At 36.7% G+C, this 1,121,431-nt stretch overlaps 13 protein-coding genes and 1 long non-coding RNA gene across 23 annotated transcripts; 5 read left to right on the forward strand and 9 right to left on the reverse strand.

Moving 5' to 3' along the window:
* Window positions 1-293: 293 nt before the first annotated feature.
* LOC131431207 (B-cell receptor CD22) lies at window positions 294-230,930 on the forward strand. 3 transcript variants are annotated; one of them, XM_058596787.1, is made up of 14 exons: window positions 297-1,101; window positions 56,573-57,164; window positions 57,368-57,666; window positions 130,932-131,264; window positions 135,102-135,245; window positions 145,535-145,729; window positions 145,805-146,065; window positions 146,168-146,288; window positions 151,770-152,101; window positions 152,185-152,358; window positions 153,826-153,942; window positions 154,058-154,091; window positions 186,999-187,125; window positions 228,694-230,930. In XM_058596787.1, the coding sequence occupies exons 3-14, from the start codon at window positions 57,567-57,569 to the stop codon at window positions 230,134-230,136; spliced, it is 3,381 nt and encodes a 1,126-aa protein (XP_058452770.1). In that variant the 5' UTR covers window positions 297-1,101; window positions 56,573-57,164; window positions 57,368-57,566; the 3' UTR covers window positions 230,137-230,930. The 3 variants fall into 3 exon arrangements, with proteins under 3 accessions (XP_058452771.1, XP_058452770.1, XP_058452769.1); XM_058596788.1 differs by lacking the exon at window positions 228,694-230,930 and adding an exon at window positions 218,888-225,876 and having other exon boundaries at window positions 294-1,101; window positions 56,573-57,666; XM_058596786.1 differs by having other exon boundaries at window positions 56,573-57,666.
* A 7,169-nt stretch (window positions 230,931-238,099) lies between these two features.
* Window positions 238,100-240,523, reverse strand: LOC131430788 (acyl-coenzyme A thioesterase 9, mitochondrial-like). The gene is made up of 5 exons (XM_058595995.1): window positions 240,127-240,523; window positions 239,998-240,071; window positions 239,336-239,581; window positions 238,930-239,268; window positions 238,100-238,877 (listed from the first exon to the last, which is right to left on the reverse strand). The coding sequence occupies exons 1-5, from the start codon at window positions 240,270-240,272 to the stop codon at window positions 238,246-238,248; spliced, it is 1,437 nt and encodes a 478-aa protein (XP_058451978.1). The 5' UTR covers window positions 240,273-240,523; the 3' UTR covers window positions 238,100-238,245.
* Window positions 240,524-270,295: 29,772 nt separating this feature from the next.
* Window positions 270,296-281,678, forward strand: LOC131431997 (RNA exonuclease 1 homolog). The gene is made up of 8 exons (XM_058598007.1): window positions 270,296-270,580; window positions 270,639-271,867; window positions 271,925-272,204; window positions 272,263-272,710; window positions 272,772-272,849; window positions 280,346-280,936; window positions 281,004-281,263; window positions 281,332-281,678. Exons 1-8 carry the CDS (start codon window positions 270,481-270,483, stop codon window positions 281,409-281,411), a joined length of 3,066 nt encoding a protein of 1,021 aa, XP_058453990.1. The 5' UTR covers window positions 270,296-270,480; the 3' UTR covers window positions 281,412-281,678.
* LOC131432003 (uncharacterized) lies at window positions 281,666-294,481 on the reverse strand. Its single transcript, XM_058598014.1, has 5 exons — window positions 294,344-294,481; window positions 293,527-294,184; window positions 293,122-293,466; window positions 291,731-292,029; window positions 281,666-282,131 (listed from the first exon to the last, which is right to left on the reverse strand). Exons 1-5 carry the CDS (start codon window positions 294,420-294,422, stop codon window positions 281,965-281,967), a joined length of 1,548 nt encoding a protein of 515 aa, XP_058453997.1. The 5' UTR covers window positions 294,423-294,481; the 3' UTR covers window positions 281,666-281,964.
* Window positions 294,482-297,479: 2,998 nt separating this feature from the next.
* On the reverse strand, window positions 297,480-300,540 carry LOC131431999 (bromodomain-containing protein 8). Its single transcript, XM_058598010.1, has 2 exons — window positions 300,440-300,540; window positions 297,480-300,372 (listed from the first exon to the last, which is right to left on the reverse strand). Exon 2 carries the CDS (start codon window positions 300,363-300,365, stop codon window positions 297,540-297,542), a length of 2,826 nt encoding a protein of 941 aa, XP_058453993.1. The 5' UTR covers window positions 300,366-300,372; window positions 300,440-300,540; the 3' UTR covers window positions 297,480-297,539.
* Window positions 300,541-304,540: 4,000 nt separating this feature from the next.
* Window positions 304,541-306,157, reverse strand: LOC131432004 (uncharacterized). The gene is made up of 3 exons (XR_009229770.1): window positions 306,025-306,157; window positions 305,926-305,968; window positions 304,541-305,868 (listed from the first exon to the last, which is right to left on the reverse strand). It is a non-coding gene; the product is annotated as an uncharacterized LOC131432004 (long non-coding RNA).
* Window positions 306,158-309,520: 3,363 nt separating this feature from the next.
* LOC131431998 (transportin-3) lies at window positions 309,521-324,092 on the forward strand. 2 transcript variants are annotated; one of them, XM_058598008.1, is made up of 6 exons: window positions 309,521-310,088; window positions 310,202-311,281; window positions 311,346-311,512; window positions 322,133-322,189; window positions 322,288-323,643; window positions 323,706-324,092. In XM_058598008.1, exons 1-6 carry the CDS (start codon window positions 309,975-309,977, stop codon window positions 323,764-323,766), a joined length of 2,835 nt encoding a protein of 944 aa, XP_058453991.1. In that variant the 5' UTR covers window positions 309,521-309,974; the 3' UTR covers window positions 323,767-324,092. The 2 variants fall into 2 exon arrangements, with proteins under 2 accessions (XP_058453991.1, XP_058453992.1); XM_058598009.1 differs by lacking the exon at window positions 322,133-322,189.
* Window positions 324,093-339,625: 15,533 nt separating this feature from the next.
* On the forward strand, window positions 339,626-341,975 carry LOC131432000 (transcription termination factor 5, mitochondrial). The gene is made up of 4 exons (XM_058598011.1): window positions 339,626-339,834; window positions 339,891-340,863; window positions 340,923-341,147; window positions 341,204-341,975. Exons 1-4 carry the CDS (start codon window positions 339,714-339,716, stop codon window positions 341,481-341,483), a joined length of 1,599 nt encoding a protein of 532 aa, XP_058453994.1. The 5' UTR covers window positions 339,626-339,713; the 3' UTR covers window positions 341,484-341,975.
* Window positions 341,976-342,986: 1,011 nt separating this feature from the next.
* LOC131428791 (uncharacterized) lies at window positions 342,987-343,688 on the reverse strand. The gene has a single exon (XM_058592835.1). It carries the CDS (start codon window positions 343,686-343,688, stop codon window positions 342,987-342,989), a length of 702 nt encoding a protein of 233 aa, XP_058448818.1.
* Window positions 343,689-391,929: 48,241 nt separating this feature from the next.
* On the reverse strand, window positions 391,930-427,495 carry LOC131432001 (homeobox protein Hox-D3). 2 transcript variants are annotated; one of them, XM_058598013.1, is made up of 5 exons: window positions 426,897-427,495; window positions 426,509-426,821; window positions 418,268-418,403; window positions 417,797-418,206; window positions 391,930-395,060 (listed from the first exon to the last, which is right to left on the reverse strand). In XM_058598013.1, exons 1-5 carry the CDS (start codon window positions 427,201-427,203, stop codon window positions 394,832-394,834), a joined length of 1,395 nt encoding a protein of 464 aa, XP_058453996.1. In that variant the 5' UTR covers window positions 427,204-427,495; the 3' UTR covers window positions 391,930-394,831. The 2 variants fall into 2 exon arrangements, with proteins under 2 accessions (XP_058453996.1, XP_058453995.1); XM_058598012.1 differs by having other exon boundaries at window positions 426,509-427,495.
* Window positions 427,496-436,198: 8,703 nt separating this feature from the next.
* On the forward strand, window positions 436,199-501,899 carry LOC131430270 (uncharacterized). 3 transcript variants are annotated; one of them, XM_058595099.1, is made up of 5 exons: window positions 436,199-436,416; window positions 486,581-486,713; window positions 486,775-486,927; window positions 500,459-500,610; window positions 501,574-501,899. In XM_058595099.1, the coding sequence occupies exons 1-5, from the start codon at window positions 436,355-436,357 to the stop codon at window positions 501,818-501,820; spliced, it is 747 nt and encodes a 248-aa protein (XP_058451082.1). In that variant the 5' UTR covers window positions 436,199-436,354; the 3' UTR covers window positions 501,821-501,899. The 3 variants fall into 3 exon arrangements, with proteins under 3 accessions (XP_058451082.1, XP_058451083.1, XP_058451081.1); XM_058595100.1 differs by lacking the exon at window positions 436,199-436,416 and adding an exon at window positions 471,031-471,276; XM_058595098.1 differs by lacking the exon at window positions 436,199-436,416 and adding an exon at window positions 480,513-480,668.
* Window positions 501,900-512,262: 10,363 nt separating this feature from the next.
* On the reverse strand, window positions 512,263-955,534 carry LOC131431153 (protein eva-1). 4 transcript variants are annotated; one of them, XM_058596696.1, is made up of 11 exons: window positions 955,033-955,534; window positions 837,796-838,537; window positions 701,933-702,055; window positions 680,019-680,137; window positions 543,891-544,029; window positions 538,463-538,612; window positions 537,732-537,875; window positions 537,280-537,558; window positions 518,368-518,615; window positions 518,034-518,220; window positions 512,263-513,591 (listed from the first exon to the last, which is right to left on the reverse strand). In XM_058596696.1, the coding sequence occupies exons 2-11, from the start codon at window positions 837,974-837,976 to the stop codon at window positions 513,395-513,397; spliced, it is 1,767 nt and encodes a 588-aa protein (XP_058452679.1). In that variant the 5' UTR covers window positions 837,977-838,537; window positions 955,033-955,534; the 3' UTR covers window positions 512,263-513,394. The 4 variants fall into 4 exon arrangements, with proteins under 4 accessions (XP_058452679.1, XP_058452676.1, XP_058452677.1 ...); XM_058596693.1 differs by having other exon boundaries at window positions 954,580-955,534; XM_058596694.1 differs by having other exon boundaries at window positions 954,201-955,534.
* A 38,743-nt stretch (window positions 955,535-994,277) lies between these two features.
* On the reverse strand, window positions 994,278-999,544 carry LOC131428793 (uncharacterized). Its single transcript, XM_058592836.1, has 3 exons — window positions 995,415-999,544; window positions 994,430-995,255; window positions 994,278-994,382 (listed from the first exon to the last, which is right to left on the reverse strand). The coding sequence occupies exons 1-3, from the start codon at window positions 999,542-999,544 to the stop codon at window positions 994,278-994,280; spliced, it is 5,061 nt and encodes a 1,686-aa protein (XP_058448819.1).
* A 2,805-nt stretch (window positions 999,545-1,002,349) lies between these two features.
* Window positions 1,002,350-1,004,569, reverse strand: LOC131428794 (uncharacterized). Its single transcript, XM_058592837.1, has one exon. It carries the CDS (start codon window positions 1,004,567-1,004,569, stop codon window positions 1,002,350-1,002,352), a length of 2,220 nt encoding a protein of 739 aa, XP_058448820.1.
* Window positions 1,004,570-1,121,431: the final 116,862 nt, after the last annotated feature.

The raw sequence follows: 1,121,431 nt of genomic DNA on the forward strand, positions 1-1,121,431 counted from the left end.
CTCGCAGTGTGATTTCGTTACACATGCTTGCATTTTCTCGTTTTTTTTGTGAGTGGGAGTTCAAATCTCCCTCTCTTTTAGACTTATGCTACATCACGGTGGCTACCAGTTCATGTACCTACTTCACTTCCGCTGAGAGAACATTATGGGTATTGTTGAATTCCGTTGCTCTCGTGCTTTGGAGGGTTCGCATTCTTCGTGATGCATTGACAAATTTTCCTCCTTCTCATTCGTCTATCCGTTCCGCTTCGAACACCGTACAGTGGGCCAAATATGATGACTTGCTGGAACCGACGTTTCAGTTGACTTGTCGCGGTCGATGTAGGTGGACACGTTTTTAGAACCGAGCTGTATGCTATTCGGACTATCACATGAGTGTTGCTATTGTTGTGTTTGGTGATGAAATGGATGAGAGAAGGATTATCTTCCTGTGAGAGTTCTCGTAGAGTCTCAGTGGAGTGCCGCTTTCAGTTAAGGCTCGAGGAAAATCCGTGTGATCGCATTAGTTCAGAGCATTTCTGACACTGATAAATGATAAGTGTAATAAGAGTGAAGCAGTTTAAGTATCGATGTCAAATGTGCTACAATTAAATCGTTCATAAAACCATTCCGCAAACAAAGCATTTTGAATTTTAGGCTCTGTTGAGTTGGCAAAGCAAGAAAGCGTGTCGGATGTTGATTCATCGTTCGGTGTTTGTGAATTTGAAATTCATAGGTAATGAAGTGATAGATCCCATGCGATCATAGAGCAGTGATACATGAGATGCATTAAGTGTATGTACTACTGATAGTCCAAGTGCGTGGTGTCTCCATTGATTGTTATTGTTCATCCTGAAAATGCGAAGCAAGGCCAATTGGATATAATTAACACACCGAAAATTGCGAAAAGTGCGTTCTTCTACTTACTGGTGGATTCATAATTAGTGAGCGTGAAATTGTGCAAAAGCGCAGTGAAAATTAAAAGTTATTAAAACGGCCACAGCAAAGAAGAAAATTCGAACCAGTAGAAACGAAAAAAAACTCGAACCAGTTGGATTTACGAAAGGAGCATCGAATAAATCACTCTCAATGGCAGCGATTTCGATTGGATAAAAGAACGAAGTTAGTATAATTGTGTCGTTAGGTGAAAAAGGATACGGACAGGGAAAATAATTGTAATTAATGATAATAATTATTTGGAATTGTTTATTTTGTTGCTTTAAGCGCAGTTTGGAATTTTGAAATAGATGCTTATTACGCTGATGTTTTATGTTGTTGCGTTATATTTAAAAAACCTACTATGTATTAATGCGATTGAAATATTTAGAATTGAATTCACAATAATGCATAAAATATTAATCGCTACTTGACAGATAATTTTATTTTAGATTGTAATGAAATCTGTACATATTTTTTTGTAATAATTTGATATCAAAACGCGGAAAGTTTAACTCCATCCCATGAAATTTTCCTGGAATGCATTAATCGAATACTGAAATTTTTACTTAGGATTGAGTCCAATTTCTACTAAAAACGAAGATACAATAATTGTCTTTTAAAATAAAAGTGATTCTATCTAAATGTGATAGAAGTTCTTACTAATTACAATAAACAGTGTTATGTGTTTACTATTTATTAGATTGTAATTCAATATATCATTGATAATATTTTAGTTGAGTGTGGTGGCTTTTCGGCTCTATCATTTACATGATTAGGTCATTGCCATTTAAATCATCATTGATTTCTGCAATGCTATGATTGTTGTTGTAGGAAAAATTGTGAACCTACTTGTCATGCGAATGGAAGGGGAGTTTGTTGATTAACTTTTGTCTGAAACTCAGGTTTATATTTCTAATTTATAATACCTGAAAGTGCGATTATATAAATAATTTAAAATAGCCTTGATCAAATAAATTGGAATCTGAGAATCTGACTCCAACAAGTTTATGAGTAATTGAATACTCAACATAAAATTTCAAATTTATCCAACAAGAAGTTTGAATTCTGGTTGATATAAGACATAATTTTTACTAAGAAAATGTAAAAAAATGCTAATAGATAAAAATAGGCTTCGGTCGATAATACTGCTGAACTGCTGGTTGTATCGGTGTATGTGTGGAAATAAGAAACACTCTGATATTCCACAGATGAAATAGATTATACTTTTGAAAAAGTACACAATCTACCTTAAAGTGGTATAAGACTGCCGATGACTTGTAGCATGTGGTTTACTGATATCGGAAATAGTAAAGACTGTCCCAGAAAGTATGAACGCACTTTGATTCCGCTGTAAATAATTCACAAGTGTTAGATATTCAAATTTTATTCGATATACTGTGATAATATTAGATTACAACAACAGAATATTATTCTCAACATTTGCTACTTAGCCATTGTAGTCTAGCTGGCGCACCTTCTTGCGAACGTTCCTCATTAAATTCCGTACAGACTTCTTGGCGACAAGTTTTGACACTTTCTTCCAATCTTTTTCGAACTGTTGAATGGTTTCGGCTGCCGAGACATGTTTCCTATGATGTGCCTTCGTTAATGCCCAAAATTCCTCAATTGGTCGAAGTTGTGGGCAAGAAAACAACAGGATCCTTGTGATTTCGAATCATGGGTAGAAGTCGTTTTTGTAAACATTCTTTGATGTATATTTCACTGTTCATTGAAGCAGTGGTGATAAAGGGTTTCGAAATCTTACCGCAGCTACAAACTGCTTACCAGACCATAGCTTTCTTACCAATTTTTTCGACTTCAATCCATGTCTCGGACTGGTTTAAAACGTGCCCTTCTCGCATCGTATAATATTGTGGTCCGGGCAAGGATTTGTAATCGAGTTTCACATAGGTTTCGTCGTCCATAATTATGCAGTTCAAATTTCCAGCAAGAACCGTATTGTACAGCTTTCGAACCCTCGGCCTGATCGATGCTTCTTGCTTCGGACTACGTTTTGGTTGTTTCTGCTTCTTATAAGTTCGAAGATTCAAACGTTCTTTAACGCGGAGAACATTTGACTTCGAAGTGCCCACTTTTTTGGCCACATCCCGAACTGAATCCTCCTTCTTTTGCTCGAACGCCTTCAGTATACGTTTATCCAACTGAGGGTTAGCATGGCCTTTTTTTCGACCCGTTTTCGGTTTATTCTCAAAGGTGTTATCCTCACCGAACTTCCTGATTGCATTTCGCACGACTTTTTCACTTACTCCTTTCATTTTTGCTATCTTTCTCAGTGACAGTCCGCGTTCTGTGCACCATTAGTGCACAATTTTTCGACGTTGTTCTGCTGAAAGTCCACGCATTTCGAAACAAACTAATGAAAACGAATAAACAACTGCACAAGTGGTTAGAGAAGAGTGTAAACAACAGGACGCAGCCAAAAAAAATGGACAGATTCTGAACCATTGCGAAATGGCAGCGGTTTTTGGTTGCGTCCATGCTTTCTGGGACAGTCTTTATAAAATGTATTATTAAATTTAAATGGTTTGATCCATGAATCTAAATAATTTTTTTTTGTGGTAGCACAGTCATACATTTTATGTTACCAAACGCTTTAAGAAATTGTATGCATTGATTAAAATTTGAGAATTTGATAGTTATTTTTTATATGATTGACTTAAACTTCGACCCAATTTATAATTTGTCATATGGGAAATTATATGGATTCAACTGCACAGAAAATAAAATGAGTATAATTGCAATATAGAGAACGACTGTTTGCTGTCAGGTTCTAACCAAAAGCTAATATTACTATCGAAATGGTCCACAACCTTAGTCGATTGTTAGTGTGTAAAACAATTGTGTGGCTTTCGTTATAATGTTGCTGATAAAAAGAGTCATTTCAGATCGAATATGTGAAAACTAACTAGTGAAATCACAGTTTTTATCCGGCTGCCGAGATTTGGAGCTAGAACTTCTTGATTGTCAACCAGCGTCATCTGTTTTCATCCGCCTAGTTTTAAAATAAAACCGACAAAGGTTTTCATTGAATACATTGTTCATCCATCGTAGTGAATTTGAGATTTTATAGTTCTGTCTTCTTATATTAACGAAGGGTTTCGTAGTTTATATTTAGATTCAATGTTATTAACATTCCGTGAAAATGTTATTCTGTGTTTTTGGTTAGCGCAAGATTGTATCAAATATGTGGGAAAGAGTTTAGTTCGTGAATAGTGATGTGTTTTTAATAAAATCGTAACTTCGATAAAACAGTATTACCACGGAAAAAAACTTACTCATGCGCAATAAAAAAAGCCTTATACCATAGCTTTGATTTACTATACTATATCGCTATGAACAATAGAAGAAATTATGGTGAGTAAGTGAGAGAGTTACATTCAAAATGATATAGAAGATTGAATAATGAGATGTGTTAAAGATCTTCTCACATTTTCTCACTATCTTTTCCTAATTTTTATCGGTGTTCACATTTTTTGACACATTGTTCCGATTTTGATCCCACGCGTAGAAAATTCTCTGTTGCATTATCGAATGCAGAATTAGATTTCATATGTAAGCGTTTTCGTTTTCACAGAGTCGATCGCTTCAGATGTTCAAAATGATTATGCGGTTTTTGACACACATCGCAGTAAATTTGTGTGAAAACGTCATATGTGTAATATGCGATGATGGTTCCATGAAGTGTTTTAAGCCATTTTTTTCGAATTTGATCTATGCCACCTTATACGACATCTGGGGTGTTTAGGTAAAAGTGTGTATGTGTCGAATAATGGCTTAAATAAAAAGGTTTATGGTCTCATTTGTGGCTATTAATTTTATTACCGGATCTAACTTTTGGTTCCGGAATTATAGAGTGCAGAATTTTTTAAATTTTAGGCAGTCATTAATAATTGACGACTAATGCAATAAATATGAAAATCTTCTGAATTGGGCTCAATACTGTTCCAATTTTTTTGTTAATGGTCATATGAATTGACTTTGAAAATATTGGTCACAGTTTCATCCTTGAAATTACCGTAAATAGTGATCTAAAATTTCGAAATGGAACTTATTTCGTACAAGCTGAATAAAGCCCTGATTCACTTTTCGGTTTCGGTGTGATAGGGTGATGAGTTTGAAAAAAATTGCATAGGCCGTCGGTTCAAAGTACATTGCACTGTTTCAGTAGTTGTATTTTCGTTGTTATTTTTAATAGATTTGATTTATTTCATTTTATTTTGGGAAAAGTGAAAATCCGGTGGGGTAGAAAATTATATAATCTCTACATCTAGCAGGCATACAACATTCTCAACTCTTGTACTTTTGAATTTAGACGTTAATGGACAACAAATAAGTGACTAGAACACTCCTGTGAAAGCATTACGTGATAGATGGCTAATCGAAGTCATTACTCAAGTTATCGAATATACAGTTCATACCAGGTATGCCAATTAATAATGCAGGATTTTTTTCAAGAGATGTTTCAATCAGAGATTCGTTCACCGTCGAAAGTACTGTGTTATTTTTTTATGTAACATAACGTTGTATAAATCCATTGCTGCTTAGTCAATTATAAGTTAGTGTTATATAGAATAAGTGAAATGAACATGTATCAACTCTTGCCAAGTAAAGAGCATTTGCGGGGAATGTTGATTCCTTGATTGGTTTACAAATAAAAGTGCTGCTAAATCCTATCGAATTCTTGTTGAAACTAACGGGGAACATGCTTTATCGGTCGCGACTCAGCAAGTCAAGCGGTAAATGGTGAGCGAAATTTTGCATTAAACAAAGAGTTTTTCCGCACCAAATCGTGATGGGAGATGAGGAATGGATTTGTTTTGAGAATCCCAAGCACAGAAAATCACGGATCGACCCCGGCCAACCATCAACATCATTTGCTAAACGTAATCGCTTCGGAAAGAAAACAATGCGTTTGGAGGGATGGAAAAAGTGTCCAATTGAAACTGTGAATTAAGGGAAACTGTAAATACTGATCGCTGCTGACTTTAAACGATGAATTTGAATAAAGCATTTCTCGATAAAAAAACCCGAAAACTCCTTAAAACATGAGGAAGCCGTTTTGCGCACAGTAAAAACGGTAAAAATCTTAATTTCTTAACTCAGATGGTAACTTTTTCCCCACTTGCCATACTACCCAGACTTGGTCCTTCCGACTAGCATTTGTTTTTATCGTTTTAAATTCCATAATGACAAGTCTCAAGGATTTTGAGTCGTGTGAAGTAAATTAATGAATGAAAAATTGAAAAACATAACATTTTCAGATATTGAGATTACTTTTTACGTTTCATTATTGTTTTTGTCTTTCTAATATAGAAAGGTTATAAATTGCATGAAATCTGGACTAGTAAAATTTGAATCGGAGGGCTTAATGGCATGTACCGATATCAGTTCGTCGAGTTGAGCTATATCTGTGTGTACATGTGTTAAATAATTCCAGTCTCTCTTCTCACTGATGGCTGAACCGATTTGCACAAACTTGAGTTCAAATAACAGGTTTCGTAGTCCCATACGAGATTCATGAGTTGTTTTTTGGAATCTGTCTACCGGTTCTGGAACCACGAGGCCAAGAGTGTTCAGTATAATGTATTGCTATATAAGAAACAAATGCCGTGTATTTTTTCTAAATCGGGCTACAATCTATTCCAATTTGTAGGTCATGTTAGTGCTGGCCAAATGAACCGAACTCGTCTATACCCGTCCCAGGATACCGGTTCCTTAAGAACCGATTTTCTCAAACTCAGATTCATAAAAATTGTTCTATGGCTTCAAAGTCATAGGGAGATGAGTGTTGAAAATTTCAAACTTGTTTCAATCCACCTAGTAGTGTTATGATGCCTTTCTCATATAACTCAATAAGCTTTTTTTGAATATTGAACAAGAACAGGAAAGTATCATAACCTTTTCAATTTTTAACAGTTCTAGCCCAAGTTAATAGGCATTCTTCGTTTTGTGCATTTTTGCTTTAAAAGACGGTTTAAAATTTTAAGCGCACCTCACCCTGTTACCTTACCAATGCATAGGACGCTGGTCTTGAAAGACAGTTGTCGTATGTTCGAGCCCCGACCTGGAAGGATTCTTAGTGTCAGTAGGACCCATAGTACTAGCCATGAAATGATTCTGTACACTAAGAATCGGCTATGGATGGAACTATAGGCTTTGATATACCCTGTTGTTTCGGACCGGAAGTGAGACTCGACCATAGGTCAAAAGCAGTCTATTTTCATAGATATTAACTCTTTTATTAGAGTTTAAGTTGGTGAATATCGACTCAGCTGTTTCAGAGAAAATGAAAAGAGTTCCGTTTTTTGTTTTTTTCAACCACTATATTCTGTACTTTCGGAACCGGGAGCTGGAAACCGGTATAACGGTAAATCGGTTCGTTTGGCCAGCAATTAGCATAACCTATAAATTGAAGCCATTTTGACCCAAATTCTTACGATTTTTGCACTATCGCTCTATAAGACAGGTTGCAATTTTATAAACACTACCCTGTATTTCCGGAACCAGAAACCAGATCTGGATAAATTCATTCATCATCATATGAAAACATAATACTGTTCATTTAAAAATGAATTTGCGAAGATCCGTCTGTCCATTTCTGAGAATTTGGATTTCCGGTTTGGAGCACACAACCACTTACCCGGTACTTCCAGAATCAGGAACGATGATCCGGTATTCCCAAAACCTACGTATTCTATGGAACTATAGGGCCTTAAATTTGAATCTAATTTGAATGAAATCGGTTGAGCGGTGTCCGAGAAAATCGAGTACACTGTTTCATCATTTTTTTGCACATTCTATCACCTTACCCTCGGCAGCTTGGGATTGGAAAAAAATTGTAATTTCAATCGTTCGATTGCAAATGTGCGCTTTTTTCTATTTACAGTTTGTAAAAATAATCAATGCAAATGACTAGCAATTACTAGGTCCCAGGAATTTCAGTGCCACTGCATCGTGGTACAATAAATAAAGTGAAGTGTACCAGGAAATCGTTCTGCTAGTCTATCGTATTGAATAAAGCAAATTCATTTTGTCTACCTTAGGGCAGTTTTTGTGTTAGATTGTGCTGATCTCTCGCATTGCTATTTTATTGTAGAATTATTTGAACGGTATAAAGCACAACACCTTTAATTGAGGTACTACACCTTCAAGAAGATGTGGTCAGAGATGGCTTATACATTAGACTCTCTTCTAAACAAATTAAACTTGTAATTGAAAGTGAATCGAATATTTATTCATTATTGTAGATTGCAAGCTTTGCCCTAACAACGTTATCATTGATTTGATTTTTACTAAACTTTAGACTAAATGCAATTAAGCTGAAAAATATGCACAGTCTGCTTTGGTAGTTAAATATTCATCGCATGAAGTACCGAGCGGTTTCCAAGAAAGTAATTAAATTTGCCACATCACCGTGTGATAAATTTGCTTTTTGTTCTTTCCTCCTGAGACCAAGGCGTTGAGCCGAGATAGCAAAATATTGCATAGACGATACCACGCTTCTATGCTTGACAGCTATGGTAATCAATTACGTGAGCAAAATTCAATCAAACACTCCTGTCAGATGAAGATTGAAGGTGACAGATGGTGGTAACCACGAAAAACCACGCCGTAATGTCACTAGTCAACCAAAATCTATGTTGAGGATAAGTCGTAGTAGGTGTTTATATTATGTACAAATTGCAAAACAGAACTTTTTTCCAAGGTTGAAATTTAGATCGAATTATAGCGGTAGTAGCGAAATCGACTTGTGAATCTGATGTTTAGCAAGGAAACAACAGGAGTACTGGTGAAAAGCAATGACGAATGAATAGCAAATTTGTCAAAATTATAGTTATTCAGATCGAAGTTGAACGTAAGCCGAAACACCATAGGGGATACTATGTTGTCTTTATTGTAATGGGGGAGATAAAGCCATTAGATAGCCAACAGTCGTGAAGCATTGTACTTGAAAAAATAAAGAAAAAAACAAGTTTTCTCATTAAGGAAAAGTTTTGGCACGAGTAGAGAACAGTCTTTTGCGACTATATCGGTAATCGAAAAATAGTAACTGCAAAAGCGTAACACGTTTTGCTTGGAGGGAAAATAAGTACGGAATTAAATTAACCAACCACATGCTTCAGAGGAGCTGGCTCGCAAAAGTGGGAAAGTTTTCTGGGCAGAAAAACGACCGTTAAGTTTGCCATGAATGAATACCAGAAATAGACCACACCGGATGATCGTTCAATGTGAAGAAGAAGGACACTGCGAGAGAAATAAATAATATACTTTCTTTGAATGACATGAAGAACCTAGAACTACCTTGACGTTTGAAAATAAACTTTTTCCGCGTGCTTGGACTTGCATCATTAAACGAATATTCTTTTTTTATTCACACACATCTTAGAGATGTTTTTTGGCCATCGTAGTCGATTATTCAATACGTGCTAATTTTCCATAGCTCATTTTAATAATCTCTTCTTCCTACTGTACCAGAGTGAAAATTGCTCACGTTGAAACCGCACTCAATTACCGTAATCCGGTCTTTGAAGAGAAGATTCAGTCTTTGAAGAGATGGTATCATTAATCAAAATAATCTTTCCATTCCTTCGTTTTTCACGCCTGTCATGAAATTGCTAATATTTTCGTACTCAACCATTTACTTTTGGAACGGGAGAACATTATATCTCGATAACTGATCAGTAAATAATCTTCATGGAGAAATAATTGAAAACGAACTATATTACGAGGAGTAAAATGTCGGGATTTGATCTAATTGCGATTAGCAACATCTGCTCTATCTTTCTATGTAATTATTCTATTATTATTATTATTATTGCAACAACATTCAACTTAGTACTTAGTACACTTAGTGATGGGTCTTAACGTAGCTCGATTCTGGTAAAGTTTGGACTGAAGTTTTTAATTGTTTTTTTTTTGAAGCCTGTAAAAACCTTCAAAACAGCATTGTATGTTATATAATGCAGGTGAATATACTTGAACAAATATAAGGGCCTGAAAATATTCTAGATTTTATGAAGATTGAGGAAGGCTATTTAATTTCAAGATATTCTAGTTGCCGTAATCTGTATAATATTTATATATGGACCTTCTAAAATATGACCCTCTCCATCCTGAATACAGTCATTAGTTAAGTCAAGTTACCAATTACAGTAAAATAATAGAATTTCAAGAAGATTATTAACCAATAATGCGGAAACTGAGGATAATATTTTTTAGAATTTATTCTTTTAAGAACTTATCTCTTTTTTATATATTTGCCTTTCTCATACAGACAGAATATACAATTACTGTGAAAAACGACTTTGCAATCATTTTTCTATTCGATTCAGTTCATTGTCATCAGCAATTGTCTGTGTATGTGTGGATATGCATAAATAACGAAAATGTGCTCTCGATTTTCGATACGAACAGTTTTATAGTCTCATATTTTGGTTTTGGAGAAACGAGGTAAAATAAGCTAAAGACACAAAACCAAAACCTGTTTGAATCCATCTAATGGGGTAATGATCGCTTTCTCAAATCACTCATATTCTCATATATAATACTATGGCATTCTTAAAAATACTGTTTTTTGCTTCTTGGAAGAAAACAAAAAAGGTTGTTTAGACATCAACTTGCATAACCTTCGAATTGAAACAGTTCTAAGATTTGTTAAGCTATATCTGAGAAATCGAAGTAAGCTCCACTATTGCTGGGACTTCTGGATCCGGAGACCGATATAGTCTATATAGTATTTGTTTTATCGTCGTTCTATATGACAGTTTGAAATCTTAAATTTTATGCCAAATTTTCGGTACTTTTGCAACCGGTATAACTGAAGTGAAATGGTTTAGTCATCTGCTAGCAAAATTTCCGAGTTAGATAATTTTTCATAATTGCTGCTCGTTACATGATTTTTTCTTGAAAAACACTCTTGATAAAGAAAATTTTTGGTCATTCAAGCCTATGTTTGTGAAAATCGGTTAAACCATTTCCGAGGAAAGTGACTGAACAAAAATGTACTGGTTCAAATGGTATATAGTATGACACTCGGTTCAAAATTCGGCTTTTACAGTAATTTCATAACCTTTCTATATAAAAAAAAGGCAAACATACTCTTGAAACTGAAATTTTTACTTATATCTTTCCGTAGTTCCATAATCAGGAGTTGGATCGAGATGAAATTCAGGAATTCAGGAACTATGTATGTAACATTTTTGAGCGCTTATTTTTCTTGAAGATGGCTAAATCGAACGGCTGGGCAACGTTTTTTGGGGGGTTGCAAATCAATCCTTGAGATCTTTATTTTTGCTTATCAAGTCGATCCCTCCAGAGCTTGAGAATTGGAGCGCATAACAACAGGCAGCCGCGACTGCCGGCTGCTAAAGAGGGGTCAGCGAACAAGCGTCGGTTCGGGAGTTTTTCCGTTGTCGGGGAACTCTCCGTCGGTGTAGTCTAAATCCTCCGCCAGGGATTAAACAAGTAGATTGCGACGTAGCTCCGGTATGGATCGTCGAGGTGCCAGTTAACTGGAAGCCATCATCCAACCGAATCACCCAGGCATCCTGCCGATCGATCCGTTCACGGATATCGGAAGCGACGGGGAATTCTTCGCTGGTGTAGGCTAGAAGCCACAGCATCAAAGTAGAGTCGTCGGGGCGCCAGTGAACTGAACGCCACGCTCCAACCGGAATCACAGAATCGACATCGGCTTTCATTCGAGTGTCCCGTGTTGCAAAACACGAGATACGGTGTCGGGAGAAACTCTTTCGTCGGGGAGCTCTCTGTCGGCGTAGTCTAGATCCTTCGACGGGGGTTAGATGAGTATATGGCGACGTAACTCCGGTATGGATCGTCGGGGCGCCAGTGAAACGGAAGACATCCTCCAATCGAATCACTGGACCGACCCAGGCATCCTGCCGTTCGAACCGTTCACGGATTTCGGGAGCGTCGATCCCGGGGAAACTTCCATTGTCGGGGAACTTTTCCGTCGGTGTAGGCTAGATCCATCGTCGGGGATTAGCCGAGTAGTTCGTGATGTAAACCAGCCCTGGGTCGTCGAGGCGCCAGCGAACCGGAAGCTAAGCTCCAACCGGAATCGCCGGACCGACCTCGACATCCTCCTGGTCGATACCCTGTAGCGAAACGAGTGGCCCAAAATCGAGAGATAAATGGCCCAAAAGTAAGAGAGAACGACACAGACGTCCACGACGATGCATAAGTCCGGGAAGGGTGCTTTGAGCACCGATAGTCTTCCACCCTGAAGTAATACCTAAAGGTAGTTCCGGGGATGGAGGGTTGAAGATTCAAGGTGTTTTGGTGGGTAGTTCCAATTATACAGTGGTAGTCCTGTGGAGAGTCCCACACTCTCCCCACTGTGCGTAAATGCATTTCACCTTAAAAAAAAAGAGCTTAAAATGTAAAAACTTTAATTTTTTGCTCACTAAACTAACGATAGAAGTGGTTTATCAAATTATGTCTGTCTGAAAAGCAAGAGAAGTGTTTTGTATCGCGCGTGCGTTTTACCGCATCTTCCCCTAATAAGGATTATTTTTGTATTTAAACTCAATTTGAGTTCAGGTTAATGATAGTTAGTTTAGCGTTTTCTTTGTTGTGAACGTGTTTGCGAGTGTGAGAGAGGAATCGAGAGTAAAACATGTGCACTTAGCTTTTTCGGTGGTGAATGAATTGATACATACAGTATTCAATCAATCATATTTGAAACTAATATTCTTCATAGAATAATTTATACACTATACAGATAATTTGTTAGAGATGGATTTCAAAATCTTTAAAAAGAAGGATTTCAAAAGAGACGAAACAATTGTCATATAAGAGGCCAGAGCACTTATTGTATATAACCTTTCGTTTTCTAGTTGCACTTAAAGCCTGAGAGTTGTCGGTTACTTATAAGTTTTGATGGTTTTTACGGTTGCACAGATTTAAACAAAAGCATATATTATTTATGATAACTACAGCTAGTCAAAATTATCTAGACTTTGGCACGTCAGATTTATTATGAAAGCTACAGAAGTCGAAATATTCGATGAACAATTTGAGGTTGTCATTCCGAGCGCTGTGATTTGAAAGCATTCAGTCTTTACATTTAATACACATTACGAAAAAGGAACAGAATATTACTATACTGTTATATTTCAATGTCTCCCTGCGGAAGCCTATGGTTCATTGATGTACCAGACCGAATAGTACATGTACATGATGTACATAGACCGAAAATAGATGTAACATGCGCATAATTTATTCATTATTACGACTTAATTTGATTTCGTGATTACTTTTAGAATAAAGACGAATGAAGAATTGGATTACGCTTCTTTTCATGGAAACAGGGAAGTTGAATGATTTTTTTTAGCGATTGAATACTTTGCAACCATATTCCATACGATTTTCTTAAACATGCTAATCCGTATGGTGCGCGTGATGACATTTTTCTTTCCTCGTTTTCGTAGCTAAAATTATTTATTAGCTACTTATGCCTTCACTTATTCACATTGCGTGCCGCCGGAAATAACGACGAGGCAAACGGCCACCTATAAACAACGAGTCATCAGCTTTGGAAACTTTCAGTCAATCATCCGCAAGCGTTCTGGAACGAGAAATATTCGGTTGAGCTCAAAGCATTTTTGGCTCCGACATTTTTTCTGTTTCGATCGATCATTGCCGCCTTGACTATAGAAAATTAGTTTACGCTTATCATGCTATCAGGTGACAGGTGGAATTGTGATGTTAAATACATTCTTGTTAGAAAGTTCATGCCTAGCCGGAAAGGCACAAATAGAACTTGAGCATTCGATCAAATGTTTGTTTTTCTCTTTTGACATGTTTTTAGGCTTGAATGTTATACTTCAACCTTATAAAAACTACAGTTTTGTTCTGTGATATACCCTGCGAATGAATTCAGTACTTGCCTCCATATACGTATAGGGGAGAGTTGGCAGTCTAGGGCCGACGCAAACCTTGGGCAGCTCGTGTTTTATCGAAAGGTATTGAAGGAACATATTTGAATTTTTTATTGGAAGTAAAGTGAGCAATTTCAGTGATTTTCATACTTGATTATTTGATTACCACGAACGAAAAAAATATAACCTCAATTTTGCGACGGCCATGTAAATTTTTTTGGTTCAAAATTTTTACCGTGAGGTTGACATAATGAAGGCTTTTTCTTCAGTTTTGCAGAGAATGATGAAATTGACTATCAGAGAAAACGATTCAGCTGTAATATACAAGTTCTGTACTTTGAAATTCGAATGCAGAATTCTGTTTCGGAAATTCATCTTTACCACTGTGCAACAAAATTCAAGATGTGAATTTTAGATCTGGATTCTAGAATTTCTTCCCAAATTCAGTTTCAGAATTAGACACCTATATTCAGATTTGGAATTCATTTCCGGAGTCCAGGTAAAGAGTAAAGAATCTGCATGTTGGAGTTTAATTCGGATTTTCAGCTCTGGAATCTGGAATTCGTGTGGAAGAATATGCTTGTCATCAATAAGTTATATTTTATAATAGATGCACCGTTACAATTCTGGAAGCAAAAAAAGTCGCAAAAATCACACAATCAACTAATACGAACGATTATCGATGTACGGATGTATTAAAGAAGCATGTCAGTTTTATTCGTATTCACGTCCTACAGTTATGTCTGTGACATTACCTACCCGCCTTTTTACTTGCATGACATTATACATCATAATTTACGATACTACTTGTAATAAAAATATGAATTTATTAGCAGATACCAACCAAATTCTTTTTTTCTTTACAAGCAACAGTATTGTTCAGTTTTATCAATTGATTATAAATTCAATTATGATAGTTTTGACCTAAGGCACCCATCATGGAGCCAACAAATTTTCAAGTTCAATTTTTATGTATGAATTACCAAAGAATGGCCCAAGGCTGCCGACTCTCCCCTATTGAATCACACAATATAATAACACAATAATAAATATTGATTAAACCACTAATGACTATCGATTAATACGTTTTCCAAATCGGTGGTCTAAATTGATCGTTTCAAGAACAATGATTGAACTGTGAATTGTTAAATAGAGGCAGAGAAAGGTTTAACATTTTGAAAAGTAACATTATTTTGCCTACGAATGGGACATACGACATCTACTTATGATATTCAATTAATAAAAGCCGAGGTACCAAGAGCAACAGTCCAGTTATTGCACTTAATTTTTTATCTGGATTTTACTTTCAATAATACTTAAACCGGTTTTTCAAACTAATTTTCACTTATCCGATTTCTGCATTGCATTCATATAACAGTTGGTAAGGTTGATAAGCCTTGCTGCATTGGTTCTTTTCTAAGCCGGATGGATATGGTTCTGTTGTTTTGTTGCCTCATTATCAAATCGAGTAAATACTACCCTAATCAAACAGTTCCAGGAATTTATTCAGACAATTAAAAATAAAAGATTATTCATTAATATCGATATTGTTCCCTTCATCTGAAACACACTTATGCCAGCGCTTGATATAATCCTCCAAACATTTTTTATATTCTGTTTTCGGTATGGCTAGGTAGTTTTAACACCGGAGATGAAATTATGGAAAAATCGTAGATGGCTCTGATGGCCATACCGAAAACTGAATATAAAATGTCGAACAAAACAAATCGTTGTTAACTCTTCGTAGGTCGTCGCTGATGTTCCAAGAGCTGCCACCAGATGTTTCTTGGCGCTTTTGACCACAGTCTCCCCAATTCCTCTACGATGTGGCGATGATGGAGAGTTGAAAATGCATTTGATGCCATCCATTTGACAAAAACCTTCCAGATGAAAGTGTAGCAGACAGCTCCTGTGCTATTGTCTGACCAAATCTCATTTGGATTTCTACGTAGCCTTAGTGCTGCAATGAACACACTTGTAGACAAATCACTAGCTGCTTCTCTTTGATAAACTCACGAATACCGCCAAATAACCACACGAGGTACTGGTAAACTTCCCATCAATTGATTCACTGTTTTCCCTTCAATCTTATACAGCGAACACAACGCTTAACAATTCTAAGAACAATTGTGTCGTGGCCGACTATCCAATGTTGTTGATTCACTGTAGATGTTAGTAAATTTGTTCCTGAATACATGTCTCGGAGATGAAGATCTCGCAATAACGATTCCGTTACACGACTATCACGTGGAAGCATAATAGGGTGCTCAATATCATAGGAGTAAGGTGCCTGTTGCAGACGACTGCCTTCCAGCCAGTTCCATCCAGAAAAGGATGCAAACCAGCCAATGGTTTAAATGACACTTTCTGACAGTTCCGAATCAATCATAGTTCCCATTTAAATGATACGTATTGAGCTGCTTAAGCTAGCTTTATCTTGGCTTGATAGAATTCACTTGGTGTCAACAATGATTCTAAGATCGCTCCTTGAAGCGCCTGAATAAAGCGATTTACGTACGCCAACACGCGGACAATAAACGTGTAATTTGATACATTTTCTCCACATCTACTGCGAATGCAACCCGCTCTCGACCAAAATCGGAGAAAAACCGTGAAGAGATCTAGATTAACATTTGACCCTGCCATTACTCGATCGTTGAGGGATACACCATTGATGACGCGCGCGAAGCGTCAAAACGACCCTTAAATTGATAGTTATACTTCCGCTCTCAGTTTTGGGCCACAGGAGTTCCTAAGTCGTTGACTTGCCACGCTACCAGAAGAGCAAGAAAGGCATCCAAACCTAGGATAATGTCGATGGGACCAGGTTGATTGAAGTTTGGATCTGCCAAACACATCCGCATTTGAATCAGAATCGAGTAAGGCACGTGCATGCTGTAAGGATCCGTCACTTCTTTGTACACGGATAACTTTACTTTTAGCATTAATTCTCGTTTAGAATGTCCAACTTCTTAAATTCAAATTCAAAAACTTCTCGAACGTCGGATTCTCCATGTAAATAATTCGTTGCGCCCTCGGCGAACGTGTTTCTTTATCCATTTTGCCCAATAGCAGGTAGATAAACCACGGATCGCGAGTGTTGAACTCATTTCAAAGCGTGTTTAGTTGACGAAATACGTCTTCTTATGTCGTTTTTGCTTGAGAAAACTGATACTAATCCAGGGTAGTCGTCAAACAAACACTTTTCAATAAACTATGTTGATTTCGCACTTAGCAACGGGGGTTTGAGTAAAACTGATTTTAAAACCAGGTTCGAAACTGACTCGATTTTCAGTTCAACAACGTTGAAACTGGGTTCGACTTCTGACTTCAAACAAACGGTTTGACAGCAATTAGAATGGAAACTGGCATCAAGCGAAAACGACATTAGATTACTTTACCGTTTACCGAAAGTTCCTTTAACTGGCCAAGCCGGTCATGAATTTTGTCTGCTTCCGAGCATTCCCATTTCAACTGCATTAGCGATGCAATTCGTTGGGATACCAGCTTACCCATCGCGGTTTACTATTTTATCCGGTGTAAAAGGACCGTAAAGATATACTCGGAATTACCAACGCGGAACCACCGAAACTACAAACGGACAGCGGTATATAGGTATATATGGAAAAATCTATAGTATCACAAAACACGTTTTATTCCAATTGTATCTAAGTTAACTATTACGTGATTACATTTTTCTTTTAACTGTCAAATCCACGGTTAACAAGATCATGTAGTGCCAGAAGGATCGTAGCAATAGTCATGCGATTGTCATTCTATTGAGAATCAGATGCGAAGTATGTTCAAATTAGAAGGTCAAGTTCCACAACGGAATGTAGCACCAACACTTTGCATATTTTTAATCCAATCTGAATTATAACAAATACCACAATACATTCATATATAATCGTGTCATGGAACAGCAACAAATCATTTAGTTGACATATTGCCTACAATAAAGAATACAAGCGGAGAAAGGTACATTACCCATATTCATGTGCATGGCAAATAACCTTTTTATGGTCCACGTTGTACTTGGAAGGCAGCCAGTCAGAAAAAGCAAAAAAGAGGAAAAGTGAAAATCTCTCATCCTTATTTCCTGTCGTTTTCATTCATTTCCTATCAACATTTATATGATTTAACGCATCCCACTTTGCGTCACAGTCGCAGCGTTCGATATCTGTATAAAAGAAGTTTATATGCTGGTGTTTCCCGCTTGTCGTGTTGTATTTCTGTCTACCAAACCAGACAAGTGGGATTCGATACCAATTCGTTACTGTAACGCTACTGCATACGAAGAACAGTCAAACATTTTCATTACTTAAGTTTTACACTAAGTTGAAGTACTTAATAGGTAGAATAAAAAAACGTATTGTTTTGAAAAATCTTACGCAATCTTGATAGCTGAATTTATTTATTTATGAGAATAAACACTTGCAAAGCAAGGATAGATTTATTTGTCGTGACAAATGAAATCGTTCGGTAGAGCAGTCATTTGAAAAGTTTAATGTTAATAAGATCTTATTCCATTTGCTAATACTTTGTCAGGAAATTTGTGGAAACATATGAAATCATCTTTAGTATAGCATTCTTAATGGAAGTGAAACTGCCAAAAAAGTTCCATCTATTTCATTCTGATATTAGGTGGAAAATAAAAGTGTCAGATTAACAACAACTAAGCCTACTAACTTGATCAAAAAGTTCCCGTAATTTAATCAGAAAATTAAAAATACAAGATTATTCATCATAATCGATATTGCCTCTTCAAAGTACTCCCCACTTAAGCCATGCATCACACTTATACCAGCGCCAGATCCAATCCTCGAACCATTTTTTATATTCAGTTCTCGATATGGCCATCAGAGCCATCTGCGATTTTTCCATAATCTCATCTCGGATGCTGAAACACGTTCCACGGAGCGGTTTCATGAGTCGAGCGAATAAGAAAACGTCACAGAGAACCAAACCAGGTGAATTCGGTGGTTGCTGAATAGTATTCGTTTCGTTTTAGCCGAATGCTCACAGATAACGATGACATGAAATTCAGTTCTTTCGGAATCAGCTTTGCAGCGATACATCTGAGGCCCAAATCATTAACCAAAATGTCTTGTACGGATCCAAAAGCAATGTCCAACTCTTCTGCGGTGATTCCGGGAACTTTTTGATCAAGCTAGTATGTCAATTACGATGACAGTAAATTAATCGATCTAATGTCAGCTTGTAGAGATATACCAGATATAAGACTCCATAATGGAAATTACATCGGTTTTTACTTTCATGTGATAATGAAAAAGGCATTATTAAAACACTAGGCGAATTAATTTTTTTTAGTATTGTCCTCATCTGGTTCGTCAATCAACTCAAATTGGGTTTCGAGCTAGCGCTTTAGTTTCTGATCTACTCGATTATTTATCATATGTCTTCGGGAAATTTATTATACAAAGGGAGTACAAGTTAATTAGGTCCATTTTTTGGGGTCAAAAATGCAATTGTTTCTAATTAAAAATAATTTAAAGGCAAATCAACGTATCGTCCATCGTTATTTACTACTTTTTTCCCAACTCTCAGGCAATTTTCGAATTCCATCTCGAAAAAAAATGTCTCGTCTTTTGAGGTGATTCAAGTTTGAAGGCAATTTTCGGTTTCTGCGAGAGAAGTATCTGCGAAAGAAGTGACCTGTCAGATCGGGCTGCATCCGTCGGAACAACCAGTAATCAGAAGGAGCAATGTCAGGAGAGTCAGGCGGGTGCGGCAAAATGTCTCACTTTAGCATTTCCAAATATTTTTTCACGACCTTTGCGACATACGGATCTGGAATGTTTTATTAGCAGTTCCCCAAACTATTTTCTCTTTCAGTGCAGAAAATTTTGTCACGGCTCATTTCATTTCATCAACTAAAAATTTGATTTTAGAAAATCAGATTGAAAAATCGCAAAGTTGATAAAGCTTCATAGTGAGACTTAGAAGCTGTAATTAAAGGTGTTGAAGTGACAACCAAAGCACAGGCAAAAGGATTCGTCTGCGAAAAAAATTTCGCATTTATCGCACAAGTGTGCAAACAATCACACAATGTACGATGTTCGCAACACGAAAGATTCATCCTAATGAAATAGCAAGGTAATACCATCTGCGGACAAAAACAGGTTTTCGCGATGAATATCAAGTATCGCTATGACAGCACAGAAACATCACGAGAAAATATAATGGTAAAATTTGTTATTATATTGATCTTTATTTGCTATTCACATGTATCCTGAGGGTGGTCAATATGAACAACAATTTTTTCTCACATTCCAAATAGTGATTATAGCAACGTAATGCTGTTTTAATTCCAACTGATTGATACTGCATTATTTAGATTAAGTTCAATGAAACTATATATAGCATGAATTTTATTCATAAAAGTAACAATAGCGCAGCATTGTCACCATGTCTCGAACACACAGCAGGTGAAGCGTTTGAAATGGTGTACTGATAGCCTGCGCTCTTGTTACTTGTGCGTATGATATTCAAGCTTAATTATATAATATTTTTAAATCAGCTTTATAAGATGCTTTGTGATTGTTTTTTAATAATGTTATTATTTAGATTGCTGCTTCTAATGATGATATTACTTCACCACACGGTATCGCTAAGTAAATTTCGAGTACATTCACTTATCAACCACTACGCGCACTGAACATTTTCAGAAAGGTTCGGTTTTTGTTCATTGGCGAATTTATTCATCATGTATTCTGCAAAGGGTTGAGATATAATGACTATAAAAATTCATTTCCCAAATATGTTCTGTTCGAGAATCATATCAGATATATTCAATGTACGGACTTTTTTCTTAAATATCATCGAGCAGAAAGTTCGCTGGTGAATTTAGTGTGAGTGAGAATCGCATTTGCAAAAAATCAGTACTGAACTTTCCTGCAGTGAGTTTTCTGTTCGATGATTTTTTTGTCTGAAAATAACTTCTGGAAAATTTCAGTCGAGATTTTCGAAATTTTGATTTTTTCCCAACACTAACCATGTTAACTAGGTTTTCTGTCCAGTTGATTCAGCAACTTGGAGTAGTTGTAACTATTTTGTTACAAAAACAGTTGCAGTGTAATAATAATAAATCAACTTTTGAATTGGAAATTATATGTTGATATGAACCTAACTGCGCTGTAGCTATTACGTCACATTCAATGTTTAAATAGTAGAGCAATCGTAAACCGGCGGCACAATGCTACCATTCACGAAAACTTTGTTCGCAAATTGCACGTACGTATGAAAATAACTTCGTCTAGCTGATTGCCACAAGCCATAGAAGACGTTAGTTGAGATAACCCCATTATGTTGATTGTACCAGACAAACTAGGAATTTAATTCCATTTTAGGGATTTCTGATATTTGTTTTTATTTCAGAGCTTGTTTCCACATTCTACACAAGAAAATGTGCCTGTAAATATGCCGAATGATGTTGTTCTGTTGTAAAAAGGATCCAGACAATCCTAACATCATTCGTACATGTATTTATACAGGATGAACAGATTTTCTTATCCATCCAACCTAAAGATATGTGGTTTGAAAGCGAAGCATACCAGAACTGGGCAAATAGTTTATCCGATAGCCTTCACCATCTATAGGAAAATCGCTTCGAGAAACCCAGTTTCCCTATCAACTCAAAAGCAAAACAGTTTCAGTGGAGAAAAAACAAATAAACCCTAAGCACACCGGTTGAATGATATGACGACAGGAGTTCGTATGAATAGATCTTTGTTTTTTGATCCAGTAAACAATGTTCTGCAAACTTCAAAACAATCCCCTTGTTTATGTTGAAACACCCTTTTCCACTTGTTAGGCACGATTTCGATTAGTTTCTGATAGCGTAAAACTTAATTTATTTTTTAATTCATTTTACCCAGGCATTGACTTAGTTTAAAATGATACCACAAAACCGCATCAGCATCACAAGAACGAAATTGGAGCTCCTCACAAGAAGCAATCAATTAGTTCTCTACAACTGAAACACCCACGTATTTATCCAACAACCATGCTAAGCTGAATGATTTCAGCTCTGCTAGTATAGAGAAAAGACGTTGGTCTATTGAATCTGCTGCGGATATGTTCAAGATTCAATCATGAAGGATTTCTGGGGCCATTTTAGAATGTGATCTGGAAAAATGAGTTTGATGTACGGTGAAAACCAATGATACTATGTTGCTAATTTATTTCTATCTCGGAATATACCTCTCCATGTACGAATTAAGTATCGAATCTTTCATTCATATCCAATGTTGAATAACGAATAAGAGGAGATAAGATTAAAAAAATCAAGTATGTTGGTCCAGAATCTAAAAGGAGAGAGGTGTGCATGTTTTCTTTTTCATAACAAAATGCACTAAGTATTAAACTATATGGTCCGCATATAGTACGGTATCTATAAATTACATTCGATTGTAGTATCGGGGCAATTATTATGTTTATATTATCTTAATAGCTTGTCTTGTCTATCTACAAGTATACGAAAAATATACACAAACACATATATATATATATATATATATATATATATATATATATATATATATATATATATATATATATATATATATATATATATATATATATATATATATAATATATAATATAATCAAACAAATAATCGTTAGGGACTTACACATTCTCGATATCGGGTTCAAGAAACATTAATTTCTATTGAGCGCGTATGCAACGCTCCATAACTAACGCGAGATGAAGGAGTTCGTCTAGTGGGAAGGCCGTTTTCTAATGGTAACTTGGGATTATTTTTTGAAAAAACAGTTGAAACTGATTTCAAATTTCGTAGCTTTTTGAATACATTTAATAAATCCTTCGAAAATGTTTAAAGACATTGAAGATCATTTTCGAAGGTAAACTGGTAAACAGTAACCGGTATGAAAAAAAATGCGCTGCACAGCGCTGGTCTTACAAGCCAGTTGTCGTATGTTGGATCTCCAACCTGGAAGGATTCTTCCATGAATGATTTAGTAAGAATCAATTGCGATGCCGGTTGAATCAGAATGGTCAAATTTCACGAAAGGAATATAATTTTGAAACTATGCTTTGCCTGTTGGTGCTCCACAGCTGTCATGATTTTGAATATTCTGATTATATGAAATCAAGAAAACCATACCCCATTTCATTCTCGAAATTTGAGATTTTTTCACTGAACTTAAATAAAGAAAGAATCAAAATAACAAGTTTCTTTGTAAGTTTAAGAAAAAAATCAGTATTCCTCCATACTGCTATGGGAATAAGGGTGTTTTTTAAAAGCATGCTGATTTGACGTTTAAATGAAACAAATGCTTAATTATGAAATAAGTAAATTAATTTTATTTGATAGGTAATTTCTTGGCAACGCGGAGACCAATTCACCGGTGCATTTCTCGAAATAATGTTGTCGTTGAAATGTTCATTCTAAAAGTCAATAAGTTAAATAAGTTCAACGCGTTGTCCTTCCTCATTTTTAAAGAAATAAGGATCGATGATTCCATTAGCCCATAGATCGCACCAAACGGTACATTTTTCGCATCGGTAATTTTTGAACGGCGTGTGGATAATCTGTGCTCCAAATATGGCAATATGCGCCTCATCATTGAAGAGAATTTCGCGATATCAAATTTTAATTGAACACTGATTTTGAAAAAAAAATTCCACGATTTGAAAGCGTTGTTCTGGAGTTTAACTATTCATGATGGTTTGCCAATCAATACTGAGTATAGACGTCGCTTTACACTGTCAAAACAGAGTATAGTAAAACATCCGTTATAAAGATACTAAAAAAATTACCGATGCAATTTAAATTCACTCAGTATAACTCAAAGTTGTGTGCGCTAAAGATGCAGTTTGAAATTAAGCTGAAGCAATCAAATAAATTTCGAGATATCATGGCAGCAGTTTAAAAATTTCGGTTGTTTTGTTTGCTGTGAGAGAAACGTGCTTAAAGTATCATGCATATTTATAATAAACATTTCCTCACTATCGATCTGCTAAGCCTGGAATATAGAAGGAACATTTTCCCCACACCTTTCTAGTGTACTGTACTGTAGTGAAGTCTTTTCAAATACAGAATGCTAAATTCCGTTTTGGAAGAACACAGAGTTGGTTCGAGTTTTCTAACTTAAATGATAAAATATTATCTGAAACTAAATGGTTCGAGTTTTCTAACTTAAATGATAAAATATTATTTGAAACTAAATTCCTCCGTCACACGATTTTTTTTACTATTCATAATAAGAAAGCATTTTAGTGACGTGTCCTCGAAAAAAGATATTTGAAAAAGTATGTTAGATGAATTGCATTCGATTTCCATTCAAACATTAAACTTGTTCTCACAGCCAGCGTTTTGTCCCATATTTTCTGGCATCTGTGACAAACCGGTGCAAAACGAAAGAGTATGCTTTCTGCTCTACGTTCTCTAATATAACCGATTGCATTATCTAATATCGAAGCATCAGTGAAACCGGCATCCTTGTTCTACATCAGTGTTCTATACTCTGCTATACTCTGCTCAATCAGTATTCAATGCATGTACGACGGTCATAGAGTATAACAGGGAAGACATCATCCGAAAATATATCAGTCTTTTTTCTGAACTACACGTTTCACGTTGGGATAATACAGGGATCCTTCTCTTGTTGTCGCGTATGTTTCGATTCCGGATTAGGAAAACATAATGAGAAAATTTATTAAAATTAAATTTTGCAATTCGATTTTGCTTCCTATCTTTATATGAAAACAGCGTTCGGAAAAGCCCGTTCAAGTAGCTCTCACGGAATAGATACGTTTATTGGAAAACCTGATCCGAAATCTGATCCTTTTTCTGTAGACCCAGGCCTTCGTTTCGATATCGGCTCCATTCACTTTACGGGAACATGTTGTTTGTTGTTTGCAGAAAAAACATCGTGAAGTATACTAGAGCTAATTGAAACATCAAACAGCAGGATCTGAGATGAAGTGGGATATATAGCGTATATTTGATGTAATTTTAGCAAACCATTTGGTTTCGCACACTTGATATGTCCGAAACGAACTCGCGGCAAAAAATATTTGACGACGATTATTGACCGTTTGTTTGAATTGTGAATGCTGATGTTATGTGGGGAGATGCTTCTCTCTTAAACGTGTATTACAACCTCTAGTAGTACAACCTACAGAAACCGATTACAAATTGATGATTTATTCTAAATATTTAGATATAGAAAAAAAATTTCAAAATTGACAAATGGTTCACTAAAAAACGTCCTTCATTAATATTGCGTGTTGTACACCAACGTAATCGAAGGTACACATCAACGTTATGTGACGTATGACTACCTTGAATTATATCAATTATGCAAATATAGTTTATGCAAATCGTGTATGAATTTGGTACTCCAGAAGTTGAAGTGGGAATCGATCACAAAAGTTAAGAAAAATATAAACCCGAAATTGAAAATAAGAAGGATGGGATGAAACTGAAACCGACTTTCTGAAACCGTTCGATTTAAACGCGGTGTGAGATTTGTAGCATGAAATGCAAGAGCGTGTAATAGGGTGTATTCGATAAAAATGAAGCACTAAAAATCGTCGATAACTTTTGAACGGCATGAGTGAAAAGCCTGAAAATTTTAATAAGTCAGTTTCATAATGTATTGTTTCCGTCTGTCAAGTTTCAGAGTTCTTCATACAGTAGTTCTAGTAATGACAAAACAAGGAATTGTTCGTAAGAAAAATAAAATTCTTATCGACTGAGGACAGTATGTTTTGAAGTACTATTTTTTGTTTGAAATTAGAATCGGTGATTTTTTTTTTTTTGAAAAAAGCGAGTAGGTAATATCAAAGACATAACTAGAACCAATAGTGTTAATTTTGAGCCAAATAATGAGCCCACAAAATTCATCGGAACTTGGACCAATTGAAAAATTTTGAGAAAAACATTTCTGCGAACGGACAATAGATCGAGATCTATGAGCTTGCAGCGATCTTGGTAACTCGGAAGATTTAGGGGGTCTCTCCATGGTAGTTGGCGAAGCGCAAAACGAATAAATTTATGTTGAATATTTTCTATGCGTTGAATGTCGTTTTGATAGTAGGGTGACCAAACCACAGCTGCATATTCTAGTGTAGAACGGACCAAAGAACAATATAATGCTTTGAGGCAATATATGTTTTTGAAGTCTTTCGTCACACGGAAGACGAACCCTAACAGTTTCGAGGCTTTATTGATGGTATATTCAATGTGCTGTTTGTAATTCATTTTCGAATCCAAGATAACTCCCAAGTCTTTAATACACGATTCTCGTCTAAGAACAGTTTGTAAGATCGTGTAGTCGAATTCAATCATAGAATGTTTGCGAGTTAATGAAATAACAGAACATTTTGAAGCATTAACGGTCATTCGGTTTACTCTACACCAATTTGTAAAAATGTCCAGTTGTGACTGCAAGAATCTGGCGTCTTCGATGGTTTTGATAAGGTGAAAGAGTTTTAAATCATCAGCATACGATAACTTCATGCATTTTAGCAAAATGTTTAAATCGTTTAGGTAGAGTAGGAATATGAACGGTCCAAGATGACTGCCTTGAGGAGCTCCGGAACTGACCGTAAATGGAGACGTAGTGCAATCTCCTATTTTCACTGACATGTCGCGATCGGTTAAATATGAGCACAGCCAATTAAGAAAAGGTCCGTTGAATCCAAGTCTACTCAATTTCGAAATTGTGATCCGGTGATTGATCTTGTCGAAAGCAGCAGAGAAATCGGTATATATAGCATCTACTTGCAGTCGCGCTTGCAGGGATTTTATGATAAATGATGTGTAAGATACGAGATTTGTAGTAGTAGATCGTTTCGGCATAAAACCGTATTGACTTTCAGATATATAGTTTGAGCAATTATGTGTGATGAAGTCCAAGACGATTAGTTCGAATAATTTGGATACTGCGCATAACGCCGCTATTCCACGATAATTTGATATCTCGTTTTTACTGCCTTTCTTAAAGACGGGAAAAATGTATGATTTTTTCCATATGGCCGGAAAATGTCCTGCTTTCAAAGAATTATTAAACAGTATCGATAGTGGAATCGAAATACCATTTGAACATCTCTTAGTAATATAGATGGGATTCCATCAGGACCAGCACTGAATGATGACTTAAGCTTCGAGCACGCTTTGCTAACTTCAGTGGTCGTAATAATTGGATGAGAGCCGAAGGGAGTACGCAGAGGAACGTTACCGGTCGCTTCATGAATTTGATAATCAGTTAAAATTTCGTCCGAAAAAACACTGCTAAAATGCTTACGAAACAGATCACAGATTTCAGGAGATGTTGATGCTTGAACTCCATCAAGTGACATTTGAGTTGGAAAGCCCGTTTCTTTACGTTGTTCGTTGACGTAACTCCAGAAGCTTTTCGGGTTCGTTCTAAGACTTCTCTGGATCCGCTGTTGGTAGTTATGGTAGAGAGTCTTATTTAGACGTTTATAACGGTAGTTTAAACGCGAATAGTGCAATCTGAGATGTAGCGAAGGATATTTGGACAACTTCTTCAAGGCAGATCGCTTAGCACTTTTATATTTTTTCAAGGTGGAATTAGACCATGGTGGGTGGATTGCTTTACGAGGTGTCTTTTTTGGTACGAACTGATCCATGGCGTATAACACAACATGAGTCCAAGTTACTGCAGCTGAGTTGCATTCATTGGATAATATAGAGTTCCAATCTAAAGATGAGAAAAAATTACTCATAGCAGTGTAGTCTCCTTTTTTAAAGTTGTAGTATGTTGATTCAGCGATGTTCTTGAATCTGATAGGTGGTTGGTCACGGATATATATTCGAAGCGGTGGGTGATGCTTACAAATTTTAACAAGTGTTGCTGGAGCTTCCGTTAGTGTAATCGAGGCAGAAAGTTCTTGACTGACGAAGCAAAGATCCAGCAGGCGTCCATTGCTATTATAAACGTCATTTAATTGGACTAAACCGGCTGTGTTTAAAGCTCTAGAAGATAACGACGAGCTTGTAGAATCAGGGTACAAATATCTAGAGGAACAGCGGGTCCACTTGATACGAGGAATGTTGAAATCACCGATCACAATAATCCTATCGTTCAAGGATACTTGTGCCGTTATAAACGAGAGAGACTTTAAGTGTTGATCGATTAGAACAGAATCATTGACACGATCAGGCGGCAAGTACAGCACGCAGAGGTAAAGTGTGTAATTCTTGAAACTGATAGCAACCCAAATTTGCTCAACACAGTTGCAGTTCGGTATAAATAGCTGGCGTGATTTGAATTCTGACCGGCAGGCGACTAGGACTCCACCTCCAGTTTTTTTAACGCTGTTGTGTGAGTTTCTATCCTGTCGGAAAACTGTATACACATTACCAAAAATCTGTTTCGATAATGTTTGGTCATTGAGCCATGTTTCAGTGAATATATATAGATCGTAAACACAATCAGAGCAAGCAAGTTTATAGTCGATAAGAGAGCTATTAATCCCCCCTACGTTTTGGTAAAACATTATCAAATCAGGACTGTTTGATTTGGTCCGATTGTTCGATTTGAGCGATGTGACTGTCGAGTATGGTTGTTCAAATGGTACAGGTTGCTCGGACGGATTGATCGAGATGCTATTGTGGACAGGCTGTGCTTTTAAGAAATCGAGCTGGTTCTGTGAAAATTCTAAACGAGTGTGGACTGGTTTGACCGACGAATCTGCGGATAAGTTGGTTGCCAACTCTGCTGGTGCGAGGGGAACGAAGTATCCCACTTCCGAAAACGTTGAGTATTCCTCGGTGTGAGTGTCAATGGAGACTCTCGGTTGAGTGTCATTCGCTTGAATGAGTTCGATCTGCGCTCCAAAAAAGGAGTGATGTTGGTCAAAATGTCTATTCGTCATAAAATTTACAATGGATTAAGACAGGTTTTTCTCCAGTTTTTCAGAGAATAATGAAATTAAGCGTTAAAGAATATTATTTTAAATTTCATTACAATTCGAGTGCTGCAAAAAATATTTGATAAATAATTTTTAGAGCGCACAATCGGGTGCCTTTGGCCACTGTTCATGAATAGAGAAAAAAACGAAAATAAAATCAGCGCCGGCTCGGAAATGTTCCGTTTCGGACAAAAACGTAAAAAACGTCCTCGAAACCTAGAGAATCAGTAAAATAATAAATGAGTGTATTGCGTAGAGTGTAGAAACCAATTTCATCTCAAATGAAATTATTTTTTTATTATTACTTTCATGATGTATAATAATTTACGATATTACTTCTAGTAAATAAACGAGTTTTTGAGCAAATACGACCTTAATCATTTTTTTCTTTACAATGAATTCATTCAAACTGAATAGTTTGATCAATTGAAACAATTGTGAATTCAATTGTGATAGCTGTGACTCAAAACACCTGTCATGAAGGGTGTTTTGGGCGAAATGTCAACACATTTTCAAGTTTAATTTTTATGCATAAGTTATAAAAGAAACTTTAAAAAGAATTCCCAATGCAGGTATGGTGGTATACTAAACTGTCAGAATGTGTAATTTTTAGATACTTTCAGATTGAAGCTCAACTAGCCTTTCGAAGTTATTAATAACCAGGGGATTCAGTACCTCACATCTTATTAGCAGTCACGATGAAAACTCCCAAAAACGATATTTCAATGGAAGAACTCACGCCAGAACTTCAAGACTTATTGTATGTGTCTAATGCATACAGCCTAAAGCAATTCGCAAATAACGATACTGAATTCGCTCCAGTTTGATAATATGAGAGTTTGCAGCGGAGCGAAAGCAAACGCATCCATATTCCCCTGAAAGTATCGTTGTCTGATACAATCTTATTAGATCTTCCGGATGAGCACCCTACCAAGATTCTGTTATTGTTCGAAGAAAATTTACTCTTTGTTGGCATCTTGTTATCAGATACCTAATGTGTCCACCCCACGTGCATTTGGAATCAAACCACACCCCAAGGTATTTGAAAGTCAAAACCTGTTGGATCATTCTACCCATCATATGAAACTGAAGCTGGGCGGGATCATGCTTTCTTGAAAAGACGACCAGTTCTGTTTTCTCTGCAGAGAATTCGACACCCAGATGAGCAGCCCAAACGGACAAGTTATTTAAGGTACCTTTCAATGGCTTTTGCAGATCAATAGCTCTGGGTCCAGTAACTGAAACCACGTCTGTCTGAAAGAACATCAATGGAAACTGAATCAAATACTCCTTCAATGTCTAAAAATACAGATGCCATTTGTTGTTTTTGAGCGAACGCAATTTGGATGTCAGATGAAAGTAATGCAAGGCAATCATTCGTCCCTTTATTTCTACGGAAGCCAAACTGAGTATCTGACAACAAACCGTTCGTTCGAAGAATAATTTTTTCGAACAATTTTCTGATGCAGGACAACATTGCAATGGGTCTATATAAGTTGTGATTGGAAGCTGGTTTCCCCGACTTTTGAATGGCGATAACTTTCACTTGCATCCAGTCAGGTGGGACAATATTTTGCACAAGAAACTTGTTGAACAATTCCAACAAATGTCTTTTTGCAAGGTCGGGCAGATTCTTCACCAAGTTGAATTTAATTCTGTCCAACCCAGGAGCGTAATTGTTACAAGCCATGAGTGCTATGAAAAGTTCCATTATTGAAAAGAGGCTATCAATGGAACCATTATTTGGAGAAGACTCCCTAACAATGCCATGCGTTGGAACAGAATCTGGACAAACTTTCTTCGCAAAGTCAAATATCCATCGGTTCGAGTATTTCTTACTCTCATTTCCTACATTACGATTCCTCATTCGTCTGGCCGTATTCCAAAGAGTGCTCATTGAGGTTTCTCTTGACAAACCTTCGACAAAATGTCTCGAATAGCTACATTTCTTGGTCCGAAGTATGCTCTTGTAGTTGGTTTCTAAAGTCAAGAATTTTTCAAAATTCTGAGGAGTTCCTCCTCCTCGTTTTAAAAACGTCTTGAAAGCATTTTGTCCCACCAAGGGTTTGGAGGCCTTCTGTTAGACGATGGACCAAGAAATCGTTTGGTTTGATATTGTTCTGCGGCCTCCAGAATCGAACAAACGAAGAAGTCATATTCTTCAAGTGGGGGGAGCTCTTCCATTGAGTTCAAGGTACTTGAGATACTACTTTGGTATTTAATCCTGTCAACATTTTTTGTCAAATCATATGGAATATTAACTGAATTAGCAATGCCTTTGTTACTGCTAATTGAGATGATGATTGGTAAATGATCGTTACCGTGTAAATCAGGAAATACTTTCCAGGTGCAATCTAGTCGAATTGATGTCGAGCAAAGAGATAAATCTAATGCACTTGGACGTGCAGGTCTTGGGATCCGTGTTATGCTACCCATATTTAATACCGTCATGCTAAAATTGTCGAAAATATTATACATTAAGGATGAACTACTATTATTGTAAGCGGAACCTCACATCATTCCGTGGGAATTGATATCTCCTAAAATCAAACGTGGAGCAGGAAGGGCTTCGACAATTTCATTAAGCTGTCGCTGTCCAACTTGAGCTCTTAGAGGAATATTTACCAAAGCAATGCAAATGTCCTTTCCTTTAATGTTCTATACTAGAAATCGAAGGAATGTTTAATCTATCAAAGGAATAACATTTCTTAATTCCCAAAAGCACTCCACCATACGGAGAGTCTCTATCGAGACGTATAATGTTACAGTCATTGAAATTTAAGGCTATGTTTGATGTAAACCAAGCACAAAGCAAATACATCACATTTTTGACTATGCAACAAAACTTTAAATGCAGGCCCGTGTGCAGGGGGGGGTTTTGGGGGTTTTAACCCCCCCCATGAAGAATTTTTTTAAAATTAAGTTTCATGAACAATGGAGTACTTATTATAATAAAGTGCAAATAACTTGACAATTCATATTTTTTTATCAATTTTTTATCAATTTATAAACTGACATAATTTGAAACCCCTCCCCCCCCGCGCACGATCCTGTCAGAATTCGTTTTACATTTTTGGACACCCCCCTCTCCCCTTGAAACCCCCCCCCCCCCCCATGGATGATTCCTGCGCACGGGCCTGTTTAAATGAATCAAGTTTTGGCATGATGCTTCGACAATTCCACTGCAGGACAGAGATTGGATCAAAAAAGGTCTAGCTATTGGAAGGAATGCCATTATGATGGTCTTCAAAAATATTGAATACTGCGAAAAACTGTACGTTTTAGCATCTCTATAAAAGGAGAATTTTGTGTAATTCAGAAGTTTTATCCTAGTTTATGTGATATTGTTGTAAAAATTATTATAGCGTTCTCTTCACGGGAGAATACATATGCCGTTTTCAATTAATATGGAGATGACAATAAAATTAAATATGAAGCAATTTCAATTAATTCAAAAATATCCTAGGTATATTTTGAACACGGTGTATAATTTCGATAAGTTTGTGTTCATCTTTGAGTATTTGTTAATTATTATTTCTTCAAGCAAACGTTTCCCAATTGATCACGATTTGAGGTGCGGCATATAATTCCCAATAACTCGAGATAAAATGTAATCATAATGATAATTAAAATGAACATGAATGTTAATCGATAAATCAGTACAATCATGATGCCAATGCCATTCATGGTCTGCGTCAAGTATGGGAAAGTACAGATCTAAATTACTACAGTTAATTTTCTACGATGAGCTAAATCTTTGCATGAATCTGGTATTAGTTGCGTAATCTTGTTGTATGAAACTGTCAGCATTTTAATCTATGATTTATATTTAAATCTTGTAGAATAGCTCTTATGCATCTAGGAAAACTATATATTTTTGATCACGTGTTTCTAAGCCACACGCTGAGGAAAAACTACACACTACTCCTCGAAAAAAGCATACATGTTTGATGAAATGAAAATAGCGAAATATAAAATCTTTAGAAAAACAAATTGTCAATTAAACTAATCGAGTGTTTCTCCTCTCTCAATCGTGTATACTTTCTATTCTCCTGCTGGGTAATGATATGTGAGATTTTGTTGTGTCTCTAGTCAAATGTTATAAAAATAACGGGTGAGAAAAATCCTGCAGGATTCGGGAGAAATCCAGTTTTTTTCTCAATTTTTTCGTTTCTCGCATCATCGCCCTTAGAAGACGGTTTGACAGTTTTAACAACCATCACCTTGTAATTCACGAGTTCTGTATAAGACCATCCCTGGATTTGAATAAAATCAGAAACTTTATATTGTACGATAAGATCTTTCATTTAATTCTAAGTCTGTCGGTTTTGCCAACACTGAGGAAAGTAAATGCACGTAGTTTTGTTTTTTGCACATATCACCCTGAAATTTCGGAACCGGAAAACGGATTTGAATTTGACCTTATATTTGAATCCAAGAATGTGAAAATAGTTTCATCCATCTCTGAGTAAATTAAGCACATAAAAATGTTATATACACACAAAAACACATACACACATGTACACACATACACATGTGCACATATACACATTCAGACATTTGATGATCTAGGCGAACTGCGCTGTGCACAGCCGTTCAAAAATGGATTTTCACAGTAATCCCATATTTCTATATGAGAAATGCAAAACAGGTTTAGTATCCTTGAACAAACCCAAAAGAACTTGTTAAAGAACTCAAAACAGCTTTGGATTCTGTTCGAATAGTCAATGATCGTATTTGTTGAATATGTTTTGAATACTTTAACGAGTTCTTTTCGGTTTGTTATTACCCGCAAGTAACAATTTTCAATATGGCAGCTTATTTGTGACTAGTTTGAAACAACAAATTTTAGTAATTGTGACTAATATCTAACCACTTGTTTGCTTAAAAAAGCGCTGTTTTGACTAGTGACCAATGACATTGTAATCATTGAATTAATCTTGAATGATTTTCTATAAACAATAAAAGAACAGCATAATATTTGATATTACAAACTTTATAAGATGTAAAAATTTTACTACTGCCTACCAAAATTCAATTTTGATTAAGTGTTTTTTGATGCGCCTTCAACCAAAATCTGTTCATAAATATGAAGGACAAACTATTCAATTAGTATGATGAATTACTCAGTATTAATCCATGCACACTATTTTTTTATGTTATTATTTTAAATTCTTGAAGAATGATAATTCAAATATTGTACAATCCACATATTGCTTTTGTTCGTGTTCATGGTAGTGCATAGGAGAAATAATGGTTTCGCAACGACAAATAAACCTAATTTCAACTAGTAGCTAAAAGCATAGCTGTGATTGAAAATATGCTTGAATTAAGTAACGATAACGATAACGATAATAAATGATAAGTAGTTCGATATGACAACAAGTTTTCGTGCTTGGAAGCCTGAATAACTATTTGGTAACTAATTATATTATGAAGGAACATTACTGTTACCTTGTTCTGACTAGTGTAGCATACGAAACATATTCGTGCTATTGTTGCTAAATAGTTTGGACTTACTTGCGAAGTTTGGTAATGATGTTCTTCAGTTTGGATCTCATAAGTACATACAAATGGGTCCACCTTCTTTGAGTGATAAATATATTTATTCGATTTGTTTTTCATATTCAGCTTGTGTGAAATATCTGTTTCATAGTTTCCGTTTATGATAATTTTTCTCTTGATTTTTTTTCATTCAGACTGTTCTTTCAATATCAAATTTAATACTGAACCGTTTATTAATAAACCTTCTGTTCATCTGCGGTTCTTAAATTTATTCAAACCTCACATGCGATTTTTTCCAATACGCTATCGTTAGTTTATAGTGAGAAATTTCGATGTACTTTTCAACAGAGATAGAAACATATAATCAATTTTAGATGCTTCTATCGCGTTTTTGATTCGGATCGAACTGGCGTGGGAAAAAAAAAACATTTTGACTGGAGGAATAACTAGAAGAAAACCACTATTGGGTATCTGGCGTGGAAAACCCTCTGACAACCGTAATTGATAACATGAACTGCTGCGTTCCTATTTCTACAAACTCTGTTCAAATCACGTGGTCTTACTTAAATCATCAAGTGTAACTTGATGTAAGCTGAAAGCTAAAAAATAATAACAAGTCACGTCTTGCTGCTGGAAAATAAGGTGCAGCGTAAGATATGATGATGGGCTTTCTGTGAAAGTTACTGATTCACAATTGATCGATCTAGGGTTGCCATCAATTGTGCGCCAAATAAAATTGTAATACTATTTTACTTTCAAGAGATCATGTGTATACGCTTCTGAAAATTCTTGTTGTCGAGGGATTCAACTAGTAAAACCGGAAAGTTGTACCACCCTACTCTAGAATCGTTGCCGTTTATACAACCCACACCCGTTGTTGCAGAGGCCAATCGTGGGGTTGGGGAAATTGATTTTTCCGTTTTGTTTGCCCTTCTATCATCGCGGATTATTTCCTAAGGAACATTTCTCGACGTTGCAGACAAGGAAGATGCTTTGACGTGCCGTTTTTGCGATTTCCCGGCAACATGGAGTTAAACTTCTATTGATATTTTGTTGAAGAGAGTACTCCAGTACTAAGTGAGTACACTTGTAGTAAGCATTCTTTGTTTAGGTTACTATGGTGTCGTTTTTAACGGATTATCTCTTTCCTGTGAGAATTGAAGTTTGGAATTCTAAACGCAAATTCTTGACAATTAGATTTGATCGAATTTGGTATAGACATTGGCTCAAATTCCATTGTTTAGAATTCGAAATCAAATAACCCATTTGATAAGGTGTTACGGTTGATTAGAGTAATTGTTAACCTTATCAATAGAATGAACTAGATTCAATTGGATTTTATGGAGTCTTCTTGCCATTGAATCGAGCTCGTCCCGCATTAGGTGAGAAGAATAACTTAGTTTCGTTTATTAATTTAATGAAACGAAATCAAATAAAGCCAGCTTCAGGAGATAAATCTATCTTCATTACTGTTCGCAGACAAATATATTTTGTTGAGGTAAAATTAATTTAATTGTGCGTCATTAATCCCTTTTCGTAGGCTAGATATGCACGGAATTGACGTTTGACAAACAAATTACAATCTGTGTTCCATTACGCGGATTGAATCGTCACTCTTAGTATCGTAATAAATATTTCAATAAACCAACCGACAGCGAGGGGAGATTGTGATTGGGTTTTTGCACAAGCAGCTTATTGTGGCGAGGTTCTGTATTTCGGGATCTTAAATTGCAGCATTGATTGGAATGGCGCTGCGAAACGCAACGAAAATGTGTATATAAAAAGGATGTACCTCTGAACACAGCTGTGGAAACTGTGATCAGGCAGATAGAATTAATAACATGCAAAGTAGCTTATAATTTGAAGGGTTTTAATTCGATTATTGTTCAGTGCACCGTGACATGTTATTTTTTTCATTCTATGCAGCACCAAGTTCTAATTCTGCTTGAATTATTTAACACTAATATAGAAAGCAGAATTCGCTTGAAATTCGGATCTATAGATTTTGAAATTTCAAACTAAAATTAAATTATTATTATTTGACAGAGGATTTTTTTCCACATTTCCCTTTCTATATAGGCATGAAACATGGATTCATATGCTACGGAATTTGATAAATGTTAAAATAATGTGAAGTCATCGAAACAAAATTGTTTCAGTTTGTGAATATTGACAATTGAAAGCCGACAAAAATCAGTTCGGCTACATTTGTTTTTGATTTGCATATCTGTAAGTCCATCATCGATTTATCAGAAATCAACTAACTTAGATTTAATTGTCTGATTGTCCCATCGGCTATTGTTGATTTTTAGTAACAAACGATGAAGAATGTGTTTCTTCACTGTCATTGTCGATTTTGAACCAGGTGATAGATGACTATGCACCTCTCTTTTTTTTGTATAAAACATTCAACGTTTTTATCGATATCATTATCCAAATAGTTGAAGAAACCTTGCTCTTCTACTGCGTGGAGTCCAAGCTCAGCTAAATAAGAAGGGAATATGTAGAAGTGAAAATATTTTTCAACGGCATTTTCCAGAAACAAGAGTAATATATTGGTCCGAGACTTGAAAAGCGCTTCTATCTGAAAACCTAATCGAAAATCTTAAGTCCTGTGTTGAAGAAAACAAAGATAGCGATAGTATTAAAGTTGGTTTCCGATGATGCAACATTTTTGGTGTGAGGCGCTTTAAAGCGCTTTTTCTCCACCAGTGGTAGTGCGGTAGTGCAACAAAAATTGGATCGCCGACAATGTGGTAAAAAATTTTCGTCGTGTACTTCTGAAGTTGATTGAGAAGATGGTCAAGAAGAACTATGGAGATCAGGTGTATAAAGAGTATAATAATTGCAATTACTTAATATCATCAATAACAGAGGACAAGTGCTCGGTTTGAAGAAATTGTCTGGCAGCATTGGAAAAAATTGTCTGCCTATCGACTACACATAAAAAATAGTTGAAATTACGTCATGAATATGTAAATTTATTACTAAAAATGGTAACCAATACACGACCTAATAAAAAGATAGTGTCGTAATGTTTAGTAAGATCTTTAGTATAAACAAACATTTTTTTTTCATCATATAGTGTACGATGAACCGAGGCTGATTGGCCAAACTTAGCTTTCGTAATTTCTGTGTTCATTTTCGTTAGAATTTTATATAAACAATTCTCGCTGTCATGAAGATATAACTTTTGGGTACATAAGAGATTATTTTCAATCCCGAAGAATAATCAGGGAAAGAGTTACTAACAATAAAATGCAAAGGAAAAAGCGGCCTATCAACCCCAGGGCTGGGGTAGGTTGGCCGAGTTTGATTAAATATGTGAAACACGTAAAACGAATCAATGAAAAACGTTTACAAGCAAAAAAAAATTATTGGTAAACATTTTGTATTATATAGGATCGCTTTTTAATGTGGAACACATTTTTGTTTTCTATATAGGCGTGCAAACTAGAAACTCAAGAAAAATACACGTAAAAATGTGGTCAGGTTTTGAACAATTACAGCTCAGTCAATTTTATATAAATTATTAATGTTATGTCATCATTTGATTGGAAATATTTCTACGTATTGATTTGAATGTTCATAGACATGTATTTTTAATTGTGTATCATTGAAATGTTGATTAATAGCTAGCAGTGTCCTATTTTGTCTGCAAAAAGTCTCCGGCATACTGGATTTCCCTGCCATAGTCGACGGTTTTGAAGGAGTAAGCGATATATCAAAGGGAAAGCATTACTCTGATTGGTCAATCAATGCTAAAGCGCAGCTACTGGAAGCACGCGAATCTATAAATATAAGCAAAATTATAGCTAACGTTTCAGTCCAAAGAGTAGCATGCTAGGGGTAGGTTGTTGCTAGACAGCAAGACAAAAAGTGCCATAAAACGATTTGGAGCTTCAATTGGTATGCTCTGATCTTGTGTCATGCAAGTTCGGATGAAATTCCATGTTATGTCGTTTCACCTGAGAAATTGACAACTACCACAGGGTAAATTTGGAGTGCATAAGATTAATTTCCAATTTATATAGGATGAACTCGATCGATAATAAGAAACTCGCTTCAACCGAAATCGCAGAATGGTTGTAATGGTAGAGAAACGCTATAAAAATAACTGCTTGCATACAAGACTTGAACACAAGTTTGGCGAAGAGAAGCTTAAATATCGATATCCGTATCGCAAGCTTGAATATCGATATCCGTATCGTGTACAAACATATAATTGCATACATTTGGGCTATTGGATTAATTTTGTCGGCTACGACACAAATACAAATCACGACAAATAAAGTCTATATTCTGAGTTCGCGTGTTCGGTTTTGGTTCCTAATAAAGTTCAATCTAAGCAAACTCTTATGCATTTGCGAATTCAAAAGTGTGACGATTGATTGAACTGTTTGATTGTAGATCACTAGAAATTTTGGTTGCCTTGTTCCACATCAATGGCTCGAACAACCCCATGGGGCTGATCCTTGTAATTTTTTAGAGTTTTGTTTGGGTTCACACTGTAACAAATCCTTTTCAGAGGAATTTTTAATGCTAGATGTTTTGATGGCCTTATTAATAAATTATTGGAATCATAATTTTTTCCAACAATTTCCAACTTTAAATGATTCTAACTTCTTATTTCTATTTGTTAATCATTTTAATTTATTTTTATTTTATATCTCTCATGCATATTTTTCCTTATAACCATCAATATTAGCATAATATCCAATTTCTTTCAAAATAAGGTAAACATTTCACAAGCATCAAAGTGCACATTACTTTATGCTAAATATACAACTTAACCAACCTACCCCGCCAAACGTTCGGCCAACTTAACTACCAACCTACCCCAATGGATATTCTGGCGAACAATTATGTTTTTCAAAAACAAAAGAAAGATTACAGTTGACACCGTTATACCATTTTGTAGAGCTTTGAATATCCTTTTCAGCGCTACGACATACGCATACGCACTTCTATCGCATCCATCTAAACTGATATATTGTACTTGATGCTATGATGCTCCACAAAATTGTTATTTTCTTTAGCGAATTGAATTGATTCCACCTCTCTATAGAACTGGACGAAAATATTTTTTGTTGCAATGAAGTAAATGCACTCGTTTAAGATCAAGATGTATTTGCTCTTTAAGCAAACCTTCCAGTTTTCGTATCGAAGGTCAAATTTCGCATTGGCTCAAGTCAACAGTATTCTGCCGTAGTGTATGCGATGCCAATAATTTTTATTTATTTAGTTCGCTCATTTCGAAATCGTCCTATTGTCTATTGTCTACAATACTGCACTTTTTTCCTGACGTCACAGTTTTGTTTTATCGACTGACTTGGATGAGATGTGAAAGCGAAGTGAGGAAGTGGTTCAATGTCAATTGTAGAGATTTTGCTTTTTTTGCTTCGTTATCAATATGACGGTTTGCATATTTTTAACTCTTATCAACCTGTTACTCCAGAACAGGAATTCGAAACCGAACGTATTATTCATAGTCTTCCATTCATATTTGAAAAAATCAATTCGGCCATATGTGAGAAATCTAGGTTAGTTCCATTTCGGAGTGACTGTTTCCGGTGATAAATCCGAATTGTAAACAAAACTTCACACACCGGACCTCATTTCTAGATATAGAGTTTGTTTAGATTTGTTTTTAACTATTTATTTGAGTGAGCTGCGTCTACACTCGAACGAAAAAAAAAAACATTTATTAAAAGATTTTAAATTATTCAACAATTTGTAAGCTCGAAAGCAGTTTTAACATTCACATTGTTTTTTCGATAAGCTGAGGAAATGATGTTGAAAAAAATGTGTTCTCTTAACTGTTATTTCCTTTGAGAACTGATATTCAAGAATTCGTTTTTTGTTTTCGTATGATATTTACCCAAGAAAAGAAAATCTATGTTTTTTTAGCTCCCATTCATACAGCATTACATTCATACATTCATCATTCTGGTTTCTATTGATTTCTTCTATGAAGACTTAGGGGCTGTCCATAAAAGACGTCACGCTTTTTTTGACGATTTTTGACTCCCCATCCCCCCTTTGTCACAAATTGTCACAGAAGCAAAGACCCCCCACCCCTCCTATGTCACATGTCACGAATTCAAAATAAATATTATTCATCTCAATACATTATCAATATGTACAACAAACCATACAATTATGAGGGAAAAATCGATTTATTACATGTTGTCATTAGATTAAAAAATATCCCTAAAACTACAAAATCATCGGAATTATTTTATTAATATCAATTATATAAATTAATAAAAGTATTTGGTTGGAATTGATGAAACATTTAAATTATCTGTTTTATTCCTCTTAGGGGTACACAGATATATGATTATTTTAGGTAAAGAATAATATTTCCTTAGTGTAGCATACAGGGCTGAGAAAATAAAGACCAAAGCCTCATCAAAACGAGATCACTGCCGGAGAATCTTCGATCAAGAAACATCGATCAATATCGGAACTGATCTTCCGTCACACAATGGGTAGTGATTTTGAGCTAAAATGATTCTTGATTTATGTAAGTTCAATCATTGGATGATTCGATAAGTTTTGATGTTGGTGGAGGAAAATCACATATGATCAAGATAAAACATGACATGAAAGGATATGGTTTTCTCGGAAAGCGTTGATCTCCCGCTTTTTTTTTCAAATGGAGTACAATTGAATAAACTGCATCAGAATCAGATAAGAGAAATTCTTATGATATACTATTATCAATGCTATAAAATCAAATTACTGAAAAAATTGTCAGTGCATAACTTAAGTTAAACCGTTTGAAGGCATTTCATATTAGGCAAAATTTATTAATTTCGCTAATTTACTCGCTCCTCCGTGCACTTTTGCTGATCACAACAGAAATGATTTCCTGCATCACTCATTTCCGAATTTAAAAGAAGAAGCTTTTACATCAACAAATACACGTTTTCCTATAGAATGTACAGGGTCCGGCACTCGAAGTGTAACCAATTAAAAAGGCCATAAATTCAGTTTGGAAAATTACTTTTACTTAATTCAAAGTACAAAATGTGTAAAAATAATACAAAATTCAGAATCAATTCACTTCTGCTCGATATGACCACCTTTTGCCTTGACTTGATGACTTGAGAGAGCGAAGGAGTTGCTTCGTTTGGCCGAATGTGACTTGCAGGTATTTTGGTCCACTCGCGGAGAATAACTTTTTTCAGCGCCTCGAGACTGGTGTATCTTTTAATTCGGACTTTGCTCTCCAAAATGGCCCAAAAAGAATAATCCATTGGATTCGCATCTGGTGAATTCGAGAGCCATTGTGTGGACGTGATGAAGTTCGGAACGTTCTTTTTCAGCCATTCTTGGTTCACTCGAGCTTTGTGAGACGGTGCCGAGTCCTGCTGAAACGTCCATGGTCTGCCACCGAAATGTTTGTCTGCCCATGGCTTCAAAGCAAACTCCAGAATACTTTCCCGATAATATGTCGCATTTACCTTGACGCCAGGCTCGATGAAAACGATTGGAGAGCGCCCATCTGCGGTTACAGCGGCCCAAACCATTATCTGTTGCGGGTGCTGCCGCCTGGTGGCCAATCGATGACTCAAATTCTCGTATGAACGGTCGGTCAAGTAAACCCTATCGTTTTGAGAGTTTACGAATTGCTCAATTGGAAAAATTTTCTCGTCAGAAAATACAATGTTCGGAAATTGACCGCTTTCGGCCAAACGATGCAACTCCTTCGCTCTCTCAAGTCATCAAGTCAAGGCAAAAGGTGGTCATATCGAGCAAAAGTGAATTGATTCTGAATTTTGTATTATTTTTACACATTTTGTACTTTGAATTAAGTAAAAGTAATTTTCCAAACTGAATTTATGGCCTTTTTAATTGGTTACACTTCGAGTGCCGGACCCTGTAAACATTTATTGTGGAGATTTTTTCAGGAAATAGGGCAAAGCAGTAATATAATTAGGTATTTCAAAAATGCGCTCATTGAAAATATTGGACGTCATATTCCAAAAACCTCCCCCCCTCTCCCCTGTCACAAAAGGTCACGTTTTATGAAACACCCCCCTCCCCCTTGCGGCGTGACGTCTTTTATGGACAGCCCCTTATTCCAATTTCAAATTGCTTTACACTCACAGAACCTTATTATGGGATTGATAGAGTATCTTTTTTTACATGTTCGATCGGTTTTTCGTGAAACTTATACACTAATGTAGAATATTGGTTTCAGTCTAAAATAACAAGCAAGCAGTAATGCTTCAAATCTTAATTTTCTACACAATATATTACTGTTGGAAATGACGTTATTTAGTAACTGTTCTCTGATTAAAATAATAGAGTAGCATAGGAAATGGTAATACCGTTCCAACTTAGATTGAACATCTGGACAGCATGATAATCACCATTTTCGGATGCACACATTTCCATCATTCACTACACTGAGCTAAATTTCCTTTTGCACATTATATGATATTCTAATGATTTTGCACTATTAGCATTTCCAATCATAGTTACAAGATGTGTTCAACATCATGTCAAATATATGAGATAATCTTATGAAACATAAAACTCTTCTTAACGTTATTTTTACAGGATTTCCATATAACGAATGAAATTTCCAGTCTGAGTCAAATTTATTGGCGCGTCTTATAACCATTACTAGATATCCGCACAACATACATTGGAACAATTTATGAAGCGCATATTATATTCACTTCGAATTTATTTATATAGGTTCATATATACCACATGACTAGTTTTATAAAATTTATATATATATATATATATATATATATATATATATATATATATATATATATATATATATATATATATATATATATATATATATATATATATATATATATATATATATATATATATATATATATAACACTCAATATAGGTCATACGAATAGCAGATAATTGCCAACTACTACTTTTCTTTGAGGATTCAAGCTTTACTAGTATTCCATTCGGTAAGGGAGCACCTCATGATATTTGCGAAAGAGAAGTGAGATCCTGAGACTGAAAATAAAAAAAATGAATCTTACTAGACAGATAGAGTAATGAAATGTACCGGATATATATTTCATGGTCCGTTAACGCATATCCTTGAACGAAGTTGGATGAGCTGTCTTGTCAGCGATTTAAAATTACATTGAGATGCGAAACTTCCTGAAAAAAATGGTCTGGAGCAGTTGATGACTATCGAGGACACCACTATTCACGACTTTCATCGAATTTCCATATAAATTATATGGGATATTTTTTTAACTTTCATTATGATAACGTCCATTTAGATTTGACGTACACATTAAATAAAGATTATAAGTTTCCATATAATGTCTATGAATTATATTCTGCATATGATTCATATGACAAATCTAATGAATATAAATAAGATTTTCATTTCAGTGTAGGAAAGATGATAGATATTTTGTTGATGCTTCTCCTACTTTGAAGAAGGACAACGACTCGAAAGATTGTTCCGTAGGTATCACGAATTAGCTTATTTGTTCGGGTATGTGGCCTAGGATTCGTTCTCAGCAAGCAAAGCAACCAGGGAATAAACGTTTACGTTCTAACGAGTGAAAATTTAGAATTTAAGTAGTTTCAATACACAGTGCCGCTCACCGAAAATGTACAATGTAATAAAAGTATCACGATCATTTACGTCAGCAGAGTGTTCCACCGGCTTTAAATTTGGCACTGCATGACACTACAGTAATTATTATGAAAGTCATTCATGTTGAAATTGCATATAAGGACGGAAATTCATTTTCGCGAAATAATCGAATCATTTGGATCTGGGTAAACCAATTTAGCAATAGACGTTTTTATTAGAGGTATGTGCTTTGATGATCTACGAGCTGTTTTTGAAAAGCTAGCTAAAATTGAATACTAAATCATGAAAAACATACTATTGATTATAGTCCGCACCTACTACTACTAAAATTGGTATTGAATTCATTACACTTATGGCAGTTTCTAAAAGTACAGCAAACATAACAGTGTTTTAATAAAAAATAACAAATCTTCCAGCATTAATTTAACGTTTTCATGGCTGAAACATTCGCATACAGTATGCGGAGCACAGTTATTTGCCAAAATACAGTTGTGAAGTCGTAATGATGTGAATTTTAGAATATTCGGAACTTTTTTTTTGTGTTTTGCCTTCGAATCTTCAGCGCATTAGGAGTTTATGTTATACTGCTAGTGCCACCTCGGGCTTTAACTTAAACCGCTAAGCAGCCACAGAGTAAATGCTTTTTTCCGAATCACTTAATGTTTATATTGACGTCTCAAACGAGACGTACAAAATCTTTCCAAACATCGTCCTGAATCATTGATTCGTAACCCGTTTTCTGGAAGTTCCTTTCATGGCTTTAATTGTTATTATAAATCTGTTATATTTTCACAATTAAAATCTCAGCAAACAAGATCGCACCCCAAATGTAGAATATATTCTTCGTAATTGATAAAATAATAATAATAATAAGGCCCGTATCCAGGGTTTCGTTTCGGGAGAGGCCCAAAGATAAAAAAATTGTTTCTGAAGATTGCTGATGTACCTAATTCTGGGTACGTGACTGAGAATAATAGAAAATGAAAGGAACGTTGGTTGGTAAACGACTGGACAATGCGCAATTCAGGCCACAGTGTGGTTCTTAGCCTCTTGTCCAGTAACTCCTATCCCTACCTCCCCGCGGTGCCGGCTGGGGTACGAGCAACCATAGGAAAGATCGGGTAACCAACCCCGGTGGGACCTTGGTCGTATGCTGACAGGGAAGGGGGTCCACTTTAGAGGATGTCGGAGCGTCTGTACTCCATGTTAGGAGCGGCTTCAAACAGCGTCTGTTCTGGTATCCAGCGACTGAGTATGAAATGCTGCATCCCGTCCAGCTAAATCCAAGGTGGCAACCCCACCAACGGGATCGTCCTAGTGCTAGTTGGGACGTTAAACAGAGCAAGCACAATGATCCTCCGGCGAGACAGGGGGGCCTAATAAGCCGCCCGTAAAACATCTATTACGAATAATACAGGAGAGAATACGACACGGAACAATCGGCATAGACTCACGCGACGAAATAAGGACTACGATTGGAAACTTGGAACATGGAACTGCAAGTCGCTAGGTTTCGCAGGCTGCGACAGGATAATATACGACGAACTAAATCCTCGCAGCTTCGACGTCGTAGCGCTGCAGGAGCTTTGTTGGATGGGACAGAAGGTGTGGAAAAGGGGACATCTAGCGGCTACCTTCTACCAAAGCTGTGGCACAACGAACGAGCTGGGAACTGGCTTTATAGTGCTGGGCAAGATGCGTCAGCGAGTGATTGGGTGGCAGCCGATCAACGCTAGGATGTGTAAGTTGAGAATTAAAGGTCGTTTTTTTTTTTTTCAATTACAGCATCATCAACGTGCACTGCCCACATGAAGGGAGACCCGATGACGAGAAAGAAGCGTTCTACGTGCATCTGGAACAAGCCTATGACGGCTGCCCACGCAGAGACGTAAAAATTGTCATCGGTGACATGAATGTCCAGGTAGGAATGGAGGCAATGTATCGACCGGTAATCGGGCCGAACAGCCTGCATGCCGCATCGAATAACAACAGCCAACGGTGTGTCAACTTTGCGGCCTCCCGAGGAATGGTAGTCAGAAGCACCTTCTTTCCCCGCAAGGATATCCACAAAGCTACCTGGAGATCACCTGACCAACAGACCGAAAACCAAATCGACCACGTTTTGATCGACGGAAATTTTTTCTCGGATATCAACAATGTTCGCACCTACCGCAGTGCGAATATAGATTCGGACCACTACTTGGTTGCTGTATGCATGCGCTCAAAACTTTCGACGGTGGCTACCCAACGTCGAAACCGAACGTCGCGGTTTAACATCGCGCGGCTCCGGGATGCTGGAGTAGCCCAAGATTACGCGCAGCAGTTGGCACTGGCACTACCAACGGAAGAGCAGCTTGGTGCAGATACTCTTGAAGATGGCTGGAGAGACATCCGTTCTGCCATAGGTAGCACTGCATCAGCAACGCTAGGTACGGCGGCACCGAACGTAAGGAACGATTGGTTCGACGACGAATGTGAACAGTTAGTGGCCGAGAAGAATGCAGCTTGGGCGAGTAAGCTGCAACACCGGACGAGAGCAAACGAGGAGCGATACAGACAGGCGCGGAACAGACTAAACTCAGTATCCCGTAGAAAAAAGCGCCAACAGGAAGACCGAGATCGCGAAACGATGGAACAGCTGTTCCGTGCTAATGACACAAGGAAGTTCTACGAGAAGGTGAACCGTTCGCGCAGAGGCCATGTGCCACAGGCCGATATTTGCAAGGACACCAACGGGGATCTTCTCACGAACGACTGTGAGGTAATCGAGAGGTGGCGGCAGTATTTCGACGAGCACCTCAATGGTGATGTGGCGGAATACGAAAGTGGCGGCGCAGTAACGAACTTGGGAACGCGTGCGGAGGACGATAGACTGCCGTACTCAGACCTCCAAGAAGTGGAGGAGGTGGTAAGCCGGTTGAAAAATAAAAAGGCCGCTGTCGTTGACTAACTACCAAGCGAGCTACTAAAACACGGTGGTAATGCACTAGTGAAAGCACTGCACTGGGTCGTTACCAAGATCTGGGAGGACGAGATTTTACCGGAGGAATGGATGGAAGGAATCATGTGTCCTATCTACAAAAAGGGCGATAAGCTGGATTGCTGCAATTACCGCGCGATAACTCTGCTGAACGCCGCCTACAAGGTATTCTCCCAAATCTTATGACGTCGACTTTCACCGATTGCAAACGAATTCGTGGGACAATATCAGGCAGGATTTATGGGCAAACGCACTACCACGGACCAAGTGTTCGCCATCCGCCAGGTGTTGCAAAAGTGCCGCGAATACAATGTGCCCACACATCACTTATTCATCGATTTCAAATCAGCCTGCGACACAATCGAGCGAGAACAGCTATGGAAAATCATGCACGACTACGGATTCCCGGACAAACTGATACGATTGGTCAAGGCTACGATGAATCTAGTGATGTGCGTTGTTCGAGTATCGGGGATAAACTCGAGTCCCTTCGAAACTCGCAGAGGGCTACGGCATGGTGATGGCCTTTCGTGTCTGCTATTCAACATTGCTTTGGAGGGTGTGATAAGAAGAGCGATGATAGACACGAGTGGCACGATTTTCAGAAAGTCCGTCCAGCTACTTGGTTTCGCTGATGATATTGATATTATAGCACGCAACTTTGAGAAGATGGAAGATACGTACATCGGACTAAAAGCTGAGGCCAAGCGTATCGGACTAGACATCAATGTGTCAAAGACAAAATACATGAGAGGCAGGGGCTCGAGAGAAGATAACGTCAGCCACCCATTACGAGTTCTGATTGGTGGTGATGAAATCAAAATGATCGACGAGTGCGTGTACTTGAGCTCACTGGTGACTGCCAATAATGACACCAGCAGAGAAATTCAGAGACGCATATTGGCAGGAAATCGTGTTTACTTTGGACTGCGCAGGACGCTTCGATCGAGCAAAATTCGTCGTCGTACGAAGTTAACTATCTACAAAACGCTGATTAGACCGGTTATCCTCTACGGGCATGAGTCCTGGACAATGCTTGCGTGTTTTTGAACGGAAGGTGTTGCGAACCATCTTCGGCGGAGTGCGGATGGAAGACGGTACGTGGAGAAGGCGAATGAACCATGAACTGCACCAGTTGCTGGGAGGACCAACCCTCGTCCAAACGGCCAAGGTCGGGCGGTTACGGTGGGCCGGGTATGTTGTTAGAATGTCGGAGAACAACCCGGTTTAAATGATTCTCGATAATGATCCGACCGGTATAAGAAGAAGAGGCGCGCAGCGGGCAAGATGGATTGATCGAATTGAGGACGACCTGCGGACCCTTCGCAGCTACCGAGGCTGGCGGCGAACAGCCATGAATTGAGTTGAATGGAGACGCCTCCTGTATACAGCAGAGACCCGCGTGGTCTACGACTGAAAGAGTAAGAGTAACTAAAGGAACGTATAGAGTGATACAAGTGGAAATGCCATTCCTACTATTAACAATACAATAGAACAATGAGCGGACTGCTCTTCTCATATGCTGGGATTAATCTCCATAACAACAGCTTTCATTGCGACAGACTCACAAAATATAGCTAATGGATCAAGACTCTTCAAAAACTCCTCCTGAGTTTTATGTAGGAATGGTACAGGCAACTGAGCTAATCTATTGGAACCGTAAACTGATCAGACAAATTTCGATTTGTGATATCGTAGATTAAACAGTACTGTATTCTCTAATGATTTTCAAGGATGTGCTATTTCCACGAATGCTCTTCCTATCACTTCATATATCACTTTTATATCGCAGCTATTAAGTAAGATGTATATAACCATACACGAGTAAAGAAGAAGGCAAGTAAATATTCAATTTCAATCTATTCCGGTTCACCATAAATTAAGGAATAAACACAAAAAAGCTACTTTTCATGAACTGCAGTAGACCATGGCTCCATGCAGCACTGAACGTGACAGAGCACTAGCATAAACATTTGACTAAAGATGAGAAAAATGTTTGTCTGCTCATTCTACGGTGGCATTGAATTGTCCAGTGTGTAGGCTACTGTGGAAACTTGAAATTCCACTACAGCATATCCACTTCACAATGCCCCATTTTATGACCTGACACTACCACCCAGCCGGTCGCTTGCAGTGTGTTTCGCAAATAATCGTTTTATGTGGGACGTGAGGAGTCAAAATTTTCATTTTTATCTTGCATCCCTTACTGCTTCGCCGGGGTGCTTCGGGCTTTTTAGTTTAGCATATAGCACACATCGTGGCAGAGAAATATTCTATATAGAACACATAAAAATGACTTTGCCCAACCTAACAATGGTCTTAGCATAACATAACAGTTCTTGGTGCGGAAAAAGTGTCATTGTCTTCTACAGGAAGTCTAAATCGAACAGCTAGCGCCAGTAAGAAATGAATTTCGAGTCCTAGGAAGTCAAAGTTATCTTGAGAATGAAATGAATATCTACTTATGTTGAACTAGGGATGTGACCAGTATGTCTTGAGAGTGTTGTATATAGTGAAAACATTTTCATACTCATTTCTTTCATCGCTTCGTGAGTCATGGTTGTTCTTGAAACAGTACATGCATTTCATATTTACTGCACTTTTATGTTTTTTATTAGAAATGATGTAGAGTAACGCGGTTCCCAAAATAAACTGAATAAAACAGCATTTCGAAATGGACCAAACTTTATAATAGGAACGAAATAGAAAAAACCTGTTTTAATCCACCTAGTGGTGTAATGATGCCTTTCTCATATTACTCATAACATCAAAAATATTATTGCGGAATTCTCCAAAACAACTGTTCATTGAATAGAAGTAGGAAAGTTTGTTCTAACAAACACACACTACAAATACAAATACTGTTTACCCTGTAGTTCCAGAACCGGAAGTAGTATCTAGTATTCAGGAACTCCATATGAAACTGTAAGACTTTTCCTTTGAACATATAAGTTTGTGAACATCGATTTGGCCATCTTGAAGGGAAGTGAGTGAGATCCTTTTTGTAGTTTTTAATAATCATTTCCAATTCTTCCGAAACCGGATTCAGATGACCGGTATAGCTGAAGTTGTTTCGTTTGCCAGCAACAAATATGGCCTACAAATTGGAACAGTTTTGAACCTAGTTAAACCTAAACTTACTATATTATGCTTTATTTCGATAAAACCAATTAAACGAAACGAAACTGCGATTCTGTTACTTCTGCCTGTGTAAGTCAGGCTAAACAGCATGAATCAGCAGCATAAAACATGTAGTAGGATTTGTAGGATTATTATTATTATTGACATCACTACACAACCGGTACGGTATTAATGCACTACCGGCTGTGATAATTTCATATTTTTTAAAATAAATCTGAATTCATTGACATTCGTTTATTCTTTCGGTCGCACTTTTCATAGAATAGCTAAAATTTTAATCAATTGCAGCTCCGTCTTTTACCAATATTACACACTAGTAGTAAACATCTGTAACTGTTTCGATTTCTTCATAGCGTGTACGAAATAGAACAAAGCACGCATCGTTCGTTTTGTGTTTTCTTCTTCCACGTTACACAATATTGTATTGTCGTTATATATGGTGATTTGAAAACTTTGACACTCATAGCTGCGGAATCGTATGAAATTTCACAGTAGCTTTAAAGATAATATGAGCTCATTTGTGAAAAAATACTCATGAAATTGGTAATTTTCCACTAATCACGCTTTAGATCCGGAAGTCGAATCCGGATGAAATGTACTATAAATTTTTAGAATACTATAAGGCCTATCATTTGAATCTTAATTTGGGAAAATCGGTTGAACCGTTTCAGAGAAAAATGAGTGCACACTTTTTCTCTAATTTCCACATATTACTATATAACTCCGTAACCGGAAGATAGATCCAAACGAAATTCAACAGCAGGTTATGAGACTATTAGACCTTCAATCTTAGTTTGTGAAAATCGGTTCAGTCATCTCTGAAAAAAGTGAGTGCATATTTTTTCCATCCGATCGGGATGAAATTCAATAGCAGGCTATGGGACCATGAGACCTTTCATTTGAATCTTAGTTTGTGAAAATCGGTTCAGCCATCTCTGAGAGAAGTGAGTGCATATTTTTGTTACATACATTCATACATACACACACACACACACACACAGAGAGAGAGAGAGAGAGAGAGAGAGAGAGAGAGAAAGAGACACAGAGGCATTTACTCAGTTCGTCGAGCTGAGTCAAATGGTATATGACATTCGCCCCTCCGAGCCTCGGTTAAAAAGTCGGTTTTCACAGTGATTGCATAGCCTTTCTATATGAGAAAGGCAAAAAAATTTGATCATCAGATAATAATTACAAATATAAGTTTATGGGCTTTTATGATTAAGTTTTTCTGTCGAAAGGAAAAACTGTGTAATATAAACTTTTTCCATATTAGAATCTTAGAGTTTTCAAATCATCCTGAAATTGCAGCATTGCAGGTTTCCTCTCGTTTTTTTGGAAAACCCTCGAAATGCTATTCTCATAGCGTCAAAACGATAAACTTGTCAAGATCGTGGATCGTAATTTGTTTGTTCTCACGATATGTTGTTACGGGGAATAAAATTGCATGCAAATTAAATGCACCCCTTTTGCTTTCACAGAGACAATGGCTTTATGATTAGAAGTCATGCGAAAGCGACTACCGACTTTTCCTAGTGCAGTTACAACACACGATGTGCATGAGACTGAAAACAGCCGGCGAGAAAGGTACAAATTCGTAACAATTTTTATGATAGTATAATGACGTACCATTGGAAGGGTCCTTTCCTTTCCTTATCTCCAGAGGAGACCGGGGCAAATATGCCCACGTTCAGGAATATTGATTTTTCTTCCTCAAGGACAAAAATCCCATAATCATTTTTGTTGATCCTTATTCATTTCCAAGTTCAAACGAAAAAATTGTAGTATTGGCAATCTAGCCACTCCGAAAACACAGTGACATACGCATACCGTCTTGGATGGAATTTGATGGACGCTCATAAGTTCAAACAGAGTACTGGTTTGCGTCCTTGTGTCATAAGAATTAAAATATTCATTATTGGAGGAAGATGTTCATCCTACGAATGATGCTTAAATTATTTTCTATTCAGCATAGTCCAATAACCACGGAATCCAAGCAGCACGTTATGTTGCTCTGTCTTGTACTTTCATACTGGTCGAGCTACTTATCAAGAGTTTTTTATTACTAACATAATAACTATTGTCCTGCTGAAAAGGCACCTTTTTCTATGATGTGCAACAAGTCATATTAGTTACCATCTTAAACTTTGACACGTGTCGTACGTAGATGTAATACAGGATTGAGAGAAACTGAATATGCTACTATTTGAGTCACCCTCAAATATATATATGTTACACGAACTTGGAAAAATTCATTGTGAATCTTTTAGAAATGCTAACCAAAAACTCTGGATTTTAATACATATTCCGTTCTTGAATGAATGACAATCGTTCTACAAAAATCTACAACGGACCGGATTTTTCTTAAGAAACATATATTTGTAAACCTGAAATATTAAAATCCTTTGAATTAATGTATTCTAATGGTTATAATGGTTAATGGTTATTAGATAGTGTATTGAATAAAAATGGTGCCATACTATAGAATGATTAATGTTCTCTGAATAGCTTTAAACACAATTAAGTTGATTCAGGAAAAGGAAACTTTTTACATTTTGTTTGGTTATATTTTATCTTGCTTATAAAAATCGAACTATGATGCAGCATATTCACTTATCTTATCCAACCCTATATTTGTGATACGCACTGTATGTATAAATTTTGCTCAACCCATGTGTTGGAGTTACACTATCAACTTTTTGCAATATTCCTGGCGGAGCTCTGTTTCAATATCGTATGTTATGGTGTATTTCTGAAAGCTTTGCGATAATTTTCTTATTTCGTCGTATGTTGTGCTCACTCATCGTTTTTAGATTTAAGTCAATTTATTTAAAAGTGAGTGAAAATAATCTTTAGATACTTTACTAAGAACTTATGATGCAGACAAAATTATGCTGGTTATGCAGAAAAAAAATTCACTGCTTCGGAACAATACCAAATTTAGTATATAGTGTATTTACTATGTTATACTAGATACTTGCTGTTCAGTTGTACTGGTCTATTTATTATGTAATATTAAAAATAATTACCGATATTTACATATCCTTGTGAAGTATGGCATGGTTTAAACAATGATAACTCGACATTTGATTTCATCAAATTAATATTTTCAGTATGTAAATCATCAGTGTTTTTTGTGTATATTTTCCTGTTTATTTTTTTCCACAAGAGATTTAAAGCCGACTAAGACAGTCATTTGAATCTTGTCTTCCTGCTACTAAAATATAAAGCAACATTTTTGATACGTTGCACTATTCTAATTGTTACTTCGTTTCGGTCCGATAATGAGAATATTTTTGTAAAACTGTGAATATAAACAAAATACAAAAAAAAATCTTCGACCAAACTATTTGCGCTTCTTGTTTCTCTTACTTCAACCAGGGGCGGTAAGTTCCATGAAATATTGGGGGGGCACAAAAAATTATTACTACAGATCATTGAACTTTGCAATATATAAAGAATTTTTCTAAAAGAAACGGAGAGGTTAGAGCAAATAAAAAGCAACCAAGTAAAAATCACGAACATTTTCCCTACTATTCCAGTAATAACCAATATTCGAAAGTGGTAAAGTATAGCACAATTCACATTGTAGTATATTGGTTACAAAATTTTAGTAATTTAGTTAAGAAATATGAAGGATAACGGAGACCAACTACGGGGATAACAGAAAAAAGTATTATATCATAAGATATCTCTAGCAAATTTTCTAATATTTATTCCAGTTGTCAAAATATTGGGGGGCATGGCCCCTCCAATAAATCTTTTAGGGGGGCAAAAAGTGCCTTGCCCCTCCATAGTTGCCGCGCCTGACTTCAACTAACATAAAATATTTACGGAAGCCGGTCATTTCACCGAAAGTCGTTTCGTCGAACGCAATTTCGCCGAATAGGTCATTTCGCCGAAATGGTAATTTCGAATACATTATATTATTATGCCTCCTGTATAACTGATGTGGCGCAGTCACATAACCGAAGCCAAGATGTCTCGGCGGCATAAAGCCGCCAAGGCGACACCGGCTGAGTTAGCCGCCGACTTGCTGTCGGAAGCGGCGACCTCTTGCATACAAACCTGTAACCGCCTCGATTGCCCGGACTACTCAAAGCTAGGTTTTTGCTTTAGTTAGGCGCGAAGGAGCGGTATCGAGGTCGGACAGCACACGAATCAAATCGATGTGGTGAAGCCTCATTAGATATTTTTTCACTTAATAAACGGAAAATACGACATACATTTGCTTGGTAGATACACCTATACAATTGCTTTGATGCTCAGTGGCTAATAGTCAACAAGTTTCCTTGGGATCCCCGCTCTGAAGTTCATGAATCAATCTTTATTCAAGAGTACAAGAATCAATATTTATTCAAGAAGTACAATTGTAGGTCAACAAAACGGGCGTTAACGTATTATCATTCATTTGTTTTTATTTTAAATCAATTCCATTTATAATATTAAGACAATTGCAGGAATCGGCGAAATGGCTTTCGGCGAAATGACATTCGGCGAAATGACCCTTTCGGCGAAATGACCCTGATCTAATACTTACCTAGATTTATAGGTAATTAAAAAAGATGACCTTTTCCTTCGTTTGCAGAAGAGTTTTTCCTTCGTTCTTCGTTTGCAAAATTTTGAAGTAGTGACTCCGGAACTTCAATCACAATCACAATATTTGCGTATTTACTACGTAGGTATGTTAACCCTGGCTTCCCCTACAATTCGTTTGATGAACAACTATTGAATTTGTCAATTTACACAGAATTATTTTCAAGTTCTATGGCAATGACAGCTTCATGTCATGTTAATAGCCATATCTTGTGGATATTTAAGGTAGGTGGATATGAAGTACAGGTAAATTCATGCCTTCTTAATTTTTCGATAAACTACTTTAATTTTAAAGCCGAATTTCAAACGATTGAATAACTATTTTGAATGAAATTAAAGATAAACTTATCTCTTTCCGTTATTGTCAATATATGAGAAACACTATCTTTTTCATTCAAGGCAATCACTTGAATTGTTCAATTTTTGAGTACTTGAGAAAATGACGCAAAATTATAAACTATTACTCAGTTGCAAACCATACTTTGTTTTCCCAATCCAACCGTTGCATAAGTTTAATCAGTTTTTTGTGTATCGTTGATTATGTTTGTTGAAAGAATGGACAGGAGTACACATACTGTTATAATTATTCAATAAAAATTCAAATGAAGCTATTAATTATTCATACAGCATAGAAGTTGATTACATAAGGAAATAAGAAATGTAAATGTATTGTACCGGAAATTCATATTAGTGAATTCAAATACTATGAGATTATGAATTTTACATTCCCCACATAAGACCGAAGATATGTCCAATTATTGGGAAAGGTATAACGTGTCTTCCGGCCCATAGCGGTTGTTTTTCATTCAACACGTTATTCAAATCAGGAATTTGTTTTCGGTACCGATCCTGATAAACCGTTTCCATAGGTTTGAATAACTCGTATAAACCACACTACACCGGTACCACCAATCGAAAGAAGGTAGGTGAAAATGTGAAAGCAGCTATTATTTCTGCTTCGGATTCTCGCAATATATTCCTTTTTTATCTTCCAGACGATCGCTGCAGAAAGGATTTCCTCTCGAAACGTTTTTTCAATTTTGCATTCTGGATAGTTCAGTTGGTATGATGTTGGTTGGTGTTATAAGCAATTATATGTACTGAGTACTTGTCTCAATTGACTACGATTATTGGAATCAATTTGAATTATTATGAAGATAATTAAAAAATATTTTTCACTTTCTATAGGTTTACATTTAATAAATTTTGTATTTCTCAATAGTATTTTTGATTGTATGGAGCTTTTTAAAGAGTTTTGAGTCGATATCGTTAAGTAGAAAGGCTACCATTATCACGCGCATTTCTCTAGTAACGCGTTTCTTCCGAAAGGTGTAGTTTTTCATGAGCACAAAAATATAACCAATATATTTGGCACATTGTGCAAATAAATGATAACATGAAGGTGTAGTAATGATTGATTGAAGTAATAATGATAATAATTAGATTGAAAAACTATCATTGGCGTTGAACTCGATTGGAGTGCATTGAACTTTCAATTATTACCTCATCACTTTCGGTTCAAAATTCTACCAATCATCAACTAACCACTCCGGAATCCACAGTCGGATTGTGATAGAACTAAACAGAAATTAATGAGAAATCTATTATTGAACGATATTATGAGAAAGGCAAAAAGCAGATAATGATAATTTGCGGCCCCCCAAAAATACTTTGCAGTCCTCCAGGAATCTGCGGAGTATTGTTTGGGAGTATAAACTGTATACGACCTTTTTGGATAATAGAGGTTTCAGCTTTGTGATCATTCGTCTCTCGAACCAAAAGAAAATTCTGACTCTATAAGCAGGAATAAATTAAACAATTAAACGCATGTGTTCCGTATAAGAGGTAATAGCCTTACCCGCCACTCTATACTCGATTCCATGAACAACGAATGTATGCAAAAATATCAATCACTAATGTGAAATTACATGAAATCCTAATGAAGTTTTTATTTTTTATCGCTATTTTCAGATTACGTATTCATCAATTGCAATTGTCTACTGTTAGCGCCATAGTCGTATTGCTCAGATGATGTATTTATTCAGAGAATGGTCAAACGCTTCAACCTTTCCATTCGGTGCGAAATGAATGATCCTCAATAGAGTAATTATGAGCTGCTTATTGCCGCCATAAACAGACACTCGCATTCAGTGCAATACAGTTTTTCATGTCCTTTCATCGTGTTCCACGTAAACAGTCTACAGTCGTGAGCTACTGTAGCCCATATTTCAACGTTTGTGAATGAAAAAAGTGAAGTAAAAAATGGTTGTACCGCGCCCACCAACCACCCACCTTCCGTGTTAATATAATTATGACACAAAGATAAGGATAACTAAAAGCATTACAGTTGAAAACGTAGCCTAGTGCGCGATTAAAAAGAACTGAAAATTAGTAAAAGCGTGTGTTGAATAAAGTTCTTCGAATTAGTCAAATTATTCATTCGACAACTCGCTTCTAATTCATTTGGTGTCGATGAAATTTTCATGCAAACATCCGTGCCATTTATTATGCGGGTTGGCTTCAATGCGCTAATGTTCCGCAGCAGCATTACCCGTGGAGTAAAGTAAGCATTTCGGAGTATTCTATTCGCACTTTACCTAATTCCACCGGAAAACATAACATAAACAAAGTGCGAGAGTGAATACTGCATGCAAATTTACATTTGCGGCATCGAAAGCGTGTGCTCCCTCAACCACCCCATTTCGGACCACACAAATCGCATAAATACCCATACATTCTCCGATGGTTATAGTGTTTATGTTGCAGGAGAATTTATAGTGATATGGAGCATTGAAAAGAATGCATGTTACTAATTGAAATTATGATAACTAATTAAACATTAATGATGACGAGTGACATAAATTAGGGATTGTGCAGGTGGAGAAAAATTTTAAATTGACCTTAGTGGAATCGACACAACTGACACGAACCAGGATTTGTTGTTCCCATGCACCTCGCCATATAAATGTGTTGTCTAGCAAATTGTCAGTTATTAAGTCTATTTATGGATAAAATGGATTACATGAGACTGGTAGTACTCCTTCTAGCTGCAGTTTGTGTGAAAGGTGAGTATCTAACACTTTGTTTATTAACCTTATCAAATATTTACATAAAAACAACATGTTTAACTAAATTAAATTTCGATTTCTGATAAAATAGTACGAGAAAATTTTTATTTTTCTCAAATGTCTTTTTTTATCACCACTGAACTTCACTTTTTCAATAATATTGGTTTATTACTACCCCGGCTTTAACCAAGTTGCGGTCTTGCACCGGGTCCTGAACTCCACTATTCATTGCATCCCGTTATCAAATTTCCCCTAACTATATCTCGTCACAATAAAGTTACGAATTTTGAACTACTTTTTGCAGTTTTCATCAGTGTGTAAGTTATTTAGTTGAAAATAAAACTAAATAGAATTCCAACAAATTTAAGTTTGTGAATAAATTTCACTAACAGCTCCTTTCTTTTTAGAGAATATACCTAATTGAAGTATCTTCGAAATGCTTATTTTTCTAACATTGTGAAAAGATATGTTAAATTATTATTTCATGCAGCTTATCTGGGATCTGTTTCCAACCCCACATATAGAATCTGAAGTCCTTTCTGTTCCGCTGGAATGATTGATCACAAGATTACAGCCTTTTGAAATTACAAAAAAAAAAACAAATAGATAAATGAATAATATAAGATCGTTTATTCGGTACATGTCTGACTCATTTAATCAGTTTTATTTTTTATCAATAGTGGTAGTTTTGCCTTTCTCCATATAAAGGTATTAGAATTGCTGGAAAAACCGTCTATCGAACGGACCCTCGGAAATCCATAGTGTTATATACCAATCGTCTCAGCTCGACGAAATCGGAAAGTGTCTGTGTGTGTGTCTGTGTGTGTATGTGCACCTTTTAACGAATTTTGTTAACGCGCAATTTGCTCAGAGATGGCTTAACCGATTTCAACAAGCTTAGGCTCGTTTAAAAGTTTGTATTGGGCCATTGATCAAGTTCGAAGATCAAATGACTGCGACTTCTGATTCCGGAAATATGATGGTATAAGTGACGTAACCGACAAAACACGTTGTTTTTCACCGCTCTAATATATATAAAGGTGCGAATATGTTGGGATCCCCTCTAATTTCGTAAGGCGGTAGTGCTCAAAAGTTTGAGCTTTTCCAAAAAAAAGTCCCCATACAAAATTTGAGCTGAATCGGATATGGGTAAGGGGTGCTGCCCAACGGTTAAGTTTTGGAAATTTTCGATCTTGAAAAATCACCATGAAATTTCCGTAATTGAAAACGACTTTTTAGGACTTAGAAAAAAAGAAAATTTTGAAATCCGTCCCGAAAAGTCGATTTTTTTGAATTTTTTTTTCAAATCGACACTAAATCTCGACGTTTTATGCAATTCTAAGGCTTTTGGCAACAAAATTTTTTATTCGATTTCGGAAATTTCATGTACACCTCTCTATGGTGATTTTTCAAAATCTATGAAAATTCCACTAAGTGGACTAAGAAAAGTTTTTTAGATTAGCAGCACTCTTCTCATACAAATAGACAACGCAAATGCCAAGCGCTTGGTTGGAAAAATGATCCCGACTATGTGACGTAAACACATGCTTTTGTGAACTACTCGATTCAGTCTGAATCAATTGATGTCAAAAATTATCCCAAATTAGTGTCAAAAATTATTTTATAAAAAGATTAAAAAATTTTGCATGAGACTGTTTTGAAGAAAGAGAAAGGCACTGGTCCCTCCCGAAATCAATAACAGATATATAATGATTTAAAAGGTCTCAGACATGTGTTACAGAGACAAGACAGTAAACGTAAAGAAATGTAATACAGTAATAGTTCCAGTGGAGAAGTTTAAAGTGTCTGTTAAAAACACCCATAAAAGGCACACCGAGAATTAGGTACTTAAACAATCTTCAGTAGCATTTTTTTCTATCTTCGGGCCTCTCCCGAAACGAAATCCTAGGTACGGGCCTGGACTGAACCGATTTTCATGGACATAGATTCAAATCAAAGGTCTGGTAGATTCATACAAAATTCCTGAATTTTATTCGAATCCGACCTTCGGTTGCAGATTCACTGGGTGATATGTGTAAAATAAGTGCACTTACTTTTCGCAGAGACGGCTGAACCGATTTTCACAAACATAGATTCAAATGAAAGATATAATTGTTTCATTCAAAGTTCTTGAATTTTATTTTAATTGGATCCAATTCCCGGCAACGGAGTTACAGGGTGATTAGTGTTAAAAATCCCATTTTAAAATAACTTCCTCACTTTTTTCAGAACGTCAATTTAAAAACTTAAGTTCAAATGAAAGATCTCATGGTCCCATACAAAACTTTTAAATTTCATCCGGCGCGTTGAAATAAAAAAAAACGTTAAAGCGTTGAAATAAAAAAAACGTAAAAAAATCTAAACTGGCCTCAAAACTACTCCAATTGGTAACCATTATCAGTAAACATCAAATAAACCGATTTCGGCTATCTGAAAAATGGATCTGACTAACATTTCTCAGAGATGGCGTTACCAATTTGAACAAATTAAAGTTCAAATGAAAGGCCTCGTGGTCCCATACAAAACTCTTAAATTTCAACCGGATCCGACTTCCGGTTCCAGAATTATAGGGTAAAGTGTGTTGAAGATTTTGCACCCTAACTTGAAGTGGAGAAACAAAAAAAATCTAAATCAGCCTTCGAACTACTGAAGCCATTATCAGTAAACAAACAAACAAACCGGTTCCGGCTATCCTGGCTCCCGGTTTTCGTTTAACGATGGGAGATAATACTCATATATTCCAAAAAGATCTCACTTACTTTCTTCAGAGGTGACAGAACCGATATTCCCAATCTTAGGTTCAAATGAAAGATCTTATGCTCCTACCAAAAATTAAGCATATTTTTCAGACCCAACAAAAATTATCACCGTCGTTTAAAGTACGATGTAAAAACCGTATAAAAACATCAAAATTTGAATAAAAACTAGTAGAGTAGTTTGTCATGTTAGTGAATGGCCACACGAACCGACTTGAAATATGCCGCTTCTCGTACTTCGGTGCCGGGAGTACCTACAAAATAGTGGAACTCACTTCGTTTTCTCATGTATTAGAAAATGTTTTATCAAGATATTATTGTTGGAATTGGTCTAAAATTGTCTATCATAAATTGTAGTTCATTTGTCTTTTCTTACAGAAAAGAGAAAAAATATAATTTTACTATAATGCTCAAAACACAAAACTTTCTTCTGGCTACCACTCCTGAAACTTACGGAATCGGGCATTGGAAATCAATATGGCAATTGCCCAAACCAGGCGGGCGAAACTATAAACTTTTCCAAAATCAAGAAAGAATTTCAAGATGGAGTTGAATAATTAAATATACCTCAACTATTTGGAAATTTTAAGAAGGAATGGTCTAATACTTGTGAATCAATCATTTCCTGATGCCAATGTACATATGTTTTTCATTCTGATCATAAATTCAATTGAACTCATCATAAAGCTAGCTTCAAACGATATCACCGATCAACATACGGCAGCAAAGCATTCGAACCCTATTACCATTCTGCTTATTCATACAAGCTCGTAAGGATTAGCTTACATAATTAAGTTATCGTAGACGATAAGGAGATTTCAACATAATGTTCGTGTGAAAGTGAGTCTTTCTGTGGGACGGGACGTGAACAACCTCCGTCTTTCTCCCTCCATTGCAGCTCAGATTCCATGAATCTTTCACTACCCTGCTGTTCATCATCCTAACCAAGCTCTTCGATGGTGACCTATAAAGCCATCATTAGGAAGATAATTAGTTTTTGGTCCAGTGCAGTGATTTAATCAGCTTCCCTTTTCGGTTTACGCAGTATATCCTTTTATACTTGGGTACAGCCGGCAGTCCTGCCAGGAAATATCTACCAGGTTGAATGAAGGGGCTCATATGAGGTAAATCGTTTGATATAAACTTCCTTTTCAGTGGGAATTCATTATGAGAGTACATGAATGATGAAACGTGTAGCATTAAACGCCAGCAATAATATTATGAAATTGGTGTTTAGGGGGTCGTTGGTTATTCTAGTATGTGCTGTTAGAAATCATAAATAAGTCATAGTCAAATTTTAGTGTCATGCTGAAAAATTAAGCATAATGGAAATGTTGCACCTTTCCATATCAATCCCTTATAATTAAATGATGATTCATTGCTTTGAAAAAATTATACTTCAGAACGGATAAGTTTCATAGTCTGTATGTGGCAAATTTTTATGTCCCATTTAAAATTTTGATTATTTTAATCGAAGTTATCGACTAATTGCTGTTCTGGCATGGAGTGAAATATATGAAAAACGATACGTTCGCGAATTTTTTGACCGTGCAGAAACCTTTTAGTGCGATAATATCTAGTTGAAATATGGTAACACCTCTATACGTGCCCGAACTTATCTATAATCCTTCTAAAAAAATCTTGAAGAGTGGTTTGACAATTCTCGTACCTTCGACCAATTCATATCCAGGAATCAGTAAATTACACTCTGTATAAATTTAGTACATGGCCGTACCGAATTTGATCAAACTAGTAGCAAATGAAAGGTCTCTCCATCGCCCTGAACGCTATTGAATGTTTTTGAGATTCGATGTTTACTTTTTGAGTTATACGAAGTTTTATGTCAATTTTTTTGATAATATCTCTCCTAGATGTCCTTGTAAACAAAATATGTTTTTAGACTTAGATTTCACTTTCCAACAAGCTATATTTTGTTGAAATCCGTTCATTTTTAACGGAGATATCGATATTTTTGTGCAAGCGACTTTTTTTCTTTTCCAGCAGCAGGAGTTTTGAGCGCTGTATGATAAAGCGATGCTTGGGAACGAATTGAAACAAAGTTCCTGAATTACATTTAGATCCGACTTCTGGTTCCAGAACTACAAGATGATACGTGAAACTATCGAATCGTTTCTCAAAGCTCAATCGTTTTCTCTAAAAAAAACGCCAAATAGAATTTCATAAACAAAAATTCAAATTTAATTACTTATGGTCCCGACAAAATTGGTTATTTTATCCAACTTCCACTTCCGATTCGAGAATTACAAGGTGATGAGTTTTCAAAATTTAAATCGATATAGAAGATAACAACACCAAAAAGCTTCAAACTTGAACTTAAAACTATTGTAATTTATTCGTCAAGGTAATTTATGGTCATACGAACCGTTTTGGGTTATGCTGGTTTCTGAATACCGGCTCGGGAAGTACCGTAAGTAATGACGAAAAATTTTAAAATTGAACTTACTTGAACATCTCATGGAATGTTCAATCAATTGTCACACGTTTAGATTCAAATTCGATCTGATTTGCAGTTCCGACATTACAGGGTAATGAGTGAATAAGTTTGACTGCCGCTTAAAACGACATTATTTGTCATGAGTACTAAAACACCGAAGAATATTCATGCAAAAAACACATGCGGATTGATATAAAAGGTATCCATGTGGATTTAGCTCATTTTTGGTTACTTGTTGGAAAATTTTGTAATTTGAACTGCTAATGAGACCAGATTTATATCAGCACCTGCTACGAAAACTGCTTTTTGTAATAAACCTGTTACTACGAATAGTTAAAATATGTTCATGTTTGGATCAAACTTATAATTGTATTCATGAGCCCTTTCGAGCTACTTCACGAGAATATAGCAAAGGTTGAAATATTACTTCAATTATCGAACTTTAAGTCGAATCATTGGTGACAATCAATAATCAAATACTCTTTGGGAAATGGTGTGTTGCTAAATCGTTTGTTGAAATGTATTTGTTTACCACTTTCCGGTTTCACCAAACAAAAGTAAGCTTAGTGTGAGGGACGAATCGCGTGTTGTAATCTATTAAACTCAACTTGCCAGTCAAGAATGTGAGCGTGCTCGATAAAATAGAACGAATAAATCGCAGTGCTTTCTTGTTCCGCTGTTGTAGTAGGATGTAGGTAGGAAATTGCTTGTTTGATGTTTCCTGTGTTGAGTTCTGACAAGCTGCTTAGCGCAAGTTTGATAGTACACCTTTTGGAAAACTTTAATTTTCATTATTTGCTAGCTTTCCACATATTTGTATGCAATGAAGACCAATTTCGCAGTCTATTCATGTAAATAGGAATCAAGAAAACATTTAAGAGTCGGAACCTTCTCTAGTTGAACCTTTTACTAGGTAGATCACAAGCCAAATCGCTTATTAGGAAAGGCAATGTTCTGTATTTGATGGGATCAGCATGGTGTCATCTGGTACGATCTTCTAAAACCTGGTGAAACAGTGAACAATTGGCCGTTTGAACCGTGCTAGATGCCAGGCAATATAATACGATTTTTCTTGATGATAACGCACCACTACATCGCTCGCACTAAAACCACCAAAGATGAGACGCTTTTGCTCATGCAGCTTACTCATCAGACCTGGCGCCATCAGATTGCCACTTGTTTGCATCAACACCTCATTTCTTACGAAAAGACGAACAATTTTTTTGGCGTGGTATCTATAAATTGGGAAAAATGCCTAGCTAGCGATGATGGCTACTGTTAGGAATAAAACAATAACCAAATGTTTTTACAAAACAATCGTGTTTTTTACCAAAATGGTTGCTTCATATTTGCACACCAACGCCAAAGGTCTTCCAGATTCCGTATCTTCATGGCTTTCGACCGAAGTCAATAGCGGCAGGATAATTTTCCACTTGCAGAATCTCGCCTAAAATAAGGTGCATGCGTTCGGTTTCATTTTCCTGTCGACCAACACATTTTCATATGTTTTCGGGCATTGTACATCGGCGGGCCTGACGGTGCGGACTTCCTCGGCGTTGGATCTCCGGACACTATGAAACACATGAAACCATTTATTAAGTTTTAGTTGTTTGACGTAAAGCCGCCATAACTAAGTTCAGTTTTTGCAATGACTGGGAAACATATATTGGAGAAGCCAAATGGATGAAAAACTAACAGAAAAGATGATTTTTTGGAAAAAGATACGCTCAGAGACAGGACTCGAACCTGCGTTCTTATGCATTCCATGCATACGCGCTACCATTTCGCCACTCTGAATCTTGTTTTAGTCTCTCTAAAACGCCAGACAGACATAGTAGAACGTACATCGAACATGGTCTACACATCCTGGCCGTCACCCGACCGATACCTTACATCCAAACATCTTCTCTGTCCATCAAACACTAGTTTCTCGCTTTATACCTATTTCTCCGATCAAGCATTGAGTAGGAGAGTGTATTTATAATCGCTTGTCACCTTCTTTAATGGTGCCAGTCGCTTTTATTGTGACCCCTTTTTTTTGGCGAATTTCAAACGGAGGATCTACTCTGATAATTTCGTGTGCAATACAAAAGAGCATCTGATCACTAAGGCCATGCAAGAGGCCTAAAATCATTTTTGTAGAAAAGCTAACAAGCGTAGGATTGAAGGGGCAATTTACAATCTTAGGAAAACAGCTATTACCGAACGCAAATTATCCTGCCGCAGTTGTAAAGTGGAAATTCAAAAAAGAAATAATAGTTCATTTAGTTCATTTTTTTAAACCAAGTGAAGATCTGTCAAGCGGTAGCGTAGAAAACTGCTGTTGCGTTTTGCTGCATTGAGTGTTTATCTAAGCTAAGTAGAACCTTAGCTGGACTGTATGTTGTCATCGATTATAATTCTGTCTGATGCGTTTTTTTAACAGTTCCACAATACCTATTCTTTCCACCTGGCAATCATCATTGTTTTCTCTATCAGTAAGTTTCCAGATTTGATGAAATCATATATGTATGTCATTCTGTTCTTTAGTGCCTTAGTAATCACTTGTTTTTCATCCTCTCTTTCCTACTTGTGATGAACTCGTTTTTTGTTTACTTTTGCATTCCTGTATCGCCTTTAGCTATGTCGGATACCACAAACTAATGTTCGGTTTCACGCAACATTCTTCTCGATTTCAGCCTTTGGCATCCTTTCTCGAGTCACTCTTATTTTGATCGCAATTGTGCAGTTTTGATCATTACTCGCGCTACTGTAGGGGAGACCGGGGCTGGTTGGCCGAGTTTTGCTTTCGGAATTTCTGTACTGTTTTTGGTTAGACTTTTTGATAAACGGTTTGTTCTATCAAGAAGATTCACCTTTTGAACACATAGTTGATTTTTTTTATCACTTCTGAATAAAAATCAGGGAAATAATTGTTAACAATCAAACGCATAGAAAAAAGTCTCCTCCTTACTTCTTCTTAATTATTTTGGACTTAATTTCGGAAACATTAGTGATTTTTTTTCAGCTCTCGCGTCTATCTTTTCCTCCTCCAGCGTACGCTTACGTTTGGTTTCACTTTTCTTATCCTCCAATGCTGCTTTTATTTACATAGTTTTCATTATCATAAAATTTTGGAATCATATTTTTTATCAACAATTTCCAACTTTTAATTATTATAATGTCTTAGTTTTATTTGTTAATAAATTTAATTACTTATTTCTCATGCATGTTTTTCCTTATAATCATCAATGTTAGCATAATATCCAATTTCGTTCAAAAAAAGGAGAACATTTCACGAATATTCAAGTGCACATTGCTTTAAGCTAAAATTACAACTCGGCTAACCAACCCCGCACAAAACTCTACCGACGCATCCCAATGAATGTTTTTGACAACAATCACGATTGACAAAAATAAAAGCAAGATTATATTGAAAACCAATATGCCATTTTGCATACCCTTGCCAATTATACCACGTTTTTGGAAATCGGACGTAAATTGATCTTCTTATCAGTTTATACAAAAGAAATTTACTCTCCAGCACCGAAAAAAGAACAAATGATCTCCTGCACAAACGATAATACTATAACACCTGAAATTACGTCGGTACATGGATCCCAATAATATATAATATGATATATTAAAAAATAGACAAAGGAAATTTAACTATCTATTCAATAAGTATAATCAAAAATTTATTCTCAGCTTTTCAATATATATATTTATATATCTGATTATTTCCAGAAGAATCTAATGTTTTTAACCGTGGTTAATTTTTGCGTTTGTACTGAAAAGAAGGTTTATGAAATACCCCCTTTTTTAAACCCAAGCTTTTGTGTTAATTATTTCCTACAATAATAAAGTAATATCGTTTTTACACTCAATTATTTATTTATTATTTAACCAATTTTATCGAGTAAATGATCTACATTCGTGTATGCTTTTAAAGTAGAACGAATTATCACAGTCGATATGAGTTTCCTTGTTCTTCGCTTTCATCTTTAGAATTTGAATCTTTCAGTTACCTTACACGATTTATTTCCGTTTTGAAGAACAGACATATGCTAAAATCAACCCGGCGAGAAAGTTGGTTATGCTTCTCACACGAAAATTATGTGCCAGGAATAAAATGAACGTTATCTAAAACTTTCCTCCCTTGGTAGAGCGTAACGTGTTTGACGGTACGAGTGCTTTTCCACTTCGATCTTGCGCCATACCCTAGCGCACACTCCACTCAAGACTTTCACGATTGCATGATGGAGTCGTTAGAATGTCGTATACACCATAAAGTTCAACTTTGGCCGTGTTCTCACTTAAGGAGGAAAAGTTTTTCGCACCACACTGACTGCTCCTTCCAAATTCGGGTATCGGGCTCTGTGTTGAGATTGGTAGAATTACATTGGAATAAAAAAAATGGAAATTTGGCTAAAACTTTTGTGAGCGCCAAAGTATTCGTATTTAAGTGGTAATGAAAAATAATAGAACCCCAACCAAAAGCATTTCTAAGTATAAACTGTGCAAACGATTGCTTATGAATCATGGGAACGTAGAACGAAGTGTTCAAATTTGTTTTGAAAATCATTGATCCCGTTCTAAAATGTTACTGCAGTATATACGTTTAAAAGCTTATCATAAGTTTAACGTTTTTGGATTCAAATATGATTTGAACATTTGATTTTTCTTTTATATTTAAATATGATTCATAATATGTTATCACCCAACTGCAATTTTCTTTAATCAAAAAAAGACCAATTTATTGAAGAAAATATAGTGCGGTGTTTTTTTTTCTCCCACTGTGTCTTGATTACTAGAAATAGAATCAATCTACAACGGTAGGTACGTCTAAATTAGGTTTACATTTTTTGCTAGTAATATTTCGTTTCTGTTTCGCATCAGTGTCATGCTAGTTGCCTTTTCTTCGGCGACTAGTAAGGTTCTCTTTTCTACTGCTCCGATGGTTAACATCTGCCTCAAGCTCAAATTTAATTGAGTTCGGTGTATGATAATTACAAAACTTTTTTTCTGGTGGTAGAAGAACTCCTTCTTCTTGTAGAATTGTAGTATCATTTTTTACGTATACCTTCTGAGCTATCTACTGTTTTCTTCTTACACCACTACAGTTTCTGATTCTTTCTTTCCAACCGTCGTATAAGCAAGATTGCATACCAAAAAGTTAGTTATGCAAACGAGCTAATACAATGAGCAAGCGAGTTCGTACACCTAGTTTCAGTTGCCTGCCATCTAACTTTTGAAGCCTAGCAGGACGAATACTTTTGACTTGGTCAGAATCGTTTGTCGCTATAAATTGCTGATGACATGACCGTTCATGTCTTTTCTGACCCGGTGTCAGTGTCAAGCAGTGAGAGTGTCACTGCAGGGCGGAAGTGATCACGATAAAAAAGTATGTTTTCGGTATTAAAAGAAACACATTAATTCACCAGGCATGTTGATTTTAGAGCTATCGTCTCTAACAACTTACTTCTCTAAGCTGTGTGAGTTTATTCAATTGGTTGAATGAATATTGTATATTTCATACGAAACTGTGAAATTTCTATATTTATGTTACTCTTCTCTTCGTCTTCACACAAAGCACTGTGTTTATGATTACGGACGGATTCCAAATATGCCTCCGGTGTATTTGAAATTAATTTGATATATTGAGCTTATCACACAATTTGGATAAAACTTAGGTGAAATATGATCAAATATGTTGATAATTTTTAATATTTGTCAGTTTTTTTTATGAAATTTTTTTTGAAAGTTTTGGGGGGTAAATCGATTACTCCAACAGTTGGAACAATTTCCAAAACATTTTTGCTGTATTTTTTCCGTGTAACTCATTTACTTACTGACGATAGTTTGTTTTCACTCGCATGAGTGAGGATTGTGAATTCTTTACCGAAAAATGATTCAAGAGTAATCTCCTGATATGATTAGTAAAGTGCCAAAGTTTGACCAAATAATGTTCGAACTAGTCAGTAAATAACTGACATACCGAAATTGTTAGCCGGGATTTTGTACAGGGTCCTAGCTTTTAACGAAATTCGGCGAGACCCATCTCATATAATATCAGTTGTCAATTTTACATCGCACCCCGAAGCCATTTCGCGTGGAATTGAAAAATATACGAATTGTGTGAAAGGGAAAGATTCCGATATTTGACAAAAAATAGACAAAGGAGGTTCAACTACCTATCCAATAAGTAAAATCAAAAATTTATTTTCTATACATGCTATGTTTCATGGATTAAATTGCATAATGAATCCTTATAACGTGAAATTTCATAAATTCCTAACCATATTCTTTAGTGCTGCTACAATTTCTGTTGAAATTATATTAATATAATGTCAGTTTTGGCAAAATCAAATTATTCACTTCTACGTATAACAATTTCGATAAAACGAATACATGTTACATGATTGTTTAAAACAATTTAATGAAAATGTATATAATAAACTCTATGGCTTGTTGGATACTTATTATCGAGTGGAATTAAAGTCTCAAAATATATTTTTATTAATTAGACTTCGTATAACTCGAAAAGTAAACAATGGATCAAAAATCATAGCATACTGGTACAAAAAGGCCTTTCATTTGCAAATAGTCCGATCAAAATCGGCCCAGCCATATCTGAGATCTACGCCTCTTTGTTCTGTATATACATACATACATACATACATACATACAGGCACACACAGTCATTTGCTTAGTTCGTCGAACTGATTCGATTGGTATAAGAAAATCCGACTAGACTTCCAGTTACGGAATTACAGGGTGACATACACAACAAAAAATGAAAAAAAAAATGTCACTCACTTTTCTCAGAAATGGCGTGACCGATTTTCACAAAGTTAGATTCAAACGGAATGTCTTATAGTCCCATAGATCGCTACTGAATTTTATCTCGATCCGACTTCTGGTTGCGGAGTTACAAGGCTATATGTGTAAATCTATAAGGATTCAATTGTTTTGGAAATTTCTTAATCGGTTTTTACAAACTAAGATGCAAATGGAAGGTCTTGAAATTCTTTGAAAAGTCTCCGAAAATTGATCCAGATCCGACTTCCGGTTCCGGTATAACAGTGCGATCAGGCCCGTACCCAGGATTTCTTTTCGGGAGGGGCCCGAAGATTGAAAAATAATGTTACTGAAGTTCGCTGTCCCAAGGAGCAAACATTGTTCTAGTACTGAATTTATTAACTCTTCTCGCAACGATTATGCGATTGGAAAAGCGTACTTTTCTTGTATGATGTGCAACGAGTTTCTTGTTTCATATGTTTCACAACATGCTAAGTGGAAACCGGAATTGAAACTGCTCAAATGATCTTGTCGTACAGTCAGTTGAAAACCGGATGTGGAACTTAATCCAGTCAGGTTTTTGAGTTGGTTTCACAGGGGCTACCACGTTTGGCATAAAGTCATTTGGCATAATACCGTTTGGCATAACGCCGTTTGGCATAATGGTTATTTGGCATAGTGGTCATTTGGCATAATGGTCATTTGGCATAACAGTCATTTGGCATAGCAGAGGAACATGCTGCTTAATAGAAATTGTTCTAATTTAGTGCAAATTTGAAAGGTCTAATGCGGCTACGCCAAAAGACCATTATGCCTAACAACTGTTATGCCAAATAATCATTATGCCAAACAGCGTTATGCCAAACGGTATTATGCCAAATGACCTTATGCCAGTAATATGAATGAATTTAGCATCCCTTACAAAAACGTGTTGAATCAATTGTCTAACATATCTAACAAAAATAACCGATATGAAGCAATTGTGAAACATGCCAATTATAACAAATTTTAATTGCTACTTGGGTTATGTACCTAATTCTCGGCTTTTACGGCTGTTTTTAACATACACTTTAAACTTTTCCACTGGAACTGATATTGTATTGCATTTCATTACGTTTACTGTCTTGTTATTTCTGTAACACATGTCTGAGACATTCTAAATAATAAAATGTTGTTGATTTCGGGCCCCCCTCTGGGTACGTGACTGAGTGCGATTAGTGAAAATTTTCAATTTCGTGAGTATTTTTTCACAAGCGATGGCGGTGCACGTTTTTATAAAATTCACTGGTAAATTCAGTCGGCAGATCTTGTTAGTTATACCGTTTTCGTTTATTGATCAGAGCAGCCCGAGAGCTAACCCAGACTCACCCAAACGACTTTTGAGATGTTTGTTTTAGCAACCTGGGGTTGCACTAGATCGGACACCAATCGCGTAGTTTTGCTCTGAAAATTTTCTCAGATCGCACCACGACATCCATGCGAGTTTGTTTATTTTTTCATTTTTCTATGAGTTGTTGTTTAAACGCGTACCACGTGTTCGTTTTACTCGGAGTTAGAGTTTCCCGCGCACGGAGAACCCTTCGATCATAAAATTGCGATATCGCTGTTTTTGATTTTTGCGATAGTTGATTTTACTAATTTCTTTTTGATTCAACCAATATGGTTTTTGATTTGCATATATTCAAATAGTAATGTTGTTTTGAATGCTGTCAAATGCCGGAGACAGTTGAAAGCAAAACAATAATCGCAATGCGAAATCAACAACTGTTTTAGTTGAAATCTGTTCACGTCGCTTCAAAATGTCAATGAAAACAACATCGATGGTTAAAGCGTTTTGTGAAATTGTGTTCATTCGATTTGAGAAATTTATGATAACAAGTGTTTATCTAACAGCGGTGTTGTGATGAAGTTAACCTTGTTTAAGATGAAAAAGATTTGGTGACAAATTAGAAAATGTTAATGAATGATCATCTCGTAATCTTTCAGGTATGCGCAAAAATTTTATGCTTCAAATTCGATCATTGATTTACTTCCAGCAGACTGTTTTACTTCCAGCTGTTTGATACCGATGATGATGTTCATGCATTAGTAATAAAACGCTTTTTGACATAAATTTAATTTATAAAAGTAACAGGAGCGAAGCGTTTCAAACACACAGAACGTGCTGCGATTGAATGGCGCGTTTGAATTGCCGTCGTAATATTCTAATTCTCAGCGGTTGATGCACCCAAGTTCATATAAATTGACTAAAATTATCAGTGCATAACTTTAGTTCAACCGTTTGAAGACATCATCTTTCAATACTCATTTTAGGTAAATTTAATAATTTCGGGGCGCTTTTTGCTAATTAAAAACGTTTTTCTACATCAATCATTTCCGATCGAATCAGAGGTTTTTTTTAGAATTTAGATCTTTACTGATCTCGACTTGACATGATTATGATCATACAAAAATCAAAATCACTTAGAGATCAGATCAGTTCTGATTTCGTAATGATAATTTATTCCTTGGTTAAGATCACTTGAAATCAGCAGTGATCGGTAGTTTTCCCAGCCCTAATGATATTACATGTCAATATAAAATACTGTTTATATTTTTAACAACGATATTTATTTCATGAATCTCAACATACCGAACTTATTTCAAATAGATCATGATGTGTATCAGTAAGTATATTTTGATTATTTTCGCAAATCAATAACATTGTTCGAATTGATTCAACTATTTGCAATGTCCAAATAAAACCGATTTATTTTTCAACTAACAGAATTTTATTTCAATAACAACACCAGTTATTTCAACTAAAATATTTGTTGAAATTGAAAGGAAAGCTCACTAATTGACAGCACTTTTTTCAAACAGTGAAATTAGTTGTTTCAACCATCGTTTCTGCTAATCGAAAAACAAAAATGACAGTTTAGTTAAAACAACAATTGATTAGTTGTACCAAATTTTAACCAATCGAATTCAGAAAATCAACTAATATTCTGGTTGAAATGGGATCGCGGGTGGTTCCGTGCGTGTAGGCTCAAAAACGAAAACAGTATTAGTGAATATATAAATCTACTTTGGGACTACTAGTGCCCGGTTTCCGCTTCCGAATGCACCTCGATTTCTCAGCAATGGTTTAACCGATTTTCACAAATCATGATTCAAATTAAAGTTCTCAGTGTCTTTAAAGACACTGTGCAATTTCATTCAGATTCGACTTCCGGTTCCGAAATTATAGGGCAATGAGTATCAAAACTTTCAAACTGTCATACAACATGATGCAAAATCGGTGCACATAGGTAAAACGCACCCACCTAGCGTGCTTTGTTCAAGTTTGTATAGCGTGCAGGGTTGCCCTATTTAAATCTATATTAACTTGACATAACTGTTTACAAATTGAAAAGATGATGGTAGTTTACAGAACAGAATTTTTTTGATTTTATTCAAGTTTGAAAAAGAAAATCTTGATAGAATCTTCTAGTAATAAAAAACATAAGTAATATGAGAAAGGCATCATTACAACACTAGGTGGATTAAAAATGTTTTTTCTATGGACGCTACTACATAAACCACTAATAATAATAAGAATAGATTTATTATTTATACACAAAAAATTTCTCTTACTTATACGTCAAATTCTTCAAGGATGAGATGAAAATTGCTAATAATGAATTTTGAGGGAATATTGCAAACGGTTTTTATGAAAATAAGTTGCCAATTATAAATCACATTAAGAGGCTTAATACACTTCAGTAATAGGACCAAATGTCATCATAGACACATGGAGAGGCATGAGATAGGAACTTGTGAGCACTTAGTTATCTCACCTTTGTACATATCAATTTCTTTATGGAAAATGGTTAAACTGCATAAATTCCTGTATGTTGATCAATACCGACATCAAGATGCAGATCGATAGGAGAATAAAAAGAGAGCGAGATCGCTGAATACTGCAACTGCACACCAAAAAAAATTGAATTGTACAGGTGGCTTAATCCCTCATACAATGTAATTCATAAAGACCTAATTTGTCAAATGTCGAAAAATTTCATTTGTAATGACTTAATGTTACATTTACTTGAATTTTAATGATTGCGACTGAAACTTGCATTCTGCGAGCAGGTGCGACTGTATGAATTTAAATGCACCTTTTATCAGCCAAGCAAATGTGTGCTTCTTTGACTCAGTCGATTCTAGACGTACTTTGGGATCCAACGATTCTCAGTTCAAGTCGCGGCTGTCGCTAACAATATTTGTTTTTTTTATTTCAATGAATTTCATGTCATGGAATTTTAGACACAATATTAAATGTTGTTTCACGTAAATTTGTATGAACTGCAATGCTCCATATATGTGCATCTAATAAGATGTTTTTTCGAAGTGTGTGGAAACGCACGCATATCTGAGCCAAAAGATTAAATTTCAAAGTTTGATATTTCATTTTATTCAAACTGAATAATGCGTATTTCTCCACTTATTGAGCTTTCAACTGCGTCGGTCCTAATTAGGTCTTATAAACCTTAAATAATCAATAAAGTTAGTTCATACGAAGTAATGTGGATTCGGATAAACCAAACGTATTTTCTCATATTATATTAACATTATCGATTTTTTTTTTTAAAAAGAGTAATTCAAGAAATTGAACATTGATGCGAACGAAATGAAGCTTTGTAAAATATGCACTTGAGCATGTATGTCAACTATTGTTTTCGGGAATTTAAGGTGGGACTTTGTTCAATACTTAACGATTCAAAGCGGTTTGATACGCATTATATGATAATTTCATTCTTTTTGCGCTTTGATCCCGTTGGGTTCCGATAAAAGTTAATGTTGAAGGAAATATTTTTCAATTATTGTCCCCATTATATTGCTCAACCTATAATTATTATTACTAATAATTACAAATTCCAGCAGTTATTACAATTATTTGCCTTCAAACTCAAAGAAGTCGAAAAATACAATATGGTCGAAATATGTAGAAATAGTTGAAAGTTGAGAAATAACACGAATAATGAAAAATAGTTTTACCGAAAACAACATTTCAAAAAGCTCGAAGATATAAACATGTGAGGTTTTCCCTAAATATATATAAATAAAAATCGGAAAACAGTTTGTACAACGAAGAATTAAAGTGAATCGAAAATTTCTTGAAAGAAAAGACAAAAAGATTTCGCCTATTTTATTAATTTGGGATTCTTGTCAAGTTAAAAAAATTGTTAACACAAACAATGCCTACGTAATATTTTTTTAAATAATTTTGCTGAATTTCATCACTAAAAGAATGGTCCGATAAAAAGAAATTCATTTTCTTTTCCTTTCTCAAGTGTCAACAAATTTCTTCTTGTTGAACTTGACAGGAGTTCCAAATAAAGAAAATAGGCGAAATCTCTTTCAAGAAATTTTGTGAGCGGAGTTCAGCTGCCGAACATGTTGAGAAGAATAGACAGTTTTGTGTAGGATAAGACATTTAAAGATTTTCTGGGCATGGTTATAGCGTGATGTGTATGTTGATGTCTTCCACGCAGCCCTCCTGGGTTAGATTCTCAACCCCACTCATTGAATCAGAAGGTTTTTCTGGCCCGAAGAGATGATTGACTTTAAAATTTGAAACCCTTTAGAAACAAAAAAAAATCTTCTCTTACAGAAAATTGTGATAAATTTCTATTGAAACCGGAACTCGGCTTCTGATGTTGAGTTCTACAATAATTCTGCAACTGAAAGAAGTTACATTTCAGTTTCAGACAAAGAAGGCATCGATCAGAATACTCACTGGAGAAAAATTCACTACTAATCTTTTTCAAACGTGATACTCACTGAAACTGATCTCACACGGCAGAATACAGGATGAATAAATTCGTCGATAAGCAAAAACTGAACCTTTCTGAAATTGTTCATTGCCTGCAGGGTAGTTGATAACTGGATCAATAATGGTGATGAATTCGAAATTTATGAAGCAATTCCGTGGTGGCAGAGTAATATCATCAATGAGAGCAGCAAGTGCTGTGATTAATTATAGTTATAATGATAATAAAAACATTAATAAAAAAAACCAATCACAAAGCATGGCTACGCCAATTAAAACGCACCATTCAAATGCCGCTCATGTTACTTCTAGATATCAGATTCGTGCTTAGTAGCGTTTTTTAGGTTTAATCTGAATAATGAAGTGTGATCAACCAACTGGAATTAAAATAGCCTTTCGTCTTTATAGTCACTATTTGGAATATGGAAAAAAATGTTGTTGTTCTAATTAACCACCCAACGGGCAAATATCGCAAACATTATTTCTCAGTTGCAATTCAGCAGAGATTTTTTTATTGATGAAATATTATCTTAAACATTGCATGAATCTCTCCGGTGTCAAATTGAAGTGTTACGATTTTTTACGAGTGATAATGAAATGATCTTTCTATGATCATGATTTTCCCAAAACGCCTTGTATATTCTATACGTAGGGAAAGGTGTTCGGTTTCGGGCACCCCATCGTAACATTTGTGTAATAGTAGCACGTTCTTTTTGTGCCGAATACCGAAGCAAACAGACACTTGTACTTTTTGCTGCGTTCAAAACAAATTCTAATTGCGTGAAAGTCAACACAAAAGTTTTTTCTAACTTTTTTATAGTATCATAAATTGAAGAGCATCAATCGGAAAGGTGAATGGATTGAATATTTATAAGGTGGAATCGATCTATTTCGTGATTTAATACCGGATGCTATCAAAATTTTAGTTATGTCATTTTTGAAAATGGCTACCGATTTCGGTTACCGGCACCCCAAGGTGTTCGGTTAACGCACCCCATTTCTTTTCGACAAATCTTGAACAATGTTAGTGATAACAGATCGGCTGAAAAGTTCGTATCGTTTCTATGAGAGGGCGCCACTAGAATTAAATCCATACCATTTCCAGTTAGTACCAACCTTCAAAAGATACGTGTATAAATTTGACAGCTGTCTGATTATTAGTTTGTGAGATATTGCATTTTGAGTGAAGCTACTTTTGTTATTGTGAAAAAAATGGAAAAAAAGGAATTTCGTGTGTTGATGAAACACTACTTTTTGATGAAAAATAGTGCCACCGATACCAAAAATGGCTTGATGAGTGTTATCCAGACTCTGCACCGGGCGAAGAACAATTCGTAAGTGGTTTGCAAAATTTCGTACTGGTCATATGAGCACCGAAGACGATGAACGCAGTGGACGTCCAAAAGAGGCTGTTACCGATAAAAACGTGAAAAAAATCCACATATTGATTTTCCATGACCGTAAAGTGAAGTTGATCGAGATAGCTGACACCCTAAAGATATCAAAGGAACGTGTTGGACATATTATTCACGAATATTTGGATATGAGAAAGCTTTGTGCAAAATGGGTGCCGCGTGAGCTCACAATCGATCAAAAACTACAAAGAATTGATGATTCTGAGCAGTGTTTGGAGCTGTTATATTTAAATAAAACCGATTTTTTTCGTCGATATATAACAATGGACAAAACATGGCTCCATCACTTCACTCCGGAGTCCAATCGACAGTCAGCTGAGTGGACTGCACGCGATGAACCGAACCCAAAGCGTGGAAAGACTCAACAATCGGCCGGTAAGGTTATGGCGTCTGTATTTTGGGATTCGCATGGTATAATTTTCATCGACTACCTTGAAAAGGGAAAAACCATCAACAGTGACTATTATACAGCGTTATTAGAGCGTTTGAAGGACGAAATTTCAAAAAAACGGCCTCATTTGAAGAAGAAAAAAGTTTTGTTTCATCAAGACAATGCACCGTGTCAAAAGTCGATGAAAACCATGCTGAAATTGAACGAATTGGGCTTCGAATTGCTCCCTCATCCACCGTATTCTCCAGATTTGGCCCCCAGTGACTTTTTCCTGTTCTCAGACCTCAAGAGAATGCTCGCTGGTAAAAAATTTAGAAGCAATGAAGAGGTAATCGCTGAAACTGAGGCCTATTTTGAGGCAAAGGACACATCGTACTACAAAAATGGTATCGAAAAGTTGGAAGATCGCTATAATCGCTGTATCGCCTCTGATGGCAATTATGTTGAATAATAAAAACGAATTTTGGCAAAAAATGTGTGTTTCTATTAAACGATACTTTTCAGCCGAACTGTTATGCAGGCTGCTGTCGAGACAAAGCAAGCCAAAGTTTTGGCCAAACATCTAGGTGCTCATACAGCAGATGCTCCGGCTAAGAAAAAACGTGGAAGGCCAAATCAACACCAATGGCGCCACCATCCAAATCATCGACCAAGAGATCCAAGGTGAAGTCACCATCAGACAATAAAGACTTCCAACAAATTCTGTTTTTTCTTTGAATAACTCTACTTATATTTTTCCATTTTTAGTTAAATTTCTTGGGGTGCCGGTGACCGAACACCTTTTTTGAAATGGTCAAAATTTATCGCTAAATTGATAATAATTTTTTTTCCAATCAAATGAATCAACTTAGTTTCTTAATCAGTGGTTAGCTAGGGACTTTAATTTTAAATTGATGTATAGATGTCCGCATAATGTGCACTAAGTCAGAAGTTTTGAGCTTAATATAAAAGGGTGCCGGTAACCGAACACTCTCCCCTATCATGAAACATATAACTACATTCACTTTCATATACCTATCTGGAAATGAAAAACCATATTCACATCCTCATATTTCTAGTTTATTATTTTTTTTTTTGTTGCATGAGGTAGTCATCAATAAACCAATATATTTCAACTGTCCTCCAAACGCAATGATAAGTGTAAACGAAACGCTTTTTTCAAAGTAACATACAGTAAAACGTTGTATTTGTATTGGAAAGGAATAGAAAAAATACAACAGAAAATGTAATTCGAACGTTTATTCATTCCATTTTAACGTTATGATGAAGTGATGAAAATTTCTTCATACTAGGAATCACTTAATGCAAAATCGCTTTTTTTTAACATCAACAAAAGGTTTGACTAAAAGAAACTATTCCTATACTCAGAAATTAATTTGAAACATAATTGGGACGCGATATAATGCCGTAGTTGATATTTTGGGAAAAATAGTAGATTTAAAATGTACTTAAACATAAAGTACATAGGTATTTAATAACATTATTTATTTACCTCTAATAATTGATTTGGTCATTCCAAAAATGTTAAAAAATGCAAGCGAAAGAACCAAAACTGAACAAATGAAGCCCGCACAACAACAGCACGGGATGTAGCTTGAAATCCCAATTATCCTAGAGTGTGCTAGTCAGTATCATACTGGGAAATGGTTGCCTTTCCATAATTTAATAGGAAAGCTAATTTATAGACTTAGTCCCCAGAGCAACGTAGAAATTAACAACTAGATTTTACCTGACTAACAAGCACTGCTAAGAAGAGAAAACGAAAACGGAAAAGTAATTGGGGCATGCAAAAACAAACTTTCGTTTTTCCAGCGTTGTTATACAATTACTGTGATAGAGCAAATAAAAAGCTACACAGAACGGATCGAGAAGTTATACAAGTGTTTTCTAGTAAAACTGAGTAGTGCAAAAACATAAAGAAGCGAAAACTTGGTATCATTACTCATCAACGGTACGGAAAATGATCAAACTGTTTGTATTGCTCAGGATCTTTTTTAACTAGAAGCGATTTTTATGGTTTCTATATACACCATTCAGTCAAACAAGAAAATTAATTTTCGATGCTTGGTGCTGCATACAATTGATTTCACTGGACGTATTTATTGTTACTGGGAAATGTGAGAAAAGAAAATTTTTATCATAAGGATTACATGTTAGCTCGATGCGAGAGTACTGGCTCCTGCCATCAAATATTCATGATATCAACATCAGAATACGTTCGTTACGTAAACCTTTTATTGAGCATATTGCTTCGAAATCCCATAGTATTCGAAGTATTTTGAAGACGACTGAACCATGTCCGAAGATTGCTATCCGCTCGATTTTATCAAAGATTACTAAGCCGGTTTCGATAATCTAAGGCTTGTTTTAAACCCATTATCAGGTTATTGTTCACGTTCGGATGGCTCATAAAGAACATTTCCGGTTCCGGAGATACGGATAGAAAACTATATAATTTGAAAAATTTCATCACCCATTAATGACAATCTGGCGTAAAGGAAAGATAGCGAATGAGACAGCGAAAACATGTAAAAATTCGCAATAATGAATCGCCAAGAGGAAGGACTTGAGCCTCCAAGCTTATGTAAACTTGTACTATTTAAGTTGGTATGCTTTCTGGGATGCGTTCCCGCAAATTACAAAGAAGCTTGTAAGAACAGCCTATATGTGGTAAGGAGAAAGTCTGATGCCTTAAAACAAACCCACATTGAATCGTTAAGTTTATCAGAAACCCATAGTGTGATACACCAGTCGACTCAGCTCGACGAGATTGGAAAATGTCATAGAGAGACATTTTCCGATCTTGTGTGATTATTCTCTCCGCTCGATTTTCTTGAAGATGGCTGAGCCGATTTGATCAAACTTAGACTCGTTTGAAGTTCGAAGATCAATTGGTGATCTCTTCCGGTTCCGGAGACATAATGGTATAACCGATTTCTTAAAACTTAGGCTCTTTTGAAAGGTAGTTTTGTGGATTTGTTGTGAACCAAGTTCGAAAGCCAGTCGGCTGTTGCTTCCGTTTCCGGATATGTAGTTGTATGAGTGACGTAATCGTCAAAATGAATTTATTTTCTTTATGTTCAACTTTCTCGGAGATGGCGATTATAACAAGCTTAGACTCGTTTGTAAGCTACTCTTTGGTTGTGAATCAAGTTCTAAGATCAGTTTGCCGCTACTTCCGGTTCCGGAGCTATAATGGTATAAGTAACGTAACCGACAAAACGCATTATTTTCTCTCCGCTAAATTTTTTTTTATTGCTGAATCGAGCCAAAAACAACAAGCTTAGATTCGTTTGAAAGCTGCTATTGAATCATTGATCTAGTTCGGAGATGGGGTGTCTTAACTTATTTTATGTATTTGTTTGAAATTTTCGAAAACATAACATCCAGTAGAAAAATCATACTCATTTTGATAAAAATATATATGAAATATCTATATGAAAATCAAAAGTTGGAATTACGAACACGAGAAAAGTTGTTGCTATATTACTAGATGCCAGAGTTCGCTATATATGCATTGAAAATGTTTTTATGCTTGCCCGTAGAGTCTTGAATTTTTTTACCCTCTTGGGATAAAGGCTGTCTAGTAAAGAGAAATAACCATGAAACATAATGATTTCATGGTTTTCACATTCCAATTGATTACAGAACTGCACACTATGTCCCGATGGTTGAATCATGCAACTTTTATGCCCATAAAATTTTATTTCATGACATCTTCATGCTTATCTTTGCGACTGAGATTCGAATAATCAACCTGCTCGGGAAACATTGAAAAAAGAAAACAAGAACTCGCATGCTAATGGAATCAGAACAAAATGGTTCAGATGACATGCTGATGATGGCGGAAGGTTAATTTATTTTATAGTGTTTTTGATCTTCCATAAATGGAACAATAAGAAACCAAATTAAATCGTTGCATAGTCTTCCCGATGAACAGGCCATAACAGGTTTATATTAGAATTGTATCTCTTTTTGATGCTTGTTAGAAATTGTAGTTATCATAGCTACTAACAGACCAATCTCATATTAGAAGTAGTATGCAAATTTCTCGTTGATTGAGCTATGATTTATTACAGGTAGCATTATTCTCAATAGCTCATATGGAAGGACAAAGAATAAGGTAGCGAAAAAATGTAGGTGTTTCACATACACATACTCAGGTTGGCAGTACAATGCATAGGACGTTTATCTTACAAGCTACATCTTACATGTTAGAACCCCGATCAGGAAGGATTCTTAGTGTCCGTAGAGTCGTAGCACCAGCCATGCAATGATTCCATACGCTATGAATCGACTCCGAAGTCTGTTGAAACAGAAGGCCATATTCCACTAAAGGAATGTAATACCAAGCTTTGTGTGAAAAAGCAAATATTACAAACTCCACAGAAGAGCGATGGCTCATCAGACTCTACCATAGGTATCCCTAAGTTGGTGATTCAGGTTAGTATGTGGTCTAAGACTCGTACTAAGTAAGCGATGCGACCATGTAATAAGATTTATATTCTGTTATAACAATTAAAACAGACAAATGAAATGAAAACCAGAAGTTCCTTCAATATCATTTTACTCCTCCTATCTCCTTCTTCTAGCTAATTTTGATGTCGTATTAAATTGTATCACAAACGTTTCGAATATCTTTGGATAGACTGTCATTATAGGAGTCTAAATTTGTAACCAGCGTCAATCATAAAGGCTGTTCCAGAAAGTATGGACGCACTTTGATTTCGCTGTAAACAATTCTTGGCAACAAGTTTTGACCCTTTTTTTCAATCTTTTTCGAACTGTTAAATGGTTTCGGCTGTCGAGACATGTTTCCTAAGATGTGCCTTCGTTAATACCCAAAATTCCTCAATTGGTCGAAGTTGTGGGCAATTTGGTAGATTCATGTGACATTTTTGGTAGTATATCATTCTACCGTTGTTTTAAAAGATATTTTATTCAGGCCTATTTGCGTACAAGCTTTACGTAGTCGATTTAGCTGAGTTTTTAGATAATTTTTTTTGTATTGGATCTCGTTGTCACCCTTTTTCTAGGGGGAGAGGAGCTTCCATTTTCCTCCTGCGAGGATTGAGGGGCAGTTTGTTCGCGGTTCGTCTCGTCATTCATTGCCGCATCGGTGGTATTGTTGTTGATTTCGTTGCTAGTTGCTGTAGATGCGTCTTGTTGTACATTGTTTGCAGTTGCTGGTTGATTGGAGGGTAAGTTGTTAACTGCTGGTGTACTTTGTTCTATAGGGGATACGTTGGATGGTTTCGTTGAAGGGGATGCTTTACTATTGTTGGTGACTGTCACAGGTGTACTGGGGTTGCTTGGGGTTGGTGTGAAGGAAGCACCGTTGTCCTTTGGTGTGGTTATCTCATTGTCCGATTTATCACATGGCTTACCGTAGTGAACAGCTTTTTGGCAATATTGACATGTGGCCATCTGATTGTCATAGGTAACAAGTAATTTGAACGGGATTCTTGTATCCTGACCGAATGTCACATAAGAAGGTATAGGCCTTCTCAAGCGCATGCGAACAAACGTACGCCATTCAGAATACCGGAAAAAAATTCTTCCACTTTTCTTTTTCCATAGAGAGAATCTCTCCGTATTGGGACCTAGTTTTGTGAATATAAGGATCGATGACGCTTGAGGGAAGATCATGCACACGCACTTCTATAGCACTATCTTCCATATACGAGGTCTGTTCAAAAAGTTCCCGGAATTTTTTAATTGCGCGCGTCTGGAGAGTCCGGTGGTCAAAATTTTTTTTTATTGTGTTGGTACATATGTCCCTAATGTATGGTGAAATTTTCAGCTGTATTCATTGTTTACATTCTGTCTTGTAGCGGCTGGTGTAGACGTGTTTTTTTGAGCTCGGCGATTTTTGTTAGTTTAAACAATGGAAGAATTGAAGAATTTGTATTAAATTTTGCGTGAAAAATGAAATAAAGTGTAACCAAGTGTGCGAAATGTTACAGAGAGCCTACGGTGAGTCTGCTATGAAAAAAACAAGTGTTTACGAGTGGTATAAGCGTTTCCAAGATGGCCGCGAAGACGTTGAAGACGACGAACGCTCGGGTCGACCCAGCACGTCAATAATCGATGAAAATGTGGGAAAAGTGGAAAAAATGATTATGGATGATCGCCGAATCACTATTAGAGAAGTTGCTGATGAAGTTGGCATATCAGTTGGCTCATGCCATCATATTTTTTCAAATGTTTTGGGCATGAAACGAGTGGCAGCAAAATTCGTTCCAAAACTGCTGAATTTTGATCAAAAAACAAACGCATTACCATCGCTCAGGAGCTGTTAAACGACGTCAACGACGATCCAAATTTACTTGAAAGGGTCATAACTGGTGATGAAACATGGGTGTACGGTTATGATGTCGAAACAAAAGCACAATCGTCCACGTGGAAGCACCCAACGTCACCAAGACAAAAATCGCCGAGCTCAAAAAAACACGTCTACACCAGCCGCTACAAGACAGAATGTAAATAATGAATAAAGCTGAAAATTTCACCATACATTAGGGACATATGTACCAACACAATAAAAAAAAATTTGACCACCGGACTCTCCAGACGCGCGCAATTAAAAAATTCCGGGAACTTTTTGAACAGACCTCGTATACTGGAATGTTGTACTTGATATTTTCATGCTCTACATAGTGCACATTATTATTGTCTTTAGCGAATTGAATTGCGTCCAACTCTTTATAGAACTGGATATAAACAACATTATTGGTCTTATTGCTTTGAAGTAAATGCACACGTTTAATGTCAAGATGCATTTGCTCCTTAAGCAAACTTTCAAGTTCTCGTTTCGAAGGTAGAATTTTGCACTGTCTGAAGTCAACAACAATTGTATTCTTTCGTGTCGACGGTAGCTTTTGTTCGTTTGGTTCACTCATTTCGAGGACGTTCTATTGTTCACTACACAATACTGTACTTAGTTTTTTCTGTCCCGAACGTAAGCGGTTTTTTTTATCGACTGACTTGGATGAGATGAGAAAGCGAACTGATCATTCTACCGTTGATTTCGAGTAGTAACAAGAAGCAAGATCTGGCCAGAAGGCAACAGGATCCTTGTGGCTTCGAATCATGGGTAGAAGTCGTTTTTGTAAACATTCCTTGATGTGTATTTCGCTGTTCATTGAAACAGTGGTAATGAAGGGTCTCGAAATTATACCGCAGCTACAAATTGCTTGCCAGACCACAGCTTTCTTACCAAATTTTTCGACTTCAATCGATGTCTCGGACTGGTTTAACACTTGCCTTTCTCGCACCGTATAATATTGTGGTCCCGGCAAGGATTTTTGATCGAGTTTCACGTAGGTTTCGTCGTCCATGATTATGCAGTTCAAATTTCCAGAATCGTATTGTACAGCTTTCGAACCCTCGGCCTGATCGCTGCTTCTTGTTTCGGACTAGGTTTTGGTTGTTTCTGCTTCTTATAGGTTCGAAGATTGAAACGTTCTTTAGCACGAAGAACATTTGACTTCGAAGTGCCCACTTTTTTGGCCACATCTCGAACTGAAACCTCCTTCTTTTGCTCAAACGCCTTCAGTTTACGTTTATCCAACTGAGGGTTAGCAGGACCTTTTTTTCGACCCGTTTTCGGTTTATCCTCAAAGGTGTTATCCTCACCGAACTTCCTGATTGCATTTCGCACGGCTTTTTCACTTACTCCTTCCATTTTTGCTATCGTTCTCAGTGACAGTCCGCGTTCTGTGCACCATTTGTACACAATTTTTCGACGTTGTTCTGCTGAAAGTCCACGCATTTCTAAACAAACTAATGAAAACGAATAAACAACTGCACAAGTGGTTAGAGAAGAGTGTAAAAAAAAGGACGCAGCCATAAAAATTGACAGATTCTGAACCATTGCGAAATGGCAGCGGTTTTTGGTTGCGTCCATACTTTCTGGGACAGTCTTTATCGGTCCCGCTATCTATGAGAAAAGCTAGAGCACATATTTTCATTTTCTTGCACATTTTACCACTTAACTCCGGAACCGGAAGTCGGATCCAAATAATATCCAGGAATTTTGTATGGAACCATAAGACCTTTCATTTGAATCTAAGTTTGTGAAAATCGGTTCAGCCATCTCCGAGAAAAGTTAGTGCAAAAAACGTTACATACACACATACGCACATACACACACAGACATTTGGCGTACTAGACGAACTGAGTCGAATGGTATATGACAATCAGCCCTCCGCAGGTCCGTACCCAGGATTTCATTTCGGGAGGGGCCAAAGATTAAAAAATAATGCAACTGAAGTTTGCTTCTCAAGGAGCAAACATTGTTCTAGTACTGAATTTATTAACTCTTCTCGCAACGATTATGCGATTGGAAAACGCACTTTTCTTGAATGATGTGCAACAAGTTTCTTGTTTCATATGTTTCACAACAGTAATATATGCTAAGTGAAAACCGGAATTGATAATGCTCAAATGATCTTCTCGTACAGTCGGTTGAAAAACCGGATGTGGAACTTAGTCCATTCAGGTTTTTGAGTTGGTTTCACAAGCAGTAATATGAATGAATTTTACATCCCTTACAAAAACGTGTTGAATCAATTGTCTAACATATCTAACAAAAATTACCGATAAGCAATTGTGAAACATGCCAATTAATTGCTACTTGGCCATGTTTTAATTGCTACTTGGGTTATGTACCTAATTCTCGGCTTTTACAGCTATTTTTAACATACACTTTAAACTTTTCCACTGGAACTGATATTGTATTATATTTCATTACGTTTACTGTCTTTTTATTTCTGTAATACATGTCTGAGACATTCTAAGTAATAAAATGTTTTTGATTTCGAGAGGGGCCAGGGCCCCTCGGGCCCCCCTTCTGGGTACGTGACTGGCCCTCCGGGCCTCGGTTTAAAAGTCGGATTTCACAGTGATTGCATAACCTTTCTAGGTATGAGAAAGGTAAACATGATTTGAAAAAGCTAATATATATTTTCCATCGACAATTTATTATTTCTCATGCGAAATTATAAAAATATACAAACACTCTATTTTCAAATCATTTGAAACAAACAATAAAAGTGTGATAAACCGTTTAAAAATTAGCAAATTACAGATTATTTATGAAGTTAAGATTAGGTTAAGCGAGAACTAGTAGATTCCTTGGAAAAAGATGCAATAAGGTACGAAACGTCGGAAAAAGAAAAAAATTAAAGTATTTCACTATTTCACGCAACTGAAAGGCCATTACATGACCTAGAAATACTCAAAACAGCCGAAAATATTATTATTCTATTAAGAACGGCTAGTTTTAGAAGAACGGTCTGTACAAGAAAATTTATTGCTCTTAAGTTGTGAAATCGTATTCTAGTGTTGACTATTTCGATTATTTTTAATTAAGAACTTGAAGTTATTCAAAAGACTTCAAATGGTTTTAGCTATAACTGCTTCATTTTCGAAAATAAACTAAACAAATTTTTTTCATGTTGCTTTTAATATCAAATCAATAATAATCTAATTATTGCAAAAGCTATCAGAGATTAGTTTTTTTTAAATTTTATTCTTTCGGTTAGTTATTAAATTCTTTAATATGAATTCAACTTATGTTTTCAGTATATTTTTTAAAGAGACCAATTGATTCTTGATTAACTTAAACTTCTGGGCATAACTTTTGTACATTTGACAAGTTTTGAGTTACAAATCGAATACATTCCAGCAAAATAGACAGTTTGTCACACTGAAAATGTATACAAAGTTCTATCTAGATCAGAGTATGTGAAGTCTTGTATAATCTAAATGAATAATAGAAATTTTATTCTGAATACGTTTGAGTACTATAAAATGATTTGCCATCGCGTAAAACTATCAGTTATATGATCAATACTTAATTTTATAAATATACAATTTTTTCGGTGAGACTCGAACTGAATGAAATGTTTTACTAAACTTATCGTTCGAAATCAAAGGAGTTATTGAAATGTATGGGTAATCGAGTTTAAGGGGGGGGTAGAGTCTAAACGATAAAAAAATCATAATTTTTGCGAATTTTTTCCAGAATTTACGTTCAACAGAATAAATTCAAATGTTTTGCATGATAAAAAGCATCATTCGAACAACATTTTGTAATTTTTTCGTGAAAAAATATTGAGAAATAAGTCGGTGAAGAGGTATTTTCGAGTACGCTTCTTAAAAATCATGAAATAAATAAGAAATAAGTCGTTGAAGAGGTATTTTCGAGAACGCTTCTCAAAAATCATGATTTGCGGTGCCCACTGTATCTCAGCGCGGACTAATCAGAAGTGTACAAATGAACGCAGCATAGTTAGAGTAGAAGTTTTTCTAGACCCCAACGTTTCTGTTTGATTTTTTTTTAATTTTTTTTTGATTTTTGGTGGTTGTTCAAAGTGAAAACTACCATTTTGTAGCTGTAAAACCTCCCCAAAGTAACAAACGACGAAAAGGAAAACGTTGGGGTCTGGTTTTTTATATGTAGAAAGTGTGTGCAAAATTTGAAAAAAATTGGTGCAGTAGTTTTTAAATGACGATGGATGTTCTCTTTTACTCGCGCGCAAAAATTCAATAGAGTGACTCCGCCCATTCGAAAGTACACCAAACATCTTATTTTGTTTCGGATTATCATATTCTGAAGATTCATCGAAATCGGAGATGCACGGATACAAAAGTGTTCGGCAATTGGTGCAATTATCCCTATATAAATGTTTATAAATACTTTGATTCCTTGATTTATTTCAAGAGATATAGTGAGAAAACCAAACATTTTAACATGAAAATTTGAACAACGTAAATTGAACATCAAATCTCAAATATAAATAATATCAGGATTTATTTGCGACTAGTTTGATCCAAATCGGCCTAGTAATATCTAAGATCTCGACTCGATAGATATTTTCTCAGTTCGTTAAGTCGAGTGGTAAATGAAACTTTCAACCAAACTTTTATCCAAAAGCTTCAATCGTTCGTGGAATGACGATTTAAATTTTTGTTGTATCCGAGAAAATGCAGTAATTTTTGGTAGGACCATAAGACCTTTCATTTGACCATAAGATTGGGAATAACGGGTTTGAGTCCAGTTTACAACATTTTTAAAGGTTTTGGTTTCGTCAGTTTAAGTGATAGTGTACAATATTTAACACCGTACCCTATAACACCGGAACCGGAAGTCGGATCCGGATGAAATTCAGGAATTGTATTGTATGGCACCGTGAGACCTTTCATTTAAATCTAAGTTTGTAGTTTTGAAACCAGTTTTTTACGGTTTTTGTTTCGCCGGTTTAAGTGACGATGTACAATATTTAACACACTTTACCCTATAATTCCGGAACCGAAAGTCGGATCCGGATGAAATTCAGGAATTCCGAATGAGACCATGAGATCTTTCATTTGAATCTAAGTTCTGCCATCTCCGAGAAAACCTAGTAAGATTGTTTAACATATACACACACATACATTGCTCAGCTCGATGATCTGAGTCGAATGGTGTACGACACATGGCCTCTTTTTACTAGTCGGGTTTTCAAGTCATTCCATAACCTTTCTATATGAGAAAGGCAAAACATGTCACATCATAATTTGACCACTAGGAGCTGCGAAGCTAGATATGTAAAGCAACGAGAAATTGTTCGGAATTATATTCGGTTTTCATTAAATGGTTCTACATTAGACAAAATGGATATACATTAGACCATTTGGCATTAAAAATTCCTTACTCTTCACTATACGGGGACGGGTGTCAATTAAAAAGTTCAAAAATAGCTACGTAACCTTTTTCTGTCATAATTTTGAACGTTAATAACTCAGTCATTTGTTGATGGATTTAAATAATTTAACAACCAATCGATTCCGAAACTTTTAACTTAAACATGTCTGGCAATGTCGTTTCAGTATTTCAATAGAATACTATTGAAAAAAAAAGGTTAGAACCGACCTATGTTTTCATCCACAAATCCCAGTTGTCCAAAATGATGTCATTCTCTTGTTCGGCATAGAAGGCTTTACGACATGCATAAAAACACTGCATCGTTCTGCGCAGTATGAAGAGGAATCTATGAACATTTCTTTGCGTAGTAGGTGCTTGACTGTGGATGAAACAAGTAGCTCGTCCAGTGAGGTGATGACTGGATTGTATATGCGTTTGTTCGCTGGATTGTCGTTTTTGCATTGTGTGATGATGCATTCTTCTGCTGCCTGCGGCACACCGTGTTCGTTCGAGTATCTTATATATCATTCAGCTATTGAAGAACCGAATTAGCGTGGTTACCGGTTCTTTTGAAATATCCCATGTATTTAGCAAATTTTTGGTAGATTTTTTTCAATTCACTGGAGTTTGGACGAAAATAGGTAGTAAAACCTTACAAATAAGGATAACAACATGATTATTCATTTATTGTAATCAAACGTATGATTTAAAACGGTACTTTGGCAAAAAATTTCAGTTCACATACAGATTTGATTTAGATGGTAAAACATTAACAAATAGATTTATAAAATCAATTTCATTCATAAATTTATCAATTAATATCTAACTACAACCTCAAAAACTAAGAATTTCGCATGTTACGTTTTCGACATAAATATTAATCAAACCATGGAACGTGCGATCGGAGAAGAGTTGGTTGGATTCTTCAATAGATATTGATGTTCCGGTGACTAACAGGTTAGTTTTTCCACCAGGAATAAAACGCTTCAAAAGATTCGGAATAAAATTCTGAAAGTTATCTTAAAGTCAATTGTTTCTACAAGAGTTGGTTTGTAAAAGTCAGTTTACATGTAAAAAATCCTATGTAAACTATAAAATGGCGGTTTGAGTAGTTTCACCAATCAAACTTCAAACTTTGAGTAGTAGGTTCACCAATCAAATTCAAATTCTGCACAGTCCCCAAAGGATACCAAACGAAACACAAAATCCAAATGTCAAAATTTGGTTCAAGATGTTTTGTCGCAATGATCAGTTTCAGCCATAAAGGAATTGACAAACAATGATAATAATATATAAACAATAATTACTATAGAAACATATTTTTGAGAATAGTGCGAGCATGTTAATAATCACAAAATGTTTGCTTCGCACGAAAAACTGAACTAAAAATATTAGCATAAGTTTTTTTTTGTGTGATAGAACGATAATGGTTAAAAATAAAAATACAGTTTAGTATTTTTTACAGTAAAACGAATTTTGAATCCTATAAAAAATTACAGAAAAATTCGTTCTTCTAATACTCCAAATACGATTAAATATCACTGATCGAAAACCTGTTTATTCCAAGTATTCTGAACATACTTCATAAAATCAAGCGTCAGAAATTATACGAGCGGACTTCGAAAACTAATGCAGAGTTATACCTACCTCGATTATTTCTGGTAAAATCTTCTAAAGTATCAACATTTGGAATCATGCTGTATAGTAAAAACATCAGATATAGGTTATGAAGAATTTTGTTTCAGATCGCGTCGTTGGAAGTGAATAAAAAAATGTATACCGTGCAGAAAATCTGGATTATATTACACTGAATTGATAATCGAAAACTAGCAAGCTTTGGGCGCAATGAATGACTATAAACAGCACACACTTTCTTTCAGCCCAACGGCATCATCTAAATGTGTCCAACGAAGCGGATTGTACTATCATCCATCCGAGTCCGTAATAGGAAATCCACTGCGGAACACCATCACATCTGCAGATACGGCCATGAGCTCTGTTATCACAGCTTTCATAGCTCATAAAATTTTATTCCTTATCGCCATACATTTGCTGCTGTGTTTTGCTCTCGACTGTTCCCCCACACCAATCAGTATTTTTCTCTCTGTGGTCAGCATAAACAAAGTGCTTCAACGCTTCACTTCCACAGGAAGTTAGGAACCCTAGCTCAACCTCGACTATCCCCGGCGCTCCCATTACTGATGTCCGAACAAACCCGCGTCAAGGGACAGTTCCCTTCAGCTATCATACATGTAGATGGAACGACAACGAGCGTAGTTTATTTTTCCTGTTCTTCTGCTCGAAAAGGTAGCTCTACCTGTAGTAAGGTCTTTTCCTTTCCAACAGCGCAAAATTGTCGACATGGTAGAATTATTATTAGGCACCAGCCAAAACAGGTCGGGTTCCACGCGGCTGAAGACTCTTTGTGACACCATCGAGTTGAGAGCGTGGTAAATGGTGCTTCAGTTGGTTCCGTCTATTGAACACCGCTTAGTAGCATATAAAGCGGTAACATTTGATACACATTTTTGAAAAAAGCAATAAAAAAATCGTCACTCACGAGACTCACTTTTGGTAAGGCATCGATAAGATTTCTAATCGAATTTGAAAATTACGCTATGAGTTAAATTATTTTAAAGTTGTGTAGAAACTCGAAAATGTTCCTCTTCTCTCGAAAATAAATATAGTGTTCAATTATCAAAATAGTATGATATGGAATAGTCATAAAAAACGAAGATTAATTACAAAAGTTTTTTGTAAGTGTTTTCGATCGTTGCTTACTTTGTTCCAAGTCTTTCACGGTCCATAATATGGTTCTTCTACCTTTTTCCTTGTCCGAAGGGTTGTACATATTTCCTTGGTTTTATTGATCTTGGGAATAATATACTGTTTCGATTTTGGGAAACAAAAACATTGCGCAGCGGTATAAAACCATTTTTCGAAGCGGCTAAATTGGGAAGTGACATAAAATTTTAATGAAGATTATACCGATAACGATGCAGTCAGTTGCCCTAATCGAAGGACTCTTTAGCAAGGCAATCCATTCGAATTCAATACACGTACATGGTAAGAATGTCCCTATACGCGTTCATTCAAGTGTAGTTAGCAAGCAATTGTTTTCTCAGCAGACAAATTATTTATTTTTATTTTCCAGTCGTGTTCAGTACAGTTTGTACAAATAACAAATATTAAGGAAACGTAAAAAACTGGAGGTGGTGGAAGCGGATTATTATTATTCTTTAAATATATATATATATATATATATATATATATATATATATATATATATATATATATATATATATATATATATATATATATATATATATATATATATATATATATATTTATATATATATATATATATATATATATATATATATATATATATATATATATATATATATATATATATATATATATAAGAAAATACAACTGTGCAACAGTACATAATATGTGAAAGCAACGTCAGGATAATACATTTCGATGTGGGATTTGACTTTCTGTTTTATCATGTGGTTATGCGGTAGGTCTGCATGAATATTATTAGGTCGGTATAAAGCGAATTAGAAATATACAAACATGATGACAATAAAATGCGGAAGACTATCAAAAGTCTCGAAAAGTCAAATACGACCAAAAGGCTATCCGCATTAGGCCGATACGATCGATCCGAGCCCTCCTGCTCTGATTTTTTTACTTTGACTATGGCTCAGCTGCACATGCACACAGCTGCCTGTGCAGCTCAGCAATAGCCGAAGCAGAAAAAACGCCGGTGCCTGAGAGCTCAGATCGGTCGATTTGGTCTAATGCAGATAAAATGCATCTTCGAACGGCTCGAAATAGCTAATAAATTCAATGGCTATTCTGTAGATACGTAGGTTGTTACTTATGCATTAACCCTTGTCTGTCTGTCGTGGCTAATGTCGTTTTCGCTTGAGAAAACTGAAACTTACCCAGGGTAGTTTCATCAAACAAACACTTTTCACTAAACTGTGTTGACTTCGCGCAAGCAACGGGGGTTTGAACCAATCTGTTACAACAACCAGACTGACTCGATTTCCAGTTCAACAACGTTGAAACTAGGTTCGAAATTGACTTCAAACAAACAGTTTGACAGCAGTTAGAGTGAAAACTGGGGTAGCTTTAGCATCAAGCGACAACGACATAAGTGTTGCCCGGTGGATTTGACGTTTTCATCATAAAGTTTGACATTTTTAACCATTACCATTTTCAGAACATGCCGTCATTTGAGCGCTATTTGTCTTGTGTGTGTTAAAAATTCTTGTGTGAGTTAAAAATTTTACCCTAATAAAAAAAATGGAATTGAATCGTGAACATTTTCGTATAATGGTTTATTACGATTTTCTTCGTGGATTATCAAGACAGGAGTGATTCAATCAACTTAATTAGACTTTTGGCAGTGTGTAGCACCATCATATGAGTTTGTAAAAAAAACTGGTAGAACGAATTCAATCGTGGTTGTAGTTCGCTTCTCGATGAATTCAAAGAAGGTCTTCCAAAACCAGTCGTTTTGCCAGAACACATCGATGCTGTGAAAAATCTTATAATGTAAGATCGCCATGTGATGTGCCGTGAAATTGTACACAGAAATTCTTAAAAAAATAATCGTGGGGCTTCAAATTTGGTGTATAACATATAACCAGGTGACGAGCATGGATTAACTCATATGAGCAGTCGACTGTATGGGTGTTCCAAGAAGAATCAAATCCAACAAAAATTGTTCGCGCTCGAAGCACTTCAAAGAAAATGATGGTTTGCTTTTTCGTTATAAACGGACATATCACTACCGTTGCTTTAGAGTATCGTAAGACCGTCCCTTTGTAAGCCCGAAGTTTTTCGTGAAATAAGGAATACAAACGCAAGACGCCAAATCATTCTTCATCACGATAATGCAAGCTCTCACACATCGGTTCAAACAACCGAATATTTGTGCACCCAAAACGTCGAATTGGTGGGACATTCGCCTTATAGTCCTGACTTAGCACCTATCGATTTCTATTTGTTTCCTTCCGTAAAGAATAAACTGCGTAGAGGGCGATTCAATACCAGAACCTTACCTCAAGAAGAGTGGAAAAAATGTTATGAAAATTTAAAAATAAAACAATAAAACCATTTTCGAACAAATATAATAATGTTTTCATTTTTAGGCTAAATACATAAGTAACAACGTAACGAATCGTTGAAATATTGCGTTTCATCATACTTTGTAATGTCGAATGTTGAGACAAATTCGACATAACTGTTCAAAAGCGTCGAATTTGTTTTTGAATGCGAATGGTTGAACATAATGAAACAAAAAACGAACATAATTTCAGGTATTGATGAAGTCAAAACAAAAGTTGTTGGAGAATCAGTGACGAGAAAGATGTTAATAACAATAGTTAGTGAAATTCTGATAACACGAATGGTGCCTGATTCATGGGAAGTGTCGATGCTGAAGTAAAGATAGTAAACACGAAAGATGCCACGCTTTACTGTCCTGTCAGCATGTTACAACTGCAACAGAATATATTGGATGTTGTATTCCAAAAACAAAGCGATAAATCTTCTTTTGGAAATGGGAGTGTATTGCTAAGGTGGTAGATGAAAATCTGCTTTAATTAACCTAGTGGTGTAATGCTATCTTTTTCAAACACGTATACTTTAAATACTTTATCTTGTCAGTTGAATAAAAGAAAATGGAAGCTTTTTTGGGTATCAATACTTGACTAACTAGACCTACAAATTGAAACCCAATCTGAAAGATTTTTAATGTATTTTACATCGTCGCGTTAACTTAAAACAATCATCACTTTATAATTCCGGAATCGGAAGTTAAATCCGGATTCATTTCAGTAGCAACCTAAGTTAGTGGAAATTGACTATTCCATCTTTTAGCAAAATGAGTAAGTTCCATTTTAGAGTTTGTGACAGTAATCTCCGATGCTTCCGGAAACTGAAACCGGACACCGGTATAGCTAGATTTGATCGTCAACTGAAAAGAATGGTAATCGAATGCTTTATTATAATGAATAGGACTAAATAATTAATAAAATGAGGTTAATTAGTTGAACAGGTACAATTGATTTATTTATAAAAATGTATGGGTTTTCACTTTGAATTTGAAGATAATACAGAATTTCCAATATAAGGTTAAACACGGCACAGTCGAACAGTTATTTCACCAAAAGAACCGTGCTAGATACAAATTGAGCAAAAATACTATGCTGAAGAGTACTGCATTCAATGTTTTAATCATTCAGAGACAATTGTATTGAAAATTGCGTCTAATTTCGATTCCAAGCGTCATTTTATCGTGCTTCGTTCAAAACCCCTACGTTGGGATATGACAGAAAAATCGTATACACAAAAATATCGATATCTCCGTGAATAGTAGATAAATTCTTAATATCCATGGCTTGTTCGATTCGTATTAGGATAAGATATATTTAGTTTTCAATGTCAATTGTGACAGATATTGCCAAAAATCTGCAAATGTTGACATAATATTTTGTAATCATTAGATCCAAACACAAAAACACTTCTTAATCTACCTAGCTAGTGGTGTGATAATGCCTTGATAATCTTGTCATTCAAATAGTCCCAATAAAACATTTGTACGATTCTATCTTGGGTCATTAGTATTGTGAGCTTATCAAATAACCTAATAGTAGCGTCGAGTCTAAGTCATTCAAAATCGACTCTTTCATCTCCGAGAAATTTTGTTGCATTGAAAAACACTAGGATTTATCGGCTACGTAACATAAACACTTAAATTTTATTGCTGATTCTCGGCGAAATAATTACCGAGATTTGCACAGCCGAGTACTCAATTATTGCCGAACTTGTTAGCAGAAATTTTACTGTTAACTCGGCAAAAGTGATCGGGATCGAATCATGGATTATCGAGTCATCAGTAATCGAGTGTAGAAAGAATTTTGTTTTATTATTGCACGAAAAACTTATCACAAAAACCAAGTTTAGGGAATTAGTGTATTTTATTAATGCTCACTTTGTTTAAAAAATATGCAAATCCCGAAAAGGAATATAACAGATAAAAATATTTGTTTCTAGTGCTCGTCCTACCTTGAAATAAACAAATATTCAAAAAGTATATATAAAAAGAACATTTTGATCGAATTAGCTTTTCACGTAATAAAGAAGTCTCTTTCATTCGACCGATTTGTATATATTTTTCAGCTCCATGAGAAATGGCGACGTCCGGTGCTGTACAAAATCGATAGCTAACATTAGATGACTAGTGTGTCGTCGAATTTCAGTAAAAGCTAACATATTATGCCAAATTTTGGCAATAAAATGCGCTTTACCGAGATGTCAGAACTTAGCATTGACGAATTTCGGCAATGAGCATGTGAATTACTGAAAAATCAGTAAAATTTCGTGTTCCCGATCTAATTCGGCATTTCATTATTCCGAGCTCGAGAATCGGTTTTAAGTGTGTATAACATTACATCTCGCATTACGGCTGTGATATGCTTTAAAAGTGATGCAACCGACAAAATGCGTGGTGTTTTTTATCGCTCAATTTTTTCAGAGATGGCTAAACCGATTCCAACAAGCTTGAGCTCATTTGTTGAGCTATTGATCAAGTTCGAAGATCAAATGGCTTTTGGTTCCGAAGACATGATGGTATAAGTGCCGTAACCGACAAAACGTGTTGTTTTTACCGCGCAATTATCTGAGAGAAGGATGAACCTATTTCAACAAGCTTAGGATCGTTTGAAAGATACTACTAGGCCATTGATCAAGATTGGAGATCAATTGGCTGTGACTTCTGGTTCCGGAGATATGATGGTATAAGTGAAGTATTCGACAAAACGCGTTGTTTTCTTACCGCTCAATTTTTTTCGAAATGGTTGAACCGATTTCGACTAACTTTAGCTCCTTTGGAAGTAACTGTTGGGCAATTCATCAAATTCAAAGCTCAAATGGCTGTCATTTTTGGTTCCGGAGAAGAATTTAACTTGTTTAAAGGCAACTATTAGGTTATTTGATAAACTCACAATACTAATGGCCGATGATCTTATGAATGTTTTAATGAGACTATTTGAATGGCAAGAGACAAACATTATCGCACCATTAGGTGGATTAAAAAAGGTTTTTTACTATAAATTTGGACCGTGGAATAAGAATGGTGACACTATGTGAATAGAGTCAATGGGTTTTGAAATTTTGTTCCATTCTCTGTATGGCGTGCAGATTCATTTTGTTGGAAAGTTTTATTAACCATTTTTTCAAGTATTTCTGGCTGTTGTTTACGATTTACCCGTTGACTATTGTTCCAAAAAATTAAAACTAAGCGACGTATTGTCTTACTGTTGGGCGCATTACTGCCACGATAGTTTTGACGATATTCTCAAAGGGTTAGCATAACTCTCCGTTTATGTTCTATAGCAATACTATTTCGGAATGCATATCAATACTTGGTTAAAGTTTTCCTGGATCGTTTTTTATGTTATAAGTGAATCAGTGAAAATAGATTTAAACAAAATCCTTCATGTTTTGTGACAATGAAAAGTCTGCGTGTACTTTCTAAGGTGGGTCGGGGAGGGAGGTATTCCAAAATGTCTACGAGTGGGGATGGAGACGATGTCTTGTATACATATTTTAGACGCGATTTTTGAAAACATAAAAAAAAATCAATTTTGATATCTGACACAGTAGCTGATCACCTTGAATTCTTAAAATCTCCTTTTTTGCCTTTCTCATAGAGAAAGGCTATACAATCACTGAGAAAACCGACTTTTGAACCGAGACCCGGAGGGTCCGATGTCATATACCATTCGACTCAGCTCGACGAACTGAGCAAACGTCTGTGTGTGTATGTATGTATGTATGTGTGTATGTAACGTTTTTTGCACTAACTTTTCTCGGAGATGGCTGAACCGATTTTCACTAACTTAGATTCAAATAAAAGGTCTTATGGTCCCATAGATCGTCATTGAATTTTATCCCGATCCGACTTCCGGTTTCGGAATTACAGGGAGTTATTGATATGCACCAAAAACATGAAAATAACACAAACATAGATTCAAACGAAAGGTCTTATAGTCCCATAGATCGCTATTGAATTTTATCTTTATCCGACTTCCGGTTCCGGAATTACAAGGCAATATGTTCAAGTCTATGAGGAAATGCGCATTCAATTTTATCGTAAATTTCTCAACCGATTTCTACAAACTAAGATGCAAATGAAAGATCATAAGGTTCTTCAAAAAGTCCGGGAAAAGTTGATCCAGATCTGACTTCCGGTGCCAGTATTACTGTGAGATTAGTAAAAAATTTCAATTTCATGGCGAAACGAGGTGCACATTTTTATTAAATTTACTGGTAAATTCTACTAGTTGACAGATCTTATTAGTTGGTGGATATATAAATCTACTTTGGGACTACTAGTACCCAATTCCCGCTTCCAAACGCACCGGTAATAGTAAAGAAAAGCTCCAAAAACGGAACTCACATCAATTTCTCTGCAATGGTTAAATTGATTTTCACAAATCATGATTCAAATTAAAGCTCTCAGTGTCTTAAAAGATACTGCGCAATTTCATCCAGATCCGACTTCCAGTTCCGAAATTATAGGGCAATGAGTATCAAAACTTTCAAACTGTCATACAAAATGATGCAAAATCGGTACGCATCAATACGTGCTGGTACGGAAGAAGAAGAAAACGCGCCCGCCTAGCACACAACGTGCTTTGTTCAATCTTGTATAGCGTGCAGGGTTGCCACATGTTGGTAGTTTGTACCGAAAAAGGTATTTGAATTTATTCAAGTTTCAAAAAAGAAACTTGACAGAATCTTCTAGTGATGTTTTTGAAAATATAAGTAGAGGCATCATTATACCACTAGGTGGCTTAAAAATGGTTTTTGTGCTGAAAATAGATTGATGTTATGAAAAGTACGTAATCCACAAATAACTAATACCAATAAATTTGGTTACATTCGATCATTATTGATTCTTGGTTCAAGTCCTAGTTGCTATCCTTTTCTGATTTCTATTCTAATTTAATTTACCTCTTTGAATTTTGTATCTGCTTCTTGTGTTTCCGGAACTGGAAGGTAGGTCCCTAAAAAATTCAAAAGACCCATTTGTATATAAGCTTGTGAAATTCGATTCTTTCAGAATCGGAAAGCTGGGTCCAGTACAACCGAAAAAAACCTAATATCTTTCAATTGAATCTAAGTGATTTTGACCCTGTGACATTTTATTTAATCTAAGTTTGTAAAAACCGGTCCGGACATTACATGAGTGCTGCAAAAATAGAAATAATCACTGTAAATTAATAAACTCAGTCCTAATATAAAACTACTATTTTTTTTAAACAATTGGTTATTTCAAATTTAGTGTTTCAGATCAGAACTTAAAATTGAGGCCGGTAACACCTGCATACAATTATTTGAGAAGTATATATCTGATTCAATTCAGATTAGACTTCTATTAGAACAAAGAAACTTTAGCCAACGACAACCGGATAGCGCCGAATTTTACGAGTAAAGCACGCTCCTGAATCAGAGCCACGCAACCATAAAAAATAAGATAGGAATAATGAACAAATTAACGATCCGTGAAGCGTGAATAAGCAGCAAACGTGGATATGTGCTTGGTTATATATTTATTTTGGTAGCAGCTGTGCTTCTAACACACCATTTCGCAAACAAGGGCCCTCTATTTGTCAATGTATCATTACAACATATGAGCATGATGTATAAAAGTATTACACACCCAATTATTCCTGGCAAGAATATTATAAATTCGTAATACCTATGTCGTTAACCCTGCAAACTTCGAGGTAGCATTACCTACTGGATGGAACAACATAAACTGTACAGTTTAAGTCCTCGACAGTGCGGTGAAATTTCATTTTCAATCGAATAATACAAGATGAAAATGAAATTTATGGTCACGGACCGTCAGTCCTAGTAATTCATTTGACTTTTGCTGCCATTTTCAAGTGAAGCTCTCAGAATTCATTGTCAGTTGAATAATCGTATCTAGTCATTTGAAATTTTGCTTGCTCAGTTTCAAGTGCCAAGTATTCTATCTGTTTCATTGTGTTCGCTCTTGGTAGTAAGCAAATTCGAATGAATAGAATTATAAATGGAGTAAAGTATTAAAAATGAAAACTGAAGGAGGAAACAATTAATTTATGTGGATTCTGTAATAAATATTTCAGCTACCTGATTGGTCTTTTATCTACTATCTTGAACCAATTCGAATGTTTACATGAACCTCATTTGAAGGCCGCTCTCACACTATTGAAAGAGATATTTTGTTACTTCAAGAGATCAACTGACGGTGCCTCGATTGGAAGAGAAACGAGTGATGAACTGAATGCTGCTCGTTCAGGCCGTCAGCAAACGTTGTGTGTGTCAGAAAGTGAAGTTTACTGCAGTAGAGAAATCGTCAATGTGTTCTACATTCAGATAGTTAGTAGATGTTAGTCATTAATTTTTAATAGGGTGAAAAAGCATATCATGCATTGTATGCCGAGATTGAGATAAAAAATTAACTTGCGATTTAATCGTGATGGATGAAAAACAGATATAGAAAATACGCGGAACATAGTTTTCGAAACACGAAACAACAATGGTTTTATCAGAACAAAAAAGAAATTTGAAAAAAAGTGGAAAGAAAAAAGAAAACTTCACTAACTAGAACTGTAACGTCATTCGATCCAGAAACGTGACTATTGAAGCATATATTTATATGGTACTCCATATTGGTATTCATTGTTTCGGTTCTATTGTAACATAATTAGTTCCGTATATGGAGGAGCAATTTTTGCCATTCTCGTTCCACCAAGATCTAAAATCCCGACTTGTATACGAATTGTAGCACTTCGAAATGATTGCGAAACAGGAAACGGTGGTTTGTACATGGCAATGAGCACTCGAGAAGCACCAGCATACGTCAGGGAGTGATTTTCAGATGTTCAGTAGTGCGTGCCCGAAGCGGCATGTATGTTCAGCAGAGTGGGGAATGGAGACAAAAAAGACAAATATAAGCGATTATAATGCCCCATATTACTCTCGTTCACTAAGGCTCCAAATCCGTTGCGTAATTAATGTGCACAGTTCTATGTACGGTTGTATTTATTGCTAAATTACGCATTCTCGACATTTGCGATTTCGCTTGGCACGATATTCATCGATACATATTTCCGACATGCGAAGCATAGTGTTGTTATTGTTTTATTTATAAAAGCCGACTGAGTTTTGATTATTTGTCGAACATTCTATTAGTGCAATATCACGTTCTCAATTTTTGTATTAGAAATCGTTTTTTTTAGAATCAGAAACCGTAAAATATGCTGCTCTATTGTAAATTTATAAAACATTTAATTTCTTCCATGAGAGTAATTCCAGCAATGAGTAGCAAGTCATCAGATCTCAAATATTTCGATCCGATCTTCAGTATAGCAAACTACAATCGGAGAGATCAATTCAACTCAAGACGTTTAAACAGGGCAGATGTATTCTGCTTTCTTCAAATTTTGTATTGATAAAATCGTTATTTGTACAAAAATGGTGTCCAAGAAGAAGATGTAGGATATCAATTGGACACTTTAAAAATATTTTCTGAGAAAAAATATTGAATGTTATTTTAAGATCTAGAAAATTACATAAAAATAACATGAAGATACAACTAAAAAAGTTTGAAATTATTTGCAAAGCTTCAAGTCTTTGATAAAAACTTCCATTTAAACACCACAGTATGATTTTAAAGCTAAAGAGAAAAAAACTTATTTTTAGTGACCGTTGTCGTAATATTTAGATATGGTTAAGGATTTCGATAAATTAAGCCGATTGATTCCTCTTTACAAATAAAATCAATGGTGTTCAAATCACTATGGTTTTAAATCATGAAGTTCTGCAAATATTATAAAATGTTCTAGTTGTGACGTCTTCATTTAAAAAAAACGTTTATCATATTGACATCTAATAATGGTATTCATAACTAGTTTAAAATTAAAATACAGCAAGAAACATTAACGGTGTGTTTTCCTTATATTTTTATTTTTACGATTGAATTTCTGATTCTTGGATTAGCAGTCAACATTTTGCTCAATGTTTTAGAGTGACCATTTTACTTCTTCTTGGACAACATTTCTGCACAGTTGATAGTTTTAGAGTTACATGAATTTAATGAAAAACGGCATAACTCAACAAAACTAGATACCTCATGAATGGCTTTATCTACGAGCTTTACCACGCGGGTCTCTGCTGTATACAGGAGGCGTCTCCATTCAACTCGGTTCATGGCTGTTCGCCGCCAGCCTCGGTAGCTACTCTTCTTCTTATACCGGTCGGATCATTATAGAGAATCATTTTAACGGGGTTGTTCTCCGACATTCTAACATCATGCCCGGCCCACCGTAACCGCCCGACCTTCGCCAAAGGACGAGGGTTGGTCCTCCCAGCAACTGGTGCAGTTCATGGTTCGTTCGCCTTCTCCACGTACCGTCTTCCATCCGCACTCCGCCGAAGATGGCTCGCAACACCTTCCGTTCAAAAACACCTAGTGCGCGTTGATCCTCCGCAAGTATTGTCCAGGACTCATGCCCGTAGAGGATAACCGGTCTAATCAGCGTTTTGTAGATAGTTAACTTTGTATGACGGCGAATTTTGCTCGATCGAAGCGTCCTGCGCAGTCCAAAGTAAACACGATTTCCTGACAATATGCGTCTCTAAATTTCACTGCTGGTGTCATTATCGGCAGTCACCAGTGAGCCCAAGTACACGAACTCGTCGACCATTTCGATTTCATCACCACCAATCAGAACTCGTAATGGGTGGCTGACGTTACCTTCTCTCGAGCCCCTGCCTTTCATGTACTTTGTCTTTGACACATTGATGTCTAGTTCGATCCGCTTGGCCTCAGCTTTTAGTCCGATGTACGTATCTTCCATCTTCTCAAAGTTGCGTGCTATAATATCAATATCATCAGCGAAACCAAGTAGCTGGACGGACTTTCTGAAAATCGTGCCACTCGTGTCTATCCTCGCTCTTCTTATCACACCCTCCAAAGCAATGTTGAATAGCAGACACGAAAGGCCATCACCTTGCCGTAGCCCTCTGCGAGTTTCGAAGGGACTCGAGTTTATCCCCGATACTCGAACAACGCACATCACTCGATCCATCGTAGCCTTGACCAATCGTATCAGTTTATCCGGGAATCCGTAGTCGTGCATGATTTTCCATAGCTGTTCTCGATCGATTGTGTCGTAGGCTGATTTGAAATTGATGAATAAGTGATGTGTGGGCACATTGTATTCGCGGCACTTTTGCAACACCTGGTGGATGGCGAACACTTGGTCCGTGGTAGCGCATTCGCCCATACATCCTGCCTGATATTGTCCCACGAATTCGTTTGCAATCGGTGAAAGTCGACGGCATAAGATTTGGGAGAGTACCTTGTAGGCGGCGTTCAGCAGAGTTATCGCGCGGTAATTGCAGCAATCCAGCTTATCGCCCTTTTTGTAGATGGGACACACGATTCCTTCCATCCATTCCTCCGGTAAAATCTCGTCCTCCCAGACCTTGGTAACGACCCAGTGCAGTGCTTTCACTAGTGCATTACCACCGTGTTTTAGTAGCTCGCTTGGTAGTTGGTCAACGCCAGCGGCCTGATTATTTTTCAACCGGTTTACCACCTCCTCCACTTCTTGGTGGTCTGGGACCGGCAGTCTATCGTCCTAAGCACGCGTTTCCAAGTTCGTTACCGCGCCGCCACTTTCGTATTCCGCCACATCGCCATTGAGGTGCTCGTCGAAATACTGCCGCCACCACTCGATCACCTCACAGTCGTTCGTGAGAAGATCCCCGTTGGTGTCCTTGCACATATCGGCCTGTGGCACATGGCCTCTGCGCGAACGGTTCACCTTCTCGTAGAACTTCCTTGTTTCATTAGCACGGAACAGCTGTTCCATCGCTTCGCGATCTCGGTCTTCCTGTTGGCGCTTTTTTCTACGGGATACCAAGTTTAGTCTGTTCCGCGCCTGTCTGTATCGCTCCTCGTTTGCTTTCGTCCGGTGTTGCAGCTTACTCACCCAAGCTGCATTCTTCTCGGCCACTAACTGTTCACATTCGTCGTCGAACCAGTCGTTCCTTACGTTCGGAGCCGCCGTACCTACCGTTGCTGATGCAGTGCTACCTATGGCAGAACGGATGTCTCTCCAGTCATCTTCAAGAGTAGCTGCACCAAGCTGCTCTTCCGTTGGTAGTGCCACTGCAAACTGCTGCACGTAATCTTGGGCTACTCCAGCATCCCGGAGCCGCCCGATGTTGAACCGCGACGTTCGGTTTCGACGTTGGGTAGCCACCGTCGAAAGTTTTGAGCGCATGCATACAGCAACCAAGTAGTGGTCCGAATCTATATTCGCACTGCGGTAGGTGCGAACATTGTTGATGTCCGAGAAAATTTTTCCGTCGATCAAAACGTGGTCGATTTGGTTTTCGATCTATTGGTCAGCTGATCTCCAGGTAGCTTTGTGGATATCCTTGCGGGGAAAGAAGGTGCTTCTGACTACCATTCCTCGGGAGGCCGCAAAGTTAACACACCGTTGGCCGTTGTTATTCGATGCGGTATGTAGGCTGTTCGGCCCGATTACCGGTCGGTACATTGCCTTCCTTCCTACCTGGGCATTGCTCTGTTTAACGTCCCAACTAGCACTAGGACGATCCCGTTGGTGGGGTTGCCACCTTGGATTTAGCTAAACGGGATGCAGCATTTCATACTCAGCCGCTGGATACCAGAACAGAGGCTGTTTGAAGCCGCTCCTAACATGGAGTACAGACGCTCCGACATCCTCTAAAGAGGACCCCCTTCCCTGTACGACCAAGGTCCCACCGGGGTTGGTTATCCGATCTTTCCTATGGTTGCTCGTACCCCAACCGGCACCGTGGGGAGGTAGGGATAGGAGTTACTGGACAAGAGGCTAAGAACCACACTGGAGCCTGAATTACGCATTGTCCAGTCGTTTACCAACCAAATCCTTTTTAATCCCATTCTGGTATTTAATTGGCTATTTTTTGATCAAAAATTTGAAGTTTTGTGAAAGCATGTAAATGGCTTTAGCTGTTACTTTTCTTATTATCTTACAAAAATAAAAAGTTCCCAATTGATTGCCTATAACCTCCTCATGGACGAAAATTTTGAACATGTACATTTATTCAAAGCAGTTGTATTATTGGTTAAAAATTTTGTTATGCTTTTTCAACCGAGAATTGTTGAGAAGTTCACACGGCATTACAAGCTTATGTGGTAAAAAACATCGAAGTTTTAAACAGCTGACCAGAATTTTTTTTGCTTCTTGACATTAGTCCTTCAAAATAACCTCTATACTCTACACGGAAAGAAATGCGTTACTGATGTCATGATTATAAAATCATGAAGCCAATACTTTTTTTCTCATGAAACCATGAGCAAAAAATCTTTTCCCATGAAAATTAATCATGGTCTGAAAATGCGTTACTTGAGGAATGTATTTCTGTCAAAGCTCGTAACTCCAATTTTCTACCCGGATATCACTTTAAACCCTCTCCCTAAAATGATGTGACGGATTGCTTAATAGATTAAGGCAAAAAGCAGATATCGAAAAGCAAGAACTACTGAAAATGTTTATGTAAAGATAATGAACCGAAAATTTACATTATTAGAGACTAAACACGTTACATTTTGTATGAATATATCTGAATGTATTCTAACATATTTGATGTGACTGTTGTTAGAATAATATTCCGAGAGCTAGCGTAAACCGAAAAATGAATTCGAGTATGAATTTGAAATTTTTTTTTTCAACCACTGAAAAATTTGTTTCATAGATTGATTCACCTTAATATGTTAAATAAGACGATTTTGCAAATGATGTTTTGAAGAAAAAAAAAGCAAAATCATTCCGTGGTATTTGCAAGAATTCGACATAAAGTTTGGTTTTAAGAGGGTTGATTCACTCGTGTTTTTTCATGCAGTTCGTTTAAGTGATTAGATTCTGAAACAAAAAATCAAAACTGAAGCAATGAACGCAAGTGAACACGTTATTTAAAGCGTCGTCGTTTTTCAAAAACATAATATTTTAATTGTTAATGATTCTGATTAGAAGAAATTTGTCGTGCTTTTCACTGTTTGGCTCTTCAAACGTATATCATTTGAGACATTAATTAAAATCGCCCAAAAAATTCGTTCATCACACCATTCCATTTAATTCATATTTAAAATTTTCATATTTTAAAACATAACGCCTGAATTTATGTTGCAAAGATTACCATCGTAGCACAAACACGCCTTAAGTTATACCCATCAACGTCAAATGCGTTACGCTTAAATTTCAGCGATATCAGTCCAAATCGATCATGATCCGAGAACTTTTAATCATGGTGTATTATCATAACATGAAAATATACTCTTTTCCCCAAATCATGACTCGATTTGCTCATTTTTAGAATCGGAATTTCGCCCGTGTAGTGATCTAGTTCAATCAAAAATTTATCACACATTATTTGGATTAAACTTTCAGACGCTAGTATAAGTTCAAACTATTTCTGTAGACAATCATAACATTTTTGCTTTCTTTTGAAAATCCGCGATTATCACTTTCATGAATTGACTGTCCAAGATTTATTAGAATAACAAGGTACAATTGGCTAGTTTCTATATATTGGCATCTGAAATTAAATACTGTTAATACTAGTGAAGCACGAGTTAATCTATCTTGAGATCGAAAAGAGTCTCTCAGCTACAACCGGGCACCACTGTCGGCGGTTGGAAGGAAAAAAACACTGTTTTCGAAAGGCAGTTGTCGTCTGTACGATTACTTACCAGAAAAAATCCTGTTGTCAGTAAGATCAGTAGGTCTGTTGTCCTTTACACTACCGAATCAGTTGCGAAATCTGTTGAAACAAAAAATCAAGAAAATGTTATCATGGAAGATAGGGTAATTCGAGGAAAGATGGAACACATTTTTTTAATTCTTTATAAATTTGACCCTTTCAATTACTATGTGAAGCGATTCTAATATTGCACCATTTTTTCCATTTCCTCTAAGCAATAGGAAAAAATTGACGAACGAAAATACATAGGACATAATTGAAAAACACCTTAATATGGCAAATGAAATCGAAAAAAGTGTTCTATCTCTCCCGTTTTCACATAAAAAATAAAAGACTCGAAAAATATGAAAAAAATATTTCTAACCTGCAACATGCACTCACCTTTAAAAAAGGTCCACGATCTTATTCAAGAATTCAAACTGAATTCGAAGAAATCAGATGAAAAAAAAAAATTAGTGATGAACTTGAAACTTTCAGAGCGCGGTTTCTCATATGTGGTCAAGAATAACACGAATCTCAAGTTAGCCATTGACATGGAAGGTATTATATTTTAATCATTTAGGGGTTAGCCAAATTTTGTGCTAGGGCACATAACCGTTTTTATTATTTTTACGTTTCGTCTTTGACTCATCAGTGCAGAGCAGTTCAAATTGAACTGCTTAGTGCTAAACTCAGCAGTTCAATTTGAACCGCTAAGCAGACGTAAAGTTTCTGCTACTTACAGAACACTTTTTGTTTTGCAACGGAGTGCAATGTCTTTTCTGACGTGCCGAACGAAAACGTGTTTTCGACTATTTCTGGCCGATGCAGGTATGGTCATTTAGGGGTTAGCCAAATTTTGTGCTAGGGCACATAACCGTTTTTATTATTTTTACGTTTCGTCTTTGACTCATCAGTGCAGAGCAGTTCAAATTGAACTGCTTAGTGCTAAACTCAGCAGTTCAATTTGAACCGCTAAGCAGACGTAAAGTTTCTGCTACTTACAGAACACTTTTTGTTTTGCAACGGAGTGCAATGTCTTTTCTGACGTGCCGAACGAAAACGTGTTTTCGACTATTTCTGGCCGATGCAGGTATGGTCATTTAAGGGTTAGCCAAATTTTGTGCTAGGGCACATAACCGTTTTTATTATTTTTACGTTTCGTCTTTGACTCATCAGTGCAGAGCAGTTCAAATTGAACTGCTTAGTGCTAAACTCAGCAGTTCAATTTGAACCGCTAAGCAGACGTAAAGTTTCTGCTACTTACAGAACACTTTTTGTTTTGCAACGGAGTGCAATGTCTTTTCTGACGTGCCGAACGAAAACGTGTTTTCGACTATTTCTGGCCGATGCAGGTATGGTCATTTAGGGGTTAGCCAAATTTTGTGCTAGGGCACATAACCGTTTTTATTATTTTTACGTTTCGTCTTTGACTCATCAGTGCAGAGCAGTTCAAATTGAACTGCTTAGTGCTAAACTCAGCAGTTCAATTTGAACCGCTAAGCAGACGTAAAGTTTCTGCTACTTACAGAACACTTTTTGTTTTGCAACGGAGTGCAATGTCTTTTCTGACGTGCCGAACGAAAACGTGTTTTCGACTATTTCTGGCCGATGCAGGTATGGTCATTTAGGGGTTAGCCAAATTTTGTGCTAGGGCACATAACCGTTTTTATTATTTTTACGTTTCGTCTTTGACTCATCAGTGCAGAGCAGTTCAAATTGAACTGCTTAGTGCTAAACTCAGCAGTTCAATTTGAACCGCTAAGCAGACGTAAAGTTTCTGCTACTTACAGAACACTTTTTGTTTTGCAACGGAGTGCAATGTCTTTTCTGACGTGCCGAACGAAAACGTGTTTTCGACTATTTCTGGCCGATGCAGGTATGGTCATTTAGGGGTTAGCCAAATTTTGTGCTAGGGCACATAACCGTTTTTATTATTTTTACGTTTCGTCTTTGACTCATCAGTGCAGAGCAGTTCAAATTGAACTGCTTAGTGCTAAACTCAGCAGTTCAATTTGAACCGCTAAGCAGACGTAAAGTTTCTGCTACTTACAGAACACTTTTTGTTTTGCAACGGAGTGCAATGTCTTTTCTGACGTGCCGAACGAAAACGTGTTTTCGACTATTTCTGGCCGATGCAGGTATGGTCATTTAGGGGTTAGCCAAATTTTGTGCTAGGGCACATAACCGTTTTTATTATTTTTACGTTTCGTCTTTGACTCATCAGTGCAGAGCAGTTCAAATTGAACTGCTTAGTGCTAAACTCAGCAGTTCAATTTGAACCGCTAAGCAGACGTAAAGTTTCTGCTACTTACAGAACACTTTTTGTTTTGCAACGGAGTGCAATGTCTTTTCTGACGTGCCGAACGAAAACGTGTTTTCGACTATTTCTGGCCGATGCAGGTATGGTCATTTAGGGGTTAGCCAAATTTTGTGCTAGGGCACATAACCGTTTTTATTATTTTTACGTTTCGTCTTTGACTCATCAGTGCAGAGCAGTTCAAATTGAACTGCTTAGTGCTAAACTCAGCAGTTCAATTTGAACCGCTAAGCAGACGTAAAGTTTCTGCTACTTACAGAACACTTTTTGTTTTGCAACGGAGTGCAATGTCTTTTCTGACGTGCCGAATGAAAACGTGTTTTCGACTATTTCTGGCCGATGCAGGTATGGTCATTTAGGGGTTAGCCAAATTTTGTGCTAGGGCACATAACCGTTTTTATTATTTTTACGTTTCGTCTTTGACTCATCAGTGCAGAGCAGTTCAAATTGAACTGCTTAGTGCTAAACTCAGCAGTTCAATTTGAACCGCTAAGCAGACGTAAAGTTTCTGCTACTTACAGAACACTTTTTGTTTTGCAACGGAGTGCAATGTCTTTTCTGACGTGCCGAACGAAAACGTGTTTTCGACTATTTCTGGCCGATGCAGGTATGGTCATTTAGGGGTTAGCCAAATTTTGTGCTAGGGCACATAACCGTTTTTATTATTTTTACGTTTCGTCTTTGACTCATCAGTGCAGATGAGCACTAAGCAGTTCAATTTGAACTGCTCTGCACTGATGAGTCAAAGACGAAACGTAAAAATAATAAAAACGGTTATGTGCCCTAGCACAAAATTTGGCTAACCCCTAAATGACCATACCTGCATCGGCCAGAAATAGTCGAAAACACGTTTTCGTTCGGCACGTCAGAAAAGACATTGCACTCCGTTGCAAAACAAAAAGTGTTCTGTAAGTAGCAGAAACTTTACGTCTGCTTAGCGGTTCAAATTGAACTGCTGAGTTTAGCACTAAGCAGTTCAATTTGAACTGCTCTGCACTGATGAGTCAAAGACGAAACGTAAAAATAATAAAAACGGTTATGTGCCCTAGCACAAAATTTGGCTAACCCCTAAATGACCATACCTGCATCGGCCAGAAATAGTCGAAAACACGTTTTCGTTCGGCACGTCAGAAAAGACATTGCACTCCGTTGCAAAACAAAAAGTGTTCTGTAAGTAGCAGAAACTTTACGTCTGCTTAGCGGTTCAAATTGAACTGCTGAGTTTAGCACTAAGCAGTTCAATTTGAACTGCTCTGCACTGATGAGTCAAAGACGAAACGTAAAAATAATAAAAACGGTTATGTGCCCTAGCACAAAATTTGGCTAACCCCTAAATGACCATACCTGCATCGGCCAGAGATAGTCGAAAACACGTTTTCGTTCGGCACGTCAGAAAAGACATTGCACTCCGTTGCAAAACAAAAAGTGTTCTGTAAGTAGCAGAAACTTTACGTCTGCTTAGCGGTTCAAATTGAACTGCTGAGTTTAGCACTAAGCAGTTCAATTTGAACTGCTCTGCACTGATGAGTCAAAGACGAAACGTAAAAATAATAAAAACGGTTATGTGCCCTAGCACAAAATTTGGCTAACCCCTAAATGACCATACCTGCATCGGCCAGAAATAGTCGAAAACACGTTTTCGTTCGGCACGTCAGAAAAGACATTGCACTCCGTTGCAAAACAAAAAGTGTTCTGTAAGTAGCAGAAACTTTACGTCTGCTTAGCGGTTCAAATTGAACTGCTGAGTTTAGCACTAAGCAGTTCAATTTGAACTGCTCTGCACTGATGAGTCAAAGACGAATCGTAAAAATAATATATTTTGATGTTGTATGAATCAACACTCGCACATAAACATACACCACATTTGATAAGAAACTCCACGAGATGGTGTTCCATCTATCCCACTGTTCCATCTCTCCTCAAATTACCCTATATAATAACGTAACCGAATCTTCACAACAAAACTTTCTAATTGTTCTTTTTTTTTCTTATTACAGGTAAGCAGAAAGGATGGCAAACTTATCGATGTCATGAAGACGCAAGCACGGTTTTCTTTTAACGGTATACCGCCCCATCTGAATGTGTGTTTTTTTTCTCGCACCAAATCAGCTTCTGTCGGGTGATTCAACCAACAGTTTTTGAATTATTGCATGTACTCTGGAGTGAATATACCATAGAAAGATGCTGCTGCGTTTATCAACAAAATATTCCAGTGTGCGGGTGTAATTTGATTTTTTTTATTATTGATTTTGTTGTTGTATCAAAGTGATTATCGCTTTAGAACGATAGAAACCGGAGATTAATATAACAATGAAACCAAACTCTCGTGTGATAAAGTTGATGTGTTAATAAGACGTACTTGAAAGTATCTTATTTCGTTAGATGAGCGCTACCACGAAAATTCTATTGGATATGAGAGGATATGAGTTGTACCCGCAGTCAGGACACTTTTCGTAACCAATTTAGTTTAAAATTGAGGGACCAGTAGGGATCTATAATCTTCGTTATGTTAAATATTACGTTATCGATCAAATCCCACATTGTCGAAATTACAATTGTATAGCTTTAGAATGTCTGGTCTTGGCATTGGCTAATAATATCTTGAGTTTTGAGGGAGTTAGGTGACCTAACTCTCATATGCAGTTTTTCTTTCAAAACACTCAATGTGAGGAATATTTGGAACCACAACTTGGTGAACACATAGTTTGTCATCTGTTGGATGGTCACGCTGGTGTCTACTGTAGCGAAATGAGAATACAGCAGTATCGTTCTCTAGAGGGACTTCGCTGAAAATCTGTGTTACAGGAAATTAATTTTTGTTCCGGAAATCAGATTACTCATAAGGCATTTTGTTCGAATGATTTCCAGTCGAATCTAGTGATATCCAACTCAAAATGAAAACCTCAGTAGTTTAACTTGTGTTATTTTTACGGGTACCCGGTCGTTCGAGAATTATTGGCAAAGAATGAGCTGATGATATGATGCAGTGAACAAAATCTTTGAAGCAGAAGCAGATTAATCACTGTTTTATTTGAATAAAGCACAACGAATATGTATTCAAATATATCAGTTTTCGGCGAAACTTACAAGCATGCACTCAGATAAAAGCTTTTTTACTAGATTTTAATCTTAGAATGTCTAAAAATCTTTAGCATGTTTTCAAACATCAGTTCAGTACTATCTGCCTGGACACTGAGAACTCAACTATCATATAGCTACTATTAAGCGTGCTGGGTATTCTCTATACATGTCTGGATGGTGTATGGTGAGCTGGAATTGAAACATATTCTATCCTTTTTCACCCAATGCATTGAGGGGCTAGAGTCAGAAGGGTTCATCATTCTTCCTGGTGTGAGTGAATCTTTGCTGTTTTGACCTTCGATGGCAGATTGTTCAGAATCTCGCATAATGGCGCTTTTGTAAAATCTCTAAATCTTTTCGGGTGGGAGGTTTAAATGAGCATTTTTGAATCGGCGAATTCTTCAACATCCTTTCGAGGATACAGATCGATTTGATTATTTTTGTTTAGTGCTTACTTTTCACTAAACCAACTATAAAATTTCTTTCCATATTTCTGTTATTCGTACCTTCCCATCAGGAACATGACGAGAAAACATGCCAATGTACGAATCTCCGAAAAGCCAAAAGAACGTGCCAGTTGAGCCAAATAGTTCTGATGTTTTATTTGTCAAAAACCTCAAGTTTAAGAAAACGATAACAATTTCGACGATATTTTCTTCGGCACAATTACTTGGAAGTGTTACTGAATTTCTGTTCAATTAATGAATCCAAGACGAAACTTCAAGGAAAGGTGAAATAAATTCAGTCTCTTTTACAAAAGGTTAAATTTTTAAACAATTTTTCTCTTCGTTTTTTTTTCAAACTTGGTCAAACGTATTCAATGAATAAGAAAACAAAGAGAATCAAAGTTACGCAGTGATCGAGATGCTTAAAATTTCAATACATTATTTTAGCTCTTGGCATATTGAGATCAAAATATATGTAATCAACTTGTTTTTGAGCAATTACTCCATCGCGAGGAAGTCGAAAACGAAATAAAAACAGCATATCGTTATTCAGAAAACTTTGGCGTATTTCGTTGGTCATTTTTTACGAAAGAATAAACAAACAAAACAGGTTCAAACACGACGTGGATGTTTTCGAAAGGAAAAGTTTGTCTACATACATAGTATTTTTTTCGATGATGCCCTGCCATGTCCTGTACTTTTTGCTCGTAACTTGTTTTGCTTCAATTATTCCAATCACTCATACGTTCTGGATTGGTCAACACCCGAACTCATCTCTCGACGGAGAGAAAATCAGTTTGTACCAAAACTAGTGCTATAACTTTGGTGTAACCAATTTCCTTCCATTCGCTTATCCATTGCACTGCTTGTGACCCGAGACATGTGCTAAATGGAGATGTTCGAATACAGATGTTATGCTAATTAATTCATTTTGTGTGGCAAACTCGTTCCAGTGGTAGATCGTGCACCAAAATTAAATTCTCAACATTTTTACGAGATGTATTACCAGTGGAAGTAGAAGTGCAAAAGAGCTATGTATTTCTCCTATGGCAGTTATATGATTGTCGTGGTGAGAAGTAAAGCGTTTCCGTATGTACAGTAAACATAGTAGTTAGCGAAAAGTTTTTAATTGATTCCAAATGTAATTTTACAACTTTGGTATAGAGTTCAAATACATTCTTCACATTTTACGTTAAGCGATACTTTAGTTCCATTTGTACTAGACTGCGTATAAGGTAAATTTACTCGAAGAATATGGGATAGTAATATATTCCATTAGTTTGAATGTCAGAAGATTATACATAACTAAAATTTAACTAAATCAGTTAACTTTTTTAATTTCATTTCCTTTAATAAACTAAATTTCTTCACACTAGACTCATAAAAAGTTAATCTTTAGAAATCGTAAAATAAATCAAGTTAATAGTATCGACTATGGACATTTGCTTCATGTTCCATCAGAACCACAACTTCTATAGAGTGCCTGAAAAAGTAACCATTTAACATTGCATAGTACCTTGATGTTTTTAAAGCCAATATCTCTCACTGCTTTTAAATGATGCATAATAAAAAGATATAAAACTGAAATTCTCAACTAGAGAGTCTTTCTTCTGAGAGGGCTTGCAATTTACCTGTTCTGATAAATTACGATAATAAGTTTAAAGATACTGATGAGTTGTAGTTTTCTATGCTTCTGCCTTTCAAGTTCTCTTCCAAAGTCTGCATGCACGTATATCCTTCGTTAGTTTCATCAGCAATCCTAAGATAAGGAAGCCGTACATTTGTTACCATTACTATTATTCCAGCTTACCGAGGTATTGTGGGTTCTGTCATATCCAGGACGTTATGCTTTCTGCCGGTCTGGATGCCCAACCAAGGAACGGTAAACCCGCTGAGGAAAGGAAATTATATTTGGATTGCTTTATATTTGCATTTTCCGCTCTGGGATGAGGTTCTACAGTATTGCTACATGCGCTTGCTTGCTAGTAAGTGGAGAAGGTAATTCAGGCGCGCTATCATGGTAGATTGGATCTATAATCTCCACCAACATATCCAATGATGGTGCTGTTAAGATTCAGGAGAATTGAAATCCTATCTGTAGCATGTTCCTTTTATTGGATTGGGATACATTTCGAATCGATACGGGAAGCTTTGTGCATTGGGACGCTTTTCAATGTACTGAAACGCATCAAAACGGTAGTCATAAATCGACAGTCTATATTGATGCCATCAGGATTGTTTGCTCTTGATATTTTTTGCCGACATTGTATATATTGCAACAGAAGAGCAGGGGAATGTAATCACAAATCGAAATGAAGGTAGAGCAAAAATTCTTCGAAATAATCGGTATATAACGATTCGAGAGAGTTATCCTGAAACAAAACCTAGGGAATTTTACTGTTGCTAAAATATGCTGTTTGTTTCGAAACAGTTATTCGTATCTCTCCTACTGAGTGCCGGTGATGGATAGGTACTATCTGGTAGATGATAAAGATTAGCAGTATTTGTTACTGAACTAGGAAACAAAAGGAATTTATTTCTCAATTTTTTTGCTTTGCATTTACAGGATCGTATAAAGGACAGTCGGGTCCTATACATAGATTAGGAGAATCTTCACGTTCGATCGTTTTTTATTCAATGTGAAACACTACTATTTGTGGATGAAAATTTCCATTTATCCTATATTGTATAAAGTATCAAATTCTTGACAAAAGAGATTAATCTATTATATTTCATTTTCTAGATTAAGTACTCATACTGAGCTTTTCACAATTTTCAATAAGATCGCGAGTTTTCCAATGTCAATGTCCTTCACTCTGTAAGAATTCCTAGTGTCTGTCTGTTGAAACTGTATGTTTAGTTACGCATCGGAATAGGCAGTCATGGTTTTATTTTTATTTTACATTGTGAAAGAAAGTCATTGTGAGAGGTGTTTATTTTTCATGCTTAATTTCTAATTGAACGATTTCCAATAAAATCATGCCATTCTTCAAAAAATAAACTGATTTTAGTGAAACTTTCACGGATTGCAGATAATACAATAAACTTCCTAATTTTTTCCTATTTTATTATGAAATTTTTGAAAACAATTGAATTTTTTCAATGTTCTGGAAAATCGGGAAAAAAACATAATACAATAGAACATAGTAGAATCTAAATCATAGTACACACTTAGACAATTTCGCAGAATTCGGTAATTTTATTCACCGAATTTTCAACAGCTGAACGTTCGATAATCAGTTCAGTAATTAAATTGATTACCGATCGTTCTGAACTGTCAAACAACTACCGTAAACTGTAAACCAAATGGATCTAACTAATTGTTCGGTAATTTTTTGTTTGTTTGTTTTCCTTTGGCTAAAATTCTGGATTTTCGTATTTCATTAAACAATACAAATTCACAAAAACGAATGAAGAAAATCCAACTTATGGCTATGGTTTTATTACACGAAAAAATGGGTCAAATGTTCCGGCTGACCGGAGTTATGTGCGCCTTCCAAAACACTGCACAATCGAGTCCACCAGAAATTACCCTCGAACGATTCGTGTAGGCAGCAAGTAATACAAAAAAATTTTCTGCCTATAAGTAAACACAAACCTTTTAGTGGTTCTAATGTTTTAAAAACTTCAGCACCTGTACCTCAATCCATTCGATGAACTCTTCAAGATTTCTTTCGTTTGGTTAATAAATGAAACTTACTGAGAATTTTAATAACTGTTTTACAGTTAGTTTCACAACAATCAGTTTTGTTTATTTTTTGGGAGCAGGGAAAAGCCCGATGAAGATGAAATTTGGCAATCTCTCTCTCCAGCAGGCATAAAACCTCCTCATCTTTCGTATCAACAGATTACAATGATCCAAATACAATGAGGCCTAACACTAACAATAAAAACTAATAATTAAAACTAAACCTATAACCCTATATCTAGTTGATGACACCAAGCACTACAGGGCAGCAATAGTGTTCTTGCTTCAACTGGCGGAGATAGGTAAATGGATGAATAAGGTAGGTGGAGGGGGTGGAAAGTAAGCGTGGTCGAACAACGGGGTTAGAATCGGCATGTAGATCTAATTAGTGATCGAAAAGATGGTGGAAGACGGAGAGAAAGAAGGGGGTTAGAATCGGCAAGTAGATCTAATTAGTGATCGAAAAGATGGTGGAAGACGGAGAGAAAGATGGGGTTAGAATTGGCAGTTTTCACAGAAGTTCGGTTATTGGAAGATAATTTTTGCCATACGGATGGTTTGGTACCGTATGGTTTTTACCGTACTCGGCGACTATTCAGGTTTACCATATGAATTGTATATCTACTTATAAAATTCTGTAATGAAAATTTACGTAAAACTGATCGGTCATTTCTATAGATTACTGTAATTTTTCGTCAAAAATATTACCGAACAAAGGAATTAAATCTTAGTTTGTAGAATCTAAATTCGTTGGAGAAATCGGGGACTATAAAAACTTTTAATTTTTTTTGACTCACAGCATGGTTCTTCCATACGCGCCGGGTGAAGCGAAGCATGAATTTTTCCAATGCAGAAAAATTATTTAACAATAACTCTGAGAATAAAAATTTTCCGCTTTTCTTCTGGAAAGCCATATTAATTATCAAATAGAATCAAATTATCAACGTCATTTTTTTCTAATTTACCTAATTTGAAACTGTGGAATAGCTTATTATACCAGAATAATAAGCTTGATCATTATACTCAACATAAGTTTATATTTCACTAGATTATTAAACCAACATCCATCTATATTAGTCTGGTCAATCTAAATTATTTTTCCTCTCATCAGAAAACACGACACGCCATGCTGTCTTCCACTTCCAGTATCCACGGACACACCTAAGCAGATTTCTCGTATGAGTGAGATTAGGCTTTGGTTTGCCTTGCAGCTTCGTACATTTAATGTCCGGTGATTCGTTTAAGATTCGAGCAATACACTTTCTCATATAGACAAATTGTTCGTGTAGTTTAGATATTGGAGAGACTCTCTTCTTTAAACAACCATAGGATTCCTCGTTCTTCTTCCGGCAGTGGGTACCCTTTACTTTTGCTTTTGTATATGAAATTGATACTATATGGGGAAATACTTTTGAACCTGAGTTATATAATATGCTCTGTGTGATTAAATTTTTATTATTGCTATTATTATTATAATTGTAGCGGCTGGAAAAATTTACTACACATCACGAAGCATGGAAGTCTGACGCATGTCTATTCAATTAAACTTCAATCTATTGGGATGCATCTGAAAATCTTCTGCGCATCTGCAAGAATCGGTTTTCGTTTTCGTTACCGCATGTATGAAATTGCACGCAGTACACTGTGTGCTTCATTCGTAGAGGCGGTCTTGTGTTTTCCTCTTCCGTACCAGCGCATATACGTAACGGTGCGCTATATGTGAATGTTTGAAATTTTTGACACTTATAACCCTGTAATTTTGGAACCGAAAGTCGGATCGGGATGATATCCAGAAATTCCGTATGGAATCATAAGACCTTTTAATGGAAACTAATTTTGCGAAAATATATCTAGCCATCGCTGACTAAAGTGAGTTCAATTCCAGAGTTTGAGAACAATATTCCAGGTGTATCCAGAACCGGGGTTTGTTATAACCGGAGTCCATTTACCTAGCCGTTAACTGACAAGGCATAACGATTGGAATTGATTTGAGAACAATTCCAATCGTTATGCCTTGTTGTTACCGCTTTGTATAACTGTTTTGAATTTTCAACACTCTTCATCCTGTAATTCCGGAACCGAAAGTCGGATCCAGATAAAATTCGAGAGTTTGTATGAGACCATGAGACCTTTCATTTGAACTTACGTTGTTTAAAATCTGTCCCGTCATCTTTGAGGGAAGTAATTCGAAATTTAAATTTTTACACTAATCACCCTGTACTTCCGGAACTTTAAGAGCATTGTATGAGACAATTGTACTTTCCATTTGATTCTAAATTTGTGAAAACCGGTTCAGCCATCCCTTAGAAAAGTTAGTGCATTTATTTTCATTTTTCTTACGCATATATCCCTATACATCTTCTGAGACCTACATATTCGAGCATAAAAAAATGATTGTGTTATTTAAACACAAGTTAAATGCTTTTCGATACACACACAGTTTACACGTCTGCTTGAGAAGTGGAGTATGTTTGACTTAGATTTAATTTTTTTTTGTAAAATTCGATCATTTTACGAATTACGTTCTTCTGAATTGTGTCATATATACTTCAAAATTCACATATTTATAGACGGACATAAAAGAAGCGTCGCGATTCACTTGCATTCACGATTAAAAGCATGTAGCGATAAGTCATATCATTAGCTTCACAGTTAATCTAGCTGAAGCTCACATCGATACAGGCGCAATATCTATTTTACATGTTAGTAGATGTAATATTGTGTCACCACCAAAGAAATTACGGCATGCTTGAATTCACGTCAAGCGTAAATTTAATTTTTTCTAAGAGTGTATCCATAATTTACGGTTCCTGTGAATTTAATATTTTTCTGCTGTGTATGGTTCAACGCAGTTTGCATGTTTACATTCACTACAAGCGGTTTCAGATACATTACTATTCTACAAAAGTACCCGGATTAAAAACATGTTCAACTCTAAACGAATGTCTATGACTGTTCCAGCTTTCAGTATATTTTACATGTGCCTAATGCAAATTACTTAAAGTCACATTACGTGACGAAACTTCGAAATTAGATGGAAAGCACACAAAATAATATAGATTTTCTGTTCCGTGCAGGAAAGACAGAAATCTGTGTGCGTCAACACGCAAAAAAATAGTTACTTAGTCCAAGAAGCAAAATTTGAGTAACTAAGAAGTTACTTTATTTACGCACCTTTCAATAACTTTTTAAGCGTGTATTAAAAAATTGCTGTGTACCAAAACAACAATGTTTCGTTGATAAGCGTGGCGTATGAAAGCAGTCTGAAACACCGAATCGGCTACTGAATTAGTTGGATGGTAATGGCCGATCAAGGGATACACAATATCGGATTAGTGTATCGTTAATATAAACGAAACCAGTCATAGATCCGTCCCTACGTTGTAGATTCTAACGATGTAAAGAGGACGACTAACATAATGACTTCGTTCCAATAATGCGCAGTAATATTTGCTGTTGATCATATTTGATCGTGGTAGTACACAGGAAGTGTGTTATGACAATCCCAGAAAACCGATGGCACGACCTTTACGATGCTCCCTGTGCCACTTTGAAGCACGTATGCCGGTTTAAGATCATTGACTCATACTGTTCTTTGCCGTGTAACAGTGTCATATTTTCATCAAGAGTTACCCATTTACGATCATAGTCTTACGCATCAGCATTGTCAAACACGCTTCCGAAGTGGGCTCGCTTACGTGTTTTTGGAGAGCTTGCGCGTCGCTTAGCGGCAGGATATTTTTTCATCTCCAGAATCTCACTCCTTTGATGACGTATGCTATCAATACTAGTGCTTGTCGCATCTGCTAGCTCGATTATGATATGGATTTAATATTTCCTATTCCTTCTTCATCTCTGTGAATAACTTGATATTACATCATACCGATCATACCGTTGTGTGCGATACAGAGCATTGTACTATCAAGAATCAGAAGTCTTTTTTTAAATCTCCTAAAACGGTAATAACATACTTTCAAAAACAGGCCAAAAGACTCGGAACGGTTCATCAGCTTAATTGGTATACAATACAATCTATCATATTACAAACCAAATATTCAGTCGTCCGGAAAAAATATTTGGTATTAACTATCATTTAAAGTGAATCAATGCTAGAAATAGAAATTAGCTTTTTCAACTGAAAAAAAGTTACAGACGTATAGAAACATAAATACCTCGAATATAGCAACTGCATCCATTCAACATCGACAACACGACAAAGTTTTCCCATAAACGTTATCATTAATATTTTTCTCCATTCGGTTCCAATTTGAAAATTTTCCCCAAGGGGTGCCTTTTTCGCAATACATGTGTATCGGTACTCGAGCATCGGAAATCAGGAACAACTCAATGGAAGAAAAATACTGCCAGCAATCCTTCGAAGCGGAAAAATAAAACATATTTCCCAAATGGCCACGAGGATAAAACGAAAAATGCCAGACAGTCAGCGAACTGAATGTCGAAAGCGTCAGTAATGTGAGAGAAATCATCTGATTTATGATCATCGAAATGGTACATTGCCATTTCACGGTGGGATAAGTTCCGCGAAATGATTTTGCACCCGCAGGGTGTTTTACTTTTTTGTGAAAGTTGGATTTTGTTTTATTACGAAAACTTTACAGCAAGAATGAGTGTCTCAGATTATACATATTAGCTTAATCTTAAGCAGTTTTTTACCCTTTATCTATAGAAAGAATATAGAAATGCTGTAAAAACAGATCGGACCCTCGAAGATCTTAGTGTTAAATATTAATCGACTCAGCTTGACGATTCCGGAAACAAACGTATCTGTAAGGATTTGTAGGAATAAAAGCAGAGTATGTACAAAAACAATGTTTTGAAGAAATCTATAGTAGTTTATCAATCGAGTAAAACACCAACTAGAGGTGACATTATGCAATCGAATCGACTTATTTGTGTTAGTTTTTGGCTTTCAGTAGATTAAATAATTGATATTGAAAAAACTAAAGTGTTCTCCAAGGTTAATTAGTAACAATACACTATATGTTACATTATAGTCATTAGGTTAAACAAATTATGAAACCATGAGAAACGGAAATTTCAGAAAAAGAAAATTTGCATATTAAAGTTATTAAAGAAATGAACAAGCTTATGAATTACAGTCTGTTAGAAAAGAAAGGAGGAGGGGTTTCAGACAGTAAAAATAAGAATCCCAAAATTTTCTTTTCTTGCAATTCTCATATAGGAAGGCTATGCAATCACTGTGAAAACCGACTTTTTAACAAAGGCCCAGAGAGCCAAATGTCATATAACATTCGACTAAGCTCAACGAATTGAGGAAATGACTGTGTATGTCCGTCCATGTGTGTGTGTATGTATGTAACAAGAATTTGCACTCACTTTTTTTGGAGAGGGCTGAACCGATTTTCACAAACTAAGATTCAAATAAAAGGTCTCATTGTGCTATAGCCTGTTATTGAATTTCATCCCGATCCGACTTCTGGTTCCGGAGATACAAGATGATATGCTCCAGAAAAGGGAAAAAAATGCACTCACTTTTTCCCGAGATGGCTGAACCAAGATTCGAATGAAAGGTCTCATATTTTCCTAAAAATGTCCAGAGAATTTTATTTGGATACGACTTCCGGAACGTGAATAAGTGATAAGTGGATATAGAACTATCAATTTCATGAGTATTTTTTCACGAACGATTGTCAAAAGCAGATAAAAATCCCATAAAACTGTCTAATAAATTCTTCTAGTTTGCAGAGCTTGTTAGTTTGTAGGTATAAAAACTTAATTCGGCAATACTGGATTTCGTTTAATTGGTTTTAACAGAAATAGAGCATGAGGAAGTAAGTCGAGGTTTAACTAGGTTCAAAACTGTTCCAATTTGTAGGTCATAATTGTTGCTGGAAATCGAACCAACTTCGGCTACTCCGGTCATCTAAATCCGGTTTCGAAAGAATTGTAAATAGTGATAAAAAACTGCAAAAATCGATTTTCACAAACTTATAGGTTCAAAGGAAAAGTCTTACAATTTCATACGGAATTCTTAAATTGATATTTTGTTATTTAAGCGAGGAATGACCCGAAGCGACGAAATAGCTTCCGTTGTTGCGGGAAGGAGGAATATGTCCCGACGAAAATTCTGCCGCATATGAATAGGTCATCATGAAATAAAAACATGCATGAACGCTTGTTCACAATTTGAAGGATATAGGTGAAAATTTACGGGTTCCGTCTATGCGGTAACATTTTTGTCCATTTTTTTAAACAATGATATTCATTATAGATGAGCTAAGACAAACCGACGACCACCATCGAAAAATGTTCCCCGCAAAAATACATTTGTCAAGGTTTACTCGTTTTGTCCCAAATGACAGATTTTGAAACTTTGTTCCTCTTTAAAATCTGCTTAAGAGGTATCGTGGTCATATACAAAATGTTGGTCTTTCATACACAGCCTTGATCAGATTTTAACAATCAGAGGTATTTATACCCAATTAAGTTGATTACAACCAGACCCTGTCAGCTTGGAGCGAAATCAATCTTCAGTTCAGCAACGCCATCGCACGGCATCACATTCAACATATCCTGTCAATTGTATGGGTGCGCAGCCCTGCTATTTTGGCGCGCATGAATTTGACATTTCTCTCCCCTGCTTCTATGTATGAGATTCGATGCAGACTTGCTTGGTGGCGACATGCTCGTAAAAAATGATGTTGCCAATGATTTGTTCGGAAAATGTGAGAGCTGGATATCTTGTTAATATGATGTCTTTGTTACAACTAACTCATCTCGATACCCTTGGTAAGCTGTAAAGAAGACCTAATTACAATCGGTGGAAGGAAGCGTATAGGATGAAAGAAAAATATGTATGAACTTGTCAGGCAAACAAATAAAATGTGTCTAGGCCAAAATGAGATATTACCATAATGCGCGAAACATCTTGCAAATAAAATGAAATTTGAATTTTGAATAGATTATTTAGTAATTTATACATCAAAATTGAACTTGGAAATTCGTTGATATATAGCCCAAAGCACCCTCTATGGCGGGCACCCGATTGGGCGTTTTAAGATCTTTATTTATCAAACATTTTTTTCAACACTCGAAATGTAATGAAATCTTTAAAGTCATATTCTCTGATACTCAATAACATTATTCTCTGCATAACTGAAGAAAAATACATACATTCTGTCAATTTTATGATAAAACATCTTGCAACAGAAAATATACATTGTTGTCGCAAAAATGAGAATATTTATTTCTCGTTTAAAGTAATCAATTATTTTTGGCGAAATTTGGATGGAGGTCATTTGAATACGATATAACACGAGTGACCCAAGGCTGCCAACTCTCCACTACGCCTTAAAGAGACAACCCAGTTTTGTTTCAATTTATACTAAATCCATTTCTGGTACATTCAGAGCTTTAATTTTATCAGATTATAGAATATAAAGAGGAAAACTTCAAACTTTCTTGTAATTTTTGGAAAAAAAGCCGTGTCTAAAAAAACGATGAATAATAAAAAATAAAAACCAAGGCAGTACTATTTTCATGCTGCTCAAATCTGATCAAGGAAACATTCAATTCCAGATTAAATAGAATAATATCAGTTGACTCCACAAAATAACAAGCAAATTATAACAGCATTAGCTTCGTGACGTTCAGCTTTCCTGGAAAAAGAAAACATTTCCTTATTAATTCCAAAAGCCTCCCCCTTGATAGATGTTGAGGCCATCATCAGCATCAGCAAAAACAAATCGCTTATTATCATTACCACTGCGTTTATCTCCTCCTGAGTCATCATTCCATTAACGCATCTATATCTGTTTACTAACAACTTCATTGCGAAAATTAAATCTGACGGAAATCTTGCACAGCAAAAAAGATACTTCCTCCGATACGGAAAACGAAGGCATTTTTCTTTCCTTGATGATGTAGTCTTCTCACTGGAGATGTTTTCGCGTAAGAAGCACTTTGTCACGACCGAGTATAAATAGCTGTGAGTCTAGGGAGTAATGAAAAAATAGCAAGAACCCCTAGAAAAATGTGCCACGAGACCAAAGTGCTTTGGGTCTGTTTAATATCATCTCTCGGTCGTTTGACTACATGATATCAAATGCTACAGTACCGCAGGACTACGAGAATGCTACATTTTTTGTAATAGTTTATATGTTTGATCGCCGCCAATGGTCCAAAGGTATATAAAATATAAAAGACGATATTTGGGTGGGCAAATAAATTCTGCCCTCAAAGATAATTCGTATTGTTGTGCCATATTTGAATAAGCTCAGATTAAAGACAATTTTCGCACACTTTCAATTTTTTAACGAAAATATTGGCAGAACTAAATCAACCTCATCACATTGAAAAAAGACATGGAAGCAGTGTTTAAATTCGGGGAAGTGTTTCAATTTTCCTAGATGTCTGAAAGATGTATTGCTTGAAATAAAAAGATTTGAAATATTTTGTGTTATGCTTCGGAAATTTGCTACACTTTGAAGATATAGAATTCACTTCATTTCATGGACGCTTATTTAATTATTTTCATTGTTAAAGACCACAATATTCGATTTTACTTGAGAAAACTATATTAAACAACCATCTTCTTTGAAGTTCTACATCCTACAAGCAGTAGACGAAAAACCTATCTGTGCAGAATACGAGGGAAAATTACAGATCCCTAAATGGATGGAATTTGATGCACAAATCAATCTTTAAAGATGGCCAACGAAACAAAACTATTTCTCAATCACTGATTTTTAATATTAATATAAGTATCGAAATAAAAACAGGTACTTATGATACTGTGTAAAAAATTGAAGTTTACTACCAACAATGATTAACGTAACTCTGATTCGTAATAGTCATAGACGACTTTCATATTAGTTTTACGTTTCGTCTTTGACTCATCAGTGCAGAGCAGTTCAAATTGAACTGCTTAGTGCTAAACTCGGCAAAAAACACGTTTTCGTTCGGCACGTCAGAAAAGACATTGCACTCCGTTGCAAAACAAAAAGTGTTCTGTAAGTAGCAGAAACTTTACGTCTGCTTAGCGGTTCAAATTTAACTGCCGAGTTTAGCACTAAGCAGTTCAATTTGAACTGCTCTGCACTGATGAGTCAAAGACGAAACGTAAAACTAATAAAAACGGTTATGTGCCCTAGCACAAAATTTGACTAACCCCTAATTTTCATATGATATGAGCGTAATATTACTACTGACAGGGTTTTCATACACAAATTAACCCGTTTCTCTAATACAGATCAGCGAGTTATTTTTGGTATTCATTGTAACATTGTCTGGCACATATGTTTAAATTGCATGCGGATAGTAAAATTAATTTTTTTAGCACTAACCATCATGCGTTTCCTTCTAATAGAACTTCAATGGATACGCATGGTTGCTTGTTAGTTTTTTATAAGGTGAAATCCAACATTGTGATAGACCATCTTTTTTAATTAAAAAATATGCACAGTTTAAAGCGCCCATGAATTGTCTAGCAATACTCTCTTTCTGGCAGATCTTTCATACTTACTTGACTGTTACTTTGGTGAGATTTTTGCATTACAAATAGTTGTGTATGATTCAAAAAAGATTATATGACTGACTTTGGGCTTAAAAGCATACTGTTATTTACTCTTTTGCCACGTGTAGCAATCTGGCAGGTAACCAATAAAAATATTACAAGTAAAGGTCAGAGTTATTCTGCTAAGTATTGTAAAAATCAAATACAAGAAAAGAAATGAAAGATTGGCGGTTTATGCTTAATTTCTTAATTCATCCGAAGTAAATATTACACTGAAGTTTTATTACTAGCTTGTCCCTGGTTGTCGACTCAATGCATAGAAATATGGATCGGCTGCGAAGTCTACGGAAACAGAATATATTATTAAAAATAAAAATATGTATGAATATATTATTTTAAATAAAAACCGAAACAAGACAAAAAACATATTCAACGAAGCTTAACATAAAAATCCAAGAGGACGTAATTTGAAATACGTAAATTTGCAATTTACAAACTTTATTTCAATATGGAAATTTTTCCTTCAGTGCTATCGATTATGACTAGAATACATTTTACACGCTTCAACGCCTTTCGAATTGAAAGTAATTTAAATATAAAAAAGCCCATTATGACAGTTTCAGTTGTATAACCCATTGAATATAAATTATACTGAAAACAAAGAAGAGATCAGTCTAAATTATTGAAATTGAGATGTAACTTTTTCTCCTACCTACCATCGCTATAATCAATGATTCATTCTCTTCAAAATTGCTACCCGCACCCAGGCACTGATCTTCGTTCCGACCTTATCACTGTTGAATTAACCGAAAAGAAAATTTTCCTTCTTATGCATCACTGAACCGAGGAAAGCTATGGTTCGTCAAACAGTCTACAGGGAACTGGAGCACTGCCACAGTCACTTCCGTCCGATGAGTGTCTGCTTGACGGTTTCTAGCCATAATATTTCGTCATCACCTAACAAGTGGAAATATTTGCTTAACTTTAATTTAATCTCATTTTTCATTATTCGACCGAGGCGTTTTTATCGCTATTCTGATTGCCAGCAGGGAAATCCAAGAAAACGGCAGAAGTGCGATGTAGAAGAAATGTGAAGAATGACAATTTTGCTAACTGAAAGCATTATTGTGAAATCGTGAAGAAAAATAATATCAGCGTGAATTTTCAATTATCAGAAGCTCCGCTTTGAGCCTTCACGAAATTATGTTTGATCACTGGCGCACTCTGTCACTACACACTAAATTACTGTTACAGTTGATGATTCATTTTTTACTGACAAAATCACGCAAATTTTGAAGAACAATTGAAATTTAAAAATATATTTATTGTTCCAATCCTTAAGTTTGATACTGCGGTAGAAAAGGTTTTTTTAACTTCTCAATAATAATTTATAGTATTATCCGTTACCAGCCATTCCCATCGGATAATTCCTTTAGGGGGTGAACTCTATGGAACGGTAGAAAATGTGATCCATTTTCGTTAGTTTACTGTACAGAAATCGAAGGAGACCGAAAAATTCCCTTTAAACCATAGCTTTAGATGTACGTTTGAGGATAAGAAAAAGCATCAAAGCTTATGTGCTTCAAAGGCATGGCACAGTGCGAGTAAATTTAAAGAACAATATCTCCGAAACATTCAATGTACGACTTTGAATTTATATTCTCAGATATCGTCAATCGATAGAGTTTCCATAGAGATCATCCCCTCCCGGCCTTAAACCTTCAATAATTCAGTTACTGAAATCAACCTTCTTGAAAAAATTTTCCACCGAATTGTCCAGTGACATTGACTAATTTGGAAATCCTGATACTAATTAACGTTTTTTTAGTCCAGTAACTGTTCACAATATTTTCGTAAGATTGGCCGTAGCAGAATTGACCAATAACTCATTGACTAACCGTGCGAATAATTACTAAACACAGAAAGAAAAGTTTGATGTGCATGAATGTTACAGAAAGAGAAATGTCGCATTTAAAAATGGAAAAGTAAAACTTCATTATGCTTGGAGAGATTGATAGGGCAAACTAAATCGTTGCCACATCAGTAGATGAGATAAGCGAATATAAGGAACCTTGTATGTAAACACTCAGAAATTATCTATTAGTTACTAATTAGTACTACTTGTAAGCGATATCTAACTTACTCTTCAATTTAATTTTTATAACATTTCTTTCCTCGAGTAACTGGAGAATACTTTTGCTGGACACAAAAAGCTCTCGGTCGGTATAATGTAACATTTCATTAGATTTCACTTCAAGTTTGAAAATACTGAATAATTGATAAGTTCGAATAAAATGTTACTGACAAAATTCTGATTGATATAACACATCTTAGAAATAAACGGCTGGTTTTAATGTGGTGCATTCATATTTGAACCAAAACTGTCGAGATTCGCTAACGCTTGATTGGACAGAAACTAAGATAATAAAGTGTAGTGAACATTAGGACGCTTTAGAAATGAACAATTGCGACAAACAAAAGCAGCTTCTTTTGCCTTCGCAACAAAATTTAATCTACATCGATTTGAAGCGCTGTAAAATTAAAACCTATAGCAAACGAAATCGAAATATTGTTTGCAGAACAAATACACCTTAACGTGAAAGGTGTATTAAAGATACAAATGAACAAAACTTATAGCTAAGTCCTTACTCAGTTTACATGTAAACGGGATTGTTCAAATAGGGCAACCATTACCCCCTAGCAATTCAATTTAAACCGCTGAGCAGACGTAAAGTTTACACTACTTATATTGTCTCGAACGTAGGCCAGTGACAAATGTTTCGATGTCTCGAACGTAAACGAGTGATGACTGACTGGTCGCTGTAGAATGTGTTCATTTAAGGTTTTTTGAACGAACCGACTTTTAGTACATATTTTTTTCAGTTTCACCGCGTCTTCATTGCATCTGTTTAGAAGGCGACATGTTTTTCCGTAAACCGATTACTCTGTGAGCCAAAAACCTCAAATGCTCACATAATAAATCTCGACGTTTCATGAAATTCTAAGACGTTTGACGTCAAAAAAAATCGATTTCGGAAACCCCATGTACTCTCCCCTATGGTAATTTTTCAAGAAAATTTCCAAACCTTAACCGCCGGGTAGCACCCTTTACCTATGTCCTATTTAGATCAAATTTTGCATGGGGAATTTTTTTCGAAGTGCTTAAACTTTTGAACAATAGCGCTTAACGAAATTAGAGTTGGTCCCAAAATATTGGCACCCTTATATACATTAGAGCGATGAAAAACAACGTGTTTTGTCGGTTACGTCACTTATACCAACATATCTCCGGAACCAGAAGTCACAGCCATTTGATATTTGAACTTGATCAATGGCTCAATAGTAGCTTTAAAACAAGTCTTAGTTTGTTAAAATCGGTTCAGCCATCTCTGAGAAAATTGACGGTAAAAATATCTTCGAAAAATGCACACACATACACACACAGACATTTTCCGATCTCGTCGAACTGAGTCGAATGGTATATAACACTATGGATCTCCGAGGCTCCGTTCGAAAGTCGGTCTTTCCAGCAATTCTAATACCTTCCTATACTGCCCATACTTGCATATCAGTCCCATATGGAAAATTGGCATGTCGAGAAAAAGACGATTAAAATTTTATTTTCGGTTTTTTTATTTTATTGTGCTACCTAATGCTAAATCATGGTATTATTGCATGATATATCGGTAAAAACAATAACAGCAACAACGACGATGTAAAAATGTACGAAGATAGGATCTGTGGACCAATTACCCGTTAATTCCCGCAGAGCAGTTGTAAAAATGCGAGATGTAGTAAATGCATATTATTTTGATTTTATCACTGTACAATGGGTTATGATAAATTCAGCTCTTAGGATATTGTGCCGTGTCAAATACATGAATGAATAATAAACTAAACCCAAATTTTAAACAGTTCAATCAATCGTCATACTACTTTATTTCAAATGTGTACGAGAGTATCTTTAGATCGATCCTTATTAAGAACCGACATAGAACACGCGAGCCCAGAACATATACTCTGTTCGCCTTGATTTGTATATGTCTTGTATCCGACGAAATTGTATCAATAACCCAAATTTATACAATTATTTCTATGCGCTTACTAGTGTTACGAATTTCAATATTTAGACTTCTCTTCGCCAGGTTTGTGTACAAGTGCTGCAGTTATTTTTACGGCATAAAGTTCATGTTGTGAATCTGTAACATAATGATTTGTGGTCGCTCTATGGTTCTACCAATTGCGATTTCGGTTGAAGGGATATACTTTTGCTCATTATAAATCGAGTTCATCTTATTTAAATCAATAGAAATGTATCTTAAGCACTCATGATTTACCCTGGGGCAGAGGTTGGTTTCTCAGGCGAAAGTGACATGGCATTGATTTTCATCCAAACTCGCATGACCCTCACGCGCATGCGAATTAATCACAATTGATCAAAGTAAACCAGTTAGAGATTCAAATCGTTTTAAAGCGCTTTGTGTGAAACTTGCTGTCTATAAGCAACCTTCCTCTGGCATGTTTCGTGTGAGACTGAAGATTTATAAATAATTTCGCCAATATTTCTAGACTCGCGTGCTTCCACAGTTACGCTTTCGCATTGAATGACCAATCAGAGTGATGCTCCCCAGCTGATAAAACGCTTACTCCTTCAAAAGCATCGTCTTCGTTAGGGACGCATAGTGTCTTAGATTTTTAGCAGGACACTGCTCACTATTAATCGTAATATAAATAATATAATATAAAATAAATGCCTTGATGCATTCAAATCGATAAGTTGAAAAATTTCCAATCAAAAGATGAAATAATATTAGTAATATGATACCAAATTCTCTGAGCTGCAAGTGTCGAAACCTGATCACATTTGTACATGTATTTTTCCTTAAAATTTCAAATTGCACTCCTATATAAAACAGAGATGTGTTCTGCATAAAAAATGATAAGTTATAAAAAAAACTCTGAATATGCTTCGAATATCGAAACAATATCGAATATGAAAACAATATTCATAACATTAATAGGTGTTTCATTGCATTCACAAAAGTGTCAAAACAAACCTGTACATTTTCCAATGTTCCGAAATACTAACATATTAATGTTTCATTCTTTTCAGATTCCGAAAGTCTGCAGCGATTTGCTGAGCAGCCAAAATACAGTGAAGTCAATCCTGGCCAAGATGCTCTACTGGTGTGCAAAGTAATTGACAAACGGGGCGTATGCTCGTGGCAAAAAGACAACAAACCGGTAGGAATTTATCCGAAAAAGTATGAATGGGCGAGCCAGTACGGGATCGGCCAAACAACACATGTAGGCGGTGACTGTTCTCTGTGGGTTCGCGCCGCTCAGCTCGAATTCGACGATGGGCTGTGGGAGTGTCAGGTCACAGCTAGTGATTTCACGACACAAGATGCACTTACAAGTCAACCAGTGCGATTAGTGGTTAGAGGTAGGTACTTATAACTAGTGTGTAGTTACTTATTGAAATCCAAAACGGCTCTACTACCTATTCCGCGACTGTGATAAGAGAAACTTTCCACGACTAGTTAGCAATGAAACTAAGACAGGCAACGACACGGAGAACCCTCCGATCATAAAATTGCGATATCGCAGTTTTTGATTTTTGCGATAGTTAATTTAACTAATTTCTTTTTGATTCAACCAATATGGTTTTTGATTTGCATATATTCAAGTAGTTGAAAAATATGTTGTTTTGAATGCTGTCAAATGTCGGAGACAGTTGAAAGCAAAACAATAATCGCAATGCAAAATCAACAACTTTTTAGTTGAACTCTGTTCGCGCCGCTTCAAAATGTCAATAAAAACAATATCGATGGTTAAAGCGTTTGGTGAAATTGTGTTCATTCGATTTGAGAATTTTATGATAACAAGTGTTTATCCAACAGCGGTGTTGTGATAAAGTTAACCTTGTTTAAGATGAAAAAGATTTGGTGACAAATTAGAAAATCTCTATGAATAATCATCTCGTAATCTTTCAGGTATGCGCAAAATTTTATGCTTCAAATTCGATCATTATTTACTTCCAGCAGACTGTTTTACTTCCAGCTGTTTGATACCGATGATGATGTTCATGCATTAGCAATAAAACGCTTTTTGACATGAATTTAGTTTATAAAAGTAACAGGAGCGAAGGATTTCAAACACACAGAACGCGCTGGATGGAGCGTTTGAATTGCCGTCGCAAAATTTCAATTCCCAGCGGTTGATGCACCCAAGCTCTTATAAATTGACTAAAATTATCAGTGCATAACATTAACTAAAACAAATAAAACCGATTTATTTTTCAACTAACAGAATTTTGTTTCAATAACAACACCAGTTATTTCAACTAAAATATTTGTTGAAATTGAAAGGTATGTGTCCTCACTAATTGACAGCTTTTTTTTCAAGCATTTAAATTAGTTGTTTCAACCATCATTTCTGCTAATCGAAAAACAAAAGTGACAGTTTAGTTAAAACAACAATCGATTAGTTGTACCAAATTTTAACCAATCGAATTCAGAAAATCAACTAATATTCTGGTTGAAATGGGATCGCGGGTGGTTCCGTGGACTGCGATAGTAGTTTAATTTGTCATAGGATTATTATACCAAAGCTTCATAGGCGAAATTTTAATTCTGTTTTGAAAGACTCCGTAAACGATTCTTGATATACGAATGTGCAGCATAAATGCGATTCCATGAGTTATAACACCCAGTTCCGTGCCTTACTGTATGAACCAATGATCGATTTCCGCTTACCTTATCAATAAGATGTTTTAAAATTTGATTTGGTTTTATCAAAACTTTAAAAAATTATAATTCTGCGATAAATTTTGTTGGTGCAATAAAAACAACGCGTTCTGTCGGTTACGTCACTTATACCATGGTATCTCCGGAACCAGAAGAGACAGCTATTTGATCTTCGAACTTGATCCACAATGTAATAGTAGCTTCCAAACGAGGCTAGACTTGTTAAAATCGTTTCAGAAATCTCTGAGAAAATTGAGCGGTAAAAAACAACGCGTTTTGTCGGGTACGTCACTTATACCAGCATATCTCCTAAACCAGAAGTGTCAACCGTTTGATCTTCGAACTTGAACAATGGAGAAAATTGAGCGGTTAAAAAATCTCAAACATCATCATCTCATCATACATTTTACGATCTCGTCGAGCTGAATCGAATGGCATATAGCACTGTGTGTCTCCGGGCTCCCTTCGAAATCTGTTTTTTTCTGCAATCCTATTACCTTTCTATAGAGAATCCGGCGGAAAAAATATCCAAGAATAGATCTGTTGGGTTTCTGCTTCCATGTAGTAAAAGTAGACCATTGCAGGAGCGACTCTTTTTCTACTTTTGATTATCAAATTTTTTCAATGTTTTATATCCGAAGACTCTTAACTAAACTTCGTTCAATCAATAATTAATGTTTATTCTTAGTCTTTCGAAGAAATTTTTTCTTATCCACATGTTCCAGTTTGTTTCATCTCGAAAAATTATTTTTCTCATTTTATGTTATTTCTTGTCATTTAAAACGATTTGAATGATACAAATAATCCCTCGCGAAAGATCCATTTTACCATAATGTGAATCTGCCATACTCGTTTGTTGAATAAATAACAGAAAAATACTTGACATGTTTCACTACTGATAACAGGTAGTAAATTATAAGTTAGGTAATCTTTGAAACACAATTTTTCTCGGTAATTGGCAATCCAAAACAAATCATCCATCTGTGATATATAATATTAGTTTAGTTGAAATAGTAGATAATCCATACGCTCGTGAATCTTGTAAACCTTTGTCTAATAACCTATGAATCAGTTTTATCGCATAAATCATATTCACTCATTTCTACTGCTGTTTTCAATTATAAAATATGTTGGTAGTCTCTCAGTCAGTTTTAGAAAAAAAGTACTTTCAGTCCAGAACATACTAAATCGCGCCCGAATATTTTCTTTACTGAAATTTATACTAACAAACATCCTCCATTCGTAACACTTGTGAAGTGCGCAATAATACGGCCTCTAGTAACAAAAAAATGTAGGAATAGCATCCCTTCCTTTTCCCTACCCGATGTACAGTCGGACCTGACCTGCGCCGGTACTGATCATTCAACTCTGGGGTTACCAAAGAATGTATATTGAGAGAAGGTTTGCCCAGCCCTGGATCGATTACCTAGAAATTCTCTGTACCGATAGGTAACGGAGTGGAGGTTTGGTCGGTCAAGCTCAAGCTCCATTTCAAAGTTTTCTAACAATTAATAGAAATAGTTTAGATAAGAGTTATTGATCGGGATTTACACAGTTTCATTCAAATCGGAGTCGACCAACGATTTCTAGTATGTGCGACTCCGGAAATTGGTAGAAAATCATTAGATTTTACATAAGGGAATGCAGGGGAAAATGAGTACACTTATGATTAACGATTTTTTCACATATTGCAGAATTAAGTTTTATTATAAAAAAGATCGATAAATTAGTAATAAAAATTTCAATGAGAACCTAATGTCGATAATCTGTCAATATGTAAACAAAAATATTCAATTATCGTAGTTTTGCCCAAAGATGGGGGCCGTCCAAAATTACTTCAGGCTATTTTCTCAACAAAGTTCACACTGTCTATGGCAGATGACGTAGTGAATACGGGAGCTATCGACAATTCACTGCTTCACTCCGCTCCTCACTGTGATCCGCATTCCCCTATGTGAAATAAAATGTCTAGCTACCAATTTCCGGAATTACTCATAGTGGAAATCGTAGGTCGAAAATTTTACCATTGCGCAAATAATACCAGACAAATTAATATCATTTATCCAGTTCTTCCAAATGTTTCTCCCTAAATTAAAGCATAATTGCATCGATAACTGAATTAAAATTGGTTGTCTGACGAAAGTTTTCATTTGGTTCATCAACATCATGTATAATCTTCGATAAAACTCGTTTCGTTAATAATAAAAAGGTTGAATTCAACATTCATTTCCATTAGTACATTCAAGCAAATTAGAGTTTGTGTATGTATGAATAGGATACATACAAATATCATTAATAATTTTGGTCTGGATTTCGTTTGTATGCCATCATAAAGTATATTGATCTGTTGTTTCATCGTTATACAATTATTTTGAATTGCCGGCTTTCAACTTTATTGACAGCTGCACACAGAATTTCGATCCAATATTTACTGATTTGCATATATATCTACGTTTCCCAAAAATTCAGAATTCGGTGGATAAACCAATTCGCATTGCAGAAAAAACAAATTCTAACATCATTTTTATTTACAGTTCCACCACAACGACCCAGACTGGAGCATGAAGGTGTTCACGTTCCTCCAGGGCACAACGTTACCGTAGACTCCGGTGCAATGGCCACCGTTAAATGTGTCTCGCACTATGGAAATCCTCCAGCACAGCTGAAGTGGTTTTTAGGTAAGCATTTTATCCGATTAAATCTAGCACTCTTAACATCCGTATCCGAAATTTTCCTGCCTGCTTTTTCCCGGTGGATCCAAACAAATGTGAATATTTACAGGAGTGTCGAATAACGGGTATTCCATTGCACAACTATGTCTTTTTCTTTTTTTTATACGCTCTATCAGTTTCCTTTTTCCCTACCACGACGAACGTTTATACAGAGATTTTTCGAAGCTCAGGAGTTTTCCAAATTTGCCGCATCACGTAGAGTGTGTATTCGTAAATAAGCTTAAAACATAAATCGCTTGCGCCAAAAACTCACTCCAACTTTATTTAGCTAGACTCTGAGTTCGTTTCGGCAATATGCAAATTACACTTATGAAATAATGCACAAAAAGTTCGTTTGCGTTTCAGAACGAAAGAGCACACAATACATTAGTGTACTCTATATAACTTATACTCTCACTTGCACACCCACTCAATGCTGTCAGGTTCGAAGAAAGATGCAAAAACATAGCTGAATTTAATTTAAACCCACATATTTTCCAACATTTCATCAGACCTATCCACCAGCTTCCTTTTGCTCACATTCCATCGGAAGGATACTACAGAGGCTTTCTGTTTTACGAAATTCAGTCCAGATTGATGCTGTATGCGCTGTGTTTATCGCCCTATTGCTAGAAGAACTAGCAAAAAAAAAAACAAAATTAAATTTTCAGCAGCTACCAAAAAAATTATCTCAATCCGACACTGCCACCACTCAGCAGAATCAGATGCACTTAAATATAAAAAACATAACGAAAACCGCCGGATATAGGAGTGAGAAACATCAGCAGTTAAGTTCAGTGAAAAAGCAGTTTACCTCTTTGAAAGCCGATGCAATGCTGCCCAAAAGGGAAATAATATATAAAGGGAAATTTCGAAGGAAAAAGGCTACACTAGAGTATTCACCAAAAAATCCGTCGATGATACCCACTCTTAGAAAATTAAAATGCAAATTAATAAAACCTTCATAAAAATCTGTTTTAATCCACCTAGTGGTGTAATGATGCCTTTCTCATATATAATACTGTGGTATTCTATTCAAAATGTTTCTCTTCGATTTTTGAAAGAAACCAAGGGATTGTTTGCGCATTAACTATTATAACATAAAGAATGAAACAGTTCTCTGATCGGTTAGGCCATCCATTAGAAAACGAAGTGAGTTCACTATTATATGTACTTCTAGCACCGGAACCTGAGAACCGGTATAATCGAAGTCGGTTCGTACGGCCACCAACTAACATGACGTACAAACTCTGTACTAGATTTTATTCAATTTTGAATATTTTATACAATTTTGCCATCGCACTCTAAATGACATATTAAATGTTTGTTGTATCCGAAAATATGCAGTAATTTTTGGTAGGACCATAAGACCTTTCATTTGACCCTAAGATTGGGAATAACGGTTTTGATTCCATTTTACAACATTTTTTACGGTTTTTGTTCCGCCAGTTTAAGTGACAGTGTACAATATTTAACACCCTAACCTGAAACTCCGGAACCGGAAGTCGGATTCAGATGAATTTCAGGAATTCTGTATGGGACCGTTAGACATTTCATTTTAATCTAAGTTTGTGGAAATCGGTCAAACCATCGCTGAGAAAAGTGAGTGAGATCCATTTTGGTATATACAAGGTGAGATGAAAAAACTGCAACAAAGTAAAACGCCATAATTTTTTCATTTTTTTTTTAATTTTATTGAATGAAAGCAAAAAATGTCGGAAATAACATCAAATTTGAGAATCGGTTTAGATTTGTTCGAATTGGCCACCTTTGGCACGAACTATGGCCTTCAAACGGCCAATGAAACCATCACACGCTGCCCGAAAGTGGCTCTGCGGTATTTTGTCCCATTCTCGGCGAAGCGCTTGCTTGAGATGATCGACACTTTGGTATTTTTTAGTGCCAACCTTGCTTTCCAAAATACCCCAGGCACAATAGTCCAACGGATTGGCATCCGGAGATTTTGGTGGCCATTGTGCGGTGGAAATGAAGCGAGGAACCTCATTTCTTAACCATTCTTGGGTGGCGCGTGCTGAGTGCGATGGTGCTGAGTCCTGTTGGAATGTCCAAGGTCTGCGGCCGAAATGTTTGCGTGCCCAGGGCTTCAGAACTCCCTCCAAAATATTTTCGCGATAGATTTGCGCATTTATTTTGACCCCACGGTCGATGAATACGAGCGGCGAGCGACCATCGGCTGTTATGGCGGCCCACACCATCACCATGGCCGGCTTTTGAGTTCTGGTGGCCAACCGAAGTTGCAAATTTTCAGCTGACCTCTCTGGCAAGTAAACACAATCATTTTGTTTGTTTACAAACTGCTGGATAACGAATGGTTTCTCATCGGAGAAAACCAAATTCGGCAGTTCACCACTTTCGGCCAAGCGAAGCAACTCTTTAGCTTTTTCGAGTCTAACTTTTTTTTGCGCATCAGTAAGATCTTGCACTTTTTGGAACTTCAATGGCTTTAGTCCAAGCTCATTTTTCAATATTTGCCGAATGGCATATTGCGATATGTTCAGCTCACGAGCCATTTTTCGGCCACTGCGACGCGGATTTCGTTCAATTCGCTTCTTCACTTTTCGAACCATTTCTGCCGATGTTGCTGTTTTTTTTCGTCCACTTCCTTGACGTCGGGCTACGCTACCAGTATCACGGTAACGAGCGATGGTACGAGACACAAAAGATTTATTCACTTTTAAATGCTGGAGGGCTCTAACGATAGCCACTTGTGGTTTTCCAGCCAAATGCAAAGCAATCACACTATCACACTTGAATTCCATCACAAATAACTTTTTTTCTGAAAAATTCCCACCAAAATGCTTTTGTGCGCTTGTAAATAATATAATGAGCTGTCACTAGAATAAATCTGACAGCTGTGGGACGAGCGGTTTAGAAATGACAGCAGTCTGAAGTTGGTTGCAGTTTTTTCATCTCACCTTGTATAACCACTATTTCCGGTGCTTCCGGAACCTGATACCGGAAACCAGGGTAGCCGGAGTCGATTTGTTTAGTTGCTTACTGATAATGGCCTGTAACTTCGAAACCGGAAATCGGATCCGGATGAAATTCAGGAATTCCGTATGGATCATGAGACCTTTCATTCGAACCTAGTGAGATTATTTGACACACACACACAAATTGCTCAGCTCGATGAACTGAGTCGAATGGTATATGACACACCAATTTTTATTAGTCGGTTTTTCAAGTGATTGCATAACCTTCCTATGTGAAAAAGGCTAAAAGAACCTATGTAGTACACCTAACAGTGAGATTATCTTATATAGGTTTAGACAGTTTATTTTAGCAAACAATTTTACTGTTATTTAATTTCATTAATCTGCAGAAGCAATAAAATGAGCACAGATTCAAAGTAAATTGCTCATGGAATCTGTTCGATGGCTTGGGTACTAAAAAGCTTTGTTGAACACTTTTTTATTCATACCCATTTAGTTTTCCAAGTCATCACTATAGATACATTTTGACTCAGAATAGTACTAAACTTTCTTTTCTCTAACACTACTAGCTGACCAGTCGAGATTCGTTTCGCTCAAAATTTATTTGTTCAAAATTATGTTTTTGGACAGCAGAATTGTCAAACGATTAAGTGGTTAACATTTCCCTCAATTAATTTTCTGATTACTTATCCTACAATCCACGGAATTCGACACACATTCGCTTCAGCCCAAATAGAAATATCTCCAAAAATTAATATGAAGATGGGAAATACTTTTGTTAAGCATAAATTGACCAAATGCACAGTATGTCATCAATGCACTGAATATGGATCTCTTTCTAATGGCTTCGACATAATGGACGTTTTCTTTTCTAGACATGGTTCTTGCTTTCGGGAATCGATAAAATAGCTCACTAACCTGAATTTTGTATTGATAAACTTAAAACAATGTTGAAGAGTTTCTATCCTAGAGTTGTACAATCGGTAGAGTAGGATATAGTTATAATTTGTATTTAGACCAAGTAACCAAAAGTTCGTAAAAATGATTTAGCTTTGGCAGCATGCAAAGTACACTAAGGTTAAAAAATCCGTGTTAAACAAAACCGTGTTAATTGCGGAAACCGTGCAAAAAACGGGTGGAAAATTGGACGTAATCATTTCACCGTAGACCGCAGATTTGATTATTTGTTTTTTTTTTTGGTTTTGTTAAAATATAACTGTTACTTCAGAGCAAATTCCGGAGCTTAAAGTTTTATATGTTGCGATCTATAATAGAACCAAAATTGAAACAAACGTGTCCCCAGCCAGCCGTTCTAGTTTTATTTATTCGAACAATTCTACTGTCAAATTTAGAACTAGTATACACTGTCGTTCTATTTTTTGTATTTTTGAAACACTAGTAAAACGCTGCTGGGGCTGCTAGTTTTTCTTCTAACAATTTCCAGATTTAAATTAAAAAACTGACATAAATTATGAATCTACAACTCTAACACCCCTGAACATGCTCTCATAATAAAAACAGAAATCGAATAACCAGCCTGAAGTTACGAAAAGGGTCTAGTCAACTGATAAAACCTATTGGATGACAAGTTAAAATTAGAACACTTATACCGTTTTCGTTTATTGATCAAAGCAGCCCGAGAGTTAACCCTGAGTCGCCCAAACAACTTTTGAAATGTTTGTTTTAGCAGCCTGGGGTCGCTCTAGATCGGACTCCAATTGCGTAGATTCGCTCTGAAAATTTTCTCGGGTCGCACCATGACATCCATGCGAGCTTGTTTATTTTTTCTTTTTGATGTGGAACACATCTTTATTTTCTATATAGGGGTGCAAATTAGAAACTCAAGGAAAAATACACGTAGAAATGTGGTCAGGTTTTAAATACTCATAGCTCAGTATATTTTGTATCAATTATTAATATTATTTCATTATTTGATTGGAAATATTTCTACGATTCGATTTGAATGTATCAAGCCACGTATTTTTAATTATAAATGATTGAAATTTTGATTAGTAGCGAGCAGTGTCCTATTTTGTCTGCTAAAAATCTCCGGCATATTGGATTTCCCTGCCATAGACGACGGTTTTGAAGCAGTAAGCTATATATCAAAGGGAAAGCATCGCTCTGATTGGTCAATCGATGCAAAAGTGAAATTGTTGGAAGCACACAAATCTATAAATAGAAGCGAAATCATAGCTAACGTTTCAGTTCTACACGTAGCATGCTAGAGGTAGGTTGTTGCTGGACAGCAAGACAAAAAGTGCCATAAAACGAGTTGAAGCATTAATTGGTATGCTCTGATCTTGTGTCATGCAAACTCTTTGCAATGTCGTTTCGCCTGAGAAATTGACATCTACCCCAGGGTAAATTTTGAGTGCTTAAGATTTATTTCTAATTTTTTTAAGATGAACTCGATTGCTAATGAGAAAAAGTTTATCGCTTCAACCGAAATCACAGAATGGTAGAGAAACTTAACGCTATAAAAATAAATTCTTGCATACAAAACTTGAATACAAGCTTGGCGACGAGAAGCTTTAATATCAAAATCGTATCGCAGGTATGTACAAAGATATAATTGCATACATTTGGGATTTTTGTGTAATTTCGTCGGCTTTAAAACAAACAATGTTCGGTGTTGATTCCTTGTCAAGATCAATCTAGGCAGACTCTCGTGCAATTGCAGATTCAAAAGTGTGACGATTGATTGAACTGTTTGATTGTAGATCATTAGAAATTTTGGTTGCCTTGTTCCACATCACTGGCTCGAACAACCCCATGGGGCTGATCCTTGTAGTTTTTTTTTATGAGTTGTTGTTTAGGGCGCGTACCACATGTTCGTTTTACTCGGTGTCGGAGTCGCCCGCGTGTAGGTTCAAAAACGAAAACGGTATGAGGAGACGCGTCGTCTGGTAGGCAAATTAATCTAAATGGTTCATGCCTTTTGTATAATGAATTATGAGTTTTCAAAAGAACGATAATAGGTTGATACAACTTAGAACGTTCGACTAAAGAAGTGCTGGTAGCACCACCGATAAACACTTTCACCAAAGATAAACTCAAGATTACAATGTCCTATACGATTCATTACAAAATGTTGGATCAGTAATAGTGAACCAGTTGGTTCAGTAATAATGTAATTTTATTGACCCTCCGCTAATAAGCGTCGACTAGTTCCGACAAAATGCCATGGAAACAATGCAAGTTAGGAAGGAATCAAACATTTGTTTACATTCAGCTCATAATGATTTCTAGCCACAAGTGACTTTAATGCTTCATGGAATGAGGCAATAACAAACCAAATAAGTTCTAGGCAATGGTTCTAAGTAGTTTTTACTTTTTTATTATAATAATCATTGGATACAAGGCAAAATTGTTCAATACCGTTCATACTGTAATTTATTATTTTTCCAAACATAAACAATCATTGTCATAGCTACGACGCATCTAGCGATCAGACGCTTGTTGTTTTGCTTCAAAAGCAGAGATGTCAGGTAAAAATTTCAAATATCTTCAGACAGGGTTGTAAAAGTCTGTATATCCGAAAAAAATCTATAGTCAGCAAGTATCTCTTGTTGGCAGCAATTTTTGTATAAAGTATGATACGTTAAACTGACTGGACCGACAATTTCAAAAATCTGTAAATTTTGACGAAAGTCTGCAAAAAACTCGATTTCCAAAGTCTGCACAACTAAAAATGTCTGCAGCACTATGTGCGAAATCTGCAGATTTACAGACAAATCTGCAGATCTGGCATCTCTGTTCAAAAGACTGAAACTGACAGTGAAGCGAGCATCGCATTCAGGTTTGCTTTGATCTAACTAGCTCGCACGTGCGCCTCGACGCTTCGCGTGACGCTTTCACTCTGACAGCAGCCTAATAGTCATTTTTAACTAAACTGAGTGGGAAGACATGGATATTGAATGAAGATCTATGCACGCATCGACATAATTAAAGGGAAAGAATCCATAGAAATGAATACGGATCAAATTAGAAAAGGTATTGCTATGTGTCATGCTGAAGCCACTCATTTCATCGGTGCAGATCATAAAACTGCTAAGCCCTTGGCATCTTAGAGCTTAAGCAGTGTGCCTTAAACATTATATTCTTGAATAAAAAAAAAAAAAAACTGCTAGGACTATATCATTCTAAATGCTATAAAATCCTGTACTGCTCGATATGATGATGAGTTGGAGAGATTAGAAATTCGACTAGTTCTTCAACTCCTCGAAATTCTCGATGATATCAATGACGATACTGACAATATATCATACACCACAACTGAGCGAAGAAGACGTTGACGTGTAATTTACGACAGGGATTCAAAATCTGAAGACTGATTAATCATTTCATGGAACGAGAGTCAATACTCCCGTGAATTGTTGAATGAATAATTTTTGTTAACTTTCAAACTTTAAATTAAATCGTGTTCTTACAGACAACCTGTTCAATTATTTAAATTTTTCTCAAAAAAATGACAGAGTACTTTCTGAGCCCTCATCAAAAACCGTGCTAGTTGCGAAAACCGCGTAAATAAAAACCGTGGTAATTCCGGAATCCGTGTCAAAAAACGCGTGTATAAAAAAAACCGTGCCAAAACATAAACCGTGTAAAAAGAGACCTTAGTATATTCTGAAATGTCCGTTTTTAAGGAATTACTTATACTTGAATGTTCACCCGACGCAACCGAACAAACTGTGAAGCAGTTCCTTGTACAGCTTTTAAGCAGTGAGAAAGGTTTCTCAGTAATTTTCCTGAACGCTCAAGTTGCCAAAAAGTTCCACGCGTACTTTGGTGCTCTAATGAAGCGGATACTTTTCAGGTACTGTGGAACTTTTGGAAACGACGCTTCAAATTTAATTTGATATTGATCTTTCCAATTTCAACATTCTTCACAGAATATGTAATTTGCCACTTGCCACTTATCATGTGCGCTTAGTGCAATCTAAAACATTCGAAAGCAAAATGCAAGGAAACTCTCGTAGTTTGTCCCTAGCGCTTCTACAGCACCATGTTTTCATTGATTTATTCAGAAATTTTCTGGTTTGTTGAACTCACGCTCCCGTAAAACTGAAGAACGAATCGCTATATTTATTATATAAAATAAAAAATATTGACTTGCGAATTAAATATATTCGGAAATTACATTTGTTTGCTTCACAGCTAAAAAATATGTTTTACCTTTTTTTAGAAAAAACTACAAGGATCAGCCCCATGGGGTTGTTCGAGCCAGTGATGTGGAACAAGGCAACCAAAATTTCTAATGATCTACAATCAAACAGTTCAATCAATCGTCACACTTTTGAATCTGCAATTGCACGAGAGTCTGCCTAGATTGATCTTGACAAGGAATCAACACCGAACATTGTTTGTTTTAAAGCCGACGAAATTACACCAAAATCCCAAATGTATGCAATTATATCTTTGTACATACCTGCGATACGATTTTGATATTAAAGCTTCTCGTCGCCAAGCTTGTATTCAAGTTTTGTATGCAAGAATTTATTTTTATAGCGTTAAGTTTCTCTACCATTCTGTGATTTCGGTTGATGCGATAAACTTTTTCTCATTAGCAATCGAGTTCATCTTAAAAAAATTAGAAATAAATGTTAAGCACTCAAAATTTACCCTGGGGTAGATGTCAATTTCTCAGGCGAAAAGACATTGCAAAGAATTTCATCCGAGTTTGCATGACACAAGATCAGAGCATACCAATTAATGCTTCAACTCGTTTTATGGCACTTTTTGTCTTGCTGTCCAGGAACAACCTACCTCTAGCATGCTACGTGTAGAACTGAAACGTTAGCTATGATTTCGCTTCTATTTATAGATTTGTGTGCTTCCAACAACTTCACTTTTGCATCGATTGACCAATCAGAGCGATGCTTTCCCTTTGATATATCGCTTACTGCTTCAAAACCGTCGTCTATGGCAGGGAAATCCAATATGCCGGAGATTTTTAGCAGACAAAATAGGACACTGCTCGCTACTAATCAAAATTTCAATCATTTATAATTAAAAATACGTGGCTTGATACATTCAAGTCGAATCGTAGAAATATTTCCAATCAAATAATGAAATAATATTAATAATTGATACAAAATATACTGAGCTATGAGTATTTAAAACCTGACCACATTTCTACGAGAATTTTTCCTTGAGTTTCTAATTTGCACCCCTATATAGAAAATAAAGATGTGTTCCACATCAACAATAGCTATAGAATTCGCTCAAACTTGAGAAAAATTTTCCTTGGCCCGGAGGGGAGTGTCATATACAAATCGATTTAGCTCGACGAACTAAGCAAATGCTCGTGTGTATATGTGTTTGTGTGTTTTAATATGTGTTTTTTTTTCGGTTTTTAACGATATCGAACCAACTAAAAATTATGAGAGGAGAAAAAATATGAAATTATAGAGCCATAGTACTCAAGGAAGAGCGCGGATGTGAAGATCAAGTACAGAAAAGTGATATGTCTGAAAGTAATGATTTACTTCTGAGTCTCTGATATGTCAGAAAGCAATGATTTACTTTCTGACATATTAGAGACTCGGATGATTCGTATCGCTAAGATGCATAAGGCCTTCTGTACTAGTAATACTACATTAAACTCTTTGATAGTCTGGATATAACATAATTAAATATGCAGTCATGTTTAATGATAGAGTTTAGACTTTATGTGCTTTCTTTTCGTTTCTAGATTAACAGTAAAGTGGCCCAATGAAAACAACGATTAACATGAATCAAGTGCCCTTTCAATACTTATCATCGCGAAAGTGCCCTTTCAATACTTGAAACACGAAGCTCTCAGTGTGCTATGAATTCAAAATAATTAATGCTGTATTTTTTTTCATTTCAGTATCAATAACTTTGAAATGACTAAAAAAAACTAATCTTTGCACTTTCTGTACTCCAGTTTCCTGACATATAGCATCTCAGTAAAAAGCTCGCTTCGACGATGGTATTCCCAAAAGACTGCGAGCAGATAATGAAACAAATTAAGCTTCCTAGGAACTTTTAATGTGCCAATTCCCATTCACAGCTTACTCGAGCATTTTCTCATGAATCCATGCAACCCGTCCGAAAGTGTTTTACTTTTCGAGCAAATTTTCAGTTTCACTTAAAAAGATAGCGCAGAAGCTATCGAAAGGGAAATATCGATTTGGCTAAATATAAATTGCAGCTAATTGCACCTATGTCGTTATTTTCACATTTATCATGTTGTAGTTTTCTGAAATACATATGTACATCCAATACAAACTGGTAAATTCGACTGATCACCAAAATTCTATTTTTCGCTTTCAGGAGATCAAGAAATATCTCCACTTCATCCGCAAATTAATTCCACGGAACCGGATAACCCTAGGACGTGGTCAGCCGCGACTGTGGTACAAATTCCATCGAATAAGGATAGACATGGTGCTATTCTGAAGTGTCTCGCAATTCACGAGTCTTATGCAACCCGCTCGGTAGCTGTCGATGCCAGATTAGATGTTAAGTGTAAGTAAATTTTCTTCATTATGATGCCACTGGTTATTAAGTATCCAACTGCACATCAATTTCACTCTTCTACAGATGCTCCTACGATAAGACTGCTCGGGGCACCTCAGATCGATCTGGAGGAAGGAAAAAATTCACTCATCCTACGATGTTTGGCTGATGCCAACCCAACCGCCAGCATAGTGTGGCGTCGAGCGGGTCGCTCGGAAATCGCTAGTTTACAAGAATCGCTCCAACTACGACCTGTTGGTAGACGTGATGCCGGTTTATACACGTGTCAGGCACAAAATTCGGTGGGAACATCGGATACTCTTTCAGTTCAGTTAGATGTTAAATGTGCGTAATTCTAGTACAATCTTGCCTTGTTAATTAGCTATCTATTTGGTTACATATTCAAATTCATCGGACGTCTATCGTTTGAAATGAAATTATTTTCAGATGCTCCAAAGATATTATCCGCCGGTCCGGATCGTCTAACGACAGCACCACTTTTCAGTCCTGCCGCCTTTGAGTGTGTGGCGGAGGGAAATCCACCACCCACGTATAAGTGGGTACAAAGGTAAATTGTTCTCGTACTTCCTTTTCCACCTTTCAAAATCTCATCTACCTTGCTTTACTCAAAAGTCTATGGTTTCAGCTTCAGTCTATTGACTATTTAAGTCGAAGGTATTATTGTGTGGTACGTCCTACTTGGTAGCGGAAACAAATTTTCTTCCTCCTAAGCGGAACCAGTTTCTGTTAAATTGAAAAACAAATGAATCCTTCTGGAGAGCAAAAAAAACTGTTTCGCCAGACCATTCGAATAGCACCATTTGTGGTGGAATCTTTTTCCATGTCTCTGGCATCCACAGCTCTGAAACCGTCAACGGAAACACGAAAGCATTTGAATAGCTTTTGTAGCAAGTTTGAAAAAAAGTTGATTCTGAATAGCTTGAATGCGGGTGAACGCTGTGGCTTGTTTCTGTTTACATGCTTCATAATCCCACGGGCAGCAGAAGGACTTGTTAAATGGGTCGTCTCTTCGAAGCAATGCTTCTACGTCAGTGTGAATATACAGCTTGTTATTACACCCTGTGCTGTGTAATTGCATATATTCAGTCTTAGGAAGATCTTGGAGAAGAAGTGTCTGATTTCATGAGCTCCGGGTGTTATATTGCCGAACAGGGATTACAGTTGTTTTGGGTTTTTTCGTAAACATAGGATTCAAAATAATATTTCAGAGTCTTGACTGATTGATGGAACAAATTTGTAACTTAATATATTCCAGTGGTTATCATTTTACTTTTTGTATTATCGAGAACATACTATCGTTTAAATAAGCTCACTTCAACTTCATAAGTGTTAAACAGAAATCATACCTGCTGCAGTTATTTTACGGTTTTAAGGACTATCTTGTTTAATAATTAATGGATTCAAAACATTTTCCTGAAATGTCGATTCTGATAACTTGAAACTATTGTATAAAGTCCTTTAAAAGCAGTATTGTTCCTAAATTGATTTTTTCAAATATTTTCTATAAAGTTCAATTCTATTGTAAATTTCAATTCCATAGTGTAAATATTACACCAAAGTTTGTGTATTATCACTTCAATTTTTTTGTAACACCTCACATATATGTATTTCAGACACTTTCTTGAGTTGTACGGAATTCTGTTTTTTGTATTCAAGTGTACTAAAAGTATAAGTCTTGGACATATGTTAAATAATTTCTTCAACTATATTTTGTTTCAAATATAGTTAGTGGATGAATCATTCACATAATATATTTACAAATATTTGTGTTAAACATATTGAGACCGTTTATGGACCACGTAGATCAGAATTTGGCACTTTTTAGTATCCTCGTCGATTTCGTACACTTAAGTTTTTTTACATGGATTGGTTAGTAGATTTAAGTCTTGGATTGTAAAAAAACTGGAACTTAATTTTATGTGCATCAAGCGAGATGCACATTTACAAAAGAAACACACTAAATTTTTTTTATGGAGAGTGGTTCAATACGAAGAATAATATCTTCGAATAGGAAAAACTCCCATATTTGTGGTATTTTTTCCCTAATTATCATTTCTTCTATTCAATTCATTATTATTCCAGTTTCTCTCTCGCTAGGTACTGATAAAATAAGAACAAAAACAAAACAAGTAAATTGAATTGTTGTTTGAAATTAAAACTTCGTGATGGTCACTTTATTTAAAACATGTGGATTTGGAACGACGAACTATGCGTTTCAAAAACTTGTGTTAAGAAAAGAGTTAAAAGTCACCATAAACCCGCAAAGGCTGTAGCATGATTTCCTATTTATTCAAATTTACACATACCAAAGAAGTAGTACATCGGGTGTGTGGATTAGCCTTAGAAATGACGGTTAAAATTTAACTACAATAACGACCTATCAGATCTCCCTCTCTAAAGTATTTCAAGTTCGGGTTCTGCTGCTGAGATATACAAGCATCTATCATTCGTCATCTGTCTGATAAATCGTAAGGCTGAATAGCTGTCCATTGGTATAACAACAAATAAGCTACAATAATTGAAAAGAAAGTATTAGTCTTTTTTAGTTTTTTCGAAATAAATACTTTGGAGACTCAGGACTAGCTTCATAAATCATTACAAAATCTTTCCCACTCCTGAATGAGTTAACATTGTTCAAATCAAATAGTGCTAGTGATGACCCGTACTTATCACGTAGTAATTGTCGTTATTATTTTAGTCACAATTTTAAAATTTTCCGAAAATTTCGAAAAACGTGTACTGAAAAAATATCGGATGCATTTTTTTAAAATGCGTGATTTTCTGAACACTTTGAGAGAGTAAAAAATATGTTCCTCACAAATTAAAGAAAGACAATAATGCAATCGATTATTATTTACATATGTATTGTTCATTGCTCAAAAATCTTTATTTTAGCTCTGCACTGGAGTAGTGTAACAACGACTATATTCGCTCCAATTTGGGTGTAATCAAGGCATTCTTTTGATTGGTATCGGTTTTTGCTTTGAATTTGGAATTACTGACATGCTTCCAATATACCAGGAGTATATCATGTCACAATTAAACAATTAAATGTAAAAATAAATCGTTTTGGTATGTTGGTTCCAGAAAATGTAAATTTACTCGATTTTTTCTAATTTAGTAAAAGTAACGAGATATTTAGACATAAAATTCAAAGAATTCAGGCTTTTGTTTAATTACGCCGTTTGATTAGATAGATTAGGCCACTGTTGTTTCGAATTTTGATCAAAAATTTTTTTTTCCAAACTGCAAAGATCAGTAATGTCTTTTATTCGGCTACAATAAAAATAAGAAAATAATTTCACAAAAAAATGAAGACAAATATTTGTCGCTGTCGCCGTAAAACAACCCACATACCACCAGATAGTACATTCTGTATATGGTTGACGACAAATTACTTACCCTCGGAAGCTAACTCGCTACATTTGTTATTTACATTACACTCCAACGGTGGTTCGTTCTATCTTTAGAAAGCACATCTTGTAAATCATACAGGAGCAAGTTCTGCTGTGAGATACCGTAAACCTGCAACATCAACTAGCTTCTATGAAAAGCCAACCTCTCTAACAATATAAGTTAAACCACATGGAACATTTATTAACGCGCAATGTTAGTAGAAAGATAAACACTTTTAAATTGACAAGAGGGAAACATTTTCGTACCGTTTAGGATGTTTTGTAAAGGATGTGTAATCGAAAACAATATTAGTTAGCATGAAAATACGCTATTTTGCACAAAAAAATCGAAGTTTAAGTCATTAATTTTTTGGACACACAAAAAACTAATATGTTTATACTAAACAGTTTTTTTCCGAGAAATAATTAATATTAAGTACTCAAAACGACGGTCCGTTATGATACTTTAAAGTAAAGTTAGCAAGAAAATTATTTCGATTTGGGTTTGATGAAACCTCAAACTTCTACCAATACTACTCATCAATTTTCTTCATCTATGTCGCATCCTAAGTCACCTTTCGATTTGTCAATTACCTAATATTTCTCAATTTTCGGGTTTGAGGACAATTGGGTGGATTGATGTCATTTTTATAAAATCCACCTCGTTGTCTAGCTACAACTGAAGCACTACTTCACAGTAGTAAAGCTTGCCAAATCAGGTCGTACCGATTTCGGTTCATTTTAAGCTAAAATGTTCGGAAGTATACGCTTTTCAGGCACTCCAGGTTGTACATTTGTGAATCCATAGACTTGTTTTTCGCAAAAAAACTGTTTTTTTTTGTCCGCAGTTTCAATGCCATAAGTTTTTCTTGCAAATTGATCACCAAAAATGAATTTGAACTGGCAAGGGATCACTTAGACAAACAACTTTTTACCGGAAAGCTGCCCATAATTCATCTTCACATATCGAAGCTCTTATTCCGTTGATCAATGAGGGAGCATTCTTTACATTTCATAGGAATCTCATTGTACAACGTCTGGGCACATCTTTCTTTAATTCGCGTCTTCTATCAAATAGAACCTCTTTGTACAGTTAGCCAGTTAAACAATTTCTTAACCTGAACTCAAACTGTGTCCGATCGAATATAAAAGAATCTTCCTTCCAACCCCGAAGTCAACCCGTACCCGTTTTTTCCGTACCCGAACCTTGCCCGAATCTGTCAGGTTCATTTTTTGGGTCGGATATCGGGTTCAAATATCGGAAATTCCTGAAAAACTTTTTTTCTGAACCCGAATCCGACCCGTACCGTCGGGTTCGGGATATGTTTTGTTAAAAATTAAATTTAATTAAAAAGTAAGGGCTGTTTGCGTATATTTAATATCTAGAAATCGTAATACTTTAAATTTGTGCAAATCTGTACGTACACTGCTCTTGCAGTTGTTCCAGATGTTTAGATTTGGTAGTTTTTTGTCTATCTGTACATACAGTAAACAATGATCGCGATAATCGATGCTTCCACCAGCGGTGGTGGAATATAAACAAATTTTATGTGAAAACCTAATTGTGGTCGTTCACCGGGGCAGTGAGTAAGAAAAGGTAGACAAATTAAATTCGATTGATTGTTAAAGTTTACATATTTTCGTCAAAGACCCCGTTTTTTCTTAGTTACAGTTTTCATCCATTAAAATGAAATGAAGAAAATATTTGAAAATTGATTGAAAACTTTAAAAATGTAGTTTGCCGCATCAAACCTATACATACGATTAATCCAACATATAAACAAGTTGAGCTTAAAATCGTTCAACGAAGTAGAACAAATGAAATATACGCCAGAAATGGACTCACTTTCTTTTGATACGAAGTAAATTCATGAGGTGTTTTATGGAAACCGGATCATTCGATTCGAAAGTTTGTTTAAAACTCGACGCAATCGAGCGGTATTTGACAGTATGCTGTCCCGACTAATGAACGAACATAAGGATAATAAGTAAAATTAAATCGGAAATAAACCTTTATTTTGATGCCGCAGTATTTTCAATCTTCCAAATTCACAATTTCATGAGAACTGTAAGACTCGTGATTTTTTCATACTGTGCGATAACGAAATGAATTCAATCTGTCAATAGCAAGTGGATTCTATTCCCAGTGGTCATGTTTCTTGAATCGTACCAATATTTCTACAACAAATGTATTATTACAAGTCTATATCAAACCTTTCGAAATTAAATAATTTCACTTCGGTTGAGCTCACTTGTCGTGTACAATTGAATTGAACAAGTTTACTTAGAGGTAGCACATCGAATCAACACAGCTTCTCTCACCTCTAACTGCCATTAGGAAAAATCACCATCGTGGAATTTCATAACGAGCCAGTTGAAATCTACTTAAATACGATATTTCTACGCTACAGCGGTACACTAGCAACTTGAAAAGACTGCTAGATAATTATTTATTTAGGAACGAGTACAGCATATTTTAATTAAAATTCATTAACGCTTTTCAAGGCGCCTAAGGCGTTTGACCCGTTATGTTGTATGCTTCGTTCAGTAGTGACAGTTTTTTCATTACGCTTCACAATGTTCTACTTACGTTTTGTGTCGTTTTTACACGTATTCTACTTTCGTCCCGTCAGGATCTCAACACAGGGTAAACCATTCCTCGATAGGGGACGAGAATCAAGACTGGTAATAGATAATGTAACGTACGACTATCAGGGCGAGTACGAGTGCCGGGCAACTAACTTCATCAATGGACAGGAAAGAACGGCCACATCTGATCCGATAGCACTGCAAGTGGTAGGAGCGCCACAGGTTCTGCGGACGTCACCAACATCCACCGGACATTCCGTATCAGTACGGAAGGGAGATTCAGCAACACTTTCGCTGATTGTGTGTGCCGATCCCAGACCACGGCATGTTGCCTGGGAGTGGGGCTCACTGCGATTGGAAGCGGGATCTGGAATAGGTATGTGTTTTTTTTATCAACCCACACACTCATACGTGGTAGTAGAACAGAAGCGTTGTTTAATTAAACTCCTTTATTCAAAGGTCGCTATCGAGTGGACGACGTTACACAAGACAGCCGGGAAGACTGCTACCTTGCTACTTTGCACATCGACGACGCTGATCTGCAGGACCAACGGCCGTACTATTTGGTGGTTGAGAACGAGCGGGGCACTGACCGACATGCTATAAATCTCCGCGTTGAAGGGATGTTTTCGGGTGAGCATTCAAGAAGTTTTTTGAAAATTGTCGTTTTTGTGATAGCATTTGCAACTGCTAATTAACCGTTATATCATTCTTTTGATTGAATGATGTTTCTTCTGGATATGAGAAGTTTAAGAAGGAACGAATATAAATTTTTAAACATCAATGGCAGGTGAATTTTAGCATTGAATTATGTACACTTAAATTCAAGTTATTAAGTTATCTTACTCATCATGTTCAATCGGTAAATTTACACAATTAACATTGTGTTGCAGTATCTCGAAAATTTATTTATATGAGATATCAACCTTCGTATGTTTTTAAATTTTCACCAAAGTATTTCAAGTTCGGATTATTATAGTATAAATCTGTTGTCAACCAAATTGAAGATCTCAACTAACCTGAAAAAAATTATTAGTTCTTTTCCATCTGGTACAGTCTGTTAGACATAATCCGTCGAAGATAGAATATGTAATGTACTAAGACGCTTCGAGCAATGCCGGTTACAATTCTCTTGTCTTACCTCACCTAGCAAAAATAGTCCTGGGGTGTCCTTTATCAAGTATACGTCCCTGACTGCTCATCGGCAGCCACTCAAGGCACGGATACTTTGTTGATTACCCTCCACTGGATCGATTCACCTGGCTTGCTGCGCTCCTCTTTTCCTTGCCCCAACCTGATCAAATTCGAAAACCATTTTCACTGGACTATCGTCCGACATCCTAATGATATGCTCAGCCCATCGTAGCTGTCCGTAGGATGGGTGGTTCTACTAGCAGCTGTTGCAATTCGTGGTTCATACGCCATCTCCACATTTCATCTTCCGTATTATATAAACTTTTGTTTCTCAAATCTAACATTAATAGTTTATGTGACAAAACATTATAGTAATACGTACGTGTGTCCATCCAGATTTTTTTTATCACAAAGTTTTGAAGGTAGTCTATGAAAGCTGACAGCAAAAGCAAATTTCTTTAGACTGCATTGTTTCGGAGGGCAATTATTTACCACTCTTTATAAATAGAATAGAAGAACTTGCATTGAGTTCTACTTCTTCAGAAGAAATCGTGGTAATATTCTATATCATAAGTCATGAGCCTGTTCGACTCAGGCATCCTGTGGAATAACTTATTTCCTTTCAGTGGATTAAAATGAATCTCCTGTTATTCATTATGAATAAAATATACGTTAAACGAGCTATCGCTTTGGCCAACCAAAAAAGGTTCAGCTGTATTTTAATTTCGGCAAAACGCGATCCATAAACATATATCACGAGGGAAAAGGATTCCATCTAATTCAATAAAAAAAACTGAAAAATATTGTGCTCTACCATATACTCGCTATCACTTACATAGAAATGTGTACCTTTGCATATTTAAATCCCGCATTCCGGATGATCATCCTTCAACGCCACTAACGCAATGCTGAAAACTGGCCACAAACACCGAAATCCAAATGGAAAATACGCTTGGAAACGAGCAGTGGAGCCACTGGAGCTTAGTTACCTTCTCGGAATCGCCGGGGGATGCCTAGCTGCCTTCCTTATGTTCGTCTGTCTGTGTATTTACACGATACGAAGGAGAAAGTGTTGTTTCAGAAGTAAGTATCATTTAGCGAACCTTTCTCTACCACATTCTAAGACGTACGACGAAGCACTATTCAAATATTCACATTTTATGTAATACCAGTAACATCACCTTCCTTTATCTCACAGATCGACACAACTACAAAACCTCAGAAAAGGATAGGTAAGTGAAGATGTCCTTTATGCCTAGGGAGAATACGTGTAATATGCTAATGTGGCAGAGTTGATTTCATCCACAAACATTTGGTTCATTTGTTTGTTTCTTCCCTGAGTATGCTTGCAATTCATACTAGTCAGTGTATTGCTGAAACAACAATAATACGTTTGATATATGCAGGAGAAAACAGCACAACTTGCATCTTATCAATGCAGTTTCTTTTAACCCCTAAAAATTCCTTCTCTGATTTACAAATCAGGAAATGTTCCTTGTATCAACGTTTGCTTTACGTATTTCTCTTCGAATGAATAGGAAAAAGTGATATTAAGTTGATGAAACATACAGGCGGAAGCGGTATATGTTATATTATTATTTTCTTTTGCTCAATTCCCCGTTTCAAAATCTTGATGTTAAACTGTTGAGCATGTTCCAATACCGTTTTCAGTGCATGCTCAATATGATTATTGAACTTTATACTTTTCTGATTGCAGTATTTTTATATGAGCTAACCGCATAATTTAATTGTGACAATATTAATTTACTAAACAATTTACAATATCACAAATAGTGATCGAAATAGCCTCCTGTTTAGGTTCTGTACAATATAGTGGACAAAGTATCGGTGTACAATTGACGTAATACGTAATACCAATGTATGTCTCGGAGTTGGATTACTAAATAAAAACAATTGAAATATTCTGTTAATGTTACCTACGTCTTTTACTCATCAGTTCAAACCTTATTGACTTTACTTGAGCCTTGTCTTATTGCCGATTGTATTATGGCGCAATGGGTTCTTTGACGAACACAAATAGCAACTTCTGTGGTCCATTACAGGTAGTTTTTTTTATTTTATTTCATTTCACATTCAAAAACGCGCTTAATCCATCCAACAGTGAGATTACACTTTTTTTATCAACCGAATGTGTTTTTTTGCATGAATATCCCTCGGTATTTTTAGTTTTTATGAAATAATTTTAATTGCCGTTTTTTTAAGTGACAGTTTAAAATTACAATCACCCATTACCCTATAATTTCGGAGCTGCAAGTCGAATCGAAAAGAAAAATTTTATGAAACCATAGAATTAATCTAAACGTGTGACAATTGATTATGCATTCCATAAAATGTCGAAGTGAGTTCCCCTGCAGAATTTTTGGTCATCATTTACGGTACTTCTGGAACCGGTATTCAGGGATCATCATAACCCAAAACGATTCGTATGACCATGAATTAACATAACGAATAAATTGAAATAGTATTGAACTAAACTTTGAAGATTTTTTGGAATCCTCCTCTTCTATGACAGTTTAAATTTTGAACACACATCCAGCTGCTGCAAAATCGGAAGTCGGAATCAGAATAAATTCATCAATTTTGTATGGAAGCATAAGTCCTTTAGCTTGAATATTCGTTTATTAAATTCGGTGTTGCCTTCTTTGAGAAAACGATTGAGCCCCAGTATTCACGATACTTTCGAAACCGGAGTTCGGAAACCGGTGCAGCCGATGTCAGTTAAATTGACCCAAGGTATTGTGAATCATTCCATTGAAATTGACATACACTAAGGTCTCTTTTTACACGGTTTTTTCGCACGATTTTTTTTTATACACGGCTTTTTTTACACGGATTCCGGAATTAACACGGTTTTTATTTACGCGGTTTTCGCAATTAACACGGATTCTGATGAGAGTTTAAAATGCACTGTCATTTGCTTTTTGAGAAAAATTTAAAAAAAGGGAACAGGTTGTCTGTAAGAAAACGATTATAAGAGTTAATTCAAAGTTTGAAAGTTAACAAAAATCATTGCTCAGTTGTTGTGTATGATGTCAGCATCGTCATTGATATCATCGAGAATTTCATAGCGTTGAAGAACTAGTCGAATTTACTAATCTCTTCAACTCTTCATCATATCGTACAGTACAGTATTTTATACCCATTTGAATGATATAGCTCTAATAGTATTATGATATTGACACATTGTAATACCTTTTCTAATTTGATCCAAATTCATCAATATAAATTCTTCCCCTATGATTCGGTCGCTGCGTGCATAGATCTTCATCCAATACCCATGTCTTCCCACTCAGTTTAGTTGAGAATGACTGTTCAGATCGTTAGTGTTTACTACACATCGTACCTTCAGAATCGAAAAGAACTTATTCTCAAGCTTTTTTGTAGTGGAAGTGTTTATGGGTTCTAGTTGTACGTATTATCGTTCTTTTGATAACTAAATGCATTATACAGAAGGCATGAGCCATTTAGAATAATTTGCTTATCGTACAACGCGTTTCCTAAGTGTTCTAATTTTAATTTGTCATCCAATGCGTTTTATCAAGTATCACTGGGCCTTTCTCGTAACCTCTGGCTGTTTTTTAGATTTCCGTGTTTATTGTGAAACAACAGTTACATTTTCACAGTTATGTGCATCTTGTATAAATTTGAGGGTTAAAAAATAAGCTTTTTTCCCCTTCAAATTATCAAAAGTTACATTTTATCCAAAACAAAACAAACATATCATCAAATCTACGGTTTTTGTAATTATAACATCAAATTTTCCACGCGGTTTTTTTTTGCACGGTTTCCGCAATTAACGGTACTTAACCCCCGTGTAAAAAGAGACCTCATTGTATTTTACTAAGCACCCTGTATATCTGGAATCAGAAGTCGGACTTAATTAAGAAACAGAAAGTTTTTATGGGATTTTAAGACCTTTCATTTGAATCTTGGATGGAGGAAATCGGTTAAGCCATCTCCGAATCTGATCTCGAATAACTGATTTTAATGGTAGACGGGTGTAAGAAGTTATTTTCTTCCAGTGATTATTGCTGTAAGCAGTTTAAATGAAATGCTGTAAGCAGTTTCAATGAAATTGTTTTGAATTTGAAAATGCTGCCATCTTTCTAATACATATGCTATATTCGAACGATTATGATTCCAAAAAGGAACCATGCTAAAATCGAAACGAGAAAAAATGTCTTAAGAGAGAGAAATGCTGTACACAGTCTATTTGGTGCTTAGAAGCAATTTCATACAACAGTATTAAAAATCGTGTTTCACTTTGCTGCCAAGCAGCGCTTTACAACGTTAAGAACTCCTACTACTGGAATAGGAAAAAAAGTCGCTTACAAAAAAAAACGATATATCCGTTAAAAATGGACGGATTTCAACGAACTATGGCTTGTTGGATAGCCGTGTACCGTGCGGAATCTAAGTCGCGAAACATGTTTGTTTACAAGGACAATTGTGACAGACATTGTCAAAAAATAACTCAAAAAGTAAACGATGAGACTTTTCATTTGCGACTACTTTGATCAAAATCGGTCCAGTCAGACACACACACACGGACATTTGCTCATTTCGTCGATTTTGTATATGAGACTCGGCCTCGGAAATTTTTTCTAAAGTTTGATTCAAATCTATACTTTTATAATTATTAAAAGAGGTAAAAGAGATAAAAAGGTCAATGCATATTACATAACAGTGATTCTAAATTTAGAGGTGTGGACTGTTTATTATGGTAATTACTAATAAAGTCACGATTGTCGTTTAATGCGCCTAGACCTAGATTATCGTTTAATGTCGGTAGCGGTTTTAAATCGGATAGGAAATAACACCTGTCTTGGAGTAAAATGTCCAGTAAGCAAACAGGCCTGAATAGAAAGAATTCATCCAAGAACTGATGCACAAGAAGAAGTGACCAGACCAGAGCGAAAATGGCTACTTTTGCACGGCACCCCTCGCGATCTTGAAACAACCAAAATATTAGTTGTTTTTCAGAATTTGATTGGTTAAAATTTGGTACAATTAATCGATTGTTGTTTTTTTCTAACCTATCATTTTTGTTTTTCGATCAACAGAAACGATGGTTGAAATAACAAAATTTTTGGTTTTAAAATAAGATGCTATCAGTTAGTCAAGACAAACACTTTTCAATTTCAATAAAGATTTTAGTTACAACAACCGACCTTGTTTTTGATTTAACAATTATGTGAGTTGAAAAACAAATCGGTTTTAATAAAACAATATTACGATTAGTTATTTCAACTGATGCAAAAATATTGATTTTGAATGACAATAAAATATTCCTTATTGATATACGTTCTGATTTTTTAAATGAAAATTCGGTAAGAGATATAAATAATTACTCTCATTCTTGTTTACGTCCGTATCGGCAGTACGACGAACGGGTACTTTCGAACGAATACGAATAAGCCATTCTTGTTTTCACTCGAATGAATTTGAACGCGACTCGTTTGCCACAAAAAATTAAAATATCAGTAAACTTCTTTAAATAAATGCTAAGCCTTGATGAAATCAGTCCAATTCTTGTGATTAACCATATGCAAAACGCTAAAATGTATGGCAGTTTAACTTCAAACGATACGTGTATTCGAACATCATTCGTACGAACGGAAAGTCCCATTCGCGTTTACGGACGAATAGACGAAATGACGTGGTTTCGATTCGTCAGTTTTATGTTGCGAATCAATCGTTCGAACACATTGAAAAAAGTTTAACCGATTTCTAACAAATTTATTTTCGAGTCTAAAGGTGATTTGCAATCAAATCATAAATTTGTGTATTGCAGAAAACATTTAGAAAGCATAGCAGTATAGTAAAATGCTGTTTTTTTCTGGCGAGCCTTCGAATATATGCGCGGTTCCAAGTTTTTACGCATCAAATTTTACATCCATTAGGTACTGGAAAATACGCCATGGGCAAATATGCTTTATTTTATATTAAATGCATGATTTTACCAATGTAATAAATATGAAGACTATCGAAAACATGACAAAATTGCAAGAAAAATGCAACATATTTTTCGCAGATAATACTGATCGGACTGCTTTTTTTATTTTGCACGAAGTTTAATTTGAAAATTTCATTTACCGAGTTGAATAAAATTGGTCCTGAGTGTGATATTTATTTATTATGTAGCATTCGTCACTTCCTTGATGCTTGGAATCTTCCTAAAAACAACTACCTGCGCTGTCGATCCTTCTTTTGCACAGGAGTCGCGTACGTACACGTTCGAGTGAAAACAAGAATGGCTTGTTCGCATTCGTTCGAAAGCATGTGTTCGTCGTATGGTCGATACGGACGTAAGCAAGCATGATGATACAAAGTCAGCGAAAAAAAACAAGTCAAATAACAAATGATAGCAAAGATTTTTAATTACAACTAAAATCTGTATCAGAAATGATAGTTTAAAGTTGGATGGGCGTTGTTTTATGCATGTGCGATGTTTAAAATAGTGATTGATTCGAACGTAAACGGGAATACGAATTTGATATACTTTCGAACGTATCGCATACGGCCGTAAACAAGAATGAGGGTGAATATGTAATATTTAATATAAATAATATATTGTATTATGACGGTATAAATAAAAGTTAATGTTGTTGCTGCTTTATATTAAATGAATTATTCATTGAAACCATATTTATTTTTGTTTTTAATATACTGTCTTTTAGTAGTGCTGGTGTCAACGAAACTTTCTAATTGTGACCACTATATTACTTACGAACAAAAAGTCGAACCGAACGCACTGATTTTTATTTTTTGATCCATTACAACTTACAGTTTCAACAGATTATATGAATGAATATTAAACATTTTCAATTTAATCACTTGGTTCATACAATTTTGTACATGACTTGAAGATAACATGATGCTCATTCATTAACATGCATTTCACGATGGAGAATCAAGTTGATTTTAAGACCAAAATTCAAACGCATACAATTCACTGGGTTCTAGTTTTCGTTAAACACGTTTTGTTAATTGCGATATCTCTAACGGCTATCAGTTCTGTGCATAGCACAACTTTATATCAATCGTTTCTTTTTGTAACACCAGAGCAGTAAAGATGTAGATAATTTATCATCGCATTAATATTCTGACAACTAGTGTTATGATAAACATTAATTTACTATCATTCAAAAGTTACTCTTCACGAGTTTTACAAACGTATAATAAGCGGATTTCGTTTGCATGAAAAAGTTCAAGTAACCCGTTTGAATTTCAACTAAAGTATTGGTTGATTTTCCATTGCGATTTTTGTTTTGCTTTGTGCTGTTTTTGACATTAGACAGTATTAAAAACAACATATTTTTCAACTACTTCAATATGTGCAAATCAAATAGCAAGTTGGTTGAATCAACTAATTATTAGTTAAAACAACAACTGCAAACTGCAAAAATCAAAAATTGCGAGATCGTACTTTTTGGATTGGAGGGTTTTCCGTGTGGTCCTGTGCGAAAAGTAATTTTTTCACTCTGAATGTTATATACTGTTCGGAAGATACAACCTTCAGTTACAAAACGCATATGGGTTGAGGTAAAAAACCCCACTTATAAGGGCGCAATTTGTCTCGGAGTACACCAATCTCTAAATCTCAAGAAAGGAGGGGCGAAACTGAGTCACATTTTGACGTATGAAATAATCAGACATGACCAAATATCATGTGTAAATAATTTTTTTTGGCATTATTGACATCTTGCAACTGTTTCGTACATGAAAAATATCATTTTATCTTGAAGTTACTGATTTTGTTAAAGAAATATGCAAATTGATGAGAAAAAAATATTTTAAATAAATAGCAATTAATTTTGTTAGCTAAGACCAAAATTTAAATGAATAAAAAAACGTTTCACCCATGATCTGATTCACTGTCTGTAGGGGAAAGTATTATTAGGCGCCCCTGCTGGCCAAAACGCCTTTTTTAAGTATTCAAAACTTTTATAAACAGAAGTTTAATCACTAACACTATTTTTTCGTAAGATCTTTCTTCTATGCAAGTTTGGCAGTTGTCATTTGCTTAAAAATATGAAAAAACTGAAAATATCATTAGGCAGCTTTTCGATGTAAGGTTTTTCTTCGACTTAACAAGCATTTTAACCGTATAACGTATAAACGTCTAATTATCGGTTGCAACTTAGTAATTAACTTTTAGCAGTGCTGATGTCTCTATTTACAGTATAAAAATCCAGAGAAACAAAGCCATTTCTTTGATATACGAATTTTCGCATAACAGTCACTCTACGGGCATTATGGTTTCCAATTGTAATTAATTGATTATGCAATTGATTTCTGATGCAAAGAGTATCTTCTTTATCTGCTTTTCTTCTATATCTACATTTCAAGGGGCATATTGCATCATTGTTGTGGGGCATACCACTGATTTGCTGAGGGGCATATTATACGGTTGCCGGGGCATTATGCCTACGCCAAGCGAAAAAACTGAGAATGTGGTCGTTTTGTAAAATGTGTTTGTATCAATCAATTCTCATCACTTCTACCGAAATCATTGAAAATTTTGTTCCTACGGCGTATTGCAATGAAATACCTACATTCTTGAAGAAAATATGTCTGTACATTTAAAAATAACTCAATGTTTTCTTAAGGGGTCACATGGTTTTTGTATAATTACTGTTGGAGGTAAAATATTCAGCACGCCGATAGTTACAGTGGCACAAACCAATTCGAAGTCTGAAGGAAAAAGTCTCAACTATTTTAATTTTTTTTTTCAACATAATTGATAAAAATTTGCATACCGGCGATCTAATGCTTTGAAAACAATATGTAATGCCTCGTTCAAACAATTCGAGATAAAAATTTTCATGAATGTGCTACACCATGCATAACCATTACAGTATATGTTATAAATCTATGTCAAAATCTTACTCAATGCGGTTTAATATGTGAGGTAAATATCTACCAGGTGCTAATGTTTCATAAAATTGTATTGTAAAATTGCTTTTTCAATAATGTATGAGAACATTTTCGTGTTCCTGCGGGGGTGTTGATTGGTGCCTATTCTCAGTATTCCATGGAAAGAAAGTATAACTGTTAACATAAATGTTTCGTAGAGTTTTCCATATCTCATTTATGGCAAGGTAAAAATTTCCAAATCAGATATGCTCTTTTTGAGCAATTCTGTTATTATTCTTGTTCATAAATTATCTCCATTTCTCCATTCCAATCGCATTCTATTTATTTTATATCGTCGGATACTATCAGACAATCAAACGAAAGGCAAGCCAGCTCTAATCGAGCTGTGAACATATTAATATTTTTTGCAAATATTCAAATGCAATACAAGACAGGAAAAATGTGTTTTATAAAAATGTTGGTTTTTGGCCAAAAGCTGCCAATAAAAAATAACACAACACATACAATTTCCTTTTCAATCTGTTACATCCTTTGATTTTATAAGTAATAAAACGAGTTCTACTACAGTATCACCAGTTAGAGCTAACAAATCGGTACAATACCCAAACATATATAAGTTTGTAAAAATGTATTACACTTGACGAGAGAAGCCTGAACCATAAATTTACGACTCCGTAGAGTGTGGTGTGGCCATCCGCTGTACTTTCAGAGCTATAAATCATGTGCACGATATTGAAAATTGAAAATATCAGATGACAAATGGCACCCGAGAAAGGATACTTTTTTCTGTTTTCATCACACATGAACTATTACTTTTACAAATCCATTGATATGATTTCAGCCCTCACCGAGTGCTGGATCCGGCAATACGAGAACGAAGAAGGTGAATGGTAACAAGAATACTCGCCTTACGAAGTCATATATTCTCCTAAGGGTTTTATTGCTCAATTTTACTCAAGTTAGTATTAGACGTATGGTGTCACCTTTGAGAAAAATAAAATAACACATGATGACATATAAAACATGGTCAAGTAAAAAGGTAACCTGATTGCACAACAGATGCAATGGGTTCAGCCTTCGTTATTGTCTTCTGAAGTTTCTAAACTGGTATTCCTAAATGCATAAATTGAATAGATTTTAAACACTTTATACGGTGTATAAAAATTTGTTTCTTACCAGCAGCCCCTTTCCGCTTTCATAGTAAAATAATATGCAATCCAAGCGAACATCTTCCGTACACAGCGTCGTTTTTTTGTTTACCACCTCTTATGTGTTCAACACCCGCCGCCTGTCGATGCTCGCATTGGAGATGATACATTATTCAACGCGAGCCTAACGAAAGCTTTAATACAGTCCTGCTACTCCATATGCATATTCTAGTGAATCATGAATGTCTGAAAGCACTCTCGACTCGAAAAATTAGAGAAACGAGAAGGTTGAAGTCGTGGCAAACATATACACAAACTCGAATAAGAGCAGCTCGTTCGTGAATATGAATGCTGCCAGGATTCGCCGTCTCTCTGATTTAGAGACCATTCTCCAGAGTACAACTATACAGCATAATATTAAGCGGGCACAAAAACAGCCTTCATTTTTCGAGTACGCGGCTTCAGGATCCTTTACAAGAAAAAGTGGCGAAAGATGTACGTAGCGACGTGGTACTTGCTTGAACTTCAGTCAACACGTGTAAAGCCAACACGCATAACAAGGATCTCATTTTTATTTCAAATTTATTCATCGGCACGTGATCGGAAAAGTACACCTTCTGCTTTCTACTCGAAATCAATTTGCATTCGCAAACAACAAACAGAATGAGTTTTAGTTTTAATCTTAAAGCCGCTTGCGTACTTATGAAGTGGAAAGGTGAGATTTTCTGAGAATCACAATGCGTTCAAAATAAGAAGGGAGCATAATTTGGCAAAAATAAATTGCAAAAATTTTATGCATTCCAATTATGTTTTGATAATCGTAAACGGAAAGAAGTAGAACTTACTTGGTATTCTTATTCAAATTATTATCACATCAGCAAGTTGAAATTTGACTGAAATTAGTCGAACGGAACCGCAGATATTTGGATATCGGCTATAACTACCCAAAACATCAGTGTGTTGAATAATTTGATTGTTGGTGTTTTCGAAAATTAATTAAAACTATAGCTAACTGAACTAAAATTCTGCCAGTTTTAGCATAGATCTTGCATGTTTACTGAATGCAATTCACATTCCTTCAGTACCAGTGATTGATGCAGCAGGACAATGGTTGGAAGTAACTTCGTTAGTATGGTACTTTATTGACAGCTAATATGAGGGTTGCTCGAGATTATAATATATTATATTATATTATTATTAATATCATTTATTTTACCCCGGCTTTAACCTTTTTGTCGTTCACCGGGGATTATATTATATTATATTATATTGTGTTATATTATATTACATTATATCATTCTCTATTACATTGTATTATATCAATATAAAACATTTATTATGGGGACGTAATGGGAGGGAACGTCAGGGAATGATGTAATGAACACAATGATGTGATGAAAACTGCGAAAATGTTACCACAGAATCGGGACTCGAACCCGTAGCAAACTCCTCACCGGGGAAATTGTTTCACCAATAAAACTACCCTGCATATGAAAACACATGAAGAGAAAAACCAATTGACTGGACTAAACAAAGCATGCTTCGCTGTACTTAGCCACAACGGTATTCATTTACATATACAATGATAACGAGTCTATTTCTATCCTAATCGAATCAGTATCGTGCGGCAAAGTAGATGGATAGAAATAGACTCGTGATCATTGTATATGTTTCTGTTGAATTTGTTTCCGTCGATACGGGACTGTAAGTGAATACCGTGGTGGCTAAGTACAGCGAAGCATGCTTAGTTTCGTCCAGTCAATTGGACTTTCTCTTCATGTGTTTTCATATGTAGGGTAGTTTAATTGGTAAAACAATTTTCCCGGCTAGGAATTAGCTACGGGTTCGAGTCCAGTCTCTGCGGTAACATTTTCGCAGTTTTCATTACTGTGTTTCAATCAAAGTTCATGAAATCGTGACAATCGAATGAGCTATGCATATGAATCCCAGATTAAAGAATAATACAACGGTTCATTTTCAGAGTCTGTTATCTCAGAAAAATTTCCTTCCGATATAAAATTTGAATTGATTAGACGAGCAGTTTAGAAAAGAAATTCCATAAATTGGCAACAGAAAAATCAGTATCAACTTGTTCTCAATTGGTTGAACTTGGCACACGCCTTCAGTATGCCAAACTGTTTGTTTTTCACGGTCCGACAGGCCATTTCGACTCAAGACTGATTTTAAGAAAAATTTAGTATAGGTGTGTGCATCCTTCATAGATATTTCTCTCCGCTAAATTCTCTCGGAAATGGCAAACTCGATCGAAACGAACGGAGGCTCTTTCGAAAGCTACTATCGGTTTGTTAATCGATTTTAAAGATCAAATGGTGGATACTTGGTTTCGGAGATATAATGGAATAAGTTCTCTCTGCTCAATTTTTCAATACACCAAATTTTTGGAAGACTTATAACTGAAGCCAATATGACTCGGTGGTACAAAGCCGCCGAGGCGACGCCAGCTGGGTTGACCGGCCGTCGGAAGCCGCGGCCTTGCGCATTCAAACCTGTAACTGCATCGTTTTCCCGGTCTACTCAAAGCTCACGGATAGCACACGAACAAAAACAAAGTGGCGAAGCCACATTACATATTTTTTCATATGTACTCGATTAACGAAAAATACCGCAATCATTTGCCTGGTAGATACAAGAAGGAAATGTTTTGATAAGTTTTCTTGGGAATTCCATGAAACAATCTGAAAAAATATTCAAGATTTTTTAAATTAAACACAGAGAAATGAATTTATCCGTTGTTTTAAACGGACGTAAACGCTATCATCTTTCATTTGTCATTACCTTGAATCTAGAAATCAGCGAAATTGCCCTTTCGACGAAAAGACTTTCGGAGAAATAACATTCGACGAAATGATCTTTTTAGCGAAATGGCTTTCGGCTAAATAATCCTGATTCACTATTAGGATAGTTGATAGGAACACAATGCTCATGGTTGTTGGTTGTTCCGAAGATATGTAAAAACACTTTTAAAAAATCCTATGACTTTACATCTTATTAGATGCACATAAACAACACTTTAAAAAAATCCTGTGACTTTACATCTTATTAGATGCACATAAATGGAGCGTCGCAGCTCACGCAAATTTACGTGGAAGAACATTTAATATTGTGTCTAAAACTCCATGACATGAAATTTATTGAAATAAAAAAAATAGAATATGCTGATAGCAACCGCCGCGACTTGAACCAAGAATCATTGGATCGCACATACGTCTGTTAATCGACTGAGCCACAGAAGCATGCATCTGCTTGGCTGGTAAAAGGTGCATTTAAATTCATACAGTCGCACCTGCTAGCAGAACGCAAGTTACAGTCGAAACCAGTAAAATTAAAGTTCATCTAACATTAAGTCATTACAAATAAAATTTTCCGTCATTTTACAAATTAGGTCTTTATGAATTACATCGTATGACGGATTAAGTCACCTGTAACATTAAAATTTTTTTGAAGTGTAGTGTAAATGAAATAAAAAATTTAATGACACTATTTGATTAGCAAGAGAATGGAATTATCACATCACTAGGTGGATTGAAAGGAGGTTTTCAATTGAATTTTCATGGCTATGCTCGGAAAATCGTTCAAATTTTCTCGATGTTTTTTGCTAGAGTGCCACGTCGATTTCTTACAGTGCTTTCAAGGACACAGTTCTAGTACAATCAACAGTTTCCGAGCTGCAACTATTTTCAGAAAGTACATACCAAAATTAATGCATGTGAAATGAAAACTTGCAAAAGTATGTCGCGGTTAACATACATAACTTATATTAAATATTTTATTGAAAATCGTCGTATTTATCGGCGTAAATTCTCCACGATAAAATGTATTCAAGTTGATTTTCAATGTTTTCGTTTATTTTATTTTGTTAAACTGACATATTTTGTTTGAATTTACGAAATATACTAGTATAAGTGCATTGTACATTGCTGAATTGTTTAAATACTCATTCAAACCTAGTACTTTTTTATCATGCACTATCAAGGATAGAGGACCAATTACGAGCAACATGTTGAACAATTGGGAACTTCATTCGTTTTAGGAATTTCATTAGTGTCATTTAAACTCAAAAGGAAATATCCCCAAATGACAAAAAGATAGAATATTTAAATTTTTCAGACAGAAGTGTGTATCTCGTCTCGTTAGCATGGCGTTCCCGATCTCGTACAATGAAAAACGAAATCCCTAGTGTATTTTGAGGGGTAAAACGAAAATAACAAGAAAGAATTGTATCTATCATATTTTTTACAACAGTAAAATTTGTGCTATTTGAATTACAAAGGAATGTTGTTCTTATTCTTCAGTTGGTAGCCTTTGTCTTTTTTTTTCAACCATTAAATTGGTAACTTGGTTTGCATAATTTTCCTGTTACCATGAAAAAAACAAATTGCACTTTCATTGAATTGAAAGCTACCGCGTTTGACACCAATATTCCCTACCTACCACAGTAAAGTAACACTTCGCTTGCGATATGCAGCATGACAAAACGTCACAAGAAGCGAAACCGAAGCTGGTTTACCACGCGCATTCGTTACTCCTACACGGCCTCTTACAGACAACCCCTAGGACAATCTACATCGCGGCTGTCCTCAGCGGCCCGTTGTGGTGGATAAATCGCTTCTGGAAATGGAATAAATTTTTTCCTCCCAACACAGCACAAAATATTCGTTTCAATTCTACTGTTTTTTCACATTGTGTTTCATGAAATATATATGAACAGTGCATCCATGGGGTGGTAGCTGTTTTGGAGGCAATACGGAATAGTCGTTTGGTAAGGTAGAAACAGCCTAGAGCCGTTTATTTATACAACAAAATGCGATAAAGTAGCCTAAGTGGAATTTTATCACCCCTAAACAAGTTCATACATCGAAAAGTTTGTCGTAAAAGAATATTATATTTCTTTTGTAAGGTTGACAAAACACCTTTGAGTGCGTGTTGACACGGGTGCTAGGATTTAAGGAAAATGAACATATCACTTTGAAATTTGAGGCATTTACATAACTATTACTCCACTGAGAGGGGTGTAATGTAATGAGGAAAAGGGTCGCTTTGCATGAGGCCTACCTTGTTTAATCTTACGTATTCCTTCAATTGTACCATGCGATTAATTATTGAGATTAATTAATATATGTGAGTAGAACTAGATATGAAAACTGGATCCATCGAAAAGTTCAACACGAGTTTTCGATGAATACCAGAAGTACGAATTTGCGATCAACAGCAGATTGAATGGAACTTCAACCAACAGTCCTTAAACAATTTCTGTGGTCGTTCAGGCAACTAGAAGCCTAGGTTTCATTATGAGTTTACTGATTCATACTGCTTGCGAGCTCTTTATTATTCATTAGTTCAATCTATCCTAGAAGCCTCAGCACATATTTGGCGTCCTTACGCTAGCGTCTGGATTAGAGATAGGTAAAGCAGTTCTTCTCAAAGAACCGTTCAGTGATGTAGAGTTCTTTTAAAAGAACTAGTTCTTCAGCGCCGTTCGTTCGTTCTTTGCATAATTGGTGTGTTTGTTCGGCAAAAAATAAAAAAGGTCCCTCAAATTAAAATTAAGCTTTCCCGTCATGAAGCCGTTCTCGAAAACTGTATAGCGAGCAATAAAAAAAGGTCCTCCGACTGTAAACTGACAAACTACCGTTCTCGAAAAAAGAACTATTGTTCATTCATTCTTTCAAAAGAACTAGGTTCCAATTTCGACGGATCTCCAAACTTGTGTTCTTTTAAATAACACATCACCCAATAAGCCATGTAAATAAGTAAGAAAAACACTTTTGAACCAAAAAACGATTTTATTCATCAATATAATCTTCTTCAAGAACTTCTCGATGCCGTACTTGAAGAAGTTCTTAATTTGAATTCAATTTCTTACCGGCGAACCATATTTTTAGATCAGCGTAGTCGCTGGGGCCAGATCTGCACTATAAAGTGAATGAAGAAGCAACTCGTAGTGTAAATCGTTCAATTTAACCATCGTTGCCATCGACTTGTGAATTGTTGTATTGGCTTGGTGAAACAGTGGTTTTTCCTTCGACATATGAGATCGCATCTCCTTCATTTTCGCATTCAAACGGTCTTTTGATTATTTTTCCTTTCTCCTGATAGCGCATACCTTCCAAGCTGACTGTTGTGCCTTTGGATCCTTCGGACGTGGTTAACCGACTGTAGTGCGCTTAGGTGATGATCGTTTTGATTCCAAGGTGAAGTGATGGTTCCATGTTTGATCCATTGTCGTATTTCCACGCAAAATTCTGAATTATTACTTGTGAAAATGGCCAAATACTGCTCTAAATCATCAACAAATTGAGGTTTTGATCGACTTTGAAAAGAGCTTTCTCGTGGTCAAATGTTCATGCATAAACACACTGCTTTCTGTTATCTTTATGACCTCAGCTATCTCCCGCAACTTCAATTTAAGATTAGACATAACAAATTTGTGGACTTTGCTGTTTTATGGAGTAACCGCTTCAATTCTACGTTAATCTAAAAATAATACACACTTTTGAAGCACTAACACTTTTGAAGCCATTACTAAGCTTGTACAGTTTTGTTTTCATCAAGAAGCAATAATAAATTAAAACACGAAATTGTTTTGAATCCATTTGTTGTTTCGGCGCAAACAGAGCAGAAGATATTTCCAAATTTTTAATGTTTATTCGATGGTTGAAATGAAAAGGTATTAAAAATTTCCTGAAATATACTAATTCGTACATAATTCATTGAAGGGATTACATTCGTCTCACGTTTAGTTTTCTCCTGTCCGTTCACTTATCTTCAGTGGAATAACACACTATCCGAAATAGAGAACCTAACTGGTTTACCGCCGATATATATATATATATATATATATATATATATATATATATATATATATATATATATATATATATATATATATATATATATATATATATATATATATATATATATATATATATATATATATATATATGTATATATATATATATATATATATATATATATATATATATATAAATTTTTCAATGCAGTTTCAATACGGTTGAAACGTTTTGCCTAACTAATTATATTGAGGTTAATTCAGTGCAAATGTGTAATATGTAAAATGTAATCAATCATACCAATTTATCAATACTTGAAACGGCACCTAACTTGAGCCTATCTCAAATTCTTAACGTGCTTATAATTCCTGAGTTTTGATAACCATAACAAATAAATTTAATAATTAATACTGCCTTCCAACGAACCTCACAATCACAACTCACTTTTATTATATCCTGTTCATAAGAATGACACTTCTGATCACTTCCTTAGAATCATGTGAAAGATCCATAGGTTTTAGAGTGGAGGTTGTCTCAGTACGGTGCGTCGACCGAAGGTGCGTTAACACTCCTCCCCCGTATGCCGATTGCATCAATTCGGCTTACCTATAATTCGCGCCTAACGTCTAAAACAGCTATCTTAACTGCTGGTCGTTCATAAATACCACGCGCGGTCTGAACTGCCGCTGAGCGGATTTCTCCATCTTTGCTTTTATTTACAGCAATCACGCGCCCTTTGGGCCAGCAGTTTCGTGGCATGCTTTGGTCTACAATTACCACGATATCTCCTATGGATATTGGCTTAACGTCCTCAAACCATTTTGTTCTTCTAGAAATGTCTGGCAAGTAGTCCCGAATCCAACGCTTCCAAAATAAGTTTGCTTCTATTTGAGAAATACGCCAACATTGTTTTAAAGCTGAGAACCTGTCGTCCATTTGTGTCGCAGGTTTAAACCCGCTAGATGATCCCAAGAGGAAATGATTCGGAGTAAGAACCGGTGCTTCTGGGTCGTCTAAAGGTACGTGTGTAAGAGGTCTGGAATTTACCACATTTTCAATTTCAATCAGAAGATTACAAAGGACCTCGTCTGTTAGATTACGCTCTGGCTTAATACGTTCAAGGTTCATTTTAACTGTTTGTACCAATCGTTCCCACGATCCGCCCATGTGCGGTGAAGCGGGTGGAATGAAACACCATTCTGTTTGGGGACTAACAATTTCTCTCATTACTTTATCTTGGTCCAAGTTCTCAAGCATAGCCTTTAGCTCCTTGCTAGCTGCTTGAAAATTAGTGACGCGGTCACTGAAGATTTGAATTGGTACTCCTCGTCTTGCCATAAAATTTCTTAACGCCATCACACACGAATCGGCGTTTAAGGAATGTGCTACTTCTAAGTGTATCGCTCTTACTGTTAAACATGTTATAAGTACTCCCCAGCGCTTGCAACAACATGCATTGGGCCGAAGAAGTCTACTCCAACGAATGAAAAGGGTCTTGCGAAGGCTGCTAATCGAGCTGGGGGTAGGTCAGCCATCGGAGGGGCCGTCGGAATTGCATCGTGAATTTTGCATAGCTGGCATTGATTTCTTACTCTCCGATACACTACTCTTAGTTTAGGGATGTAAAATCGTTGCCTTACTTCGTTGACAAACGGTTTCGTGATTTCTATGATGATAGCGTTCATGATAATCTTGAACAATTAGAATAGTGATATGATGAAATTTTGGCAGAATGATAGGATTTCTCGCATCTGTAGTTGTGTATGCGCACAGTGTAGTTCTACCACGGCGCCTAATTAGGCCTTGTTCGTCTAGATAAGGGTTTTCACGATAAATTACACTTGAGTTTTTAATAACAAGCTTATCAGTTTTCTCTTTAGATAGGCGAACACGTCTTGCTGCACTAGCTTCAATAAATAAACTTCTGCTTGATTCAGCTCGCTCTTATTTAGAGGACCGGTTGCACGAAAGATTTTATTTTTGCATCGCATATTACTTATGAATTTCCACACCGTCGCTGTAACTCGAAGAAGATGCTTCCATCTGGAGAATTTTTTAACTTCAATAGCCGGTTGGATTTCGGTTGTATGAAAATAAATGTTCGAACGAAGCTCCTCATCTGTGGGTCGGATGTTTGGTGTTTCTGAAGGCTAATACTCCGGTACCTCCCAAAGAAATCTTGGAGCCGAAAACCACCGGCTGCTACCGTCCATGCTAGGCCTGTTTTGCCACTTTGTTGCCTCATCGGCTACATTTTCTTTAGAAGGAACCCATCGCCAGTTTTCTATGCTAGTGGTTTCGAGAACTTCGCTTACACGAAACGCGACGAACTGGGTATATCGTCTGTGATCCGACCGGATCCAGTATAACACATCTTTTGAATCAGTCCAAAATATGTGTTCGTCTATTTTCAACGAGAGTGCCTTGGTGATGGAATTTGACAACCTCGATCCATTTACTGCTGCTTGCAGCTTTAGTCGTGGTATTGAGGTGTACTTTAACGGCGCAACACGAGATTTGGCTCCAACTATCGAGCACTCAATATTATCCTGGGTTTGAAATCGGAGATAAAATACGCAAGCGTATCCGGTCTCACCAACGTCCACAAAGGTGTGAAGTTGAACGGTGTTTCCCAGGTTTATGGAGGTTACGAAACGATAACAGCGTGGAATTCGAAGATTCTGTACATTTGGAAGTACCGTAATCCATTGTTCCCACCTCTGATGAAACTTCTCAGGTATCACATCGTCCCATCCAATAGCCGAGCGCCAAATTTCTTGGAGAAGCACCTTTAGCAAGATCAGAATATTTGATATAAGACCCAACGGGTCGAAAATAGACATTAGCATACGTAGAACCTCTCTCTTCGTTGGTTTTCGTTTTCCTAGTAGCAACTCGTCGTTTTGTTCACTATAAAGTTTATAAGTAAATGTATCTGTGGTTGTGCACCACCACATGCCCAAGACTTTCTCAGTTGCCATTTCATTTCGGACGTTGAGACTTTTTTCCTTTTTAATGAGTCCATGCAGGGACTCCAAAACCGTAGGAGAATTGGATAGCCAGTTATGCATTTCAAATCCCGCCTGAGCATGCACGTGTCGAACATCATGTGCTAACTGAATAGCTTCCTCTACTGTTTCTACGCTCGCCAGCATATCGTCTACATAATGCTCAAAAATTATCGCATTCGCGGCTCTGGGAAACGTTCCTACATATTGCTTCGCGTTGTAATTTTTAACGTATTGTGCGCAACTCGGGGAACAGCTTGTGCCAAACGTCATAACCTGCATTACAAATACGCTGGGGTATACGTCGTTCGGTTTCTCCCGCCATAAAAATCTCTGACAATTCTGATCCTCTTTGGCGATAAGAACCTGGTGGAACATTTCACGGATGTCACCACAAATAGCTATACGATTTCCTCGGAACTTATACAAGACGGAGTTGAGAGATACTAATTGGTCTGGGCCTTTCAGAAGCAGCGAGTTTAGGGAAACACCATGTGATTTTGCTGCTGCATCCCACACTATTCTGACTTTCCCTGGTTTATTATGGTTAAAGACCGGAAATATCGGTAAATACCATAACCGACATGGTGTTTGTTGTAGCTCTTGTTTCGTGAGTTTTCGTATATAACCCTTCTGAAGGTAATCATTTATTTGTGCCCGCATTGTTTTCGCAAGATCGGGCTGCTTTCGCTACTTTGATTCTAGGCAGCGGAAACGTTCCATTGCCTGAGGTTTGTTATATGGTAAGCGTATATTGTCGTGTTTGAAAATGACAGAAGTAGCAACTCTTAAATGGCAGTCACTATTTTATGACTAATTGAAATGTCATTTCAATTTCATTGTCTTTTGAAAATTGGTACTTCACAAATATCATAAGGTTCTGACAATGATAGCGCCTGTGTGTCAGTCACACGACATATTGAGTGATGTATTACTTCGGCTGAAGGCCGGCGCCTTGCTGTTTCTGAATTAGGTATCAAAACGTAACGTGTAGCGGAAAATTGTAATATAGCTGTAATGTACTGATAATTATTCCCATGAATGAATTTCCGGCAATCACTACAAAATAGATAAAAATTTACTATCTATGTTTGTAATACAGTTTCTTTTTTAAGGCAGTTTCGCTCCAGAAGATTAAAGAAAACTGCTTGTTCAAGCGTTACAATAATGATCACCGTATTCCATTTCACACAGTCAATATCCACAGCGAAATACCATACGATGAACGGGAGTTACGATTTAACCCATCCGTATCAGGATATGGTTGGATTGGGACAATATATCTTTTTGATTTCTACCCAGATCCGATCCCGCATAGTACAACAATTTTTATTTTACCTAACTTGTGTTTGTTCCTTTGCCAGGGCTTTGATGAATGTGCCGAATTAAAGATAGATACAGAAATCTAAACAAATTTCCTGCCATATATTATTCCAGCAATTTTACACATATCGTCCTCTGTCCTAACTTTGCAGATGGGTCGGAATCTAGCAGACTGACATTGTTGGTGGCTATCTGGCAATGAGATATCTCGTTCGATGAGTGTTTACTGGAAAAGTTTTTCATCTGTGCGTCGTTGTTCAGCATACGACAAGTCAGGAGCAGGTCAATTCCGGGAGGGAAAATAAAATTCACACACGCAGCACCAACTTGCAGTGAATATGGTTTAAGTGGAATGAAATGTTTCCTTAATCGTCACCATAAATAATGCTGCCACTGATGTTGATGGAGGATGTTCCACACTCCAGCAGCGCTCAGCTGAGTCGTAACGAATGTCACTCGACAAACATAGCTCAACTAGTGGAAATACAAAACGCCTCGGAAGCTTAGAGTGGTGTCGCTCTCCTGAAAACAACACAAAAGTTTGTCGACAGTTATAAATATATTGTTGTAATAACTTTTACTATTATTTTTCAACGGAATTTTCATATGTTCTTTCGAACAGTAACCAATAGTTTGAATCACAAACAAACGAGTTTAAAGTGTGTTATGCACCTTAAACTATAAGATGCACATTTTCGTCTAAACTAATAGAATAAACTAACAGTTCGCTTTAACGGACGATAGAAACAAAGAACAATTAGACAATTTCGAGATGAGCAAATCCGGTGAACAAAGTGAAAGGGATTCAAGGTCATTTGTTATTGATTTCAAACAATGTCGCATTTGACCTTCGATACAAGACATAGAAATCTTGCTTGGGGAGCGGATGCACATTGACCTGAAGAGGAAGATTGAGATTCAACTAAACAAAAGTAGTAGTGCAAAATATATTCGATGCACTCTGAAACCAAGACAATTGAATGAATCGCTGGCAAAAACAGTAACAACAATATCCAATGTCGCGCATGAAAACGTGAAGTGCAACATTCGGGCATACGTGGAGGAATCTGCAATGAAGGCGCACGTGCATGATCTCCCTCCAGCAGTAGGACAAAAGTTTATCCGAAATGGCATATTTGAATACGGAGAGATTCTCCCCATATTGTCAGCAAATCTTTCTCCATGGCGAAGCTTATGAGAAAATGAACATGAAAACATCTCAAGAATCAGGTTGATTTTACGGCAATATATCTCTAGATTCAGGTTGAATAGAAAAAATTGTTTTCTCTAAATACAGTAAAATCGTTTATTAGAAGGACAGCAGAGTCTTCAATTTTTTCACAAATCACGATCGATGTTATTTCCAACATTAATCATGTACTAACCGATACTTTTGGATTGATTGAAATAAAATCAGTTGTTCATCTCCTAGATTTATCGAATGATGCGAGCTTGTTGCCTAGCGTCAGAAAAAAATCAAGTAAAAAAGTCATGTTATTTGTCTATGAACCGTAAAAATTTGCTTATGTTTGAGCCTGTTTTTTCACATGATACTGAACTAATGAATCATTTTTGCAATTTATAGAAGTATAGTTCAAATAGGTGATATTCGTTGTCTTCAGTCCTGTCATTGAGTTTTTTTTATATGACTTTGAGATGGAAGCAGTTCAGTGGCGTACCTAGGAAAATTTGAGCCTGGAGCAAAACTTGATTTGCCGCCCCAAACGTTAGTTTGGTTAGCCAAAAAAATTAAGTTCCATTAAGTCCATCTCTGAAGGGGCCGGTTTTCATCAGCAAGAAACAAGGTACCAAGGCTTACTACTGCTACTATTGCCTTTTTTCGAACTCAGTACCTTGAGTCAAAATACATAGAATATTAAAATTTCTCAAAATATCAACAATGTGAAAGCTCCGTACCAGTTCGTTTTACTGGAATTCCTTTCGCACACAAACCCTCTGGTTTGAGACTGTGTCATCTGGTTTAAGAAATTCATAAACAATTCCAGGAACTAGTACAAAAAAGACAATAATCCAGCGGGCTTCATTTCACAGCCACCAACACAATTACTGAAGTTTCCAGAAATAATAAACTGGATTTTCACAGCATTCAATATTTCTGAACCCCTGAAGACCCTCATAACGGCATACCTTCCAAATATAGAACTTTTTTAAGTCATGTTGTAAATCTGCATAATCAGCGAGTACGGTATAAATACAGCGTGAAGTGTATAATCAAATTACAATTATCGTACAATCGTATCGTAGGGTGGCTCAATTAATTTTCATTTCATTTGATTTACAGGGCTTGTAGGTAATAAGAGCTTAAAAAAATTTATTAACTCCAAATGGTTCAAAGCAGATGTAGTTACTATTTGTGTTAACAGGATTCCAGGATTATGGATGGAACAAATCTCCAAATAACCAGGAGAACGTGCAACTTATTTTCAATCAAAAACGATATTTGATTCAACGAATTAAATTTAGCCTGACACCTGGAAATTATGTGAATTTATACAGACCGATCACTTGATCACACGTTGTTATAAAGAATTTTTCTATTTCTTTTTAAATTTCAACGGAAAATCCGCATTATCAGCGAGTACGATATAAATATAGCATGAAGTGTATAAACAAATTCCAATTATCGTACCGTAACTTTCATGGAGACGCATGATTGATTCTTAATTTTCTTTAGAAATATTAAGCAAGAAATACATTTTCACAAAAAAATTTTAAAATATAGTAAATCTTTCTGACTTTGCATAAAATCTGCGATAAAGCGGTTGCTTCAAACATCAAATGAAATGAAAATCAATAGAACCACCATAGCTTCATTAATATGACGTTCAAAGGATTGAAATTTTGGGAAAATTGTCTCCAATTCAAACTTTTCAGAATATAGTATAGCGATATGAATTCCTTTTGGGGGCAGATTTCACATGCTTACAATTTGAGTTGGAGCCAGTTGGAAGGACTTTAATGTCAGAAGCATATTCTGGATATGTGTCTGGATTTCATTTACAATTTTCATCGTTTTACATATTTTTAGATTGCAATTATTTGCACTGAAGTGAATAAAATAGTCAGAATAAATATTAATTTTACCAAAGCATCTGTTAGAGTTTACAGCGTTTACAAAACTGCTAGGTAGACTTTCTGACAGATCGAAGAAAATGTAATTACCAAGCGCTTCATAATCAATTCAGTTATCAAACTAATAAACGAACGGTAATATTTGCCGAATTATGTAAAATTTTCCACATTAGTAAAATTGTTGCAACCATTTGTTGTACTGAGTCTAATGATATATAACACTATGGGTCTCCGAATTCATCCTCTAACTATAGAGAAAGACAAATACAAAGCATCTGGTTATGAACCTGAGAGACGTTAGCCTTAACTAACACTACTGACGAAATATCATAGTGTGTGTGAACGTTTTGACATACGGTTTGTTTACACAAAAGCATTCGTCTATATTGCAAAATCACTCGAAGTTCTTTGTTCGACAGTAAGTAGCGTTTCAAAATGCTTCCGACATCGGTTGACCCTGGGTCGGAAACCAGCATCTCAAATCCTAGCGGGATGCAGTACTTAAGATGATCAAGCAAAACTTGCATCTTTTCATCCGATATGTAATTAAAAACCTGTTTTAATCCACCTCAATCATACAATCATAGATAATACTGTGGAATTCTTCAAGATAATTTTCTTAGATTTTTGAAAGAATAACCGGAATCGGTTTGTTTGGCCGTCTACTCACAAAAACTATCAATTGGAGAAGATTTGAGATCGATTTAGAATTTTTTTTACGTTTTTTTGACCTTTTCAGTGGTGGTCTCTACCCTATATTTCCAGAACCGGAGGTCTGATCTGGATGAAATTCAGGAATTTAGTATGGGACCTGAAGAGCTTTCATTTGAATCTAAGCTTGTGAAAATCGGTATAGCCATCCCCGAAGAACGTTGGTGCACTTATTTTCACATTGTTTGCACATTTTACCCCATAGCTTCGGATGCCAGATCCAAATAAAATTCAAGAATTTAGTATGGGACCTAAGAGCTTTCATTTGAATCTAAGTTTTTTTTATAATAAAATTTTTAATCTGGCCTTTTTGCGTAAAAGCTTTACTTGGCCGATTGGCTTACATTTTTGTTACTTAACAATTTTTTTTGCCATTGGATCCCGTTGTCACCCTTTTTCTAGGGGGAGATGAGTTTCCATTCCCATCCAACGAGGATCGGGGGTCACTTTGTCCGCGGCTTATCTCACCATCCATTGCTTTATCGTCGGTGTTGTGTGTGATTTCCGTTTTCTTTTCGTTTTCCTTGTTGATCGTAGTCTTGGGCTCGTTGAGAGTTGCTGTAGATGCGCCTTGTTGTACATTGGTTGCAGTTGCTGGTTGGTTGGAGGTTAAGTTGTTAACTGCAGCTGGTGTACTTAGTTCTATAGGGGATACTGATGGTTTTGTTGAAGGGGCTGTTTCATTGTTGTTGGTGGCTGTCACAGGTGTACTGGGGTTGCTTGGGGTTGGTGTGAAGGAAGCACCATTGTCCTTTGGTGTGGTTGTCTCCTTGTCCAGTTTATCACATGGCTTACCGTAGTGAACAGCTTTTTGGCAATATTGACATGTGGCCATCTGATTGTCATAGGTAACAAGTGATTTGCACGGAATTCTTGTATCCTGATCGAAAGTCACATAAGAATGTATAGGCCTCTTCAAGCGCATGCGTAACAAACGCCATTTCTTTTTCGATAGAGAGAATCTCTCCGTATTGGGACATAGTTTTTCGAATATAAGAATCGGTGACGCTTGAGGGAAGATCATGCACACGCACTTCTATAGCACTATCTTCCATATATACTGTTATGTTGTACTTAATGTTCTCGTGCTCCACATAGTGCACATTGTTATTTTCTTTTGCGAATTGAATTGCATCCAACTCTTTATAAAACTGGGTGTAAACAACATTATTTGTCTTATTGCATTGAAGTAAATGCACACGTTTAATGTCAAGTTGCATTTGCTCCTTAAGCAAACTTTCAAGTTCTCGTATCGAAGTTCGAATTTTGCACTGCCTGAAGTCAACAACAATAGTATTCTTTCGTGTCGACGGTAGCTTTCTTCTTCTTCACTTCTGGTGGCATCAGCTCACTTGAGAGCGATTTAGCGATTTAGCTATATTGCCAGTTAGTTTTCGTTTATAGTCCAATGGACTTTCTTTTCATTGGACTACAAGTGAAACTCTCGCTATGTGACAACGTGGAGTCACCGAAGTATGGATGAAAATCCTTTCTTTCTCGCGAAATACTCGAATTTTCACCGCACTAACATGATACGACGTGTTCACTCGTTGAGGGTTTCACCGGAAGTCGGCGGTAGCTTTTGTTCGTTTGGTTCACTCATTTCGAGGTCGTTCTATTGTTCACTACACAAAACTGTACTTGGTTTCTTCCGTCCCGAACGTAAGCGCTTTTGTTATATCGACTGACTTGGATGAGATGTGAAAGCGAACTGTGAATCTAAGTTTGTGAAAATCGGTTCAGCCATCTCCTAGAAAAAAAAAATAGTGCAAAATAACGTTACACACACAGACATTTTGCGTACTCGATGAACTGAGTCGAATGGTATATGACACTCTGTTCAAAAGTCGGTTTGCATATCCTGTCTATATGAGAAAGGCAAAAAGATCAAAACATCATAGCTAATAAAAACCCCAAACAATAACTAGTTACAGGAAACCAATTCGAAACCGTTACAAAGAACTGTACGACAATTTTTTGACAAAATAAGACTGCGTAATTATGGATGATAAAACAAATGTTAAAGCAAACTGCAAGCAGTTTAAAATTTTTTTGATGATTTCGCGGCACCTATCGAAGGTTGTAATACTACCCCAATATCAAAATCAAACGATTTTCTGATTTTTTGAGTATGATAATGCCAACACTGGCTACAGGTACATTAACCAACAAGTTTACGTCAACTATTCATACAAAAGCACACAACTTCGGTTCAGGTTTGGACTGATTTGGCATCTTACCGTCGTGATAAAAACGCTCCGGAAACAATATCAGTATTGTTCCAAAAAAAAACTGCAATCTCTTTGTCCACTGGAAAGACATTGGGTTATCGTGAAACGAATTTTGTCCTATGGAAAGATATTGGGTTATTGTGAAACGAAATCTTAAGGAATCGAAAGAACAGGCAAATAATGAGAGAACTGTTGCGAAAAAGTGGGAAAAAGCTTCCAGACACGTTAATGAAAACACTGTGCAGAGTCTAATGAGTGAAATTAATCGTAAAGTTAGAGCATACGGGTATAACAAGGATAGTAATATTTCGAGATAAATGAGTTGTCGGAGTTGAACCTTTGTTGTAATGATTTACAAAGAGAGATAGGCACAGTGAATGAAACATCAATGAACTATCACATATACGGAAATAGGTGCATTTGATCTATCCAATTCCTAATATCTTCTCAATTTCAAAGCTCACCAACGCAATTACCAAGTAAAGCCCGAAAGCGAAATCTTCTCACTATTTTGATGAGAACGAAGAAAGTGTAAGATCAGTCCAACAATATGTGTGCATATATTAGCTTCATCGTAGACGATAGCAACGCTCGCAAACGATTTTTTTATGACTGGCGCTTTTTAGTGTTCCGAAGCGGAGGACAAAAAAGAAGGATTTTTATCATAAGTATCATCAACATCATCATCAACAGCTTCATCGGTGTCATCATACACTCGAAATGTAGTAGATAGAAGAAGGGAGTGAAAATAGAATAAACATCATAAGCATATGTAGGGTAACATGGTTTAATACGCGCGCTCGGCTAGAGGTCTGATAACGCGTCTGTATGGATACATAACACAATGATGTATCCGCAGAAATATGATTTTGGTTCACATATTCCGCTTACTCGATTGCAAAAAATCATCACTTACCCAGTATCCTCCCTTCACCATCGAGGCTGTATTGTCATATCGTTTGGGTATTTATTTTCATGGAAGTTGAATGGTGAAGTGTTACAGAAGTTACATCACCCTTGATGCTCACCACATTCTTGCTGGTCGCAACATAAAACGATCTGATTGATGTGATAATGTTTATATACTGTTTATTGTTCATTCACGGGAAATGAGCATGAGCATAAAGGTGTCATGGTTAGAACACGGCTTGTCATATTTATAACTAGGGTTTCCGGATGAAAAAGCATAAAGCTATTCGAAAAACATGCAATGTGGCTCCTAGATAACTGCAAAATAGTCAATTATTAGTCACAACATTTATTACGAATTTACTTTAATGTGAGAAATATAGAAAATCTCTTTATATTTACAACGATATATTAATATGAAAATTTATTTAACATTAAAAATTTTAACGCTCCTGCTCATCATTTGTTACGACTACTATTCGACGTTTGGGAAATTATTGTTAATCATAGAATTTTTTTATGGCGAATTTCAACTTCAGATCAAAGATGCCAGAGAAAACGCGACGCGATAACGACGCATCAAACTGTTTCACAGCTTTAGGTTGATGTCAGAGTGAACGCGGAACGCGAAGCGTCTAGTCGCGCGTGCAAGCTTGTAACATTTGATCAAAGGAAACATGTCACAGTGAACGCGATGCGATAACAGTGCATCACATCAAAACGCTTCGCCTCGCTTCGCAAATCGCGTTCACCCTGACAGTAACCTTAGAGAGCTGTCAGAGTGAGTGCGGAACGCGGAGCGAAGCGAATCGATTCAATGCGTTATACTGACAGGTTTGCTGTGATCTACTGTAACTAGCTCACACGCGCGTTTTGACGCTTTGCGTGACACTTGCACTCTGATAGTAACCTTGCTCTTTAGTTTTGCACGTAAATGACATAACCTCCCAAAATAATCTGGATGAACATCATTCGGCAGCAATCAGTGGTTTGTTACCATGTTAATTCTGTATCATTCCATTCTGTTCCATGTTATTCTCCCATCATACCATCATGTTCCTTGTCGTTCCTGTGAAAACAAACCACCGATAGCTGTCAAAGATTCATCGACAGTTCATTTGTGTCGTCATCGTTCAAAATCTCATTATGTTTTTTACCGTCACTGCTAACCTCAATCGGATGAACACATTTTGACAGTTCAGCAGTACTGGTTGTAAACAGAGATTTTTTTGTTTGTCTGTTGACAAATAGGATGAGACCATTCACAGTCCATATCGCCTAAATAGAGTTTTAAAACATTTGTTCACGATTGGATACGGTTTGTTTTTGAAATTTATTAAATAAAAGTGACTAGTTGCAAAGTGTAAAGATTATTGTTTAAGATGTGTTCTTTGATTTTTGTTTAAGCTTATTTGTAAACTGTGCCACTGAACTGTCAAGGATGAATGCTTGTTCATTTGTAACGTCACGATAAACAATCTAATTGCGTTGATGAACTCAAAAAATCCTCATGTTAATGTTACGTAAAAGTCACATAGATTCCAAATAACGCTTTGCTATCGGAGTTTACATGATTTTCTTAGCAACCAGCAAATCATGAATAAATATGGAATGATCCGTAGTTATTGCCATTATCACAAATTTTAGTGCTCGAATGCAAACTCAATATGCTGTCTATTTCAAAAACTAAAAGCAAAAAAATAGGACGAATCATTCTACGGCCGTTCTACGATATTTTTCGCAGATATTTGAAGATAAATGGTGGCTTATTATTCTACTAAACATTCATGATGAAGTCTAATCATGTTCTATTATGCTCTCAGTTACAATATTAGTACCAAGAAAACGTTTAATTTATATGCATGTGAACTTTTCATCGTTTTCACAAAATGATTTTCAATTCTTCACTACTGATTTGCATAACCAATCGGTATTGCGCGAGTTCAGCACATTAAAAATACGAAAGCAAAACACAACTCTAAGATTTCATCTAGAACAGTGTTGATATTATCAGTTGCTGATAGTGTTACAATATCATATCCAGTTCTAAATATTAAAACTACTGATAGTGTTCGAGCAGATTAACCATTCTGCGGTTAAGTATTAACGTTTTGTTTAATTTTTACTGTCGAGTAGTTGTTGTAATCGTTGTCAAAAATAACCCTACTCGAGTGCGTGGTTAATTTCTGATTTTTCGTAAAAAATCAGAAGTCATTTAAATTTATTTTAAAACAATATAACTTTTAGTGAAAGAAAATACCTTAATAAAAAGTTTTAATGAATCGTTCTACGGTACAACTGCTTCCCGTTGAATTCATTTCTTGATACAAACTAAAAATGATCTGAAAACTTAAGACAATTTTTGAAAATTATCTTATACATAGGCGAAAAGATGGGTAATTTGGTTTATTTTTTTTCACTATTTTAATTGAAATATTTATTGCGTATAAAAATTCGCACTTTCTTTAGTGACTAATAACCCGACTAAAAACTATTTTTATCTTAATTATTCGTTACGTTAAGTAATTATTCTGAACCATCGAAAAAAAAAATTTAGTGAAGTTGGGTACTTTTTAAAGTTTTATGAGAATGCCGTTTACAAATATTTATGAAGTCAATATTCTGTTAACAATTGATAGTTAGCAAATTATTTTATTTTATTTTTACAAGAAAAATACTGTTTTAACGGTATAAGGATGCCTTTCTCCTATAACTCATATTTTCATGAATAGTACTAATGGATTCTTGAAAAAAAACTATTATTTGAACATGAACAAGAACAAGAAAGTTTGTTTAAACATATACCAGCGCAGCCTTTCCAATTTCTAAAAAGTTTTGAGTCAAGTTTATAGGAGTTCGTCGTTTTCTTTTGTAGTTTAGCTCTACATGGCGGTATACATTTTAAACACGTCTCACCCTGAAGAAGTACCGTAAAACCGTTCATTGGAGTCTAAATTTGTGAAAATCGACTAAGCCGTCTCTGAGAAAATGGAGAGTTTCATTTTTGAACTTTTGACCACTATTTCCGGAACTTTCGGAACCGTTCGTTTGACAAGGAACTTACACAACCTACAAATTGAAACAATTTTGAGCCAAATTTAAAAGAATTTTTCTTTTTGCCTTTCTCATATAGAAAGGTTATGACAGGTTATGCAAAGGTTATGACAGTGAAACCGACTTTTGTATCAAGACCCGGAGGGCCGAGTGTCATACACCATTCGACTCAGTTTGTCGAGTACGCAAAATGTGTGTATGTATGTGCGTATGAGTGCATGTAAGCTTTTTGCACTAACTTTCCTCGGAAATGGCTGGACCGATTTACACAAACTTAGATTCAAATTAAAGGTCACGTATACATTTTCCATGCCATATCTGTTAATCTGTTCTCATTATAGCAGATATCAGGTATAGTTGTTTGTTCTAAATTCTTTCTAGTGTTTTCTTTGTAATAAAACCTGTTTTAATCTACCTAGTGGTGTAATACTACATTTCTTATATTATTCATTTTCTTCTATATAATACAGCAGAAATTACCCGAAATACTACAAGTTTGAATAGTTTTAATGATTTCTATTGCATAATACTTCTACATTGATATACTATATTTGAATTTTAGTTAGTGGAAATATATTCAATCATATGTGAGAAAGTGAAGTGATCTCCATTTTATCACATTTAATTACTTTTGTCGGTACTTCCGGAACCGAATGTCGGATATTGACATTATGACATTCGGTTCAACCGTGTATAATGTGAACTACATTTTTTTAGATTCTCTATGGCGATCCGAATTTGGGACTATAAATGGTTTATTTGGTTACAGACTCTCATGGTATGCAAACTAGAGAAATTCACTAGCCAAAATAAAGAGGTAGCTCATGAAAAAAAAATTCTTGAAACTGACATTTTTACACTAAGCACCCTATCTCCGAAACCAGGGGTTTGATCCGAATGAAAATAATGTAATATTCTAATGGCATCTTACGACCTTTCAGTAGAACCTAAGACAGTGAAAATCGGTTCAGCCATCTCCAAGAAAAGTGAGTTACATTTATTTCACTTTTTTGGTGCATATCACTCTGTAATTCCGGAACGGGAATTTGGATCCAAATGAAATTCAGGAACTTTGTATGGGACCATAAAACCTTTTATTTGAATCTGAGTTTGTGCAAATCGATTAAATCAACTCCGAGAAAAGTGAGTGACAATATTTATCACACGCACACGGAAAGACCGAAATCAGCATTTCGGCGATTTTTTTTTTGATTTTCTGATTTTAGCTAGTTATTTTTTGAGGCAACTAAAAAAATCTTACTTTTGCTAATTTAGATTTTTTAATTTTCATTCATTTGTTAAAACGGCTATTTTTTAGTTGAATTCACCAATTAAACGTGTCATTTCTTAGCTAAGGCACAATTCTGAATAAATACACTTTCCACTAAGAGTTTACATCATTTTTACATATCGGTTTAGAAATTGATATATGGATATATCGTAACACATGCGAAAAACATCAAAACAATTTGCAAGCAGTTTCAAGCAGTTCCATTTTAACTTTTTAATGGATTGTTTTGCTTTGACACTTCTCATGAGTTTTGGCTAGTAAACTTGTTAATAGAACCAATTTCATGTTGGTTTTCTATGTGCTGTCCTTCAGTAATGATGATGATAGATAAATAGAAACAAATTTTCTGATTTTAATAACAAAATGAGTTGTCAATGAGAATTTCGTGTTGGATTGAAATATTGCTAGTTTGTGTCCAGGATATGGATGGCAAAAAGTATTTTAGTATGCACATTCCACATTGATATACAGTTAAATCCAAGGGGAGGACGCTTAGAACAATGTGCCAATCACACATTAACACAATGCGTTGGTGCATTTGTCAATATTGGCACTTTCGTTTTCATACAGTTGCACAGTTGCGTCACACAAAGGGCTCAGTTTTGATAAGTAGCTGTTTCATGGAGCACAGCGTGGCACACTTAGACTCACGTGTTTTTTAGAGGCACAATATAGTTTGTGTTAAGCGACTCTCCCCTTGGTTAAATCAGTTTATTTGCAACGAATGAACGAAAACCAGATTGCAAAGTTATATTAATGAACACTCACAGAAATTATGATTTGGGAAAAATACATTGAGATTTGAGTTAACTGTTTTGTATTTGTTTTAAATGCTCAAGTTTAACGTCAGTGGTCAGAGCTATTGTGGTGTTTAAATCCTCCTGCTTTTAGTTAATGGAACGTCGTTAAAACAAAAGGAACGAAATGCATTTTTAAACCATTCCAACAATTATCCCTGTCTTAAAAATACATTGGCCTCGCTCATTTGCATTCATGTTGTATGAAATTGTTACCAATACGCTAGGTAACAATTAAGTATAACATTTTTCTCGATGTTGAAGAGTCTCATTGTAGCACACAAATATGTCATTAGTACACAATTCCATTAGCAAAATACTCCTCATTTCCGGTCATGAAACAGAGTGAAGCCTTAAACCTCAATTCTCCAGGCAAATTCAACAACGACAAACACATTGCTACTGCTTCGCGAGACATAGCACATCTCTGGGAATAATTAACATAAATACCTACATCGAATTGTAAAAGTTCTACCAGAGAAGTGCTCCAGTTATACATTTTTCGCACATAGGAAATCCATTTCCGTTGCTTTTGCTGTTCTCTCGTGCCGTACACTTTTGCGTCGAACGATCTTTGAAAGGGAAAGTTGTTTCGAGTGTGCCTTTTAGCGATTCTTTTAAAAATTCTGTCGCCAGCCACTGAGCGGAAGTCACATTCTCCCATAGCCTTTATACTGTTGGATCCAAGTTGTGTACTTATTTCGTCTCGACTTGCTATTAATGCTCAACATTGTAGTTTTCAATTGCAAAACTCTCATAAGCCCTACTCATAGACGGCTACTAGCCCAAGAAGAGAAAACTCAAGTGAAAATACATTAGAACGTTGTTGTTTATACTTTTTCTCTGTTCGTCTCATTGCAGTGAAAAGGCGGATCTAAAATCGCGATCCGATAGTACCAGTGTTCCACCGCTCGATTCCATCTATACGACCCCGACCGGTTTCCATCACCATCAAAACGGAACCCCAGGCTCACCGGAAGCTATGAAGGTACGAATGGCTGCTATGATATTACAACCACCAACAAGGGTTTAGCAGGCACCCACTAGTGAGACTGATTATACGGTAAAAGAACACTTAGCGGACTCCGGCAGTAACGGTAGTGCTAGTCCGAATAATTCTCCTCACTGCGATAAACCGGTTGCTCAATCCGACTCTACTGGTGCTCCCAGTCGACTCGGTTATACGGAACCAATCGTTAAGAGCGATAGCTATCAGTCTCAAGCGAAAACCATTGATAACGCTAATGAAACTAATGACGGTAACATTCGATTGTTCAAAGTAAGTGATTATAGTATGGAGAGATTTAATCGATTTCTTGGTAAGATAGATAAGAGCAATTTTTTAATTAAATCTAACTTTAAAAAATCTTACTCGTTAATATTGACAAGGTCAAATAGGGTGGGTCCGGGTGAACACCGTTCGACTGTTGCGTCTCCAAGTAAAGATTGTAACAATGATAGTAATAATAACGGATGCAATGCCATTGCGGAAGCGTCTATCAATATGGAAAGCGTGGGAAGGTTAAAGAAAGGAAATTTAATTAAGGCCAACTCCAGTAGTGGCATCTATCATCTGAATGGGAACCCACTCGAACCGCTCTCGGGACGGTCGGAAAAGAAACGGAAGCTGTCGGAGACACATGATTTGAATCCTTTCGGTGACACCGGAAAACAGTCCGATCTGCCTGCTGAGTACAAGCAAACGGAAGTGGAAGGAGAGAACGGAAGAGTGTCGGATGTGTTCAATAATTACAATAGCAAAAGTTTATCGTTATCACACCGTGGTGAAACTAGTAAAGATAACAACAATGATAGTGATGAATTTTGCCGGTCGGAAATATTTGATAACGACTCAATAGTTCCCGTGAGTCGAGCGGAGTTTGTTGTGAATGATCTGAGTAAGGGGACGGATAGCAACCAGACTCTGTCCAGGAAAATAGAAAACAATTATGAAAACATACATCGATACGGTAGTAACACTATAAGCCGATACTCCAAGAAACACACTCGAAGAAAATCCAATATCTCGTGCCAGAATCGTCGCCGGGAGAGCAATAACGGTCAAACGGGCCTATCGAACGAGGAGCACGGGATAGTGAGTACAAGTAGTAGCAACAGCAATGATGCAAGAAGTAAAAGTGCCATACCTACACGCTTTTTCAAACGCCAGGATTATGCTCAGCCAGAACTTGATTTCCCTTCGGATTACTCAGAGCCTAGCTGTGAAGTAAGGACAGTAAATAAGCGTGGACCGAAGCTAAGCACCGATTTGTTCCGCTTCCCGTTTGGTACTCGCAAGAAATCGGATAACATGCCTCAGTTGAAAAATATAAATCTTAATTATCCCAATAAAACTACCCACTTTGAAGAGCGAGCACAATCGCTAATACCACAGCCCCAGCTAGTGACGCTTTCACCGCAGTGGCAAAGAAATGAGCGAAAATATTTTACCAGAGCAAAATCACAAATCTTGAAGTTGGGTCAAAAGTGTAAGCTTCTTGGTGCTGGCACGAAGGACAAGCGAAACCACCACATCAGTTCCTATAATTTGGATGATTTAATAAAAGCCACGCATAAGTACGAAGAAAACGAAAAGTCCAGCCTCAGTAATAAAACTGTGTATAAGAGTTACAAGTCTGAACTGGATCTAACGAGAAACCTTACCTATCTGGACACATTCCTGAACGAAACATTTGACAACAATCAACAAGAGCAGCAATTACGTATTGGTCCAAGACCAATTCACTCCCGACACAGTCATAAGCGCGCTAAGTCATGTTCCAAAACTCTAGACCAGATGATGATGACGGCATCAACCACAACCGCACCATTGCTGATACCACAAACTAATAACACAAGAACGCAGAACCTCATCCTGCCGAATGGAGCATGGACTGGGCGAAAAGTAGTAAACAATGAAACGCTTAAAAATAACACCATCACTACCACTACCAGTAGAACTAATCAAACAAAATTAGCTAGTCTTATTAAAATGGAAAATGACTTCAGCTCTATCGTGAACGAGGACCTACTCAGTGATGCGCGTCCCACGGTTTGCGAAAAAAGTGGCAGGAGTAATACCACTTCGAGTTCGCTCAGCAGCAGTGACTATGCTTCCGTTTACAGTGCACCCTCATCTAGCGCCGGTGGCAATATTTCAAGTGGCAATAAAATGCAAAAATTGAAGTTGATTCGCACGCCAGAGGAAACGCTTCGGTGTTACCAGCAAGCTGCTGTCGAGTACTCTCCAAGACACCACTCGAAGGGCAGAATCAACAACAGAACCGAAGCAAACGAAGGCAATCAGAATCTGTTGTCACTAGACGATAGCAGTCACTTTTCGCTGCATGCCAATAATGGAATTCATCCAAATCAAAGATGCTTTTCGAAACATTCGCTTATCGCAGAGGGATCACACAACCAGGACCAACAAATCTCTCAGGGTGATTTTCATAATGCATCAACTCTAAAGCTGCCTCAAACGCACAGAGAAGAAGAATCATATAGCAAAAGTTTTTACACTGATTCATCACCTCGTCAGTTCGCACGAAAATCACGCATTCCAAAACAGCAAAACAATCAACGTCGGCTGCAACGTCATTATCAACAAAAGCATCACCATCAAAACCACCATAGGCAACCGACACTTGAGGCTGATTTAACATATCAAGCAGATTATCTGGAGCACTATCAAAACACAAGAGCTGCAGCGTTGGGTGGTTTCAACCCGGTTTTCAACAAAAGAGGAAACTTCGCTACAAACGATAGTAATTATGATTCCTCACTGGAATATTTCCCAAATCAATCATTTCATTACGGTAACGCACACCGTAACAGCGAAATTTTCCAAAACAATATCTCCGCTAATGATCAGGATACAGACGACGACACGAATGATGATGATGAAAACGAATTTAATGACGATGTGGACTCCGGTGCCCCTTTGAAAGATATCGATAATGACGATGACGCTGAAGATGATGATGATGATGATGATGATAATGATGAAGATGATGAGGAAGACGCCTACGGTAACGTTGATGATCCTAACGGTGGAAGCGGGGAAATTACGCAAGACGTCAGCGTCAACCACGATTTTAACGAGCTGGGAGTGGCGAGGAGTCGGGCACACAGCTTCACAAATGATTTCAATCACAAAGATTTACAGACAAGCTCCCGGCTGTTCAGCCGTACCACGGCTAAGCTCTCCCAGGCGGGCGGAAATGCTAATCCTACTTTCCTCGGAGGTTACGGCCCACATCGAGTAATCGTCTCTAAATCGCACAAACAGCGCGGTGAGCTTGTGCTTGAATACGAGTGTTAGCAGGACCGTGAACTTTTCCACCTATCTAGACTACAAACATATCGGTACGAATCGACGTTACTTGTTAATCCTGTGGTGCTACAAACATGGTACGTTCCTCGATGCTATTTTGTAGCATAATGCGTAGCAAAACCAAAACTTCCGAGACTACGAGACATGGAAGAAAATCGATTTTAACATGTATGATATAATGTGGTAACGACAATAACTAGCACTTAGGACTAAAGAAACAAATGAACGAAATAGTTTATAGCCCGTAGTTATTCCAAAGATACTGAATAAATTTAATCCTATCTATGATCAATGATTAATTAAGATTGATATGGTATGTGTATAGTATAGCCCGTAAAATAGTTATATTCCAAAGACAAAGAGTAAATGAATTTTAAAAGCGGTAAAAAAACTGTATGTTTGTAAATATGCTCGAAGGATTTATCTTTCCAAATTGAACTTTCCGAATGGTTGCTGTTGTTTATGATATGGATTTTATATCGTTACGATAAAGTTTTTAAAGTTTAATTAATTTCTTCAGCATGAACGCCCGCGGCACAATTCCAATCGACCGTTGTTGTGGTAGAGCAAAAGCTTGTTCGATAAAGCTTACACAGTCCAACATAATGAACAGATGCAGATTTTCTTTATCGTATACTTTGAATTCATACTGAGTGGAAATCCAGTAACAGTAAATTGTTTTGGTCCGTTCTAGAAACCTTAGGTTTTAGATAGTCCATTTTGGATTTGTTGGTACATACTTGTTTGTAAAGAATTTATTCAGTTGCAAACTAACCTCACTCACAAATACAACTCCTCAAACTCATACATTTGAAACTATTTCTATTCATTACAATCGAGAGAAAAAATAAACCTTCAAAAAACATCCTCGTTGAATGTAATTTTGAATTGTTTCCTTCAGATGCTTCAGCAAGCTAAATTGTTTTACTTGAGAATGTCTGAATTGGTCTGATTCTATTGGCTATTGCCACAAAAACTAATACATAAGATTTTAAGATCAAAATTCCATTACTTTGGAATTGAGCAATTGATTTAGATGTACCTCTTAATCGCACTCTAAAAATCATGCACAAATGATTTCCTCAGTTCGATTTTTGTTATTATGAAATGTGTCCCGATTACGGCTGGAACTGACCAAACCATTCTACAAGCTTGTTTATCAATATGGTATGATAGAGGCGCAAGTAAGTTGTATCCAGTATTATAATAATACGTTGTTAGCACAAAACTTCTACAGTTGAATGAACCGTAATTCTAGTATTCGTTAAGTTCATTGCTATGATATATCAATTAAAGCATTCTGCTCTACCACTAAGCAAAAAAAATGACACGTAGCTATCAATTAATTAGTACTTTTGGACGATCACAGCCGGAACTGAACGAGCATCAATCAGCTATTTGTAGCCAGGATTCCGAATTGTTTTCTGCTATCGAAAAAGTGCCACACGAAAACCATAAAAAATGATGACGAAAAGACCATTAATCAATCGACCATACCGCTTCACCACAGCCAATAAAACAACCCGAAAGGTGGCACGCGATATTTATCTTTACTGGTGAATGAAAGCTGAACCTAAATTGAAGGTGGTTAATTCCAAGTGGAAGTTTTTATGCTGCTTACTGAGCTCATCAACGAGAATCAGAACGGAAAAGGAATCGCATTGCAGGCGCACAAAAACATTCATGCACATCTTGGGCTGTAAAAAAATATCTGTGCAGTTGGAGCAGCAGTTTTCAGTACAGCAATTCACCAAGTCCGTCTGGAATAAATATACTTTTAGCTTCGAAATAGGTATACGATATCGTTTGAAAGATAACCGAGTTGTTATTCCAATTTTTCAACTAGCTGATTGACGTTTATTAAAGCTTACATACATCGACACCGAGATTGAATTGTAATTCTGTTGTATGTTAAGTTTTGACTATCACGTGTTTCAACTTCTCTCCAATATCTATAATCACTTACTTCAAACAGTCACCTATAGGATTTCACGACTTACGATTTGCTACTGTTCCAAAATTCATCTTAAGTATAGACAAACAGATTTCAAATTGGAACTAGTTCATTCGTGTCCTACAAGTATTGTATCAGGTTTTATTTAATTGTATTAGTACTAGTTTTGTTAATTTATTTAATTTATACTTTAGTATGGTTCATTTTAACAAGAGTTATTTTCAATCCCCCACATCACATCTTCACAGTGTTCATGAGATTCAAAGTCGATGTACACACCCGTTGATATTAGGAACTAATAGTCATCTCACTATCTGAATGTCAACCGTTTTACGCTAATCTTTGATAAGAACAAAAAAAACGCTTACTAACCCCTCCATCCATCCATCCACGTCTACTAACCAATTAAGCAATCTGTCACAACCGATTTATATAGTGTCGTACACCCATAAGAGTGCAATGCAATGCAATCATACTAATAAAGGAAAAGCAAACTGGTTTTCTTTTTGTGTGTTTTTTTTTTTTACTTTGTTATCATTTCCATCCTTCGTTTCCGGTTTTTTTTGTGCAACATTTTTTTCGATTCATTCTCACTTCGCTGCCGATTTATCCAATATCCACCACTGCATCACACATCACCCACTGTTTTCTTCTTGTTTTTTTTCCTGCAACGTTATGAGATCGATATATCTCACTCTCCCATCCTGCAACCCATTTATGTCACCCCGGATTATTTTTCTCCAAATCCCGTCTAGTTGGACTGGTTTCTTTTCTCGCATTTACGTTTTGTCTGAATTCACGTGTGTTGTGTCACCATTTTCACGTTTGTTCATTTTCGTACGAAAGTAGCGAGCGTATGCTGGCTGTGCAAATGAGAAGTATCATCTTGTGTTTGTGATTGTACTTCCGATCACCACCACCTTCTTTTTATTAATTTTCCTGCTTGCTACCCGAGCCCCACTTTTTTAATATTGGGAGGCCAAGTATTCACGCAGCAGATTGTTGTGATGAAACCAATCTGATAGTCAAGTCTAGTCTAGCTTTACTAGATATTTTCGGTTTTGTTTATGAAGTTAAAAACTTATTTGTATTGTATAGAAAAAAAAAGTTTTAGAAATCTATTTGTAAAATGACAAACTGTTAACGCAAAACAGAAAAGATTCATACAAACAAAACGAGATCTCACAGAGAAAGTTTCAACTCATGGCTTCGTATAACATAGTGTGTAACATGAAAATCGCAAATCCACGACACCAGCACAGTTTTTTTTAAATACTCAGTGAAATGTAAACTGTGTAAACTTTCTCTTTCTGCAGAAGACTACCACCATCGACATCGTTTTTTATTAAACACGATGCAGAATATGACCGCATGAACGTTGGTGCATAAAATTTTATGAATTACCGATACCAAGCGTCACCGAACGGCTATTAAATGTGGACCGCCTTTGCGTTTCAGTTATGAATCCGTCGAAACTCAATTTGCCGTCGTGAGTTATTCCATACTTTTTATTCCAAGACATAAAATGCGCTACCAAGCAAAGACATTTCTCGAATATCTTCAACGTTTTGAAACTGTGGGCTGCGGATGAACAAATTGACATACAATTGCGGCATACTGAATCTGTGTTTATTTATAAAGAACTAGGTTTTGGATACTCGATTGATAATTTTTATACTATAAATTTATTCTTGTTCTGCATATCAAACACCGAAGTCTGTTAACGACAACTGATTATTTAGGCTATGGTATGTTCATCCTTGATTAAATAAATTGAATGTTTATTGTCAGTATAAATTGCACTTATGCTTATTCAGATTTTCATTAGGACATTTATCTGAGCTTGTGTGTTCCGAATTCTTCATATAAGTTAAATAGTGCAAAATCACAACTAACTTATCTTAACAGTTTATAAAATTATATATTTACAACCTCTACTGTCATCAAATTCACCTTAATCTTCCAGCTTTTGTCAAGCAAAAATGATAAAACTCCTTTTTGTACTGCATGGCAGTTTACAGCTTGTGGAAAATTAACAGTTTTATATGAACCGCCAACTAGTTCATTAAATGTATGTGCATGTTGAAATTTGAATAGAGCTACAATTTGATTTAAGTCGTTCTGTAAAAGCTCTGCAGGTAGAGATTTCATAGGAGTGGAAGTTTTCGACAATACGTGCTTGATGTATATAGAATTGGTAGTTATAATTGTCCTTTTGTAATTTCTGGCGTCAACTTCACAAACGAATTTTCAGGATGTGTTGAAATATTTATTCAAAACAGAAATTAGAAAATTTAAATTGTTAAACTGAAAGGGAACTTAGCTGAATTTTTCAATTCTTTACCAATTGACAGAAAACATGGTACACATACATTAACATCGATCAACTGATCTAATACGAAACTATTCAATTGAGTTCGACGATCAATCAAAATTATTCTTCTTCTTCTGTTTATATAATTGTTGACAGTTTTACAATAACACAGAGTAAATCGGAATGCATTATATCAAATATTTGATTTATTTTTCAAATATATGATATTTTTCAAATTTATGTAATAAATAGTCTTTTCCGGATCTCCAAAGCCTCAAACGAGCTGAGCTTCAAAAATAATTCAAATAGAAAATTGAAAATTTCAAATATCAGCTACAATAAATTAACTAGTATAAAACCAGCATCCTACGTCAATTTTGCTTTCATATCTCTAACGTTGCTATCACCTAAATTTTTCCTGGAAAAACTTCTTTGCTTCGTTTTCGGCTTTTATAAAATTATTTTAAACTATAATGAGACTTCTCAATGAACTTCCGTTGCCACCATTTTCATTGAGAATACTAGTAGCGCTTCATCGTTAATCACCAATAAAAACCAGTTCAAGGGCAATGGGGTATGAGAATGTGGTGTAGGGCACATGGCTCACTGGTGTTTCTGAACCAAAACTTTGTAAGCATCAGAACAGTGATTCGCTATGACGACATACATACATATATACATTGCATGATGGGATATTTGACATTCATCTCACGGTAGAACACATGAACAATGAATTTTTGTTGCCAAATCTTCAAGATATGGATGAGGACGAAATTTGGGCTAAACAGGATGGTACCACTTATCATACTGCGCCCGAAACAATCGACTCATTGAAAAAAACATTTCTATGAAAACATTTTTTCGTGAAATTAACCGCTGAAGTCATTGTTTTTTTGTGGATAAACCAGCAACGATTGATACTTTGGAAACTAATATTCAACGTGTCATTGCTGAAATACGCCCTCAAATGCTTGAAAAAGTGGTCGAAAATGGGACCTTTGTGAAAAATAGTCGTTGCGGCTATATGCCCGAAATCATATTTAAATGTTAAATGCTAAGAAATTATCTACCAAATACAAAAAAATTAACCATTTCTATTTTTATTTTAAATCAGCAAGCTCTCAAAAAACACCCTTTATTTTTGAGTAGTAATTCTTGCTCAACAACCTGAGCTGACTTAAAGCATGATGTGATCAAAAACAGTAAGAAGGAAGGAATGTTAGCTCAACATTGGTTTCAATTGGTGACCGAGGATTTTTTTTTCACCATCCCAAGTATCCCAAAAAAGTGTAATACGGTGATGTTAGCAGTGTGGTGAAATGATAAGGATCCATCTGGACTGAAAATGAGGTCTAATTATACAAACATCTGCACGCGACCCAAAAGGAATTAAAAAATAATATAAATTCCGATTCACGACGAAGCCTTATTCTGCGATGTTTCCAATTATATATACGACGTAATATTTCCATTCAGAAATAATATGCATCATGTAAAGTTCAAATTCTCAGCGCGGAAGCCAATCGATTCTAAACCAATCGGGGATTCGACCGTACTTCAAAACGTGACGTCTAAGAAAAATATTCTACACAAATAATCTGCAAAAGTGAAAACGACAACTTATTCACAATAATTCATAAAATACCCGAACTATACTGATAGATTTCGAAAATTTTTATCTTTAAATATCGCAGTACAATATTTTGCCTGTCAATCTCTAGGCAGCTGGCTACTAAAAGAAAAATAGAGAGTTACTTTAAATGACGGTTACTTAATTTTTAAATGCCGATGATTCGAGCATCGTCAATAAGAAAAGAAAACGATAGCTTATTTAATCTAGTACGAAAATAACTATCGGTTTAGTTAAATGATTTGTGATCGATCAAATTTTTTTGAATTTTGAACTACCTTTCCTTGATTTCTTGACAAATTTAATAGCATCAATTTCTTGACAAATTTAATATTCGATTTCTTGACAAATTTAATAGCATCAACGTTGTTGTGATCGATTTTTTACACCTTTAATTAGTTGGACTCACTCAAAATCAAAAGTTCGGGAAATTTTTCTAGTTTTTGCAGCCGTAATGATAAACTAAGTACTTTTTCATGTTTGCAGAGAAGTTTTATTTCAAAAATAAATACGTACTTAACACTCATGATCATACATTGATATTTCGAGTTTATACTAAGATAAACGGATATTAAGGCCGTAGCACTCTCCCACTTTAAAATATGATGTACACTAATAGTTAGGGCTACAACAAGATCTCGGTTTCCTGCGGATTTAAATTTTCTGGTATCACACACGACAACAAACGAAAAGCACCACTGAAAGGAACGCCAATAATGAATACTTCAAACGAGTTCAGATGCAATAATAAATAAAAGAATAAGCTTTATTGCTTAACCATCGTCTATTTAACCCAGATTTTATTCCAGAAAAGCTTATGCTAGCAAACGTATTCATAGCAAATCAGACTGACACTACGAGCGGCCTTTGAGCAAAACGAGAAGGTCTTTACCCTCTACTGTTGAGAATTATCGCTTTCTTTTGACGCGAACTGTAGACTGCCAGATCGTTTAATCAAATGACTTTAAACTCCTTTCTGCACCAATTCTCACCTTGATCTTCTTGATTGCACATAGTACACATGCATTGAGTGCGAAACTTCACTTCTAACCAACGACTCCTCCCAAATTTTATACTGAACATGAGATTGACAGCTTTGTCTTCAGAAATTTACGTAATATGTTAAATTCTTTAAAATCTATGGAGTTTTATCAGTCATCTGATGTCAGTATGATGGTATACATGATACATTTGTCGCCCAGTACACTTTATTTAATGTCTACACTTTATAGTCATACACTCTCACTATAAATCAAACGGAAAAAATCCAATAGATTAGAGGTACTAAAATGACAGCATTGGTGAAATCTAAAAATACGAAACTAAATTAACTTAGTCACATCAAACAAACATTACTATCCACTAACTATCTTTTTTGTGAAGTTATATTTCTTTTTCCAACAGTTCCCATAGGCTAACTAAAAGTACGCATAAAAGGACCTGTAGTTCTTTATTCACTCATGGTTGCCTTATAGTAAGCAAAGAAAACTCTAGGCATTACATTCCCACTGGCAACTAGCCAGCGCCATATGCATTGAACCGCCAACCCGGAACTGTACTATTGTTAAAACTGCAACGTAACCGCATTAGATGGTTACATTTCTTCAGTTCGAACGAAATCTAGACCCTTCCCATCAATGCCCGTACAGTAGAAACGGACACGGAATAAGCGCATTTACTCAATTTGCCCGCATTTTCTAGATATCTTTGATAGCCCTGCCGCTTCGCCGTAGTCGCGACTTTGAAATTGCCCAATATATTTCGAATGGTCGAAATTCCATGCAATTCGGAGGATTCACCAGCTCGATCTTGTCGGCAGCACACCTCCCCAGATTCACCTTGAATTAAAAAATCGCCTTCTTTGCTAACTTGTCGGCAAACTCGAACTTGAATCTTCCCGGCACACCTCACTTCCAGTCGTGATGTAAACCTTTTAACCAGAAAGCTGCGTAAATTCGAATATGACGTCAGTTTCGTCATCGATCGAAGTGTAGCCAATGTGTTTCGACAAACACGGTCGTGCAAGGTTTGAGTCTTGCACGCTTTTCGGCCTCGAAATTCTGCTTGAAATAATGAAAATTATGTCATCAATACTAACAAAACTACCCACAGTTGAAGCATTTTGTTCATCGGCATTCCTTAACGATGTTGTACCGAGCCTGTCCATTCTTGACAGATTCAAATTTTTATTGCTTTTCGTGACAGATGTTTACTGTTACATATAAAATATTTGAAAATATAGAGAACAGACTCATTTAGAAAAACGAACAACCAACGACATCCTCGAACGAAGCACTACAGCTCTCTCCAATTTGTACTATTGCTGGATGAAAATATTATCTGCTGATTTTGAATCATACACATCCCAATATGTAAAACTTAAATCAGCAAGCACCTCCTTAAAACATACTTTCCCACTCTAGTCGCCGATCATTTTGCCAACCGTGTCCGTTCTCCGCACAGAGGCTAGCGAACGACAAAGCACGGAAGCATCGGTTGCCTTCTCTTATGGAGGAAAAGCCAACATCAGAGGATTCACTCCGTGAGCTTCTGCTAAGACCTGAATTTATGACATCGAGTGTCAGCATAAATAAAGTAAGATTATAACGCGAACGGATTCCCCTGCTACCAGACTTTTTCCAGCCGACATATATCCTTAGTCAGCTCGTGGTGGGTGTCCTTTATAAATGCTGTTTGGATTTAGCTGAACGGTTTCTCAATGAACAACAACCCGGTTAGTCGTCCAGGGGGCTGGGCTGTGAAAGCGCAGAGGGCTTTTCAATGTGTATAGGCTTTGTTCGCCCGGCGACCAGTCGAACCAGCATTACGCGTTCTTCAACGAAACCCCGTTGGCATTGTCTTACACGGCTGGTTGATGACCTCATCCTTCTTGCTCCATACTCTGGGCGTAAAGTGAATTAACTGTCTCCTGCATCAAAGACAGAAATCTCAAATAAATCACAACTTTGCGATCTAGAAATATTTTGCTCTGTCACTGTGAGAATACTAATGACTATATAGGAAAAAGTTTTACGTTCGACAAACTCTCAGGCATAGATAAACTTTTCGGTATAGATTAAACATCTAGCAACATTAGATATAGGAATCGATTGTTTGACACTTTTAAATTTGTACGAGTAGATTAAAAGTTTTACGCCCCCGAGAGCCTAATGATTTCATGATAATGTGGGTTTCTAATGAGAGAAATTGGAATCCCCATCCTTTTTCGGCAGCTGAACGGGTCTTACGGCTATAAAGGAGGATGAAATCAAGTGATTGTCTACGTAATCAGGTTTGTTTGACTGACTGACAAAATATTTTCTGATTCGTGATATTCAGTTTTATTACAATCGGTTGAAGTTTTTATTGATTAGTTATCAACCAAGCACAAACTTTCGTCAGAATATGAACGTTAATAAAAAAAAATCATGACAAAACCGTTACCATCGTTTGTGTACTTTTACACATCTGAAAGAAAGATTCTTATTTGGTTTTTCAATAAATTATGTGTTATTTCAACTTACACTACAGAACTAAAATCCATACATAATGATAATTAAACAGATATATTATGATTCCACACATTTCGGAAGCTATGCAGCTAAAAGAACCCAGTAATAGCGAAAAAGAAATATTCTTGCGCGGCAAATTGCGGCTAATGATAATCAGACCTAGTACAATGCGCTTTACTGCACATTAACTTTAATAATCATATTTCACTTTCATGAAGAGTATGTTGGCACTCAGCAAAAAAAGTGTCATTAAATAGTTTGATTATTAGCACATCGTTGAATAAGGATGATATTTTAGTTTGAAACATTGGTAGTGAATATTTCAACACGTTCGTTTGAAACCTTTATTATCAAATTTATGAAATAAATATTTTTGATTTTCAGAACTAACGTCTTCAAAAACTTAAAAATTTAAAACTAAGTATTTTAAAAACTTTGGTTTATGAACTCATGAGTGCATGATTAAACCAGTCAGATTTGGCACTTATGCAACTTCTAGAAGGAGATCCAGAAAATCAGTAAAGTTTTTATGGTTTTGATATTTCCCCGGTTACCATAGAAACCGTCCTCGTTTTATATCATCGAAATTGACACAAACGCCTATTATTACAATGGAAAACTGGTGACCACACATTTGTTTTCACATGACAATGAGCATACCTACGATCATGTACACATCATGCCGTCCTTGAATCCTGTCCTTCATCGGAGCATTTTGTTCCCTTTTAATAATATCTCCTTGTTCGATTACGTTACCCTTATTATTAATTCACTCCTTCACTCGATGTTGCATATTAGGTCCCACGGCTCTTCTGTATTTCATTTCGATTTCGGTAATGTTTCCTGCTGATGACGATAATTTAGAAGTAACGAACATGAATGAGTGAATTTATTTTGGTTTCGTTTTTGTATAGTGCGGCATCAAAACTGTTTCTTTGGTATTGAAAGCATTTTCCTTTAAACATGTATTTGATTTATGAATTGAAGCTGCTACCCATACTCTGTTACTGTTAGACTACTGAGTGGATTTTATTGATAGTAAAATATATAAATTTCTATATAACACATTGTATTCATTGTAAAAAGTTTTGCTACCAAATGGGGTTGATTTTACAGAAATTTGATATTTTATACAAAACTGAACGAATGAATGGTAGTCTTTATTTAGTATAATGGTATAAAAATTTATATATAGTTGAATCATTCAAGACTGTGAACATTAAAAGTAAACTGCATTAGAATGGCCTCTGTTTTATTTGTGAACTGTTGTCCTATTTATTTCTTATTTCAACATATTCGGCTGAATGGATACTTTCACTTTTATTCTGGATATGGCGCATCGATTGTTGATTATTGAAAAAAATAATAAATAGTTGTACAAACTTAATTTGGTTATGTTCTGTTCAGATTTTAGTTGATTCATTTCCTAAGGATTGTCGAGTTTGAATGGGCGTTACTTAGATTGGAATTTTGGCAATATTTTACTGAATTGTTTAATATTAGTGGGCATTGAGTTGTGTGATTTTTATGAGTTACCTTTGAAATATTTGCAATTTTATTTTTTATTTTTCATTGTAAGCCATTTTTCGTTTTTCTTGATGAACGCTATTACGGTTCGATGATTGGACTGAATAATGATGACTATTTCACTAAAAAGGATATGATAAACATGTTGTATGTGTGTTGTTGACTGCACTATTTTGCACATGATATTTTTTTTCTTTTTATTCAAAGCCGTGGTTTCACAGAATGATGAAGAATCGAAACAATGTATGGGTTTTATAACCTTTTCTGTTATAGTGTATGTATTTAGTAATTGAACTTTTTCCACCATTTTCAGTCGCATATTGTTGAAGAGCATTACAGTTATGCTTCCGTTCAAAACGGAAATCTTTAGTAACCCATTAATGGCATCTGCGTCAAATTCTTGCAATTCGCTAATGAAAACACGATAGATTCTAATATATTGTTTTTAAATTATAATTACTTACGCTAAAAATATTGTATTGAAACAACAATTTTGTATTACTCTACGTTCAAGGAATGAGTGTGTTTTCTCAGCAAATATATGATTAGGTATATTTTCTGCATTCTTGCACAAAAATCCCATTTCCAGACTCGTTTTACATACAAACATGTGAAGAAGCGTACCACTCCCGATCTACTGGAATGCCTAGCTCAAAGTTTGCTGCCCGCAAAAAGAAAAAGTCACTGACATTAATTTCGTTTATATTTTGTTTGAGTATATATTCATAACATTGTTGTTTTTTATGCACAAAACTGCATTTGTACGGGCTTTTCTACACGACACCTCAAGTTGGCTTTCGCACGTTTTTACATTTTTAACTGCTATCCATTTCAGTGAATTGTAGATGCTCACCGCGGAACCTCGGCGGGCACACGAAATGAACATAAAGCTTAATCTTTGTTTATCCTTTACGAAAATCGCCGTCCACATAAAAAATGGAGAATGTGCGACCATGCACGTATTATTTTATAGCTCAATTCTTATATTACTAAAAAATTCGAAAATGCTTTTGAAAATAACTTTTATAATTGTTCTTGCATTCCTATGATCTGTCATTAGACTCATAAAACCTTTTCCTGCACCAGTACTAAAATCTTTTTTTCTTTTACATGGTATTAAATAAACTTTTTTCACTTCAGAATGCACTTTTGTACCCTATATATCTCATTAAACTGCAAAAATTTGTTACATTTTATCATTCCTAATCTTTCCAACTGTGTATACGAAACATCCGGGGTGCCTAATTTCAAATACAATAATAAACTTAAAAGATTGAAAGCAAATGCGTCGGAAAATAAAGGTTATTGATATAAAAAGAATCATCAATTGTCTCAGTTGACGGTAATATGGTGAGTTTAAGTGGTTAAATACAACAAATGGGTGAAAGTTACCGATCATCAGCTTTTCATAAATTGCTAGTGAACACAATACCCTAATTGATTTAATATTTTCAGTAAGTTGCGTCTCTAACATTTAATTATCACACAAGTTATAACAACATGCAATCATAAAAACAACATTCATTTATAATATCCTCGGTAACTCCTTAACAACAACAACAAAAATCATTTACTGGCGTAAATTTTTTTCCAAGATGTCGCGAGCGCACCAAGGGTAAAGTGAGACATGTTCACATGTGGACACGTAAAATACTTCTATTTTATCTTATGGCAAACGAAAGATAATATTTTTATCCAAGCAATATTTAGCACAATTTAGACGAAAAAGTTCAGTTCATTATCAAAATTACATTAAACAATTTAAACACATCTAACTATTTAAAAACCAACTACCAAAAACTAAACTAATATTAAAAATTTATTCAAGGTATGACTCAGGCCATTCATCAGCAATTCTGATAGTTTCACTGACCTTATCATTTTATAATTCTTTTTTCTCTCATAGTGCTTTTGACCATATCTATATTCTCTTATTCTATTTCCATGATTAGCATGTGATGTCAATCACGAGTGTTTGGTTGTCATTTTTTGCATAATTATATATTGATAAAACAAAAAAGTTAGATATATTAAAAATCAAATTATCGAATGGATTAGTGCTATTCCGAAATATTAAATATGAGCAGTCCCTGAAGCAGCTTTCAACTTATACTGTAACAATACATCCCAATTTACTGAGCGTATTGTCAATTGAACGACGTAGGATTGATCACTGTTTTTTTTTACAATATCTCATATTCGCCCAAAACAGCGCCTCGTATCCTTTGGACTTCACATAGAATAGGAGGAACTCTTCCAGCCATTCATCATTGTAAAGTATGTGCACATCTAGTTCGGAAGATTGCCGACCTTCGATACAATGTTAAAGTTGTTTAATTAATAGCACTTTTGAGCCGCTTCATCATAAAGGCAATAATGATTTTCAACCACAATTGCGTATAGCCTTCCAAACTTCAAAAGCTTTTTGACCTTGCAATGAAACAAAAATTATAAAAAATTAACCACACACTCAAATTTTACCAGCAATTTGTTGTACTGCTTACACGTATTTCTATTTGGTCTTCTGTTACTCGTTCCTGTTTGGGATATTTATTACTTTGAACGACCTATACCCTATCGCTCTCTTTACTTTTTAAACGAGAGAATATTCACCTTTTTAAACGAGAGAATATTCACCTTTCGAGTCACATCTCGGATGGAAAGGTTTGGGATTCACTTAATAAGCTGAAGAACATCTTTCCACTGAGACTTGAAGTTGATTAAGATATAAGGTTTCAGTTCTAATAGTCATCTCTTTAGTTGAGACACCACGTTACTTTGTGAATTACTCGACTAGATTGAAGAATTGTGATGTATCGGATAAAATATCTGCGCTTCGATCCTCAGAAGCTATGTCATAAAAAATTTGTTTGACAAATGTGCAATACTGCCGCTATAGTGACGCGATAGTTCTAACTAAACTAACGCATCTAACAGAGATGACAAATCTCATTATAACTACGTAGTTCAAATAAAATTTTGCAAATCATTTTAAACACGAGGCATATTGAAAAGGTATTTCAACAAATTATTACACGTTTAAGCTTGAGCATATCTTTCCCTACACTACAAGTGCAGCAATTTCTGGTGTCGTTTTCAATTTGCAGTCATTTGCCTATCAGTGCGTACAATAAACAATGTTCACGATAACCGTTGCTCCCTCCAACTGAGAAGATTACTAAGTAATAAGGTTTTTGTGTAAAAATCTTCGGCTGCTTGTGAGAGTTTATGGAATTACTGAGCTGGAAGCCTAGACAATAGTGTCCGAATCGAGATTCAAAAGAAAATTTAAAAATTTATGTGGGTAACTTTTTTGACACCATCGTACAGTTCCGCTCTTGTACTCAGTGATGATGTCCTTTTCTTACTTAAAAAAAAGTAAAGCTTTGAGAACGATAGAAAACTTTGACTACGCTGTTAAAAACTGATTCAACTCGAAAGCGTGGAGCTTATTTGCAAAGCAGCTTGTGCAGTGGTACAAACAATGCCTCGAAGAGAACGGCAATTACGTTATAAAGTGAAGTAGATTTGCTAATCAAACCTATTTTAAATGATTGAAATTTTTCTAATGAAACAACCGGCCCTTACTCTTCGAATAGGCCTCGAGCTTCCCGTGTTGTAGCACTACATTTTTTTCTGTTTTGGTACAACCGCATAATATTTCCAGTTAACAAAGGAGTTCAAAACATTCATTACAATTCATGCTAATTATAACCCCTACTGATGTAGGCGTAATACGGTGACTCAAAGTTACTATAATCATCCAACCGTTATCGCTCAAGTTGTTATTAAATTAAATTTAATCGAGCGGAATATGTCACTGAACCCATTTGAATTATATTGGAAATACTGCCACGCTACTAACTGGTTCCTATTACGGTGGACATGGAATAGATGTGGGTGTAGCGAGACTAAACCGATGCGAGATACATAATTTCCGCTCCAATAAGTACATAAATTGCTATTGATCGAGGTGACAACCGCAAGTACGCAAAGTATATCCCTTCGAATGATAACATGTAGCAGAATCGACAATAAAAATTATTTGTTCACATCTCCTAACAAGATATAACAATTACAATATAAGCGGTGCTTCGAATTTCATTCAAAATAACAACCTAATATGCGAAGTTCACAGAAAAGAAAATTTCCTCCCGTCTTATTCTGTCACGATGTTATAAGGTCAATTGGTTGCGAGAGCGAGGAATGCCTTAAATTGAGTTGTCAACACAGAGAAAAGACTCAGTGAGCCACGAAAGGAGCACGACATTTCCAGTGCTCGGTAAGCAGAGCTTCACTTTTCATTCCATATCAGCCCGCAATGGCTCTACCCACACCACCACGAGGGTGGTAATAATAACTGTTATTCGAGAACCCATTCAAGCAATCATTCTAATAGCAGCATTGTTTTTATTATACGACTATATAAAACATTGGGTACTTGATACTTTACACAATTTTTTTTTCTTACAGCTCCTTTGTGCCACCCTGAGTGTACTTCTGATTTGGTTACACTGATGGCGTGTAAATACATACGTGTACACAAAATATAAATATCACATTTATGTTGCTCACTCGCATTTTATTTTCCGATTTACGTGATTTCTATAGTACCCACATGACTTCTATAGCACTGTCAGTATAGCAATTGAAATTCGCTCCGTTCAATAAAAATAACATGTCAGGGAGATCAGCTTCGTCTGCTGGTTCGTATATTTGGTCAGTGTAATACGAAATACCTATTTTCTACGTTTCAAGAATAGTAATGCGCGATGGTAAGGCATGATAACTGGGATATATGAAAAAGTTTTTTGTCGGTAGATCATTACATTGGTTCTGCAATCCATTTCTCACGTTATGCAAGCTTAAATATTGTGCTAGAAACAGTTCGATGTCTTGAACAAAGAATTCAGTAGTGACATGTGCAAAACTGACTGTCACTGAGAAGTCATGATTGTTAACCGATCATTTATACACGCAGAGAAAAATAGTGGTAAAATAAACAAATTTCGGCTAATTCTAACAATTTTGTTGGTGATATTGTTACAATAACAATTCTGGTTTGATTGTTTGATTGTTTGATCAACCAATGAGTTTTTTTTAAACAATCAACATTTATATGGAACAACCATTTTTTTGTTTGAAACAAACATATTTTTATGAATCTGTGATATCTTGATTTGAAACAACTATTTTCGTCTTTATCTATAGAAAGGTAATATAATTACTGGAGAAACCGACTTTTCATCGGAAGCTTCAGAAACCCATAGAGTTATACATCATTCGACTCATCTCGACGAGATCTCAAAATAATTCTATATTCTTTACACGATTCTTTAATCGTTTTAACGACTACTCCGAATATGCAATTGACACGATCGTTACCACATTATTGAAAATTGAACCGTCTGTACACATTATCTTTATTTTATTGTGGAAACCAAGAAAAACCAGGAAAATTGCTTTTAGAATATTTATGGATATAATTTGATTATAATAAATATTTTCAAAAAAAAAATCGAAATGACGGACATACTAAGAATCTTCTAAGCCGGATTAGGAAAAAAAGGATTTACAATCATAACAAAACATGTACTATTCGATGCTTTTTATTTCATTTAAATAAAATCATCATTTTCTCTAGCCGGAAGGAATATAGCCCCTGAGGTAGAAAAAATAAAATTTGTTAGGTGCAACAATACCGTAGATTATACCAATTAAAAAACTTTTAATTTCAGAGACGAACCAGCCACCGGCTGAAAGTCTCTTTAATAAAGAAAACTAACTAACTAACTAACTTTTAATTTTTCCATGATGAGTACGAATTTTATGACACTTCATATTTACTTTATTTATATATACTTAATTTGTTCTGATTCGAATTCACTACTTATCTAAATTTCAACATGCTACAAGGCATTTCTAGAAACTTGAACCGATAATATTCATGCAGATTCGTATGCAAATCCGCTAGGATCATTCGTCAACGAATATTTTAATGACCTATCAAAAAATATCGAGCAATTTCGTAGTTCATTTTTATACATTTTCTTTGTTGAATGCCTTTATTCTTTGTTGAATGCCTTTATTCGACAGGTTGTCCAAAAGTTGGATAACACATTGCCTACAAGCTTCCATGGCATGCCTTTCCGTGTGACTATGATAGCATCTAATCAACAGAAACCGTACCGACTGGGTCGAATCGTCTTTAGCGTCAGTAACAGAATGAGAGAGAGTACCAGGTGTACCAGTTCATAATACGGGTTTTTTTTTCAAGAGATGTCTCTGCAAACAGGGAGTAGTTCACCGTCGAGACTATTGCGTCATTTTTGGATGTAATATCATGTTCCAAAAAACCATTGCTGTTTTTTGAACTGTAAGTTAGTGTCATATACCTTTAGAGAAGCAAACATTCCTGCCAAGTAAAAAGTTATTGCGGGAAGTGTTGATTCATTACTTTGTTTAGATAACTAGATGTGCTTGATCCCACCGAAATTATGTTGAAGCAATCAAGATACATGCTCTGTCGGTCACGACTTGTGAAGAATAATTTAAAATTAAACAAATCATAAGTGGGGAATCGAGTATGAAAGACAAAAAACCCACTGGCGAACCCAAAAAAATGACGATACCGTATGGCTGAAATAGTTGAACAAAGACAACATCCCAAATTGAAAACGCATGATGGAGAAGTGAAACGTGGTCAAATTTTAGAATGTGGGAAAATGGGTTCCTTATGAGAAGAATAATAGACAGCGGGAAATGTGAAAAATACTAAGCAAAATTACGTTTTCTGGACATGAAACAAGACGTTTTCAGCTCCGAATCGGAACGGGAGAAGAGAAATGGATTAAATTTGAAAGACTCGAAATCAGTTCACTTCGAGAAAAAAGCGATGCAATGCAATTAATAGAATAAAAGAAAATAACTTACGCTACGAGCTTCTCAAACTTCCTCTGGTTTGACTATAAATACTAATCGCTACCGGCAGCAAATAATGAACTGAGCCTCGCATTGCTCGAAGAATGCTTCACAAGACATGACATGAAAGTCATTTTGCAGCACAACGACGCCCTTACACACATAACAAAACCGGTCAAAAACATGATTTCTGAATTGGCCACTCCCGCCATACTCTTCAGACTTGTTCCCTTCCGACTATCATCTGTTTGCATCTATATCTCACGCACTTCCTAAGCAGCGCTTAACTAGTTATGGATATATGTAGAGAAGCCATCACGACTGGATCGCTTCGGAGTATGAACAGTTCTTCCGACGTAACATTCGAGAGTTGGGGGAAGAATGGAAAAATGCTTTTAAAGGCAACTAGTCTGCATAAAGTAAGCCTATTACTCACTATCATCATGTGTTTCTATTAATCCCGCGTTACTCACTAACACACTTGGTATTTATTCAATCCAATTATTAAAATTAATATTTGTATAATTTTGCCAGAAGGCTGCAATAAGAAAAATGTGGTGTATGTTCTATTTTCCAAGTCATTTGAGAGATTCAAATAATTTTCGATAAATTCTGTTTGCAACATTCAGTGTTTTTTTATCTAGATAGTTAACATGTTATGTAGGCGTACGTAATAGTGAAAACATTTTGTCAAAAACTCAATACTTACTTCTCATTAATTGCGCCCCTTAAAAGACGGTTCAAATGTTTAATAAGATTTCACTGAACATTTTCATGAATTGTTGAATTTACAGGAACTATTTGAAGTAAGTTTTACTATTCTTCGGTATATATTTCACCATATTTGACAAGTGTGCTAACATACCGTATATGCTGTATTTTTATTTACAACACTCAATTCTGTTTCCAAAATGTTTTGTTTTTTGCAAAACAACATAATTCAATGTTTTTCCTTCCTCATATTGAAGAGCTATGCAATCACAATAAAAATTTATTTTGGATCCGAGGGCCGGAGGGTCAAGTGTCATATACCATTCGACTCAATTCGCCGAAATGCGGATCCAAATTTCAGTTTAGGAATTATGGTGTAATATGAGTACAAATGACTAAAATGTAACTCAATTCTATTTATCTGATTGAAGGCTTCATTATTTATTCGAAAGCTATTGGATTATATCTGGGTCTGACTTCCTGTTCCGGAAATACAGAGAGATTAATACAAAAACAGCGATATTGAGAACGTGTTTTTTAACGTAACGATGTGAAAAGCAGCATATTTCTTTAAATGCATCAGTAAATTATTCTAGTTTGCACGGCTTGATAGTTGGTGTCCCAAAAAATCACTTCCGCTAAACCTGATAAAAAAACCTGATTTCCAAACCTGAAAGTACCGGAAGTAGAAAAATGGTTAAATCGATTTTCACAAACTGAATTTGAAATAAAATGTAGTGTGTCCATAGCCTGTAATTGGCTTTTATCCTGGTCCGACTTTCGATTTCGAAGTCACAGTATTTTCAATGTATTATTTATTGCAATATGAGTTAAATTTAAATTGTTAATATTTATGTTAGATGCTCAGTCACAAGTGGTGATTATATGATTCCGTTATTACCATGATGAACTTTTATACTAACTTACTAACTAATACAGACAGCGTATGGATTCCATTGAAGATTGCATCGATTTGCTATTATGTGACATCTAATTTGCTATTATGTGACATCTAATGGTCCTATATTTGTGAGTCTGTGTAATTTGTACTAAATCAAGGAGTACACTTCAAAATCATTCTCAGAATTTTATTCTAAATCATCTGAAGAGTTTCCTTCCTGAAGGAACAACAACTTGACCAAATTGGTACTACATAAAGCATGGCTGGTCTGAAAATTTGTTTATAAATAGATAATTTGTTCTTTTGACAGAGCTTAGAATTTCTGTTTATAAGAGGATATAAACATTTAATATATTTATTACACTTTGCCTTGATTCCTTCAATGTGATCCTTGAAAGTGAGTTTTTTGTCTAACTTAATCAGACCATGTCAATTCTAAGCCTTTCAATTCGATAACGTGGTTATTATTTGGTTAAAGAAATGAAGCTCTGGGTATATGAGAAAAGATAATTAATTGCTTTTTTTGCTGCATTTGGTGCAATGTTCCATTTTGACAGATAGTCACTGAAAATATTTGAGCTTCTTTGTAGGCGACTACAGATCACTTGTAGATTTCTACCTGTGGCTAGCAGTTATTACAATTGACGACGAAAAAGTATACGAAATATTTAAAAGCTCCGGAGACCCATAGTGTTGTATACCATTCAACTAAGCTCAACGAGATCGGAAATCGGATGTATGTGTATTTGTATAAAAAAATGAGCCCAAATTCGTGTTAGAATTAATCCTAATAAAAAAAAGTTTGAATGAGACTGTATGAATGGCATTATCACATCACTAGGTGGATTAGGAATAGATTTTTGAACAAAGTACCAGGCGAATTTGGTAATTGAATTATATTCTATTATAATTGAAAACTCTCGAAAAATACTTGTCAGCCATTAGACAGTGATACAGTATGAATTTCAACCGACGCGTACAAACTATTATGCACGTGCTCAGTACTATTTAATCGGTGTGCCTTCTGGAACGGAGGTTCAATACAGAAGCGTCGATCTTATAAGACAATTGTATGTTTGAGCCACGACCTGGAAGGATTCTAAGTGTCAGTCGGATCGTCGGATCGAATCGGCTGCGAGGTCGTGAGAGAGTAGCTTAATTGGCAGAGCATCTACACGGTAAGGATCTATCAGTTTTTCATGATCTTTTTCTCGTTGGCAGTGATGGAAAATAAAATTTTTTATTCAAGACAGTTGGAAATTGAGCCAAAAATATTTCACATTAGTCATTCATCTCTCATTTTATCGAAACCATAAGATACAGTGGGTTCTGCTATTTATGTTCAAAGCTTTCGATCAAAGCAAACAAAGATAAACATTTGTGCATTCGCTTTCAATTTTTGTATCTCTGTAACATAATCATATATCATATGTCGTTTTTTGATACAGCAAAGGACACCCCAGGAATATAGCTGTTAGGTTCCATGTCGTTTTCGCCTTAGAAAACTGAAACATTTTTCACGAAACAGTGTTGGGTTCGCACTTAGCAACGGGGGTTTGATCAAACCTGATATGAAAGCCAGGTTCGAAACTGACTCGATTTTATGTACGCTATGAATCGGCTACGAAGTTTGTTAAATCCAAGACTTTGTAATCTATTTTTGTCGGAATTTTCTTATAAAACTATGTGACATCACATCTGATGATATCTGTTTGTGCAACATTTTTCTACTAAATCAGGGAGGACGCTTCAAGATCTTTTTCAGAATTTAATTCTGAATCCTCCAATTTCTTCGCAGAGTTCGATATAATAAACAATCGAATAACTATTACTAAACTCTACAGACTACAGTCTTCGGTCGCGCTCCATTAGATTGGATGCCTTCATAACTGCACAACACCTTCATTTCAGCTATCTGCTCAGAAGTACCTCAAGGATGTCATTTAGGACCGTATGTATTTCTACCCAACCTCAATGATTTAAATTTAGAGAAAATGGAAAGTAGAAACTAAAATTTACTAATGACTTCAAACCATATCATCTGACAAAATAATCAGAAGATTCATCATTCGTTGGGTCGTTTCAGCAATAGAAATAGCAGGATGCTACTAAACACCCTATTTTTATTTTAATAACTATTTATTGGAATATGAGTTAAAATTAAATTATTAGGGTTTACATTGGGTGTTCAGCCACAAGTGGTGACTTTTCAGCCCTATTATATATATGATTTGGTTGTTACCATGAGGACATCATTTGCTTCCGCAATTCTGAGATTTTTGTGTAGGGAAAATTCTAAACCTACTTGTATTGTGTAATGGGGAAAAGGAACTTATATACTAACTTACTAACTAATACAGAGAGCGAATCGATTCAATTGAAGATTGCATCGATTTTTGTCGGAATTTGCTTATAATATTATGTGACATTACATCTAATGGTTCTATATTTGTGAGTCTGTGTAACTCATTTGTACTAAACCAGGGAGGACGCTTCAAAATCATTTTCAGAATTTTATTCTGAATCCTTTGAAGCGTTTTCTTCCTGGTGTAACAACAGCTTGACCAAATTGGTACCGCATAAAGCATGGCTGGTCTGAAAATTTGTTTATAAATTAACAATTTGTTTTTTAGACAGAGCTTAGAATTTCTGTTTATAAGAGGATATAAACATTTAATATATTTATTACACTTTGCCTGGATTCCTTCAATGTGATCCTTGAAAGTGAGTTTTTTGTCATACGTTAAACCTAAGTATTTAGCTTGATCAGCCCATGTCAATTCCAAGCCATTCAATTTGAGAATGTGATTATTGTTTGGTTTAAGGAAAGAAGCTCTTGGCTTATTAGGAAAGATAATCAATTGCGTTTTTGCTGCATTTGGTTTAATTTTCCATTGTGACAGATAATCACTGAAAATATTTAAACTTCTTTGTAGGCGAATGCAGATCACTCTTATATTTCTACCTGTGGCTAGCAGACTTGTGTCGTCACAGAATAGCGATTTCTGACAACCAACGGGTAGATTTGGAAGATCAGAAGTGAAAATATTATACAAGATTGGAGCTACGCTCGAACCCTGCGGAACACCGGCTTGTACGGGTAGCAATTACAATTCTGATAGTTAACCTGAAGAGTACGATCAATTAAATAATTTTGAATCATTTTGATCAAATAAATAGGAAATTGGAAATCAGACATTTTTGCTATTAAACCTTTGTGCAAACACTGTCCAATGCTTTTTCTATGTCTAGAAGAGCAACTCCAGTGGATAACCCAGAAGATTTATTTGCTTTTATCATGTTCGTTACTCTGACAAGTTGATGAGTAGTTGAATGTTCATGACGAAATCCAAACTGCTCTGGTAAAAAATTGAATTCTCATTTATATGAGACACCATTCTCAACAAGATAATTTTTTCAAAAAGTTTACTGATAGAAGAAAGTAAGCTAATTGGACGATAACTTGATGTTTCTGCTGGGTTTTTATCAGGTTTGAGGATAGGAATTACTTTAGCGTTTTCCATCTTTTTGGGAAGTAAGCTAATGAAAAACACTCGTTGAAAATTTTAACCAGGAGTCTCAAGGCAACATCGGGAAGATTTTTAATAAGAATATTAAAAATTCCATCATTACCAGGAGCCTTCATGTTTTTAAGTTTCCTAACAATTGATTTAATTTCATCAAAATTCGTCTCAATAATGTCATCTTATGATAACACTTGGGTTGAAATATGCTCATATCTCAGTGAGACTTCATTTTCAATAGGACTCACAACGTTCAAATTAAAATTGTGGACACTCTCGAACTGCTGAGCAAGTTTTTGAGCTTTTTCGCCATTTGTAAGAAGTATTTGATTTCCTTCCTTGAGAGCAGGATTTGGTTTCTGAGGTTTCTTAAGAACCTTAGAAAGTTTCCAGAAAGGTTTAGAATATGGTTTAATTTGTTCAACTTCTTTAGCGAAATTTTCATTTCGCAAAGGAGTAAATCTATGTTTAATTTCCTTTTGTGAATCCTTAACTATGATTTTCATAGCAGGATCACGAGAACGTTGATATTGTCGTCGACGAACATTCTTCAACCGAATGAGCAGTTGAAGATTGTTATCGATGATATGAGAATTTAGCCTTATATTCCTTTATATCCTTTTCTAGAAAAACACTCCATAACTAACAGTTCGGCTGAAAAGTTCGTATCGTTTAATAGAAACACACATTTTTTGCCAAAATTCGTTTTTATTATTCAACATAATTGCCATCAGAGGCGATACAGCGATTATAGCGATCTTCCAACTTTTCGATACCATTTTTGTAGTACGATTTGTCCTTTGCCTCAAAATAGGCCTCAGTTTCAGCGATTACCTCTTCATTGCTTCTAAATTTTTTACCAGCGAGCATTCTCTTGAGGTCTGAGAACAGGAAAAAGTTACTGGGGGCCAAATCTGGAGAATACGGTGGATGAGGGAGCAATTCGAAGCCCAATTCGTTCAATTCCAGCATGGTTTTCATCGACTTTTGACACGGTGCATTGTCTTGATGAAACAAAACTTTTTTCTTCTTCAAATGAGGCCGTTTTTTGAAATTTCGTCCTTCAAACGTTCTAATAACGCTATATAATAGTCACTGTTGATGGTTTTTCCCTTTTCAAGGTAGTCGATGAAAATTATACCATGCGAATCCCAAAATACAGACGCCATAACCTTACCGGCCGATTGTTGAGTCTTTCCACGATTTGGGTTCGGTTCATCGCGTGCAGTCCACTTAGCTGACTGTCGATTGGACTCCGGAGTGAAGTGATGGAGCCATGTTTCGTCCATTGTTATATATCGACGAAAAAATCGTTTTTATTTCAATATAACAGCTCCAAAAACTGCTCAGAATCATCAATTCGTTGTTGTTTTTGATCGATTGTGAGCTCACGCGGCACCCATTTTGCACAAAGCTTTCTCATATCCAATTATTCGTGAATAATATGCCCCACACGATCCTTTGATATCTTTAGGGTGTCAGCTATCTCGATCAACTTCACTTTACGGTCATTGAAAATCATTTTGTGGATTTTTTTCACGTTTTCATCGGTAACAGCCTCTTTTGGACGTCCACTGCGTTCATCGTCTTCGGTGCTCATATGACCAGTACGAAATATTGCAAACCACTTACGAATGGTTGCTTCGCCCGGTGCAGAGTCTGGATAACACTCATCAAGCCATTTTTTGGTATCGGCGGCACTTTTTTTCATCAAAAAGTAGTGTTTCATCAACACACGAAATTCCTTTTTTTCCATTTTTTTCACAATAACAAAAGTAGCTTCACTCAAAATGCAATATCTCACAAACTAATAATCAGACAGCTGTCAAATTTATACACGTATCTTTTGAAGGTTGGTGCTAACTGAAAATGGTATGGATTTAATTCTAGTGGCGCCCTCTCATAGAAAAGATACGAACTTTTCAGCCGATCTGTTAAATAGGGCTACAATCTTTCGCAAAATTATAATGTCGTTTGCACAATTTCAGAGACTTTTAAGCTCTTAGGCATTATCTTTGGGAGTTCACTAGAAGTCCTGTTAACATACACTGCAAGAAGATTCTTGATTATGCGTTAGTTCGATCAACGCTCGAATCCGTAGCTATTGTTTGGTCACGATCATGTATGATGCCGATCGTGTCAAAACTGTTCAACGTAAATTTATTCAACGTAAATTGGATCACTCCATGGTAGATTAAAGAGTGCAACTCAATCTACCCTGGAGTGATCCATTTAATCCAATCTCGTATCGACTGCAACTATAGTGTGACAATTTTGATATTCATCAACACTGTTTTGAATTCAATTTTTACGTATTCTTCTGGACAGAAACAACTACGGATGTAATGAAGCCTTCTTAAGTATGGGTCGTGCATTTAAGTTGTTTTCATGGCTATGGTTTTCATATTTCTCGAATTGCGATAAAGCGAATATTTACCTATTTAGTTATAGAATTAGTTATAATTTGTAAAACAAACTTTTAATGCAGCTGGCGGTGTAATGATGCCTTTTTACAATACTAAAATTTAAAAAAGATCATAAAAGATCTTTGAAACATTCGCCCTTATTCTGAATAACGTCGCATCGATTTTACGATCGTATTTCATTTGTATTCCTAATAACGCTAGTAAAATCAAAGGTAGCTAGGATTCGATAGAACCACATTCGATAGAAAAATCAATACGTCGTTATTCAGAATAAGGGTGATTATGTTGCATAAAAGTACTACATTTGAATTTAGGTGAGTGAAAATTTATTCAGTCATATGTGAGAAAGTGATGTGAGTTCCATTTTATCACATATGACTACTATTGTCGGTGCTTCTGGAACCGAAAGCTAGATAGTGACATAGTGACATTCAGTTCATTCAACCATATATGCTAGTATGACCTACAAATTTTTTTACGATTCGCTATGACGATTTGAATTTTGATTAAAATGTACCAGTAATCGGACTTGGATAAAATTCACCAAATCATTCATGGGACTATCAATGGGATAATCTACGAGGAAATTGAAAGAAATTATTTTCACATTATTAAATTTATTAAGTTCCTTAGAATTTTAAGAATTTTCAAGAAGAAGTCCAAACATTGTACCTAAACCGAAAAAGACTTCGAAAACTAGTTTTTTTTCAAATAAAATTTTATTTGGCTCATTTGCTTTAGCTTAACGTAGCAGATTGTCTTGTTGTTATAAGAGAATAAATGATGCCGTATAAGGGGCGGCTAACTCCCCTAGAGTTGCAATAATCTTCCTTTAGAAAATACTAAGAGCGCGTTGATTCTCTACCAACATAGGCGTACTTCTCTAATCCGTAGTGATTTTCTGAGTACTGAAAAACGCTTATATATATTTTTGGATTTTGGCTAGAGCCACTTGCTCTCATGTTATTTGTCGTCGATGCAGTTATAGTCAGTACAATTCGCCTCGCTTCGATTTTAGTACGGCGTATGTTTTATCATCATCTCAAAGTTACGTATCACAGTATCAACTTCGTCTATCAATATTCTTGATAGGTTGTGTAGTGTTGCTTCTCTAAACTTCTTCCTCTCATGTGTTTTGGCAGTCATAACCAGTCCGATCTGCCTAGCTTCGATTTTTAGTCCGATGTATGTTTCCATGACCATCTCAAAGTTATGTGCACCAATATCAACATTGTCCAAAATCCAAATTCTCGATGGCATGCATAGTAGCCCTTATTACCGTTCTCACTTTCACATTCACTTCACTCACATGTCACTTCACTTGATTTTCCCTATTACCAGTATCACGCATAGTGAAGCGATCACTGTAGTGGAAAAAACTAATTTTTTCGACAAAATGTTGGTGGCGTGATGTTCATAATGACATCAAGTTCATCGAAGTAATTACTTTTGTCTCTGAATCGGCTTCCGTAATAAGGACTTAAATTTACTTCACTCCAAATTTCACCGTGAAGTGATACCGATAATAAGGGTCGCAATCACTTCACATGGTTTTCACTGTGTAGTGATACCGGTAATAAGGGCCAGTATTTCTGTTCTAGAACCTCTTCCTCCCATTCTTTTTGACTTTGACGCTGTCATAGTCTGTCTGAAAATCGTACTATTCGTGTTAGTCTTCACTCTTCATAAATTAAAAATTAACTGCCTACCTACCAAGTATCTACCAAAAATTCAAAATAAAGCCTAAAAATGATTCCAAGCTCACATAAAATTTAATTAATACATAAACAAAAATAATAATTTATTAATACCATACTAAAACATTTCAGCGTGTAAACTGTTGTGAGTTATTCCAAATGTATAAAAGACAAAATATTTTTTGTTACTCAATGAAATATACACAAATACAAATACATTCAACTGAACCAATATCCTGTTAACACCTTTTGATGATTTACATTAACGATTACGATGTGATAAATCAAAAAAGGAAAATAAAATTTCTTTAGTTTACACAAACTGTGACAATCATGTGATAAAACGAATGCATATATTATCGAAAATACACTATCAAAATAAAAACCATTAAATAACAACTGGAAACGACTGAAAAAATACGAATCGAGCTGCGAAAACAAGAGAAGTATACACAGAAAAAAATATTTTGTTAATTTACATCTATTTTCATGCACATATTTGGAGCAGGTAATTAAACATAAAATTACTTTACAATTCTGTACGTTTCAATACAATTTAATCGCAAAACAAGCGTTAATTGAAAGATACAGTTATATTCATTGAAAATTCTATGCAATTCAATTTAGTTTTGCATCGATAAAGGTTTTCAATCAAAATTTCGATTCAACCCATGTCTATTCCATGTTACTTAGATTTACATCTCGTGTAAATTTCATTATTTTTTTCTGTGTAGTTCTCCGGAATATGAATATTACTCTTCATATAGTAGGAGTAAAACAGAAAATCATCATGAATCCGTGGCACCCTTGGGTTTGTAGCGTATACAAATAATCAAGCGCATATCATTTTTTCCGTCCTTTTTCTCTTCTTTAATGATATAGAAAAATCTTTGTAAACAATATCCATTCGCATTCGCTATAGAATTAAGTTTGCATGTTGCTACAAAAAATAAACATTCAATGATTTTTATACAATACTTCTACAATTCGACTGGTATTAAATAAATAGACACAACCCCCTTTCCATTTGTAGTTTAAAATTTTCTTCTTTTGCACTTGATTGAATTTTTGTTTCATTCATCTCCTTATCAAGGTAATATATTTTCTATGAAGGAAATTTTTGTTGCAGTAAAATTTTTAAAACTCTTGTTTTTGTTGAGTAAACAATTTAAGTCATACAAGTAATTAAACTAACGTATTAAAGAAACGTGAATTTCAAAGACCTGTTTCTGTCATTTGCAACAGACTACGTAATATTTTACAGTCTTTTTTATGCTTTTTTATTCCATTACTATAGACGATGCCTGTTCTTCGGACATTTGGCAATCATGTAGCCTAGCGGGAACGAAACCTGCCGGTCACTGGTGGCTATAGTAGCAGTGATTATAACCATCACGATATTTACTATTATCATCATGAACACGACCATCACTTTCAACACAATCTTGATAACGAACACAAACATCCACACAACCACTATGCAACTTATCACTATTCTACTAAAACTGGAAACTCCAATCAGTCCAAAAAGTCCAAGATCAAGCACGAGATTAGAAATGAGTACGAATCTGCACAGTATAACTACAATAACGACAAATCTAACCATAAGAACAGGAAATTGAGTTGTGAACTATCGTCGGCCGAAATGCAAAACGTGCAAAATTATGATATAAAAAAGCATAACAAAAGCAAATCACAGTCACAAATGCTGCTACTGCAAACATCTATCCCACCACCATTACCGAAATCCGAATCCGTTTCCTCTCATGTGTCCTCTCCGACCTCAACCATTCGTAAGCTTCGTGATCCTTCGCCGCCTCCTTTACCACCACTGCTAACCACAGCGAATGTAAATAAATCACAACAAGCACAGCAGCAACATGCTAAAAAACACGGTCAGAAACAGCAGCAGCAGAAACTTCAGCCACCATTAAATAACACCGCTTTCAGTAGTAACAGCAATAGCAGCAATAAAAAGAGTTAGCTTCAAAACAAGCACCACCAGTAAGGTCGTGTGGTAGGGAAAACTTGTCTAGGCGAAAAAAAACCGGCGAGCAAAAAAAGTTCAAACAATTCAACACTGCACACAGATTTAGCTCACAGAAACCGAAACAACAGAACAAAAATATTTCACAACCCGTGTAACTGTAGAAATTAAAAGTGTCAAAAGTGTGTATAAAAATTATATTCGCACCACTTTCTCCATTTGAACACTGTACACCAAGGAAAAATGGAAACAGCACAAATGAAAACACACTCATGAGTCAACAGTAAACTCAAATACCCACCACAACACACAGTCGCATTCGGGTGGCTCGGGTGAATCCTACCAGGAAAGTGCAACCGGGTGAACAGATTTTATGCACTTTGATTTTATTTCAGACTAATTTGCTTAACCTCTAAAATAAACACATTACCAGCAATGTTTTTCACCACACCAATTCCGCCTAGCCCAGTACTGCTCAGAGTGGAATTTGTAATTCTAAAACATACCCCCACACATTGAATTGCGGTGAGCTTCTAGCACCATTCTGTCCTTTCCTATTCAGCACACTTTTGCGAAATATAAACTGTGTACGTAATTATTTCTAAATGAAAACAAACAACTTCTAACGACCGTATTCTGAAATCTAAGAGTGTTTAATCACTAACGTTGATCGAATCAATCAACTTTGCTACTGTAATGTAAAGGAATAAGGAGGCAGTTTCAAGATGAGGTTCAATTCTACGCCTAGATCGATTTGACTAAACTTTATTTAAATCGTTTACATACAAAAAAAAATTCACATTTTGAGTAATACAAACTCCTTAATGGTTTCTCATTGATCAAGATTAATAGAGCTTTAGACATCAAAAAATATCTTTCATGAGCTTGACAAAGATATCGAGTGAAAACGGGTATCCAGGTAAAAATTTATAACATGAGATAATATCACTTTTGACGTAGGACAAAGCTTGTGTTTTCTATATAGGAGTGCAGATAGAAAACACAGCCTATAAAACATTACTAACTCTTAGTAGGTTTTGAACACCTACTGCTCAGCCAATGTTGGACAGATTTTGGGTTTCATTTCACTTTTTGGAAATATTTCTACGCATCGATGAACGTAGATAAAAATTTGTAAAATGTATACAAAAAATATGCATTGTCATTGTTTTGTTTTTACTCTTTAATGTGTGTGTGTAACTACAGTAGTATTGAATCGATTTACATTCTATGCGGTTCGCACAAGAAGCGATCAGTTACATCGGAATTCACCTAATTTTTGTAGATTTTGATGTTTTCACCAACTTCAACAAACCAAACGGTCCTTCCCAAGCATCCAAAATTCTCAGAGTTCTCAGCGTAGAAACAAACAGACACTAACTGCTGCCAGAATATTCAAAACAAAAATAACAATGGTTTAGACAATAGTTGTGTAGTCAACAGTTCGAGCATGTCATCGGCATCTTAGAGCTAAGGCAGTGTGCTATGTTGAATATATAGTTTTAAAAAAAACAGTTCGAGCAATCCCATAGCGCTGTCCCATGTAATTTTGTGTAACGAATTTTCACATTCTATCTTCGTGAATGATTCCACGAAATCAAAAGTATAATAAACTGCTTATCAATTGAAGTAATATTTTCTCCAGATTAGACAAAACAGTTCGCTGTAAAGGCTTGTTATTAACTCAACAATTCTACCTAAAGAAAATTTTTCGGATAGTTCTTTCATTAATTTGGATTTTCTTTTTTTCAGCGGAAACAATTCAAAATAGTTGGCTTTCATTCTAGTTTATGAAAGTCGTTCTATCTTTTTTCTTTCGAATTAATCTACATTCTTCGTAGTTTAAAAAACCGTGAAAAATCTCACATGAAAATATATCTTTGTTAAAATCGATTGCACTTAAAATAATTTTTTTTGTGATTCATTTATAGAGGTTCAAACCGCTTGGTCATTTGCCTCTTGAGTCTGAAAAGTTTTCTAACTCTAAGTGCGGAATTGGAAAATGATCCCAGACGGGCTGTTTTAGAAAATAATTATTGCAACGTGGATTTTTTACCGAAAAAAATAATTTGCGAAATAGTTCACAGCCTAAGTCACATTCAAACTATTAGATTAGTTTTTGTGAACAATTTCATGCTCACCGCGAATAATCCCTCAGACTCACTAGAGCTTAAATTGTAATAATCACGATTCCAGAAGAACATCCCTCGCACATGATTTAAATGGGCATACAGCTGTTACTGAATTGTCAGTGAGTTCTGCAATTTTCAAATAACATTTTACTCCATCCAACTGCAACAAATGATATTTTCGTTTCATGATTATTCACCAATCTTCAAGTATTTCAATAAACGATCAAAGTTTATATAAAGAAAATTATTTTTCAATATATGAACATGGAAAATTTTGTTGCAAATAATTTACTCGCCCAATTGAATCTATCGTCTCTCATTTAGATCATATAGAAAATATATGAAGATTGAGCTTGATCAGTTAAAATATAATTCTGCGCCAGCGGTTAACAGTTTGTATCGGATTTATTAGAGGGAAACTGACTTTTTACAAACGAAATCGTCTTGAGGCCTCCCTATAAAAATCAGTCAACTCGTAATTTTCATACTTTTTTACGTTTCCTCTTTGACTCCTCAATGTGTAGCAGTTTATGTTCAACTGCTATCGCGACTTGGTGGTTTAACATAAACGTCTAGGCAGACGTAAAGTTAATGCTATTTTCAAAACACTTTTTGCTTTTACACAGACACTGACGTCTCAAACGAAACAAGTTTCGGCTAGGGGACGGGTATAGCATGATGAGTAAGTCGATGCCTTTCACGCTACCCACCTGGGTTCGATTCCCAACCCCGCACATAGGGTTAGGAAGGTTTTTCTGGCTCGAAAAGGCGAAAGACCTGAAGGTTAAAACCTCTATAATCGAATAAAGGAAAAGTTTCGGCTAGCTAGCCGTACAGATTGTGTTCATTGACGAAGAAACACATTTAGCTTTTAGTTCGCTGTTTCCGGTATGTGGCAGAATGGCAACAGTATACTTCCAAGGGTTAAATGAAACAATGATTTATTGTTCAATATAGGGTCAGAACTCATAAAATCGTCCAGAAAAAATGACTGTTTATATTTGCGGTTCAAGTGTGATCATTAAAATGTCTTTTCAGAAGAAACAATGAAATAAAATTATAACAGTTATTATGCCATAATTAATTTGAAATATTTAAACAAATTTGAATGAAACTTTCACAGTTACGAAAAAAATTCATATTTATTTCTTTCAATTCTTGAAAACAATTAACATTTGAAACATCGTGAAAAAATATCAGTTTATTCTTGTAGAAAATCATTTTAATGATCAAATAAAATCGAATTATACACACATGAACAAAAACTATACATATTTATTTTTCTGATCGATTAACGAATTCTGATCTTATTTCTAGCACCACTGGCTTAGTACGAGAGTTGTTACTTATGAATTTAGCCTAAAATGAAAACAGTATTATATTTGATCGAAAATACCATTTATACCGAAAAAACAAGCTACTATTTTCTTTGAAGTGCTTCTAGCGCTAACAACTTTTGTTGGATTTGGTTCTTCTTGGAACATTTTCCAATACAGTCGACTGTTGTTTGGTTTCGAGCTCAAATGAGTAAATCCATGTTTCGTCATCTGTGTAGATGTTATACATCATGCATTGAAGCACCATGATTTATTTTTGCCTTTCTCTATAGAAAGGTATTAGAATTGCTGGAAAAACCGACTTTCGAACGGAGCCTCGGAGACCCATAGTGTTATATACCATTCGACTCAGTTCGAAGAAATCGGAAAATGTCTGTGTGTGTGTGTTTTGTGTGTGTATGAGTGTATGTGTGTGCAATTTTCGAAGATATTTGAACGCGCTCAATTTTTTTAGAGATGGCTGAACCGATTTTAACAAACTTATGCTCGTTTAAAAGCTACTGTCGGGCCATTGATCAAGTTCAAAGATCAAATGGCTGTGACTTTTGGTTCCGGAGATATGATTGTATAAGTGAGTCAGCAAATCGCATAGGATGGTGCTACACTGCAAAAAGTCGAACTAAACGATTGAAGCACTCTTGTCTATTAATCCACGATGAAAATCGTAATGAATCATTGCACGAAAATGTTCACGATTCAATTCCTTTTTTTTTGCTGAGGTAAAATTTCCAACTCACTGTAAACAGAACAAATAGCTCTCAAATGACAGATTGTTCTGAAAATTGTATTGGGTAAAAATGTTAAACTTTATGATCGAAACGTCAAATCCACCGAGCAACACTTAGTGTTGCCAAGGCTAAATACATAAGTAACAACCTACGTATTTTTTTGTAAATACGATCTACATGGATGTAAAACAATCAAGTCATATTTGCATTCTTTTTTGCATTGCATTAAAAATGAATATAGAACTTATAGATGGCTTTCACCGAACTTTTGATCAGTTTTCGTTTAATATCACACGTTTAGAAGTGTTTCAATCGTTATATTTGGAAAATTTCTATTATAGACAAAAAAACTTTCTTATCGTTCAGGAGCAAAGTGTACCATTTTGTAGAATTTAGGCAAACACTCGAATAATTGGCAGAAGTCAGGGCCTAGGAGAAAATTCGGTTACCGGGATACAAAAGCCCGCAAACCTCTAGTTTCCTTAAATAAAACTTCAAACTTTGTTGCAAATTTGTGGGCATGGAAATATCATCGACTCGTGAGATTTTTAAATACATTAACTTAACAAAACAATTCACATGCAAAATTTACTTAAATTTTGAGTACCAAATGCTATCTTAACTTAACAAAATATATTTCTGCATGTTGGTTATATAGATTCGTTCACATGCTGCTCTATTCTTAGTATTGATAATGTCATTCCTACTAACTTTTTGTTGTAATTATACGTTACCTTTTTCATAATTTGTCTGTTTAGGTAATGTGGCACTGATCCCAAGAAAACCTAATCCTTTGAGCGGGGATTAAATATCATACCAAGTGACAGGTCACCATCGAAATTATAGCCGCCCACCACGCCAGTATCGCTCAGTCAATTGATTGTTGACCAAAACACCTAAATAAGACGGAGCGAAACTTTTTAGGGGAAACGTCGGTGCTACAATTCGGAACGAATCTAATTAAAAGATAAAATCTATTGAAGCTCACTCGGAACTTATGAAGCGGAACTCCCTGCGTCAGCATACCCTTTGCTAAACCACAAACTTCAGAGTCGTTTCCTTTGTTGGCCTAAAACTCAGATTCTAGCGACTCATTTTCTTCGACGCTCTACTGTGTGAATGATTTTAAGCCTCAAATTTTCGTTCACATTATCGTCAACTTTGATGATATTTTTTAATTGTTTTACCAGTGGGTGGTGTAGCAATTATGCGAAAATTAGTTAAAAATACGATAACGTGCATTGAACAAATGACCGAACAAATACCCCGTTTAAATTCGAAGACAATAACGGGTTTAGAATTGGGCTGAGGTTTAAAATATTGTTTCAGATCATTAGTTCCGAAACAGGTCAAGAATTTTGAATTTTTTCAAAGTTGGTGAATAATTGCGTTAGAATCTGTTAAATTAACGGTAATTAAGATTTGCTCTGGTACGCAGCAGCAGTCGAACTTTTTAAAACCATTTCTACAACATGCATTTTATTAAACATGAAATAAATAGAAAAATCTTTCATGTGAAAACTAGAAAATCAAATTTAATGCCATCATATTTCACTATCGCGGATCGGAATCGTTTTAATTGCATCATATATAATAGAACAATCCGGCTCTGTTTGTATGGCTCGACTTAACCGTTTTGGATAAATGTTATTATATGCAAGCCAAACAAAATAAACAATTCGAAACATATGTTTCTATATACATTCAATCTTTTTTAGAAGTACATACCTTCCAAATCCCTTGATATTTATACTTATATGACTAGCTTCCGTGACATTAACCAAGGAGATCAAGTCAGTGCAGTGCTTTTGAAAATTTGCTCTACGGAAATTGATTTCGATATCGTAGGTAGACTAGACAATTCAATTTCACCGAAACACCCCGAGGATAGAAAAACAGATTTCTTCTGGGAAACGGGACAGATCGACAGAGAAAAATACAGTTTAATAGTATCGTTTACGGTGCATGGGTGACATCACTTGTGCTTGGAACTGATGAGGGACGTCTATCGGTACCGTTTTCTTCTACAGAAGATAGATAGGAAGAGCAAAGGTGAATTACTTTGTGTACAACCGTGTGTGTCTGATTTTGACCAAAGGGTGCCACAATATTGCATCGCCAGCTTTTCCTCCTTCCGATGTTTGCCATAGGGAGCGATTTTTTTTCTCCAAAATATGTGAAGCCACATGGTCACCGATCGAATAATGTCAGAAAACATTGATAGAAGGAAATCTGAGAAAATTGATCGAATACAGGTTGATATGAAGTCCAATATCGGTGGCGTTTTGTTCGATATAACGGAATGGAAGTCATATTTTTGGGTGTGAATCAAAAGTTTCACGCTGGCATGTAGAGAACGTTCTGTGTTAGATAAAGTGTGACCTTTAAGTCGTGATAGTAAATTCTACATTCAACTAATTTTTGTCTTACTTTTGTTCAGTCACAAAAATGCAATTTCCGTTATTTAAATTCTGAATGAGTGAAATGTTACACCGAGCAACATGGACTACACACATACGGAAAACTGTTCGTTGTGTTTATCCTTCATATTTACTAACAGCATATGCACCACATTCAGGGCGTGTAGCGTAAATACAATGTTCGCTTCAACTACTCAACCTGTAATTAAACAAACAGTGGAAATCTGTCAGTCCAAAATAAACATAAATATGCCATACGATTCGTCATACATAGTTTTTACTACACGCTAATATTCTTCGATGGAGAAGTTGGATACCACATCGATACAGTAATCTAGCACGTTTTGTTTTTCGTAAGAAAGAAAATCAAAATGTGCATTAGAGTATTTATAATACTGTATTCATAATTCATTCTAATATGTCAATGCTAGGTGACAGTTGATTAACGTATCAGAACGTAATTGACGTCGTTTCTAACACACACAAAAGCATATCATCGAGCAGTTTACATTGTGTACAGTTTACAAAAGCGTATCATCGAACAGTTTACAATATGGTTCAAAATTAGAATAAAACTAATTTTGAGTAAATTGTCTTGTAAATACACTAAATAATACTTGTAAACGTTACACTTTAAACTAGTTGTTTCCAAAATTTATTCAATTCTAACCCATCCAACCTAACCCAAGTCATACACAAAAGAAAGTGTTGCATTATTTTCGAGTACAGTCATTATGGAGACTTGAATATGAACATACAGTTCAACCGTCCCACGACAAAAGGGCCTAATTGCAAATGACAGTTTCTCTTTGTTTACTTCTTCTTTCAAGATTTACCGAACTGATTTTATTTTTGACGCTTTACTCTTCGTAAAACTCTCAAGTTAAACTACAAGCTTTCGATTTGTATGGGAAACTTTAGAGAATTTGCAATAATGGCTCCGTAATAATCAAAAGAGAAAGTAAACAAAGAGAGGCTCTTATTTGCAGCTCTTTTGTCGTGGGACTATCGAGTTTATATGATTACCATCGTTTTATCAACCACTCTATGCTCGTTCGTTCTTTCTCAAAATATTGGTATGGGTGTAAGTGATCAAAAAGTTCACATCGTTTTCTTGGAGATATCAGCATAGTATTTTAATGAATCTCAAATGAAAGGTTTAAATTTTCCATTGGCTATAATTTAATCTGGACCTGCATTCCTGTTCCGGAGTTGATAAGTTTGTTCGACTACAAAACTCCAAACCAAAATAAAAACAAAACGTGCAAAGCTTGTTCTCAAATTTATTTAACTTTTCAACTGACTTATTCTTAGCGCACAGTTTTTGAAGAAAATATTGCGAAAGATCTACTGAATGGATTTTTTTTTTGTTCTGATGATACACGTTTGGCACCTAAAACGATTGTAGGACTTGTTAATTGATGGTCATACGAACCGACCTCGTTTATACCAGTTCCTGAAGCGCCTACAATAGTGGAACTTACTTCGTTTTCTCAGAGGTGATCTGAGCACTTTTTCATTTTGTAGGTAGTTGTAGTTGAATCACAACCGGATAGTTTCACGGGTAGATGTAAACAGCAAACAAGGATCAAAATAATACAAAAATTCCATCATATCTTGTCTTGATGTTTCTGTGCTGTCATAGTGATACTTGATATTTTCTTGATATTTTATGGAAAGAATCAAGAAATTATACAACATGTGTTTAGTATCAAAATTTGTTAATATGTACATCTTATTGTGTTATTGATGGGGTATTCAAATTTAATTAAGTACAATTGATCCAGTAGTTCTTATTTCAAATAAAATATAATTGAATCAACTACATCAGAATTAGTTAAGAGAAATGTTTATGATATTGTACTATTCTGAATGGTAGAATATCAAATAATTGAAAAACTCGTATTCTATAATTATTTTGTATTTGACAGAATTTGATATTTTGTTGCTAATTTCTTATGATTTTTGATACTTTAACTTTTATTACAAACTAAACAATGTTCATGTCTACTATTGAGATGTTTGGTTTTAATAATAAAATTTGTTATTAGTTTGCAAATCACTTCTAACCGCAGGTTATACATATTCAGGAATTGCGATAAGACGATACAGAAATCATATTAAACAACCGGTGATAAAATAAAATAAATACACCAATGTATATTTAGATTTGGTTTCATTTAGACTGTACGGTTCTAGATTCAATTTTTCAGATTTTTTGTTTTTCTATCATTACAATGCAGGCTTCAGTAAGTGTTGTTATGTTGCAAAGGTGTGTTGTAGCTATTGTGAAAACTTTTACGCAAATTTAGGCTTTTGTAAAAATATAAAATCTTTGTTAAATATTCAATTCATTTCTACAATTATCTATTGCTTACTTAAGAACAAACAATATTTTCATTTGCATTTACTAATTATTCTATTTTATCGTTTTTGTATGAATATTTGCTTTCTTTTCTTTCCTGTGCCTTTGGTCCCAAAACTGTAAAATACGTGCAGTCAACAATAGCGTCCAACACCTTCACCACACGAAACAATCAACTTTATTTGGGTGAAAATGTAAATACAACCAGCAATGCTGATCTGGTATTGGGTGCGTTGAGACATCAACGGGACTTGTTCAGTGGTTCACTGGGGATACCCGATGTCACAACACGTGTAGGAAGTGTAATACATGCATTCGAATCCTTGGCACGGGACAGGCAAACACTAGAAAGAAACGGCTGCGATAAGCCGTACGATTCTTCGGTAGGTCCGCGCTACCGCTCTCACAGAGCGAACATCAAACGAGTTAATGATAACCGACATAAAATTATGTTGCCCACTCCTAAGATTTCCCCATCCTCGACTGATTCCTTGACCTTAGTACAGAAACCTTATCCTAGATCAAGCTCCTTAAGTAATATCATCAGTAGTGAAAACGGCAGTAAACACAACAATGGCAGTAGCAGCAATAATCTACATACTAATAACAATAATTTAGGGCAGTATTTTCTTGAGTCAAATAACCATAATAATCATAACCAGACGATACCAAGAGCAACTCACCAGTCGAATGCTGGCTCCGGAATCCATTATAATCTGACTAACGATAATGAATCAAGCAATTTCGATTCGCTGAATCTGGACGATGATTACCGTAAAAGCTCTTTTGGCAAGCAATCAAAACTCCAGCCAACCACCGCTACAATTGGGACGCTTAGTCGTAATCAACATTTAAATGATGCAACCACTGGCACAGCCAATAGTACCCCTACCACCATTCATAGTTCTTGTCATGCGGTAACAGAAGGCAACCACAGTAGAAACAATCCGAACGTATTTTTTACCACGATGGCATCGCTACCGCAGTCTCCCGTTACGGCACAGCAGATTCCGGAAAAGGATACACCGTCATCGATGACAACGGGAAAAGCATCAGCGACGTCGCCACAAACGTCGGCTACAATGATGCGCTATTACAACCACGATAACAAGAATAATAGTAGCATTCGACGCTCCGCCACTAACTTCGATGGTAATTGCAGGAATGATAATAACTACAGCGGCGATAACAACACCACTCATGACAAATTTCTTCGTGGTAGCACTGTCAGTCAATCATTCATCAAAAATGTGAAGAACATGCGAAGAAAATCATCCTCCTACGATATACAAAGTGCCAATGCAGGATTGGCAGGGAGAGGAGGAACCACAAATTCTACTTCGGTCGGATTCAAGCAACGTGGTGGAGCGTTAATGACGACAGCTGCTAGACACCTTTACAAACGAACACCGAAAGGTCCTGGCTCCGATAATGACACTGATGAATTAACCACCCACAACGCCCACATCCCGACTACTACTAGTAAGCCACGGGAATCTGCTAACGTCGATAGCAACCGTAGCTCAGGTAAGCGGAAAATGTTTCATCCTAAAACATTAGATAGGGCGGAAATTTGATGATTCAGTAAGAACTTAGACATTAGTGTAGTATTCTAGAGATGTAGGAAAATACCGCGAAAGTACTCGAATTACTTATTATGCATTTTGTCGTTTGCTCTTCGATTGCAACTTGTACAAACGAAAACGCTTGAATTGAGTTGTAATGCTCAATCGGCAGTTATCTTTAGACGAACGAAACCCATGTGTCATAAAATAAATAAAAAAGCGAAAAGTAATTACGTAAATGTTTAACGATTATACTTATAATGAATAGTACGTACAAACTAAATGTATTTCTCATTTTGCAGAATCCATATTAAACTTGTTTTGTTATAGGTACAATCAATGCACTAGCTAAACGTGTTTAATCTTTAGCCCCTTTCAAATAAACTAGTTGATGTCGATCGAGTCTTGCAAAAACTGCAAGACATATAAGAGATATAAAATCAAACACAAAAGTACTTCCATGCTGTCATCAAAAAGACTTCATCATATACAAAAACAACCTCTTTTATGTTTGACCGTTCTTGCCAACTATATAATTAGCTATGAATGATACTGTTGTAGATAACATTTACAAATGGGGTCGTATTTTAAGAAGCTGCAGTCAAATGCAAGATGAGAGTTAATGATAAAACTGAAAGAATACTATTTTATAAAACACTGTTAAATATACCGCCAAATGCATGTACAATGATCATTTAAACTGAAACGCAAATTTTACGTACATTCGCCACGAATGGAGTTTTGAAATGTAAAAAAGCAAAACACTAACAATCAAAATAAAATAAATGAATTGATTTAAATCAAAATGTTCTTTTAATGACAGAAGATAACTCAAACTGTGTTATGGTAAGTACCTTTTTATAATATTCAGCTCTTGATTGAATAATAAGTTTACAAACATTGATTCAATCTGATGACAAGATATAAAAATTCAAAATTATATTTGTTTGTGTTACCACTTATAACCAACACGAGTTAAGAAGAATTCCCATACAGCGAATGATTTTAAAAAGTTATTTATTTAATCGAGATTGCATTTTGTGAAAAAGCTAAACGTTTAAAAAATCGGCTATCACAGCTTTGAGTAATCGGTTAGAAATTAGAAAAAAATACTTGCTCTGTTCATAGAAACATTCGTAAGAGTTCATGAGATAGCTAGGATCAAATCGCACATTATAATTTGATCTTAGTGGAATGAAATCTCCAGTGTTTTTGGAAATATCGGTATTGTCATATTTTTTTGGATGTATGTACGCAGTCACGTACCCAGGGGGGGGACCCGAGGGGCCCTGGCCCCTCCCGAAATCAAAAACAGATATATAATTATTTAGATGGACTCAATGTTACACATGTAACAACAACACAGTAAACGTAAAGAAATGTAATACAATAACAGTTCCAGTGAAAAAGTGTCTGTTAAAACTCCCGTAAAAGGCACACCGAGAATTAGGTACATCAGCAATCTTCAGTAACATTTTTTTTTTATCTTTGGGCCCCTCCCGAAACGAAATCCTGGGTACGGGCCTGTATGTACGATATAGTATCCTTCCGTTTGATTGCACATATAAGTTTAATATAGGGAAATGTCCAAGTTTTCGTCATTTTACAATGAGCGTTTCCTTTCATAACATTCATGAACTTTATGATCTGTATATGAGTTTCCTGGTTCCACACATTCCATACCAGGCGAACTAGGCTACATTCCCAACTAACCAAAAGTTCGGATAAAAGGGACTGATTTGGCTTAAGCAGCTTTCAAAGTTTATCAATAGCATCCTAAGCAGCCCATTCCACACTTGAAAGTTCACGCGACGCAACAGAACGAACTTCTGAGCTGCTTCTGGAATACATTCGTTCAGCTTCTACGCAGCGAGAAAGTTCACACGGAACTTGCTCTGTACTTCGAACTGTCAAATATTACTACGTGTTTTCTTAAGCAGCTAGAAAGTTCACGCGGAACTTGTTATGTACATACTTTCAAGTTCTCAAAAGTTCCACGTGTACTTTTAAGCAGCAAGAAAGTGGATATTTTAAGTAATTGTGGAACTTATGGTTGCTTGGGTCACCTGTTGGGACCAAGAAAGAAACACATGCGTACGGCACAAGATAGATTTTGATTTCCGTGTTAACAATTTTGCAAGTAAAATCCCAACATATGCCTATTTGTCTAATAAAATAATGAAATTATATCACACCTTTACTGCTGTTTGGTCAAACCTCCTTCTGTGAGATGTCAATAGGACTCACAAACTAGAAGAGTTGTCGACTTTGATCTTATTCACCGTTTGCAGGAAGTATTTGAGTTCCTTTTTCGAGCGTTTTAAACCAACCGAGAGTACATCATGAGGAACTCGTACTTTCTGATTATTTTTCTGATTACTCTACAAGTATTTAGAATCCTATTAGGAAAAAATAGATCGATATATTGTGCATTTTAACAGCTATCATTTGATTTATTTACTTACCAACGCATTGAAATCGTAAACCAACGCATTGAAATCGTAAACATGCAACAAGAGCTCGCTGCCTCTCAATGGATGAACCGTGAGAGAATTTGTCTACATTTGTTCGCTTCACCTGATACTCTGAGTATTTCATGGCCCTTACCAAATAGATACAGTTTTGCAATGATCGGTACTGTGTGGAATTTACCAAGAGAGAATCGCAAGTTGACAATTATCGCAGAAGATCGAATCGATGATTCGACTTGATGGTTCTCATACTAGGTTACAGTATTTCAAAACTCTTGTGTGGAGTATACACAGATATTTTCATAGATACAACTAATACAAAGGTTATATGCACATCAGGCGCGTATACAGGGGGGTGTTTTAGGGGTTCAAACCCCCTCCGAAACTCAAAAAAGTATGATATTATGTAAACTCTTTTTTTCAAATAAGTAAAAAATAAAATGAATAATTTTCAACAAACAACTCCACAATAAAAAAATTTCAAATAATTATATAAAAAGTTCCATTTGTATGGAAATTGATCAACATGTTCTGAAACACCCCCCGAAATTTTTTTCTGGGTACGCGCCTGATGCACATAGTTGGAATAAGCGGCAATAGTAAATGAACCGCGAAACAAGAATGAGCGACCGTTTATTACTTCAAAGCGAATCCCCACAGCAGCGTGCTAACTCGTGATGCTCAGACGGGTCATCGAGAGAAATTAGCTCTCGCACTGGTGTCTATGTTAAATGAACCCTGCTGGTTTTTTGTTGCTGAGATGAAATCCGTCTCTCTTTGATAGCATTGGTTGAATCGTGTGAAGAGTTGGAAGAGAGCGTTCTTTGATACGATAAAAGCTATCCTTGGCCACTATGCCGCTTATAATTTTCCCACCGAACTGAGATTTCCATTTTCACTTCCGGAAGGAGTGAAGAAAGCTCTGTACAAAATGCTTTGAAATTGCAAGAATAGATTGTTGGTTTATGCTTTTCTTATATGCATATGTTATAATGAATATTTCCTATTTATACATCGAAATGCCTGAAAAGTACTTTAATCCTCAATTAGAGGGCCTATTACAATAATATTTTTTGAACATGGGATATTTGTTTAAAGTTTGAATTGAAGAATATTAAAAAAAACCTGTTTTAATCCACCTAGTGGTGTAATGATGCCATTCTCATATCAATCATATATAACACTGTAAAAAAATAATTTTCTTCGATTCTTAAAAGAATAACCGAAATCGGTTTGTTTGACCGTTTACTGATAAAAACTATCAATTGGAAAACATTTGAGGTCGATTTAAAAATTTTTTGAGGTTTTTCCCCATTTTTAGTGATGGTACACAATTTCTAACCCACTTCACCCTATATTTCCGGATCCGGAAGTCGGATCCGGTTGAAATTCAGGAATTACGTATGGGACCACAGGACCTTTCATTTGAACCTTTGTGAAAATCGGTCGCGCCATCTATGAGAAAAGTTAAAACATATATTTTCTTTTTTTTGCGCATTTTACCCCATAACTCCCGAACTGGAAGTCGGATCTAAATAATATTCAGGAATTTTTTATGGGACTTTAAGACCTTTCATTTGAATCTAATTTTGTAAAAATCGGTTCACCCATCTCTGAGAAAAGTTAGTGCACTTATTTTCACAATTTTTTGCACATTTTACCCCATAATTCCGGAACCGAAAGTCGGTTCCAAATGATATTCAGGAATTTTGTATGGGACCAGAAGACCTTTCATTTGAATCTAAGTTTGTGAAAATCGGCTCAGCCATCTCCGAGAAAAGTTTGTGCAAAATAACGTTACATACACACATAACAGTTCGGCTGAAAAGTTCGTATCGTTTAATAGAAACACACATTTTTTGCCAAAATTTGTTTTTATTATTCAACATAATTGCCATCAGAGGCGATACAGCGATTATAGCGATCTTCCAACTTTTCGATACCATTTTTGTAGTACGATTTGTCCTTTGCCTCAAAATAGGCCTCAGTTTCAGCGATTACCTCTTCATTGCTTCTAAATTTTTTACCAGCGAGCATTCTCTTGAGGTCTGAGAACAGGAAAAAGTCACTGGGGGCCAAATCTGGAGAATACGGTGGATGAGGGAGCAATTCGAAGCCCAATTCGTTCAATTTCAGCATGGTTTTCATCGACTTGTGACACGGTGCATTGTCTTGATGAAACAAAACTTTTTTCTTCAAATGAGGCCGTTTTTTTTAATGTCGTCCTTCGAACGCTCTAATAACGCTATATAATAGTCACTCTTGATGGTTTTTCCCTTTTCAAGGTAGTCGATGAAAATTATACCATGCGAATCCCAAAATACAGACGCCATAACCTTACCGACCGATTGTTGAGTCTTTCCACGCTTTGGGTTCGGTTCATCGCGTGCAGTCCACTCAGCTGACTGTCGATTGGATTCTGGAGTGAAGTGATGGAGCCATGTTCCGTCCATTGTTATATATCGACGAAAAAAATCGGTTTTATTTCGATATAACAGCTCCAAACACTGCTCAGAATCATCAATTCGTTGTTGTTTTTGATCGATTGTGAGCTCACGCGGCACCCATTTTGCACAAAGCTTTCTCATATCCAAATATTCGTGAATAATATGTCCAACACGTTCCTTTGATATCTTTAGGGTGTCAGCTATCTCGATCAACTTCACTTTACGGTCATTGAAAATCATGTTGTGGATTTTTTTCACGTTTTCATCGGTAACAGCCTCTTTTGGACATCCACTGCGTTCATCGTCTTCGGTGCTCATATGACCAGTACGAAATTTTGCAAACCACTTACGAATTGTTGCTTCGCCCGGTGCAGAGTCTGGATAACACACATCAAGCCATTTTTTGGTATCGGCGGCACTTTTTTTCATCAAAAAGTAGTGTTTCATCAACACACGAAATTCCTTTTTTTCCATTTTTTCACAATAACAAAAGTAGCTTCACTCAAAATGCAATATCTCACAAACTAATAATCAGACAGCTGTCAAATTTATACACGTAGGTAGGTACGAAGGTTGAAGGTTGGTACTAACCTAGGACAGGATCAGACAACTGGCTTCTTTTTCCAGAAAAAATATTTTTCTTCTTATTCCGGTTGCTCCCTGCTGTAAATAATAAATGCCTCGCGATCACTGTTGCCAGTAGAGATAATTGTTCATTCTGAAAACTTTCTCTCCTTATAACATGTAATTATTTATCATTTGAAAACACTTAGACAAATGTTATATCGGTCAAAAATATAGCTCTGGATTCATTTTGATCAGATGTTTGTTTTGAAGAAAACGTTTAGTTGAAACAGCTTAATAAAATTTTTCTAAAACACTCAATTTTGAGTAATTGATTTTTGCAGCTTTATTAACTAAAGTATTCAACATATTCTATTTGAGAAAAATAATAACATACAGAAGTATCCAAAGATTGGGTGCTATTCTCAACCAACATAATCAATATTCTCGTCCATATCACACTTCGTGATTTCAGGCTTTCTCTTTGTATCATCCAGTGATTGTTAAATGTACTCGTATACTTTCCGCATTGACAGAATTTAAAAACAAATTGAACTTAAATCCTATTGAAATCAATAATTTTGAAAAGATGACCCGAAAAATAAAATATCCAATATCAAGCTACATTTTTACCGACGATACTGACAACACTTTTTCTACCACCCTGCAGTAATCTTGATTTCAACAACTTGTACTTGTATATGTCAGTTTCAACCAATCACGAGCAGGTCCGAAATTGGTCCTAAAAGTGGATTAACAATTGTCAGATCCTGTCCTAGGTACTAACTGAAAATGGTATGGATTTAATTCTAGTTACGCCCTCTCATAGAAACGATACGAACTTTTCAGCCGATCTGTTACGCACATACACACACACACATACATACACACAGACATTTTGCGTACTCGACGAACTGAGTCTAATGGTATATGACAATCGGCCCTCCGGGCCTCGGTTCAAAAGTCGGGAATTCTTATCTCGAAGAACCGGGAAATTGAAATCGGCAATTCACTTGCCACCCTGCACAATGTGCCGTACCTAACAGCTATAGTCCTGGGGTGTCCTTTGCTGTATCAAGCATACGTCTTCACATAACTCGGACCATGGTTGCTCATCGCCTGCCACTCAAGGCACGGATGCTTCGTAAATCGCCCTCCACTTGGTCGATTCACCTTGTTCACTGCGCTCCTTTTTTTCTTATCCCAGTCGGATTAGATTCAAGAACCATTTTTACTAGGCTGTCGTCCGACATCCTTATGACATGCCCAGCGCATTGTAGACGTCCGATTTTAGCTGTCCGTAAGATGAGCAATTCTCCTAGCAGCTGTTGCAATTCGTGATTCATACGCCGTCTCCACATTCCGTTTTCCATCTGCACTCCGCCATAGATGGTACTCAACACCTTTCTTTCGAAAATAATAAGGGCGCCGCGTTGGTCCTCTGCTAACATAGTCCTGGTCTCGTGGCCACAGAAAACAACTGGCCTAAAGAGCGTTTTGTAGATGGTCTAAAGAGCGTTTTGTGCGGTGCATACTTTTCTCGACCGAAGGATTATGGACAATAGACACAACCTTATGTTATTTCCAGAGCAACATCTTTTTATTGGTTTCCTCTTAAAGATTCTCAAGATAAATTGAGGGAAGGATGTTGGCGATGATTTGTTCGGGATATGTGAGAGCTGGATATATATTTAATATGATGTCTTTGACTCAAGTCAAGCAATATCAAGCAAAGCGTAGGTCTCATATAGAAAAGTTGTGTAATCACTATAAAAACCGATTCGACTTAATCGAGTAAAAAAAAAGTCACAACGATTGATTTGCCACCCCCTCTCAAAACTAGATACTAGGTCTTGTGTTCTACACAAAATTCATAAAATTCTTCCGGATCCGACTTTCGGTTCCAGAATTATCGGATAAAACATTTGCAGTTTTCTCGGAAATCGCTCAGCTGTTTTTTTTTTTAAATTAGTTCCATTTTAAAGGTTGTCCCATAAAGAAAATCTGAATTTTTCCGGATTCGATTGATTACAGGATGAAGATTGTTTAATTTTTTAACGTTATATATAGCGGTAATGCAAAACAAGAGAAAAAAACAAAACTAGACTCAAATCAATTCCAATCGATAGATCTTATCAGTTGAGACCCAAACGAACCGTCTTTGGGTTCACCCAAATGATGTTCCCTAACTCCAACCAAGTTTTGAATGAAAGATTTATTGATTCCGTACGAAATTCCTTTATTTCGTCACATGAGCACGAGTTTTCAATCATGTTGAAGAAAGCAGAATCCCGGTGTATGAGCCAATTCACCATTTCCATTAGTCAAGTCACTACACGTACCATACATCATTTACGACGTGAAAAATGCGTCTGACAACCACATAATATGTTGATGCTTTTCAACCGCCGCCTTTGTGGAAGACGATATATTTATATATAAAAAAATCCAAGAACTATTCATAGAGTTGTTTCTTTCATATAAATTGACATATTTTGTTAATACTTTTATTATATTGTTATTTAAATTTCAACAACCAAAAAAATGGATCACAAAACATTTACCTGTAGTTCACAACTTGAATAATTTACCCCGATTAGTTTGCAACTAATATCAATTTGTTAAATGTATAATAAATTCTATAGTTTGCTCTTATCACTTTGTCTGGTGGTTGCATCATGTGGTTGATCGATTCCCATACAATAACGAAACTTTCGACGTCCATCTAAATAATACATTGCTTCGTGATAAGTCTTTGGCATTATGCTAGGCAGTCTCTCGGTGACCGAATAGGTGTAATAGAACGAATTAGTTGTTGTTTGCTGACCCGTTACTGCATCGTAAACATCTGCTAGCACAATGATTTCCATGTAGTGAAGATCGGTATAGATCACATGCGCTTGCATATTTAACATCGAAGAAACGTCAACCGGATGATGAAAACTAATATCCGAAACGTGTTCTAATTTGGGTCGTCGTTTCGCAAAATTGTACGCCAAAGCCCAGCTAAGTTCAAGTGCGTTTCGCATGAGAAATCCTCCAAAAACCTTGTTATGTGCGTTGCGATCTTCCGGATGGGAAAACACAATATTAGACATCGTTGCATCTTCCATCCACACATATCCCGGTGGAAGAATGCGTTTATTAAATGCACGACTTTTCGTATCAATAGATTTGACAAAGAGATCATGTACTAAGCCTTGTTCAAAATCGTTCGGTTCAGTTTTAAGTAGGTCTTCTTTTTGTAATTGAATTCTCCTCCTTTTGCGAGCTGAAACAAAGTATTTGAAACTTAATGTACTTAAATTAAAAGATGTTCTCACTTTCGCCTCCATTGAAGATAGTTTGCTCTTCTTCATTTGCCGGAGTTAATGGATTGATCAATGCTGCTTTAGTATTAGTCGCATCCCTAGCTGCCATCAAGAATAGTGCTCTAGTAAGTTTCTGCCATTTTCCATGCAACTTTTGTTCCATCCACACAACTACTTCCACCGAGGTCTTTCCAACCCAACTTACATGACCAGACAATCGGATATCAGCATCATGCGTCGGAACCAAATCGGTGAAGTCAACCTTGTCAACTAAAACAGTGACAAAGGTGTATGGAGTAGCGACCCCCTCGGGAAGGTCTGGTAGCAGTAAATGCTTGTGCACAACCCATACTACATTCAATAGAAAATAAGCAAGTTAGTTTAATGTGCCAATATAGAAATGAAGCATTTTGCTTACCTGCGAACATGTCCATATCCTCCATTAGACGACCCAAACGAACGTTGCCCATAAATCCAACATACTTATCCTTGAGTATTTTGTCGCTTGTTAAAGGAATAATTGCTGATGTGAAAGAATCTTGCATTGACCTCGCCGGTAGTTGTTCAATAGATGTTGGTGCGTATTTAGACAAATGCTCTCGAGTACTGACGAATGGCATGTATCCGACCTCGATACCTAGTTTTTCTATGATTACTTGTTTAACTGCGCAAAATATCAACCATAAAAATTTATTGTAGAATGAAATCAAGAATACATCTCAAAATACATTTGATATGCAATGCTAATGCTGCCCACTGACAATAACATGATTTTTTCTACTAGTAATTAGAATGCTTATAACCTGTATCCTATAACGAACAGCTGTCGTCACTCTGGTTTTTAGACACTATACTAGTAATGATAAAGCTTTTTTTATTTTATAATTTGCACGATTAAGATATAAATTATAAGACGAAACTCAGAGGAAATGATTTTTGTTGATTTATCTGAACAAACTCGCAATTTTCGAATAAAAAATATGAATTTGACTGAAAAGCTACGAGCAGTACATATCGGCATTAAAGCATGACAGTGAATCAGTAGTTAACGTATTTCGTTCTGTTTTTATATTGTGATACCTTGATTCATTGTTCCAGCGGTGCACTCAAAATTTTGGGAACCAGATAGATAGCTAATGGCTGACATTCTGGAGCTGCAAACAAATAAAATGTTCAATTTTTAAACCTACTCAAAAAATTCTTACTAACCTTTGCCCAGTTGATAAGATCCCACTAATATCAATTCCTTCGAGTACACTACGACCTCGACTTGCATTAGTCATGCCTTCACTAAAATGTAATGGTTTCATGGACCTAGTAGCAAAGGCACAAGTTTGTCTCACCAAAGAAAACATTTTCTTGAAACTGCAATTTAGTTTCGGGGTGTAACCAAATACTTTTTAACGGGTATAACAGAAATTATCTAGGGTTCAGTTATTGTTTTGTACAAAACTTGTTGAGCCTATTAGTGCAATAAATTTTCAACATATATATCATTTCGTTAGTAATACGTCGATCTAGCTATATCTAGAGAAAAATATCAAACAACTTTTTCGCAACTTTCTCACTTTGAACTTAGCAGCTGGTTTTCGAATGAATGAAATAAAATGACGTAAGCTATCTTTTTTATGTCATTTCCAACCCAGTGAAAAATTCTTCAAAGGCAGATCATTACCCTCTCAGCAGGCCGTTCAATTTTGTTGGTCTTTGAACGCTTGTTGAACGACATATTGCACGAAATATTCGTTCAATTTGCTGGAACGGTTTGTTGTTGCTTTTTCTCTTGCAAATCAAGTGTTACCTCTACATAGAAAGAAAATTTGTTGTTATTCTACGTGAAGTAGAAGTATTGTGCAGGTATGTATTGTTAGTTTAAAAAACTTTCTGCAGTAAAACTAGTCCAACAGGGCTCCAACTCCTTATATTAAAAATGGCTCAACAATGGACCTCTGTCTGCCGGGTTTGTTGAACGAAAAAAACAGCATTCGGTTCAACGGTCTGTTTCAAAATCGGCAAACGAAGGTCCTGTGTTGGCCTCCCGTTGAACGATTGATTAGACTTTCATTGGACCAATGATTCAACGTATTGGACCAATGAAGGACCACCGTTGAACGCTTTTTACTAAGTGGGCAACGACACTTCTGGCAGCCCGACTATTCTGGCAGCTCACTTACAACCACAAATGCGAATAAGATTGCCCACTTAGAAAAAAACGTTCAACGGTGGTCCTTCATTGGTCCAATACGTTGGATCATTGGTCCAATGAAAGTCCAATCAATCGTTCAACGGGAGGCCAACACGGGACCTTCGTTTGCCGATTTTGAAACAGACCGTTGAACCGAATGCCATTTTTTTCGTTCAACAAACCCGGCAGACAGAGGTCCATTGTTGAGCCATTTTTAACATGAGGAGTTGGAGCCCCGTTGGACTAGTTTTACTGCAGAATTTCTGAAGTTTTCTCCACTTATTTGTTTAAACTAACAATACATACCTACACAATACTTCTACTTCACGTAGAATAACAACAAATTTTCTTTCTATGTAAAGGTAACACTTAATTTTCACACTATTTTTGCAAGAGAAAAAACAACAACAAACCGTTCCAGCAAATTGAACGAATATTTCGTGCAATATGTCGTTCAACAAACCAACAAAATTGAACGGCCTGCTGAGAGGGTGTTTTGTTTCCATCAGGAAACGTCTGCATTAAACACTATTCAGACGATCAATCGATTTCGGTCGACGTCAAGATTAATTTAATAATTTTTTGGCCGAGTATTACTAACGCGCCGTCAAAATCTTCCGTGAACTTGACGTTGTGTCCCATAATTTGAATCGAGGTTTCTATGCGCGGTGAAAAATCAACGACGACCTAGAGATGTCGTAATATCGATCGATTAATCGAGTAATCGATCAATAACCCAGATAATCGAGTAATATTTAATCGATTAGCTTAAAAATAATATTCGATTATTCAGCTAATCGAATAATTTAAAAAATCCCATAATAATAATCGAATGAATAATCGAGTAATCGATTAATAACCCAGATAATCGAATAAATTTCAATCGATTAGTTTCAAAATTATACTCAATTATTAAATAATAGAGTAATTCGAAATTTCCGACATCCCTACGACGACCCTAGTGAAAAATTGGTGGCCAATATATTTCGTGATGAAAACAAGACAATATGTCAGAGCGGTTCACACGTGACATCAGACGATTTATTTATTATTTCACCGGCATAGAACGGTTACGAAAAAACAACATTAATTGTAACAGACCCTGTCAACTTGGACCGAAATCAATATACTGTTCAGCAACGCCATCGCACGGCAACACATTCAACATGTCATCACAGACTAACAGACATGACAGTATGAGTAAATTCTTATACAAATAATTTTTCGTGATGCACTAGTTCCACCTATATTGTACTGCGCGAACTATTTACTATCGGTACACCCCTTGTATTATGTAAAAGATTTTTTACTAGTTGGTTTCCCCTCGTTTGTCAACACCGATCAGCTGCTTGCAGGGATGCCTGATTTCATCATAGGATTTGAAAATGAATCGTCACAATAAATTATTGGATTACGTTGATAATATATTTAACTTTTTTAGCGTTTTTAATCATTTATTTTTCGCAACGTCGTTTATTTATTTATTTATTTATTTATTTATTGTAAAATAAACAGACACGATGTGGTCCTAATGATTAATTCTAATACTATGTGTCGTGAATTTTTTCTGCCATCTTAAATACGCCACACAGATGAACACGTCCGTTCACCTCAAAATTCTTCATGTGAATGACGCATGCTTTGCTTTTTCTTTTGGATCAAAGCTATTTTCTGTTGCCTAGTGTTATGTAACGCCTCTTCGAATGTCTCCACCTTTATTTATTACAATGTTCGAAAAGTTACACCTTATTCGATAACATGTATTTAGTGTGTATTGATCGAAAAGTCGATCAATACAAAACATAAAACCATCAATAAACAGAGGCAGGTCCTCTTTTAGTGTTCAACCTTCATCAAGTTAATTTCGTTGTGATATTATCCGAAACTCCAGTTAGGGACAGTTAAGTCAGCTAGGACAGTGAACTTATAAAAAGTAAGAACTTTTCAAGTGGCGACGAGGAACATCGTAGAACCGGCGTGATTGAAACCGAGGAATCCAAATTCGCAGTAGGACATTTCCGGCTGAGGTTTTTTGGCGTGGTTTCTTCTGGGCAGACTTCGGATACAGGTTCTTGAAAACTGTGAGTACGGTGGCAACGGCACATTTTTTTTGATGCGCCATTTTTGGAAGCGAAATTGCCTCCATTTGTTTTTTTGTACAAAAGTGATTATTCTTTTGAATCTAATAAACTAACACAAAGGGTTCATTGTTCTATTAAAAAAAAATACAAAAAGCTATTGTTTTCTCAGTTTTCTAATTCATTTGTTTGTTTAAATCTTTTCATGCTGGAGTTTTCATCGATCGGAAAGAATTAAAGGAAACGCTTATTCGACCGTCCATTCCTATACGGGTACATGCTATAAAAAAAAATCGGAAAGTTAAAAGAATCGACGAATAAAACGAGAATTTATATTGAGGAAAAAGAAACTGCATTACGTTTCGAATCAATCGGTGAGTTTTTTTTGTTCTTTTTTTTATTACAAGAAAAATTATATAATTTCAATTTGGGCTCATGAGATTTTTTTTCTATTATTTTATTTCTTGCCCAATATCATCATTATTATATAAAAAAAACTACGTTAAACGATCCGAAATAGTGTGTATATAAATTATTTTAGAAGTGCAAATAACATTTAAGCGAATCGACTGTTTTTTTAAATAATAGAGTGCATTGAAGGTTTGTAGGTTAATTAGTTAATGAAGAATTTATTTTAATTCTGTTCTCATTTTTGTGCTTTTTTATATTCGTGAATGAACATTTTCTTTTGGGTGTTGTGATATATTTTTGAATAATTTTATTTGATTTTCGCTTCAATTTTATTTTCGAAAAGATGGCTCAATCATTTGCTTCAACATTGGAGCCTTTTAGGAAAGGCACATCGTTCACCCATTGGGTGGAACGATTAGATTTCGTTTTCATGGCTAATAAAATTCCAGAAGCTGAACGTAAGGCCCATTTTGTTACTTTGGTGGGACCGTACGTTTACTCAGAACTCAAACTTTTATTTCCGGCTGGTAGTTTAACGGATGTACCGCTAAATACTATGATAGAAAGACTTAAAATGAGATTAGATAAAACTGCCTCTGGCGTTTGCCAACGTATTTCTTTTAATCAGCGTATTCAAAACGTTGATGAATCAGCGGAAGATTTTCTGCTTGCACTTAAACTGCAGGCTGAACTGTGTGCTTACGGTGCGTTTAAGGATACGGCAATACGAGATCGTTTGCTGGCTGGTTTGAAAGACGTTATGCTTAAGCAGAGAATTCTAAGCGAAGCTGATCAAACCCTTGAGTCTGCGGAAAAAATTATACAGACTTGGGAAGCGGCGAAAAACAATGTTAAAACTTTATCATCTGAACCATTTTCTATTCATAATGTCGTTTCTATGGCTTCAAATGGAAATACAATGGGGAAAGCTATGGGTAAACTGGCAGCGGCATATAATGCTGCCAATAATCCAATTCCTCAGAAACAAAATAGCAGATTACCAGTAAAAGATAGACTAGGGTTTAGGCCATATGGAAATCCTCGATATCAAAAGCATTTTGGATATAATAGATATCAACAGAAAAATACTTGGAAACCAAATAGCAATTTTAAACCGGCAGACTTTCGAGAGAGCTTTGAAACTAGAATTTGCGATTTTTGTGGGGTAAAAGGACATTTGAAGAAACGATGCTTTAGGTTGAAAAATATGAAGAAAGAGGCCGTTAAGCTGGTGGAACAAATGAAACCCGGAACGTCAGGTACGAGCACGCAGAATATTTCAGAATTGATGAACCGTATGAGGACTGAGGAGTCTGACAACGATGATTCAGACGAAGGTAATTTGGAATGCATGAATGTGACATCGATTAACAAAATAAATGAACCATGTTTGGTAAAGGTGAAAGTTGAGAATAAACAACTGGAAATGGAGGTTGACTGTGGTTCCTCCGTTTCTGTAATTAGTAAAACACAGTATTTTTCTCTTTTTCATAAACCTCTACAAAAATCCTCTAAACAATTGATTGTTGTCAATGGCGCGAAGCTGATAATAGCTGGAGAGGTTAAAGTCAAAGTTGACTTTAGGGAAAAACATGAGAATTTGAAACTATTAGTACTAAATTGCAAAAATTGTTTCATTCCTCTTTTTGGCAGACCATGGTTGGATGCCTTCATTCCAAACTGGAGAACATTTTTCTCAAATTTTTCAAAAATTAATAATCTTTCTGAAATTAGCAGTGACACAATTGTCTCTGAAATAAAACAAAAGTTTGGAAATTTATTTAAAAAAGATTTTTCTTTACCAATTCATGGTTATGAAGCTGATTTGGAGCTGAAATCAGATATACCAATTTTTAAAAAAGCATATGACGTTCCCTATCGTTTAAGGGATAAAGTTTTAGAGTATTTAAATAAGCTGGAGAGAGAGAAAGTAATTACTCCTATCCAAACCAGTCAATGGGCTTCTCCAGTGGTAGTGGTAGCAAAGAAAAATAATGAAATCAGACTTGTAATAGATTGCAAGGTATCTGTTAATAAAGTTATAATTCCAAATACTTACCCATTGCCTACAGCTCAAGATTTATTTGCTGGTTTAGCAGGTTGTAAGGTTTTTTGCGCATTAGATTTAGAAGGCGCATATACCCAGTTATCACTCTCTAAGAAATCAAGAAAATTCATGGTAATAAATACTATAAAGGGTTTATTTTCTTACAATAGACTGCCACAAGGGGCATCATCTAGTGCGTCCATCTTCCAGCAAGTAATGGACCAAGTATTAAAGGGTTTAGAATATGTTTTTTGTTATTTGGACGATGTGCTTATTGCAGGAGATAGTGTGGAAGATTGCAAACAAAAACTTTTCGTTGTTTTAAAAAGACTTGCTGATGCTAATATTAAAGTTAATTTTGAAAAGTGTAAATTTTTTGTTACAGAGCTTCAATATCTAGGCCATATAATAAGTAAAGACGGGTTAATGCCTTGTCCGGAAAAGATTACTACTATACAGAAGGCTAAAATTCCAAAGAATGTTACAGAATTAAAGTCCTTTTTAGGACTTATAAATTATTATAATAAATTTATTCCACATCTGTCTTCAAAGCTGTACCATTTATACAATCTTTTGAAGAATAATGTTAAATATATTTGGGATAGTAATTGTGACAAAGCTTTTGAGGAAAGTAAACAGTCTTTGTTAAAGGCTAATATTTTGGAGTTTTATGACCCTTTGAAGCCCATAGCAGTAGTTTCTGATGCTTCAGGGTATGGTTTAGGAGGAGTAATTGCTCATATTATTGACGAAGTTGAGAAACCGATTTGTTTCACTTCATTTTCTTTAAATTCAGCACAAAAGAACTATCCAATTTTACATTTAGAAGCTTTAGCTTTGGTGTCCACAATTAAAAAGTTTCATAAATACCTTTATGGGAAATTTTTTTATGTTTATACTGATCATAAGCCTTTAGTAGGAATATTTAGGAAGGAAGGTAAACATTCAATTTATGTTACTAGATTACAGAGATACATTTTAGAACTTTCCATTTATAACTTTGAAATTAAATATAGACCCTCTGCCCAAATGGGAAACGCGGATTTTTGCTCCAGATTCCCTTTAGAGCAATTGGTTCCAAGTGATTATGATAAAGAAATTATCAAAAGTATTAATTTTGGGCAAGAATTGCCAATTGATCATAGCAAGATTGCTTCTCAGACAAAGAACGATAAATTTCTGCAACAAATTATTGATTATATGAAACGTGGTTGGCCAAAACGAATTGACAAGCGCTTTGCAAACATATTTTCAAATCAGCATGATTTAGAATTGTTTGACGAGTGCTTACTTTATCAAGACAGGGTAATGGTGCCACAATCGCTGCAAAGCGAGCTTTTAAAACTATTACATGCTAACCACGGGGGTGTAGTTAAAATGAAGCAACTTGCAAGACGATTTATTTATTGGGTTGGTATAAATGGAGACATTGAAAAGTTTGTCTCAAATTGTGATGCATGCAACGGCATGGCGATAATACCAAAACAAAAGATACAATCCAAATGGATTCCTACAACTAGACCTTTTAGTCGTATACACATAGATTTCTTTCATTTTCAACATCACACCTTTCTACTTTTGGTGGATAGTTTCTCAAAGTGGGTGGAAATTGAGTGGATGAAGAGAGGCACAGATACAGGCCAGGTTTTGAAAAAGATAGTAGCATATTTTGCTCGCTATGGATTGCCTGATGTTTTAGTTTCAGACGGTGGTCCTCCATTCAACTCAGCAGTCTTTACACATTTTCTTGAAAAGCAAGGTATTAAAGTATTTAAAAGTCCTCCATATAATCCTGCAAGCAATGGCCAAGCGGAGAGACTGGTAAGGACGGTTAAAGAGGTTTTGAAAAAGTTTCTGCTTGAACCAGATATAAGTGAGTTGGATCTGGAAGACCAGATAAATTTATTTCTATTTAACTTTCGTAACTGCATGACTAGTGATGGGCGATTCCCATCAGAGAAAATTTTCTCTTTCACGCCTAAAACTCTAATTGATCTAATCCATCCGAGAAAAACATATAAACATTTTTTAACAACACTAACATCGCATGTACCACAGGGAAAACCAAATGATGTGGTTATTTTAAAGGACAATTTTGCTATTAATGTAGCAAGTCCTTTAGATAATCTGATGGCTGGAGATGAGGTGGGGTACAAAAACCACAATCCCCATAATCATGCACGCTGGATTAAGGCAACATTTTTAAGACAAGTTTCTAAAACTATTTCACAGGTGGAAATTGGAAACGTCAAGGTCACCGCACATCGAAGTCAACTTAGGGTGGTTAATTCGAACTTAATGGCTCGGCCGAATCTTCATTTTCCTGTTACTGTGGCAGGATCGGCGACAACAAGAAATGACGTGGACGAAGAAGACTTTCGAGGTTTTTCTGATGAAGAATTAAAGAAAACTCGAAAAAGGAAACAGTGTGAAATTTCATCTTCGCCAATTAGGCGATCGAAAAGATTAAGGATACAAAAAAAAGATAATGATTATGTATATAGCTTATTAACTGAATTAAACAGAATTGATTAATGTCAATTCTTTTCGATTTGTATTATGTTGAAATCCTTAGGAGGAAGAGCTGTTATGTAACGCCTCTTCGAATGTCTCCACCTTTATTTATTACAATGTTCGAAAAGTTACACCTTATTCGATAACATGTATTTAGTGTGTATTGATCGAAAAGTCGATCAATACAAAACATAAAACCATCAATAAACAGAGGCAGGTCCTCTTTTAGTGTTCAACCTTCATCAAGTTAATTTCGTTGTGATATTATCCGAAACTCCAGTTAGGGACAGTTAAGTCAGCTAGGACAGTGAACTTATAAAAAGTAAGAACTTTTCACCTAGTTTGTTTATTGTTACTATGGATAAGAGTTTGTAAGTGCTTACTCATACCAAATAAAAATCGATTTTTTTTTTTTAAATCGCGAATGATCTTTTCTCTTTCATTTACACACAAGTTCTCACTTTCGCCCTTTGATTAGGAAAGAGAGAATCATATTCGTCAAGTTTCATATACCATTTCTGAAGGGCCAACACTAAACTGTTATACAACGAAAGTTGTTATCCCGAAATGTCAAAACTGCATGTCAGTTATAAAAAGCAATGAAGAAAAACAAGGTAAGTTTTGTATGAATTAAGAATGTTTTAATTGTTTTATAATTACAGGTTTATTCTACTACATTCGCCTACATCTCTACTCTAATCATAAATATAGTAAACAAATTTGCTATCAAATCTGGCAGGTTTTCTAACTTGTGAATGGTCTCGAAGTAATCTTTCTGACGATGGCTTTCTATGAGTTGGTGAAATTTGTACTGTTGACTTTGACTCGGGGTTTTGGTCAATTTTACTTGAAATGATGTTTTGATCTGAAATTACCGGGTTATCGAGATGACATTCTGTTGGTGCTAACCTCACATCTTGAAGATTCCGGGTATATTGCACACCGCTTCGACTGAGAACGACCACTTTTGCTCCATTTCTAACCAGTACTTTAAAACGTTCCTTTGAAAATGTTGGATCCATTTTTGTTTTCCTTGGCTGAGCTAAAAGAACAGTGTCGCCAATTTGAATTAGTGATTCTTTAGCTCCTCTAGTTTCATCCGAATGTTTTTTACTGATGAGTTTTGCTTCGGAATCCTTTTCATGCACATCTTCACGATCCGGTGATGATGGTTTCCATAAACTGACAAAAGTTCCTCGGAACTTCCACCCTACCATGAGCTCAAAGGGTGTTATACCAAGACGAGAATGGGGAATTAAATTATTGTGGTGGTGTACGTATTGCTGCAATGAATGCCTCCAGTTTATGCCATCAAGTTTGGAAGCCGCTAGTGCTTTAATGATTCCCTGATTCTGTCTCTCTACTGCTCCATTTGACTGAGGCCATAACGGTAATGACTTACGAACCTTAACGCCTTTATTCTGCCAGTACTCAATAAAGGTGTTACCTTGGAATGGTGGCCCGTTGTCACTTTGCAAAATCAGAGGACAACCCCACATTTTGAAAATTTCGCATAGGGCTTCATTTGTGCTTTCGGCATCCTTACTTTTCATTTCAACTACAGAAAGGAATCGCGAATGGGTATCCACCAGAACAAGAAATTCTCCTGATCCGCAGCCCGGAACAGAGAGGAAATCGACTTGCAGTATTTGCCATGGACCATCTGGAATTTCTCTTGATGAGAGTGGTAGCGGAGGATTTTTACGAGATAATAGTGCACAAGTTTCGCAGCTTTTCACAAATTTCTCAGTATCAACCGACATACCAGGCCACCAGAAGAATTCTCTCATAATTCTTTTCATTGAAGCTTCGCCTATGTGACCAACATGCGCAGCTTTCAATGCTTTCATGCGGAGTGAGTTTGGTAAAATGGTGCGATCTCCTTTGAACAACAAATGATTGAAAGTATGGATGGTATTTTTCTGTGTTTCATATTTACGGAGATTCCGTGGCCATTTGTTGGAGACTAAAGCTTCAATTATTGATTTATGATCTTTATCCTGTTCTGAGGCTGCTTCGATCTCATCCCAGGTAATGTTCATGGAACCGGCATCTAATGAGTATAAGAAATTACCATTGTTGTCTTCCTCGAATGGTTCCGCATTTTGAGATTTGTGAATCAACCGTGATAGAATATCTGCTATGTTTTCTTTTCCTTTTACAACTTTCATGACAAAATCATATGGTTGAAGCCGAAGAGCCCATGATTCCGCTCGTGTAACGGCTCGTTTGCCGAACCGGTGGGTTGTACCGAAAATAAATTTATTTGCTTCAGCGTCTGTTCGCACAGTGAAGGTTCTACCGAGTAGATAAAAAGTGAAACGCTCTATTCCCCATACGACAGCCAGAGCTTCTTTCTGTGTTTGGGGATATTTCTGTTCCGTGGGAGTGAGTGCTTTGGAAGCACATGATATTAAACGTGGCATATTGTCAGTATTATACTGCACAAGAACAGCACCCAATCCAATTGGACTTGCATCAACATATAACTCAGTCACATCTGTTGGACTGTAATATCCAAGAGTTTGTATGTTCTTTAATGCGTTATCTTGTAAGAAGTTGAACTCTTTTTGTTCCTTATTCGTCCAGTAGAACTTATCGGAATTTCCGAGAGCTCGAAGTTGTTTTGTCAAATCTGCTCTGTGTTGGATGAATCTGTCAGCAAAGGTAACTAAACCCAGAAAACTCTTTACTTCTGCGCATGACGTTGGTGTTCTAAAACTTCTTATGGCACTTCTCTTTTCATCAGTTACACTCCATCCTGTTGGGGTCAATGTGAAACCGACAAATTTTACCTTTTGGCTACCGAAGATGCATTTATCGTTATTCAATTTTACATTATGTTGTTTGAGACAACTTAACACAGCGGCTAGATTTTCATCATGTTTTTCCTTAGTTTCGCCAAAAACGAGGATATCATCAAGATAGTTGACTACTCCAGAGCAATTCCCTAAGATAATTCGCTGCATCACTTCTTGGAATATATCGGGTGCATTACACAATCCAAAGGGTAATCGTACGCATCTGAATACTCCAAATTCTGTATAAAAATTCGTAAGGTGCCGTGATTCTTCATCTAGCACAATGTGGAAAAATGCGTTGGTAAGATCAATTGTAGAAAACCATGTAGTGCCGTTTAACTTTTTTTTTTTTTTCATAAATACGTTTATTTCATAGGCAATATACATAAGTTTTTCTCCGCCGTGGCATCCACAATACATAGTAGTTTAAACCTAATACATTTCGAATATCATATTAGTATGTTGGTACTCATTAGTTAATCTAAACACTGTTTTTATCAAGCGAGTTGCTATTTTAAATTACATTAAATAAAATACATTTATTTTGTACATGATCTTATAACTATTTCAGGATTGTTTGTATCAGTTCACCACTTATATTCAATATCCTATAGTTGGCTATTGGTTGAACTCATGGAAGAGAAAACAGTCTAACATAAAATAAAATTTAAATTGGAACTCCAATGGATTTAATGAAATGATAAAGAAGTTTCATGTATGGAAGGTCACGACAAGCAAGAATGTCGCGAACTGGGACATTGGATAGTCTACCTTGGGTACGCAAGGAATTTATTAGTTGAGATCTGACATCACGAAACTCCACGCATGTCCAAACAACATGGTCAATATCGCGGTAACCTTCGCCGCAAGCACAATGATTAGTCTCGGAAAGTCCAATTCGAAGGAGATGTGCATCTAACGTGTAGTGATTGGACATGAGTCTGGACATCACACGAATGAAATCTCTACTCACATCCAGTCCCCTGAACCATGCCTTTGTCGATATTTTAGGAATAATTGAGTGCATCCACCGACCCAGATCATCTTTATCCCAAGAAGCTTGCCAGCTGGCAAGTGTTCTTTGGCGAGACGCGCTATAGAATTCGTTGAAAGCAATCGGTCTCTCATAAATTTCACCCTCAATAGCACCATGTTTGGCTAAAATATCGGCTCTTTCATTGCCTGGAATGGAGCAATGAGCCGGAACCCAAACTATTGTGATTAGATAATTATTATTCAATATGTCGTTCAGACACTGTTTTATTTTACCCAAGAAAAACGGTTCATTTTTGCCAGCAGCGTTTGAGCGAATGGCTTCAATTGCACTCAGACTATCTGTGAAGAGGAAATAATGGTTTGGAGATAATGTGACGATTACATTCAAGCTATAATGAACTGCTGCTAACTCTGCTATATAAACAGATGCAGGTTCTTGAAGCTTGAATGAGGCCGAAACATTATTGTTGAACATACCAAACCCTGTCGCTTCTTCCATTCGCGATCCGTCCGTGTAAAACATTTTCTCAGAGTTAATATGCCTGAACTTACTTGAAAATATTTTTGGGATTTCCATAGAGCGTAGGTGGTCCGGGATTCCACGCACTTCGCGCTGCATGGATGTGTCGAAAAATAAAGTTGAGTCAGGTACATTTAGGAGGCTGACACGGATAGGAATATATCTTGAAGGGTTGATTTCCTGTGACATATGGTTAAAATATACTGTCATGAATTTTGTTTGAGATCGAAGCTCGACTAGTCGTTCGAAATTATTAATTACCATGGGATTCAGCACATCACATCTTATTAGCAGGCGTGATGAAAGCTCCCAAAATCGATCTTTTAATGGAAGAACTCCCGCCAGAACTTCAAGACTCATTGTATGTGTCGAATGCATGCAGCCTAAAGCAATTCGCAAACAACGGTACTGAATTCGCTCAAGTTTGATAATATGAGAATTTGCAGCGGAACGAAAACAAACGCATCCATATTCCATCACTGAAAGTATCGTTGTCTGATACAATTTTATTAGATCTTGCGGATGAGCACCCCACCAAGACCCTGTTATTGTTCGAAGAAAATTTACTCTTTGTTGGCATTTCGTTATCAGATACCTAATGTGTCCTCCCCACGTGCATTTGGAATCAAACCACACCCCGAGGTATTTGAAAGTCAAAACCTGTTCGATTATTCTTCCCATCATATGAAGCTGAAGTTGCGCGGGATCATGCTTTTTTGAAAAGACGACCAGCTCTGTTTTCTCCGCAGAGAATTCGATACCAAGATGAACAGCCCAAACGGACAATTTATCTAAGGTATCTTGCAATGGTTTTTGCAGATCAATAGCTTTGGATCCAGTAACTGAAACCACGCCATCATCTGCCAATTGTCTTAGTGTACATGGGGTTACTAGACAGCTGTCAATGTCATTCACGTAAAAATTATAGAGGAGCGGACTGAGGCATGAGCCTTGCGGGAGACCCATGTAGCTAATTCTGATTGTTGCCAAATCGCCATGTGAAAAATGCATGCGTTTCTCTGACAAAAGGTTGTGCAAATAATTATTTATAACCGCTGGGAGTCCATGTTGGTGGAGCTTGTCTGAAAGAACATCAATGGAAACTGAATCAAATGCTCCTTTAATGTCTAAAAATACAGATGCCATTTGTTGCTTTTGAGCGAAGGCAATTTGGATGTCAGACGAAAGTAATGCAAGGCAATCATTCGTCCCTTTATTTCTACGGAAGCCAAACTGAGTATCTGACAACAAACCGTTCGTCTCGACCCAAGTGTCGAGACGTCGTAGAATAATTTTTTCGAACAATTTTCTGATGCAGGACAACATCGCAATGGGTCTATATGAGTTGTGATTGGAAGCTGGTTTCCCCGGCTTTTGAATGGCGATAACTTTCACTTGTCTCCAGTCAGGTGGAACAATATTTTGCTCAAGAAACTTGTTGAACAATTCCAACAAACGTCTTTTTGCGAGGTCGGGCAGATTCTTCACCAAGTTGAATTTAATTCTGTCCAATCCAGGAGCGTTATTGTTACAAGACATGAGTGCTATGGAAAATTCCATCATTGAAAAGGGGCTATCAATGGAATCATCATTTGAAGAAGACTCCCTAACAATGCTATGCGTAGGAATGGAATCTGGACAAACTTTCCTCGCAAAATCAAATATCCATCGATTCGAGTACTCCTCACTCTCATTTCCTACGTTACGATTCCTCATTCGTCTGGCCGTATTCCAAAGAGTGCTCATTGAGGTTTCTCTTGACAAACCTTCCACAAAATGTCTCCAATAGCTGCATTTCTTAACCCGAAGTATGTTCTTGTACTTGGTTTCTAAAACCAAGAATTTTTCAAAATTCTGAGGAGTTCCTCCTCCTCGTTTTAAAAACGTCTTGAAAGCATTTTGTTTCGCGTGTTTAGCATCTGAGCACTCTTTGTCCCACCAAGGATTTGGAGGTCTTCTGTTAGACGATGGACCAAGAAATCGTTTGGTTTGGGCTTGTTCTGCGGCCTCCAGAATCGAACAAACGAGGAAGTCATATTCTTCAAGTGGGGGAAGCTCTTCCATTGAAGTTAAGACACTTGAAATATTACTTTGGTATTTAATCCAGTCAATATTTTTTGTCAAATCATATGGAATATTAACTGAATTAGCAATGCCTTTGTTACTGCTAATTGAGATGATGATTGGTAAATGATCGCTACCATGTAAATCAGGAAATACTTTCCAGGTGCAATCTAGTCGAATTGAAGTCGAACAAAGAGATAAATCTAATGCACTTGGACGTGCAGGAGGTCTTGGGATCCGTGTCATGCTATCCATATTTAGTACCGTCATGCTAAAATTGTCGCAAATATTATATATTAGAGATGATCTGCTATCATTGTAAACGGAACCCCACATCATTCCGTGCGAATTGAAATCTCCTAAAATCAAACGTGGAGCAGGAAGGGCTTCGACAATTTCATTAAGCTGTCGTTGTCCAACTTGAGCTCTTGGAGGAATATATACCGAAGCAATGCAAATGTCCTTTCCTTTAATGTTTATTTGACAAGCAACAACTTCTATACTAGAAGTCGAAGGAATGTTTAATCTATAAAAGGAATAACATTTCTTAATTCCTAAAAGCACTCCACCATACGGGGAGTCTCTGTCGAGACGTATAATGTTAAAGTCATTAAAATTTAAGGCTATGTTTGATGTAAGCCATGTTTCGCACAAAGCAAATACATCACATTTTTGACTATGCAACAAAACTTTAAATGAATCAAGTTTTGGCATGATGCTTCGACAATTCCACTGCAGGACAGTGATTGAATCATTTGCGGCGGATGATAAATTATCCATCAAATGATACAAAACCTGAAAGAGCTGGCCATTGAGCTGATAACTGTTTCAAAAAAGTTCTAGCTATTGGAAGGAATGCTGTTATGATGGTCTTTAGAGGTTCAGAAATATTGAATGCAGCGAAAATCCATTCTACAATTTCCGAAAATTTCAGTAATCCTGTTGGTGAATGTGAAATGGAGCCCACTGGATTATTGTCTTTTCTTGAGCTAGTTCCTGGATTGGTTTGTGAATTTGACAAACCAGGAGGCACAGTTTTTGGTTTTAAATTTGGCTTTTTAGCTTTAACACGGGGATCTTTTTTTGAAGGTATAATTTTAGGTGTCTTTTTTGGTATTTTGTGGTTTGTTAATCTCCTCTTAACAGACCCTTGAGGAGTGACAAACGAGGTATCTTCACTATTTCCGTCAGAGTCAGATTCCTCTGGCTCCGCAAGATTTGAAAAACCGTTTTCGGTTTCCAAAGGGGAGACATGTATGACCGTTTTGAGCATTTCTGCATATGTGCGCTTAGACCGTGCTTTTAAAGAAAGCTTCATTTTGTCTTTACGCAGCTTAAATGCAGCGCACACTGAAAGATCATCATGAGGGCTTTCCCCACAATAAACACATTTTTCAACATCTTTATCGCAAAGATTATCCTTATGAGGCCCTTGACATTTGATACATTTGGACTTATTACTACAGTAAGTAGCTGTATGTCCGAAATTTTTACAGTTCGTGCAATTCATAACATGCGGTACGAAAAGCCGAACAGGAAGACGAATTTTATCGATATAGACATGGCTAGGCAATGCAGATCCGGCAAATGTTACGCGAAACGAATCTGAGGGACGATAAGACTTTTTTCCATCGACAATAGATGCTGAGTACAATTGTTTGCACTCGAGTATCTTAACTCCCTCAAGCATGGAGTTTTTAAAACGGCCAACTCCATTTTTAAGTAAATCATCTGCTGTCAGACTTGCTTCAGTCACAACACCGTCAATTTCTACCTCCTTCGATGGAATGTAAACTCGATATTCAATAGCAAATAATTTACAGGTTACAATATCGTTTGCCTGTTTCAAGTCGTTAACTACAACTCGAATTTTATCTCTATTAACCTTACAGATTTCTTTAACTTCAGAGAAATGTGATGTCAAATCCTTTGTAATTTGCATCAAGTTTAAAATCTTTTCTTTTTTTCGAAGATAGACTATCCATGGCCCAGTGGTACCCTGTGGATAATGTTTAGCCCTCGGAGTATTTAAACTTTTACTAGTATCCGGAATCGGATTCGGATGATCTTCCATGAGATCATCCATTACATTAAATTTTTTTTTGTAAATTAATAATACCAAAATAAAAACTTATGTTTAGTAAAATTTCAGATATAAGAAATAAAAAATAAATTAAATTAAATCTACCTTGTAGCTGATGTCTCTGTTCCTTTATCGTGAAGAACGACGTGAAGCTCTTCCAACGATTTCCAATTGGCAGTCTTTTGCTGTTTCCAATTGGCAGTCTTCTGTCGTTTACTGCTATCTCAGTTGCTCTGCCGTCGTTGTGAACACCACTGCACTTGCTGTACCTGACCCCAGGTACAGTGCTTTTGCTCTTGGTGGCGATCAAATGCGATGCTTGCAGTGTAGCACCTCGCGATATATGCCGTCTCTTTTGATCCTACGCAGCGTACAAATTCTGGTACCTGGTAGATCAGCACTGGGTTGCTTTAGCACCTCTGTGCCTTTGCACCCCTTCGTCTTTGCACCTTTATGCGATGGCACCTCTGTGACTCGTCACTTCTATGCTCTCGCACCTCTGTGTCTCTACACCTCTGTGCGTATGAACGGGATGGCCTTCGTTGCTAGCTTTCCAGTCGGGAAACGCCCCGAATATTGCGTTTGCTATGGGCAGTTTAACTACCTGAAGCTTAGAATTGTCTCGGTAGCAGCCGTTAACTCACGAGCCAGTACAATCGAAACACAACCTCTTCGCTTGAATGGTTTTTACTGAATGTGCCGTTTAACTTTGCCAATATAGATTCGAGTGTTGGCATAGCAAATGGAGCTCTATTTACATACTGATTTGGACCTCTTAGATCGATAACGAGACGAATGTCTTGTTTCCCTTTTGGAATCGCTAGCATGGATGAGCAAAATGATAAATTCATACCATCACGAATGGGTTCAATTATATCCGATTTGATCAACTCTTCGAGTCTTTTCTTCACCAAAGGCTTGATTGCTTCAGGAATGTTTGAAAATATGTTTCTGCATGGAAATTTGGACGTATCGTAACTGATTTTAACTGGTGGTATGTTGAACTTCGGGAATGGCTCTCTAACTTCAATTGACGAAATAGTTTTACTTTGAATACTATTCGTATTTGAATGAGAAGTTCGCAATTGGATGGGGACGCCGACTCCTACCATTAATACGCTATACCTTACGGCTGTTGATCTACCTAATAAAGAACGATTGGCATTTTTGATAACATAAAATTTTTCAAGATGTTGCGGACGATCATAAGAGATATACAGATGTGCTTCAAACGTTGCGAGTACTTTCAATTCGTCCTTCGAAGCGTACGCTTTAAGGGGTATATCTGAGCCTTCTCTGATGTTGTACAGACTATTTCTGTACCTGTTATCATTTTTCAGTGTCCAGTAAATACTTTCAATTAGAGTATTCACCTGTGCTCCGGAGTCGACAAGAAATTCGCATGACATTCCAGCTACAGTAGCGATTATTGTGCATTCCGCATTGGGTTCTACAGTACATATGATATATTGATCTTGATTGTATTTATGCCATTGGGATTTCTTTACCTATTAAATAAATTTATGCTGATCATAAGTGTTTGTTTTTATTGAAGTACTTCTACAATACAAACGCCCTTTGAAACAAGGCCTACATAATTCTATTGAATCATACAAAAAAGTTGATTATTTCGATTTCAAATATTATCTACTGTACTCAGATATTGTAACAGAATATTAATTTTCAAATTGATCACTCACTTGATCCTCTGATCTTGAAATTTCTTCTTTTTCCTCGGTCATCTCGTTTTTGGACATTTTCGGTTCAACTTCCGAAATCTCTTTGACTGCCACGCGCTTTGAATTTCCTGGAATTGACGCTTGACAGGCTCTCTGAATGTGGCCCAATCGACCGCATTTCCGACATACAAGATTTGCTGCTCCACAATCCGAAGGTAAATGAAAGAAGCTGAAGCATCTCCAACATCTGCTGGATTGATGATGGTCGTTCAAATCTTTTGCCTTTCTTTCGTATGTTTCAATGTTATTCGCACGCCATCCCGTAGATTGGCCAAATCGCTGATTGTTACTTGACCTGGTTTGAGAGTAGGGAAGATATCGATTTCTAGTCTTCGTAGTAAAATTTGATCTAGACGACCACTGCTTCGTGTGTCCGGTTCTTACTGCTGCTACCATTGCTGATTGTGATGTTGATTCACGTTGTCCATACTTTACCGCGAAGAAGTCTTCATTCATACGTATGGCCTGGATTTCACGAACTTTGTTCACTAGATCTGTATACGTTCCGTTTCGGCTAACCATTTTCAGAGCCGCAACTCTCACCTCTTTACATTTAGCATGTTCCGCAATCGTCTTCACTATTTCTTCAAATTCTTTGGTTTTATCGAAATCACAGAGCTGTGCCGTATCACCAACTCTGGTAATGAAAGCTAAATCGGATTCTTCAGGTTTTTGTTCCATTAAAGCCAGTTTGCGTCGTTGGAACATGACGTCCGAGCCGGATCCAAAGTATAGTTTAAGCCGATATAAAGCATTTGAAAAGGGACTGGTGTTCACATCAGGAGTCTCAGCAGTAGACCTTGTATTTTTAAAAATAGAGAGTAGACGAGGACCTGCCTTTATCTTGAATACCGTAAATTTAGTTAATTCGTCCTCGATTCCAGCTAGAGACATACAATCGATGAGTAAATCCCTCCACATCTCGAATGTGCGACGATGTATTTCATCATCACTGTCTATCGGTTTACATTCCGGTATTGCAATTGAAGATATTGAAAGTTGATTTACAGAAGATAAGAATCGCGATTCCTCCACGCTTCCAAATGATTTTTCATGACGAGTGCTTGATGCGCTAGCTGCACCTTCAAACTCGACGTTATATTCTTCGACGTCATCCTCAGATGTAAATATCTTGTTTGTATTTATCTCCTTGGAGGGGTTCATGACTGCTATTTCAGCTTGCAGTTTTCTCAGTTGTTCTGCCATTTTGACGTTTTCTTCTTTCTCGATTTCCAATTGTTTTTCAAGGGTTTTTACTTTAGTTGCTCTAAGACCTCTTTTTGTTATTTTTGTTTCCGCTTTTTTGGACATAACGTTTCTGTAACATGAAAATATACAATAAACACGTCAGTACAACGTCAATAAATCTTTTTTTTTTTTTTTTTTTTTTTTTTTTTTTTTTTTTTTTTTTTGTGACCTATCGCACGAAAAATTCCGTGACCTGCCGCACGAAAAATTATGTGACCTGTCGCACTAAATATCGCTAATAAATTTTCCGTGACCTGTCGCACGAAAACTTCTGTGACCTGTCGCACAAAATATTTGAAAACTTTTGCTTATGTGAAACCCAAATGTTTCTTTGAGTATTTTAACAATAAGTTTGACCTGTCGCAAACTTATAAATTTTTTTTTTTTTTCAAGTGTAAGAAAATCAGGTTTATTACCGTAAGGATTTTTAACTCACATTCGCCTAATAAACGATTTTCAATAATTTCAAATTTGTTTTAACTTACGCCATGGGAGCAGATATTGCGCCATTGTCGTGAATTTTTTCTGCCATCTTAAATACGCCACACAGATGAACACGTCCGTTCACCTCAAAATTCTTCATGTGAATGACGCATGCTTTGCTTTTTCTTTTGGATCAAAGCTATTTTCTGTTGCCTAGTTTGTTTATTGTTACTATGGATAAGAGTTTGTAAGTGCTTACTCATACCAAATAAAAATCGATTTTTTTTTTTAAATCGCGAATGATCTTTTCTCTTTCATTTACACACAAGTTCTCACTTTCGCCCTTTGATTAGGGAAGAGAGAATCATATTCGTCAAGTTTCATATACCACATCTGAAGGGCCAACACTAAACTGTTATACAACGAAAGTTGTTATCCCGAAATGTCAAAACTGCATGTCAGTTATAAAAAGCAATGAAGAAAAACAAGGTAAGTTTTGTATGAATTAAGAATGTTTTAATTGTTTTATAATTACAGGTTTATTCTACTACACTATGTAAGAATTTGGTCCTTGTTTTATGCCGTGAAAGATTGAAGTCGAACTCAGATGACACTCGATTGAATGACCGTTGTAAGCCGATAATCGCACCGTTTATCCCGTAGTTAGTGCGGCGTAAAGGAAGTCGAAGAAAAGCGTTATTGCGGAGAGCTCGAGGACGAACATTGATGTTGATTTCACGGAGCAAAGTGGGGCAGTCGATTCTATCAGTCAAAGCGTCTGCTATCATTAAAGCACGCGATAGCTCCCGTCTTACTTGCAGTGTGTCTAGACCGATTAGCAATCCGCGACTTTCATAGCTCGGTAGTTGATGAGGATTGGTCCAAGGTAAACGGCGAAGAGCGAATCGAACGAATCTACGTTGAATCGACTCGATTCTATTAACGCCATTGAGGTAGTGAGGGTTCCAAACAGCTGAACAATATTCCAGAGTAGAGCGAACGAGTGAACAGTATAGGGATTTCAAGCAGTAAACATCCGTAAAATGCTTAGCCATTCTCATCACGAATCCAAGGCAGCGAAAAGCTTTAGCCACAATGTAGTTGGTGTGTTGCCTGAATGTTAACTGCTCGTCAAGAAAAACGCCGAGGTCCTTGATGCACGTCGATCTACCAATCATGAATCGCTCAATAAAGTATTCGAATTTCAAAGGCTCTTTTTTTCTCGTAAACGTTATGATCGAACATTTTTCTGGATTAACGGTCATGTGATTCAATTTGCACCAATCCGAAAAGATTGCCAATTGTCGCTGAAGAAACGTCGCATCCTCTAAGGTGCGAATAGCACGGTAGATCTTGAGGTCATCTGCAAAAGATATGCGCGGTCCTTCCAGAGAAAAATTAACGTCGTTAAAGTAAAGCAAGAAGATCAAAGGGCCGAGATGGCTCCCCTGCGGAATTCCAGATGTTGCAACAAATTCTTCCGAAGTACAATCATCAATTTTAACCACAAGATGACGATTCCTGAGATATGATTGTATCCATCGAAGGACGTTTGTACCAAAACCAAGTCGATCCAGTTTTGCTATTGTGATGTCATGGTTAATTTTATCGAAGGCGAGGGAAAGATCGGTATAGATTACGTCCGTCTGAAAACCATTTGACATGGCGTTGGTCACGTAAGATGTAAAGGATAATAGATTGGTGGTTGTGGAGCGCTTAGGCATAAACCCATGTTGGGAATCATCGATATACTGCTTGCAATTATTGAAAATTGGAGTCAGTATTACTTTTTCGAACAGCTTGGGGATAGCGCTTATACAAGTTATACCACGGTAGTTGTTTATATCTCTTTTGTCTCCTTTCTTGTAGACCGGAAACATGAATGAAGCTTTCCATAAGTTGGGGAATACTCCCGTAGCTAGTGACATATTAAATAAACGGCAAAGGGGGGCAATTAACCCGGTTGAACATTTCTTTAAGATGACTGCTGGTATGGCGTCTGGGCCTGCAGAGGTGGAAGCCTTCATACCAACGATTGCCGTTCGTATCGATTCCTCGTCTATATCGATCGAGTGCAAAGCATAATTGGATACAGGAACATTATTCGCGGCGCGTGCTATTTCCTGCGGAGATAGAAAATCGCAAGAGAAAACACTTGCGAACCTTTCCGAGAACAGCTGGCAAATTTCTTGAGTAGACGAACCAATACGATCTCCGAATTGCATTTGTGATGGCAAACCGAATTCTTTCCTTTGCTCATTAACATGCTTCCAGAAAGCTCTCGGGTTAGATTTCATTGTACGTTGTATATTATTTAAATAACGTGCATTGCAACGCTTCGCGGTTTTTTTGTATATCTGATTTATCTTCACATAACGATTTCGCAGAACATATCCACCATGTTTGGAATATTGTTTCAGAGCAGCTCTTTTGGAAGTTTTCAAATGTCTTAATTCGACAGTTTGCCACGGCGGATTCCGAGAATTTCGTCTGGACCGTTTTGGTACGAAGTAATCAATCGCATACATCAAAACATTACAAAAGGTCTGAACAGCGGCGTTGACATCATCGTTGTCAAGAATTTCATTCCAGTCGATGTTCGATAGGAAGTCAGTCATGCTAGTATAGTCGGCTCTTTTAAAATTATAGCTGATGATGGCAAGTGCGTCACAGTTGCTGGACAAACGTTTAGTCTCGAGAATAATATGCAGCGGAGGATGATGTCGAACAGATTTGACAAGAGGAAATGTTGCAGCACTGATCCTGGGTGCGACGTCAGATTTGCTGGAAAGGTAGAGGTCGAGCATTCGGCCGTTCTCATTAACGACATTATTTAACTGTCGTAACAAATTAAGATTGTACCCGTCGAGCAGAGTGGTAATCCCAATATGGAATGTTGATAATACGGGGTCAGCAAACGAAAATCCATCGGCAGTGGCACACCAATGTAAGCCGGGAAAGTTGAAATCACCGACAATCATGATTTCGTCAATGGGCAGCGCTTGAGCAGAAGTCGTTCATCTATTTTTATTGTATTTTTTATTGTGTTGGTAATTTTCACCCGAAATTAAGTGGCGGCAGACCAGAAGCAAGTAAATATAGTAACAAAACGGGTTCCATTTTGTATTGCGTTGGAGGATGAGAAGTAGGCACAATTATGTTTATAATTTTGGCAATTTATATTAAATCTGTATCCTGCATGAAATTCGCATGGACGTATACAAATCAATACATTACAGGTAATTCTGTGTGAATGGCAACTGTGTTGGTAAATGAAAAAAATAAACACAGTCCAGATGACAGACAGGATGTTTTTGGTAGGGTAACGTGGCGACATCATGACATATGCGAGTACTGTCCCAACTAAAGAAATATTCGAAATGACCGTTGAAATGATTGAAGAATCTAATTTGAGTGTCCTTTCTGTTAGTCTGTGATGTCATGTCATGTGCGCAGTGCTGCTGTTTTGGCGCGCACGAATTTGACATTTCTTTCCCCATCTTCTATGTACGAGATTCGATGCAAACTCGCCTGAGGGCGCCATGCTCGCAAAAAAGGATGTTGACAAAGATTTGTTCGGAAAATGTGAGAGCTGGATATCTTGTTAATATGATGTCTTTGATTGTAAGCAATTCATATGAAAGGACACTACGTCAAGTTCACGGAACATTTTAACGTCGGATGCGTGAGTAATATTCGGCTAAAAAATATTAAAATAATCTTGACGTCGACAGAAGTTGATTGATCGTCTGAATCGTGTTTAATGCAGGTGTTTCCTGATGAAAACGAACCAATCTCATTTCAGCTGTTTTTCAAAGAAAGGCGAATCTAACATTGACAGCAAATGAAGAAAAACATCGATGAATGTTTCGACTTTGGTTTCGAATCGTATTTAGAAATTATAGTGTATTCTCAGATCAATTTATGATTAGTCGATGAATTGTTAGTTTATCTTCAAAAGGCATGCGAATTTCACCACTTTACTTATATATCCACTGAATAAATCAATATATAAAGAGTTTCGCCCTTTTCGATTTGTTTACTTTTATGTTTCCTGTGTGAAGTATACAGATACGCCCTTGCGCATTATTCGTGAAATTGACTGGTTTTTGCGACTTAGACAAATCTGCGGGTAATTTTATTGTCTCATTTACTATTTCCATCGGTAAAAGGTTTGGAAACCATCTTGAATAAAAAAAAAAGTTTCACTCTTCCTTACTAACAATTGAAGAATCGCATTGTTTGTTTGCATGGAACACGGAGGGCGAAACTTACGTAAACAAATGGAATGGCAGTTTCGCCTATTATAGTTCTTTGTATTACTAAGATTGAGATTTTTGCAAAATCTGAATTTTTAGGAGAAATTGTAGGATTTTCAAGCATTCATTGTTAGGAGAGAGTTCTCATTAACGACATTATTTAACTGTCGTAACAAATTAAGATTGTACCCGTCGAGCAGAGTGGTAATCCCAATATGGAATGTTGATAATACGGGGTCAGCAAACGAAAATCCATCGGCAGTGGCACACCAATGTAAGCCGGGAAAGTTGAAATCACCGACAATCATGATTTCGTCAATGGGCAGCGCTTGAGCAGAAGTCGTTCATCTATTTTTATTGTATTTTTTATTGTGTTGGTAATTTTCACCCGAAATTAAGTGGCGGCAGACCAGAAGCAAGTAAATATAGTAACAAAACGGGTTCCATTTTGTATTGCGTTGGAGGATGAGAAGTAGGCACAATTATGTTTATAATTTTGGCAATTTATATTAAATCTGTATCCTGCATGAAATTCGCATGGACGTATACAAATCAATACATTACAGGTAATTCTGTGTGAATGGCAACTGTGTTGGTAAATGAAAAAAATAAACACAGTCCAGATGACAGACAGGATGTTTTTGGTAGGGTAACGTGGCGACATCATGACATATGCGAGTACTGTCCCAACTAAAGAAATATTCGAAATGACCGTTGAAATGATTGAAGAATCTAATTTGAGTGTCCTTTCTGTTAGTCTGTGATGTCATGTCATATGCGCAGTGCTGCTGTTTTGGCGCGCACGAATTTGACATTTCTTTCCCCATCTTCTATGTACGAGATTCGATGCAAACTCGCCTGAGGGCGCCATGCTCGCAAAAAAGGATGTTGACAAAGATTTGTTCGGAAAATGTGAGAGCTGGATATCTTGTTAATATGATGTCTTTGATTGTAAGCAATTCATATGAAAGGACACTACGTCAAGTTCACGGAACATTTTAACGTCGGATGCGTGAGTAATATTCGGCTAAAAAATATTAAAATAATCTTGACGTCGACAGAAGTTGATTGATCGTCTGAATCGTGTTTAATGCAGGTGTTTCCTGATGAAAACGAACCAATCTCATTTCAGCTGTTTTTCAAAGAAAGGCGAATCTAACATTGACAGCAAATGAAGAAAAACATCGATGAATGTTTCGACTTTGGTTTCGAATCGTATTTAGAAATTATAGTATATTCTCAGATCAATTTATGATTAGTCGATGAATTGTTAGTTTATCTTCAAAAGGCATGCGAATTTCACCACTTTACTTATATATCCACTGAATAAATCAATATATAAAGAGTTTCGCCCTTTTCGATTTGTTTACTTTTATGTTTCCTGTGTGAAGTATACAGATACGCCCTTGCGCATTATTCGTGAAATTGACTGGTTTTTGCGACTTAGACAAATCTGCGGGTAATTTTATCGTCTCATTTACTATTTCCATCGGTAAAAGGTTTGGAAACCATCTTGAATAAAAAAAAAAGTTTCACTCTTCCTTACTAACAATTGAAGAATCGCATTGTTTGTTTGCATGGAACACGGAGGGCGAAACTTACGTAAACAAATGGAATGGCAGTTTCGCCTATTATAGTTCTTTGTATTACTAAGATTGAGATTTTTGCAAAATCTGAATTTTTAGGAGAAATTGTAGGATTTTCAAGCATTCATTGTTAGAAGAGATAAATACGATTTGTTTACTTTTGTAAGATTCGTCCTTTGAAAAACAGCTGATTTGCATTTGTGGTTGTAAGCGAGCTGTTAGAAAAGTCAATACTTCAACGATAATAGCCATAGTGAATTCATGTCCGATGGTTCAGCAGATGTTTTTTCATAATTATTTTAATCACTTCCCAGTTTTTGTTACTACAGCATATCATAAAATAACCTCATTATATATCGCAAATCATATCATCTGTGTACAATACTTTGTAATTGAACAAAATCCGTATTTATCGTACATACCAAAACAAATGAAGTTAACATAACACAAAAATTCTTATATCATTCGAATTATAATAGTTGGCATTTTTAGGCTATTCGCAACGCTGTGTTGGATAAATCACTCATTTTTCTTTGTTTTGAAAACGGCCAATAAGCCATCCATTCACTTCGAAGAGTAATTTCGAATGATTCGGCACTCGCTAAGAGTAAGTCATAATAGTAAACGGCAGAGAAAAGTTTTCTCTTTTGTCTGGTGTTAAATTTAATACCGACGACACGACCAGACACTCCGAAGAAAAATCAGTATTAAAAGTGTCTGTTAACAATTCACCTTCAGTTACCATAAATTGAGCAACCCCTCCCAAGTAACAATTCGAATGCCTTATGGTTTTGATTATAATTTATAGGAGTTTTGTAATTGATTTTTCAATCACTACCTGTTTTATGATAACTATAATAAGTGTCTCTTTTGAAAAGTAATATCATAGTTTTTAAAGCTTCTTTAAAACCCTTTACCTAGACTTACAACTTGGCTGAAAATAAAACAATTTGCACTAGAATAAAACCATTCAAACGCTCTTAATATTGCTTTCAAACATTTTCTTTAAAACATTATTGTCAGTTAAATTCTTTCATAAATCTAGTCTTGTGTGTGTGCGTGTTCATTGGATGACAGTTTCACTCAGAGCAAATTTGAGGGTTCTAAAGTACATTTATGACATATTTGTTGTGGCCTATTTGATTTATTGCATCTTACGTTAAGTGTAATTTGCATTAAAGGAAATTTCATGGCCGCCATTATGATGTTTCTTGCCGTAGCTTTTATTGACATCAAATGAACTTCGAAATGCAAAAAAGAAGGAAATATGATGGACTTTCATGATTCATTTCCAGGACGTATGCACAAGTTTTAACGCCACGAAATAGTTTTATACAAAAATGACGATGAATCACAGAAAATAATGTTATTAAATTATGGAGACTTTCGCAAAAACCGCATTTATTTCAAGGCGATTAGTTATAATTCATATTTTTATCCATACATTCACGATAAAAATAAAAGCGCATGAAATTTCTACGTTCGGAAAAAGCCTCAAACTCGTAAATAAAATCTAATAAATTCTTACTGATTCCATTCAAAGCAGACATGACAAACACATAGTCAAGAAAAATATGATCAAAACGACAGTTTGTTCATAGCGGAATTCATTCCATCCGAATAAATTTAATGTTGATCGTTAAGCTGGTTTCAAAATTTTCTTGAATTTGGAGTTTTAACGCAGGTTTATGCTGATTCTTCACTTTGCTTTATAAACCTTATGAAGAATGGTCCACTTAGCAGGAACATGCTCTTATAAAGGTTTTCAGTAGGCTTTCGTGGAGTTTAAAGTTTTAATGCAAGATTTATTATGTAGCATTGAAGACAGCTACAAGTATTTATTAATATTAAAAATGTTACTTGGGCTTGGTTATGATAAAAATAATCTTCTGGAGCAACACTGCTCTGGTTGCTACGAGCTTGTTACCAAGGCTCTTCAAAAGTTCAAATAAACATAAACAACTTAAACAAGTAACCAGAAGATTTTTTTCAATTTTCATTCAAATTCAACCGACTACTTCCTCTATTGCGGAAGATTCAAATTCAATAGGGATCGTCATGCAGTCGGATAACTCAACAAATTAGCAGTTTCGATTCCATCGGTGACTATAGTGATATTCCATTAACGGATCTTTCGGGGACGTGCGTTACATCCAGAAACCCAGAATCCGGCACTTCAATTACCCAAAAGTAAAAGCTTCAAACATCAAAATTATTCAAACGTATAATTTCTTTTTAAAACGACGTCAACATTTCAAATGGGACTAAAAACAATTGACAGATTCTCTTTGTTTACTTTCTCTTTCGACTATATCTGCGTTATTATACAAACGTTCGTTACATATCTGGTAGTGTTGGAAACATGGGGATATTGTCTTTCATTCTACACGAATACTTTGTAGGTACATGTGAAAATTAAGGAGATATTCACAAAAGAGAAAGTAAACAAAGAGAAACTCTCATTGGTTTATGTGCCCTTATGAAATGTTGACATCGATATATTCACTCTGATTTCTGATTCGATCAAAATACTGGCTCGTGGTGAATGTATGTATTAGAAGAATTCCACATTTCATGAAACATCATGAGCAGATCGATATTTACACAATCTTCTCATTTTATTGGTTTACATACAGATAAAACCGTGTTTTTTCTCACAAATTGTATTCTACAAATTTATACGAAATTTATTTGTTTTTATTACCGAAACCGGTAGCCACTGTGAAGGTAACTGTTATTCGAAAACAACAGTTTAGTCTTGGTTGCCAGTTACATATATTTTTCGAACGACTTCATTTTGACATTACGAGTTACTGAGGGGTAATTAAATTTGTGATATAGTTTTAATAGACGAGTGGCAGGTCGTGTCGTCGTTAGTACTCTATCATTCATAGCTCGCTAGAAATTTTTTTCGAAAGTGGAAGTTGACAGGTGGCTTATTGGTGTTCTAAAAAAAGCGTGATATGTTCTAAAATGATAGGCTGTGTTTATAATTTAAAACTGTCAAAAATAAAACTCAGGCTCGATGATCTCAACACGAAGATTTAAATTCAGTCCTACATTTGTCTGTTAATGTATTGGAGCTATATCAACTAACTATTATGTTTCAAAACAGAAACAAGCAAACAAAATAAATAATTTTGAAAACGATATAAATTTTTGTCACGAACTTCTAGACAAAATTTCTTGATGATAGTGACTTTTAAATAATACTGTATTATTTAGTGCAAAACACTTCCTGCTTATATTGAAAATTTCTGATATGTCATTTGACGTCTTGACATTACGCCAATCAGATCATGCTACACACACACGTAAGAAATTTAAAACAGTGTTCTATTCGTGTTTCAACGTTTCATTAATTTGAAACATTCGAACAGTTTAAAATCTGTTTCAAATTTTTCTCGAAAAATAGAACTATATCTCAGCATTGCGATTGATATGGTTTAGTCGTAGATCTAAAATAGATCAATCCATACGTAATTAAACAGCGTTGTGAACAACCTTAATTATGCGGATTACTTTATTCATTCTCGAAACAAATAGAACAGATCAAGCCTTTTTTTAGAACGGCCAATAAGCCTTCCATCAACATTCACTTTGAAAAGTAATTACGAATGACTCGGAACTCGCTGAGAGAAAGTCATAATAGTAAACGGCAGAACAAAGTTTTCTCTTTCGTATGGTGTTAAATTTAATACTCTATCTTTCATAGTTCGCTTGCAATTTCTTGCGAAAGTAAAAGTTGACAGGTGACTTATTGGCCGTTCTAAAAAAAACGCGTGATCCCACCCAGTGAAATTTGTCAACCCGTATAAGTCCGATCATCGGCCCGATTGAGCACGATATGGGGCCAATCGTAGCGCTTCGATCGGCCCGTCATCGGACAATTCTGCACCATTTGCATCAACCACGTCGACCTAACAAAACTTTATGTTTACCTTATGTATCGCTAGAGAAACAGAGCGAAGGAATATCAAACAAGGCATTTTCGAGCCGACGTCTCCCCGATTGTGTGAGAGAGTGTTTAACATTATTTTGTTTTGATCATAGAGGCTTTAACCTTAAAGTCATTCGCATCTTAGGGCCAGAAAGACTCTGGCCCTATGTTCGGGGTTGGAAATCCAACCCTGACATATCCCATCTCCTGAGTATCAGACATCCGCTCTCTGCTTTGGTATATCTTCACTTATTTGTTCTACCGATACACTATGTAAGCTCGAAACGCAATCAAAAGCTTTCTTGCACGATGCGTCCGATGTTCGGATTTACTGGGATATATTTTTTCTTCTTCGAAATGAACTTATCTTTTTATTCAATATTTTTTCGTTAGCGTGTAACAAACATTGAGTGTTCCAGGTCTCTGAAAATTGTATTTGATAATGCTTTGCGAGTCGCAAAGCTGTCAATCTTCGGCGGTTTTTCGGGTTCGGACTCTTTCCAACAGCTTTCATCCGGAGCATCTGTCATTACATCAAAAATCAACTTTCTTTCCTCTACAAACGATCAAATTCACTTAGTAGAATCAGTATGTAAATAAATTAAAAAAATCATAGGCATTGTGATCTGTAGTGGCTTTTTTTTGTTAGTTTTATATTGATATGACAAAATGCTTCCCGCGGCCGGATTGTTTCGCTCGGTTAATTGTCCTTTCTTCGAAAAGGATCTATGCACCAGACCTTACTGTCACTTCAGGCATATAAAACCAGGTAAATAGTGTTATGGTCATGTTTGATATATTTTTTGACGTTCCAGCTCTTATTCCAGAAATACCAGCAACTGCAACGTACAGTGCAACACCTAAAAGCATATTGAACAAAACCAATTCTAACTTAGCTACAGTTTCTGATGGACCACTCAAGAAAAAGCCAAAACTTGAATACATCCCAATGCCTACAATAATAGCCCCTAAATACATACCTAGTGTGAAATTAACAACTAGCTGTACAGAGCAAAAATTAGGCGATTCTGCACTGGTCGAGGAAAAGAATTCCAAAGACACTAATATAGAGAATGAATACTATAAGTCTCCGGAAGAAACAACAGCAATCAAAGAGGAAAAGGTGATAACCTGTAATGGACATGATGATAAAAATCTAAAGAACTCTGAAGATATTTGCCCGAAGACAAAAATTGGAATTGATAAATCAGAAAAAACGGTAGTAATTAATGAGGTTACAAAATCATCAGATTACAGTAAAAAAGAAAAAGAAATTTCCTCACGGAAATCTAGTAGCAGCCGAAGCTCGCATAAGAGTAGTAAAGAAGTTAAAGATCATCGAAATAATAGCAATAGTAGCAAGGAGTTGGACCGGAAGAAGACATCAAGTTCAACAAGCGAACGAAAACATTCATCGTCCTCACACAAAGAAGACAGGCATAGAACAAAATGCGAAAAGAGAAGAGATTACTCGAAAGATCGAATAAAATCTAAGCCAAAGGAAGATTCACATAGTAAGGAGAAAATTTCTGTAAAAGAAAAAGATCGCAGCAAATCAACGGACAAAGATCGTCATCGATCATCTCACAGCTCTAGCAAAAATTCTTCAAAAAGTATTAGTAGTTCTAAGAGTTCATCATCATCATCATCATTATCATTATCTAAAAAGAATGATCACAGTAAACTACAACAAATTGCGGTTCAATCGTGTTCGTTCAAACCAAAGGTGGAATTGGCAGAAGAAATTTACAGGGAACTACTCGATAATCCACCTAGCGATATAGACATCGAAAGCGACGAAGACGAAGTTATGAAGCAATGCAAACTGATTTTCGAAGAATATGACGCCTCTTCATCTTTGGAGCCGCCGACTCGAGAAAAGTCGGACACAAAAGATGACGGTAATTCAACGGAACTAATTGACATGTTTGCCGACAAGTACTATGACGAAAATCGTAAGAAACGTGTCGCACATGAAAATGTTACAGCATCTAAACCGGTTAACAAAGCGCCACCTCCAACCAAAAAAACCAATCATGTACAAAATGCGATGAGGGTATGTTAATGACACCGTACGGTTTATCAAAAATGCGAAAATATTTTGTTTTTACAGTCTGTTTATCACCGACAAGAAATTGTACGCAAACAACAGGAAGAACTGGCTGCCAAAAGACGTCTGGAGGAAGAATCCAAGAAACGCATTGAAGAGGAAACGCTCAAAGCGATGAATAAAGCAGTCACACCCAGGCTGAGTAATGGATCTCCGCGATCACCAGTTCTTAGCCCCACTTCGGTAAATGTTTCCCCAGCCGTGGAAAAATCGCCAGTTTCTCCAATTAGTGCTAGTAGTTTTTACAACAAGTCTCCCGATACGATCATATCTACTCCCAGAAGTATAACTTACTAAATTTGTTATATTACAAATTGTCACTATTTTTCAAATGATTGTAGGTCGATTCACTCCTCCCGCGAATGTATTAGCTTTTCAAAAAGCAAAGGAAAGAATTGAACATCTGAAGAAAATGAGAGCAGTGAATACTCCAGCTCAAACAGCACCCAAAGGAACAGCACGAATGGCCCATATGGGTACTGCTTCAGCTGAAGCTTCTTCGTCCAGTCCAACTACTCCTGCCACACCATCAAAGCCAGCACCGCCAGTGTTGGAGCCAGAGTCTACTAAAATTTCGTACAATATTCGAATGCAATTTTACAATCTAATGATAAAGCAATGTCTTTGCATCTATGCAACGTGTGAAGACGCATGGGATCGAGCACAAACTGAGGAATTGGCGGTGTTTAAAAAGTGCAACACTGCTGTTATTTATAAAAGTAGTGCGCTACTAACGATCAATAAATTGCGGAAGGAAGCTGGCGATGCAGGAAACGTTTCAGCAAATAAGTTCGTCCTTTTTTCATTGTATAATGATACTTTGGCATTCAATTTCTGTTTTGTTTTGTAGGAACAAAACTATTTCCCATGATGTCATCTTGGCTGGAAAAATGGGTCAGAACATTTCATGGAGTGTCAATAAAAAACTGTAAGTCGACGAAATAGCATTCATATATGTCTGAAACAAAATGAGATTCTCGATCATTGCCACGTTATCTTCCTGCTCCTTCTTACTGTAATATTCTTCATTTCGTAGATATCCAATTCAATGTTTACATCCGTTTCAAGTTCTCCTATACTCACTTTACCGCTTTTCATCATCCGATACTAAGCCACACAGCTCACACATTCTCCTCATCATACTCGAACTCATTGTAGTTAACAAGTAACTGGTAACTTGTTACACCACCAGGGCACCATCGTCTCAACATCGTAGTGTCAAGCAATCAGCAGATGAGCGCTGAGTGCGCATCAAATATTAGAGACGATTTGTGAGTTGTGATCTTATGTGTTTGTGCATCAACTCATTGAATCAGATTTTTATGACACTGTCTCGCTTGTATTCCCCATCCACCAGAGTTGCCATGGGCGGTCAACGTTCGAATCGATGCCATTTCAATCGAATTCTCAACACATGTTCTCGTATGCTGCACATCGCATTCGGTTCAGTAGCCAGTTGTGTTTAGCTCGAGACATGAACTTCAATCGTTCATGGTATACATCACGCTATGCTTCGACTTTTGTTTTCGTACAATAATGCTCGCGCTCATTTTGAGTACCAGCTAAAAAAACCGAAAATCTGCGTTGTGTTGGCAGCTCTGTGATTTAAACATACATTCACCGGCGTAGCTCAGTACGGTGATGCCAAACTCAGTACTCACTTTTTAAAACTTAAGTCGATCCTACCGTTGAATAAATTTGTTATTATCAAATTGCGTGTTATGTTATTCACCCCGATTCTGCAATCCGACGGATTTGTGATACGAACGAATCTACACTTTCGTTCGAGTTCGAATGTTGCATTCTTTATTCCGTTCGACTTGTATGATTCGTTCGGGAACACTTGAAATTTCGAACACTAACTATCAAAGCTGTCAACACTACTTACACGTTTTATATTATTTATATTATTCATATCTTAGTAAACGAAACCGTCACAATTGTATAAACAAATTAGAACGGTTCTAAACCGAACAGAAGTAATACGTACGCAAGTCGATCGAGTAATGTTCGAAAATTTAACAACTCGAACGAATGATATTCGAGTTCATACTCAACTCGAACGGAATGCAGAATGGAAATTGCATATTCGATCGGAATATTTCGAATCGATCGACGTACAGAATAGGGGTGATTATCAAAGCGTTCCCGACCACGGCAATCGGCAATCGGCGAAGGGGTTCTAAACAGCCGAGCAAAATTCGAGAGTTGAACGAACAAGCGAGCAGTAAAGCGATTTTAAACAGTGTACGTCTGTAAAATGCTTAGTCATTCTCATTAAGAATCCTAAGCTACGGGAGGCTTTAGCTACATTTTTTTCGGTATTTTCACGATATCAAACTAACTAGAGATTATAAGAGGAGAAAGAATATGAAATCATAGAGCCATAGTACTCAAGGAAGAGCAAGGATGTGAAGAATAAAGTGCGGAAAAGTGAGACGTGACAAGGGTCATTTAAGTAAGCAGAAGGCTTCTCGTATCTAAACTTTTACCTTCTACCAGAGGACTCGAACTTAGGCATCTTAAAGATACGAGTCATCCGAGTCTCTGATATGTCAGAAAGTAAAGGCAAAGGTCGTTTGCCATTTACTGTCCGAACCGGCAAAAGTAAAGTTACGAGAAGTTGTCACATTCTGCCCATGACGGTTTCTCACACAATGTGTTTCATTGTGTTGATATTTTCTCATCTCTATACAGTTAGTTATAACACCGGAATGGAAGATTTGTCCGAAACTATTGCTTGAGTGCCTGGAGTTGTAGCGTATGGCTATGCGTCCCAGGGTGCAAGCGGCGCACAATGTAACTGATGTGATGCTTGAATGTAAGTTGTTCATCGAGCTGGACGCCAAGATCCTTAGCGCTAGTCGATCTTCCAATCAAGGATCCATCCAGCAAGTATTCGACATGCAATGGAATTTTTTTCTCGGTTAACTTTACACCAATCTGCGAAGATTACCAATTGTCGCTGCGAAAGGCTGCGTCTTCTAAGTTGCGGATGATGTGATAGATCTTGACATCATTAGCAAACGATAAGCGAAGAGTGAGGACCTTCCAAAGCAAAATTGACATCATTGAAGTACAGTAAAAATATTAACGGTCCGAGATGGGAATTCCCTGTGGTATTCCGGATGATGCGAGGAATTCTCCGGAAGTATGATCGTCAAACGACGATTCCTAAGATATGACTGTAACCAATGAAGAATGTTCGAACTGAATCCAATCTGTCCAATTTAGCAACCGTGATGTCGTGGTTGATTATATCAAAAGCGGAAGAAAGATCTGTATAGATAACGTCCGTTTATAAACCGTTAGACATTGCATCAATCACATAAGACAAAAACGATAGTAAGTTTGTGATTGTTGAGCGGTTAGGCATGAACCCGTGTTGAGTATCGACAATATATTGCTTGCAGTGATAGAAAATTGGTGTCATTATAACCTTTTCGAACAGTTTTGGTATAGCGCTGAGGGAAGTAATACCGCGGTAGTTGTTTATATCCTTTTTATCACCTTTCTTGTGGACTGTGAACATAAAGAAAGCTTTTCATAAATTGGGGAAAACTTCTGTAGCGAGAGAGCACTTTTTAAGAGTATTACGTCAGGACTGGAGAAGTTGAGGTTTTCAATATTGATGCAGTTCAATGAGTTATTAGACAGGGGAACATTAAGTTCTGCGGCTGCAATTTGCTGCTGAATCAAGATTTCATTTGAAAAAACCCTAGAGAACTTTTCCGCAAACATCCTCCTGTGTGTACGAACCAGTACGATCTCCAAAGTCCTTTGACGAGGGTAACCCGAATTCTTTCCTCTGCTCATTCACATTTTTTCCAGAAATACCTTGGATTTGATTTCAGTTTTCGTTGTACATTGTTCAAGTAGTTGACGGTTTTCTTGTACAGCTGATTTATCTGCACGTTGTAATTACGCAGGAACAATCCTCCATGTTTAGAGTTCCTCTTTAGAGCGGCTCTTTTGATCGTTTTCAAATGTCTCACTTCTGCGGTCAGCCATGGTGGATGCCGGGTCTGCCGACTCGATCGTTTCGATACAAAGTAGTCGATTGCGTAGCTCATAACATTAGAGAATGTTTGCACAGCATCATTGATATCATCGTTGTCGAGAACTTCATCCCAGTCGATTTGCGTCAAGAACTCAATCATATTAGTGTAGTCGGTTCTACTAAAATTATAGCAGATGCTGTCCGTTGGAATGCAGGCGTTCTGTAAGCGATTCGAATCGAGCACAATATGTAATGGAGGATGATGGCGAACAGAATTCACCAGAGGGAACGGTGAAGCGCTAATCTTTGGTGCAACATCTTCTCTACTTGAAAAACAAAGATCCAACATCCGGTTATTTTCATTCACGACAGGATTTGACTGTCGAAGAAGGTTGAGGTTGTAGCCGTCGAGCGTGGTTGTAATTTCAATGTGGAAAGTGGAGAGCACCGGATCAGGAAAGAAGAAGCCACCGGAACCTGTCTGCCATTTTATGCTGGGAAAGTTGAAATCTCTCACAACCAACACTTCATCTACGGGTAGTACATGAGGGAAAGAAATTTCTTGCAACGACTGTATGTGCATCGATTAGAGGCAGATCCCGGCATCGGTCTGGAGGGAGATATATCACACAAAGATAGAGGGAAAAATTGACCAGTTTCAAACGCACCCAAACCTGCTCGCCGCATTTACCAGATGTGGTTTCGATCAATTGCGCCTTCAAACGACGATGCACTGCGATAAGCACCCCGCCTCCGATAGTTTTTGAGTTATTTAGGGGGCTGCGATCGGTACGGAAGACTTGGATCCAAAACCTTGAACGGATAGCGTACAATCGCTGAGCCACGTCTCCGAGAGATCGATTATGTCGAAGCAACCATCCGAGCAAGCCAGAAAATAGTCGTTGATGTGCATGTTCATGCTTCCAACGTTCTGGTAGTACAAATGCAGCGGTTGACTAGATTGATCGTGCGAACTGCAAACGGAAAGTGAATCAACGCCTGAATCGTTTGAAGCTGAATTGTACTTGCCGTTTGGGATAGTTTAGAAGACCGCTTTCACGCTCCCTTTCACAGGGCCGGGACGACTGGTGACCGCTGGCTGCAATAGCTCGACTGTGGGGAACGTGTCAGGGGATTCCATGGTGCATACATCTGTGCATCCCGGTATCCGATCCAAAACGAGAGGAGGACATCTATAAGTGCGAGAGAGATCAGCACTTGGAAAGGACGGAATATGCATATACTTGCCGAGATGTGACATTTGGAAGACTTTCTCACCACACCCACGCACAGGACCAGGACGACTGGAGAACGCTGGCTGCTGTAGCACGACTGTGGCGGGGGATTCGAGAGATTCAAAAATATCAACTTCAGTGCGTCCCGATGTGGTTTCATTGTGCACTCATAACGTTTGCCAGGGCGGTGTTCTCATTAAACGGAGCGGGCTGTCGTTCGTGAGAAGATCCCCGTTGGTGTCCTTGCACATATCGGCCTGTGGCATATGGCCTCTGCGCGAACGGTTCACCTTCTCGTAGAACTTCCTTGTGTCATTAGCACGGAACAGCTGTTCCATCGCTTCGCGATCTCGGTCTTCTTAATGGCGCTTTTTTCTACGGGATACCGAGCTTAGTCTGTTCCGCGCCTGTCTGTACCGCTCCTCGTTTGCTCTCGTCCGGTGTTGCAGCTTGCTCGCCCAAGCTGCATTCTTCTCGGCCACTAACTGTTCACATTCGTCGTCGAACCAGTCGTTCCTTACGTTCGGAGCCGCCGTACCTAGCGTTGCTGATGCAGTGCTACCTATGGCAGAACGGATGTTTCTCCAGCCATCTTCAAGAGTAGCTGAACCAAACTGCTCTTCCGTTGGTAGTGCCACTGCCAACTGCTGCGCGTAATCTTGGGCTACTCCAGCATCCCGGAGCCGCGCGATGTTAAACTGCGACGCTCGGTTTCGACGTTAAGTAGCCACCGTCGAAAGTTTTGAGCGCATGCATACAGAAACCAAGTAGTGGTCCGAACCTATATTCGCACTGCGGTAGGTGCGAACATTGTTGATGTCCGTCGATCAAAACGTGGTCGATTTGGTTTTCGGTCTGTTGGTCAGGTGATCTTCAGGTAGCTTTGTGGATATCCTTGTGGGGAAAGAAAGTGCTTCTGACTACCATTCCTCGGGAGGCCGCAAAGTTGACACACCGTTGGCCGTTGTTATTCGATGCGGCATGCAGGCTGTTCGGCCCGATTACCGGTCGGTACATTGCCTCCCTTACTACCTGGGCATTCATGTCACCGATGACAATTTTTACGTCTCTGCTTGGGCAGCCATCATAGGCTTGTTCCAGCTGCACGAAGAACGCTTCTTTCTCGTCATCGGGTCTCCCTTCATGTCGGCAGTGCACGTTGATGATGCTGTAATTGAAAAAAACGGCCTTTAATTCTCAACTTACACATTCTAGCGTTGATCGGCTGTCACCCAATCACTCGCTGACGCATCCTGCCCAGCACTATAAAGCCAGTTCCCAGCTCGTTCGTTGTACCACATTTTTGGTAGAAGGTAGTCGCTCGATGTCCGCTTTTCCACACCTTCTGTCCCATCCAACAAAGCTCCTGCAGCGCGACGACGTCGAAGCTGCGAGGATTTAGTACGTCGTATATTATCCTGTCGCAAATCCTCCAAAAATGCCGTGAATACCGGGTCCCGACGCATCATCTGTTCATCGACTTCAAAGCCGCATACGACACGGTAGACCGTGTAGAGCTATGGAAAATTATGGACGAGAACGGCTTCCCAGGGAAGCTGACAAGACTGACTAAGGCTACGATGGATGGTGTACAGTGTTGTGTCAAGATTGCGGGCGGTTTCTCGGAACCGTTCGAATCACGTAGGGGATTAAGACAAGGTGATGGGTTGTCCTGCCTGCTGTTCAACATCGCACTTGAAGGAGTTATGCGAAGAGCGCGGCTCAACATGCGGGGCACGATTTTCACGAAGTCCGGACAATTCGTGTGCTTCGCTGATGGCGTGGATATAATCGGTAGAAACAAGGAGACGGTAGCAGATCTGTATACCCGACTAAAGCGCGAAGCGGCACGAGTAGGACTGAGGATAAACGTGTCTAAGACAAAGTACATGCTGGCTGGCGGAACTGAAAGCGATAGGCAACGTCTGGGCAGCAGTATTACGATCGACGGCGACGAGTTCGAGGTGGTTGACGAGTTCATCTATCTTGGCTCACTGGTGACTGCGGACAACGACACCAGCCGGGAGATCAGAAGGCGCATTATATCCGAAAGTCGTGCCTACTATGGACTCCACAAAACATTGAGATCCAGGAAACTTCACCCCCGCACGAAGTGCACCATGTACAAATCACTGATAAGACCGGTGGTTCTCTACGGGCACGAAACGTGGACAATGCTCGAGGGGGACCTGCAAGCACTCGAAGTCTTCGAAAGGAGGGTGCTGAGAACGATCTTCGGTGGGGTGCAGGAGAATGGAATGTGGAGGAGAAGAATGAACCATGATCTAGCGCAACTCTACGGTGAGCCAAGTATCCGGAAAGTAGCCCAGGCTGGAAGGGTACGGTGGGCGGGACATGTCGTGAGAATGCCGGACAACAGCCCCACCAAGTTGGTGTTCACCTCTAATCCGGCAGGTACAAGACAAAGGCACAGCGTGCACGGTGGCTGGACCAAGTGGAGCGAAACCTGGATAGTATCGGGCGCCGACGTGGTTGGAGGCAAGCAGCCATGGATCGAGTTACATGGAGAAGAATTGTTGATCAGATAAAATCTTAAAAGATGTAATATCAGAAATATATATATTATCCTGTCGCAGCCTGCGAAACCTAGCGAATTGCAGTTCCATGTTCCAAGTTTCCAATCGTAGTCCTTATTTCGTCGCGTGGGTATATGCCGATTGTTCCGGGTCGTATTCTCTCCTGTATTATTCGTAAAAGATGTTTTACATGCCGCCCGTCTCACCGGAGGATCATCGTGCTTGCTCTGTTTAACGTCCAAACTAGCACTAGGACGATCCCGTTGGTGGGGTTGCCACCTTGGATTTAGCTGGAAGGGATGCAGCATTTCATACTCAGCCGCTGGATACCAGAACAGACGCTGTTTGAAGCCGCTCCTAACATGGAGTACAGACGCTCCGACATCCTCTAAAGAGAACCCCCTTCACTGTCATCATACGACCAAGGTCCCACCGGGGTTGGTTACCCGATCTTTCCTATGGTTGCTCGTACCCCAGCCGGCACCGCGGGCAGGTAGGGATAGGAGTTACTGGGCAAGAGGCTAAGAGCCACACTGGGGTCTGAATTACGCATTGTCCAGTCGTTTACCAACCATATAGATTTCTATTTACATTTAAAACCTTATCCTAAGTACGTACGGTAATGTTTCTTATGCCTTTTCGACGTTTTCAGGAAAACGGAAGTGAAATCTACCTATAATATCGATACGGCTCCCTCTACGGTAGTGTACAAAATGATATACGAATGTATTCTGACGGAGGAACAGCTCCAAACGAACGGATTTCCTCGTGCGACCGACATTCTCGGTAAAGCTAAAATGTATACTCCGAAACCATCTCGGCCTCCCGACGAAACCGAAAGGTATTGTTCTCGGTGCTCGAAGGTGTACAATATGGACTCATACGACGAACCGGCTGTCGACTCCTGCAACTATCACAATAAGAGTACATGCTATCGGCGCGGCTTCGCGGACAATATGCATAGCTGTTGCCAGCAACCGGCTGGATCACCCGGGTGTATGTACGCTAATTATCACGTTACCAGCTACTTAGATTATGACAATCTCACCGGGTTCGTGAAGACAATGGATCCACCCGAAGGGTATGTCCCCTCCAAAAAAGATATTTTTGCGCTGGATTGTGAGATGTGTTATACTACCGTTGGCCTAGAGTTAACTCGTGTGACCGTAGTTGATATTAACGAAAAAACTGTTTACGATACTTTGGTGAAGCCGGCGAATAAAGTAGTTGATTACAACACCAGGTAAGTAGCAATTGCTTCGGCAACTTAAATTTTTACGCAAGCTCTTACTTCTCGTTAATTTGTACAGGTTCTCCGGAATAACAGAACAGATGCTTAACGACACCACCACGAACCTACACAACGTGCAGGCCGTTCTTTTGTCAATGTTCAATTCAGAATCTATTCTCGTTGGTCACAGTTTGGAGAGTGACTTCAAGGCACTGAAATTGATTCATGACGTCGTGGTTGATACATCAGTATTGTATCCTCACAAAATGGGACCACCGAAAAAACGAGCTTTAAAAACACTTTGCATCGAAAATCTGAAGAAAATTATTCAGGAAAATGGTAAGCCAAATTCGATATGTTCACTTACTAAAAAAAATTTCTTTTAAAACACCCATACCATTTTGCAGATGCGGGACACGACAGCGCTGAAGATTCGGTTGTGTGTATTCAACTGATCAAACATTATTTAAGGAATCGCATTCTATGATTACAGCATTGGTGCACGTTAATAATTTAAAAAATCAAACTACTATAAGGATATACTTACCTTATGTTACTATAATCATTTATTATTTATTTATTATTTTCATTACATCGTTCACACAACTTTACGCTAGATAATTCATAGTGATTTTTTTATGTTCGAAAAACGTTTTTTTATTCACCGGAACAAATATTTTAAGCTGGACTCGAGAAAACTAGTTGACCTTTGTAATGCACATTATTTAATACAACAGAAATATCTTAAAACGTATTTTACTCCTAGTTATTTGTACTTGGCATACCCTGTCCTGCGTAAGATCTACAAAACTACCTTCATTCTTTTTTTTTGGTTTGTTTTATTGATTAATACATCGATGGTTCATAAGAGCACTCAACTGAACAATGAATTGCTCTATCTATCTCATAAGACATGAAACAATTTTGCGTAGAACGGCAGTACCCGAATTGATGAAACGAAGAAAATTTCGACAATCCAAATCTGGAAAGTATTTCTATGCGTGTGAGATCCGCCTAAGATGAATTGGTTAGACTATTGTTTAGAAAACCATCACTAAATTTTGCAGTAGTCTCAATGGTGATGTTGTGCAAACGTTTCGTTTCCTTGGACAGTGGTATCGTCGCAAGCACTTCGACAGCGAAAGGTCACAATGGCATAAGCGTGTTGCGCATGAATTAGGACCACCCCATTCTCCATGATCTATGGCTGAAAACAGAAAGAAGTTTTTGTATGCATTTTGACACCGGTCATATCAGTAATAATATTGTGTTATGGACAATACAACGATTTGAAAACCAAACGAACAAATGCCACTACGATAAACGCCTTCTTAATCCATTTTTTTTTCATTTGGGTAACTAATGTTTCAGATTAACTCGAGTGATTCACTAAAAATGTTCTCCAACACATGCGTCGCTTATTCGATAACTTTTCAGAATGAAAAAAAATTAGTAATTACGTTAGAGGTTACGTAACTTATTTCTTTATGCAAGAGCCTTGGTATTACATTCATTATGTGGATTTTGACGTTCTAAATTCAACAGATTTCGCGGCCGATACATAGCGTACAGAACTATTGCATGGCTGGTACTACGATCCTACTGACACTAATGTTGTTTTCGCATGAGAAAACTGAAACTGACCCAGGGTACAAACACTTTTCACGAAACATGTTAAGCAACGGGGTTTGAGCAAACCTGATATGCTCGAAACTAGCTTCAAACAAACGGTTTGACAGCAGTTAGGGTGGAAACTGGGTTAGGTTTGGCATCAAGCGAAAACGACATAAGAATACTTCCAGGTCGGGGCTCGAACATACGACAACTCGCTTGTAAAACCAGCGCCCAACGCATTGAGCCGCCAACCCCGGCACTTAGGGTAAAGTGTTATAATATGTCCTCCTTAAGTAAACATTGAGATATTTGTAAATGTACTGATATATTTTCTTCAAGAATGTATGTATTTCTTTGAACTATGTCTGAGGAACATAGTTTTCAATGATTTCGGTAGAAGTGATGAGAATTGATTGATTCAAACACATTTTCCAAAACGACCACATTCTCAGTATTTTCGCTTGTCGTGGGCATAATGCCCAAGCAACGGTATAATATGCCTCACAACAAATCAGTGGTATGCCCCACAACAATGATGCAATATGCCCCTTGAAATGTCAGTATAGAAGAAAAGAAGATAAAGAAGATATTCTTTGCATCAGAAATCAATTGCATAATTGGTTAATTACAATTGGAAACCTACATTATTTATCCTCCCAACGTTACTTGTTTAAATAACCGTTAGAAATCTTTAAAACAATATTTTAACTCGAAGCATACTGTTGAATCGAAGGTGGGGCATAATGTCCGTAGAGTGACTGTTATGAGAAAATTCGTATATCAAAGAAATGGCTTTGTTTTTCTACATTTATCTACTGTACTACATTAGCACTGCTAAAAATGAATTACTAAGCAGCAATCGAATTACATCGAAAAGCTGCCGAATTATATTCTCAGATTTTTCATATTTTCCTGCAAACGATAACTGCAAAACTTGCAAGCAGAAAGATCGTAGGAAAAGATACTGTTAGTGATAAAACTTTTGTGTAGAAAAGTCTTGAATACTTAAAAAAGGAAGGGAGGCGTTTTGGCCAGCAGGGGACTCTTTATAACACTTTCCCCTACAGTTTTTCCATTATAAAGTCACTTATTCCATTCGGAATTGAAAGTGTCCGCTATATGTCAATGAAATGAAAGTAGATTCAAAATGAGCCTAAGATATTCGAAATCGATCGTCATATGTCGTCAATAAGAATTGTCTGTTACATCACTTCTGCGCTTATACCTCCGAAACCGGAACCGGAACCGGAACCGTCTGCCATTTCCCTTCGAATTTGACCAATAGCAATACCATCGTTATTGACTTTAAACCGGTTCGTTTTCGACCTTTTGTGAAAGAAACTTAAACCACAGAGAACAGATATCTAAGCTAGTACAAACTTTTTTTTCTTAAATCTGTGTAAAGAGCATTTGCTGCAACCGAAGAAAACGAATAGTGTTGTAAACATTCAGTTCATATGCACTTTACGATAGCGGTAATGTAATTAAAATTTAAAAAAAATGAAAAGATCATTGCTCAATTGTATTATTGACATCAAATTAGCAATTAATGTAATGTTTAGCAATTAGTGTAATGTTTCATTTTTTTTCAGGTGCATGTCATTGCTAAATTGTAGTGTTTCAACCCGTTAATTGAAAGATACAGTTTTATTAATTGAAAATGCAATGCAATCCAATTTAGTTTTGCCACAGAGAAAAGACATCCAAGCTAGTACAAACTGTGTAAAGCATACAAGTGAAAATCCGTTAAAAATCACCATTGCGTACGACTTACACACTTGTCCCGGGATGTCGGTTCAATGCATAGGACGCTGGTCTTACAAGCCAGCTGTCGTATGTTCGAGCCCCGACCTGGAAGGATTCTTAGTGTCAGTAGGATCCATAGGTACTAGCCATGCAATGATTCTGTGCGCTAAGAATCGGTTGCGAAGTCTGTTGAAACAGAAAGGCCAAATTCCATGGAAGGAATGTAATGCCAAGACTTTGCTTTGCTTTTGTACGACTTTGCACGCATTAATTATCATTGTATGGAAGCTTGAACGCAAGATCCCATAAGCGACTGCTGGGTTGCTCGAAGCGCCTCTATAGGAGAATTGCTACTTGTTGATTGCTTTTTAAAACAACCGTTAAATTTCTTACTCACATTGAAATCTCTACATTGAAGTCTGTTCTCTGTGGTTTTGCATCGATGATGGTTTTCAACCAAACTTTCTATTCATCACATATTATCATGTTACTATTGATTTTCATGTCGTTTAAATTTCATTATTTCTTACTGTTCATGTGATGTGTGATTGATGGGACATTGAAGAGAATGGCAACAAGAGCTAGCTTGGCTGAACGTCCAATAACAAATGCGAAAGCTTTATACGACTGCACTTCTAAAAGGTATCAAGATAATTTCACAGCAATCTCGTTTTGCTACATGTCACAAGAGGAATATGACGTTGGTGCTGTTGAATGGAAAGATATTTATCATCAAACAAAAATGTTTAATAGTACACAAAAATATCATTGCTTCACTCCAATAACAGAAAAAAGGAAATAATTTTAAACAGACACAGAAATGAACTATCATATTATATTTGAGTCTGCGTAATCTTAAAGGTTACTTAAAGTTTAAAATAGACTAGCGTCAATAAGAATTGTCTGTTACATCACTTCTGCGCTTATACCTCCGAAACCGGAACCGGAACCGTCTGCCATTTCCCTTCGAATTTGACCAATAGCAATACCATCGTTATTGACTTTAAACCGGTTCGTTTTCGACCTTTTGTGAAAGAAACTTAAACCACAGAGAACAGATATCTAAGCTAGTACAAACTTTTTTTTCTTAAATCTGTGTAAAGAGCATTTGCTGCAACCGAAGAAAACGAATAGTGTTGTAAACATTCAGTTCATATGCACTTTACGATAGCGGTAATGTAATTAAAATTTAAAAAAAAATGAAAAGATCATTGCTCAATTGTATTATTGACATCAAATTAGCAATTAATGTAATGTTTAGCAATTAGTGTAATGTTTCATTTTTTTTCAGGTGCATGTCATTGCTAAATTGTAGTGTTTCAACCCGTTAATTGAAAGATACAGTTTTATTAATTGAAAATGCAATGCAATCCAATTTAGTTTTGCCACAGAGAAAAGACATCCAAGCTAGTACAAACTGTGTAAAGCATACAAGTGAAAATCCGTTAAAAATCACCATTGCGTACGACTTACACACTTGTCCCGGGATGTCGGTTCAATGCATAGGACGCTGGTCTTACAAGCCAGCTGTCGTATGTTCGAGCCCCGACCTGGAAGGATTCTTAGTGTCAGTAGGATCCATAGGTACTAGCCATGCAATGATTCTGTGCGCTAAGAATCGGCTGCGAAGTCTGTTGAAACAGAAAGGCCAAATTCCATGGAAGGAATGTAATGCCAAGACTTTGCTTTGCTTTTGTACGACTTTGCACGCATTAATTATCATTGTATGGAAGCTTGAACGCAAGATCCCATAAGCGACTGCTGGGTTGCTCGAAGCGCCTCTATAGGAGAATTGCTACTTGTTGATTGCTTTTTAAAACAACCGTTAAATTTCTTACTCACATTGAAATCTCTACATTGAAGTCTGTTCTCTGTGGTTTTGCATCGATGATGGTTTTCAACCAAACTTTCTATTCATCACATATTATCATGTTACTATTGATTTTCATGTCGTTTAAATTTCATTATTTCTTACTGTTCATGTGATGTGTGATTGATGGGACATTGAAGAGAATGGCAACAAGAGCTAGCTTGGCTGAACGTCCAATAACAAATGCGAAAGCTTTATACGACTGCACTTCTAAAAGGTATCAAGATAATTTCACAGCAATCTCGTTTTGCTACATGTCACAAGAGGAATATGACGTTGGTGCTGTTGAATGGAAAGATATTTATCATCAAACAAAAATGTTTAATAGTACACAAAAATATCATTGCCTTACTCCAATAACAGAAAAAAGGAAATTATTTTAAACAGACACAGAAATGAACTATCATATTATATTTGAGTCTGCGTAATCTTAAAGGTTACTTAAAGTTTAAAATAGACTATATAATTACGAGATAATCAAAATATGAAAATATATAACAGTAATAAGTATTGGCCGATGGGAAATAATGAAGTTGATTTGTAAAACGACAACTGTCTTATTATTTTTTGCAATTATATCTTCAATATTGTACATTGCAACTTGAATACATTTCGCCTTATTATTAATTATGAAAATCCGCACCTAATTTATGAAAAATGTGTATTCATACAAGCCAGTGATACTTTTTTCAATTTTGTTTTCAACATATCTCGAAAACAACTGCTCCCATTGTATTGATGTCAAAAAAATATTACTTAAAATTTTGTAAGGATTCCAAAAATAAAACAAATTTGACAATGAAGAACCCTAACTAATTTATAAAAACGTACTTGATTCACCTAGCAGTGAGATTAGTGTGACGAATAAATTGGAATAGTTTTGAGCCCAACTTTGAAGATTTTTTAGTATCGCCATAACGGTTTGAATTTTAACAACTTATCACTCTGTAATTTCAATTGGAAGTCGGAATCGGAAAATTCACCAATTTTGTATGGGACCATAAGTTTATTTTAATTGTAATTATTGTTTATTAAATTCGTTTTGGCCTTCTTTAAGCTTCTCTTCTCCCGCTACATTCGGAAACAAAATTTGGAAATCGGAGATCGACGAACTTCTTAGAGTGGTATAAGGATGTAAAAAGTTGTGTTCTTCCAGCTATTATTGTTGCAAGCAGTTTAAATCAATATAAATATGAAATTGTTTTGAATTTGAAAATACTTTCTAATACATATGTCATGTTCGAATGATTGTGTTGCCAAAAACGAACCGTGCTAAAATAGAAACCTCATAAAAAAGGGTGCTGTGTATAGCCTTTTAGGTCTTAAGAAACAATTGCATAAAACCGTGTTTCACTCTGCTCCGAAACATTGCTTTATCATAAAGCGCGTAAAACTCCAACTTCTCCCTCGCTTACACACAAAAATCGATATCTCAGTTGAAAATGGACGGATTTCAACAATCTATGGCTTGTTAAATAGCTATTACCGTGCGGAATCTAAGTCTAAAAACATATTATGTAAGGTCATTTGTGTAGAACTTCGTATAACTCAAAAAGTAAACATCCGATCTCAAAACCTTTCATTTGCGACTAGTTTGATAAAAATCGGTCCAGTCATCTCTGAGATCTCGACCTCTTTGTTGATAACATACACACACATACGGACATTTGCTCAGTTCGTCTAGTTGAATCGATTGGCATATGACACTCGGCCTTTTTTCTAATGTTTGAGCTAATTCTACACACTTACATTTTATTGGTGAATCACGGCGAAAAAATTATCACGAAAGCCAAATTTGGGGCATGAGTGTATTTTATTAATGCCACTTCAATTAAAAAAAATCAAATCCCGAAAAGATAAAAAAAATCAAAATCTGTACAAAATCGATAGGTGACATTGGATGACAAGTATCGTGCCGAATTTCAGTGAAAGCTAACACACTGTTCGGAATCTCGGCAAACGGATTTGTTTATTTCGGTATATTTGTTGTTTACGGACAAGTTCAGCAACATATTATACCAAACTTCAGCAATAAAGTGCACTTTACCGAGATATCAGAACTTTACAATAACGAATTTCGGCAATGAGCATGTGAATTACTGAGCAATCAGTAAAATGTCGTGTTGCCGATCTAATTCGGTATTTCATTATACCGAGCTCGAGAATCGGTTTTAAGTGTGTATAGGGGAAGGTGTTCAGTTGCCGGCAGTGTTCGGTTTCCGGCACCCCACCGTAACTTTTGATAGAAAGCAGATAGCGTCAATCCGACAAATGTCATATGTGTGTAATAGCAGCACGTTCTTTTTGTGCCGAATTGCGAAGCAAACAGTCACTTTCACTTTTTGCTGCGTTCAAAAAAACTTTTAATTACGTGAATATCAACACAAAAGTTTTTTCTGACTTTTTTTAGAGTATCATGAATTGAAGAGCATCAATCGGAAATGTGAGTGGATTGAATATTTATGAGGTGAAATAGATCTATTTCGTGATTTGATACCGGGTGCTATAAAAATTTTCGCAACCAGATTTTTTTGTAATTTTCAAAATGCCTACCAATTTCGGTTACCGGCGCCCCAAGATGTTCGGATACCGCCACCCCATTCTTTTCGACAAATCGTGACAAATTGTCAGTGATATGCAGACTGCTGTCGAGACAAACATCTAGCTGCTCATACAGCAGATGCTCCGGCTAAGGAAAAATGTTGAAGACCGGCCAAATTAATTCCAAAGGCGCCGCCATCCAAATATTCGACCAAGAGAGCCAAGGCGAAGTCACAATCAGACAATGAAGACTTTTGTCAAAAACGCCTCCAAAAAGAATAAATTCTGTTTTTTCTTTGAATAGCTGCAGTCTTTCTTTATATTTTTTTCCATTTTTAGCGAAATTTCTTGGGGTGCCGGTAACCGAACACCTTTTTTTAAAATGGCCAAAATTTATCGCTTTACTAAATTGAGAACAATTTTTTTTTCAATCTATTGAATCGACTTAGTTTCTTAATCAGTTGTTAACCAGGGACTTTAGCTTTCCATTTATGTATAGATGTCCGCATAATGTGCACTAAGTTAGAAGTTATGAGCTAAAAAGAAAAGGGTGCCGGTAACCGAACACTCTCCCTTACCAATTTTTAATATTTATAAAAAAAGGTAAAAAGGCGTATTGTCATGAAATATCCAGTTTTTTCATTGAACTTGGAGAATAGTATTTCATTGCTCAAACACATTTATTCCTATCATAACATCGTTATTGAAAAAATGTTAAATGTTTTTTTTTTGGGAAACTTTTTTATCGATCATCAGAAGATTTTCTTTTCAGTGCATCCTTTTTGTCTTTCTCAAATAGAAAGGGTATACAATCACTGCAAAAACCGACTTTTGAACCGAGGCCCGGAGGGCCGAATGTCATATACCATTCGACTCAGCTCGACGAACTGAGCAAAAGTCTGTGTGTGTGTGTGTGTGTGTGTGTGTGTGTGACAAATATTGTCACTCACTTTTCTCGGTGATGGCTTAACCGATTTTCACAAACTTAGATTCAAATCAAAGGTCTTATAGCCCCATACAAAGTTCCTGAATTTCATTTGGATCCAACTACCGGTTCCGAAGCTATAGGGTGATATGTACAAAAATTGTGAAAAAAAATGTCACTCACTTTTCTCCGAGAGGGCTGAACCGATTTTCACAAACTTAGATTCAAATGAAAGGTCTCATGGTCCCATACAAAGTTCCTGAATTTCATTAGCATCCGACTTCCGGTTCCGGAATTACAGGGTGATATGCACCAAAAAGGGGGAAATAATGCATTAAAAATGTGAAAAAAATGTCACTCACTTTTCTCGGACATGGCTTAACCGATTTTCACAAACTTAGATTCAAATGAAAGGTCTCATAGCCCCATACAAAGTTCCTGAATTTCATTAGAATCCGACTTCTGGTTCCGGAGCTACAGGATGATATGTACAAAAATTGTGAAAATAATGTCACTCACTTTTCTCGGAGATGGCTAAACAGATTTTCACAAACTTAAAATGAAAATGAAAGGTCTCATGGTCCCATACAAAGTTCCCGAATTTCATTAGCATCCGACTTCCGGTTCCAGAATTACAGGGTGATATGAACCAAAAAGGTGGAAATAATGCATTAAAAATGTCACTCACTTTTCTCGGAGATGGCTGAACCGATTTTCACAAACTTAGATTCAAATGAAAGGTCTCATAGCTTCATACAAAGTTCCTGAATTTCATTTGGATCCGATTTCCGGTTCCGGAGCTACAGGGTGATATATACAAAAATTGTGAAAAAATGTCACTCACTTTTCTCGGAGATGGCTGAACCATTTACAAACTTAGATTCAAATGAAAGGCCCTACGGTCCCATACAAAGTTCCTGAATTCTATTTGGATCCGACTTCCGGTTCCGGAATTACAGGGTGATATGCACCAAAAATGTGAAAATAATGTCAATCTTTTAACTCGGAGATGGCTGAACCGATTTTCACAAACTTAGATTCAAATGAAAGCTCACATTGTCCCATACATAGTTCCTAAATTTCATTTGAATCCGACTTCCGGTTCCGGAATTACAGGGTGACCGATTTTCACAATCTTAGATTTAAATGAAAGGTCTCATAGTTGCATACAAAATTCCTGAATATGATTTGGATCCGACTTTCGCTTCCGGAATTGCAGGGTGATATGCACCAAAAATGGGAAAATAATGCATTAAAAATGTGAAAATAATGCATTAAAAATGTGAAAATAACGTCAGTAACCTTATTGCTTATAACTATAAACCGATTTTCTCAAACTCAGATTTAAATGAAAGGTCTCACGGTCCTATACGAAGTTCCTGAATATCATTTAGATCCAAATTCTGATTCCGGAAATACAGAGTGATATGCATAAAAAAATGTGAAAGTAAAACATCGAAAATGTGAAAATAATGTCACTCACATTACTCTGGGATGGTTAAACCGATTTTAACAAACTTAGATTCAAATTAAAGGTCTTATGGTCCCATACAAAGTTCCGAAATATCATGCGGTTCCGACTACCGGTTCCGTAATTACAGGGTGATATATACAAGAAATGTGAAAATAATGTCACTCGTTTTTTAGATTAGCATCACTGTTCTCATACAAATAGGCAACGCAAATGTCAAGCACTAGTTTGGAAAAATGATGCTGACTGTGTGACATAAACACTGAAGCATGCTTTTGTGAACTACACGCATTTGTTGTAGAACCTATAGATTTTGAGTTATAATTGTTTGAAAAAATAAGGATTGAATCACATACGCCACTTTTTTAGTTCTTGAGTGATGCTAATCTCTAAACCAGCGAAAAATACTTTATTTGCCATATCGATTACACACGAACAGTTTCATGCAAATCGAAAGGGGTCGTGCCAGAATTTTGCCATTTGTGGACGATTTGGCGTAGAATTGCTCAATTGGAACATATCGAAAATTTCTCTAGTAATCGATGAATGAATTCTGGTACAGCTTAAAATAATACAAAAACTGATATATACATTGCCCCTTTTCGGCTCATATTTACTTAACTTTTAATTGTAACTTACCACACAGCGGTCGTCCACGATAACATTTCCACAGATATGGTACAAAATATTCCAAGAACATAGGACAATTTGCCCTAGAATAACAGTAGTCATGCATTTTGCAACATTTGTCAATACCATCCAGGGCTTTTCCTGATCCAAGAAATCCGCAGAAACATCCGTAGCCTTTGTAGATGATTGGATCACATCCCGTGGAACATTTAATCATCGAATAGAGATTGTACACACCGCGCTTCGAGCGCCCATCTCTAGTTCTAACGAAATCAATAGCTTTTCGTTCTGTTTTATCCGTTTCATTGCTGGAAAAGACCGGAAAAGATCATAATAAAATTTATTTAAATCGACATTATCGAGTAACCTTATTGTTTATAACTAGCGAAATCGAAGACTTAAACGTCTCAAAGCGACGAACCCAGCTCTCAACTAAATCATAATTTCAATTTTGCTACCTTTTCCAACTACTTACTACCTGTGCAGATAACAATGTGATTGCATAACTCAGTTAATGTTGTACAATTGAACATTAAAAGTAATTTTACTTTCTATTGTCGAGAGTGACAAAACTAGGGCAGTAGATAAATGGGTAAGCATTGGGTTAAATTTTTTCTCAGCTGTCCGTTTGCAGATTTCAAACAGGTTTGTGCGGCAAGTCCGTGGAAGACTACCCCCTTCAAAAACGCTGAATGGTACCGGGAGGGTTGTCTATGAAGACACAAATACTATACTTGCCTACCGTCTCGTCGGAAACAGAGAGAGGTTGGGTACTCGAGATTGAACTGTGAATTGCAGCTACATGATCATTAATGAACGGCACCGGTGTATGTTTGCATAGGCTCGCCGCGGTAAATTTTTAAGCATTTTTACGCACGTTTGTTAAGCTTGCTCATTCTATTTATACTCTCTGTCACGCTGACTCGGTTATGCAACACTAAGGAGCGGAAGTTTATATTTTAATCTCTTCTGTCCTGTTGTGCCTCGCTGCTTTCCACAAGTACTTCGCTGGCACAGTTTGCTTAGAAGTTTACACGCAGAGGTCGTTGATATTGGATTGCGATTTGTAACCCAATTATGAAGGTGGTCAAACCGGTAGGATTACATACACGGAACGAGTAAGTTTTATCTGGCAAAGACGTAATTATGGATGTACGCAATGAAAAGTAAGGGTAAATGTTGCGGTTAAGACATTTAGAGAAAGGTGCCATTATAACTATAGTAATTATAACACTGCTGCATATTGAGCGGTATGGGTTTCACTACTTAGATTAGGGAATATAAGATGTTAATGAGTATCATAAGGCTACAGACACTAATCATTAAAATAACGTGCGATCGATCGTTAATTCTGACTTTGAACCTATTAGGTTGAAGAAGAAGAATGAAAGATAATTCACCTCCAACGCCATTTAGTTGAGTGCCCAAAAGGATCATTAGCCCGCGCTATAAATACGTCCTCGTCGCGATGAGCATCACGACTGTTGGTTACTGGCCATCGTGGGGCTTTTCCTGTACTGGTTCTCGTACGGTTTAAAATGTCCTCCAATTTTTGTTCAATATCCTGGGTAAGAAGAAGCGCAGGATTCTTATGCCGCTGAGGCACAGTTGAGCTGCTTGTGTTATTGCTGGAACTAATTGTGATTACTGATTTGGTGACAGTAGGTTCTTTGAGAAATCGGACAGGATTAAAACTTGCTTGGATACTAACGAAGGGGTCAGAAGAAACAGGTTTGGTTTTTGGTCTTGAAAGATAAAAATAAACATGATATATGATTGATAATTATTTGATTTGAAATTGGAACCTTTCTAAAACAGGATGTTCGAAAAGGTGTCCTGTTACATCTCTTAAACCACCACTCCATCCCTCAAGACCAAGATCGCTCCAGCTCACGGTTTGTGTATTCACATAAGTATATGGGGTGAATAACGTAGTATGTTTAAATGTTGCACCGTGCACTGAGTGTTTGTGTTTCAAAATTTGTCGTTTCAATTCCTCTTCAAGGTCTTCGTTGAGATCATCCATGAACTTGATAAAATTACGCTCTGTTCGGATATTTTCTTCCACTATCTCTGACATGTTATTATCCGTATCAGAGTTATCATCTGTTTCTGTGAATGCTCTAATCTCTTGTTCTGTATGTTCGTTATTATTTTCACTATATACATTCAGGGTATGGTTCAAACTTCGTTTGAATTTGTTTATTGCTGTCACGTTTGGGAATTCAGCCTCCAAAAAATCACTTTTTTGATAGATAAGTTTCTTGATTGTTTTCTTATCTCCACTGGGAAGTAGAAACACATATGTTGGGTTTGCATTTTCTACGTTGAATAGTGATAATATATAATTATCAAGTCTATTGTTCTCATTAGTCATGTTAAGTATCTTTCTTATTTGATTTTTCATTTTTAGTATCTCTGCATTGTGCAATTGCGAAAATGAACTGACGTGTTTTTGAATATCTGTGAAAAAAAAAACAATTTTAAATCACAAGTCGCAACACAATTCTAGATATGTTTACGTTCACAATTGATTGCCTTTTAGTTTCATTATTAGAAAATTGATGAAAGTTTCTTTTAAAAAAAAACAATCAAAGGCAAAGAAGCAACGAATAAACCTACCATAACTGCAAACATGCACAAGCAGATGCAGTATAAATTGAATCCGATTGAATTTTCTGATTCGCCCTTCTATTAACATAATTCACTCCGATCTAGATTAATGCAAAACTTGTTCAAACAATTACTTTTAAAGTGAATGAAATATTCAACAGCCGTCCAAGCTGCTTAAGTTCAAAAATAATTTTAATACTTCAACGATCACACGGACCCTAACAGAAACAAATAATCACCCGTAATCTTCAATTGATGTAGATAAACTGAATAGCGTTCGTTGTATGCTGCGCGGAAATCAAAGAAATTGAATCCTGAACCATCTCTCCGTGAGCTCAAATCTCTCTCTCTCTATCTCTCTCTTGTGTTTTCCTCATTTTCCTGTAAGGTGATCAGTACCAGTTCATAAAGTTACCGTCAACGAACATGTGAAACGAAGATCAATTCCCACAGCTCAAAAGAAACTCCGAAGAGGTGGAGAGGCAATTTTCTCAAAGAACCCCGGACGGGTGGTAATAAACTTGAGCTTTAAAAATATTGCACAATTCAAGTGATGGTTGAAGTACAGTGAAAGGTAATTTCGCTTCAAACTCAAATCACCAATAATTTGAGTGTCAAGGCATTAGTGCTATAACAAGGTTTTGCAAGCGGTCAATGCAACGTGATATTCGATCGATTATTGCAAGGCAGTAAACAATTAGGTGTTTATTTTGCTTATTTCAGTGTAGAACCACTTGACTGTTGTAAGAAACAAGACTGCTGCAAGTTCATAACATTGCAGGACAGAAATGGAAACAAATGATAACTTCCGGATCAAATAATGTTGCAAGGTTCAATGTTTTTAGGTTTCGCAATATTGACCCTTTCGATTCACTTGCACATAAATTTTTAACAATCGTGGTCTGCCGGAATCCAGTTTATTGCTGATAAAAAAAGTTTTGAATTCCAGTAATTGCATGAATCATGATATAAATATATAATATGTGCAATATTCCCATTTTCGATACTTGCAAATGGCAGACGAATGATTCTTAGTATCAATAGCATCGTAGCACTAGTCATGAAAAGGTTCTATACGATAAGAATACGCTGCGAAGTCTATCGAAACAAATTGGTCAATTGTTTTTGTCTTTTTCTATAGAAAGGCAGTAGAATCGCTGCAGAAACCGATTTTTGTTCGGAGCTCCGGAGATCCCTATTGAATTTGATTCACTTTTTTTTTTGAATTTTTGGTATAACCGATTTGTTCAAACTCAAGCTCGTTTGAAAGCTACTATTAGTTTGTGAATCTTATTTGAAGATGAATTTTCTGTCACTTCCGGCTACGGCTATAATGGTAAAGGTGATGTAATCGAGAAAACACAACCAATTTTACCAAGCTTAGTTTGAAAGCTACTACTAGGTTATGAATCACGTTCGAAGATCAAATCGCTGGCACTTCCGGTTCCAGAAATATAATGGTATAAGTGATGTAACCGACAAAACGCGTTTTTTCTATCCGTTCTTTTTTGCAGAAAGTAACCAATGATCAAGTTCAAATGTATTATTGCTGATACTCTTGGTTTCGAGAATGCTTTCCGAATATGCGACGTAAGCATTGAGTCACGGTTTTCCAAGCTAACCTAAACAATCTGAATTAATTTATGGTAAAAATCAACCCAAATTCGTGTCAGAAATTATCTAAATGAAAAAAATATGTTTTTATGAGACTGGCAAGAGAAAAGCATTATCACACCACTAGATGGATTGAGAAGAGGTTTTTTTAAAAAAAATTAAAATCTTCTATAAAGGGGGTTTCCATAACATCCCCCCCTCCCATGGAATTTCCATGAACAATAGAGTACTTATTATATAAAAGTGCAAATAACTCGACAATTCATACTTTGTTCTCAGAATTTGTTTTACAATGTCAATATTATGTATGACGCACTTTTCTTTTGCGCCTTCCCCACATTTTAAAGCCACCCCCCTCTCGCCTGCTTTGAATTCAACGTTGGTTCCGGAATTTTATGGTGATTTACACCAAATAATGAAAAAGTTACTATCACATTTCTCCGATATGGCTGTATAAGTATTTGACTTTCATCACTTCCATAATGCTTTAAGACTGTACCTCAATCATCTATCCTGATAGGTAAAATCAGCGCTAGTTTTTTTGTCTTTATATCATTTGATAGTTCCTAAGATATAGTTTTAAGTGTTTCTGTTTAATTGATCATTGCAATTTGTTGCTGCAAGAGATGAGGAGGTTTTATGCCTGTTGGAGAGAAAGTTTAAATCTAATTCGCTCTAGCGGGCTGTTCCCTGCTTCATAATAAACAAAATAAACAAATGAACAAGCAAAATGGCAAACCGATTTTCACATTTTCTGTTTCAAATGAAAATTCGTATAGTCTTATAGCCTGCATAGTCGTTTTGAATATGATTTGGATTCTACTTCAGATTTCGAAATTATGAGGTGATTGAAATTTACAAAATGAAGAAGAAATAAGTGCACTCAAATTTCTCAGACTGCAGAATCGATTCTATTCTATTTCATATGTAAAACATTGTGATGTGAATCGATTTTCTCACAAAACGCTAAACTGAGTTTCTCAAATCTAGATTCAAATGAAAGGTCTTATAGTCTTATGGCCTGCTATTGATTTTTTCCCGAATCTCGGCTTTTCGGTTCCGGAGTAACGGGGTAAAATATACAAACAATGCACTCGATTTTCTCAGAGACCGCTGAATCGATACCTCATATATGAAGGAACTGATTTTGAAAAATCTAGATATAAACGAAGATCTAGATATAAAGACGTAGTTGATTAGACAGTATACGATTGTTAATAGTTCGACTTAATAATTATTGTATAAACACATCCCTTTCAAAATAAAAACATCATAACAACCACAACAGGATTTCAAGATTGAAATTTCGTTAGATGGAAAAATGCGGTAGAAAGATGACTAAACTTGTGAATATAATAAAAAACAAAAACTGCTAATCCACAGATGTCGAAGACGAAATGTAAAAACAAATTAAATTAGCTATGTAAAAAATTCCATTCAGTTGAGGCAATTGAAATTCCTTTTTTCCCGCCATGGGGGCCAGATGTCAACTAATAAAATTCGATTTCGGATGAAATAAATTACTTCAACATGCAATGGTTATCGTATATTTTATACACTACAATCTTATGAAAAATGCAAATCAGCTTTCTCAAGTGCGATTGGTCGACGTTGAACTTCTTGTCGTTCCTTTCCGAGAAGTTCGCTTGTTTGCACTTCCGCTGCGATTATCAGGTTCTTTTTCTCGCAATTGCTTACTTGCCTCCATAGTTGCGTCAATTAAAGCAACAGCTTCTTTTAAAAGAACGCGAGCTGCAGTCGGGGAACAGATTTCAACACGATTCAACATTATTGCGTTGGTACAGACTAGCATAATATCTCGTTGATATTCAGCTGTTGTTCGTATATTGCCATTTTCAATATTCTTCTTAATTTTGGAGAGATCCATTGGTTTGTAAATTAGATCGGTTATTTGTTCCTCTAGTAGGGGTTTCAGAAAAGCCGACGCATATCGTAATGATGAAATTTTAGAGTGTATCGAAAGGATAGCTTTTTTCCAAACTCTGTAGTCGCGATCTTCACTAGAAGCCGGAGAACTAGGAATAGAGTCCATTACCGGAGTTGATGAGTAACTACGTTTCATTTTATCGTTAATGTCGTCTTCGAGCAAAATGAATGGACTTTCCGATCGGTCGCGATCGCGTAATTTACGCAGCGTGCGACCTTCGGATTCCTCACTTCTTGAAGTATTGAGTTGATCATCTTTAGTTTTAAAAAAATCTTCCACTGGTCTGCGTCGTGAGTAATCTCGCTTTGTTTTGGAAATTTTCATTTCAATCAAGGAATCATCATCCGTATCGGTGATAGCAATCACAGGCTCTTCTTGCTTTTTTGGACAACAATCTTTTTGTTCATCGGGTTCATCCAGATGTTCTTGGGCATCCATGAATACATCTTCCTCTGGAACGTGTTTTTCTTCTTTTGATTTTTGAATCGAAAGTGGAACGATTGGCTCTTCATCATCTTTGAAGTCATATTCCGCAGCTAGTTTTTCTAGAGCTTCTTTTTTAGCCCTAGCGGCTTCTTCTTCGTCGGAGAGTGTTGTACGTACTTCTTGTGTCGTGGTTTCCTGTGCTGAAGGACCAGATTTATCATCGCTTAAAGTTGATTCAGAACCCTCCTCTTTCACATCCATCGATTCTTCCGACTTAACTTCAGGTGTTTTTCTGTCCAATGAGAACGAGTCCGAAGATACTGCAGCTTTATCTTCACAATCTTCTAATTCTGGTTTTGAAATATTTGAACCCTCATCAACATTAGTCACGTTTGATAATTCGACATCAGTTTTAGTATCTGACTCCTTTGTGTTCTCTTTATTCTCGGAAATAGAATGATCGTTAGTAGAAAAAACATGACTACCTTCATCTGCTACGATCGGTTCACTTTCTTTTGTTTCGGAGTGCGATTCATTCTGCTCTGTATTTTTATTAGACTGTTTGGGTTCACTTTCCTGAGTATCGTCTACCTTATCTGACATATCATCAGCAGATTTTGAGAACTCTTCTTGTGTGTTTGCACTTGATGCTTCACAAATCATAACAGAAGAGGGTTCAGCCACTGCTGCTTTCAAACAGGTATCTTCCACGATCTCAGGAGAAATTGACTCGTTTTTTGGAAGAGTTGCGTCAATTTTTGGTTCTTCTACAAAACTTGTAGCATTCACTGCTTCCAAAATAGTTAAATCTTTTCCTTTTGTCGACTCAACTTCATCATCCATTATGGAATCAACGACGTTGTCAAGTATTTCGTCCTCGAGTATCATACCATTATTCTCGTTGAGAATTTCATCCAATTCTTCTGGCATGAGTTCCTGAAAAACGGCCATCAAATCTTTAGCTGGATCGACATTATCTGAGTCAATTTCCATATCCTCGGTCTTTTCGGTCGCTTGATCATCTTGTGGCAAAATTTTGGACGAATCCTTCGATGAAGATGGTGCTTCCGATTTGATTTCAATATTTTTGGAATCCAGAAGCAGTGTAATATTAGAATCGATTTGACTTAAGGAAGATTCTTGAATGTTTAACTTATCTTCTGTTGTATGCCTGGAAAGAGGACTACTTTCCGACGATTGACTTGATACCGTTGCTGCCGCCGGGAATAGATTTCTGCCTTGAATATTTACGACTGTAGGAGAATTTCCTGTGAGTAAATTCGTAATTGTAGGTGAAGATACAGATCTAGGAGTTTGTAACAAGTGATTATTTGATGAATTAGTAGTGGGGCTTTTAAGTAAAGATGTTAGCAAAGGTGATGTCCCTGTTTTGGTTGAACTTTGACTATCTTCATCTATTTCATCCTTTAATTTGATACTAGATCCGGAGCCCTTATTTGCATTGGGTGAACTTGGAAACATTGGCCTCCATTGCCGCTCTAGTTCAAGCTTTTTCTCCTCACGTTCTTTTAACCATTGTGCATGCAGAATCTGTTCCTTTTCCTTCTGGACCTTATCTGTTTCTATTTGCTTCCACATTTCGCGCAATTTTTTTTCATCAGTTACTCCGCTTTGAATCAAAATAATATCTTCTTTAACCTTAGTGTACTGCTGTGCTTCGTCCTGAATAATCTTCTTCAGTTCAATAATTCGTTCCTGAGTTAGTTTTCTAAGAATCGATTCTCCTGGGGTTTCTACTGCTGTTACACCATCTCGTTCAGAAGCTGTTCGTTTTTTTCTCTTCGGCGTCTCCACATTCTCCAAGAGTTTACCGTACTGAGCAGCACAAGATTTTTGTGAAAACCAATCACCTGGCCGGTTTCCACCGCAAAGCATCTTTAGCGATCTGCTAACGGACATCCAATTCTGATCTCCGCTGCAAGCCACGGCAGAAGCCAGGCAAAGTTTTTCTTTTGTTGACCATTTGTCCAGAGGAACGCGCTTCAACTGAAGCCGTTCCTGGATTGAAGATACATTATTCATAGTTAGACTGGTTAGGGGAACAAATTTGATTAACATTCCTGTTACATGTTATTGCTACATGCTATAATATTTACCATTACTTCTACCAATTTCGGTAGGTATAATTTTTTCCGTAGAACCACAAACATTTATAACCAGAGATGCCAGGTAAACATTTCTAATATCTACAGGCAGGGTTGCAAATGTCTTTGAATACAATAAAATGTCTGCGGGATCTCAGTTCTCTATGCAGTATGACACAGAAAAGTCTGTAAAATTTGAAAAATGTCTGCGATAAACTCGATTTCAAAAAATCTGCAACACTAAAAGTCTTCAGCACTTCAGAAGAAATTTGCAAATTTGTAGTTAAATCTGCAGACCTGGCATCTCTGTTTATGACAGTTTCTTAATTTTTTACACCTTACACGCTTAGAAAAAGTTACTCAGAGTTTGAGTACTAGTTACTCATTTTCAAATGATACATGGAAACGTCAAAAATTGAGTAGTTACCATCAATAATAATGAGTAACTCTTACTCTACATTTGAGTTTAACGCAAAAAGTCGTTTTTATGTCACTATTCGCAAGATCAGTCTAAAAGTTGTAATAACCATTTGTTGCAACAGGTTCTATTTTTTGTTAGTGATATCGCGTATTTCAAGAGTGAGTCGCTTAACACAAACGGTGTTGTGTCTGCAGAAACCATAATTTTTAGACTGTCCTCTTGGTTGTGCCTTGGTGGTATATGTGGAATAAAATTTCATTCAGAATTTAACTTATTACTCTTTTTGGCACATGGGCAAATAAAGCATTACTCAGTAAATGAGTAGATTTTACTCAAAAATCGTTTCCAGTGGAAGAACTCAAATTTGAGTAACTAAGGAGTAACTCTAAATTAGAGTTGTTCCACTTTTTCTATAGATGAGTGGGATCTTACTCATTTTTGAGTAACTATTTTTAAGCGTGTACACGCTTAGAAAAAGTTACTCAAAGTTTGAGTACTAGTTACTCATTTTCAAATGATACATGGAAACGTCAAAAATTGAGTAGTTATCATCAATGATATTGAGTAACTCCTACTCTAAATTTGAGTTTAACGCAATAACTCGTTTTTTTTGTTACTATTCGCAAGATCAACCACCACTTGATATAGTATTGAGTTCAATTACTTAATATTTTAATACAATACACTCAGAAAAGGAGCATTTTTTTTGCAAATTTGGTATATGTGAAATAAAATTTCATTCAAAATTTGAGTGATAGTTACTCTATTTTTGGTACATGTACAAATCAAGTATTGCTCAGTAAATGAGTAGATTTTACCCAAATATCGTTTCCAGTGGAAGAACTCAAATTTGAGTAACTTCGGAGTTACTCTAAATAAGAGTTGTTCCACTTTTTCTGTAGATGAGTGAGATCTTACTCATTTTTGAGTAATTATTTTTAAGCGTGTTTTTCGCCAAGACGCCATACACGGAAAATAAAAACTACCTATTATTTGAGTTCTTTTTACTTAATTTTGAGTTCTTTTGAATCTTTTCTTCCGTTCGCTCTTTCCATTGTTGTCAAAATACAAAGAGCAAAACCACCCAACAGCGAGAGTTTCGTTCAATAAGCCAAAATTAAGTAAACCGTACCAACTTGAAATTGAGTCAATACGACTCAACTGTAGAGTAAATATAACTTACCATTGAGTAGATATAGCTAATCTTTAAGTATTTTTTTCACGTGCTTTGGGGCTGTCCATAAAAGACGTCACGCTTTTTTTTAGCAATTTTTGACTCCCCACCCCCCTTTTGTCACAAATTGTCACAACTGCAAAGACCCTCCAACCCCCCTATGTCACATGTCACAAATTTAAAATAAATAAAATTCATCTTAATACATACTCAATACAATTTGTTCTATGATTCTTTATTTAATTATTTTTCCTCCCAAGGACCATCCATATTCTCTGTAATTGAAATAATTGGCATAGAACCAGCTTCTTCTTCAGTTTCATTTTCTTCAGACGGTAGATGTATCCCAGTCAAATCCAAATCATCCGCTTCGAGCCAATCCACATGATTACCTTCTAGGATGGCCATCATTTCTCGTTGTCGTCTCGCTGCTATCCTGATAGGGCGAATTTTCAGTTTTTTATACGTCGATTTGTTATCTTTGTGTACAGCCCGATGCTTTTGAAGCATTACTTTCGAAGCATGGTACATGTGGCATGTTTTGCAGATTCTGGCTTTTAAATCTGTCTGCACTGACGAACAAAATGCATCATATGGAATATGGAAAGGATCAACAGAGGTAGGGAACATATTTTTTAAATTGAGGCTTCTCGTTATAAAAAGCGACGGGAATTTAGCAGTTGAACTGCTGCTTAATTCGTTTGGTGAAGAAATTTTCAATCCGTGTTCAGTTAGTTCAATTGGAATAGGAGGGGGTAGAAATCTTTCCGGTAAAATGTTAAAAATTGAACTTCGGGGGTTCCGAGCAACAATTTGGATTATCACATTTTACGATCTGAATGAAAACTGGCTGGTTCTAATATGTTTCTGTGCCCATTTTAAATCTTTCTGGAGAATATCTTCTGCGTTAATTTCCGATGTTTCAGGATTTATGTATTTTGCCACAGTCGGATGTTTGTCAATTACGAGTGAACTCCATATTTCAGCCAAAGTTTCTCCACAGTGCATGAAATTCTTTTTTTCCAGTTCCAAGTCAATTGTTTTACCTCTGGAGTCCAGAATGAGGCCAGCGAGCTCCCGGCTTAGGGGTGCCATTCTTCTCTCGACTCGGTTGAAAGCACTCCTACCAGGTGCGTTGGTAGCGATAAATATTGCATCCAGATTGTATTTCAAAAAATGATGCACTCCAATGTTTATGACTCTTTGGTACCGAGGATTCTCGTCCGGTCCACCGTCTACAGTGACAATAAAAATTGGTTTCACATCATTTTGAAACTTGGTGATGTCATTAAATTGTTCTAAACCGATAATGGTTTCCAAATCCAGAGCATGAGAATATGCCGTTGATGAGGAGTGTTTTCCAGATCTGATGGCAATGAATGTTGGGCCTGTATAACCAACAGCACTTCTTTCCCCGAAAGCATTTTTCATTATTTTAATGCCTGCGTATACGGATGGAATTAACTTGTGTTTTTCAGCAACCACCCAATCGTGGTCGGACAATGAAATTTTGTATTGCACATGCATAACTATTGGGGACTGAGAATTTGCAGCAGTCAATCCAAGCGGAACACGTGACTTATCATCTTGACTCAAAAAACAAACTTCATTTGGTCCAAGAATTGAGGTTATTTCTTCGAGATGCTGTATAGTTGCCGTGCAAAACTGCCCATCAACGTGAAAGGAATGAAGATCGTTCTGAGCTTTGACGAGTTTGACGGGAACGGTGGATACATGCCTTTTACCGACGACATGACCAGACACTTCGAAGAAAAATCGGAATAAAAAGTATTCGTAAGAGATTTACCGCCAGTTACCACAAATACAGTGACCCCTTGATAGAGATACAAATAATCTTCTTGAGCAACACTGTTTAAGTTGCTACGAACTCGTTACCAAGGAACATTGGGAGCTATAAACAAATAAACTGAAAATTTGATCTGCGTTCGGAAATTGCTTTGCTTGGAGTAAGTTGAAAATATGTTTTATTTTTCCGATTAGGGCTTATTATTTTTTAACCTAGCATATCACTGCATAAGTGAAAATAAACGAAAATTGCAGATAACATTACCAATAGTTCTTGGAAGCTTCCAGCTCCTTCAACTCTGGTAAGATACCTTACAGCTATTATTCCTTTTAATGACTTTTGATACGAGTATCCATTTCCAGGTTCGGAACATTTCAGATATGCTGGTACTCGAATCATTATGACCACAGCTTAAGTTACAATTCGCTTATTATCCGAAGAAATGAAATTTGAACAAAAATTCTCGTATTCTAAAAATTTGCATAGTTCCTATTGCACAATGATCGTGGCCAAAAATTGAATCGTAGGAGTGACGCAACTGAAAAAACGCGTTTTTTCTGTCTGTTCTGTTTTTAGATTTCTTGAAATCGGTCAGCAGAGTAAATTTTAAAATAAAGATCAAAGATTTCAATAAAAAACTAGCTTAATAAATGCTTCGGAAGGAATATATGTAATTTTTTTTCTTATGTATTAGTTTACTGAATGATGGTAATAAAAATTTAGCGAAGAGTCACCCTGAAAGGACTTCCGCAAAAGCACTAATGTGGATCTTTTTGAAAGCGCTCAAAGTACAAAAAGTATAAAACAAGTAAATCAAATTTGTATCACCTAGTAGTTTTCAATAGTCAAGATCACTCCTAAAAATAAACCATAATTCGCAATATCTATACGAAACACTTTAATGCCAAAATGAGCTTTCAGTTGTTCCTCAAAATCTACGATTAGTTGAGTTTCATACTTCTTCAGAGTCAGCTAAGTATCTTTCGGAGATAGATATTATTTATAAACTCAAACCCAACTGTGCGTGACAAAGTTTTGTTTTTCTGAGTATGACATTTACTTGTTTTTTTTTTCATGCATTTCACTGCATAGAATCAAATGCACTTGAATCAAACGTTTATATTTCTCCATATGAACAAATTTCAAAAAGCAAAAAAATTTCAGACCACATGTTTCTTGTTTACATTGATAAATGGAACCGAATGCGTAACCAAGGTTATGGTAACTGTTTTTCGACAAACAACATTTTATCGACTTGGGTCGCCAGTTTCGAACATTTTTCAAAAGATATCATTTTGACATTTCGAGTTACTGAGGGGTAGTTAAATCGTTACTATCGTGTTCAATAGTTCAGGTTGTTCATCTTCCAACCTTGGTCTCCCACGACTATGCCGCAATTTCCATTTTTTTTTAATTTCCGGATTCTTATCAATAAGTTCAGCCATGAATTTCCTTTTTATTGCACGAGATTTTATCTTGCGTTGTTGATCATTGATTTTGGTTCTCAACTTTTTTTCCAAGGCTTCCAGCACACGTTTTTTTCCTTCAGATTTTTTTCTTGTTCTTCGCTAAGTTGCCCACGGTTTTTCCTTTTCATTAGCCCAATCAAATCCGTTTTCAGAAGATCAATTTCAGCTTTCAATTTTTCTTGGGCAAACGCTCTCAGAGGTTTTCGCTCAAGATTATGGGAAGTTGAAGTTTCTTTTTGCACCGAAGATTGTTTCAACGCGCAAGCTAACTTTGGTTCTTCTGATATTATATTAGATGATGTTGGCTCTGAGGTTGTTGATTGTGTAGAAGATATTGATTGTGAAGAAGATGTTGACTGTGACCAAAACTGTAATAAGGTCCCCCTTTTTCTTAAAGCCAAAGATTCGTTTTCGTGGATCAGCTGAGTAACCTTCGCTTGTAGATCTTTGTCCTTCTTGATCAGATTCCATTGTTCGATTGTTTTCTTTTGTAAATTAGCTTTCTTTGCACCAGGAAAAGCATTGATGTAAGATTTGAAAAGATCGGTGTACAGAGTATGTTTGTTCATTCTACAATAAAAAATATCATTTAAAAATGATTTCTCCACCAGCTATTTTAAAATAAACCCGTGGTTATATCTTTGCGACGTGTGAGCTAAAATTTGACCACCTGCAAGAAATTCGATTGTTATTTAATATTGACTATATACTTTCATAGAAATAGACCTGCGATGGCGCACTTTAAGGATCCAAACGAACCGGCAAATTTGAGAACCAAGCGAGCATGACTCTGTTTTGTGTATGCAAACGAATGGGCACTATTACTTTGTGTCCTTTCGATATATCAATATTTTTCTGGTTGCCGGTCTGTTACCAGAGATGCCAGGTAAAAATTTCAAATATCTGCAGACAAGGTTTGTAAATTTGAATAAAAAATCTGCAGTCAGCAAGTATGTCTTGCTGGCAGCAATTTCGCTATAAAGTATGACAAGCAAAAATGACTTGGCAAGCAAAAAAATTTGTAAATTTGGACGAAAGTCTGCGAGAAACTCGATTTTCGAAAGTCTGCACAGCAAAAAATGTCTGCAGCACTATATCCGAAATCTGCAGATTTACAGACAAATCTGCAGATCAGGCATCTCTGTCTGTTACTATGATGTACTATAGTATTGACTAATTCAATGAGCATTTTCACAACGAGATGGCGCTATGGTGAGAAATTTGTTATCTTTTGGAAATTTAATATTGCGTAATATTTTTAGGTATTTCAAAAATGTGCTGCGCTTGGACGTCACATTCCAACAACCTGTCCCCCTTTCCACTGTCACAAAAGGTCACGTTTTAGGGAACACCCCCCTCCCCCTTGCGGCGTGACGTCTTTTATGGACAGCCCCTTTACGGAAACTACCTAGAGCCACTTTACCAAAAAATAGGTTATTGAACGGAACCCCCAAATTGGGTGGAATGTACTTAAAATTAGGTTGTTTTGCGGTTCCGTGTACGACTTCACACTACACTCTTAGCAGCCGCAACCTAATTTTGGGTCGAAATATATCCAAAATATCCAAATGTATGAATAAGTGTAAGATTGTCCAAAGTATCGTCATGGCAACTTTGGCTATGCTCGCTATATATTTTTTACGATCAATTCTCGGTTGATTTTTCATTAGGGCGTATAAGTAAGTGACAGTTTCTCTTTAATCACTCTCTCTTTCGATTATTGTGATGTGATTAAAAAGATTTTTTTTGATATCACTGTTCTGTTTGAAAGTCGAAAGATTCGGGTATCATATCATGCAAAGAGTTGAGTGATAAACGTGGAAACCGCTTGGTAATTAATAGAAGAGAAAGTAAACAAAAAAAAACTTGTCACTTGCTTATACGCCCTTTTGAAAAATTAACCGAGAATTTAGAGTTTGAGTAGATAACGATTGAATTACTTAACAGTAGAGTGCCTATATAACCAGAGTGACGACAGCTGTTCTCTTGGAATGACAACGTTGTTTCAAACGAGTAAACGTCAAAGTCAAAGTCAAAGTCAACAGCTACCGAAACTACTAACATTTCGGAGTAAATATTCTGAATTATTGCTAACATTACACACAAGAAAACGTTGGTTAATCTAAGATTATCGTTGGTAAATTTGAGAAACTTTTATTTAGAAAGTGTTTCTGCATTGAGTATAAAACGCTATTCTTTTCAATTGAGATCATGTTTTTGTTAGAATAATAGTGTACGCATAATAATACAAAAGCTATCTGCATTTGTTGTAAATAGTAGACGCAGTAACAGGTAGCAGGTTTTTCTTTCAAAATAAAAACAAAATACTTATAGTACAAATGATAAATGTATTTACAGTTTTATTTTATTTGAACATATATATATATATATATATATATATATATATATATATATATATATATATATATATATATATATATATATATATATATATATATATATATATATATATATATATATATATATATATATATCTACCGATATATCTAATAATAGAAGTTAATCGAAATGAAACCTAGAATGCATTTAGTCACTTTTGCTTTAAAGTACACTGTGCCGATTCAGTGTTGCTTGGTTGTTCAAAAGTATTATCGCTGTTATTTCAATAGTTTATACTCTTATACCATGTTCACATCAGCGCTGATATCACTTGATATACCGAGATGATATGCATATCATGTCGAAGTGTTCACATATGATCGAAATGATATCGTTTGACAATCAAGTTGTCATATTGAATGTTCCCATTAGGCGTAAGATAAATAATATTGCCTTTTTCTTAATTGAAGTCTCGCATTTATTGGTCTCCGAACGCCAATATTCGTTGATAAAATCAAAATTATAATGATTGTTTATTTTCACTCTCAAAGTGACGTTCATAAATAGTGCGTTCCGTGTTGCTAGTTACGATTTTTGACAACTCGACATGATCATGCTAAAATGGTGATAAGCGTTGATATCAAATTGTATGGGATATCAAGTGGTATCGTAAATGATATCATCGGATATCAAGTATCACTTGATATCAGCGCTAACCCGCATAGCGTTTTGGCTACCTGTGCAGCCATGGCCACAAGACGGCTACCAAAATTGATTCTGTGACGGTCCAATTTGACAAAACAAAGTCGCCTGTATCTAATTTAGCTAAGCGTTTTCATCTTCTGACCTTCGCTGAAAATGTCAAAGATTTCAGTGTGGAAAAATTCTGGTGGATACGGTTGTATCGTTTGAGTTGTATATCTGGCAGCGGTGAGGCCGACGACACGACCTGCCACTCGTCCATCAAAACTGTATCGTAAATTTAACTACCCCTCAGTAACTGGTAATGTCAAAATGAAGTCATTTGAAAAATGTTTGAAATTGGCAACCCAGACCGAAAACTGTTGTTTTTCGAATAACAGTTACCGCAACCTTGGTTACTGCTAATTCGAAGACTTAATTAGATTGTAAATAAGAAAATTTTTGAGACGATCCCTCTTTGCTGCTTACCAGAAGGCCAAATATTCTAAGAAATGAAAGCCAGCAATCCAAAATTTAGAAGAGAAATTCTCTGGCGAAAAATTTCGTTTGTAACTTCGATTACGGTAAAACTAAATTACCAAAACCCTACACACTCGTAAATTTGGTGTGAAAGTATATTTATTTCCAAAATCACAAAAAATTCTGTGACTGAATTTGTATGTGTTCTGAAAAATCAGATAATCAAGCGAATTTTCTAGAGAGTCTAGAGATCTTCCAATTAGTGATTGTGATTTCTTTGTGTAGAAAACCGAATCGCATTTGCTACATTTGATTATATCGTCCACTCACGAAAGAATGGTTTAAAGCTACAAGGGAATTGACGTTCTTTAAATAACGCTTAATAAACTCTGTAAATATTTGCTTTATAGATCAATTCTGAAGAATTCCTTATTAATCATAACAGTATAAAAAGGAAAAGTTTTCTCTTTCTCGATTTATACTCTATTTGCAATGGATCGTCCGCAGTTCCTCCTCAAAGTAAATGTTTTACAGATGGTTTAGGTAAAAATCTCCAAACTATTTTGATATTATTGTGTGTACTTTTCGGGCTTCGTGTACATCACTCAATCCGGCCCCTCGTTCTGAATATGGCCACATGGGAAATAATGGCGATTGACACTTTGCTGTCGCCGATCGGTGTTTTTCGGCATATAAAATCGACCAATAATCGATGAAACTGTGCGAGGCCTTGCCGTTTTCTCATCGATTGCTAGAGAAACTTTCGAAACTTCTACGGCGCGTTGACGTTCTCGCAAAATATTAATTTAGGAAAATATTTGATCAAATTCGGCATTATTCATACATATTAAACGTTACGAATGTGGTAAACAAGTGAGGGAAACACAAAAACGTGATTTTATGTATTTTTGTATGGGATATGAGGTAAAAACCAGTGCGAAAAAGTGTTTGCAATAAGGATATTCTACGACTTTGTAAGGGATAGAGCAGTGTAAAACGGAAGAACGGCAAAAGCATAGAAAAAATATTCAAAGTACCGTTTGCTTCTGATCTAGGTACGTGAATTTGCAGATTGTATATTTTCGCTTTACAATAAGTAAAAAGCAAAACAGCATCCGTGGAACGAACAAGTGATAGAATTTATACTTGTTCGTATGTGAATAAATATATTCGTAATGGAACAGCCAACAGCGGAAGCAGTTCTTCAGGGTGTCTACACACTGTACAACAATCCAAACAAGCTTGAGAAGGAAAAGGCTTCCAAGTGGCTTGAGGCGTTCCAAAAATCGGTCAGTATTTTTTTAAGCACTATACTTTGAATAACGTAATTTATCCTAGATTTTAACGTTTCACCATCCATCCATAGAATAAATTTTCGTTAAGAAAAATTCTCATTTTACAGATCCATTCGTGGGAAATAGCGGATCAATTGTTGCAGCAAAAATATGACCTCAATTCATGCACTTTTGCAGCGCAGACGATGCGAAATAAAATACAGAACAGCTTCCATGAACTGCCTGAATCCGCACACGACTCACTGCGGCAGAGTTTGCTAGAGCACATCAGTCATATTACACTCGAAACAAAACCGGTAATAGTTACTCAGTTATCGCTTGCATTAGCTGATTTAGCCCTACTGATGTCCTCCTGGCGCAAACCTGTTGTCACGCTTCTGGAACGTTTCTCTAATAATCCAAATATGATGTACGCGGTTATTGAATTATTAACTTTAATTCCGGAAGAGATCAACTCTCGGTATCTCCGGCTTGGTGCAAATCGCAGGAAAGATATTCTAACGGAACTGGAAACCGATTCCAATCTAGTCGGCGAGTATTTGCTGATGTGTTTGATGAACTGCAATGATAATGAAGTGTTGCAGGCCAAAATATTGAAGTGTTTTACATCTTGGTTGCATATAAATGCCTTCAACGTATCTCAGCTAGGAGATAACATGATAGTAGCATATTCATTTCAAGTTCTTAGCAATATCCATACGAAACCGGAAATACACGATGCTGCCACCGATTGTCTGTGTGCATTATTACAATGTTTAGAAACGAATAACAACGGCAGTGGAATGGATGTAAATTTGTTCAATGGAATACTGAGCCTGGAGGAAGCGTACAATATGTCGGTTGCCCAAGAGGATTTGGATCGATCCATAAATTTGTGTCGATTGTTCACAGTGTTGGTGGAAAGTAATCTCACTAAAATGGTAGCTGGTTCGGAAGCAACATCACCACATTACTCCATCAAATCCCTGGAACTGGTACTCAACTGCGTAGGTCATTATGATTTTGAGGTTGCTGAAATTACATTCAACATGTGGTACCGACTGAGCGAAGATTTGTACCAGAGGAATAATGAAGCACTGACGGCGCACTTCAAGCCATATGTGGAACGTTTAATCGCTGCACTGTACAAACATTGTCAAATGGAAGCCGATCATGAAGGATTGATAGAAGAAGGGGATACTTTCAAGGTTGTGCACCGATCGTTGTTGAATGGCATTGATAGGTCAAGTAAAAACTATGCATTGTTTCTAGGATTTTCGCTTCAAAGTATCGGAAATTATCAAGGATGTCATCTTCATTGTTAGCTCGATCAGCTGCTTCAAGCAAATGTTCGTCATACTGCAGAGCCCGAATGTGACATGGGAATCCAGCGAGGCAGCTCTCTTCATCATGGAGAATGTGGCGCGTAACATACTACCGTAAGTGTTTAATATTTTTTTACTCCTGCGGTGGTCGTAAATGTAGGATGAAATGGGAAGGTTTCGCTTGCTCGCGATATTTGCTACCTCGGTTCATTACTAACATAGAAACGACAACACTTGCAGTTGCCTGTGAATGAGTCTTCCTACATTTATGACTGCTCTGCTGTTCCATACATACTAAGTTGAACTAACTGTTTAGCGATGCATCAAAACAAAGTGTGAAATGATTGTTTCAAAAAGTTTGTTTTTCACAAAACTCGTGTAAGCCGTAGAAAGATATTTCATCCGATTTCTTAAAACGAGGGTTTCCCAAACATTACAATAGATTCTACATGCAAATGACAACTTATCTTTGTTTAACTTCTATTTCGAATACTACATTACCATCGAAAAGCTTGAGCTTCAATCATTTTCATAATAAAAAGACTAAAATTATCACGTTTTCCCAGCGAACGATCGGGGTATATATAAATCGACATAAATTGATCTGTTACTGAAAATTACAAGATTGGGTAAAACTAAAGAAAGAAAACAATTGTCATTTGCAGAGAGATTGTTTTGTAACGTTTGTTGAGGTTCCGTCACGTTATTCAAAAACATGTAAAAACGAGTGAGAATTGACTACCATGCTATTATTTGCTATGATATCTGTATAAATATATAAGACATCCCATAGAATATGGGACAATTATGTGCAGAACGGTAGTGCTAGGGGAACAAACAAACGATGAGAGGGCAGGTAGAACAGGTTGAACGTTTGAGACAAGGATGGCGATGCATAAGAAAGATACGAAAAAAACACGCATTAACTGGATTGTCTCAACACACACATAATAAGGATACATTTTCGACTTGACAATACTCGGCTACTAAAGCGAATCGGAAACATGGAGTACAGAGTAACGGCTGAGATGTTCCACAAAAAAATATTTAGCGATGAATGAGAGATATTCTAGTTTGTTATGGACCGCCAGATCCATGCCTCGTACGTTGTTGCATTCGATAAAAAAAACTTTGAATGCAAGAATGCCAAATGTGTTTCATTTGTCTTTTTATTTTATGCCAAATGGCACACAAATTTATGCCAAACGAATTTATTCCAATCCAATTTCGGCCAAATTACGTACACCCGTTTTATCCGATTTTTGTATTAAAAAATACACAAACGTGCTTTCGAAACTAAATTGCACTCATCCGATTTTTTGCATTCGGCTGTTCAATGACGTTGAAATATATCGAATTCTTATTTTTGACATTTGCCCAGTGGTTTATGTTGAACCACGAAATGGCACTGGAAGCTCGATATAAATTGTTAGTGCATCGATTAGTCAAAGGCAGACCGTAAAAAAAACAACTCAAAATATATGTTGTAGGCTTTCGACGATGTTTGTACCGCAGAAATCAGAAGGTAATGCGGTTTAAAAAAGAACCGTAAACGTTTTTCAATTCTCAACGAAAAGAATCAATCAACAGATTGAATTTGAAAAGAAACAATACTCAAAATTTAATTTGAAGTAGCGTTTTTTTCAATGTGACATACATTCTGCATCTACTGAAAGTTGTCTCACGTTCTGTACGAATGGCACTTGAAGCTAGTTACAATTTGTTTGGCTTTTTCGTGAAGAAAGGCTATGCGATCAGTTTAGAAAACGACCTCGGAATCTGCAAAAGCAGCGATCGCGCATCCAAAGAGAGTTTTTCCAACATTCGCCAAAATCCAGAACAAGTTAATGTCTCGTCCAATATCTTCAGAAATGATTTGTTCAATTTTGCAGTTTTCAGTTGAAGGTAATATCGCACAAAGCATGAGAACAACGGTAACAAATGAACCAAAACTCACTTCTGAGCTGTGCACTTCAACACGACACCTAAAACAGTTCGATTTCTGTCGGAACCGTGACCAACGCAGCGGCTTCCAAACGTTTGTAAAATTGGATAAATAAAGCTTAAACTAAAAGCAAAATGCCACGTTTTAGGATTTACCGAAAACGAAAATTAAAATTCATTACCAAGTTACAAGGGTTATGAAAATAAAAATTTTGTTGTCTTGAAAAATCGTAGAGAATTTAATAAATTTGAAGTAAAATGTTATGTTCTAAAAAATTGCCGCCCATGTGCCAGAGAATCAAATGCTGTAGAACAATTTGTTTAGCGTGTAAAGAATATTCGAAGAAAATAATTTTAATTTCTTCAGGCATTGATTTCCTGACTTAGAAGATATTGCTTTCTCAAGAAATACTAATTGTACAAACTTTTATTTTGTCTTTTTGACTTTCTCATATAGAAAGTCACAATAAATACATAGTCACTCAATCACATCACACTCATTTCGTTGAGTGCGCAAAATGTCTGTGTGTATGTAACAGAAATGGCTGGACCGATTTTTACATACCTAATTTCCAATGAAAGGTTTTTTTGATCCAATAGGTTGCTATTGAATTTTACCTGGATCGAACTTACGCTTCGGGAGTAACGGGGTAAAATGTGCAAAAAAAAGAAAAAAAAGTTCGTTCGATTTTGTCAGAGAGCCTTATAGTCCAAGTCTGTTATTGAATTTCGGACACGAATTTGGGCTGATTTTCGACATAAATTTGTGCAGATTGATAATTTTGTCGGTTACTTAACTTATATCATTATATCTCAGGAACCAGAAAGAAAAGCCAAGTGATCTGCGAACTTGATTCGCAACCCAAGACTAGTTTTTAAAAGCACATAAGTTTTGTAGAAAACGGTTCAGCAAATTGAGATGAAAGATGCATGCACAAACATACACAAACTTTTTTGCACAAACAGACATTTTCCGATCTCGTCTAGTTGAGTCGAATGGTATGTAACACTACAAACCACCGGAGCTTCGATCAAAAGTCGATTTCTCCTGCAATTATATTATATTTCTATATTATATTTCTATAGATAAAGGCGAAAAATTGTCATAAGAGATAGGGCTTATTCGCACATTACGTATGCTCGTGTGGGAAGCAGTGTTGTAAAACTTCATTCAATTCAAATGAAATCGAACGTGTGCACATACTGACGAACACTCTACTGCAATAAACTTCACATTCTAACACCCGCTGTCGCACCTAGTGGGCATCACTCCGTCCTTCATTCGTATCTCTTTCTACCGAAGCTCAGATTCACCACAGCCATTTTATCTCTTGAAGTAACAAAATATCTCTTACAATTCAATGAGAGAGCGATCTTCAAGTGAGGTTCTTGTAAACATTCGAACAAGATAATGGATGAAATGTAAACCATCATGTCTGGTTATAATAAAAAATCAATTACAAAGTAAACATAATATAAAATATCAATTACAAAGTAAACATAAATTAATTGTTTCCTCTTTCAGTTTCCTTTCTAATATTTCGAAACACATCTCAATATATCTCAAACAGTCGAAACTATCGGTTTTAACTTGCTGATGATAATTGAAAACTCAAATGAGAACCGCTACCCTCTGATTATAGTTATGGTTGGAGAAAGTTTTGTGTTGTCGAGTTGATGTTTATGCCTATTCATTCGCACTTGCTCACTACCCACACTGAAGACAAGGAAGACAATGAAACAGGTAGATTACTTGACACTACAAATACTGTTATTCAATTGACGATGAATTCTGGTAGCTTCGACAACAAAAGTAAAATGAATGAGAAAAAATATGCTGGCTATAAAATACATTTTCAGCAAAAAATATTCGATTGGAATGAAATTTTACCGCACTGGTAGGGAGCATCATCGCGCCTTGAAGTTAATTTTTTTCTCTGAGAATTTTCGAACCTTTTTGAAAACGGGAGGAAAATCAGACAATTTTCCTACCGTTTTGAGACGGTTCAAAAATATCTTGAAGACGCTCAAATTTTGTCTTACTTTTCAGTCATTATTTTATTTTCCGGCTAAAAACATCAGTTTGTTTATTAGTTGTACTTCGCGGGCATGTTGTTTAGCAAAAAAAGTTTCTAACGAAAGGGTGATATTTTTGCTGGTATCTTTTTGGCAACACTGCTTTTGACATATCACGCGTGAATCGTGTCTGGTGTCATTGTCAAACTTGTTCAGTGTGGCCTATGATTTAATCATGAGTCGTCGTTTGGTCTATAATTTAATCATGAATTAGCACTGACAAAGTTGGAGGAAGATCAACTTTTTTTATCGAAAAATTGTGTTCCGCGACGAAGCTGGTTGAATGGATACGTCAACAAGTAGAATTGCCGCATCTGGAGCTACCAATGCATCCCATAAAAGTCACTGTTCGGTGTGGATTATGGGTCGGTGGCATTATTCGTGAAATACCGGCCGATATGTTGGAGAGAGTGTGCCAAAATTGGACATTGCACATGGGCCATCTAAAGCGGAACCGCGGTCAACATTTGCATTAAATCATATTCTAACATTAAATTATATTGATCGTTCTATCGATTCCTGTACAGATTTAGTTCGTTTTCTCGGAGTTTTAGTATTTTTTTTGAAAATTAAATCTTATACCTCTTCAAAAAGTTACCCTTTATTAAGTACTTTTTACCCTATAGAAGGTCTGCGTGTAGGAAGTTAATTTTAGATAAAATCTGGTTTGCTTATTTTGAAGTAAAGCGTGAATATCTCTCACTGAATATAAAAAAAATAAAAACTACGCAAGCGATTTAAACATAAGAAATTATAATATCACTTAACTCGAATGTCGATATTTTTTGTCATCGCTTCAAATTGTCGATTTCAAGTTGATATCAACATTATCGATAAGTTTCCCATCCCTAGAATTACTTGCATTACTTACCTGAAATTTAAGTTGAATACTTACCTGATTTGTATACCCTGAATCTTTACCTAAAACTTATAGGTGTCATTGTAGATTACGATTAGGCATCCTTCCGTGGTGAAAAACAGGGTTGCCATATTTATATCCAAGGATGGCCTTTATCGTATCAAAGAACGCTCACTAGCAACTCTTCACACGATTCAATCAGTGCCATCAAAGAGAGACGGATATCATCGCAGCAACAAAAACCCGGCATGACTCATTTAACATAGAATAAACACCAGTGCGAGGGCGAATTTTTCTCGATGACATTTCTGAGAATCAAAGGTTAGCACGCTGCTGTAGGGATCCTCATTGAAGCAACCAACGGTCGCTTATTCTCGTTTCGCGATCCGATTCTATACAGGCAGTTGATAATTGGGATAGAATGATTTTACTATTGCCGCTTATTCTAACTATGTGCATATAACCTTTGTATAAGTTATGTCTATGAAAATGTATGTGAATGCTCCACAAAAGGGTTTTGAAATATTGCAACCTAGCATGAAAAACGTCAAGTCAAATCATCGATTTGATTTTCTGCGATGATGGTCAATTTGCGCTTCTCTCTTGGTAAATTCCACACAGCGCCGATCATTATCAGACTGTAAATTTGTTTAAGGGCCGCAAAATACTCAGAATATGAAGTGGAGCGAAGAAATGTAGAAAAATTCTCTCACGATTCATGCATTGAGAGACACGAGTTCTTGTAGCCTCTTCTACCGGATTGAAAATGTTGTATACAATATAGTAAAGATCGAGCAGCTTCTGTCAAATTATCGGCTATCACCAACACTGTTTATATCATTATTTTTCAGGAGAAAAATTTGTACATCTGTATCGAGGGATAAAAAATCTGCATTGAAAATATATGAAAACGATAAGAAATCGAAGCACTACGAATCCTCGTTTGGATTTTATGATGCTGTAGTTGAAAAAACGTTGCAAGTGATTTTTGCGTTGAATTGACGAAAAACATTCAAAATCCAATCTGAATATGACAATTTGTTTTGTTTATTTTCACTTTCGTTTATTAGGCATAATGTAACGTTATGATCGAGGTCATTACCTTTCCATCTTATCAGAAGAAATTTTTGAAAGTATAAGGAACTACGCTATATTATTTTTGTTGCAAGTGAACATAGAAAAATCGTCATTGTCATCAAATTGTAAAAATTGTGTGAAATAATTTCTTATTAATTTTTATCTCAATCATTATTCAAGTTTTAATTTACGCTTTCAAAAATCTGTATTTCCGGCCAAAAATTTAAAATCACTATATAAAGAATCTTGGTCACACATTTATGTCCAAAACCTGTAAAATACATATTAATCTGTATATGTAGCAACCCTGATGATACCTGTGAAGTAAGAATGAGAAAACAATGATAATGTTAGAAACAATTATACTTATCTTAATATAGTACCACAAAAAAGATATACAAGCTTATACATGAACTATGTGTAAATTTTGCTCATTCAACGTGGCGAATAATTTCAGATGCCACCAAGATTGACGCGGGGTGCCATCACTTTTTGGGTGCCGCTTTCACTTGAGTAGGGATTTCGTAATGACGATCGATTAATCGAATAATCGATTAATAACCCAGATAATAGAGTAATATTTAATCAATTAATTTGAAACTACACTGATAAAAATCGACACCTTGGACCCTTCGGACCCTTGTTTTACACTTAAATTCGCCGCATTTGTCTCGGCACTTTAATTGTAAGTGTAAGTCTCTTCAAATCTTATTCATATGAAATCACATTAATTTCTATTGGTAATACACATAAATTACACCCACCAAACAGCAGATAAATTCCAAATATTTAACATTTAATATTCAATCCGCTTGACACTTACATTTGAATTGTCATATTCAGCAATCCATGATGCCGTTAGCTGAAAACACAAACATTTTATGAGTCATGCAAATAAAAATATAAAAATTTCTGGTAATTCGTTTATTTTCTCCTTCAAGTATCAACTTCGTTTATTTTCTCCTTCAAGTATCAACTGATAGTTTACGTATTTATGCATGATGAAGAGAAGAAGATAAACAAAAAGAATCCGTCACTTTCTGGTACGCTGTTCCAAAAAGCTACCGATAATTTAATGAATATACTTATTATGTAGACTTTCTAAGATATGTGATAGAAAACCAGATTCAATCGCTTCCATGAAGATTCTTGCAACCATTTTAATTGAAACTTTTTTATGATATGCTTGACATTTAGCATTGCAATTTTCGGGGAATATAAGGATTATTGAGAAAACGTATATACATCAATACAGCGACACATTGATCTATGTCATAAAGCTATACACTTTAGTCCTTTGTTCGAAGCATTCGATAACAACATGTCCACACTTGAAATTAAAATGTGCTTAGTTATGATTGAGCCATTTGACGACACACTTAACATTCATGCTTTTGAAGCACAATTGAATCGTACTTGATATTTTAGTGAATCTAGAACTTCAAATGTATTTAGAGAAATTCATTTTCAAAAAGTGTCGATTTTTAGCAGTGTATAATATTGGATTAAAAAACTAATCGAACAATTTGGAAAATTCAATAACAGTAATCGAACAATTCATCGAGTAATCAAAATAGTTTGAAAATTATACTCGATTATTGAATAATCGGTAGCAGTTTATCCATTAACTACTGTACTTACCTTACCTAACAGCTATAGGCCTGGGGTGTCCTTTGCTGTATCAAGAATACGTCTCCACATAATTCGGTCCATGGCTGCTCGTCGCCAGCCACTCAAGGCACGGATGCTTCTGAGATCCCCCTCCACTTGATCGATCCACCTCGCTCGCTGCGCTCCTCTTCTTCTTGTACCAGTCGGATTAGATTGAAGAACCATTTTCACTGGGCTGTCGTCCGACATCCTTATGACATGCCCAGCCCATCGTAGACGTCCGATTTTAGCTGTCCGTACGATGGGTGGTTTCCTAGCAGCTGTTGCAATTCGTGATTCATACGCCGTCTCCACGTTCCGTCTTCCATCTGCACTCCGCCATAGATGGTCCTCAGTATCTTTCTTTGGAAAACACTGAGGGCGCGTTGATCCTCTGCCAGCGTAGTCCAGGTCTCGTGGCCATAGAGAACAACTGTCTAATGAGCCTTTTGTAGATGGTCAATTTCGTGCGGTTGCGTACTTTTCTCGATCGGAGGGTTTTTCTGAATCCAAAGTACGTACGATTCCCTGCCAAAATACGTCTATGAATTTCTCTGCTGGTGTCATTATCGGCGGTCACCAGTGAACCCAAATACACGAACTCGTCAACCACCTCGATATCGTCACCGTCTATCAATATTCGTGGTGGGAGGCGTAGTGTTTCTTCTATAGAGCCTCTTCCTCTCATGTATGTTGTTTTCGACGCATTTATGGCCAGTCCGATACGCCTAGCTTCAGCTTTCAGTCCGATGTAGGTTTCCATCATCTTCTCAAGGTTACGTGTCACAATATCAATATCGTCAGCGAAGCCAAAAAGTTGTACGGACTTTCGGAAGATCGTACCACTCGTGTCGATCCTCGCTATTCGAATCACACCTTCCAAGGCAACATTGAACAAAATACAAGAAAGTCCATCACCTTGACGTAGCCCTCTCCGAGATTCGAAGGGACTCAAGAACGTCCCAGATACTCGGACGTAGCACATCATTCTATCCATCGTTGCTTTGACCAATCGCGTCAGTTTATCCGGAAAACCGTATTCGTGCATGATCTGCCATAGCTGTTCTCGATCGATTGTGTCGTATGCCGCTTTGAAGTCAATGAATAGGTGATGCGTGGGTACGTTGTATTCACGACACTTCTGGAGTACTTGTCTTATCGCGAATAAGTGATCCGTAGTGGCGCGGGCTCCAGTAAATCCCGCTTGGTACAGCCCTACGAATTCCTTAGCTATTGGTGACAGACGACGGCAAAGGATTTGGGAGAGTACCTTGTAGGCGGCGTTCAGCAAAGTGATTGCGCGGTAATTGCAACAGTTTAGCTTATCGCCCTTTTTGTAGACGGGACATACCACCCCATCCATCCATTCCTGCGGTAGAATCTCCTCCTCCCAAATCCTAGAAATCATCCAGTGCAGCGCTCTAGCCAGTGTCTCTCCTCCATGTTTGAGCAGCTCGCCTGGCAACTGGTCATTGCCCGCGGCTTTGTTGTTCCTCAGCTTGCCGATCTCCTCACTTATCTCCGACAGATCAGGGGATGGGAATCTGTTTTCGGCTGAGCGTGCACCCAGATTGATTCCTGTACCGTTCTCTGTATCTTGTGCTTCGCCATTCAGATGCTCGTCATAGTACTGTTTCCACCTGTCGATCACCTCACGTTCGTTCGTGAGAAGGTTACCACTGGTATCTTTGCACATTTCGGCCTGTGGTGTGTAGCCTCTACGTGAGCGGTTCACCTTCTCATAGAACTTCCGTCAACTACTGTGGTTATGTTAAATGCGCAGGTAACTTTATACATGCATTTTAGGAGCATTTACGCGCCCCCTTTTTTCACTAGATGGCGTTGTTGGTGGCACGGGTTGCTCAACCACATTACTATTACACTGTAGAATCTAAATTACTTTATTTATGATGCCACTTAGCATTAAATTGGCTTGACACTTTAAATGTAATTGTCAGACAACTGCATATAAACAAAATAAAATACTTAAATTTTAGCTGAGTTTACACTTAATTATCATGTAGAATACTTCTACATATTAAATGCATGAACACTTGTTAAAAAATTTATCATTTGAATATAAAAGTTGAAATAATTTACTAAACATAGTTTATTGCATTGAAGTTATATTGATTTAATTTAAAATTTTTGATATTGCAAAACTATGACTATCACCATCATTGCCAGACACAAATCCCCTGAATGGATTGAGCGATTTATTTTGGCCTTCCACAATTCCATAACCTGAAAACACTATTTGAATCATGCAAATTAGAATGAAAAAATATCTCGTGACTTTTTCAAAAGACTGCTTTAGCAAGTGACAGTTTTTCTTTGTTTATTTTATTAAATAAGTTGATTATCAAATCCCCAATCGCACTTCAGCGCGCAATACCACGGTCTGAATCAGTAAAGATGTGGTTTAACTGCTTATGTGTTCTACCACTTCCACTGGTTCTGTGTGTTATATATGAAAGAAAATATTCGGTGAATTACGGATCTGCCTTCTACAGAAGAAATCACCTTGAACGATTGTTTGGCGGTCTAACTCGAGCCTTGTTATAACAATATAATCCTTATGAAACTCTTTCAACTTGCATCCACTTATTTTTCTGTAATTGTTTTCTACTATCCTCAATACCTCTCCTGTTCAATTAGTGTGTTATAATAAAAAATGTTATCCAAAACTCGATAATTAAGTTTACTAGATCTTGCTCCAACATTGATGTAATTGCGTTGGGCAGCGAAAGCTTATATTGCTCGAATTGACAAATTTCGAACTTTCGCGGATGCGATAGGATATGTACCATTTGTCTCCATAGATTTTTCGTATATTGTACAGAATGCATATATCCTCCATTAAAACAGTTAGTTCGTAGATTTAGTTGTGTGTATGAGAGAAAGCTAGCACTGGGCCGTCAATTGAGTTATAGTTTTTGATCCGCGACAATCATGCAAGTCCCGTTCATTGCCTGTCATCAACACGGTGTAGAAAAAAAAAAATAAACGGCGAATAGCTAGCAGAATGATATTTTTGAACAAGCCTCCAGTGCTGGCTTTCTCAGTTTCTCATGTGTGTTTTTTATAACATTCTGCAACTTCGCTGTTTTCGTTTCGAAACTTTCTAGAGAAATAATGCAATTGGGAGAGCGCGACATACCAACGTCCAGATTCAACCAGCTCTGGTGATTAGTCCATACGTGGCCACACGACATCCGTTCGGCGTGTGCCTTATGCGTAACGTTTTCTTTTTCTTTCCTTTTTCCGCTTTTTTTCATTGCAGTGAGGAGAGCGAGGTTGTTCCGAAAGTCGTCGAAGCAATTTTAAACTTGCCGGAGAACTGCCACATCGCAATTCGGTACACGTCGATAAACATCCTGGGCGAGCTTTGTGATTGGATCGACTCAAACCCGGAGACTCTACAGCCGATTCTGAACTTCCTGTTATGTGCCCTACAGCAAAAGAATGGACTAGCGACCGCAGCCGCAAACTCTTTACAGTCGATATGTTCTGCCTGCAAGAAGCATATGCTTGGACACATAACTGGTTTAATGGAAATTGCACGGTGCTTGGATGGATTTGAAATACAAACCGAATCTGCGATCGGTTTGCTCAAAGGAATATCCATTATTATTGGTCGATTACCACCAGCACAACTTACACCAGCTATGCAGGAACTGTGTAGCTTCCAAGTGCAGGCCTTAAGCCAGTTGACGAGTGTCGAGGATGACGGACTCGGTGTGAAGAAAGACCGACATGATCCTGTCTTTTGGGTTGATCGTTTGGCGTCGATCTACCGACACGTGAATCCAACTGTAGATGATAATGAGGTGAACCCTTGTGTATTTGTTATCGTTAACAACTGGAGCGTACTATCGCGAGCAATGGAATGCTTCAAAGATGACCCAAAAATTATGGAGCGAATAGTTCGTTGCATTCGTTACGCCATTCGATGCGTTGGCAAACAAGCAATGCCAATCCTTGAACCCCTGGTAAAACAAATAATTACCATCTACTCAGGCCACAACCACAGCTGTTTGCTCTATCTGGGAAGCATTTTAGTGGATGAGTTTGCCTGCGAAACTAGCTGTGTTCAAGGTTTGCTGAATATGCTGCAAGCGTTCATCCAGCCGACTTTCCAAGTACTGCAGGTAGAAAACGGACTGAAAAATCACCCCGACATGGTAGATGACTTCTTTCGACTCGTAGCCCGGTTTATTCAACGGTCTCCGTTTCAACTTCTTCAAAGCCCGCTCGTTACACCTATCATCCAATGCGGTTTACTAGCATGTACTCTGGATCACAGGGACGCCAATCTATCGGTGATGCGATTCTTTTGTAGTTTGCTTAGCTACGGTCGTCACGATCGTGCCGATGAATTACGATCCATTGTTCATAGCATTTTACTACAGCACGGTGAATCGCTAATCATGAATTTGCTGTACGCTTCGGTGTTTTGTCTACATTCGTACATGCTTTCTGATGTTGCTGACGTGTTCGTCGAGATCAAGCAGCTCAACCCTCAGCAGTTAGAGGGCTATGTTCGAAAAGCGGTCGATGCGCTTCCTAATAAGAACAGTGGCGGATGCGTGACAGTAACCCACGACCAGATGATAGAATTTGTTGAAAGTATCGTCAAGTAAGTGAAACTGTTACAATTGCTGTTAGTTTTAGAAATAACCCATATATCAATCCCTGCAGGTCCGAGACGCCGAGAGCTGTGACTCAGGCTTTACAAGAATTCGCGCGGTTATATCGATAAGTAAAATGTATGGCATGCCGAAACAACCGTTTCGAGTGTATGGAGCGAACCGGATGCGAGCGTAATTGACATTTAAAGTCATTTCATTGTGTACATAATTTAGAACTAAAACAAGTGTAATTGTATTCCTTCTTAATGTAGGAAAAATTGGTTTAGTCTATCTTAAGAATAAATGCATTGTCTGACGAGTAGAGAAGAGGCGGTTGAAAAAAAAACGCAACTCTGAAAACAGCGAGAGTGATCATTTTAGGAAAAAGTCTATAATATTGAAAATTACAAGACTAAAATTGTAGTACGATATTGAAATAAATTTGACAATTAATGAATTATTTCAGTCATTTCGCTAGTTTAAAGTGATTGTTGGAAATGTATACGAAATCATTTCCACGGAAGTTTTCTCAGGACACTCGGTTCTTTTTTATTGATGACAAATGAATTAGGCAACATTCTAAATTATCTTTGAATTTTCCTTAATAGAAAAAGTTTGTTCAAGTGAAATAGTATCCCCACTGCACAACGAACGCGTGGCATTGAATGTTTTACGCTATACCCGACGGGTATTGGTCAGGTTCAAGTACAGAAGAAGATATGTTTGTCGGGTACTAGTGCCATTTTTTCATTTTCATTGTGTGCGGGTCGGGTTAAAAAATTTGGTAGGATTTCGCTTTTCTTCGGTTGTTGAAAATATCAATTCTATACGGATCCTTACGGGTGTACGTTATTTGGCCGAATTTTGTTTGGCATAAATTTGTTTGGCATAACTTTTGTTTGGCATAATGTCGTTTGGCATAAAATAAAAAAGATATACTGTTTCATTTGGCATAACTTCAATTGTGCATATTTTCTTTTGATTCGTTTTATTCTGGGAGTAATTTAAAAGGTGTAAATACATAACGGCCTGATAACACTTGGATTATAGGTTTTCCGATTAGTGTTCCGGTTAGCGATCGGACGAGTCGGACTCGTTGTGGTCTAAAACTAGAATATAAATTGTGCGGTTTTCTAATGGGAGACCAAGGGATAGCTCAAAGCTTTAAATAGACCGGGCAAATGAGTGGATTACAGGTTTGTGTGCGAGGGCCGCCGCTTCCGACAATTGAAATTATGCTAAATGAAATTTATGCCAAATGAAATTTATGCCAAACAACAATTATGCCAAATGAAACATGTCTTTTTATATTATGCCAAAAGACATTATGCCAAACAAATTATGCCTATCAAAAGTTATGCCAAACAAAATTCGGCCAAATAACGTACACCCGTTATTTCGTGCTGTAGTGGCTTGGCGGTGCGACGCTTCGAGATACCATCGGTAGTCAAAACCACTAAAGTCCATGTGACTACACACTAAGTCTGTTGATCATCTCGCGAATTAGTTTAACTTTTAGCTAAAATTTGACAGTCAACGGACTAAGATTTGATTCCGTTGTTCGGTAATTTTATCGACAAAAACTTACGGTAATCATTGTAACCGATGTTTCGGTACATGAATAAAATACCGCAAGTAGTTTTCATTTGACAAAAACTATCAAATTTTTATTGGATAATCAGTTTGATAATATTACAATTTAAACAGTAAATCTGAACAGTCGCCGAGTACGGTAAAAATCATACTGTCCGTACGGTAAAATTGTCTTTCAATTACCGAGCGGCTAGCAAAAAATTGGATATCACAAATTGCTTGTTTCTTCAGTACCCTTTATCGCACTTCCCCGCACATTATCGATCAGAATATCATCACTACGATAAGGAAATTAAGATTTTATTCGATTTGAAATGTTCGAATGTTTGTTTACCATACTCTGAGCGCTCTGATTGCCCACCAAATGCCCCAGTTGTTGGCTACGATAGCACTTGCTGGAGTGCCCGTCACTGCTAACCTCAATCGGATGAACAAATTTTGACATTTAAGCGGTACTGTTTGTAAACAGACTTATTAGGTTTTTTTTATCGTGACGACACAAATGAACAAGTAGCTTAAACAAAAATCGAAGAGCATATCTAAAACAATCATTTTTACACTTTGCAACTAGTCACTTTTATTTAATAAATATCAAAAACGAACCGTATTCAATCGTGAACAATTAGGTTTTTTACCGTCACTGCTAACCTCAATCGGATGAACACTTTTTGACAGTCCAGCAGTACTGTTTGTAAACAGAAATTTCTTTTGTTTGTTTATTGACAAATTGGATCAGACCATTTACGGTCCGTATCGCCTAAATAAAGTTTTAAAACATTTGTTCACGATTGAATACGGTTCGTTTTTGATATTTATTAAATAAAAGTGACTAGTTGCAAAGTGTAAAAATGATTGTTTTAGATGTGCTCTTCGATTTTTGTTTAAGCTTGTTTGTAAACAGTACCGCTGAACTGTCAAGGATGAATACTTGTTCATTTGTGTCGTCACGATAAAAAACCTAATTAGGTTTTGCACGATGACGACATAAATGAATTGCCGATGAATCAAGTTCATCTTTGACAGTTGCCGTGTACTTGTTTTGTTTTGCGACTGCGAGTTAAAAATTGAAAAAATGACGAAAAAGTGTCTGTTGAAAACGTATTCCACAGTGAAAATAACTAAAAAGATTGCCCTGTATGTGTTTCCAGCATCTAGGAGCGATATATGTATGAATCTGTTGAGTGTGAGGCGACTTGCAATTTTTACATTCGACCGATGAACTTCTGATGAATTTTTAAACTGTAAACAAGTACACGTCGACTGTCAAAAAAAGTTCATTCTGTTCATTTTTGTGAGGTTATGTCATGTTCGTGCAAAACCTAATTAGATTTTTTCGGATTTTTTATCGTGACGTCGCAAATGAACAAAAATTCATCCTTGACAGTTCAGCGGTACTGTTTACAAACGAGCTTAAACAAAATCGAGGAACATATCTCAAACAATCATCTTTACACTCCACAACTAGTCACTTTTATTTAATGAATCTTTGAAACGAGCCGTATCGAATCGTTAACAAATGTTTTTAAACTATACGAAATTTTAATCGATGGAGACTTCAATTTTCCAGGAATCAAATGGCAAGGAACTTCCGGTGGTTTCTTTTTCGCTGATCCGACGCTTTCAACATTCCATGTTGGCATTACGAACTTGCTCGACGGTTATAGTGTCAACTTACTTCGCCAATCGAATCCTGTTGCAAACGAAAACGACCGAATTCTAGATCTATGCTTCTCGAGCAGAGCAGATGTTGCACCTATAATTAGTGCCTCGCCGTTTCCTTTGGTCAAATCTGTTCGACATCACCCGTCACTTCATATTTTTTTTTCTTCATAAATACGTTTATTTCTTAAGGCAATTTACATAAGTTTTTCTTCGCCGTATCATCACTTTTACATAGAATTCTTAACCTATTAAAATACTAATATAGTAACAGCGATTTGAGTTTAATAAAACATATTCCTCTTATTTTTTAAATATATTAGCTATTTCGTTATTTATTATTAAATCTACTTAAGAACATTATTTGAACCAAGCGATTTACTACTATAAATTATAAGATAAGCTTAAATTTTTATACATTTTGTTGTTGATTTCGTAACCTATTTTGAGTTTGTTTGTATCAGCACATCATTTTTATTAAAATTTTGCTATTAGATGAACTAATGGACGCAGTAGGAGTCAGAACTAACCCTCAAAAGGGTCAATTATTAAATTGAAACTTCAATTTTCTTTATGAAATGATAAAGAAGTTTCATGTAAGAAAGGTCACGACAAGCAAGAATGTCTCGAACTGGGACATTGGATAGTCTACCTTGGGTACGCAAGGAATTTATTAGTTGAGATCTGACATCACGATACTCCACGCATGTCCAAACGACATGATCAATATCGCGATAGCCTTTGCCACAAGCACAATGATTAGTTTCGGAAAGTCCAATTCGAAGGAGATGTGCATCTAACGTGTAGTGATTGGACATGAGTCTGGACATCAAACGAATGAAGTCCCTACTCACATCCAGCCCCTTGAACCATGCCTTTGTCGAAATTTTAGGAATAATTGAGTGCATCCACCGACCCAGATCATCTTTATCCCAAGAAGCTTGCCAGCTGGCAAGTGTTCTTTGGCGAGTCGCGCTATAAAATTCGTTGAAAGCAATCGGTCTCTCATAAATTTCACCCTCAATAGCACCACGTTTGGCTAAATTATCGGCTCTTTCATTGCCTGGAATGGAGCAATGAGCCGGGACCCAGACTATAGTGATTAGATAATTATTATTCAATATGTCGTTCAGACACTGTTTTATTTTACCCAAGAAAAACGGTTCATTTTTGCCAGCAGTGATTGAGCGAATGGCTTCAATTGCACTCAGACTATCTGTGAAGAGGAAATAATGGTTTGGTTGTTTGTTGCCAAATCGCCATGTGAAAAATGCATGCGTTTCTCTGACAAAAGGTTGTGCAAATAATTATTTATAACCGCTGGGAGTCCATGTTGGTGGAGCTTGTCTGAAAGAACATCAATGGAAACTGAATCAAATGCTCCTTTAATGTCTAAAAATACAGATGCCATTTGTTGCTTTTGAGCGAAGGCAATTTGGATGTCAGACGAAAGTAATGCAAGGCAATCATTCGTCCCTTTATTTCTACGGAAGCCAAACTGAGTATCTGACAACAAACCGTTCGTCTCGACCCAAGTGTCGAGACGTCGTAGAATAATTTTTTCGAACAATTTTCTGATGCAGGACAACATCGCAATGGGTCTATATGAGTTGTGATTGGAAGCTGGTTTCCCCGGCTTTTGAATGGCGATAACTTTCACTTGTCTCCAGTCAGGTGGAACCATATTTTGCTCAAGAAACTTGTTGAACAATTCCAACAAACGTCTTTTTGCGAGGTCGGGCAGATTCTTCACCAAATTGAATTTAATTCTGTCCAACCCAGGAGCGTTATTGTTACAAGACATGAGTTCTATGGAAAATTCCATCATTGAAAAGGGGCTATCAATGGAATCATCATTTGAAGAAGACTCCCTAATAATGCTATGCGTAGGAACGGAATCTGGACAAACTTTCCTCGCAAAATCAAATATCCATCGATTCGAGTACTCTTCACTCTCATTTCCTACGTTACGATTCCTCATTCGTCTGGCCGTATTCCAAAGAGTGCTCATTGAGGTTTCTCTTGACAAACCTTCGACAAAATGTCTCCAATAGCTACATTTCTTTGCCCGAAGTATGCTCTTGTACTTGGTTTCTAAAGTCAAGAAATTTTCAAAATTCTGAGGAGTTCCTCCTCCTCGTTTTAAAAACGTCTTGAAAGCATTTTGTTTCGCGTGCTTAGCATCTGAGCACTCTTTGTCCCACCAAGGGTTTGGAGGCCTTCTGTTAGACGATGGACCAAGAAATCGTTTGGTTTGGGCTTGTTCTGCGGCCTCCAGAATCGAACAAACGAGAAAGTCATATTCTTCAAGTGGGGTGAGCTCTTCCATTGAATTTAAGACACTTGAGATATTACTTTGGTATTTAATCCAGTCAATATTTTTTGTCAAATCATATGGAATATTACCTGAATTAGCAATACATTTGTTACTGCTAATTGAGATGATGATTGGTAAATGATCGCTACCGTGTAAATCAGGAAATACTTTCCAGGTGCAATCTAATCGAATTGAAGTCGAGCAAAGAGATAAATCTAATGCACTTGGACGTGCCGGAGGTCTTGGAATCCGAGTCATGCTACCCATATTCAATACTGTCATGTTGAAATTGTCGCAAATATTATATATTAAAGATGATCTGCTATCATTGTAAACGGAACCCCACATCATTCCGTGCGAATTGAAATCTCCTAAAATCAAACGTTGAGCAGGAAGGGCTTCAACCATTTCATTAAGCTGTCGTTGTCCAACTTGAGCTCTTGGAGGAATATATACCGAAGCAATGCAAATGTCCTTTCCTTTCATGTTTATTTGACAAGCAACAACTTCTATACTAGAAGTCGAAGGAATGTTTAATCTATAAAAGGAATAACATTTCTTAATTCCAAAAAGCACTCCACCATACGGAGAGTCTCTATCGAGACGTATAATGTTAAAGTCATTAAAATTTAAAGCTATATTTGATGTAAGCCATGTTTCGCACAAAGCAAATACATCACATTTTTGACTATGCAACAAAACTTTGAATGAATCAAGTTTTGGCATGATGCTTCGACAATTCCACTGCAGGACAGTGATTGTATCATTTGCGGCGGGTGATAAATTATCCATCAAAAGATACAAAACCTGAGACAATTGGCCATTGAGCTGATAACTGCTTCAAAAAGGTTCTAGCTATTGGAAGGAATGCCATTATGAGGGTCTTTAAGGGTTCAGTTATATTGAATGCTGAGAAAATCCATTCAACAATTTCCGAAAACTTCAGTAATCCTGTTGGTGGCTGTGAAATGGAGCCCACTGGATTATTGTCTTTTCTTGTGCTAGTTCCTGGATTGGTTTGTGAATTTGACAAACCAGGAGGCACAGTTTTTGGTTTTAAATTTGGCTTTTTAGATTTAACACGGGGATCTTTTTTTGAAGGTGTAATTTTAGGAGTCTTTTTTGGTATTTTGTGGTTTGTTAATCTCCTCTTAACAGACCCTTGAGGAGTGACAAACGAGGTATCTTCACTATTTCCGTCAGAGTCAGATTCCTCTGGTTCCGCCAGATTTGAAAAACCGTTTTCGGATTCCAAAGGTGGGACATAAATGATAGTTTTGAGCATTTCCGCATATGTGCGCTTAGACCGTGCTTTTAAAGAAAGTTTCATTTTGTCCTTACGCAATTTAAATGCAGCGCATACTGAAAGATCATCATGAGGACTTTCTCCACAATAAACACATTTTTCAATATCTTTATCGCAAAGATTATCCTTATGAGGCCCTTGACATTTTGTACATTTCGACTTATTACTACAGTAAGTAGCTGTGTGGCCAAATTTTTTGCAGTTCGTGCAATTCATAACATTTGGTATGAAAAGCCGAACAGGAAGGCGAACTCTATCGATGTGGACATGGCTAGGCAAGGCAGATCCAGCGAATGTAACTCGATACGAATCTGAAGGTCGATAAGTTTTGTTTCCTTCTTCGAAAGATGCTGAGTACAATTGCTTGCACTCAAGTATCCTTACTCCCTCAAGCATAGAGTTTTTAAAACGTCCAACTCCATGCTCAAGCAACTCTTTAACCGAAAGACCCGCTTCGGTGATAACACCGTCTATTTCAACGTCTTTCGAAGGGATATTCGCGATATTCGCGGGTAAATAATTCACAAACAACAATCTCATTAGCCTGCTTCAAGGAATCGACTACAACGCGGATCTTGTCTTTATGGACTCTTACTATCTCTTTGGTAGCGGGAAATCGTGATGTCAATTCTTTAGATATATTAAATAAATTTAATGCCTTCATTTTACGCCGAAAATATACTATCCATGGGCCCGCAGAAGTTTCATTGTAAAACTTCGTTCTCTGCGAGTTAGGAACCGTTAAATTTTCGCCTGGTGGCAGAGATGGATCTCCTGGATTCTCATCCATTAGATCATCCATTACATATATATGTTTAAATTGATCTCAACTGAATGATATAAACGAGAATATACTTTAAAGTGGAATAAAATAAAGTTAGAGATCTACCTGTGAGTCGCTTTCTGCTTTCCACAGGTACTCGGCATGAAGCTCGCTCCAACTATTTTAAATTTGCTGTCTTCTATCTCCGTTGCTCTGCCGTCGTGATCTTCGCTGAGCTTGGTCTGTACGCTGCCTGTACCTGGCCTTAGATACAGCGTTGTAGCTCTTGTTGACGATGAGTTGTGATGCTTCTTGTGTAGCACCACACGATAATGCTTCTTTCTGTCCACCGCAACCGGTACTGTACACCATACGAACTGATACCTGGTGGTTGTCTCTGTGGCTTTGCGCTGATGCGCCCTAGCACCTCTGTGCCTTAGCACCTCTATGCCTTAGCACCTCTGTGCCGTTACACCCCTTCGTCTCCGCACCTCTGTGTCTGAGCACTTCTATGCGTTCGCACCTCTGTGTCTCTTCACCTCTGTGCGTATGAATGGGATGGCCTTCTTCGATTGCTTCCAAGTCGGGAACGCCCCGAATATTGGCTGTACACCAGCTTTTGCTGCGTTTGCAATAGGCGCAGGCGGGTTTTGTTTACCTGCAGCTAAAGTTGCCTTGACTCGGTGATAGCCGTTAACTCACAAGCCAGTAACACAACCTGTCTGCTTGAACGCTTTTTACTGAATGAGTCACTTCATATTGTGCTCAACTCTAATCTTCTACCAGATGGCTACAACACGACCGACATCATCAGCTATAATTTTAATAAAGCTGACTACACATTAAATTGACGACTTTCTTATACATATTGACTGGGAGGAAATTCTCGACAATGATGATGTCAACGCTGCTGTACAAACCGACCGTCCCACGACAAAAGGGCCTAACTGCAAATGAGAGCCTCTCTTTGTTTACTTTCTCTTTTGATTATTACGGAGCCATTATTGCAAATTCTTCAAAGTTTCTAATATGAATCAAAAGCTTGTAGTTTTACCTTGAAAGTTTTGCGAAGAGTAGAGCGTCAAATATAAAATCAGTTCGGTAAATCGCGAAAGAAAAAGTAAACAAAGAGAAACTGTCATTTGCAGTTAGGCACTTTTGTCGTGGGACGGTCGAAACGTTCTCTGACGTCATGAGCTACGCGATTGACTTTTTTGTACCAAAACGATCCAAACGGCTGTCCCTGCCTCCACCATGGCAGACCACCGTAGTGAGACAACTGAAAACGACTAAAAGAGCCGCCCTAAAACGGTATTCAAAACATGGAGGATACGCACTGCGTAATCAATATGTGCAGATCAATCAATTATAAAGGGTGATTTTTTAAGAGCTTGAGAACTTTTTTAAACAATAAAACGCATAAAATTTGCAAAATCTCATCGGTTCTTTATTTTAAACGTTAGATTGGTACATGACATTTACTTTTTGAAGATAATTTCATTTAAATGTTGACCGCGGCTGCGTCTTAGGTGGTCCATTCGGAAAGTCCAATTTTGGGCAACTTTTTCGAGCATTTCGACCGGAATAGCCCGAATTTCTTCGGAAATGTTGTCTTCCAAAGCTGGAATAGTTACTGGCTTATTTCTGTAGACTTTAGACTTGACGTAGCCCCACAAAAAATAGTCTAAAGGCGTCAAATCGCATGATCTTGGTGGCCAACTTACCGGTCCATTTCTTGAGATGAATTGTTCTTCGAAGTTTTCCCTCAAAATGGCCATAGAATCGCGAGCTGTGTGGCATGTAGCGCCATCTTGTTGAAACCACATGTCAACCAAGTTCAGTTCTTCCATTTTTGGCAACAAAAAGTTTGTTAGCATCGAACGATAGCGATCGCCATTCACTGTAACGTTGCGTCCAACAGCATCTTTGAAAAAATACGGTCCAATGATTCCACCAGCGTACAAACCACACCAAACAGTGCATTTTTCGGGATGCATGGGCAGTTCTTGAACGGCTTCTGGTTGCTCTTCACTCCAAATGCGGCAATTTTGCTTATTTACGTAGCCATTCAACCAGAAATGAGCCTCATCGCTGAACAAAATTTGTCGATAAAAAAGCGGATTTTCCGAATGGACCACCTAACACGCAGCCGCGGTCAACATTTAAATGAAATTATCTTCAAAAAGTAAATGTCATGTACCAATCTAACGTTTAAAATAAAGAACCGATGAGATTTTGCAAATTTTATGCGTTTTATTGTTTAAAAAAGTTCTCAAGCTCTTAAAAAATCACCCTTTACAAGAAAACTGTCAAGCGTTGTCATGTCAACTACTTGAAAAATGTACAACGGAAATTGAAATCCAATCCGAGGTCTTTTTGGAAACACGTGAACGAGCAAAGGAAGGAGTCTGAGTTACCTTATATAATGAAGTTTGGAGAGTTTACTGGTTCGTGTAAGCGGGAAATCTGCCAGTTTTTTTTCGGAAAAATTTTCTCGTGCCTTTACAAACGAAACCTTAAGCCCGCAACAAATTACACTCGCCGCACTTAACGTTCCGGAATCTAATAATTCTTTAAATCTCATTCATATTGACGAGGATTCGATTCGGACGGCAATCGCTTGCATGAAGTCGTCTACCTCCTCTGGCCCTGACGGCTTACCGGCAGTTATATTGAAAAATTGCTCGACTGGTGTAATTGCTCCCCTTCGTCGACTATGTCGGATGTCACTCTCTAAAGAAGTTTATAAAAAAGGTGTATAAAAAAGGTGACAAAAAAGACGTGAACAATTACCGTGGCATCACATCGCTTAGTGCAGTTCCTAAACTGTTTGAAAAGGTTATTCTGGCACCGATTTTCAACCACTGCAAGGAATATATTGTTGACACTCACCATGGTTTTATGCCTAAGCGCTCCACAACCACCAACCTATTGTCGTTCATTTGCTACGTGACTGATGGTATGTCAAAAGGTTTACAAACAGACACTATTTACATCGATCTCTCTTCTGCCTTTGATATAAAAAAACACAATATAACAATTGCTAAATTGGAAAGACTTGGATTCAGCTTTAAGGCCATCGTCCAAGTACCATGCGCGCGGGTGGTTTTAGGAAATTTTCGATGGCAATTTCGAAAAATTTGACAAAACCAAAAACATACAGACCTTTGAAGTACTGTTATCTATCTACAGGGTGAAAATGACTGGAAAATTCGGAGGATTTTACGAGTCTTATCAAAAATAGCGCTGAAAAAATGAGCTTTTTTTGTAATTTTTCACAATTACTTGAAAAAATAATTCGAAGGAATGACATTTTTTTTTCAAAAAAAACCTCATGCTGGCAACAAGGATCACATTCGAAAACATTTTTGGAAAACCTTTTCACGCTTTTCATGGAAAATCAACGAATTTCATATAACCGATTTCGTGGAAATTTTTGAAATTCGTGGATTTTCTAAGAAAAGCGTGAAAAGGTTTTCCAAAAATGTGTCCGAATGTAATCTGTGTATCCATAATAAAGTTTATTTGAAAAAAAAAGTTCATGTCATCGCTTTATTTTTCCAGATAATTGTGAAAAATCACAAAAACACTCATTTTTCAGAGCTATTTTTGATAAGACTCGGAAAATCCTCCGAATTTTCCAGCCATTTTCACCCTGTAGATTGATAAATGTATTTCAAAGGTCTGTATGTTTTTGGTTTTGGCAAATTTTTCAAAATTTCCATCGAAAATTTCCTAAAACCACCCGCGCGCATGGTACTTGGACGATGGCCTTAACATCCTTCGATGGCTGCAGTTATATCTTATAGATCGTCGTTTAGCAGTGAAAATCAGCGATCACGTTTCCAATGAGTTTATCGTTTCGTTTGGAATTCCGCACACACTTAATTTCGTTCGGTAAAGCTTGCCTATTTTGAGTTTTGAACAGCCGAACTACCGAATATTTCCATTCTACTGGTATATCAGCACAAATGAACATTTGTTGACAGCAGTACCTCAAGGTACCGCAGTTATAAAACGTGAATTTTACCGATAAAATCACCTACCGAGATTTGAACAGCTGAGGTCGGTAATCCAATTTAAGTGTGCAGGGTAGCCATCTCGGGCCTTTTATATTTTTACTGTATTTCAACGACGTCAACTGTACTCTAGAGGGCCCTCGTCTATCGTTTGCCGATGACGTTAAGATCTACTATTACATTCGAAGCTTAGTAGATGCAGGTTTTCTGCAACGACAGTTGTTGAGCTTCGCCGAGTGGTGTAAAGTAAACCGCATGAAATTGAATCCTGACAAATGCTCGACCATCACGTTCTCGAAGAAGAAAGAGCCATTTCATTTTGATTACTTTCTGGAAGGATCTCCGATAGTCAGAACGACGTGTGTTAAAGACCTTGGTGTCTTTCTCGATGAGCAACTGACATTCAAGCAACACATCAGCTATATCGTTTCTAAAGCTTCACGAAACTTAGGATTTGTAATGAGGATGGCTAAACATTTTACAGACGTGTACTGTTTAAAATCTCTCGGAGCTCATAGAATCGAATCGATACAACGCAGATTCATTCGCTTCGCTCTACGGCGCTTACCGTGGAACAATCCTCACACACTTAAATTGGATTACCGTCTTCAGCTGTTCAAATCTCGGTAGGTGCTTTTATCGGTAAAATTCACGTTTTATAACTACGGTACCTTGAGGTACTGCTGTCAACAAATGTTCATTTGTGCTGATATATCAGTAGAATGGAAATATTCGGTAGTTCGGCTGTTCAAAACTCGTCAAAAGAGGCAAGATTTACCGAACGAAATTAAGTGTGTGCACACTTAAATTGGATTACCCACCTCAGCTGTTCAAATCTCGGTAGGTGATTTTATCGGTAAAATTCACGTTTTATAACTGCGGTACCTTGAGGTACTGCTGTCAATAAATGTTCATTTGTGCTGATATATCAGTAGAATGGAAATATTCGGTAGTTCGGCTGTTCAAAACTCGTCCAAAGAGGCAAGATTTACCGAACGAAATTAAGTGTGTGCACACTTAAATTGGATTACCGACCTCAGCTGTTCAAATCTCGATGTTTTGACCGATAGGATTGACTGCCCTGCTTTGCTCCGCGAAATTAATATCAACGTCCGACCCCGGGCTCTTCGCAACAGCGCATTTCTTCGACTTCCTTTACGACGAACTAACTACGGTGCTAACAATGCTATTATCACAGACTAACAGACATGACAGTATGAGTAATTTCTTATAAAAATAATTTTTCGTGATGCACTAGTTCCACCTATATTGTACTGCGCGAACTATTTACTATCTGTACACCCCTTGTGTTATGTAAAAGTTTTTTTTTACTAGTTGGTTTCCCCTCGTTTGTCAACACCGATCAGCTGCTTGCAGGGTTGCCTGATTTCATCAAAATATTTGAAAATAAATCGTCACAATAAATTATTGGATTATGTTGATAATATATTTAACTTTTTCGCGATGTTAGAAGGTAACCATTTATTTGACTCAACGTTGTTCATCTAGACTATTTTTTATTGTGTTGGTAGTTTTCACCCGAAATTAAGTGGCGGCAGACCAGAAGCAAGTAAATATTGTAACAAAGCGGGTTCGATTTTGTATTGCGTTGGAGGATGAGAAGTAGGCAAAATTATGTATATAGTTTGGGCAATATGCATTAAATCTGTATCCTGCATGAAATTCACATGGACGTATACAAATCAAAACATTACAGGTAATTCTGTATGAATGGCAACTCTGTTGGTAAATGAAAAAAATAAACACAGTCTAGATGACAGACAGGATGTTTTTGATAGGGTTACGTGGCGCCATCATGACACATGTGAGTACTGTCCCAAATAAAGGAATATTCAAAATGACCGTTAAAATGATTGAAGAATCTAATTTGAGTGTCCTGTCTGTTAGTCTGTGCTATTATTGGCTTGCAGAGATCATTCAACCGCGTTTCATCAGGATTCGACTTCATTATATCACGCAGTAGGATACTTGGAATTTTTTTTATATATTACTAGAAATTATCATTAGGATTATATTGTGTCTGTTGATTATCACCCTCATTCTTGTTTACGGCCGTATGCAATACGTTCGAAAGTATATAAAATTCGTATTCCCGTTTACGTTCGAATCAATCACTATTTTAAACATCGCACATGCATAAAAACAACGCCCATCCAACTTTAAACTATCAGTTCTGATACAGATTTTAGTTGTAATTAAAAATCTTTGCTATCATTTGTTATTTGACTTGTTTTTTTCGCTGACTTTGTATCATCATGCTTGCTTACGTCCGTATCGACCATACGACGAACACATGCTTTCGAACGAATGCGAACAAGCCATTCTTGTTTTCATTCGAACGTGTCCGAACGCGACTCCTGTGCAAAAGAAGGATCGGCAGCGCAGGTAGTTTTTTTAGGAAGATTCCAAGCATGAAGGAAGTGACGAATGCTACATAATAAATAAATATCGTACTCAGGACCAATTTTATTTAACTCGGTAAATGAAATGTTCAAATTAAACTTCGTGCAAAGTAAAAAAAGCAGTCCGATCAGTATTATCTGCGAAAAATATGTTGCATTTTTCTTGCAATTTTGTCATGTTTTCGATAGTCTTCATATTTATTACATTGGTAAAATCATGCATTTAATATAAAATAAAGCATATTTGCCCATGGCGTATTTTCCAGTACCTAATGAATGTAAAATTTGATGCGTAAAAACTTGGAACCGCGCATATATTCGAAGGCTCGCCAGAAAAAAAACAGCATTTTACTATACTGCTATGCTTTTTAAATGTTTTCTGCCATACACAAATTTATGATTTGATTGCAAACCACCTTTAGACTCGAAAATAAATTTGTTAGTAATCGGTTAAACTTTTTTCAATGTGTTCGAACGATTGATTCGCAACATAAAACTGACGAATCGAAACCACGACATTTCGTCTATTCGTCCGTATAAGAAGAATGGGACTTTCCGTTCGTACGAATGATGTTCGAATACACGTATCGTTTGAAGTTAAACTGCCATACATTTTAGCGTTTTGCATATGGTTAATCACAAGAATTGGACTGATTCCATCAAGGCTTAGCATTTATTTGAAGAAGTTTACTGATATTTGATGGCAAACGAGTCGCGTTCAAATTCATTCGAGTGAAAACAAGAATGGCTTATTCGTATTCGTTCGAAAGTACACGTTCGTCGTACTGCCGATACGGACGTAAACAAGAATGAGGATGAATACCTAAATAAATAAATAAATAAATAAATAAATAAATAAATAACTCTATTTAGGCGATATGGATCGTGAACGGTCTCATCCGTTTGTCAACAGACAAAAAAAAGTCTGTTTACAAACAGTACCGCTGAACTGTCAAAACGGGTTCATCCGATTGAGGTTAGCATGACAATAAAAAACCTTTTTACCCTCACTGCTTACCTCAATCGAATGAACACATTTTGACAGTCCAGCAGTACTGTTTGTAAACAGAGATTTTTTTGTTTGTCTGTTAACAATTTGGATGAGACCATTTACGGTCCATATCACCTAAATACACACACTTAATTTCGTTCGGTAAATCTTGCCTCTTTTGACGAGTTTTGAACAGCCGAACTACCGAATATTTCCATTCTACTGGTATATCAGCACAAATGAACATTTGTTGACAGGTACCGCAGTTATAAAACGTGAATTTTACCGATAAAATCACCTACCGAGATTTGAACAGCTGAGGTCGGTAATCCAATTTAAGTGTGCAGAGTTTTAAAACATTTGTTTACGATTGGATACGGTTTGTTTTTGAGATTTATTAAATAAAAGTGACTAGTTGCACAGTGTAAAGATGGTTGTTTAAGACGTGTTCTTCGATTTTTGTTGTTTAAGCTTGTTTGTAAACAGTACCACTGAACTGTCAAGGATGAATGCTTGTTCATTTGTGACGTCATGATAAAAAATCTAATGTCAAGCAAAGTGTTCACTGCGGAAGTTTTTTTTTGTTGCTTCGTTCGTTCGAGGATTCGCATTTCACAATACAAGCCCTGCACCGGGCTGAACCGCTGTCTAAACGAAGAAACGAAGAATATAAAATTGCAGACGAATGATGCTTTATCGTTTAATTTGAACACCATGACGGCGAAGAAATCGTTTCTCTCTCGAAGTGAATGTTTACAGATTGTTTATTTGCCGTTATTATACAAAATCGTGTTAATTCATATATTTCTAATTCTGAATAGCAACAGTGGATATGGTACAAATGGTACAAATATGGTACCGCTGTGATTAAATCACATAACCGGGGATTCCCTCTCTACCAACATGTGTTTTTGACATATTCTATATTTGTTTATATTATATTGTATACTGTCTACAGCTCATTGCATTGCCGAAGAAAGTGAAAATAATATTTCGCTGTAATCAGGATGTTCATCCTTAAGAATATATTCAAATTTAGAATCTTTAATTCCAACAAACGTTTCTTCTGTTCAAAGGAGAGTTTTTCCAGCATTAGTCAAGTTGCGAAATATTTATCTCCTCTTTTAGGTAAGATTGGAATGTCTTCGGTTTATACTCCTAGATCATTTATTTCTCATTTTCAGGAATGAATGAAAGCACAATCTATAAACATTTAGTAAAAAACGATATACCAGTCAATTTAGAGCCCATGGATATTAAAAGAAAAATATGGTACTTTAGATATCTGAATGCTTCGAATGAGGACATTCTTGATCATCTTGGTTTACTTAAGCAGCATTTGAGTACGCTTGAGAACAGGGCTACGATTTTGAGGGAATGTGGCTTCGTTGAGGCACTAAATCTGCTAACAGTTTCCAAATATTTAACTATCGTTCGACGGCGCATTAAGGATTTAAAACTTCAACGATGGCTTTCGCAAGACTTAAACATGTACGATCAGCTTAAAACCCAGTTTGATTTCGATATCCGACCAAATGTTAAAAACTGTGATGATCTATGCTTGCAATTTATAAGAGAAGCTTTTTTAAATGAATATCTCCGAAGACATATGAAGTTAACAGAGAATGAGGTTAAAAAGCTGTGGAAATGCTATTCAAAAATTAAACATAGGAGTTTTGGCCATACGCAGCGAATCCTCGATGTATTGCAACATGAGTATAATTTCAAAAGAGACAAAATAATTGCAAATTTATATTTGCTGTATGCTGATCCAGAGAATTTGCTTCGATATCTTGAAATTATTCCGTCAATTGCTGGATTAGACATAAGAGATGTAATTATTAAACGACCAAAACTAGCCATGATACAGTGTGAGAACGTACGAACAGTTTTGGAGCTTCTTCGCCAACACCAGATTAATGAAACTGAGATACTGAATTATTCTATGATTCTTACATTTTCTCCAGATACAGTAAAAACCAGACTTGGTTTACTATCTGAGGTTAAGGAATTTAATGTTCTTTCTAGTCACCCCAGATTCCTTAAGTTAATAACTTACCAACCGAAGGCAGTTATACGGTTAGATTTCCTACGCCAGTTGAATGTTCGCTGTGCCTCGTTGAGTGTGCTCTCTGGAAGCTCTCAAAATTTTGAAAAGTGTGTTAAGTAGAAAGGTTGGAAATTTGAAAGTACAAAACATGATTGCATTTTTGCAGGTACGTCCGTGACGGCTGTGATAAACTTAACAGTAAAGATGTTTGTCATTATCTAAATAAAATTTTTGACCGACAAGATAATGAAGCGATTAAAGAGTTAAAACGTCATCCAAACTGGTATCATGTTCCGACAGTTCAGATGGAAGATACATTTGAGTTTTTGAAGTCCGAAGGTTTCACATCAGTGAATATTTTTGAAAACATACAAATTTTGTTGTATCCAAAGTAAGCATTAAAAAGAGTGTAATGGTGTGAATAATGATGAACTATTTGAATTTTAGGTTACAAATTGAACGAAGACTACAAAAGTTGTATGATTGCAAAATGCAGAAAGAGCCGCACGAAGACTTTGGGTTGGAATTATCAAATGTGGCGCCAGAAAAAATTTTGTCCTTGTGTTTGTATCTAATCGAATTGGACTTTCATTTCACTGGCGATGGAATTTGGCCGGAAGAAATTCAGCAGAGTGATGCTACGACAAATCATTTTTTACCAATGCCAGAATCGTTGAGCAAGCAGTACAAATTTGGAATGAAACCAGCTAGATCGGGTAGCAGTTAATTGTACTGTAAACACAAAATCGTATATCCGAAAGATGTTGAGGATAGAAGTAACTCAAACCAAAAGTCTTCTCTGATAATTAGCACAGGTTTTTGTCAGTATCAAACAAAAAAAAACATTGAAATAAACTGACGAATAACCATCAGATGAAAAACTTCGAATAAGCTGTCAACTCTGTGACAGCTTTTTCGAAGTTTTTCATCTTATGACTATGGTGGAATTAAACCCGTAACTTTAGTTACATTCAATTAAATAGAAAAAAAAAACTAAAAACAGAGCGACCGCGGCGACTTGAACTAAGAATTATTGGATCACAAAAAGTACGTCCATTAATCGACTTAGCCACAAAAGCTCACATTTGCTTGGCTGATAAATGGTACATATTTATTTATACAATCGCACTTGCTAGCCAAAGGCAAATTACAGTCGGAACCAATAAAATTAATCCAGTCGGAACCAATAAATTCTAATCCAACATAAAGTCATTACAAATGGGATTTTTCAATCATTTGACAAATTAGGTTCACAGTAAAATTCACATTTTTTGTGTAGGGTGGTGAGTCTTGTCCACTTCAAACGACCTTCATTACTTCTCAGTTCACATTATGTATTTACAGTGTGTTTCAACGCACCAAAAGCCTTAAGCTATTAGAATTCTTTTTCCGCATTACTAAAAAATCGATTTTGTAACCAGCCCGGTGGCAAGGATAGGGCGCTCCAGCAAGTGCTATCGTAGCCAACATCTGGGGCATTTGGTGGGCTATTAGAGCACTCAGAGTATGGTAAACAAACATTCGAGCATTTCAAATCGAGTAAAATCTTAATTTTCTTATCATAGTGATGATATTCTGATCGACAATTTGCGGGGAAGTGCGGTAAAGGGTACTGAATAAACAAGTAGTTTGTAATATCCAATTTTTGTTAGCGATTCTTCTTCTTTGTTTTGGCTTTTGCAGAATGATGCTGACCACAGTTACATGACGTCATAGCAGGGGCTGGTTGTTACACATGGACCAATAAATCCCTCGACTGATAAATAGATGGTGCTGCTAACAAAATTACCGTATTGTTTCTCAAAAGATATTTCATGACATTCTGATCCCCTGGCGAATGATCAAAAGTCTAAAACCGGAGTAAAATAAATGATAATAATAATATTGACATTCTGATGTTTGGTTCAGGAGTTACAGTGATTCAAGTGATTTGAATATTTTCAAAATAATGGATTAGAAACCATTTCATGTGTTGATTTATCATAATTAAAAAAAAACTATTCTTAATCCACTTAATGGTGTGATAATGCCTTCCTCTTGTCTTGTGGACACAGTCTTCATGAATCATTTTTGTTGCAGAGTAAAAACATACAACTGGTTAGATGGATTGACTAATGAATATTGAAAATTTTATTTGAATCAACAACCTACGTTGCTAGGCGTTGCTAACGCTACACAATACATTCGTTGGTTAGATATTGAATGACTACTTCGATTACAACACTCCTCCCTAAGCAACGAATCCAATTAACTTTATATTCTCTTTTAACTTCTGATTAACCAGAGCTTTTGTGAACCCATCTGCAGGTTGCTGTTTTGTGTTCACGTATCCCAGCTCGACTACTCCCTGATCTAGGACATCTCGAACGAAGTGATACTTGATATCTAGATGCTTTGTCCGTGGATTATAACCTTGGTTCTGCGCGATACAGATTGCTGATTGATTATCACATCGAATGGGAATCTTTTGCACACCGAAAATCTGTGACTGGAACTGATGCCACCAAAGTGCTTCCTTTACTGTTCGGGACAGAGCGATGTATTCTGCTTCGCACGAAGACAATGCAACTGTTGGTTGCCTTTTGACGTTCCATGATACAGCTCCTCCCATGAACGTGAAAACGTATCCTGTAGTGGATTTTCTAGAGTCCGGTTCTCCTCCCCAATCAGCATCTGTAAAACCGACTAGATACGTGCAATTCTCCTTTGAATATGTTAGGCGATTTGAATGTGTTCCTCGCAGATAGCGTATGATACGCTTGACCGCTGTCCAGTGATTACGTCCAGTATTCGCGTTGAATTTGCTGACTTGATTAACAGCGAAACTTATATCGGGACGCGTTGCCTGCGCCAGATAGGTGAGACAGCCTACTGCCTCCTGGTAGGGAATCTGCTTCATTTCGCGTATTTCTTCCTGTGTCGTCGGAGACATTGATTTATCCAACTTGACACTCGCTTCTGCTGGCGTGGATACTGGGTTGCAGTTTACCATATTGAACCGTTGCAAAATGCTGTCGATGTAGTGCTCCTGATCCACCCATGCTTCACTGACAGCGCCAGTAGGTAACGAATGGTGGAATAACGCACCATGGGGGAATAAACCTCATCGGAATCGATGCCAGGTCGCTGTGAGCACCCTTTGACGACCAGACGCGCCTTGTACCGCTCAATGTCACCAGATGGTCCTCGCTTTGTCTTGAAGACCCATTTGTTACGAATAACTTTCCTATCGCTTGGCAGACTAGTCAGCTCCCATGTTCCGTTTTCCTCCAGAGCAGCGATTTCCTCACGCATGGCCGCAATCCACTTTTCGCGATCCGGGCCGTTTGAGGGTCATCGAGTGACGTCTTAGAACACATCGGTATAGACTGGGGGGAAACAACGTCACCAGAAAACGAACTATAGGTAACGTAATCGGAATACTTGCCTGGAATTCGGCGCTCCCGGTCGCTGTGCCTAAACCCTTGCTGCTCTACAGCTGGTCTAACAAGTTGCGAGGGGAGCGCAGGCTCGTTGTCGGCATCCAGAAACTCAGAATCACTTGAATTGCTGCTGGATGTTGCTAAATCTTCAGTTCCATTGTTGTAGATATCATAGTTGATATCCGGTTCCTCAAGTGAACGTTGTGTTAAGCTCGGTTCATCAACTGAATACAACTCCATGAAGTGTATCTGCTGCTGACTTTCGTTCATTTCGATTACATCTTGTGGTTCTCCCTCTTGAACAATGATCACGTCGCGACTAATCAGGATATCACGCTTGATTGGATCATACAATCGGTATCCCTTGCTTGATTCAGCATATCCCACGAAAACTGTTTTCTGGGATTTTGTGTCGAACTTCTTTCTTCTTTCCTTAGGAATGTGAACATATGCTGTCGAACCAAAAATCCTCAAATGATGTAAATCGGGTTTTCTACCGGTCCAAGATTCTTCCGGTGTTGTCATGATTGATTTCGTCGGGCTTCTATTAACAAGGTACGCCGCTGTTGAAACCGCCTCGGCCCAAAATTTCTTTGGTAAGCGCGAATCATTCAGCATACTTCTGGCTTTCTCGATGAGTGTCCTGTTCATCCTTTCCGCTACTCCGTTTTGCTGAGGGGTGTACGGACAAGTCTTTTCGTGACGCACTCCATCTTTTATCATGCTTGTTCTGAAGGTTCTGTTGACGTACTCGGTTCCGTTGTCCGTTCTCAAAGCCTTTAGCTTTCTTCCTGTTTGGCGCTCAGTCATGGACTTGAAACTTTCGTATGTTTCAAAAGCTTGTTTCTTATGTTCCAGGAAATAGACAAAAACCTTTCGACTTGCATCGTCGATGAACGTCATTATATAACGACTGCCACCGAGAGAAGAAACTTCGATGGGTCCAACCAGATCCGAGTGGACTAAATCCAGTAGCCCTTCGGCACGCGATACACTGGAAGGAAATGGATCACGTACTTGCTTACTCTCAATGCAAACGATGCACTCTGGTGTGACGTCATTTGCCATTTTGAAACCTTCTGCCATCGTCACTAGTTTCTTCATACTTTGACGATTGAGATGTCCGAGTCGTCTATGCCAAATGCTAGTACTCGGTGTCAGTAGCGCTTCCTCAATCCTTTGGTTAAGCATATACAGGCCGCCTACCTGTTTACCAGATGCAATCACGTTGCCATCACTCTCTCGAACTTCACATCCCTCTGCATTAAAATACACAGTCAACCTCTTTTGACAAATTTCACTGATCGACAGTAGATTGGTAGCTAGTTCCGGAATCTGCAGCACTTCCTTCACTTCGATGGGTCCTTCTTTGAGATCAAGCTTGACCAGTCCCTTCGCGATTGACATCATACTACCGTTGTTTGCTGTTGCCACCGGATGCGCCATGTGCTGTTGCATAACAAACCTGTTGCCACTACGAGACATGTGGCATGTGGCACCAGAATCGAAATACCACTCCTTACCGCTTACCTTGCCTATCGCAAAAACACTGCACATAGCTTTGCTAGACGTTTTTGGTGGGATTAGGTTTTTCTTCTCCGGACACTTTGCTTCAAAATGCCCATGCTTTTTGCAGTTGTGGCATTTGTCATCTTTCTTTGCCGCATTACTTTTGCCTCCACGCCGCTTAGCATTTTGATTGGAATAAAACACTCCGTTTCCACCAGCAATTTTTGGTTCTTTTTGCAGCTTTACGTCTTGTAATATCTTGGCTTTCACCGCGTCCGATGTCAACGCAGTGCCCGATGCCTCGAGTCCCATTATCATGGGTTCATAATGTTCCGGAAGTCCCATTAGTAACAACGCAGCTAGCCATGAGTCGTCGACCTTGAAACCGATTCCCGCAAGTTTGTGTGCTGTAGACATCAGTTCATCAACGTACGCTTCTACGCTGCCGCATTCGTCCAAACGAATCGACGTTAGCTTTCTCAGCAATCCAATTTTTCGTGTTAGACCGTTGTCCTGAAAAGCATTCCGCAGTTTTTCCCAGGCTTCTTTGGCGTCTTTTGCGTCCTGGACGAGACTGTAATTAGTCGTCTCCAGACTCAAACAGATGGTGGCCATCGCTCGCAAACTCGTTTCTTCGTCGATTTCTTGACCTTCAGTCACCGACACAGCGTTCCAGGATCCCTCACGAATGAGCGTCATCTTCATGGCGAACGCCCACGTGGCGTAATTTTCTCGACCCTTGAGCTTCTCAATCAGCGGTAAAGCGACTCCGCTGAAACGACCGTTTCCTGCTACTGGTACTCCAGCACCGGCTGCATTGCCATCTCCTCCTCCGTTGTACATCGTAAAATGATTATTCTTGGATTAATCTTCTTTCTTCTAGTACTGGATCCATAACCTGTTGCAGAGTAAAAACATACAACTGGTTAGATGGATTGACTAATGAATATTGAAAATTTTATTTGAATCAACAACCTACGTTGCTAGGCGTTGCTAACGCTACACAATACATTCGTTGGTTAGATATTGAATGACTACTTCGATTACAACAATTTTTACCTTTTTAGTTAGGATAATTTCTGGAATGAATTCCCTCCCATTGCAAACATCATCACATACAATCAATTAGCGTTTCAATTTGATAAAGATATGCGTTACAGCTTTTAGCTTCATAATTGAATTAAATGAATAAGATATGGAACGACTTGTTGATTGCATTACGCTCCAACATCCGGGGTTTGAGAGGCCGGTAGGGCTTAACTGAGCTCTTTTTTTTGTTTTATTTTCATACTACCGGCCCTTATTACCAGTGCGAAGTGAAAATTGAGTAGAGTAAACGTATCCCAATTGGGTTTCACACGATGACAATAAATGAGTCCACATTTGACGTTTATTGGTGGTTTGTGTACCATGGAATACTGTTGAATGAAATAGAATATTGTAGAATAGAATAAAATAATAATGACCGAACCAATGAGCAAACCTCTGATAGCTGTCAAACGATGTTTATCCAGTTTATATTGTGAGGATGTGTCGTTTGGGACCTTATGGGTGAGATGATGTTTGAATGAAATGTAAGAGGAAGTGTATGCAAGAACGGTAATAAAGGCCACCGTTTCAGTTCAGGACTAACGATCGACCAATAGAAGAGATAGAAATAGGGTAACGGTATTCCCATTTTTTTCTCAAATCCATTAGTCATTTCATGTACGAAAACCATTAGTTAGAGTGAGATCTGTTATTTCTGTTTGATAGATTAACTTCAAAAGTAACATGAAATTTGGAGCATTTTGCGTCGCTAAAACCATTGTAACCATGTATTAAACCATCATTCGTAACCGAATGTTCGAAGTGAGCACACGCGTTTTTTTAACAATCGACATCGGTAAGACGAAGGTGCCTATCACAGCAGAGGCTGTAGTATAGGCATTAAATAAAAGTGATAAAAAGTAGCATCCCCGCAAGTGAGTTCTGTCTGTGCACCGGTTTTGTATCGGTATCGACAGTAGACGCTATTGTGCTATCCTCGGGCAGCAGTTATTTCTATTGTTTGCTACCCGCATCGCAGCAGCCAAATCCTGAGTCAAGGTCACGCTGAAGCACAACGAAGGAGTGAAGGAGCAACTCACCTAACAGCTTACCGTGACATACTGTTAAGTATTTTCTCAAACTTTTTCTTTCAACTTTTACTATTCATATATTTTCTTTTCATTTTATTTCTTTCTTTCTCATTTCAAGTGCGGGAGACTTCTTTACTCCCGCACTTTAAATATGAATATTGATGACAGTGGGGGTGTCTCGGAGGAGGGCGAAGCTGAACGAATGAACGAAGAACATTTAGAGGCTGAGTTTGCTTCCGAGATGCCATCTACCCCTCCTATACCATCTCCCCCTTCGATACCATCTCCCTCTCCAATGCCATCTCCCTCTCCGATGCCTCCATCTCCCTCTAAGATATTGCCTGCTCGCCAAAAAGTTTACCAAGACGATGGCTCGGGGGGTCCGTGGGTGGTATACTTCCGGCCCAAATTAAAGTCTCTCAGAGTTTTAAATATTGCTCGGGACCTGGAAAAACATTTCTCGGCAATAAAAACAATAGATAAGGTTTCGCCAAACAAGTTACGCGTTGTTGTGTCCGACCTGAAGCAAGCAAACGAGATTGCTACCAGCGAGTTGTTCACGAAGGAGTACCGCGTGTACGTCCCGTCTCATGTGGTGGAGATCGACGGTGTGGTCCGTGACGAAAGTCTGACAATCGAAGATCTGATGAAGGACGGGGTAGGCCGTTTCAAAAACCCCGACCTTCAACCAGTGAAAATTTTGGAGTGCAAGCAATTGCACTCCAAATCGATAGATGGTAAATTTTACCAATCGGACTCATTTCGCGTGACTTTTGCCGGATCTGCACTTCCAAATTATTTGGTAGTGAGTGGAGTTCGTCTACCTGTTCGGCTGTATGTACCGCGGGTAATGCATTGTACAAGCTGCAAACAGCTAGGTCATACGGCAACCTATTGTTGCAACAAACTGCGATGCGGCAAATGCGGAGAGGCCCATGAGGACGATCTCTGCAGAAGAGCAGTGGAAAAGTGTTGCTACTGCGGGGAGAATCCTCATGATCTTTCGGTGTGCCCTACGTACATACAGCGTGCGGAGAAATTGAAGCGATCCGTGAAAGAACGTTCCAAACGTTCTTATGCGGAAATCTTAAAAAGAACCACTCCATCGACCCCTGAGAACCCGTTTGCAATCTTGCCAGTTGAAGAGGATACCTCTGACGACCCAGGCGAAGGACCTTCCTACACACAGGTTGAAGGAAGCAGGAAAAGACAAAATCTGGCTTCTCCCAAGCTTCCTCGTAAAGGCCTCAGACTGTCCTCTTCGTCACAAAAGAACCAAACGGAAACAAAAAGTGCTGACTCAAAACCGAAGCAAACACCTCCTGGGTTCAAAAAACTTAGGGATGATAAGGAGTACCCAGCACTTCCTGGGGCATCAAAAAACCCGAATGACCCCAAAGCACAACCAGAAAATCCAACAAACGCTGGATTATTGAAATTTTCTGATATCGTGGACTGGATATTAACAGCCTTCAATATTACTGATCCTCTGAAAAGCTTCCTAACTGCTCTACTGCCAACAGTAAGGACATTTTTAAAACAGTTGACTGAACAATGGCCCCTCCTTGCAGCGATCGTATCTTTTGATGGATAATTTACCACTGAGAATCGAAGATATGATCATTGTGCTTCAGTGGAATTGCAGAAGTATCATCCCAAAACTTGATTCTTTCAAACACTTAATACATACTCATAATTGCGATGTATTCTCCTTGAGTGAAACTTGGCTTACTTCTAACATCAACCTCGACTTCCATAATTTTAACATAATCCGCCTGGACCGAGAAGACTCTTATGGAGGGGTACTTTTAGGGATTAAAAAGTGCTATTCATTTTATCGTATTAACCTCCCCTCGACACCGGGAATTGAAGTTGTTGCTTGCCAAATTAATATTAAAGGCAAAGATCTATGTATAGCTTCTATCTACATTCCTCCCAGAGTCTCGATAGGGCATCGTCGGCTTGCAGACATCATAGAACTTCTTCCTTCACCGCGGCTGGTTTTAGGGGACTTTAACTCGCATGGTACAGGATGGGGCTGCTTATATGATGATAATCGTTCTTCGTTAATCCAAGATCTGTGTGACAACTTCAATTTGACAATTCTAAACACGGGAGAAATGACACGGAACCCTAGACCGCCAGCACAACCAAGTGCGCTGGATTTATCCCTTTGCTCGACTTCGCTACAGTTAGATTGCAAGTGGAAGGTAATCTGTGATCCTCACGGTAGCGATCACTTGCCGATCATAGTTTCTATCACCAACCGTGGAAGACCATCGGAAACAATCAATGTTTCGTACGATTTCACACGAAACATTGATTGGGAACGTTACGCGAGCTCGATGTCTGAGAAACTAGAAACATCACAGGAGCTTCCTCCGGAGGAAGAGTATACATTTTTGGCTGGCTTGATTCTTGACACCGCAATTCAAGCTCAGACGAAACGAGTACCTAGCGCGCAAACTAGTATGCGTTCTCCCAACCCATGGTGGGACAAAGAGTGCTCAGAGCTGAAAACGAAAAAAGCTTCAGCCTTCATCTCGTTTAGAAGGAACGGAACTCCAGATAATTATCGGAAATACGCGGCGTTAGAATTTCAAATGAAAAGTCTGATTAAAGCTAAGAAACGCGGTTACTGGCGAAGGTTTGTTGACGGATTAACGAGAGAAACAGCAATGAGCACTCTTTGGAATACGGCCCGTCGCATGCGCAATCGAAATCACGCGAACGAAAGCGAGGAATATTCTAACCGCTGGATATTTGATTTCGCTAAGAAAGTATGTCCTGATTCTGTTCCGGAACAGAAGATATCCCGCGTCGCGACATTGAATACAAACGAAACACCGTTTTCGATGGTAGAGTTCTCACTTGCGCTCTTGTCGTGTAACAATAGAGCCCCGGGGTTAGACAGAATTAAATTCAACTTGTTGAAAAATCTGCCCGACTCTGCCAAAAGGCGCTTGTTGAATTTATTCAACAAGTTCCTCGAGGGTAATATTGTCCCACACGAATGGAGAGAAGTGAGAGTTATTACTATTCAAAAACCTGGAAAACCAGCCTCCGATCACAATTCGTATCGGCCGATTGCTATGCTTTCCTGTATTCGGAAATTGTTGGAGAAAATGATTCTCTTCCGTCTAGACAATTGGGTCGAAACAAATGGATTGCTTTCAGGTACACAATTTGGGTTCCGCAGGGGCAAAGGAACGAACGATTGTCTAGCGTTGCTCTCAACAGAAATTCAAATGGCATTTGCTCGTAAAGAACAAATGGCATCAGTTTTCCTCGACATCAAGGGGGCATTCGATTCAGTTTCCATTAACGTTCTATCTGAGAAGTTGCATCAGCATGGTCTTTCACCAGTTTTGAACAACTTTTTATATAATCTATTGTCCGAGAAACACATGCATTTTGAGCATGGTGATTTGACGACAAAGCGATTCAGTTACATGGGTCTTCCTCAGGGCTCATGCTTAAGCCCCCTTTTATACAACTTTTACGTAAATAACATTGATGAATGTATCAACACATCTTGCACGCTAAGACAACTTGCCGACGACAGTGTTGTGTCTATTATAGGACCCAAAGCTGCCGATCTCCAAGGACCATTGCAAGATACCCTCGACAACTTGTCGACATGGGCTTTTCAAATGGGTATCGAGTTCTCTACGGAGAAAACTGAGCTGGTTGTATTTTCAAGGAAGCGAGAACCTGCGCAACTACAGCTTCAACTAGGGGGTGAAACCATAGCTCAGGTTTTCACATTTAAATATCTCGGGGTCTGGTTCGATTCCAAAGGTACCTGGGGATGTCACATTAGGTATTTGAAACGAAAATGCCTACAGAGAATCAATTTCCTTCGTACAATAACCGGAACTTGGTGGGGCTCTCACCCAGGAGACCTGATCAGGTTATACAAAACGACGATATTGTCAGTAATGGAATATGGATGTTTCTGTTTCCGCTCCGCTACGAATATTCATTTCATTAAACTGGAAAGAATTCAGTATCGTTGTTTACGTATTGCCTTGGGTTGCATGCAATCAACCCATACGATGAGTCTTGAAGTGCTGGCGGGCGTCTTACCGTTGAAAAACAGGTTCTGGGATCTCTCATATCGACTGCTAATCCGATGCGACATTTTGAATCCGATGGTGATAGAAAACTTTGAAAAGCTCGTCGAGCTTAATTCACAAACCCGTTTTATGTCCTTGTATTTTGACTACATGGCTCAGAATATAAATCCTTCTTCGTTTGTTCCCAATCGTGTTCATTTTGTGGATACTTCTAATTCTACTGTGCTTTTCGACACATCCATGAAAGAAGAAATTTGTGGAATCCCGGATCCTGTACGCCCTCAAGAGATCCCAAAAATTTTTAATAATAAATTTAAAGAAGTCGACTGTAATAAAATGTTTTACACTGACGGATCATATCTAGACGGGTCCACTGGCTTCGGTATATTCAATGTAAATTTCACCGCTTCCTATAAACTCAGTGATCCAGCTTCAGTTTACGTCGCAGAACTAGCTGCAATTCAGTATACCCTTGAGATCATTGACACTCTGCCCACAGATCACTACTTCATTGTATCGGACAGTCTCAGTTCCATTGAGGCTCTCCGTTCAGTGAAGCCTGGAAAGCACTCACCGTATTTCCTGGGGAAAATACGGGAACAATTGAGTGCTTTATCTGCAAAATCATACCAGATTACCTTGGTTTGGGTCCCCTCACATTGTTCCATACGGGGCAATGAGAGGGCGGACTCGTTAGCCAAGGTGGGCGCACTAGAAGGTGATATCTATGAAAGACCAATCTGCTTCAATGAATTTTTCAGTTGCTGTCGTCAGAAAACTCTAGCTAGCTGGCAGAATACATGGAATAGTGGAACTCTGGGACGATGGTTACACTCAATAATCCCACAGGTATCGACGAAAGCTTGGTTCCGGGGGTTAGACGTGAGCCGAGACTTTATTCGTGTAATGTCAAGGCTCATGTCTAATCATTATATGTTCAGCGCGCATCTCCGTCGTGTGGGGCTCGCTGAGAGTGGTGTCTGCGTTTGCGGTGAGGGTTATCATGACATCGAACATGTTGTTTGGACATGTGTCGAGTATTGTGATGCCAGGTCCCAACTCATAGGTTCCCTTCGGGCCCGAGGTATACCACCCTTCGTACCAGTCCGCGACGTCTTGGCAACTCGAAATCTTCCTTATATGACTCTCATCTATAACTTCTTGAAAACTATCAATGCTCAAATTTAGTGCTCTCCCTATCTCTTTCTCGTCTACAGCTCTACCGCACTCTTCTTTACGTTGCTGGAAGTATGGCCTGTGTAAACGATGCTTCGGAGCATGCACCTGCCTTGAACTGACTGAGTTGCTGGAAGCTACCCAAAAACGTCACATCAACGTCAGAACACACCAACGAAGCATCCCAATCCAGAATAATCTCTTCATTGCTACAAGCTGAAAAACATGAAGATTCATCGAACGCAAAATGTGTCTAAAAGATGTATGCCACAAACCAATGATGTATTCAAATTTCAATTCAATACTGTGTAGGTCCCACCCTCCCTATGTCCCCTTACTAACTGGGGAGTATGCCGCCCCGTAATACGGCATCCCTTTCTCTCTCCCTAACAACAAGACAATCGGCCACGTTAAGCTAAAGCAAATGAGCCTAATAAAAATTTTATTTGAAAAAAAAAAAATGTATTAAACCATATCCTTTTATGCGCTATTGCTTCTTAGAGACGAGGCACAGACTTTGCATTTGATGTTATCGCTTCATTTATTGAAAGTCGAGTAATCGGTAAAATAACATGGTGACTACTAATGAGATGACTATTGGCACACTAATTTTAGTTAGAATCTATTAGAATAGAAATAGTAACTCAATGTTGTGATGCTTGCTTGAGGAATACATGTAGGTATGTATGCATGTGTGTATACGTGTGTGCCTGTGTGTATGCATGTGTTTTTGTGTGTACAATATACATTATACCGTTCCCTCGGGTGCGTTGTATCAAATTGGTCGTGATACATTTCGATTGTGAGTCAGTGTACACCAGATGTTCAAAAGTGCCTGAGTGGATGGTAATACTGTCAAGGATCAACCAAAGATAACGCATGTCCTCAGTTCTTATCCGTCAAACAATGATGAGCGGCTCTACAAAGATCAAAGAAACACTAATCCTTTTTTTTTGGAAACGGATGACTGGATGAGGAACAAGAAAGTCACGAACTAACGCACTAAAAACAACAGGAACAAGAAATACGAAAAAGCTAAAAGAATTAGAAAGGAATATTGGTAAGAACATAAACACCACTGCATACAATTAACTTTTACATTTAAGGAAACAACAAAATATGCCAGCAAAAGTACGGAGTGGAAAAATGACAACAAGAAACACTTACGAATCACAGCTGAATAGAACCACTGGAAATAAGGTAAAACAGAATATAAACTATGACCAAAGGTAAGAAAACCAACATGAATAAATAATAGAAACTGTTGGGTAAGAATATAATTTCCTCATATTGAAAGCGGCGTTTATATGGCGCGCATGCGCCAATTCGGCCTGATACAAATTAACGGGTAGGGCAATACATTTTGGACAGACCGCCGTGAAACGGCCCACCCGCTGGCTGAGCCACCAGTCCGAGACAAGAACCTTTTCAGGAGAATACGTACTAAACAACTACCGCAGCGCCACCTACTCGTGAAAAATAAAAGCTGGGAATTCCCCCACCAGCTCAGGGAGGTATTCACCAAAAAATTAATCAAATATCTTCTTCGAAGCGCCATCTACCGTCAAAATAAAAAAGCTGGGAACTCCCCCACCAGAAAAAAAAGGATGAGCAATACGTTGGACAATTTCGAAAGTAGGAAAAAAAACAATTGCAAGCGTGTACATATATGTTGAAATCCGCAATATGTGAATCATATATCGATTTGTTTAAGAATTATGCTATGTCGAATAAGCGTATTAAATAGAAAATATTACTGTTCGGAAAAATCACTTTCAGCCTAAATTATCCACGACTAACCAATCAATTGTCCGCCAACGGTATCAATGAGTTATTATGACACTAATAGTAAGCATGAAAACTTCATACGGAATTCAACACGATATTTGAAAAGAAACAACAGATCGAAAGCATGTGTTCCGGATTAAAAATATTCAAATACTTGAAACGTGAAAAACATTCAGACCAAATCAAAACATTGCGATATGGGTCAGACGAGAAATATTTTATAATCGAACAAAAATTTGAAAACTGAAAAAAAAAATTTTCCAAAATTAAAAAGAATCCTTCGGCGATATCATTTTCTCGTTCAGCATACTTTGAACTACATTCTGGCCAAATTTGAGTATTGGGAAATGGATCCGACGGCAGATATTTGGTAATCAATACGAAATCAATAATTCGTCAAGGAAAACTTGAAAACTTTGATCGAAATTTATTTTCCAAAACTAAAAAACGCTCTCTGGGCGATATGATTTTCTCGTTCAGCATACTTTGAACTACATTCTGGCCGAATTTGAGTATTGGGAAATGGGTTCGACGGCAGATATTTGGTAATCAATACGAAATCAATATCTCATCAAGGAAAACTTGAAAACTTTGATCGAAATTTATTTTCTAAAACTAAAAAACGCTCTCTGGGCGATATGATTTTCTCGTTCAGCATACTTTGAACTACATTCTGGTTAAATTTGAGTATTGGGAAATGGGTCCGACGGCAGATATTCGATTATCAATACGAAATCAATAATTTATCAAGGAAAACTTGAAAACTTTGATCGAAATTTATTTTCCAAAACTAAAAAACGCTCTCTGGACGATATGATTTTCTCGTTCAGCATACTTTGAACTACATTCTGGCCAAATTTGAGTATTGGAAAATGGGTCCGACGGCAGATATTCGATTATCAATACGAAATCAATAATTCGTCAAGGAAAACTTGAAAACTTTGATCGAAATTTATTTTCCAAAACTAAAAAACGCTCTCTGGGCGATATGATTTTCTCGTTCAGCATACTTTGAACTACATTCTGGTCGAATTTGAGTATTGGGAAATGGGTCCGACGGCAGATATTCGATTATCAATACGAAATCAATAATTTATCAAGGAAAACTTGAAAACTTTGATCGAAATTTATTTTCCAAAACTAAAAAACGCTCTCTGGGCGATATGATTTTCTCGTTCAGCATACTTTGAACTACATTCTGGCCGAATTTGAGTATTGGGAAATGGGTTCGACGGCAGATATTTGGTAATCAATACGAAATCAATATCTCATCAAGGAAAACTTGAAAACTTTGATCGAAATTTATTTTCCAAAACTAAAAAACGCTCTCTGGGCGATATGATTTTCTTGTTCAGCATACTTTGAACTACATTCTGGCCAAATTTGAGTATTGGGAAATGGGTCCGACGGCAGATATTCGATTATCAATACGAAATCAATAATTTATCAAGGAAAACTTGAAAACTTTGATCGAAATTTATTTTCCAAAACTAAAAAACGCTGTCTGGACGATATGATTTTCTCGTTCAGCATACTTTGAACTACATTCTGGCCAAATTTGAGTATTGGGAAATGGGTCCGACGGCAGATATTTGATTATCAATACGAAATCAATAATTTATCAAGGAAAACTTGAAAACTTTGATCGAAATTTATTTTCCAAAACTAAAAAACGCTCTCTGGGCGATATGATTTTCTCGTTCAGCATACTTTGAACTACATTCTGGCCAAATTTGAGTATTGGGAAATGGGTCCGACGGCAGATATTTGGTAATCAATGCGAAATGAATAATTCGTCAAGGAAAACTTGAAAACTTTGATCGAAATTTATTTTCCAAAACTAAAAAACGCTCTCTGGGCGATATGATTTTCTCGTTCAGCATACTTTGAACTACATTCTGGCCGAATTTGAGTATTGGGAAATGGGTCCGACGGCAGATATTTGGTAATCAATACGAAATCAATAATTCGTCAAGAAAAACTTGAAAACTTTGATCGAAATTTATTTTCCAAAACTAAAAAACGCTCTCTGGGCGATATGATTTTCTTGTTCAGCATACTTTGAACTACATTCTGGCCAAATTTGAGTATTGGGAAATGGGTCCGACGGCAGATATTCGATTATCAATACGAAATCAATAATTTATCAAGGAAAACTTGAAAACTTTGATCGAAATTTATTTTCCAAAACTAAAAAACGCTCTCTGGGCGATATGATTTTCTCGTTCAGCATACTTTGAACTACATTCTGGCCGAATTTGAGTATAGGGAAATGGGTCCGACGGCAGATATTTGGTAATCAATACGAAATCAATAATTCGTCAAGGAAAACTTGAAAACTTTGATCGAAATTTATTTTCTAAAACTAAAAAACGCTCTCTGGGCGATATGATTTTCTCGTTCAGCATACTTTGAACTACATTCTGGCCGAATTTGAGTATTGGGAAATGGGTCCGACGGCAGATATTCGATTATCAATAAAACAATCAATATAACATAATATCAATCTTCTGAAACGCCATCTACTCGTGATTTTATGCACTTCAGTACAATTCCCCCACCAGTTAAAGATTGAAAAGTTTTGCTCAAATTTATTTTCCAAAACTAAAAAACGCTCTCTAGCCGATATGATTTTCTCGTTCAGCATACTTTGAACTACATTCTGGCCAAATTTGAGTATTGGGAAATGGGTCCGACGGCAGATATTCGATTATCAATACGAAATCAATAATTTATCAAGGAAAACTTGAAAACTTTGATCGAAATTTATTTTCCAAAACTAAAAAACGCTCTCTGGGCGATATGATTTTCTCGTTCAGCATACTTTGAACTACATTCTGGCCGAATTTGAGTATTGGGAAATGGGTTCGACGGCAGATATTTGGTAATCAATACGAAATCAATATCTCATCAAGGAAAACTTGAAAACTTTGATCGAAATTTATTTTCCGAAACTAAAAAACGCTCTCTGGACGATATGATTCTCTCGTTCAGCATACTTTGAACTACATTCTGGCCAAATTTGAGTATTGGGAAATGGGTCCGACGGCAGATATTTGATTATCAATACGAAATCAATAATTTATCAAGGAAAACTTGAAAACTTTGATCGAAATTTATTTTCCAAAACTAAAAAACGCTCTCTCGGCGATATGATTTTCTCGTTCAGCATACTTTGAACTACATTCTGGCCGAATTTGAGTATTGGGAAATGGGTCCGACGGCAGATATTTGGTAATCAATACGAAATCAATAATTCGTCAAGGAAAACTTGAAAACTTTGATCGAAATTTATTTTCCAAAACTAAAAAACGCTCTCTGGGCGATATGATTTTCTTGTTCAGCATACTTTGAACTACATTCTGGCCAAATTTGAGTATTGGGAAATGGGTCCGACGGCAGATATTCGATTATCAATACGAAATCAATAATTTATCAAGGAAAACTTGAAAACTTTGATCGAAATTTATTTTCCAAAACTAAAAAACGCTCTCTGGACGATATGATTTTCTCGTTCAGCATACTTTGAACTACATTCTGGCCAAATTTGAGTATTGGAAAATGGGCCCGACGGCAGATATTCGATTATCAATACGAAATCAATAATTTATCAAGGAAAACTTGAAAACTTTGATCGAAATTTATTTTCCAAAACTAAAAAACGCTCTCTGGGCGATATGATTTTCTCGTTCAGCATACTTTGAACTACATTCTGGCCGAATTTGAGTATTGGGAAATGGGTTCGACGGCAGATATTTGGTAATCAATACGAAATCAATATCTCATCAAGGAAAACTTGAAAACTTTGATCGAAATTTATTTTCCAAAACTAAAAAACGCTCTCTGGGCTATATGATTTTCTTGTTCAGCATACTTTGAACTACATTCTGGCCAAATTTGAGTATTGGGAAATGGGTCCGACGGCAGATATTCGATTATCAATACGAAATCAATAATTTATCAAGGAAAACTTGAAAACTTTGATCGAAATTTATTTTCCAAAACTAAAAAACGCTCTCTGGACGATATGATTTTCTCGTTCAGCATACTTTGAACTACATTCTGGCCGAATTTGAGTATTGGGAAATGGGTTCGACGGCAGATATTTGGTAATCAATACGAAATCAATATCTCATCAAGGAAAACTTGAAAACTTTGATCGAAATTTATTTTCCAAAACTAAAAAACGCTCTCTGGGCGATATGATTTTCTCGTTCAGCATACTTTGAACTACATTCTGGCCAAATTTGAGTACTGGGAAATGGGTCCGACGGCAGATATTTGATTATCAATACGAAATCAATAATTTATCAAGGAAAACTTGAAAACTTTGATCGAAATTTATTTTCCAAAACTAAAAAACGCTCTCTGGGCGATATGATTTTCTCGTTCAGCATACTTTGAACTACATTCTGGCCGAATTTGAGTATTGGGAAATGGGTTCGACGGCAGATATTTGGTAATCAATACGAAATCAATATCTCATCAAGGAAAACTTGAAAACTTTGATCGAAATTTATTTTCCAAAACTTAAAAACGCTCTCTGGGCGATATGATTTTCTCGTTCAGCATACTTTGAACTACATTCTGGCCAAATTTGAGTATTGGGAAATGGGTCCGACGGCAGATATTTGATTATCAATACGAAATCAATAATTTATCAAGGAAAACTTGAAAACTTTGATCGAAATTTATTTTCCAAAACTAAAAAACGCTCTCTGGGCGATATGATTTTCTCGTTCAGCATACTTTGAACTACATTCTGGCCGAATTTGAGTATTGGGAAATGGGTTCGACGGCAGATATTTGGTAATCAATACGAAATCAATATCTCATCAAGGAAAACTTGAAAACTTTGATCGAAATTTATTTTCCAAAACTAAAAAACGCTCTCTGGGCGATATGATTTTCTTGTTCAGCATACTTTGAACTACATTCTGGCCAAATTTGAGTATTGGGAAATGGGTCCGACGGCAGATATTCGATTATCAATACGAAATCAATAATTTATCAAGGAAAACTTGAAAACTTTGATCGAAATTTATTTTCCAAAACTAAAAAACGCTCTCTGGACGATATGATTTTCTCGTTCAGCATACTTTGAACTACATTCTGGCCAAATTTGAATATTGGGAAATGGGTCCGACGGCAGATATTTGATTATCAATACGAAATCAATAATTTATCAAGGAAAACTTGAAAACTTTGATCGAAATTTATTTTCCAAAACTAAAAAACGCTCTCTGGGCGATATGATTTTCTCGTTCAGCATACTTTGAACTACATTCTGGCCGAATTTGAGTATTGGGAAATGGGTTCGACGGCAGATATTTGGTAATCAATACGAAATCAATAATTCGTCAAGGAAAACTTGAAAACTTTGATCGAAATTTATTTTCCAAAACTAAAAAACGCTCTCTGGGCGATATGATTTTCTCGTTCAGCATACTTTGAACTACATTCTGGCCGAATTTGAGTATTGGGAAATGGGTTCGACGGCAGATATTTGGTAATCAATACGAAATCAATATCTCATCAAGGAAAACTTGAAAACTTTGATCGAAATTTATTTTCTAAAACTAAAAAACGCTCTCTGGGCGATATGATTTTCTCGTTCAGCATACTTTGAACTACATTCTGGCCAAATTTGAGTATTGGGAAATGGGTCCGACGGCAGATATTCGATTATCAATACGAAATCAATAATTTATCAAGGAAAACTTGAAAACTTTGATCGAAATTTATTTTCCAAAACTAAAAAACGCTCTCTGGGCGATATGATTTTCTCGTTCAGCATACTTTGAACTACATTCTGGCCGAATTTGAGTATTGGGAAATGGGTTCGACGGCAGATATTTGGTAATCAATACGAAATCAATATCTCATCAAGGAAAACTTGAAAACTTTGATCGAAATTTATTTTCTAAAACTAAAAAACGCTCTCTGGGCGATATGATTTTCTCGTTCAGCATACTTTGAACTACATTCTGGCCAAATTTGAGTATTGGGAAATGGGTCCGACGGCAGATATTCGATTATCAATACGAAATCAATAATTTATCAAGGAAAACTTGAAAACTTTGATCGAAATTTATTTTCCAAAACTAAAAAACGCTCTCTGGGCGATATGATTTTCTCGTTCAGCATACTTTGAACTACATTCTGGCCGAATTTGAGTATTGGGAAATGGGTTCGACGGCAGATATTTGGTAATCAATACGAAATCAATATCTCATCAAGGAAAACTTGAAAACTTTGATCGAAATTTATTTTCTAAAACTAAAAAACGCTCTCTGGGCGATATGATTTTCTCGTTCAGCATACTTTGAACTACATTCTGGCCAAATTTGAGTATTGGGAAATGGGTCCGACGGCAGATATTCGATTATCAATACGAAATCAATAATTTATCAAGGAAAACCTGAAAACTTTGATCGAAATTTATTTTCCAAAACTAAAAAACGCTCTCTGGGCGATATGATTTTCTCGTTCAGCATACTTTGAACTACATTCTGGCCGAATTTGAGTATTGGGAAATGGGTTCGACGGCAGATATTTGGTAATCAATACGAAATCAATATCTCATCAAGGAAAACTTGAAAACTTTGATCGAAATTTATTTTCCAAAACTAAAAAACGCTCTCTGGGCGATATGATTTTCTCGTTCAGCATACTTTGAACTACATTCTGGCCAAATTTGAGTATTGGGAAATGGATCCGACGGCAGATATTTGATTATCAATACGAAATCAATAATTTATCAAGGAAAACTTGAAAACTTTGATCGAAATTTATTTTCCAAAACTAAAAAACGCTCTCTGGGCGATATGATTTTCTCGTTCAGCATACTTTGAACTACATTCTGGCCGAATTTGAGTATTGGGAAATGGGTTCGACGGCAGATATTTGGTAATCAATACGAAATCAATATCTCATCAAGGAAAACTTGAAAACTTTGATCGAAATTTATTTTCCAAAACTAAAAAACGCTCTCTGGGCGATATGATTTTCTTGTTCAGCATACTTTGAACTACATTCTGGCCAAATTTGAGTATTGGGAAATGGGTCCGACGGCAGATATTCGATTATCAATACGAAATCAATAATTTATCAAGGAAAACTTGAAAACTTTGATCGAAATTTATTTTCCAAAACTAAAAAACGCTCTCTGGACGATATGATTTTCTCGTTCAGCATACTTTGAACTACATTCTGGCCAAATTTGAATATTGGGAAATGGGTCCGACGGCAGATATTTGATTATCAATACGAAATCAATAATTTATCAAGGAAAACTTGAAAACTTTGATCGAAATTTATTTTCCAAAACTAAAAAACGCTCTCTGGGCGATATGATTTTCTCGTTCAGCATACTTTGAACTACATTCTGGCCGAATTTGAGTATTGGGAAATGGGTTCGACGGCAGATATTTGGTAATCAATACGAAATCAATAATTCGTCAAGGAAAACTTGAAAACTTTGATCGAAATTTATTTTCCAAAACTAAAAAACGCTCTCTGGGCGATATGATTTTCTCGTTCAGCATACTTTGAACTACATTCTGGCCGAATTTGAGTATTGGGAAATGGGTTCGACGGCAGATATTTGGTAATCAATACGAAATCAATATCTCATCAAGGAAAACTTGAAAACTTTGATCGAAATTTATTTTCTAAAACTAAAAAACGCTCTCTGGGCGATATGATTTTCTCGTTCAGCATACTTTGAACTACATTCTGGCCAAATTTGAGTATTGGGAAATGGGTCCGACGGCAGATATTCGATTATCAATACGAAATCAATAATTTATCAAGGAAAACTTGAAAACTTTGATCGAAATTTATTTTCCAAAACTAAAAAACGCTCTCTGGGCGATATGATTTTCTCGTTCAGCATACTTTGAACTACATTCTGGCCGAATTTGAGTATTGGGAAATGGGTTCGACGGCAGATATTTGGTAATCAATACGAAATCAATATCTCATCAAGGAAAACTTGAAAACTTTGATCGAAATTTATTTTCTAAAACTAAAAAACGCTCTCTGGGCGATATGATTTTCTCGTTCAGCATACTTTGAACTACATTCTGGCCAAATTTGAGTATTGGGAAATGGGTCCGACGGCAGATATTCGATTATCAATACGAAATCAATAATTTATCAAGGAAAACTTGAAAACTTTGATCGAAATTTATTTTCCAAAACTAAAAAACGCTCTCTGGGCGATATGATTTTCTCGTTCAGCATACTTTGAACTACATTCTGGCCGAATTTGAGTATTGGGAAATGGGTTCGACGGCAGATATTTGGTAATCAATACGAAATCAATATCTCATCAAGGAAAACTTGAAAACTTTGATCGAAATTTATTTTCTAAAACTAAAAAACGCTCTCTGGGCGATATGATTTTCTCGTTCAGCATACTTTGAACTACATTCTGGCCGAATTTGAGTATTGGGAAATGGGTCCGACGGCAGATATTCGATTATCAATAAAACAATCAATATAACATAATATCAATCTTCTGAAACGCCATCTACTCGTGATTTTATGCACTTCAGTACAATTCCCCCACCAGTTAAAGATTGAAAAGTTTTGCTCAAATTTATTTTCCAAAACTAAAAAACGCTCTCTAGCCGATATGATTTTCTCGTTCAGCATACTTTGAACTACATTCTGGCCAAATTTGAGTATTGGGAAATGGGTCCGACGGCAGATATTCGATTATCAATACGAAATCAATAATTTATCAAGGAAAACTTGAAAACTTTGATCGAAATTTATTTTCCAAAACTAAAAAACGCTCTCTGGGCGATATGATTTTCTCGTTCAGCATACTTTGAACTACATTCTGGCCAAATTTGAGTATTGGGAAATGGGTCCGACGGCAGATATTTGATTATCAATACGAAATCAATAATTTATCAAGGAAAACTTGAAAACTTTGATCGAAATTTATTTTCCAAAACTAAAAAACGCTCTCTGGACGATATGATTTTCTCGTTCAGCATACTTTGAACTACATTCTGGCCAAATTTGAATATTGGGAAATGGGTCCGACGGCAGATATTTGATTATCAATACGAAATCAATAATTTATCAAGGAAAACTTGAAAACTTTGATCGAAATTTATTTTCCAAAACTAAAAAACGCTCTCTGGGCGATATGATTTTCTCGTTCAGCATACTTTGAACTACATTCTGGCCGAATTTGAGTATTGGGAAATGGGTTCGACGGCAGATATTTGGTAATCAATACGAAATCAATAATTCGTCAAGGAAAACTTGAAAACTTTGATCGAAATTTATTTTCCAAAACTAAAAAACGCTCTCTGGGCGATATGATTTTCTCGTTCAGCATACTTTGAACTACATTCTGGCCGAATTTGAGTATTGGGAAATGGGTTCGACGGCAGATATTTGGTAATCAATACGAAATCAATATCTCATCAAGGAAAACTTGAAAACTTTGATCGAAATTTATTTTCTAAAACTAAAAAACGCTCTCTGGGCGATATGATTTTCTCGTTCAGCATACTTTGAACTACATTCTGGCCAAATTTGAGTATTGGGAAATGGGTCCGACGGCAGATATTCGATTATCAATACGAAATCAATAATTTATCAAGGAAAACTTGAAAACTTTGATCGAAATTTATTTTCCAAAACTAAAAAACGCTCTCTGGGCGATATGATTTTCTCGTTCAGCATACTTTGAACTACATTCTGGCCGAATTTGAGTATTGGGAAATGGGTTCGACGGCAGATATTTGGTAATCAATACGAAATCAATATCTCATCAAGGAAAACTTGAAAACTTTGATCGAAATTTATTTTCTAAAACTAAAAAACGCTCTCTGGGCGATATGATTTTCTCGTTCAGCATACTTTGAACTACATTCTGGCCAAATTTGAGTATTGGGAAATGGGTCCGACGGCAGATATTCGATTATCAATACGAAATCAATAATTTATCAAGGAAAACTTGAAAACTTTGATCGAAATTTATTTTCCAAAACTAAAAAACGCTCTCTGGGCGATATGATTTTCTCGTTCAGCATACTTTGAACTACATTCTGGCCGAATTTGAGTATTGGGAAATGGGTTCGACGGCAGATATTTGGTAATCAATACGAAATCAATATCTCATCAAGGAAAACTTGAAAACTTTGATCGAAATTTATTTTCCAAAACTAAAAAACGCTCTCTGGGCGATATGATTTTCTTGTTCAGCATACTTTGAACTACATTCTGGCCAAATTTGAGTATTGGGAAATGGGTCCGACGGCAGATATTCGATTATCAATACGAAATCAATAATTTATCAAGGAAAACTTGAAAACTTTGATCGAAATTTATTTTCCAAAACTAAAAAACGCTCTCTGGACGATATGATTTTCTCGTTCAGCATACTTTGAACTACATTCTGGCCAAATTTGAATATTGGGAAATGGGTCCGACGGCAGATATTTGATTATCAATACGAAATCAATAATTTATCAAGGAAAACTTGAAAACTTTGATCGAAATTTATTTTCCAAAACTAAAAAACGCTCTCTGGGCGATATGATTTTCTCGTTCAGCATACTTTGAACTACATTCTGGCCGAATTTGAGTATTGGGAAATGGGTTCGACGGCAGATATTTGGTAATCAATACGAAATCAATAATTCGTCAAGGAAAACTTGAAAACTTTGATCGAAATTTATTTTCCAAAACTAAAAAACGCTCTCTGGGCGATATGATTTTCTCGTTCAGCATACTTTGAACTACATTCTGGCCGAATTTGAGTATTGGGAAATGGGTTCGACGGCAGATATTTGGTAATCAATACGAAATCAATATCTCATCAAGGAAAACTTGAAAACTTTGATCGAAATTTATTTTCTAAAACTAAAAAACGCTCTCTGGGCGATATGATTTTCTCGTTCAGCATACTTTGAACTACATTCTGGCCAAATTTGAGTATTGGGAAATGGGTCCGACGGCAGATATTCGATTATCAATACGAAATCAATAATTTATCAAGGAAAACTTGAAAACTTTGATCGAAATTTATTTTCCAAAACTAAAAAACGCTCTCTGGGCGATATGATTTTCTCGTTCAGCATACTTTGAACTACATTCTGGCCGAATTTGAGTATTGGGAAATGGGTTCGACGGCAGATATTTGGTAATCAATACGAAATCAATATCTCATCAAGGAAAACTTGAAAACTTTGATCGAAATTTATTTTCTAAAACTAAAAAACGCTCTCTGGGCGATATGATTTTCTCGTTCAGCATACTTTGAACTACATTCTGGCCAAATTTGAGTATTGGGAAATGGGTCCGACGGCAGATATTCGATTATCAATACGAAATCAATAATTTATCAAGGAAAACTTGAAAACTTTGATCGAAATTTATTTTCCAAAACTAAAAAACGCTCTCTGGGCGATATGATTTTCTCGTTCAGCATACTTTGAACTACATTCTGGCCGAATTTGAGTATTGGGAAATGGGTTCGACGGCAGATATTTGGTAATCAATACGAAATCAATATCTCATCAAGGAAAACTTGAAAACTTTGATCGAAATTTATTTTCTAAAACTAAAAAACGCTCTCTGGGCGATATGATTTTCTCGTTCAGCATACTTTGAACTACATTCTGGCCGAATTTGAGTATTGGGAAATGGGTCCGACGGCAGATATTCGATTATCAATAAAACAATCAATATAACATAATATCAATCTTCTGAAACGCCATCTACTCGTGATTTTATGCACTTCAGTACAATTCCCCCACCAGTTAAAGACCTGTTGGATCATTCTTCCCATCATATGAAGCTGAAGCTGCGCGGTATCATGCTTTCTTGAAAAGACGACCAGCTCTGTTTTCTCTGCAGAGAATTCGATACCCAGATGAACAGCCCAAACGGACAAGTTATCTAAGGTATCTTGCAATGGTTTTTGCAGATCAATAGCTTTGGGTCCAGTAACTGAAACTACGCCATCATCTGCCAATTGTTTTAGTGTACATGGGGTTACTAGACAGCTGTCAATGTCAATCACGTAAAAATTATAAAGGAGCGGACTGAGGCATGAGCCTTGCGGTAGACCCTTGTAGCTTATTCTGAATGTTGCCAAATCGCCATGTGAAAAATGCATGCGTTTCTCTGACAAAAGGTTGTGCAAATAATTATTTATAACCGGTGGAAGTCCATGTTGGTGGAGCTTGTCTGAAAGAACATCAATGGAAACTGAATCAAATGCTCCTTTAATGTCTAAAAATACAGATGCCATTTGTTGCTTTTGAGCGAAGGCAATTTGGATGTCAGACGAAAGTAATGCAAGGCAATCATTCGTCCCTTTATTTCTACGGAAGCCAAACTGAGTATCTGACAACAAACCGTTCGTCTCGACCCAAGTGTCGAGACGTCGTAGAATAATTTTTTCGAACAATTTTCTGATGCAGGACAACATCGCAATGGGTCTATATGAGTTGTGATTGGAAGCTGGTTTCCCCGGCTTTTGAATGGCGATAACTTTCACTTGCCTCCAGTCAGGTGGAACAATATTTTGCTCAAGAAACTTGTTAAACAATTCCAACAAACGTCTTTTTGCGAGGTCGGGCAGATTCTTCACCAAGTTGAATTTAATTCTGTCCAACCCAGGAGCGTTATTGTTACAAGACATGAGTGCTATGTAAAAATCCATCATTGAAAAGGGGCTATCAATGGACCCATTATTTGGAAAAGATTCTCTTATAATGCTATGCGTAGGAACAGAATCTGGACAAACTTTCCTCGCAAAATCAAATATCCATCGGTTCGAGTATTCCTCACTCTCATTTCCTACGTTACGATTCCTCATTCGTCTGGCCGTATTCCAAAGAGTGCTCATTGAGGTTTCTCTTGACAAACCTTCGACAAAATGTCTCCAATAGCTACATTTCTTGGCCCGAAGTATGCTCTTGTACTTGGTTTCTAAAGTCAAGAAATTTTCTAAATTCTGAGGAGTTCCTCCTTCTCGTTTTAAAAACGTCTTGAAAGCATTTTGTTTCGCGTGCTTAGCATCTGAGCACTCTTTGTCCCACCAAGGGTTTGGAGGCCTTCTGTTAGACGATGGACCAAGAAATCGTTAGGTTTGGGCTTGTTCTGCGGCCTCCAGAATCGAACAAACGAGGAAGTCATATTCTTCAAGTGGGGGGAGCTCTTTCATTGATGTTAAGACACTTGAAATATTACTTTGGTATTTAATCCAGTCAATATTTTTTGTCAAATCATATGGAATATTAACTGAATTAGCAATGCCTTTGTTACTGCTAATTGAGATGATGATTGGTAAATGATCGCTACCGTGTAAATCAGGAAATACTTTCCAGGTGCAATCTAGTCGAATTGAAGTCGAACAAAGAGATAAATCTAATGCACTTGAACGTGCAGGAGGTCTTGGGATCCGTGTCATGCTACCCATATTTAGTACTGTCATGCTGAAATTGTCGCAAATATTATATATTAGAGATGATCTGCTATCATTGTAAACGGAACCCCACATCATTCCGTGCGAATTGAAATCTCCTAAAATCAAACGTGGAGCAGGAAGGGCTCCGAAAATTTTAGTAATCCTGTTGGTGAATGTGAAATGGAGCCCACTGGATTATTGTCTTTTCTTGAGCTAGTTCCTGGATTGGTTTGTGAATTTGACAAACCAGGAGGCACAGTTTTTGGTTTTAAATTTGGCTTTTTAGCTTTAACACGGGGATCTTTTTTTGAAGGTGTAATTTTAGGTGTCTTTTTTGGTATTTTATGGTTTGGTAATCTCCTCTTAACAGACCCTTGAGGAGTGACAAACAAGGTATCTTCACTATTTCCGTCAGAGTCAGATTCCTCTGGCTCCGCAAGATTTGAAAAACCGTTTTTCGGTTTCCAAAGGGGAGACATGTATGACCGTTTTGAGCATTTCTGCATATGTGCGCTTAGACCGTGCTTTTAAAGAAAGCTTCATTTTGTCTTTACGCAGCTTGAACGCAGCGCACACTGAAAGATCATCATGAGGACTTTCCCCACAATAAACACATTTTTCAAAATCTTTATCGCAAAGATTATCCTTATGAGGCCCTTGACATTTGATACATTTGGACTTATTACTACAGTAAGTAGCTGTATGTCCGAATTTTTTACAGTTCGTGCAATTCATAACATGCGGTACGAAAAGCCGAACAGGAAGACGAATTTTATCGATATTGACATGGCTAGGCAACGCAGATCCGGCAAATATTACTCGAAACGAATCTGAGGAACGATAGGACTTTTTTCCATCGACAATAGATACTGAGTACAATTGCTTGCACTCGAGTATCTCAACTCCCTCAAGCATGGAGTTTTTGAAACGACCATCTCCATTTTTAAGTAAATCATCGGCTGTCAGACTTGCTTCAGTCACAACACCGTCAATTTCCACCTCCTTCGATGGAATGTAAATTCTATATTCAACAGCAAATAATTTACAGGTTACAATATCGTTTGCCTGTTTCAAGTCGTTAACAACAACTCGAATTTTATATCTATTAACCTTACAGATTTCTTTAACTTCAGAGAAATGTGATGTCAAATCTTTTGTAATCTGGTTTCTTTTAGTTTTTTGAAATTCTGATCATTGTTTAACTTTCAACTGTTTTCATTTGTTAAATATCTCAAAATAACACAAATTGTTATACATATCAACTGTTGATATACTTGTGTTATGATTTAGTTATGTGCATCTGAGATCGGGTGTGCATTGAACCGCCAACCCGGGTATCATTACAACACTAGGTGGATTAAAACAGGTTTTCCATTCAATGTAACATGTTTTCCAAATCCATCTGAATTCGAATTCAACTCGTAGCTCTCCAACACGAACGCCTTAGAGGGTTATTTTCACGCTTCAAATCTCGTTATTACTTTTTAAAATCGTTAAATTACTTATACAAATTGAAATCTCTATTTGGATGTCTGTTCTCTGTGGGGTCAGTTTTATTCGTATTCACGGCATCCAGGTATGTCTCTGACATTACCCACACACTAAGATTTAATTCCTTTGTTCGGTAATATTTTGGACGAGAAATTTCGGTAATCTATAGAAATGGCCGATATTTCGGTACATGAGTTTTCTTTTACAATAATTATGCCAACTTTTACCGAACGATCAGTCTTACGTATATTTTCATTACAGAATTTTGTAAATAGATATACAATTCATACGGTAAATCTGAATAGTCGCCGAGTACGCTAAAAACCATACTGTCCGTATGGTAAAATTATCTTCCAATGACCGAACTTCTGTGAAAACTGATTGTCATGAAACTAACTGTCAAACAGTTTTTAGTAAGTGTTTTTTTTATTAACCAAATGAAAAAAATCTTGAAGAATTCATCAAATGGATTGAGGCACAGGTGCAAAAGTTTTTAAAACAATAGAACCACAGAAAGCTTTTTGTTTACTTATAGGCAGAAAATAATTTTGTATCACTTGTCCACTTGCTGCCTACACAAATCGTTCGAAGGTAATTTCTGGTGGAGTCGACGGATTGTGCAGTGTTTTGGAAGGCGCTCATAATTCCGGTCAGCCGGAACATTTGACCTCTTTCTTGTGGAATAAAACCATAGCCACAACAGGTTGGAATTTTCTTCATTCGTTTTTGTGAATTTGTGCTGTTTTTTTTAAATCCGAAAATCCAGAATTTTAACCAAAGGAAAACAAACAAACAAATAATTATTGAACAATCAGTTAGATCCAATTGGTTTACAGTTTACGGTAGTTGTTTGATAGTTCAGCAATTACCGAACGATCGGTAATCAATTTAATTATTAAATAGCTGTTGAAAATTCGGTAAAAAATTACCGAATTCTGCGAAATTTTCTAAGTGTGCACCCGCGTTTTTTTGTCAATCGTCTAATTTACAAACTTTTGAAATTGTGTTGGGCTTTTTGATTGTTCCTTCGTCATCTTTCTTTAAATTTAACGCGCATTGCAGGATTTCCAGTAAAACTCGACCGCTTAAGATTAATTTCTATTTAAAATAAGGGAACTCGATTAATAATGAGACGAAGTTTATCGCTTCAACCGAAATCGCAGCATAGTAGTATCATAGAGCATAGAGCATAGTAGTATCGAATCGCTGTTACATATTCACAAGAAAAGCCGCTATAAAAATAACTACATGCATGCAAAACTGGAACAACAACCTAGAGTGCCTATACTCAGTGACGACAGCTGTTCGTTTGGAATGACAGCTTCCAGTTCCAAACGAGCAAACCACCTGTCAATCACAATGTAAAGCTAACGAAACTGCCAACATTTCGGATGAAATTTGTTGAAAACATTACGGATGAGAAGTCTTCACTCTGGTTATAGGCACTCTACAACAAGCTTGACGAAGAGAAGCTCAAAAATCGAAATATGTTACAGTAGTAACCACATAGATATAATTGCAAATATTTGGGCTAATGAATTAATTTCATCGGATACAAGGCAAACACAAATCAAGGCAAACAAAGTCTATTTTCTGAGTTCGCGTGATCGATGTTGACTCCTAATAAGGATTGATCTTGGAGACTCTCGTGCAATTGCGCATCCAAGAGCATGATGATTGATTGAACTGTTGCCTTGTTCCACATCAATGGTTCGAACAACCCTATGGGACTCATCCTTGTAGTTTATTTAACAATTTTAAAGATATTTTAAAAATCCCGAGATTTTAGGAAGCTTTCAATAATTAATTAACAATATTATTTATAAAAACTACCAGAATGATAATTAATTTCCTAATCGTATCCGTTTCTTTGAATAAAATAAAACTTGGGCAGTTCTTCGGTATCATGTAGATTATTTTTCGAATAATCGAATAATTCTTGGAATCGATAATTATGAATGCGGTTTTTTCGGATCAATCGATTAGCTCAAAAAAAGAATCGATTAATTAGACGGAAATTTTCGAAAAAGACTTTAACATCCGGTTTGTCTACTGACAAGGAGCGTTACAAAACGCATTATTAATGAACATGATATGCGTTGTACACATAGGAAAAACTACACGTAGAGAAATGGAGTTAGTAGGTTTATGATTTGGTTCACACACTAAGAATATTTCGCAGAATTCGGTAATTTTTTACCGAATTTTCAAAAGCAACGTTCGTCAATCTGTTCGGTAATTAAATTGATTACCGATCGTTCGATAATTGCTGAAGTGTCAAACAACTACCGTAACAAACCGTTTGTTAGTTTGCCTTTGGTTGAAATTGTGGATCTTCGGATTTAAAATAAATAACACGAATTCACAAAAACGAAGGACGAAAATTCCAACCTATTGTGGCTATGGTTTTATTCCACGAAAAAAAGGGTCAAATGTTTCGGATGACCGGAATTATGAGCGCCTTCCAAAACACTGCACAATCCGCCGAGTCCACCAGAAATTACCCTCGAACGAGCAAGTGGATAAGTGATACAAAATTATTGTCTGCCTATAAGTAAACAAAAAGCTTTCGGTGTTTCTAATGTTTTAAAATCTTTAACACATGTACCTCAATCCGTTCGATGAACTCTACAAGATTTTTTTCGTTTGGTTAATAAAAAGACACTTACTGGAAATTTTAATAACACTCACTGGAAATTTTAATAACTGTAAAATTTTGTATAATTATTGTAAAATAAAACTCATGTACCGAAATATCGGTCACTTCTATAGATTACCGAAATTTCTCGTCAAATATATGACGAAACAAAGAAATTAAACCTTAGAGCAAATTCAGCAGCTAGAAGTTCTATATGGAAGATCTATAATAGAGCAGAAACTGGAAAAAACGTATACCCAGCAAGCCGTTCTAGTTTTATTTATTCGACCAGTTCTTCTGTCTAATATAAAACTGGTCTACGATGCCGTTCTATTTTTTGTATATTTGAAACAGGAGTAAAACACTGCTGAGGCTGCCAGTTTTTCTAGTTATAAAATTCAGATTTAAATTTTGTAACTGACATAAATTATGCATCTAGAACTAGAACACTACTGAATATGCCCTTAGTGTGTATGTTCATTTCAAGCCGAGTGGGACGATACTAAAAAACTGCACTTCGCTTCGATTAGGCTTTTTTACACTGCATACGATCATGCACACTTTCCTTCTCTTTGCTATAAATAGTAACGGTTGAATATGGATCGAACGTCTTTTCTTGGGTTTTTGCTGGTTAAAAACATAACCATGGAGATATGATGTATCGTGATTAGGTTTTGCACGAACATAACATAACCTCACAAAAATGAACTAAATGAATCAATTTTGACAGCTATCAGTGGTTTGTTTATGTGTTCATTACGTTCATTCTAATTTGAATACGTGTGATAGATATGTAAACAAACCACTGATAGCTGTCAAAAGGTGAACTTGATTCATCGGCAGTTCATTGGTAGTTCATCCGAGTGGTCATCGTGCAAAACCTAATAAGCAATGAAACCAGAAAGTTGCAAATGTCACATGAACAGAATGAATTTTTTTTGACAGTCGATGTGTACTTGTTTACAGTTTAAAAGTTCATCGTTCGAATGTAAAAATTGTAAGTCGCCTCACACTCAACAGATTCATACATATATCGCTCCTTGATGCTGGAAACACATACAAGGCAATCATTTTAGTTATTTTCACTGTGGAATACATTTTTAACAGGCACGTTTTCGTCATTTTTTTCAATTTTTAACTTGCAGCCGCAAAACAAAACAAGTACACGGCAACTGTCAAAGATGAACTTAATTCATCGGCAGTTCATTTGTGTCGTCATCGTGCAAAACCTAATGTCGTTCTTCCCCCAAAAAATTCATTGCAAGCTAACAATCTTCACGGGGCTAGTAAGTGATGAAGATTATATATTCAGTTTTTGCTAACAGACTGTAGACTGGTTCTCCGAACGCGAACCGCTGTTAATGATGACTTTATGCCAGGAAAACTATTGCATATCACTTATTCAATTCTAACTTGACGAATAGAGGGTAAGAATTCTTAGTTATACTTGAATATTATAAACAGAAATAACAGGAGCGAAGCAATTCGCTATGGCGATCTGGTGATCTCACCAAATATTGCAAACAAACAAACGCTTCGTTTGCTAGCTGTTAGAGAGAAACTAGCTCCTGCAGTCTTGTTACTTGTGTAAATCAAATTCCTGCTGAATAGCGTTTAATTGGGTTTAATCGTAGTAGTGCATGTTAGTTATTCAACCAGTAGGATAAAAAATAAGTCTTTTTCATTGTGTATTGCTATGAGCTGTGAGAGCTGTGAGAAACACATGCATCCATTACAGCAAATCCTTTATTCTAATAGACGCTTTAGCGGTGGCAGTGCACACACATTGAATTCTGTATAAACAAATGTGAATCGCGTTCGGGCTTCGAAGAAATATACGACAGTTAAGAGCCAGTCATCAGTCGGCTAGCGAAAACTGAATATTTAATCTTCATCTCTTTCTTGCACCGTGAAGCTAATTTGCTTGCTGTGAATTATGGGGGTAGAGCTTCTCTCTTACCGAGAGAAGAAGGAAAACCAGTAGTAGGGGTGAATATTGTTCGCTCTCTTATATTCTCGTGCATGGACAGCCAATTCAATAAAGCAACAAGGCTCATGCTTCCTCAAAAGCCACATGATTCATAAAGCAGGTATATTCATGAATATCATACGACGTGAAGCATGTATACTCATCTTTACTGCTTCATTCATCCAAACCCTGATGTAAACAAAAACAAGAGATTCTAACTTAAAACGAAACCACTGAGTGTAGTTGGCTCGGTGGCAGGTATTAAATTTATTATTTCAGAGAGTTTTGAGTCATTTTGGCCTATTTTTTAATTTAATTTGTATCTATTCTTTAATGAACTGGGACAATTTCGTCGCTGCCACAGAGAGGAAGGCTCTAATCATTTCATATTCGCAGCTAGAAAGTTGTATTGTCGGGTGGTACTGAAAGATTTGCCTATGGGTACACTTACAGCGCGCAACTGTGTTTGGAGAGGATATATTCCAACGAACTTGGAACTCAAAATAATGCTAAAAAAATAAAAAATAAAATTATTTTATGCAACTATCGTAAACAATGTTTTATATTGAAAAAAGTTTACTTGTAGTTAAAGGACATACAAACGAAAATAAAAATAACATGATATTGAAAAAATCGTGTATCTTTTTCTGACAAAATCAGAATGAAAATGATTAATTAATAGCAAAAGTTATTAACGCATGAAATAAAAATATGTATATTTTGAAAATAATTCAAGAATATCTTAAATTATTTATTAACACTAGCGTCTTTGAGAAGTCGAAAATGTTTTTCACTGCAATTTATTCTTAATTTCGTTTGTATAATATGACAAGATCATTGTATAATTGAGAAAATGTAAATATATTTTCTACATACATACGGTAATCACGGTATACGATCAAAACCTACGTAGTAATTATTAATTGTATAATAACAAAAACAGTGGAAGTAATCATCTTAAAACCGCTTTAGTTTCCGTGCAAAATGTCGCGTTTTCTCACTCTGGCTATATATAAAAATAATCTTCCACATTGAACCCGAGAGTCGTATATCTTCTACAAGCTCGATCAGGTTTGGTAACCGTGGAACTGTAGGATAATGACTTGTTAAACTCCTCTATTTGTAGGCGAAAGAATGTTAACTGCAAATAGAAAAATTAAATTTAATAATAAAATAATAATAATAAAAAGCACTCAGCTTTATCATAATTTGCATCGATCATTATTCAAATTATTTACTTGCTCTCCGGAATTCACTAAATAACCGGAAAAGACACAAAAATTCAAGTCGGTGGAATTATTCCACAACTATTTCAAACTGTTTGCTTATTTATTCTGGTGCTCCTTGGTAACTATAGTTCATAGCAACTTAAACAGTGTTGCTCGAATAGTTAGTTTTTGTCTCACTCACGAACTCTTTTTATTCCGATTTTTCTTCGAAGTGTCTGGTCGTGTCGTCGGATGCTCGCTCTTTCACTTCGACCGAATCAACGATTGTGAATTTTACAATTCAAGGATTCGAATCTAGGTTGAAAAAAATACAGACAAAACGAGATATATAAATATATTCCATCTTCATGCTCCCAGCTGACGGACCTAAAACACAGCAGAGACGCCGAAACGCAAAGCAGAGAGAAAAGGAAAACCGGGAAGTACCACTCGGGAGAAAAGCAAGAACGCGTCCGATAGGTTTCGAATTCACTTTATTGTGTAACATGAGATTGGAAAAGGAACAAAAGCAGTGTTGGCAATGTCTTTGATTATTCTCTACGCTTAATACTCCGCAGGGTTGATTCATCGTACTCGACCTATCACTACACTCCTCCTGGTCGAGTGCTGAATCTACTCATTATTTCAAACCAATATAGTTCAAAAACTTACGCATTTTGGCTGGTCCGACGGGCTTCGTTAGTGCGTCAGCGATCATTTCCTCAGTTGTACAATATACAAGTTTCAGGATATCTACTTCACAAAGATCTCGTACAAAATGTCGTTTGGTGTCGATGTGCTTTACTCGACCAGAAGTTCTCTCTGCTGTGGCGAAGCTGATGCAACCTTGATTATCCTCAAAAAGCGTCGTCGGATCACATTGTTGAAATCCTAATTCGTCCAAGAGACGCCTCAACCATATAGCTTCTTGACAGGACAAAGTCAGCGCGTTGTACTCTGCTTCTAAAGATGATAGAGCTACTGAACTTTGCGCTTTGCTTACCCAGCTAACTGGACCATCACCGTAGAAAAAGATGTAACCGGTAGTAGAACGCCTAGTCTGCTGATCACCTGCCCAGTCTGAATCGGTATAACCAACTAGCGAACAGTTATCTTTCGATCCATACCGCAGCTTCCAATCCTTTGTTGCATTCAAATACTGTAAAATACGTTTCGCAGCGGACCAGTCTGACATGTTCGGTTGACTAACTTTTCTTCCAAGGAGCCCAACACTTAGCGATATGTCTGGTCTTGCGTTGACGGCTAGATACAGTAGTCCTCCAACTAAACTCCTGAACAAAGATGGATCATCAAACGGCTGACTATCAGAATTATCCAAAGTATAACCCGAATCCATTGGAGTCCTCACAGGTCTTGAATTTTTCATATTAAACTTTCGAATTAAACTATAAATATACGGAGTCAACCGCAGCGTATAGTAACCATTTTCATTATCTATGTCATAGCCAAGAAAATGTTTAACGGAACCGAGCGCTGTCATTCCAAACTTCTGGTATAATTTTTCGAAAACTTTGTCGATCTCCTCCTCATTAACGCATCCGATGATTAAGTCATCAACATATACAAGTAAATAAATAGCGATTCCTCCATGACGTACATATAGGCAAGCATCTGCTTGGCAAGGATTAAATTTTAATTCAATAAGTGCTGTATGTAAAACTTTGTGCCAGCATCTCGCGGATTGACGTAATCCATAAATACTCTTCCGAACTCTACACACAAAGCCTTCTTTGTCATTATCTGTGAATCCAGGGGGCTGGTTCATGTATAACTCTTCCTCGATTGTGCCGTTGAGATACGCAGTTTTCACGTCATACTGCTTCAATTTTAACTTTTCTCGACTGGCTATTGCTAACAACACACGTAATGTTGTTTGCCGCGTTACTGGAGCGAACACTTCCGTAAAGTCAATTCCAGGCTTCTGAGTGTACCCTTGGGCCACAATGCGTGCTTTGTGCTTAACTACCTTACCTGTATCGTCACGCTTTATTTTATATACCCATTTAGTTCCTATAACTTTCTTTCCGACAGGTATTGGCACAAGCTCCCACGTTTTATTTACTGCATGAGCCTTCATCTCTTCGATCATTGCTTGCTTCCACTCAGGAATCATTAATGCTTCCCGATAGTCCCAAGGTTCTTCGTCACAAGTAACTTGACCCACCACAAAGTCATCGTATCTCTGTGGCAATACTCCACGTGTATGTCGAGCTCTACTGTTCACTTCGTTTTCCGCATTTACCTCGATGGAATTATCATCAAAACCGTAGAAGTCACCTTCAATCGAATCGTTCGCATCGTCATATACAGATCGCTCCTCGTCACACATTACACTTTGATCAAAACTACGTTGAATAATTAAATCTTCGCCAGGCTCCAGTGACGGGTTATCCTGTATTTCGCCTTTCTCCTCCTTTTGCTCTGAGCCATTACCTAGCTCCAGAAATCTCGCGTCGCGACTGATGACAATCCGATTTGTAGCACGATCCAGAAAACGGAAACCTTTGTGCTGGCTGGAATATCCAACAAACACAAGCTTCGTTGCCTTTGCGTCCAATTTCTTACGTTTGACATTAGGAATATGAACATACGCCTCACAACCGAATATTTTCAAATCTGTCAAATCCGGCGCTGTACCTGTCCACAGCTCAAAAGGAGTTTTATCAATTGACCTTGATGGCATACGATTTTGGACGTAGTTGGCTGTCAGGATCGCTTCACCCCAGTAACATTTCGGAAGCTTAGCATCTAACAGCATACAATTGGCCATCTCCTGCAGCGACCTGTTTTTACGCTCTGCTATCCCATTTTGCTGCGGGGAATAAGGAGTGGAAAAATTGGATACCTTCGTCCCTATAAAATTGCTGCAAATTTTCTCCTGTGAACTCCCCTCCTCCATCGGATCTGATTACCTTTGGTTTCCTCCCAAATACGTTTTCAGTCCATCGGACGTATTCTTTAATTTTCTGCTCCGCTTCATTTTTCGTTTTCAGAAGAAACACCGAGCAAAAACGTGTGTAATCGTCGATGAGAGTGATTAGATATCTATTACCACTCGGAGTAGCATTCTCCATTGGACCGCATAAATCCGAATGTATGAGATCCATGGGTTTCTTTGATTTGCGTTCAGTTACAGGAAGGAATGGCTTACGTGCTAATTTACCTTTAAAACAGCATTCGCATATTATACGTTCTCCGCAATCCTTCACTTCCAGACCCTTAACTAGCTTTTTCGACTGCATTTCATTAACCACATTCATGTTCCGATGTCCGAATCGTCGATGCCATGTATGCTGACATCTTTCTGTGTGGTTGGCACTTAATACCATCATAATCTGCTCAGCCGTTTTCAGTCTATACTGGCATCCGATTAATTCGCCTACAGCAACAACACTGTTCGCACTTTTGATCTCGCAGCTCTTCTCACAGAACACTACCGTAAATCCCTTTGCTGCAAGCTTTCGCACAGAAATTAACCCTCCTTCCAATTCGGGAACAAACAGAACATTTTCCAGTGTGATTGCCATACGCTGGCCATTGGCATTTACACCCATAACAATTCCGCTTCCGCATCCAGATGACTTTGTTTTTGACCCGTTCGCTAAAGTTATTTCAACTTCAACATCACGCTTGAAATTACCGAAGAAATTCCGATCGCTTGTCATGTGACAAGTGCACCCGCTGTCAATCATCCAACCTCCTGCAATTGAGTTTCCAGCCACGAAACACACTGCACCACAAGCCGTGTCGTCGGTTGCCACCGGAATAGCTTTGGATTGCTGTACTTGCTTAGCCTGTGGTCTCGAAGTCTGCTGTTCATCCGAGACAGTCAAATTCTCTATGCTTCTAGCATCAAGAAACTTTCGGCAGTTTCTTTTGAAATGTCCAGGGCGCTTGCAAAAGAAACACTTCTTTGGTTCATTCTTTTCATTCACTTCAGCTTTATGCACTTTTTCTTCCTTACCCACGCCAACACCACGCTTCAAGCATTCATCGCGCAGCCTTGCCACGACTAAATCCATCGTAAGATCGTCTGGAGCGCGATTCTCCAACGAGGTAACAAAACTGCTGAAGGATGATGGTAAACTGCGCAGTAGCATAATAACTCTCAGTTGCTCACTTAATTCGACACCCGCGTTATCAAGCCGGTCGAACAAATTTTCGACTTCTTCAAGATGTTTTTCGACTTCACCACATTCGCTCAAATTGATAGCACACAGTTGCTGCAAAAGCAATGCCTGTGTACCGACAGTGGCCTTTTCGTGATAGCTTTTCAGATTTCGCCACATATCACGCGCAGTTTCAGCCTTTTTTACGAAACGAAGTTTACTGTCGTCGATGAACAAAGCAATTGTAGCACGAGCTTTGGTGTCACTTTTCTTCCACAACGCGAAGCCTGCGTCATTTTCTTCCGGCTTTATTTGTTCAATAACTAACCCACAGCTCTTCGCGTTCCAATAAAGATTTCATGCGAAACCGCCATGACACATAATTTCCACTGCTGAGCTTGGGGAACTGTACCTTCAATGAATCCGCCATTTTGTTTATTCCGAGCCGAAGATTTTTCGTCAAAAGAACACCGGTGATGCCTTTCGGAATACAGACCTTTTCCGGCCGAAACAAAACTCTAATTCCTCGTAACTGGGCCCATAACCTGACGGACCTAAAACACAGCAGAGACGCCGAAACGCAAAGCAGAGAGAAAAGGAAAACCGGGAAGTACCACTCGGGAGAAAAGCAAGAACGCGTCCGATAGGTTTCGAATTCACTTTATTGTGTAACATGAGATTGGAAAAGGAACAAAAGCAGTGTTGGCAATGTCTTTGATTATTCTCTACGCTTCATACTCCGCAGGGTTGATTCATCGTACTCGACCTATCACTACACCAGCTACTAAGAAACCAAAATTTCAATATTGTTTAACCCTAATTTCATTTTACCAATCAGCTGACGAATCCATGTTGACACTCAGTGAATGTCAAGACCAGTAGCAGGAACTTTTTAAGAGATCATATGTTCTTTGACTTTCTTTTACACGGTTAGAAACGCTTTCAAACGGATTGATCTAGATGTTTGGATCGATGTAGTTTTTTTCGCTTTCCATTGACTTTTTGTATTTTATTTGAAAAAAAAAACAGATCTGTCGTCGCCCTCGTTTCAAGCTAGAATATGAATGTTTTGAACCAACTTCTCCTTTAAATATCAACAATGATCTCTGTTTGATTTCAATGTTGGTCACGCTCATCCGACGACAAATTCCCAGCACCCGATCTGTCGGAGATAAGTGAGGAGATCGCAAGCTGAGGAACAACAAAGCTGCGGGCGATGACCAGTTGCCAGACGGGCTGCACAAACATGGAGGAGAGGCACTGGATGATTTCTAAGATTTGGGAGGAGGAGATTTTACCGCAGGAATGGATGGAAGAAATGGTATGTCCCGTCTACAAAAAGGGTGATAAGCTAAAAACAAATCCTATTCGCGATAAGACAAGTACTCCAGAAGTGTCGTGAATGCAACGTACCCGGCACTTATTCATTGACTTCAAAGCGGCATACGACACAATCGATCGAGAACAGCTATGGCAGATAATGCACGAATACGGGTTTCCGGATAAACTGACGCGATTGGTCAAAGCAAAGTCCGAGTATCTGGGGCTACGGCAAGGTAATAGACTCTCTTGTATCTTGTTCAATATTGCCTTGGAAGGTGTGATTCTTAGAGCGAGGATCGAAACGAGTGGAACGATCTTTCGAAAGTCCGTACAACTTTTTGGCGTATCGAACTGGGCATAAATGCGTCAAAGACAAAATACATGAGAGGAAGAGGTTCTAGAAAAGATACACTACACCTCCCACCACGAATATTGATAGACGGTGACGATATCGAAAACCCTTCGATCGAGAAAGGTACGCCACCGCACGAAATTGACCATCTACAAAACGCTCATTAGACCGGTTGTTCTCTATGGCCACGAGACCTCGAATATGTTGGCAGAGTGTGTTTCGAAAGAAAGGTACTGAGGATCATCTACGAAGGAGTGCGGATGGAAGTCGGACGACAGCCCAGTGAAAATGGTTCTTGAATCAAATCCGACTGGTACAAGAAGAAGAGGAGCGCAGCGAGCAAGGTGGTTCGATCAAGTGGAGGGTGATCTCAGAAATATCCGTGCCTTGAGTGGCTGGCGACGAGCAGCCATGGACCGAGTTATGTGGAAATGTATTCTTGATACAGCAAAGGACACCCCAGGACTATAGCTGTTAGGTAAAGTAAGGTTATTACATGTCAAGCAAAGTTGAATTGATATTACCGATGATGTTCATGTTGATTTAATCCTGCTAGATTTTTATGTCAAGAAAAAAAATGGTGGGAGGGAAATGTCTGCGACATAACTGGATGACGTGAATACGAATAAAACAGACATGCTTTTTTGCCATTCTCATATAGAAAGGTTATGCAATCACTGTGAAAACCGAGGCCCGGAGGGCCGAGTGTCATATACCATTCGACTCAGTTCGTCGAGCACGAAAAATGTCTGCGTGTGTAACGTTTTTTTGCACTAACTTTCCTCGGAGATGGCTGAACCGATTTTCACAAACTTAGATTTAAATGAAAGGTCTTGTGTTCAAATTTGGCCAGAATGTAGTTCAAAGTATGCTGAACGAGAAAATCATATCGCCCAGAGAGCGTTTTTTAGTTTTGGAAAATAAATTTCGATCAAAGTTTTCAAGTTTTCCTTGACGAATTATTGATTTCGTATTGATTACCAAATATCTGCCGTCGGACCCATTTCCCAATACTCAAATTCGGCCAGAATGTAGTTCAAAGTATGCTGAATGAGAAAATCATATCGCCCAGAGAGCGTTTTTTAGTTTTGGAAAATAAATTTCGATCAAAGTTTTCAAGTTTTCCTTGATAAATTATTGATTTCGTATTGATAATCGAATATCTGCCGTCGGACCCATTTCCCAATACTCAAATTTGGCCAGAATGTAGTTCAAAGTATGCTGAACGAGAAAATCATATCGCCCAGAGAGCGTTTTTTAGTTTTAGAAAATAAATTTCGATCAAAGTTTTCAAGTTTTCCTTGATGAGATATTGATTTCGTATTGATTACCAAATATCTGCCGTCGAACCCATTTCCCAATACTCAAATTCGGCCAGAATGTAGTTCAAAGTATGCTGAACGAGAAAATCATATCGCCCAGAGAGCGTTTTTTAGTTTTGGAAAATAAATTTCGATCAAAGTTTTCAAGTTTTCCTTGATAAATTATTGATTTCGTATTGATAATCGAATATCTGCCGTCGGACCCATTTCCCAATACTCAAATTTGGCCAGAATGTAGTTCAAAGTATGCTGAACGAGAAAATCATATCGGCTAGAGAGCGTTTTTTAGTTTTGGAAAATAAATTTGAGCAAAACTTTTCAATCTTTAACTGGTGGGGGAATTGTACTGAAGTGCATAAAATCACGAGTAGATGGCGTTTCAGAAGATTGATATTATGTTATATTGATTGTTTTATTGATAATCGAATATCTGCCGTCGGACCCATTTCCCAATACTCAAATTCGGCCAGAATGTAGTTCAAAGTATGCTGAACGAGAAAATCATATCGCCCAGAGAGCGTTTTTTAGTTTTGGAAAATAAATTTCGATCAAAGTTTTCAAGTTTTCCTTGACGAATTATTGATTTCGTATTGATTACCAAATATCTGCCGTCGGACCCATTTCCCAATACTCAAATTCGGCCAGAATGTAGTTCAAAGTATGCTGAACGAGAAAATCATATCGCCCAGAGAGCGTTTTTTAGTTTTGGAAAATAAATTTCGATCAAAGTTTTCAAGTTTTCCTTGATAAATTATTGATTTCGTATTGATAATCGAATATCTGCCGTCGGACCCATTTCCCAATACTCAAATTTGGCCAGAATGTAGTTCAAAGTATGCTGAACAAGAAAATCATATCGCCCAGAGAGCGTTTTTTAGTTTTGGAAAATAAATTTCGATCAAAGTTTTCAAGTTTTCCTTGACGAATTATTGATTTCGTATTGATTACCAAATATCTGCCGTCGGACCCATTTCCCAATACTCAAATTCGGCCAGAATGTAGTTCAAAGTATGCTGAACGAGAAAATCATATCGCCCAGAGAGCGTTTTTTAGTTTTGGAAAATAAATTTCGATCAAAGTTTTCAAGTTTTCCTTGATAAATTATTGATTTCGTATTGATAATCGAATATCTGCCGTCGGACCCATTTCCCAATACTCAAATTTGGCCAGAATGTAGTTCAAAGTATGCTGAACGAGAAAATCATATCGTCCAGAGAGCGTTTTTTAGTTTTAGAAAATAAATTTCGATCAAAGTTTTCAAGTTTTCCTTGATGAGATATTGATTTCGTATTGATTACCAAATATCTGCCGTCGGACCCATTTCCCAATACTCAAATTTGGCCAGAATGTAGTTCAAAGTATGCTGAACGAGAAAATCATATCGGCTAGAGAGCGTTTTTTAGTTTTGGAAAATAAATTTGAGCAAAACTTTTCAATCTTTAGCTGGTGGGGGAATTGTACTGAAGTGCATAAAATCACGAGTAGATGGCGTTTCAGAAGATTGATATTATGTTATATTGATTGTTTTATTGATAATCGAATATCTGCCGTCGGACCCATTTCCCAATACTCAAATTCGGCCAGAATGTAGTTCAAAGTATGCTGAACGAGAAAATCATATCGCCCAGAGAGCGTTTTTTAGTTTTAGAAAATAAATTTCGATCAAAGTTTTCAAGTTTTCCTTGATGAGATATTGATTTCGTATTGATTACCAAATATCTGCCGTCGAACCCATTTCCCAATACTCAAATTCGGCCAGAATGTAGTTCAAAGTATGCTGAACGAGAAAATCATATCGCCCAGAGAGCGTTTTTTAGTTTTGGAAAATAAATTTCGATCAAAGTTTTCAAGTTTTCCTTGATAAATTATTGATTTCGTATTGATAATCGAATATCTGCCGTCGGACCCATTTCCCAATACTCAAATTTGGCCAGAATGTAGTTCAAAGTATGCTGAACGAGAAAATCATATCGCCCAGAGAGCGTTTTTTAGTTTTAGAAAATAAATTTCGATCAAAGTTTTCAAGTTTTCCTTGATGAGATATTGATTTCGTATTGATTACCAAATATCTGCCGTCGAACCCATTTCCCAATACTCAAATTCGGCCAGAATGTAGTTCAAAGTATGCTGAACGAGAAAATCATATCGCCCAGAGAGCGTTTTTTAGTTTTGGAAAATAAATTTCGATCAAAGTTTTCAAGTTTTCCTTGATAAATTATTGATTTCGTATTGATAATCGAATATCTGCCGTCGGACCCATTTCCCAATACTCAAATTTGGCCAGAATGTAGTTCAAAGTATGCTGAACGAGAAAATCATATCGGCTAGAGAGCGTTTTTTAGTTTTGGAAAATAAATTTGAGCAAAACTTTTCAATCTTTAACTGGTGGGGGAATTGTACTGAAGTGCATAAAATCACGAGTAGATGGCGTTTCAGAAGATTGATATTATGTTATATTGATTGTTTTATTGATAATCGAATATCTGCCGTCGGACCCATTTCCCAATACTCAAATTCGGCCAGAATGTAGTTCAAAGTATGCTGAACGAGAAAATCATATCGCCCAGAGAGCGTTTTTTAGTTTTGGAAAATAAATTTCGATCAAAGTTTTCAAGTTTTCCTTGACGAATTATTGATTTCGTATTGATTACCAAATATTTGCCGTCGGACCCATTTCCCAATACTCAAATTCGGCCAGAATGTAGTTCAAAGTATGCTGAACGAGAAAATCATATCGCCCAGAGAGCGTTTTTTAGTTTTGGAAAATAAATTTCGATCAAAGTTTTCAAGTTTTCCTTGATAAATTATTGATTTCGTATTGATAATCGAATATCTGCCGTCGGACCCATTTCCCAATACTCAAATTTGGCCAGAATGTAGTTCAGAGTATGCTGAACGAGAAAATCATATCGCCCAGAGAGCGTTTTTTAGTTTTAGGAAATAAATTTCGATCAAAGTTTTCAAGTTTTCCTTGATGAGATATTGATTTCGTATTGATTACCAAATATCTGCCGTCGAACCCATTTCCCAATACTCAAATTCGGCCAGAATGTAGTTCAACGTATGCTGAACGAGAAAATCATATCGCCCAGAGAGCGTTTTTTAGTTTTGGAAAATAAATTTCGATCAAAGTTTTCAAGTTTTCCTTGATAAATTATTGATTTCGTATTGATAATCGAATATCTGCCGTCGGACCCATTTCCCAATACTCAAATTTGGCCAGAATGTAGTTCAAAGTATGCTGAACGAGAAAATCATATCGTCCAGAGAGCGTTTTTTAGTTTTAGAAAATAAATTTCGATCAAAGTTTTCAAGTTTTCCTTGATGAGATATTGATTTCGTATTGATTACCAAATATCTGCCGTCGGACCCATTTCCCAATACTCAAATTTGGCCAGAATGTAGTTCAAAGTATGCTGAACGAGAAAATCATATCGGCTAGAGAGCGTTTTTTAGTTTTGGAAAATAAATTTGAGCAAAACTTTTCAATCTTTAGCTGGTGGGGGAATTGTACTGAAGTGCATAAAATCACGAGTAGATGGCGTTTCAGAAGATTAATATTATGTTATATTGATTGTTTTATTGATAATCGAATATCTGCCGTCGGACCCATTTCCCAATACTCAAATTCGGCCAGAATGTAGTTCAAAGTATGCTGAACGAGAAAATCATATCGCCCAAAGAGCGTTTTTTAGTTTTGGAAAATAAATTTCGATCAAAGTTTTCAAGTTTTCCTTGATAAATTATTGATTTCGTATTGATAATCGAATATCTGCCGTCGGACCCATTTCCCAATACTCAAATTTGGCCAGAATGTAGTTCAAAGTATGCTGAACGAGAAAATCATATCGCCCAGAGAGCGTTTTTTAGTTTTAGAAAATAAATTTCGATCAAAGTTTTCAAGTTTTCCTTGATGAGATATTGATTTCGTATTGATTACCAAATATCTGCCGTCGAACCCATTTCCCAATACTCAAATTCGGCCAGAATGTAGTTCAAAGTATGCTGAACGAGAAAATCATATCGCCCAGAGAGCGTTTTTTAGTTTTGGAAAATAAATTTCGATCAAAGTTTTCAAGTTTTCCTTGATAAATTATTGATTTCGTATTGATAATCGAATATCTGCCGTCGGACCCATTTCCCAATACTCAAATTTGGCCAGAATGTAGTTCAAAGTATGCTGAACGAGAAAATCATATCGTCCAGAGAGCGTTTTTTAGTTTTAGAAAATAAATTTCGATCAAAGTTTTCAAGTTTTCCTTGATGAGATATTGATTTCGTATTGATTACCAAATATCTGCCGTCGAACCCATTTCCCAATACTCAAATTCGGCCAGAATGTAGTTCAAAGTATGCTGAACGAGAAAATCATATCGTCCAGAGAGCGTTTTTTAGTTTTGGAAAATAAATTTCGATCAAAGTTTTCAAGTTTTCCTTGATAAATTATTGATTTCGTATTGATAATCGAATATCTGCCGTCGGACCCATTTCCCAATACTCAAATTTGGCCAGAATGTAGTTCAAAGTATGCTGAACGAGAAAATCATATCGCCCAGAGAGCGTTTTTTAGTTTTAGAAAATAAATTTCGATCAAAGTTTTCAAGTTTTTCTTGATGAGATATTGATTTCGTATTGATTACCAAATATCTGCCGTCGGACCCATTTCCCAATACTCAAATTTGGCCAGAATGTAGTTCAAAGTATGCTGAACGAGAAAATGATATCGCCCAGAGAGCGTTTTTTAGTTTTGGAAAATAAATTTCGATCAAAGTTTTCAAGTTTTCCTTGATAAATTATTGATTTCGTATTGATAATCGAATATCTGCCGTCGGACCCATTTCCCAATACTCAAATTCGGCCAGAATGTAGTTCAAAGTATGCTGAACGAGAAAATCATATCGCCCAGAGAGCGTTTTTTAGTTTTGGAAAATAAATTTCGATCAAAGTTTTCAAGTTTTCCTTGATAAATTATTGATTTCGTATTGATTACCAAATATCTGCCGTCGGACCCATTTCCCAATACTCAAATTTGGCCAGAATGTAGTTCAAAGTATGCTGAACGAGAAAATCATATCGCCCAGAGAGCGTTTTTTAGTTTTAGAAAATAAATTTCGATCAAAGTTTTCAAGTTTTCCTTGATGAGATATTGATTTCGTATTGATTACCAAATATCTGCCGTCGAACCCATTCCCCAATACTCAAATTCGGCCAGAATGTAGTTCAAAGTATGCTGAACGAGAAAATCATATCGCCCAGAGAGCGTTTTTTAGTTTTGGAAAATAAATTTCGATCAAAGTTTTCAAGTTTTCCTTGACGAATTATTGATTTCGTTTTGATTACCAAATATCTGCCGTCGGACCCATTTCCCAATACTCAAATTTGGCCAGAATGTAGTTCAAAGTATGCTGAACGAGAAAATGATATCGCCGAAGGATTCTTTTTAATTTTGGAAAATTTTTTTTTTCAGTTTTCAAATTTTTGTTCGATTATAAAATATTTCTCGTCTGACCCATATCGCAATGTTTTGATTTGGTCTGAATGTTTTTCACGTTTCAAGTATTTGAATATTTTTAATCCGGAACACATGCTTTCGATCTGTTGTTTCTTTTCAAATATCGTGTTGAATTCCGTATGAAGTTTTCATGCTTACTATTAGTGTCATAATAACTCATTGATACCGTTGGCGGACAATTGATTGGTTAGTCGTGGATAATTTAGGCTGAAAGTGATTTTTCCGAACAGTAATATTTTCTATTTAATACGCTTATTCGACATAGCATAATTCTTAAACAAATCGATATATGATTCACATATTGCGGATTTCAACATATATGTGCAATTGTTTTTTTTTCCTACTTTCGAAATTGTCCAACGTATTGCTCATCCTTTTTTTTTTCTGGTGGGGGAGTTCCCAGCTTTTTTATTTTGACGGTAGATGGCGCTTCGAAGAAGATATTTGATTAATTTTTTGGTGAATACCTCCCTGAGCTGGTGGGGGAATTCCCAGCTTTTATTTTTCACGAGTAGGTGGCGCTGCGGTAGTTGTTTAGTACGTATTCTCCTGAAAAGGTTCTTGTCTCGGACTGGTGGCTCAGCCAGCGGGTGGGCCGTTTCACGGCGGTTTTGGACAGGGCTGTAAAGCTGATTGGAACCCTTTCCTCATCAAATTGTAAGATAAGGAAACTATAAGGATAATTTCTGGAATGAACTCGGGCCTTTTTTGGATATAAATTCATTTAGATTGATTTGGGTAGCTTACAAAAACATGCTTCAGGGCTTACGTCACATATTCGGCAACATTCCTCAAACCAGAACTGTCAGCAATAATACATTTGAACGTGATCATAGGTCACTTTCTGGAAGAATTTCGCGGATAAAAAACAAAATGATTTGTCGATTGCGTCACTTGTGCGATTATTTCTCTGAAACTAACACCCTTATTCTGAATAACGACGTATCGTTTTTTCGATCGAATTTCACTCGTATTGCTAATAACGCTAGCAAAATCAAAGGTAGCTAGGATTCGAACCATATTCGATAGAAAAACCAATACGTCGTTATTCAGAATCAGGGCGTAAGTTTAAGCCATATGATCTTTAAGTTTAAGCCATATTTTATTTCTCGATCCACAACACGAGCCTAAAATTAATGAAATCGGCGCATTCATATTCGAGAAAATTGAGTGGTAATGCGTTTTGTCGTTTACGTCACTTATACCATTTTATCCTCGGATTCAGGAGTGATAACCATAACTCGATAACTTGATAACACGATCAATAACCCAATAATAGCTTTCAAACAAATCTAACCTTGTTGAAATTGGTTCAGCTATCTCCGAGAAAATTGAGTGGTTAAATCGGGCGTTTTGTCGAATACTGCCCATACTCGTATATCAGTCCCATATCGATTTTCGCCAATATTGAATTAGCTTGCGGAATGCAATTTATCCTCAATATACTCTCAGAAATTGCAATAAAAGTTGAGGGTTTGTTCAATAAAATGTGTAAAAAATATCAACTCTTGTCTGTCCCATATGAAAATTACCAACTGATAATTAGCAGGATTAATTCAGTGCAAATTTCAATAATTTCATTTGTTGCAATATTGGAATAGCAAAGGTGTATTACCGATACTTCATGTAATAATACCATGATTCAGCGTTAGGTAGCACAAAAAATCAAAAAACTCGATAATAAAATTTTAAATGTCTTTTTCTCGACATGCCGATTTTCCATATGGGACTTATATGCAAGTATGGGCAGAATACGTCACTAATAGTACTATTTCTGCTGAATTAGAAGTTTTAGCCATTAGGTCTTCGAACTTGATCAATGACTCAATAGTAGCTTTCAAATGAGCCTAAGCTTGTTGAATTCGGTTTCGTCATCTCCGAGGAAATTGAGTGGCTGGAGAACCATGATCGATCATGATTAAAATGACCCAGTAGTAGCTTTCAAACGAGCCTAAGCTCAATAAAATCGGTTCAGCAATCTCCGAGAAAATTGGCTTTCAAATGAGCCAAAGCTTGTTGAAATCGGTTAAGCATTCTACGAGAAAATTGAACGGAGACATAACACATCCCTCTCAACAGGCCGTTCAATTTTGTTGGTTTGTGAGCGCTTGTTGAACGACATATTGCACGAAATATTCGTTCAATTTGCTGGAACGGTTTGTTGTTGTTTTTTCTCTTGCAAAAATAGTGTGAAAATTAAGTGTTACCTTTACATAGAAAGAAAATTTGTTGTTATTCTACGTAAAGTAGAAGTATTGTGCAGGTATGTATTGTTAGTTTAAACAAATAAGTGGAAAAAACTTCAGAAATTCTGCAGTAAAACTAGTCCAACGGGGCTCCAACTCCTCATGTTAAAAATGGCTCAACAATGGACCTCTGTCGGCCGGGTTTGTTGAACGAAAAAAATTGCATTCGGTTCAACGGTCTGTTTCAAAATCGGCAAACAAAGGTCCCGTGTTGGCCTCCCGTTGAGCGATTGATTGGACTTTCATTGGACCAATGATCCAACGTATTGGACCCATGAAGGACCACCGTTGAACGTTTTTTTCTAAGTGGGATGCGTTTCAGCTTGTTGAAATCGGTTCTGCCATTTGCGACCAAAATGAGCGGAGAGAAAAAATGGTGTTTTGTCAGTTACGTCACTTACACCATTATATCTCCGGAACCGGAACTATCAGCTACTTTATTCTCGAATTTGATCCACAGTTCAATAGTGGCTTTCAAATGAACCAAAGCTTGATGAAATCGGTTTAGCCATTTCCGAGAAAATGGAGTGTATATACAAAAAGTGCGGTTTGTCGATTACGTCACTACTACGATCATAACTCCGGAACCGCAAGTTTCAGCCACTTGAATTTTTAAATTGACTGGAGTGTTTCTTCACTGAAACAAAATCTCGGTTGATTTTTCAATAGGGCGTATAAGCAAGTGACAGTTTCTCTTTAATCACTCTCTCTTTCGATTATTGTGGTGTGATTAAAAAGATTTTCTTTCACTATTCTGTTTGAAAGTCGAAAGTTTCGGGTATCATTTCATGCAAAGAGTTTGGTGATAAACGTGAAACCCGTTTGGTAATTAATAGAAGAGAAAGTAAACAAAGAGAAACTGTCACTTGTTTATACGCGCTTTTGAAAAATTAACCGAGAAATGCTTAATCTTATGTCGTTTTTGTTTTTAGCGCTGCACCGGTGTAGTGTAGCACTGTCTATATTCGCTCCAATTTGAGTGTAATCAAGGCATCCTTTTCTGCCCTACACCGATGTAGTGCAACCGTTAAAAACCGAAAATGCTATTAGCGTGCTGGAATATGCTGCTGTTGTGTGTTCGCCTTGTTACCAAAACAATATTTGTTAGTTGAATGATTGTTATCCGTTGATGCAAAAGATGAGGGAGATTTTTGTCGGTTTGACAGCAATTATATCCCGATGGCTTGTCTCTGCTAGGAAATAATATGACAACTTATGTAAATACAATAAATTGCTAATCAATGGAACGACGCAATAAAACGCACTAAATCTTCTAACTGGTCTCTAAGCCTTTTCAATTTGTATGTACTGTAAGTTGATGTTCAAACATTCTTTCTTGTATTCTTTCAGGAGTCAAGAACAAGCATTTTGATGAATACGCTATTAAGAAAAGTATCATTACACCACTTACTAAAACGTAGTTATTCATTGGAATAAATAATTCTTAATAACAGCCATGATCATTTATTAAACTTTATTTTGTAAATCTTAGGAGTAATATTTTTCTTGCTAACATAATTTCACAATTCACTAATACCATTCATACTCTATGCTTTACAGAATGTGTGTAAATATATTATAAGTTTTTTGTAACGACAAAAGTTTATCATTTGTCCTTTACCACACCACAAGCTCCGCTTGTGATTTGTACTTTGCTGCCTACTTCAATATATATATGTTCCTTAATCTGCTGCTGTATTTGCATATGTAGGTATGTTCAGCAATATCAGTTCAGTACAACCAAATCAGTATAGCGTACACGCACGGAGCAAATGTGATTCCTTATGTTTGATATTCTGCTCGCGGGATGATACCAGTGGGAAAATGTCTGTTATCTGAGTTAAAATCTGGCTTATACTACATTTCTTATTGGTACATGCGCGTATGTAGGAATAGATACTATATGGTAATATGTACAGGCATTAGGAAGGAAGTTTCCTCAGCACTCCCATATACAGCAGCGACAAATAGTATATCTTTATGATTTTCGGCATTTTACAAGTGATTGGCACACACTATTCGTAAATGTCTCCACAGTTGAAATAGAGAGAATCTTCGCACTGCACAAGATTTCGTTTCCCTTCGCACTCCTACAGCGTGGGCACGTGAGTTAGAGGGACGGAAAAGTACAGGCGATGTAAGGCACTGGCGGAGAATGCACTTCAGCGATACATCCAAGGCTCTAGGAGAACGCAATCTAACTATTTACATTGGACTAAATTGAATCATTCCTGGCGCTGTAATTTTCACTGCACAAGAAGTAAATTAAACTGTACTAACAACGTTAAATAAACTTAAACTTAATATATATTTTAACAGCTTGCATTCGTTTCAGTGCAGCTATAAATTATCCTATTAGGCAAGAAATTTATCTCCTGTTTTCTTTGGTAAGACATTTGGATTTTGTTGTTTCTGGTCACCTGACCTATGAAACTTATAGAGTGTTCGCAAGCTTACGGAAAAAAATTATACAAACAATTGCATTTATCCTTTACAACATAAATATCAAATGAGCAGGCTAAATGTTTTTAAGTGAATTAACAAAAAGTCTACAAAAGAATATAAATTTTCGTCTCCATAACTTTCTGAACTCGAAAATCATTCCGTACTATTTTTCAATAAGTTCACGGCATTTACTTGAGCTTGTGTGTATGTTAGAAAAAATATTTCCCCGAGATGGCTGGATCGATCTTCACAAAATTAGATTTCGATAAAAGGCGTAATAGATCAACAGGAAATTGTTATTTTAATTTTTATTACAATCCAAAGCGTGCAGACGACTAGAAGTTGGAAATAAAATAGATCTTATTATACATTCTAAAGTTCACTGTGACAAAAATTAAACAAAACAGATTTGCTTCGATTAGTAGGTTTATGATATTGAATAATGTCTTCCAAATTTTTTTTAATATGAACTGAGTTTGAATTTTAGAGCCCAGTTTTAAATTCCAAAGTGAACGGATTTAAATGTTTTGCATTTTCTTCTGTTATTCAGCTATCCACTGCCTAGTAACATAAGTTGACTCGAGCGAATGTAAAAATGATTTCGATTATTATTTTCCTTTTATACGTTCATGTAAATGCGTGTTTTCATTAGTGATCGGTGTTTACTAGCGGGTAAATTCAATACTAAACAAATAAATGATGCCTAACTGAAAAAAAACAGAGCGATATTTCCTCTTTACTTCATCCACCCACATAATCTGACTGGCCGAAGACGGTGGGGGTTAAGTTCTGGTGTACGAGTGAATCATCACTGATGTTATTTCGTTCCACGACAACGCAGCCTTAGGGTAGTCTGAAAAGTAATAAATTTACGCCATGTGTGCTTTCGTCGAACTACTTCGTAATGTTTTGTGTGCGGACAATGTGAATGTTGTGCACTTCTTGGAAGTAGGATGCTGTGCCAACTGGACAATTGAGACAATTTTCCTCGACCAGATCCACCCGAATTTTGGCATACTTACAAACAGCACAACAAGATATGCTTGATTGATTTGGGAAAATGAAATTGCTCTGTAGGTATTCAACAGATACACATAACACAAGCGTAGTACGAAATAAAGCTTCAAGAGTTACCCACTGGCGTGGAAAATTTTACAATCGCATGCTTATCCTTTAGGTTCCATGTTCACCTTTTTCCAACCCAGTTTAATTTTGCTTCAGCCTTATAAAAGCAACGATGGTTGCCGTAAGAAACGCAATCTCGTCGTTGTTTTGAATCGTTTTCACGCCTTGAAATTATTTCTCTGGGCGTATATTGAAGATTTGTTAATGATCTCATAGATTAACAAATTAAACTCAGATAGCCTTGACTTACAGTCTATTCAACAAATTCTGTAGCCGATCATTGCCTAACGAGATTCGTATGGTTCTGCTGACATAAAAATATACCAAAAACATTCTAAGTTCTCTTAACTATACCATTCGCTACCTGCATCTTTTACACCTTGAAAGATTAAGGAAGTTAATTGAATGATGCTCTATTTATGTCCTAAATTTGATGCTATAAACATTCATTCAAGAGCCCCTAATTGTCAAATTTTGCAGACGGTCCCATTTCAGTTTTCTTTCCATTGTGATCGACATTACTTATAGCGTTCGGAATTATAATAATTGCGTAGAAGTATCGTTGAAATCCATAGAACAAACTTTGACTGTACAGTAGTGATAAATAATTGTTGGTTTTGGAGCATTAATCTGTCGAAATGGATTTTATTCTACTTTTGACTTTCTGCTCGATACAACTCTTCCGAGTTTTGATGATTAATGTGCATATCGTTTCTATTTTTCTGGTTCGATCCGATTTTTGGTGAATTTTATTTGTACGAGAATCATTCGTTTTAGCGCAAAAAAGGAGGTAGCACATAACTGTGACTAACGCCGTCCTCAGATTTTACGATTCCAAGTGATTCCGATTCATCACCTGGTTGGCACGTGGTAGGTGCACCATAGTGGGACTGTTTTAACGTAGGATCCTCCAAATGGCAGTTGTTAGTGTACTTCGGATCGTCGATGATATTGACGGCGTGTATATACTTGCTGTCGTCCATATATTTTCCGTTCGTGACACTGAAAAAGGGAACAAAACGTATAACCACTCAGTCAGTATATGTACTATATATTTATCATTGTAGAAGAAATAAAAAAGTGTTCAAAATAAATAGGATTAATTTTAGGTTTTTTTTTGTAGCGTGCATTCCATAATTCTACCATTGCTCATATTATTTTTATCAACATTTGTGGCTAGAAGTGTATTAGAGGACGGAATACACATTAAAACAATCTTTATAACTAACCAACCCGAACTGACGGGTTTACATCTCATCCAAGTCAGTCGATAAAACAAAACCGCTTACGTTGGGGACAGAAGAAACCAAGTACAGTATTGTGTAGTGAACAATAGACCTCGAAAATGAGTGAACCAAACGAACAAAAGCTACCGCCGGTACGAAAGAATACAATTATTGTTGACTTCAGACAGTGCAAAATTCGACCTTCGATACGAGAACTTGAAGGTTTGCTTAAGGAGCAAATGCATCTTGACATTAAACGTGTGCATTTACTTCAATGCAATAAGACAATAATGTTGTTTATATCCAGTTCTATGAAGAGTTGGATGCAATTCAATTCGCTAAAGACAATAATAATGTGCACTATGTGGAGCATGAAAATATCAAGTACAACATTCCGGTATATATGGAAGATAGTGCTATAGAAGTGCGTGTGCATGATCTTCCCTCATGCGTCCCCGATCCTTATATTCGCGCAACTATGTCCCAATACGGAGAGATTCTCTCTATCGAAAAAGAAAAGTGGAAGATTTTTTTCCCCGGTATTCTAAATGGCGTACGTTTGTTACGCATGCGCTTGAGGAAGCCTATACCTTCTTATGTGACATTCGGTCAGGATACAAGAATACCGTGCAAATCACTTGTTACCTATGACAATCAGATGGCCACATGTCAATATTGCCAAAAAGCTGTTCACTACGGTAAGCCATGTGATAAACCGAACAAGGAGACAACTATATCAAAGGACAACGGTGCTTCCTTCACATCAACCCCAAGCAACCCCAGTACAGCTGTGACAGTCACCAACAACAGGGAAGTATCCCCTTCAACGAAACCATCCAACGTAACCCCTATAGAACAAAGTACACCAGCTGCAGTTAACAGCTTACCATCCAACCAACCAGCAACTGCAAACAATGTACAACAAGGCGTATCTACAGCAACTAGCAACGAAATCAACAACAATACCACGGCAATGGATGACGAGACGAACCACGAACAAACTGCCCCTCAATCCTCGCAGGAGGAAAATGGAAGCTCCTCTCCCCCTAGAAAAAGGATGACAGCGAGATCCAATACAAAAAAAATTATCTAAAAATTCAGCTAAATCGGCCACATAAAGCTTGTACGCAAATAGGCCTGAATAAAATATCTTTTAAATAAAAAAAACTAACCAGTCATTAAGATATGTTTGATAAATAACTTGAATTGTCAGTTTTATTGCAAATAAAGGGTGTCGCTAGTCTTACAAATCAGTTGCTCGATTCTCGACTCGGAAAGGTTAACAATGTTAACGGGTTCGTTGCGCTTGTCAAGAAATTGTTACTCGTAATAGAATCAGTTTCACCATTCATTAGTTAAAGTGAGATATTCTAGACCTGATCGAAGAATTGATGCATTCGCTCGGTATTATCATATAACTATTACAGAAGTATTTCACATTGTGGCATGCTTATCGTGGTATATTCTCAGGGTCGAAGCTAATGTATTGGATCCGAGTTCATCTTAATACGTTTATTGTACGAAGAGTAACCAACAACATAATGTCGTGACCACCGCTAGAGCATAACGGCTCATTATCGAAGCATGTCTGAAAAATCATGAAACTTTTGCGAATCAGAGTTACAGGTTCAAAGCCCTGATAAAGGTGGATGGTTGTGATGACTCTGACCATGATAATCATGTGAAGAGCAAGCGAACCACATTTCTATATACAACGCATATCAGCGGATGCACAAGCTGAACAGTACTTTTTACAGTATTTAGCTAGACAAGCAGTTCAAGAGAATAAACTCCTCTGGAGATGTAATCAGCTTGTGGAATCCTATCCATGAAGCTGTGACCAACACAACGCGGAAAGTGATAAGTACTGATCAACAACGAAGACGAAACGACTGGCTCGATGATAAGTTCCAGAGAATAACAGACACGAAGAATGACAACACAAACCGAATCCTCAATAGCGGTACTGGGTGACAAGAGCAGAAAAGATGCGAATTCACCGGTTACACAAGGAAAATATTACAGCTGAAACGCAAGAAATCATGAATCATAATTATATACGGAGAAACTATACCGCGGGCAGAGGAGTGTGACACAGTTTTGTTTCCGGTATTCGTCATGTGCAATGAATGACCGAGAGAGAGGAATCAGCTGATCAATACAACGCAGTGGTACGTGAACGGTAAACGTAAAGAATAGGTGAACGTAAAAAATGACGGACAAACAGTGAAATCATTAACTATAGAGGAAGTTACAAAAGGAGTAAGGATGCGGGTAAGGACGACATCCTGGTCGAGCATATCAAGCACGGAAATTAGCAGCATTACCAGTTGATCAACCGAGTACTTCTCATTATTCGCATTAATTTGATAGTCCCACGACAAAAGGGCCTAATTGCTTATGAGAGCCTCTCTACTTTTACTTTCTCTTTGCATTATTATGGAGTCATTACTGCAATTTCTTGAAAGATTCCTTTATATATCGAAAGTTTGTGGTTTTAACTCGAAAGTTTTGCGAAGAGTAAGGCGTCATATCTAAAATCATGAAAGAAAAAGTAAACAAAGAGAGACAGTCATTTGCAGTTAGGCCCTTTTGTCGTGGAACTATCAAATTAATGCAATGCACTTTTGAGCTTGTTGTTCTACATTGCACTCGATGGTGTGATTAGAAGATTTGGCTTTAGGGACGACATTGAACTTATTGGAATCTATCACTGTCTAGTGGAGGAAGCTTTCATGCTTCTCAAAAGGAAACAGGTTCGATAACAAATTCTGCCAAAATAAAGTACATGATTGCTGGTATTGATAGAGGGAGGTCATATGTTTACTTTTAGATACTTGGGTTTACTTTGAGATAATTGGTACAACCACGTTTCCCGCGAAGTACGAAGATGTGTAGCGGATGCGACTAGAGTTTTTTCACGCTCTCAGCCTCAGGTCTCGCAACTTGCAAACAATATGTGCGCTGCATGAAACATTGATTCTTGAAATGACATGGAATGGGAAATCTTCAGCGGCGGAAAATAAAAAAATCAAGAGTTATACAAAGTATATAGAGGCATGAATATCATTAAGCTTATCAGACTTCAGTGGACTGGTCATGTAGTGCGAATGTCGGAGGAAGAATTTGCGAAATTAATATCAAGCAGGGAACCAGGTTCAGGTTGGTAACTTCGTTAAAGGCCACTGGAGAAGTATCGCTCAAGACCGACGACATGTCTACGACCCTGACGAGGAGCTACGCTGTAGCCATCAAGATATCGAGGCAGTTAATGTTGTGCATCGACTAACGAGATGATGATTGGTATACAGGGTGCGTCAGCTGGATGTATCCTGTTGCAACATTGAACAACTCCGCTATTTTTCAGTCGATTTTCACAAATGAATAAGTTTTTCGATATTCTATACCATTTATTTTAAATAAGATTAAGAATACAACATCGAATAAATAACCACCCCCATTTGATACATACAATGAAGCTCTTTTGCGGATATTTTGCAAAACATTGAACAGCATTTTGAGATTTATCGCTGCTATTTCAGCTTATATATTAGCTTTAAATTCGTTAAATGTTCTTTGGCTTGCTGGAATGATCTTTACTATGGTCATAAAAAGAAAAAAATAGAAATAAGCCAAAACTAAATAAAATGGAAATTAAATACGGGGCAAAATAAACGACAGTAATAATAAGACACTTTTTTTTATTCAATAATATAATATAATATTAAGGCACACTGCTTAAGCTCTAAGATGCCAAGGGTATTTACTAATCTTAATTATCGTCTAACTTAAAACTAGAGTAGTATCATTATGTAATATAGTATCTGGCGATCGGTAGTGGCCGGTGAATTGAATTTAGGATGAGATGATTCCAGATGGCGATGGTAATTTTCTATGTTGGCCGCATTCTTCGGTCCGTGAGGGTCCGCGGGAAACACCCCCAGGCTACGAAGGCCCGGCGGGTGGCCCGCATGCTGGTCATTGACTGGAGCGGTCTTCCGGTGATGGTGATGTTACGGAAGAGAATGAAAAAAAGAAGTAAATATTGTGGGAAACGGGGTAAAAAAGGGGTGTGGGAACAAAATGTTTGAAAACGACAGAGATCTAATTAGTTGCCATCGAGATGGTGAAAAAACAGGGAAAGGGGAACGAAAAAGTTAGTGACAAAAAAAAAAGATCTTGTTAATTCCAATGAAGATGGTGAACAGGGACGGGGATCGAGAGAATCGGGCGGATGTTAGTGTCGAACCTGTAGGTGGAGATTATATTTTCTGAGCGAGGAATAACACATTACACTTGTATATCAATGTGTTTAAGGTACTGGTATATGAGAAGCATATATGAACTATCCCGACTCGCCAACACATCCCGAACCGGCACCTCAGGCGGTCTACCTCGGGCCCTGAGGGATTCCAGTAGCTTCGACCTGGCGTCACGATACTCTACGCACGACCACACGACATGCTCGATGTCCTGATAACCGTCGCCACAGGTGCAGAGCCCGTTCTCCACGATCCCGATACGCCGGAGATGTGCGTTGAATGTATAGTGATTTGACATGAGCCGTGACATAACGCGAATGAAATCACGACTCATGTTCATCCCCTTGAACCAAGGTTTCGTCGATACCTTAGGGATAATGGAGTGTAGCCATCGTCCCAGTTCGTCATTGCTCCATGAAGTTTGCCAACTTTCGAGAGTTTTCTGACGAGAAATACTGAAAAATTCATTGAAGCAGATTGGTCTTTCATAAATATCACCTTCCAATGCGCCCACTTTAGCCAATAAGTCTGCCTTTTCATTGCCCGGAATGGAACAATGCGAAGGGACCCAGACTAACGATATTAAATAAGACCGTTCAGATAAAGTTCTCAAATGTTCCCGTATTTTCACCAGGAAATATGGGGGATACTTTCCTGGCTTCATTGCCCGGAGAGCTTCTATTGAACTTAGACTATCCGTGACAATGAAGTAATGGTCTTTGGGCATGGTTTCAATGATCTCGAGGGTGTACTGAATAGCAGCTAATTCTGCGACGTAAACTGAAGCCGGATCACTGAGTTTGTAAGAAGCGGTGATGTTTTGATTGAAGATGCCGAAGCCTGTGGACTCGTTGATGTTTGATCCGTCAGTGTAAAACACCTTTTCACAGTTGACTGTTCTAAATTTATTATAAAAAATATTTGGGGCCACTTGAGGGCGCACGTGATCCGGAATTCCACGAATTTCTTCTCTCATGGATGTGTCGAAAAACACAGTAGAATCAGAAGTATCCAAGAAATGAGCACGGTTGGAAACAAACGAAGAAGGATTAATATTCTGAGCCATGTAATCAAAATACAAGGACATAAAACGGGTTTGAGAGTTAAGCTCAACTAACCTTTCGAAGTTTTCAATCACCAGAGGATTCAAAATGTCGCATCGAATGAGCAAACGATATGAGAGATCCCAGAACCGGTTTTTCAGTGGAAAAACGCCCGCCAGCACTTCGAGGCTCATCGTATGAGTCGATTGCATGCAACCCAAGGCAATACGCAAACAACGATACTGAATTCTTTCCAGCTTGATGAAATGAGTGTTCGCCACTGATCGGAAGCAGAAGCATCCATATTCCATAACGGACAATATCGTTGTTTGGTACAACCTGATCAGGTCTCCTGGGTGGGCACCCCACCATGATCCGGTTATTGTACGAAGAAAGTTGATTCTCTGCTGGCATTTTTGTTTCAGATACCTAATGTGACATCCCCAGGTGCCTTTGGAGTCGAACCAGGCCCCGAGATATTTAAACGTGTAGGCCTGAGCTATGGTTTCACCCCCTAGTTGAAGCTGTAATTGTGCTGGTTCTCGCTTCCTCGAAAATACAACCAGCTCAGTTTTCTCCGTAGAGAACTCGATACCCATTTGAAGAGCCCATGATGATAAGTTGGCAAGAGTATCTTGTAACGGCCCTTGCAGATCGGCAGCTTTGGGTCCTATAATAGACACAACGCTGTCATCGGCAAGTTGTCTTAGCGTGCAAGATGTGTTGATACATTTATCGATGTCGTTTACGTAAAAATTGTATAAAAGGGGGCTTAAGCATGAGCCCTGAGGAAGACCCATGTAGCTGAATCGTATTGTCGACAAATCACCATGCGCAAAGTACATGTGTTTCTCAGACAATAGATTATGTAAAAAGTTGTTCAAAACTGGCGAAAGACCATGCTGATGCAACTTCTCAGATAGGATATTTATAGAAACTGAGTCAAAAGCCCCCTTAATGTCTAGGAAAACTGACGCCATTTGTTCTTTACGAGCAAATGCCATTTGAATTTCTGTTGAGAGCAACGCAAGACAATCGTTCGTTCCTTTGCCCCTGCGGAAACCAAATTGTGTATCTGAAAGTAAACCATTAGTTTCGACCCAATTGTCTAGACGAAACAGAATCATTTTTTCGAACAATTTCCGGATACAGGAAAGCATAGCAATCGGCCGATACGAATTGTGATCGGAGGCTGGTTTCCCTGGTTTTTGAATGGCGATAACTCTGACTTGTCTCCAGTCGTGTGGGACAATATTACCCGTGAGGAACTTGTTGAATAAATTCAGCAAGCGCCTTTTGGCGGGGTCAGGCAGATTTTTCAACAAGTTGAATTTTATTCTGTCTAATCCCGGGGCTTTATTGTTACATGACAAAAGTGCAAGTGAAAGCTCTACCATCGAAAACGGTGATTCGTTTGAATTTGGTGTCGCGGCGCGGGTGATCTTCTGTTCCGGAACAGAGTCTGGGCATACTTTTTTAGCGAAATCGAATATCCAGCGGTTGAAGTATTCCTCGCTTTCATTCGTGGTGTTATGATTGCGCATTCGTCGGGCTGTGTTCCAAAGAGTGCTCATAGATGTTTCTTTCGTTAAGCCGTCTATAAACCGACGCCAGTAACCGCGTTTCTTGGCTCTAATCAAGTTCTTAGTTTTAACGTCTAACGCCGCGTAATTCCGGTAATTATCAGGTGTTCCATTTTTTCTAAATACTTTATACGCGGAGGCTCTCTCCGCGTTTAAATTTGTGCACTCTTTGTCCCACCACGGGTTGGGAGGACGGATGTTAGTTTTTGCGCCGGGTACACGTTTCGTCTGAGCTTGAATCGCAGTATCGAGAATCAAGCCAGCCAAAAACGTGTACTCTTCCTCCGGAGGAAGTTGTTGAGTTCTTTCAAGTTTCTCAGATATCGAGGTCGCATAGCTATTCCAATCAATATTTCGTGTGAGGTCATACGAAACATTGATTGTCTTCGATGGTTTTAAGCCGCTGGTGATTGATATTACGATCGGTAGATGATCACTACCGTGGGGATCAGGAATTACCTCCCACGTGCAATCCAACCGTAGCGATGTCGAGCAAAGGGATAAATCCAGCGCACTTGGTCTTGCTGGTGGTGCAGGAATCCGTGTCATTTCTCCCGTATTCAATATTGTCATATTGAAGTTGTCACAAATATCATGGATCATAGCTGATCTGTTATCGTCATGAAGACAACCCCATCCCGTACCGTGTGAGTTAAAGTCTCCTAAAACCAACGTTGGTGCGGGAAGGAGTTCTATGATATCACTGAGCCGCTGATGCCCAACCGAGGCTCTAGGGGGAATGTAGATGGAAGCAATACAAAGGTCCTTACCTTTGATTGTAACATGACATGCGACAACTTCAATACCTGGTATCGAGGGGAGGTTAATTCGATAAAAAGAATAGCACTTTTTGATCCCTAAAAGTACTCCTCCATAGGGATCATCTCGATCCAGGCGAATAATGTTAAAATCGTGGAAGTTTAAGGATATTTCAGAAGTTAGCCAAGTTTCGCACAATGCAAATGCGTCACATTTCAGATTATTTACTAGAAATTTAAAAGAATCTATTTTTGGGATGATACTTCTGCAATTCCACTGTAAAACAGTGATTAGATCCGTGACCTCGGTGGATGATTTAGCCATCGAAGGATACAATCGCTGAGAGAAGGGGCCAATTTGCAGTCAACTGCTTCAAATATGTTTTTACTGTTGGCATGAAAGCAATTAAAATGCTTCTAAGAGGGTCTGAAATATTGAAAGTTGTAAAAATCCAGTCCACAACATCAGAGAACTTGATAAGTCCAGCACCTAGTTGGTTCTCTGGTAGATTTTCTGGGACGGTTGGGGATTTTGTAGTCCCGGGAAGTCGTGGGAATTCCATCTCGGAATTGAGTTTTCCGAGACCAGGAGCTTTTTGCTTCGGTGTTGTGTCCCGATTCCCGTTAGCTGTAACTTTTCGAAGCCCTTCGGAAGACACCTTCGAACCCTTACTAGGTAGCTTATGAGAGGATTTATTTATTCTTTTCCTACAGCTATGAGGGACCGCCGAAGATGGACCTTCCAAAGGGTCGTCAGAATCGCTCTCGTCAGTTGACAAGCAGGCATATGGGTTCGTTGTCTGTTTAGGAGGGGTGGCACTTTTAAGCATCTCTGCGAAAGAACGCTTGGAGTGCTCCTTTAGGGAACGCTTCATTCGATCACCTCGCAGTTTGTAAGCGGGACAATCGTAGAGGTCATGCGGACCCTCCTTACAGTAGAGACACTTTTCAGCATCCTTACCGCAAGAGCCGTCCGCATGAGCTTCCCCACAGTTAGCACAACGTGGCTTATTGCTGCAATGGGTAGCTGTATGCCCCAGTTGCTTGCAATTAGTACAGTTCATTACTCGGGGTACGAATAGGCGAACAGGCAAACGAACCCGGTCCAAGAGGATGTAGTTGGGCAAAGCAGAACCGGCGAAGGTCACACGATAAGAGTCTGATTGGGGATAGGACTTTGTTCCATCCCCCGCGATCGATACTGAATGCAATCGCTTGCAATCCAGTATCTTGACATTCTTAAGTGAGGGGTCTTTAAAACAACCCGCCCCGTACTTAAGAACGTCCTCGCAAGTCAAACTCGAATCGGTGACCACACCGTCGATTTCTACTTCGCGAGCTGGCACGTAGACGCGGTACTCCCGCGTAAAAGGATCATTTTGAACGAGCTCATTAGCCTGTTTTGAACTGGTAAACAGGACCCTGAGCTTGTCTGGACGTATCTTATCAAAACTTTTTATAGTATTGTATCGCGAGGACAGGTCCCGCGATATTTTTAAAATATTTAATTTTTTTTCTTTCGATTTGGTCCGGAAATAGACCGCATAAGGACCGGCCGGTAGTGCGAGCCCATCCGGATAGCTCTTTATGCGAGACTTTTTATAGTCAAGGGAAGTCTCCATTTGATCATCGGGAACGGGGGGGTCAGAATTTAGACTAGACATGTTGCGGAGCTACCTCCGCACAGAAATAAGTGAATCGGGGAGAAATAGAACAGTCGAATGCAGGAAGGAAAAAAAACTAAATAATGATACTTAACTTAAATCCAACGGGGGCCACCAAGGTCTAGCCCTCGTCGATCGGCGTATCGCCGCTGCGATGGTGTGCAAAAAAACCTCTGAGAGGAAAAAGCACACTCTTTTTTAATCCGCACAGTGATATCACGTACACCGCTGGGCCTGTTTTGATCGATCGAACAATCACCGGCTAACGGTACTGTTTCGATCGTCCGCTCACAACAATACACTGCTTCAGTATATAATGTGCATAAAACCTCTCACAGGAAAAAGCACTATTGTCTATTACACAATAGCGATCTAGTTTTGATCGTCCGGTCACTTTATCACACACGGCACTGGTTTTCAACGCTTTCGCAGTAAACACAAAGAACGTCCGTTCACTCGGAAGGTTGAAACGGCAATGAATAAGACACTTAATTGTAATGGATGACTGGAAAGAAGAAGTGCGCGAGCTTACCATAGTTGGGCAAGATAATGCAAATGAGAAAGATATCCTGCCGCTAGATCTCGCACATACTTGTTTAGGATTATAAAGACGCAAGTAAGTGCACTTCGAGTACATGTCTGGCTGGATTCCTTATTATACGCCAGAGAAATAAATGATTACCCGACAATGGACTGAAGTCGTCGCGGCACGACTACCTGGAAAGATCATGATGCTGGTTTTCTGGGATTGTCATAGGATACTTTTGTAATACTAAAGTAATTAAAGACGTAAAGTGAAATCGCTATGAAAAGGCCTTACATAAAGTATAAGAGCATCGCTACCATAGTTAAAATCCACGGTTAGTTTTCCAATTACTTGGCTAACAACTTGTTCACCTGATTTGGCCTCCTCGAACTGTTATCTGTTCCCAAATCTGAAATTTTAGACCTTAAGTAAGTTTGAATGGCCATCAACTAATATGACCTACAAATTTAGACGATGCTTTCCGTTCTCCACGAATCGAAGTAAGGGAGTCTTGTGGATTGGACATTTCCAGTGGCGTCTCGTCCTCATGTGCACCTCGTGCACCGCACAACTGGTAAAATTGAAGGAATTAACTGCATCTCCATAATTTTCATAAAAAAATCCCATCCAAAAGTTTATCGTTATTTCAATGTATTGCATAACACAAGCAAATATCCATTTCTCAATTTTTAGTTTTCACTTACAACGAACTGTTATGTCTGATATCATACCACATAATCAGTGCACAACCCGAAAATTTTGTCACCAGACGCCACTGGACATTTCTTCAGTAACATTATTTTTTCATCTGATGGCCCCTCCCGAAACGAAATACTGGGTACGAGCCTGCTACTGACACTAACAATCCTTCCAGGTCGAGGCGAACATACGACAACGTTTAACATATCTGTCAACATCTGCTGACAAATGGACTAACGTGATTGTTGTATACTGCATCGTTATTAAAAATGTATATACGATTCTACCAAGGTCCGCATTGGTAGCGTTTTGAAAGCCAGATATTACATTTATGAGTCTTGATCTGGAAGAATTATTTTTGTCAGTGGGATCGTAGAACTATTCTTCAAGCTGACTATCAAATCTGAAGTCGAATTGTAACAGAAGGTTAAATTCCGCATCGCAATATAGTACAATGACTTTTTATCGGTTTCTATGACTAACAATGTATGAATTATCTAGTCTAATTAAGGCCTGAGGACAAATTGTCGCATGTAATTTTTGAAATAACCTCATGGCTCGCTCACTTTCCCCCGATTTCCTGCTCTATACTTTCTCGCATATTTGCATGTTGACTCTCGAAATTACCGGCTTGTGCTGGCTCTTACTAATAAACTGGCGGATCTACTGAAACTGACTTACCTCCAAAAAAGTCTTTATTTTCACTGCAGCTCTGGTCTTAGTCGTATCCAAACAAAACTATTTAGACTTTGTCACGGTAGAATTATAACGCAAGTCTTTGTTGTTGAGATATTCTATGAACAAGTTTGAAAACTTCACAGAATAATTTCAACTAATTTTCAAAGACATTATCAGGAGAACTTTTCGATATTCAAATATAGTAATAGTAAAATAGTAATCTACTGTCATGCATGGTGTCCTCAACCGTTAATACGATAGTTCAGTATTAAAACATGTCTTTCAAGTGTCTTATCCATAAATTTTTCCAAATGTATCTAGTTCATATGATTAGCATGTTAACTGATCGTATTTCCAAACAATCATATGTGCATGAGTACAAAAAAGAGAAAAGTTTCGAAACCAGTCTCTATTTTTTTTTTTTTTTTTTTTTTTTTTATAACTATTTATTGGAATATGAGTTAAAATTAAATTATTAAGATTTAAATTGGGTGTTCAGCCACAAGTGGTGACTTTTACTAACTTACTAACTAATACAGAGAGCGAATCGATTCAATTGAAGATTGCATCGATTTTTGTCGGAATTTGCTTATAATATTATGTGACATTACATCTAATGGTTCTATATTTGTGAGTCTGTGTAACTCATTTGTACTAAACCAGGGAGGACGCTTCAGAATCATTTTCAGAATTTTATTCTGAATCCTTTGAAGCGTTTTCTTCCTGGTGGAACAACAGCTTGACCAAATTGGTACCGCATAAAGCATGGCTGGTCTGAAAATTTGTTTATAAATTAACAATTTGTTTTTTAGACAGAGCTTAGAATTTCTGTTTATAAGAGGATATAAACATTTAATATATTTATTACACTTTGCCTGGATTCCTTCAATGTGATCCTTGAAAGTGAGTTTTTTGTCATACGTTAAACCTAAGTATTTAGCTTGATCAGACCATGTCAATTCCAAGCCATTCAATTTGAGAATGTGATTATTGTTTGGTTTAAAAAAAGAAGCTCTTGGCTTGTGAGGAAAGATAATTAATTGCGTTTTTGCTGCATTTGGTTTAATTTTCCATTTTGACAGATAATCACTGAAAATATTTAAACTTCTTTGTAGGCGACTGCAGATCACTCTTAGATTTCTACCTGTGGCTAACAGACTTGTGTCGTCACAGAATAGCGATTTCTGACAACCAACGGGTAGATTTGGAAGATCAGAAGTGAAAATATTATACAAGATTGGAGCTACACTCGAACCCTGCGGAACACCGGCTCGTACGGGTAGCAATTCAGATTTACAATTCTGATAGCTAACCTGAAGAGTACGATCAGTTAAATAATTTTGAATCATTTTGATCAAATAAATAGGAAACTGGAAATCAGACATTTTTGCTATTAAACCTTTGTGCCAAACACTGTCGAATGCTTTTTCTATGTCTAGAAGAGCAACTCCAGTGGATAACCCAGAAGATTTATTTGATTTTATCATGTTCGTTACTCTGACAAGTTGATGAGTAGTTGAATGTTCATGACGAAATCCAAACTGCTCTGGTAAAAAAATTGAATTCTCATTTATATGAGTCATCATTCTTAACAAGATAATTTTTTCAAAAAGTTTACTGATAGAAGAAAGTAAGCTAATTGGGCGATAACTTGATGTTTCTGCTGGGTTTTTATCAGGTTTTAGGATAGGAATTACTTTAGCGTTTTTCCATCTTTTTGGGAAGTAAGCTAATGAAAAACACTTGTTGAAAATTTTAACCAGGAGTCTCAAGGCAACATCGGGAAGATTTTTAATAAGAATATTAAAAATTCCATCATTACCAGGAGCCTTCATGTTTTTAAGTTTTCTAATAATTGATTTAATTTCATCAAAATTCGTCTCAATAATGTCATCGTGTGATAACACTTGAGTTGAAATATGATCATATTTCAGTGAGACTTCATTTTCAATAGGACTCACAACGTTCAAATTAAAATTGTGGACACTCTCGAACTGCTGAGCAAGTTTTTGAGCTTTTTCGCCATTTGTAAGAAGTATTTGATTTCCTTCCTTGAGAGCAGGAATAGGTTTCTGAGGTTTCTTAAGAACCTTAGAAAGTTTCCAGAAAGGTTTAGAATATGGTTTAATTTGTTCAACTTCTTTAGCGAAATTTTCATTTCGCAAAAGAGTAAATCTATGTTTAATTTCTTTTTGTAAATCCTTAACTATGTTTTTCATAGCAGGATCACGAGAACGTTGATATTGTCGTCGACGAACATTCTTCAACCGAATGAGCAGTTGAAGATTGTCATCGATGATAGGAGAATTTAATTTAGTTTGAGCTTTGGGAACTGAAAGATTTCTAGCTTCGATAATATAATGATTCAAATTATCAATTGCTGTGTCGATATCCGCAGAATTTTCTAAAATAGTTTCATGATCCACATGATTTTCAATGTGAGATCTGTAATCCAACCAATTTGCTCTATGATAGTTGAAAATAGAACTAATTGGATTAATTATAGCTTCGTTGGAAAGTCTGAATGTTACAGGAAGATGATCTGAGTCAAAATCAGCATGAGTAATCGGTTCACTACAAATGTGACTTTGATCTGTTAGAACCAGATCAATTGTAGACGGGTTTTTCACGGAAGAGAAACAAGTAGGATTACTGGGATGAAGAACTGTAAAGTAACCAGCTGAGAGTTGATTATGAAGTATTTTACCATTACTGTTATTTTGCCTACAATTCCACTGGACATGCTTAGCATTTAAGTCCCCTATTACGAAAAATTTCGATCGATATCTTGTAAGTTTTTGCAAATCGCCTTTAAAGAAATTTAATTGTTCGCCGGTGCATTGGAATGGCAAATATGCTCCAGCGATGAAATAAATTCCATGAATGGTTTCAACTTCGATTCCCAAGCTTTCAATAACTTTAGTATTGAAAGAAGGTAAAATTCGATGTTTAATTTGCCGTTGGACAAAAATGGCAACTCCACCACCAATTCCAGTAAACCTGTCAAATCGATGAACCACATAATGTGGATTACTTTTCAATTTTACATTTGGTTTAAGAAAAGTTTCTGTCACAATGGCAATATGAATTTTGTGATCTTTGAGAAAATTATAAAATTCATCTTCACTCGATTTCAAAGATCGAGCATTCCAATTTAAAATATTCAAATAATTATTTAACATCACTGTTAAATTTTAAATTCATTATAATATTATTTGCAAATTTCCATCCGATTTGAAATGCTTCAAAAAGTGATGAAGTCGAATTCATTTGGATGATCATTTGAAAAAGTTGATCTTGTAGGTAGATCATTTTATTTTCAGTTATATCGCCTAAATCGACTTCATTTAAAGAAGCGAATGGCATTGAAGGAATATTTGTAGGTAGACTGCCATTAGAAGAAGATGATTTGGCCGGTCTACCTATTAATAAATTGTTTTCGTTAGAAGAAGAACTGCAAGGCGGTCCTGTGTTTTGATTATTTACATTAGAAGAAATAGGAGATAGATTTCTACCTAATATACCAGCATAACTGACATTAGAAGAAGATGATGACGAGGTCGATCTACCTGTCAATAAATTGTTTTCGTTAGAAGACGAATTGGCAGGTGCCTTAGAAGAATTTTCAGGTATGTTCTGTAAATTTAAGGTCGTTGATTTGACTTGTTGTCTAAGCGAACGAGCGTTTAAAATTTTTTCCCTGACAGGACATTTCAAATAATTGGATTTATGATTTCCATTGCAATTTGAACATGAAAATTTATCAGTGGTTTCATTCATTGGACAAGCGTCTTTCGAATGCGATTTACCACAATTCAAACACCGTATATCCATATGACAATTTTTGGTTCCATGACCGAAGCCTTGGCAACGAGCCAGTCTCTATTAATTCTCCCCGACTGAATCGATCCACTCTCCCTGTCGTGCCTTATTCCACATAGGTAAGGAAAGACAAAACTTTTTGGTATCAGGAAACTAACATGAACAGTTATTGAAAAAGTGAGTGTATCGATTATCTCCGTACAACGCTGCGAAATTGACAACAAACTGAACGGGAACAATTTGTAAACGACTAACTTTTTGCAGAACTAAAAACTTTATGTGTTCAGTCGTCTGGTGAAGGTTAACTGCGTGTTCTGCTGCTACAAAAACTTCAATGTAGGTAGAAGTTGGTGTATTTACATCTACACGTTGATGGTGTCCTAGAATATCCTTTGTCATAACGGCTTTTGTGTTGTTTTCCGTGGTGCAAAATGTATGGAGAAGATTGATGGCTCTGGCCGCGAAGAAGATAGCTAAGTTTCACTAGAGATTAGTTGAAAATAAACGGCCCATTTAGAGTTCTCAAGTTTTGGGTGGAACAGTTCAACTTTATCTTTTGATACATGTCCCATCTGTTTACCAGTGTTTCTATAAACTTTGATGTGAATATCAATTTGTAGTTAACAACATGGATAACAAAGTTTGCATTTCCATCCGACGGTTAGGTTCTATAGAGCTTCTAACATAAATATAGATTATGAAATAGGATCAGAACTTGTGAAATCGCTCAGCAAAATATTACTATTTTAATGTTATGTTCAAGTTTGTATAATTCGGTTTAATTTCTTCATTAAAATGACTTTTCTGAAGAAACAATAGAAAAAAAAAATCTGAAAGTTATTGTTAAATGAAACTTTTTGTCATTTTTTCAACGAAATCGTGCCATTGTTTGAAAAATAAACATATCTAAATGAATTTTAATTATAAACATATTTTCGAATTTTGATTTGCATAGGTTTAATTGGTTGAACATTGTGTTGTTTTGAATGCTGTCAAGTACCGGAGACAGAAGAAAGCAAAATAAAAATTATTATGAAAAATCAACTATTTATTTATGTCGGTTTCGCCTGAAGCCAACACTAACCCAGTTCCCACTCCAACTGCTGTCAAATCCATACATTTGACAGCAGTTGGGGCCGAAACTGGGTTGGGTTTTACTTCAAGCAAAAACGCCAATAGTAGGAATCGATAGTACCACCAAAGATAGACTCAAGATAAAGTGGTCTGCGATTTCTTATGTATCATTTGAATAGGACCTCTCGATGAGCTCGGTTCACTGTCAGTTTCATTTATTCAAAGCAAAACAACAAGCGTCTGATCGCTAGATTCGTCGTAACTATGACAATGATTGTTTATGTTTGAAACAATATCAAGTTACAATCTGAACGATATCGAGCAATTTTGGTTCATAACCAGTAATTGTTAAAGTAAGAAAGAAAAAACTACTTAGAACTATTGCTTAGAATTTATTTAGTTTGTTATTGCCTCATCCCACGAAGCATTATGGTCAATTGAAGCAAGGAATCATTATGTGCTGAATGTAAACATATGTTTGCTTCCTTCCTAACTTTAATTGTTTCCTTGGCATTTTGCCGTAGCTAGTCGACGCTTATTAACGAATGGTCGATAAAATTACATTATTACTGAGCCGACTGGTTCACGATTATTGACCCAACATTTTTCAATGGATCGTTTAGGACATTGTATTCTTGAGTTTTTCTTTGGTCCCACGACAGAATGGCCTAACTTCAAATGAGAGCCTTTCTTTGTTTACTTTCTCTTTTGATTACTACGGAGCCATTACTGTAATTTCTTGAAAGTTTTCAATATAAATCGAAAGTTTGTGGTTTTAGCTATAGACATATCTGAATGTATAATACGATTGGATATTTATTTTTTTTATTTAAAAACTAGAAGAACGAGGTTTAAAATTCTCTTGAACACAAGAAAACATATTTTAAAGAACACTAATATTATAGTAAGATCATAGTATGTGCACATCTCGAACCTCAACTTGTGTGACTTAAAGCCAAACAGCCATGTCAAATTTCAGCCATTAGTTATGTTTTGACAGCAGATTTTTGTTAACGTGTTTTAAATACGATTTTAGTTTTCCCATAAACAAATTTTTGGAAAGGTAGCACGGCGGCGGAAACCAAAAAAGAGTTTGATTTATATTATGAAGCTAATGCTTCTTCAGATTACATCGTGCGGATGGAGTCTGCAGCGACAGAAACAAGTAAAAAACATGTTTCGACATTTTCTAATCCCACCTACTAATTTTGTTTATGCAAGTGTGAAAGATGAATAAATTGTGATATATTTGTAACATCGAGTGTGTGATAAGCATTTTGTTCGAAATACTTATCATAATTTTTCACACGAGTTATTTTTATTGATTCACTTAATAATCTGCTTCTCAGAAGGTATTTGTTAATACCATGTATAACGTGCCACTTGATTCAGTTTGTTCTGATTACTGATTCATATGCAGCTAAAAGCATATTTTAACTAAGCGAATTTTATAAATGGAAACTCCAGAAAAACTATTTGATTGCAATATTCGTTACAATGAATTGACATTCATGCTGATCAATTCAAGAGAAAGAGCTCATAGGAACGTGAAAGGGAAAAATATTATGAAATACGGGAAATACGTTGTAAACAAGATTGTAGAAGCTTATCACAGTCAGGATTCATGGATCAAAGTTTTCCCGGGAGGACAGTTAATTTTTTTTCATGGAAAATAGGAGTGTTGGATGCTATAAATATCGATGTGTAGCTGATATAGTAGCGCAGCTTCTTTGAGCGATTTATTTGGACTCATATGCCGATAATATTTTATATTTTTAAATAACAAATTTCCAAACAAAGAAAAATCCCTAAATATATTGAACAAGGCATATCCTTATATTACCTATGATTGAAGTAATCGCTCGGTAACCACAGACAACCTATCAATAAACTAGACGTAATAATAAATAGGCGTTGACGAATTTAAACTTTGAAGAAATTAAAGCAATTTAGCATCGGTTTTTCTTGATGTCATATTTTTAAATTTGTTTCGCACGGTGTAATGTGTTAGCAGTGAACGTGAGGATGGTTTTCGTTTCGCTATTCCGAACCATAACATAGGGTAGTATTGAAACTGTACAGTAGAAGGGGGTAATATCGTGCAGGGGGCAATATCGAGAACTAGCGTTTTTGACTCAATAAATTAAATGATTTACTAGCTGGGACGACAAAAGTGTTTTTCTATAGCCTCAAAAAATAGTTTGTCTCGCAGGAAAATATACCAGGTAAGTATTTCCCGAAGTAGAATTTCCTGCAGAAGAAAAATGTTGTTTTCTGAAAACAAATCGGTTCTCACGGAACTGTCGAAGCTAACCTAAAAATGCCCGTTGGGGTAATGTCTTGCACTATTCAGAGTAAAGTAAATTGAATATACTGACATTTAGGTCTAGTTTTTAATACAAGAGGCCTTAAAGTTTGATTTTTCGAGAAAATTCTATGTATTTTTGTTTTATTTATTGTTTTTGATTTGAGTGATCACTTCAGAATCACTTAAATCAACTCAAAATAATACGGATTTTTTTTGGCAACCGGCCTTATGTCACGGCCCCATTAACATGGGGTCAAGTTTCGTTATTTCATATATCATCTAATAAATTACTTACTTAATCTAATAAAGCATAAATATATCATCTAATAAATGACTTACTCATGAAACACACTAATATAACTAGGTTTATGGAAAAGCGTCTTGAGAGTGGAGACAAATGAACGAGTATTTGCAGGATTCTATGTTTTTCTCAAGGTCTCTCGATTGCCAATGTAAAGGGATTTTGGAGGAGTCGTGTGATAAACTACGCCAACCTGACAGGCCCCTGTAGTTATGCTACTGATATGTTTTCCTCAGTAAAGCACAGTATCAACTTTGATGGACATGACTTTGTCAGTTAGTGGACCGCATACTTCGTTTTACCTCTTTTCAATCTCTCAAGTGTTTGCATAAGCTTTTCAATTTCTCAAGTTTTTGCATAAGGGACATTGATGATGTGTATTGCCTGAAGACATTTTTTATAGATTCAGTAAACAGTATTTTGGACAACCCTTCATAGCGTTCACATCAATCAAGTAGAACGAACAGTTTCATCCGATTTGCACTAAAAAAACTTCTAAGGTAAAATCGTTGTCTATTGACTGGCTACGAAGATTGCTTCGCTCGCTACGTTACAAAAGAGACCAATATTTCTTCAACGACTCTTTGTTTTCAAATGGCATCGATTGCGCCATGCTTTTGAAGAAGCTTCATGTTAATATTTCTTAAAAATAATTGCGAAGAATGAACTTTTTTGGACTTCTACATCGTCTATTTGGGATCGACTTCCAACCCCGCACATAGGGTTAATAAATTTTCCTGACCCGAATGACCATAGCTCCTCAACATCTATGTACGCAATTTAAATATGATCCTTGTATTTGTAAATTTGAGAACTTGTCTTTTCGAAAACAGTCTTTTGTAGTTCATTTGAAGGACACATTGAAAATCAACGCTCATACATTATTCAACGTCTGCACTACTAGTACTAACAGTTGTAATTTGAATAAAGACTATTGTTGTGTTCGGTATATTCGAGAAAAAAATCGCGCACCTTCACCCTTAACGGACTCTTCGGTAACAGGTAAGAAAGAGGATTTCAATAATTCAACAGCAACTTTTATTTTTCAGCGATGTGCTTTCTTCGACAATTTTCTTTAGCGGGTAATTCGGTGGGTAAGTATGGTAATTATAAACAACTATACTAGAGAAAAATGTAACAATTTCTTTTGGGTTTAATTTTTTATGACATAGATAAAATTGAAGCAATTATGAGTAAAACTAGTTTAGAGTGTATTGTTTACATGTGCAAAATTTCGGTACAATCTGTCTAATGATTATTGAGATAGATTCCAAGCAAGAAGTGCTTCGATAAAGAATTATGGGCGTGGTCGTGGACAATCCGAGTCAGTCCCACAGGCGTATCGTGGAATAGTTAGGAATCGACGATTCGACCGTATCCTGTGTGATAAAATCATTCAAGGAGACCCGGGCGATCCATCTGCGAACTGGTAGCGGAACAAGAGCGAAGCACTGGAACTGGAATCCCATGAACGCAATGACGATAAAGTATTACTTCAAGCGCATTTCGAACCTTTCTGCGGCCAAGAACGTTAGGTCTTCCGTTTGGTTCGTTTAGCAGACAATGAAACGGTCCGAACTCCATGTCTTCAAGTAAAGAAAGATGCCTAACTGATTCGATAAACAGAATACGGTGACCAAACCTTTTGTCAAGAAGCTGTATCACGAAAGGTTGGTGCATCGTAATGGACGACGAGACGTACATTGAAGCAAAACCCAAGCAGATCCCCAGCTATTTTATTCTTTCCTTTTCATCAGGAAAATGATGAAAAGTCATGCCAAGGCACAAATCTCCAAACATTCAGGGAAATGCATAACGCTTTGGTTAGAATATGATCGAAAGAATGAGATGATTTTGGTAATTTGTTTTACAGGTAATGTTTTAAGTCGACTGCCTATTGAAATGTCTTGTCAGGTAAACCCGATATAAATGACTCTGTCAACGAAATTTTCTGTTTGAATAATTATATTCAGTTTCGAATAGCAATAACACAATTTCAGATAGTAGCAGAGTATCGACAAACAATAAGGCTTGCTCGCGACAAAATCTGGACATCCTCAAATACGTATATCTCTGGAAGCACTTCATCAACGCGTGAACTATTTCGCAGACTGATGAACGTATGTCTGTTTTGTTGTGTAAAATTATGTTTTGGTGACTTTGGAAGACTTTAAGCAGCTTCCTGGAATGTCTTTTTATCTGCCATACAACGGCGTAGAGGAGTATTTCAAGACGAACAAAACCTCAGCCATGACGCTCACTCACTATTCTGGCTATTTTGAAGAGAAAGCTCTCTCAATATAAACAACAGACTACAACTATAGAGAAATTTCGAAAATTTCGGACAAAAGCAGCTGAGGTTGTAGATAGGTCTGAACACATCCTAATGGGTGTAGTAAACTCATGAGTTCGTAGTTTATCCACGCAGCCTAATTTAATGACTTTTATTAGTTTTTAGATGACTAATAATGCATAATCAAATGAATGAAAAGTGCATGTTGCATTGAACTAACAGCAAATTTGTTCTATTCGAAATATAACCTCCAAATGCATGCGTCATTCCGAAAAAAAATCATGTTGATTTTAATTGTCTCTTGTTAAATCATGTGAACAATTTTGGCCCTACCCACTTTTTTTCGTTTATGACCTCAACCGGGTATTCTACTGATTTCAAGTTGACAATACAATTAATCACGTATGTGGAATGTTTTTTTATTGTGATATTCCAGGAAAACTTCGAACTGCTTTCTCCAGGCTCCTCCATTCTGTTAATGGGGAGCACCATATGGGTTTTTTTGCAGCTTCCAGTACCCTTATCAAGCTGTGATTAATCATTATTGGTTTATTGTAACCACCGGAAAAGGCCTGGGTGTATAAATCGAACGACCCTTTTTCGGCATGATTGATTTATCACGTATCGCACCGATGAAGACCTTTTTTCGTGCTGGAATATGACAAATTACTTACAATTGAACTTACCTTCTGTTGATTGTATCGAAAATGTCATCCATCGAAAAAAAAGATACTATCGATTGTGTGAAGTGGGCCCTAACAATGTTTATCGAGAAGCTAGCTAAGGTTTCCAGACACTGGGGCTTGGATGAAATACGGTCAGTCCCTCTGTGTATGCGTGTTTTTAATTTCAACGTTGGTTGGACAAAGCATAAAATGGTCAAAAAGTGAAAAATTCGCACAGAAAGTTCAACACAAAAGAGAAAATCGAATTGTGCACCATATTGTTCAGCGTTCTCGAAAGGAAACAGTTCCGAACGGATGCTGTATAAAGGGGTTACACAGGACGTTACACAAATAGCGCTTAGCACCACCGTTGGCGGCTATGTTGGGGGCAAAAAACTCGTTTACCATTGGTCGTGGTATGTTTGAGTTAGAGCCTCTCGCGGCCATACGGAAAGTGCAAATGAAAAAGCTTCAATTGTTTCAAATTTATTATCTCGAAGCCATTTTGGGACAGGTTCAGATTTAATGCGATTTCGTTCTTATATAACTGACTCTGTGGTTGTATTTCGAGCAAGTGTTGGCTTCCGGTCAGACAGTGACACGAATCAGTACTACTGAGGGAACTTTATGGTCTCTCATGGCAAATGAAATCAAGTAGCATTAGAAGAGCTGTAGCTTGTCCGAACCAAATGGTTCAAATGGTTACTCTAATTTTGCGTGAATAATCTTTGATATCCATACAATGTCTATATAGCTGAAAATATCGACTGCTCTACAGATTGTGCGGGCTGTATTCAGAATGATTGAATTTCTATGAAAGAACAAGAGGAGCTTACCCATCAGAAACAGTACAGTGCGTATCGAATTTATCATCCAACGATGCATAGTGTTCCGTTTTGTGGTGTGATTCCTCTGGATCAGCTCCCGGTCTAGACGGGCTACCGTAATCGAAATGTTGCCTCACTGGAAATAATTGACTTTCGTGCACGTAAGTACCATACTGGGTGGTGAAGGAGCCATAAGGACTAGCAGCAGGAGACAATAGATTGAAATGGGGGCTCAACTCGTATGGAGTTTGGTAAGTGGGCCAACTTTCTACACTGCCTGGTGGAGTGACGGTTGTTGTCTGTGGATACTGCGTGAACGTTGTGCCAATCGGGCCGTTCATTGGTGTTGATGGACTATTATTGCCCATATAGGCTGACTTTCTAGGAGGTTCGCGCTTTCTCCATTTGGCACGACGGTTCTATGCAGGATAAATTCGAGTATTAATTGAAATGTTTGTTGTACACTTTCGCACAACTTACCTGAAACCATACTTGCACACGAGATTCACTTAAGTTCAGTTTGAGAGCCAGCTCTTCACGCGCGAATACATCAGGATAGGGTGCTCGCTCGAAGGCCCTTTCCAGTTCCTCCAACTGATATGCGGTGAAAGTGGTCCTGAAAATGAATGATCCTAAATTAATTAAGATGCTTCTTCGTTATAAAATCACTAGATGTCGTAACGTACTCTTGCTAGAAAACAATTATGAATGTAATTTTTGGTCGGTGTACATTAATAACATTTCTATGCATACCAGGACAAACGGGATTTTCCCAATTTAGATACTTGAACAATGCCGATGATATACCTTGTTCTCCGTATTGTGCTTTTATTGCCACTTCTTTCGAAGATGGCAACATTGGGAAAACTCTGACGCACGGTGGAGTGATTTTCAATTCTATTCTAATCGCATTTTCTAGAAGATGGACAAATATCTTCTGGAAGGACAAATTGTTCGCTCTATTCCTATAGGTTCATGGAATGTACGTTACAGATGCTGTCGTTGCATCGAGATCCATATCCATCGCATGGAAGGAATGCTGTTCTATTTATTTTATCAGTGTCCTTTATGTACTGTTGGTTATAGCAACGTTTACTGGAGATATGTTTATACTGCTCTGATACAAATGAATACAAATGACTTGTTCTTGATATTGTCAGCTTTTCCACTGAGGGAAGATGCACGCTGCTTGTTCATTCTCAATGGCAGATTTGTTGTTTGTTACGGAATTCGTACACATGTTTACTTGTTCGGTAGTACCAACAGTTTCGTTTAGTTTCTGGTACAGTATGAAATTTTGATTGGCCAACAAGTTTCGTTGCAATCCAGTATGTTGCTTCTTTTGCCATCGTTCTAGGAATGTTCAAAATATTCAATATTCGGTTCATATTTTCGGCGAAGTTTCTCACTTACACGCCCCAAGTCTAGCATACAGCAAATATATTAACGTGGGACACAAAGTGATACTTCTGCATATGTTTTATTTTTGGAAAAGTTATGTTTGGTTGATATTAACATACTATTACCAAATCCGTTTTTTCTAGGATATTCAGCTTGTGCTTGGGGAAGGATTACAATTGCTGAATTGGGAACAATAATCTGTTTGCTCAGAACAGAGTTCATTTGCAACATTGTATAGTATGCTGGCGGTTAAAAAACGATAATTACAAATGTACAATTGCGATATCCTTATGTACAGTAAGTAAAGCAAAGTCCTGGCATTATAATACTTTTGTGAAACTTTTTTTTTCAATAATATAATTTTTAAGGCACACTGCTTAAGTTCTACGATGCCAAGGGCTTTTTTGTGAAACTTGACCTCTCTGTTTCAACCGACTTCGCAGCCGATCGTTTGCGTACAGAATCATTGCATGGCTAGTACTACCACCAGTGATGCCATTTTTATCTGAGGTTAAATCTGTAGATTTGGCTTCAATTTTATTCATACTCGTATATGGACATGAAGATGTGCATTTTTATGTATATTTATATGAAAATATAAATCTGCATTAAACGATAAAGGCAGGCTCACAAAACTAAGTGAATAGAGTTGTTAATATTTTTAAAATGGACATTAAAAGAAATCAATGAAAATTATGTTTAATTTTTTATTAATATTCCGTGGATACCTGGAACAATAGCTCGAAATCTCGAGATTCCTAAAGAAATAAATCCGTAGATTTTAGGATACTCATTAGTAGATCCATAGAGTAGACAGAAGTCCGTACGAATAAATACGTAGGGTTGGCATCGCTGACTACCACCCTACTGACATTAAGAATCAATCCAGGTATAGGTTCGAACATATAGGGATGCCATTTACACGCAAAAGCCAGCGATCGCAAAACAACAAAAATGTTAGTTGTTTTTCTGAATGTGATTGGTTAAAATTTGGTACAACTAATCGATTGGCAAACAGGATTCGTTGAAATGACAATTGGCGAGATAGTTATCGACGAAACGGCTTCTGGCGAAATGACTCTGATATTTCGGAAATGTCCATAAATTCATATTTGAATGAAAGGACAAATAATTCCATAGCCGATTCGAACTTACAGTTACGGAATTACAGGCTGTGTAAACAATGAAAATACTGCTGTTTAATTTTCAGAAACTCGTTTTTTTTCAAATTTTTCGTCGACTTTTACAAGTTTTAAGTTTAGACGAAAAGTATTATAAATCCATTTTCGATTCTAGAATTAGTGCTAAATTGCTAAGAATTTAATTATCACATATAAGAAGTTATTAGTGATAATAATACAAAACCGGCGAACGGTTCAAATAGGTAAAGCCGGGGCAAACTGGCTACTGCATCGTTGCAAAATGGCAAAGTTTGCAAAATCATAGTTTAAAATACTCATTTTGTTTGTTTTGGTTTTTCAGATTTTAAGCTCCTGAGATAGTTATCTAACGATTTTGGTATAAAGTTTATATCATTATCAAAATAATGGCTGTATTGGTTTCACAAATTTAGTCCTAATCTTGATTAACAATGCAGATAGGAAATTGAAAATTAAACAACGCATTGTGTTTCATCACATTCAGAGAAGTTATATTGGTAAAACAAGTAAAGTTACGGTTTCATGCCCCGCCTTTGAGATATTTCATTCGTGAGTTTCTAAATATGAAATTTCATTAATCAGTATTTTTCAATCTGCTTTTCGCTGAGTACTGATAAACATTTGAATTACCACAAGTTTTAGGTAACATTTTCAAATAGAGGAGACTTATTTTTATTTGACGGAAAGTTTTATCAACAAATAAGTTAATCAACAAAAACCTGAATACTTTGAACTTCGTATCTAAATATCTCTAAAATGGCTACTTTAGAAGAAACATCACTATGAGCAAAGTTAAGAGATTTTTTCAAACTATTATTTAAAAAGCTCTAACAGGTGTGAAAAACAAAAAAAATGAAACATGGAATCTTAGTATTATCCGAATTCAATGAACGTTTCGAAAAGAAACAAGTGGAATTAATATGGGAGTAGAAAAAAATCAATGATTTCCCTCACTGTTATATTTATGAATCAACGTTCTAGTACGTTGAAAAATAACTGATACAATTATTTGTTTTTGACTTCATAACCTTAAAAAGAATACCAATAATCTCATTTCAGTTTAATATTAGTATATTGTTGATTAAAGATTTGAAAAATATCTGGAAAATGTAAAATTGAGTAAAGTTATCTGAAACGAACTCAGATTTCTACTCATAGATATGCATCTAGATGGTACGGTAGTTTTTTTATTAGGTTTCCAGAACTAATTGTGCCTAGTAAACGAGTTCTTAGCGAGTTTTAACGTGGTCAGAATGTGTTTGAATTATGAACCCGATAGTATTTTGAGTAGAGAAATTTAGAAACAAGCAATTATTAAAATAAATGTAAAATACTCTTGTCGAAAATTGAATTTAATTTTTATAAATTTCAATGTTTACTATTAGAATTGATGAAGAATATTGCTTTAGTCAACTCAGTTCATTACTAGATTCGATGATACTGTTTAAGGAAAAAGTTCTATCCAATCTGGAGTATTTTAACCAGTGCCCCAAAATTTCGTATCATTTAATTGAAACCAAATATGGTACACACAGCCGAACAGTCGACTGTGCTAACCTTCACATTCAATCAATACAAACGCCACTCACAGTCGTACTGGATGGATAGCACTCCACTCTTCAATCGTTGTACTGTCAATTGAAACTCAGTTGAACCATCGACAGTTGCTGCCGTGTAAAACCAAATATCTCTTTCAATTGACTGGGATCGCGCATATCAAACGCCTATGAACATTTCAATTGGGTTTAGATAGTAGATGAACAGTAAATCAGTCTTGAGAGCTGAAATATAAGTCACAAAATGTAATCAAATTTATTGTTTCAATCTTAGTTATAAATACTTCGAAACTACTAAAATTATTGGTTTACATTTGCTGGAGATAATTGGAAACTCAAATGCGAACTCAAGAGTTGATGTTCAGGCCTATTCATTCGTACTTGCTCACTACCGACGACTGTGACAATGAAACAAATAGATTCATTGGCACTAGAAAGGGAGCAAGCAAAACTTCAAATGACTAAACATGATTATTGAATTGACGATGAATCCAACGAGTCTCATTTGTATATGACAACAAATGTCAAATGAATGAGTTGGAATATACTGAAAGAGAAAGGCCATTTCATCATTTTCATCGAATAATTTGTTTAATTCAAAGTATAGGCCATTGTTAGTTATACATTTTCCAATCTTCCTGGATACAATCGCTAAACAAATACGCTTCTTTTGATTTGAAAGAGGAATTGATTCATTTTTTGACTTTTTCGGGCGTAATTTCGTGTCCCATCGACGTCGATGAGTAAGCTGCATACGATAGCACTTCCCATTTGATTTGATTTATTTGTTTTTGAGCAGATTTTCAAGTGTGAAACGGAACAGTTCCATGAACGAGTATCACTTTTCGAAATATAATGTCGTATCTTGGTCGTTTTAATTGATTCGTTCGGATCGAATAGAGCTCATAAAAGTTAACACCACGCTAATTTTACCAAATGCAGAGCATTGTCCTTTTGCAGAATCGATTTGGTTTTTTCCGACTGTGTTGACCATGATTTTTTTCGTGGTAACTCATGATTTTTTTCGCTCAGAGTTTTCAAAATACATCCACTTTTTATCTTCAATCACAATCACAATCCGATGCAATATGAGTTCCTATTATTCTTATTTTCACATCTTATGAACTTTTTCCATTGCTGCGAAAATTGCTGTTTTTGACACATTCAATGCCTCAGCCCAGAATTTTTGAGTTTGTTTGTCATCTTCGTCCAATAATCTCTGTAATTCGAATTTTTCATTTTTCACGGTTTTTGTTTATCGTTACTCCAATCATAATCACAAGTTTTGAAGCGTTGAAAACATTTCGGGCATATTGCTTCCGATAGAACGTGAGGACCAAAAGCCTTGAAACACAAAATCCACATTGTCCTTGCTTGCTCGTTATTTGGCACAAAGTTTGTTATTTTCTGACTCAAAAAAAGCGGATGGATTATTGTCACAGACATAACTGGAGCACGTGAATACGAATAAAACTGACATGCTTTTTTCAAACTTCCGAATATCTATAATCGTTCGTGTAAGTTGATTTTGTGAGATCTAATGCTTCGGTTTCGGGATTGTAACGGTGCATCCTAACAATTAAACAACAATGTTATGGCAGTTATTTGCAGAATTTATCCGATGTTTACAACTGTTGAATTTATTTCAACCTAAATTCTGGACCAGGACTGAATTGTGGAATCAAGAATCAAACTTGAAATATGGGACAGACTCAGAATTCTGGCTCGGAATCCAGGTCAAGAGTTCAGTGCATGAATTTAGTTCCAGAATTATGAAACTACTTTCAGAATCCAGAAGTTCTAGAACTGAATTCTGAACTTGAATCGCGAGTTTTATTAAAAGCTGAATTCAGTGTCAAAATCTAGTTTCAGAATCCAGATTCCGAAATTAGTTCCAACATACAGGATCTGATTTCTAGAAATGAATTCTAAAAATTTATTCAGGAATTAAGTTCTGAAACACAGCTAGTGAATTTTGGTTTAGAAGTCAGTTAAAAAAATCAGGTTCGTAGTTTGGATCTTACATCCACAATCCAGATCTAAAATTTATATCCTGAATTATGTACCAGAATTCTAAAGTTGAAAACCTAAATCACAATTCATGATTCAATTTCGAACATAAATCAAGGAAACAAATCTACTTCCCAAATCTAGTCAAGAATTCAGTTCCTGAATCCGGAATAAGGATTCAGTGCCAGAGCAGAGTCATAGTTTCAATTTCTGAGCCTGTAATCTGTAAATTCTGAAACAAAGTTCTTTAGGTGAAATTAAGCTTAGAATTCAGGTAGAATAGAAACTGGGTTCTGAATTCAGTTCCAAAACTCCGTTTTCGGATTTTGTTCCCGAATCTAATACAACATTCAGTTCCTGAATCCAGATTAAGAATTCAGAAGCTTATTGTGACTACTGATAATCTGTTGTTGAAAGACAACTACTTGATGCTACTGGTTGAAAGACAATGAACACGATGTCCGGAAAACGAATAAGAGCGCGACGTAAGCGTTTGAGGCTTCACACCACGCAAAAAGTTTGTTTTTTGCTGCTGTTGGTGGAAGTTCCGTCTAACACACAAGAAGAAATAATCGATTTTCGACCATGGTTTACCTTTTATACTCGTACAGTTGAACATCGGACCTGATATGTGCTTGATTACCTCAAAAACGTCGTACGAGAAAGGCAAGCAAGTAAGATGAGTTTTTACAATGACTGAGTGGAAACATATAAATGGAGAAGCCAAATGAATGAGACCCTCACAGAAAAGATTATTTTTTGAAAAAAAATACGCTCAGAGACAGGACTTGTACCTGTGTTCTTTTGCAATTCGTGCATACGCGTTACCATTTCGCCACCCTAAGCCTTGTGATAGACACAGCTCTAAAACACGACTAGGCATGATAGAACATACATCGAACATGGTCGAGGTACGTTCTATCATGCCTAGTCGTGTACCTCTTAGAAAAAACGCTCAACGGTGGTCCTTCGTTGGTCCAATACATTGGATCGTTGGTACAAAGAACGTCCAATCAATCGTTCAACGGGAGGCCAACACGGGACCTTCGTTTGCCGTTTTTAAAACAGACCGTTGAACATTTTCACACTGTTTTTCCAATAGAAAAAACAACAACAAACCGTTCCAGCAAACTGAACGATTATTTCGTGCAGTATGTCGTTCAACAAACGCTCAACGACTAACAAAATATAATCGCTTGCTGAGTGGGATTTTAGAGCTGTATCTATCACAAGCCTTAGGGTGGCGAAATGGTAGCGCGTATGCACGGAATGTATAAGAACGCAGGTTCGTGTCCTGTCCCTGAGAGTATCTTTTCCCGAAAAATCATCTTTTCTGTGAGTTTCTCATTCATTTGGCTTCGCCAAAATATGTTTCCACTCAGTCATTACAAAAGCTGTACTTAGTTGTGGCAACTTTACGTCAAACCAGCTAAAATTAATAAATCGTTCAAAGCAAGATGAGTTCTCCTCGTTGCTTCCAATTTAAGAAAACTTAGTTTTTGAGTTTTTTATGGTTATCTCAAACTGTTGAAAATTTAATCATAAACTGCTGATCATATTTCTGATGACATGGAGAAAGAATTGACCTATCAGTTCATTACATTTTGCTTCCACAGGTGCAAATAAAAAGTTTAATGTTACTAAGAAGTCAGTTATCGTTTCATATCTTCCATATCATTACAATTACAGTAATTTTTTTCGTATTACAAGTATGTGTTATTCAATACCCCGTGAACATGAATAAAATGTGCAAGTGAAGAATTGCTGTTGTTATGGATTCCACAAGAATGACTGAAATCTGCAGCAAATGTTTAAAAATGCCCTGTATTATATTGGTCTCAGAAGACAAAAATTTACACTATTTTGTTAAGTTACTGCACACTAATTGCTTGCTTCAATTGTAGTATTAAAACAGGAGTGATATCACTCACCTATAAAAGATCACATATTTCAATTCAAATAGGTAATTTTAGAATTCTTTTGTAGTCTACAACGGGTCTGGGCAGTAGCGTACCGAGAAAATTTGGCTCCCGGGACAAAATAAGATTTGCCGCCCCCATCGTTGGTTTAGTGAAAAAAAAAACTCAACTCCATCTCCGGAAAAATGACTTGGAAAATATAAAGGTCCCAAGGATTGGTTTGCCGCCCCCCTAAAAACGTTACGCCCGGGGCGAGTACCCTCCTTTAGCTAAACTTAGTTGAAACGGGTAGAAATGACTCGCAAATCAATGGCAAACTTTATTATTAAAACCAAATGTTTCAATGGTAAAACTTTACATTTGTTCGAAATTTTAGTAAAAAAATCAAATTTATTAACTAAATCGCAACAGAATTTTAAACTCTGTCATCGTAATATAAAATCAAGAACAAAATATTTATAGCAAATTCAAAGCAAGCCTTTAATGACTAAATATAGTTTATAAAACTAAATATAGTTTATAAAACAAAGCTCTGAAATCACATTTCAGAAGAAAACTTGAGTTTTGTTCAATAAACGACATAGAATCATCAATCAAGTCGATAGAATTATTGCGATGATATGTATTCAAAAGTAATTGAAACATGCACACAATATAGGATGATAAGGATTTTACCTTGTTTTTTTCTTTTTTATCCCATTGGGGTCTCCTTTTTTCTTGTCATTTTTCTTATTTGAGCTCGATTGACTGTCACTTCCGTTACCGTTTGCAATCGGTGTAGTTGTGGTAGGAGTTGACGATCCGGAAGCACTGTGCACTTCGTCGCCTTTTCGCTTGCTGGGATCGTTCAAACCATTTAGCGCGGAAGAATTCATCGGAGGTGGTTGCTGGAAAATCGTCATGGTGGTTTCATACTCCAGTTTGCCATTCCCATAGTCTTGCGCTTTCGACGGTGGTGAATACTCGACGCGGCCATTTGCATTGTAATCTAGGGTTTTAACAAATTCTATTTTATTCAGATTACTATTGGCATTGAGCAGCGGGGTGTAGTATTCGAGCTTACAGTTAATGTACTCCATTTTGTTGGAATTTGGTGAGTACTGCTGGTCAACTTTTCCATTCGGATGGTAATCAACTTTATTCAGATTGGTGTAATCAATATTTTTATAGCTGGGCGATCCAGCAGCTAGTATGCTATTCACTTCAGGTAACCGTTGTGTGCAAGAGTCAGGTGACGATTGATTGATACCTAACACCACTTGTATGTTGTGGCCACTGGGCCCACTTGCATGTATTGCTTTGGTGCTAAGCGGACTGAGGGAGTCGTTGAATTCACTGAATATTTGATCATCAAAAGCAGTTGATTCCATTTTCCTTACTTTTTCATTAAAACCAATCAACTTTAATTAAATTTCAATTAACTCTAATTTTAATTGTATCACTTTGGCAAATCACTGCTGCATTTTCACTAAGTCAATAAATAACACTGTAATTAATAGAGGCACACTGATTTATCTTAATAGACGGCGCAAGCGCTTCGGAACTCGCGATACATTCATTGCTGCAAAGACGACAGTGAATTCGGTTCGAATATTAACAATTTACACCGTCGATCAACCGAGCGAACTCAATCCGAAAGCGCAACGCGATATCTGGGCAAATGCAAAATTATCAATGAATTAAGCGTAGTCCTTGATCAGCTTTTTATACTCAATTAAAATCAATAAAACGACTCCTCCCATGCGACCAATCCGTGCAGCCATTTTCAGACCCCCAATGGCCAATGTAGCAGCAGGGGCGGAGCTATGCGGTGTAGTGTGAATGCGCTGTGTTTGATGCTTTCCCATGTCTCATTTGGCTGCGTGTTGGTATGATGGTTGCATTACTCATCACATCCATCTTCCCGCTTAGCGCAATCAGAGGAATACCCGCACAGTCCCGTCTCTTTACGACGTTGAGTCGTACGGTTTTAAGCAAGGGACTTGGTGCGGTTAGGATAAACTGTTGTGAAGTCGAAACAACAGCAGTTCACATAAGGGTCACGTGCATAAGTCGATCGTGCGCAAAGCGTGGAGGTGCTCGTTGATTTCGGCAACCCTCTTGCTGTGCGTTAAACGAAGTCGTTCATATGTCGGTACCGTGTACTTTATGGTATTCGAAATTTGTGCATGATGTGGGATTCGAGAATGATTTTCCGCATCATACGGGTCAAAGTTGATGTATCATATATTCTATTTGGACGTTCGACCGAGTTGTTGTTGGATGTTTTCATCTTCCCATCAAGCAGCATTCGCTAGAGCGAGAAGAGAATTTTATTTCTTTGCTTGTATAAGAAAGGTTAAGTAGTTTACAAATTTCGGTTTCAGGACTTATTTTATGACAAAGGCATTACTCTTTGCTTCAGTAGAGCTATGACATAAATCATATAGTGGTCCTGTAGGTTGCGAATTGGAGATAGTTCTCTGAGAATATCATAAAATTGAATATTTACAATATTTATTTAATTTCAAAAAAGATCACGTTACTTCTCTGATACAGAAACGAAAACTGACGTATCCCGACAATTGCTGTACCTGTTATTTGATTTTAATTGCCGCATAATGTCTACTATTTCGATTTTGTTTGTTTTTTTTTAAATAGTGAAAAGCTAATATGTTATTTTGCGTGAACATGAAACATGAAAAATAAAAATGTTCGCTTTGGATTACACATAATTTCACAATCGCTCGAAAACAGACTTGTGTCGATTGGTGCAAAGAAATGCTGGAAAAAATTATTCGTGGTGCTTCAAATTTGGTGTATAGCATCTACTCAGGTGACGAAACATAAGCTCGAAATTGTACTGTATGGGTGTTCCAAGAAGAGCCAAATCCAACAAAAGTTGTTCGTGCTCAAAGTAATTCAAAGAAAATGGTCGCTTGTTTTTTTTCTGTATAAAAGGACTTATCGCTACTGTTGCTTTAAAGGATCGTAAGACCGTCAATTCTGATTGATATTGGTACCTTCAGTTTGCCAGAAGTTTTTCGAGAAATTAGGAAAACAAACGCAAGACTCAAAATCATTCTTCATCACGATAATGCAAATTCTTACACATCGTCTCAAATAACAGAAACCATTTTCGATCAAATATAATACTGCTTTCATTTTTAGGCTAAATACACTCGCTTCAAATTGTTATTCACAATGATGGCAAGCTCACTTCAGCTATACCAGTTCTCGGTTTCCGGTTCTGAAAGCACCAGAAGTAGAGATCAAACACACCACAATGGAACTCACAAAGATTCCTCTGTGATTGCAGCACTAACATTCACAAAGTTAAATTCAAATGAAGGATCTTGTTAACGCGACCTCCAGTGGAAATGATCTCTAAAACCTATTTTAATCCAGCTAGTGGTGTAATGATGCCTTTCTCATGTATAATATTGTGGTATTCTATTCAAAAATTTTCTCTTCGATTTTTGAAAGATCCCAAGGGATTTATTGTGCATTAGCTAGTATAACATACAGAATGAAACAGTGACGTACAAACTCTACTAGTTTTTATTCACATTTTGAAGATTTTATAATCGCACTCTAAACGACGATTTAAATATTTGTTGTATCCGAAAATATGCAGTAGTTTTTGGTAGGACCATAAGACCTTTCATTTGACCCTAAGATTGGGAATAACGGTTTTGAGTCCAGTGTACAACATTTTTTACGTTTTTTGTTCCGCTGGTTCAAGTGACGGTGTACAATTTTGAACACACTTTACCCTATAACTCCGGAGCCGGAAGTTGGATCCGGTTGAAATTCAGGAATTCCTTATGGGACCGGAACACCTTACATTTGAATCTAAGTTTGTAAAAATCGGTTAAACCATCGCTGAGGAAAGTGAGTGATATCCATTTTGGTATATATGACCACTATTTCCGGTGCTTCTGGAACCGGATACCGGGAACCAGAATAGCCGGAATCGGTTTGTTTAGTTGCCTACTGATAATGACTATCGATTTGCGTAGTTTTGATACCAGTTTAAGAAGTTTTTACGTTTGTTTCGCCGGTTTAAGTGACGGTGTACAATATTGAACACACTTTACCCTATAACTCCGGAACCGGAAGTTGGATCTAGATAAAATTCAGGAATTCCGTATGGGACCATGAGACCTTTCATTTGAATCTAAGATTGTGGAAATCGGTCAAACCATCACTGAGAAGGTTGGTAAACGACTGGACAATGCGCAACTCAGGCCCCAATGTGGTTCTTAGCCTCTTGTCCAGTAACTCCTATCCCTACCTCCCCGCGGTGCCGGCTGGGGTACGAGCAACCATAGGAAAGATCGGGTAAAAAACCCCGGTGGGACCTTGGTCGTATGCTGACAGGGAAGGGGGGGGGGGGGGGGGCTTGCCTTCTCTTTAAAGAGAGCGAGCCTACCCGAGCGTCTGTTCCCCATGTTGGGGCGGCTCGAAACAGCGTCTGTTCTCCATGTTAGGAGCGGCTGATTACCGTCCTTGTGTCAGTGTGGGACTCTAAACAGTGCTGACACGATGGTCCTCCGGCGAGACAGGAGGTTGGTGCAGGCCTAACAAGCCGCCCGGAAAACATATGTTACGAACGATCAAGAAGGAAATAGGACTCGGAATAATCGGCAAAGACCTACGCAACGAACAAAGGACTACGATTGGAAGCTTGGCACATGGAACTGCAAATCGCTTGGCTTCCCAGGATACGACCGAATGCTGCATGATGAGCTTCAAATCCGCGGCTTCGATGTCGTAGCACTGCAGGAACTTTGTTGGACGGGACAGAAGGTGTGGAAAAGTGGGCATCGAGCGGCTACCTTCTACCAGAGCTGTGGCACAACCAACGTTCTAGGACCGGAATTCGTAGTGTTGGGCAAGATGCGCCAGCGCGTGATTGGGTGGCAGCCAATCAGTGATAGAATGTGCGTATTGAAGATCAAGGGCCGTTTCTTCAATTACAGCATCATCAACGTGCACTGCCCACATGAGACGAGACCCGATGACGAGAAGGAAGCATTCTACGCGCAGCTGGAACGAACCTACGACAGCTGTCCACGGCGGGATGTAAAACTCGTCATCGGCGACATGAATGCTCAGGTAGGCCGGGAGGCAATATACAGGCCCGTGATCGGGCTGGAAAGCCTGCACGCGGTAACAAACGACAACGGTCAACGATGCGTAAACTTTGCAGCCTCCCGAGGAAGGGTAGTTCGAAGCACCTTCTTCCCCCGCAAAGATATCCACAAAGCCACCTGAAGATCACCTGATCAACATACGGAAAATCAAATCTACCACGTTCTCATCGACGGGCGATTTTTCTCCGACGTCATCATTGTCCGCACTTACCGCAGTGCCAACATTGATTCTGACCACTACCTTGTCGCGGTTTGTATGCGCTCAAAACTATCGACGGTGCACAATACTCGTCGCACAGGAACGCCGGGACTCAATCTCAAGCAGCTACGTAGCATTCGTACTGCAGAGAAATACGCGCAACAACTGGAGTTAGTGCTACCAACGGAAGAGCAGCTTGGCGCAGCGACTCTTGAAGATGGCTGGAGGAACATAAGGTCCGCCGTGAGTAGCACTGCTGCAACCGTTCTAGGTACGACGTTATTGAATCGAGGAAAGGATTGGTTTGACGCCGAATTCCAGCAGTTGGTCGAAGAGAAGAATGCAGCAAAGGCGATGATGCTGCAACACCGCACGAGGGCGAACGAGGAACGATACAGACAGAACACTGTTTTCCGGAGGAAAAAGCGCCACCAGGAAGACCAAGATCGCGAAGCGATGGAACAGCTGTACCGCGCAAATGATACACGGAAGTTCTATGAAAAGGTAAAGCCTACACGCCACAGGCCGAAATGTGCAGAGATACCAGTGGTAACCTTCTCACGAACGAACGTGAGGTGATCGACAGGTGGAAGCAGAACTATGACGAGCAACTGAATGGCGAAGCACAAGATACAGAGAACGGTACAGGAATCAATCTGGGTGCACGCTCAGCCGACGACAGATTCCCAGCCCCTTATCTGTCGGAGATAATTGAGGAGATTGGCAAGCTGAGGAACAACAAAGCCGCGGGCAATGACCAGTTGCCAGGCGAGCTGCTCAAACATGGAGGAGAGGCACTGGTTAGGGCGCTGCTTTGGATGATTTCTAAGATTTGGGAGGAGGAGATTCTACCTCTGGAATAGATGGATGGGGTGGTATGCCCCGTCTACAAAAAGGGCGATAAGCTAGACTGTTGCAATTACCGCACAATCACATTGCTGAACGCCGCCTACAAGGTACTCTCCCAAATCCTTTGCCATCGTCTATTACCAATAGCTAAGGAATTCGTAGGGCCGTACCAAGCGGAATTTACTGGAGCTCGCGTCACTACGGATCACATATTCGCGATAAGACAATTACTCCAGAAGTGTCGTGAATACAACGTACCCACGCATCACCTATTCATTGACTTCAAAGCGGCATACGACACAATCGATCGAGATCAGCTATGGCAGATCATGCACGAATATGGTTTTCCGGATAAACTGACGCGATTGGTCAAAGCAACGATGGATAGATTGATGTGCTACGTCCGAGTATCTGAACGCTCTCGAGTGATTTGAATAGCGAGGATCGACACGAGTGGCACGATCTTCCGAAAGTCCGTACAACTTTTTGGATTCGCTGACGATATTGATATTGTGACACGTAACCTTGAGAAGATGACGGAAACCTACATAGGAATAAAGCTGAAGCTAGGCGTATCAGACTGGCCATAAATGCGTCGAAAACAAAATACATGAGAGAAGAAACACCACGCCTCCCACCACGAATATTGATAGACGGTGACGATATCGAGGTGGTTGACGAGTTCGTGTATTTGGGCTCACTGGTGACCGCCGATAACACCAGCAGAGAAATTCATAGACGTATTTTGGCAGGGAATCGTACGTACTTTGGACTCAGAAAAAATCCTCCGATCGAGAAAAGTACGCCACCGCACGAAATTGACCATATACAAAACGTTAATTTGATCGGTTGTTCTGTATGGCCACGAGACCTGGACTATGTTGGCAGAGGACCAACGCGCCCTCAGTGTTTTCGAAAGAAAGGTACTGAGGACCATCTATGGCGGAGTGCAGATGGAAGACGGAACGTGGAGACGGCGTATGAATCACGAATTGCAACAACTGCTAGGAGAACCACCTATCGTACGGACAGCTAAAATCGGACGTCTAAGATGGGCTGGGCATGTCATAAGGATGTCGGGCGACAGCCCAGTGAAAATGGTTCTTGAATCTAATCCGACTGGTACAAGAAGAAGAGGAGCGCAGCGAGCGAGGTGGATCGATCAAGTGGAGGGTGATCTCAGAAGCATCCGTGCATTGAGTGGCTGGCGACGAGCGGCCATCGACCGAGTTCTGTGGAGACGTATGCTTGATACAGCAAAGGACACCCCAGGGCTATAGCTGTTAGGTCAGGTCGGTCATCACTGAGAAAATTGCGTGAGATCCATTTTGGTATATATGACCACTATTTTCGGTGTTTCTGGAACCGGATACCGGGAACCAGGATAGCCGGAATCGGTTTGTTTAGTTGCCTACTGATAATGACTATCGATTTGTGTAGTTTTGAGACCAGTTTAGGAATTTTTTTACGTATTTTGTTTCGCCGGGTTAAGTGACGGTGTACAATTTTGAACACACTTTACCCTATAACTCCGGAACCGGAAGTCGGATCCGGATGAAATTCAGGAATTCCCTATGGGATCTGGAGACCTTTCATTTGAATCTAAGTTTGTCAAAATCGGTTCAGTCATCTCTGAGAAAACCTGGTGAGATTATTTGACACATATACACACACACACACACACATAGTCCTCGTATGTTCGAGCCCCGACCTGGAAGGATTCTTAGTGTCAGTAGGATCCATAGTACTAGCCATACAATGATTCTGTACACTAAGAATCGGCTGCGAAGTCTGTTGAAACAGAAAGGCCAAATTCCACAAAAGGACTGTGATGCCAGGACTTTGCTTGACTTTGCTACACACACACACACACATACACACATACATTGCTCAGCTCGATGAACTGAGTCGAATGGAATGTTTTTACTAGTCGGTTTTTCAAGTGATTGCATAACCTTTCTGTATGAGAAAGGCAAAAATGTAAAGGCTTGATATTACATTATTTTTGTGGCATTTTAAAGACTTCGTATCCGACTCATAGCGTACAGAACCATTGCATGAATAGTGGCTACTATCGTATTCATACTAAAAATCTTTCCAGGTCGGGACTCTAATATACGACAACTGGTTTTTAAGCCCAGTGTCTTATGCATTGAACCACCAACTCAAAACGACTGATCTCTAAACTATTCCAATTTTGAACTTATTTAAGATGTCTTAATAATAAGCACGCTATGAGAAAAGCATTATCTCTTCAAGAGGTTTTATTTATTCGTTTAATTGACATTATTTCAATTCATACAGAGCCGGATTAAGGTTTTACATTTCATGTAACCAAATCAATAAAATTTGTTTTGCTGGATCTTTTTTTTCAGAAACGTTTGCTGTGTACAAAATTTTTACTCACTGCAGCTTCATTTTTTTTACACCTTTAGAACAAATTGGCTCAGATGGCATGCTCCTCTAATTATCTAGAGAAATGGGACTTTCTCATATAGAAAGGATATGCAATCACAGTGAAAACCGTGGAAGTCTGAGTATCGTTTACTATTCGAATCAGTTCTGTCTGTGTATGTATATGCCTGAAATATGTAATTGATTTTCTCAGAGATGGCGGAACCGATTAGAAACTTAGATTCATATAAAAGGACTAAATTTTCAATACAATGCATTTGAATATTATTCGGATCGGACTACCGGTCCCGGAATTACATGCGACTACCGGCTCCGGAATTATATGCCAAATTTTCTCAAAGATGGATACGACATCCGGTTCCGGAATTACAGGGTGTTCGATTCCAAGAGCATGTTTCTATACACAGCGATGTAGAAACGAATTAGATCCTTTGAACAAGCTATACAATTTTATACATTTTTTACATAGCCAAACGAGCAGACTTCGGTTATACTTGTTCCGAGTTTACGATTCCGAAAGTATTGGTAATTAAGGTCAAAAACTCAAAATGGAACTTATTTCACTTTCTCAGAGATGACTGAACCGAACTTATTTTCAAATGGAAAGAATGCTATTGATTCTCATCTGGATCCAACATCCCTAAAATTTCAAACCGATTTTTGCAAATGAGAAATTTCTGCTAGTTTTGGCCCGAACATGCATTCTTGTTTTTGATGTGGAACACATCTTTATTTTCTAAAGGGTGATTTTATTGCTGGTATCTTTTTGTCATCACTGGTTTTGACAGATCACGCGGGTCGTGTGTCATTATCAAACTTGTTCAGTTTGGTCTATAATTTATCATCAACCGTCGTCTGGTCTATGATTTAATCATGAATGGGTGCTGGTAAAGTTGGAGGTATAATATATGTCACTTGTCCTTGGTTGAAAAGTCGATTCTCACCGTGATCGCATAGCTTTTCTATATGAGAAAGGCAAAATGGTAGCGGTAAGGTACATAGATGGATTGAGCTGACTATCACCAAAAGAGTCAAAAACTCACAATTAGTTGCTCAGAAAATATATGGAACCATTTCATTCGATATGTTTCGATTGAAGCTTTTTTTCTTATGTGGAAAATTTCGGTAATATAGCTATTTAACTGCCACTGTTTCCGAAACCAGACCTGCAAATCATAAATTCCATAATAAACCTGTTCGGCTCTTATTCGCACTAGTGAACATCATTTATTCTAATGCTAAACATGTGAAATTGAGAGGTAAATGTAAACGCACATAAATTGTGAATTTAATTTTCCGTAACGCTTTATTTAAATGCTATAAACTAAGGCCTTATGTCTCTATCTAGCTACCACTGCCGACGGATAGGCATCGACATGAAGCCACTATATCACATGCTCGCAAACAACCAGCGAGATAAACAATTTTTCGGAGTAACAGGAAAATTGCCTCCGAGACCAGTGTGATCCCCACAAAAATCAATAACAAAGCAATAAAAGTCCTTTTGTATTTATTTCCTTCAGTGGCAGTGGTTTTGTCCTATATCCTTCCTGAGTGTTCACATGTATCGCGGGCCCAGCGAGAGATTGCGACCATATCCGTTTTCATTATTGCTAAATCGCGAGGCATTTACTGAGCTTCTCTTCTCTGCAGTCTGAACGATACCCGTATAAAGTATGTTGTTCGTGGGAAGATTTGAGAATCACTGATGGTGGTAGAATCTGAGTTTAGGATTAGCTATCGTGATACGATTTCACTGGTGGTGGTAGATTGGAAAGGGCAGTAAAGACTAGTTTATTTTATTCGTTGATTCGAATGATTGTACTAGCGAAATTATTCTTGATCCATATACCATAATTGGCAGTATTTTATTCATAGATTCGGACATTACGCAAGTATGTGGTTTTTAAAATTGTTTTCATGGACTTATTTTACATATGTATAAAAAATCAGAGTTTACCTACATTTATCTACAAGAAGCTGTAAGTAATGAATTATTCCTATATTGATATAAATATTTTTTTATATTATTTCCAAGTGAAACCACTACAGCAGAGTTGTTATCGCTTTAGCTTTTTGAATTGATTAAGGAGAAGAGATGAAAATGGGTTCGGTTACTTTGGCTTTTTCCTAATTGAATGTTTTTGATGTTTGGGATTTCGAAACTGGCGTATCAGCGGAATTGATATTTCCACAACTATTAATATGGTTAGCATCAGTTTTACTGCTGATTGTAAGATCAAAATGTCAACAATGTTCGCTATGAGCAAAGATTTAGACAAAAAAAAAATTGTTATAATTTCAAATTGAAGATGACTACTATTGAGGATGACTCAGATTAGATTCAGTTCGTGTAATTGACGAGAACCGATAAGCAAAAAGAACAAACCTAGATTATTGTAATAATTTGTATGTTATTGAATGCGGTACGGTAATTAAAGAAAACCCAATTTATGATATTTCAGACAAATGTTCAATGACGCGGTGATTATTAGCAGTCTAGAGAAAATTTTAAGAATTTTGAGACCAGTTTTGCTGGTTTTATTTCTGTAATGAGTTGCTTTCAAAAACTGTATTCGTCGAAACGAAATTTTAAAACTTATCATCTTGTAATTTCGAAACTGTATTATACATATGAAATCTTCCATTTGAAACTAAGCTTGTGAAGATCGGCTAGGTGGTTGAAGATTCGAAAGCTCATTTTTTCAACGCACGTGGATTAGAATTGATTGTATTATGAGTTCCTTTCCGGTTAAAATTTCACACAGAGAACCTCTTCTAAAAATTCTAGTGGCTCGATTGACAGCTACTATTGGTTTGAGTTGAGTTCTAAGTTCAAATGGTTTCGGGCATATAATGGTATAAGTGACATAACCGATAAAGCTATTTTTCTCACCGCTCAATTTTCTCGGTGATGGCTAAGCCGATTTTAACAAGTTTAGGCTCGTTTGAACGCTACGATTGGTTCAATCATCGAGTTCGAAGACGCAACTGGCAAACCGCATTTCATGTTGTATCGGAAATGGTTCAACAAACTTCGATAAACTAAGGCTTATCTGAAAACTAATAGGTGGTTTGGAAGCGTTATGGTGAACATTCCTGGTTCGGGAGAAGTAATCTTATATATGACGTAATCGACAAATGATAGTTTTTTTAACGAGCTACTATTTGGTTTATTGATAGGTACAAAGTGTTCATAGCGAAAAGTTTTTGTTTCGCAGGACTGCGGCCGTTGTAGCGTTTACGATCATTTGTAGTACGGCGACGAGCATGTGAATTGCGAAACACAACATACAGAGAATGATACAAGAATCAATTTGGATGCACGATCTGCGGACAACAGATTTCTAGCACCTAATCTATCGGACATAAGTGAGCAGATCGATGAACAAAAAAGCCACAAAGCGAGAGGCTCTGGTTAAAGCTGCGTTGGATGGTTCCTAAGATTTTAATGGAGGAGAGTTTTTCGTCGTAATGGATTTCGTTTTTGATGTGTCATTATAATCGTTTGAAATTTTCAATAGCACGTGAGATATCTCAATCCATATGAAAAAAAAATTTCTTACTAATCCACCTAGTGGTGTGATAATATCTTTCTTTTGTCATTCAAACAATCTCATTGGAAAATATTTTTCGTTGGATAATTTATGACACGAATTTGGGCTGATTTTGAAATCAATTTCTTTCAGTGTCCCGATTAGTTCATAAAAGCTTATAAATTATTAGTATCCACTCATCAAGCGTGGACAATATCTATATAATTTCTTCGAAAATTCACGAGAAATGGTAAAATATTGCTCACTTATAACCGAGGGTTTTTATACATAATCAAAACAAAATGGAACAACTAGATAATAAACAGCGGTGGGACAGTTTTCTTCAACTGTAAACCTAATCTACTCCAATTACTCCTTTTTGGGAACTAGTGGATATCGGTTGAAACTAAGTAGTACAAGCGGAAAAAATATTGTAAATTCAGGGTAATCCCATCCCACCAACAAATATCTATTATAAATTGATCGACCAAACTGACCGTCTTAAAAAAACCTGTTTTAATCCACCTAGTGGTGTAATGATGCCTTTCTCATGTACATATAATATTGTGGTATTCTATTCAAAAATTCTCTCTTCGATTTTTGAAATAAACCAAGTGATTGTTTATGCATAACATACAGAATAAAACAGTGCTTTGATTGCGTAAGCCATCCTTAAGAGAACGAAATGGGTTCACTATTATATGCACTTCCGGCACCACAACCCGAGAACCGGTATAATCGAAGTCGGTTCGTACGGCCACCAACTAACATGACACACAAACTCTTCTAGTACGCACCCTATACCTCCGGATTCGGAAGTCGGAAGTCCGGATGAAATTCAGGAACTTTCATTTGAATATAAGTTTGTGGGAATCGGTCAAACCATCGCTGAGAAAAGTTAGTGAGATCCATTTTGATATATATGACCACTATTTCTGGTACTTCCGGAACCGGATACCGGGAACCAGGATTGCCGGAATCGGTTTGTTTAGTTGCCTACTGATAATGACTATCGATTTGTGTAGTTTTGAGACCAGTTTAGAAAAATTTTCACGTTTTTTGTTTCGCCGGTTTAAGTGACGGTGTACAATATTGAACACACTTTACCCTATAATTCCGGAACCGGAAGTCGGATCCGGATGAAATTCAGGAATTCCGTATGGGACCACGAGACCTTTCATTTGAATCCTAGTTTGTCAAAATCGGTTCAGCCATCTCCGAGAAAACCTAGTGAGATTATTTGACACATACACACACACATACATACATACACACACACAGACATTGCTCAGCTCGATGAACTGAGTCGAATGGTATATGACACTTGGCCCTCCGGGCCAAATTTCACTAGTCGGTTTTTCAAGTGATTGCATAACCTTTCTATATGAGAAAGGCAAAAACATGCACGAGTGTGTCTTCCTCATATTAATCAATTAACAATCTATTTATTTATTTATTTATTCGTCAAACATATGTAGACTACACATAATAATTCATAATGATTACTTATATACTAGGCATTATGTCTAAGGTTAAGTGTAGTTTTAGCTGATTTTTTACTTACTGAATTCAATTATATCACAATTTTGAATGTAACAACGTAGCATTCGGTTAATTGGAAGAATTTTTCGCATAATTTGTTCTATAGGACTTTTCCGCAAATTACATTTACGATTTCTTAAGTAACGGATAGGTGCATAAAAATTGATTTGTAAAAGTAATGTTGCGGATTGAATACTTTTACATGTTTAACTAAGTAAGAGATGTCATTAACATACAAATTAAAAAGGAGAGGGCCTAGGTGGGAACCTTGTGGAACACCACAAGTGACATGGATTGGTACAAAAAATTTATTTCGAAAGCGAACAATTTACTTTCGATTCGAGAGGTTTAATTTGAGCCATTTTGGAAAGTTTTTATCCACACCATTTTGTTGAAGTCTTAATACTAGCAACGGTATGTCAATGCGGTCAAATGCTTTACTGAAATAAACGTAAAATGTTTCATCATAACGCCGTCACAAATTCAAGTAAATTAGATGCAGTTGAGTGGCCTGTGAAAAAGCCATGTTGACTATTTGTTATAAGATTTTTTACTTGCTGAAAAAAAAATCATTTACTTTTTTTTCGAATAATTTGGGAATACACATACTCATGGCTTATAACCAAACATAGTTAGTGCCTGTTTTACTAGCAAATAAAACGTGTCGTAAGCATATTGAACTCAACCACTGAAAATATCCCGTATTTCTATGTTCCGGTTTTGAACGATACGCTTTGTGCGATCATTTTTTCAATTCATATGTTTGAAATTTTGATCACCTTATTTTGGCACTGAATTTCACCATATTGTTCAATGGTACCAAACATTTTTGAAAACTTAAATCTTGAGTTATTTGTGGATATCTCATATTACAGAAAATATTATCACAAATAGCTGAAAATATTTTTAATACAACGAGAGACATTCACTTATACCTTTATATCTTCGAAACCGAAAGTGATAGCCAATTGATATTTGAACTCCAATCACAACCCAATAGTAGGTTGAAAACGTGTTCAAGTTTGTAGAAATTTCCAAAAGGTCGTCAAATGGTGAGATAACTAAGTCCTCACAAGTTCCTATATCATGCCTCCCCGAGCGTCTATGATGACATTTGGTCAATAGAACGGCGTCGACTGGGTGCTATCGCCTTCTGCGTTAGTAGCAGAATGAGAGGGTGCGAAATGGCTTGTAGTTTGAAGCCCATCCTAAAGTGCAATATTTATCATAGTATATTGCAACATGTGGTTCTGTTGTTTGTTGCATTATTTGTTATATATTGAATTGAATTATGTTACATCGTATTATATATTGTTGTTATTATTATTATTATCATTATTATTGTTATTATTATTAATATTATTATTATTTTAATTATTATTATTATTATTGTTATTATCACTATTATTATAATTATTATTATTAATAAAAAAGAAATATTATATTTCCTGCAGTACTGCCACGAAAGAAGAGCATAACTTACACAGCGACATCAGCTGTTATACATTGTATCATAGCATATTATTTCATATATCATCTTCTGTTATGTTATATTATATTATATTATATTATATTATATTATATTATATTATATTGTATTATATTATATTATATTATATTATATTATAGGTATATGTATTGTGTTATACTGTATTATGTTATAGTGTATTGTTATATTATATTGTGCTATATTATATTTTTTGTATTATGTTATAACACAGAGCAGAGGTGGAAATAAGCCCATTTTGGGCATGAAAACGTGAATCAATATTTCCGATTGTGAATCAAAAAACCGAACACCGTGAATTAAAAAATTGGGTAACAAAATTAAAATTACGATTATGTTTTAAATTGTGGGAAATTAAATTGAAGGCCTTTGAAAATTCTAAGTAAAACCAAAATCTTATCAAAATCATTCGTTTCAAACTTCATTAAAATATATACAATAAATATGTGAAATGAAAAGATAATACTGACTATTTTTATTTACTGTGAATCAAAAAGTTTGCTTATTTCCACCCCTGTCACAGAGAACAGATATCCAACAGACATTCATTTGTATGCTTTACACAGCCTTTTAAATATGTTTGTACTAGCTTGGATGTCTTTTCTTTGTAGTTATATTATATTATATCATGTTATATTGAATTATATTATATTATATTGTATTGTAAGATACTGTATTGCATTATAGTATGCTATATTGTGTTATATTGTGTTGTATTATATTATATTGTATTATGCTCAAGAATATCGACAACGGGGAGGGGCAGGGAGTGCATCAGGGTATCTTACAAGTGAATGACTGGATGATGGAGTGGATTGTCAACCTGAGTTACGTGGGAGAAGCTTTGTGTTTTTCCCTGAAGATCTGAAATGAGTAAGCCGCACCCTTCTAACAAACAAGCCATCAGGCGGGTTTAAGCTGGTACAGCGAAATTCTTTATTATATGGCCTGAGGTTCTTGCTGGAAGGCGCAGGGTCCTCAAAACCCATTTTGGCCTTCTTAACAGCAATTATATGAAAGCTATTTGATAATCAAATTCGGATCTACTGTAAGTCTACCCGCAAACTACAGAAAATCGAAAATTGAAAAATTAAGAATTGAAAATGTACTCAAAAATTGGGTGGATCGGATTGGTTACTGCCAAGCCGGTCGTGGGGGTCATTAGAAGGAAATTTTCAAATAATTTTTTTTTTTATTATTGCATTGTTAAATTTCAATAGTTAAAAAATAATATCAATATTGGGTCACGCCCAAAATACTACCAACATTGGAGTCACGCCCAAAGTGAAATTTTTAATATCGACAAACCGGCAATCACATTCTTGTTTTTTAAAATGACTTAAAACATAAATTGTCAAATTCTACTTGACAACACAGAAAATCGCCATCTTGGATATGAAAAAAGCTCAAAACAATAATTTTTGCTAATACTAATATTGTAAGAATTTGCAATAATCTCGATAAAGCGGAAGTCGCCATTTTGGGTTTAATAATGACTTGAAAAATCAACCTAAAGCAAAGTCTTGGCATTACATTCCTTTTGTGGACTTTGGCCTTCCTGTTTCAACAGACTTCGCAGCCGATTTATAGCGTACAGGATCATTGCATGGCTAGTACTACGATCCTACTGACACTAAAAATCCTTCCAGGTTGGGACTAACATACGACCACTGGCTTGTAAGACCAGCGCCCTATGCATTGAATCGCTAACCCGGGTCAAACATCAACCATACTCTTAAAATCTACGTTTATGCACATTTTTAGTTACCACATGGTAAACTCTTTAATGAATTTCGAAAAACCGAAGTTGATTGGATGTAAAGAATACTTCAAATAATACTCATTGATATCCCCTCATCAAATTAGTTGACGTTCGCTTATAGACACGTTCGAGGATCAGTCAACTCAATCCAATTTATTAAAAGTACTCATTATGAATATACTTATCCTTGTTTGAGTTAAATGTTTTCGAACGTACTGGTCATATGTTCGAGCCCCGACCTGGAAGGATTCATAGTGTCAGTAGGATCGTAGTACTATCCATGCAATGATTCTGTATGCTAAGAATCGGCTGCGAAGTCGGCCAAATTCCACAAAAGAAATGTAATGCCAAGACTTTACTTTACTTCACATACCCATTCTCAAAGTTATTTTACGTTTCGTCTTTGACTCATCAGTGCTTATGTTGAACTGCTAACGCGACCTGGTGGCTTAACACAAACCGCTAGGCAGACGTACTTGATAGCAAACTGCTAGGCAGTGTACACCCACACAAACAAGCACGGGGTATAGATGATGAAAAATTCATCATTTTTGCGAAATTTTTTCAGAATTATCGTTCAACAAAACAAATTCGAATGTTTTGCATGATAAAAAGCATCATTCGAACAACATTTTGTAATTTTTTCGTGAAAAAATATTGCGAAATAAGTCGGTGAAGAGGTATTTTTGAGGACGCTTCGAGCTTCTTGAAAATCATGATTTGCGAGGTCCAATGTATCTCAGCACAGACTAATCAGAAGTGAACAAATCAAAGCAGCATATCATAGTTAGAGTAGAAGTTTTTTTAGACCCGAACGTTTCTGTTTGATTTTTTTAATTTTTTTTAATTTTGGGTGGTTCAAAGTGAAAATTACGATTTTTCACAAAAATAATCGCCATTTTGTAGCTATAAAACCTTCCCAAAGTAACAAACAACGGAAAGGAAAACGTTGGGGTCTGTTTTTTTATATGTAGAAAGTGTGCGCAAAATTTAAAAAAAATTGGTGCAGTTGTTTTCAATGACGATGGACACGGACTGCTTTCGAGAAGAACGGGCTTGAAGTTTTTTGTCTATAAACTCAATGGATCAATTTATTATGCAAGGGAGCCCGTAGGGTCTAACATTTTCAAAAAATCATATTTGTTCTTTTATAATTTGTAATAATGAAACATTTCAAAATTGTTTTGTCAAGTTTTTAAGTCAATCGAAGCAGAAATCTTCGGCCTGTTGTTCTTACTTCTTCTCAGGATAAGATAAGCAAAGACAAAGGCCCATATCTTGCTAAGTTTTGTTCCGATAGGCTTGAAAATTTCACAGAATGTTTTACTATAAGAAAATACAAAGACCCTACCCTACGCGCCCCTTAAGTTCAATGTTTCCGAATCGATTGGTTGTTAAATTATATTAATCCATCAACAAATTAAAAGCGTAATAAGCGTTAAATATCTCATTTGAAAAGTGAAAACAATCTTAAAACCAAAATGTCAGCCCTTTGTCTTCCCTTCCCGTATGAATGAAGCATTCTAACGCGCACCAAAACTATTTATATATTTGGGACATTTAGCCTTCTCATTCAGCAATAAATCATTTTCGATGCTTCGTTACAAGCTAGCTAATCTGATTTAGCAAAATTCAATATTAATTATCTATTACCACTATGCATATAACCGCAGTTCAGGAACAGGTGCGCCATATATGTATGTGATAATTACTTCATTTGTAATCATCTAACACATTGCTGTGGTTTTGGTAGGATCTGCACGCATTATCTATCCGTTATTATAGGGAAGCTTTGCAACTTTGTTTATCTACCTACGTTTTTGAGCATACGGATCATTGAAATTTAGTTAATATGATAAATGTTGTGCCCAGATACTATACCACGCTCGTATAAGAGAATGATAAAAATTAATGATGGAGAAGGTTTTATATACATCAGGTTTGTTAAAAAGTTGCATAGTTCATTGTTTCATTCCGTAAACGAAGTAATCTTGAAAATCGTTTCGGAGCCCACTTGTGTGTACGTTCTGTTGGAGATTACAACACTCGATTAGACTAATGATTTGCGTAATTCAATCCTTTTGCACATCATCAGCCCTTTCAGCCGGACGTCACGTCACACCATGCTAACAAGTCGGGTTTGGTTTGGTTTGGGTCTGGAAAGTGAACCCGGAGATCGAAGCTAATTTGTTAATCATTTACTAGAGACTTACCCTCTTTGGCTGTATCCTGCTGTTCGATGGAGAAAACAGAGAGTGCGAAATATTTATCTGATTTACTCGAAGTGTTTTATCTTGCTTTGGCAATCTTTTAGCCCTACAATTTATCGTTCGATTTTCTATAACATCGAAGGTTCATTTTGGCTTACAAAGAACCCTCACCCATTTTCTGGTGGCTAAATAAAATAAGATATGTGTAGGTTATGGAATCGATCGTGTTCGACAGGGTTTGATGTTACTTTCTTGAAATAGCATACAATCTATTTGGAAGAAACACACTGCTGGTAGCTACCAACATACGTCATACTACATACTATGCGTTGCTTGTTCGATGTACGTACGGGTGATGAGTACCGATAGGCTGAACATCAAGAGACTCATGCTCAATAGCGAAGGAAGGATATCGAATTTACAAACATAAATTATTTTCACTGTACCAGCATGAGTCTAATAAGAGAATTATGTTTGAAATTGCATTCACTTGAAAATCGATTCAATCACGCTAAAGCTATATGTTGTAGGTCAACCACAGCTTTATTCCAGACATTTAGATACAATTGTTTTGTGCGTGTTTGAGAACGGATATAGGAATGAGAATATATCTCTGCATATTAGTCATAAGACCCAAGTGGTGTAGATTTATAATCGAATTGCCAGTTTTGTTTACCATTTGATTGTTTTGCAGGCATAGAACTTAACATTGTGGGATATTTATATTGTTTGTTGCAAGTTTAACGTAGTCTACCTCAGGAAATCGTCATCGTTCAGGTTTACTGTTTATCTAAATTGAAAGATGTATTTCCAATAAATAATAGTGAAATTTCGGAAACTTATTCTATTTTAAAAGTGCATCTATATTACATTCCTGTTGAGGACTTTCACAATTTTATTTTAAAAGACTTCGTAGTAGATTTTCATCGTAGATTTCATTATGCATTTTACCGATCTTGGACACATCATAAGAAATGTCAAATATTTCTTTTGATAAAGATCAAAACTAGTGGTCGAAAAATGGGGCGAAATAAAACATTTCTCATTTAAGTGGTTCTGGCTATTATTCGAAAATATTGCTTTATTTGTGGTCTCCTAATTCGACGCTGGATGAGCGAGTCGTCTGGGGTGGCGGTGGATTCAACGAAATGACACATTCGGCAAAACGGTTTCGTTGAAATGACTCAGACGTGTACATGGATGAATGTGTTTTTAAATTTCGTGATCATGGTTTTCCTTCAACCGATGTTCGAATAGCTTTGTTACTGTACGGAGAGATTATTTGAATCGATAAGGCGTTTTATGGTTTTCACATGGGCTTGAGAATATTAATTTCTTCTTGTGTAATTTTCGATCAGAATTCAAAGCACCCATTCAAATTGCAGGTTATCAACCTTTCAACCTTTCAAAAAAAAAACGTTCACAACCAAACACAATGGAACTTCTACACCAACCTCAATAGAAAGCTTTATAAAATCTTTCAACAAATAGGTCATCGACTACAAACAAAGTACAATTGTTACAGCTAAGAACGACACAGACACTCAGAAAATAATAAAGACGAAATTAATAATATGAGACCCTACTTCCGCCATCAAAGGCAAAAGCCACTCGTTAGATAAAAACCTGAATATATGAGTTCCGTTTGTGTTCATACTGTGCACTATGGTCCGAAACGGGAAATTAGCGTGACAAAAATATTTTCATTATTAAATATTAGTTTTTTGTAGTTGGTGTGTTCACAAAAGTTGTTTGTAATCAAATGGCGCTCCTTTAGATGAAAAATGTTACTAGGGTGGTCCTCATTTGGATTGAAATCTAAAATCTAACTTTCTTGATTGAACTCAAAAATGACTTTTTTGTAAAATAAAGTTGTAGGAAATTTTATTTTGAGCAACTTTGCTGAAAAAAGCACCTCTCTAGCTTTTCATTTGATCGATCAATTTTCCCGAATAAAAGTAAGGTGGCTCCTGAAAAATCACTTTTTTTGTTCTAACTTTTTTGTGAAATGTTCTACGGAACTCCATCGCTCTCTCAAGTCATCAAGTCAAGGCAAAAGGTGGTCATATCGAGCAAAAGTGAATTGATTCTGAATTTTGTATTATTTTTACACATTTTGTACTTTGAACTAAGTAAAAGTAATTTTCCAAACTGAATTTATGGCCTTTTTAATTGGTTACACTTCGAGTGCCGGACCCTGTAGAGAGAAGTTCTGCTTTAATAATGCACGTAAACTACAGCTCTTTCATTTACGGAATTCGTTTTCAGGATCACTCGATTGTGTCTTCTCTAATTTATTAATTTCATATGCAATAAATACCATTGAAATGTATCTGAACGTTTATTCCAAAGATTTCTTTGCATAGCTATGCTCACGTATCAAGCGTATCCACGTGTAACATAGGTATCTCTCTATCGCGATAAAACCATCGATCACTTAACAAATGAAAATCAAACATTGCTTCTGCTTTTCAAGTATTCTTAGCTTGAAATTGTTATCCCTCTGCAAGGCAAACAGTTAGTAAAGGCATTCTGTACATGCATGATATCTTTTAATGTCCTGCTACTGTATGCATTGCTTTGCAGGCCCATTTAGCACCATGCGATAAGTGGCTGGATATGCGCCAGCATATCAAATGCATTTAGGTGCGCTCCCTTTATGCATTGCAACTTTGGAGGGGAGTATCCCTTCGTTTGCTCGAGGTGTTTCGTCAGATAGCTGACTGTTTAGCAGGGTCATATGTTATACCTGTATGATGACTTCTGTTATGCCACGGCAAATATGTAGAAATTCATGTAATAATGGACTGGCAGGATAACAAGTGGTAGATATTAGTTAAGGGGGATCTGTGATAGCTCTGAACCTGCATAGTTGTAATAGCAGCATCAGCACTGCATAAGGGTGTTTATTATTATAGTAATGATGCGTGGATGGTTTTGAATCAATGGGAGAATTTTTTGATTTTCACCAATTTGTTATCGTTTTTCGAGACAATTAGATTTAATAATAGCAAACTTCAAGGACAAGAATTGAACAATAGTTAATAGTTAATAGTGTCTAGCTGTAAATAGAAGTCTTTGGTCGTATTGCCGGTTTCCTTATTCTATGCGTTAGAGTGTTCGCACATGAGTGATTTGTAAGGTAAGGCATTCTCTGAAATGATAAGAGATTTACTGTCAATTATTTTATGGGATAGTAGATGAACCATCGTAATATTCGTTTTTAAGGTCACTTTTCATAGCGTTGTTTGACATTAAGTGTAATATTTTTACATCCTTACATACCAGTTGCGACTATTGAATGTAGCGCCTCTAAAGGGATTAATTTTTCATCTCATTTTAGAATAATTTTTTGTTGTCTCAGTTTTTACCTTTTCGTAGGTATTGGTAATTGTCTTCGTCGGAACATATTATCCCAAGGTATTATAATTGGTATTTGTTAAGCTTTTATGCAGAGAACCCCTAAGTACAGATTAAGTGATTTAGCAGTTGTTTCTTATGCTGCCTGTTTTACCTGAACATACTGATTCGACTAATATATCTGTTGATGTTATAGAAATTTGTTAGTTGAAGGCATTGTTCTTTTCGAATGTTATAAATTTTTAGGATTGATGACTGAAAAACAGGATTCAATCGTTTTATTGTCTAAAAAGAAAGCTCGCGATAGAAAGAATCGTAGTATTTTCTGTTTGCTTAAGCTTGCCAAAACCGTTCCCCTATTCAGGACCTCCTTGAGTTCATATCAATGTCATACTTAAAGAGCAGAAAATAATAAGACTATTCTGAAACGTTGCTCACCGACGAGCATTCGATGTGATAATTTGAGTCCGAACATAAAACGAACCAAACGGGAGAATGAAATGCAGTATTCAGGCAGCACAATGGTGGGGGTTCATAAGCGACGAATTATAATATTTCACAATTTATACATCATTATTTGTGAGCTCGTCACCATAAAAAACACACAGAATACATAATGATATGAACGCCGTCTGTTGCCTTTTCCTTCACTTGCCGAACAATACTCATGGCATTTCAAGTCCTCTTTTATGGTCGCGCATGTTATTTTCTGGTCGACGGTCGGCTCTGATCTGTAGATGTGGCTCGTACAAAATGTCAACGTTGCCCCTGTCAGAGCAGCGGACGGCCTATTAAATAATTAAAGCCAATTGAAATCAATTGAAGAGTCCCACAGTGAACGCTGTATGTGTTATTCGTTGTCATCTGACGGTTGTATGATTTTGAAATATGGTACCACTTGTTTGTTTAGCTAAACACGGAAACTAGCTGCAGAAATCCTAAAAATCTTCCATACGTGAGCTTGGTAAGAGAGACATACTGTTAAAACTATGATGAATATGGATACAAAATATTGGTGGGTTTTATTTACTGAAAGTATGATGATCGTTCCCTAATTGATAATTTAGACGAAAATCGAAGCTAAAATCTTGTAGTAATAGTGTCCTCTGCATTGATTCATTCGATAAATTCCAGTAATCTTTTTGGTTGGTATTCAACTACTATTCAATCCATTAATAATAATAAGATATTTTGGTTACTATGTTGACTTTGATTTTCCATACGATAATAAAACGAAAAAATTTTGACAAGAGCCGTGCTCCAATTTCATTAAGGTTCATTAAGACTTTACTATTACTGTGATGCAAATCTTTTGTGTATTGATTTATTATCAAACGAGTTCTTCCAAAAATTAAATGGATGGAAATGTGCACACGCCTTCAGTATGGCAAACAATTTCAGTTATTTTTTTTAAGTAGGGCGAAACTTACATTAACAGGAGGTAGAGGAAAATGCCGATGAATGTTTTGAATGTGGCTTCAATTCTTATTAAGAAATTATCGTATATTTTTTTTATCAATAATTGTTGCATCGAAAAATTGTGCATTATACTTTATAACGAACTGATTTTATCACGTCCTCTCGTTCCCTTTTTTCTCTAATTGATCATCTCATTTACTATTCCCAGTAATGAAAAGTTCGTAAAGAATCAGAAAATGAAATTGGTACGCTCTCTTCCTCTAACTAATTAACAGAACATAAAATCCCGATCAAAGGGTGACGCATTCGCTTCGAATTTATGCATTACATTAACAGAAACATTGAGTAATCCTCAAAATAACATAATGACCCTACTAATAAAATGACTATTGGTACAGTCACCCTATAACATAAATATTCATAGGGGTCACTTACTGCTTATTTGCTCGTCGTTAGAGATTCGATGTGTTCTATAGGGTAAAGTGAGGAGAGATGCCTAACTTTTCTTCAAATTAAGATTAAATGAACAGGAAGTAATGAACCGGTAATATGAATATGTGAATATTATTGCAATATATTTTTTCGGAGGAAAATCAATGATTATAATAATCAACTATTAACAACAAAAATAGTTTTTGCCTCTCTTTTATAGGAAAGTTATGCAATCACTGTGAAAACTGACTTTTGAGCCGAGGCCAGGAGGGCCGAGTGTTATATACCATTCGGCTTAGTTCATCGCGTACACAAAATGTCTGTGTATATATGTGTGTATGAAACGTTTTTTTGCACTAAATTTTCTCGGAGATGTCTGGATAGATTTTGACAAACTGAGTTTTAAATGAAAGTTTATTAGGTCCCATACTAAATTCCTGATTCTGACTTTCGGTTCCGGAATTATGGGGTGAATTGTGCAAAAAATGAAAATATATGTATGAAATGAATGGTTTTATAATCCTTTACAAATTGTTGAGATTCATCTGGATCCGATTTTTGGTAAAGTATGTCAAAAGTTGTATACCTTCACTTAGAGCGACGAAAGAAAAAACCATTTTTTTCTAAACTGGCCTCAAGACTATTTCAATCGGTCAGTAGATGGTCAAACAAATCGATTCCGGCTATCCTGGTTCCCGGTTTCCAATTCCGGAGGCACCGGAAGCAGTGATCTTTTTTTCCCAAATGGATCTTACTTGCTTTTTTTAGCGATGGTTTGACCGATTTCCACAAAATGGGTTCAAATAAAAGGTCCTGTGGTTCCATACGGAATTTTTGAATTTCATTCGGATCCGATATTTCTAAATCGGTTTCAAAACTACTCCAATTGATAGTTTTCATCAGCATACGACCAAACAAACCGGTTTAGGTTATTCTTTCAAGAATCGCCTTTTAAGAGACGCCGCTCAATTTCAATTTACGATAGAAAAAAAGCTTTGCCTCTGACTGCAAAAATATTTTCGATAACGTTGTATCTCTCACGATTTTTTTTATAAGTTATGTCATTATTTTATGAATGAAATACCATCTTTAACCCGGCTCGAAATAGATATTCCGATCACTGCAACGGAATTAACAATCATTCTCATTTTTTGTTTACGTCCGTATCGACCATACGACGAATGGATACTTTCGAACGAATACGAATAAACCATTCTTGCCTTTACTCGAATGCATTCGAACGCGACTCGTTTGCCAAAAAATATTCAAATATCAGTAAACTGCTCCAAATAAATGTTAAGCCATGATGAAATCACTCCAATTTTTGTGGTTAATCATATGCAAAACGCTAGAATATATGCCAGCTTAGTTTCGAACGATACGTGTATTCGAACATCAATCGTACGAACGAAAAGTTCCATTTTCGTTTAGAGACGAATAGACGAAATGTCGTGGTTCGGATTTGTCAGTTTAATGTTGCGAATCAACCGTTCGAATACATTGAAAACAGTTTAACCGAGTTCCAACAAATTTCTTTTCGAATGTAAAGGTGATTTGCAATCAAATGATAAATTTGTTTTTTGAATAAAACATTTAGAAAGCATAGCAGTCATAGTAAAATTCTTGTTTTTTATTTCTAAACGTGCTTTATTTTATACTAAATGCATTAAATTCTATTTTTAAACGTGATTTATTTTATATGAAATGCATGGTTTTACCAATGTAATAAAATATTGAAAACACGACAAAATTACAGGAAAAATGCAAGATATTTTTTGCAGATACTACTGATTTTACAGCTATTTTCAATGCTTTGTTTTACTTTACCCGAAGTATAATTTTAAAATTTTATTCATCGACTTGAAAAAAAAATTGATCTCGAGTACGATATTATTATTAGTAATATTGGGCTTGAGTACGATGTTTATTTATAACACAGGATCAGTGTCATACAGTCATACAGTGTCTAGCTGTCTATGTTCAGTGGATAATGATTGATCAACTCGTAGTGTGAAAGCAGATCGTTGCAATAAAACAATTGTTTTTCTACAACAGGAGGTGGGACAAAGTTTTGATTCCAGTTCAACCAAACTTTTCGTGTTCCTTTTGGGTCTCATAAGAACTATGAAAAATTTTAGCTCGATCGGTGAAATTATGTTTTTGCGCCCGAGGTTTTAAGTTTGTATGGAATTTAGCATGGGTAAATTGAATTTTACAAAAAAATCGGTTTTACATTGCATTTGACTTTTTTTGTGCAATTAGCACAAAACCAGTACCCATGCGGTATCACAAACCCCTAAGTAACCATTGCATTTAAGATATTGATAAAAATCTGTTATTTTTCAAAAATCATTTACTTTTTTCTTTGTATTTTCTTATAATAATACAATTTAAGAATACCGTGTGAAATGTTCAAGCCTTTCGAAACAAAACTGTGGAAGTTATGAACATTTATCTTTGCTTATGTTATATTTCGAAGAGGCAAGATCTCGGCTCACAGGCCCACGATTTTTGCATCGACTGACTTAAAAACTCGACAAAACATTCTTATTATAACGAAAAACAAATAAAAAATATGATATTTTCAAAGTGTTAAACCCTACGGGCCCCCTAGAAAAATAAATTGTTTCTTTCGATTTTATATACAATAAACTTTAAACGCGTTTTTCTCGAAAGCAGGTTTTGAAAGTCCGTGTCCATAGTCATTCGAACTTACTTGACCATTTTTTTAAATTTTGCACACACTTTCTACATGTAAAATACCAGACTCCAACATTTTCCGTACCTTGGGGAGGTTTTACAGGTAAAAATCTTTTGGAAGATACTATTAAATCATTGATCAAGTTTAAAGATTAAATGGTTGACACTTCCGGTTTCGGAGATATCATGAAACAAGTGAAGTAAACGATAAATTCTACTTTTTTGTTTACCGCTCAATTTCTTCGGAGATGGCAGAACCAATTTGACAGGCTTGTGCTCGTTTGAACGCTACTGTTGGGTCATTGACCAAGCTCGAAAATCAAATGGTTATCACTTCTAGTTTCGGCAATATAACGGTATAAGTGATGCAACAGACCTGGGCCGGTGAAAGAGGTGGGTACGGTAGTACTACTTACCCGAAAATTCCAAAGGTTGGTAATTACCCACCTGCAGTTTCAAGCGAAAAACAATGGTAATATTTGTATTGTTTATACAAATAAGAATATGTTTATTGTAACTCGAAATAATAAATGAAATCAAAATTATAGAATGCTAGTACTCAAGGTAGAGTCGAGATTTGAAGATATACAACAGTAAAGTGAGACGTAACAAGGTTCATTTGAGCAAGCAGAAGTCGTTTAGTAACCTAACATTCACCGTCTAGTAGAGGAGTCAAGCTTAAGCGTCTCATCAATGCAAATGAAATCGTACTCAACCATTTTTAACTGATTTTCGATATAATTATACATATTGCTTGGAAATGCATTGATATTGATATTATATAGATATAGAAACTTCAATTAATAACGAACCATGTCTAATTTTCTCTGTTTTCCAAACCGTTGTCGTTGTTTCCGCTAACAGATACGACAGATTCGTATACACAAGTTCACGGTTTCCAGAAGATTTCTGCTCTTCAATAAGCGCGCTCATTTAAGAAAATCACTCACACTAATCAAGATTCAGTATCGAATCGACTTGCACTCTGTGCGGTTCGATATTACCGTATTATTATTAAAAGTCCAGGAACTAACTAGGAAAACCGTAATTCATGTGCAAAGATTTTTTTATCCATCAACATTATCTTTAAATGCAAACTTTTAGATACCTTACTTATTGGATGAATTGCCATGGCCTCAAAATAGGATTCAGTTGCGACGATGACTCTCTCATTCGCGCCAATAATTTTTCTCGAGAGTATCTTTTTCAGATCAGAAATGGAGCAGTAGTTGCTGGAGGTTCGGTTATTGAGAATATGGTGGGTGAGGAAACAGATCTAATTCGTCCAAATTGGCCATTGTTTTCATTGACTTGTGACACGGTGAATTGTCTTGGTTAAAGATATTTTTGCTTTTTCATATGAGGCTGTTTATTCGATTTTGCTCTTCAAATGCATCAGTAATTCAATATTATAATCACTTTTGATGGTACTTTTCTTTTTAAAATAGTCGATGTTAATTATACTCGAGCATCGAAGAACTGACGCCATGATTGTCCCAGGTACCTGTTGCTGATGACTTTCTCCGCCTGAATGCGGATATGACCCCGCCGAAAAATGTTGGATCCATGTTTCGATCATTGTTTCATGCCAACGCAAGAAATCTTTTCTATTGCGACTAAACAGTGCCGAACAGCTCTCTGGAACGTTGATGCGTTGTTGCTTTTATTCTATTGTGAGCGAACATGACACCCATTTGAAAAAGTCCATTTTTATGCCCAGATTTTTACGTAAGATCGAAAAAGCATATTCTGTTGATGTGATAACCATCTCAGCACACCTAATCTCACGAGCTTTGATTTTGCGTTCATTACGATTATCAAAACTTGCCAAATTTTCTCCGGATGACAGAAATCTTTGTTTTCAATGGATCCGAGTACGAGTAACACTTCTCAACTCATTGCTGAGTGCTGGACTTTCCGTTTAAGAAGAAATATTTTATCAATACAAGGACTTCGTTATTTCCATGTTTTCGTAAATTAAAAAATAACGTAACTAACGTAAAAGTAACTTATATATCGGTAGGCTTAGTGTTTGTGGAACGATTGACGTAAAAATTTAACACATGTCATCTGAAGGTTGCTACTTTCGAAAAATAAGGTTTGTTTGACATCACAAATGTCATCTTTGGGTCAGTCCCGGGACTCTGAACAATGTGTTATGCATATCAGCGGCTGGGCTGGACTGTTTATGGATTTGTTTCGTGCGCCGCTCGATACGCACGAGACACATTTTGATCGAAAATCACCTGGTCGACCTGGAAGGATTCTTATGGCGTTTTTCATTGAAAAACACTGGTGGTCAGAGTTGCCAGTTTATTTTTTCAAAAATCTGTCTATGATTCAAAAATTTATCTGGATTTGTCTGGATCTACACATATATAGATATAAAAGAAAATTTTGATCGGGCTTCATATTCAGCGAGCAAACAAAAGGTTTCACCACCTATCGTATAAAGGCCAAAACACGTAAAGAACTGGGAAATCGGACAAAATCTGGGAAAATCTGGTAAAAGATCTGGTTAGTTAGAGTGTCCGACGAATCGAGAAAAATCTGGTGAGAACGCCAATAGGTATGTAATACCAAGGCATTACTTTTCGATTATGAAGTACTGAATGAATGAGCTCAGCACCTTCCATCAGTGATTTTGAAACTAGTTATGTAGTCCTACGTCAACAGCTCAAACAACTACTCAGTAGTTTTATGTCGTATGGGCAATTTTGTTTCAAAACAAAATACCAAAAGCGCTCCAGATTTTGAATTTTTGCGTCTCATGCAAAGTTCTACCGAAACAAAATTTTAATAAATTAATACTTCGAAATGGTGGGTCGTTCCCTCCGGTACGAAAAATTACCCACCTGGGCTTAACATGTTTCACCGGCCCTGCAACCGACAAAACGTGTCGTTATCAACAAAACGAATTATAGCTCAATTTTCTCGGACGTGGATGAACCGTTTTTAGTAATTTTAGGTTAGTTCTATCATTATCACACTACAAGGTGGATTAGGATTAGAATTTTTTCATACTATGTCTGCTCATAGATTTTACGAATACAGATATTTTACAAAGCGCAAAAATTATCGCATTCTCTCATTTCATACTATTGCAGAAAGTGAAGTAAATACCCAGTCGTGAAATGTGAAGCAGTTGTCTGACTTTTTGACAACCTGACAGACAAGCAGATCGAGCAAATAGTATTGATCAGTCGTAAATACTGCATTTCTAACTTTATTCGCTTCTTTTTGTAATATGCTTGAATTTATGCAACTGCCTGAGCTCATTCACATTGCATGCGAAAACAGCTACAGAATTTTCCACCCGAGGAAACGATTTATTATTTCTTCTGTTTCTGGCGTAAATTTTCCTTGAGAATATGAGAACGTGATACAAATAAATGATTCCTCTCTATTACGTACTCTGCTGCAACTTTCACCCTCGATTGCTTCCCACCGGGGACGAAGTCGGATACGATCTGTTTGCTGTCAGTCCCGCACGTTTGACTTGCGGGTTTTTGTTGTTGGTTACTGTGCAATGCGCTGCACGAACAAAGTGCCTTCGTCGTGAGTTTTACTCGAACAGGAAGTGCAAAAGTTCTCGGAAATGGTAATTTACGTGTGCGATGAAGTGTGTAGTTTTGTATCTTCACGAAAAAAGCGACAACAAGCCTCTCAATTGTCGGAATGTTAAATTTCTTAAACTTTTCGTGTGTCAGCAAGAAACAATTCATTCCTTCATTTCCGGTAATGAGTATTGGGATGTTTCGATAGAGCACGATGTAGTTTCTTTGGCTGCTAACCAATTTAGCATTATGTCGGAAATCTTAGATCTTATATGAAGAACTGTTTATAAAGTATAAAAGAATGGAAGGTAGAAGAGCGAACTTATTGGTCGAAATTTTTTAATTTAAAATTTAGCCTGACACAACAAGCTTAAATGCTCACTGTTATGGGCTCTCCGAATATTCGTCATATTGTTCATTTTAGATATTTTTTAGGTTATCTGTGAATTCAAGGAATTTATTACTCATTGAGTATTTCATTTTGTGTAAAAAAAACGACACGAAACTCGTATCTTCTGGATTAAAGAAGTGACGTTATGTTCAAATGAAATATAGTGAAACTAGTAAACGATTATTGAATTTCATCTAATTTCATTACCACCACTTGTTAGTATATTTTAGGAATTTTATTTTGGTTACTGAGAAACAGTTGCTTGCGATGATAAGTTGCTTGATCCTAGCGAGCCTGCTTGAGCCATTTTTTTCTGATTCCTAATGGCTAGGCCAACAGTTTTGGATGTACACTAAAGTGCTACTCTGGGAAATGGAAACTTAATTTTATGTGAGCCACTCTACTGTTTCCCGTTAATAAATATGTCTACTGATATTTTTACTAGGTTTCATTGTTACCCTTTTCATTAATATTCAGCGATGATTTAGGGGCTGATGGTGTTTCGCTCGCATCTTTGTCTATTTTTCGTCGTTGTGGTTGTTGTTTCAGCATCTGTTGTTGTAATACTCGATTTTTAAATCGATGTTAGTTGTAGCTGGTTCGCTTTGTTTAACTTTAGTTTTACAGTCGAATTATTTTTTTCGTTTGTTGTGTTTGTCAAGTGTTACATATATAGTGGAAGTTTATGCGTCTGATTAGAGGTTTAAATTGAACTGCTAGGCGAAGATGGCAGTTCAATTTGAACTATTTTAAACAATGATGAGCCGATTGCGAATCATGAAGAAATCGAAACGAAACATGTAGTTATTGTACAAACCAAAGAACGCCTAAATGTAAAATGTTCTCACTAATTCAAGACTCTTTGAAAAATTGCCACAAGTAGCAAATAAAACAGGTTGAAATTATAAGATATTTGACAATAGCTGGAGCAATTGTATTGGATATCTCAAAAAAAAAATTTCAATCATTAAAAAAACAATTGTGAGACTTGTTGCTGTTAAGTTTCCCACTAGTACCGCAAAAGTTAACGTAGAAAGCTTTTGAAACATCTAAAACAATTTTGCAGCCAATCTCAAACTTTACCATGGGGCATTTGCAACAATACACATAATCAATTACAAATGAAGTAACTGTAACAATTGTGCAACTTATCAAAAACCTATTTTTTAGTTTCATTATGATAAGTTTCAAATGGGTTTTTTATTTGTTTCTCACGCAATGTATGCCAAAATGGATTCAATTCTTTTTTAGATTGACGCTCTCCTCAAGAAAAAATTATAAGCCAGGCATAGAATATAGGGTCCGCCATGTAATTTTTTTCTTTAAACATGCAATAAAACACAAACGGTTCATCCGATTTCAAAATTTATTTTTTCATATTGAAGTACAATCCTTCCGGTCAAATCACAGCTACAAGGCGGCCAAACGACATCCAAATTTCGATTGATAATTCGACCTTCGAAGACTGTGCGCAGAAGATCGATCGTAGTGTTGGCTGTGTGGCACGGAGTGCCGTATTGTTGGAACCAAATAGTGTCCAAGTCTCTTCAAGTAACGGGAAGAATCGATCGCTATGGCGTGGTAGCGCTTGCCATTATCCGTGGCGGCGGCTCCTGCCTCATTTTTTGAAGAAAAACGGCCCAATGATGCCTCCAGACCAAATCCGCACCAAACCGTCACTTTGCTTATTAACATACCCGCCGAGATGAAAATGTGTCTCATCCGAGAAGATGATTTTTTTGGCACACATTCCGCAGCATTACCATGATTTTCAATGTAAAACTGCACTATTTTCACGCGTTCCTCAAGCACATACAAAACCATTTTCGTTCAGCGGAAGGATTAAACTAAGTTTCTGTCAAATCAGAGGTGACATTCAAATTACCATTGTCGAAATAACCGCTAGTTAAAAAAAAGTTAGATGGCGGACCCTGTATTACTGTATTTACTGTAGAAAATAATGTCATTTAAGTTGAATGACGAATTTTGTTCTAAAAAACTAAAGGGTTGTGTAGGAGACACGACTGATCATGATGACATTAAAAATGTAATTATCAAACTCTCTCATCAACAGATACAAATTTGGAATATAGGCAAACAACTGTAAAACAATGCCAAGGATTCTAAATTTAATCATCGTCAAGTGCATTCCGGAAGTATTTGTTATGATATTCATAACAAAAGTTTTTTTGGGAACTTCGGCTTCCGTTCGTAAATAGAGATTTCTGTTCGCGGCAAGCGCCACCGGTGATTTATTTGCTATGTTTAATTCTTGTTATTGGGTAACGTTTAATAATGGTCGTGACTGAAGTCCACAACAGAAACACCGGTAAGGATATATGAAAATTTCCAACACCTCCGCCTATCTACGAATTTTTGCGTTTGGGTTTATTTCTTTAGAAAACTACAGATAATTTAAATAGAGAATTATTCAATTTTGATCATATATTGCCTTTCTCATATTTGAATTCAAAATTACAAAAAAATATTGGTCCCGGGTTTTCCTTATCATAAATCTACAATCTAATTCAATTAGATTGTAGATTTATGATAAGGTTGTTACGGTCGCGCGGATTTCGCGTTTTTCGCGAATTTCGCGATTTTCGCGGATTTGGCGCGGTTTCTGCTAAGGTTTTGATGCTATGGCGCGGATTTCGCGCGAATTTAAAAAACTTAAAAATCCACATTTGTGAAATATTTGTTCGAATAATAAAAGTTCTTTGCAAATTTTTTAAGCTTGTGAGTTTCATGAAACCCTAAAAAGTTGAAGATGGGCGATCGTTTCAGCAATTGGTCGAGCTGGACAAATTGGTGAATTTTCACCTTGATAAAGCCAAAATCTACTAGAAGGCGGTTCTAGTAAATGTTTTCTTTAGTGGACAAAATTTGGATTTTATGCTCTTCGATTTCGAGTGGTACAAATTTCTATTTCAACAGGAATTACAAAAACGTTTCGATATATGTGATTGCGTTTCCCTATTCCAATGCAGAAATAGAAAGAATATTTTCGCACTCAAAGATATTGATGTCTGATGGAAGATATCGTCTCAGTGAAAACACATTCAATAATGCAAATAACGTAATAAATGGAATGCTATTCTTCAATAATATGGTTACCAATTTTGTGTAGGATCGCATTCTTAAAGCAAAATTTGCATGACAGGCTTACGAAGCGAAGTTGGACAAGAAACGAAACGAAGAAGTTCTGAGATTCCATCCGTGGTGATAGGAAATTGTTCTAATAGTTTGTTAGTTCCTCTATCCAACATTTTCAATTGTTCTATGCGTTCTGGAATTTTTCCTGAAATATGGAAGAAATCCTATGTGAACAAGGGTATAGTATCCAACTACCGTGTAATAGCTGCTTTGTGCGCTGTATCGAAGCTGTTTGAAATTATAGTTCTGGATTTTATAACACATAGTTGCTCTGACTACATCTCTTAGACTCAGCATGGATTCATGCCAAAGCCTTCAACTTCCCCAAATTTAATAACCTACACTTCCATAATCATACGTTCTTTACAAGCACGTTTACAAGTAGATTCTAACAGATCGGCTGAAAAGATCGTATCGTTTCTATGAGAGGGCGCCACTAGAATTAAATCCATACCATTTTCAGTTAGTACCAACCTTCAAAAGATACGTGTATAAATTTGACAGCTGTCTGATTATTAGTTTGTGAGATATTGCATTTTGAGTGAAGCTACTTTTGTTATTGTGAAAAAAATGGAAAAAAAGGAATTTCGTGTGTTGATGAAACACTACCTTTTGATGAAAAAAAGTGCCGCCGATACCAAAAAAAGGCTTGATGAGTGTTATCCAGACTCTGCACCGGACGAAGCAACAATTCGTAAGTGGTTTGCGAAATTTCGTACTGGTCATATGAGCACCGACGACGATGAACGCAGTGGACGTCCAAAAGAGGCTGTTACCGATGAAAACGTGAAAAAAATCCACAAAATGATTTTCAATGACCGTAAAGTAAAGAGATAGCTGACACCCTAAAGATATCAAAGGAACGTGTTGGACATATTATTCACGAATATTTGGATATGAGAAAGCTTTGTGCAAAATGGGTGCCGCGTGAGCTCACAATCGATCAAAAACAACAACGAATTGATGATTCTGAGCAGTGTTTGGAGCTGTTATATCGAAATAAAACCGATTTTTTTCGTCAATATATAACAATGGACGAAACATGGCTCCATCACTTCACTCCGGAGTCCAATCGACAGTCAGCTGAGTGTACTGCACTTGATGAACCGAACCCAAAGCGTGGAAAGACTCAACAATCGGCCGGTAAGGTTATGGCGTCTGTATTTTGGGATTCGCATGGTATAATTTTCATCGACTACCTAGAAAAGGGAAAAACCATCAACAGTGACTATTATATAGCGTTATTAGAGCGTTTGAAGGACGAAATTTCGAAAAAAAACGGCCTCATTTGAAGAAGAAAAAAGTTTTGTTTCATCAAGACAATGTACCGTGTCACAAGTCGATGAAAACCATGCTGAAATTGAACGAATTGGGCTTCGAATTGCTCCCTCATCCACCGTATTATCCAGATTTGGCCCCCAGTGATTTTTTCCTGTTCTCAGACCTCAAGAGAATGCTCGCTGTTAAAAAATTTAGAAGCAATGAAGAGGTAATCGCTGAAACTGAGGCCTATTTTGAGGCAAAGGACAAATCGTACTACAAAAATGGTATCGAAAAGTTGGAAGATCGCTATAATCGCTGTATCGCCTCTGATGGCAATTATGTTGAATAATAAAAACGAATTTTGGCAAAAAAATGTGTGTTTCTATTAAACGATACGAACTTTTCAGCCGAACTGTTATATACACCGATTTTACTGCTGCGTTCGACAAAATTAATCATCACGATCTTCAAATTAAGTAGACTGGGATTAAACGGACCATTTTTAAATTGCCTTCGATCATATCTAATTGGTTATGAAATGATAGTGAAAATAGGAGACTGTACCGCCTCACCATTTGCTGTTACATCTGGAGTTCCTCAAGGAAGTCACCTTGGACCGTTTATAATTTTATTGTATATCAACGATCTAATTTTTCGATCCAGTGTATGAAGCCATCGCTCGCCGATGACTTTCATATTTCATATTTCAAAATGGGTTTAAATGCCACTCAATTCTCCGTCATCTCTTTAAGTAGCAAAAAGTCTGTATTCAAGTTCGACTATAATATTCCACAAACTGTTCTCGAACGAATCGTCTGTTAAGGACCTGGGTGTTCTTCTGGAATGCCAAGTTAAATTTTAAAGAGCACATAGAGCTAAGATATTAGGATTTATTTTCCGCGTTATTAAAAAATTCTCTGATGTAGATTGCTTGTAAGCTCTGTATTGCGCATCAGTTCGCTCAACGCTCGAATAAGCTGCTGTTATCTGGTCACCTTATTACCAAAACGAAATCCAACGCATTGAAGCGATTCAACGCTAATTTCTCCGATTCGCTCTCCGACGTCTTCCATGGAGATATCCTTTAAACTTATCATGTTACCATGACCGCTGCAAACTGATTGGTCTCGAATTATTATCTGTCCGTCGCGATGTTTGTAAGGTTAGTTTTGTGGCAGACATACTTCAGTCACAGATCGATTGCTCCGAGCAATTGCAATTGTTACAATTTGACATTCGACGTCGTAATCTTCGATTCTATTTTTTTCTTCGAATTCCCTATGTTAGAACTTATTTTGGATATAACAAGCCCATTGCTAGCATGTGCCGCATATTTAACAAATGTTTCAATACTTTCGGCTTTCATTTATCACGTAATGTTATCAAGAAATCTTTTCTTATGTTACTGTCTCATTAGATTTAGCTACTATAGAAGCACTATGTTTAAGGAAATGTATCATTTGAATGATTTTAATCTATTTATACAAAGGATGAGGAGGTTTTATGCCTGCTGGAGAACAAGTTTGACAGAAACTAACTCCATTGGACATTCAGAGTAAACTCTGACAACAGGAGAAGGCGCTATTATGATTGAAACTGAAAATAAAAAGAGTAAATCAGATCATCTTTATGTGGTCTACCTTGTAATTCTTCTTACTAAAAAGGAAATGCTTATCGAGCAAGAAAATGTTGAAGCAAAAAAAAGTCTTCGCTGAAATCTGAACTTTTTTCAAAATCGCAATTGTAAGCATTTTTATTTTTACTGTAACATTTTCCGTACATCAGAGAATATTAATTAACTAAGAACATCCATCTTTTTGGAGAATAAAAATGAAATCGTTTTCATGGAGTTTCTCAAAGTGTCGTGTTATATGCAGACTTATTTATTGTGTTTATATAAAAAAATTTATGCAGATTTTCAAATTATATTTAAGTGAGTTTTCAAGTTCTGCGCAAAGTATCACCTGCATTAAAATAGTGGTGTAATGCTTCGCTCAAATATCGCGCGTTTCAGTTTCCAACTTCGCGCGGATTTCGCGCGATTTAGTTTTTGGCTTCGCGCGGATTTCGCGCGTTTTTATTTTGAAATTTTTTGTAACAACCCTGTAATTGACATCAATGTCTACTTTTTGATAAACTGCATTTATCCCTTAGAAATAAATAGTACATGACGAATCATTTTCTTATACTGTATTTTCCGGGCATATTTCGATTCAATACAGATTGACATCAGGAAAAACTGGAGTCACTGAAGCTGTACGATATTCGAAATACAAAGCGATATTTATGCTTCTCTGATTGGTTTGAACGAACGAAATAACGAGTCGTTTCATTCTGTCTTTTAATAGCAAAACTAACGGTGGGTAATGTCAGAAACAATAGTGCAGAGTCCAAGTGGATACACAATGGTTTGTATACAGTATTGCCTACTACCACATGCTAATGGACCTGGAAGATTCAGATTATTTGCAACCTTATAGTTTAAAACTTAAGGGTGGTCTAATGTGAAATTTTTGTACATCGAATCGCCGGGTGCCGCCATCTTGATTTTTAAAATACACACTTAGAAATATTTTCATCTTAATAGATGTGATGTGAAGTGAAGCCACCATCAGTTCAAGGACTTGCCAGTGGATGCGGGTAGACTTACAGTAGCCCCGATATGACTCATCCATTCACCTTCTTACTATAGCTGTTACCGAAAAGCGAACAAAAAGGGTTGGGCGGATACGTAAGTAGAGTCACTTACTCGTATTCCGCGGGAATAAAAGATGCTCTTCCAACCATAATATCCAGTGCATGGATGAAGCATATCGCTATACATGCTTGAACCCGCCTGATGGTTTGTTTGAGAAGGGCGCGTCAGACTCATTTCAAACCTTCAGAAGGAAACAAGTTTCCTTCAAGTGACTTGGGCTGGCTATCCACAATCCCTCGTCCAGTCATCAATTCGTCCGATGCCCTGATGCTCCCTCCCCTTTACGCCCCCGTGCAAAATGTTTTATATTGATAAATACAATGAAACATAGTGTAATGAAATTAATATAACATAAAATGATATAATAGATTACAAAATAATATAATACAATGTCATACAATATAATATAATATATTATAAAACATGATATAAAATAACAGTTAATGTAGAGAGTCAGTTATGCTCTTCTATCTTCGCAATACTGCAGGAAGTAGAATATTTCTCTTCTAATAAAAATAATAATATCCACATCCATAAAAATAATATATGTTATTATTATTGATGACAAATTAATAATAATAACAATCAATATAATAATGAAAATAACAATAAAAAACAATATAATATAGTACAATGAATTATATAATAAATATTAGAATAAATAAAATGATATGTTGCGATATGCTATGATATTATATTACCTCAATTTATATGTCATTTCTCATCTTCTCATTCTGCCATCAACGCATTCCCTCGACCAATTGTCACCACAGACACACGTGTAGGCATGAAACAGGAACCAGTGAGGACCAAGCTCACCTTGTGACGACCTTGATATTTAGTTGAAAGTTACTTTAAAAATGATAACTTATAAGGAAAACAAATTTATATTTTGCGCAGAGATACGTAGTACTACTCATAATAAACCCTACAATATAATATAATATAATACAACATAATGCGATACAATATAACATAATATAATAGAAATATAATATAACATAATATAATAAAATATAATATAATATAATACAATATAATATGATATAATGCAATGCAGTATAATACCATACAACATAGTATATAATAACATAAAATAGTGTAAGACGATAATATATGAAATAATATGCTATGATACAATATAACAGGTAATGTCGCAGTGTAAGTTACGCTCTTCTAATAATAATAATAATAATAATAATAATAATAATAATAATAATAATAATAATAATAATAATAATAATAATAATAATAATAATAATAATAATAATAATAATAATAATAATAATAATAATAATAATAATAATAATAATAATAATAATAATAATATTAATAATAATAATAATAATAATACATGATGTAATAAACAACACAATTATATGTTGTAATATACTATGATAAACACTGCACTTTAGGATGGGCTTCAACCTACAAGCCATTTCGCACCCTCTCATTCTGCTACTAACGCAGAAGGCGATAGCACCCAGTCGACGCCGTTCTATTGACCAAATGTCTTAATAGATGCTCATAAAAGGAGCGTCGCAATTCATTTACATTCACAATTCAAAGCATGTACAGAAAAGTTATATCATTAACCTCACAGTTAACTCAGCTGAAGTTTACATCGGTACATACGCAAAATCTTTTTTACGTGTTAGTAGATATTATGTCATCACCGAAGATATTACGGTATGCTTGAAGCGTAAATTACATAAGTAAATTTTATAAGAGTGTAACTTGAATATCAATTTTCAAATCCTCCTTGACAACCCAGAATGTCGCCATCTTAGATTTGAAAATAATTCAAATCATTACTTTTACATCAATTCGTCATACCCGCTCCAAAAGTAATAATATTGTAAGAATTTGCAATAACCCCGAAAAAGTGGATGTCGTGTGGGTTTAATAGAAACTTGAAACATCAATGTTTGAAACCTTCTCGTTAAACCCATTCCAAAATACCCATATGTAGAGATTTGAAATAGTATCGATAACAATAATCATCAAGCTAGTTAACGTGCTCTGATTGACACGTTCAAACTTCAGTCAATTCATTCCAATTTAATATAAGTATTTATTATGAATAGCAAATACTTTTGCTATGCTCGTTTGAGTTAAATGTTTTCAAATCTACTGGTTGTTAAATTTTCGACGATCAGTCTTAAGGTTACCGCAATTCTAAACGCTTCTAACTAGATGATTTGAGATGGATTTACATTATTTTTCGATGAACATTAGATAATGTCATAAGGGCAAATAACAGTTTCTCTTTATTTACTTTCTCTTTCAATTATTACAAAACAATTCTGTATTTTTCGATAGTTTTTTTTCTATGCAGATTGAAATGTGATAGTATCAGTTATTACCTATTCTCTGCAAATAGTTAGAGAGATGCATTGTTAAGAAGCCTCCATATGCCGACCGAAGCAGAACTGTCACTGAACAAAATTCAAAAGCCAAGTGCTAAAAACTAAACTCTGATTCTTTCGGAAGAAAAAGTCTGGCAAAATCTGGTACCAACTATGTTAACAAATAAAAGTTCCATTTGCTTCTTCACATCTCGTCTTCGACTACCTTGCATGATTTATCAGTTGTAGCACTATCACAAAAAACATCCACACTCATTCGATGCGCTTCAGCTGCACTTTTCTTCCAATTAAAACAGAAAACTAACACAACGATTGCTCATAATTAACACAGTGGAAAGCAAAGATTTTTTTAAAAACTTGAAGCAATTAATGACAGATGTCTAACCTCTTGAAACTATCGTATTCAGCTGTTACTGTGCAATATTCATAACAGCCAGGGATATTTTTTGAAAACGGACCGAACTAATTTGTACTCCCAATAGCTAGTAAATTCTTCTAGCATGCAGGTCTTATTAGCTTATAACCAAACATACTAACCGTGACTGAACTTTAATTCGAACAATTGTCTTACCCAAGTAGCAAATATAGCTTATTGAAATTTCTAAATGTTCTACAATTGTTTTAGAATTGTTATTTATGTTAGATATGTTCAGAAAGATTTTTAAATATATTAAAAACTGTTTTGCAAATTATCACTGTCAAGTTTCATAATACTAACGAAAAAATCACTGTAGAACAACTTTAAGTACATCTAAAACAATTGTGCAGCAAATCACCAACTTGTTCATGTTTCACTAGCAGTTACAGAAGTTCTGTAAAAATTTTCACATCGTCATGTAAAACGGGAGTAACTATAATAATTGTGCAACTTTTCAAAAAAATTCCAACCGGCTGTCATAGTTGTATCGATCACAATATACATGGAAATTACTGTAAATCTCTTGTAGACGAAAAATTACCGAAATGATGCTCAGGAAGGCAAAAAATGATAAGACGAATTGAGAACCTTGCTGTATAATGTATTTTTTCTGCTGAATCCGCATAGTTTCGGTTGCCTCGTGAATTTTTAGGTCAGTGTGTGTAGTTTTTTTCAGTTTCAGAAAAACAATGATATAAAATTCAGAACTTGCAAAAAAGTTGTGCAAGATTTATCTGTTTGAAAGGAACACAAAACTTGTAGACAGGTATTATCATGAAAGTTTCAAAAATACAGCATCACAGTAACAAAGAAAACAAAAACCAATCAGATACTTTGTATTCGGTTTGCATCTCGCGATAAAAATAGCAGACCTGACATCACTTTTTTAAGATATTGAATGAAAAGTTAAATTCATCATAGTTACTCTCATAGTTTTTTTGCCGCTTGAGTAACTTGTTCTTGCAACTCTAGCACATGGCTTACAAAAATAACTGCATTGTTGTTTTATTCAACTACACACCAAAAAATTCTGAATAATACAGGCGACTTAATTCCTCATACGATGTAATTCATAAAGACCGAATTTGTCAAATGACGGAAAATTTCATTTGTAATGACTTAATGTTAGATGAGCTTGAATTTTACTGGTATCGACTGTAACTTGCGTTCTGCTAACAGGTGCGACTGTATGAATTTAAATGCACCTTTTACCAGCCAAGCAGATGCATGCATGTGTGACTCAGTCGATTAACATTATGTCGATTTAGCTCAGTCGATTAACGATTAACGTACTTGCGATCCAATGATTCTCGGTTCAAGTCGCGGCGGTTGCTATCAGTATTCTTTTTTTATTTCACCGAATTTCATGTCATGGAATTTTAGACACAATATTAAATGTTCTTGCACGTGAATTTGCGTGAACTGTGACGCTCCATTTATGTGCATCTTATAAGATGTAAAATCACAGGGATTTTTTTAAGTGTGTGGAAGATTTAAACTCATAAAAAACAAAACCTACACACTTAAAAAATGTTGCATCTTTTTAGATGCACATAAAAGGAGCGTCCCGATTCACCTACATTCACAATACAAAGCATGTAAAGATAAGTCATATCATTAACTTCACAATTAATTTAACTGAATTTTACATCGATTCAGACGCAAAATTTATATTTACATGTTAGTAGATGTAATATTGTGTCATCACCGAAGATATTACGGCATACTTGAGTTTACGTCAAGCGTAAATTTCATTTTTTCTAAGAGTGTATAGCATTTCTTTCCGAAATATTAACATGTTAATGTTGCCTGTTATTTAGATAATATAAGTCATTACATTGCGTGAACCATTTTCTATTGCACTCACTGTTACCATCGCTGCCACATTGGTAATTATTTAAGAAAAATTTATTTCGAGACTTTTCTGGTTCAATAAAACATTAGTTTGATCAAAATCGTCAGAAAATTCTAAGAATGTTTGAATATATGTATTTTGAACACCATTCCGATGATTCTTATTAGAAATAACAGATTGTTATTTTTACAGAAATTGCTGTACAATCATCATAACACGTTAATTCAAAGGCGATTGAAAATTTCGGGCTTACGAATACATGTTTCATCATAAACATGCAGGTCGTTGTCGATGTTTCATTTACAAAAACACAATAGATTAATTATACAATATAAAGCATTATCATTTTTCATGTGCTCATGCGTTTTCGGTGCCGATGGACTCGAGTTTCGGTGTTGGTTTTGCTTTTCTTTACTGCGTGTTCGAAATCGAACACCGCACGCTGTGTGCATCGTTCGTGTGCGGCGTTATGTTTTCTGCGTACCTGTTTTTCTTCGTTACTTTATATGACGGTTTGAAAGGTTTGACACTAATTGCCCTGTAATTACGAATTCGAACGAAATTGAACAGTAGCTTTCGAGACAACGAGAGCTTTATTTTAAATCATGCTGAGAAATCGAATTGAGTTCATCTTTTGGAGTTTCTCTTTACTACTTTCGGTGCTTCCGGAAAAGGAAACGGGGTCCCAGTAGCGTCGAATTAAGTTTATATATCTATCAACTAATAAGTGCAAGTGCAATAATACTAATAAGTGCAAACTAGAAGCCAGTTTCATGAGATTTGCATCTGTTTTTGCCATCGCTTGTAACAAAAATACTCATGAAATTGAAAATTTTTCGCCCATCGTACTGTAGCTCCAGAACAGGAAGTCGGATCTGGTTCAAATGTTCTATTTTTTTAAGATCGTTAAGCACTTTCATCCGAATCTTAGTTTGTAGGAATAGGTTAAACCATATCCGAGAAATCTGAGTGCACATTTTTTCATTAATTTGCACATTTTACCCTGTAACTCTGGAACCGGAAGTCGGATCCAATTCAAATTCAATAATAGGCTATGGGACTATAAGACTTTTCATTTGAATATAAGTGTGAAAATTGGTTCAGCAATCTCCGAGAAAAGTGAGTGCTTATTTTTACACGCACGCACACATATATTTGCTCAGTTCGTTGAGCTGAGTCGAATGGTATATGATGTTGAGCTGAATCGAATGGTACATGACCTCGGTTCAACAGTTCGTTTTCACCGTGATTGCATAACCTTCCTATATGAGAAAAGGAAAATGCGAAAAGATCAATAAAATTACTATCATGTAGCGCTAAATGAAACCTTCACCTCTTCCGATGGAGGATCGCTTGCAATAAGTATCCGTTACGTCATAAATCATAGTCAAGTAATTGTTGGTCTGCTTCTCGTTCGACTTCGGTTTCGAAAATTCTACGTTAGTACGAATACTGGATCGATAGATATGTTGTTCTGCTTTAGCTTGATGCTTCACAATTTAAGACTTCCATAATTAATGTGTGGATCGAAGAGCAATCTGTAAACTTACGAACATTGATCAAAATACCACCGTTCTGTTATATACCTGTTGTCTAGTAGTTCTTTGTAAGTACTAGTGCTAACGCATTAGATTTTTTTTATTATTTGTGGCATTGAATGCTCGAGAAATAGGAATAACGAACTGTTGCGGCTCAAAATTTTTGCACGTTGCAGAATAACTTCGAAAACCCTATTTTGAATATTTAAATTTATTTTATCACGTTTTATATTATAGTCATAGATTATATATATAACTTGGAAGACTTCAACGTACTTCAAAACTCAGAAGGAAATGATTTCGTTTCTGTCGAATTTCTTTACAAGTGACCTGTATTTCCGAACGCAATAATATCTATGGTGCACCTGTTGATTCATAATTATTTCAATATAGCCCAAAACGTAAAATCTGAAGGCTTGAAAGCGTCCGCGATTTATTAACTTCAACACGACACAATGCATAACGGATCCACAGTTTGTTAAACAATCAAAGCGGAACACCGTTTAGTCCTATATTGCTCTTGTGTGCTTTTGGAAGTAGGATTAATGGAGAGATGACGTTAGAGCACACTGTTCGTATGAAGATGACGATGATGATTGATGGAAAGTCAGTTGAGTTGTTTGTCTGACTATGACTGACATTGCTGTGTGGAGCTAACTCAATGATGCTATACGAGAACGAATGCAGGCTTCTGCTCCATCTGTGCTATTACGAATTACGAACCATTGCGCTGGTGATGCTTGTCGGTTTGCGTGATTCAGCCATAGTACGGTTTTCCGCCCATCCATTTTCCTTGTGTGGAGTATGAAAAATAAACGGCAGACGGTGTAGGGGAGAAGCATGCTAATAGTTTTTTTTATGTGCCAGCATAGTCTATTCATCTTGGCAACTGATACCTACTGGTGGTGCAAGTGATGGTGGTGATTTGTGTTGTTCCTTCTATTCTTCTCTTCGAAGCTCCGTGGGACGAACGGGATCTAGGATGTGGAAATGTGGTCAGCATAATTGATGTGTGTCTCCCAAGGAAACTGACAAATAATTTGCCAGGGATCTGCGAATAACTTTGTTATTGGTTTAACAACATATCTTTGCTGTGTAGTTGGTCGCCCTATGTTTCAGTTCATACTAGGTACAGGCACTGATTCCCTTTCGCATCTCATTCTAAGTGTAACACAACAGACAGACTTAATGTGAGCACTTGAGTGTGTGTGCCGTTGTATGTCAAGATATGCGGGATTTTAATTGAACCTAACGAATCTTAATTGAGTATTGTTGTAGTGGTGCATGTTTCTCAAGCAGATACATAAAAAATCAGTCATGCATGTTCTCTAGCCAATCTCTGTTCACTTTTGTGGCTCATATTCTTCCATGTAATTATTTTTTAGTAAATGTCTTATATTTATTAATAGAATGCTAGTTCCATCATACCTGACAAAATCTCAGATAGAAACTGTCTTTAATTCAAAGTTTTGTGAAATTGGGTTTGTGTGGGCGATAAATGTCTTGTTTGTAGTGGGCCATTAAAAAATTAAACCAACTTACACTGAAAAATTTTGCTTCGAATTTTTTGTTCTGGGGTCGACAAAACAAAAAGAATTTTTTTTAAAATACCGTATAGTTATGGTTTATAGTATGAAATTAGGACTATATAAATGATGCAATGATAGTAATAGTATTGATGGGAACAGTTAGGAACATTAATTACACATACGATTACACATTCCTTGTGGTCTACTTTTGATTGACGACAAATAAATAAATAAAAAATGTTTGAGTTTAGTTACAACTCGGAACAATCAAATCGAGACCGTGGTTTCTCAACGAACGAATACCTAGTCAAGATCGCTCCCGATAGCTGGTAAGGTTGTACCGAAGCCTCCTAGGAAGACTACGACGGATGAAGCGAACAAATTCATGCTGAATAGCTACGTTGTTGTCCTCCAATGTGTGTTGTAAGCACCCATCAGCGGATTAAATGTTATATTTTGTTCATTTTGAAAGAACTAAGTGCTCACAAGTTCTTTTTTATGATATACTAAGAGTTTATAGTGGCATTTGCCAATAAAACGACATCGACTGAATACTATCCACGTTGCTAGAAAAATGAATGTGTGCGAAAAGATTTGCATACTTGGAATCGGGAAATCGATGAAGGGTCCTTTGCCATTAGTACGGTTTACCGATCAGGTGTTTCGGTATATTCAATACGAACCGCCAAGTTCAATTTTAACCGCTAAACGGATAATTCAGTATTCAAATACCACTTTGAGCTATTATCAGCAAGTCTATTAGTGAAATATAATAGGATTGATGCATAAAGAAAAGAACTCAGGCGGGCTGCGTGAAAGGTATTGACTTAACTATTAAGCTATACCCGTCCCCTTTATGAATAAGTTGTTAGTCCTGAAGATCCTACTTAGAATTAATGTTGATATGAGAGCAAATAAATAAAAGGTCATCATAATTCATAGATTTCGATCAGACTAAAACTTTGTACAAGTTTTAAGTAATGCAAACCATTTGTTTTGCACGAAATCGAATTCTATTGAAGACTGGTTATTAAATAAAAATACAGGATGTTTTTGTTGGACTGCACTTTTTACGAATGGATATAACTCAATAACTAATTATACACGGAGAGAAATCCGTTAATGCTGTCATGATTAGAAAATCATGAAGCCAACCATTTCAACTTCTCATGAAACTATGAGCAATAAGTCTTTTCCCATGAAAATTAATCATGGTTCGGAAATGTGTTACTTGAAGAATGTATTTCTTTCAAAACTCGTAACTCCAATTTTCTACCTGAGCAATTCCAGAAATGCTTAACAGATCATCAGACTCGACCTTCTACGATTTGGATGAAACTTTGCACTTGGCTTCAGTATGGCAAACCATAAGTTTTGAACCGATGGAGAGGTCAATCCGACTCACGACTGATTTTTAAAAAGGGCGTATGTATTTTTGCATATCACGAAAATTGCCTTTTTCAAATCGTTGTAACTCGGAAACCGTTAATTGTACAAAAATGGCGTCCAGAAAGAAGTTGTAGGGAATCGATTGGGCACTCTTAAAAAATAAACACTGAAAAAAAATTCAGTACATGTACATGTAATAATTGTAGATATAGCAATCAAATAAACAATTCATGTGTAACACATCATTCAAATTTCGAATATATCTGTAAATTGTTTTAGCTGTAACTTCTTCATTCATATTCATTCATATAGCATCATAATCTGTATTGATTCACCTAAATACTTTAAATAAGACGATTTTGCAAAACGATGTTTTGAAAAAGTAAAACGAAATATCAATTCGCGGCATTTGCAAGAATTCGACATAGTGTTTCTTTTTAGGAGTTTTGATTCACACATGTGTTTTCATGCAGTTCGATTAAGTGTTGAAATTCTGAAACAGAAAACTGGAGCAATTAACGCAAGTAAACACGTTATTTTAGGCGTCGTCGTTTGTCATAAACATAATATTTTAATTGGTAATGATTAGTTAAAAACGCATACAAAATACGTTCATCGCAATATTCCATTTAATTCATATTTGAAATCTTCGTTTTAAAACATAACGCCTGAATTTATGTTGCAAAGATTACTTTCGTAGCAGAAACACGCCTAAAGTTATACCCAACAACGTCAAGTGCGTTATGTTTAAATTTCAGCTAAATCAGTTCAAATGGATAACATGAAAATATACTCTATTCTCCCGGAACTCCAAAGGAACTCGAGAGCATTAATTTATCAAAAAAAAAAACCGTTGGATTCCTGTGCGTTAGAAACACCCAACAACGAACTTTTAATCATGGTGTATTATCATAACATAAAAATATACTCTATTATCCCGGAACTCCAAAGGAACTCGAGAGCGTTAATTTATCAAAAAAAACCGTTGGATTCCTGTGCGTTAGAAACAATTTTTTTTACATTGTTTTTTTAGAGCCAACGCTAATAAAGACTGTCCCACAAAGTATGGACGCACTTTGATTTCGCTGTAAATAATTCACAAGTGTTAGATATTCAAATTTTATTCGATATACTGATAATATTAGACTACAACAACAGAATATTATTCTCAACATTTGCTACTTAGCCATTGTAGACTAGCTGGCGCTCCTTCTTGCGAACGTTCCTCATTCCGTACAGACTTCTTGGCGACATGGTTTGACACTTTTTTCTAATCTTATTCAAACTGTTGAATGGTTTCGGCTGCCGAGACATGTTTCCTAAGATGTGCCTTCGTTTATGCTCAAAATTCCTCAATTGGTCGAAGTTGTGGGCAATTTGGCGGGTTCATTTCTTTTGAGACGAAAGTGACATTTTTGGTAGTATACCATTCTACCGTTGATTTCAAGTAGTGGCAAGAAGCAAGATCTGGCCAGAAGACAACAGGATACTTGTGGCTTCGAATCATATGTAGAAGTCGTTTTTGTAACGCAGCTACAAATTGCTTGCCAGACCATAACTGTGGTCCCGGAAAGGATTTGTAATCGAGTTTCACGTAGGTTTCGTCATCCATGATTATGCAGTTCAAATTTCCAGCAAGAATCGTATTGTAGCTTTCGAACACTCGGCCTGATCGATGCTTCTTGTTTCGTTTTGGTTGTTTCTACTTCTTATAGGATCGAAGATTCAAACGTTCTTTAGCACGAAGAACATTTGACTTCGAAGTGCCCACTTTTTTGGCTACATCCCGACCTGAAACCTCCTTCTTTTGTTCGAACGCCTTCAGTTATCCAACTGACCTTTTTTCCCACCCGTTTTCGGTTTATCTTCAAAGGTGTTTTCCTCACAGAACTTGTTGATTGCATTTCGCACGGCTTTTTCACTTACTCCTTCCATTTTTGCTATCTTTCTCAGTGACAGTCCGCGTTCTGTGCACCATTTGTACACAATTCTTCGACGTTGTTCTTCTGAAAGTCCACGCATTTCGTAACAAACTAATGAAAACGAATAAACAACTGCACAAGTGATTAAATGTTCTTCCACGTAAATTTGCGTGAGCTGCGACGCTCCATTTATGTGCATCTAATAAGATGTAAAATCACAGGGTTTTTTTTAAGTGTGTAGAGAAGAGTGTAAACAACAGGACGCAGTCAAAAAAATTGACAGATTCTGAACCATTGCGAAATGGCAGCGGTTTTTGGTTGGGTCCATACTTTCTGGGACAGTCTTTATTCTAAACTGAATAAAATATAATATATCGTCTAATGAATAGTATATACGTACAATTGTCTTATGTGAATGAAATTGTTTCAATGATTCAAACACTAGCAGCTTCCAGTCATCGATTTCACAATAATTGCTTACTAACGTGGGAAGTGTAGTGTAACTTGAGCTCTGAAGATCTCTAAAGGCATACCCAACTAATTTGGAATCCACCAGAATCCCATTTCATTGAAAGCCAGACCACAAGCGTTGTGCGATCTGCATAAAATATTCACACAACAAAAGAATTCAGAAAATTTCAGGTGTTTACCATGCCTTGGAAAGGGAAAATTAAAGCTAATTCTATAACGACAAATCTTCATGAGGTACCATCCTTTGAGTTTCTCGCCTCCCTGCTCAATTTCGGTACAGATCTTTGTGGGGAATATATTTTCTCTTCCTCTCTTCAAGGTATAATCCAAAATTACTGACATAGATAGCTGAGAACACAGGAAATCGAACCTACTGGTCGTTGAAACAAGCCGTAACAGGAACATGCGTTCATATTGCTAATGACAATTAGTAGTGAAGTTTTTGATGATAACACTTTAGTTTACTGTACTGAAACGGACACTGTGGAACGATTTTCAGTTGTGATATTTTGCCTTCTCCAAGCTTTAGTATTGCATTTTATAGCAAGAAGAGAGAACTCAGATCGGATTATTTTGTGTCTAGTGAAATAAAGATGGAAGAAGTGTGTCCTGCTTGCTGGCTTCGATACTGTAACGACCATGTTGGCCTCGGTAGCAGTAACAGTAGCTGAGTGTAGAATTTAATATAGGTAAACTGATAAAAATGATAATAAATTTACGTTCTAATCTTTATTAATGGCGCGAGTTTTTCGTTTCGGTGTTATTTCACTGAACAGTTTTATACTTGCAATGTAAGTTCGCTTTTTTTCCGTTCTGCATCACCAATCTCATAAGTTTCACTTTCATTGGGTTTGGAACGTCCTCTCGCATCCTTGTCTGGTATAAATACTGGCACTGCTTCGTATTGTGGATGTGCATGATCGGAGTGCGAATCACGTGGAAACTATTACTATTTTATCAGGTCCAGAACAGCAAAAATTTCTGCTATGTTTCAAGGAACATTAATAACCGATGGATGACGATTAAATTTAGTGTTGTAACTGTAGCATGAGCTAGACACGAGACTTGTAATTTACTGCAGAGCAACATTTGGAATAGTTTCATGATTCTATCATTCTTATGCAACACTCTGAGACTCAAACGTGTTCGTTGCTTGGCTAAACTATTTTCCTAAATCCACGCGGTGCGATATCTAGAAACGAAAACTTTTATGTATTCGAAAGTGATGGATCTATTTAAATCAGGGCTTCCGATACTCTGTATTCTAAGAAACAAATTCCTTAACAAGAATTAGATTTCATCAGATGGCTAACCAGGATGACTGTAATATGAAAAATAAGAAAAATAGCTATGCGTGGTTGTGAAATGGCGATTTCAAGAGTCAATCGAGAATCAGGAAATTTAACGAATACTAAAAAAAGTTGAAAAATTAAAAGTCATAATACTTCATTCTAATGCGGAATGTAACCTTCTTTTAACAGACTTCACAGGTAATTCATTAGTGCACTAAGTAATTGCATGGCTAGAGATACGACACAAACTCTTTTTTTAAAGTGAGAGTTCCGACAAGTAATTCTTTCGGTATTCAATTCGACCAAAAAGTGAATGAGCAACAGTAGCATCACTCAACTATAGAGTGGAATTTGCCTTATATACCAGAGCTAAGATCGATTCAGATGTAATGGTCGATTGCGACGAACAATAGGACGATATTTTCGGTAAGTTCTGTTGGAGGCCAAACTTGCTGCGAAACTAACTCACATTACGTGATTTTTTTCTTATACAAGACCATGCGTTGCCTCATAAAAGTTTAATTGTCATGGGTAAAATCAGCGTTCTGAGATTCTAATTGCTTCTTCATACACATTATGTTGATGTCGATTATTTCATTTCGGATTTGCATACTTCATTGAAAGAAACTATCAAAATGCTGTGCGGGATTAATTTCTGGCATTCAGAAGGGCCAAATTGTGAACTTCTCTACGATATTAAACACTGTTCGGAATATTTTTCATGAACGAATTTCGCACAACGAAAAGTGCATGAAGCTAATCCAATTATTCTAGATTTGCACTAAACTGATGATTTTTACCTTCGATTTGCGAAGAAAGTAATCTTAATAGTTCTTTAGATAACATTTAGAGCAATTAGAATTGTTGATCTTGTAGATTGTTTCCCATCGTTGTCCACTTTTCGTTTTTTTTGCTCCAATGCAAACGACCAGAAGCTGGATGATGCAATCACTTTGCTATTGACTGAAGCACCAGTTGAATAATACCGAGTGTTGTTCCACTTGCTTAACGAAGATCCGTTCATAGATTATCATAAACTGAAGCTAGCAAACGTGCAACAGGATCTATTTATAGATTCGGTTGATTTTAATGAAAGAATTAGGAAAAAGTTATTAAGAAAACAAATCTGGAGTAATTTCGTTACACTTTCGTGTTGTGAAATTTTGATAGTGCACCCGGTGATTACACCGAAACCTCCATTTACGAACTAAACGGAGGTTCGTAAAAAGTAAAAGTAAAAAGTTCGTAAAAAAAGTTTACGGTATTTGGGATTTGGTTCGTAAAAAAAGTTTACGTTATTTGGAATTTATTTCATAAAAAAAGTTTTGTGTAATGAATGTGGAAACTGCCCATCATATGGCTATTTTCGAAACGGATGTGAAGAGTAAGGCAAGAAAATGAAGTTTGTGCTCGTTTCAATATCCAAGATGGCGGCTTCCGGTTTGTTGATATTGCTTACAACTTCTAACAATATGGGTATTTTCGGAACGGGATTGATGAGCAGATGTCAGAAAACGATATTTAAGGTAATTCTGAAATTCAAGATGGCGACTTCCGGACTTTTGATATACCTTGAAAACCCTTACAATATGAGTATTTCCGGAACGGGATTGATGAGTAGATGTCGGACAACGATGTTTGAGGTGGTTCTGCAATTCAAGATTTGATATTCCTTGAAAACCCTTACAGTATGGGTATTTTCGAAAAGGAATTGATGTGATGCCATATAAACGATGTTTGCGATCGTTCTAAATCTAAGATGATCACTTTCGCTCTATTGATACTTAAAAATTGAAAATACTCACAATATGGATATTTTCAGAACAGATTCGGGTGTAGGTACCAAAAAAGAAAGATGTTTGTGATCGTTTTGAAATCTAATTCTTTCCGAAAATACCCACATTGTAAGGGTTTTCAAGGAATATAACAAAACCGGAAGTCGTCATCTTGAATTGCAGAACCACCTCAAACATCGTTTTCCGGAATATGCTCTTTAAACCCGTTCCAAAAATACCCATATTGTAGTAGTTTCCATGGAATATAAATGAGCCGGAAATCACTTTCGATGTATGCCAAACCCTCTTTTTACGAAGTAGGTTCGTTATTTGGGATTTGGTTCGTAAAAAAAGATTACGTTATTTGGGATTTTGTTCGTAAAAAGAGTTACGTAAAAAGAGGTAACGTATAAAAAGTGTTCGTAAACTGAGGTTTGGGTGTATAGTAAAGAAAGACGTAGTCCTACGTCAAAATAAGCCGGGTTTTCTCTCAGCAAATGAGATGAGTTCTTTTTTGAAGATTTTTACAAGTAGTTCCGGTACTTCCGGAACCGAGAACCCGGTATAACCGGGTTCAGTTAATTTGACCAGCAACAAACATAATCAACAAATTGAAACAGTTTGAACCAAAGTTGGATTTTTTTTCGACTTTTGCCCCGTCGCTTTTAATGACAGTTTAAAATTTTAAGCTTACTTCACCCTATATTTCTTTTATCGGATGAAATTCAATAGCAGTATGAGACATAGGTCCGAGTTGTAGTAAGTTTTTAGGGTTATTAAATAGCCAGGCCTACAAGTTCGAACAGTTTTAAATTTGATTCGAAAATTTCGTACTTTTTTATGTCGTTAACTATATGAAGGTTAGACATTGCGGTTAGTTTGTTTTGGTTGGACACTCATCACCCTTTCATTTGAAAATAAGTTTGTAAATATCGGCCGAGCCAGTGCTGAGAAAAGTGAATTCATTCAATTTTATAGTTTGTGACCACTATTTCCGATGCTAAGCCGGGGACTGGTATAGCCGGAATGGATACGTTTGGCTGACAAGGCCTATCGATTGGAACTGATTTGAGCTCCTGGTAACCATATTTTTGTGTGTTTTGCATCACTGTTCGTTATAACTGCTTGAAATGTTCAACACTCTTTATTCTGTACTTCTGTAATCGAACGACGGATCCAGATGATAATTAGAAGTTTTGTATAGGACCATAAGACCTTTCATTTGATTCTAAGTAAAAATGGATCACGCCATCTCTGAAAAAAGTGAGTAATTTGAAATTGGAGTTTCTATACTAATTACTCTGTAATTCCGGGAACGGAAATCGGATCAAGATTAAATTCAGGAATCTTCTACGGAACCAAAGGACCTTCCATTTGAATCTAATTTTGTGAAAGTCGGTTCAGCCAGCTCTATGAAAAGTTAGTACACATGTTTTAATTTTGTGCACATTTAACCCCATAACTAGATGTCAGATCCAAACAATGTTCAGGGATTTCGTATACACAGACATTTTGCGTACTCGATGAACTGAAAAAAAGGGTGAAAGGTCGGTTTTCATAGTATGTGAGGAAGGCAAAACAATATTTAATTTTAAAGAACAAAAGAAGATGATAGCCCTTTTTATTATCGTCCGTTAAATTCAGATTTTTTGTCTGCATAAAAAATATATTCCTATTATTTTTTTACAAGAGGCGTAGTTTACTTTATTGTACTACGTAACCAATGTTACTAATAATGTGCAATTATATTCAATCCATTTCGTAGCCTTTGTTGCTAGAGCATTACAGTGTTATTGAAATATCGATTAGTAAAATATCATTTGTTTTTGCCACAGGTGTCTCCGAATATCATTAATCAATTTTTTGTTTATTTCAATGGTGGTTCTCGTGTATTGCATCTTTTTCTTATCTCGGTATTCCTGGGTATTAACAGCTTATCAAGTGATAGCTCTATTCTGTTTATTGATCTTCTATAAATACGAGTGAGCGGCGTTGCTACCGTTCCAAACAATTTTTGTTGTGCTCTGCGTTGAATGGAAAAACTCTGCGAAATGAAGTTGTTCAGTGCGCTATTGTTGGTGATTATGAGCGTTTTGGCTTTGGCCGATAGCCCACCCGAGAGTGAAAATAGTGCCAATATATTGTGAGTTGTTGTACGACTATTTTATCTTTTTCCAGAAAAAAGTTTATCGCCTGCGTACGCTGTGTGAAGATAATAATCGTGACTTGCATTCGACAGCGATAAAATTTGATAAGGGATATATGTTGTTCTCTTATTTTAGAAGAGTCGGAGTTACACAGTGTTATGTACTGTTTGGCAAGTTTATTCCGAAGAATTTCGTTGTGCAAATAGTTTGAATCAACTTATGCGATCTATATACTCAATTTTTCAAAATTCAATCAATTGCGTACAAACTAACAAAATGTCAGTTTTGCATATATGGTGTTATTTCTAACGCTGCTTGTCAATGAGTGATGTAAAATCTTCTATGAAAAGTATAAATTTTCAGGACAAATTTTCATTTAGGACAACCTATCTGTTAACCATAGATAATGAAATGTGTGTAGATTATCATAGTTCACGTGTTTCTGTATGCCATTTCGTGTTCAAAGCATAACCATTTTGTTCCGAAACCAGCCAATAAAAATATCTTTAAACGAAGGCTGCTGAGCGTCTATTTCAAAGACAAACATTTTTTGGTAGCATAACATTGTACTACACATTTATGTATAAAAGTTCAATTTATTGATTTGCATTTAATAGAAGCGGTAGTCGTTAAAGCTGTATTTTTATCGCACTCGAAGTCCTATTCTATAGCTAAATCGATTTGAGTTTTTAAAAACCTAATCGATTTGAATATTTTCCAATGATATAGTTTCTAACCGGAAGAATTGTGGAGTAAATGACAGCTTCCGGCTCAGGGGCAAAAAAACTAAATTTTCTCATAGACCATTCAAACGATTTTCATAAGCTTATGTTCAAATGAATGGTCTTACAATCCCATACAATCGAATTTTATTCAAATACAACTTTCGGCTCCGGGATTACTATCACTTTTATTTCACGGAAACGGCTAAAACGATTTTTACTAACTCAAATTTGAATGAATAGATTTATGGTCCTATAAGTTGATGTAGAATTTTGTCCGGATCTATTTTCTGTCTTGTCTTGCTTTGCCTAACAGCTATAGTCCTGGGGTGCCCTTTGCTGTATTAAGAATACGTCTCTACATAACTCAGTCCATGGCTGCTCGTCGCCAGCCACTCAAGACACGGATACTTCGGAGATCACCCTCCACTTGATCGATCCACCTTGCTCGCTGCGCTCCTCTTCGAATTGGATTCAAGTACCTTTTTCATTGGGCTGTCGTCCGACATCCTTATGACATGCCTAGCCCCTCGTAGACGTCCGATTTTAGTTGTCCGTATTATGGGAGGTTCTCCTAGCAGCTGTTGCAATTCGTGACTCATACACCGTCTCCACTTTCCGTCTTCCATCTGCACTCCGCCATAGATGTTCCTCAGTATCTTTCTTTCGAAAACACTGAGGGCGCGTTGGTCTTCTGCCAACATAGTCCTGGTCCCGTGGCCATAGAGAATAACCGGTCTAATGAGCGTTTTGTAGATGGTCAATTTCGTGCGGTGGTTTTTCTGAGTACAAAGTACGCACGATTTCCTGCTAAAATACGTCTCTGAATTTCTTTGCTGGTGTCATTATCGGCGGTCACCACACGGATATAAATCTATTGCCGGTACCATGATTTTTTAATCATGAAATCATGAACCATGTCTTCTTATGAAGATTAATGAGCAAAATGATTGATATTATGAAATGTACATCAACTCATGGAAACATAACACTTTTCATAAAAAATATTTTTCTTTATTTTTTAGCCCGTTACTCCCGGACCGAAGGTCCGATCCGAGTAAAATTTAATAGCAACCAATGGAACCTAGAGACCTCTCATTTGAATATAAGTTTGTGGAAATCGGTTCAGCCATCTACGAGAAAATCGAGAATGACTCTAAGGTTAAAACCTCTATAATTGAAACATAAAAAAACTGAAAAGGTTATGCTGGTTTACGTGCAAAAAATTTTTTTTGTTCTTATTCAAGATGCAAAGCCAATTTTTTGAAAAATCTTCTAGTATTATTTATGAGAATATGAGTTATATGAGAAAGGAATCATTGCATCACTAGGTGGACTAAGAAAAGCAAAGTTTTGGCATTACACTCCTTTTGTGGAATTTTACCTTTCTGTTTCAACAGATTTTGGAATTAAAAAAAAAAACAGTGATGTTTTAGGTATTTCCGGGAAGGTTGATAATTTTTTTTCTGGCTCCGTCAATATGGTAGTTAATGGGTTGAAATTTCAGGGCAATTGTCTCCAGTTCATGCTCTTTCAAATACGGTATGACAATATGAATTTTTTTTGGGGCTGATTTCACATGGCTATAACTTTTCCTGTGAAGTGGTTGACAACCAAGACATTAAAAGAGGACCAATACTGTCAATTTAATGACCGACTAGGTAGTGCCTTTCCTATTTTGTGTAGGGATCCTTTTAATATAGCTGAATAAAAGCTCCTCCAGCATCAATGCTGTCAAGATTTATTGAAAAGAGTGGTCAATTTTTTCATATGTTGGATTAGATTTATAGCTTTTTTCGCATTGATACATGCTTTGTTGGTGTATAGTGTCTTTGTAGTAAAGTGTATCAGGAATCAGAACTAACTGTCCCAATTATATTGTGTGACAGACTTTTCAGTGCATGAAGTTTTGATATAGGTACAACATTTTTTGTTCACCTATTCCAAACAATTGAGTCTATCATCCAATGCAAAACCAATCACACACACGCTAAGATAAGAGCAGAAAGAATCAACTGATAATACAACTGCTTCTTTTCACTTTTTGCAATCCGTCTAGATAATCTCTCCAGAATCAAATAACACTAGCTTGTTTATTTCTGTCACTTGACTACCGATTGTTTCATATGTGCTTTTGCTGAGTAGAAGTAGACCGTCTGTAGTTGTGCTTCGTGAAAGACTTGAGTAGAATTACACAAAGAACTAGCAAAACGATGCTAAATATAATGATCAGAATTTCAAAAAACTTAAATAAATTAGTCATTTATTAAAAAATCATTCAACTGATTTATTACATTGTTATAAATTTCTGCTTTCGGACTTCTGTAGATATAATAAATTCAATAATAATTGTGATGTAAACGTCTTAAAATCTGTTACGATTTTGTTCCCGCTAGGGTCTTTTTTGTTATTTTAGCAGCTTACTAGCCAAAAATATTTCAAAATTTGTTACATTATATTTCTGAAATAAATTACTTCAGTTGTTATAATTCTGTTATTACCATCTGATCGGGAAGGCTGTGCTATCGAGAAAGGGGAGCATTGCTAGACCGATACTAGTTGTTTCAAGAGACCGCGGATATCAATGAGTCACCATGAGTTTCATGAGAGAGAACTTGGAATGGTAGAGATAGGATATGATTCGTATATTTCTCTAAGTAAACAAAACGATCTCTCAGAAAATGCGACTCACGAAACAATTTTCTTCCGGAATTTAAAACCCACCTTTAAAGCTAGCTGCCGAAGAGATCTGTCGTCTGCTTAATATTTAAATTACAGTGTTTGGTTTTGACGTAGGGTATCTGTAGCTCCATTTATCTCAATTGTCGAACGATTTTTTCTGCGGTATTGCTTCTTAGAACAGAGGCGTAGATATTCTAGGGTAATGACGGGTGAGACGCTACGTTGGTATAGATGCCGCACCTTCGAGATCTCTTATATCGGTTCGATGCTTTGGAGGCGTGTATGTAAAAGTGTGTATTTCGTTTAGACAAAAGAAAACGTGTGTAATAGCTGCTGATTTCTATCAGTCAAACAATACAATTGGTATAGATGGCGCAAAACAATTTCCTTATTTTTCTTCATTTTACGGTTCATTGAAATTTATTTTTGTTTATTGAATGATTTTGTTTGCATTTGTGTTGAAACACAACAACGAATGATCATCGTTTTGTAAAAAAATATCAAACATCAGTTAAATAAACTGAAAAAAGGAAAAAGCCTTTTTTTCAACGTCTTCTATACGTGCGGCGTCTCACCCTGAGGTCTGATATCATTACACCAGCTGCTTGGAAATATTTCTACGCATCGTGGGTTTTTCGAGAAATGAGTTTTTGAAGTTCCACGTTCACAAAAAAGAGCCTTTTTCCAACAGCCTATATTTAAAAATCTAATAAAGATACCAAAATTCATCCTAGACATGAAATGTGCGTCTTTTCCTTAGCCTTCAAATAAGTAATTCCAAAAACAAACAAACAAATTTATTGAATGAAAAAGTTAAAAATAATAAACATATTAAATAAATGCAGGCTTGGGCCCATTTTTTTCTTTCTTTAGTTAAAAGAAGTAGCCTTAGAGGTTTGACTCTATTCTGACAAAGTTTTAGAGTGGAGAGATAAATATTTTCGGAGCAATGAATTTTTCAGCCACGACCCGCACGTGTGGAGCGTACCGAAGTGCGACTCGCTCGGATAGTTTTCCATTTCTCAACATTCCGACTATCAAGCTTCAAAAACAGCCGGAATGGTATTTTCAAATGGTTGTATTTTCTTTGGTGCTGAACCGGTTTTGATAATTTTGGAATCAATAGATTTTTTGGAATGTGTATATTAATGTAGAGTAATACTGATTTGTATTTGATAAATCTGCGGATTTATTTTATACGCCGTTTGCCTGAGACGAGGGGCAATGGTTCTCAATGTGTGTTTTCGCATTTAGGAAATGTTTCTCTTCAAAACAAGAAAAATTTACAAGCAGTAAGTGTAATGCAATAAAAAATCTTGGGTTGAGTTAGGATATTCAAAACCTGACCACTAATTGTTCGGTGTTACTTTTAGTATTTTTAAATTGCGCCCGCATATAGGAAACAAAAGTAGCTCGCTTAAATAAATATAAGTTTATAAGGAACACAAAAATCTGCTGCCTAAATATTTCAAAGAAATTTTGGCCGTAGTTTCGACAATAGTCGTGTAGTCAACAGTTTGAAGAACCCTAAAAGGCTGTCCCTTTTTGTTTTCATTATAATATTCTTCAAAACTGTTTACTTAAGTTTTATTATTATTATTATTATTATTATTATTATTATTATTATTATTATTATTATTATTATTATTATTATTATTATTATTATTATTATTATTATTATTATTAATATTATTATTATTATTATTATTATTATTATTATTATTATTATTATTATTATTATTATTATTATTATTATTATTATTATTATTATTATTCTTAAAAGTTGAAGGATCCTACTAAAGATTGAAAATTGATTTTGTGTTAAAAAGTAAAATCTGTTCATAGTGATTATATTATTATATTATATTATATATAAAAAAAATACTAATCCGGGTGAGATGCCACACCTGTTTTTTATGTTATTTAATGAATGTTCGATATTCTTACACAAAAATAGTATCATTTATTTATGTGTTTTAACTCAAAGGCAAACATAATCACCAAGCAAACCCAACATAAATTTCCATGTACACGAAGGAAGAGATTGTTTATGAATTAATGTTTGCTTTATAGTTTTCTTTCAAAATTAATACACTAATAATCGTAATCTGAAGAAAAATAAAAAAAAGCATCTTTTTTATGTATATTATTTTTTCACTTTAGTAGCTTTATAATACATCATTGGATAGCTTATAGTAGGTAGGTGCGGTGTCACACCATGAAATTTTTGCAGCATCTATACCGATTGTTGGGGATAGACACCGCACCACCCCCCGTCAGTTCTTAGGAACATAACAAATAAACTTTCCAGAGCCTTCATACAATGCAAAAAATGCGCGGATTCGTAAGAATTACAACAACACCGGGAAAAATCCATTGTCAAGACCAGCACTAGAAATTTGACGGCCTTCGCAACATGATTGAGAGTGGGAGAAATAGTAAAAGGGGCGCTGACTGGAACGCCTTCTTCCGTTTTTAAGTATTCACCTTCTGAATATTTTCAGGTCCCGCAACACCTTACCAATGTCTGCCAATATGAATAACTATGTTGATATTATAATGATTCAAGTTGGACCATGGTTGAATGAAAACTATATACCAATCGATTTACCAGATGTAGTTGAAGGGTTCGAGCACGTAAGATGTTCCGATAATCGAAATATCGTATTGATAGTAACAACTGTATCATGCATACCAGACACCGATTATAATCACCTATCACGGCGAGCTGGAGCTTACCAATGGGCTGTTCCATAACATTCAGAGCGTAGTTCGCAATGGACCTGCAACAATGCACTACGACGGAAAATTGCTTCGAGTTGTTGTTGGAGCGACGCTACGACAACTTGCTGTAAGTAAACAACATTTGTAATGAATAATAACAAATCATATTGGTAATTAACAATTCAATGATTGTTCTGTAGAACCACTCGATGCTTTGCGATATTCTTACTAAACCGTGTAAAATTTGCTCGTGGTTTGTTATATTTAAGAAACATTCGTACACGATGCTGGTGTTTCGTCATTCAGATGCTATTTATTGGCTATTGTCTCTTGTGAGCAGTGTGCATGAATGAAGCTGTAATTTAAGAAATGGAACTTTATTCTCATTCCGTCATTGTCCGCCATTTTGCTACATTTGACATATCCTGTCTAGCGCTATGAAATGCGTTTCTAGAATACTGGTACACCGAAACCATCATTTACGAACTAAACGGAGGTTCGTAAATGGAGGTAGTTCGTAAAAAAAGTTTACGTTATTTGGGATATGGTTCGTAAAAAAAGTTTACGTTATTTGGGATATGGTTCGTAAAAAAAGTTTACGTTATTTGGAATTTACTTCGTAAAAAAAGTTTCGTGTAATGAATGTGGAAACCCTCAATCACATGGCCATTTTCGGAACGGATGTGATAAGTGGGTGCAAGAAAATGATGTTTGAGGTCGGTTCAAAATCCAAGATGGCGACTTCCGGTTTATCGATATTCCTTAAACCTTCTTTACAATGTGGGTATTTTCGAACCGGAATTGATGAGTAGTTGACGGAAAACGATGTTTGAAATGGTTTGTAAATCCAAGATGGCGACTTCCGGTTTGACGATATTCCTTAAAAACCCTTACAATGCACAGTGGTTCAAAAGCGCAATTTCACGCTCTTAATTGATAACTCATAGGTTCGTGGTTTTTGAGGTACAGTATCTTCAGCAAAGTTGCTCAGAATGATAGACGCCATCTTTTGGAAAATTTTATTTATGTGATCAATCCCCCTAAAAGTGAGATAAACATTTTATTTTAGCTCAGAGCCAACATAGGGGCTAAGTTACTTCGACAAAGTTGTGCAGAAAGTTATTTCAAACAAGTTTGCTGAAGGTACTATTCCCGTAACTTGAGTGTAATTCAAGATATAAATTATTTTCTGAAAAGGGTGCCTAAAAACCAGTTTTTGTAAGAAAACATATATATTTTCAATTTATTTGAGTTTTTCATGTTATAAAGTTTTCCATCTTTAAAAACTACACAACTTTCTAGAACATGCTATGCTGTTATCATTTCAGTTTAATGAAATAGAGCAATTTTTCATGTTTTTTTAAATAAAATTCTAACTTGTCTATAATCAAGAGGCGCAGGAAGGTGCAGATGAGACTACTCACATATTAAACTACTTCAAAAGAGCTTTCATACCGTGGTTGAATTACTCATCTGCGATCGTCTGCAGGCTAGATGTGTTCTTTTCAAATATCCTTGTCCTTGACATTTTCAATGATAAGGTTCATTGTATTTCAGATCAGATTTCAGTATATATTCGTTACCATGGAAACTCTTACAATAAAAGGTTTTTATGGACATCGAAGTCTACAAATTGAAAAGTTCAGTAATAATTACAGACGGTTTTTGAAAGTAACTGTCCGACGTTTTTTAAAAGTGAGATAAGAAGCCACGACTTTGAAAAAAGGCAACTATCATGTCGAATTACGCTATGTCATATTTTGGTAAGTTTTTTCTATAGAAAAGCTCTGTGGATAAATATCTTCTATTCATCAATTAAAGTGGAGATCGATAAACGCTTGCTATATTGTACTGTTCATAATGATTAAGAAGTTTCTTTTATACAGATGTCGTGAGTATTATACACGCGAACAATCCAGATCACTTACGAATCGGGATCCCATGAATTGGTAATTAGTTTCATTGGATCCTTTGGTTACAAATATTCGTGGATTGCCAAAACTGGCCAAGAAGAATCTGTCGAACGATGCTAAGAGTCTTTTAGCTGGTTAAGAACATTGCCAGCTATCATAAAATAAAAACAAATAACTAAAAAATGAGTTTTGATCATACTTTTCTCTACCAGAAGATGACATAACTTAATTCGATTTGATGATGACTTTTTTAAAAGTCGTGACAAAACAGTCACTAAACTATTCAATTTATAGACTTCAATGTGCACAAAAAAATAATATTTTGTGGCAAGTACCATAGTAATGAATATATACTGAAATCTGATCTGAAATACAATGAACCTAATCATTGCAAATGTCAAGGACAAGGATACTTGAAAAGAACATATCTCGCCTGCAGACGATCGCAGACAAGTAACTCAACCACGGCATGAAAGCTCTTTTGAAGTAGTTTAATATGTGAGTAGTCTCATCTGCACCTTCCTGCGCCTTTTGATAATAGACAAGTTAGAATTTTATTTAAAAAAAAAACATGAAAAATTGCTCTATTTCATTAAACTGAAATGATAACAGCATAGTATGTTCTAGAAAGTTGTGTAGTTTTTAAAGATGAAAAACTTTGTATATCATGAAAAACTCATATAAATTGAAAATATATATGTTTTCTTACAAAAACTGGTTTTTGGACACCCTTTTCAGAAAATAATTTATATCTTGAATTACACTCAAGTTACGGGAATAGTACCTTCAGCAAACTTGTTTGAAATAACTTTCTGCACAACTTTGTCGAAGTAACTTAGCCCCTATGTTGGCTCTGAGCTAAAATAAAATGTTTATCTCACTTTTAGGGGGATTGATCACATAAATAAAATTTGCCAAAAGATGGCGTCTATCATTTTGAGCAACTTTGCTGAAGATACTGTACCTCAAAAACCACGAACCTATGAGTTATCAATTAAGAGCGTGAAATTGCGCTTTTGAACCACTGTGCAATGTGGGTATTTGTGGAACGGGATTGATGAGTAGATGACGGAAAACGATGTTTGAAGTAGTTTGTAAATCCAAGATGGCAACTTCCGGTTTGTCGATATTCCTTAAAACCCTTACAATGTGGGTATTTTCGAGCCGGAATTGATGAGTAGATGACGGAAAACGATGTTTGAAGTGGTTCGGAAATCCAAGATGGTGACTTCCGGTTTGTCGATATTCCTTAAAAACCTTTACAATGTGGGTATTTTCAGAACGGGATTGATGAGTAGATGACGAAAAACGATGTTGGAAGTTTTTCGGAAATCTAAGATGGCATCTTCCGGTTCTATGATATTGCCTAAAAACATTTACAATATGAGTATTTTCGGGACGGGTTTGATGAGTATATACCGGCAAATTATGTTTGAAAGCGCTTCAAAAATCAAAATGGTGAGTTCAGTTTTATCGGTATTCTTTGACGATATTACGGTCAAGCACTTATGCAACTTGTTGCGCGCCAAACATCAAACGTAGATCTAGCAAGCATTGGCGACTTTTTAAGTGGAAAATTCCATTGTCCATACAAGACAACTTCATGGATTTTCCCCACTTTTCCAGCAAGTTTTCCAAATTTTTTTGATGTACGAACCCGGTGGGGGTAAAAACTAATCAAACAAAAAAAGAATCATGTAAATCCGTCCATCCGTTCTTACGTGATGCGATTACAAAGAATGATCTCTGCTTTTATATATATATATATATATATATATATATATATATATATATATATATATATATATATATATATATATATATATATATATATATATATATATATATATATATATATATATATATATATATATATATATATATATATATATATATATATATATATATATATATATATATATATATATATATATATATATATATATATATATATATATATATATATATATATATATACTAGCTGGCCCGTTGAACTTCGTCTCGCCTGAAATTATTTTTTTAAATTTGTGTTTTCGGACAGCAGAGTTGTCAAACATTAATGTTTCTTTCCATTATTTTACTGATTACTTGGCTTACAATAAACTAATTACGACAAATTCATATCCAACATCATGAATTATTGTGGATATGTTCAATGCTTTTGTTACGCAAAAACTAAACAAATGCACCAATTGCCATCTCATCCTTCGAGTCAGTGTATTGAACAGAGATTGTATATCTCTCTCAAACTAAAGATTTGACATGTGGGATGATGGATTTGATTGAATCATATCTGACTGGTCGTAGTATGACCGTGAAAATTGGCGACTGCGTTACTCCATCATTCATCGTGAGCTCTGGCATTCCTCATCTGGAAGCCATCTAGGACTATTCATATTTCTGCTATATCTAAAAGATCTAAATTTCGCATGCAATGCATGAAGCTATCATTCGCCTACGATTTCAAACTGTTTCATCTCATCAAATATCTGAAAGACTCAAACTTCTTGCAGTCACAGTTGGATGTATTTTTTAACTGGTGCAACGTCAACAGAATGGTTATAAACGCCTTCAAATGTTTCGTTATCTCCTTCTCTCGTAAACGAACCACGATCATGTATGATTACACTATTTCGCAAGCTGTACTAAAACGGAAGACATCAATTAAAGATCTAGGAGTGTTATTGGATTCAAAACTTAGTTTCAAAGATCACATAGAATCTCTAAAGCATTAAAGATGCTAGGATTCATCTTTCGCATCTCAAAAAATTTCAATAACATATACTGCCTGAAATCGTTATATTGCGCTCTAGTTCGTTCTACACTGGAGTATGTGCTGTTGTTGTTTGGGCACCATATTACCAAACTGATAAGCTGCGCATTGAAACTGTTCAGCGCAAGTTCATTCGTTTTGCTTTGCGTCGCCTGCCCTGGAGAGATCCATTTAATCTTCCAAGCTACGAAAGCTCGTTGTAGGCTCATACACTTCGATTTGCTTTCTGTCCGCCGTGATACACAAAAAGCTGTTTTCGTCGCGGACCACATCCAATGTCGAATTGATAGTGCAGATCTCCTACAACAGCTAAGTTTTGACATTCTTCGGCGTAATTTGCGGTTTAATCCCTTTCTCAGAATTCCTCGTGCTAGAACTAACTATGGCTTCAATGAACCGTTTTCGAGTATGTGCCGCGTATACGCAATACTTGCTCTGATGAATTTGATTTCAATTTATCTCGTAACACCATTAAAACCCGTTATCTCCGAATCTTTTCCCGCTAGTTTTATTTACATAAGTTAGACGGTATGAATAGTTGTTAGTTAGCTTTGTAGTTTAAATAAGGGTAACTAAAGATTTCGTTATGTATCATTTGGTCAAATGTTATCTGTTGATACAAAAGATGAGAAGGTTTTATGCCGGCTGGAGAAGGAGAACCAAAATCTCAGCTCCAGCAGGCTTTTCCCTTGCTCCTAAATAAACAAATAAACAAATCCATCTGTTAAGGATGAAAAAGAGATGACCAAGATAAATACTTTAAATTGACCCCACAATACTTTCCAAAAGCAGCCCTCGGGGATGGTTGTTTGTCATTGAATGTTAAGACTTATTTGTACTGAAGACGTTTAAAAATTTAATAGCAAATCCTTAGGGATTATCGAAAGTAATAAACTAATTTTGAACGGTTGTCCATAACTTGCTTCACCGCTAGTGATAGTGATTTAGTCGTGTTTGATGAATGTTCGTAGCAGGATAATGACAGGATCAATTTTCGATTAACGAATTAGCGATAAAATGAAAAATACTTGGACATTCGAAAGTTCAAATTACCCTTTTATTAAATACTAGCTGACCCGTCGAACTTCGTCTCGCCTGAGAGTTGTCAAACGTTGATGTTTTTTTCCATTATTTTACTGTTTACTTGGCTTACAATAAACGAATTACAAAAAATTCATATCCAACACATTAACTTCGTCCCGAAGAAGAATTATCATCAAGAATTATTGTGGATATGTTCAATGCTTTTGTTACGCAAAAACTAAACAAATGCACCGATTGCCATCTCATCCTCCGAGTCAGTGTATTGAACAGAGATTGTAGATCTCTCTCAAACTAAAGATTTGACATGTGGGATGATGGATGGGATTGAATCATATCTAACTGGTCGTAGTATGACCGTGAGAATTGGCGACTGCGTTACTCTATCATTCATCGTGAGCTCTGGCTTTCCTCAGGGAAGCCATCTAGGACCATTCATATTTCTGCTATATCTAAATGATCTGAATTTCGCATTGCAATGCATGAAGCTATCATTCGCCGACGATTTCAAGCTGTTCAATCTCATCAAATATCTGAAAGACTCAAACTTCTTGCAGTCACAGTTGGATGTATTTTCTAATTGGTGCAACGTCAACAGAATGGTTATTAACGCCTTCAAATGCTTCGTTATCTCCTTCTCTCGTAAACGAACCACGATCATGTATGATTACACTATTTCGCAAGCTGTACTAAAACGGGAGACATCAATTAAGGATCTAGGAGTGTTATTGGATTCAAAACTTAGTTTCAAAGATTACATAGAATATACCCTCTCTAAAGCATTAAAGATGCTAGGATTCATCTTTCGCATCTCAAAAAATTTCAACAACATAAATCTTTACATTGCGCTCCAGTTCGCGAGTATGTTGTTGTTGTTTGGGCACCATATTATCAAACAGATAAGCTACGCATTAAAACTGTTCAGTGCAAGTTCATTCGTTTTGCTTTGCGTCGCCTGTCCTGGAGAGATCCATTGAATCTTCCGCGCTACGAAAATTGTTTTGCTATCTGTCCGCCGAGATACACAAAAAGCTGTTTTTGTCTCGGACCTCATCCAATCTCGAATTGATAGTGCAGATCTCCTACAACAGCTAAGTTTTGACATTCTTCGGCGTAATTCGTGGTTTAATTCCTTTCTCAGAATTCCTCGTGCTAGAACTAACTATGGCTTCATTGAGCCGTTTTCGAGTATATGTCGTATAGTATAGTATAGTTCAATACTTGCTATGATGGATTTAATTTTAATTTATCTCGTAACGCCATTAAAACCCGTTTTCTCCAAATCTTTTCCCGCTAGTTTTATTAGGATAATTAGTCAATATGAATAGTTGTTAGTTAGCTTTGTAGTTTAAATAAGGGTAATTAAAGATTTCTTTATGTATCATTTGGTCAAATATTATCTGTTGATACAAAAGATGAGAAAGTTTTATGCCTGCTGTAGAAGGAGAACCAAAAACTCAGCTCCAGCAGGCTTTTCCCTTGCTCCTAAATCAACAAATAAACAAATTAACAGATGGATGAAAAAGAGATGACCAAGATAAATACTTTAAATTGACCCCACAAATTTCCAAAAGCAGCCTTCGGGGATTGTTGTTTGTCATTGAATGTTAAGACTTATTTGTACTGAAGACATTTAAAAATTTAATAGCAAATCCTTAGGGAATCGAAAGTAATAAACTAATTTTGAACGGTTGTCCATAACCTGCTTCACGCTAGTGAAGTCGTGTTTGATGAATGTTCGTAGCAGGATAATGACAGGATCAATTTTCGATTAACGAATTAGCGATAAAATGAGAAATACTTGGACATTCGAAAGTTCAAATTACCCTTTTATTAAATATTGTGACCATTAACTTTGACATGAACGCTGGATTCGTTCAAGAATTGTATCAAAAGGCCTTTCATTCGTCGAGTCACCACATCGGTTTGCTTAGTATTCAGTCCTGAGAATCAATATTCTGTTCTAGCGGAGTGAACATGAGGAGTGATTATACCAGTATTCTTCTTATCGTTGTATAATGTATAATGTATAAAACAGAAGATCTCACAACTAATGGTTCTTACATGCCACGATTTCTCCTTCAGATATGATATTCACGATTCGCATATGGTAATTCGTTAAGTAATCCAAAGTTCGGAAAATGAAATGATTTATCTTAAGCAGCTTACAAATGTCATGAATACCATCCGTTTTGAAGGAAACCACTCTTGAAAACTCACCCGAATCGGCTGAAAAAACTTTCATCTGAAAATATTTTCATCTGAACTCATTATTTCAACAGCAGAATCCTATCATTAATACGTAAAAAAATCGTTACATAATTTGATTTGTTCAACTCACGCCCACGATTGCCAACATAATTCATCTGACTACATCTACTGTAAATGACATTAGAACTTGTGCTTCTGTTTACGCTATAGCTAAAACAGTCATTTGGCAAGTAATGATTTTGATACCCTATTAAGCACGTGTTTCCAAATGACGAATCAATCATGCATGTAAAATCTCCACGCAAATCTACTCGTTGCGCGCCAAACGATTTTCCAAAGATCTAGTATTCATTTCTTCAACGGCGAAATACTGAGCATCTCCTTGCGCGCCAAACATTAATTGTAGATCTAGCAATCATTGGCAACTTTTTCAGTGGAAAATTCCATTGTCCATACAAAACAACTTTATTGGTTTTTCCCACTTTTCCGGTAAGTTTTCCTAATTTTTTTGATGTACGAACCCGGTGGGGGTAAAAACTGATCAAACAAAAAAAAAGCATCTCAATCCGTCCATCCGTTCTTACGTGATGCGATTACAAAGAATGATCTCTGCATCTTTATATATATAGATTGTGTCCATTAACTTTGACATGAACGCTGGATTCGTTCAAGAATTGTATCAAAAGGTCTCTCATTCGTCGAGCCACCACATCGTTTTTCTTAGTATTCAGTCCTGAGAATCAATATTCTGTTCTAGCGGAGTGAACATGAGGAGTGATTATACCAGTATTCTTCTTATCGTTAAAGCCAATGTATAAAACAGCAGATCTCACAACTAATGGTTCTTACATGCCACGATTTCTCCTTCAGATATGATATTCACGATTCCCATATAGTAATGCGTCAAATAATCCGGAAGTTCGGAAAATGAAATGATTTGACTTAAGCAGCTTACAAATGTCATGAATACCATCCGTTTTGAAGTAAACCACTCTTGAAAACTCACCCGAATCGGCTGAACAAACTTCAGCATGCTAAATGCAAGGAACATATATTTTCATCTGAACTCATTATTTCAACAGCAGAATCCTATCATTGATACGTAAAAAAATCGTTACATACTTTTATTTGTTCAACTCACGCCCACGATGGCCAACATAATCGTCATCTAACTACATCTACTGGTAAATGACATTAGAACTTGTGCTTCTGTTTACGGTATAGCTAAAACAGTAATTTGGCAAGTAATGATTTTGATACCCACGATAAGCACGTGTTTCCAAATGACGAATCAATCATGCATGTAAAATCTCCACCCAAATCTACTCGTTGCGCGCCAAAAGATTCTTTCAACGATCTAGTATTCCTTTCTTCGACGGCCAAACACTTATGCAACTCGTTATGCGCCAAACACCTATCAATGATCTAGCAATCATTTGCGACTTTTTCAGTGGAAAATTCCATTGTCCATACAAAATAACTTTATTGGTTTTTCCCACTTTTCCGGTAAGTTTTCCTAATTTTTTTGATGTACGAACCCGGTGGGGGTAAAAACTGATCAAACAAAAAAAAAAAAGCATCTCAATCCGTCCATCCGTTCTTACGTGATGCGATTACAAAGAATGATCTCTGCATTTTTATATATATAAATATATAAATATATAAATATATAGATATACTAGCTGACCCATCGAACTTCGTCTCGCCCGTTTTTTTTAATTTATGTTTTCGGACAGTAGAATTGTCAAACGTTATGCTGTTAATGTATATTTCCATTATTTTACTGATCACTTGGCTGCGATGAATTCATAAAAAAATTGTGAATATGTTAAAAGCTTTTGTTACGCAAAAATAAAGCGAATGCACCGCGAATCATCTTTTGAGTCAGTGCATCGAATAGCGATTGTTGATCTCTCTCAGACTATGGTTTCGACATATGGAATAAAAAGTGAAGCAAAAATAACTGAGATGACTACTTTAAATTGATTAGAACAAATTTACAAAAGCTGCCCTCGCGACTTGTAGTTCGTCACTTCTCGCTAGTCTGGTGATATTATTTAATCGTGTTTGATGAATGTTCGTAGCGTGACAATCACAGGAAAAAATTTCCATTAACAATTTAGCGATAAAACTTTATTTTTACTTTTAATGTATGACTTCTGGTCAGTCAGTAACTATTTAGTAAATTTTTTGGTGTGGGGGAGTGCGGTGGGCAAAAAAAAATAAAAATTTTAACATATCAGAGACTCGGATGTTTCGCATCGCTAAGTTCGACTCCTCTGGTAGACGGTAAAAGTTTAGATGCGAGAAATCTTCTTCTTACTTAAATGAACCTTGTTATGTCGAATTTTCCGCACTTTATCTTCAAATCCTTACTCCTCCTTGAGTACTATGGTTAGTTTGATATTGTTAAAAAATCGAATGATAAAATGAGTAATTCTTGGACATTCGAAAGTTCAAGTTACCATTCTTTTAAATATTTTATCCATTAACTTTTACATGAACACTGCATTCGTTTAATAGTTTTATATAGTCATCTCATTAGTCAACACCACATAATTTTGTTTAGTACCCCACCTACAATTAATGAATGGTGGAGTTCGGCATTGAGAATCTATATCAGAAAGTTTTATATGAAAATAATGTGCAGTTCTTCTGTTATAGAGGAGTGAAGCTGAGGAGTGATTGTACCAGTATGCAGCTTATCGTTCGAGTCAATGCATAAAATCTCACAACTAATGGTTTTCAATCCATCAGAATTTACCCGACGCGAACGAACTTCAGCATGCTAAATTCAAAGCAAACCTCTATGATTGATCTCATTATTTAAACAGCAGCATCTTATCATTGATTCGTACGAAAATCGTTCTATTTATAAGGTGATTTGTTTAACTCACGCCTACGATGGCCAACAATAAACAACTAACTGATTACATTGCACACAATGCATCTTCTGGTAAACAGTATCAGAACTTTTGATCATGTTCACGGTATAGCTAGAACACTCATATGCGTTCCATCATTGAATCATTTGGCAATCAATAATGTTGATACCCAATTAAGCACGTGGCTCGAAATGACGAACCACATGAATTCACACAAAACAACTCGTTGCGCGCCAAATCATTCTTTCAACGATCTAGTATTCCTTTCTTCGACGGCCAAACACTTATGCAACTCGTTATGCGCTGATCTAGCAATCATTGGCGACTTTTTCAGTGGAAAATTCCATTGTCCATACAAAATAACTTTATTGGTTTTTCCCACTTTTCCGGTAAGTTTTCCTAATTTTTTTGATGTACGAACCCGGTGGGGGTAAAAACTGATCAAACAAAAAAAAAGCATCTCAATCCGTCCATCCGTTCTTACGTGATGCGATTACAAAGAATGATCTCTGCATTTTTATATATATAGATAGATATATAGATGTAGATATATATATATATATATATATATATATATATATATATATATATATATATATATATATATATATATATATATATATATATATATATATATATATATATATATATATATATATATATATATATATAGCACAATATAACACTTATACTTATAATATAATATAATATAATATAAAATAATATAATATAATATAATATAATATAATATAATACAATATAATATGATATAATGCAATGCAGTATAATACCATACAACATAACAAAATATAGTATAATAAGATAATATATGAAATAATATGCTATGATACAATCTATAACAGTTGCTTTCGCAGTGTAAGTTATGCTCTTCTTTCGTCGCAGTTTTGAAGGAAATATAATATTTCTTTTTTAATAATAATAATAATAATAATAATAATAATAATAATAATAATAATAATAATAATAATAATAATAATAATAATAATAATAATAACAACAACAATATATAATACAATGTAATATAATTCAATTCAATATATAACAAATAATGCAACAAACAACTTGTTGCAATATACTATGATATAGCACTTTAGGATGGGCTTCAAACTACAATCCATTTCGCACCCTCTCATTCTGCTACTAACGCAGAAGGCGATAGCACCCAGTCGACGCCGTTCTATTGACCAAATGTCATCATAGACGCTCGGGGAGGCATGAGATAGGAACTTGTGAGGACTTAGTTATCTCACCATTTGACGATCAGTTCGAGGTCTCGGAAATAGTGGTCAAAAATAACGTCTCATAGACTGCTATTGACTTTTGTTCGGATGCGACTTTCGGTTTCGGAATAACAGAGTGAAGTGTTTTTAAAAAAAAATGTAAAAGAAAACGAACAATTCCTATATACGTAACTCAAAACATTTTGTAAATTGGAACGGATATACTTGTGTATGCTCATAAAATTTTATATTCTTATTCAAGATTCAATTAAGAGCGTTTTAAAGAATCCATTAGCAATATTTATGAAAATATGAATTATATGAGAAAAGCATCATTACACCACTAGGTGGATTAAACAGGTTTTTTTGCAATATTTTCATTTTCAACTTGTATTAAAATCATCAATCGATGCTGATTTGATGAGTATCGTTTTAAAATAATTTACAAGCGTTTGGAAAATGGTAAACAATCCGTTCCGTGATATTTTATGAGATGTTTAAATATAAAAACCGAAGATCGTTTTAACAAGTGTATACATACAAGTAGAGTTATTAAAATTAAATATTGCTAAAGCTGCGCTAGTCAATCAAAATCTGAGTACTTTAAATATCCCAACATTTTTCTGTGCTCATTTTTCGCAGGGATGTTCGAGTTCCACAAACTCAAATTCAAATCAAAGGGTTTATACATACAAAGTTCCTAAATTCCATTCGAATCCGACTTCCGGTACCGGAATTTCTGGATAATATGCGCAACAAAAATAGGAATCAAATATAAATTCAAATAAGCTAACTATCGTTTTCCTTTATCATTATCGTAGACGAATTTCGCGCTAAATCGTATTCGCAGTTGGTTATATATAATTTAAATAAATAAGTTATATATTTTATTCGTTTTGAGGTCGGTTACACATGAGCTTTCAGATTGCGAACGTAGGGTGCAAATAATGAGTTCTTATTATCTACCAAGATAAATCCTGACAATTTCATCACCCCACTAACACCACTCCTTTCCTGTAGCACTTGTGGTGATGCAGAGAATTTTTCTGTCATTAGTAGCAACAAGTATTGAACTAACATTCCTCCCCTTGCTACAGTGACATGCATTGGCGATGAATTCGATAAACCCAGTTTCCACCCCAACAGCTGTTAAACCGTTTGTTTGAAGCTAGTTTCGAACCTAGTTTTAACGTTGATAAACTGAGTCAGTTTCGAACCTGGTTTTTTATATCAGGTTTCGTGGAAAGTGTTTATTTGATGAAACTACCCTGTGTCAGTTTCAGTTTTCTCAAGCGTAAACGACATAAGTCAGTTAATGTTGCACGTTGAGCAATATGTAATTTCAACTGATTTCTGATCAATTACGGGAAACTCATGGGCGGTCAACTGAGCTAAGCTGATATTGACAACATGAATAAAACTATTTAGTAGTCAAATGTTTTGACATAACACTATTTTGGTACATACAACATACAAATACAAAAATACGATGATAATGATTTAACAGTAGCAACCAATAGGTGTTTCTAAACGGTTTCGTGTAAACTTGATCTTGTTGGTTTAACCATCCTATTATTTTTGATTATGCTTTCAGTTCACATACGACTACTCAGCTCACATCATGGATCTAGGACCAACCGGTTGGGTCGACGTGGATGTAGCAACGACAACTTTCCAGTCTGAGTTTATTATCAATCTCGACAATTTCTTCATATATTTAGGAGATTTCAGGTTGACGGACATGGGGTAAGTGTGTTTTTGACGTCGATTTATTTATTTCATGGTAAATAAATTTTTTACCGACCTTCAAGAAGTGTATGTCTCCAATAAATTGATCGTAGCGGACAGGTTTTTTATCATATTACGAAAATTACAATGAGAGTGGATGATATCCCTAAATTGTTTCGTCTAGAGTTACCTTTAAGGTTTTATATAATGTGAAAGCGTAACATCCACCATGCTGCATATTTTCCATAGAGAAAGCTTCAAACCTAAAACACATTCCAGTCGAAGAAAAGTTTATTTCCCTTGCCCTCTGGTTATTCAATGCAACACTTTGCCAACCGTGATGGCGAAACAGCGTATGTATAGAAGAAAAATTTGTATTTTTTTTTTCAAAGGAATGAATAATTTTCACATATGTTGAATATATTTTTGAGATACATTTTCAAAAGCGATAACTATTTTCACGGTCGGTTTTGACTTCAGCAGCCGGACTTATATTCGGCTTGGGCCGGTCTATCGACTTTTCATTCCGTAGGGACATGATTTCAATCTTGTATAGCTATAAATGTGTACAATAAAAATGAACTACACTAAATGCTTAGCTAACAGCATCAAAGATAAAGTTATTTGAGAAAATCGAGGCTGGGACGAGAAAATGTTATGACAAAAGTTTTCTTCGTTCGCTTGTCTGATAATTTTCACTTTCAACTGAACACGAGCTGGCGGTACGAATGATATCTCATATCACTTTATTAGAGCGCCAGAGTGAAGTGTTGAGAGATAGGATATGGCAGTTTTTTTTATTTCCTTCGCTTTTTTCCTGATTCATTTCCCACGTAGCTCTCCGGCTTCCGGAGCAAGAAAGAAAAGCGCGGATAGGGCACACAAAAAGGCAGACCCCTCCATCAGAAGTGTGGATTTTCTTCATTTTTTATAATCTAAACAATTTTATTTTCATTCTACTTTTTTCATTTTCCCCTACAGTTCGTTAAACATCCGTTTCCGTGGCAACGTATTGGTGGACTGGTTGACCAACATATTTGTCAGTATCATCACAACTGTTTTCAACAACACCATCAGAAATGTGGTTTCAAACACGATGCGCGAGTTTATTCAGGCTACTCTGGACGAGATGAATGCCCGTATCCAGGCCCAGGGGCGTGTTATGAATGAGCAAGATATGTTTCAGTTCGCTCAGCAATTGAAGTTTGTGCTCCAGGGTTCCGCTTGAAGGATGCTGTTAATAGGCAGCGATAGTTGGTTGCAACTTGAAATTAATTTTCGAAAATATTAAAAATTGTTCAAAATCAGGTGATGGTCATTATTCCAGGAATCGTCGTTCTTCCAGATTATGTTTTGAGTGTTGTTTTCAATGCTTTTTGCTCGTAAAATAAATTGTTTGATCCAAAAAATGGTACATTGAAGCCCAATATAACAAATGATTGTATTAGCAATCATTGAGGTTGAAGCAGTCTCCCTAGAAGGATTTCAGGACAATATAAAGTATAATTTTTAATGTTACTTTCGCTCTTTATTCAAAGATCTATTCTGGATATGGTCAATACGAATAACTGTACAATGGGACGCCTCGCCCTCTGTGAGTGATAAGTTTTTGATCGAATATCTTTTATTGTACCTAACCCAAACAACAAAATTTTTTCTCCGTGTTATCGAAAACATGATCAGGAATTTGTGATTCTATTTTCAACAGTGTGAGAATAACTCCAAAACTAAGTTTTCTAAAATATTTGGAAACAGTGAGTTTCTTCTAGTGCGTTAGACAGAGCTGAACGTCGTTATGAGGTATTTCCACAAACATCAGTAACAACAAACCTTTTGCATGGTGTAGAAACCTCAAACGCTCAGGTCGCAGCTTTCATTCACATTTCGGACGTCGTGGCCAGCAGTCGCCTTCAACTAGCAGCAGTAGAGAACTGATTTTTTTAAATAAATTCTAAAAATAAATTCAGAACCTGGATTCTGGTCCATTTGAATTTTGAACTTAATTTCATATTTCGAATTTCGTTCCAGATTATAGGTTCAGAATCAAAACCTATGACTCTGGAACTTAGTCCTAATTTTAGTATTAGAACTGGCTTCTTGACTAGATTTTGGAACTGAATTTAGTTCCTTAATTTATGTTCAGGATTTCAGAATTCTGATTTAGGATTTCAGTCTCAGAATTCATGAATAAAATTCAGGATATGATCTGGCATTAGAATCTAAATATTAGATCTGAATTCCGAACTTGAATTTTAGAACTCACTTCAAAACCAGAATTTCAGTTCCTGAATTCCTGAATTCAGTATCAGATTTTATTTCTTAAATTCTACATTTAGTAGGGGTTTGTGGGTTTGTGCAAAAAGCACATATTTTGTTCCAGTTTCTTCGCCTTCGACTCACCAGTGCCTAAAGCAGTTCAAATTGAACTGCCATTTCCGTCTAGCAGTTGATTTAAACCGCTAAGCAGCTGCTAGGCGGAGATGGAAGTTCAATTTGAACTGCTTTAAGCACTGATGAGCCGAAGGCGAAACGTGAAGAAATTGAAGCAAAACATGTGCTTTTTGCACAAACCAACAAACCCCTAAATGATTTCACATTCAGCGACGGCCAGTATTAAGCCGTCACTTGTTTACAAAAGGTTGCACAAGTTGTGCAAACTTTGCGTCTGTTAAGCGGTTTAAATTGAACTGCTAGGAGGAGATGGCAGTTCAATTTGAACTGCTTTAAGTATTAATGTGCCAAAAGCGAAACGCGAAGAAGCAAAGTCTTGGCATTACATTCCTTTTGTGGAATTTGGCCTTTCTATTTCAACAGACTTCGCAGCCAATTCTTAGTGTACAAAATCATTGCATGGCTAGTACTATGGATCCTACTGACACTAAGAACCCTTCCAGGTCGGGGCTCGAACATATGAAACGCGAAGAAATTGATCCTAAATTCAGTGTCAGTATTCATTTCCAGAATTCAGAACCTACATGCAGAAATTAATTTCGAAACAGGGAATCAGGAGCTAGATTTTGGAACTGAATTCAGTTTCTTTTTTAAAGTTCGGAATTCAAGTTTAGAATTCAGCTCTAGACTGCTATTCGGAACTAGGATTCTGAAAACGAGTTCAATTTCTAATTCTAGAGCTAAATTTATGACCTGATTTATTGGTCTAGATTTCGAAACTAGATTTTGCCACTGAATTCTGAGACTTAGAATTGAGTTCTTGAATTCATTTCTAAAAGTTAGTCCTGGCCCAAAATTTTAGTCCTGATGTAGATAAAGCAGCCATGGACCGAGTTATGTGGAGACGTATGCTTGAAACGGGAGCGGGTCATTTCGCCGAATGCCATTTCGCCGAAAGTCGTTTCGCCGAATAGGTCATTTCGCCAAAAGGGTCATTTCGCCAAAAGGGACATTTCGCCGAAAAGGACATTTCACCGAATACATCATATATTTTTTTGTGTGCCACTATGCCTCCTGTAGAACTGTGACGCAGCCACATAACCGCATAAAGCCGCCGAGGTGACGCCGGCTGACTTGGCCGCCGACCCGCCGTCGGAAGCGGCGGCCTCTTGCATAACAGATCGGCTGAAAAGTTCGTATCGTTTCTATGAGAGGGAGCCATTAGAATTAAATCCATACCATTTTCAGTTAGTACCAACCTTCAAAAGATACGTGTATAAATTTGACAGCTGTCTGATTATTAGTTTGTGAGATATTGCATTTTGAGTGAAGCTAGTTTTGTTATTGTGAAATAAATGGAAAAAAGGTATTTCGTGTGTTGATGAAACACTACTTTTTGATGAAAAAGTGCCGCCGATACCAAAAAATGGCTTGATGAGTGTTATCCAGACTCTGCACCGGGCGAAGCAACAATTCGTAAGTGGTTTGCAAAATTTCGTACTGGTCATATGAGCACCGAAGACGATGAACGCAGTGGACGTCCAAAAGAGGCTGTTACCGATGAAAACGTGAAAAAAATCCACAAAATGATTTTCAATGACCGTAAAGTGAAGTTGATCGAGATAGCTGACACCCTAAAGATATCAAAGGATCGTGTGGGGCATATTATTCACGAATAATTGGATATGAGAAAGCTTTGTGCAAAATGGGTGCCGCGTGAGCTCACAATCGATCAAAAACAACAACGAATTGATGATTCTGAGCAGTGTTTGGAGCTGTTATATCGAAATAAAACCGATTTTTTTCGTCGATATATTACAATGGACGAAACATGGCTCCATCACTTCACTCCGGAGTCCAATCGACAGTCAGCTGAGTGGACTGCACGCGATGAACCGAACCCAAAGCGTGGAAAGACTCAACAATCGGCCGGTAAGGTTATGGCGTCTGAATTTTGGGATTCGCATGGTATAATTTTCATCGACTGCCTTGAAAAGTGAAAAACCATCAACAGCGACTATTATATAGCGTTATTAGAGCGTTTGAAGGACGAAATTTAAAAAAAAACGGCCTCATTTGAAGAAGAAAAAAGTTTTGTTTCATCAAGACAATGCACCGTGTCACAAGTCGATGAAAACCATGCTGAAATTGAACGAATTGGGCTTCGAATTGCTCCCTCATCCACCGTATTCTCCAGATTTGGCCCCCAGTGACTTTTTCCTGTTCTCAGACCTCAAGAGAATGCTCGCTGGTAAAAAATTTAGAAGCAATGAAGAGGCAATCGCTGAAACTGAGGCCTATTTTGAGGCAAAGGACAAATCGTACTACAAAAATGGTATCGAAAAGTTGGAAGATCGCTATAATCGCTGTATCGCCTCTGATGGCAATTATGTTGAATAATAAAAACGAATTTTGGCAAAAAAATGTGTGTTTCTATTAAACGATACGAACTTTTCAGCCGAACTGTTACAAACCTGTAACCGCCTCGTTTGCCCGGTCTACTAAAAGCTAGGTTTCTTTGCTTAAGTTAGGTCCGAACGAGCGGTAGCGAGGTCGGATAGCACACGAATCAAATCGATGTGACGAAGCCGCATTAGATATTTTTTCACTTAATGAACGGAAAATACCACATACATTTGCTTGGTAGATAGACCTATGCAATTGCTTAGTGGTTAATCGTCAACAAGTTTCCTTGGGAACTGCGTTCTGAGGTTCACGAATCAATTTCATTGGTGTTTATTTTAAATCAATTCCAATTATAATATTAAGACAATTGCAAGAATCGGTGAAATGACCTTTTTGGCAAAATGGGTTTCGGCGAAATGACCCTTTAGGCGAAATGACTTTCGGTGAAACGGCTTTCGGCGAAATGATAATTAAAATATGCTCAAATGATTATGCGAACTTTACCTCTACTGAGTATCTAAATCAACAAATGAAGTTGAGTTGTACGGTATAATATCAGACTTTTAAAAGACTCGATCGAAAAACCACGCGTCTCCATCAAATTATCATCAGATGGAGATGCATGGTATTTAGTTCTGAAATCAAATCATGAAAACTAAATACCATGCGTTTTTATCTACAACCTGAGTTCAGGGCTTGAGTTTTAACATAATTACTAGTGATGAAAAAATTTCAGTCCTAATATTATTTACACACGCCCGCACGCCTGTCTCAATTTAGCTAGCAATAATGCAGTGAAACAGTTCGTTTGCACGCATTAGTGAGCATGTTGCCAGAGGAAGGTTGTATTTCATAAAGAAGGACCAGTGGAGGGAAAATAACTAATAAGTAATTTTTCAAGCGAAATCTAAAAAGCTATCAGTTTAAGGGCAAACTGCTCGTCGACGTTCTGTAGCACATGGTATAAATAGCCATTCAAATAGCGTTTGAAGTTTGATTTTTCTACATTGCAGTTATGTTTTTAGTTCGATTATAGCTATAAAACAATACAATTTTCCGAAACTGTTTAATAGAGAGGTCTTGAGGAAATAGTAAGAAACTGAAAATATTGAGTTTAGAAGAACATATTGTTTGTACAGAAGATCGACAATGCGATTAATATGTTCTTTTTTGGTTTTCGGGACTTGCTGCAGGCGCTTCGACATGATTTTCATCTAGTTTTAAAGTATTTCTTAGGACTGCTAATAGCTGATGTGATACAGAACGTCGTCGAACAGTTTGCCCTAAAACTGATACCTGAAATGTTTTTTTTTTTGGATTTTGCTTGGTTTTTTTTCTGTAAGAATATTTTAGAGCTTTCACTAAATATAGCAAAAATATGTGATTAAAGTGACTTGCATTGATTTGAATACAATAAATGTTAGAAAAATTGCTTATCAGTTCCGAATATTAAAAACTAAATAGTCGTCAATCCATTAGTTCTAATTCATGTTTCCTCACTGGTTCTTTCCGTCCGCTGGTATATCGATTCACTAGTGCATTCTCTACATTATTGCAGACCCTGTCAGCTTAGAGCGAAATCAATCTTCAGTTCAACAACGCCATCGCATGGCATCACATTCAACATATCATGTCAATTGTATGGGTGCGCAGCCCTGCTATTTTGGCGCGCACGAATTTGAAATTTCTCTCCCCTACTTCTATGTATGAGATTCGATGCGGACTCACCTGAGGGCGACATGCTCGCAAAAAAGGATGTTGCCAATGATTTGTTCGAGAAATGTCAGAGCTGTATGATTTCTGAACTAAATACCATGCGTCTCAATCTGATGATGATTTGATGGAGACACATGTTTTTTTTATTGATTTTTAAAAGTCTGATATTATACCCGTCCACATTTTTCAAAAATCTGAAAATAATTCAGCGTAATGTACTCATAAATTGTTTATTTTTGATGTAAAATCTAAAATGGTACCAAAATTGTAAGTGCAAATAAAAAAAGTTCGAAAATTTTGAATATTTTTTTTTAAAAATGAAATATATTTTGAAAAACTCTGAAAAAAAATCGGAAAGGTTTCCCATAATGCCTAAAATAATTCTTTTTTTGGCTAAAGAGGTTTTTAAACAATTGAAATGAAAATGAAAATGAAAATCAGAAGAACCACCCTAACACCACAAATATTATAGCTGAAGGGTTACAATTTTAGGAAAATCATTTCCAACATAAACCATTTCAAACAGCTTATATCAATTTAATTTCTGTTTGGGACAGTTTTTATATGCATACCCACTTGAACCCTTTCAGCCGATTTTCACAAACTGCGTGGGCTTCGTGATGACATCGTGTTACGGCGTTTTTCATTGAAAAACACTGGTGGCGTGGACTGCTTGGGTTCTGCACTTTCGAGCTTGGGTTCGTCAGAATGTTTCATTTCTACGCGAAAGTGTAAAACCAGAGCAATCCACGCCACCAGTGTTCTCAATGAAAAAACGGCAATAATTGATATAGTTAATAGGGTTCAATTTTGGGTAAAACATCATTTTGTGCAATTGAGTATTTTTGCACTGTAAAAAAAAACAATAATGGATTTAAGGGTTAATCTGACCTGCGGTAATCATCTCTGATGATTTAAAAACAGTGAAATCCTTTAAACGAATCATTCAATTTTTATAGTGCAATCTACCAACATGTTTAAACATTTTTTTCGGGAATACTGGACCTCGGTTTCCGGTTCAGAAAGTACCAGAAATAGGGCTATTGTACCAAAAGTCATCTCAATAACAGAGTCGTCATATTATTTCGCCGATTATTCGACTCTCAATCAACGTATTGTTATAAATCGGATACAATATCTTTGCTTCGGTTTTTTAGCGATACTGCAGAAAAAAATAATTCGAAAATTGAGCAATACTTTCAATTTTGTCAATACTGCTGTTATATTGACGTGAAAACTCGGAGCGAATGCACCTATTTTCATCTTAGTCTTGAAGTCAACCTATCGAACAGAGACAGGAAGGGATATCCTCAAACCAAATACAAGAATTTTACAATATTACTATTATTCAGTTCTTCTATTCATTTTGTACATAGTTCGAATCAGCTAGATGAAGTATTGTCATCATGTAAATGGTTTTGTTCTGTAACAAACAATGAACAATTTCTCAATAGTTGAAAATAAATTCTAAGAGCGTTTTGGTTATTAATTGAATGACTAAATTGACCGGCCTAAACAACATACCATGTTCTGAATTAATACACTGAGGATGAATGCAAATAGCATTCGAAATACTGGTATCTGTCTGTCACTATTACATTAGTATTATAACGATATAGTCAAAAATTCTTCATAGTGGATACAGGAATTTTTTTTTTCAAAAACCGTTTAGTTTCATTCCAATAACCGCTAAAACTTCAAACATTTCGAAATATGTGTACCTGAATAGATTTTATGAGCCAGTAAACCGATAATTTGACATCAAAACGATAATTTGAAATTGCGTATCTGGTAAATGAGTTAATGTTGTGTATCTATATTTTAGTTGTGCTCGAAACTCATGGTAATAAACATTGGAAAAATAATTAAATTTACTCAAATTGTGAATCAATGGTGGTATGAAGTACCCACAACTTGAATGGAAAATGTGATAGAAAACAACAATCGATTGCTAGGGCTGTGTTATATATTACAACATAGGGTAACGGTAACACGTTTCGTCAAATGATATTTTTAAGAAAGACAAGGTCATCGTCCAAGCACCATGCGCACCGTATCATTGAATTAGAACCGTTGCGAAATAATTTGTATTTCATTTAGTGCTTTTAAATCGTAAAAATACAACGAAAACGGTTATATTAAATTCGTTGATTTTCCATGAAAAGCGTGGAAAGCTTTTCTATAAAAGTGTTTGTATGTAATTCTTGCAGCCAGAAAAAGGTTTATTCGAAAACAAATTATCATATCATCGCAATATTTTTCCAAATAATTGTTAAAGATCACAAAAACACTCATTTTCCAGAGCTATTTTTGATAACACTCGAAAAATCCTCCGAATGTTTCAGCCATGTTTTCCCTGCAGATAGATAAAAGTTTTTCAAAAGTCTGTATGTTTTTGTTTTTATTTTCAAAATTTCCAAAATTTCCATCGAAAATTTCCTAAAACCACCCACGCGCATGGTACTTGGCACAAAAATTTTTTATGTGAAATGAACTGTATTACCCAGCAATAAAGAACTTCCAGTTACTGATAGTGTTTAGAAAGAATTTTATCCACGCTTCGTAGCCACTGCTATCACTGTAGGTATCTGATGCGGTATATCAGTTTTACTGTGTATGTATCTCGATAGGCATAGGCATGTAACCAAAACCCGTATATGACCGTGTGTGCAAGATTGCATGCAAACCATTTGTTCAGCATAATGCCTATAAGTCGGGCGTAATGAACGCTACTGTCCGTAGCTGGAAATGTTTTGTTTTTGTCGTTTTGTCGTTCATGGATAAAAGATTATTGCGGACAATTACATAAATTCATGTTTGAATAAGACAGACAAGCTGGCAAAAATCAAGATATAACTGGTCAAACTTTGAATTTTCTACAATTTTTTACTCAATTGATGGCCAATTCTATTCTAAGATATGTTGAATATATGCAGAATGAATGAAATCTGGATCAACGAATTTGAAATCCATGTTTGTTGTGAATTAGATTCAATCCTATCATTCAGACGACAGTCTGATTTGTGATGCATTTTCTGATAATATCTTTGAAAGGCGAGAGATGAAAAATAACTTTGGTTTATACACCTCTGATACATTAGAATGATGATTTGATTATCTTTTCAAAAGGAATAAAAGTGAATGTTGTATTAATAGTTGTATATTTGTATTAATAGTTGTATATTTCGAAATGGAGTGAAACAAATGACAGATTTTTTTTGAAATTTTATCTTTGTATTCGTATCAAATTATGCATAAGCGTTAATCAAAAAAATAAAAAAAAATTCCTGTTTCGAGATATTTGAATTTTAAGTGTTTTAAAGTAAAAATCAAACAAAATTTTTTTTTCAACGGTACTTAATTATTCTACATAGTCCTTATAATTACCTAAAATATTGCAGAAGACACCAAATCGATCAGACCCAACGTTTCTAAAACATATATCATAGAAAATTTTCAAGGAATTTTTGCTTAGTCCCTTCTCAAAAGTAAGGCTAGAGTAAAAATGGCAAACTTCTGATGCATATTGTCTCTTTTAATCATAAAGAATGCGTATGCAAAATTTGACCCAAATAAAAAAATTCAAGAAAAAATCGACCTTCGATTTCGTATGGAATTGTTCAATGGTCGTAATTTTTAAAAATGTAGTAGAAATTGTACATGTTTAGCAACCTCTGAAAAATTCCTCTAAAGTGAACAATTGCTATTTTAAATGTCACTACATTCACTATTAAAAAGATAGTTACCAACGAAACAGATTTATTTGCCATCGTATGGTTTTCACATAATCATACGAAATGTCTGAAGAAAGAATGAAAGGTTCAGGAGAACTAGTTTTTCGGTAGAACTATCATGTTCTGGACGGTTTTTTTTTAAATGAACTGTTTTGCCTTTCTCTACTATGAAGCGTCTTTTGCCATTCATAAGCAAGCATAAAAGATCAACTTTCCTTTGTTCTGGTCTAGCATCTTGCCACTATGCTCGAAACGTGTTATAGTGGCGCCGAGCCAACGGAGTCAATTTTGTGCCAACAGTAATGAGCTTAAAAAATTCACCGGATCTTCGCCCAGGAAGGTGCGGGCTTTCGGAATGGGGGTCGAAATTGAACATTACAAATTAGTAGTTATGAATTCTCTTGAAAATTTAATAAAATTCTAGTATCGATTTCTTTTGGTGAATAAATATAGAGGTGTTAATTTTATCGAATACAACCTTTGCCGAATCTACAAATTATTCTCGTACGCATAGATACAGCTACTTGATTTTGTAGAGTTGTACAAATTGTACAAAACGGAAATCAGCGCTTGTACGTATGGAACATGTATGGGCGTGGTAAAACCACCCCGGTGACACGATTGTCATCTTTGGATAGATCCAAAAATTTACAGATGATTCGAATAATCCAGATTCTAATGCTTAAGTTACTTATTCGGTAAAACTTTTCGGAACCGAAAGAATCAACAATAAATCATTTGAACTTCCAAAACCCCTTAGCAGGTTTCAAAAGAGTCCCAGTATGTCGCAATTAGTTGAGCCATCTTCGAGAAAGTCGTGATGATCGTGATGATTTATACTTGATCCGCAGTCGGATTATCCGAAACCGGATTTATCTGACATTTGAAGATTGTTGACATTAGTTCAGCCCCCTCATATCTATGTATGCATGTCTACTTTTCTACAGCATATTTATTCGAAGATATAATGGTGTAAATAACCAATTATTTTTTCGTTCTATTTCCTCGAAATTTTTTCATTCTCTATTTTCTCGATATTTTTTATTTCTATTGACAGAACCGATTTAGACAATTTCAGGCTACTAAGATATTGACCCGTTCGAAGATAAAAATGGCGTCTCAGCTGTCTCATCGTAATAAATTCAAAATCATTGTTATACTATTTATATATTTCTAATTCTTACATATTATGAAATTTATTTCAAAACATACATTTTTAAATGATTTTATACCAAACATGTACGTCTTTTTGTGATGGGAAAATGTATGCATTTATTTTTTATTCATTTCGCAATCAACAATTAACCGTTTCTGCTGTAGAACTACAAATACAAATATTGTAGAACTACAAATCACTGCTACATACTTACCTAACAAAACTTTTTCCTTAAAACATTTAAAATAGAATAAATCAAAACACCAGTTCTAATAAACCATTTTATTAAAATACGTTATTCATATCGTGCTAGATATAAACGACCTGTACGATCACTAAAACAAAAAAATAAATAAATAAATTGCTCATCTGTACAATTAACTTATACTCTGTCGCGAAACATACGCTTATTAATTTCAACGCATGTTTTCCTAACTTTTTTTCTTCTAAATCTACCGATTTCGATTGACTTTTTACACACAAAAAAAATCTGTCGACTTGGTCTGTACACTAAAGATTGCTTCATTCTTATGTCTAGTATATTCAAATCCATACGAATTCACTAAGTGTCAATTTATTCCCAGTCAATAAACAATGCTCACATGTCTTCAGAGTACAACCAATGGAAGTTTGTGAAAAAACTCCATTTCATCAGTTACTGTCACGTAGTACCCTGATTTCCAATATTAAACTATAACAGTAGTAAAACGACAATAAAACACGATTTTATTACGTGTGTGCGTAGCGGATTAATACCGTTCGCCTCGGTCTATAAAAATAACTTACTGTGGTGTGCCACCAACTTGCCCAAAGAACCTACGTTCCTTTAATACCTATCGCATTATTGCACTGGACTTACTTTATCATCAATGTCGAGATTTCACAACGTGTTTAATTTCACTATTAACATATTTCCTCTTTATTCCCAGCTTAATCCCGATTTCTTCAGGACTGTCTATGTGATTCTCATAAAAGTATTGACTACAACAATTTGAGAAACGCTCGTTTAAATAAATTGAATTGTTCTTTCGGGATATAAGTTTCAAATTTTCAGATTCAATTTTAGAGTCCTGCCAGCTCCTTGGAATCTTGATTCATTTGTCATGTCGTCACCTGTCCACGTACCCTGATGACAAACTAACTACTCTCGTGCTCCGTTCGAAACATACTACAAATACACAAGATCTTTATCACTTTGGTAGTTTAGCAGTGTGGTTTGTTTTCGCAGCAGGATGATGTTGCAATTCTAGAAACAGTATGTTCGATTGGGTGGACACATCACGATGGTGTCTTCGGCTTCACTTATGGTTGGCTCTTTATTCTTCAGTATAGACTGCGGCTGTGGTGGGCCAGGGTGCGCTTGCTTGTACTGGGCGGACGACTGACCGATAGCCGGATGTCATCCGTAGTAGAACTGTGTATTCGCTGCCCCTCGGCTGATGCTGCGCGGTGTGTTTCCATCTAAATCATTGGATGGACGCCTCAGGGTCTGAGAGTGGCCTATCACCGAACCGGCACCTCCCAGAAACACTGGCGGTGGCTGTTGATGATGTCGGGGAAGGGTGCTCATCGCTGCCATTGGTGTACGGATACCTCCTGGAAAAAAAGATCGCGTCTTTTAACTGCTGTTTATAATCATTTTTATTTATTTTCCAAATAGTGAATATGAATTTTCATATTGCATAACGTTTTATCACATTAAGGTAATGTTTTTGACTCGCTTCATTTCGTAACTAATTCTGAGTAAGTATATATAGCAGTTTTCGTATGTTAATAATGAAGGAAAATGCACAATTTACTTGCACTTGATGTGATTTACTTGCAGTCTTATCGCTTGGCAAAAGTTATATTTGAATGCTGTCAATAAGCTTATCGACCCAGTGTTCTAAAATGAAACCACAAAGGACTATAAATTTATTTCATATGATATTGCATGCACGAATCTTCACAGTAAATAATAATTGATCTGTGTGTAATGGGAACCACACATCTGAGACCCAGGTGGTTCTCCTGTACTGTATTGTAGGATTATTGTCATTGTCGCCCACGAATATAACGAAGTGCGATTTATCATAATATGTGAAAATTATTGAGTGTGGGACTAAATTCAATATTATTTAACTGGTCCTCATCAGAGAAAAAAGCGCTTAGATCTTTTAACAACGATTGTGGCTTATTGACCGATCGACTTTGTGCACCATTCGCATCGAAATGGTGACAATAATTTTTTTCCATATCCAGCAGCATCATGAATATGAAAGAAATCCAATAATTAGGCTCATTTAAGAATCCAAAGATGCTTCCAAACAATTGTTTGATATTTTCTTGCATGAAAATACAAGCCTCAGTACGTTATTCGCACTGTGTGCAGTTCTGCGACCTGGCAATATTTTAATTCTCTTTTGCTTTGACTTTTTAAAATGTTGGTCGTCAAAATAACTGACTGCTCATAAGTTCCTATCTCATGCCTCCCCGTGTGTCTATGATGATATTTGGTCAATCGAACGGCGTCGACTGGGTGCTACCGCCTTCTGTGTTAGTAGCATAATGAGAGAGTGCGAATTGGTTTGTTGGTAATAATTCTTTTGAAACGCGAAAATTATTGGAAATCTTTCAAATAGGTCAAATATGTCTCCTTGACGTCCTGATACTGAAGTGTTTTCAAACCCTTAATGCGACTGTAAATTGTCAATTTGTTTTCATGAAAACCGTTTGCAGCATTCCTAGTACATTCTAGTAAATTAGGATTTTGCATATCATCCTTGTATAATTTGACGGGTAGAATTTTGAATTTTTCCAGAACCAGGCTTTTCGAAAAAAAAGATGAGAATTTTAATGGGTGAGTGTAATAACAATTGCAGGTATAACAAAACAATTCTATTTAAGTGCAATATCATCATTCTTAAATTGGCTTTTCGGTTCATATGTGACGTCACATGACGTCATTTTATAAATTTCAATTTGTTTTTAACCTATCATTAGTAATTTTTTCTATCAAATTTTATGTACTCATATTGTTGGCAGTTGGATTAATTGCGGCTGGTAAAACGACTATCCTGTATAAACTAAAGCTTGGCGAAGTCGTGACAACTATTCCTACGATCTGTTTCAATGTGGAAACAGTGGAGTATAAGAATATTTGCTTTTTCGTCTGTGATGTCGGCGGTCAGGATAATATTCGACCTTTGTGGCCCTCCTGTTTTCATAGGGCGAATTATTTCTCACACACTATTTGCGTATAAACATTAACTATCGTATTAACTAATTAAAATTATCATGTCGGCTCCTTTGAGACCGTTTATTTTTTAATTTTCTACATTTTTCTACTAACAAATATCCTTTTCCCGTGACTCTTGTGGAGTGCGCAGTAGTATAGACGGGCTATAGTAACAAAAAGTGTTGTACTAACATACCTTCCTATCCCTAAGCGGACCTACAACCGGACCTGGTCGGCGCCGGTAAGATCATTGAACTCTGTGGTTATCAGAAGTTGCACATTGATGGTTGATTTGTCATTCCCAGGTTTGAGCGGTTTCCCGGATAAACTGACGCGATTGGTCAAAGCAACGATGGATAGAGTGATGTGCTACGTCCGAGTATCTGGGACGCTCTCGAGTCCCTTCGAATCTCGGAGAGGGCTACGGCAAGGTGATGGACTCTCTTGTATCTTGTTCAATATTACCTTGGAAGGTGTGATTCGAAGAGCGAGAATCGACACGAGTGGTCCTTACAATTTTTTGGTTTCGCTGACGATATTGATATTGTGACACGTAACCTGGAGAAGATGACGGAAACCTACATCGGATTGAAAGCTGAAGCTAGGCGTATCGGACTGGCCATAAATGCGTCAAAAACTAAATACTTGAGAGGAAGAGACTCTAAAGAAGAAACACTACGCCTCCCACCACGAATATTGATAGACGGTGACGATATCGAGGTGGTTGACGAGTTTGTGTATTTGGGCTCACTGGTGACCACCGACAATGACACCAGTACTGAGTCGTACTTTGGCAGGGAATCGTGCGTAATTTGGGCTCAGAAAACCCCTTCGATCGAGAAAAGTACGCCACCGCACGAAATTGACCATCTACAAAACGCTCATTAGACCGGTTGTTCTCTATGGCCACGACACCTTGACTATGTTGGCAGAGGAGTGGCGGAGTGCAGATGGAAGACGGAACGTGGAGACGGCGTATGAATCACGAATTGCAACAGCTGCTAGGAGAACCACCCATCGTACGGACAGCTAAAATCGGACGTCTACGATGGGCTGGGCATGTCATAAGGATGTCGGACGACAGCCCAGTGAAAATGGTTCTTGAATCTAATTCGACTGGTACAAAAAGAAGAGGAGCGCAGCGAGCAAGGTGGATCGATCAAGTGGAGGGTGATCTCAGAAGCGTCCGTGCCTTGAATGGCTGGCGACGAGCAGCCATGGACCGAGTTATGTGGAGACGTATTCTTGATACAGTAAAGGACACCCCAGGCCTATAGCTGTTAGGTAAGGTATATAAAGATAACACCAAATTTCCACACTATTTTTGTAGGAGTAAAACAACAACAAACCGTTCCTGCAAACTGAACGATTATTTGTTGCGGTATGCCCAGGACCGCCAAGAGAAAATTCGGGCCCAGGGTGACTGAAATATTACAGGCCCTTGTACATGAGAATTTAAAACATTGTGAGAATAGGAATATCGTAGTAAGAGACTTTTAAATACATTATTTTAACAAAATAATTCTCAAGTAGAATTTGTTTCGATTTTTGATATTTCGTTTTGTTATGAAGAATGAAAAAAAAACAATTTTGAATCTTCGAATTTCCGGCCCCCCGGAAAATATAATCGCTTGCTGAGTGGGGATAAGCAGAAGAAGTCGGTCGATTGACGAGACGGCACATGAAGAAGCCCACGAAGTTTGATTGCGTGGTACAGTATGTGATACTTTTACTTTAAAAAGCTTCCAAGATAAGAATTTCATATGAAAACTGAAATACGAAAGTTGACAGAGTTTTCTAAACACATCAAGCTGTCGACGTTCGCACAGAAATATCTCATGTGTAACAGAGCAATTGTTTTCGTGGTTTGATATATCAACCTCGACCGAGATCATCGACCAGGAAATTTATGTGCAGGAGGTTCGAAAAATTCGTCTGCTGCCTTTCCACTATATTTTTTTTTGTCCTGTTTGTGCCGAATTTGGACTTCTGCTATTACGGAAAAGGACAAGAAGTTACATGCTATGAACAACGTTCAGGTGATATCTCAGGTCATAAAAACTTCCAACACGCCAGTGCTCAGCCCAACAGAAAAACATCGGGCCACATGACATGATTTTTAAATAAAAATGTTATCGATTTACATACATTCTTGTTCGACCAATTTTCGATCGTAACAGCCTTTGTCTAACTTGCTGATGTCGCGAGAGTAACAAACTGAACTGTGGGCTTTCGCGATTGTCGACAGAAAGATCAACCAGCCAAAGTGATCTCCAGTATGGAAACAAAGTTAATCAAGTGGTAAATTCTTGTGAACATTGGGAGATTTTTGATAGTCGAATACGTTGTCGGCCTCACATTCGATGGATATGCAAAACCAAGTAGGATAAAATGCGGCTGAAATCAAGAAAGTCTAATTCTAATTTGTCAAAATAATTTTTGAATATCATTGGTTAATTTTACTGAATATAAGCGAGTCAAAAACTATAGAACTTGGCAAAGTCAAACTATAGAACTTGGCAAAGTGCTTTAGAAATTTATATTTTTCCATAACTACATTCCTCCTCGGTAATGCTCATTTACACGATCAGATTATTTTAAACAGAAAAACAGTCTGTGATGTGTTTTATCGGACAATCGGGCGATGCGTTGCATCAACGGTGGACAAAATTAACGTTGACCTTCATTTAACGGTACGTACAGAACCGGATAACCGAATATAGGGCGAATTACAATATTCAGCTGTAACGTTTTTTTTACTGCACATCAAATCAAATCATCAATGAAATTGTTTCGACACTGCTTGCATCTGCGGACTCACCTATACTCTGGCCAAGTTGGGAAGGAATGATGTTGATTGGCCCACTCAGGTAGCTGGCTGGCGGTGCCGTGTTCATCACCGTGCTCATCGAGCATGGCGGCACCAGCATTGTGGTTGAGGTATGTGATATATTAGATGGTCCCAGATTTCCGTACGGTCCTGGCGAGGGTGTATATGCCCCGTAGCTCTGTGAATGGAAATTACTTTAAAACAGGATATCCGGCAGACGCTTCGCGTTGAAGGAAAACGCTAGGTGGATGGGCTATTGGTACATTCGATATTCATATATGCATTGCATACTCGATAATCAATGTGAACGGAGGCTATTACTTACATCACTCCGGGAAACGCTCGGGACGGGCAGCGGAGTTTGCAAATCGATATCCGCATCTATTTCCGATATATCGTCAGTAAAGCCATTTGGGAGCGTCGTTTCACCTGTGTTTGATGTCTGGAATTTATCGTTCTCCTTCACTGTTCTGCGCTTCCGCAGCGCCATGCGACCGATTACTATTGACAAGCAGAGAAGGATTGCGGCTGCTACCGCAACTATAAGGTAGATGTAGAATTTTTCTTGGTGCTCTGTAACGGAAGAAGAAAAGAGTTTATTTCAGCATTTCATTTTTCAAATCAGGGTGCGGTTGAGTTTCCTAACAGACAGGTCAAAGAACGTTATTTTGCAGCTGCTGTTGCCATTCCGTTTGCATTTGGCATCGGTAGAGTGACTGAGAAAGGAGCTTAACATTGCCATAAGCACGTGAAGTTCATAAACTTTTGAGATTTCTGCAGCTGTTCATATTACTTACTTTCCTTTCATAGCCCAACTATTTGGAAACATTACGTAAAGTTCCAGGTAAAGTTCAACCACTTCAGTGATGGAGCAGGAGAAGCATGGCTAAGATGAATGTTGTGAGAACGATGGCTATCTGCTTGGGTTGCATGTTAAAATTTTTGGCAGCTCTATGATATATGATGTTTAACTGACTTATGGTGAGATCTTTGTAATTATGCATGTTCAAAATTTTCAGATCGCATGAAGATTATCTACAGAATTCAAAATTGAGACTCAATATTCTTCTTGCAGGAGTAATATATCCTCCTTGGGTACTAAACAAAAAATGCATTCAAATTTTTTTTGCTAAACTCAATGCCGATATTTTTAGGTCGGTGCACTTGGTTTTGAGATTTTCCAACTTTTTGATCCCATCCTAAAAAAATCTCCTTAGCGGTGTCGATGATATACACATGAGAGCTGAATTCGGCTTTGATGGCTAATCTTTGGAGGCTTGAAAAACGATAATTGTCCAACGGAACCAAATTGAGCGAAAAGTTGAATGAGGAAACAACTGGAGCAAAAAGTTTTGGCATTAAAAATGCCTTACTCTTCACTATACGGGGCCGGGGGTCAATTAAAAGTTTCAAAAATAGTTGCGTAACCTTTTTGCGTCATAATTTTGAACGTTAATAACTCAGTCATTTGTTGATGGATGATATAATATAACAACCAATCGATTCGGAAACTTTCAACTTAAACATGTATGGCAACGTCGTTTCAGTATTTCAATAGCATACTACTGAAAAAATGGTTAGAATTGACCTATGTTTTCATCCACCAATCCCAGCTGACCAAATTGACGTCATTTTCTTGTTCGGCATAGGAGGCTTTGCGTCATGCATAAAAACACCGCATCATTCTGCGTAGTTCGAAGAGGAATCTATAAATATATGCTGCAAATCATTTCTTGATTTCAGTTGATGCTTGACTATGAATGAAACAAGTAGCTCGTCCAGTGAGGTGATGACTAGATTGTACTGCTCGTTGGATTGTCGCTTTTGCTAACTCACTGTACGAGGCGAAAATAAGCGCGTAACCTTTTTCTGTCATAATTTTGAACGCTTAGAACTCAGTCATTTGTTGATGAATTTATATAATTTAACTACCAATCGATTCGAAAACATTTAACTTAAACTTATGCGGTAACGTAATTTAAGTATTTCAATTGCATTGGATTATATTGACCTATTAGGTGTACAACTTTGCTTCCGCCGTTTTTTTTCCAAAATTTAAAGCTTTATTGCGAAAAAGTGCTTACAGATGTATTATTCAAAGTATTGTCCGTTGCTAGCGATAACTTTCTCTCATCTTTCCGGCAATTTTCGGATCCCGGCTCGAAAAAAGAAGTCCTTTTTTGACGCTATCCATGAAGCAATCCATTTTTCCAACTCTTCGAAAGATTGAAAATGTTGATCTGCCAGGCCGTGTGCCATCGAACGGAATAGGTTCTTTGAATCTTTGAAGGTTTTTTCTCTTCCACCATCATGTTTGTCTTCGACATCGAAATCACCATTTTTAAAACGTTGAAACCATTCCCGATACGTTCTTTTACTCAGAGCAGCATCACCGTAAGTTTCTGAAAGCATTCGATGCGCTTCAGTTGCTTTTTTTCGAATTGTAACAGAAAAGTAAAACTTCCCGCAAATGGCGAGAATTGGGCACATAAACAGACATTTTCGAGCGTGAATAATACGAAAACAAGAACAACTGTCACTGAAACGGCGATGACAATTCGTTAGGCACTGTACACACTCACTTTAAAGGCATTATCATCTATGTATTTTAACCAACCTCAGCCGGTACAGCCACCTATCGGAAAACGGCGGAAGCAAAGTTGTACACCTGATATGTTTTCACGAGCCAATGACAGTCTCAGTAAATGATGTCAAACTCTCGTCCGATTTGCGCAGTATGAACTATAGCACAAAAGGGAATCTATAAATATATGCCCGAATACATTTCTGCTTTAGTTTACCCATGGCTTATCTTGATTCTCCGGTAACTAGCAGGCCAACTTAGATTTATCGGTGATAGATTTTTCGAACCTAATTTGAAGCGCTTGTATCTCTGTGATTTATTAATAAATTTTCCTCATTTAACTTGATTCGAAACAGTTTAGAAATGTTTTATTTTTGTTAACGGATAGTTTGCATACTGAAATCTCCATTTACATACGAACAACACGGTGGCGCGCAAATAACTTCATTATAAAGTTGTGTTATGATGATAATCATAGATAATTCTTTTGATTAAATGTGGCTAAATACAAAGAACTATCTCTTAGTATAATCCCTCAGACCCTATTATTAAAGAAAAACAATAATCGTGTAACCTAATTGAAGTATAAAGCATAATATTTTGGTCGATTCTTGCTTCCAAGAATCTTCCAGACTAACTGTGAAACTGAGTATCGATTTGCTGTTGTCCCATCAGGAATAAAACGCTTCAAAAGATTCGGAACTTAGTACAAATAAGTTTCACGGACTCACATATATAGAATTATCAGATGCAATGAAATACAGTATTAGAGATAAACTCAAGACAAGCTGATCTGCGATTTTACATGTATCATTTAAATTCTTACTAAACTCGGGTTACCGCCAATTTTAGTTAAATTATCATTTACATCAAATCAACAAGTGTCTTATCACTACATTCGTTGTAACAATGACAATGCTCGTTCATGTAATAATAAAATGAAGTTACAATATGAACAAAATTAAGGAATTTGGTTGCGTATGCATTGGTTGCTTAATATGTAAAAGTGAAAATCAATTAAAGTAACAACATATGTTCTGCGGACTGTGTCACATATTTGCTCCCTTGTATTGCTGCCATTCCATTTTCAGACACTTTCCGAAAATTATCGACGCTTATTATTATTAAAATTACACTATCACTGAGTTTATTGGTTGACGGTTATTCAAATTTTTCACATTCACATTTTTCGATCAAAATATTTGAAATCTTCTCTAATCTCTGTTTATAAAATGATAAAGTTTGTACGTTCTCTGCCTTGAAAATTATGATGATATAAAATCGTTTCATTTGTTCAGATTTATATCTTGAGGTTGTTCGTATCGAAAATTGATCTTTTAAGTAACTTTGAAATCATCATAATTGACTTTCATTTAAAGGATATTTTCCAAAAATTTTCAAATGCAAAAATTTGTTGAAGGCATCAAAATAGAGTAGAATCAATTGTTCTGAAAGAATCTAATTATCATTTTGATCATTCGCCGAAAATGTAAACACCAAAAGTAGAGCAAGTTTTTAATTTGTGATTTTTAGTGCATCCATCATCATCTTTATTTTTGTATTTATTATGGGTACCTTAGAATTATTTCATTTTTAATGTAATCGTGATCGGTCGTGTCTTGCATACAACCCTCTAATTTTTCTTTCGTTTTTGATTTTTTAATACTTAAAACGACCAAAATAACAGTAAATTGAGTAATCGAAGATTGCGATCATCACAACATCAAAATGAGTTCTCTATTTGATTTCACACTCTACTCGGGAAGAAAGCGTGATGAGTTTTCCTCAAAGTTCCCTAAAGTTTGAGAAAACCTAGTTTTTGAGTTATTTATGGTTATCTCACGCGTTTGAAAATGTAATCACAAATTGCTGATCTTATTTCTGATGGTATGTAGAAAGGATTATTTTGCTATGTTTAGTACAACTCGAGATATTCACGATAAAGTTCTACCCATTTTTTCATAGGTCGAATTTTGAAAAGGCACGCCATAGTAGAGTAAGACGTATTCTCGTAAAAAAACTAAATAAAATCAAAATTCCAATTCACATGGATTCGCTCTCTTGATAGATTTTATAGCAAATCATGATTTATTGTTAGTATTCTGGCATATTTTTTAAATTGTTTATACTATTTCGCAATTCTTCATCAAATTCAGATCTACAAGATGTTCTGTGTTCACCCTAAAAAATTGAACAGTGCAGAATTGGATTGCACGTTAGCTTCCGTTACTTTAGATGCACAGGATGTAGTTCAGTCCATGTTTTGAAATTGAAGAGTGACTAGACTTACTTTTGATAAATGCAGCAATTTCAGTCCACATGGCCGTGACTGTTGTCGCACGTACGTCGTTATTTTTCGAATCTTCATCACTGTCAGCTGTAGGATGGTGAATGTCAGTGTAACCAATTGCGGTATCATTGTGTTTCAGCAGTTCGTTCACTGCTGTAGTTGTAATAGTTTTTCTCGGTAGAAAACTTTGTTCTGGTTTTTCTTTTCGGGTCAAGCCAATGGGGGTATAATTTCTGACCGGGGAGTTTTCTCGTCGATAAACGGGGTCTGGAAGTAAATAATTCTCTGTCTGTATCATTCTTTGCTTTGAAAAGTACGACACGGGGAAGCAGAGAAGCACAATGGCAAGCGACAGTTTTCTTATGCAATGGAAAACGTGCGGGAAATACTGCTCGCGGTGATATTTACCCTTGTCATCCCACGCTTGCTAAGCGGCGGTTGCGTTTTCCATGGTTTGCCAAATAATGATGTTGCACAATTTTGGCCACTGAAGCAGTAGCGTGCTCAGAAAGCCGATGGAATTTATTGCGTTGTTCTTTGCAATTTCATAAGTGGAAAAGTTTATGCAGGAAAGTTATCCGTTGTGGAAGTTGTGCGAAGTAATTGATCGTGCCTTGGGTGAGAAATCTGGAAGATGTGCTGTGCTGTGAGAGATAATAATTGTATGTGCAGATTCGGAGGTTTAATTTGGATACCGAAACAAGTTTTTAACATGCGTTTTTCGTCATGGTTTCACATTGTTGAAAACTGATTGGGAAAGAATCTTTCGCAGATAAAGTTAGTATATAAAATGTGAACTAACAGTCACATTGTTTCTATTATGTTTAGATACTTAGGCCCTTGTTAACAACATTAAATTATTACTGCCTTGGTCTAAGGGGCTGTTTAGGACAGAAGTGTTCTAGTTCTAGATACCTAATAACACGGGCTACTTCAGCAACGTTTTAGTCTTGATTACATTTGTTCCAGTTTCAGTTCAATTATCCATATTTAATGTAAAATTTGCAGCTGCTGAATTTGTTCTAATGCGTAAAATGAAATGGTAATATGAAAAATTAGTACACTAGAATCTAATTTTCGCTTGACTAAAATGCACGAATCTAGCAATTTTATACACCACCTTCAGTGGCGAAATTGAGAAATCAAATTAACGCAACCCATCCTTTCGAAACCAAATAGATAATTAAATGAAGTTCGCTTGGTGAATCTTTTAGACTACGTGGAGATGGGACTAATTAATATTCCTGCTGTTTTTGTTTTTATGAAAATAAACATTTCTCTTATATTTCACCATGTTTCCCTAATGAACATGAAACATTGTGGTGAGAATTTTAAGGCTGTCTACTTAAAAGTAAATCAGAGCGATTCTCGCTGGCGCATCTATAAAAGCACACAAGACAGACTCGTGTTGTTCTTTTTCATATAAACATATTCCAAGCTATTTCAACATGTAGTTAATGTGTAAATTCAATAAATGCTAGTGTCATTTCTTTTACACTCAACTAAGATACGTCTTTGCAATGAATGTAACATGTTTACCAAAAAATTGTGTTTAGCAAATGTTTTACATGTATTTAACACATCTTCCTCAAGTAGAAATTCGTATGCGGCGTTTGAAATATTGTGACTCATTTGATATCTATATGCAAAACAAAGAGATATTCATGCGACATTCATATAGAATCAGGCATCATAGGCATTTCTTATCATTTTAAAGTTAATGTCAAATAACGTCATTTGGCATACGAAAGAAAAAAGTGCCTAAACAACTGGAAAATCCGGAGAAGGTACAACGCTAACTATCGAACGGTGCGGAACCTTCTTGCTAAAGAAAAATACAAGTCGTACATAGCCAGTAAACATCCAAACCGTAAACATGAAGCAGAATCCCGTGACCCAAAAGCGTGCAAAGCTTTTGTACGATCGTGTTTTGACGAAATACAAGAGCTGCACTTTGATCGATGACTAATGCCGTTTTCGTTTATTCATCAGAGCAGCCCGAGAGCTGACCCAGAATCGCCCAAACAACTTTTGATATGTTTGTTTTAGCATCCTGGGGTCGCTCAAGATAGGACTCCAATCACTTAGTTTCGCTCTGAAAATTTTCTCGGGTCGCACCACGCATCCATGCGAGTTTGTTTATTTTTTCTTTTTTTTTATGAGTTGTTGTGTAGAGCGCGTACCACGTGTTCGTTTTACTCGGAGTCAGAGTCGCCCGCGTGTAGGTTCAAAAACGAAAACTGTATAAACAATTCGATTTTAAGCAGCTTCATGTTCAAAAGTTAAACATCGCGGCTGGGCGTGGGAATGTGCGGGTTTGCGACAAATTCTCAAAAATGGCCATGGCTTGGCAAGCTATTTGCAGTTGCAGCCTGAAAACGGATATCATATCCTCGACGACGACATCCAAAGTTTAAATCGAAACATGCCTAAAAAAGCGTGTATTGTCGTCAATCCGCAAGCGTAGCAGCAAAGTCAACGTTTGGTACGATTTGGCCAACTGCCACTACTCCAAGGTGGTTGTGAAGTAGTATCCTGCCAACCAAAAAATAGTTTCATTGGTTGAGTGTCTTAGTTGAATACTTTATCAAACAAAGATTTAATTCTACTAGTTGTTTCTCGTAATCTAGACTGTACTTGAATGATAAAAACAATTAAAAAATTATTTCTGGAAATTCGTTTCAACTCGAATCTTTTTGAAACTCTCGGGGAATAAATAAACATTATCAGCCATTTTTGCAAAGTTGATTTACTCAACCTCCTCTCTTAAATTAATGTCGATCTTCTTTTTCCGGAACATTCAGGCGAAACTTGCGATGAAATTACAATGTATTTTTGCTGAACCAACTTCCTGCCACGGTATTTGGATTAAACGGATAGAAGAAGTGTAGTAAGGTGCACACACATACACAGTTTTCTCATACCACTGGAAACTCATACATTACTGAACATAGTTCCGATGTTGATGTTACGCAGCTCCGTTTATCGAAGCAAGAGTAATTTAGAAAAACCTGTTTTAATCCACCTAGTGGTGCAATGATACCTTTCCCATGTACATATAATATTTTGGTATTCTATTCAAAATTTTTCTCTTCGATTTTGAAAGAGATTGTTTGTGCATAACATACAGAATAAAACAGTGTTTTGATTGCGTAAGTCATCCCTAAGAAAACGAAGTGGGTTCACTATTATATGCACTTCCGGCACCGGAACCCGAGAACCGGTATAATCAAAGTCCGTACGGCCACCAACTGACATGACACACAAACTCTACTAGTACGCACTCTAAATTACGATTTAAATGTTTGTTGCATCCGAAAATATTTTAAGTAACGGTGTACAATATTGAACACACTTTACCCTATAACAATGAAAAACGGCATAAGTTTGTGGAAATCGGTCAAACCATCGCTGAAAAAGTGAGTGAGATCCATTTTGGTATATATGACCACTACAATACAACACACACAATATTAAACACACTTTACCCTGTAACTCCGGAATCGGAAGTCGGATCCGGATAAAATTCAGGAATTCCGTATGGGACCACGAGACCTTTCATTTGAATCTAAGTCAAAATCGGTTCAGCCATCTCCGAGAAAACCTAGTGAGATTATTTGACACATACACACACACACGCACACACGCACACACACACACACACACACACACACACACACACACACACACACACACACAGACACATTGCTCAGCTCGACGAACTGAGTCGAATGGATTATGACACTTGGCCCTCCGGGCCAATTTTCACTAGTCGGTTTTTCAAGTGATTACATAACCTTTCTATATGAGAAAGGCAAAAACCTGTTTTAATCCACCTAGTGTTGTAATGGTGCCTTTCTTATTATGACATTAACATATCTCGAGAAATCGATTCATATTCCACATTGGAGATTTTAACTAACTGTTTCCGGAACCAGAATCCAGAGACTGTCACAGTTACAGTAATTTTTTCGGCCTTCAAACAGCCAGACCTACGTGTTGAAATAGTTTTAAAATATGTTTCGAAAGTTTTGTACTGTTTTGTTTCGTCAGTTATATGACGGTGAGATTTTTTGCCTTTTTTTTTTCGCATTCAATAGAATATAAAGTATTCATTCTAATCGTAGATCGGTTCAGCCACAGTGAGTTTGTTTGGTTATATACTAATAAAACCTGCACGCTAGTAAAATTTACTGGCTCGTCTCAAGGAATTTGTTACATTTTCAATGCCCACTAACAATAAAATCAATTAAAACTTCCATTATGAATATTGATTAATAACCTTTGTTTTCATTCCAGTTGGTTGGCTTATTTCTCATGCTACTTTTGTATATGAAATTAGAACTGAAAAGGATATTATTTTGTTTTATCAGCTGCATGGAAAATGCTTTGTGATCCACGATATTACTGCACTACCGGCTGTACTTCGTGAAGCATGCTATTTCGATTCATGTCTTTTCAAATAAACTTCAATGCATTGAAATTCTCGTAATGTGGCTATGATATATCACAACCTCAGTACCGTGTTCAATCACTCACCGGTAACAGACACTCGTACTTGCACCTGCACGTATGGTTTCTTCTACATGGTTTAAAATTTGTGATAATGTGTGCTCGGTGCTGAAGGACTCGGATGTGTTTTCAAAAAAAAATTCTGTAACGGTTTTCGTTTTATCGCATGCACGAAATCAATCGCCGCAGGCTGTGTGTTCCGTTCGTTGAGGCGGTGTTGTGTTTTCTTCTTTCGTACCAGCGCTTGTGCGTACCGGCGCGCTTTATATGACGGTTTAAAATTTTTGACACTCATCTCCGTGACAAATTCAGAAATTACGTATGTAATCAAAAGACCTTTCAATTGAACATGAGTTCATGGAAATCGGTCCAGCCATCTCTAAGAAAAGTGAGGTAATAATTTGGAATTGAATTTTTTTTTACACTAGTCACCCTGTAACTCCGAAACCGGTAATCGGACCAAAATGAAATTCAGGAGCTTGCTATGGAGTCTCGGATCAGCTATATCCAAGAAAAGATATATGTTCCTATTTTTTTGTACATAGGGTTATAACTCCAGAACCTTTTATTTGAATTTAATGCCGTTTTTCATTGAAAAATACTGGAGGCGTGGATTGCTCTGGTTTTGCACTTTCGAGTAGAAATGCAACATTCTGACGGTGTTTCATTGCGATTTCTGCTCGAAAGTGCAAAACCAGAGCAAAGCCAGTGTTTTTCAATGAAAAACGCCATAAGTTTGTGAAAATCGTTGCAGTCGTCCACGAGAAAAGTCTTTACTTACACACATACGTATAGATATTTTGCGTACTTGACGAACTGAGTCGAATGGTATATAACACTCCGCATCGGTTCCAAAGTCATTTTTCACAGTGATTGTTTAACTTTTCTTTATGAGAAAACTCAAATTAATTCAAGAATGGAAATCGCACACAACGACGAATATATCACTGAATTGAATACAGGAAAGTCTTAACAAAAAATCAGCGTAGCTGTGAAGTTCCTAATTAAGAATGAAAGGAAGTGTGGTACTATTGATGTTGATAAGATGATATCATTTTTACCCAGAAATATTGAGAAGCGCAATATTATCGGTTATGTGGGATACAAATGAGATTACGGTCATGCGGCTAATTACTTAAGATGATATGCTCATCCAGATATTTAAAACAATGCAGTGAATTATTTTTGAAACACTGAATTGTTCTAGAAATTGCGCATACTGAACATGTATTCAACTATGTCCTGAACGTGAATAATTATTGCCTTACTGATCTTTTGCAGCTAGTTATCTATTAGGAGTCTTAGTTCTTGCTAAGCGTTTTTTTTTTAAAGTGAAACATCGAGAAATATCAAAATATCTCTCCCGTTCAATACAATGAACGAGCGCTTTTCAAATAAGATTTGTGTAAACATTCGAATTGATTCAAAGTAATTGATGAATGGTAAACCAGTCATGGTAACTGGAATATCAATTACAGAATAAATATAAAAAATGGTCTCCTATTTCAGTTTTCATTTTCAACACTTTGGAACACATCTCAATTCATTTCAAAATGTCGAAAATTATCGGTTTAATTTTGCTGGTGATAATCGAAAGCTCAAATTAGAGACGCCACCCTTTTTTATAATTCTGGCCAGAGAGAATTTTGGTTCTCAAGCAGGCGAAACGTCAAATGACTAGTAGGATAATTTCGGGTTCGGGCTCAGAAAAAAAAGTTTGTTGGGATCGGCTCGGGTACGGGTGACGATTTCTTTATTTTTGACGGGTACGGTTCGGGTTCGGGTTTCGAATATTCGAATCCGGAGTGTTAGAATTTGTTTCGGGTACGGGTGAAGATTCTTATTTTTTTTCTGGTACGGGTTTGCAATAAAAACTATTCTCGGGTAACATTTTTTTTCCATCGGGAACGGGCCGTGTTCGGGTTTTACAAAAAGTCTTACCCCAACATCTCTAATGACTAGGTACGATTATTCAACTGACGAGGAATTCTGGAAGCTTTATTTAAGTATCGCAACAAAATTTAATTGAATGAAAAATGAAAACGTGAATAGCCACAAATTTCATTTTTATCAAATAATATTCGATTCATTTTCATCAAATAATATTCGTTTGAAAATGAAATTTTACAGCACTGGAGTCTGTAAATATAATTGCATGCAAGCAAAAATTGTACACAAAGTAATCGAGTTTCGAAATTCCGATCATTTGGATGACGCTATAAATATGATTGCATATATTTCGGTACCTGGTATAATTTCGACGAATACAAGATTGAAGTACGATTGAAACGGTTCGTCACTGTCAAAATTAGTGACGGAAGGAGACGGGCCGTCTGAATCATATTTAAGGCGAACGGAGTAAAATTTGTTGATTCATGCTTCTGATGTTCTTCGACTTTTCACTAACTGATAGTTATGTACTGTAAATATGATTTATTTTACATTAATAATGAGTATCAGGATGACTGATTGAACTGAAAAAGAAAGTAGCGATCGTTCAAAATTTTGGTTGTTTGGTTCCATTTGGAAGCCAGCCCCATTTATGTAAAAAGCCATAGGGCCATAGAGAGTTTTTGACCATTACTTCCTTCCAGAGTCGGATATAGAGTCTGTATGACCGAAGTGAGTTTGTTTGGCTCTCATCTAACAAGATCTGTAAGCTAAAATAATTTTACTACTATCCCGATCAACAAGGGAGAACAAAATTGTATCTGGGATTGTTTCGTTTTTTCTATCTAAATTAGTCATAATTTTGGCCTAGTTAATAGTTAAAATAACAAAAATTATAACTCAATTTAACACCTACGTTAGGTAACAAAATTGTAACAAACCTTGATATGCAAATATCAATATTTTATCTAAATTTGTTACAAATTTAGTATGACTTTTCGGCTGTTATTACCCATGTTTTGGGGGGAAAGATTTTACCGTGCAAATATAAAAATAGATTTCGCGGACCAAGATGAAATTGCATACCTTCAGGCGATTCGATTTGCCATAAAGAAGTAATGCACAGCTAAGCGACTGGTTCCGAACCGGGAAATTTTGAGTTGCCAACATACGCTACGATTGCATCGGGGCATGAGAACCAACTGAGGTTGCACGGATATATTGGCATCACATAATAACTAGTGTAAGTCCATATTGTTACAAAAATAATCTATCGCTCTCCACCTCTCTCGTCGTTTTCTTCCAACCGGCATATGAATGACAAAGGGAACTATGAGCAAGCTTTTTTTTGGTACTGAAGAATAGTTGTAAATGAACGGAAATGACTAAATTCTGTGAAACAAAACTACCTTATAGAATCTGAGAAAATAATTTAATGAATGATAGTTTTTCAGTTTTTTCTTCTTTGTACCAAGAGGGTCGACTTTCAAATAACATTCGAATCTGTACGTGTATGTTTGTGGATTGGCGTGTATATTTGATTAAAATGTGCACTTAATTTTCTCGGCGATAGCTGAATCGATTATCGTAAATTTAGATAAGAATATAAATTCGTTTGAAAAACAGTGAACATCAGAAGTGTATATAACATCGATTCGAATAGCAAGTTTTTATGATTGATGATCAACCAATTGCCTATTAGTCACATCAGTTTGCGATATCCGCAACCAGAAGCCCCGCAAAAAGCAAAGTCTTGGCATTACATTCCTTTGGTGGAATTTGGCCTTTCTGTTTCAACAGACTTCGCAGCCGATTCTTATTGTACAGAATCATTGCATGGCTAGTACTATGGATCCTACTGACACTAAGAATCCTTCCAGGTCGGGACTCGAACATACGACAACTGGCTTGTAAGACCAGCGTCATATGCATTGAACCGCCAACCCGGGACGACGCCCCGCAAGTAATGTTCAAAAACCATCAAAATTGAACTTTCATTCCAGTTTGATTCTTTGATATCTACCTAGATTAACTCGCAGAAAAATGATTCAAATGGAAAGTCTCATGATGCGGGTCGGTTGCTTTAAACTCTACATTGCAAATATCGAATCCCAGCTCAAGGTTCCGGATTGGAAGTAATTACAATACTACGATATAAGAATATCCTAAATTCATCATGTTTGGATAGATTGAACTTTTCAAATCGAAGGTATTATGGTGCGATAAATCGTTTTTGTCTGATTCATGAACGTAAAAATGTTCATGCAATGATATAGATGACAATGGGCAAAATGCGATATCGGCAATTTGTAGATCTTATTAATTGATGACCTAACCAACTCATTTCGATTTTACTGATTTTTGATCCAAAAATTGTGAAAGTGATTCGATATTACTTTAGTTTGTGTTAGGCCATGATGATATCATCAGGGCCACCAGTGAACATTTTTCAAAGTAATATTAACAAAGTTGTTTATTTAGAACTACGTAAAAAATCATCAGATCAACATAGTATAAAGTACAGCAAGAACTAAAGATAAATCGATAAGAATTTTTTTAGGATTTTTTTTCTCTATTTCCAGTAAATCCGGGGTCCGGTAAAACTGAAGACGTTATTTTCAAACAGCAACTAAAAGATCTATAAATCGAAAAAGTATTGAGCTTAGTTTAGATTTTGGTTTTCGTTTTTTGCAGTGTCACTTTTGAAGAAGTTTTGAAATTTTTAATACTTATCACTCTGTGTTTTCGGAAACAAAAATCGTTCACCGATAAAATTGAAAAATTCAAGCATTCATTTGACTCCAAGCTTGTGAAAATCATATCCGAGAAAACATTGCAGAATTCAATGAACTGAGTCGAATGCTATATCACTTTTTACAATATTTATTCGTCGAGTTTTAAAGCTTTTGCCTTTCCTTTTTTTTGTTCGTAAGAGAAAAATGGCAGAATCATATTGAAAAATATTTATTTTCAATTTTAAATCTATATTTGAAAAAAAAATTTTGCACAATTTAAGTAGGAATTACTTAGGAACGTTCTCTATTTTAATCAACTATCAAATTATTGTTTTCAAAAGCATCTTCAGGTCTGTGAAGATTGGAGCATAGCATTTTTCGGGTTGAAAGTCAAAAACATGATCGACAAAAGTGTTTGAACTCTTTTTTTTCTCAATTCTCTAGCACAGTTTTACCTGAAACATAACTGCCTTCAATATATACTTTTTTCTTTTGATTTGGAATCATATTTATAGTATAAGGAGATATAAATATTATTATTATTATTATATTCATTTTACTCCAAGCTTGTCAAAATCATCTTTTAGGAAACATTGCGGATTCAATGAACTGAGTCGAATGCTATATAACTATTTCCAAAATTTATTAGTCGAATTTTAAAGCTTTTGCCTTACCTTTTTTTGTTCATAAGAGAAAAAGCGCAAAATCATCTTGAAAAATATTTATTTTTAATTTAAAATTTTTATTTGAATATAAACTTTACACAATTTAAATAGAAATTGCTTAGGAACGTTCTCAAGTTTAAAATTTAGGCTGTCATTTCAAATTCAAACATCAAGTTATTGTTTTCAAAAGCATCTTCAGGTATGTGAAATTAGAAAAAAAATTTGTTACTGCTCTTTATTGAAGCATAGCATTTTTCGGGTTGAAAGTCAAAAATATGATCGACAAAAGTGTTTGAACTTTTTTTTTCAATTCTCTAGTATAGTTTTAGCAGAAATATAACGGCTTTTAATATAATATCTGGACTTGCTATAATATTAATAAAATCTGAATGTTTGCTTCCGATTTGGAATCAAATTTATAACATATTGAGATATAAATATTAAGATCACATATAATTTTGATAGAATCCTGTTATGCTCTGTTGATCGGGATTTCTGTGGAATTCACTTCTTAAAACCGTTATAGAAATACACCCTTGAATTTAAATTTGTCATATTCCTCAACCTGTAATATCGAAACTGGAATTGCGAAATCAGAGCCAACTGAAATTCAGCCACAAGATTTTTCACTTGAATATGTCTCTATATGTCTTAATAGATGCCTAAATAACGATACGGATTCTCATTCAAGGGTCGAGGAACAGCATTTTGAAAAATCGTTCAGTAATATGCATGCTTGTGAGGTGGATATCAATACCAACCCCTAGTTACTGTTTAACCATCAGCATTATTTATTTTTGTTTTTCGACTACTTGATTTCATACTTACTTACTTTAAAATTTATGATTCGCTTTATATGAATTGTGAAATTCTAATCTAATATTTCATCAGTATACAACGAAAAATGAGTAAAGAAACCGCTGAACGAAACAGCAGAAATGAAAATTTTAGAAAAAATTCTAAGAGACGGGACTTTAATCCGAAACTTACTTTTATTTGGATGAATTATTTGTTAATTGATCCCCCCAAAATGTGATGAAACACAACATAGAAACCAATCCAATTGCACAGAATTATAGACATATTCAGATTTTTCTTGGTGCATGGTTCAATTTACAGTCTCACCCCTGCATCACTTTAAATTGTGAAGTTTCAGAGAAGGTGTGATTGTACACTAAGCAAATTTAGAACATCGTAGCATTCACAGTGTCCGGGTTAGCCGTTTAGAGTACAAGGCGCTCGATGTAATGAGTTATAATAAGTCGGATGATACAGTAATGGTATGCATGATCAATTTTTCTAATTGTCTTGTATGTGACGATGCGAAATTGATACGAAATCTTCAATACTATTTGAATTTGTTGGCTTTGGTTGGTGGTGGTCAAACAAAGCCGCTTCGGCTGTATAGGTTTCCGAAATTCGATTTCGGATATATCGGAATTAATTGCGTTGCGTTGCGTTGTGATCATGGCGAATTGCATACTGATATCATCATGACTTCTGCTGCTGGACAAATAAGAGTTGCAGATGAAATAGTATTGTGAATTGATACCGTTCCAACTCAAACAGGACATTTCAACAGCATGATAGCCAGCACAACCGGTCGCCATCATCTCCATCGTTCACAGGGAAGGATAGAGGATAATGAGGAGAGGAAATGTTGATGCTTTACATACTTTCCGGAAGGACGACGGCTCATCACTTATTTCATAGATGTCGCGGAGATTGGCGATTTGGAGATTTGTGTAGATATGAGGTCTAGGGTTCGCTTTTAGCGATACGCTCCTGGTTTGAGTTGGAATCAAGAATGAAAAGTTGGTGTTCATCATTAAATGCACACATAGAAGATCTTTAATGATGTGGACGTTTTATAAACCAGTCACAATACGAACCACATGAAATACTAACTAAAATTCACTATCGCTTAGCACAAACTTACAGTCATAAAGATTACATTTTTTAATTTTCCTTAAAATGACAAAAAGCCAATTGTGAAAAAATTTGACGGTAGCGAGAATTTTTCATGTCCGGAGCTGATGCCTACTACGATCGTTCCGATTCCGATGTGTCAAATATGTGAAAACCTTACGAAAATACCGGAATTCAGGTGCGAAAGACCAGTTTCACTGTTTTGTTGTACAATTTTTGAAGATAGGGTGGACGTTCCTCAAACGGAAAACGCAGATATGTTAAGGTCAATAATAAATTAATTGCGTTAACTTGGCTGTGAGTGCCTCATTACAACGGTCGGTTCACCATGACTTCCTAGCACAGATTGTAAAGTGGAACGAAATTCATACGGAAAATTAAATTCACGTATCACAGCGAACACCGGAAGTCAACACTATCTACGTTGACCCACCGGAAAACGTGCGTTCTTCATCTCTAGCGTAGCTGTCGGTGCGAGCTTGAGAATTTGTGCACAACAACAGATGCCACCGGAAATGCTGGATTTCGCACAGCAGAGTGCAGCAGACACATTCAAACTCCTGACCAGGGATATATTTGGGATGTTGAATCAAATTTATGTCATAGTTATTGTGATAAGCTGTACAATATGCATACAGACATAGGCTCGATTGCTCAACGGGTCAGCTATTTTGCGGGCATATGAAAGACGAAATAGTTCCATAAACTAGCTTTCATGAAACTTCCTTACAATACGATTCTTATTTGGCTGAAAGCCAGCCAGAAAAGCGATCGGAACTCATGGCACGATGAAACGAGCTTGGTAATCCACCGAGCGTTCCTGCGAGCAATATGAATTAGATTCGCGTGTCTGTTGGTATGCCGCAGTGCATGTTCCCCGATTTTTCATCCGTTGTAGTGGCGGTGTCGTGCATCGTAAGGGAAATTAAAATTCGTCGTTAATCTTTTAAACATGTGCTTGTTCTACAAAACGATATGATTTGCGATTGAAGTAAATTAAACCAGTTTAAATGATTTTTTTCAGTTTTTTGAGTTATTTGTTATTGTTATAATGTTATTTTCACACTTTTCGTGCATAATATATTGTAATTCCAGAACCGGAAGTTGAATCCAAATGAAATTCAGTGACTTTGTATCTTTCATTTTTTAAAATTATTATTATGTAATTCCGATTTAATGTAATTATTGTAACAAAAGATATCCATCATAACACAATATTACGTGCGATTTGAAAATTTTGATATGAATATAGACACAACTTATGCAAAGGTTATATGCACATAGCTAGAATAAGCGGCAATAGTAAAATGATTCTATCGCAATTATCAACTGCCTGTATAGAATCGGATCACGAAACGAGAATAAGCGACCGTTTGTTGCTTCAGAGAGGATCCCCACAGCAGCGTGCTAACCTTCGATTCTCAGAAATGTCATCGAGAGGAATTCGCTCTCGCACTGGTGTCGATTCTATGTTAAATGAGCCATGCCGGGTTTTTGTTGTTGCGATGATTTCCGTTTCTCTTTGATGGCACTGATTCAATCGTGTGAAGAGTTGCCAGTGAACGTTATTTGAGACGATAAAAGCCATCCTTGATTGAAACACTTCAATGTTGTTGCAATATACGTTCAAGTTGAAAAATTTCGAATCTATTGGTAGTTATATTATATACAACCTTCTACAGATCACTGAGCTACGAGCTTTCAAAATACGAGAAAGGCAAACACGCGTCATGAGTTTTCCACTTTGATACTCGTTGATACCAATCATTTCAGAAATGTTTAATTTTGAATTATTTGAGATGTCATACAATTGAAAATTGTGTCATAAAACTCTGATCATATTTCTCATGGCATGTAGCAAAAATTATGTTGATGCGTACAACAAGATATATTCATGATCAAAAACTTTTCAGTTTTTCTTTGAAAAATAAAAGAATTTAAGATGTATTATTTTTGTATAGACAATCTGTTTACACGAAAAACAAGGAGTTTTAATGTCTGCTCTAGATAGGAGAAATACCCAGGAAGAATTCTTAGTGACAGTAGGTTCGTAGCACCAGCCATGTAATGGTTCTGAACTCTATGAATCGGCTGTGAAGTCCACATTAGGAATGTAGTACCAAGGTTTTGCTTTTTAAATAGAGTTCAAACCATCGGTAAACGTGACCTCCTTAGACCTCCGCCTTTCACGCAGTCTACTTTGGTTTGATTTCCAATCCCACACAAAGTGTCAAAAAGTTTTTCTAACCCAAGAGGCTAATGACATAAGGTTAAAACCTAATCTAAATAAAAACAAGTCTCCTTATTCTGATTTGTTTCCATCAGTAGAATAACGTTAATAATAGTTGGTTGAAAATATATAGGATGATAAATAATATCGAATATCGCTTGTTTTTAATGGCTAATCTGTGCATACTCAAACGATATTGTCGAGTGGCGAGATTTTTTTTAGTTCTGCATACGCAAGTAAGAGGATGAAGTATATGGCTCGGTGGTTTCTCTTCTGGTCAAAAAGATGAGTGCAGAAGTAAAATTGTACGCTAAGGTTAAAGTCAGTTACTATTCATACAGTAAAGCAATTTCAGCATAGATGCTGGCCGGCGGATAATTGATTCAGATAAATTTTACTCACCCTCGAAAGAGAACTCATCGTCCTCCACCAAATCTTGTATCGAGCGCGGTGGCACCGGTGGAGTACTACTTGTGGCCACATAGCCTGGAATATCTAGCACTCGATTATTGGATGGTCCACCTTGTAGCTTCGGTGCCGGACCGGGTGGAATAGCGTCCGATTCACGGAAAAATTGGTCCTCATCGTACAGGTCGTCGTGATCTTGCTCCAAGTCACTCTGTAGCGGTTCATCTGGTTCCGGTGCAGCTTCAAAACGATCCTTGAGCACTTTCCGGGGTACTGCTCCATACGAGCAGAGAGGCCAAATGATGTGTACCAAAATAGAAGTAAACGGTATAATGGAAAAATAATTTAGTTTAAACTTGTGCGATAATCGTGCTTTGGTGATATAGTGGAAAATCATAGCAAAGATTAAAATAGCTCAGCGGAAATATAATTAACATGATACTAACCACATGTGTAAACAACTTTTAAATACATCCTCGAGTCAGGACGACACGGTTTGCCGAAAGTTGTGCTGTCTGCTGACAGCGTGCATTTTCTCCTGCCGTGGCATTTTTGCATAACAGTCTCGGTGGCATAAGATGCAAGACATGCTGAAATAACAGACGCCCGTCAGTTCATAAACTCATTAAAATGTATTGCATGATAGGTCGGTATGTGATGTGATGTGCACGGGCATTGAGCTGAGAGCTTTTCCACGAACAGTGCGTGGTGGAAAACGGTAGCTCCGGTCTCAGCACAATCATGCGTCGTCGTGACTAAAGTGCCATCGTCGATGGTTTGCCAAGGATCGGTTCGAGCCAGAAATTTACACCTCTAATTGATTCTGTTATCTGTTATACAAGCGACAAATTGGATAAATGGCGGTCGGTTACATTTGAATAAACGAACACTCTTCAATTATGAATATCACCAACTCAATAAAGCGATGAGAAGAGTAGTAAACTCTTAGCTGGCATAATTTACAGTTTGTTTAATGAAGTGAGGGTTGAAATCCGCGGCTCGGAAACTCGTATGCGTATATTCAATATGCATTCAATTATTATTGAAAAGCAATGTTAGATCAATTGTTTGTGTTATTACATTTTTATCAAAGAGCTACGCAATGTTTTACGGTTAATATATTTTTAATCAAATACCAATTTGTAGCCGAAGAAATAACAAGGCAAATTATACTTACTCTCTTCTTTCACTCCTTGAGGCTGTGAGCATTGTAAGCTTTCGTACTCGGTGCGCCCGTAGCTAGCACTGTAGATGGCTATCCTCGAATAAGGGTTGCAAATTAATTGTATTACATCGTTTTCACAGGCTATTTTGCTTCTGAACTCATCTGAAATTGGAACGAAGGCAAAAATAGACATGTTTGAATTTAGATTGGACGTCATGGAAGCGGCCCTTGGATATGGATTTCGTTTCACGAACTGGTTGGCATCGGATTGCACGATTGTAAATATGAAACTGCGAAGGCAAAAGCACTTTTTTTAATAACTTTGTATAATTGAAGGTAGGTTCTAGGTCAAAATAAAAAAAAGCATTAGGTAAGAGAATTTCGACACGAAAATTGGAATACTTGCTTGAAACATTAGCTGTTATTTGGGAATGGAAAATCTAACATCAATCATATCTAATAGAAAAATCATTCTAGTGCAAGAGCTAGCTGATTTGTCTGCTTTTATCAAAAGAGTTATTACAACAAATTAGTTAATTCGAATATTCATTACTAAATCGTTAAAACTCTCATTCATTTTGCTATAATATTTGAGATTAATGATATTGGTTTTATTATGGCTATAGGTATAGTAAGTAAATTTTCTTCTTCTTCCATGAACAATTTTGGAAACTAGAGGTTGAAAAACGTCAAGCATATACAGAGATGATATTGTAAAAAGGATTGCTATCGAGCAGGATTCCAGCATTCATTAATAGGACACATTACCGACGTTCAACATTTCAACGTTTTTCAAAAAAGGGCGAAGCCAACATTAACAACAAATTGAGAAAAACATCGATGAATATTTCAATTAATATTTACAAATAATCGTATATTCTCAGATCAATGTTTGATATGTCGATGAACAATTTTTTCCATTTTCCTCCTACATTTACTGAATAAATCAATATGAAAAGAGTTTCGTCCTTTTTCTATTTGTTTACTTGTATGCGTCCTGTGTGAATAATAAAGTTACGCCCTCCAGCATTTTTCGTGAAATTTTCCGGTCTCCACGACTAGGACAAATCTACAAGTAATTTTATCGTCTCATTTACTATTTCCAGTAGTAAAAATTTCGGAAACCATCTAAAATAATGAAAATAAATAGTTTCGCCCTACCTTTCTAGCAAATGAAGTATCGCCCTGTATCTTGGCATGGAACATGGAGGGCGAAACTTATGTAAACAAATAGAATGACAGTTTCACTCTTTATAGTTCTTTGAGTTTTAAGATTGAGATTTTTGTATTTGTGTAGAATTCGCATTTTTAGACAAAATTGTAGGATTTTGAAATATGTATTCGTAGGAAAGAGAAACTCGGTTTGTTTACTTTTCAAAGATTCGCTCTTCTTTGAAAAAGAGCTGAAATGGGAGAGCTCAGCTTCCAATTTAGACTCGATACACATATTTTGGTCTTGTTCATGCAGAAAGAATTTTCTATTACTGTAAAGACTGACTTTTGAATCGAGGCCCGTAGGGCAGATTGCCATATACCACTAGAATTAGTTCGTCGAGATCGCTAAATGTCTGTGTATACGTGAGTATGTGTTCATCTCTGACTAAAATATGCACTTGATTCCTCGGAAATTCCTCGGTTATCCCAATTATTGATGAAAAATCGTACTTTCTCATTGAAGTCATTAAATACATTGATATGTGCCCGAAGTTGCAAAAATATGCACTCAAATTTCTCAGAGATATCTGAACCGGTTTTGATGAACTTAGTTTAAAATGTCAATTTTTTCACGATCCCACATAGTTTTGTAAGTTGATAGACAAAATTTTTTTTGCGGTTCTGCCGGTTCCCCGTTCCCCGTTCCCCGTTCCGAAAACAGTGGTCAAAACCTCCAAAACAGATCCCACCACTTTTCCACAGAGATGTCAGAACCAGTTTTGAATACGACTTACTTTACTATGGGACGCCTTTTCAAAATACACCCTCTGAGAGAGTGATAAGTCTTTGATCGCGAATATCTCTTGTTGTATTTAACGCATCAACATAATTCTTTCTCCATATAATCGGAAATATGGTCAGTAATTTATGATAAAATTTTCAGTAGTAAGAGACAACCACTAATAATTCAAAATTGAAGTTTTCGAAAATGGTTGGTTTGAACTAGCATTGAGGTAAAATTCAGTACCAAAGTAGGGCGCGCAAAATTTTTAACCGCACGAATTGAAAGAATCATCGCACACACTTTATTATTTTCTGTGGTTGAGTGCAGTAGGCTTATGACATTTTTTTCTTATAAAAGATATTTTTATTCAGGCCTATTTGCGTACAAGCTTTACGTGGCCGATTGAGCTGAGTTTTCAGCTAATTTTTTTTTGTATTGGATCTCGTTATCACCCTTTTTCTAGGGGGAGAGGAGCTTCCATTTCCCTCTTGCGAGGATTGAGGTGCAGTTTGTTTGTGGTTCGTCTCGTTATCCATTGCCGTGGTATTGTTGTTGATTTCGTTGCTAGTTGCTGTAGATGCGCCTTGTTGTACATTGTTTGCAGTTGCTGGTTTGGTTGGATGCAGCTGTTGTATTTTGTTCTACAGGGGTTACGTTGGATGGTTTCGTTGAAGAGGATACTTCACTGTTGTTGGTGACTGTCACAGGATTACTGGGGTTGCTTGGGGTTGGTGTGAAGGAAGCACCGTTGTCCTTTGGTGTGGTTGTCTCCTTGTCCAGTTTATCACATGGCTTACCTTAATGAACAGTTTTTTGGCAATATTGACATGTGGCCATCTGATTGTCATAGGTAACAAGTGATTTGCACGGGATTCATGTATCCTGACCGAAAGTTACATAAGAAGGTATAGGCCTTTTCAAGCGCATGCGTAACAAACGTACGCCATTTAGAATACCGGGGAAAAAGTTCTTCCACTTTTCCTTTTTGATAAAGAGAATCTCTCCGTATTGGGACATAGTTTTACGAATATAAGGATCTATGACGCTTGAGGGAAGATCATGCACACGCACTTCTATAGCACTATCTTCCATACATACTGGAATGTTGTACTTAATGTTCTCGTGCTCCACATAGTGCACATTGTTATTGTATTTTGCGAATTGAATTGCATCCAACTCTTTATAAAACTAGATGTAAAAAACATTATTTGTCTTATTGCATTGAAGTAAATGCACACGTTTAAAGTCAAGATGCATTTGCTCCTTAAGCAAACCTTCAAGTTCTTGTATCGAAGGTCGAATTTTGCACTGCCTGAAGACAACAATAATTGTTATCTTTCGTACTGGCGGTAGCTTTTGCTCGTTTGGTTCACTTATTTTCGAGGTGGTTCTATTGTTCACCACACAATACTGTACTTGGTTTCTTTCGTCCCGAACGTAAGCGGTTTTGTTTTATCGACTGACTTGGATGAGATGTGAAAGCGAACTGAGGCTTATGACATGTTTTGTTCGTTAGTAGAACACTAGCTATGTTTGCTTATAAACCATGAGTAATTTTTAATTGGCCGTCCACTCAAATATCTAGTTTATGAAGTGAATATAATCAGTATATAAGTGAATAACGTTTAACTATTTTTTTTTCGAATTTTTGAAGGAATTATAAGTACTTTTTGTCCACGCTTGGTGAGTGGATATCAATTTATATTTTATAATTCTGAAATTCGGTTTGTGGGTATTCTTTAAAATCGCTATACAATTTGTATTTTCTAGACGGGGTTGACAATTATATTATTGAAATAAATGTCATATTATTCCTTAAATTTTAGAAATCCAAGACGACTAAAAACGATTTGTGGTAAATTTTTCAGTTTATGAATGAATATGAACATTGCATTTTTGATTTAATTGGTCTTGTCCCCTACACAATCTTGTAATTTATAGCTTTCGTAGGTTCCCCTTATAAATGTACTCGTATTCACGTCATCTAGTTATTTCTCTGACATTTCCACCCCGCTTTTTTAAAACTTGATACTAAGAAAAAATCATGTGAATGTACACATCGGTAGATACACGTAAAAGGAAAAAAGCGAACTAAAATGTTTATTCTCACTTCCGATTTGCATATTTCAACAGATGAGTAGTTCTAATAGTTCTTTTGTGGACAAGTATAGCCCTTAAAAGAGTTGATGTGTAGAGTTCTCACTATCGTTATTTACTTTTCGGTGTGCTTCGAAATGATGCACTTGCTATATTTGCTGCTCAGTCAACTGCGCAGGCTAGAATGAACGGAAGGAATATATCAAATGGTAACCTTTTAAATCTTAGTAGATAAGACAGAAATGAAATGTCGCTTACTACCTCAAAACCGTTGTCCTACGTTCGAGATAGGCAAACATGAGTCATGAGAGTTTCTCTTTTATTCGCACTGATACCTTTCATTACATAATAAATTCTGATAGCGATCGCCGCGACTTGATCTGAGAATTATTGGATCATAAAGTACGTCCGTTAATCGACTGAGCCACAGAAGCACACATATACTTGACTGGTAAATGTGGCATATAAATTCTTACAGTCGCACTAGCTAGCCGAATGCAAGCAACAGTCGAAACCATTAATTCATGCAAATCCAACATGAAGTCATAACAAATGAAATTTTCAGTCATTTGTCAAATTAGGTCTTTATGAATTGCATCGTATGAGGAATTAGGTCACCCGTGAAATTCAAACTTCTGTGTGTGTGGCCTCTTTTACGTTTTAGTGGGCCTGGGAGCAAAATTGATTTGTCGTGCCCACACTGCGGTTCTGGTGTGGAGACGTTTCAATGACCCGTATAATCGGGCAAAAATGAACGATATTAATAAAGATAATATTTATCTCATAACGCGATCGGTACAATTTATTGGATTTATACTTGCTCCGCGAATAACGAATAAAACCGGAGCACATGTTTTCCCTTCTCCTACTTCCAAGTATATTTCGCCAGCATATTTCCACGCACAGTGTACAATGATCTACATCCTTTTTTAAATACTTAGCCGCCGCAAAAACTACTACAATCATTGTTTAAAGAGCTTGTTGTTAGCGAATTGATATAAAACCTGGAAAAATGAATTTTTCCATTTCTTACCAGATAAACTTGTTCTTAACGACTTCCTACAATAGATTCGGAATGGGAGTGATTAGATCTGTTTTTCTTTGATGTTATTGAATACATGCCGATGAATTGTAATCGATATTCATGTTCAGGGTAACTTTTCGCATTCCTTGTAGTTCATGCATTTTTATGCAGCAACAGTAGAAGTTTTTTTCGTGACATTCCAACTTACTATTAAAACTCGGTCAATTTCCCTGGACACGAAAGAAATAAAAGTAGAAAGACAGTCCAGCAGCCAGCAGTATAATTTAAGTGTTATTGTCGATTTCGTCTCCCATTTATGGATTCAAGTGCAGTGAGCCAAACCGAAACCGAACGGAACTGAAAAGCGTATTCTTACTTACATGGTCTACACTTATAAGCTACTTCCACGAACTTCCTGTGGCCCGGGCAGGGATCGCCACCGAAAGTTTTTGGCGAGGCAAGAAATTTGCAGTGCCTTTTCTTTTGGCAAGCTTCCACAACCGTCTGCAACAGAGAATACTGAAATGAGAGTAAAAGAAAAGGGACGTTTTCAGATAAAAGTGCTAATACTCGGCTATATCACTGTCACATTTGGATTGCTGTAAACACACCGAGAGCCGTTGAAAAGCATGCTTAGCTTATTAAGCAAACGAGTCGCTAGTCAGTAGAATTGGTGATTGGTGGTTATAATCAGTATTAGCAGACAGCTGGCTGTAAGGTTGGTTACCTTCGGATGAGTGTCCCGCCAGTAAAATTTACAACCATTTTTATTCTTAGAATTTTAATTAGATCCCTCCATCAACCAGTGAGTTCTGCCGTACAAACGAGAAGATTAAGGCTATTCTGCTTTCATTCTAGTACTAAATTATACAGTCTTCTGTTGAATGAGAACCACAATAAATCAAAGCAAAATAAAGTTTTCCAGATTTCCTACCAACGTTGAGGAACCATCATTTCGACGAATCGTTTCGCCAAACTTGTTAAGATGGCAGTTTTTAACCATGAAAATACATACCAATAACCGCTGCTTTGTGCAAGGTTGAAGCAACGCTAAGTTCCAATTAATATACATAGCTCTTTAATTTATATCTTCAAGGGTTTAATTTATTGAACTTATTATGATGGTTCAACACTGACATCATCGCGCGAAAATCGAATATCACTGCCTATAACATTTACAACTGAGTGTCTTTCTTGGTTTAAGAGCAAATGAATAAGCGTTAACGGCCAAAGGATTAGTTTTGTTCCGATTAGGATCAATAGCAATCAATCTATAGTCTGCAATTAACGAGCATAAGCAGGAGTGTTCGTAAAATCAGTTTAGAGTTAATGATTTCTCATAAAAATGATAAATAGCTGAAAAGTGGTGCATAAAATTTTGAGTGTGATTCAGACGCTAAATACACTTTCATTCATCGACGGAACCGGCCTAGAACCGGTGAAACACGGTTCATGATGATCATAAGAATTTCAATGAATACGTGATTGTTCGAAATTCCGTTTTACAAATAGTTATTCCAATGTTTGAAATTGTTTATTTTATTTTGTTTTTTATTTTATTATTATTGTTTGATTCCCACTGACTGTAGTCTACATGAAATATTACCTTATATTATAACGATGAACTATTTTTAATATTATGAATCGGCAAGATGGTTCTCCGGATGGTGCGGATAAGGTCCAAAGGTAGTACGATGGAAGCGAGGTACGAGCAAGGATCCATGACGCAGAGATCTGGATGGCACTCGGATGCATAACGATGACAATAGATTAGGGCTGTCGACTTCTCCATTCAAAAGCTTTGCAACAAATCCAGGCTGTTGGATACAACGACGTCGTAGAAGAGTTTCCGCTTGCAGCGAGCATCATACGGTGGTAGATTTAACGGGTCACGCCAAGGAAGGTACCGCAATGCAAATCTGATGAACTTGCGCTGCACGTTTTCGATCCTCAGGCTCCAAGTCGATTGATTAGGATGCTAAACAATTGAAGCATTCTCCAGTATTTGCCGGTCGGTTCAGGCATGTTCGAGAAAATTAGCGTATTGGAAAAACTGCGATTTGTCGGTTACGTAACATACAAGATTACACCTTCGAAAATGTTCACCATAACCCTTAAGAATTCGATCCATGATTAAATAGTAACTTTTGAATAGGCCAAACTTTATCGAAATCTGTTGCGCGATTTGCTCGTTATGTCACATATATTGTTTTAAATCCGGATCGTTAAGTGTCGTCGATTTGTCCAGAAATCATATGGAGAAAGGCAAAACGAACCAATGTCTCCTCGAGTCGTAACTATAATTTTTTTTTGTCCGAAGAGCTACGTTATCAGTTGAAATTGCATAAAAAGATAACCAGATAACTCCTGAATTCACTGAACTGTATCGGCGCTGGCCAGTCTCCCGTACGTAGATTGTTTTAGGGATAGGAGTAGTTTGTTAATCCAACACTAGTTACTAGCGACCGAACATATAACTGCGCACTTCACAAGTATCACGGGAGAAATTTATTTGTTAGTATAACTTTAGATTCAAGGCGATCGAATACATCATAAAACTCATGCTCGAGTGAAGTATTCCATAAATATACGATATGAAAATACTGGAAATTTTACTTCGGTAAAAAAGGTGTTAAATTCAAGTAAAAGGTGTTGTTTCACGGAACTAGATTTTCCAAATGAAATCGACTTCTACCGTAAAAGTGAGTGAATATGAATTATGTCAACCGATTGATTCATATTGATGACACAATGAAATCATCCGAAGGCGACAGATGAGGTAAATGTAGTAATTATTCTGCATATTAAATCAAATCTTTTAGAGAGGTCTAGGTTAACTAGGTTAACAGTTTTTGGGCGTACTTCGATAATTTAATATTTCCATGAAAAAGTAGGTTGATTGGTTATTTTGGTTAATCTGGGCATGTTATTGAGCTTGAGCTTGAGTGAATAGGATTTAGACAATATAGTTGATTCATTCTACTGGCATATTCCATAAATTATAAAAGTCATTTTAAGTCACTAAATAAAGGTCCACAGATATCGTAGTTTAAGTTATGCAGAGTGATCAAGTAGCTCGATCAAATTTACAAGATAGATGAATCCACTGAAAGCTCCGGTTTTCAGTGAATAATGTTGTTATTGTTGATATTGATAACATATTCAACAGCGATTGGATGAGCAACGTGGATGTCATTCCATACAAATAGTTATGAAGTAGCCGTAAAAATTGGAGAGCTATCATCAGAAGAAAAATTAATACCGTTTTCGTTTATTGATCAGAGCAGCTCGAGAGCTGACCCAGAGTCGCCAAAACAACTTTTGATTAGTTTGTTTCAGCAACTTGGAGTCGCTCTAGATCGGACTTCAGTCGCGTAGTTTCGCTCTGAAAATTTTCTCGGGTCGCACCACGAATCCATGCGAGTTTGTTTATTTTTTCTTTTTTATATGAGTTGTTGTTTAGGGCGCGTACCACGTGTTCGTTTTACTCGGAGTCAGAGTCACCCGTGTGTAGGTTCTAAAACGAAAACGGTATAAGTAAAGAGAATTCGCCGTCTATCAATTTTACAAATATCATTCTGTAAAATACTATTCAAATCAAATCCAATAAATAAATATCAAACAATATATATGAAATAAAACCTAGAAAACCTGTTCTATTCCTGTCATCCTAGTCTGATTATATGATTATTTAATCCTAGTCTGCTTGAAAAAAAATTGAATTTTTCAAGTTCCAGAAAAGCGACAACGGCGGATTCCGACGCCTGAGGCACCTCTAAAAAAGTATACATGAAAAAAAAACACTCGACTTCGGAAATCTCAAAGCTTTCCAAGTCTAAGATAGATTTAAAAAAAAAATTCGAATCTGGCAAGCAACAACAACTTTTTCCTAATTCTCTGAGTTATGCGGCTTCATTTAATGCGAATTTCTGAATTTATGCACATAAACATGACTTGAGAGAATCCAGTTCAGTTTAACATGGCTATTAACAGTCATCAAACGGAATCTGTCAGCAGGTGTTGAAGTATTGATTAGGGAGCCTTTATGTAGAGGGTAACCAATTATGTAGAGGGTAACATTGAAAAAGAATAATACTAAGTCGATTTGAATACTTAGCTTTTATGCTCATAGTCAAGTCCGTTTGAGCTCCGAGAGTCTTTCTTGTAGTAAAATCTCCCAAAGGAAAATAACGTATTCTTCACTACACTAGCTAAACAAATTGAGAGACACGCATTGGAATAAACCGTTTAGGATGTTGTTCAATTAATAGAAAAACTAGTTTTCAATAAAAAAAAACTTGGCACCAAAATTTTTGACATCCGACTTTGGCAAGGCCTACTCCTCTCCTTCTTTGGTTAATTGGGGCATTTTATTTATGAAAAACTATCTTTTGATCGATGTACTGAACAGATTTGAAAAATTTTAAAAAATCTGATAACTGATAGCATTAAAAGTGAAATTCCTGCTATTGTCACCCAGTGAATGTCAGGACTCTGTCTTGGCTAAGGTTTTTTTTTGCCGGGACCCAGTCTTGGAAAGTTTTTAACGTCTGATTCCGCATGGTCTCTAGGTTGGTTCTGTTTGGAGACAGCTAATTGATACTATTAATCTTCGAGATAACTTTACCCTCCTAATGTTTTCGTGGTCTTATGATTTTAGAAATATGAAAAGGTGTTTCGAACTATCTATGATATAGTGAATCAGGAATTTGCAACAGCTGCTTGATACAGCTAAGAACGTAACTGGATTTATTTATTCAATAAATTTCATAAATGATAACCCTCATGAAAAAATTAAATGCAAATCCATTAATTATTATTATCCACATCAGTGCAACTCGGGACGGCATTTTTCAACAACCGCAACCGGATATTTTATGGTAAGAAATATTTATGATCCAGACAACGGTGCCCTCAATGTGATAGCCTTAACAACAGTGGTAGAACTTACAGTCTTGCTATATCATGAGGTTGAACTGATTGATGGTTTTTATATGAAAATCAAGCAGACATAGCGAGAGGTTATGGTTTTTATGTGCTTCTATGAACTTGACAAATCTGCATTCCTTTTCATGTTCTCAGCATTAGTGTGATCTACTTCTTACACTGTGTTCTTTTTGACTTATGTACTTGTTGAATTTATAAACGATTAAACAAATTGCTTTGAAGCTCTAAGTTCTCACCTAGGACAGTGAAATTTTACTATCGAACGTAATGCGATTGGAATGTTGAGAAATAAAAGTAGTTTGGAAGTAAACTGGTACATCACTCGTGCGCCGTTAGCCCGCCTCTATTGTTTGTAATTGAACATTTTTGTCCGTGGGACAGCCAAATTTTGCACGGATCAAGACTGCTGCCACTATTTCAAGGTGGTTCTGGAGTGGTATGTTGGCAACAAGATGGATTTTGTCGCCAAACTTCAATAAATTCTCCGAATTGCCCGTAATTTCGATCAATCGAAAAATACTGGGCAATTTCACGAACTTAACTTTGACCAGACCCTGTCAGCTTGGAGCGATCTCAATCTTCAGTTCAGCAACGCCATCGCACGGCATCACATTCAACATATCATGTCAATTGTATGGGTGCGCAGTGCTGCTGTTTTGGCGCGCACGAATTTGACATTTCTCTTCCCTACTTCTAAGTACAAGATTCGATGCGAACTCGCCTGAGGGCACCATGTTCGCAAAAAAGGATGTTGCCAATGATTTGTTCGGGAAATGTGAGAGCTGGATATCTTGTTAATATGATGTCTTTGCTTTGACGAAGCAGCGGAGCAATGAAGAATATATGGTAAATTCGGGAAAATTGAAGAAATGCGCTGATTTCATCAAAAGGAAGGATCGAGAATTCGATTCGATTTGAATAAATGTAACAATCTAATGGTGTTGCTTTAAGTTTTAATAAAAGTTCTTTATATCGACCATCAATGGAAAAAAAGACTTGGTATTAACATTTCTGTAGTGGAATTTGACCTTCAGTTTCAACAGACTTCGCCGCCGATTCAGAGTGTACAGAACCATTGCAAGGCTGGTGCTACGATTCTACTGACCTTACGAATCCTTCCAGATCGGGGCTCGAACATACGAAAACATAGCTCCCCCCTCATCAATGGACTATCATTGTATAATTGGTAATCACTTTTTTGACTTTTCAATAAAATATAATAAGAACCGTTTGATTTTTTGAAGAGCAGCAATGCTCTAATCAATACGCTATTTTTTTAAATAACATGTAAACCGCAATTAACCGTAGATGATACGCGATGCAACGACGTAACGCCAATTAAGTCAAAACTTATCCCCAGTTATTTGCATTACAGATTGTTCGCCGCATGACGCTTCTCCGCAAATTTTAAGTCTATGAACCATGACATAAGTTACCCAGTCCATTAGGTTGTTTGTATTTATCGTCTTATATGGAACACACCAGGTTGTATCTTTAGGTGTTTTGTTTGCTGAGTCCATACAATATTTTGTCACCCAACCTGGCAAACCCGGCACCAAGCACACAGAGCAACCTCGAATGTGCTGGTCTGAGCATGACTACTTCAGTGCTAGTAGCGTACGGTGCATGTATGGGAAGGGAATGTTTGTTTTTCAATTAGCTTTTCTTGGCTAATTTCGACCGAAAGACTTTGAGGTATAGTTTTCCCCACAGTTCGGTTGTCTAAATTGCTTGTTGCATGTGCTGGGATGAAAAGTAGGTAGGTAAGACGATGTTGCTTGTGTTGATGAGATTGCACAAGTTTTTGCTGAATCTTATTTGTTCTATTAAACTAGCTACTAGGCGTCAATAAAACGTTGCAAAAGCAGTTTCCAATACATACACAAAATCGCATTAAAGAAATGTTTACAAAATAAACTAAATCAACTATCAGTTTAAATTTCAGAAATACGCTACCTTTCGGCAACCAAAATCGATTCAATTTGCTTCCCGTCAGCGCAATAACCACGACCCAATTACTAACGTGAAGATCATACCCGACATGACCGAATCGCCTTTTTGCTGCGGTGTCTTTTTAATTGGAATTAATCCCTTTATCGCACATAGCAAACGCAGTAAATATGACCGACACGAAACTTTGCTGTAGTGGGGCTCAAAACTTGAAAAATTATTATGCAAATACCAGCGATTAAATCTTATTCATCGCCATTATCGCTGACCAACAGTTTTCGCTTAACCAACCAGCGTACCACCTACGTGAGGTAGTGGAAATAAATTGCACCGTAGACAGCCGAGACTGGTGGAGAATAAATGAAGGGGAGAAAATGAAATCTTCCTCGAATATTATTTATGGTGATTGTTTACTTCCCCAATTTTCGAGTCCCGACTGTTTTAACACCAAAATGTTCAAGTATCTAAAGCTCTGTAAATTTAGTGTCAGCACTAATGGGAAAACGATGCATTGTGTTACTTTGAAAAAAAAGTATCCCTGGTGTAGTTTCAGGGCCGCACGGTTTTTGCTGCTCCGTCACCAGAAGCATGAGAAGCACCGCAATGCCTGACATTGTTTCTGCAGGATTATCTGAGCTATTGTTTACCCTGCTAAAATAACTTTCTATTGTGTTTGCCTAATGGATAGAATCAGATTGATTAAATTTCGCGATTATCTGGCTGGTGGTGCTTCAGATTATGTTTGTGTGTTCACCTTCAGGACCGAAAACTGTTTTGCTCGCTTCGAATCAGTTGTAAGCAAGTGTTGTACTATTTATTCAAGTGTTTGGAAGCCGTTGGTAATCTTGTTCGTAAATAGCATCTGCTCTCGTGTTTTGATTATTGTAGCAAAAATATCTCTTTTGTGAATCCAATCGTATTAAATGACCTATAGAATATGTTTCCTGTTTTAGGGGCATTGATGCAAAACATTCTTGGAGGTTTCCTTTTTATTGCTAAAATTGTCACTTTTGCATAATTTCAAAATAACTGAAGGAACACAGTAAGGCGTGGAACCAAATAGATCAATGAAAACCCGGATCATAATTATATTAACAAGTGAAACTAGAAAACTAAGCCGGATGCAAAATAATAGCCTTCCAAGCCAAGTTGAATTATTTTCCATTTACTGCTTGATCACATTAAATAACAGATTTTAGTTTTCAACACATATCTTTCTGTAATTATGGAATCGGAGGTTCGATTTCCATGAAATTTTGGATTAGTTTTGAGTGTATCGTCGCTCTAAAAGACGGTTGGAAATCGGATAAATTCTGGGGTCACGACCAAACCATCTCTGACAGAACGAATTGAGTTCCATTGTAAAGCTGTTGACCACTTTTTTCGGAACCGGTGCGACCAGAAACTTACATCCCCTACAAACCGGACTAGTTTCAAGTAGAATTTCAAATATCTTTTACGTGTTTTGCAACATCGCTCTAAACGACGAGTTATCAACATTCATGACTCAGTATTTCCTTGTCCGGAAGACGGGTCTAGATAAATTTCTGACATTTTTTTGGAACTCTAAACACATAACGCAAAGTGCAATTAAGTGTGAGTGCTCCCCTTAAGAAAATATTGAGATATTTAAAAAAGTATGAACATATTTTCTTAGAAAATGTACGTATTTCATTGCAATATGACTGAGGAACATAATTTTTAATGATTCATTTTTCTAAACAACCATATTCTCAGCTTTTTCGTTTGCCTTAGATATAATGTCCTCATTGCATAGACAAGTGGGGGCCTATTTTCTCAGTATGGGCGATTTATACTACTTTACCCTAGACTTTAAAGGAGAAATTCCTTGTAATACTGGAACTGGAATTGAATTAATTTGGTATGGAATCGAAAGACCATTCATTAGAACCATTTGATAAATCAGTCCAGCTCTCTCTGAGAATTGTGAGTGACATTATTTTACGCTTGCACACTTTCACACATACACATGAAAATGTGAATCAAGATTTCCGATTGTGAATCGAAAAACCGAACACCGTGAATTAAAAAATTGGGTAACAAAACTAAAATTGTGTTTATGTTTTGAATTTTGGGAAAAAAAATTGAAGATCTCTTAAATTCTAAGTAAAGCCATTTGTGCCTTATGATAAAAAAAGAACCGGAATTTTCATTTTAAAATTCCCGCGCTTGTCCAATCGGTAAAGTTTTATTCTCTCAACGTTGGCAACACTTTTATACACATTCTGTCAAATTTTGACGCATATCGCACGATTAGTTTTTGTTTGGCGTCTATACAAAGAAGTTGAAAAATTTTCGTGTGGCGATTTTTACAATGGATGAAAATTTAGAACAACGTGCGTGCATCAAATTTTGTGTTGCAAATGGATTTAAGTGTTCCGAAACGTTGAAAATGTTAGAAAAGGCCTTTGGTGAATCGTGGCTAGGAAAAACACAGGCATACGAGTGGTATAAACGCTTCAAAGGTGGTCGTACAAGCTTGGATCATGATGAGATCCCTGGCCGCCCAATAAGATCTGTTACTGAAGAAAACATTGAATCGGCGAAGCAAATCGTGTTGCAAAATCGTTCTGTACCGATTAGAGAGATTGCTGTGTTGTTGGGCATCTCTTATGGATCAGACGAACACATTTTAAATGATGTTTTGGGTTTGAAACGCGTCGCTTCTCGGCTGGTGCCAAAAAATCTGAATTTCATTCAAAAACAGCGTCGTTTTCATGTGACCTAAGAGATGATTTCCAACGCAGATAGTGACCCCACATTCATCGAAAGCATCATAACTGGTGATGAGGTGTGGATCTATGAATATGACGTCGAAACCGCACAACAATCGACCGAATGGCGCTTCGAAGGCGAGCCGTTGTTCTAAATTTTCATCCATTATAAAAATCGCCACACGAAAATTTTTCAACTTCTTTCTATAGACGCCAAACAAAAACTAATCGTACGATATGCGTCAAAATTTGACAGAATGTGTATAAATGTGTTGCCAACGTTGAGAAAATAAAAGTTTACCGATTGGACAAGCGCGGAAATTTTAAAATGAAAATTCGTGTTCTTTTTTTATCATAAGGTATGTTATTGAATTAATGGAGCGAAAAATTCTATAAAAACCTGTTTTAATCCTCCTAGTGGTGTAATGATGCCTTTCTCATATCAATCATACTATCATATATAATACTGTGGTAATCTTCAAAATAATTTTTTTCGATTCCTAAAAAAAATAACCGAAATCGGTATGTTTGACCGTCTACTGATAAAAACTATTAATTGGAGAAGATTTGAGGTCGATTTAGAAAACTTTTTACGGTTTTTCGCCCTGTTCAGTGATGGTGTACAATTTTTAACACACTTTACCCTATATTTACGAATCCGGAAATCGGATCCAGATGAAATTCAGGAATTACGTATGGGACCACAGGACCTTTCATCTATGAGAAAAGCTAGAAAACATATTTTCATTTTTTTGCACATTTTACCCCATAACTCCGGAACCAGAGGTCGGATCCAAACAATATTCAGGAATTTTGTATGGGACTACAAGACCTTTCATTTAAACCCAAGTTTGTGAAAATCGGTTCAGCCATCTCTGAGAAAAGATAGTGCACTTATTTTCACATTTTTTGCGCTTTTTACTCCATAATTCCGGAACTGGAAGTCGGATTCAAATAATATTAAGGAATTTTGTATAGGACCACAAGACCTCTCATTTGAATCGAAGTCTGTAAAAATCGGTTCAGCCATCTCTGAGAAAAGTTAGTCCAAAAAACGTGCTTAATCCACCTAGCCATATTCGAACGATTATCCACCTAGTCATATTTGAACGATTATGTTGCCAAAAACGAACCGTGCTAAAATCGGTCCGAGGCAAAATATCTTGCTGTACACAGTCTTTTGGGTACTTAGAAACAAATGTATGTAACAGTATGAAAAAAACGTGTTTTATGTTGCTCCCAAGCATTTCTTTGCCAGACAGCGCTCAAAACTTCTACTGCTGGAATAGGGGAAAAAGTCGCTTACACAGAAATTTCGATATCTCCGTTAAAAATGGATGGATTTTAACAATCTATGGCTTGTTGGATAGGTATTACCGTGCGGAATCTAAGTCTGAAAATATATTCTGTTTTCAAGGTCAATTGTGACATAAAATTTCGTTTAACTCAAAAAGTAAACATCCGATCTCAAAACCATTCAATAGCGTTCTGGGTGACGAGGAAACCTTTCATTTGCGACTAGTTTGATCAAAATCGGTCAAGCCATCTCTGAGATCTCGACCTCTTAGTTGACAACACACATACAGACACACACATACACACACACACGGACATTTGCTCAGTTCGTCGAGCTGAATCGATTGGTATATGACATTCGGCCCTCCGGGCCTCGGAAAATATTTCTAAAGTTTGAGCGAATTCTAACTGACATGCAACGTTACATACACACATACGCACATACACACACATACACACACAGGCATTTTGCGTACTCGACGAACTGAGTCGAATGGAATATGACACTCGGTCCTCCGGGCCTCGGTTCAAAAGTCGGTTTTCACAGTGATTGCATAATCTTTCTATATGAGAAAGGCAAAACTTACTCGAACCACCAGCAATGAGATGATACCTATTTTTAGCGCTCCACATGTTTTCTAAACAGCCTTTTGGTGTAATTTGGAATAGGGGGCAAAGTCGCTTACACAAAAATATCGATATCTCTGTTTAAAATGGGCTGATTTCAACAAACTATGGCTCGATGGATAGCTATTATCGTGTAGTATTTAATTTTCAAAATATAACACATGGATCAATAAGTCCCGAGACTAAAGCAGAGATGGCGCTCGTAGTAAACCAGTAACCACGTCTTTCTAGAGTACTAACCTTTGCTTGAAACGGGTCAAAATTTAAAGTCGATCCGACCAGAAACAGCTGAGTTATCGAGGTAGGAGTAAAGTCGTTTTGTAGTTTGTTTAAAAATGTAAAAAATCGAGTTTCGTGTTTTGATAAAACATTGTTTTTTAATGGGTAAAAACACCGTGCAAGCAAAACAATGGATTGAAAAATCTTATCCGGACTCTTGTCCATCAAAAGCAACGATTTGTCGGTGGTTCGCCGAGTTTAAACGTGGTCGTACTGACACAAATGACGCGGAACGCTCGGGTAGACCTGTGGGAGCCGTTACACCGGAAAATGTGAGTGAAGTGACAAAAATTGTAATAAAAAATAATAAAGTGATGCTCCGTGAGATTGCTGAGATGACACAGATATCATATGGAAGTGTATTTACTATCCTTCATGAAAAATTGAGCATGAAAAAGGTTTTTTCCAAGTGGGTGCCGCGATTGCTTTCGATGGAACAAAGGTCATCGCTGAAACTGAAGCTTATTTTGAAGCGAAAGATAATTTTTTTTATAAACATGGTATTGAAAAATTGGAAAAACGTTGGAACCATTGTATCACCCTAAAAGGTGATTATGTTGATGAATAAAAACAAAATTTTGCAAAAAAATATGTTGTTTCTATTGTTAGTCTCGGGACTTATTGATCCATGTGTTATTTTGTTTAAAAGGCCAAAGGTGACAGATATTGTCAAAAAACTGTAAACTATTCCATAAAAGTTTGTATAACTCGGAAAGTAATCATAAAATCTAAAAACAAAAAAAATAGCGTAAATACTTCTTGGAAGATCTCTCATTTTCATTTCGGATCCAGAGGTAGCGGCAAAAAGTTCTGAAACAGAACGCATACAGATTTACCTGAGATGCCTAGGTCGATTTTCACAAATGATAGAATGAATTCAAATGAAAGGTATCATCCGAATCCGGCTTCTGGTTCCAGATTTAATAGAATTTTTAAGTGCTAAAGATCTCAATCAGTTATACACGTTTATGTTCCTACATTGATTTCTATTAGAGTTGAAGAAGCACTCGTCATTTTTTGTAGAGTTGTTAGGTTGATGAGGGCACAGCGATTCTCGCAACGTGGCAATTGAAGACTATTCACCCAAGGCCAACAAAACATAACCCGAAATTGTAACTCCGTATTCAACAAATACTAGTGCGTACTAGTGCAATGAAATATTTCTTAAGACAATAATCATCGTTAAAACTTGTGCAGAGACAGGTAGAGCTCGCTATTAAAATGATGCTTACAGACAGAAGTTTTCCAACTGGTAGTATAATTATTATTGGTGACTGTGCCCGAGATCAGATTATTGTATTACATTTCTTAACGTCCATTTATAGATCAGAGCAATCCACAAGATTTGATGATGATGTGATAGATTTTGGTAGGTGGTCCGTAATTTCTCCTATACTCCTATTCGTGGAGTACGAAAAACATCTTCTAGATTTGTAGGTCATATTAGTTGATGATCATACAAACTTACTTTGGCTATACTGGTTTCGGTTTCAGGTGTCGGAAAAAAATGGTCTAAAATTCCAACTCACATAAATTTCTCACAGCTGATTTACGATTTGGGAACAGAGAATAGTTCGAGGCAGTCGTATCGACTTCAGTCCATTGTCGGGTAACCGTTCATTGCTCTGGTGTGAATCCAGCCCAACATGTATTTGAAGTGCGCTTTGCATTCGTCGTTTTAGTCCTAAATAAGTATGTGCGGGATACAGCGGTAGGATATCTATCTCGTTTGCAGAATCTTTCCGGTCAAGCAGTACAATTTTATGTATCATTATTATTGTCGTTTATTTTGCTACGGTTTTAATCTCCATTTTATGCAGTTTTGACATTGTCTCAAAAACCATTATCTCACGGTGTTATCTGCAGGATTAACAGCTCCATAATGTTAATCAAACTTTTTTTGTGTTATGTCTAATCTGTAAACTATGGATTTCATAGCAGGATCGTTATCGATGATAAGAGAATTATATTTAGTTTGATCTTCGGGGACTTATAAATTTCCATAATTAATTTTTTCATGATTAAAGTGTGATCTGTATTCAAATTAGTTTTGTGATAGTTGACTTCATTAGACATTCTGAAAGTTACAGAAGGATGATCTGAGTCAAAGTCAGCATGAGTAGTCGGTTCACTACAAATGTGATTTTGATCTGTTACAATCAGATCAATTGTAGTCGGGTTTCTCGAGGAAGAGAAACAAGTTGGACTATTTGGAGATAAAACTGAAAAATAACCAGCAGAGATTTGATGATGAAGTATTTTACCATTCCGGTTATATTGCTTTGCACACGATCCACTAAACATATTATGTATTTAGGTACGATATTACAAAAAAAAATTAGATCGATATCTCGTGAGTTTTTACAAATTTCCTAAGAAAAAATTTATTTGTTCACCAGCGCATTTGAATGGCCAATAAACTCCAGCGATAAAATAAATTTCATGAACGGTTCGATTCCCAAGCTTTCGATAACTTTGGTATTCAAGAAAAGGAAAATTCGATGTTTGATTTGCCGTTGGACAAAAATGGCAACTCCGTCAGCCATTCCAGTAAATCTGTCAAATTGATGAACCACGTAATGTGGCTTGCTTTTCAATTGGACATTTGGTTTAAAAATGTTTATGTCTAAATAACAATACGAATTTTGTGAAGTTTGAGAAAATTATAAAATTCATCTTCACTCGATTCTAAAGAACGAGCATTCCAATTTACTATATTTAAATAACTATTTAAGGTGTAATGTAGCGAAGTGCGGGCGTCGCGTTATCTAAAAACTAGACAGAATTTCGAATAACAAAAAACACTTAAGCTTTCACAATTAAATTGATCACAACTAAGAACTCTTAGAATTTAGAAATTTTGCTTTGCCGAATCGTAATTGGTTTTTGAAATGTATAAACGGTTACTGTTTCGTTCCACGGGTATGATTTTAGAACTGAAAAATAATGTTTGAAGCAAAATTTCACAAAGAATCTGAAAAGGCTACTCAAAATTATAAAACTTTAGTCGAAATAACAGAAATTTGAAAAAGTTTCAAATGAATTTCATAAACTTTTCATAATTTTCTATATTGCTTGCGCGTTGCTGTTTCGTATGGTAGTGATGTGAAAAATGCACGCTGGGTTTGGTAGCGTTATTACGTGAGCAAAAATTTCAGTTACACAAATGATACAAATTTATGCATTAGGTTTTGCATTGAAATAACTACGAGTTGAATGCTATAAAAAGGTTTTATAAACAGCCATTCATTTTCTAAAGTTACTGATGTTTACAATGCTAGTAATGCCCAACTCTGTTTAGCTCAATGTATCGATGTTGCTTTGTTGTGTAATATCATACAATAGATATTACTTCAGATTCTAGCAACACCAAAAATTTAACCTAGGCTAGATATTGAATGAAATGAATACGAGCCAAGTATTATTGTTTATTTAGAACACTGAAACATAGAACATTCACATAACCTGGTTCCAGAATCACAATTTAAAAATATATACGTTAATGAAAAATAATTTATCTGGTCATTTTCGTTGACTAGTGATTGTCCAGTAATTTCTTAATTCAACAGTTTTCAATCGATAATGAAATTTGACCTCTCTCATGCGGTGAATTACTATTTGGTACTGGTAAATGAACGGAAAATTTTTGAATTTTTTCTTGCTTTCAAACGTTTTTTAGAAGGGTAATATATGCTTACTACTGAACTTAGGCATATACATGGTTAGTATGTTAGTCAGTATATACATTTGACTTCATGTTAGTCAATTACTAATGGTTCATTGGTCTAGTGTAAATTATTGTCAATGACTATACAAATTGAATTACTATATATTCGAATTGTGTAATATTCACAAATCCATTACGGAGTTTCTTTTACAATCCAACAAAACGTGGGGTTAGCCCACTGCGATCAATGACTGAAAATATTTCTGGTTTCAATGTGTAGGTTTTACCTGTTTTGCTCAAACGGTTTAAATTTTGCGCGCATTTTTTGGAGCTACATTTCACCTTAACGTCATTGTTGAAATTTAAATTCATAATAATATTATTTGCGAATTGCCACCTAACCTGCAATTCTTCGAAAATGAAGCCAAATTCATTATGCGGTCTTTATTTTGTTGTTCAATATTGTGTTCAAACGTGTATTACGAAGATCTGGCTGGGAAACGAAAGTATCGTCAACAATTTCCATATGCTGCGAGGCTTTGCGGATGAACTCGATATTATTGGTGTTGACCTTAGAGCTGTGGAAACACTTTTTGTACCTTTTAATAGGAAAAATGGAAGAACGACGATAAACTTTTCTAAAATTTTGTACATAGTGACTAACAGAGAACGATTCAATCCATAGTTTTGAACTGAGATTGAAATCATTGGTATACGGTGTGAGGTTGTCGATCATTTCATGTATCTTTTAACATAACTGGCAAGCGATAATGACGTTTGTCGTGAGATGAATGTTGCGTTGCGAGATGCGTTTGCGGTTGCTTATATGACTCTTTACAAACTACGTAATGGCGAATTGCGCAGACGCATGAAACACAATTTGTACCTAGTATACAAATTTACTGACATTGGAAGGTATGACTGATTTCAATGATTGATTCAGTGTAGAAGATGGGAGATGGCGTCTCAAAAAATAACTCGGGCAGACTTCGGGTATGGATATGTGAGACTAAAGAATGGGTAAGGATTCAGTTTCGTAAGAACTATCTCGAGAAAAATTTCGTTTTGTGTAAACTATACAAAATATTGTTTTGACATATTAGGCTGTATTGAGTTTAAATATTACGTAGTTGAATTTGAAATTGTAAATACTAGCTACAATCTGTATTCGTTATAAGTGCCAAGCTACCAAGTTAGGCTCCGTACGGTATCCTCAGATATGCCCGCGGTAAAAATTTTCCATCTTCTCTTGAAACCATCGGTACCATTTGCTCCGAAGAGTTTTTGCCTAACTAGAACTCAGTATTATCCCAGTACAGGTTTTCATGGTGACAAGCGGCCAAATCAATCCAAACATAGCTAGAGAGCCGTGGCTGCTGATGAATGGTAGCAATCGTCTTTGCAGAAATTTTTTCTCGTACACATCCTTATTGATAGTGCCAGTTGGGCACCTTTTTTAAGTTTATACGCCTTCTGTCCCCATCTCACTTTTTGTACGTAAGATTTTGACTTTGCGAGCCACATTTTGCACAGAATCCAAAGTCAAGCGTTGTCAAATGATTTTCAAGATCGCGTGTCGATAAATTCAGTTTTTACTACCGTTCGTATAAAATGCATTTGCGCACCTCCACTTCAATGCCATTTTATTGAATGTAACAATAATGTGTAAATGTTATACCACGAAATAAAGTGCGCGAGTTTCAGTTTTCATTACATGATACGCTTCAGCGAACCGGGTAATAATTCGAAATCTACACTGAAAGAAAAGTGTCCGAATTTTTTCGTGGACAGGCTTTAGAAGCGGAATTTTCAAAGTTATTTGATACAACAGGTTAATGGCATATAAATATTCATTCCCGAATAAATGGAACGAATTGTCGTCAACATGACTTATTGTCTGATCAAAATTCAGATCTGAACTCAGTCCAATAGTCAATACCATAACTACTGGGCATGTTTGGGTAAATGATGAATTGCGACTGCACAAGTGGTGCAGGATATACAGCTAAATTTAATCAACACCACTCGACAGCACTTCCCTGGTCACCAAAGCGTTCTTCATCAGAACGTGCATATTCTGCCGAACTTGTTCACATTGCGTCAAGTGAGATTGCCAATCGAATCCCAAATCAACGTACGCTGGTCTAAGCCGGAATAGGGAACAACAACGAATTTAGCATTCAAATTAGCTGGAATCAATTTGAAAAAGCGCCAACGTGCTGCTTTTTTAGCGTAGAGCGTAGGGAGAAAACGCTACACCATCAGCCAAAAATTGATGAAACGTGAAATGGATAGACAAGGAAAATGCTCCCTAGGCTTGCATGGTTCTGCAGAGATACGCAATTGTTTGTACTAACAATCGGTGAGAAAATTGTACTGTAGGTACTACACCAAGGACAAAAAAATCAAATTATCTCCACTTCACTGCGAGTATAAATTTCGTGAAAAACGAAATTTTAACTCTTGGTTAGTTCTCAGCATTTCATACTAAATAACCTTGTAATTATCCACAGGTTGGTATTGTTAAACTTGCTTCTGTACAAAAATGTAGGATCGACTATTCAACGGCAGAAAAAAGGGGCTCTCGGTGCACTTGTTTTCTGCCCGAATTACGCACTGTTCGATGTGATTTTACTCCGGTATTCTGTTGTTTGCCCTAGTGCTTCTTGGTTGAAGTCTTCGTTATATGATAGACAACATTCGTGGTAAAAATTCTAATTTCGTATTCATCAAAGTGAAAGCTCCATGCATTTTGCCTCTTACACCCGGTATTAGCAAGTTGTTTTTTTTTGCGAATGGTACGTGTTAGAAAAGATTGGGCATTCTGGGGGTCTCTTCTCACAAGAAAAACACCTCTGAACACGATCCTACAGGCTAAGCGCAGATCTCATGTGCAGCAGGAATCAACATACGGGCACGTGATTGCTTCAACGTGGAACAAGTTTCCATATGCTTTGTTGGTCTAAATACAAGGCATTTCGTTTTTCCTCCTGCTACAATCGTTCTTAATCAATTCGATATAGAGGAAAGGGAAAATGTGCGTGAGAAAGAGTCAGAAAGAGATAGGGAGAGAAAGATTGTGTTGGAAAGATTACTGTTTTATTTATCTTTCTCTCGAGCAGAATATTCTATTTCGAATAACTTTTGACGTACACAGAAGAAAATATGTTTAAATTTTTTATTGTTGAGTATTATTATTTTGTATCGTTTGTTTGATCTCGGTGTTAACCGGCGTTTTTCGTCGGGAAGTGTTTTATTTCATACATACTTTTGGAGTAATGTAAAAAAATTTCACTTTTTGCAATTCCAATATATCAATTGTTTCAGTTCCAAAAATTGAGATATCCATGTTTTATTATATTTATACACCGATATCGATTTCAATCAAATCCTTGACTTAAATTTTCCTAAAACCATGAATTCTTATATCACTGTTCTTTCAGAGTAATTATGCAGCTCATATTTTAATATTTAATCTATTTTTTTTATGAATAACTTTTTCACAACATTTCACGCATCAAAAATCTAATGCACATGAAAAGTTCGATATGTTCTTCCTAGTATTGACTTTTTCTAGTTTCTGCAGGCGATCCTTAGCAATACCAGAACTCCATAGCGGAATCAATTCACATGAGCTTACAAACAAGTTTAAATTAACTGGATGGCAGAAGTCCAACAGAAGCAGTTCTGGAAACGGAAGAAATTGAATAGCACCCGGCAGGGATGTTGTACCTGCGTGTGAGTCAGAGTTTGTAAAAGTTGTATCTTTTCACAAATGATGAAAAAAAAGTTGTAACAATTTCAAACACAAAGCTAAAATTTTTACCTTCACTAGCTGACTTGTGTTTTTACGTTGTCGTAAATATATTTGGTTCCGAAATTTTAAGCTTTTGTGGTTCTATTGAAAATAACTTCGTTACAGAAAGTGAGCTTCAAGCTGCTTTTATTTTTAATGAAGCAGAAGTCGAAACCAAATAGCAATAGGTAAAAAATTGGTAAGATTGAGGAAGCATTTTACTCTATTTTGCGTTTCTAAGTTTTATATGCTTAAATTGTTTGCAACTAGAAACAAGAATATCGTCCGACGAGACTGTGCCAAGAAGTGATAACAAGAGTCTGAAAAAATGATGATGTTTTTTTTCTTTTAGTTCCTAATTATTAAAGTTCATTCTCGTGTAACGTTAAATTAAAAAACGTCCATTATTAAGGCATACAAACGACCCGAACTAAACGGTAGCAGCTGCAGGTGGAATTCTATCATGACTGTTCCTGTAAGGATGCATCCATATCGTTTCAAATATTCCTAAACAAATAACCAAATGGCTGTATTTACCTTACCAACACCAGCGTTACCCCCCAGCTAGAGCTAGAGCAGAGACAGGCTGGCTAAGCTCAGCTCATCTTCTAGATTCCCGGGTATCGGCACATAGCGATTGCGAAACGATATTCGATTTCGCAACTGTACACAGATTGTTATGGCTGCTATTGCACAGATGTGAATGAGCGCCTTTGTCGTTCCGGCGCTCTGCCTGTCAGAGAAATTTGAAAGGCAAATAAAATGATAAGGATAAGACCACCCATGCAAAAACAGAGCCATCCATGCAAGAAGGTGGCTGCTGGTTGCTACTTTGTACTTCAATAGTATCTATATACGGATTTTCGGTAGCAGCTTCGAATTGAAGCATTCAGCAATTTATTTATTTCTTTGTACGAACCGAACATCTGAAAGAAAGAGAGCAGCGCTGAGATGTAAATTAAACATGTTGGGTGTTGGTCCTTTGGGTGGATAGAAAGATTGGTAAATAGTTTGAAAATGTTCATTTACTAGCCATCTGGTGCTGTCTGACCATGACTCGTTCAGCATCTCAGCCGAATAAATATGCCCTGAAAGCAAACCTTTGATCAATTCATTTTGACGCATAGCACCAAATTGGATTACTGCTCTTTTTAAGAATTTAACCACTATGTGAGGGAAGTAATTTCGAATATAAGTAGAGGTGATAAAACGGTGTATCAGTGCGTGACCAATAGAGTGACTGCACTTTAGGCGAGCAAGCTTTACGAGATGTATTTTGTCATGAATCATCTTATGAGAATATCCTTATTTACGAATAAGTTGTTTCTGATCAACAGTGTGAAAACGAAGTACCGACTTTGCAAACATTTTTTCTTCATATTCACTTTTCGATTGTCCACAAAAATGGAATGAACTTTTGAGACGGCTTTCGGAAAAACAACTTTTTTTTGACAAGAGCATGATGTTTCATCGATATTTGCTCGGCTACGTTTAAATTCAGCATGTCAGTCAATAATGGTTAATTTGATTGTAGCAGAACCTACGCAATTAACGCAATTAATTATCACACTAATGATCCGAATGTCATGCAATATTGCCAGATGATATCTGAAGGGTATCTCCACTAAACATTAGAGTGATTTCATACTAGTGACGCCTTCTGTTTCTCAGATCGGAGGTTTATTGACCATTGCGTTAATAATTACAAAATGCACATCATAATTATAATAGTGCCTCTAATCTGTATAAAACAATTTTTTCAATAAGATCATTTTCAACACAAAGATTTCTTTTTGCCATTCTCATATAGAAAGGCTATACAATCACTGCAAAAACCGACTTTTAAACCGAGGCTCGGAGGACCGAATGTCACATACCATTCGACTCAGCTCGAAAAGCTAAGCAAATGTCTGTACTTACTCTTATTCTTTCAGTCGTAGACCACGCGGGTCTCTGCTGTATACAGGAGGCGTCTCCATTCAACTCGGTTCATGGCTGTTCACCGCCAGCCTCGGTAGCTGCGAAGGGTCCGCAGGTTGTCCTTAATTTGATCGATCCATCTTGCCCGCTTCGCGCCTCTTCTTCTTATACCGATCGGATCATTATCGAGAATCATTTTAACCGGGTTGTTCTCCGACATTCTAACAACATACCCGGCATTCTAACAGTAACCGCCCGACCTTGGCCGTTTGCACGAGGGTTGGTCCTCCCAGCAACTGGTGCAGTTCATGGTTCATTCGTCTTCTCCACGTACCATCTTCCATCCGCACTCCGCCGAAGATGGTTCGCAACACCTTCCGTTCAAAAACACCTAGTGCGCGTTGATCCTCCGCAAGCATTGTCCATTGGACTCGTGCCCGTAGAGGATAACCGGTCTAATCAGCGTTTTGTAGATAGTTAACTTCGTATGACGGCGAATTTTGCTCGATCGAAGCGTCCTGCGCAGTCCAAAGTAAGCACGATTTCCTGACAATATGCATCTCAGAATTTCTCTGCTGATGTCATTATCGGCAGTCACCAGTGAGCCCAAGTACACGAACTCGTCGACCATTTCGATTTCATCACCACCAATCAGAACTCGTAATGGGTGGCTGACGTTATCTTCTCTCGAGCCCCTGCCTTTCATGTACTTTGTCTTTGACACATTGATGTCTAGTCCGATCCGCTTGGCCTCAGCTTTTAGTCCGATGTACGTATCTTCCATCTTCTCAAAGTTGCATGCTATTGTGTCAATATCATCAGCGAAACCAAGTAGCTGGACGGAGTTTCTGAAAATCGTGCCACTCGTGTCTATCCTCGCTCTTCTTAGCACACCCTCCAAAACAATTTTGAATAGCAGATACGAAAGGCCATCACCATGCCGTAGCCCTCTGCGAGTTTCGAAGGGACTCGAGTTTATCCCCGATACTCGAACAACACACAGCACTCGATCCATCGTAGCCTTGACCAATCGTATCAGTTTGTCCGGGAATCCGTAGTCGTGCATGATTTTCCATAGCTGTTCTCGATCGATTGTGTCGTAGGCTGATTTGAAATCGATGAATAAGTGATGTGTGGGCACATTGTATTCGCGGCACTTTTGCAACACCTGGCGGATGGCGAACACTTGGTCCGTGGTAGCGCGTTCGCCCATAAATCCTGCCTGATATTGTCCCACGAATTCGTTTGCAATCGGTGAAAGTCGACGGCATAAGATTTGGAAGAGTACCTTGTAGGCGGCGTTCAGCAGTTGTCGCGCGGTAATTGCAGCAATCCAGCTTATCGCCCTTTTTGTAGATGGGACACACGATTCCTTCCATCTATTCCTGCGCTAAAATCTCGTCCTCCCAAATCTTGCTAACGACCCAGTTCAGTGCTTTCACTAGTGCATTACCACCGTGTTTTAGTAGCTCGCTTGGTAGTTAGCACCCTTATTTTTTTTAGCGCTTTATTATTTTTCAACCGGCTTACCACCTCCTCCACTTCTTGGAGGTCTGGAACCGGCAGTCTATCGTCCTCCGCACGCGTTCCCAAGTTCGTTACTGCGCCGCCACTTTCGCATTCCGCCACATCGCCATTGAGGTGCTCGTCGAAATACTGCCGCCACCTCTCGATCACCTCACAGTCGTTCGTGAGAAGATCCCCATTGGTATCCTTGCACATATCGGCCTGTGGCACATGGCCTCTGCGCGAACGGTTCACCTTCTCGTAGAACTTCCTTGTGTCATTAGCACGGAACAGCTGTTCCATCGCTTCGCGATCTCAGTCTTCCTGTTGGCGCTTTTTTCTACGAGATGCCGAGTTTAGTCTGTTCCACGCCTGTCTGTCCTGGTTTGCTCTCGTCCGGTGTTGCAGCTTGCTCACCCAAGCAGCATTCTTCTCGGCCACTAACTGTTCACATTCGTCGTCGAACCAGTCGTTCCTTACGTTCGTAGCCGCCGTACCTAGCGTTGCTGATGCTGTTGTACCTATGGCAGAACGGATGTCTCTCCAGTAGGGATGGTACTCGGAAGGCAAAGTATCGATACCTAGGGTATCAGGATACCAAAATTTTGGGTATCGATACAAGGTATCAAAAGGCAATAAAGTATCGATACCTGTAAGTATCAATTGATATTTGCGCAGTAATCATTTCGGAATAAAATAACATTGTCGACTGTGGCGTTATTTTATGATGTACAGAAAGGTTTTTTCCATAAATTTGTTGTATCACCAGTATATGTATAATTCTTGCCACATAGATTGCACTTCGCCTTTCGTGACTTTTGGTCCACGTCAAAAAATTTCCGCAAGCCACTTTGTGTTGGAGCCATGATGATTTCACATTTCACTTATTTTCTCAAAAATTTTCATGACGTAACCCTTATGTCAATACACGGATACAACACTAAAAGCCAATTCCTATTGAACAATTAGGGGTTTTGTTGGTTTGTGACAGCACATATTTGGTTTCTTTTGCTTCGGCTCATCAGTTCTAAGCTTGCGGTTTAAATTCAACTATTAGCGCAATATGATAGTTCAATTTGAATTGCGTTAAGCACTGATGAGCCGAAGGCAAAACGCGAAGAAATAGAAACAATCACTATTGCTATTACGATGGGATCAGGGGCGGACGGTACGGAAGCGCCAGACTCGCGCATGTATTGGTATGATGTTAACTAGCCGTCGTTGAAATTCGGACTCGACAATCTCGCGTCTTCCCACAGGCGCACTGAGAGAGAGTGCAATGTGTGTGAAAAATAGGAATGATTGCATTCTCTGAGAGTATGGCCTTTATGTGCGTATTTTGTTGATGGTTTTCGCTCATCTCACTCTCTTTCAGTGCACTTGTGGGAGGAAGATTGTCGAGAATGAATTTAAACGACGGCTAGTCCAAGTCAGACCAATCCATGCACGAGCCTGGCGCTTCGTCGAATCCGTAGAAAAAAAAGGGGTGATCGATGCCTTTCACGCAGCCCAGCAGGGTTTGATTCCTAACCCCGCACATAGCCTTAGAAAGTTTTTGTGGCCCGAAGAGGCGAATGACCTTAAAGTTAAAGCCTCTATAATTCAAACAAAAAAAATCCGTCGTAATGGGAATTGACTTGTATCCGTTGCGATACTGTAAGTATCGAGACCAAAAGTATCGATACTAACGGTATCGCACTGATGCGATATCGATACCAAAAATACCCGATTCTTGAAAGAAAGTATCGGACATCCCTACTCTCTAGCCATTTTCAAGAGTAGCTGCACCAAGCTGCTCTTCTGTTGGTAGTGCCACTGCCCACTGCTGCGCGTAATCTTGGGCTACTCCAGCATCCCGGAGCCGCGCGATGTTAAACCGCGACGTTCGGTTTCGACGTTGGGTAGCCACCGTCGAAAGTTTTGAGCGCATGCATACAGCAACCAAGTAGTGGTCCGAATCTATATTCGCACTGCTTCTGACTACCATTCCTCGGGAGGCCGCAAAGTTGACACACCGTTGGCCGTTGTTATTCGATGCGGCATGCAGGTTGTTCGGCCCGATTACCGGTCGGTACATTGCCTTCCTTCCTACCTGGGCATTTATGTCACCGATGACAATTTTTATGTCTCTGCGTGGGCAGCCGTCATAGGCTTGTTCCAGCTGCACGTAGAACGCTTCTTTCTCGTCATCGGGTCTCCCTTCATGTGGGCAGTGCACGTTGATGATGTTGTAATTGAAAAAACGGCCTTTAATTCTCAATTTACACATCCTAGCATTGATCGGCTGCCACCCAATCACTCGCTGACGCATCTTGCCCAGCACTATAAAGCCAGTTCTCAGCTCGTTCGTTGTGCCACAGCTTTGGTAGAAGGTAGCCGCTCGATGTCCGCTTTTCCACACCTTCTGTCCCATCCAACAAAGCTTCTGCAGCGCGACGACCTGTTGCAGCCTGCGAAATCTAGCGACTTGCAGTTCCATGTTCCAAGTTTCCAATCGTAGTTCTTATTTCGTCGCGTGGGTCTATGCCGACTGTTCCGGGTCGTATTCTCTCCTGTATTGTTTGTAATTAATGTGTTATGTACGGCTTATTAGGCCTACGCCAACACCCTGTCTCGCCGGAGGATCATCGTGCTTGCTCTGTTTAACGTCCCAAATAGCACTAGGACAATCCCTTTGGTGAGGTTGCCACCTTGGATTTAGCTGGACGGGATGCAGCATTTCATACTCAGCCGCTGGATACCAGAACAGACGCTGTTTGAAGCCGCTCCTAACATGGAGTACAGACGCTCCGACATCCTCTAAAAAGGACCCCCTTCCCTGTCAGCATACGACCAAGGTCCCACCGGGATTGGTTACCCGATCTTTCCTATGGTTGCTCGTACCCCAGACGGCACCGCGGGGAGGTAGGGATAGGAGTTACTGGACATAAGGCTAAGAGCCACACTGGGCCCTAAATTACGCATTGTCCAGTCGTTTACCAACCAAACTCTGTGTGTGACAAATATTGTCACCCACTTTTCTCGGAGATGGCCTTATCGATTTTCATAAACTTAGATTCAAATTAAAGGTGTCATAGTCCCAAACAAATTTTTTGAATATCATTTTAATCCGATTTCCGCTTCCCGAATTACAGGGTGATATGTACCAAAAATGTAAAAATAATCCATTAAAAATGTGAAGATAATGTCACTCACTTTTCTCGGAGAGGGATAAACCGATTTTCACAAATTTAGATTCAAATGAAAGGTCTTATGGTCCCATACAAAGTTCCTGAATATCACTTAGATCCAAATTCTGGTTCCGGAATTACAGGATGGTATGCACCAAAAATGTGAAATTATTATCACTTAATTTCGTCGAAAATGGTTTAACCGAGTTTCACAAACTTAGATTCAAATTAAAGGTTCGAAACAATATTCCGGAATTTCATATGTATCCAATTTGATAGGGTGATATGCACCAATAATATGGAAATAGTGCATTCAAAATGAGAATATAATGTCACTCACTTTTCTCGGAGATGGAAGTTCTTAAGGTGCCATAAGAATATCCCAATTTTCATTCGGATAAAACCCCTGGATCCGGAGATAGAGTGCTCAGTATGAAAACGTCAATTTCAGGAATACTTTGTTCATAAGCTACCTAGAACCTACCTATTTGGCTTGTGATTTTCTCTGGTTTGCAGACCATGAGGCTCTGTAACCAAATAAACCATTGATAGTCCCATGAATGATTTGCTGAATTTATCCAAGTCCGACTACCGGTACAATTTTTTTCCAACATTCAAATCGTTATAGAGAATCGTAAAAAATGTGTAAAAAAAATGCTCATATTAGTGCATGCTTGAATGAACCGAATGTCACTATGCCGATATCCAGCTTTCGGTTCCGGGAGTACCGGCAATAATAATCAAATATGATAAAATGGAGCTCACTTCACTTTCTCACTTATTATTGAATAGATTTTCACTAACTTAAATTCAAATGTAGTGCATCAATGTAGTAGTATTATGAAACAGAAATCTTCAAAACAATTTTCTACACTTTCAAATTGTAGTATTTTGGGGAATTTCTGCTGTAATATACAGGAGAAAATGAAAATGAGAAAGGCATCATTACACCACTATGTGGATTAAAACAGGTTTTGTATGTGTAAGATTACCAAAAATATGAAAAGTGGTATTTTTCAAGTGAATGCAATTCATGGATTGAGAATATTAGTTTCAGCATTGGCTACATAATTCAAATCTTTCGTTATTATTTTTTAAATAAAAAAAAAAGATATGATTATTATCGGTACTCATTAAGCGTTCAAAGGAAATTCTTTGCTTGGGTAGAAGTTCAGCCTCGCATTTGTTCCAATAACTTCACATTGCGCCTTTGAATATGCGATTGATCTGTGACTGTTGTTCTACGAGTTTAACCATTTTTCAAGAAGCCGATATTGTTCAAGTATGTTTGTCTGTGGTCTCATTACTAGAAGATTTTACTGCCGAAACACTGTACGCTAGAGTCCCATTGACTTCACTTTGGAGCTGGTTGAGTCGAGTCCATATGTATGCAAGGGTCTGTGAGCAGCCATTTATATGCATGAAATATGTAGCAAAGCTCAATAAAAACGTACGGCATTACCACTCAATGTCGTAAAACGTACATCTCTCTTGTAGCAGCCAACTACATATTTGCGCATAATGAAAATGAAAAGTTCTGAATGGGAAAACGTGCCTGTGTTGTCCGGCGAGAGATTGTACACATTTGTGCATTGGTCTTGTTAGCACTAGCTTGGGGTTAGCAGATAAAATGGAGACCAACACTAGAGAAATGGATTTACCAGCTAACAATGGTTGGTTTCTTTTGTTGGATTTTGCAAAAAAGCCTATCACCCTCCATGAGCCAAATATATGAGAACGGGCTGATGGAAGGATAGCAGAAGACATTATCGTGTCACTGGTAAATGGTACAGAAGTAGCCGATGGCATGTGTACACACAGTTGGTCTGTTTGACTGCCAACTACAAATCAGATTTGTATATGATTTTTACGTATACAGTATACTGTGAAGCTACATGAATCTATGAGTTCAAATCAAATATGTTCTATTTATCTGATAGATGTTTCTCTAGAATCAAGTCTTAAGTTATTCCAAAGTTGCGCAAAAATTGTGCAGCGGTTGTTGTGTAGAAAGATTACAACAATTGTGTAGATGTGGCTTCGTTATGAGATATCGTAGTAATAGATGTCCTTGGGATCTTAAAGCTAACTTCATTGTGCCTTAATAAACATATCCTTGAAAAACAAAATCCTTGTAATATATGTTTAAATATTTTCCATTCCTGCTGAAGTATATAGTCAATAGTTCATGTATCATAGTTCACAGGTTTTCGAGTAGTTTCATTGTTTCCTGCGGTTGCGTCCGAAAATAACGTGTTCCGAAGAGATTTCGGTCCGTTGTTGGTAAAATTATATAACGTATTAATAGGTAATATTCCAAATTAGTAATTTACTATTAAGAAGGTCATTTCGTGATTATCACATTTTCGAGCTTGAATGATGTTCCAGTTCAAGAGCCTCAACTGTGAAATCCATTCTTAGCTAAGGTCTTCTTGAAGTCAAAGTCATTAAATTTCGAATAAATATTTTTTAACATTTTAAGTAGAGTATACTGTGTGTCATTTATCATACTATACCGGTCCCTAGTCATTATTGATTTTCTCCCTCCGGTTTATAAGAATACTCCTGTTTTTATGAAACTCTGTCCATGAAATCATTCAAAATTATCCAAGCCAATCATGTTCAAGTCTGAAAAAATGAAATTTCAAATTCTGTGTTTGCATAATTCGGATCATCCACCAGATATTTGGTATACAGGGGAGCCTGTAAAAACGACTGTTACCTGATTTCAAGCTACACTATTGTTTTGTTATGTTTGGCATCTTACCATTACAGAAAAACGCCATGGAGTGGCATACTACGAACAATACCCAGGTAGTGCTTAAAAACATGAGCCTTCCTAATATGCGATTTCCTTCCCCATATAGAAAATACCTGTTTTATTCTAGTGGTCTAATGATTTTCTCTTCACGCGAAATTAGAAAGCACCTTTTTGTAGTTTAATTCAACAACATTTTGGAACAAAACAACTAGCCGCAAATAATCGAATGGTATAGCCATATACGTATGCTACAACCGTCTTCCTGGTTCCCGGGTTCCGGTTCCGGAAGCTTCGGAAATAGTGGTCATATGTTCAAACATGAATCTCACTCACTTTTCTCAGCGATGGTTTGACAATGGATTTCCACAAACTGATGGATTTCCACAAACTTAGATTCAAATAAAAGGTCTCGTGGTCCTTTTTTGGATCCGACTTCCGGTTCCGGAGTTATAGGCAGAGATGTCTATCTCCTCTGTGTGACGAAGAGCAAGCAAAATTTCTCCCCTCGCACTGACAACTTCAACGAGAGCTCTTCTCTTTCACATTTATACACCACTGTTGTGTGAAGTGTGCACGCATCATGAGTGCGTTTGTTTATTTCCTTTTACCTCTTCCACTGAATCGCACCAAAGTGCTAGAGCATTAGCTAATAAATTCTCTGAGGTGGATGCAGATACTTTCACAGAGGTGTACACGCCGGTGAGCACTCTGCTGTATGGTTTTCGTAGATGAAGCGTGGACACGCAAAATCAGCAAAATAAAACAATTTATCGTAAAATTTTCGGTTTTCCTTGCAAATTTTTCATAGCTAGGCCAGATCTACTCTCTATTAATTGAAGTTCACAGAAGTGTTCGCTCACCATCACGCGCCAGTGGTCACTTGGGTGTATTTAGACGAGAGCGCGTGTGAGCGATTCATGCGAAGAGAATGTGTTTCACTCGCGCCAGCTGCTTTAACCACAAGCACACACTCAAATGCTGTATATTCGACACTGAGAAGAAGTGCGCTTTCCTCTTTGTGCGGTGCTTCGTTTTTTTCATCCTCGGTGTAGCAAAAATCTGACTCTAGCGTGTATCACTCTGGTGAAATGCCATCTCTGGTTATAGGTTGAATTGAGTTAAATATTGTGCATCATCACTTGAAGCAGCGAACCAAAAACAGCAAAAAAAATTCTAAACTGGACTCAAAACTACACCAACCGGTAGCTATTATCAGTAAGCAGTCAAACAAACCGTTTCCGGCTAACCTGGTTCCCGGTTTTCGATTAACGACTGGAGATAATTCTTATATGCCCAAAAAAAGGTTCTTTCTCACTTTTTCAGAGATTGTAGAACCGATATTCTCAATCTTAGGGTCACATGTTAGGTTCCTACCAAAAATTACTGCATATTTTCGGAAACAACAAAAATTTACACCGTACTTTAAAGTACAATGTCAAAATTGTACAAAATTTGAATAAAAACTGGTAGAGTTTGTACGTCATGTTAGTTGATGGTCTTACAAACCGACATCGATTATATCAGTTCTCGGGTTCCGGTGCCGGACGTATCTACAATGATGGTACTCAACAATGATGGCACAAGTCTTCAAATAACTAGGGGAACGTGCCACTTGAGCCAATTAGTTCTGATACTTCGTTTTCGTGCGTTTCATTCTGTATGCCATACTAGTGAACAAACAATCCCTTGGTTCTTTTCAAAAATCGATGAGAGACATTTGAATAGAATATCACAGTATTATATATGAGAATATGTTTGATATGAGAAAGGCATCATTACACCACTAGATGGATTAAAACAAATTTTTACAAGAGAAAGGTACCCCCGTCAAACATTACTTCTGGATGGAAGGCCATTGCTGCAGGGCAAATATATCTAGGTGTGCTTACTTCCCAGAAGGAATTAGCGCTTTAAACTGTAGGCTAACTAAAGACTCTTGTGAAAGGTCTAACTGCGACATCGGATGATATTGAACTTATGTGCAAATGAAATTATCCTCAGTCTCATACTACAGATATGTGGCTGACGCAGATATTATAGACAACAGTTTGAAAAATGTAGTTTGGAAATTGCTTGTTCAATTTTGAAGTTTCACTGAATCCGCCCAAACGCTTAGAATCAAACTATATTCAAAAACTATTTTATCAAGTCGACCTTTAAATTTTCCCCATTTTCACCAATCAAACATCAAAATAGATTTGGCCAAAAATTTCATCTTCCGTGTATGATTGTTCATTATCTACCAACCATGAACCTAATATATTAATATTAACAATTTTCCAAGCTAACAACCATCCAAGAACATCATTAATCTATTGCAACATTACTATGCTGAACATGAAAACAATTCCCATGTATTATCTTACGTTTCGCCTCAATCTTCATAGCATCAGCGTCATCTATACCAACATCATTCTCTAAAATTCCCTTCCGATCCATAGTAAACATCAATAGATTAACGATCCATAGTAAACATCAATAGATGGAACTTACACACCATCCAAACTCTAGAATGAGATTATACCACCGTAAGAAGCGTCAGCAACCTTATATGCCCTAGGTACCCTTCATAATAAAGTAAAAGATTCTGTATTTATAATGTGTCAACATAACGTACCATGTATCAACTGCGAAAATGATTAAATCGGTATGACCAAGAACGCTTCTAAAATCAGGCAGAGCATAAATTAAACTTGAACGTATCCTACAAGAAGAGACCATACATACAGATCAGATCTCAACTCTCGCAGCACATACGACACTAATAGAGCAGTGTATTGATTACGAACCAAGATTCAAAATAGATAAGACCACAGTAGTGGACCGTACGTTCCGTTAATCAGCTATCTCATATTTAGAAATATGTATATTATATTATATCCATAATATCATCAACCAAACAGGCGTAAATTGGCTTAGTTTGATATACGCAGAAATATTAATAATTAAAAATTATTCTGTCCGAAAGATTTTCAAGAAACCGTAACTCTCTTACATACATGGTTGTATTCAAGATGAGCCATTTCACTAAGCACTAGAGAAAGGCAATCCGTTCGCGAACAGTTCAAGTTCTTCTGGAAGAATGAATTAACAATGGTTCTTTGTTGAAGAACGATAGTTCTCTAATCATTTCAAAAGAAATAAAAGTGATTAAATTTTATAAAACAGTGTATTAATAACAGTATACTTTGAAATGATCATAATTTTTGTAAACGTAGTAGAAATAGAATGGATTTAGCGACCTCTGAGAAAGGTTCCACCACTTCACCATCGAATTGTCGTCCCCTCGGACCATAGCTAATATTTCTTTGTTTCAATGTTTTTAAACTATTCAAATGTGCTGTTATTTTTATAGTTTACTCGATAGTATACATCTGTCAATAATTGTCATCTTTTGCATTAGCTATTATTAGAAGCTGATAATCTGTTTCAGAAAGTTCATTTAAATTTTTTTTGTTTCAATTGATGTTATGTCTAACATTTAAACACTGTCAACGAATTCTATAGCGCGACTCGCCAAAGAACACTTGCCAGCTGGCAATCTTCTTGGGATAAAGATGACCTGGGTCGGTGGATGCACTCAATTATTCCTAAAATATCGACAAAAGCATGGTTCAGGGGACTGGATGTGAGTAGGGATTTCATTCGTATGATGTCCAAACTCATGTCCAATCACTACACGTTAGACGCACATCTCCTTCGAATTGGGCTCTCCGAGACTAATCATTGTGCTTGTGGCGAAGGTTATCGGGATATTGATCATGTCGTTTGGACATGCGTGGAGTATCGTGATGTCAGATCTCAACTAATAAATTCTTTGCGTATTCAAGGTAGACTATCCAGTGTCCCAGTTCGAGACATTCTTGCTTACCGTGACCTTCCATACATGCAACTTCTTTTAACATTTCATAAAGATAATTGGAGTTTCAATTTAATAAAGGACCCTTTTAAGACTTAGTTCTGATTCCAGCTGCGACCATGAGTTCAACCAATAGCTAAATTAGAATAGAAATTATGTAATGATACAAACAAACTCGAAATACTTTATGAAATTATCAACAAAATGTCTGAAAATAACAGCTTATTCTATAATTTATAGAAGTTAATCGTTTGGTTCAAATAATATTTCCGAGTAGATTTCATAATTAATGGCGAATTACCTAAGATGATATTTAAGTAATAAGAGGAATATGTTTCAATAAATTTAAATCGGTGTGACTATTTTAGAATTATATTAGGATAAGAATTTAATGTAAAAGTGATGCTACGGCGAAGAAAAACTTATGTAAACTGCCTTATGAAATAAACGTATTTATGAAAAAAAAAACATTTAAACACCATTTTTTTGAAGAAGACTCAAGACAGTGACGTCGAAGTGTAAGCTGTATGAACTAAATCATTTGTTTTAATCCACTGTTGACAGAAAACCCGCTAAAAACGGAAAGTTTACCTTTCTTCATAATGTATAATATGTTTGAAAACTCACTCAGAATATTTCATTGAAACATGTATTTGCTCCAAAAGTAATGGTATTCAATATTTTTGCTATAGAACAACTACTCCACTATTCATCTCATATAGGAAAACCATTAGTTTGAGTGAGATATGCGATCTCTGTTCAATACATTGACTCTTAGGATAAGATGAAAATAGGTGCAATCGCAACGAACTTTTGCGTCTTTCATTTCGACAGAAGTATTACCCATTCTTTTTTTTTTTTTGTTTTAATTATAGAGGCTTTAACATCTTAGGTCATTCGCCTCTTCGGACCAGAAAATCTTTCTGACCCTATGTGCGGGGTTGGGAATCGAACCCAGGCGGGCTGCGTGAAAGGCATCGACTATCCCATCACGCTATACCCGTCCTCATATTACCCATTCCTCTCTTCATTTTTCCTGTGATATTGCTTCTTAGAAACGAAGCAAATATGCATCCACCGTTTACAACTCAATCCATTAATTGTAAGCCGTGTAGTAAGCAAAATAATATGCTGACTCAAATTGTTATAAAATTATGCCTTTGACATCATGAATCGAATGTTTAATAAATACACTGAGAGTGTATTTTAAATATTTGTTGAAAAAATATGCTTCATTGCCATAATTCTACAAGCAACAACGTAAAAATGAAAAACGGAAAGGTTGGATGTTCATACAAATAGCGCTTATATCAATGTTGTATTCTTGTTTCACAAGTTTATATTTATAGGTACATCTGAGGAACTGCTTGTCAGGTCATAGATTCAGACTCAGATGTCTGGCCAATATCATGCTTAGTTCCGTTTTATAGGGGATGTTGGGCTGGTATTTTACACCACTTATAATGCGTCGATTTTACTTGAGTTTTTTGCCCAAAACTCAACAAATATCGTTCCGCAACCTTCGCATTCGCCTGATTTGGCTCCGTATGACTTCTGACTGTTCTTTAAACTCAAAAGGCCATGTCGGGAACGGGTTTCGAGTCGAATGAAGAGGTAAGAACCAAATCGAAGAAGGTGCTGTAGGCCATATCGAAGGAGGACTATTTGGAACACTTCGAGAACTGGAAAAGTATAAGTGTTTTTTGTCAGAAGGGGATGGAATTGATTTAAAAGAATAAATAAATATTTGTCATTTTAAACCAAGTTTCTATTTTTTTCAGACACAGTAGTGTAATAGTCGGTTTTCGAGCATCGTGAAGATTGAGCTTGTAAATCAGTTTGTTCGGCTCATATAAAGTTTTATTCGGAATAATGTGAACAATATAAGCGATTTTGTTCATATAAATATTGAATAGTATAATATCATAACTTCATATAATTCCACATGTAACTTTATTTCGTTCTTCCTCTCGATAACTTCACTCCCTTATGAAGACAAGATAAACATAACGAACTTGTTACTTTCACAACGCTCAAAGCTATCGCATCGGTTTCATATAAATCAGGTGTTAGTGTTCTGTAAAACAGAAGTGTTGCTTTTTGCAGGATGTACGTACATTTTGAACAAACATTCTAAAGTACTGCCTGGTGCAGGGTTTGCCTACACAGCTTACACAAAGCTATCGAGTTTTGCAATCATAGGGAGAAATCAGAGGAAATAGGATTGCAAGGTATTTCCATTTCACCTTATTCGAGATTGGCTAGAAAACCTTTCAATCGTATCACCCTGCTCTTTTCTATTGAATATGCCTTACATCGCAACGTGGTAATCCGTTCGTCGGAGCAAAGACATGTTCGTGCGATTACTTGATATGCGGCAGCATAGACTGAATATTATCTGCAGTTATTCTAAGCTGACGAGTGTCATATTGGATGCCGTGTTTTGGATATAACTAAAGTTTATGTATGGTAGCTTGAATATGATTCTGAAGGAAATATCACAGATGCTATACATTCAGCGTATCAATGAGGATTTGGTTTCTCCGTTGGTGCAATCGAAAGTAGCATTGTAGTTTTTTATGTTATGATTCTTTATGTCAAATTCTGCAAGAAATTACTAGGTTCATAAAACAGTTAGTTTTTTTATTCAATATGAAATCTTTTCCGATTCACTCGTAATGATTCATCATAGATCAAATATGCATTAGTATTATACGGATTAGCTCTAAAAAAATCGAATTTACCAATTCATTGACTGACTTCGTTCGGTCAATAATTTCATACGATCCGAAGTTTATCCTCACTAGAGTTTCAATATATCCGACTTCAACCGAACATTATACATATCGTCTGGCAAACGAACGAAAATGGTAGATCATTGAGAATAATTTTGAATAATCCATCTCTTGCCAACAGGAGGATAAATATTCGATTTGCTTTATCGTTATACATTCAACTGGATGCAAAGTGAAATCATAGATAGAAAGACTTAATACTTTTTTCTATCAAAAGCATGATTGTAAAAAAAAATCAGCGAGCACGCATTATATATGAATTCAAATCCAGAAAAAGATTTTCAAGTAGGCATTGTGAAATGCGCCATGTCAAAAAAATGGTTTGTTCACCGTTCCGTCTGTTTGTCTGAGGTATTACAACCGCAGTTACTTCAATACACCGGTCGTTTGGCTAGCTAGCATATGCTAAGCTGGGGATTTGCACTCTGAACAAATTTTACCCTTTGAAGCCGATTCCAAATCTCAAGCCAGTGAAGTAGAAAAATAGGCCAGGCAGTATCTCCCTTTTGATGTGTTTCTCATTACAGTGCCAGAAGAATTTTCCAACAATTAAAATTTTGATCGCATTAGGGAACCGATTAAAAATAAAGTCAAATTGCTTCGATAATCAGGTTTGGATATGGGTCTAAATGTAATCTCGTTTAACCGCTCGAACGTGATGAAATATGATGTTTATTCTATTCAGCAGTATGCTGTTTTTAGGTAATACTTATTTTAATCTACCTAGTGGTATGATGATGCGTTTCTCATATTATTCACTATCTTCTATAAATAACAGCGGGATTTCTTATGACCATTGGAACAGTTTTGAGCCAACTTAGAAGGTTTTTCTCACTAATTTTCTATGACGGTTTGAAATTTTAAAATCTTATCATCTTCTGATTTTAGAACCGTACTTGGATAAAACTCAGTATATTTAATGTTGGATTATTAGTCCGTATAGATTTTGATTCGATCACGAGGCAACATTAATTATTCTAAATTGCGTCTGTGTGTTTAGCAACCTTGTTGAGTCGATTTATTTCTCTTTCCTTTTTCCGAACGCTACCGTGAAACTAAAGCGGATAAAACGAAGAACGCATTGAAACTGACATTGTTTCACAGAAAAATATAAGACTTTGTTATCGCGACAACACATCTAAACTAAATGATCTAGACTTCATCAGGCTAAACTCATGATTTCAGGCTTAAAAGTCGAGATATTCGATGAACAAGTAGAGGTATACCATTCTTAGCGTTGCAGTTTGAAGACTGATAAGGAGTACAATGTACGTTCTAAACGTACTACCCTCATTCCATAAGACCATCCAGTTTAATATGAAATATTATAGTTTTTAATGTGGAACACATTTTTATTTTCTATATAGTCGTGCAAATTAGAAACTCAAGAAAAACACACGTAGAAATGTGGTCAGGTTTTGAACAATTACAGCTCAGTCAATTTTGTATCAATTATTAATATTATGTCACCATTTGATTGGAAATATTTCTACGTATTGATTTGAATGTTCATACCCATGTATTTTTAATTGTACCTTTTTGAAATGTTGAATAATGGCTAGCAGTGTCCTATTTCGTCTGCATAAAATCTCCGGCATACCGGATTTCCCTGCCATAGACGATGCTTTTGAAGGAGTGAGCGATATATCAAAGGGAAAGCATCGCTCTGATTGGTCAACCGTTGCAAAAGCGAAGCTGTTGGAAGCACGCGAATCTATAAATAGAAGCGAAGTTATAGCTAACGTTTCATTCTGTGCTGTACTTTTTGTGAGTTCAGACGTATTCAAAGTTGTTATAAGTTAGAAAACTTTTGGTTTGTCGCGTTTAACGCAGTCGTCGTGTTCTTTCCCCATAATGGGTAAATCGCGTAACAGATCCGGTGAGGATCTGGATCCTGCTAAAAAGCCGAAGAAAAACGAACAAAAAACAGCAGCTGATCAGCTACTGCGCAATAACAAATTCGCCAGCTTACCAGTTGACGCTGATGACTCTACCGAGGAAGCAATTGAAAAGAAAGAGAAAATGCCTCCCTTTTACTTAAGGGGCTTTCCGCCAACGTTAAGGACGGACTTAAACACGCTTATTAATCTTGGCCTAAAAGCAACTATTCGTCTTTGCACCGATGGATACAAAATTTCAGTTCCTGCGCTGAATCATTACAGGGCAGTTGAAAATTACCTTCAACAAGTCCATGCTGAATACTTTACGCATGACATCGCATCAAGCAAGCCATTTAAAGTGGTAATACGTGGACTTCCAGAAATGCTCGAGGAGGAGCTGAAGAAGGCGCTGACAGCAGCTAATCTTAAACCCATTGCCGTTTACAAAATGAAGCGGCACGATACGAAAACGAAATATCGGGACCAGTTGTATCTAGTGCATCTAGAAAGAGGCTCCACCTCAATGAAGGACTTGAAAAATATCCGATACTTGTTAAATATCGTTATTGAATGGGATCGTTACAAACCAGCCCACAGAGAGGTAACACAGTGTGCTAACTGTCTTTTCTACGGGCATGGTGCAAAAAACTGCCACATGGAGAGTCGCTGTGCTAAATGTGGAGAGAATCATACATCGAATAGTTGCATTGACGAATCGGATACATCATTATCCTGTATAAATTGTGGAGGAGATCACCCGTCAACGAGTCGGTCTTGTCCCAAACGAGCCCAATTCATTGAATTTCGCAAAAAAGTTAACCAGCCAAAGCAACAGCAGAAAAAGAAACAACTACAATTGGACCTAAACTCTTTAACCGGATTCCCACATCTTCCTGGGCAACAAGATACCACTTCAAACACTTCTCCACCTGGCTTCTGGGGAAGCAGACCCGGCAATGGGCAACATCATCCAGGATGTACTACAAGTGGACCACCAACTGATGGTCTGTCGCAAGTTATCAATCAACTGACATCTCTGGTAACTGAGATGCAAAAAATGTTAATGCAAATGATGCAATTTTTTATGAAATTTAATGTTCACGCTCAACATCCTTAATTGGAACACCAACTCCGTGGTGAAGAAAAAGCTGGAACTCATCGATTTCCTGCTGACCAACTCAATAGATATTGCATTTCTCTCAGAAACACATCTGAAGCCAAACGTGAACTTCGGACTGCCGCATCATTCCGTCATTAGACTAGATCGAATCAGCAATCGAAAGGGTGGTGGCGTTGCCATTGTCATCAAGAGAGGGTTGGCATATAAGTTGTTGCCTGACTTTCGCCTTTCATTAATCGAAGCCGTTGGAATTGAGCTCTCCTCACCTGATGGTCCCATCATCTTAATCGCAGTGTACTGTCCAGTTCAATGCAAAGAATCGGATGCCAGTGTTACTAAGTTCAAGAACGACATCCACAAGCTTACTCGTTGGACTGGCAAATTTGTACTAGTAGGTGATCTAAACGCTCGTCATTCGTTGTGGGGAAATTCCAAGTGCAACAAAAACGGATCAATACTAGCAGACGACCTTCAGACAGGACACTATGTGCTTCTCCACCCAGAATCGCCCACATTTTTCTCGTCAGCTGGTGTCGGGTCAACCATCGACATCACTTTAACCAACATCGCGGACTGCTGTACCACACCTCGTACAACGACGGAATTATCATCTGATCATCTGCCGGTGGTGTTCGAACTCAACCACATAAGTAGTCAACGAGAACAACATTGTCGACGAAATTATCATCGAGCTGATTGGACTCAGCTGAAGCAGTACGTCGAGAACCTGGTGATAGAACATCCTCTCACGACGACGGAAGAAATTGATAACGTGCTACAGGCTCTTACTGACAGCATTAGCGAAGCAGAACGGCGATTCATACCATCAACTCCGATCACAAGTAAGTTCACCAATATAGATGACGAAACCAAGGGCATTATTTCCCTCCGAAACTGTATCAGGCGACAGTTCCAGCGTACAGGAAACATGGCTAGAAAAGTACTTTTCAAAAAATTAAACAAAATCATAGCCACTCGTGTAGAAAAATTAAAAAATAGACAGTTCTCCAAAGATTGGAAAAATTTACCGAACCACTCTAGGCCCTTCTGGCGATTAACAAAAATACTAAAAACTAAACCCAAACCAATTCCACCTCTTAAAATTGATAATCAAGTTCTAATAACCGCATATGAAAAAGCAAATTCCATTTTAAATCATTTCATGGCATCACATAAATTAGGGCAAGATATTGCTAGTCCGATGGAAGCTTCTGTGTTTGATAGCGTGTATCAGTTAAGCAACGAGATCTGTGTCCTACCAGAGGATAAAAAAATAACGGTTGATGAGCTTGTTCATGCTATCAAAAACACAAAGAATATGAAGGCATCGGGTTTTGATGGTATCTTCAATATAGTTCTGAAAAATATGGGACCAAAAGTACACTCACAGCTGGTGAATGTTTTCAATCGTTGTTTGCAACTTGGCTACTTTCCTACGCACTGGAAAATATCCAAAGTGGTTCCGATTCATAAACATGGCAAGGCCCCCACGAGTCCATCAAGCTACCGTCCGATCAGTTTACTTTCTTCAATAAGTAAGCTGTTCGAAAAACTTATATACACCAGAATACTGGCGCATTCTGATCGGAATGATATCATTCCAAAAGAGCAGTTCGGGTTTCGACGTGGACATTCAACCGTAGATCAACTGAAGCGGGTTGCAAACTCGATCTACCATGCAAAATCGGTCTCAAAAACAACTGTTATGGCACTTCTCGATGTTGAGAAAGCGTTCGATAACGTTTGGCATGACGGCCTGGTCCACAAACTATTGCAATTTCGTTTTCCAATTTTTCTGGTCAAAATCATCTCGCACTATCTGGATGGTTGAACCGCACAAGTGTCAGTAAATAACAGTCTCTCTGAGCCATATGACGTGACTGCTGGTGTTCCTCAGGGGAGCATTTTGGGTCCAATCTTATATAATATATATACATCCGATATTCCGACACTTCCTGGTGGAGGTAAATTATCGTTCTTCGCTGATGATACTGCGATCAGCTATACTGACCGAGTAACAAAAACTTTAGTGTCGAAACTGCAAACAGGTGTAGATGCATTTATTAAGTATCTTGCAGACTGGAAAATATGTGTGAATGAAAGTAAAACGCAGATCATCACCTTTCCGTACCGCAACTCGGGCCGCTTGAAACCGACTTCAAAGCTAAAAGTAAAAGACACCGAGATTGATTGGTCAGATGTAGCCTGTTATCTAGGGCTTATCTTCGATAGCAAACTACTCTTCCGGAGCCATGTGGAAGACAGAATTGCAAAAGGCATAGTGATGCTAAAACGTCTCTACCCGGTAATAAATCGTCGGTCAAAAGCATCTACCGTTAATAAGTTGGCTGTCTACAAACAGATAGTTGCGCCTATGTTGGAGTATGGCGAGAATGTGCTGTAACACATCGCAAAAAGATACAAGTTTTGCAGAATCGATTTCTTAAAATGATCCTGAATGTACCACCATACACACGCACAACAGTTGTCCATTGGATGGCAAATATCGACTTTATTGAAAACAGACTTGCTCTCTATGCTAATAAACATCGAGCAAAATCTTTACTATCAGAACATGCTGTAATTAGAAATCTATACCCATAATTTTGTAAATAGTAGGTTAAGGTGTATATAGTAGGATAAGTTGTTTATTTTTTTAGAGTAGGTTAAGGCTAAAAATAACAAACAATTACATTGTTAAACAAATATTATTGCGAATAGCAGAGCAAAATGAAATAACTAAAAAGTAATAAGACATACATCAAAGATTGAAAAGCGAAAGCTGTACCACTTACATTGTTAAATTATTGTAAACCAAAAATAAATGCAAATAAAATTCAAATGTAACAACAACAACAACAAGCTAACATGCCATAAAATAATTTGAAACTTTAATTGGTATGATCTGATCTTGTGTCATGCAAGTTCGGATGAAACTCCATGTTATGCCGTTTCGCCTGAGAAATTGACAACTACCGCAGGGTAAATTTTGAGTGCATAAGATTAACTTACATTTTATGTAAGATGAACTCGATTGATAAAGAGAAAAAGTTTATCGCTTCAACCGAAATCGCAGAATGGTAGTAATGGTAGAGAATCGCTATAAAAATAACTGCTTGCTTACAAAACTTGAACACAAGCTTGGCGAAAAGAAGCTTAAATATCGATATCCGAATCGCAATCATGTACAAAGATATAATTGCATACATTTGGGCTATTGATGTAATTTAGTCGGCTACAAAACAAATACGAATCACGACAAATAGAGTCTATATTCTGGGTTCGCGTGTTCGGTTTTAGTTCCTAATAAAGATCAATCTAAGCAGCCTCTCGTGCAATTGCGAATTCAAGTGTGACGATTGATTGAATTATTTGATTTTAGATCATTAGAAATTTTGGTTGCCTTGTTCCACATCAACGGCTCGAACAACCCCATGGGGCTGATCCTTGTAGTTTTATTTGTGGCTTTCTCAGTCTAATGCATGAGGCAGACGATGTATTCGTTAAATTGCCCGACGTTTCGGCCGTTTTTGATGGCCTTTTTCAAGGGAAACTACAATCAGTGTAAATTTATTACGGTGGAAATTTTGTACAATAAATAAGGATATACATAGTGTATGTGAACTCACTTTAGTCTTTTCGTCGTTGTCGGTGTCGTTTATTGCCAACGATAGGATGTTTGGTCAACATATATTGTGCTGGACGGTAATTAGTGGATTTATTGTAAAATGATCACTTTGGTTTCTCAGCACTACGGTCTCACACTCGAACTGTACGCAATTGCCGCTAACGGGTTGTTTAAAGATGGTTGATTTCTAGCTGCTGTGGGTGCAATATACGGTGAGAGTACCGAAGTACTTTTGTTCGTTTTTGTTTTGGTTCTATTTCGTCGATTTCTGCTGGTTTTGATGGTGTGTAGTATACCAGCGTATGTGGTGTTGAGACCATTCACATCTGTACGATGATTGACGGTGTTCGCTGTGTTGGTGATATGGCACATTTTAATATTTCACTACATATATTTATCACTGTTTCTAATGTATATGTAAACGATATATACGCAGCGCCCAGCGCTGGTGCTGGCTAACGGTACCACACGCAGTGCTTTTTTACACAGCTCACAATCGACCTTGAGGGCGGATTAACTCGAATTATCACTCGACCGCACTGATGCAGACAATAGAATACGGAATGACCTTGAAAACGGAATAAACGATTCACCACACTATTGGAGAAACACGAATTTGCGTCCGATCGGCCCGATAGTTACGGTGGAACTGATAATTTTCATTGTTTAATACACATCACCCAGTAATCCCGGAATTGGAAATAGCACCCGGATGAAATTCAGGATCCTTTATGGAACTGCTAGAGCTTCCATTTGTTTTAAGTTCGTGAAAATTGGTTCAGGAATCAGAATTAATTGCCTCAAGTGGCATGTGTCTCTGGTTATTTGAAGATTGATGACTTGCCAAGATTTCTCATTATTTTCACATTTTACCCCTTAATTCCGGAACCAGAAGTCGGATCTAAACAAAATTCAGGAATTTTGTATAAGACATTTTATTTGAATCTAAGTTTGTGAAAATCTGCCATCTAATAGAAAGGTTAGTGCAACCAACGTAACATACACACACGCACATACACACACAGACATTTTGCGTACTCGACGAGCTGAGTCGAGTGGTATATGGAACTCGGCGTTCCGGGCCTCGGTTTAAAAATCTTATTTTTACAATAGATCTAACACATATTTAATACATTCTTATGATTTGAGTCATATGCGAATTTACGTCACCGGTAAATTTCATTATACTTTTGCTGTGTATTTTTGGCATACAATGCTTCAATTCACTTTTTGCATCCAAACATACTCAAACGGGTTTATCAAACTAACACTTATACAATTGTAACATTTATCTACTCACATGAATTACTATATTAGGCATGTTAGTTTGGGCGTTGAAAAAGCTTTCAATAAAAATAATCATATTTGGTAGTTTCAGGTAGATATTCAAGGTTACAGGTTATGGCTATCAAGTCATATCGATTTTACTGTGAATTAATGGGCTGATCAGTTCGAAGAGATGAATTTTTTAAAACATCACTCCAGTATCGGAGTTGGTTGAACCAATTCCCACCATACGTTCGTACATAATGCTTTTAAGTTTCATCCGGATCCTACTTCCAGTTCCAAAGCCACAGGACGATATGAACAAATATTGCAAAAAATACCAGGTCAAAAACTTCAAAACGGAGCTCATTTCATTTAAACAGTTCTTAGTTTCAAATGAGAGATCTTATGGCTCTATTGCCTACTACTGTTGAATTTCATCCGGATCCGACTTCCGGTTCTGGAACTACAGGGTGAGGTGAGTTCAAAATTTCAAACCTTCATTTAGAGCGACGATTAACGGATCGGGAGAAATTCTTCTAAATTTGATCATTTGAAACTGTTTCAATTTATAAGATATATGATATGATATCTTGTTTTTATTCAAGAATGAATGTAAAGTTTTTAGAGAAATGCTATAGAAAAATTTATGAGACTATGTGTAACATGAGAAAGGAATCATCACAACTTTCAACTTTCGTCGTAGATCTGCTCCAATCTTGAATCGATTACCTGCTCCAAATAAACAAATAAACACTGAACAGAAAAACCAGTTTTTTGTTATTAGGAAAAGTTTAGAAGCCATGGCAAAGCAAAAATCTCCAAAAACCAGGGGAAAATATAAAAACATATCACCGCCAGAGCAACTATGAAAGATTTAGTCGAAATTCCCTGTAGCACGCTCATATAAGGCGTTTGTACAAATGATTACCACTAATAACAGGTATATGAAATTAAATCAATATTGAATTTGTAGAGCTCAGTTCAGATAATATCGAGATTGAAGCTGTATCCTGTTTGACGATTAATTAATTTTCAAGTATGTATGTCTGATCCTTGGACTGAATCGATTTATTGATCTATCTCAATTGAACTGTTTGCTCTTTCGATTCTATCAACAAAATTTCAACCTACCAATAAACTACTTGCCTCTCATGAACCTAAGCGGATGTAAAGGTTATTAGACGCAAATAGTTCTCTGGGTGAATAGGGATCTTCGTTTCATACTGTTATTGCCCATTAAACGGTTTTTTTTAGCTAATATGTTTTTATATGAAATCCAAGTAAACATTTTTCAAATGTTATACGGTGACCTGTTTGATATTCTATGACGCTTAATCGTGTCACTCTCATCACGAATAATAAAATTAGTAGTCATTGATTAATGCATTAGAATTTGTGTATCAAATTATGATAAGCCTATCGGGGTTAAAATATAACCTAAAAATATAACTGTATACCGAAGGCGTGTATCATCTCAAAGTTTCCGAGCACAATTTTCAAAATGTGTTACGCTCGATATGTGTAAAAGGCACACAGCATCAACCCTGTGGTGAAGTTATATTTCCCTCATTTACATTAGCGGGATGGGTGCGAAGGTGTGGAATCGTGTCGACCATCCGTTTTCGCCTTACGTGCTGATACCGAACCCGTGAGAACTGTTGAATAGCAAGAGTGGAGTATGCTATAAACTTATTAATTGAATTGAGGTTGCCGCTGTGGTACATTATTAATATTTTATAGTTCATTTGATATGCCTCTGAGTGCACTCAAAACGACATGGGTTTAGTATCTGACCGTAATTCGACGAAACTGTTGATGATTTATTTCTGGTTCGTTTACACGAGTTTTGCTAGGCCAATGAAACCAAATAGAACTTTCACAGGTGTACGAAGTGAGAGTTGCGGTTGATCATGCAAATCCAGATACGAATATATCGTCTCGATTTATGACGGGTTCACCAATATATTTTGAGTGAAGTAATGAAAGTAAACAAACTGCGGCGGTAGGAAAAACAAACAGCTCATTTGGGAAGTAAATGTTTGTGATATAAATTAGCTGGAACAGAGTGGAGCGTATCACCGAAAATGAAAAGTGGTAACTATCGACACCATCTCAATAATATAATTCATTTTTGTTACTTTACACTGCAAAGAGTAGAAATAAAATTCTTTTCGTCGATTCCATTGCATCATATAAGTTTCTGCAGTTTGTTCCAATGGTATATTATAAATATGTGTGACACATGCAGGAAACGTTCGATGCTACGATGTTTACAACCAATTCTTCTTCTTGCAAAATTGATGTTATAACGAATTTCATATCCCACACATAACTTTGAGAGCTTTCTAGTATATACGCTTGTCACATGTGAGAGTATACAAACTTAATGTTTGAATAAGTTTATCGAAGTTTACAGTATCCAGCTATAAAAAAAATTGTGGACAGAACTCGAAAAATGATCTTTTGTGAATAACTTTTTATGATGGATGGGTAAAAATGGCGTTAAAATCTGTCAAGTGGTTATTAAAAGGGCTCTCAATCAAGAAGTGCTTCAATGAAACATTTTGTGCGTGATTGGCCAGTCCCACAGATGGATCGTGAAACAGTTGGGATTCGATGATTCGACCGTGTCCCGTGTAGTAAAATTATCCAATGAGACAGAGACCAATCCGCGACTTGCTGGCAGCCAGGCCCGTAACCAGAATTTCGTTTCGGGAGTACTTTTTACGGGTTTTTGACAGACACTTGAAACTTTTCCACTGGAACTGTTATTGTATTACATTTATTTACATTTACTGTCTTGTTATTTCAATATTTATTTACATTTACTGTCTTGTTATTTATGTCTGAGACCTTCTAAATATGATATAATATCAAATGAATTCTAAAAAGTTATATATTTGTTTTTGGGTCGTCAAATGGTGAGATAACTAAGTCCTCACAAGTCCCTATCTCATGCCTCCCCGAGCGTCTATGATGACATTTGGTCAATAGAACGGCGTCGACTGGGTGCTATCGCCTTCTGCGTTAGTAGCAGAATGAGAGGGTGCGAAATGGCTTGTAGGTTGAAGCCCATCCTAAAGTGCAGTGTTTATCATAGTATATTACAACATATAATTGTGTTGTTTATTACATCATGTATTATTATTATTATTTTTATTAGAAGAGCGTAACTTACACTGCGATATTACCTGTTATATTGTATCATAGCATATTATTTCATATATTATCGTCTTACACTATTTTATGTTATTATATACTATGTTGTATGGTATTATACTGCATTGCATTATATCATATTATATTGTATTATATTGTATTATATTTTATTATATTATATTATATTATATTATAGGGTTTATTATTAGTAGTACTACGTACCTCTGCGCAAAATATAAATTTGTTTTCCTTATAAGTTATCATTTTTAAAGTAACTTTCAACTAAATGTCAAGGTCGTCACAAGCTGAGCTTCATGCCTACACGTGTGTCTGTGGTGACAAATGGTCGATTGAATGCGTTGATGGCAGAATGAGAGGATGAGAAATGACATATAAATTCAAGTAATATAATATCATAGCATATCGCAACATATCATTTTATTTATTATATTATTTATTATATAATTCATTGTACTATATTATATTGTTTTTTATTGTTATTTTCATTATTATATTTATCGTTATTATTATTAATTTGTCATCAATAATAATAACATATATTATTTTTATAGATGTGGATATTATTATTATTATTAGAAGAGAAATATTCTACTTCCTGCAGTATTGCCAAGATAAGAGCATAACTTACACTACATTAACTGTTATTTTATATCATTGTATTATATTATATTAAATTAAAATATATTATATTATGTTATGTTATATTATATTATTTTGTAATCTATTATATCATTTTATGTTATATTAATTTCATTACACTATGTTTCATTGTATTTATCAATATAAAACATTTTGCACGGAGGCGTAAAGGGGAGGGAGCATCAGGGCATCGGACGAATTGATGACTGGACGAGGGATTGTGGATAGCCAGCCCAAGTCACTTGAAGGAAACTTGTTTCCTTCTGAAGGTTTGAAATGAGTCTGACGCGCCCTTCTCAAACAAACCATCAGGCGGGTTCAAGCATGTATAGCGATATGCTTCATCCATGCACTGGATATTATGGTTGGAAGAGCATCTTTTATTCCCGCGGAATACGAGTAAGTGACTCTACTTACGTATCCGCCCAACCCTTTTTGTTCGCTTTTCGGTAACAGCTATAGTAAGAAGATGAGTGGATGAGTCATATCGGGGCTACTGTAAGTCTACCCGCATCCACTGGCAAGTCCTTGAACTGATGGTGGCTTCACTTCACATCACATCACACACATCACAAAAGTTATATATTTGTTTTTGGTTTCGGGAGGGGCCTGGGCCCCTTGCCCCCCCCTCTGGTACGTGACTGCTGACAGCGGAACCAAAGTGAAAACATGTAGCTCAGTGAACGCAAGGAAGATGAGGTATTACTTTCAGCACAATCCAAACCTTTTGATTCGGGACGAGGCCAAAAAGGTCAACTCATCCGCCTGGTTCATCCAGCAGGCAAGGAAGTTGGACGGATTTCATGTCTTCAAGGTAATGAAGGGGTCTAACCGAACCAATAAACAAAATACAATGGCCAAATCCCCATTTACCCTAGGTGAAGATGTTCAAAAAACCTGTTTTCATCCACCTAGTGGTGTTATGATGCCTTTTTCGTATAACTCATGTTCTCATTAATATTGCTGAGGATTTCTTAAAAAAACTTTCCTTTGAATATTGAATGTTTTCAATTTTTAACAGTTTTGATTGAAGTTAGTATGGATTCTTTTATTCTCTGAATGACGGTTTAAAATTTGAAACACATCTCACCCTGTTGCTCCGGAACCGGAAGTCAGATCCGAACAGAAATCAAAAGCAGTCTATTTTTATAAACAGTTGACGTAAATTCAAGCATGTCATAATTTCTTAAGTGATTACATATTTTAACATGTAGAAATAACAGTAACTAGCATAACCTATGAATTGAAACAATTTTGAGCCAAATTCCGAAAAAAAATCGTTTCTAGCATTATTGCTTTGTATGACAGGTTTAAATTTCATACTCACTATAATAATCATATATCATAATAAAATGTCACATTAACTCATGGAAACATAATACTTTTAATTAAAATTTGAGTTTTTCAAAGATCGGTCTAGCCTTTTCTGAGAAATTGGATTTCAGTTGTGGAGCACATAAACTCCTCCCGGAACTTTCGGAACCAGGAATAATTATCCGGTATACGAAAAATCGACGCATTTGGTCATAAACTAACCATACCTGTTTAATTGAAGAATTATAAGGCTATTTAAACGAATTTGGCTCGATTTTTCCGTGTCGTGTATGAAAACACGCTTCGGAAAATGAAATTTTTATACTTATTAGCCTGTAATTTCGGAAGCATAAGTCGTATCCCGATCAAATTTGGAAGAGTTATATAAGATTGTAAGATCTTTCATTTGAATTGTAGTTTATGAAAATCGGATGAGCGGTCTCTAAGAAGTTCGAGCTAACTTTTTTAATTAATTTAACACCTTTTACCTGTAACTTCGGAACCTGAAGTCGTAGCTGTTTGAAATTCAGTAGCAAGCTATGGGACTATAAGGCCTTTAATTTGAATCTGAAATGGGACTATAAGGCCTTTAATTTGGATTTGAATTTCTTTACAAAATAAATTGAAAAAAAAAATAAATTGAAAAAAAATATCTTAGGACTTATGAGAATCCTTTTTGATTTTTTTTACAATTTTTCAAAATGTATTTAGTGTGAAAAAAAATGTTCAAAATTTTCCAAATTTTTTTATTCGCACTTACAATAATGGTACAACTTTAGGTTTTACATAAAAAATAAATCAATTATGAGTACAATACGCTGTATTTATTTTCAGATTTTTAAAAAATGTGCACAGGTATAAAATCAGGCTAAAAAAAATCAATCGAAAAACCATGCGTCTCCATCAAATTATCATCCGATGGAGACGCACGGTATTTATTTCTAAGATCATATATCACATGTCCTTAGAACTAAATTCGTTTCCATCTACAATTTGAGTTTAGGGCTTAGGAATAAATTTCTTTCCTAAAGTTATTTAAACACGCCCGTACGTCTGTCTCGATTTAGTTAGTAATGATATGGAAAACAGTTCGTTTGAACGCATTAGTGAACATGTTGCCAGAAACGATTGTATTTCATAAGGAGTGAGAGAAACATGAATCAGAACTAATGAATAGACAAATATTCAGGTTTTACTATACGGTTCAAAGCTTTTATTTATTAACTGATGTCGTTTTACATTTATATCCAAACCCAATAAATCAACAAACACGCTGTAGTCAATATTAATCTCACTTTTTTGCTATATTGAGTAAACATTCTAAGGTGTTAGGTTTAGGGAAAACTCTGTTCGTCGACGTGCTGTATCATGTGGTATGAAAAGCCAATTCGAAATTTCGAGTATAGCGAAAAAAACAATGCGATTTTCCGAAACTGTTTAATAATGGGGTCCTCTTCAGGAAATAGCAAAAAACTGAAAATATTGAGTTTAGAAGAACATGTTTTTATAGAAAATCGACGGTGCGAATTAATACGTTCTTTTTGGGTCTTCGGGACTTGCTGCAGGCGCTTCGACATAATGGGCCGTATGAATAAAAGTTCGAACATGTAGTTAACGCTACCTTCAAATTTGAGCATTTTATGCATGCCGAATTGGCTAAGAAATTAGCATGTACGAAACAAGCAACGTACTTACTGCTGCAGAAATGCCACTTTGTTTAATTTTTATATTTTACTTTATCAGCAAACACACGAGTAGCAACCTTTAGAGCTACCTACCGAAAAATTGTAGTAAACACTACAGTTTGTAGCATGTTCGAAAGTTGTTGTATAGTAAGGTCTCTGCTCTTGACTCTATTTCAATGTGCGCCTTCAGTGGCTTAATCCGTTAGATTTTAATTGTCTTGATTGCTCTTCAGGCAACTTGGCTATTCATACCATGTGATACAGAACGTCGACGAACAGTTTGCCCTAAAACTGATTGCTGAAGAGTTTTTTTTTATTTTGTTTGGTTTTATATTCTTGTTGACATCGCATATGGTCATGATGTCTGGTGAATACTTTTGTCTGCAAACGAACTATATTTTCAATATTCTTTAGAGTGTGTAAATAACATAAGGAATTAAATTCTTTTATCATTTTCAATTACGTCAATACTCGAGCCCTGAATTTGAGTTGTAGATGAAAACGCGTGGTATTTAGTTCTGAAGGTGACTGGTGTACGATTTTAGAACTGAATACCTGAATACCTGAATGCCTCCTCATTTGACGCATGATTTTTCGATTGATTTACTTTTTTTTAAGTATGATATTATACCCGTCCACATTTTTTAAAAATCTTAAAAAATACAGTGTAATGTACTCATAAATGATTTATTATTGATGTAAAATCTAGAGGTACCGAAATTGTGAGAATAAAAAAATTTGGAAAATTTTGAACATTTTATTTCACATGAAATACATTTTGAAAAATTCTGAAAAAAATCAGAAAGGTTGCCCATAACTCCTAAAATATTCCTGATTTCTTTCATATTTTTTTGTAAAGAGATTTTTGAAAAATTTATATAAAAATCAGAAGAACCACCCTAACTTCACAAATATGGCAGTTAAAGGGTAAAAATTATTTCTGTTTGGGGGCAGTTTTTATATAAAAACCCAGCTACACCCTTTGTGAAAATTGGTCTAGCTATCTCAGAGAATATTTAGGGCACATTTTTGTTGCATACACACGCATAGATGAACGCATACACAAACATTTTGCATACTCGACGAACTGAGTCGGATGGTATATGACTCTCGGCTCTCCTAGCCTTGATTCAAAAATCGGTTTTCATTGTGATCGCTCGCTGAACCTTTCGGTATGAGATAGGCATAACCGAACTTGCAAAAACATAGCTAATATGTGTTCATTTATTTCCTGACAGTTTCACAAATATCCAAATTACAAAAATTTTTAGGGGTCATTTTTGTCTGTTGCATTTTTTTATGTGCAGTCTTTATGTGGGCAAGGGATCAACACGCCCTTGTATTTCAATTTTAACGACTTTGTTTTTATTTTTCATCACTATTACCGAGGGGAAAGATAAATTGCTAAAATACGAAAATTTGCGAAAAAGAATCGTTTGAGGTAGGACTGGAGCTCGCAAGCTTCTCCTGATAGCGATTTTTATTTTTAACCTTGTGGTAACTCGCCTCTCGGGTCAGAAAAACTTCATTTCAATCATTTATGACAGAGTTCTTGAGGAAGGTACAAAACAGAAACATATAAATATTGACAAGTGACGCAAAACTCATAAAACATAATTTAATTTGTCAAATGACTGAATTTTATATCAGAACTAGCTGACCCGCCGAGCTTCGTCTCGTTCACAAATTATTTGTTCGAATTTATGTTTTCGGACAGCAGAATTGTCAAACGACTAAGCGGTTAACGTTTCTCTTCATTATTTTTCTATTTACTTAACCTACAATCAACGGAATTCGACACACATTCGCTTTAGCTCAAAACGAAATATCACCAAAAATAATGTGAAAATGTAAAATACTTCTGTTAAGCAAATTTGAGCAAATGCACAGATTGTCATCTCATCCTTTGAGTCAATGCACTGAACAGAGATCCCTCTCTAATGGCTTTGACATAAAGGATATAAGGTGCCACGTTTTCTTAATCGATAAAAAAACTCACTAACCAGAATTTCGTATTGATAAACTTAACACAATAATGAAGAGTTTCTATTCCAGAGTTGTTCATTCGGTTGAGTAGGATATGCTTACAATTTGTATTTAACCCAAGTAACCAAATGCTCGTATAAACAGATTTGGCTTAAAGGTAGGGGTGACCATTTTTGAAAAATCATTTATTATTTTCTTTGCATTTTCTCATAGTAAAACATTTCAAGAATATTCTGTGAAATTTTTAAGCCTATCGGAACAAAACTCAGCAAGTTATGGGCCTTTATCTTTGCTTATCTCATACTGCGAAGAAGTAAGAGTTCGGCACACAGACCCATGATTTCTGCTTCGATTGACCTAAAAACTTGACAAAACAATCTTGAAATGTTTCATTATTACAAATTATAAAAGAAAAATTATGAATTTTTGAAAATGTTAGACCTTGAGTAATTTATTTTTTCCATTGATTTTATAGACAAAAAACTTTAAACGCGTTTTTCTCGGAAGCAGGTTTTGAAAATCCGTGTCCATCGTCATTCAAAAACTACTGAAACAATCTTTTTCTAATTTTATACACATTTTCTACATATAAAAACCTGTTTTAATCCACCTAGTGGTGTAATGATGCCTTTCTCATGTACATATAATATTGTGGTATTCTATTCAAAAATTTTCTCTTCGATTTTTGAAAGAAACCAAGGTATTGTTTATGCATACATACAGAATAAAACAGTGCTTTGATTGCGTAAGCCATCCTTAAGAGAACGAAATGGGTTCACTATTATATGCACTTCCGGCACCGGAACCCGAGAACCGGTATAATCGAAGTCGGTTCGTACGGCCACCAACTAACATGACACACAAACGCTTCTAATACGCACCCTATAACTCCGGATTCGGAAGTCGGATCTGGATGAAATTCAGGAATTCCGAATGGGACCACTAGACCTTTCATTTGAATCTAAGCTTGTGGAAATCGGTCAAACCATCGCTGAGAAAAGTGAGTGAGATCCATTTTGGTACATATGACCACTATTTCTGGTACTTCCGGAACCGGATACCGGGAACCAGGATAGCCGAAATCGGTTTGTTTAGTTGCCTACTGATAATTACTATCGATTTGTGTAGTTTTGAGACCAGTTTAGAAAAATTTTCACGTTTTTTGCTTCGCCGGTTTAAGTGACGGTGTACAATATTGAACACACTTTACCCTATAATTCCGGAACCGGAAGTCGGATCCGGATGAAATTCAGGAATTCCGTATGGGACCGGAAGACCTTTTATTTGAATCTAAGTTTGTGGAAATCGGTCAAACCATCGCTGAGAAAAGTGAGTGAGATCCATTTTGGTACATATGACCACTATTTCTGGTACTTCCGAAACCGGATACCGGGAACCAGGATAGCCGGAATCGGTTTGTTTAGTTGCCTACTGCTAATGACTATCGATTTGTGTAGTTTTGAGACCAGCTTAGAAAAAAATTCACGTTTTTTGCTTCGCCGGTTTAAGTGACGGTGTACATTATTGAACACACTTTACCCTATAATTCCGGAACCGGAAGTCGGATCCGGATGAAATTCAGGAATTCCGTATGGGACCACTAGACCTTTCATTTGAATCTAAGCTTGTGGAAATCGGTCAAACCATCGCTGAGAAAAGTGAGTGAGATACATTTTGGTACATATGACCACTATTTCTGGTACTTCCGGAACCGGATACCGGAAACCAGGATAGCCGGAATCGGTTTGTTCAGTTGCCTACTGATAATGACTAACGATTTGTGTAGTTTTGAGACCAGCTTAGAAAAAATTTCACGTTTTTTGCTTCGCCGGCTTAAGTGACGGTGTACAATATTGAACACACTTTACCCTATAATTCCGGGACCGGAAGTCGGATCCGGATGAAATTCAGGAATTCCGTATGGGACCGGAAGACCTTTCATTTGAATTTAAGTTTGTGGAATTCGGTCAAGCCATCGCTGAGAAAAGTGAGTGAGATCCATTTTGGTACATATGACCACTATTTCTGGTACATCCGGAACCGGATACCGGAAACCAGGATAGCCGGAATCGGTTTGTTTAGTTGCCTACTGATAATGACTATCGATTTGTGTAGTTTTGAGACCAGCTTAGAAAAAATTTCACGTTTTTTGCTTCGCCGGTTTAAGTGACGGTGTACAATATTGAACACACTTTACCCTATAATTCCGGAACCGGAAGTCGGATCCGGATGAAATTCAGGTATTCCGTATGGGACCGGAAGACCTTTCATTTGAATTTAAGTTTGTGGAAATCGGTCAAGCCATCGCTGAGAAAAGTGAGTGAGATCCATTTTGGTTCATATGACCACTATTTCTGGTACTTCCGGAACCGGATACCGGAAACCAGGATAGCCGGAATCGGTTTGTTCAGTTGCCTACTGATAATGACTAACGATTTGTGTAGTTTTGAGACCAGCTTAGAAAAAATTTCACGTTTTTTGCTTCGCCGGCTTAAGTGACGGTGTACAATATTGAGTACACTTTACCCTATAATTCCGGGACCGGAAGTCGGATCCGGATGAAATTCAGGAATTCCGTATGGGACCGGAAGACCTTTCATTTGAATTTAAGTTTGTGGAATTCGTTCAAGCCATCGCTGAGAAAAGTGAGTGAGATCCATTTTGGTACATATGACCACTATTTCTGGTACTTCCGGAACCGGATACCGGAAACCAGGATAGCCGGAATCGGTTTGTTTAGTTGCCTACTGATAATGACTATCGATTTGTGTAGTTTTGAGACCAGCTTAGAAAAAAATTCACGTTTTTTGCTTCGCCGGTTTAAGTGACGGTGTGCAATATTGAACACACTTTACCCTATAATTCTGGAACCGGAAGTCGGATCTGGATGAAATTCAGGAATTCCGTATGGGACCACCAGACCTTTCATTTGAATCCTAGGCTGTCAAAATCGGTTCAGCCATCTCCGAGAAAACCTAGTGAGATTATTTGACACATACACACACACACACATACACACACACACACACACACACACACACACACACACACACACACACACACATACATACAGACATTGCTCAGCTCGATGAACTGAGTCGAATGGTATATGACACTTGGCCCTCCGGGCCAATTTTCACTAGTTGGTTTTTCAAGTGATTGCATAACCTTTCTATATGAGAAAGGCAAAAACCTGATCACAACGTTTTCCTTTTCGTTGTTTGTTACTTTGGGGAGGTTTTACAGCTACAAAATGGCGGATTTCTCCGTAAAAAATCGTACTTTTCTCTTATTTGTCATAACTGGATGTCGTGAATACGAAAAAAGGCGGGTGGGTAATGTCAAGGACATAACTGGATGTCGTGAATACGAAAAACTGGCACGCTCCCATCATTTTTCCGAATATCAGTTAGTTGATTAATTGTATGAATTGTGCAAGCTTTCCCCTTTTTCACTAATAGAGTTTGAAGCGATGCACCTACATTAAAGTACAGATTAATTACATTAAACAATTACTTATCTACAACTATATATTCCAAACTTGAAATAATTCCTTTTTAATTTGCTAATATAGGAGGCTAGATACGACAAATTTGTAGTTTATTTTTATTGAAGCTATGAAGTTGCAAGATATCTGATTCTTCTCGAAATTTCAGTACGAGACAATGTCACTGGCATGGTCTAAAATGTATAGACGAATGCAAGAGGCATTTTAATAATAATAATGATAGTAATAATAATAATGATAATAATAATAATAATAGTAATAATAATAGTAATAATAATAATAATAATATTGATTAATCTGTACATATAAGTATGTATAAATAAAATACAGATTAATCTGTATATATGACAACCCTGTTTTGCATGGCATATTTTCACACGACCCCATACTAGTATGAAGATGTGTGCAACATCATCACTTTCACTTTCGCATTGCCGTTCGTAATTGAATGTGTTAGTGACGGTACAAATTATTTTGTTTTCCATCTTGATGAATCTTTTGGTAGGGAATATTGAAAGTGTAATTAACTCCTCATGATTATCTGTGGCACTAAAAAGTGCCTTGAATTGTCACAATCAACAAGATCTGCATTTAGATCTGAGATGGTTCTCGTATGTGTCTTGTTTCGGAAACAGTTGCTTAGAAAATGGTAGGAAAGCGACAAAATTCAACTAGTTTTTTTTAAGATAATCTTTAGCACTGACAAGTGCTTTGAATTGTCTGAAAAGTGCTTTGACTGGGCCTTGTTGGACTTTTTGGCTGCCTTTCTACCGGTTTTCGGTGCCATCGTGCTGATGGTGTCTCGTACGTTCAGAGTAGCTGCTTTAACTTAAATGACGCTATTTTTCACATCACATTTCATTTTATACCTGGCAGCGGTGTACGGACAGCCCCTTTGTCAAAATTCCTTTTCCTGTTCGCAGAACGGAAAACAGTGAGACGACAGGTCCTCGATGTTGCTCTCGTGCTTCTTGTATCGGGAACAGATGCTCAGCAAATGGTAGGAAAAATGAACCACACAACTTTTATATGGATGCTCTTGTATAGATGCAGACATCTCGCGTTCTGATTGGCTGGTGCTGTCATGGGTTAAATCAAACAGGTTTTTCAATAAAAATTTAATTTTGAACTATTTGAGATTATGTCAAAAAACTGAAAATTTTATCATAAAATTGTGATCATATTTACGATGGCATGTCGCAAGAATTATGTTGATTCATTAGATACAACAGGAGATATTCACGATCAAAAACTTATCACTCTCTCAGAGGGTAAATTTTGAAAAGGCGCCCCATAGTAAAGTAAGTCGTATTCACGACAAAATTACAAAATGTTGTTCGAATGATATTTTTTATCATGCAAAACATTTGAATTTTTTTTGTTGCACGATAATTCTGAAAAAAAAATTATTTAGACCCCCTTAAGCAAGCAAACAAAGCTTTCTGAATAGTCCGTTTTTAAGGAATTAATCATACTTGAATGTTCACCCGACGCAACAGATAAACCTTTGAAGCAGTTCCTTGTACAGCTTGTACTTGCTCTGAATGTTCAAGTTGCCATAAAGTGCTACGCGTACTTTAAGGCTCTAATTTAGTGAATACTTTTCAGGTACTGTGGAATTTTTGGTTGCTTAGAGAGACTACGCTAAAAGTTTTATTTGATATTATACCAATTTGAACATTATTCACAGAATATGAAATATAAAATGGCATTCTCAGTCCACCATGGTAATCATGAACTTGAACTCTTGAACATTCATATCTAATTCCCTTTTATTTTGTGCGCTTAGTCTAATCTAAATCATTAGAGAGAAAAACGCAAGGAAAATTTCTTAGTGTAACCTTAGCGCTTCTACAGCTCAATCTTTTCATTGATTCATTCAAAAAATTTCTGATTAGTTAAACTCGCGCCCGTGATGACCAATGAACTGGTAAATGACAACAGACCATTTTCTCCTGCCTATAGCGGTTTTCTAGAACAGTCATATGTATTGCGTCATTGAGGCATTTGGCAAGCAACAATTTCGATACCCAATTAAGCACGTGGCTCGAAACGAAGAACCACATGAATCAAGTGTGCGTGTGAAATATCCACATAACACAACTCTTGACGCCCCAAACAATTTTTCCAACGATCTTTTTCTTCGACGGCCCTACACTTATGCAACTCATTATACGCCAAACACCTACCGATGATCTAGGAATCATTGGCGACTTTTTCAGTGGCAAATTTCATTGTCCATACAAAACTTTATGGTTTTTCCCACTTTTCCTGCAAGATTTCCTAAATTTTTTTATGTACGAACCCGGTTGGGGTGAAAACTGATCAAACAAAAAAAGAATCATGTAAATCCGTCCATCCGTTCTCACGTGATGCGATTACAAAGAATGACCTCTGCATTTTTATATACATAGATAGATGTATTGAACATGTATTAAATCAACTGTGATATAATGAGTCATTTTGGATGCTGTCATAGGTTGGTCTCAGAAGACATAAATTTACACATATTTTTCTAAGTGTGTAAGATTAGATAGAACAATAGAAAATATAAAATAATTTGATATTTACGTTACAGAGATTTTAATTGATCCCTTGCAGTATGACATATTCCTTTCTTTTCGATAAGAGTACTACTTTAAAACGGTCCACGGGTAAACGTTAGAAATTATTCAACATAATAGATTAACGGTACTTAATTCTTGACGGCTGAAATGTTCATCAAAAAATGCACTTAAACTTACGGTTTCCTCTTTCAACCTGCATTCTAAGAAGGCGAAATTATTGAATTACAATTGCTGGGGATAATTAGAAACTCCAGTGGAAGCTGTCACTCACTGCTTATTATTCCGCCGGATTGATTTCCAGTAATCGAGTTAATATTCATGCCATTTTATTTGAACTGGATTGCTGCCAATAATGAATATAATGAAGTAGAAAGCATTTGAAAGTGAGCATTATTTATATATATGTAGGTGCGAATTCAAAATAAGGAGAATAAAATCGAACAAGTAATGGTTAGGTATTGAGATTCCTATTGTTAGGAAATATTTCTACGCACCGAGTCGAGTAGATGAAACTATTTATTATAAAACTTAAATTATATAACAATGCCTAATTTTCTCAGCTTTTCAAGCCATTATCACGGTTTCCTCTAACAAAGAAGACAGTTTTGTATACATACCTAATGATAAAAAAACCGGAATTTTCGTTTTAAAATTCCCGCACTTGTCCAATCGGTAAACTTTTATTCTCTCAACGTTAGCAACACTTTTATACACATTCTGTCAAATTTTGACGCATATCGTACGATTAGTTTTTGTTTGGCATCTGTACAAAGAAGTTGAAAAATTTTCGTGTGGCGATTTTTATAATGGATGAAAATTCAGAACAACGGCTCGCCTTCGGAGCGCCATTCGGTCGATTGTTGTGCGGTTTCGACGTCATATTCATAGATCCTCATCCCGTTGTTCTAAATTTTCATCCATTATAAAAATCGCCACACGAAAATTTTTCAACTTCTTTGTATAGACGCCAAACAAAAACTAATCGTACGATATGCGTCAAAATTTGACAGAATGTGTATAAAAGTGTTGCCAAAGTTGAGAGAATAAAAGTTTACCGATTGGACAAGCGCGGGAATTTTAAAATGAAAATTCCGGTTCTTTTTTGATCATAAGGTAAGTTTACGGTTTTCAAAACTCGACCGGTCGACCTTTTGTGGATTCATTTTATGCGTCGTTCGCTTCCGCTATTCAATATGTTTGTTCGCGTTTAAACCTGTTTCTTCACAGGATGCTCTCGATCATAGAATGCTGGTGTAACGATCTTTTTCAGGGCCTCAAAACTAATTTTTGAAAACAATATTTCGCATAGATACAAATAAGTTTATGTGAAACATGAAAAACTGCTACCTAAATATTCAAGATAAATAGAGCAGTTATTTGGACAATAGTTGTGTAGTCCTTCGTCAACAGTTCTAACAACCCCATAGAGCTGGGCTTTATAGTTTTCATTCGAAAATGAATTTCTTCCGCACTGGTGTTAGTGTTTTGGGAACAGACGTAAATGTTCGATTCATGCTTTTAATTTCACTGTTTATCCATCCGGTGAAATCGGATGTTTTCGCTTATAATCAAAAGATTGAACTTTCGGAATGTGACACTAAGTTTGCTTTCTTTTCGAATTAGCCGACGGTTCAGCAGGGCAGTTTTCCCAATGATGTTTCATGGGGTTATCGTATTTTCTCTATCTACCAATGCCAGTCATTGGTAATCATTTATACAGCAATCATGTGATTTCCATTTTTTATCCCATTTTATTGTCTGTCACTTTTACCTTTCCCCCCATCGCTGTTTTCATGATAAGCCTTTTTCCTATCGTCAACGGATATATTTTGTGCTGAGCTCATTTCTATGCCACGGTAAAAAAAATGTTGACGCATTGGTGGAAAAACTTGCACGGTCATGATTTCTCTTGGTATCCATAGGCCAGATACGGAAACCGAATCCCGTTTTTACTCTCATTCATATTGGCTGTTGGCATTGTAACGGTGGTTGGCGCTCAGGAACAAACAGGATTGATTCATGAATAAAATATACACGAGCATATAGTTCTGTTAGTTACAATTCAGCATCGGTACGTGCGTCTTGTCGTAGGGGCCAACTATTCAGAAGGTAACTGAAAATGGGGCGGTACGGAGCACTGGTAAGAAGGTCACTTGCGAAGGAAAAAATAGGGTGTTCTGGTAGCTTTTGTAGCTGATGTATGTTCCCGCAGGAGACATTCAACTTCTATAAGAACCACTTTTCCAACCTCCAGATGAAATGGAGAAGTGGAGGATATTGTGAAATTCGCATTTTTAGCTAGCATGTAACTTAAAACACCACCGGAAAAAAAAACTTTTCGCCCGGGTCGGACAGATCCAAGTGGATGCTTAAACGGGAAGTGTATTCCAAAGAAAGTGGTGTTTTTGGATAGTGATAACTTTTGATAAATGACAAACTATCCAGTAGAGGTCAAGGATATGTGGTACTTCTCAGGTTTTCTACACTTTCAGAAAAGAATAATGGGTTCCTGATTGTTTGTAGAGAGTGGTTGCGTGAAATGAACAACAAAATGCATGTTTGTGTTGAGACCGTAATGGGTTGAACTTCAGTTGTTAGTTTTTTAAGAGACAAATTCACAGGTGACACATTTGATCGAGTTCATAAAAACGTATCTCATCAAATGGATTTAACACGAATGACTCAAATCTGTGGCAAACATACCCACCAATTAACACAGCTACATAAAATGGAATGCTTCAAATCGTAAAAATATATTAAAATTCATGAATCTTTCGTCACTTCAATTGATTGATGTGTCATTTTTTATGCTCGAATATGTTGGTCTCAGAAGACGTGAATGTAATGACGTGTGTGGGTTCTAATTATTGAAATTAGAAACCTGGCAAAGGCTGAATTGACATTAATTTCAAAATGATTGAGATCTAATCATCCCCAGATCACTTTAATTTTAGAGTGTACGTAAATATTCCCTTAGCAGTAAAACGAAAAACGATTGAATGTTCTCGTGTTGGAAATGGTGACGATGTTTTTCTCGCATGTGCTAAATTCTTTCTACTCTCGTTTTTTCCTGTTATAACCAGCTTTCCGAACTGTCACATGTTGGGAAGTAAATGTTCGTACGTTACATGGTATACGCACAAAAAGTAGGTATTTAAATAATTCCTTCGTCAGAATGACATGTTGACAATAAGAAAAAAAAATTAAATTTTGTGACTGGTAGAACACAGTGTATGTTAGAAATGCAATAGAGATTAACTTTGACACCGTTAAACATTCCGGTGAGTCTAATCAAATATCTTCTGATGATTCACGAAGTGGTATAGTATTGATAAGATCATACAATAAGAATATGAATGAATTTAAAACCGAATGCTAACATACCTCGATAGTCAATAATAACAACATAACGTTATTTAACAAAAAAAAAAAAGAATCTCTTCCATGCTCATTAGGACTAGTGTTGTACATCTTACACGTGCACAATCCCAATCAGCAGGTATAATATAAACATAATTGGTTCTCCAAGCATTCAACCGAAAAATGCCATACCTTGCCTTTTAGGATCAACAGAACCCTTCGTATGCATACGAATCAAATTCACCGTAGAATCAGTTTGGCAAAAAAAAAGTTTCAAGCACATCCAATGTACGTTGCTTTACTACACTCACGAATAGAAATTCTGAAGAGTACTTCAAAAAGAGTTTTCCATTGCATGAGTTGTTGTTGCCCACTTTTAACTAATGAATTTCGTTCGACAAGCAACCGGCGGAAAGACTGAGTAGATTCCACATGAACAGTTTAAATTCGTTTTAACTACACGTGGAATCAATATTATCAATGAATTTAGGTTTAGTGAAAGCGTTGTGATGAGATTTTGTTCAAAGTTCTGTGGAACCATACCCGAGCAGAGTGTGAGATCAAATTGAAAACTCATTTTGATGTTGTGATGTTCGCATTTATCGAATACTCAATTTGCTGCTGTTTCGGTCGTTTTAAGTGGCAAAACATCAAAATCGAAAGCAAAAAGATATCCCGATGATAGCAAAAAGAAAACTATTTTTGCTAACAGCGAAAGCAAACTGAAATCTAAATAAGATATAGATTTTTTCTTGTTGATAGCAAAACTAGTTTTCAATTTGAAGTTATTATCACACAACGAAAACTAAACTGGAATGCATAATCAGTTATTGATTTGCTTTAAAAAGACATTACTGAAAACAAACACGTCGCGAGCATAAGCTAAAAATAGATTGGGCAAAAGACCCGGGATAGTATACCTTTAGGCGATATTTCTAGCAACAATAAAAAAAGCGTCAAAAGCACCAACACCTCCCACAGAGAGAGACTTGGGTTTCGAACCTAGGTGATTTGGATTCCGAACTCTCTGCGAATGCTATGGACTGTGACGTTAAGCTGTGAGTAGATGGAGAATTTTCGATCATATGACAAGCAGTGTTGATTCACAAAGCTGTATACAGGTAGTTTTAGCCGACGCACACTCGTTTCGTCGCATCCGTCCCGCAACCATCGTGAATGGAAGTGCGGCTATTTGATAGGTATGAAAATGTGCTCTTTGTCTTTCTCGTATCCAGAAACTGTAGCATATAAACATCATAACATCAAATTGAGTTATTTATTTGATCTCACTCTACTCGAGTATGTAATCACTTTGAAATACGAATTTCTAGGCTCAGGAGAGCGAGCGCTTTAGAGTGAAGTCTTTTACAGCAAAGGCTTACTGGAAACGTGAATTAGGAATCTGACAATAAGCAATCTCAGATCATATGCTATTTCGATTCCAAAAAAATATCTTACTTATTTCGACTAATTGGGACAATTAACGAGTATCTCACTTCTGCTCACAGACAGCATCACACTGATTCAGCAAATTTTTAATTCTTGTGTAGACTTAAATTCGGGATCATTCGATGAAGATTAATTTCGGAGCGAACATTAAGCAATTTATTTGCTTGCTTCAGATAAAATGGGTTAAACATAGATAAATCATGGAAATCTGATTATTTGAAAAATAGGGTTTTCGAATTAGTTCTCTAAGCTATATCTCTGAAACATGATGATTTATAACGTCGTTGATTGGAGTTAATAAAATTCTTTGATTTGGTGGCGCTAATATGCAGTCAAATATTCAAACTGTTTGGAGATGTTTTTAAAGGGTTGGGACAAAAAGATGGGATGGGGGGAGGGGGGGGGGGTTTGTGTGGTTATGAAAAAAATCACATAACTTGACGAGAATCGACACGTTTTGAAGATCATAGAAACATTTTGCATACCTTAGAATTGACGAGGGGTGAATGCAGCAAGTGCCTTCGAAAAGGGGGGTGTAATGTTTTCAATGTTATAACCAATGTTGCTCGAATATCAAAAATACAACGAATGTCTATGATCATCGTTCGCTTTCCTTCGCCTTTGTTCGATAATCGTTCTTGTATTCGGACTTGTCCGTATATTCGGGCGCGAACGAAGCCGACGCTGCTTCGTTACTTGCACGAATATCTATTCCTTGCAGTTGTTATTCGCATTGGACATACCCCCGAATGACTACACGCGAATATCGAACGAATATTCATACAGCGATCATCGCCAAACCTAATTCGCGATGATCGTTCGTGCTGTCTTTGAAACATGCAAATTAAGATGTTTCCCCCGCACTATTACCATAGTCTTATGTGTATGTGATGAACCATATTCCAGCATTATCCCATTACTGCTATCCAACGAGATAAGATGAATTTATTAGATGAAGAATGCTTTGCGAAGAATGGAAACCAACGATCTTCGCCGTGACGCTATTCGAACCAATTCGAAAAATAAAATAAATGAACGAATGACAAACGAATGTATAAAACGAACATGCACGATGTATACCAGCAGCGAAGAATGGATTAGTATATTCGGGTTCTCTACGATTATTGCTTATTCCTTTTGCACCCTTCTCTCTTTCGAGCAGTGAATAGTTCAACGTTGTTCGAGACTGGCATATTCGAAGGCAGTATAATCACAGCAAGGATGCGTGAATGAATTAGTTACACGAAGAATATTTGCAACATTGGTTATAACTCCGAAACTACTGAACGGATTGCTATCTAATTTAGCACAGATACTTCTTGCTCTTCAGAGATGGTCATAAGTGTATTTTTATGGGGAAGGAGGCCTAGCTAGGTTTTTTAACAGGAGATTAAACTCGAACATGCTACACGGATAGACCGAATTCAGCATTTTGGCGAAAAAATTAGTTGATTTTCTGATTTTAGTTAGTTATTTTTTGAGACAACTAAAAAAATCTTACTTTTGCTAATTTAGATTTTCTATTTCTGATTCCCTTAATAATAATAAAATATTTGTTGAAATGGCTATTTTTTTAGTTGAATTCACCAATTCAACGTGCTGTCATTTCTTAGCTAAGGCACACTTCATTTCCATTCAACTAATTTTTTAGTTGAATTAGAGAATTAAAACGTTGTTTTCAACCAACATAAATGGTTGAATTGGCTTCTGCAATTTGCAGCTATGTGGCGCACTGTCATCGAAAAAAACGTTAACACCGTAATGACTACTAGCCACTAGATGGCACACTACTACCGAAAAATATTTCAGTCGCGGTAGTCTTTTCTATATTGGCAGGTATAAATACGATGTTGTATTGGAGAAAAAGACATAAGCGAAACATAGACTACTTTTTGAAAATTTTTCTTCTAAATCGCTGCTTTCTTCATTCGACTTCGCGAAATCGACTCTCTCACTGAAAACTTTGAGCACTCGAAAAACAAAAACCGAATACAAGTAATACACCGGACGGCGTAGCCCGGAAGGTTGGAAGATTCAAAAAACATCATTTGACATATACAATTAGAGTGCAACATTCGAAACTCACTTCACTGTTCCGCGTAAAAACATTATTTCGCACAATCGCTTCAAATGCGCCCAAATTCTGAATAAATACACTTTCCAATAAGAGTTTACGTCATTTTTACAAATCGAATCAGAAATTTATATATGGATATATCGAAACATATGCGAAAAACATCAAAACAATTTGCAAGCAGTTTCAGCAAGACTGTCCTTTTTGGCTTTTTAATGGATTGTTTTGCTTTGACACTTCTCATGGGTTTTTGGCCAATAAACTTGTTAATTAAACCAATTTCATTTTTGTGTTCTTTGTGCTGTCCTTCAGTAATGATAGTGATAGATAAATAGAAACAAATTTTCTGATTTTAATAACAAATTAGTTGTCAATGAGAATTTCGTGTTGGATTGAAATATTGCTGGTTTTTGTCCAGGATATTCGCCAACTAAACAAATTCTCTAGAAGTAAGAGTTTTTTCCAGCAAAGTAAATTCTCAATTTTAACTAATTTCATAGTTATTTTGGAAATTTTGTTGTTAAAATCAACTAATTCAAAAACAGTAATACGAATGAGGCACAGAGCTAATTTCGGTCGTTCCGTGTAAGTATAAATTGTATATGTGATCGAACATAACTCCAAAACAACTCAATTGATTATTAACTTTCTTGGCACATGTAATTCTTGCTCTTCATAGGTTCTTATAGGAGATATTTTAATGAGGAGGGGGGTGGGAGAGGTGGTGGTTGCAGTATGTGTTTGCTAACAGGGGGAATTTGAGGCAAAATGTTTCGAGTTTTACGAAATCGAAATTTCTCGACAGACACAGATATTTATTACAACTAAAAGATGATCGTAAGAATATTTATACGCGTGAAAAGATAGCAAGTGTCTATTGAAGAAGCTCTCAGTTCAATTGTTTGTAAATATCGGAATAATTCCATAACAACTCAGTAAATTATCACCAAACTTGGCAGAGGTACTTTTTGCAATTCAGAGGTGGTAATAAAATTATTTTTTCTTGTCGAGATCAGATATTCATTGCACAGGTGAATAAAAGGTTGGAGTTTGTAGCAAGTGCCTCTAAAAAGAGGTTTATTGTTAAATTTATCTTATTTGACGACAAACGAGGGAAGCCGGAGGATATAGACTAGGCGAAAAGAGTCTGGAAAATCAATTTTCATCCCCCCTCTCTTTTTTTTTTTGACGAGCACAGATACTTTTTACACTACTCAGAGGGCAGAGAGCTGTTGCAAGTTCACTAACAAAAGAGAAGTTTAATGTAAAATTCATTGGACGAGAAACGATACTTCTTGATTAATACAGATACTACCTTCACATCAAAATAGATTAAAGGGTTATTTCAAGGAAGGAGTGTAGCAAGTGCACCAAACATGGGAAGTATAAAGTGAATTGATCGCGTTTTATGAAAAAATGATACTTCTTGACCAGTACTGCATATTTCTAGCAACTAAGTGAGGATCACAAAAATGTTCACAAGAGGCAGGGAGAATAAATATTCTTAACCAAGGGAGGTAAAATTGATCTGAATTGACGAAGAAATCATACAATAATGTGCATTTTTTTCATGTACATTGAGAAAACTGTCGAACCGAGTTGATGAAAATAAGTTTACGATAACATTTGAATTAACTGAAACGTTATTCTATAGAACGAAAGTGTTATCTAACGTAGTTATGAACAGCCTTTCGTTACCAAATAATTATTATCACAGTCTTGAGCGATTACGTGGAAATAGGTTGTGTTTCACTACGCTCTGAGTATTTCAATGGTCAGAACAATTCCAAAAATTGTGTTTTGCGGCCTTGTATTTACGAAACATTTCCGAGCAACGCCGGGTAATTCAGCTAGTATGATATAAAGAAGAGCGTATTATTCAAAAAACTTGTTAGTTGATGCACGAAAAAACAATCACTTTGGCAATACCGATACTCGAATTCCGAACCACAGACAATAACGGTCAAAACATCAACCGAAAATAATAGTCAGAACATTTAACATCTTTTTTTTAACTAAACACGAAAACTGTTAGAGAATCTGATATTTAACTTATCCCACCAGAAGGAAATCGTTGACGTCAAATGTATTTTTGATATCAAGTTCCTGAAGAAGGTCTTTCTGTGGCTGACGATTAGCGAGATGAGAATGCCCAAGCCGCTATTCGTCCTCGAAAGAGAATGAGGGCTTTTGGCCGGATCTGGTGAAGGCTCAGTATGCCAGGAGATCGCTAACTTCAGATAAACGTGGCACCAATGATCACCAACCTATCCAATATAGAGGATTATTGGTGTAAAAGCAGCAAAATTTTTGACAAAAATCTTTTCCTTAATCACGGTTATGGTTCCGGACAACTCCCACAGGAAGCATTTTTGTAAAACGCAACATGGAATTAAAGGAATAATTGTTCCTTTAAAATTTATTTTTGCATTTCTGTATCGCCTAATGGAATTAGTCCTATCTTGATGCAGTTATTAAGTTGTTGGTTTTGAATAATCATTTTTGGAGTTTCCCAAAATATTTGCCTCCCAAGTTTTTTTTTTCTAAAAGTAACAGCAAAATGATAACATAATTAGATATCAATTGAAAAATTGATGAGCTGAGATCAAATTAAGTTTTCAATGTGATGTTGCTATCATAATAAGATTTCGATTTGCTCTCGTTTTGATGTTTGACTTTGCTCGGGTATACAACTGTTAAATTAAGGACCTTGCCATTTCATGCTTAACAAATAAGAAGTTGTAAACTAGTCATATTAGAGGTTAGTATTCACGTTCAATTGTATACCCAAGATTTTAATGCAATAATCATGAAATAATAAAATCATAATAAAATGAAAGATCTTAATTCGCGATGATTGCGTAAAAATTTTTTTTTGCATTATGAAGGAAATCAAAAACAAATTCAACATGCTTCAAGGGATTGGACATTGTGAAATGAACATTAATGAATTGTTTAGTTTCAAAGAATCTTAATTAGATCGTGGACATCCAAGAATTATCTGGAAAGCAAATATTGTATATAATCACTTTTATATTGACTATTGAGTGTGGTATGTACTCGTAGTACTATTCACAGAGAATTGGCATACTGTGATAAGACCTGTAGAAGAACTTGCATATCCAAAACCTCCTCGTAGAAGGCCTTAAGGTCTACCAACGTAAACGGTGATCCATCCAAGATCTACTTGAAGCTCAGGCTTCAAGATCTACCAGTGTAACAAAGTGCATTAACGACCTTATCGTTCTCGGTCTATATTCGTGATGTCACATGCGATCAACAGGACAATTGTGATTGCTCTAGGCCATCCAAAAACTAGCCGGAGCTCTACTATGGAGAGCTTTGATAAATTATACATAAACTGCTGAATGTTCGTGTAGATATTAAGACCTGTTTTCACTGAAGTTCTTGGACGACAGGGAATGTTCCGAGAAAAGGTCAAAATACACAAGTAAACAGTATGTAGCTATACGACTATGAGCAGCATTGAAAAACTACATATAGACTGCTGAATGCTCGAGTAAATCTTAAGACCTGTTTTCACCGAAGTTCTGTGAACCTACCTGGAACAACTTTCAAATGGACAAGAACCAATGTGTAGTTCTAAAAGTTTGAACCACCAACAAAAAATGCATTAGCCGTTGTAGTTCTTGCTGTGACACAGTGTAGTACCTAAGGACATTACTCCAAGTAGTTCTTGGATATTGGAACATTTCTTAAGGATTTCCATAGTCTCATAACATACTCAGAGGGTTGAGGGCTAAAGCATCAGACGTCGTAGGGATGTTCATGTTATTTGAAAAACCTTTTTTTACGCGAAAAATTTGAAATAACGCGATGTTTTATTTTTATTTTTAGTAGTTATTTTGCGGATTACTCAACTTTGAATCAACGAACTGTGATAAAATTAAAATCATTACGGTTCTAAGAAGCAGTACCGCAGAAAAAAATAGTTTGACAATTCTGTGATTCTGCAGTTATAGCCAAGCGAAAACTCGAAGCGAATGCACCGACTTTCATATTACCGTAATAGTCAATGGTTATAAACAACATTATTGGTCTTATTGCATTGAAGTAAATGCACACGTTTAATGTCAAGATGCATTTGCTCCTTAAGCAAACCTTCAAGTTCTCGTATCGAAGGTCGAATTTTGCACTGTCTGAAGTCAACAATAATTGTATTCTTTCGTACCGGCGGTAGCTTTTGTTCGTTTGGTTCACTCATTTTCACTACACAACACTGTACTTGGTTTCTTCTGTCCCCAACGTAAGCGGTTTTGTTTTATCGACTGACTTGGATGAGATGTGAAACAAAACTCAACTTTATCTTGATACGGCTTCCAATTCCTGAATAATAAGATTTTAAGGGTTTGATTTTAAGGGTTTGAAAACACCGATTCGAAAAACGAAAAAAATCTTCCAAATTGGGCTCAACACTGTTTATAAATTGAAAATGTTATTCTAATTTATACCTAAATGAGCATTCTTGATTTCATTAAAGATTTAATAAAAAGTTTTTTAAAGAATCCTTTAGTAATATTTATCATCACAACACTATGTGGATTAATGTAGGTGGATGGGTTTCTGTAGATTGAAGAGAGATTTCTTTACATTTATGAGAGTTTTTAGTGTACAGAACCATTGCATGGCTAGTACTATATAACTCTACCGATTTTCCAAGTCGGGAATCGAACATGCAACCCTCAAGATCAAAGGGGGAGGGGGGTTGGGTTTCTGTAATACCGTTTTCGTTTATTGATCAGAGCAGTCCGAAAGCTGACCCATAGTCGCCCAAACAACTTTTGAGATGTTTGCTTTAGCAATCTGGGGCCGCTCAAGATCGGACTCCAATCGAGTGGTTTCGCTCTGAATAACATATTTTCTCGGGTCGCTCCACGACATCCATGCGAGCTTGTTTATTTTTTCTTTTTTTATGAGTTGTTGTTTAGGGCGCGTATCACGTGTTCGTTTTACTCGGAGTCACGGGAAAAATTTCGATTCTAGAAATGAGAAAAACGAATCATGATTTGGGGAAAAGAGTATGTTTTCATGTTATGATAATACACCATGATTAAAAGTTCTCGGATCATGATCCATTTGGACTGATTTCGCTGAAATTTAAGCGTAACACATTTGACGTTGATGGGTATAACTTCAGGCGTGTTTCTGCTACGATGGTAATCTTTGTAACATAAATTCAGGCGTTATGTTTCAAAATATGAAAATTTTAAATATGAATTAAATGGAATGGTATGATGAACGAATTTTTTGGGCGATTTTAATAATTGTCTCAAATGATATACGTTTGAAGAGCCAAACAGTGCAAAGCACGACAAATTTTTTCTAATCAGAATCATTAACATTTAAAATATTATGTTTTTGAAAAACGACGACGCCTAAAATAACATGTCCAATTGCGTTCATTGCTTTAGTTTTGATTTTTTGTTTCAGAATTTAATCACTCAAACGAACTGCAAGAAAAAAACACGAGTGAATCAACCCTCTTAAAAACAAACTCTATGTCGAATTCTTGCAAATACCGCGGAATGACTTGCTTTTTTCCTCGAAACATCATTTGCAAAATCGTCTTATTTAAAATATTTAGGTGAATCAATACAGCTTGTGTTGTTACATCTATGAAACAAATTTTTCAAAGTGGTTGAAAAATATTTTTTTTCTTATTTTCGTTAGATGGTTCCAAATTCATAGTCGAATTTATTTTTCGGTTTACGCTAGCTCTCGGAATATTATTCTAACAACAGTCACATAAAATATGTTAGAATACATTCAGATATATTCATACAAAATGTAACGAGTTTAGTCTCTAATAATGTAAATTTTCGGTTCATTAGCTTTATGTAAACATTTTCAGTACTTCTTACTTTTCGATGTCTGCTTTTTGCCTTAATCTATTAAGCAGTCCGTCACATCATTTGAGGCAGAGGGTTTAAAGTGATATCCGGGTAGAAAATTGGAGTTACGAACTTTGACAGAAATGAATTCCTCAAGTAACGCATTTTCGGACCATGATTAATTTTCATGGGAGAAGACTTTTTGCTCATGGTTTCATGAGAAAAAAAAGGCGGGTGGGTAATGTCAGAGACATAACTGGAAGTCGTGAATACGAAAACAACTGATATGTTCCTTAACACTTCCGAATATCAATTAGTTTATCAATTGTATGAATTATGCAGCATTCCCCTTTCCCACATTTTTCGCAAAAACAAAGAAGACTTCACTTGATCTCGATTACTGTGAATTTCACACAGCGAAAAGTGCACAAATCTAACCAAACTGTTCTAGATTTGCACTAAACTGAGGATATTTACCTTCGATTTGCTAAGAAATCCTAATAGTTCATTAGAAAACTTTTAGAACCATTAGAACGGCTGGTTTTGTGTGATGCTCTCCACCGTTGTCCCCTTTTCGTTGTTTTTTCACCAATGAAAACGACTAGCAGTAGTAACGTAATCGCTCTTGTCGGAAGCGAAACTAGCTTTGCAAACGACACACAATACATCTGCTTGCCGTGGCGATAGAATCCAAACTGATCCAATTTTTGTTAAGAGGTTTCTTTATATGTGATTTCGTTTGTAGCTTTTTCACTAATGGGTGGTCCTAACGGCTAGAAAAATAGCCGCATACAGAATTTTAATGTCGATTATTTAATTTAGGATTTGCATTTCATTGAAAGAAACTATCAGGATGCTGTACGGGATTCATTCCTACCTTTCAGAAGGACCAAATTGTGGAACTCACTACGATATTAAACACTGTTCGGAACATTTTTCTCGAACGATTTGTTGTACAGCAGCAGATATTTTGTTCTCTTCCTCAGAACGCGTTCTGATTGGCTGGTGTTGACATGGGTCAAATGAGACAGGTTTTTTCATTAGTGTACTATTGAAATACTTCAATGCTTTTGCTATACACGTTTAAGTTGAAAAATTTTGATTCTATTGGTAGTTAGATTTGTAACAGTTGCACACTATTGAAGTATTTAATATTTGATTGTTTACTTATTTATTAATTTATTCATTCATACGTAGGTAAAGTATTTATTTATTTATTTATTTATTTATGTATCAACTGCTGTATTTATTTTGTTGAATTGAATTTTTTCAATATAAATTCAATTCTGTCAAAACTCAATAACAAACATCCACATAGAGTAGACCGTAGTTATTGATGCAAATGAGATCCACATGTCAATTACCCATCAATATATTTCAATCCGCCTGCATTTATACTTTGTAACGGGTCGTCCTTCAGTCTAACCATTGGTAGCCAAAGATCACGCTCTCTTCTTTTAAGCCGAGTGAGATTGCCGAACATAGTCGAAGAACAGAATCCTTTAAGTTAGTTTGAAGGAAAGAGAAAGATATAATGCTGACTTGGGCTAGAACGAACTAAATAGTTAGATGACCCAAGATTCCGAGTAATCCCGAAGAATTCTCGGGAAATGACGTACTTCCGCTTACGTTGAGATTCTCTTCCCTAATCTGAGGATTACAGGGCTCAATCACTTTGTCCTAGTTCGTTGAGTAGAGTGGTAGTGACGCGATTTTGCTCCGTTTATTAAAAAGTGTTCAAAGGTAATAGTGATGTGGTTTTTCTTTTCAGTTGGCTATAAATTTCTATTTTTTTACATAGCCAGAAAATAAAGTGTGTGAGTTTATCGTGTGCGGAATAGATTTGTGTGCTGATAGAAAGATAAGGTAAAAATGTGCTTAAATTAAAGACCCGCTTTATGCTAACGATCCGTTCGAACAACCACGTTTGTTCCATCCAATTTCTCAGGTTATCATCCGTACGAAAGCACGCTCACTGGACACCGTTCGCTGACTGCGTCACTCGCCACATCCTGGAGGACAAATTTGCCCGACGCGCGATTTTCCGTCGGAAGGGAGTCGATCCGCTACCACATCGCTCCATTGGAAGTAATCTTCCGGTGGCCTAAGGAAGTCCACGTGTCGGTGAAACACCGATCATTCTACCGGCAGAAATACCAGCAGCATCAAAAAGCCCTCTTCAGCTGGTTAGATTCGGGCGAAGTGCTCCGCAGAAATTCCAGTATCACCCTCCATCAGTCACTGAATCGGTGAGTCCGTTCCGTTTTACCTATTTGATCAAGTAGACGTCCATAAATACCGAAACCGATATAAATCGATAACCGCTAGATTGATTTTCGGACCCCGCTTATAGACGGGCGCGTCCATGAAGTGATCACGTTACGATCCATGTGCACATGTGACTGCGTTCTCGGAAGCACCCTCCGGAACGCACACAAATAATAACACCCGGGTGTACAAGCTTTTGCCATTCATCGCTTGCCGCTCCTGAAGATGTCAACGTAACCTGTGGTTGGGTCGAACAATGAGAAAAAAAGCACACTAACGAACTAGTAGATAGGGAGAGAAAGAAAACGCACACAATAGAAAGCTAGGCCTAGGAATTAGCATGCAGAAATATATTATGCTTACCGTGAAATCATGTCCAATTTACTAAATACATTACAATCTATGCTTAAAGTTAAATAAATGTTTTTTGCTAGTGTAGCTAGATAGAGTTTTTAGTTGACTGAAATGTTTCCACGTCACTTCGGTTATGTTGAGTCCGCTATCTTTACCACATGGTAAATTTGAATCAGTTAGGAATAATCTCTTCCACTTTAGTAGCGGTATCTGGTGACCAACATTGACCCTGCCTATGATGAGCTTTTAGGCATGGAGAGTTTCTACCGGGTGGTTTGGAAGGTGAACTTTGAGTCTTGATGAGTTTGGTTATTTAGGGTCTTGGAACCTGTTCTGGGACAAGGTCAGTGTGCCTAGCTGGACCGATCCGGATTCTTCTTGAAGGATTCTGTTATTTGACTTGCGTTAGTGCAGTCTCATCCGGGCAATCTACGACATGGCGGTAGTCTCCGAAAGGAGTGGCGCTAAAACTACGCGCTTTTAAAAGATCGGTCCGCTCCGGCTACATTTTGGCGCCCAACTGCAAGTACGAACCTGATGTTTGGGAAACTTCTAAGCTATATTTGAACAAACTAGTTCTTTGGATTTCTTTTTCATAATTTTTGTATGGCCGAACCATAAACTTTGGTGGATTTCGATAGTATGTATTCTGGCATTTATATAGTTAATTCTTAATTTAAGTTCGATGATTCTATGAAACCAAATAATGTTCTTGAAGATACAATTCCGTTTTCTAGTTTAACATTTGAGACGAACAATTGTCATGTGGATTTAGAATTTAGGTCTTCTCTGGATGTGAGTTAAATTTTTGTGCAACTTTCGTTAAATATAATGAATTTCAACGTGGAAAGTTGAAACCATGCTAAATTGAGTAACGCTTCTAATTTTTGGGAAAATGTTCGGATATTTTTGAGGAAACTGTGATTGTTTTTGTGATGTCTGGTGAATATATGGCATATTCGATTGAGTGATTGGATATAAAGCAAATTTACTTGATTCAAGTACATTTAAAAAAAATACGCTTACTAAATATATTTACGTCTTCATATATTTACAAATTATTATTATAATTATTCATATACACTTATTTATTATATACATATTTATTACTAAATTTCACATACATTTATTTATTATATACATATACACTTACATATTTACTTATTTATTTATATTTTTCATTCAATTTATTTACATTATATATTTATTATTCATCTATCGCACTACATTACAAAATTGCTTAACTATTCCTATGGGGTGTGCCTAAAAACAAAATATTTAATCAAATATATTAATATATACATTAAAAATGACTTCGAGATTTCCTTACGCGTCACATTTGCTGAATGAGGAAGTTGATTACGAACTGAAGCTAAGAAACTACGTTGAAGATTTAAAAAAAGAGTTAGATGCTAAACAGAGATTACTTCGAAGACTTTTTCATAAAGATGCCAAAGAAAACCGTAATTACCGTTCAATGTATTCAATTGAGCAAGAGTTTGATCTAGTCTCGTCACGAGTAAACACTATCGCAACTGCCTTGCAAAAAGGGTCGGATGCAAGACTTATATCACGTCTGAAACACTACTACATGCGAGTAGAACGGTGCGTAGGAACGGATGACAGAGCTTTACAGATGAGAGAGTCGTTATTAGAGTTTATTCGGGAGTTATTAAGTTCACATTTACCCAAGGGTCCATTATCGGTAGATCAGATAGAGGAATTGGAAACTTCCGGACAAAGCGAAGCAGAAGGATTTGAATCCGAGAGAAAAACACCAACTACGGGAAATCCGGGGCAAACGGAACCAACCGAGGTGATAACGCAAACTTCTAGTAAAAGCCCATTCCGTCAGATCATTCGCGATGGTCTAGGAGCGATTAAGAAAAATTTTATAGGACAAGATAGGGCAGCGCAGGAAAGCGCAGACGATGGTCCCACTAAAGATGAACTCAAACTAAAAATTCAAGAATTAGAACAAACGATTCGGGAAATGAAGGTTGCATTTGAAATAGTAGCACTTCGTGATTCCAGACAGGAACAAGAAAGACCAGCGATGGCAACATCAATTCAAAATCAGCGAAATCAAAATCTATTACAAGGTAACGTGCAACGACAAGAAGAGCAACAATTAAGAAGCAGTGAGAACCAATCAAACCAACTAATTCGGGGGTCATTTGCTCGAATACGAGGCGAACTCCCCACCTGGAACAATTTTAGACAGCAAAGCATGTTTCAACCGTATGGCAATAGACTACAGGGAAATTCTCAGATGAATCACCAGTTTGGTAGACAACCGGCCAGCTTATTTCGTGCATCCGAAGTAAGCAGTGACGACGATGTTTTTAATGAAAGTCGATCATCTGGACAACAGCGTAGAAGGCAAAATAATCGAATGCAGTACGATCGCAGAATCGAGAAGTGGAATCTCTTCTTTTCAGGTGATTCTAGGTCAACGACTCTAGAAGATTTTATTTACAAAGTTAAAGTGCTTGCTAGTATGAATGGGATATCGCAAGACAATCTTCTGGGCCACATTCATCTTATGCTACGAGGTGAAGCGGCGAATTGGTTTTTCACCTATTATGACGCAGAATGGAATTGGGATATTTTCGAAACCAGTATTCGTTACCGCTTTGGTAATCCAAATCAAGACCAAGGTAATCGTCAAAGGATATACGAACGAAAGCAGCAGAAAGGAGAAACTTTCATCGCCTTCGTCACAGAAGTTGAAAGGCTTAACAAATTATTAACAAAACCGTTATCCAGCCGTAGAAAATTCGAAATTGTTTGGGAACATATGCGGCAGCATTACCGCTCGAAACTGGCGTGTTTTACGGTATCTAGCCTTGAGGAATTAATACAGGTGAACTATAAAATCGATGCAAGCGATCCGTCGTTGCACCCTATCGGTATAAGACAGTCGGTGAACCAAATCGAACTGGATTCTCAGGAGGGTGAAACAGATGAAGAAGTGAACGCGCTTGGCAGACAGCATTTCCGGGAACGACTTCCACAAAGAAACCAGGAAAAAGTAGCAGAAAGAACGCAGACTGAAAATCGTCAGGAGACCGTCAGACTTCCACTATGTTGGAATTGTCGCAACCATGGACACTTTTGGAGAGAATGCAAACAACCAAAAACGATGTTTTGCTACGTCTGTGGGAATCCAGGGAAAATATCATCAAACTGCGATAACCACCCTAGGAAACCTTCAGTTTCAAAGTCGGAAAACTAACACCAGGGTGCGGAGAGGGGAAGTCCGACACTCGGTTCAAAACAAAAGTTCCCACTCAACCTTTCATAGACCCCTTCCAAAATTTGAACGAAATTCGAATTCAAACCAATGAATGTCCACATATTAATGTTTCGGTTTTTGATGCAGTAATAGAAGCCCTACTGGATTCCGGAGCCAGTGTTAGTGTAACCAATTCTAAGGAAATAATTGAGCGTTACGGACTTAAAATTCTTCCCTCACCAGTACGCATTTGCACAGCAGATCACACTCAGTACTCGTGTGTTGGCTATGCTAACATACCGATTACATTTAGAAACGTAACGAAAGTAATTGCTGTAGTTATAGTTCCAGAGATAAGCAGAAGTTTGATTCTAGGAATCGATTTCTGGAATGCTTTTGGTATTAAACCTATGATAAAGGGAGCGACCGGATTTGAGGAGGTTGCGGAAATCTATATGCGATCACAAACAGAAAACGAACAGGAGGTTTATCATTTTTTTGTTCATCCGATCGATTCGTTTCCAGTAATTGGTCAAATAACCCCGGATGACACATTGGACATACCAAGATTAGAATTGCCTGAGAAATCTGAGGTGACACCCGAAACGATCGAGACAGAACATGAGCTTTCGACCGAAGAACGACGGCAGCTGATCGAAGTAATTCATTCCTTTCCTTGCACGACTGATAACGTTTTAGGGCGAACAACATTGTTGCAACACGAAATCATTCTACGCGAAGATGCTAAACCAAAACGACAGCCAATTTACAGGTGTTCACCATCAATTCAAGCGGAAATGAACCGTGAGATAGAGCGCTACAAGAAAATCGACGCCATTGAGGAATGCTCAAGTGAATGGGCCAACCCTCTAGTTCCAGTTCGCAAGTCGAATGGCAAACTTAGAGTGTGCTTGGACTCCCGTCGAATAAACGCTCTGACAAAGAAAGATTCCTATCCAATGAGGGACATGAAAGGAATTTTTCACCGCCTTGAAAGTGCGAAATATTTTTCTGTAATCGACCTGAAGGATGCATACTTTCAAATACCCCTGAAAGAAGAATGCAGGGACTACACAGCCTTCAGGACATCAGAAGGACTATTTAGGTTCAAGGTGTGTCCATTTGGTCTCACCAATGCCCCGTTTACTATGTGTAGACTGATGGATAAAGTGATAGGCTTCGATTTAGAACCCAACGTTTTTGTCTATTTAGACGACATCGTTGTGGCTACGAAAACCTTGACGGAACATGTTAAGTTGTTGAGAATTGTGGCGGAGCGGCTAAAGAAAGCCAACTTAACGATCTCGCTAGACAAGTCACGTTTTTGTAGGAAACAAGTCAACTATTTGGGTTACCTTCTTACGAATGAAGGAGTAGCAATAGACAATTCACGGATTGAGCCAATCTTGAACTACTGCAGGCCTAAGAGCGTGAAGGATGTTCGTCGCTTACTCGGCTTGGCAGGATTCTATCAAAGATTCATTGGAAAATATAGCAGCATAGTCGCACCAATTTCGGATCTTTTAAAAAAAGGACAGAAGAAATTCCAATGGACTGAAGCAGCAGAGGAAGGATTCCAAGAATTGAAAGCTGCTTTGGTGTCAGCACCAATACTCGCCAACCCTAACTTCAACCAACCATTTAGCATCGAATCAGACGCCTCTGACAACGCCGTAGGAGCAGCCCTAACTCAGGAAATCGATGGCGAAACTCGTATTATTGCGTACTTTAGTCGAAAGCTTAGCAGTACACAGAAAAGGTATGCCAGCGTCGAAAAAGAATGTTTGGGAGTATTGTTGGCTATTGAACACTTCCGACATTTTGTCGAGGGCACTAAGTTCAAAGTTATCACAGACGCACGTAGCCTTCTGTGGCTATTCACGATTGGAGTTGACTCAGGAAACTCGAAACTATTGAGATGGGCTCTAAAAATACAGTCATATGACATCGAACTCGAATATCGAAAAGGAAAACAAAACATCACTGCAGACTGCCTTTCCCGCTCAATTGAAACTATTCTGACATCACCAGTCGACCCTGAATACCAGGATCTAATCGAACAAATCACCAAAGATCCTCAGGGCTTTGCCGATTTTAGAGTGATAGATGGCCAAATCTATAAGTATATTAAAAATACAACCAAGCTCGAAGATACTAGATTCTGTTGGAAACGTTACCCACCTAGAACCGAACGCAGGAATATCATCCGAGCAATTCACGAAAAAGCTCATTTGGGCTTTGAAAAAACTTTAAATGCAGCTAGGGAACGATTTTTTTGGCCTTTGATGAGCTCTGAAATCAAGAAGTTTTGTCAGGAATGCTTAACTTGTCAGACAAGTAAAGCATCAAACGTAAACAACACGGCTCCTTTAAAAGTTCAGAAGAAATTAGCTGAATATCCATGGCAATTTCTTACAATGGATTATGTTGGCCCTTTACCAATATCAGGAAAAGGAAGAAACACGTGTCTGCTTGTGATCACAGATGTATTCAGCAAGTTTGTGCTGGTTCAACCTTTCAGGCAAGCCACCGCTGATTCCCTTGTACCGTTTATTGAAAATATGGTATTCCAACTTTTCGGTGTACCAGAAGTTATTCTCACCGACAACGGAACACAATTCGTGTCGAAACTCTTCCGTGACCTACTGGCGAAATACAGCGTTACGCATTGGAAAACTCCCAGTTACCACCCACAGATAAATGACTCGGAACGAGTGAATCGTGTGTTGACCACCGCCATCCGTGCGACTATAAAAAAAGACCACAAGGAATGGGCTAACAATGTGCAAATGATCGCTAATGCTATCCGCAATTCGGTTCATGAGGCTACAAAGCACACGCCGTACTTCGTGATGTTTGGAAGAAACATGGTATCCGACGGAAGAGAGTATCGCTATCTGCGTGATACAGCAGAGAAGGGAAACCTCAGCAATCCGGAGAAGGAAAGATTGTACTCGGAAATTCGCGAAAATTTAAAAAAAGCTTTCGAAAAGCACTCGAAACACTATAACCTGCGTTCAAACTCTAATTGTCCTAAGTATACCATAGGGGAAAGAGTATTGAAAAGAAACACTGAGCTATCAGATAAAGGGAAAGGTTATTGTGCAAAACTTGCCCCGAAATACGTGCCGGTATTGATTAAGCGAGTTATAGGAGACCACTGTTACGAATTGGAAGATGGGAATGGGAAACGACTCGGAGTATTCAACTGTAAATACCTTAAAAAACTTCATCTGCCGAATTCCTGACAGTAATAAACTTTTCATTCAGCTATGTAACCTTCAATAAGGCAACGAAGCATCTAAAAATGCACAAAAATCCTATTTAGGAAAACACTATTCTCGCATCGAGTCATGAAAATGAATTTCTTTCAGCTATGTAACCTTCAATAAGGCAACGAAGCATCTAAAAATGCACAAAAATCCTATTTAGGAAAACACTATTCTCGCATCGAGTCATGAAAATGAATTTCATTCAGCTATGTAACCTTCAATAAGGCAACAAAGCATCTAAAAATGCACAAAAATCCGATTGAGGAAAACACAATTCTCGCATCGAGTCATGAAAATGAATTTTTTTTAGCTATGGCCCCTCTTTGAGGCAACCAAGTATCTAAGGATACGTAAAAATCTATCCCGACACTATATAATCTCCTCAAATTATCGAGTAGAGCCGTCCTACAACAGCGGTATAATTACTGGTGACGAATTCCAATGAGTAGGAAACATATATGTCTAAAATAGAAAATTTTTGGAATGAAAAACCGATAAAAAAAAACCGGCTTCCGAGAGATCAACCATAGCGTAGAAGAAAAAAATACATAGAACCAATATAGTAATTAAATACCTGTTACTACTGAGAATTATTCCTAATGTCAGTAACACTTACAAATATAACATATACTTATAATTTTCTTGAACCGGACATCGTTGACATAATCAATGGAGTTCTATCCGTAGCCAAGTTTCGTATCGTTCCAACTTTCATATCGACATTCTTTTCCGTTAATAGTAATTGTCTTATCCGTTAATAATAGTTTTCTTATCCGTTAGTTAATAGTAATGTTTCTTTTCCGTTAATAGTAGTTCCGTTATCCTTCAATAGTAGCTCGGTTATCCGTTAATAGTAGTAAAATTCCATCCTTGAAAAGTTTCGATTTGATGAATAACTTCAGAAAAATTCTCCATCAAATTTCTAATGAACAATAACGTAAATATTGAACAATTGCAATTCAACTTCCGTCAATAATGGATATATGTTGAAAATTCGGGCTCTGATCCATGATGGTTTAATCTTACGCCAAATTGAAAATCCCACGCCGCGATACCATGAAAAGAAAAACAAAGCATTCAGTTTTTAAAAAAGGAAATACAAAAAGAATACTCCCCCCGTAATACATCTCGGAGAAAAGTTACAGTCACCATGATCCGCTGAAAATATATCAATTTCGCGACAAGAGTGAAATTAAATAGTACGGACACGTTGAAGATTAGTTTTCACTTTGACAGTTCAACCCACTGCGATTGCTCAGGCGACGAGTTGACTCTTCCGGTAGGTTTAGTGTAAAGCTTTATAGATTGGGTTGAGTAAGAAATATTTCGGAAATATTTCGTGTATCTTATTGAATTTCTAGTGATCATTTTGAAAATGGTGTAGAAATTCAATGAAGAATTTTAAGTTTTAGTTACGTTTCGTGAAAGAGGTGGACGAATTACCTTTAGTATAGCTTTGGGAGGTGCCAAATCTTCACGAAACAGTTCTTTGCGGTAAATTCAGAGGAGAATTCTGTGCTCAACGTAATGATTGGGGTTGTTTTCAAATCTGAATAAGCCAGTTTGTCGGGAAATAAGTCAGTGATGAGTAATGTAGTATTTTCATCGAATTTAGAATGAATTCGACAGAAAGTACATTTTAATAAGGTATGTGTTGGGAAGCTTATAGAATTGGGAAGAGTCATGCGTAACCGGCAGTCAGTGAGGAAGAACTGATCACAATGTTAATAGTCACCAGTTATTCAGAAATATTAGAATTTCCCCTAGTTTTTTTGTTGTGCTATGTTCCTCAATCAAGTTATATTTTTTTTATAAGAGATAGTTTGATTAATTGGAAGTATTAGAACATTTGTTGAAGACCAGAGTCTCACGACGTTGAAGGTCAGTGACAGACATGATCTGTAATGGAACATGATCTGGAAATAGAGGTGGAGTTGACTCCCGAGTTAACGATGAACACATATGACTCCGAATAGTTCGATATACTTTCATAGAATCGAATTATTATCCTTATAGTAAAATTAATATTTTGTAAATGAAAAAAAAACATATTCGTAAGATATTTTCTTACGAAAATTTAGTTGAATCAATTCAACTAAATTTTCGTAACTTTAGCATGGAGTGATGTAACAGTTGCACACTATTGAAGTATTTAATATTTGATTGTTTACTTATTTATTAATTTATTCATTCATACGTAGGTAAAGTATTTATTTATTTATTTATTTATTTATGTATCAACTGCTGTATTTATTTTGTTGAATTGAATTTTTTCAATATAAATTCAATTCTGTCAAAACTCAATAACAAACATCCACATAGAGTAGACCGTAGTTATTGATGCAAATGAGATCCACATGTCAATTACCCATCAATATATTTCAATCCGCCTGCATTTATACTTTGTAACGGGTCGTCCTTCAGTCTAACCATTGGTAGCCAAAGATCACGCTCTCTTCTTTTAAGCCGAGTGAGATTGCCGAACATAGTCGAAGAACAGAATCCTTTAAGTTAGTTTGAAGGAAAGAGAAAGATATAATGCTGACTTGGGCTAGAACGAACTAAATAGTTAGATGACCCAAGATTCCGAGTAATCCCGAAGAATTCTCGGGAAATGACGTACTTCCGCTTACGTTGAGATTCTCTTCCCTAATCTGAGGATTACAGGGCTCAATCACTTTGTCCTAGTTCGTTGAGTAGAGTGGTAGTGACGCGATTTTGCTCCGTTTATTAAAAAGTGTTCAAAGGTAATAGTGATGTGGTTTTTCTTTTCAGTTGGCTATAAATTTCTATTTTTTTACATAGCCAGAAAATAAAGTGTGTGAGTTTATCGTGTGCGGAATAGATTTGTGTGCTGATAGAAAGATAAGGTAAAAATGTGCTTAAATTAAAGACCCGCTTTATGCTAACGATCCGTTCGAACAACCACGTTTGTTCCATCCAATTTCTCAGGTTATCATCCGTACGAAAGCACGCTCACTGGACACCGTTCGCTGACTGCGTCACTCGCCACATCCTGGAGGACAAATTTGCCCGACGCGCGATTTTCCGTCGGAAGGGAGTCGATCCGCTACCACATCGCTCCATTGGAAGTAATCTTCCGGTGGCCTAAGGAAGTCCACGTGTCGGTGAAACACCGATCATTCTACCGGCAGAAATACCAGCAGCATCAAAAAGCCCTCTTCAGCTGGTTAGATTCGGGCGAAGTGCTCCGCAGAAATTCCAGTATCACCCTCCATCAGTCACTGAATCGGTGAGTCCGTTCCGTTTTACCTATTTGATCAAGTAGACGTCCATAAATACCGAAACCGATATAAATCGATAACCGCTAGATTGATTTTCGGACCCCGCTTATAGACGGGCGCGTCCATGAAGTGATCACGTTACGATCCATGTGCACATGTGACTGCGTTCTCGGAAGCACCCTCCGGAACGCACACAAATAATAACACCCGGGTGTACAAGCTTTTGCCATTCATCGCTTGCCGCTCCTGAAGATGTCAACGTAACCTGTGGTTGGGTCGAACAATGAGAAAAAAAGCACACTAACGAACTAGTAGATAGGGAGAGAAAGAAAACGCACACAATAGAAAGCTAGGCCTAGGAATTAGCATGCAGAAATATATTATGCTTACCGTGAAATCATGTCCAATTTACTAAATACATTACAATCTATGCTTAAAGTTAAATAAATGTTTTTTGCTAGTGTAGCTAGATAGAGTTTTTAGTTGACTGAAATGTTTCCACGTCACTTCGGTTATGTTGAGTCCGCTATCTTTACCACATGGTAAATTTGAATCAGTTAGGAATAATCTCTTCCACTTTAGTAGCGGTATCTGGTGACCAACATTGACCCTGCCTATGATGAGCTTTTAGGCATGGAGAGTTTCTACCGGGTGGTTTGGAAGGTGAACTTTGAGTCTTGATGAGTTTGGTTATTTAGGGTCTTGGAACCTGTTCTGGGACAAGGTCAGTGTGCCTAGCTGGACCGATCCGGATTCTTCTTGAAGGATTCTGTTATTTGACTTGCGTTAGTGCAGTCTCATCCGGGCAATCTACGACATGGCGGTAGTCTCCGAAAGGAGTGGCGCTAAAACTACGCGCTTTTAAAAGATCGGTCCGCTCCGGCTACAGATTATATAAATCCTTTCACAGATCACTGAGCTATGAGCTTTAAAAATACGAGAAAGCAAACGCGCCTTATGAATTATCTTCTTTGATAGTCGTTTATACCAAACATTTCAGAATAGTTTAATTTTGAACTTTTTGAGATTATGTCACACAACTGAAAATTTTATCATAAAATTGTGATCATATTTCCGATGGTATGTAGCAAAAATTATGTTGATTCGTTAGATACAACAAGAGATATTCACGATCAAAAACTTATCACTCTCTCAGAGGGTAAATTTTGAAAAGGCACCCCATAGTAAAGTAAGTCGTATTCACGACAAAAATTATTGGCTTCATGATTTTATAATCATGACATCAGTAACGGATTTCTTTCCGTGTAGGTTCAAAAACGAAAACGGTATAAGTCATCACAGAGTCTGGTTGTTGAAGTGGTAACACATCTTACTAGAGATTGGGAGAACGCAAGCTCGGGACCTGCTCAAAGGCATGATTTTTTATACGTTTTACGTAGTCTATGTATATTGAAGAAGTTATTCGGTCTCTAGCCTCTAATGTTTTTGATGAAAATTGACTATATTTTATACAGTATAGTAATGTCATTGTAAAATCATATGATTTAAAATTTTTATTCTTGAGAAAATTTCTTAAAATAATTGATTCATCAGTACGATCACGGTAGTATTTAATTTTGAACCATTCTCGCATTCTTGTAATACAGAACAGTATTTTACTCAATTCAATAATTGATATTGTGACCCGCAACTTTGAGATTATGATGGAAAGTGGAGAAATATTAGTATTCGGTGTGTTTTAGCAGACAATCGGGCGTACTTTGAATTCTGGAAAACCCTTCGATCGAGAAAAGTACACCACCTTATGAAATTGATAATCTACAAAATTTGACCGGTTGTTATCTTTAGCCAAGCGACCTGGACTATGTTGACAGAGGATCATCACGTTCTCAGTGTTTTCGAGAGGAACCATCCATGACGAAGTGCAGATGAAAGTCGGCGTCGTGGAAATGGCGTATGAACCATTTGAACCGTGAGTTGAAATAACTACTTGGGGAACTACCTATCTTACGATTAGCAGTGATTTGAGTAATATTTGTGCCCTGAGTGATTGGTAAATAATACTAAACAGAAATATATAATGAATTATATATTTGTTCAACTTGATCATGCATTATACAATAACTTCTATAACTTTTAATAGTATAACAAAAAGAATCAGCTAAAACAATTTCCAAAATCAACATGATATAAAACTATAACTGAAAAAATTCACAGAAAACGCAAGTTTGGAAAACTTGAACTTGTTTCTAAAGCCTATTTTACGAAAGCTATACAATCACGCAATAAAAAAAAATACACAAAGACCGCATAACTTCAAAAATCTGTATTAAGGGGGGTAGAGTATAACACTTTTGAAGAATCATTTATTTTTTTCTTTATATTTTCTTATAGTAAAACATTTCAAGAATATTCTGTGAAATTTTCAAGAATATCGGAACGAAACTCTGCAAGTTATGGGCTTTTATCTTTGCTTATCTCATACTGCGAAGAAGTAAGAGCTCGGTACATAGGCCCAAGACTTCTGCTTCGATTAACTTAAAAACTTGACGAAACAATCTTGAAATGTTGCATTACAACAAATTATAAAATAAAAAATATGATTTTTTGAAAATATTTGACCCTACGGGCTCCCTTGAGTAATAAATTGTTTCCATTGATTTTATAAACAAAACACTTTAAACGCTTTTTGCTCGAAAGCAGGTTTTGAAAGTCCGTGTCCATCGTCATTCAAAAACTACTGCACCAATTTTGTTCAAATTTTGCACACACTTTCTACATATAAAAAACCAGACCCCAACGTTTTGCTTTTTGTTGTTTGTTACTTTGAGGTAGTTTCACAGCTTCAAAATCGCGGATTTTTTAGTTAAAACCGTAGTTTTCACTTTGAACAACCACCAAAAATAAAAAAAATAAAAAAAAAATAAACAAAAACGTTCTGGTCTAGAAAAACTTCTTCTCTAACTATACTACTTTGATTTATTCACTTCTGATTAGCCTGCACTGAGATACAGTTGACACCGCAAATCATGATTTTTTAGAAGCGTCTTCAAAAATACCTCTTCACCGACTTGTTTCTCAATATTTTTCCACGAAAAAATTACAAAATGTTGTTCGAAGGATGCTTTTTGTCATGCGAAACATTTGAATTTATTTTGTTAAACGATAATTCTGAAAATAAATCGCAAAAATTATGATCTTTTTTATCCATTTAGACCCTCCAGCCTCCCCCCCTCCTAAACAACGTGTAGTAGTCGCACCGTAACAGATATCCGCTCAAAAATTACTTCAGACTTTGGGGTTGCTTATGTTCTTGTTACGCCGTAACACTAAATAAAAACTGTTTTGGAGATTTTTTACTATTTATTAATAATGTTTGACGCAAAATGCGAGAATCTGTTTTTCAGTGATCACATGTTAGTAAAGTAATTTGTTGATAAAAGTTCTTTCCGAAAGTGCACTGCCTGTTTGCTTTAACAAACTGCTTCGCCGTTTTGGTTGGAAAAGTAAGTAGGATAAAATTGCTTGTTCATGCTTCAATTACATTTTCAGACACGATAATCGCTACTCAAAAGCAAAGCAGGCATTTTAAGCTTGTTAAGCTTCATGAGTATGTCTGGTACCATCGGAGAGCGAATGCATTTTTCTATAAAGAATATGAGGATATCTATATCATGGCTTCCATTTAGCAAATGAACGTGGCACGGATCAGTCAAATGTATGTGAGCTTTTAGTTTTTCACCTCCCGGTTCTCGAAGTGCATCAGTACAGCAACTAACACTTATGCTGGCACTAGAGGCTACAGGAGACAGCCCGGTAGTTTTTTCGTACGAAGCGAATGCAAAGTGAAACATGTGTACAAAATGTGCCACTTAAATGAACCACTCGGTAGAATAACGCAAGTACATCACGTTCTCATGAATAGGTGATGTGTGCGAAATCTGTCTGGATTTTTTCCAGCGGCGGAGAATATGTCAAAGAAAAAATCGTCAACAAAGGATTTTTCACCCAGGGCATGGTTATGCACAGGCGGCAACCAAATGCTAGGAAAATGTTTTGATTTCTCATCCGCGCGTCGAGGGAGTTACTACGTCTACGCCGCAGGGAGTGATGAGGAGTGTTTTCCACAACGTTTAAAGGTAAAACAGAAAAAAAATTTATTCCATTCAAACAGAAATGTTTGGCGCTATAGATTGTGAAAGTGGAGCAATTGTTTCAAGTGGTGGAAATACTCTGGTAAATTCACCCCTGTATTCCCCTTTTTATGCAGCTAAACGAGTTGTTCACTCGGAACTCAGGTGCCGACAGATGATGATGATCGTGATGATGAGATGCAGACTGCAGCAGCTATCCATCTAAAGGAGCATTCTAATTGCAATGGGCCGTTGCATATTTTCGCAATTGTAGCCCGTGGAGAAATGCTTGATGCAGTAGAATAATGACCGGTAGCATTGAAGCGTCAGGTAGCGAATAACTCCAAAGCGCCAGGTGGAATTTATGTCAAGTACCTCTAAAGTAATGAAAACACCACAGGCATGACACTTCTCTTAATGTAAAGAGAGAAAATATGTGGAAAGGTGACTAAAACTATAAATAAAACACCATTGCATTTTAAATGCACCCTACTGTTTTGTTTACTGTTCTTCTTCTGAGAAAAATGTCAATACGAATACAACCGAATAACATCATTAATCAAACTTTTATAGACGTGCATATTCATCTAATACGCATAGTAACAAAGTACGAGTGCTCTTGTCTCAGTATCTAATGAAACACCATCAGTGCCTTTTTTACTTCCGTTATGATGATGGTCTCAACGTTTTCTTGGATCAGTGCGAACTGTCTTCAGTTTTTATTCGCTATGGTACATGATTTTCTCAGTGTTTCTACTTGCGTACATAAGATTTTCCTAACTCCAATTAATAAACTTATGCACAGACCGGAAGAATCATCATGGTGACAAATGAACGCACCGCTGACATACGCGTTAGGGGAATATAACCTTTTGAAACACTGGCAATGTGCATTTATGGGTCATGACTTGTCACGTACGAAATCTTATGCTGGTTACCAGGATTCAACACTTCATGACAAACATCAATTCTATGTGCTTTAAATTGACTTTATTTATTGCCTGCTTGACTGTTTTCCGATACAATCAACAGTGGTGCAAAAATAGTAGGTGTTTATTAAATATAACAGTTACTATGATTACTCACTTTTAATACATTGATTGTTTCCATCTTTTCACGCACACACACACACACACACGTATATGTATATGTATATATATATATATATATATATATATATATATATATATATATATATATATATATATATATATATATATATATATATATATATATATATATATATATATATATATATATATATATATATATATATATATATATATATATATATATATATATATATATATATATATATATATATATATATATATATATATATATATATATATATATATATATATATATATATATATTTTTTTTTTTTTTTTTAACTTTTTTTTTATTTACGACTTCTGGTCAGTCAGTAATTTTTACTTTTTTTTTCGGTTTTTTAACGATATCAAACTAACTAGAGATTATAAGAGGAGAAAGAATATGAAATTATAGAGCCATAGTACTCAAGGAAGAGCAAGGATGTGAAGAATAAAGTGCGGAAAAGTGAGACGTGACAAGGGTCATTTAAGTAAGCAGAAGGCTTGTCGTATCTAAACTTTTATTTTCTACCAGAGGAGTCGAACTTAGGCATCTTAGCGATACGAGTCATCCGAGTCATCCGAGTCTCTGATATGTCAAAGAGTAAAGGCAAAGGTCGTTTGCCATTTACTGTCCGAACCGGCAAAAGTAAAGTTACGAGAAGTTGTCACATTCTGCCCACGACGGTTTCTCACACAATGTGTTTCATTGTGTTGATATTTTCTCATCTCTATACAGTTAGTTATAACACCGGAATGGAAGATTTGTCCGAAACTATTGCTTGAGTGCCTGGAGTTGTAGCGTATGGCTATGCGTCCCAGGGTGCAAGCGGCGCACGGACAGCGCTCCATTCATCGCTGTGTGTGATGGAATCCCATCAAATTTTTACTTCAAATACTTCCTAGTTTCAAGTAAGCAGAAGAAGAATTGGTTAGTTAAAATCTTAGTATTTAGTTGCAAATCCATTATTTTTCAGCTCAACCTCGCAACGTTTTTGCATGGAATCCACAAGCTAACATGTAAAAAGCGTTTGGAAGTGCATTAAGGCAGCATTACTTCATCCAGGATGTCCAGGTACTATTTCTGTGACGTAATAGACTTTATTCAAAACAGAGAATCAACACCCCAAACCCGCTAGACCATAAGAAAACACATTAGATTATCAAGACATCCAGCGCAGTTCGCATTAACATCTCATCCAAGTCAGTCGATAAAACAAAACCGCCTACGCTCGGCTACCGCCGACACGAAAGAATACAATTGTTGTTGACTTCAGGCAGTGCAAAATTCTCCCTTCGATACGAGAACTTGAAGGTTTGCTTAAGGAGCCAATGCATCTTGACATTAAACGTGTGCATTTACTTCAATGCAATAAGACCAATGATGTTGTTTATATCCAGTTCTATAAAGAGTTGGATGCAATTCAATTCGCTAAAGACAATAATAATGTGCACTATGTAGAGCATGAAAATATCAAGTACAACATTCCAGTATATATAGAAGATAGTGCTATAGAAGTGCGTGTGCATGATCTTCCCTCATCGATCCTTATATTCGCAAAACTAGGTCCCAATACGGAGAGATTTTCTCTATTGAATAAGAAAAGTGGAAGAACTTTTTCCCCGGTATTCTGAATGGCGTACGTTTGTTACGCATGCGTTTGAAAAGGCCTATACCTTCTTATGTGATTTTCGGTCAGGATACAAGAATCCCGTGCAAATCACGTTACATATGACAATCAAATGGCCACATGTCAATATTCCAAAAAGTTGTTCACTACGGTAAGCCATGTGATAAACCGGACAAGGAGACAACTATACCAAAGGACAACGGTGCTTCCTTCACATCAACCCCCAGCAACCCCAGTACACCTGTGACAGTCACCAACAACAGTGAAGCATCCCCTTCAACGAAACCATCCAACGTAGCCCCTATAGAACAAAGTACACCAGCAAACGAAATCCACAACAATACCACCGATGCGGCAATGAATGACGAGACGAACCGCGAACAAACTGCCCCTTAATCCTCGCAGGAGAAAAATGGAAGCTCCTCTCCCCCTAGAAAAAGGGTGACAATGAGATCCAATACAAAAAAAATATATATATATCTAAAAACTCAGCTAAATCGGCCACGTAAAGCTTGTACGCAAATAGACCTGAATAAAATATCTTTTAAATAAATAAAAAGTCATCCAGCTCTCACATTTTACGACCAAATCGTAAGCGATCCCTCAGGGTCCATACAAGTAGATGAGCGACATACCAATATAGCAGCACCCACACAATTGGCATCATATGTTCAATGTGATGCCGTGCGATGGCGTAGCTGAACTGAAGACTGATTTTACTCTTAGCTGACAGGGTCTGCCATAATACAACCACCATCGTGCATTTTTTCGTGTATTGTGAGGTGTACTCGCTATTTCTAGGACGTCTTATGAAATGTATAATACCTGGTCTGAATGAATTGACTTTTGTAAATTCAGATTCTGGCAGTCCCTAGCATTAAGCTTTTGTTTTCTTTCTCGTGTTTTTGATTTTTGCGACATTTCCGTGCGTTGGTGATCATATTAATAGTTTCTGCAATTCCTTCAAAAGTTTTATTTTCATTTCTTAGTTTTTTTCCTTTCTCATATAGAAAGGTTATGCAATCATTTTGAAAACCGACTTTTGAACCGAGTTTCATATAACACATGGATCAATAAGTCCCGAGACTAACAATGAAAACAACATTTTTTTTGCAAAATTTTTTTTATTCATCAACATAATCACATCGACTCGTTGCTGTTTTTGTTCCATCGAAAGCAATCGCGGCACCCACTTGGAAAAAACCTTTTTCATGCTCAATTTTTCATGAAGGATAGTAAATACACTTCCATATGATATCTGTGTTATCTCAGCAATCTCACGGAGCTTCACTTTACGATCTTTCATTATAATTTTTGTCACTTCACTCACATTTTCCGGTGTAACGGCTTCCACAGGTCTAGCGTTCCGCGTCATTTGTGTCGGTACGACCACGTTTGAACTCGGCGAACCACCGACAAATCGTTGCTTTTGATGGACAAGAGTCCGGATAACATTTTTCAATCCATTGTTTCGCTTCCACGGTGTTTTTACCCATTAAAAAACAATGTTTTATCAAAACACGAAACTCGGTTTTTTCCATTTTTTAAACAAACTACAAAACGACTCCAACCTCGATAACTCAGCTGTTTCTGGTAGGATCGACTTAAAATTTTGACCCGTTTCAAGCAAAGGTTAGTACTCTAGAAAGACGTGGTTACTGGTTTACTACGAGCGCCATCTCTGCTTTAGTCTCGGGACTTATTGATCCATGTGTTATTATCATTCGACTCAGTTCATCGATTACGCAAAATGTCTGTGTGTGTGTGTGTGTGTGTGTGTGTGTGTGTGTGTGTGTGTGTGTGTGTGTGTGTGTGTGTGTGTGTGTGTGTGTGTGTGTGTGTGTGTGTGTGTGTGTGTGTGTGTGTGTGTGTGTGTGTGTGTGTGTGTGTGTGTGTGTGTGTGTGTGTGTGTGTGTGTGTGTGTGTTTGTGGGCGTATGTGTGTGTGGGCGTATGTGTGTGTGCGTGAGCGTGTGTGTATGTAACGTTTTTTGCACAAACTTAGATTCAAATGAAAGGTCTTGTGGTCCCATACAAAATTCCTGAATATTATTTGGATCCGGCTCCGGAATTATGAGGTAAAATGTGCGAAAAATTGTGAAAATAAGTGCACTAACTTGTCTCGGTTCAGCCGATTTTCACAAACTTAGGTTTAAATGAAAGGTCCTGTGATCCCATACGTAACTCCTGAATTTCATCCGGATCCGAAAATATTGGCTAAACTGTATTACAATTTTTTTACCATCATTGAAAGGGGTGAAAACCGTAGAAAGTTTTCTAAATCGATCTCAAATCTTAATTGATAGTTTTTATCAGTACACGGTCAAACAAACTGATTTCGGTTATTCTTTTAAGAATCGAAGAAAATTATTTTGAAGAGTACCACAGTATTATATATGATAGTATGATTTATATTAGAAAGGCATCATTACACCACTAGATGGATTAAAACAGGTTTTATAAGATGGCTTTCAACTGAGTCAGAATATTTAGTCAATCCAATTGTCTGCTTACAAAACAAAACTTTACACCCTTTCATAAAAAATATGTTTAGCAGATACTTGCTTCTTCCCACAGACAGTCGTGATTCAATTGACAACTTTCATAAACAACAACAAAAGTATGTGAAATTTCAGATTTACCTATTGTTTTTTTTCCACTGGGATACTCACCTTCACGAGTTATACTATTTCTCGCACTCGAACTAACCCGAATTTTGACATCTAGTACTGTGCCACACGTTACCGATTGAGCGAGTAATCTGATTTGGTGTTTGAATACGTGAATGTAAGTATAATATGATGGTGTGTGGGATGGATAAATTTTAGATGAATGCTTATACATATTAATATTTCCACCACTGTATACTGGGCAAATAAGATTTTAAGAGAATTCATTTTAGGATTCTGGTAACGAATAATCACTCGTTAAGCCTACAAACCCCGTAAAACTTGCATAACAACTAGTGTGATAAATCATTTCCAGGGTAATCATTAGAGAAATTATTCCACCATCCAATTGATTGCAAGAAAATTTTGTACTTGTATATTTGCTTTCCAAAATTTTTTTCAAAGGTTAAATATATGAACGATTGATATTTCGTTTTGTTGTGCTACAATTACTTTCAGAAAATCGTAAAACAACACAGAAAAAAAATGAAACCTACGCGACATGTATATCGATAGTGCTATGAAATAGACGAAATAGTACTAGTTGAAACGAAAATCTGATTTAAAATGATGAATGACGTAAAATAACATTGAGATTTATTTAGTTTTTCATTGAACAAGACTGTATATATCATTCAGTAATAGCCGTTCAACCGAGAAGGTTGTGTATAGAAGCGTACAGTTCAATAACGCTGGTTAGTTTACACGCGTTAAATACGACAACGGTTGAACTACAGGTAGAGACCTGTTGGCAGCAGCCGTTAAAACGTAAAATCGTGCTGCATAAGAGAGCCCTAGTGCTGGGCCAAGCTGGTGAAGGAAACAACAAAGGGCGTTTCCCAAGCTCTACCCAGGCCACAATATACAGCCACAAGTGCTGAGCAGGAGAGTGCAAAGGCACATTGAAGAAGAAGAGTGCAAAGGCACACAGAAGCAGGAGAGTGCAAAAGCACACCGGTGCGAAGGCACTTCGGTGCAGAAGCATATCGGTGCGGAGCACAAGGAAGAAGGAGACAAGACAACTCGGTCTTTCCACTGCCATACAACACGCAGGTATACACCGGTGACCTGCGCTGGTTACAGCTGGCGAAGACAAAAGTAAATCGGAGATCGAGTGGTGCTGGATGTCAGGTAGCAGTAGCATCACATCCAACAATCAGCAACCAACAAGAACATCTAGAGCAACGAGGATCTACACGGCAGTGCAACGGAGATAGACAACAATTTAAAGGTAGAAGTTTTTTCTTTTCCTTTTAATTGAGTACTGTGTAGTGTTGGTTTCATTTTTTATTTTAAAGTTTGATTAAAAATTTTAATGTGATGGATGAATCCATGGACGTAAATCCTAGCATGAATCCTATACCCCCACGAACGAAAAAATATCAGGAGGGCTCTTCTGGGCCTTGGATAGTCTTTTTTAGACGTATATCAAAGCCATTAAACATTTACCAAATTTCTAAAGGTTTGACATCACGATTCTCTTCAATCAAAGAGATCATAAAAGTAAATAACGATAAAATTCGTGTTGTGGTAAATAATTTGAAACACGCGAATGATATTGTCTCTTCGGAACATTTCAATAAAGAGTATAAAGTTTACATACCCACAAAGATGTCGAAATTGACGGTGTTGTTACCGAAGCGAGTCTTTCGGTAGATGATTTACTCAAGCATGGTGTTGGTCGTTTCAAGAACTCTATGCTTGAGGGTGTGAAAATACTGGAGTGCAAACAACTGTACTCAGTAGTTTATGAAGAGGGAAAAAAAGTTTATCGCCCATCAGACTCGTTTCGAGTGACATTTGCCGGATCTGCGTTGCCGTCCCATGTCTATGTCGATAAAATTCGCCTCCCTGTTCGGCTTTTTGTTCCAAATGTAATGAATTGTACGAACTGCAAAAAATTCGGACACACAGCTACTTACTGTAGCAATAAACCAAAATGTATTAAGTGTGAAGGACCTCATAAAGATAATGATTGCAACAAGGAAATTGAAAAATGTATTTATTGTGGGGAAAGTCCTCATGAGGATATTTCATTATGCACTGCATTTAAAGTGCACAAAGACAAAATTAAGCTTTCTTTAAAAGCACGGTCTAAGCGCACATATGCAGAAATGCTTAAAACGGTCATTGATGTCCCCCCTTTGGAAACCGAAAACGGGTTTTCAAATCTAGAGGAACCAGAGGACTCTGACTCTGACGAAAATAGTGAAGGTAATTCGTTTATCACTACCCAAGGGTCAGTTAAGAGAAAGAAGTCTTCTTCCAAATTACCAAAAAAGACACCTAAAGTTTCATCTTCAAAAAAAGATCCCCGTGTTAAACAAAAAAAGTCAAAACCAAAGACTGTGCCTCCTGGTTTGTCAAATTCACAAACCAATCCAGGATCTAGCACAGAAAAAGGTAATAATCCTGTGGGCTCCATTTCACAGCCACCAACAGGATTACTGAAGTTTTCGGAAATTGTTGAATGGATTTTCTCAGCATTCAATATATCTGAACCCTTAAAGACCCTCATAATGGCATTCCTTCCAATAGCTAGAAATTTTTTGAAGCAGTTATCAGCTCAATGGCCAATTGTCTCAGGTTTTGTATCTTTTGATGGATAATTTATCACCCGCCGCAAATGATACAATCACTGTCCTGCAGTGGAATTGTCGAATCATCATGCCAAAACTTGATTCATTTAAAATTTTATTGCATAGTCAAAAATGTGATGTATTTGCTTTATGCGAAACATGGCTTACTTCAAACATAGCTTTAAATTTTAATGATTTTAACATTATACGTCTCGATAGAGACTCTCCGTATGGTGGAGTGCTTTTGGGAATTAAGAAATGCTGTTCCTTTTATAGATTAAACATCCCTTCAACTTCTAGTATAGAAGTTGTTGCTTGCCAAATAAACATTAAAGGCAAAGATATTTGCATAGCTTCGGTTTATATTCCTCCAAAAGCACAAGTTGGACAGCGACAGCTTAATGAAATGGTTGAAGCCCTTCCTGCTCCACGATTGATTCTGGGGGATTTAAATTCGCACGGAATGATGTGCGGTTCCGTTTACAATGATAGCAGATCATCTTTAATAGAAAACATTTGTGACAATTTTAGCATGACGGTATTAAATATGGGTAGCATGACACGGATCCCAAGACCTCCTGCACGCCCAAGTGCATTAGATCTATCTCTTTGCTCAACATCAATTCGACTAGATTGCACCTGGAAAATACTGCCTGATTTACACGGTAGCGATCATTTACCAATCATCATCTCAATTAGCTGTAACAAATGTATTGCTAATTCAGCTAGTATTCCATATGATTTGACAAAAAATATCGACTGGATTAAATACCAAAGTAGAATCTTTAGTATTTTGAATTCAATGGAAGAGCTCCCTCCACTTGAAGAATATGACTTCCTCATTTGTTCGATTCTGGAGGCAGCAGAACAATCCCAAACTAAACGCTTTCCTGGGCCAACGACTAACAGAAGGCCTCCCAACCCCTGGTGGGACAAAGAGTGCTCAGAGGCTAAACTCGCAAAACAAAATGCTTGCAAGACGTTTCTAAAACGGGGAGGAGGAACTCCTCAGGATTTTGAAAAACTTATGGTTTTAGAAACCAAGTACAAGAGCATACTTCGAGCCAAAAAATGTAGCTATTGGAGACATTTTGTCGAAGGTTTGTCAAGAGAAACCACAATGAGCACTCTTTGGAATACGGCCAGACGAATGAGGAATCGTAACGTGGGCAATGAGAGTGATGAATACTCGAACCGATGGATATTTGACTTTGCTAGGAAAGTTTGCCCAGATTCTGTTCCTACGCAAAGCATTATACGGGAATCTCCTCCAAATAATGGTTTTATTAATAACCCATTTTCAATGATGGAATTTTCTATAGCACTCTTGTCTTGTAACAATAACGCCCCTGGGTTGGACAGAATTAAATTCAACTTGGTGAAGAATCTGCCCGACCTCGCAAAAAGACGTTTGTTGGAATTGTTCAACAAGTTTCTTGAGCAAAATATTGTTCCGCCTGACTGGAGACAAGTGAAAGTTATCGCCATTCAAAAGCCGGGGAAACCAGCTTCCAATCACAACTCATATAGACCCATTGCGATGTTGTCATGCATCAGAAAATTGTTCGAAAAAATTATTCTACGACGTCTCGACACTTGGGTCGAGACGAACGGTTTGTTGTCAGATACTCAGTTTGGCTTCCGTAGAAATAAAGGGACGAATGATTGCCTTGCATTACTTTCGTCTGACATCCAAATTGCCTTCGCTCAAAAGCAACAAATGGCATCTGTATTTTTAGACATTAAAGGAGCATTTGATTCAGTTTCCATTGATGTTCTTTCAGACAAGCTCCACCAACATGGACTTCCAGCGGTTATAAATAATTATTTGCACAACCTTTTGTCAGAGAAGTGCATGTATTTTTCACATGGCGATTTGGCAACATTCAGAATTAGCTACATGGGTCTCCCGCAAGGCTCATGCCTCAGTCCGCTCCTCTATAATTTTTACGTGAATGACATTGACAGCTGTCTAGTAACCCCATGTACACTAAGGCAATTGGCAGATGATGGCGTGGTTTCAGTTACTGGGCCCAAAGCTATTGATCTGCATAAACCATTGCAAGATACCTTAGATAACTTGTCCGTTTGGGCTGTTCATCTTGGTATCGAATTCTCTGCGGAGAAAACAGAGTTAGTCGTCTTTTCAAGAAAGCATGATCCCGCGCAGCTTCAGCTCCATATGATGGGAAGAATGATCCAACAGGTTTTAACTTTTAAATACCTCGGGGTGTGGTTCGATTCCAAATGCACGTGGGGAGGACACATTAGGTATCTGATAACGAAATGCCAACAAAGAGTAAATTTTCTTCGAACAATAACAGGATCTTGGTGGGGTTCTCATCCGCAAGATCTAATAAAATTGTATCAAACAACGATACTTTCAGTGATGGAATATGGATGCGTTTGTTTTCGTTCCGCTGCAAACTCTCATTTTATCAAACTTGAGCGAATTCAGTACCGTTGTTTGCGAATTGCCTTAGGCTGCATGCACTCGACACATACAATGAGTCTTGAAGTTCTCGCGGGAGTTCTTCCATTAAAAGATCGATTTTGGGAGCATTCATCACGCCTGCTAATAAGATGTGAGGTGCTGAATCCCACGGTAATTAATAATTTCGAACGACTAGTCGAGCTTCGATCTCAAACAAAATTTATGACAGTATATTTTAACCATATGTCACAGGAAATCAACCCTTCAAGATATATTCCTATCCGTGTCAGCATCCTAAGTGCCCCTGACTCAACTTTATTTTTCGATACATCCATGCAGCGTGAAGTGCGTGGAATCCCGGATCATCTACGCTCGACGGAAATCCCAAAAATATTTTCAAGTAAGTTCAGGCATATTGACTCTGAGAAAATGTTTTACACGGACGGATCGCGAATTGAAGAAGCGACAGGGTTTGGTATGTTCAACAATAATGTTTCGGCCTCATTTAGGCTTCAAGAACCTGCATCTGTTTATATAGCAGAGCTAGCAGCAGTTCATTATAGTTTGAGTGTAATCGTCACATTATCTCCAAACCATTATTTCCTCTTCACAGATAGTCTGAGTGCAATTGAAGCCATTCGCTCAATCGCTGCTGGCAAAAATGAACCGTTTTTCTTGGGTAAAATAAAACAGTGTCTGAACGACATATTGAATAATAATTATCTAATCACTATAGTCTGGGTCCCGGCTCATTGCTCCATTCCAGGCAATGAAAGAGCCGATAATTTAGCCAAACGTGGTGCTATTGAGGGTGAAATTTATGAGCGACCGATTGCTTTCAACGAATTCTATAGTTCGTCTCGCCAAAGAACACTTGCCAGCTGGCAAGCATCTTGGGATAGAGATGATCTGGGTCGGTGGATGCACTCAATTATTCCGAAAATATCGACAAAGGCATGGTTCAGGGGACTGGATGTGAGTAGGGATTTCATTCGTGTGATGTCCAGACTCATGTCCAATCACTACACGTTAGATGCACATCTCCTTCGAATTGGGCTCTCCGAGACTAATCATTGTGCTTGCGGAGAAGGTTATCGGGATATTGATCATGTCGTTTGGACATGCGTGGAGTATCGTGATGTCAGATCTCAACTAATAAATTCTTTGCGTACCCAAGGTAAACTATCCAATATCCCAGTTCGAGACATTCTTGCTTGTCGTGACCTTTCATACATGAAACTTATTTATCATTTCATAAAGAAAATTGGAGTTTCAATTTAATAAAGGCCCCTTTTAAGACTTAGTTCTGATCCCAGCTGCGTCCATGAGTTCAACCAATAAAAATCATGTAATGATACAAACAAACTCGAAACAGTTTATGAAATTATCAACAAAATGTCTGAAAATAACAGCTTATTTTATAATTTATAGAAGTTAATCGTTTGGTTCAAATAATATTTCCGAGTAGATTTCATAATTAATGACGAGTTACCTAAGATGATATTTAAGCTATAAGAGAATATGTTTTAATAAATTCAAAACGTTGTGACTATGTTAGAATTAAATTAGGATAAGAATATTATGTAAAAGTGATGCTACGGCGAAGAAAAACTTATGTAAACTGCCTTAAGAAATAAACGTATTTATGGGAAAAAAAAGACTGTATATTTACAAACTGCTTAGTTTTGTAATGTAACTTTCCATTCAATTACATGCTCGAAATATGTCCATGAAATGTAAATTCACAACATATTTTTATCTGCACTGATAAAAATATTTTGTGAATTTACATCTATTTTCATGCACATATTTGGAGCAGGCATTTGAACATAAAGTTACTTTACAATTATGTACGTTTCAATATAATTTAATCGCAAAACTAAGCGTTGAATGAAAGATACACTTCTATTCATTGAAAATTCAATGCAATCCTGTTTAGTTTTGCATCGATGGTGCTTGTCAATTAAACTTTCGATTCAACCAATGTTTATTCCATATTACTAATGATTTACATGTCGTGTAAATTGCATTATTTCTTTCTCTGTGTGTACAGCAATTAGAAGTGCCGCCATCCATTCATATATTCAATGCCGTCTCGCCCCATGTGCACCTCGTGCACTGCACAACCGGCCGAATTCAGGGAATGAACTGCGTCTTCAACCCCATCCAAATTCAATTATTTTTTTGGAATCTTTGTTTATTCAATGAAAGCAGGTTGAATCGCACCGAAATTGCGTGTATTTAAACGCATCTCATATACACCAGACAAAAATTTCAAATATCAGTTGTCGCTATGTTAGTGTCTTTTCCGTGCACATGAGTTACTGCACAGATTCAAGAAGAGAAAGAATTACTCAGCTCAGCTCTGAGATTTGTTTGTGTTATAAAAATTCCATCCAAAAGTATATCGTTATCTCATTGCATTGAAAAACTCAAGCGAATCTCCATTCCTCAATCTTTATTTTTCACTTACAACGAACTGTTACATCTGCTATCATACCACATGAACAGTGCACAACTAGTCAATTTTGTCACGAGACGCCACTACATATATTTAATCTTTTGCCTTCTGTCTTTCTATATTAAAAACCTTTTCTTAATCCACCTAGTGAAAATGCCTTTCTCCTGTCATTCAAATAGTTCTATTAAAACATTTTTTTCGTTAGGATAATTTCTGACACGAATTTGAGCCCTCTTTTTACCTATCGCTCTCTGCTTATGACATGGTAGTGTTTATAGAAAACAGTTGTTAGGCTTAGCAATGCAAATATGTGTTAGGCGTCTTAGGAATATATGCTAATATATGTCAAACGTGAGCAGCATCACTCTTCTGCTTGGAACAGAATGATTCGAATATTTTGGGAAAAAAGTCATATCAATTGCATTCAGCACTCCCCCGGTGATGGACCTCTGTAGTTAAAGCCGTGGTTAAATAAGTGGAATATAATAATATTATTAGCCTACGAAATTTTAGAATAAACTAAAATTGAAGTATAAACTGAAACTGTGTCCACATATGATACGTATATGTTTAATGCATTTTATTCGTTTGTAGTGAAAATAAAAGGGAACCGAAAAAAAGTGTTGGATTGAAATATATTCCAGTTACTGGCGCAGCTTGCAAGCTTGCGCTCAGAAAATAACATTTTTACCAGATTTGAATTTGAAAATGTCAAAGTGTCTACTGCATTTTTCCAAGCATCATTACAGTATTCTGGTCAGAGCTCTGTCTGGACATTGCCAACTCAATTATCACATTGCTACTATTCAGCGTGCTTAGTATTGTTCGTGTGATTTGTGTGAATGCGATTACAGTACTCCATATCATCTGATATGTAACTGTCCCGCATTGACGCAACTACGTATTCGGTTTTTTGGTTCTCCATACATGGTTGAGTCTGTGTATGCGGAGCTAAAATTAAAGGATATTCTATCGTTTCACACTCAATGTGGTAACGAGCTATAGTCAGAAGGGTTCATCGTTCTTCCTGGAGTGAATGAATCCTTTCTGTATTGACTTCGGTAAATCGGTTTTAGCAGATTGTTTGGCATCCTTAATGGGGTGCCGAATTTACTTCGGCTCATACATACTGCGAATCGTTCTGCATGCTTCCAGGACTGCAGAATGGTGTCGCTTTTGTAAAATCTTTAAATCCTCTCGGGGGTTGGAGGTTTTGTTAACTGCATTTTTGCACCTGCAGATCGTTCAGCATTCTTTCGCGGATGCAGAACAATTTGTTTCTTTATGTTTTGTGCTGTTTTTTCTACTTCATCCATTTCACAATCCCCTTCCATGTTCCTTTTATCCTTCCCTTTTCATTAGGAAATTGATGAGAAGCTACGGCAAGGCACAAATCTTTAAATAACTAGGGGAACGTACCACTTGAGCAAATTTGTTATTATTCCTGATTCCTGATACCTCTCATCCTTTCTATTCAAAGACTGCTATGCTACCTTTTATAGCAAGTCAGTCATTCTTGGTCTGTTGGCTTTGATGATTCTATGAAAGCACGTCGATTGGCATAAGTTGAACATAATCAAATAATCACAAAAAATCATCAATTGAAGTATGTAAATCGAAAAACTACAGGGGGTTGATTTAATGAATCCATCTTTTGTCTATGGTACAGTGATAGGACAGACTTTCACAAATAATATGAAATTCAAATATATTCTAAAACATGACGTTGGGCTATGCATTTTGCCTGCAGGTGAATTGTAGAATCAACAAAACTTGAACTATCATTTACACTACTTGAATTCTTGATGCAAACAGTGGAAGTCGTGGAATTCCACGGATGGAGATTTACACGTTTTTGAAACGTGTAGTATAGTGAAGTCTCATCATTTGAAAGAAATACTAACCAGCATCATATGGGGTTTGTTTAATAAAAAACTTTGGTTGGGTGGATTGCCGATTGTGGACTCCCGAACAGAAGTGCATTTTTAGATAGTGTTTCATTTCCATTTTTACTCGAAAGGGTAAAACCGGAGCAATTTACCATTTTTACTCGAAAGGGTAAACACGTCACCAGTGCGTGATATATAAAGTATGTATACTGATATGGGCCTTCTGTTATTCCTCTAAATAAAAAATAAATAAAGTGCTATTCTTAATTTGAGTAAAAAGTTGATAATAATATGAGTTTAAAAGCAGAACGGTTCAACACAAAATGCCATCCATCATACGAGACAATATCATTTCGCTTCCCGACGATCCGTGGCAAGTAGATGGCGAAATAATCTTACCGCGAATAAGGGTACACGCACGGGATAACTTCAATTTCTTCATAGCTGGTGCGATATCCATCAGTAGATACCCGCGATTCGCGATTCACGGGACGGGCTACCAACAGGGCGTATTTTCACGTTGTTTGCAATATATAGCGCTCCCAATTCTGACTGTATCTGCCTACGCGCACATGGCACCGTTATGAAATTTTGGAAAACGTCTCATGAAAAAGCTTTTCACATTTACCACCGACAGCCAACTTTGTAACGATCGTCGAAGCTTAATTTAAAGGATTAAGTGATGCAGAGTGCATGTGCTGCTCAGACGGTGCATGTTTTACTGGCGAAACTTTAGTTTGCCCCGGAGCTTCCGATACGTAGTCTTAGTTCAAGTGCAGCAGCTGCGCTCAACTCGTTGCTTCTTTTCCAACAAACCGTCGGAAGTCGGCATTGCAAGAAGTGATAATTCAACTGATGCTCGTGCTAGAATAGAGTTTGGGACCTGTGCGAGGATATTTATAACCGCTTTCTTCTAATTGCACAGTCAGAATGTTACGTGAAGCGTTGTAATGAATTCGAGGCAGACAGTTCCGAAACCTTTCATCATTTGCGACTGTTATCTTTTTTTGGCATGAGTGGTAATAGTGAACCATCATAAGTATAATGAATTGCAAAAAAGGGTTCTTTCTGTGGGTTTAGGTACTAGGACTAAATCAGGTATGAAGTCATATGCAATAAATTTTTATGAAGTAAAACACAATTTACACAACCATAAAGTGAAGGATGAGAAAAATAAATAACTGATTGATGAGATCTGTTTGGCAGGACGGTTGCTTGTTTTTTTTTTCCTAGAATGGTAACATTCGTTCTTCTAGAGAGCCATTTTTAATATGTCTAAATGTACTAGAAAATATTATGAAATTGCTTCAGCGATTTTATTGTTTGTTTATTGTTTATCGTCTTCGACTAAAAAAATATCGCACAGACTAAATCTAATTCTAAATTAACTCTACTCCTATTCGTCTTTTGAAAGTGTCCTTACTAATATTAAAATCAAAGTGGTTGTAAACGCTATTGAAAGGTCGACAGCAAACATCTATTGGATTGTTTTGTCCATACTGCGTTCGATGAGCCACAGGTCGGAAAAATTCAGTTCTCCTCAGTGATCTACCAGGAACGTTGATATCTAATTCGGCCAAAAGCACAGGGCAGTCCATGTTGTGCGATATCAAATCGAATATAAAATGTCACTGCAAGTATATTCGCCTATTTCGTAGAGTGGGAAGATTGATGAGAGCGCAGCGATGATCATAGGGAGGAAGTTTTAAAGGAGGAAGATGCCGAAGGGCAAATCTGATGAAGCTTTTTTGTACTCGTTCGATACGATCTATGTGGATAGAGTGGTACGGCGACCACACAGTACCTCCATATTCGAGAATGCTACGAACCAGAGAGATGTACAGTGACTTCAGACAATAGATATCCGATATGCCTTTGCTGTCATGGTTGAGTAGTGTTCTGTGAATCGAAGTTTACTGTCGAGAATAATACCAAGATCCTTGACCGATGTTACTCTTTTTATAGGGACAGCGTTCATAGTATATTCGAACACAATTGGAGATCGTACTCGTGCGAAAGTAATGATGCTAGATTCTCCAATATTCACTCTCATACCGTTTTGATGGCACCATGTTAGGATTCTCTCGATATTCATCTGCAGAGCACAACAGTCCACCAGAGTTGTTATGATGCGATAAACCTTTAAATCATCCACATATACGACTTTACAAGATGTAAGTCTGTCACAGAGGTCGTTGATGAAAAGTACAAACAGTAGAGGCCCGAGATGACTTCCTTGAGGAACTCCAGATGTAATCTTGAAGCTTACTGAACACGAAGAACCAAGCCTTACAGATGAACTACGATTTGAAAGGTATGAAAAGATCCAGTTGGTTAACCAATCGGGGAAGCCAATTCTTTTCAGTTTCTCTACTGCATGTTGATGTGGAACACAGTCGAAAGTCTTTGGAAAGTCTTTGAAAAGTCTACATATACTGTATCGTTCTGCTGACGTTTTTCAAGTTTGCTAATAAGCGAAGACACATAGCTCATCAGGTTTGTTGTAGTAGAGCGATTTCTGACGAAACCGTGTTGATCCAAAGATATTATGTGTTTTACTGCAGGGTAGAGAATGTTCAACAGCATGCTTTCAAAAACTTTTGGAAGACAGTTCAGAATAGAAATTCCTCGGTAATTCATTACATTATGCACGTTTCCGGATTTGTGAATTGGTATAATTAAAGCCTTCTTCCACGATTCAAGGAAAATATTCTCAATAAGCGAACGATTGAATAGTATAGACACCGCTGAAGCCAAAGATGACGAACATTGTTTGACAAATGTTGGCTGAATTTTATCCGGTCCGGCTCCCTTTGTACTATCGACAGAACAAAGATGTTCGTTGGTAAACTGAAGTTGTAAGTAGGCAAACTACTCAGGTACTGTTCCGACAAAGGTGATGAGTTATTACTTAGCACACTTTGAAAGAAAGACGCGAATAGATTTGCTGACTCCTCGGATGATGAAGAATGATTTTATCACTGAATAGCATATTTCACTTAGCATAATGTTTATCCATCCATCGTTTTTTGAAATTTTGTTGTTTTTCATGTTGTGTTATTCGTTCAGTTTTTGTGGTTGGGCTATTTTCTGTTTACGTGGTGAAAATATTCTCATTATAGGTCCTAACGTTCATTAATTCTTCACGGCTTAACATGGAATACATTGAGAATGTTGATAAAAATTGAGCTTGAAAAAATGGAACATGATCACTAGAAATTAACTTGAATTTGGCGGACTTTTTCAGTGGGGCTGGAAATACGAAGCTTTTAAAATGTTTCTCATTTTCCGTAATAAAGAAGTAATCAATAATCCAAATTTGTGTATCGTTACGATCGATCTACAAATTTCACCGGATCTGTCATACCAATATATGTACAAACAGCACGCTCAGTCAAAGCCGAAGAGCCACATCAACCGAGTGCGGATAGGCCTTTAGGTGCAATTTATGCGAGAGTCGTGTTTTGTTGTGGGAAATACTCGGAGGGTTTATTCTCATGTATAGGGGCCCGTAATATTGCAATCCCCCTTGCCCGTATTATTTCTCGGCGGGTCTTCTTGTCAACCTTGTTTTCCCGGTACTACCAAAAGGAATATTCCGACGAATCTGAGAATCTTTATTATATATCATGCTGTCTATTACGATGCATTTCGGCTGCACCAACCAGTAGTGCTACAGCTTTCTGGAAATAGACTTGGTCATTGTGTTCTTTTTATCGGTTCAGTTATGCGCCTTCCGTTAGAAGAGTTTGCCACGTACCAAATCAGAAGGATCGAACTATGATGTATTGTCGTTGCAGCACTAACCTGCAAATCACTGGACAGTCCAGCGCAGCGAAGATTCTGAGCGACGTCAGTTGAACTGTCATTTTCTATTCATCAATTTATTTGTGTTTTATTCATTTATTTGAAAGCAAAAAAAAGCCCGCTGGAGCTGAGATTTTTCGCTCTACTTCTCCACCAGGCATAAAACCTCCACGTCTTTTGTATCAACAGATTACATTTGTCCAAATTATATTACACCAAATCTTAAATTATCCTTATTTGAACTAAAAAGCTAACTAGCAACTATTCATATCGACTAATTGTCTTGATAAAACTAGCGGGAAAAGATTAGGAGAAAACGGTGTTTAATGGTGTTGCGAGATAAAATGAAATCAAGATCATCAGAGCAAATATTGAATACGCGACACATACTGGAAAACAGTTCATTGAATCCATAGTTAGTTCTAGCACGAGGACTACTGAGAAAGGAATTAAATCGCCAATTTGGCGATATTGGCGATATTGGCGGTGGTTATGAACGGCGGTGACTGAGTAGCGGATTTTCGGGTTCGTTCGTGTCTGAAACGAGCGGAACTATAGGATTCAAAGAAGATTGAATCAGTACTGGAATGTCAACTCTCGGAATCTTATCAGATTGCGTTAACGATGGTCTACTAGTGCTGCTGGTACGCAGCCGTTTGCTGTTCTTCTCGAGTATCGATTCGAAGAGATTTGTGAGATCGAGATGATGTCGTCCTGTTTTTTTTTCAAAAAAGCGTGTATCATCGTTGACAGAATGCTTGGCTAAATCCCAATCCACAACGGTGGTTGCAGCTGGTCCTAGCACAAGTTGTAGAATACATGCGACAGAAAAGTTACACGGTATCCGTCAAAGAGCCACTCAACTTAAGAGCTGAGGTGGTTCACTGGAGAATCAATTGTATGGTTGCAACGGTGGACGTTTACATGTGTAAATCGTAGAGAAATGTTGGCGCACTTAAAACACTACGATTTGTCGGTTGAGTCATATATACGATGACATATCCAGAGCTAGGAATGTTTGACATAATTTTCCAAACTTGATCAGAGACCAGCTTTGAAATAAGCCTTAGTTTATCGAAATTCGTTGATTATCTTCAAAAATTTTGATCCTGTGAGAAAAGTGCAGTTAATAGATTACTAATCCGTGCCTCGTCGGATACGTCACTTATATCATCATATCTTCGGAGCCTGAAACCACATCTATTTTAAGTTCAAACTTGTTCAATGGCCCAATAGTAGCTTTCAAAGGAGGTAAGTTTGTTGAAATCGGTTCAGCCCTCTTCGAGAAAATTGAGCGGTTTTTCGTTGAAAGGTACACGTACATACACACATACAAACATTTTCCGATCTCGTCGAGCTGAGTCGAATGGTATATAACACTATGGGTCTTCGAGGCTCCGTTCGAAAGTCGGTTTTCTAGTATAGTATGGCATGGGAAATAGAAAGTTAAAAAACGTATTTTTCGTTCAAGTATTTGTGGATGGATGGTATGAATATTAAAAATTTCTCTAACTTTGAAAATTCGATTATCATTATTTTTATAATTTATTTATGAAAAAAATTCAACTTGGATGGACAATTTTTTTTTCGTTTCTAAATTATGCTTTCTGGTTCTTACGCGTTATTAGTTTTTTGTTAATCATTTCTTTGGACTATAATTTTTTCATCAATCCACATGTCTGATTTGATGATGCTAGGGCCTTACCCAGGCCCTTATAAACATTTCTGGAGCTCAAAGATTTTATTTTGCTCACAAGCTTAGCTCTACTTTTATTTGATTTGAAACGAAAATGCGGTTGGATGGCTTCTTTTTGAATACATTAAATCATGTGATATGAAATTCAAAGCAGCTGGAATGAATATAGCCCATACACATCCATAGAATAATGCGTTTACTCCAATTAAGTAAACAACTGTTAGTAGCGGAACGAACCTATGTATTCCTATCAGGTCTTTCAGATTGTTCGACATATTATCTCGTGTGTAAATTTAGTTATTTATGTGCATTTAGAATTGTGATCAGTTAGAAAAAGTGAAAATGATACATGACATGAATAAAATCATGCCAGATATGCAATGACTGAATATTATATGAGCAGAATTGTGTTTGTCCTAACGTTTGCATTGAAACAATTGAATTTTTTCGGAGGTTGTTAAAAAAATGAACACAGATAATTGCTTTTGTTAAATATCTATTGTTGAGCGACTGGGGAATGTTGTAAACAGTTTTTGGTGGTCTTTTTCAAGGAAAACATTAATTTATCTATTTGGGTAATGTTAGCAAAAAATAGAACGTAGGAGAACTCACTTTATATGTACGACAGACCTTCTCAGTTTTCGCGTTAAAGTAGATCTTACACTTCGGGTTGGCCTAAAAATTCTCGATACACAGTTCGAAAAGTTCTTGTGATTTTACATCTTATCAGATGCACATAAATGGAGCGTAATATTTCACACAAATTTATATTCAAGAATATGTAAAATGTGTGATTTGAAAATTACATGGCTTTAAAACGAAAGGAAAAAAAAATCAAAAGATTGACATCAACAACGCGACTTGAACCGAAAAACATTAGATCACAAAGCACACCGGTTAGACGACTGAGTCACAGAAGCACATATCTGCTTGGCTGGTAAATTGTGCATATAAATTCATACAGTCACACTTGCTAACCGCAAATTACATTCGGAGCCAGTAAATTTCTTTACGAATGGAATATGTGTGTTGAGAAGTTCAGTAGTTATGAATTGTATCGTTTGAAGAATTATTTCATATGTAAAATTCATAATTTCTTTCTCTGTAAGACGCAGCTGGGGTACGTTGGGCGGGCTCGCCGACTTTTTTTTGTTTTTCATGGCCCTCCACACTCCCCCGCACCAAAAATCTCACTCAATCGGAGCTTCCTGGTCACGGACACATACATACCTCAGCTCAGAAAAAAAAGTTCAATCAGAAAGGATAAACAAAAAATCGCGACGTTGACAGCTGAGGTATTTACATTTAACGATTATATACTAACAAAGAAGGAAACATACTATTTACAATATGAGAGAGCACCCAGTGGAATGTAAGATTCCTTTTAAGGGGCTCTTAATAAAATTAATCAATTAACTAAATTCTTAAAAGCAAAATCTAAAAAATTATCTTTCGGAGAAGGAAAAAAAACCCTCTTGAGCTGACTGTGCCACCAGTTCTCGCTCAAGAGGGCACAAAAACCTCCTCTTCTTTCAATATCATAATTATTGGCTAAAACTTGAAATGAATAAAATGAGTTTGTGAATGGTGTTATGAATGAGTGGATGAATAAATGAGTGGATGAGTAGATGCGTAGATGAATGGATAGAAGAATGGAACGAGTGAGTGAGTTAAAAAATGAAAGCTTGAATAATTGAATAAGTGAACGAGTTAATGAAACTGAAGTTGACTATTGTATGTTTGATAGAAGCATGCAAACAGTTAATACAGCATGACATCGCTACACGTAAACACGATATAACGAACGCTAATTAATCTAACCCACCACAGATACTCATACCAAAAAGCTCACTTGAGTACCAGATCGATATTTAGCCATTTCATCACCTCCAACGATCGCTTCGAGTAGTGGGCCGACACTACTTCGTTCATCACCACCGCCTCGTTGCAATTCGCTGGGAAAATCTAGTTGACCATTTTATTCAGCCGATGCCGCTGCTTCATTGTCTGCAGCTCTGAAACCAGTGGACGCGACTTCCGCTTCCTGGCATGTAGGTCAGCCAAACGCACTCAACGATGCAGTCACTTTTCCCTCGGTCGTCCTCTTCAACTTTTTTCAGAGCTTCTTGACGCTCGGCCGTCCGGAACTGGGCTTTCTTTCGATGCTCTGATTGTTGTCTAATAGTGCCAAAATGTTATAGATGCCGGAACGGGCGTATTCGACGTCCAAAAAGTGCCGAACTATGTCCGTTTTCGACGCGGAGGGGTGCCGTTCTTTGAACGAGCGCACTTCTGAACGGAGTTACATCACTGTTTTTGCCATCACGGTGTTAGAACTATCAAATTTTTTCTTCTGACTCATGGGTTACTATGATTGATGCTGCATGGGTAATTTCGTCAGTGCGGGTGAAGGTAAACCCATGAAAAATCGATGAGTTTTGTCCATTTTTTAAATGCAGACGTTAATTTGGAATTCTGCTAAATTGTTGAAACATCAATATATACATTATCTTCCAAGTAAATTTGAAACCATTGTCAAATTTTTTGATCCTGTGTTAAGGTCGTTTCAATATGTACCAACTGGCAAATCGAACAAAAGCCAAGCGGAAGTCTTTCTTCAACTATTTCTGAATATAGCGAAATCTCCAAAATCAAAAGTGTCTGTCATGATCTATTTACACTTAATCCGTGATCACATTGCAATTCCCAAGCCCTTTAAAAGAATGCTTAAGTCGGTTGAATCATCATCGAGCAAATTGCTCGGATAGCAAAAAATGCGCTTTGTCAGTTACGTCATTTTACGATTATTTCTCTGAAATGTGAAATGATCGCAATAAAATCTTTCGATTTCGTTGATTCGAGTGGAATGGTATAATATTTTTCTATGTATTAAAAAACGTTTTGAATCCACCGAATTGGAAAAAGGGAAATTAAAATCGAAAACCAGACACCGGAAATTGAATACAGGAAATCGAAATTTTGCAACTAGTGTAGCCGACATGAGTTTATAAGACCATTAGTTAATAAGGTCTACAAATTGCAGTAGCTTTGGATCCAAAAACGATGATTTTCTTTAAAGTTCTTCATCGTTACTTTAAATGACAGTGTTGAATTTGAGCTCTCGTCACCCTGTATATCCGGTAGAAATCTATGCTTCTATAAGACTTTCAACTTAAATTTAAATTTATAAGAATCGGTTAAGCAATCTTTGAGAGATCGATGTGGGTTTCATTTTAAAATTTCAAACTTTGTTTTCAGTGATTCCGGAACCGGAACCGAGGTATGGTATAACCGAAGTGATTTTGTGTATGGGGCATTCCACGCAAAATCAGCCACCCAAATTTTTTTTCTTCGGTAACGAACTCGAAAATATTCGACACGTATTTTTTTATTTCAATATGGTACGTAGAATTTTCGAGATATGATATTTTGAAATTTCGCGTTTTTCAAAAATAGCCTATTTTCAACAGTCTATACTGTAGAATCTAATAAAAATACAAAAATTCGCCCGAGAATGAATATAATGAAAAAAGTTCATAAATAATGAACAAATAAAAAAAAATTCAAACTTGGGCCTATCTTTTTTTCTTTTTTGTTGTTGAATAAAGAAACCTTAGGGGTTTAACTCAATCTTGGTAAAGTTTCAGAGTGGAAGTACTTTCGAAGCAGTGAATTTTTCAATTACGACCCGCACGCGCGGAGCGTACCGCAGCGCAATTCGCTCGGATACGGGCTAAACTAGTTGAAACATGTCGCGCCACAGATCGAATCCTAACTTTGTCAGTTTATTGTTAGCAACGTTTCAGACAGAAAACGAGTAAAATTGGGACAAAGGATTTACGTGTGTAATAAAATAATGTTGACATAAAGTTTTTGCACAGTTGTAATTTAGTTCTGGTTTACAAAAACTCAATACTTCAAACGTGTCCTGGAAAGAGAAAACTTTCATTTTTAATTCCTTGTCTCCGTGCGGCTCAACATAGTGAAATGATTGATGTTTTACATTTTTCGAAACGATTTCTAAGAAATTTCACTGTTTTTACATAATCTTCCGAACATTTGTATATGACTGAAATATTGGGTAGAGAAGATGCTTTCCTAGTCCATTCGTACAATTCATTCGCGGTCGAAATTTGACAATCATTGAACATTTGTAAACTTGCGCGATTTTTGAATTGCTGAGAAGCGCCGTCAGAAAAATAGATGCACTTGCCTATATGTGGATAGTATTGTGAAAAATATTGATTAAGCTTCGAGAAAAACATACACAGCTATTGCGTCATGTTACTTGCAATCAGAAATAATTACTGTTTTATGATCGATTTTGCTGTTCATTTTATAATAGAAAACAATGGGGAAAAAAGTCGCTTGGTCGTTGTTCCAATGAAAGCCAGTTATGGCGTTTCGAATAACGAAGGCGTAATTTTCCGCAAAATCGCAAATTATTACACATTCGTCACTCTTCAATTTTTTTTTCACATTTAAAAATATGAAGTTTGTTTTCGAGCAATGAGCCATAATCGAAGCAGAAAAAAGGTCAACGCCGGAGAGCTCGGATCGGTCGGATCGGTATAATGCGGCTAGCCTTTTAAGTCCGTATCCAAAAAAAATCATATCTCGAAAATTCCACGTACCATATTGAAATACAAAAAAAACGTGTCGAATATTTTCGAGTTCTTTACCGAAAAAAAAAGTTAGAAAAAAAATTTTTGGGTGGCTGATTTTGCGTGGAATGCCCTGTATACATTAACCAAGACTTGTAAACTAGAAGATTTTTCTTTTCATATTCGTTTGGTTAAACTGTTAATTCCATCTCGCCATGAAGCGCTAAGCAGATGTGAAGTTAATGCTACTTGCAGAGCACTTATAATTGTCTTACCTGGCGTGCCGAACGAAAACATGTAACGACTTTCTGGTAACGTAAAAGAATTTGTTTTTGTAAAGTTCTATATTCTTCTGGGACATTATCTGACTGAATGAGAAATCGAAACAATGGTAGCATCCGCTGTCAAGCCGTTATCAATCCGTATTAAATGAATAACAAGTAGCTTCTCAAAGTTCATACCAAATACGGACTAACATAGATATTTCTGTTATGTAGAATCGCACGGTTCACGTCAACCATGGTTTTCCCTGTCCTGATTCGATTAGCACGAAAGCTCAACTGCATTATCAACCATTAATTCCATGGGGCACGTCCGTTGGCATCGGTCCAGCCTAGCACTTCAGTACAATCATAGTTTACCGTACCTAATCCCTTCGCTCTAACTATGAAGAGAATAAAGGTTATTGATTATTGATTACGTTTCACTAATGGGCAGTGTAGGCACAACGGCGATTTCGCTCATCAGGAATCAGTTTTTGACAAATGTGGATGGAAATAGGAGTATAGAAAAGGATGTTCCCTAAACCACAACCACAGATGATTAGATGATTAGGCGCTATTTCGTGCACAATAGCGTTGTAGAATGGAATAACGCTTATAAAAGCTCGATTAGATGGGAAAGATAATACATTCGGGTTGCACAAAACAAGGTGAATTCGATCAATATAATAACCACTTCTTGGGGGTGGCTTTGGGTGCGGCGGCAACCGCGTAGTAATTCCGATTTAACGAGGGTAGTCAATATATAATCAAAAGTAAGGAAAAAATGAAAACTAAGCTTAAATGCGTGGAAATAGTCTATGATCTGCAGTATGGTATCTTGAAGATGTCAGCTATCTCAAGCTTTTTTGATTTATGGTATTCGAAAATAATTTTGTACACTTATTTTTACGGTGTATGAGTGTGAATGAGTGTGTACAGTGCCTAACGAATTGACATCGCCGTTTCAGTGACAGTTGTTCTTGTTTTCGTATTATTCACGCTCGAAAATGTCTGTTCCTGTGCTCAATTCTCGCCATTTGCGGGAAGTTTTACTTTTCTGTTACAATTCGAAAAAAAAATGCAACTGGAGCGCATCGAATGCTTTCGAAAAATTAAGGTGATGCTGCTCTGAATAAAAGAACGTGTCGGGAGTGGTTTCAACGTTTTATAAATGGTGATTTCGATGTCGAAGACAAACATGATGGTGGAAAAGGAAAACCTTCAAAGATGAATAACAATTTGCCCGCCTGGGCTCGATTCCCAACCCCGCACATAGGGTCAGAAAGTTTTTCTGGCCCGAAGAGGCGAATGACAATAATGTTAAAGCCTCTATAATTGAAACAAAAAAAAAAAAAAAAAATAACAATTTACTACGAGCTCTTAAAACCGGGGGAAAACAACACAGGAGATCGCTACCGAACGCAACTGATGCGCCTTAGTCGCGCGCTAAAAGAAAAGCGGCTACAGTATCAAGAGCGACATGGCAAAGTCATCCTCCAACACGACATGCTCGGCCTCACGTCGCAAAAGTGGTCAAAAAGTACCTGAAACCGCTGAAATGGGAAGTCTTGCCCCACCCGCCGTATTCCCCAGATGTCGCCCCTTCTGACTTCCACCTATTCCGTTCGATGGCACACGGCCTGGCAGATCAACATTTTCAATCCTTCGAAGAGTTGGAAAAATGGATTGCTTCATGTACAGCGTCAAAAAATGACTCCTTTTTTCGAGCCGGTATCCAAAAATTTCCGGGAAGATGGGAGAAAGTTGTCGCTAGCGACGGACAGTACTTTGAATAATACATCTGTAAGCACTTTTTCGCAATAAAGCTTTAAATTTTGGAAAAAGAACGGCGGAAGCAAAGTTGTACACATAACACAAACAACTTTTTCATGCTTAATGTGTCAAGCAAACAATTAAAAAAATTCATCTATTTTACTACGATCTAGCGAAGCTCATCAAAAGACTGAATATATGAATAGCGGACCAAATATCTACTAATAGTACTGATTTCACTCTCTTCATCTAAAGTATTACATCCAAGTGCTATAATGGTTCCTCTCAAAGCTCAATATTACAAAGAAAACCTATTTTATTCCAAGTAGTGGTGCGAAAGTGCCTTACCCGTTAGCAATTCAAGAGAAATCGATGGAAGTTTCATATTGAAGACTTTGACTATTTTATTTTCAGATCCGGAACTTGGAGACCGTCAAAGCCATAGTAGGTTTTGACGTGAGTACATCTTGCTTCAGCATGAGGCTACATTTCACAATGTATCTAATGTACCAACATAAGCAGTAAGTGCATCTGAAGCACTTCATTTAGGTGGTTTAGGGATCAGGCTTAGAGCTCTGTTCCAGTTCCAGTATCAAACATTCAGTTCCTGAATATAGTTTCAGACTCAGAACTTAGTTCCATATACAGTTCAAATGGAAAAGGAATATAGAATGGCTGTCCTCGACCCTATAGTAGAATGCACACCACTCTCATTCAGTAATTATTTTTACTTCCATTGTTGTATATATCGTCGTACAAAATGTTTGCTTTATTTTCTCGGCAGTCCATGACTTAGGCAGTTCAGTTGAGAGTTGAAATTGATCAATTCTTGTCGTACCTTCACTGGAAAAATTCTTTGAACTGCTTAACTATTTCATACTCCTTTGTTTAGAGCAAATATACGTACATACTGTAATGCTGTTTATTATCTCGTGATATTTCTCCATAATATATTTAACAGAACTAATTTTTGTTCTGTCAATTGTGGCCACGACAATACTTGAGATTGATTTATTTAAAATATCAATATTAACTTTTTCGATATATTCTGGAGCGCTTGAGTTCGTTGAATTTGTTTCCGTAGATATAGAACTGTAAAGTGAATACCGTGGTGACCAAGTACAGCGAAGCATGCTTGGTTGCGTCTAATCAATTAGACTTTCTCTTCATGTATTTCCCCAGTTAGTAGTTAGCTACGGGTTCGAGCCCCGTCTCTGCGTAACATTTTCGTGGTTTTCGTTACATAATTGCATTCACATGTCAAATTTCCAATCTGTTCTTCCCGTTAGATACTGATCATATTTAAAACTAGCTCAAGACAGTTGCACGTCTTAACAAAGACTAAAACACAAATCGTTAGTTCAACTAATTTGGCAATATAACTTTCCGTGAAATTTCGGCAAACTTATGATGCAAATTGTCAGCGGTGCATTTTGCGGTGGAAAAATTCACTTGCACCGTGATTCTGGTTTCTCTTGCTCATGTGAGCTTGGTGCCGATGGACTCGCTTGTGTTTCCAATACCTTCGGTGTCGGTTTTTATTTGGTTTACAGCGTGTAAAAATCACACCGCTCGATTCATTGGTTTTTGAGATTTCGTGCTTATAGCAAATGACCACAGAAGAAAAACCGTTTTGGGCAGGGCCGTACAATCTACAATTTTCGCATATGACGATACAATTTTTTTTACAAATACTACCTACTACACAGAAAGAAATAATGAAATTTAAACGACAATCGAGAATCGAGATTTTTATTGAAAACCTTCGTCGATGCAAAACTAAATTGGATTGCATTGAATTTTCAATGAATATAACTGTATCTTTCAATTAACGCTTAGTTTGCAATTAAATTCTATTGAAACCTACAGAATTGTAAAGTAAATTTATGTTTAATTACCTGCTCTAAATATGTGCATGAAAATAGATGTAAATTCACAAAATATTTTTATCTGTGTATGTACTGTTTGATGCTTCTAAACTCATCGCAAAAAAAATAATCTTTGCATCTCCTAGATTCAACGAAAGATATATGCATCTTTTCTCACGCAGGAATGTATGTTACTCCTTAAACGGTACACCAAAGAACAAGCAATGTAATACGAATTCACCCAATTGATGTTTTTGGTAACGGTAAACAAATGCATCATTCCAGTAAGATGCCGAGACAGTACAGCCAATATAGGGGAAGATGGCATAATGCACCTTTTGCTTTTCTCAAGAGTTACCAATTTTTTTCACTGAAATTTTAATGAAACTAAAAGTCCGCCATAACAACAAATTACTACATATGAAACATTGGTAGCGATGGTTCAATCATATATGAAAAAATTATAAAAACCAATTACGTCTCTGTTATAAGTAATTTTTTTGTGTTAACTCCATAGTAATTTTCTAAAGTGAGGAAGACGATTTTAATTATGTAACCAGTTAACTTCTTTGCCAATCATTCGGTTTTCTAAAATTAGTTCTAATACAGACGATGTATTTGCAATTTTATCGAAAAATCGTAAAATTTATCGTCTCATATTTTTGGGGGGCAAAATGGCCCGAATTGTGTGAGGCAAAATGCTCAGGTAGTCGCTTACAAAAATTATCCATAAGTTATCAATTTAATGAATAATAGTGAACAATCTTCCACCTGGCAAATATTTCGTCAACGAAAAGTCTAAAGCTTTCTTTAAATAAGAAGAAGAAGATTTATGAGGGTGCATATTGTCCCGTGGTTGTCATGAGCTTTAATCCGTTATGTTGATGAATGTTTACCCGTTGTTTGAGATCATCCTGTCTTTATGTTCAGATAATCGCACTTCGCGTAATTTAAATTGTATACTTTTCATGTTTTCCACGATCGGGCGTCATGCCCCGCATATATTTCAATAGAAAATTTTTAAGGGTTTTGGAAAAAAAGATATTCCATGTATTTTTCAATGCATTCAGCGAGTATTTGTACGTAATTTTGAGAAATAATGATTACGGAAGATAGTCTTCTGTGTTACTCCTATAGTTAAGGTATAGCTACATTTCCTTAGGAGGTGCGTTTTACCCCATCTACCCCTATCTACCCCATCTATCTAAGTTCAGATTATTTTTTTAGTAACATACCACATGATCGATCATGTCATGCTTCTCGGATTACTCAAAATCTCTGTGTAGCGTTTCGATGTGTGATTCGACCTTCTACCTAATCGTTCAATTCAATTTTCAATCGTTATCGAACTACAACTGGTTTCTAAGACCAGAACATTATTTCCTGAACCATCGACCCAGTTCTATACTTGTTGTTGACGCAGTCAACACAGCTCTACTGTACGGTAATATGTGGATACCGGCTGCCCATAAGCGCGCCGATCTATAACTCATTATATCTATAGATGATAAGAGATAAGTAGGGGAAGAAGAGTAAAATAAGAAGAATTTATAAAACTCATATCAGATCTGATCTCGTCGAATTCATTAGATCTATCGAAACAGGGAAATATTGTTGAATTGTTGTAGGTGAAATTTAAGAAGAACTAAAACTGTAAGTGAAATTAATTATATACCACAATCACACTGAAATATTAAACGTTAAATAAAATTTGCAGCTAAAAAGCGATTCAAAGCTAAATGAGCAGTTCTTTTACTCAACATCAACAGAGCGATTTCCAACAAACTTTTTAGAGTTTTACTCTATAACGACCACGTCAACATCTGGTCCTCTAAAGTCCGTTGAAGCAAAAATTACCGAACATCTTCTGTGTGATCAGATTTATGTGATATACGAGAACAAAGGTTATATAACCTCGTCATGTCGTTACCAGTGCAGTACAATTGCCCGCAGTGTAAAGAGCCTGATCAGGCGGATAATATGGTGGCCTGTGATAAATGCGATGCCTGGCATCATTTCAGATGTGCTGGTGTGAATGACTCAATAGCAGATCGGTCGTGGCGGTGTATCAATTGTCGCTTGAGGACGTCATCAGTTCCTTCTAATTCGTCTCGAAAGTCAATGTCCCAAGCACAAGCAGAACTACATCTCAAAAAATTGGACGAGGAAAGAGCAATGCAAGCTAAACATCTTTCCGAGGAGTTTGCTCTCAAACAAGCCAAGTTGGCGCAACAAGAAGAAGCGTTAAAATTACAAATGGCATTGGACCAGCGATATATGGAACAACGATATGCAGTTTTACAAGCGACGCTAGAAGAAAATGATGGAAAGAGTCGGTCAACGTGCAGTCAGCAAAGCAGTAGAAGTAAGGTCAATGATTGGATGGAAAAGCAGCAAGAACAAATAACGGGTGCGAAATCGGAAACAAACAATTTTCCCGTCGACACTAGTTCGTTCGCTGCAATCCAAATAAGTTCATCTAAAACCACTAGCGCTGCTGCTGAACAAAAGTCTGTACCCGTCAGTTCCACTTCTACTAGTATCTTTGACTTTGCTACTTCCCGCTTGGTGTATACGGGAACCATACCCAAAAGACCATTTGCGAGTATTCCAGATGCTCTTCCTGTAATACCATCACCTATTGTAACGCCCAGGATTATCCTCTATCGGTGCCACCCGTTCTACAATAATAAGTCAACCTGTCTTTTCAACGGGACAAGGGTTACGAGGATGTGAGATGTATCCAGTTTCTGCCGACAATGCTGTTTGGAATGTGCTACCTATTACCTGTACTGCAGCCACTAACCCTTCTACAAGTCAAGCAGCTCCGTTCGTGCCAGAACGTACTTATATTGTACCGACATCGTGTTCATCTGGTAATGTTAAAACGGGTGTAACGTCTCTGTTAGCTTCAAATACAGAAGGTAATTATAGTGTCCATCAAAGCTCAGGAGGTAAGACATTAGAAAAAATCCTCGATCAAATAAACAATAGAATAGGAGAGTTAATGATAGAAAATAGGTCAATGAGAGTGCCCAATACAAATATGTTTCCCCCACGCTTACGACCTGTAACTTCTCAAAACTCATCGATAAATCCTACTAGTAGAAATGAATTTAGATGGTCTCATAGTACACCTCACGTTAACCATAATCGAATGCATACTCCCCATTTGGGACAGACTCAAATGCAAATTTCGTCTCCAATATTGCCTGAAAATGATCGTAACATGCATAATTCAGCAATTAGCTCATCTATTGGTGTATTTGTGCCATCACAGCAACAATTAGCTGCTCGGCAAGTAGTCTCTAAGGAGTTACCAGTTTTTTCGGGTAATCCACTGGAGTGGCCATTATTCGTGAGCAGCTATGAGAACTCGACAGCTTTATGTGGGTTTTCGGATGCGGAAAACATGATGCGATTGCAACGCTCATTGAGAGGTAATGCACTAGAAGCGGTGCGCAGTAATTTGTTGATGCCGAATGCAGTGGCACGCGTATTGAGTACTCTGAGGATGCTGTATGGCAGACCAGAATTGGTAGTTAACGCTTTGCTAGAGAAAGTTCGGTCCACCCCTCCTCCAAAAGCGGAAAGATTAGAAACTCTCATTGCATACGGACTCGTTGTACAGAATCTGTGTAGTCAATTGATTGCATCTGGACAAATTGCTCATCTCGGCAACCCGTGTCTTTTGCAAGAACTTGTTGAAAAATTACCGGCCAATATCAAGATGGATTGGGCGCGGTATAAGCGAAAAGTATCGTTTCCTGATCTTACCACGTTCGAGGAATATATGATGTCAGTAATCGAAGAGGCAAGCGAGGTGTCACTGTTCACCGAGACAGATCGAGGCAAGGAAACAAAAAGAGCATTCATTCGAGATAAGGCGTTTGTGAACGCACATGGTATCGATGAAACTGCTAAAGAAAAAAATGTTCAAAATAGAAAAGTTCAAGACCAAACAAAAGGTAAATGTTGTCCAATTTGTCAATTGTTTGGACACAAAGTGAAAGATTGCTCTAAATTCAAATCACTGAATTTACTTGAACGTTGGAAGTCAGTGGAAGATCAGCAATTATGTCGCCGTTGTCTTGTTTGTCACGGAAAATGGCCTTGTCATACTTCAAACCCGTGTGGTGTGAACGGCTGTGACGCTTGTCATCATGAATTGCTTCATCCTGGAAAGACTACAGTAGTGAATAAATCAAGAGAAATAATTCATCCGGCGGGAAAGTTGAATTCTGCTACAGCTACATCCGGTGTGCTTGGTACACATCGACAGATGGCAGATTCAATATTATTTCGCGTGATTCCAGTGACGCTGTATGGACCAAAATCATCACTCAAAACATTTGCCTTTCTCGACGACGGCTCGTCGTTGACTCTAATGGATAAAGGTATCGCAAAAGAACTTGGATTATCTGGAGAAGCAAGCTCATTGTGTTTAAACTGGACTGGCGATATATCCCGCACTGAGCCGAACTCGGAACGTTTATCAGTAGAAATATCTGGAGCTAACAGTCAAACCAGATATTCTATGTCTAACGTTCGAACGGTAGAGGGACTGAAACTACCAACTCAAAGTCTCATGTATGAAGATCTGGTTCAAAACTATCCTTATCTTAGAGGTCTTCCAATAAATAGCTACCGAAATGCCAACCCTCGCATTCTTATTGGAGTGGAACATTCAAAACTCAGTTTAACTCTGAAGAAACGGGAAGGACGTACAAATGAGCCTGTAGCAACACGATGCCGTCTAGGATGGACAATACACGGAAGACTAGGAGATGATACTCATAGCAGTTTATTCCATCACAACCATATATGTGACTGTAATACAGACCGCGAACTTCATGGTATGGTTGAACGATTTTTTTCAACGGAAGCAGTTCCACCAGTGGGACCCGTAATTGAGACTGAAGACGACAAAAGAGCTCGTCGAATTCTCGTTGAAACCACAGTACGTGTTGATGGTGGCTTTGAAACAGGTTTACTATGGAAATACGACCACATAGAATTTCCCAGAAGTTATTCGATGGCCGAGCAACGATTAAAATGTCTGGAACGTCGAATGAAAGCCGATCCAGAATTACCTGAAAATCTCGTTCAACAAATTCGTGACTATCAACGCAAGGGCTACGCTCACAAAGCGTCGGAAAAGGAACTTTCTTTAGCAGACCCCAGACGAGTTTGGTATCTCCCCCTTGGTATTGTGATCAACCCAAAGAAACCAAACAAAGTACGGGTAGTTTGGGACGCTGCAGCCAAAGTTAATGGCATCTCGCTGAATACGATGCTTTTAAAGGGTCCCGATCTGCTAACATCACTTCCAGCCGTTCTGAGCCGTTACCGACAGCGACAGATAGCCATCAGTGCTGACATCAAAGAGATGTTTCACCAACTTCGAATTCGAGAGAGCGATAAGCATTCCCAGCGATTTCTATGGCGCGAAAATCCGTTGCAAATTCCTGAGGTGTTCATTATGGACCGAGCCACCTTTGGGTCTAGCTGTTCTCCAAGTTCGTCTCAGTACATCAAGAATTTGAACGCCGAAGAGTACTCTACAGAATTTCCGGAGGCAGCAGAAGCTATAATCAACAACCACTATGTGGACGACTATCGAGATAGTCGTGATACCGAAGATGAAGCGATTCGTATTGCTCGGGAAGTGAAATTTGTTCATTCCAAAGGTGGGTTTGAAATCCGAAACTGGCTTTCAAACTCAGACAACGTCATCGCACAACTCGGAGAAACAACATGTGGTAACATGAAGCGGTTTTTATTTGACAAATCGGTCGACGAATCTGGAGAACGTATTCTCGGCATGATCTGGTTGCCGAACGAAGATGTTTTCACATTTCCAATTTTGTTTAGTGATACTCTGAACGTATTACTATCTAATTCGATCACACCAACCAAACGACAACTTTTAAAAATTGTTATGAGCATCTTCGATCCAATGGGTTTCTTGGCGACGTTTTTAATTCATGGAAAATTGATCATCCAGGAGTTATGGAGAGCTGGCGTAGAGTGGGACCAAGCTATACCTGATCGAAGTTTGCCTTTCTGGAACCGATGGGTGTCCCAATTTTCGCAGTTACCCCGAATTCGTATTCCCCGTTGCTACTTTCCAAATTATGATTCAGAAAGTTACGGAAATCTGCAGATGCACGCCTTTGTAGATGCCAGCGAGGCAGCTTATGCTTCCGCCGTCTACTTCCGTATTGAAGACCGTGGCGCTGTACGGTGCGCTCTTGTTGCAGCAAAATCGAAGGTAGCTCCTTTGAAGCCACAGACGATTCCCCGCCTAGAACTGCAGGCTGCAACTCTTGGATGTCGTTTGGCTGTTACTGTTGAAAACAATCACACTCTACAGATTACTCGTCGTTTTTTCTGGAGTGACTCTACCACTGTTCTATCCTGGATTAGATGTATAGACCCTAGAAGGTATACACCTTTCGTAACCTTCAGAGTTAGTGATATTTTGTCACAATCGAATGTTGCTGATTGGAAATGGGTACCGACAGCGGAAAACGTAGCAGATGAAGCTACAAAATGGGGAAAAGGACCTAACTTAAGCTCAAACAGTCGTTGGTTTGTTGGACCAGAGTTTCTCTACAAACCAGAGACTCAGTGGCCAATACAAGGATCACATGCACCCGACACATCTGAAGAGCTTCGTTCGAGATACGTTTCTCATCACGTGGAGAAAAGGCCGGTTGTTGATATTCGCCGATTTTCCAAATGGGAGCGCCTGTTACGAAGTTTAGCATATGTTCATAGATTTCTGGATAGCTGTCAACGAAAGCGTCGAGGTGAAATGGGCGACAATAGTGATATATTGCTTTCCGAGCAAATTCAGAAAGCTGAAACGAGTCTATGGCGTCTGGCTCAAAATGAGACCTTTCTTAATGAAATTGTCGTGCTCACCAACAATAGTAAACTTCCACCGAAGTTGCAAAAAAGGTTGGATAACACAAGCTCCCTACGGAAGCTGAGTCCATTTTTGGATGAATCAGGGGTGATTCGAATGGAAGGACGTATTGTCGAGGCTCACTATGTTCCATATGAGGTTAAATTTCCGGTAATTCTTCCGAAGGATCATACTGTTACGTTATTACTGCTAGATTGGTACCATCGAAAATACGGTCATGGTTACGGAGAAACAATTGTCAATGAAGTCAAGCAAAGGTTTTACATACCTCGACTTCGCTCAACAGTACGAAGTATTGGTAAAAAATGCTCATGGTGCAAAATTTATCGTGCATCTCCTGGTGTTCCTCGAATGGCTCCGTTGCCAGCAGCGAGACTGGCAGCCTACGTAAAACCATTTACTTATGTGGGACTGGATTATTTTGGACCTATTCTCATTCGGGCTGGTCGGACAAACCAAAAACGATGGGTTGCTCTTTTCACCTGTCTAACTGTTAGGGCAATTCATTTAGAGGTGGCTCACAGTTTGACGACGGAAGCTTGCAAATTAGCAGTTCGACGATTCATCGCACGCAGAGGTTCGCCATTGGAAATCTATTCTGACATGGGAACCAATTTCGTAGGTGCAAGTAAGGATTTACAAAACGAAGTGAAACAAATAGTTACTGGTGTGGCATCTACCTTCACGAATACGAACACTCGTTGGCTATTTAACCCTCCCGTTTCTCCTCATATGGGAGGAGCGTGGGAAAGGATGGTTCGTGCTGTTAAGATGGCGCTTTTTGCTGTTCCAATGGACAGAAAACCCACCGATGAGTCGCTAATCACGTTGCTGGCGGAAGCCGAATTCATTGTAAACTCTCGTCCTTTAACATTCGTACCACTGGAGGCCGCGGAAAAGGAAGCTTTGACGCCAAACCACTTTTTGCTGCTGAGCTCTAATGGAATCTCTGTTCCTTCGATTCTCCCGATTGACGACAAACTAGCTTTGCGTAACAATTGGAGCCACGTACAACATATGACGGATGTATTTTGGAAGCGTTGGATACGAGAGTACCTGCCAGTCATAACCCGACGAACGAAGTGGTTCGATGAAACAAGACCGGTCAAGGAGGGTGAGTTGGTGATTGTAGTGGACGACAATGTACGTAATGGATGGCTAAGAGGGCGTGTGGTTAAAGTTTTGTGCGGACCGGATGGACGTGTAAGAATGGCGGATGTGCAGACTTCTACTGGCGTACTTCGTCGACCAGTAGTCAAATTGGCAGTGTTGGACGTGCTTGGAGTTAGTAAGACTAGTGCACACTAGCCTCACGGGTAGGGGTATGTTGACGCAGTCAACACAGCTCTACTGTACGGTAATATGTGGATACCGGCTGCCCATAAGCGCGCCGATCTATAACTCATTATATCTATAGATGATAAGAGATAAGTAGGGGAAGAAGAGTAAAATAAGAAGAATTTATAAAACTCATATCAGATCTGATCTCGTCGAATTCATTAGATCTATCGAAACAGGGAAATATTGTTGAATTGTTGTAGGTGAAATTTAAGAAGAACTAAAACTGTAAGTGAAATTAATTATATACCACAATCACACTGAAATATTAAACGTTAAATAAAATTTGCAGCTAAAAAGCGATTCAAAGCTAAATGAGCAGTTCTTTTACTCAACATCAACAGAGCGATTTCCAACACTTGTCTTTCGAAACTGATTCTTTATTGATTCATTTCCGTTTTTGTTGTTCTACCCGTAAATACCAAAGACATAATCATACGTTATAACGTGTTCGAATTCAATCGCCAACTCGCTCTCTCTATTTATCAGTTCTTGCAGTGCACTGGTAAAACTTAATTTGAAATCAACCATTTCTCAAGCATCACTAGAAAACTCGTTTATGATTTACGTCTTAATCAAGAAGAACATGACGTTTGCCCAAGACGATTCTCCTAACAACCTCTAACAAGACATTCTCAACAAATAGAAAATCTCTCGGATCAACGAGACGCGCTGCACTTCTGCCGACCATCGCAAGCAATTTTCTTCTGTATGTATAAGCCTAAGATGACAAAGTTTGCCGTGCAGCTTTTACGGACGTTCCGTAACGTTTCCAATAGTTTACCAACGGATTACGACGATAATATCATCTGTCGTGTCTTCCAGCGTAATAACAGGATTATAAATAGCCAACCCATTTCCGTTTCCTTTCTAAATGTAGGTGTGCACCGCCCGGTTCTGGCAGCATCAACTGTTGGGAAGTTGGTGGCACCATTTGTGGTTAACATATACAGCACGAGTCTGTGAATAAATGTGCTTATTCTTGTGGTCAGACCGATTTCCCGTCGTGACCGGATCGGCGGTTATAAGTTTGATGTAACCAGGAAAGGGTTATTTGTATTTCCTTAATGTCTATTGACAGAGATTCAGGAGGGCGCTCTGCTCACTGAATATTGTTGGATCATTCACTAACTCAACTAACAGCCCGTAATGGAAACACATTTAACAATTAGGAAAACGTGTGGCTTCCCCCACCTATGTTACTTTTGCTTGAAAATCTGGTTAGGAAACTAGTATGATCCTGACAATGTTGAACAAATATGTGCGATGGAACATAATTTGATACTCATAGCATTGCGGTGATAAAAGTTTTTTAAGGGTAGATTTCACTGTTGTCTAATTTGAAATTGATTCAGTTTCAGGGATAAAAATCAAATCGTAATTCGATGAGATTATTGATTTTGACCTTAAAGACGAAAAAGCAGTGTTAATAATTGAAGAATGATTTTGTTCGATTCTCATGAAATCCGAAATGTTTCACAAGATTTTGAGATTGAAACATTGTGTTTTATGTTTAAAATCGGAAGTAGTTGAAGAAGGCTTTCTCTCCAATTTTATCGTGTACATTATGTCCTTTTGGAAAAAAAAAACAAATCGTCATTCCACTAACCGCTCAGTAATTTTTTTTCAAATCATATTGTTTTTAAAATAGTTAGCGGTGTCCTAACATATTGCTAACTAAAAAAAAGGGAACTATAATTTCGGTTTTAATTTTTAAAGCACTGTAAGCATACCGTTCAAACTTTGCGTCCAGTGTGAAGTTCGCTACTTCAATTAATTCTTTCATTGAATGTGAATGAATTTCGTTTGTTGGTGAGCGTAATTAAAGAGCACTTGAATGTTTGGTTTAATTTGGGTAATGAAAACCGACCGAATAGTCGAAAGTATTATTTAAAAAAAATTAAAAGAATGCATTCTCCGACCGAGTACATCGACAGCAATCGAACTCATTTGTATTTACACCGTTATGCGGAACTGAAGCTGCATCCAATACACAAAGGAAAGCAAAAATGCTTCCATTCTCTGAAAGCATGATTATGATTAATGACATTATGATCGAAGCGACGAATATGAACAATTGAAGTACTCCTATGAGCATTAATCACGTTTCGCGATACACGAAGCTGTCAAATCGAAATCCATTTGCATCAAAAAATTGAAATGAAAATATGCATTCATGTGCATGCTGATATTGTGCATTTACATACCATTTGAATAAAATTAGTATTCGATTGTAGACCATTTCGTAGAGTACGGACTACTGAAAAAATGCATTTGCAACATAAATTCGCGAAATAAAAACATTTCAGCAGTGTAATGCGATTTAATTGCACATTGTTTACTACTACTACTACTATTTAACAAAATAGCACGAAACAGAATTGTTGCTCGTTAGATCCAATTTCGCACTATTATTACGGTATTGGCGTTCGTCATCTAAATCTCAGTATTGAGCTCGCTCAATCGTGGACATTGATAGTAATCACATCAACAGGAAATGAGGGCTGATATATAGCGTCGTTTAGTACAATGGAAGGATTGAAATTTTTGCATAAAAGAGTTATGCTAAGGGTAATTAGATGGAATGCGTATCTGTCGAAAAAAGGTGGGTGGGTAATGTCAGAGACATAACTGGATGTCGTGAATACGAAAACAACTGACATGTTCTTTAACACTTCCGAATATCAGTTAGTTGATCAATTGTATGAATTATGCAAGCATTCCCCTTCTCCACATTTTTCGCAAAAAACAAAGAAGGCTTCACTTGATCTAACCAAACTGTTCTAGATTTGCACTAAACTAAGGGTATTTCCTTTCGATTTGCGAACAACAAATCCTAATAGTTCTTTAGAAAACTTTTAGAGCCATTAGAACGGCTGATTTTGTGTAATGCTCTCCATCGTTGTTTTGCAAATGACTGGCAGCTGTGACGTAATCGCTCTCATCGGAGACGAAACTAGCTTTGCAAACGACACAAAATACATCTGCTCGCAGTGGCGATAGAATCCAAACTGATCCAATTTTTGTTGAGAGGCTTGTTTTTACCTGATTTCGTTTGTAGCTTTTTCACTAATAGGCGGTCCTAACGGCTATAAAAATAGCAGCATATAGAATTTTATTTCGATATTTCATTTCGCATTTGCATTTCATTGAAAGAAACTATCCGGATGCTGTACGGGATTCATTCCTGCCTTTCAGAAGGACCAAGTTGTGGAACTCTCTACGATATTAAACACTGTTCGGAACATTTTCTCGAACGATTTGTTGTACAGCAGCAGATATTTTGTTCTCTTTCTCAGAACACGTTCTGATTGGCTGGTGTTGACATGGGTCAAATTAGACAGGTTTTTTAATAGTGTACTATTGAAATACTTCAATGCTTTTTCTTTACACGCTTAAGTTGAAAAATTTCGATTCTATTGGTAGTTAGATTATATAAATCCTTTCACAAATCACTTAGCTATAAGCTTTTAAAATACGAGAAAGGCAAACGCGCCTTATGAATTATCCTCTTTGATACTCGTTTATACCAAACATTTCAGAAAAGTTTAATTTTGAAATATTTGAGATTATGTCACACAAATTTTGAATATTTTATCATAAAATTGTGATCATATTTTCGATGGTATGTAGCAAAAATTATGTTTATTCGTTAGATACAACAAGAGATATTCACGATCAAAAACTTATCACTCTCTCAGAGGGTAAATTTTGAAAAGGCACCCCATAGTAAAGTAAGTTGTATTTACGACAAAAAAGAAAGAAAAGTAATCGAAATAAATTGAAAGATTTTTCGGAATTTAGCTGTATGAATTAATGGTAAATCATTTGTTATATAACACGAAAATGGAAAGTTCTTCGAAGAAAGTGTGGTGCATTTCCGTTTGACTTTGGAATTGATACTAAAGGATATAAATTTTCAGTGTTAATGGTTTTCGTTCTTCGCATTTTTTTGTGTTCAGGAAATCATTTCAGTGTAATAATAAGTCAGAGTAGGCTGGACCGATTTTTATTGTGTTGTGTTGAGTAAACATGGTAAATACATCAATGGTGCCTTTCATTCATCAATTATTACATAACCTCGTCTGTTGCAGTTTTACTGTTCTGAGATAGTGGTGGATCAAGTCAAGTAAGTCGGGATTATTATTGACTAAAAACTGAATTGTTCTGTCAATATTGACTTAAGAGGTCAATGTAGACGAGCTTTTGAAAAGTCATAAAAATTCAAACCCCGATGCATTTATTGGATCTGTTGGACAACTATTTTTCATACAAATTTTAGCATGTGGAGTGATGGTAAAAAAAGAGATACGACAAGTTTCCAATCAAAGTCAAATCATCTTCAAATAATGCTCCTAATAAATGCTTTCGCAGGTTTCATTAAATTTGTTTTTGAGGCCAAAGAATGCCATGCCAAGGAACACATCTCTAATATTATGGATTCTGAAAAGCTTTTCTGAATATACAGGCAAGTTTCTTTTGAACTCTTGCGCTAAAAGTTGCCTTATCAGAATAAATTGTTTTTGACCAATCGAGATCATTATGCTCCTGCACCCAAATATATCCAAAATTGTTAGACTTGGGTGCAGGATATGTTATATCTCGTAAAGGTTTTGAACTTGTGGAATGGTAGAAATTGCAGGTTTCTACTTTATTTATTTATTTTTTATTTATTTATTTATTTATTTGTATTTATTTATTTATTTATATGTTCATTAAGTCCATCAGCATAATGTTTCTGAGTTCAAATAGATTTATGTCATTCTCAGATAAGCGTCAAACCACTATTTCTTAAAATCAATCACTCACAATTATATAATGCCTACACAAAGTTTAAAAATTAGTACAAACAACTTATAACAAATTTAATTATAACAAAATATCTATAGACAAATTGTTGCAGATCGCTTGATTTTTTCAACGAAGCGGCGGGAAGGCTCTCCGAACTCAAACAACTCTTCGGCATTCAGTAATTGGCTCGTTGTATCCGAATACATTCCTATGGAATCTGTACTGAATCAGGTTTGTGTTACGCAGTGATCCATACGGTACTCGAAAATTAAGGTCATAAAGCAGTTCAGGAGCATCAATCCTTCCGTTGATCAACTTAGCGATTATCAACGCCTGTTTAGTTTTTCTACGTCGCTGTAACGAGTCGAATCCCAACAATTGGCATCTATCTGAATATAGTAAATTTGTCAAATAGATCTCTCCAAAGTGAATTTCGTAATGTCATACGAACAAATAGTTTCTGCACTCGTTCAATTCTAATGCTCCACGATACTTGATGCGGACTCCAGATTACCGACGCGTTTTCGAGAATTGGGCGGACATACAAAGCCTTTAAGCAATGCGGGTCTTTAAAGTTCCCTACAATTTCAGTTATGAAACCGTGACGTGTAGCTTTCGAAACGATCTGTGACCTGACACCCGGTGAACGACCGCAACTAGATTAAAGGCGGGTATAAATAAATGATATAAAAAAAATGTGACCGATGAACATCGAACGTCAGTTTAGCATCCAAGACTACACACTTGATCCACTCTAGAGATAATTGTACCATCAATGTTATAGTCAAGTATGACTGGAGATGATATTCGATGGAATGTAATAGCCTGACACTTGGCTACATTTATGATGAGTTTTTTTTTCGGCACCAATCGATGAACAATGTAACACATGAATTGTAGTGACCGGCAATCATATACACTACGAACAACGAGATACAGTTTTAGATCATCTGTGTAGAATAAGTTACATCCAGCTCTCAAAAGTAACGTCACATCGTTGAAGAATAATGTGAATTACAAGGGTCCTCAATTACTACCTTGTGAGACACCTGATTTATTCGAAAACTTGGATGATGTGCTCTGATCTATTTTCACACGTAATTTCCTATCGGAAAGATATGAGTCCAACCAAGATATAAGGTGCAACGGCGAGATAATTGGCAAAGATCTATTTTATCAAAAGCAGCTTTGAGATCGGTTTAGATAACCATTTGTGTTCTAGCTTCCATACTTGTTATGCACTGGGATGTAAAGGCCAACAAATTCGTTGTGAGTGATCTCCCAAACATAAAACCATACTGATCGAATGAAATACAATGCTTTGAGCGATCGAGAATAGCACCGCTTACAATTGTCTATAGCGACGTGAAACAACGGCTGGTATACCATCCGGACCAGGAGAAAAGGAGCGTTCAAGTTTTTTTGCAGCTTGCTCAACCATGTTTGGTGTAACGGTAAAAAAATCCAAATCGATCAAATCGATAGGTACATTTGAAGCTGCTTCATTCGCATCAAATGTCGAAGTAGAACAACTCGAGAAAACACCGGCAAAGAAACTCGCGAATAGTTCACATGATTCAGGAATTGAAGCAGAAACCGCATTGTCCAAAAATACGTTTGAGGAGATTGCAGAACATTTTCTTTTTGAAATTACGAATCGCTAGAAACTACTAGTGAATTCCTCGGAGATTTGTCTGCACTTTAAGTACTTACGATCTATACAATATCACATTCAATGTGCGGTATGCGTTTACAGATTGAAACATTTTAATCGTATTTGCCAAGCATCGTTTCAGAACACTTTGAAGATTCGAACAACGATCAGTTAAAAAGGCTATTGAGTCGAAGCCGCCCGATCATAAGGTCAAAATATATTGAGATATTTCTAATATAATTATTAAAACCCCACCATCTTTCGATATTTTATAATATCGCTCTTCATCAGGCATGAAACCTTCTCATAATTTAAATTAACAGATTACCTTAATTCATCAGACGCATACGGATATAATACTGCCGGTTAGATCTAACCCAAAAACCAACCTAGTACTTAAAAATGAAAAAGGGAGCTTAGAAATAAACTGTCTTGCGAGACAAGTAAAAATTAAGCAGGGAAATTGTACCAATAGTCATCTCATTAGTCGATTCAGCATATTATTTTGCTTATCAGGGGGAATTTTGACAAAGTTTATGAGGCTAGCTACAGTTGAAGGTGAACTTTCGTTTTGAAACACCATCGAACTTTACCATGCGTTTTGTAGAAGTAGTATATTAAAGTTTCGTAATTTTTTATAGTGCTCTCTCTTGCATTTCAATAACGTACTATGCGCTATGAGTTGGAAAGAAAAACGATTTCTCTTGGTAAAGCGGGTTAGGGCAAAGCGAGGTATTGCACAGCGCTCAGTGACATGTAATGTAAGTTTGGCCGAATGGGTGCAAAATCAATATCTATGCGCAGAACAGAATTTAATTTACTTATATTCATTGTAATTCATTTTTTTATTTATTTTTCGACAAAAAATGTATTCAAAAGTTAATTTTCCTTTAAAAGATAAAGGCTTCTTCATTAGACTGGGACAAAGTAGGATAAAAAACTTGTAGTAGGTGATGTTAGAGATATAACCGCGAGATTGAAGTTGGATGACACTTTAAAAATGCACATTTATTTTGGTACATTGTTCTACTAATAAATTATCCATTTCAAGTAAAATCTCATTCTATCTTTGTAACATGCTTTGGATTCAGAAAAGAACCGAAGGATACCCTTTCTCAAACTTTCAACACAGTTTACAATTATTTCCACGAGACAACAAATCGATTGCCTCTCGCTTGGCGAACGGCAAGTAAAGTCTTGGCATTACATTCCTTTCGTGGAATTTGGCCTTTCTGTTTCAACAGACTTCGCAGCCGATTCTTAGTGTACAGAATCATTGCATGGCTAGTACTATGGATCCTGCTGACACTAAGAATCCTTACAGGTCGGGGCTCGAACATACGACAGCTGGCTTGTAAGACCAGCGTCCTATGCATTGAACCGACAACCTGGGACTTTGGCGAACGGCGCACATAGTAAATCTGCCACATGTTTGTGGCTTGTTGCCTACAGCGTTTACGTTCTACACCGAGTCGTGCCACCCATGAAGTTGGACGTCGTATGGATTAGTGACGACACTCATTCTGATTGAAAATCGATTTTATGAAATCAACTTAATGTATTTGAGGAAATCCAATTAGCTCTTTGCTTGATTCTATGTAGAGACACTGAAAATGGTATGGAACTAAATGTTTGAAGCGAAACCAGCTCTGCGGACGGAGTGAACAATGAACATTCAAAATTAAAAAGATAACAACGTATAGAATTTTAAAGTTGACTACTTCATGCAGGATTATCATTTTTCGGGTCGATCAAATGTATTTTTTCTGTTACTCGCATGCAAACGACCAGTAGCTAAATGATGTAATCTCAAAATTCATTTCAGGCTTTCAGAAGGTATTATTTGCTACGATATTGATATGCCATATGCTGACTTTACTTGCATTCATTTGGTGCGAATCTCGTACAGCGAAAAGTGCACAACCTATCAAATTATTCTAGATTTGCACTAAACTGAGCACCTTTGATTTGCGAAGAAAGCAATCTTAATAGTTCTTTAGTTAGCATTTAGAGCCATTAGAATGGCTGATTTTGTCTGATGTTCCCCATCGTTGTCCACTTTTCGTTTTCTTTTCCTCCAATGCAAACGACCAGAAGTTGGATGTTGCAATCACTTTCGTTTGAAGCGAAACTCACACTGCGAATGTCCGACAGCAGATATGCTTACAGAAGAACTATTTGTTGTTTTTTTACGTTTAGGCTGAATGAACGGAAACTCTTATTCGCCATTGACTGGAGCTCCAGTTGAATAACGCCGGGTGTAGTTCCACTGTCTTGGCGTAGATGGCAGCCTGCGCACTCGATGTGTCCTCGTTCATGGATTATCATATACTGAAGCTAGCAAACGAGCAACAGGGTTTAATTATAAAGGGTGATTTTTTAAGAGCTTGAGAACTTTTTTAAACAATAAAACGCATAAAATTTGCAAAATCTCATCGGTTCTTTATTTTAAACGTTAGATTGGTACATGACATTTACTTTTTGAAGATAATTTCATTTAAATGTTGACCGCGGCTGCGTCTTAGGTGGTCCATTCGGAAAATCCGCTTTTTTATCGACAAATTTTGTTCAGCGATGAGGCTCATTTCTGGTTGAATGGCTACGTAAATAAGCAAAATTGCCGCATTTGGAGTGAAGAGCAACCAGAAGCCGTTCAAGAACTGCCCATGCATCCCGAAAAATGCACTGTTTGGTGTGGTTTGTACGCTGGTGGAATCATTGGACCGTATTTTTTCAAAGATGCTGTTGGACGCAACGTTACAGTGAATGGCGATCGCTATCGTTCGATGCTAACAAACTTTTTGTTGCCAAAAATGGAAGAACTGAACTTGGTAGACATGTGGTTTCAACAAGATGGCGCTACATGCCACACAGCTCGCGATTCTATGGCCATTTTGAGGGAAAACTTCGGAGAACAATTCATCTCAAGAAATGGACCGGTAAGTTGGCCACCAAGATCATGCGATTTGACGCCTTTAGACTATTTTTTGTGGGGCTACGTCAAGTCTAAAGTCTACAGAAATAAGCCAGTAACTATTCCAGCTTTGGAAGACAACATTTCCGAAGAAATTCGGGCTATTCCGGCCGAAATGCTCGAAAAAGTTGCCCAAAATTGGACTTTCCGAATGGACCACCTAAGACGCAGCCGCGGTCAACATTTAAATGAAATTATCTTCAAAAAGTAAATGTCATGTACCAATCTAACGTTTAAAATAAAGAACCGATGAGATTTTGCAAATTTTATGCGTTTTATTGTTTAAAAAAGTTCTCAAGCTCTTAAAAAATCACCCTTTAGATTCGGTTGATTTTAATGGTTCGTGTTTGGACCTATTTTTTCACTATTTATACAATGTTTTCGAAATAAACGTGGTATCAACAACAATTTTACATCTTTCCGATTTATTTTGTGAAACAGTTAGAGAACCCCCAACCAGGAAAAAGTTGTGAAGAAAACAAGTCTTGAGAACAATTTTGTGTTGTGACATTTTGAAAATGTTATAGTGGATCGAAAGTTCGATGCGATTGCACCTATTTTCATTTTATCATTTGAGCCAATGTACTTTATGATCAAAAAAGAACCTCCTCCTGCGGCAATACATGCATGCCAACGCTTGATCCAATTTTCCATACAAGTTTTATAGGCCGCCGAAGGTATGGCCTTTAGTTCACGCAGCGAATTCTCTTTTATGGTCTCTATGGTCTCAAAACGCGTTCCCCGCAATGGCAATTTGAGTCTGGGGAAGAAGAAAAAGTCACACGGGGCCATATCTAGAGAGTACGGTGCTTGGTTGATGATATTGGTTGAGTTTTTGGCCAAAAACTGCGACACAACCAACGCTGTGTGAGCCGGCGCATTATTGTGGTGGTGGTCCAGCCGAGAAGCGACGCGTTTCAAACCTAAAACATCAGTTTAAATTTGTGCGGCTGATCCACAAGAGATGCCCAACAACACAATGGGTACAGAATGATTTTGCAACACGATTTGCTTCGCCGATTCAATGTTTTCTTCAGTAACAGATGTTGTTGGGCGGCCAGGGATCTCATCATGATCCAAGCTTGTACGACCACCTTTGAAGCGTTTGTACCACTCGTATGCCTGTGTTTTTCCTAGACACTATTCACCAAAGGCCTTTCTAACATTTTCAACGTTTCGGAACACTTAAATCCATTTGCAACACAAAATTTGATGCACGCACGTTGTTCTAAATTTTCATCCATTATAAAAAGCGCCACACGAAAATTTTTCAACTTCTTTGTATAGACGCCAAACAAAAACTAATCGTACGATATGTGTCAAAATTTGACAGACATTCTGTGTTGCCAACGTTGAGAAAATAAAAGTTTACCGTTTGGACAAGCGCGGGAATTTTAAAAGGAAAATTCCGGTTTCATCATAAGGTATTGAACATAGGTGGCATATTTCACTCTAACTAAAGATTTTCCTATATGAGATGAATGGTGGAGCTGAGATGATTAATGAAACAGTGGCCACATGTTGTACAAATGATTATAATTTCGGCTTGAAAAACTACAGCCCAAACGGTAAACAAATTGTAATATTTCACGGTAAATTTGTGATATTGTAAATTTTCCAAAATTCGGTTTTAAGTGAAAAACCATGTTTTGGTAAATTTTGGATAAATCGCTTCAGATAACAAATTTACTAATCCTTCAATAAACGTTTACTACACACTGATTATACAGCTTATTGAAAGCCGGTAATTTTTTACTAATAACAGTAAAAAAATGTTGGTTTCAGATCGTTTTCTACACATTCAAAACCAATTACCGAGCTCAGTATACCCCAGTAACCAATAATCACATACTAATGTCGCATTATGATAGCAAATATTCGCTAATTGGCATTTCAATCGCTTTTGAGACCGAATTAAAGCAAACTTTAGCAAAATATGCGGCTGTTCATAGATTATGCTTATTTATGGCCAGTGTGCTTTCTGAAAGCTGAATACGGATTGGTTTACAACAGATGAGCTTTCAGATTGCAGATATAGAGCTAAAAGCATTTTCGGTGCTCATAAAAGGCTATTTTAATGTTATTATTAGTGCTTACTGGTTACCTGGGTAGTAAAATGTCCAACCCGAATGAACACTCATTTTTATCTTATTTTTTGTAAATCGACAAGTCTTACTTCGAGATTCATCTACAAGAATCAGACATATCGATAAAGTACACCTTTTTACCGGAATCTGACGTAATATTCTTCCGATCGCAATAGTAATTACCAAATACACCGCTACATCCTCTTGTTGAACTGAAACAGGTATTATTATCCACTACTTTTATTGCAAAGAAAATATGTTGACATGCTCGGAACGTTTACTATCTGCACTGCATAATAACTCTTCGTTGACCGTTTGTTGCGGAAAATCCTCAAACGGAAACTTAGTACAGTAAGGCTAGTACAGTTAATAAATAATAGATGGTGACTTTTGCAGTAGCTTCATAATTATTACAAATTACAATTTATAGCACCAATCTTTAATTGCCTTTAGCCTCTTAGTAATGCGAAATGGTTCTTCAGTTTGCGTTTATAATTTTCTCCATTTCGCTCGTCCACCGCTTCTCACGGTTTGGTGTAAATAAAAAACTCTTGGCGCTTCTACTGTTGCGTCCTGTAGACCATGGATAGAGATATTGTTGCGGTTTTCCCCCTATTTGTTGTTAATTTTGCATGAGCTTGATGATGGGGCAAGAGCGAAGATGTTCACTTACCTGTAAGGCGTTGGGCCAGGTACAGCTTTCGGGAGCTTTTATCTCTATCTCCGTACCGGGAAGACTGATCTCGATGCTATCATCCGTGCTTGGCGGGCATAAATTCTGCTCATTTGCATCTGTAAATAATTAAAAAAAAATAACGGATGCTAATCATAAATCGCATAATTTATTACGTTCTGTTGGATAAAGCTAATTCGAGAAACTTGACTTAGATCTATCCACACTTTTGTAGGGAATGAACTCTTTTTTATCTTAGAAAGGTCGCCAATCAATTTATTACAATTTATTATTTATTGTTGAGTGCAATTGGATAATTTTTCGTTTGAGCCTTGTTGAACGTGCTCAATTTCGACCAAAGCAATTAGCATCGCCAAAGATAACGATAATACGAATTGTTCAACTAAGTGTTTTAAAATTGGAAATGACTATCTTACAGTTCGTATAGATGGAAAAAGTTTATCATATTTTCTTCGCAAATCGAATTTCACGAAGTTCAGAACGGTATTTCCCTATTTGAATTTGATTTCTTTCTTTGTAGCATTGGAAGTTCTACCATTGCTAGTAACCAGTACCAAAACCAATCGTACAGTTGCTAATTAACCGATTCATTCATTAGTCTCTTCCGGTACCGAGCGTACACTTTGATATCACGATAAATTTTGTGTTTTCATGCGTTTTAATTGCATTTCGCTGAAATATGGTCGAATTGATTTTGTTTTTTATCGACGATTTCATGTGCGGTTGTATGGTTGCAGATTTTTTTTCGATTTCAGTCTCCGCAAAAAATAAAGCTCTTGTGTCGTTGCGATGGCAAAAAGAGTTGCTTGTACTTCTCAAAAGTACGAAAGAAGAAAGCTGGCGTAATAAAATAATTAAATAAACGGAACAATTATAAATTTTCTCCTCGTGTTGTCTGGCTTCCGCCCGTCGATCATTGACACTTTCGCAAGTCGCGTTGAGTTAATCGGTTCTTGTGGAGTGAATAAAATTTATTTCATTTTTCTTAGTACAGTGAGGTCTCGTATAGTGCGAATTCCTCTGACGCAGCGTTCCTTGTTGTCGGATTCCTCGTTTTGATTGATTGAGGCTGTGAACGATTATCTCGCTTCTGTCATCAGATAGCTTCATTGAATCTTTAGCAAGCTTATCGTAGTTACTTAGGCTCACAATTCAGATCCATTTGGCAGGCAATAGATTGAGCACTGCTCTGCCAGGGGTACTTCGACAAGAGTATGGACTAATTTATTTGCCTACAATAGATAAAATTTTCTAAGGATAGGGTCTAACACTTTTGAAAAATAATTTTTTTGCTTTGTATTTTCTTATGATAAAACATTTCAAAAACATTCTGTGAAATTTTCAAGCCTATCGGAAGAAAACTTAGCAAGTTATGGCCTTTATATTTGCTTATCTCATACTGCGAAGAAGTAAGAGCTCGGCGCACAGGCCCAATCCCTAGAGCATAGACAAAAAAACTTTAAACGCGTTTTCTAGAAAGCAGGGTTTGAAAGTCCGTGTCCATCGTCATTCGAAAACTTCTGACCCATTTTTTTTCAGATTTTGCGCACATGTAAAATACCAGAGCCCAGCGTTTACTTTTTTGTTGTTTGTTTCGTTGGGGAGGTTTTACAGCATTAAAATGGCAGATTGTTTTTTGTGAAAAATCGTAGTTTGGACTTTAAACAACCATAAAAAAATAAAACAGAAAATTTTATTTGAATTGTACCAACATTCGATTTGACAATTGTGGTATTTATTTATATACGAATTTGCGATTAAACTTCGTAAGACGATATTGAAATTAAGTTTAAAAAATAAGATGACCACTCTCGGTTTTCTCGATTTTTTTTAAAAACACAAAAAAATATATTTTCAAAACAAGTTTGAAAACTGAACTGCAAGAAACCATGTTTCCGATGTCGTTTAATGATATTAATGATCAAAGATGGGTGATTTCCAATTTTTTATTATTCGTTAAAATCTAAAAGCTAAAATACTCAGTTTTTAAATTTAACGAATAATAAAAAAATGGAAATCACCCATCTTTGACCACAAATATAGCTTTTTGACTTCGGAAAACAATATTTCGAGTGGTTCCAAAATCCAAGTGGAGTATTTTTGGGTTACTGATATTTTTTTTAAAACTCGTAGATATTGAGCATCTTCGAAACGGGGCTCCATAAGATAAGTTTAAAGTCGCATCAAAATCCGAGATAACGAATTTCTGTTTCTTTGGTTTGAGATCCTACTTTGGAAACGGACTAGAAAAAAGATGCTGGAAAACGTTATTCAAAATTCTTTTGATTGGAAGTCATCGTCTTGGAATTTAAAACGACCTCAAGGATATACTGGTCACACCCGTTCTTAAGATATCCATGCAGTATTTAAATTTAGTAAAATATTTTAAAGTATACCGATAATCCGAATGTTGCATCTTGGATTTAAAATATCTTTCAACATCGGCTTCCAGTATTTATTTTCAACTACCAGAAGTCGCTATCATGGTCCGACATTGAAACGGATTCAAACGTCATTTTTTCAAACTTTCCTGAGAAATCTGTTTCGAAAATTTTCGTTTTGGTCCAAAGAAGGCTTCATTGTGTATTTCTGACGTAATTGACTTGGTGGATATCCGCATTCTCATTTCTTTCAACCTGAGTGGTAAATCTCCATGCGACATCGGAATGTTTGATCATGCTGTGGATTGATTGCCCTAAATTAAATTAAATGTGTGCCTAATCAGTTAAAAGGGACACGCATATGAAAATATAATACTATGTGTAGATGTGGGATCAAACGAACCACAGATGGGTGAATGTAAGTTACATAAGTGATAATCTGTAATAAGCTTCATAATTTTTCGCGATATCTTTATGGTATGTTAATTGCAAATTGTTTGTTATATGTCACTAAAAATATGCATTTATAATAGCATTTTTGTTATTCAGCAATGAATGAAGGTATGTTGCTTCTCCTTTGATGTATAGCACGGTATTTTGTGATTTAATGAAATTCACTGCTGTTTATAGCCATTCTAATTAAAATTCTTCCTGATGGTGTAATACATGTTACACTTATTATTGTATGAATTCATTTTATTGTAATGCATATACCTTATGAAACTAAACTTATTTACTAGTTGTTTCAGATCTATCAATCTAGATAATTTCTGTATGTTAGATGCAAAATCTTAGTGATGGCTGAATTGAATACTAATGAATCATTGTTGTTGCAGTATCAATTAATTTCCATGATATATTGTGTCATCTAATCTCCTCACATATGTATTTAAGAATGTTCTTTACGCAATTGAAAAATATTATTTTGCCTCTCATGCCTTTGCATAGGTATATGCAAACACTTGAAAAATCGACTAGTAAGTGCCGTCTTCCATTCGACTCAGTTTGTCAAGCTGATCAATGTATGTGTGTAATGGATATGTCAAAAAATCTCATTAGGTTTTGTCGAAGATTGCTGAATCAAATGCAAGGTTCTGAATTTCATCTGGATCCGACTTCCGGCTCAGAAATTATAGGGTAAAGATTTCTGATTCCTGGAGTACCAGAAATATTGATTGAAAGGTCTTATATGGGACTTACCTCAATTTTTTCAGATGGTTCGTCCGATTTTCGCCAACTTGGATGCAAATTAAATAAACAGGTTTTAATGCACCTAGCACCATAATTATATGATGTTTTTTTCATATCAATCATATTCTCATATATAATACTGTGATAAGATAAATTTGTTCGATTCTTGAAGGAACCAAAAGCATTGTGCATCAACTATTATAACCCACATAAGTTCTCAGGTCGATTAAGCCATCCATGAGAAAACTAAGTGAGATCCAATATTGAAGGTACTTTCGGGATCGGAACCCATTATCATCGAAGTCAATTTGTAAGGCCATCAACTAGCATGGCGTACAAACTCTACTAATTTTTATTCAAATTTTAAAGATTTTATACAATTTTGGTATTGTGCTTTAAACGACGGTTTAAATTTATAAGTGAATGAGATCCATGTTAGAACACATGACCACCGGGAACCAATCCTAAATTAATTTGTTTGGTCGTCTACTGACAATGACTACCGATTGGAGTAGTTTTGAGACCAGCTTAAAAAGTTTCAAGCCATCGTTGAGAAGCGTGAGTGAGATCCATTTTGGAATATACGACCACTATTTCGGTTCGCTGGTTTTCTACTGATAATGACTACCGATTGAAGTAGTTTGGAAGCCACCTTAGACATATTTTACGATTTTTGTTCCGCCGCTTCAAGAGACGGTACAAAAAAACTTTACAATATAATTGCGGAACCGGAAGTCGAATCCGGATGAAATTCAGGAATTTCGTATGGAACCACAAGATTTGAGTTTGCCAAATCGGGTCAGCCATCTCCGAGAAAACCTAGTGAGATTATTTGGCACAAACACAAACACGCACAGACATTGCTTAGCTCGATGAATTGAGTCTACTGGAATATTGCACTTTGAAAAACAAAGCCTTGGTATTAAATTTGTTTGGTGGAGTTTGACCTTCTGTTTCAATAGACTTTGCAGCCGATTCATAGTGTATAGATCTTATTGCATGTCTGGTGCTATGATCCTTCTGACACTAAGCGATCCAGGCCGCCAACCCGGGCAGAATTTTACTAGTCTATTTTTACGTGATTGCCTTACCTTTCTATAGAATACCGCTGACAGAAATGTGATTTCCGTACAATGATTTCTGTACAACTAATTTATGGCAGATATAATCAATGTCTTTCTTAGCTATTAAACTATTTGTGTGTTCATTAGATGACAGTATCACTCATATCAAATTTAATGGTTTTAATGTACATTTTTGACACGTTTGTTATGAGATACAGGATTACTTAAGTGTAATTAGCATTAGGGAAAGTTAGATGTTCATAATTTTGATGTTCTACCGTAACATTCACTGATAAAAATGTTTAACAAATATAAATATAAAATGGAGGAAACATGAAAGGCTTTTAGAACTAATTTTCGGAACACGAGAACTATTTTTTATGAAACGAAACTTGATTTCACTAAATTTTGTTTGTAAATCATGCCGACTTTTGCCAATTCCGCATAAGTTTCAAGGTGTTCAGTCATAATACATTTTTTGCAAAAAATCATCTTTTCTGTTAGTCTTCTTGAATTTTTAATCATTCCGAAATAGAATTGACATTGATACATTGATGCTTCATTTTGCTTCCTAAATCTTATGAAAAATGGTCTACTAGACTGGAATATAATCTCACAATGGTTTTATAAATTATTTTATTTTATTATTATTTTATGGTTTATGAAAACTACTACAAGAATTTCCCTAATTGAACATGTAACTTGGTACGTGTTCTGCTTCAATTTACCCACACTGAAAGACATGATTCGCTGTTCTCTATTCATACCCAAAATAAGACTCTTTCTAAACAATTTAAAAACAAGTTTTATTTCTATCCAACTGCATTCAATCTGATGATATAATACAAGATCATTAGAATATTTAGAGTTTCCAAAAATGAATATAGGGGTACAAATGTGATAAATGGAATTTCGATTGATCATCAACAAACATTGGATATTTATCGTTTATTATTACCACATGTGCATTCCAAATATGAATCATAATATTTTTAAATCCATTTCAACAATAAATTTACTTGTGTTTGAATAGAAAACAATTGCTCAATAGTGCGGATTTTTATGAACAAATATGAATATATAATTTTCCTTATTTGTATTTCAAAACTGCACCAAATTTATGAACATTTCTTGGTTTGACTGCTTTTTGAAATTATGCTACATCATAAGTTTAATGCTGCTTGTTAGCATTTATAGAGATTTTTCTTTTTCAAAATAAAACGATGGCTGATGCTAGTATATGATGCTTAGGAAAATGAAATATTGTTTCATGTGTTCACCATCGCTATCCAATGGCGCTGATAGCAGTAAACAGTGATGTGATTTTGCACAGTACAACGATAAATGACCGTAGTACGGATATCACCGTTGTATCATGATGCTCGCGTGATACCACCGTGATTCAGGGTGACAGACATGTGATTTCATGGTGTACAGTGATTTAGAAATCACATGTCTGTCATAAGCATAACAAAGTCAAAAAATATTCCATGCTAAACATTGGTTATGGCAATGAAAGATATTTAAGCCAAACGTGGTACTATTGAGAGTGAAATTTATGAGAGACCGATTGCTTTCAAGCAAAGCCTTGGTATTACATTCCTGTAGTGGAATTTGACCTTCTGTTTCAACAGACTTCGCAGCCGATTCGGAGTGTACAGAACCAGTGCATGGCTGGTGCTACTATTCTACTGACACTACGAATCCTTCCAGGTCGGGGCTCGAACCTTTCATTGCTTTCAACGAATTCTATAGCTATAGGCAAAAAAATTCATTTTGCGGCGAGAAAGGAAATTTTTAGTTTCAAGATTTTAATGTGGAACACATTTTTGTTTTCTATATAGGGGTGCAAATTGGAAACTCAAGAATACACGTAGAAATGTGGTCAGGTTTTGAACAATTACAGCTCAGTCAATTTTGCATCAATTATTAATATTATTTCACCATTTGATTGGAAATTTTTCTACGTATTGATTTGAATGTTCATAGCCAATTGTATATCATTGAAATGTTGATTAATAGCTAGCAGTGTCCTATTTAGTCTGCAAAAAATCTCCGGCGTACCGGATTTATCTGCCATAGTCGTCGGTTTTGAAGGAGTAAGCGATATATCAAAGGGAAAGCATCGCTCTGATAGGACAATGGATGCAAAAGCGAAACTGTTGGAAGCACGCGAAGCTATAAATTATAGCTAAAGTTTCAGTCGTACGCGTAGCATGCTAGAGGTTGGTTTGCTAGACAGCAAGACAAAAAGTGCTATAAAACGATTTGAAGCTTTAATTGGACTGCTCTGATCTTGTGTCATGCAAGATTTGAATAAATCCCATGTTTTGTCGTTTCGCCTGAGAAATTGACAACTACCCCAGGATAAATTTTGAGTGCTTAAGATTAATTTCTAATTTATATAAGATGAACAAGATTGATAATGAGAAAAAGTTTATCGTTTCAACCGAAATCGCAGAATGGTAGTAATGGTAGAGAAACGCTATAAAAATAAATGCTTACATACAAAACTTGAACACAAGCTTGGCGAAGAGAAGCTTAATTATCGATATCCGATATCATGTACAAACATATAATTGCATACATTTGGGCTATTGATGTAGTTTCGTCGGCTATAAAACAATTACAAATCACGACAAAGAGAGTCTACATTCTAGGTACGCGTGTTCGGTGTTGGTTCCTTATAAAGATCAATCTAAACATACTCTCGTGCATTTGCGGATTCAAAAGTGTGACGATTAATTGAAAATGTTGATCATTAGAAATTTTGGTTGCCTTGTTCCACATCAATGGCTCGAACAACGCCATGGAGCTGATCCTTGTAGTTTTTTATTATTAACTTGACAGGATGTAAGTTTTTTTCTTCGGTTTTGCAGAAAATAATGACATTGAATATCAGAAAATATGATTTTATAGATTTCATTAAAATTCGAATGTTGCAAAAAATGTTTCGTAAATTAAATTGTGCCTTGGGCCACAAAGCAGTAGGCCTCAGATCAGTGGGTAGTAGTTTTTAACATACTTCACCCTATAATTCCGAAACTGGAAGTCGGATCTGGATGTAATTCAAGAATTTCGTGTGGGACCATTTATTTGACACATACAAACACAGACATTGTTCAGCTTGATGAACTGAATCGAATTACATGTGACACTTGGCCTTCAAGGACAATTTTTACTAGTTGATTTTTCAAGTAATTACATATACATATGAGAAAGACCAAAAGAGAAAGAATCTGTAACGGTCCTGAAATGTGCTGTAAGAAATCGACAATATCTAGACAATCAGTTAAAAAATCACTAAGTAAATGAATTGTATCAAGTTTAGAAATCAGTTTCGTTTCATATAATTTTTTCTTTCATTTTTACTTGCATAATATTATGCATCATAATTCACTATATTACTTCCAGTAAAAATATAAATATGTTAGCAAGTAGCGCCTTAATCATATTTGGCTTTACAAGGAACAGAATTTTTCAACCTTGTCAAATTTTACAACTTTACATACAATTACAGAGTTTGATTTAAAATTTCTAAAATACTTTTCATTTACAGGTATAAAAAAAGGTCAAGTAAGAAATAGCCCAAAGCTATCGACTCTCTCAAATTTTGAGCCTTAAGATTGCACCCAAAATTCAGAAATAAGGTTTACTTCATTGTTTTTGTGAAATGTATGTAAACGTATAATCATCATCTAATCTTCAAGGAATGCACTAAAATTTTATCTTCTAAGCGATTGGTACAATGTTGAAAGATAAATGTCCATCTCAATTCATGATCTTTCCAAATCATTAGTTGTCTTGGCTCTTAAAAAGATGAACAATGCATTCATTCAGATATTAAATTATAGTTGTTTTTATTTCGTCATCCTTTTTTCAGTTCATAATATTTATTTTTTTCCCCTAATCTTGTTATCGACAAATATATTACGTCAAGTATTTACTTCAAATCGGAGAATAATACTCAGAGATATTACATTCCTATCTAATATTCTATTTAGGTATGTCAAAGACCAGCGCCGTATGCATTGAACCGCCAACCCGGGTCAATAGTTACTATATATCTCACCATACCGAACTTTTTAAAGAAATCATAGCATATATCAATAAGTATATTTTAATTATCATCGCAAATCAGTAAGATTTCTTGAATAGATTCAATTAATTGGAATATCTGAAAAAATTTCAATCGATTTGTTTTTCAACTAACAGAATTTTGTTTCAATGCCAACGCCGAACAGAACTGATTTAGGTTAATGATTAACAGTAAAGTTATTTAACATAACGTCAATATATTGAAAAAACTTAACGGTGATCATCTTCGTTCCGGAGAGGCATCAAAAGTTTTTGCGATTTGATAACGTTAAAATGTTTCGCGTTTCCTCTTCTAATTTTCGAGTTTTTGTAGAGTTCAGTTTTGTGATACGCAATGATCATTATTTCATTTCCTTTGGTCGCATATTTTGCAACTCTCAGGATATTTGTAATAAAGTAGAAAATGAATCCATTTCAATCATCTTCTCATTTTCGAACACAAAATAGTCGGCCCATCGTATTCTTTTTCAAGTGACTCATGATGTGACAATATTCTTATTCCAGTCTTCTAAATCAGTGTTCGTCGTCCTCGTCGCCCTGGATATGGCAACGGTCGATAGCAACGTCAATTACGTTATGTTGTAGACGGTATTTTGAAGTATTTTGTTGCTATCCGTTTGGTTGGATTCAACATTAAATTTAATCTTTCTTCATTTATTCCTAGTCAAAACTGAGGGATGAGAGCGTTGTTTTGCTTTTGTAGTAAATTTAGCGATGGTTAAAAGGACATAGGAAACGAATGTGCTTCTTGTTTTAATAATTTAAATGAAAATTCTGTTTTAATCCACCTAGTGGTATAATGAAGCCTTTCTCATATATCTCATATTCCTGAAATGAATTATTTCAAGCTATCAACTTACAATGAATCACAAAAGAAGAATTATATGTTTTATTCAAAACATTTCGTTCATTTTCACATCGTCCAGTATAGAAAAACGGTCTTTAAAATACAATTTCTACACATTTCCACTGAAATTCCGGAATTGAAAGTCTGATCTTGATCAAGTTCAAGAACGTTCTGAGTTCGTAAGATTTTTCATTTGAATTTAAGTTTGTGAAAATCGGTCTGCCACCTCTGAGAAAATTGAGTTCATATGCTTGTCACACGATCATCATTTGACCTTCAGATAGCATTTTAGTGTTCGTGCTCCGTGATTATCATTTCATCGAGTAACCCCATCTAAATGCAATGTTTGCATCAAATGTATTCAAACATTTCAGAGATCTTTTCAATAATACAGATTGTAAACAATCGTATCTAAACCTTCAGTCTATAAAATCAGCCAATTATGTCCTTTGAATATAATATGACATACAACGCATCGAAAAATCATTCGTAGTGCCGTCTACCTCTAAAAAACTCGTAACTTCGGAAATTAAAATAAAAAATCGCACAAAAAACCTCGTAAAAAAGGTCTCAGTGTATGAATAGTGAGATTATTTACAACTTAAGAAGTAGTCTTACTCATAGTCTGTTCAATTACTGTGAGATGAGATAACAATAAGTTATATGAAATGGCCTTGAAGCTTTATAAAATATACTTCTACAAACCAAACTGTAATCTAATTTACGAACTTAATAATTATGTTTCGTTTGGAATGAGCTAGAAATACAAACAAAATTGCACGACACAATTTTGTTGGCCAAATACCTTAGGCATACAGAAAAGCGTGAGATAGGAACTTGTGAGCTGATATTATTATCAATACAATAATTTGTAATCACAGCATGTATGTGAATATTATTGACAGTTTTTGGCAACTGAGATTTCATATACATCGCGAAGCATCATGTTTCTGACAGTTCGTGCTCGCATCTCACTCGACACAGTCGAAAATCGTTTACAGTCGAAACAACAGAAACAAAGACAAAACAGTGCAGTGAACAATAGAGTGTACGAAATGGGCAAATACGATTTAACAAAGCCTGACACTTGGCCTACAAGACCAAATTCAATTTGTATAGATTTCAAGCGTTGCAAAGTTAGACCAGCAGCAAATGAAAACGAATTACTTAAAAAACGAATGCATCTAGACGCTAATAATGTAAGTGAGATTCAATTCAACAAGGCGTCTAACTGTGTGTACATTATGTTTAAATGTGAAAGCGATGCAATTGCATTCGCTTCGGTTAACAACGAGGTGCACAGCGTTGAATGTGACAACATTAAATACAAAATCCCTGTGCACATGGTGGACAATGTCATAGAAATATGCGTACATGACCTTCCCCCGCAGGCCAACGATAAGTTCGTTCGGGAGAATATGTCGCAGTACGGTGAAATCCTTTCCATCGAAAGGGAAGTATGGCGGAATATTTTCCCCGGCATCCGGAATGGCATGCGATTGGTACGTATGCAACTGCGTAAGGCAATTCCATCTTACATCATTTGTGGTCAAGGTGGAACACATCCGTGTAAAACGCTGATTACCTATGAAAATCAGCTGGTTACATGTTAGTTTTGTGAACAACCTCCACACTACGGTAAACCTTGCACTGAAAGTGCGAAAAGGACATCTTCAACCAAAGACAAGGTCAACCGTTCAACAATGAAAACTAGTGAGCGTAGTACTCCTGTTTCACCATCAAACCAACCAGCAACTGCAACCAATGTGCAACAAGGCGCATCTACAGCAACCAGCAACGAGCTCAAGTACTCATGACGCAGGACCGTGATCAGCCTAATCAAACACCGGTAACAGACATTTAGCGGTCTGATTTGTATTCAACACGATAGGGAATACGTGCTCATATGTGGTTGGTGCCGATAAATTCGGTTATATTTTGAAAATATTGCATGGTTTTTATTTTTGTTCACCCGTACACGTTATACGAAATTGAACAAAGCACACTGTGTGCTTCGTTCGCAAAGGTGGTGGTTTTTTATTTTTTCGTACCAGTACGTACCTATGTGATGATATTTTGTATGATGGTTTGAAAGTTTTGACACTCATCGCCCTATTATTTTGAAACCAAAAGTCGAATCTGGATGAAATTTCACACTATCTTTTGTGTTATGAAAAATCGTACCTCGTTTCGCCATTACTTGTGAAACAATTTCATGAACTTGAAAAATTGAATTTCTGAGAAAATTGAATGCGCTGTTCCTCATAATTTTGTACATATTTCCTTGCAGTTCCGGAACTGGAAGTCGGAGGAAAAAGAAATTCAACATCAGACTAATGAACCATAAGACTTTTCGTTTGAAGTTAAGTTTGTGAAAATCGGTTCAGCCATCTTTGAGAAAATCGAGTGACGTTATTTGTCACATACACACATACATACATACATACACAATTTGTGATCTCGACGAGTTGAGTCGAATGATATGCGATACTCGGTTGAAAAACCGGTTTTCACAGCGATTGCATAGCCTTTCTATATAAGAAAAGCAGAAAGGTATGAGTAGTCAATACAAATTCAAAATTGCACTGTAGAGAAAAGCTCTCAACGTCCATAAGCTCATATTCTTATTGAGGAAGCCTAACCGAAAGTTAAATTAACGTTTTACCCTAAATTCGTTTTCTTAAAAGAATTTTTTTTTCAGCTTAACAAGAACCCAAATCACAACGGCAAAAGAACTGAATCCGGCTTCTGATTCAATTTATTCTACTTAGTACTAGGGCTCTTAGAATATAGTAATATGATTTTCCAGGTTTATCGAAATCGCTTCCGTGACGAAATTTACGACCGCTTTGGTTTTTTGTTTGATCCTTCGCGATTAGTTGGAGCATTTTCAAGGTAGGTATTTCCCTTTTTTGCAGCAGAGAAACGAGCAGCTACAGATTATCTTGTAATTAGAAGCTTTTGAAAAAAAATTTTACCACAAATTGATTCATTTGAGTCTTTGATTGTAAGCTAGGGTTGAAGTTGTGAAGTTTTAATGTAGTCTATCTGGAATCATTTTAGGTAAAAACTTGTGTTTTCGACCGAAAAATCGTAGTATGAAAGAAGTCGACACATCATGACGCATGAAATCAAAAGTGGCTAGACATCAAAGACTCTGGTTGGTTCCGATTAAGTGGAGCATGTTGAAGTAGAAACATCTTGTCGTTTCCTTCACAAAGTGAATACAAGCAGATCTAGGGAAAGTGCAGCATACGCTTTGAGCGTAAGTCAACCCTTTTGTTCAAATTGTAAACAGTCTCCAGGAAACTTTTTCGAATTATGTTTACTGTCAGCCATTTATAACGTAGATATTACCTAATAAATTGAGAAAATGATCTAATATTGTAATTTATCTTCCTTATTTAAACGTTAAAAACATCATTTTTCTATCAAGAAGGAAATGTGTCTTCATTGTATGATACTGAATTGTCGTTACCTTTGTTATTTACAAACTGTTACATGTTTTCAAATTCAGTATAAACTGAATGATAAAAAACGTGTTTAATCCACCTAGCAGTGAGATGATACCTATTTTTATCAATCCGCATGTGTTTTTTGCATGAATATTCTTCGGTGTTTAAGTTTTCATGACATTATTTTAATGACCCTCGTTTTAAGCGACAATTTGAGATTTTAATCACTCATTACTCTGTAATGTCGAAACTGCAAATCGGATCGAATTTGAATCTAGAAGTGTGATAATCGATTAAACATGCCATGATATGTAAGTTCCACTCTAGAGTTTACGGTAATTTAAGGTACTTCCAGAGCCGGTATTCAGGAACCAGCATAACCCAAACCGATTCGTATGGCCATATGACGAATAAATTACAACAGTTTTGAGTTCAACTTTGAAGCTTTTCGGGATTGTCATCTTCTATATCGGTTTGAAATTTAAAAATTCATCATCATGTAATTCGAGAACCGGAAGTCATAATTGGATAAAATAATTAATTTTTGTATATAAGTTTGTTTTAATTAAAATTTTTGTTTCTGAAATTTGATTAGGCTTTTTTTGAGAAAACGATTGAGCTTTGAGAAACGATTTTATACTGGAACCGGAATTCTAAAAGCGGTATGGCCGAAGTCAGATAAATTCACCTGAGTAGCTGTACATTTTACATTTGATTCAAAACATTTGAAAATCAGTTAAGACATCTTTGAGAGATCATAGCACGAATTAAATTTTTAGGTGCCTTCTGATCGACAACTGAATACCACTAAAACTGAAAAAAGTTAATTTTTTTATCGACTATCCAAATCTGCTAACCCGATAAACCTGATTAAATTATGTGGAATAGACATTTTTATACAATCCCCGAAACCGGAAGTTGGATCTGACTGAAAAGCAAGATGTTTTATAGAACTTTGAAACTTTTCATTTGAATCTTAGATGATTCTTAGAATTCATTTGCATCTTAGATCGGTTCAGCCATCTTCAAGAAAAATGAGTTACACAATTTTGATTTCGTTTCACATATCATCCTGTAGTTCCGAAACCAGAGGTCGGAACCAAACATAATGCAGGAACTTTGTTTGGGAGCATACGACTTTTCGTATGAATCTGAATTTGTAGGAAAGAAATTTTCCGAGAAAATTAATTGAAGTTATTTGTCACACACGCATTTGCTGATCTCGACGAACTGATTCGAATGGTATATGGATGTTATGTTGTTCCAGCATTTATTGCTGTAAGTAGTTTAAAACAAAATAATTAAAAACAAATTCTGCCATCATCTGGTTTATATATGTCATATTCGAACGATTATGTTGCCAAAAACGAGCCGTGCCAAAATCGGTCCGAGGCTAAATGTCATGAAAAAGAATGCTGTACACAATCCTTTTGGTTCTTAGAAACAATTGTATGTAACAGTATAAAAAATCGTGTTTTCCGTTGCTCCCAAGCATTTCTTTGTCATACAGCGCTCAAAACTCCTACTGCTGGAATAGGGGGAAAAGTCGCTTACCGAAAAATTTCGATATCTCCGTTAAAAATGGACGGATTTTAACAATCTATGGCTTGTTGGATAGGTATTACCGTGCGGAATCTAAGTCTAAGGTCTAAGGTCAATTGTGACAGATACTGTCAAAAAACTGAAAATTTTGACATAAAACTTTGTATAACTCAAAAAGTAAACATCCGATCTCAAAACCATTCAATAGCGTTTTGGGTGACGGGGAGACCTTTCATTTGCGACTAGTTTGATGAAAATCGGTCCAGCCATCTCTGAGATCTCGACCTCTTAGTTGACAACACACATACGGACACACACACATACACACACACACACACACAGACATTTGCTCAGTTCGTCGAGCTGAATCGATTGGTATATGTCATTCGGCCCTCCGGGCCTCGGAAAATTTTTCGAAAGTTTGAGCGAATTCTATACCTATTTTTTATATATATAAAAATAGGTAAAACAGAAAAAACAGTTACCTTTGGTTCCAGAAATGTTGCCGTGAACGCTGAAGCTTGCATGCACGCTTCTGTGAACTATTCGAATAGGTCTTAATTAATTAGTGTCAAAATGAGCCCAATTTCATGTCAGGAATTATATTAATAAAAAAAAAAGAAAAATATTTTAATGGGACTTTTTCGATGAAAAAGAATGGCATTATCACACCATTAGATAGATTAAGAATAGGTTTCTCTAATATTCCAATTGAATTCGCGTATGATTCAAACGACATGGAAACAAAGTTAAAATCTTCTACACTTATGATTGAAAGATTGCGACGAATAATCGAAACTGTTTATAAATAGAAATAAGAGATTAGAATCAATGAAGTTTGGAAATCGTTGATAAAAAATTGTTCAAATATTTTAGAAATCATTATCCGTCGAAACTTTTAACATTTAGAGGTTCCTAAACTATCAAAAGTAAAGATTGTTTATTACTTATCTGTATAATACAAAATGTTGTAATTATATTTGATGTTTTTTTATATATTCAAGCAAACTTGGCCAACATACCCCAGCCCATTTATTTTTTAATAACGGTTTTATGATTTTCTTCCATAAATAAAAAAAAGTCGCACATACACTCAAGGATTTTGTCTTCATGACAGCATTTTAGCGAACAAGAATTTTACACGAAGATATGCGAACTTCAGAGATTGTGGAAACTGCGAGAGTTTATAATATTTCTTAGTTTAAGAACTAGGTGAATTTCCAAAATCCAACCATCAATCAGAACTTTCAGATAGAATCATCATAGGATGCATAATTTTGAAATTTGTGGTAGTCTTAGATCAGTGAAAGTTGAAAAAAGGGAATGTCATTCAAATTCTTTAAATGAATTACATAAAATGCATCGTTAATATTCCGGTGTGCAATTAGAAAAACGAAAGTGTCAGTCATTAAAAGGAGAAGAAATCTGCACCATCGCGAAGCGACATTGGAAATGTTATTGCTGATATATAGCTGATAGTGATAGAAATAGTTGATGGAGATCAACGTCAAAAACTGCCAGTTTTATGCAACGTTCTTTGCTCTCATCTCGTCAGAAAATCGGGCGCTAATACGTCGTACTAACAAAAGCGCGCAGCAAACAATGCTGATTAATTATCGTTCCAATCCCTCGTCTTATGCGACAACTGTCAAGAAAATTTAAACGAAGATTATTTCAACGACTTCAATTATTGGGGAAACTTTCTCAGATGAAAACGTAATCAAATCTGACGAAAATCCGACTAGTAGGGGATGGTGTCCTGTTAAAAGCACGTTTTTGTTTTTTGCTCATAATTTTCGATTAAGTACACATTATGTGGAAATTTATATAGCAATGGAAAGATCATTTTTGGTAATTTAAAAAGGGGTTCGGTTATCGGTACCACAAGAAAATCTATGGAAAATGGAGAAATTTAAGTAAAACCAGCCATGATTGAAAGAAAATAAAACGATTATTCATTTTGGAGGCTTTTTGGTCAAAAGTCTTGATTGTTTGATGGTTAGCTTCGCTTTAGCTCTGTTGGCCGATGATTTGGATGGTGACGCCGTTGATCGGTCTTCCACGCTTTTTCTTAATCGGAGCTTTTCCTTCATGAGCAGACAGATGTTTCACCAAAGTTGCCAGATAGTATTATTAAAGACTGTCCCAGAAAGTATGGACGCACTTTGTTTTCGCTGTAAATAATTCACAAGTGTTAGATATTCAAATTTTATTAGATGTACTGATAATATTAGACTACAACAACAGAGTATTATTCTCAACGTTTGCTACCTAGCCATTGTAGACTAGCTGGCGCACCTTTTTGCGAACGTTCCTCATTAAATTCCGTACAGACTTCTTAGCGACTAGTTTTTACACTTTTTTCCAATCTTTTTCGAACTGTTGAATGTTTAGGCTGCCGAGACATGTTTCCTAAGATGTGCCTTCGTTAATGCCCATAATTTCTCAATTGGTCGAAGTTGTGGGCAATTTGGTGGGTTGATGTCTTTTGGGACGGAAGTGACTTTTTTGGTAGTATACCATTCTACCGTTGATTTCGAGTAGTGGCATGAAGCAAGATCTCGCCAGAAGACAACAGGATCCTCGTGGCTTCGAATCATGGGTAGAAGTCGTTTTTGTAAACATTCCTTGATGTATATTTCGCTGTTCATTGAAGCAGTGGTGATGAAGGATTTCTAAATCTTACCGCAGCTACAAATTGCTTGCCAGACCATAGCTTTCTTACCAAATTTTTCAACTTGAATCGATGTCTCGGACTGGTTTAACGCTTGCCCTTCTCGCACCGTATAATATTTTGGTCCCGGCAAGGATTTGTAATCGATTTTCACGTAGGTTTCGTCATCCATAATTATGCAGTTCAAATTTCCAGCAAGAATCGTATTGTACAGCTTTCGAACCCTCGGCCTGATCGATGCTTCTTGTTTCGGACTACGTTTTGGTTGTTTCTGCTTCTTATAGGTTCGAAGATACGCTCTTTAGCAGGAAGAACATTTGACTTCGAAGTGCCCACATTTTTGACTACATCCTGAACTGAAACCTCCTTCTTTTGCTCGAACGCCTTCAGTATACGTTTATCAAACTGTGGGTTAGCAGGACCTTTTTTAGACCCGTTTTCGGTTTATCCTCAAAGGTGTTATCCTCACCGAACTTCCTGATTGCATTTCGCACGGCTTTTCCACTTACTCCTTCCATTTTCGCTACCTTTCTCAGTGACAGTCCGTGTTCTGTGCACCATTTGTACACAATTCTTCGACGTTGTTCTGCTGAAAGTCCATGCATGTTGAAACAAATTAATGAAAACGAATAAACAACTGCACAAGTAGTTAGAGAACAGTGTAAACAACAGGACGCAGCCATGGGACAGTCTTTAAAAAAAGGAATCTGCAGCCTAACTATGAAATCTGCTAATTTACAGATTTATCTCTGAATTTTCGAACCGAACACTTTGGGGTGCCGGTAACCGAATTCTGTAGACATTTTGAAAGTGATGAAAAAAAACTTTGGTTGCGAAAATTTTGATAGCATCTGGTATAATCACGAAATGGACTGAATTTACTCTATAAATTTACAAATTTTCGATTTGTGTACTTCAATTTGTAGCACTATCTTTCGTGTTGATATTAGTACCATTATAATTATTTCGACCGCAGCAAAATGTAGACGTGTCAGTTTGTTTTGGTATTCGGCACAAAAATAACGGGCTGCTATTACACACACATGACATTTGTCGGAATTACGTTATTGGCTTTTTGTCAAAAGTTATGGTGCGGGGCTGGCAACCGAACACTGTCCCCTAGAGCAGGGGTTCCCAAAGTGGTCGATATAGTCCTTTTTGCGGGGGTCGTCGTAAACGAAAACTGACTATAGGGGTCGACGAGGTCTAGAAATCGATCCCATATTGTTTGATATAAGTTGTTATTTGGAATATTTACGCTAAAAAAGCTGTATTTATTTGACCATTCGCAGAAGTAAAGTAAGGTAAATATTTCACATCAATATTAAAAAAGCAAAAAATTGAATTTTCAAAGGAATTTGTTGAAGCGGGTTTGAGGCCTAAGTTAATTTTAGTAAATGGATCCATGGCCCGAAATAGTTTGGGAGCTCCTGCCCTAGATTTTCGACCATTTGTGTTCTGATATTCCTTCCTTTAAGTTTTCGTTGTCCTTGATTGATAGCACATAATCACCTAAGGCTTCGTCTGATGATGTTAGTGTCGGGCTCGTCGCTTTGAGAGGTGTTATGAAAAATTATGTATACCATAGCAGAATTGGCCAAAGAATTGCTTTCTCTTTTGAAACTGTTAAGTGGCACGTATGATATTCCGTTGCATTCTCTGACCTTCTTTTTCATCGTCTATACTACGCAGTTTAATGCTAACATACAATCCAATCACATAGCCAGTGTGATGATCAGTGTCACTCTCTGAGGATGCATCGACTTCTTCATGATAACGTGCGGGTTTTCCGTCCCCCAGATGCGACAATTTTGCTTGTTAACATACCCGCCGAGATGAAAATGTGCCTCATCCGAGAAGATGATTTTTTGGCACACATTACCATGATTTTCAATGTAAAACTACACTATTTTTTATTTTTTAGCACATTAAGGTTACTAATGTCGAAATAATCTCTAGTTAAAAAAAGTTAGATGGCGGACCCTGTACATCACTATTGCAAAAACATAAGAGCTGATATTCGGAAAACTGAATTCAGTTCATTTGATAATTTGGAGGAATTGCGGAGCCACCAAAATTGCTTTGAAAAGATTTCATATCAAACATTCTTCTCTTCATTCTTACTGCTTTTTTTAAGGAAAAGTTGACTAACAGCTTTTCGTTCAAAAGGTATTTAATTAGATCCTTGTTGCATAGTCTTAGCATTTGAGATCGTGAACGAAAAGTAATTAATAATTTAAAAAATCATGTCAAATAAAAAAATACCGTCCTTGTGTTGCTACTTCGTTTTAAACTTGAACCAAGTTACCAGGTGTGACAATGCGGGATTATTTTCAAGAGATGTCAAGATGAGATTAGCTCACCATCGAAACTATTATGCCATTTTTTGATGAACCTCATGTTTCTTAAAGCCGTTACTTTTTTGATAGTTGTACGTTAGTGGCTTATGAATTTAGTGAAGAGAACATGTTAGGAATTCTTGCCGAGTTAAGAGCATTAGCGGAAAGTATTGTTTCATTACTTTTTTAAGAAAAAAGCAGCCTTATTCCCATTGAATTCTTGTCAAAGCATACTGTTTGCGCACATTACGTTTGTGGTTTGTCGGAATTATATGCACGAGGAAAATCTGATTCGCGGTGCAACATGAACACACAAATATTTGTACTTAACTCAAATGATTTATTCTGTTCAGTATTATTAGAACTGGAATGATGACAATTACTAGGAATTGTCTATCTTGACTAACGTTCACATTTTAACTAGCTGTAGTACTGAGTTGACTGACTCTAGATTCTAGACCGTCGACTGACTAGTTTACTTTCTGAAGAAGAACCCTCCTGAGGCCACTGATGATTTAATTTATTATATAGGTTGCCTACATTTTTATATGAACACAATTTAACTGTACAGGAAGAGACCGTCATCTGTAATACCTAACTTAGTATGTGTAGAACGCAGTAATGAAAAGTACACTTAGTTCCGTAACGTTAGCTGCCTGTCGTTATCTCTAATTCTGTCTATCATTATTACTAATCGGTTTCTGTTGTGTGTACAGTAAAGCTTACTTAAACTGTCTTCTGAGACTTACCTACTTTGACGTAAACACATACAATCGTTGGTTTAAACGATTTAACAGTGGAGGTTTCAACCACAGGTCAACCTAAACAAAATTTGAAGATGCCGAATCGCAAGGATTGTTAAACGAAGACAATACCGAAACCCAAAAACAAACGACAGAGGTTAAACGTTAGTCGCCAAGCCATTCCAGATTGTCCACACATAATGGAGAAGATTCAGAAGTTGAGTTCCTCATGAGCAAACTGAAAAACGCAAAACTTTGCTTTCTCGGCATGAAGCAAAGAGATTTGCACCGGATCCTGACGGGGGATGAGAAATGGACTTATTTCGAGAAACCCAAGCGCAGAAAAACATGCGTCGCTTTTCGACATAAACTTCGAACCCTATATTGCTTGGGAAAGAATACGATGCTGTGCATTTGGTGGGATCAAAAGGTTGTATTGTACCACAAGCTTCTCAAACCAGGGGAAACTGTAAATACTAATCGTTACAGGACGCAAAAAACCAACGAAATACTTCACGAGATATGAGAAAATCATTTTGCAGCACGACAACGCCTCCGAGCACACAGTGAAATCGACCCAAAATGTAATTTTTTCAACTCAAAAAGGAACTTCTGTTCCAGATACCATACTCTCTAGACTTGGCTCTTCCGACTATCATTGTCGATGACTCACACACTTGCAGAGCAGCACTTCAATAGGTTTTAAGTGGAATATGACTTCACGACTGGATCGCTTTCAAAGATGAACAGTTCTTTCGACGCAGTACTCGAAAGTTGGTGGAACGATGAAAAAAAGCATGCTATCCATGATAACGTGCGGGTTTTCCGTCCCCCAGATGCGACAATTTTGCTTGTTAACATACCCGCCGAGATGAAAATGTACCTCATCCGAGAAGATGATTTTTTGGCACACATTACCATGATTTTTAATGTACAACTGCACTATTTTCACGCGTTTCTCAAGTGTACACACAACCATTTTCGTTCAGCGGAAGGATAAAACTAAGTTTCTGTCAAATCAGAAGTGACATTAAGGTTACCAATGTCGAAATAACCGCTAGTTAAAAAACCTGTTTTAATACTTTGAATAAAGTATATTGAACTTAATATTTGCAATCAACGTGTGTTTCCATTCATACAAAATGAATTGTTCCCATAGAACTTGGTGAATAAACTATTTAGACAACTAAATAAATGAACTACAACGGACGGGTTAAAAATTTTTCACCGCTCTCCTCATGTCGTAAAACTGTCTGTTCTGTTCATGTCATTGAAGTACAGAGTATATTTATATATGTTATCAACATGGTGCTCATTTTTTATGACAGTTTTTATATGGAAACTCCATAGTCAAGATTCGTGCGAATTGATATTTATCTTTGTTTTGGTTCATAAGCTCACGGTCGTTGAGCATTTTATCTGAAACTAAATATTTTCATCAAAAAACCACAGACCACCAAGCTGAAGTTCCCTTGCATGATTCTGACAGTATCCCATGTCAGTATCGTGTTGCCTTCATGGGAGATGTTCGTAAGTGTGAAAAATTTCTTTCAACATACCTCCACTTTGTCCGTACTGTGCTACCTCTATCGATATGCTAGTACCTCGGGGACAGCTCAATGTGACCAGCTCACGATCACACCCGGCTCGTTGATATGTTCGTAGTGTGCCTGATAACAGTGCTGAAACGAGAAATAAAATAAAGAAACCTTTTAGTACATTATATTTTGTGACACTTTGGGCGCGATGATGAAATATAAATTCAATTTCTTTGTCACACTAGCGTGTGGATAGTATTCTCGACTAACAAGCCGGTATCAGAAACAAAATCACAAATCTCGATGAAAGCCAAGTGAGAGTGGAATGTCGTGGAAACGGAAAAGTGCAACTGAGATTTTTGTAATAAATCTCTATTTCACATTATCACATAATTTATTACTATCACACGATGTCGTGGAACGCCTATGGTGTATGCAATATTTATTGCTCCCGTTCATCATATTCTCCCAGCATCGCATCGCTTGCACAATTAGATGAACAAATTAGAGGAATAAAGATTTATGCTACGCGACCAACGGCGACTCTTGTTATGCAGACGCAACGGAGCTTTCTTTCCAGTCGACGTCCTGCTACATTGCTATCATCTCTTTTCACACGCAACATCGCATTTTGTGAAAAGCTTCGGCGTCCATGGGGCTCTTGTAGCTACTCATCTTGCCTACTGGGAATCAAATAACAACTAATTGATTTTGCTTTTCTCGCTGCATAGAAAATTACATGGAAAGCCTCAACAATTTTAATTATGGAATATCTTGTTCATGCGATTGCTTCATTCCAAATCGAGTTACGATTACTTGTACGGAATGAATTTATTAGCAAAATGATAAACATAGAAAACTTGTAGCATTTGCATGGTTCTCCAACCAAGAATATTTTACTTGGGATCATCATTGGTTTCAGCCTCGGAGAGCAACGTGCGCTAAAGGGCTTTCATGCGGAGTAATTGCTCCTAACGAAGGAACGTATACGATGTAGAGGAAACTTTTGTACTATGAAACCTTTTGCGCACGAAATAAGAATTGTTCCGACTTGAAAACCTACGGTAAAGGTATAGCAGCTTTAAATGCTGGGCCTGGGAAGTAATACGAATTCAAACAATTCTTTCATCACAAATTTATAATTATTATATATAATTTATTTTAACCCGACTACAACCTAATTGTGGTTCATCTAATTTGTTTTGTATGTAGAGTGCAATAATCAAGAATCTTAAAAGTTCGAAAAGGTTGTTTTCACAGCTTTCATCCAAATACTACATTTTGATTCGTCGCAGTTTTTTTTCATCGTATTGTTTCCATATTCAGAAAACAAAATGCCAAAGTCAAAGGAAACGAAGGATATTAAAAGTCCTATCCAAACCAGAGAATCCCTATGTGCATTTTAGCACAGTTTCTTCATGTGTCAACACCTTATGATGAAGATTTATTTCGTTTGTATGACGTTCCGGAACACTTGATGACGGAAGAAAATTAAGTTGCTTGACTTTTTTTTCCAAAAGTAGAAAAAGTGCTCAACGGCATACAAAAACATTAATTATAGACGTAATCCATGCGGTTGTGATTCTACCACATAGAAAATCTTCCGCTCTTCTGGCGAACGTGAAAGCCTCCACATAAAGTACCAGAAGGACGCTGTGATTCGTAAACTAGATTCATCATTGTCGGCAAAACCATTTTCGTATAGCCCTAGGCCACAGAATTATTGGCAAAGCAAATAGTATTGATTGTTGCTCGAGAGCTACAAATAACGTTATTGCACTGAATCGGCTCACGGCTTATGTTGATTTATCGAAGAAGCTTTTGTCAAGTCATTCGACCCAAGCGAACAATGTGTATAGGGAAAGCCTTTCACCCGCAAACTGTTGCATTACCAATCGATTTATTTCGGATCAGACGTCACACTAAGGATGAGATTTGTCACGCAGATGTGAGCGAATTGACGCACAAACATGGAAGTCGGGGCTTTTACTTGGGGAGGAAATTCATGTGGGATCACGTGGAGCAACGTGGTGATACGAAATAAGCCTACGGTCCTATCGTTTTTATACACTGATTTAGCACCGACTACGACCAGCTAAACAAGGATGTATTCAGTCTCTCTTCTTCGTGCATTATACAGAAGCGCTACTTGCTTCTTTTTTACTAGTTATTATAATCAAATTACTGATATTTCTTGTAGCCTTCGTTCATAGTGGCGTGTGTAATTTGTTAAGTCTCGTTCACACTATACACTACGCTGGAGTTATACCAATCGATCCAGCTCGACGAACTGAGCAAATGTCCGTGTGTTTATGTGTGGTGTAATAAAGAGATCGAGAGCTCAGGAATGACTGGACTGATTTTGATCAAACTAGACGCAAATGAAAGGTTTCCTCGTCAGCCAGATCGCTATCAACTGTTGTTTAATTTTCGAGTTGTATGTCCGAATTTTTTGACAATATATGTCACAATTGACCTTGTAAACAAAATACGTTTCAGTATTTAGTATGAACTATCCAATAAGGCATCTATTGCTGAAATCCGTTCTTTTCTAACAGCGATATCGATATTTTTGTGTAACGAACTGTTCTCCCTGTTCCAGTAGTAAGCGTTTTGAGCGCTGCATGGTAAAGTGATGTTTGGGTGCAAAGACGAACATGATTTTTGCATCGTTTCGATTTTAGCACGGTTCGTTTTTGGCAACATAATCGTTCAAATATGGCATATGCAATAGGAAGATGGCAGTATTTTCGAATTCAAAATAATTTCATATTTATATTGATTTGAGCTGCTCCCAGCAATAATTGCTGAAAGAACATAACTGCTCACACCCATATACCATTCGAACACGATAGTCCAGATCAACAGATGTGTGTATGTGCGACAAATAATTTTACTCTATGGTGACAAATAATTTTACTCTATGGTTTTATGCACTCATACAAGATTGAAGGATTTCATTTGGATCCGACTTCTGGTTCTGGCGATATAGGATAATATGTATAAAACATGCAAATTATGGCACTCATTTTTCTCGTAGGCTGTATCGCATTCTTCCTTCTACGATTCGGATGAAAGGTCTTAACATCTCATAGAAACTTCCTGTTTTCGGATCAGATTCGACTTCCAGTTTCGGAGAGACAGGGTAATTAGTGCAAAAATGTCAATTTCAATCAAATTAAACGGGCTTGCAGATTTTTATAGTCGATAACCAAATAAACTTAGTTCAGTTATACGGTTATTTCAGTTTCGATTCCGGAAGGTACCCACAATTTTATGGGGCGCACCACAATTTAAATTTTATTATTATTATTATAAATTTTGTTTTTGCCGGAAATTCAGTAAAGGTTATTTCGAATAGGCAGTAAACTTTTTGATGACGATTTCGGTAATAACTTACGTTTGACAAATTTGAGATTGCCGAGACTCAGCAATTTTATTTTCTGCTGAGTTTAGTGCTTGGAAAACGAATGAACTGAAGAAAAATAAGCATCATTCATTCACTTCATGGGTCATGAACATAAATACACCAACAATTAAGTTTTGCACGATGAAGACACAAATGAACTGTCGATTAATAAAATTCATTTTTGATAGTTGCCGTTTGTTTGTTTTGTTTTGCGACTGCAAAATATAAATTGAAAAATGACTAGAAAGTGTCTGTTAAAAACGTGTTCCACAGTGAAAAGAACTCAAAAAGATTGCTCTGTATGCGTTTCCAGCATCTAGAAGCGATATTTGTATAAATATGTGAGGCGACATGCAATTTTTCAATTCAAACGATGAACTGATGAACTTTTAAACTGTAAACAAATACACGGCGGCTGTCAAAAAAAGTTCATTTTGTGAAGTTATTAGGTTTTGCACGAACATGACATAACCTCAAAAAATGAACTTTTTTTGACAGTCGACGTGTATTTGTTTACAGTTTAAATGTTCATCAGAGGTTCATCATTTAAATTTAAAAATTTCAAATCGCCTCACACTAAACAGATTTATACAAATATCGCTTCTTGATGCTGTAAACGCATACAGGGTAATCGTTAGTTCTTTTCACTTTGGAACACGTTTTTAACAGGTACTTTCTCGTCAATTTTCAATTTTTAATTCGCAGTCGCAAAACAAAACAAGTACACGGCAACTGTCAAAGATGAACTTGATTCATCGGCAGTTCATTTGTGTCGTCATCATGCAAAACCTAATGTCATTTTCGTAGAAAACCTAATTGAACCATTAGATTTTCTATCGTGACGTCAGAAATGAACAAGAATTCATCCTTCACAATTCAGTGGTACTGTTTACAAACAAGTTTAAACAAAATCGAGGAATACATCTCAAACAATCATCTTTATACTTCACAACTAGCCACTTTTATTCAATAAATCTCTGAAACGAATCGTTAACAAATGTTTTGAAACTCTATTTAGGCGATATGGACCGTAAATGGTTCCATCCAATTTGTCAACATACAAACAAAAAAGCTGAACTGTCAAAATGTGTTCATCCGATTGAGGTTAGCAGTGACGGTAAAAAACCTAATTCGTCAGACACTTCTAAGCAGACGGAGTTGAGTCACATTGGTATGTATTAGTGAATCAAAGCTTTTCTGTACTTGGAAGGTAAGTGTATAGAAGTATTATTCGTTACTCATTCTCTTGGGCGAAGCAACGAGAAAGTATTTTTGGTTCTTCATCGTTGGCTGTGTATACACGAATCTCTTCATGTGGTTACTAGTTCAACGAGTGAGCAGTGGAATCGTTTAGCACAAATGAAGCTTTCTTCTTCTTCTTCTTCTTTAATATGTTTGGCTATTACTTGCTGCTAAGACCTCTTGATGAATAGCATGAGTGTATGCAATATCGCTAGCGATGGTTAAAGCTTTCACACCTATACTGTATAGTGACAATATTTATGCTCCCGGTGTGTATTCTGGTCTACCAGCATAATATTATTAGTTCCTATCAGCGCCCCTACAGTGTTCATCGTTTGAACGATGTGCAAGTAGCTACATCAGTTCGCATTTACATATGCACTATGTTGGAGCTTTGAAAAGGTACGCCATCGAGGTTACCTTGTCTTAGTAATGAAATTAAAGTTCTGATTGAATCAACTAAGGCATAGCAACTAGTTTTAAGTACAGCAGACAAACGGGTGGATGACAGGTTTGCTTGCGAGAGACCGTCGCTCCCAATTCCGCCGCTGAAATATTTGATAGATATGCGAAAAAACATTTACAAAAATGTAACCGCCTCGTTTAGTTAGAAACCAGTGAAAACAAGATTTAGACAGCACACGCAATGAAGCAAACCGTATTGCGCAATATTATCAATCAAGCTTATCATCTTCTAAAATGAGAGAAATATGCTCCAGGGCAGTGCCCATTCATAATGAAACTTTCCTCATTCACTTAAAGGAACATAAGCTCTGACTGACTCAAAAAAATGAATCATAGCTACAAACAAACCTGAAATAGTTATAAGATCATGTACAAAATAAATGTATTTTATAAATTCATAATGATAATGATAATTTATAAATTCATAATGATAAAAACAGTGTTTAGATTAACTAATGAATACCAACATATTAATATGATATTCGAAATGTATTAGGTTTAGAGTACTATGTATTGTGGATGCCACAGCGAAGAAAAACTTACGTATATTGCCTATGAAATAAACGTATTTATGAAAAAAGGGCACGCTCGTCGGCAAGTATGTATGGAATGGTTCGTTCTCCAATCTGTTTGCTCGTGTATATTTTCAGCATCGAAGCCGGTAACTCAGTCTGTTGGTATGAGTGCTGTAGCTGCGCTGAACGGTTTTGTTGCAAGTCCCTCGTATGATGAATGAATGGTGAAAGCACTGGCCGAGATGATTACCGAGCACTCGGCGGTGCGAATCTCGGCAAAAAATATGTATACTTCTAATGAAGATAATAGATATTGACAAAAACTATACTCATGAAGTGCCATGCGATAGAAACATAGGTGTACGTATTTTTAACAAAGGCTATAGCAGGATAAGCATGTGAAATCTGCCCCCAAAGGGAATTCATATTGTTATACCACATTCGAAAGGTCATAGGCTGGAAACAATTTTCTCATAGTTTCAACCCTTTAACTGCCATATTGACGGAGATAGGGTGGTTCTATTGATTTTTATTTTATTTGATTTTTGAAGAAACTGCTCCTCCGAAAAATTTGAAAAAAATCAGGTATGTTTAAGGTATTATGGGGATGCTTTACAATTTTTTTCAAAAATTTTGAATATGTATTTCTTTCATTAAAAAATACTAGAAAATTTTGAAACATATTTTTTCTCTCTTCCAATTTTTGCACCACCCTGGATTTTTTAGTGATAAATAAAGAATTGTTGGATGTGTTAAAGTGGTATGTTTTCATATTTTTTGAAAATGTGGACGACCAAAGTATTTATTTTTTTCTAAAAAATAAATAACAGTCGACCATGCGTTCCCATCAAATTCTGAGAGAAGGAAACGCATGGTGCTTTATCTTAGCAGTTTCTAGTAGTAGTCGACCATGCGTTCCCATAAAGTTCTCTTAAAAGGGAAACGCATGGTGCTTTGTTCTAGTAGTTTATGATGCAACTCAACCGCAGGGCTTAGAAATCAAAGTAACGAAAAGAAGGAAATGAGTATCAACCTTTGCATAATACATACACGATCATTCTTCGGGTACAACCTAGAAAGCTACAAAGCAAGAACTTACTGGTATGTGGTTTATATATGAATGGTAGTAATATATGAACGTTGCGAGTATCACACATATGCAGTTCGGTTACGGCAGTCAAGAACTAGAGCGAGTGACTGTATACAATTCGATGATTCGATAGTATTTCATGAAATGGTCAAATCGTTTTGCACTGTTGGGTCTCGTACAACGCGGTTTTCTTTTTGCCAGCTCTGTACATTTCACTAAATACATAGCGAGTTGAAACATCAGTGAATTTAATTTTTTCTTTTTTTATATTGGTGTCAAACAAAAGTGGCCACTGATGAAGGTTGGAATCGATTTCTTAGAATTTTTTTTTTCCATAAATACGTTTATTTCTTAAGGCAGTTTACATAAGTTTTTCTTCGCCGTAGCATCACTTTTACATAATATTCTTATCCTAATTTAATTCTAACATAGTCACAACGTTTTGAATTTATTAAAACATATTCTCTTATAGCTTAAATATCATCTTAGGTAACTCGTCATTAATTATGAAATCTACTCGGAAATATTATTTGAACCAAACGATTAACTTCTATAAATTATAAAAAAAAGCTGTTATTTTCAGACATTTTGTTGATAATTTCATAAACTGTTTCGAGTTTGTTTGTATCATTACATAATTTTTATTCTAATTTAGCTATTGGTTGAACTCATGGACGCAGCTGGGATCAGAACTAAGTCTTAAAAGGGGCCTTTATTAAATTGAAACTCCAATTTTCTTTATGAAATGATAAATAAGTTTCATGTATGAAAGGTCACGACAAGCAAGAATGTCTCGAACTGGGATATTGGATAGTCTACCTTGGGTACGCAAAGAATTTATTAGTTGAGATCTGACATCACGATACTCCACGCATGTCCAAACGACATGATCAATATCCCGATAACCTTCTCCGCAAGCACAATGATTAGTCTCGGAGAGCCCAATTCGAAAGAGATGTGCATCTAACGTGTAGTGATTGGACATGAGTCTGGACATCACACGAATGAAATCCCTACTCACATCCAGTCCCCTGAACCATGCCTTTGTCGATATTTTCGGAATAATTGAGTGCATCCACCGACCCAGATCATCTCCATCCCAAGATGCTTGCCAGCTGGCAAGTGTTCTTTGGCGAGACGAGCTATAGAATTCGTTGAAAGCAATCGGTCGCTCATAAATTTCACCCTCAATAGCACCACGTTTGGCTAAAATATCGGCTCTTTCATTGCCAGGAATGGAGCAATGAGCCGGGACCCAGACTATAGTGATTAGATAATTATTGTTCAATATGTCGTTCAGGCACTGTTTTATTTTGCCCAGGAAAAACGGTTCATTTTTGCCAGCAGCGTTTGAGCGAATGGCTTCAATTGCACTCAGACTATCTGTGAAGAGGAAATAATGGTTTGGAGATAATGTGACGATTACACTCAAACTATAATGAACTGCTGCTAGCTCTGCTATATAAACAGATGCAGGTTCTTGAAGCCTAAATGAGGCCGAAACATTATTGTTGAACATACCAAACCCTGTCGCTTCTTCAATTCGCGATCCGTCCGTGTAAAACATTTTCTCAGAGTCAATATGCCTGAACTTACTTGAAAATATTTTTGGGATTTCCGTCGAGCGTAGATGATCCGGGATTCCATGCACTTCACGCTGCATGGATGTATCGAAAAATAAAGTTGAGTCAGGGGCACTTAGGATGCTGACACGGATAGGAATATATCTTGAAGGGTTGATTTCCTGTGACATATGGTTAAAATATACTGTCATAAATTTTGTTTGAGATCGAAGCTCGACTAGTCGTTCGAAATTATTAATTACCATGGGATTCAGCACCTCACATCTTATTAGCAGGCGTGATGAAAGATCCCAAAATCGATCTTTTAATGGAAGAACTCCCGCCAGAACTTCAAGACTCATTGTATGTGTCGAATGCATGCAGCCTAAGGCAATTCGCAAACAACGGTACTGAATTCGCTCAAGTTTGATAATATGGCATTTCGTTATCAGATACCTAATGTGTCCTCCCCACGTGCATTTGGAATCGAACCACACCCCGAGGTATTTAAAAGTTAAAACCTGTTGGATCATTCTTCCCATCATATGGAGCTGAAGCTGCGCGGGATCATGCTTTCTTGAAAAGACGACTAACTCTGTTTTCTCCGCAGAGAATTCGATACCAAGATGAACAGCCCAAACGGACAAGTTATCTAAGGTATCTTGCAATGGTTTATGCAGATCAATAGCTTTGGGCCCAGTAACTGAAACCACGCCATCATCTGCCAATTGTCTTAGTGTACATGGGGTTACTAGACAGCTGTCAATGTCATTCACGTAAAAATTATAGAGGAGCGGACTGAGGCATGAGCCTTGCGGGAGACCCATGTAGCTAATTCTGAATGTTGCCAAATCGCCATGTGAAAAATGCATGCGTTTCTCTGACAAAAGGTTGTGCAAATAATTATTTATAACCGCTGGGAGTCCATGTTGGTGGAGCTTGTCTGAAAGAACATCAATGGAAACTGAATCAAATGCTCCTTTAATGTCTAAAAATACAGATGCCATTTGTTGCTTTTGAGCGAAGGCAATTTGGATGTCAGACGAAAGTAATGCAAGGCAATCATTCGTCCCTTTATTTCTACGGAAGCCAAACTGAGTATCTGACAACAAACCGTTCGTCTCGACCCAAGTGTCGAGACGTCGTAGAATAATTTTTTCGAACAATTTTCTGATGCAGGACAACATCGCAATGGGTCTATATGAGTTGTGATTGGAAGCTGGTTTCCCCGGCTTTTGAATGGCGATAACTATCACTTGTCTCCAGTCAGGTGGAACAATATTTTGCTCAAAAAACTTGTTGAACAATTCCAACAAACGTCTTTTTGCGAGGTCGGGCAGATTCTTCACCAAGTTGAATTTAATTCTGTCCAACCCAGGGGCGTTATTGTTACAAGACAAGAGTGCTATAGAAAATTCCATCATTGAAAATGGGTTATTAATAAAACCATTATTTGGAGGAGATTCCCGTATAATGCTCTGCGTAGGAACAGAATCTGGGCAAACTTTCCTAGCAAAGTCAAATATCCATCGGTTCGAGTATTCATCACTCTCATTGCCCACGTTACGATTCCTCATTCGTCTGGCCGTATTCCAAAGAGTGCTCATTGAGGTTTCTCTTGACAAACCTTCGACAAAATGTCTCCAATAGCTACATTTTTTGGCTCGAAGTATGCTCTTGTACTTGGTTTCTAAAACCATAAGTTTTTCAAAATTCTGAGGAGTTCCTCCTCCCCGTTTTAGAAACGTCTTGCAAGCATTTTGTTTTGCGAGTTTAGCCTCTGAGCACTCTTTGTCCCACCAGGGGTTGGGAGGCCTTCTGCTAGTCGTTGGCCCAGGAAAGCGTTTAGTTTGGGATTGTTCTGCGGCCTCCAGAATCGAACAAACGAGGAAGTCATATTCTTCAAGTGGAGGGAGCTCTTCCATTGAATTCAAAATACTAGAGATACTACTTTGGTATTTAATCCAGTCGATATTTTTTGTCAAATCATATGGAATACTAGCTGAAGTAGCAATGCAATTGCTATTGCTAATTGAGATGATGATTGGTAAATGATCGCTACCGTGTAAATCAGGCAATATTTTCCAGGTGCAATCTAGTCGAATTGATGTTGAGCAAAGAGATAGATTTAATGCACTTGGGCGTGCAGGAGGTCTTGGGATCCGTGTCATGCTACCCATATTTAATACCGTCATGCTAAAATTGTCACAAATGTTTTGTATTAAAGATGATCTGCTATCATTGTAAACGGAACCCCACATCATTCCGTGCGAATTTAAATCCCCCAGAATCAATCGTGGAGCAGGAAGGGCTTCAACCATTTCATTAAGCTGTCGCTGTCCAACTTGTGCTTTTGGAGGAATATAAACCGAAGCTATGCAAATATCTTTGCCTTTAATGTTTATTTGGCAAGCAACAACTTCTATACTAGAAGTTGAAGGGATGTTTAATCTATAAAAGGAACAGCATTTCTTAATTCCCAAAAGCACTCCACCATACGGAGAGTCTCTATCGAGACGTATAATGTTAAAATCATTAAAATTTAAAGCTATGTTTGAAGTAAGCCATGTTTCGCATAAAGCAAATACATCACATTTTTGACTATGCAATAAAATTTTAAATGATTCAAGTTTTGGCATGATGCTTCGACAATTCCACTGCAGGACAGTGATTGTATCATTTGCGGCGGGTGATAAATTATCCATCAAAAGATACAAAACCTGAGACAATTGGCCATTGAGCTGATAACTGCTTCAAAAAATTTCTAGCTATTGGAAGGAATGCCATTATGAGGGTCTTTAAGGGTTCAGATATATTGAATGCTGAGAAAATCCATTCAACAATTTCCGAAAACTTCAGTAATCCTGTTGGTGGCTGTGAAATGGAGCCCACAGGATTATTACCTTTTTCTGTGCTAGATCCTGGATTGGTTTGTGAATTTGACAAACCAGGAGGCACAGTCTTTGGTTTTGACTTTTTTTGTTTAACACGGGGATCTTTTTTTGAAGATGAAACTTTAGGTGTCTTTTTTGGTAATTTGGAAGAAGACTTCTTTCTCTTAACTGACCCTTGGGTAGTGATAAACGAATTACCTTCACTATTTTCGTCAGAGTCAGAGTCCTCTGGTTCCTCTAGATTTGAAAACCCGTTTTCGGTTTCCAAAGGGGGGACATCAATGACCGTTTTAAGCATTTCTGCATATGTGCGCTTAGACCGTGCTTTTAAAGAAAGCTTAATTTTGTCTTTGTGCACTTTAAATGCAGTGCATACTGAAATATCCTCATGAGGACTTTCCCCACAATAAATACATTTTTCAATTTCCTTGTTGCAATAATTATCTTTATGAGGTCCTTCACACTTAATACATTTTGGTTTATTGCTACAGTAAGTAGCTGTGTGTCCGAATTTTTTGCAGTTCGTACAATTCATTACATTTGGAACAAAAAGCCGAACAGGGAGGCGAATTTTATCGACATAGACATGGGACGGCAACGCAGATCCGGCAAATGTCACTCGAAACGAGTCTGATGGGCGATAAACTTTTTTTCCCTCTTCATAAACTACTGAGTACAGTTGTTTGCACTCCAGTATTTTCACACCCTCAAGCATAGAGTTCTTGAAACGACCAACACCATGCTTGAGTAAATCATCTACCGAAAGACTCGCTTCGGTAACAACACCGTCAATTTCGACATCTTTGTGGGTATGTAAACTTTATACTCTTTATTGAAATGTTCCGAAGAGACAATATCATTCGCGTGTTTCAAATTATTTACCACAACACGAATTTTATCGTTATTTACTTTTATGATCTCTTTGATTGAAGAGAATCGTGATGTCAAACCTTTAGAAATTTGGTAAATGTTTAATGGCTTTGATATACGTCTAAAAAAGACTATCCAAGGCCCAGAAGAGCCCTCCTGATATTTTTTCGTTCGTGGGGGTATAGGATTCATGCTAGGATTTACGTCCATGGATTCATCCATCACATTAAAATTTTTAATCAAACTTTAAAGTAAAAAATGAAACCAACACTACACAGTACTCAATCAAAAGGAAAAGAAAAAACTTCTACCTTGAAATTGTTGTCTATCTCCGTTGCACTGCCGTGTAGATCCTCGTTGCTCTAGATGTTCTTGTTGGATGCTGATTGTTGGATGTGATGCTACTGCTACCTGTCATCCAGCACCACTCGATTTCCGATTTACTTTTGTCTTCGCCAGCTGCAACCAGCGCAGGTCACCGGTTTATACCTGCGTGTTGTATGGCAGTGGAAAGACCGAGTTGTCTTGTCTCCTTCTTCCTTGTGCTCCGCACCGATATGCTTCTTCACCGAAGTGCCTTCGCACCGGTGTGCCTTTGCACTCTCCTGCTTCTGTGTGCCTTTGCACTCTTCTTCTTCAATGTGCCTTTGCACTCTCCTGCTCAGCACTTGTGGCTGTATATTGTGGCCTGGGTAGAGCTTGGGAAACGCCCTTTGTTGTTTCCTTCACCAGCTTGGCCCAGCACTAGGGCTCTCTTATGCAGCACGATTTTACGTTTTAACGGCTGCTGCCAACAGGTCTCTACCTGTAGTTCAACCGTTGTCGTATTTAACGCGTGTAAACTAACCAGCGTTATTAAACTGTACGCTTCTATACACAACCTTCTCGGTTGAACGGCTATTACTGAATGTTGATATCTCTTAGAATTGTTTTTCCATAAATACGTTTATTTCTTAAGGCAACTTACATAAGTTGTTCTTCGCCGTAGCATCACTTTTACATAGAATTCTTATCCTAATATAATACTAATATAGTCACATCAATTTGAGTTTAATAAAGCATATTCTTCTTATGTTTTAAATATCATATTATTTAAACCAAACGATGAACTGCTATAAATTTTAAAATAAGCTGAAATTTTTATACATTTTGTGGTTGATTTCATAACCCACTTGGAGTTTTTTTTTATCAGCACATCATTTTTAATAAAATTTTGCTATTGGATGAACTAATGGACGCAGTAGGAGTCAGAGCTAAGACTCAAAAGGGTCAATTATTAAATTGAAACTTCAATTGTCTTTATGAAATGATTAAGAAGTTTCATGTAAGAAAGGTCACGAAAAAATTTCTGTAAATTATTGACTGTAGTTTTCATTTAAATAGGAAATGGGATAAAAATGTTATAAAAATACATTGCTGTTTCAATGCACACATTTTCTCTCTGATTCTTTTCGTTTATTCTATAGAATTATCATCGTCACTTGGTAGCTGTTCTGATTTAAGCATTTCTGACAATATTTTCGCCGGTCTTACAATTCTGGATAAAAACCGAGCATAAGGAAAAGTAATGAATAATCGCGGCCTCGTGTGAACAGCAACCAACAGTTCTATTGCCAATAACTCATTTACAGCAACGGCGCTGGATTCCCAAATATCCAGTCGAATTTGTAGTGTACTCGATATAGTACTTGTAAGCTTTTAAAAATGAGACTTATTACCGGCCCGAATAGCTTTTTTGTGATCTGTGTGTCTCAATTGGGTCATCTCGTGATAAAGCTTTAAATCCAAAATTACTTGGCAGAACATCCTTTTCAAAAGCTTCTATTCTAGAGCTACGATATTCCGATACTTGTTGCTCTCGTTCTCGGATTGATAATATTATCTTATTAGAACTTACCGTTCGCAATTTGAACAAAATTATTAAACCTGTAAAAACCTGGAAGCGTTCCTCTGAAAGTGAAAATCACTTACTGAGTTCATTATGTATTCTCAGATATTTTCTGGAAAATATGGAGCTTTCAACACAATATACCCAAAAATTAAAGAGATCGATTCAGCGAATCAAGTTTTTAATAGACATGGTCGATAAATGCTTGATTTGAAATTATGCAAAGGTTATAACTCAAAAACGAAAAATAACGCATCACTATTTTTTTTATATCTGTTGTTGTTTCAAATTTTAGAAGAAATATAAAAATATATAGCGCTATCAGTCTACAAACCATGAAAACCATCATGAAGATATTCGACGTTTTCAAACACAAAATTCCAACTTTATCTTTATCACACATTTTTCCAGAAAACTATAGACATCCCTCGATAACATATCTTCATGATAACTTTTGACGCTGTAATGAAATCTTCATTCTTTCTTTCACTATTCTTTCATTACATCCATCAGCAACACATAAAAAACTTACACCCGCTCTAGTTCTTGACTGCCGTAACCGAACTGCATATGTGTGATACTCGCGACGTTCATATATTACTACCATTCATATATGAATCACATAACAGTAAGTTCTTGCTTTGTAGCTTTCTAGGTTGTACCCGAAGTATGATCGTGTATGTATTATGCAAAGGTTGAAACTCATTTCCTCCTTTTCGTTACTTTGATTTCTAAGCCCTGCGCTTGAGTTGCATAAACTACTAGAAAATAGCACCATGCGTTTCCTTCTCTCAGAATTTGATGGGGACGCATGGTCGACTGTTATTAATTTTTTAGAAAAAAATCAAATTTTTTGGTCGCCCACATTTTTAAAAAATATGGAAACATACCACTTTAACATGTCCAAAAATTCTTTATTTATCACTAAAAAATCCAGGGTGGTGCAAAAATTGGAAGAGGGAAAAAAATATGTTTCAAAATTTTCTAGTATATTTTAATGAAAGAAATACATCTTCAAAAATTTTGAAAAAAAATGTGAAGCATCCCCATAACGCCTTAAATAGCCTGATTTTTTTCAAATTTTTCGGAGAAGCAGTTTCTTCAAAAATCAAATAAAATAAAAATCAATAGAACCACCCTAGCTCCGTCAATATGGCAGTTAAAGGGTTGAAACTATGAGAAAATTGTTTCCAGCCTATGACCTTTCGAATGTGGTATAACAATATGAATTCCCTTTGGGGGCAGATTTTACATACTTATCCTGCTATAGCCTTTATTTTCATTTGGCACTATATTGTTGTAATTTTTAACCCCCTAAATAGCTTTATTTGATTCGTAAGGCTTTTTTATTTGACCTGTTTTTTCGACAATTCAACGTTTGTGTATGTTTTGGAGTTTGAACTAAAAGTTTGCGGTTACAACACAGACTAACAGACAGGACACTCGAATTGATTTCTTTAATGATTTTAACGATCATTTCGAATATTACTTTAGTTGGGACAGTACTCGCATATGTCATGATGACGTCAAGTTACCCTATCAAAAACAATCCGTCTGTCATCTAGACTGTGTTTATTTATCTTATTTACCAACAGAGTTTTCATACAGGATACAGATTTAATACATAATTTCAGAACTAAATACAGAATTGTGCCTACTTATCGTCCTCTAACGCAATACAAAATCAAACCCATGTTCTGTTACGATATTTACTAGCTTTCGGGTGAAAACTACCAACACTATCAAAAAATAGCCTAGATGACAAGCTCATTTGACATGAACTTTTCAAACATTCCGTGCGAAAAACTAACTGAAAAATATAAATATTGCAGCTATGTAAATATCACAAACCAATAATCGGTTTCACGTATTTGAGAAGTAATAACTGCTGAACAACTGAACAATAAATTGTTGCCTTCAAACATTGCTAAAAACGTTAAATATATTATCAACGTAATCCCATAATTTATTGCGACGATTCATTTTCAAATATTCTACAAAGCCTGATGCAAAAAAAACTTTTACATAACACAAGGGGTGAACCGATAGAAATAGTTCGCGCAGTTCAATATAGTGGAAAATTTATTTTTTGAAGAATTCACTCATAGTGTCATGTTTGTTAGCCTGTGGCCTGTACAAGGTAAGGCACTAGCACTAGTGAAAAATAATATGGATATCGCATCTACGAAAATACCCACAAAACTTTTCATCTTGGAGTTTACCTCGCACAACCTCATAATAAACTAGATATAAAAAAGATCTCTTGAATACTCCGATAACGAAAAAGCATAATCGACTTTAAAGTAATGATAAATGAAATGAATAACTTCGAATGCTCAGAGCATCATCCGCATGAAAAGTCCTGAAACATAATGGGTGCAATTCCACCTTGCGGAAGACCGAAGCTGTTTGCAAAAACATTATTTACCCTTCAACACTAAATCTTTGAAAGGTACAACGAGTGGCTAGCCGAAGTCGAACAAGGCTGCTTTCTTGATTGACTGGCCGCAGTGTTTTGTTCATACAACTGTAAACCAGACCTTTTTACCTAAGTCTGATAATTAATTATGAATTTTTATCCATCCTTTCTTCTTGTTGTTGTTCTACCAAAACCAACAACTTAGGCTATAATCCCATTTGAAAGCATTTCGTTTTAAATTTTCATTTCACTGCTCACCATGTTTGTTTGGGTTTTTTTTATGTTGAGAAGTAAAACACTGAAACCCCACATAGTAAAAAAACTTTTTTTCGTGGTACATAAATCTGGTGTTTGCACGAAAAGTCGAATTCAGCTTGAGCTTTTCTTTTTGATACTTTGGAGGTGGATATGAAAAAAATGAAATAATGCGATGTTAGTTTAAAACAGATACCTAACAGAGCGATGAGACCTTTTTTGAATCACCGAAACAAATCTTTATTCATTTTTGCATGTCAGTTTTTCGGAGAATTTTAGGTTACATTATATGTTTTCTGCTTACACATGTATTTCAAGCACATTGTACTCAAGCATTCGGATAGAAGTAATAAAAATAGTAGCCACGATCTGAATATTGAACAGATTCTACTCTTTTGATGAACGTTCCTTTCAAGAAATCGTTTATCCTAAAATAATTTAGAAATGTTCACATAATTCTTTCCATAATTTTTGGAAAGTGCAAAGCTTAACATTTTTCGGCAAATGACAGTTCAATTTAAATATATAAATATATAAATTTTCGAAAACTAAGCAAACAGCTAGAACGGGTAAATATGTTATCCGGAAACTTACAGGCTGGTAGGCCGAACTCTATACATGCAGACTCAGTTTGTCAAAGCCTATCTTGATAACCTAATATAATAGGTCACATTACATTTCAGGCTTGTATTGACATTTATTTCGATCGATGTACAGTTTCGGAATTAAAATTCTAAGCAACATTATTTATAACTAACGTTCGTATATTTTTTTGACGAAAAACAGTACACAAATAAATAATGAACAAACCATTATGAAGAGAAGAGAAGGAGACAAATCTCTTTATTTTTTGCTTGTAAGAAGACTGAGGAGAAAAAGGCTACTTTTGATTTCATCCTAAAATTACTAGTTATTTAGGGATTTTTGCTCAGCGGTTTATGTTGAACCGTTAGGTGGCGTTAGCAGTTCAACATAAACTGCTGACGCACTGATGAGCCGAAGGCAAATGGTAAAAAAATGGAAAAAAAGTTAAAATGACTGATTTTATTAACGAAATATAAAAAATTATCAGAAAATAAATTGTAAAATAAAATGGGATTGCCTTTGAGTTAAGACCAAAATTTAAGTGAATAAAAAACGTTTCACTCATAATCCAATTTACTGTCTGGCTCAGGGAAAGAATTCACGCTTGTGAAAATGCTATCGCTTGAGTGTTAAATCCGGGTGTGGGAGCATCCAATGCAAGCTTTGTAGCGCTGATTATTGCGTAAATTTTTCTAGTAAACTCAGCATCTGTCCCAATCATTCGATGATTCGGAATCTCCGCTCTTTTTTTGTGTTGTCGATCCTTAATTTGTTGTTTTTCGTTTACACTTTATATAACAGTGATGTAAATGTGTGAAAGAGAAGAGCTCTCGTTGTCAGTGCGAAGGGAGAAATTACACTTGCTCTTCGTCATACAAAAATATACTGTGCTCGTCAGAAAGTACCATTTTTCGTAGAATCCGATCGATTTTACCTTAAACTATTCATGTTTGGGGCACTCCCTCTCCCATAAATTAACTTTTAATCTCCTTTGATGTGAAAGTAGTAATGCAGAAGTCATTAAGTATTCACTATTTTTCACCTGGAGCTGTTAGCGGAATATATTCAACAGTTGTACTATTTATGTACCATTTAATTTCACTATTTCACTGTCACGTTATTACACTTTCACAAAGTCACTATACTTTAATGAAGCAAACCAAACGTTACAATACAGATACGCGTATTTCGGAATGTTATTTACATCCTTCTTCAGTGTATCGGTTTTATAAGTTTGTTTGAAAGAATGCTGTAATGCTGCTCCTTTTATACGAAATGTCTTATTGTCAACGGGTAAAAACGGAAAGAAACAGGTAGTAAAACCAGGTAGGAAGGTAGTTTGATTGTCAGCGGAGGGCAACAAATTGAAGAAGTGGGATATTAAGAGATTAAGTATTACCTAAATCTATTTGTATCTTATGTTTAGGTAATAACTTGAATAGCCAGGAGGGCTTATTTCCTTGGTCACGATTTAATAAAGAAATGGAGTTATTTTTGAAGATTTCTAAACTTTCGGCTGTGTCTAATTTCCATGGGTTGGAAATTTGTCTTATGATTTTTATGTCGTTGGTAGTGAGTTCATGATCTTCAGAAAAGGCATGTTCAGCTACTTTTGACTTGAAATGATGTGGTAGTCCTTTCTCTAATTCTTTAGATGCTTTCGCTATTTCAGCGACTTGCTCTTTGAAACGGATGTCTAGAGTTCTCTTTGTTAAGTATTGTTTTTCGTGTTTCTTAGTGATCTTAGCTACTGGAATAAATGACTAAATCGGAGACTCAAAATTTTCGCCCCACCCCTTTGTTTCGATTTAGCGAGATCATAACATAATTAACTAAAAACAGTCATCAAACATGATTTGTTCCAGGGAATATATTCTACAACCCAAAAACTACTTTTTACTTTTGTTGAAAAAATCGCCACTTTCGCACTCACCGACTAATTCTGCTCAAATGAAAAAAATAAACATAAGCCAATTTTAGCTAATGCTCGGACCCAAGAATAAAGGGCTTGGCCGACGGGATGTGACATTTTGTGTTCGTTTAGTACATTTTAATGGGAAAATATAGCACAAGTTGAAATACAGCACATTTAAGGGGAAAAAACCCTTCTTAATCCACCTAGTGGTGTGATAATGCCTTTCTCTTCTTTCATAACAGTCTCATGAAAATATGTTTCATACTTTTATTAAATAAATTTAGATACTAGTTTTGACACCAATTGATTCAGATTGATTCGAGTAGTTCACAAAAGCATGGTTCAGTGTTTATGTCACACAGTCAGCATCATTTTTCCAAACTAGTGCTTGACATTTGCGTTGCCTATTTGTATGAGAACAGTGATGCTAATCTAAAAAAAGCCTTCTTAGTCCACTTAGTGGAATTTTCATATATCTTGAAAAATCACCATAGGGGGGAGTACATGAAATTTTCGAAATCGAAAAAAAATTTTTGATGCCAAAAGGCTTAGAATTGCATGAAACGTCGAGATTTAGTGTCATCTCGAAAAAATTTTTTTGTGAAAAAGTCGACTTTTTGGGACTTAGAAAAAATATGAAAATTTTTCTAAGTCCCAGAAAGTTGATTTTTTCAAAAAAATTTTTTTCTAGATGACACTAAATTTCGATGTTTTATGCAGTTTTAAGAGTTTTGGCATCAAACAAAATTTTCGATTTTGGAAATTTCATGTATTTCCCCCTATGGTGCTTTTTCAAGATCGAAAATTGTCAAACCTTTACCACCGGGCAGCACTCCTTAAGCATGTCCGATTTAGGTCAAATTTTGCATGAAGACTTTTTTCGAGGTGCTTAAACTTTTTAGCACTAGAACTTAACGAAAATAGAGGTGATCCCATAATTTTGGCACCCTTATATATATAAGAGCGGTAAAAATCAACGTGTTTTGTCGGTTACGTCACTTATACAATCATATATCTGGAACCAAAAATTACAACCATTTGATCTTCGAACTTGATCAATGGCCCAACAGTAGCTTTCAAACGAGCCCAAGTTTGTTAAAATCGGATCAGCCATCTCTGAGAAAATTGAGCGCGTTCAATTCCAACGCTTTTTGTCGGTTACGTCACTTATACAATCATATCTCCGGAACCAAAAATCACAACCATTTGATCTTCGAACTTGATCAATGGTTCGATAGTAGCTTTCAAACGAGCCCAAGATTGTTAAAATCGGTTCAGCCATCTCTGAGAAAATTGAGCGCGTTCAAATACAACGCTTTTTGTCGGTTACGTCACTTATACAATCATATCTCCGAAACCAAAAGTCACAGCCATTTGATCTTCGAACTTGATCAATGGCCCGACAGTAGCTTTCAAACGAGCCCATGTTTGTTCAAATCGGCTCAGCCATCTCTGAGAAAATTGAGCGCGTTCAAATAGCTTCGAAAAGTGCACACACATACACACACATACATACACACACACACACAGACATTTTCCGATCTCGACGAACTGAGTCGAATGGTATATAACACTATGGGTCTCCGAGGCTCCGTTCGAAAGTCGGTTTTTCCAGCAATTCTAATACCTTTCTATAGAGAAAGGCAAAACAGGTTCGAAGTTATTGGTCATCACTTGGTTATGACTTATAGGGACTTATTCCGCTAAAATATTAAGAGTAGAAAACTGTTGAAATTTTACAAAAATTTCATTTTATTGTGTCTAAAACAATTTTTATCGTAGTCTCCTAGTCAAAAAAAAAGTTTCTGTGAGGTTTTAGGTAGGCGAATTCAAATTGCTTTACGGGTATTTGAAAACCAAATCAAAATTTCAACCTTTGCATTACGACCAAAACGAAACGCGAGTTTAGGATTTATTGCGTTGATCCCGACCTCAATTGAACGGCAAGAGTCTTTGATTGATCCTCCACGTGACATAACTGCCTATTGTATTCTGTACATGTCCTTGAACAGAACGTTGCGATGTGTGTAAAATTCGAACAGAGAAATTATTACCCTGCGATGGCGCTCCAGGCAGGATAAGCAGCTGCGTCGCTGATAAATCATTGACAACCATGACGAATCGGAAGCACGCTGTAAATTATGCGCTCCATTTTCCCATTTCCTCAACCGTTTATTCAACGGCAGTACCGAAAAGCGAACATGAAACTTTCGGTAGGGATCTGATTTCAAAATGGGAAAAAGAATATTTCAATAAAAATTGTTTTGAGATGGAAAAATGTTGCCGCGAAGACAGGGACCGTTCGCGAACCGAGATTTGTGATAAAACTCCAAGAATAAAAAACCCATTTTCCAATGATTTTGTATTCTTTATTCTTGTGATACAGCCGGCGTTCTTTTCGTCGATTCATTTTTCATGAATTTATAGTTACGACAGCGTCGTTGTACCACATCTATACTCCTTTGTCTTTTGCCAGACGATACTGACGATGGCGCGGTGGCGTCGATTCTAAAGGAGCACCTACATTCTATCGTCACTGTTAACTATGCATGGAAAAAGATGAAGGCCCTCTTTAGCATGAAGTGTGTTCCCGTTCACTCAACGTGGACTTTGTATAACGAACCAATGCTAGCAAGAAAAGTAAGGATAAACCCTCCGTCTGCTGGGGAACATGCTCTCATAGCAAAAGCCATCAGACATCGTGTCGCTGCTTATGGCCATATAATCGTGATTTTGCAAATTATTTCTAATGTCTTTCGAAAGCTTTCTCGTAGACACTGCACAGGTTCTACAAAAGACATTATGTATGCTTTCATACCACCATGGAAGATATTTTCGGTTATCCTTTTTGTTTCTCTGTTTACATGAGGGAATAGGAATGGCATCGAAATACAATTTGTATAATTAAGTTCAAACTGTTCGGTGAAAAACGACCGAGGGCGGTTATGGAAATCGACCCCATAGGGTCAAAAAGCACAACTTGAAGATGGGATGGTAAAATAAGCACTAGAGTTGACTTTGCTGATTGGTTGGAAAGATCAAAGCTTTCGTAATTGATTGGATGTAGAGGGGTCGCAGTGATGGTATAAGATTATGGTAATGTGTTTTGTTTTGGGTTTGCATTTATGATTCATAGATTTATAGTTACTGGTCTACACAAATTTGTGAAGCATAGTATCACACCGTACGGTAATGTGTAGTGAAATATCCGAAAAAGTAAACTCAATATTGGCCTATCACTTTTGCACCCAGATTTGGTTTTCACTGAAGAACGGATGTCACATTCATGAGTGGTCGGTCGTCATGAATAGTTTAACAACTGTTAAAACTATTCATGAATGTCGGATCCATGAATAGTTTTAATGAACAGAAAGTTGAGTGTATCTGATTTTTAAGGATCAACTATGTTATTCATCAGTGTTGAATTCAATGCAGTGGCGAGTTCGTGAACTTTGCGGTTCACGTGTTTTAGAAGAGCTTTTATGTGTACTCTCAGTTTCAAAATTTGTCCATATTTAACTGTATACAATCGAATTTTACATTTCTTTAAACCAAACTTAATGAAAAATTCTTGACATCATCGCTCTTAAACACAAAGTAAAATCTTGTTATTTCATTCCTTTTGTGGAATCTCACCTTTCCAACATACTTCGCAGCCGATTCATAGCGAACAAAATCACTACATGACTAGTACAACGATCTTACTGACACAGTAAGAATCCTTCCAGGTCGGGGCTCGAACATACGACAACTAGATTGTAAGACCATCGCCCTATGCATTGAACCACCAACCTTGGCAACACACTACCCTTTAATTCCGGAACCGGAGGTCTGGTCCAGATGATAATCAATAGCAGATAATCTTTGAAATCGTAGGATCGTTTATTTTAATCTAAGTCTGTGACAAACTGAAGGAACACAGGATTTAATTTCGGGAGAGACCAACTGATAAAAAATAAAACACTGACGTATCTAGTCCTAGGCGCGCCTTTAGTATTTGTTTCTCGGAGGCGCCAGTGCAGATTCAAAAGTACAAATAAATTGGAAAGAATTTCGTAACGCTGAAAGGGTCATTTTGATGAAAGGGTTTCGCCAAAAGAGTAATTTCTCGTTAATCACATATCTTTAAGACCTTCTTAATGTCCAAAATCCTCAATGCATGCAATAATCCGGTTTATTTTGAAATCATCTGCACACAGTATTTCAAATGACGAAAATTCACTGCATGATCATTCACGAAGAACATGAGATGATGTGAGCCGAAATGGCTCCTTTGTATCGACTCGTGAAGAATAGAAAAAGTCCTTTTAACTATTTCAATTTGCAGACAAAATTTATGACCTTAAGATATTTATTATGTTTATTTACCTGATATTTTTGTAATCCTAACTTTAAATACTGCGTGACCATACAAACGTAGCGGTCAAGAACTCTAAAAAACAATTTTTCGGGTTTCAGTCGCTCCAATATTACTTGCTAGAGATGTTATTTTGCTTTTTTACCCCTTTACCTATTAGTATTAGGTCACCAATGTACCAACGTAATTTCAGGTATTTTCGTGTTACCGTTTGTGCAGCAGAACGTTTGTTCTTTTTTCGGCGCTGATGAGTAAATTTCAGTTTTTGGAAAAAAAATGTATAACGCAGATCAATTAAAATCCGATTTCCAAAAACGTGGTATCATTGAAAAGGGTATTCAAAACTTTGCAAAATAACATATCGATTTCTAGTATGACCTTACTTTCATTCTTGTTAATCGCGATTGTTCTCGAAAACTTTTTTTGTGGTATGTTGGCCGAGTTGTAATTTTAGCTTAGAGTGATGTGCACTGGAATACTCGTGAAATGTTAGCCTTTTTTGAACGGAATTTGATATTATGCCAATATTGATGATTATAAGGAAAAACATACGTGAGATATGAATAATGTAAAAAATTAAGTTCAAATATAAGGAAAAGTAAATGAACAAATATAAATCATTGAAGGATGGAAATTGTCGATAAAAAAGATGATTCCAGTAATCTATGAATAATACTATATCCAAATTTTTAGCATTTAGAGTTCCTGACAGGATTTGTAGCAGATTGACCCAGCCCCGAGCACAACTCGTTCATTAGTATAGAATCTACTGCAAATGTAGGAAATTCTGAAGACGTCAGACCTCCCCCAAGGCGAGTGTGCGAACTATTTCGGAAGAACGGCAAGGTCGTTAATCGAAGATTGATGCTAATTTTGACCGATTCACCAATAAAAGCAGCATGGGAGGAGGAGAAAAATGAAACCAAACGTAAGCGAACGTTGAAGGAATCAAAGATAGAAGTGAGAGCTGAAAAAAGTTGACTAATGCTGCCGAAACTAAGTCCAAAATAATAACGACTAAAAAGTGAGGAGGGGTGTTTTTTTACGTACAGACTTCGCAACTGATTCATATGTCGTTTTCGCTTGAGAAAACTGAAACTTTCATCAAACAAACACTTTTCACGAAACTGTGTTGGTTTCGCACTTAGCAAAGGGGATTTGAGCAAACCTGATATAGAAATCAGGTTCGAAACTGACTCGATTTTCAGTTCAACAGCGTTGAAACTAACCCCGGTCTCCCTTAATCCCATAAAATTTACATGCTAATTCATGTGATATCAAGTGATTACTTCTAAATGTACGTCATGCTTTAATTTACATCATGTGTAATTTTCAATTTTTGTCTCTATAGAAAGGTAATAAAATTGCTCTATAGAAAGGTAATGGAATTGCTGGAAAAAACACCTTTTGATAAGCGCTCCGGAGACCACTAGTGTTATATATCATTCGACTTAGCACGACGAAATCAGGAAATGTCTCGCTTGAACGCTATTATTGGGTATTGATCAAGTTCGAAGATGAAACGGCTATCACTTTTGGAAATATAATGGTTTAAGTGGCGTAAGCAACAAAATTCACTTTTTTATTATCGTTCGATTCTATCAGAGAATGATGGACCGATTTCAACAAGCTCGTTTAAGAGAAATCTTGAGTTGTGAATCAAGTTCGAAGATCGCTGTCACCTCCGGCTCCTGAGATATTTGTTTCTCCGCTCAATTTTCTCAAAGAAGACTGAGCCGATCATAAGGACTGTAGCGAAAATAAGCTATCCACATACATTTGTGTTGTACGCATGTAGTTGTGATGGTTTTTTATGCTCAGATCGCAGCATGCTGTGCGTTTTGCTGTCAGCTTTCGACTCTTTACTTGAAATTCTGCGTTTTCAAAATGTCGCGTATTGAAAAGGAAGTGGAAATTAAAGTTCTGGACACATGGCTAAGTGAGAAGGGTATTACTATGCGAAAATTTGCGAACCGGTTTGGAATTCACCATGCCAGTGTTATAAACATAATTAATAAGTTTGGGGAACATTATTCTTAGGATGAGCTACCAGGAAGAGGCAGAAAACCCAGTTCTTCCAACCCGAAACTGGACCAGAAAGTGGTATCTCTAATCATGAAGAACAAATCAATGTCAATACGTGATTTTGCCAAAACAGCAGGAACGAGTGTCGAAATAATCGTATCAAGCGGCGAAATCGCCTAAAGACCTACAAGAAGCAGAAAATCTCGGAACAAAGTGTAAAACAGAAGAAGCAAGCAGCATCAAGGGCCCGGAAATTGTATTCGCGTCTTTTGCAGGATGCATGCGTTTTGATGGACGATGAGACTTATGTAAAAGAGGACTCAAAAATCCTTCCAGGTCCACAGTACTTTACTGTCGTCGTTGGGGAGGATGTGATGCGGACAGGTCGATTCAAGTGGAGAAACTCGGTCGAAAGGTACTGGTATGGCAAGCAATATGTTCCTGTGGTTTGAAGTTAACAATTTTTTACACTACCGGAACTATAAATGCAGAAATCTATCGATCTGAGTGTTTCCAGAAGAGATTGCTGCCTTTATATAAGAAGCATAGCATAGAAGCAAATTGGCCTCAGCTTCGACCCATCGAACGTTACTGGGCAATCGTGAAGAAGGTCTTCAAGAAGACTGGTTAGGCGGCTGGGAACATGCAGGAGTTCAAAAATAATTTGGGCTCAAGCGTCCAAAAAATGCGATGCAACACTTGTTCGGAACTTGATGAAGAGCGTTCGACTAAAAGCTCGAAAACTCGTGAAGAAATAACTTAAATTTCATCCGGTTTTCTTTATGCTCAAGTTTAACCTCGTACAATAAAGAAACAATTTTTAGTTTGAATAAAATATCGTTTTTGCCTTTCTCTATAGAAAGGTATTAGAATTGCTGGAAAAACCGGCTTTCGAACGGAGCCTCGGAGACCCATAATGTTATATACCATTCGACTCAGTTCGACGAAATCGGAAAATGTCTGTGTGTGTATGTGTGTGTGTGTGTTTTTTTTTACAAGGTGAAATACCTTATGTACTTTCCCAGCTCACGCGCTCAGTAGTTGTCAAGCTACCGCTATTGTGAACCAGCGAGTGGGACTGGCTGAACCTTACCCACTAAAACACCTTGGACATCTTGCCTTGATGTGTGTGTGTGTGTGTGTGTGTGTGTATGAGTGTGTGTATGTGTGTGCACTTTTCGAAGATATTATAACGCGCTCAATTTTCTCAGAGATAGCTGAACCGATTTTAACAAACTTGGACTCGTTTGAAAGCTACTGTCGGGCCATTGATCAAGTTCGAAAATCAAATAGCTGTGACTTTTGGTTTCGGAGATATGATTGTATAAGTGACATAACCGACAAATAGCGTTGTATTTGAACGCGCTCAATTTTCTCAGAGATAGCTGAACCGATTTTAACAAACTTGGACTCGTTTGAAAGCTACTGCCGGGCCATTGATCAAGTTCAAAGATCAAATGGCTGTGACTTTTGGTTCCTGAGATATGATTGTATAAGTGACGTAACCGACAAAAACCGTTGTATTTGAAAGCGCTTTTTTTTCTCAGAGATGGCTGAACCGATTTTAACAAACTTGGACTCGTTTGAAAGCTACTGTCGTGCCATTGATCAAGTTCGAAGATCAAATAGCTGTGACTTTTGGTTTCAGAGATATGATTGTATAAGTGACGTAACCGACAAATAGCGTTGTATTTGAACGCGCTCAATTTTCTCAGAGATAGCTGAACCGATTTTAACAAACTTGGACTCGTTTGAAAGCTACTATCGAACCATTGATCAAGTTCGAAGATCAAATGGTTGTGATTTTTGGTTCCGGAGATATGATTGTATAAGTGACGTAACCGACAAAAAGCGTTGGAATTGAACGCGCTCAATTTTCTCAGAGATGGCTGAACCGATTTTAACAAACTTGGACTCGTTTGAAAGCTACTATCGGGCCATTGATCAAGTTCGAAGATCAAATGGCTGTGACTTTTGGTTCCTGAGATATGATTGTATAAGTGACGTAACCGACAAAAAGCGTTGTATTTGAAAGCGCTCTTTTTTCTCAGAGATGGCTGAACCGATTTTAACAAACTTGGACTCGTTTGAAAGGTACTGTCAGGCCATTGATCAAGTTCGAAGATCAAATGACTGTGACTTTTGGTACCAGATATATGATGGTATATGTGACGTAACCGACAAAACACGTTGATTTTTACCGCTCTTATGTATATAAGGGTGCCAAAATTTTGGGATCACCTCTATTTTCGTTAAGCTCTAGTACTCAAAAGTTTAAGCTACTTTAAAAATGCCTTCATGCAAAATTTGAGCTTAATCGGGCATGCGTAAGGGGTGCTGCCCGGTGTTAAAGGTTTGACAATTTTCGATCTTGAAAAAGCACCATAGGGGGGAGTACATAAAATTTCCAAAATCGAAAATAAACTCTTCCAAAACTCTTAAAACTGCATAAAACAAATTTAGTGTCATCTAAAAAAAAAAAAATTTTTTTGAAAAAATCAACTTTCTGGGAATTTTGATAGTCGCAAAAAGACGATTTTAAAAAAAAAAAATTTTTTCCAGATGACACTAAATCTCGACGTTTCATGTAATTCTAAGCCTTTTGGCATCAAAATTTTTTTTCGATTTCGAAAATTTCATGTACTCCCCCCTATGGTGATTTTTCAAGATATATGAAAATTCCACTAAGTGGACTGAGAAGGCTTTTGTTTATTTTAGATTAGCATCACTGTTCTCATACAAATAGGCAACGCGAATGTCAAGCACTAGTTTGGAAAAATTATGCTGACTGTGTGACATAAACACTGAAGCATGCTTTTGTGAACTACTTGAATCAATCTGAATCAATTGGTGTCAAAATTAGTATCTGAAATTATATAATAAAAGTATGAAATATATTTTCATGAGACTGTTATGAAAGACTAGAAAGGCATTATCACACCACTACGTGGATTAAGTAGGGGTTTTATCATAATTTAAAGGAAAATTTGTGGATAGCTTATTTTCGATACACTCCTTAACAAGGTCCGTTTGAAAGCTACTTTTGGGATGTACATCAAGTTTAAAAAGCAAGTGACATAACCGACGAGTGTATGAAATTTATTAACTTCAATCTATATCCATGAAAATACAGTTGAAATATGCAGCAAGTATTGCATCGTCTGGCTCTGATCGATGCTTCTTGTTTCGGGCTGTGTTTACTTATTATAGATTAGAAAATTCAAAGTACCAACATTTTTGCCCACATTTCACACAGGAACCTATTTTTTTCTTCTCAAACGCTTTTAGTTTACGTGCACCCAAACAAGGATTAGCAAAGGTTTTTTGATCCGATTTCGTTTTATCCTCAAAGTTGTAATCTTATAAAAACTTGAGAAAAGGGTAAACAACAGGAAACAGCATTACAAAATGACTGATTCTGAATTATGGCAAACGACAGCAGAATTCAACCACGCTCATACTTTCTGTGACAAAAAAAATCCACTATATATATATATATATATATATATATATATATATATATATATATATATATATATATATATATATATATATATATATATATATATATATATATATATATATATATATGAATGTGTGGAATTGTGAACTGTTGGACCAAGATGATTAGTTTAAAACAAAACTTTGAAGCAATTGAGTGCAAGTCGAAGAATTGTTTCTAATCGTCTGTGAGATACGTCAAATTTTCTATGTTTGGTAGAAATGGATCGTACAGTATGTGGAACTCCGCTCCATCAGAATCAACAATAAAACGTAGGTTTGCTGACTTTAAACGTGATCGTAGAGACACCGATGATGCAGAACGCAGTGGACGTTCAAATGAGGTAGTAACACCAGAGAACATAAAAAAAATCCACAATCCACGTTTTGAGTGATCGAAAAGTGAAGTAGTGTTATCTAACTGACATCGTAAGGATATTAAAAGAAAGTGTTGGCTTTATATTGCATGAGCATTTGACTATGAGAAAGCTCTGTTCAAAGTGAGTGCCGCGTTTGCTCACTGTTGACTAAAAACAAGAACGTGTTGGTGATTCTGAGCAGTGTTTGGCCATGTTTAAACCAGAGGTGGAAATAAGCCCATTTTGCGCAGGAAAATGTGAATCAAGATTTCCGATTGTGAATAAAAAAACCGTATATTATACAGAGTAGCAGCAGACCTTATACATACGCGCTCTTTTTATTGCGAGACATTTTTTTCTTATTCTCAGAAGACAACCATGCGCAGGCGAGAGCATTAGCTGCTCTCACAAAAACTCGTTCGCGCCGTTGGATGTACAACGCTTCGTTCGTTCTCAGCGTTCCGGGTGCTCCATTCGCATGAGAACAGGTGTAGCAACTTGTGCTAATTAACTCTCCGACAAGTCTCCGATCACAATGTAGTATTCATAAAATTTTGTAACAACATGAAACCCTACATTTTTTTGGCAATTGTGTTTTCTTAGACTTGTTCAATTACTTTCCTTGGCGTACGGCACAATTGTTAATAATTAAGTTTTCAAAAGCTGGAAAAAATATCTGTAACCATTCAATCACTCTTAAGATTTTTATCTACTTCTTGAAAATCTTGATACGATCTTGGTCAACACCACCTTAAAATTTATTTAAAATTGTTTGCGTGGTACATAAAAATCATTCGAATATGATCTAGAATTAAATATAGTAATCACTTTTAAACTTAAAAATATCGACAATTGAAGTAATTTTTGATACTTTTCTGAATTTTGATTCCGAAAAATATTTTAATAGGCATATATTATTGAACTGTGATATTTCCCAATAAAGATAACTACTGATCTAATTTTTTTAAGATCAGTTGATCAGTGATCTAATCTGTGGTGACTTTGAGCTACTATTATAACTGATTCCTGTAAAATCAAAGAACTGGACGATTCGATCAGCTTTGAGCATTTTGGAAGAAAATCACATATGAGCAAAATCAGACATGAGTGCCGATTGATTTAAATCTAAAATCGTTTATCCCAATGAGGGGCGTGAAAATTAGTGACAACAGTAATCCTACAGTAATTTTTAACTAAGAATAACGCGTGTCAATCCGACTTTTAAAATCGTGGAAAATTGTGAATTTTGCATCTTTGGGAAGTTTAGTGATGAATGCTAAGGAATAGTAAAGGAGTTTGTTCATCAATGATTTTTGTCAATTTATATGCATGAGGGTGCTCAAATTGGGCAAAATAGTTAATTTGTAACTTTCAGGAATGCTTGTTTAACAGTCTTTATCGACAGAGTTGGGAAAAATGCCGGTTTCGTTACGACACGGTTTACGAAGTTTCAACACATGTTCCTCTTTGATACAAACCGTATTCTATTTCGCAACCTGTTGTTTAATTGCAATTAAATAATACTATATGAAATGAAATGAATGCTAGATGAAAGTTTTATGAAAATAATCAGATTGGATCGTAATCCAATTGATAATGTTAATATTACAGCTTTCGCTGCGCAATATCTACACGCAATGCAAAACTAGTAAAAAAATATACCTCATTAAATAGTGATTATAGCGACAAAAGACTTTGTTCTATTTCCAACTGGTTGATGCTGATGATGATGTTCATGCACTATCTAGATTAAACCCAATATAACGCTATTTGACATGAATTTGATTTAAAGAGGTAACTGGAGCGCAGCATTTGACGCAGCGTTTCAATGGTGCGTTTGAATTGGTGTAGTCAAATCCTGCACTCCTGTTACTTCTGTGTATGATATTCAAGCTAAATAGGATAATATTAATCAAATCCATAGCACGCTTTGATATGTTTTTATTATAGTTATAATTATTATTTATCGCATCATGTATGTTAATATTATTAGCTGTTTTTTTAATGATATTATTCCACCACGATGGTATTGCTGAATAAATTTCAAATACATCACGAAACATGGAATTTCGATGCGACCGATAAAATAAACTCACTTAGCGAGCCTAAAATTATTGATATCGGATAATCCATATCCGAGAAAATTGAGCGGTAATCAGTTTTGACGTTAACGTCACTTATACCAGTACATCACAGGAACTGTAAGTGACAGCCATTTGAACTTCAAACCTGTTTAATAAACACAGAGTACCATTAAAACGAACCGAACTTTGTTGAAATGTTGATTCCGAATCAGACAGTAATACTGATAACGATGAGGACATTTATAAATTCTAAGTAATATCAAAATTTATCTTATCAAAAATCATTCGTTGCAGAATTCATTATAATATGTACAATAAATATGTGATATGAAATAATAATACTAATTATTTTTATTTACTGTGAATAAAAAACTTTTCTTATTTCCACCCCTGGTTTGAACGTAACAACCCGGAATTTTTGCGTGATATGTGACAATAGATGAAACATGGATTCATCATTTCACTCCGGAATCAAAACGATCGTCATCTGAGTGGACAACAACTGGTGAACCTCGTCCAAAGCGCCCGAAAGCACAACAATCGTCTGTAAAGATTATGGCCGGTATGTGCGTGGTGTATTGATTATCGACTATCTTGCGAAAGGAAATACCATTAACAATGAAAATTTAATAGCGTTATTGGAGCTGAAGGCTGAATTGTTATCGTTTGAAGGCTGAATTACAAAAAATTTGTCATATGCGGTCGGCAAAGAAAAAAAATTGTTTCGTGAAGACAACGCATCGTGTCACGTCAATCAAAACAATGCAAAACTACATGAATTGCACTTCGGATTGCTCCCACATTTACCGTATTCGCCAAATTTGGCCTCTAACGACTACTGGCTGTTCGCAGATATGAGAAAAATGCTCGCCGGTAGGAAATTTCGCACGAATGAAGAGGTTATCGCTGAAACTAAGGCCTATTTTGAGGCAAAAGATAAATCGTTCTGAAAAAGTGGTATAGAAATGTTAAAGCGACGCTGGAATAATTGCGCTGTTCTGGTTGGAGATTATGTTGAGGAATAAAGTTCATGATCTTTTTGTTAGGCCCGTGACTGACGTAGCTCCTCTCGATACTGTTCACTGTTCGATCGCACAAACGGATGGATTTGGCGTTAAGATCAGTATATTATATTACCCAGCTCAATCAGTTGTCATAATAGCTTATTATTAAAGTGCAACATTCGACATACACAAACACTAGGTTTTACGGAAAAAATTTAGATAACATCGAACACACGATCCTAGAACATATATTTTGTTCGCTTTGAAATGTGGAAATTATATCAATAGCTCGAATGCATGCGATTAATATCAAAAACGTGCTGCGTGATACGTTCGAAGTTCTCAACTCAGTTTCTACCCCATTTGGTATGTTTATTAGTTATGACCTCGTTCAATGACCACTTGTTTGCAAACATGAGATCCGAATGTCACATTTGCATGTCTGATAAGTGAAAACTCATTGATAATTCACTTTGAACAAATTATAATTCATTTTCGTTATAACTTATGCTGATCACAGTATTGAAATCAAGTCTCAGTTAGAAGGTACCAAAGTGCCAGTGCAGAATAATTGTATTTTTATGCATTACCGGAGGACGCCTTCTTATGTCATCGTTAACACTACCTGTCCAAGCCAAAATACCCTCACTTGTATTCTGCACGGAATGCTGTACATCTTTGCTGATAAGGCAACCACTTTCAACATGTGTTATATAACTCCCAGTTCACTTCCGGTACGTAGTTGGCAGCGTACATCGCTGCTGTGGCAGTAAGGCCGTAATCCAATGAAAATGAAGTGTTGAAGCAAAGTGAAAAATGCAATTGTAAAATCCAATAGTATTGCAACCATGGAGCGCACTCGAGAGAAGCGAGGATTAGATGGGATGAAAGGAATCTCATCGCAGTCTTCCTTTGTCGTGTGCCGTTGTCTGAACATTATTATGCAGTTTGAAGCTTCTCCAGTCGCTTCGTTATCATGTATGCGTTTTGTGCATACGGAATGCTGAAGAAGTTACCACAATGGAATCTTCTAGGGAATTAGTCTTGAACCGAATCAGAATTGGTTAAATTTAATCCACAGAAAGTTTGCTAGTACACAGCACATTTGCTCTGTGAATTACTTTGATTGTTATTTTCTTGGTAAAAGATAATGACAATTGTGTAGTAAAATACACTGTCGGTTCAATTTTGATTTGTAAAATTAAGATAAAGTATAAAGAAAGTTTCCATTTTGCCACACAGGTTTGATTGAACCTTTTAATGATAAAACCCTTCAGTTTGATTACTTTTTTCATCTCTCAGCAGCAATTGTTGAATTTTCAAAGGTTATGATGAAAATTGGTACATTCGTTTCACTTCAGCTCATCGCTTATGCGCTAAAAAGCTATAACAATGCGTACCTAAAGCGGCACGTAATTAAAGCGATACAATAGTTCGAAGCGAATATTCCGATTGTCATCTTATTTTTTTAGCCAATTCACTCTAATCAGGCACGTATACAGAGGGGTGTTTAAGAATCTCTCCGAAACTCCAAAAATTATATTATTAAAAATCTTCTTTTTAAAGATTTAAGTCATTTAAAAATTAGTAATTTTCAACAAACAACTTTAAAAAATATTCGAATGATGATATGCATATTTTCATTTTTATATAAATTGATCAACATGTTCTGAAACACCTCCAGAAAAAAAATTCTGGGTACGCGCCTAACTCTAATTAACGTTACAGTGTATATATGAAGCTGCAGTTTTATGTAATACATAACGCAGCAGTTAAGATGATTAGGGACACGGTTACAATTGATAGGAGACACGATATTTTGAATGAGTGTTATTTTTAATTTATTGTAATTCAAAATAACAAAAGTAAAAAGCTTTGAATGCAAAAATCGGACAAATGCATTTACTCAAAAACAACTTACTATGTTTTACCGGTATTTGCTTCCGATGCATGTTTTTGTGCCCGATTCCATGTATCTACTTTTGCACACAATGTTTTTGTACGGTTGTTTTGTGTATTCAAACAACCTCAGACGGGTTTGCCAGACTAAGTTGCAATTATCTGATTTTTTCCAATAATACATCGAAAATGCAATGAACGCCAATGAACTTCGTGTGCTTTCCTTCGGTTTTGCTCGATAGTAGCTCTGGTATTCGGACTTGTATGCATATTTGGGTGTAAATTAAGCCTCGCCCGAAGTTCGTAATGTCTTCGAAGAGAATCATGCAGAAATTATAAACAATATTCAAAGCATTAATGACATTTTCGTCTGTATTATCACCATGATTTTATGTGTGTGTTGAACTATATATTACCACTCTTTCCTATTGCTACGAATGAGATTTAATGAATCTTTAGAAGAAGAATGCTTTGCAAAGAATGGAATCCAATGATCATCGCTGTAACGATGTTGCAATCGATTCGAACAGTAGCGAAAATAAACGAATGACGAACGAATGTATTAAACGAACATAGACGGTGTACAACAGGAACTAAGAATGTTTTCGTGGGTTCAGGTTTTCCATTAGTATTGTTTATTCATTTTCACCGTTCGAACTTCTGTGCTTAAACAGTTCATAACAGTTATAAGAGAAAGGCGTGAAAAATACATTTATCAAGCATTTGATACGATTTTATCACAATTTGTAATAATAGTAAAGAATTAACACCAGTAACTTGACAGGATTCACCGAAATCCCCTGTGTTGCCTTTCTCATATGGAAAGGTTATGCAATTATTTCAGAGTTACGGATTAAAATGTGGAAAAAAATGAAAATATGTTTGCTAATTTTTCTCAGAGATTACGTGGCCGATTTTTACAAACTCAGATCCCAATCCTAGGTCTTATGGTCCCATAAAAAACTTTTGAATTTCATTTGGATCCGACTTCCGGTTCCGGAATAATAGGATCAAAATGAGTATAAACTTTTATACCATCACTTGGAGGGACGAAACAAAAAACGAATAAAAAAATTATAAGCAAACCACAAAACTACTCCATTCGATTGTCAATATCAGTAGACGGCCAAACAAACTGATTTCGGTTATCCTGGTTGCCAGTTTCCGATTCCGGAGGCACAGGAAATAGTGCTAATTTTCTCAAATGGATATCACTCACTTTTCTCTGCGATGGTTTGACCGATTTTCACAAACTTAAGTTCTAATGGAAAAGCCTGTGGTCTTGTATGGAATTTCTAAATTTTATCCGGATCCGACATCTGGAATTATAGTGTAAAATGTGTTAAAAATTTTATACCCTCACTTAAGGTGAAATGTACCGAAGACCGCGCGTCGCATTTTTGATCAATTTTTCTTAAACAAGATAGAATTTCGAAAAACAAAAACCACTTAGATTTTCACAATTAAATTTCTCACAAATACGTATTTTTAGAATTTTGAAATTTTGCTTTGGTTTTTGAAATGTATAAACCATTACTGTTCCGTTCCACGAAAAATAGTGTTTGAAACGAAATTTTACAAAGAATCTGAAAAGGTAACTTAAAATTATAAAATTTTATTCAAAATATTCGAGATTTGAAAAATATTCAAGTGAATTTCATAAACTTTTTATCATTGTCTATATTGCTTGTGCATTGCTGTTTCATATGGTGGTGGTGTGAGAAATGCACAGTGGGTTCGGTGGCGTTATATCGTGAGCAAAAATTTCATATAAAATAATGACACGAATTTATGCATTGGGGTTTGTGTTGTACTAACGCGCTGAATGCAATAAAATAAGCATCATCGTTCATATTCGACGTTTATAATGCTAGTAATGCCCAACTTTGTTTAGTTCAATGCAGTGATTTTTTCATAAATATGTTCATTTCATAGGCAATATACATAAGTTTTTCTTCGCCGTGGCATCCACGAAACATAGTATTTTAAACCCAATACATTTCGAAAATCATATTATTATTTTTCAATGCATTGTTGTTGCCTTGTTATGTAATATCTTAGATATTACTTCAGATTGTGTCAAAACTAAAAATTAACCTAGACAGGCTACTGAATGAAATGAATGCAATCCAACTATTATCGTTCGTTTAAAACATTGAAACATATAAAATTCATATAACCTGGTGCCAGAATCAACATTAAAAAGGCGGGTGGGTAATGTCAGAGCCATAACTGGATGTCGTGAATACGAAAACAACTTACATGTTCCTTAACACTTTCGAATATCAATTAGTTGATCAATTGTATGAATTATGTAGGCATTCCCCTTTTCCACATTTTTCGCAAAAACAAAGAAGGCTTCACTTGATCTCGATTACTGTGAATTTCACACAGCGAAAAGTGCAAAAATCTAACCAAACTGTTCTAGATTTGCACTAAACTGAGGATATTTCCTTTCGATTTGCGAACAACAAATCCTAATAGTTCTTCAGAAAACTTTTAGCGCCATTTGAACGGCTGATTTGGTGTAATGCTCTCCATGCATTCAGAAGGACCAAATTGAGGAACTCACTACGATTTTCACCACTTTTCGTAACATTTTTCTCGAACGATTTGTGGTACAGCAGCAGATATTTTGTTCTCTACCTCAGAACGCGTTCTGATTGGCTGGTGTTGACATGGGTCAAATGAGATAGGTTTTTCAAAAGTGTACTATTGAAATACTTCAATGCTTTTGCTATACACGCTTAAGTTGAAAAATTTCGATTCTAATGGTAGTTAGATTATGTAAATCCTTCCACAGATCACTGAGCTATGAGCTTTCAAAATACGAGAAAAGCAAACGCGCCTTATGAAGTATCCTCTTTGATACTCGTTTATACCAAACATTTCAGAAAAGTTTAATTTTGAACTATTTGAGATTATGTCACACAACTGAAAATTTTATCATAAAATTGTGATCATATTTCCGATGGCATGTAGCAAAAATTATGTTGATTCGTTTGATACAACAAGAGATATTCACGATCAAAAACTTATCACTCTCTCAGAGGGTAAATTTTGAAAAGGCGCCCCATAGTAAAGTAAGTCGTATTCACGACAAAACCTGTTTTAATCCACCTAGTGGTGTAATGATGCCTTTCTCATATCAATCATACTATCAGATATAATTCAGTGGTATTCTTCAAAATAATTTTCTTCGCTTCTTAAAAGAATAACCGAAATCGGTTTGTTTGACCGTCTACTGATAAAAACTATCAATTGGAAAAGATTTGAGGTCGATTTAGAATTTTTTTTAAGGTTTTTCCCTATTTTAAGTGATGGTATACAATTTTTAACACACTTTACCCTATATTTCCGGATCCGGAAGTCGGATCCGCATGAAATTCAGGAATTAGGCATGGGACCACAGGACCTTTCATTTGAACCTAAGTTTGTGAAAATCGGTCGCGCCATCTGTGAGAAAAGTTAGAACATATTTTCTGTTTTTTGCACATTTTACCCCGTAACTCCCGAGCCGAAAGTCGGATACAAATAATATCGAGGATTTTTTTTATGGGACCTCAAGACTTTTCATTTGAATCTAAGTTTGTGAAAATCGGTTCAGTCATCTTTGAGAAAAGTTAGTGCACTTATTTTCACAACTTTTGCCACATTTTACCCCATAATTCCGGAACCGGAAGTCGGATCCAAATAATATTCAGGAATTTTGTATGAAACAACAAGACCTTTCATTTGAATCTAAGTTTGTGAAAATCGGTTCAGCCATCTCCGAGAAAAGTTAGTGCAAAAATACGTTACATACACACACACACACACATACACACACGTACTTGCGTACTCGACGAACTGAGTCGAATGGTATATGACACTCGGCCCTCCGGCCTCGGTTCTAAAGTCGGTTTTCACAGTGATTGCATAACCTTTCTATATGAGAAAGGCAAAAAGGTATATGCTTTTATGGAAAATGTATTCATTTGGTATATTTTCGTTATTTAGTTTCCAGTAATTTCTTATTTCAACAGTTTTTTAATCGATAATGAAATTCAACCGCTCTCTCTCTCATGCGGTGAATTACTATTTGGTACTGAAATATTTGCTTTACTTGCTACTAAACTCAGGCATATACTTTGGTAGCGTGTTAGTCTACCGAAATCGATCAAATTTTTCGATGCCAAAAGTCGTAGAACTGCATGAAATGTTTCGGGGACTTTTTTTAAGTCACTGGAAGTCGATTTTACCAAAAAACAAAAATGTTTTTGAGATGACTCTAAATCTCGACGTATCATGTAATTCAAAGACATTTTCTTAAAAAAAAAATCGATATCGGAAATTTCATGTACTCCCTCCCCCCTGTGGTGATTTTTCAAGATGGAAAATTTTCAAACGGTGATGCGGTTTTTTTTACATTTTGTAATAATTGCAAAGAATTTTCACTCGTAACCGTTGTAGCTGGGTAATACAAAATTTGACCAATACTAAACGAGATCAACTGAATTTCTGTACTATTGAGTAACTTGTCTAAAGTAGATGAAATTTATTGTTTTCGCCTTTTTCATATAAAAAGGCTACGCAATCGCTATCAAAACCGCCTTTCGACTGCACATTTGACTGTGTGTGTATGACAGATAACTGTACTCGGAGATGGTTGAATCGATATTAATGAGCTTAGATTTAAATGAAAGGTCTAACGGTACTTTTGAAAACTCCTGAAGTTTATTCACATCCGACTTTCGGCACCGGAATTATAGAATGACATTTCTAAAAAAAAATGAAAGCAATCCCACTCAATTTTCATACAGATGGGCAAGCTAATTTTCACAAATTTAGCTTCCATTGAACGGTCTTATGAAGCAATATAAAAGTCGTAAATGTTTTTCCCCAAAAATCGCAGAATTGCGGAACCAAATATTGTCTTCATGGCAATAACCAAATCATGTATATAATAGGGCTGAAAAGTCACCACTTGTGGCTGAACACCCAATTTAAATCCTAATAATTTAATTTGAGCTCATATTCCAATAAATAGTTATTAAAAAAAGTCGTAAATGTTTTTAGAATATGCTTTACGGTTTCGGATTCGTGTATTGTGAGTGGAAACAGTGATCGGTTCCGAGTCACCGGAAGTAGTGGTCGAAAGACCCCGATATGGATCTAATGGAATTTACAAATAAAACATAAGTATGATTAGTAAATGAATTTTATTTATGATCCGGTTCCAAAATTACAGGGTTTTGAAAATATCAGAGATGTCTGGATCGAATTTTGCTTGCTTAGATTCAAATCAAAGTTCTTATGATTCTTTCGCAAAAGTGGTATGAAATCTTTAAAAAATATCTTACAGTTATTAAAATTTGTAGATCGTTTTAGTTGATGACCAAACTAATTTAATTTCATTGTGTCGGTTCTTTGTGCAAAGTAGTCAAAACAAAATAGTCGAAAAACTCCAAATAGGGTATTCCATATAAGCTTCAACGAAAAAGGCATCATTACATCATTAAGTGGATTAAACCAGTTCTATCCCAGTTGCATGTCTACATTTGTGGTCCACATTTCTACTTCGAAGAATACCCAATAGAATTGCTAAGATATAAATGCGGGATTATTGTCTATGTACAACACACATTCCTAGTTGTTCTAGATGCAATATTCAATTGAGACGTATTGTAAGAAAAAGTTATACATTATGCATCAAACGATCAGCTGCACTTGCTTTTGGCCCGATTGGATTTTTCTATTCTGCAGTCGAGTAGCAGATAGTAATTTATTGAGAAACGTAGCAAGAACTGTCACCATCCTCGTCATCATTCGCAGACGATGTAACAGCTGGTCATGGATAGAACTTTGTTCCAGCTATTTCTCATCGCTGGAAGTAGTGCTTGAATTTGCAATTTCGTTCGAAACGTTTGCACATGCAGGAAATTGAACGGGTTTCAAACATATCAATTGCAAAGAGATAAAAGATGCTTCACGCGGTTCACTAAGCATGTCATTCTGTTATGTATTCTTGATAAAATGATTGCTGCGAATTAACAATTCATGTTGTGATTTACTATAATGTTATGATGCTTTGTATTAGAATAATTAATGTTCTAATATCAATAGTGAAGGCCTAAAATAAGTGCTGGTAGCCTATGATAAGCTGATTTTTTATGCCATTAAAGAGATTAAATATTACAAGGATAGTTACTTTGTCACGTCACGGTTTGCTACGTGGAACAATTTTAATTGAAAAAACCTCTTCTTAATCCACCTAGTGGTGTGATAATGCCTTGCTGTTGTTGTTCAAACAGTTTTATTAAAGCATTTTAGGCAGTATAAGTATAAGTATAATACATTTGAACCAGAGGTGGAAGTAAGCCCATTTTGCGCATGAAAATGTGAATCAAGATTTCCGATTGTGAATCAAAAAACCGAATACCGTGAATTAAAAAATTGAGTAACAAAACTAATGTCGTTTTCACACAGACCTTTTTAAATTCTAAGTAAAACCAAAATTTATCTTATCAAAAATGATTCATTTAAAATTCATTATAATATCTACAATAAAGATGTGGATAATACTGACTATTTTTATATACTGTAAATCAAAAAATTTGCCTATTTCCACCCCTGATTTGAACAAAATCGTTGGTCACTTTTAAAAAAAATGTGCAGATCGAAAAAAACGCGAAAAAATACCATTACATATCTGGAACTGGATGCATCTGCAATTTGATCTTCGAAGTTGATCATTAATCCAATTCTGTGATAATTGAGTGGAGGTGAAAAAATCGTGTTAAAGGTTGCGTCACTTGTGCCATTATATCTTTGAAACCAAAGGCGATAACCATTTGATTATCGAAATAAGTTCACATCTCAAGATTAGCTTTCAAACACATCTCAAGATTAGCTTTCAGGAAGTCATCTCGATCAAATTGAGCGGTGGGAACCACTTGCGTTTTTTCGATTATAACGGGTGATTTTTTAAGAGCTTGAGAACTTTTTTAAACAATAAAACGCATAAAATTTGCAAAATCTCATCGGTTCTTTATTTTAAACGTTAGATTGGTACATGACATTTACTTTTTGAAGATAATTTCATTTAAATGTTGACCGCGGCTGCGTCTTAGGTGGTCCATTCGGAAAGTCCGCTTTTTTATCGACAAATTTTGTTCAGCGATGAGGCTCATTTCTGGTTGAATGGCTACGTAAATAAGCAAAATTGCCGCATTTGGAGTGAAGAGCAACCAGAAGCCGTTCAAGAACTGCCCATGCATCCCGAAAAATGCACTGTTTGGTGTGGTTTGTACGCTGGTGGAATCATTGGACCGTATTTTTTCAAAGATGCTGTTGGACGCAACGTTACAGTGAATGGCGATCGCTATCGTTCGATGCTAACAAACTTTTTGTTGCCAAAAATGGAAGAACTGAACTTGGTTGACATGTGGTTTCAACAAGATGGCGCTACATGCCACACAGCTCGCGATTCTATGGCCATTTTGAGGGAAAACTTCGGAGAACAATTCATCTCAAGAAATGGACCGGTAAGTTGGCCACCAAGATCATGCGATTTGACGCCTTTAGACTATTTTTTGTGGGGCTACGTCAAGTCTAAAGTCTACAGAAATAAGCCAGTAACTATTCCAGCTTTGGAAGACAACATTTCCGAAGAAATTCGGGCTATTCCGGCCGAAATGCTCGAAAAAGTTGCCCAAAATTGGACTTTCCGAATGGACCACCTAAGACGCAGCCGCGGTCAACATTTAAATGAAATTATCTTCAAAAAGTAAATGTCATGTACCAATCTAACGTTTAAAATAAAGAACCGATGAGATTTTGCAAATTTTATGCGTTTTATTGTTAAAAAAAGTTCTCAAGCTCTTAAAAAATCACCCTGTACCACTAATGTCACTTCCACTCCGGAAAAGGAAGTGTCAGCCAATTGTTCTTTCAACTCGATTCACTCTCGATGAACTCAAAAGAAAAAAAAAGCTTTGAAACAAGCTTAACCCTTAATTGCATTGAGTCCCAAATAAGGGACATCATTTTCCATATTTGGGACGCACTCTCAACACACAAAAAAAAATTCATAGAATTCCCTTCATATCGAGAGAAGTTAGCGGCATCTACCTGACACAAAACGAATATTTCGTACAGCTGATTTCTGTTATTTTCAAAAAAAAAACCAGGAGCGCTCTATACTTTTGAAATAACTTGAACATTTTTTGTTGTTTTGTAACTTATCATACTAATAATTAAAAAAAAAACTTTTAATTTTCGTGATTTCCAGATAATTTAATGCACAATGTCCCATATATGGGACAGACTGTTTTTTCACCTCTGAAGGGGTAGTTTTGTTGGGGGATTTTTTAAATATTTTTCCCGTGTTCTGGACAACTTAAACTAACGAAAAAAAATTTTTTTTGAAAAATAATGCAAGTAAGGGTTAAGTTTGCTAGAATTCGCTCAGTCATATCCGAGAAAATTGAGCAAAAAGAAAAAGGTGTTTATCATATACCATTATATTTCTAAAATCAAAAGTGACAGATCTTTGATCTTCGAAATTAATTCGCATATCACGATTAGTATTTAAACGAGCCTAAGTTTGTAATAATCGGTTTAGTCTCCTGAAGAAAATTGAGCTAGATAAAAAAATTCTTTTCATCGGTTATGTCACTAATATCATTATATCTCCAGAACCATAAATGACAGGAATTTGATCTTTGGATTCGATTTCTCAAATTAAAAATAGCTTGCAAATGAGCCCCGACCTGGAAGGGTTCTTAGTGTCAGTAGGATGCATAGTACTAGCCATGCAATGATTCTGTACACTAAGAATCGGCTGCGAAGTCTGTTGAAACAGAAAGGCCAAATTCCACAAAAGGAATGTAATGCCAAGACTTTGCTTTGCTTTGCAAATGAGCCAAAAATCTGTACAAAACGCTACAGTTATCTCTAAAAAAATCTTCGAGATAATTGAGCGGAGAAAAATAAGCGTTTTGTCTGCTACGTCACTTATACCATAATATCTACGAAACCGGAAGTAACAGTTGATTCACAATCTAAGAGTCGCTTTCAAATGAGCGTATGTTTGTTCAAATCAGTTTAGTTTTGAGCAGAGAGAAAAATATATGAAAATTGCACACAAAGGCACACTCGTAGTTTCCGATTGTGTCGCAATTAGTTGAATGGTTTAAGACTACACACTTTTTTTAATGACTATTTATTGGAATATGAGTTGAAATTAAATTATTAAGATTTAAATTGGGGTTTCAGCCACAAGTGGTGACTTTTCAGCCCTATTATATACATGATTTTGTTATTACCATGAGGACATCATTTTGAGATTTTTGTGTAGGGAAAATTCTAAACCTACTTGTATTGTATAATGGAACTTATATACTAACTTACTTACTAATACAGAGAGCGAATCGGTTCAATTGAAGATTGCATCGATTTTTGTCGGAATTTGCTAATAATATTATGTGACATTACATCTAATGGTTCTATATTTGTGAGTCTGTGTAACTCATTTGTACTAAACCAGGGAGGACGCTTCAAAATCATTTTCAGAATTCTTTTCTGAATCCTTTGAAGTGTTTTCTTCCTGGTGGAACAACAACTTGACCAAATTGGTACTGCATAAAGCATGGCTGGTCTGAACATTTGTTTATAAATTAACAATTTGTTCTTTAGACAGAGCTTAGAATTTCTGTTTATAAGAGGATATAAACATTTAATATATTTATTACACTTTGCCTGGATTCCTTCAATGTGATCCTTGAAAGTGAGTTTTTTGTCATACGTTAAACCTAAGTATTTAGCTTGATCAGACCATGTCAATTCCAAACCATTCAATTTGAGAATGTGATTATTATTTGGTTTAAGAAAAGGAGCTCTTAACGCTTTTGAGGAAAGATAATTAATTGCGTTTTTGCTGCATTTGGTTTAATTTTCCATTTTTACAGATAATTACTGAAAATATTCAAGCTTCTTTGTAGGCGACTGCAGATCACTCTTAGATTTCTACCTGTGGCTAACAGACTTGTGTCGTCACAGAATAGCGATTTCTGACAACCAACGGGTAGATTTGGAAGATCAGAAGTGAAAATATTATACAAGATTGGAGCTACGCTCGAACCCTGCAGGACACCTGCTCGTACGGGTAGCAATTCAGATTTACAATTCTGATAGCTAACCTTAAGAGTACGATCAGTTAAATAATTTTGAATCATTTTGATCAAATAAATAGGAAACTGGAAATCAGAAATTTTTGCTATTGAACCTTGGTGCCAAACACTGTCGAATGCTTTTTCTATGTCTAGAAGAGCAACTCCAGTGGATAGCCCAGAAGATTTATTTGCTTTTATCATGTTCGTTACTCTTACAAGTTGATGAGTAGTTGAATGTTCATATATATATATATATATATATATATATATATATATATATATATATATATATATATATATATATATATATATATATATATATATATATATATATATATATATATATATATATATATATATATATATATATATATATATATATATATATATATATATATATATATATATATATATATATATATATATATATATATATATATATATATATATATATATATATATATATATATATATATATATATATATATATATATATATATATATATATATATATATATATATATATATATATATATATATATATATATATATATATATATATATATATATATATATATATATATATATATATATATATATATATATATATATATATATATATATATATATATATATATATATATATATATATATATATATATATATATATATATACTAGCTGACCCGTCGAACTTCGTCTCGCCTGAAATTATTTTTTTTAAATTTGTGTTTTCGAACAGCAGAGTTGTCAAACGTTAATGTTTCTTTCCATTATTTTACTGATTACTTGGCTTACAACAAACGAATTACGACAAATTCATATCCAACACAATAAGAAATATCATCAAGAATTATTGTGGATATATGTTCAATGCTTTTGTTACGCAAAAACTAAACAAAGGCACCGTTTGCCATCTCATCCTTCGTGTCAGTGTATTGAACAGAGATTGTAGAGCTCTCTCAAACTAAAGATTTGACATGTGGGATGATGGATTGGATTGAATCATATCTGACTGGTTGTAGTATGACCGTGAGAATTGGCGACTGCGTTACTCCATCATTCATCGTGAGCTCTGGTGTTCCTCAGGGAAGCCATCTAGGACCATTCATATTTATCCTATATCTAAATGATCTGAATTTCGCATTGCAATGCATGAAGCTATCATTCGCCGACGTTTTCAAACTGTTTCATCTCATCAAATATCTGAAAGACTCAAACTTCTTGCAGTCACAGTTGGATGTATTTTCTAACTGGTGCAACGTCAACAGAATGATTATCAACGCCTTCGCTTCGTTATCTCCTTCTCTCGTAAACGAACCACGATCATGTATGATTACACTATTTTGCAAGCTGTACTAAAACGGGAGACATCATTTAGGGATCTAGGAGTGTTATTGGATTCAAAACTTAGTTTCAAAGATCACATAGAATATACCCTCTCTAAAGCATTAAAGATGCTAGGATTCATCTTTCGCATCTCAAAAAATTTCAATAACATATACTGCCTGAAATCGTTATATTGCGCTCTAGTTCGCGAGTATGCTGTTGTTGTTTGGGATCAAACAGATAAGCTACGCATTGAAATTGTTCAGTGCAAGTTCATTCATTTTGCTTTGCGTCGCCTGCCCTGGAGAGATCCATTTAATCTTCCAAGCTACGAAAATCGTTGTAGACATACACTTTGATTTGCTATCTGTCCGCCGTGATACACAAAAAGCTGTTTTCGTCGCGGACCTCATCCAATCTCGAATTGATAGTGCAGATCTCCTACAACAGCTAAGTTTTGACATTCTTCGGCGTAATTTGCGGTTTAATCCCTTTTTCAGAATTGCTAGAACTAACTATGGGTTCATTGAACCATTTTCGAGTATATGTCGCGTATTCAATACTTGCTCTGATGGATTTAATTTCAATTTATCTCGTAACGCCATTAAAACCCGTTTTCTCCAAATATTTTCCCGCTAGTTTTATTAGGATAATTAGTCAATATGAATAGTTGTTAGTTAGCTGTGTAGTTCAAATAAGGGTAATTTAAGATTTCGTTTTGTATCATTTGGTCAAATGTTATTTGTTGATACAAAAGATGAGAAGGTTTTATGCCAGCTGGAGAAGGAGAACCAAAATCTCAGCTCCAGCAGGCTTTTCCCTTGCTCCTAAATAAACAAAGAGATGACCAAGATACTTTAAATTGACCCCACAAATTTTCAAAAGCAGCCCTCGGGGATTGTTGTTTATCATTGAATATTAAGACTTATTTGTACTGAAGACGTTTAAAATTTAATAGCAAATCCTTAGGGAACCTACTTCACCGCTAGTGATATTACTTAGTCGTGTTTGATGAATGTTCGTAGCAGGATAATGACAGGATCAATTTTCGATTAACGAATTAGCGATAAAATGAAAAATACTTGGACATTCGAAAGTTCAAATTACCCTTTTATTAAATATTGTGTCCATTAACTTTGACATGAACGCTATATTCGTTCAAGAATTGTATCAAAAGGCCTCTCATTCGTCGAGCCACCACATCGGTTTGCTTAGTATTCAGTCCTGAGAATCAATATTCTGTTCTAGCGGAGTGAACATGAGGAGTGATTATACCAGTATTTTTCTCATCGTTAAAGCCAATGTATAAAACAGCAGATCTCACAACTAATGGTTCTTACATGCCACGATTTTTCCTGCAGATATGATATTCACGATTCGCATATGGTAATTCGTCAAGTAATCCAAAGTTCGGAAAATGAAATGATTTGGCTTAAGCAGCTTACAAATGTCATGAATACCATCCGTTTTGAAGTAAACCACTCTTGAAAACTCACTCGAATCGGCTGAACAAACGTCAGCATGCTAAATGCAAGGAAAATATTTTCATCTGAACTCATTATTTCAACAGCAGAATCCTATCATTGATACGTGAAAAAATCGTTACATAATTTGATTTGTTCAACTCACGCCCACGATGGCCAACATAATTCATCTAACTACATCTACTGGTAAATGACATTAGAACTTGTGTTGCTGTTTACGGTATAGCTAAAACAGTCATTTGGCAAGTAATGATTTTGATACCCTATTAAGCACGTGTTTCCAAATGACGAATCAATCATGCATGTAAAATCTCCACCCAAATCTACTCGTTGCGCGCCAAACGATTTTTCAAAGATCTAGTATTCTTTTCTTAGACGGCGAAATACTGAGCATCTCCTTGCGCGCCAAACATCAATTGTAGATCTAGCAATCATTGACGACTTTTTCAGTGGAAAATTCCATTGTCCATACAATATAACTTTATTGGTTTTTCCCACTTTTCCGGTAAGTTTCTCTAATTTTTTTGATCAAACTGATCAAACAAAAAAAAAAGCATCTCAATCCGTCCATCCGTTCTTACGTGATGCGATTACAAAGAATGATCTCTGCATTTTTATATATATAGATATATATATATATATATATATATATATATATATATATATATATATATATATATATATATATATATATATATATATATATATATATATATATATATATATATATATATATAATAGCGAAAAAAGTGTGTGTTTCTAATGTTCTGAAATGATTCAAATGATTTTTTTTGTTCGAAAGGTGACGTTTATGCGGAGGATTTAGGCTATAATACATAAGGAAAATCCTTCGGGAAAGTAGAGAAACACTAGAAAATTAGTTCGTTTAGAATTGGAAATTTTCCATTCAATGCATGCTAGATCTCCAATGATTGTTTGGCGCGTATCGAGTTATGCAATGCTGCTGCCCGCTCGAGAGCAAAATATTAATACTAGGTTTTATTAATACCGTTAGGCGCCAAACGAGCTGATTTGTGCAATAATTTCAATAAACCTACTTGATTCACGTTTTTCTTTATTTCGAATCACATGTTCAATTAAGTAATTACCTATTCGAATGATTCACCTTTTTGCTCATAAACCGTCAAACTGATTTTATTGTATTTTGCTTGAATCATTTGGGACTTTAAGAAAAGGAAAAAACTGCTTTAAAGTGCGAAGTGTACGTGTGTACCTGTATCGGGGAAAAATGTTGAGATCGAATCAAAAACAATTGTCAGATGATTCACTTTTACAGAACACTCTACCATTTTACTTCACTAATCTCGAGCAATCATGAGGGTCGTTCGATTATTCTAATTTAAGAGTACTCGAAATAATTTCCATCCAAAGATAATTTTTGAGCTGTGAGAAACTCACAGGGACAGCTACATTTACAGAAATAAAATGAACAAGTACAGAAGATAAGTTCAGGAAAAAAAAGAAGGTACAGGAACAAGTGCAGAAAGTACAAAACCAAGTACAGAAATGAGGGAAACAAGTATATGAAGTACTGGTACAATTAAGTGCAGAATAAGGTACAGAATGTGCAGATGGTACAGATATAAGTACAGAAGTTACAGGACCAAATTCAGAAAATATTGGAGCAGGTACAGAAAGTACAGGAACAAAATTCGAAACAAGCACAGAAAGTACAGGAACGAACACACAAATTACAGAAACAAGCACACAAAGTACAAAAATAGAGGAACAAGTACAGAAAAAAGTTAAAAGTTCAAAAGTTAATCGCAAATGGCAACTTAGAAGAAGAAGAAGAAGTTTTCATTCCACGCATTCCAATAATGCCCACTTCTATGCCAATTCAATTTGAACGTCATTTTCTCATCCGTTTAACTTTTCTATCACCGTCAATAATCGTTATGAGTCTGTAGCGTGAATTTAGAGTTTTTTTCGGATGGTAAATTGTACGCTGCCTGTTTGCGTTTCGGCAAACCATCGGTTTTATATATTTTGTCCTGTTGTCCGCAATATAAAAAGGTTTGAGCCACTATCATAGAGCATTATAATGATATTTTTTTTCAATAATCATTAAAATTGTTAAGTAGTTTTGATTTTCTACATCTAATCTAATATTATTGCGCTACGAAGTGTGCAGGGGTCCGCTATTACTGAATAAAAATGACTACTGTGATGAGTCACCGAATTTTAGTTGTCTAAAAGCCGTTTACAAAACTAATTAGTTTTCTGATTTCGGTAAAACGACCGACTGCTGGTAAACACGGTAATTTATAAAATCGAATACCAGTATAACATTTGGAATTGCCAAGGAATGAGGTATAATAATAAAAAAGAAAAAGCTATATTTGCCGAAATTTCATTAAAATATTGCTTCGCCGTCCGTTTTCGGCATCGTTTTTCACCGAGGTCAAAATTAAGTTTTCAGTGTGTAGGGTTTTCGGAGCTACGATAAAAAAGGTTTTCTAAGCAATTCTATTACCTTTTTATACAGAAAGGCAAATTAACTTTTGCCATAATGCAATTCACTACGGTTGTTATTCGAGCCTAAGTTTCGATTTTTCGATCGATAAAATTTTATTGATGCAACAGAAGTTGCATAGTGAAGTTCAAATTGTGAAACTCTTAATTCACGAACAAGAACGATTTTATTGATGCAACAGCATCGGCATAGTAAAGTTCAAATTGTGAAACCCTTTATTCACGAATAAGAACGAATTTGTTGAAAATTTGAACAATCATCAGCGTTTTTCCCGCAATGTAACTACTACTATTTTGCATAATGGTGGCCTTGAGTGACTTCTCTCCGGGAAGTCTGTTCGCAACCATTGTTTTAAAAATCCTACTGAACTAATTGCTTGCATCCATTCTCTCTTACCTTTTTCCTAGCGTTTAATAGTTCGGAAAAAATAGCGCAATATGGAGAACTCTAAAGGAAAGTCGAAATTTCTGGTAACCTTGCCATATCAGATAGCCTTGCCAATTGCTTTCACTCTGCAACTGAAGTTAGAAGAGTAGTCAACTTTGAACCACCGTTCGCTTCTTTTGTATTCAACTATCTGAATTCAACTCAACCAATCGTAACGAAACCATTTGCATAGTAAGGCCATCGATTCGATACGCTGGAAGGATCGGACCATTGTTCCGTACTGGTTTACCATTTAGTGACTTCGCCAAAGCCGTATTTTTTTCTAGAGGATCAAAATTTGCCCAACCCAGCCTGAATGCTAATGTGTGGTTTGCGTTTCGCAACTATCCTGCTCTCAGTAGTGATAGTAGGATGAAATAGCGCTCGAAAACTTCGTAGGGGAAAGTATTATAAAGCGCCTCTGTTGGCCTAAACGCCTCCCTTCCTTTTTTAAGTATTCGAGACTTTTCTATACAAAAGTTTTATCACTAACACTATCTTTTCGTAATATCTTTCTGCTATACAAGCTTGGCAGTTGGCGTTTGCTGGAAAATATGAAAAAAATCTGAAAATACCATAAGGCAGCTTTTTTATGTAAGGTTTTGCTTCGACCAAATGCTTGTTTTAACTACGTAAAACGTCTAATAGTCAATTGCTACTTAGTAATTAACTTTTAGGAGTGCTAATGTCTCTTTTTACAGTATAAAAATCCAGAGAAACAAAGCCATTTCTTTGATATACGAATTTTCTCGTAACAGTCAGTCTACGGACATTATGCTCCACCTTCGATTCAACAGTATGCTTCAAGTTAAAATATGTTTTTTAAAGATTTATAATTGTTATTTAAACAAAATGTAACGTTGGGAGAATAAAAAATGTTGGTTTCCGAATGTAATTATCTGATGCAAAGAATATCTTCTTTATCTGCTTTTCTTTTATATCGACATTTCAAGGGGCATATTGCATCATTGTTGTAGGGCATTCCATTGATTTGTTGTGAGGCATATTATACGGTTGCTGGATCATTATGTTTATGGCAAGCGAACAAACTGAGAATGTGGTCGTTTCGGAAAATGTGTTTGAATATCGTGGTCAGCACTTGAAAGTTGCCTGCTTTCTTGTTACAATTTAGAACTTTTCATCGTTCTAATATTACTGAAACTCTCCCATAGTCGTCGAATGAAAACTATCTTTACTTTCCGTGTACAATTGTGTATTTGTTAAATAAAATGTTAAAGAATGTTATCTCTTATTTGTCCCAGACGCTGAGCTTCTGTGTATCGAATATGAAATATTAAAATTATTTGCTTTCGAAGTTAAATTTTTTGAATTACAAATGTACAGTGCTGCACGAAATAATAGCTGCACTATTTTTTAGCAACGGGTTGTCTATTTATACTTGTTTTCGGTTTCCTCTTCGACTACTTTCAATTTGTGACTGAAATGCGTTGAGTTTTTAAGCAAACAAAGCTATAAAAAAACTTTTTTTTCAATTGATGTATTATTTTTTTAGGTGCGGTATTCTAAATTAGAAAACCAGTTCCTTAAGTGTTTCTATATTTATAGACATGCAATAAGTTTTATATGTCCGAGTTGGAAATGTGGTTCAATTTAGTCTACGAAAAGCGTACAAAACAAATTGTTTCTGGGCAATACGCTCTTCATACGTGATGTTGTAATTTTTATGTGGAGAAATATTGAGAAACAAGCCGGTGAAGGAGTCTTCTTGAGGACGCTACTTATGTTGTTTTCACTTGGTGCCAAACCTAACCTATTTTCAACGTTATTGAACTGAAAATCGAGTGAGTTTCGAGCCTGGTTTTTATATCAGGTTTGCACAAATTCCCCTCACTAAGTGCGAATCCAACACAGTTTCGTGAAAAGTGTTTGTTTGATGAAACTATTCTGGGTCAGTTTCAGTTTTCGCAAGCGAAAACGACATTAAAAAATCATGAATTGCGGTGTCTACTGTATCTCAGGGCAGACTCATCAGAAGTCAACAAATCAAAGCAGCATAGTTATAGTAGATGATTTTCTTGACCCCCACGTTGTTGTTTGATTTTGATTTTATAATTCTTTTAATTTTTTGAGATTTTGGTGGTCCTATGTGCGGGGTTGGGATTCAAACCCAGGTGGGTTGCATGAAATGCATCAACTTACCCATCACGTTATACCCGTTCCCTAAGCTAGTTTACAATATTATTCTCGAAAAAATTACATTTCAAGCAGAATAATGTCTAGTGGAACTTTTAAATTTTGTAGGAATAATTTCAGAAATTGCAAGCTAAAGTCAGGATCAACTTGCTCCGATTTGGATTAAATTTGCGCTAGTCTTTAGTATGACAAATCGTTTCAATTCGTGCAAGGATTAAAAGATCAATTTGATTCAAAACTGGTTTTTGAATAGGGCAATTTTATTATGGCGAGGAAATTTCTTTGAATCGTTATCAGTCGGGAACTGCTATTTTTAGAATAATTGTATTGAAGAAATGTGTAAGAAATCGACTGAGCACTTTAAAACGGTAATGGTCATTAGAATAAATTTGAAATGGACCAAAAATTGCGAATTAATAAAATATCTCTTAGTGTGAAAGCATAGATGAAATGTTTTTTTTACTCATAAAAGACTGCACCACGTAGTCCAGAACGAATATTTTCGGCATTTTGGTGTTGTATTAAAACTGGATTTATCTGCGAATTTTGTCCATTTCAAGAGTAATTAGAGTATTATGTTTTTAGAATTCTCACGAAGAAAGCTTATGCAATCACTATGAAATCTAGTTTTTCACTAGAGACCTGGACGATCGTGTACCATTTGTTTAATATTTTATTTAGTCCTTCAGATTACTAACACCGAATAGACTGCATTGATATCACATTGGTGAGGATCTCAAGTTTATGCAATAAATAGGTTTGTTTTTATTTACATATAATTGTACCAATTGTACACAATGAAAGCCTCCTATATATTGATCGGTGGATTCACGCAGTTTTATTTGCTTTCATCTCTTACATCTGCTTCAAAACTTTATTCACGGACGCACAGTGGATTGCTCAATTGTTGTACAAGCTCAATATTTTTCTTTGTTCGGCCTCGGGGTAGGTTGCAACTCAAACTTATAAAATAAACGATGGTCAGCAAAATGTACCACGCGTCTGGAATTCATTTTTAATTTCAGAAAGACCTTTGCTATCGTCAGGAGGCCTGGAATATAAATTGCAAAGAGCAGAGTGTAATCACATACCGACCTTAAGGCGTAAAAGATAATTAGGCAAATGAAAAAAAAAATTGAAAGCAAATACTTGGTCAGATAAAAAGGATGTTTGGTGTGAATTATAAGAAACAATTATGCTATCTCGTTGTATTGTCGGTCATTGGAATTGAAGGATGCCCTACCCGGAGAAAAAGTTTTCTTAGCTTGCCCAGGCCGAACGAGTCTTTCTCCCTAATGATGGTACTAACGGAAACAGGAAAAGCTCAGATAACGGCAGATGGAAAATTTTAAAGCAAAACTTATCTACAAAACACAACTATTTGGTAACGTTGAGTTTAGTCTGGAACGAGTTAGATCGTTGTGTTCCAAACAAATAATTTGGCTCTAGATAATTGAATGAATTATTATTTAGTAGGGAAACCTAAACTGAGGAAATTGCATTCTACATAGGACCTTTTTTATCCGCTCTCTCTTCTTATCGCTCCGCCTAATTTCCTCGGAGATGACCAAAGCGATTCAGATATTTTTAGACTAGCTTGGAAGCTGCTTTCGATTCCAAGGTCCAGTTTGCAAATGCGAACACTTTTGGTTCTGGATATATAATTGCATAATTGACTTACTGAAAACCGCAGTTTGTTATCGTCACTATTTCATCAATGATAGCTGAATCGATTTTGATAAACTTGGTCTAATTTGTGTGGTCATAGTCCGTGCTCAAATGAATTATAGCGAATACATCTGTTTCTGGAGATATAATCGTTGGAGTGACGTTACTGATAATGCCCATGGCTCAATGATGACTCAACCGATTTAGACAATCTCAGGCCTGGAGCTGAAGCTAAAATGGATTAAATTATCGAATAATTTACCAAACCGATAAATCGCACTTTTTCAATTTGCACAATTTGTCAGACATGACTGAACCGATCTCGAGACGACATTGTTTGAAAGGTGCCGAATTAATCTGAAAATTATTTGATCCACCTAAATTTTTGTCAAAAGTTATGCTAACAAACAGAAAAAAATGATTTCAAAACTATTTAAATGATGAGAGAACGGTATTATCACACTAGTACAAAGTTGGAAATGGGGTAGTTGGAAAAAATGATTAATTTTTCTAAGAATCAAGTTAACGTACCACTCAACCAGCCAACCATTTGTAAACAACTTTTAATTGTATGGGTAGAAATTGATGAAACTAGTTCGAGTGTAACGTTTACGTGTGCAACATTTCGTTACAATTTTGCTAGTGGTTATCTAGGTAGCTTTCAAGCAAGAAGTGCTTCAACAAAAAAAAAATTGTGTACGGTTGTGGAAAATCCAGACGATTCCCGCTGATGGATCGTGAAACAGTTAAAAATCTACAGTTAGAACGTGTCCTGCAAGGGTGCGAAAATTTGAAATTTTTTCGAACTGTCGCCAAGCACAATACAGTCACACGATACGCGCAGCTTCTATATTCAACAGTAGCCAACACGCAATGACAAGAGAGCTTGGCGCATGAGAGCCACGACACACGACAGCAATATTGAGAGCAGTTAATTTTGTCGCACTCTCTCACAGTAATCGAAGCTACAACGTTCGCTTTGTGGTAGTGTACGTACATGCTGGATAGGGAGCTGCTGTATTCATGTTCGGTCACGGTTTTCGAGAATGTCACGAGCTCAAAATGTCATGACATTTTCATAACCTGACTGCTCTGTGACGATAAATTAAGTGCGAATAGCGGTGTTTTCATTCCCGGTTCAATTTCAGTGTTGAGCAACGTTAAGTAATTTCCATGCGTATTGATATTTATATCTGCTTTGAAAATTGATATAAAAATTGGCATGGTAAAAATTCAATTACAAAGCTTGGTCATGCAGATCATTCAAAAGTATTTCAACTATTTGCTTAAATTACATACACGAAGTAGCAGGAGTGCAGTTTTGCATTTCTGGTATCACGCGAAGACAAGAAATCTTACCGCAGTGACAACAAATTTTGCGCTCCTGTTGCTTCTACAATTTTAGTTCATGCTAAACGGTGTTGAATTGTTTGATCGAAAATCATTGGAGTAAATCAATCAGCTTTAAATAAAACAAAATCACCCGAACTGCCAAAACAAACCCACCATCCAAATTCTGGATGTCAAAGCAATTATTTACTCTGCTTTTCTCACTGAACCGCTTTCTTCCAAGGGGAGTTCAAAGAAACAAAACACAAAAAGGATACAGAAAAAAAACCGTCTGCATTGGGGAGCAAGACTTTCATGTGCCTGTTACCCTACACCTCGTGAGAGTCGAATTAAAAAGAATTTCAAAGTTGAGCCTTGTTGGCGACTGTCTCTCGAAAGTTGTTGAATTTGGAAGGAGCTACTGTTTATTGTGGCTAGTCATTCTCAGATTGTAGAGAATAAAACAGCTACCGATGATAGCATACGGCGACATTCACGAGAAAAAATGTCATGTGAGACCTATGACATTTTTTATCGTTACAGTCATGGTGAAGTACAGTCGGCGACTGCTGCCATTTGTGCGATTTGACTGTCTGCTGTTTTGAGTCATTCTCCAATACCGTTTGCAACCTCCTATATGGCATTATAGTTCATGGAGACCAAGAATACCCTCACGACGAGCTGTGAGCGGAATAAAAGTGATGAAATGCAACAAGGAACATAAGGGAAATTATGATGAGAAAGCGTCGGAAAATAGGGAAGGTCTTCAAAAACGACAAGAATTTTAAGAAAGAGCTGATGAAAGTGTGTAAGAAAAATTGTGCAAGTGTTGCACCATCATTTATGGGTAGTGCTAAGTCCAACGTGCGGGCATTTTAAAAGATTAATATACATATATATTAATTCTCTGAGAGTTTAAAAAAATCCGACTCAAAATGAATTGTTTGTGATCAGTTACGTGCATTGCATATTTCTCAACTACAGTCCTTATTATCACTCCACTATTGCATCTTATTTCAATCCACTATTGCATTCATCAGATTTTTTAAACCCATTTTTCGTTAAGCATTGATATAAACTTAGAATATCAGTTTACAATAGTATTTAATTCAAAAGTGCTACTGAAAAAAGAATGATTCTTCTACCGATTGTATTGAAAGTTCTACTGATGAACTATTAACTCGAAGATAAACCGGTTTTAATCTACTCAGTGGATATGGTTGGTATTAACAAAAGTTCTATAGCTGTACTGTTGGTTGTATAACTGTAAGAACTATGTACTATTAATGTGTAATATACTTTCACACATAACTTTCGTGATTGTTCTTTGCGTTGATTATCGTAAAATGTATCGTAAGCATCCATTGCAGAATACTAATTTCAACTTAGTCTGTTACGAAGTTTGCCGAAATAGAAGGTGATGAATCCCTGAATAGCTTGTTATGTCTGGAGAAAGCCCTAATGGCATCAATAAAAATAAATGAACGGTCGCCATCCCACGTCGATAAACTTTCAAAACTCAGCAAATACTTTCGCTAGAAACTCACCGGAAAACACTCGTTTAACCCATTTACTCTGAACACTTTAACTTGCTGCTATCGAACTGTTAATGCGACTTGCGATAGTTTCAAGAGCTCACGGTGAAAGATTTATTGCCCGAATTCTCTCACAGATAAATTATCCCTCCCGGGCTCCTTCGGTGCTCGATTGTCCACTAACAAAAAATCATTTACTACACCTCCCTGCTGCTCACTTTTGTGCCCAGCAATGTGAGACAAAAATAAATTTTCTTGCTTTGCATTTGCTCGAACGTTAGAGAGTGAACCGAAAAAAGAATTTAACTCCATTCTTGCCGTTAGAATTCGGGAAAGGCGAAAATTATCTTCCGTTTTCCTTCGTACAGCTTCTCTTTTTATAGTCGCTATTATTTTTCTTAAAGAGTGGGTATAAAATGGACTTCAATTTATTTTCGACGGGGTATCCTGCTTGCCAGAAGTGACATGTGCTCTGCTGACGGCTTCGAACGGAATTGAAGAGATGTAATCTTTGACGTTGCGGCCTAAATCTCGTCGTAAAGGCGAAATAAAAATGCTTTGCTTAACCAATGGCTCATCAAATCCGACTGTCGGTTCATCACGGTTTCCAACACACCACCCGACCATGTTCGGATACTATGAGCGATGCACGATCCTATCAGCTGACAACCGGATTTGGATGAAAACGATTTAGGAATACCACAAAAAGCATCGCTCAAGTTGAACGAAGCGGAATGGGCGCTTTTTCATGTCAAACCGGGCGTTGCGATTTCCAACGTAGATTGTTGAATTGTTTAAATTCTTTTGGAAAGGGGAGCATGACTAAATTGCATGTGGAGGTTTTTTTTTGTGTCGTCTGCCACTCGAAAGAGTCGGTGGTTTTAATGACATCATTGGTTAGAGACGACGAAATCAGAGTGAAAAACGGGTGACCGAGCCTAAAACGTGTTACAATTAACTGTTTTTGTACCAGCCAAAGCAGCTTTTTCCTCGTACATGCTTAGTTTGTCGAAATCAAAGAGGCAGAAGTTTGAAGGGCAGGGTACTATATCATTTTAACAACAAGTTGTTTTAATTGGTGCTAGGTAGCATGAATGTCAGTGACATTCAATTAATAAATAAATCTGGGAATTGCATTCCAAATCATTCAGTGGCAGTTGTTTGATCACGCCGATGAAAAATAGATATCTATAACTTTTGCCTCACAAAACAACGTCGACGCTCTTTAGGAAGGGGGTGGTGTTTTCATAAATGTCTACGTTTGTCCAGTAGTGAAGGGTGGGGGGATTAAGTTTTGTTCAATTCGTATTCTCATAATTTCAAAAATTGTACTTAAAAATTTAGCTAACCATAAGTAATGTACTGTAGATGTTAATTTATTATCAATTAATTAATTGTGTCCAAACCAAGATTTAATATTTCTGGTAACACAAAATACACAAATATAGAATGTTATCGATCACCTTTAACTATCTCGCCAGTTATAAAGACAACGGAAACATTTCGTTTGAGCAACAGGGTGTGTTTGCTAATAGTCATCTCATTAGTGAAGTTGCAATGTTATTCTGCCGATCATTCGACTTTTAATCAACGAATGGTGATAAAATCGCATTCAACATCTTTGCTTCGGTTCTAAGAAGTATGACAGCAGGAAAAATAGTTCGAAAATTGCTCAATTAATGCAACAGTTGTCAGAACAGATAGAAATCCGAAGGTGATATATAGTTACAATGATCCCGTCCATAATAACTGCTGACCCAACAGAACTTCATTAGTAACAACAACAGAAACACACGGGTGCCTACAGCAAGAAACGCTGACTAGACAGATCGACCATAGCAACGACGAGCGACGATCCCTGGAAGAAGAACGGAAGTCCACCGCCACATCAGCAGGATATCGATGAGACGCGTGCATCAGCAGAATAGGTTAGCGCAGGTAAAGCCATGATCGGGCTTAGGAGAGTCAGTTAATTGATTTCAGTTGAGCGGTACAGTTCGTGTACGCGTAGAAGTAAGACGTTTGTAATTAGTTAAGAGTTAATGTGAATAAAAATATATTTTTTTGAAACCCACGAGCCACGACTCGTTAATGGCGCAGCCGTCCGGAGTTTAGTGAAAAGCGAAAGTGGACAACAGTGCTAAAGAAGAAAAGAGAAAATCTTCTTAAAGTGTACCCGGATAATTATTTTTCAACAGAAGAATAAAAAAAAATAACATCATCATCAGACAAGAAGTCAACGTCTGGTCGACTTGTGAGTACCGCCGCCGACCCACTGGAGCAACTGAGCAAAGGAACCAAATCGTGAGTACTAAAATCGTATTATAGTAACATTTTTTACCCACGCCCTTAAGAGACACTACAAGATAGATCTCTCAGGAACCAAATCGTGAGTACTAAAATCGTATTATAGTAACATTTTTTACCCACGCCCTTAAGAGACACTACAAGATAGATCTCTCAAGAAGTGTTCACGAGAAAACTTCCTCCCGTTTATTCGCGAACAAACGCTTTGTGATAACTCAAGAGGTGTCATACAGCAACCGAATACCGCACTACAAGATAGACGGTTCTCGGTAAAATTAATTCGAACCACTACAAGATAGAGTTCGTTCTTCCATTTATTACACAAACTAACGTGACAAGGCAAATTTGGTAAACTTCATGCCAAAAGTCAAAGCTTTAAGTAAGACACGAAAACTACTCGGACTGTTGGAAGACGCATCCAGCTCCGATTCGGACAACAGTGAAAAATCCAACGAATACTCCCACGTACCAGTTGATAATTTATCACTGACAGTCGAAAGTCTCAGCATGAACGAGCAAAATCAAACCCAAATAAACCATTTAGAAGTTTTTGCCCAGCAAATGCAAAGCATAATGCAGGCAATAAACGACCTCACCGCGAAACAAAACATGTACGATATACACTTAAATAACAGCGCATCGACCAGCCAAGGCACCGTCGCCAGTAATACGAGAATAGCGTCAGGTGATCCGTTTAGAATACCTGACCCTATCAAAATGCTGCCAACATTCAACGGCAACAAAAAGCAGTTGAATTGGTGGTTGGAAACTGCTGAAAAAACACTTAACAATTACGAACTTCTGGTTTCTCCAGAAATTTTCCAAATTTATCTAACTGCGGTTAATAACAAAATTGAAGGACACGCCAAAGACGTACTATGTACCAATGGCAACCCGAACACATTTCAAGGCATAAAAGAATTACTTATTTCAGCGCTAGGAGACAAACAAGACTTGTCTACCTATAATTGCCAACTTTGGCACAACAAAATGGATGGTAGTATAACCAAACACTACCATCGAACAAAACAACTAGTTCAAAATATAAAATCACTAGCTAAGCAGAAAGTTAAATACAATGATCATTGGGATGCTATTAATGAATTCATAGACGAATATAGTCTAGCAGCATACGTTAGCGGACTTCAGAAACCCTATTTCGGATACGTTCAGGCAGCAGAACCAAAAAAACATCGAAAACGCATACGCTTTCCTGTGCAAATTTTCATCTAATGAGTCCAACAGAAATTTGACCCAGAATCCGTCTTCACAGTCTACATACAAATCAGAATCTCATTTCTCACGAAAACCCAGGCAAGAAAACGAACAAACACAACCAAAACCTTATTATTCAAAGCAATCCAACCAAAGCCAACAGCCTAAATTAGAAAACGCGGTCGAACCAATGGACACAAAATCAACGAACTCGAGGCTGACTTTGAACAAGCGCACTATCCACAATAACGAAATTTGTACAGACCCAGATGCAGAAGACACCTCATTAGAATCAGAATCCGACTCAGATCCTGAAATCGACACAAATTTTCAACTAGTTACGCTAGAACCACAAACGACTTGAATTTTCTCCCTTATTTAGAATGCTTCAATAAAGAAAACAAAGAAAAAATTAGGTTGCTCATTGACACGGGAGCAAATAAAAACCTCATCAAACCAGGCCTTCTCAAAAACTGTAGAGAAACTTCTGAAACAAAAATTAAAAACATTACAGGTCACCATCGCGTCAATAAGAAAGGTAAATACAATTTTCTTGGACTAGGTTTCCCCGCCCAAACGTACTACGAATTAAAATTCCACGATTTCTTTGACGGATTACTAGGATCCGAGTTCCTTGCCAAAACGAAATCGCAATTTAATTACCATAAAGGTACTATAACGATTTCAGGCGTTGAAACATTATTCAAGAAATTCTACCCAAACAAAATTCAAAACCACAACCACATCATTACCCTACTTACCGACAACAACGGAGATTGGTTCGTACCAAATTTTTCCAAATTATCTGACAGCATAACTATATGCCCAGGCCTTTATAAAGCTAGAAACCACAAAACAACTGTTCTAATAACAACGAACAGCAAAACAACCCCTGATTTCGGAGCCGAAAAGTTGAAACTCCTTGTGAATAATTTCGAAACATTAAGCTCAATTCCTACAACCGAACACGAAGAGCTCACCATCGACACAATCGATGGTCTCATCAGAACAAATCATCTATCCAAATTCGAGAGAGAACAACTCACTCAACTGATCCTAAGACACCAACGAACCTTGTTGAAATTTAATGAAAAACTAACATCCACAACCGCAATCAAACACAGAATTCTAACTCATAATAATCAACCAGTGTACACCAAATCATACAGGTATCCACATGCTCTCAAAAACGATGTAGAAGAACAGATTGAAGAATTATTAGACCACGGCATAATCCAACATAGTATCAGCCCATACTCCTCTCCCGTTTGGGTCGTCCCAAAGAAAATGGACGCATCAGGAAAGCGAAAAATTAGAGTTGTAATCGACTATCGCAAACTCAATGAGAAAACGATAGACGACAAATTTCCGATCCCGCAAATCGAAGAAATATTGGACAATCTCGGCAAATCGACATACTTCACAACGCTCGATTTGAAATCAGGGCTGACATTATGCATCTCGAATCGAGTTGCTCGAAACGATTATTTTTGAAGTCGATTCGACTGAACTGAGGCATTACGTATCGCTTTCGACCTCGTGATCGAGATCCTAACAATGTGGTACTAGATTTCGACTGACGCTGCTCGAACTGTCATAACCAGAGATGCCATTTATACAGATTTATCTGTTCTATACAGATTTTTACATGCGCATACAGATTTAATACAGAGTACAGATTTCTTAAATTTAATACAGATTTATACAGATTTCACCAAAAGTATTAAGGAAAAAATTAAACTATCTATTAGTATTTGAGCTATCTATTAGTATTTGATTGCAATGACGAGATAAACGTTTAGGAATCAACGTACAAATCACTTTTTAAAATATATATTTTTTGTGCAGATATTTAATGAAGAACACTGAAATCCATTTATATTAAATTTTGTAACTAAATTGAACTTAAAAGTTAGACAAGTCTTGGCATCATGAAACACTATTGCCAGACTGACAGTTGTATTACCTGACTTGACGTTCCATACTGGGTTTTGGAAATCCATCTCAACTTATGAAGTGAACATTTTCAAATTAGACAAGTATATGGCACCATAATTCAATTGTTGTTGATAGGAAAAAACTACAAATTTTCGTCGATGAATATAATATAAGATATGAAATTTAATCTACCACTCTATAACCATAATCTATTGGAATAACACCTTTTAATATAATTGTATTGTAGAAATGTCATTTTATTAGCGAATACAGATAAATACAGATATTTTATACGAATCAATACAGATTTTCTATGAAAATATCTGGCATCTCTGGTCATAACATACATAGGTTAAAAAACCCATATACATTGCAATCATGAAAAAAATTAAACTGAATTATTGTTTGAGTATTTTCGATTACATTTATTCAGTTCAAGTACTGTAAAGAAGCAAACTGTTTGTAATACTGCGGTTTTAAGTTGCCGCACGAAATTAACATGAACACATTTCTGAAATTTAAATCAAGAAGCAGATTCATTTTACACAATTTATCGATGAACTTTTGAAATTATAATAAAAAAAATTCTGTAGTTTTCATGTATTGTTTCAAGTCTAATACAATTTACGTCATCCATATGTGTAGTTTTAATCAAAGGCTTGTAGGTTTTGCAACTTTCTTTGTAGTATTTTATCATATTTATTAGGAGATATTGCTTTAGCTAACATACCAGGAGCAACCCATTCTTTGTAGTGTTCATAATCTATTTAGGTACTAGAGTCAAATACACGCTAATAGCACGAGAATGTGATGCTTTTTGCATATTCTAAATACTTTCAAGGTGTTTGGACAAATTTTTCAATTTACTTGAGTTAGATATATGGGTAAAAACATTATTTGCTCATTGTTATCGATCGAATAAGCTTTTTCCTACAATCCGTTTAAGCGACGATTTCTGTCGACAGGATTCAGAAATTTTATTACAAACTACAGTTACTGGGCATAGGTTAGTTTCGACTTACTTTTGTTATTTTAAGTAAACACCACGCAGCTTTCAATTAATATGCTTTCTAAACAGTTCGACTTGTACATAATATGTCAAACACACAAAATATATATAACGATATACAAAATAATGCATTAAAATAAAGAATATCAATACTAATATGTTTATGAAAATCTAAGATGTTATCGATAACTATCTAAATAAAAAAGAAACGTATTCGAAAACTCATAGTCGATAGTAATAAGGCTTTCGACCATTTCTTATCGAGTTCAGTCGTTTACGAGCTCGATTGTTTTGGTTCCATAATGCCAAAACTTCTCGATAATCTAATACTTCTTCGAGTGAAGTCGAACGAAGCTCGATGATCGACTTCGAATCGAGAACCATAATACGAAACGTGGTCGATTCGATAAAATTTCAGTCGAATCGAGATACATAATGCCACCCCAGGCTTCCACCAAATCGAAATGGATCCTGATCATATGGAAAAACGGCATTCTCAACAGCACAGGGTCACTTTGAATTTACCCGAATGCCGTTTGGACTTAAGAATGCCCCCGCTACCTTTCAACGGGTGATGAACAATGTACTATCTGGGTATATTGGAGTTATTTGTTACGTATACCTTGACGATATTATTGTCATAGGATACAACCTTCAGAACCACCTTGAAAATGTATCTAAAGTATTAACTCGCCTTTCTGAATTTAACCTGAAGATTCAGTTAGATAAGTGCGAATTTCTTAAAAGAGAAACAGAATTTCTTGGGCATATCATCACACCCGAAGGAATCAAACCTAACCCAGAAAAAGTAAAAAAAATTCAAGAATGGCAAATCCCAAGGAATCAAAAGGAAATAAAACAATTCCTTGGACTGACTGGATACTATAGGAGATTTATCAAAGACTACTCTAAAATAACGAAACCACTTTCTAAGTGTCTAAAAACAGAAAGCATAGTTGACATCGAAAACACGGAATATCAAGAAGCATTCAAAAACCTAAAAGAAATTATCACTTCAGACCAAATTTCAACATATCCCGATTTCAAATTACCATTTATCCTGACCACGGACGCAAGTAACTATGCGCTTGGTGCTGTATTATCACAAATACAAGACAAAGTAGAAAAACCAATTGCTTTCGCTAGCAGGACATTGAATAAAACTGAAATTAATTATTCAACAACCGAAAAGGAAGCACTTGCAATAATGTGGGCAGTCGATAAATTTAAACCTTACCTACACGGAAATAAATTCAAACTGGTAACAGATCATAAACCGCTAACATTCATCCAGACAGCTACCAAAAATTCAAAAGTACTCCGTTGGCGCCTCGAACTCGCCACTTACGATTTCGACATCTCTTACAAACCCGGAAAAGCGAACGTCGAAGCGGACGCTTTAAGCCGAAAAATCGAAAACGACAATAGCAACTTAGAAGTACACGTTAACACATCCAGTAACAACAGCTCCAACCAATCCGATGACGAAACAGTTCACTCCGCGGAGTCATCAGAAGATTATTTCATTCACTTCACAGAGAGACCAATTAACAACTACAGGAACCAAATCATATTCAAACAAACCAATTTCCACAGCATACTAACAGAGCACCCATTTCCGAATTTCAGAAGGATAACAATTTGCTCACCCAATCATAACCTAGAATCCATAACACAAAACTTTAAAACATATACTAACGGAAGACAAACAGCAGTCCTCGCTCCGGAGAACATGCTACAACTAATACAAAATGTTTATAGAACAAACTTTTCTAACATTCATTTCGTAATCACGCAAAACATCGTCGAAGATGTAGCTCTCGAAACCAGACAGGACCTTATCGTAATAAAAGAACACGAACGTGCTCACCGTGGAGTAACGGAGGTAGAAAATCAAATCAAACGTTCATACTTTTTCCCTCGAATGACGAAGAAGATTCGCCAGTTCATCAACTCCTGTCCAATTTGCGCTCAACATAAATACGAGCGTAAACCGTATAATATTAAAATTTCACCTCGCCCAATAGAAAACAGACCGTTTAACCGAGTCCACATGGACATTTTCAGCATGGATACGTTTTACTATCTTTCCTTAATTTGCGCTTTTTCAAAACATTTACAATTAATCCAGATCAACTCACGCAACATCACCGACATTAAAAATGCATTATCCCAATACTTTAGAACGTTTCAACCTCCTCAAAAAATAATTTGCGACCACGAAGCTTCATTTACAAGCGTTCAGTTTCAAATTTTTTTGGCAAACTTCGGAACCCGCATTGAATTTGCTTCATCGTCAGAATCGAACGGTCAAATAGAGAAAACACACAGCACAATAATCGAACTCTATAACACAAACAAACATAAATTTAAAGAAACTGGTTCACCAGCAATAGTTCAAATAGTTACATCATTGTATAACGACACAATCCACTCCGCTACGACCTACACACCCAACGAAATAATCTTTAATCAACGAAACTCAACAGATCGTAGCGAAATAACAGAAAGGGCTAACCAAATTTTCGAAAATGTTTCAAAACATCTTAATAAAGCAGCCAATAAAATGAAAAAAACATAACCAGCTTAAAGAAGAACCACCAGTAGTAAACGAAGAAAGCAGCGTTCACTTGAAAAAGAACACCAGAAAAAAACTAGACCCAAGATTTTCAACAACAAAATGCCTTAAAAACAACGACAGAACCATAATGATAACAAGAAACGTAAAGAGAAACAAAAATAAACTGAAAAGACTAAGGAACCCAAATTAATTGATTATCTTTTTATCTTTTCAGGAATCCAATATTATGGATGTTATTAAAAAAAAAAAAAAAACAAGAAAGGATACCCTCTAAGTCAAATAAACCCAACTTATAATCATTTCATTTGCTCTTCTAATTCTAGCCACAAGACAAGACCAGGAAGCGAAAAATAACCAGCTACTAGTATCAATAATTAATAACAAACGAAAACCAAAAACACGAACTGAGACAGAATAAGAAAAATGATAGACAGAAAATTAACATTTTGTTTCTTAATCAGCACGATTGTATATTGTCAGAACCTAGAAATTTCAAATTTAAACGACCAACCAATCTTGACACTTATTACAGGAAAGTGCATAATATAAACAGATACTATAAATATAATACATCCAATCAATATAACAGATTTGGAAAGTACCATAAATCTCTTGTCTAATCTAATTTATTCAAAGTCTGATAATTACTTAAGCCAAATAGCAAAACACAAAATTAGAGAACTTCATTCAAATTTCTTAGAAATTATGCCTAGGAATCGCAGAGTTAGAAGTCTCGAATCGATCGGAACAATATGGAAGTGGATAGGTGGAAGTCCAGACGCAACGGACCTAAGAATTATCAACCAAACCATGAACGAGCTGATAAGCAGTAACAACCAACAGTATAAAGTGAATGAGCAACTCGGAAACCGCCTCAAAGCAGTTACAAAAGCCATTAAAGAGGTGACGGAGAACAAAGCAGCAAACAAACTCGTATTAAATGAGATAGACACCATCGTCACGATAATGAAAATAGACATCATCAATAAACTTTTAGAAGACATTTCAGACGCCGTCATACTATCCAAAATCTCGTTAACCAGCAACAAAATTCTTTCATGGAATGAAATATCAATTGTTAAATCTATCCTTGATGATCAAGGCATAAGAACAGAGCTTCCAGATGAGGCGCTCAGTTTGGTAAAACCAATAATAGCCGTCAACGATGAAACACTATTGTATATCGTACGAATCCCACAAGTTAGTCAAGAAGAAGCATCAATAGTACGTATAATTCCATTACCCACGAAACAACAGATAATTACTCAGTACCCAAATTATCTGATAAAAACGAGAAAAACCTTATACTTGACGACAAAACCAGATGAATACATCCAACAAAAAACATTCATTAACCAGTTCTCCGACAGTTGTATACAACTCCTAATAGAAGGACGACGCGGTAAATGCATAACGAAAGAATCACCTCAAACTAAGACACAATTTTTAACAGACGATCTGCTACTCATAAGCAATGCTAAAAATGATCTGTTGCAGTCAAACTGCGGTCCAGATGATCGGAACATAACCGGAAATATTTTGATATCTTTTACAAATTGCTCCATTAATTATAAAAATCAAACTTTCTCATCGTATTCAAAAGCAATAACGTCGGAAATTCTACAAGGAGCAATGCACAACCCTTTGATAGATCAACAATCGGAGGAAAACGTCCTGGAATTGATAAACAACATGACAATAACCAACAGGAAGAAATTGGAACACGTCTACCTGATGCAATTCAAAAGTCAATTATGGAATTGGAGTCTGCTCGGTGGAATCTCCATCTCAATGATATTCACCATTACGATTTCTGTTTATGCTTTCCTCTATCACCGAAAACTATTATACAAAATTATTATTAAACTCGTGAAGAAAAGACGAACCAAAAGCTCATCACAGGCAAATCAACAAAATCAGGACGCATGAGGACATGCTTTTTCACCCCCCGGAGGAGTTACAATGATCCCGTCCATAATAACTGCTGACCCAACAGAACTTCATTAGTAACAACACCAGAAACACACGGGTGCCTACAACAAGAAACGCTGACTAGACAGATCGACCATAGCAACGACGAGCGACGATCCCTGGAAGAAGAACGGAAGTCCACCGCCACATCAGCAGGATATCGATGAGACGCGTGCATCAGCAGAATAGGTTAGCGCAGGTAAAGCCATGATCGGGCTTAGGAGAGTCAGTTAATTGATTTCAGTTGAGCGGTACAGTTCGTGTACGCGTAGAAGTAAGACGTTTGTAATTAGTTAAGAGTTAATGTGAATAAAAATATATTTTTTTGAAACCCACGAGCCACGACTCGTTAATATATATGAGCTGTATGGCTGTGTGATACCTCATCACTTTCCATTTCAGCGTAAAGGTAAGTGTTGATAAAGCTTGCAATTTGTTGATAGAGTGACGAAATTAAAAAGACAATTAATTAACAAATAAAAAATAATCAGTGAAACAATCTGCTTATATTCTATGTAAACCAAAGTTAGGCAAGCATCGAAGCAAAAAGGTTCAAAAACCAGTTGAGGTTGAAAATGCAGACAACTGCTTAGATGTCACGTACAGATTATTTTCGAAGTTGATAATGGACGGGTTAATGATTCGAATCTATGTTTTTTAATGGTAGGATAAAACCAGCTTGTGCTGAAAAGAAAACAATTCATACACAAACCGACTTCGAAGTTTTATGGTTTTGGTTAGACAAATCCGACCAGAATGTGAAAGAAATTAAAAAAGGAGATGACTTGAGTTTTTTATATGTTTTGGGTTTAGTACTAAGTTTGATAGTATAGAATTTTCGTTATAATTCGTTAATAGCTACTATTAGCCAATAAAGGTATGAAGGTAGAAATTTTGAAAGCAGACATTTTTACCTAAATAAAGTGGATTTATTGTGAAAGATAAGCTGATGTTTAAATTTATAGGGAAACGAACAAATCAAACAAACGAAACATAAACCTATGTTTAAAGCAAAGTCTTGGTATTACATTCCTGTTGTGGAATTTAGCCTTTCTGATTCATAGATTTCGCAGCCGATTCATAGCGTACAGAATCATTGCATGTCTAGTACCTTTCCTTTCAGGTCGGGGTTCGAACATACGATAACTGGCTTACAAGGCCAGCGCCCTATGCATTGAACCTCCAATCCATATCCTAACCTATGTTAGACTGCGTAATTTATCACAACCATCGACCCGAATAAAACTTGATATTAACTAATGGGATTAGAAAATCTGTTAAAAAAGTGTAAGGTTGAAAAAATTAGTTCTGCCATCTTCGAAAAAATCGATGTTAGTTCCAGTTCGGATGTTTGGCAACTAACCGCAACCTTAACATGTTAACACACACAACCTGATCGGAGTAAACATTGCACAGTGGTCCGAAACGGGAAATTAGCGTGACAAAAATATTTTCACTATTAAATATTAGTTTTTTGTAGTTGGTGTCTTCACAAAAGTTGTTTGTAATCAAATGGCGCTCCTTTTGATGAAAAATGTTACTAGGGTGGTCCTCATTTAGATTGAAATCTGAAATCTAACTTTCTTAATTGTTGTGCAATGAAGTTGTAGAAAATTTTAGTTTAAGCAACTTTGCTTAAAAAAGCTCCTCTCTCGCTTTTCATTGGATCGAGTTACATCAATTCTCCCGTGTAAAAGTAGGGTGGCTTCTGAAAATTCACTTTTTTGTGAAACGTTCTACGGAAAAGTTGTCTTCAGAAGAGTTGTTGTACTAATCATTGCGCATAATTTTGCTCAACTTAGCTTTTTCATATGAGCTACCAGTAAAATGTTATGATTATTTTTTCATCAAAAACTAGTCAAGCTTCAAATATCAATTAGATGCCAGATCGATAAAAATGTATCCTGTGCGGTTCCTGAAAGGTCATAATATAAGTAAAAATTTAAGAGAAAATTGGAAGCGTGTTATTTTTTAACTTATTTAAATCAGTTTTAAAAATACCTTCAAAAAACTCAAAAACATTGTATAATTCTTAAACGCCTCAACGTATTAATAAACGTATACTTCCTTCGGCAAAATGATAGTATCAAATTAGTTCTACAAGTGTTCCATACATTATCCATTCGAGAAATGAGACACACAAAAACTACAGCCGAAAGAGAGGAGCTTTTTTCAGCAAAATTGCTCAAAATAAAATTTCCTACAACTTTATTGCACAACAAAATCATTTTCTAGTTCAATTAAGAAAGTTGGATTTCAGATTTCAATCTGAATGAGGACCACCCTAGTAACATTTCTCATCAAAAGGAGCGCCATTTGATTACAAACAACTGTTGTGAAGACACCAACTACAAAAAACTAATATTTAATAGTGAAAATATTTTTGTCACGCTAATTTCCCATTTCGGACCATAGTACATTGTGAGGCTTTGTAACTCTAGCAGTTCACTGGTCATTTTGTCGTAAATACGACTTACTTTACTATGCTGTGCCTTTTCAAAATTAGCCATATGGAAGAATGGGCAGAACTTAATCGTGAGTATTAATGACAGCAACATAATTCTTTCACTATTCCATCAAAAATATGATCAGAAATTTATGATGAAATGTTAAACAAACAACTCAAAAATTATTTTTTCTCAAAATTTGAAAACAACTCGGAAAACTCTTTACTTTCGCTAGGGTTTTTCGCGCAAGGACGACGATTTTGAGGTAGTCAGGCACATATCTTCAACTGACTGCGTACAAAAGGGGAACCGTGGTCGAAAATCGATAATTTCTTCTTGTGCGTTTGATGGAAGCAGACTTCGTGGGAATGATTTAATCAAGGGCTTCGGAGAGTGCCCCTTCTGCGTGGTTAATAACCTCAAACGCTCAGTTCGCAACTCTCATTTGGAATTCAGTCGTCCGGTGGAGCAGATGGCAATGAAAGCAGGCCTTTTGCGTGGTATAAAGCCTCAAACGTTTAGGTCGTGCTTTCATTTGGACTTCAATCGTCGGGAGCGGCAGTCGTCAATGCTTTCATTTGGACTTCGGTCGTCAGGTGGAGCAGTCGCTAGTAATAACAGCAGATCTTTAGCGTTGTACCTCAAACGCTCAGGTCGCAGAGCCAGTTTCCCTTCGAAGAAGATCGATTACATCATCCTGTTGGTGGTCTTTTGCATTGGAGCAAAATACAACGGAAAATGAACAACAATCAATGTTTAACATTATGCAAAATCAGCCCTTCTAATCGCTCTAAATGTTACCTAAAGAACTATAAAGATTGCTTCTTTGTAAATCGAAAATTAAAATTATCAGTGTAGTGCAAATTTAAGATAATTTCATCAGTTTTTTGCAATTTTCACAGTTCTAAATTCGCAACAGTGTTTCAAATCGTTTATATTCAATCAGTGTTTAATATCTTAGAAAATTATACAATTTGGCTCTTCTGGGATGCCAGAAATTAATCCCGTAGTATCCCGTAATGATAGTATCTTTTACTGAAAATATTGAAATCCGAAATGAAATAATCGACATCACAATTCTCACAGGTGCATTTAGAACCATAATTTTATACCCAAAGAATTATGCGAAATTTTACTTCACTATACTGTATACGGCCCATTTTTCAACCAGTTGAAGTTTGTAGTAAACTTTCTGCAGATTTGCTATATAAAATGCATAGCACCGACTCAGAAGCCATTCATTTCGAATTTAGCTGTCGCTGTCGTCGTGTTCATTATGGTGCGATCGAGGAATCTCCAAGCGAAATACAAAGCTTGTTACCGCAAGCGGAAGAAGCAGGAGACTCCAACAGAACACATATCAGTTTCGTATTTACGGACAACAGGTCATCCTGGAAATAGAAGACGGAAGTCAGCGGTATCCATCGGAAGTCAATGGTATCTATCGGAATTTGAACTCAACTCGTCACTCTCCATCACGATTCCATTTTCAGAACAACCATTATTTAATCATAAGGAAATATACCGGTTATTTCATAATATTTGTGTGTCAGAATGTTTAATGTAACTAATCTGTACTGTAGCCTATCGATCAACTAATTTATATTCGGAAATATAAAGTAAAAGTGTCAGTTTTATTCGTATTCACGACATCCAGCTATGTCTCTAACATTCCACACCTGTACTTTTTTTTAATTTTATTTCACAGCAACAGGAAAAGCCAGGCGAACTCCGATTGGAATATCTGTAGATGTGAATTTGAGAGTAGGATTGAGCATTTTTTCAAATATAAAAGAATTGAAATGTCGGACTTATTGAGCATCTTCCGATGGTGGATGTGAAAAAATCGTCTTCCCGTTCACACGATATCGTCCGAAATTAAAGATTTATATAGAAAAATTTTAAATCAAATGAAGTTTTATGGCAAGCAGTGCCATAAAACTATATTATATTCCAATAAATTGAAAAGGACTATAGACGAATTTAGCCTCAACTTGATCAACCTTCCCCCCCCCCACCCTACGCACGGGCCTGCGTCTTGATATATGAGAAGTAATTTTCTTCTGAAAGAGTGGGTAAGATTTTACTTCTATGCTTGTAGTTATTCTGTAGTATAGTAATTTTCAATGGTTATGTTTAGGTTCTTCTCAAAAGTAAGGCTAGAGTTGAGATGGCAAGATGAAAATGAAACATCTGTTTGGTCATGAAGAATACTAATGAAAAATTTAATCCAAGTAAAAAAATACGAAACTAAATCGATTTCATATGGAATTTCTCTTTATGTTGTTGAACGAAAAGAAACTATAAGTAAAACACTAAACAAATCTTTACTTATCTAACCAAAACAACTTTTGGTAAGCAAAGACATATTTCTGCAATTATTACCTTTCACGACATGAAAGTAGGAACCCAGTGGTTCTATTCTAGGTCAAGATTTTCAATTCCTCACGACATTTACGTTTTAGATAAGTGACACTGTTTATCTTTCAATAATAAACCCCAGGTTTTACGAAGCAACCACCGGGACTCCTGAAACGTCACTATTACAGCAAATATGAAGAATAAAACATATTCATAATTGGCTAAGTAAACTTGAGTTGCGGTAGGACACGTGGATCAGGTTCCTGTCAAAATAAGAGACCTTACTACATAACAACTTTCGAACATGCTTCAAACTGTAGTATCAACTACATGTTTTCGGTAGGTAGCTCTAGAGGGTGCTACTCGTGAGTCTGCAGATTTAGTGAAGTAAAAAACAAAATAAAAATAAAAAGGGACAATAAGCCGTGTTAATAAAATGTAGAAAAATTTGATGTTTGTAGTATCTTCTCAAAAACCTGTGGTATGAATAAAAAACAAGTTCAAACATGTAGTTAATGATACTTCCGAATTGAGCATTTACTACATGCAGTATCGCGACGGAACCGAAAAAACTAGAATAAGTTTAATTTGTTTGTTTAATTTTTCAACTTCACTTATCAGCAAACACACGTGTAACAACCTCTAGAGTTACCTACCGAAAAATTGTAGTAAACAATAAAGTTTGTAGCATATTCAGAAGTTGTTTTGTAGTAAAGTCACTGCTTTCGACAGGAACGTGATCCACACATAGCATTTACTACCGAAATTCAAGCTTGATACTTTTTTTTATTCATACGGCCCAATTTTTTGCAGTAGTTAGCAGGTTTATTGTTTTACGCGGAGTTATGACAGCTTTTCCAGCATGCAATATATGCTCAAATTCGAAAGACCCACACACTTAGAAAAAATTACATTCTAATAAATGCACATAAAAGGAGCGTCGCGATTCACTTACATTCACAATTCAAAGCAAGTAAAGATGAGTCATATCATTAACTTCACATTTAATTTCGCAGAAGCTTACATCGATACAAAATAGCTCGAATGAATGAACATATTGCACAACTAGTTAGAAAAATCCATTCCAGACATAACCCATTCAGGGTTTTGGATAGGTTTTACAAGCAGTAATATGGTTGATTTTACATTTTATTAAAAAAACCGTTCTGTAACACTGATGGAACATATCAAGCTAAACAAGTTTCAAGTAATTCTTGGATAGACAACGTACTTGTTTAGTTCCTCAAGCTTAATGGATTGACAGAGCTTGACTTTTTTTAATTGTGAAATGGAAGAACAATAAAGGAACAAAAAATCGAAGGGATGAACGCAATTTTCCAGCTTGCGTGGTTTATAAACGGCCCTTTCAGTGTCATATGTACATTCTGTCGCATGATTCGTAAGTCAGTTGCAGTGTAAAATTGATAAAAAAGAATCTCCACACATTTGTTGCCAGTTAAAGTGTGTTTGTGACGATGCGGATGTACCAAGTTAACGCATGAGTGAACTTCCGGGTGATTGGTCAAAGGTCCCACGGTCGCTTATCGCCCAGTCATTCCCTTCACCGACCGACTGATCGGTTGGCGACAAAGGCAACGGCTCTGGCTCCGGCTTCGAGGCTTAACATCAAAGCATAGTATCGCCATTTTCCATCGTACCCTGAACGTATATCCTTTGCCCCATAGAAAACACCTTCCTCCCTTTGTTAGCGTACTTGGCCAGTGCTATAGCCTCTTGAAACATGTGATATTCAGTTGAATGGAAACTCAACCACCAATGGCAGCAACTAGCGGCCCGGGGTGTTAGGTTCCGTCGAGTAGTACGAAGGGATAATCACTTTACGTAGGGAATTTTACGCCTGTGGAGGGGTTTTTGAAGTGGAAAAAGATGAAGAGATTCGGCTGTACTAAATCTAGCACACTGGTTCTAATGACCCGCTATGACCAGACTTAGGGTAAACAACATTTTTGGGAACTGCTGGCCAATCTGATCCATTTTGCGGTGATAAAATCTTCTCTCACTAAAACACCGATGGATTTGAGTTTATTTTACTTTCGCAAGGGTTTTTCATCTATATATAGGTTAGTAAATTTAATAGATCATTAAATTAACATGGAACTAGTTTCTTTAAAATTTATTACTTCCAGTTTACGATTTCCATTCGCTCTATTCTCATTGCTCGCCTCAATACTAGTTGTATAAGCGAATTGATATAGTTGCCGTTAGGCTTCTAATTATCGTAATCCAATCAAGAGCACTTTAAAATTTTCTAGTGTAAGTCGAATTCATTTTTAGCCAATTTACTGAAATAACTCTTGAAGGTAAGCAAGAAATGTTTTTTTAATTCCGGTATACAAAAATGAGAAAAAATAAATAAAACCCTTTTTAATCCACCTGGATGTTCTTTTGCCATTTAAAAAGTCTCAATAAAACATGTGAGCTTATCAAATAACCTGATAGCTTTCAAAAGAGAAAGTCTTTAGAAATTGATTCTCTTATCTTCGAGAAATTGTATTGCACTGAAAAAAACTGGAATTCGTCGGTTACATCACATATAACATAGAATCTTTCGAAACGGAAATTTTCACCTTTACCCTTCCATATTTGATTATCATTGTTACCTTTCAAATAAACCTAAGTTTATCGAAATTTGTTGAGTCATATTCGAGAAAATTCAGCCTTATTCGTATACGTCACTTATACCATTATTTTTCAGGAAGCAGAAGTGACATCCATTTGAACTACCTAATAGTACTGTTGTTGTACCGTTTAATTCCACTATGTCACGTCATTATACTCTCACAAAGTCACTTTTTTCACAGACACTATTTTCACAAAAGTGTATCAAACGTTATAATACAGATACGTATGTCGGAATGTTATTTACATCCTTCTTCCGTGTATCGGTTTTATTTGAACTTGGCCCATAGTCCAATAGTACCTCTTAAATGAGCCTAGATTTGTTAAAATCGGCTAAGTCATCTCTGAGAAAATTGAGTGGTAATAAACAGCGCGTTTTGTCGGTTACCTTACTTATACCATTATATCTCCAGAACTGAAAGTGCCAGCCATTTGATCTTCAAACTTTATTCACAATTCTATAGTATCTTTCAGACGAGCCAAACATACGTGTTAAAATTGGCTCATCGTTTCACAAATCGATAAAAACTTGCGAGTTCTGGCTCCGGAGAAATTTGTTTGCCAGAAATTGTAATAAAAACCAAATTGAATTACTATTCAAACAGCGTTTATTGAGACTCGAGGCTAAACGTCCTTAGATTTTTTCAAAATAATTACATTAACTTAAAACGAAACCCACTTCCCTTCTTCTTCTTTCCTCCAGTGAGTCTAATTTGTACAAGACTGGCCAGAAATAAGCTAAGAAAATTCTTGGTAATATATTACTTTCATGGAATTCGACCATTCTGTTTCCACAGACCTCGGAGCCAATTCTTAAACTACAGAACCTTTGAATGGTTAGTATTACGATTCTTTTGATACTAAGAATCCATTCAGGTCATGGTATGGTAACTGACTTGTAAGGTCCCCTTATGCATTGAATCCCTTTCCTGAGATGAGGCGAGAGGCCAATATCAATAAGGCTAAAATATCTTTAATCTAAATTTATTCACTGTATTTGTATATTACATTTCTCTAGGAGAATTTGTTAAGCAAAATCTGCTTTTCATATCCGCTTAGTTTTCTCGGAGATGGTTAAAACGATTTTAACAGCTTGTTTTTAGAAACTTAATGAACTAGACACTTTAATAAAACCCTGTGATTTTACATCTAATTAGATGCACATAAATGGAGTGTCGCAGTGTGTCTAAAACTCCATGACATGTAATTCATTGAAATAAAAATAAAAGAATACTGATAGCAACCGACGCGACTCGAACCGAGAATCATTGGAACGCAAATACGTCTGTTAATCAGTCGCACCTGCTAGCAGAACGCAAGTTACAGTCGAAACCGGTAAAATTCAAGCTCATCTAACATTAAGTCATAACAAATAAAATTTTCCGTCATTTGACAAATTAGGTCTTTATGAATTACATCGTATGAGGGATTAAGTCACCTGTAAAATTCAATTTTTTTGGAGTGTATGTTTGGAATTCATAATGTACACAGAAAAAAATTATGAATTTTACAGGTGACAGAATTCTACAAACGATGCAATTCACAACTACTTAATTTTTCAAATGACGCAATATTTCACTCGCACAGAATTTTACATGCTCCGAGTGTAATTTGCACTCGGTAACCAAGTGCCGCTGCATGGATTTATATATATATATATATATATATATATATATATATATATATATATATATATATATATATATATATATATATATATATATATATATATATATATATATATCAATTCTTCAAGGAACAGATATGAGCGCAGCGGTTCAGTCGAATAATCGATGTGCTTTTGAACTAATGTTTCTCGGTTTGAAGTCGGGCTGCTGCTATCGACCTACACAGTTCGAAAAAATCTTGTGATTTTGCATCTTATAAGATGCACATAAATGGAGCGTCGTATTTCACACAAATTTAAATTCATGTAAAATTGTGTGATTTGAAAATTACATTGTTTGAATTCGTATGAAATAAAAAACAAAAGATCGATAACAGCAGCGCGACTTGAACCTGGAAACATTAGATAACAAGCACACTGAACCACAGTGCTCATATCTGTACATTGAATAATTGATACATATAAATCCATACAGTGGCACTGGCTAGCCGAGGACAAATTACACTCGGAGCGTGTAAAATTTTGTGCGAGTGGAATATAACGTCATTTGAAAAATTTAGTAGTTGTGAATTGTATCGTTTGTAGAATTTTGTCACTAGTAAAATTCATAATTTTTTCCTGTGTATGTTTATTATTTCATTCGAATTCAAGACATGAAATTTTCAAATCACACAATTTTACATGCTCTTGAATATAAATTTGTATGAAATGCGACGCTTCATTTATGTGCATTTTATAAGATGTAAAATCACAAGATTTTTTCGACCTGTGTATGAAACCCCTTGTTCGGGAGGTACTCCACCCAACATATTACATTTGTTCCATCCCTATGGTTGTCCCATAGATGGAAGAAACCGATTTGGACGATCTTGGGGCAAAAGAAAATACAACCGATCCCGACAAACTTAGACTCAAATATATAACCTGATATTTTCGGTAATGCCGAAAAAACGACGTCAGCGTTAAATTTTTTTTTTGTGAATTCACTGAAATCAATTTGGAAACAGTTTAATAATCAAATAAACAACACTTGTAGCAAAAACAAAGTATCGGCAGCCTAATTTTGTTTATGTTTGGATAAAATTGTATGATTTTTTTTTTTCATAAATACGTTTATTTCTTAAGGCAGTTTACATAAGTTTTTCTTCGCCGTAGCATCACTTTTACATAATATTCTTATCCTAATTTAATTCTAACATAGTCACAACGTTTTGAATTTATTAAAACATACTCTCTTATAGCTTAAATATCATCTTAGGTAACTCGTCATTAATTATGAAATCTACTCGGAAATATTATTTAAAACAAACGATTACCTTCTATAAATTATAAAATAAGCTGTTTTTTTTTTGACATTTTGTTGATAATTTCATAAACTGTTTCGAGTTTGTTTGTATCATTACATAATTTTTATTCTAATTTAGCTATTGGTTGAACTCATGGACGCAGCTGGGATCAGAGCTAAGTCTTAAAAGGGGCCTTTATTAAATTGAAACTCCAATTTTCTTTATGAAATGATAAATAAGTTTCATGTATGAAAGGTCACGACAAGCAAGAATGTCTCGAACTGGGATATTGGATAGTCTACCTTGGGTACGCAAAGAATTTATTAGTTGAGATCTGACATCACGATACTCCACGCATGTCCAAACGACATGATCAATATCCCGATAACCTTCTCCGCAAGCACAATGATTAGTCTCGGAGAGCCCAATTCGAAGGAGATGTGCATCTAACGTGTAGTGATTGGACATGAGTCTGGACATCACACGAATGAAATCCCTACTCACATCCAGTCCCCTGAACCATGCCTTTGTCGATATATTCGGAATAATTGAGTGCATCCACCGACCCAGATCATCTCTTTCCCAAGAAGCTTGCCAGCTGGCAAGTGTTCTTTGGCGAGACGAGCTATAGAATTCCTTGAAAGCAATCGGTCGCTCATAAATTTCACCCTCAATAGCACCACGTTTGGCTAAAATATCGGCTCTTTCATTGCCAGGAATGGAGCAATGAGCCGGGACCCAGACTATAGTGATTAGATAATTATTGTTCAATATGTCGTTCAGGCACTGTTTTATTTTGCCCAGGAAAAACGGTTCAGTCTTGCCAGTCATGTTTGAGCGAATGGCTTCAATTGCACTCAGACTATCTGTGAAGAGGAAATAATGGTTTGGAGATAATGTGACGATTACACTCAAACTATAATGAACTGCTGCTAGCTCTGCTATATAAACAGATGCAGGTTCTTGAAGCCTAAATGAGGCCGAAACATTATTGTTGAACATACCAAACCCTGTCGCTTCTTCAATTCGCGATCCGTCCGTGTAAAACATTTTCTCAGAGTCAATATGCCTGAACTTACTTGAAAATATTTTTGGGATTTCCGTCGAGCGTAGGTGATCCGGGATTCCACGCACTTCGCGCTGCATGGATGTGTCGAAAAATAAAGTTGAGTCAGGGACATTTAGGAGGCTGACATGGATAGGAATATATCTTGAAGGGTTGATTTCCTGTGACATATGGTTAAAATATACTGTCATGAATTTTGTTTGAGATCGAAGCTCGAAAAATTGTATGATGAAATCTCCGTCAAATATCTCGCATCATCTTTAGGACACTCTGTTCGTCAACTTCGGTAGTTATTTTTTCTATAATTTATAAAGTATATCGAGTCTCTTGTCCAGTTCACAGTTCGAAAAAATCTTTTAATGTTACATCTTATAAGATGCACATAAATGGAGCGTTGTACTTCACACAAATTTATATTCAAGAACATGTAAAATTGTGTGATTTGAAAAATACGCGGCTTGAATTCAAATGAAATAAAAAACAAAAGATCAATAGCAACAGTGCGACTTGAAGCGAGAAACATTCGATTATAAAGCACATCGGTAATCGACTGAACCACAAAAGCTTGTTGAATAATTGATACATATAAATCCATACAGCGGTGGTTGGTAGCCGAATGCAAATTACACTCGGAGTGAAATTCTGTGCAAGAGGAAATATTTCTTGATCGGTAGAAATTGAGGACAACTGTTTTTTTCAAATGAAATCCACCCTGTTTCCACGGAACCACAGATCTATCCCGTAATAGCAGCTAAGTCTAAGTCTAGTCGGAATTTCAAAGAGTCTTTGAGAGCCTTGACCTATGATAGAATACGTTGTTCTCAGGTGCAAAAAACCTATGGTAGAAAGGGTTTTAAAAGGCTTCGAAATCATAAGTCATGTACAGTGTTTACAAAAATGAATGTTTCTTTTAATTAATATACTTTATAGCAGCTAATCGTTATCTTTAATGTAATTTATAGTAGCTAATTCATTGATTAATTTACTCAAAAACACTGTTTTTATCAAATAAAAACAGTGCTTTCGAGTAAATTAACTAATGAATACCGAAATAGTAATATGATATTTAAGGAAACTAGTAGTAATATGTTTTATTAAATACTAACCCAAGTAGCACGTTATATGTCCTGTATTTTTCTAGTGATTGTGCAATTTATATAATTATTTTATATTACTCTTCTAGTGACTGTTGTGTTATGGAAAAACCTATTTTAATCCACCTAGTGGTGTAATGATGCCTTTCTCATATTACTCATTACATCATAAATGTAATCGTAAAATTCGCAAAAACAACTGTTTATTGAATAGAAATAGGATAATTTGTTCGGATCTAATCTCACAAACTCTATAAAACCTGTTCACCCTGTAGTTCCGGAACCGAAAGTAGTATCCACAACAAATTAAGGAATTCCGTATGAAACTGCAAGACTTCTCTTTTGAACCTATAAGTTTGTGAAAATCGATTTGGCCATCTCCAAGAAAAGTAAGTGAGATCCTTTTTGCAGTTTTTGATCACTATTTCCAATTCTTCCGAAACCGGATTCAGCTAAACGGAATAGCCGAAGTTGGTTCGTTTACTACCAACAAATATGACCTACAAATTGGAACGGTTTTGAACGTAGTTAAATCTATACTTACTATCTCATGCTCTATTTCGATTAAACCAATTAAACTAAATCTAACAAACGAAACGAACCTGCGTTTTTGTTATTTCTACATATGTAAGTCAAGCTAAACAGCATTAAACATGTAATAGGATTAATATTATTATTATTATTATTATTATTATTATTATTATTATTATTATTATTGTTATTATTTTTATTATTATTATTATTATTATTATTATTATTATTATTATTATTATTATTATTATTATTATTATTGACATCACTACACAACGTGTACGAAATAGAACAAAGCACGCCTTGTTCGTTTTGTGTTTCCATCTTCTTTCGGTGTTGTACATATTGTCACTCTATATGGCGATTTGAAAACTTTGACACTCATCGCCTGCTACTGCGGAACCGGAAGTCGGATTCGAATGAAATTTCACAGTAGGTTTAAAGACAGTATGAACTTTAATTTAAATCAATATTTGTGAAAATCGGTTCAAGCATCGTAGAGAAATCGAAGTGAATTTAGTTTTAGGAGTTTTTCTTCTTCTCTTTCGGTGCTCTCGGAACAGGAAAAGACCAGTAGTGCCGAATTAAGTTTTCATGCCCACAAACTAACAAGCTTTGCAAATTAGAAGAATTTATCAGACAGTTTTATGGGATTTGTACCTGTTTTTAACCATCGTTCGTGGAAAAATACTAATAAAATTGGTAATTTTCTACTTATCACGCTTTAGTTCCGAAACCGGAAGTCGGATCCAGATAAAATGTTCCACACATTTTTAGGATATTATAATACCTTTCATTTTAGTTTGCAAAAATCGGCTGAGTTGTTCCAGAGATAATTGAGTGTAAACTTTTTCTCAAATTTTCTCATATTACCATATAACTCCGGAACCGGAAGTCACATTGAAATGAAATTCAATAGCAAGCTATGGGACCATAATATCTTTAATTTGAATCTTAGTTTGTGAAAATCGGTTTAGCCATCTCTGAAAAAAGTGAGTGCATATTTTTGTTACATACACACACACACGGACACATACACACACGGACACAGACATTTGATCAGTTCGTCGATCTGAGACGAATGGTATATGACATTCGGCGCTCCGGGCCTCGGTTAAAAAGTCGATTTTCACAGTGATTGCATAGCCTTTCTATAAGAGAAAGGCACAAGCGCAATTTTTCTTTGTTGTGCAACATATCTCCAAGTTCTTCCGTTGTTACGAACATTTATTCATAATTATTGTGCAACTGATACAAAAACTCATGCATCGATCTCATTACAAATGCTGCAATTAAATCAGCGAAAAAAAAGGATTGTGAAACTCATGGAAACTACTATGTAATGTAAACAAGGATTGAATCGATGTTTACAGAAAAATAGCAAACATAATCTCTAATTAATAAGTTTCACATTTGATTTTCAAAACAACTGCACGTAACACAAACATGGAACTTTAAAAATATTCTGCACATAAATAAATGGTAATACTACATATTGTAGAATTGATCTTTCATGTTTTAGTGAATAGAAAATCGACAACGAACTGCATTTTTATGGTGAAACATGTCTTCGTACGCCTGAAATTTTCAAGCGCCTTTGACTGTACGTGTTTTGATGATCCTAAACCAATTTCTGTGAAAATAACAATCTATTCTTTTCAAGGAATACGATCAGAATAGTGTTCAAAATATGCATAAGAAAGTTATCAAACATGCATACACCTTTTCAGACGATTTTAATCATATTGATATTTCAATTGATCTGAAAAATCTTGAAATGAATTTTTCTTCAATATTTTTAAATATGGCATCGAGGATAACAGTGTGTTGAAAAGAAAATGGTTCACTCAACGTAATGATTTATTTCACCTAAATAAAAAAATATAAACGTGTAAATATTGAAAAGAGAAATTTTTCTTTTTATGTTTATCAAAATAGATGTTTTTATATTTATCAAACTAGTTGACTTAAACAACAATATAATTTAGTCATTCATCTTAATAAACCCGACTTTTGTGATACGCACTGTTGGTATGCTTTAGTTGCTCAAGCGGTAATATATAACTAGGAGAGTTACTATGATGAACTTAACTTAACAATATCTTTAAAAAGTGATGTCAGGTCTGTTCATTTTTACGCGATATAAAAACCGGATACAAATTATCTCGTTGTTTTTTGTTTTCATTGCATATGTAATGCTGTAACCTGGAACTTTTATGATAATATTCTCATGTCGGCAAGTTTTGCGTTCATTTCAAACAGATAAATCTGGTACAACTTATTTGCAAGTTTCGAATTGTATTTCTAAATCTGCACACACTGACCTAATATTTCATGAGGCAACCAAGACTACGCGGACTCGGCTGCAAAATTGTTTTTACTGCGAGGTTTTCATTTCGGCTTACCAATTTTTGCCTTGTGGAGAGCATAATTTCACTATTTTTTTCTTCACAAGAGATAAAAAGCCATTTCGGCATATATTGAGTCGGATACAATTATGACAGTTATTTGGAAAATTTTTGATAAGTTGAACAATTGTTTTAGTTACTTGGTTTTTACATGACAATGTGAACATTTTTGCAGAGCTTCTATAACTGCTAGTGCAACGAGAGCAAGTTGGTGATTTACTGCACAATTGTTTCAGATATACCGTAAATTGTTCTATAGTAGTTTTTTGGGTAGTATTGTAAAACTTAACAGTTTTAAGTTGCAAAACCGATTTTAATATATTTGAAAATCTTTCTGAATTTATCTAGCATAAAAAAACAGTTCTAAAACAATTGTAGAACCTCTTTAAATTTTATTAAGTTTCATTTGCTACTTGGGAAGTAATGTAAACAAGAAATGGAATGACGTTTACAAAAACATGCAAACTGAATTTATAATGAATTAGTTTCACATTTGATTTTCAATACATCGGCTCTTAGGGGCTGTCCATAAAAGACGTCACGCTTTTTTTTGACGATTTTTGACTTTGTCACAAATTGTCACAGAAGCAAACCCCTCCCCCCCCCTATGTCATATGTCACGAATTCAAAATAAATAAATTTCATCTCAATACATTCTCAATATGTATGACAAACCATACAAATATGAGGGAAAAATCGATTTATTAATTACATGCTGTCATTAGATTGAAAAATATCCCTAAAACTACAAAATCATCGGAATTATTTTATTAATATCAATTATATAAATTAACAAAAGAATTTATTTGTAATTGATCAAACATTTAAATCATCTGTTTTATTCCTCCTAGGGGTACACAGATATACTATTGTTCTAGGTAAAGAATAATATTTCCTTAGTGTAGCATACAGGGCTGAGAAAATAAAGACCAAAACCTCATCAAAACGAGATCACTGCCGGAGAATCTTTTCATGATCAGTTGATCAGTGAATTTGAAATCACATCGATCAATATCGGTACTGATCTTCCGTCACACAATGGGCACTGATTTTGAGCTAAAATGAATCTTATGTAAGTTCAATCATTGGATGATTCGATAAGGTTTGATGTTGGTGGAGGAACATCACATATGATCAAGATAAGACATGACATGAAATCGTTGATCTCCCGCCCTTTTTCAAATGGAGTACAATTGAATAAACTGCATCAGAATCAGATAAGAGAAATTCTTATGATATACTATTATCAATGCTAGAAAATCAAATTACTGAAAAAATTGTCAGTGCATAACTTAAATTAAACCGTTTGAAGGCATCTTTTTCTTTTTTACTCATATTAGGCAAAATTTATTTATTTCGCTAATTTACTCGCTCCTCCGTGCAATTTTGCTGATTACAACAGAAATGATTTCCTGCATCATTCATTTCCGAATTTACAAGAAGAAGCTTTTACATCAACAAATACACGTTTTCCTATAGAATGTTAAAATGAATGCGCATATTGAAAATATTGGACGTCACATCGCAAAAACCTCCCACCCTTCCCCCTGTCACAAAAGGTCACGTTTTATGAAACACCCCCCTCCCCCTTGCGGCGTGACGTCTTTTATGGACAGCCCCTTAACACAAACGTGGATCTTGTTAAATAATCTGTTTATGAAAAATTATAATGCAACATATTGTTGAATTGATCTTTTGTATTTTTGTAAATGAAAAATCGACAACGAACTGCATTTTTATGGTGAAACATGTATTCGTACGCCGGAAATTTTCAAGCGCCTTTGAATTAACGTGTTTTGATGATTCTAAACCAATTTCTGTGAAAATAACAGTCTATTATTTTTAATGAACAACATCGGAATGGTGTTTAAAATACGTGTATTCAAACATTCTTTAAAATTCTCAGACGATTTTGATCAAACTAATTTGTAATTAAACCTGGAAAATCTCGAAATGAATTTTTCTTAAATTTTCCAATATGGCATCGATGGTGATCAAGCGAATGGGCTTGAGATGACGGAATACGAAGGTTTACTTAACGGCCTTCAGCCTCAACCAAAATTTGGTTGTCACCACGTTCACAACACACCTCTGTATCACAATCGCGGTTGGACTGTGTGCACTAATGCATTTTGCTTCCCCACTTTCTGCCTGGAAAGTGCAGGGCAAGCCACTGAGCATTCGAATTATGCAACACTCCGGAAAGATTCTAAGTCCCAAAGAATGTTCGGATGTTCGATTTACCGAATCAAACTACCGGTGCAGACTAGCAATTTTATTGCGCGCGACGAAAAGACGATGTGTATCGTTTCAATCGGTTTATTACTCTCTCGAATGTAGGATTCTTAACTCCTTTTATTGGCCTGATCTATTGTTCTCTAAAGTACATATATACTGGCCTTGATTTGCTATCAAATCATTGTATCTCGCTTACGCATGTGATGAAATTTTCGTACTATTTTAGCTTATTAGATTTTACAAATTTTAGATTGCTTTCAAATTAATTAGGGTAAGTAGTGTATTGTGATCTAGGTTTTACAATAAATTCAATAAATTCAATTACACATCAATAAATTTAAATTCAATTTTAAATACTAGAATTCAAATGAGTTATTTGTTTTTGCGCTAACATTTCCGGCCACCTTAAAATAGGTGTACTATTTTAACAAGTGTTTTTTATTGATGATCCGTCATTGTGTTCGATGCACAGATTGGTTATGAAGTCATCGATGGGATGATGAACATTATTTGTTTTAGCTGCCGAAAAATGAAGCAGAAAATGTTGATTAGTTTACCCTTTCTGGGGTGTTGTTGATGTCAAGCACGGAGTCATCGGTAGAAGAGCAATTTTAGTTACTGGCCGGACGATGTTGTTGGCTGTTGAAGTTTTCAAAGAGACAACTCTCACGATGCCGTCCTGATTTGGATGAATTTCGATGATGCGACCAAGCGGCCACTGCGCTGGGGGAAGGTTGTCGTCCTTGATAATAACTAAACGGCCAACTTCGATGTTAACGGGTTGTTTGATCCCCTTCTTGGAGCGTGCTTGCAGCTGCTGCAAATACTCGGTGCTCCAACGTTTCCAAATCGCCTGGAGTCGTTTCTGCATCAACTGCCAGCGGTTGAGTCTGTTGTCCGGATGATGTTTATAATCAACTTCGGGAATAGCTTGCATGTTTGCTCCAACTAAGAAGTGGCCTGGTGTTAATGCCTCCAAATCCGACGGGTCGTTAGACATCTCAACAATAGGCCGCGAATTGAGGCACATTTCTACTTGTGCGAGGAGTGTTAGCATTTCTTCCTGGGTGGCCGTAGTACCACGAACTTCCTTCAGAAGGTGATTCTTTGCAGATTTAACCGCCGCCTCCCACAAGCCGCCAAAGTGGGGAGCGCGCGGGGGTATGAATTTCCACACGATTTCTACATTAGCGCACCAGTCGAAAATTAATTTGCGGCTACTATTGTCGGTCTTAAGTAGTTTGTAAAGATGGTTTAATTCGTTTGATGCGCCTTTAAAGTTCGTGGCATTGTCCGAGTGAAGCTCCCGAATCATGCCACGTCGAGCAATAAATCTTTTTAGAGCAGCAAGAAAGGCTGCTGCTGAGAGGTCGCTCACGAGCTCGAGATGTACAGCACGGGTTGAAAAGCAGACAAACACTTCAATGTATGCCTTTATCGCTCCAGCCCTTCGATAAGGTCCACGAAGATATAATGGACCGCAATAATCGATTCCAGAAACCGCAAACGGTCGTGATGGAGTTACCCTGGAGCTTGGAAGATCAGCGGTTGTCTGCTGAACGAGAACTGGCTTGTGACGGAAGCAGGTGTGACATTGGTGGTATACTTGACGAAGTAGATCTCTGCCGGCGATCAACCAGAATTTTTGCTTAATTGTGCACATCATGAGTTGCGGCCCTGCATGCAGCAGATATGTATGATAATGAACAGCCAGAAGGTGTGCCAAACGCTGCTTACTAGATATGACGATCGGATGTTTCATTGCATCAGGAACACCAGAATGTCGGATTCGGCCTCCGACTCTGATAAGACCATCACTGGACATTATTGGCTTGATCCACTTCATGACAGAATTATTTCCAACTGGTTTACCTAATCGTAGAGCATTTAATTCCGATGAAAAGGTTTCGCGCTGAGAAAGTCGACAAATCGTAAGTTCGGCATCTTGCAAATCATCAGTTGTCAGGTAAGTATGTGTATCACGTGATACTGTCGAAGAAGCCGCACATGCACCATCCGGTTGAGTGTTGGAAGCCGAAATATGCAATGCTCGCATATAGCGAAGAATGTAAGCTACGGTTCTGCGTAGAACGGTGTAGGAAGAGTAACGGTTAAACAGTTGTTCGCCAAATGAGCATTCAGGAGGTGCTACAGATAGTAAGCATGCTTTACGTTCAACAGCGAACGTCCCAGATATATCTGCTTCAACATGTTGCTTCGGCCAGTGATCTTTGGTGAGTTTGATCTACGTGGGACCTGTCCACCATCGCTTCTGGTTAAGTAGCTCGTAGGGAGTGAGACCACGAGAAAGCTCGTCAGCCGGGTTTTCCTTGCCAGGCACATGATTCCAAGGATACCCGGTGGTTGATTCTTGTATTTTGGACACTCGATTTCCAACAAAAGTTTTCCAACAGGAGGGCGCTGCTTTAAGCCACTGAAGCACCGTCATGGAATCTACCCAGAAAAACACATCTGCATTAACTTTAAGAGAACAAAATACCTTTTTAAACAGCTGCGTGGCGAGGAGAGCCGCACAAAGTTCTAGTCGGGCAATGCTGTGGCGAGTCTTCAACGGCGCCACCTTCGATTCGGCCGCCAAAAGGTGGACGTATACATTTTGTTGACTGTCTTCAGAGCGCAGGTGGACACAGGCGCCGTACGCCTTCTCGGAAGCGTCCGAAAAGAAATGTAATTGGATATTTGTTGCTCCAGCCATCGAGATAAAACGAGGCACTCGAATGTCACTGATGATGTTCAAAGTAGCGTGAAATTCTTTCCATTCGCGTTGAATCTTCTCAGGAAGTGGTTCATCCCAGGCATATGATTTACCATCATTCGAAGATAACGCCCACAAGCGTTGCATAAACTGCTTGGCGGTTGAAATTACAGGACCTATTAGACCCAGTGGGTCATACATTTGAGCGATGTATGAAAGTACGTTTCTTCTTGTAAGTATGGCTGCGGGCGGTTGGAGTTGAGTTTTGAACCGAAGGATGTCTGAGTTTGGTTCCCACACTAGCCCAAGCGTTGTTACCGACTGGTCGTCGGAAAGGTCATAAAATGGTTTAATTCCTAAATCAGCCTCAGGAATTTCCGCCAATACCTCACAAGAGTTGGAAGCCCATTTCCGTAGTGGCATTCCAGCGGACTGCAGCATTGCAGTCAATTCTCGACGTAGTTGAATGGCCTTTTGAAGATTGTCTGAACCGCTGATCAAGTCGTCGACATAGAAGTCCTCTTGCACTACGTCTTTAGCCATAGGAAACCTTCCTCCTTCATCTTTAGCGAGGTGGATGAGAGCGCGCGTCGCGAGGAATGGCGCAGATGCAGTCCCATAAGTGACTGTTCGTAGTTCGTATGTTGTAATCGGATCTAAAGGGTGCCTCCGCCATAGAATTCGTTGTAGGGCACGATCGTCTTGATGAATTTCTATTTGGCGGTACATTTTCTCAATGTCCGCCACAAGCGCAATCGGTCTAATACGAAAGCGCAACACAATAGACAAGAGGTCCTGCTGCACAACGGGACCAACGAGGAGTAGATCGTTGAGTGAGTAGCCGGATGTAGTGCGGCACGAAGCGTCGAACACGACACGAGTTTTAGTCGTACTGCTAGTAGTTTTAAACACCGGGTGGTGTGGAAGATAACTATGAATAACAGTCTCGTTGATTGGATTGTCGATTTGGCACATATGGTTGAGTTGCAAATATTCGTCCATAAAATCGAGATACGCCGACTTCGTGGCTTCTTCTCGACTGAACCGTCGTTCTAGACTTAGAAAACGTTTTTCAGCTATACTTCTAGATTCGCCAAGGTAATTTTTTGGATTATCCGTGCGTGGAAGTCGAACTACGTACCGTCCGCTACGATTCCGTGTAGTTGTTGTCTCGAACAGCCTTTCACACATGAGTTCTTCCGCCGAATAGCGACGATAAAGTTCCACCGTCTCCAATTGCCAAAAGCGCTCCAGGACGGATTCTAAGTTGCATCGTGTTATAGTTGTATGACAAACTGGAGTAGATGGTGGAGTTGTACCATACCACCGTCCAATGACGGCCCAACCAAAAACTGTCTCAAATAAAACGGGAGATCCTTCGCCAAGGATGATTCTGCCATTCCTTAAGTATTCATGAAAGTGCTCGATGCCGAGAAGAATATCGATCCGACCGGAAATATTGAACGTGGGATCAGCTAAAGTAATATTTGATGGTATTTTCCACGACGATATATCAACATTAGTTGACGGAAGCTCCGCCGTCGGTTTCGGGAGAACTAAAAACTGCAATTCACTTGAATACTGATCATTCTTGGAACGTATAGTGCAAGCGACGGATTGCGTTACTGTTACTGTAGCCTCTCCAATGCCAGTAATGGGAATACTTGTTCGCTCTGGTCGTAAACACAATCGATGAGCAAGTCTTTTGGAGATGAAATTCGATTGCGAACCGGAGTCAATCAATGCTCGGGCGAGATGTGGTTTTCCAAATTTATCCTCGACCCAAAGTGCCACCGTCGAAAGAAACACAGTGCTAGGTGAACTACGTTGTGCTGGCATGCTTACTTCTGCTAATGATGGCGGTTCGCTTCTTTACCCACTTTCAACTGTAAGTGCTGCTGGTTGTTGAGAAGAACTAGCTTTCGATGCTTGATTCGAAACTGGTGTCTGATGAAGTAGTGTGTGATGTCGTTCGTGACAATGGCGACATGTATATTTCGAATCGCAATTTCTCGCTATGTGAGATGATTTAAAACAATTCCAACAAAGGCGTTTGTTAGATATTAATTCTCGACGTTGTCCAACGGGAAGTCCTTGGAATGTAGGGCACTGGAACAACAGATGTTTATCTGAGCACGATATACAGGTAGGAGAGTTTCGAAGCTGCTGTATTTGCTACTAACTTTGGAGTTTGGATCCTTCTGGTGATTGTGTTTGAGCCGGCCACCTTGACCGACGCTGTTTGAGTACGATGAAGTATTTCGGAGGACACAGTCTGTAGGATTCGTACTCGTTGATATAGAAATTCAACCATCGAATCATAGCCAACATTATGCAGTTTAGAAGCATATTCCTCCCATGCTCTAAGTGTCAACGAATCAATCTTGTACGACAGCATACACACTAGAGGTGTGTCCCAAGTTTCCACTGCTTCTCCGAGTTTAGCCAATGCTTTCACGTGACGTTGAAAATCGTCTACTAGGTTGTGTAGATCTTGGGAAGATTCTTTCCGAATTGGAGCGATGTCATGTAATGTCCGGAACAATTGCTTCTTGAGAAAGCGCTTGTTATCATAGCGCTTCAGGAGTGCTTCCCAGGTAGTGATGTAATTCGACGATTCAATGTCAACCGTTTCATAAGGTTTACGAGCCTCACCTTCTAACGACTGGAGTAGAAACTGTAGTTTGGCTACAAGTGGAATTTCAGCTACGTCATGGACCATAGACTTGAAGGTGTCCCGAAATCCTAACCACCGAGAATAATCACCATCGAATTTTGGCAAATCTATTTTCGGCAGTCGCAAATGAAAACTTGACGGTTGCGGTACATTGGCGTGCGTAGCATTGATAGTGGAATTCAAATCCACTAGTCTCCTATTCATTAACCATCCCTTTGTTGCACAGTATCGAGATTCAAATTCTCTCCTTTCTTGTAAATGTTTCACTAAAGGAGCTTCTCCATTATCCATCTTTTCTATGTCCATTTGGATTTTTCCGAAATCGCGATACACTTGGTCTAATAAGTCCAACCAAACCGGTATTCGAGGAAAATCGCGGTCTTCCTCATAATTTTCTACAAATGCTTCAACTGTGTCCAGGGACGAAATGAGTGACTTCCGGACAGTAAATTTGTCCTTGAGTTTTTTGTCTTTAAGCTTCTTGGTGGCCATCTTCCGACGATGTCGATATTCTCTAGACAGTCAACGACACTCGATTCGCACACGCGACGACACGTGGGTGCGACGGCACGTGGTAACTCCTTCCCGGATCGAATCTCCTTCCCGACGCGTCGCGGATACGAACGTGAACTCCTTCCCGACGCGGACGTATCGACCACCAAAGGTATGAACACTCTCAAATTAGATTTGAGATATGCACTGTTTTTGATACTGATAGCAGAAGTATGTCACTAGCAAGATGGATATGAACAATATCACGAAATTTGTCACAATCTGACACCTGCCGTTACGAGAACAGCGTCTCCTTGGCTGTGACAAAACGCACAAAGGAAACCAGAATGATCTTATTTGTTTTATAGCGCCAACAATGCGCATAACACAATAGCAAATCACACTTGTTGGCTTGGCTTGGGTACGCGCGCAAAATGGCTACTTCCAACAATACACCTTTATCTTCGTGACAACGTGGTCACAAGCACCCTTTGGCCTATGGATTGTCCTTCGTATCCGGCTCGAAGGACCAGATGATCAAGCGAATGGGCTTGAGATGACGGAATACGAAGGTTTACTTAACGGCCTTCAGCCTCAACCAAAATTTGGTTGTCACCACGTTCACAACACACCTCTGTATCACAATCGCGGTTGGACTGTGTGCACTAATGCATTTTGCTTCCCCACTTTCTGCCTGGAAAGTGCAGGGCAAGCCACTGAGCATTCGAATTATGCAACACTCCGGAAAGATTCTAAGTCCCAAAGAATGTTCGGATGTTCGATTTACCGAATCAAACTACCGGTGCAGACTAGCAATTTTATTGCGCGCGACGAAAAGACGATGTGTATCGTTTCAATCTGGTTTATTACTCTCTCGAATGTAGGATTCTTAACTCCTTTTATTGGCCTGATCTATTGTTCTCTAAAGTACATATATACTGGCCTTGATTTGCTATCAAATCATTGTATCTCGCTTACGCATGTGATGAAATTGTCGTACTATTTTAGCTTATTAGATTTTACAAATTTTAGATTGCTTTCAAATTAATTAGGGTAAGTAGTGTATTGTGATCTAGGTTTTACAATAAATTCAATAAATTCAATTACACATCAATAAATTTAAATTCAATTTTAAATACTAGAATTCAAATGAGTTATTTGTTTTTGCGCTAACAGATGGTAACAGTGAGTTGAATAGAAAATGGTTCACCTAACGTAATGACATATATTATCTAAATAAAAGGAAACATTAACATGGTAATATCTTGGAAAGAAATGCTCTACGTTTTGTTTTTTTCTGTCAATTTCAATCTTCTAGTTGAATTAAACAACAATACAGTATAGTCATTCATCTTAGCGGGCCCGTAGGTATTACTTTGGTAAGTCCGTGTGCTGGAATTGCTAAAGCAAGTTGCACAAGCGGTAATATGTAACTATGAGAGAAACTATGATGAACTTAACTTTTCGTTCAATATCTTTGGAAAGTGATGTCAGGTCTATTGATTTTTTCGCGAGATGAAAACCGAATACAAAATATCTGATTTGATTTTTGTTTTCATTGCGTATGTAATGCTGTATTCCTGCAACTTTTATGATAATAATCTCATGTCTGCAAGTTTTGCGTTCAATTCAAACAGATAAACCTTGCACAACTTTTTTGCAAATTTTGAATTTTATATCAATGTTTTCCCGAAAACTGAAGAAAACACCACACACTGATTTAAAAATTCATGAGGCAGCAAAAACAATGCGGACCCTGCAGAAATATATTTTTTACAGCAACGTTATCAATTCGGCTTAGCCTTTTTTGCCTTGCGGAGAGCATCAATCATTTCACTAATTTTTCTTCCACAAGAGATTTTTAGCAATTTCGACGTATATTGTGTCTGGTACAATGGTTTGGAAAGTTTTTGATAAGTTCCACAATTGTTATAGTTACTCCCGTTTTACATGACGATGTGAAATTTTTTGTAGAGCTTCTAGTGAAACATTAACAAGTTGGTGATTTACTGTACAATTGTTTTAGATGTACTTAAAGTTGTTTTACAGTGATTTTTTCGGTAGTATTGTGAAACTTAACAGTGATAAGTTGCACAACAAATTTTAATATATATTTCTAAACATATCTAACATAAATAACATTTTTAAATCAATTGTAAAACATCTTGAAAGTTCACTAAGTTACATTTGCTACTTGGAAACCGTTATGGCTGTATTCGAAATATATTAGGTTTGAAGTATTATATATGATGTATGCTACATTAAAACATACCCATACTTCTTTTTGCAAACTGGTCACCGCAACACAATTCGATAATTACGGTAGTAACTCTTACTACATGTGCAAAAAATAGTAATAATGTTACCTCAGTATTATTTGCTATCTGTTTCCATATAGCACTCAGTCTTCTTTGTACCTCTGTTTCATCTGTTATATCACTCACATCAATCCAGCTCTAAGTTTTCAAACAATGTACGCAATCTGCCATCAACACGCTCGGCTGATTTCATCTCACCTAATTAGAGACCTTGCCAAACTGAGTTGCACGGCCGAACTCGATTTGGCACACATCAATAATTGCACTCGATGACTATAGACGTATGATTCCCTGTTGAACGCTGGTGCCAAAATCCAAAGACAAACGGTGCTAAACGTTGACACAAGTATGCTACGAAAATAGAACGTTGTTGTATATTTTCATCCTGCTGGCTCAGCTGCCAATGTTTCTGTGCGGTTATGCTCGTATCCAATGCCAAGTTACAACTCGGTTGCGCTGATTTGTTTATGGCACGGTAACTTTTCCTACACATGCATCCACCGAGACTGTGTAGGACTGTATTTCCATCGAGCGATGAGTAATCGCTCGGGAACAAACGTACATTCCGGCGCATTTCATTACATACGAAGTGCTTTTCCTATATTGGCTGCATCTACCAGAAACTGTAAACTTTTGTATTTTGGGTAGTTTCACTCTCGTTATTAAAATGCACATAAATGGAAAGAAACGCCAAACAAACAAACACCACGAACAAAAGAAACGCCATGAAAATTTGCTCAAAAGTGAGAAACAAACTGTCAAAAAAGGCTAAATGAAACTGCTATAGTGAGTGTTTAGTCAGCCGTTGATAGGTGCCAATCCAAACTGTATCGCATAACTTGCGTATAAGCATGCTGTGCTTCGAAAGATCCACTAAATTCATTATTTTCCTGCATGTAAAGAGTGCTGCATATGAAGCGTAGGAACATGATGTATTTATCGAATAGAAACCAAATTTGCAGGGAAATTTTACACCTATGTGTTAAGCTCCGTTTACATATGTTATATCAATTACTGAAAGTTGTTAGATAAAAGCCGTTTTCATTTTGGTTCACACCATCGATAGAAACATCGAGATAATTTAGATCGTAATTGATATCAAATTACCAGGATAAGGCCAAATATTTTGACAAATAGTTCAGAAGTTGAATTTCCATATCGTATACGTAGCTTTTTGCGGCTGATTGCACCAGATATGTTGGAACAAGACAATTTGCAGATGGCAGTGCAAATCAAGCAATTTGACCATGAATGTGCATGAGATCTGATTCCGGAATGACGGGTTCTGGAATTACAGGGTGATGAGTGAAAAACTATAAATTAAAAATTTGCTTTCATAGAAGAAGATGTAAAGATAACCTAATTTATCAAAAATGGTAAATTAATTCCTCTAGTTTACAGGTCTTGTAAATTGAGGACCACACAAACTCCCATTGGATATACCGGTTCCAGAGATGCGGTTCCGGAAGTACCGGAAATAGTGGTCAAAAACTCGCTTTTCTTTGCGATGTCTGATAAGATTTTCTCAAACTTAAATACAAATAAAAGGGCTTACGGTCCTTTATAAAATCACTGAATTTGATCTGACTTCTGATTCCGGAATTAAAGGGTGATGAGTGTTTGAAATTTCAAGCCATTGCTGATCATACGAACCAACTTCGAATATACCCGGATCCGGAAATTGTGACTATAAAACAGAACACACTCACTTTTCTCCACAACGGCACAACAAATTTTCAAATACAAAAGGCCCAAATAAAAGGTTATCTGAATTTACAGGAGAAGTGCGTTTCAAATTTTAAACCGTCATTTATATCGATGCTGCAAAAAATTAACAAAAATCTTTGAATTTGGACTCAAAACTATTTCCCTCTAAACTGTTTTGATTTTTAGGCTATGCTAGTTTAAACACGAACAAACTTTTCTGTTGTTCAATGTTCAATGACTTACTCTTACTCTTTCAGTCGTAGACCACGCGGGTCTTTGCTGTATACAGGAGGCGTCTCCATTCAACTCGGTTCATGGCTGTTCGCCGCCAACCTCGGTAGCTGCGAAGGGTTATGCAATCACTTGTGTGTGTGTGTGTGTGTGTGTGTGTGTGTGTGTGTGTGTGTGTGTGTATGTGTGTGTGTATGTGTCAAATAATCTCACTAGGTTTTCTCGGAGATGGCTGAACCGATTTTGACAAACTTAGATTCAAATAAAAGGTCTCGTGGTCCCATACGGAATTCCTGAGTTTCATCCGGATCCGACTTTCGGTTCCGGAATTATAAGGAAAAGTGTGTTCAATATTGTACATTGTCACTTAAAATATTTTCGGATGCTACAAACATTTAAATCGTAATTTAATTCGTTAGTTGGTGGCTGTACGAACCGACTTTGATTATACCGGTTCTCGGGTTCCGGTGCCGGAAGTGCATATAACAGTGAACCCATTTCGTTTTCTTGAGGATGACTTACTCAATAAAAGCACTGTTTTATTCTGTATGTTATGCATAAAAAATCTCTTGGATTCTTTCAAAAATCGAAGAGAAAAGTTTTGAATAGAATACCACAATATTGTATACATGAAAAAGGCATCATTACACCACTAGGTGGATTGAAACAGGTTTTTATATCGTTTCTTCTTCTTATACCGGTCGGATCGTTATCGAGAATCATTTTAACCGGGTTGTTCTCCGACATTCTAACAACATGCCCGGCCCACCGTAACCGCCCGACCTTGGCCGTTTGGACGAGGGTTGGTCCTCCCAGCAACTGGTGCAGTTCGTCTTCTCCACGTACCGTCTTCCATCCTCACTCCGCCGAAGATGGTTCGCAACACCTTCCGTTCAAAACCACCTAGTGCGCGTTGATCCTCCGCAAGCATTGTCCAGGACTTGTGCCCGTAGAGGATAACCGGTCTAATCAGCGTTTTGTAGATAGTTAACTTCGTACGACGGCGAATTTTGCTTGATCGAAGCGTCCTGCGCAGCCCAAAGTAAGCACGATTTCCTGACAATATGCGTCTCTGAATTTATCTGCTGGTGTCATTATCGGCAGTCACCAGTGAGCCTAAGTACACGAACTCGTCGATCATTGCGATTTCATCACAACCAATCAGAACTCGTAATGGGTGGCTGACGTTATCTTCTCTCGAGCCCCTGCCTTTCATGTACTTTGTCTTTGACACATTGATGTCTAGTCCGATCCGCTTGGCCTCTGCTTTTAGTCCGATGTAAGTATCTTCCATCTTCTCAAAGTTGCATGCTATAATATCAATATCATCAGCGAAGCCAAGTAGCTGGACGGACTTTCTGAAAATCCTGCCACTCGTGTCTATCCTCGCTCTTCTTATCACACCCTCCAAAACAATTTTGAATAGCAGATACGAAAGGCCATCACCTTGCCGTAGCCCTCTGCGAGTTTCGAAGCGACTCGAGTTTATCCCCGATACTCGAACAACACACAGCACTGGATCCATCGTAGCCTTGACCAATCGTATCAGTTTGTCCGGGAATCCGTAGTCGTGCATGATTTTCCATAGCTGATCTCGATCGATTGTGTCGTAGGCTGATTTGAAATCGATGAATAAGTGATGTGTGGGCACATTGTATTCGCGGCACTTTTGTAACACCTGGCGGATGGCGAACACTTGGTCCGTGGTTGCGCGTTCGCCCATAAATCCTGCCTGATATTGTCCCACGAATTCGTTTGCAATCGGTGAAAGTCGACGGCATAAGATTTGGGAGAATACCTTGTAGGCGGCGTTCCGCAGAGATATCGCGCGGTTATTGCAGCAATCCAGCTTATCGCCCTTTTTGTAGATAGGACACACGATTCCTTCCATCCATTCCTCCGGTAAAATCTCGTCCTCCCAGATCTTGGTAACGGCCCAGTGCATTGCTTTCACTAGTGCATTACTACTGTGTTTTAGTAGCTCGCTTGGTAGTTGGTCAACGCCAGTGGCCTTATTATTTTTCAACCGGCATACCTCCTCCTCGTCCTGCGCACGCGTTCCCAAGTTCGTTATCGCGCCGCTACTTTCGTATTTCACCACATCGCCATTGAGGTGTTCATCGAAATATTGCCGCCACCTCTCGATCACCTCACAGTCGTTCGTGAGAAGATCCCCGTTGGTGTCCTTGCACATATCGGCCTGTGGCACATGGCCTCTGCGCGAACGGTTCACCTTCTCGTAGAACTTCCTTGTGCCATTAGCACGGAATAGCTGTTCCATCGCTTCGCGATCTCGGTCTCCCTGTTGGCGCTTTTTTCTACGGGATACCGAGTTTAGTCTGTTCCGCGCCTGTCTGTATCGCTCCTCGTTTGCTCTCATCCGGATTTGCAGCTTGCTCGCCCAAGCAGCATTCTTCTCGGCCACTAACTGTTCACATTCGTCGTCGAACCAGCCATAAGGAACGTTCGGAGCCGCCGTACCTAGCGTTGCTGATGCAGTGCTACCTATGGCAGAACGGATGTCTCTCCAGCCATCTTCAAGAGTAGCTGCACCAAGCTGCTCTTCCGTTGGTAGTGCCACTACCAACCGCTGCGCGTAATCTTGAGCTACTCCAGCATCCCGGAGCCGCGCGATGTTAAACCGCGACGGTCGGTTTCGACGTTTGGTAGTTACCGTCAAAAGTTTTGAGCGCATGCATACAGCAACCAACTAGTGGTCCGAATCTATATTCGCACTGCGGTAGGTGCGAACATTGTTGATGTCCGAGAAAAATTTTCCGTCGATCAAAACGTAGTCGATTTGGTTTTCGGTCTGTTGATCAGGTGATCTCCAGGTAGCTTTGTGGATATCCTTGCGGGGAAAAAAGGTGCGTCTGACTACCTTTTCTCGGGAGGCCGCACATCGTTAGCCGTTGTTATTTGATGCGGCATGCAGGCTGTTCGGCCCGATTACCGGTCGGTACATTGCCCGCTTTTCTACCTTGGCATTCATGTCACCGATGACAATTTTTACGTATCTGCGTGGGCAGCCGTCATAGGCTTGTTCCAGCTGCACGTAGAACGCTTCTTTCTCGTCATCGGGTCTCCCTTCATGTGGGCAGTGCATGTTAATGATGCTGTAATTGAAAAAACGGCCTTTAATTCTCAACTTACACATCCTAGCGTTGATCGCCTGCCACCCAATCACTCGCTGACGCATCTTGCCCAGCACTATAAAGTCAGTTCCCAGCTCGTTCGTTGTGCCACAGCTTTGGTAGAAGGTAGCCGCTCGATGTCCGGTTTTCCACACCTTCTGTCCCATCCAACAAAGCTCCTGCAACGCTACGACGTCGAAGTTGCGGGGATTTAGTTCGTCGTATATTATCCTGTCGCAGGCTGCGAAACCTAGCGACTTGCAGTTCCATGTTCCAAGTTTCCAATCGTAGTCCTTATTTCAATGTTCAATGAGCAGTTTTTTTTTCAAGAATACCACAATATTGCTAAGAATGCAAGTCACATGAGATAAGCATCATCCCACCATAAGGTGGATAAAAATAAGTGTTTTTTTTATTAATACTCCGTGGGCTTTCCTCATAGTTTCTTCCTGTGAAAAGAAATCCAAGAAACAATAAAACTTTGAAAGATTTAAATTATATTGGGGCACGAAGTGGTGTGAGCTCACAAACCGCAAACGATTTTATGGTGATACGTGTGTCGTTCTTGTGATTCACCGCAATCATCTTATTTTAACCACTCCGAACAAGCGTGGAACGATGCACCAGGCATGTTGGCACCGCCAAAGATTCTTGTGCCGCAAAGACAGATGTGAAAATTGCAAATGAATGTTGTTTTATGTATTTTTATCGTTTCAAATTCATACAATAGTGAAGTGTCTGTTATACGCTCCAAACGTTGGATGACTACGTGCTGCTTGAGTTTCTGTGGTTAAAAACAGAAACTATTACTTACTATCAGGGAGAGATCTACTTGCAATCCTTCGGTGTATGGTTGTACACAGAATTACATACAGGGTACGTGTACCTATGACGCGTCCTAGCGAGAATTAGATCAACGAGAATAAAGGGAAATATTTACGAAAGATACTATTAGATGCAGACTCTAATAGTTTTTTGTATTCAACATTATAAACCTTAACAGTTGGTAGTTGATAAACATTCTCACACATTTCTGTTTGTGTCCTAAATAAGATTCCACGATATGTATATTTGATTAATATGTAATATGAGTGACGCAAGAACAATTCATCCAAATTATATTACTAGTGCCATTAACCCTAGTTGAATTCGAATGTTTGGGTGGAAAAATAGCGCAAACAGAAAACTGAGGAATTCCTGTGAAATAGAAAAAGCCAGTAGTATTCAGCAACACTGAAAAAAAGGAAACTGAAAATAGAATAGCTACCGAAATAGTTCTCATGCACCCATTATTTTTCGCACTCGGGTTTTATTTTGGTTTGGTTATTTATGAAATAAATGTTTATCATTTCATTCAATTTGGGTAGTTACGAACAAATTATGAAAATGTATTTTCAAATACTGTCATGTTACACAATTGAGAGATTGTGCATAGCAATGTAAATCTCGTTTATCAGTCGGTATTTATTAGTGGTATTCAACATTGATGCCTTTTAGCGGTATTTGTGTCGTAAAGCTGGTCATGCAGCCATGCAGATCACATAATCTAGGTTATGTTGTTTGTCGATGCCTATGGCAATAAAAGAGCAGCGTAGAATTAAAAATGTTTTGCGAAAGTTTTCACATGCAGATAGTAAATAATAATTGGAAAAAGATAATTTAAAATGCATCTGCAAATTTCTATTACAGTGATTTCCAATTTTTTCATATCACGGACCCTTTGGAACCAGGAGAGTTCTCCCCGGATCCCCACGATTAAAATTGATTTGGTTCGATGGAAATTTATTTACACCCTATTTCGAAAACTGCATAGTATCAACGGAAAAGTATACACAAGTTTGAGAAAACGATACCATAATTATTAAGGTAACATAGCAAAACTTACTACTGTGTGCAAAAAGTAGTAAGAATTATATTTCGCGCGGAAGCCTTAGGTTGCTGTCAGAGTGAAAGCGTCACGCGAAGCGTCAAGACGCGCATTCGAGCTAGTTTAGTATATTCAAAAAAGAAGTTCCATTGAATTTTGTGGGCGGAATCAAATTTATGGTGCCGAAACGTTCAAAATGTTGTAAAAAGTTTTTGGTGATAATTGTACGTCGCGAGCAAGTTTTTTTTCATTGATCGAGAACGCGTTGACGACGAGCCATGCCCAAATCGAGGTAATGTTGACAGTTTTTTTTTTATTATCGAGTTGTGGTGCTCTCCGAATTCCTTTCGACTGGCCAAACTGTCAACAAAAAATACTATTTGAGAGTTATGCGCCATTTGCGCGAAGCTATTCGTTAAAAGAGGCCGAAATTATGGGCCGACAAGTCTTGGTTTTTGCACCACGATAATGCACCGCCGCATACTGCATTGATTCTTAATGATTTTACCACTAAAAATTCAACCGTTTTCTAACCACCATACTCGCCTGATTTAGCTCCGTGTAATTTCTGGCTATTCAGCAAACTCCGACGACCGCTCCGGGCCCGTACCCAGGATTTCGTTTCAGGAAGGCCCTCAGACAAAAAAAGGTTACTGATAATTTCTTATGTACATAATTTTCGGTGCGCCTTTTACCGCATTAAAATAAAATTTGTGAATGTGACCGAGAGGAGGTTATTGCATTACATTTATTAACGTTTAATTTAACGTTTCTGTCACACATGTCTAAGGGCTTCTAAACGTCTATTTCTAGAGCACAACAATCCGCAAGACTTATGAGATGTGATAGATTTTGAGAAGTGGACCGAGATAGCTCCCTTACTTCGAATCGTGGAGAACGGAAAACATCTTTTAAAATTGTAGGCCATATTAGTTGATGGCCATACAAACTTCTAAAGACTTAAATACTCTATCTCGTATTGTATGCAAAATATTTTTGATGTGGAACACATTTTTGTTTTCTATATAGCGGTGCAAACTAGAAACTCAAGAAAATTACACGTAGAAATGTGGTCAGGTTTTGAACAATTACAGCTCAGTCAATTTTGTATCAATTATTAATATCATGTCACCATTTGATTGGAAATATTTCTACGCATTGATTTGAATGTTCATAGCCATGTATTTTTAATTGTATATCATTGAAATGTTGATTAATAGCTAGCAGTGTCCTATTTTGTCTGCAAAAAATCTCCGGCATACCGGATTTCCCTGCCGTAGTCGACGGTTTTGAAGGAGTAAGCGATATATCAAAGGGAAAGCAGCGCTCTGATTGGTCAATCGATGCAAAAGTAAAGCTGTTGGAAGCACGCGAATCTACAAATAGAAGCGAAATTATAGCTAACGTTTCAGTCTTATGCGTAGCTTGCTGGAGGTAGGTTGTTGCTACACAGCAAGACAAAAAGTGCCATAAACGATTTGAAGCTTTTATTGGTATGCTCTGTTCTTGTGTCATGCAAGATTGGATGAAATCCCATGTTATGTCATTTCGCCTGAGAAATTGACAACTACCCCAGGGTAAATTTTGAGTGCATAAGACTAATTTCTAATTTATATAAGATGAACTCGATTGATAATGAAAAATATTTTATCGCTTCAACCAAAATCGCAAAATGGTAGTAATGGTAGAGAAACGCTATAAAAATAACTGCTTGCGTACAAAACTTGAACACAAGCTTGGCGAAGATAAGCTTAAATATCGATATCCGTATCGCAAGCATGTACAAACACTTAATTGTATACATTTGGGCTATTGATGTAATTTCGTCGGCTACGAAACAAATACAAATCACGATAAATAGTCTATATTCTGGGTTCGCGTGTTCGGTGTTGATTCCTAATAAGGATCAATCTAAGCAGACTCTTGTGCATTTGCGGATTAAAAAGTGTGACGATTAATTGAAAATGTCAATCATTGGAAATTTTGGTTGCCTTGTTCCACATCAACGGCTCGAACAACCCCATGGGGCTGATCCTTGTAGTTTTTTAAACTCACTTGTAGGTAGATTAATGACAACTTTGGTTACATTGAAAGAAGCGGATTATACCAAACAGAAATTCTTCTGAAGGCATGAAAGCTCCAAAATCAACCCCTGATGAAGCACAAAAAAGCCTGTTTTGTAACACTATGCATTGTCGGGTAATCGTTCTGTTCTCTGACATATTACAATGGATCCAGCCAAACATGTGCTCGAAGTGCGCTTGCGTTCGTCTTTATAGTCCTAAATAAGTAAGTGCGGATTCCAGCGGCAGCATATCTTCCTCATCTGCAGAATCCTGCCCAACTGTTATTTTTGCTGTTTATTTTGCCCCGGTAGGTTAAAACATTTTATTTAGTTTTGACACTGTTCCCGATCAGATGCACAAGTATATCAACAGTTGATATGTATAACAATTTGTGTTATTTTGAGATATTTAACAAATGAAAACAGTTGAAAGTTAAAACTTATGATAACAATATAGTAACAAAATCAGTTATGATGTTTTATTTTCATTTGCAAGACAACGTTCATTATTAGAAAAAACCTATTTTAATCCACCTAGTGGTGTAATGATGCCTTTCTCATATTACTCATTACATCATAAATATAACCGTGAAATTCGCAAAAACAACTGTTTATTGAATAGAAATAGGAAAGTTTGTTCGAACCTAATCTAACAAACTCTATAAAATCTGTTTACCCTGTAGTTCCGGAACCGAAAGTAGTATCCACAACAAATTAAGGAATTCTGTATGAAACTGTAAGACTTTTCTTTTGAACCTATAAGTTTGTGAAAATCGATTTAGCCATCTCCAAGAAAAGTGAGTGAGATCCTTTTTGCAGTTTTTGATCACTATTTCCAATTCTTCCGAGACCGGATTCAGATAAACGGAATAGCCAAAGTTGGTTCGTGGGGACGGGTGTAGCGTGATGGGATAGTCGATGCCTTTCACGCAGCCCGCCTGGGTTCGATTCCCAACCCCGCACATAGGGTCAGAAAGATTTTCTGGTCCGAAGAGGCGAATGACCTAAGATGTTAAAGCCTCTATAATTGAAATAAAAAAAAAAAAAAAAAAGTTGGTTCGTTTACTACCAACAAATATGACCTACAAATTGGAACAGTTTTGAACGTAGTTAAACTTATACTTACTATCTCATGCTCTATTTCGTTTAAACCAATTAAACTAAATCTAACGAAATGAACCTGCGTTTCTGTTACTACTGCGTGCTAAACAGCATGAATTAGCAGCATGAAACATGTAGTAGGATTGTTATTATTATTATTGACATCACTACACAACGTGTACGAAATAGAACAAAGTACGCCTTGTTCGTTTTGTGTTTTCTTCTTCTTTCGGTGTTGTACATATTGTCACTCTATATGGCGATTTGAAAACTTTGACACTCATCGCCCTGTAACTGCGGAACCGGAAGTCGGATCCGGATGAAATTTCACAGTAGGTTTAAAGACAGCATGAACTTTAATTTAAATCAATATTTGTGAAAATCGGTTCAAGCATCGTAGAGAAATCGAAGTGAATTTAGTTTTAGGAGTTTTTCTTCTTCTCTTTCGGTGCTCTCGGAACAGGAAAAGACCAGTAGTGCCGAATTAAGTTTTCATGCCCACAAACTAACAAGCTTTGCAAATTAGAAGAATTTATCAGACAGTTTTATGGGATTTGTACCTGTTTTTAACCATCGTTCGTGGAAAAATACTAATAAAATTGGTAATTTTCTACTTATCACGCTTTAGTTCCGAAACCGGAAGTCGGATCGTAATAAAATGTTCCACAAATTTTTAGGATATTATAAGACCTTTCATTTAATTCCTAGTTTGCAAAAATCGGTTGAGTTGTTCCAGAGATAATTGAGTGTAAACTTTTTCTCAAATTTTTACATATTACCATATAACTCCGGAACCGGAAGTCAGATTCAAATGAAATTCAATAGCAAGCTATGGGACCATAATACCTTTTATTTGAATCTTAGTTTGTGAAAATCGGTTCAGTCATCTCTGAAAAAAGTGAGTGCATATTTTTTGCACTTTTTTGGTACATATCATCCTATATCTCCGGAACCGGAAGTCTATGAGACCTTTCATATGAATCTTTGTTTGTGAAAATCGGTTCAGCTATCTCTGAGAAAAGTGAGTGCATATTTTTGTTACATACACACACACACATACACACACACACGGACACACACACACACACACACACACACACACACACACACACACACACACAGACATTTGCTCAGTTCGTCGAGCTGAGTCGAATGGTATATAACACTATGGGTCTCCGAGGCTCCGTTCGAAAGTCGATTTTCACAGTGATTGCATAGCCTTTCTATATGAGAAAGGCAAAAACGAGTTCTTCCGTTACTTTATATCGAACAATAATGATTAGAATTTCAAAAAACTAAAAGAAGAAATCAGATCACTGTATAAATTATTCATATAATAAAAAAATCATTAAACAATTTTGGATTGAAACGATTCTAAAAGTAGGCTGTGATATAGTTTTTCTGTGTTAAATTTGCTATCTAATTTATTACAATTATTGTTATAAATTCCTGCTTTCGGACTTTTGTAGTTATATCAAATTCAATAATAATTGTGATGCAAACGTTTCAAAATCTGTTATGATTTTGTTCCCTCTAGAGTCTTTTTGTTATGATTTTTGTTATTTTAACATCTTATAAGCCAGAAATATTTCAAAATTTGTTACAAAATACTTCTGAAATAAATTACTCCAGTTGTAAAAATTCTGTTATACCCATCTGATCGGGCTCGCTTCGTATCGAACTTTTTTCTTTGTTTCTGTTTTTGATTTAGGGAGGGGCCAGGGCATCATAGAGCACCATTTAAAGAATATTTAGTTAAATTTCCGTATGTTAATACTGAAAAATAAGCCGGTAACTTTTGAGAATCACGTTGCGCGGTGAACACTTACCTGAAATCAAAACTGTTCTTGAATTTACTCAAAAGGACGAGTTATTTCTCCCCCTTCCGTCGTTCTCAAGTTATTATTTTGATTTTTTTAACAATTCGTGGTATATTTAAGCAAAAAACGTGATCTTACGCTAACATTTCTACCAATTTTGAGGTGAAAAACTATCATTTTAAGAAAATGGGAAAATTTCAAAAACGTTGGAAAGAGGCATTACCATACCAGAGGCATACCAAGAAAGTATGTTCCAAGTTTGAAAAGAATCGGTTCGTAGATTTTGCAGGATCGTGTTCACGGACTTCGAAAAATTGGTTTTCATAAAAACGCGTTTAATTTTTTTTCTCTAAAAGTGAGCATATTTTTGGTAATTTTCACTGATATGTTTTCAATATTTTTAAAATGTTAAACTACAAGAAAATTAAAAAAAAAACGATTTTCCGCGGAACTGTTTATCCCATTTTTTTTTATTTCGGCTCATTTGCGCTTTGGCTTAACGTGGCCGTTTATCAAATAAAAATTATTTATTTTCATTACTGGATCTTGTTGTCTTCTTTTTTTCTGGGAGGAGAGACGTTATCATTGCTATCAAGCAAATGTATGGGAAGCAGTGGTTCGCTATTCACGCTCCCCTCCATTGGTAAGGTGTCATTGTTGTTGGCGGAATCATTGTTACTTTTCGCCCAGTCGTTCGGTGCGATGTTAGCTGCAGTTGGCGTACCTTGTTCTTTATGGGATTCTAATGGTTTCGTTGATGAGAATGTTATGTTGTTGTTGATGGCTGCCACAGATGTACTGAGGTTGTTTGGGGTTGACGTGAAGGAAGCATCGTTGTTCTTTGGTGTAGTTGTCTTCTTGTCCAGTTGATCACATGGCTTACCATAGTGTACAGCTGTTTGGCAATATTGACATGTAGCCATCTGATTGTCATAGGTAACAAGTGATTTACATGGAACTTTTGTATCCTGGCCGAAAATCACATAGGAAGGTATGGCCTTATTCAAGTGCAAGTGTAACAAACATACGCCATTTAGAGTACCGGGGAAAAAGTTCTTCCACACTTCTTTTTCGATCCGTACTGGGACATAGTTTTGCGAGTATAAGGATAGGAGACGCTCGAGGGTAGATCACGCACACGCACTTCTACAGCACTATCTTCCATATACACTGGTATGTTGTACTTGATGTTTTCACGCTCCACGCAGTGCACATTGTTGTTGTATTTAGCGAATTGAATTGCTTCCAACTCTTTATAAAACTGGATATGAGTCTTGTTGCAGCAAATGAACATCTTTAATATCAAGATGCATTTGCTCTCTAAGCAATTCTTCAACAATAATTGTATTCTTTCGTATTGACCGCGGTTGCTTTTGTTCATTTGGTTCACTCATTTCAAGATCGTTCTCTACACAATACTGTACTTGGCTTCTTCCGTTCTGAACGTAAGCGGTTTTGTTTTATCGACTGACTTGGATGAGATGTAAAAACGAACTGAAGCAGTTTCTTATATTATCGACCATAAATCTAAACCTGTCTAGCTTACGGACTTTTCCTGTCAGAAAAAACAATATTGAGAAAGTAAGCCGTTGCATTGACGCTACGCGAGTACTTGACTACATTTGTAAGATCCTGGGAAACGATTTTCCAAATAGAATTCACGGCGGGGATACCACAAGGATCGTTACAAGGCTTAACACTATGAAATGCCATGTACAGCGGAGTACTTATGTATAAGCTACTCAGCGAAGTCATTTTTTTGCGTTAACCGATGAAACAATTGAATAAGTGAAGAAGCTAACGGTGGAGAATCGAAACACAGCAAGCACAAAGTTGTTCAGGACGAGGACATTGAATGCTACCAACGGAGAGACACAAGAAATATGTGGAGGACAGTTAGAGTGGACTCGTTGGCAAAGTGGCAGCAAGTGTTTGACTGGAGGATATGAAGTCATCGGCTCATTCCAAATATGTCAACGTTGATGATAAGGAAGTTCTAAGAAACTGAACTTTTATCTGACGTAATTTTTCTCGGACCATGACGGACCGTTTTACCCAGAGTATGAGAACGTGGAGCAAACACCAGAACATGTGATCATCACCTGTCCCACTTAGCGCGGAAGAACATAGGGGTATGCCGGCATTGATAAAATTACCGAGAGAATGTGTCATGAAGAAAACACGTGAAATGCAGAAAACTCAATGGTGACGCAAATACTGTCAGAGCTGCAGTTAAAATGGATAAAAGATCAGCGAATAAGCGTCGGTTCGAGAGAACTTCCTTCGTTGGGAAACTCTATGTCGGTGTAGTATAGATCAACAGCCGGCGGCTTGAGAACATATAATGTTTTACATATTAAGGAGTGTATCGATAAGTAGTTAGCAACATTCAAACAGTTATTACTCTGAAATGGCTTCATTTTTTGCAGCGTGTTTTGCGGTGACATGTTTGTTTACATGTCAATAACAGCTGCGCAATCGATTGGTTTCGGTACGGTTTACCGTTTCAATGACGAGTCGAATTGATCCGGAAATGCGAAAGAAAATTCTGCATACTTGGTGTTCAGAAAGTGGTGTCACGGACAACGACATTGCAAAACGAGTGAAAGTGCACCACACCAGTGTCAAAAATATTATCGAGAAGTTCGGTAAGACCCTTTCCATGAAGGATTGCCCCGATCCGGTAGGAAAACGGGTTCCAGCCAGCCCGGCCAGGAATTAAAAGTGGTTGAGTACATCAGGAAAAACCCATCGGCGTCAAGCAGTTCAACACCAGCATCGGGATGATTCAACGGATCAAAGTTCGGAACTCCCTGAAAACGTACAAGAAACAGAAGGTGCCGAAAAAGTCCCTGGTACAGCAAGTTCAGGCCAAAACAAGTGCGCGAAAACTGTATAACCGGATTCTACAGAATAAAGACGGATGCATCCTGACCCGCGACGAAACCTACGCCAAGGAAGACTCTCGAACGCTGCCCGGACCGCAATATTATACGAAATCGGTGTACCAGGACCTGAACGACGCTGACACCACGGTGGATATGGAAAAGTTTGGGCAGAAGGTGTTGGTCTGGCAAGCAATTTGTACCTGTGGTTTGCGGTCGTCGATTTTCTTCGCGAAGGGTGCAATTACCGCCAAGGTGTACGAGGAAGAATGTTTGAAGAAGAGAATGCTGCCACTGTACAGAAAGCATAAGGCTCCTTCTCTCTTCTGGCCGGATTTCGCTTCAGCCCACTACGCCAGCTCCGTTCTACAGTGTTTGTCAAAAAATAATGCACAATTCGTGGAAAAGGACATCAACCCATCGACCTGCCCGGATCTTCGGCCAATTGAAATGTATTGGGCAATTGTCAAGCCTCACTTTCGGAAGGAAGGTACAGTGTCCCAAAACATGCAGGAGTTAAAAAAAAACTGGACAGCTGCCACCAGGAAAGTCACAAAAGTAACTGTGCAGAATTTAATGAAGAATGTCAAGTCCAAAGTGCGAGCGTTTGACAGAAATTAGAATTTTCTTCAATATAATCAGTGAAATGCATAAAAATGTAATTTTTCTACAATATATCGAAAACTGATGTCAAAATATGTTTTTTTTCGCTTTTTTATTCAATAATCAATGTTGCTAACTACTTTTCGATGCACTCCTTATCAAAACGGAATACCGCAATGTTCGTATACATTGACTCATTTTTCTATAACCATTCATACGGACCGAATAAACATGATTTAGCCAGATGGCGTTTGAAATTCGGTTGGACCAAACTATTGAAGCAAGTAGCATGTGCCCTTTAACGATGCGCTTTCGACAACGAAAGATAACATCAATAGAATTTGATCGATTAAACCAATAAATATAGTGGCATGACCGTGGTAGTGTGGTTAACACTACAAGCATTGATAAAAACTAATTAAAAGTCATGCAAAAACTCAGTGCTACGTTATGAAGTGGAACTCAACCTTTTAATTTTTGAAGAACCGTAACATATTCATGGCGAATGGAAAATTTTCGTATTTAAAGCGTTGCTCAAACACGTGACAGTTGGTTTATGCGTGTTGTATAGCGACAGACAGAGTTGAACCAAAAAAAAAATAAGGTGGAGTCGCGGGACTCTTTGTGCAAATTCACACCGCCGCTTTCATCAAACAACCGTGCTGATGTTGGGAACGCGATCTGGAATGATGGTTGGAAGCGAACAGAATAATAGAATTATGTGGTGGTCGATATGATGTACCGTACTCGCTGAATATGCATTCAGGGAAACCACAAATGAGAACACTCCTGTTTTAGTATGGATTGTCTCTGCTTCACAGTTTTCCTTGTTTCAGATGCTGCTTTCCAATAATCAATGAACAGATGCCAATATGAACAAAATGATAGTACGCAAATATACGCGCAGTGAAATTTCTGGCCCAATTATCTGTCTTCGTTGTTTTAGAAACTCATTCTCATAGTTGTCTGTTTGCAAATGAGTTTGGCAATGTCGACAAATTTATTTCAGTGACGTTGTTGTTCAACTTATCAACCAACATCAGTCGAAACTAGCGTTTTGAAAACAGTTTTTAAATTTACTATGTGTGCGCATCGACCGACCCGGGAAACAGAGGATGTAGCCAATTATTTTGAATTCCCATAAGTTGCACGCTTCACAAACTTCAACTCCATTTTCGCATCCTGCTTTCCCGTACTGGAGTGTTTATATATATATGACCCTGTGCTGCTGGTGGGTACCGCGAATAATTCCACTATATTTATTCATTATATCTCCAATTTATAGCACCACTGAGCCAAACCAGTTTTTTTTATTATTAAAGTTTTCACTTCGGTACAGGACAGATACGTTAGAGTGGGTAGTGAGGTTATAAAAACAAGCAGCACTACAGAAGCCCACATAGGCCTCTTCGCTAAGATTGGGAGACATAATTACTTAGTATAAGAATAAACCACATTCTTAGTTTCCCCAAGACAGGTTAGTTCTATGTAATTATAGTCTTTCCCCAAAGCAGTGTTCCCACAACGGGGAACGACGCTTCTCTCGAAAGCACAGTGGTGGCTTGTCCCTCGATTTGAGCTCGAAACTGTATGCAGAAAGTAACGAGAATACAAATTACAAATGGGAAATAGTTTCGCTCGTGTATGTATGGCTTACTGCGATTTTATGGTACTTCCGTAGTTTTTCAGAGAAATAGTTTGCTACCGATTCACTCGTTTGATTGAAAAAAAACAATGGTAAATAAATCAAACGATTGAACGATTGAGTTAAATTCAATTGCGAAATAGGAATTATCGCCAATACTATTTCATCTGCTGTTAGTATTGGGTTTTTCTGTTTTTCTACTTTTAACACTTGCACCAATATACGCGTAACGCTGCAGCCTTAATCCAATTGTTTTTGGGTGTTTAATATTTTTAGACATTGGTTTTCAACAATTATCATTGTCAGTATTAATAGAAATGTTTCATATGTTGTAAATAGGACATTATTTATGCCTAACTGTTATTGTCTGTTCGTCTACAAACATCCGATCGGGAACGCACCAACGAAGCTAGCGTAAGGTTGCTGTCAGAGTGAAAGCGTCACGCGAAGCGTCGAGGCGCGCGTGCGAGCTAGTTGCATTTGATCAAAGCAAACCTGTCAGAATGAATGCGATGCGAAAACAGTACATCGCATAGAATAGCTTCGCTTCGGTCCGCGTTCCTCGCTCACTCTGACATCAACCTAATGTCGTTTTTCATTGATTCCACTCGCTTGGTGTCAGTGTTTTGCCCTGATAGCCGATCAATGAAACGGTTTTGTAAAGTTTGTAAATAGTTGCCCGCGAATTCCCCGAAAGTGCATTTTTTTCGTGCGGTGCAAATCAATGAAACACAGTGCACCTGTTTTGATTGCCCGACTGCACGAATAGTGCACGAATCGAGCAAAACACTCCACGAGTGTTCTCAATGAAAAACGACATAAGAGTGAGCCAATCCGCGAGTCAAACCAATACATGTATTACCTCAATATTTCGGTTTTGCAAACTCCAGAACAGTCCCACAGGCGGATCGTGAAACAATTGGGAAAGGAAAATTCGACCGTGTTCTGTGTGGTGAAATTATTCAAGGAGACCCAGACGACTCTGCGGCGAGCTGTTAGAGGAACAAAAGCGAAGACATGTTTTACTATGACCGCAAACGAGATGAGATGAAGTTGGCCGAATTTCACGTCTTCAAGGTTGAAAAATGGTCTAACCGATGCCTTTTTCTGCCTGGACGAAAGTAGCGTTTTCCAATTGAAGCTTCTACCCAAGAAAATCCAACAATATATTTCATCACTTTTCTTGTATTACATGGTAATGAAAATATAATTCTTGTTCAATTATGTACTATAGTAGATTGAGAGACGTCAATCAACTATGATATTCCAAAATAATCAACACATTATCTTTGGTCTCCTGGGTATATATTTGAGCGACATAGAATGTTTGATAATACTATTTCTAGTTCTACTCTAATACCGTTTTGAGTTTTAATAGTACTGAAAAGTTACAATTTTTTTACTTATAACGAAAAAAATTGCAAAACTATTCAATTCTGTACTTATTCCCGGTTCTTTATAATTATTTATATATGAGTTTCAAGTGATTAAACTAAGATGCATATAAAATGTGCTACAACTACAATGTATTTGCAAACTTTGAAGATTTTGTTTGAATATCATGTTATTTTTGAGAGATTTCTCTAATGTCAACCCACACACTAAAACAGATTCTCGAGCTCGGCATAATGAAATGCCGAATTATATCGGCAACACAAAATTTTACTGACTATTTAGTAATAAACATGTTCTTTTCCGAAAATCGTTAAAGTAATATGCTGATATCTCGGTAAAGCGCGTTCTTTTGGTGAATTTTGGCAAAATATTATACTCAACGTGTCTGTAAACAACAAGTATACCGAGATCAGCAAAACTGTTTGCCGAAATTTCGAACAGCGACTTAGCTTTTACTGAAACTCGGTGAGACACTTGTCATCTAATGTCCCTTTCGATTTTTCCAAGCATCACGTCACCATTGCTCGTGAAACCGGAAAACATATAAATTGGATGAAGGAAAAAGATTTGTATATTTCGTGAAAAGATAAGTGAACCCGAAAACTATCTAATTTGCATATATACTTATAAATATCCGCTTATCTCGTGGTAGAAGTGTTAAGGAGCACTAGAAACAATTGTCTTTAGCCGTGATGCGCATTTTTTGTTTGCTGAATTGAAATAAACATCAATAAAGCACCGCTTTCACCAAACTTAGCTTTTGTATAATTTATTTCATACAATAATAAAGAAAAATCCTTCTTTCTTTCGATTACTGATGACTCGGCAATTCATGATCCCACCCTGATAACTTTTGCCGAGCTGACAGAAAAAATTTCTACAGACAAGTTCGGTAATAATTGACAGTTAACAAAATTTGGATTGCCGAGATTCTCAGTAATTATACATTTTTTTGCCGAGAAAATTTAAGTGTGCAAGATTATATCGATTATCGATTTATATCCGATTTCCGAAAACGTGGTACCTTTGGAAAAGGTATTCAAAACTTTACAAAATAGGTATTGGTTTCCAGTAAAACCTTACTTTTAGTTTTTTAATCGTGATTGTTCTACAAACGGTCCATTGGGGTGAGGTGGCTGAGATTTGAGCGGGGCTGGTTGGCCGAATTGAAATTCTAACCTAGAGTAAAGTGCACTTGGATGTTCGTGAAATGTTATCTTTTTGCCTGGTCTTGTGCTCCCATACAAAATTCCTGAATATTATTTGAATCTGACTTCCGGTTCGGAAATTATGGGGTAAAATGTGTAAAAATATGTTAAAATAAGTTAACCAGCTTTTCTCGAAAATGGCTAAACCGATTTTTACAAACTTAAATTTAAATGGAAGGTCTTGATCACAGTCCCGTACAAAATTCCTGAATTTTGTTTTGGATCTGACTTTTGGTTCCGGAGTTATGGGGTAAAATGCGCAAAAAAATGAAAATATATACACTAATTTTTCTCAGAGATGGCGTGATCGATTTTTACAATCTTAGATTAAAATGAATGGTCTTATGGTGCTTTACAAACTTCTGAATATCATTTGGATTCGACTTCCGGTTCCGTAATAATAGTTTGAAGCGTGTTAAAAATTTTATACCGTCACTTAAAGGGACGATACAAAAAACGTTAAAAATTTTAACTGGACAGAAAAATAACCCATTCGATAGTCATTATCAGTAGACTGTCATACAAACTGATTCGGTTTCCGGTTTCTGATTCCGGATGCACCCACTTTGCTCAGCGAAGGTTTGACCGATTGTCAACCGATATTGTTCAAACCCCTTTCAAAACTTGAAAAAATAATTATGTTATGAAAACTCTTCTCTAGAAATATGACGAGTTTCGAAACTTTCTGGACATGTAGGCTTGGTGTCAAAAAGTTACCTTGCATACTTTGGTTTTCCCAAATTGATCCAAACTGTCTTTTGAAAATGGCTTAACATTTTTAACCAAATTTTTTTTAAAGAGCCATCGTCGAAAACAATTTTTCCTACAAAAAAGTGTTATACTAGTTATTTTCAAAAAATCAGAAAATTTGTTAATTAAAAATTTAAAATCGATTTACAAAACAAAACATCATTGATTTTCACAAAATGTTGTCCCAAGATAGGTGATTAAGTTCCCTACTAACCGATCATACATTGCCATATTCTATTATTTTTACGTTTCTTCTTTGACTCATCAGTACATAGCAGTTTAAATTTAACTGCTTAATGCTAAACTCGGCAGTTCAATTTGAACCGCTCAGCAGACGTAAAACTTCTACTATTTAAAACATCGAAATTTGACATTTTAGACAAAGTCTACATGTTCAGAAAGTTTCATTCAAATCTGAGAAAAAAATGAAAAATTTTCAACAAACAACTTTAACCAAAAAAAAATTTAGGTGATTATATACATATTTCCATGTGTATGGAAATTAATCATCGTGTTCTGGAGTTCCCCCGAAAAAAATTCTGGGTATGTACACGCCTGTCGTACATCGTGAATTGATCCTAATTTTGACTGATTCCCCAATAAAAGCACACAGAACCTGTAAAATTCCATTGAATCAGCTGTAACAGTAGGCAGCTATCATATATAACACAATTTTTCGTGCGATTTGAAAATTACAGGGCTTGAAAGTGTATGAAGTAAAATACAAAAACGATTTATAACGACTGGAGTTTGAACCAAAAATCATAAGATCACAAAGAGTAGGGGCTGGGGTCCACTAGGAGATTGATAGTACCTATTAGCTCTCTCCGGAGCTTTATATCAAGGGGAACGTGCCATTTGAGTCAATTTGTTCTGATAGCTCTCTCCGGACTGTACCAGTCTAGATGCCGTGTGGAATCCAGTTGAAAAAAATGAACCAAGAATAGATCCACTGGGTTCCTGCTTCCATGTCGTAAAAGGCGACAATTGCAGGAGTTTCTTTTTGCTCTTCAATGTTTCACTTCTGATTACTCTATTTTACTGAATTATCTCTTCATTCAACCTATTAATTTCCGACTAGCTTCGGAGAAAAGTTTTATTTAAAATGTTTTCTTCTTCCATGTTATTAATTGTCTTTCAGGATTATGAATTGAATGATACAAAACAACTATTGCGCAAATCCGTTGATATTAAATAGTTAATAACAGAAATAGAAAAGAAATACACTGAAGTCTTTTTTATGCGAGTTTACGTACCGCATATAAAAACGCATAAAATTCGCATAAGAAAAACCGCATAACTCTGAAAGATCGCCTAAAAAACCGTATAACTCGGAAACTTCGCATAAAAAACCGCAGAAAGGAAACCGCATAACTCTGAAAACTCGCACAAAAAAACCGCATAATTCTGAAAATTCGCCTAAAAAAGACCTTAGTGTACTTGATATTAATATTTCAAACAATAAATTTATATTTTTCTCAGTAGCCGGCTGCCCAGATCAACCAATATAATCAATTAATAATTTTAATAAATTATTAAAATAATAAATCGGAAATAATAAAGAATCAAGACGCGTGTGAAATCTGTTAACCTCTATTTGGTGATTTAAAATGATTTTATAACAACTGTTTAGAATATATCAATGCAATGAATCAACTATTTTGTCTTAATTCTATTCGCTCGTTTATTTTGTATTGTAATTTAATTTATAAAAAAAAGGGAAGTTTTTATTCTTTACGCGGTAGTATTGCAAATTTTTCTTCAGTTTCCTCGAATAAGAGCTGTGAATCAAAAATTCTCGGGACTTCAATATAGGATATTGTTGAAACGTTCACTCGGGGAGTCAGTGAGTTTAGTGGTGCATCCCAGGCATCTTGACATCAGAACATACTGAGTCGCGCGCGAATAATATCAATACTGAATTTTTTACTAACAAATATCCTTTTCCCGTGACACTTGTGGAGTGCGCAGTAGTATATACGGCCTCTAGTAACAACAAATGTTGGACTAACATCCCTCCCTATTCCTTAGACGATCTACGTTCGGGCCTGGCCGGCGCCGGTACTGATCATTGAATTCTGGGATTACCAGAAGATGTACATTGAAGGATGATTTACCAGTCCCAGGTCGGATCATCTAGAAACTCAGCTTATCCCGATCAGTAACAGAGTAGCAACCAGGGGTGGTCGCTCAAGCTCAAGCTCAAGCTCAAAATCATAAGATCACAAAAAGCATCCGTGTATCCATTGAGCCACCAAAGTACATATCTGTTGGTCAGATAAATGGTATATATAAATTCATAGAGTTGTACTAGTTAACCATGTGAAAGCGGCATCTTTCCTATATGATAAGGCCACATAATGGACTCCGTTCACAACAGTACCACAAAATCTTGGCATTACATTCCTTTTGTGGGATTTGACTTTTCTGTTTCAACCAACTTCGCAGCCGATTCATAGCGTACAGAATCATGACACGACGTGGGGTCTAAGAATCCTTCCAGGTCGCGGCTCGAACATACGACAACTGTAAGACCAGCGTCCTATGCATTGAACCGTCAAACAGGGACGGGTTTTCAAATACTACTGTGTTTCGTCAAAGACAATGCGTATTTTAATCGTACTGAAAGTCACGCACGCTGCAATATATTATCAACGAAAATAGCACTCCGTTAAAATACTAACCAACGCACAGGTGCCTTCTCGATGTTCAAAGCACCCGGCTTCGGTGTTCGCCGAAACTGAAAACACGCGGTGTCGGTGTTAACCGGAGTATGGAACACCAGTGCCAAAAATAAACCACCAGCACAGTGATTTCGATCGTTACGTCGTGTGATTCTCGTTGCACACTAACGCGCAGTGGCGTTGTCAATACTTTCGGCTGTGGTGCTCACATAAAGAACGCAGTGGGTGCGGTAAAGTCAGTAAACCGTACTCAACGACGGGCATCATCAACGACCGTGTACTGAACGTGTACGAGAAGAAGGAGGAGACTTCCATGCGGAATGTGGCTAAAAGAGTAATCGGTTCAAAGTTCAACGTTATTCATGTTGAGGAACATTTGAAACTTCGAACCTATTAGAAGCAGAACCAGCCAAAACGTAGTCCGAAACAAGAAGCATCGATCAGATGCAGAGCTTGGAAGTTGTACGATGCTTGCAGAGAATTAAAACTGTATAATCATGAACGAAGAAACCTATATGAAATTCGAGGCGTGAGAAAAAGCTAGTATTAAATTTGGTTAGAAAGTATGATCTGGCCAAGTACTTTTGGTTGCGGTTAGATACCGCAACTCTCTCTGCACAACTGATTCGATGAATAGAAAAATATACACCAAGTTTACAAAAACATCTTCTACCCATTAGTCGAATGTATTCAATTATCGTTAAGTCACATCCAAAAGAATCGGAAATAGGTGTAGTCATCTCTAAGAAATCGATATGAATTTCAAGTCTTTAACACTACTTCAGGTTACTCTGGAACAGGAACTAGTCGACCGGTATTTCCGAAGTGAGTTTGTGTAGTCAACAAAACCTGAATATTATAAAAATTATCTGTTCAAGTGAAATTGATTTTTTTTCGAGGCATATAAAAACACACGATTCCGGGGAAGAGTGAGACATTTTGCACTGGCTTTAATTTATAGTTCTGTAGAAACTGTCAGGAGCCTTAAATCGTTTTTCTGAAATGTAACTAAAATATGACAACAATTTTCGCTTCATGAACTCCATGCTACTGCTTGGGCTGCGAACGTAAGTGCATTTGAATAAAGCAAAAAAAAAATTCTAGCCTATCGTTGAACCCAGACATGGTTCAGTGGCGGTGCTCAAGTGGAACACCAAGAAATGATGGACCAGCAAATCCGATACCAAGCGAACCGCAACTTTAGTTGGGTATAATAAAAAGCCATCTTTCGAATTGCATCAACATCATATATTTCCCGACTCGGTTGTAGTTACCTATGAACCAAAACCACCACGCTGAGAAGATAGTTCACGGTATGTAGTCAATGTGCACAATTCTTGCATGAAACCATCCACCGAACGAGGTCGACTTATTTCCCCTTGGTTGGCATGCACCGCGACGGAAGCAGTTCTCTTTGGTCCATTGTGGTGCGGTCGGACTTGGATTGAACTTGTGCAGGCTGGGATTTTTCCTTCACCCACATGAACTCATATATGTGTCCTACATGTGCTACAGTCTATAGTCTTACTATCTTTCTGTCGATGAAGTCCTTATGTATGGTTTAGTGCCCACGTACATTTTGGAAATCTGCATATTTTGCTTTCTTCGTGAGTGCACCGTAATATTGATTGAGCACATCAATGCTCCGAGCCACTTATGCATCAAGATTTCGGTCAGAGTTTCCGGAACTCGTTTAAATGAAGAAAGTGTTTGAATTTGAAACTTTACCTAAAGAGAACATAATTCTGGAGAAGCAAAGAAAAAACTTTTATTTGAAAAACTTCAACTCTGAAATTTTGTGCATCGTGTGCGGGTAGATCCTATTACTATGTACATAAGGTAACTTTCAAAAAGTCTCCCTTACTACACCCGAACCAATACTCAATTGGATATCGGGAAAATAGATGGGAGTTTTTCAATTGAGTTGCTTAAAATTATAAAGTGTGACGATTAAGAGTATATCAAGGAAGTGGATTCTACTCAATTGTTTTGGCTAAAATAATGAAGGTAGTTGGCTTCATAATCTACAACTTGACCGTAACCATTATAACTTTCAGAAATTGTTAAACAATGTATAACATTTTCCATAAATTATGTTTAAGTTTTTACTTTTCTCAACAATCTAGTTCAGTAATTTGAAGTCGATGCTCAAGTTCGATATAGAATTGAGAAAATCAAATGAAACCAAACGTTCACACTATTTTAAAAAATACAGTAAACTAACTAAATGCATTCATTGCCATTATCAAGTGTACGATGAGGCGGATGAAAATTGTCAATCATAGCAGTATAAAAACCTGTTATCCATATTGGTAATCACCAGTAATGGTTTCGGTTTGCATAAAAACACCGAAATAAAAGCATAGCCTCCCACAACGGATCTATGAAGGACCGAACAAAGTTTCACAATGGTTCTGTAAAAAATATAGGCAGTGTAAAAACTCATTCAATAGTGATAAGCAGGAAAAGGTGGATCAAAAATTGAAAATAGAATGGCTATACCTAGGTTGTGGGGTTGTTTTCGACAGCAAGGTAAATCTGTAACATTTTTTCTTCTGTAATACGTTAGATGTATTTTGGATGTGCACTTTAACAGAGCAATTGGTATCTTATTGATCGAGATGCCACAGCCCTTCTTCGCCTTCATCCGATGGATTACGATTTAATCGGTATCAATATATTTGTTTCTGCTCTATCAAATAATGTAATGGAAAATTGGTTTAGTGAGGTGAATTCCTAGTAGTATTAACAACATAATAACTAGGAGTGATTGATGCTTAGCGATGCAAAACATAATTGACTGCTATTGACAGAACTAGGTAAATTATAATCGTTATCAAGAAAATTTGACAGTGACGTGGTTTTGTTTGAATTGCTGCAACAATTAACAACTGAATCGATGATAAAACTTAATTAAATAAACTTGTTAGTTCTAAACTTGTTCTCAAATGCAGATGATATTTTAAAACAGTTACGAGAAATATTTTGGTTATAAGCACAAGAAAGGCTATTCGACTGACTCTGTGAAATCGATGAGAATATCATTTCAACTTCACTCACACTTAATTTGGGACATTTGGAAACTCGAGCCAGAAATCCATTTATTCAAACCGATTTTAGTTTAATATAAAACATGAATTCAAATTACCACAAACCGTACCTATCAAAAAGTAGCTTTGGAGTATGATCTCATACGATAGTTAAAGTTTTAAAAACGTATATTGGACACATTCATTTGATCCTAGGCTCACGAAAATCAAGGTCTATAAGGAAATGATGTCTTTTCTGTGACATTTACATGTACATATTATTTCTTGCTCTTACTGGCCCTAGTTGTTTACAACATTTTTTGTATAAGAGAACGACGAAAAGACCGTGCGTCTCCCTAGAAAACATATTCGAAGGAATCACTTGGAACCCCCTCAACCTTAGATGGATTTTGCGTAACAGAACAGTTTTCTAAAAATTGTTGAAATACCTGTAAGCTCACAATTTAAGGATATTACGATGGAAAATTGATTAAACAGTAATGTGCGTAAATCGATCAAACTTTCTAGTATTGAATTAAATCATGTTTCTTTCTTAAACACAATCCATACAGAATAAAGAAAAAATGTTCATTTAAAGCTCTTTTTAAACAAACGGGAATTTCCTGAGTCTCGCCGACAAGTGTTTTTCGCATCTTTTGGAGGCCCCGCTTGACGATGACGATATACTTGTCTGTTGGGCGTAGCTTTGGATTGATTGGATGGCTCATTTTCGTGAGCGGCACCTGGACATTGTTCGTGGCATACCGCCTTATAGCATGTTGCTCTTCAAGCGATAGGAATAGGTGGCCTGCCATACGAGATATTTTTTTCGAACTTCTCTTTCATTAACTGAATAATATTTCTTGTAATCCCGGCTCGTTTTGAAGTGAATTCGTGAATCCGTATTACTTTACAATGTGGTGCCTTTTCATAATTCGTCCTGAGGAAAATAGGTAGAACTTAATCGTGAATATCTCGAGTTGTAATAAAAACAACAACATGATTCTTTGTCCATGCCAGCAGCAATTTATGTTTAACATTTTTCTACCATAAATAACTCAGAAATTTAGTTTTTTCTACACTTTTGGAAACAATGTTTGGTTCGAAAATCGTGCGTTTTTTTGTGTGTGATAACAGTAACAACAACAGAGGAGCGGAGGTTTCGCCAAATAGATCATTTCACCGAAAGTCGTTTGGCCAAAAGTGTCATTTCGCCGAAAGTGTAATTTCGAATACATCATATTATAAAAGATGATTAGTACGACCGTACAAATATTTTGCATTAATTTTGTTTTCGGCTTTAGCGGTCTGTTAAATAAGAACGGCTGTTATATGCCAGATTGCTGAAGAAATCATAACTAACCTTCCTTCCGAAGTGAAAGTACACATTTATGGTGACTTCAATCAACGTGACATTGACTTTTTCCCAGACTCTGAAAATGAGAGCATCCTACTACCAGTGGTAGGAGAGAATGAAACTCTCCAATATATATTTGATCAAGTTGCATGCTTAGGACTCAACCAAATTAATCACGTTAAAAATCAGCAAAACTGTTACTTAGATTTTTTACTAACAAATTCACAAGAAGACTTCTGTCTTACCGAATCCCTTACCCCCTTATGGAAAAATGAAAGATTTCACACTGCAATTGAGTTGTCCATATTTGTTCATGAGTATAATAGACCCGATGAATATGAGTATGACGATGTCTTTCAGTATGACTTGGCAAATTATGATAACATAAAGTTAAAATTAAGCAACATTGACTGGCAAACCATTTTCAGGGAGTCTAATGTTGAAACTTCTGTGGATATGTTTTATAAGATTTTATTTGATACTATTAATGATCAGGTACCTTTTAAGAAAATCAGACGACGATTTAACTATAAATATCCAATATGGTATAATGATAATATTAAATTTTAAATCTTTAAATATTAATCTTTAAATCTTTAAATATTAAAAATCTGAAAAATCGAAAACAGAAGGCCCATAAAAAATATAAAAGAGACAGTAGTAGCGTCAACTTAGGAAATTACTTACAAACTTGTGATCAATTGAATCTGGCAATTGAAATCGCTTCCGAGGAGTACTATTCAAAAACGGAGAGTGAAATTAAATCTTGCCCGAAGAATTTCTTCAATTACGTAAAACACAAACTGAAATCTAATAATTTTCCCTCAAAAATGTTTTTCAAGGGTAAAACTGCTGACAATTCGGAAGATATTTGTACACTATTTGCAAATTACTTCCAAGAAACCTATACTACATTTTCCGAAGAGGATCGAGACCGTGGATATTTTAATTTCTTCCCTGAACATGCTTGTGACATCAATATTCATCACATTAGCGTCCAAGATATTATGCAAGCGCTCAATAAATTAGATATCTTTAAAGGTCCCGGACCTGATGGAATTCCTCCCATATTCATGAAAAAACTATCGTTAGAACTAGCCACACCCTTGTTTTGGCTTTTCAATAAATCACTCATGACCAGGGCCGGTGAAAGAGGTGGGTACGGTGGGTAGCACTACCCACCCGAAAATTCCAAAGGTGGGTAATTACCCACCTGAAATTTCGAACAAAAAACAATGGAAATATTAGCATTAATCATAATAATAAGAATATTTTTATTGTAATTCGGAATAATAAATAAAATTAAAAATTATAGAACGCTAGTTCTCAAGGTAGACCAAGATGTGAAGATATACCGCAGAAAGGTGAGCAGGCAGAAATCGTTTAGTAACTTAACTTTTCCCTTCCAGCAAAGGAGCCGAGCTTAAGCATCTCATCAATGCGAATCACTCGGGTCTCTCAGATACCGGAAAATACCGATAATGGTCATCTACTCTTTACATTCCGAACCGGCAAAATAAGAATGCAGTAGCAAGTAGAAAACAACAACTTTTGGTAGCTTTGTCGGAATAGTAAATAGTAGAAGACCTTCATCGGAATTTTCCGGCAGATGTTTAAGGTCGACTCCTCTTGTAAAAAGTGAAAGTTGTGTTACTAAAAGATTTCTGCATGATGAAATGAACCTTGTCACATCTCACCTTCTATATCTTCACATGAAAAAAATCACTCAAAATCTTTTGACGTAGGACTACGTTTTTTTTTCATTCAATAATATAATATAATTTTAAGGCACACTGCTTAAGCTCTAAGATGTCAAGGGTATTTTCTAATTTTAATTAACGACTAACTTAAAACTAGAATAGTATCATTAGGTAATGTGGTATCGGGGTCGCGGATTCTCGAAAATTCAACTTTCTGGTGGCGATCATCGGTGACCGGTGAATTGAATATAGCATGAGAGTCTTCCAGATGGCGTTGGTAAATATCTATGTTGGCCGCATCATTCAGTCCGTGTAGGTCCGCGGGAAAAATCATCAGGCTACGAAGACTCGGCGGGTGGCCCGCAGCCTGGTCATCGACTGGAGCGGTTCTCCGTTGTCGGTGATGGTGATGTTACTGAAGAGAAAGAAAGAGAAGTAAATGTTGTGGAAATCGTGGTAAAAGGGGATGTGGGAACAGCATGTCTGAATACGACAGAGATTTAATTAGTTGCCATCGAGATGGTGAAGAGACGGAGGAAAGGAGAACGAAAAAATTTAGTGACAAAAAAAAGATCTTGTTAGTTCCCATAAAGATGCTAGACAGGGACGGAGATCGAGAGAATCGGGCGGATGACTACGTTTTTGCTTTCTATACCGGTGTGCAAATTCAAAATACTGAGAACCGTACAAAATGTGCTCAGGTTTTGAACATCTATATCTCAATAATTTTTAATCATTTTCCATATTTTTACATAAACTGCATTGAAAATATTTCTACACTTCGATTGGAGAAGATGAATCTACATCTATAAAATCATATTTCAGATAATTGGTGATCGAAACTTCAGTTAGTAATGAAAATCTTTGTCATGATTTTTTCTAACAAATATATACAAGTTCACGGTTTCTATTAAATTTCTGCGTTTCAATGAGTGTGTTCGCTTTTAAGAAATTCACTCATACAAACCAAGATTCGGTATCAAATAAACTTGAACTCTGTGTGGTTCAGAAAAGAAGTAAAAGTTGCTAACACATCGTTCAAACAGTCCAGGAACTAACCAGAAAAATATAATTTCGTGTGCAGGCATATTTTTTATCATCAACATTATCATCTTCAAATAACATACAATCGTTCTAGCACTTTCCATAATTTTTCAATACCATCCTTATAGAATGATTTGTCACTGGTCTAAACATCGGCTTCCTTTGCGGCGATGACTGTCTTATTCGAGCCAAACATTTTTCGCTGGCGTGTCTTTTTCTAATCCTCAAAGGACAAGCAATCGATGGGGCTAGGTAATTGTGAACAAGGTGGATGAGGGAATAGATCGCAGCCCAATTCGTTTAATTTTGTCATTGTTTTCATTGACTCATGGCACGGTGCTGTGTCTTAGTTAACGGTGAATCACTTTTGATGGTACTTTCCTGTTTAAGATAGTCGATGTTAATTATACCTCGAACATCTAAAAAATTTATGCCATGATTGTTCCAGCTACCTGTTACGTTTTCAGGTGGCTTTCCCAGTCTGAATGCTGGTATGACTCTGGATAAAAATAGTGGATCCATGTTTCGTCCATTGTTCCATACCAACGCATTCAATTTTATTGCTGCACCCTTTTGTTGATTATGAGCGGCCGTGTACGAGATCCGTTTGGTGACGATTTTTTTGTTCAGATTTTCGTACAAGATCTAAAGCAACTTCTAGTTCATGTGCTAACGATCTCAGCATATCAAATCTCACGAATTTTGATTTTGCGTTCATACATCACGATTATCAAAACTTGCTTAATTTTTTCCGGTTGACTGCTTCATTTAGCCACGTTCAAAATCAGAATACCACAAACCTTCATTTTTAATGGACCCTAGTGGGGAAAACACTTCTCAAGCTATAGCTGGGCTTGCGCGTTTTTCCCTTTAAAAAACAATGTTTTAGCAACATACGGAATTCGTTATTTCCATTTTTCATAAATGAATTAGTAACGTCACTTATATGTCGATAGATTCAGTTTTCGTGGTGCTATTGATGTTAAATGTTCTTTGAAAGTTGGTACTTTGAATTAAAAAAACAAATATTGGCAGTGATTTTAAAACCAGGTTAAACCTTAGATGCGAAATTTTGTTTTAAAACTTGGCACCGAAAACTCTTCAAACTTCTAATTTACGCGTTTCATGAAAAGTTTAATAGAATCAATATTTTATTAAAAACGTGTTTAATCCACCTAGCAGTGAGATGATACCTTTTTTTTATCCATCCGTATGTGTTTTTTGCATGAATATTCTTCGGTGTTAAAGTTTTCATGACATTTTTTTTAATGACCGTCGTTTTAAGCGACAATTTTAGATTTTAATCACTCATTACTCTGTAATGTCGAAACTGCAAATCGGATTGAATTTGAATCTAGAAGTGTGATAATCGATCAAACCTGCCATGATATGTAAGTTCCACTTTAGAGTTTACGGTAATTTATGGTACTTCCAGAGCCGGTATTCAGGAACCAGCATAACCCAAACCGATTCGTATGGCCATATGACGAATAAATTACAACAGTTTTGAGTCCAACTTTGAAGTTTTTCGGGATTGTCATCTTCTATATCGATTTGGATTTTAAAAATTCATCATCATGTAATTCGAGAACCGGAAGTCATAATTGGATAAAATTAATTAATTTTTGTATGTATGCATAAAATTAATTAATTTTGTATATAAGTTTATTTTAATTTGAATTTTTGTTTCTGAAATTTGATCAGGCTTTTTTTGAGAAAACGATTGAGCTTTGAGAAACGATTTTCTACTGGAACCGGAATTCTAAAATCGGTATGGCCGAAGTCAGATAAATTCACCTGAGAAGCTGTATGGTTTACATTTGTTACAAAATATTTGAAAATCAGTGAAGACATCTTTGAGAAATCATAGCACGAATTAAATTTTTAGGTGCCTTCTGAATCGACAACTGAATACCACTAAAACTGAAAAAAGTTAATTTTTTTTATCGACTATCCAATTTGCTTACCCGATAAACCTGATTAATTTATATGGAATAGACATTTTTATACCAATCACCATGTATCCCCGAAACCGGAAGTTAGATCTGACTGAAGATCAAAATGTTTTATAGAATCTTGAAACTTTTCATTTGAATCTTAGATGATTCTTAGATTTCATTTGAATCTTAGATCGGATGAGCCATATACGAGAAGAATGAGTTACACAATTTCGATTTCGTTTCACATATCATCCTGTAGCTCCGGAACCAGAGGTCGGAACCAAACATAATGCAGGAACTTTGTTTGGGAGCATACGACTTTTTGAAACGAAATTTTCCGAGAAAATAGAGTGAAATTATTTGTCACACACGCATTTGCTGATCTCGACGAACTGATTCGAATGGTATATGGATGTTATGTTCTTCCAGCATTTATTGATGTAAGTAGTTTAAAACAATATAATTAAAAAAAATTTGCCATCATCTGGTTTATATATGTCATATTCGAACGATTATGTTGCCAAAAACGAACCGTGCTAAAATCGGTCCGAGGCAAAATATCATGCTGTACACAGTCTTTTTAATACTTAGAAACAATTGTATGTAACAGTATAAAAAATCGTGTTTCACGTTGCTCCCAAGTATTGCTTTGTCATACAACGCTCAAAACTCCTACTGCTGGAATAGGGGGAAAAGTCGCTTATACAAAGATGTCGATATCTCCGCTGAAAATGGACAATCTATGGCTTGTTGGATAGCTTACCGTGTGGAATCTAAGTCTGAAAACATATTCTGTTTTTAAGGTCAATTGTGACAGATACTGTCAAAAAACTGAAAATTTTGACATAAAACTTCGTATAACTCAAAAAGTAAACATCCGATCTTAAAACCATTCAATAGCGTTTTGGGTGACGGGGAGACCTTTCATTTGCGACTAGTTTTATCAAAATCGGTCCAGCCGTCTCTGAGATCTCGACCTCTTAGTTGACAACACACATACAGACACACACATACACACACGGACATTTGCTCAGTTCGTCGAGCTGAATCGATTGGTATATGTCATTCGGCCCTCCGGGCCTCGGAAAATTTTTTTAAAGTTTGAGCGAATTCTATACCTATTTTTTATATATATATATATATATATATATATATATATATATATATATATATATATATATATATATATATATATATATATATATATATATATATATATATATATATATATATATATATATATATATATATATATATATATATATATATATATATATATATATATATATATATATATAAAAAGGTAAAAAAACGACCGCAATTTTTAGGGATAAATATCATTTCCATTAGGATAGAGAAATACTTCGAAATAGTGGGTCGTTCTCCGCAGCATGAAAAATTACCCACCTGGGTTTAACATGTTTCACCGGCCCTGCTCATGACCGGTATTTTTCCTAAAATATGGAAGGACTCCTATTTGGTACCGATTTACAAAAGTGGAAAAAAATCAGATGTGTGTAATTATCGAGGAATTGCAATTATCTCCTGCATTCCTAAACTTTTTGAAGCGATAATCAATGAAAAAATGTTTTATCAAGTTAAAAATAGAATCACTAATATGCAGCATGGATTTTTTAAGGGTCGCTCGACTAATACAAATTTACTCGAATTTGTTAATTACTCACTGGTTGCAATGGATAAGGGTAATTACATAGAAGCTCTCTATACTGACTTCAGCAAAGCATTTGATAGCATTGATATACCTATGTTATTATTCAAACTACAAAAAATAGGAACTGGTCCTGAACTACTCAAATGGCTTGAGTCGTATCTGACTGATCGTCAGCAAATGGTTCGATTTAAAGGGAGGATATCCAGCCATGTCCTAGTAACCTCAGGAGTTCCACAAGGTTCTCATCTAGGCCCTCTCTTATTCATTTTATTTGTAAACGATATATCTCTTATTTTAAAACACATAAAAGTGTTAATTTATGCCGATGACATGAAGCTCTTCCTAGAAATAAAAAGTGATGTAGACAAGGTGGTATTTCAAGATGAAGTGCAAACGTTCCATGTCTGGTGTAACAAAAGCCTTTTGAAACTAAACGTCAATAAATGTAAAGTAATAGCTTTCAGTAGGAAACAAAACACACCAGATATCACAATTAAACTAGGCGATCAAACAGTAGAAAGATGTATTAGAATTAGAGATCTAGGAGTAATTTTAGATAAAAAGTTGACTTTCATCGATCACTATAATACGATAATAGGCAAAGCTAATAACATGCTTGCATTTATAAAACGCTTCAGCTATAATTTTTGCGATCCTTACACGATTAAAACATTATATATTGCCTACGTGAGGTCTATACTTGAATATTGTAGCATTGTTTGGTCCCCATTCTCAATCACTCACAAGGAACGCATAGAATCAGTTCAAAAGCAATTCCTATTATTTGCACTCCGTAAGTTAGGTTGGGCAAGATTTCCTCTACCATCATACAAAGCTCGTTGCATGCTCATTGACATCCACACATTAGAAGAGCGTCGAGAACAATTAATGGTTTCATTCATACATAACATCGTTACACATCGGGTTGATTCATCTTTACTTCTGTCTAAACTTAATTTTTATATACCTTCCCGACAATTACGAAACCGAGCTATATTCTATATAAGTCATTATCGTACCAACTATGCTAAATTTGGTCCATTAAATCAAATGATGTCAACTTATAATAAGCATTGCGGAGCAATTGACTTTACAATGACGACAGCCCAGCTCAAACAATATTTTAATTCAATACGACCTAGGTCCTAGAACATAATGCACATTATTGTTTATTTTAGAAAATATCACACGTGTTAAAATGTAATCAATACAATGTAATGGTCTACTATAGTTTGACGACAAATAAATAAATAAATAAATACTGCCCGACGTTTCGACCACTGGTTATGGTAAAGCCGAAACCAAAATTAATGCATCGTATTATATTTTTTTGTATTATCATGTCTCCAGAACAGTTGATGTGGCGCAGCCACATAACTGAAGCCAAAATGGCTCGGCGGCACAAAGGTGAAGCCAGCTGAGTTGGAAGCAGTTTTCGTTTATCGATCAGAGCAGCCCGAGAACCGACCCAGAGTCGCCAAAACAACTTTTGAGATGTTTGTTTTAGCAACCTGGGGTCGGAATCCAATCGCGTAGTTTCGCTCTGAAAATGTTCTGGGGTCGCACCATGACATCCATGCGAGTTTGTTTATTCTTTCTTTTTTTCTATGAATTGTTGTTCAGGGCGCGTATCACGTGTTCGTTCTACTCGGAGTCAGAGTCACCCGCGTGTAGATTCGAAAACGAAAACGGTAAAAGTTTCGTTGCTTAAGTAAGGTCACGAACCAAAACGATGTGGTCAAAAAACATTTGCCTAGTAGAAACACCCATGAAAATGCTTTGATGCTTAGTAGCTAATAAAGTCAACAAGCTTTCTTGGGAACACCGTTCTGAGGTTCATGAATCAATCTTTATTCAAGAGTATAAGAATTAATCTTTACTGAATAAGTACAACTGTAGGCCAATAAATCGGACGTTAACGCTATCATGTCTCGTTTGTCTTTGTTTCAAATCGATTCCAATTATAATATTAAGACAATTGCAATCTTCGGCGAAATTGCGTTGGTGAAGTGGTATTCGGCGAAGTGGCCCATTAGGTGGAGTGTCATTCGACGAAATGACCCTGACCCCAACAATAGACCTTCTACGTGGTGTAAAGACTCATTTGGATTAGATTCTGAAACTGAATTCTTTATTGTTCCGGAAGATTTATGGTTTCAAGTTGCTAATCACCGTCACAAATTTTAATTGTAAGAAGTTTCATTATTTGTTTTATTATGTACCACATTTTTTCACTACTGTGTTGAGTCTGTATTCTGGTTTCGAAAAGGCATAGGGCGCTGGTCTTACAAAGATTGTTATTTTATTCAAGTTTGAAAAAGAAATCTTGACAAAATCTTCTAGTGATGTTTTTGAAAATAAGTAATATGAGAAAAGCATTATAACACCACTAGGTGAATTAAATAAGGGTTTTAGGTAGATTTAAATTCTTATCTGTTCAGAGGATCATGATAATCTGCTGAGTGACGTGGCAGGCAAAACGGAGCTGCTATTCACTGAGTCGAGAAAAGGAAACAGAATTCAATTAAACTCCATTATTGGCACATGTTTTCAATGTGATCAGAGCTCTTAATTTTTAGTTACAAGAAATGTTTTCGCTTTGTTTGAAAGTAGAATTTTGTTTTCTGGATCTTCTTGGCAGTGAGTAGCTCTATGTCATAGTATATAAAGATCATTTATTTTCTATTTGTTATGGTAACAGTGAAATGGGAAACCTTCAACAATAGCTTGATATTAAATTCAGAGTGCATAACTTTGGAACAAATCCATCCAATTGATGAATTCTACAAAATGAAATCCAAATAAGGAGGGAGTTGAAAAAGCAATATAATATATTTAGATTAATAAATGCTAGCTGAAAATTTGTAGTGACGTAGTATTTGTCAGGATCTTTCATGATTCCATTAGGAAAACAGTTGTTGTTTCAATGGTTTTGTATACTTATTTCCTTGAAATATTTCATCCAATTCTCTTAAGATTGATTGAATCATATACACAGTAAGAAAAATTCTTGAGATTTTACATCTTATCAGATGCACATAAATGGAGCGTCATATTTCACACAAATTTATATTCAAGAACATGTAAAATTGTGTGATTTGAAAATTACATGGTTTTAAAACGAATGGAATAAAAATCAAAGGATCGACAGCAACAACGCGACTTGTACCGAAAAACATTAGATCACAAAGCACACCTGTTAGTTGACTGAGTCACAGAAGCACATATTTGCTTGGCTGGTAAATCGTGCATATAAATTCATACAGTCACACTTGCTAGCCGAGTGCAAATTACACTCGGAGCCAGTAAATTTCTGTACGAATGGAATATTGCGTCATTTGAGAAGTTAAGTAATCTGTATCGTTTGTAGAATTATGTAACCTGTAAAACTCATAATATCTTTCTGTGTATATTTTAAAGTTTAGAAACTCCATCATTTGACTAGTGTTTATCCATAAGTAGTTGAAATAATAGTTTGTCGAAAAATAGCACCTTTTTTAGTTGTGACTTTTTTGAAACTTTTCCTGGCCTGACCGTGATCAAAAAGCTGCCCTGCACTAGCATTACTCTTTTTTTTACTGAAGTAACGATTACTATTGGTAAGTTAGATAGTCACATCAGTAGATAACCATTTATTGGTAGTGCATCCTGGATCCTATTTTAAGTTATTTTTGAATTATTTTCGGTTTACAGTTGGCAGGTATATTGAGATTGAATTGAATAATCATATCCTTTAACATTTCACATTTGATTTATGTAATCTGAAGTTATTACTTTTCTGCGAAAATTCTGTGATATCTTCCAATCACTATATTTCAAGTTCGATTCATTTTGATTTAGAACACATATTTGTACTCTATATAGGAATACAAATTGAAAATTCCAAGAAGTAGGCAAATAGAAACGTGGTCAAATTAGCTTAGTCCATTAAGTTTCGTTTAGTATTGCCCCAGCTGATTGGAAATAGTTCCACGCATCCATTAGAACAGATAACACTTCTTAATTCACTTAATGCCGGGATCGGAAATCTTTTGAATCAAAACACTGTTTTCAAAATTTCGAAGCTTTCAAAGAATGACTAAATGTTTTTTTACCAACAATAAATATTTTGTCTCACATAGGGTCAGAAGGTTTTTCTGACCCGAAGAGGTGAATGACCTTAAGGTTAAAACCTCTATAATAAAAAAAAAAAATATTTTGTCTGATAAAAAACTAATCCACTCCAAATAGCGAGAAGTGGATGTCAAGATTCTTTGTTTTGAAAGGATTTACTATAAATGTTAAAGTTTTACCGGCTTTAAATTACTCAAATCAGTAAATTCACCTTCAATCTTTTCAATAGCAGCAATGAAGTAATGCGTATCAATCGTCGCACTGGTTTTATCGCATCATTGCTGAAGAAAATGAAAATACAAATTATTCGTAATACTCATTTTATTTCACAGAAACTATGCGGGCTTTTTCGGACCTTGTTTCAAACAATTTTGTGAATAGAAATACAAGTTGTATGTCAATCAACCAACACAGGTCGAAAAAATCTTGTGATTTTACATCTTATAAAATGCACATAAATGGAGCGTCGCATTTCATACAAAATTATATTCAAGAGCATGTAAAATAGTGTGATTTGAATAATTACATATCTTGAATTCGAATGAAATAAAAAACAAAAGATCGATAGCAGCAGCCCGACATGAACCGAGATAAATTAGTTCACAAGCACATCGATTACTCGACTGAACCGCTGTGCTCATATCTGTTCCTTGAATAATTGATACATATAAATTCATACAGCGGCACTTGGTAGCCGAGTGCAAATTATACTCGGAGCATGTAAAATTCTGTGCGAGTGGAATATTGCGTCATTAGAAAAATTAAATAGTTGTGAATTGTATCGTTGGTAGAAATCTGTCACCTGTAAAATTCATATTTTTTTGTGTACTATTACTGGGCTTCTGTATATTGCATACACTCCAAAAACATTTGAATTTTACAGGTGACTTGATCCGTCATACGATGTAATTCATAAAGACCTAATTTGTCAAATGATCGAAAATTTTATTTGTAATGACTTAATGTTAGAATAGCTTGAATTTTACTGGTTTCGACTGTTAACAACATCATCAAGAAGGTTGCCAAAAAGTACGGTGTGTTATGCGGCCTGAAAAATGATTTAACGACCAGTAGTAACATTCTTTTGTATAAATCAATAATCTCTCCTCACATTGACTTCTGCTCATCGATTCTGTTCCTTGCTAACAACACGCAAATATTGAGACTCCAGCGATTGCAAAATAAGGTCATGCGATTGATTTTGAAATGTAATAGATATACTTCCTCTAATATTCTATTGAACGCATTACAATGGCTTTCAGTGAAACAGAGAGTATATTATTTAACAATGGTGTTCATTTTCAAAATCTTAAATGGAATGCTGCCTCGATATTTGTGTGATCGGATTGAAAGAGGAAGTGACTTGCATAGGTACAATACTAGAAATGCGTCTGATGCGAGAACACCAAGCTTCTTGTCAGCCAGATCGCAGAACTCGTTATTGTACAAAGGGATTAGTTTTTTCAATTCGATGCCAGGACGAATCAAGCGGGCTGCAACATTGAGGGAGTTCAAAAAATTGTGTATTTCACACATAAAATCTATTTTGTAATTAGATCTTTAATGAATTAGTCCAATTTGATTTTTTCTTAAACTGTGTAAAATGACGAAGATTGTATTTATTTTATTTTTGTTTTTTTGTTATGTAAGACGCATTAGGTTGTTATGTTCTGTATGATGATGATGGATTTTTAATAATTTGTTTAGTTAAAAAAAATGAGTTGTCTACAAAAGTATGAGCCTCGCGCGCGCAAAGCGGGTAGAGGCAATCTGAAAATTGAATTTGACTGGAACTGGATATGTTCTCTTTTATTTTTGAGAGCTTTAGCATTCTACGTGTCGAGTGCGAATCTTGACTTTGTAAGATTTGAGGAATTATTTATTGATTATATTTCGGAAATAATAGGGATCGGAAGTGGCTCAGTCGATTAACAGACGTACTTGCGATCCAATGATTCTCGGTTCAAGTCGCGGCAGTTGCTATCAGTTTTTTTTATTTCAATGAATTTCATGTCACGGAGTTTTAGACACAATATTAAATGTTCTTCCACGTAAATTTGAGTGAGCTGCGACGCTCCATTTATGTGCATCTAATAAGATGTAAAATCACAGGATTTTATTAAGTGTGTATTTAATGACAATTAACTATTAAACTGCGACCATTTTGTAAATTTGACGAACGTGGAATTTGAGAGATTCAGTTGAAGATAGTTTTTAATGTCAGAATGCACATCTCGTATATTTAGCTGGATTAAAGATTGTACTTGAAAAAATGCAATACCATTGCATGAAAAAAAGTTCGGAGAAAAACTATAGTTTTAAGTGTACTGTTAACATGAGCCAAATTTCGTTACAATATACCCCGTGGTTATCGAGATAGCTTCCAATTGTGTTTTTCAAAAACTTATAAGTGCGGTCATGTAAAATTCAAACCTGTCCCACAGATGGATCGCGAAACAGTTGGGAATCAGGAACTCGTCCGTCTTTCGTGTGGTAAAATCGTTCATGAAAATCACGACGACCCACCGGCGAGCTGGCTGCGAAAGGAAGGAAGCATCTTCGTGAACGCAAGCAAGGTGAGGGATCACTTCAAACGCAACTCGAACTCTTCGGTTCGAGACGTGGAAGAATCGAAACGTCATGAAAAAGGGTGCTGTGCATAGTCTTTTAGGTGTTAAGAAACGATTGCATAAAACAGTATTGAAAATCGTGTTTCACTTTGCTTCGAAACATCGCTGTATAATCAAGCGCGTAAAACTCCTACTACTGGAATAAGTCGAAAAGTCGCTTACACAAAAATATCGATATCTGCGTTAAAAATGGACGGGTTTTAACAATCTATGGCTTGTTGGATAGCTATTACCGTGCGGAATCTAAGTTTTAGAACATATTCTGTTTTCAAGGTCGAATTTAACAATTTGTGGGTTGAGTCACTTTCACGATCTCATCTCCGGAATCGGAAATGTTTGTTGACATTGGTTGGCGAGAAGCCAGTTTGTTGAAATCTTTTAAGGCATGACGCCGAGCAAAATGAACGGAGAGAAAAAATGCGCTTTGTTGATTATGTCATTTATATCGTTATATATCCGGAACCAGTATTGACAGCCATCTTCGCACTTGATCGATGAATCGGTATCTTCTCCGAGAAAATTAAACAGATAGAAAAATTATTGAAAAGTGCAATTTTTCCCGATCCCATCGAGTGGAGTCGAATGGTATATAAGAGGTCTTCGAGGCTTCTATTATATTCCATATTCGTGTTTTTTCAGTTTTAGGAGACCTAGGAGACCTAGAGTAAGTGACATATCAAAAGCAAATCTAGAATAATAAGCATTTATGCTTCAGTCTCACATAAGACGCCAGACAGTAAAGGTTGTGCGTATCTGAACGAAATGCAAAAACTTGTATTACAGATTTCATCATTTATCGCTCAGTTATAAATTCTTTTTCGCCAAACAATATTTATTTGTGTATTTAATTTATGGTCATTGTAGATAGCTTGATGCCCATGTCGGTGGTCGCATAAGCCAGATGATGTATGTTCGAGTCCAGACTTAGAAAGATTCTTAGCGTCCGCAGTATAGTATTTCTTGTACATTTATGAATCGGCCTATACCCCTGTCGAAACAGAAAGTTAAGCTCTGCATCGGCATGTAGTACCCAGATTTTAGTTAGGATTGTGGGAGAAATTTTTTATTCAAACTTGACAAATTTCAAATGAAAAACTGGCCTCCCTTCTTCGATGCTGTCTGAAATCTATTATTATTTGTTTCTGAAATTGTTGGATTTTCGCTGATCTGACTCATTAATTATAAATTAGGACACAAAAATTGTATCAAATGGGCCGTTGAGATGCGAAACAGATGAAATGCAAATAATGGTTTAAATTGAAGTTCTCATAAACTCGCGTGAGCCTATGGAAATGCGAATCAATTTTACCACTTCATACAAAATACAGTAGAGTTCTAGCAACAGCACATCAATGGTAGAGGCTCGTATGATCATGATAAATATTACAATTGGGAGGCCGAAAATGATGAAATTATATGCTATATCGAGCAAAACGTATTCATGAAGCAATCAATGCTGGATATACTTACCTAGTGGATCCACCCTGAAAATTGGTGTTTCCGGATCCGCTCTCAGCACCAGTGGTGACGACGTAAGCAGCAGGAATATCAGGATCCAATAAAACAAATGATGTTGAATCGATTTGATTTGTATTAATTCCATTACGGTGATTTTCGATTCCACAGCACTGTTTCGACAAATGCCGCACATCAACAATGGCCTCACTTTTCCCTCTTCTTGACGTTGCGATAACTCCAATAATTTGGCTACTTTTTCAACTATTGTTGCATTGTACCGTTGCAAATATGTTTACTCCTGCCATTTAATTATACCGGGCGCGAGTGGAAAGCCGTTGTCAACCTAATTAATTTCACGTGTCGGTGGGAAGCTTCGGTATAACCATAGCACTTTGTCAGTAATGTTGATCCTGACGCTGACGGGAAATTATCTCAGATTCACCCGAGACTTTCACGCGTTTCTGTGGTTGAATTTTATAATGATTAATTATTTCACTTTTTACACCCCGCTTAAAATACTGTGCCGCTCACTTTATTACTATTAAATGAAAAAAAAGTTATCTTCTTTTTTTGTTGGCACCGACCGAATTTTCGCGGCACAACTTTGCCGACCGTTTCGCTCGTAAAAAACAATATGGCTCTATCATTATTGCACGCTGCTCGTTATGGGAATGAATTCATAAAACCATCTCTCGACGGCGACATTTCCGCTAGAATAAACACCTACGGGAAAAAAATCGACGGTTGAAGTTTGCTGCAACGAGAACAACAAAAGAAAAAGGATATTATTACTATTTGCGTTCGTGAAACTTCTACGTGAAGTCTGTTCGTCTTCTTCGAAGGAGAAGTTGGCGATGTCTCCTTCTGAAGAATGCTATCAACGAGTGTTGTGCTTTCGTTAAGCGCTCAAGTTATTCGCGCTTGCCTGGTTTTTCAAGTTCGTATTTGTTTGGCAAACATGAGCTACATAAAAAAAAAATTGAACGTGATGCAAATTAACTTGAACGAATGAAAATTAAACAAAAGTTTTATTTACAGCTCGTTATAATTACAAGTTCATGTTTGTATTGTAATGCGGGGTGACCATGATTATTTCGGCATTCTCACGAAAACCGATTTTTTTCAATAGGACTACATAAACAATCTTTTAAATGATGATTTTTTTTAAAACGATATTTCGAATATAAACCTACTCAGATATTTCGGATATAAACCTACTTCATACGATATATGATGCTGTAAGAATTCTAGGAATTCTCTGCGTCTCGAACTTCGACAGTCGGCCAAGACTTTGAATGCGAAAACCGCATAAAACATTTGTTTTGGAAGAACCGACTAGGTTCTCGTCCGGTTTTTGCAATCAAAGTATTTTTTGTCCGGTTCTTAAAAAAAATACGTTTTCAAACCATTTTTGCATTGAAAAATCGGAGTTCGGTTTTTGCGACCGCCGACTTTGACATTCGTGTCCGGAAGTGACAATCATTTGATCTTCAAACTTGATAAATGATTCAATAGTAGCCTTCAAACGAAGCCTAATCATGCCATTGTTGCCATCTGCGAGAAAATTGAGCGGAAATACTTCAAAACACAAAGTGAAATTTTGTAATTCCGGAACCGTTAGTGAGATCTGGACGAAACTCAGGAATTCTGTATAATGTATAATGTATTCACATCTTTTCTAAAAAATGCAACTATTGAATTTAATTTTTTTTTCTATCACTGCCCTGTAATTCCGGTACGGGTAGTCAGATCGATACTAAATTTTCAAAACTTCAATGGGGCAAGAATGCCCAAGTTTGTTAAAATCGGTTCTGTCACCTAGGAGAAAAGTGAGTGCAAGTTTTTGTCACTTACACGCACACTGTCAGAAATTTTAGCGATCTCGATTGATTGATTCAAAAGCTATGGGAACAATCTAAATGTGTGGAAAATGGGTGCCACATGAATTGAATGAAAGGCAGGTGGAAAACCGAAAAAAAATCTAATGGATAAAATAAAGAGGAAATAAATTTAGACAGGGTTACGATACCTCCATTCATCACATCGCCAGTAGTTTTCTCATTTGTCTCTGTTCGATAAATTGACTTTGATAGTAAAAAGTTTTGCATCGCTATAGTAGAAGTAGTGAACGATTTTCGATCTATTTTCATTTGCTCAAAAGAACCACATACTAGAGAAATGTATCAGAATAAAATTCAGGGATTTTGGTGATATTTTAATACCTTTCATTTAAATTTAAATTTGTGAAAATCTGTTCAGTCATCTCTAAGCGAAGTTAGAATTCAAATTTTCTTTTTTTTGCACAAATCACCCTGTAACTCCGGAACCGAAAGTTTACTTCAAATTAAATTCAAGAACATTTGTATTGCACAACAAGAACTTTCATTTGAAAGTTTGTGAAAATCGGTATAATTTTTGCACATATCACAATGTAATTCCGGAGCGGAATACATTTATCGGTAAACCGTTCCGTACCGAAACCGATATTTTTTCCAACTCTGGTGATAAGGAGTGCTGAAGGAGCACCTTGTTGCTCAGGCAGGATGCTGCAATTAAAGAGACAAAATTCATCTTCGATATTGGAAAGTTCAATGGTTATCCAGAGCAATCAATTCAAACAATCTTCGATAAAAAATTAAGATAATTGAAAAAACAATCACTCACGACATTGACCAAACCAACAGAAAATTTAAAGAAAATTCCAGCAGATTTCAACCTAGATACTGCACATTTGCTCAAATTCAAACTGAAAAAGTTTGGTTTGGATTTGGTTTTCAGTATTAAAAACTATCAATTGAAATCTGTATAGGATCGACAAAAGATCTTACAGAAAATTTAAGAAAATCCATAATATATCAAATCTCATAGCGAGAAAAACTACATTTGACAGACGAAAAGGACTTTGGAAACTCGGTTTAGAGAGCACATATGAGAAACAGCGAAATCTATTCGCAGTTAGTAACACTCTCTCAGACATGTAGACATTATCACAAATACCCACTTACCATACTTTGCTTCTCCAAAATTGGTATCCTTCAAAATAGTGTTGTTTTTGCCATTTTCACAAAATCAAATTTCCGAATAAAAATACTGGAAAAAATTCCTATCGAGTCCAAAACTGATAATTGATTTTAAAAATTTTAAATTTTAGGGAAGACCGAGGCTAAGCCGGACACTTTTAGGAAATTGTAAAAAAGCTTCCATTACAATTGAATTTTTACCCAAGTTGCCTATATCGGTGTCTAATTTCAAATGGATTGTCTTTTAGTGTTAACCTAGCGTGAGATATAATGTTGCTCGCTGGGAATATAGGTATTGTCTCGAAACTTCACGCTCTGCAATACTAAATAATTGATGTTGAGACCGACTTTAGAGTTTCTATTGAAGACTTTTTGATTGTTTCGCTACATATAATGAATGTTTTGATTTAATTTAATCTAGTTTTGATAAGCGATAAGAAGTAAAATTAAAGTGATCTATACTTATCACTCAATATTTAGGTATGTTTCATAAATCCGTTAAGAATTTCAAGTCGAAGATTACGTGTCCGATTGAGCCCCACTTTTTTGTTCGGCTTAGTCCGGCACAGACAGTTCATTTTCGAGAGACAACAATAATTTGATTTTCCATGTAATCGAAAGCATTTATTAATCACTAGATTCAGCACAAAATGAACATTTGAAAGCACTAACCAGACAGTCATTACAATGCACAGAAATCGAATATACCCAAAAAATTAGAAAATTTAAAGATAAATTCATTAAAAAACGTACAACCTTAGACGAGAATAAGATTGACGCCCAGCTGAATTTATTCAGTGTCATCCAGCTAGCTGACGTCTGTCTGTCACATGAAAGCGCGTTTACAAAGTCAATCCATGGATGGAAATAATTGTTGGTTTGGAAGATATTCAAGCTGTCCGGTTCAACCTCATGTCCGGACTAGCCCCGGTCTCCCCTCCAAATAAATTCTTTTTATGTTTTTGATATAATTTGGACCCAAGGTAGGTGATCATGTTCATGGCTACAACCCGCTCATACATCGCAAGGTGAGAATTTTTAAGGAAAAGAAGTTTTTCTAACAGAAAATACTTCTTGTAAAAACTGAATTTTTTATCCTATGTTTTTTTATCGAAAATTCGATATCATAATGGAACAAAATTTCATTCAATTTCAGATCAATTTTGGAAAAACAAAGTATGCAAAGTGGCTTTTTGTGACAAAGTCTTCATGTCCAGAAAGTTTCATTCAAATTTGAGAGGGTGCTACCAACATTTGTTCGAGTTGGCTTCGATTGTAAAGGTTTTAGCCAGAAGGTCATTTGCCTCTTCGGGCCAGAAAAAACATTCTGACCCTATGTGTGGGGTTGGGAATCAAACTCAGGTGGGCTCTACGTGAAAGACAGCCACTTATTTTTCACGCTACACCCGTTCCCTTGGCGTGAAATTCGTTATGGATCAATTTTTACTTAATCGGTTAGTACATTTTTGACAGATAAACCATAAAAATCATTTTTGACTATGTGTGTCTGAAGACGAAGTTATACTACTCACTCCAAGAATAGATTGGAAAATGTTTCCAACATGTTCTGTGATTACGGAAAGTCTACGTATGCTGGCAATGGTGAGAGGGGGGATGGGTGTTGTATTTAAAAATGTAACCGAATTCCTAAAAGGGGGAATGTGAGGGTTGAATAGTTCCAAAATTAGTGTTTGTAAAAGAGATTGTCTCAAGCATATTTGTATGCACGAGAGTTTCGGTGCTAGGATAAGGACTAGCTTATAAGTATATTTCAATTAGTGCAGTAGCAAAGGTGTGCGATTTCACAATTATTGAAGGATAGTGGTTGTCAATAATCGGATGAATTTTGTGAATTTACTTCTTCTGAGGTTAAGTATGTTTGACTCAGATTTAAGTCATTTTTATAAAATTCATTCAATTAACAAGGTACGTTAGAAACAGATTCATGTGTGAATTTACGTCACCTCTCCTTGTGTTTTTATGGATATACACTCTTAGAAAACATTAAATGACACTTGACGTAAATCCTACCATGCCGTATATTCTTAGGCGGTGACAGATCATTACATATTTTAACCAATAAAATACAATATAGCATTAGTTTCGATGAAAAAATTACATCAATAAGCTGTAAAGTCAATGACAAAATTCATTTTCAAAAGCTTTTAGTTGTGAAATGAAGGGTACTGTGACGCTCTTTTATGTGCATCTAATGAGAGGTAAATTTACATTTTTTTAAATAACTATTTATTGGAATTAAATTATTAAGATTTAAATTGGGTGTTCAGCCACAAGTGGTGACTTTTCAGCCCTATTTTATATGATTTGGTTGTTACCATGAGGTCATTTGCTTCCGCAATTCTGAGATTTTTGTGTAGGGAAAATTCTAAACCTACTTGTATTGTGTAATGGGGAAAAGGAAGTTATATACTAACTTACTAACTAATACAGAGAGCGAATCGATTCAATTGAAGATTGCATCGATTTTTGTCGGAATTTGCTTATAATATTATGTGACATTACATCTAATGGTTCTATATTTGTGAGTCTGTGTAACTCATTTGTACTAAACCAGGGAGGACGCTTCAGAATCATTTTCAGAATTTTATTCTGAATCCTTTGAACCGTTTTCTTCCTGGTGGAATAACAACTTGTCCAAATTGGTACTGCATAAAGCATGGCTGGTCTGAAAATTTGTTTATAAATTAACAATTTGTTTTTTAGACAGAGCTCAGAATTTCTGTTTATAAGAGGATATAAACATTTAATATATTTATTACACTTTGCCTGGATTCCTTTAATGTGATCCTTGAAAGTTTTTTGTCATACGTATTTAGCTTGATCAGACCATGTCAATTCCAAGCCATTAAATTTGAGAATGTGATTATTGTTTGGTTTAAGAAAAGAAGCTCTTGGCTTATGAGGAAAGATAATAAATTGCGTTTTTGCTGCATTTGGATTAATTTTCCATTTTGACAGATAATCACTGAAAATATTTAAACTTCTTTGTAGGCGACTGCAGATCACTCTTAGATTTCTACCTGTGGCTAACAGACTCGTGTCGTCACAGAATAGCGATTTCTGACAACCACCGGGTAGATTTGGAAGATCAGAAGTGAAAATATTATACAAGATTGGAGCTACGCTCGAACCCTGCGGAACACCTGCTCGTACGGGTATCAATTCAGATTTACAATTCTGATAGCTAGCCTGAAGAGTACGATCAATTGAATAATTTTGAATCATTTTGATCAAATAAATAGGAAACTGGAAACCAGACATTTTTGCTATTAAACCTTTGTGCCAAACACTGTCGAATGCTTTTTCTATGTCTAGAAGAGCAACTCCAGTGGATAACCCAGAAGATTTATTTACTTTTATCATGTTCGTAACTCTTACAAGTTGATAAGTAGTTGAATGTTCAGGACGAAATCCAAACTGCTCTGGTAAAAAAATTGAATTCTCATTTATATGAGACATCATTCTCAACAAGATAATTTTTTCAAAAAGTTTACTGATAGATGAAAGTAAGCTAATTGGTCGATAACTTGATGTTTCTGCTGGGTTTTTATTAGGTTTGAGGATAGGATTTTCTTTATCGTTTTTCCATCTTTTTGGGAAGTAAGCTAATGAAAAACACTTGTTGAAAATTTTAACCAGGAGTCTCAAGGCAACATAGGGAAGATTTTTAATAAGAATATTAAAAATTTTATCATTACCAGGAAGCTTCATGTTTTTAAGTTTCCTAATAATTGATTTAATTTCATCAAAATTCGTCTCAATACTGTCAGCTTGTGATAGAGTAGAAATATGCTCATATTTCAGTGAGACTTCATTTTCAATAGGACTCACAACGTTGAAATTAAAATTGTGTACACTCTTAAACTGCTGAGCAAATTTTTGAGCTTTTTCGCCATTTGTAAGAAGTATTTGATTTCCTTCCTTGAGAGCAGGAATTGGTTTCTGAGGTTTTTTAAGAACCTTAGAAAGTTTCCAGAAAGGTTTAGAATATGGTTTAATTTGTTCAACTTCATTAGCGAAATTTTCATTTCGCAAAAGAGTAAATCTATGTTTAATTTCTTTTTGTAAATCCTTAACTATGTTTTTCATAGCAGGATCACGAGAACGTTGATATTGTCGTCGACGAACATTCTTCAACCGAATGTGCAGTTGAAGATTGTCATCGATGATAGGAGAATTTAATTTAGTTTGAGCTTTGGGAACTGAAAGATTTCTAGTTTCGATAATGCAATGATTCAAATTATCAATTGCTGTGTCGATGTCCACAAAATTTTCTAAACTAGTTTCATGATCCACATGATTTTCAATTTGAGATCTGTAATCCAACCAATTAGCTCTATGATAGTTGAATACAGAACTAATTGGATTAATTAAAGCTTCGTTGGAAAGTCTGAATGTTACAGGAAGATGATCTGAGTTAAAGTCAGTATGTGTAATCGGCTCACTACGAATGTGACTTTGATCCGTTAGAACCAGATCAATTGTAGACGGGTTTTACATGGAAGAGAAACAAGTCGGATCACTGGGATGAAGAACTGTGAAGTAACCAGCTGAGAGTTGATTATGAAGTATTTTACCATTACTGTTATTTTGTCCAGTGGAATATGCTTAGCATTTAAGTCCCCTATTACGAAAAATTTCGGTCGATATCTTGTGAGTTTTTGCAAATCGCCTTTAAAGAAATTTAATTGTTCGCCGGTGCATTGGAATGGCAAATATGTTCCAGCGATGAAATAAATTCCATGAATGGTTTCAACTTCGATTCCCAAGCTAAGCTAAGGTAAAATTCGATGTTTAATTTGCCGTTAGACAAAAATGGGAACTCCACCACCCATTCCAGTAAACCTGTCAAATCGATGAACCACATAATATGGATTACTTTTCAATTTGACATTTGGTTTAAGGAAAGTTTCTATCACAATGGCAATATGGATTTTGTGAACTTTGAGAAAATTATAAAATTCATCTTCACTCGATTTCAAAGATCGAGCATTCCAATTTAAAATATTATTATTATTATTATATCGTTTATTTATACCCGGTTTTAAACTAGTTACGGTCGTTCACCGGGTAATTTAAAATATTCAAATAATTAGTTAACATCACTGTTAAATTTTAAATTCATTATAATATTATTTGCAAATTGTCATCCGATTTGAAATGCTTCAAAAAGTGATGAAGTCGAATTCATTCGGATGATCATTTGGAAAAGTTGATCTTGTAGGTAGATCATTTTATTTTCAGTTATATCGCCTAAATCAGCTTCATTTAAAGAAGCGAATGGCATTGAAGGAATATTTGTAGGTAGACTGCCATTAGAAGAAGATGATATGGCCGATCTACCTTTTAATAAATTGTGTTCGTTAGAAGATGAATTGCAAGGCGGTCTTGTGTTTTGATTATTTACATTAGAAGAATTAAGTGGTAGATTTCTACCTGTTATACTAGCATAACTGAAATTAGAAGAAGATGATGACGAGGTCGATCTACCTGTCAACAAATTGTTTTCGTTAGAAGAGGAATTGGCAGGCGTACCTGTTTTTTGTTTTGAATTCGAAGAAATAAGTGCCTTAGACGAATTAGGCGTGGCATTTGTAACGGTTTTTTGATTTTCAGGTATGTTCTGTAAATTTAAGGTCGTTGATTTGACTTGTTGTCTAAGCGAACGAGCGTTTAAAATTTTTTTCCCTGACAGGACATTTCAAATAATTTTACTTATGATTTCCATCGCAATTTGAACATGAAAATTTATCAGTGGTTTCATTCCTTGGACAAACGTCTTTCGAATGCGATTTACCACAATCCAAACACCGTATATCCATATGACAATTTTTGGTTCCATGGTCGAAGCCTTGGCAACGACGACATTGCGTTAAGTTTACAATATGATTATGCCGTTTATAATGTTCCCAATGAATTTTAATGTGGGAAATGAAACGTACTTTTTCTAAAGTTTTCAAATTGTTTACATCACTTCGATTGAAGTGTATTAGGTAAAGTTCATGGGAAATTCCAGAGCGTGGTTTGGAAGTACCATTCGCTTTTTTTTCATAAGTATTACTTGGGAAGGGGCAAAACTAAGCAATTCTTTTAGTTCATTTTCAATTTCATCGGTACTTTGATCATTTGATAAGCTTTTCAAGACAGCCTTGAAGGGTTTGTCTGATTTTATATCATATGAATAAAATTTATGAAGTTTCTCGGACAAATATCGAATAAGACATTCGTAATCTTCCAATCCATCAACCAAGACTCGACCTTCTTCGTCCGATTTGAAATGAGACTTTCACATCCGGGAGAAAAGTAGAAAGCTCAGTACGGAATGCTTTGAAGTCGGAAATCATCACCGTCACTGGTGGCATAGATTGAAGTTTCTTCCCAGAACGACAAGCGTCCATTTTGGGAATTTTTGAAGAATTTTCTTCTATGTCGCTACAATCGGATTCAGGAAGAATCTCATAAATATTGTTAGACGGCATAGGATCAGCGGATGGGAAATCCGTCCGTTGTCTTTTATTTTTACATTCAGATTCTATAAGATCGTGAATGTTATTAGAGAAATTAATTAGAGAATATTATTTATTAGAAAAATGTTCAATAACGGATTGTGATTTATTCCGTATTGAATTATTTTTAGCCTTAGGCTTGTTGCCTTTCCGGTTGGACGCAGGCATTTTTGAAATGAATGGAATTTTGAATTTTGAAGTTCGAAGAATAGTTATTTGAAAAGCTAGCCTTAAAAAGGGTTGATTAGTTTCTTAGTCACTCTAATATCACTCTTTGTTTCACTTAGTCACTCTAATATCACTCTTTGTATAGCCTTGAGAAAGGCTGACTAACAGTCTAGTGATTCAGGTAGCCTTGAAAAAGACTGAAGCCTTGAATCAATGAGACTCTAGGTAGCCAGAAAAAATGCGGTGCGGTGCGAACGACTGTTCAACACCGACTGAGGTAAATTTACATGATTTTATCTAAGTATGTATATGTAATCAAATCGACGGTTATTTACAGCGCATATGCTACGGCCTACTGTTTGAACGAATATCACAGACGTAATTCAGAGAAGAATTTTAATCGTTAAAGCTAAAATTTCCACTTGTCAATAATAGTACTACCATCAGTACAGCAATGGAGGCTGTAAAGCCGATTGACATCCTTTTAGCGTTATTTCGAATCACGAACCAACTCAGAACGAACCTGGTCGTCAGAGTAGAGATTAATCACTCATCAAGAGTGAGTAAAAAGCTTAAAATATTCACAAATTTGAAAGGCGCTTTTTATCCAAATGTACTCATTCGAGCATAAAAATTGAAATAAAAAACAACGATGTTTTCCGGCTTGGATTGAGCTGCTTAACAGCTACAGGGTAACTGTATCTATATTCGTCTCAGTTACTCGAAGGAAATGTTTCGGTAACTATCAAAACGGGATTCGTTTATTATGGGATGAGTAACCAAGGAAATAGTGTGGTACCTCGTAAAACATAAGGAAATGGTTATAAACAATTCAGCGAAATATTTGAAATGTTTCACGAAAACTTTTCATCAGCAATTTAATTCGAAAATTTTGCTTTTCACAAGAAACGTTTTTAATGCAACGTGACTGGTAATCGACTCGATTGATTTTATTTAAAAATTGTAAAGGAGAAGTGCGTTATATTGAATATTATGTAAATGAACCACTAATAATTTCCAATTTGTTTGAATTTCGAAAGCTAATTTCGCTTGCAATCCACGGAACAAAAATTAACATAATTATTTTGTCAACAGACAAACAAACGAAACAAACTGAACGCAGCGAGTTTTACGAACTCGCTTACACCTCCACTTTATCGTATCCGTAGCCATGTTGAGTGCCCGCGCCGCATATGCCACTGAGTCCTGCAGAGGGTTATGAAAAATTGATAAACAGTCTAGTGGAAAATGAAAATCATCATAACCAAAGGCCTCCTGACTTCCTGCGTACTTTGTACCGGACCGGGATGTCACCTGTAAAGTGAGCTCGTCAAACCACAAGTGCCAGCATTGGTGTACAAAGCGAGTTTCGCGCGGCAGCGGCAAATTAAACTGCAACTAGGAATTATAAGAACATAATTAAATCATAATTGGTTGAACCATGCTAACCGAGTCGGAAAAAGCGAAATTCACCATTACCTCCTAGAACGGCAATAGCCTGTTTGCACCAGGACTGCTAACAAACCGTGACTAACAGTATAATCGAATGCAAAAGTCGTAGAAATGGTTTAAACACATCGAGTCTACATTACATCGGGGTAGCCGAGAATGTGTTGCACAGTCATTGGAGTTGTAGATCTTTGTGCGGCTTCAAATAATGAAAACCGTACTCTAATTGGAGCCTAAGAGCAGCTTCCGAGAAAGCTTTATTCTGATATTGAATGTAAAATTGTATGCCAGACTTATTAAGATTTTGAAAACAATTCACTTGTTTCGCTAATTTTTAAAGATCCTTTGATATGCAGTACTACATAGAGTCTGTCTGGGTGATAAATTAATGCATGTTTCGAAAACTCTCTAACAAACCGCTCTTATACACAATTCATCTACGTGACCTAATCGAAGCGACAGCGATAGCGATTTAGAGATTTTCCCAGTATTTTTTTTTCCTACCATATGCGATTCTCCAAATGACGTCCCAGTAGACTAATTTATTATAAATCCCCGTTCTCTGAAAAAGCGCACCGTTCACATCCGAAGGCGAATAGCAATAAAATTAGGGCCTTGATGGAACAAGCAAAATCATCAAAGCGGCTTCTTATACCGCACAGAGAAGAAAATAATATCCAAAAATCGGTCAAAAGCATGAAACAAATAAAAAAGAGTGTTAACAATTTTATTTATCAAATTAGAAAATTACTACAAAATGCAACATTGCAGATATGACAAAATGGTTATGGAAATTATTAAAAAACTATAATAGTTTAAGAATAGTTTTATTCTACAGATTTCTAAAGATTGGAACTGAATTGAATGAATTTCTTCACGATAAAAAAGATTCACATAAACGAATTCCAGATTGTAGAAAAGATCTCTTTGCTTTGTGTTTGTTTTGGTTAGATAATACTATTTTTGGAATTTACCATTGTACCTTCAAAGTTTTTTTCTCAACCCGTGGAATGGAAGTTCAAGTTGCCAAATATGTTTTTTCACTTCTGAAGAACTCATCCATAGGATCTCAGAATTGGAATGAGTAAAAACTATCTTTTCATTCTTCAAATTTTCATTGTCAGTACAGTTGATTTCTAATAAAAACGCTAATACCAGTAAAAACATTTTAGCCTCGATTCGGCTTCACTTACTCCCGTGTGCACCGGATGGAAACTCTCCGTACGATGGGTGATCCCATATAAAGTGTCAGGACGCTGTTTCAATGTAATACGAAGTTTATTGCGTACTGAGAATTCGAGACAAACTGTTCGCAACTTTATGGGGAATGTTTATGGTATTATTAAGACGCGCTCTTCATATCAAAAGATTTATATGCGTACACACAGCGTTATCGTTTACATTTCATTGTTTTGCGAGTGGTGAAATTTGTTTGTTGTGAAATTCGCACCAAATATATTCGCTATTTGCATAAAGTATTATGGAACATAAGTAACACCCCATAAATGTATTTTGCATGAACAGAAATATCGATATTTTCAATGTTTTTGGGTCCAATAAATAGGTTCAATATAGTTCTAATTCTTTTCTTGTACTGGAAAGCTTCTTATGCAATTTCATTCTATGATCAACTACACCAGAAAAATTTATATAGAGTAACGGCTCCCTATTTCATCTGAGCTCCTATTTCCATCTCATCCCTTCACCTCATTACTTTGATCATGAATAATATTTTCGGCCGAATTAGCCGATTTTTTAAATAAACAATTTTTTGAAGTGGAACTCGTTGTCACTTTTTTTCTAGGAGGAAGAGCTTCCATTTCCCTCCTGCGAGGGTTGAGGGGCACTTTGTTCGTGGCTCGTCTCGTCCTACATTGCCACATCGGTGGTTTTGTTGTTGATTTCCGTCTTCTTTTCGTTTTCCTTGTTGTTCGCAGTCTTGAGCTCGTTGATAGTTGCTGTAGGAGCGCCTTGTTGTACATTGGTTGCAGTTGTTGATTGGTTTGATGGTGAAACAGGAGTACTACGCTCACTAATTTTCGTTGTTGAACGGTTGACCTTGTCTTTGGTTGGAGTTGTTCTTTTCCCAGTTTCAATGCAAGGTTTACCGTAGTGTGCAGGTTGTTCACAAAACTGACATGTAACCAGCTGATTTTCATAGGTAATCAGCGTTTTACACGGATGTGTCCCACCTTGACCACAAATGATGTATGATGGAATTGCCTTACGTAGTTGCATACGTACCACTCGCACGCCATTCCGGATGTCGGGGAAAAATTCCGCCATACTTCTCTTTCGATGGGAAGAACTTCACCGTACTGCGACATGATTTCCCGAACGCACTGATCGCTGGTCTGCGGGGGAAGGTCATGCACGCGTACTTGTATGGCATTGTCCACCATGTGCACAGGAATTTTTTATTTAATGTTGTCACAATCAACGCTGTGCACCTCGTTGTTAACCGGAGCGAATGCAATTGCATCGCTTTCACGTTTAAACATAATGTACACACAGTTAGACGCCTTGTTGAATTGAATCTCAGTTACATTATTAGCGTCTAGATGCATTCGTTCTTTAAGTAAGATTTCAATTTCATTTGCTGCTGGTCTAACTTTGCAACGCTTGAAATCTGTACAAATTGAATTTGGTCTTGTTGGCCAAGTTTCAGGCTTTGTTAAATCGTATTTGACCATTCCGTGTAGTGTTAAATACTATTTAAATAACCATTGTGGCAAATCTAGTAGCACTGGTTTCATTCCGCTATACGTCAACATAACTCTGTGAAGTGTGTGTGTTTCATCGGCTGTGCACAGAGAAGTCAGATATTTTCATAGAAAATATGTATTACTTTGCATAGAAAATCTATATCTGCTCTATCTGTTTTCACTAATGAAATGGTGTTAATCATAATCAACTATCTGCATAAAAGATTTCCACTTTAATATGTGATTTGTCCGTTCATTAATAAATTTTTTAAGAATCATTGCAATCAAACACTAATAGATACTCAGAGAGAAAAGTCTAATTTTTTACTTCTCACTTTTTATGAACCTGTACAAATTTAATACATATTGGTATTTAATGAAAAAAATGTATAGAAAATCTGTATAAAATCTTTAATCTGATTTAAATCAGTATGCGAACGCAAAAATCTATACAATACAGATAAATCTATACAAAAGGCATCTCTGACTCTGCATTTTGTTTTAAGAAAGGCTAATGCCTAAATAGTAAGAAATCCGTTTTTGGTTTTATTTAAAGTTCACCAAATTAACTTTGCAATAAAATAGCGAAAGGTAACGGAAACGACCGAAAATTTTTGAAACGTTAAAATGATTTCAAACTGGTTCTAAAAATATCGTGTGTTGTCTCATAGTTGACATTAGGCCGTTTTTAAGAAGAATTCTGACATTTTGAACCTAAGAGTGTATTGTGTAGAGAAGCTTGTTACGGTCGAAACTCAGCTTAAAACGAGCGAAGAGTGAGCGAGTATGAGGAGAGAAATCAACCTCGGTATTTTCCAAGATTGACTAAGTCGGTCGATTGGCGGACCACAAAATATACGTTTGCTTCCGATTCGTTTGCTAGTTGTATTTGAACTGAGCTCTACTCTACTGATTGTTACATAATTTCCCGTATAACATTGATTAAGTCATGTATATATTTTAACGAAAGAACGCCAATGAAAGGAACAGTGGAAACTGAAACTACGCAAGGTTTGTACAATGAAGTCTTTTTTTATGCGAATTTACGTACCGCATAAAAAAACCGCATAAAAAAAAACCGCATAACTCTGAAAATTCGCATTAAAAAAAACCGCATAACTCTGAAAATTCGCATAAAAAAAAACCGCATAACTCTGAAACTTCGCATAAAAAAAGACCGCAGAAGGGCAAACCGCATAACTCTAAAAATTCGCATAAAAAAAACCGCATAACTCTGAAACTTCGCATAAAAAAAAACCGCATAACTCTGAAAATTCGCATAAAAAAAGTCGCGTAAAAAAAACCGCATAAAAAAAGACCGCATAAAAAAAGACCTCAGTGTATAAACTTGTTTTGCGAAACTAAATTACTCTAACCAGCAACAGAGTGTAATAGTAGAATATTTTGTTTTGATTTGCTGTCGCCATTACTAATTTATAGGATGAATAAAGGACCAACGATAGGATGAATAAAAATCCCATGAGATGGAATCAGGAGCAGAGTAGTGAACACATCATAAGGGGCTGTCCATAAAAGACGTCACGCTTTTTTTGGACATTTTTGACTCCCCATCCCCCCCTTTGACACAAATTGTCACAACAACAAAGACCCCCCATCCCCCCTATGTCACATGTCACGAATTCAAAATAAATAAAATTCATCTCAATACATACTCAATATGTATAACAAACCATACAAATATGAGGGAAAAATCGATTTATTACATGCTGGTATGAGATTAAAAAGTATCACTAAAACTACAAAGCCATCGAAATTATTGTATTAGTATTAATTATATAATTTGATAAAAGTATTTGATTGGTATTGATGAAACATTTAAATCATCTGTTTTATTCCTCCTAGGGGTACACAGATATATTATTTCTTTAGCTAAGAAATAATACTTCCTTAGTGTAGCATACAGGGCTGAGAAAATAAAGATCAAAACCTCATCAAATCGAGATCACTGCCAAAGAAGATCATTTGTGATCTTACCCAATAAAGATCACTTCTGATCTGATCTTTTCAAGATCAGTTGACCAGTGATCTTTAAATCACATCGATCAAAATCGGTACACATCTTCCGTCACACAAAATCGGTAGTGATTTTGAGCTAAAATGATTCTTGATTCATGTAAGTTCAATCATTGGATGATTCGATCATCTTTGATCTTGGTGGAGGAAAACCACATCTGCTTACTACCTATCATTAGATATCCGAAAGTTAAAAAATTCATAAATCCAAGCGATTAGTGCACTCAAACTCATATGTACTGACTAAAATTGTCAGTGCAAAACTTAAGTTAAACCGTTTGAAGGCATCTTTTTTTTACTCATATTAAGCAAATTTATTAATTTTGCTAATTTACTCGCCCCTCCGTGCACTTTTGTTGATCACAACAGAAATGATTTCCTGCATTATTCATTTCCGAATTTACAAGAAGAAGCTTTTACTTCAACAAATACACTTTTTCCTATAGAATGTTTATTGTGAAGATTTTTTCAGGAAATAGGGCAAAGCAGTATTATAACTAGGCATTTCAAAAATGCTATCATTGAAAATATTGGACGTCACATTCCAACAACCCTCCCCCCTCCCCCCTGTCACAAAAGGTCACGTTTTGTGAAACACCCCCCTCCCCCTTGCGGCGTGACGTCTTTTATGGACAGTCCCTAAGTGTTTTTAGCTGTTTCATGAATTTTGGAAATCAATTGGTTGTCAATTTTGGTTCTGAAGATATAATAGTATAAGTGACAAAACCGACTAACCGATTATTTTTCATCGGCTGAATTTTCTCGAAGATGACTTAACGAATTTCGATCAACTTTGGCTTATTTGAAAGTAAACGAAGTCAATCAAATTTGGACGGGTTATTGCGAACAATTCCGTTCGAGAATTGTAATCTTATATGTGACGTAACCGACAAATTCCAGTCATTTTCTATGCACCAAAATATCTCGGAGATGAAAGAATCGGTTTTTAAAGACTTAGACTTGATATGTTTACGTTTCGTCTTTGACTCATCAGTGCATAGCAGTTCAAATTAAACTGCTTTATGCAAAACTCGGCAGTTCAATTTGAACCGCTAAGCAGACGTAAAGTTTCTGCTACTTACAGAACACTTGTTTTATTTGCAATGTCTATACTGACGTGCCGAACGAATACGTGTTTTCGACTTTTTCTGGCCGATGCAGGTTTGGTCATTCAGGGGTTAGCTTAGCGGTTCAAATTGAACTGCCGAGTTTTGCATAAAGCAGTTCAATTTGAACTGCTATGCACTGATGAGTCAAAGACGAAACGTAAACATATCAAAATCGGTTATGTGCCCTAGCACAAAATTTAACTAACCCCTGAATGACTTAGACTTGTTTGAAAGCTACTGTTAGGTTATTCGATAAACTCGCAATACTAATGGCCGAGGATAGAATCTTACAAATGTTTTAATGAGTCTATTTAAACAACAAGAGAAAGACATTGTCAGTTGAATAATCACTGATGATAACGGTAATTTAACACGCTTATATTGCTAATTCCAAAGCATGTAAATATTAATCATTCATAGATTATTTAACTGAATTGAACAGCAAAGTAGACACATAAAAAGTAAAAGAAAAAAGTCTTTGGATGTGTTATTCAGTTATCATCCAGCATAGAGTATAGTCCAGAAATAACTTGTGGTATAACTTGCGACTTCCGGTTTCGAAATTAGATGGCGATGAGTGTCAAAACTTTTCGAACTGTCACACAAAATGATGCAAAACCGGTACGCATCGAAACGTGCTGGTACGGAAGAAGAAAACATCACCGCCTAGCAGGGTACGTGCAGGGTTGCCACATTTAAAACTATATTAACTTGACATAACTGTTTGCAAATTAAATTGATGGTGATGGACCCAAAGAAAGTTTTGATTTTTTCAAGTGATGTTTTTGACAATATACGTAATATCAGAAAGATTTTATTTATTTATTCATTTGTTTATTTATTAATTAATAAATTAATTAATATGCTTATTTGTTTCTTAATTTTTTTTGTAGTTATATATATATTTGTTTATTTTTTAATTTATTTATGTATTTATTTTAAAAACTCGATCACTTTTGGTCGGAAGCTGCAAAGAGACTCGATCTGATGTTCTTCTTGCCTAAGTTACATCGAAAGGAGTGTATCGAAAAGTTGTTATGTTTGTGCTTTGGGCACATACCCGTATTTACTTTTCTTTACATTTCGTCGTAGACTCGTCAGTGCACAACAGATTACATTGTACTGTTATCGCACCTAGTAGTCCAACAAAAAACCGCCAAGTAGACTGCTTGGTAATATAATAGTTCAACATAACCCGTTATGTACTGACGAGTCGAAGACGCTAAGTAGAGGGTTGCGGTAGAGCACTGGTAATCGTGACAAGAAGAAATTTATTACAAATCAACAAAGCAGGCTCGTACCCAGGATTTCATCTCGGGAGGGACCCAAAGATTGAAAAATAATGTACCTAATTCTCGATGTGCCTTTTACGACTTTTTTTAACATACATTTTAAACTTTTCTACTGGAACTGATATTGTATTACATTTCCTTACGTTTACTGTCTTGTTATTTCTGTAACACAAGTCGGAGACATTCTAAAAAATTATATGTTTTTTATTTCGGGAGGGGCCAGGGCCCCTCGGGCTCTCCCTCTGGGTACGTGACTGCAACAAAGTAAATCCGGGTAGGATAACTGTTCTTCGGAGTAATAATTTCCAGCAACATTCGAAGGGTTTTTGTTAAAGGTACATAAAATTGATGCATATCCCTCAAAAATGCAGATGTTGAGACGCCTAAATTAGAGAAAGCAAATACGCTAGGTCGGCAGGTCATGGATTCTCACAATCTGAGACTCAACATTGTTAGTACATATGAAAAAGGCGTTATCTGAAAACGTAGCTGTGGCTGATGCAATGCTTTTTCAGTCATAGGTTACTGATGATACTACCATCATTTACTAAAACCAACAACGTTTTTACACGAGTTGGAAGATTATGATCAAAACTGCGAAGACAAGGATTTCTTGTCTCAGGGCCCATTGCATTCAACAAAGATCTTAAAGATTATATAAAATCTGTTTTTGGACAAGAACTAGTGATGTGCATGAGACTGGCTCTACAAGTTTTTCTAGAGGTAATATATATTCGTCATACAAATATTTTAAAATTTGTATGTATTACGTAAATAAATATTTCATCGATTATTGTAATAATAAAAAACGTTAAAACATTAGTTTACAAAGTTACAAGAACAACTACTGCTTAAAAACAGTAACAGAAGGTGAAAGATTAAAACACTTATAAAGGGTGATTTTTTAAGAGCTTGAGAACTTTTTTAAACAATAAAACGCATAAAATTTGCAAAATCTCATCGGTTCTTTATTTTAAACGTTAGATTGGTACATGACATTTACTTTTTGAAGATAATTTCATTTAAATGTTGACCGCGGCTGCGTCTTAGGTGGTCCATTCGGAAAGTCCAATTTTGGGCAACTTTTTCGAGCATTTCGGCCGGAATAGCCCGAATTTCTTCGGAAATGTTGTCTTCCAAAGCTGGAATAGTTACTGGCTTATTTCTGTAGACTTTAGACTTGACGTAGCCCCACAAAAAATAGTCTAAAGGCGTCAAATCGCATGATCTTGGTGGCCAACTTACCGGTCCATTTCTTGAGATGAATTGTTCTCCGAAGTTTTCCCTCAAAATGGCCATAGAATCGCGAGCTGTGTGGCATGTAGCGCCATCTTGTTGAAACCACATGTCAACCAAGTTCAGTTCTTCCATTTTTGGCAACAAAAAGTTTGTTAGCATCGAACGATAGCGATCGCCATTCACTGTAACGTTGCGTCCAACAGCATCTTTGAAAAAATACGGTCCAATGATTCCACCAGCGTACAAACCACACCAAACAGTGCATTTTTCGGGATGCATGGGCAGTTCTTGAACGGCTTCTGGTTGCTCTTCACTCCAAATGCGGCAATTTTGCTTATTTACGTAGCCATTCAACCAGAAATGAGCCTCATCGCTGAACAAAATTTGTCGATAAAAAAGCGGATTTTCCGAATGGACCACCTAAGACGCAGCCGCGGTCAACATTTAAATGAAATTATCTTCAAAAAGTAAATGTCATGTACCAATCTAACGTTTAAAATAAAGAACCGATGAGATTTTGCAAATTTTATGCGTTTTATTGTTTAAAAAAGTTCTCAAGCTCTTAAAAAATCACCCTTTACAATAACCGGCGAACGACCGTAATTATATTAAAGCCGGGTATAAATAAATTACATACACTAAAAATCTTGTAATATAACGCATTGAGCTGTGTTTAAATGAAACAGAACTTCCGTAGTTGCACCTTGCGATTTATTTTTTGAATTTTCTTTATTGAGGTATTAATCATATGGTATTTCGACTCTCGGGTTATGTTACAGGTAGGTTGCGCGAAATGCGATATTCTATGCTATGCCATCCCCCACTTCATGATTGAACGAATGAGTGAACATGCACAACAAACCAACATAATGATGTTTAGGAGAAATAAACCATGTACCAAAAACGACGCCGACCAATACCTTAGACTGTGCTACTACTGAAAAGGAAGGGAATGTTAGTCCAATATTTATTTGTAGTTTTCTAAAACTGTTGGTAAGTTTCAATAAGCAAATCTTATAACACGCCTCACACTCGAACCACGGCTTTTAAGTAGTGAGCTACAAATAAGTTCCGCTGTTTTACTAGATGAGTATTAGAGATAAGTTTTAGTCGTAGTTCGATCATTTCTGTTTGAACGTAAGGCGGAATTTGCCCCGTGCGACGTTCGCATCGAGCACTTGGTAATTATTTTCATCAAAATTCAGTAGTCGAAGTTTCGAATTTAAAAAAAATATAGTAGACATGGTTTAAAATGAATAAATTGAATTAATCGGTCCTGTCAAGAATCAATATATTTTTTATATTTTCTTTCATTTAAAAAGTCCGGACTGTTGACATGGAGCTACACTAATTTAAGGTATACATTACGGATTATTTTACTGCCAAATCATCTATTTCAGTTAAAGTAAAATCTTATTGTTTCATTGTAAATATTTTTAGATTCTGATAATAACTTAACAAGATTCACAAATCTATTCAAAATTGGCATAGCAGTATTATTATTATTATTATTATATCGTTTATTTATCCCCGGTTTTAACCTAATTCTGGTCGTTCACCGGGAAAGGCATAGCAGTAGGTGTTGAAATTCAACCTTTGTTTGGACTTTAACATCTTTTGTATTTTTAATTTTCACCACCTATGTAGAAAACAAAGTTGCATTTGTACGTCAAATTTCTATGTGTCATATTTTCGCTGTTGTTGTTGTTATTACATCTGTCACGTTTTTGACATCACCCACCCTTTTTTTCAAATTTCTATTCTATATGTGTGCAGTGCCAAACATAGTTTTTGTGGCGAATATTACTTCATTAGTTCAACATTAAGAAAAGTGCCGCAAAAAGCCATTGTATTTTAGTGAATGTATACGGTAAAATTTTGACTTGAACGACAAAGAACGTTTTGGACTACCTAAATAGAGCAAAGGGCATTTGGTTGGATCAACTGGGCGTTAGAACAGAGCATTAAAGGAGAAAAAAAAATATCTTCATGACAATGTAAGACTCCATATTTCCAAATTCTTAAAATCTTTTTTTCGAAACGCTGAAATTATAAGTTCTGCGTCACCCGTCATGTTCACTGGACTTAGCTCCATCCGATTACCATTTGTTTTGATCCGTGGCGCATAGCTTGTCCAAGTAGTACTTCAAAAACAACAAACTAACGAATTTAAAGTTAAAGACTTTTTTCAACGCGATGTCCTTACTGTACCACGAAAATGGCAAAACATAGTGGGTCCTGTAATGGAACTTTTATATGAATTCACGATACTAATTAATTCCAATACCTGATTTAACACAGTTATTAAAAGTGCGACAGTTAGAAGTTTTACTACTGTTTTTGGAAATTTGCTTTGATGTGTGCGAGGTCAGCACAAACTAACCCGAATTAAATGTCATCACAATAGCATTCCTATGAGACTTATCCTTATCTCACGTACCGTAAATCAACTTTCTTAAATGAGTGCTGCATATTGTCTTGTATATTTTTGTATATCGCAGTATTATGTATAACGGGTGGCAACTAAAATTTTGGAATTTCTTTCTCAAACTGTCAAAAAAAGACAAACATGTATAAAGAAGATCTGATTTATTGAAATTAATGATAAGATTGTCCACTGTTGAAAAAAATTAGTGAACATTTCAAAACGATCCGTAATCGGATGTTCGGCGAAGCTTCCGTTTGATGTCGGAACAGAAGCGTTGTACGGCCTTCATGTCAACTTTGCGAATGCATCTCTTGATTCTACCAATCAACTGTTTGCAATTCGTGGCTCTCCAGTTATTTTTGTACACCAAGGAGATCAAAACCCCGAAGAAATCTTCGATTGAGCGACACTGCAGCTGATTTGTCGTGTTTGTTTTTGGGTACAAATCGGATCGAATGGGTATTCAGGAACGATTGTGTTTTTTGGCGCAATGCGATGACGCTTTATCCGTCCAAAACACGTATTGTCCATCAGCATGATGTTTTTGAAGAAACGGGATCAAAATTTTCTTCAAACATTCGTTCTGGTACACATCTTGATTGATTGCAAACCAAAGGGTTTGAACCATGGCTTGGAAATACCCTTCTCGGAAATGGCAATATACAACATCACCTTCTGTTCTAACTTCTGTTTAAACTTATATTTCAAGTTCAGATGTGCAATAGAACTATCCATTGAATAGTACCGATCGTTTCCGGGAATCTACGTCTTCGAAAGAAGGAAATAACTTTCGTCGTCCAAAACAAAACCTTTTCCGGAATAATTTTTGATCAACCAGCGGCATTGGGACTTCAGCGTTAAAATCTGTGCGTCAGTATATTCCGGGGCTCGTGTCTTCTTTCGGCACTTTATTCCGACTCTTTTCCATGTTTTGCAGATGTACTGGTGAGAACAGTTGAACCTTCTTGAGGCATCCCGTTGCCTCAGTGAATCCTTGTTGTTGAAGGCACGAGAAAGAGAACGAAGTCCTTTTGCGTCCATAATTTTTGCTGGTCTACCACTAACTTTCTTGCGAGCAGTTATTGAGGATCTTAGGATATGGTAAAGAGTCGAAGCCGCAATATTTTTGCTTTTAAAATGTTGTACCGTATACTTTTTTCCGAGATTTCTGTGCAGTTCGTAGAACTGTACAACGCGCTCGCGATATACTTCTTGTTTCGACGGCATTTTGAGCAAGCATAAACAAAACAGAAAATACTAGCAGAAAGAGGAGACAGAGAGAGAGCTAACACATACACACTCTTCTTTCTCTCTGAGCTCGTTTGTTGTTAAGGAGCAAGACTCTTTGCAAGCGTATGAGTAATGTCAATAATGTGTGCGTAAAAACAAATTCCGGCGCTTCTTTTCCTGATTTTGATCAATAAATTTTCCATATGGTTGAAAAATAAACCAATCGAATCATTCTGCTTAAGCTTACAATTCAAGAAAAGCGAAAATTTTAGTCTTAAACCCTTCCGCTTTCCTTAAAACTGCTCGAGAAAAATTTTTACAGTTTCAGCTTACTTCCACTGACACATTTGATTAGCAACCAACACATTCATATATGGATTTTCTCTTGCAGAAATTATTTCAGTACAAAGATTTACGTACCTTCTATTAGTAATCCGGCAAAAAAAGAACCTTGAATTGAACACGCGAAAGGCTATGAATATGGAATGTTGTAGTAAAACTATTTATTTTTCCGGCAAACTGCTTTTGTAACAGAAAATGTTTTGTTTTGTTTATTTTGTGTAGCGCAATCTTACACGGAAAATAAAATCTACCTATTATTTGACTTCTTTTTACTTAAATTTAAGTTCTTTTGAATTTTTCCTTTCGTTCCCTCCTTCAATTGTTGTCAGAATACAAAGAGCAAAACCACCCAAGAGCGAAAGTTTCATTTAATTAGCTAAAATTAAGTAAACCATACCAACTTGAAATTAAGTGAATACGACTCAACTGTAGATTAAATATAACTCATATTTAAGTATTTTTTTGCATGTGCCTTACGGAACTACCTAGAGCCACTTTACCTAAAATTAGGTTATTGAACGGAACCCCCAAATTGGGTGGAATGTACTTAAAATTAGGTTGTTTTGCAGTTCCGTGTATACAAATGCATTGAAGCAGCGTTGCTAACTTACTTATTAGGGAATTAAAATCTACATTCATAGAATGTAAGCAATATTCCATCAAACGTTGTTGAAAAATTGATCAAAACTGATATTTTATCCAAGATGTCAGACTTAACATTCATTTGAAAATAAATTATTGTGAAAAAAGATTGTTTGAATCTCAATCGTGCAATCCACTTTGATAAACTCGGTGCACCGCATATATGAATACACAGATCTATGGCATACGTACCAAATAAAATGTACGTAATACACAAATTACCAACACAAGTTAACTTGGTTTACTCTTGATCCTTAAGCATACAGGCCTCGAAAAAATTCCAAAATTTTAGTTGCCACCCGTTAGTGTGCTGATTGCATATTTTATATGCCCATTAAGGTGAAATGTAGCGTCATAAAATGCGCGCAAAATTTTATCCGCTTCAGTTGAACGAACCGTCGCACAAAGCATACCAAGAAAAACGGACACATAGAAACAAGAACTTTTTTCAATGATTGAGTGCAGTGGGTTTACCTCTCGTTATATAGACTTGTAAAAAATTTCTCAAAAGGAATGTATTCCAAGACTTCCAAACCCAGACATTTTCCTGGTGTGGATTCAGTATTCTCCCAATACGGCTCCGGCACTCCTTGGCTGCGAAGTCTGTTGAAACAAATGGTCATATTCAACAATAAATGTAATACCAAGACTTTGCTTTGCTTGACGACGTTTATTCGAGTTGTTTATTATTATTGTTTGTATCACAGGTTAATGAACGATAATACTTGGTTTGTATTCATTTCATTCAGTAGCTTGTCAATGTTGAAGTTTTAGTTTTGCTAAAAAAAATTGCTACAATCTAAAATAATACCTGTTTTACGATATTACACAGCCAAGCATTATTGCTTCAGCAACATCAATGCATTGAGCTCAACAGAGTTGGACATTATTAGCATTATAAATTACAGCTACTTAGAAAATAAACGATTTCTTACAATACTCATTTTATTGTATTTAACTCGTTTTTATTTCAACACAAAACCCAATACTGCATAAATTCGCGTCATTATTTGATATGTAATTTTTGCTCACGATATAATGCCACCGTGCCCACCGTGCATTTCTCACACCACCTCAATACGAAAGAGCAGCGCGCAAGCAATAAAAAAATGCGGAAAAGTTTATGTAAACTTTTTCAAATTTCGGTTGTTTTAGCTAAAATTTTATAATTTTGAGTTGCATTTTCAGATTCTTTGTGAAATTCTGCTACAAACACTACTTTTCAGTTCTAAAATCATCCCCGTGGAACGGAACAGTTACCGTTTATACATTTCAAAAACCAATTACGGCTTGGCAAAGCAAAATTTCAAAATTCTAAGAATACTTAGTTATGATGAATTTGATTTCGAAAGCTTAAGTGTTTTTGGTTTTTCGAAAATCGGTCTAGTTTTTGAATAATTGATCAAAAACGCGATTTTCGCATTCCGCTACATTTCACCTTAAAAGCTAAATTGAACAGAATTACTGAAGATGATAGCATCCGCTTTTGGAGTGACAATAATAAGTTATTCATTATCGATTGATGTTTGATATCTTAATTGATTGATTTTCGATATCGTTCAACATTCCATCACCATATAGATGAAAATTATGCAAATTTCACGAACGCACAACGAACTGTAGTACTCCTGGTAGCAACGTGAAATGTTTTAACATCCACGAAAAAGAATTAAAAAATAATCGAAATTACACCTTCATAACTATTTTAAAACAACTAAAAGAACATTTCCCGAATCATAATCGATAATCACCAATGGCATTCGAGAGAGTTCGTAGAGTTTGCACCAAAATGACTGCCGATCAGCATTATGAATTCATAACACTTCGCTTATCATCAACTCAACTGGTAAATTTCTCCTGCGTCACAGCAAGTTAATTTGTTGCATGCAGCAATCTGTCATTCCGCAGTCATTTTTAAAACGACTTTATGGTTATGACGTTTTCTGTTTTATTGACTGAATCCCTTCAACACACATTTATGAGCAAAACGATTTGCTCTGAAGCATTTACTGGATTGAGTGCACTCGTAATAGCGTCCTTGCAGTCGTTCAATCTGACGAATTATTTCACAGCAGCAATGCGCTGGACTGTTATCCGTAGTGTTGTTGTTTTATTTTCGAATCATTAAAATTGCAATCGATGTTTTGACCGTGGTCAAAATGTGTACCAAACCGATTTACAGTAACTCTTTATCTCTATTGTATACAATTCCAGCTTAATGCAGATAAACACCATTGCGGGAATATTTGCGAGCTGCTTGTAAATTGTGCAAACAACCGCACCAAATTGCGAAAAGGTGCTTCGCTTTTCACATTTTCTATTCAAGCACATTAATATAGTAAACACATAAATAATTGCCACAAATATCAGCAATATTTGCGGAAAACTCGTGAGAAACAGTACAACATTTCCGTTTCCTATCACAAGGACTGCGATTATAATACTGGTAACATCCAACACCAGTCTGGTTGAGCTAAGCAGAATTTAATCAATTGACAATTTGTTGTCGTTATTCATGTTCGAATTTTCACTACCACTGAACATTGCATTTCGAAAGAGTAATTATTTCGCAATTGAGTCCACCAGGGCCGTTGCGCTATACTCAGGCTCCACGACAGATCCGAGGCTCATTTACATTTGAAAACCAGTTGAATATCATCTTTTGTAGCATAACCAACCTTCACCAAGCGATGACTTCGAAAAGGTTGTATCATACTGCTATAAAAGTGATTTACTGCTTATAATCGGTGGTGACATCAATGCTCACCGTATCATTTGGGGCAGCACAGATATAAATTCGTGAAGCTCTCATATGATGGAATTTGTACAAACTTGCACATAGTCAATGCAGAAAATCGTCTAACTTTTGCGATATCTGGAAGAGAGGAGGTTTTGGACATAACTCTCTGATCTGATAGAATTGCGCATGAGTTGCTAAATTGGCTCGTCTCCGATGAGTTCGAAGCTTCGTTATCAGTCTGTTGAAACAAATGGTCATATTCAACAATAAATGTAATACCAAGACTTTGCTTTGCTTGACGACGTTTATTCGAGTTGTTTATTATTATTGTTTGTATCACAGGTTAATGAACGATAATACTTGGTTTGTATTCATTTCATTCAGTAGCTTGTCAATGTTGAAGTTTTAGTTTTGCTAAAAAAAATTGCTACAATCTAAAATAATACCTGTTTTACGATATTACACAGCCAAGCATTATTGCTTCAGCAACATCAATGCATTGAGCTCAACAGAGTTGGACATTATTAGCATTATAAATTACAGCTACTTAGAAAATAAACGATTTCTTACAATACTCATTTTATTGTATTTAACTCGTTTTTATTTCAACACAAAACCCAATACTGCATAAATTCGCGTCATTATTTGATATGTAATTTTTGCTCACGATATAATGCCACCGTGCCCACCGTGCATTTCTCACACCACCTCAATACGAAAGAGCAGCGCGCAAGCAATAAAAAAATGCGGAAAAGTTTATGTAAACTTTTTCAAATTTCGGTTGTTTTAGCTAAAATTTTATAATTTTGAGTTGCATTTTCAGATTCTTTGTGAAATTCTGCTACAAACACTACTTTTCAGTTCTAAAATCATCCCCGTGGAACGGAACAGTTACCGTTTATACATTTCAAAAACCAATTACGGCTTGGCAAAGCAAAATTTCAAAATTCTAAGAATACTTAGTTATGATGAATTTGATTTCGAAAGCTTAAGTGTTTTTGGTTTTTCGAAAATCGGTCTAGTTTTTGAATAATTGATCAAAAACGCGATTTTCGCATTCCGCTACATTTCACCTTAAAAGCTAAATTGAACAGAATTACTGAAGATGATAGCATCCGCTTTTGGAGTGACAATAATAAGTTATTCATTATCGATTGATGTTTGATATCTTAATTGATTGATTTTCGATATCGTTCAACATTCCATCACCATATAGATGAAAATTATGCAAATTTCACGAACGCACAACGAACTGTAGTACTCCTGGTAGCAACGTGAAATGTTTTAACATCCACGAAAAAGAATTAAAAAATAATCGAAATTACACCTTCATAACTATTTTAAAACAACTAAAAGAACATTTCCCGAATCATAATCGATAATCACCAATGGCATTCGAGAGAGTTCGTAGAGTTTGCACCAAAATGACTGCCGATCAGCATTATGAATTCATAACACTTCGCTTATCATCAACTCAACTGGTAAATTTCTCCTGCGTCACAGCAAGTTAATTTGTTGCATGCAGCAATCTGTCATTCCGCAGTCATTTTTAAAACGACTTTATGGTTATGACGTTTTCTGTTTTATTGACTGAATCCCTTCAACACACATTTATGAGCAAAACGATTTGCTCTGAAGCATTTACTGGATTGAGTGCACTCGTAATAGCGTCCTTGCAGTCGTTCAATCTGACGAATTATTTCACAGCAGCAATGCGCTGGACTGTTATCCGTAGTGTTGTTGTTTTATTTTCGAATCATTAAAATTGCAATCGATGTTTTGACCGTGGTCAAAATGTGTACCAAACCGATTTACAGTAACTCTTTATCTCTATTGTATACAATTCCAGCTTAATGCAGATAAACACCATTGCGGGAATATTTGCGAGCTGCTTGTAAATTGTGCAAACAACCGCACCAAATTGCGAAAAGGTGCTTCGCTTTTCACATTTTCTATTCAAGCACATTAATATAGTAAACACATAAATAATTGCCACAAATATCAGCAATATTTGCGGAAAACTCGTGAGAAACAGTACAACATTTCCGTTTCCTATCACAAGGACTGCGATTATAATACTGGTAACATCCAACACCAGTCTGGTTGAGCTAAGCAGAATTTAATCAATTGACAATTTGTTGTCGTTATTCATGTTCGAATTTTCACTACCACTGAACATTGCATTTCGAAAGAGTAATTATTTCGCAATTGAGTCCACCAGGGCCGTTGCGCTATACTCAGGCTCCACGACAGATCCGAGGCTCATTTACATTTGAAAACCAGTTGAATATCATCTTTTGTAGCATAACCAACCTTCACCAAGCGATGACTTCGAAAAGGTTGTATCATACTGCTATAAAAGTGATTTACTGCTTATAATCGGTGGTGACATCAATGCTCACCGTATCATTTGGGGCAGCACAGATATAAATTCGTGAAGCTCTCATATGATGGAATTTGTACAAACTTGCACATAGTCAATGCAGAAAATCGTCTAACTTTTGCGATATCTGGAAGAGAGGAGGTTTTGGACATAACTCTCTGATCTGATAGAATTGCGCATGAGTTGCTAAATTGGCTCGTCTCCGATGAGTTCGAAGCTTCGTTATCAGATCATAAGTACATCTTTTTTGATCATTCAAACGTTAAATTTGATATTATCACATATCGTAAACCCAAATCAACAAACTGGGACCTCTATGAAGAGGGCTTGGCGACTAGATTTTACTAGATTTTTTAATTTTTCATTGAAACCCCAATTGATTTGGAAAATGTTGTCGACGAGACAAACTCACTCATAGTTGCAGCATATGAAGAGGCTTGCCTACTTCGGATTGTGCGAGCTACTAGAGGAACTCCGACGCAGAGATGGGTCGGAGGCATTCGTGTCGGTTTAAAGGGCTTACAAATATGCTTTTCGATCGAATTGAACGAAGTGGTTGGAAAAGCCTTTGCACAAATGTCTAAGTCTCAACGAGGCTAGCAGATTAAATAAGTTACTTTCGAAATCTAAGGGCTTTAATGTCGGTATCTTAAGAACTTCAGATAGTGAGTACTTGTCTGACTTCACTATCTTTTTAACACTCACTTTCCAGGATGCATGGAGCCATCACCGACAGCTGTTCCCGAGACTTTTTCGGGTAGTTACGATTCTCAAGGCCTTGCTCGATTGAATCGGTCAAGTGGACAGTTGAGTGTTTTACTCTGTACAAGTCTCCTGGAAAGTATGGAGTTTTCCCAGTGTTACTGCAGAAAGGGTATGAACATTTCAAACATGTTTTGAAGAAAATACTTACTTTTAGTCTTGCGACAGGATTTATTCCAAGAGCTTGGCAGGAAATAATTGTCAAATTTATTCCCAAAAGCGGTCGCGACACTTATGAGGAAGCGAAGAGTTTCAGGCCTATCAGTCTTAGCTCATTTCTTCTTGAAACAGTGGAACGCATAGTCGATCACTATATCAGGAATGTTAGTTTGGGCGTGCATCCGCTACATGGGATGCAACATGCTTACCAGCGTGGAAAGTCCACTACAACCCTGTTACATGATGTTGTGTACAACATTGAAAAAGCTTTCTCAGAAAAGCAATCTTGCTTGGGAGTTTTCCTAGATATTGAAGGTGCCTTTAATAACGTGTCTTTCAATTCAATTCTGGAAGCAGCCCGTGGTCATGGCATACCTCCAAGTACCACAATTTGGATACACGCAATGCGCAGTAATCGCCTTCTTTGCTCATCGCTTTGGCAGGAAGAGAGCTGAGTGTCTGTGGGTGTCCTCAAGGTGGTGTACTATCCCCACTTTTATGGAACCTAGTCGCTGATGGTTTGTTAAGGAAACTTAATAACTTTGGATTTCCGACTTATGGTTTTGCTGACGATTATCATATATTGGTAACCGGTATAAGCATTAACACTCCATTTGATTTAACGCAGTAAGCCCTGCGATCTGTTGAGCAATGATGTTGTCAGGTTGGATTATCTGTAAATCCAGGCAAAACATCAATGGTGCTTTTCACTCATCGTAGGATAATCACAGGAGCTCGTCCGTTACAGTTCTTCGGTTCAGAGGTTACTGTGGTTGATCAAGTTAAATACGTCGGGATTATTCTTGATTCAAAACTGAATTGGTCTGCTCACATTGACTTCAGGATTAAAAGAGCTTGCATAGCTTCCCAAGTAGCATGTTAAGTTGCTGTCCTGTTTATTTCTACTGATTGTGCAATTTATCAAGTTAGTTTATATCACTATTCTACTACGTGTTGTGTTATGGAAAAAGCGCAAAAAGCTGTGTTGTGCAACATACTTTCAAGTTCATCCGTTATTACGAACATTTATTCACAACGATTGTGCAACTGATTCAAAAACTCATGTGTCGATCCCATCAAAAAGTTTACAAAAACACAACAAACATAATTTCTAATAAATAAGTTTCACATTTGATTTTCAATACAACTTCTCTCAACACAAACATGGATCTTGTAAAATATTTTGCACATGAAAAATGATAATGCTACATATTGTAGAATTAATCTTTTGTGTTTTTTGTAAATGAAAAATCGATGAAACATGTATTCGTACCCCCTATATTTTCAAGCGCCTTTGAATTAACGTGTTTTGATGATTGTACACAAATTTCTTTAAAAATATCAGTCTATTACTTTTAATGAGAATCTTCGGAATGGTGTTTAAAAAACGTGTATTCAAACATTCTTTAAATTCTCAGACGATTTTGAACAAAATAATGTGTAATTAAACCTGAAAAGTCTCGAAATGTTTTTTTCTTGAATATTTTCCAATATGGCATCGAATGTAACACTGAGTTGAATAGAAAATGGTTCACCCAACGTAACGACATATATTATCTGAATAACAGGAAACATTAACATGTTAATATTTCGGAAAGAAATTCCCTACGTTTTGTTTTTTATCAGATTTAATCTTCTAGTTGAATTAAACAACAATACAGTATAGTCATTTATCTTAGAGGGCCCGACTTTTGTGATACGCACTGTAGGTGCTGGAGTTGCAAAAACAAGTTGCGTAAGCGGTAATATATAACTATGGGAGTAACTATGATGAATTTAACATTTTGTTCAATATCTTTGAAAAGTGATGTCAGGTCTGCTTATTTTTTTTTCGCGAGATGAAAACCGAATACAAATTATTTGATTGATTTTTGTTTTCATTGCGTATATAACGCTGTATTCCTGCAACTTTTATGATAATAATCTCATGTCTGCAAGTTTTGCGTTCAATTCAAACATCTTGCACAACTTTTTTGCAAATTTTGAATTTTATATCAATGTTTTTCTAAAACTGAAGAAAACTGCGCACACTGATCTAAAAATTCATGAGGCAGCCAAAACAATGCGGACTCTGCAGACATATATTTTTTACAGCAAGGTTATCAAGTCGGATTAGCATTTTTTGCCTTGCGGAGAGCATCAATCATTTCACTAATTTTTCTTCCACAAGAGATTTATAGCAATTTCGACGTATATTGTGCCCGGTACAATTAAGGCATCCGTTTGGAAAGTTTTTGATAAGTTGCACAATTGTTATAGTTACTCCCGTTTTACATGACTATGTGAAATTTTTTGTAAAGCTTCTAGTGAAACATTAACAAGTTGGTGAATTACTGCACAATTGTTTTAGATGTACTTAAAGTTGTTTTACAGTGATTTTTTCGGTAGTATTGTGAAACTTAACAGTGATAAGTTGCACAACCAATTTTAATATATATTTCTAAACATATCTAATATAAATAACATTTCTGAATCAATTGTAAAACATCTTGAAAGTTCAATAAGTTACATTTGCTACTTGGGTTTCGGCCAATGCAGACGAGCTTTTGGAAAATCATGGGGACTCAAACCCAGACACATTCATTGGATCTACACGATTATCGTTAGACCAATTTGAGCATATGGATGTCATGTATGGTAGCAGAAGTCGCGACAGTTCAGTCAAAGCTAAATCATCTCCAAAGGATGGTCCTAATGGCGATGAAAGGATCATTCACGACTTCTGCTCTAGCGACGCTACTGTGCTTTAAACCTTTACATGTGTTCCTAAAACAAGAAGCATTGTCTTGTGCATACCGTTTTAAGGTTACAGGGCTTTGAAACAGTAGCCCTATAGACTACTAACCGCACTCACTTGTGGTCTCAAATGGTTACATGGGATAAGTATTTACTCGCTTCTAGTGACCTAACTCTCATATGCAGTTTTCCTTTCAAAACGTTCAATGTGAGATATCCTCTTCGTGAGGAATGGTTGTCTGGTTATTGGGAACGACAACTTGATGAACACATAGTTTGTTATACGGACGGTTCTCTGTTGGATGGTCGTTCTGATACTGGTGTCTACTGTCTTGAAGTGAGGCCAGAGCAGTCTCATTCACTTGGTAGATACTGTATTGTGTTCCAAGCAGAAATCTATGCGACTCTTTGGGGAACACAATCGGCACTTCAGCAGAGAATATGTGGTAAACAAATTTATTTTAGTTGTAAATCAGCTTTACCATTTTCAACTAGTTGTATAAAGCATAAGATTCGTTCTTGAGCTGCATTCAAACATACCAGCTACTGGCGCAGCATGCAAACTTGTGCTCAGACAAAAACATTTTTACCAGATTTGAATCTGAAAATGTTAAAATATCTTCTGCATTTTCCCAAGCATCATTGCAGTATTCTGGTCAGAGCTCTGACTGGACATTGCAAACTAAATTGTCACATGGGTACTATTCAGCGTGCTGAGTATTATTCGTGTTATTTTAGTGAATGCGACTACGGTCTTTCATATCATCTGATATATTATAAGTGTTCCGCATTGATGCATCTACGTATCCGAGTTTTTGGTTCTCCATACATGGTTGAGTCTCTGTATGCGAAGCAAAAATTAAAGGATATTCTTTCATTTCACACCCGATGTGGGAAAGAGCTATAGTCAGAGGGGGTTCATCGTTCTACCTGAAGTGAATGAATCCTTTCTGTATTGACCTTAATGGGTTTTAGAAGATTGTTAGGCATGTGGTACCAAATTTACTTCTACCCATACGTATTGCGAATCGTTCTGTATTCTTCCGGGAATGCAAAATGTTGTCGCTTTGGTAAAATCTTCAAATCCTCTCGGGGATAATAAAAAACAAACCAAAAGAAATAAAAATTGGAGAAAAAATACTGGGTTGGTGATTCAATGCGCGCTGGTCTTATGGGCAAGTTTTCCTGGAAGGATTCTTAGTGTCAGCAATGATTCTTTACGCTATGAATTGGCTGCAATGTCAGTGGGAACAGAAGGTCAAATTTCACAGAAGCAATGTAATTTAGATGAAAACAAATTTTGGTGGCTAACTTTGTATGAAATGTCCCATACATTGTCTATGAATGTAATTTCAGTGAACTAGACAGATCAGTTTATTGCGGTCACATGTCACAAGTATAATGTTCGTCACATATGAGTTTCAAACAAAAATATAAATACTATATTATTATCACCGAGTGATACATGATGTTTATTAGACCAACAAATAAAGCATAATAAATAAAGAGTTATGCTCAGTTAAATATTGTTTCAAAGTGAAACTTGAAGTGGAAAAGTAAATGGGAATCGAGGGCCCCTGAACCCAACCCATGTATGTCCTCGCAGAAGGTGGCACTGGAGTCGATTCGAACTGAAATGAAGGATTACTCGAACAATGATTGATTGGAAATTGTTTTGATTTTATTTGGATACGAGTGCGCCGTTTAACTTGCTATGCATTAGGGGGCCGATTGGGTGGTTTACGGGTTTTGGTTGATTCAATAATTCAACCGAATGCTTAAGTGGAGAGTCGACTGCATTTGTATAACACGTGTGGTTTAATGGTAGTTTAATTATCGTGAAAACATTGACTCGATATTGAATTAGAAATCACTAAATGCAACTGGGGCTGATGCTGCTCGAGGTAACATATCATTAATGGGTGTAGAATATTCTATTTTTGCTTACATTTATTTTGTTGTGCAATAGTATAATAAAATGAAATGCTAGAGGAATTTTTCAGCATTGGTAAATAATTCCTTCAAATTAATATTTGATATTGAGAGTTTGGTCGTGAAATCGGCATTATTCTATATAAAATGTAGATGCTTCAATGGTACTTCCGTACATTCAAATGATATATTAAATTGATACATTTTAGAGGTTCACGCACTTCTCCGAACAACAGCTTAACAAAACTAAAAAAGATTCATGTCGATTGGTTCTGTGTTTTTATTTTTATCGTGTGAGTGAGCGGTTTCGAAAAAAGTTCAAGTGCTTCAAAGGTATGTCATGGCACGTGTAAATTAAATAAAAAGTATTTTTATATCGATTGAAGATGTAAATAAAAATCGTTTATTCGTACAGTGCCTCCCTTGTTCAACAATTTGATGGCATATTTAACATGCTTTAGTTGGCTTTTCACTCGAAGAGATCAACCTTATTTCACATTCTAGGATGCAAAATTGCTCCTTCAAAAATAAGATTTATTTCTAAAGTTGAATTGCTCGATAATTTGTCAACATTCTGGCAAAAGAGAAGGTTGGTCAGCTGACTTATTCGGGCCAAAAACTGTTACTTCCAAATAAACACAGGAGCAATAATTCCGCTCGAACGCAGTGCACTTCCAACTCTACTACCTTTGTGTGTGTGTGTGTGGAATGATCTCAGTTTTTATGCATATATCAATACGTAGATAACTCGAAGTAATGGTTGTGCAAATTTGAATGAAACTGCCAAACCAGAAACTCTATCATCCTGTCATATGCGAAGAGTACATTACTCACGCTTGGTCCTAATAAATGTCACGCCAGAGCTAGCACCAACCCCCACTCGGAAGTGGGTAAAATTTATAGTCTCTGTTTGGCAAACTAATAGCCAGCCAAGCTGGAAGTCTGGTGATGAGAAAATGCCTCTCAGATACATTGAGAATAATAGATGGAATCCCCGGGACAGCAGGAGAAAGTTAAACCTTTGCAGAACAATGTGTAATTATAACTATTTTTCTTATGCATCATTTGATTTTCCGGAAATCGTGTTTGCATGGAATTTCTTGTAGGCGGAACAGCATGCCATCCTGTTTCCCCTGGTCGGATTTCAAAGCAGGAGGATTCTAGTTAAAATCCGAGCTTTCGTTGCCAGGGCGATGCTTGATTATACCTTATGCTACGGAACGAATGTTTCAGGCGTACATGAATTCTCTGACAAAGAACGATGTCAATCTCGCAGAGATGGAGCAGTATCATGTTATCAAAGCATTCCTGTTAGAGCAATGGGACATTTCAAGCCGTAATCCCTCGTAGAAATTGGTAATGGGAGTATTATTACTGTATTTTACTGGTATTGTAATTGGGAGCACTGCATGGATTTTGTGTTATGAATTAAAGTGTTTTTACTCAAAATCAACCTCGTCAATCGTCAATGAAACATCGAATGTTTTTCAATTCTACACAATATAACATGTTATGCAATGAGTGCTTCCGCAGAATCATTGAGGTGAATAGCGATGTTTTGATGTTGACATTCTTTTTCTTCTTCTTTTCTGGTTGGCGTCACCTCACTTGAGATGACGCCGAATAGATGGCACAGCAATTAAGTCTATATTGCCAGTTAATATTCGTTTATAGTCCAATGGACTTTATTTTCACTTGACTACAAGCGAAAATCTCGCTGTATGGATGCGTCGAATCGTCAAAGTACGGCTGAAAATCCTTTCTTTCTTGTGAAATACTCGAATTTTCCCTGGACTAATACGATGCAACGTGCTCACCCATTGAGAGTTTCACTGGAAGTCATTTTTTTTTATTCAATAATATAGTATAATATTAAGGCACACTGCTTAAGCTCTAAGATGCCAAGGGTATTTACTAATCTTAATTATCGTCTAACTTAAAACTAGAGTAGTATCATTATGTAATATAGTATCTGGCGATCGGTAGTGGCCGGTGAATTGAATTTAGGATGAGATGATTCCAGATGGCGATGGTAATTTTCTATGTTGGCCGCATTCTTCGGTCCGTGAGGGTCCGCGGGAAACACCCCCAGGCTACGAGGCCCGGCGGGTGGCCCGCATGCTGGTCATTGACTGGAGCGGTCTTCCGGTGATGGTGATGTTACGGAAGAGAATGAAAAAAAGAAGTAAATATTGTGGGAAACGGGGTAAAAAAGGGGTGTGGGAACAAAATGTTTGAAAACGACAGAGATCTAATTAGTTGCCATCGAGATGGTGAAAAAACAGGGAAAGGGGAACGAAAAAGTTAGTGACGAAAAAAAAGATCTTGTTAATTCCAATGAAGATGGTGGACAGGGACGGGGATCGAGAGAATCGGGCGGATGTTAGTGTCGAACCTGTAGGTGGAGATTATATTTTCTGAGCGAGGAATAACACATTACACTTGTATATCAATGTGTTTAAGGTACTGGTATATGAGAAGCATATATGAACTATCCCGACTCGCCAACACATCCCGAACCGGCACCTCAGGCGGTCTACCTCGGGCCCTGAGGGATTCCAGTAGCTTCGACCTGGCGTCACGATACTCTACGCACGACCACACGACATGCTCGATGTCCTGATAACCGTCGCCACAGGTGCAGAGCCCGTTCTCCACGATCCCGATACGTGCGTTGTGCGTTGAATGTATAGTGATTTGACATGAGCCGTGACATAACGCGAATGAAATCACGACTCATGTTCATCCCCTTGAACCAAGGTTTCGTCGATACCTTAGGGATAATGGAGTGTAGCCATCGTCCCAGTTCGTCATTCGTCCATGAAGTTTGCCAACTTTCGAGAGTTTTCTGACGAGAAATACTGAAAAATTCATTGAAGCAGATTGGTCTTTCATAAATATCACCTTCCAATGCGCCCACTTTAGCCTTTTCATTGCCCGGAATGAAACAATGCGAAGGGACCCAGACTAACGATATTAAATAAGACCGTTCAGATAAAGTTCTCAAATGTTCCCGTATTTTCCCCAGGAAATATGGGGGATACTTTCCTGGCTTCATTGCCCGGAGAGCTTCTATTGAACTTAGACTGTCCGTGACAATGAAGTAATGGTCTTTGGGCAAGGTTTCAATGATCTCGAGGGTGTACTGAATAGCAGCTAATTCTGCGACGTAAACTGAAGCCGGATCACTGAGTTTGTAAGAAGCGGTGATGTTTTGATTGAAGATGCCGAAGCCTGTGGACTCGTTGATGTTTGATCCGTCAGTGTAAAACACCTTTTCACAGTTGACTGTTCTAAATTTATTATAAAAAATATTTGGGGCCACTTGAGGGCGCACGTGATCCGGAATTCCACGAATTTCTTCTCTCATGGATGTGTCGAAAAACACAGTAGAATCAGAAGTATCCAAGAAATGAGCACGGTTGGAAACAAACGAAGAAGGATTAATATTCTGAGCCATGTAATCAAAATACAAGGACATAAAACGGGTTTGAGAGTTAAGCTCAACTAACCTTTCGAAGTTTTCAATCACCAGAGGATTCAAAATGTCGCATCGAATGAGCAAACGATATGAGAGATCCCAGAACCGGGTTTTCAGTGGAAGAACGCCCGCCAGCACTTCGAGGCTCATCGTATGAGTCGATTGCATGCAACCCAAGGCAATACGCAAACAACGATACTGAATTCTTTCCAGCTTGATGAAATGAGTGTTCGCCGCGGATCGGAAGCAGAAGCATCCGTATTCCATCACGGACAATATCGTTGTTTGATACAACCTGATCAGGTCTCCTGGGTGGGCACCCCACCATGATCCGGTTATTGTACGAAGAAAGTTGATTCTCTGCTGGCATTTTTGTTTCAGATACCTAATGTGACATCCCCAGGTGCCTTTGGAGTCGAACCAGACCCCGTGATATTTAAATGTGAAGGCCTGAGCTATGGTTTCACCCCCTAGTTGAAGCTGTAATTGTGCTGGTTCTCGCTTCCTCGAAAATACAACCAGCTCAGTTTTCTCCTTAGAGAACTCGATACCCATTTGAAGAGCCCATGATGATAAGTTGTCGAGAGTATCTTGTAATGGTCCTTGGAGATCGGCAGCTTTGGGTCCTATAATAGACACAACGCTGTCGTCGGCAAGTTGTCTTAGCGTGCAAGATGTGTTGATACATTCATCGATAATACTTACGTATAAATTGTATAAAAGGGGGCTTAAGCATGAGCCCTGAGGAAGACCCATGTAGCTGAATCGTATTGTCGACAAATCACCATGCGCAAAGTACATGTGTTTCTCAGACAATAGATTATGTAAAAAGTTGTTCAAAACTGGCGAAAGACCATGCTGATGCAACTTCTCAGATAGGATATTTATAGAAACTGAGTCAAAAGCCCCCTTAATGTCTAGGAAAACTGACGCCATTTGTTCTTTACGAGCAAATGCCATTTGAATTTCTGTTGAGAGCAACGCAAGACAATCGTTCGTTCCTTTGCCCCTGCGGAAACCAAATTGTGTATCTGAAAGTAAACCATTAGTTTCGACCCAATTGTCTAGACGAAACAGAATCATTTTTTCGAACAATTTCCGGATACAGGAAAGCATAGCAATCGGCCGATACGAATTGTGATCGGAGGCTGGTTTCCCTGGTTTTTGAATGGCGATAACTCTGACTTGTCTCCAGTCGTGTGGGACAATATTACCCGTGAGGAACTTGTTGAATAAATTCAGCAAGCGCCTTTTGGCGGGGTCAGGCAGATTTTTCAACAAGTTGAATTTTATTCTGTCTAATCCCGGGGCTTTATTGTTACATGACAAAAGTGCAAGTGAGAGCTCTACCATGGAAAACGGTGATTCGTTTGTATTTGGTGTCGCGGCGCGGGTGATCTTCTGTTCCGGAACAGAGTCTGGGCATACTTTTTTAGCGAAATCGAATATCCAGCGGTTGGAGTATTCCTCGCTTTCATTCGTGGTGTTATGATTGCGCATTCGTCGGGCTGTGTTCCAAAGAGTGCTCATAGATGTTTCTTTCGTTAAGCCGTCTATAAACCGACGCCAGTAACCGCGTTTCTTGGCTCTAATCAAGTTCTTAGTTTTAACGTCTAACGCCGCGTAATTCCGGTAATTATCAGGTGTTCCATTTTTTCTGAATTTTTTATACGCGGAGGCTCTCTCCGCGTTTAAATTTGTGCACTCTTTGTCCCACCACGGGTTGGGAGGACGGATGTTAGTTTTTGCGCCGGGTACACGTTTCGTCTGAGCTTGAATCGCAGTATCGAGAATCAAGCCAGCCAAAAACGTGTACTCTTCCTCCGGAGGAAGTTGTTGAGTTCTTTCAAGTTTCTCAGATATCGAGGTCGCATAGCTATTCCAATCAATATTTCGTGTGAGGTCATACGAAACATTGATTGTCTTCGATGGTTTTAAGACGCTGGTTATTGATATTACGATCGGTAGATGGTCACTACCGTGGGGATCAGGAATTACCTCCCACGTGCAATCCAGCCGTAGCGATGTCGAGCAAAGGGATAAATCCAGCGCACTTGGTCTTGCTGGTGGTGCAGGAATCCGTGTCATTTCTCCCGTATTCAAGATTGTCATATTGAAGTTGTCGCAAATATCATGGATCATAGCTGATCTGTTATCGTCGTGAAGACAGCCCCATCCCGTACCGTGTGAGTTAAATTCTCCTAAAACCAACGTCGGTGCGGGAAGGAGCTCTATGATATTACTGAGCCGCCGATGCCCAACCAAGGTTCTAGGGGGAATGTAGATGGAAGCAATACAAAGGTCCTTACCTTTGATTGTAACATGACATGCGACAACTTCAATACCTGGTATCGAGGGGAGGTTAATTCGATAAAAAGAATAGCACTTTTTGATCCCTAAAAGTACTCCTCCATAGGGATCATCTCGATCCAGGCGAATAATGTTAAAATCGTGGAAGTTTAAGGATATTTCAGAAGTTAGCCAAGTTTCGCACAATGCAAATGCGTCACATTTCAGATTATTTACTAGAAATTTAAAAGAATCTATTTTTGGGATGATACTTCTGCAATTCCACTGTAAAACAGTGATTAGATCCGTGACCTCGGTGGATGATTTAGCCATCGAAGGATACAATCGCTGAGAGAAGGGGCCAATTTGCAGTCAACTGCTTCAAATATGTTTTTACTGTTGGCATGAAAGCAATTAAAATGCTTCTAAGAGGGTCTGAAATATTGAAAGTAGTAAAAATCCAGTCCACAACATCAGAGAACTTGATAAGTCCAGCACCTAGTTGGTTCTCTGGTAGATTTTCTGGGACGCTTGGGGATTTTGTAGTCCCGGGAAGTCGTGGGAATTCCATCTCGGAATTGAGTTTTCCGAGACCAGGAGCTTTTTGCTTCGGTGTTGTGTCCCGATTCCCGTTAGCTGTAACTTTTCGAAGCCCTTCGGAAGACACCTTCGAACCCTTACTAGGTAGCTTATGAGAGGATTTATTTATTCTTTTCCTACAGCTATGAGGGACCGCCGAAGATGGACCTTCCAAAGGGTCGTCAGAATCGCTCTCGCCAGTTGACAAGCAGGCATATGGGTTCGTTGTCTGTTTAGGAGGGGTGGCACTTTTAAGCATCTCTGCGAAAGAACGCTTGGAGTGCTCCTTTAGGGAACGCTTCATTCGATCACCTCGCAGTTTGTAAGCGGGACAATCAGAGAGGTCATGCGGACCCTCCTTACAGTAGAGACACTTTTCAGCATCCTTACCGCAAGAGCCGTCCGCATGAGCTTCCCCACAGTTAGCACAACGTGGCTTATTGCTGCAATGGGTAGCTGTATGCCCCAGTTGTTTGCAATTAGTACAGTTCATTACTCGGGGTACGAATAGGCGAACAGGCAAACGAACCCGGTCCAAGAGGATGTAGTTGGGCAAAGCAGAACCGGCGAAGGTCACTCGATAAGAGTCTGATTGGGGATAGGACTTTGTTCCATCCCCGGCGATCGATACTGAATGCAATCGCTTGCAATCCAGTATCTTGACATTCTTAAGTGAGGGGTCTTTAAAACAACCCGCCCCGTACTTAAGAACGTCCTCGCAAGTCAAACTCGAATCGGTGACCACACCGTCGATTTCTACTTCGCGAGCTGGCACGTAGACGCGGTACTCCCGCGTAAAAGGATCATTTTGAACGAGCTCATTAGCCTGTTTTGAACTGGTAAACAGGACCCTGAGCTTGTCTGGACGTATCTTATCAAAACTTTTTATAGTATTGTATCGCGAGGACAGGTCCCGCGATATTTTTAAAATATTTAATTTTTTTTCTTTCGATTTGGTCCGGAAATAGACCGCATAAGGACCGGCCGGTAGTGCGAGCCCATCCGGATAGCTCTTTATGCGAGACTTTTTATAGTCAAGGGAAGTCTCCATTTGATCATCGGGAACGGGGGGGTCAGAATTTAGACTAGACATGTTGCGGAGCTACCTCCGCACAGAAATATGTGAATCGGGGAGAAATAGAACAGTCGAATGCAGGAAGGAAAAAAAACTAAATAATGATACTTAACTTAAATCCAACTGGGGCCACCAAGGCCTAGCCCTCGTCGATCGGCGTATCGCCGCTGCGATGGTGTGCAAAAAACCTCCGAGAGGAAAAAGCACACTCTTTTGTAATCCGCACAGTGATATCACGTACACCGCTGGGCCTGTTTTGATCGATCGAACAATCACCGGCTAACGGTACTGTTTCGATCGTCCGCTCACAACAATACACTGCTTCAGTATATAATGTGCATAAAACCTCTCACAGGAAAAAGCACTATTGTCTATTACACAATAGCGATCTAGTTTTGATCGTCCGGTCACTTTATCACACACGGCACTGGTTTTCAACGCTTTCGCAGTAAACACAAAGCACGTCCGTTCACTCGGAAGGTTGAAACGGCAATGACTGGAAGTCATGTTGACAGTTGAGTCATGTTCAGCAGAACAACGTCAAAAAATTGTGTACAAATGGTGCACAGAACGCGGACTATCACTGAGAAAGATAGCAAAAATGGAAGGAGTAAGTGAAAAAGCCGTGCGAAATGCAATCAGGAAGTTCGGTGAGGATAACACCTTTGAGGATAAACCGAAAACGGGTCGAAAAAAAGGTCCTGCTAACCCTCAGTTGGATAAACGTATACTGAAGGCGTTCGAGCAAAAGAAGGAGGTTTCAGTTCGGGCTGTGGCCAAAAAAGTGTGCACTTTGAAGTCAAATGTTCTTCTTGCTAAAGAACGTTGGAATCTTCGAACCTATAAGAAGCAGAAACAACCAAAACGTAGTCCGAACCAAGAAGTATCGATCAGGCCGAGGGTTCGAAAGCTGTACAGTACAATTCTTGTTGGAAATTTGAACTGCATAATCATGGACGACGAAACCTACGTGAAACTCGATTACAAATTCTTGCCAAGACCACAATATTATACGGTGCGAGAAGGGCAAGTTTTAAACCAGTCCGAGACATCGATTGAAGTCGAAAAATTTGGTAAGAAAGTTATGGTCTAGCAAGCAATTTGTAGCTGTGGTAAGATTTCGAAACCCTTCATCACCACTGCTTCAATGAACAGCGAAACATGCATCAAGGAAAATTTACAAAAACGACTTCTACCTATGATTCGAAGCCACAAGGATCCTGTTGTCTTCTGGCCAGATCTTGCTTCTTGCCACTACTCGAAATCAACGGTAGAATGGTATACTACCAAAAATGTCACTTTCGTCCCAAAAGACATGAATCCACCAAATTTCCCACAACTTCGACCAATTGAGGAATTTTGGGCATTAACGAAGTGTCAAAACTTGTCGCCAAGAAGTCTGTACGGAATTCAATGAGGAACGTTCGCAAGAAGGTGCGCCAGCTAGTCTACAATGGCTAAGTAGCAAATGTTGAGAATAAAATTCTGTTGTTGTAGTCGAATATTATCAGTATATCGAATAAAATTTGAATATCTAACACTTGTGAATTATTTACAGCCAAGTTATTCGACCTTCTTCTAATGAAACTTCTATGAAACATCCAGATGGGACGAAAATCTACAGACTACTTAAATCTGCTTTGAGTGTGCTTTAATTTACGTTTCTTAGTCCATTGCCATGCATTTTAGCACCATCCACTTCTATACAGTCTTCTATACGCTCAATTTTGTCGGCGATGGCATAACCGATTTCAATAAGCCTAGGTTCGTTTGAAAATCACTATTTGCTTGTGGAGTATATTCGAATATCAAATGGCTGACAAATTAAGTTCCGGAGATGTGATCGTAAAAGTGACTTAACCGACAAATTGTATTTTTTCTATACGTTCACTTTTATCGGAAATGGCAAAGTTGATTTCAACATGCTTATATTCATTTGAATGCTATTATCAGCTTATTGAACAAGCTCGATGATCATATGACTGACTCTTCTGGTTCTGTAGATATAATCCTATAAGTGACGCAACCGACAAATGGCACTATTTTCTCTCCGCACCATTTTTTTCAAACTTAACCAAGTATTAAGTTTAAATGTATTATTTTCCATACATTTGACTTAAGAAATATTGTAGAATATGTGATGTAAGTGCTAAAGCATACTTTTATTATCTACCCGAAATAATTTGTATGAATTTGTATCGAAAATGAACACAAATTCGAGTTAGAAGTTATTTAAACAAAAAAATGTTTTAATGGGACTCCGTGAATGAAAAAGAAGGGCATTATCACACCACTATGTAGATTGAGAATTGGTGATTTCAGTAGTATTACAAGATAAATGAAAATAGAACTCGTTGAAACAACTGTTGAGTAAGCAGTACATTCATTGGATCGGTAGTTAGATATAGCACAGGAATTCCGAGAAGAGAACTGAGTTGCAAATTACGACAATAGATGTCAAAATTTAGTTGTTGCAAGAGAACTCGATATTCGATTGCAATTGCATCGGAAACAGCGTTGATAGTATCTCGGCGGTCAGATCGAGATTTATGAGTCTGAATGGATATTCGTTGCTTGGAAGATTTGATGCATCTTTCCATAGCAGACGGTTCAGAGCTCTTTGTTGTTTTCCCAAATACTTGAATTAGTTTTAAAACAATTTCTGCATTTTTTCGGAAAAAAATGTGACGCGTTTTTGTCTTCCTCATAAGGAAAATGTTTGTGTGTGTTTGGGTATGTGTGAATGTATGTGTGTAACAAAAATATGCTCTCGGATTTCTCGAAGATCGCTGAACCAGTATTCTAAAACATACACAGATTCAAGGGTCCTAAATCGCATAGCCTGGTATTGATCCGACTTCCGGTTCTATGGTAACGGAATAATATGTGCAGAAAAATGAAACAAGTGCTCTCGATTTTCCCAGAGACCTCTCTATCAATTCTCACAAGTTAAGGTTGAAATGAAAGGCTTTACAAACCCTTAGAATCCTATTGAACTTCATCCGAATACGGATTCGGGTTACTGAATTACAGACTGATAAGTATAAAACATTTTAATTTCAAGAGCGTGTTTCTATACACAATTTTGAAGAATCGAGCCATATTCTTTCAGTCTTATTTCAGTTTCATGGGTTACCATTGAATTTTCGGTTCCGGAATTATAGGGAGAATTAACACGTTCAATCCGTCATTTAGAGCCACGAGACAAATAACGTATTTTTTCGGACCGGACCGTTTGGCCTACAAATTGAAACAGTTCAGAGCATAATTTAGAAAAAATACGTTATTTGTCTCGTGACTCTAAATGAAACAGTTCAGAGCATAATTTAGAAAAAATACGTTATTTGTCTCGTGGCTCTAAATGACGGATTGAACGTGTTAATTCTCCCTATAATTCCGGAACCGAAAATTCAATGGTAACCCATGAAACTGAAATAAGACTGAAAGAATATGGCTCGATTCTTCAAAATTGTGTATAGAAACACGCTCTTGAAATTAAAATGTTTTATACTTATCAGTCTGTAATTCAGTAACCCGAATCCGTATTCGGATGAAGTTCAATAGGATTCTAAGGGTTTGTAAAGCCTTTCATTTCAACCTTAACTTGTGAGAAATGATAGAGAGGTCTCTGGGAAAATCGAGAGCACTTGTTTCATTTTTCTGCACATATTATTCCGTTACCATAGAACCGGAAGTCGGATCAATACCAGGCTATGCGATTTAGGACCCTTGAATCTGTGTATGTTTTAGAATTCTGGTTCAGCGATCTTCGAGAAATCCGAGAGCATATTTTTGTTACACACATACATTCACACATACCCAAACACACACAAACATTTTCCTTATGAGGAAGACAAAAACGCGTCACATTTTTTTCCGAAAAAATGCAGAAATTGTTTTAAAACTAATTCAAGTATTTGGGAAAACAACAAAGAGCTCTGAACCGTCTGCTATGGAAAGATGCATCAAATCTTCCAAGCAACGAATATCCATTCAGACTCATAAATCTCGATCTGACCGCCGAGATACTATCAACGCTGTTTCCGATGCAATTGCAATCGAATATCGAGTTCTCTTGCAACAACTAAATTTTGACATCTATTGTCGTAATTTGCAACTCAGTTCTCTTCTCGGAATTCCTGTGCTATATCTAACTACCGATCCAATGAATGTACTGCTTACTCAACAGTTGTTTCAACGAGTTCTATTTTCATTTATCTTGTAATACTACTGAAATCACCAATTCTCAATCTACATAGTGGTGTGATAATGCCCTTCTTTTTCATTCACGGAGTCCCATTAAAACATTTTTTTGTTTAAATAACTTCTAACTCGAATTTGTGTTCATTTTCGATACAAATTCATACAAATTATTTCGGGTAGATAATAAAAGTATGCTTTAGCACTTACATCACATATTCTACAATATTTCTTAAGTCAAATGTATGGAAAATAATACATTTAAACTTAATACTTGGTTAAGTTTGAAAAAAATGGTGCGGAGAGAAAATAGTGCCATTTGTCGGTTGCGTCACTTATAGGATTATATCTACAGAACCAGAAGAGTCAGTCATATGATCATCGAGCTTGTTCAATAAGCTGATAATAGCATTCAAATGAATATAAGCATGTTGAAATCAACTTTGCCATTTCCGATAAAAGTGAACGTATAGAAAAAATACAATTTGTCGGTTAAGTCACTTTTACGATCACATCTCCGGAACTTAATTTGTCAGCCATTTGATATTCGAATATACTCCACAAGCAAATAGTGATTTTCAAACGAACCTAGGCTTATTGAAATCGGTTATGCCATCGCCGACAAAATTGAGCGTATAGAAGACTGTATAGAAGTGGATGGTGCTAAAATGCATGGCAATGGACTAAGAAACGTAAATTAAAGCACACTCTATATTAAATGTTTATATCCTCTTATAAACAGAAATTCTAAGCTCTGTCTAAAAAACAAATTGTTAATTTATAAACAAATTTTCAGACCAGCCATGCTTTATGCGGTACCAATTTGGTCAAGCTGTTGTTCCACCAGGAAGAAAACGCTTCAAAGGATTCAGAATAAAATTCTGAAAATGATTCTGAAGCGTCCTCCCTGGTTTAGTACAAATGAGTTACACAGACTCACAAATATAGAACCATTAGATGTAATGTCACATAATATTATAAGCAAATTCCGACAAAAATCGATGCAATCTTCAATTGAATCGATTCGCTCTCTGTATTAGTTAGTAAGTTAGTATATAAGTTCCTTTTCCCCATTACACAATACAAGTAGGTTTAGAATTTTCCCTACACAAAAATCTCAGAATTGCGGAAGCAAATGATGTCTTCATGGTAATAACCAAATCATATATATATTTAACAGGGCTGAAAAGTCACCACTTGTGGCTGAACACCCAATTTAAATCTTAATAATTTAATTTTAACTCATATTCCAATAAGTAGTTATTTAAAAAAAAAAAAAAAAAAAAAAAAAAAAAAAAAAAAAAAAAAAAAAAGCACACTCAAAGCAGATTTAAGTAGTCTGTAGATTTTCGTCCCATCTGGATGTTTCATAGAAGTTTCATTAGAAGAAGGTCGAATAACTTGGCTGTAAATAATTCACAAGTGTTAGATATTCAAATTTTATTCGATATACTGATAATATTCGACTACAACAACAGAATTTTATTCTCAACATTTGCTACTTAGCCATTGTAGACTAGCTGGCGCACCTTCTTGCGAACGTTCCTCATTGAATTCCGTACAGACTTCTTGGCGACAAGTTTTGACACTTCGTTAATGCCCAAAATTCCTCAATTGGTCGAAGTTGTGGGAAATTTGGTGGATTCATGTCTTTTGGGACGAAAGTGACATTTTTGGTAGTATACCATTCTACCGTTGATTTCGAGTAGTGGCAAGAAGCAAGATCTGGCCAGAAGACAACAGGATCCTTGTGGCTTCGAATCATAGGTAGAAGTCGTTTTTGTAAATTTTCTGAAACTTAGATTATACCGGTTCCTAGTTCCTTCACCGAAAATTTTAACAGATTGTTGTGCCGGAGATTGGTAAACAATACGATCTCAATAAAAAATACGGTGTACGGAACTATAAACTTCCAGAAATTTTTTTTTTTATTTTATATCGTTTATTTATACCCGGCTTTAACCAAGTTGCGGTCGTTCGCCGGCGAGAAATTGAAAAACTGCGGACACCCGGCTGTCAGGAGATCTGGCTCATTCATCAATTTTTCCACTTTTGTCTTTACGATGAACAAGTGATTCATAATCGATTGAACTATCACAGAACAAAATTGAACAATGAAAAACTATTTTGAAACTTGCTCTCAAACCAATATATTCAAGTAAATTTATGAGGCAAGCTGGCTAACTGGACAAATCATTGATTTTTTTAAAATAGCTTGAAATGAGACGTGTAATCTAACTAAAAATCTACTATCTGTTATCAAGGATGAGATGATATCTTCCTTTTATTTATTCCACATATCACAAAACTAGTCAGGTAGATTAATCTACATCATTAATATAGTAATTTAAATGGATTTTTGCCAGATAATTTTTATCAATCAAATTGTAGTCCTAAAAATAGGAAATAATATGTAAAAAGAAAACGAACTTAGCCAGATAAAACTATTCTTAGAAACTCAAACAAATTGATAAAGAGTTCTCTCGGAAAAGTAAGAATATTTTCAAACATGTATGTTGAACGAACACTAAAAAAATCTGGCAATCAAAATTGTGAAAAGAAAAACTCTTGCAGTTGTGGCAGTACGAAGGAAGAAACTGCGTTGAATTTTTCTTTACGTTCTCCAAAATAAATGTGTTTTTTTCAGTTTTATACTTGATACACCAGAGAACCCATGATATGCTCAGACTAACTAATTCGTTATCCCTATTCACATTTGCATTCCATTGGAAAACATCTCTATTTGGTCATATAAACACTAAACTAAGCATCGAAACAGTATGCTTAGTAAGAAAATGTGTGAGCTCGATAATCCCGGTGAGTATGTGTTCCTTCACAATACAATCACTTTAGCGTGCATACGACATAAAATATGCATTACAACTCAATTTAAGTTTGCAATGAGATATCGACTGATGGAAAACGATAGCATTGCTGATGAAACGCCACTTAAACAGAAAAAAATGGAGACAAGGGACGCGGACAAATTGAACTGTCCACCACCTGAAACTTCACCAATGAATTGAAGAAGAAAAAATAACAATAGCCATTTATCACCTTAAAATAGCCAACATAAGAAGAATATAATCACACCACGAGGTCGAATAAATCAGGTTTTATTTTCTGATGAGGCATTGCAAAAGATTGTTACAAGTCTGGAGATGACTTTATAATTTGTAATATTGATTCCACTGGTATCTGAAAGAACAAAAAAAAACGGAAAAAAGCTGCGAACCCAGAAATATTGTTGATGCGTATCCGAAATTGGCTTGAGAATAACAATGGCTGAAGCAACTATGTGTGACGGAGCAGAAAAGCAAAAACCCAAATCATTAGTAGCACTCGACAGACAAACTGTGGTTGAAGCGGCAATCAAATTAGTATCAATTTATCACTTACTCCTATGCGCATTTTAGTGAGAGGCTTTCGAGGATTACTGGATACGATTTGCGATACACTTCAAATCAATGGTGATATTATATCGTATCGTATTTGTCAGGCAAACAAGGATTAGGGAAAAATGCAGCAGCAATGATCGATTAATACACAAAATACATAAGCGCTCAATTTATCAAAAATGACTTAGTGATTAATAGAACACTTTAAGCAAAGTCTTGGCATTACATTCCGCAACCGATTCTTAGCGTACAGAATCATTGCATGGTTAGTACTATCTTTATATACTAAAAAGCTAAAAGTACTAGTTGATTTACACTAAGAAGTCTTCCAGTTCGGGACTCAAACATACAACAACTGGCTTGTAAGACCAGCGTCGTATGCATCGAACCGCTAGCTTGGGCAATAGAATACTTACTTAGTCTATTTTTATCAAGTGAAAGTATTATAAGCTGCTGTAAAATAATGGAAATTATAAGTCAGATTGATAAGTTACTAGAATCTAAAACCAAAGATTTACTCATGCTCTACGAAGTAGCATTGTTACACAAATTATCTAGAATCAAATTTTAAATATTTTGAATCTAACACATAAACACACTCCCTGACACCACAATTTTCTAATAATCTAGCTTTACTCCGCTACCAAATGTAAGTCTTGTTGTCATTCGGTCAAACTGACTTCTCTATCTAAATGCCAAGAAGTATACAAACATCAGAAAATGAAAATTTGTTTATTTTTCTGTTAGGTAAAGTTTGAAACTATAAGAAATGTTACAAAGTTAACTGCAGTAACAACAATATCGACCACAAATCAGTCATATCACATCACTTGTTCGCCATTTATTGGAAATTTATATTGATTAAGTTACACATTTTTTACATTGATGATAATTGATCAGGACCAGGAGCTAATAAAAATGTATTTGCACAGTGATTGCATAATCTTTATTTATGAGAAAGGTAAAAATGTGACTGATTGGAATCACTGGGCTAAAAACTAATCGAATGTAAAAAATCATCTCATTTCAGATAATGAATATTTCCATAGAAGAGATGAAATCAAATATGGAAATAGTAATAAATATTATTCATTATTTTCGCATTATTGAGCCGAAAATGTTATTTTGAATGGTAATTTTGTTTTTGTTCTCGATGGTGTGATTCCTAAGTTAATAAATGTTATCTTTGTGTGACTATTACAAACACAAATAGGCTATTATAATTATCATCATTAATATCATTAATTTTACCCCCGGTCCTAATCTTTTGGTCATTCGCCGAGAGGAAAATGCAATATTAAATAATGAGTTTTCATTAGAAAGTTATATGCCATCAGTTTGGATTAATTGAATGCTTTGACGATTTATTTGTTGCATAATTAATTTAATTCGTTTTCAGCGAAAAAACGAGCTAGTACCAGCGCGGAAAGAAATTTAATCTGGTTATGATATGGTGAATAAACTGGAAATGGTTCAGTGGCTTTGCTGTGCCGTATGACACTGGTGGCAAAAAAGTCTAAATCGAATTTACCGAATATTATCTGAATCAGTGATTCAGAATAATCGATTGGAACGGTTGGGTGATGAAAAATTTCATTCGATATTTGAATTCTTTTTGAGAACCTCACACCTGCTCTCATTCATTACATTAGTGTTCACAAACACTGACTCTACAAATGTGAGTATAGTATAATCTATTGTTATCATCTCGATCAATTTTGCCTTCATCATATAGAACAGCTATGCAATTGCCGTCAAAACCGATTTTTGAATCGAGAAAAAATGCCATAAACTTACTATTTGACTCAATTCGTCGAGTTTTCCCAATTTTAGATTCAAATATGGCTTCATAGTTTTCACCTGGATCCGACTTCCAAGTGTTTGAAAGTTAAGCATAGATTCGAATGAAAATTTTTACATTCAGTTCTTCTCGCATGAAATTTCTAAATTTTATCTGAATTTGACATCTGGTTCAGGAATGACAGGATGATTAGTGTAAAAATTTCAATGAAAATAGTGTAATAGTGGACAAATCGAATTTTCTGGTCCGGAAGTACCAAAAATTGAGCTTACTCCGATTTCGCAGAGATGATTGAAGTGATTTTCACAAACTTAAAAAGGTCTTACAGTTCCATAAGAGGCTCAAGTTTCTAGTGAATCCGACTTTAGTTGACGATATTATGAACGTAAATACTCTTAAACACTGTGCTAAAGACTATGTCAATCTGTGAGGCTTGTTAGTCCATTCCAAGCAAACCGGCATTAGCTATACCAGTTCCAAGTTGTCGGAATTGCTGTCAAACACTCCAGGACGAGGATCGTGCCACTTGTGCCAATTAGTTCTGAACCTACAAATCACATTTTGTTTTGTCGACTTGCTTTACTATGGGACGCTTTTTCAAAGTTCCAACCTAATTCATACCATCGCATCAAGCGTATCGCGGAAAACCGATACATAGAAATACGGAATATTTTCAGTGGTTGAGTGCAAGTGGGCTTACGTTATATTTTGTTCGCCAATACAACAGACATAAATCATGAGAATTTTTAATTGACTAATATAAGGTAGGCACATTTCTGAACGTTATTTAAGACGGACAGGTTGGTATAGATTCAATTTATAATCAAAATGTTCGTATTTTTTTCTCGCCTATTGCAAGATTGTTCATACTTTGTTACAGACCTAGCTGATTCCAATGATGTATCATTTTATAAAAGAACTGAATAATAGTTAAACAAGATCTTTTTTATATAGAATTACAACTGGCTTGTAAGATGTACACTAAAAATTTCTAGTTTGTGAAGTGCATATCATATCAGTATATAAGTGAATAATATTTTACCATTTCTCATGAATTTTTGGAGGAATTATAGATACGTTTTGTCCACGTTTGGCAAATGGATATCAATAATTTATATTTTACAATTCTTAAATTTGGTTTGTGGATATACTTTCAAATTGCTATTCACGAGACGGGTTTGACAAGTAAGTTATTGAAATTAATGCCATATAAATTCTCAACTTAGACTTAGAAATCCTAGATGGCCAAAACGTTACAATTACGCAAGTGACGCATTGAAAGTTTGCAAAATTTACACAATCAATCAACTAGTACGTGCAATTATCTGGTGTGTGGCAAAAGCATGCCGGTTTTATTCGTATTCACTCTCCCGCTGTTACGCAAGGTGCGAACACACCTCCATCATCTGTTGAACCCCATCTAAATACTACGCCAGTGGCAAAGTCTAGTGCAGTGAACGACTGTCAACGGTATAGATTAAAAACAAATCCAAGAAGGGTGATCCAGCAGAATAAGCCATTAATTTATAGTGCGCTAAAATAGACATTCTAAAAGTAACAGTACGGCTGAGTGAATTCAGGTTAAGAGTAAATAAATAAAAAGTAACTGTTGAACCTAATCTAAGATATATTGCTGTATCACATCTAGTTTTTTGCATCACTCGGGTGTTCAACTGTAATAACACAGGTGAACGTAATCACATATTTATTTATTTATTTATTTCTTATTCCTTCATCTGACCTGTTATAGTCTCCATGAAGCATTGGAAGGGGAAAAGCCCATTTGAGTATAATTCAATCGTCAAATTGGGCGTAAAAACCCTTTGATCTTTTCTTACGGTTGACAATAATACAATTATACATACATTTTCATATTACATTGTGGGCTTACACTTATACATAACATTAATCTTGTTAGTCTATCTTTAGAAACATCACATGAAATGGAAAAATCTAAACATTCATAGGCACTATTAAAACTATTACATTGGTACATTGATATTTACTTGAGCTAGGATATTAGGAGCGTCAATTTGTCCCATCAATAGTTTTCCTATAAATACAGCTCTGGAAATATTTCTCCTTTTTAAAAGTGTGTCCACCCCCAGTAATCGACAACGATCAGTATAAGGTGGTAATTCTGTCGGGTTGCGCCAAGGTAAAGATCTGAGGGCGTAGCGGTGGAACTTAGCTTGTATTGATTCAATTCCTGCCCTGCAGTCTTCTCCAGATCTAATGATATGAAATAGCAGCAAGCCTACATCCTGGTGCCAAGACAAAACAGATGTTGTTGTAGAACAAAGAAAATAGCATAGGTCCGCGATTGCTATCTTGAGGACACCCGACAGATTCGAGAAGCTATTTGATTCCCAATGTCCAAGCTTAACAGAAAGTGAACGGCCAACAAGATACGAATCTAAGTAGAACGATCAAATATAAGTATGAAAATATGAATTAGATACATAACACTAAATTAAATTATACTATGCAGGAGTTTGATACTTGCACCGTATCTTATCCTTTATCGGTAGGAACAGAATTTCAACTAAAGAAAATCACTAAACGTAAGTAGCTTAAAATGAACTGTGAATTGATTGTCGTACGTTTACTGATAAAAAATTTAACCAAATTTTTATTCATCGTATTGTTGCTTGTTTAGTAACAGCCGCCATTTTTATCCGCACCTTTCAAGAGATAACCAGTTTGGATGAAGATTGACTTTCATGTAAGAAAATATAAAACATCCAACGAAAGTTCTTTGTTAGTCCAGTATGTTAGCCCGTCGGTCAGATGAATGAATGTCCACGGTTGAGCCTTTTCATATGTGAGAGGTTGGAGCCCCGTTGGACTAGTTTTACTGGTATCCGGCGAACGACCGTAACTAGTTTAAAGTCGGGTATAAATAAACATATAGTTTGAGAATTTCGGAAGTTACTCACTGACCATTTTTTCCAATAAACTCTACATACCTGTAAAGCATTCCTGTTTCGAGTAGATTAATAACACATCTTCTTTTTATATGTGAAAATCAGTGCTGTAGAACTTCATTAAAAACAATTGAAACCGAATGTGGCACACATTGACGATCATTCTACTGCAGTAAACTTTATATTCTAACACACAACCTCCGCTGTCGTAAAGAATGGGTAGCATTCGGTTCTTCATTCATTTCTATTCCAATCGAAGCTCAGTTTAACTACTACCGATCTCTTGAAATAAAATATCTCTTACAATTTAATGAGGCTCATGATAACTGAAATATCAATTGCAAAATAAACATAAATTAATTGTTCCCTTTTTCAGTTTTCATTTCTAATATTTTGGAACACATCTCAGTACATTCCAAACAGTCATAAATTATCGATTTAAACTTACTAGTTATAATCGTAAGCTCAAATGAGAACCGCCACCCTCTGTTTATAATTCTGGCCGGAGAGAGCTTTGGTTATCGAGTTGAAGTCCATTCCTATACATTCTAACTTGTTCACTACCAACAGTGAAGACAATGAAGCAGGTAGACTACTTGGCACTTGAAACTGAGCAAGCAAAGCTTCAAGTGACTAGGTACGGTTATTCAATTGACGAAAAATTCTGGGAGTTTCACTTGAGTATGACAACAAAAGTCAAATGGATATGCTGACAGTCAATGGCCAGAATTCGTTTTGTTTTCATCTAATAATATTCGATTGAAATGGAGTTTTACCGCACTGGTGAGAAGATATCCAATTTTCACTATTTTTGTAGGAAAAAGACAACAACCAATGGTCAGCGCACAACTAAATCTAACCGTTTTCTTTTTTTCTACTCAGGTGTTCGGTCATCCTCAGCGGTTATATGCTAATGACATCTACATTTTAACACATCATATTTTTAGTTAAAGTGGTTTGTTTGCGATGATGAATACAAAACTACAATAAAATGGATTATGCAGAACGTTTCCGGTTCCCGATAGAAATTTTTATAGATGACGTAATCGACTAATCATACAGTGTAAACTGAAATGATTCAGACCAACTTGGGTTTCTTCGAAAGCTGCAATGTTCAAGTGTATTTCGTTCGTACGTATCTATTAATAAGTGTAGATGACGGATTATTTTAGGCAGTTTTTGTATGATGTGCGTAATTAAACATTAAGTTGTGAATTTGGCAGTATTTATTGTCATCCGAAAAGTCTGCGAATCTATATGCGTCTTTCTGTGCTAAAAAGTGACGTACCACCTTTGTTGGAACAGTACTTAAGTAGTTTGTCAGTATTTAACATGAATACAGCACCGATAGCTTCCACCGAACAAGAAGAGTAGAAAAATCTTTGTACTGTCGTTAGTAAAAAGAGATCATGATCGGATGGTTTTCAGCCGTCTTTGTCATCGTCATTATCGGTTTCAGTACTTTTCAATCGATCGCTCGCTGAGACAAGATTTTCAATGCAGTGGAAGAAGGCTTCAATGTTACGTACACAATGGAGTGTCCTATTTCACACAAATTTATTTTCAATAGCATGTAAAATTGTGTGATCTAAAAATTACACTCGACTTGAACCAAAAACCATCAGCTCACAGCACGTCAGTTAATCGGCTGCCCATATCTGCTTGATGAATAATTGATTCATATAAATCCACTTGGCGGCACTTGGTAGCCGAGTGCAAATTACATTCGGAACCTGTAAAATTCTGTACAAGTGGAGCATTGCGTCATTTGAACACTTAAGTAGTTATGTTTTGTATCGTTTGTAGAATTATGTCACCTGTACAATTCATAATTCATTTCTGTGTACTCACAAATCCGGACACATGCAACACGGATACGGGACTCCACACTGGGTCATTAGAAAATGCTCGAACACAACTAACTTGATGAGCATACGTGTCGACGCTGATAAACAATTTGAAATGCTGACTTTTCAAATGCGTTCGACGTTATCCACATCAGAATAAAAAGAAATGGCTTCCTGGACTGGTTGACTTCTTGGATTTACTCATGCTTTACACACCGAAGTGCATCTGTAAGAGTTCATACATTGTTTGGGCAGTTTTAACACCAAGTCTGGTATTATCCAGGGAAGCCGTGCTGGACAACTGTTATTTGTACGCATCGAAAACTATCTGTGGCAGTCTTACGTCTTTTAAAGTCATGCACGCTGATAATCTGAAAATATACCCCACCATTACACCTGTCTTCTGAAACTTAAACTTTGGCATAAACACCGTCTGCTAATAGAGATAAACTAATTGTAATCCGAATCGTACATGATATCAATTACATTAACCTTCAATCGATGCACACATTTTTTCACTTCCTTGAAGAACACTAATGATTATTCATGCTTTTTATATAACCAGTAGGAAGGTTTCCCAAGTAAAGACTATTATCATGATTGCACCGATTCGTATGAAAACGGATTTTTTGTGACCTTCCATTTTCATAACAATAGCTTATCTTTTGTCGCATAAAATGTAAAAAATAAAATTGTGACAGATTACAATGAATTGTCTTGGAATCTTCTTTCTATAACTTTAGTTAAAATTCAAACAAGAGCAGAAAGAAATCAGGCCAATTTTGGTTCGACCTGAAATCAGTATAGAATGTAAAATTCCAAAGTTAGAAATCCAGCTCAGTTTTAGTAATCAAAGGCTTGCAGCATCGTCTTGGATCACCAATCAAATGTACGAACAATTTGTTCCATAGTCTTGCAAGTAGTTAACAGTTTTTCCAAAATAACTCCTGCATTCTATAAAAATGAATTTCTTCCGTAAAATTAACTCCGTTGGCGCGGAGCCACTCCGATACACGTTGAGTGTGGTGACCAAACGTTAGATCAGACCAAAACAGAGCTGATCCTTTATACTTCCTTATGAATGGCCAGAGGTACTTCTAAAGGCTCAGCTTTGCTTGTTTCGGAAGTGATAAAGGGAGTACTTATTTCACCACATTCGCAAGTCGCCTACCGAATGATTTGCTTTAGTCTTGTGAGACGTAGAACTGTCTCGAGCTAGTTTTGAATTTGATCAGTGTCTAATGGGAAAAACAGATTAGAAAAATAATATGGGAATGCAACAATGTAATGAAAACCGCAGATATATTGAAGATAATTCAAACCTCCAATTGACTTTCAATGATTTGTAGTAAAACGAAGCATGCTTGGTTCTTCTAGTCAGACGGGTTGTCTATTCATGAGTTCTCATATGCAGAGTAGTTCAATTGGCAAGACAATTTTTTTGGTTAGGAGCTGACTACGGGTTAGAGACCCGTCTCTGCGGTAACATTTTCACGGTTTTCATTACATTACATCGCATGTCATTTTGCCAATCTGGGTTTTCCGTTAGATACTAATCAAATTCAAACTTAGACTTGGTAACGAAATATACTTGCCTAGCAAGGTGAAGGAAGTTTCGCTGTTCATCACGATGCATTACGAGGGCGGGTTTTAGTAGTAATGTTTTGCTTCTCAAATAAATTCTATATAGAAAAATGAACGGATCGCTCTATAATTCATATTGTACCAAGATCACATTCACTTACTTGGTTCTAAGTCAACCGTTGGTTGAATAATTAAAATACTGGACGTGGTGTTGAATGTATACAAGCTCAGATTCAGATAGTAAATTATTTTTTGATATTTCCCAGGTATGCTGAAGTAATTTAAAACAACTGATGTACAATAAAAAAGTTCCATTCCATTCCATTAGCATTGAAAAAGTCTTCATCACTGGTACAGGAATTGAGCACAGTGATTTTTTTAGCGTCCTCGAACAAGACAAAAAGCATATTTTCGTGTTTCCTAAGTTTGTAGTGTCCTTCGGTAAGGAAGTCTTTTATCCTGTGTTACTTATATTCCTACCCCACGTCATTATTCTCCTTTTGTTCATACCAGCCACGGAAGGATACTTCTTCATTCATGTCCACCAGCAGTGGTGAGGCAAATCTCATTAATTTCCATTGTGGCACTAGAGATAAATGAGCTTCTTTTCGGTAAGAATATTTATCTGCTTGAAAAAGGGTTCCAACATTATAAAAAACACACCGGCATCAGCAGGGAGAACCACTTGACTTGATAAAACAAATGTTTCTCGGGTAAGAGAACGATTTTTCCCAAACCCTTCCTTTGCATGCGGGCGTTGTTTTAAGCATTTTATGGTAGCTTTCATTTTATTAAAGAGAAACATTTCTGAAAGCATAATAATAATGATGAATGTTGGATTTCAACCCAATAGAAGAAATCAAACTAAACATCAAAAGTTTGTGGAAAACTCATAAGCAGAGGTCGAAATAATTCCAGAAGAGACCTCATTCCGGTTTTCCTGCGAAACGTCTAATATCGTTTTATAGGGTGATTTTTTAAGAGCTTGAGAACTTTTTTAAACAATAAAACGCATAAAATTTGCAAAATCTCATCGGTTCTTTATTTTAAACGTTAGATTGGTACATGACATTTACTTTTTGAAGATAATTTCATTTAAATGTTGACCGCGGCTGCGTCTTAGGTGGTCCATTCGGAAAGTCCAATTTTGGGCAACTTTTTCGAGCATTTCGGCCGGAATAGCCCGAATTTCTTCGGAAATGTTGTCTTCCAAAGCTGGAATAGTTACTGGCTTATTTCTGTAGACTTTAGACTTGACGTAGCCCCACAAAAAATAGTCTAAAGGCGTCAAATCGCATGATCTTGGTGGCCAACTTACCGGTCCATTTCTTGAGATGAATTGTTCTCCGAAGTTTTCCCTCAAAATGGCCATAGAATCGCGAGCTGTGTGGCATGTAGCGCCATCTTGTTGAAACCACATGTCAACCAAGTTCAGTTCTTCCATTTTTGGCAACAAAAAGTTTGTTAGCATCGAACGATAGCGATCGCCATTCACTGTAACGTTGCGTCCAACAGCATCTTTGAAAAAATACGGTCCAATGATTCCACCAGCGTACAAACCACACCAAACAGTGCATTTTTCGGGATGCATGGGCAGTTCTTGAACGGCTTCTGGTTGCTCTTCACTCCAAATGCGGCAATTTTGCTTATTTACGTAGCCATTCAACCAGAAATGAGCCTCATCGCTGAACAAAATATGTCGATAAAAAAGCAGACTTTCCGAATGGACCACCTAAGACGCAGCCGCGGTCAACATTTAAATGAAATTATCTTCAAAAAGTAAATGTCATGTACCAATCTAACGTTTAAAATAAAGAACCGATGAGATTTTGCAAATTTTATGCGTTTTATTGTTTAAAAAAGTTCTCAAGCTCTTAAAAAATCACCCTGTATTATTTCAAGCGACTTATGCCTTGTGTACTGCTGCAAAATACCATCCGGAAATAATTTATTATTCAAGAGTTACAAACTGAAGCTACGCCATGTTACCGAAAGACGAAATAACTTCATAAAATATAATCCAAATTTTCAATCAACTTATCACTTGACCAACTTGATATACAAGATACTCAACGAAAGCCTCAGGCAAAGAATGAAACTAGATTGCAGATTGAATCACTGAATTAGAATAATTCGCAGGAACTCAAGCTCTACATAGGAGTCTTTGCGTCAGAATAACTGATGTATTGTACGTTTTTCATAATATTTTTTCTGTGAATGTGTTTTCTAGGAACCAATTAAACGACTAACTATACATTTATTCCACATATGATAAACACACACAAATTGTCATGCTATGTTGGTAATCGATTTGGAAAAAGGAATCCGTAAAAACGTGACACCAAGTTGAGCGGCAATGATTCGCTTACACAAATGCATTAACAGTACTTTAATTTTTTTGGATTATTCGATTACATTATCTATATCGAAGGCAAGTACAATTCTAAATACGTAAATAAAACCGTACCTACTGTTGTCAGGTTCATGATCATCTGCAGCACGACGAATTTCAAACAGTTTTTTTTTATCATTACACGTACTACTAGGAAATATTTCTACGCAACGATTCAGTTTCAATTTATACCAAACAATTCTCTCTGTATTCCAAAATAACGACTTTTCTTGATAGAAAATGTTACGGGTTCGAGTTCTATACCTTTTCGTCAATTTTCATTTCTGCTATCCGTTTCGCCAGTTTTTTTTACCAGTTTTACCTTTTTGCCTTTCTCATATAGAAAGGTTATGCAATCACTTGAAAAACCGACTAGTGAAAATTGTCATATACCAATCTCTCTCTCTCTCTCTCTCTCTCTCTCATCATTACACCACTAGGTGGATTAAAGCAGGTTTTTATATATTGGCTGAATGGAGAAACTGAGATTATTGAGGGTTAGATTAAATATTGGTTTAATGATCTATAGCAATATGTCATTTTTGTGTTGCTTTAGCTCAGAAGGTATAATTTTACACGAATTTGTGAGACAAGATCGTATTCACATTGTGAAAAGTGATGGGAAATAAGAGTTCATAAACTATGGATGCAACTCATTTGCAAATTTTACAAAGTGCTGCCACTGTTGAAAATACATTTCATAACCTTGTAATAGTCACGTAAAAAATGGTAAGTTGAGATCTACGATGTCCTGTGAAGAAAATCGGTACTTCAGTAACAATATTCAAATTAACCTACCCAAGTTGAATGGCATCAACAGCCGGGGATGTCAGATTAACAGAGTAGCAAAGTTTTTATTTTCTTTCCACCGTTTGTAATTAGCAATAGTGGGTAATACCGACGTAAGCCCTGAAGATAATGAGAAGCTCATCTATTTGCAAGCAGCAATCTTTCGTCTTAGTATACTTTTCGGTTTCCTTTGCAGCAAAAATTGTTTATCCCTCGAGGACCTTTTCTCTACGCCAAAGACAAAAGTTCATAAATTCATTTTACTCGTCATCATGGAGAATATCTTAAGTTTCAGATTTTGCATTTTTTTTGTTTGAAACTCTCCATTTCAGTTTTCTGTTCATCCTGTTGTATCACTACAAGGAAATTTTCTTGTCTGCTCTAGCCTTTCAGCACTTATTGTATGCATAAGCCATTATCCGTTTTTCAGTTATCGCACGTTTCGTTGTCTATTTGACGGCTGGTGTCTAAACGACGATGATAGCCACATCACCTCGTTTGCTCGTATGTCATCTTTTTGTTTCGCAACTTTGCTGGTTTGACGGAAAACTCAAGTATTATTCATCCTGCATGACAGAGCACATCCGGGCGATAGGAATACGTACAGATAAAATTGCTGTCTAGAGCAGTTCCTGTTTTATGTGCGCAATCAAAAACGTATGAAATTCGAAAAGAATGCATCACAACTTTATCATTTGATAAATGAATGTATGGTATGAATGCGTTTTCGTGTCAAGGTTGTACATTTGTGTTATCCTAGTGTAGTATAGAAAATCATGCCCTAATTATATTCAAATGCTATTGAGTGTTGCCAGTATTATAGCGGTGTAATCCAGCGCACAAAAACGCAACTCAGCTTCTGTGGATGGCAACTCTCATGAATCACTGTCTTTTAGGCAAGCGACAATCAACCCTCAATTAAATTTCCGAAAACATCCTGCAGTCGTACACAGATTTGATTAATGCAAATCACGTCAAACTCTAGAATTTATCAACGCGTTTGTTTTCTTGAGACTTCTTGCAAAAGATAAACACTCCGTGAGCTAACAGCTCCATTGAATTACCGAGATACAGCGTAGGACGGTATGAGGAGAAACCATTTCTCCGGCACGACGGAATATACTTGCGCAATTTTAACATAATCTGCCCTCTAGAAATCAGAACCACTGTCAATCAGAGGAAGGCTCAGGTAGCAATCGTTGTAGGCGATATCGCCACAGACTGCTGCTAGGAACTAACGAACATGAGAAAACGTAGATTACGCTTCCTGTCACCCGTGTAACTTCACGAGGCTTCACCTAAACCTGAAACATTATCGTTATCTCAAGGTCATTCATTTGGATTAGACGTCACACTTCCCAGTTGAGAAAAGGACGCAAGAATACTAGCAATGATACAGCATCAAAAGCGTGTATGAGTGGTTCCGTATGTATGTGGGAGTAAACAAGAAAACGTTTAGCCCTATCTTCGTTTTGATTAAGCACGAATGATGACTTCTCAAAAGTTGATGAAAATCCGTCTACACATAAATTGATCGTGATGATGATTATGAGACTCCCTTCACCATTCTTCGACATGGCTTTTTGCTTGCTGTTAGTTTGGTTGGAGCTTCAACTAGGGATGCTCAATGAAATGGATCGGCTATTTGGTTTCACGACATGAACAAACGATGATAAACGTAACGGTGGGGTTAACGGATGGAAAAACCCTGTTTTAATCCACCTAGTGGTGTAATGATGCTTTTCTCATATCAATCATACTATCATATATAATATACATAATATAATAATATATAATATATGGTACTCTTCAAAATAATTTTCTTCGATTCTTAAAAGAATAATCGAAATCAGTTTGTTTGACCGTCTACTGATAAAAACTATCAATTGGAGAAGATTTGAGGTCGATTTAGAAAATTTTCTACGGTTTTTCACCCCTTTCAGTGATGGTAAAAAATTTAACACAGTTTACCCTATATTTCCGGATCCGGAAGTCGGATCCGGATGAAATTCAGGAATGACGTATGGGATCATATGGCCTTTCATTTGAACCTAAGTTTGTGAAAATCGGTCGGGCCATCTATGAGATAAGTTAGAAAACATATTTTCATTTTTTTGCACATTTTACTCCATAACTCCGAAACCGGAAGTCGGATCCAAATAACATTCAGAAATTTTGTATGGAACTATAAGAACTTTCATTTGAATCTAAGTTTGTGGAAATCGGTTCAACCATCGCTGAGAAAAGTGAGTGAGATCCATTTTGGTATATATGACCACTATTTCCGGTACTTCCGGAACCGGATACCGGGAACCATGATAGCCGGAATCGGTTTGTTTAGTTGCCTACTGATAATGACTATCGATTTGTGTAGTTTTGAGACCAGTTTAGAATTTTTTTACGTGTTTTGTTTCGCCGGTTTAAGTGACGGTGTACAATATTGAACACATTTTACCCTATAACTCCGGAACCGGAAGTCGGATCTGGATGAAATTCAGGAATTCCGTATGGGATCGGGTGACCTTTCATTTGAATCTAAGTTTGCGAAAATCCATCAAACTATCGCTGAGAAAAATGAGTGAGATCCATTTTGGTATATATGACCACTATTTCCGGAACCGGATACCGGGAACCAGGATAGACGGAACCGGTTTGTTTAGTTGCCTACTGATAATGACTATCGATTTGTGTAGTTTTGAGACCAGTTTAGAAATTTTTTTACGTGTTTTGTTTCGCCGGTTTAAGTGACGGTGTACAATATTGAACAAACTTTACTCTATAACTCCGGAACCGGAAGTCGGATCCGGATGAAATTCAGGAATTCTGCATGGGACCACGAGACCTTTCATTTGAATCTAAGTTTGTCAAAATCGGTTCAGCCATCTCCGAGAAAATTTAGTGAGATTATTTGATACACACACAGACATTGCTCAGCTCGATGAACTGAGTCGAATGGTATATGACACTTGGCCCTCCGGGCCAATTTTTACTAGTCGGTTTTTCAATTTATTGCATAACCTTTCTATATGAGAAAGGGAAAAAACACTGTTTGCAGATTCTTTTAGAGCCATTGTAAAAAAAATAAATTTTAATGTTTTGCATCAGAAAAAGCATTATTCGAACAACATTTTGTATTTTTTTCGAAGAAAAATATTGATGGTGAGGGAGGGTTTTAGAGGACGCCTCTTAATAATCATGATTTACAGTGTTTTCCTGCACCCCTTTGTTTTTGTTTGCTTTTTTGTGTATTTTATTGTTCATTAAAACCTCCAGAAAGTGCGGCAAATTTGAAAATAATGGTTGAAGTAGTATTCAAATTACAATGGACCCTTTTGAAGTGTGCTTTCGAGAAAAGCACGTTTAAAGTTTATTGTCTTTAAAATCGAAGGAACCAATTTATTTTTCTAGGAAACGCGTAGGGGCTTTGTATTTTGTCATAATAGAACATTTCCAGTATGTTTCGTCAAATTTTCAAGTCAATCGAAGCAGAACTCTTGGGTCTGTGCGGCGAGCTCTTGCCTCTTCACAATATGTTATAAGATAAGCAAAGATAAAAGCCCATAACTTCGAGAGTTTTATTCCGTTCGGCTTGAAATTTTTACCAAATAATTCGAGGGTCACTATAAAATAACTTCAATTTCGAAATTGAATCAATCCAGCTTGAAAAAGTTTTTTTTTCGATTTTGTTTTTTATAAACGGAAACTATCATCAACTTAGTTCTACAAATCATCATTACTCAATGTATTAGAAACTGCAAACTGTAGTCGACACGAGATTCTTTTTAACTACTCAATACTTTTCGGAAAATATACCACATAAACAGAGCACTGTACGTTATACACCCGATGTGTTATTATGTTTACTCATGGGTCAAGGAAGTAGACATCCTCAAGCTATACGTAACTATCGAACAATTCTCTTTTCTGTCATTCACTCGCTAAAGACATTCAAAATTTATCTTTTTTTTCGCTTGGGCAGCATGAATGTAGTAGGACAATTCAATAACACCTCCTATCTCAACAGAAGCTTACGATTTTTTAAGCTTTTCTTTCAAGTAACATATTTGTTGTCTCTTTGTCTATACGTTGAAAAAGAGAATTGGACCTGAAAAAAGGGAATGACTGGAATAAGAAGCCTACACTGTTGAGATGTTGCTTGATATAATGCAGGAAGATGTAGCAACTAGGGAAAGCTAAAGTTTTATAAAAATTTTGTTCCCACAGTAAGTTGAGCTATTTTTGAATTTAAATTGCTTAAATTCCGATCAGTACAACAGTCAATGTGCAGTCAAGTCCAGTCCAGACAAGCATAAATAACAATAGTTGCACTATTTATGTTCCATTTAATTCCACTATTTCACTGTCACGTTATTACACTATACTATACTTTAATGAAGCATAACAAACGTTACAATACAGATACGCGAATTTCGGAATGTTATTTACATCCTCCTTCAGTGTATCGGTTTGAATATTTATATTATAAAACCGATATACTGAAGAAGGATATAAATAACATCCCGAAATACGCTTATCTGTATTGTAACGTTTGTTATGCTTCATTAAAGTATAGTGACTTTGTGAAAGTGTAATAACGTGACAGTGAAATAATGGAATTAAATGGTACATAAATAGTGCAACTATTGAATATATTCCGCTAACAGCTCCAGGTAAAACATAGTGATAAATAACAAGATATGAAATATACACACATGCTTAGCTACGTGTAGTGCTGAATGTATATAACGACGTTCTAATCCTCAATTTTCATAGACAATATGTGCGAATGGCTAATCTCAAAAATAGAATAAAAACCACCACAATTTTTATGATAAATTTGGTTAGCCAGCACCCCGTAGCTGACGCAGCAACGTTTTAAGTACACATTGCGATAAAACCTTATGAATTTACATTTTAAAAGATGCACATAAATGAAGCGTCGCAGTTCACGCATATTTACGTGCAAGAACATGTAATATTGGTGATTGGAAAATCCCTTAACATAAGGAGTGTATCGATAAGTAGTTAGCAACATTCAAACAGTTATTACTCTGAAATGGCTTAATTTTTTGCAACGTGTTCTGCGGTGACATGTTTGTTTACATTTCAATAACAGCTGCGCAATCGATTGGTTTCGGTACGGTTTATCGTTTCAATGATGAGTCGAATTGATCCGGAAACGCGAAAGAAAATTCTGCACACTTGGTGCTCAGAAAGTGGTGTCACGTACAATGAAATTGCAAAACGGGTGAAAGTGCACCGCACCAGTGTCAAAAATACTATCGAGAAGTTCGGTAAGACACTTTCCATGAAGGATTTACCCCGATCCGGTAGGAAAATGGGTCCCAGCCAGCCCGGCCGGGACTTAAAAGTGGTTGAGTACATCAGGAAAAACCCTTCGGCGTCGATGCGGGATTTGGCCAAGCAGTTCAGCACCAGCATCGGGATGATTCAACGGATCAAAGTTCGGAACTCACTGAAAACGTACAAGAAACAGAAGGTACCGAAAAAGTCCCTGGTACAGCAAGTTCAGGTCAAAACAAGAGCGCGAAAACTGTATAACCGGATTCTACAGAATAAAGACGGATGCATCCTGATCGACGAGGAAACCTACGCCAAGGAAGACTGTCGAGCGCTGCCCGGACCGCAATATTATTCGAAATCAGTGTATCAGGCCCTGGACGACGCTGACAGCACGGTGGCGATGGAAAAGTTTGAGCAGAAGGTTGGTCTGGCAAGCAATTAGTACCTGTGGTTTGCGGTCGTCGATTTTCTTCACGAAGGGCACAATTAACGCCAAGGTGTACGAGGAAGAATGTCTGAAGAAGAGAATGCTGCCACTGTACAGAAAGCATAAGGCTCCTCCTCTCCTCTGGCTGGTTTGGCTTCAGCCCACTACGCCAACTCCGTTCTACAGTGGTTGTCAAAAAAAAATATACAATTCGTGGAAAAGGAAATCAACTCACCGAACTGCCCGGATCTTCGGCCAATTGAAAGGTATTGGGCAATTGTCAAGCGGCACTTTCAGAAGGAAGGTACAGTGTCCCAAAACATGCAGGAGTTAAAAAAAACTGGACAGCTGTCACCAGGAAAGTCACAAAAGTAACTGTGCAGAATTTAATGAAGAATGTCAAGTCCAAAGTGCGAGCGTTTCACTGAAACTAGGTTTTTCTTCAATATAATCAGTGGAATGCATAAAAATGTAATTTTTCTACAATATATCGAAAACTGATGTCCAAATATGTTTTTTTCGTTTTTTTATTCAATAATCAATGTTGCTAACTACTTTTCGATACACTCTTTAAAATTCATCGAAATAGAACAATAAAAGTAACTTGAACAATGTATCATTATATCACAAAGTACGTCTGTTAATCGACTGAGCCAAAGAAGCACACATCTGATAGGCTGGTAAGTAGTAAAATACATTCTATTCCTACATTAGGCCATTACAAATGTAATTTTCCGTCATTAGATCTTTATGAATTGCATCATATGTGGAATGAGGTCTCCAGTAAAATTATTTTTGTGTCTGGAGATGGATAAGCCGAACTGAAATCAATAACATTTAATTTCAGAAACATCCATCACTAACTGGCTCGGTGAAAATCACTTATATTCAATCGTTCAGTTTTTGGGTCTAGGATTTCTGCTTTCGGGAACTCATATCTTTTGGAGTCCTAGAAATGAGCTGCGATATGGTTTTAATATTTATTTTTGCTTTATTGTATGACCCCTTGTCAATGTTTACATTTTGTCTGATTTTTGTTTCCTTTTGAAACTGCATTCGTGTTAACCCGAGAGTTTGTATATTTGGTATTGTTGAAATAGTTTAATATTCAATTTTTGTGATCTATCAGAAAAAATACGGCAAACTATCCACATTTCGCTAAAATTTCGTTAGTGAACTTATGAGCATATCGTAACTTTGTAAATACACATAAATGGAGCGTCGCAATTCACGCAAATTTACGTACAAGAACATTCAATATTGTGTCTAGAACTCCATGACATGAAATTCATTGAAAAAACAAGTAATGATAACGACCCGCTGTGACTTGAACCGAGAATCATTGGATCATGTAGTAAGTCAGTTGATCGACTGAGCCACAGAAGCACTTAAATTCATACAGTCTTACCCGCTAGCCGAATGCTCATTACAGTCGAAACCAGTAAAATTCATGCTAATCTAACATAAAATCATTACAAATGAAATTTCTTGAAATTTGACAAATTAAATCTTTATGAATTACATTGTATGAGGGATTAAGTCACCTGTAAAATTCTTTTTTTGTGTGTATAGTTCTTCGGATGAAGAACAACATTATTTTCTATGTTGCGTTATGCAACAAAATTGCCAGTAAAAGATATGGCTATCGAGTTCGCTGTGATTGAAATCAATTCTTCCATGTGTTCAAAATTGATCATTCCCACAAGAACCTTTACGCCGCCAACCGATACAGCAACCGTTTTTGCACAGGAAAGGGTTTCGTCTCGTCTTTGAATCCGTGCCGAAGTGGTGGCACCCGACAGTGGCAACATTGTGTTTTGGTGTGGAGTGGGTGGTAAGTGAGAGTATTGAAGTGGCCAGATAAAAGACTGCATTGGCAGTTTTGTTATGAAATACGGTTTTTATGTTCGTTCCTCAGAACCCAAACATTCGAGGAGCATTCGAGCCAGTTAAGCATCAACATCGGCATCGGTTTGCCTTGTGGTGAACGGAAACAGTCGGAACCGGGGTTACTCTGAAAGGGACGAGAGATGACTTTTGATAAAATGAACTCGGAAAGAAACTCAACCAAGCCTCACTAATTTAGTTAATTACTAGAGCTATCGTGAATGCTGAGCACGCTCTTCTTGTCTGACGTGGGTCGCACTTGACTCGTCTGTGGTGAGATTTCGGCGTTCAATGGTAAAAGAAATACAGAATTATTCATTTTGTATTTAACCTAAACAAAAGAGTTTTAACATTCAACGAATCAGTTCGCAAATTAGTTTCGATGGCCAACGCTGTTTGTGCGAGATGATAAACTTTAGATTAAACATCATTGCCGGCCCGCTCTGCCGAATGATGATAAAAGCTCTCTCTCTTAATGACAAAACGACGTCGTATCTGTTTACAAATCTGTCCGATTCATTTAGAGAAAAAAAATAGATAGAGTACGTACGTTCATATTTGCGAGCGCAGTTAATTTTATTTCTTTCTTAGAATAGCTACTTTAACACAAAATGAATAGAAATTAAAATAATTGGTATTTGACATTGCGTATGGCTACTAATGTTGCAAAGTGATACATTTTTAATCTTGTTGAAAAACGCAAAACAGTTTTCTCTTCAATCATCTGATGGATTTTTGTGGACAAATATCATTAATATATTCTATTAAATAGACTTTTCTTTCACGAACTTACTTCCAACGGCTGATTGTAAATTGTACCTTAAAAGTTAACTTCAAGTCAGAAAGAAAAAATAGCATATCGTTTTGTGTTAAGTATATCGAATCATTAGTTAAAGTGAGATCTAAAATGTATCAATGCAATGACTCAAATGGTAGGCCGATCATCCGTTTCAATTTGAAATTCACTGAAGCATAAGTATCTCACAGTTTTCACACCAATGTCATTACGATATCGATGAATAAACCACCAGGTCATGCATAATAAGTACAGGCACCTGTAATTGGACCGACGCGGACGGTCGATTCCGCAGTGAAAATAGCAGAGTATTTCAATATCCTATTTTTAAACGCGTTTGCAGCATATTTACTGCACCAAAATCCTGCGGTTATATGTCGAATCAGCGTGTGAATTCTATTTATTTCATTTCGATCTTTGATTCTTAGTTCAACATAATCGAATAAAGAACTGTTTTTTGTTGATGTTTCGTTACACTTCTGGTCCAGGTAGAAGGAAATAGTAGTGAACTGTTGAGTGAAACGGCTGACTATTAGCATTTCTCGTACAGATAGCCAACTTTTGAACCAAAGCCCGGAGGCCGATTGTCATACCATGCTAATCAGTTCACCGAGATCACAGAATTTGTGTGTGTGTGTTTAGTGACAAACCACCACTCGATTTTCTCAGAAATGACATTATCGATTTTCATAGTAAAACTCTGTTTACGGAATGCAATTAAACCATAACCGAATTGATTACAGTTCAGTCGGTTAAAAGTCAGTAAACAATTTTAATGACAACCATAAAAGTAATTTGATGCACATTACAAAACATAACGTTCTTAGTTTACCTAATTATGAGAAAATCAACAACAATATATGTTAAATCGGTATCATTTAGGGGAGACCGGGGTGAAAATGTCCACCTTTGGTTTTGCGTAAAAAATCGTACGAAAATAATATTTTCTCTCGAAATGTTATATACTGTTCGAAGGCTACAACCTTCAGCTTCAAAACGCATGTGGTTTCAGGAACATATTCCCACATATACTAACGAAATCGGACTCGTAGTGCATCAGCCTCGAAATCGAAAATCTTAAAATGGATGAGGAGAAAATGGCCACTCTCCTTTTGCCGCAAGAAACAATTAGACATGACAAAGTATTGTGAGTAAATGAAATTTATTCATATCATACAACTGTTTCGTACTTGAACAATCTTATTTCATCTTAAAGTTACTGATTTTGTTAGATAATTATGAACAATGATGAGCAAAAAAATAAATAAAATAAAATGAAATTCATTTGGGGGGTTTAATTTCGTTATTTTCGGTACGACAATTGGATTCGTTACTTTCGAGGGCCACTAGGAGATTGATAGTACCTATTATCTTTCTCCGAACAGTACCAGCCTAGATGCTCTGTGGAATCCGGCGGAAAAAAACTTAACCAAGAATAGATTCACAGGGTTCCTGCTTCCATGTCGTAAAAGGCGACAATTGCAGGAGTTTATTTTTCCCTTCAGTTATCAGATTTTTTCAACCTTTCACATCTGATTATTCTATTTTACTAAATTATCTCTTCATTAAACTTCATTCAACTTATCAATTTCCGGATAGCTTCTGAGAAAAGTTTTATTTGTTATTTTTTCTTCTTAATGCTATTGTTTGTCTTTCACGATTGTAAATTTAGTAATAAAAATCAATTATGGCGAAGATCCGTTAATATGACAATTTTAATAACTGAGATAACATAGATACTTGTTTGTTTGATAAATTAATAATTTTATCTCGGTAGCCGGCTGCCCAGATCAACCAATAGAACGAATTAAAAATTTTTCGCGGTAAATAGTAAAGTGAAAATAATTAACAATCAAGACGCGTGTGAAATCTGTTGAGTCTTTGTTCGTTACGCGATAGTATTTAAAATTTTCCTTCAGTTTCCACGAATAGAACTGTGAATCAAGACTTCTCGGAGTTTCAATATCCAATATTGTTGAAACGTTCACTCGAGAAGTCTGTGAGTTTAGTTAGTGGTGCATCCACGAGAATCCTACCATTACTGAAATTTAGACTAACAAATATCCTTCTCCCGTGACTCTGGTGGAGTGCGCAGTAGTATATACGACCTCTAGTAACAACAAGTGTTGGACTAACATCCGTTCCCAGTCCTTAGACGATCTACATTCGGGCCTGGCCGGTGCAGCACTGTTCAATGCACTATGGTCCGAATCGGGAAATTAGCGTGACAAAAATATTTTCACAATTAAATATTAGTTTTTTGTAGTTGGTGTCTTCACAAAAGTTGTTTGTAATCAAATGGCGCTCCTGAAAAATGTTACTAGGGTGGTCCTCATTTAGATTGAAATCTAAAATCTAACTATCTTAATTGAACTCAAAAATGATTTTGTTGTACAATAAAGTTGTAGGAAATTTTATTTTGAGCAACTTTTTTTGAAAAATGAACCTCTCTAGCTTTTCATTTGATCGAGTTACATCAATTTTCCCGAATAAAATAATTGAAATTTTTAAAAATTTTCCCGAATAAATCATTAAAATTATTCTGCAATCTATTTTCGGCTGTAGTTTTTGTGTGTCTCATTTCTTGAATGGACAATGTATGGAACACTTGTAGAAATAATTTGATACTATCATTTTGCCGAAGGGAGTACGTTAATACGTTAAGGCGTTTAAGAGTTATGCAATGTTTTTGAGTTTTTTGAAGGTATTTTTAAAACTAATTTAAATATATGGCATCTAATGAATATTGATATTTGGAGCTTGACTAGTTTTTGATGAAAAAATAATCATAACTTTTTACTGGTAGCTCATATGAGAAATCTTGGTTGAACAAAATTGTGCGCAATGATTAGTACAACAACTCTTATGAAGACAACTTTTCCGTATAACGTTTCACAAAAAAGTTAGAACAAAAAAAGTGAATTTTCAGGAGCCACCCTACTTTTATTCGGGAAAATTGATGTAACTCGATTAAATAAGAAGCTAGAGAGGTGCTCTTTTCAACAACGTTGCTCAAAATAAAATTTCCTACAACTTTATTGCACAACAAAATCATTTTTGAGTTCAATTAAGAAAGTTAGATTTCAGATTTCAATCTAAACGAGGACCACCCTAGTAACATTTTTCATCAAAAGGAGTGCCATTTGATTACAAACAACTTTTGTGAAGACACCAACTACAAAAAACTAATATTTAATAGTGAAAATATTTTTGTCACGCTGGGTGTACATGAAATCTCCGAAATCGAAAAAAAAAGTTGATGCCAAAAGGCTTAGAATTGCATGAAACGTTGAGATTTAGTGTCATCTCGAATTTTTTTTGAAAAAATCGACTTTTTGGGACTTAGAAAGGTTTTTTTTTATTTAAAAGATATTTTATTCAGGCCTATTTGCTTACAAGCTTTACGTGGCCGATTTAGCTGAGTTTTTAGATATTTTTTTTTGTATTGGATCTCGTTGTCACCCTTTTTCTAGGGGGAGAGGAGCTTCCATTTTCCTCCTGCGAAGATTGTTGGGCAGTTTGTTCGTGGTTCGTCTCGTCATCCATTGCCGAGGTATTGTTGTTGATTTCGTTGCTAGTTACTGTAGATGCGCCTTGTTGTACATTATTTGCAGTTGCTGGTTGGTTAGATGGTAAGCTGTTAATTGCAGTTGGTGTACTTTGTTCTATAGGGGATACGTTGGATGGTTTCGTTGAAGGGGATGCTTCACTGTTGTTGGTGACTGTCACAGGTGTACTGGAGTTGCTTGGGGTTAGTGAGAAGGAAGCACCGTTGTCCTTTGGTATAGTTGTCTCTTTGTCCGGTTTATCACATGGCTTACCGTAGTGAACAGCTTTTTGGCCATCTGATTGTCATAGGTAACAAGTGATTTGCACGGTATTCTTGTATCCTGACCGAATATCACATAAGATGGTATAGGCCTCCTTAAGCGCATGCGTAACAAACGTACACCATTTAGAATACCGGGGAAAAAATCCACCAGTTTTCTTTTTCGTTAGAGAGAATCTCTCCGTATTGGGACATAGTTGCGCGAATATAAGAATCGTTGACGCTTGAGGGAAGATCATACACACGCACTTCTGTAGCACTATCTTCCATATATACTGGAATGTTGTACTTGATATTTTCATGCTCCACATAGTGCACATTATTATTGTCTTTAGCGAATTGAATTGCATCCAACTCTTTATAGAACTGGATATAAACAACATTATTGGTCTTATTGCATTGAAGTAAATGCACACGTTTAATGTCAAGATGCATTTGCTCCTTAAGCAAACCTCCAAGTTCTCGTATCGAAGGTCGAATTTTGCACTGTCTGAAGTCAACAATAATTGTATTCTTTCATACCGGCGGTAGCTTTTGTTCGTTTGGTTCACTCATTTTGAGATCGTTATATTGTTCACTACATAATACTGTACTTGGGTTCTTCTGTCCCGAACGTAAGCAGTTTTGGTTTATCGACTGACTTGGATGAGATGTGAAACCGAACTGACTTAGAAAGTTGATTTTTCCAAAAAAAAATTTTTTTTGAGATGACACTAAATCTCGTCGTTTCATGCAGTTTTGAGACTTTTGGCATCAAAAAAAAAAATTTCGATTTTGGAAATTTCATGTGCTTTTTCAAGATCGAAAATTTTCAAACCTTTACCGCCGGGCAGCACCCTTACGCATGTCCGATTTAGCTCAAATTTTGCATGAGGACATTTTTCGAGGTGCTTAATATTTTGAACACTAGCGCTTTAAGAAACTAGAGGTGATCCCAAAATATTGGCACCCTTATATATAAGAGCGGTAAAAATCAACGTATTTTGTTGGTTACGTCACATATACCATCATATATCTGGAACCAAAAGTCACAACCATTTGAACTTGATCAATGGTCCGACAGTAGCTTTCAAACGAGCATAAGTTTGTTAAAATCGGTTCAGCCATCTAGAAAAAAAATTGAGCGCGTTCAAATATCTTCGAAAAGTGCACAGACACAGACTTTTTCTGATCTCGTCGAACTGAGTCGAATGGTATATAACACTATGGGTCTCCGAGGCTCCGTTCGAAAGTCGATTTTTGCAGCAACTCTAATACCTTTTCTATAGAGAAAGGCGAAAATAGTCAGTATTTTCTTTTAATATCACATATTTATTGTAGATATTATAATGAATTTTAAAATGATGATTTTTGATAAATTTTGGTTTTACTTGAAATTTAAAAAGGTCTACAATTTCATTTCCCACAATTTAAAACATAATCGCAATTTTATTTTTGTTACCCAATTATGTAATTCACGGTGTTCGGTTTTTTGATTCACATTTTCATGCGCAAAATGGGCTTATTTCTCATATAGCTGATGATTTACTGACTGGTTTCAAGAATTTTGTTCCCCTTAAGTTTCCCCGTTAGAAAACAAAATTTTGCAGCTGAATTTTTCTTCATTCCAGTTTTTGAACACTCTTTTCGGTCCTTTTGGAACCGGCATCCGGCGAAATATACATAGGACAGTGAAACGTTTCATTTGAATCTAATACCGTTTTCGTTCTTGAACCTACACGCGGGCGACTCTGACTCCGAGTAAAACGAACACGTGGTACGCGCCCTAAACAACAACTCATAAAAAAAGGAAAAATAAACAAACTCGCATGGATGCGTAGTGTGACCGGAGAAAATTTTCAGAGCGAAACTACGCGATTAGAGTCCGATCTAGAGCGACCCCAGGATGCTAGAACAAGCACAACAAAAGTTGTTTGGAAGACTCTGGGTCAATTTTAAACACACTGAGCCCTATAATTACGAAACCGGAAGCTGGATCCTAATAGAGTTCAATAGCGTTCAACCCTTTCATATGAATCTAAGTTTGTTGGAATCGGTTCAGCCGTCTCTGAGAGAATCAAGTGAATGTTTTTCACACATGCATACGCATACACACACAAACTTTTTGCGATCTCGACGAACTGATTGGAATGGTATTTGACACTCGGTCCTCAGGACATCGGTTCACAAGTCGGTTTTCACAGTGATTGCGTATCCATTTTATATGAGATTTTTATGATTTGCTGTGTTTGATAGTCGCAGAATGATGAAGTGACAGCGTAATATTAATTTATTCCATGTGAATTGTGTTAGATTTTCGGAAACGTGTGTAGGTCGTATTTGTAGCAAGTGAAAACTCAATCGATGATTTACATAAAGGCTCTGAGAAGCATCTTTTTCCATTCAAATAAATGAAAGTATAGAAGATGACTTTTTTTAAATACACTGGGATCTTTTTTGCTTTTGGTTTTTTATGTGGATTTTCGAAGCTACGCGGAACCGATTTTGACAAACTTAGATTCAAATGAAAGCACTTACGGTCCCATACGAAATTCCTGAATTCCATTCGGATCCGACTTCCGATTCCGGAGTTATAGGATAAAGTATATTAAATATTGTACACCGTCACTTAAACCGGCGAAACAAAAACCCAAAAAAATTGTCTAAACTGATCTCAAAACTACACAAATCGATAGCCATTATCAGTAGTAACTAAACAAACCGATTCCGGCTATCCTGGTTCCCGGTCTCCGGTACCGGAAGCACTGGAAATAGTGGTCATATATTCCAGAGTTTTGAATAGAATACCACAATATTATATTTGAGAAAGGTGTCATTACGCCACCAGGTGGATTAAAATAGGTATTTTATTTTTATTTTTCATATCCGTTGAGTTCCTAGTAATTTTCAAACAAGAAAACTAGTTATCTCTCAACCCCGAAGCAACAGACAATTTTTTGTTCAAACCCAAGTAGTTTTATTAAGCGATCTACCAACATCCGATGAAATCTTGAGGTAAAAGTTACTTTCACTTTAATTATTAACTAATTAAAAGCTATTGGAACAAGAGACCATGATTGTACCGTAACCGATTTTCGATTAGATATATCGATTTGTAATTCTCTCATTTCCCCGAAACATGCAACAATAATATATATGACAAACAAAGCGACCCCAGTTAAATCCAACCGAGCACAAAGGTTAGCTTACCTATATTAGCAATCACAATCAAAGTTGCTCTACAATCAAATATCCAATTTCCTCGATGGTTATCGAGGTCCCTTTGGGCTATCGATTTGTTACGTTGTCAAGTGTCGATTACAATTTCGAATTAATAGTCTGTGCACCCTTGAGCTTGTAGCATTGGGCCAGTGGAAAACGGAGAAAAAGAACTCTCGAACAGAAATCACCATTCAAAGTAACCTCTAATCTTCTTGCTGACAGCGGGTTTACAGTTAATTAAAACGATTTAATTTATTCGACTGGCGTACAAAACGAGCTATTCAAATTCTACCAATCCGAGACTCAACCTTTGTCCCACGACTTGGACCTGGACCGGTGCGAATCAGAGATGTGGACGCAGTCGGGAAGAAAATGATATGCAAAGGATGTTGTAGCCGAATCCACCCCTTTGAGACGCCTTTGGGGCGAATTAGGCAAAAGAGGTTTTACCATAGTCATCAGCAGAGAAAAGCTCTGCCAAGTGAATGGCTTTCTTTTGAGAGCTTGATAAAAAAGCAAAATTCTAATGGTCAAATTTCTTACAGACATTTACTGCTGCTGTGGGTTAGTCTTGAGCTGACGTCAAATTTCTCGGAAAGCATTCGATACTTATGAATCATAATCGGTTCTACTTTCTGGAGGTGCGTCAATAAAAGCGATGAGCTCTTTGAAGTTTGCTTTGTATGTGTTATTGTTAGCGTCGGGTGTAAATATAAATTTAACTATAAAGCTATTTCTTAATACTACACATATAACAACAAAAGTGACCGAGCAGGTTATCTAATTCCTGTTGGTACCGTACTCATAATCGTGCAATGGATTCATCTTCTCTTTCGTTGATGAAATGTAGCAGCATGAGATTTTTCCATCAAATGATAATACCCAGTTATCGGCAATCTTTTCAATTTTTCAAACCAATCAAACTCTTCAAACTCTACTTAACCCAACATCCGCATGGTGCCAAAAAGACTTATGGAGGTTCATCAGCGAACACAAGAATCATTCGGATCCACATAATAGTGCTATTTATGCTCCGATATAACCATAAAAAGAAAAGATTAACATATTTCACGCCAGAGAGGGTGGAAATTTGTCGGGTCTTTGGAGTGAAACTGGCAGGTTTCACTCAGCTTCGGGTAAATGTTGGGTCGACCCACAGCGCGACCCAAGCGAGCGAACCGTTCGCAGGAATAAAGGCGACAGGAGCTTCAAAGCCCAACTGACTTTGATTTCTTTGCCCTTATTTTTGCGAAGCGCTGGGATCCATCTTATGCTGAAAAACATACACCGATTGAAATTCGGCCTTTTACCGCCGGGGTAAAAGATAATGAAATATTGAGAAAGCAAAGAATTCCATCCTGTTCGTTGAAATAAGGCGTGAATATTAAGTAGCCATCGAATGAATATAAAGAAAGAATCTTGGGAGTACTAGTTTAAATTGGTCCACTGTTTCGAGGACAGATAAGATACTAGCAAACATTGAACTGGCAAGGTGACACAGAACAGTTATTATTCAAAGGAAACGTTCGATTGTCACGCAAAATTAATAATTTGTCCTTTCGGGCACGACCCGAAAGTCTCGTCCGCGCACACAAAGTTATTGGTTCCTTCGGGAAGGTTCTTCTGTGCACTGTCTCCGTCGTGGGGCGGATTGAAGATAAATTATTCTCCCAGATTCGATACTGATTTATTCGAATTTCGTGGAATGTTTCTGTCAGCTTGGAATAATGTGATCATAAATTGCTGACATTGGCCAGGGAGTATTTGCTGTTGACACAAACAGATGCTCAGTGTTTGGAGCCGGTTCGATGGTGGATTAGAACAGTTAGATTGGAAAGTTTGTTTTCTATTATACGAAAAAGTTGACGTTTTTCTCAGTGGCAAACCATTAGAGAAAAAACTTTTCAAATTCATCTGCACGGTTCAATGTTTCTCAATTCTCTAGATGATGAATTATCATATGTTTTCGCTGGTTTCGGATTTATGACTTTTCTTGAATATTTGAATGCTTAATCAAATTCAATCTTGGCCAAACTAAATCGATCGTTTTGCTATGACAAAACATTTAAATATAAATATATATTGTTACTAATTGTTAAGTATTAAGAGGTTCACGACCACTGTCGTGGCCGGTTGGATTGATTTCCACCAACCATTTCCAGTCTCATAAACTGTTCTGAAATTCAAATATGTTACTATTGAATAAAAAATATCTGAAAACCTGAGGTGAGGTCCTAGAGGTGTAATAATGCATTTCTCATATCATACATACGATCATACTGTGGTATTCTTCAAAATAATTTTCTTTGATTCGTGCAAGATTAACCGAAATCAGTTTGTTGGACCGTCTTCTGATAATTAAATTGTTTACGTTTTTTCGCCCTTTTCTTTGATGGTATACCATATATACACACTTCAACTTATATTTCCGGAACCGGAAGTCGGATCCGGATGAAATTCAGGAATTTATTATGGAACCACAGGACTTTTCATTTGAACCAAAGTTTGTGAAAAAAAGCTAGAAAACATATTTTCATATTTTTCAATATTTTACCTCATAACTATGGAACCGGAAGTCAGATCCAACAAAAATTCAGGAATTTAGTATGGGACCTAAAGTGCTTTCATTTGAATCTAAGTTTGTTAAAATCTGTTCAGCCATCTCAGAAAATGTTGGTGCACTTTTTTTCACAATTTTTTGCACATTTTACCCCATAATTCCGGAACTGGAAATCGGATTCAAATAATATTCAGGAATTTTGTACGATACCACAAGACCCTTTATTTGAATCTAAGTTTGTGAAAATCGGTCCATCCAGCTCCGAGAAAGGTTAGAACAAACGAAAAAAGTTACATACACACATACGCACATATACTCACACATATACACACACAGACATTTTTCGTACTCGACGAACTGGGTCGAATGATATATAACACTTGGTCCTCTGGGCCACGGTTCACAAGTCGGTTTTCACAGTGATTACCTAACCTTTCTACATGGGAAAGAAAAAAAACAAATAAGTAACGGCTCCCTGTTTTATATGAGCTCCTGTTTTCATCTCATAGCTTTGATCATTCATCATATATTTGAACGTACCTGAAATAAACAGTGAAATGTTAATTTACGTTCCCATTTTGGAAAACATTTTCGTCTTAAGTTTGACAGTTCGTCATGTTTCTGAATAATTTCATATCATAATTGTATGAGATTTTTGCCTTTCTCTATAGAAAGGTATTAGAATTACTGGTAAAACCGACTTTCGAACGGAGCCTCGGAGACCCATAGTGTTATATACCATTCGACTCAGTTCGACGAGATCGGAAAATGTGTGTTAGTATGTGTGTGTGTGTGCAATTTTAGAAGATATTTGAACGCGCTCAATTTTCTCAGAGATGGCTGAACCGATTTTAACAAACTTGGGCTCGTTTGAAAGCTACTGTCGGGCCATTGATCAAGTTCAGAGATCAAATGGCTGTGACTATTGGTTTCGGAGATATGATTGTATAAATGACGTAACCGACAAAAGGCGTTGAATTTGAACGCGCTCAATTTTCTCAGAGATAACTGAACCGATTTTAACAAACTTAGGCTCGTTTGAAAGCTACTGTTGGGCCATTGATCAAGTTCGAAGATCAAACGGCTGTGACTTTTGGTTTCGGAGATATGATTGTATAAGTGACGTAACCGACAAAAGGCGTTGAATTTGAACGCGCTCAATTTTCTCAGAGATGGCTGAACCGATTTTAACAAACTTGGGCTCGTTTGAAAGCTACTGTTGGGCCATTGATCAAGTTCGAAGATCAAACGGCTGTGACTTTTGGTTTCGGAGATATGATTGTATAAGTGACGTAACCGACAAAAGGCGTTGAATTTGAGCGCGCTCAATTTTCTCAGAGATAACTGAATCGATTTTAACAAACTTGGGCTCGTTTGAAAGCTACTGTCGGGCCATTGATCAAGTTCGAAGATCAAATGGTTGTGACTTTTGGTTCCAGATATATGATGGTATAAGTGACGTAACCGACAAAACACATTGATTTTTACCGCTCTTATATATATATATATATATATATATATATATATATATATATATATATATATATATATATATATATATATATATATATATATATATATATATATATATATATATATACATATATATATATATATATATATATATATATATATATATATATATATATATATATATATATATATATATATACATATATATATATATATATATATATATATATATATATATATATATATATATATATATATATATACATATATATATATATATATATATATATATATATATATATATATTTTTTTAGATGACACTAAATCTCGACGTTTCATGCAATTCTAAGCCTTTTGGCATCAAATTTTTTTTTTCGATTTCGAAAATTTCATGTACTCCCCCCTATGGTGATTTTTCAAAATATATGAAAATTCCACTAAGTGGACTAAGAAGGCTTTTTTTAGATTAGCATCACTGTTCTTATACAAATAGGCAACGAAAATGTCAAGCACTAGTTTGGAAAAATGATGCTGACTGAGTGACATAAACACTGAAGCATGCTTTTGTGAACTACTCGAATCAATCTGAATCAATTGGTGTCAAAATTAGTATCCGAAATTATTTAATAAAAGTATGAAATATATTTTCATGAGACTGTTATGAAAGAAGAGAAAGGCATTATCACACCACTAGGTGGATTAAGAAGGGTTTTTTTCTAGTTCAGTTTAAATATATTTTTGATATTTATATTTTTTTAAAAATGCTTCGGCTTTGAATATTATTATTAGTTCGTGTTGAATAGTAATGAAATTATGGCAAATCTACACAGTTCGAAAAATTCTTGTGAATTTACCTACATCATATCAGATGCACATAAATGGAGCGTCATATTTTACTATTTATATTCAAGAACATGAAAATTGTGTTGGTTTGAAAATTACATGGCTTTAGAACGAATGGAACAAAAATTAAAAGATCGACAGCAACAACGCGACTTGAATCGAAAAACATTAGATCACAAAACACACCAGTTAGTCAACTGAGCCACAGAAGAACATATCTGCTTGGTTGGTAAGTCGTGCATATAAATTTATACAGTCCAAGGGGAGGACGCTTAGAACAATGTGCCAATCACACATTACCACAATGCGTTGGTGCGTTCATTAATATTGGCACTTTCGTTTTCATACAGTTGCACAGTTGCGGCACACAAAGGGCTCAGTTTTGACAAGTAATTGTTTCATGGGGCACAGAGCGGCACACTTAAGATCACAGTATATCACGTGTTTTATTAGAGGCACAATATAGTTTGTGTTGAGCGACTCTCCCCTTGATACAGTCTCACTTGCTAGCCGAGTGCAAATTACTCTCGGAACCAGTAAATTTCTGTACGAATGGAATATTGCGTCATTTGAGAAGTTAAGTAGTTATGAATTGTATCGTTTGTACAATTATGTCACCTGTAAAATTCATAAATTCTTGCCGGAAAAGTGAGAAAAATCCATAAAGTTGTTTTGAATGGACAATTGAATTTTCCGTTGAAAAAGTAGTCTATACTTGCTAGATCATCGATAGATGTTTGGCGTATAAAGAGTTGCATAAGTATTTAGCAGTCGAAGAAAAGAATACTAGATCATTAGAAAAATCGTTTGGCGCGCAACAAGTAGTTTTGTGTGGAGATTTCACATGCATATGTTACTTGATTCATGTCATTTCGAGCCACGTGGTTTCTTGGGTATCAAAACTATTGCTTGCCAAATGACTTAATGACGAAATGTTCAGTCATATGTTCTAAAAAACCGCTGAAGGCAGAAGAAATAGTTCTGATATCATTTACTAGTCGATGAGTTGTGTTCAATGGAGTCAAATTATTAGTATTGGCTATCGCGGGCGCGAGTTTAACTAATCAGAAATTTTTTTGAATGAATCAACGAAAAGATTGTGCTGTAGAAGCGCTAAGGTCAGACTAAGAGAATTTCCTTGCATTTTGCTTCCTAATTATTTAGATTACACTAAGCGCACATTTCAGCGTCGTCTCTCCAGGCAACTAAAAGTTCCACAGTACCTGAAAAATAATCACTTTATTACAACTCTAAGGTACGCGTGGCCCTTTTTGGCAATTTGAAAGTACAGAACAAATTCTGAGAAAACTTTCTCACTGTCTTAAAGCTGTAAAAGCTCCAAAGTTTTTTCTGTTGCGTCGGGTGAACATTCAAGTATGAGTAATTCCTTAAAAACGGATAGTTCAAAATGCTGTTTAAATCAAATCTTATTTTTACGAACTTTCAGTTACTTGGGCTAAATACAATCTGTAAACATATATCAATCTATCGAATGAACAACTCTTGAAGAGAAACTCTTCAACATTGTGTTAGGTTTATCAATTCAAAATTCTGGTTAGTGAGCTTTTTTATCGAATATCAAAAGCAAGAATCATATCTGAAAGAGAAAACGTTGCACCTTATATCCTTTATGTCGAAGCCATTAGAGAGGAATCTTTGTTCGGTGCTTTGATTCAAAGGATGAGATGATAATCTGTACATTTGTTCAATTTTTGCTTAACTGAAGTATTTCACATTTTCACATAAATTTTTGGTGATCTTTCGTTTTGAGCTAAAGCGAATGTGTGTCGAATTCCGTTGATTGTAGGTTAAGTAATCAGAAAAATAATGGAAAGAAACGTTAACCACTTAGTCGTTTGACAATTCTGCTCTCCGAAAACATTAATTTGAACAAATATTTTTTGGACGAGGCGAAGTTCGACGGGTCAGCTAGTAGAGGAATAAATTCTTTATAAATAGCATGTGCAGTAGTATAATTCTTATAAAACAAAAGCTCTGAATTCACCTTGCTTAACAAATTACCTAAGATCTTAGAAATATATTCCAAGCAATCAAAAGAGACACAATGAAATCTCGCATTATTATTGTTTAGCAGAGCAAACAGATCGTAACATTTGATTAGTGATTGTATGAATGGTGATCTCTTGTGATATGATGATACCGGACGAGACTGACCGAGTCCGTACACAGATTAGAATGTACATTCAGAGTAGTTTAATTGACAAATAGATTTGGATATATGATTGGAAATGCGACGAGTCCCGCCTCTATAGTGATTTATGTCGCAAATTATAACTGCTTCTATTGTACATATTAGCCTCTTCTCAATCCGTTTTTCTCAAGGGATCAAGATAAAAGTTTAAAACATAAATTTTCTATACTCTTTTTTATTCTAAATGTGCCGAGTATTGAAAATGAATGACGAGCATGATCTGGATACTGGTTGATACAGTATCCAGATCATGCTCGTCATTCATTTTCAATACTTGCGCTCTATGGCATCACAGTCACGAGCCGAACATTTTCTATTATTGTTTTTATTTTTATAAGCACACGTTTAAATCTATATTTAACCTCTATGTTGCTCATCGAGGGTACAGTCTTGGTATTGAATTAACAACCTGTGTTTATAATTCAAAAGCAGAGAATGTGACCGAATATGCAGATTGAGTACAGCCCTCATATTATACAATACTTAAAAGCCTGATTCAATTCACCTAGTTGTGTAATGATGTCTTTCGAACTATAGTTTATAAGAGTAATCGATATAATTTCCATTTTGCGTCATTTGAATAATACTTTCAGTGAAATGATTTTTTCTAGGTTTATGAAAATCGGGCCAGTCGCTTCTGAGAAATTGGATTGTTTTCCGAAAGAGTGAACAAAGATCTGATATTTCCCAAATTTTGTCGAAATGAAAAATTAATCGAATAGATGAAAGTATTTGGCACGATTTTTTAGTGTCATGTAAAAAACATGCGCTTGAAAATTAAATTTTTTTACTTATCATCCTGTAATTCCGGAACCGGAAGTCGGAACCGGGTGAAATTCAATAGAATTTTATTTCTGCTGATAAAAACTATTAATTGAAGAAGATTTGAGGACGATTTAGAATTTTTTTACGGTTTTTCCCCCTTTTCAGTGATGATATAAAATTTTTAACACACTTTACCCTATATTTCCGGATCCGGAAGTCTGATTCGTATGAAATTTAAGAATTCCGTATGGGATCACAGGACCATTCATTCGAACCTAAGTTTGTGAAAATAGATCGCGCCATCGATGAGAAAAGCTAGAAAACATATTTTTTCACATTTTACCCCATAACTCCGGAACTGGAGGTCAGATTAAAATGAAATTTAGGAATTTAGGATGAGACCTAAAGAACTTTCATTTGAATCTAAGTTTTTGAAAATCGGTTCAGCCATCTCCGAAAAAAGTTGGTGCACTTATTTTCAAAATTTTTTACACATTTTCCCCCATAATTCCAGAACCGGAAGTCGGATCCAAATAATATTCAGGACTTTAGTATGGGACCACAAGACCTATCATTTGAATCTAAGTTTGTGAAAATCGGTTCAGCCATCTCCGAGAAAAGTGCTAAAAAATGTTACATACACACATACACACACAGACATTTTGCGTGCTCGACGCACTGAGTCGAATGGTATATGACACTCGGTCCTCCGGGCCTTGGTTCAAAAGTCGGGTTTCACAGTGATTGCATAACCTTTCTGTACGAGAAAGGGAAATAGCTAATTTTTTTATATATTTTCAAAGCTTCGAGTTCTTGATCGAACTATTCACTTGATTCCTAGAATATGATTCTACTGCTCAAATGCCTTTTGCTCAGACCATTTTTCTAGAAGTACCCGGAAACACATCGTGTGGACGGAAAAACAAATTTTTGTCGTGAATACGGCTTACTTTACTATAGGGCGCCTTCTCAAAATTGGCCCTGTACAAGAATGAGTAGAACTTAATCGTGAATATTTCTTGTTGTACTTCACCCAGCAACATAAATTATTCTTCGTTCTATCGGAAATATGATCAGCATACTGTGATTGAAATTTCAGTAGTATGAATTAACCACAAATCACTCAAAATTATAGTTTGCTAAAATATTTGGTTCCAACGATATAATTTAAAGAGAAAAACTAATGATGCTTGTCTTTTTTGTGCTCGGATGACGGTTTTGATGTAGTGAGCGACATTGTATTCTCCGGTTACCAACTGTTACCCAGTTGGTAACCGGAGAATGCAAAAATTGACACGTCTCATATATTTTAGCTTGCGCAGTTGACTTTTGATACTTTCGTCCATTGAAATCATTGTAATTTGTACTGTGTGTACTTCTGTAGGCGAACAATTTTTACTCGTATTAATTTGTGTGTTAGAACAAGTGTGCCGAGAATTTATGGTACTTTAGTATAAATGCACCGGTAAAATTCTGGAAGTAAAGGAATGAAACCTAGCACAATTTATACAATATATCAACTTATGAGAACGAATTCTAATATTCAGAAGTGTGAAGTTTTATTCATATTCACGTCATCCAGTTATGTCTCTGACATTACCTATCTACTTTTTTCAAAATTAAAGCTTTCGGAGATGCTCAATATGTAACTTTTTCGCAGTTTCCATTCTACAGTTTCTGTTTTCTTCTAGCATAAGGCGTCTCTACGTTTCAGCAAGACTAAACAAAATCGCTATCTACAGGTATAATTTTACAGTATTTTGCGATCCACATATTTTCTGCCCGGGTTGGTGGTTCAATGCATAGGGCGCTGGTCTTACAAGCCAGTTATCGTATGTTCGAGCCCCAACCTGGAAGGATTCTTAGTGTCAGTAGGATCCATAGTACTAGCCATGCAATGATTCTGTACACTAAGAATCGGCTGCGAAGTCTGTTGAAACAGAAAGGCCAAATTCCACAAAAGGAATGTAATACCAGGACTTTGCTTTGCTTTTATGTTTTCTGCATCAATATTCGTTTGTCTCTAAAATCGACATCATTAAAATATCAATATCTCCGCGAGTAGTTGACGGATTCTTTCAATATACGGCTTGTTTTTGTCAAAAAACTGCAAATTTTGAGATAAAACGTAAAACTTTATTTTGAGGACTCCAATAAGCAATATTTCATAACTCGCCACCAATCCATTTTAAAGAGTTCATATGTTCCGCATGTGTTCGGTATGTTTTCTTATGATAATATGGTCTACAACTTCTCCAAAGAAATGAATTCTCTATCACGCAATATAAGCAAATTATAACTTTAACCTCATTTTTAGGTGGATTACTAAAAAACTTAATTATATTAGGAGAATCAAAAATTCTTCTGAAGGCATCTAGTCTACAAAATCAACCTCTGAAGCGCGTTTGGTGTGATTGGGACCACTGTGCACAGGAATCGGAAAGAAGTCGCTTACACAAAAATATCAATACTTACGTTAAAAATGGACAACAATCTACGGGTGTGAAATCTAAGTTCTGAAGCATGTTCTGTTTAAGGGAAATTATTCCAGATATTATCAAAAAACTGTAATTTTTACCCAAAACTCAGTATAACTCGAAAAGTAATCATCCGATCTCGTAATAGCTTTCAGGTCGCTTTTCATTCGCGACTAGTTTGATCAAAATCGGTCCAGTCATTTCTGAAATCTCGACCCTTTTGTTGACAACACACATACAGACAAACAAACAAACAAACACGCACACGGACATTTGCTCAGGTGAATCAATTGGTATATGAAAATCAACGCTACAAGCCTCGGAAATTTTTTTTAAAGTTTGTTCGAATTCTATATTTATTTATTTTATTTTTTATTTCTATACCTATTAATTTTATTTTATATTTTTAAGAAAAGGTAAAAACAAAGAAATTTACTAATATTTTCTAGTGTTTCATAGTTTTTAATGTGGAACACATTTTTGTTTTCTATATAGGGGTGCAAACTAGAAACTCAAGAAAAACTACACGTAGAAATGTGGTCAGGTTTTAAACACTTACAGCTCAGTCTGTTTTGTATCAATTATTAATATTATTTCATCATTTGATAGGAAATATTTCTACGTATTGATTTGAATGTTCATAGCCATGTATTTTGACTTGTATATCATTGAAATGTTGATTAATAGCTAGCAGTGTCCTATTTGGTCTGCAAAAAATCTCCAGCATACCGGATTTCCCAGCCATAGTCGACGGTTTTGAAGGAGTAAGCGATGTATCAAAGAGAGAGCATCGCTCTGATTGGTCAATCGATGCAAAACCGAAGCTGTTGGAAGCACGCGAATCTATAAATAGAAGCGAAATTAAAGCTAAAGTTCCAGTCCTATTCCTAGCATGATAGAGGTAGGTTGTTGCTAGACAGCAAGACAAAAACGTGCCATAAAACGATTTGAAGCTTTAAGGGCTGATGTCAGTTGTTAGCGTAAAACCGTGTCGCTCGCTGTGCGTATTACATTTCTCTTCATGCTCTCTCGTAAATGTGTAAAATGACTCTTGATGTGACCGGGTGGCCAAGAAAGTTTTGATATTTTCGGTTACAAGTTTGCCCTTTAAAATACTCTAAAACACACTGGCCTCAGCCCTTAATTGGTATACTTTGATCTTGTGTCATGCAAGCTCGAAATTCCATGTTATGTCGTTTCCCCATGAGAAATCGACAATTACCTCTGGATAAATTTTGAGTGCTTAAGATTAATTTCTAATTTATATTAGATGAACTCGATTGATAATGAGAAATAGTTTATCGCTTCAATCGAAATCGCAGAATGGTAGAGAAATTTAACGCTAAAAAAACTGCTTGCATAAAAAACTTGAACACAAATTTGGCGAAGAGAAGCTTAATTATCGAAATCGCAAGTATGTACAAAGATATGATTGCATGCATTTGGGATAATGGTGTAATTTCGTCGGTCATAAAACAAATGTATATCAAAACAAATGATGTTCGGTGTTCAGGCGCGTAGCCAGAGAAAATTTTCGGGGGGGGGGGGGGGGGGGGGGGGTTTATAACATGGTGATAAATCAACACATGTACAATTTATATCACAATGTTTCCCATGGGTTATAATTTTTTGTTTCGGGGGGGATTTGAACCCCTAAAACCCCCCCCTGTGTACGCGCCTGTCGGTGTTGGTTCGTATTGATTGAACTTTTTGATAGTAGATCATTAGAAATTTTGGTTGCCTTTTTCCTCATCAACGGCTCGAACAACCCCATGGGGCTGATCCTTGTAGTTTTTTTTTCTGAAGTATGCAATTCAAAGAACTCATAATTTTGTTGTATTTAACCGTTTCTCTTTCTAGAAAGTATTGACACTTAAAACAAATTGAATGCGTTTCAGGAATGTTTGTATCTTTGAATCTGTTGAATAATGTCAAATGTCTTTCCAATTTTATCCAACCGTTCAGGTCTTATAGTCCCATCCTAAATTATTTCACTTTTTGTTACTTGTTAGAAAATTTTGATATTTTAACTACTAACGAGATCAGAGTCCGCACTTGCTACGAAAACATCATGTTGTTAAAAACTTTTTACGGCTTGTTGATGCCATTGAATTTTACTGGAATAAGACTTCCGGCTCCAGGGTACAGAATTAATCTAATCAATTTTTCTATAGCTTATTGTTACGTGATGTATCAATTTTGTACAGTTATCCAATTGAACATCAATATCGAACTACATTGCAAGAATCGTGTAAATATAGAAATCGTAAAAAATTTAAAAGTGAATATCGTGCACGGACTTTGTATATGGTCTTATTTTAACATTTAATGTAAGGAAAGTATAAAAAACGCGTATGCATCTTTTGGAGGGCTTGGAACAATCGAAATACCGGTTATTTCTACTGTACTGATATATCAGCATACATAAATATTTGTTGACAGCAGTTCTTCAAGACACTGCTATACTCAGGCAATCCAACTTAAGTGTGTAGAAGGGCATAGTTTTCCTAATGGAATAATGAAGGAGAGGAAAATCTAATAATCTCTCGAATTGACATCTGGGTGCCGAGTAATAGTAATTTCAAGAGGTTACTAAACACTGAAAAATATTTTATCTTGCTCAAGCTGATACACAAATCTGAGGGGTGGTGTCACTTCATTTGAAATGACGCCACCCACTGTCTGGCAACCTAGCTTGCCAGTTAGTTTTTGTTTGAGTTTTAATACACTTTTACTGTTGGTGATTCTCATAGAAAAACCATTGCATATCGTAGATTGCTTTGGTTCTGAACTTCCTCTGCAGAGGTGCAATCTTCTGATTGAGTTTCATTGTTTCATTGCTGCTCGAGGATTTAAAATCAGGGCATTCTATGATACCGAAGTTTTCCAATGAAAAACACCCTAACAATCTATGGAAGTTTCGTGTCGACGGTTTCGTGCTGCTATTGAATCAGATTCGAATTATTCGAGTTCTTGCGTTGAGAGTCGCACTAGTGGTCGAAGAATCTATTCGTGGAGCATTTATGAACATTTGAAATTAGAGTACAAAGCCTTAGTCTAAATAGGTGAAACTATTTTATAGATGGTCTTACATTTTGTTGCAGAGCATGGCCTTCCGTTTCAAAAGATTCTACCTCTCTTTCTAAAGTACAATAAATTTTGCATTATAAAACTAAATTACAATAGATCCTTCAACTTGAGCATACTTGAAAAGCATTCTTTATATTTAAATTTCGTATGTCAGTTCTACAAAGAGGTTCCATTGGTTCGTTGGTTCATAACATCCTATGGAAGTTTTCCTCTGTCACCAAAGTCATAAGTGGCCGCATCAATAGAATTATTTGAAATTTGAAAATTCATTCCCCGACACCTAAATGGTGCCCTGTTATGTCAATTGTGAGCTCGTTAAAGATGCATGTTATAATAGATAGATGGGTTGCGTTTTTCAACCACAAACTGTCTGGCGATTGGTCTCCTCTCCGGTAAGGTCGATTTCATTGTGGTGTGTGGTTTATTGAGGTTATATGTTAAATGCAATCAGTTTCGATGTAGTGTATCATTCTCTATCCCATTTCAAAGGGCCATCATCGTTGAATTTATTATGAAAGAACAAATTATTGTATTAACAAATTATCGAAACAACGAAAACCGGTCAGCAGATTCCAAATAAGACATATTGAAAACCATGGTAGCACTAATGATAATAACATACTCAAAGGTTCTGTAAAACAATCGATTGAAATGTATTGGTCATTATTAATATTCCTGGTAAATAATAATTTCTCGCTTTTTCTTGGAAATATTTTTTTAAGTTGGTTGCACCGACTTTTTTAATCGAAACTAGTATAAGCTTTAATGTTTAATTTTTTAATCAGGTAAAAGAATGTTGCTGTGTACGGTGAAATCGGAGGTTGTAATTTTAACAGACGTCTTATCCTATACTACTGGAAAAAAAAACAAACGAACACATTTATGGTAGCAACAGAGACTATCCAAAATACTTAGGAAGATATTGCAATGTAATAGCATGAAGACAACTGAATTCGGAAACTCGTGCTAAAACCATTGAATTTGGTAAATATTCTTTTAATTCTTGATATAAAATGGTGCGCTTAGGAATATTGCTAATAACCGACACCTAATGTTAGCGCTTGTATATTAAATTGAAAAAAAGTTATACTCTAAGAAATCAAATACACAACGAAGCAAGGAACAGAGCCATGTTCTGGTTTTTCATCTCATTCCTGACATCGTAGGATGTCTGATTCAGGCCTCCCCTGCTCTATTGTGACTAGATTCAACACCATTCAACTATTTCTTCTACACTGGATAGATTCAAAATGCAGTGAAATAAAAGCTTTCCATACTTTGTTCATGCTGGTAGCTCAGCAACTTCTCAAGAAATTTCATAAACAGGCACCACCTCGAAACTATTTCCAGCATTTCTCCTGTCAAATGTCATTCTTGATCCACAAAGACTGGAAATAAAGCTAAAAACAGCCGACGGAAGTATTGGATATACTTCAACGGATCCAAGTTGCAGTTTCCTCGTAATTCCCATGAAAAAAGTTAACCCCGGCAGGACGGAACATCAATCGGCTTTGCTTGACTGAGTAAAAAATGACGAGAAGTCATGCTGAAAAGGTGTTGAATGTAGGTTTGCTGGGTCGGATGAGAAACGTGACAGCAAAATTGAAAGAGTATTCCAAGCAAAAAGGGAAAAAGTTGTTTCATCGCTTCTGGTGACTGTGGGACACCATAACGAAGAACGTCGTCAAACTCATTCAAGTGAGTGTAAAACTAGTACTTTATTCTGTTAAGCCAAGTACATCTCGAGAGAAGGTGCACAAGAGTCAAAGCAAAGAGTTTCGGTTGACTTTGACATACTAAAGTCAAGCCAAACATCAACTGCAGCTCAACAGTTGACTTGCCGGTAACCGCTTCCAGGAGCATCTGCTAAAGATGTGAACGTGGTCCTACTTGTTAAACAATATAAAAGGCACTGTTATCTTTATTCATGCCGGCCATCCGGAGGAAGTGCTCGTCTTCGTGGCAATGTGGCAATGTTTGCCATTATGGTTGGTCCGTTTCCAACCGTATGGCCTGCTTCTCATTCTGCATCTTGCACTCGACTGCAACACAACTGTTCATAAAATTACGTTACGGCGCTGGTTGTTTGAATCAAGATTTGTCCCAGGCTCCAGTCTATCAGTCAGTCCAGTACACTATCAAGATCCTTAACAGGACAATTCATCGTCACAGTAGACAACTGAAGTGGAAACGTTAGGATTCGCATGCAAACGAACCAGTCGGTGCTGGGCGACCAAGATGTATACGGAAATTGATCATCGCATAGACCATGTGGTTTGTGTGTTTGTGTGTGTGCGTGTGCAGACCAACAAATGATTTGCATTTTATTTGGGATGATTGCTCCTATTTACAATTCATTCATTAGCATCTTAAGGTTAAACCACTATCAATAATATTGTTTGACCTTTAACAGAAAACAAGCCACCCTTCGATTTTTTTTTATGAACATGTATTTAACTGAAGCAATATTTTTGAGTCTTACTTTTTACTTTAACAGAATAATCAAAGATATCAACATTTGTACAGTTACCTTACGAAATGCATTCTGTTGTAAGTAAAGGAATTATTTTGAAGTCCCGATCAACAAACCATATCAAAATTTGTGTACAAAATTAAACTAAGTTGAAAATCAATTACTGTTCCAAATTTCAATGATACTCTTTTGAAAATACAATTTCTGGTCCATATTCGATTCGACTGCAATTTCATTATTTGCTTTCATCGGGAATAATGCTTAGGGTTGTTCCATAGCTGTTCACTATTTATCATTGATAAGATTTGTAACTTTTCAAAACTGTCCTAATCTGTGGAAAACCACTTTAATTTGTTTTGAAACATCCTGTATGGTTTCTTGTCAAAAGTGTTTGTAAAGAAAGTTAGTAGGTACTGTCTATTTTATACCTTCTAATATTAAACATATAAGTGACTGTACCGGTTTAAATACGGATCGCACATCACTAAATTTTGTTCATTTTTGAAGTAGTCCACGTGAATGCGTGCGTGTGTGTCTATTTGTGTCAAATATATTCAATGATATCCGAATCTAAAGAATGATTTTCTAAGAGGTATAGGATTTGATTTTCGAAAAAACACACACACAAAAATTGAAAAAAATGATGATATTTTGATTGGAATCGATATAACGACGATTAATGGTTAAATTTTTCACCAAACTGAACAAGTTTGACAATGACACAAGACACGATTCTCGCGCGATCTGCCAAAAACAGTGTTGCCAGAAAGATACCTGCAAAAATCACCCTTTATTAGAACAGATGCCGGTTACGATGGCGAAGCAACAATTAGTGTTACGCAGCATATTTAAGACCATCCTAAACCAAAAATTTGAGAGATGGCTATTATCATCTAACCTCTCGTGTGACTAAAAAACCGCAGATTTCACTGGTGGCTAGCGACATATTTGGGATCAGTTATTATTTGTCTTTATTATTTGTCTATTTATTATTTGTCTATCATGCTGGATGACTTATCTTGCAATAGCATGAAAACTTATCTTTCAATAACATGGAAAAAACTTGTTTTCCGTAAAACTAGCTAAAACTTAGTTAGCAACGACAATGTAACAGTATATGAATTCAGATTCAGTCACGTACCCAGAGGGGGGGGGGGGGGGGGGGAGCTGACTCCTCCCGAAATCAAGAACAGATATATAATTATTTAGAAGATCTCAGACATTTGTTACAGAAATAACAAGACAGTTAACGTAAAGAAATGTAATACAATAACAGTTCAAGTGAAAAAGTTTAAAGTGTCTGTTGAAAACGCCCGTAAAAGGCACTCCAAAAATTAGGTACATAATCAATCTTCAGTAACATTATTTTTTTTATCTTTGGGCCCCTCCCGAAAGGAAATCCTGGGTACGAGCCTGTTTAGATTGCTTTTCTATCAACAATGAAATATTCGAAATTACACGATGTACAAATTCTACAACGATTTTGAAACTGTCGAGCAAAATTCAATTTTATTGAGTATATTTTGATATTCCTTTGCTAAAAAACTGTTTATAGAGATACGTAAAACAAGCTGTGAAATTACTGTACCTTCAGAACGCTCTGAATCAATTCATGTACACTAAATCATTTTTCGATAAAGCTTCGATTAAACTCTTCCATATTGAGAATATAATATTTGCAATATTCAAGCAATCAATTTATAACTTTCTTAAAATAAAGAGTTTTCTACGTAATATTTTCGTTATCATTTCGTTGCGAAAATCAATCAATAGCTGTCTGAGTCAGTGATGAAATTGAAATGAAATAATCTTGTAATGTATAAATTACTCCTTTATTTCAACCTGTATTAATTTGCGCACATGCTAACTTTTTCATAGTGATTTCGCAATATCAAATAAACTTATTATAAGCTAGCTGCTAAATACATATCTATGATTGAATATATGTTTGATTTGGGTAACAATAGCTTATAAATGTTAATGAATTCAATATGACAAACTTTCCACCTGTCCCAACATCTGCAACCTTTTCCGAACATAACCAATGGCAACATAAGCAACGATGTTTTGTCATAAGTTAGTATGAAATTAGTTCAATACTATATATTGCTAAATATTGTAACAAATATAACTTGTTCGCGGGTGTGAACCAACATAACCTAGACTTGGTCTCTTAATATCAGTTACGAATTCACTACTTGAGTATAAACTATTTCATCTCGTTTGTAGGGACGTTACCTCAAAAACCAGATTTAGCCACTAAAATCACTCAATTATTTCATATTTCTGCTTAATTCGCCTTCCTCCACATTAAGAATTGATTCACATTCCTTGGAAATTAAAATAATGTCAAAAAATCAGCTAAAACACTTCTGACATGTTCACTACTCTGCTCCTAATATCATCTTGAAGGATTTTTATTCATTCTATCATTGATTCTTTATTCATCCTATTAATTAGCAATAGCGACAGCAATCGAAACAAAACATTGCACTATTAGGACATATTCAGGAGTGTTTTAGTTCTAGATGCATAATTTATGTCAGTTACAAAATTTAAATCTGGATTTTATAACAAGAAAAACTGGCAGCCCCAGCAGTGTTTTACTCGTGTTTCAAATATACAAAAAATAGAACGGCATCGTAGACCAGTTTTAAATTTGACAGAAGAACTGGTCGAATAAATAAAACTAGAACGGCTTGCTGGGGATACGTTTGTTTCAGTTTCAGTTATATTATAGACCACCCATATGAATCTCGCAGCTGCTGAATTTGCTCTTACACTCTCAGGTTCAAAATATCAGAATTCTTCTTAAAAAGGGGCACATGCCAACTATAAGACAATACACGATATTTTTAGAACTAGTTTTGAATCATTTCGACGTCAGTTCGTGCTGGCATCTCATCAGACACAGTCGACAATTGCTTACGGTCGAGACGATAGAAACAAAGACAATACAGTGTAGTGAACAATAGAGTGTACGAAATGGGCAAATACGATTTAACAAAGCCTGAAACTTGGCCTACAAGGCCAAATTCAATTTGTATTGATTTCAAGCGCTGCAAAGTTAGGCCAGCAGCAATCGAAATTGAAATCTTGCTTAAGGAACGAATGCATCTAAACGTTACTGATGTAAGTGAGATTCAATTCAACAAGGCTTCTAACTGTGTGTACATTATGTTCAAAAGTGAAAAAGATGCAATTGCATTTGCTTCAGTTAATAACGGGGTGCACAGTATTGATCATGACAATGTTAAATATAAAATCCCTGTGTACATGGTGGATAATGCCATAGAAGTACGCGTGCATGACCTACCCCCGCAGACCAGCGAGGGGTATGTTCGGGAATGTATGTCGCAGTACGGTGAAGTTCTTTCCATCGAAAGGGAAGTATGGCGGAATTTTTTCCGGGTATCCGGAATGGCGTGCGAGTAGTACGTATGCAACTACGTAAAGCAATTCCATCTTACATCATTTGTGATCAAGACGGGATACATCCGTGTAAAACGCTGATTACGTATGAAAATCAACTGGTTACATGTCAGTTTTGTGAACAACCTGCACACTACGGCAAACCTTGCACTGAAACTGCAAAAAGGACATCTTTAAACAAAAATAAAGACAACCGCCCAACAACGGAAACTAGTGAGCGCAGTACTCCTGTTGTACCATCAAACCCACCAACAACTGCAATTAATGCACAACAAGGCGCGTCTACAGCAACTAACAACCAACCCAAGAATGCGAATTACAAGGAAAACGAAGAAAAAACGGAAACCAACAACGATACCACCGATGCGGCAATGGAGGACGAGACGAGCCACGAACAAAGTGCCCCTCACTCATCGCAAGATAAAAATGGAAGCTCCTCTCCCCCTAGAAAAAGGGTGACAACGAGATCCAACGGTAAAAAAATTATATTATCTAATAAAAACATGGCTTATTCGGCCACGTAAAGCTTGTACGCAAATTGGCCCGAATAAAAAAAAATTTATAAAAAAAAATCATTTCGACGTCTCTTTGCGTACCCAAGGTAGACCATCCAATGTCCTAGTTCGAGACATACTTGGTTGTCGTCACCTTTCTTACATGAAATTTCTTTATCATTTCATAAAGACAATTAAAGCTTCAATTTATTAATTGACCCTTTTGAGTCTTAGTTCTGACTCCTACTGCGTCCATTAGTTCATCCAATAGCAAAATTTTAATAAAAATGATGTGCTGATAAAAACGAACTCGAAATAGGTTACGAAATCAACAACAAAATGTATAAAAATTTCAGCTTATTTTATAATTTATAGCAGTTAATCGTTTGGTTCAAATAATATGATATTTAAAAATTAGAGTATGTTTTATTAAACTAAAATCGTTGTGACTATATAAGTATTATATTAGGATAAAAATTCTATGTAAAATGATGTGATGCTACGGCGAAGAAAAACTTATGTAAATTGCCTAAGTAATAAACGTATTTATGGATCGTTTTCCGGTTTCTACAGGCTATTCGGTACCCAAGTGGATGAGAAAGAAGGGCCAGTGTCATAGGCGTCTGGGCACGGTGTTAAAAAAAATATTTGCATTTTATTAACTTGCACCAGATTGTTGGAATGGTTGTCGAGATTATGAAAATTTCTGTTCAAACCGCATTGGATACATTTTTGTCGATCTGGCATCTAATGGATATTGATATTTGAAGCTTGACTAGTTTTTGATGAAAAAACAATCATAACTGTTTACTGGTAGCTCATATGAAAAAGCTTGGGTGAGCAAAATTGTGCGAAATGATTAGTTCAACAACTCTTCTAAAGACAACTTTTCGGTGGAACTTTTCACAAAAAAGTTAGAATAAAAAAAGTGATTTTTCAGGAGCCACCCCACTTTTACTCGGGAAAATTTATGTAACTCGATCAAATGAAAAGCTAGAGAGGTGCTTTTTTTTGACAAAGTTGCTCGCAATAAAATTTCCTACAACTTTATTGTACAACGATATCATTTTTGAGTTCAATTAATAAAGTTATATTTCCGATTTCAATCTAAATGGGGACCACTCTAGTATCTTTTTTGATCAAAAGGAGCGCCATTTGATTACAAACAACTATTGTGAAGACACCAACTACAAAAAACTGATATTTAATAGTGAAAATATTTTTGTCACGCTAATTTCCCGTTTCGGACCACTGACGAAGTCGGTTCGTACGATCATCAACTAGCATGACATACAAATTATGTGCTAGTTTTTATTCAAATTTTGAAGATTTTTTACAATTTTGCCATCGCACTCTAAATGACGGTTTATATTTTTGTTGTATCTGAAAATATGCAGTAATTTTTGGTAGAACCATAAGACCTTTCATTTGACCCTAAGATTGACGGTTTTGAGTCCAGCTTACAACATTTTTTACGTTTTTTGTTTCGCCGTTTTAAGTGACGGTGTGCAATATTGAACACACTTTACTCTATAACTCCGGAACCGGAAGTCGGATCCGGATGAAATTCAGGGATTCCATACTGGAAGACCGTTCATTTGAATCTACGTTTGTGGAAATCGGTCATACCATCGTTGAGAAAAGTGAGTGAGATCCATTTAGGTATATATGACCACTATTTCCGGTGCTTCCGGAACCGGATACCGGGAACCAGAATAGCCGGAATCGATTTGTTTAGTTGTCTACTGATAATGACTATCGATTTGTGTAGTTTTGAGACCAGTTTAGAATTTTTTTTACGTTTTTTGTTTCGCCGGTTTAAGTGACGGTGTACAATATTGAACACACTTTACTCTATAACTCCGGAACCGGATGTCGGATCCGGATGAAATTCAGGAATTCCGTATGGGACCATAAGGCCTTTCATTTGAATTTAAGTTTGTCAAAATCGGTTTAGCAATCTAGCCATCTCCGAGAAAACCTAGTGATATTATTTGAGACATACACGCACACATACATACACACACAGACATTGCTCAGCTCGATGAACTGAGTCGAATGGTATATGACACTTGATCCTCCGGACCAATTTTTACTAGTCGGTTTTTCAAGTGATTGCATAACCTTTCTATATGAGAAAGGCAAACCAAGTAATTAAGAAATACACTTTTCCAACTAGTGGGCATTATAAGTGTAGCTGATTTTGTATAATGAATAATGGCATTAATTTATGTATATTTTGTTCTTTGTTTCTACTGAATAAGGAACGAATTCAGGACATAATTTGTTGAACCAATGAAAAAGTGACCCAATTATATTTTAAATGTACAAACTTTAGTTACTATTAATTGAGAATTTTCAATTATTTTAAACTCAGATTTGTTACATGGTTGGTTCTGATAACTAAATTGAATATAATTAAAATGATTGAAATGCTAATCAACAGAAAAATAAACTCTTTTACTATCTCCGAGGATCTGACATTATTATACATTCCATTTCTTCATCTATTTGTTAGCAATAATATCCAGTCAGTCATCAAAACTTTTCAGATCAACCCTAATCACGCTTGCTGTACGCATACCTTGATAAACGACCTTATATTAAGGTAGCAAACAGTAACATTGTTGGATACTGTTAATTGCGGTTTATATGATATGACAGATGCCAATAGACGGAACCTTACCAATCAGATCCTAGCCAGGCAGAGTGCAAGATAAGTTAAATTTTCATAACCTGTACGTTCAAAGTTCATCCGAGGCAACATCTCGCATCGACTGCGGGTAATCAGCGATGAATTATGAATAATCATAACTAGTTTCCATGAATTTCTATCCGTTTGTTAGTTCTGGTCCATAATTGGACTAAAAAGGATTACGATGTAGGAAGTCGTCGAGATGGTTATTGCACTTGCCGTTGGTGATAAATTCGAAAACTTTTCGCCAGCTTTGCAAACACCGTTTGTTCTTGAACTTTAATGCCATTCAGTGACCATAGGGTAAGCTTAACAATGTCGTAAATTAGGAACTTTTCCATCAATTATGCAACATTTTCCATCTTCTTTGCGCACGAGTGTCACACTGTCCGAACATATAAACCAATTCAATTAATGTTATGTAGTAGCCAAGGTTTCTGCCGTGTAGGAGAACGAATAGTTGGCTCAACTAGATAGTATTTTAATATTTAATTGAATTCTTAGGTACTTTCCCTACTGTTGCTCTAGACGACTGATGCCCTCATCGTCGGATTGTTTCTAGCTCTTGCTTTTAGTGAAATGAAACTAAACTTCGACTTGAGCTGGCCAGTTGAGCACATCTTTATCAAAACCGGATTAACATATATACATACTAAAGTAAGGCAAACTTTCAAATGTATGTTGAATACTGAGAAAGTGTGAAATAATTTCAGGGAAAATAACTTTATTTGTGCAAATTAGGTTAATTCTTCATGAAAACTTCAAGAGTATGTAATACCCTGTTGTGATGAATCCAATTTAGCGACACTTCACGATCAATAAGCAGTGACAAGTTTACAACTGGAGGAAATTTTCGTAACAAATGCTGATATAAGAATGTTTTGTTTTTCATTGAAGATAAAATTCTGCAATGATATGTTGTTCGGGCAATCGCCATATTTTAAGTGACGTAAGCAATTGTTTCATTTGAAATGTTGAGTTTGTGAAAATCGCTCAAGGCATGTCTGAGAAAAATAAATGACATATACTCACACACATACATACATACATGTATACACAGACATTGCTCAGCTCGATGAACTGTGTCGAATGGTATAGGGCAACTAGCCCTCCGGGCCTATTTTCACTATTCAATTTTTCAAATAATCGTGTAAACTTTCTAAATGAGACATGCAAAAAGTATACCTTTGCAAATAGAATCGTTATCATTATTTTGTGATAATACTAACAAGTGAATAAAAAATGAATAAAAAAGAATCTTTATCTATTTATACTTTTCTTACAATTGTTTCAGCGTAATTCTGTATGTTGAATTTTTGTTTAAATGTTCCCAAAAATTTCTTGTGTTAATATAATGGCGATAATGTAAGATAGTTGAAAGAAATGATTGCCAATTACATTACAACACGCTACCTCTAAACAAATAGAATTAAGATACGATTAAATTTTTTTTCATTTCGTTGCGCTTCAATTTTTCTTTAAATTTCATATACAGATTTTCCATATACAGAATAACAGACTTTTCTTTTGAAAGATATAGATTAAAGACAACCCTGCACACTATACGACAATTGAACCAAGCACGCTGTGCACTATGTTCGCAAAAGCGATGATGTTTTTTTCGTTCCTACCAGCACATACCGATGCGTACCGATTTTGCATCGTCATTTTGTATGTCGGTTTGAAAGTTTTGACACTTATCGCCTTATAATTTCGGAACGAGTAGTCGGATATGGATGAAATTTCATAGTATATTTTAAGACAATGAGAGTTTTAATTTGAATCATGAATTGTGAAAATCGGTTTAACCGTTGTTGAGAAATCGAAGTGAATTCTGTTTTTGGAGTTTTTCTCAACTATTATTGGTGCTTTCGGAAGCGGAAACCGGGGACTAGTAGTCCCAAAGTAAATAGCTAACTAGATGAATTTACCAGTAAATTTTATATAAATTTCTACCTCGCTTCGTCATTACTTGTGACAATTGAAATTATTTCACTTATCTCGTGGTCCCATACGGAATTCCTGAATTTAATCCGGATCCGACTTCCGGTTCCGGAGTTATAGAGTAAAGTGTGTTCAATTGTACACCGTCACTTGAGATATTTTCGGATTCAACAAACATTTAAATCGTAATTTAGACTGCGTACTAGTAGAGTTTGTGTGTCATGTTAGTTGGTAACCGTACGAACCGACTTTGATAATACCGGTTCTCGGGTTCCGGTGCCGGAAGTGCATATAATAGTGAACCCACTTCGTTTTCTTAAGGATGACTTACGCAATAAAAGCACTGTTTTATTCTGTATTGTAAGCACAAAAAATCTCTTGGTTTCTTTCAAAAATCGAATAGAAAAATTTGGAATAGAATACCACAATATTGTATGTACATGAGAAAGGCATAATTACACCACTAGGTGGAATAAAACAGGTTTTTTTCAATAATATTAAATAACAACGAACATTTTGTTCGCAGTCATTTGATATTATTTCAGAAATATACAGTTTAACACATAAGTGATGTGATATTAGTGCTATGATGTATCATAGATTTACACATATTTTATTTTAATACAATAGCAGTCTATGGGACCATAAGACTTTTCAGTTGAATCTGAGTTTGAACACAAAAATTCACGGACTTAATTCAAAAGAAGGTAATTCGTGCTTTGACTTAATTTTACCAGAAAGATTTTACTAGAAAGATATTTATAAATATATAAATTTGGTTCAAAACTTTTTCAATTTATAGGTTATGCTAGTTGCTGGCCAAACGAACCGACTTCAACTATGCCGGTTCTCAGCTTTCGGTTCCGGAACTCGCTTCCTTTTCTCAGAAACAGCTAAGCCGATTTTCACAAACTTAGACTCAAATAAAAGGGTCAACGTATATAGAAATAGACTGCTTTTGACCTTCGTTCGGGTCTCACTTACGGTTCCGGGAGAACAGGGTGAGACGTGTTTAAAATTTGAAACCGTCATTTAGAGCGAAAATGAAAAAAAAAAAAAACGAAGAATTCCTATTAACTTGGGTAAAAACTGTTTAAAATTGAATAGAACAAACTTATTCGTTCCTATTTAATATCCAAAGAAAAGTTTTAAACAGGGTTCCGTAGTAATATTAATAAAAACATGAATTATATGAGAAAGGCATTATGGCATGGCTAGGTAGATTAAAACAGTTTTTTTTCTGGTAAACTTTGGTTTTGATTAATGAACAAGTCGATATTGATTACATCCTGATTATTTCGAAACGCGAACGTGGCTCAAACCAGTGAATTTCACATTAGAGACTACAAACTGCGTGCTGTACTTCTTGAAATACTGGGTAGCTTGAAATCTACACTCTAGTCACGCAACTATGGAATGGCCTCGAAGCAAGGAGAAGTAGCACGAGAAATTACTATCCCACAAAAAAATAATCTGTATAACTAGACTGTCCGGAAACCGTTGCGTTCTGTTTAATAAGACTAGAGTTTTTTTTGCAACATATCCAATGATTAGGATCATTGGCTTATTCGATGTTACATCATACCAAAAATTCTGTTCGCTATGTGAACTGCATTCCTACGCTCTCAACCCTCGACGTTCTTATCTGATTTGACCGAAAATTTAATCAAATATTCAAAGCCCCTCCGGCGAAATAAAATAGACTGGATTTTGTGCGGTGATGTCTGTGCTAAGAACATGGACAAGTTCGTGTTGAAGTGAGTGTGGAACTAAAAGTCATGCTATATGCTATATACCTAATTAGATATTTTTATAGATACTAAACATAAACATGAATTTCATCTGAACTAAAGGCTACCATTACCGAACAGTCATTAAGCGAAGTTGTTTTGTTTGACTATGATATAAAGACTTACACACTTTAGTTTTTTTTTCGGTGAATTTCGACAAAACAATTGCCGCACGGAAAGACCGAAATTAGCATTTTTGCGAAAAAATTAGTTGATTTTCTGATTTTAGTTAGTTATTTTTTGAGACAACTAAAAAAAACTTACTTTTGCTAATTTAGATTTTTTAATTCTGATTCTCTTAATAATAATAAAATATTTGTTGAAATGGCTATTTTTTTTAGTTGAATTCACCAATTAAACCTGCTGTCATTTCTTAGCTAAGGCACGCTTCATATCCATTCAACTAATTTTTTAGTTGAATTAGAGAAATAAAACGTTGTTTTCAACCAACATAAATGGTTGAATTGGTTTTTGCAATTAGCAGCAATATGGCGCTCGTTAACACCGTAATGACTACTAGCCACTAGATGGCACACTACTACCGAAAAAAATTTCAGTCGCGGTTATCTTTTCTATATTTGCAGGTATAAATACGATGTTGTATTGGAGAAAAAGACATAAGCGAAACATAAACTTCTTTTTGAAAAATTTTACTTCTAAATCGCTGTTTTCTTCATTCGACTTCGCGAAATCGACTCTCTCACTGAAAACTTTGAGCACTCGGAAAACAAAAACCGAATACAAGTAGTACACCGGACGGCGTAACCCGGTATGAGAAGATACAAAAAAACATCATTTGACGTATACAATTAGAGTGCAACATTCGAAACTCACTTCACTGTTTCCCGTAAAAACATTATTACCCGCAATCGCTTCAACTGCGCACAAATTCTGAAAAAATACACTTTCCATTAACAGTTTACGTCATTTTTACATATCGGTTTAGAAATTTATATAGGGATATATCGTAACACATGCGAAAAACATCAAAACAATTTGCGAGCAGTTTCAACAAGACTGTCCCTTTTAGCTTTTTAATGGATTGTTTTGCTTTGACACTACTGTCCTTCAGTAATGACGGTGATAGATAAATAGAATCAAAGTTTCTGATTTTAATAACGAAATTAGTTGTCAATGAGAATTTCGTGTTGGATCGAAATATTGCTGGTTTGTGTCCAGAATATTCGCCAACTAAACACATTCTCTAAAAATAAGAGTTTTTTTCAGCACAGTAAATTCTAAATTTTAACTAATTTTATAGTTATTTTGGAAATTTTGTTGTTAAAATCAACTAATTCAAAAACAGTAATACGAATTAGGCGCAGAGCTAATTTCGGTCGTTCCGTGCGAGATTCTCTCCGCCGAGTACTCGGCCTAGGATAAAATTGTTGAAACGTCAGTTATTACCGAAATCGTCAGGAAAAAATTTACTGTCTGTTTTGGGTATAACTACTGTAAATAAGATCTAGATCTCATTTAATTTCCATATAACCATACAAAAAATTTACATTACATTACTTTATGTTTACAATTGTGAAATGTACAATTTGGACTAAATGCCGATTGTCGAATATGTTGGTTGACATGTCGTTGAACGATTTATTAGTTTACAGTTTGTTTGACGTAAAGTTGCCATATAAAAGATATGTTTCCACTCAGTCATTGCAAACCTGTTGTCGTTGAAGGTCTTCCAAATATACTACCGACAGTGGAAGCTGGAAGGAGCTTTCTATAAATAATCAACAATAAAGTGTACTTACTATACTTATTGAACAAATCGTAGATTCTCGCGTCTAATTAGTTCAAAAGAAGAGAAAATGTAAAACGAAAATGACAGTTGTCCAGCCGAATTTCGCATTTGCTGATTTCGGGATAGTTGTTAATCTCTGATGAGTCCAGCACAAGATTCTGCTAAATCGCGACAAACAAAAGCACTTTACGTCTGCTTAGCGGTTCAAATTGAACTGCAGAGTTTAGCACTAAGCAGTTGGTCAGGTTTTAAACACTTACAGCTCAGTCTGTTTTGTATCAATTATTAATATTATTTCATCATGTTTTGATTTGAATGTATCAAGCCACGTATTTTCAATTATATATGATTGAAATTTTGATTAGTAGCGAGCAGTGTCCTATTTGACTGCTAAAAATCTTTGGCACACCGGATTTCCCTGCCATAGACGACGGTTTGGAAGGAGTAAGCGATGTATCAAAGAGAGAGCATCTGATTGATCAATCGATGCAAAAGCGAAGCTGTTGGAAGCACGCGAATCTATAAATAAAAACGAAATTAAAGCTAACGTTTCAGTCCTACTCCTAGCATGCTAGAGGTAGGTTGTTGCTAGACAGCAAAACAGTAACGTGCCATAAAACGGTTTGAAGCTTTAAGGGATGATGCCAGTTGTTAGCGTAAAACCGTGTCGCTCGCTGTGCGTATTACATTTCTCTTCATGCTCTCTCGCAAATGTGTAAAATGACTCTCGATGTGGCCGGGTGGCCAAGAAAGTTTTGATATTTTCGGTTACAAGATTAATTACATCACATAAAATCCAATAAACCTACCGCTTGTTTGGCAGCCTTGATGAGCCGATTTTATTTCTCTCTCATGTTTCGTTACGTTACCACGATATAAGAGCAGAAAAAAATGGTTTCGCCATAGAAACGTACTTACCATTACAAAAATAACTTTCACTTAATTTTTATCGCGACAACATATATGTTTTTAGATAGATTTTTGATTCATGCTTTTGAAGGCGAGATATTCAATGAACAAGTTGAAAGTTGCCGTTTTCAGCTATGCAACTCTTCTTTCAGAAAAAAGACTTTCCCGACCGCTAAAGTCAAACAATCATTCGGAAATTTTCACAGAATAATCTAAATTAAATTTCCAAGAGATTGTCTGTTGGGTTTTTTTTATATTCGTCACCGTTTCTGAGAAAATCAGATTTGAAGCGTGAAAATTGCTCTTTAAAACGCCCTAAAACACACTAGCCTCAGCCCTTAATTGGTATGCTCTGATCTTGTGTCATGCAAGCTCGGAATTCCATGTTTTGTCGTTTCCCCATGAGAAATTGACAACTACCTGTGGATAAATTTTGAGTGCTTAAGATTAATTTCTAATTTATATTAGATGAACTCGAATGATAATAAGAAATAGTTTATCGCTTCAACCGAAATCACAGAATGGTAGAGAAACCTAACGCTAAAAAAAACTGCTTGCATAAAAAACTTGAACACAAGCTTGGCGAAGAGAAGCTTAATTATCGAAATCGCAAGTATGTACAAATATATAATTGCATGCATGTGGGATAAAGGTGTAATTTCGTCGGTTATTTAAAAGAAATTTTATTCAGGCCTATTTGCGTACAAGCTTTACGTGGCCGATTTAGCTGAGTTTTTAGATAATTTTTTTTTGTATTGGATCTCGTTGTCACCCTTTTTCTAGGGGGAGAGGAGCTTCCATTTTCCTCCTGCGAGGATTGAGGGGGCGTTTGTTCGTGGTTCGTCTCGTCATCCATTGCCGTGGTATTGTTGTTGATTTCGTTGCTAGTTGCTGTAGATGCGCCTTGTTGTACATTGTTTGCAGTTGCTGGTTGGTTAGATGGTAAGCTGTTAATTGCAGCTGGTGTACTTTGTTCTATAGGGGTTACGTTATATGGTTTCGTTGAAGGGGATACTTCCCTGTTGATGGTGACTGTCACAGGTGTACTGGGGTTGCTTGGGGTTGATGTGAAGGAAGCACCGTTGTCCTTTGGTATAATTGTCTTCTTGTCCGGTTTATCACATGACTTACCGTAGTGAACAGCTTTTTGGCAATATTGACATGTGGCCATCTGATTGTCATAGGTAACAAGTGATTTGCACGGTATTCTTGTATCCTGACCGAATATCACATAAGAATGTATAGGCCTCCTCAAGCGCCATTTAGAATACAGGGGAAAAAATTCTTCCACTTTTCTTTTTCGATAGAGAGAATCTCCCCGTATTGGGACATGGTATGGCGAATATAAGGATCGATGACGCTTGAGGGAAGATCATGCACACGCACTTCTATAGCACTATCTTCCATATATACTGGAATGTTGTACTTGATATTTTCATGCTCCACATAGTGCATATTATTATTGTCTTTAGCGAATTGAATTGCATCCAACTCTTTATAGAACTGGATATAAACAACATTATTGGTCTTATTGCATTGAAGTAAATGCACCCGTTTAATGTCAAAATGCATTTGCTCCTTAAGCAAACCTTCAAGTTCTCGTATCGAAGGTCGAATTTTGCACTGTCTGAAGTCAACAATAATTGTGTTCTTTCGTACCGGCGGTAGCTTTTGTTCGTTTGGTTCACTCATTTTCGAGGTCTATTGTTCACTACACAATACTGTACTTGGTTTCTTCTGTCCCCAACGTAAGCGGTTTTGTTTTATCGACTGACTTGGATGAGATGTAAACCCGAACTCCAAGACAAATGATGTTCGGTGTTGGTTCGGATTGATTGGATTTTTTGATTGCAGATCATTATAAATTTTGGTTGCCTTGTTCCACATCATTGGCTCGAACAACCTCATGGGGCTGATCCTTGTAGTTTTTTATTAACTTCAAGTATTAATCATTAAAGCTTGCTTTGGAATTTAAAATCAGGATCAACAGTGAAATCCTTGTTTTAAACTACCTAGATGTGTAATGATGCCTTTCACATATCATTCATATTTTTATGAATATTACTATTTTGGGATTTGGGACTCGTCTGAAAAAATAATCATTTTAATTCTTTTCTACAATCCACGGAACACTTCACATCAGATGAAGGGGGTTTATAAATTGTAATTGTTTCCTTGCTGATTATCCCAAGAATGGGAATGATGCTTTTAAATCTTTTTTGAGTACCCAAATTATTTGTTCTAATTAGAAGGAAAATAAATTATGATGTTCGATCCCATAACTTTTTGAAGAGTCAGCTGTGACACTCACAAAAAGTTTCCTTTTTAGATTCCTACCCTACAAAAACGTAGCTCGAAGAATAATCTGTCTGGTATGGAAAATAATACAATTCAAAAACGATACCATCAGCATATCAGTTACCAAAAGTTCCATCACCATTTCGGCTCATTTTTATGCAGGGGCTCCTGTTCTGAATCACTTATCTTCATTAATCTAGCATCGTCTTTTTTGTCTTCAACCTCGATTCTCCAATAATCAATTCTCACTTTGGACATTTTCTCGTTTTGTACCATGTTAGATATTTGCCGAAAAAATAACGCAGGACGAATTTTTGGTAGATAAGACAGCTATCACTACCGGTTGCTACTCCGTCATTGATCGTGCTGGGCGTCTTAAAAGACTTCAATTCCCCTAAAAAAAATTGAGAAATCCAATGATCTGGTCATCCGATAATCGAAAATAATATTGATTTTTTTGCATCAATTTGTAGTGTTATCAAGAGTAAGCAAAAGATATGAGAATTTTTTTCTATTTATTCAACATAAGGCAAATCCAATTATGACGCTTTTTATCCTTGGAATAATAATCTTGAGGGACGAAAAATATCATGACAAAGATTTTTTTCCAAATAAACCTATTCTTAGATGCTCTAAATTTAAATAAGAGAAAACTCTCACGAAAAATTGGAAATGAATATTTTTGCCTTTCTCATATAGAAAGGTTATGCAATCCCTGTGAAAACCGACTTTTGAACCGAGGCTCGGAGGGCCGAGTGCCATATACCATTCGACTCAGTTCGTCGAGTACGCAAAATGTGTTTGTGTAACGTTTTTTTGCACTAACTTTTCTCGGAGATGGCTGCACCGATTTTCACATACTTAGATTCAAATGAAAAGTCTTGTGGTCCCATACAAAATTCCTGAACATTATTTGAATCTGATTTTCGGTTCCGAAATTATGGGGTAAAATGTGCAAAAAAATATGAAACACTAACTATGAATATGAAGCACTAACTTTTCTCAGAGATGGCTAAACCGATTTTCACAAACTTGGGTTCAAATGAAAGGTCTTGTAGTCCCATACAAAACTCCTGAATATTGTTTGGATCCGACTTCCGGTTCCCGAGTTATGGGGTAAAATGTGCAAAAAAATGAAAAAAATGTTTTCTAACTTTTCTCATAGATGGCGCGACCGATTTCCATAAACTTAGGTTCAAATGAAAGGTCCTGTGGTCCCATACGTAATTCCTGAATTTCATCCTTATCCGACTTCCGGATTCGAAAATATAAGGTAAAGTGTGTTAGAATTTTTATACCATCACTGAAAATGGGGAAAACTAAATCGACCTCAAATCTTCTCCAATTAATAGTTTTTATTAGTAGACGGTCAAACAAACCGATTTCGGTTATTCTTTTTAGGAATCGAAGAAAATATGAAGGTATGATTGATATGAGAAAGGCATCATTACACCACTAGGTGGATTAAAACAGGTTTTTTAATAAACTCTCTGTCGAAATGAAGCAGAACAATCAAATTTGAAACATTGATATAATCTGGTAACTGAAATTGGGAAACGAGAAAACCTTGTAATTGTGAGCCCTTTTCGTAATGAAAACAGGCACCCAGTGGATCCTCTTTGGGCTAAGTTTGTGTTTGCATTCATACAAGTTTTATCATATGAAAAAACACACATAATGAAGGAAATATCATTGAAGCAACAACATTGAAGGTGCTAATAATAATCATATGAAGTTATTGCACTGATGAGTTGAAGGCGATACGTAAAAGAATTAAAAACAAAATACAATTTTTGACCATTCAAAAGCTTTGAGAACAGCCCAAAACTGTGGAAAATGGGAGCCACATGACTCGAGTGAGAGATAGATGGAAAACAGAAATAACATTTCTGTAATTTGGCTTCAAAGGCACAAAAGAAAATCGATTTTGCATCGAATTGTTATTGGCGATGAAAAATGGATTATTGCCAAACCATATCGATTAGCCAAGAAGGTAATGCAATGTGTTTGGCGGAATAAAAAACCTGTTTCAATCCACCTAGTGGTGTAATGATGCCTTTCTCATATCAATCATACTATCATATATAATACTGTGATATTCTTCAAAATAATTTTCTTCGATTCTTAAAAGAATAACCGAAATCGGTTTGTTTGACCGTCTACTGATAAAAACTATCAATTGGAAAAGGTTTGAGGTCGATTTTGAAATTTTTTAAAGGTTTTTCTCTATTTTAAGTGATGGTATACAATTTTTAACACACTTTACCCTATATTTCCGGATCCAGAAGTCGGATCCACATGAAATTCAGGAATTCCGCATGGGACCACAGGACCTTTCATGTGAACCTAAGTTTGTGAAAATCGGTCGCGCCATCTATGAGAAAAGTTAGAAAACATATTTTCTTTTTTTTCACATTTTACCCCATAACTCCCGAACCGGAAGTCGGATCCAAATAATATTCAGGAATTTTTTATGGGAATCTAAGTTTGTGAAAATTGATTCAGCCATCTCCGAGAAAAGTTAGTGCAAAAAACGTTACATACACACATACGCACATACACACACACATACACAGCCAATTTGCGTACTCGACAAACTGAATCGAATGGTATATGACACTCGGCCTTCCGGGCCTCGGTTCAAAAGTCGGTTTTCATAGTGATTGCATAATCTTTCTATATGAGAAAGGCAAAAATGGTGTGAAGTATCATAAGCTTCCAAAAACTCGCTGTAAACTACCAGAATAGACCAGGAGATACGGCAATGTAATTTTGTTACACAGCAGCGCGTCTATTCACAAAGCAAAACCAATACAATCAAAGCACTTGGCTGAGAAATGCTACCACACCCGCCATCTGATTGGTTTACTTCAAAAGACGAACATTTCTATTGGCGTGGTATCCATAAGTGGTGGTTAAGATGTGTAGAATACGGCGGTCAATACTTTGAAGATTTTTTTAATGTTTGCATTAGTGCTTCATTTTGCAAAAAAAAAACGCTCACTTCATACCGGTATATGGTATTACCATGAAATTTTTCAAAAACCTTTCCATTGAATCTCGAATAAAAACAAGAACGTTTTTCGAGTATAAACTATCATAACTTTTGAAATGAAAAAAAAATCAACATACAAATTTAGAAAAATTTCTTCCATTTTGTTCGACGGTTTGAAATTTTGAATACACTTCACCCTGTAGTTCAGGAACCGGAAGTAGGATGACATTCAATAGCATACCTTTTATTTGAGTTTTTGAAATTCGGTTCAACAATCACTGAGAGAATCAAATGAGTTCCGTTTAACAGTTTTTTACCCGGTATGTTCGTAAAGTCCGTAAAAATATATGGATTTGTCAGCTCTTTCATTTCAATCTAAGTTTGAAAAAATCTATTGAGTCATCTGCTAGAGTATCAAGTATTTGTTTTTTGCGCATATCACCCTGTAATTCCGAATCTGGGAGTCGGATCCGAATAAAATTTAAAAGCGTTCTATGAGAAAGTATGATTTTTTTTTGTCAAAATCAGCTCTGCCATCTCCGATAAAATTAAGTGCATATTTTTCAAAAATTATTTGCATATATCAAGCTGTAATTCTGCAAATGGAAAATAGATTCAGATAAAACTCAAAAGCACTCTATGGGATCATTTGACCTTTCACTTGAATCTAAGTTTGTAAAAATCGGTTGAGCCGTCTCCGAGAAAATAAAAAAAAAGGTTATGCAATCACTTGAAAAACCGACTAGTTAAACTTGGCCCGGAGGGCCAAGTGTCACATACCATTCGACTCAGTTCATCGAGCTGAGCAATGTCTGTGTGTGTATGTATAAAATAATCTCACTAGGTTTTCTCGGAGATGGCTGAACCGATTTTGACAAACTTTGAATCAAATGAAAGGTCTTATGTTCCCAAAGGGAATTGCTGAATTTCATCCGGATCCGACTTCCGGTTCTGGAGTTATAGGGTGAAGTGTGTTCAATATTGTACACCGTCACTTAAACCGGCGAAACAAAACACGTAAAAAAAATTCTAAACTGGTCTCAAAACTACACAAATCGATAGTCATTATTAGTAGGCAACTAAAAAAATCGATTCCGGCTATCCTGGATCCCGGTGTCTGGTTCCGGAAGCACCGGAAATAGTGGTCATATATACGAAAATGAATCTCACTAACTTTTCTCAGCGATGCACAGTGATGCCAAGGTGGCAGAAATCCAAAAAATAAATTTATTTTTTTCCTGCACTATATTAATTTTTTTGAATTCGCAGATAAGCGAAGGTTTACAGTTTAAAGTATAAAGGTTTTTGAATAAGAAATAATCTCTCCATATCCTCTCAAAGATAGGGTAGTACAAACTTTCTTTTCATCCTTCCATACAAAATATATGGCGCAATGATGATGTTTTGCGATTAGAGTTCTATATAGGTAGGAAAGGGCTGCCACTGTTCAATAGTATTTGATTTTATAGCATTTTTTCTCTACTTTTCAAAAACCACTATGCGATCCTGCACATCTCTGCACTTTGAAGGTTATTTTCGATTGTTGGCGGGGTCGACAATAAAAATCACAAAGACAAGGGCTATACTTTTGTAAATGAAGGCGGTGCGAGTAAAATTTAAATGAACGGCTATATGATAAATAAAATCAGGACATTTATAACATACATAACATAAAACACCTATATAAATGTCGTTATATAAATCTATTTATAATATCAAGCGTTGGAATAAATTAGTATCGTTTTTTCTGCTAAATTTCATGATTTTTAGTTAGAGTATCATTGCAGTACCGTTTTTCAAAGTATAGTCCATCGTTATATACCACTTTCTGTCATCTTTCTGGTAAGATTCGGATACCACGTTTGAGAAATTCCTTTTTCTCAGATTCGACAATTGAATCGATCCCATTTTTGGTGGTGTCGTAGTTTTTGGAACTGACCTGACAAGTTATGTGCCATGGCTTGGAGCAAATGGCAACCGTATGGAACAATGTCTGATAAAAAATAGCGGCTGGGGCAGAACTTTTCATTGCAGCGATTACAAAATAAAAGCTTTTACAACTTTGGAAACATGGAGTCTTGCATTGTCATGAAGCAAAAATACTATGCCATGAAGATCTTCATATAGCGTCCGTTTTTCATGAAATGCTCTGTCCAAACGCAGCAAGTGTAATATGTATGTATATGGAACCAGTGATGGTGTCACCAAATTTGAGTAGCTTATAATAAATAGCGCCCAGTTGATCCCACCACATGCACTTTTTCTGTTGTCCGGAACTATCTTTTTGAACCACGAAAACAACATGCATGTTTGCTCAGCGTCATTTTTCATTTTACATAATTTAATAAGATACTTTAACATAATAAAAATCCACTATTATTAGTAAAGCGGTAGTATTCAATCAAATTTTATTTTGTACTTGTGTTTGTGTTCTTTCATAAGTCGAAATACTTAAAAATGCAAAATGCAGAGCATTTTTCAAAAATTTTTATTATTGTGAAAAACAAAAAAAACTTGTTTGTTTGTTACTCTCCCATCTTTAATCATAGTGCAGTAAACTACATCAGTTGCATTTTATGATACATATCAGAAAATAAAAATATAAAGATGAGCCCTTCTGGAGAAAATTGATGTTTTCAAGATATAAGGAAAAAGTTTTTTTTCTCGGTGTATAAATTTTCCACACAGGTTTAATAATTATTTGAAGAATAGGTGAAAACTCCTAATCAATCACGAGATAAATAAAAATACATAAGTTAATTTATTAATAAAAGTCGTCATTTTCCGGTTCATAGCGAACGGTGCATCATGTCACTTTTAGGTGGATCGAAAATTTTTTAATACAATGTCATGATGGAAATATATTTAGAAACCTCAAATTATTAGAAAAAAGTCATCCAGCTGATGTTCAGCGTATTTATGGTTTTTGCCAACTTTTGTATGGAGTGGCATCACTGTGCGATGGTTTGACCGATTTCCACGAACTTTGATTCAAATGAAAGGTCTCACGGTCGCATACGGAATTCCTGAATTTCATCTGGATCCGACTTCCGGTTTCGAAGTTATAGAGTAAAGTGTGTTAAATATTGTATACCGCCACTTACACTGGCAAAACAAAAACCGTAAAAAATGTTGTAAACTGGACTCAAAACTGTTATTCCCAATCTCAGGGTTAAATGAAAGGTCTTACTAAAAATCACTGCATATTTTCGGATACAACAAAAATTTAAATCGTCGTTTAGAGTACGATTGCAAAATTGTATAAAATCATCAAAATTTCAATAAAAACTAGTAGAGTTTGTACGTCATGTTAGTTGGTAGCCGGAATCGATTCTCGAGCTCCGGTGCCGGAAGTACATATAATAGTGAACTCACTTCGGTTTTTAAAGATGACCTACGCGAGCAAAGCAATGTTTCATTCTGTATGTTATACTAGTTAATGCACAAACAATCTCGAAGAGAAAAATTTTGAATAGAGTACCACAATATTATACATGAGAAAGGCATCATTATACCACTAGGTGGATTAAAACAGGTTTTTGTACATCGAATAATATATGACGCAGCCTTTCCATGTAAGAAAGGCATACCAATCACAAATTCAAAAAAACGTATCAGGGGGCGGGTATAGCGTGATGGGTAAGTCGATGCCTTTCACGCAGCCCACCTGGGTTCGATTCCTAACCCCGCACATAGGGCCAGACAGTTTTTGTGGCTCGAAGAGGTGAATGACCTTAAAGTTAAAACCTCTATTCGAAACAAAGATCTCATTCTAACCACTGGTTGTAATTAATAAGATAAATGGTGAAGCTAAGATGATTACGGATGTAGTTATCCTATGGCTCGTTGAATGATCCGTCAGTACTGAGATCACAATTATATTGTTTATATTAACAATAAACCTCCAACTACACCAAGAAAGTTCATCTGTATCAAGACATCTACAGACTCTGTCTAACTAATGTACGATCTAAATTAATGTACGATTCACTCTTATTTTTTTAATAGTGAGCAGAGCAAAACTGATTAAATTTCAAAGTTTTCATGGTTCATCGAATAATCAAATTAATTGTAAGTCATTGCAATCATGTGTGACATCGTCAAGATTACTTTTGTGACCTGTTTCAAGGAATGTGATGAAGAAATCTTGTTGCGTTGCATTCAAGACCAAGCATGTTTGCTTTGATGATTCAATGTTCATTCGGTTTTTGCTTCTTACGCTTTCTGCTTCCCAATTCGAGCTGTGATCTCTTCAGAGATTTATACAAGTAATCCTGCTCATCAAAAAAGATAATCCCGATTACTATTTCAATTAGGGGATGCAAAATTTTGATTCCCGTGCTCATAAGCTTGCCGTTGATTGGAATTTAGCATAAAAAATACGCCATTTCGAACAACATGAACAACAAAATCCGTTCCAACGATTTTCATAAAAAGTTTTGGAATAAATTGTACAGAATGCAATGAATATTCTTGTATTAAATTCTCCCCAGCGGGTGTACAAATGTATTGCTTTTGTTTTTGACTTCCAGAAGTGGCAGGTTTCCAAGATTATCCTTTACCCAGAAACCGCAGTGAAAATGTTGTAAGGCTGTACAGCTTTCATAATTTGCTCACATCTGTGGCAAAGGAAAATTATTCATTGGCCACATTTATCGTCGGACTTCAGCGCTCATGAGAGTGTTGTTTATTATACCTATTTTCCGGGGCTCGATGATAGATTTTTTGTACGGAAAACACAAACATGAGTGATTAGCAATACTTGTACAGATTACTGATTTGAAAATAGGTATAAGGCTGAAACATTTTTTATAATCATTAGGAGTGTTTCTTCTTCGTATTTAAATCATGGAAAATGCGAAAATCCCTAAATGATATTTGATTATGAATGAATGAAAATCTGTTGTTACTGTTACTTACTACTGTAAAGCTCAAACACTAGCAAATGAACAAGAGTATTTAGCAAAATGTATTTGATATGTTGTTTACTCCCAGTTGGATACATATGTGCATTACTTATGCCCCTGGAGCTGGTTGTACATTTGGTCTTTTATGTACCTGTTGGATTTTTGCGCTCATGTTTTTTTTTGGTCTCGTCGGTTGTGGGAAGCAAAAAGGGTAATCATATCATTTTCTCGGGGGAACTCGTCACAATCTCGAAGCAATAGTGAACAACCAGAGTATAACGTTGTAACTTAGATTACCTTTGAATAAATTATTTATACTTCTTGCTATTGTGTTAGGTTTCATTTTTGCGCACGAACGGACCGCCCTAGAATCCGAGTGTCCAACACGGCAGCCAAGGTAAGGTGTTTTGTTACCGACGCTTTTTTGGGAATAACAGAGAAACTCACCGCAGGAAGTTAACGAGAGGATGTGGGTGAAGTGCTAGAAGTTAAGTGCCTAGTTTAATTCGTTGGCTTGAATTAGATACTGTACTAGCATGTGTCATGAATTAGTAATACAAGACTTAATAATCATATTTTCTAATACACACACATGCTTTCATCTTACACAGCGAAATTTTCGTTTCTCAAAACACCAGCTGGTACGGGCATTAACGAATCATCTATCAACACCGTCAGTGCTTTCTAAGAATGTAATCCTTTCCTCCCATAACACTTTTCAGCGTCATCATCAACATCAATATCAGCTTCATTATCATCACCGCCGTTACCACCAGCTTTATTATCCTCGCTGTGTTAAGATACACAAATTAGTTTGATGATGGTATCTCACACCGAATGCAGAAAGCTCCTCTAATTACATTTGAAACACCATTTTGCTCAAGTACGAGAAGCATCAACACAAAAGAACCCCCTCTGTCAAGAGGAGAGATTTCCCTTTTTCATTAAACTCATAAATTTGAAAACATTTTGCACTTGATACGTACTCGTACTTCCACTACTGAGCACCAACTGTTGACAACGATTACCACATATGTTACCGAATTCCACTTCAATTACACATTCTCCCGAAAGTTGAACCGGAAACTTAAAGATGGTTTTATTATATCCACAATCTCACTTCACTTTAAAACAGCATCCAACGTTCGAACGAGAGCCTAATCACACTGTAATGAAGATTTAGCCATGTTTGATAAGCGGCTCACTGTCAGGCAGGCTATCAACCAAGAAGACTTCACCATTCACAAAGACCGCCCGGAAAAAAAAGACTTTAGATCCCACCGATTTGATGATCCTTCTCCATCAGTACCGTAATCCAATTTTCGTCATTCAATTATGTCGCTTTCATGGATGCTGCTTTATCCACCGAAACTGAAAATTGTTATTGTTATTTCACTACTCTGTACCAAAACATACGGAGCATTTCACCAAATACTTACTAACATGCCGTTATACCGACTCGACAGTGTCTATACACAAATTCTTCGAACCGCAACCGAAACCGGCATGCACGGATTCGCGCTTGTCCTGTTCGTTTCAGTTTCAATAGGTTTCTTCTGCTCGACAGTTGCGGTTTTCAATTTATTTTTAGAGCGCGACAAAACTCGCACACTATTTACCCCCGTGAGGTCGGATTCCAATCGAGTCGAAACGCGCGCGCGGATATTTTGCAATCGAGCCACTGATAATGGGTGAACCAGCGCGAGATACGCGAAAGCATTAACAACAACAGCATCAATAACTTTCGCTGCGATTTTCCGCGCCACACAACACCGAATCCGTCGACGCAGCTGATTCACAACCCGTTGCACACTTGGCCCCGACGGGAAAGGGGAAAACTCGCGTCGAATCGCAAACCGGAACGTACCGTTAGATTGATTAAGATCCTCAGATGAGACGCCGTGCGCACCGTTGAAGTCCTTACCTTCGACTGACAATAAACAAAACACACGGAATTCTGAATCACGGCTGGTCGCCTAAAGTACAACTGATTCATGCTCGCTCTCTCTCTCTTTATTTGGCTGATGGGCCGGGAAAATCTTTACCGAGCAGAACCAACGGTAATCAAGAAAACCGTTGTTCATTTGAATCCAGCATCAGAATGAGAGTGGAAAATTGCTGACGGAAAAACCTCTCTGAGCTGCATGAAGCATGCGCCTGAATGAATTTGATGAACGGAGTCAGATGAACACTCTCAGCTGATGATGATTCGTGTGGCATCCCCGATGTAAGAAACATAAGAGCCGTTTGGTTCTCGGCCCTTTCGGAACTGGATTTATAGGATGTGAATACAATTTAGTGAAATAATATCTCTAACTATTTTAACTCTGCCCATGTGGAAAGAATAATAATAAAAAAAAAATAAAAAAGAAAATTAATAATCAGGTGGAACTAGTAGATGTAAGTGAAAATATTAGACAATAGTGTGATTAAAGAAAACTAATACAGTGTCGATTAAAGCATCCTTATATGTTCCTGATGAATTACATTAAATCAATAGATAATAAGAAATTTCTTTATTATTAAGATATGGAAATGGATATCTTTTCACTACCAGGGAGAATGTTTCTAACTTCTGACTCGGCCGCTTTTGGTAAGGCTTGTTGAGATGGCTACGTTAATCACTCAAGTATTTGAGTTTCAAATGCGGAATGATATAACTATTGCATCTTGATCTCACAAGACAAGACCTCATAAGATGGATGATGCAGTTGAGATTTCATTCGCGGTTGAAAATTCGAATGCTGGAATTTGCCAGTCATCAACTATTTTGGACGAGTTGGCTAGAGCTGGTACCAAAACTGAGCAGCATCGTTTCGTGGGTGCAGGAAAATTTATTTCTTTTTGTTTTGTGCTGTTTTCCCGCATCACTTACTTCAAATTTCCCTTCCATGTTCCTTTTATCCTTCCCTTCTCATCAAGAAAATTATGAGAAGGCTCAAATCTCCAAATAACTAACGGAACGTGCCACTTGAGCCAATTAGTTCTGATTTCTGATTTCGGCGCTGTAAGTTTGAAAATATTTATACAGATGGCCAGTAAATGTAATAGCCGTAAAATCACAAAACTATGTTATTATCATTCCATTTGGTCAACTGTTTAATCATTGAAATTTGCAAAACTAAGATTAGTTATCATAAGAAGTACGTTTCGTCTTTTCAGAAGCCCTAAATTGCATATGATGGTAACGAAAGTAGAAGTATTATTATTCTATCATTTATTTTACCGTGGCTTTAACTTTATAGGTCGTTCGTCGAGGAAAGTATAAATATTATTTGTTGGTCGGTATTTGGAATCCCAAAATGAATGCAACCCCAAAATATACCGCACAGTTGACCCACTAACCTCCATTCCAAGTCGAAGTTCGAACATACGACAACTGGCTCGTATGACCAGCGATTTATGCATTGAATCGTCAACCGGCTGTGAAATTCGATTATGAAAACTGCAAAATAGACGAAACTCTCTAATAGTTAGAAACCAGTAAACTCTAAATTTTATCCTTGTGAAAATGTCTATGATATATTTTGTTATTGAATGATTCGCGACGTGAAAATAGCCGGACAAAAACTTAACCGACTGTTTAAAAACCAATGTTTTTATCCGGTTCAAAGCTTTTACCACCTGGCGCTGTGGACGAGTCATGGTTAGATTGTTTGTTAGGGGCAAGTAAAAAATCTTTGAATGCAAAAACCGGATAAAACATTTGTTTTGTAAAAACCGGGTTCGTATTCAAAATCTTTTGTCCGGTTCTAGAAAAAAATGTTTTTAAACGATTCATGCATTGCTATATCCATGTTCGGTTTTTGCTCTGAATGTTTTTATCCGGTTTTTACATTCCAAATGTGTGTAGCGATTTACGTTTGATGTCATCAATTTACTCAGAACGATCCCCGGAGCAGTCGATTGAGTTTGCTGAGTAGCTAGAAATCACACGGAGCTGAATCAAGTGAATGCGGTGGTTACGGAACGATATTGGTTGAATTTTTGGCGAAAAAACCACGAAGAAACAATGTAGTATGCGACGGTGTATTATCGTAGTGCAAAAACCAAGCGTTTGTCGACAATTTCTGGCATCTTTTTACGAAAAGCTTCGCGCAAACGACGCATATCACTCAAACAGTATTTCTTGTTGACAGTTTGGCCGTCGAAAGAAATTCGGAATGCACCACGGCACGATAATCAAAGAAAACTGTCAACATTATCTTGATTTGAAGTTTGAATAAGTTCGAATTCCATATTTTAATTCAGATCATAGGATGACAACTTTTGTTCCTCATTGTTGGATGGAAAAATTATCAACAAACTCCAGCTTGAAACACACGTTACGGAAAACTTGCTTGGGCACTTTCGGCAAGTCGCATAAGCTTCGCCTCCTACGTTTTTTGGGTTACATAGCAGTTATAATGCAAGAATCTATTGCAGTAGCCGTCGGCAGCGGCGGCCTCTTGCATACAAACCTGTAACCGCCTCGTTTGCCCGGTCTATTCAAAGCAATGTTTCTTTCCTGCAGTTAGGTCCGAATGAGCGGTAGCGAGGTCAGATAGCACATAAGCAAAACCATGCGGCGAAGACGCACTCGATATTTTTTTATTTGCACCCAGTTATCGGGAAATACCGCAAACAATGGCCTGGTAGATACTCTTATAAAGTCAACTTATTTTCTTGGGAATCCCGTTCTGAAAATTATGAAATAGAAATAAAAATGCGCCTAGTTGTATATTTATTGCAGTTGATAGTTGATTTGATACAGAAAGCGTTTTTGAAGAAGATGTACCGGGTTTACTATTTAACGCTGCTGGTTGTCCTTGTATTTGGTTAAAGATGTCCTTTTTGCAGTTTCAGTGTAAGGTTTGCTGTAGTATGCACGTAGCTCACAAAGCAGATTTTCATAGGTCTTCAGTGTTTTACACGGATGTATATCACCTTGACCACAAATGATGTAAGATGAAATTACCTTACGTAGGTTGCATACGTACCACTCGATCGCCATTCCGGATACCGGGGAAAAATCCACCATACTTTCCTTTCGATAGAAAGAATTTTACCGTACTTCGACATATTTTCCCGAACAAACTTCTATGGCATTGTCCACCATATACGAGGTCTGTTCAAAAAGTTCCCGGAATTTTTTAATTGCGCGCGTCTGGAGAGTCCGGTGGTCAAAATTTTTTCTATTGTGTTGGTACATATGTCCCTAATGTATGGTGAAATTTTCAGCTGTATCCATTGTTTACATTCTGTCTTGTAGCGGCTGGTGTAGACGTGTTTTTTTGAGCTCGGCGATTTTTGTTAGTTTAAACAATGGAAGAATTGAAGAGTCAAAGAATTTGTATTAAATTTTGCGTGAAAAATAAAATAAAGTGTAACCAAGTGTGCGAAATGTTACAGAGAGCCTACGGTGAGTCTGCTATGAAAAAAACAAGTGTTTACGAGTGGTATAAGCGTTTCCAAGATGGCCGCGAAGACGTTGAAGACGACGAACGCTCCGGTCGACCCAGCACGTCAATAATCGATGAAAATGTGGGAAAAGTGGAAAAAATGATTATGTATGATCACCAAATCACTATTAGAGAAGTTGCTGATGAAGTTGGCATATCAGTTGGCTCATGCCATCATATTTTTTCAAATGTTTTGGGCATGAAACGAGTGGCAGCAAAATTCGTTCCAAAACTGCTGAATTTTGATCAAAAAAACAAACGCATTACCATCGCTCAGGAGCTGTTAAACGACGTCAACGACGATCCAAATTTACTTGAAAGGGTCATAATTGGTGATGAAACATGGGTGTACGGTTATGATGTCGAAACAAAAGTACAATCATCCAAGATGAAAGATAAAGGTAGAATCGCTGAGAGTGCTACAGAGCATTACAAAAAGTGACTATCAGGGGTGTTTCGAAGACTGGAAAAAATGCTGGCATAAGTGTATTATATCTAGGGGGGATTACTTTGACCATATAGATGTAGACGAATAAATAAATATTTTTTTAGAAAAATGAGAATTCCGGGTACTTTTTGAACAGACCTCGTACACAGCGATTATGTATTTGATATTGTCATACTCAAACTTGTGCACCTCGTTGTTAATTGAAGCTAATGCAGTTGCATCTCTTTCACGTTTCAAAATAATGTACACACAGTTAGACGCCTTGTTGAATTCAATCTAAATTACATTATTAGCGATGCACTGGTTCTTTTACTAAGATTTAAATTTCGTTTGCTGCTGCTTTGCAGCGCTTGAAATCAATACAAATTGAATTTGGCCTTGTTTCAGGCTTTGGTCAAGTTTCAGGCTTTGTTAAATCGTATTTGCCCATTCCGTACACTCTATTGTTCACTACACTGACTGTATTGTCTTTGTTTATGTCGTCTCGACCGTAAGCAATTTTCGACTGTGTCGGATGAGATGCGAGCACGAACCTTTAGAAATCCTTTTTCGTACAACATTATCATTTAACAGTTTTCTCTTAGACTACGTTTTGTACTTGTGAATTCTGTTTTTAATAAATAAGTACCAACAAACTACCATTACCGACATTTATACTAACAAACATACTCTTTTCGCGACACTTATGTGTGGAGTGCGCAGCAGTATATGCAGCCTCTAGTAACTGCAAGTGCTGGACTTACAACTCTTCCGGTTTCTAAGCCGATCTAAATTCGGATTTGATGATTCAATCTTGATGAAATAACAAATTTTTCACTTGTGTGCTCCTGTAAATTTTTTGAAAATTTTGTAATAAATTTTATTTGCAAAATCGGCTTACATGGAACTAGCTTTAGACAAAGGCAACATACTTACAATACATTCAGCTCTCACATTTTCCGAACAAATCATTGGCGACATCCTATCCTGCGAGCATGGCGCCCTCAGGCGAGTCCGCATCGAATGTTGTACATACAAGTAGTTGAGAGAAATGTCAAATTCGTGTGTGCTAAAATAGCAGCACTGCTTTAGATAAATATACTAGTTGTAGTGTTTTGAATATATAAACTTGTTAGTTGAAAATATGATAAGATATTATATTAGAATATTGATCACTTTTTACAACTATCCTTTTGCTTTCTCTATAGAAAGGTATTAGAATTGCTGGAAAACCGATTTTGGAACGGAGCCTCGGAGACCCATAGTATTATATACCATTCGACTCAGTGCGACGAGATCGGAAAATGTGTGTGTGGGTGTGTGTGTGTGTGTGTGTATTTGTGTGCATTTATCGAAGATATTTTCACCGCTCAATTTTCTCAGAGATGGTTGAACCGATTTTCAAAGGCGTAGGCTCGTTTGAAAGCTACTATCGGGCCATTGATCAAGTTCAAAGATCAAATTATTGCGACTTTGGGTTCCGAAGATATGATGGTATAAGTAACGTAACCGACAAAACACGTTGATTTTTTACCGCGCAAGTTTCTCGGAGATGGCAGAACCGATTTTAACAAGCTTAGACTCGTTTGAAATCTACTATTGGGCCATTGATTAAATTCGAATATCAAATGGCTGTGACTTTTGGTTCCGGAGATATAATAGTATAAGTGACGTAACCGCCAAATATAAGACTACATAAGAGTGCCAATATTTCGGGATCACCTCTAATTTCGTTAAGCGCTATTGTTCAAAAGTTTAAGCACCTTGAAAAAAGTCCCCATTCAAAATTTGAGCTAAATCGGACATAGATAAGGGGTGCTACCTGACGATTATGGTTTGAAAATTTTAGATCTTGAAAAATTACCAGTACATGAGATTTCCGAAATTTTTGTGTAAGCAATTTTTTGCCTTATTCCAGTAGTAGGAGTTTTGAGTAGTAGGAGTTTTGAGTTTTGAGTAATTGTTTCTAAGTACCAAAAAGACTGTCTACAGAATCTTTTTTCGTGACATTTTGCCTCGGACCGATTTTAGTACGGTTCATTTTTGGCAACATAATCGTTCAAATATGACATATGTAAACTAGATGTTGGCAGTTGAAAGTAATTCCATGAGTATATCGATATCAACCACTTACATCAATAAATGCTGAAAGAGCATAACACCCATATACCATTCGAATCAGTTCGTCGAGATCAGCAAATGCGTGTGTGACAAATAATTTCACTCAATTTTCTCGGAGATGACTCAACCGTTTTCTACAAACTCAGAATGCTACTATACGACTTCTGGTTCCGGAACTACTGGATGATATGTGAAACGAAATTAAAAAAGTGCAACTCATTTTTCTCGAACTGATCTAAGATTCAAACCAACCATCTAAGCTTTAAATGAAAGGTCTTAAGATCCTATATAACATTTTGCTTTTTAGTCAGATCCAACTTCAGGTTTAGGGGATACAGGGTAATTAGTATAAAAATATACATTTCACATAAATTATTGAGGTTTATCGGGTTTGCAAATTTTGATAGTCGATAACCAAATAAACTTATATCAGTTTTAGCGGTATTCAGTTTTCGATTCGAAAGATACCCAAAAAATCAATACGCTTATTGGCTCAAGTGGCACGTTTCCCTAGCTATTTGGTGATTGGTGCCTCAATCGTTGACTCAAAAAAAAAAGCCAAAGCGAATTTCAAAAACAAAAATATGATTTATGGTCCCATACAAAATTAATAAAATTTATCCGATTCTAACTTCAGTTTCTGGAATCTGAAGTGTGATGAGTTTTTAAAATTCCAACCGATGTAGATAATGACAATCCCAAAAAGATTGAAAGTTGGACTCAAAATTATTGCATTTTATTCGTCATTTAAATTTATGGCCATACAAATCGTTTCGGGTTAAGCTTGTTCCTGAATACCGACTCAGGAAGTACCGTAAATAACAGTTAAACTCTAAAGTGAAACTTACTTCGACATCTCATGAAATGATCTATCGATTGTCACACGTTTAGATTCAAATTCGAATTGGTTTGCAGTTTCGACATTACAGGGTAATGAGTGATTAAAATCTCAAATTGTCGTCTAAAACGACGGTCATTTAAATACTGTCATGAGAACTAAAACACCGAAAAATATTAATGAAAAAAAATACATGCGGATTGATTAAAAAAGGTATCATTTCACTGCTAGGTGGGTTAGGTACGTTTTTAACAATCGTATTCAGGCTTGAAACTAACATAAATCATATTTAAAAATATACTGATCGTTTTGTTATTTGAAAAAAGCGCCATTTCTCTATGTGTACATTGAAGCTGATCACCATCTGCTATTTAATTTAAATTATATTCAAATAGGTATTATAGCTGATTATTTTGAGTGACTTGTAACTCCCAAATTGGGATTGGGTATTCTCTTCCAACAAAAAACTGTACTGAGGAAGTAATAAATACCTTAAAGATACTTATCTGGTTATGCAATTAGTAGATCTGAAAAGTAACAATGTCTAGCTCTAAGCTTTACAATGTAAACTAGTAATTATCTTAGTACGGCAATCTGCATTCTGACCTTCAATTATGAATCACTGTAACAATTTCATGACTATTGCTAGGATGATACTTAATAGAATCTTCCATGATTGAAACTACACCATTTAAGAATTGCCATGCCAGCCTAACATTATGTGTCAGCATACCAGAGAAATCATTCAATGGAATACTCGACCTCCAAATAATTACGCATTTGTACCAGAGGATTCTCAAAATGTATGGCCTATCTCTCTTCACGCACCAATATTGAAAGAGCACATGTTCCGAACGCAATTAATCTGAAAATCATGTATTCAATGCCCCGCAAGTGCGATTCAGACACAACAGCAGTGGAAGGAAAAATTGCTCCACGAGACACATTCAAGCAAGAGCATTTATCATTCTTGGGATTTCAGGGCACATCTTTGTTTTTCAGTCCATTTCGAGTCCATCTGTAGAGAGCAGGACGAGCGCATTGGATGTAAAACTGAATCCGATGGCATTTAAAATGCAGTGTATAAAATACTTGCCTGTCCTCTGAATGCATTCCATGCAACACGTGCTGTACTGGAAGATGCTTCTGTTAACACGTGACTAAATGCGTTCGTGGATGTGCGGTGCGTGTGCTTGCAATACGTACACGACAAGTGTAGTGCAGCTCGTACGCTGCATGTAAAAGCAGCATGTGTATATAATGTTTCCATGTTGTCCCTTTCCATTGTATTGAGAATGAATGTATGTATTTGAAAGAGCACTTGCGGCAAGGACACTTCAACCATTATCGTCCAGCTACTTTAGATATGCTAAGGAAGCGAGCAAACTGGGTGCCAATCGCAAGACAGTCTCTAGTTGTATAAAACATTAGGTCGATATGGGTTTAGTTTGCAAATCAGGCAAGTTATCCATCTTTACAGCGGCCATTCACAACTCAACATTGTTTGCCTTCGTTTGCTAGCTTGGGTGCTTTGATGGAACGGGTTATTCGATGGAAATAATAACCTTGCTATTCATAAACTTTAGTTCAACTAACCTCGTGAATGCATTTTATACTGCAGAGAAATTAGAAGTTGTCGTGATGAATACAAGAACAATTGCATTGATATTCTTCTCAACGAAGGCTTGATTCCACACTATTTCATTAAATGTACGGTTTATATTCGACAGATTACTTTTGAAGTGATACCATAAGTTTCTTTTCTATGAATTCCTAAGATTAACAGTAAAGAGCTCATGAATCGTGGGCTCGTTATCGTTGTTTATGATGAGTGTAGGAAAATAGGTGGAGTTGAAATAATTGAAATCATTCCATGAGGCTTGAGTAAAGCATTTCTTGTATTATTAGAGTTGCAAAAATGAATCCAACTCAAGGTTCTCGAAGAGGATAAAATAATCGCTCCTCAATCCACCTAGTGGTATGATAATGGCTTTCTCTTGCCATTCAAACAGTCTCACTCAAACATATTCAATTCATTAGGATAATTTTTAACACGATTTTAGGCTGATTTTCAAATGAGTCCTAGTTTGTCAAAATTTTCTGAGCTATTACATCCTCTTTACGACTATATCTCCGGAACCGAATGTGTCCATTCGCCCTCCAAACTTGATCTACTAAACAACAGAAGTTTTCAAGCAATTCTGATATTTCTTGAATCGGTTCAGTCGGAAAATAAGTGCGCTTTGTCGATAATAGAAACCGACCGTTTACACAATAAAAACAAAACTACTGAACGACGCAATTTTTAATTTTGTAAGAAGTTCGTGAACCTTTAGAATGCATGAAAAGTTCTACTATACATTATTTAAAAAACATACACTTATATATACAGAGTACCCTCTTGAATGGTTGATAGAGAAGGTGAAAACATGAACATATCTATATCTGGATAGCATGGGAAGTGTGTATAAAATTTCAAGCCGTCGTTTGGAGCGACGATGTAAAAGAAACTGTTATAATCCAACTAGTGGTGTAATGATAATTCATATTTTCAAAAATATAATTAAAAGATTCTTTTTAAAACTTATTTTTGAATCTTGAATTAGAACTAGAAAGTTTATTTATTTCAAGCTGAAAGCAGTTTTGAGCTAAATTTGGAAGAATTTTTCCCTCTTTTGCATCGTCGCTCTAAAAAATGTATGTAAGTGTATTTTGGTCTGCGACCCTTCGTTCTACAAATAGTTAAAGTGGAAATAGTAATTCCACGAAATTAGTCATTGGGTAAATAGTTCTATCTTAGAAAAAGTCAGCATTGGGTAAAATAAACTCACTTGATAACAGAAAAACTCAAATGAGGGTTTTGCAATTTATCCAATTCAGCAAAAAATTAACTAACCTGTAAAACAAGATTCCCGTAATTACAAAAATATACGAAAACAATCAGAGGACTAGGAAAATACACACAGACAATCGATCAGTACAAATGAATGGATCAAAAGATCAAAAATGAATGGACGAAACGACTTTCGGCGAAATGACCTATTCGGCAAAACGACTTTCGGCGAAATGGCATTCGGCGAAACGACTTTCGGCGAAATGGCTTTCGGCGAAATGACCCGCTTCCGGCGAAATGACCCGCTCGGAAAATGTCTGTGTGTGTATGTGTGTGTATGTGTTTGCACTTTTCGAAGATATTTTTACCGCTCAAATTTCTCAGAGTTGACTGAACCGATTTTACCAACTTAGGCTTCGTTGAAAACTGCTGTCGGGCCATTGATCAAGTTTGAAGATCAAATGTCTGTGACTTTTGGTTCCGGAGATATCATGGTATAAGTGACGTAACTGACAAAACGCGTTGTTTTTCTTAACGCGCAATTTTTTTAGAGATGGCTGAACCGATTTCAACAAGCGTAGGCTCACTTTAAAGCTACTATTAGGTCATTGATTGAGTTCGAAGATTAAATAATTGCGACTTTGGGTTCCGAAGATATGATGGTATAAGTGACGTAACCGACAAAACGCGTTGATTTTTTACCGCGCAAGATTCTCGGAGATGGCTGAACCAATTTCAACAAACTTAGGCTCGTTTGAAAGCTACTATCGGACCATTGATCGAGTTCGAAGACCAAATAGCTGTGACTTTTGTTCCGGAGATATAATGCTATAAGTGACGTAACCCACAAAACACGTTGTATTTTACCGCTGTAATGTATATAAGGGTGCCAATCTTTTGGGATCACCTCTTATTTCGTAAAGCTCTATTGTTCAAAAGTTCAATCATCTCGAAAACAGTCTTCATGCAAAATTTGAGCTAAATCGGACATGGGTAAGGAGTGTTGCCCAGCGGTTAAAGTTAAATTTTCGATCTTGAAAAAGCACCATAGGGGGGAGTACAAGAAAATTTCCGAAATCGAAATTTTTTTTTGATGCCAAAAATCTTAAAATTTCATGAAACGTCGAGATTTTGTGTTATCTCAAAAACAATTTCTTTTAGGAAAAAAATCGACTTTCTGGGACTTGACTTGAATTTTGATATTTTTTCTAAGTCCGAGAAAATCGATTTAAAAAAAAATTCATGCAATTCTAAGACTTTTGGTATGGTATGATTCAATGTGGTTAGTTTGAAGATTTATATCTAAAAACTTTATACCAAAGGGATATTAATATCATAAATGTAATGCAACTCTATCAACGCTTAATGTTTACTGGTCGTTTTCCAGTTCGTACTCACATCTCATTCGACACAGTCGCAAATCGTTTACGGTCGAGATAACAGAAACAAAGACAATACAGTGTAGTGAACAATAGAGTGTACGAAATGGGTAAATACGATTTAACAAAGCCTGAAACTTGGCCTATAATACCAAATTCAATTTGTATTGATTTCAAGGAAGCAAAGTTAGATCAGCAGCAAATTAACTTGAAATCTTACTTAAAAAACGAATGCATCTAGACGCTAATAATGTAAGTGAAATTCAATTCAACAAGGCGTCTAACTGTGTGTACATTATGTTCAAACGTGAAAGAGATGCAATTGCATTCGCTTCGGTTAACAACGAGGTGCATAGTGTTGATCATGACAATGTTAAATATAAAATCCCTGTGTACATGGTGGACAATGCAATAGAAGTACGCGTGCATGACCTTCCCCCGCAGACCAGCGATTGGTTCGTTCGGGAAAACATGTCGCAGTACGGTGAAGTTCTTTCCATCGAAAGGGAAGTATAGAGGATTTTTTTCCCCGGTATCCGGAATGGCGTGCGAGTGGTACGTATGCAACTACGTAAAGCAATTCCATCTTATATCGTTTGTGGTCAAGATGGAATACATCCGTGTAAAACGCTGATTACGTATGAAAATCAAATGGTTACATTTTTTTTTGTGAACAACCTGCACACTACGGCAAACCTTGCACTGAAACTGCGAAAACAAACAAAAACAAGGACAACCGCTCAACAACGGAAACTAGTGAATGCAGTGCTCCTGTTTCAAAAACACCTTCACTATCTAACCAAACAGCAACTGCAACCAATGTACAACAAGGCGCTTCTACAGTAACTAGCAACGAGATCAAGACTGCGAATAACTAGGAAAACGAATAGAAGACGGAAACCAACAATACCACCGATGCGTCAATGGACGACGAAACGAGCCACGAACAAAGTGCCCCTCAATCCTCGCAGGAGGGATATGGAAGCTCCTCTCCCCCTAGAAAAAGGGTGACAACGAGATCGAATACAAAAATTCTTTTATTTAAAAAATCGGCTCAATCGGCCACGTAAAGCTTGTACGCAAATAGGCCTGAATAAAATTGTCTTTTAAATAAAAAAAAATACTGGTCGTTTTCCGTTGAATATGTTAATATACTTATTCAAAGTTTGACCAAACTACCATTGACCCAAAGCACATAGCAAATTGCATAAATTGACACCAATTTAACGAGTGCAAGCTAATTATTTTTGAATTTACCTCTTTTGATGCATTTTCTGACACTCGAGTTTTTTCCAAATGAAAAAACTCCCCCAAGATCCAATTCTTGTTTTTGCTGCAAAGTAGGATACAAAAAAAGAAATAAATTTTAAATTATAGAATATTATTGCACGGTACGACGAGATACTTCCTCTCTCGCCAAATTTTATTTTCGAAGAAATGCTTTGTGAAAATCCGATTCTGGAAAAGCTACTGTTTTGAATCGGGGATTAACCCACAGAATTGTCAATATATTGAGAATTGTTGGTTCCTTGGCGAAGATGGAGCTAATTATATCTCTTTGATGTTCGTTAACGGATAGGTTTTGTCCGTTTTCGGTGACAGTTTCAGAAATATTGTTTCAATGAAACTAAGTATTATTTTACGAGGACCTTTCTCCGTTATACCTATTTCGCATAAATCATCATCATTTAATTCCCGAAGTTATCAACCAGGTTTGCTGAAACGCAAAAGCTCAAAAATTTTGTTAAGCAAAAATGAAGAATATATATATATTTTTAATTTACTATTTAATTTACTATCTATCCCTCATTTTCTGGTCAGACACCTTTTTTGTGAACTGTAAGTTTCTCAATATCTATAGCAGAATTCGAGTGAGTACATTTTATTAGTTTTACTTACTTTTGGTAGATTCCGATACTTTTTCGACACCTGAATAAGACTCGCTCTGCGATGTTTATTCGTTTTGCCTTTCTCATATATAAAGGTTATGCAATCACTGTGAAAACCGACTTTTGAACCGAGGTCCGGAGGGCCGAGTATCATATACCATTCGAGTATGTAAAATGTATGTATACGTATGTATATATATATATATATATATATATATATATATATATATATATATATATATATATATATATATATATATATATATATATATATATATATATATATATATATATATATATATATATATATATATATATATATATATATATATAAATACATATATATATCGCTCAAACTTTAGAAAAAATTTCCTAGGCTCAGAAGGGCCGAATGTTATATATCAATCGATTCAGCTCGACGAACTGAGCAAATGTCCGTGTGTGTATGTGTGTTGTCAACTAAGAGGTCGAGATCTCAGAGATTCCTGGACTGATTCTGATCAAACTAGTCGCAAATGAAAGGTCTCCCGTCACCCAGAACGCTATTGAATGGTTTTGAGATCGGATATTTACTTTTTGAGTTATACGAAGTTTTAGGTCAGAATTTTTTTGACAGTATCTGTCACACTTGACCTTGAAAAAAGAATATGTTCTCAGACTTAGATTTCGCACGGTAATAGCTGTTCAACAAGCCATCGATTGTTAAAATCCGCCCATATTCAACGGAGTTATCGACATTTTTGTGTAAGCGACTTTTTCCCCTATTCCAACAGTAGGAGTTTTGAGCGCTGTATGACAAAGCAATGCTTGGGAGCAGCGTTAAACAAAATTTTTTTCCGTTTCATACAATTGTTTCTAAGTACCAAAAAGACTGTGTACAGCATCCTTTTTCGTGAAATTTTGAATCGGTCTAATTTTAGCACGGTTCGTTTTTGGCAACATAATCGGTCGAATATGACAAATGTAAACCAGATGATGGCAGCATTTTCGAGTTGAAAGCAATTCCATAATTATATTGATTTAAACTACTTACAGCAATAAATGCTGGAAGAACATAACACCTATATACCATTCGAATCAGTTCGTCGAGATCATCAAATGCGTGTGTGACAAATAATTTCACTCAATTTTCTCGGAGATGATTCAACCGTTTTCTACAAACTTAGGTTCATGTGAAAAGTCGTATGCTCCCAAACAAGGTTCCTGAATTACGTTTGGATCCGACTTCTGGTTCCGGAACTACAGGATGATATGTGAAACGAAATTAAAATTGTGTAACTCATTTTTCTCGTAGACGGCTGAACCGATCTAAGATTCAAATGGAATCTAAGAAGCATCTAAGATTCAAATGAAAAGTTTTAAGATCCTATGAAACATCTTACTTTTCAGTCAAATCCAACTTCCGGTTTAAGGGATACGGAGTGATAAGAATAAAAATGTCTATTTCACATAAATTAATCAGGTTTATCGGGTTTGCAGATTTGGATAGTCAATAACCAAATAAACTAATTTTAATTTTATTGGTATTCAGTTTTCGATTCGGATTTAATTCGCACTATGATTTCTTAAAGATGTCTACACTGATTTTCAAAGCCTAATTGTTTTTTCAAAAAAAAACCAAATCGATAAAGACAAAATTATTTAACTGTAGCTTGATACGCTCGACTCTTGAGTATGCATCTGTCGTTTGGTCACCTTTTCACCTACGAGACATTCAACGCCCTTCGAGACAATCCTACGCAAATTCTTCCGTTTTGCACTTCGGCATCTTCAGTGGAGAGACCCATTAAACCTTCCGAGCTACGAAGATCGTTGCAAGCTGATTGACCTAGATTTGCTCTCTGTTCGACGTGACGTGTCTGTAAAGTCATTTTTGTCGCAGATTTACTACAAGCTCGTATAGACTGTTCAGATATTCTACAATTGTTACACTTAGTTTCTACCCATTCATTAGAATACCCTCATCAACTAACTATGGTTATAACGAACCTTTAACTAGTATGTGCCATCTATTTAATAATTACTCCAATGTATTTGACCGTCATCATTCGTTCGAACTGATATAGAAGATGACAATCCCGAAAAGCTTTAAATTTGGACTCAAAACTATTACAATTTAATAGTCATATGGCCATACGAATCGATGTGGGTTTTGCTGGTTCCTGAATACCGGCTCTGGAAGTACCTTAAATAACCGTGAACTCTAAAGTGGAACTTACTTCGACATACCATGGAATGTTCAATCGATTGTCACACTTTTAGATTCAAATTCGATCCGATTTTCAGTTTCGACATAATGAGTGATTAAAATCACAAATTGTCGCTTAAAACGACGGTCATTAAAATAATGTCATAAGAACTAAAAAAACACCTAAGAATATTCATGCAAATTGATGAAAAAAAGGTATCATCTCACTGCTAGGTGTATTAAGCACGTTGTTTTGTACTAACTTTTCTCAGAGATGGCTGAACCGAGTTTCACATTCTTATATTGAAATGAAAGGTCTTGTGGTCCCATACAAAATTCCTGAATATTATTTGGATCCGATTCGTATGGTCATACACCCAAACCTCCGTTTACGAACACTTTTTATACGTTACCTCTTTTTACGTACCTCTTTTTACGAACCAAATCCCAAATAACGTAATCTATTTTTACGAACCAAATCCCAAATAACGTAAACTTTTTTTACGAACCTACTTCGTAAAAAGAGGTTTTGTCATTCATCGAAAGCGATTTTCGATTCCATGGAAACTACTACAATATGGGTATTTTTGGAACGGGTTTGAAGAGTAGATTCCGGAAAATGATGTTTGAGGTATTTTGGAAATCCAAGATGGCGACTTCCGGTTGATTGATATTCCTCGAAAACCCTTGCAATATGGGTATTTTCGGAACGGAATTGATGAGTAGATGTCAGAAAACGATGTTTGAGGTAGTTTTGAAAATCAAGATGGCGACTTCCGGTTTGTTGATATTCCTTGAAAACCCATACAATATGGGTATTTTCGGAACGGAATTGATGAGTAGATGTCAGAAAACGATGTTCGAGGTAGTTTCGAAATTGAAGATGGCGACTTCCGGTTTGTTGATATTCCTTGAAAACCTATACAATATGGGTATTTTCGGAACGGGGTTGATGAGTAGATGTCGGAAAACGATATTTGAGGTGGTTCTTATATTCCAAGATGGCGACTTCCGGTTGATTGATATTCCTTGAAAACCCTTGCAATATGGGTATTTTTGGAACGGAATTGATGATTAGATGTCGGAAAATGATGTTTGAAGTGGTTCTGAAATTCAAGATGGCGACTTCCGGTTTGTTGATATTCCTCGAATACCCTTACAATATGGGTATTTTCGGTACGTGGTTGATGAGTAGATGTCGGAAAACGATATTTGAGGTGGTTCTTATATTCCAAGATGGCGACTTCCGGTTGATTAATATTCCTTGAAAACCCTTGCAATATGGGTATTTTTGGAACGGAATTGATGACTAGATGTCTGAAAATGATGTTTGAAGTGGTTCTGAAATCCAAGATGGCGACTTCTGGTTTGTTGATATTCCTTGAAAACCCATACAGTATGGGTATTTTCGGAACGGAATTGATGAGTAGATGTCAGAAAAAGAAGTTTGAGGTAGTTTCGAAATTCAAGATGGCGACTTCCGGTTTGTTGATATTCCTTGAAAACCCGTACAGTATGGGTATTTTCGGAACGAGATTGATGAGTAGATGTCAGAAAACAATGTTTGAGGTGATTCTTAAATTCAATATAGCGACTTCCGGTTATTTATATTTCTTGAAAACCCTTACAATATGGATATTTTCGGAACGGTATAGTGCTTTGAAGGAATACCAAGTTAAAGGAAAATGGCAAAAACTTTCAAAAGATACTAATAAACCGGAAGTCACTGTTTTGCATTTCAAAACCACCTCAAATATAATTTTCCGACGTCTACTTTTAAATCTCTTTCCGAAAGTACCCATATTGTAAGGGGTTTCAAGGAATATCAACAAACCGGAAGTTACCATCTTGGATTTAAGAACCACATCAAACATCGTTTTCTGCCAACTACTCATAAATCCCGTTCCGAAAATACACATATTGTAAGGGTTTTCAAGGAATATCAAGAAACCGGAAGTTTCCATCTCGGATCTAAGAACCACCCAAAACATTGTTTTCTGGCATCTACCCATCAATTCCGTTCTGAAAATACCTATTATGTAAGGGGTTTCAAAGAATATCAAGAAACCGGAAGTCACCATATTGGATGTCAGAACCAACTCAAACATCGTTTTATGTTATCTACTCATCAATCCCGTTCTGAAAATATCCATATTGTAGGGTTTTCAAGGAATATCAACAAACCGGAAGTCGCCATGCTGGATTTTAGAATCACTTCAAACATCGTTTTCCGACATTTACTCATCAATTCCGTTCCGAAAATATCCATATTGTAAGGGTTTTCAAGCAATATCAAGAAACCGGAAGTCACCATATTGGATGTCAGAACCACCTCAAACATCGTTTTCTGACATCTACTCGTCAATCCCGTTCTGAAAATATCCATATTGTAAGGGTTTTCAAGGTATATCAAGAAACCGGAAGTAGCTATCTTGAACTTCAAAACTAACTCAAACATCGTTTTCTGACATCTACTCATCAATCCCGTTCCGAAAATATCCATATTGTAAGGGTTTTCAAGGAATATCAAGAAACCGGAAGTAGCCATCTTGAATTTCAAAACTAACTCAAACATCGTTTTCTGACATCTTCTCATCAATTCCGTTCCGAAAATATCCATATTGTAAGGGTTTTCAAGAAATATCAAGAAACCGGAAGTCACCATATTGGATGTCAGAACCACCTCAAACATCGTTTTCTGACATCTACTCATCAATCCCGTTCCGAAAATATTCAAGCAATATCAAGAAACCGGAAGTCACCATATTGGATGTCAGAACCACCTCAAACATCGTTTTCTGACATCTACTCGTCAATCCCGTTCTGAAAATATCCATATTGTAAGGGTTTTCAAGGTATATCAAGAAACCGGAAGTAGCTATCTTGAACTTCAAAACTAACTCAAACATCGTTTTCTGACATCTACTCATCAATTCCGTTCCGAAAATATCCATATTGTAAGGGTTTTCAAGGTATATCAAGAAACCGGAAGTAGCCATCTTGAATTTCAAAACTAACTCAAACATCGTTTTCTGACATCTACTCATCAATTCCGTTCCGAAAATATCCATATTGTAAGGGTTTTCAAGAAATATCAAGAAACCGGAAGTCACCATATTGGATGTCAGAACCACCTCAAACATCGTTTTCTGACATCTACTCATCAATCCCGTTCCGAAAATATTCATATTGTAAGGGTTTTCAAGGAATATCAAGAAACCGGAAGTAGCCATCTTGAATTTCAAAACTAACTCAAACATCGTTTTCTGACATCTACTCATCAATCCCGTTCCGAAAATATCCATATTGTAAGGGTTTTCAAGAAATATCAACAAAACGGAAGTCGCCATCTTGGATTTCAGAACCACTTCAAACATCGTTTTCCGACATCTACTCATCAATTCCGTTCCGAATATACCCATATTGTTAGGGGTTTTAGGCAATCTCAATAAACCGGAAGCCGCCATCTTGGATTTCGAAACGAGGCCAAACATCATTTTCTTGCACTTACTCTTCACATCCGTTCCGAAAATAAACATATGATGCGCGGTTTCCACAATAATCACACAAAATTTTTTTTACGAAGTAAATTCCAAATAACGTAAACTTTTTTTACGAACCAAATCCCAAATAACGTAAACTTTTTTTACGAACCAAATCCCAAATAACGTAAACTTTTTTTACGAACTACCTCTTTTTACGAACCCCCGTTTAGTTCGTAAATGGAGGTTTCGGTGTATGACGAATAAATTGCAATAGTTTTGGGTCCAACTTTCAAGCTTTTCGGGATGATCATCTTCTATATCGGTTTGAATTTTAAAAAAAATCATTCTCCTGTAATTCCAGAATCGGAAGTCAGCATTAGATCAAATTAATTAATTTTGTGTGGGACTATAAGTTTATTTTAATTTCAATTTTTTATTCTGAAATTCGATTTGGCTTTATTTGAGAAAACGATTGAGCTTTGACAAACGATTCGATACTGGAGCCCGAATTCGAAAATCGGTGTAGCCGAAGTCAGACAAATTCACCTGAGTAGTTTACATTTGTTTCAAAATGTTTAAAAATCAGTGTAGACATCTTTGAGAAATCGTAAAAAATTGTTGGATGCCTGTTGATCTCGGCGAACTGATTCAAATGATATATGGGTGTTATGTTCTTTCAACATTTATTGCTGTAAGTAGTTTAAATCAATATAATTATGAAATTGTTCTGAATTCGGAAGTACTACCTTCTTTCCAATATTTCATATACGAACGTTTATGTTGCCAAAAACGAACCGTGTTAAAATCGGTCCGAGGCAAAATGTCGTGAAAAAGAATGCACAGGATGTACACAGTCTTTTTGGTACTTAGAAACAATTGTATGTAACAGTATAAAAAATCGTGTTTTACGTTGCTCCCAAGCCTTTCATTGCCATACAGCGCTCAGAACTTCTACTGCTGGAATATGGGGGGAAAGTCGCTTACCCAAAAATTTCGATATCTCCGTTAAAAATGTTTAATAGCTATTACCGTGCGGAATCTAAGTCTGAAAACATATTCTGTTTTCAAGGTCAATTGTGACAGATACTGTCGAAAAAACTGAAAATTTTAACATAAAACTTCGTATAACTCAAAAAGTAAACATCCGATCTCAAAACCATTCAATAGCGTTCTGGGTGACGGGGAGACCTTTTATTTGCGACTAGTTTGATCAAAATCGGTCCAGCCATCTCTGAGATCTCGACCTCTTTGTTGAACACACACACACACACACACACACACACACACACACACACACACACACACACACACACACACACACACACACACACACACACACACACAGTTCGTCGAGCTGAATCGATTGCTATATGATTGGTATAAAATATTTTCTAAATCGATCTCAAATCTTCTGATAGTTTTTATCAGTAGACCGTTAAACAAACCAGTTACAGTTATTGTTTCAAGAATCGAAGAAAATTATTTTGAAGAATACCACAGTATTATATATTCTGCTGAATTTACTACTTACGGAAAATGTCATCCCAAATACAGATCTCGATAAACATTACAAATAACCCGATGTGTAAATGATAGTCTATCTTTGTTTACTTTCTTTCCTCATTATTACAGAAGATTTATATATTTTAATTAATGTTGTCAGTACAGAGCCAAAAATTGTCAATTTTATTATCAAATCAGGAGAAGAGATAGAGTGAAGTAATAAATAAATAGATAATTAAAATGTCGGTAGGATTATTTGTAATGTTTGTCTTCAGATACTGTTCAATGAAAAATCTTGAATTTTTTAAGAAGGCGAAAGTTGCGAAAGGAAAAGAATTAATGAAAAAATATTAAAGAATTTTGTTATAAAGCTTAACAAACAACTGATAGAGTCTTACTATATTGATCTAAAAATATACTAAATAATTTTCTAAATAGTAACTGTAATTTGATTCAAAACATTTGTCGGCATTTTCATTCGTTTGCTGTCCTTTTAAATTTTGCCCTTTGTCCCAGTAGAGAAACCAGGGTATCACAGAATGACAATATAATATGTGAGATTTTACAAATTACAAAAATTTTCACAGATTTACAAAAGTGAACACATACTGGCATTGAGGCTTCAAAATTCAAATACTTCTAGGGAAGCTCCGTTTGTGGTTTTTGTATTTTCGACACTGGGTACGAACTGGAGGGACCATGTTTTTTTAGTTTTGCTAGGATTATAAACTAAGATTTTGCTCAGACGTTTATCGGTGAACACAAACTTTTGAAAATATAGCCTGGCATCCTTATTTCGCAGATAAGGATTATTTATTTATAATGTATATTTGTTCACAGATGATCTAGTGCGAAACAGCAGCAGAACACGACTGTAATTGTATCCGAATAAGCTAATTCTGATTGAAATTTCTATTGCGAAGATCAATAAAATTTTCTGCGAAAAAACAGGAAGTACGGATTCTTTACTACGTCTGTTTGGAGTACTCCCCAAAATATATCATAGCAAGTACAGTTGATGATTTACAAATACGGAATGAATTAAATTCAAAACAAATATTTTGCAGAATATTTTCAAGAATAACGGACCAAATGTTGTAATATCTTTGAAAAATCTTTCCGCTATAGGTAATTTAATGTGATTAGCTTCAAATTGATGCAACATGGGTTACTTAACATGGATTAAATCCATAAAGTTTGTTAGGTGGGCCAAAATACCTCTGTTACCCTAACTTAGCGATCAATAAATACATAAGAACAGATGCATATTTAAACTTTCGCTAATTAATCGCTTAGAATCAGGTACTGTGTTGAGATTGTATCGTAGGTGTAGTTATTTCTCTTCCGTGGTTCTTAATGACATGTAGTAGTACTCGCGGCTCATAAAAAATGGATTACCGTTTCTTGGCGTTTCCAGGAGCTCACAAATATAAGTGCTAGTTTGTTTATCTCAAAACAGTATTTTTTTGGTTCTTACATTAGCCGTACTTCATACCTTATAACTCACTGAAGCGAGCTCTAACTGGCACCAGTTCAGAGCACTGACCTCAAAGGTACATTTGAGCAAGTCCCAAAACAAACAAACAAACAAACGGCAAAAGGTGAAATAAGATCCACTTACTACCGCGCGGCTTCTGACAGTGATGGGGTCAAAGTATCAATCCGAACAGGGCAAAGGAGTACTCATAAAATAAGCATAAACGGTGCCACACTTTTTTTTGGCTGCAGACAGATGCCGCACAGATGTGCCCTTAATCACGCGCTGTTGCTTAGGATAACTTATGCTTTGTGTGCAGTGGAAGAAAAATCGCTTTATTTTTAGAACCCCAAATGCACCGGGACGAACCGATAAAAGAAAACAGCAGAAGCGCAACAGTAGCAGAACCTTGAATCTACATACAGTTGCAGACGACATGAACGCTTCAGTGACTATTCTAGGTAAGTGTACAAATTCAGAAGGGGAAATCAAGTAACAAACAAAACACGACACAACATAACATAAACGAAGATGGTTGTCAACAGTGGAAATCTCGGTGGCGTTTGGAGGTCGTTTAATCATCGTTCCAGGAATGTCACTCCTGCTAGGAGAATAGTTTTATGGTTCGTTTACATTGTTTTAACATTTAAGTTAATTGATTTTTCATTGGTTCATTTTTCACATCATTTTTGGAACTGATACCGAAGGATAGATTTTCATTATTCATGATTATTCATGATTTGAGTTTCCAAAAACAGATAGTAAATTATATTCACATTTACCTTAAGTGGAAACATTTTCCAAATACGCGTTTGCACAATCAAGCAGAACTTTAGTAACATTAGCTAAAATGTCAACATTCTGTCTCCATTGTACGTTTATGTCCCGAGCGCCATTCATGGATACGTATCGTATGAGACATTATCATCATTCTTTTTCCATTGCATGCTGTCTGTTTGATTCTCTCCAAAATCGGCTAAGTACTCGATGGTTGGAAATTTAATACCTCCGTGGATATGACTTACGTTGAGGAAAATTGTTGGAATCGGAGTACAAATGCAACAAATTATATTTTACATCGAATAATAAATTGAATGTAATGAGACAGGCTTCGGAATTGTGGTATTAAATTTAAATAGTTTCCGCTATGAAAACAAATAAACCTCAGCTTCTGTTAGGTGATTCAACAGTGCGTGTACGAATCCATTAGAAGGCATCTTGAAAATGACTGATGAGTTCCCAAGTTTATTTTCGTCTTCTTTTACCCTTGATACTTGATAAACAGACGAGACAAGACAGGAAAATAGAACTCAAATGGTCGAATGCCGAAAAGTGATGCCGCAGCTCCACCACATCTGCTACCATCCGCTCGGTGCTCCTGTACAGAACGAATGGCTATGTTCCTATAAAATTAAAGGCACAATTCAAATAACACACCAAGTCGTATCCGACAAATATGGTGTGCTAGACGGACATGAGGAAATGAGAGGAGGAAAAGTAAAGGAGTGGTAGGCCGAATGTATCAACTTGCCGTATCCGACGGAATACCGCCACAGTTAACCGCAGTTGAACATCTGTTCAAATTGGGTGGTTATGAGTGACATTGAAAGACACCAAGCCAAACCACGGAAAGGATGGCACTCTCCGAGGAAATTGTAGGTACGTGTAACACTTGAGAATGGTTGGTAACATGGTTTTCGGGGCGGGCAAACAAAACAAACGGTTGAAGTTTTATGTTGATGCTACTCGAGTAAGTAGTATCAAGCAAATCCGGATGTACTCTAGAGTATAACTTTCACAGACTCCTGTAGACAGCTAGCAGTATTGTTCTGTACAGTTGGAACATGGTTGAAGAAAATGAGAAATGGATTTGTTTTATGGCTTTATGTTCTGTTATCTGTTACGTTGTAAAGCATTTCTTTATGAACTTTATGGACACTTTGCTTAACGACAGTTCCGGTTAATGAAATGATAAATGGGTTGTAGAATTCGGCTACTGAAAAGTGTTGACTGTGCATCGTAATGCGAAGCCATCTATAAATCCTTATCTTTAGGATTCCATTTTAAGCAAACATGTATGGTTTTCAAGCATACTGACGATATAAATCTTGATTACAGATTATTCATTTTATAAGGAGTTGTTTTTCAAATCGATTTATTATTCAACACTGTAATTCATTGTAGTGTATCTGTTATTCTGTGTCACTTATATTTTCCAAAAATAATGGGTGTATAAATAAATACGTACCTTTTACTAACAGATGGCGTAAATTGGGAAGGGAAGCTACTGTCAGACAGTTTCAGAATCTGTAAGCTTTCTTCTATGAAAATGTTGATTTTGTTACGAATAAAGTACATTTGTGAGGAGTCTTTCGTGTTTATTTCAATATGAAGAAAACAGTCGCGGAAAGCCGATGTATTTTTGTGGAAGTGTATGGTGAGTATATTATAGCTGAGCGGGCATGTCAAAAGTGGTTTGCACAGTTTAAAAGTGACAGTTTTGATTTGAAAGACGAAGAACGCCACCAAAGTTTAGGCATTACTCGATCAAGACCCGTCGCAAACGTAAGAAGATCTGGCAAAAACCTCTCGCAGTTACTTAGTCAGCCATTTTCTAACTTTCAAATGGGATTGATCCGAAAGGTAGGCAGTTGGCTACCCTATGAATTGAAACCATTGCAAGAAAAACGGTCTTAATATACCGATATCCACGGCAAAGTAGGATGCAAAAAAGTAGCGGCCAGCGATTGGCAATACTTTGAATATTGAATTTGTAATTAATTTTTGTCAAGAAAGTTTCAATTTTTGAATAAAAAACGACGACTTGTTTATATCCCCAATAGTTAGCTTTTATTCACATGAATGGCACAGTTACAGCACAGTTACTGAGAACTTGTCGTTTTTGATATATTGGTATCAGTGCTTGTAATTTTTTCGATTTTTTGCCACAATAAGATACAAGTTGTATTAAAGATTTCATTGACATTTTTTATATTTTTCGTATTAAAACTTTTTTTCTAACATACACAATTGCCAAATAAAGAATCGTCAAATCAACACTAAGATATTTTACTACGGTACATTGTGGAATTCAGCTTATAAAATTATTGACACGTATAGAAAAAATAATGAATAGAATTTGATTTTCGTGTTGTTATTATTGATGTCAGATTTATGTTAATCACATTTTTACTTCAGTGAACTTTTATATTGCTTAAGCTCGAGAGGAGTGTACATAAATTGATCTAAAAATTTGTATGTTGGACAGCTTGAATATCTTATACACTTGCAATTATTTCGATCCATGGATTGACTTTGTAAACGCGCTTAAAGATGACGCGGTAGAGATGACTTGGATAAAAACCCAAGTATGTATGTTTTTAACAATTGTAAAAGAAGAGAATTGCTCGAGTTTCGCTCAGGGCTCATCTGACCTCATGGCTACGTAGAAATGGTAACAATCACTTGTTTACCATGATGAAACTTTGGCTTGCTCGACCACAGCTGCGTATTGCCTGCCAAACCAAATATGTGTTATGGCCTTTTTATTCGCCCTGAAATGCTCTTATACGACGTTCCGTTGCATGGCAGAATAGAAAGACATTTCGGGAAACTACTTAGAGTATCCTAGCATACAAATTTTATCTTTCGTTATCAAGTATTATTATTCGCGATACCACTTGCAAGCCCACATTTTAGAGATATTTTTGTTTTTCTAGCCACAGTACGTACCGAGATATCTGGTATCTTCAGCAATATTTGCTTAAATTTAACGTCCTTCAGGTGATTCCTGAGATTCGTTTTTGTTCCACTCTCAATTATCAAACGTGTTTCGATAGTTTTATGAACGTTATCCACAGTGCTTGCAGGAAACCCAAGTTTTTAGCAAGTTTTCTTACTGACATATCCGGATTTTCATTGCGACCGCACGCAATTGCTTTTCGCACTTGCTTTTCTTTCGATGACATCTTTGGTTTAAAAGGTGGTAGTAGGTTTAGAAATACAAAATAATGTTTCAAATCCATTAAATCATGGCCAATCACTTGAGCCAATTAGTTCTGATTCCTGATTCCTAATTCCAGACCATGACCAAGGAAATAAATTCTCACGGCTCTTCAAGGTACTATCCACATATGAAGAACAGAGTAATACAGAAAATACACATTTCAAATTACGAAACGAGCTACCTACAACAATACAGTAAAATGATTACATCGCACTTTCTTTCCAACATAATAAAAACTGATACCTTGGGGAACTGCAAGGATCAGTCCCATGGGGTTGTTCGAGCCATTGATGTGTCCGCAATTACACGAGAGTTTATTACAAACCAACACCGAACTCGCGAGCCCAGAATATAGACTCTTTTTGTCTTGATTTGTGTTTGTTTTGTAGCCGACGAAATTACATCAATAGCCCAAATGTATGCAATGATATCTTTGTACATACTTGCGATATGGATTTTGATATTTAAGCTTCTCTTCGCTAAGCTTGTGTTCAAGTTTTGTATGCACGCAGTTATTTTTGTAGTGTTAAGTTTCTCTACCATTAGTACCATTCTGCGATTTAGGTTGAAGCGATAACCTTTTTCTTATTAATAATAGAGTTTAATATCGACAAAGGCATGGTTCAGGGGACTGGATGTGAGTAGGGATTTCATTCGTGTGATGTCCAGACTCATGTCCAATCACTACACGTTAGATGCACACCTTCTTCGAATTGGACTTTCTGAAACTAATCATTGTGCTTGTGGCGAAGGCTATCGCTATTGATCATGTCATTTGGACATGCGTGGAGTATCGTGATGTCAGATCTCAACTATTAAAATTCTTGCGTACCCAAGGTAGACTATCCAATGTCCCAGTTCGAGACATTCTTGCTTGTCGTGACCTTTCTTACATGAAACTTCTTTATCACTTCATAAAGACAGTTGGAGTTTCAATTTAATAGTTGACCCTTTTGAGTCTTAGTTCTGACTCCTACTGCGTACATTAGTTCATCCAATAGCAAAATTTTAATGAAAATGATGTGCTGATAAAAACAAACTCAAAATAGGTTACGAAATCAACAACAAAATGTATAAAAATTTTAGCTTATTTTATAATTTATAGCAGGTAATCAGTTCGTTCAAATAATGATCTTAAGTGGATTTAATAATAAATAACGAAATACCTAATATAATATTTAAAAATAAGAAGAATATGTTTAATTAATTTCAAATCGTTGTGACTATATTAGTATTATATTAGGATAAGAATTCTATGTAAAAGTGATGCTACGGCGAAGAAAAACTTATGTAAATTGCCTTAAGAAATAAACGTATTTATGGAGAAAAAAAATAGAGTTCATCTTATATAAATTAGAATTTTTGTCTTGTTGTTTAGCAGTTATCTTTCTTTTGACATGTCATACGTGATACTGAAACGTTGGCTATATTTCGCTTATATATTTGACCAAGCAAAGCGATGCTTTCCCATTGAAATATCGCTCACTCCTTCAAAACCGTCGTCTACGTTAGGGAAATCCGGTATGCAGGAGATTTTTAGCACACAAAATAGGACACTGCTAGCTATTAATCAACATTTCAATGATATATAATTGAAAACACATGGCTATGAACATTCAAATCATTACGTAGAAATATTTCCAATCAATTGGTGAAACAACATTACTGATTGGAACTAAACTGACTGAGCTGTAAGTGTACAAAAGCTGACCCCATTTCTACCTGTACTTATCGTTGACCCCCCTATATAGAAAACAAAGATGTGTTTCACATCAAAATATTCAAAAATTGCATTACCTGGCCGGGTTTCGCGGTTATTGGTCAATCACTCGGTACTTGGCTTCGAAACTGAACTGATCAAGACAGGTTTTTGTCCATGATTTGCGACGACACTGCTGTAGTTGTCACAAGATTCGTTATGGCTTTTTTCATGTATGTACACACTATAAACTTAATTTTGATCTCGGCGAAAAAAGATGCCGAAAAAGAACGATTAATCGATAGTTCGCTGAAATTTTGGGCAGATAGTTTTTCCCAAAATACTAATCATTTTCGATTTCTCGGCAATTCAAAATGTTACACACGGGATAAAGATCCTCGTACGCGTACGATATATTCCCTTGAATATTCAATGTTTTATTTTGTCATTACTTTCATTGTAGCCGGAATCTGATTATTTGCGGGAAATCAAATTCTGTTCCTTATTGGAAATGGCATGAAAGTACATCTTTTTTTGCTGTGTAAATGCTTTACATTATTTTGTTAATCTCATATAAATTTTTTTCAATTTCCGAGACTATATGTTCAACCGCCAACATAATGCTGAAATCAATAAATCTATGATAACGAGTTTTACCAGAAATGATTATTTTATATTTAAAATTGTTTTTAATCAGCTGCTTATAATTTCGGCAATAACTCACATGCATGAGCCCCGATAATTTCGGTAATTTCTTTCAAAAAGTGAAGAATATCTCGGAAATTTATAGTCTGTCCGAAACCGAAAATCTCGGTAAATGCAAAGTACCTGTCGAACGAGTTCCAGTTGTTTCAGTTTACCGAGCACTCGGCTGTTAAAATCTCGGCAAACTTTTGCCGAAATTCGGGAAACAAATCTGAATGTATAACGTCTAAATATTTAAAGTGCATTGTATAACAAGTTTTTAAACAACTGCATGCCACATGATTAGTTGATTCTTAGTGTCAGTAGGATCGTTGCACCAGCCATGCAATGGTTGAATATTTAGAAACATTAAACAAAACCATTTGAATTTACCAGAAGCATTTTTTTGTATTTGAATGTTTTAATATATGACTGTATATAGTATATGGCATATGATCTTACGATGAATTGCATAGTCTTTTGATAATTGTGTTCTTCAATTGACCTTTTTGTTTATTCATTTATTTTAAGTTCGATAACCATTAAGTGCTATCAACACGCGGAAGCAGATAAACAAATACGTTCTCGCTTAAAACGTATCCAGTCAGTAGATATCGAATAGTTATTTAGCTTGTGGCTCCAGAGGGGCGGATATATACTCTGTTTTCTATCTGGCTATCAGCGAAATAAAAGCATCAAATTACGATGAAATTCATTTGGAGATCATATATATGGTAGGAGGAAAACGGTACTTCCAACCAACGCTATAAAACCAGTACAGTAAGACACTGTTGATATTGAGTTTAATCATATAAACACGTTAAGTCTACTTCACCACCAAAGCGAGTCTGTTGAACAATTTCCAATCCTATCTGACAATGTTAATGATAAATATAGAGTTAACTTTCGCAGCAGGAAGCTTGATAGAATACAGATGGAAGAACATTTATTTTCACATCTATGGTAGTGAATGTAGAAAAACATTTTGATGCCGGTGTAATGAAAGCGTTATGCTTCTCTCATATATTGATAGATTGCGAATGTGTGAATGAATGTTGATAATATTCATTGAACGCTTCGAAGCTCTAGCAGTTTGTTTGTTTGTAACTGTGATTGCACAGTGAAAATATTATACATTGTATGTATCGAAATATTTAAACGTATATATTCAACTCTGTCATATAGGAAAGCTGTACAATTGAACCGAGAAATCTATACCATTCTTTTTAGTTCGTCAGTAGTAAAGTTAATTCTTTCATTCATTCTAGTAAAGTTCATTCTTTCATTCTTTCATTCTTTCATTCTTTCATTCTTTCATTCTCTCATTCTTTCATTCTTTCATTCTTTCATTCTTTCATTCTTTCATTCTTTCATTCTTTCATTCTTTCATTCTTTCATTCTTTCATTCTTTCATTCTTTCATTCTTTCATTCTTTCATTCTTTCATTCTTTCATTCTTTCATTCTTTCATTCTTTCATTCTTTCATTCTTTCATTCTTTCATTCTTTCATTCTTTCATTCTTTCATTCTTTCATTCTTTCATTCTTTCATTCTTTCATTCTTTCATTCTTTCATTCTTTCATTCTTTCATTCTTTCATTCTTTCATTCTTTCATTCTTTCATTCTTTCATTCTTTCATTCTTTCATTCTTTCATTCTTTCATTCTTTCATTCTTTCATTCTTTCATTCTTTCATTCTTTCATTCTTTCATTCTTTCATTCTTTCATTCTTTCATTCTTTCATTCTTTCATTCTTTCATTCTTTCATTCTTTCATTCTTTCATTCTTTCATTCTTTCATTCTTTCATTCTTTCATTCTTTCATTCTTTCATTCTTTCATTCTTTCATTCTTTCATTCTTTCATTCTTTCATTCTTTCATTCTTTCATTCTTTCATTCTTTTATTCTTTCATTCTTTCATTCTTTCATTCTTTCATTCTTTCATTCTTTCATTCTTTCATTTTTTCATTCTTTCATTCTTTCATTCTTTCATTCTTTCATTCTTTCATTCTTTCATTCTTTCATTCTTTCATTCTTTCATTCTTTCATTCTTTCATTCTTTCATTCTTTCATTCTTTCATTCTTTCATTCTTTCATTCTTTCATTCTTTCATTCTTTCATTCTTTCATTCTTTCATTCTTTCATTCTTTCATTCTTTCATTCTTTCATTCTTTCATTCTTTCATTCTTTCATTCTTTCATTCTTTCATTCTTTCATTCTTTCATTCTTTCATTCTTTCATTCTTTCATTCTTTCATTCTTTCATTCTTTCATTCTTTCATTCTTTCATTCTTTCATTCTTTCATTCTTTCATTCTTTCATTCTTTCATTCTTTCATTCTTTCATTCTTTCATTCTTTCATTCTTTCATTCTTTCATTCTTTCATTCTTTCATTCTTTCATTCTTTCATTCTTTCATTCTTTCATTCTTTCTTTCTTTCATTCTTTCATTCTTTCATTCTTTCATTCTTTCATTCTTTCATTCTTTCATTCTTTCATTCTTTCATTCTTTCATTCTTTCATTCTTTCATTCTTTCATTCTTTCATCCTTTCATTCTTTCATTCTTTCATTCTTTCATTCTTTCATTCTTTCATTCTTTCATTCTTTCATTCTTTCATTCTTTCATTCTTTCATTCTTTCATTCTTTCATTCTTTCATTCTTTCATTCTTTCATTCTTTCATTCTTTCATTCTTTCATTCTTTCATTCTTTCATTCTTTCATTCTTTCATTCTTTCATTCTTTCATTCTTTCATTCTTTCATTCTTTCATTCTTTCATTCTTTCATTCTTTCATTCTTTCATTCTTTCATTCTTTCATTCTTTCATTCTTTCATTCTTTCATTCTTTCATTCTTTCATTCTTTCATTCTTTCATTCTTTCATTCTTTCATTCTTTCATTCTTTCATTCTTTCATTCTTTCATTCTTTCATTCTTTCATTCTTTCATTCTTTCATTCTTTCATTCTTTCATTCTTTCATTCTTTCATTCTTTCATTCTTTCATTCTTTCATTCTTTCATTCTTTCATTCTTTCATTCTTTCATTCTTTCATTCTTTCATTCTTTCATTCTTTCATTCTTTCATTCTTTCATTCTTTCATTCTTTCATTCTTTCATTCTTTCATTCTTTCATTCTTTCATTCTTTCATTCTTTCATTCTTTCATTCTTTCATTCTTTCATTCTTTCATTCTTTCATTCTTTCATTCTTTCATTCTTTCATTCTTTCATTCTTTCATTCTTTCATTCTTTCATTCTTTCATTCTTTCATTCTTTCATTCTTTCATTCTTTCATTCTTTCATTCTTTCATTCTTTCATTCTTTCATTCTTTCATTCTTTCATTCTTTCATTCTTTCATTCTTTCATTCTTACACTGGTTCGAGCAATACTTGCCTTTGGACCAGATTAAAATCGCAGTATAGCCGCAAGCTTAGTTAATAATTCAGGTGCGTTTTAGCAACAGTGGATCGTAATTCTAATGGAAACGACCTGTACGTGCATTAATTAATGGGTTCTCAGGAATAATGAGTGGCTGAACTTGCCGGAGTCATGTTAGGGTGAATCTTGTTTTTTTTTGGGAACTCAACCTCGAAGGATAATAACAGATTATGTTGCAACTCCCAGTCGCATAAGCTGGCCCTCGAGGAAACATCCTTCAGTCTGGCGAGCCTAGCACTCTGAATTATAGTTACAATCCATTATCTCGTCAAGTTTAGCATGGACTGTCGGTACACGCCGAGTGCGCGACACGCGGTGACACGTTTTACGTATCATAAATTACTACCGAGTCATATTTCAACATGATTTAGCCGTTTTCGGGCGGTGGTGTGTCTCCAGGGAGGGAGAATTTATTCGCTTGTTTCAAAAAGACAACCTTTTCGCCGATGATGAAAGCATTCGTTGTTCACCTTTCCAACGCGCACAACGAACATCGTAACCACTTCCAGGATGTTTTCGAAGCATAACGCTGAATTATGTTCACATGCCTCAGTGGTTTGTATTGTTCTTTCGTACATCAACGATTTTAGAACTACACTGAAGAGTGCTTAAGGTTGCACTTCGAGAGCTTTCCAGTTGAATCAAGGATGACATGAACAAATTTTAAATTTATTTTCGATGATTTTAGACAATATATTGATTTGAACATTTTCATTGATTTCAGATTAATTTCTTTTATGTGCACATTACGTGAAGTCACCTAAATCTGCTTTGGAAAAAATTATGTTCAGTATTCTTTTTCAACGATTCAAACACACCACGACATAATTTCATTAGATAGAATATGAATGGCTGGGAGCAATTCCTCCCATTGTTCACAATACTCAACAAGAACTGCCACCTTGAACATGCATTCGCTTGTTACGCATCAGTCTGAAAAGCGTTTGAATATAGCTTCATATGTTAGTTCCTTCATCCGTTTCCTGCAGACATGTACACGGCACACTCTGCGGATGGATATAGAGAGTAAGATCTCGTGTTGCTTGTGGATTTCATGATGTTTTCAAATTTATATGATGCGTAGTGCTCTACCGATGTCAGTCTTCGTCACTTTGCTACAGCGTTCTTGGTCCTTGTTGCACTGTATGATCGATGGTATGGAGAAACAATGCACGAATGATTAGATTAAAACGATTCAACTATTTCTTTTCCTGCAGCTTTACGGGACTCGATTATCGCTTTACTTTTTCGTTACTTTAAATATTTTGACACTTGAAATAAAAAGTTTACCTAAACTGAATGTACATACAAATGAATACTTGTGTAGTACTCATGTAGTATAAAAATCATCCTCAATTTGATGTAATTCCCCTGAAAACAAGATTAAATTACAATGTTTGTTATTCTGATTCATCAATAACTGGTTGAAAAACCTAATGTAGTGTGTACGTGTGTGACTAACCTATCCTTCCCAAGCCCCACTGTTTGGCAACGGTTTACAGAAAAACTACAAGGATCAGCCCCATGGGGTTGTTCGAGCCATTGATGTGAAACAAGGCAAACAAAATTTCTAAAGATCTATAATCAAACAGTTCAATCAATCGCCATACTTTTGAATCCGCAATTGCACGAGAGTCTACTTAGATTGATCTTGATTAGGAATCAACACCTAAAATTTTTTGTTTTATAGCCGACGAAATTACACCAATATCCCAAATGTATGCAATTATATCTTTGTACATACCTGCGATACGATTTTAATATTAAAGCTTCTCTTCGCCAAGCTTGTGTTCAAGTTTTGTAAGCAAAAAGTTATTTTTAAAGCGTTAAGTTTCTCTACGATTCTGCGATTTAGGTTGAAGCAATAAACTTTTTCTCGTTATCAATCGAGTTCATGTTATATAAATTACAAATTAATCCTAGGCACTCAAAATTTACCCTGGGTAGTTGTCAATTTCGTAGGGAAAATACAACCTCGCTTCTACGAACGTTGTACGCTATGTTTGATTTCGTACACGCGGTAAAGAAAACGAAAACCAACCACGAAACTCGATTTTGAAAACACAACAAGTACATCGGCACCTAGCACACGTGAGCCGGAATTTTCAACCGTTTTGGAGAAAACAGAATCACGAATGTCTGTTACTGGTGTGCAATTATATTGATATTGAAAGATGAAAATGTCTAACCTTCATATAATTGAATTCAAGATTATAAAACTATGCGAACTTATAGGCCTGGCTATTTAATGGCACTAAAAACTTAATGCAAATTCGACAGTCTCCCAATTCCAAATGATATCGAATGCCTCGGCGAAAAAGTTGGTTTTCACAGTGATTGCAAGCCTTTCTATATGAGAAATGCAAAAGGAACTGAAATATCCCAGAATTCGCCTAATTTCTGCTAGTAGAACTATTTGATTCTGGCAAGAAAAAAATTATTAATTTTGTTTCAAATTCTTGTATACTTTCATTTTGTCGTAAATACGACTTACTTTACTATGGGGTGCCTTTTAAAAATTTACCCTCTGAGGGAGTGATAAGTTTTTGATCGTGAATATCTCTTGTTGTATCTAACGAATCAACATAATTTTTGCTACATGCCATCGGAAATATGATCACAATTTTATGATAAAATTTTCAGTTGTGACATAATCTCAAATAATTCAAAATTAAACTTTTCTGAAATGTTTGGTATAAACGAGTAACAAAGAGGATAATTCATTAGGCACGTTTGCCTTTCTCGTATTTTGATAGCTCATAGCTCAGTGATCTGTGAAAGGATTTATATAATCTAACTACCAATAGAATCGAAATATTTCAACTTAAACTTGTATAGCAACTGCATTGAAGTATTTCAATAGTACACTATTGAAAAACCTGTCTCGTTTGACCCATGTCAACACCAGCCAATCAGAACGCGTTCTGAGGGAGAGAACAAAATATCTGCTGCTGTACAACAAATCGTTCGAGAAAAATGTTCCGAAAAGTGTTGAATATCGTAGTGAGTTCCACAATTTGGTCCTTCTGAATGCTAGAAATGAATCCCTACAGCATATTGATAGTTTCTTTCAATAAATTATGCAAATCCGAAATGAAATAATCGACAATAAAATTCTGTATGCGGCTATTTTTATAACCGTTAGGACCGCCCATTAGTGAAAAAGCTACAAACGAAATCACGTAAAAAGAAAGCTCCTAACAAATATTGGATCAGTTTTGATTCTATCGCCACTGCGAGCAGATGTATTTTGTGCCGTTTGCAAAGCTAGTTTCGCTTCCGACAAGAGCGATTACGTCACAGCTGCCAGTCATTTGCATGGATGAAAAAGCAACGGTGGAGAGCATTACACAAAATCAGCCGTTCTAATGGCTCTAAAAATTTGCTAAAGAACTATTAGGATTTGTTGTTCTCAAATCGAAATTAAATATCCTCAGTTTAGTGCAAATATACACCCTCATTCTTGTTTACGTCCGTATCCGCAATACGACGAACGGGTACTTTCGAACGAATACGAATAAGCCATTCTTGTTTTCACTCGAATGAATTCGAACGCGACTCGTTTGCCACAAAATATTCAAATATCAGTAAACTTCTTAAAATAAATGCTAAGCCTTGATGTAATCAGTCCAATTCATGTGATTAACCATATGCGAAGCGCTAGAATGTATGCCATTTTAGTTTCAAACGAAACGTGTGTTCGAACATCATTCGTACGAACGAAATGTCCCATTCCCGTTTACGGACGAATAGACGAAATGCCGTGGTTTCGATTCGTCAGTTTAATGTTGCGAATCAACCGTTCGAACACATTGAAAAAAGTTTAACCGATCTCTAACAAAATTATTTTCGAATCTAAAGATGATTTGTAATCAAATCATAAATTTGTGTTTTGCATAAATCATTTAGAAAGCATAGCAGTATAGTAAAATGCTGTTTTTTTTGTGGGGAGCCTTTGAATATATGCGAGGTTCAAAGTTTTTACGCATCAATTTTGCATCTATTAAGTACTTTATGGAAAATACGCCATGGGTAAACATGCTTTATTTTATATTAAATGCATGATTTTACCAATGAAATAAATATATAGGCTATCGAAAACATGACAAAATTGCAAGAAAAATGCAACATATTTTTCGCAGATACTACTGATCGGACTGCTATTTCAAATGCTTTTTTTTTTACTTTGCACGAAGTTTAATTTGAAAATTTCATTTGCCGAATTGAATAAAATTAGTCCTGAGTACGATATTTATTTATTATGTAGCATTCGTCACTTCCTTGATGCTTGGAATCTTGCTTAAAAAACTACCTGTGCTACCGATCCATCTTTTGCACAGGAATCGCGTACGTACACGTTCGAGTGAAAACAAGAATGGCTTGCTCGCATTCGTTCGAAAGCATGTGTTCGTCGTATGGTCGATACGGACGTAAGCAAACATGATGATACAAAATCAGTGAAAAAAACAAGTCAAATAACAAATGATATCAAAGATTTTTATTTACAACTCAAATCTGTACCAGAACTGATAGTTTAAAGTTGGATGGGCGTTGTTTTTATGCATGTACGATGTTTAAAAGTGTGATTGATTCGAACGTAAACGGGAATACGAATTTGCTATACTTTCGAACGTATCGCATACGGCCGTAAACAAGAATGAGGGTGATAGAACAGTTTCGTTAGATTTTTGCACTTTTCGCTGTGTGAAATGCACAGTAATCGAGATAAAGTGAAGCTTTCGTTTTTTTTGCTAGAAACGTGAAAAAGTGGAATGCTTGCATAATTCATACAATTGATCAACTAATTGATATTCGGAAGTGTTAAGGAACATGTCAGTTGTTTTCGTATTCACGATATCCAGTTATGTCTCTGACATTACCTGTTGAAAATACAACAGAACAAACGGTTTTCCGAACTTCTAACCTCAATGATTTATTCAGCAGTATAGTGGAGGAGGTTAAAAATTTCCTGCATTTGCGTGTACATATAATTATACAATAATTCATTAGTAATTCATCAGTATTAGGTTCTATTTAATAGTTAGTTTAAGATAGCATGTAAGTTACTTACGTTTAGTGTCTGTTTTTCGTTTAATGTAATTCGATCTCAATGTGACTCACGTGGAGCGCTTCAACTGTAATTTTAGTTTTTAGTATACAATATTTCAATAGCATTCAAATTGTTCTATTTTTACCTCTCGCAAAGTTATAATCACTTAGCTTTAAGTATTTATATTGTAGTGTAGGAAGAAAACTAAATTTTTATCAGCACAGCATCGCACAACTGATATAAGTTTTACAATTTAATTAGAATTAGGAACTTGGAAACTTCACCTGCTAAGATCAGCATAAATGATGACAGATTGGATTTACACCGTAGCTTTAGATTATGTACATTTTGAGTAGATTTTTTGCATGATTACACTGAACCAAAATGATGACAGTTTATTGGACCTGGACTATATGGAGGTTCGGCGCGTGTAGTTCGCGACACTCCCCCTCAGTGCGTTGTGATTACGAATCCGGCGTACTTCTGGTTGAACCGACATCCAGTACAGCGATTTTGACAGCCGGTCTTTCCAGGATCCCATTCGAGGTCTGCACCGTCGTTCGACGAACTTGTCCATCTTTGGATACGGTGACATCAATGATGCGCCCTTTCGGCCAACAGTTTCTGGGCAGGTCGTTGTCCACGATCACCACTATGTCCCCAATGGCGATTGGTTTTACTGAATCAAACCATTTGTCTCTACGCGTAAGCGTCGGAAGGTACTCAGCTACCCAACGTTGCCAAAACTCATTGGCATATATTTGCGACATCTTCCATGTTCTGGTTAGTGCAGCACAACTATCGTCAAACGCGATCGGGGGCTTCGAGCCGTTCGATGACCCCAACAGTAAATGGTTAGGAGTAAGTGCGTATGAAGCGTCATCTTCCAAAGGAAGCTCCGTGAGCGGTCTAGAGTTGACTATCAGTTCGATTTCAGCGAGCATATTCCGTAGTATCTCGTCAGTGGGCAGCCGTTTTGGCTTTATCTGGTCCAGGGCTTTCTTGACCGACTGAATTAGTCTCTCCCAGCAACCCCCGAAATGTGGTGCAGCAGGCGGATTAAATGACCACTTAGTATCAACGGTAACGAAGTGTTTCATCAGCTTTTCTTGATCGACGTTTGATAAAGCTTCTTTCAGCACCCGACTAGCACCTACGAAGTTAGTTCCGCGGTCACTTATAATCTCAACTGGCGTTTCTCTTCTGGCGATGAAGTTTCGCAGTGCGATAATGCAAGAATCGGTTGTAAGCGAATGAGCCAGCTCCAGGTGAATGGCTCGCGTAGTCATGCAGGTTATCAGAACTCCCCATCGTTTCTCGACTCTGCGCCCCAGAACTACCTGCATCGGGCCAAAATAGACGATGCCGATGTATGAAAAGGGACGTATAAAGGCTTTGAGACGCTGTTGTTTCAGCAACGAGAAAGGGAAACTGTTTCCGTAATTTAAATTCTTTATTCGCGGTGAATTAAATTTTCCTGTAACATAGTGTAATAATGAATTCATTCTAGGTTATGACACACTTAAGACTCACGTTTTGTAAGTTTCTATATCTTGTCGTCCAGGACAAGAAAGGCTATCGGAGAGCCTCAATGTTGTTAGCCTACATTTAATTAATTCCTTAGAATGATATAATTCAACTCAATATTTAATATACCTTAACGTAGTAGCGCACTGTATTGTAGCGCACGTAGCTAAACCGGTTACAACTGCAGCTTTCTACCGTTATAAACGAATATAAACAAATTAGTCAGTCCAATTTAGTTTTTCTTGCTAACTTACTTCGCGGTTTGAGCACGAGTTAATTACCAAAGATAAATTAATATTATTAGAGGTATTGGTACCGTCAATCTTAGATGGGATCAGCACACTTAATTTCCTTTTTTAACGTTTCCGCTTAGTGACGTTTCTCTCGCTTGTCAGTAGTCACCATCAGATCAGGGTTGCTCTTCGTTCGGCGCGTTGTCGCACGAGGGGTGCGCACAACAGTCCCCCCTAGTAGTTGGGCCCTGGTTCAAGTTACTCCTGTTTGCGCCGACGTCGAGTACCGCCAATTTCACCGCCGGCCTTTCGTATATGCCCGTTGCTGTTTGTACTGTTGCGGATCGCACCTGACCATCTTTCGATGGTTTCACAGAAATAATTCTGCCTTTAGGCCAGCAGTTTCTGGGTGAATTTGGGTCCACGATAATGACGATATCGCCAACGGCGATCGGTTTAACGTGATCGAACCATTTAGTTCTCCGGGTGATCGTTGGTAGGTAATCCACTACCCACCTTTTCCAAAACGCGTTTGCCAATATTTGCGACACCTTCCAGCTCTGTCGTAAAGCTGAAGCACTGTCATCATATGGAACGAGCGGTTTTGATCCGCTAGAGGAGCCGACAAGAAAATGGTTGGGAGTTAGAGCCGGAGATGACTCATGATCGATCGGGACCTGTGTTAATGGTCTACTATTGATGATATTTTCTATTTCCAGCATTGTGTTTCTCAGGACTTCGTCCGAGGGAGGTCGCGTTGGTCTAATTTCTGCTAACACCCTTTTCACCGATTGGATAAGCCGCTCCCAGCAGCCGCCCATGTGTGGTGACGCGGGTGGGTTGAAGGTCCACGAGGTTTCGGGCGTCGTCAACTCTGCAATCATTCTTTCTTGATCCAAGCCAGCTAGTCCCTTTTTCAATTCCTTATCAGCTTTAATGAAGTTTGTGCCCCGATCGCTTACTATTTGGACTGGAGTACCTCTTCGGGATATACAGTTTCTGATCGCCATTATACACGAATCTGCTGAGAGCGAGTGGGCTATCTCAATATGGATGGCACGGGTGGTCAGGCAGGTGATTAAGACATCCCAGCGCTTTTCCGACCGGCGACCGATAACCACTGTCATGGGGCCGAAGTAGTCTACGCCTATGTAGGAGAATGGACGAACGTATGCTGCTAAGCGAGCTTTCGGTAGATTTCCCATTGCTGGTGGCTGAGGACGCGCGGACCGAATCTTGCAGCGTTGACACTCGCGTCGGATTCTCCAGCATGCAACATGAACTCGCGCGATGTAGAATTTTCTGCTGACTTCATTAATAAATGTTTTGTGACATTGATGGTGGTAACGATTATGTATTTCTTGCAGGATTAGGTTGGTAGCCGGATGATCTCGCGGTAGAACAATAGGATGCTTCGTATATTTTCCGGCGTAATTACTTTCATCAATACGACTGTGAATGCGTAAGATACCGTCATTATCCGCAAATGAACAGAGTTTATAAAGGACGCTACGTTTGGATAAGTTTTTTTCTCCTGTTTCCTTTTTAGGCGAAGACAAAATTTTCATTTCTGCACTGAAACACTGCTATTGGATTCGCTTGTAGTGGAACTTCTCAGCGTCCGATAGTTCATCGCTGGTGAGAGGACCTGTTACCGGATACTTTCCTATCTTTCTCCGCCTGACGTTCAACGGGAATCGACGGACAAAGGCAGTTAATCGAATTAAGTGTTTCCAGCTGGAATAATTTTTTGGCTCCAATATATCGCTAATCGGGCTCTCATAATGATGCAACAGGTTTGTTCGAATCTCCTCTGTCGATGTCCACTCGTTAACCGACGATACGGGCCAGTCGGCGTGCGGCTTCCAAAGAAACGGTGGTGCTCGAAACCAGCGATTACTGTCGTCGAACGATGGTAAATGCTGCCATTTCGTAGCTTCGTCTGCAACGTTCAGTTTGCCGGGCAGCCATCTCCATTCCGTCGTGTTTGACGATTCTAAGATTTCTCCCACACGAAAACCAACGAATTGTGAATAGCGCCGGTGATCAGACTTCAGCCAGCATATGACGTCACGTGCGTCAGTCCAATAATAACCGTGGGCAATTTCGTAGGTGTGATTCTGTAGGATGCTTTGAGCTAGTCTCACACCAATGACGGCTGCTTGAAGTTCAAGACGAGGAATTGAGACAAATTTTAACGGTGCCACTCGAGTTTTGGAGCCAACTAGTACGCAGTATATTTGATTCTCTGTTACAAAGCGGAAGTACGACACTGCTGCCATTCCGGACTCGCTGGTGTCTACAAACGTATGTAGCTCGATTATCTGTCGGCTGTTGTTAGCGTTAGGGGCATAGTAGCACCTAGGAATTCGCACTGATTCAATGTACGGCAACATGTTCAACCATGAATTCCACTTTGCAAATTCTCTGTCACCAATTCGCTCGTCCCAGCCCGTGCCGGCCCTCCAAATTTCTTGGAGAAGTATCTTCAAAGGCATCATGTAGTTTGCGATCAGACCGAGGGGGTCGTAGGTACACATTAACGTTCTGAGAACTTCGCGTTTGGTCGGTATTTCCTTTCCAGAGAGCAGTTCACGGTTACGATCAGTTGACAGTTTATATCGAAAAACGTCATTCTCGGTGTTCCACCACATTCCTAGCACTTTCTCAAAGCATTGGCTGGAATCCATGTCCATGTTCTTATCATTTCTTCGTGCAGCACCAAGTGCTCTTAGAACCGTTGATGAATTTGACATCCAGTTTCGCATCTCGAAGCCTCCTTGCTGATGAATGAAGCGAACGTTTGACGCGAGCAGAATCGCTTCATTTTCAGTGTCGACGCTTGTAAGCATGTCGTCAACATAATGCCTACGTCTGATCGCATCAACCGCTAACGGAAATTGTTGCTCGAATCGTGTCGCGTTCTCGTTCATGATGAACTGAGCGCTGCTGGGCGAGCACGTAGCCCCGAAGGTCATTACTTTCATGATGTACTCGCTAGGCTCCCCTGCCTCGTCATCCTCGCACCACATGAATCGTTGACAGTGCTGATCACCATCGTTTATAACGACTTGGTGATACATTTCGCGTATATCACCGGATATCGCGACTCGCCGCTCTCGAAATTTGTGCAGTACTGATAGTAAGGATGTTAAGAGGTCTGGGCCTTTTAGAAGGACTGAGTTCAACGAGACGCCTCCTGTCGAAGCCGCAGCGTCCCATACTATGCGTACTTTGCCCGGTTTATTTCGATTAAATACGGGAAATATGGGTAGGTACCATATACGATCGTTGTTCATCATGGATTCTTCGCTTGAGAGCTTGCGAATATATCCCTTTTCCAGATAATCATTCATTTTCAACTTCAGTATATTCAACAGTTCGGGGTCGCGTTGCAGCTTTTTCATCAGGCAACGGTGTCGTCGCTCGGCTAGTGGTTTGCTATTCGGTAGCCTTACATCGTCGTATTTCCACAGGAGGCCCGTTTGGTAACGACCATGGCAGAGACTCGTTGTAGAACGGAGAATTTTCAGAGCTCTTTCGTCTTCGGTCGAAAGCATTGCCTTTTGCGACTTTGTAATTCCCAGACTTTCTAATGCAAAGTATTTCTTTACGGCATCGTCGAGAGCGTCATCATTTGACGAATTGCCTCCGTAAGAGTGTGAGCATAAATGAAAGTTAACTATGGGATCGCTACTACGGGCAGTATGCGTCAGACTGGTACCGTAGATAATCCATCCAAGCCGAGTTTTGGTCGCTATCGGTTCGTGCTCGTTCCCTTCGCGACTGTCTAGTGAATGCACGACATGGGTGTTATTTACACCTATTAGTATTCGAGGTTGTATGTCAACGTATGAGTCGACCGGTATTCCCTTAAGGTGAGCATGACTTCTGGCAAGCCTCTCCACTGGTAAGGTTTGAAGAGGCAGCTTCAACTCCTTTACTGTATAAACATCAGAGAGACGATACTTCTTATCTGCGCTTCGTATTCCGGATACATCAACGGAGGTCTTGATCGCTGAATCTTCATAGCGACACGTATCGGCAGTCCACCGAAGGCATAGAGGGTGCCTTTCTCCTTGAAGATTTAAATCGGATGCTAGACTCTCTTCTAGTAACGTAAGTGAGGATCCACTATCTAAGAAGGCGTACGTATTAATGGATCGCCCTTGATTGTATAGTATTACTGGAATGTATTTAAACAACACTGACTTTTCGCACGTGCGATGAGTATTGCAATTGAAGTTGTTTGAACCTAACTCGGTTGAGCTATGCATAATCGATTGTGTTTCAGTCGGTTGGGCATCACTGCGGTTGTGTTGATTCGACTTGTCCTTGGCATCGTTATGAAGCAGCTGGTGATGCTTGTATGGGCACCCGTCTTTCCCGCATTGTTTACTGAATTTGCACAGTCCTTTATGCAACTTTAGACAACAACGACACAATTTGTGGTTCCTTAGAAGAGCCCAACGAGAAGAGTGGTCTTGTCTTAAGAACTGCTTACAGTGACCTACTGTCGGGCAACTACCCTGACAGATTATGCAATTTGTGCCATCGAATTCTTGTGAAGACGGCCCCGTCTCGGTTACCGTATGTGCATGTACGAATCCGTCGTCATTTCTTCCCCGTCGATGATTAGCTTCGGTAGTATTAATCAAGGGAGGCACTGTCACCGCACTTGCTGCTTCTGCTAGCGCATATAACCAGTCGCTGAATTCGATTAGAGTGACTCGTTTCATGTTTTGACGATGAGTCGCCCAGTTGAGCTTTATCATTGAAGGCAATCTATCTACTAAGCTCTGCAACAGGGTAATGTTGCAAAGATGTTCTTCTAGATTGCATGCCTGTATTGTGGCTACCATGTTTCGCACAGCTAGCGCAAAATCGACGATCGAGTTTAGCTTATCTGCTCGTGGCGATGGAATATGATTGATTTTCTGAACCAGTGAATAGACAATAATTTCTGGTCGTCCGAATAACATTTTGAGTGTCGACAAGACGTGCCCCAAATTTAAAGGGTGCAGAAGCTGACAGCGGACAGCGTCTAGTGCTTTACCTCTGAGGCATCGTTGCAATCGCGCCATGTTTTCCTCAGGAGTGTATCCACAAAGCTTTGTTGTGTTTTCGAAGGTCGCGAAAAATAGTGGCCATTCTTCAGGGTTGCCGTTATAGACTGGTAACTCTTTTGATACGGCGTGACGTGCAGCAATTTGGCTTTGGTTGAGCAATACTGTATCATTCACTGTGGCTGTATCGAGTAACGGATTCACGGGATTGAGAAAAGGCGCTGTGAGCCGCGGCGGTAGGGTAGATGACTGATGCCGCGGTGGCAAGATGGTGCTGTCTGTCCCTAAATTCCCTGTTTTGGTCGTCATTAAAAGTTCATACTTCCTTTGTAGGAACTTTCGCTCAAGCGCGTACTCTTCTTCTAGCAGTTGTAATTGTAATTCGGCTAATTGTACCTTCGATGTACCTGATAACAATGGGTTTGGCATAGGTTGCGGGTCAGTGCTATTGTTTGCCGTCAAATCGTCACCTGTGTCGTGTTCATCTTTCTTGGAGTCATTTGCGCACTTCGAGCAGCTCCAACTGTGATCCTCGATTTCTTGAGTAACACCGACACAGGTAAAGTGAAACCACGCATGGCACTCGTCACAGCTCACCATTTTACTGTCGTCAGGTAAATCACAAGCACTACAGTTATGATCCGGTACTGCTGATCGCTGGTTTTGTCGGGGCATCATGTAACGGCTTGTCCAAAAACGAAAATTTAAGATGTTGTTCCAGCAACGAGAAAGGGAAACTGTTTCCGTAATTTAAATTCTTTATTCGCGGTGAAATAAATTTTCCTGTAACATAGTGTAATAATGAATTCATTCTAGGTTATGACACACTTAAGACTCACGTTTTGTAAGTTTCTATATCTTGTCGTCCAGGACAAGAAAGGCTATCGGAGAGCCTCAATGTTGTTAGCCTACATTTAATTAATTCCTTAGAATGATATAATTCAACTCAATATTTAATATACCTTAACGTAGTAGCGCACTGTATTGTAGCGCACGTAGCTAAACCGGTTACAACTGCAGCTTTCTACCGTTATAAACGAATATAAACAAATTAGTCAGTCCAATTTAGTTTTTCTTGCTAACTTACTTCGCGGTTTGAGCACGAGTTAATTACCAAAGATAAATTAATATTATTAGAGGTATTGGTACCGTCAATCTTAGATGGGATCAGCACACTTAATTTCCTTTTTTAACGTTTCCGCTTAGTGACGTTTCTCTCGCTTGTCAGTAGTCACCGTCAGATCAGGGTTGCTCTTCGTTCGGCGCGTTGTCGCACGAGGGGTGCGCACAACAGACGCATTGGCGGAAGGTTTCCCATCATTGGAAAACGCGGCCGAGCGGTTTTGATTTTGCAATACTGACAGTTACGGCGAACGCGATGATACGCCGATCGAAGAGCAGGAACGTAATACTTTTGGCGAATCTCGTTCAGAATGGTTTGATGATTCTGGTGTAGATACCGCTCGTGATAATTGGCGATTACTAAATCAGTCACGTGGTGGGTTTTTGGTAGCAGAATCGGACGTTTAGTATACTCATCGGCGTACTCGCACTCGTCTATGCGACCGTGAATTCGTAGGATCCCATTAGTATCGAGCATAGAACTGAGTTTGTACAGAGGACTATTCTTGGGAATCGATCGTGCGATCTTGTCGGATTGCCCTTCAGTTCGGTTCAATATCGATATTTCCTCAGAAAAGCATTGTAACTGAACAAGACGATAAATCACTTTTTCAGCAGCAACCAGTTCTTCGTAGGTCAGTGGGCCAATCATCTTCGGTTGATTCAAGAGCCGTTTGCGTACATTCAGCGGAAAACGTCGCACATATGCTATGCGCTGTACAAGTTGTCCCCAGCTCGAAAAATACTCAAACTTCAACGCGGGTTCCCGAATGAAGTGATGCAGTGAACTCACACGAAGCTCTTCCGAAGTGATACCAAAGTTTGTATTTGACATCGGCCAATCTTTTTCAGCCTTCCACAAAAATGCCGGACCACGAAACCAACGACTCGACGGCTCAAGGCTAGGAACCTTTTACCCTTTTTTTGTGGCTTCATCTGCGACGTTCAACTTAGTTGATATCCAGTTCCATTCCGAAATCTCAGTTGATTCTAGCAACTCGCTAACTCTGAACGCTACATACTGACTGTATCGACGATGATCTGAATTAATCCAGAATATTACATCTCGCGAATCTGTCCAGAAAAAACGTTGGACCGGTTTCAACTTGTGCGATTCTTCAATACTACTAGCTAGACGGGCTCCGAGAACTGCCGCTTGTAGTTCGAGCTTCGGTATTGACACAAAACGTAATGGAGCGACACGAGTTTTCGATCCGACCAGAGCACATTGAATACAATTTTTGTATTGGAACCTGAGGTAAGCAACAGCCGCAAAACCATTTTCCGAAGCGTCTACAAACATATGGAGTTGAATCAATGTGTTTTCACTCACGGGTACGATCGATCGGTAGCATCTCGGTACGCTGACAGTTGAAACTGCTGGTAGCACATCCAGCCATATGCGCCACTTTCTGCTTTGTTCTTCTCTTATCGGATTATCCCAGGCTACACCGGTACGCCATATTTCCTGAAGTAGAGTTTTTAGATACATCAGAAAATTTCCTATCAATCCCAACGGGTCGTAAACCATCATGAGTGTACGCAGGACCTGTCTTTTCGTAGGAACCGTTTCATCCGATAGTAGTGTTCTATCGATTCTCGGTGATACTTTGAAGGTGAACGTGTCCGTAGTTGTGCACCACAACATCCCAAGGATCTTTTCCGTCGCCAAAGGGTTGCCGATGTTCAAGCTTTTTTGTGCATTTGATCCAGTATCTAGAGTTGCCTGCACGTGTTGTGAGTTCGATAGCCAATGTCGAATTTCAAATCCAGCCTGAGCGTGTATAAACCGTACGTTTTCAGCTAGTTCAATCGCTTCGTCTTCTGACTCTACACTGGATAACATATCATCCACGTAGTGCTCATCCACAATGGCTTCAACTGCTCTGGGGAACTGGTGCTGGAACCTTTGTGCGTTCTGGTTTTTCACAAACTGAGCACAGCTTGGTGAACAAGTACTCCCGAAAGTCATCACCCGCATGACATAGACAACAGGATCACGGCTTTGATCCCCCTCGCGCCAAAGAAATCGCTGACACTGTTGATCCGCTTCGTTAACCATAACTTGATGGAACATTTCTCTTATGTCTCCGGTTATGGCAATCCGAAATTCCCGAAACTTATGAAGCACCGATAGCAAAGAAGTCAATTGATCTGGACCTTTTAGTAGAAGCGAATTCAACGATATACCAGCGACGGACGCAGCAGCGTCCCAAACAATCCGAAGTTTATCAGGCTTATTAGGGTTCTGAATCGGAAATATCGGCAAGTACCAGCATCTTTGAGTCTTGTCCTCTACTTCTGCAAGAGATAGCCGCCGAATGTAGCCCTTTTGCTCATAATCCCGGAAGTAATTTTTCATGGTTTCCAAAACTGCGAGTCGTTTTGTAACCGTTTCTCCAAACATATCAGTCTCTTAGTTGCCATCGTTCTGCTCTCCGGTAAGTGAAAGTTATCGTACTTCCATAATAATCCCGTCTCATATCTGCTACCCTTGAACTGTGTGAGCGACGTTAACAGCTTGACCACTCTTTCATCTTCCTTCGATAATATCAGCTTCGACGGAACCGCTACACCAATACTATCCAGCGAAAAATACTCTTTAACTGCCTTTTGTACACTTTCATCGGCTTCTTTGCTACAAGAACATATGTGGAAACTGTGATACGCTGCATGATCCGTTGATGGGGGTCCGACCTTACAGGGTCCGTATACAAGCCAGCCAAGTCGTGTTCTTGCTGCTGTAGGTTCATCTACATCTCCTTCTCGACTATCGATTGCATGACCCAAGTGACAGTTATCGATTCCTATCAGGATTCTGGGAGACACATCTGTATATGAATCGATGGAGAGTCCTTTCAGGTGACCGTATCGGAGTTTCATGTTTTCGAACGATAACGATTGGCGCGGTAATGCTAGATGATGCACAGTGTGAACTTTTGGTATCAGATGTGTCTTGCTCGCGCTTTGGATTCCTGAAATCTGCAGTGCAAGTTTGACAGAATCCTTTTCCTCGCGATGCTGATTAGATGTCCAATTCAGATAAAGCGGCTGCGGTTCACCATCCAGTTGAAGCTCCTTCAAGAGACTATGCTCCATCAAGGTGGCTGACGATCCGTCATCCAGGAAGGCGTATGTTCTTATAGACTTCGTACGACCATGAACCGTAATTGGAACATAACGAAATAGAACTTTTCCAACGTTATCGTTGTGTGAATTCTGGCTTACTGTTTGCTGTATTGTTGGTTGAGCTAATCTCTGTTGATATCTGGAATCATCATGAAGTAATTCGTGGTGCATATATAAGCAACCATTCCGGCCGCATGATTTTTTGACTTCGCATGCCCCGAAATGCCTTTTCAAACATTTGCGGCAAAGCTTATGTTTTCTCAACGTCATCCATCGATCGCCTACTGAGAGATTATGAAACGCCTTACATCCGGCAGCACTGCTGCAAACTCCACGACAAATGATGCATTCTTTCACGGATGTCTTCGCAGACTTCAGATTTGGCTGCAGCGGAACACTGCAACTAGCTTCAGCATGTACGTGTATATCCTCTCTGCGACCACGTTTATCCGTTTTGGTTCCGCTTGCAGACAAAGTAGTAGGAATAGTGACAATACAAGCCGCTTCGACTAATGTTTCGAGCCAGTCGCTGAAATCAGATAATGTAGCTGTATTCATTTTCTGACGGTGCATCGCCCACGTTAACTTTATACTTGAAGGTAACCTTTCCACCAATTCTTGCAGCAGAGCCACGTTGCATAAATGTTCTTGCAAGCCACATGCTTTAATCATAGCACACATGTTCTGAACGGCAACACCAAAATCAATGAGCGTACTCAGTTTCTCCGCCTTTGGCGACGGCATATCTCTGATACGACAAATTAACGAGTGTACTACTACTTCCGGACGGCCAAACAATGTTCGCAACGTTTTCATTACACCTTTTAGTCCAGACGGGTACAACAAACGACTACGAACCGCCTCTAGCGCCTTTCCTTTCAAGCTGCGTTGTAATCTAAGCAAATTCTCTTCCTCCGTAAATCCGCATATTCTTGTAGAGCTCTCAAAGCTTGCAAAAAATAGCGGCCATTCTTCCGGATCTCCCGTAAATAAAGGTAACTCCTTCGAAATCGCTGAACGGGCTGCCAGCTGACTTCTGCTTGGCTCCTGCGGCTCATCGAACGAAGAACTATTACTGGAGTCAGAAACAGAATCATGCGCAACAGAATTTATTTGCGTAGCATTATTTCCCGGACTTGGTACAAAATTTCCCACACCAAACTGTGAAAGAAGACGTCTCTCGAGATGCTGCAACTCTAGCGCTTGTTTCTCCGCCATCGCCGATAACTGTTGCTCTATCTGGTGAGAAATTCCCTGAGCGTTTTGCTCCGCCACCGCATTCACGTTTGGTATCACCGTCGAGTTCGCGTTCGGTCGAAGTCGATCCGCTCGAAAGGCCTGCATCCGATGATTGAACACCTGCTGCTGTTTATTCAATGCCCGTTCTAGCTCCAAATCCTTTTCCCGAATACGTTTCTCATAGGAATTTTGCTGTTCGTCAAGTCTCATCTGTAGCTGATTTATCTGCTCCTGGAACTACTTGAAGTCTATTTGACAAGCCTGGTTTGTTACTGACTGTTGCTGATTCGTAGTTACAGGTGCTAGCGGTGTAGAAATTCCAAATGCGCCCTGAGCTGCCCTTGCTTCAATGCACTTCGCACAACTCCAGTCAACATATGCAATTTTCTCATCAACGCCTACGCACTCAAAATGGTACCACTGACTGCACTCATCGCAACACACCATTCGGCTATTGTCCGGAGATTGACATATTATACAACTAACACCGGAGGGGGAATTTTCCGGCTGGAAGAGAACTTTTTTCGAACTAGCGCCCTTTGACATACTCGCGGTTTATTGCACACCCGATCGCGTATAAACGAAATTTTTAATTTGTTGAAAATACAACAGAACAAACGGTTTTCCGAACTTCTAACCTCAATGATTTATTCAGCAGTATAGTGGAGGAGGTTAAAAATTTCCTGCATTAGCGTGTACATATAATTATACAATAATTCATTAGTAATTCTTCAGTATTAGGTTCTATTTAATAGTTAGTTTAAGATAGCATGTAAGTTACTTACGTTTAGTGTCTGTTTTTCGTTTAATGTAATTCGATCTCAATGTGACTCGCGTGGAGCGCTTCAACTGTAATTTTAGTTTTTAGTATACAATATTTCAATAGCATTCAAATTGTTCTATTTTTACCTCTCGCAAAGTTATAATCACTTAGCTTTAAGTATTTATATTGTAGTGTAGGAAGAAAACTAAATTTTTATCAGCACAGCATCGCACAACTGATATAAGTTTTACAATTTAACACTCCAAATACCAAGCCTCAAAAAAAGTTGGAACGGTAACTTTGAGCTGTCATACCTCAGCTGTTTTTCAACGAATCTCAATAAATGTTACACTTTGTAGCAGATGATTGGTAAAGGAAAACCAATGAAAATTTGATTTTTCCCGTTCCAAGTTTTTTCACGCGCCCAATATGCCCTATCTGCTTTCCAATTTTCTTTCCTTTGGCATAATCGTCGCATAGAAAATATTGAATACTTCAACTTTACCGAGTCATAACTTTGTTGTTAGTCAACCGATCTTCAAAATTTGTTCACCATTGGAAAGGTAATACTTCCAGAAATAAAATGCACTAAAAAAACGAAAAATAGGGTTATCTACCCAAAGTTATAATGAAAACTGTAGATAGATGACCTAAGAAAAGATGAGACTTTTTACTATGATCGTAGATATCTCGAAATTCAAAGCGATGACCTATATATTTTTATACATCATTCGATTGCTAGTGATTCCAGCTACAATTTTCGCTCAATTACCATTCCTACACAATCAGAAGAAAACATTGAGAAATCGATGAATTTATAAATATATATGAATTTTTCATTTTTTTTTCACATGTTTGTATATAACTCGAAAATTAAAGCGATGACATGTACATTTTTTTTTATTCAAAATATTGAAATCATTACCAGAAACAATGTATTGATGATCAAAATTACATATCCGTTCAAAGAATCTCAAGAAATTTGGTACAAATACAGAGAATTTGTGTTATTGGGAAAATTTTGCCAAACAACATGAAATCAAAACTTTTAAATTTTATGACATATATTTTTTTATTATTTTAGTTGGAAATTTAATATAAACAAAATTTACAAAAAAAAACTGAAACTTGGATTTCACTGAAAATTTTAAAATTTTTAGTAAATAACCTAAAACTCTTAAAATATTTTTGTATTGGACAAACGATCTAAACAATTTTTATGCACAACACAAACGCATTTGATAACTACTAATATTCTGGTTTTGTTGTAGGTTTGCCGTAGAATCTCAAAAAATAGATAAAAGATCGGAAATTTTAAAATTTCCGAGTTAAATTGCATTGCACAGTGGTCCGGATCCACAATTTAGGGGGACAAAAACATTTGTGGCTTGGCCTTATACTTTAGAGCTATGATGTCTTCAGAACAAATGATCAGTGAAAGATAAGCCATATTTTGAAGCATATGGTATTAGGGTGGTTCCTATTATTAGGGTGATCCAAAAATTATTTTCCGTATGTGTTGAGATAGAGGACTGCATCCTTCGGCAAAATTGTAGGAAAACTTATATCAAGCAACTTTGCCGAAAACACTATTGTAGTATCTCTAACGGTTTTAGTGTTACAGCTATTTTAATAGAGCAACTTAGGGTGTTCCTCAAAAAATCAGATTTTTTGCTCTAGCTTTCTTAATTTTCACTTCTCGATTTTGGTGTCTTTGAATATCTTTTAGGGTTTGTTGAAACCAATTTTTTCATGACTAGCGCATTCAGGTAGCGTTTTCTGAACCGAAGTTATGAGCAAAACTAGTTCAAAAACAGATCATTTTTAAACTGCTATATCTAACATTGGAGCATATTTAAAAAAAATCGGTTTCTTTCATTTGATAGAAAATACTTTCGAGCATGTTTATAAAAAAATGGCGGAGGAGATATTTTTTTTTAATTTTTTAAATTGTGTTCAAACATTAGGTTTTTTCATCGAAAAATGCTCTATCACGTAAGATATTTATTAGCTATATATATATTAAAATAAGGTATTGCTCTCTTCTAGCGTGTTAAAACTAATTCAGCTGCATAATCGGGAAGATGGAGTACACTTACGTTGGTTGTTACTCTATTCGATAATGCTATTACAGGATCAGACGTTAAAAGAAATCGTTTGAATACATCCTCTAGATTCACTAAACGATTGAATTTTTGCGGATGGAACTGCCTATTCTTGCGAATAGATATATTTCGACTCTCTTGCGCTTCCTTACTGTACATTATTTGCTATCTGTTTGGTTCCCTTGCGATCGATTGTTGAGCAAGAAGGCTGGATAATCTGGAACAACAATTATCCTTCATCTGTTTCCCTTTGCTGCCCAAAATAATAATCTTTCAAAAGGAAAACACGGAACTAACAGCAGGAAGTGCACAAAGTAAATGCAGAAATTGCAGAGCTTTCTCTCACAGTACTTGGGAAAGTATTTGTTCCAACGAAGCTAGTGTTCTGCCTGAACGATACGAAAGTGTTAAACGACATAACAGGCACACACTCTCAAGCTTGGTACATATGCAAGCGCTCAGGAAAAGCTCTGATTTTTTCAAGAACTGAAACAAATGAGAATAATCCAAACAAATATCAATTTGGAATTCCGCCTCTTCACGCAATGATTCGATATATGAAACTAAATTTGCTAAAAGTGAGTTATTGTTTGCACATTGAGAAACCGACATGGCGCGTGTCCCGACAAAATCAGCATGTCAAGGAGCAAGAGACAAACATACGAACGGCATTCAAGGAGCAGCTAGGGTTGCGTATTGGCAAAGACATCATATTAACAAGATATCTAGCTCTCACATTTTCAGAATAAATCATTGACAACATCCTTTTTTGCGAGCATGATGCCCTCAGGTGAGTCCGCATCGAATCTCGTACATAGTACTTCTAAATTCTAAAGAGAAATGTCAAATTCTTGCGCGCCGAAATAGCAGCACTGGGCACCCACAAACGTGAACAAACATTGAAACGAATATGTGCTTTTCAGAAAAACCGGTTACTTTGTGACTAAAAACCCCTGAATGTTCACATTCTGCGGCCGCAAGTCAGTCATCATTCGTTTTCGCTCAAGCCATCAGAAAGTATATTGCATCTCGGTGCAATATCTGTGAAGTGGTTCATGCGTAGTGTAAACTTTGTATCTACTGCAAGGAAAAAACGTACTACACATTATTTCACGAAACTCGTCGTCTATATCCTGAGTATTTCTTACTCCTAGTAAGTGATGAAAGTGTTTCAGTAAGGGATAAATCGACTCAAGGATTTTGCGTTTTATATTGTTTGGATCAATTATTTTAAGGCTTTTGAATATTTTGTCGTTCAGATCGCTTTTTGATCTGATTGACAACCGAAGTATAAAAATTCATCGCAGTTAACAGAAATTTGTGAAGATCTTCTTTCACCATCTCGTGGATCATTTTGTCAAGCAAACTTTGCACTTTATTTACGGAGTACATTTTTTCTAACTCACTATAATTATGCGGGTTTAAATCGACCATAACAACATTTTCCAGTTTGTGTAAGTAGTCGGGTTTCACAAAACCGTTTAGTATGTTTCTTGCAAGCCTTATAGCCTCCGAGCTCAGTTAATGAATTTGTGGGTTCTCCGACTGAAACAAACGATTCAGTTTGTTGATTTTTGGTAATACATTAAAATTTGAGGTTGACTTCGGTGAAGGGATTTTCCAAACACTCTTGAATTTGTTTATTTTTTTTTCAATTGCTTTCCATCAATACAATACAATACAATACAATACAGAAGTGGAATTACGTAAGGTGGTTATCACTAGGTGATTATCATTTTAGCACCGCGTCAATGAACCTCTCTCGTTTATTACAGAGAGGTAAGGTTAAAATAGCTCAGTCGGTGTTGAACAGTCGTTCGCACCGCACGCGTATAGCTCTTGGCTTCTGGAATTTTTTTCTGGCTACCTAGAGTTTCATTGATTCAAGGATACCTGAATCACTAACAGTCTTTTTAAAGACTAACAATTAGTCAGCCTTTCTCAAGGCTATACAAAGAGTGATATTAGAGTGACTAAGTGATACAAAGAGAGATATTAGAGTGACTAAGAAATTAATCAGCCTTTTTAAGGCTAGCTATTCAAAGAACTATTCTTCGAACTAATCAGTCTTTATCAAGACTTTTCCAAACTAGGAATCTAATCGAAGACTAATTTAGCCTAGTTAATTTAATTTCATTCATTTCAAAAATGCCTGCGTCCAACCGGAAAGATAACAAGCCTAAGGCTAAAAATAATTCAATACGGAATATATCACAATCCGTTATTCAACATTTTTCTAATAACATTCACGATCTTATAGAATCTGAATGTAAAAATAAAAGACAACGGACCGATTTCCCTTCCGTAGATTCTATGCCGTCTAACAATATTTACGAGATTCTTCCTTTTTTTTTTTATTCAATATTATAGTATAATTTTAAGGCACACTGCTTAAGCTCTAAGATGCCAAGGGTATTTACTAATCTTAATTACGACTAACTTAAAACTAGAAAAGTATCATTATGTAATGTAGCGGTAGCGGATTCTCGAGAAGCTATCGGTAGTGGCCGGTGAATTGAATATCGCATGAGGGTCTTCCATATGCCGTTGGCGAAGATCCATGTTGGCCGCATCCTTCGGTCCGCGTGGGTCCGCGGGAAACACCCCCAGGCTACGAAGGCCCGGCGGGTGACCCGCATGCTGGTTTTCGACTGGGGCGGCCTTCCGTGGACGATGATGGTAATGTTACGGAAGAGAATGAAAAAAAAAAGTAAATATTGTGGAAACGGGGTAAAAAGGGGATGTGGGAACAAAATGTTTGAAAACGATAAAGATCTAATTAGTTGCCATCGAGATGGTGAAGAGATAGGGAAGGGGTAACGAAAAAGTTAGTGACAAAAAAAGATCTTGTTAGTTCCAATGAAGATGGTGGACAGGGACGGGGATCGAGAGAATCGGGCGGATGTTAGTGTCGAACCTGTAGGTGGAGTTTATACTTTCTGAGCGAGGGATAACGCATTACACTTGTATATCAATGTGTTTAAGGTACTGGTATATGAGAAGCATATATAAACTATCCCGACTCGCCAACACATCCCGAACCGGAACCTCAGGCGATCTACCTCGGGCCCTAAGGGATTCCAGTAGCTTCGACCTGGCGTCACGATACTCTACGCACGACCACACGACATGCTCGATGTCCTGATAACCGTCGCCACAGGTGCAGAGACCGCTCTCCGCAAGCCCAACACGCCGGAGATGTGCGTTGAAGGTGTAATGATTTGACATGAGCCGCGACATAACACGAATGAAATCGCGACTCACGTTCATCCCCCTGAACCAAGGTTTCGTCGATACCCTAGGGATAATGGAATGTAGCCATCGTCCCAGTTCGCCATTGCTCCATGAAGTTTGCCAACTTTCGAGAGTTTTCTGACGAGAGATACTGAAAAATTCATTGAAGCAGATTGGTCTTTCATAAATATCACCTTCTAATGCGCCCACCTTAGCCAATGAGTCTGCCTTTTCATTGCCTGGAATGGAACAATGCGAAGGGACCCAGACTAACGATATTAAATAAGACCGTTCAGATAAAGTTCGCAAGTGTTCCCGTATTTTCCCCAGGAAATATGGGGGATACTTTCCTGGCTTCATTGCCCGGAGAGCTTCTATTGAGCTTAGACTGTCCGTCACAATGAAGTAATGGTCTTTGGGCAAGGTTTCAATGATCTCAAGGGTGTACTGAATAGCAGCTAATTCTGCGACGTAAACTGAAGCCGGATCATTGAGTTTGTGAGAAGCGGTGATGTTTTGATTGAAGATGCCGAAGCCTGTGGACCTGTTGATGTTTGAACCGTCAGTGTAAAACACCTTTTCACAGTTGACTGTTCTAAATTTATTATAAAAAATATTTGGGGCCACTTGAGGGCGCACATGATCCGGGATTCCACGAATTTCTTCTCTCATGGATGTGTCGAAAAACACAGTAGAATCAGAAGTATCCAAGAAATGAGCACGATTGGAAACAAACGAAGAAGCATTAATATTCTGAGCCATGTAATCAAAATACAAGGACATAAAACGGGTTTGAGAATTGAGCTCGACAAGCCTTTCGAAGTTTTCAATCACCTTCGGATTCAAGATTTCGCATCGGATTAGCAATCGATGTGAGAGATCCCAGAATCGGTTTTTCAACGGTAAGACGCCCGCCAACACTTCGAGACTCATCGTATGAGTTGACTGCATGCAACCTAAAGAAATACGCAAGCAACGATACTGGATTCTTTCCAGCTTGATGAAATGAGTGTTCGCCGCGGATCGGAAGCAAAAGCATCCATATTCCATTACGGACAATATCGTTGTTTGGTACAGCCTAATCAGGTCTCCTGGGTGGGCACCCCACCAAGTACCGGTTATTGTACGGAGAAAGTTGATTCTCTGCTGGCATTTCTGTTTCAGATACCTAACATGACATCCCCAGGTGCCTTTGGAGTCGAACCAGACCCCGAGATATTTAAATGTGAAGACCTGAGCTATGTTTTCACCCCCTAGTTGAAGCTGTAGTTGTGCTGGTTCTCGCTTCCTTGAAAATACAACCAGCTCAGTTTTCTCCGTAGAGAACTCGATACCCATTTGAAGAGCCCATGTCGACAAGTTGTCGAGGGTATCTTGCAATGGTCCTTGGAGATCGGCAGCTTTGGGTCCTATAATAGACACAACGCTGTCGTCGGCAAGTTGTCTTAGCGTGCAAGATGTGTTGATACATTCATCAATGTTGTTCACGTAAAAGTTGTATAAAAGGGGGCTTAAGCATGAGCCCTGAGGAAGACCCATGTAACTGAATCGTATTGTCGACAAATCACCATGCGCGAAATACATGTATTTCTCGGACAACAGATTATACAAAAAGTTATTCAAAATTGGTGAAAGACCATGCTGATGCAACTTCTCAGATAGGATGTTTATGGAAACTGAATCAAAAGCCCCCTTGATGTCTAGGAAAACTGACGCCATTTGTTCTTTACGAGCAAATGCCATTTGAATTTCGGTTGAGAGCAACGCAAGACAATCGTTCGTTCCTTTACCCCTGCGGAAGCCAAATTGTGTATCTGAAAGTAAGCCATTAGTCTCGACCCAATTGTCTAGACGAAACAGAATCATTTTTTCGAACAATTTCCGGATACAGGAAAGCATAGCAATCGGCCGATACGAATTGTGATCGGAGGCTGGTTTCCCTGGTTTTTGAATGGCGATAACTCTTACTTGTCTCCAGTCATGTGGGACAATATTATCCTCAAGAAGCCTATTGAATAAATTCAATAAGCGCCTTTTGGCAGAGTCAGGCAAATTTTTCAACAAGTTGAATTTGATTTTGTCTAACCCCGGAGCTTTATTGTTACACGATAAAAGCGCAAGTGAGAACTCGACCATCGAAAAAGGTGTTTCGTTTCTGTTAGATGAGGCGACGCGCATGATCGTCTGTTCCGGAGCAGAGTCAGGACATACTTTTTTAGCGAAAGCGAATATCCAGCGGTTAGAATATTCCTCGCTTTCGTTCGTGGTGTTTTTGTTGCGCATTCGTCGGGCTGTGTTCCAAAGAGTGCTCATTGATGTTTCTCTCGATAATCCGTCTACGAATCGACGCCAATAACTGCTTTTCTTCGCTTTAATCAAGCTTTTCATTTTAGCGTCTAATGCCGCGTAGTTTCTGAAATTATCAGGTGTTCCGTTTTTCCTAAACTCGACAAATGATGAAGTTCTCTCCGCGTTTAATTCTGAGCACTCTTTGTCCCACCACGGGTTGGGGGGACGGATGTTAGTTTTCGCGCCGGGTACACGTTTCGTCTGAGCTTGAGTCGCGGTGTCGAGAATCAAGCCAGCCAAAAATGTGTACTCTTCCTCCGGAGGAAGTTCTTGTGTTGTTTCTAGATTCTCAGATATCAAATTTGCGTAGCATTTCCAATCAATGTTTCGTGTGAGGTCATACGAAACCTTGATTGTTTCCGATGGTCTTAATCCGGTGGCGATTGAAATTACGATAGGCAGATGATCGCTACTGTGGGGATCAGGGATTACCTTCCACGTGCAACCCAACCGTAGCGATGTCGAGCAAAGGGATAAGTCTAGCGCACTTGGTCTTGCTGGTGGTGCAGGAATTCGTGTCATTTCTCCCGTATTCAAGATTGTCATATTGAAGTTGTCGCAGATATCATGGATCATAGTTGATCTGTTATCGTCGTGAAGACAGCCCCATCCCGTACCGTGTGAGTTAAAGTCTCCTAAAACCAACGTCGGTGCGGGAAGAAGCTCTATGATATCATTGAGCCGCCGATGCCCAACCGAGGCTCTTGGAGGAATGTAGATGGAAGCAATGCAAAGGTCCTTGCCTTTGATTGTAACATGACATGCGACAACTTCAATACCTGGTATCGAGGGGAGGTTAATGCGATAGAAAGAATAGCACTTTTTGATCCCCAAAAGTACTCCTCCATAGGAATCATCTCGATCCAGACGAATAATGTTAAATTCGTGGAAGTTTAAGGGTATTTCAGAAGTTAGCCAAGTTTCGCACAATGCAAATGCGTCACATTTCAGATTATTTACTAGAAATTTGAAAGGATCTATTTTTGGGATGATACTTCTACAATTCCACTGTATAACAGTGATTGTATCCGTGACCTCGGTGGGTGTCTTAGCCATCGAAGGATACGATCGCTGAAAGAAGGGGCCATTTTGCAGTCAACTGCTTCAAGAATGTTTTGACTGTAGGAATAAAAGCCATTATCAGGCTTTTAAGAGGTTCAGAAATATTGAAAGTAGACATGATCCAGTCCACAATATCAGAGAATTTAACAAACCCAGTATTTGGTAAATTTTCTGACTGATCTTTAGGGACTTTCGGGGGTTTTGAAGTCCCAGGAAGTGATGGAAATTCTTGCTCGGAATTTAATTTTCCAAGGCCTGGAGCTTTTTTCTCTGGTTTTTTGCCATCACTACCAGTTGTTGTAATTTTTCGGAACCCATCAGAGGACATCTTCGAACCCTTACTAGGGAGCTTTTGAGAAGATTTATTTCTTCTCTTTCTAATTGATGAGCTATGAGGGACAGCCGAAGATGTACCTTCGAGGGGGTCATCATATTCGCTCTCGTCAGTTGACAAGTAAGCGTAAGGATTTTCGGTAGGTGGCGTAGCACATTTCAACATTTCTGCAAAAGAGCGTTTGGAATGTTGCTTGAGTGAACGCTTCATTTTATCCTTACGCAATTTGTACACGGGACAATCAGAGAGGTCATGCGGCCCCTCCTTACAGTAGAGACACTTTTCATTGTCTCCACTGCAGGAGTTATCCGCATGACTCCCTCCACACTTTATACACCGGGATATATTGCAACAATGGGATGCTGTATGTCCCAATTGTTTGCAATTGGTGCAGTTCATGACCCGCGGCACAAAAAGACGAACAGGTAAACGGACTCGGTCCAGGAGGACGTAATTAGGCAAAGCCGAGCCAGCGAAAGTCACCCGATACGAGTCTGATGGGATATAGGACTTAGTCCCATCCTCAGCGGTCGATACTGAACGCAATTGCTTGCAGTCCAGTATCTTAACGTTCTTGAGTAGGGGGTTTTTAAAACCGCCTGCCCCATGCTTAAGAACGTCCTCGCAAGTCAGACTCGGATCGGTGATCACGCCGTCTATCTCGACTTCGCGAGCTGGTACGTATACGCGATACTCCCGCGTGAAATGCTCACTTCGAACGATCTCATTAGCCTGTTTTGCACTGGCTAACAAGACCCTAAGCTTGTCCGGGCGTACTTTCTCAATTTTTTGTACAGTATTGTATCGCGAGGACAGGTCATTAGAAAGTTTTAGAAGGTTCAATTTTTTACCATTCGCTTTGGTCCGGATGTAAACCGCATACGGTCCGGCCGAGAGTGCAAGCCCATCGGGATAGCTTCTAATGCGAGATTTATTGCCATCAGAAGCATCCATTTGATCATCTAGGGGAAGGTCAGGCAATTCTGTGCCTTTTGTCATGGCACGGAAATGTGTCCGTGCGGGTAAATATTAGGGGGCAATAAAAATCTAATGGTACTGAACAACAGGGAAAAAGAAAAAAAATACTTAGCTTTAGCTCTCGAAGGGTGATCGGCCGACAAGGCCCGGTCCTAGGCGACCGGTGAATATTCCAGTTCAATAAAGTGCAAAAAACCTCTTTGAGGAAAAAGCACTTTGTTTTTAGTCTCTCACAACACTGTCCAATGAAACCAATCTTTTTATCACTATATATATTTATCACTGTTTCTAATGTACAACGATATATACGCAGCGCCCAGCGCTGGCGCTGGCTAACGGTACCACACGCAGTGCTGCTTTACACAAGCTCACAGTCGGCCTTGAGAACTATCACTCGACCGCACTGATGCACACAATAGAATACGGAATGACCTTGATAACGGAATAAAACAATTCACCACGCGATTGGAGAAAGCAGAATTTACGTCCGATCGATCCGATAGTCACGGCACGAATGAGATTCTTCCTGAATCCGATTGTAGCGACATAGAAGAAAATTCTTCAAAAATTCCCAAAATTGACGCTTGTCGTTCTGGGAAGAAACATCAATCTATGCCACCAGTGACAGTGATGATTTCCGACTTCAAAGCATTCCGTACTGAGCTTTCTACTTTTCTCTCGGAAGTAAAAGTCTTATTTCAAATCGGACGAGGAGAAGAATGTCGAGTCTTGGTTGATGGATTTGAAGATTTTGAACGTCTTATCCGATATTTGTCCGAGAAACTTCATAAATTTTATTCATATGATATAAAATCAGACAGACCCTTCAAGGCTGTCTTGAAAGGCTTATCTAAAGATCAAAGTACTGATGAAATTAAAAATGAACTAAAAGAATTGTTTGGTTTTGCCCCTTCCCAAGTAATACTTATGAAAAAAAGAGCGAATGGTACTTCCAAACCACGCTCTGGAATTTCCCATGAACTTTACTCAATACACTTCAATCGAAGTGATGTAAACAATTTGAAAACTTTAGAAAAAGTACGTTTCATTTCCCACATTAAAATTCATTGGGAACATTATAAATGGCATAATCGTATTGCAAACTTAACGCAATGTCTTCGTTGCCAAGGCTTCGGCTATGGAACCAAAAATTGTCATATGGATATACGGTGTTTGAATTGTGGTAAATCGCATTCGAAAGACGTTTGTCCAATGAATGAAACCATTGATAAATTTTCATGTTCACACTGCGATGGAAATTATAAATCGAATTATTTGAAATGACCTGTCAGGGAAAAAATTTTAAACGCTCGTTCGCTTAGACAACAAGTCAAATCGACGGCCTTAAATTTATAGAACGTACCTGAAAATCATAAAACCGTTACAAACGCCACGCCTTATTCTTCTAAGGCACTTATTTCTTCGAATTTAAAACAAAAAACAGGTGCGCCTTTCAATTGGTCTTCTAATGAAAACAATTTATTGACTAATGTCAGTTATGCTAGTTTAACAGGTATAAATCTACCACTTAAATCTTCTAATGTAAATAATCAAAACACAGGACCGCCTTGCAGTTCATCTTCTAACGAAAACAATTTATTAATAGGTAGATCGACCATATCATCTTCTTCTAACGGCAGTCTACCTACAAATATTCCTTCAATGCCATTCGCTTCTTTAAATGAAGTCGATTTAGGCGATATAACTGAATATAAAATGATCTACCTAAAGATCAACTTTTTCAGATGATCATCCAAATGAATTCGACTTCATTACTTTTTGAAGCATTTCAAATCGGATGGCAATTTGCAAATAATATTATAAAGAATTTAAAATTTAACAGTGATGTTAAATAATTATTTTAATATTTTTAATTGGAATGCTCGATCTTTGAAATCGAGTGAAAATGAATTCTATAATTTTCTCAATGTTCACAAAATTCATATTGCCATTGTGACAGAAACTTTAATTATACCAAATGTCAAATTGAAAAGTAATCCACATTATGTGGTTCATCGATTTGACAGGTTTACTGGAATGGGTGGTGGAGGTGCCATTTTTGTCCAACGGCAAATTAAATATCGAATTTTACCTTCTTTTAATACTAAAGTTATTGAAAGCTTGGGAATCGAAGTTGAAATCATTCATGGAATTTATTTCATCGCTGGAGCATATTTGCCATTCCAATGCACCGGCGAACAATTAAATTTCTTTAAAGGCGATTTGCAAAAACTCACAAGATATCGATCGAAATTTTTCGTAATAGGGGACTTAAATGCTAACCATGTCTAGTGGAATTGTAGACAAAATAACAGTTATGGTAAAATACTTCATAATCAACTCTCAGCTGGTTTCTTCACAATTCGTCATCCCAGTAATCCTACTTGTTTCACTTCCGTGAAAAACCCGTCTACAATTGATCTGGTTCTATCGGATCAAAGTCACATTTGTAGTGAACCGATTACACATGCTGACTTTGACTCAGATCATCTTCCTGTAACATTCAGACTTTCCAACGAAGCTTCCAATTAGTTCTATATTCAACAATCATAGAGCTAGTTGGTTGGAATTGAAAATCATGTGGATCATGAAACTATTTTAGAAAATTCTGCGGACATCGACACAGCAATTGATAATTTGAATCATTACATTATCGAAGCTAGAAATCTTTCAGTTCCCAAAGCTCCAACTAAATTAAATTCTCCTATCATCGATGACAATCTTCAACTGCTCATTCGGTTGAAGAATGTTCGTCGACGACAATATCAACGCTCTATCCTGCTATGAAAAACATAGTTAAGGATTTACTAAAAGAAATTAAACATAGATTTACTCTTTTGCGAAATGAAAATTTCGCTAAAGAAGTTGAACAAATTAAACCATATTCTAAACCTTTCTGGAAACTTTCTAAGGTTCTTAAGAAACCTCAGAAACCAATTCCTGCTCTCAAGGAAGGAAATCAAATACTTCTTACAAATGGCGAACAAGTTCAAAAACTTGCTCAGCAGTTCGGGAGTGAATTTTAATTTGAACGTTGAGAGTCCTTTTGAAAACGAAGTCTCACTGAAATATGAGCATATTTCAACCCAAGTGTTATTACAAGATGACATTATTGAGACGAATTTTAATGAAATTAAGTCAATTATTAGGAAACTTAAAAACATGAAGGCTCCTGGTAATGATGGAATCCTTAATATTCTTATAAAAAATCTTACCGATGTTGCCTTGAGACTCTTGGTAAAATTTTTTCAACAAGTGTTTTTCATAAGCTTACTTCCCAAAAAGATGGAAAAACGCTAAAGTAATTCCTATCCTCAAACCTGATAAAATCCCAGCAGAACCATCAAGTTATCGACCAATTAGCTTACTTTCTCATATAAATGAGAATTCATTTTTTTACCAGAGCAGTTTGGTGTTCGTCATGAACATTCAACTACTCATCAACTTGTAAGAGTTACGAACATGATAAAAGCAAATAAATCTTCTGGGTTATCCACTGGAGTTGCTCTTCTAGACATAGAAAAAGCATTCGACAGTGTTTGGCACGAAGGTTTAATAGCAAAAATGTCTGATTTCCAATTTCCTATTTATTTGATCAAAATGATTCAAAATTATTTAATTGCTACCCGTACGAGCCGGTGTTCCGCAGGGTTCGAGCGTAGCTCCAATCTTGTATAATATTTTCACTTCAGATCTTCCAAATCTACCCGTTGGTTGTCAGAAATCGCTATTCTGTGACGACATAAGTCTGTTAGCCACAGGTAGAAATCTAAAAGTGATCTGCAGTCGCCTACAAAGAAGTTTAAATATTTTCAGTGATTATCTGTCAAAATGGAAAATTAAGCCAAATGCAGCAAAAACGCAATTAACTATCTTTCCTCATAAGCCAAGAGCTTCTTTTCTTAAACCAAACAATAATCACATTCTTAAATTGAATGGCTTGGAATTGACATGGTCTGATCAAGCTAAATACTTAGGTTTAACGTATGACAAAAAACTCACTTTCAAGGATCACATTGAAGGAATCCAGGCAAAGTGTAATAAATATATTAAATGTTTATATCCTCTTAAAAACAGAAATTCTAAGCTTTGTCTAAAAAATAAATTGTTAATTTATAAACAAATTTTCAGACCAGCCATGCTTTATGCAGTACCAATTTGGTCAAGTTGTTGTTCCACCAGGAAGAAAATGCTTCAAAGGATTCAGAATAAAATTCTGAAAATGATTTTGAAGTGTCCTCCCTGGTTTAGTACAAATGAGTTACACAGACTCACAAATATAGAACCATTAGATGTAATTTCACATAATATTATAAGCAAATTCCGACAAAAATCGATGCAATCTTCATTTGAATCGATTCGCTCTCTGTATTAGTTAGTAAGTTAGTATATAAGTTCCTTTTCCCCATTATACAATACAAGTAGGTTTAGAATTTTCCCTACACAAAAATCTCAGAATTGCGGAAGGAAATGATGTCCTTAAGGTAATAATTAAATCATGTATATAATAGGGCTGAAAAGTCACCACTTGTGGCTGAACGCCCAATATAAATCATAATAATTCAATTTTAACTCATATTCCAAAAATTTGTTATTTAAAATAAAAATGAACTGATTTCGGCTATGCTGATTCTCGGTTTCCGATTCCAGAAGCACCGGAAATCAATTCGGTTACATAATATAAAGTCCAGTTTTGGTTTTAAAGAACTAATAAGATGTTTTCGTGCAATATAAAATCTCTAAATATCTACAGAAATGTAATAAATTTTCAAATTACTGCAGCCTGAAAAAAATCTACAGTGAAGTTCAGAAATTTGCAGAATAACAGACTGGGTTTCATTATCCGGCGACACTGAAGGCAGCTTTTAAAAGCTTGAAAAAATATTGTTACCTTGCAAGCTTTTGTGCTTTCACTGAAGATAAAGCTACGTTGTGTACAATATTGCGAGCAACACTGGTTATGCATAATATATCGTCTGTTTTCCTTTCCCATCGCATTGGAGAGTAGATATAAAAAGTTAGATAGAGATTGTCGTTAGGTGTTTGAAATTTATGGAACTGTATATACATTTTGGTGGTATACATGAGCATATAATATAGAAAGATCCGTTCCGTTATTGGTAAATCTTGATTGGTAACCGGAAATTACAAACAAACAAATATTCCTTTCCGGGTTTAACACTAGTGCGTTGGGATCATAGCAAAATCATCACAGAAGACCAGGCACCATACATTTTCCATCGATTGACGCTACCGGAAACAAATCATTAGTGGCGACGGGAATGAAAGCAAAAAAAACTTTCGTTCCATGCTGGATAGATTTATGATCGTGTAGTGTCTCGTGCAACACATAATACATCATCGCATTGCAGAAACTAGATGTGCATTTCTCGCGGTAAACATTACCCCAGTATTTTCACACCAGTAAATACTTGCTGGAGAGGAGGTTATTAAAATCTCGTCTATTCAGAGGCGCTCGAAAGCTTTCCACTTTGCCGCAGATTCCGGTCTCAACTATGCGGCAGGCATAAATATAAAATAAACAAAAAAAATTCTTTCTGGATATAACATAACTGTGTTGGCAGCAGAGAGCAGGAAGTGGGATATTTTGCCATAGCCTAATTCAATGCATAGGTCTAGGCAGTATTTAACAATAGAGGTCTGGGTAAAAAAATGAGTGCATATAGCTACCGTCATGGAAAGAGCTTTTGCGGTGCCACAGAATAGCAAACTTGGCGAACAAGGCGATGATATCCGTTTTGTTCTGTTTATTAGAATGATTCAACATCCTTGATACTGGTTATAACTCGAACGGTTGGTCATTTACCGTAACTGTGAGAGAAAGTTTTCGTTATATGAAAGAATATATTCAACGAGTTTTTGCAACAACCTAATAAACTCAGTGGCAGCAAATTTCAAAACAAAATGTAAGATTCAGCAATTTTCCCAAACTTCTAACCCGGAAAATAATCGTTCTGGTTAGTGGAGCTTTCACCAGGGCACTACATAGCACTTTCATTCACGCTAAGGAGATGTGTTGGCTTGTGTAGCACATTAAAATAAACGAGATCCTGCGACTGGGCGGACGTTTTTGGGCTTTAGCACGAACACCCGATTGTTCAGTATAGTTGAAAATGCTGAGAAGGAGGAACATTTCTTGTTCGCTTCATGTTTACCAGATCGTTGCCCAAGGCTTCCGAAAGCACTGGGCGGAATTTAAAATGCTAACAGAAGCACCGCAGCACGTTGTAGTGATTTTGGTTTCCTCCGAAACAAGTTTTCTTATGTTCGCTAATTAGAAACATATTAAACCAGATTCAACAAGAAGCTTTTGGCACTGGCACCGTTGAAGGCATAAACGCAGCATGGGGCAGAAATGCTCCCCGAGGAGTAAAAACGTGTCTGTAACAACCTCAAATGGCTTTACGGTGGCCACTGACAGTCAGTGCTCCGTGATTGCTAATTACATTGAAAAATGCCGCAATGAAGCAAACAGTTTATTAAATGGCATGATGCGCCCTGCAGTGTATCGAGGTCGATGCTTCCTCTAGTTTCGTGGAAAGTGCCATTCTAAACAAGCCATCATAGAAACTTTTGTGTATCAACATTAGAGAGCACAATGTTGTTTACCAAACAAGCGTTGTTCGATAATAGCGTCTTCATATATTTTTACGGCATGTTGTTATTTAAGACAAAGATATCTCTGAAAATTTGTTCACAGAAAATAAAGTTTCTGAAAACTAAAATAATAGAAAAAATTGTCCTTTTCCGTTGAATCTAAGCAGCACTCTTCGTATAAAAAATGCATCTGACGGAAATAAAAAGTTAAACCAGAGTTGAAAATGAGACAATTTTGTGCATGAAAATGTGAATCACGATATCTGATTATGAATGAAGAAACCGAGCTCTGTGTATTAAAGAATTTGATAACAAAATTTTAATAAATATTATGTGGGATTTGTTCACTACACGGCGTAGAAGCTCGCGCCTTTTCGCGACAGTCACGCGAACTGTTTTTATTATGTCACCGCGCAAAAAAAACACAATGTTCCCAATATTGGGTAGGCTTTTATTCAAAAACTAATAGATTTAAAACGATATGGTTTCTTTGGTAGTTGCTCGGGAAGTTAAGGCCTGAGAACAGTGGGTCGCGTATAGATTTTCAATCGGCCACGCGGCTCACTAAATTTAATTTCTCTCCTCTCCTTTCCATACTTCGAACCCTAACAAGATATTAAAGCGAATAAAATAGCGGACGCATTGAAACTGACTGTGTTTCACAGAAAAATATAACTAAATTATAAGTCTTCAAAGTCGAGATATTCGATAAACAATTATCTGTGCTCAACTAAATTTCAAAGACATCATCAGTTTCGATTTCCGTTTCAAAGATAATTCGATTCATAACGAGAAAATTTTAAAAAATTTACAGCTTGAACGTGCTGTCCTCGGCTCTTAAGGTCTACACTATGAATAAAATGTTAGTTATGAACTCACACACCGAATGGCGCTAGAGGGCTCGCAAGTTGACGATAGAAAATAGATTACGCTATATATCTGAAACCTGATGATATTGAATGTCGATGTTTTCGAAAAAAAATAGTTCAAAACAATTGAAATAGCGTAAGAGCGTTACAAATCGAGTATAGTCTTGCGGAAAAGTATGGTAAAAGGTATTGAATGAATATTTAGTTAGTAATATAAAAGTTTTTACTGGCCATTCTTCTTCTTTGTTCTGATATTCGCAGAAGGATACCAACCACAGCAATATGGCTTCTCAGCAAGGGGGGTGGCTTTTTTCGTTAAAGTGTTTTAGGATTTCAAGATATGTCAGATGGTGCATATAAAACTTTAATCTTCTGAAACTTGAAATCAAAATTATCTAGGAGACTGGTGTCTTCGAACATGTTTTTTTAAAGTTAGTTGAGAATGGCCAAATTGAAAACTTTTTTTTGGGAAGTGTTAGTAAGTAGTTCTGGTTTATTAACATTTTATGGTAGCTCTTACAAAATAAGTGTTTCCGAAACAGGTTTCTCGATTAGACCCCAGAAAACGATGTTTGAAGTCATTTAAAAATCCAAAATGATGACTTTCGGTCTATTGAAATGAATTCCGGACAGTGTTTATTTTTAGAAAAGCATCAGTATACCAATAAATAATGTGACGGTTTTTGCCTTTCTCATATAGAAAGGTTAAGCGATCACTGTAAAAACCGATTTGTGAACCGAATCCCGGCGGGCCGAGTGTTATATACTATTCGACTCAGTTCGTCGAGATCACAAAATGTCTGTGTGTGTATGTGACAAATAATGTCACTCAATTTTCTCAGAGACGGCTGAACCAATTTTCTCAAACTTAGATTTAAATAAAAGGTTTTAAGGTTCCATATAAAGCTCCTGAGTTTCATCTTCCAGTTTCGGAATTACAGGGTGATATGACCAAAAAAGAAAAAAAATAGTCACACACGTTTGTCAGAGATGACTCAACCGATTTTCACAGATTTAGATTCAAATGAAAGGTCTTATGGCCTTAGATAATTTTCTTGAATTTCATTTAAATCCGGCTTCCGGTTCCGAAATTAAAAGGAAATATGTGCAAATTTATTAAAAAATGCGCACTCAATTAACAAAAATGCGCATTCACTTTTTACGATTTTCACAAACTAAGAAGCAAATAAAAGGTCTTAGAATTCTTTGAAAAGTCCCTGAAAAGTTGATCCAGATCCGACTTCCGGTATTACAGTGCGATTTCGATTTCATTAGTATTTTGCACAAGCGATGGCTAAATGAGGGGCAAATTTTTATAAAACTTACTGCAAAATTCATCTAATTGGCAAACCTTGTTAGTTAGAGAATATATAAAACTTCTGTGGGACTACTAGTCTCCGGATTCCGCTTCCGAAAGCACCGATAATGGTGAAGAAAATCTCAAAAAATGGAACTCATTTCGATTTCTTAGCAACGATTAAACCAATTTTCACGAATAATGAATCAAATTAAAACTCTCATTGTCTTTAAATATACTGTGAAATTTCATCCAGATCCGATAGACGGTTCCGAAATTACAGGGAATTCAAATTGTCGTTCAATGACGATGAACATCTACAGGGTCCGGCACTCGAAGTGTAACCAATTAAAAAGGCCATAAATTCAGTTTGGAAAATTACTTTTACTTAATTCAAAGTACAAAATGTGTAAAAATAATACAAAATTCAGAATCAATTCACTTTTGCTCGATATGACCACCTTTTGCTTTGACTATGGCCTTGAGACGGTCGAAAAACGAATCGCAAGCTGCCCGAATGTGACTTGCAGGTGTATTTTGGCCCACTCGCGGACAATAACTTTTTTCAGCGCCTCGTGACTGGTGTATCTTTTAGTTCGGACTTTGCTCTCCAAAATGGCCCAAAGAGAATAATCCATTGGATTCGCATCTGGTGAATTCGAGAGCCATTGTGTGGACGTGATGAAGTTCGGAACGTTGTTTGTCAGCCATTTTTGGTTCACTCGAGCTTTGTGAGACGGTGCCGAGTCCTGCTGAAACGTCCATGGTCTGCCACCGAAATGTTTGTCTGCCCACGGCTTCAAAGCAACCTCCAGAACACTTTCCCGATAATATGTCGCATTTACCTTGACGCCAGGCTCGATGAAAACGATTGGAGAGCGCCCATCTGCGGTTACAGCGGCCCAAACCATTATCTGTTGGGGGTGCTGCCTCCTGGTGGCCAATCGATGACTCAAATTCTCGTATGAACGGTCGGTCAAGTAAACCCTATCGTTTTGAGAGTTTACGAATTGCTCAATTGGAAAAATTTTCTCGTCAGAAAATACAATGTTCGGAAATTGACCGCTTTCGGCCAAACGAAGCAACTCCTTCGCTCTCTCAAGTCAAGATTTTTTTTTCGCGTTCACTTTTGGCAAAATGCTTTCTTGCGCTTGTAAACAATACAACTCCGAACTGTCATTTAGCAAATTTCTAGAGAGCTGATGCACGTGCGTCAGCTGCGCGAGCGGTCTGAAGTTGGTTACACTTCGAGTGCCGGACCCTGTAGTATGCAACGGTACGTGCGGCTTTGCTCCGTTCGCAGTGTGCTTTGTTCAATTTCGTATATCGTGCAGTGTTGCCACATTTAAATTTATATTCTTTAAGTGAAAAAACTGTAAATTTCTATATCTTTTATTTAATTTGTACCTACTTGTTAGTGTTATTACAAAATCATGATAACGATGCTTTCCTATAAGAGTACACTTATTGCCTTTCTCACATGAAAAAATGACTAGTGAAAATTGGCGCAGAGTGCTAACTGTTCTATATCATTTAACACAGTTCATCGAGCTGAGCAATATATGTTTCTGTACGTGTATGTGTGTGAGTATGTGTCAAACTATGTCACTCATAAAATAAAAAATCTCGTAGTCCCATACCCCATGCTGCTATTGATTTTCATCACGCTTTCATAGGGTAAAGTGTGTTTAAAATTGCACACCGTCATTTAGAGCGACGATGCAAAAAAGGGTAAAATTCTTCTAGATTTGGCTAAAAAATGATTCAATTTGTAGGCTATATTAGTAACTTACTAAACGAACCGACTTTGGCTATACGGGTTCCCAGTTCCAGGTTCCAGAAGTACCGAAAATAGTGGTAAAAAAGTTTAAAACGAAACTCACTCAATTTTCTCAGAGGTGATTGGATCGATGTCCACAAACAGGCTCAAATGAAAGTTCCCATAGTATGGTTGCTGTTTAACTTCATGTGGGTCCGACATCCGGTTTTAGAACTAAAGGGTAAAGTGTGTTTAATCATTTCGTGCAACGATGCAAAATAAAGAAAATTCTTATTAACTTGACATAACTGTTTATGAATTGAAAAGGTTATACTTTCTTCATAAAATCTTCTGATGATATTTTTGAAAGTATAAGTAATATGAGAGAGGCATCATTACACCACTAGGTGGGTTGAAAAAAATTTTTAAAACAAATGTTTACAGGTGTTTCAAAACCACGATGATGATTTCCGGCTTATCGGTATTTTTCAAAACCCGGTTTGACCTGTATATGTTTGAAGTAGTTCTAAAATCTAAGAATATTACTTCCTGTCTATCTGAGTAGTTTGAAGTTGGATGTTTTTTTTTGTTTTGTAAATTACACTGAAAATACGATCAAAAGTTACCGAAAAGGTGAATTAACTAAAACTCATTTTTGGTTTGTTTAGATAATGCAGATTTGTTCTATTTAAATATATTCTATCTTATTTGACAAATGTTTGCAGACTCAGTAGTCTTTCTCGAAAGTACGTTATTATAAGTCAGCCATTCCCAATCAGTGACTCCGTGGACTCCTGGGGTCTGCGAAATATTTTTTGAGGGCCGCGAAACATTTTCAGCTTTTTTTCTATAAGCATTTATTTTTAGCAGCAGGTGCTTTTAAATTTGTTATAATAATGGTTTCAGAATCGTTTTTTTTTTCGTTGATACTATGAAATTTTCGAAATATAGTGTAAATTTATTTCCAGCGAATAAAATCAATTTCAAACGATGGGTTCCAAAGGAGTAGACGAAATACAATGGATGGGAACCACTGTATATCTATACTCTGAAAAGTGCTGTCTCGGATTTTGAGACGGCTTCAAAGCAATTTTCTAGTGCCTAGTTAAGAGTTATCCGTTGCAATAATACACAATACCTTATGATAAAAAAAGAACCGGAATTTTCATTTTAAAAATCCCGCGCTTGTCCAATCGGTAAACTTTTATCCTCTCAACGTTGGCAACACTTTTATACACATTCTGTCAAATTTTGACGCATATCGTACGATTAGTTTTTGTTTGGCGTCTATACAAAGAAGTTGAAAAATTTTCGTGTGGCGATTTTTAGAATGGATGAAAATTTAAAACAACGGCGTGCTTTCGAAGCGCCATTCGGTCGATTGTTGTGCGGTTTTTGAAAATGAAAATTTCGGTTCTTTTTTTAATCATAAGGTATGCACGATTTAAAAAAAACTCACCAGTAACCCGAAAATCCTCATCTTGGATTTTGAAACGATTTCAAATATCGTTTTCAAAAGTTTAATAGCCATTGTCGTGACGAAAAAATTCATTTTGTAGGTTTTTGATCAGATGTCGCCATTGCGGTTGTTAATCGTAATTCCAATATCGTCTTTCGGAGTAAAGTAACCAAATCCCGAAACGAGGAATACTCATCCATAGATAGGAAGTCACCACTTCGAACATTGAAACGACTCAGAAAAACGTTTTCTGGTGTCTAATCGACATACCTGTTTCATTCTTCAACTACTATTAACTGAATTCTAATTAACTGAATTCTAATTTCTTACATTATGTTCTAAATTTACAGAAATAGTAATGACTCATTGTTTCGGTAGGTAACCATTGGACAATGGCTCATATGAAGAAGGTATTACCATAATGAGATGTACAACATTGCGGTAATTTAAAATTACTAGTGTGGGTGCTGTGCGACTCCTGTAATTTATGTATTTACTACTGCGTACTTTGTATGATATTTGTAACGACTGATAGATGAATTTTTACAAGTATTGCCGGCTTTCTCAGTCACAAATCACTAGGCAAACGAATAAATTATTAAGTTGTCTGCGTACTCTTCAAGTGTCACGGAAAAGCAAGAATTGGTACCATACATTTATGTAATATTAGATTTCACATGCAATCATAATATATTTCAATTTCTGGGGTTCGTGACACCATAATGTCCGGATGTGGTAAAAGATAAAAAAATATTCGGCTAAGATAAATTTGTTTTAACGATTATTGCTCTATCAATCTACAATCTATCTGTTTACATTCAATCTCAGTACAACTGGTAATTGAGAGTAAACTGCTATCCTTGAAACATTGTTAGAGATCAATGAAAAAGGTAAATCTGTTTAGAGTGAGCCTAACCTTTCTTTTTGCCGTTTTTGGATTGATTTCTGTAGTCTCTACTTTAATGATTGCATTTCATTAGGCTTGTTGAGTATGTTTTCTCGGTAGGTACTGCTACAAGTTTAAAACCTAACTTAATGCGACTCTGTAGTCCTATCAACAAACTCATGTAAATCGCAACGCACATAAATTTGGGAGCTCATGTAAACCAATAATTCGTCTGAATCAGTATTGCCCGAGGGCAGATTATTCTGTAAACGAATTCATAAAATCAATGACTAATCATTCTGTTTACAAGAGCTCTCCATTCAAGTCCGAAGCCCTCGACCCCTTCTGACTGGAACGGCAAGTTTATAAGATATGTCTGAGACTGCAGAGGACACCACGCAAAGTTGTCCTCACGTTTGTGAAGAAATATAATAGATTCAATTGCTCCTTTCCACCCTGTTTGACCATTTCCAAGCCATATTTCAGATGGTGCAAATAAATATTCATAGATGCAAATAACGCGCATCAAATTGAGTTACGAAGTGAATGAGTTTCGCTTCGGTGCAGTTTGGGAAAAACTATTTTGCTTAGTCAATACATTTCGATCGAACCCGCAGGAGAGCAATCGAAATCAATTTACTACCAATATCAGAGAAACTATGTTTATAATTGCTGTTTAGTTTGCCTGCGAGTTGACATCCTCCACACATTACTTGGTGCAGAGGTTGTAACAACGACAAACGATTTTGAACGAACTGAACCAATTTTAAATGATATTTGGTCTTTCACGTTCGGAAACCTACGTCGATCCAATCTGCAATTGAATTTATGGAATCCGGAAGGCTCATTTCATTGAGATCGAAAGAAGTAAGCGAGTACATAAACTAGCATACGAACATGGCCGGTGAAAGAGATGTGTACGGTGGGTAATACTAAAGACTGTCCCGGAAAGTATGGACGCAACCAAAAACCGCTGCCATTACGCAATGGGTCAGGATCTGTCAATTTTTATGGCTGCGTCTTGTTGTTTACACTCTTCTCTAACCATTTGTGCATTTGTTTATTCGGTTTCATAAGTTTGTTTCGAAATGCGTGGACAGAACGCGGACTGTCACTGAGAAAGATAGCAAAAATGGAAGGAGTAAGTGAAAAAGCCGCGCGAAATGCAATTAGAAAGTTCGGCGAGGATAACACCTTTGAGGATAAACCGAAAACGGGTCGAAAACAAGGTCCTGCTAACCCTCAGTTGGATAAACGTATACTGAAGGCGTTCGAGCAAAATAAGGAGGTGTCAGTTCGGGATGTGGCCAAAAATGTGGGCACTTCGATGTCAAATGTTCTTCGTGCTAAAGAACGTTTGAATCTTCGAACCTATAAGAAGCAGAAACAACCAAAACGTAGTCCGAAACAAGAAGCATCGATCAGGCCGAGGATTCGAAAGCTGTACAATACGATTCTTGCTGGAAATTTGAACTGCATGATCATGGACGACGAAACCTACGTGAAACTCGATTACAAATCCTTCAAGGAATGTTTACAAAAACGACATCTACCCATGATTCGAAGCCACAAGGATCCTTTTGTCTTCTGGCTAGATCTTGCTTCTTGCCACTACTCGAAATCAATTGTAGAATGGTATATTACCAAAACTATCACTTTCGTCCCAAAAGACATGAATCCACCAAGTTGCCCACAACTTCGACCAATTGAGGAATTTTGGGCATTAACGAAGGCACATCTTAGGAAACATGTCTCGGCAGCCGAAACCATTCAACAGTTCGAAAAAGGTTGGAAAAAAGTGTCAAAACTTGTCGCCAAGAAGTCTGTACGGAATTTAATGAGGAACGTTCGCAAGAAGGTGCGCCAGCTAGTCTACAATGGCTAAGTAGCAAATGTTGAAAATACGATTTTTTTTCGCAAGAATTCAACATAGAGTTTTTTTTAAGAGACTTGATTCACTCGTGTTTTTTCATGCAGTTCGTTTAAGTGTTTAAATTCTGAAACAAAAAATCAAAACTGATGTAATGAACGCAAGTAAACACGTTATCTCTTGCGTCATCGTTTTTCAGAAACAGAACATTTTCATTTTAAAAGAAGTTCGTCGTGCTTTTTACTGAGTTTATGTTGCCAAAAAGACTATCGTTGCAAAAATCACACATAACGCCTGAATTTATGTTGCAAAAATTACCATCGTAGCAGAAACACGCCTGAAGTTATACCCAACAACGTCAAGTGCGTTACGTTTAAATTTCATCGAAATCAGTCCGAATGGATCATGATCCGAGAAATTTCAATCATATCATAACATGAAAATATATTATTTTTCCCAAATCATGACTCGTTTTACTCATTTCTAGAATCCGAATTTTGCCCGTGTATGAGTGAATCTATGTTTCGTCACCTGTGTAGATGTTATTCTCCAAATTTGAAGCGCCACGGTTGAATTTTTACAGCATTTCTTTGCACCAATCGGAGTCTTTTTTGAGTTATTATCAAATTATAATTAAATTCTTTTCACGACTGAATATTTATGCAAAATAACATATAAGCTTTTCACAATCGCTGTAAACAAAACAAACAGCGCTCAAATAACAGAATGTTCTGAAAATGATAATGGTTAAAAAAAAGTCCAACTTTACGATGGAAACGTAGAATCCACGGAGCAACACTTAGCGTTGCCAAGGCTACATACATAAGTAACGAGCTACGTAGTAACAATGCTTCTCTTGACATGTAATATTTAAATTGGTTTTAAGCTTTTACAAAACCTTTTGACCAGACTAACAATTTATCAAAATTTTGGTCTTGTCGTTGTGTCTTTAATTGCAGTACAACTCACTAAAATAAAATAACTAGTGAATTAGAATAAAGTAATGCATGCTCTCTCAATATTTCTCTCAAATATCCTCTTTAAAATATTGTTGTTAATTCAATTCATTTACGAAACTAGTTCTGCGTGAGTTCATTGGATGACAATTCGACTCATAGTAAATTTTACTATTTTGAAGTACGTTTATAACACATTTATAGGGGGTTATAGCATTTATTTCTTTTTTGATTAAGTGTTGTTTGTATTAAGGAAAATTTCATACGAAAAGAAAAAGAGTTTTTTGTTACCTTTTCAAAACCCATACCCATTTTCTGATGCAACTAACTTTTTTATATGAATATTGCAGACTTTTGATGAAACCCGCATTTATTTTAGAGCGATTAGTTATAATTCTTGTTTTCATCCATGCATCGGATCGGATCGGATCGAATCTGAAAAAAATTTAGAAAGTCCTTGTAGAACCTGTCACTAGAATTTAAGTTCAATGAGAAATCCAATTAAGTTCCATTTGAACGTTTTACTTACTTATTATCACTTATCTAACAAAAAAACCGTTCTGTGACTAATAATTAAGCAAATATTATAAAATTCATAGAAAATTCTCTTCTTGGAGCTAATTTTTGACACACTGACCCAATAATTTTCAGATTATTTCAGATTGATGTGTGTTGTAAATTTCAAAACATCATTTGAAGTAAAGACGCAAAAAAAAACGACGATGCAGTTCAAAATAAATGTTTCTTCCGAACAATACGTACACTATTATCTTTTCATTGAAACGGGCACTGGGTCGTTAGAAGTGCGTAACTGTTTTATGACTATCACGTCATATTATCGTTGTCTAGCATTTGATATTGTCCAATTAGGCAAAACACGGTCAATAGAAGTCCTGATGATTGCAGCCGCAATCTGGACGGAGTAAGAATCCCATCACGTGACGCAACATATAATTAACAACTTCATTCGCAATTGTCTAGAGACACGTTTCAACTGGAACTTTTTTTTTTGCATGCAAATCTTTCCAATGACTATTACGGCGCTCGTTTAGATCGTTGGCAAGTACTTGACCGGGGCCCAGCAATAGATGCACGATTTATCCTGCAACTTCATTTAAAATCAACCTTGCGGAAGCACTCTTAGCCTATCCACCAAAGCAAGAGGTCCATTCGAAGGCATACATATGCGAATACGTAATCTATTTTTCCATTTTAGCTGTACCTAGGCAAAGTACGGTGCTTGTTAGCCAGCACAATTGCCCTTTGGTGCGACACAGGAACGAAACATGTCTCCAACAGGCAAAACTTCATCTATTTTGTGCTCCTCTAGATTCCTAGTATTCTGTGTTGGTGTAGCACCGCAGAAAGGATGGTTTGAAGAATACGTCACAAATGTGTTGTTTGTCATATGCGTTCAATTGGAAGTTTAAGAGTAATTATATTTTTACGATACTTATACATTGTGCAAAGTAGTAACAAAGTACTTATACATTGCGCAAAGTAGTTAATTGAAATCATAAATCGATTACAAAAGGTCTACGTTCAAGTTTGTTATCAAGAAGTAAAAAAATTGACAAACAGATTTAGAATTTTCATTCGACAACTTAATTATTCAATGTGTACGATTACCAGCTGATATATGATGCATGATAAAGTTATTTTGGAACAATTCTTTTGCTTATTTATCGCGAAGAAGATCTTTCACGTAACAACCAACGACAATGACTTAGTTTAACGAGTAGACGAGTTCAACAAGTAGGAGGAAGAACTTTCGAAAAAAATTGGAATTATTTATTTAAAACAACTGTTAAATAGAGCAAACAGAAGCACTGAAAATATCATATATCTAAAAATAAGAAAAAAGAAGAGACTTTATCAACTGTGACATCTTACGATACGGAAGAAAGAACCCAGTGGATATATTCATGGCTATTTTTTCACCAACGGATTTTACAGGGCTTCTCTTTAAATGAGCAATAAAAAACAAAAATCAAACGCTCATTTCAGAAGTTAAATAAAAAATTTGCCAAAGCTCCTGGGAATTTTTGGATTGGATCATAGCACTTGTCTTTGAAATAGAACGGTCAAATTCCATAAAAGGTAGAGAATACCAAGCATTTGCATTGCTTTGCTCCATTTCTGTTTTCACACACCAAAACCACAACTTTTGAAGCGTTGAATCTGTGTTTGTCTTTCTCATATAGAAAGACTATGCAATCACTGTGGCAACCGACTCAGTTGGTCTAGTGTACGGCTGTTTGTATGTGACAAATAATGTCACTCCATTTTTTCTTAGATGGCTGAACCGATTTTCACAAATTCAAATTCAAATGAAAAGTCTCATGGTCCCATAGATTGCTATTGAATTTTATTCCGATCCAACTTCCGGATTTTCACAAACTTAGATTCAAACGGAAGGTATTAAAGTTCCGTAGCTTGTTGAATTTAATATTAATCCGTTTTCCGGAATTACAAGGTAATGTGTGCGAATCTTTGAGAAATGCGCACTCAAATTTCTCGGAATTTCTCAATCGATTTTCGAAAACCTAATGCTTCCCAAGTAGCACACTTTATTACACTTTAATGACAGTAACTTATATGACATAAATTCATGGAACAAGTTGAAGACGTGCATTATAACTGCTATGTAACTTGAAAAGCGTAAGAGGTGGAGTGGAGCTTGTGCGACTTACCAAGGGTTGCCGAACAACTTCTCAGAAAAGAATACAGGGTCCGGCACTCGAAGTGTAACTAATTAAAAAGGCCATAAATTCAGTTTGGAAAATTACTTTTACTTAATTCAAAGTACAAAATGTGTAAAAATAATACAAAATTCAAAATCAATTCACTTTTGCTCGATATGACCACCTTTTGCCTTGACTTGATGACTTGAGAGAGCGAAGGAGTTGCTTCGTTTGGCCGAAAGCGGTCAATTTCCGAACATTGTATTTTCTGACGAGAAAATTTTTCCAATTGAGCAATTCATAAACTCTCAAAACGATAGGGTTTACTTGACCGACCGTTCATACGATAATTTGAGTCATCGATTGGCCACCAGGAAGCAGCACCCGCAACAGATAATGGTTTGGGCCGCTGTAACCGCAGATGGGCGCTCTCCAATCGTTTTCATCGAGCCTGGCGTCAAGGTAAATGCGACATATTATCGGGAAAGTATTCTGGAGGTTGCTTTGAAGCCGTGGGCAGACAAACATTTCGGTGGCAGACCATGGACGTTTCAGCAGGACTCGGCACCGTCTCACAAAGCTCGAGTGAACCAAGAATGGCTGAAAAACAACGTTCCGAACTTCATCACGTCCACACAATGGCTCTCGAATTCACCAGATGCGAATCCAATGGATTATTCTCTTTGGGCCATTTTGGAGAGCAAAGTCCGAACTAAAAGATACACCAGTCTCGAGGCGCTGAAAAAAGTTATTGTCCACGAGTGGGCCAAAATACCTGCAAGTCACATTCGGCCAAACGAAGCAACTCCTTCGCTCTCTCAAGTCATCAAGTCAAGGCAAAAGGTGGTCATATCGAGCAACAGTGAATTGATTCTGAATTTTGTATTATTTTTACACATTTTGTACTTTTAATTAAGTAAAAGTAATTTTCCAAACTGAATTTATGGCCTTTTTAATTGGTTACACTTCGAGTGCCGGACCCTGTATTTCGATGTCAACATTTCATAAGGGCACATAACCCAATAAGAGTTTCTCTTTGTTTACTTTCTCTTTTGTGAATATCTGCTTAATTTTCACGTGTACCTACAAAGTATTCGTGTAGAATGAAAGAAAATATCCCCATGTTTCCAACAGTACCAAATATGTAACGAACGTTTGTATAATAACGCAGATATAGTCGAAAGAGAAAGTAAACAAAGAGAATCTGTCAATTGTTTTTAAGCCCTTTTGAAATGTTGACGTCGATTTGGTTTGATTCAGCGCGCATATCAGGCACAATGAAACAGAAAATATAAGTTTGTGCCAAGTTACAATTTGTTGATGCTTTTCCCATTTCACATTTACGACCAAAAATTGGCATCCGATAATCAGAGCTAAAATATAGAATTCAATATTCTTTGAACTCACTATATCTACTCAAAATCTAAGTGCTATTCTATATTTATGGTGAAGTTGATCATTGTACTTATCGAAAACGTGCACGCCTTCGATATTTTGTGTTTCAGAACATCGACATACAAAATAATATTCATATTCATATTAATATTCATATGACGAGAAATATGAAATTTATAGCTAAAAAGTCGAAATGTCCAGTTAGAACTTTTTAGTGATTAATATTCGTTTCTCATATAACAAAGTTGAAACAGTTGACCAATCGCAATAATTCAAAATTGCACTTTTTTTCAAATTGAATGAATGGTCATAATGGTAGCCATTGGCATAAGTTTTTCCAGGCATACACTGCCGTGACAAATGGTAGAAATATTCTCTCGTATTTGTTTCGCACATGTTCCGGCAAAAAAATTGCTTATAAGCGGAGATTTAACTATGGCCATTGCTTTATGGATAGCATCAAAAGAGGATTCCTTTTTTCGATCCAAGATCCGAAAATTGCCTGAAAGATAGGAGAAAGTTGTCGCTAGCGACGGACAATACTCTGAATATTACATCTGTAAGCACTTTTTCGCAAAAAAGCTTTTAATTTTGGAAGAAAACGGCGGAAGCAAAGTTGTACACCTGATACTTATTCTAGTGTACGGAAGCTTTCAACCGATACTGTAATTGTATTGTTGCATCACAACGAATACGGTAACCGATATGAAATCATTACTAAACTTTGTCTTATAGTGTGTCACTTTTTCATTGTTATATTTTGTTACGGTGACCAGTTGGTGACAAAAAACAGTCAATGCAAGCACGTCGCAAGAGTTAGATTACCGAAAAGTTACGTTGGAACTTATTGTAACTTAGTATGATAAGATGTCATTTCGTAACATTATTTTGACTCCATTGTCACCATCATAATACGACTTGTTTAGTCGTGTTTGTCATGCGACCATTATGCAGCATCTGTTTATTTTTATTTTTTATGAACAAGTTACATGTGCTACTTGGGTTATAAAAGGTCTTGAAATTTTTAAAAAAGTCTCCGAAAAGTTGATTCAGATCCGACTTCCGGCGATTCGATAAGTGAAAATTTTTAAATTTCATGAGCATTTTTTCTCAAGCGAAACGAGGTGCAAATTTCTATAATACTTACTGCTAAATTCAGGTACAGTTGACAGATCTTGTTAGTTAGTGGAGATATGAAGCTACTGTGGGACTACTAGTCTCCGGTTTCCGGTTCCAAACCGATAATAGTGAAGAAAAATGGAACTCACTTTGATATCTCAGCAACGGTTAAGCCGATTTTTACGAATCATGATTCAAATTAAAGCTCTTATTGTTTCAAAAGATACTGCGCAATTTCACTGGATCCGACTTTCGGCTCCGAAATTATATGGCGATGAATGTCGAAACTTCCAAATCGTCAAACAAAATGACAATGCAAAACCGGTACGCATCGGTATGTGCTGGTACGGAAGGTAAAAATACCACCGCCTGGCACACAGCGTGCTTTATTCAAAATCATATAGCGTGCAGGGATGCCACATTTGATTCTATATTTTTGCAGAAGAAAAATTCATAAATCTGTATCGGGAGATAAAAGTTCTGTTTTAAAAATCGTTATATGAAAATGAAAAGAAATTATAGCGTGTGTGTATGTTTGTGTGTATATTTGTGAGTATATGTCAAATAATGTTACTCATTTTTCTAAATAATGGCTTGATCGATTTTCACAAATTTAGACTCAAATATAAAATCTCATAGTACCATGGTTTGTACAAAAGGGTAAAATTTTTCTAGATTTGACTCAAAAGTGATTTAATTTGTAGGCTATATTAGTTAGTAATCGCCCCTACTTCGGCTATACCGGAAATAGTGGTTAACACCTCTGAAACGAAACGCACTCAATTTTTCCGAAGATGATTTGATCGATTCTCACAAACTTAGGCTCGATTGAAAAGTCCTATAGTCTCATAGGTTGCTGTTGAAATTCATCCGGTCCGACTTCCGGTTCCGAAGCTATATGTGCTTAAAATTTCAAACCGTCATTTTGCGTCGATGCAAAATAAAGAAGAATTCTTATGAATTAATTGAAATGGTTATGTTAGTTTATACCCAGGGAAAGTTTGATTTTTTTTTAACGGAATCTTCTAGTGGTAGTTTTGAAAATATAAGTAATCTGAGAAAGGCATCATTACACCACTAGTTGAATAAAATAAGATTTTTGCATGTTGTTTCCAATAGAGCATGATTTTCTTTTACTTATCAATACAAACACGAGTTTTTGACTTCCTTACTTCTATTTCTGAAGTTTAGAGCTGCATACAATTTTCCTATGCTAAGTTCTTTTACGATTTTTTTCGTGTTTTCTTAAGCACATTGAATTTGTTCGATATTAATCGTGTTCGAAAGTGTATTCTACAAAACCGGTCTTTGGAGTGTGCATCGAATTTAAGCCTGTTCATAAGCTATTTGCCGTTAATTCTGATGCATTCCCATGAATTTACCGTCATATACCGACCGATGTCGTCTATTGAACCTCGAGCCATTGAAAACACGACGAATCATTGCTCAAGCTACATTTGCTGCTAAATTGCTTTTGGGGGATATTAACAGCCCATCTATGCAAATGCGGTTAAGTCTCTACGCACCGTCAACGTCGTCAACGCAACTTTCTGCTCCTGGAATCCCTCCTCCTCCTCTGTACGCAAGTCAACGAGTTTTCCAGTATTTCGATTTAAATATGTCGTCCCGTGTGCTTCATCAACGCCTACTTGACCTTTTTCTTATTTTTTTATCTTTAGTGTACCTATTTTTTTAATTTGTATTCATTAAGACAAACTATGTCAGATGAAACAAATAAACAAATAAACAATTATGTCATGTTAGATATACGATTTATACAATTTCAAATGAAGTATGTTACATACATCCTTATCTCATGACTGGAGTTTATTGGCTAGCAGATTGATCTTTTCATTATTCTGTAAACAGTATTAAACACTAAAAATGATTAAGATGTCCTGCAACATAAGGAAGGTTAGAAAATTTCCTTCTCTTTGTTAACCAACAGCATTGTTTTTATTTATTTTAACTGATTATCAAACAGTGGCCCTACCAATCTTTATTTATTTTCCCCGCCATTAAATAAGGCTTGATACATATGTCCCTACGTAACAAGAAGCGAAAGCCTTCTTAACCATGCGATGGAATTCTGCAGCGGATGTCTTCAAATGAAAACACAAAATCAACATCGGTTCGTTTCTAGGCACAAATTCTTTATAATTAGGCTCGAAAAAGTTCTTTGTGGTATAAAGTGTGATATGTTATAAGGCTTGTTCGTGACAAAATCTGAACACCTCTAAATACGTACATCTCTGGAGATACTTATTCAACGCGTGGAATAATTCGCAGACTGATAAACGTATGTCTGTTCAATGTGTAAAGCAAATTTTTATCGTGAATACGACTTACTTTACTATGGGGTGCCTTTTCAAAATTTACTCTCTGAGATAGTGATAAGTTTTTGATCGTGAATATCTCTTGTTGTATCTAACAAATCAACATAATTTTTGCTACATGCCATCGGAAATATGATCACAATTTTATGATAAAATTATCAGTTGTGTGACATAATCTCAAATAATTCAAAATTAAACTTTTCTGAAATGTTTGGTATAAACGAGTATTAACCCTCAGGGTACGGACTATAAAAAAGTTACGTTCAGTACGGACTGGGTTAGCCTAACCCGGCGACTTTGATTGGGTGTATATCGAACTGTACTTTGTCAATTTGAATAATTTTTTTTTATTTTGTGTGAAATTGTCTCAAAAATATAATAGAGTTGTCAGATTAATCATTTAACTGATTGAAAAAAAATTATAATGAAAAATGTGAACGGGTCTTGAATTTTTTTTGTAAAAAACGTTTTTTTTTCAAAATGCTGTAACTTTTAAAAAAAAAAAAATATTAACATTGTATAACTCGCATTTGAAAGGTTAAAAGTAGTTCTTACAAATGTCCATAACGGTTTTTTGATTTATTCCAAAAACTATATTTTTTTTGAAAAATGAAAATACGCGTTTTTTCGAGTTAGCGAAAAAACGTTGTTTCGTTGATTTATGATGATAAAGGTTAAAATTAATTACTTTGAGCGTAAAAAAATTGTTTCTCAGATATTGTTGAGTAGTATCATATAAATAAATACCAAACATAATTGTTAAAGGCAAATATTTTTTATTAAAAAGTTACACAAGTCATGTTACATAATATTGCCGCACTCGCAGCACAGTTTCGCTACGGTATGAAGGGCGGCCGCGTTTGCGCGGCGGGGCGCCTCTCGGAGCAGCTGCTTCTTCTTCGCCTGACAATGGCTCTCCTTCAGATTCTGCGTCTGTTTCAGAATCGTGAGAACTTTCCTCTTCCGCACCTACGGCGTCGTCGGTGTCACTGTCATTCTCTGTAACGCTGTCCTCCTCGTTTTCCTTGTACAACTCCTCCAAAGCAGCAACGCTTCGAGTGATTCGACGCGTTGCCATGTTTTTAATGCGTGTTCTTTAACAAAAAATTACAAGAAACAAAATTTAATGAGTTATAATTCACTACGAGCAGCAAAGATTTCGATATAAGACGTACGTTCAAGTGATTGAGATCTACTACAATACTTCGCTTACACCATGTACAACGCGTTATTTTGAGGTTAGAATCTACAAAATTAAGTAAAGAGTACGTATTCTTACTTACCTTTTTATTCCTCAGCGGCAAACAGACGAAAATTAAAACTTAATTTTTTTGAAAATTTTGGATTTTGTAACGTTCGATACGGACTGGGTGTACCACACCCGAGCACAATGTTTATATGTGTCTAGCTCGGACACAAAGCGGAGACTGACTCTGCCGCTTGGGCCTCTAATAGTGTGTACCTATAAGTTTTTTCCCCTCCTGGTCCGGACCCCCCTCGCCGACTTCTCTTCGTATGGCGCTTCTTTCAAATTTCGCTCGGGTTACGGTAACCCAGTCCGTACCCTGAGGGTTAAAGGGATTAATCCATAAGGTGCGTTTGCCTTGCTTATATTTTTAAAGCTCATAGCTCAGTGATCTGTGAAAGGATGTATATAATTCAACTACCAATAGAATCGAAAGTTTTCAACTTAAACGTGTATAGCAAAAGCATTGAAGTATTTCAATAGTACACTATTGAAAAACCTGTCTCATTTGACCCATGTCAACACAAGCCAATCAGAACGCGTTCTGAGGAAGAGAACAAAATATCTGCTGCTGTACAACAAATCGTTCGAGAAAATGTTCCGAACAGTGTTTTGTATCATAGTGAGTTCCACAATTTGACCCTTCTGAATGCTAGAAACGATATCCCTACAGCATATTGATAGTTTCTTTCAATAAATTATGCAAATCCGAAATGAAATAATCGACAATTAAATTCTGTATGCAGCTTTTTTTATAGCGGTTAAGACCGCCCATTAGTGAAACAGCTACAAACGAAATCAGGTAAAAACAAGCCTCTCAACAAAAATTGGATCAGTTTGTTCAGTTGCCTAGTTTCGCTTTCGGCAAGAGCGATTAAGTCACAGCTGCCAGTCATTTGCATTGGTGAAAAAACAACGGTGGAGAGCATTACACAAAATCAGCCGTTGTAATGGCTCTAAAAGTTTTTTAAAGAACTATTAGGATTTGTTGTTCGCTAATCGAAGGGAAATATCCTCAGTTTAGTGCAAATCTAGAACAGTTTGGTTAGATTTGTGCACTTTTTGCTGTGTTAAATTCACAGTAATCGAGATCAAGTTGTTAGTCTCTCTAACAAATTTATATATATTTTCTGTGGAAAGTAGTGAAAAACTCTACTTTATCTGCTGACCAGGACACCGGTCACAAGTACTCAGGGCAATTCAGAGGTGGATGACGACAGATTAACACTTACCCGTTCATTTGAGACTACCGATTCACTAACATTTCTTTTTTTAAAGTACACAATAGCGATTTTAATAACCTAAACATAATTTATTCAAATTTAAACAAAAAAAGAACCTTAATTAGAATCTACGGAATTAAATGTATATTCAGTTTGAAGATATTAATTATATTTATCAAAAACAAACAATATTTCAAGGTGCGATACGTTGGCTAGCATGCTGCGGCCGGGTTGGACGCCTTCGATGGTCCCATGTGGACTGACGATATAGTGCACGAGGATTTCGGGAGCGAGAGTAAAACGGTTTCACGTACCTTCGGCTGCGACGCGCCGGTCGCTCGTGGTCTGGTAGTGGTGTGGAGAATTGCCGATACTTATCTCCGAGTACAGCTTCGTATGCTGTGGGTGCTGCTGGGGCCACTGCGGTGATCGGTAATGGTTTTTGAGCAAACACTTTGTGGGTTCGGGATCGCGGGACCGTATGTTGATGAACGGTCGTGACGGACTCGGACGGACACTAGGTTTTCAGGGGGTATCACAGTGCACTATAGTATTGAGTGGGTTTTTTTATTAGAGGGAAAGACGCACTTAACTATATCGGGCATACGCTACCGATAGGACCCTCTAACGAGTTTCAATTATCACTTCCGGGTCACTATGGTACGTTTTCGGTCCCAGAGGACACCACTCCGCGATCATTCCCTCCATTCTGTCACACGCGTTCACGCACAAACAGTTAAGTCGTGATACACTTCACTTTTTGCCCGATGTAACGTTTATCAAACCCTTCTGGGCTGATCTTGTCCGAGTATCCGCGATTCCGAGTACTAGTGTCGACTCTATAGTAGAGTATATAACAAAATAGCTCCGATCCATGTGCCGGGGGTCCTTTTATATCTCTCGCTCTCGCTAAATCCTCTCTCTTTCGCTCGCCTGATCTTCCGGAAACGGACATCTGAATTCGTTATCATCCGAACACAACGATGATAGCAGTGTAAATCGATCATAACGACGATCGAACTAATCAATAATTGTAATACTATTTTAGCCTAGCTAAAGAAATAACTAAATGACTGAGAGCGATGGTAACCTCCTATCTAGGCGCCGAACGGGAAGTAAACATTTTGTTTATGGTTTAAGAATCCATGTCCATGAATATGTTTAATTGCCGTTTTTGATCTAAGATGGTATAACATATTTATTAATTGGTCGCATGCATCACCTACATCGACAAAATTGGTTTCAAGAATTGCCCCGTGAAAATTCGTTTGGTTTCGATTTATTCGGTGCTAATAATAATCGCTCTCAGGGCGTTAATCGATTATCTACGATATTGATATATTTTAATTACATTGGAAATGCGCCTGATCAAGCGATATGATCAGTTCTGCCCGATAGTTAGATAATCGTTTACCGTCAACTTCATTTTATAGCAAACTAGAAATGGTGAAAACAATATTTTGATGCAAAAATAACATGGTAGTAACTGTTGTTGTAAAAACTATTAGTCTCTAATGAACCATTGTAACATGCAGGTTACAAAGTGATGCCATCTTTGTTTTTGCGAAAAATGTGGAAAAGGGGAATGCTTGTATAATTCATACAATTGATCAACTAATTGATATTCGAAAGTGTTAAGGAACATGTCGGTTGTTTTTGTATTCACGACATCCAGTTATGTCTCTGACATTACCCACCCGCCTTTTTCTTCGCTATTAGCTTTTAGATCGAAGATGGCATCGAAAGAAGAGCATGTGCGAAAGGCGAACACAAAATTTATGTTTCGCAGAAGGAAATCACAACTGAACCGCACATGTGATTTTATCAATATAGGAATAAATGCAAGTTTCACACTTGTGAAAACTATGAGAGAAGTGTTACAATCGTTGTTGGGCTATTTTACCAAAAGTCATCTCTTTAGTAGAGTCGTCATGTCATGTTGCGGACTACTCGTCTTTCACTGAACGAATTATGATAAAATCGAAAACGAAATCTTTGCGGCAGTTCTAAAAAGCAATATCACAGAAAACATAGTTTGACAATAGTTTAACTGCTGTTATCACGACGCGAAACTAAGCGAACTGATCTATTTATATTTTTACTTCAGAGCCAATGGAACAAACAGAGACAGCGGATCTCAATCTAATTTGTGTTTTGCCTTTCTTATATAGAAAGGCTATGCAATCACTGTGAAAATCGACTTTTTAACCGAGGCCCGGAGGGCCGAATGTCATATACCATTCGACGGAGCTCGACGAACTGAACAAATGTCTCTGTGTGTGTTTGTGTGTGTGTGTGTGTGTGTGTGTGTGTGTGTGTGTGTGTGTGTGTGTGTGTGTGTGTGTAACAAAAATATGCACTTACTTTTCTCAGAGATGGCTAAACCGATTTTCACTAACAAAGATTCAAATGAAAGGTCTTATAGTCCCATAGCCTGCTATTGAATTTCATTCCGATCCGACTTCCGGTTCCGAAGATATAGGATGAAATGTACCAAAAAAAGTGAAAAAATATGCACTCACTTTTTTCAGAGATGGTTGAACCGATTTTTACAAACTAAGATTCAAATGAAAGGTATTATGGTCCCATAGCTTGCTATTGAATTTCATTTGAATGTGACTTCCGGTTCCGGAGTTATATGGTAATATGTGAAAATTTGAGAAAAAGTTTACACTCAATTATCTCTGGAACAGCTAATCCGATTTTCGCAAACTAAGATTCAAACGAAAGGTCTTATAATATTATAATTTGTGGAACATTTTATCTGGATCCAACTTCCGGTTGCGGAACTATAGCGTGATAAGTGGAAAACTACCAATTTTATTAGTATTTTTCCACGAACGATGGTTAAAAACAGATACAAATCCCCTTAAAACTGCCTGATAAATTCTTCTAGTTTGCAGAGCTTGTTAGTTTGTGGGCATGAAAACTTAATTCGGCACTACTGGTCGCCTCTTTTCCTGTTCCGAGAGCACCGAAAGTGGAGAAGAAAAACTCCTAAAACTAAATTCACTTCCATTTCTCTGCGATGCTTGAACCGATTTTCACAAATCTTGATTTGAATTAAAGTTTATTTTATCTTTAAAGCTACTGTGAAATTTCATCTGGATCCGACTTCCGGTTCCGCAGTTACAGGGCGATGAGTGTCAAAGTTTTCAAATCGCCATATAGAGTGACAATATGTACAACACAGAAAGAAGAAGGAAACACAAAACGACAAGGCGTGCTTTGTTTTATTACGTACACGTAGTAGTGTGTAGTGATGTCAATAATAATAATTATAATAATAATTATAATTATAATAATAATCCTACTACATGTTTTATGCTGCTGATTCATGCTGTTTAGCTTGACTTACATATGCAGAAGTAACAGAAACGCAGGTTTATTTCGTTTGTTAGATTTCGTTTAATTGGTCACTTTTCTTGGAGATGACCAAATCGATTTTCACAAACTTATAGGTTCAAAAGAAAAGTCTTACAGTTTCATATGGATTTCCTTAATTTGTTGTGGATACTACTTTCGGTTCCGGAACTACAGGTTAAACAGGATTTATAGAGTTTGTGAGATTAGATCCGAACAAATTATCCTATTTCTATTCAATAAACAATTATTTTTGCGAATTTCACGGTTATATTTATGATGTAATGAGTAATATGAGAAAGGTTGATTAAAATAGGTTTTTTTTTATATGAGATGAATTTTTGGGAAATGAATTTTCATAGAATAGGTTCTGCAATATAAATTCGCCAATGAACAAAAACTGAAACTTTCTGAAAATATTCATTGAGCGTAGGGTGGTTGATAAGTGATGTATTCGAAATTTATTCAGTAATACCGTAGTGGTGGAGTAATATCATCAATAGAAGCAGCAAGTGCTGTAATGACAATAAAAAACCAATCCCAAAGTAAGCTTAAATTAGTAAGATTAAAATATTACCCAATTCAGGAGCAAGCTATCGCTACGCCAATTAAAACACTGCGTCTGCAATATATTCGAGACGTGCTGACAATGCTGTGCTCGTGTTACTTCTATAAATTAAATTCATGCTAAATAGAGTTTTAGTAGGTTTAATGTAAAAAGAGCAGTGAAAACAAAAAAACAGAAATACAAACAGTCTTTAGTCGCTATATTCACTATTTGGAATGTGGAAAAAATGTTATTGTTCACCTACGTGTATCGAAAATATCGAAGTCAGCTTTTCTCACTTGCGATCAGTCGAAAATTTATTCAAATTCGAACGAAAATTCGAACACTCTTCATCAATTTCCGGACAAGTGTTGCATCGCATTTTTTGGACGCTTGAGCCCATTTTTTTAACTCCTGCATGTTCTCAGCTGCCTTACCAGTCTTCTTGAAGACCATCTTCACGATTGCCCAGTAACATTCGATGGGTCGAAGCTGAGGGCAATTTGGTGGATTGATATTTTTCTCAACGAAATTTATACCCTTTTCCGCAAGCAAATCGAGAGTGGTTTTGGCATAGTGAGCCAAAACAGTGAAAGTGAACTATGATTCTTATATAAAGGCAGCAATCTCTTCTGGAGACACTCAGATCGATAGATCTCAGCATTTATAGTTCCGGTAGTGTAAACAATGGTTGACTTCAAACCACAGGAACATATTGCTTGCCATACCAGTACCTTTCGACCGAATATCCCACTTGAATCGACCTGTCCGCATCGCTCACATCCTCCCCAACGACGACAGTGAAGTATTGTGAATTTGGAAGGGTTTTTGAGTCCTCCTTTACATAAGTCTCATCTTCCATCAAAACGCATGCATCCGGACACTGCAAAAAGATAAAATCAAAGTCCTGGCATTACATTCCTTTTGTGGAATTTGGCCTTTCTGTTTCAACAGACTTCGCAGCCGATTCTGCAAAAGATGCGAATACAATTTCGGACCCTTGTTGCTGCTCGCTTCTTCTGTTCTACACTTTGTCTCGAGATTTTCTGCTTCTTGTAGGTCTTCAGGTGATTTCGCCTCTTGATACGCTAAATCATTCCGACACTCGTTCCTGCTTTTTTTGGCCAAATCACGTATTGACATTGATTTGTTCTTCATGATTAGAGATACCACTTTCTGATCCAGTTTCAGGTTTGAAGAACCGGGTTTTCTGCCTCTTCCTGGTAGCTCATCCAAAGAATAGTGTTCCCCAAACTTATTAATGATGGTTTTAACACTGTCATGATGAATTTCGAACCGCTTCACCGATTTTCGCATAGTAATGCCCTTTTAACTTAGCCATGTGTCCAAAACCTTAATTTTCATTTCCTTTTCAATACGCGACATTTTGAAAACGCAGAATTTCAACCGCACAAACAAGTAAACAAACGAAAGCTGACAGCGAAACGCACAGCAGCATCCGAATGTATTTGGATAGCTTATTTTCGATACACTCCTTACTTAGCGATATTTCTATAAGTGAAAATTCGTTATTAAGTTTCTTTGAAACAAAAAATCACTCCAAGGTTCAGAGTTTAGTGGATGCTCATTTGACGAATGAAAATCTCGGAAGTGCTATTTTCAGTCACTGAGTTATTCTAGAAAATCTGTTGAACAGATTTTTTCGCGAGTGATAATGAAATGAACTTTTTCTGATCATGATTTTTCCAACACTGGCTCATGAGTACTGACATAAAGCCACCACAACATTAATAATCAAACATACGAAACCCTAAACCATGACTAAACAAACAATTACAGCCAATCACTCAATCTCGACCTTCAACTGTAACATTGTATTATACGGTCCACGGCATCTATGGCATATCCCCTTTTATTAAGTTTGTCCTCTCATAGCGCATGTAGGAAAAATCAGTTTATTCACATTGTCTGTAGTGAAGTGATAGCTCTACCTTGGTACGATTTAGTTCACCGAGCAGGCGAAAGTGATTACGAAGATGAACCCCGGAGTCCAGCCGAACGGAGACAACCTAGCGTGAGATTGGACGCAACTACAGAAAAAGTCCTCCAAAGCACAAGTGCATTCTTATTTTTGTCCTCAATCGTCCCGTCGTCCCCAGCGCATACGGTGTACATTGTCTGTTTAGTCCAATACGAACATAAAGAGGCTCTGAACCGAGTCAGGCAATGGCAATAAAATGGAATGAAAAACTGCGCACACAGAGCAAAAGAAAATCTCCTCGCTATGATGATCTGGGTTGATTTTTTTTGTATTTCACCCCATTGTACACAGATGTTTTCGGAAATAGGAAGTAATAGAGAACGTCATAAGCAGATCGTATGCTCTTCAAACGTAGTTTGTCCCAAAAGTCCCCATTTTTCGTATCGAAGAAAAGCAATAAACGCACTTTGCGTCAAAAGCTGCCAACATGTCTTTATCCAATGATCTGCCAAAGGCCATTTTTTTCTTTCGAAGGACTGTGTACGATCCTATCAAAAGTAGTAAATACCAGAAAAACTTTTTTTTTAATCATACCAAGTTTCACTACAGCTCAATGATGCAGTCATACTCCTGAGCGAAAAAAAAGAAGAAACAATTCACATATCACCATTCTTTGCAGACGGAAGTAGATGTGAAATGTTTAACCACTTCGTTAAATGTTAGGTCAAGTATCAGTTGTGCATAGTGAAAGGACGACGTAAAATGTGTGAAATATTAAGGGGACCACTCGTAGCCTCCTTTTTCTTCAGGCGTTAGATGAGACTAACCTTTTGAGAATGGAAAGGAATAAGCAAAATTTATTATTACAGCTTACAGGCTGGCATCGTTCAGAGCCGGATGCTTGAAGTTTTCAGCACAAAATTTCCAAAAAAGTATCGTCGTCGTTTTGTTGTATCCGATGAAAGATATGCAAGAATCAAAATTGTAAATATAAGGAAAAGTTTTATATAAGCATTATGGTTCAATCAAGACACACGATCGGTGGATGCACGAACTAGAGGAAAATTCAGATCTATGGTTCGATTGGAAACTTCGGTTTGTGTGCAATTTCGCTTCGAAAGTTTTTCTCGAAAAGCTGCGAAAATTCCCAGGTTCAAGCACTAACATATTATTTTGAAAGAATGTTTCCTGTAGGCGAGTGCACCACAATAAAGTTCAAGTCGGGTAGTGCTACTTTTCTCCCTTCTGTCCGTAGAACATAACGATGGGAATATGTAACTAGGAGTATGTCGACGCAGAGCATTTTTCGTTTGCTCTGGTATATCAATGAAACATACTAACAAGGAAAAAGTTTGGTCTCAGTGGAGCACTCAACTTCCAAAGAGAACGGTGTTCTTTGTTCCCCATCACTTCTGTTAGGTGACTACTTTCTTCCTTATCGCTTATTGAAGATATATGAGGGCTGCAGTTCAAGTGCAGCTGAAAATTAGTCTGGTAATTTTTATTGCAAGCAAAAAGGATGATTGAAATCCCTGAGTGATAAGCCGAAGCACACGTTAGATGGCGACCCGATCAGATGCACATAACAAAAACATAACACAAGTATATCAACAGTTGATATGTATAACAATTTGTGTTATTTTGAGATATTTAACAAATGAAAACAGTTGAATGTTCAAACTTATGATAACAATATAATAACAAAATCAGTTATGATGTTTTATTTTCGTTTGCAAAACTTATGATAACGATCATTGATTGGAAAAATGAGCAACAGAAGCTTTATATCGAAATATAATGATCAGAATTTCAAAAAACTAAAACAAGAAACCAGATTACTAAATTAGTTATTCATTTAATAAAAAAATCATTCAACAATTTTGGATTGAATGAAACGATGCTAAAAGTTGGCTGTGATGTTTTTTTGTGTTAAATTTGCTATCTAATTTATTAATTTGTTATAAAATTCTGCTTTCGGACTTCTGTAGTTATATCAAATTCAATAATAATTGTGATACAAACGTTTCAAAATCTGTTACGATTTTGCTCCCGCTAGAGTCTTTTTTGTTATGATTTTGGTTATTTTAACCGCTTACCAGCCAAAAATATTTCAAAATTTGTTACACAATATATCGGAAATAAATTACTCCAGTTGTTATAATTTTGTTATTTCCATACGATCGGGGACATAGTCATTATTGTCTCAAACATTCATTTTATATATGAACGGCTGAAAGCAAAAATCGGATAAGTGCAACTTAGTTTGGAAAACCCGTTTAAGTATTTTTGAATGCAAAAATCGGATAAAAACATTGAGAGCAAAAACCGGACATGGATTTTGCAATGCAAGAATCGTTTAAAAACATTTTTCCTGCAAGAACCGGACAAAATAACTTTGAATGCAAAAACCGGACAAAAACTTAACCGGTTCTTCCAAAACAAATGTATTTATCCGATTTTTGCATTCAAAGTTTTTACCGACTGTCGCTGTGGACGAAGCATGGTTTATTTGTTTGTTAAGGGCAACTTGATCAAAGCTGCGTTCCCACAGCGGCAGTTTGTAAAAACTTTGAATGTAAAAACCGTATTTATATTTGTTTTGGAAGAACCGGTTAAGTTTTTGTCCGGTTTTTGCATTCAAAGTTATTTTGTCCGGTTCTTGCAGAAAAGATGTTTTTAAACGATTCTTGCATTGCAAAATCCATGTCCGGTTTTTGCTCTCAATGTTTCTATCCAATTTTTGCATTCAAAATACTTAATCGGGTTTTCCAAACTAAGTTGCACTTATCCGATTTTTGCTTTCAGCCGTTCATATATGTATAATACTTTTAGAAGGTTTTCCCCAGTTGTGAAACCACCATTAATGCTTGTGAGTCAATGCTGTGAAAACAGAATGACATTTTCTATATTAATTTATTATTTTACTATTAAGACGAGAAACACATACTGTAAAAAATAATTTAGAATTCATAAAATAAAAAAAAACGTAATCACCATATAACTTCGTTACTGAATCTAGGACTCGGTCGAGTGTCATATACCATTCGTTTCAACTAATTAAAATTGATCATTCATTTGAAAGTGAAAATTTGTAAACTGCCGCCCACCGATTTTGCTAAAACTGTTCCTATTTTATAATTCATGTATTTACAAACATGTTCGCAAGCATACCTTATGATCAAAAAAGAACCGGAATTTTATTAAAAAACGCAAAATTTCAATTTTTGATAAATTTCTTTATTATCGCCTTCAAAGTACTCACACGGGGCCATATCTGGAGAGTACGGTGCTTGGTTGATGATATTGCTGGGTTTTTGGCCAAAAACTGCGACCCAACCAACGCTGTGTGAGCCGGCGCATTATCGTGAATTATCAGCTTTCTTGGCACCAGCCGAGAAGCGACGCGTTTCAAACCCAAAACATCAGATATTTATCGCCTTCAAAGTACAAGTATGTGTTCGGCTGATCCACAAGAGATGCCCAACAACACACCAATCTCTTATCGGTACAGAACGATTTTGCAACACGATTTGCTTTGCCGATTCAATGTTTTCTTCAGTAACAGATGTTGTTGGGCGGCCTGGGATCTCATCATGATCCAAGTTTGTACGACCACCTTTAAAGCATTTATACCACTCATATGCCAGTGTTTTTCCTAGACACGATTCACCAAAGGCCTTTTCTAACATTTTCAACGTTTCGGAACACTTAAATCCATTTGCAACACAAAATTTGATGCACGCACGTTGTTCTAAATTTTCATCCATTATAAAAATCGCCACACGAAAATTTTTCAATTTCTTTGTATAGACGCCAAACAAAAACTAATCGTACGATATGCGTCAAAATTTGACAGAATGTATACAAAAGTGTTGCCAACGTTGAGAGAATAAAAGTTTACCGATTGGACAAGCGCGGGAATTTTAAAATGAAAATTCCGGTTCTTTTTTTATCATAAGGTATTTCGTCGATATTTTTGTAATATTAGTCGCATAAACATTTAGATAACTTTTTGTCTTTCTCATATAGAAAGGCTATGTAAACACTGTGAAAACAGACTTTTGAACGGATGACCGGAAGGCCGAGTGTCACGTACCATATACGTTAAAATAATTTCAGGAAAAGTTAATATAGATAAACTGTCATTAGCAGATGGTTCTTTGTAGTTTACCATCCTTGATATTCTTCTTTATTTAATTTGCTAGTATTATCACAAAATTGTGATAACGATTCTATTCTATAAAAGTATACTTTTTGCCTTTCTCATATAGAAAGGATATGTAATGACTTGAAAAATTGACTAGTGATAATAGGCCCGGAAGGCTAAGTGACATACTATTCGACACAGTTCATCGAACTGAGCAATGGATGTGTGAGTATGGGACAAATAATGTCACTTATTGTTCTCAGAGATGGCTTGACCGATTTTCACAAACTTAGGCTAAAATAAAATCTTGGTCCCATAAGTTGCTATTGAATTCCATCATGCTTTCATAGGGTAAAATGTGTTTGAAACTACACACTGTTATTTAGAGCGATGATGTGAAAAAGGGTAAAATACTTATAGATTTGGCTCAAAAGTAATTTAAGTTGTAGGCTATATTAGTTACTTACTAAACGTTCCGAATTCGGCTAAATCGGTTTCCAGTTCCCGGTTCCAGATGTACCGGAAAAAGTGATCAAAAACTCGAAAACGAAACTCAGTCAATTTCTTCAGAGATGATTTGATCTATTTTCACAAACTTAGGCTCAATCGAAAGGTCCTATATTTCATCCGGGTCCGACTTCCGGTTCCGGAACTATAGGACAAATAGTGTTTAAAATTTCAAACCATGCATTTAGTGCGACGATGCAAATTCAAGAAAAAATCTTATTAAGAAGAAAGACACTTGCAAGCGTATAATTAATGTCAATAATGTGTGCGTAAAAACAAGTTCAATCATCTTTTTTCCGGGTTTAATCTATTAAAGCTATCATATAGTTGAAAATGGAACATCGTTGAAAGTCGTTTCTGCTTATAATGGCGATTCAAGAAAAGTGGAAACTTTGAACTAAACCTTTTCTATTTTGCTGAAAACTGCCAATGAAAAATAATTTGGTTTCACTTTCCATGCACTACCACACACTACATCAGTAACTAACACATTCCCGTATGGATTTTCTCTCACAGATTTTGCTTCAAAATAAAGATTTACATTCCTATTATGAAAATTCCATCGAAATAAATACCTTTGTTCGAAGAAGCCAAATGCAACAAATACGGTATGTTGTTAAAAAACTCTTTATTCATTCGGAAAACTGCTTTTTTCACAAAGCATGTTCAATTTCGTTTATTTTGTTTAGCGCAATCCAGTACAGATGTACTAAAGCAGAGTAACTAAACTTTATAATATGTGAAAACAAATCAAAAATCGTGCTTAATCCACCTACCAGTGAGATGATACCTTTTTTTATCAATTCGCATGTGTTTTTTGCATGAATATTCTTCGGTGTTTCAGTTTTCATGACATTATTTTAAACACCGTCGTTTTAAGCGACAATTTGAGATTTTAATCACTCATTATTCTGTAATGTCGAAACTGCAAATTGGATTGAATTTGAATCTAAAAGTGGGACAATCGATTAAACATTCCATGATATGTCGAAGTAAGTTCCACTTTAGAGTTTACGGTAATTTAAGGTACTTCCAGAGCCGGTATTCAGGAACCAGTATAACTCAAACCGATTCGTATGGCCATATGACGAATTTTGTATAGGACTATAAGTTTATTTTAATTTGAAGTTTTGTTTCTGAAATTCGATTTGGCTTTTTTTTGAAAAAAACGATTGAGCTTTGAGAAACGATTCGATACTGGAACCGAAATTCGAGAATCGGTATGGCCTAATTACGATAAATTCACCTGAGTAGCTGTATAGTTTACATTTGTTTCAAAATGTTTGAAAATCAGTGTAGACATCTTTGAGAAATCGTAGTACAAATCAAATTTTTGGCTGCCTTCCGAATCGAAAACTGAATACCACTAAAACTGAAATAGGTTTATTTGGTTAGCGACTATCCAAATCTGCTAATTTTTTTTTCATAAATACGTTTATTTCATAGGCAATATACATAAGTTTTTCTTCGCCGTGGCATCCACAATACATAGTAGTTTAAACCTAATACATTTCGAATATCATATTAGTATGTTGGTACTAATTAGTTAACCTAAACACTGTTTTTATCAAGCGAGTTGCTATTTTAAATTACATTAAATAAAATACATTTATTTTGTACATGATCTTATAACTATTTCAGGTTTGTTTGTATCAGTTCACCACTTATATTCAATATCCTATAGTTGGCTATTGGTTGAACTCATGGAAGAGAAAACAGTCTAACATAAAATAAAATTTAAATTGGAACTCCAATGGATTTAATGAAATGATAAAGAAGTTTCATGTATGGAAGGTCACGACAAGCAAGAATGTCGCGAACTGGGACATTGGATAGTCTACCTTGGGTACGCAAAGAATTTATTAGTTGAGATCTGACATCACGAAACTCCACGCATGTCCAAACAACATGGTCAATATCGCGGTAACCTTCGCCGCAAGCACAATGATTAGTCTCGGAGAGCCCAATTCGAAGGAGATGTGCATCTAACGTGTAGTGATTGGACATGAGTCTGGACATCACACGAATGAAATCCCTACTCACATCCAGTCCCCTGAACCATGCCTTTGTCGATATATTCGGAATAATTGAGTGCATCCACCGACCCAGATCATCTTTATCCCAAGAAGCTTGCCAGCTGGCAAGTGTTCTTTGGCGAGACGCGCTATAGAATTCGTTGAAAGCAATCGGTCTCTCATAAATCTCACCCTCAATAGCACCACGTTTGGCTAAACTATCGGCTCTTTCATTGCCTGGAATGGAGCAATGAGCCGGAACCCAAACTATTGTGATTTGATAATTATTATTCAATATGTCGTTCAGACACTGTTTTATTTTGCCCAAGAAAAACGGTTCATTTTTGCCAGCAGCGTTTGAGCGAATGGCTTCAATTGCACTCAGACTATCTGTAAAAAGAAAATAACGGTTCGGAGATAATGTGACGATTACACTCAAACTATAATGAACTGCTGCTAACTCTGCTATATAAACAGATGCAGGTTCTTGAAGCTTAAATGAGACCGAAACATTATTGTTGAATATACCAAACCCAGTAGCCTCTTCAATTCGTGATCCGTCAGTGTAAAATATTTTCTCAGAGTCAATATGCCTGAACTTACTTGTAAATATTTTTGGGATTTCCATCGAGAGTAGGTGTTCCGGGATTCCACGCACTTCGCGCTGCATGGATGTGTCGAAAAATAATGTTGAGTCAGGGACATTTAGGAGGGTGACACGGATAGGAATATATCTTGAAGGGTTGATTTCCTCTGACATATGGTTAAAATATACTGCCATGAATCTTGTTTGCGATTGAAGCTCAACTAGCCTTTCGAAGTTATTAATAACCAGGGGATTCAGTACCTCACATCTTATTAGCAGTCGCGATGTAAGCTCCCAAAAACGATCTTTCAATGGAAGAACTCCCGCCAGAACTTCAAGACTCATTGTATGTGTCGAATGCATGCACCCTAAAGCAATTCGCAAACAACGATATTGAATTCGCTCTAATTTGATAATATGAGAGTTTGCAGCGGAACAAAAGCAAACGCATCCATATTCCATCACTGAAAGTATCGTTGTCTGATACAATTTTATTAGATCTTCCGGATGAGCACCCCACCAAGATCCTGTTATTGTTCGAAGAAAATTTACTCTTTGTTGGCATTTTGTTATCAGAAACCTAATGTGTCCTCCCCACGTGCATTTGGAATCAAACCACACCCCGAGGTATTTGAAAGTCAGAACCTGTTGGATCATTCTTCCCATCATATGAAGCTGAAGCTGCGCGGGATCATGCTTTCTTGAAAAGACGACCAGCTCTGTTTTCTCCGCAGAGAATTCGATACCCAGATGAACAGCCCAAACGGACAAGTTATCTAAGGTATCTTGCAATGGTTTTTGCAGATCAATAGCTTTGGGTCCAGTAACTGAAACCACGCCATCATCTGCCAATTGTCTTAGTGTACATGGGGTTACTAGACAGCTGTCAATGTCATTCACGTAAAAATTATAAAGGAGCGGACTGAGGCATGATCCTTGCGGTAAACCCATGTAGCTAATTCTGAATGTTGCCAAATCGCCATGTGAAAAATGCATGCGTTTCTCTGACAAAAGGTTGTGCAAATAATTATTTATAACCGGTGGAAGTCCATGTTGGTGGAGCTTGTCTGAAAGAACATCAATGGAAACTGAATCAAATGCTCCTTTAATGTCTAAAAATACAGATGCCATTTGTTGCTTTTGAGCGAAGGCAATTTGGATGTCAGACGAAAGTAATGCAAGGCAATCATTCGTCCCTTTATTTCTACGGAAGCCAAACTGAGTATCTGACAACAAACCGTTCGTCTCGACCCAAGTGTCGAGACGTCGTAGAATAATTTTTTCGAACAATTTTCTGATGCAGGACAACATCGCAATGGGTCTATATGAGTTGTGATTGGAAGCTGGTTTCCCCGGCTTTTGAATGGCGATAACTATCACTTGTCTCCAGTCAGGTGGAACAATATTTTGCTCAAGAAATTTGTTAAACAATTCCAACAAACGTCTTTTTGCGAGGTCGGGCAGATTCTTCACCAAATTGAATTTAATTCTGTCCAACCCAGGAGCGTTATTGTTACAAGACATGAGTGCTATGGAAAAATCCATCATTGAAAAGGGGCTATCAATGGAACCATTATTTGGAAAAGATTCCCTTATAATGCTATGCGTAGGAACAGAATCTGGACAAACTTTCCTCGCAAAATCAAATATCCATCGGTTCGAGTATTCCTCACTCTCATTTCCTACGTTACGATTCCTCATTCGTCTGGCCGTATTCCAAAGAGTGCTCATTGAGGTTTCTCTTGACAAACCTTCGACAAAATGTCTCCAATAGCTACATTTCTTGGCCCGAAGTATGCTCTTGTACTTGTTTTCTAAAGTCAAGAATTTTTCAAAATTCTGAGGAGTTCCTCCTCCTCGTTTTAAAAACGTCTTGAAAGCATTTTGTTTCGCGTGCTTAGCATCTGAGCACTCTTTGTCCCACCAAGGGTTTGGAGGCCTTCTGTTAGACGATGGACCAAGAAATCGTTCTGTTCTGCGCCTCCAGAATCGAACAAACGAGGAAGTCATATTCTTCAAGTGGGGGGAGCTCTTCCATTGAAGTTAAGACACTTGAAATATTACTTTGGTATTTAATCCAGTCAATATTTTTTGTCAAATCATATGGAATATTAACTGAATTAGCAATGCCATTGTTACTGCTAATTGAGATGATGATTGGTAAATGATCGCTACCATGTAAATCAGGAAATACTTTCCAGGTGCAATCTAGTCGAATTGAAGTCGAACAAAGAGATAAATCTAATGCACTTGGACGTGCAGGAGGTCTTGGGATCCGTGTCATGCTACCCATATTTAGTACCGTCATGCTAAAATTGTCGCAAATATTATATATTAGAGATGATCTGCTATCATTGTAAACGGAACCCCACATCATTCCGTGCGAATTGAAATCTCCTAAAATCAAACGTGGAGCAGGAAGGGCTTCGACAATTTCATTACGCTGTCGTTGTCCAAATTGAGCTCTTGGAGGAATAGATACCGAAGCAATGCAAATGTCCTTTCCCTTAATGTTTATTTGACAAGCAACAACTTCTATACTAGAAGTCGAAGGAATGTTTAATCTATAAAAGGAATAACATTTCTTAATTCCTAAAAGCACTCCACCATACGGGGAGTCTCTATCGAGACGTATAATGTTAAAGTCATTAAAATTTAAGGCTATGTTTGATGTAAGCCATGTTTCGCACAAAGCAAATACATCACATTTTTTTACTATGCAACAAAACTTTAAATGAATCAAGTTTTGGCATGATGCTTCGACAATTCCACTGCAGGACAGTGATTGAATCATTTGCGGCAGATGATAAATTATCCATCAAATGATACAAAACCTGAAAGAGCTGGCCATTGAGCTGATAACTGTTTCAAAAAAGTTCTAGCTATTGGAAGGAATGCTGTTATGATGGTCTTTAGAGGCTCAGAAATATTGAATGCAGCGAAAATCCATTCTACAATTTCCGAAAATTTCAGTAATCCTGTTGGTGAATGTGAAATGGAGCCCACTGGATTATTGTCTTTCCTTGAGCTAGTTCCTGGATTGGTTTGTGAATTTGACAAACCAGGAGGCACAGATTTTGGTTTTAAATTTGGCTTTTTAGCTTTAACACGGGGATCTTTTTTTGAAGGTGTAATTTTAGGTGTCTTCTTTGGTATTTTATGGTTTGGTAATCTCCTCTTAACAGACCCTTGAGGAGTGACAAACGAGGTATCTTCACTATTTCCGTCAGAGTCAGATTCCTCTGGCTCCGCAAGATGTGAAAAACCGTTTTCGGTTTCCAAAGGGGAGACATGTATGACCAGTTTAAGCATTTCTGCATATGTGCGCTTAGACCGTGCTTTTAAAGAAAGCTTCATTTTTTCTTTACGCAGCTTAAATGCAGCGCACACTGAAAGATCATCATGAGGACTTTCCCCACAATAAACACATTTTTCAACATCTTTATCGCAAAGATTATCCTTATGAGGCCCTTGACATTTTATACATTTGGACTTATTACTACAGTAAGTAGCTGTATGTCCGAATTTTTTACAGTTCGTGCAATTCATAACATGCGGTACGAAAAGCCGAACAGAAAGACGAATTTTATCGATATAGACATGGCTAGGCAATGCAGATCCGGCAAATGTTACGCGAAACGAATCTGAGGGACGATAAGACTTTTTTCCATCGACAATAGATGCTGAGTACAATTGTTTGCACTCGAGTATCTTAACTCCCTCAAGCATGGAGTTTTTAAAACGGCCAACTCCATTTTTAAGTAAATCATCTGCTGTCAGACTTGCTTCAGTCACAACACCGTCAATTTCTACCTCCATCGATGGAATGTAAACTCGATATTCAATAGCAAATAATTTACAGGTTACAATATCGTTTGCCTGTTTCAAGTAGAAATCTGCTAATTATCGGGTTAATTTATGTGGAATAGACATTTTTATACTAATCACCCTGTATCCCCGAAACCAGAAGTTGGATCTAACTGAAAAGCAAGATGTTTCATATAATCTTGAAACTTTTCATTTGAATCTTAGATAGTTCTTAGATTTCATTTGAATCTTAGATCGTTTCAGCCATCTACGCGAAAAATGAGTTACACAATTTTTATTTCGTTTCACATATCTTCCTGTAGCTCCGGAACCAGAGGTCGGAAACAAACATAATTCAGGAACCTTGTTTGGGAGCATACGACTTTTCATATGAATCTGATTTTGTAAAAATTAAAAAGGTTTTCACTTTTCAAATTTCACTCAAAGGTTAAAAATTGAGTGAAATTATTTGTCACACTCGCATTCGCTTATCTCGACGAACTGATTCGAATGGTATATTGGAGTTATGTTATTGTAGCATTTATTGCTGCAAGTAGTTTAAATCAATATAAATATGAAATTGCTTTCAACTCGAAAATGCTGCCATCATCTGGTTTACGTATGTCATATTCGAACGATTATGTTGCCAAAAACGAACCGTGCTCAAATCGGTTCGAAGCAAAATGTCATAAAAATAATCTGATCAATATGGGAAGAGAAAGCACGTTAGTTCAACACTTGTTGCTACTAATGACCGAAAAATTATCTGCCTCATCACAAGTGTCACAGGAAAGTAGTGGTGTTAGTGGGACGAGGAAATCATCAGGATTTATCTTAATATGATCTACTTATTACTCATAATATTATCATGTGTTTAGTGCTCTGGGTAGTCGGCTACCGAGAATTTGTTACAATTTTATCTCGTTTTGTATTAAAGTGTGCTTCGTACTAGAATACGAAATTTCTTCAGAAACTTTCAATAATTTACAAGCTTATATTCGAGATGTTATTTTAATTTTTCAAATGCCCTTAATAGAGTTGAATGCATCTTAACTCTTACCAAAGCAAAGTCTTGTTATTACATTTCTTTTGTGGACTTCGAAGCCGGTTCATAGAGTACAGAATCATTGCATTGCTTGTGTACGATTCTACTGACCCTGAGAATCCTTCCAGTTCGGGGGGCATGAACATACGACAACTGGCTTGTAAGACCTGCCTCCTATGCACTGAACCGCCAACCCGGACTAGGCTTAACTTTTAACTAAGTATAATTGAATCATGATTAAAATAACATTCTAAAAAACATTACACGGATGGGAGGTTACTCCGTATTATAAACTAGAGCAGAGATTCACAAAGGAGTTGATGACGACCCTCATTGCATGACAAAACGAGGTGAGCCGCACTAGCAGTATGAGTTAGGGAACAACAGATTTTTATATGTGGCTGAAATTATTTCCTTCCATATAGTGATGGGGACACTCAGATGTTTTCTGATTTCGATGAAGTAAATCGAGTGGTCGGTTTGCACAATGATAGTACAGCCTTTCTATATGAGAAAAGTAAAAAGTTACAATTAACTGAGCTATACCTGCGGCTAACCTGCGAGTTGACAAACAAACCACAAATTCGCCATTTCCAAAAGATTTGGTGGTCCAAGGGTATATAAGCGTTTTCCAATTTTACAGAGAACTGATTAGATTGAATTGAAAATTATATGATCGAATCAACTTGTAGTTATTCAACAGTTATTCCGATAAATCCTCGTACATTGTATGACCACTGCCTCTTTTTGTCTAAACAAGAATATCTATTCGACTCGGTCTGGAGTGAATTAAACATGCCGATTTATAAATATTCAAAGCCCATCTCTAGTTACCACCATGAATGCCAACGAGATCTAGAAGAAAAGAGGAAAAATTTTTGAAAACAATTTTCCCTGCCTTTGTTGCTTGGTGCCTCTTTGGTATGTCTCGACGAAGCACGATTTCTGTGCCTGAAAGCGGACAAATGAAATTTGTCTCTGTCCGGAATTATTCCCTTCAGAATCAAACCGCTGTGGTGTTGGGATATCGAGAGCTCGTTTCCTTCGCTTGCACTTTATTAAGAAGATTTGGATTTAATTTAGCTGACAGTGGTTCAGTGAAATTGTACTGGGTTCTATTTGATGACCAAATGGCAAAAGAGCACAAATTTCCCACTCGGCCGTAGACACTTTTTCTAGTTCAATACGGATTGTGTATCTCAGGTTAGGGAACACGTTTTTAGTCGGGTTGAAAATAAACTACACTTACTTTTATTCGTCTATTAGTATTATGCTTCTCATTCGTTTGCACACAGATAAAAACATTCTGTGAATTGACATATATTTTCATGCACATATTTGGAGCAGGCAATTAATCGTAACGTTACTTCACGATTTTGTGCGTTCCAATGTCATTTAATCGTACCACTATCAATACATATTACGTATCATTATTTCTGTGTATAGTTTTGGAGTTTCTCTGAACGTTACTTAAAGGACAATAAAGGAATCGTACGTTTATTTGGATGGATTTTTCTGCACGTAGAAGTTTTTTTCTATGATTTGAGTTGAGGTATGCGAATAACGATTCGTAACCTTCCATGCTGTTGCCTATTATTTGCACAATTCATACAAATTAACGAGGATATGATAAATATGGGTTATAGAAATACTGTTAAAATGCAAAACATTATAAAACGTTCACGTGTAATATTCACCCTCATTTTTGTTTACGACCGTATTCAAATCGACCGTATACTATCGAAACTGTGTCAAATTTGTATTATCGTTTACGTTCGGATCAAACATGTGTACACATTCGAATGAAAACTGGAATTGTTTCTCCTTATAAATACGCATTTGTACGAATATTCGATATGTACGTATACAAAAATGAGGAGATTATCAATTCATTCCGATTGTATTCACTTGATGTTCTCGAAGATGGCTGGAGTAATTTTCACGAACTCCGATTCAAGTGAAAAGTCTTCAAGTTCCATATAAATTCATGTTGCTTCTAATATAATTAATAATAGAAGACCATGTTTCATGATTTTTACGATTTCTTAATAATGGTACTGACAATGGATTTTTATCCGTCTACGTTACTTGTGATGAAAAGTGAATTTCGAGACCAAAAAAACCTATTTTAATACACCTATAGGTTCTATGCCTTTCTCATATATCTCAAGTTTTAATTATTAATATTACTAAGGAATTCATCAAAGAAACTTTTCTATGAATATTAAATAGGAACAAAAAAGTTTGGTTGGGCAAATATTTCGACTCAGGTACTTCCGAAACCGGGAGCTGGAAACCGGATTAGTTGTAATCGGTTCGTATGGTGAGCAACTAGCAAAACCTATGAATTGAAACAGTTTTGGACCAAGTATAGGTGAAATTTAACGTTTTTGATTTTCTCATATAGAAAGGTTATGCAGTTACTTGAAAAATCGACTACTAAAATTAGCCCGGAGGGCCAAGTGTCATATACCCAAGTAACAAATGTAACTTATTGAAATTTCAAGAGGTTCTACAATTGCTTTAGAATTGTTTTTTATGTTAGATAAGTTCAGGAAGATTTTTAAATATATTAAAATCGGTTGTGCATCTTATCACTGTTAAGTTTTACAATACTACCGAAAAAATCACTACAGAACAATTTAAGGTACATCTAAAACAATTGTGCAGCAAATCACCAACTTGCCCACGTTGCACTAGCAGTTATAGAAGCTCTGCAAAAATTTTCACATCGTCATGTAAAAACGCAATGATTCTGTACACTAAGAATCGGCTGCGAAGTCTGTTGAAACAAAAAGGCCAAATTCCACAAAAGGAATGTAATGCCAAGACTTTGCTTATGTAAAAACGAAGTAACTAAAACAATTGTTCAACTTATCAACAATCTTCCAAATGGCTGTCATAATTGGCATTGGGTACAATATTTGCCGAAACGGCTCTATATCTCGAGTGAAGAAAAAAATTAGTGAATGTATGCTCTCCGCAAGGCAAAAAATGCTAAGCCGAATTTAAAACCTCATACTAAAAACTATTTTGCTGCCGAGTCCGCATTGTCTCGGCTGCCTCATGAAATTTTAGGTAATTGTGTGCAGTAGGGTGGGACAAGGTTGTATGGGAAAAATTATTTTCTCGCTCCACCAAACTTTTCGTGTTCCTTTTGGGTCCCATAAGCACCATGCGAAATTTTATCTCGATAGAAGAAACTATATTTTCGCGCCCGCGGTTCAAAGTTTGTATGGGATTTAGTATGGAAAAACTAACTTTTAACAAAAAAATCATCTGGAGGTCACCCTATATACTCAAAAAATCAGCGGGCATGTAATTTTTATAGGAAATTTAATGAGGAAGAAAACCTTCGAAGACTGTAACATAATCCGACATCTGTAAAAAATGTTATTAAAGAAAAACCGACACAAGGTCCGAACGATGGCTCATTCCTTAATGTATCTAGCACCACTGCTGTTAGTGGTGGTAATATGAGTTTGCTTTCTTTTATTATGCTACAACGGTTGATCTGAGTTGTTGGATGTCTTCACAATAGTTGCTCGGTGTAGTTTGAAGATTTTTTTAAACTTAAAAACCATGTTCCAAAACTCACTGTAAAGACACACAAAAAACTAACTTTTTTTTTTTGAAGAAATACAATTTTGAAGTCTTCAACAATATTGTAGATAAACTCAAACACTATAATTTTGTCGAAGACATAAACCATCTGCCTCATATGGTTTAAAAGATATGGATGATTTCATTTAATACTATGAAAAAACATTGATTCCAAGTTTTTCTGTTTCTTATTTTTCTATCGTCCATATCTTCTACACCTTATGAGACAGATGGTTTATGTCTTCGACGAAGTTATAGTATTTGAGTTCATGAACAATATTGTGGAAAACTTCAAAATTGTATTTCTTCAAATAAAAAAGTTAGTTTTTTGTGTGTCTTTACAGTGAGTTTTGGAACATGGTTTTTAAGTTTAAAAAAATCTTCAAACTACACCGAGCAACTATTGTGAAGACATCCAACAACTCAGATCAACCGTTGTAGCATAATAAAAGAAAGCAAACTCATATTACCACCACTAACAGCAGTGGTGCTAGATACATTAAGGAATGAGCCATCGTTCGGACCTTGTGTCGGTTTTTCTTTAATAACATTTTTTACAGATGTCGGATTATGTTACAGTCTTCGAAGGTTTTCTTCCTCATTAAATTTCCTATAAAAATTACATGCCCGCTGATTTTTTGAGTATATAGGGTGACCTCCAGATGATTTTTTTGTTAAAAGTTAGTTTTTCCATACTAAATCCCATACAAACTTTGAACCGCGGGCGCGAAAATATAGTTTCTCCTATCGAGATAAAATTCTGCATGGTGCTTATGGGACACAAAAGGAACACGAAAAGTTTAGTGGAGCTGAAATCAATATTTTGTCCCACCCTAGTGTGCAGTTTTCTTCATTTTAAGAAAAACAATTCGAAACTTGCAAATAGGTTGTACCAGATTTATCTGCTTGAAATGAACGCCAAACTTGGCGACATGAGAATATTATCATAAAAGTTTCAGAAATACAGCATTACATACGCAATGAAAACAAAAATCAAATCAGATAATTTGTATTCGGTTTTCATCTAGCGAAAAAATGAACAGACCTGGCATCACTTTTCAATAATATTGAACGAAAAGTTAAGTTCATCATAGTTACTCTCATAGTTATATAGGTATTACCGTTTGAGTAACTTGTTCTTGCAACTAAAGCACATGGGCTCACCAAAATAATACCTACAGTGCGTATCACAAATGTCGTGTTCACTAAGATGAATGACTAAACTGTATTGTTGTGTAAGTCAACTAGTTTAATAAAAATTAATACAACTTTTTTGATAAAATTAAAAACAAAAATTTCTCTTTTCAATATTTTCATGTTTATATTTCCATTTATTTAGGTAAAATAAATCATAACGTTGGGTGAACCATTTTCTTTTCAACACACTGTTACCCTCGATGCCATAATGGAAAATATTGAAAATTTCAAGATTTTTCATATTCATTGAATCATCAATATGATTAAAATCGTCTGAAAAGGTGTATGAATGTTTGATAGCTTTCTTATACATATTTCAAACACTATCTCGATCATATTCATTGAAAAGAATAGATTGTTATTTTCATAGAAATTGATGTTCAATCATCAAAACACGTACATTCAAAGGCGCTTGAAAATTTCAGGCGTACAAAGACATGTTTCACCATAAAAATGCAGTTCGTTGTTGATTTTGTATTTCCTAAAACATAAAAGATCAATTATACAATATGTAGTATTACCCTTTATTTATGTGCAGAATGTTTCTAAAGTTGCATATTTGTGTTACGAGCAGTTGTATTGAAAATCAAATGTGAAACTTATTCATTAGAAATTATGTTTGCTATGTTTTTATAAACATCAATTCAATTTTTGTTTACATTACGAAGTAGTGAGTTTCACAACTGTTTTTTCGCTGATTTAATTGCAGCATTTGTAATGGAATCGATGCATGAGTTTTTGTATTAGTTGCACAATAATTGTGAATAAATGTTCGTAACAACGGAAGAACTTAAAGATGTAAGTGTGTGTGTGTGTGTTTCTATTTTTTTACAAGGTGAAATACGTTATGTACTTTCCCAGCTCACGCACTCGGTAGTTGTCATGCTACCGCTATTGTGAACCAGCGAGTGGGACTGGCTGAACCTTACCCACTAAAACACTATGGACATCTTGCCTCGATCCCCCCGGAACTAAGCTAAGCTCAATACTTCGGGGGAGGCTGTGCCCATGCACTTCTTCGTTTGGGAGAAAATGAGCTCCTGCGTTTCTCTCTTTATCCATCTCGATCCACCTTTGGCGCCTCGACGACCCAATGCTACGTCGCGCCACACTACTCGACTGATCCCCGACGATGGATCTAGCCTACACCGACGGAGAGTTTCCCGGAGAAGAGAAATTCTCCCGCAACCGGCGCCTCCGGTACCCGTCCACGGCCCGAACGTAAGGATGCCTGGGTCGATCCAATGGTACAGTACTACGCTACGGTCTACTCGTCTAGTCCCCGACTAAGGATCTAGATTATCATGACGGAGAGTTCCTCGGCGAAAGAATTTCTCCCGGCACCGAATCCCATTTTACGGTACGCGGGACACCCGAGGAAGTGCCGAGGTCGGCTCCGCGATTCCGATTGGAGCATGGCTTCCGGTTCGCTGATGCCCCGACGACTCGAATCGGTGCTGTGGCGCCTACTCGACTAGTCCCCGGTTATGGATCTAGCCAACACCGACAGAGAGTTCCCCGACGATGGAAGATCTCCCGAAACCGACGTTTTCGATACCCGTATACGACCCGACCAAGAGGACGGCTGGGTCGATCCAGTGATTCCGGCTGGAGGGTGACTTCCAGTTCACTGGTGCCCCGACTATCTTAACGGTGCTACGCCACGATCTACTTACTCATCTAATCCGCGATGAAGTTCTAATCCCCGACGGAGAGTTCCCCGGCGAAAGAGGCTCTCCCGACACCGAGTCCCCTTTTACACCACACGGGACACACGAGAGAGTGCCGAGGTCGGTCCGGCGATTCCGATGTGTGTGTATCAAACAAAATACGCAAAAAAATTCTTCACTGAACTGAAAACTACACAAATCGATAGCTATTATCAGTAGGCTACTAAACAAATCAATTCCGGGCATCCTGGTTCCCGGTCTCCAGTGCCGGAAACACCGGAAATACCGGTCATATATTCCAAAGTGGATCTCACTCACTTTTCTCAGCGATGGTTTGACCGATTTCCACAAACTTAGATTGAAATTTAATAAAAGATGGCTTTTTGTTTAAATGGTTGCTTTACCTAATATTTATTTTGCGTTAAAGACCGACGTTTCGAAGCAATATCCTTCATCTTCAGGGGAAATGTAAGATTAACTTAAATGATTAGTCACAGTTTTCACACTATACAATTGCATAACAAATTGTTTACTCACAACAACAAATATTGAAAATGATCGAAAACGGGAACGGCTACTTACACCAAAAGCACAAACGGTTTAAAAAACATTAATTTTGAACGAACTACGATTTGAGTTTGTATGCTTATTTTAACTTACACAGTCACTTCCCCCGCACATCAAACCTGATCGAACATTGAAATTTTTCAGTGATGGCTGATAATAGAGCAAAAATCAGGAAGAGGTAAATCAGCAGCAATAAATAGTGAACATGGGGAGATGTACAGAGGAAAGAGAATGTTTGTTAATGTAAGAGAGCACAAAAAACCAGAGTATGCTGCGTTTAAATTATGTGTATCGGTTCTGAAGGTAATGGTGGAACCGTCAGTGAAAATATGACACATTTCTAAAATTTGCATTGCATTGATCCTATTATCTTGATCTAGAATCTTTGCACTGCACAGTGGTTCAAAAGCGCAATTTCACGCTCTTAATTGATAACTCATAGGATCGCGGTTTTTGAGGTATAGTATCTTCAGAAAAGTTGCTCAGAATGATAGACACCATCTTTTGACAGATTTTATTTATGTGATTAATCCCCCTAAAATTGAGCTAAAAATTTTGTTTTAGTTCAGGGCCAACATATGGGCTAAGTTACTTCAACAAAGTTGTGCATCGTCATTGATATCATCGAGAATTTCGTAGCGCTGAAGAAATAGTCGGATTTACTAATCTCTTCAACTCTTCATTATATCGAGCAGTACAGTATTTTTTACCCATGATATACTTCAGCATGACACATAGTAATACCTTTCCTAATTTGATCCATATTCATCTCTATGAATTCTTCCCCTTTAATTTTCTCTGCGTGCATAGATCTTCATCCAATACCCATGTCTTCCCACTCAGTTTAGTTGAAAATGACTATTAATATCGTTAGTGTTTATCGCAAATTCGGAATTGAAAAGAGCTTATTCTCAAGCTTTATTCGCAGTGAAAGTGTTTATGGGTGGTATTATCAGCACTTCTTTAGTCGAACGTTCTAAATTGTACGTATTATCGTTCTTTTGAAAACCGAAGTCATTAAACAGAAAGCATGAACCATTTAGATTAATTTGCTTATCGTGCAACTTGTTTCATAAGTGTTCTAATTTTAATTGGCATCCAATGTGTTTTATCAAGTATGACTAGACCTTCTCGTAGTCTTAGGTTGGTTTTCAAATTTCCGTTTTTATTGTGAAAAAACTGTTACATTTTATCTAAAACAAAACAAACAAATACTCAAATCTACAGTTTTTGGAATTATTACGTCAAATTTTCCACGCGGTTTTTTTTTTTGCAAGGTTTCCGCAATTAACACGGTTTATTTTTGCACGGATTTTTTTAACACGGTACGTAACCCCCGTGTAAAAAGAGACCTTAGTGTATACTGAAATCTGATCTGATATACAATAAACTTTATCATTGCCAATGTCAAGGACAAGGATATTTGAAAAGAACATATCTCGCCTGCAGACGATCGCAGACGAGTAATTCAACCACGGTATGAAAGCTCTTTTGAAGTAGTTTAATATGTAAGTAGTCTCATCTGCACCTTCCTGCGCCTTTTGATAATAGACAAGTTAGAATTTTATGTAAAAAAACATGAAAAATTGCTCTATTTCATTAAACTGAAATGATAGCAGCATAGTATGTTCGAGAAAATTGTATAGTTTTTAAAGATAAAAAACTTTGTATAACATGAAAAACTCATATAAATTGAAAATATATATGTTTTCTTACAAAAACTGGTTTTTGGAAACACTATTCAGAAAATACATTATATCTTGAATTACACTCAAGTTACGGGAATAGTAATTTCAGCAAACTTGTATGAAATAACTTTCTGCACAACTTTGTTGAAGTAACTTAGCCTCTATGTTGGCCCTGAGCTAAAATAAAATTTTTATCTCACTTTTAGGGGGATTAATCACATAAACAAAATTAGCCAAAAGATGGCGTCTATCATTCTGAGCAACTTTTCTGAAGATACTGTAACTCAAAAACCACGATCCTATGAGTTATCAATTAAGAACGTGAAATTGCGCTTTTGAATCACTGTGCACTGTTCAAATCAAAATTGTGCTCAGATTCAATCATTGAGATTCATTTTAGAAATCATGACCACTATTTCCGATGCTTCCAGAACCGGAGATTGGGAACCCGGATAGCGGGAATCGGATTGTTTAGTTTTGAGTCCAGTTTAAAAAAAAAATCACATTTTTTGTATCGCCGCTTTAAGTGACGGTGTATTATATTTATTACGTTATGGTTACAATATTATAACTCCGGAACCGGAAGTCGGATTCAAATGAAATTCAGGAATTCCGTATAGAACCGTAAGATATTTCATTTCAATCTAGAAAAAATCGCCTCGTCGGGCGGATGAATACAAAAGGACAGCGTTAATGTACCGAACCATTAACGCTGTCCGGTTCCGGATTGTAACTATAACGTAATAAATATAATACACCGTCACTTAAAGCGGCGATACAAAAACCGTGATTTTTTCAAAAACTGGACTAAAAACTAAACAATTCGATTCCAGCTATCCGGGTTCCCAATCTCCGGTTCTGGAAGCATCGGAAATAGTGATCATGTATTCTAAAATGAATCTCACTCACTTTTCTCAACGGTTTGACAGATTTCTGAAAACTTAGATTCAAATGAAAGACCTCATGGCTCCATACGAAATTCCTGAATTTCATTCGGATCCAATTTCCGGTTCCAGAGTTGTAGGGTAAAATGTGTTAAATTTTGTACACCGCCACTTAAATCGGAGAAACAAAACAGACAAAAAAATTCTGAACTGGACTCAAAACTACACAAATCGATAGCCATTATCAGTAGACAACTAAACAAACCCATTCAGGAGTGCCTGAAAAATAAACTTCTGTTGCCTTTCCTTAAGCAACTCGATTATTTCGCTCAATTTGAAATTTTTTTGACTATTGTCTAGCGGAACCGCAAGAACGCCCGTATTTTGTATCAATTGAACTTCAAGAAGGAACATAATGTGATTAAAAACAATTGAATGATTTCCCCACATTTTTGTTTGAAAAATTTTCACCCGTTGACGAATACTGATTCTCTGAACATTTCCTATAATCTTTTCCTGCTGCACGTCATGTCTGATCAACACTTAGCTCAGGAAGCCAAAAAGTTGCATTAGTTCGTGGATTACTTTCACAGATTAGGGGAGGACTGGAAAAACTGATTTTTGATCGGAGTTCCGGAGACCTCTAGAATTATATACCATTCGACTCTCGTCAAGATCCGAAAATGTTTGTGTGAGAGGGTGTATGTATATGTGTGAACCTTTCAAAGATTTACCGCTCCGTTTTACTCGGAGATGATGGAACTGATTATTGGGTAATGCCACCTTGCGCCTCAAAAAAAGGACAATTTCAGATACGCTTTCCGGAAACATAGTGAAAGTTATCGAAATTTATTTTTCAGTATTTAATCAAGTGTATAAAACCAATATTGTTACATAATTCCGATAAAAAATAGCCTCTCCATGACCAAGTTGCTGCAGCTAGTTTTCCGGGAGGTCCAAAACGGGCGAACCGGCTGTGTTTTTAAATTTAAAGCTGGAACAAGAACCAAAGTTTTTTAAAGTATCTATCATGAATTAGTATACACACGTAGGGGATTTCGAAAATACTGATTTTTCTAAAAATCAGTCAATTTGAATGAATATATATATATATATATATATATATATATATATATATATATATATATATATATATATATATATATATATATATATATATATATATATTATATATATATATATATATATATATATATATATATATATATATATATATATATATATATATATATATATATATATATATATATATATATATATATATATATATATATATATATATATAATGAAGACTGATTCAATGACAAGAGAAATCCATTATCACACCACTAGGTGGATTAAGAAAAAGTGGTTCTAATTGGAGTCTAAAAGAAAATAATTCTGCTGAGTATGTAGAAACTGAACTTTACTTCCGAATCAGAATAAAGCCCCAATCTATGCTATTTCCGCTTCGTAATCTCTGAAAATGTCAGAGGGAATAAAATATCTCTTTCATATATGACAAGTGAAGAAATAATCGCTTGAACTTACTGTTCATTATCTACTTTGGCTTCCGTTATTTAGTGATAAGAGACTATACGACTGCAGTTCTGGTAGTAGCTCTGATTGCTTCTTTCAATGGATTTGCTAGACTATTAAGAATATAATTGCTGTTTTGGGATTAGTATTCGGTGACATAAATTTGAACATAATGAACATTGTACAAAGTGAACATAAAAGTAAACCTGAACTGTACATTAATAAAAACAGGAAAAAAGCTTTCATGAGCGACGAGAAAACTTGGAACCTGAGTAAAAATATATATCACTAGAAATTTATGCTGTTATGGAAATATACCAGAGATACAATTCTCGCTGCTAAGCAGTGCTGTTTAAAAAATACTTATTTCACTACGAGGTCGTTTTGTTCACTAGCAAAAAATTGCTTCTATGGGCAAATCGGTTGACTGTCTAAAGAGCACGTGTAGCTGTTTTAAGTCTTAGCACAAAATTTATTTATGTGCGAAACTTTCCGCTTATAACGATGAATTTACGATAGCACTAGGTAGAGAAGAAGGTCATGTTCGAGTAGAGGAACAGATTTTTAACTAAAGCTTTTAGTTTTAACGAGTTTTCTTTTCCGGGGGCTTAAGTTGATTCATACTCGGTATACATGCTTTCCGAATGGAGCAAAATAGTTTTTTTGGCTTGCAGTAAGAGTAATGCTCGGAGAAAATTGAATAAAATCTCTTCTTACTGCCAGAAAGAGAAGCATAATCTGGGATAATAGCTCGTCCTAACTGAAGCAATTTGTTGCATTGCACCAGTCAGAAGTAATGTTTTATTTAGTGGAACTGACACCTAATCGAGAACCAAATTTCACCGTAATTCAGCACAGTACTGTTGAAAACTTCATTATGCCGCGCAGAGTTATGATAAAATTATAAAAGGATTCATTTAAAAACTATAGTTGAAGTGAAAAAATCCAAAATGCAGCATCTCGATAGATGCATCTATCTAACGTTACAGGCCAAGACATGAAAGAAAAATAATGTCACTAACTTTACACTAAATTGAGCAGCATTTGACAACACAAAACTCAATTTCACTTTTTGCTACATGTGATACCCTGTCATTGGACAAGAATATACGGCATGATTGAAGTTACGTCTGTCTGACTGATGCACCAAATATAAGTTCATTTACCGCTGATTCTCTTCTTAAATTCCGGTTATATACCATTTGGAATCATGAAGATTTTTGCTTTGAACATAGTACAGTACTTTACCTTACAAACATAAAAATATTTCATTAATTCATTACATCAATTGTAATACTCATATATGAAGCAGGCAATTGAATGGAAAGTTACTATACTGTTTTTGCCTTTCTTTATAGAAAGTATATAGTATATGTTCAATAAAATAAAAAAAACTTTCTTTGGATATAAACTAACATAACCTTTTCAATTTGTAAACAGATATGTCAAGTTGCCCGGGTTGGTGGTTCAATGCATAGGATGCTGGTCAGTCAGTCAATACTTAAATACTAAATAAAATAAACACACTTTACCTTATAATTCTGAAACCAGAAGTCGGACCCGGATGAAATTAAACAGCAACCTATGAGACTATAGGAACTTCTATTTGAGCCTATTTGTGGAAATCGATCAAACCATCTCTGAGAAAATTGAGTGTGTCTCGTTCTGAACTTTTTGACCCCTATTTCCGATACTTCCGGAAACTTGGAACCAGTATAGCCGAAGTCGATTGGTTTAGAAAGTAATTAATATAGCCTACAAATTGAATAAGTTTTAAGACAAATCTAGAAGAATTTTACCCTTTTTTGCATCATAACTTCAAGCAACCTATGGGACTACGAGATTTTTTTATTTTATGAGTGATATTATTTGACACACACACAGACACATACATTGCTCAGCTCGATGAACTGTGTCGAATGATTTAGAATACTGAGGACTGATGGCCAGTTTTCACTAGTCAATTTTTCAAGTGATTGCATAAGCTTTCTATATGAGTAAGGCCTTAAGTGTAGTTTTATAGAAAAACAGCTTTATCATGATCTTGTAATAACACTAAAAAGTAGGTACAAATTGAATAGAAGAATGAAAAATTTGCATTGTTGTCACCTGAAAAATATAATTTTTAATGTGGCAAGCCTGCACGCTATATACGAAATTAAACGAAGCACGCTGCGAACGGAGCAAAGCCGCACGTACCGTCGCGTACTAGTTTTGCACCGTCATTTTGAATGACGATTTGAATGTTTTGACACTCATCGCCATATAATTTCGGAACCGGAAGTCGGATCAGAATGAAATTTCTCAGTATATTTGAAGACAATGAGAGCTTTTATTTAAATCATGATTCGTGAAAATTGGCTCAACCGTTGCTGAGAAATCGAAGTGAGTTCCATTTTTGGAGTTTTTCTTTACTATTATCGGTGCTTTCGGAAGTGGAAACCGGGGACTAGTAATCCAAAAGTAGTTTTATATATTCACTAACTGAAAAGATCTGCCAACTAGATGAATTTAGTAGTAAATTTTATAAAAATGTGCACCTCGTTTCGCCAACGCTTGTGAAAAAATACGCATGAAATTGAAAATATTCACTAATCGCACTATAATACCGGAACCGGAAGTCGGAATTGGATCAATTTTTCAATAACTTTGTAAATAATTTTAAGACCTTCTGTTAGCTCCTCAGTTTGTGAAAATTGGTTAAGACATTTCCGAGAAAATTGAGAGCGCATTTTCAATAAATTTGTACATATTTTTATGTTATTTCGGAGCCGGAAGTCGGATCCAAATGAAATTCAAAAAATTGTATGAGGTCACAAGACCTTTCGTTTGAATTTAAGTTTGTGAAAATCGGTTCAGTCTCTGAGAAAAGTGTGTGACCATTTTTTTCCTGTTTTTGATGCATGTCACCCTGTAATTCCGAAACCTGAGGTCGGATCCTAATGAAACTCAGGAACTTTGTATGAGACCTTTCATTTGAAACAAAGTTTGTAAAAATCGGCTTAGCCATCTCTGAGAAAATTGAGTGAAAAGTAGATACATACAAACACACGCGCACACACACGCACACACACACACACACACACACACACACACACACACACACAGGCATTTTGCCTCGGTTGTAAAGTCGGTTTTCACAGTGAGTGCATAACATTTCTATTCAGTTTTTTCGAATAAGAACTGTGAATCAAGACTTCCCTGGAGTTCAGTATCGGATATTATTGAAACGTTTACTCGGGAAGTCTGTGAGTTTAGTGGTGCACCCGAGCATCTTGAAACCGGAATATACTGAGTCGCGCGAATAGTACCATTATTGAAATTTATACTAACAAATATTCTTGTGGAGTGCGCAATAGTATACCATGGTGTGTGTGTGTGTGTGTGTGTGTGTGTGTTTGTGTGTGTGTGTGTGTGTGTGTGAGTGTTATTATTTTTTTTTTGCAAGGTGAAATACCTACTTATGTACTTTCCCAGCTCACGCGCTCAGTAATTGTCAAGCTACCGCTATTGTGAACCAGCGAGTGGGACTGGCTGAACCTTACCCACTAAAACACCTTGGACATCTTGCCTTGATCTCCCCGGAACTAAGCTAAGCTCAATACTTCGGGGGAGGCTGTGCTCATGCACTTCTTCGTTTGGGAGAAAATGAGCCTACACCGACACCCGAAGGAGTGCCGAGGTCTGCTCTGCGATTCCGGTTGGAGCATGGCGTCCGGTTCGCTGATGCCCCGACGACTCGAATCGGTGTTGTGGCGTCTGCTCGACTAGTCCCCGGTGATGGATCTAGCCTACACCGACAGAGAGTTCCCAGACGATGGAAGTTCTCCCGAAACCGACGTTTTCGATACCCGTTCACGGCCCGACCGTAAGGATGCCTGGGTCGATCCAATGATGCCGGTTGGAGGATGGCTTCCGGTTCACTGGTGCCCCGACTATCTTAACGGTGCTACGCCACGATCTACTCGTCTAATCCCCGATGAAAGATCTAGACTACACCGACGGAGAGTTCTCTGGCGAAAGAGGCTCTCCCGACACCGAGTCCCCTGTTGCACCACTCGGGACACACGAGAGAGTGCCGAGGTCGGTCCAGCGATTCCAGTTGGAGCATAGCTTCTGGTTGGCTGGCGCCCCGACGACACAAGTCGGTGTTGTGGTGGCTACTCGACTAGTCCCCGCCGAAGGATCTAGCCTACCGCGACAGAGAGTTCCCCGACGCTGGAAGTTCTCTGCAGTGTGGACATAATCTGAACAACTGTCCGGTTCACCGCGTTCCATTTTCCTTCGTCACTGCACATCTTTTGAACGATGTTCTCCACGCTGACATCGGCGCCAACGATGGCAGTCATTTCGCTACGCGGTTGGATAAACCGTGGGCAGCTGAATATTACGTGCTCCGGCGTTTCTTCTGTTTCCTGGCACTCAACACACAACGGTGACCTTGCCAAATCTGTGCAAATATTGCTTAAAACAGCCATGTCCAGACAGGAATTGCGTCAGTTGAAAGTTTACCTCGCCGTGCACTCGAGTTGTCCAAACCGACTGGTTAGGAATTAATCGATGCGTCCACCTTCCCTTCTCCGCGTTGTCCCACTGCTGTGGCCATTTAGTGAGCGTGTTGGCTCTCTCTCTGCTCCGGGCTCGTCCTGTGCCTCGATCCCTGTAGCATAGGCTATCTTCTTCCAGTAGCAGACAGATGGGGATCATTCCGGCTATCACGTGCACAGCGTCTGACGATATTGTTCGGTACGAACTTGTCACGCGCATTGCCATCAGTCTGAAGGTGCGGTTCAACTGGGCTCGGTTCCTTGCTGTTGTCAATGCCATCGACCACGCTGGAGCTGCGTATCGTACGATCGATGATGACACGCTCGCCAGTAACCTCCTCTTGCTACTGACAATCGCGGAATTATTGGGCATAATCCGAGATAACGCCAATATCACCTTCATTGCCTTCTTGCATATGTAGTCAACGTGACTATTAAAGTCCAGTCGATCGTCCAGTATAGCGCCCAGATGCTTGACCTCACGCTTCGAATTGATGATGCACTCACCGACCGAGATGCTCGCATGTTGCACCGCCTTTCGGTTGCTGATGATGACCATTTCAGTCTTTTCATGTGCCAGCACAAGCTTCTTTTCCCGCATCCAATTCTCAACGACGTCTACTGCCTCCATGGCGAGAACCTCCACCTCTTCTCGAGACTCGCCGATTACTAGGAGCGCCACATCATCCGCAAAGCCGACAATCCTAACTCCCCTGGGCAGATTTAGCTTCAGCACTTCATCGTACATAATGTTCCACAACGTGGAACCCAGGATTGATCCCTGTGGAACGCCAGCCGTGACAGACATATTTACGTATCCGGCGTCTGTCTCGTATATCAGCGTCCGGTTCTGAAAATAACTTTTCAGAATCTGACATAGGTACTCTGGTATCCTCAACCTGTGCAGAGAGTCAGCTATTTCTACCCAGCTGGCACTGTTGAAAGCGTTTTTCACGTCCAATGTGACCACCGCACAGTAGCGGTTTCCCCTTTTCTGCTGCTTCTGGGCCTTTTACATGGTTTCCATGACCACTCGTATGGCTTCTACAGTGGACCTGCCTTTCCGGAATCCGAACTGCATGTTCGACAGACCGTTCTCGCTCTCAGTGTACTTCGTGAGCCTGTTAAGGATCACTCTCTCCAGCAGTTTTCCGACTGTGTCCAACAAGCATATAGGCCTATATGCTGACGGATCGCCGGGTGGTTTGCCTGGCTTTGGTAGCAGCACCAGCTTCTGCCGCTTCCAGATGTCAGGGAAACTACCATCCTCCATGCATTTTTGGAATGTAGTCCTGAACATGTCTGGATTCTCCAGAATCGCAGCTTTAAGGGCCACATTTGGAACCCCGTTCGGGCCTGGAGCCTTCTTCACCGGTAAGGCTTTCGCTACAGCAAGCAGCTCCTCGTTTGATACTCGGATTTCGTCCCCGCGGACATCCTGTACGTCGTACAGTACTGGCGGCCATATCGTAGGCTCATGCTTCGGGAACAGGGTCTCGATTATAGTTTTCATCCTTTCCGGGCACCTATCCGGTGGAACTGTTGGACCTTTCATCTTTGCCATGGCCATCTTATAGGCATTACCCCACGGATTCTCGTTGGCGTTGTTGTTCAGCTCTTCTAAACACTCTTTCTTGCTGAGCCTGATTGCCTTGTTGAGTGCGGCTCTTGCTATTCTATAGGACAACCTTCTTTCCTCCCTATCGCCGCTGTTTCTAGCTCTCTGCATCCTTCTCCTGGCATGTAGACAACGTGCCCGCAGGTCAGCGATCGTCGAATTCCACCAGTACGCCGGACGTCGCCCATTTCTGGGTTTTCCCATTCTAGGCATGGTTGCATCACACGCACGTGATAGTGTTGCAGTCAGCTCTTCCGCGCTGAGGTTTATTGTGTTGCGCTCGAGCCTCAGTGCTTCCACAAATACGTCCTTGTTAAAGTTCGCTGTTTTCCACTTTCGCTCACCAAACTGCGTTCTGCTTGATTCCACCTGCGAGTCGCGTCCAACTCAATACCGGATCGCTTGGTGATCGCTGTGGGTGTATTCTTCGCACACTCTCCAGTCCATTCTCCTTATCATTCCCGGGCTGCAGAAAGTGACATCTATGATGGACTCTCGACCATCCTTACGGTAGGTGGTAGTGGTACCGTCATTGGCAAGATCTACGTTCAGCTTAGCTAGGGCCTCCAGAAGACTGCTTCCCCTTGAGTTCGTGAGGCGGCTGCCCCATTCGACCGCCCAGGCATTGAAGTCACCAGCTACTACTACTGGTCTTCGGTAGGTTAGCTCTTCCGTTAGTTTGTCCAACATCCGGTTGAACTGTTCGATCGTCCATCGTGGAGGTGCATAACAACTACAGATGAAGACTCCGTTGATTTTGGCTATAACAAACCCTTCATCTGCGCAGTGCACCACTTCTTGAATGGGGTATTTTCCCACTGCCCATATCGCTGCTGTTTTGGCTCCGTCTGATGTCCAGTTTCCATTTCCGGGTGGAATTTGGTATGGCTCCGAAATTATCGCAACATCGCATCTATGTTCCGCAACAGATTGCCGCAGAAGATGTTGTGCCGTATCACAGTGGTTGAGGTTGATTTGCACTACCTCCACTGGGACTTCGTTGCACTCGCTCGTTTGAAGGCCGGGCATCTGCTACCGCCTGTAGGATGTTTGTTATCCCCCGTGGCAGCGCAAATTAGGCATTTCGGAGGCTTCGTGCAATCCTTTGCCTTGTGACCTTCCTCGCCACACCTTCTGCATAGTTTGCTCCTATCCGGCCCTTGACAGTTCCGTGCGAAGTGACCAAAACCCAGACACTTGAAGCACACGTCCGGTAGCTGGGAAACGCTCAGTGAGCACACAGACCAACCCACACATATTTTCTCCACTTTCAACGCTTTATTAGCTGCATCTACTGGCAGCTTAATTGAGGCTACCTTGGTGCCGTCAGGTCCATTCCTGATACGGGTGGTCATCTGGACCTCTTCTAGCTCGCATTGCTCCTTCAGGGCTAATTTTACATCCTCCTCCGTAGTAATCTCGTCCAGATCTTTACACCGGAGAGTCGCTTCCGGGCACAAGGCTCTTACTTCCACCTTGTTTCCGAGGGCTTTCTCGGTAAGCTCCTTGTACGAGATGCTGCCTGCTTTGGGGTTTCTTTTCAGTTCGAGAAGCATCTCACCATTACGAGTGCGCCTGACGTTTTGCACGTCTTCCCCTAGCTCCTTATGATCCGGGTTCATCCGCATAGCGCGTAGGACTTCGACGTACGATTCGTCGCTCGCTTTGACGATGAGAGCCTCGCTCTTATTCCTCGTCCTGACGACCTAACGTTTTTTGGGCGGGTTTTTTTGCTCGCTTTCTCCTTTTTTTTTGCCGACGACCTGCCATTCAGTGCGGCTGTTTACCGCGTCGGTTGCTTCTGGTGGTAGTTTAGCTCCAGTGACACGGGCATCCTTGTGTCTCTTGGGACCACCTGGTCTAACATCTCCAGACGATGCCCTTGGCCTCTTTGGTGTGAAGAAGGGCGTGGACTGCACCCCAGGGGGGACACTACTCGCCGTGTTGACCTCCCTCGTAGCTGTGTCGGCTTCTGCCCTTTGCATTTGCGCTGCGCGACGTGCCTCTAAAGCAGTTTTCGCCGCTAACAACTCCTTCTCCCCAGCTTCTGCTCTCTGCACTACGTTTTTCCACTCCTTTACAGCAGAACCAAGAGCGCCTTGGAGCTTAATCACCAACGCCTTGATGTCTTTGTGCACGTTACTTCTCTTATCCACATACTCGTGCAGCTCGTCCACCAACTTTTTCGCTGCCTCTACCCTCGGTGGTTGTGGTGGTTTCGTCCACGCGCTATACTGCTGCTGACCCTGCTGCTGACCCTGCTGCTGAGCCTGCTGCTCGTTCGTGTGCTGCTTCTGCACCTGCTGGGTTTGCGGCGGCGGTGTCCTCACCAAGCCACTCTTGACAAACGGATTTGTCACTTCTTTCTCAACTTCGATTTCGATTACTTCCATTCTTCAGGGTCCCCACTCCGGGCCGCTATCTCCACTCGTTGTAGTAGTCGCTTATGATCCCTAGGTTATCTTTGCGAGCAGGGAGCCCTAGCGAGGGTTGAACACGTACCTTCATAGGGTTCGTGTCCAGAGCCGGATCAGCGTAAGCCAGGAGTGCTCTCAACTGGGCCTACTACCCACCTTAATTGGTGCGAGTATTGAACATACCCGGAGGCCTGCCAAGGTTTTAACGGGACGGAGGCAGACGTACTGTTGGCCCGCTCGCCGTTTCAAGTCGGTATCACCCTTCCTTACTCAGGGAACAGAACAGCACGAATGTCAGCCCATCATCGTCATCCGATCCGTTATCCGCATCATGTCCGTTGTTGTTCGCCGTGGCCAGTATATAATAATCAGGGTCTTACTGGTATCGAACCTGATGTGCCGGTTGGCACTCCTGCTGGGCTTGTGTGCTTTGAGCGGTACACAGTCGCTTTGCTAGGGCCTACTTGCGGACACATGCAGCTTTTTATAGAAGTTCAACAGAGCCCACTGCCGAACCCCACCACATCCTAGGCAGGTCCCCTAACTCGCAGTGGCCATGGGGAGGGGTCGTTAAGCCCTTGGACTAGTCCCTGCTGCCCCCGGTGAGTGTGTGTGTGTGTGTGTGTGTGTGTGTGTGTGTGTGTGTGTGTGTGTGTGTGTGTGTGTGTGTGTGTGTGTGTGTGTGTGAGAGAGAGAGAGCGAGTGAGTGAGTGTGTGTGTGTGTGTGTGTGTGCGTGTGTGTGTATGTATGTGTCAAATAATATCACTCATAAAATAAAAAATCACGCAGTCCCATAGGTTACTTGAAGCGATGATGCTAAAAAAGGGTAAAATTTTTCTAGATTTGTCTTAAAACTTATTCAATTTGTAGGCTATATTAATTACTTTCTAAAGCAATCGACTTCGGCTATACTGGTTCCAAGTTTCCGGTTCCAGAAGTATCGGAAATAGTGGTCAAAAAGTTCAGAACGAGACTCACTCAATTTTCTCAGAGATGGTTTGATCGATTTCCACAAATAGGCTCAAATAGAAGTTCCTATAGTCTCATAGGTTGCTGTTTGATTTCATCCGGGTCCGACTTCTGGTTTCAGAACTATAGGGTAAAGTGTGTTTAATTATTTAATGCGACGATGCAAAATATAGAAAAATTCCTATCAACTTGACATAAAGCATTACATTCCTTTTGTGGAATTTGGCCTTTCTGTTTCAACAGACTTCGCAGCCGATTCTTAGCGTACAGAATCATTGCATGGCTAGTACTATGGATCCTACTGACACTAAGAATCCTTCCAGGTCGGGGCTCAAACATACGACAACTGACTTGTAAGACCAGCGTCCTATGCATTGAACCACCAACCCGGGCAACTTGACATAACTGCTTACAAATTGAAAAGGTTATGTTAGTTTATATCCATGAAATTTATATGAAAGTTATGTATTCAACATTGAAAAAATAAATTCTTCACACAATCTTCTAGTGATATTTTTGAAAATATAAGTAATATGAGAAAGGTATCATTACACCAGTAGGTGGATTAAAAAATGGTTTTCTTTTCTCCCATCAATGTTAATTATCCTCTCTGAGCAGCCTAGATAGCCGTGTAGTGTCGGTAGCGGTTTCCCAACTGGCTAAGAATAACGCTACGGTCCACCTGTACCGGTGGTATAAGTCCACCAAACAGGTAAGCCGTGTGGTATCCGGCGGAATTATTTTTTACCAAGAATTGATCCACTGGTTTCCTGTTCCATGTCGTAAAAGGCCACAAAAATAGGAACTCTTAAGTCAAGGTGTATTTCCGTGCCGATGGCTGAATGGCTGCAGGAGGTTAAACATTGCAGTCGTGAACGGAATATCTTGGGTTTTTCCTCAAGGTGGTGTACTATCCCCACTTTTATGGAACCTAGTCGCTGATGGTTTTTTAAGGAAACTTAATAACCTTGGATTTCCGACTTATGGTTTTGCCGACGATTATCATATATTGATGACCGGTATAAGCATTAACACTCTCTTTGATTTAATGCAGCAAGCCCTGCGATCTGTTGAACAATGGTGTTGTCAGGTTGGATTATCTGTAAATCCGGGCAAAACATCAATGGTGCTTTTCACTCATCGTACGATAATTACAGAAGCTCGTCCGTTGCAGTTCTTTGGTTCAGAGGTCACTGTGGTCGATCAAGTTAAATACATCGGGGTTATTCTTGACTCAAAACTGAATTGGTCTGCTCACATTGACTTCAGGATTGAAAGAGCTTGCATGGCTTTCGGCCAATGCAGACGAGCTTTTGGTAAATCATGAGGACTCAAACCCAGATATATTCATTGGATCTACACAACTATTGTTAGACCAATTTTAGCATATGGATGTCTTGTATGGTGGCAGAAAGGAGAAGTCGCGACAGTTCAGTCAAAGCTAAATCATCTCCAAAGGATGGTCCTAATGGCGATGACAGGAGCATTCACGACAACTCCTAATGGTGCTCTAGAGGCGCTACTGTGTATTAAACCACTACTACCTAAAACAAGAAGCATTATCTTGTGCATACCGTCTTAGGGTTACAGGGCTTTGGAACAGTAACCCATTAGATTATGCTACCAGCCACACTCGCTTGTGGTCTCAAATGGTTACGTGGGATGAGTATTTACTCGCTCCTAGTGACCTAACTCTCACATGCAGTTTTCCTTTTAAAACATTCAATGTGAGCTATCCTCTTCGTTAGGAATGGTTGTCTGGTTGTCTGGAACGACAACTTGATGAACACATAGTTTGTTTTACGGACGGTTCTCTGTTGAATGGTCGTGCTGGTGCTGGTGTCTACTGTCGTGAAATGAGGCTGGAGCAGTCTCATTCACTTGGTAGATACTGTACTGTGTTCCAAGCAGAAATCTACGCAATTCTGTGTGGAGTACAATACTTCAGCAGAGGATCTGTGGTAAACGAATTTATTTTTGTTCCGACAGTCAGGCAGCCTTAAAAGCACTCAGTTCGAATGACTCACGGTCGAATCTAGTGATCGCATGTCGAACTCAAATTGAAGACCTCAGCATTTCAAATGCTGTTTACTTCTTATGGGTACCCGGCCATTCTGGTATTACTGGAAATGAATGGGCTGATGAGTTGGCTAGAGCTGGTGCAACGAATGATTTCGTTGGTCCTGAACCAGCTTTACCACTTTCAACTAGTTGGATAAAGCACAAGATACGTTTTTGGGCTGCCTCCAAACATGCCAGCTACTGGCGCAGCTTGCAAACTTGCGCTCAGACAAAAGCATTTCTACCAGATTTAAATCTGAAAATGTCAAAGTGTCTACATCATTTCTCCAAGTATCATTGAAGTATTTTGGTCAGAGCTCTGACTGGACATTGCAAACTCAATTATCACATGGCTACTATTCAACGTGCTGAGTATTATTCGTGTGATTTGTGTAAATGCGATTATGGTACTTCATATCATCTGATATGTAACTGTCCCGCATTGACGCAGCTACGTATCCGGGTTTTTGGTTCTCCATACATGGTTGAGTCTGTGTATGCGGAGCTAAAATTGAAGGATATTCTCTCGTTTCTCACCCAATGTGGTAAGGAGCTATTGTCAGAAGGGTTCATCGTTCTTCCTGGAGTGAATGAATCCCTTCTTTTTCACCTTAAATAGGGTTTAGCAGATTGTTTGGCATCCTTTGGGGGGTACCGAATTTACTTCTGCTCGTACATACTGCGAGTGGTTCTGCATTCTTCCGGGAGTGCAGAATGGTGTCGCTTTTGTAAGATCTCTAAATCCTCTCGGGGGTTGGAGGTTTTATTAACAGCAGACTGTTCGGGACCTCGTAGAGGTTCAGAATTTCCTTCTGCTTCCACTAAATGTGATCCTCAGCAGATTGTTCAGCATCCCTTAGGGGTGCAGAATTTACTTCTGCTTTTATGTGTTTTTGTGTCGTCAATTTTTCCCATCCTCCTAGTCCAACCCTTACCATTTCCTTTCAATCCTTCCCTCTTATATATCCGGAAAATGATGCTAAAAACAAATTGATGGCAAGGCACAAATCTCCAAATATCAAGGGGAACGTGCCATTTGAGCCAATTTGTTCTGATTCCTGATTCCTGATTCTAGTGATATTTTTGAAAATATAAGTAATATGAGAAAGGTATCATTACACCAGTAGGTGGATTAAAAAATGGTTTTCTAAATGGAGTTGCCTGCTATAAAATAAACGAGTGAATAGGATTTAGACAAAATAGTCATTGTAGTGACATATTATATAAATTATATCAAATGATATTGAATCAGCTGACTATTGTTTATGATTCGATCTTAGCATTTTTCCAAAATGAGTACCTCGTACGCCTCGTGCTTCGAAGCAGTCTTTTTGTGCTCGAATCCAAAATGTCCCAAAATGACCCAAGTCCTCTCAGCTACCCGATGCCAATCCAATCGAGAACGTTTGGGAAAAATGCGAAAAATGCGTTTTAATTTTTTTTTTCTCAAAAAGCGAACAAAAAATATTTTTGGTATATTTTGACACAATATTTTTTGGTTTGATGCAAAGTCGCCATAACTATGTGCAGTTATGCAATGACGCAGTTGAAACCCATATCCAAACATCCTCTCTGTTCATCAGACAACAACTACTAGTCTTCTCGCTCGATACCTATTTTCCGTTCAAGCATTGGGTAGGAGGGTATATTTATAATCGCTTGTAGCCTTCTCTACTGTGCCAGTCGCTGCCTGACTATCTGTGAGTTTCCCATTCATTTGGCTTCTTCAATATATGTTTCAACTCAGTCATTGCACAACTGAGAGAATATTCGTTTGTGTCAAGTCACAATTTATTGATGTTTTTTTTTCATTAAACATTTATGACCATCTTTGGTCTTAATTAAATAATTCAAACTGGTTTAAACTCATTGTATATACTCAAAATCTATGTGCTTTCTCATATAGAAAGGTTATGCAATCACTGTGAAAACCGACTTTTGAACCAAGGCAAGGAGGGCCGAGTGTCATATACCATTCGACTCAGTTCGTCGGGTACGCAAAATGTCTGTGTGTGTATGTGCGTATGTGTGTATGTAACGTTTTTTTGCACTAACCTTTCTCGGAGATGGCTGAACCGATTTTCACAAACTTAGATTCAAATGAAAAGTCTTGAGGTCCCATAAAAATTCCTGAATATTATTTGGATCCGACTTCCGGTTCGGGAGTTATGGGGTAAAATGTGCAAAAACAAGAAAATATGTGTTCTAACTTTTCTCATATATGGCGCAACCGATTTTCACAAACTTTGGTTCAAATGAAAGGTTCTGTGGTCCCATGCGTAATTCCGGAATTCCATGCGGATCCGACTTCCGGATCCGGAAATATAGTGTAAAGTGGGTTAAAAATTGTATACCATCACTGAAAATGGGCTCCGGTTTAGGGGATACAAGGTGATTAGTATAACAATGTCCATTTCACATAAATCTATCAGGTTTGCAGATTTGGATAGTCTATAACCAAATAAACTTATTTCAGCTTTAGTGGTATTCAGTTTTAGATTGGGAAGATACCCAAAAATTTAATTCGCAGCACGATTTCTCAAAGATGTCTACACTGATTTTCAAACAGTTTGAATCAAATGTAAACTATAAAGCTCCTGAGGTGGATTTAACTGACTTCGGTTACACCGATTCTAGAATTCCGGTTCCGGTGTCGAATCGTTTTTCAAAGCTCAATTATTTTCTTTATAAGGCCAAACCGAATTTTAAGCAAAAATTCAAATTAAAAAAAATATACCCTGCAAAATTGGTGAATTTTATCCGACTCTAGCTGCCGATTCTGGAATTACAGGGTGATGAATTTTTAAAATTTAAACCGATGACAATAACAAAAAGCTTCAAAGTTGAACTCAAAGCTATTGCAATTTATTCGTCATATTAATTTATTGCCATACGAATTATTTTCGGTTATGATAGTTCCTGAATACCGGCTCTGGAAGTACAGTAAATAATGGCGAAAAACTGGAACTTACTTCGACATGTCATGGAATGTTCAATCGATTATTACACGTTTAGATTCAAATTCGATCCGATTTGCAGTTTCGATATTACAGGGTAATAATGAATGAACATAACTTTAAATTGCCGCTTGAAACGAGGGTCATTAAAATAATGGAATGAGAACTAAAACACAAAAACCTATTTTAATCCACCTAGTGGTGTAATGATGCATTTCTCATATTGCTCATTACATCATAAATATAACCGTGAAATTCGCAAAAACAACTGTTTATTGAATAGAAATAGGAAAATTCGTTCGAACCTAATTTCACAAACTCTATAAATCCTGTTTACCCTGTAGTTCCGGAACCGAAAGTAGTATCCACAACAGATTAAGGAATTCCGTATGAAACTGTAAGACTTTTCTTTTGAAGCTATAAGTTTGTGAAAATCGATTTGGCCATCTCCAAGAAAAGTAAGTGAGATTCTTTTTGCAGTTTTCATCACTATTTCCAATCCTTCCGAAACCGGATTCAGATGAACGGAATAGCCGAAATTGGTTCGTTTGCTACCAATAAATATGACCTACCAATTGGAATAGTGTTGAACGCAGTTAAACCTATACTTACTATCTCATGATCTATTTCGATTGAACCAATTAAAAGAAATCTAACAAACGAAACGAACCTGCGTTTCTGTTACTTCTGCATGTGCAAGTCAAGCTCAAAAGCAATTATCAGCAGCATAAAACATGTAGTAGGATTATTATTATTATTATTATTAATATTATTATTATTATTATTATTATTATTATTATTATTATTATTATTATTATTATTATTATTATTATTATTATTATTATTATTATTATTATTATTATTATTATTATTATTATTATTATTATTATTATTATTATTATTATTATTATTATTGACATCACTACACAACGTGTACGAAATAGAACAAAGCACGTCTTGTTTGTTTTGTGTGTTTCTTCTTCTTTCGGTGTTGCAAATATTGTCACTCTACATGGCGATCTGAAAACTTTGACACTCATCGCCCTGTAACTGCGGAACCGAAAGTCGGATCCGGATGAAATATCACAGTAGCTTTAAAGACAGTATGAACTTTAATTCAAATCAAGATTTGTGGAAATCGGTTTAAGCATCGCAAAGAAATCGAAGTGAATTTAGTTTTAGGAGTTTTTCTTCTCCACTTTCGGTGATCTCGGAACAGGAAAGGAGGGGACCAGTAGTGCCGAATTAAGTTTTCATGCCCACAAACCAACAAGCTCTGCAAACTAGAAGAATTTATCAGACTGTTTTTAACCATCGTTCGTGGAAAAATACTAATAAAATTGGTAATTTTCCACTTATCACGCTTTATTTCCGGAACTGGAAGTCGGATCCTGATAAAATGTTCTGAATTTCTAGAATATTATAAGACCTTTCATTTGAATCTTAGTTAGCGAAAATCGGTTGAGTTGCTCCAAGATAATTGAGTGTAAAGTTTTACTCAAATTTTCACATATTACCATATAAATTTGGAACCGGAAGTCACATTCAAATGAAATTCAATAGCAAGATGTGGGACCATAATACCTTTCATTTGAATCTTAGTTTGTGAAAATCGGGTAAGCCATTTCTGAAAAAAGGGAGTGCATATTTTTTGGTACATATCATCCTATATCTCCGGAACCAGAAGTCGGATCGGAATGAAATTCAATAGCAGGCTATGGGACTAAGAGACCTTTCATTTGAATCTTTGTTAGTAAAAATTGGTTTAGAAATATCTTAGAAAAGTGAGTGCATATTTTTGTTACATACACACACAAACACACACACAAACACACACACAAACACACACACACACACACACACACACACACACACACACACACACACACACACACACACACACACACACACACACACACACACACACAGAGACACACACACACAGACATTTGCTCAGTTCGTCGAGCTGAGTCGAATGGTATATGACATTCGGCTCGGTTAAAAAGTCGATTTTCACAGTGATTGCATAGCCTTTCTATATGAGAAAGGCAAAAAGGTATCATGCATATGTTATAGGTGCTACTTGGGTTGAGTCATTCATAAAGTTATAAAAAACAAAGGTTTTTATTCATTTTGACGCATATTCAATAATTCACCAATCTTATCGTCCATTAATAGAATGTTGTTTTTGTTTATAGTGAACTAAAATTTTACGATTTATTTGTTTTTAGTCTTGTTAAGAGGTACAATAGCCTTGAGCGTGTTTTGGCTTTTCTAATAATCTAATGATAAAAACAGATAGAAAATAGACTGACAAATGCATCAGCGAAATGTGCACTCGCACTCGTAACTTCTCCTATCCGTGAAAATTATTCTTCCTCTTGCATGTGGAACACAAGAACAAATAATCTAGTCTACAAACAGTTCTATTAATAGTCCATACTATCGGCATGGACTACGGCATGCTTTCCGCAAGAGATCAGTCCGCATATCGCATATTGTGATCTGACTTCCGGTTCCAGATTTACCGAACATGTGGTCAATGTGATCGGCCTAAAATTTGTATAGGCTACTGCATCTAGGTAGTTTTTTAAATTAATTTTGTGTTCGTAGCAGAAAGCACTACGAAGCCCGGAGAGTTTCATGTTCGATTGTGATGAAGGCATTATAATACATCCGGATGAATCAAAACAGATTGTTTAGAGATATCATAGAGATATTTCATTATAATAACATGTTATGCTTTTACGAATGCGTGGTGTAAAAATCTTATCGATTATCAACAATTTATCTGCCAAACCCAATAAATCTTCATACGAGACAAATTCGAAAGGCATAGTTTATATATTACAAAATAGACACATCGTATACTTACATTTGACAATGTCCGCGAAAATTGTGATGGTAGCGTCATAATAGGACACGTATGTATGCAAAAAGTATCATCATCGAGAGTTATGCCTAGCTTATGAACCTACTGTAGTGAGTGAACGAAAGTTTAAGCAGTGTTGTCGTGACAAAATATTCTTAGCGAAGAGTGGAGTATGCAAGGTCCAGTATGCAAACCGATAAAATTGTTTCTCTAGAGGACCGAAAACTATGATCTGTTCGTCGGTTGACGATTAGTGTTCTGGTTGATGAATTTCCTCTTCTTGAGTGCACTACTGTTTACACAATTGTCCACAGGGATTTAAACTGGTTCAACTCGGAGGCGATGAGTTTCTATGCAGAAAGCTAGTTTAGAAGTGAACGACGATTGCATGGATATTACGTGGAGTTAGTTCTATAGACTACTAAATGTGTGTTAATAAAACCTGTTTCGTATAATTATAGTTATTATTTATGACTAAACGGCAATTGTCTCTCGAATAGAACTATCAGTCTACATTATGCAATTTTTTAAAACAAATACAAATTGTTGAAACGATTAATTGTTCAGGAAATAGAGTAAAATATGCCAAGAAAAATTAAAACCGTTAGAACTGACTATTATTTATATTTCTGAAATAAAAACTAGCTGACATCACAGTTTCAATTTATTATTTTTTTCGATTCTGCTCAATTGCAAATGTTTCCGGTGTCTACTGTGTTGCGTTCTGATTCTGCTTATATTCTATCTACCATCCTAATATGTACCGGGTTTCCTGCAGGATACACATGCAAATAGCAAAGTACTTTTCTGTCAGAATAAAAATCCCGATCCTCCCAGCAACGGATAGTGCTAAAATTTCGTTTGAAATCGCGCTGATATAATATATGGATGGTGAATTTTGCTGACATCCGGAGCTTATCAGGATAGCTACGGTTCCGGATAGGGAGGATTTTTTCAATTTATTTCAACAAAATGCCAAGCGTGAATTGCAATTCTCTACGTTATACTATATGTATATGTACGCCGTGTGTTTGGCACTAGTGATACGTTTGATTGCTGAGCTTCTTCAGTTCATTCGTAAGTTTTCAATGGATTCTTTTTGCAAATGTGCAAAAACTATTCTGCAGTGCAATCGTTCATAATGATAAATCACACTGAACTGGTTTGAATAGCTAGCTCACATGAAGTCATTCTTGTGTCATAAATGCCCACATAGCTTGAACAGCATAAATCACTAACGGCAGAGAGCTTTATCGCTTCTTGTGGGCTGCAGTCTGTTTTGTATTCGTGGTTTAATTTACATGAATTAAGTTATTTGGTAACATTGTGTTCGTGTATGTTAAAATACTCTTTTATGGTCAAAATCTCTCTAAACTGATCCAGTAGAATTTAGAACCGACTTTCATTTTCATATTCATAGGTAAACGAACTGTATTACAACTTCCATCCTGCATAAATATACGAATTAATAACCAGCCTCAGCAACTGTACTAATAAAACGTTTAATTGTGTAAAGCAATTAAGATACTGAAAAGAGAGTGTGAGAGAGAGAGAGTAATCAAATTTATATTTTATTATTAATCAAGCTTCTCAGTAAGGCAAGATTCATTAGAATGCATTTGGCTGAAAATTTCAACTCACTCTTCGAATCCTCAACCGTAGGTTGTGCTTAGATTACTAATCAATGCACCCTTGCCAGGCCGCAGGGATGCTACGCAAGTGCGGTTGAAGCAGTTCCGGATCTCTACCGACTCGTATATCATGCCAAACCAGACCATATGATATACAGCTTCTTGAGAATGGTATTTGTTTTCGTTGAGCTTCGAATGCAGAATGCGGTGGGTATGCTTTGCACATAAATTCAATTGTGGATCTCACCATTGCGGTTTAATTTGAAGACGAACCGAGCATCCAATGTTAGTTACAATCTCCTGGAAAAGTGGAAATTGGCACGGGACCAAGATTACTTTAGATGTTGAACTGTTCCAGAGATTAAACAGATTCAGCATTATTTTGATGCAAGTTTTCCTTGAAGGTGAATTACTTTGTATTCATACAATGAGCAATTCGTTATCCACATTTCGCTAGCACAGGCGATGATAATGGTGGGGTACAATAAGGAATCTTTTTTCAGAAAAAGAGCTAGAAAATCGATAATCTTTAGTTTATTTGCTTAAATATTTATCGGCATAAATAGAATAATCCATATTCAGCCAAGCTACTCCATTTGTTACATAATTCTTTCTTGGTAAAACGAATCTTCTGTTGTACAGTTTTTGAAAATAATCAATCAGACAGATTAAGTCTTTCTATGACTGTTCAGTTACAGTAAACAGGAGATATCAGTGTCGTTTGTTCCTATTATATTAATTGTCATAAAAATCCAATACTGCCGGGCTCCCGAGAATTTATTCGATTTACCCTCCGCGAATTATTGTGTTTCACCTCGTGAAATTCTCAGTAGCGTTATGTAACGTGATTATGTTTCAGGTAACCTGAAAGAATAAATGATTAAAGCACAACATAACGGTTCCCTTTACATCACAAAGTATTAGGTGTATTTTCTTTCTGTTTATCATTGATAAAGACAACTATGAGCTTATGTTCTGTGTCGATTGATTTTATCCGAACTGATATCAAGAACCACTGCAAAAAAAGATGTAAATTTCTTCTGCATATAATGCACAAAAGTGAAAAAAGTTATTTGTGTAAAATCTTTACGTAGTTTCAATAAATTCGGTGCACTATAAATAATCCGAATTTTGTGTAAAAAGGTATTAAATATAACTCCAGTATTGTTTCTCTTTAGGTAACCAATAAATATAAATATTGGCAGTAAAATAGTTTACTTATGTATTAAAGCCACCGTACCAGAAGTTGCGCCAATACACCAATACAGCTTTAAGTTAAGTTTCGAGACTTATTCCATAAATCGCGAAATAAATTAGATTTCTTGAGTTTGTCAAATTTATTATTCGAAGTATTGTCCCTTCGATCAAATACATTTCTTACAACGATTCAATAGTGATTCAAATGCGTGCTCAAACTCATTGTGTAGAATAGCCGCCAATGCTCGTGTCGAAGCTGTTTTGATGGTTTCAACATCTTCAAAAAGCATCCTCCAACTTCAACTTCGGAAACAAGGAGAAGTCACACGGCGCCAAATCATGTGAATACGGTGAGTGGTCCAACACATAGACTTGCTTTCGGACCAAAAACTATCAAACAATGATTGATTTGTAACTCGGCGCTTTGTCGTGCTACAAGAACCATTTCTCTGGATTGCGATACACGGGTCGAGTACGACGGATTCTGGCCATCAAATGCTTTAGAACTTCGATATAGCATGCGACAGTGACCAGTTGGATTAAAATATTAAAACAATGGCAGGAGTCGGCGAAGTGACCCTTTCGGCGAAATGACCCTGATCCCTGGCTGATGATGATCGTTTAAAATCTGATTACTCGGGTTTATGGATTGTTTATGGTAATATTTCTTCTGGAATTACATGCGTGAAAGGCATCGACTAACCCATCAAGCTATATTCGTCCCTCTAATAAAGCTCAAAACACTAAATATATCTTTTTCACATTTTCCGATTGATTCCATTTTGCCACAACCCTGTGGAAACAACGAAAAACTTGTTTCAGAACATCGGTTCCGTGCAGGTCCCACATAGAACCATTTATTCAATATAGCGTTGCAACAATCCAACTTGAACGGTTTTGAAACCCCTTTGGTTGGACTTTGTACAGAAAAACGAGACACTTGAGCGAATTAATTCTGATTCCTGCTATTCTCTGGCAGAACTTTGAAACAGTTTTAAAATTTACCGACTTATTGAATTTCTCATATAGAAAGCTTAGTAATCACTGTGAAAACCTGCGTTTGAGTCGACTCAGTTCTTCGAGTACGTACAATGTCTGTCTGTGTATATGTGTAAGTAACGATTGACTATTCTCGGAGATGGACAATTTTCACTACCTTAGATTCAAATTAAATGTCTTCTGAACCCATACAAAGCTTCGGAAGTGTTGTCCGGATCATACTTCCCGAATAATGGTGAATTGTTGTGTGGAGCAGCGATGCAAAACACGGAAAAAATTGAAACATAGCTTAAATAAATTCTAATCGACAGGCCTTGTCAGTTGAAGTCCAAACAAACCGTCTTCGGCTATATTCGTTCCAAGCTTTCGATTTCGGAAGCATCGGAAACAGTGGTCGAAATTTTGAAATTGGACACACTTTTCGCAGCCATAGCTTGAATTACTTTCACATATTTAGGTTTAAACGGAAGTTCATGCAAAATTCCTTTATTTCATCCGAATAAGACTTCCGGCAGCAGGATTAAAAGGAGATGAATGTCAAAATATTCAAACTGAACTAGCATATGCACATGTGCTCGTACGGGTAAACAAAACACAACACCTGCACATAGAGCATCACTGCTTCTTACAAACTCAGTGATCCGTCGTCAGTTTAGAATTAGCTGCTATTCAGTACACCCTCGAGATCATTGAAACCTTGCCCAAAGACCATTACTTCATTGTCACGGACAGTCTAAGCTCAATAGAAGCTCTCCGGACAATGAAGCCAGGAAGTATCCCCCATATTTCCTGGGGAAAATACGGGAACATTTGAGAACTTTATCTGAACGGTCTTATTCAATATCGTTAGTCTGGGTCCCTTCGCATTGTTCCATTCCGGGAAATGAAAAGGCAGACTCATTGGCTAAGGTGGGTGCATTATAAGGAGGTATTTATGAAAGACCAATCTGTTTCAATAAATTTTGCAGTATCTCTCGTCAGAAAACTCTCGAAAATTAGCAAACTTCATGGAACAGTAGCGAACTGGGGCTACATTCCATTATCCCTAGAGTATCGACGAAACCTTGGTTCAGGGTTCGGATGCACGTGAGTCACGATTTCATTCGTGTTATGTCGCGGCTCATGTCAAATTACTACACTTCAACGCGCATCTCCGGCGTGATGGGCGGTCTCTGCACCTGTGGCGACGGTTATCAGGACATCGAGCATGTCGTGTGGTCGTGCGTAGAGTATCGCGATGCCAGGTCGAAGCTATTGGAATCCCTTAGGGCCCGAGGTAAACCACCTGAGGTTCCGGTTCGGGATGTGTTGGCGAGTCAGTATAGTTTATATATGCTTCTTATATACCATGACCTAGAACACATTAATATACAAGTATAATCTGTTATATCTCGCTCAGAAAGTATAACCTCCACCTACAGGTTCGACACTAACATCCGTCCGATTCTCTCGATCTCCGTCCCTGTCCACCATCTTCACTGGAACTAACAAAACCTTTTTTTGTCACTAACTTTTTCGTTCCCCCTTCTCTGTCTCTTCACCATCTCGATGGCAACTAATTAGATCTCTATCGTTTTCAGACATTTTGTTCCCACATCCCCTTTTTACCCCGTTTCCACAATGTTTACTTTTTTTCTCATTTTCTTCAGTAACATCACCATCACCGCCCACGAAAGACCGCTCCAGTCGATGACGCAGCATGCGGGCCACCCGCGGACCCACACGGACCGAATGATGCTTACAACATAGATATTCTCCAACGCCATCTGACTGACTTGCTATATTCAATTAACCGGCCACTGCAGATCGCCAGCTGGATTGTCGAGAATTCGCGACCCCGATACGCCATTACCTAATGATATTATTCTAGTTTTAAGTTAGTGGTTAATTAAGAATAGAAAATACCCTTGTCATTTTAGAGCTTAAGCAATGTGTCTCAAAATTATATTATATTATCAAATAAAAAAAACATGTACATAAAAGGCCGTGCACGCGGTAAAGAAAACGAAAACTTAAGCTCGGATTTGAAACTACAAGCGAGTTCATTGGTATCAGAGCCCACACGTGCACGTGTTTCCAACTGTGTTGAAGAACCAAATGCACAGTGCAGAAACTAATTTTTGCTACCGATGACATGTAAAGACTTCCCAGAAAGTATGGACGCACTTTGATTTCGCTGTAAATAATTCACAAGTGTTAGATATTCAAATTATATTAGATATACTGATAATATTAGACTATAACTACAGAATATTATTCTCAACATTTGCTACTTAGCCATTGTAGACTAGCTAGCACCTTCTTGCGAACGTTCCTCATTAAATTCCGTACAGACTTCTTGGCGACAAGTTTTGACACTTTTTCCAATCTTTTTCGAACTGTTGAATGGTTTCGGCTGCCGAGACATGTTTCCTAAGATGTGCCTTGGTTAATGCCCAAAATTCCTCAATTGGTCGAAATTGTGGACAATTTGGTGGATTCATGTCTTTTGGGACGAAAGTGACATTTTTGGTAGTATACCATTCTACCGTTGATTTCGAGTAATGGCAAGAAGAAAGATCTGGCCAGAAGACAACAGGATACTTGTGGCTTCGAATCATGGGTAGAAGTCGTTTTTTTAAACATTCCTTGATGTATATTTCGCTGTTCATTGAAGCAGTGGTGATGAAGGGTTTCGAAATCTTACCGCAGCTACAAATTGCTTGCCAGACCATAGATTTCTTACCAAATTTTTCGACTTCTATCGATGTCTCGGGCTGGTTTAACACTTCCCTTCTCGCACCGTATAATATTGTGGTCCCGGCAAGGAATTGTAATCGAGGTTTCGTCGTCCATGATTATGCAGTTCCAATTTCCAGCAAGAATCGTATTGTACAGCTTTCGAACCCTTGGGCCTGATCGACGCTTCTTGTTTCGGACTACGTTTTGGTTGTTTCTGCTCCTTATAGGTTCGAAGATTCAAACGTTCTTTAGCACGAAGAACATTTGACTTCGAAGTGCCCACTTTTTTGGCCACATCCCGAACTGAAACCTTCTTCTTTTGCTCGAACGCCTTCAGTTTACGTTTGTCCAACTGAGGGTTAGCAGGACCTTTTTTAGACCCGTTTTCGGCTTATCCTCAAAGGTGTTATCCTCACCGAACTTCCTGATTGCATTTCGCACGGCTTTTTCACTTACTCCTTCCATTTTTGCTATCTTTCTCAGTGACCGTCCGCGTTCTGTGCACCATTTGTACACAATTTTTCGACGTTGTTCAGCGTAAAGTCCACGCATTTCGAAACAAACTAATGAAAACGAATAATCAACTGCACAAGTGGTTAGAGAAGAGTGCAAACAACTGGACGGAGCAATAAAAATTGACATATTCTGAACCATTGCGAAATGGAAGCGGTTTTGGTTTCGTCCATACTTTCTGGCACAGTCTTTATCGGAATTCTATGCTTTCGCGATACACATCTCCCGTAGTTTCTCACAAAAAAAATTTTTTCCATAACATTTACAATACACGTTATAAAAACATTTATAATTCTCAATACTGCGCATTGCAGATCTCACTGCAAGCTATCTAATGTCTAGTAAAAAAATTCACTTCATATTCTAAGAAACAGCTGAATTTTCACAAACTTTTACCCAAATGAAAGGTCTTATAGTCTCTTAATCTGTTATTGAATTTTGTCCGAAACCGACTTCCGGTTCTGGATTTACAGGGTTAGGCGTATTTGAAACTTCATGCCGGCATTCAGAGAGAAGCTGCAAAAAAACAGAAAAAACCTTCCAAGTTTGACTCTAAACTACCCAATTACGGATATGGATCGTATGAATTTCGAAATAGTTTACAAGCTAATCCATCTAAAAGTGTTCGAGTGTATGTTCCTGAATCAATGCCCAGTAATACATCAGCCAAAATATAAGCCATTAAAGATATAAATGATGTTGGAGTACATTGCAGATCAGAGTCAAAATGTAAAATCAAACCAACGAAACTAGTCGATGGAATACATACTACATTGGAACCTGACAACGACTTAGCTGTATTGTATTTATTTATTTATTTAACTAACTATTATACATAATCAACAGACAAAATATGGTCCTAATGATTATTTCTAAGTATATTTAAAAAACTAATTTTAATTCGACTGCGCGGGACATGGAAATCGAATCCCATCGAAACAGCATTGAAAGAACGTTGCAATCCAATGATGGCGCCATTGATTCCATAATTAATGCGGCGTAAAGGCATTCTGAGGAGGTTGTTGTTGCGAAGAGCTCGTGCGCGAACATTTATGTTTATTTGACAAAAAAGTGCTGAACAATCGACATTGTTCAACAAAACGTCGGCGATTAGCAATGCACGGGACAGATCACGTCACACCTTCAGTGTATCGAGTCCGATAAGCAGTCCGCGGCTTTCATAACTCGGCAACTGATGAGGATTATTCCATGGTAACTGCCGAAGAGCGAAACGAACAAATCTGCGCTGTATTGATTCGATTCTGATATTTCCATTATGGTAAAGCGGGTTCCATACCGCCGAACAATATTCGAGCGTTGAACGTACAAGCGAGCAGTAGAGAGACTTCAAACAGTAGATATCTGTGAAGTGCTTAGCAGTTCTCGTTACAAATCCCAGGCAACGTGAAGCTTTTGCAACAATGTACGAAATATGTTGCTTGTAGTTCAGTTGTTCGTCAAGAAAAACCCCAAGATCCTTGGCACATGTGACTCTATCTATCGTAGATCCTCGGAGACAATAGTCGAAACGTATAGGTGTTCTTTTCCGTGTGAACGTGATGATCGAGCATTTACTGATATTTAATGTCATTCGATTAATCTCGCACCACTCCGAAAAAATTTCTAGTTGACTCTGGAGGGGAATGGCATCCTCGGTAGTCTTAATAATTTTGAATAACTTAAGGTGGGACACTCAGTAAAAAGTTCACGTCATTGAAGTACAGGAGGAAAATCAGTGGTCCGAGATGACTGCCTTGTGGAATGCCAGAAAAAGCAAAAAAATCATTAGATACATTATCACCGATCTTAACCACCAACGGTCGATTGCAGAGGTACGATTCAGTCCACTGAAGAATACAGGAACCGAAACCCAGTCGGTCCAGTTTGGCGATAGTAATAGCGTGATTTATTTTGTCAAAAGCAACGGAGAGGTCCGTATATAAAACATCTGTTTGAAAACCGTTTGACATAGCATCTGTTATAAACGTCGTAAAGCTTAATAGATTAGTAGCAGTTGAGCGTTTTGGCATGAATCCGTGCTGAGTTTCTACGATATACTGCTTACAGTGATTGAAAATGGGTTCCAGTACAACCAGTTCGAATAACTTAGAAATTGCACTAAGTAAGGTAATGCCGCGATAGTTGTCGATGTTCTTCCTGTCTCCTTTTTTGTGCACTGGGATCATATAAGAAGATTTCCAAACAACAGGAAATACTCCAGTCGTGAGTGACTGTTGAAACAGTTGACATAAGGGTGTTGCAATACCACGGGAACATTTCTTCAAGACGACAGCGGGGATGCCATCGGGTCCAGGAGAATATAAAGACTTCATTTTAACGATAGCCTTTTGGACAGAGCTAATATCAACATTGATGAAATTCAACGACTGACTCAAAACAGGAACGTTCCGTGCTGCCTGGGAGATTTGATCCGTTTTTAAAATATCTCTAGAAAAAACCCCAGAGAATTTTTGCATAAACATGTTGCAGATTTCTTGCAAGCTAGAAGTCGATTGATCGTTGTAGTACATAGACGAAGGAAGATCTGGCTCTTTCCTTTGCTCATTAACGTGCTTCCAGAACGACTTAGGGTTAGATTTTAATTTCCTGTGCACACTTCGCAAATAGTTGGCATAACATCGTTTGGCTGTTTTTTTAAATTTAATTTATTTCCAAATAGTTTTGCCTGAGCAAAAAACCACCTTTCTTGGAATATTTCCTTAGAGCTGTTCTTTTCAAACTTTTTAATTTTCGTAACTCAGCGGATTGCCACGGTGCTTGTCTGGAAAGCTGGCTGATTTGATTTCGCATGTATTGGTCAATAGCATAAATCAGAACGTTGGAAAAGGTTTGCGCTGTAAAATTCATATCATCATTGTCAATAATTTCAGTCCAGTCCACGTTTGAAAGAAATTCAACAATACTGTTGTAGTCGGCTCTTTTAAAATTGTATCTGACGGTTTGAGAAACTTTACAGTTATCCAACGTTTGATTTGATTCAAGTACAATGTGCAGGGGAGGATGATGTCTAACGGATTTCACTATAGGAATTGCTGCTTCGGAAATTCTGGGTGCAAAATCGGATTTACTTGAAAAGCAGAGATCGAGAATTCTGTTGTGCTCATTTTCGACGTGATTCACTTGACGCAATAGGTTAAGACTGTAACGGTCACGCAGATGGACGATACCGGTGTGAAAAGAAGAATGCATTGGGTCAGCGAACATAAAGCCGTTGGAATCAGGGTACCATTTTAGGCCGGGTAAGTTGAAATCACCAACAATTAGAATATCATCTGCCGGTTTCATGTGGACTGAAACTACTTCTTCTAGCGTCTGAATGTGCGAGTCAATCAGTGACAAATCACGTGTACGATCCGGTGGAAGATAAACCACACAAAGAAATAAGGAACATGTGTTCAGGCAAATTTGAACTCATACCTGCTCGACACTGCTACCAGAAACGTTTGTTATAAGTTGCGCTTTTAAACGTCGGTAAATAGCCGCAAGCACGCCTCCACCGATTTTCTTCGAACTGTTGCGGGAATCATGACGCTTCGTATATGCAGGCAGATTGTAAAGAAAGTATAACCGACGAAATGGTTGTTTTGTTGACATCAAAGATCTTCTCTCTTATACTGATTTTGATATCGATCTGAAAGACCGCGCTCAAGAATACGGTAAAGAAACAGTAACTGTGAAACAAACTTTGTTAAAATCAGGAGGCTTGATGGCGAAATTATTATCGTTAAAATATCTCGTTTATTGTCAGTGCTGATAGGCTTCGAAGATATATTAGCTGCAGCCTGCACCAAATTGAAGATCCAATTTCGAGTTGAGTCGAATGGAAACAATTATTTACTCCAGGGCTCCCTCCAGGGTCTAACATTTTCAAAAAATCATATATTTTCTTTAAATATTTTATCTAACGAAACATTTCAAGAATGTTTTGTCAAGTTTTGAAGTCAATCGAAGCAGAAATCTTGGGCCTGTGAGTCGAGCTCTTGCTTCTTCGTAGAATGAGATAGCCATAGATAAAGGTCCATAAGTTTCGTTCCAATAGGCTTGAAAATTTCACAGAAAATTCTTCAAATGTTTTACAATAAGAAAATATAAAAAGAATAATAAATGATTTTTCAAATTTGGAAAAAAAATTGAAAGCTTCGTCTTTTAACTCAAAAAATAGTAGATAGCTGGTAACTCAAGTTTAGAGTACATGCCCTTTTTATTAGTTTGAATGGAATGTCACATAACATTTTGAGTTATGTTGAATGAAGGTGTAGTCGAATTGTCAGTATCTTAAATAATATATTTAACCGTTTGTGGATGTTTTGACAAGGAAATGGTAATAATCTCAAACTCACTTTATTATCGATAGTTTTCAGACAACTAAGATGTCTTTTGAAGCTGTGAATGATAAGGGCGATGTTACACAGTTTCTTTGCTACACATTTCGGTGTATCCTTGGAATATTGCTTTTGTGTCCCACCCTACAAAAGCAATATTCCAAGGATACACCGAAATGTGTAGCAAAGAAACTGTGTAACATCGCCCTTATCATTCACAGCTTCAAAAGACATCTTAGTTGTCTGAAAACTATCGATAATAAAGTGAGTTTGAGAATATTACCATTTCCTTGTCAAAACATCCACAAACGGTTAAATATATTATTTAAGATACTGACAATTCGACTACACCTTCATTCAACATAACTCAAAATGTTATGTGACATTCCATTCAAACTAATAAAAAGGGCATGTACTCTAAACTTGAGTTACCAGCTATCTACTATTTTTTGAGTTAAAAGACGAAGCTTTCAATTTTTTTTCCAAATTTGAAAAATCATTTATTATTCTTTTTATATTTTCTTATTGTAAAACATTTGAAGAATTTTCTGTGAAATTTTCAAGCCTATTGGAACGAAACTTATGGACCTTTATCTATGGCTATCTCATTCTACGAAGAAGCAAGAGCTCGACTCTCAGGCCCAAGATTTCTGCTTCGATTGACTTCAAAACTTGACAAAACATTCTTGAAATGTTTCGTTAGATAAAATATTTAAAGAAAATATATGATTTTTTGAAAATGTTAGACCCTGGAGGGAGCCCTGGAGTAAATAATTGTTTCCATTCGACTCAACTCGAAATTGGATCTTCAATTTGGTGCAGGCTGCAGCTAATATATCTTCGAAGCCTATCAGCACTGACAATAAACGAGATATTTTAACGATAATAATTTCGCCATCAAGCCTCCTGATTTTAACAAAGTTTGTTTCACAGTTACTGTTTCTTTACCGTATTCTTGAGCGCGGTCTTTCAGATCGATATCAAAATCAGTATAAGAGAGAAGATCTTTGATGTCAACAAAACAACCATTTCGTCGGTTATACTTTCTTTACAATCTGCCTGCATATACGAAGCGTCATGATTCCCGCAACAGTTCGAAGAAAATCGGTGGAGGCGTGCTTGCGGCTATTTACCGACGTTTAAAAGCGCAACTTATAACAAACGTTTCTGGTAGCAGTGTCGAGCAGGTATGAGTTCAAATTTGCCTGAACACATGTTCCTTATTTCTTTGTGTGGTTTATCTTCCACCGGATCGTACACGTGATTTGTCACTGATTGACTCGCACATTCAGACGCTAGAAGAAGTAGTTTCAGTCCACATGAAACCGGCAGATGATATTCTAATTGTTGGTGATTTCAACTTACCCGGCCTAAAATGGTACCCTGATTCCAACGGCTTTATGTTCGCTGACCCAATGCATTCTTCTTTTCACACCGGTATCGTCCATCTGCGTGACCGTTACAGTCTTAACCTATTGCGTCAAGTGAATCACGTCGAAAATGAGCACAACAGAATTCTCGATCTCTGCTTTTCAAGTAAATCCGATTTTGCACCCAGAATTTCCGAAGCAGCAATTCCTATAGTGAAATCCGTTAGACATCATCCTCCCCTGCACATTGTACTTGAATCAAATCAAACGTTGGATAACTGTAAAGTTTCTCAAACCGTCAGATACAATTTTAAAAGAGCCGACTACAACAGTATTGTTGAATTTCTTTCAAACGTGGACTGGACTGAAATTATTGACAATGATGATATGAATTTTACAGCGCAAACCTTTTCCAACGTTCTGATTTATGCTATTGACCAATACATGCGAAATCAAATCAGCCAGCTTTCCAGACAAGCACCGTGGCAATCCGCTGAGTTACGAAAATTAAAAAGTTTGAAAAGAACAGCTCTAAGGAAATATTCCAAGAAAGGTGGTTTTTTGCTCAGGCAAAACTATTTGGAAATAAATTAAATTTAAAAAAAACAGCCAAACGATGTTATGCCAACTATTTGCGAAGTGTGCACAGGAAATTAAAATCTAACCCTAAGTCGTTCTGGAAGCACGTTAATGAGCAAAGGAAAGAGCCAGATCTTCCTTCGTCTATGTACTACAACGATCAATCGACTTCTAGCTTGCAAGAAATCTGCAACATGTTTATGCAAAAATTCTCTGGGGTTTTTTCTAGAGATATTTTAAAAACGGATCAAATCTCCCAGGCAGCACGGAACGTTCCTGTTTTGAGTCAGTCGTTGAATTTCATCAATGTTGATATTAGCTCTGTCCAAAAGGCTATCGTTAAAATGAAGTCTTTATATTCTCCTGGACCCGATGGCATCCCCGCTGTCGTCTTGAAGAAATGTTCCCGTGGTATTGCAACACCCTTATGTCAACTGTTTCAACAGTCACTCACGACTGGAGTATTTCCTGTTGTTTGGAAATCTTCTTATATGATCCCAGTGCACAAAAAAGGAGACAGGAAGAACATCGACAACTATCGCGGCATTACCTTACTTAGTGCAATTTCTAAGTTATTCGAACTGGTTGTACTGGAACCCATTTTCAATCACTGTAAGCAGTATATCGTAGAAACTCAGCACGGATTCATGCCAAAACGCTCAACTGCTACTAATCTATTAAGCTTTACGACGTTTATAACAGATGCTATGTCAAACGGTTTTCAAACAGATGTTTTATATACGGACCTCTCCGTTGCTTTTGACAAAATAAATCACGCTATTACTATCGCCAAACTGGACCGACTGGGTTTCGGTTCCTGTATTCTTCAGTGGACTGAATCGTACCTCTGCAATCGACCGTTGGTGGTTAAGATCGGTGATAATGTATCTAATGATTTTTTTGCTTTTTCTGGCATTCCACAAGGCAGTCATCTCGGACCACTGATTTTCCTCCTGTACTTCAATGACGTGAACTTTTTTACTCAAACTCACTTTATTATCGATAGTTTTCAGACAACTAAGATGTCTTTTGAAGCTGTGAATGATAAGGGCGATGTTACACAGTTTCTTTGCTACACATTTCGGTGTATCCTTGGAATATTGCTTTTGTAGGGTGGGACACAAAAGCAATATTCCAAGGATACAAATGGCAATGAACATCGAAACAAACTGAAAATTAGAATCTTCTGTGTGCATTTTAGATTCTAGAGAATAATTCATTTGTTTTCAATTTACAGGATGGAGTTTGGCATGAACTAACTCTAGTGGGCTTTTCCCTACTCCAAATAAATAAATAAACTGAATGGTTTCATTGTTAAATTTATCGAAATTTAGCGTGACGTAATTATTTTTGTTTTCGACAGTATTATTCAGATACCGAAGACACGAGAGTAGATGAAAGACCAAAAGTTAATTTTTTAAGTTTCTATGAATCGAAATATATTTAATTTCAGTATATTTTTTTATCATTCTTGGATATCTATTCTGATTTATAAATGATTATACTGATTTATAATTTTATTATTGTTTTAGATTTCAGAGTTAAATGAAAACAGAGATTGAAGTGACATTATTTCAACGAAATAATTCTCTAGCCAAATTTGTTTCGATTTTTTAATATTTTGTTTCGTTATGAAAAATGAAAAAAGCAATTTTGAATCTTCGAATTTCCGGGACCGTTGAAAAAGTTCGGGCCCAGTTCCTCCCTTTCCCCCTCCCCACTCAGCGGCCCAGGCCACCGCCACCAATTATTTATTTAAACGTCGACACACCAATTCACTACGGATATAGCCGCTCTAAAATGGTCTTGAGACATCGATTTTCATATTTCAGGTAGACAGGTGCAAAGATATAATAACAACTAGCACTGAGTGGGTCGGACGAACGAGACGATAACAGATTTGTAAGATAGAGCCTGTCGCTTATAATTGGACGACCTTGGTCGTCTCTGACTGCGTAATTTCGGCATATTTGCGTCGTCTAGACAGACTTGTCCTCGTAATGGAATCAAATGTTCAGTATAAAGAATGAAGACTTGCCGCAACAGGGATTCGCTTCTAGTTTTAAGTGGATAAAGCGAAAGAAGAAGATCGACAAATTTACCAAGATGTACTTGAAATGACAGGCGATCTGTGAGTGATATAACTTCAGCAAGCCGTACATAACGACCGAAACCATCAACGACCCAATATGTAAGAAGAAATACCTTCAAAAATACCAGCTTCTCCTCTCTCGGCATTTCTAATGTAACCTTGCGAACGATTACAACAGATTAAATCCCGGATTGAAACTCTTCGAACATTAAAAACATTTCGTTCAAAAATAAGAATTATGATTCTGCGTCACGTGATATTCTCCAAATTTTCAAAAGTGTAACTTTAATCCAATTATGATTGGATCAAATTTAAATGCGTCAATAATTTTTGGCCCCACATGTCAATTATTTACAGGTATATTCATCATTATATAGTAATAGTTGTGAATTTCTACAACAAACATGGATGCTTTCGAATTGCTTTTAAAGACAAAAAAAATCCATTAAATTCCACAATATGAAGATTGTGTAATTATTTAATTATTAATGTCCACGAAATAGTAACATATACTGATACTAGTACTTCAGCATGCTTTTTGAAATTTTGATCAGTGTACCAGTTTTAAGCCCGTTTGAAATTTTCGTAGAAAGGATTGAAGTAGAGCGTTTTGTAATATTGAGGCGAACAGTCGAGTAGGAGGTAGTAGTAGTTTAACATGCTAGAAATTAGAGTTTTTCAAATTTATTTCTTACTAGTTCTCGAAACGTTCCGGATTTTGCAACAAAATTTATTAGGAACGTTGTCAAACGTCGTGGGAATGGTAAATTGAAAATCATCTGTATAAACACTCCCTTTTTGCGATTGGCTATACATACAGTAGAAAACGTTATAACAAGTGATTCGTAATTCGTTAATATTACCTTTGTCTTGGTATAAATTGAAAAAAAACAGCTTTACTTTACGAATGTAAATTTATCATCAGCTGTTTGATAGCAACTGGGAAACTTAAGAATGTGTTGCTTTCTCAAATTACGTGAACATTGAAATCATGGAATTGCAAACTTCTTCAACTTATTTTGTGTTATGGCATCATGTTCATCTGTTTTCTGCTAAAAGTCTTCAATATTTGATAATGATTTGTCATTCATTATTTACAGCTGTAGAGACAAATCCGACTCAATACATACTTTCAGAAAGGGAATAAATTTTTGTATGCATTAATTTCATATCCTAGTAGCTCGGAAACTGTTATTTGTTCCCATTTTTTTTCATTTCAATAAGTCATAAGTATTATGGCGTGCAGTGCTACACTGAGGCATGAATAAATGAACAAAACTGATGAAAACATAAACAGTAACCATTGACTACAATAAACGATTCCATTGCACAGAGCTACACCAAACTTTTGATGAGTGCTACACCAGTGGTATCGGTGCAGAAAAAGTGTAGCACTTGTGTAGTGCAATTGGCAAAAACGAACGGTTTCAGTGCAGCTTTCGCTACACCGGTGTAGTGCAATTTAAAAACGAAAACGACATTAGATATACTTGTTATGTGAGCCACCGGCCGGGTCTTCGTAGCCTGGGGGTGTTTTCCTGGGGGCGGACCCAAAAAAAACAAAAGGATACGGCTACCATGGAAGTACTTACGTCATTTGGACAATCCCCATGTAAGACCACCAACTGAAGACTGGATCCCCCAGGTTTGCGGACAACGTGAACCAAATACAACAATATTATAATTCAAGAAATTGTACTATAAGTACTTTTAAGAAATGCCCTCGGCATCTAAGAGCTAATACCGTTTTCGTTTTTGAACCTACACGCGGGCGACTCTGACTCCAAGTAAAACGAACACGTGGTACGCGCCCTAAACAACAACAAATTCGCATGGATATCGTGATGCGACCCATGCAAAAATTTTCAGAACGAAACTACGCGATTGGAGCCCGATCTAGAGCGATCCCAGGTTGCTAAAACAAACATCTCAAAAGTTGTTTGGGCGACTCTCGGGCTGCTCTGATCAATAAACGAAAACGATATAAGTGTGCCTTATTAAATATATCGTTAAATAAAAGAATAAATACTTCTTAAATTTTATTGGCATAGGGCTATCGTACGGATTACTCAACTTCCAAACAACGAATTGTGATAAAAATTTTCTTTCAGCGGTATCTTAGATTTGAAAAAAAAACAACGCACGTATATTACCATTGCGTAAATCAAAAATTTGGTTTCAATCTTACAAAGTTTGTAAGTACAAAAAACTCACAAAAAAAATGCAAAATTGCAATATTGAAATTTATATTAAATTATGTATAATGGTATTTGCATCAGTCAGTTACCGTATTTTTATAGATTTTACTGTGCAGCCTTGCAATTGAATCCCATTTCTCATCGTAGCTCGCGGTCAATGAAATAACTGGGAAAGAGGATCTTTTGTTATGTTATTTTACTGGTGCGAAACAGGATGAGTAGCACAATATGTATATAAAGTGTACAACTCGATTACGATTCAATTTGCAGCCTTTTCTTATTTATAGCCTTTTTCGTAAAGGTGAGACGATATTTTTATCGGTTCGCGCGATATGTATTTTGATCTGAATGTATTATTTATCAATAACTTGATATGCAATATAATAATTACCTATTCTCTCTCTATTTGCATACCAGTCCCATATAGGTTTTCGACATTTTTGAATTAGATTAAAAAATAATGTCGATTTAACCTTTTTTTGAACAATGTTGTCAATTCAAATATTTCACAAAACTAGTTTTATGTACACTGGATGACAGCTTCACTTATACAAAATTTGATGGTTAAAGTTTATGACATATTTCGTTTGGTCTATAGGATTTTCTACTTTTAGACTAAATGTAATTTGCGTTGATGAAAATTCCCTGACTGTTATTTTTATGTTCTATCGTAGCATTTGTTGACATTAGAGAAAATTCAAACTATAAAAATGAGGAAATATGAACGACTATTATATATCATTTTCAGAACCTTCGCACAATTTTTTGTACAACGGAACTGATTTCTTTTTATAAATCTTATATACGACCATGCGTCTCCATATATTCATGGTGCTTATAATATGAGCACATTCTTACCGCTTTTAGATCGTGAAACAGGCTAATGGAGGCGCATGGTCGCAAACAACGAAGACTTGAAAATTTCAAAAAAGAAACTACATGCACCGGCCCCGTGGGGTTGTTCGAGCCATTGATGTGAAACAAGGCAACCAAAATTTCTAATGATGGAAATTTTCAATCAAACAGTTCAATCAATCGTCACACTTTAGAATCCGCAATTGCACGAGAGTCTGCTTAGATTTATACTTATTAGAAATCAACACCGAACACGCGAACCCAGAATATAGACTCTTTTTGTCTTGATTTGTATTTGTTTTGTAGCCGACGAAATTACATTATTATCCCAAATGTATGCAATTATATTTTTGTACATACTTCCGATACGGATTTAGATATTTAGGCTTCTCTTCGCCACACAGTTCGAAAAATTCTTGTGATTTTACATCTTATCAGATGCACATGAATGGAGCATCGTAATTCACACAAATTTCAATTCAAGAACATGTAAAATTGTTTGATTTGAAAATTACATGGCTTGAATTCGAACGAATAAAAAACAAAAGATCGTCAGCAGCAGCGCGCGACTTGAACCGAGAACATTAGATCACAAGCACATCGGTTACTCGACTGAACCACAGAGCTCATATGTGTTCATTGAATAATTGATACATATAAATCCATACAGCGGCACTTGGTAGTCGAGTGCAAATTACTTTCGGAGCGTGTAAAATTCTGTGCGAGTGGAATGTTGCGTCATTTGAAAAATTAAGTAATTGACAATTGTATTGTTTGTAGAATTCTGTCACATATAAAATTCATAATTTTTTTCTGTGCAAGCTTGTGTTCAAGTTTTGTATGCACGCAGTTATTTTTATAACGTTAAGTTTCTCTACCATTCCTACCATTCTGCGATTTCGGTTGAAACAATAAACTTTTTTTCGTTATTAATCAAGTTCATCTTATATACATTAGAAATTAACCTTAAGCACCTGCTTTCTACACGTTGGACTGAAACGTTGGCTATAATTTCGCATATATTTATAGATTCGCGTGCTTCCAAAAGCTTCGCTTTTGCATCGATTGACCAATCAGAGCAATGCTTTACCATTAAAGTATGTAAGAGATATATCCTTGCAAACAGTTGTCTACGTTAGGGAAATCCGGTATGCATGCAGATTTATAGCAGACAAAATATGACACTGCTAGCTATTAATCAACATTTCAATGATATATAATTAAAAATACATGGCAATGAACATTCAAATCAATACGTAGTCAGTAATATTTATTTCCAATAAATTGATGAAATAATATTACTGATTTAAACAAAACTGACTGAGCTGTAAGTGTTCAAAAGCTAACCACATTTGTACCCTTGAATTTCTAATTTGCACCCCTATATAGAAAACAAAGATGTGTTCCACAACAAAAAAATAACTCAAAAACAAAAAATAACGCATCGCTAATTTTTGGATATGTTTTGTGAAACTGTTTCAGAAAAACTATAATGTAGTGCTTATTGGTTGTAAACTATGGAAACCGTTAAAAATTATACTGTTGACTTTTTCAACTGACAATATTTTTCCTAAATACTATAGGCATATATTGACAACATATTCAAAAATTAGCGGATACTTTCAAGTGGTTCAGAAGTTATGATTTTTTAAAAAAGTCTTTTTTTGGAGAAAACTTTCATTTATGAAACAAGCATCCACAACGCCCTGAATCTAGAAGTTTGCAAGTGATTCTTTGGGTCGGCGAAGCTTGATGACGAATTTTCACTCACAGAAATATCGCTGAAGAGATAATCGAAATGGAGAAGAGTCTCCGATGATATATCGATACAGAATTTCCACTACGCTTTAGTTCGATACCGAAGTGATTCGTGCAAAGTTTTATAATTATATTTTCATCAATAACAAAATTATCCAGTAAAAATGCGATATGTTCGGTGCTCGTAGGGTGATCGATATGAACAACAATTTTTTCCCCACATCGCAAATAGTGATTGTAACAAAAAAAGGCTGTTTCAATTCTAGCTGATTCGTTACACTGAGCTATTCAAATTAAACCCAATAAAACGCTATTTAGCATGAATTCGATTCATATGAGTAACAGGAGCGCAGCATTTTACATGTAGCGAACACGCTCTTCCTATTTCGGCGAATCATAGTCAAGCTAAATTGTAATAGTCATTATTAACTAATTAAAATCACAGTACTTGCTGCTTTTATTGGTGATATTACCACCACGGTTTTGCTGAGTAAATTTCGAATACGTCACCATTATTGATCGACTTAACGGAGCATCAAATGGAAAGAGCATTTTTTTTTCTCATAACAACCACCCTGAACATTTTTAGAAAGAGTCAGTTTTTGTTCATCGACGACTTCATTCACCATTCAGTCTGTAAAGGGTTCAGATATAACGGCAATGAAAATTTATTTCCCACAAATCTTCTGTTCGAGAATCATATCAGATATATTCAATGTGCGTGCTTTTTTCTTAAATATCATCGAAGGAAATGTTGACTTTTCACAACTTACTTTTTGTCAGCGACAATCACATTTGCTAAAAAATGACGAGAAATATTTAATTCCATAAAACTCGTTCGATTTTGGCTACTAAAGGTATTCATTTTAGTATCAAAAAATTTATAAATTATCTGAAAAACCGAAGACTTCTTACATTCTTTGAAATTCATTTTAAAGCGATCAACACATTGAATATTGATGAAAGCAACTACAAAATCAAGGATCCATTCCATGTCCCTTTTATCCTTTCCTTTTCATCTGGAAAATGATGAGAGACTACGACAAGTTAAACAGCTACAGATCACCAGGGGAACGTATCACTTGAGCCAACTTGTTCCTAATTCCTGAACTTTAACCATAATATCCACGGTAGCGATTCAAAGAAAACCGTTTTCAATAGGTACTCTTCATATAACCAAGTGGGCGCTATTCTTTTCACATCACTTTTTCATCCTACTCACGTATCGGTCCTTTGCCTTTGACACTTGTGGTAAGACCTAGAATTTCTCGGTCACTATTAGGAACAAGTGTTGTATTAAAATTCATTTTCTTACTACGTTTTACACATTTCATGTTCTACGTTATTACACATTTCATGTTCTATGTCAGTTTAAGTTGTACGTAGTTTCTATCGAGTAAGTAGATACAAGATATAAAAACTTTTAAGTACTTATTTGTCTCGTCTTCAGACGATTACACCCAAACCTCCTTTTACGAACACTTTTTTTACGTAACCTCTTTTTACGAACCAAATCCCAAATAACGTAATCTTTTTTTACGAACCAAATCCCAAATAACATAAACTTTTTTTACGAACCAACTTCGTAAAAAGAGATTTTTGCATATAATGAAAACAATTTCCGGCTCCATGGAAATTACTACAATATGGGTATTTTCGGAATGGGATTGATGAGTAGATGACGGAAAACGATGTTTGAAGTGGTTCAGAAATCCAAGATGGCGACTTCCGGTTTGTCGATATTCCTTAAAAACCCTCACAATGTTAGTATTTTCGGAACGGGATTGATGAGTAGATGACGGAAAACGATGTTTGAAGTGGTTTAGAAATCCAAGATGGCGACTTCCGGTTTGTTGATATTTCTAAAAAAACCCTCACAATGTTATTATTTTTGGAACGGGATTGATGAGTAGATGACGGAAAACGATGTTTGAAGTGGTTCGGAAATCCAAGATGGCATCTTCCGATTCTTTAATATTGCTTAAAAACATTTACAATATTTGTATTTTCGGAACGGGTTTGATGAGTATATACCGGGAAATTATGTTTGAAAGCGCTTCAAAAATCAAAATGCTGAGTTCAGTTGTATCGGTATTCTTTGACGATCATTACGATATGATTATATATCGTTAAAAAAAAGTTATGCTTCTGACACAGGTGTTTACTGCTAATCATTATTGTTTGAATATTGTACTATATTTTCGAAATGATCATAACAAGTAGACGTCTGAACAGCTATAATAATTTTATATTGTTATAGTTATATTGTATGCTTTCAATATTTTATTAAACAACTGGAAGTCTCAATCTAATATTTGGAAGCAACCACAAACATTAAAATTTGGTTTCAAATCAATGACCGTGTTCTCCAATTTTTTTTATTTTTAGTGTTACACTTATAATTTCAGTTGTTTTAGTGTCCGTGATAAAGTCGAAAAATGTACTGTTACTCTCATCACGACACATTTGTTTTTATTTAAACTTCTCAAAATCTCATGTCAACTGGCCCGTCGGAATATGATTTAACATTTTGTAAGCCATTGAGAAAAAGGGATATTATTTGGCTCAAGTGGTAAGAGTCAGTTAGACAACCACCTTACCCTGAATTTCTAACATTTATGAAAAATTCCAGAAATAAATAGCAGATAAAGTGGCAGGATCGACTTTCTCCAAATCGGATGAAACAATGTACGCCTCTTCAGTATGGCAATCTCTTCTTCCTGATAAAGGAACCTTCTCGACTCGAAATTAATTTTTATAATGTCGAAATTTAAAACCGTAACTAACCACTTCAAACATCGTTTTCCGTCATCTACTCATCAATCTCGTTCCGAAAATACCCACATTATAAGGGTTTTTAAGGAATATCGACAAACCGGAAGTCGCCATCATGGATTTACAAACCACTTCAAACATCGTTTTCCGTTAACTACTAATAAATTTCGGTTCGAAAATACCCACATTGAAAGGGTTTTAGGAATATTGATAAACCGGAAGTCGCCATCTTGGATTTCCAAACCTCTTCAAACATTGGTTTCCGTCAACTACTCATCAAACCCGTTCCGAAAATACAAATATTGAAAATGTTTTTAAGCAATATCAAAGAATCGGAAGATGCCATCTTGGATTCCGAACCACTTCAAACATCGTTTTCCGTCATCTACTCATCAATCCCGAAAATACCCACATTGTACGGGGTTTTAAGGAATATCGACAAACCGGAAGTCGCCATCTTGGATATTGAAACGACCCGAAACATCATTTTCTTGCACCCACTTATCACATCCGTTCCGAAAATGGCCATGTGATTGGGGTTTTTTCACATGCATTACACAAAACTTTTTTTACGAAGTAAATTCCAAAAAACATAAACTATTTTTACGAACCAGATCCCAAATAACGTAAACTTTTTTTACGAATTAAATCTCAAATAACGAAAACTTTTTTTACGAACTACCACCATTAACGAACCCCCGTTTTGTTCGTAAATGGAGGTTTCGGTGTATATGCAAAGACACATTTTTGAAATCTACGTATCTTTTCTTACCCTGAAGTAATAATTACATGTTCTTACACTCTACAGTGACACAATAGCATATGCAATGGCTGCAGTACACCCATGCCTGGTAAGGCGACTAAGGCAATAAAAGAATGCGCCATGTGTGTGCGATTAGAAGCAACGTTCGTAGAGCGGTATAAGTTATCCATTGTACTGCAAAATCTGATTTATCGAACATCAAATTTGACGGCAGCAGTTTCCAATAGAAAGTGTTCATCTTTTTTCTCCCCACATCTATTGGATGCAATCAATTTTACCTCGATCGAAAGGATATACCGGAACGAAAGATGTCGGCACGAAAACGGAATTGAAAACTAATTTGGCACGATTGACTCGATTCTCGATAGCTTGGTGCGATGTGATATCCGTTAGCAGAAAACGCTGCCAAATGATGCGTATTCATTAGACATTGTTATGACTGCATTGATGAAGCTGGCGTTGCGTTTTACGTCCTTTTGCCGGTCTACGACGTTTGATTGAGTGTGTTAAACGAAGCAAAACGACATTCTTTGAATCAAACTAGTAACGATATGTAATGCTTGACTTTAATTGCTTTTAGAAAACGGTTATTCGTTACACTGAAACAGTTTCTTATCAATGAATTTGATGAATCTGATACCTAAAAATGTTATTCTAGAAACTGTTGACCTGTTCTGGATGTATGGAATCAAACAGATTGAAAAATAATGTTTTATGCAATATGTACCCTTTTTTATATTTCATAAAGTATTGAGCAATGACTGGGACAAATATTACAAATATTTATTACCTATTAAGCTAACAAATTTGGTAAAAGTAATGTTATCTTACGAATAATCTAGTAAGAAGTATGAATCGGAACAATTAGCAAGGGACAGTGATTTGATATGCAAGAATCCGGCTTTGTATAGATTTCACAAACAGCTTGGAAAGGGGGCAGAGAGTAAGCTGATGCGCCTATAGCTTTTGGAAATCTTTCGGGGATCTTTTCCCGGTGTTAGAAACTGGAAAACTTTAGCGAATACTCGAATACTAAGCGCAATAGTAAAGGTGTTGTCGTATCTTGGAGCCTTCACATTTTAGGATTTTTTCACAATAGCTATCATCCACTGGAATCAATCTAAATGATAGATCAACCTCGGCTACAGCTGTTTTGTAGAACACACAAACAGGTTAGTCGGTTAGTAGTATCTATAATATTAAATAAGCAATGCCGTTCATCGATCGATATCATGTCTAATATATAAAGAAGATCAAACAAAACTTCACACAAAAAAATTGTATTTTATAGGTGACCTAATTCCACATACGAAAACCGATGATAACATCAATAGAATCAAACAATGGATGGTAAACCGCAGATTGTCCATTAGGAGTATTATTTGGGCGTTATTAGACGTTTGCGTGAAGTAATTCGCCAAAAAAGACCACATTTGTGCAAACAACTCGTGGATCTTGCACCACGATAACGCACCGTCACACAATACCATCGTTATCCATGAACCTTTGGCTAAAAACGAAGCGAATACCATTCAGCAATCATCGAATTTACCTGATTTGACTCCTTGAGACTTTTTTTCTAATCGGTCGACTGAAGAAACCGCTCCGTGGAACGCATTTCAGCACACGAGATGAGATTAAGGAAAAATCGCAGATAGCCCTGATGGCCATACCGAAAATTGAATATAAAAAATGTTTCGAGGATTGGATCAAGCGCTGGCATTAGTGTGTTGCAGTCGATGGATAGTAATTTGAAGGGGACAATATCAATTTTGATGAATAATCTTGTATTATTTTAATTTTATGAATAAAATCTGGAAATTTTTTTATTAAGACAGTACAGTGTTGCAAATCCTATTCTTTAGCAGTTCGCTCATTTTCTCCAAACAAACAAACAATGCACTGAAAAGTTTTCTATCATCGAGAACAATACTTCCATGATATAACACCGATGGCAGCACGTGTCGTATAAAAGAAAAAGTATTGGCGCAACCTAGACAGTGGCCCAACCCTGACGACATTTCCCTACTATTAATTTACATATGAATTCCATGGCACACTTTCTTGCGAACGTTGCTCATTAAATTCCGCACAGACTTCTTGGCGACAAGTTTTGACACTTTTTTCCGATCTTTTTCGAACTGTTGAATGGTTTCGGCTGCCGAGACATGTTTCCTAAGATGTGCCTTGGTTAATGCCCAAAATTCCTCAATTCGTCGAAGTTGTGGGCAATTTGGTGGATTCATGTCTTTTGGGACGAAAGTGACATTTTCGGTAGTATACCATTCTACCGTTGGCAGTGGCAAGAAGCATGATCTGGCCAGAAGACAACACGATCCTTGTGGCTTTGAATCATGGGTAGAAGTCGTTTTTGTAAACATTCATTGATGTATATTTCGCTGATCATTGAAGCAGTGGTGATGAAGGGCTTCGAAATCTTACCGCAGCTACAAATTGCTTGCCAGACCATAGATTTCTTACCAAATTTTTCGATTTTTATCGATCTCTCGGGCTGCCACTGCCACACACTTGCCTTTCTCGCACCGTATAATATTGTGGTCCCGGCAAGGATTTGTAATAAAGTTTCACGTAGGTTTCGTCGTCCATGATTATGCAGTTCAAATTTCCAGCAAGAATCGTATTGTACAGGTTTCGAACCCTCGGCCTGATCGATGCTTCTTGTTTCGGACTACGTTTTGGTTGTTTCTGATTCTTATAGGTTCGAAGATTCAAACGTTCTTTAGCACGAAGAACATTTGACTTCGAAGTGCACACTTTTTTGGTCACATCCCGAACTGAAACCTCCTTCTTTTGCTCGAACGCCTTCAGTATACGTTTATCCAACTGAGGGTTAGCAGGACCTTTTTTAGACCCGTTTTCGGTTTATCCTCAAAGGTGTTATCCTCACCGAACTTCCTGATAGCATTTCGCACGGCTTTTCCACTTACTCCTTCCATTTTTGCTATCTTTCTCAGTGACAGTCCGCGTTCTGTGCACCATTTGTACACAATTTTTCGACGTTGTTCTGCTGAAAGTCCACGCATTTCGAAACAAACTAATGAAAACGAATAAACAACTGCACAAGTGGTTAGGGAAGAGTGTTAACAACAGGACGCAGCTATAAAAATTGACAGATTCTGAACCATTGCGAAATGGCAGCGGTTTTTGGTTGCGTCCATCCTTTCTGGAACAGTCTTTAATACTGTTGGTTCCAAAAAAGTTGTCGAATATACGACGTTGAGCCATACTTTTCTTAAGTAGCCGACTGATTCGTGTAACTAATTCGAGTCAAAAAATTATCTTATCGAAAGAAAAAATGTTTAATGAGACTAGTAATGAATTTTTTAGGTTACCTAAATTCTACAAACGACAGAATTTATAACTACTTAACGTGTCAAATGACGCAATATTCCATTCGTATCGAATTTCATTATTTTCCAATCACACAATTTCGCATGTTCTTGAATATAAGTTCGTGTGAAATACGACGCTCCATTTATGTGCATCTTAAAACACGTAAAATCACAAGACTTTTTTCATCTTTGTGGAACAGATGATCTTCTGATAGCATACGCCGATGATATAACACTCATCTCAACAAGCTGCGAAAGAATCCAAAGAGTACACGATACGTTTCAACAGTTCCAGCTAGCATCAGGCGCTGTACTTAACATGGAAAAAACATCGTCGATCGATGTCGGAATTACTAACGAAAACAATCGTTTGAACATCCCATGGCTACGCACTGAAGACAGATTGAAAGTACTCGGCATTGTGTTTGCTAACTCAATTCGCTTTATGACTAAACTGAACTGGGATAACCTTGTTTCCAAATTTGCACAAATATTGTGGCTTCATCGGATGCGATATCTAACGCTTCAACAAAAGGTAACAACTCTGAATGTCTTCGTCACTTCTCGCATATGGTATGTAGCATCTGTGTTATATCCATCTAAAGCACACATTGCAAAATTGACTTCGCTGATGGGCACATTCATATGGACAAATAACTCTTTTAGAATTCCGATCACTCAGTTGGCGCTTCCATTGGAGAAAGGTGGTCTCGCATTGCAGCTCCCTGCTTTTAAATGCAAAGCCCTCTTAGTCAACAGACATATTAAAGAGCAAAACTCCATTCCGTTCTTTCGTATGTTTATGTCAAATCAATTACGTAGCCCGCCCACAAGCTGCCCTTGTTTAAAAGCTGTATGTCAAGCTATTCCTACTCTACCTCGTGCAATTCAGAATAACCCATCGGCCAGTGAAATCCATCGTCACTTTATGAACGCGATTGAACCAGCGAAAATTGAACGAGACAGTCCGGAGGTGGAGTGGCAACGTGTATGGCGCACTATTTCAACAAAGAAACTGGATTCCCTTGAACGACACTGGTACTATCTTCTAATAAACAGGAAAATCCCGCACCAAGATCTCCTGTTTAGGATGAACCGAGCCAGCGTACCAACATGTTCATACTGCAATGTTGCAAATGAAGATTTGAAGCATAAATTCACATCTTGCACCAGAGTCACAGATGCCTGGAGATACCTTCAGCAACGATTAACTGTAATTGTACCTAATTTTAATGCAACATTCTCAAATCTAATACAACCTACCTTCAATAACATTTCAAAAATAAAGCGAATTAAAATCATGAAAATATTTATACACTATGTAATGTTCATAAGTAGTGCTGAAAACTTAATTGATGTAAATAGTTTGAAATTTGAATTAGATTTATTAACATGAATATCTGCAAGCTAACTTTTACAATACGCTGACATAAATAAAGAAAAAAATAAAAATTCTACAAACGACAGAATTTATAACTACTTAACGTGTCAAATGACGCAATATTCCATTCGTACCGAATTTCATTATTTTCCAATCACACAATTTCGCATGTTCTTGAATATAAGTTCGTGTGAAATACGACGCTCCATTTATGTGCATCTTAAAACACGTAAAATCACAAGACTTTTTTCGATCTGTGAATGACAAAGTATTATCAGGGGGGACGGGTATAGCGTGATGGGATAGTCGATGCCTTTCACGCAGCCCACTTGGGTTCGATTCCCAACCCCGCACATAGGGTCAGAAAGATTTTCTGGTCCGAAGAGGCGAATGACCTAAGATGTTAAAGCCTCTATAATTGAAACAAAAAAAAAAGTATTATCACACCACTAGGTGGATTGAGAAGAGGTCACGTAGTGCAAGTGGCGAAATGTGATGTATACACACTTAGAAAAAATCATGAAAATTTACGTCTTTATAGATGCACATAAAAGGAGCGTCATAGATTTACAATTCAAAGCATGTGAATATAATTCATATCTTTACCTCGACGAACTGAGTAAATGTCTGTGTGTATGTGTGTATACGACAAATAATGTCACTTTATTTTCTTAGAGATGGCTCAATCGATTTTCACAAGCTCAGATTCAAATGAAAGATCTTCTGGTCCTACAGGCTGCTATTGAATTTTATCCCGATCGTACTTCCGGTTCCGGGATAACACGGTGATATGCATCAAAAAATGTAAAAAATAGTCACTCCCTTTTCTCAGAGATTGCTTAACCGATTTTAACAAACTAAGATTCAAACGAAAGATCTTATGGTTCCATGGACTGTTACTGAATTTAATTTTTATCCGACTTCCGGTTCCGGAATTATAAGGTAATGTGTGAGAAAATGCGCACTAAATTTTCTCGGTTATTTCTTAACCGATTTTCACTAAGATACAAGTAAAAGGTGTTGAAACTCTCCAAAAAATTAATCCCGATCCGACTTTCGGTTTCGGTGTTACTGTGTAATAAGTGAGAAAATTTCATTTAACTACTATTTTCCCACAAGTGGTGGAAAAACGAAGTGCAAATTTGTATAAAACTTACTGGTAAATTCAAATAGTAGGCAGATCTTGTTAGTTGGTGGATATATAAACCTACTTTGGGACTACTAGTCCCCGGTTTCCGGTTCCGTAAACACAGTGATTTTCACCGATTTCCGGCTTCGAAATTCTAGGGCGATGAGTATCAAAATTTCCATACCGTCATACAAAATGGCGATGCAAACCGGTACACATTGATACGGGCTGGTATGGAAGCAGAAAACACCACCGCCTTTGCGAACGAAGCACACAATGTACTCTGTTCAATTTCGTATAGCGTTTACGAAAACAAAACCTACACCGTTTTCAAAACACAACCGCACAACATATGAGCACGTGTTTCCAATCGTGGCACAAATAACAGTTACCGGTTTTTAGTTTGGTTGATCACGGTGCTGTGATTGAATGAAATCATAGGCACTGTGGCAGAAAAAAAGAAAAAAATCCAATGGATTGAAGTTCAGTTGAGTAAGAATGCATGATAATGTTATGCTTCGTGATGTATATGAAATTTTAGCAGTCGGTTGTGTAGTAATATTGTCAATAAGTCAGCTAGCTTTAATTCAAACAAAGTCTTTGTCTCTATAATCAAAATTTGAACGCTGAATTTATTATAAGAAGAGCAAATTCACGGCACAGATAGGCACGAAATTTTCTAAGCAGATTTTTTATGAATGTCAAAAACTTCATAGGAACTTGGAAAGATTTCTCATGAAATGTTAATGAGAAAGGCAGCTAGGTAGATTAAAGCAGGTTTTTCTAAGAGTGTAGGTATAATTGTTTGCTGAAAGACAACTATTTTCTATGGAACTTGCAGATGAAATTTCCTCCTTGCATGCATTGAGGAGCCGTTAGGAATTATAATTTCATTCAAATGGCTGCCTCGGCTGGCCTTGCAGTACGCCATACGTTCGGTCCAGTTTTCTAGTATATTTTCGATTGTATGCAGCTTTATTTCAGCTATGGCTGCACGAATGTTGTCCTTCAATGCTTGAATTGTCTCTGACTTGTCCACATAACACTTATCTTTGACAGCCCTCCAAAGATAATAGTCTAACGGCGTCAAACCACAGCTCCAAGGCGGCCAAACGACATCCGAATCTTCGAAGACTGTGCGCAGAAGATCGATCGTAGCGTTGGCTGTGTGGCACGGAGTGCCGTCTTGTTGGAACCAAATGGTGTCCAAGTCTTCCTCTTCAAGTAACGGGAAGAACCAATCGCTAATCATGGCGCTCACCATTGACCGTGGTGGCGGCTCATGCCTCATTTTCGAAGAGAAATGGCCCAATGATGCCGCCAGACCAAAATCCGCACCAAACCCTCTCTGAGGATGCATTGGCTTCTCCATGATAACGTGCGGGTTTCCCGTCCCCCATATGCACCAATTTTGCTTGTCACAATCCCGCAGAGATGAAAATGTGCCTCATCCGAGAAGATGATTTTTTGGCAAAAATCGATGTCTTCTTCAAGCTGTTTTTCAAAGTAAAACTGCACTATTTTCACGCGTTCCTCAAGCGTATATATAACCATTTTCGTTCATCGGAAGGATGAAACTAAGTTTCAAGTCAAATCAGAAGTGACATTAAGGTTACCAATTTCGTAATAACCGCTAGTTAAAAAAAAATGTTGATGGCGGACCCTATAGGACTTCCTCGCTGCATTGTATAGCAGGATGTTCACACCGAACTGTTTCTCATAATACAGTAGAAGTAATTGATGGTAAGTATCAATGTCCAGTCAGATTCAAATGAGGATTGTTTTTTGCAAGTCATTTTATCGTATTGTTTGTTAGATGAGTTGTAATAGAATCGTATTTATATATTGTATATTTTATACTTCTTCTTTTATATACGTAATTAACTATAGATAGAGGCTAGTAAACTTAGAAATAATTTTAGTATCAATTCTACGGCATACTGCATTTTTACAAAAAAAAAGATTGTTTAAAATACTATATACAAGATGCTGGTTCCCAGGCCACATTCATAAGGTAAGCCTAAAGATATATTTTGTTGCTTTATTATTAGTTGACGGTATTGAAATTGTATTAGAATTATTTATCATAATTCAAATGACAGCAGTGATTATTAACATAAATGAATAAGCGTATGTATTGTAATTATCTGCCTAATACAGGAAACAAATAATGGGTTTACTGACACAGTTTCAACATTATTCATCATTGACGACGACATTAATTAATGGTTGTAATTACATTGATGATTTATTATTGAAACTATTAGGACACTATAATGGTTTTGGAAACAAATCAGCTCTCGATTGCCGGACACAAGAATTCACTTAAAATTTTCAAACAAAATTATGTTTTGAAGCAGAATCATTAGCTGTCGAATTGTTTTGGTGTAGGTGAAGACCGCAGGTCTATTTTTGGTTTATTCTGATTGAATTCACACGAGGTTCAAACGTCATGGAAATGAAATGCAAGATTCACACACTTATTTTAATGAAACCGAAAGTTCATCATGATAAGCGACAGCTTTCAGTTCATAACAATGTTCTTGAGTGATGAAATCGAATTTTCTTTAGTTAAAATGTTTTTACCTCAAGTATTTAAAATTTCTACTTTTTCTTGAACAGTCCCCCAATTTCTTCCTGGTGAAATATAAAAATTAGAAATGCCCATCAAACTGCATATTCAACGGTCAAATAAAGATAAAGATAAATTGTCCATACAAACCAAGAACGAGCACTAAAACTTTACTTTCAAAAAAGTTGTCTCGCCAGCTGGTCAGCCGTTGATTGTGTATGTAAAGGAAGCTAGTGATTTTCCATGTTCCGCAATTTGCTTCCGTCGGGGGCCTCACGTAAGGCAACAGCACTCAGGCTGTATGCAAATACATCTAATTTAATTTTACTCGTGTAATGAAACTTTTCGCAGCTTCCGTTGAATATCAAACATGGCTGAGGAACAAAAACCAGAAGTGTGAAATTAAACAAAGCTGAAACGAAGCGAGTGAGTAGCTGTGTGGTGGTTTTTGAAAAAAATTAAGCGAAGCTATATATATTTTATTGATGAATGGAAGAAAAAACGTATGCCTAATTTATAAGTGTTAGTTATCATTTGGCTATTATTTTTTCTACAAGGGATATTAAACGTAATCAAAATATAGGGTATCAATGGCACACAATCTGTTAACGTTAATTCTTGATTTTTTAATTAAATTCTAATCCTAATTTTCTGGAGAATTAAAGTTTATGTGAAGTAAAACGCTATCAAAAATTAAACAAACATGTATTTTTGTAAATCAATGAAATAGATAATTGATAAATCAAATCATTTTTATTTTTGAAGCTCAATTTACGCTGAAGCTTTCTTTAAGCGATCGCGAGCTGCTGGGCTTTTTGTTTGATTCCTTTCGTGAAGTTTTTTAGTCTTTCCTAAAAAAGATCCGAGCTCAGGAAGATAGATTTTCATATACCATTCGAATCGGCTCGTCGAGATTGCCAAATGTCTGTGTGTATGTGACAAAAATGTTCAAACGAACGGTTTGAAGAGTAAGAAAACTACAAATTGAATAGCTTACTTATTTAAAAGAGGAAGCCAATTTCCCTAAAACAGTTTGTAAATTACTCTAGTTCGCTAGTTTTGTATGTTGATGACCACACAAACTCACAACGAGCAAACCAGTCCCAAGATTGCGGTATCGGAAGTAGCATAAATTGTGGTAAAAATCTGCAAAAATGGAACTCGCTTAATTTTCTCCGAGATTTCTCTACTGATTTTTAATAACTTAGAATAAATTATTAGTTCTTATTAAGATTGCTGTGTTTGATTGGGATCGAACTTCCTGGTGACGATTTTTTAAATCTTCAAACCGTCGCATAGAATGACGGTGCAAAATATTTAAAAATTGAAATGAATTGCGCTACATTATTTACCTTAGTAGGCCATTTTAGTTGCTAGTCATACGAACCAACTTAGGTTATACCGGTCCCCGGACTTTGGTACCGGAAATACAGGAAATAGTAGTCACAATCTGCAAAACAGAACTCACTTCATTTTCTCAGGGATATCCAAATCGATTTTCTCAAACTTAGACTTAAATGAATGATCTTTTGATTCTATGTAAAATTCCTGAAATCGATGCGTATCAGACTTCACTGGATTGTGATACCAAAAGTACTAAAAATAATGAACAAAAACTGCAAAATGTGGAGATAGAATATTCTTTGAGTCGAGTCGAGTGCGATCGATCGACTGCGGTCGGGATACGGTGAAGGTTCAAGCGAGTTTGTGGTCGAATCTACAATACTGATAATAAGCTAGCTTTCACGACAT

The sequence above is a fragment of the Malaya genurostris genome, chromosome 2 (genome assembly GCF_030247185.1).
Source record: "Malaya genurostris strain Urasoe2022 chromosome 2, Malgen_1.1, whole genome shotgun sequence".
NCBI classification, from domain to species: domain Eukaryota; kingdom Metazoa; phylum Arthropoda; class Insecta; order Diptera; family Culicidae; genus Malaya; species Malaya genurostris.

Excerpts from the sequence above, each read along its gene's own strand:
- LOC131431207 (XM_058596786.1), top strand. The coding sequence starts at position 57,567 with ATGTGTTGTCTAGCAAATTGTCAGTTATTAAGTCTATTTATGGATAAA. Across the intron at positions 152,102-152,184 it reads GGAAGCGGGATCTGGAATAG|GTCGCTATCGAGTGGACGAC; the intron begins GTATGTGTTTTT and ends CTTTATTCAAAG. Across the intron at positions 152,359-153,825 it reads CGTTGAAGGGATGTTTTCGG|TGGAGCCACTGGAGCTTAGT; the intron begins GTGAGCATTCAA and ends GGAAACGAGCAG.
- LOC131430788 (XM_058595995.1), bottom strand. The coding sequence starts at position 240,272 with ATGTTTTCTTTGGTGAGACAAACTTGTGCCTTTGCTACTAGGTCCATG. Across the intron at positions 239,582-239,997 it reads CGCTGGAACAATGAATCAAG|TTAAACAAGTAATCATAGAA; the intron begins GTATCACAATAT and ends TATTTTGCGCAG. Across the intron at positions 238,878-238,929 it reads TATCTTCAATGGAGGCGAAA|CTCGCAAAAGGAGGAGAATT; the intron begins GTGAGAACATCT and ends ACTTTGTTTCAG.
- LOC131431997 (XM_058598007.1), top strand. The coding sequence starts at position 270,481 with ATGCTTCCCGCGGCCGGATTGTTTCGCTCGGTTAATTGTCCTTTCTTC. Across the intron at positions 280,937-281,003 it reads GTAGTTGATTACAACACCAG|GTTCTCCGGAATAACAGAAC; the intron begins GTAAGTAGCAAT and ends TAATTTGTACAG. Across the intron at positions 281,264-281,331 it reads GAAAATTATTCAGGAAAATG|ATGCGGGACACGACAGCGCT; the intron begins GTAAGCCAAATT and ends ACCATTTTGCAG.
- LOC131432003 (XM_058598014.1), bottom strand. The coding sequence starts at position 294,422 with ATGTTAATAGAAGGGCGAATCAGAAAATTCAATCGGATTCAATTTATA. Across the intron at positions 292,030-293,121 it reads TCAACTAAATGGCGTTGGAG|CAATGAAACGGATAAAACAG; the intron begins GTGAATTATCTT and ends GGTCTTTTCCAG. Across the intron at positions 282,132-291,730 it reads TCGTGGACGACCGCTGTGTG|CCATAGATCATGGAGAATGG; the intron begins GTAAGTTACAAT and ends TTCTGTTTTCAG.
- LOC131431999 (XM_058598010.1), bottom strand. The coding sequence starts at position 300,365 with ATGAATAATGTATCTTCAATCCAGGAACGGCTTCAGTTGAAGCGCGTT.
- LOC131431998 (XM_058598008.1), top strand. The coding sequence starts at position 309,975 with ATGGAACAGCCAACAGCGGAAGCAGTTCTTCAGGGTGTCTACACACTG. Across the intron at positions 310,089-310,201 it reads TTGAGGCGTTCCAAAAATCG|ATCCATTCGTGGGAAATAGC; the intron begins GTCAGTATTTTT and ends CTCATTTTACAG. Across the intron at positions 322,190-322,287 it reads TCCAGATTCAACCAGCTCTG|TGAGGAGAGCGAGGTTGTTC; the intron begins GTGATTAGTCCA and ends TTTTCATTGCAG.
- LOC131432000 (XM_058598011.1), top strand. The coding sequence starts at position 339,714 with ATGTTCATCCTTAAGAATATATTCAAATTTAGAATCTTTAATTCCAAC. Across the intron at positions 339,835-339,890 it reads ATATTTATCTCCTCTTTTAG|GAATGAATGAAAGCACAATC; the intron begins GTAAGATTGGAA and ends TCTCATTTTCAG. Across the intron at positions 341,148-341,203 it reads CAAATTTTGTTGTATCCAAA|GTTACAAATTGAACGAAGAC; the intron begins GTAAGCATTAAA and ends TTTGAATTTTAG.
- LOC131428791 (XM_058592835.1), bottom strand. The coding sequence starts at position 343,688 with ATGTCTCCGACGACACAGGAAGAAATACGCGAAATGAAGCAGATTCCC.
- LOC131432001 (XM_058598012.1), bottom strand. The coding sequence starts at position 427,203 with ATGGAATCAACTGCTTTTGATGATCAAATATTCAGTGAATTCAACGAC. Across the intron at positions 418,404-426,508 it reads ATAAAAAAGAAAAAAACAAG|GACCACTTTCACCGCATATC; the intron begins GTAAAATCCTTA and ends ATTCATTTTCAG. Across the intron at positions 395,061-417,796 it reads CACTGTACTGTTTCTGATGG|TGTCACGAACGGAAAATATA; the intron begins GTAAGCTCCTCT and ends TCCCTTTTTCAG.
- LOC131430270 (XM_058595098.1), top strand. The coding sequence starts at position 480,559 with ATGGAAAAACTCTGCGAAATGAAGTTGTTCAGTGCGCTATTGTTGGTG. Across the intron at positions 480,669-486,580 it reads GAAAATAGTGCCAATATATT|GTCCCGCAACACCTTACCAA; the intron begins GTGAGTTGTTGT and ends GAATATTTTCAG. Across the intron at positions 486,714-486,774 it reads TAGTTGAAGGGTTCGAGCAC|ACACCGATTATAATCACCTA; the intron begins GTAAGATGTTCC and ends CATGCATACCAG.
- LOC131431153 (XM_058596696.1), bottom strand. The coding sequence starts at position 837,976 with ATGTGCGGCATTTGTCGAAACAGTGCTGTGGAATCGAAAATCACCGTA. Across the intron at positions 537,876-538,462 it reads TCAAGGAGTGAAAGAAGAGA|CATGTCTTGCATCTTATGCC; the intron begins GTAAGTATAATT and ends CTGTTATTTCAG. Across the intron at positions 537,559-537,731 it reads AAAAGTTGTTTACACATGTG|TACCCCGGAAAGTGCTCAAG; the intron begins GTTAGTATCATG and ends CGTATGGAGCAG.
- LOC131428793 (XM_058592836.1), bottom strand. The coding sequence starts at position 999,544 with ATGCCCCGACAAAACCAGCGATCAGCAGTACCGGATCATAACTGTAGT. Across the intron at positions 995,256-995,414 it reads GAACTATCGGACGCTGAGAA|TCGTATTGATGAAAGTAATT; the intron begins GTTCCACTACAA and ends ACGCATTCACAG. Across the intron at positions 994,383-994,429 it reads TAACTCCCAACCATTTTCTT|TGCTTCAGCTTTACGACAGA; the intron begins GTCGGCTCCTCT and ends ATATGATGACAG.
- LOC131428794 (XM_058592837.1), bottom strand. The coding sequence starts at position 1,004,569 with ATGAGACTTGACGAACAGCAAAATTCCTATGAGAAACGTATTCGGGAA.